The 1,079,974-nt window shown below is 40.1% G+C and overlaps 4 protein-coding genes across 5 annotated transcripts; all 4 read right to left on the reverse strand.

The window, feature by feature from the left end:
* Positions 1-102,138: 102,138 nt before the first annotated feature.
* CHSY1 (chondroitin sulfate synthase 1) lies at positions 102,139-176,961 on the reverse strand. The gene is made up of 3 exons (XM_079910783.1): positions 176,629-176,961; positions 162,410-162,905; positions 102,139-105,138 (listed from the first exon to the last, which is right to left on the reverse strand). Exons 1-3 carry the CDS (start codon positions 176,949-176,951, stop codon positions 103,546-103,548), a joined length of 2,412 nt encoding a protein of 803 aa, XP_079766909.1. The 5' UTR covers positions 176,952-176,961; the 3' UTR covers positions 102,139-103,545.
* A 36,974-nt stretch (positions 176,962-213,935) lies between these two features.
* SELENOS (selenoprotein S) lies at positions 213,936-230,196 on the reverse strand. The gene is made up of 6 exons (XM_079911994.1): positions 229,225-230,196; positions 228,398-228,532; positions 226,330-226,436; positions 223,793-223,882; positions 223,369-223,447; positions 213,936-221,660 (listed from the first exon to the last, which is right to left on the reverse strand). Exons 1-6 carry the CDS (start codon positions 229,307-229,309, stop codon positions 221,581-221,583), a joined length of 576 nt encoding a protein of 191 aa, XP_079768120.1. The 5' UTR covers positions 229,310-230,196; the 3' UTR covers positions 213,936-221,580.
* A 60,822-nt stretch (positions 230,197-291,018) lies between these two features.
* On the reverse strand, positions 291,019-935,619 carry GABRG3 (gamma-aminobutyric acid type A receptor subunit gamma3). 2 transcript variants are annotated; one of them, XM_079915154.1, is made up of 10 exons: positions 935,516-935,619; positions 930,339-930,487; positions 857,222-857,289; positions 474,700-474,920; positions 472,574-472,656; positions 316,025-316,162; positions 306,730-306,882; positions 297,051-297,247; positions 296,721-296,780; positions 291,019-291,553 (listed from the first exon to the last, which is right to left on the reverse strand). In XM_079915154.1, exons 1-10 carry the CDS (start codon positions 935,566-935,568, stop codon positions 291,272-291,274), a joined length of 1,404 nt encoding a protein of 467 aa, XP_079771280.1. In that variant the 5' UTR covers positions 935,569-935,619; the 3' UTR covers positions 291,019-291,271. The 2 variants fall into 2 exon arrangements, with proteins under 2 accessions (XP_079771280.1, XP_079771279.1); XM_079915153.1 differs by having other exon boundaries at positions 296,703-296,780.
* Positions 935,620-958,714: 23,095 nt separating this feature from the next.
* Positions 958,715-1,058,419, reverse strand: GABRA5 (gamma-aminobutyric acid type A receptor subunit alpha5; the record flags this gene model as incomplete). The annotated part of the gene is made up of 9 exons (XM_079913169.1): positions 1,058,260-1,058,419; positions 1,044,978-1,045,099; positions 1,044,091-1,044,158; positions 1,043,765-1,043,985; positions 1,000,045-1,000,127; positions 975,291-975,434; positions 972,576-972,728; positions 969,671-969,882; positions 958,715-959,014 (listed from the first exon to the last, which is right to left on the reverse strand). The coding sequence occupies exons 1-9, from the start codon at positions 1,058,343-1,058,345 to the stop codon at positions 958,715-958,717; spliced, it is 1,389 nt and encodes a 462-aa protein (XP_079769295.1). The 5' UTR covers positions 1,058,346-1,058,419.
* Between the last annotated feature and the right edge of the window lie 21,555 nt (positions 1,058,420-1,079,974).

Raw genomic sequence — 1,079,974 nt, forward strand, 5'->3', positions numbered from 1 at the left:
CAGGGAGGTGGGAGGTGGATTTTGTTTATTTTTTTAGCTCATTTCCAGGGGGTGGGAGTTTTTTATTTAATATGTGTCATGAATAAAGTTGTTTTTGAAAATAAAAAATAATAATAATAAAAAACATTTTTTAAATCTGTGTAAGAGGAAAACACAAACTCAGGAAAAGTCATCTTGAAAGGAGATGACTATTGCCCTTGATGACCAGCTAGAAACAGGGTCTGCCGTGAGTGGTGGGCAGATCCAAGAGGAGAGGGGCCTGCACTCTCACCCTTCTGCCTGGAAAGGAACCTCAAGTTGTCCTTTCTGGAAGATGTGAACAAGATGTGTTTCTCATGATGCTAGCAGAGCAGATCATCATAGCCTGTGGGTGGGACAAATGGCAGTTAAAGAATGCCTCACTTTGGGAGGTGGACTACAAAAAACACAAAGCTTCATGAAAAGCTTGAGCTTGAAATGTCCTACAGATTCAGTGAGCTAACGCTTCATGAAGCTTGTGCAGTCACCTTGGGAGGAGCTGCCAGAAGCCCTGCCCAAGGGAATTATCCACAGCCCAGGTCCTCCATTATCAGCATCTGAGATCTTTTCTCACTGGGGTCTGGAAATAGCATCCTGTGATGTGATTTATAATAAGAAATGTGTATTTAATCTTTGTCTCAGTTTCTGGCACAGAGTTCCTAAAACCCTTGGAACTTCCTATGTGATAAGAGGGATAAAGGTGTCTTTTTTTATGTTAATGAGTGACCTTTGGATGCACCTAAGGGTAGGGATTGGTTGCCAGGAGAACTAACCATGTGATCGATGTGATTAGAGAGTTGGAATTTTCAGTCCCACCTCCTGACCTACAGGGAGGGGAGAAGGGCTACAGTTTGAATTAATCAGGAATGACCCATGATTTAATCAATCATACCTTTGTAATGAAGTCTCCATAAAAACCCAAAAGGACAGAGTTGAAGAGCTTCTGGGTTGGTGAACATATGGAAGTTTGGGGAGGGTGGGTGCACCCAGAGAGGGCATGGAAGCTCCACACTCTTTCCCTGTGCCTTGCCCTATACATTTCTTCCACCTGGCTGTTCTTGAGTTACATACTTTTATAATAAACTGATAATCTAGTAAGTAATATGCTTCTCTGAGTTTTGTGAGCCACTCTACCAAATCAGTCAAACCCAAGGTGGGGCTCATTGGAACCTCCAATCTACAGCCAGTCGGTTAAAAGCGCAGGTGATGACCTGGACTTGCAATTGGCATCTGAAATGTGTGTCAGGGGCAAGGGGATGGCAGTCTTTTAGGAATCTGATGCTATCTCTTGGTAGATAGTGTCAGATTTGAATTGAATTGTAAGACCTCCAGCTGGTGTCAGAGAATTACTTGGTGGTGTAAGGAAACCCCCTTCTCCCATATTAGAGTGCAGAACTCATACGTTGCAACCCTAGAAAGGCTCAGAAACCATAGGAAGAACTATGAATATGAATAAGAAGAAGGTTAGTGCAGAACAAGGAAGAAAAAGGTGAATCTAAGGCAGTAGGTAACATTTGGATCACAGTTTTATAGTGAGTACAGCACTCGACTGTTAGCATGTTCAAAGCACTGAAGGTGGTCTGTATTTTAGACTTCGATTTTAATTGTTTATAAGTAGGATTCAATAAAATTTAAATAATGTTTAATTGGGGAAAATTGCCAATACTCAGGTGTTATGTGTTAGATATATAAGAAGTGTATTAATATTTAGAGATGGGTTATTTTTGCATGTTTAATAGATTCATGAGCCAGATAAATTGGGCATCAACAATGTACAGACAGTAACATGTGAGCCCAACAGCATGCACATAGCTGGCTCCCAGACTCACACCCAGGAAATGCTCACAATCCCAGAGTTAAATGAAGGCAGAGGGATGGCCATGGAGATGCTTTGGTTTTGCTGTCTTAAAATGCTGGAAATCCCCCATTTCTCTGACCTAGGGGCCAGAAAGATCCAGAGTATGACAACATCATTTCCAAGCCACCCCACTCCAGGATAGACACCCCCACCTTCCCTGCACCCACAAAGGACCCAGAAGAAGTGAGTAGTGGGAAGAAAGATCAGCACAGGTGCCTTGCTGGGCACACCTGTGTGATTCTGCAAAGGCAAACCTTCAAGGGGTGACACAGAGCTGCAATTTGGGAGGTCAGGGATGGCCTGACACCATCCCATGGGCCATGCACCTCTAGGACTTCCCTTCCCCACCCTGGGGACTGCAAAAAGGAGACCCAGATGGGAGCCCATGGTCTGCATCATGGCCCACTGTAGGTAGAGTTTTTATATGTGTTCTTATCACCTTAAGATAGGTTGTTATAAGATGTTTTCTGTAAGCCTCCTGGTAACTACAAAGAATAAACCTGTAGTAGATAACACAAAGGTTAAAGAGAAAGAAATCCAAGCATAACACTGCAAAAAAAAAAAATCACCAAATCACAAAGAAAGACAGTAAGAGAGGAAGAAAAGAATGAAAGAATGAGGGCTTCCCTGGTGGTGCAGTGGTTGAGAGTCCACCTGCCAATGCAGGGGACACAGGTTCATGCCCCGGTCCAGGAGGATCCCACATGCTGCGGAGCAGCTGGGCCCGTGAGCCATGGCCACTGGGCCTGCACGTCCAGAGCCTGTGCTCTGCAACAGGAGAGGCCACAACAGTGAGAGGCCTGTGTATCACACACAAAAAAAAAAAGAATGAAAGAACGACAAAAAAGCTAGAAAATAATGGAAAAGATGGCAATAGTCCTTACCTATCAATAACTACTTTAAATAGAAATATAGTATTTTATAAGAACTATAAATGGAGTATAACCTTTAAAATTGTGAATCACTATACTGTACACCTGTAACTTATATAATATTGTACATCAACTATACTTTAAATATATGATTATAGATATATTATATATATATATATGTAATTCCCCAATCAAAAAAACAATGAGTGGCTGAATAAATAAAAAATAAGACCCAACTATATGCTCTTACAAGAGACTCACTTCAGCTTTAAAGCACACATATGCTGAAAGTGAAGGGATGGAAAAAGGTATTCTAGGCAATAGAAACCAAAAAAGAACAGGGGTAGCTATACTTACTTATAGCAGACAAAACAGACTTTAAGACAAAGACTGTAACAAAAGACAAATAATGTCATTATACAGTGACAAAGGGGTGAATTCATTAAGAGGATATAACAATTGGAAATATACATGAACCCAACATCAGAGCACCAAAATATATAAAGCAAATATTAACAGATCTGAAAGGAGTAGACAGAAATACAATAATAGTAGGGGACTCCAATACCCCATTGCAACAATGGGTAAAACACGCAGACAGAAAATCATTAAAGAAACATTGGACTTGAACTACACTTTAGATCAAATCTGCCTAACAGACAAATACAAAACATTCCATCCAACAGCAGCAAAGTACACATTCTTAAGTGCACATGAAATATTCTCCAGGGTAGATCATATGTTAGGTCACAAAACAAGTCATAACAAATTTAAAAGATCGAAATTATAGTATTTTTTATAACCACAATAGTAAGAAACTAGACATAAGTAAGATAAGGAAACCTGGAAAATTCACAGATATGTGAAAATTCAACAACACATACCTGAGCAACCACTGGTCAAAGAAGAAATCAAAAGAGAAATTAAAAAAATATCTTGAAACAAACAAAAAATGGAAACACAACATATCAAAACTTATGGGATGCAATGCAGCTCTAAGGGGGAAGTTTATATTGATAAACACCTACATTAAGAAAAAGAAATATCTCAAATAATCTAACTTTACACCTCAAGGAACTAGAATAAAAAGAATATAATAAGACCAAAGTTAGCATAAAGAACAAAATAACAAAGTTCAGAGCAGAAGTAAACAATGGACTAGAAAAACCATAGAAAAATCAAAAGTGAGCTTGCTTTTTGAAAAAATAAACAATATTGACAAACACTTAGCTATACTAAGGAAAAAAACAGAAGACTCAAATAAATAAATCAGAAATGAATGAGGAGACATTACAACTGATACCACTGAAATACAAAGGATCATGAGAGACTAGTATGAACAATTATACCCCCAACAAATTGGATAACCTAGAAGAAATAGATAAATTCCTAGAGACATGCAATCTACCAAGACTGAATCATGAAGAAATAGAAAATCTGAACAGACAATAAAAAGTAAGAAGATTGAATCAGTATTCAAAAATCTCCCAACAAAGAAAAGTCCAGGACCAGGTGGCTTCACTGGTGAATTCTCCCAAAGATTTAATGAATTAATACCAATCTTTCTCAAACTTTTCCCAAAAATTGAAAAGGAAAGAACACTTCCAGACTCATTTTACAAGGTCAGCATTACCCTGATACTGAAGGCAGATAAGGACACTGCAAGAAAAGAAAATTATAGGCCAATATCTCTGAACATAGATGTAAAAATCCTCAACAAAATACTGGCAAATCAAATTCAACCGAATTCAAAAGATCATATACCATGATCAAATGGGATTTATCCCTGGGTTGCAAGGATGGTCCAACATATGCAAATCAATGTGATATACCACATTAACAGAATGAAGGATAAATATCATATAGTAATCTCAATAGATGCAGGAAAATCACGTGACAAAATTCAACAACATTTCATGATTAAAAAAAAAGCTGTCAACATAATAAAAGTTATATATGACAAGCCACAGCTAACATCATACTCAACAAGACAAGGATGTTACTATCACCACTACTATTCAACATAGTACTGGAAGTCCTATCCAGAGCAATTAGGCAAGAAAAAGAAATTAGAGGCATCCAAATAGGAAAGGAAGAAGTAAGATGGCCTCTGTTTGCAACTAACATGATTATATATATATATATAGAAAACACTAAAGATTACACACACACACACACAAACACACACACACACACACACACACAAAACTGCTAAAACTAATAAACAAGTTCATTTAAGTTTAAGGATACAAAATCAACATACAAAAGTTAGTTGTGTTTCTATACACCAAAAACAAACTATCTAAAAATGAAATTAAGAAAATATTTCCATATTCAATAGCATTTAAAAGAATAAAATACTTAAAAATAAATTTAACCAAAGAGATGAAAGATCTGTACACTGAAAACTATAGAACATTGATTAAAGAAACTGAAAAAGACAGGAATAAATAGAAGGATATCCAATGTTCCTGGATTGGAATAATTAATATTGTTAAAATATTCATAGCAATCTACAGATTCAATGCAACCCCTATCAAAATTCCAGTGGTGTATTCCACAGAAAGAGAAAAAAAAGTCCTAATTTTATATGGAACCACAAGATCCCAAATAGCTAAAGAAATCTCAAGCAAGAAGAACAAAGCTGGAGGCATTACACTTCCTGATATCAAACTATATTTTAAAAATATAGAAATCAAAACAGTATGATTCCAGAAAAAAAAAAAAAAAAACAGACAGACTTGTGGGACAGAATTCAGAGCCCAGAAATAAACCCACTCATATATGATGATCAACTAATCTTTGACAGAATCACCAAGAATATACAATGGGCAAGGATTGTCTCTTCAATAAATGATCTTGGGAAAATTGAATATCCATATGCAAAAGAATAAAATTGGCCCCTTGTTTTACACTGGACACAAAAATCAACTCAAAGTGGATTTAGGACTTAAATGTTAGCCCTGAAATTGTAAAACTCCTAGAAGAAAACTCATTGACATTGGTCTTGGCGATGAATTTTTGGATTTGATACCAAAAGCATAGGCAACAAAAGCAAAAATAAACAACAACTACTACCACTACAGACAATAGCCATCAGGTATATGAAAAGATGCTCAACATCACTAATCACAAGGAAATGTGAATCAAAACCACAATGAGATATCACCTCACACCTCTTAGAATGGTTTTATTATAAAAAGTCAAGAGATAACAAGTGTTGGTGTGACTGTGGATAACAGAAACATATACTGTTGGTGGGAATGTAAATTGGTACAGCTGTTATGGAAAACAGTATGGAGTTTCCTCAAAAAAGAATTTAAAAGAGAACTACCATATAATCCAGCAATCCCACTTCTGGGTATATATCCAAAGAAAATAAAATCGATATCTTGAAGAGATATCTGCACCACCATGTTCACTGCAGCATCATTTCTAGTAGCCTAGATATGAAAATAACCTAAGTGTCTATCAACAGATGAATGGATAAAAAACAAATGGTATATATATACAAAGGGATATTATTCAGCTTTTAGAAAAAGAAGGAAATCCTTCATTTGCAACATTAGAGGTTGCAACACTGGAGGACATTATGCTAAATGAAATAAGCCAGAGGCAAGGGTGGACGCAAGATGGTGGAGTAGGAGGACATGGAGTTCACATCTCCTCACAACTAGGGTACCTAACAGGCACTGGTGGGGGACCCCAAACCCCTAAGGGGACAGGAGGAACCCCCAAGCTACCAGACCAGGGGTCGGGCCTGAACTCCTGTGGTGGGAGCACTGAGTCCAAACCACTGGACTAACAGAGAACCTCAGACCCCAAGGAATATTCATCAGAGTGAGGTCTCCCAGAGGTCCTAATCTCAGCACCAAGACCCAGCTCTACCCAACTGCCTGCAAACTCCAGTGCTGTAAGCCTCAGGCCAAACAACCAGTCAGACAGGAACACAGCCCCACCCATCAAAAAATAAGACAACAAAAAAATATGTTACAGATGAAGGAGCAAGGTAAAAACTTACCAAGACCAAATAAATGAACAGGAAATAGGCAACCTACCTGAAAAAGAATTCAGAGTAATGATAGTAAAGATGATCCAAAATCTCGGAAATAGAATGGAGGCATGGATCAAGAAAATACAAGAAATGTTTAATAAAGACCTAGAAGAACTAAAGAACAAACAGTGATGAACAACACAATAACTGAAATGAAACATACACTAGAAGGAATCAATAATAGAATAACTGAGGTAGAAGAATGAATAAGTGAGCTGGAAGATAGAAGGGTGGAAATAACTGCTGAGGAACAGAATAAAGAAAAAAAGAATGAAAAGAATTGAGGACAGTGTCAGAGACTTCTGGGACAACATTAAATGCACAACATTTGAATTATAGGGGTCCCAGAAGAAGAAAAGAAAGAAAAAGGGTATGAGAAAATATTTGAAGAGATTGTAGTCAAAAACTTCCCTAACATGAGAAAGGAAATAGCCACCCAAGTCCAGGAAGCACAGAGAGTCCCATACAGGATAAACCCTAGGAGAAACACACCAAGACACATATTATTAAAACTAACAAAAATTAATTTCAAAGAAAAAATATTAAAAGCAGCAAGGGAGACTTCTTTGGTGGTGCAGTGGTTAAGAGTCCGCCTGCCAATGCAGGGGACACAGGCTCAATCCAGGCAAGTCCCACATGCCGCAGAGCAACTAAGCCCCTGCACCACAACAACTGAGCCTGTGCTCTAGAGCCTGTGAGCCACAATTACGGAGCCCACATGCCACAACTACTGAAGCCCACATGCCTAGAGCCCACACTCCACAACAAGAGAAGCCACCCCAATGAGAAGCCTGCACACTGCAACGAAGAACAACCCCTGCTCACCACAACTAGAGAAAGCCCACGCACAGCAATGAAGACCCAACACAACCAAAAAAAAATAAAAATCATTAACCTCTAAAAAGTAAAAATAAAAGCAGCAAGAGGAAAAAATATTCAAGGTAATCCCCCTAAGGTTATCAGCAGATTTTTCAGCAGAAACTTTGCAGACCAGAAGAGAGTGGCAGGATATATTTAAAGTATTGAGAAGGAAAACCTACAACCAAGATTACTCTACCCAGCAAGGATCTCATTCAGATTTGGCAGAGAAATCAAAAGTTTCACAGACAAGCAAAAGCTAAGAGAATTCAGCACCACCAAACCAGCTTTACAACAACTGCTAAACACAAGAGAAGAAAAAGACCCACAGAAACAAACCCAAAACAATTAACAAAATGGTAATAGGAACATACATATTGGTAATTACCTTGAATGTAAATGGATTAAATGCTCCAATGGACTGGTGGAATGGATACAAAAACAAAACCCATATATATGCTGTCTACAAGAGACCCACTTCAGATTTAGGGACACATAAAGACTGAAAGTGAGGGGATGGAAAAAGATACTCCATGAAAATGGAAATCAAAAGAAAGCTGGAGTAGCAATACTCATATCAGATAAAATAGACTTTAAAATAAAGACTGTTACAAGAGGTAAGGAAGGGCACTACATAATGATCAAGAGATCAATCCAAAAAGAAGATATAACAATTATAAATATTTATGCACCCAACATAGGAGCACCTTAATACATAAGGCAAATGCTAACAGCCATAAAAGGGGAATTCAACAGTAACACAATATTAGTGGGGGGTGTTAACCCACTTACACCAATGGACAGATCATCTAGACAGAAAATAAATAAGAAAACACAAGTTTTAAATGACACAATAGACCAGATAGATTTAATTGATATTTATAGGACATTTCACCCAAAGTGGCAGGATACACTTTCTTCTCAAGTGCACATGGAACATTCTTCAGGATAGATCACATCTAGCATCATGAATCAAGCCTCAGAAAAATTAAGAAAATTGAAATCATATCAAGCATCTTTTCTGACCACAACTCTGAGATTAGAAATCAATTACAAAAACAAAAAAACTGTAAAAAACACAAACGCATGGAGGTTAAACAGTGTGTTGTTAAATAACCAAGACATCACTGAGCAAATAAAAGAGGAAATTTAAAAATCCATAGAAACAAATGACAATGAAAACACGATGACCCAAAACCTATGGGATGCAGCAAAAGCAGTTCTAAGAGGGAAGTTTAAAGCAATTCAATCTCACCTCAAGAAACAAAAAAATCTCAGGTAAACATCTAACCTTATACCTAAACCAACTAGAGAAAGAAGAACAAAGAAAACCCAAAGTTAGCAGAAGGAAAGAAATCATAAATATCAGAGCAGAAATAAATGAAATAGAAATGAAAACAAGAGCAAAGATCAATAAAACTAAAAGTTGGTTCTTTGAGAAGATAAACAAAATTGATAAACATTTAGCCAGACTCATCAAGAAAAAAAGGGAGAGGACTCAAATCAATAAAACTAGAAATGAAAAAGGAGAAATTATAACTGACACTGTAGAAATACAAAGGATCATAAGAGACTACTACAAGCAACTACATGCCAGTAGAATGGACAACCTGGAAGAAATGGACAAATTCTTGGAAAGGTACAACCTTCCAAGTCTGAACAAGTAAGAATTAGAAAATATAAACAGACGAACCACAAGTAATGAATTTCAAACTGTAATTAAAAACCTTCCAACAACAAAAGTCCAGGACCAGATGGCTTCACAGGTGAATTCTATCAAACATTTAGAGAAGAGCTAACACCTATCCTTCTCAAACTCTTCCAAAAAATTGCAGAGGGAGGTCATCATCACCCTGATGCCAAAACCACACACAAATAACACAAAAAAGAAAATTACAGACCAATATCACTGATGAACATAGAGGCAAATATCCTCAACAAAATATTAGCAAACAGAATCCAACAACACATTAAAAGGATCATACACCATGATCAAGTGAGATTTATCCCAGGAATGCAAAGATTCTTCAATATACGCAAATCAATCAATGTGATACACCATATTAATAGATTAAAGAATAAAAACCATATGATCAGATCGATTGAAGCAGAAAAAGCTTTTGACAAAATTCAACACCATTTACAATAAAAACTCTCCAGAAAGTGGGCATAAAGGGACCCTACCTCAACGTAATAAAGGCCATATATGGCAAACCCACAGCCAACATCATTCTCAATGGTGAAAAACTGAAAGATCAGTTCCTCTAAGATCAGGAACAAGACAAGGATGTCCACTCTCGCCACTCTTGTTCAACATAGTTTTGGAAGTCCTAGACACAGCAATCAGAGAAGAAAAAGAAATGAAAGGAATCCAAATCAGAAAAGAAGTAAAACTGTCACTGTTTGCAGATGACATGATACTATACATAGAAAAGAAGATACCACCAGAAAACTACTAGAGCTAATCAATGAATTTGGTAAAGTTGCAGGATACAAAATTAATGCACAGAAAACTCTCACATTCTTATACACTAACAACGAAAGATCAGAAATAGGAATTAATGAAACAATCCCATTTACTATTGCAACAAAAAAATAAAATATCTAGGAATAAACCTACCTAAGGAGGCAAAAGACCTGTACTCACAAAACTTTAAAACACTGTTGAAAAAAATCAAAGATGACACAAACAGATGGAGAAATATACCATGTTCTTGGATTGGAAGAATCAACATTGTGAAAATGACTCTACTACCCAAAGCAATCTACAGATTCAGTGCAATCACTATCAAATTACCAATGGCATTCTTCACAGAATTAGAACAAAAATTTTACAATTTGTATGGAAACAGAAAAGACCCTGACTAGCCAAAGCAATCTTGAGAAAGAAAAATGGAGCTGGAGGAATCAGGCTCCCTGACTTCAGACTATACTAAAAAGCTCAGTAATCAAGATAGTATGATACTGGCACAAAGACAGAAATATAGATCAGTGGAACAGGATAGAAATCCCACAGATAAACCTACACACCTATGGTCACCTAATCTATGACAAAAGAAGCAAAAATATACTTGGAGAAAAGACAGCCTCTTCAATAAGCGGTGCTGGAAAAACTGGACAGTTACATGTAAAAGAATGAAATTAGAACACTCCCAAACACCATACACAAAAATAAACTCGAAATGGATTAAAGACCTAAATGTAAGTCTGGACACTATAAAACTCTTAGAGGAAACATAGGCAGAACACTCTTTGACATAAACCACAGCAAGATCTTTTTTGACCCACCTCCTAGAGTAATGAAAATAAAACCAAAAATAAACAAATGGGACCTAATTAAACTTAAAAGCTTTTTGCACAGCAAAGGAAACCATAAACAAGACAAAAAGACAATGCTCAGAATGGGAGAAAATATTTGCAAATGAAGCAACAGACAAATGATTAATCTGCAAAATATACAAACAGCTCATGGAACTGAATATCAAAAAAACAAACAACCCAATCAAAAAATGGGTGGAAGACCTAAATAGACATTTCTCCAAAGAAGACATACAGGTGGCCAAGAGGCACATTAAAAGATGTTCAACATCAGTAATTATCAGAGAAATGCAAATCAGAACTACAGTGAGGTATCACCTCACACCAGTCTGAATGGCCATCATCAAAAAATCTACAAACAATAAATGCGGGAGAAGATGTGAAGAAAAGGGAACACTCTTGCACTGTTGGTGGGAATGTAAGTTGATACAGCCACTGTGGAGAACAGTATGGAGGTTCCTTAAAAAACTAAAAATAGAACTACCATATGACCCAGCAATCCCACTACTGGGCATATACCCAGAGAAAACCATAATTCAAAAAGACACATGCGGGCTTCCCTGGTGGTGCAGTGGTTGAGAGTCCGCCTTCGGATGCAGGGGACACGGGTTCGTGCCCCAGTCCGGGAAGATTCCACATGCCGCGGAGCGGCTGGGCCCGTGAGCCATGGCCGCTGAGCCTGCGCGTCCGGAGCCTGTGCTCAACGGGAGAGGCCACAGCAGTGAGAGGCCTGCGTACCGCAAAAAATAAATAAATAAAAAATAATGTATTGTGTGCTTGAAATTTGCTAAGAGATCTTAAGTGTTCTCACCACACCAAAAAAAGTGGTAACTATATGAGGTAATGGCTATGTTAATTAGCTTGTGTTAATCATTTCATAATATACACATGTATCCAAACATCATGTTGTACACCTAAATATGTACAATTTTTATTTGTCAATCCCACTTCAGTAAAGCTGGGAAGAAAAATAACGTGGGTATGGCAGGGCAGGGCATGTTTCAAATCCAGGAGGTGCTTCTCCTAGTGCCCTGGAGAGCCTTGTCTTGCCTCTGACCTTCAAGCACACACGGGTCCCTTATGAGAATCCTAAACAACTCTGCACGGTGGCCTGGTTTCCACTGCACAGGGACACAGGGACCAGGAGCTAGCTTCTCACTTCCTCTGTGCTACACAGAACAAGGTGACATCTTTCCCACCCACCTAGAACAGATCCTCATCTTCAAGTCCAGGGCTGGTGTGAGACTAGGGAAGGAGGAAGCAGGGAGAAGGGGGCAAGAGGAGAGTGGAAGCTTCTGCAGGCGATGTAGATGTAGCAGAAGGACCTAGAAAAGACCTCCACCTCTGAAATAGCTGCGTCAGGTCACTGAAGCTTCAAACCAACTGCAGCTGGAAAAGTGAAAATAAATTAGCCTTTAATCTGAATTGTATTTATAACAATGGCTTAAATTTGATCCAACGTACGCTACGTGTTTGCTGCCTTCAGTGGAGCCTGGAGAGCAGAGAATGGGCTCAAACTCAACCTACTCCTCAGTGAGGGTGACGTTCCTCCCCAGGAGGCTGTTGGATGGGAACCCAGGGCCTTTGCCATCTCAAAAGCCAGGGGCTACACCCCTTCCAGCAGCCAGTCTGCCCATCCCCTAACCTCCTGCCCTTTAAGCTTAGAACTAGCAATTTCCTTTTCATTCACTTTCATTTTCAGGGATTGGAACTGAGAGAACATTGAACTAGTGCGATGTGGTGAGCAGCAGCTGGGGCGAGAGTCAGAAAACCAACCGGGCCTTCTTTCCTTCTACCACCTTATGACAGGGTGGCCCCCACAGCCCCTCTCCTGTGACCTCCAACCACTCCATCCTGCCCACCTCCCCGGTACTAACAAAGAACCCATGGCATGTGCTCAGTAAAACACTGAGCCCAGCATGAGGAGGCTAGAGGGGTCCTTAGGACAGAAAGACCACCCCCTGAGCACAGGGCAGGGGTCGCCAAGAACAGGGTCTGTGCCTGGCCCTAAGGTCGGCCTCTCTAAACCCCAAAAGCCAATGCCCAGGGCTTTCATCCCAAACCTCCTTTCAGGGTTGCTGAGGACTAAGGGAGTCCCTGTTCCCCAGTGTGGTGGCTATGGTGGGTCTGGAGATGCAGGGAGACCCAGATTCAAATCCCTCTTCTGCTGACTGCCCTGAAGGCCCAGGGTGGGCTTCTCAGGCTCTTAGGTCCTGCTTCCTCCTTCACAGAGGGCAGTGACTTAGTTCTAGGCTCACAACAGGGGTAGGTTAAAGGGAAGGTCTCTGTGTCCCAGCAGTGTGTGTGTGTGTGTGTGTGTGTGTTTGTGTGTGTGTGAGTGTGTCTGGGCAGTGTTCACACAGGCCTGGAACAGCAGATTGTAAGGATGTGTTCATAGGCTGACCTTCTGCTGTGGAGAGAACAGCATGGGTGTGAAAACCCTCAGGAGACAACACCCCTCGAGGATGGGGTTAGGGGAGGTGCCGCAGGCTCCACCCTGGTCCCAGTGCGCAGGCCAGGTGCCAGCTGGAGGCTTCTGAGCCTTTCCTATTGATACTTCTTGGATGACATCCACAGAACATAGCTGAAAACCCCTATCTCTTTCTCTCTCTCTCTCTCTCTCTCTCACACACACACACACACACACACACACTCGCGCATGAGCTTGTACACCTTTCCTCATGTTGGCACCATTGGGGCCGATGGTGGTGTCAGTCCCTGGTGGGAGAGCCTGTCTGTCTTTCTGTCCACTTCTGCTCATGCCAGGGAGGAGACCGGGCCCAGAGGCATGGCTGTAGGCATGCACCTCTTCACCTCCTGCCCATGGCTGTCCATGATAAGGGATGAGAGCTGAGGGGCCCAGTTCTCCAGGCAACAAGGCCCTAAAGAGGAATTCCAATCGCTTGAAGCAGGGCAGGCTGTATACAAAATCATGACAGGACATTCCCTTCTTCATCCCCTCCTGGTCCTCAGGAATGGGTTACATCAAGGTCAGCAGCTGGGCTTGGAGGACCTATGTTATGGGGAGACAGCTGGGTGAACCCTGAGCCAGGGGAACATGGAGGTTGGGGTACAGATATCCCTCTCGGAAAGCCACTCCTCTCCAGCCATCTTTAGTCCCCGGATGGAGATGGTGGCACCCTTGGGTAAGGCCCAGGGCTGGGCCCTGCCTCTCCCACACTGGAGGAAGAACTTGGCCAACCATGGTAGCCAGCAGCCTGGGGCTTGGCCAAAAAGACATGCGGTTTCCCAAAAATACAAGAACTCCTCTCCCTGCCTGAGCCCAGGAAAGGAGGGGAGTTGCAGAGGGTCTCTCCAGTGTCCTGCAATTTCACTAGGCTGGCAGGAGAAGTTCCCTGACCTGTGGCCAGAGGGCGCCCTGCTCCAACAGACCCAGCCCCTGCCCTCCTGCACGTCTGCCTGCCTGGCCCAGCCTCCATGGCCTGCAGAGAAATGGATGGCCCTCTGAGAAGAGTTTGTGGGCTTGATGAGTTTACTTTACCAAGTATTCCCAAGTATGATCCCATCTGGGGAAGAAGGAATCCTTGTGGCTGTGTGTGGACGTATGTAAATACAGACACTGAAGCTGCTGGGGCAGACAGAGGCCCAAAGGAGCCCTGGTGTGCCTGGGGGGCCAGCTGAAGGGGAGTCAGGGCAAACTTTCTTCTCTGAACTTCTCGGAACTTTCTAATCGAAATTTTGCATTCTTTGTGTTCTAGAAAAATTTTTAAATGTAATTTTGCTTTTCTGCGTATGCCACAGGCTTGTGAAGAGTATTTCCTGTGTGTGTGTATGTGTGGGTGTGGGTGGTATGTGTGTGGTGTGGGTGTGTATGGTGTCAGTGTGCATGTGCATGTGGGGATGTGTGTGTGTGCATGTGGGTGGGTAGGTGTGGGGGTGTATGTGGTGTGTGGTATGGCTATGTGTGTGGGTGCCTGTGTATGCATGGGGTGGGGTGGTGTGCACGTGTGTGTGTGGTGTGGGGGTGTGGTATGTGTCATGTGGGTTTGTATGTGTGAGTGCGCTCACATGTTTTGCTTTCATTTCTAGCATGTGGCCCAGGTGCAGGCCCAAGTAGAACCCTGTGTCCACTCTGGGGATTTGCACGGGGTGAGGGTCAGCAGCACATCAGGAGCAGGCCAAAGAGTGGAGGGGAAGTCTGGAAACCCAAAAACTTTTCCTGTGAGAGTGTCTCGATACAAGCAGCTTCTGGAACTGTGAAGTCTCCACAGCCCTCACAGCTGGGACCTACTAATCCTTGTACTATTCTCAGCTAAATATCTCAGAGCTTCTCAGCCAAACATCTCAGAGCTTCTCAGCCACCAAAGGCTGCAGGGAGCACATCTGCAGTTCACCCCCACAAACACGGTTCCATAAAGAACAGCCTGCCCCCTTACATGACAGCCACCGAGGAATCTCAGGGCCACTGGGGGCTCTTGGAACCCCAGGCTCTGCTTGGCTTCCCTCATTCCAGAGCTGTAGGTTGAGAGCCAAGAAACACAAGACCCAAAGCCACATGAATTGCTATGGATTCTGAGAGGTAGGTGGGTGCAGGCAGCCAGGGATCCTCCACAGAACCAAGTGGCCCTCTGAACTCCACTTAACCCTGAACGCGCCTCTTTAGCCCAGTCACAGTGGGAGGGGCAGGGGCTTCCCCATGCCATGTGGTCGGGCTCACTGGTGGGCCTGTGAGGACCTGCCCCACAGAAGTGAGGAAAGGAAGAAGGCACTGGAGAGGCCTGGCCATGGCTGTCTGCACAGTTAGACTGTGGCTGGGACAGAGTGGGAAGGAAAGCCAATGAGTGGTCTGTCCCACTGTGTTTTCCAAAGATCGACAGTATCTCCCATCTCTGTGCTTTACTGCAATTGGCCTTCACATTCTTCTTATCAAGGTGGGGGGCGGGTATGCCCGACTCCCTTGAATCTGGGGAGCCTGTGACTTGCTTGTAACCAATGGAATGATGTTGTATGACCTCCAAATCTCACAGTGTGAAGCTGTTCATTCACCTCTGGAGCCCTAAGCCACCAGGTAAGCGTCTATGACGAGGCCACCTTGTTGTAAGGAAGCCCAAGCCCCACGGAGATGCCATGTGTATGCTCTCTGACCAACAGCCCCAGCTGAGGTCCCAGTCAACAATCAGCATCATGTGAGGGAAACAAGAGGGAGGTTGTCTTCAGATGATTCCAGCTGTCTGGTCACCCTCAGTCGTCACCTGAGGCCTCAGACATTACAGGGTGGAGGCAAGCCAGCCTGCTGTGCCCTGTCCAAATTCTGGACCATAGAACTATGAGTATAGGAAGCTGGCTGTATGCTACTAAGTGTGGGGTGACTTGGTATGCAACAATAGAAACAATACAGTTGGCCAAGGAAAGTGTCCTGAAAGCTGTGTCAACCACCCCTCCTCCCCTTTCCCTTTCACAGATGCTGCCAGGACCTGAGAGGCCACCAGTCCTTTGGAGAGCTGGCCCCTCTTTAGCAGATAATGACCCAGGCTCAGGGCCATGGGAACTGTCTCCTACAGGGCAGCTTTACCGTGAGCGCCCATGGCCCAGGGAACCAAAGTGAGCAGGCCCTGCCAGGCAGAGCTGGCCTGCATCTTCCCAAGCCCAAGGAAGGCACTGGTGGCTGAGAGCTGGCTGTTCACACTGGCTGAGTTCCAGGACTGGATTTGCTGGCCTGTGCTCAGTGTTTCTGAGCCTGATGCGTGAATGGAGCTCAAGTCATGAGTTACTGCAGCAACCAAGTCCTCAGGATGGGTGGGAGCAAATCACTGCTGCTGTGGAAAGGTGAAGTGGGATGGGGAGCAGGCCTTCTCTTTTTTTTTTTTTTTTTTTTGTGGTACGCAGGCCTCTCACTGCTGTGGCCTCTCCCGTTGCGGAGCACAGGGTCCGGACGCGCAGGCTCAGCAGCCATGGCTCACGGGCCCAACCGCTCCGCGGCATGTAGGATCTTCCCAGACCGGACATGAACCCATGTCTCCTGCATCAGCAGGCGGACTCTCAACCACTGCGCCACCAGGGAAGCCCCAGGCCTTCTCTTTGCCCCTTGTTCCTGGCCTAGGCTCGGCTCTCCTCTCCAGACTGCTTGAGAGTGGATGGATGGGCAGAGGTTTCCAGGAAATTGTAGGACAGCAGGTCCCTGTGGTTGTAGACGTGGGACTGGGCAGCAGGATGGACAGCATGGGCAAGCACTCCTAGGTCCAGGGGCCAAGGGGTCAGCAGCAAACAGGGCCCTGGGCGGTCAGCAGCCACCATCGTTTGCCATCAGATGATCTGCTCCCGGGCAAGAGACCCTGGGAATCCTGCAACACAGATTGCTCTATTCTCCCTGCTGCAATGCCCACCAAGGGGCTAAGGGCAGGAGAGAGGCCCTGAGGTATGGGTTTGGCCTCCCAGAAAGTGCAGCCGGAAGCAAGTTTGACCTTCTCCAACCCCATTGTGCACCTGGGAAACAAAGACCCAGAGGAGCGGCCAACCCAGAATGTGTTGTCACCAGGGGCAACCTGGACACAGTTCTCCCAAGCCTGAGAAAAGTTGTTGTTCATCACAGTGGGGGTCGGTGTTTGTTTTGTTTTGATTTTTTAAAAGCCTGAACCAAATCAGCTTTTTAAAATGCTGCTCCAGGATTCAGTACTTAGAGACGGCCTGAAGGGGCAGCTCTAGGCAGAGTCGACAGCATTCTGGCAGAAACCCTGGCAGCTGTCCAATCACCCTGCCTGAGACCAAGGCGTCCTGTGGGTATTTGTCTATTTTGTTCAATCAGCAACTCTCATGGAGGAATGAAGCTAAAAGATCAGGTTTTTTGCCCATGATGCAACGTAGTTCTCCTCTGAAAAGTTAGAAATCTTAACATGGAGGGGGTCATTTGTCATGATTCCATGTTGTCGCACACATTCAATTAATTGTTACATTAGACCAAAAAGCAGCACTAATCCAGCTATGTGGGACATGACTCCAGACTTCTTTGTAAGGAATGGAGATAATTATGGCAGAATTCCAGCCTCCCTTATTTCAAAATAATCAAGTCAGCAGAGGCCTGGCCGGAGGTTCCTTCCACTCATTAGTCCTGAGCATCTAGATGGGGCAAACCAACCAGGGATTACCACCTTCTTTTAACTCCCAAGTACCCACTGTGGCACTGGGCATAGGCAGCTATCTCCCCAGGCCCTCACCCACCCTCAGGGGGCTGCACTGCCTTCCTCAGACCCCACATTTCTTCCTGTTGCATATTGTGCAAACAAGAAAACTGAAGCCCACAGAACACTCTGTCACATAAATCGTAGCAATATTTTTCTGAATCTGTCTACTAGAGTAATGGAAATATAAACAAATGGGACCTAATTACACTTAAAAGCTTTTGCACAGCAAAGGAAACCATGAACAAAACGAAAACACAATCTATGGACTGGGAGAACATATTTGCAAATGATGCTACTAACAAGAAATTAATTTCCAAAACATAAAAACAGCTCATTCAGCTTAATATTAAAAAATAAGGAACCCAGTCAAAAAATGGGCAGAAGACCTAAGTATACATTTCTCCAAAGAATACATACAGATGGCCAACAGGTGCATAAAAGGATGCTCAATATCGCTAATTATTAGATAAATACAAATCAAAACTACAATGAGGTATCACCCCACACCAGTCAGAATGTCAATTACTAAAAAGTCTACAAATAATAAATGCTGGAAAGGGTGTGGAAAAAAGGGAACCCTCATGCACTGTTGCTAAGAATGTAAACTGGTGCAGCCACTATGGAGAAGAGTATCTCCATACTCGTTAAAAAACTAAAAATAGAGTTACCATGTGATGCTACAATCCCACTCCTGGGCGTGTATCCAGAGGAAACTCTAATGCAAAAAGATACATGCACCCCAATGTTCATAGCATCACTATTTACAATAGCCAAGACATGGAAGCAACCTAAATGTCCATCAACAGATGAATGGATAAAGAAGCTGTGGTGTGTGTGTGTGTATGTGTGTGTGTGTGTGTATATATATATATATATATATATATATATATATATACACACACACACACACACAATGGAATACTACCCAGCCCTAAAAAAGAGTGAAATAATGCCATTTGCAGCAATGTGGATGGATGTAGGGATTATCATATTAAGTGAAATAAGTCAGACAGAAAAAGACAAATATTATATGATATCTATTTGTCCAATCTAAAAAAATTATACAAATGAACTTATTTACAAAACAAATATACTCACAGACATAGAAAACAAACTTATGGTTACCAAAGGTGTGGGGTAAACAACAAGGATGTACTGTATAGCACAGGGAACTATACTCAATATCTTGAGTATATATCTTGATATACTCAATATCTTGAGCCTATAGTGTAAAAGAATCTGAAAAAGAATATGTGTGTATGTATATGTATAACTGAATCACTTTGCTGTACATTTGAAACTAACGCAACACTGTAAATTAACTATACTTCAATTAAAAAAGAAAGTAAAAAAAAAGAAAGAAAGAAAGAATGCCAAAGCCCAGAGAGGTTAGGTGGCTTGCCTGTGATCACACAAGGAGTGGTAGGCTCCAAGTCCAGGCCTCTCTCCAAATTCCGCTGGAAGAGAATCCACATGAGAACAGGAATCCTACATTCAGGGCTGAAGGCAAAGGGTCTTTCTCTTGGGATTCAGTAAAGTGATTCAATAAACCTGATTTGGCTGGAACTTCCAAGAAGAAAACTAGTCTCTTTCTCCCAATCATGCGGGTCCCTGGCTGTATGAAGACCCTTTCTAAGAGGATGTCATCAGAAACTGCACACTCTCCCTCAGCTGGGACTTGGCATGGCTTCCCCTGCTGGGCAGAGAGAGCAGCTGGGCAGCTGGAAAACTTAGCCACTCTTAGTCTGTCCCCTCAGACTAAATGGTCACACTTCTCAAGAGGACAGCCGGGGTCCACTCGACTTGCACTGGGGCTGACACAGGCTCCGAGGGTGTGGGTGGCTGTCGCAGCCTCTCCTCACCAGGGGAAGCTGTCTGGCATGGACCAAGGCTCCTGACTCGGCTGGGTCACACCACCAAGGCTGGCTCTGGAGCTCAGCTCCACCCTAATGGCCACGGGCCTCAGTGCCAAGGGAAGTGGGACAGATGCAAACTCTCTGGTCCTCAGGAGTGGGGCCAGAATTGGCAGCTGCCCTGAGATGAGTATTTATGGGATGCGAGCTCATTCATTCCAGGGCAGGGTACTGCTGAGGCACAAGGGCAGAAAGTGGGATCAGGAAGTGTTCTGGGGGCCCCTTCTCCTGCTCCCAGACTGCCCAGAACTGGCCTGCTCCAGCTGGAACAGCTCTTGGTTGAAGTGCTGAGAGCCCAGTCCAACTGAATATTGCACACATTTCCTCTGAAGCACATAGATTCTACATTTCAGCTGAAGCTCTGAAGGCACCTAAACTCACCCACACTGCGGTTGTAAAGTATCAGGGGTAGCTGGGATGCAGAGCAGAATTTTGGAAAGAGCCACTGATGTCCTTTGAGTCTTCTCTCTACTCCCCAGAGGGGAAGAAGAGCAGAGGGTGCGTCACCCTTCACCTCAAATCTCACGAGCAGAGCCCTGAGAGGACCCATTAGAATCCTCTTATTGTCCCCCTGCAATGTAGAGCATACAGTGAGTCAGTGTCCATGTGATTGGACCAGCACGCTCCTCTGATGGCAGAGTCAGGGCGAGCACAGACTACACTCCAAAGCCACTCCAAAGGTTAAGTACCGTGGGCCAAAATGCTAGAGAAAAGCTGGAGGTTCCAGCCCTCTGGAAATGTGCTCACCCAGGTCAAGAGCCCTCAGCAGAGCCTTCCCTGGTGAATGTGGGGTGGGGTCCCTGAAGAACTCAATGCCCAGAAAAAAGACTCCTTTAAAAAATGCTGCCCATGTGAGATCACAATGGTGGTACGTCCAAGCAATATCTTTGTGGCGGCCCAGCTCTCTTCTCCCTCTCTGCTCTTGGACCAGGAACTTAGGGCCTGAGCAAGTTCGGGGGGAGGGGAGAGAAAACACCAATGACACCCCTTCCTCTGCTCTGGGTTTCCTGTGAACACCACCAGGAACAGGTGATGCATCACCCAACACAGAGAGAGAGGCAGACACCTGGGACGACTGAGGACATCTGGGCAGAGGATGTGGAAAGGGCTGAGGGCTTGGCTCGTGTCAGGGCTTTGGGTGTCCAAGAAGTGGGACTCTGCTCTAGATGGGGGTTTCCAGGAAGCGGGAAACATTCTGCAACTAGGTGTCTGAGAAATGATAAATGCTGTGTGCAGGGGTGCAGCCTAGATGGAGGTGAGGAAGCAAGTCGCTGATTTGAACCCAGAGAGAAGGATGTGTGCTGTTCTGTGGTTTGCAGCTTGACTTTGTGTCTATGCTTAGACAAGATTTTCAAGTGGCCTCAGTCTGTTACACTTCATCATGGCCTCGGGGACATCTCACCTGGTGTTGGTGCCCATGAGGTTTTTTGTGTCTGTGGGATACCTGGACCAAGCTGGGAGCAACAGGCCAGCTCCCACCAACACGCCAGGGGCTGGGCCATCTCCTGGACTCCTGGGGCTGCGTTTCTCTTTCTTGGTGAAGACATCAGTTCTCAGCACTGCCTGCACTGATAGCTCATCTCTGCTCCAGCCACACCAACCTTCCTGTGTCTTGGACACACCTCCCCCCTCCCCACCTACCTATCTTCCAGAACTCAGTTGTCACTCCTCCAAGTCTCCAGGATAAGCTGTCCAACACCATGCCTGTCTCCTACCACTGGTGCCACTGTGCATTTATTCCTGTGGGCCTCTCACTATATCTGTCCCCTCTTAGACTATAAACTCCACCAGAGATGGAACTTTTTCTCTTTTGCTTCACCATTGTATTCCCAGAACTTATGTCAGTGCCTGGCACTTAATAACTCCTGGAGCCATCATCTTCAAACCATAAAGCCCAGAACATTCTCCCCAGTAGGACACAGAGAAGTTGGACTCCAGAGTGATATTCCCCAACCCCACAAATTATGTTTGAACATTTGAAAGATCCTCTGATAAATTTAAAGCATGCACTACCATTATTTTACAAAAGAGGTTTGAAATTGAAAATCCAGGCCAATTATGCCAGAACAGGAGGTTTTGCTTGGAAATAGCTGTCTGCTTTGAACACTAATTAGGATATTGATTTCTTGGCCAGCATTAAGGAATTAAGCTCTTTTCAAAGCCCCACATGCTAATAGGAACTGAGGAGACATGCTCAATCAATTCCAAATTAAAGGCAGCTTCACTTTGAATCCCTTTTGGGGTTGCCAACAAATATCAAAACCCAGTGAGCAAGTGGCAACATGGCAACACTCCACCCCTTAGCACATGTACTTGCAAGGGTGGCTCCCTTTCAAGGTTTCAGGAAACCAACATTGTAGTTATCATAAAAGTAGAAGAGGATGTGCAGATATCCCAACCTTTTGAAAACATGTAGTTTTTTCCTATTATAATCCAGAAGGCCTGGGTTATCCATCTGTATTCTGGCTTTATTTCCAGAATCTGTGCCTGCAGAGTAACCTTGTGTACAAGCTCAGGACTCACTCCCTCAATACCCAGGATCAAATAGCAGTCCCTGATGGAGTGGCACACATCTCCCTACCAGAGCCTGTTTGAGATAAGACCAGCAGGCATCCAAGCTTCAAAGGGAAAAACCCTCCTCTGAGGTGGCCTCTGCCACCCCGTTCTCAGACGCCTAGATGAGGAAACTCTTTTAAAGCTCCAGATACACCAGAAAGTAACCCTTAAGACCCACTCCAAAGATCAGACAGATACCCCAGGGGGCAACCAAGCATCCTGAGAGAAGAGCTGTGACATTCGGGCTTGGGTGATAAGGTACATTTCCTCATGGGCAGAGTATCTCCTGGAGAGCACCCCTTACCACACAAACCCCTAAAGAGTCAACTACCACCACCTTTGACCCTTACTAGGTGGGGCCCCTCCCCTGAGGGTAGCTGACAGACCCTCCTGCCAGAGGCTGCCTGGTTGGTGGTTTGCCTGAAGCCAGGTGGCTTGTGCCAAAGTATCCCACTCTTGACCAACAAATGTTTGTTGTCTATCATCTGATTCCACTTTGATGAAAGTCAGCAAGGGGCAGGGACACTTTCTGTTTCACCAGGAAGCCCTAGAGTAGCATTCCACAGAAATGTCCCATGTTCTTGGCTGGCCCAGCATCGTGATCATATGTCACAGCTGGACGACTCGGGGAAACCAACTCATATGATTAAATTCAGAACTGCCAAATGATTCCTTCACACTGAGGGGTGCTCTTTTCAAGGGGTTGAAATTAATTGATTCCCCAGAAGGATTTCTGGCTGGAATTCCCAGAAAACCAAGTCATAGGAATGGCGCCTGGTGTGCATGTGTGCTGTGAGCACAGGGGTGGGGAGTCGTGAGGGGTCCTGCCTCCAGACAAAGGTAGGGCCCTGAGAAGGTTGGGTCCCAATCAAGCATCACCCCCTTGGACCTGATGGATAAATCCAGACAAGTACTCGCTCCCTCCACTTCCTCCTTCCAAGTTTGTGTTTGGTACTGACCCTCCCCCTTAAATAAAATATGACATGTAACAGTAATATATACAACAGACAAAAGCAGTGGTTTCTAGGTATAAATATATTTTATGTATTTAGATGTATAACTGTGATGAGACAGGATGAAAATTATTAACCCCCCCGGGGGTTGCACAACCTTCATGCTCCCCAACTCTCACACAAGGGCCAAATCCAAGAAGGTAGATTTTCAAAATAGAAGAAAAAGAAAGCAATGAGGGTGGGAGGATGTGCTCCACAGTTGATGCCACTTGTCAGGGGACATTGATGTGGCCGGAGTTCACAGTGAGGGTAGAGGTGGGGAAGGGACCGAGGTGGGGGCATGAGGAGCTGGGAAAGCAGGAGTTTCCCTGGGATCTCAGTGTTAGCAAGTGAGAATGCTTATGGAAATTTGAGGCAAAATCACTATGGACCAAATACTTAAATGTTTTGGAAAGATGTAAATAAAACTGGAAATTACCAAATGCATTGTGTTTCTTAAAGTATGACACGGCTTTGGGCCTGGATGCAGTTAAAAATTGAAGGCTATAGTTGATGATTTTTTAGGGGTTTTTGGTGGGGGGGGGTTATATAGACTATTAAGGAAATTCTGATTCACAGACAATCAGTTGCAAATGGTGATCGACATTAATAATTTTGTCACAGAGATGGGAAAAGTTTTACTTCAAGGTTTACACTAAATCAAGTTAGCCTAGCAGCACAGTCAATGTGTTGGTGGGCACTGATGTGTAAGCAGTTGGTCACATTGAATAAATGTGTGTGAGTGTGTGATGAAGAGAGAGAGAGAGGTGGGAGGTTTTCAGGACAATTTGCAAATAGCTAGAAATAAATGAAATTCCAGTCAAACATTTGGGAAATCTCTCACAGATCTTCATACGTGCAACCATGTCTCGCAGGCTGCTGCTCCTTCCACTAAACCTTCAACTCCTCCTCCTAACTCATCATCCTTTCCCCATATTGCCTCCTCCAGCTGAAATGGCTGACCTCAAACTGATAGACAAAGCTGGAGTTCACATCAATTTAGTCACCCACACCTGGTTTGCAGATTTTAATAATACAATTTTCAAGGACTGTATTAATTTCCTGGGGCTGCCACAATAATTGCTACAAACTGGATAGCTTAAAACAGCAGGAATTTATTCTGTCAGTTCCGGAGCCAGAAGTCCCACCTTGAGGTGTTGCAGGGCCATGTTCACCTCTGGAGGTTCTAGGGGAGATCTTGTTCCTTGCCTCTTCCAGTTCTGGTGGCTCCATGGCCCCCATCTCTGCCTCCATGACCATGTGAGCTTCTCCTCTGTGTGTCTGGTTCTCCTATTCTGTCTCATATGGACACTTGTCATTGATTTAGGGCCCGTCCAGGTAATCCAGGATGATTTCATCTCAAGATCCCTAACTTAATTACATCTATGAAGACCTTTTTCCCAAATAAGACAATACTCACAGGTTTCTAGGGATTTGGATGTAGACATATATTTGGGGAACCACCATTCAACTCAGTACAGGGGACAACCTTTCTCCCCTTCATTACCACATGTGTGAGAAGCAATTCACACATTTCCGGGCACTCAAGAAGTACTCGATCAAAAGTGGCTAATATTAGGGAGGGTGGGAGGGAGGGAGATGCAAGAGGGAAGAGATATGGGGACATATATATATGTATAACTGATTCATTTTGTTCTAAAGCAGAAACTAACACACCATTGTAAAGCAATTATACTCCAATAAAGGTGTTTAAAAAAAAGTGGCTAATATTACTTGTACCCACAATGCCCCATCCCCCACTACCTCCACCCCTCCTCCCACCACCCTCACCCCACCCCAACCCCTCCCCAGTGTTGCTTTACTCTCACTCCATATCTTCAACGTGGGCCAAAAGGTATTCAGGAAGTTGATTGTCTTCTGATTGGCTGACTACATTTTAGCACATGGCTATTTTTCAAGACCAGTCTCATCACTTAATTTCAATTACCAGCTGGCTAATTTGCTAAATATCAATATTAGCCAAATGACATTGTCATTGTCCATTTGCAGACACTCAGTATGACATCTCAACATCAGAACTCCCTTCCCTTGATACACATCAGACTTGTGCCAGAACCAGACTCGGGAGCCATGAGCCTATCGTGCTGCCTTTTCTGACTCTGCCCCCTTTGGAAATGCTGGGTCCCTGCTGGGGCAGCATGACTGGAGGAAATAGCTTGGAGGCTGGGCATGGAACCTCCTCCCTGGCCTTCTCAAAGCCTCTCCTCCTCTGACACTAGGAAGGACAATATTCATGACATAACTTTTTTTAAAGATTTTTTGATGACAATTTTTTAAAGTCTTCATTGAATTTGTTACAATATTGTTTCCGTTTTATGTTTTGGTGTTTTGGCCACCAGGCATGTGGGATCCCATCTCCCCGACCAGAGACTGAACCCTCACCCCTTGCGTTGGAAGGTGAAGTCTTAAACACTGGACCACCAGGGTAGTCCCATGACATAATTTTTTAAAAGAAAGAAGCACACCCATGTTGACAGCAACATTATTCACAATAGCTAAGAAGTAGAACAATCCAAGTGTCCATTGACAAATGAAAGAATAAAAAAATGTAATATATTCATATAATGGAATATTATTCAGTCTTAAAAAGGAAGGAAATGCTGACACATGCTGCAACATGGATGAACCCCATCCCTCTCTCCTCTCATAGACAAAAGGCTCAGAACACAGAGAAATCTCCTCAGATCTGACCCATCCGAGAGAAAGCAGCAAAGATGAAGCTGGGGCCCCAGTTGTGCTGCCAAGATGGAGGCCCCAAAGCCTGCTCCCAAGCTCTGGTCCAGCACCAGCCTCTGGTCCTCTTTCCCTGCTCCTGCTGCCAGTGGACCCTGACGCCCACCCTTACCAGATGTTGCACTGCCCTCCATCCCAGCCCCCACAGGTATAGGAGCTATACACCCTGCACCAGGGCTCTGACTTCACAACTGGGAGCTGAAAGAAGCTTCTTCACTTCCCCCAGAGCAGGAGGCCTGTGAGGAAGTACCCACCATACCCCAAGGGATGTGGGTGCCCTGTCTCTGTGAGTTCCAGGGAACTGAGCCAATTCAGAGGAGGCCCCTGGGATGTTTGTTTGTATTCCAGGCTCCAGCCAACCATCAGTGTCCTGCAGTAGGGACTAAAGGCAGTGTAGGGACAGCCAGGCCTGTCCTGGAAGTGAAGCCCACTGTGCCCTGTTCGTGGGGACTGCTCAGACCTTCTTCCAGTTGGGACAAAAGTGTATGGGCCCAGGGGAGGAGCCCACCTAAAGCCCAGGCCCCAGGGCCCAGAATCCCCATTCAACTCTCAAGGGTCTGCACAAGCCTCTGCTGGCCCGTCCTCTCTAGGGAGGCCACACCACTGATGGTGCATGCTCAGGGCACACACAGGAGCTGGAATGATCCTGATCCTATAGACTCGGGGCTGCTCACAGTGTCAGGTGGAACCTGGGGTATAAGGAGAGGACAGGCTAGAGCTGGGCAGCAGGGCTCTCCTCACCACCACATTCTCCTGCAGAACTTATAATGCGGTAAAATTCTTAATTTGAACCAGCCTTTTCATGTCATTGCAAAAATATATTTACTAAGATAAGAGGGGAAAAAATATTAGAAATAGCGTTAAGTTACAATTTGTAAATATTTTTGCATAGCTTTTGTGGGTGTCCCTTTGTGCCCTTGCCTTGGGGTCCAAATATATTAGGGGAGGGGAGCCCAGGTCACCGGGGGGAGGACGCAATGTGGAGTAAGCATCTCACTGCAGAACCAGCTCCACCTTTTTTCTGGTGACCGTGGGCATGTCATCAACACTCTTGTGGCTCAGGTTTGTCATCTGGAGATTTTCAAGGCTATTGGGAGAACTCAGTGGGATAAAACAAATTCAAGAGTCATTTATTCAGAGCCATGGGGTGAGATGGTAGAGAGAGAGGCAAAGGGCTGGGGGCCTGAGTGGCAGGCTGGCCATCATTCCAGGAAGAGGTGGGGGGCTACAGAGAAAGGGTGGGGGTGTCAGCTGAATCTGGAGACAGTGGGTTTGTAGAGGCCAGACAAGGGCAGTTGGAAAATAAAAGGTGGTGATCTGCTCAAAAGTCGTATGCGCAGTAAGGAGGGCCAGAGAGAAAGGAGGCTGGACCACAGGGGTCTGGGCAGAGAGGGAGCCTGGAGGGGAAAATGAGAGCAGGAGGGGGCCTGGGGACACTTCTCTTGTACAGGATTATCGCAGTGGCTCCAGGGGCTTCTGCTGTGGAGCAAAGGGGCCTCATGGCGGGGGGCAACAAGACTTTACAACAAGCTGCCCTCTACTCCCCTTTCCCCCATCCCCGACTGGGATCCCAGGCCCTCACCTTCCTGCCTGGGTCCATTCAGGAGGCATTGATCTGGCTGCAGGGTCCCAGACCAACCTTCCCTCCCTTCCTTCCACCTCTACCTCTGCAGCTCTGGAAAAGTCACTCTGTTGTCTTCAAGAGTCCCTGGCAAGGCAGATGTGGAAGAAGTGGAGCCTCCCAGGTCTTCTGGGAAGAGGCAGAGGGGAACCTCGGCCATAGCCTGCTTAAGGCCCAGATTGACGCCCCCAGGTGACTGCAGAATTCTAAACAACATCCCTGGAAGCCTGTGGATTGCCCAATCTAATCTATTTTACAAGCAAGTGCTTCTGGCCCTTAGGGTCCCTGCACAGCACCTGATGTGCGTACCATATTTGGAGCAATTCCCCACTTGGGTGAACTCGCTGGGGCATTTTCCCTTCTAAGTAATGAATCCTGCTGGGGCAGCTGCGGGGTGTACAACCTAATGCTATCTTGGAAGGATGGAGGGAGAAAAGTGGTATGCACCCCATGGTGGAATCCTTCCCCTCCCCAAGCCCATCCTCTCACGGACTGTCATTAAGGAGTTCATCAGCATCCCCATGACCCACACTCTAATTCTGAAGAAAAGAGAATTTCAGCCTGTCCAGCTGTGAGGGCTGGGGGTAAGTTTCCCACTTCAAACTTTCAAATATCCCCTGCATTCCTTGCAAAGTTTCCAGTTTTTGTTCATGTCATATTATTCTTTGCGTGGTTTTGTTGACTGAATAACAAACCATACTTTAATTTGGTGCCTTTATGAAACTTTTCATATTTATATATCAATTCACAAATCAGAAAAAATACTTTGTCAGATAAGGATGTCATTTATTTGTTCTGAAAACTTGATCCCTTTTCTCCTCTCTCTCTCTCCATACACACACACACACACACACACACACACACACACACACATTTACACATGATGAGTGTGGTAAGTTATCCCGCCTCCATTTTAAATTCTGATGTGGGGTTTCCTGTTACCCACAATGCTTCTCTCCCATCCATTCCCCCAAAAGAGGTTGGTCCCAGCTAGTGAGTGCTGAAAGAATGGAACCACTCCAGCAAGAGCCTGCATGAGTTGACAAAAGACAGTATCCTCTCTGGGGGAGTTAGTGAGTTGGACAGAGGGAGGGGCCTGGCAGGGGCACAGCCTGGGCAGAGAAAGGCACAGAGATGTGGCTGATTTAGAGCACCCTGCACATGCGTGTGTGTGTGTGTGTTGATGTGGGGAGGGATTACAAGTTCTTTGGTGTTACTAGAGAGTAAACTGTAAGAAATAACTAGTGGAAAATGAGCAACTAGTTGCTAGAAGTCAGGCCACACCAGGGCAAGTGGACGTCTTCTTGAAGTGCTGCTGTCACCATCATTCTACACACAGATCACCTGGGGAGCGAGGCCAAGATGTCAGTCCCCAGGCCCGGCTCTCAGACCCAGGGTGACACAGGAGTGTGCTTGTTTAAAAGCACCCAGATGACTCTGAAACGGAGGTCTGGCTGGAGGCAGGAGGCCAGGTGCTGGAGGCGTCTAGATCAGGGTCTGAACCAAACTATTGGTTGGAGTTGAAAGTTGGGGTGGATTCAGACTGGGTTTTTTTTTAATGATCTTTTTGTTAAATTGAGGTAAAACATGCATATAGTAAAATGCATATATGGAAATAGAAGACACATTTGCAAGGTCTTGGTGAGGGATTTGGGTACGTGTATGTTGGGGAGTTGGTGGGGTGATTAAGAAACTAACTTCGAGGTTGAATGCTGGAACTACTGGAGTCTGAGCAGACTCTCGGTGAGGAGATGGTTCCCTCTGATTGGGGCAAGTTGAGTTTGAGATGCCTGGGGGTCACTGGAGTGAAGATAGCCAGCCGTCCCCTTCCAAGTGAGGGGTGCACACTGCCTTATGGTTGGGTCCATTCCAGAACCTGCTGGACTCCAAAATACCTTCCTAGAGCAGCTGCACCAGAGTTGTGCAGGGCCCGCCTGCTGGTGTGAATCAAGTTTGCGATACAATTCTTGAATAAAATATTATAGGAAGAAAACGGTCCTCAGTGCTGTGTGCTGGGTAGAGGCCACTCAGCATTGTGCTTAAGAAGCCCTAAAAATGCCTCTTCTGCTTTACCCAGTGACTCCAGTCAAAGTAGTTCATCATAAGGAAATACTCCAAAATTTTTTAAAAAGTCACATGCAGGGAAAGGTTCACTGGAGTGTTATCTATGCCAGGCAAAACTGGAAACCATGTAAATGTCTAGCTGCAATAGACAGTAAAGTAAACATGATGTATCAGTTTGAGGTCACAATAAGGAAAAGCACAAAATGGAAGCATAGAAAAATGGAAACAGTGATATGGGAATACTGGTATTGCTGTTGCTTTTTTTCCTTCTTTCAATGTTTACTGAACAAGTGTCATTATGACAATGACAAAAATGTTTGAGTCACTTATTATCTTCATGACAGATTGTGACATTGCTTATGCAATTTTTAGAAATTGTTGCAGTGCTTCCAGCCAGAGGAAGTCAGGAGTCAAGACACTAGTTGCCTTAGTCCCAGAAAACAGCATTGGTGGTAACAACACAGGACCTATTGCTTCATAAAATAGCAAGAAGAGTCCAACCACCTGCTGAAAAACATGTTGGAAATCACAGTGATAGCACACCAACATCCGGGGAGGCTTGGAGAGAGTTTTTGTTTGTTTGTTTGTTTTTTATAAATTTAATTAATTAATTAATTTTTTTGGCTGCATTGGGTCTTCATTCCTGCACATGGGCTTTCTCTAGTTGCTGCAAGCAGGGGCTACTCTTCACTGCGGTACGCGGGTTTCTCTTTGCAGTGGCTTCTATTGTCGCAGAGCACAGGCTCTAGGCGTGCAGTCTTCAGTAGTTGTGGCACATGGGTTCAGTAGTTGTGGCTTGCAGGCTCCAGACAGTAGGCCCAGTAGTTGTTGCACACGTGCCCAGTTGCTCCATGGCATGTGGGATCCTCCCGGGCCAGGGCTCAAACCCCTGTCCCGTGCACTGGCAGGCGGACTTAACCACTGCACCACCAGGGAAGTCCCACTGGGGACAGTTTTAAACTTGCTCTTCCTTCCTTCCTCCCTCCCTCCCTCTCTCTCTCTCTCTCTCTCTCTCTCTCTCTTTCTTTCTTCTTCTTCTCTCATTTTCTCTCTCCCTCCCTCCTTCCCTTCCTTCCTCCCTCCTTTCATTTTTTTTCTTTCCTTCTAACCAGGACTTTCCAAAATTCCTCTCACAAAAATAATCCACCGAGACCTTCAAGATGGCAGAAGAGTAAGACATGGATCACCTTCCTCCCCATAAATACATCAAAAATACATCTACAAGTGGAACAACTCCTACAGAACACCTACTGAACACTAGCAGAATACCTCAGACTTCCCAAAAGGCAAGAAAATCCCCATGTACTTGGGTAGGGCAAAAGAAAAAAGAAAAAACAGAGACAAAAGAATAGGGATGGGACTCGCACCTCTGGGAGGGAGCTGTGAAGGAGGAAAGGTTTCCACACACTAGGAAGGTGGGCAGGAGGGAAGCTTCAGAGCCATGAAGGAGAGCGCAGCAAGAGGGGAAAGCAGCGAGATTCCCGCACAGAGGATTGGTGCCAACCATCACTCACCAGCCTGAGATGCTCATCTGCTCACCCACCGGGACACGGGTGGGGGCTGGGAGCTGAAGCTCAGGCTTCAGTTGTCAGACCCCAGGGAGAGGACTGGGGTTGGCTGGGTGAACACAGCCTGAAGGGAGCTAGTGTGCCACAGCTAGCCGGGAGAGAGTCCAGGAAAAAGTCTGGACCAGCTGGAGAGGCAAGAGACCTTTGTTTTGAGGTGCGTGAGGAGAGGGGATTCCTTTCCAGTGTGCCCACAGAAGGCAGAGCACCACCCAAGCAAGCTCCAGAGACAGGCATGAGCCACAGCTATCAGCTTGGATACCAGAGGCGGGCATGAACCGCTAATGCTGCAGCTGCTGCCACCGAGAATCCTGTGTGCAAGTGCAGGTCACTATCCACAACCCCCCAGGAGCCTGTACAGCATGCCACTGCCAGGATCCTGTGATCCAGGGACAACTTCCCCGGGAGAACACACGGCACACCTAGGCTGTTGCAACGTTACGCCAGCCTCTGTCACTGCAGGCTCGCCCACATTCCAATTATGACAACTGTACCCTTCCTTCCACCCCGCCTGAGTGAGCAAGAGAGCACTGATCAGCTGTTGCTTTAACCCCCTCCTGTCTGGGTGGGGAAAATACTCCTGAGGGCGGCCTACACACAGAGGCAGGGCCAAAACCAAAGCTGAAACCCAGGAGCTGTGTGAACAAAGAAGAGAAAGGAAATTTCTCCATGCAGCCTCAAGAACAGCAGATTAAATCCCCACAATCAACTTGATAAATTTTGCATCTGAAGAATACCTGAATAGACAATGAATGTTCCCAAAATTGAGGCAGTGTACTTTGGGAGCAACTGTAGACTTGGGGTTTGCTTTCTTCATCTGATTTGTTTCTGGTTTTATGTTTATCTTAGTTTATTATTTAGAACTTATTATCACTGGTGGATTTGTTTATTGGTTTGGTTGCTTTCTTCCTTTATATATATATTTTTTTTTCCTTTTTCTCTTTTTGTAAGTGTGTATGTGTATGCTTCTTGGTGTGATATTGTCTGTATAGGTTTACTTTTACCATTTGTCCTAGAGTTTTGTCTTTCCTTTTTTTTTTTTCCTTAATCTTTCTTCCTTTTCTTCTGAGCCATGTGGCTGACAGGGTCTTGGTGTTCCAGCTGGGTGTTGGTCCTGAGCCTCTGAGGTGGGAGAGCTGAATTCAGGACATTGGACCACCAGAGACCTCCCAGCCCCACGTAATATCAATCAGTGAGAGCTCTCCCAGAGATTTCCATCTCAATACTAAGACCCAGCTCCACCCAACGACCAGCAAGCTCCAGTGCTAGAAGCCCATGCCAAACAACTAGCAAGACAGGAACACAACCCCACCCACTAGCAGAGAGGATGCCTAAAGACATACTAAGTTCACTGACACTCCAAAACACACCACCGGACATGGCCCTGCCCCCCAAAAGGACAAGATACAGCCCCACCCACAAGAACACAGGCACCAGACCCCTCCACCAGGAAGCCCACACAAGCCACTGCACCAACCTCACCCACAGGGGCCAGACACCAAAAATAACGGGAACTATGAACCTGCAGTCTGTGGAAAGGAGACCCCAAACACAGTAAGTTAAACAAAATGAGAAGACAGAGAAATATGCAGCAGATGAAGGAGCAAGGTAAGGACACACCAGATCAAACAAATGAAGAGGAAATAGGCAGTCTACCTGAAAAAGAATTCAAAGAAATGATAGTAAAAAACATCCAAAATCTTGAAATAAAATGGAGAAAATACAAGAAATGCTTAAAAAGGACCTAGAAGAACTAAAGAGCAAACAAAAAAAGATGAACAACACAATAAATGAAATTTAAAATTCTCTAGAAGGAATCAATAGCAGAATAACTGAGGCAGATGAACGGATAAGTGACCTGGAAGATAAAATAGTGGAAATAAGTGCCACAGAGCAGAATAAAGAGAAAAGAATGAAAAGAATTGAGGACAGTCTCAGAGACCTCTGGGACAACATTAAACGCACCAACATTCGAATTACAGGGGTCCCAGAAGAAGAAGAGAAAAAAAAGGGACAGAGAAAATATTTGAAGAGATTAGAGTTGAAAACTTCCCTAACATGGGAAAGAAAATAGTCAATCAATCAAGTCCAGGAAGCACAGAGAGTCCCATACAGGATAAATACAAGGAGAAACATGTCAAGACAAATATTAATCAAACTATCAAAAGTTAAATTCAAAGAAAAAATATTAAAAGCAGCAGGGGAAAAGCAACAAATAACATACAAGGGAAACCCCATAAGGTTAACAGCTGATCTTTCAGCAGAAACTCTGCAAGCCAGAAGGGAGTGGCAGAACATATTTAAAGTAATGAAAGGGAAAAACCCACAACCAAGATTACTCAGCAAGGATCTCATTCAGGTTCAACGGAGAAATTAAAACTTTACAGGCAAGGAAAAGTTAAGAGAATTCAGCACCACCAAACCAGCTTTACAACAAATGCTAAAGGAAATTCTCTAGGCAGGAAACACAAGAGAAGGAAAAGATCTACAATAACAAACCCAAAACAATTAAGAAAATGGTAATAGGAACATGCATATTGATAATTACCTTAAATGTAAATGGACTAAATGCTCCAAACAAAAGACACAGACTACCTGAGTGGATACAAAAACAAGACCCATATATATGCTGTCTACAAGAGACCCACTTCAGACCTAGGGACACATACAGACTGAAAGTGAGGGGATGGAAAAAGATATTCCATGCAAATGGGAATCAAAAGAAAGCTGGAGTAGCTATACTCATATCAGACAGAATAGACTTTAAAATAAAGACTGTTATAAGAGATAAGGAAAGTCACTACATAATGACCAAGGGATCAATCCAAGAAGAAGGTGTCACAAAAAAATAAAACTAAAGGCCAATATCACTGATGAACATAGAGGCAAAAATCCTCAACACAATACTAGCAAACAGAATCCAATAGCACATTAAAAGTATCATACACCATGATCATCTAGAGTTTACCCCAGGAATGCAAGTATTCTTCAATATACACAAATCAACCAATGTGGTACATCATATTAACAAACTGAAGGATAACAACCATATGATAAACTCAATAGATGCAGAAAAAGTTTTTGACAAAATTCAACACTCATTTATGATAAAAGCTCTAAAGAAAGTGGGCATAGAGGGAACCTACCTCAACATAAAAAGGCCATATATGACAAAACTCACGGTCAACATCATTCTCAATGGTGAAAAATTGAAACCATTTCCTCTAAGATCAGGAACAAGACAAGGTTGCCCACTCTCATGGCTATTATTCAATTAGTTTTGGAAGTTTTAGCCACAGCAATCAGAGAAGAAAAAGAAATAAAAGGAATCCAAATTGGAAAAGAAGAAGTAAAACTGTAACTGTTTGCAGATGACATGATACTATACATAGAGATTCCTAAAGATGCTACCAGAAAACTACTAGAGCTAATCAATGAATTTGGTAAAAACAGGATACAAAATTAATGCACAGAAATCTCTTGCATACCTATACACTAACAATGAAAAATCTGAAGGAGAAATTAAGGAAACACTCCCTTTTACCACTGCAACAAAAAGAATAAAATACCTAGGAATAAACCTACCTAAGGAGACAAAAGACCTCTATGCAGAAAATTATAAGACACTGATGAAAGAAATTAAAGATCATACAAACAGATGGAGAGATATACCATGTTCATGGATTGGAAGAATCAACATTGTGAAAATGACTATACTACCCAAAGCCATCTACATGTTCAGTGCAATCCCTAACAAACTACCCACGGCATTTTTCACAGAATTAGAACAAAAAATTTCACAATTTGTATGGAAATACAAAAGACCCTGAATAGCCAAAGCAATCTTGAGAAAGAAAAACAGAGCTGGAGGAATCAGCTTCCCTGACTTCAGACTATACTACAAAGCTACAGTAATCAAGACAGTATGGTACTGGCACAAAAATGGAAATATAGATCAATGGGACAGGAGAGAAAGCCCAAAGATAAATCCACACACCTATGGTCACCTAATCTATGACAAAGGAGGCAAGAGTATACAGTGGGGAAAAGACAGTCCCTTTAATAAGTGGTGCTGGAAAAACTGGACAGCTACATGTAAAAGAACGAAATTAGAACACTCTGTAACACCATACACAAAAAAAACCTCAAAATGGATTAAATACCTAAATGTAATGCCAAACACTATAAAACTCTTAGAGGAAAACATAGGCAGAACAAGCTATGACACAAATCACAGCAAGATCCTTTTTGACCCACCTCCTAGAGAAATGAAAATAAAACCAAAAATAAACAATGAAACTTAAAAGCTTTTGCACAGCAAAGGAAACCATAAACAAGACAAAAAAGACAACCCTCAGAATGGGAGGAAATATTTGCAAATGAAGCAACTGACAAAGGATTAATCTCCAAAATATACAAGTGGCTCATGCAGCTCAATATCAAAAAAACAAACAACCCAATCCAAAAATGGGCAGAAGACCTAAATAGACATTTCACCAGAGAAGACATACAGATTGCCAACAAGCACATGAAAGGATGTTCAACATCACTAATCATTAGGGAAATGCAAATCAAAACCACATGAGGTATTACCTCACACCAGTCACAATGGCAATCATCAAAAAATCTACAAACAAGAAATGTGGGAGAGGGTGTGGAGAAAAGGGAACCCTCTTGCTGTGCTGGTGGGAATGTAAGTTGATACAGTCACTATGGAGAACAGTATGGAGGTTCCTTAAAAAACTAAAAATAGAACTACCATACAACCCAGCAATCCCACTCCTGGGCATATACCCTAAGAAAACCATAATTCAAAAAGAGTCATGTACCACAATGTTCATTGCAGCTCTATTTACAATAGCCAGGACATGGAAGCAACCTAAGTGTCCATCAACAGATGAATGGGTAAAGAAGATGTGGCACATATATACAATGGAATATTACTCACACATAGAAAGAAACAAAATTGAGTTATTTGTAGTGAGGTGGATGAACTTAGAGACTGTCATACAGAGTGAATTAAGTCAGAAAGAGAAAAACAAATGCCGTATGCTAACACATATACATGGAATCTAAGAAAAAAAAAGATTCTGATGAACCTAGTGGCAGGAGAGGAATAAAGATGCAGAAGTAGAGAATGGACTTAAGGACATGGGGAAGGGGAGGGGTTACCTGGGATGAAGTGAAAGAGTAGCACTGACATATATACACTACCAAATGTTAAATAGATAGCTAGTGAGAAGCAGCAGCATAGCACAGGGAGATCAGCTCAGTGTTTTGTGAACACCTAGAGGGGTGGCATAGGGAGGTTGGGAGGGAGATGCAAGAGGGAGGGGATATGGGGTTATATGTATATATATAACTGATTCATGTTGTTGTATAGCAAAATATAACACAACATTGTAAAGCAATTATACTCCAATAAAGATGTTAAAAAAATGCACTACATCACAAAATATTTTTAAAAGTTATAGATAAGACCCTAGTATTCAAGGGCCTTATCTATACCAAGTGGTACCTAGGGAATTCTTCACTCTAAATTGCCCCATGCATGATTCATGAAACAGCATCTCAGTGTGGACTTCGAGGTGCTGGCTCCTCCTCGACCAGGTGCCAGGTCCCTGGAATAAAGGTCAAAGATCCATCACCATGTGGTCCAGGCTAGCCAGATTCTATGACCCCAGGGACACACATATGATGGCTGGTTGTCTTTGGTACAGGATGAGATCTCTGAACAATAGCCCGTGCCATCAGGAATATCTTGGGAATATCCACAGCTGTGAGGGTAGGCTCCAGGCTCAGCAACAGCTGCACCAATGCCCCTAGTAGCACCCTTGGGTGCTTTGGAATGCATCCAGCCTTGGACCCAAATCACCCCACAGGATGCTGAAGGAGATGACCTGTTTATAAAAACCAGCCAACTATAGGCCTCTTCTAACCCTTGGGTTGCACCTGGGTCATTTCCTTGGCCCTAACCACAGAGGGATGTAATCTCTCCTGTTATCCTTTACCTGCAGCCTAAAATTCCATCTCCCTAATGTGGCATCCAAAGCCTTTCTCAACATGTCCTGCCTCCCCAGGGATTCTTCTGGGACACACCATACGCCTCTGACTTCTACACTTTCAGGATCCTGTTGCACCTGCCTAGAATGCAGTCCACTCACTTCCAAAACATACTTACCTTCCATCTCAGCTCAATCTCATCCCCTATCATGACGTCCCCAAGCCCATCTCAGCCATCTTTGGGGTCATTCCTGCCTTCTTCTTACTCATGGCACTTAGGTTTATCAGAGGGTCACTAGATACTCCAACCCTCTGCAGATACCCTGATTTCAAAAACTCCATCATGGTATCCCCATGGATCATCAAAATGTCCTAGAAGTTGCACAGCTTGCTAACCACTAGCAGAATGAATCACACCCATAATGATTAGCATGAAGATGTGCCGACAGCCAAAAAGGCAGAACTGAGAGCATCTCAGGTACTCGGGGAAAGCCCATTCCCTGTGCAGCCACCCAAGCCAAGTCTCACCTGCAGGGCCTGACAGAGCTTGTGGAGACATGGGTACTGGGACCTGAAGAGCTCACAGTAGCTCTAATGCATGGGTTCAGGGAGCGTGGCTGAAGGCCAGAGACAGAGGCTCTTCCCAGCCAGCCCGGCACCTTCTGGGGAGAATGAGAGGGGAAGGGGAGTTAGTTTAGGCCCTGGTGAGCCCACCTGACCATGGCCATGGTCAGGAGAGCCCTGGTTACTTTTCTGGCAAAAGCTATCTGGGGGCCTGGCTGCCCACTCCTAATGGCCCAGCCATGGCTGTGCTGGGAACTAGGGCATCTTGGACACCCTCCTTCAGGCGCACAATTTAAAGCGCAAAGCATTTGATGTTCAGGTTGGCTATTTTAATTTCACTAAGGGTTGTGCTCAACAGAACCTTTACCCAGGCCCTCAGGGAAACCAGCCTAGGCACTAGTCTGGAGCCTGCCAGCCCCTCCCCACTCTGAGCAGGGACCCAGGCTTTCAGAGTACCTGGGTTAGTTCTAGAGTCACCAGAGACCAGGGAGAGGTCTTCTGGGGAGGAGGCAGCATCCCTCTCCTGCAGGAAGACTTGTCTTCCTGTGTTTTCCTGTTCAGCCTGTGAGCCGAGAGTTTCTTAGGACTGGCTCAGTCCCTGGGGTCCGACCCGACAGGACACCCACATGCTGATGGATGGGTCCCTCTCCCCTCATTCATCCATTTGTTCCTCACACTTATGCCAAGCACCCTCCTTGGGCCAGGCTCTGTGCCAGGCCCAGGGACACCATAATGGACAAGACAGCCAAGGCTCTACCCTCCTGAGGAGACTTGACATCAATAAGCACAGAAGAAAATGAGCAAGACCATGTGGGTCTTCTTTTCTGATTTGGATTCCTTTTATTTCTTTTTCTTCTCTAGTAGCTGTAGCTAAAACTTCCAAAACTATGTTGAATAATAACGGTGAGAGTGGGCAACCTTGTCTTGTTCCTGATCTTAGAGGAAATGGTTTCAGTTTTTCACCATTGAGAACAATGTTGGCTGTGGGTTTGTCATATATGGACTTTATTATGTTGAGGTAGGTTCCCTCTATGCCTACTTTCAGGAGAGTTTTTATCATAAATGGGTGTTGAATTTTGTTGAAACTTCTCTGCTCCAAAATATACAAGCAGCTCATGCAGTTCAATATCAAAAACAAACAACCCAATCCAAAAATGGACAGAAGACCTAAATAGATATTTCTCCAAAGAAACAAACACATTGCCAAAAAACACATGAAAGGATGCTCAACATCACTAATCATTTGAGAAATGCAAATCAAAACTACAATGAGGCATCACCTCACACCAGTCAGAATGGCCATCATCAAAAAATCTACAAACAAGAAATGCTGGAGAGGGTGTGGAGAAAAGGGAACCCTCTTGCTGTGCTGGTGGGAATGTAAGTTGATACAGCCACTATGGAGAACAGTATGGAGGTTCCTTAAAAAACTAAAAATAGAACTACCATACAACCCAGCAATCCCACTCCTGGCCATATACCCTAAGAAAACCATAATTCAAAAAGAGTCATGTACCACAATGTTCATTGCAGCTCTATTTACAATAGCCAGGACATGGAAGCAAACTAAGTGTCCATCAACAGATGAATGGGTAAAGAAGATGTGGCACATATATATAATGGAATATTAGCCATAAAAAGAAATGAAATTGAGTTATTTGTAGTGAGGTGGATAGACCTAGAGTCTGTCATACAGTGTGAAGTAAGTCAGAAAGAGAAAAACAAATACCATATGCTAACACAGATATATGGAATCTAAAGCAAAACAAAACAAAACAAAATGGTCCTGATGAACCTAGTGGCAGGACAGGAATAAAGACACAGACGTAGAGAATGGGCTTGAAGACACAGGGAGGGGGAAGGGTAAGCTGGGACAAAATGAGAGAGTATCATTGACATATATACACTACCAAATGTAAAATAGATGGCTAGTGGGAAGCAGCTGCAGTGCACAGGGAGATAGCTCGGGGCTTTGTGACCACATAGAGGGGTGGGGTAGGGAGGGTGGGAGGGAGGCTCAAGAGGGAGGGTATATGGGGTTATATGTATACATATAGCTGATTCACATTGTTGTACAGCAGAAATTAACACAACATTTTAAAGCAATTATACTCCAGTAAAGATGTTAAAGAAAAAAACAAATAAAACATGTGGGTCATGACACTTGGTGGCAAGAGCACAGGGCTGCAGGACACAGGGGTGCCTGGAAGCAACTGACGTCGACTGGGTGGTCAGGAGACTGGAGGAAGTGGAATAAACCCAGCATGTTTACTGGAAAAGTTGGGATTTTACCTGGAGCAGATGCCCCAGATCCAAGGAGGACTATCCAAGGAGGCCAAGACTTAGCTAGGCCAGACTCCCTACTTTCAGGGTGTCCAAGGGTGGGCCTGCTCTCCTGGGTAGGTCAAGGCTGCCCAAGGAAGGCCCAGGAGACACATAGGAAAAGCTAAGGAAAGTTTTAGGGGAGACAGCACATGACGGCTGCAGAGCCCTGCAGGAAGGGAGTGGGCGAGGCCTTGGGGTCAAATAGGCCTGAGTTGTAATCCTGGCTCACTCAGCACAAGTTAACTCAACCTTTGTGACCCTCAGTTTCTTATCTGTAAAATGAATGGGTGGAGACTTGGTCCAGACTTGTCTCCAGGATTGAATGAGATAATGTAGGTAAAATGCCTGGCATAGTGCCTGCTCCCTGCGATGCAATGTGAAATGTGTTTCACACCTTATCACACAGTAAAGACAGCCCAGGATTGGAGCCAGCAGACACTGGCGTGACCTGCAGCCCAACTCCTAACCCCTCCTGGTTTTGGGAAGCTCGGTTTCCCTGTCTGTAAAATGAGGAGATGCATGATCTAATCTCTGTGGTGGATCAGAGCACCCCCCAGACCGGGCCTGCCTCCCACAGTGTTTTGAGTCTGGGGCTGGGTAGGGCCCCACAGTTGCAGAGAAAACCTGCAACCCCACTGGTGGTCTTTTTGTTGACAAGAAAGCCGTTATTGCAGAAATAGCACTTTCCTGCCCAACGGTGTGAGTGCAGAGGCCACCCCAAGACATGATTTTAGCAGAGTGCCTCTAGCCTGAATTTCTCCAGGGTCCTGATGTCTCAACTCCCAGAGCCAATGTTTATCAGTGAACTCAACAGCCAGCAGCAGCAGCGACGGTGAGGTGACCTAGGGAAGCAGTCTGGCAACCACAGGAAGTAACGTTTCTGAAAAGCCCTCAACCCTGGGGGGCGTCCATGTCAGCCTCCATGGCGGCCTGGCTTCTGCTCTGCCTGCAACACTCCAAGATCAGTGCTCTAGAGAGACCTGGAATCCTGGAGTCCGGTGGGGAGGACCTCTGATAGATTCGTCCTCTCCTAGTTTGCACAAAGCTCACACAGGGGTCCTCTCCTCTCCATATGCTCTCTCTACTCACAGAGCATCTCACAGGAAGAGCCTCCTGTCTTTGGAGGGCCGGAGGGAGAGTGGCAGGTTGCACTCTTCCAAAGCGCCTCCTACTCCCACCCTCAGTGACCTGCCCTGCCCTGTCCAGGGCCCTAGAGCTGCACAAACACATCATAGACTTCCCAAATGAGGCTCTGGCTCCTTGCAAAGGGGAGGACAGGTGTCCCTCAGTCTCACTCCAACTGCCCCCTCCCCAGGATGGAGAAGAGCCCCATTGTGGGAATAGGTGGCTGAGACACACCTCTTCCCCTACCCAACCCCCAAATGCCTAAGTTATCTCATTGCTAGAATGAAAGCTGGAAGGTTGGGGCCCTGGGGTCTGGTGGCCAGGCATGCGGGGCTCCACTGGGGAAGGAAGAAGAGGCCAGACACCAGGGTGTGGGTCTGGGGGGGCAGCCGAGGCCAAGGGCTATAGGCTTGAGGACTACCAACCAGGCACGAATCCTGAAACAGCTTTGTGGCCAAGGAAGCTGGGCCAAGGGCCTCTGCTGGCCTGCTGTGCACTCAGCCCCCAGCAAGTCTGGCAACCAAGGTCCCTGTGGGTTGCCCCCCATGGAGGCCATCATGGCAAAGGGAGGCCCCACTGAGCCGAGGTTCTGGAGGTGCTGCCTGCTCCGTGTTTCCTCCAGGATGCTGAGAATGGGTCCCCCATTGCAGCGTTCCCTAGGGTAAGAGCCAGAGTCACAGACCTGGGCCCAAGGTGCTGAACCCCTACCAGTCCTGCTGTCAATGAGGGTCATGGGCCATGCCACAGGGGTGGGGCACTGCACACAGACTCTCTGACCCATTCAAGGCCAGGTAGTCTTCCCGTGAGGCAGTCAGAGGCTCTGCACCTCTAAGCACGTGGTCCCCCAGCCCTCTGCTCAGAGCCTCTCAGGCAGCTGTCTTCTACTTCCCAGAGGGACATAAGAAGCCCACAAAAGCTAACCACCCTGATAGCTGCACAGGATCCCAGGCTCTGAGCCCCCACCATCTCCTGGGTCCCAGGCCTTCAAGTTCATCCAGGTCAGCCTTTTACAAACTTTCACTGAAAATACTTTTTCCTTAAACAAAATCTGACCTGCACATTGAATCAATCAGTCAAACATTCGGAAGGGCAAGAGTGGACTTGTTGCCCCAAGCCCTGCCCATCCTGTTCTGAGACCTTCACCCTCAGCAGAGTCCCAGAGGCCTGAGGAAGGGAAGGAAATCCTCTGATTTAGTTTTAGTCCAGAATACAGGTGCCCGGCCCTACAAGTGATGAAACTGAGGCCACAGAGGCAGAGTATGTGGCGAGGCTGCTCAGCAGAGAGGCAGACATGGGCTGTCTCCCCACTGTCTACCCCCCACTCTCCGGCTCACCCACTTCTGCAGCCTGCAGACCGCACTCTCCCTGGCTCCTACTGGAACCTTGATGCATCCCATGTTTCTGGTCTGACAGCCAGTAAAACTCAGCCTTCCTTCTTGTAATCGCCAATTCATTTCCCGTTGGAGGACTCACTTTGAACTTGCAGAGAACAAAGACCCCTTTGTGAGTTGCTTTTGGGAAGGGAGATGGGGGAGAATTGCATAAATAATATGAGAAGCAGCAATCCCAATTATACTTTGTAACCTCTCTGGTGAATATGAAATAAAAACCACTTTATTTGGAAAGCTACAGTGGAGCCAATTTTCTCCAGCCTGGACATGGAGGCCCAGGGCCCAGGGCTGACCAGTGGGGCAGTCTCTGTACTATCAAGGGCAGCCAGGTCAGCCTGTCCCTGCTCAGCCCAGGCATCATACAACATGGCATTAATATATTTTTTTCCAGCTGCAGGAAGTCCAGCTTGTGCAGGAGGAAAGTCATTTCTTTACCGTTTGGAGCTGGAAAGAAAATGGCTTTATCCCCTCCTTTCCCCGCTGCTCTCAACCATGTGTGTCTTCCCAAGTTTCCCTGCAGTCTGCCTGCCAACACTCCAGGCAGGGACAGAGTGAGAAGGTCTAGCCCTGGGGCCCCTGCAGGGGCCTGGGTCGGGGCTGCAGCTGTCTCCCAGCCACTCTCGCCCTCCCCCTGCACAGGGAAGGCCGGGCTGCCAGCTCCTTGCTTGCGGTTTCTTCACACACTCCATATTCTGTCAGCTGCTTGGCCTGTGCCCACATGCTCTCTTCACTCTCAAACAAACCCCTGTCCTTCCCTCAAGTTCAAGGCACATGCCACCTCCTCTGGGAAGCCTTCTCTGAGTTAGTTGCTCCCCTAATCAAACTTCTCCTAATACTCAGCACAGGGCAGCATGGATTTGTCTCAAGTCTGCCCCCTCAGTTGGCTGAGGCCCTAACAGAGAATGTAATTTATCCTGGTGCCCCCAGCGCCAGTCCCAGGCCTGACACAGCCGTAGCCTGTGAATGGATGGATGAGCATGTCCACATGCTTCTTAATCCATAATGGTACTTAGAGTGGTTAAGATGCTTTCAGCTGGAAACCACCTTCTGTAAGAAAAATGAGGGGTTGGTTCTAGTGGGAAGCAAGGTTCATGTAACTGAGATGTCTGGGTGGATGGCTTCAGGCAGAGCTTGATCCAGGGTCTTTGTATTCATCTCTCCATCTCTGCCTTATCACAGGCAGGCCTCCCCATTATGAGGGGAGATAGAAATATACATCTCAACTTAGCAACCTCCTAGAAGGACAGACCCTCTGTCCTCATGGCTTGGCAAAATAAATGCTCTGTTCCCATCAACCACAGGGGGTCTGAAGACAGGCACTTTCCTCAGTAAGTAAAAGCTCTGGCAACTCCTGTAAAGCAGAGATCTGAAGGTTCAGGTTCAGGAGACATGGGATACTGTACCCCACAGCTCACTGTGTTGCCCAGGATGACGCTGGGCATGAAAAGACTAGTAGAATATTTTGCATCTCTTTTATTAATAATTGACACATCATTTACTTCCAAAAGAGACCTGAGGCCACAGTGTAACTTTGGTCTTACTTTGGCCTTCCAAACAGCTTTCGTGTAGCCATAGCTTCCACTGGGTACCTTCTGTGAGACACTGAGACCAGGAGAAGTGGAGTGACTGGTTGAGGGCCACCAACAGGTGGGACCTCCTGACTGAGCTGCACCGTCCCCTGATCAGGAGACACCTCCTAAAGTCCAAGAGCAGCTTTGCTCTCAGTGCTCCCGGATGAAACCAGAGCACATGGAATGAAAGCGCGGCTGTGCTCTGCCAGGCTTTCTGCCCATGACTGTGCTCTCCAGCGCACTTCCTACTGGGGTCACATACTCCGGTCTTCTGGTGAGGCAAGTCCTGGTGCCCCAGGCACCTGGAGAGAAGCTCGTGGTTATTATTGTTGCTGTTGTTTTCAGCTTGCTCATAAAATTATATTTACATCCATACACACATGTGTATATGCATATACATATATATGACAGATCCATGAAAGTGGGCTAGAATCTAATGCAGAGGATCCATTTCATCTCATGGAATCCACACAAGGACACATTTCACAGATTAGGAAATAGTTCCCCGAGAGGTCAATTGACAAACCCAAAGACAATCAGCTAGTAAATGGAGAGACTGTGAATAGAAGGCCCGAGAGAAAAGGGTCTCACACTTCCTAGCAGCCCCTTTCAGTCTGAGAGGAGGCTGGACATGGCAACCAAGAACAGAGACTGAGCAAGTTCCATCCCTTGGTGTGGGGCTCATCCCTGAAAGTTAGCATCCTAACCTGTCAGTCATTCTTGGGTTGGGGCTGGGAAGCCCTTCGCTGTCTGGCAGTCCTTTCTTAGAGCCTGGAACCCTGCTGTCCTGACCTTCATTCTCAGAGGCCCAGGGGCTGGTCAGGGACACTGAGGGCCTAGCAGGACCTACAAGGCTGGTAGCAGCCACTGGCATGGCTCACCCACTCCCAGGGGTCCAGGCCAGGCAATGCCCATGGGGGACCTGCAGAGCAGGCTTGAGTGCTGCTCTTCCCTGGGACAAAGGACAGGGGTGTCATTCTGACTTCACCCACTCATATGTGGCTGCAGGTTAGAGGCCATGAGATTTTCCTGTCACCTTCATTCTGGGCAAAGTATTTCCTGGTTTCTCTCCTGCTCCAAGCCCAGGACTCCCCATTCCACTCGGGCACCAACCCCTGCTCCAGTGCTGCCCCCACACCTCCCTGACCAGCACGCTATGCCTTTGGGGCTCTGCTTAGCAACCAGGACACAGGCCCTGACTTCACCCCAGTGTTCCATCCTGTGGATTGGGTCAGGGTGGGTGAATACTTTCATGTCCTCAATGTGTGGGGGCCCAAATGACACCACTGTGCGACATGCACCAAACAGGCGTCATAGGTCAAGTAAAGACAGTAGGTAGATCCTGCAACCCCAGTGGGCTCTGAAGCAGTCACACTCTTAGAGCAAGGGAGACTCACATCAGCAAAACTGTGTCACCCTCCTCACAAGGTTAAGGCTGTTCATTGGAATCTCTTTCTTCTTGTTTTATTTGTAATTTGTGAATGGTCTTGGTGGTATGGTTCTGTAACAGCTATAAACATAGGGGATTATGCTTACTTTCATGTTTTTATGTACTTAAGTAACATTATAATGAAAATAAATTGTCAATACTAGAGAATCAAGACAATTTTTCCCTCCCAAATGGGTATTTAAGAAACACTATGATAAAATAATCAATCCTCTCTGAGGTGTTAAATAGCCAATAAATGACTTAAGAAAGAGGTAGCCCGGAAGAGGGTCAAAAACTCAGAGACAGTCTGGATTTGAACCCACATTCCTTTATGAGCTCAGACCTGGGGAAAGGGTCTTAGAGTCTCTGAGCCAGTTTTCACATTGGAAAGGCAGAAGCCCAGTAATGGTTAGTAGGTTTCTCTCCTCCGGGCATCATCATCCTTCCCAAGATGGGCCTCCTGTACTCAGACTCCCATGCAGAAGAACCTTCAGCCAAGAAAAGCCCTTCTTCAGTAGGAATGCCAGGCCACTGACATGCAGGATAGGAAAGGGTTTGGCTGAGACCTGAGGGGAAGTGGCCTCTAAGAGCTAGCAGGGCCAGCTGCCCTCTGCTGTGGGGCAAGGATCCCACCGCCCGGCTCTCTCAAATCTCAAGGCCCCCAGTCTTGGCCAACAGCCTGCCAGCCTCTGAAGGGCCCAGCTTGCAGCAGGTGAGCTGGGCCGGGTCCCGGAGGCCAGGGTAGATGGGCTGCAGTCTTCTCAGTGAGGACCTGTGGTCACCCACCAGACTGGCTCCCTTCAGGGCCCACCAGTTCACTGGCCTTGCTGCTCACCCTGGACATTTGGGGCCCTGCGTCCAGGGTCCACCCTGCAGGGGCTGGTAAGCTTGAATGACAAGGCCAGGATCTGATTATTTTTACTTTTCAGGGTTGCCCCCACCAAAATGAAGCCCTCTGTTTAACCAGTGGCCACTAAAAATAAATATTTAAACACCACCTTTGTGCAGCTGAGCTAGGTCACGCCTCAGAGACACGCCATCTCCCTCAGTTGCCCAGGCCCAATGACACCCTCGTGCCTCCAGTACTGGCCCAGTAGGAAGACAAATTCTGTGATGTCCATACACATCCATATTCCCCAGTGTCTGGGAGAGCAGTAACTGGTTAGAGAAGGTCAGAAGGAGACCAAGAAAGGGAGACCCTCTCCAGAGCATTCTCCCCACACTGGGATGTGAGCAGCCCCCAAGAAACACCCTGACCTTCCACAGTGTCCTGGGTTTGCTCCAGCCATGCAGGTCCCACCAGGACACCGGATACTACCGCCCTGGCTGCAGCTCAAGGCCAGAAACCACACATGGCAGGTGGTCCTGGGGCAGGGACTGCTGGGCCCTCCAGATGGGAGAGAACCAGCCTGGAGAGAAGAAAGTCCCCACCCCGCCAGTGACCTTCTGCTTTTTTCCCAGCCCTGAGATGTTCAAATTGCAGCTTTACTGCTAGGAGTTCAGGAAGTGGGCGTGGAAAGGTCCCATTTTAGCATCTGGAGTAATAGAGAGAATCAGGAGAGAAACAGAGAGAGAGAAGGGAGATGAAGAAAAACACAGAGAGGAGAAAGAGAGACAGAGGTAGAAAGAGATGAGAGAGAGGAGAACTCTCTGATTTCTCTCAAATGGGATGAGGGTAGCCGGGGAGCAGAGCAAGGTAACCCGCTGGGCTCCCGAGCTGCCCTCCTGCAGGATGGGCTCCCCTCAACTCCGGCCCATGAGGGAACAGAGCTACCAAAGCCCCACTTCCCTTGGCTGACAGTGCTCAGTAGGGCTTGCTGGGGGACCTTCTCTCCAAATGAAGTTGGACCTAGGTGGTGGGATGGAAAGAAGCTTCTGCTTGCCAGGTACCTGTAACCTTGGGTTGCACCATGAAATAGGTTTTTAGTAGGTCCGTGTTGTAAATAGCACAAATTATTTCCACTGTATTCTTGGTAATTAAATCACTATCACTTTGTGAATACATTGAAAATACATCTCAATACTTGCAATCATGTTTTGTCTGTCTCCTATTTCTTTTCTTTTCTTTTCTTTTACTTTTTCTTTTTTATTTTTCTCATATATTTAAAGGCTCAAAAAATAAAGTGGCCAGGAATTGCCCACCTGAGGTCACCTCATGGACTAGTATAGCTCTGTAAGTGCTCGGGCTCAGAGCATGACAGGGTTCCTCAGGACCAAGAGCAGCCTCGGGGGCAAGTCCTGCACCCCTCAATTCTCAGACCCTCAAATCCTCTTGCCCCTTAGGAGTCACTGCAACTAAGACCCTGAAAACCAGGGTGACCTGGGGGAGCTAGGTGGCTATGGCACTTGGGAGGGCCACCTACCTGGGGCTGAGCAGCCAGGAAGAATGGGCTCAGCCCACCTGGGAGGACTGGCTCAGGTTCCCAAGGCAGCACCAACTTTGGGCAGCAGGTGTTTGTAGTGGTGAGACTTAGTGGGGATGTGGCATCCCTAAGGCTTGTCTCTGCCCCTGACTTAGCTGGGTGTTATTACTGAAGGGGTTTCTTTTTTTGTCTTCTCCCACCCTCTAGAAACACCTTGAAGGAATCACAGTGATGAAAAATAATCGTTCACCTTGTTTTCATCCCGTAATATGACATATTGACATATTTTATCCCACTTGATATTCACAACAGCCCCACCTTCTCTCCCATCACACTTTTGTCTGTGCTGTTCTTCAAACACACCACTTTTCTGCCCCAGGCCTTTTCACATGCTCTTCTTCCTGCTTTAAATATTCTTCCCCATGCTGCATCCCTTCACTTCATTCAGGTCTCTATCAAATCTTCCCTCCTCTGTAAAGACTTACTTCACAATCTTGTGTAATCCAGGAGAATTTTCTTTTTCTTAAGAGATACACTGGTGTGGTAAGAGATTGTTGTGAATTAAAAACGGCAGATTTTTAAAGATTCTTTGCAGTTCTTCCAACAAAAGTTATAATCTATTTCCTCACCCTTCTGCTCTGGGCCAACTTGTGACTTGCTTTGACCAATACAGTGTGGTACAGTGATGCCATCTGACTCAAAGCTAGAACTCAAGAGACCTTGCAGCTTCCGCTCTCATTCCTTTGGAACACAGGTGTCTGTGAGGAAACCCAAGCCAGTCTGCTGAAGAGGCATATGGAGGAGAACCAAGGTGCCAGACCAATAGCCCCACCAGAGGTAGTGAGTGAGACCACCTGGTGGCTTGTTAGGAATATCTAACTAAAACAAGAGGGAAGAGTCAAGGTTTGCAACTTAAATTTTTTGAAATAAGAAATTATTTTAAAATTTTTCAAAATAAGAAAGGAAGGACAAACAGAAATAAAATATCAGATAGCTACATCTCTGGTCAATTGATTTTCACCAAGTTTGCCAAGAGAAGTCAATAGGGGAAAGGATAGTCTTTTCAAAAAAATGATGTTGGAACAACTGAATATGCACCAACAGAAGAATGAAATTGGACCCCTAACTCCCACCATTTAAAAAAATTAACTCAAAATGGATCAAACACCCAAATGTGAAAGATATAACTGAAATATTCTTAGAAGCAAACATAGGCATAAATCTTCTTGATCTTGCATTAGGCAGTGATTTCTTAGATATGATACCACAAGCAATAAAAGAAAAACTAAATCAATTGGTCATCATAAAAATTAAACACTTTTGTGTTTCAAAAGAAAGCGAAAAGACAGCACAAAGAATGGGAAAAATATTTGCAGATCATATGTCTGATAAGAGATTCACTTTTAAAATATATAAAGAATTCTAAAAACTCAGTAATAATGCAAATAACTTGATTTTGAAATGGGCAAAGTATTTAATAGACATTTCTCCAAAGAAGATGACCAATGAACATTTGTATGAAAAGATGTACAAAAAGATGCTAAACATGATTAGTCATTAGGGAAATGCAAATTAAAACCACAATGAGATTCCACTTCATAAACAGTAGAATTACTATAATAATTTTTAAAAGGCAGACAATAAGTATTGACAATGATGTGAAAAAATGGGAACAGTTATACACTGCTGGTGGGAATGTAAAAATATTTAACCACTTTGGAAAACTGTTTGGTGGTTCCTCAGTAAGTTAAACATAAAGTTACCATATGATCCAGAAATCCCACTCCTAGGTATATATCTAAGAATTAAAAACATATGTTCATACAGAATCTTGTGCATGAATCTTTGTAGCAGCATTATTCATAATAGCCAAAAGGTAGAAACAATCTAAATATCCACCAATTAATGAATGGATAAACAAAGTGTGGTATACCTATAGGTGGAAAATTATTCAGCCATAAAAAGGAGGAAAATACTGTTAAATGCTACAACATGGATAGATCTTGAATATATTTTGGTAAGTGAAAGAAGTCAGACACAAAAAGTCACATATTATATGATTCTTTTTATATAAAATGCCCCAAATAGGCAAAACCATAGACACCTAGATTAATAGTTTTCAGGGACTTGGGAGAGTGGAGAAATGAGAAGTGACTGCTAATGATATGCAGTTTATTTTTCCAGTAATAAAAATGTTCTAGAATTAGATAACAGTGATGGTTATACAAACTTGTCAATATACTATCACTGAATTTTATACTTCAAAATGCTGAACTTGGGCTTCCCTGGTGGTGCAGTGGTTAAGAATCTGCCTGTCAATGCAGGGGACACAGGTTTGAGCCCTGGTCTGGGAAGATCCCACATCATGCGGAGCAACTAAGTCCATGTGCCACAACTACTGAGCCTGCACTCTAGAGCCTGCGAGCCACAACTACTGAAGCCCACGCACCTAGAGGCCATGCTCTGCAACAAGAGAAGCCACCACAATGAGAAGCCTGTGTACCACAATGAAGACTGACCCCCACTCACAGCAACTAGAGAAAGCCTGTGTGCAGCAACAAAGACACAATGCAGCCAAAAATAAATAAATTTATTTTTTTTAAATGGTGAACTTTATGGTATGTGAGTTAAAAAACCCAAAACGTCTGAAAAAGATAAAACTTAGGCAACTACTAAAATTTCTGTAATATTTAATTTTCTTGATTTGTTCTTTGGTTTTATTTCTTCCTTCCCAAACTGTATACATTTTATTTCCTTTTCTTGTCTTATTGCATTAGCTGGTACTTCCTATATGATGTTGAAAAAGTGTGGTGAACACACCTACAATCAATTAATCTTTGACAAAGGAGGCAAGAATATACAATGGGAAAAAGACAGTCTCTTCAGCAAAGGGTGTTGGGAAAGTTGGACAGCCACATGTAAATCGATGAAGTTGGAACACACCCTCACACCATACACAAAAATAAACTCAAAATGGATTAAAGACTTAAACGTAAGACATGACACCATAAAACTCCTAGAAGAGAACATAGGCAAAACATTCTCTGACATAAATTGTACCAATGTTTTCTTAGGTCAGTCTCCCAAGGCAATAGAAACAAAAGCAAAAATAAACAAAACTGAGGTCTAATCAAGTTACAAGCTTTTGCAGCAGCAAAGGAAACCATAAACAAAACTAAAAGACAACCTACAGACTGGGAGAAAATATTTGCAAATGATGTGACCGACAAGCGCTTAACTTCCAAAGTATACAAACAGCTCTTGCAACTCAATGACAAAAAAACAAACAACCTAATTGAAAAATGGGCAGAAGAACTAAATAGACATTCTCCAAAGAAGACATACAGATGGGCAACAGGCACATGAAAAGATACTCAACATCACTAATTATTAGAGAAATACAAATCAAAACTACAGTGAGGTACCACCTCACACCAGTCAGAATGGCCACCATTAAGAAGTCTACAAATAACAAATGCTGGAGAGGATGTGAAGAAAAGGAAACCCTCCTGTGCTGTTGGTGGGAATGTAAGTTGGTGCAGCCTCTGTGGGAGAAAAGCACGGAGATTCCTCAGAAAGCTAAAAATAGAGTTGCCATATGATCTAGCAATCCCACTCCTGGGCATATACCTGGACAAAAATATGATTTAAAATGATACATGCACCCCAATGTTCATAGCAGTACTATTCACAATAGTCAAGGCATGGAAGCAACCTAAATGTCCATAGACAGATGAATAGATAAAGAAGATGTGTTATATATATACAATGGAATAATACTCAACCATAAAAAAGAACAAAATAATGCCATTTGTGGCAACATGGATGGACCTAGAGATTATCATACTAAGTGAAATAAGTCAGAAAGAGAAAGACAAATACCATATGATATAACTTATATGTGAAATCTAAAATATGACACAAATGAACTTTTATGAAACAGAAACAGACTCACAGACATAGAGAACAGACTTGTGGTTGCCAAGTGGGATTGGGTTGGGAGAGGGATGTAGTGTGAATTTGGGGTTAGCAGATGCAAACTATTTATATTGATAAAATGGATAAACAACAAGGTCCTGCTATATAGCATAAGAAACTATATTCAATATTCTGTGATAAACCATAATGGAAAAGAATATTTAAAAATGAAGAATATATATATATATATACACATCTGAATCACTGCTGTACAGCAGAAATAACACAATATTGTAAATCAACTATATTTCAATAAAATTTATTTTTAAAAAAGGAAAAGTGTGATGAGAGGGGACTTCCTTGCCTCATTCCTGATCTTAGCGGGAAAGATTCTAGTTTCTCACCATTAAGTATAATGTTACTGTGGAGTTTTTGTAGATTTTTTTTTATCAAGTTGAGGAAGTTCCCTTCTATTCATGTTTACTGAGAGTTTTTATCATGAATGGAAATTTTATCAAATGCTTTTTCTGCAATTACGGGTATGATCAAGTAATTTTCCTTTTTAACCTGTTGGCATGATTACGTTAATTAATTTTTTTATATTGAACCAGCCTTGAATACCTGGGATAAATCCCACTTGGTCATGCTGTATAATTCTTTTTATACATTGTTGGGTTTAATTTGCTAATATTTTTTTGAAGATTTTTGTATCTCTATTCATGAGACATATTGGTCTATACTTTTCTTTCTTGTGTTTGATGGGCTTGGTTTTAGGGTAATGATGACCTCATAGAATGAATTAGGAAGTATTCCCTCTGCTTCTATCCTCTGAAAGAGACTATAGAGAATTGATGTAATTTCTTCCTTACATGTTTGGTTGACTTCACCAGTGAACTCAGGCCAATTGCTTTCTGTTTTAGAAGATTATTAATTATTGATTCATTTTCTCTAATAGGTATGCCTATGCCTATTCAGCTTATCTATTTCTTCTTGTGTGAGTTTTGGCAAATTATGTCTTTCAAGAAATTGGTCCATTTCATCCAAGTTATCAAATTTACAGGCATAGAGTTGTTCAAAGTATTCCTTTATTATCCTTTTAATGTCCATAGGACTTGTAGTGATGTCCACTCTTTCGTTTATTAGTAGTCCCCTCTCTTTTTTTCTTAATTAACCTGGCTAGACACATCAATTTTATTGATCTTTTCAAAGAACCAGATTTTGATTCCATTTAATTTTTCTATTAATTTCCTGTTTTCAATTTCATTGATTTCTGCTCTAGTTCTTATTATTTCTTTTCTTCTGATTAGATTTAGTTTACTCTTCCTAGTTTCTTAAGATGAAAACTTAGACTATTGATTTTAGATCTTTCTTCTTTTCTTGTATAAGCATTCAATGCTATAAATTTCCCTCTGAACACTGCTTTTGCTGTATCCCACAAATTTTGATAAGTTCTGTTTTCATTTTCATTTAGTTCAAAATAATTTTTAAATTTCTCTTGAGATTTCTTTTCTGACCCATGTGATATTTAGGAATATATCATTTAATCTTCAAATATTTTAGGAGTTTCCAGTTATTTTTCAGTTATTGATTTCTAGTTTAATTCAATTGTAGTCTAAGAGAAGACATTGCCTGATTTCTACTTTCAAATGTGTTGATGTGTTTTATTGCCCAGAATGTGGTCTGTCTTGGTGAATATTCCATGTAAACTTGAGAAGAATGTGTATTCTGTTGTTGTTGGACAAAGTGAGCATACAGACATTGATTATATTCAGTTGATTGATGGTTGATTATATTCAGTTGTTTGATTATATTCAGTTGGTTGCTGAGTTCAACTATGTCCTTCCTGATTTTCTGCCTGCTGGATCTGTCCATATCTGATAGAGGGATATTCCAACTACCACAGTGGAATCATCTATTTCTCCTTGCAGTGCTATTAGTTTTTGTCTCACATGGTTTGATGCTCTATGGTTAGGAACATACACATCAAGAACTGTTGTTTTCTTGGAGAACTGATCCCTTTATTATTATATAATGCCCTTCTTTCTTCCTAATAATTTTCCTTCATTTGAAGTTTTCTCTGTCTCTAATTAATATAACTACTCCTGCTATCTTTTGATTAGTGTTAGCATGATGTATTTTTCCCATTCATTTACTTTTAACCTATAAGAGTTTTTACATTTAAAGTGGCCTTCTTTAGACAGCATAAAATTGGGTCTTGTTTTTTGATCCACTCTTACAATCTCTGTCTTTTAATTGGTACATTTAGACCATTGATATTCAAGGTGATTATTGATAAAGTTGGATAAATATCTACCATATTTGTTACATAAGTTTGTAGTCCTTATTCTTTGTTTGTTTGTTTGTTTTTGCGGTACGTGGGCCTCTCACTGTTGTGGCCTCTCCCATTGCGGAGCACAGGCTCCGGACGCGCAGGCTCAGTGGCCATGGGTCACGGGCCCAGCCGCTCCATGGCATGTGAGATCTTCCTGGACCAGAGCACGAACCCGTGTCCCCTGAATCGACAGATGGACTCTCAGCAACTGCGCCACCAGGGAAGCCCTGTTTGTATTTTTGTCTGCCTTTTGTGGTTGTAACTCTTTTTCTGCCTTTTGTGGTTTTAACTGAATATTTTATATGATTTTATTTTATTTATCAGTTATATTTGTTTTCTTCTTTTTTTGCTTTTTAAAGTAGTTACCCTAAATTTGCAATATACATTTACAGCTATCCCAAGTCCATTTTAAAATAACACTATACCATTTCATAGGTAGTCAGTACCTCCTAATAACAATCTTAGTTCCTTTTTCCTGTCCCTTGTATCATTGCTGTCGTTCATTGAACTTACGTATAAGCTTACATAAATAAATATATTTTTATAATTTTTAAATAAAAAATTAATAATTTTTATATTTATAATAAAAATATATAACACACCCAAGTATACATAATCGAACACATTGTTGGTATTATTATCTTGAACAAACTGTTATCTGTTAAATCAATTAAAAATAAGAAAAATAAAAATCTTTATTTTACCTTCACTTACTCCTTCTTCAATGCTTTTCCCTGCTTTATGTAGCTCTGAGTGTCTAATCTATATAATTTTTCTTCTCTTAAAGAAATGCTTAGACATTTCTTACAAGGCTGGTCTACTGGCAACAAATTCCCTCAAATTTTGTTTATCTAAGAAAGTCAAACATTCTCCTTCACTCCTTATTTATCCTTCGGTTTTGAAGGATCATTATGCAGAGTACAGAATTCTAGGCTGTAGAATATTTTCTCCTGAATACGTTAAATATTTCACTCACTCTCTTCTTACTTACATGGTTTCTGAGGAGAAGTTGGATATAATTCTTATCTTTGTTCCTCTATAAGTATGATGGGTTTTTTTTTCCTCTGACTTCTTTTAGAATTTTATTCTTTATCTTTGATTTTCTGTAGTTTGAAAATGATATGCCTTAGGTGTAGTTCTTTTGTTTGGTTGGCTGTGTTTTTTGGCATTTATCTTGCTTGGTGTTCTCTGAACTTCCTGGATCTGTGGTTTGATGTCTGACATTCATTTGGGGAAATTCTCAGTCATTATTATTTCAAATATTTCTTCCTTTCCTTTCTCTCTTGCTTCTCCTTCTGGTATTCTCATCACATGTATGTTACATCTTATGTAGCTGTCCCACAGTGTTTGGATATTCTGTTTTCATTTTTTTTAAGTCTTTTTATTCTCTTTGCTTTTCAGGTTTCAAGGTTTCTATTGATATATTCTTGAGTTCAGAGATTCTTCCCTCAGTCATGCAGTCTACTAGTAAGCCCATCAAAGGCAGTCTGCTATAGTGTTTTTTATCTCCAGCACTTCCTTTTGGTCTTTCCTTAGTATTTCCATCCCTCTGCTTACATTGCTCATTTGTTTTTGCATACTGTCTATTTTATCCATTAGAGCTCTTAGCATATTATTCATAGTTGTTTTAAATTCCTTGTCTGATTATTCCAACACCCCTATTATGTCTGGTTCTGATGTTTGCTCTGTCTCTCCAAATTGTATTTCTTGTCTTTTAGTATGCCTTGTAATTTTTCTTGATAGCTGGGAGTGATGTATTGCGTAAAAGAAACTACTGTAAACAGGCCTTAGTAATGTGGTGGTGAGGTGTGGGGGGAGGGGAAGTGTTCTAAGTCCTATGATCAAGTCTCAGCTTTTTAGTGAGCCTGCGCCTCTGAACTATGAACTTCACAAGTGTTTCTCAGGTTTTTTTCTCCCCCTTTTGGTGGGACAGGATGGCTGAAGTGGCCTGGAGTTGGGTGTTTCCCTTCCCCTGGGTCAGTTAGGCTATGATAATACCCCCAGCAGGCTAGGCTCTGGTTAACTAGTTTCCCCTGAGGGCAGGTTTTGTTAAGAAGAACACAATGCTCTGGGCATATTTCAAAATGGTTCCTTTCCCTCTCCCCCTGTCAGAAGTATGTGGGGGTTTTTTTCCTCTGATACTTACTGTGAAAACCTGGTCAACTCCTGGAGGTCAATCTCGGTACCATGGGGGCCCCTGTATGATGGGTCTGCTGGAGTTATTAATTCTCAGACTTATCCACACTGGGCCTCCAGCAGTTCATCAGTTACAGCTCAGATTTTCTACCCTGGCACTGGACATGGTGGTTTCTGGCTGTGAGTCTCTGCCCCGGGAAGCTGTGGCTCCATGTGTTCTCCTCTGTCTCTCCAATGTTGGAGGCAGCAGTTGGCCTTATGTCTTCCCCTCTCTTACAAATCCAAGAAGAGCTGTTGACTTTTCAGTTTGCTCAGCTTTTTACTTGTTAGGACAGAGTGGCAACTTCCAAACTCCTGACTTGTAGAACCCTATTAGTTTTCAATTAATAATTTTAAAAGAATATGTACCAATATTAAAGATGTTATTCGAATTTAGTAAAATATTTTGTATATGAACTAAAAATTTCACTCACCTTGCAGTTTGTGCTGTTATACTGCTTTTTTTTTTTAATTTATTTATTAATTTTGGCTGTGTTGGGTCTTCGTTTCTGTGCGAGGGCTTTCTCTAGTTGCGGCGAGCAGGGGCCACTCTTCATCGCGATGCGCGGGCCTCTCACTGTCACGGCCCTCTCTTGTTGCAGAGCACAGGCTCCAGACGTGCAGGCTCAGGAGTTGTGGCTCACGGGCCTAGATGCTCCGTGGCATGTGGGATCTTCCCAGACCAGGGCTCGAACCCGTGTTCCCTGCATTGGCAGGCAGATTCTCAACCACTGCGCCACCAGGGAAGCCCTGTTATACTGCTTTAAATTTTAAAATCAAATAAAAACTTCAGTGGTCACATAGAATGGCAGAATTGAAGTAAATAAAATTCTGGATCTTCATCTCTCCAATCACTGTACTGTTGTCATTTTGTTATATCTGCAGCTTAAATGAAGGAATTCACAGTACCCCAGGGTTAGAGTCATGCCCCAAATGACTTCTGATCTCTGACAACTTACTTTGGACAGCACATTTCTGGGCCAACTGTATACATGGGAATCCTCCAAATTAACTTTCATGTAGAATACAAAGTTTATTAAAGGATAAGAAATAAAATCATGCTAATTTGTAGCATATATATATATATATATATATATATATATATATATATATATATATATATATATATATATATATACTCACAGTAACCCTAGCAACTGTTTAGAATTTAGACCAACAAAATATTTTCCCAAGAAGAGTAGAGTATTTTATCACACAAAGTGATTAAAAAAACAACAACACAAAACAGCAGTCTGACTTGGCAGCATTCACTATTGTTCATTTCTCTACAGACTGCACCCTTTTATTGCCCAAACCCAGGAAGACGGCTCCCAATACCCTGTCCTTGGTTCACCACCTATACTTTCTGTTCCCCTAATGCTTTGTAGTTTTTATTTTAGTCAGTTCTCAGGAGAATCTTATGAAGTTAGAGACTATAATGCTTATTTTACAAATGAGGAAAGCAGTCCAGAGAGGTGAGTGGCTTGTCAAAGGGCTAGTCAGAGGGGACAGAGCCTAAAAGCCAGGTCTGCTAGACCTCAGTTCTCAGCTACTTTGTTTCGGGGCCCAGCTCCCCACCCATGGGACTCCATCCACACTGGCCTCTCTTAATAGTGCCATGGGTCGACCCCCTACCACCTTCCTGCTGACAGGTTCACCCCAGCCATGCACCCAGGAAACTGTCCTCAGCCCAGTGTCTACTGTCAGCCTAGAAAAAACCTGGAAATTCATGCACACTAAGGTGCCCAGAGCTGACACAGGTCCCTTTCTCAAGAGGTATTTGCATCAGGGCTCCTCATTAGGCTGCCAGGATCATCTGTACATACCTCCCTCTTTCTCCACATCACCTCAGGAGTAGTTTGCTCCCCAAAGATGAATTCTGCCTGAGGGTGAATCAAGAGAGAGACCCCAAAGTCAGATCAGCCTCAAAGTGCATTTAGAGTAACAATTAAATTACTCATTCTCTTGACTTGTGTCTGATTATAAGAAGCTAAGAAAATCTAGCTTGTCCCCAAGTGGTACTGCATCCAACAGCTTAGCCTCTGCCTCAGGAGTGCAGACAGCCTCAGCAGGGCTTGGGAGAAGATGCTGTGAGAGGGCAGAATCTCACAAACTCTAGAAGTGGGTCTTGTCCTTAGTGTATTCAGATGCTTCCCTCCAGAGTTATTGGATTTACCAAGCTTAATAAGGGTCAATGTAATCATTTTTGCCCTCCAGGACCTCACAACTCATTAAAGTCCTTCTGCACAGACAGATTAGGGAACAGGCCTGAGAAAAATGTATATCTGCTTTAGGAAAAAAATGGTTTGGATTCCAATTTATATCAGCCAGGATTTAGTTACAGGAAACAGAAACCACTCTAACAATTTTAAGCAAAAAGGAGTTTAGGCAGGAAATTAGGAGCATTCAATTTTACTGAGAGGACTAGAGGAGAAGACGTGGACAAGGCCTATTGGACTGATGCCCAGGACAATTTCTGGGGATCAGCTGCCTCAGCCCCACCAGCCAGGTGGAGGTCAGGGGATCACTGCTGCTGCCGCTACACCTGTCTCTCAACTACACAAAGGAACTGAATGGACACTGGATTGCCACTGCAAGAGAAACAATTACCACAACTTTGCTTGCCTGCAGGAACAGCCAAATGCAGCAGAAGGATGCTCTTGACCTCAAATCATAGTGGCATGCAACTAACTGGCAGAACTGAGCATGTGCTGGAGCCAGCTCACTCCAGCTCCACATTCAGTGACATCATGTAAATAGCCTGAAATTGACCATGGTGTGAGTACTTATACCAGGGAAATCAGTAGACACTACAAGCCAGGGTGCACAGTTTTTTTCAGTTGTAGAGCTGGTTGTTAAATATTTACCAGCACAACACTGGGCAGAACCCAGTTCACATCTAGAACTCTAGCTGCAAGGGAAGCAGGAAATTTATTTGTTCACTTTCCAGTCTTTGAAGGAACACTAAAAGGAAGGTGAAAAGGATGCTAGATGCCAAACCACCAACAATTACACACACTTCTGGGAATGTATCCTACAGTAAATTTACATTTGTGTGAAATGATGTATGATTGATGATGTTGTAGGGTTATTAGTAATTGTGTTGAAGCAAAATTTCTTAACACAAGTTTCTCTTGAGCTTATGTTGATGTTTATTAACTCTCCAGCAAGAGAACTGGCAAGGTGACAAAATAGTATATTGGTTCAAAGAGGGTTTGGAAGTTGTTGATGTATATCTACAGAAGGGAAAGAATGCTTGCATAAGCAGCTCATTAAAAAAAGAGGCTGATAATAAGGTCAAGATTACGGTTTCATTTACCATGATCATTAAAACATCATTTCTGTTTCCGTCGCAACAAATGAGTTTTTAGGCACAAAAGTCTTGGAGGACAACTGTTCCGCAGAAATAACAAGAAACACATCCAAGACACGCTACATCTGTGGCTATTAATTAGACATACAAAGTTACACTGTTTGATGTCCCAGCAGAGCTGGACAAGGGCCAGTGAGCCCCAAGGCAGCAAGTGTGTCAAGTGAAGTTCAGATCAGAGAGCCAAGCAACCAGGTCCTGCTTTGTCTCCATAGCCAGAATGAACTTCTGGTTGAAAGGTGCTAAATCCTTGATCACCAAATCCTTCACTTTGTTTTTTATTTAACAATAGGCAAAAATGGAAATGAGGTGTTACATAATGAATTGTGTTCCCCCCAAAATTCGTATGTTAAAATTCTAACCCCCATTGTGACTGTATGAGGAGATGGGGCCTTTAAGGGAGTAATTATGGTTAAAAGAGGTCATAAGGGTGAGACCCTCATCATAGGACTAGTGTCCTTTTAAGAAGAGAAAGACAAACTCATTCTATGAGACCACAATCACTCTGATACCAAAACCAAACAAAATGTCACAGAGAAATAAAACTACAGGCCAATATCACTGATGAACATAGATGCAAAAATCCTCAATAAAATACTAACAAACAGAATCCAACAGCACAATTAAAAGGATCATACATTATGATCAAGTGAGGTTTATCTCAGGAATGCAAGGATTCTTCAATATATGCAAATCAATCAACGTGATACACCATATTAACAAACTGAAGGAGAAAAACCATATGATCATCTCAGTAGATGCAGAGAAATTTTCGACAAAATTCAACACCCATTTACGATAAAAACCCTCCAGAAAGTAGGCATAGAGGGAACTTTCCTCAACATAATAAAGGCCATATATGACAAAACCACAGCCAACATTGTCCTCAATGGTGAAAAACTGAAAGCATTTCCACTAAGATCAGGAACAAGACAAGGTTGCCCACTCTCACCACTATTATTCAACATAATTTTGGAAGTTTTAGCCACAGCAATCAGAGAAGAAAAAGAAATAAAAGGAATCCAAATTGGAAAAGAAGAAGTAAAGTTGTCACTGTTTGCAGATGACATGATACTATACATAGAGAATCCTAAAGATGCTACCAGAAAACTACTAGAGTTAATCAATGAATTTGGTAAAGTAGCAGGATACAAAATTAATGCACAGAAATCTCTTGCATTCCTATACAGTAATGATGAAAAATCTGATAGTGAAATTAAGAAAACACTCCCATTTACCATCGCAACAGAAAGAATAAAATATCTAGGAATAAACCTACCTAAGGAGACAAAAGACCTGTATGCAGAAAATTATAAGACACTGATGAAAGAAATTAAAGATGATACAAATAGATGGAGAGATATATCATGTTCTTGGATTGGAAAATGTTGGAAATCAACATTGTGAAAATGATTCTACTAGCCAAAGAAATCTACAGATTCAATGCAATCCCTATCAAACTTCCACTGGCATTTTTCACAGAACAAAACAAAAAATTTCACAATTTGTATGGAAACACAAAAGACCCTGAATAGCCAAAGCAATCTTGAGAAAGAAAAACGGAGCTGGAGGATTCAGGCTCCCTGACTTCAGACTATACTACAAAGCTACAGTAATCAAGACAGTATGGTACTGGCACAAAAACAGAAAGATAGATCAATGGAACAGGATAGAAAGCCCAGAGATAAACCCACGCACACATGGTCACATTATCTTTGATAAAGGAGGCAAGAATATACAGTGGAGAAAAGACACCCTCTTCAAAAAGTGGTGCTGGGAAAACTGGAGAGCTACATGTAAAAGAATGAAATTAGAACACTCCCTAACATCACGCACAAAAATAAACTCAAAATGGATTAAAGACCTAAATGTAAGACCAGACACCATCAAACTCTTAGAGGAAAACATAAGCAGAACACTCTATGACATAAATGACAGCAAGATCATTTTTGACCCACCTCCTAGAGAAATAGCAATAAAAACAAAAATAAACAAATGGGACCTAATGGAACTTAAAAGCTTTTGCACAGCAAAGGAAACCATAAACAAGACAAAAGACAATGCTCAGAATGGGAGAAAATATTTGCAAATGAAGCAACTGACAAAGGATTAATCTCCAAAATTTACAAGCAACTTATGCAGCTCAATATCAGAAAAACATACAACCCAATCCAAAAATGGGCAGAGGACCTAAATAGACATTTCTCCAAAGAAGATATACAGATCGCCAACAAACACATGAAAGAATGCTCAACATCATTAATCATTAGAGAAATGCAAATCAAAACTACAATGAGATATTATCTCATACCGGTCAGAATGGCCAACATCAAAAAAATCTACAAACAATAAATGCTGGAGGGGCTGTGGAGGAAAGGGAACCCTCTTGCACTGTTGGTGGGAATGTAAATTGATACAGCCACTATGGAGAACAGTATGGAGGTTCCTTACAACTAAAAATAGAACTACCATACGACCCAGCAATCCCACTACTGGGCATATGCCCTGAGAAAACCATAATTCAAAAAGAGTCATGTACCACAATGTTCATTGCAGCTCTATTTACAATAGCCAGGACATGGAAGCAACCTAAGTGTCCATCGACAGATGAAAGGATAAAGAAGATGTGGCACATATATACAATGGATTATTACTCAGCCATAAAAAGGAATGAAACTGAGTTATTTGTAGTGAGGTGGATGGACCTAGAGACTGTCATACAGAGTGAAGTAAGTCAGAAAGAGAAAAACAAATACTGTATGCTAACACAGATATATGGAATTTAAAAAAAAAGAAAGAAAGAAAATGGTCAGAAGAACCTAGTGGCAAGACGGGAATAAAGATGCAGACCTACTAGAGAATGGACTTGAGGATACGGGGAGGGAGAAGGGTAAACTGGGACAAAGTGAGAGAGTGGCATGGACATATATACACTATCAAACATAAAATAGATAGTGGAAAGGAGCCGCATAGCACAGGGAGATCAACTCGGTGTTTTGTGACCACCTAGAGGGGTGGGATAGGGAGGGTGGGAGGGAGGGAGATGCAAGAGGGAAGAGATGTGGGGACATATGTATATGTATAACTGATTCACTTTGTTATAAAGCAGAAACTGACACACCATTGTAAAACAATTATACTCTAATAAAGATGTTAAAAAAAAAAAAGGAGAAAGAGATTTAGAGCTTGCTTACTCTCTCTGCCATGTGAAGAAGACCCAGCAAGAAGGCAGCTGTCTGTAAGCCAGGAAGATAGCTCTCATAAGAAACCAACCCTGAGGGCACCTTGATCTCAGGCTTTTAGCCTCCAGAACTGTGAGAAAATAAGTGTCTGTTGTTTAAGCCACCCAGTCTGTGGCATTTTGTTATGGCAGCCTGAGCTGACTGCACAAGCTACATGTCCCTTAATAGTGTTAACTGGTTAAATAAATTATAGTATAACTATTCAGGGCCACATCAAATACCACATGAGAGGTACCCCGGAGTTATGTAAACAGCAATGCGGACTCCTACCACGAAATGCAGTGCAACCATTAAAACGAAAGAGGTAGCTCAAATAAGCACAAGGAATAACCTCCATAGTATGTTAAATGAAAAAAAAGAAGGTACAAATCTCTATATATAGTATGCTGCTCTTCAGGCTAAAAATGATCAAAGGAATCTTTATAGATGTATTTGCTCAACTAAATAAAGCTATCTCTAGAAAGATAGTAGTCTTCAGAGAAGAGTAGCTGGAAGCAGGGATGGGAAAGATTTTTACCATATGCCTTTTTGCACATTCTGAATTTTGTACCAGTGTGCGACTAGTGGCAATTTTAAAATGTTTAATTAAAAAAAATGTTTGCAGGAATAATACTACACTGTTCATGGGAATGTGGTGCTTGGCCCTGGAAAAGCAAGGATTGGGCTGGAGGAATCAGAACACCGCCTTAAGTGCCTGCTTTCCGGCAGGAGCTAACCCTGGACTTCAGGGCACACAGGGGGTTGGGGCCCTGGTCTGACCTTGGGCATGTCACTCACCCCTGTGGCCTCAGTGTCTTCTTAAAAGACCGCCCTTCCTGGGAGACAGACATCACCTATGCTTGTCTACACAAACCAGGTGTGAGGTGAGTTCTTTTCCTATGTGGGGCAGGGGTTCATTCAGGGATTCATTGCTATCTAGCCCAGATCAGACCCCAAACCAGACACATCTGTTAAACCCTGACCCCAGGCATCCACAAGAAGGCCACTTCCATGCTCAATGTGAAGGAGGACAATCGGGCCAGTGGTACCAGCAGTGGTCAATAAGAATGGTGGCAAATGTGGGTTCTGGAACCCCTGCCTGGCCTGCGTCCTGGCCCATCCCTCATTACCCTGCCCACATCTAACCTTGACCTGAGAGACAGGCCTGGTCCACTCTGAGTGGTGCTGTGGGGACTGGAGGGGACATGGCCTGTGGTGTGAGTGGCATGGGCTACACAGAGAGACTTGTAAATGCTGCCCAGGGCTATTTCCTCAGGTCGAGCTCTGGCTGGGAGAGGCTATCACAGCTGCTTCCTGTGATTAAAACATGCAAACCTAAAGACTTGTTCAAAGAAATAGGTGGCTTAACAACGAGGGGTGGGCAGGTTCTCTTTGAAGTGTGTATGTAGATGCCCTTGGCTGGCCCTCCTGGGCCCAATTATGGAAGCAGGCCAGGCCAGCCCACCCCTGCCTGTCCCTCTCCAGCACCAGGGCAAGCCGTGGTTGGCCAGCAGCAATTCTTCATTTATTCATGAAACGATCTCCATTTACTCTTGAAAAAGTCTCTGTGCTCATTGACATTTCTCTCCCTGACATCTGACCCTCCTCTTCCCCAGTCCCAAGCTCCTGCATTAGGGTTCAGAGCTTGGCAGGACCCCAGCATCCCAGGGCCTGTATCTGACCCGGCCACAGCTGCTGGCCACCTCTGACACCCCCGCTTTCTGCCAGGGCCCCTCAGCTGTGTGTTTCTAATTCCCTGATGCTCAGGCTGAGGGCAGCTCATGCTGGGCGAACTAGGATCCCAGGCAGCCTTGATGGGCATGGGAAGGGGCTGCCCACTCAGGCCTGGCCTTCCCTGGGACCTCCAGATGCCAAAGTGTCAGAGACGCACAGAGAGCAGGGAGTTGCCAGGGGGGCCAGGCTGAAAGGGGACGCTCTAGCCTGGATGTTTCTGGAATCTGGCCTTGAAGGTCCCAACGGAATTTTTCCTCAGAGATGGACTTTCTTGGGGTTCCTTTAAGCAAATCAAGATGACAAGGTAATTTCCCAGGAGGCTGGGAGGTAGAACCAGGCCCAGGGGCTCAGCATTTAACCTGGGCTCCTTGGTGAGTGTAATTCTTTCCTTCCTTGCTCTCACCTGTGGCCTCCTCAATCTGCGGTATCTGTACAAAAGATGGTTATCGACTGGCACAGCCTGACAGGTGATCAAATGGCAAGCTGTGCCCTTCAGGTTGAATTATTTCTTAATCGATTTATTGAGGTAAAGTCACCTGTTCACCTCTTCCAGGAAGAGCTCACTCTCACTCTCATTCCTCTGAACCCCTAGGGCCAACATCTCCTGAACAGTGACTGTGGGCAATGATTGTGAGGGCAGAGACCAAGGCCTGGGCATCTGGAGAGCAGGGAGCAGCTGTCTTGGCTGGCAGCAGGCAGAGAGAATAGGAATGCTCTCAGGAGAGAGGAGATGGAGTGGGAAGGGCTGCGCTGCCCGGACAACCTGAGTTCACACTGGGCCAGTGGAGAGGCGTTGAAGGTCAAGAGCGAGAGGTGATGTGATCAGGGATCTGGGCAGCAGTGCAGGGGCTGGGCAAAGGGATCAAGGTGTGGAAGGAATGTGGGTTCAGGAGAAGTGGCTCTCGGCCATTGTACCTTAGACCAGTGCCCAGGGCTCTCTGAGCCTCATTTTTCTCCTCTGTGAGTTGAGCTGATAATAACAAGCCTGCCTGCGACTGAGGAGAGCTGGGGGTCAAGTGGCCCAGGGGTATGAGGGGCTGTGTAAACCACGTCATCACAATTGCACTAGTGGGTGTGGTAGGGGACACAGCAGCACCGAGCCAGCTCCATGGCTTCCTGAACGGGAATGTGATGGGGCCTGATCAGGACAGACATCTGACATCCTGGTGTCTTCATATGCCTCCCCACCTGCCACACCAGAAGGCCAGACCTCCCTTTTTATGTTTCTAATTTGACAAGTAACATAGGAGCACAGACCAAAACAGGCAAGCACACACACACACAACCACCACCACCACCACCACCACACCACCAACCCCTGCTCCCTCCCCACCAGCAGTAGCTGAGTAGGCTTCATCCTTCCGGTTCTTCTATGCTTAGCATACAAATGCTTAGCACCCAGAGTGGGGTGTGTGTTTGTGTGTGTGTGTGAATGGTTTCTTAGCACATGTGCTTATCCAACTTGTTTTTGTCACTTAGCACCAGGACTTGGGGGGACCTCACTCCCACCGACCATCATAAAGTCTTCCGTGGGCAGTGCTGAATGTCACAGAGCCACCAGCTGCTAAGCGGTGTTTGGGTTGTCTTGGACCTCATTCAAGACAAAGAAATGCTGGGGAACAATAGAGACAGATTTCTGAAGTGTGTTTCCTTCATAACCTCTCCAGAGTTGACAGGGATGTTGTTCCAGGTGAGGAGACCAAGAGGCCCAGAGGCCGCCCCAAGGCCACCCCCCAACCCGACCCCAAGGAGAGAGTCAGACTGCCAGGGACCTGCCCAGTGCCCTCGAGAGAAGCGTCTCTGCTCAGAGGAAGGTGTCTCTCAGGGATCCGGTCCCAATGACCTGGATTGCTCCTGTCCCCCGCCCACCCCCAGCCACATGAGTGACCAGACTCACTGCCCTCCACTCCTGAGACCAAGAGAGGGGCCTGGAAGGCTGGGGCAGAAAGAGTGCTAGATCTCTCCCCAAAGGGCTTTTGTAACTCTTGCAATTGCCAAGTTATCCGAAGGGTGATGCTTCATGCCCTGTGAATATCCCAGTCCCCAGGAACCTGGGGTTTTATCCTCCATGATGGTCCTGGCCTGAATCAGTCCCTCACTGAGGGCTGCAGATCAGTGGCTTCTGATTCTCTCCTTCTTTCCACATTGACATTCTTCTGTGAAGAAGAACTTCCCTCACCCCCTGGGATGAACAAGTACTTCTAAAAAGGTGTCATGCTTACCTACAATGGTGGGAAATGGGCTTCTCTCTCTCTCCTTCTCTTTCTTTCCTTTTTTTCATTCTTTGTCTTTTTGTTTTCTTTTTTTGATGATCACAATGAGCCATGGATTTGTATGTATTGTTCTTTGCACTCAATTATAGTCATTATACTCTTTCTTTTTTTTTTTTTTTTTTTTTGCAATACGCAGGCCCCTCACTGTTGTGGCCTCTCCCGTTGTGGAGCACAGGCTCCGGACACGCAGGCTTAGTGGCCATGGCTCACAGGCCCAGCCGCTCCGCAGTATGTGGGGTCTTCCTGGACCGGGGCACGAACCCGTGTCTCCTGCATTGGCAAGCAGACTCTCAACCACTGCGCCACCAGGGAAGCCCATCATTATGCTCTTTAATGCTCTAGTTGTCCCAGAAATCTTTGAGCACTTCTTTCTTTCTGGCACAAGATGTCCCAGGCCCACCTTATTCTGTTCCTGCCCCAGACCTAGGACCAGTCAGTCTCCCAGAAAACCATGGGTCCTTGGCATGGGAATGGGATTTAGAACTCAGGATCTGGCTCTCAGGGTGTTTACTGCCACAGAGGTGATCCACTACATTGTGGAGAAGAAAGATCTGACCAGAGAGTGGCTGGGGATCAGTCAGGTCCCCTAGGCACCTGTGGCAGAATGGAGACTGAACTCCAAGACTCCCAGCTCTCTGCTTAGGCTCTTTGGAGTGGGGGAGGTTTCCACGTAGGTCATTTCTAGGTGTATGTCCTGAAGCCCATGGTTTGTCCAAGGGAGGCCTTGTCAGTGTCCTTAGCTGCCCACCCACTAGTGATGCCTAAAATTCCACCATTCATTCCAATATGTCAAGATTTAGATCTCTTAGATAGCTAAGAACTAGTTCCCTGAGGAGTTCACTTAAAGGGTTCAGGTGTTCCCAAGACAGATTCCACTAACAGACATAGCCCTGAAGTGCCTGGACCCTGAGGTTGGAGGGAGGGGCCACTCTGAATGAGGAAGGATCTACACAGACTTTGGGGACTGTCTAGGTCTGGGCACTACCTCACAAATGTGTGTCACAGTCTGGCAACCCCAGCCCCCTGCATATCCACTGCTCTAGGGAAAAAATACATCACTCCCTGCACCCTCCAAGACCTCCAGGGGGCTCCTGCAGCTACATACAGAACCCCAGCTTTTATGGCCACAATACATTGAACTCATGATGGTCAATTAAGAAATCTATGTGTTCCCCTTTCTCTTGTAACTCCCATAGCCTCCAGGGCCCAACAAGGGACAAATGGAAATGTTATTCTTTGACAGAGTTGAAAGGGAGTGAGTGAAAACATCAAGCCAACCAAGAATGGCAGTAGGTGGAGAGTGCATGGGGGTGGGAGTGGGGGCCTGGCTCAAGCTGGCTTCTGTTTTGAGGAGTAGACCCTAAAAGACATCAAAGGGACTACCACCTTTGAGCTGTGTTCACCTCACTGCTCCCTCTGCCCTTCCCACCTGTGCCCCATGGGATCCAAATATCTTTTGACCAAGAAGTTTCTACCTCATTAACAAAATAAGGAAAAGGGTTGTTTTCAATACACAGGGAGCTATTTCTGTTTGTAGCAGAATAGTACTTCAACATATTGAGGTATTTCTGTCTGGGTTTTTTTTTTGTACTTTTTGCAGTCCCATCACGTAGTCCATTCAGACAGGGGGTTATTTTAGAATGGCTGACCTCAGGGTGGGGTCACCCAGCAGGGAACAGAGCACACACATGCAGGATTTTGACTTCCAATGCAGGCTGCTGAGACTCAGGGAAGAGAAGGATGGTAGGAACCAAGGCTTCACATTGCAAGAGCCAGGTTCTTCAAAAGAGAAAGTTTTGGTTTTGTGTTTTGGTTTTGGTCCTCAAAGGCCCAGAGGACAATAGACAGCAGGGTAAAAAAAACGATGTGTGTAGAACCAGTGCTCCACTCGAGGAAATGGAGGGTGTTCTGGACGGTGAGCGGTGGGGAGAGGGCGTGGGCGTGGCCTCAGCCCTGACCAAGACCGTGCAAGCATGGAAGAACACCAGAGCCTGATGGAGTCCAGGAGAGGACAGAGTTATGTAAGCCTCTTTCACCAGGGTTTCTCACCATGGCAGGTGAGATAGTTATGCTTAAACGTGGTGCCCAGGCCACCTCCAGCTTTCCCCTCCACTGTCCCTGGGGTGTTCTTGGTCCTCAGGACTAGAGATGAAGCTTTAGCCATCATATCCATGCTTCATGCAGCAGGATGGAGGAAGGGGGAAGGAGGGCAAAGGCCGTCCCGCAGACCTGTCTTCAAGTTATTTCCCATTTGCTGCATTTCTGCCCTTTGGTCAGAACAAATAACAGCTGGCCCAGCCTGCCAGAGCAGTGCTGCTCCAAACAGTCATCCAATACTCATCTGTGGCTGTTGAAATATAAATTTAAATTAATAAAATTATTATTTGGTGCTTAACATCACTAATCATCAGGGAAATGCAAGTCAAAACCCCAATGAGATATCATCTCATGGTTCTGTTTTGGCTATCATCAAAAAGAAAGAGATAGGGCTTCCCTGGTGGCGCAGTGGTTGAGAGTCCGCCTGCCGAAGCAGGGGACATGGGTTCGTGCCCCAGTCCGGGAAGATCCCACATGCCACGGAGCGGCTGGGCCTGTGAGCCATGGCCTCTGAGCCTGCGCGTCCAGAGCCTGTGCTCTGCAACAGGGGAGGCTGTGACAGTGAGAGGTCCGTGTACCGCAAAAAAAAGAATTAAAAAATAGAACTACTATATGTTCCAACAATTCCACTTCTGAGTATATATCTTAGTGTGTGTGTGTGTGTGTGTGTGTGTGTGTGTGTGTGTGTGTGTGTATACTGACTTGAAAAGTTATCTGCACACCCCGCCATGTTCACTTCAGGATTATTTACAATGGCCAAGACATGGAAGCAACCTAAGTGTCCACTGATGAATGAATGTATTTTTTAAAAATGTGGTGTATATATACAATGGATATTAAGGAAATCTTGTCATTTGCAACAATATTGATGGAACATAAGGGCATTATGCTAAGTGAAATAAGTCAGAGAAAGAAAGACAAATATTATATGATCTTATATGTGGAATCTAAAAAACAAAACAAAATATTAAACTCATAGAACAGAACAGATTGGTACTTGCCAGAGGGGAGGGGATTGGGTGTGGGCAAAAAGGATGAAGGCGGTCAAAAGGTACAAACCCACAGCTATAAAATAAATAAGTCCTGGGGCTGTAATGTACAGCATGGTGACTATAGTTCATAATACTGTGCTGTATATACTTGAAAGTCGCTAGGAGAATAGATCTTAGAAGTTCTCATCGCTAGAAAACAAAATGTGTAACTATATGTAGTAAAGGATGTTAACTACACTTATTGTGGTGATCGTTTCACAATATATACAAATATCGAATCATTACTTTGTACACCCAAAGTTAACAGTTATGTGTCAATTATATCTCAATAAAAATAAATAACAACAAAAAGGTAAAAGTCAGCTCCTCTGTCACACTAGCATTTTAACATTTTAAGTGTTTGATAGCCACATTGGAGCTAGTGCCTACCATACTGGACAGCACAGACATAGAACAGTCATGGAAGAAAGTTCTCTTGGCAACACTGCCCAGAGGGGTGAAGGACTAGAGTATACAAACTTCCACTTGTGGGTCCCTTTCAGTGCTCCTGCTTCTTCCCTCACCACAATCCCTACCTCTGGTGACCAGTGCCACATACTGGCCCCACCACACCGACCAATGCCTGATGCCAGGGCCCAAAGGCTAGCCAAGTCAAGTGGCCTCAGTATGGGAGGAGAGACCAAAAGGGACAAAAAGGAAGATGAGGAACTTAGGACGAGGAGGACTGGGGTGCTGTCAGCCCATGTGGCAGCTGACTGGGCAAATGGAGGCAAAACTCCTCCCTCAACTTTCTCATCCATCCACTCACCCATCTACCCATCCACCATCTATCCACCCACCCACCCACTCATCCACCTATCCATCCATCCATCCATCTACCCATCTATCCATCTATTCTGCACTCCTGCTTTCCAGGAATTGTGGGTACAAAACAAATGAGCCACAATCTCCCACCTCAATAGGAAAACAACTAGCATAGTAATAATAATAATATCAGCAACAGCAGCAGCAATACCAATCAGCATAGCGGTGTGATAGATGCACTGACATATGTGGAGGGATGCCTGCTGGAGACACAGATAACGGTAAATACTGACTAAATGCTGAGGAGCTGTCCAAGCCTCCTCCCCCTCTAAGGAGCCTGTGCTTCCCAAGGTGGGCTAAGGCTGTCAGTCCACATGCCGGGACCTACCCAACCTCCTTGAGGGAGGATTATGGGGTGTTGAGCGAGCCCCCCCAGGACCTGTTATGGCCAGACCACTCAGCCAAAGTGGGGTCCAGGCCAGCCCCCCACCTGCCTGCCCTGTGACCCCACATTCCTAGGCTGCCAAGTCTCTGCTCGTACAAGATGAACAAACCCAGGAACCCCCAAAGTGTGACCTTGCCTGCAGAGGATCCTGGCTGAAGCTGCCTTTGCGACTTTGGCTTCCTTTCAGAAGAGTTGGAAAATGTGCTCTCAGAGCCTGGCCATGGTCCCAGCTCTTCTGTCCTGGAGCTGTGTGGCTGCTCAGAGCTTTGGAGGCCCTGTCTGTAACACACAGACCCATTCATCTTGCAGAGTTGTATGAGGATTGGAGACAATGTGAATAAAGGCTTAGCTGGGGTCTGGCATACAGCTGGTGCCTAATAAATGTTACACATGGTTACAAGGTGAGGAGGGTTCCCTTCCCACTCTCACAAACTCTAATGCTATAAACTAGAGATTTCAGGCACACAGCATTATTCCTATAAGTTCACCAGCCTGAACAAAACCATCCTGTGCATGGGCTCTGGTTTGTACTCAAAGGGAAAGGGCAACAGGCCATAAATCAAAACACTTTGACCTGTCTGGGGAATCTGCTCCCCCGCACACTTCACCTGAGTCTTTGGAGAATTTTCACCACATATGTCAACATGCCGGTCAGCCAGGAGGTCTGAGGCCTCCAGGGAACTACATTTTACAAGCATGCACAGGGCCACAGAGCCTGGATTCATGGCAGGTGGTCAACAGGGCGTTGCATACCTGAAAGTGAGCTGGTTGGCTGCATTTCACTGCTGGTTATGAAAAAGTTCAAGACCAGATCAATTAGTTATAAACGCAGCTTTAGAACTGAGTGGGCCATGGGTTTACAAAACTATTTCTCCCCCACAGGAACATATCCTACAGGCAATATTTGCCTGAGTGTTCAAGAGAGATGAAGCAACAAAGATTTCTGGAACACGAGGTGTTGGGGTATGTTTGAGGGAGAGACAGATAAGTCATTCAAACAACATTTATTTATTTAGTGCCTATTCTTCAGGTACTCTGCTAGTCAGTGAATAAGACAAGGTGGTCCCTGCCTTCATGGGCCTGGTATTCAAGTTGAGGAGCAGATAAGGAAATAGTCAAACAAAATGATTACAAGTGTTCAAGTGATGTGAAGAAAATAAAGGACTGAGATAATAATAACAATGGATGATCAGAGGCCTCCTTGATAGCATGACATTTAAACTGAGATCAGAAGGATGGAGAATGAGCCAGTCATGGGGAGAGTGCAAGGAAAAACATTACAGACAGGGAGTAGTATGTGCAAATGCCCTGGGGCAGGAAAGACGTTGCCATGCTCAACCCCCTGAAAGACTGAAGCAAAATCAGAGAGTTAGGAACAGAATGACATGGACCACATAAGCCATAATAGAGAGCATGAATTTTATTTTTTTAGTTAAATGAAGAGCTATTGGAAATTGCCCCAGAGGAGCTATGTGCTTAAGAAATACCACTCTTCTGTTGCTGCATGGAGAACAGACTAGAAGAAACTAAAAGTGGAGGCAGAGAGATCTATTAGCAGGCCTTGGAGCAATCCAGGTGAAAACTGATGATTACTTGAATGAGAGTAATGGTAGTAGGATAGGGAAAAGTGGGGAGAATTCAAAATATATTTTGGATATCGAACCTGTTGCAACTTGCTGCTAGGTTGGATTTCAGGTTGGAAGGAAAGAAGCAGAATCAAGGGTATCTCATGTATTCCTGGCTTTAAAATGCTGGTACCAGATGCTGATATTAGTACACTGATTGAGGGTGGGTGGATATATTAAAAAGGGAAATCAGGAGTTCTGTGTTGGACCTATGATGTTTGAGATGCCTGTGGAACAACCAAATACAAGTGATCTAAGGGCATTAGGAACTCAGAGGAGAGATCTGACCTAGAGATAGAAATGCGAGGCCATCAATTCACAGATGAAATCACCTAGGTGGAGCAGGACCCCTCAGACTTAGAAGCTTGGAGGAGGAGGAAGAGTAAGCTGAGAAGACACAGAAGGGGCACAGGAGGAGGAGGAGGAAACCTAGGAGAAAGTGGGGCTGTGGAAAGCAAGAGAGAAGTGTTTTAAGAAGAAGGAGGTCAACATGTCATCTGCTGAAAAGTTAGATGAGCACCAAGACCTGCCTGGGGATGGCTGGGGAAGCCACTGGGGACTGACCAGAGCAGATCCATTGTGGCTGTAGGACAGGAGGCAGTGGGTGTGGAACGAAAAATGAAGGAGAGATGAGAAAGTGGAAATAGCAGGTGGGGTTACACATGTCATGTTTGCTGGCTTCCCCACAGCTTGAGAACACTCTGGCTCTGTTTGGGGGCCCTTCCCACCAAACAGAAGAGTCCTGTGTCCCTGAATATAATGGAGAAAACTCTCTTCCTGGTCTCCTTTGAAACCAGGGCTCAGGCATGTGACCTGGGATCCTCCAATCAGATTCAACCTCATGAGACATCAAAATCCCTTCCCAGACTCCTTTGCAGCCAAGGCACAAGCATGTGATCTGGCTCCACCAATCAGATTCAATCTCATGAGATGTCAACTTCTTTTTTTTTTTTCCCCAACTTCTTTTGCAGCCAGGGCTTAGGCATATGACCTGACCCCACCAATCAGATTTGCCTCATAAGGCATCTATCCAGGGGGAAGCTTCAGAGGGTAGGAGTGGTCGAGCTCCAAGCACTAGAGGGATACTGGTGGTGGCAGCAGTGCAATGGCAGTGAGGTCAAGCTCCAGGCAACAGACCCACTGTAGCATCTGGTGCTCCATGGGGCAATGGCAGTGGTTTCCACTCTGGCTAGTCCTGTGATGTTATAGTGCGGGAAGTTGATCCTTGGGACTTAGTTTCCAGCTTGCTACTTCAGCCTTCCCCAAAATTCCTTTTAATAAATTCGTCTTTTGTTTACTCTTCTTGACACAACTTCTGTTGCACAAATGAAGAACTGTGCCTGATTTAGTACGACAGAAAAAACAGAAAGAGCAGAACAGGAAACAAGGAAGAACCTGAGTGCCCTGAAACCCCTGGATGCTGGACCAGCCCAGGACTACCTCAGACTTCCTGTTGTATGAGACCAATAACTCCCTCCCCATTATTCAGATTTTCTTGCAGCCAAGTGCACTCCTAACTGAGCCAAAATCTAGTGGCTGGCAGGGGAGCACTGCAGGAATGGGCTGAGGGAGGAGGAAGGGGCAGATAATGAGAACCTCAACTTTGCAGGACAGCCATGCAGTGGCAAAACATTTGGCCAAATGGTCCCCTGCTGCATGGTGGGATACAGATCATACACTAACTGAGGCTGTAGAGTTGGGGAAATGTTAGGAAAAATCCAGAGCAGAGCTGTTATTGGCTACTTTGGGCAATGTTCTACAAGAGAGGAATGGATTGAGACCAGAGACAGCCAGATGTCAGGCAGTGATAGGAGGGAATGTGATGGTTCTGAGTGAAGCTCCCTCTCTCAGTGGCCTGCAAGCTGAATGGAGTGAAATTTCCAGAAAGTTCCAGAAAAGTCTTGCAGGATTTTGCACACACACACACACACACACACACACGGTTTCTTTACCCCAGACTGAAATTCTTGCTTGCAAATGACAGCCATAGTAGGAGATAAAATTGGGACACAAGGTCTTTCTCCAGAATCTTCTCTTAAGAATTCCATCTAACAGAGATGCCTCCAGGAAAGAGTGTATGAAGGGGCATCTCCCGCGAGGCCATTGTTTTGAATACAGTAACAAATCCGTTAGGATGAGGGCAAGTAGGTAAATCACTGGAACTGTTGTGTAAGACAGGCTAGGGGAGATCTCTGGCTACGGTTCCTTTCAAACGGAACGAGCCCCCCACACACACACACAAAAGACCAAAAGCCTACCAAGTTTTTGAGTAAAATTATTACCTGAAATAATTCAATGGGTGACTGCCAATCCCCGGCCCTTAGGACCCCAAATTCACTCCAACCGGAAGTTGTGTGGCCCCAGGGATGGCATGCCCCCTACAGCCTGCTTCATGTGTGGCCATGGAGAGTAATGGACAGGGAGGACCCCTGCAGAGGGCAGAACCAAGTCCACAGGGGACAATGGCTACCGCAGTTGCTCCCAGGAACAGAGCAGGGAGCCAGATGGCCACCCAATGAACAGGGTGTCCTCATAGGGCAGGACCTTTGCTGCATGTACCAGTGACTGCTGCCTATGTTGGAGCAGATAACTTGTCTTATAGTTTAAAGGTCTTAGGACCACAAGGAGCGTTATGGAGAAGACTGGCCTAGATGTAGAGATATGAGACTTCTGCTGTCTGCTGTGGGAGACAGTGACATTTCCTGCGTGTGGGGGAAGGGTGGGATGAGTGCTGAACAGCAGAGAGACAGACTGTGCACAGTTACTGCCTGCTGCCTCTTCAGTATCCACCCCTCCTTTCTTCTTTACTAACAGAGGCCTGGTTTGGGAGGGGGTATATAAGTGCCCTTCTAAAATGCTCATTTTCTCAGTCACATGGGAACAGTGCCATCAGTGATATTCATTCTCCTAATCTATTTAAGTGGAGTCAAAAAATAAAACTGAAATCTAAATCAGCATTAAATTTTTATGGTATTAATAAATATTTCAGTCTTGCTTTGGCCAGTTGGCTGACTTTCCAATAGAATAGGGAGGTCAAGAAGAGTATGCTCTCAGACGGGCCTTGTTGGGATTCAGAGGTGAATATGGAAGGAGAATCTGATGACTGAATGGGGGCATGTGCCCCAGGCTTACAGACTGGCTAGTCCCCATGGGCCATCCGGTGGAAGGATGGAACAGAGAGCAGGACATCAGGCAGCTAAACCACAGATCCTTCTGGTTGTCAGGAAAGTGTTGGGAAAGCGTGATTTTCTCCCATAGTTTCACAACTTCTTAGAGGCCATCCACAGAGCGTAGCCTTGTGTGGTGAAGCCTTACATTGCATACATTTGTCTCTTCCTTGAGCTCCGTGTGGCAGGATGCATAGACTCATCACCGAGTATAGATGCTGCCCCTGCACCCAGGACATTTAGGGGACCTTTGGAGACCATATAAAAAGGAAGAGAGGGCTTCCCTGGTGGCGCAGTGGTTGAGAATCTGCCTGCCAATGCAGGGGACACGGGTTCGAGCCCTGGTCTGGGAAGATCCCACATGCCGCGGAGCAACTGGGCCCGTGAGCCACAACGACTGAGCCTGCACATCTGGAGCCTGTGCTCCACAACAAAAGAGGCCACCATAGTGAGAGGCCCGCGCACCGCGATGAAGAGTGGCCCCCCGCTCACCGCAACTAGAGAAAGCCCTCTCACAGAAACGAAGACCCAACACAGCCAAAACTAAATAAATAAATAAATAAATTTATAAAAAAAAAAAAAAAGGAAAAGAACTTGGCCAGGAGCCCACATTTCCTAGGTATCTACCAAGGCTATGGTGCTGTACACATACAGAGATGTGATCTCATTTTAATCCTCACAGCCCCCCTGTGAAGTAGGGATTATACCCTCATTTTACAGATAAAGTAACTGAGGATAAGAGAAATTGAGTAATTAGCCAAAGTTACCTAGTTGGAAGCCACGGTGCTGGAGTGCAGCCCAGGTCAGTGCTTGGAGTTGTAGCTCTGCCCCCAGATCCAGCTGCTGGCAGTTTCCTTAGGTGTGTGAGCATTTGTTATCTTGCAACACTGAAGAGCCATACAGTGCAGTGAGTAAACTCACAGGCTCCACAGCCAGACAGCCTTGGTTTGATTCCCAATTCCCCTACTCACTAGCTGTGTGACCTGGGGCAAGTTTCCTAAACTCTCTGTGCTTCAGTTTCTGCATCTGTAAAATGGGAATAATGAGAGCAGCATCTACCACATAGTTAGACCGTGTAAAACCCTTAGAATAGTAGCTGGCACATGAGAAGCCCCGAGTAAGTATCAGCTATCATTATTTTATTGTTGCTGATGATGACACTGGCATGGGTGAAGGAGCCTGTGAAACTACATGGCTGAAGTAGTAGTGGGGGAAGGAGTCCCGAACTCCACCGATGCTGAAAGCCCCAAAAGTCCACTTCAGCAGTGGCAGGCGTGGAGGATGGGCTCCAACTCCCTGGCACTGCCCCCACCAAGAAGTGGTTTTGGTTTTGTCTGTTTGGTCTGAGTGTTCAGACTCAGGTCTCCTTGGATTTCTGTCCCCACAGAGCCTCCCACCCTACTGTCCGAATAAACATGCCCATGGTCATGTCCTGGGCAGGCCCCTTCCAAGGACTTGGCCTCCCTCAGGGGTAGTCAGAAGAGCGGGCTTGCATTCCCAACAGGCACCTGTGGAAAGGTCAGACACTTCTGCTGGAGGATGCATGCAAGTCTGTGGCCCAGCCAGTGTGGGGACACTTGCCCATCATTTCTGAGCCATGGGTCCTTGTCTGTCCCTGGGAAGGCCCAGCGACCAGAGAGAAAAGCTTTGGCTGGAGGGCAGGGGCATCCCTGCACCACTTATCTGCTCTCTGGGCATTAATGCTGCCTGGACCCTTCTACTGGTTCCCAGGGAGCCCTACTCTGCCTGAACTGAGCCCAGCACAGCTCTAACCCTCAGGGCCCAGCCACCCTACCTGAGCCACTGGCCTGAGGACCCAGACTCTCTCAGGGTACTCTGGGTCTGGCCAAAATCACCCAGGCCTTTACCTTCTTGAGAGGGCAACGCAAGAGCACTGGGTAAGCAAGTCTGCCTGACCCTGTTTGTCAATCCCCTCAGATGTGTCACTCCCCACCTAAAGTGCGAGCTTTGAAAGGGTGAGAATGGAGTCTCTACAAACAGAGCCTGTCACCCCTCACCAGGTTCCCCAGACTGGAACCCTACACAGCAGGCACTTAAACTGGCAGCAAACAGTCCCCAAATATCCTTATCAGTCCAGATAGCCATAAAGCTTCCTGAGTGCTGCAACCTGATCTCACAAAAATAGAGCTGCTGATTGGAACCTTACGGAAACACTAAAGCCAGAGTCCTTCAAGGTACTGGAGGAACATTCTGGTGAGCTTTTCCTGCCCCATTTTACCTTTGAAAAATTGCAAGAAATTTATTTTCAGTTTTACAACATCTTTGAAAAGAAACCTACCACTATCTTTAAAAAGCAATAAAAATATCCATCCCCTTTTACCCAGAAATCTCATTTCTGAGAATGTAGCTTAAGGAAATAATTGAAAGGAAGAAAAGAGAAATAATGGTCAAAGCTTCCCACTACAGGTTTGACTAAAACATCTAAGCTGACTCTGGAAATGGCCTCATGTCTGTCCAACACCAGAAGGATGGCTATGTTCGTGCACGTCTATCAACTCAATGGTGTCCTGTACGGCTGTTTAAAATTATGTCTGTTTCACAAGGACAAACATATAAGTGACAAAGGAATAGTAAGTTCACCAACTGACATGTGCCTGCATGTGACCCAGAAGGAAGTGTGTGGGGGGCATTGAGATTGTGGATGACCCTCCCTTCCTCCTTCCTTCCTTCCTTTCTTCTTTTCTTTCACACTTTCTTTCTTCCTTTAACTGAGGCCATGGGGTTTACTCTTCAAGACACAAGGATGAGAGCCCCCAGGAGAGAGGAAGAAGTGCCCTTAGACTGCTTCCCAGCTTTCCCTGTTGAATCCAAATATTTGTTCTTCCTCTCAGGCCCTGTGGAATCCAAATAGCAACAAAATAGCATCATTATCACCATTGCCATTGTCATCAAAGGGAGAGTCACGCTAAACACCCTCCCTGATGAATCCACATTTCCCCCAAAGTCCCTGCCTTGACACTCCAGCTCCAGAGAGATCTGCCCTGAAAGGCACCAGGTGGCAGTCACTTCATAGATGCGTCCTGGAGCCCTAATGTCCTGAGGGCAAGTCATACGCAAGCATTCCAGCCAGTCCTGCTATGGGGAAGCACGTTAGGTAGAATAATAAAATTCCAGGCCTGAAGGAGGAGCTGATGGCAGTGTGTGAGGGTGGTTAGCAGGCTGGACCTGAGGGATCCTGGGCAACATCAGAGCCCAGGTGTCTTTGGGCTCACTCTGGCCTTGGGAGGCCAAACTTGTGTGGGCAAATCCTTAAGAGGAGCAGACTAGGCTGGAACCTGGGCACCAGGTTACCAAAGCATCTGAAGCACTGTCTGCTCCCATGTAGAGCAGGGATGGAGACCTCAGCCTAAGAAGGCTTCTCAAGCAAGAAACAAAAAAGTACCAACCATATGGGAAAAATTGATTCATTAGACCTTTATGTTGCATTATGAATCATTATCAAAAGACATAATGAGGAAAGTAAAGACAAGTCACACACGGACAGTATGCGCAACATTTGTAACCAACAAAGAGTTATTATTCAAAGTATGAAAGAACGCTTCCAATCTGACATGGGAAAGATAAGCAGTCCAATGGAAAAATGAGCGAAAGACACACAGAGGCATTTGTAAACAAGGAATCTCAAATTGTAAAGAAAGGAAATGTTGCTTAACCTCAAAGGCACAAGAAAGCCAAGGCAAAAATGTGTAGCCATGGGAACCCTTTGCTTATGCGAGTGTGATTCAGCACAACCGCTCTGGGAGCATCTAATGAGGGATCTGGCAGCACTTAATGAGGGGATATGTACCTGCCCTATAACAGAGCAAATCCACTGTTTGTTAGGTGTAAGTCAGAGAGGAAACTCGTGCACAGGCAGTCTAGGGGCCAGGCAATAGTCACACCCCATCCTCCAAAACACAGAACCCTGACAACAGTGCAAATAACCCTCAAAAGTAGACTACTTACTATTTAAATATGGTCTATTCATTTATTAACCACATAAATCTCAAAATCATTGTTTTGAGCAAAAATTGGGAGAGTCACAGAATTTAAAAATATCTTTGATCTTATTTCTAGAAAGTACAAAAATAAGGAAAACTATCAAATACATTAATTTGAGATGCACACATACAAAGGTGCTAATGTTACTGAACCAAGCTCAGGTCTGCTCACCTGTGTGCGGTAAAGATAATCTATTGACACCTGGCTGTAGCGAAGGAAAAGCACAGTGTTTATTGCAGGCACCAAGGAAGGAGTCCAGGCAGCTAGTGCTCAAAAGGCCTGAACCCTTCAAAGGCTTTCAGGGAAAGGTTTCTAAAGACAGGCTGAGGGAGGGGGGTTGTGGGGTGTGTGATCAGCTCATGGACTTTCTCTTGATTGGTTGGTGGTGAGGTAATTGGGAGTCAACATCATCAACCTTCTGGTTCCAACCAGTCTGGGGTCTTCATGCTGTGGACAGCATACAGTTAAGTTCTTCCACCAGGTGGGGGTTTCAGTATCTGCAAAACAGCTCAAAGGACCTGGCTCCAAATATTCTCTATAGCCCTTGAGGAGGAACTAAAGTTTCTTGACTTTGTTTAATGGCTAAACTATCAAATATTATTACTTTGTCTTGTTTGACTGTTTTCATTTCTTCTGTATTTTCTCACTACTCTGATTAAATTTATTCTTTGACTAAAGTTTTTCTACAGACAAAAGGCAGGTGGAGGACACTGTTGGGGGGGGTTCTGTTCTGGGAAGGCCCCATAAGGTCCTGCTCGGTTACACTAAGAGCCTAAGACTTCATTTAACTACTGCTATCTATTTAAGATGTACCTAAAATGACATTTGTACAATATGATTCATTGCTCTGTTGTTTGTAACAGCAAAAGATTGAAACAACTCGTGTCCATCAGTAGGGACTAGTTCAATAGATTAAGGTTCACCAATTGTCACTGTGCAAAAAAACACCTAAAGCAGGCTGTCTGTATAACCAGATCACTGTGATATATTGCTAAGTGGGAGAAATAAAGCCAAGGTGTAGAACAGGCTGTGGGCATGCTTTCCTTTTGTGTAGAAAATGAAAAAAAAATAAGAAAACATTTTTGTTTGTTTGTCTTTGCCTGCTCTTGCTCACAAAAACCAGGTGACCATCTGTCCCCATCCTAGTTTGTGCCTGCTGTCCTGGCATAATTTAATCACACCTTTCCCTGTTGGTAACGCCCTGGTTGGACCAAGAAGTTACCTGTGTCACCCTAATCCAAATTCGTTGCTTCTTTTTCCTGAGAACAAAGCTAGACTACATTTCTCAGTCTCTCCCACCATTAGGTTTGGCCATGAGAGTGAGTTCTAGGAAGTGGAATTTAAGTGGAATTGTCATGACTTTCAGGCCTGGCCTGTAAAACTGCCATGTGAGATCCTTTCCCTTCCAGCTAGCTGGGTGTCAATGTCAAGGGCAACCTCAGAACCCTGAGCTGAAGCTAGAGCAGCCCCTGGCAGCCTGGATCCCTGAGTGACCATGTGGAGAACAGCTGCCCACCCTCCTCTCCCTGCCTCCTTTGCCTTGCTTTGGTGAGTAGAAAGAAACTTCCATGGGTTTTAGTCATTAGGCATTTGAGGGTTTATTTGTTACAGCAGTCACCCTAACTCAGGCAATTAATTTCTTATTAAAAAATAAAATAAGTGTACAAATATACATTACATGCTTCTTTATTTGTAGGATCTATTTTACAGGGAAACGTATTTAAAATAGAGTTCCTTAACCTACAGGATTACTATGAAGATTAAAAAAATAATGTATATAAAGCCTTCCTCAGTGACTAAACCAGAGTTGGTGCTCTAAAATGTGTAACATCCATTAATTATCTATTTACCAATTGTTAAATTGAGGCCATTGTCAGGGCTGAACACTGTCCCATCACCAAGGCTGTTCCCTCTCTCTTTTCTGGATGAAGAGGCCCCACCCTGCTGGTGGCACCTCCAGCAGGTACCTGAGCTTACTTAGCTCTGCAGGAAGCGTTGGCAAACCCTTCTGGGTCAGGACTGGAAGGTCAGTGAGAGCCTTCCCTGTTCCTGGGAGAACAACTGCCCCTCACCTCCATCCACCCAGGCCCTGGGTGGGAAGAGGAGGACTCTGGGCAATTAACTCCATACTCCCTCACTTTTTATCTTCTTTTAAATTCTTAAAGTTCCCTTCTCTCCCATTCCAATCATTAAAGTAATAAGTGTTCTTTGTAGAGAATTGGGAAAACATATTAAGGCTCAAGGAAGAACATTAAGATGTCCATAGTCCCACTCACCAGAAATAATCTGGGGGCTTCCTGGTGAGGTGAAGCACTGAGGAGCAGGGCCAAGCTCAAAGTGTGTGTGTGTGTGTGTGTGTGTGTGTGTGTGTATGAAACTATACTTAAACAAAACTTATCATCATTTTCAAGTGCACAGTTTAGTGGAATAAATACATTCACATTATTGTACAACCATTACCACCCTTCATCTCCAGAACTTTGAAACTCTATACCTATTAAACAATAACTCCCCATTCTCCCCACCCCCAAGGCCCTGGCAACCACCATTCTAATTTCTGTCTCTATGAATTTGACTTCACTCATGTAAGTGGGATCATACAAGATTTGTCCTTTTTGTGACTGGCTTATTTCACTCAGCATAATGTCCTCAATGTTCATCCCTGTTGTACCATGTGTCAGAATATCCTTCCTTTTTAAGGCTGAATAATATTACATTGTATGGATAGACCACATTTGTTTATCCATTTGCCCAAATGCCGAGGTCTCGTCTGAGTGTTCTGTGAACTCTCCTCCCCTCTAATACTTACTGGGACCCGGAGGGCCGTTTTTCCCTCTCGTTCACAACAAAGTCTCAAAGAAGGTGCAAGAGCAGATTCAGGTTATGGGCCTGGAGGGCCAGGAAGGCAGAGACTCTGAGACCAGGAGAAGGGAGAGGCGAAGGTCAGCTAGAATCATTGGGGGACAGGATAGTGGTGGACAGGACACTCTCCCGTGACCTGGGCCTGCTGCCCAACAGTCCTGGACACTTAGGGGCCTGGGGCTAAGGAAAAGACCTTGTCCCTAACAAGGGGACAGGAGCTGAACCAGGGAATGTCTCAGGAATCTTCCTAAGAAAGACAGTGGTGGACACGTGACCTCTCTTCAATTTGCACAGATCTACAGCCAAAACCCTCCTACCAGCTGTGGGTGGGTTAATTGAAAAAGACAGTTAATGTGGGCAGTCATGAAGTAAAACCACTCACAATTTAAAGCTTCTAACCGAAAACATACTTAATAACTACACTTTTTTTTTTTTTTTTTTTTTTTTTTTTTTGCTGTATGCGGGCCTCTCACTGTTGTGGCCTCTCCCGTTGCGGAGCACCGGCTCCGGACGCACAGGCTCAGCGGCCATGGCGCACGGGCCCAGCCGCTCCGCGGCATGTGGGATCCTCCCGGACCGGGGCACGAACCCGTGTCCCCTGCATTGGCAGGCGGACTCTCAACCACTGCGCCACCAGGGAAGCCCTACACTTTTTTTTTAAATATAAATTTATTTATTTATTTATGGCTGCATTGGGTTTTCTTTGCTGTGCACAGGCTTTCTCTATTTGCAGCGAGCGGGAGCTACTCTTTGTTGCGGTGCATGGGCTTCTCACTGCAGTGGCTTCTCTTGTTGCGGAGCACAGGCTCTAGGCTCGCGGGCTTCAGTAGTTGCAGCAGCAGGCTCAGTAGTTGTGGCTCGTGGTCTCTAGAGCTCAGGCTCAGTAGTTGTGGTGCCCGGGCTTGGTTGCTCGGCGGCATGTGGGATCTTTCCAGACCAGGGCTCAAACCTGTGTCCCCTGCCCTAGCAGGTGGATTCTTAACCACTGCGCCACCAGGGGAGTCCGGCTTCACCACTTTTGAGTATTTCTCACCAGCTGTGAGCAACTCACGCAGCAGAAGCAGGACTCTAAGAGTACAACTGGGGAAATGAACTTGGTGTGAGCATAAAACAAGCCTTCCAAACAGCACTAGCAAAAATAATGCAAGGCACACGTGATCCATGGACATAATAATGTATAGCACAGAACTTGCTCCACAATACCTGGGTTCAAGAAACATTTCTTTATTTTTCAAATAAAAATTTCAAAACAAACCAAAAAAAGTTGTCTTTGAGCAAGTCGCCCCAGAACACATTCCAGAGGTGCAAGCCCAGCACCAGGCACCAGCCTCTACCCCAGTCCCTCCAAGGTCCAGCTCTGGGCCCCAGGACTGAACCATAAGACCAGAGGCTCCTTGTGGAGACGGCCCAGCCATTTCCAACACCTGGGGGCAATTTCCGCTTCCTGGTCTGGTGGGTGGGAAACCCTCTAGGGAGAACACAGCTGCAAAAAGAAAAAGCCACACGCTCAAAACCCACAACAAGGAGACACATGGTCATGTTTTCAGCAATTACTCACCTTTCACACACTCCCTCCCTAAGTCCCTGCAGACCCTGTGTTCCTCTGTTCCTAGGCTGGGGCTGAACTTCTGCCCAAGGCTGCCCCAAGGTGTGGGTGGGTGAGGTGGGGATGCTGGATGTTTCCCTCGCAAGTCCACACCAGCCACCACAAGGATTATTTTTCTCATAAAGACTCACCCTGTTACACAAGGTACAGACAGTGATTGTATAATGAGAAGGTCTTAAGGCACAGGGCAGGCAGAGGGTTGGAAATCAGAACACTTGGAAAGCTGTCTCCCCACTCACTGACTACTGGAGATCCCTAGAGGGAACAGCCCTTCCGGCCAGGCATAAAAGGCAGAAGAGTGGGTAGATGGATGCATGGAGGGACAGACAAAAGAACTGGGAAGTGGGGGGGCGGGGTTACATTAGTTAGAACTTCTTCTGTTATGAGTGACAGAAACTGAATTCAGGCCAGCTTAGGCAAAAGCAAATCTATTGGCTTATGTACCTGAAATATCCAGTGGGGGATCTACTTTTAGATATGGATGGATCTAGGGACTCAAACAATAATATTAGTCTCTCTTCACTTTCCTTGTCTTGACTCATTTTACATTTGTGTGTTGACATTTTCTTTCTCCCTGCAGATGGGCTATGCTGTCAAGGAAGAAGCCAGTAGCCCAGGCTTATATCATCCCAGCTTGGCAAGCCAACCAGAAAGAGACATTCTCTAATAGCCACATAGATTGGCTTGGATCTCATGTCCACCCCTGAGCCAATCCCCGATACCATGGTGATGGGAGCACTAGGATTGGGCAGGCCTGGGTCATGTGCAGTCAATGTGTCCAGGACAGGGTGGGGACACTATGACCCATAGTCTCACCAGAACTATTTTGATAGAAGATGGAGGAGGGTAGTCCTTGTATAGATAAGAAAAAGCCTTTCTGCTACAGCTGTGTACGTTGTTGGAAGTGTATAAATAAAGGCCTGAACATGGGAACATAGAGCTAGAAAAAATCATTGTGAGAGAAGCAGAAAATGAGATGGAAGGTAGGTCAGGGCCCCCTCACAGAGGACCCTTGAAACCCCATGAAGGGCTCGTCTTCTCAATCCATTTTGCCATCTATCAAAACCACCTGTGGATACAACTCAACAAAAAAAAACACAATTTAAAAATGAGCAAAGGACTTGAACAGACATTCGAAGAAGTTATATGAATGGCCAATAAGCACATGAAAAGTTGTTCAGCATCACTCATTAGAGAAATACAAATCAAAACCATAATCACCTCACACCCATTAGGATGGCTATTACTGGGGAAAAAAAAAAAAACCAATTGTTGGTGAGGATATGGAGAAACTGGAACCCTTGTGCACTGTTGGTAGGAATGTAAAATGGCACAGTCACTGTGGAAAACAATATGGCAGCTCCTGAAAAAACTAAAAATAGAATTACCAAATGATCCAGCAATTCCATTTCTGGGTATATACCCAAAAGAATTGCAAGCAAGGTCTCAAAGAGATCTCTGTAAGTTCATAGTAGCATGATTCATAATAGACAAAATGTGTCCACTGACAGATGAATGGATAAATAAAATGTGGCCTATATATATATATACAATGGAATATTATTCCATTAAAAAGGAAAGAGATTCTGACACATGCTACAACACAGATGAATCTTGAAGACATTATGTTGAATGAAATAAGCCAAACACAAAAGGACAAATAGTATATGATTGCCCTTACATGACATACCTAGAATAGTCAAGTTCAGAGAGACAGAAAGTAGAATGGCAGTTTCCAGGGGCTGGGGAAGGGGGGATGGGGAGTTAGTGTTTAATGGATGCAGAGTTTGACTTTAGGAAGATGAAGAGCTCTGTGGATGGATGGTGGTGATGCCTGCAAAATAATGTGAGTGTACCTGTCTTAGTTGGCTCAGGCTACTATAACAGAATACCACAGGCTTGGTGGTTTAAACAACAGACATTTATTTTCTCACAGTTCTGGAGGCTGGAAGCCCAAGATCATGGTGTCAGCCTGGTCAGGTTCTAATGAGAGCCCTCTTCCTTGCTGCGTACTCATATATCCTTTACTCAGAGGGTGGTCATGGGGAGAGAGAGGGATCTCTCTTCCTCTTCTTATAAGGGCACAAATTCCATCATGAGATTCCCCACCCTTATGACCTTATCTAAACCTGATCACCTCTCAAAGACCCACCTCTATATATCATCAAAATAGAGATTGGGGCTTCAACATATGGACTTGGGTGAGGGGACACAAAAATTCAGTCCATAATAGTACTTAGTGCCACTGAACTGTATACTTAAAAATGGTTAAAATGGTAAATTTTATGTTATATGTATTTTACTACAATATATTTTTAAAGTTATACAAGTAAAAAATCTTGTGTAGTAAGTTAAAGACTCTGGTCCTTGGGCACCACCACGGATGATCTGATTGCTGGAGCTGCGATGGGACCCGGGAAGCACTGATCCTTTATGAGCTACAGGCACATCTGAAGCACACCACAGTTTGAGGAGCACCAATCTAGGTGATAGGGAGCCATGAAAGATTTCAGAGCAGGGTTGGGCAGAATGCAAGTGGAAGGTTAGGTCGCAGTGTGCAGAAACAAGTTCCAGAGCCATCCTGCACTTATGGCTAAGGGGGGAAGTGGGAAGGGAGGGAGAGGAGCAAAGCTGTGAGGAGACAAGATGAATAATCTCCAGAACAGGGTGAATGATCTCCAAAGTACTGAACATACTGAACAGAAAACACTGACCACATGGCCATTTCCAGCCTGGCCAGTAGCCCCTCTCAAAGGAAGGGTAAATTCCACTCCCTGCAGCTCCCTCTCCCAGAGCCGCCTGACCGAGGTGGCTTGTAATGGGACCGTCGGCAGACACAGAAAGAGCAGCTTCTTCCACTGGAAAAACCAGCCAGCATCTCTGGGGCCTCGCCAAGGGACAGAATCCAAGCTTCGGAGCGACCAGCAGGGACAAAGGCATCTGTGCTGTCCTGGCCAACACCTGCCAGGAGAGAAATGCAAAACCCTCACTGGGAGCCCAGAGGCTCAGCTTCGACTTGATGCTTTGGCCACAGATGACCGCTTATCGTTCAAGGAGACAATCCCGGCGTGGAGACAGTCCTGAGGCCAACCTTGCACTGGCCATTTCCGCTGCCACTGGAGCAGAGAGGCCCTTCTTGTTTGGAGACACTGCAGCAGCTGGAGGAGGATGGCTGAGATGGGGTCTTTGCCAGGAAAGATCAGAAATGCACTGCTCACAGTGCCTCTTTCTGCTCTCCCAGGGCTTTTCAAGGCTCAAACAGCTCTACCCAGAATAACAGAGAGGTGTGGGAACCCCGAGCCCCAGGCATTGGTTCCTTCCTTTCCCTCCAAGGGCAGTCCAGCCACGTGGCCATGGGATTTCACCAGAGAAAGGTCAAGCAGGAAGGGGACAAGGTGGGGGTCTTCCTCTGTCCCACAAAAGAAGACCCCTTGGTAGTGCAAGGGGCAAATGGGTTTTTTATGTTAGTTCTTAGATCCTGCTGCTAACAAAGTGATCACTTGGAAGAATATTTTCAGAAGGTCACCGTCCCTGCACTTGGTGCTGATTTTTGGCCTCAGACGTGCTCCCCTGGGTCACAGCCTCCAGAAGGCCTTTCCCAGCACAGCACATTGTCAAAGTCGCTATGACTTATCTGCAGAGAATCTCAGATTTCCTTCCACCCCATACCGCCCACCCCCACCAATTATACATGGTTTTTGTGTGTGAAAACTTGAACAATAATGTATGGGTTGAATGATATCCCCTCCCCTAAAATTCATTTGATGGGAGTCCTAACCCCCAGTACCTCAGAAAGTGACCATATTTGGAAATGGGTCACTGCAGGTTTAAGTTAGAATGAGCTTATACTGGAGTAGGGTGGCCACTAATCCAGTATGACTAATGTCCTTTATAAAAGGGGAAATTTGGACACAGAGATACATACACAGAGGGAAGCCCACATGAAGACCACAGAGAGAAAGCTACCTACAAGCCAAGGAGAGAGGCCTGGAACAGATCTTTCCCGCCTAGCCCTCAGAAGGAACTGACCCTTCTGTTGCCTTGATCTTGCCTCCAGAGTTACGAAACAATGTATTTCTGTTGTTTAAACCACCCAGCCTGTAGTATTTTGCTACCGCAGCCCGAGAATTAAATACAGAAGGGTGTAAAGTACAAAGGGAAAGCTGACTCTCACAGGCACCTCCCTTCCAATCCCCCTCCAGAGTAACCCCCATGGGTGGTGTGCTGCGGCCACAACGTTCTTAATTCCATTCACCAGATTTTGTACACCTGGGTTCTGCACATGAATTAGTTTCACCAGTGAGAGACATTCATGTGTAATTTGGAAAGTGGGATTGAGGGAGAAGCCAGCCTGTGGCTGCTCCTCCAGCTGGCGTGGGGCTGTGGCTGTCTGTGGCCCACGTCAACATATCACAGCATCTCAAGATGTTTCACAGGTGTGAGAGGTGTGTATGGCAGTGGCAGCTGGGGCAGCAATGACCTCTGAATCAAAGCTACATGGTATGCCCTCCCACAAATCAGCCTCTGGCTCCCCTAGCCTTCCAACAGCACAGCAGGCACCTATTCCCCTCTCTTAAATGCCTTTCCTGGAAATGCCTTGAGAGGCTCCCATTTCCCACAATGGATCCTGATAGATAGAAATGATTTGATAAGTCTTATTCCAGACTTTTCTGCAGAGAATTTTATAACATTTATTGATGTCCTAATTAAAACTAGAAAATTAACATCTATTCATTAAAACTTTGGAATTACTTGAGTATACAAGAGAAAAGAATCACTTTTAACATTTTTGAAGTTTTTCCATTCAATCTTTTCACTGTGAATATGTCCGTTCCCCTCTAACCTGGGCGTATAATGTGCATACAGTTTTGTAACTTGTTTTTTCTTTTTTTTTTAAATTTTAGCTATTGCATAAAAATGCTTTTAATACAGAATACATTAGCTCATTAGATGGGGCCAAAAAATGAACATGGATAAAGTTAAATATCATACAATTCACATAATATCTTACATTTTAATTAAAAAAACAAAAACAAAAAAACCCGGTCGCTAAACAGCCAGTGAGGGCCATCTCCTCCAGGAAGCTGATTAAGTGAACTACAATTGTTTATTCTCCATGCAATGAACAAAACAATAAAAACAACTTTAAAAACTGAGTCCAATAAAACTCTTAAATACCACAGAATGGGGAGGGTGGAGGAGGACTTCTTATCTCTAATTTCACACTACTAGAGAGGGGGCATCTTAAGGTTTTCAGGACCATACCTGGCATAGAGAAGAAATTAACTAAAAGTCACAAAGATAATAATCTCGGATTTTTATCAGATCGAAGGACCTAGTGAATATCATGGGACCTTCCTCTTTTCACATTCTTCTATCTCCTAAGTCATCTGAAAGTGAACATGCCTTCTCAGAGTCAGAGGGAATAATAATTTTAAACACCAGATTTTATCACTGTATTCCTCCTTCCTCAGTGATATAACCTGCTTTTTTTTTTTTTTTGTGGTACGCGGGCCTCTCACCGCTGTGGCCTCTCCCATTGCGGGGCACAGGCTCCGGACGCGCAGGCCCAGCGGCCACGGCTCACGGGCCCAGCCGCTCCGCGGCACGCGGGATCCTCCCGGACCGGAGCACGAACCCGCGTCCCCTGAACTGGAAGGCGGACTCTCAACCACTGCGCCACCAGGGAAGCCCATAACCTGCTTTTTATTCTTATTAATATGTGGACAATTTCCCATGTTGCACAGTTGTCATCAGGAAGATGAGTTTTAATGGAAATATAGGGCCATTTTTTGTTTTAACTCACTTCTCTTGTGAGATAACTACTAAATATAACAGAGGCCATTAACATATACAGTTTAAATTAATTATAACATGAACACTCAGGTAAGGAAACAGAACATTTACTGTACTCCAGAAACCCTTCCCCTACCACTATCCTGACTTTATGATAATTTTTTCCCTGCTTTCTTTTTTTTTTTTTTTTTTTTTTTTTGCAGTACACAGGCCTCTCACTGTTGTGGCCTCTGATTTTGAGGAGCACAGGCTCTGGACACGCAGGCTCAGCGGCCATGGCTCACGGGCCCAGCCGCTCCGCAGCATGTGGGATCTTTCCGGACCTAGGCATGAACCCGTCCCCTGCATCGGCAGGCGGACTCTCAACCACTGCGCCACCAGGGAAGCCCCTTCCCTGCTTTCTTAGTAGTAGTTTTACTGTTTTTGGATTCATCTCTGGACAACATTGTTTAGTTTGGCTGTTTTTTAATGGAAACTTACAATGTCTTCTGCTGGCTTCTTTGTCTGTAAATTCATCTATTGTTGCATGTAACAATAATTTGTTATTTTTCATTGCTATATAGTATTTCTTGTATAAATATATGCTTACCTTTATTCATCCACTTATGTTGTTGTGGACCTTTGGGTTGTTTCCAATGTTTTATTATGAACAATGTTATTATGAACATACTTTTATATGAATCCTAGTGCTCATGCCATGCATTTCTGCTGGGTAAACACTTATGAGTGGAATTGCTCCTAAGACAAACTATACGTGGCATCAACCTGATTAGGTAATGATGAACTTGTTTCCAACGTGTCTACACCAGTACACACTTCCATCAACAGTGGATGAGTTCTCATTTCTCTACAACCTCGGCAACACAAGGGACCATCAGACTTTAACATTTTTACTGGTCAAGTGGTATGTGAGCGTATTTCATTGTGGTTTTTCCCTCTATTCCTAGTTTGCTGAGTTGATATCATGGATGAGTGTTGAATTTTATCAAGTACTTTTTCTGCATATATGAGATGATTATATGATTTTCTACTTTATTCTATAATATGATCAATTCTAGTGACTGATCTTTGAATGCTGTAACAGCCCTACATTCCCTACACAACCACCACACATTGCTAGACTCAGTTTGCTAATAAATATTTTGTAAAGGATCTTTGTGTTGATAAGAGATATTGGTCTTTTCCTGTGATATCTTTGTCAGGTTTTGTACTGGGGTTATGCTGGCCTTAAAAATGAAATTGAGATGTGTTCCCTCCTCCTCCATTTCATAACAGAGTTTCTATGAAATTGATATCATTTCTTCATTAAATATTGATATAATTAACCAGTGAAGCCATCTGGGTGTGGAGTTTTTTTCTCTGGCCATGTTTCTCTTTACAAATTTAAATTTTTATTATATGTAGGGCTATTCAGATTACCTGTTTCACCTTGCATCAATTTTAAGTTGTGTTTTTAAATGTGCCCATTTCATCTTTGTTATTGAAGTCATTGGCTTAAAGTTATCTTATTACTCTTTTAATAGCTTCAAGATCTATAGTGATATCCTCTTTTTAAATTCTGATATTCATAATTTGTGTTTTGTCTTTTATTCCCCTTGATCAATCTTTGCAGGGTTTTGCTAATTTCTTTCATCTTTAAGGAAAAAAAAAAGACTTTTTGAACTTTTCAGTATGCCATTAAGTCCATCTAGTGAATTCTTCATTTCAGATACTGTATTTTTCAGAATACAAATGAAGTCCTTTTTATTATTTTCAATTTCTCCTAAAGATTCCCCATATAGTCACTTCTTGGCTATTTTATAATAGCTATTTCAAATACCTTGCCTGAAAATTTGAACTCCTGACTCATCTAAAGATCTGTTTCTATTGCCTGAATTTTCTCTTGACTATAGGTCAATTTCCCTGTATCTTCACATGTCTACTAATCAAAAATTACTAGTCTGGTGTGGCAGCCAATCACAGTTCTTGACAAGAAGCCCCCATCTAAGCACTAGAATTTAACAGGGCATAGTGCAAAGAGGGTCCAGGATCAGAATGGGGAGTCAGGAGTAAAACTGCTCAAAGCACTAAGAAAGACTTGGCTGAGGAGCAAATGCTGGATATCTGTTTTACAAACTCTGGATTCTATCATATTCCTCTGAAAGGTGTTGATTTTTGTGAAATTCCTGACTTAAATTCCTGGCTGAACATCTCAATTTTGTGAAGACTTATTTTTCACACTTATTAGGGGAAGTCTGTTTGGATTTTGCCATTGGTTTTAGGATAAATTTGAGACATAGTCTTTTCTCCTAATATGTAGCCCATTTGGAGTTTCAGTGGACATCCCAAGGTGTTTGGGAAGCTCCTCTAACCTAGTAGTATTCTAAACTCCAAACTCTGGCTTCCCTGCAATGGGAAGCAGCTGAAATTTTGGACTAGCTTTTTCAGTTATTTCTTTCCACTATGTTGCTTTGAGTCTCCCCCATGCAACCACAGTTCAGGAGTAACTGAAGTAGGAAGGGAGTTGATATGCAGATTTTGAAGTTCCCCCCTCCATGTCTCCCTGCTTCCTAGGATTTCCCTTTTTCATTTCCAGCTCAGCTCTAAACTCCATCCTCAGATGCCTCAAGCCAATAATAATGGGACTTTCTTAGTCCTAATCCCCCAGTGCTCTGTGGCCTGGAGAGTGGCCTCCAGGAAAGAGCTAGGTAACTAATATGCATGATTATAATAATATGCAGTTCTCTTTTTCAAGGGTCAAATCTCCCCCAGCATCTGCCTGATTTTGGTCACTCTCCAGTGTTTCAAATAATTTTTTTCTTTTGGTGTTTTTTTTTGGCTACTTTGTCCATTAAAGTTTATTGTCGCTATTTGTGGGAGGGTTAGTCTGATACAAGATACTCCACTGTTACAGGAACTAAAACTCTGCTCAATACTGTATGTTTTACTACATCTACATTGAATTGCATGCTTTGGAATCTTAAAAAAATATTCCGCCTTTAAAAAGGCAGAAAAAATTTTAATGATAAAGTATTTATGTGTTCTGCCATTCTCCTATGGTTATGAAAACATCCCGTTCAGTGGGCTCCCATTTCCTGGTAATCTGTGAGCGCTTTAAAATTGAGCACCTAAATCTCCCTGACAAGTAGATGTACCGTTTCCCCCCACCACCCTGCCCCAACATGAGTTTTGGAAAAAGGCTGATCTGGTGTGAATTTTGGATTTGCCATTTATTAGCTCTGTGACCTTAGCCATGTCACCTAAGCTCTCTGAGTTTCCATTCCTCCCCTGTAAACTGAGGTCAAGCATACTGATCCCACAGGGATTAAGTAAATGAAGTAACTTATATAAAGTGTCTGGCACTTAATAACTGTTCCATAAATGTTAGTTTCATGTTTCTAGAGAGAAAGCATTTCATGTCTCTGAAGTAAGATTCTTGTTCTTACACAGAAAACTATTTGATTGTTTTCAACTAAAAACTGGATGTCCCAGGCTGTGTGTATAGAAATATTTTATCTTAGTTGTTATTTTCCCTTGGCAAATAACCCACCAAGACCCTAGAATAGAAGTAAAGAGAAACTAACATTGGCTGCACACCATGACCTGCCAGGTCTCTAGTGGCTGACAAAGGTGAGTGAGCCTTAGTCAGGGCCAGTCTGGTGTAGTGGCCAGGGACCCAGCAAATGAAGGCAAGAAACCCCCAGTGAGGAGCTGAAACTTACAAGGGCGAGTGGAAAGGGGCCTGGTTGGGGTGAGAAGGCTTGACAAAACTCCATCTAAGTGCCCAGGAAGGCCAGAGCGAAGGGGTAATATGCCATAGAATCTGCATGTTTGCTCAGGGAGAGAGGAGGTGGGCATTCCAGGGCCAGGATGCTATGTGGACCAAAGCTTGGAGTTTTAAGAGAGATTTCCTGTCTCTTAGTGGGGAGGTGTGGTGATGGGGGCAGGGGTTAGAGCTCAGAGTCTGGAAAAGGCAGGTGGAGGTGGGGCCAAGCAGAGCCTTAGGGCAGTCAGGCCATGATTTCTGGGCTTGAACGGTGTCCTGTCCAAGCAGAAGAGTCCAGATAATGTTTGCTTCTTTAGGAAGAAGAGTGTGAAGACCCAGAAGAGGCTGACCTGGAGGAGCAGGAAATGGGCAGGATATGTCCTGTACATCAGCTTTGTGGGGAGACGCTGGGGTGAGAGGAGGGGCCATCCTGGTGACTGTATCCAGGAGGGGTTTGAGAGATTTGATGACTCAATGGATATGAGTCTGGAAGGAGTCTTGAGCAACTGAGATGTCTAGGTGGGGAGGTGGTGTGGGGGTGACACATTAACTGAAACAGTGACAGGAGGCACACCAGGTCCTATGAATTCTCTCATCAGTCTTGGGAGGTAATCATAACTGTGCCCACTTCAGTGGAGGAAGTCGAGCTCTGCTGCAGGTAACTCATCCGAGGTCACACAGCTGGACTGGCACAGGGCCTGTCCCATCGTCTGTGGAGTTGATCCAAACCAGTGCAAACCAGTGCTGTGCTGGTAAATCCAATCCCCTCTCCCCCAAAAAAAGCCTGATTTGAAGCATTTGCCATTTCCTGTGGTGTAAATATTCCTCCCACCTCCGCCAATTTCAGGCCACCAGCATGATGTCACTGAACATGGAGTTTGGAAGGGCTGTGCACAAGCCATCATGAGTGGGTACTAGCCAGTACTAACCGGTACTAGCCAGCTCACCACTGACACAACCCAGGTCTGCCTGGTACTTGAGGCCCCTTCTCCCTCCACAGTGACAAACCAAACACCTCACAGCTAACTCAGATCTTTGTATTTTCAGTCACTGTCCTTCACCCTGAACTCTCCTGGGTTTATCTCCCCACAGCTTGGTGTAGCGAATGGGTTATAGGGAAATACCTATCACTGAGGTAGGTCACTCTCCCCCATTCTGTGCCCAGCCCCTTGGCCCTGCAGTTTCAGAATGTCCAGTGTAGTGAATTCTCCTGGAGTTGTATTCCAGCGGCAAATCTCACACAGGGCCTTTCTGCTGAGTGAGCACAGGAAGCATTCCAGCTGGCACACGGCTTGTATCTGGAAGACATGGAGGAACCAGGCAGCACTCCTGGACCAGCAGGATCAGATATCTGATCACCATTCAGAACTCAACAGAGCGGTTTCCTGTCCCAAGTAGGAATGGTGTTTCTGGTGTCACAATCTGAAAGTGGATACAATGTGCACAGCAACTGTCTTCAGAGTTGACAATGCTACATCCTCATGGACAATTCACTTTAAAAGAATCTGCAGCATTTTAGTACCAAACCTATGAAGATCCTCTTGTGTCACATTTTCTCTCCAATCTTGTGGTTTGTGGATATTTTCCTTCTAACTTGGGACTGACTGCTATGCAGGCCGAAGAAAGGAAAACACGCCAAGCAAGGAATTAGGGCAAGTGGAACCCCACTGACTGTGCACCTCTGTGGGTGAAGAAGGCATGGGGATTTAGGTGAAACAACGTGATTCTGTGACGGACTCATCTCCCAAAGCAACTTGGGGGCAGCAGGCTGTTGGAGTAGCCACTCTGAGAGAAAGGGCAGTGTTAAGCCCTCAGCCGGGAGGCGAAGGTAATGACACTGCGAGGCCTGAGCTAACTGGAGGTCCCCAGGGGACGAAGTGGAGTCACGTGTCCTCCCAGCTTGGGGGACACCTGGCAGCCAAGCCCCAGGCCCTGGGTAGGCACAGTGGCCAGGCTGCCCCCTGACTCCCTGCAGAGCCGCAGGCCCCTGGCTGGGGCTGGACAGGGCTTCCTATCCCTCTGAGCTGGCCAGCTCAAGCATCACATCCTCCCGGGTACACGGCTCATGGGGGACTGCACTGACAATCCGCCTCAGAGAGACTGGGCCTGGTGAGCTTTTGCTGGAAGACACGTCCTTTCAGAAGAAGGAAAGGCCCTTGCCCAAATCTAATTTTAAAGGTCTGTGAATCATAACCCAAACTGCTCATTACCCAGGGACTGCATGGTGACTGACTTGGACCTTCAGCTCCAGCACAGAAGTTGGGAAGGCACACGTTAACCATGGTTCTCCTGATCCCAAGACTCTCTCAGAGACCTCCAGCTCATCAAGGCCCAAAAAGGGTCTCTAGACGCCCTTTTCTAGCACAAGACGCCCTGTATCTTCCTGTCACAGCTGCTCCTATTGAAAAAGGATCATTCCCAGAGGCCCCAAAGCCCCAGGCTCCAAATACTGCCTTGAAATCTAGTCATGGGCTTTAGCTCCCAGGTAGCGCAGAAGCCAAGTAACAGTAAATTGTTTATTAATATATATTTTATATGATGTTATCTAAGATATAGAATGAAACCTCAAAACCTGCCTACAATATAGGTAAGGGGTCAGTGGTTTCATCTTTGAAGACTGAAACTAATTCTCATTTGTGTTCAAATGTACACTTTTCTCTCTGGAAAATGCACTCGCTTCTGGTTGCATGGAGCCTGGTGTCTCTGGGCATGTCCACACCCTCCCAGACATCCACCGCCTCTCAAAGTCTGGAAACGCCCCTCTTATCTTGAGCTGCCACTTCCGTACGTCGCCCTGTGCTTTGATCTCCTGGGACAAATATCTGTGACCTGGGAGTGGAGAAATGTACCTCGTTCCCAAACAGGCCATCTGTCTGCAACTTGCCTCTCCTCAACCCTCGAGTCATCAGTAAATCTTTCTGCCTTTTTTCTCACTTTGCAGTGACTCAAGTTTTGCAGCAACAGAGTTGGCTTTGTGGTTTCCGTTTCCACAGGATGATGTAACCAAGACACTGGGTGCAATATTCCCATAGTATTTCTTGAAGGTCATTTAGTTGTTCAGGTTTATTTTTAAAAGGTTTTATTAGAGTGGCTAGTAGGTACAAAATGCCAGCGTTGACCGAGTAAAATACCAAATGACTTAACATTAGGTCAGAAACGGCCAAACACTAAGGTCCCTAGAAGTGAATGACCTACTTCTGGAAATCTATCCAATGATCCAAAGTATGAAGAGGGCTTTGTACAAAAGACTTCATCTGTGCTGTTATCCAAGATGAAACAGGACACTCAAGGTGGCCAACCAAGAGCAGGGAAATTCTCAATTCTAAGAGAGACGGGGGCCTTTAAAGATAAGTTTAGAGAATTAATGTATTTTAAGTGGGGGTTTAAGTGGGGGAGGGGGAGCAAGATGCCAAATTGTATGTACGCGTACATCAAACTATAAAGACGTTACAAAAACCCCAGAGGAAGTTACCAAAGTGGGAACAGGGTGGTGCAAGAGGAAGGTATTGTAGGTCATTCCTTTTCGTTCTCTACTTCCCAATAAATCTATGTTTGCATTGTGATGACAATGTTATTTACAATGGAAGAGACAGGCTTCATCTAAAAATCCGAAGTGTTTCCTTCACAACACGAATGTGATCACTTGAATGTGCAGTTTTAGAAACAGTACATTTCTAGTTTGCAGAGGGCATTTTGAGCACATGAATGAGATCTCTCCTTTAGTTATGTAACAGAAGTGTTTGCCCAAAGAAAGACCTAAACTTAATTCAGAATTAATCAATTTGAAGGTCATTCTGAGTTTGACTACAAGTGTTTTCTTTTCTGCAGTGGGAATGTGTACTGAGCTAGGCATGCGGGGGGCTGGGGCCTGACATGGGGTAATGGGTTGAGGCAAATGAGTAAAAGGAAAGAGGAGGTGGCAGCCCAGAGGCATCACTGACTTAATTAACTGTGGTAGACTGCTTAATGGAGAGAAATTCAATACAGATGCATCAGCTTTAGGCAGATTCCAGATATGGCCTAATTTGCACTATTAAAAGATTTAATCAATTTATTATATTTTCTCATTAGAAATCAGGCACGTATAATGGATAACTCTTACCATTTTAAAGGAAATGTAGTTAGAATATTCATAAAGAAAAAAAATTTGTTTTTGTCTACAATAATAAAAAAAGAAGACCCTCATAACTGGAATATAATGAATAGTAAATGGAATGCATTAAAAAAATATCTGACAACAGGGCCTTAAGTGGTTTAACTGCACTGATGACAAGCCAGCCCCAAATCTGGTTGGTCCTGTGGTTTCCTGTGAACATCTTACACCCATCCCCTCTTCCACACATACATCCCTGTAGAAAAAACAAACAAAACCCTGAAGCATAGCAACACTAACATAAGTTTTTGTTTTTTTCCTACTGAAAGTCACACAAAATGAGTTGCTATTATTTGATCCATTGCGTTGTAACATTTACATCTTCATTGTATTTATAACAAGACTAAGCAGATTTGGTGTGTTGCCTTTTCCTTCAAGCAGAACAGGGACATCCTTCGAGGGCTGGGAAAGCACAGTGGGACCCATCGAGGCATGTACAGCCACGTACAGCCACTTCAACAGACAGATCCCTCGCTGGCCCCCAGTCACTGTGGCAAGAAGCTCCTTTGCAGCTGAGATTACATGCAGTAATGTAGCCTAACCCCCTCAGGGAGGGCCGGCACCTGCTTCCTTCCATGACAAGGAAGCACCAGGGGAGACCTTGGAGGTCTGGAGCCAGGGCGTAGCCCCTCAGCCACCGGCAAGCCGTCCAGTGGGTAGGCAGCCCCAAAGGTGTGTCATCTTCCTGAAGAAGAGGAAGTTTCTATAAGGCAAGAAAAGCTTCTGTAAATCCACTGTTCTCTTAACCTGACCACTATCCTTGGGAGGTAGTGTGGAGACTGTGGCTCAACTGGCACCCCACGGCACATATCCTACCCCATGGACACACGGAGTAGTGAACGGAGATGACTGCAGATAACACCTGAACCTCCAGGTGACCCTTCAAAGCCCAAGAATTGAGGCAAAACGTGACTGTCACTTAGCCTGGTCACACATCATGATAAATGGTGTGAGCATTAGGGGGTGAAGGTGTGTGTTAGCCATGCCCCTGAGTCTGCTGTCTGCACAGCAAGTTCCTCTTTGCTCCAGCTGTATCAGGCTGAGGCTGGGCTTTGTGAAATAGGTGTGGTCAGAGAGCTGGGCAGCAAGGAGGCGAGGACAGACTCACCTGTGGAGATCAAGAATTTGACTGTCTGAACTGATGGTGTTTGGGGCAGTGGGACAAAGACCAGCTGGGAGGGTCAGAGCTTCTTCTGTGTCTGGGCTCAGGAAGGGCCCCGCCGAGAGTTCACCAGCACCACCCAGCCCTTCTGCTCTCAAGACTCTGAAACGGATGGCACCACCCTCACACCAAGAGGACCATCACATGACCTACATTGTGTGACACGTGGCCTGTCTCCAACCATCAAAGTCCCACACGCTCGGGTCTGTGTGTGTGTTCTCATGCTGGCCCAGAGTAAGTGTTGGGAAAGCGATGCCACCTTCCAGAAGTGAGGTGCCTGCGCTGTCTGCCCTGCGATACAAGGCTCTCCAGCCTCCACTTGGGCAGGGCTCCCACACATGCAACCACAATGCCTAGGAAGCCCACCCAGCCTGCTCTCAGAACCCAAGTCCGTAAGTCCGTCCTGTGGCAACAAAGGCTGGCACAGATCCATGTGCCCAAGCAAGCATGTACCCCCTCATCTGTGTAAATGAATTTTTAAAATGCTACTGATGCTAGCCTATATACAATTCATCCCACCCTCCACACCAGAACCCCACAAACCTGGTGGTTCTTTGCGGGAAGGTCCTGAGAGCTGGATGGTTGGAGGAGGGAGAGGCCATTCACACCTTTGTGCATTGTGATTCCCACCCCCCTTCACCACCTTCACATATTATCCGTAATTTTTAATTATTAACAGGAGTTATCTGGCTTGGGGGTTATGGGCCATTTCATTTTCTTAATACTTTTCTGTAAAGTAATGAAAGCTAAGAGAAAGTCTAAAGTAACAAACGAAGCAAAGAGGTCTAACTAGAAAGTGTTCCAAGTTTAAGGGAAGAAGGAATCATCTTAGGTCAGGAGCGTGGGGCCCACAGGGTCACAGGCCATGCAGTTCCAGGTGGGAGCAGTGGGCAGGCAGGACGGAGGGCATTCTGCTGGGAGGAGTGCACAGCGGGGAATGGAGCACTGATGTAGGGGCTGGGGTAGCGTGGGGCACTGCTGGCCGTTCCAGACACGAGGGCCCAGCATGCTGGATCACCACCTAGAAAAGAGACTCAGGCCTGCAGTCCAATGAGACTGTCCACTTGTGTCACATCCACACTGGAAGGGTCTGAAATGACACCAGAGTGGACCATGGGGGAGTTTCAACGGGCTCCTGGAAGATGAGTCCAGGTGGCCAGTGGAGTAAGGTGGTGAGAGAGCTCCAGACAGAGGGAAAGCACAGGCAGGAGAGAGACTGATGTCCTCACAAACGAAGAGCCCAGTTCGGCTGGTAGCAGTACCCTGAAGGGTGTCCTACAGAATCCACTCTCTGGGCAGTGGAGGAGGGCACCAGAGCTGCTGATTTGGAGGGGTGCTTTAGGAAGAGGGAGTGGCCAGGTGGAGAATGAGCCCACAGGCCAGTGGGCACAGAATCCAGGCACAGCACTACGAGGGAAGAGGACCAGAGTGAAGGGGTCCAACGGCATTTCTGGAGATGGAGTCTTGATGAAGGGAGGTCAGCACCTCCATCGACATTAACGGTGATGTCAGGGAAAAGGAACAGACGTGGGCAAGAGTGGGATTAGGGAAGGAAACAGCCAGTGTTAACAAAGTGTCACCAGGACATCTGATGGACATTGAAGCTCAATAAAGTAATTGCTCACACCCTGTCCTACAGTTCCTTATTATGGTAAAAAGAGACAATTTAAGTGACTTTGTCATCAAGATGTATATTATGTTCTTCCTTACTGAGGAATAAATATGTCTTTGCTTTTTTCCAAGGAAAAACTAAACACTCCCACAAAGCAAATGGCAATTAGGATGAATGACAGCAATTCGTACTGTGAGCACAGTGTCATTATACTGGATCTTCACTGTCATTACATGGTAAATACCTGTCCTGGGAGTGTAATTTGCATCCACAAAGCTTGCTACCTTGGCATCAAAGATCTTACTTTTTTGATTCTTGGATTATATGCCAACTGCAGGTAATTTATCCTGTAGCTAGATCCATCCTAAAACCCTGAGCACATTCGTGCACACAGGATCACGTGGGCACTTGTTAAAATGCAGATTTTAACTGTCCTGGCAGGTGCACTAAGGAGGCCTGGAAGGTACATTTGTACCAAGAAGCCAGATGGGGCTTGGACCTGGTTTGAAGAACTTTGTTCTATAAAACACAAGATTCAGCAAGTTCTTTAAGAGGAACAAACAAAAGGTGACAAGTACATTCTAAGGAAAAAATAAAGGAAGAGGCACTTGAAAGTTTCATTTCATTCCTGAACTGCAGTGCATACAAATATTCCCCTCAAATAACTTGAAAAACCTTATGAATCAGTGTTTAAGTTTTTTACTCTCCAAATGTAATACAATTCTTCAGCTAAAACAAGAGTAATGAGACAAAATGGTTCTGAAAAGTACAATAGAAAAATATTGTCCACTGGTTTATTTTTCCAAATGAGCAATAGGCTATTTACAAATAAGCAGATCTCCAATGATGTATATTAAAATGGCAAATCTATTACTGTTTGAAATCTAAATGAAAAAAAAATTTAAGGCACATTTGTTCTGTGAATTTAAAACAAACTTTCTGGTTTAATGACAGATTCATTTCACTTTTGTCCCCAAAACACGTGAGCACCAAGATTATCAAAGAACACTTAATATTTAGTAAAACAGTAAGGAATGTAAAAATTAAGGAGGGGGAGAAGAGTTTTCAAAAGGAAATCTTTGGAGATCAGTTTACTGCAAATAAAATATACTAAACATTCCTAATACACATAAATACTAATAACTAACAGGTACTTGGGAAATGGCAGAGTTCTAAATGATGGATATTAAATAAATTAAAGGTATTTCAGATATAAAGGATAAAACAAAACAGTAATTAAAGAATGAGGCACCCATCTCCATCAACATAACACGGACAGGATGAAGTGATCAAAATCTGATACATTTCCCCCCAATGCTTTCATTAGGGTTGGGTCTTTTTTTTTGTCTTTGTTTTAGCTTGCATACATTAGATTTATGACAATAATTCTTATTTGCCATTCTAAATATTAATATTTTACCCTTTAAAAAGAAGGGTCTGGAGAAGAGAAAATGCCAGACCCTTCTTGAAATGTAATGCCAGGTCCATTAGGCCACACTAATTACAACAAGAACAGCCATCTATCTTTTACTGTGCTTTCCCTTCTCCCTTTGCTTTGAAAAACCTTCAAAAATGAGACAAGATTGGGGGAAACAATCACCTTTGGAAAGCTTTCTTGAAGATGATGATACAGCTACTATCACATTTCTTTATTTGACAACTGCAACATAAAATGGCTTAAAAAAATTGCTGTAAAAAAAGACAAAAGGTAGAATCTGTGCAAAGTTAACAGTTACAACAAAACGTTTACCAGAGTTACAGTGTTTTGTTACAATAATACTTTGCAGGAACGTTCATGTTTTCTGCCATAGGACTATAGCAAAGAGGTCTGAAAAAGAAATATTAAAAAAAAAGTTTTGTTCATCAGGTACATTTCAAGTCATAATTAAGCAGGTCTGCTACATAATGTTCAGCAAGAAAATGTGTTCAAAAGGCAAACATGATCACATTTTTGTTCAAAAAACTCAATCTTCAAGGAGTCCTCTGTAAGAAAATCATGTGTAAAATATATCCTTGTATGGACTTCAAAAACTGGTCATACAAAAAAATTTTGAAAAATAAATTAGGTAATTAAAAATGTCTTTTCCAGCAAAGCTGGACATTAGGCTGTCCTCACTGAGCCATTATTATTGCTGCTTTTACTGTAATTTGGGTCATTTTTTTCTAGCCACATTTCAGCCAACTGCTGTGTGGACCCATATGTTGATGCTTTGGACCCCAAGCACATTTTGTACTGTTTGGGATCAAGGTTGGGATCACAAAAGACAGGATGGTGGACGTGGACTACTCCTACTTCTTGGCTCCTAAATGTCTTCAAACCTGCCTGGACAACCTTGTTGAAAAGGTCGACATCCTCGAGCCCCCAGCCTTGGATAGAAACATCAAAGCCACCTACTTGGACGAGATCTCCCTTATAAATACAAGTAATGCCAAACCCATAGTTTCTCCAGAAGCCAGTTTTTTGAGTAAAGGCAAAATGGTTGTCACTGGGAACCTTCCCACTATAAACAATCTTAGGATCGTACTGGCTAAAGATGATTGGAAAATATATTTGTTGGCCCAGAACTGTATTTGCTCGACATCGCTGAAGAAATTCTGTAGTAAATACAAGGTCAACGTCACAGAAGAAGAGCAAAGATTCATTATTAAATTGGGAAGATCCCACTTCTAGGGCCAGAGCTCTTGAAAATTCTCCAGACACAGGCAAAATCTGCATGTCGGCTTTCGGGTACTTAATGCGGTAATCTCTCATGAGTTCAACTTGCTTGGCCTTGTCGGGGTTGGAGTCAGAATTAAAGAGTAGAACAACGAGCCTGACATTCTGATTCGGAATGAGACATGTCTTCTCAAAGTTCCCCATGAATCTCACAAACATGTCAAAACGTCCAGACAAAGGAATCAATATATTGATCTTTTTCTCTTTGGGTTCTTTGTGCTCATCCTTGGACCCAGGGAGCTGAAAGGGAACAAGCTTCTTCAGGGAATTCGAGAGAAAGGACAAGGATCCGGATTCTTGATTGATTTTGTTGGCCAGTTCCTTTGCATCCAGCTCCTCGTGTTCCACAAACTGGATCTTGCTGAAGGTCTGCTGTAAATACGCATGCCTCCGCACAGGCACCGTCATTTTCTTTCCTTTGTGTTTTTTGTACAGAAGCAGCAGGTCCAGAATGTACTCGGCCCCGTACATGGGATTCACTCGGCGATAGCCGTACTGTATCTCCTTAAAATCAATAACGCGCCCTCTGGTCTTGGCGTTGGCATTGATCATCTCCATGACCTGCATGACAATGTCATCCAAGGCCTCCCTCTGCGCGGAGTCCATCCCTCTTCGAGGGGGTTGGCTGTCAGCAGCCGAATACAAATATTTCCCAGTCAGAAACTCCCACTCCAGAATCTCCTCTCGCTGGCGGGGCTGAAACCTCATGAAGGAAGGAGGAATTCCCAGCTGGAGGTCTTCTTTATGAATCTCGGTGTTGCTATATTTGCTCATCAGGACAATCTCTCGGTGCAGCTGGATGGTGCGGTGTCGAAGCTCAGCAATCTTGCGGCTGAGCATGTAGCTGTGGAGCCTGTACTGGTAGGGTGGGTTTTTGTTAGGGTGCAGTGTGATGGCTCGGTGAATTTTACTGTTATGGAGATCTCTAATGTACCCCTTCTTGTTCTGTTCATAATTCTCATAAAAAAGCTGCTGCATCTGTTAAGAAACAAAAAAAAGATTGCTATTAGTATTACATGACTGAGTGTCCCTCTATTCTTATATTTCCTTATAGACCTGCATACTCTAAAAAAAAAAAATCTAAATATTAGAAATCTTTCTAAATGAGTCAGAGCATATCTAAGATCCCAGGTAAAGCCCGATCTACAGCAGTCCAATGAGAGCAGAAGAATTATAAACCACTTAAAGAAACAAGACTTCATCAATAACCAGAGTTAGCCAATACAATTCTGTAGGCAAACAGAATTATGAAAAGGTTTTCCCATGAAGTAAAAGTGTAATCCTGAGCTCACAGCACACCAACTCAACATACCTAGAAGAGAATGCCACTGCTGGTCCCCACCAAGCCCGTGAAGGGGACCTAGGAGCCAAGGTCCCCTCCCTGAAGACTGGCACCCAAAAGGAGCTGCCATCTGAACAGGAATAAACTGCATCGGTGGAGTGAAAAGGAGAACTCCAGGAGGATGACCCGAGCGCAGGATTAATGCTGCTTCCAGGGAGCTGAGCAGAAGGAAAGCCATCCAGCCACATGCAGGAAGAGGCCTGCAACTGGGAAGGGCATGCTGTAGGTAAAACCAAGGGTCTGCGAGGTTACTGGGAGCACACTTGGAGAATCCTTTAAACATCTCTGTGTTCCTGTGCAGGCAGGAAAGGGCCTGCTTGCTAAGCGCCACGTCTCGAGCACCAGCAGAGCCAGCACATGGGGGCTCAGAGTGTGGAGTTGAAGGACAGGAAAGGCAAGGGGACTCATTATCCCACCCCACTCTCCCTCTGTTCTAGGACACTGACTGGGAGAAACAAAAGTTTGAGATCCATCAGCCAAAACTGGGTCTGTTCCCTCAAGCTAGATAGAGAATATACTTAATTCTCCAGTACATTCAAGCAACAGGATGGTGAGCTCTACAAAGCCTTCTAGAGTAAAGAACAAAAATTTCCAAAAAATTTTAGTAAAAATAACACTTGTGGGACTTCCCTGGCAGTCCAGTGGTTGGGACTTTGCCTTCCAATGCAGGGGGTGCAGGTTCGATCCCTGGTAGGGGAGCTGGGATCCCACATGCCTAGCTGCCAAAAACCCAAAACATAAAACAGAAGCAATATTGTAACAAATTCAATAAAGACTTTAAAAATGGTCCATGTCAAAAAAAATCTCAAAAAACAAAAACATTTGTGGTCGGTATCTGATAAACTAGTCCTATTTTATTTGTGGCTCAACTTTGTTTTTCTTGATCATATTATTAAATACTAACTCTTGATAAGAGTGCATGGATTTGGATCAAGTAGGCCTTTGGACAGTCGTATTTTTGATTTTTTTTCCTTGAGCCACTAAAGTTATAATAATAGAAAAATACAGATTAGCATTTTTACACCCCATTTTCTTTTTCTATACAATTACTACAAGCTACCAATAAATGAAGCCAATAAGAGCAAAAAGAAGGGAAAGGCTTCTGAAGAATGGCTTAAAAGAAAAAAAAAGAGCACACAAGTAACGCTGCCGGTGCTGAGCAGGGGCTGCACACGCACCCACTCACTCACTCAATTCCCTGGAGCCATGAGTCTGCTGAACGCTGACCACCTGTGTCTTGTCCTCAGCGGAGCAACTAGCCTGGAACTGCAACACCTCCTCGCAAGTGCCCTTACCATTTCTGACTTTGCTTTCCAACATCATCTACAATCAACAAACGAGGTATGTGCATACACGGAATTACCCGCTGAAATGATTTCCAAACGTTACATTACTTAGATAAGACAGTCAAGTAAAAAAAAAAAAGAAAGAAAAAAAAGAAAAGGAAAGGAAAGGAAGCAGAGTGTCTCTCACCTCTGAGAGAGAGCACCACCTTTCTCAAGTGTGCAGCGGGCACCCCCACAAGCGTGCAAGTGTCCACTCACTGTTTCTCTCAGCACAAGCAGCACTTAGCTACTCAAATTCTTGACTTAATACATGGACCAAAATAAAGCAGTTTGGGATTTGCTGAAAGAGGGCTTGAAGAAACTGATGTCCGAACTCCTCCAACCCTGGATAGACAGGCCACAGAATGATGACCAAGAAAAATGACAAGGTAATCAAATCATAAGGACCATAAGAATTTATCTTTCTTTTAATTTCACTCCTCAGATGGGTCACAACAAAAGAGGTTTAATGAAAATCCTGTCGAAAGTGTTTTCACTGTTCATTTTCTAGCTGGGCTGATTCCTGGGTACAAACTGCATGGCTGCAAGGTGACAAGTGAGTGTCATCTGAGGATTCAAAACCATGAAGAAACACTGAGGAAAATTCTTTGCAGGTGCTAAAACAAATGCTGTCGTTTCCTTCCTCTGACCCTCACCCCTGTATGCCCCAACAACTTGAGGCCATTTTTCCAGTTTTAACAAAGTTAGCCTTTACAACATGCATCAAATAGCTGGGCAAGCCACCTGACTCCATGACTCCACCTGAGGACACCACTGTGTGAGGAGAGGCACTCAAAGGTTGGCAACATGCCCACCACAGCAAAAACTCAGCAACAACCCAATGCTCCATGGTCGGGGACTACTACAGTCACTACCGTAAGCTATATGGTGGAAGGCTTCCTAACAATTTTGGCAGAGATTTTAAATATTTGTTATAATTACATATTACTTCCATTTTATCTGCTTATAATTTCAAAATTTTTAACAATGAGCATGAAGAACCACGTCTTTTATTGAAAGGTCCCTTTATGTTTCCAAGAATGCAGGCACACTGAGCCATCAGTCTGGCCTTATAAGCTGCTTTCCAAAACTAAGAATACTCTGAAGCAGGTGGTGCTCCTTCCTCTCCCCGTGCTGCCAATCCCATCTCCCCGGGTATTTCAGACCCTGCTCTGCTCCTGCCCTGCTGGGTGATGTCTCAGTCTCCCAATGGGTCTTCTTGCAGAACTGTTCCTTCCTCAATTCTGCATGGTAGCAAAACCAATCTTCTTAAGAATATGAGTGGTAGAACCCACATGATTCTCTCTTCCCAAATACTCTTAAAAGAGAATAAAGAATGCAAAAGGAATAAACCCATAAGGACCAAGAGAATGGGGTAGGAGACACAGACACAGTAGAGAAAAGATGTCCCAAAATTCTAAGAAAATGGAGAGTGAAGGAAGATGAAACCCAACAGACTGCTCTGAAGAGTAAGCCAATTTATTTAATCCTGAGAACCCTGCGGAAAGATACCAGTGTTGCAAGGCGGGTGGAGGCTGGGGCTGAACACAGGGAGATTGGAGGAACTGGATATATGGAGCAGTGAGAGCCCCACAGTTCCTCCCCACATACCACCATGGCGGGTGGTGGGAGATGCCCAGCAACTTCAAAAACACGCTCCCAGTTATTCCGGCATTTAGATGATGGGTCTGTTGCCAGAATTCATGCAGGGTTGCATATCAATTGTTGCAACTAAACTAGGACTGGTGAGTAGTAAATACTGGCGGTTTCTTGACACATTCATCTTTTTAAAAAAATAATTAATTAATTTGGGGCTGTGTTGAGTCTTCACTGCTGCGTGTGGGGCCTCTCTAGCTGCGGCGAGCGGGGGCCGCTCCTTGCTGCGGTGCGCGGGCTTCCCATTGCGGTGGCTTCTCCCGTTGCAAAGCACAGGCTCTAGGCGCATGGGCTTCAGCAGTTGCAGCATGCAGGCTCAGTAGTTGTGGCTCACAGGCTCCAGAGCACAGGCTCAGTAGTTGTGGCATGCAGGCTCACTTGCTCTGCAGCATGTGGGATCTTCCCGGACCAGGGCTAGAACCCATGTCCCCTGCATTGGCAGGCAGATTCTTAACCACTGTGCCACCAAGGAAGCCCTAACACATTCATCATTTACAGTAGTTATTCCTGAATGTCACTGTCTATAGGTTATTTTCCCTTACTCCTCTGGGTTTACTTCATTGATAAGCACATAAGCCTGAAGTTCAATCTGTCCGCAAATGAAATCTGAACACCTAGAGAGGGATGCGTTCAAGGCTGACAGTAGAGGGGAAATGAAAGTCTAAACAGTAGGACCCCCCAGTCCTCTTCTCCCAAATGGCTCTCAGAACACTGGTCCCCCACTTCTCATTCCAAGTAGGAGGCTGGAAGCATCTTTTCTGTATCAACTAAATAGCCCCATAGATATCTACAGTCCTCCAACAAAAAACATCACCCAAAAGTTGATCACTACAGCAAGGATACTAGTTTAAAAAAATCTTGCCTATAGAGCTTCTAGATAGTTTTTCAATGCTTCAGCCTCAAATGACAATTGACAGCCAAGGACCATCAGGCAGTTGAACGAGGGTTCCAATGGGAAAGATGCAGACAAAACAAGGAAACAAAAAGGTTGGTGGAAATAGAAACAATGCAGTGACTAGAAGAAAAACTCAACAACAAAAAAACCAAAAATTATAAGGTATTCAAAGAGAAGCTACTGTATCTGCACAACAAAAATGGAATACTATAAAAAAGATAATCAGAAAACAAAAAAGCTCTTGAAATTAAACATAAAATAGCAAAACAAAAAGAGTAGAGATTGAAGATAAAGTTGAAGAATATTCCAGAAAATAGAAAAACAAAACAAAAAAAAACAGGAGAGAAAAGTATTCACTCTAGAAAGAGAAAGCACATGGGGAAGAAAACACAAAACATGGGTCCAAAATTACTCAGGTGCCTGGATTGAACCCTAAGTGCCCAGAACAAAGAGTACAAATTGGGAACACTACAGATAAAACTATTAAAAACTTGCATAGAGGAGAAAAAAGGCCATATACAAATAATTCAGAAACTGGAGTGGCACTAAACACAGACAAAACTAAAGAACAATACCTTCAAAAGTGGGAGGAGTGAAAATTATTCTCCACATAGAATTCTCTTCCCAACCAAACTATCCATCAAGTAAAAGGGGAGAACAAACAGCTTCAGATATTGAAGGACTCAAATTCTACCTTGCATTCATTCTTTCCCAGGAAGCTATTAGAGGATGTGCCCATCTAGAATGAGGGGTTAAATCTGGAAAGATGACATAGGATCCCAGAAACAAGGAGTACAACACAGAAGGAAGAAAAGAGAGACCCAGAATGACAGTGCAAGGAAATCCTACAAGAACAGTACTATGGACTGCATGTTTGTGTCTCCCCAAATTCATGTGTTGAAACTCTAATCCCCAATGTGGCACTATTAGGAGGTGGGGCCTTTGGGAGGTGACTGAGTTTAGATAAGGCCGTGAGTGTGGGGCCCCCATGATGAGATCGGGGCCCTTATAAGGGGATGAAGCACCAGAGCACTGTCTCCCCACTATGAGGACACAGCAGGAAAGCAACCATCTGTAAACCAGGCAGAGCCCTACCCGAACCCAACCATGCTGACACTTTGATCTTGGACTTCCAGCCTCCTGAGTGTTTAAGCCACTCAGTCTACAGTATTTTTGTTCTAGCAGCTGGAACAGACTACGACAAAGAGCTTTGCAGCAGGGAACCAGTGCACATGGTAAAAGGCACAGATGTTCACTGCTTGCATCTCCAGAATCCAGATCAGTGCCTGACATGCTGCAAGATACTCAACAGAGAGCTGATGAATTAATGATTAACAGCAGTCTTAATGCATACGAAGTATCAAGAAACTGGAAGATCTCAGTGCAGAAGAACACAGCTGATGTGGATAGACACAATACAATATACTTGTGTTCCTGTGACCAGGATACATGTTAAAATGTAAAAATCAGCAGCACATTTTGAAAAAGAATACACACCCTTCCACCAAAGGATATAGCTGTCATTTGTTTTTTACTCCCCAGAACACCAGTATATAAGTGTACATTTTATTCTTAGCTATCAAAACCCTGCACAAGGGGAGCGAGGTCCATCGGGAGTCCTCTATGAAAGCAGGTCTTCAGTGCATGACTGATTATTTCTTACAGACTCGATAGGACAACATGTCCCCAAACATTTTCAGGAAAACATTTCTCAAAACATTTTAGAAGCTGTCTGTGGTCATTACTTTCATAGTGACTGAAGTCTAGGTAAGCTTTATCTGAAATACAGAGTGTGTGTGCTAAAGGCATAAATACAGAGAAGAGAAAAATATTGACTGGCAGGCTTCTGAAAGGCTTAAAATCCCCTGGAACCACTGTAGACTGAAAATTTTAAGCTACAGTAAAGTTGTTGTAGGAACCTTCTGGCTGAAGTCTGGCTGAAAGGAATGTTGTGTTACATTCTTTTTCTCTTTTTATGAAGAAGAAATCTGTTGCAAGACAAAAGTGTGTGTGCGTGTGTGTGCAGCATGTGTGTGTGTTTGGGGGAGGCAGCACTTATTTTATTAAAAATAAGGTCAACTCTATGCCCATATTAGCTGGTGCCCCCCCATGTCACCCCAAAAGATTTAGTCTACTAATATTGCTATAAAATAAATGTTTTAGACAAAGAAGCCACTCACTTGGCAGACTAGATGGAGTACATACCTGCAATGATCTTTAGAAAATCTAAATAAATGCCAGTGAAATAGCTCCCTTTCTAAAAGGACAAATAAGGGTATAAGTACTTCACAGATGATTAGATAGAATGTAACAGGTGAGGACATGCACTTCCACATAAGGATATTAATGGTAATACTCAGACCCTGCCCGAATCGGCTTCCAGTGGCACCTTTTGGTCCTTTAGCACATTTAGCAATCTCCCTCAACTTCTATACAAAGTCTTATTACAAATGACTTTGGTGTAGAGGTAAGGAACCATTTTCGTTTCACCCTCAATGTGGTGCAACAGGCGAGGAAGAGGAAAAATTCAGATTTCAGGGAAACTTCTTTGGAGAAGAGAAATACATGTCACAAATCAACTTCAAAATTAAGAACAGGAATATAAAGTATAATTCAAAGTAAAAATTTCAATGAGATATTAAGGCTAAGTTAAGGAAGAACGATCCAGAAATCATCTGTGATCCTGAAAAGGAGCCGGGCGGCTGGAGGGAAGTACTGGAGAAGCAACCCAGTGCTTAGACTCTGCCCTCTCCCAACCCCACCTGACCAGACCTCCAGGGCCAGCCCCCGGCTGAGTGCACAGCGCCCCACCTACTGTCATCTACCCCCTTAGCACTTTTATCCCAGGTCACACTATCCACAGTTCACATGAAGCCATCTTAGTACTCTCGGGTCTCATTTTTGCCTTTGTAGTATTTCTGGCATTTGCATTTGATTTTGGAATCCCTGGCAAAGTTCTCAAGTTATCTTTGTTTTCACCTTGACTAGTTTCTCTGCTGTTATTTGGGTTTTTCCTACCTTTTGTTTTTCTTTGAAGGTGCCTGGTTGCATTTAAGAAGGCATGCTGTGGGTGGATGAAATTGAACCACTTCGTTCTTAGGCACTTGAATGAGAAATAGTTGGATCGTTAAGCTGAACATCTATACCTTCTATCCATTGTCCCTCTTTCCCTCATGTTATAGCTAATTCCACTGCTTACTACAATATTCCCCATTAAGCAGTCTCTAAGAGGAATAATCATATGACTAAGGGAAGTGGTTAGCAATTTTCTAGTAACAGAAATGAAACTATTATTTATCTGGAAGAAAGTTTAGAATATAACAATTTAAAGAATAAAGGTTAAGAAATAAGGCTACATAGAGACATTTACTGCTTTTATACTACCAATAAGTTGTAAGACTTGGACAAGTCATTTGAATTTGTTGGGTTTCAAGTTTTCTCATTTATAAAATGACGGTATAGAGGTTCCTTCAAGGTGAAGAATTCTAAGATCTTATGTGCTAATTTTAGAACCCGTCTCATATAATTCTAAAGTCATGTCCTGATGTTCTTCAACCCATCCATCCTGATATGGTTGAAGGTGTAACATCAGAATGTTATAGGATTCTAGGTTCACCGAATCAAACTGTATTAAACGGTTAAAAACACATCCCAATGAACTGTTTCCATCCCATAAAAACAAACCTCCAATTCTGTTACAAATGAAAATAGTTAAGAATATGAGATTCATAACAGTTCATTTTAGTAACTCTAGGGGTAACAAATATGTAATTTTTTGGTAATAAAGAACATGTATTTTGAATAGTACCAAATTTAGAACAAGGACTTTGTTATTAAAAAGTACTTCAATAATCTATTACTTGGCACAGTCTTTGGAAGAATATTATAAAATGGAAAGTTAAAAAGTACTGCAGAAGACAAATCAATGCACATAGGTTATTTAATAATCACAAGGAATACCTTATTTAAAACACACTAAAGAAGCCTTTTTAAGATGCATGGAATACCACTGATGGTTTAAAGTTAATTTCCAGTGTCCATAAAACAGCCCTTAATCTTTGTTCTAAAAAGTACCCTCATAGGGCTTCCCTGGTGGTGCAGTGGTTGAGAGTCCGCCTGCCGATGCAGGGGATATGGGCTCGTGCCCTGGTCCGGGAAGATCCCACGTGCCACGGAGCGGCTGGGCCCGTGAGCCATGGCTGCTGAGCCTGCGCGTCCGGAGCCTGTGCTCCGTGACGGGAGAGGCCCGCGTACCGCAAAAAAAAAAAAAAAAGTACCCCCATAATCTTGGATTCCAGCAAAGCCATCTCCCTTACTGTGAGGTGTTTCAGGACTCTGAGTCAGTCTACAGTAAATCTGAAAGGGGCTAATAAATATCAAGGTCACGCGATTCCCAGGAACTTCTAGCCAGCTGGGAATAACCATTAACTACCCATGCCTAATCTTCAGTTAACAAATACCTCTAGGGTCTTCATTAGCAAATGTCCTTCTCCTCTGCAATGAAGGCCAACATTCTCATTAAGTTAAGGCTCTTCCCATTAACTGTTTACATTAATGTCATCATAAAGTACATACTTCAGCCATATCAACAGACTATCACTGCTCCAGATGGACAGCTATTTCTAATTCTGATTTATACAGTGTTTTAATTCACTGCAGAGAATTTGTTTTCTTACCCTTTTGTTCTGAGAACTGATTCAAAGAAAATATGGGTTGTCTAAATGTCAGGAGACCATAACTGGTGGTAGTTTCAAAATAACCATATTCACAAGTTTTAAATATTTAAATTAACAATGTCATACACCTGCAGGTAGGGTTTCCAGATAATTTATTGTCTGAAGCAGGATCTTCTGAGATGAAAGAGGAAATCCGTTAATAATTAGGCCAAGATCACTGGTATAAACTGGGCCTGTCCCCAGCTCTCAAGACATATGGTTACCCTACATGTCCCTATTAGGTCTCCTCTAATTAGTTTTGTGTAGGCTTTGCCAATTTTCAACCAATTAAGTTCAAGTATTAGGTGCTTAGTATTTTTTTTTTTTTTTTTTTTTTTGCAGTACGCGGGCTTCTCACTGTTGTAGCCTCTCCCGTTGTGGAGCACAGGCTCCAGACGCGCAGGCTCAGCGGCCATGGCTCACGGGCCCAGCCGCTCCGCGGCATGTGGGATCTTCCCAGACCGGGGCACGAACCCGTGTCCCCTGCATCGGCAGGTGGACTCTCAACCACTGTGCCACCAAGGAAGCCCAGGTGCTTAGTATTTTAAAGACTCTATTCAAGAAAGTAAGTTTTTCATGGGAATTAGGCTGGGTCTCTAATGGTAAAAAACGAGAACTATGTGCGTATGTGTGTGGGTGTGTCTTGAATGGTTACTGTCAAATTCTGAAATCCAAATACCTTTTAAAGAAGCCTGACACATTTCAAAATAGTTGAGAATTAACCTTGGCAAAGTAAACAAAAACTGTTGGTAGTAATTTAAGACTTCTACTGATACATAAGACAATATAAGTGATCAAGACCTGAAATCAATAGAGTTTGCAAGTGAACATTCCATGGTCTGAATAGTCAGCAGGGACAGTGGACAGGGGAGAGAGCCCTTATCTGCAGTCAGAACACTGTATCTAAACTTCCAGCTCAGGTCTTTACTCAGGTCTGACCTAGTGGGAGTCACTTAAAGCTTTTCAAGCATCACCTTTTTTTTCCCATAAAGCAGCAAACTTGGCAGGATTATGCAGAATGAATGTATGCAGAACTATCTTTAAATGACCAAATTCTTACGCAAATGCAGCACCAAATACTTAACTAAACATTCACATTAAAGGCACTGTACCAGGCAAGGAAAACTTCACAAGGCCACATACAAAGAAAGGATAAATGTGCGCGTACACATACACATACACACACGTGCGCGCACACGTATACGAGACAGAGCATGGCACTGGGCAGACTGACACGGGACATAAACGAAGGGCTCTCTCTAAAACTCGACTCACAGCTGGCACTTGGGTCTAGTCCCCACTGGCCTCCGCTGACACATCACTCACAAGGCTGTTCACTAACTCCAGTCAACATGTGACACACCAGCTCTCTCATTTGACCAAAAGTCTATATGATAAACTGAGTTAACTAAGCTGTGATCTAGGGGATCACCAAAAAACAAACCAAAACAAAAGTAAAACTAAAGACACACAGGGGCAACATGAGAGAAGTGCACCAGGCTGGGGAGTCAGGAGAGCAGGACATACAGAATACAGCCCAGTGAGGTCCGATTTTTAGAGAGAAGCTAGAAATCTGGCTATTTTGTGTAGAGCCTCCTAACTTTTAAGTCAGTAACCAGAGCTCTACACACCACCAGTCCTTCCCATCAAGCTTCTTAGATAGCCAAATCCACCAGAGGGCAGACAGCAGAAGCAAGAAGAACTACAATCCTGCAGCCTGTGGAATGATAACAACATTCACAGATAGATTAAATGAAAAGGCAGAGGACTATGTACCAGATGAAGGAACAAGATAAAACCCCAGAAAAACAACTAAATGAAGTGGAGATAGGCAACCTTCCAGAAAAAGAATTCAGAATAATGATAGTGAAGATGATCCAGGACCTCGGAAAAAGAATGGAGGCAAAGATCCATAAGATGCAAGAAATGTTTAACAAAGACCTAGAAGAATTAAAGAACAAACAAACAGAGATGAACAATATAATAAATGAAATGAAACTACACTAGAAGGAATCAATAGCAGAATAACTGAGGCAGAAGAACGGATAAGCGACCTGGAAGACAGAATGGTGGAATTCACTGCTGTGCTGCAGAACAGACTAAAGAAAAAAGAATGAAAAGAAATGAAGACAGTCTAAGAGACCTCTGGGACAACATTAAATGCAACAACATTCGCATTATAGGGGTGCCAGAAGGAGAAGAGAGAAAGGACCAGAGAAAATACTTGAAGAGTTTATAGTTGAAAATTTCCCTAACATGGCAAAGGAAACAGCTACCCAAGTCCAGGAAGTGCAGCGAGTCCCATACAGGATAAACCCAAGGAGAAACACGCCAAGACACATGGTAATCAAATTGGCAAAAATTAAAGACAAAGAAAAATTATTGAAAGCAGCAAGGGAAAAACGACAAATAACATAAAAGGGAACTCCCATAACGTTAACAGCTGATTTCTCAGCAGAAACTCTACAAGCCAGAAGGGAGTGGCACGATATACTTAAAGTGATGAAAGGGAAGAACATACAACCAAGATTACTCTACCCGGCAAGGATCTCATTCAGATTTGATGGAGAAATCAAAAGTTTTACAGACAAGCAAAAGCTAAGAAAATTCAGCACCACCAAACCAGCTCTACTACAAATGCTAAAGGAACTTATCTAAGTGGGAAACAAAAAAGGACCTACAAAAACAAACCCAAAACAATTCAGAAAATGTTAATAGGAACACAGATATTGATAATTACCTTAAACACGAATGGATTAAATGTTCCAAACAATAGACACAGGCTTGCTGAATGGATACAAAAACAAGACCCATATATATGCTGTCTACAAGAGACCCACTCCAGACCTGGGGACACATACAGACTGAAAGTGAGGGGATGGAAAAAGATATTCCATGCAAATGGAAATCAAAAGAAACCTGGAGTAGCAATACTCATATCAGATAAAATAGACTTTAAAATGAAGAATGTTACAAGAGACAAGGAAGGACACTACATAATGATCAAGGGATCAATCCAAGAAGAAGATATAACAATTGTAAATATTTATGCACCCAACATAGGAGCATCTCAATATATAAGGCAACTGCTAACAGCTATAAAAGAGGAAACTGACAGTAACACAATAATAGTGGGGGACTTTTAACACCTCACTTACACCAATGGAAAGATCATCCAAAATCAAAATAAATAAGGAAACAGAAGCTTTAAATGACACAATAGACCAGATAGATTTCATTGATATTTGTAGGACATTCCATCCAAAAACAGCAGATTACACTTTTTTCTCAAGTGCGCAAGGAACATTCTCCAGGATAGATCACATCTGGGGTCACAAATTACCTCAGTAAATTTAAGAAAACTGAAATCATATCAAGTATCTTTTCTGACCACAACGCTATGAGATTAGAAATGAATGACAGGGAAAACACCATAAAAAACACAAACACGTGGAGGCTAAACAATACGTCACTAAATAACCAAGAGATCACTGAAGAAATCAAAGAGGAAATCAAAACATACCTAGAGACAAATGACAATGAAAACACGACGATCCAAAACCTATGGGATGCAGCAAAAGCAGTTTTAAGAGCGAAGTTTATAGCTATACAAGCCTACCTCAAGAAACAAGAAAAATCTCAAATAATCTAACCTTACACCTGAAGTAACTAGAGAAAGAAGAACAAACAAAACCCAAAGTTAGCATAAGGAAAGAAATCATAAAGATCAGAGGAGAAATAAATGAAATAGAAACAAAGAAAACAATAGCAAAGATCAATAAAACTAAAAGTTGGTTCTTTGAGAAGATAAACAAGATTGATAAACCATTAGCCAGACTCATAAAGAAAAAGAGGGAGAGGACTCAAATCAATAAAATTAGAAATGAAAAAGAAGTTACAACAGACACCACAGAAATACAAAGCATCCTAAGAGACTACTACAGGCAACTCTATGCCAATAAAATGGACAACCTGGAAGAAATGGAAAAATTCTTAGAAAGGTATAACCTTCCAAGACTGAACCAGGAAGAAACAGAAAATATGAACAGACCAATCACAAGTAACGAAATTGAAACTGTGATTAAAAATCTTCCAACAAACAAAAGTCCAGGACCAGATGGCTTCACAGGTGAATTCTACCAAACATTTAGAGAAGAGCCAACACCCATCCTTCTCAAACTCTTCCAAAAACTTGCAGAGGAAGGAACACTCCCAAACTCATTCTATGAGGCCACCATCACCCTGATACCAAAACCAGACAAAGATACTACAAAAAAAGAAAATTACAGACCAATATCACTGATGAATATAGATGCAAAAACCCTCAACAAAATACTAGCAAACAGAATCCAACAACACATTAAAAGGATCATACACCACGACCAAGTGGGATTTATCCCAGGGATGCAAGGATTCTTCAATATACGCAAATCAATCAATGTGATACACCATATTAACAAATTGAAGAATAAAAACCATATGATCATCTCAATAGATGCAGAAAAAGCTTTTGACAAAATTCAACACCCATTTATGATAAAAACTCTCCAGAAAGTGGGCATAGAGGGAACCTACCTCAACATAATAAAGGCCATATACGACAAACCCACAGCAAACACCATTCTCAATCGTGAGAAACTGAAAGCATTTCCTCTAACATCAGGAACGAAACAAGGATGTCCACTCTCACCCCTATTATTCAACATAGTTTTGGAAGTCCTAGCCATGGCAATCAGAGAAGAAATAAAAGGAATACAAATTGGAAAAGAAGAAGTAAAACTGTCACTGTTTGCAGATGACATGATACTATACATAGAGAATCCTAAAAATGCCATCAGAAAACTACTAGAGCTAATCAATGAATCTGGTAAAGTTGCAGGACACAAAATTAATGCACAGAAATCTCTTGCATTTCTATACACTAATGATGAAAAATCTGAAAGAGAAACTATGGAAACACTCCCATTTACCACTGCAACAAAAAGAATAAAATACCTAGGAATAAACCTACCTAGGGAGACAAAAGACCTGTATGCAGAAGACTATAATACACTGATGAAAGAAATTAAAGATGATACCAACAGATGGAGAGATATACCGTGTTCTTGTATTGGAAGAATCAATATTGTGAAAATGACTAGACCACCCAAAGCAATCTACAGATTCAATGCAATCCCTATCAAATTACCAATGGCATTTTTTACGGAACTAGATCAAATCATCTTAAAATTTGTATGGAGACACAAAAGACCCCGAATAGCCAAAGCAGTCTTGAAGGAAAAAAACAGAGCTGGAGGAATCAGACTCTCTGACTTCAGACTATACTACAAAGCTACAGTAATCGAGACAATATGGTACTGGCACAAAAACAGAAACATAGATCAGTGGAACAAGATTGAAAGCCCAGAGATAAACCCATGCACCTATGGTCAACTAATCTATGACAAAGGAGGCAAAGACATACAATGGAGAAAAGACAGTCTCTTCAATAAGTGGTGCTGGAAAAACTGGACAGCTACATGTAAAAGAATGAAATTAGAACACTCCTAACACCATACACAAAAATAAACTCAAAATGGATTCGAGACCTAAGTGTAAGACCGGACACTATAAAACTCTTAGAGGAAAACATAGGAAGAACACTCTTTGACATAAATCACAGCAAGATCTTTTTTGATCCACCTCCTAGAGTAATGGAAATAAAAACAAAAATAAACAAATGGGAACTAATGAAACTTCAAAGCTTTTACACTGCAAAGGAAACCATAAACAAGACGAAAAGACCTCAGAATGGGAGAAAATATTTGCAAATGAATCAACGGACAAAGGATTAATCTCCAAAATATATAAACAGCTCATGCAGCTCAATATTAAAGAAACAAAAACCCAATCCAAAAATGGGCAGAAGACCTAAATAGACATTTATCCAAAGATATACAGATGGCCAAGAAGCACATGAAAAGCTGCTGAACATCACTAATTATTAGAGAAATGCAAATCAAAACTACAATGAGGTATCACATCACACCAGTTAGAATGGGCATCATCAGAAAATCTACAAACAACAAATGCTGGAGAGGGTGTGGAGAAAAGGGAACCCTCTTGCAATGTTGGTGGGAATGTAAATTGATACTGCCACTATGGACAACAGTATGGAGCTTCCTTAAAAAACTAAAAATAGAATTACCATATGATCCAGCAATCCCACTACTGGGCATATACCCAGAGAAAACCATAATTCAAAAAGACACATGCACCCTAATGTTCATTGCAGCACTATTTACAATAGCCAGGTCATGGAAGTAACCTAAATGCCCATTGACAGACAAATGGATAAAGAAGTTGTGGTACATATATACAACGGAATATTACTCAGCCATAAAAAGGAACGAAATTGAGTCATTTGTTGAGACGCGGATGGATCTAAAGACTGTCATACAGAGTGAAGTAAGTCAGAAAGAGAAAAACAAATATCATATATTAATGCATGTATGTGGAACCTAGAAAAACGGTACAGCAGGGCAGAAGCTGAGACACAGATGTAGAGAATAAACGTATGGACACCAAGGGGGGAAAACCGTGGTGGGGTGGGGATGGTGGTGTGCTGAATTGGGCTATTGGGATTGACAAGTATACAATGATCTGTATAAAACTGATGACTAATAAGAAACTGCAGTATATTAAAAAGAAAAAAAAGTCAGCAACCAGTTTAAACTAGAAAAAGACAGAGAGAGAAACACAAAATAAGTCTGTGGGTCAAATATGGCCTACAAGTTCATTTCCTCCTAGGATTTTAAAAAAATCTCTTCCTGATTTGTTATGGAATCTCACTCTATCTAAAGACATTTTGTATCATTTTAACTTACCATATTTATCAAGTAATATCTTACCGAAACCCCCATAAAGATTCAAGCAGCCTTTAAATGATGAAAGCCTAATCAGTGACGGGAGTTGCTGTCACAAGACAAGGCCACCAGGAGAAGGCAGCAAGCAAACTGGGGGTGGAGGGGGTGGGGAGAAGAGCACAGCTCAACTACCCTGCACTCAAGTCTCGTAAAGCACAGCTACCACTTTAGAACCCAGTGGTGTGTATCACAGCTTTGTTTCACACATTAAAGTCAGTAGTTCAGCCAGGTACACAGCGCTGAGGAATCTACAGTGGGGTTGGGGGATAAACAGCGGGTTTGGGATGTCCAGGCTTAATGAACTCTGTGGGGTTAAGGCAACCTGTGTAAATCTGAGAAGGGATTCTCACTACACAACAATCACACAAAGCTTTGAGTTCTTTAAGTTTTCTTTCACAAAAGATCATAAGAAAACTTTTCTGGAGAGAAGAATGAGAAGGAAAGGGAGTGTTTCTGTGGGAGAGAGAAAGGCTATTAAAGCTTTAAATCCCACAGTGTCAAATTTCTAGAGAAGTGATACAAATAAACATTTTCAAAACACAGGCAACCAACAAAGGAGCAAAAAGGCAATACAATGGAGCAAACATAAGTCTTTTCAAAAAACGGTGCTGGAACAGCTGGACATCCACATGCAAAAAAAAATATATCAACCTGGACACAGACTTTAAACTCTTCATAAAAATTAACTCCAAGTAGACCACAGACCTAAATGTAAAACACAAAACTATAAAACTTCTGGAAAATAATAAGAGAAAACCCAGATGACCTTGGGTATGGAGACACCTTTTTAGGTATAACACCAAAGGCACAATCCATGAAAGAGATAACTGATAAGCTGAACTACATTAAAATTAAAAACTTCTACTCTATGAAAGACAATGTCAAGAAAATGAGAAGATAAACCACAGAGAGGGAGAAAATATCTCTAAAAGACACATTTAATAAAGGTCTATTGAAACTCAACTATAAGAAAATGAACAACCTGATTTTAAAAAGGTCAAAGACCTTATATACCTCACCAAAGAAATACAGGTGGCAAATAAGCACATGAAAAGACATCCAACATCATATGACATTAGAGAAATGTAAATTAAAACAATGAGATACCACTACTCACATATTAAAATGTCCAAAATACAAAATACTGAAAACACCAATCACTGGTGAGGATGTAGAGTAATAGGAACTCTCGTTTGTTGCTGGTAGGAATGCAAAATGGTACAGACACTTTGGAAGACATTCTGGCAATTTCTTACAAAATTAAATACATTCTTACTGTAAGATCTAACAATTGCATTTCTTGGTATTTACCAAACTGAACTGAAAACTTGTGTCTACACAAAAACCTGCACATAAATGATTATAACAGTTTTATTCATAATTGCCAAAACCTGGAATCAGTAAGTGAATGGATAGACTGTGGTACATCCAGAAAATGGAATATTACTCAGAACTAAAAAGAAATGAGCAGGACTTCCCTGGTGGTCCAGTGGTTAAGAACCCACATTCCAATGCAGGGGACGTGGGTTTGATCCCTGGTGGGGGAACTAAGATCCCACATGCCACAGGGCAACTAAGCCCATGCACCACAACTACTGAGCCTGTGCGCCACAACTAGAGACCTGATGTGCCGGAGCCTGCACACTGCAACTAGAGTGAAGCCCTCATGATGCACTAAGACCTGACACAGCCATACATACATAAATATTTTTTGAAAAAAAAAGAAAAAAAAGAAATGAGCTATCAAGCCATGAAAAAACATGGAGGAACTTTAAATGTATATTATTAAGTGAAAGAAGCCAACCTGAAAAAGCTACATACTATATATATAATCCCAACTATATCACATTCTGGGAAAGGCAAAACTATGGAGACAATAAAAAGATCAGTGGTTGCTAGGGGTAGGAGAGAAGGATGAACAGGTAAAGCACTGAGGATTTTAGAGCAGTGAAACTACTCTGAATGATACTACAATGGTAGATACATGACATTACACACTTGTCAAAACCCAGGGCATGTTCCCAAGAGGGAACCCTAATGTGAACTATGGACTTTGGGTAATTATGATGTGTTAATGTAGGTTCATAGATTGTAATAAATGTACCACTTTGTGAGGGATGTTGATAGTGGGGGTGGTTTTGTGTGGCAGGTTGGGTGGAGAGGGCTGGGGTATATGGGAACTCTGCACATTTTGCTTTGAAGCTGAAACTACAAAAACACAGAGTTTATTAATTTAAAAAAAAACACACAGGCCACCCATTAGGAAAAAAATCCTCGAAATATTTATGTTAATTAGATTCTAGGAAAACAGTAAATCTTTTTCTCTGGCTTGTTATTTATAATCAAGTCTTTCATTCTTTCCTTCATTCATCCATCCACTCACTGCTCTAGGCAAAACAAAACCTTTAGATAAATATATAAAATACTCTAAACTTCAGATCCTTTGTGGAAAGAGGTAGGTGAAAATAAAATGCAAGTGATTATACACACTGAGTACAATCTTTTGTTCTTGAAGACAGTAATTTAAACTAAAAAGACTTTACAGAGGAGAACTATTTTTTGAGTGAGAAGCCAAGCTTTTCTCCCTCTGACTCTCTCCACAAACGCACACATTCTTCACAACGCACAACCCCTTGAGAGAAAAACCTATTTTTATTCATAAGTCATTGCCCAATCAATACTTGATGAATAAATGAACAGGATTATTTCTCCCGTTTTACAAAAGAGGACAGAAAGATTGATCACTGAACAATAAGTGGCTCCAGACAATATTTAAGCATAACAAGGAAAGAGCAGGACCAAGCTCTTCAACAGAGGGGCTAACTCTTAGAAAAGAAAACCACACCTGCCTGCCTCCCCTCCCCTCACAGACCCCAGACAGCCTGTGGAAGGCAGGCAGACCCCAGTCAAAGGCAAGACACTGGCACCCTGTCGACCTCCATTCCCTCCCCAACTCCCAACAGATATGGCAACAAGAGCTGAGAGGACAGGACTTTAAAATATGGATAATCTGTGTCATCAGCAAAATGCCAGAGGAACTGAAAAGTATCCTTAAAAGAGGATCAGTTAGAATTCTCACAAATTACACTAACTATCCCTACTTGTTCCACTGAAGTCCCTTGAAGGCAGGCCTCAACTGTTATTTCTGTGCCCCAGCATGTCACTGAGCCTGGCACATAACAGATTCCCTTAAGAAACATTTACCCAAAGGATAAAATGCTAATAACTGAGAGTTTCAGTGCACTAAGCAGAGCATGATCTGCTCAATATCCCTAATTATCAGAGAAATGCAAATCAAAACTACAATGAGGTATCACCTCACACCAGTCAGATAAATGCTGGAGAGGGTGTGGAGAAAAGGGAATCCTCCTACACTGTTGGTGGGAATGTAAAATGGTGCAGCCACTATGTAGAATAGTATGGAGGTTCCTTAAAAAACTAAAAATAGAGTTACCATATGACCCAGCAATCCCACTCCTGAGCATATATCTAGGGAATACTCTAACTTGAAAAGATACATGCACCCTAATGTTCACAGTAGCACTATTTACAATAGCCAGGACATGGAAGCAACCTAAATGTCCATCAACAGAGGAGCAGATAAAGATGTGGTGTGTGTGTATACACACACACACACACACACACACACACACACACACAGTGGGGTATTACTCAGCCACCAAAAAGAATAAAATAATGCCATCTGGAGCAACATGGATGGACCTAGAGATTATCATACTAAGTGAAGTCCAAGAAAGACAAATATCATATGATACCACTTATATGTGCAATCTAAAATATGATACAAATGAACTTATTTACAAAACAGAAACAGACTCACAGAGAACAAACTTACGGTTACCGAAGGGGAAAGTGGGGGGGGGGGATGGATAAATTAGGAGTTTGGGATTAACAGATACAAACTATTATATATAAAATAAACAACAAGGACCTGCTGTGTAAGCGCAGGAAACTACATTTAATATCTTGTAATAACCTATAATGGAAAATTAAGATGAGAAAGAATATATATACACATATATAAATAACTGAATCTCTTTGCTGTACACTAAAAACTAACACAACATTGTAAATCAACTATACTTCAATGAAATAAATTTTTTAAAAACAACAAAAAAACCCAGCATCATCCTACACTTCCAGAACAACCTACCTCCCTCATACAACCATCCAACAGAACCCTCTCTTAGTTACATGTGCGAACACAGGGCTTTTCCTTTGAAAAGTTCTTCAGAGGCACTGGACTTTATAACAAAGGCTTATTTACCCGCAGTCCGTAATAGAAGGTAAGCATTAATAAGCGGCATCTCTGGGAGGCTCTGCGAAGCACTCAGCATGGGCTCACTCATGGAAGGCTATGACAGGTCCTGCTGCTCTGCACATCTCACACACCAGGGGCTGGAGCTGGCGATCAGCAGCTGCTCCGGGCTCCCAGGGCGGGGCGGCCCCTGCTCTCAGGGAGCTCACCCTCCAGGGTCAGGACAGGCACTTTACAAAGACCAGGTGAAACAGGAGACAGAGAAACAGAAAGCAGGGAGACCGGAGAGAGGGGAGCTTCGCAGACTCAGGAAGGGAAGGGGGAAATCTGAGCCAAGACCTGACAGAAGCAACTGGGGAGGGAAGTGTTCCAGAGGGCACCACAGGTCAGACTAGAGAAGATGCTATACTCCCAAGAACTGTCTGTCATCTCTTCTACGAATCCGCTCACCTACTCTGTGCCAGGAGCAGGCCTGAGGCTGGGCCCCCTGAGCACCATGGCCAAAGCGGCCATCCTCCCTCCAGCCCACACGTCCTACTACAGTCCCTCCAGGCCAGCTCATGGTGAGGCTCGTTCACGTGTGCAGTGGGGCCAATGATGAGCTGGGGTTAGATAATGGAGTGTGTGTGTGTGTGTGTTTCTGTGTAGGGAGAGACAGAATTTTAACAGCATAATCAATATGAAAGGTTTAAAAACTGGAAATGACTTCCTCAAACTTTCTGAATAAGTGTATATATGTATAAACCGTGGGACCAAATTTTGGTCAGACACAGCATAAGAAGTGGAGAAGCCCATTTTTAATGTGTGCACAACACAAACATTCCTGGCACCGAGGAAGAAGATGTGGGGCCAGCACCAATCTCCCACACTGCGGGAATCGGAACCATCATCCTCTCGGCGATGGGGAGCACAGTGGGATCATTCTCACTGGTGAGCTGGTGGGGGCACTGAGTCTCAACAATGGGGTGGGGGTGTTGGGAGAGGAAGGGCCACTCTAGGGACAGTGCCACTTGCACCCAGCATAGATCCTCACACCTCCCTCTCCACCCACTTCTTTCTTCCTCACAATTGCTTTACAGGCAGCAACAACCGCCAGCCCTGGCCCAACACCAGAACCAAGTGGGATCCAAGGGCCAGCCCAGTTGTCTTAAAGTAGAAGTGCCTCAAGAGTATTGAGCAACTTTCCCTCAGTGCCCTCTGGATGGAGTGACTGAGTCTTGGGCAGAAAGCCATTACTAGTAATAGTAGTTAAGTAATCTTTAAATTAGAAATGTGAAAAGAAGACTGATCATAAAAATAAGAATGGGTAACTTCTATTTTATCACTAACATTTATTTACACATGGGCCTCGAGTACTCTAAACTGAAAGGAAACAGAATGAAAAAGTTCATTCCTGGTAAAGTTATCTCCACTAATTAAAAGGGCCTACCCTCCTGTTTCTTAGCCCGTTCACGCACCAACACATTTTACATGGGGACTTCAGCTGAGAAACAGTTAAGCAGGCTAGGTAACACTTTAAAGTATTTCAAAATGATATGTTTTAATGACTGCATTTTAAATGATAACTTGTACATTAATTTTCCTCTGAATTCTGCAGCCAATGCAACTCTCTAGCCATCAATTTTGCCGTCATGTCCCTGTTTCCTAATTAATATTCTGCACCTTTAAATACAACTAATAATCAAGCACTAGAAAAAGAATGGGAGAACTGCTTCTAAACACCAAATGCAGTAGTATTTAATCACACCCAGAACTTTCTGCTCCTACAATAGAACCACTGCACATACATGGTCTCCAAGTCCCTGCACACCCCACTTTCTAATCTTGCCTCTATTTCTAAATTACATCACAACCTCCGACAGCATGTGTGCATGTGTTTGGTTGAGGGAAAGGGGAGACAGTGAGAGCCATGAAGCGAGGGCTGGGAGGATAACCACTGGGGTCTTTAAAAAGTCAAAATTCAATTTCAAGAGTATACTTCTGAAAAGAGGCCAAAAAAATACATCATCTACTTCTTTGCCCAAAGTTTTGAACAGATTCCACAATGTGTGTCTTATTAAAGACCGACTACAATGAAATAAAGGGAGATTTCATGAATGAAGTGTAGTCTTAACCAGCATTTCAAAAACCTGCACTGTAAGCCAGGTGATTCTTAAAATGCCATCTTGTAGAAATACTTAACTCACTTATGATTACTGACTATTTCTAAACCTTTTTTAATTATTATAAAGTAATATACGTCCATTACAAAATACAGAAAACCACTTATCCTACTCCACTGACATTTGAAATATATTCGTTCTAATACACACATATGAATATCTTTATTCACGTATAAGGTAATGATACCGAGCAGCGGGGGCTCCTGGACACCAAAGTCTTTCTGTGTCCCCCATTTCTTTAATTACAAGAAACAGGCTTCACTCAGCCTCCGTGACCTGCCCTGAGTTCCAACAGGCAGATTCAAGCAGTTGTTAATTAGGGAATGGAGGGGATGTAAGACAAGGGAGAAACAGTCAAGAAAAGCAATAGTGCAACCTTGGGGCAAGGTCCTGGTTCCCCATCAAGGGATACACACAACAATATCTTTGAGCTGTTTTGCAGATACTGAAACCCCCACCAGATGGGAGAAGTTAACAGTTAACCATGGTATGCTGCCACAAGCATGCAGACCTCAGACGGTGGGAATCAGAAGGTCGATGATGCTGACTCCCACTTACCTCACCACCAGCCAATCATAAGAATGTCCCTGAACTGATCACGCCCTCTTTGAACCATTACTATAAAACTTCTCACTACCCCCTCCAAGGTGGGGGTGGGGTGCGGGTGGGAGGCGGGGAGACACACAGTTTTGAGGGCATAAATAAGCCTGCTATGGCCCCCTTTGCCTGGCAAAACAATAAAGCTATTCTTTCCTACTTCACCCAAAACTCTGTCTCCGAGATTTAATTTGGTGTCAGGTACAGAGGCCGAATTCGGCTTCAGTAACGAAACCAAATTATACTTGGTAAACTATACAGTGCGTATATAAGTACACCATACCTGTGTAAAAATTCTACTTTTGACCATCTTATTTTCCTGAAATAGTTAACAACACTGACTGCTAAATAAAATCAAGCTACCAGGACTTTAACTAAAGAAAGAGATACTAAAATTATAAGCTACAAGAAGAGCAAAAATTTCATAGAAGTGAGAAAGCTTAAAGGCTAAAAGTAAAGGAATAAGTCATATGTCAACCAAAGGCTAGAAGTACAAATTTCTTTCATAAAAAGAACTTTGAGGCGGGGGCGGGGGGGGGAGGGGGGAGTACCAAGAGAAGAGAATTTCATATAGATTTAGAATCAAATTCAAGTTACATATTATCTTGACCCAAGTTAGTCAACACAAATTATATATAAATATACAAAGTAGATGTATATGTAAAATAAGCATACTCTAACTAAACAATGTAATACCCATAAAACTCATAAATATGAGTTTTACTAGAAGAAATGAAAACCTCTTTCCCAGTCTCTTGGCCAGGCATTTTCTTGAGTCCCATTCTGATGTTAAGTCCAAGTGTCAGATGGTACTGTGTCATTGCAAAAAAAAAAAAAAAAAAAAAGGAGAGAGGAGAGTTTATTATACAAAACCCATGTTTCCAGGGAGAAACCAAGAAAACTCAGAGAGGTAAAAAGAAACATGAGCTCTATTCTTACTACCCAGCAATAACCAATGTTACTATCTTAACAGTCCAACTAATATCAAAATAACTGAGAAAAGCCACAATACCAAAATGTTACCAAGTAGTATTACATGCTGAGATCCATGACTATGACTGTAAACTATAGAACAATTAGCCAATGTCAGGAGTAAAAGCCGTAATTTAAATGTGACTACTCTGGTTTCTTTTCAAATGCATTAGTGTAAAGTGCTAAAATGTTACACTGAGTGTATGTGAGCCTAGCAATTCACAATGAACTACAGGCATATTCCTAGAATACAAAGAAGCAATGCATATTTAGTTTTAATTACTTTAGTCTTTGTTTTACCTTACTCACAAGTACAATATACCTACGCAAATACTTAAGAATCACAGGCTTTGCTTTATTTCTCCCCAAAGGTGGTGTTAATTCAATTTATTTTCCCTCAAATTATTGATAAATTTGACTGAAAGCCCATTAATTATATTTTCTTTAAACATCAGATTAAGCTTTGATAATAATAATAAAGCATTTCCATGCTCCCCAAATGCAAGTTTAATCACAAATGCATTCATTCCCAGTCTCACTGCTATGGTAGGGGTAAAGTTAAAAGCCACATAATATAAATTTAAAAGGAGACACCCTAAGGGAAACTTTCTCATCTGGACTGATTTGCTAGTTTCATACTATGTTTTGAGAATATTCCTAAGTCTTTATATTATACCCTACTATTACAGCCAGAATGTTTTTCCATGACAGAAAACTTTGGGTGAAGTATCTAAGGACACCCTAAATTATGGCATTTATATAAAGTTAAATTTTAAGTAGATCATACAATACAGCAAACATAAAACCAAAACTACAAATGAAACCGAGTCCCCCTAGAACCTAGTTCCCCTACCAAGTTTATGATTAACGTTTCTATCCGAAACTGTATTCCCTTTCCTGTCCCTCCCGTTCCCCTCAGGACTGAGGAGTATCAAAGAAAAGGGGGTACTGAAACCAAGCAGGACCCTGCCAAGCCCTCTCTGGTACAAAAGCCCCTCCATGTCCCGTTTCTTGTTTGTAGAAAAAAGTCTTTAGTCTCCTAAGGCCTTCCCTGAGTTACAGAGAGCAGACTCAATCAGTAACTAGTTAGGAAAGTGAGAAACTGCAGAAAACAAAGGAAAAGCAGTCAAGCAAGAAAAGTAATGATAGCTTAAACAATAGTTAGTGATAACACAGAGTCCTCAAGGGATATACAGAACAATATGATGCAAATCTTTGAGTTGTTCTGCAGAAACTAAGACCCCCCACCCACCCAGGTGGACAATGGTGACTACACCTTACCACAAAAGCACACAGACCCCAGACTGGTTGGAACCAGAAGCTTCGTGATTAAGATTCCCGAAACACCACCCTGTTACCTCACCACCAACCCATCAGAAGAAATTCATGCCCCCTGCACCTCCCACTCCAAATGCTGCCTTTAAAAGCCCTTCCCTGGGCTTCCCTGGTGGCGCAGTGGTTGAGAGTCCGCCTGCTGATGCAGGGGACACGGGTTTGTGCCCCGGTCCGGGAAGATCCCACATGCCGCGGAGCAACTGGGCCTGTGAGCCATGGCCGCTGAGCCTGCGCATCCGGAGCCTGTGCTCTGCAACAGGAGAGGTCACAACAGTGAGAGGCCCGCGTACCGCAAAAAAAAAAAAAAAAAAGCCCTTCCCTGAAAGCCATCAGGGAGTTTGGGTCTTTTCAGTATGAGCTGCCTGTTCTCCTTGCTTGGCACCCTGCAAATAAATGCTGCACTTTTCTTCATCACAACCTGGTGTCAGTAGATTGGGTTTGCCACTCATGGACCCAAGTTTGGTTCAGTAACAGAACTACAATATACTGATGATGAGTTCCTAACAGGCAATGATTCTTGCCAATGGGAAATGCTTGATAGAAACCTATTTCCTATTTGGATTTCATATTAGGAGCTTTTTAAACTTTTAAAGTAAATTAAATGGCATTGTGCTATTGTATTTCTTAAACATCTGACCTTGGTACACTGCCATGATTTCCAAAAGTGATACCCAGATGCCTTACACTTGCAACTGAGAAACAAAAATCCAATCCCCCAAGGAGAGGAAACGCTGCTCTGGATTCACTACAGGATGTAACGATTTCTTTGGGTCATGTGACACAGACCTGAGGTCCAAGAATCTGTCCTCCCTTCCTCTGTGGTGAGACTGGGCCTGGCTCTGGCTGCCTGCCCCCCATTCAATTAGCTGTGACCACACACGCCAAGTTCTCCCCAGCGAGCTGGGAGTGGAAGTGATGTGCTCCCCTGCCAGCCGGTGTCTCCTCAAGGCCTGGCTCTGTCTCCCCAGGCTCTGATCACCTCCTATGGCTGTAGCCAGAGCACCATAACCACGCGGCTGAGGACGAGGCCACAGACAATGCAGAGAAACAAAACTACATTTAGAAATTAACATCCATCTCCACTGCATTCCTCAGGTGGCTGGTATGGCGTTTAGCCCTCTTCTAAGTCACACATATTATATATTTGCCTACTATACTAAACATGTGAGGCAATGAATAAATTACAATTTAAATGCAACTTTGAGGATGACACCTCACAAAGATTACAGTAGCAACTATTTTCTGAGCAGCATTTTACATATTTCATATAATCTCATGCCAGCCCTAGGGACTATTCCCATTTAATAGAAGAGGACAAAATGAGCTTCGAGAAACTGGCTAAGTTGACAAGGAAACAGTGAGTAATGGCAGAGTCAAGATCTAAACCACTCATGTCTTTAACTAGAGCAGACGCCAGCAAACTGTGGCCCACGGGCTGAAATCCGAAATCGGCCTGCTGTCTGTGAAAAGTTCTGCTGGAACACAGCCATGCTCGTTTGTTTAGCTGTTGTCTATGGCTGTTTTTGTTGGGACACAGACGTTATGGCCCACAAAGCCTAAAATATTTACTGTCTGGCCCTTGACAGAAAAAGCCCACTGATCCCTGATCTAGAGCCACACACCATCACAGTGCCTCTGTTCACCGGACGCAAGTGAGGTACGTACAGACTGTGCCCAATGTGGTGTTCTCCCCACATGGCTCACCTTCCCATCTACAGCCCACGTCTTCTTGCTCTCTGTTCCTGCCCCTGAACCCACCTCTATTGACCAGTGCCAAGTTGCGCCTCCCTCACTCAAGACACCCTGTTACATCCATGGAAGTCACACCTCTGGCTTCCTACCTTCTCAATGCTACATAGCTCCTTCAAAAAGGATTCAGGCTAAATTAAAAACCTGAGAGCAATAACACCAGAAGCAGAAAACACAATGCATCAAATTCTGCATAACTTATACTTTGTGGTATACATTTATTCTACTTTGGTTTTGTGCATAAAAGGCAGTTTCAAGACACAAAAAACTAACATAACACTCCCCGAAATAGAACCCTCAAAGACCACAAACAGCCGAGTTATGTTCATTTTATCCCTGTTTCTAACCAGCATTAGAGCTGCATGAGCAACTGGATATGAATGAGTCACAAAAGTTCTCAGAAGAATCATTCTGAATAAGGTACAAGAAAAAAGGCCTTCCCTTACAGAATTCATTTCACAACAAATGAAAATATTTGTTTTCCACAACAAATATTTTCTGAATACCCAATATATGCCAGGCACAGCTGTACAGGCACCCAATACTCTACAGCATGAAGTAAATATTTTTTAATTCCAAGTACTCATCATCTAGGTGACAATCTAGATTGAATAAGACAACATCCAATCACGATCTGTAGTCATTTCATGAGCCAGTTTACTTCTAAAATTTTATTTTCATTTTTATGAGTTTCAAGGTAAAAAATAAGAGTTTTTACCCCCCTACCCCACCCCAAATTACCAGCTATGAACAAAATTATTATGGGCTGTAACATCTAATATGACTGGTACATATGCTGCAAAGAGGAGGCTGAGATGCCAGAGCCTGTTTTGCTTCTCATAGGCTATGTGTCCTCAAACAAGTCTCAGTTTAACTGTGAAATAAGGGGGCTAAACGTGAAAGTCCCTTCCAGGGTTACAATTCAGGGCAAATTAATATAGTATGAACAAGATTAGGGGGATCATTCGAAGACTGCTCTCCAGGACAATAAAAACAGGCACTGACAAGGATGGCTGGCTGCCCCCTGCCTCCCACCTGCACCCCCTAAATTGGTCAGTCACCAAACTGGGCAATACAGTCCAAGTCTTTCCAACATGTCCCCTCTTCTGCATGCAGCCCACCAGCAAGGGTCCCGGTTAGCTCTGACCCTCGGCATTTCTCAGCTGGCTGCAGCAGAAACCTCTTCTGTCTTCCCTGCCCTCAGCCTTACCTTCCTCTAAACCTGTCAGGGTGATCTTTCAAATATGTAACTGGTCATGCTGCTGGCTTGCTGGGAATACTCAAATCTGCCCAAAAGAACTACTCCACATAATCCCGAGGTCCCCTCACATTCCAGCCACCTCCACCAAGCCCAATTCTGAGGCAGCTCTGTGGCTGGGCTGGCAGCCTCCGCCTCTCCATATGTGCCAATCTCCTGGCTTGGTGGGACTCCTGGGTAAACCCTGTCCACTTGGGACTCAGTCCTTTCCTGAGCCACAATCTGTGGGTCCAGTGGACCTGGGCACTTTCTGTCACAGGACATCTCACTGCCTGTTTCTCAGCTCTCCCTTACAGGATCTCCCAGGGTGTGCCCACAGGTGTGTGAGTGTGTGTATGTGGGGTCGGAGGGGTGGTTTGAGGAGAGACAGAAGGTAAATCTCCTTTAATTCTTCTTACAGAGCAGTGATTCTCCATAAGAAGCACATGGCAGAATCATCTGAGATTCTGATGCATGTCTTTGGCAACACTCACTCTGTAAAGAATATAACGAGGCTGGTGTTTAAAGAAAGGAACCCCAGAAAGGGTTGGCTATTACCCCACATGTGCTCCTTTCATGAATATCAACATGAAGGCACTCTGGCAGGAAGGATCATCTCTCAAATCCTATGGAACAAGCTGAGGGACAAATGAGTAAGCTAGAAAAGATTTCATAAGAAAGATGCCAAAAAATGGGTAGGATGTTGGTTAGCAATCCCCATCTCACTCCTCTGTGCCTTTATGGTTGCACTTAATGGGTGGAGTTGTGGGCTCTTCTTCCAGGATGCTGGGCAGGCAGGCAGAAGGCACCAAGTCAAAGGAGCTAAATCTTAAATAAGGACTGCAGCTGTGAGTCACTGAATGGAGAGGTGACAAGAAGTTAGAAGTGGCAGGGAAGAAATGCAGACAGGCGTTCCCTGGCAGCTCTGGTGGCCCTGGGCTGGTAGGGGCTGCCCTCCTATTTTTATTCCAGGGATGTGTTCTCAGGGAGACCAGGCTAACCAGAAGGAAGGAAAGATTGTCACCTTCCACCTTTCCTGAATTAAGCCCAAGAGAGCACTGGAGGCTGCCTTCATGCCCTCCCAGCAGTGACAGGATAGGTTAGAAGTGATCTCCAGTCAGCAGCACATGAGCCAGGGCCATCACCATAGCTGGAGACAACCCTCAGCCCTCTGCACCATAGCTTTCAACCTGAGCTAATGTGATGGGTCACTGCATTCCATGAGCTTTAGCAACTTCAGAGGCTGCTGTGACAAGCTCTCATCCTACCCAGACTGCCAGGGAGGGAGATGGGGGCAGGCCTGGAAGGGGATCTGGGGCTTAGGAACAGAGTACAGTGGAGGACCAGGGCATTTGTGACAGCTGGCAGCACTCACTGGTAGGACAAGGTGACCCCAATTTAGGGTGTTGGTTTTTATCTTTTTCTTCACTTTAAAAAGGCTGACTTATAAATAGTAGTTTGCATGTTTAGAAATTTTGGAAAGGTGGTTAAGACTGAAGGATAAAGATCATAAAATGAGAACCAATAATTAAAAGAGATCTATTTAATGGAAAATACACAAGGAAAAAAAAGCCCCAAATATTGGTGAGATAAATTGTTTTTGTGTTTTACATGGCTTTTTCCCTACCAGCCTGAACCAGCTATAATCTGGGGGGGAAACGCCATGATCTTTGGGCTTATATCGTATGTAGACCCAGATTCCTTTTTTTTTTTTTTCCAAATCGATTTTGTCCTGCTATAGAAAGGTCACTTGTTTCTAGAAGAAAACATTAATAGCATCAGTTAACATATAATTTTTTTAAATGCGATAACAGGATTCAGTAACAGCTATCTCCAATTAAATGAAACAAGACCACCACAGATCATTTTTATTAAGAATTGTTTACACCTAAAACCAAGCTTTAAAGTGGAATATGCTGGGTTCCAGAAGCCACAATCCTCTGAAAGGTGAAGTGAGGAGATGTAGAATACATAAGACAGAGCAGGCCCCCAGGAAGCACTCAATAGGTCCTGTCCACAATCCTCGCAGGCCACATACTTTCTCCCTTTGGGTCACCCACTGCACAAGTCAAGGCTAACATCCAAGAGTACAAGATGACAGAGGACACTATTTAACTTCAACACAAAGACTTCACATATTTAGTCACTCAAACTACTTCTAAGAAAGTAAACAACTACCAAAAAGCCCTGTTATAAAGTTGCCAGGCATAAAAATCAGCATCTGGTAGAGTTAAGAATATCATCATTTGACAAACATCAGAGTAATTAATTAATTCAGATAAGAATCATGAACGGATGCTAAAATTAGTAAATGGCAGTAGGGGAGGAACAGGATAGCTCATGGTCTCAAAACATCTCCGTATAAAATAAGTTTGTATTACAAAGGGAAAAACAGTAATTTTACAGTGGAGACTTGGCAACCAATCAGAATTAATCCTGCCCGTTGGGGGTCACACCGACATCATGTGCCTCCATTATGTCCTTGTTCTTAGAAAATACATTTAGGGGCGAAAAAGAATATTACGTCTGCAACTTACTCTCAAATGGTTCAGGAAAAAATATATACATATAGAGAATGATAACGGTGATGTGGTAAACATTAACCACCAGGGAATCTGGATGAAGGCGATATGGGAGTTCCTTTGCACTATTCTTGAAATTGTTCTAAGTCTAAAATTACTTCAAAATTTTAAAAATTTACCAAAAAGAAAGGTTAAAAACGACAGTGATTTTTTTTTTGTAATACTCCATTCACCAACAAAGAAATAATAAATGATAGGTAATATCTTTCTAAAAGGTTCTTCAGCTGTTCAAAGAGCTTTTCAGAAGTATAAGACGCTTTTGATCTGTAATTGGTTTTATTAAACCTAAGGTTTCAATATTTTATCTTTTGGATCTTTTTTTCCCTTTTTCTTTCTTCTTTTTTTTTTTAAATAATCAACATGGCAATACCTCCTTATATTCTTTGTGGTTTCCTGGACAAAAACCCGTTACTATTTCTGTCTCTAATTCATCCTTTTTGCCTGCTGTGCTGTGGGCATGACATCAATTTATTATAACCAATAATTTACAGTGCCTCCTAGTTACTAAATTACCACCATACACACTGATGAGTCAGAGAACCAGCATACTCATCAGTTAAGAAAAAGCTTGGTCTTTATATTCCCTTAACATAAACAAAGTAGCCATCAATCTGTATAGATTCTACAGAACTTGCTGATAACTAGAGAAGATATGCAGCTCTACCAGATTTTTACAGCGACTTGCTGAAACATACATACTCAAACCGAAATGGTATTATAACAAAACTATTATGAATCCAACATTTCAACTGATGACTATTAGTACTAGCCATTCTGACATTTAGACACACAAACCCACACACACTTATACTGCTCAAAGTGGAAAACATTAATTTTGAAGATGGTTTAATAATTTGCTCTACCTCCCATGCTCCTGGTATGGTATGGTTTTCTATTTCAAGTGTCTATAGTTAGTGAAACATTCCATCCTTAAAATAATAGGATTTAAGGGGATTTGAGTTTTGATGAATGTTACATAGTGTTTGTATGACTAAATGAGAAGTTTAATTTCAAACCCAAACCCAAGCCTGCACTCCTTTCTCTTCCTGCCAGAGCAGTCTGAGCAAAGAGGTAGGATCTAGGAAACTGACTGAGGCCACATGGGCACGATCAGGCTCTCGAGCTAGGTGTGAGGTTACACAAAGCAGCAGGAGAACCAATTCCCGAGTGTTCGTTTTTAACGAGTCATATATGATCCATTAAAGAAAGCAACTAAGCCTCTGAGACAGGGTTGGGGACAGGGAGAAGCAGCTCATCAGCTGGTTTATGAATTCAAGGGGCTCTGAAGATGGCACTATGCTACGGGTCACAATCGAGATTTGTTTCTTGTGAAAGTGGTTTGGAACAGAAGCATTTATGTGGGCTAACTTCATACAAGTTAACACTTGAGAAAATAAACGAACAGACATCAAATTATTCATTGAAAGAATACGGTGATCTATAGAAAGTTAGTAAACTGGGGAAGCTAGAAAAGAGAGCTCTGTTAGACAACAATAAATTGGCTACAGAAAAGAAAAAGGGGTAAAGAGACTATATAACCTATGAGAAAACAATTTTTTTGTTTGTTTTTTTGCAGACAGAAGTATCTTAATGGCAGAGGAGAATGGATGAGTATTATTGCATTTGGGGGGCATAGCCTAAAGCAGTCCTCCAATAAATATTAAATTTCTTTTCTCACTTTCAATCTTAAACATTCACACAAATTTGCTTTGTACTCTATGATATCCATGTTTGTATCATGGTAAAAATGTCTCTCCCTCTCCCAAACCTGATATAAAATTAACGTTCTGGGAACTTAAGCCATGGTTATCCTCTGGCTACTCAGTACCCCCCCCCCCAACATATCAGCACACACCTGGAAACCCTTTTGGAGAAACCCAGCTCTAAAACTAACATTTTATTTAAGAGAAACAAGACCAGACAAAAGAAAACAAAACCAACAGCAAAGAAGTAAAACTTAAAGGGGGAAAATCCTAGTGGGATATCTGAAACATATCTTGTTTAGTCAGAAACAGTCTGCTCATGACAAATGTTTTTTATATTAACATAGCATTTACAGTCAAAAAAAGAAAAAAGAAAGAAAAGAAAAAGAAACCACTCAGTACCTAAAATGGGAATAAAAAGGCTTTTCTTCTATACCTCATTTTTGGAAACAAAAAATTTTTGGCTACGAGGAAAGAGTTACACCCATATAAAACTTCAGCATGGGAAGAATTAGTATCACCAAGTGCTTCTCAACTTTGCCAACTAACAAACGTATTTTAAAAATTATTCATTCCAATTTTCAGAGTACAACTCATGATGCTGGCTGGCTGTCAACAGCTGTATACTGTAGTACTTTATATAATATTTTATTTCAATGTTAACAGGCCATTTTTCTTAAATCTCAAGGTACCTTTATCATATTCCCTATATATGCTAATTTATCAAACACATAAAGTGCCTCATATGTTAGCCTCTAAGAGGAATACATAAATAGTTAAGACAATGCCCAATTTACCAGGAAAAAAAACAAAGTCAGAAACTTGATGCAGTCACACCCTGAGAAAGTAGATCAAAAGAACAAAACAAATACTATTTTGCTGAATTTACCAATAGGATCTTAAGAGGAGGGCTATGTTGCTATGTGACGTGGTCAGGTATTACCTAGAATCAAGTAACTAAAATTACAAAAGCCGATTTCAAGATGGATTTAGGCTTCCTGTTCACACTACACCTTTTTCCTGAAGTAAAGCCACCAATGAGGTCAAGCAAGGTATGGTCCCTAACAGGAGACAGACAGCACCCAGGGTGGGGTGTCAGAGCCTGAACAGAGTAAGAAAGGTATCTATACAATGGTGTTGCAGCAATAGGAGATTAATTACATACAATGGAAATTTACCCAGTAAATAAGTATATGTGAGGATAATGGGAGCTAGATTTCTCAACTGTCAGAGAAAGGAGATACAAATATGGAAAGGGAAAAAATGTGAATGAATCCTTTAGTGTTGAAATGGGATTCTGGGTACCAATGTAAACTCATGGATACAAACCCACATACACACACACACACACACACACACACACACGGTGGTTCAGTTCACTGAACGGGCCTGAGAGTAGCAATACCCCAATAACAATGAGCACATCTAGAGCCTTGATCTTGGCTTCTAAATATTTCTCATTAAAATGAACCAGTGTCTCTTTGAGATATGGCAGATTGCAGAGCTGCAGCAGGGGAAAAAAATAAGAGCCTGGAACATCTTGTGCCAGAAAACAAGAAACTACTCAAAGAATGACAGACACAAGTCAAAAAGACACAGAAGCCAGCAAGAAAGGGCTGCCACTGGACAAATCTGGGATGATTTAAACACAGAAAAATATAATAGTAAAAGATTAGGGACTTCCCTCGTGGCGCAGTGGATAAGAATCCGCCTGCCAATGCAGGCGACACAGGTTCAAGCCCTGGTCCAGGAAGATCCCACATGCCGCAAAATAACTAAGCCCGTGTGCCACAACTACTGCGTCTCCACTCTAGAGCCATAAGCCACAACTACTGAGCCTGCGTGCCACAACTACTGAAGCCCGCACACCTAGAGCCTGTGCTCCGCAACAAGAGAAGCCACCGCAATGAGAAGCCCACACACCACAATGAAGAGCAGTCCCCACTCGCCACAACTGGAGAAAGCCTACGTGCAGCAACGAGCACCCAATGCAGCCAAAAATAAATAAAATTAAATTAAAAAAAGATTATCACCCACTGAATAAAACACGAATAGAAGAGTCCATCCTCATACAATCACATACATGAATAAATAGATGGGAAAAACAAGCTTCACCCTACTTTTAACTAATCAAGGTAGAACGAATGATTGGAATTAGAAAAACACCATTTGGCAATAATCTGTAATAATTTATTCAGCCAAAAAACATCGATGGCTGCTAAAACTAGTGGATATGAGTTTCATAAGGAACAGGATATTTACAGAGCCCGAAACAACCTCTCCACAATGATACTTATTAATTATAAAGAGTCATGCACCCCAATGTTCATAGTGGCACTATTTACAGTAACCAAGACATGGATGCAACCTATGTATCCATCAACAGATGAATGGATAAAGATGTGGTGTATATATAAATATTTATATATACACACAATGGAATATTACTCAGCCATAAAAAAATGAAATAATGCCATTTGCCACAACAAGGATAGACCTAGAGATTATGATACTGAATGAAGTCAGACAGAGAAAGACAAATATATGATATCACTTATATGTGTAATCTAAAAAATAATACAAACGAACTTATTTACAAAACAGAAACAGACTTACAGGCAGAGAAAACAAACTTATGGTTACCAAAGGGGAAAGGCGTCAGTGGGGGGATAAATTAGGAGTATGGGATTAACAGATACACACTACTATATATAAAATAAACAACAAGGATTTACTGTGTAGCACAGGAAATTATATTCAATATCTTGTAATAACCTATAATGGAAAAGAATCTGAAAAAGAATGTCTATGTATCTATATATAACTGAATCACTTTGCTATGCACCTGAAACTAACACAATATTGTAAAGCAACTATGCTTCAATAAAAAAAAATTTTAATTAAAAAAAGAGAGTAACTTTACAGTGGAGAACAACAACTTGATCAAGTGATCAATGTTAATACCTCCAATAACAGAACAAATCAAAACCATGCACTATTAGAATACAAGAACACAGCATGGATTCTGTCATATTCCTGCCCCAAATGCAAAACTTTAATCTAATCAGGAGGAAACAGTTAGCAAGTCCAAACTGATGGACATTTCACCAGCCTATAATCTCCAAAAGCCTCCAGGTCTAAAAATTAAGGAAAGACTGAGGACCTATTTCAGACTGAAGGGACACAACACTCAGAGCATTTAAAATGCTACCCACTTTAGGACTTGAGGACACAGGGAGGGGGAAGGGTAAGCTGGGATGAAGTGAGAGAATGGCATGGACATGTATACACTACTAAACGTAAAACAGATAGCTGGTGGGAAGCAGCCGCATAGCACAGGGAGATCAGCTAGGTGCTTTGTGACCACCTAGAGAGGTGGGATAGGGAGGCTGGGAGGGAGACACAAGGGGGAGGTGATATGGGGATATATGTATATGTATAGCTGATTCACTCTGTTATAAAGCAGACACTAACACACCATTGTAAAGCAATTACACTCCAATAAAAATGCTAAAAAAATGCTACCCATTTTAATAAAATTTCAATTTATACAGATTTACAGAAAAATGACAAAGAGATGTATACCTGTATGCCATGAACTTTTTCTGTTTTAAGGAAAAAGAGTTAAGTGAAAACCTTTATCACTGATACTTAAGAGTGGAAACTGTTATACAAATTCAAAGTTCCATAGGAAAAAAACCCTGCTAAACAAAAATCACAAAGTCAGTTGCTATGCAGCAATAATGAGGTATGTTTGCATGAAGTCAACAAAGGAGGAGAAAAGGCAGTAAAAATGAATCTTTCTGTATTTTCTATGTTAAATTTCCAGGATAGGATACACAAACAGTCAAGTCAGAAACTGTTCCCATAGAGGTATTCGCTTAGGCATGCTTCAGTTTATTGGAAGGGAGTGGCTATAACAGTATGTTAAAGAAAAGTCTACTGGCATGTGATCGACCTATATTAAAAGATAATTTAAATAGTAAGTTCAATATAGAAAGTATAAAAACTGCCTCCAACTTTGTAATTTAGACCCTTTAAGATCATTACAGAGTACTGTTAAAATACTGATCAAATTTCTCAAAGTCCTTGTCTTTGACTTTCAGTCCAGTATCTCTCTTACCACCTACTCACTAACCCTGGTAAAACTTTCCGAATGCTTCAAGTAAAAAGCATGGAAAGGAAAAAAATAAAGCTCAAAAGATCTCTTTTTAACCTTGGTACAAGATTTGATTGTAATTTACTCATTACACAGTTTGAGATTAGACAGTACCTTAAAATTGGTCAGGTTTTTTACACACTTGGCCACAGGAAGTTAAGGTTAAGAGGTAAAGTTTATGGTCCTCCTGTCTTGGAGCAGAAGCAGCTCAGTAAACATCTTCAATAAGACAACATAGCTTCTCAACTACACTAAAACACACTTTATTCTGCACTGACTTCACCCACAAAGTTTTGTAACTGTCAGGATCATGAGGAAAATTTAGAGTCCTTCCTTCTGTCACACTGTGGGATGATATGATTTGCACAAGTTCCCTTGGATGAATCAGGCAAGGTAAACTCGGCATGTACAGCTCCCTTTGAATAAATAAACTGTGGAAATCTTTAATCTCTTCATTGTAATTACTTTATTTGTTACACAAAGCTCAGCTTTTCCATACAAAGGTCTGTTAGTTTACTTGTTAGCTAATCAGGTAAAAGATTTTTTTGTTGAAATATCAAGGCAGTCCGCAAAGAACAGGCTGCATGTTGGATACCCTTATCCCCTAAAATAAAATCTAACCACTTTAGCTCATCCATCTTTCCAGTCTAATTTCCTACCACTCCAATCATACTAAGCCACATGTAGTTTTCACAGCAGGTCAGACTATCCCATATCCCTGTGACTTCATACTTACTGCTCCCCTTGACAGGGTGCCCCACCCTTGTGACTGGGTAACAGTTCTGTCCATGTGAACTTCTCCCTGCCACCCAACACCTCCACCCCGAACAGTCACTCTCTGGTTTCCTAGAACACCCCATTCCTAGCTCTGTCAGCACTCCCCACTGAGATGTGTGATTATATGATCTCTCCCCTGCGGGACCACAGGCTCCTTGAAAGCAGGGTTCTGTCTTACTCATCTTTAAACCTCCGCCTGGCTAAAATGAAGGATGATCCTTATATCAGTCTGTACTGTTTCTATCAGACAGCAAAAATATCATCTAAAAAAATCCAGTCTCTACAAGACGTGCATTCAGTTATATCACTCGTACTTTATTTGCCTTTGAGGGGAAGGGAATGGGATGTGAAGCATAAAAACCATCTCCGTTGGGGGAAAACATCAAAAAGAGAGTTGATTCATGTACATTCCCTGGCTCTATCACCTGACTACCCTCAACCTGGCCACCTTCCAATTGGTTACACGGCTCACCTCACCCCCTCCCCACCTAAATCTGGGGAACTTGTACTCACTCTTTAGACACCTCTCCCAGAGCCCCATCAGGTATGCCTGCCCCACATGCACACAGCTCTCTCTCTGTACTGTCTGCATAGTGGCACCATCATTGCAGTTAATCAAATAGTGCCCTCGCAAAGATGCATACTCCAGAGGACAGGGCCTCCAGATATCACAGGGGTAACTGTGCCTCACTGAGTGCCAGGAACATAGCAAACACATAAATATTTTAAAGTGTCAATTTTGCTGAGTATTGAATGAATCACAGAAGTTTATGTATCATCTGTCTCTACCATTAGAAAAATTCCACAACAACAAGGATGGGCACATATTTACTCCCTTCAGAACCCCTGCCAGTCATACAGCACCACTATCTCTTGGTTGGCATTTAATGATTACTGCTGAATGAACAAATAATGAACAACTCCTGTATGTCTCTTCAAAATCGCTCTCACCTTATTAACAGTTACCCAGGTATGAAACATGGAATGTGATTATCTTCTGTAAGTTGCTCAAACTTGTTCTAAAAACTTTTGCCCATTACCATTAAGGTTAAGTGCTCTGTATTAATATTCTAAATGCCTAAGGCACATGAACAGTGAAAAAAGGCGGGGGAAATCAAACCCAACCTCAGAGATCAATTCAACAATTTTCCATATCCTCATTATAGTCATGCATAAACCTGTCCAACCTTAATATTATAAAAGTACAAAAATGGAACGAGCTACTTGCCCAAATTAGAAACAGAAATACAGTACCAAACAAAAGCACATCAGCCTGGACTAATCCATAAATAGGGTACTAAAAATTTCTTCTGAAACAATGGTGAGACATTGTGACACACCTAAAATCCAAATCACTGACAATACCAACTGCTGGAGAGGAAGAGAGCAACAGGAACTCTCCTTCATTGTTGGTGAGAATGAAAAATGGGCCAGCCACTTTGGAAGACAGTTTGGCAGTTTCTTAGAAAGCTAAACATATTCTTACCATAGAATCCAGCAGTCACACTTCTAGATATTTACCCAACTGATTTTAGAACTTATGTCTACACAAAGTCATGCACACAAAAGTTTTACAGCCACTTTGTTCATAATCGTCCAAACTAAAAGCAATCAAAACGTCCTTCAATAGATGGCTAGATTAACTATGGTACATCCAGACAATGAAATATTACTCAGCAATAAAAAGAAATGAAAAAATAAAAAAAATAAAAAGAAATGAGCTATCAAGCCACAAAAAGACATGGATGAACCTTAAATACATACTCCTAAGTGAAGAAGCCAGTGTGAAAAAGCTACACAAAAGTATATGATTCCAATTACATGACATTCTGGAAAAAGTAAAACTATACAGTTGGTAAAAAGATCAGTGGTTGCCAAGGGCTTAGAGGGTGCAGGGAGGGAGGGAGGAGCATTGGACAGGTGAAGCACAGGGATTTTTGAGGGCAGGGAAATTACTCTATATGATAATATGATACTGTAATGATGGATACATGACACTACGTATCTGTCAAAACCCATGGCACTTTACAGCATTTAAAGTCATTTAAGAGGTCAGGGGAGGGAACTGAGCAATTAAGCAAAGGGATGGTGGATGGTGAGAGCCAGGTTTCTCACTGCTGTAGTGGGAAGGTTACAGTTAAGCAGAGGGAGGAGGCTAGAGTGATCCATGTGGTACTGATTCCAGCTGGAGACATCAGTATCAACTCATGTTTAGTTTAATATAGATTCAGGTGGTTACTTACAGAAATACTTATAGACTTATGGGTCAGTATATACACATAGATGTCCTTGCTCTGTCAGTATGAAGGGAGGGCCTAGGAGCAAATGATACCCCAAGAGCAACAAGCACACCCAGCATCCAGATCTTGGTTTCTGACACCATTCCCCAATAGAAGGAGCCTAGACTCCCTGAAGAAATGGTTGATTCTAAGGCTGGGACAGAAAATTTACAAGACGAGCCTGCAGCATTTTCTAGTGCCAGAAAGTAAGAAAGTACTTGGGAGATAGGCAGGGAATCCAACTGAAAGAACTCCCAATGGCCAAACCTGAAACAATTTTAGCAACCAAATCAAGTAGTATATAACCCAAAATATAAATATCCATGAGTCCTTAGGGGATAAAAAAAATAATTGAATAAATACATGGGAGAGAAGAGACAAATCTGTGCAGAATTCTAAATAATATATGTAGATACTCCAAGCTCAAGGCGGGGGGAGCATAACCCCTCACTCCTTAAGAATGGGGCTGTGCTTACTGACTTCCTTCCAAAGAGCACAGTGTGGAAATGGGAGAAAAGAATTTTTACAGTGGAAAAACCTAACACTCTTGTCAGCCAGGTGATCAAGGTCAACATCAAGCGTGATAAATCATGTGATGATATGTGATGAGAATGGCACTTTACCTCCATGGTCTTCTTTTAAAAAACTCTTAACTCCAGGACTTCCCTGGTGACTCAGTGGTTAAGAATCCGACTGCCAATGCAGGGGATACATGTTCGAGCCTTGGTCTTTGAAGATCCCACATGCCGCAAAACAACTAAGCCCGTGTGCCACAACTACTCAGCCTCCACTCTAGAGCCCACAAACCACAACTACTGAGCCCATGTGCCACAACTACTGAAGTCCGCATGCCTAGAGCCCGTGCTCCGCAACAAGAGAAGCCACTGCAATGAGAAGTCCGCACACCACAACAAAGAGTAGCCCCCGCTCGCCACAACTAGAGAAACCCCGCACACAGCAACGAAGACCCAATGCAGCCAAAAATAAAATATAAAATAAATTAATTTAAAAATAAAAACAAAAAAGCAAAACTCTAACGTCAGCCTAATCATGAGAAAAACATCAGATATATTCTAATAGAGGGGCATTTTCAAAATACCTGACTCAAAACTGTCAAGATCAAAAAGGAAGGCTTGAGAAACTGCCACAGAGCAGAGGAGCATAAGGAGAGATGACGATAGAAAAAAGACAATAAGTAAAAAACTAGGACATCTGAATAAAATATGGCATTTTCTCTGTAATATTCCTGTAAATCCAAAACTGTCCTAAAGTCAAAAACTTATTTTAAAACAAAATGAAACAAACCAACAAAAATCTTTCTACTCACCACCAAACCTTACACCAGTGGTTGTCAAAGTGTGGTCCCTGGACCAGCAGCATCAGAATCACCTGGAAACTTGTTAGAAATGTGAATTCTCCGGCCACACCCTAGCTAGGCCTGCTGATTCAGGTCAGGGGATAGGGTTCAGCAGTTTAAAATAGCCCCTCAGGTGACTCTGATACACACTAAAGTTTGCACAGTGGCTCTGATTTCTGATACAGGAAGTGGGTGGGACTTGAGAACCAGGTGATGCTCAGGCTGCTGGTCTGGGGACCACATTTTTGAAAATCTCTGCTTTACAAAAACCAAGCAATACGAGTGGCCATTACTGTGTGCAAGTACTTACCACAACACACCTGTGAGAAAGGTTTCATCACACCCACATTAGAGAAAGAGAGTGCTTCTCCTTGGCCACACAGTCACATGATGGGACTGTGGAGCCTTTGTCCTGCCCTCTCCAGGGGCAGCATTTCTGGGCAACACACTGTATTGGTCTCCCAGGCTGCTGTAACAAATGACCACAGACTGGGTAGCTTAACACAACAAGAACAGTTCTGGAGGCTCGAAGTCCAAATTTAGCAGGGCTGTGCACCCTCTGGGGAAGACTCTGCCCTTACCTCTTCTGGCTTCTGGTGGCTTTTGGAATTCTGGGCTCCTGGCCACACGGTTCCAATCTCTGCCTGTCTTCTCTATGTGTCTGTGTTATTTCCCTTTGCTTCTTTCCTATAAAAACACTTGTGATGGCATTTAGGATCCACCTGGATAATCCAGGGTAATCTCCTTATCTCAAAATCCTTAGCTTAAATATATCTGCAAAGACTCTTTTTCCAAATAAGGTAATATTTACCAATTTGAGGGATTGGGACTTGATGCCTTTGGGTGGCCTACTATACATATTGTAAATCAGGATGCTAATCTAATGGATTCTTCTACAAAATTATAGCAGAGAATTTTTTATAGCAGAAGATTTCTTACCAAGGATCTGTCATCTTTTTTCTTTCTATAGGGATGACCACAGAATACCATACAAATTCAACTGCAAATGTGAAATACTGCCATCTTTTAAACTTTCTAAAATTCAACTTACAGTTAATAAACACCTTCATCAAGGCCACAGAATTCAGAGGACTTGTTTTGGAAGATCCTGACCAGCATCTTTAAAGAGACTTTTGAGAAATCTTAGGACTAGCTTAAAGATTTCTCAAGGAACTGATCCAGGAATGTTCGCTCTGCTGCTTTTACATTGAAAATTTCCTAAGAATAAATCTAGGGATTGGAAATCAAACTCCTCTTTAGTTTGTTCTTAGGTTGAGGTCCGCCTCTTTAAACCCATTACACCACTGCTTTAAACCATTTACAATGGCTTGGCAAGAGTCTCAAAGAAAAGTAACAGAGTACTCTGAGGTCTAACTGCTATCCATTAAACACTGTTTTAGTATTACATGAGTATACTAAAAATATCCTGCCAAATAAAGAAATGTAAGAACCACAAAAAGTTTCCCCTTGTCTAAGACACCTGACAACTGAACTTTATTGGTTCTTTTCAAACGAATACTGGCAATACTTACAATAAAAAGGTAAGAGTGCAGTGCATTATACAGAAAAAGAAAACGTAATTCCATCAGAGTTAGAAATGCAGGATCTGCAGTTAGACTGCCTAGATTCAAATTCTGAATCAAGCACTTTACCATCTGTATGACCCTGGATGAGTTAACTAACCCTGTTTCACAGACGAGGAAACAGTCTTGGAGACCAGAGTTTAAAGCATAAAATATCCTTTAAACCTCACTCCCTCCAAAACCAAATTATTTATTACAGTGGCTTAACTAAATCAATGTTCAATTAAAACTCTCTCCTGAAATTAATAATGATTTCTGCCTTCTAAGTTAAGTGCCCACTAGGAAACATTACTGATCTACCATAACTATTACCACTTAGATCACTTGGTGATCAGCCAGCTTTCCGCCGATTAGGAAGTTTTATTAGCCAAAACTTATAACGGAAAGGCTGAGCCCCTAATTGATTTCTCTATCAATTAGCAAAGGCTGTGCAGTGATTCCCTGATGATGCATGCAATACTATGGAGTGGGTTATCTTTTTAAAAATAAGCAAAACCATGCAGTTTTAAAATCAATGTAAGTGAATGTCAAATTTCATGATAAATAAAACCTCTGTAATATAGGGACACAAGCCCCAGAGCTTACTACTCCAAGCAAACAATGCTCTGGCTTCTGTCCGGGTGTTGACCACCAGCCAGCCATCTGTGATCCACTGGTTCTCAGGCTGCCCCTGAGGTTTACTAGTTTCAAGTAGTATTCCCGCACATCAGTCACCAGCTGATAAAAAAGTTCCTCATCGTTATGCCAGCACACCTCCCATATCAGGAAGTGCTCTTTTTAAAGAAGACAATGTTCACTTTTGATAAAAACCTCCCATATCACTACCTTTCAAGCCAGCTATAACAAGTACCTAAATGGTGGGTGTTCAAACATTGCAGGTTCAAACTAAGCAAACATCAATCAAAGGTAAGATTTTCCTCTTATTTCACTGGCCTCCCCTGCTCAGTCTCCTTTGCTGGATCCTCTCCATCTCTGACTGCTAACCCCTGGCAACCCCAGGGCTCAGCCCTAGGGCTCTTCTTCTATCTCCACTAACTCCCTAGGAGATGTCATTTGTCCTCTGGCTTTAAATAATGTCTAGATGCAAATGACTCACATTTGTATTTCTAGCTTGAACTTCTCCAGTCTTTGCCATCACCTTAACTCTATCCCTCCACCTGCTCAGGCAACTTTTCTCTCTCCCCACATCTCATCCCTCAGCAAGTCCCATCAGCACTACCTTCAAAAATTCATCCACAATCTAACCACTTCTCTCCACTCCTACTGCTACCACCCTGGGCCAAGCTAACCTTCCCTCTTCTCTGGGTTGCCAGACATGCCTGCTCACCAATCTCCCTGCTCCCACTCGTGCTGCCCACAAACCAGGAGTTCTTTCAAAACATTAACTCCCTGCACTCCTCTGCCCCCACCCCTCAGTGCCTTCCCAGATCACTCAGTATGGAACCCAGAGCCCTAAACATGGACAGGCCTTAGAGGATCTGGCCCCCCTCACTCATGCGCTCCAGCCACCTGGCCCCCTTGTCCTAATCACGCACACATTCTCTGCCTCAGGCCTTTGCATGACTCATTCTTTTGCACGCCCCATTCCTTCTACTGAAGATGACCCTTCCTGGATATAACAAGGTTCGCTTCTTACGTTCTCAGATGGACTAGCATTCTCCTGCCCCTCCATCACGCTATCCCCTTATCGTGCTTGTATTTCCTCAGAGGGCTTAGCAAGACCTGACAGTATACATCTGTCTCCTTATTCTCTGATGTCCCCATAGAGAAGTAAATGTGTCACGACAGCATGCTTTGCTGTACTCATTGCTGCATCCCCAGCGTCTAGAACAGGGCCTGCCACATAGAAGGCATGTAGATACGTTTTTCAATGAATTAACCATTAAGAAAAATTTAAGTATGCTTGCATCATCTGTGATCTCATACCCACCTGACCCTAATAAAACAACCAGAATTCTAAATTATTACAGAATCAATTTATAAAAACCTAAAAAGCAAACAAGTGTTCCTTCCGTGGTAAAAAAGAATTAAGAATGGACTCATCTTTCTGCCTTAAATAAACCACATCGTTGTAAATAAAAATAGCCTCATGTCTTTAAATGAGTGTTCCTGTTGAAGAGAAATGCACAGATGTTAACATATAAGAAAGGAAAAGTACCTACAGTATTTTTCAGAAGAAAAATTCTTTGAAAATAAATGCCAGACATCAAAGAAAATAACTCTGTACTGATTTATCCCTGCAAGGGTTCACAAAGCGAAAACACAGAAACAGAACACTACAGGGTTAACCATGATGATGTTAGCAAGGGTGCTAGCATTAAATTGCTGAGTGAATGCTGAAAGATTCTTTTTAGCCAGGGAAAATTTTTGCTGTAATGGTATCATTACAAATTTCTTACAGTAATAACACGGTACATTATAAGCTTGCTCAAATGATAAGCTCTTTATGAGGGTTAAAAGTCTGCAGCCCTCTCAAACAAAGGTCTTTCTGTCTTGGATTTCCTAGAAGTCAATAAGCTAAAAATCACATCCTGCACGATATCCACTTAGACTCACAGAAGATCTAGTCTTCTATGGCTTCACCCTGTTCCCCAGGGCACTGAGCAGTCAATGTGATACAGTGGCAGAGACGGCAACCTCACTTCTGTGTCCAATTAGATCATCTCTGGGTTCAAACTGCTTTTAATTTTGAAATAATTTCAGAATTACAGCAGAGTTGTAAAAGCAGTAGAGAGAGTTCCCATCTCTTCACCCTGCTTCCTCTAATGTTAGCATCCTATGTAACTATGCAACACATATCAAAACGAAGAAAGTAACATTAATACAACCCTATTAACTAAACTACAGGCCTTAGTCAGATTTCATTCGTTTTTCCACCAATGTGGAAGAGAAAAGGTCTTCCAAGACCTTCCTTCCTTTCCCTTCCAACCCAGGACCCCATACTGCATTCAGTTATCATGTCTCCTTGGTCCCTGCCATTTTGGGACAGTTCTTCAGTCTTTCCTTGCTATTTACGACCATGGCACTTTTGAAGATATTTTTACAGGTATTTTACAGTATGTCCCTCAACTTGGTCTGTCTGATGGTTTCTCCTGACTAGACTGGAGGTATGGCTTTTGGGGAGGACTAAGGCCTTCTCATCCCATCCCATCCCTGGTGCCTGCCAGGTTTTTCTACTATAAAGTTACTCTTTTTCCCATTCCCCTACTCCATTCATTTAAAAATGAGTCACCAAGTCCAGCCCACATTCAAGGGGAGGGAAATTAAGCTCCACCACCAGGAGGGAAGATTATCATATAATTTGTGACTGTTAAAACCACCACAGTGATTAATAAATACTTTGCAACTACTTTTTTTCAAACTGAAATTTGTCTGATAAACAAATCTCAAGTTATGGTTCATGGAAACTAACAAAAGCTGCGGCTTAAAATAGAAAAAAAAAAAAAAAGAAGAAAAAAGAAAGCTGAGGCTTGAGAAAGATTTGTAACCAGAACACATAAACAGACATTTGTGAAATCATCAACTGCATAGACAAAAAAATGATATTTTAAAATATCATTTACTTTTAGCTTTAAAGTGTTTGTCAGTTTAATCTCTGGCCAAAAGTTCTGTTTTCATCATTGTATCTAATAGAGCTTCCTTCCCTTTCCTTACTCAGGATTTACTGCTCACCAGCACTCATCATCATTGACTTTTATCTGGCTACACAAATTGCAATTAACATGGCTTAGAGAGGGGAAGAAGGGAAAAATATACATAAAGCATTAGCCTGCCAAACATAAATGATGAGGGGATACTCTGTGCCAAGTTTGGCTTCCCTACCAACTGGACTCTAAGTTCCTTACCAGTAAGACAAAGGTCTAAACTCCTTTTCTGTGTTCTCCACTACCCAGGATGAAGCTCTGCACAGGACAGGGGCTAAATGTGATGATGCCAATTAACTAAAACAACTGTGGTCTCTACTTATTTCCAAAACATGGATCATGAGAAATGTTTTAAGGGTAAATAAATGGCACTGATGGTTCTTAAACATGAGCAAGGAGAAGAATCACCAGAGAAGCCTGTAAACAGTGCAGATCATTAGGCCACACCAGCAAGAGGCTGCTTCTGGGTTTGGGCCTGGAAATGTGCTTTGTAACAAACACCTCAAGTGATTCTCTTGTAGATGGCTTCTCTTTTAAGAAAGAGCAACCTGATATAAGAACTACACGCAATGCTACTGCTTGAAGCACACACACAGACACACACATAACACACACACATGCACACACACACATGCACACAGACTCACGTGTGTGCACGCAGACACACAGACACACATATGAACATAAACATGCACAGATCCAGAATTTTCCCACTGAAAAAAGGTCCCACATCACTCAAGTTTTAGAAAGACTGATTTACAACATAGTCTTAAACCTTAGCGGCTTCACCTCTGACATCAGGCTCATTCTTGCCTTTGTTCCTCACTTGTCACTTTTTGGAGACCAGAAAGTCTCATCAGTTTGAAAAGATAATACTGGAATTAAAAACTTTAAAAAGCTTTGCTGTTGCCATCCTAAGACCTCATACAAATGTGACAGGACACCATCCTGATTGTTCATAACAGTCTAGAAACCCAGCAACCTTTAGAGAAGTGGGTGACCCAGACAACACAAGCCTCCTCCACACTGACCCCCAATTCATCCTGCCCCGCTCTAACTGTTCCACAGGTCCTCCACACTTTCCTGTATAGCTTATATTATTTTGCCCTGGTTTATTGTTGGTTTACTATTATTAGGTAGTGAGGTATTTTTCATATAGATTAGTCCATTTTCACATAGTGATAGTAAGTTTTAGAGCTCATTTTATTCCTGTTATCTCAAAATGGCTTGTACAGCACTTTGAATACTTAGATACGACTTAGAAGGTAGATTGTCGGTTTATTACAGAATTGGGGTGATGACATCTGTGATCTCAATCTTCTCAACTATACAGGAAATGTTCTTCTGCTATATTTTAAGATAAAGATATATGGATCCCATCTTCTGATAATGTGGCTAAGAGCCCTTTTCTGTCAACTAAACATAAGTTAAATATGCCTCATTATGAGCTTCCAGTAAGAAAGGTGGTTAATATATAAAGCCTAGAATATCTTTACGATATTCCTACCAAACTTGAACATAATGAAGACGTATCTATCTGCCTTTAGATCCACACCTCACAACCACAAGACTGATATATTAAACAGTGAAACCGTTTCAGAGGTGTTTATGTACCTATGGAAGGTTTTGTCTTGCCACTAAAATAATTACAGGTCCAAAGCAACTGATTTCTCCATTTCAGGTAAACTTTGATTTGTTCTGTCAGAATAGTCTTCTCAGAACTGTAAAAGCAAACAGAGATTCCAAGACCACACTGTTAATACAAATCATATTCAAGTATTTGTTGATATAGGTCAAAATCTATGCAAAGTGCTCAGGGAATGAGTTCTGAAAGGCTAAATTTTTCAGACACTTGAGGATATCCCCCAATAGCATTTCCCGAGCCTTCCCTCTGTGCCAAAGCACTACCTATGATAATATGCATCATCTCAATTAATCCTTGAAACTATCTTACATGGTAGACAATTTCTTATACCATTTTTAAAGGAAATTAAGGTCCAGTGAAGGCAGGTAACCTGCTGTCTGAGATCATGCACCTGGCGAAGAATGAAGCCAAATCAATTGTGATTCAAACCTAGGCCTCTTGTGCCCTAAAGAATGTCCTCAACACTCACTACCTTGTTTCCCCCAGCACTTGAGGGGGAAACCTCACCTCATCCTTCACCTCTTTCCTCTTGCTTACGCCATTCGGGCAACAGCGGTCCCCTTGCTGCATCTTAAACACGCCATACACAAGCTGGCCCTCACTGTCTCTCTCTCTACACCTGGCGCAGCCCACTAGAATGGAAGAGAGCAGGGCCTTCGCCTTCTGCATTGCTGCCTCCATCAAGAACAGTCTCTTGGTCATAGAAGACGTTCAAACTTAATCTGAAAAATGAATGTGTGTGAATACTGTAACTGATGGGTTGCAAGTCTTTCTAATTTTTAGGATACAATTTCCTGACTTCTTCAGTGAGGGTAAGAGGCTACTCAGTGATTTATCTGATTGTGAACAAGCAAAATTTAAGCTGTGAAGCTAAGGCCCCATAATGAATGGTCTTAGGTGACATCAATGAAAGTGGTAGAGTAAAGAACTCCAAAACTTCTCTCCTTTACAAAAGCAAAGACATCATGGGCAAAAATTGTTTCAGGCAACCTTTTCAGGACTCTGGATATTAGTCAAAGGTAATCCAGGAAGCATTTATGCAAGAATAACAGCGAAATTTTGGTAAGAACAGTGAGTTTTATGACATTTTAACTTGCCCTATTTCCATTCCCAGATCCCTAGCAATGTGGTAAGTTTGAAAATCAACAGTCCACAGTCACGGTGGAAACCAGCAATCTGGCAGCCATGGAAGGGAGCAGAATGGGGCTGGTGATCCTTCAAAACCCCAGTCCCAGAGAACTGTCATTATCTGACCTGTCTAGTGGTTCCCTAAAAGACCTCACTTGCAAGGCTGTCTTTATTTGACCTGACCCACAGTCCTCCCATTGCAAACAGCCTCTTGGTAGGGAAGGGGGGAGATATTTGTTAAAAACAATCACAGGTAATTGTTGAACATCATGCTGCCTGAGCAAGTGGCTAACAGGACAAAACAGGCTAACCAAAAAGCTTAAAGAGAAAAGCTGGGGTATGAGATGTCCATAAGGGGCTTTGAAAAGCTTTAACGTATTCCTGGGAATCCAGAAGGCCATGCACATGCATGGGTCTGTGTGCATGCCCAGGGAAGACCTGAGAAGGCCCTAAGCACTCATCTCTGGTTGACCTTGAGGTTCTGCACAAGCAGGAAGCAGCTAAGGAAGAGCTGAAAACTGTCAGGTGAGTGTTGAAGGCAAACATGAACAGATACACAGAACCCCTGAGCAAAGACTGGAAAACTTATTCGTTCCAGTGCCTAAGGAAATCTCCATGCAATCAGTAGCTGACCACTAAGCAAACCAAGCAGAGATTTTAGTGGCCAAAAACACGAAAAGAATACAGACCTTACAGAATAAGTTCTAAAAAGTCACTAAACAAACAACAGCAACATCATCAAACCATGGAGAGAGGGCAGAATCTGATTTCCAAAGTGGTTTATATTATTTAAAAGGTCCAATTTCCAACTAGAAATTATGAGACATGCAAAGAAACAAGGAAGTATTGCTCAAAAAAAGGGGGAAAAGGCAGCCAATAAAGAGAGAGAAATTATAAAAAAGAGTCAAACAGAAATTCTGTAGTTGGAAAGTATAACAACTGGAATGAAAAATTCACAACAGATTTGAACAGGTAAAAGAAGGAATCAGCAAACTTGAAGGTAAATCAACTGAGATTATCCAATCTGAGGAGTAGAAAGAAAAAAGAATAAAGAAAAATAAACAGAGCCTGAGCATATGCATAATGGCAGTCCCAGAGAAGAGTAGGAAAGAGAAAGGGGCAGAAAGATTACTGGAAGAAATAATGGCTGAAAACGTCCCAAATTTGATGAAAAACAATTCACACACCCAAGAAACTCAATAAACTCCAAGTATGGTAAACTCATAAAGAGCCACACCCAGACAAATAATCAAACTCCTGAAAGCCAGAGGGAATCTCAAAGCAACTTATGACATAGGAAGGATCCTCAGTAAGATTAACAACTGACTTCTCAACAGAAACCATGGATACCAGAAAGCCTCCATTCAAAATGTTGAGAAAGACTGTCAACCAAGAATTCTGTATCAACAGAAGCATCCTTCAAAAGTGAAGGAGAAATTAGGACATTCCCAGACAAACAAAAACTGAAAGAATTTGTCACTAGCAAACCTGCCACATGAGAAATACTGAAGTCTTTCAAACTAAAATGAAAAGACACTAGGCAGTAACTCAAATACACAGGAATAAAAAGTCCAATAAGGGTAACTACACAGGTAAATACAAAAGACAATATAAATGTATTTTTAAAATCTGTATTGATAAGTCTTTTTTTCTCTAATCTGGTTTAAAAGACAACTTCATAAAGTTGTCTTTTAAAAATTATATAAATATAATTATAAATTTATAATTTTTATAAATTATAAAATTATAATTATAAATCACTAATTATAAATCTATGTTGATGGGCATACAATGTAGAAAGATATAATCTGTATGACAATAACAGCGTTAAGGACTGAGGGGAGAATTAGCTATACAGGAGCAAAGATTTTGTATACTATTGTTATTAAGTTGGTATTAATTTGAACTAGGTTGTTATCAGTTAATGTTAATTGTAATACTCAGGGTGACCTCTAAGAAAATAACAAAAAATAAAGTAAAAGAAATGACAAGAGAGTGAAAATGTATAGAAAATATGTACTTAACACAAAAGAAAGCAGCATGGAGGAACAAAAAAGACATGACATAGAAAACACATAGCAAAATGAGAGACATAAATCCTATCCTATCAGTAATATTAAATGTAAATAGATTAAACATTCCAATTAAAAGGCAGAACTGGCAGAATGGATTAAAAAGTGATCCAACTATATGCTTTCTACAAGAGACACACTTTAGATTCAAAGACACAAATAGGCTGAAAGTGAAAGGATGGAAAAAGATATGCCATGCAAACAGTAACCAAAAGAGAACTGGAGTGGTTGTACTAATATCAGGCAAAATTGACTTTAAGACAAAAATTGTTACTAAAGATGAAAGAAGAAATTTTATAATGATAAAAGGAGTCATCCATCAGGAAGATCTAACAGTTATAAGCATATATGCACCTAACAACAGAGCCCCAAAATATATGAAGCAAAACCAGACATAATAAAAGGGAAAAATAGAGAATTCAACAATATTGGAGATTTCAATATCCAATTTTTAATAATGGATAGAACTAGCCAGACAAACAAGGAAAGAGAAGACTTGATCAACATAAAAATCAACTAGACTTAGACAACAGTCCACACAACAAGAGCACAATACACACTCTTCTCTAGTACATATGGAACATTCTCCATATGTGAATCACCATATGTGATTCTCCATATGTGAATTCTCCATATGTGAATCACCATATGTGATTCCATAAAAAAGACTCAATAAATTTTTAAAAATTGGAAATAATACAAAGTATGTTCTCCAACCATATGGAACGAAATTAGATAGAAATCAATAACACAGTGATTGGTCTTAGACTGCTGTGCTTTTCACAGCCGCCTTACTTTCTCTTATTTTTCACTTCCCTTCATGTCTTTCCCACTCACTGCTGACACAGACCTTACATAATATCCCCCTTTTGGGGGTGCTAATTTGCCCTTCTAATCTATCAGGGGCTTGGAAATTGAACCACCAAACTGCCAGAACAAAAGAATAAGGCTCAGTATAAGACCATGAAGGGCTCTGCCTCGAAGAAACAGGCTGCATTAGTGCTCAGTATTTGAGCATCTATTCTAGCCATTTAGAGGCCTGCCTGGTTCTTGGCCACGTAAGTTAATGGGCAGCCTATAGGAATGAGGAAGGCACCCCTATAACACAAAGCAGGTCTAAGACAACTAGCAGTTAAGAAACATTATTTCTTCTATGATTAAAGAAAAAAATCTCAGGCTTCTGATGTAAGGATGTTCAATACTCCTTTAAAAGCCAGTCAGACTAATAAAGAAGAACTTCTCTTTTCACATATTTTGCTCTAAACTCCAATTCCCCTTGGTGATATGCCTTCCTATAAAAAGAACATCATGGGGACATCCCTGGTGGCGCAGTGGTTAGGAATCCGCCTGCCAGTGCAGGGGAAGATCCCACATGCCGCGGAGCAACTAAGCCTGTGCACCACAACTACTGAGCCTGTTCTCTAGAGCCTGTGAGCCACAACTACTGAGCCCACGCACCACAACTACTGAAGCCCGTGCACCTTAGAGCCCATGCTCTGCAACAAGAGAAACCACTGCAATGAGAAGCCCGCGCACAGCAACAAAGAGTAGCCCCCACAACTAGAGAAAGCCCGGGTGCACAAAAAAGACCCAATGCAGCTAAAAAATAAATTAATTTTTAAAAAAAAGAACATCATAGATCTTACCCTTCTATTTTATATTTAAAATCAGCATCACAAGGTTTTACACTTTTAAGTTTTTTTTCAACTATTTCATGAACATATATGTTTTTGTCTCCTCAACTAGACTAAAGTCTTTGAGGGAGAAAAAGGCCATTCATCTTTCATTCTTCTTTTGCAATTTCCTACCAGTTCGGAGGGCAGTACTTGGGTCATTAATGATCCCTTAATAAATATTAACTGGTTAACTCAGACATCACAACTGGTGTGGCTTGGTGTACTGGTGTATCCCAAACAGTTCTAGATGTGCCAAATAACAATCCCTTTGGGTCTGCAAAGGGCGGGTAGAGTGGTTAGGGGATGGGGTAGCAGAAGCCCTCTCGAGGCAGTTGCCTTAACATGTGTGCCATGATGTAAAAAAGACTGGGAAACATTAGGATAAATGACTGGTTAGAAACACTGCTGAATAGAACTGGAAATAGCCTGAATATCCATTAAAAAAAGATGAAGCTCTTTATGTACCAAAAGGAAAATCTTCCAAGACATGTAAGTGAAAACCAGCAAGATGTGCATAGTATGTAAAACATGCTAACATTCATATAAAAGGGGGAAGATATACAAACTTAATTGCTTATATACACGTAGGTTGTATCTGTAAAGGTGCACTATGGTGGCTGACTCATGAGGGGAACCCAGTGGCTGGAGATAGAGGTGGCAGGACTTATCCTAGTAAACCCTTTGCACTTTCGAATTCTGAACCATATGACAGCATTAGCTATTAAAAAGATAAACTTTTTTTTAAGTTGCGAAATCTATCTATGCTTGTTGCTAACTTTCATTAGTAATGATCATTTTCTACCTAGTCAAACATTGAGTTAAAATAGTAAAAGCAAGATCTGGATGCTGGTTACATAGCTATGTCCAGTTTGTGAAAATCCACTGAGCTCTATACTTATTTATGATCTGTGCACTTTTCCAAAGGTATGATATATATATACTTCAGTAAGAAATGAAAAATAAAATGAATAGATTACTTAGGTCAACTTTCTTTTTGTCCCCTCCTATTAAAAGAGTAGTATAATATTTCATAGATTTGCCTAAATAAAATAAATTACTGTGTCAAATTGTTCAATAATGTTCATCAAAAAAAGAAAAAAACTGGTATAACTTGAGTTAGTGATGCTGACCCCATGTGACAAGGGGGAGTCAGGCCTGCCAGCTCCTTCTACCTCTTTTCCACCAGCATTAACAGTCTCAAGGTCCACACTCTCTCTGCTGCTGGGTCCTCACAGTAGATTTTAATAAGCCTTGAAAAGCATTACTAAAAACCGCCTAATGGGTTACCATATTGCAGTCACATTTTTTCATTATGAAAATGAAATTTTTAAAGTCACTTAACAAAAATGCCAAGGTCATAAAAGACAAAGAAAGAGGCTGTGCAAACATCCTAGATTAAAGAGACATGACAATCAAATGCAAGACCCCAGGCTGGAGCCTGTAATGGAGAAGGAAGAGCTGTTACCAGGACTTTACTGAGTCTACAGACAACATTATGTTAAATTTACTTAAGCTGTACTGTAGTGGTATAAGAGAATTTCTCTATTTGTACTCAAAATACATTGACATTATTTAAAGTAAAGGGCCACAAAGAAAGCTACCCATAAATGGTGGTTGGGTAAGTCTATGTCTCTGTACTGGAAGAGGGTGGAGGGGCAGTCAAGCAAATGATAGCACAAATGGAGTAAAACGATAACAGGTTACTCTGGGTATAGGTATATGGATGTTCCTTGCACTTTTTTTTTCTGTAATGTTCCTGTGAAATTAAAATGATTTCCAAATAAAGTTTTTAAAGTCATGTATTAATAATTAGCCACCAATAATAGTCAGAACAGGGACCTCCCTGGTGGTCGTGGTTAAGACTGTGCTTCAAATGCAGGGGGCATAGGTTTAATCCTTGGTCGAGGAACTAGGATCCCACATGATGTGTGGTGCGGCCAAAAAAAAAAAAAGTAAATAGTCAAAACAAGCTTAGAAATGAATCTGGATTTTGATTATGACAGTTACTCCTGAGGAGCCACTTTAATTATGTAAGTGTAATCCCAAGACATTATCTGGGACTTGCAAAAAAAAAATTACACTTTCTGGCTAGGTTTATAATAGAGCTAAAAAAGTACCTTCCAAGACCCAAAGCTTAACATAATTGTCTTTAACATAAGATTCCACCTCAATAATTTCTCATAATGTGAGCCTTAATGGAGAAACTAGATTTACAGAAAGTTTAATAAAAGTTCCTCATCCACATGAGGGTATTAATCTTGCCTGAGTGGTGAACACAATGATAAATCCTAATGACGACTTAGGTTAGAACCTCTTAAGCATTTTCTGTTAGAATAAAAAAGGAAACAGAAAAGAAATCAAAGGTCTAATAAAATGGTAAATGTCCCAACAGAATTCTTAAAAATGATATGGATGAACTCCATGTGAAAGGCAAAACTATATTTATAGAAAAATGTATAGAAAGTTCCTGTGACCCAAGGAAGGGAAGAATTTCTTAAGACATGAAAAACACAAACCACACAGGAAAAGAATGATAAACTAGACTACACTTAAACTCACAATTTGCATATAATAAAAATACCACATTTGCAAGCCACACTCTGGGAGAAGATATTCTCCCACAAAAGGAGAGTCATCTGGTACAAGCCCTGTGGAGACCAAGCCAGCAGTATCTAGAAAAAAATGTGTCATCAGGCATTTAGGGAAATGCAAAGCAGTAGACAGCATCTGAAGCTGACTCAGGAGATCCTGGGCAAGGACAGGGAGTGACCCAGGGAAGGAGCTTCCTCCCCCACCAGATCCTTTTAGCTAATAAGGTCATTTACCAGATGCGTCAAGTCTAACCGGCAGTTCCAAGTGTACAGACAGGATGATTCCCAGCACCCTCACTTCAGGCCTTAGAAAACTTTGGCGATTACATCATAATAAAGGGAAATAGCCCCAAAACTGTCTCCCAACCCCTACACCCCCAAGACAATACTTTCTCACTCTATCTTGGCACTAATGTTAGGTCAGAGCTCTTGATAAACTCAAGGTACTGACTCTGTTGGTGTCTATCTATCAGCGTGTAAGATCTAACAGTATGACAACACTAAGAGATTTTTTAAAATTCTCTCTCAAAGGTAGACCTATCCTCTGCAGTTCTAGCAGGAAGGCTAGCTTCTCAGAGATCAGGGGCAGCATAAAGCACTCCAAAATACACAAGGCATTACACATTTTAAGAATAATGAAACTTGTTAAGGTTATAACTACTTAATTAAGGATGGGGAAAATGCAGGAATACTGCCAGCTGTATCGTGCTTAAAACTGCACGAAATCTCCAAACGGCTTTCCTAGCAGCAAAAATCCATGAAAACAGAATCCCCCCTAGATCCAATGAGCAATGGCCCATGCATGGGGAGGCGGGGGAAGTACACAAAGAGATTAGAGTGTTCAGTCAGATCACATTTGGGATTTACAATGTTTCTTTTATAACTGGAAACTATACAAAGACTACTTCCTGTATACTCGAAAATGTCCACTTCCCTAAAAGTTCAAACTAAAGAAATAGTGTGATTAGGAGACATTTAAAAAGAAGTCTAGGAGAAAGGCAAGTACAGGCCAGAATACCATTTCTTCACACAAGCACTTTAGAAAATTAACTCAGAAGACAAGCTAACACTTTACATCTGAAAATGCATTTCTTTTTCTTGGGCAAAGGTCTAGCAATTCCCTTTGCTCCTCACAACTATCAGTAGTGTATCAATCTAAACAACACAACCTAAATCATTTTTTCCATTCTGACTAATATCACATCCTGCAACTGTAGGCAAGAGGTGCACATCTGCCAATAAAAACAAAGAGAAATCAAAAGCTAACTCATATTCTCCACAACTATTAAAGAGAAAACATCCCCAAGTAGGTTTCCTTCAAAAAATTGCACCGATGTATCAATATGTTGGAAACTGCCTATTCTGAAAGGAACAACTATATTGCAAACTTACAGATCATAACAACTGTTAAAAAATCAAGGTTTAATATATATGCAAAGCCAAATACTATTGGCTGTTTTACATCATTACTCATTTTATGAATTCAAACATTTAAGTTTCTAAACTGTGTCGGTCAACGTGACCAGATGAGAGAAGTCAGACCTTTGGGAGAAAAGGGACACTCTTATAATCACATCTGCAAAATCAGAAGTCAGATTAGATAAATCTTCTGGAAAATCATGAAAGTATCACTGTGACCTGTATTAATCCTTTTCTTTGGGTCCCAAATGCCATTATTAACTAAGATTTTAGGACAAAAGTACATAAGGTATGTTCTAAAAACCAAGAGAAAAAGTAATGAGAGAATTCAAATTAAAAGAACCAAGGTAAAAATGTATAACTTAATATGAATTTTTAAGCCTTAAAGAGGACATTATCACTAATAGTTTCCTATGACTGGTCCAGACCTAGTAACAAAAGCAACAGATTTTCTTCTGTTCTTACCTCATAAGACCAGACGCACTGCACCCCTGCAAACCTCCGGACACACCTTCCCACCTCAACATCCTCGTGGGTTGTGTACATTTCCCGGAGGCACTTGCCGATGTGTGGTACCATTCTCCGGAGAACTTCCCGGCTCATGATCACACCAGGGCCCCCCATGCAGAAGTTCTCACCAGGTTCCAGAGCAAGTTTCCCCATTTCTTCCGTGGTGCCCAGTCCTGTCTGCCCAAGAAAGAGGGGTTCACTACTATTCAAACTCCTCAGAAAATTCTCCAGACGGTCTCCTTTGATGTAAACATCATCGTCTGCTCTCATAAACCATTCATACTTGTCCAAGTAGTGGTCATGCATGTACTTGAGCATCATAAAAGACTTCTTCTGGGGTGGGTAGGAGTCGTCCACTCCCCGTAGTGGCACTATTGGAATTGGGATCGATGTGTCTGAACCCTCACTAGAGAAGAATTCGACTTTCCCAGGAATTGTCTTGGACCATGTTCTGGAATTAAAATAAACATCAGTGAGGGAACAGTTTATTCCAGGCTTCCCATTTCCATAAATTCCCATATCTTGATTCATGTTGAATCACTTTGAATGTACATTCAAAAGGATGATAAAAAGCTTCCCCTTAACGGAAGCCCACACTACCGGTATTGCAAAGTCCTAACTCATTTTCAAAAGAATCCCAATGAAAAAGAATGATGAAGTATTAAAATATTTCCCAGATAACTATGTTTTAGCTATGGCTGAAAACCAAATTGCCAAGGCACCAAGTCTAGATATTCAGGTTAATTCTCTGATACTACCAACTCCCTACCTACAAACTCCTCCACTCTCTAATAAAAAAATTGTTCATTCAATACATTTTCTTGGAATGCTCATCAAGTGCCAAGTATGCATTAGGCCACGGGGATGCAGCGGTGAGCAAAACACAGACCCTGCAGCTGATGTGGAGTCGACACGAGGCCAGTCATACACTTATCCAAGAAAGGTGAGCAAACAAAGGACACCAACCAGACAGGGAGCGGGGAATGCTTCCCTGAGGCGGGTGAACATCAAGGATAAGAAGCAGACCCAGAGTGTGTGTGTGGGGGGGGGGGGGGGGGGGGGCTGTCTTGATGGGGGAAAACTGCAAGGCCTAGCAGCCCTCCAGAGATGGGGGCCTTTATGCTTTAAAGCAGCAGGAAGCCACTGCAGGAGCAAGTCTATCGGCACCATTTTTCCAACAGCATTTGCTCACTTCATGTCTCTGTCGCAATTTTAACTGTCACAATATTTCAAACTTTTCATTACTACTATGTTATGGCGATCCTTGATGGTACTACTGCAAAAAGAGGCTGATGGTTGGCTCTGTAGGCTCAGATAATGGTTAGCATTTTTAGAAATAAAGGGTTTTTTTGTTTTTTTTTTTTGGTGGCTCGCTTCTCCCTGTTCTCTGGATACTAACCGAGCCGGAGTCCCCCCAACCCCACAACCCGCCAGGATCAGGCGACCACGAGGGTCCCAGCTTCTCTTCGGGAGGGGGAGCCACGTTCTCCATACCCAGCTGGGAGTGCCTCGCTGCCTTCCCATTGGCCCAGCCGATACTAGTGCCTTCTGCCATTGGTTGCTGGTTCCTTGATCCCCATTGGCCAGTGCTCATTGTGACCTCACGGACCCATGTGGGAGCGCCACAGCCAGATTGGCTGCTGCATCCAGCCAACTACCACGGAGAAAGGAATTTCCAGAATAGCTGGGGCGGTGAGGCTGATTTAAGGTGGTCTGAGCAATCCCAGGTCCCAGGGCTGCTTCTCAGCTTTTTCTTGGTTTCAGGACTTAATGAAGCTCAGGTTCTTGACATCTCATCGCAGAAAGAATTCAGTGAGAGACAAAGTGATAGGTAAGAAGTGGATTTATTTAGAGAAAACACACTCCACAGAGTGTGGGCCATCTCAGAAAGTGAGAAAGGCCTAGAAATAAAGTATTTTAAAATTAACATATGTACATTGCTTTTTAAACATAATGCTACTGCACCTTAACAGACCAGTCTGATAAGCATAAACATAATTTTAATATACACTGGGAAGCCAAAAAAAAAATTACGACTCGCTTTATTGGGATATTTGCTTTATTGCAGCAGTCTGGAACTTCCAGTTATCTCCGAGGTATGCCTGTATAGCCAATCATAATCACATGATGAAAGCAACTGTAAAACGCATCCTCACTTCAGAGATGTTAAAATGTGAAAAAAAAAAGTGCATCTTAGAATGGATGTAATATAGTAGTTGTAATGTTTTTCCCTTAATGCCTATGGATTTAAAATGGACCTACAGGTCTTATACCATTTACAGAACCCTTAACTAAGAATTCGGCATAAATGAAACCTGATGGGACTACAGATGCTATACTAGGTACTGTACTTCATTTTCACAAAGGATTTGCTCCTGAAAAAAAGCATGTAAACATAGTAGGAACGAGGCAATTAATTTAAAGAGAAATCAACCCCTCCTGCAAAGAGAAAAGTCCATTTTAAAATGGGAATGAACACCAACCTACATAAAATATAACTTAAATGCACTCTTCTGACATAGCACCATCATCAGGAGGGAGACAATTTCCCAGTCTGGGCAAGTCAGTGATAACGAAGTTATACCAAGAAGATCCCCCATCCAAGTCAAGAAGCCCCTTATTTCTCCATTCATGTAGAAATGATTTTTGTTTGGCAGAACAATTCTTCAAAAACATAAATAATTTCAGTCCTTGGCAAGTAATAGAGTTCAATAAATACTGCTCACTCGTGTGAAATAAGGGACTTAAATATGCCGTGCATATGTATGAGCGTGCGCACGCAAAAGGGCAAGAAACGAGCTGGCTCTTATCTTTGAGAAATTTCCAGGTGAGGCACACTAACATTCCTACATGCAGAAAAAAGGCAACTTAATCAAAATACAACCAGAATATAATTATTAAGAGGTAAAATCCACAGACATGCTGGAGTTGAAATATACTACAGTTCATGGTACTTCTGAAATAATTTTAAACAAAATAGTCTGTAGTATCTCACAACTGATTTTAAAAGGGTAGTGAATAAAATCAACTTAGCTTTAGCTTCTACCCAACTGGTTCTGTGATTAATAATACAGACCACGGGCTTCCCTGGTGGCGCAGTGGTTGGGAGTCCGCCTGCCGATGCAGGGGACAAGGGTTCGGGCCCCGGTCCAGGAGGATCCCACGTGCCACGGAGCGGCTTGGCCCGTGCACCATGGCCGCTGAGCCTGGGCGTCCGGAGCCTGTGCTCCGCAACGGGAGAGGCCACAGCAGTGAGAGGCCCGCACACCGTAAAAAAATAAATAAATAAATAATACAGACCACATTCAAAGTAGTACTAAAGTAAGTCAACTCCAGAAGCCATTAAAATCCTAAAGCATCATGGGGTTATTTGGAATACAGGGTCGGTAAGACAGCGCTTACATTCAGAGGAAAAACCTGCTCTTGAGACATAATACAGTGTGTGATGGTTAAGAGCATGGACTCTGGAATCAGGCTATTGGGGTGAAAATCCTGGCTTCCCTTTGGGCAAGTTACTCTGTGACTCACTTTCCTTATCTGTAAACTGGGGATAATAATAGTACCTGCCTTATAGGGTTGTGGTGAGGGTTAAATGGATTATTACATCTAGAAGAGCTTAGAAGGCAGCCTGGCATGAGGTAAGCATTACTAAGTGTGACTTATTAGGGAATACAAGAGTTTGCAAATAAAATAAGGTACTGAAAGAAAAATGGGGGAGACAGGAAAGTGTGGGCTGAACTTGGAATAGTCAGTCTCAAGATTACACACCAGAGTGAAGGCATTGTGAAAAATGCTGCTTCTCTTATTTCTGGCTAAAAACCTGACACTCAAGCTATATAACAGAGTTCTATCATACTATCAATCTCAAGACAATGTCAGGGTAGAAGTCTAAAAAGACTTTAAACTTTAAAAGTGTTCTCACTTAAAACACCAGAATCTTTCATTATCAGACTGAGGATCAAAATTCATTTTGTCTGGCTCTGCTTCCTATGTGCCACCCCAGATAGAATATAGCGATGGAAGCACTAGCAGTACAACCATCAGTGATGTGATTAATACTTGAACTATAACCTGAAATGGTGTAATTTGTCCAGGAAGAGCAACCAGTTAATTTTAAAAACAGACAATCTAACCTCAAACCATCTTTAAAAGCCTCTCTGCAGTTTTAAGGTAACTCCACTGATTATTATCTTTTCTTTTTCAGGTAACCCAAGGAAAAACCTCACATTGCCCTTTTCTGTTCTTAAATGACTGGTAATTTGAGGGAAATCTCTTAATATTGAGCTTTTGTAAATCCTTCAATCTTGGCAAATTATGATCTTTTTACTTAGGGTCCCTTTAGCTTAAATAGCTCCATCAAGAGTTCTGGAACATAAATCATGATTCACCACCCTGGGGAAGGCAGGGGGAGGGCATCAATAATTTCAAAGAAATGAAGGAACTGGTACTGAAGAAGCAAACTGGCCCCCCTTCTGAGACAGAAACAGGTCAGCTTCCTTAATTTTCATAAGCAAATGTCAACTTTGCCATCAACACGTTTGTAACCAGGAGCAAAGAGCTCTCACTTAATTGAAACCACAGAACATTTGCAAGGGCCCCTGCCGGAAAGCTCACTTTTCAATGGACTGATAACCAACTCTTGCTAAAGCACAGATAAAACAACTGAAATCTGAGAGTCCCAAGCTAATAACCTTCCTTTCCTCCAGGCTTCTAAACACTGACCCTATATCAAGTTAAATCACAGTTAAGTCATGCAGCTGGACATTAGCTTCGCTGAGGAATGCCTTTGCTGAGTTAGGATTTAATAACAGTCTCCATTTCTATTCATGTCATTTTAAGAAAAACTACATAAAATACATTTCTGTACGAAACCACATCTACAGCATGACTGTTGTCCTGGGTACACATTCATAATATACAGGTAAATTTTAAAAGCAGACAACAGAATACTTGTGATATGGATTAATAAGGGAACAAAAGTACACATACAAAACAAAATAAAGTACAACTCTACACCAAAGTGTTTACTATGGTTATTTTTGGATAGAGGATCAGAAGGGATTTACTTTTCTTCATGTTTTCTACAACAAATAGAGTTAGGGAAAAAAAAAAAATTTTAATCCAGGAGAAAGCTTTAAACTAAAAAGCATCCAAAGAAATAAAAATATTTAACAGATAATTTTACTTGTGTAATAAAAATATTTTTTTACTCTAATCAATGGAAAAACTAAAAGAAAACTGGAGTAAGATTGAGTACTTTCTTTCACATTTTCTAAACTTTAATAGTTACAGTAAGTTTTATAAATAAGAACGGGAGATTTTCTGTGAGTCCCCCCAAATCACTATTACATATGTGGTCTGATAGTTACAGTGGTAAGTTTGAAAAGACTCATATGATCAAATCACCTCAGAATTTGGAGTCAAGGAAGGAAGGGAGAATATAGTTTTCCCCTGCAGAACTGATAGATAACAGAAATTAAATGTATACATTTATATTCTTCCCTATTACAGAAAGGATTTAAGACAACTTAACCAAAATGCACACAGGATGAAAAGAATAAGCAAGAAAATTAAGAAAGAAAAACAAAAGTAGGAAAGTTGGAGCAAGGCATGAAGGTGGTGCCTGTAGCAGGGAGGGCAAAATCAGGGTAGTAAGCCTTCCGGCAGACAACCAAGAGAAGTCACAAGACTGTGTCTCACTGTTCAGGGTTAAGTGACATAATGATTCCAGATACTAAGACCTCAGGGAAGTTTCTCCCCTGCATCTATGGTAGAGAAACGGAGCAAATGTACTGAGTACCCTTACAGGAGGCACCATGTGATGGAGCAGCAATCTTAGCTCATCCTCCCAAAAAAGTACATGGAGGACAGTTCTATACTGCCAGTCAGAGCGCCACGGGCCTGGGAGAACTGAGGTCTTCCCAGACAGTCTACCCAATGAGGACTCAAGGCCTATCCTGGAACTGAAGGAATGCCCCCGGCAGGATATACAAGCCTTATTCAGCCCAGGAGCACTGCACTTAGCAGCAGGTTCCCCCTTCCGTGTATGTGGTTTCCGGATATGTGGCTTCCTCTTTTAAAATTTTTAACTGTCTCACTGGATATGACCTTATGATATGAGCAATCTCAAATTCTTTTTAGAAGTAGGTGGGGAAATATATAACGGGGATCATAAATGTTGGGGAAAATTTTTAAAGGAAAAATCAAATTAGACTCCTTACCATTAATCCTGAAAACTAGACTTAAGGTAAAAGCAAGCATTAAAGAGCCTTCCTGGCCCCTTCCCCCAGTAAAGATGTTGGAGGGTGGATTACAGCTTCCCACCTCAACAACGGCCTGGGCACTAGCCCAGGAGGCAGTTCCAAGGTATTAACAGCTCAGTGCAACCTGCCCTTTGAGCCTAGGTTCACAGCAAACAATAGAAATACTCATCAACAAACAGACCACAAATACGCTCTCTTTGAAACACAAGAATTAAAATTTGGAGTGTTAATGGCAGAAGGCAAATTCTGATCTTGTGGTCCATTTCCAAAGCTTCAAGTCTTAGAGAGCCACTTTGCATACATTGACAGTTTATATTTTGCTGCTGTACACTTAGAAGCGTAAATACACAACTAATTCTTAGTCATGCATAAACAAAATGTTTTCAAATATAATTCTAAGAAAAAAAAATCAGTGTTGTTTAATGTAAACAATAAAACCACCCTGAACCACAGCCAACTCCTGTGCAAGCCAGTCTTCTTCCTCTGTTGAGGTGTTCCCTGGCATCAAGACCGCTTCCCAATCACCAACACCCAAAAGGAGTCACGGCGTGCAGGGCAGTGGGTTGAGGGCATCAGACTCTCAACCTATGACAACTTCACAAGGTGTGAGAGGCACCAATACCCACGTTTTACAGATGAAAAGACTGAGGCTCAGAGCCAGGTAAGTAATTTGCCCGAGATCACAAAGCTAAAAGATGTGGAAACCATGACACAAGTGGGGTCTGATTCCAACACCTCCACTGGCCAGCCTACTGGCTTGTTCATCCCCACACCTGTCTGCCCACATTTGTCCTGCAGTCCCACCTCTACTGCTAAGGCTGAGAGAACAGTCATCAGAGATAATGAGAGAAGGCTTACACCCACTTCAGCCACCTCCTCCCACTGTCTGCCTGGCTGAGACCTGCCTGTCAAGGACACCTTTAGAGTTTGGTCTGGTTTCGAAGGCCAGAAGACTTCATTCAAACGTTACTTTCTGAAACCCTCATTCCATGTTTGGGTCCCTCTGCCACTCTAAATCCTGCCCAATTATTTTCTGGTATTAGGTTGGAAACACACAGAACAAAGTTTAACAGAAAATCAGCACCTAGGTTCAATTTACAAGACAATCATTTTAATGGCATTAGTATCTACATTTTCAATAATTCTCAGGTTTTGCACGCCCAGAGTTCACATCAAATCAGAGCAGTCTACACCTTATTTTTAATCTTTCACATTAAAATGTACTCAAGTACAGAAAAAATATAGCAGCCCTGAACGCTTCAGGAAATGACACTGAATTAAGGTGAGACGAACAGTTTCACTACTTTTACACTGTAACTTAGTTTCAGTAACACCTTCCTCCAATTCTATCCAGAACCAGAAGCCAAAAAGACACTGACAATAAAAGACGAAGGCACTGGGGCTTCCCTGGTGGCGCAGTGGTTGAGAGTCCGCCTGCCGATGCAGGGAACATGGCTTCCTGCCCCAGTCTGAGAAGATCCCACATGCCGCGCAGCGGCTGGGCCCGTGAGCCATGGCCGCTGAGCCTGCGCGTCTGGAGCCTGTGCGCCGCAACGGGAGAGGCCACAACAGTGAGAGGCCCGCGTACCGCAAAAAAAAAAAAAAAAAAAGATGAAGGCACTGAATACTTACATGAATATACAAAAATCCTCACATTAAAAACGCTGTCACCTGATTCTCCCAAGTATCGCCTGGAAGGGTGAAGTTACAGTAACTGAGGAAATACAGTTACAATACCCAAATACATGTGTTAACCCTACATTTTGGGGCAGGATTAACTGTCATTTACTGAAACAAGAATGACCCTGACTTGAAACCCTAGGGAACCCAGGGCCAACATGCCATCTGTGCTCAGCAGTCTTGCAGGTACTTACAATTTAACACACTCAAAACTTCACTCACATTTCCTCCCAAGAGCTGTCACCTCCTTTTTCTTTTTTAACTGTAGTTATGTAGCTTTATTACAAAGTGTTCACTGTAGAAAAACTCAAAAATACAAGAACGTGCCAACATGAAAAATCATTCAGCATCGTGGTATGTATATTCTTTTACATTTTCTTTTCTATGTCACATAAACACAAACATTTATTTAGTTAGATTTTTAAAATGGTCTCATATGGGCATACAATTTTAAAACCTACTCTCACTAAGATATATTATGAACCTCTCCTCATTCCAATAAACACATTTCAGCCACATCTTTTTTTTTTTCTCTCTTTTTTTTTATATTGGAGTATAGCTGCTTTACAGTGTTGTGGTCACATCATTTTTTAAGGTTAGAGAAGTAGATCACAGCATGGACAAATTAGTGAAATCAATTATGATCCATAGCTCCTAATACAAGACACCAAAGATACTTGCAATTTCCACTTCATAACATACATCTTTAAATTCCTTTGGAAAAATTTCTAATGGAATTACTAGCTCTCAGATCCCAGCCCTTTCTCATCATCCCTTCACTACTTCCTGCTATTCCACATTTCCAGGAACCTGTTGTCATCTCTGCCTCAAAAACTCCTGCTCATCTTTCAAGACTATGCAAGGGAAGAGGGGTAAGAATGTGAGTGAGACTCACCTCGATCCCCTTCTCAAGTCAATGCAGGCCTCTTTCTTCTGTACCCACACAGTAATTAGTCCAGGCACCCTGTGAGCCCTATCACTCAATAGTATTGCTTGTTTCCTTCCCTAGATGATGAACTCTGCAGGAATGGAATTATTAATCCATTTTCAAAAACTGCAGCTTAATTAATGGATGGGGAAAAGTGAAATTGCCAATGCAATAAAAACACAATCATGTATACTCTTCTACTGACAACTACAACTATCCTTGGAATATTCTGTTTGAGAGCATCAAGATCTGGAACCATGACACAATACTAAAGTCATTTTCAGGACCACAATCTTCACCAGTTTTCTTATACAGGTAATTTATAACGTGAAATGGGTTGTGCCCCAAAAGTTCCCTTACAGGTTGATTATTTGGATTATAGAAGCCTTTCAGTAATTTTTTTGCCAAACTGAATTCTACCTGAGAAAGCAAGCCTTGCTCTAAACTGTTTCAAGATAAAAATGGTTTACTGAGTTCAAGAAAGAAGGAACTCTGAGATCTGCTCATTAAGGTTGGTAAAAGGAACAGTCTGCCTTCATTTAAAGCATTAGGAAGAGGCCATTAACTGATAAAACAACATTTTGCAATAAGATTCCTATATCTAAAGCTAGTGTTTCTCAAACTTTCTTACCACAATTCCCTATAGACTGATGCTAATCTTTAATAGTGCCCTTTATCACTCCTGGGGCAAAGAAGGGGAACCACCACCTCTTTCTTCTGAGAAAGAACAAAACAGTTCCCCGCCTTCAGCGCAAGGGAAGCAAGAATCAAGATAAATAAAAGGTGTTGAATTAGCTTAGTGTTCTGGGCACAAAAATGGACTAAAGAGCTAAATATGAATGCTTTCTCTTTTTTATCAAACCATTAATTAAAAAAAAAAAATCTAGCACCAAAACTCTCCCAGCAAGAACAGGTAAGTATAGCCAAGAAATGTTTGAAACAGAAAAGTAACAAAGTAGAACTTGTGTACTGGATATTAAAATATTATTCAACCTCCAATAACTTCAACAGGTAGTACTGGCACAAGAAAAGACAGAAAGATCAATGAAACAAAAGAGCAGGTCCAAAAACATACCCAGGAATTTTGAGTATGATGAAGATGGCATTTCAAATTGGTAGGGAAATGGGAGCTTATTCAACACATGGTGCTGAGACAATGTATCATTTGGGGTAAAAATGAGGTTGAGGTGATTTGTACCCCTTCTAGAATCAGAAACATGTTACTTTAAAAAAAAAAAACCTCTCCAGGGCAATAACCCTAAACCCTAAAACCAGAAAGGAAAAGACTGGACTACATGGACATCTAACTTCTGTATATCAAATGATGTAACTAAGAAAAAAGAAAAAATATGGAAAAAATACAAATTGCAGCTAATAACAAAGGAACCCAGCCAGGGATTCTGATGAACTGTCATTAACCAGCATAATAACTTTGGAGGAACCACTGTACCATTTTAAAGTGAAATTACCTAGAACACAAATACTTTGTGGATGAGTTAAAAAATTTAAAAAATCTTATATGTTGATTTGTAGAACACCACCCTACCCAGAACCCTAAGGGAATTTTAGTTTAAGACAATCTCAGAGCTCCCACACTGCAATCACTTCAGATATAAATCTTTTCTCAATTCTTTTTAAAATTCATTACATTTATAAAGCTAAGGATACATCCACCTGTTCCTGTGCAAAACCAGATCTCTGCTGACTTACCTCCTTCCCCCTAAATCTATTCCTCCTCTAGTTTTTCCCACCTCAATAAATGACACCACCACCCACCCTTTCTTTCAAGGCAAAATCCTAGAAGTCATCCATGATTCCTCTCTGCCTCACTCCTCACAAGCATTCTGTCAACACATCTTCAACTCTGGCTCCAGCATATATCCTGGAACCATCCTCTTCTCTCCATCCCCATTAATATCACTCCAGTCCCAACCATGCTCATCTCCACCTGGACCATCTCCTAACATCTCCTTACTCCCCTACAATCTATTCTCCACACAACAGCAAGAATTAACTTTTCAGAATATTACGCAAGCCCTCCCTTTCCCATCTAAACCCTCCAAAGCGTTTCTAATTCACTTAGAGTAAAATTCTATAAGACCAGACACTATCAGCCTCATCCTCTTTCTTTTATTGACCTTCTTCAAGTTCCTTTGCAAACTGGTTCCTGCCTTGTAATTTACCAACTCTTCCCTCTGCCTAGCACGCTCATCAATGACATTCCCACAAAGGCTCCTCATTATCAGATCTTGGCCCAAACACCACACTCTCGGAGGCCTTCCCCAACAACCTAACAGAGAGAGACACCACCCCACCCTGTCCCTACCCTGCTCTACTTTCTTCACAGCACCCATCACTAGCTGAAACCCTCTTTTTGGTGTCAGCCCCTCCCACTAGAACAGAAGCTCCATGAGAACAAGCATCTTCACTCTTGTGTTCCCCAACACTCAGAATCCAGACCCAAGGGACTATGCATGTATTTGCTGAACAAAGGGACAAACCCTAAGTGTATGGGAACATTCTGATGAACCAGGATCACTCCTGTCAACTTAACAGCTATGGTATCTGCTCAGTGCCTATGAGGGAATTACCCTTGCCCTGTCTCTGATGGGCTACACTTTGAGTTTTGTTTTGCCTGCTTGTTAAAATCTGTTTCTTGCCTGCTTTCAGCTGTCACTGCACTGCTAACATCTCTTGGTGATCCCTCTCCCCCACTGTAAGCATATGGCAGGTCTGAAAAGTAAAAGTCAGTAATGATGGGCTCTTCCATCATTAAAGTGCACCAACTTTAGTGCAGACAAGTGTATCTCCTTGAATTTTTCGAAGGCTTTAGCTCCTTTCTGGGTCTCAGACAGTTTCTAGTCCCTAGATCTGAATTCTGACATTTTCAATATCCTAGCATAAAAGTACATTATAGTATCATCTTACTAAAAACACTGCCATCCCCTTCAACCCACAAGCCAAACAATAATTTTATTTTAATAAACAAAAACAAAAAACACTGAGGTTTTTTCCTAAGCTAAAGAGTGAATCTGCCTTTCAAGGGAGATGTAAAACTCAGTGCCAAACTAGAGTTCTACCTTGTGCTAGAAGATTTAATCCAACTTGTATACTGCATGAAACTTCCAATTTAAGAGCTGAATGTGGACTTTTTGGCCCAGGCTGCAAAGCACAGCAAAGCCATAAGCATAAGTTACATCCTATAACCTCCATCCCAATTCTGGCCTTCCCCCAAAGTTCCTTAAGTCTAAAATCGTCTTGTGCCATCTCCTGCAGCCAGTCTAAACACAGAGTTGACAGGCTGAGAAGCAGAGGACCTTAACCAGCAAAGCAGGTCCACCCCCAGGCTCCAACTAATATGACTCCTTAAGATCAGAGAGATACAAGAAAAGGTATGCAGGAAAGCTGACAGAATTACTAAATAGTATACACCATTTCCTGGTAAGGGTTTTATCAAAAAGGCAGAGTTGCCACAAAGAAGGGTCAGAGGGCAAATTGTGTTTCTACTTTTCCCTAACTGCCTTAAAGAAAATAAACAATGAGATAAAATCCTACATCCAAAAAAGATGAGGCAGGAGATTTGGAAAGGAAGCCAAGAGTAGAGCCTCAAGCATGGGCTTTGGGAAAAGATCATCTCCAAGTGTTAAATAGTAGGTCCAGTTTGCCATACATTTTCTGAGTATTGCTGGTGTACCAGGACCCCTACTAGTCTGTATATATTGATTTGGTATCTATGAAAATGTACTTGTTTGGGGGGCAGGGAATCACACCGTTTACTATTTGAACAAACTACTTTGGTAACTGTCCCAAAGTTGTGATTTCAAAGGACTTGTCACCAAACTGGAGTCATGTAGATTTACTTTCAAAATCATGCTGTAAACAGCTCATCCTCATTTTCTGATGCAGACATTTCTTTTTTCAAAAAGCACATGTACACCTGAAACACTGTAAAACAACTATAATTCAACGCAAAAAAAACCAACAAAAAGCACAATTCGTATAAAATTCCAGCTAATTCATGATAGATCTGGGAGAAAACCTTGATCTGCGGGTTCCCAAATCACGATCTTGGTCAAATTTATGCTACCTTTTCTAACCTTTTCAGGCACTCAGGACCCTTGCTGGCAGAACCCGGGCTCTGGACTTAAACAAGATCCCAATGGAAACACACAGGAATGAGGAATCAATGCACTGAAAGGGCAGACATTCTCTACTGCTCTTTCATCTTCCTTTTCAGTCCTTTACTTCCCCCCATAAAGGAAGGGAGATCCATATATGTTCTTCCCCTCACAACATTTAATGCCTGAAAATTCAGACCAGAACTAGAGTTAAAAGCTGAAGTTATAAAGATACTGGTTATAAATTAAGAACCAACAGCAACCAGCTTGGTCTTGCTCAGCAATGACTGCTCTAAGAGTCCATTCCCAGATGACCTCTCGCGCATTGGTTTGCTCTGTGGCTGGATGAATCCCAAATCTTATCTGTAGAGTAAGCATTTCTGTACTTCACACATATAAGGTTTCCATTATATCCCTTTATTGAATCTACATCCCTCTTCTACCTCAAATTCATTTCAATACAAATCTGCCATTCCAAAATCATCTCTCTTTCTCGCTTCTAAAGATTACTTTGGCTAATCCCTTTGTTAATCCTGAACATGATTCCAGCCACTTTTCTAACTCATATGGCCAACCAGGGCCCAGACACCGAATAACACACACATCACTCAATTGGGTTAGTTAACACCAAATCTACCATGGGCCAGGAACTGCTTTTCCCAAAGGTTCTCTTTCCAATTATTCAACAGACTGGCGGGGCTGAGTATGCAGTGGGTACCCGCTTCCATTTACCGAAATGATTCCAACAGTGAAACCTACAAGTGTAAGGACTCTAGATTAACTTACATGGGCTCTAGTTCTACAAAGGTAAAGGTGAAGATTTCAGAGACTCAAATAGTAATCCCCACTGCCATCACTATCACAAGTACTGTTCTAAGTTTTCCCAACAACCTTACGAGGGAAATGTTCATTAGGGCTCATTTAACAAAGGCGAGGACTCGGACGAGAAAAGATGAAGTCCCTTACGTCAGGGTGAGGACCACACCCAGAGGGGCCACCCTGGTCCATCTGACCCCAAAGTCCTTCCTTCTGAACGTTGCGCTCACCATCCCGCCTCTGACCTCTGCTGCCAATGTCCGACATCGCCCGCGGGGCATCCCGATCCCACGGGCCACGGGTAGACCCGCTGGGCAGTCCGCTTGGATGCTGGATGCAGGAGGCGGTGCCCGGAGACCAGGGTCTCACCTGTAGGCAGCCACCGCGCGGGTCTGCAGGTATTTCTGGGCGGTCATGACTCCCACGAAGAGAAAGTTGCTGTCGTGCGGGCCGCCATCCTGGGCCCTGCCGTGCGGCCAGAGCTGCTCCCCGCGCGCATCCCCGCGCGCCCCTCCGGCATGGGAAGCCGCGGCCGCCTGCCCAGGCCGGCAGCCCTCGGGACTGGCGCGGAGCCGTGGGCCCGCTCGCTTCAACTCGGAGGCGCGGGGCAGGACGAGCCGCGAGGCCAGCACGAAACCCAGCACGAGCCCGAGCAGCACGCTGAGCCAGGCGCGCCGGCCGCGCACTGCCATGCCAGCGCCGCTCCGCCCGCCGGGCCGCCGCCGCCGCCGCCGCCGCCGCCGCCGCAGGCTCCGCGCGCCCTCAGCCCGCCGCCCCCGCCCGCGGAGGCCAGCCCGCCCTAGCGCCTCGAGGCCCGGCCCGGGCAGCGCCGAGGCCGCCGCGGGCCCGCCGTGCCCATCGCAGCCCTCGAGCCGCCCGCAGGCCCCGCGCCGGCGCTTTGTTCCGCACGCCCACCCCCACAGCCGCGGCCTGTGCCTTTAAGAAGGGACCATGCCCGGCGCGCGCCGGCGGCGGCTCGGGCGCAAGGCGGCGGCGGCTCCTCCCGCTCGCGCTCGGGGGCAAGTGGCCAGCGCGACGGCGACGGCAGTGGCAGCCGAGTCCGGGCCCCCGTCCCGCCCAGCCCGCGTCCCCCAGCTGGCTCGACTCCGCTGGCGCTGCGCCCGCCCCGGTCCTCTTCGTGGCCGGCGCCTCCGCAGCACATCCTCCGGCTTAGCTCGCCATTGCAATAGGAGTGCCTCACGTCACGCACGGCGCGTTATGAAGCGGCCCCGGCGGCGGCGGAGCCTGGCCCCTCTCGGGATCCGTCCGCGTCGCCCGATTGGCGCAAAAGTGAATGGGGGGCGGTTCACGTGGCCAAAGTTTGACCAAAAAAAAAAAAATCAGCCCTTCGGGCGGGCGCGGAGCCCGCCCCGCCCCGCCCCGCCCGGCCGCGCCCGCGCGGTCTGCGGCCAGGCCGCCTGGGCTGAGGGGGCGTGGGGCCGGGTTCGGCGCCGGCGGGGGCTTGGATCGCGGCGCCCGGCAGCCCGTTAGCCTCTCGGCGACCACAAAGCCGCCGGCCAGCGCTCGGACTCCCAGCAGCGGCGCCCAGCACCGGCCCGAGGGTATCCCCTCGGAGGGGCCGTGCCTGCCGGCCGTCCAGTTCTGCAAGATGCATTGGTAGCGTGAATCTGAGGAGGGATTTTTAAGAAGGGACTCCTTGGTCCGCCAACTCTCCACGAACCACTCGTTCCTCCTGCATAGACTGTCTTCAGATAAACCCCCACTCCCCATGCCCAGCCCCTCAGCCAGGCGGACCTCACCGGCTACCTTGCCTGCGTCTGCCCATTTCACACTGTATCTTTGTTCGCGCCGCTGTGTGGGTAGGAGCGAGCACGTATAGAATAAACAGTTCAGGAGCCGTTTGAGACGTGCACGCTTGGAGAATGAACCGTGAATTCAGTTACCTTGTTCCCTGCCACTAGTTTCTAAGCTAAAAAAAAGCTATACTTAATGTCCAAGCTCCTAACACTACCCGCATTTAATAGATGTTGAAGAAATGGTAGGTAATGTATTTACAGTCTATGTGGACAGTCAGTATCTCTAATCTGAATCTTTGTCAATATTTTAACATAGTCCGTCCATAAAAGTGCCATGGATTTCTAAAGACAGGTTTTGAGAACCGGATTCTCTATGATGGATTTTAAATTTTACACATATCCTCTTATTTTTTAAAATACATTTGTTTATTTTTGGCTGCGTTGGGTCTTCTTTGCTGCCGGGCGGGCTTTCTCTAGTTGCGGCGAGTGGGGGCTACTCTTCGATTGTGATGTGTGGGCGCTACTCTTCTTTGTGGTGTGCGGGCTTCTCAGTGCGATGGCTTCTCTTGTGGAGCACGGGCTCTAGGCTCTTGGGCTTCAGTAGTGTGGCCTGCCGGCTCAGTAGTTGTGGCTCGCGGGCTGTACAGCACAGGTTCAGGAGTTGTGGTGCATGGGCTTAGTTGCTCCCTGGCATGTGGGATCTTCCCAGGGCTTGAATCTGTGTCCCCGGCACTGGCAGGCGGATTCTTAACCACGGCGCCACCAGGGAAGCGCCGCATTTTGTTTAAAAAACAAAAACAAACAAAACGCAGCTAAGGTAACAAAAGCTGATGAAGTGCCCATACAACAAATGTTTATGTAAATATTAGTGTTATTGCTTTGTCGTCAGTGTATTGGGGTTTTTTAAAGAAACTCCCAGAGAGCAAAGTATTTTCCTGGGCCTGACAGCTTCCCTTCATTTAATCAAATGAACCCGTGAATTAGGGACAGAAAATAAGCATGCTTGGGGTAAACTTTGGATCTGTCTTCATTGCTAAGATGACCAAAAGATTGAAATATTACACAATTTAAAGTGCCACCTTGTGGGAGAGATATCATCTCTGCAATTGAATGGTGGTCACTCTTGTTTATTCTTTGGATATCAGCACTTTCTTTGGCTCTTGTGATTTATGTCAGAAATAGTTCATTACCCACGTTCCCACAGGCTCCCTCCCTAGGAGGTGATCCACATCTAAAAATAAAATACACATTATTCAGTGAACACAGGATTCCAACAGTGGTCTTGAGAAAAATACAGTACATGTAAACATGAATTAAAGACTTGAAAATCACCCGAAGGGGTTTCCAGTAAGACCATAAGCCACAAATGCCGAATAGTCACCAGATCCCCCAAATTCAGCAGCAGCCCCATAATTCAAAGTGATTTCTATACAGCACAAATCTAGCAAGATACAGATGTTCAATCTCATGACATAATGATTTCAATATTTGCTAACCTGCTTTAAACTTCTCTATTTCCTCATCTAGACTAAAATCTAATAAAAAGTACATAAATATGTGATGGCAATTAAATGTTTTGTCCTCCTCCATTTCCTGGCTCCTTGGTGTCCCTCAGTTCCTAGGTCAGAAGCCTCACCTGCATACCTGCAGACTCAGTGGGAGTGTGTCTTTCATAATGTAGAGAGCATACCCTATTTTCCATAATGACTGGACCTGAAGGTTTAGAGCACCTGGGTCAAGGAGACTATGACACAGGTGAAATCATCCCACGAAAAGTAGGGGATACCAGGCTAGGGGAGGGCAGGAGGAGAAGAGGGAGGGCAGGGTCCTGTAGAAGTTGGCCAGGGGCTCCAGGAGCCTTCACACTGGGGCTGGGGCAGCTTCCCAAGTACAGTCTGGGGAGATGGAGGGGAAATTCCTGCACAGCTGGATGGTCTGGCTGAGGCAGTTCTCCTAGAGAGGGATCCACAAGCATCCCAGCAAGGGCCCCCTCAGAGGCCTGGATCAGAAAGCAGAACTCTCCTACATGGGGGGATTTCACAGTTGGAGGCAAATGCCCAGAACCAAGGACTTCGGTGACAGCCAGAGGCCCAAAGGGCCAGACAAGAAAGCCCAGCGTGGAGGTCCATCCAGAGGCCGGCCCCACCTGCCCAGATACAGCTAACACCAGCAAGGATCTGGGAAGACGGCGTGCATCTGAGACCCCTGCCCCCAGTGCACACACATGCACCCTCCCCAGAACCCCCTCAAGGCCGAGGCAGGTCCTCACTCCCCATGTCTTCCTCTCCTTTATTTATTTGTAAAGGTGAGAAGTCCGGTTGATCAGATTCTATAGGCATTTCACCTGAGGAAACTGAGGAAAGAACTTTCCTCCATGGAGCCCTCTCTGTTAAGTTGAGGGAGTCATTAACCATCTTTCTCATTTAAAAAAGGAGTGGTGTTAACCATAATCAGATAGACAGAGTTATTCAATGAGGAAGACTCCTAAAGGCACACCCTTCCCCCCCCACCCCGGGGGCCTGGGCTGGATCAGGGACTCCCACCAAGTGTGGGGTCTGGGCTTCCTTTTGCACTGAGGGAGTCCCCCCTGGACAAGCTTGCAGACCCCTCAGGGTCTTAGTTTCCTTGTCTCTAAATGGGTCTTTCCACTAGATCAGCGGTCCACAACATTTTTGGCACCAGGGACCAGTTTCGTGGAAGACAATTTTTCCACAGATGGCGGGGGGTGGGGGGGTTCAGACAGTAATGTGAGCGATGGGGAGCGGCAGATGAAGCTTCACTTGACCTCCGCTCACCTCCTGCTGTGTGGCCTGGTTCCTAACAGGCTGCAGACAGGTACCGGTCCGTGGCCCGGGGATTGGGGACCCCTGCACTAGATCATGCTAGAAGTTTCTCCTCAGTGATTCTAGACAGATGATGAGAAATTTGTCCAGACATGCCACATCATCTAACTTCCTTTCTGTTTTCATGCATGAACCTATGTTACTGAACACTTTATCGCAAATTGCAATTCTGTTCCCACACGCGTTACATTTTTTTTTCCTGTTCTTAATATATTGAACGCCTGTTACAGGTATAACATTTCATATAATTTGCAGCAATTTCTTGGAAACCCTTGGTAAATACCTCAATTGTTTGTTGGCAGCAAGCCTTGAACAACTGACAGAGTTCCCTGTAAGGGCTTCTTTAAAGACACAGCTCCTGGACTCCTGCCTTAAACAAGGGGCCCTGCAAAAAATGTTCATAATTTTTAAAAACCTTTGGAAATGGCTCTTTTAAGAAACAGTGAATGTGGAGGAGGGAGTCATAATCCATGCTTTCAGAAGGCTCTGTTCATCGCCTGCGAAGAAGAAAATCTATAGTGACCATTTTACTAATATTACCACTTAACCTCTATTAACCCAATAAAATTTTGCTTTATTATTAATGCTGCTATTAAACTGACATTTAAGGTCCTCATTAGCTAATGAATTTTGCTCAATGTTTCCTTCTATTTGCAGCATTTCCAGCCAGATGCAGGAAAGGGCAAGTGATATGGCTTATGTTCTGGCTTCCAGACACTAGTAGATGTGACGCTGGTTGTGCTAGAATGTTCTTCATGCTTCCTTGGTCTGCTTATCAGCTCTGTCCATTCTTTCTGTCAGATATTGAGTCAGTATGTGTGTGTTTCTGTGTATGGGAGAGAGACAGAGAGAAGAAATTTAGCACCACTCTGTGTGCTGGCCGGATGGGATGTAATCTTACTAACTAGAAAACGTTGGCTGCTGCCAGCACGGGCACTATTGGGAAACTGCCTGAATGTTCTCTGGGAGATAACCTCACTGCAGAGTCTGGGGACAGTTTGCTTCTAGTCTAACACTTAATCCTTGTGTAGCAGAGAAGTTTGCCTTTCCCATCCATTGCCAAGAAATGCCATTAATCCCTAAAACGGTGCCAGAGTTTCCACAGCTGGAGCATTTGCACAAAGACAAAGTTTCCATTTCTCAGGAGGGAAGGAGTGCCCCCACCACCACCACCAGGCGCTGGTCAGCTGGCCCGCAGCATTGCCGCCTGAGTGCTGCACACAGTGGTGGTCAGGCCTGGAGGCCTAGTGGAAATGCTCCAGATGTGCAACTCAAACTCTCTTTGTTTTACTCGCAGTCTAGTGAAGCATAAAATTGCATGGGGGGAAAATTCAAGCTGCAGAAGAAGGTTTAAGCTATAAACTGAGGCAGCAGAAATTCAGATCCATAAACACATAAAGTGCAATGCAAGGATCAGAAAACATTAACACCATAAAACCTGATAAATGACCCCACTACATTAATCATTCACACACCTTGTTATTACACTATCATGCCTGGGCTAGGGTCATAAACACTTCTATCACCAGTGATGGGTGATAAGGATTGTTATCAGACACGGCAGTGAGGCCTCTACAGGAGTTTAAAATAAACACAGTGGGATGAGACATTCTCCTGGGGAGTCTGGAGAAGGAGGCTCTGAAACAGGCTGGGAGGAGAGCCAAGTCCTGCAACCTGTTTGGAGGGCAATTTCATCACAATTGCAACTTACAAATGCATTTACTTTTGACCCAGCAACCCCACTTCTGAGAATTTTTCCTCCAGTCATACCAGTACAGAATGACACTTGTACTGGGTTATTCTCTGCCACATTGTTTGTGATAGTAAAAGATTAGACCTGTGTCCATTTAGAGGGAAGTGGAGAAGTAAACAACGCTGTATCCATCAGAAAATGAGATACTCTGCAGATGTAAAACAGGGTGAGGAAACCCTCTCCCTTCTGAGATGGAGAGAGTGCCACTAGGTGTAGGACAGAAAGCAGAGAGAATAAGGATTTTGCTAGTTTTTTTTTTTTAATAATAAAACACTAGAAGAATGCACAAGAAATAAAAGTGAAACCTGCGGGGTGGGGGTGGGGGCTGGTTGAAAGGAGAGACATGAGCCAGAGTTCCCAATGGACACTTTTGAATATCTATCTCATTTTTTATTATGTGACTGTATTATCTATCTAACCCTCCAAAAAAGCTACCAATTTCCCACAAGTTGAAGCCCTAAAATGCTATTAGCAGAGCATTGACCACTAAGACCATAGATTCTCCCTGACAGCTTATTTGGTGCAACTGCTCTTGTTTAATGGAAGTGGAAACTGGAGCCCATTAACCACATTGTGAGTGCTGCCACCAAGCCAATTAGCCAACATCCTGGCCCAGAATGTCTTGGACTGTAAGCAAGAATCCACCAAGTATTTTCTTTCAACTGGTTAAAATGAAAATTTCCAAGGTCTAATTGAACTTTTACTTTCCGGTTTCCTTAGCATATCATTATAAGTGTTCTTCCAACATGGAAATATTAAGAGCCTTCTCAAAGCACCAAAATAGACATGCCTATACTCCTTTCAGAATCTCTTTCTCCACCTGTTTTGTACTGGCTCCTCCTTGAACTTAATTTTTGGATCTTCCATAATCTTAGGGCCTCGTGCCATGTCTTTCCCCCCACCCCAAACATGTTTTTTAAAAAATCAGTCTTTCAAAATTTTCTTAGGCTATTATAGCACCAAACAAGAAAGCCAAGAGCAGATCCAGAACTTTGTGACAATGGCGCCCTCTTGTGGTACAGAGTTATTTCTGTTACCTGAAAGTCTATAATCTTGGACTCGAAAGAGAATAATGGTCAGATATTTTATTTTATGGTAACACTTTTACCAGCATTTTCCAAAGTGATATCCTGGCCTTTGATTTGTGGCTAAATAGCTGGTGACACTGTAATATGATAGGAATTGAATTAAATGGTCAGCTAGAATCTGCCCCTTGTATTTTGAAACTGAGTGAGATACTCTGGGGGAATGTAGGTTTAACCCCACTTTCCCCCTCATGATTCTGATACCCAAATAGTTTTGAGATCCATGGATATCTGCTTTCTTGTCGGAAATTGGTCAATTTCCCCAACAGATGAAAAGTATCAGCCAGTATAAATTGTATATGGGAGTAGATGTCCTCCTTCATCTTCCCAGGTTCACAGCTGCAGAGGGGTTCACACTGGAGAGGCTGTCTGCAGACCCTGGAGATCCAAATGTTTTCTTTGCAATTCTCTTCAAAAAGCCACCTTTAATCCTTTTGCACGCATATGAACTGTTGGTGGTGTGGTCATCTGCATACGTTTGCCTTGGTTGTGTCTCCCCAAGAAAGGTTCCCACCCACCCCTGAATTCAGAGGGTGCTCTGAAGGTGTGGCCTCCTGTCTAGCAAACGCAACAGAAATTTCATAGATAACGTTCTTTCATTACCAAAACTGAAAGTGACCCTCAGCTACAATTGGCCCTGCAGGACATTTCAATGATGTTGAAGTTAACAGAAGGAAATTAACTGAACTAGTATAATTTGTTTTCTGCTGTATATTTTCTGGGTTTTGTGATATGTTCCAGTCAGTGTTTCATTTGGTTTAATGAGAAACGAACATTTATGCCATTGTAAATACACTTTATTTCTATATATTTCATAGTAATGAAGCCAAGTTTCAAGAGGCTAAACATCAGAAGCAAGGATGAGAAGATGTGTTACTTAGGCTCAGACATGGGAGCTGTGCATGACACTTGCCTGGAATATACGTCAGGCCCAAACCACCTCTGCTTTACTCCTTTGTCAAATTTTGTGATGTCAAGAAAGCAAAACTGAAAGAGACTCAAAGATCCCACAGAGAGCTCTGATCCCTAACCAGAACTACCTGTGCCATCAGGGTCTAAGCAGGGGACAGAAACCTTGCCAGTCATTTGAACAGAATTTTTTTTTAAGTTTTATTGAGATCTAACTGATATACAATACACTGCATGTGTTTCAAATGTACAATTTGTTAAGTTTTTATACACCTGTGAAAACACCACCACTGCTGTGATCTGAATGTTTGTGTCCCCCGCCAAAACCTTATGGTGAAATCCTAACCTCCAAGGTGATGGTATTAGGAGGTAGGACTTTCGGGAGGTGATTCAGTCATGATGGTGGAGCCCTCGTGAATGGGGTTAGTGCCTTTATAAAAGGGACCCCATAGAACTCCCTAGCCCCTTCCACCAGGTGAGGACACAGTGAGAAGTCTGAGACTCAGAAGATGGCCCTCACCCAACCATGCTGACACCCTGATCTCAGATTTCCAGACTGCAGAGCTGTGAGAAATACATTTCTGTTGTTTATAAGCCATCTGTCTGTGGTGGCATTTTGTTATGGCAATCTGAACAGAGAAAACCATGATCAGGATAGTGAACTTATCTGTCATTCCCAAAAGCTACTCCTTCCCTGCCCCCAACCTCCATCTCAGGCAGCCACTGATCACTATAGATTAGTGTGCATTTTCTATAGTTTTGTATAAACGGAATCATACAGTATGTACTTTTTAAAATCTGGTTTATTTCATGCACATTAAATTATTTTGAAGTCCACCCATGTTGTTGCATGGATCAATAGTTCATTCTACTTTACTGCTGAGTAGCACTGCACTCTATGAACATACCAGCATTTATCCATTCACCTGCTGATGGACATTTGCACTGATTTTGACTTAGGCTGTTACATGCAAAGCTGCTATGAACATTCATGTGGAAGTCTTATATAGACACGTGCTTTCATTACCCTTAGGCAAATACCTATGAGAGGAATAACTGGATCATACAGTAGTGTGATTTAACTTTTTAAGGAACTGCCAAACCTTTTCCCATTTTTTTCCTACTAGCAGTGTGTGAGAATTCCAGCTCTTTCACATCCTCACCAACAACTGGAATAGTGAGTCATTTTAGCCTTTTTAATAAGTATGTAGCAGAACCTCATGGTGGTTTTAATTTGCTTTTTCCTAATGACTAATGATGCTGAGGATCTTTTCATTGTGTACCCATCCACATGTCTTCCTGGTGAACTATCTGTTCAATGCCTTTGCCCACTTAAAAAAAATAGAACCATAATGGAAAAGAATATATATAGAAAAAGAATGTATATATGTATAACTGAGTCACTTTGCTGTACAGCAGGAATTAACACAGCATTATAAATCAACTATACTTCAATTTTTAAAGAAAGGTAGGAAATCCTGTCACAGGCTACAATACAGATGAACCTTGAGGACATTATGCTAAGTGAAATGAGCCAGTCACAAAAGGACAAAAACTGTGTGATTCCACTTATATGAGGTTCCTAGATTAGTCACATTCACAGAGGCAGAAAGTAGAAGGGTGGGTGCCAGCAGGTGGGAGAGAGGAATGGGAAATAGTTGTTGAATGGATAGAGTTTCTGTTTTGAAAGACAAAATAGTTCTAGAGATATGTTGTACAACAATGTGAATATACTTAACACTGCTGAATTGTACACTCAAAAATAAGGTGGTTAAAAAAAAGAAAAATATAAATCATGAAGTGTTAACGTGTAAATAATTAAATATTTTTAAAAATTAAAAAATGGGTTGTTGTTTTTGTTTTTTGTTTTTTTGCGGTACGTGGGCCTCTCACTGTTGGGGCCTCTCCCGTTGCGGAGCACAGGCTCCGGACGTGCAGGCTCAGCGGCCATGGCTCACGGGCCCAGCCGCTCCGTGGCATGTGGGATCTTCCCGGACTGGGGCACGAACCCGTGTCCCCTGCATCGGCAGGCGGACTCTCAACCACTGCACCACCAGGGAAGCCCTGTTGTTTATATTCTTATTCTTGAATTTTGAGACTTCTTTATATAATCCGAATAAAAGTCCTTTACCATATATATGATTTGCAAATATAATCTCTCAAACTGTGGACTTTCCTTTTATCCACTTAAACAGTATCTTTCAAAGTGCAGAAATTTAGATTGTGCTTTTCGTGTTGCAGCTAAGAAAACTTTGCCTAACTCAAGATTTACAAAGATTTTTCTTTCCTATTTTCTTCCAGAAGTTTTATAGTTTTTTTGTTTCTGTTTTTCTTTTGTTTTTGTTTTACAACTTTATTGGAGTATAATTGCTTTACAATGGTGTGTTAGTTTCTGCTTTATAACAAAGTGAATCAGTTATACATATACATATGTTCCCATATCTCTTCCCTCTTGTGTCTCCCTCCCCCCCACCCTCCCTATCCCACCCCTCTAGGTGGTCACAAACCACTGAGCTGATCTCCCTGTGCTATGCAGCTGCTTCCCACTAGCTATCTATTTTACTTTTGGTAGTGTATATATGTCCATGCCACTCTCTCACTTTGTCACAGCTTACCCTTCCGCATCCCCATATCCTCAAGTCCATTCTCTAGTAGGTCTGTGTCTTTATTCCCGTCTTACCCCTAGGTTCTTCATGACATTTCTTTTTCTTAAATTCCATATATATGTGTTAGCATACGGTATTTGTCTTTCTCTTTCTGACTTACTTCACTCTGTATGACAGACTCTAGGTCCATCAACCTCATTACAAATAGCTCAATTTCATTTCTTTTTATGGCTAAGTAATATTCCATTGTATATATGTGCCACATCTTCTTTATCCATTCATCCGATGATGGACACTTAGGTTGTTTCCATCTCCGGGCTATTGTAAATAGAGCTGCAATAAACATTTTGGTACATGACTCTTTTTGAATTATGGTTTTCTCAGGGCATATGCCCAGTAGTGGGATTGCTGGGTCATATGGTAGTTCTAGTTGTAGTTTTTTAAGGAACCTCCATACTGTTCTCCATAGTGGCTGTACCAATTCACATTCCCACCAGCAGTGCAAGAGGGTTCCCTTTTCTCCACACCCTCTCCAGCATTTATTGTTTCCAGATTTTATGATGATGGCCATTCTGACTGGTGTGAGATGATATCTCATTGTAGTTTTGATTTGCATTTCTCTAATGATTGATGTTGAGCATTCTTTCATGTGTTTGTTGGCAGGCTGTATATCTTCTTAGGAGAAATGTCTATTTAGGTCTTCTGCCCATTTTTGGATTGGGTTGTTTGGTTTTTTGTTATTGAGCTGCATGAGCTGCTTGTAAATTTTGGAGATTAATCCTTTGTCAGTTGCTTCATTGGCAAATATTTTCTCCCATTCTGAGGGTTGTCTTTTGGTCTTGTTTATGGTTTCCTTTGCTGTGCAAAAGCTTTGAAGTTTCATTAGGTCCCATTTGTTTATTTTTGTTTTTATTTCCATTTCTCTAAGAGGTGGGTCAAAAAGGATCTTGCTGTGGTTTATGTTATAGAGTGTTCTGTCAATGTTTTTCCTCTAAGAGTTTGATAGTTTCTGGCCTTACATTTAGGTCTTTAATCCATTTTGAGTTTATTTTTGTTTATGGTATTAGGGAGTGATCTAATCACATACTTTTACATGTACCTGTCCAGTTTTCCCAGCACCACTTATTGAAGAGGCTGTCTTTTCTCCACTGTACATTCCTGCCTCCTTTATCAAAGATAAAGTGACCATATGTGTGTGGGTTTATCTCTGAGCTTTCTATCCTGTTCCATTGATCTATCTTTCTGTTTTTGTGACAGTACCATACTGTCTTGATTACTGTAGCTTTGTAGTATAGTCTGAAGTCAGGGAGCCTGAATCCTCCAGCTCCGTTTTTCATTCTCAAGATTGCTTTGGCTATTCGGGGTCTTTTGTGTTTCCATACAAATTTTGAAATGTTTTGTTCTAGTTCTGTGAAAAATGCCAGTGGTAGTTTGATAGGGATTGCATTGAATCTGTAGATTGCTTTGGGTAGTACCGTCATTTTCACAATGTTGATTCTTCCACTCCAAGAACATGGTATATCTCTCCATCTACTTGTATCATCTTTAATTTTTTTCATCAGTGTCTTATAATTTTCTGCATACAGGTCTTTTGTCTCCTTAGGTAGGTTTATTCCTAGATATTTTATTCTTTTTGTTGCAATGATAAATGGGAGTGTTTTCTTGATTGCACTTTCAGATTTTTCATCATTAGCATATAGGAATGCCAGAGATTTCTGTGCATTAATTTTGTATCCTGCTACTTTACCAAATTCATTGATTAGCTCTAGTAGTTTTCTGGTAGCATCTTTAGGATTCTCTATGTATAGTATCATGTCATCTGCAAACAGTGACAGCTTTACTTCTTCTTTTCCGATTTGGATTCCTTTTATTTCCTTTTCTTCTCTGATTTCTGTGGCTAAAACTTCCAAAACTATGTTGAATAAGAGTGGTGAGAGTGGGCAACTTTGTCTTGTTCCTGACCTTAGTGGAAATGGTTTCAGTTTTTCACCATTGAGGACAATGTTGGCTGTGGGTTTGTCATGTATGGCCTTTATTATGTTGAGGAAAGTTCCCTCTATGCCTACTTTCTGCAGGGTTTTTATAATAAATGGGTGTTGAATTTTGTCAAAAGCTTTCTCTGCATCTATTGAGATGCTCATATGGTTTTTATCCTTCAATTGGTTGATATGGTGTATCACATTGATTGATTTGTGTATATTGAAGAATCCTTGCATTCCTGGAATAAACCCCACTTGATCATGGTGTATGATACTTTTATTGTGCTGTTGGATACTGTTTGCTAGTATTTTGTTGAGGATTTTTGCCTCTATTTCATCAGTGATATTGGCCTGTAGTTTTCTTTCTTTGTGACATCCTTGTCTGGTTTTGGTATCAAGGTGATGGTGGCCTCGTAGAATGAGTTTGGGAGTGTTCCTCTCTCTGCTATATTCTGGAAGAGTTTGAGAAGGATAGGTATTAGCTCTTCTCTAAATGTTTGATAGAATTCACCTGTGAAGCCATCTGGTCCTGGGCTTTTGTTTGTTGGAAGATTTTTAATCACAGTTTCAATTTCAGTGCTTGTGATTTGTCTGTTTGTATTCTCTATTTCTTCCTGATTCAGTCTCAGGAGGCTGTGCATTTCTAAGAATTTTTCCATTTCTTCTAGGTAGTCCATGTTATTGGCATAGAGTTGCTTGTAGTAATCTCTCATGATCTTTCATATTTCTGCAGTGTCAGTTGTTACTTCTCCTTTTTCATTTCTAATTCTATTGATTTGAGTCTTCTCCCTTTTTTTCTTGATGAGTCTGCCTAATGGTTTATCAATTTTGTTTACCTTCTCAAAGAACCAGCTTTTAGTTTTATTGATCTTTGTTATCATTTCCTTCATTTCTTTTTCATTTATTTCTGATCTGATCTTTATGATTTCTTTCCTTCTGCTAACTTTGGGGTTTTATTGTTCTTCTTTCTCTAATTGCTTTAGGTGCAAGGTTAGGTTGTTTATTCGAGATGTTTCCTGTTTCTTAAGGTAGGATTGTATTGCTATAAAATTCCCTCTTAGAACTGCTATTGCTGCATACCATAGGTTTTGGGTCATCGTGTCTCCATTGTCATTTGTTTCTAGGTATTTTTTGATCTCCTCTTTGATTTTTTCAGTAACCATTCGTTATTAAGTAGTGTATTGTTTAGCCTCCATGTGTTTGTATTTTTTACATCTTTTCCTGTAATTGATATCTAGTCTCATAGCATTGTGGTCAGAAAAGATACTTGATAAAATTTCAATTTTCTTAAATTTACCAAGCCTTGATTTGTGACCCAAGATATGATCTATCCTGGAGAATGTTCCACGAGCACTAGAGAAAAATGTGTATTCTGTTGTTTTTGGATGGAATGTCCTATAAATATCAATTAAGTCCATCTTGTTTATTGTATCATTTAAAGCTTGTGTTTCCTTATTTATTTTCATTTTGGATGATCTGTCCATTGGTGAAAGTGGGGTGTTAAAGCTCCCTACTATGAATGTGTTACTGTCGATTTCCCCTTTTATGGCTGTTAGGATTTGCCTTATGTATTGAGGTGCTCCTATGTTGGGTGCATAAATATTTACAATTGTTATATCTTCTTCTTGGATCGATCCCTTGATCATTATGTAGTGTCCTTCTTTGTCTCTTATAATAGTCTTTATTTTAAAGTCTATTTTTTCTGATATGAGAATTGCTACTCCAGCTTTCTTTTGGTTTCCATTTGCATGGAATATCTTTTTCCTTCCCCTCACTTTCAGTCTGTATGTATCTCTAGGTCTGAAGTGGGTCTCTTGTAGACAGCATATATATGAGCCTTGTTTTTGTATCCATTCAGCCAAGTCTATGTCTTTTGGCGGAAGCACTTAATCCATTTGCATTTAAGGTAATTATCGATATGTATGTTCCTCTTCCCATTTTCTTAATTGTTTTGGGTTTGTTATTGTAGGTCTTTTCCTTCTCTTGTGTTTCTTGCTTAGAGAAGATCCTTTAGCATTTGTTGTAAAGCTGGTTTGGTGGTGCTGAACTCTCTCAGCTTTTGCTTGTCTGTAAAGTCTTTAATTTCTCCATCAAATCTGAATGAGATCCTTGCTGGGTAATCTTGGTTGTAGGTTTTTCTCCTTCATCACTTTAAATATGTCCTGCCAGTCCCTTCTGGCTTGCAGAGTTTCTGCTGAAAGATCAGCTGTTAACCTTATGGGGATTCCCTTGTGTGTTATTTTTCCCTTGCTGCTTTTAATATGTTTTCTTTGTATTTAATTTTTGATAGTTTGATTAATATGTGTCTTGGCGTGTTTCTCCTTGGATTTATCCTGTATGGGACTCTCTGTGCTTCCTGGACTTGATTAAGTATTTCCTTTCCCATATTAGGGAAGTTTTCAACTATAATCTCTTCAAATATTTTCTCAGTTCCTTTCTTTTTCTCTTCTTCTTCTGGAACCCCTATAATTCCAATGTTGGTGCATTTAATGTTGTCCCAGAGGTCTCTGAGACTGTCCTCAGTTCTTTTCATTCTTTTTTCTTTATTCTGCTCTGAAGTAGTTATTTCCACTATTTTATCTTCCAGGTCACTTATCCGTTCTCCTGCCTCAGTTATTCTGCTATTGATCCCTTCTAGAGTATTTTAATTTCATTTATTTTGTTGTTCATCGTTGCTTGTTTCATCTTGAGTTCTTCTAGGTCCTTGTTAAATGTTTCTTGCATTTTCTCTATTCTATTTCCAAGATTTTGGATCATCTTTACTATCATTATTCTGAATTCTTTTTCAGGTAGACTGCCTATTTCTTCATTTGTTAGGTCTGGTGGGTTTTTATCTTGCTCCTTCATCTGCTGTGTGTTTTTCTGTCTTCTCATTTTGCTTATCTTACTGTGTTTGGCGTCTACTTTTTGCAGGCTGCAGGTTCGTAGTTCCCGTTGTTTTTGGTGTCTGTCCCCAGTGGCTAAAGTTGGTTCAGTGGGTTGTGTAGGCTTCCTGGTGGAGGGGACTAGTGCCTGTGTTCTGGTGGATGAGGCTGGATCTTGTCTTTCTGGTGGGCAGGTCCACGTCTGGTGGTGTGTTTTGGGGTTACTGTGGACTTATGATTTTAGGCAGCCTCTCTGCTAATGCGTGGGATTGTGTTCCTGTCTTGCTAGTTGTTTGGCATAAGGTGTCCAGCACTGTAGTTTGCTGGTCGTTGAGTGAAGCTGGGTGTTGGTGTTGAGATGGAGATCTCTGGGAGATTTTTGCTGTTTTGTTATTACATGGAGCTGGGAGGTCTCTTGTGGACCAGTGTCCTGAAGTTGGCTCTCCCACCTCAGAGGCACAGCACTGACTCCTGGCTGCAGCACCAAGAGACGTTCATCCGTACGGCTCAGAATAAAAGGGAGAAAAAGTACAAAGAAAGAAAGAGGATAAAAGTAAATAAAATAAAGTAAGGTAAAATAAAATAAAGTTATTAAAATAAAAAAATAATTATTAAGAAAAAAATTTAAAAACAAAACAAAACAAAAACAGACGGATAGAACCCTAGGACAAATGGTGAAAGCAAAGCTATACAGACAAAATCTCACACAGAAGCATACACATACACACTCACAAGAAGAGGAAAGGGGGAAAAAATAATAAATCTTGCTCTCAAAGTCCACTTCCTCAATTTGGGATGATTTGTTGTCTATTCAGGTATTCCACAGACGCAGGGTACATCAAGTTGATTGTGGAGATTTAATCCACTTCTCCTGAGGCTGCTGGGAGAGATTTCCCTTTCTCTTCTTTGTTCACACAGATCCCGTGGTTCAGTTTTGGATTTGGCCCCGCCTCTGCGTGTAGGTCGCTGGAGGGCGTCTGTTCTTCGTTCAGATAGGATGGGTTTAAAGGAGCTGCTGATTTGGGGGCTCTGGCTCACTCAGACCAGGGGGATGGAGGGGTATGGAGTGCGGGGCAAGCCTGCAGCGGCAGAGGCCAGGGTGACGCACCAGCCTGAGGTGAGCTGTGCATTCTCCCGGGGAAGTTGTCCCTGGATCCCAGGACCCTGGCAGTGGCGGCCTGCACAGACTCCCCGGAATGAAGGTGTGGATAGTGACCTGTGCTCACACACAGCCTTCTTGGTGCAGCAGGAGGAGCCTTAGCGTCTCAGGCCTGTCTCTGGGGTCTGCGCTGTTAGCCGCGGCTTGCACCGGTTTCTGGAGCTCCTTTAAGCGGTGCTCTTAATCCCCTCTCCTCGCGCACCAGGAAACAAAGAGGGAAGAAAAAGTCTCTTGCCTCTTCGGCAGCTCCAGACCTTTCCCCGGACTCCCTCCTGGCTAGCCGTGGTGCACTAACCCCCTGCAGGCTGTGTTCACGCCGCCAGTCCTCTCCCTGCGCTCCGACTGAAGCCCGAGCCTCAGCTCCCAGCCTCTTCTGCCCCGGTGGGTGAGCAGACAAGCCTCTCGGGCCGGTGAGTGCCAGTCGGCACCGATCCTCTGTGCCGGAATCTCTCTGCTTTGCCCTCCGCACCCTGTGGCTGCGCTCTCCTCCTCGGGTCCAAAGCTTCCCCCTCGGCCACCTGCAGTCTCCGCCCACGAAGGGGCTTCGAGTGTATGGAAACCTTTCCTACTTCACGGCTCCCTCCCACTGGTGCAGGTCCCGTCCCTATTCTTTTGTCTCTGTTTATTCTTTCTTCTTTTGCCCTATCCAGGTACGTGGGGAGTTTCTTGCCTTTTGGGAGGTCTGAGGTCTTCTGCCAGCGTTCAGTAGTTGTTCTGTAGAGTTGTTCCACATGTAGATGTATTTCTGATGTATCTGTAGGAAGGAAGGTGATCTCTGCATCTTACTCTTCCACCATCTTCCCCTAGATCCAGAAGTTTTATAGTTTTATGGTTTGTATTTAAGTCTATGAACTATTTTGAGTTAATTTTTATATGAGATCTGGACCAAAGTTTATTTTTCTCCCATATAGATATCAAGTTTTCCCAGTATCATTTATTGAAAAAGGACCATCTTTTCTCCACTGAATTGCAGATTTTTTCTAGATTTTTTATTCTGTTCCATTGATCTGTTTATTCACCTTGAGACCAATTACACAGTCTTGGTTAATGTAGCTTTATAAGTCTTGAAATCAGGTAATGTTAGACCACCAACTTAGTTCTTTTTTTAAGTTGACTATTCTGAATACTTTACACATCCTATGTGAATTTTAGAATCACCTTGTCAAATTCTACGAAAATGCCTGCTGAAATTCTGATTGATACTGCATGGAATCTTTAGATCAATTTGGGAGAAAATGTTGTCTTAATATGAAATCTTCTGACCCATGAACATAATCTATCTATCTATTTATGTCTTGTTTAATTTCCCTCAGCAAAGTTTTATAGTTTTCAACATACAGATCTTTTTTTTTTTTTTTTTGCGGTACCCGGGCCTCTCACCGTTGTGGCCTCTCCTGTTGCGGAGCACAGGCTCTGGATGTGCAGGCCCAGCGGCCATGGCTCACAGGCCCAGCCACTCCACGGCATGTGGGATCCTCTCGGACCGGGGCACAAACCCATGTACCCTGCATCGGCAGGCGGACTCTCAACCACTGTGCCACCAGGGAAGCCCCAACATACAGATCTTTCACATATTTTTTCAAATTTAAATATTTCTTGGTTTTGGTGATAATATCGTTTTAAAATTTCAGTTTCCTGTTGTTTATAGCTAGTATATAGAAATACAATTGAAATCTGCATACTGATCAATCATGCAACCATGCTAAATTCAAAAATTCTAATAACATTTTATAAATTCCATCAGATTTTCTACATAGATGATCAGATCATCTGCACATAATGACAGTTTTACTTCTTCCTTCCCTATATGGATACAATTGATTTCCTATACTTGTTTCATTGCGCTGGTTAGAACCTCCAGTACAGCGTTGAGTGGGAATGTCTGATCTTGGAGGGAAAGCTTTCAGTCTTTTTCCATTAAGTATGGTGTTAGCTGTCAGGTTTTGGTAGATGCCTTTTATCAAGCTGAGGAAGTTCCTTTCTATTCCTAGTTTACCAAGTTTTATTAGGAACAGATGTTAAGTTTTGTTAAGTGCTTTTTCTGTGCCTATTGAGAAGATCATATGGTTTTTCTTTTTTAGTTTTTTAATGCGGTGAATTATACTGAATCATTTTCAATATGAAACAACGCACACTTGGTCATTATGTCATGGACTCTATTCTTTTTATAAATTATAGGACTTTGTAAAGCTCAACTTCATAAAATTTCATTTAGAATTTCTGCATCTATGTTCATGGGGGATATCTTGGGGAATGTTAATTTATAGCTTCTTTTTTTGTAACATGTTTGTGTGATTTTCTTATCAGGGTAATGCTATCCTTACACAATGAGTTGGAAAGTTCCCTCCTCTTCGATTTTCTGCAAGAGTTTGTGTAGAATTTGTATTATTTCTTTCTTACATGTTTGGTAGAATGTACTAGGGAAGCCATCTGAGACTGTAATTTTCCTTGTGGGAAAGTTTTAACCTATGGATTCAATTTACTTAATAGATGTAGGGCTATTCAGGTTATCTATTTCTTCTTGAATAATCTTTGGTAGTTTGTGTCTTTCAAGAAATTTATTCATTTCCTCTAAATTGTGAACTTTATTGGCATAAAGTTGTTTATAATATTTCCCTTTATCCTTTTAATGTCTACAGAATCTATAGTGATATTATCTTTCTCATTCCTGATATTGGTAATTAATTTCTTTTTCCCCCATATTAGTCTGGTTAGAGATTTTTCAATTTTATTGATATTTTTCAAAGAACCAGCTTTTGGTTTTATTGATTTTCTCTGTCGTTTTCTTTTTCAGTGATTTCTACTCTGATAATTATTAATGGGTTGGCCAAAAAGTTCGTTCAGGTTAATGGAAAAACTTGAACGAACTTTTTGGCCAACACAATATTCCTTTGTTCTGGTTACTTTGGTTTAATCTGCTCTTATTTTTCTAGTTTTTTGAGATAGGAGAAGAGGTAACTGATTTGAGACCTTTTTCTTTTCTGATATAGGTGTTTAATGCTATAAATTTTCCAACAAGTACTATGTTAGCAGTACCCCACAATTTGAATGTTGTATTTTTATATTCATTTAGTTGAAAATGCTAATTTCCCCTTTGGTTTATTTTTTGACTCATGGATTATTTAGATGTTTCCAAATATTTGAGAAATGGATTTTCCCAATATCTTTCTCTTATTGATTTCTAATTTAATTCCATGGCAGTCAGAAAATATGTTCTATGACTTGAATCTTTAAACGTTTTCTGAGACTTATGGCCAGAATATTGTCTACCTTGGGAAATGTTCTATGTGCACTTGAGAAAAGAATGTATATTCTGCTGATTTAGGGTGGAGTGCTCTGTAAATGTCAGATCAAGTTGATTGATAGTGCTGTCTAAAATATCCTTTCTGATTTTACTTTTTCTATCAGTATTGAGAGAGGAGTATTGACAGCTATGATTACAGTTATGAATTTCTCCATTTCTCTTTGCAATTCTATCAGGTTCCAGTAAAATTTTGTTATTAGGTGCATAAACAATCATAAATGATTGTTGTGTCCTCTTGATGAACTGACCCCTTTACACTTTTGCTTTGTTTATGACAATAAACCTACTGTCGACCCTGATCTTCTGTATGTACTGTCTTTTTTTTCTCTGGCTGCTTTAAAGATTTTCCCTTTTTATTTTATCTTTATCACTGGCTTTCAGCAATTTGTTTATGATGTGTGTCTGTATAGTTTTCTTTATGTTTCTTGATAGATATGTGACTTTTACTGTCTTCATAAAATTTTAGAAAATTTTGGCAATTATTCCCTAAAATCCTTTTTCTCCACCTCCCCCTCCACTCCACCACCCCTGGACTCCAATTGTCCATATTAATATTGCTACTCTAAGTTGCCCTACAGCTCTGATGCCATTTTCTTTTCTTTTCTTTAAAATTCTTTTCTTCTCTCTGGGTTTCATTGTAGATTGTTTCTACAGCCCTGTCTTCAAGTTCACTAGCTTTTCTTCTGCAATGTCTAATCCCATGCAGTGTTAATGCCACCCAGTATATGTTTCTACTCAGACATTGTGGTTTTCATCTCTAGAAGTTCTATTTGAGCCTTTTAAAAATATATCTTCTATGTCTCTACTTAACTTTTTGAACATATGAAATACAGTTATAATAACTGTTTCGATACTCTTCTCTGCTAATTCTAACATCTCTGTCAATCGTGAATCAGTTTCAACTGCTTCCACCTCATTATGGGTCATATTTTTGTGTCTTTTTGCATGTCTGGTAATCTTTGGATGACAGAGATTATTAATTTTGCCTCATTTGGTGCTGGATATTCTGTATTCCTTTGAATCTTGAGTTTTGGTCTGGGATGCAGTTAATTTCCCAGGAAGCAGTTTAATCCTTTTGGGTCTTGCTTTTACAGCTTGTTAGGCAGGGCTAGGGTAGTGCTCAGTGTAGGACCAATTATCCTGTTACTGAGATAAGACTTTCCTGAGTACTTTACCCAACATCCTGTTAATTACTAGACTTTCCAGTCTGGCTGGTGGGAACAGGAACTATTCCTAGACCTATGTGAGTGCCAGATACTGTTCCTTCAAGTTCTTTTGGGGGTTCTTTTCCCAGCCTCACATAACTTTCTCACATGCATCTGTGGAGAGTACTTTGCTAATGTTTGAGGGGGACCCTCTGCAGTTCTCCAGAGTTCTGTCTACACTTCTTTTCTTTCTGGTACTCTGTCTTGCAAACTCTAGCCACCTGGGTCTCTCCCAACTTTCAGCTCTGTCTCTTCAGTGCTGGGAGTGAGGTTTCACTGGGGTTTACTCTTCCTATACTATGTCCTGGAAACTCTTTGAAGGCAGTAAACTGGAGCAACCATGTAGACACTCTGCTTATCCCCCTATTTCTAGGATCACTGTCTTTCATTATCTGATGACTAGTATGTTGAAACTATTATCTATTTTATTTGGTTGTTTCAAGTGGGTGGGTAAAACCAGTGACTGCTATCCTATCTTGGCTGGAAGTGGAAATCCAAAAAGAGAGAACTTAATATAAAGAATTGTTGGGAGTCCCCTAGTGGTCTAGTGGTTAGAATTTGGTGCTTTCACTGTGGTGGCCCAGGTTCAATCCCTGGTTGGGGGACTGAGATCCCACAAGCCACGTGGTGCAGCCAAAAATAAAAAATAAATAAATTTTTTAAATTAGGTGACTTCCCTGGTGGCACAGTGGTTAAAAATCCACTTGCCAATGCAGGGGACACGGGTTCAATCCCTAGCCCAGGAAGATCCCACATGCCATGGAGCAACAAAGCCCATGAGTCACAACTACTGAGTCAGTGCTCTAGAGCCCATGTGCCACAACTACTGAAGCCCAAGCACCTAGAGCCCCTGCTCCACAACAACAGAAGCCACTGCAACGAGAAGCCCGCGAACTGCATCGAAGAGTAGCCCCCACTCACCACAACTAGAGAAAGCCCGCATGCAGCAACAAAAACCTAGCACAGCCAAAAATTAAAAATAATTTTTTAAAAAATTTAAAGTTAAAAAGAATTGTTAACTAGTTAACTAAAGAGAAAACACTAAGATATCACGGAAGTTCCCACCCTTGGCAGGCCCCAGATTCAGACAATGTTCTCTAGGCTTGAGGGGCCAGCCTCTCAGACATCTCTTATAGACTGACAAATGTCCCAGGACAAAAAAACCTACTAGAGTTTTGTACATCTTTCTATGTTCCCATACTTTCTTCCCACATCTTGGCCTAATAAATGTATGATGTAAAAACAATGTTCAAACTATCTTGTACAGCTTTGAGAAGTTCTTTTCAGAAGGAAAGCTAACCTGGATTACCCAGTCTTCTATTACAGGAACATGTAGAAAAAGAGAGAGGATGACCAAATTGCCAGACTCTCGTCTCAGGATCCCCCACCCCTCCACTTGAGGGTCACAGCAGCAGATGTCAGTCGCGAGGCTTGTACAATGTAAAATTTTTTTCTTTCTTTGAATTTTGTTCTGCCACTTATGAGCAAGCAACTTTGCGTTTTTGAATCTCAGTTTTCTCATGGATCATGAGAAATAGGGAGTAATCTATTTCACAGGGCTAAACCACATGAGGGATGTAAAATCACTTTGTGAGTTACTAGATGTTAGTTTTTACTTACTGGTGCAGATAGAACAAGAGTAACAAGGTCATTCCTAGGTCTCTCCATTTGTCTCCTCTCTGTGGTTTTACCCCAGCCCACCTGGGGCAGCAGGGTTCAGGGAAGCCTGTTGGCATGCCAGCATTCTTCTCCCTTAGGGCAAATCCCCTTTCCTCCTAGAACCAGTTTCCTCATTTGTCAAATGGGTGTAATAATTCTGACCCTGTCTCTCTCTCTGGGCCAGTAGATGAAAGGCTGTGAAGTGCTCTGAAATCTATGAAGCACCTGACAAATGCAAAGGCTTCCTGTTCTTATGATCATTATTATTATTTTGGCATTTTCCAAAAGTAGTTTTGTCTTTCACTAGTAATAGCCAAGCTCTAGAAGTTTGTAAGTGGTTGAAACATATTTTTCAAATAAATATGTTTACTAATAATACTCAAGCTCCTGAAATTTGTGAATGGATTAAATCTATATTTAAAATATTGTTTAGGGGACTTCCCTGGTGGTCCAGTGATTAAGACTCTGTGCCCCCAATGCAGGGGGCCCGGGGTTCAATCCCTGGTCAGGGAACTAGATCCCACATGCATGCCACAACTAAGAGTTCACATGCCACAACAGAAGATCCTGCATGCGACAACAAAGATCGGCATGCCACAAATAAGACCCAGTGCAACCAAATAAATAAATATTAAAAACTAAAATAAAATAAAAAATAAACTGAATAATGTTGAAAATCTAATTTAAAAGATTAAAAAAAAACCCAAAATATTGTTTGGGGCCCTTGGTTACTTGGATGTAATCATCTTGTGAAAATTCACTGAGCTGCACACTTATTATGTGTGCACTTTTCTGTATGTATTTTTATATTTCAATAAGGTGTTTAAAAACCAAAAATTTACATTTTTGTTTAAATGGGTAATGTATGCACATGGGGATAAAATTAAAAAGGTAGAAAGGGGTGGAAATGTCTTTCTTCTCATTCTGCTCTTCAACCTTTCAGCTTCCTTCCCCAGCAGCACACACCTCAGTCGATTTCCTTTGTATTGATCTAGAGATTAGTCTATGCATATCCAAACACATGTGTGTATCTGTGTGTGTGTGTGTATATCCTCCCTTTTAAACTCAATGTCAGCATCCTATACAAACTGTTCTTCAACCCACTTTCTTCACTTAATATAACTCGTTCTATGGCCATACTTAGCTCATTCACAGTCACAGCTACTTAGTACTCTGCTGTACAGATATTCCATGATTGTATAATATTAGGTATACCAATCTTTTGTACGATGTACCCAAGAATATTCTTTTACACACCTTCTGTGTGAATGCATTCATCTTAGGATACATTTCTAGAAGAAGAAATAATGAGTTGAAGAGTTTGAAATTCTGATATATTCAATTTGCTTTCTGTACAGGTTGTACTAACATACACTCTTATCAACAATGTATGAGATTTAAGGGTGTCTGGTTCCCCACACCCTTGCCAATATATATTATTAAACTTTTTTTTACATTTTCCAGTTTTTCCAGGGGGAAAAAAGGAATTTCAAAGATATTTCATTGTTTTCCATTTATATATGGATACGGTTGAACATCATTTCATATCTTTAGAAACCATTTGAATTTTCTTTTCCATGAAGCACACTATTTGTGTTCTTAATATATTTTTCTATTGACTTGTTAGTCTTCTTTTTTATTGGTTCATGATTTGCCAATTTGTTGTTCAACTTTGTGGTTGTTGTGGTCAGGCAGAAATGTTTTATTCTTATGCGGTCATATTTATCCATTATGCCCTTAGACATAAAGAATCTATAGTATAAAAATGCTGATTCTCACAGAATTATTTTAAAAAGGTCAATATAAACCCAATAAAAATATTAATAGTATTTTTTGGGGGAAAACTAGACAAGCTGTTCCTAAAGATCATATAGAAAAATAAAAAATAAATAATTAGAAAAATTCCATAAAAGAGCAATGAAGGATGACAGTCCCCATTACACACTAAAGAATATTAAAACCTCATTAATTACTTAAAATTAAAGTGTGGTGTTGATGCATTTTATTAGTTTTCTAAGGCTTCCATAACAAACTGGGTGGCTTAAAACCAGAGAAATTTCTCCTCTCCCAGTTGTGCAGGCTAGAAGTCTAAAATCCCTCTGAGACACTGTGTGGAATCCTTCCCTGCCTCCTCCTAGCTTCTCGGTGGTGACCATCAATCCTTGGCTTGCAGCTACATCACTCCAACTCCACCTATTTTCACATGGGGCTCTCCCTGTGTATCTCGTGTCTGTATCCAAATTTCTCTCTTATGAGGCCACCTGTCATTTGGATTAGGGCCCACCCTACTCCAGTATGACCCCATCTTAACTAACAAACACCCTATTTCTAAATAAGCTCACATTCTGAGGTCATGGGGGTTACAACTCTAACATACCTTTGGGTGGGGACGCAATGCATGTATATATAGAGATAAATACAACAGAACAGAGACCAAAGTAAATCTAAATACATCTGGAGATTTAGTATAAAAGTGAAGGAAAGGGCTTCCCTGGTGGCGCAGTGGTTGAGAGTCCACTTGCCGATGCAGGGGACGCGGGTTCGTGCCCGGTCCGGGAGGATCCCACATGGCGTGGAGCGGCTGGGCCCGTGAGCCATGGCCGCTGAGCCTGCGCGTCCAGAGCCTGTGCTCAGCAACGGGAGAGGCCGCAGCAGTGAGAGGCCCGCGTACCGCAAAAAAAAAAAAAAAAAAAAAAGTGAAGGAAAGATGAACAACTGTGTGGCAATTGGGGAAAAAAACAAGTTAGATCTCTTTTTCGTCTTTATATCAAAGTAATTTCTAGAGGGATCAAAAGTTTCAACAACTAGGTACTGGTAGAATGGGGTAATCTTGGAGTAGACAAAGCCTTTATAAACATGACATAAAATGCAGAATCTATAAATTTACTTACTTGTAAAAATGTAAATTAAAACAGATATGAGGTTATCCCTACTGTGACATCACTTCCATTCACTTGTGGTTTCTGCCAGTGAAGAAAGTGTGTAGTTATAGCCACTGCTGGGAACTGTGGGTAAACCTGGGGATTTTCATGGACATAGGGAGAGACATGCTGAAGTGAGGGCAGGAGTGATTGAAAATCTCTGTATAAAGGGGTAAGCTATCCAGCCACTCTGTTAGGTAGCATAGATTCTTTCCTAAGCTGAATTTGATCACTGGCCCATGTCAGCTTGCCCAGGGCTGGGTTATCTCCTCTATGCATATCTCCACACCCCAGTCTACTGGTCATGGTAGCATCTAATAATAGTCCTCTGAACCAGGCAATTCTCCCCAGGCAGCTACTACCTATCAATAAGCTGAAGCCTACTGGTTGTCCTAGCCAGTTATGACCAAACACAAATATTGTCTCCACTGCAGTGTACATTCAAGTTACATCTTCTCAAGAAAGACCAGCATTCTTGGCTCGTTTGTATTGAAAGCCATGTTTGAATTTGCCATAAACCTGTTCTTGAGGACACTGACTATTCTTTCTAGCATGTTTCTCTTCCATTAAATTTTTATGTCTGAAATTTGTTTTAAAATTTAATAACAGGATAAACTTTCTTCCAGCAAAGGGTGTGACATCTTTCTATTTTTTAGTAATGAGAAGCAAAAAATTTGTGTTTCCCTTTTGGCCTTGGCTGCTAAGAAACTCAGAACCATGTTAAATACTTATTAACAGGAGCTGCCTGAGGCCTATGCCCTCCTTTCTTTGCCCTCAGTATACATTCCTCTTGTATTAATACCATTTAGTGTAAGCCACCCCAAGGCAGAACATTTGTAGGACGTGGTACAGTCCTCTGTGATCCCTCTGTTCAGGGCTCCAGTTCCACTTGCCCCATTGCTGCCTCAGGCCTAGTGGTGGTAACGTCTCCCTCAGGTTGCCAGCTACCACACCCTCCCTTCTTCACATCCCAACACCCTGCCCACACCTTTGTAAGCAGTCCCTTTATTAGGATCTTCTCAATTACCCAGTTTGTGTGTGCCATCTGTTTCTACTCAGGACCCTATCTCATACATACAAAGGATGTGCCAGGAGTGGGCCTTGGAAACAGACCCTCAAAATGGGATTCAGGGACTGGGTTGCTCACATATCTAAGGAGTGAGCAGTGGGACATTGGTAACCCACCACAGACGTTCACTGGTGATGGCACAGGAGGGGAGAGCAAGGCAATGAGAGAGCAAAGGGCTGTAAGACAGTCACAAGGGCAACGAGAGGGTTTAGAAAGACTGTGGGGTCAGCAGGCTGCTTCTGATGGCCTTTGAGTGTATACCCAGAGACAAGGACAAATTGAAGGCAGTTACAGTCAATGCAGAGCCCAGCTGGAAATCAGAATGCTCTGATGGAATCCCCCATCCTCTGTAGCTGCAGGAGGGAAATGGTGGAAGCCAGTCCAGGGCCTGACTGTAAAGGCTGCAGAGCTGCATTGCCAATTAAATGCATAGCCCTGTCTGGTCTCTTATGCTGAGGGAACTGATGAGAGAGAAGGGGACCTTGAGATGTGGGTTGACAAAAGGCTGCGAACTTTGTCTTTCCCTGTACCCCAACCCCTAGCCAGCCTCCCCTGCATCTATATCTTTCAATGAACCCTCCTGGGGCAGTGCCTCTCTGGCTGATGCCTATTACCCTCAGGGTTTGCTCCCATCACTCCTCAGTGCCTCCAGACCCATAGGAAGAGTTTGATTCCAACATGTCTCAGATGGACAAATATGAGGTCTGCCGTGGAGAGCAGAGCTAAACACTGAAAGTGAAGCAGGGCCTCAGGCATCTGTGTTGGCAGGAGTCTGGAAGAACCATGGTAGTGGACTCCAAGGGTATCAGAAGAAGGCTTGAGGAAGCTAAATTTCTCAAAATGGAATTCAGGGTTTAATGTGTTGGCTGGAGCAGCTGGGAATGGTGTTCAACTCTATTAGACTCCTTACTCGAAGCCTGTAGTCAAGTGGCCTAGAGTCTACACTCCCATAGGTTAGCTTGAATAAACTAAATACATGAGCTGTCTGTAGCTTGTACAGGTCAGCCTCTTGGGGCAAGAATGGGGTGGAGAGTGGATATTGAAGGGCAAATGAAAAATATCCACTATTCTCGAGTCCTTTTGAACACCACCAGTGCAATACAAGAATGCTGGTGCTCCCCCGTTACCAGCACCTTTTTTTTTTTTTTTTACATCTTTATTGGAGTATAATAGCTTTACAATGGTGTGTTAGTTTCTGCTTTATAACAAAGTGAATCAGTTATACATACACATATGTTCCCATATCTCTTCCCTCTTGCGTCTCCCTCCCTCCCACTCTCCTTATCCCACCCCTCCAGGCAGTCACAAAGCACCGAGCTGATCTCCCTGTGCTATGCAACTGCTTCCCACTAGCTATCTACCTTACGTTTGGTAGTGTATATGTCCATGCCTCTCTCTCGCTTTGTCACAGCTTACCCTTCCCGCTCCCTATATCCTCAAGTCCATTCTCTAGTAGGTCTGTGTCTTTATTCCTGTCTTACCCCTAGGTTCTTCATGACATTTTTTTTCTTAAATTCCATACATATGTGTTAGCATATGGTATTTGTCTTTCTCTTTCTGACTTACTTCACTCTATATGACAGGCTCTAGGTCTATCCACCTCATTACAAATAGCTCAATTGCGTTTCTTTTTATGGCTGAGTGATATTCCATTGTATATATGTGCCACATCTTCTTTATCCATTCATCCGATGATGGACACTTAGGTTGTCAATAGCCCAGCACCTTTTTTAATACTTTGATGGTGGATCTCTTGGGCCACCACTGGAGGGTATCATTAGGGCGTGCACAGAGTAGATCCACACAACATTTGTGTCTCTTGAAACATCCTCTGTTAAATGTCTGGGAAATTCCAACACTTCGACCATGTTGACTATGGCTTCCTTTGGCTGCTATAACAAGTTAGAACAAACTGGATGGCTTACAACAACAGAATTTTTTTCTCTCATAGTTCTAGAGGCTAGAAGTCCAAAATTCAGGTGCTGGCACAGACATGTTCCCTCTGAAGCCTCTAGGGGAGGATTTTTCCTTGCCTTTTTCAGTTTCTAGTAGCTCCAGGTATCCCCTGGTTTGTGGCTAAATCACTCGGTCTCTGCCTCCGTCTTCACATGGCTTTCTTCTCTCTGGGTCTGTGTCTCTTCTCCTCTTCTTATAAGGATGAGCTGAACTGTTATGAACTGAACTGTGTTCCCCCCAAATTTATATGCTGAAGCCTTAACCTCTAGTACCTCAGAATGTGACTGCATTTGGAGATAGGGTATTTATAGATAGAGGTAATTATTTTAAAATAAGGCATTTAGGGAGGGCTTTGATCCAATTTGACAGGTATTCTTATAAGAAGAGATTAGGACACACAGAAACAAGATGGATGAGCGCCCACAGAAAAAAGACCATGTGAAGAGGTAGCAAGTGGGCAGCTGTCTTGCAATCCAAGGGGTGAGGCCTCAGAGGAGAGCAAGACTGCTGACGCCATCTTCAACTTCCAGCCTCCAGAACTGTGAGAGAATACAACCCTGCAGCTTAAGCAACCCTATCTGGGGTACTTTGTTATGGCTGCCCTAGCAGACTAACACACTAGTCACATTGGATTAGGGCCCACCTCAATCCTAAACATGACCTCGTATGACCTCATCTTAACTTGGTCATATCTACAAAGACCCTATTTCCAAATAAGGTCACACATTCCCAGGGTTAGGACTTCAGCGTATCTTTTGGGGATACACAATTTAACTACTAACAGCCACCTTGAGTCCGATCATCAGTAAACCAGCTTAGCAGATATTAACGCCATCCCCAGGGGCTCCAACTCAGCTAAGGAGAGGCACTGGTGGGTAAGAGAAGAGGGGGGTCAGAGTAGGTATTCCAGCTCCTTCTTGTTGGGTCACTGCGAGTCAACTGTACAGATTCTGGTAACTGTTCTCTTTGCAGACCTTTGGTTTGGTAGGTGGGGAGAGGGCAAAGGAGAGGAGACTATCAATGGCTCCCCAGTGTTGCTAGCTGTGCCCATCCCTTGTTGGTTTTGTAAGCAGATTAGGTAGAAAGAAAGAGAACCAGGCATGGCTTTCTTAACATCAGAAGCCATTTTTGACCTAAGCCATTTTGTGATCTAAGCCTGGCCACAATGCTCACCCTTGAACATCTCAGTAATTAATGATCTTAAGGGAACAAAGGAACACAGAAAACAACTGTTATCAGGCAAGAGAAGTAACAACAGCAAAGATAATATATCAGGTGTAAAGACTCCCAGTTCTGTTTCAATGGTAAAGATTAGCCTGAAGTACTCAGCACCAGATCAACTGGAACCTAAGGGATGATGATGTTGACATTTTCTGACCCTCATGACTTCAAACAACTAAAGCTTGGACTCTGTCAACCGCCCAAACCTCTTCATGAATATGCAGGTATGCTTAGCTTAAAACTTCCCCAGTTTTGCTATTCTAGGAGACACCACTTCGGGGATAATCCCCAGTGTTCTCCTTAATTGCTGCAAGTAATAAATCCTTCCTTCTCCTGATCTTTGGCTTGGTTGTATCTTTTGGTTCGACACCTACCAAGAGTTGAAGCCAGTTTTTGGGTAAGTTTCTCTAAATCCCACCCACACATTTGCAAATAGTTCTTTTATCGACCACTCCTCAGCCACCCAGTCTGAATGTGCCATGTTTCCTGCTGGAGCCCTGACTCATGCAGGCCATTATCTAGGCTCCTTTTGGGATTGGGGCATAGTGTACTTGTCAGAGCAGGAGTCTTCATGTGTGCTAAGCAATTCTCTTGATTGTAAATCTTGGGAATGGTCTCAAGGACTGGGTTGGGGCAGCTTTAACCCAGACTGGAGAGATTTCAGAGACTAAAATGTGGATGTTACAAGACCCATGAGGATTTACACCACTACTGCAAAGGGCTAGTTTCTTCCCCTTGCTGCATCTCTACCCTTGCACAGTGGCTTGACGGTTCCTCCCATCAAGAGGTGGAGTCTTCCTCCATCCTTTGCAACAGAACTAGCCTTAAAATTGCTTTGGTCAATGAGATGGTAGCAAAATGTGAAGCAAATGGAAACTTGAAATGCTTTGGCACTGTGCTCGGAATTGAACCACAATGTGGACGAGCCCGAGTAGCCTGCTGGAGATCAAGAAACACCTGTTGCCCCAGCAGATAGCTAGCCAACTGCCAGACATGAGTGAGGCCATTTGGGTCCAGCTAGTCTCTAGCTGACCCACAAGCTGACCCACAGATGCATAGTGAGTGCAGCCAAGATCAACTGTGCCAAGCCCAGCAGAATAGTAGGGATATGTGGTTGTTTCAACTCACCAAGTCCAGGGTGGTTTGGGACACTGAAGAAGCTAAGGACTACATCTTCCAAATCAGAGGTTGCACTGGCAAGCTCGCTTCTCTTGCATTTTTTTTATTACAAGTCCTATTTTTATCATGGGGTTTACAAATTGTTTTGATTATGGTGAGATGAGGCCTGGAATAAACTGAAAGGAGGTTTGGAATAAATATTTTAAAATGAAGGGGGCTTGGGCTTCCCTGGTGGCGCAGTGGTTGAGAGTCCGCCTGCTGATGCAGGGGACAAGGGTTCGTGCCCCGGTCTGGGAAGATCCCACATGCCGTGGAGCGGCTTGTCCCGTGGGCCATAGCTGCTGGGCCTGCGCGTCCGGAGCCTGTGCTCTGTGGTGGGAGAGGCCGCAGCAGTGAGAGGCCCACGTACAGAAAAAAAAAAAAAAAAATGAAGGGGGCTTACCCTATATCAACATTTGCAGAAATTTACTCCAGAAGCTGGTCTCATGGTATTGTATTACTTCCTCCTGTGATGCTAAAAAGGCAGTGTGGGGCCAATAAAGTTCCCTAAGACATTTGTTAAGGTCTGTGTTTTCACATTACCATTAGACCCCCAAGGAGGACTGTCTACTGAGAAGCATGTCAGGAACAGGTACTAACACTGAAAACTGGAAAGACTCTCCTGGTTTGCGGTGAAGTTATTTCATCTCTAAATTACTTCCTAATGTTTCCAACTCTCACATTTCACAAAAGTGGAATCTGTGGCTACAGAGTATAGGTAAGTTAGGCATCCCAAGTCAGATCATTTCTCATTGCGATATGTATTTTCCATTTGTAGCCCTCATCACAGTACAGTCTTTTTTTTTAATCTTTATTTTATATTGGAGCATAATTGATTAACAATGTTGTTAGTTTCAGGTGTACATCAAAGTGATTCAGTTATACCTGTACATGTATCTATCCTTTTTCAACTTCTTTTCCCATTTAGATTATTACAGAATATTGAGCAGAGTTCCCGGTGTCTGGCATGCACTCCTAGTTGCGGCATGTGAACTCTTAGGTGTGGCATGCAGGCATGCAGGATCTAGTTCCCTGACCAGGGATCGAACCAGGGCCCCCTGCATTGGGAGCATGGAGTCTTACCCACTGGACCATCAAGGAAGTTCCTGTCGGGTTTTGATATCAGGGTAATGGTGGCCTCATAGAGTGAGTTTGGGAAAATTCTTTGGAATAGTTTGAGGATAGGTGTTACCTCTTCTCTAATGTTTGATAGAATTCGCCTGTGAAGCCATCTGGTCCTGGATTTTTGTTTGTTGGGAGTTTTTAATCACAGTTTCAATTTCAGTACTTGGGATTATTCTGTTCATATTTTCTATTTCTTCCTGGTTCAGTCTTGGGAGACTGCACCTTTCTAAGAATTTGTCCATTTCTTCCAGGTTGTCCATTTTTTTTGGCATATAGCTGTCTGTTAGTGGTCTCTTATTATCCTTTGTATTTCTGTGATGTAGGTGTAACTTCTTTTTCATTTTTAGTTTTTTTGACTTTAGTCCTCTCCCATTTTTACATGATGAGTCTGGCTAAAGGTTTATCAGTTTTGTTTATCTTTTCAAAGAACCAGCTTTGGTGGGGACCTCGATGCCCAAGGAGACAGGAGGACCCCCAAGCGAACTGCCACCGCACATGGCTTGCAGGATCTTGGTTCATGAGCCAGGGGTCGGGCCAAAGCTCCTGCAGTGGGACCCCTGAGTCTGAACCACTGAACTAACAGAGAACCTCAGACCCCAGGTAATATTCATCAGAGTGAGGTCTCCTGGAGGTCCTCATCTCAGCACCAAGATCCAGCTCTACCCAACAGCCTACAAACTCCAGTGTAGGAAGCCTCAGGCCAAACAACCAGTAAGACAGGAGGAACACAATCCCACCCATCAAAAAAAAAACAAAAAACAAAAGAGACGGCAAAAAAAATATGCCATAGATGAAGGAGCAAGGTAAAAACCTATAAGACCAAATAAATGAAGAGGAAATAGGCAATCTACATGAAAGAGAATTCAAAGTAATGATAGTAAAGATGACTCAGAATCTCGGAAATAGAATGGAGGCACGGATTGAGAAAATACAAGAAATGTTTAACAAAGATATAGAAGAACTAAAGAACAAACCAAAATGAACAACACAATAACTGAAATGACAAATACACTAGAAGGAATCAATAACAGAATAACTGAGGCAGAAGAACGAATAAGTGAGCTGGAACACAGAAAGGTGGAAATAACTACCGAGGAGCAGAATAAAGAAAAATGAATGAAAAGAACTGAAGACAACCTCAGAGACCTCTGGGACAACAATGCACCAACATTCGAATTATAGGTGTCCCAGAAGAAGAAGAGAAAAAGAAAGGGTCTGAGAAAATATTTGAAGAAATTATAGTCAAAAACTTCGCTAAAGTGGGAAAGGAAATAGTCACAAAAATCCAGGAAGTGCAGACAGTCCTGAGGGATAAGCCCTAGGAGAAAAACACCAAGACACATACTAATCAAAGTAACAAAAACTAAACTCAAAGAAAAAATACTAAAAGCAGCAAGGGAAAAATAAAAAATAACATACAAAGGAATCCCCATAAAGGTATCAGCTGATTGTTCAGCAGAAACTCTGCAGGCCAGAAGGGAGTGGCAGGATATACTTAAAGTGATGAAAGAGAAAAACCTACAACCAAGATTACTCTACCCAGCAAGGATCTCATTCAGATTCAACAGAGAAATCAAAAGCTTTTCAGACAAGCAAAAGTGAAGAGAATTCAGCACCACCAAACCAGCTTTACAACAAATGCTAAAGAAACTTCTCTAGGCAGAAAACACAAAAGAAGGAAAAGACCCACAATAACAAACCCAAAACAACTAAGAAAAAGGTAATAGGAACATGCATATTGATAATAACCTTGAATGTGAATGTATTAAAAGCCCCAACCAAAAGACACAGACTGGCTGAATGGATACAAGAACAAGATCCATGTATATGCTGTCTACAAGAGACCCACTTCAGACCTAGGGACACATACAGACTGAAAGTGAAGAGATGGAAGAAGATATTCCATGCAAATGGAAATCAAAAGAAAGCTGGAGTAGCAATATTTGTATCAGATAAAATAGACTTTAAAATAAAGACTGTTACAGGAGATAAGGAAACTACATAATGATCAAGGGATCAATCCAGGAAGATATAACAATTACAAATATTTATGCACCCAACATAGGAGCACCTCAATACATAAGGCAAATGCTAACAACCATGAAAGGGGAAATCAACAGTAACACAATAGTAGGGGGCTTTAACACCCCAATTACACCAACGGACAGACCATCCAAACAGGAAATAAATAAGGAAAAACCAACTTTAAATGACACAATAGACCAGATAGATTTAATTGCTATTTATAGAACATTCCACCCAAAAGCGTCAGAATACACTTTCTTCTCAAGTGCACACCAAAACATTCTCCAGGATAGATCACATCTTGGGTCACAAATCAAGCCTTGGAAAATTTAAGAAAACTAAAATCCTATCAAGCATCTTTTCTGACCACAATGCTATGAGACTGGAAATCAATTACAGGAAAAAAACTGTAAAAAACACAAATACATGGAGGCTAAACATTATGCTACTAAATAACCAAGAGGTCACTGAAGAAATCAAAAAATACCTAGAGACAAATGACAATGAAAACACGACACCCCAAAACCTATGGGATGAAGGAAAAGCAGTTCTAAAAGGGAAGTTTATAGTAATTCAATCTCACCTCAAGAAACAAGAAAAATCTCAAATAAACAATCTAATGCTACACCTAAAGCAACTAGAGGAAGAACAAAGAAAACCCAAAGTCAGTAGAAGGAAAGAAATCATAAAGATCAGAGCAGAAATAAATGAAATATAAATGAGGAAAACAATAGCAAAGATCAATAAACCTAAAAGCTGGTTCTTTGAGAAGATAAAAAAATTGATAAACCCTAAGCCAGACTCATCAAGAAAAAAAGAGAGAGGGGCTTCCCTGGTGGTGCAGTGGTTGAGAGTCCACCTGCCAGTGCAGGGGACATGGGTTCGTGCCCCGGTCCGGGAAGATCCCACATGCCACGGAGCGGCTACGTCTGTGAGCCATGGCCGCTGAGCCTGCGCGTCCGGAGCCTGTGCTCCGTGGCGGGAGAGGCCACAACAGTGAGAGGCCCATGTACCCCCCCACCAAAAAAAAGAGAGAGGATACAAATCAATTAAATTAGAAATGAAAGAGGAGAAATCACAACTGACACCACAGAAATACGAAGGATTATAAGAGACTACTACAAACAACTATATGCCAATAAAATTGCCAACCACAAAGAAATGGACAAATTGTTGGAAAGGTACAATTTTCCAAGACTGAACCAGGAAGAATTGGAAAATATAAACAGACCTATCACAACGAATGAAACTGAAAGTGTAATTAAAAAGCCTCCAACAAACAGAAGTCCAGGACCACACGGCTTCACAGGCGAATTCTATCAAACATTTAGAGAAGAGCTAACACCTATCCTTCTCAAACTCTTCCAAAAAATCGCAGAGGGAGGGACACTCCCAAGTTCATTGTACGAAGCCACCATCACCCTGATAGCAAAACAAGAAAAAGATATCAAAAAAAAAGAAAATTATAGACCAATATCACTGATGAACATAGATGCAAAAATCCTCAACAAAATACTAGCAAACGGAATCCAACAACATATTAAAAGGATCATACGCCATGACTAAGTGGGATTTATCCCAGGGATGCAAGGATTCTTCAATATATGCAAATCAATCAATGTGACACACCATATTAACAAATTAAGGAATAAAAACCATATGATCATCTCAATAGATGCAGAAAAAGTTTTTGATAAAATTCAACACCCATTTATGATAAAAATTCTCCAGAAAATGGGCATAGAGGGAACCTACCTCAACATAATAAAGGCCATATATGACAAACCCACAGCAAACATCATTCTCAATGGTGAAAAACTGAAAGCATTTCCACTAAGATCAGGAACAAGACAAGGACGTCCACTCTTGCCACTCTTATTCAACATAGTTTTGAAAGTCCTAGCCACAGCAATCCGAGAAGAAAAAGAAACAAAAGGAATACAAATTGGAAAAGAAGTAAAACTGTCACTATTTTCAGATGACATGATACTATACATAGAAAATCCTAAAGATGCCACCAGAAAACTAGTAGAACACTACTTAACACCATACACAAAAGTAAACTCAAAATGGATTAAAGACCTAAATGTAAGACCAGACACTATAAAACTCTTAGAGGAAAACAGGAAAAACACTCTTTAACATAAACCACAGCAAGATCTTTTTTGACCCACCTCCTAATAAAAATAAAAACAAAAATAAACAAATGGGACCTAATTAAACTGAAAAGCTTTTGCAGAGCAAAGGAAACCATAAACAAGATGAAAAGACAACACTCAGAATGGGAGAAAATATTTGTACATGAAACAACAAAGGATTAATCTCCAAAATATACAAACAGTTCATGGAGCTCAATATCAAAAAAACAAACAACCCAATTAAGAAATGGGTGGAAGACCTAAACAGACATTTCACCAAAGAAGACATACAGATGTCCAACAAACACATGAAAAGATGCTCAACATTACTAATTATTAGAGAAATGCAAATCAAAACTACAATGAGGTATTACCTCACATGGGTCAGAATGGCCATTATCAAAAAATCTAGGAATAATAATTGCTGGAAAGGGTGTGGGGAAAAGGGAACCCTCCTGCTTGTTGGTGGGAATGTAAATTGATACAACCACTATGGAGAACAGTATAGAGGTTCCTTAAAAGAATAAAAATAGAACTACCATATGACCCAGCAATCCCACTACTGGGCATGTACCCTAAGAAAAACATAATTCAAAAAGACAGATGTGCTACAATGTTCATTGCAGCACTATTTACAATAGCCAGGATATAGAAACAACCTAAATGTCCATTGACAGATGAATGGATAAAGATGTGGCACATATATACAATGGAATATTACTCAGCCATAAAAAGAAATGAAATTGAGTTCGTAGTGAGGTGGATGTACCTAGAGTCTGTCATACAGAGTGAAGTAAGAAAGGTAAAAACAATTACCACAGGCTAATGCATATATATGGAATCTAAGAAAGAAAAACAAAAAAGGTACTGATGAACTTAGTGGCAGGGCAGGAATAAAGACATAGATGTAGAGAATGGACTTGAGGACACAGGGTGGGGAAGGGGAACCTGGGGTGAAGTGAGAGTAGCATCCACATATATACACTACCAAATGTAAAATAGCTAGCTAGTGGGATGCAGCAGCATAGCACTGGGAGATCAGTTCGGTACTTTGTGACAACCTAGAGGGGTGGGATAGGGAGGGTGCGAGGGAGATTCAAGAGGGAGGGATATGGGGATATATGTATTCCCTTTGTTGTACAACAGAAACTAACACAGCACTGTGAAGCAATTATACTCCAATAAAGATGTATTAAACAAAACAAAAAAAAACCCAAAAAACACAGAACCAGCTTTTAGTTTCATTGATCTTTTCTACTGTTTTCTTCATTTTTATTTCATTTATTTTTATTTATTTATTTTTTGCGGTACACGGGCCTCTCACTGTTGTGGCCTCTCCCGTTGTGGAGCACAGGCTCCGGACGCGCAGGCTCAGCGGCCATGGCTCACGGGCCCAGCCGCTCCACGGCATGTGGGATCTTCCCGGACCGGGGCACGAACCCGTGTCCCCTGCATCAGCAGGGGAACTCTCAACCACTGCGCCACCAGGGAAGCCCATCTATTTCTACTCTGATCTTTATGCTTTCTTTCCTTCTACTAACTTAGGGTTTTGTTTGTTCTTTCTCTAGTTGCTTGAGGTATAAGGTTATTTGTGATTTTTCTTGTTTCCTGAGGTAAGATTTTATTGCTATAAACTTCCCTCTTAGAACTGCTTTTGCCGCATCCCATAGGTTTTGGATTGTTGTGCTTTCATTTTCATGTCTCTAGGTATTTTTTGATTTCCTCTGATTTCTTCAGTGATCCATTGGTTGTTTAGGCTCCATGTGTTTGTGTTTTTTATAGTTTTTTTCTTGTAGCTGATTTCTAACCTCACAGCATTGTGGTTGGAAAAGATGCTTGATATGATTTCAATTTTCTTAAATTTACTGAGGCTCACTTTGTGCCCAGCATGTGGTCAATCCTGGAGAATGTTCCATGTGCACTTGAGAAGAATGTGTATTCTGCTGCTTTTGGATGGAATGCTCTATAAATATCAATTAAGTCTATCTGGTCTAATGTGTCATTTAAGGCCTGTGTTTCCTTATTGACCTTCTGTCTGGATGATCTGTCCATTGATGAAAGTGGGGTGTTGAAAGTCCCCACTATTATTTTGTTACTGTCCATTTCTCCCTTTATGGCTGTTAGTATTTGCCTTATATATTGGGGTCCTCTTATGTTGGATGCATATATATTTACAATTGATATATCTTCTTCTTGGTTTGACTCTTTGATCATTATGTAGCATCCTTCCTTACTTCTTTTAACAGTCTATTTTAAAGTCTATTTTGTTGGGACTTCCCTGGTGGTGCAGTGGTTCAGGATCCAGGGGACATGGGTCAAGCCCTGGTCTGGGAGGATCCCACATGCCATGGAGCAACTAAGCCCATGCACCACAACTACTGAGCCTGTGCTCTGGAGCCCATGAGCCACAACTACTGAAGCCCGCGTGCCTGGAGTCTGTGCTCCACAACGGGAGACGGCATCATAATGAGAGGCCCACACACCGCAACAAAGAGTAGCCCCTGCTCTCCACGACTAGGGAAAGCCTGCGCACAGCAACAAAGACCCAACACAGCCAAAAATTAAAAAATAAATAAATTTAAACATTTATTTAAAAAAATAAAGTCTATTTTATCTGATATGATATGGCCACTCCAGCTTTCTCTTGGTTTCCATTTGCATGGAATACCTTTTTCCATCCCCTCACTTTGTATGTGTCCCTCGATCTGAAGTGTGTCTCTTGTAGATAGCATATATATGGGTCTTATTTTTGTATCCATTCAGCCAGTCTGTGTCTTTTGGCTGGAGCCCTTAATCCATTTACATTTAAAGTAGTTATCAATAAGTATGTTCCTATTTTCATTTTCTTGTTTTGGATTTGGTTTTGTAGGTCTTTTATCTTCCTTTCCTCTTTTGTTCTATTCTCTTGTGATTTGATGACTAACTTTGGTGTTGTGTTTGGATTCTTGTGTGTGTGTGTGTGTGTGTGTATCTATTGTAGTTTTTTGGTTTGCAGTTACCATGAGGGTTTGATATAGCAGTCTATATATAAACAAGATTGTTTTAAGTTACTGGTCTTTTAATTTCAAGCACATTTCCAATATCCTGCATTTGTGCTCTCCTCTTCTCACAATTGCTGGTTTTGATATTTATGTGCAGATGATTTCCTACATTTACTTTATGTTTGCCTTTACTTGTGAACTTTTCCATTTGTAATTTTGTTTCTAGTAGTGGCCTTTTCTTTTCCGCTTAGAGAAATTCCTTTAGCATTCGTTGCAAACCTGGTCTGGTGATGCTGAATTCTCTTAGCTTTTGCTTGTCTGTAAAGCTTTTGATTTTTCCATGGAATCTGAGAGCCTTGCTGGGTAGAGTTTTCTTGGTTGTAACTTCTTCCCTTTCATCTCTTTAAATATATCATGCCACTCCCTTCTGGCCTGCAGAGTTTCTGCTGAGAAATCAGCTGATAACCTTACGGGAGTTCCCTTGTATGTTAATTGTTGCTTTTCATATTTTTTTGTCTTTATTTTTTATCAACTTGATTACCATGTGTCTCAGCATGTTCCTCGTTGGGTTTATCTTACCTGGGACTCTCTGTGCTTCCTGGACTTGGGTAACCATATCCCTTCCAGTGTTAGGGAAGTTTTCAGCTATTATCTCTTCAAATATTTTCTCAGGTCCTTTCTCTCTCTCTTCTCCTACTGGGACCCCTAAAATGCAATAGTTGGTGTCTTTAACGTTGTCCCAGAGGTCTCTTAGACTGTCTTTCTTTTCATTCTTTTTTTCTTTTTTCTTTATTCTGTTCCATGGCAGTGATTTCCACTATTCTGTCTTCCAGGTCACTTATCCATTCTTAATGCCTCAGTTACTCTGCTATTGATTCCTTCTAGTGTAGTTTTTACTTCAGTTATTGTATTGTTCACCTGTTTGTTCTTTATTTCTTCTAGGTCTTTGTTGAACATTTCTTGTATCTTCTCAATCTGTGCCTCCAATTCTTCTTCCGAGACCTTGGATCATCTTCACTATCATTACTCTGAATTCTCTTTCTGGTAGATTGCCTGTCTCCACTTCATTTAGTTGTTCTTCTGGGGTTTTATCTTGTTCCTTCACCTGGGACATATTCCTCTGCCATCTCATCTTGTCTAAATTTCTGTGATTGTGGTTTCTGATCTACAGGCTTGCAATTCTACTTGATTCTGCTGTCTGCCCTCTGGTGGATGAGGCAGGCTGTCTAAGAGGGCTTGTGCAGGGTTCCTGGTGGGAGTGCCTGGTTCCTGCCCTATGGTGGGTGGAGCTGGGTCTTGTTCCTTTGGTGGACAGGGCTATGCTCAGAAAGACTTTAAGCAGTCTCCTGATGGATGGGGCTGTGCTCCCACCCTGTTGGTTGTTTGGCTTGAGGAGCCTGGAGACTGTTGGGTGGGGCTAGGTCTTGTGGGGGTGAATGGCAGCCTCCTGGAGGATTCACACCAATGAGTTCTCACCAGAGCTGCCACTGACCATGTCTTTGTCTCCACAGCCACAGCCGCTCCCTACCTCTGCTGGAGACCCTCCAATACTATCAGGTAGGTCTAGCCCAGTCTCTTAAGCAGTCACTGCTTTTTTCCCTAGGTCCGGGTGTGCACTAAACCTTGTGTGTGCCCTCCAAGAGTGGAGTTTGTTTCCCCCAGTCCTATGGAATTCCTGAGATCACACCCCACTGGCCTTCAAAAGTCAGACTCTCTGGGGTTCCTCCTCCCATTGCCAGACCCCCAAGTTAGTGGGGTTCAGGACTTTCACTCCTGTGGGAGAACTTCTGTATTCTAATTATTTTCCAACTTGTGGGTTGTTCACCTGGTGGGTATGGGATTTGATTTTATTGCGACTGTGCCCCTCCTACCATCTCGTTGTGGCTGCTTCTTTGTCTTTGAGTATAGGGTATCTTTTTTTGGTAGGTTCCAGCATCTTTTTTTGTTGATGGTTGTTCAGCAGTTAGTTGTGATTTCAGTGTTAAGAAGGGGTGAGCTCACGTCTTTCTACTCTGCCATGCTTTGCTATCTCCAGTCATTTATTTTTGTAACTGTGTGATGCTCATCTTCCCCCCCCCCCCGCCCACTGTGGATGCATCGCATGGTCCACGAGGGCAGGGCACGTGTCTGCACTGTTTACAGCATCTTCTTCATCACCAGACTGACTCTGAGTTTTCAGTTTCCCAGAGCACAGCATCATTTTCTATCTAAGTTCTTTTGAGATACAGTATTTGAATTGGGGTACAATATGCTGACATTTTACTTCAAGCTGCATATACCAATATGCCTAATCACGACATCATACATTTGTGGTTTCTCCAATGCCACTCACATCGAGTGGCATTACAGTGATGCTTACACCTTTTTGCCTTTTCTAACTCCTTTTGTAACTTTCTTTAACTTCAGCATTTAGAGGTCAGGAAGATCAGGAAAAGCAGCAAGAGACTGATCAGAAAGGCAGGAGAAAACCAGACAAGTGCAGAGTCCCAGAAGTCAAGAGAATAGTGTTTTTCAAGGAGTGCTTAATTACTGCAAATGATGAGTGCCAAGAATCATCAGACACATCAACTTAAGAAGAACTTTTGTGGAACATATAACAGCAAATGGAAGAAGAGAAATTGGAGAGAGAATACAGGAACTTGTTCAAGAAGACTAGGAGCCCTGGGCAGGGTACGCACAGGAGAGAGGTGTGGGCTGTCTTGGGAGTAAAGACCCAGAGAGTGTGGTGTTATGGAAGGCAAGAGAAGGGAGTGCTGCAAGGAGGGTCAAGTGCTGGCAGGTCAAATAAGACAAGACCAAAAACTCCACTGGGACATGAAAGAGAATGATCCAGGAATAGCATCTTTAGCATTAAGCAGCATTAATCTGTTCCTGATGAGTGGAGACAACTCAAAGCTCACTCTAGAGCACCAGAGGGAACCAGGGCTTTGGGTATGTGATATGGCTTTGTTCTTATGAGAAAGACTTGATGGCATGGTGGAGAGAAGGAAGCGAGGGAAGAGTGGTCCTTGAGAAGGAGGGAATAGTTCCTTTCTCCTCCTGCAGAGGCAGGTGCATTTGGCCAAGGACACAATGCTAGCCACCAGAAAGTTTCAGCTGAAGGTCTGTGCATATTTTGCCCCACATTTACTAATGTTGCTCCGTGACCAGGGTAGACTGGGTAACGCATTCATCATTTAAGCCTTAATAGATCTCAAGTGTCTACTGCATCAGTTTCAAGCTGCTGGCAGTCTATACTGGGTTCATGCTGTGATCTCAGCTGCAGCCCCTCCATTGAGGCATAAGGCAGTGTTCTGCCGGTCTGACACGGCTCTGACCCATCCCTTCTTCCCCATGGGCCTCACGTTCTGGCCCCACTTCCTCATTCTTTCAATATCAGCACAGGACCTATCTCTTCTGGCAAGAGATATTTCCTACCTCTTCTGGTCCACCCTTCTGAAATGCTTACTGCCCTAGACTTGTAGCACACAATTTTCACCCAAGTATTCACTATTCCACATGATAACTGTTTCATTAGCCAGATCAAGCTCCCATCTTGGTTATCTATGGCCCTTGGCTATTAGGAACACAAGGACAAAGTAGACTATAGTGATCAGCGCCTTGGACCAGGTGACCCTCTAAGCTTCAGTTTCTGAAAACCAAGGTTAACTAGAAGTACCTACCTCACAGGATTGTAGTGAGGATTAACTATAAATGTATGTGCCTGGCACACAGCAAGTGCTCTTCAAATGCTAACTATTACACAAATTAGTTTCCTTCTCCCCTTTATTATCTCCCAATCAATTCTCCACATTGCACCACCCCCTCCACCACCACCTCATGGTGCCAGATGCAAGGTGGGTACACAGAAGTCATTGTTTCTTCCTATGTGTCCCTGACTTGATAATTCCTAAATTTATGGGAACAAAATGAGGTTTGAGGGAAAAGTCACAGCTAATAGTGTACTGAACCATGCCCTTCTACTTCTAAAATGAATAGTTGAGAGCTGCTTAACACAAGTTTTCAGCTACAGAAAATACATTAAAGGAAGAATTCTTTAAAAGTTCCTTTAAAACCTACAGGAATCTCTCTATATGTAAATAACAAACATGGGTGGAATATTTTAACCTAAGTCTAAAACTTCCCATGTTGTGAGTCTTCCATGCTGGTGGAAAGCCAATCTGGGTAAAAACTGGTAACTCAGATAAAGGTTCAAGGGCTTTCCTAAACCTCAGGAGACCCACCCTGGTTTTCAATGACCCTCTCTTCTGCCAGGAACTCCCACATTCCTCCACTCAAAATTTCACTCAAATGTCTCCAGACTCAAATACTTGATTTTGACTACTCCGCCCATTTGTTTGCAATCACACTGTTTTCAAAATCCTGTTTTCACTCCCTCCAGCCCTCCCCAGGAGATTTTAAGCCCCCTAAGACCAAACTATATTTTTCCTTTATATATGTCAAGAGACAACTACAGAATATTTCACATACTCAACATATGTTGATTAATTTATATGAGACATTTCTGGAATACTTTCCCAGCTAATCATCACTATTCTGCAGGTTAATTTTGTTCCTTCTTAAAATCTTGATGTGAAGCAGGGATCAGCAAACTATAGCAGGCAGGACAAATCCAACCATGAGCTAAGAATTTTTAAATGTTTTTAACAATCCTTTAAAAATGTAAAAATATAAAGACTATGCAGCTGCAAAGTCTAAAATATTTACTATCAGGCCCTTTATAGCATACTTGACCAAAGTTCTAGACAAGTACATAAGAAATGAGTGCAAGAGGGATGACCCAAAGGGCTCCCAGAAACCTCATTGGCCCCGAGGTACCTCTAGGCAAGATGTTTCTTTATCCTCTTAATTCAGAAACAACTCCAAGTGCCTGATTTTGTGGATAAGCCCCAAGGAGCCTGCCAACTCTGAAAATCACTACAGCTATCTTCCACTTGCCATGCTCATTGCAGGTGAGGAATAATGAGAAGGGAAAATAATATTAGTGGGAGGTTATGAATAATAAAAAGCTGTGTAATATTAGATAGACAAATTCAAGTTCATAATGAAATTTCCTTAAATTTGATAAAGATGCTGAAAATGTTCCTTGCAAATTTTTTTTATACTTAGTTTCTTTTTTTTTTTTTTTTAACAAAGCTCTGTACATAAAAATAAATATACAGAAACAACCCCATCAACTCTCTGCATCAGTAATCCTCGCTGGTGGGCTCACCATTTACAAGGAAGACATCATTCAACGCAACCTGTCACAGAGACTGTCCTACCAGCAAGGACCTGTTAACTTGAAGGATCATTGCCAGGTCTCTTTTATCAAGATCGCCAATCACTTGGAGGCCTTTAGCTATCAACTAGCAATGACCCATGAAATCAGTGAACACAGTCACTGGCTTCAGTGCAGTGTGACCAACTGCAACTACTGCCTAGTGGCCACGTCCATGCTCTATATGCTGCCTTCAACCCTGAAGACACAGATGCAGTTAAGAACAGAAAGAAAGCCCCCTCCCCCTGGGTAGTCACTGTGAAAAGCGTGCATAAGGCAATTGAGTCGAGGGTTAAGGATTCATCTTGCTAGTGTCAAAAGCAACACTAACAAGATTCTTAGCCTCATCCACCAGACGATGGACCTCTGCGTCCAGGTCTCCAGGAGCAGGCTCCACCTCCTTCACCAGACAAAGGGTTGTAACCTGTGACAAGAGAAAAGCAGAACAGTGCTGGAAATGTTCTGTATCAAACATAAAATTGTGAGCCTGACATGCAAAGCACTGCAAAGATATGGATTCTATTCTCACAAACATTTTCATACAACTTTCAGCTACCATATGACAAAAAAAATTTACATGGTCACTGCAGTTTGAACTAACTTTCTGGTGGGAATAAAACAAGCCATTCAGTTTCTCTGTTTTAACTCTCCAAACACGAAAAACTACCCAAAACACACAAAAAAATTTGCCCAAAAAACCTCTCAAGATGGCTAGATTTAAGTATATAAAGGCTTCTAACTGCAGTGCTTAATATAATGTATACATTCAAATAAGAACTGCTCAACCTACAGAAAATAAATTTAAAAAACCAAAATCAAAAAGAATGGAACTCGTTACTTCCACTAGTCAGAACTGGGTAATCCACATGCCCCAGTCCCCAACCCCATCCCTGCCCACTCATTAGCTTCCTAAAGTTAATGGACATTTGGCAACCAGGTTGACTGATCAGGCTTTAGAGCCAGCAAGACCTTAAATGAGGTGGTTTTGCTCCTTACTTACTACAGAATCTTTGGTCACTAACTCCCTGTGTCTCAGTTTCCTTATTTGTAAAGCCAGGCCAGTCAAAGCCCCTAGCTCTGGATGCATTCCATTTTCTACAATTCCCTCCTAAATACCACCACTCTTTGCTCTGAAAAATAGTCTTGGAAGACTATTCCTTGCTTGGAGCAAGAAAAAGATTCAAAAAAGCATTTCCTTTTCAGACACACCACTTCCCTACAGCAAGCCAGCTTTGGGTGTTGTCAGAGCCCAGCCCAACTTGTGTCCAGTCTGCACAGAGCCCAGGTTCCAGACTCCTGACAGTCCTCCAATAGGCCAGCCAGGCTTCCACACCTCTGCCTCTGCAGCACCTCCCCACAGAAAACCCCTCTCCCGGACGGAGGATAGTCTTTGGCCTAAAACTGGTTCCTACATAAAGTATTTTAATGCCTTTGCCCTCCCCTCTCTCAGGATTAACAGAGAACTCCTGGCAGATCACAAAGGTTACTCATTTTCATTTGTGTGGGAGTCCTGTCTTCCCAAAAGGACGTGAAAGTCCTTAAGGATGGGGTAAGGACAGACTGCTATGGTTAGAGGGCTCAAGGATGTTGCATGCAGAAGCTCTCTGAATGAACATCTGTCCATGCCTCCTTGAGAAAGTTATTTGTAAGAAACAAGGTGGCCCTGGCTGGAAAGACCAAAACCCCTGTGTCCTAGCCCCTTGACAAACTTACCTGCAATACTATTCCTCGCCCCAGTTACCACTCCCTTTATAGGACTGTGTGGGAATACTAAATTACGGTGAGAATACTAAAATACAAGTGCAACCATCCAATTATTTCCTGAGGGCCTCGAGTGACCTCCTTTTTCAACTGCCAATCAAATGCTGACTTTGTGAGGCCAAGGAGGTTATAGGCCTCCTGGAAACAGGACTTGAGCCCACATCCTTGCCCAAGGCCCACAGGGCTCAGCACGTTGGTGACTTCCAGCCATTGAGGGCTGCTTTGCATCTGATTCTTTTATTTAATCTTCATAACCCTAAACTTAGGAATTAGTCTCAATTTACGGACAATGAAACAAGGAAAAAGAATCTTGTTTTTAAAGGTAAATGTATCCTGTAATTGTTCAGAATGCTTTGATGTTTGGTACTTACCTCCTCGCCGCAAGGGCTTTCTGTCAGATTTTCGTTTTGGGATGACTGATGAAGTAGAAGGCGCAGGACTGTCTTCTTCCTGTTTGAACATACACAGGCTTAAGAATCTAGTTAAAAACATTCTACTCCAGGGACTTCCCTGGTGGCACAGTGGTTAAGAATCCACCTGCCAATGAAGGGGACATGGGTTTGAGCCCTGGTCCGGGAAGATCCCACATGCTGTGAAGCAACAAAGCCCACGAGCTACAACTACTGAGCCCACATGCCACAACTACTGAAACTCATGCACCTAGAGCCCGTGCTCCACAACAAGAGAAGCCACTGCAATGAGAAGCCCGCGCACCGCAACAAAGAGTAGCCCCAGCTTGCCGCAACTAGAGAAAGCCCGTGCACAGCAACAAAGACCCAATGAAGGCTACATCACCTGAGACTTTCTTGTATTTCCTTTGTAACTTTTTCCTTCTCGCATGCTATCCCACATTTCAATCTTCTGTCTCCTTTTCTCTTCTTCAAGCTGAGAAGAATCACACGTTGTACAGTATGAATTCATAAGCTACCATCTTTCTCAAAGAAAATGTAATTTTGATAACTTTTAATCTAAATGTCCTTCAAAACACACCTTCACCTGCACTTTCTTCAGTTAATAGAACAGTTGTCATCTAGTGGTGTGAGTTTAACTCACCAACAGAACCTTTTGTTTTTGTATACTATTAAAGAAAGCAAAAAGTGTCACAGAGAAAAGAATACCGACTCTTGTTCTAAACTGGACATTTTTGGTAATGGAGAATAACGCTGACCTGGAAAGGGTGAATGTGGCTGGCAGGCCTGCTTTGTTGCTACCTGGTTGCGTCACCTGAGGAAACTCACTTAACCCCTCTACTTCAAAGGCTATGAGGATCCAATGAGAGCAGATTTGAAAGTTCTTTGAAAGTCAAATACTATGGGAGCATAAAGGAAAACTAATCTCAGCAGAAAACTATGTCCAACAATGAGCACCTGAGAAAGCTTATACAGTAATTATGCAGTAAACAGGAGGGAAACACAGTGCCCTGGGTCTCTGACTCTGCTTCCTCCTCCTTGAAGAACAACTGGGTACTGCAACTTAAGTTCACACACAAGTCACTCTCTATTCCCAGTAGAATCCAGACCCAAACTTTAGTTCATTCTGGTTCCAATTAAACTGTGATATCACAAAGATATGTAAGAAGATGCCTTAGAAAGCACATATCCAGAAATTTCTCGATGGCTTTCAGGGTTCATCACTGCTAAATCCACATGTCTGTCCCTTCATGCTTCCACTGTCTGCAAGTACAGGAAGTCAAAGAGGAAACAGTCTCTTGATCTGAAGGTTGTTTTATGCTCATAGCTAACATGGAAAACACCAGAATGGAACATTGCTGATAAATCCTGAGACCAAATAAGACAGCTGACTGAACTGTGAGTCAGGCAGATTCTGTTTGTTAAGTTTGTTAAATACACAGAACCACAACTTTAAAACTGAACATAGGCTTCTATCTTCTCTCCAATTTTAGGAGGCGCACACTACAATTTTTAAAAATAATCTTTAAAAAATTTTTTTTCAGCTACATCAACAAATTGGATAAATGATCAGGCTGTTTTACTAATGCAAAAAACTCAGACCCTCAAGTCATTAATTTTGACATGTAGAAGGAATTCAACTTACTCTATGGCTCCAGAAACAAAACAAATGGTTGGAAATCAGCAAAGGAAAAAACTAAAATAAAACTGCTTAAAAATGGCATCTATGTATACTATGCTGCCATTTCTATGTAACAATGATACATGCATGTGTTTATATATGGATAAAATGTTTCTGGAAAAACACCTAGAAAGCTTAACATGGAATGCTTGAGCAGCAGTAGATAGGGGAGCAAGGAAGGCAGAGACTTAATTTTCATAGTACAGATTTTTGTATCATGAATTTGTTTTAATCTCATGTGGTTTAGAAAACTACATAAATAATAGGAATGTGCTAGTACATTTTAGGTGACTATTTAAGTGGAAGATGGGCAACCCACTGAACACTGAAGAAGGCTGCTGAGAAAGGTGACCAAGAAGGCCGAATGTGTGTAGTAGGTGTTGTCTTATTCTGTCCTTTCCCTCTGGGCTCCAACCAAGCTGTGGAGACCAGCCATGTACTGGATGACCATGCAGAACCAGCAGTGGCAGAAAGGTACTCCATATTGGAAACACCAGAGACACATGCAAGACCAGGAGGAAGACCAACTTCTCTGGCTTCCTTCAGAAGAGAAAAAAAGGGGCCCAGAAACATCTGCACTGAAACTAGAAAGCAGAGTCTACACTTAGTTGTTTCAGTTACAGAGAATGGGTCCAACCTGGTGGGTGACCTTACTCCTGTGAAGAGCAGCACAACCCACCTGGCTGCTCAGGTCACTTCAATAGCAGCCTTTGGTTCTTCCTCCCCCCGACCCCCCAAACCTTTTACCACCCCTACAACCAAACCATGTGTCTTTAAAAAAATCTTTCAAAACTCCATCTCCTGCTCTCCATCTTGACCCTGGGTTGAGCCCATCGCCACCCTCCCCTGGCTCTCCTTCAATCCACTGAAGAGCAGCCGCACCAAGCCAGGTCATGTGACATGCTCGGCTTGAGACCAACCATGGAGCAAGAGGCTGAATGTGTGTCTGGTGGTATGGCTCCTGTACACAGCAAACAGTTTTGCTGGGTGAAATGCTGCCGTGAGGGAACCACTTAAAAGTAAAAACATAAATACAAGACACCCTTCTTTAAGAGTATTTCCCCCTAAACAGTAAGAAATTGCACAAGGAAAACATGCTGAGCAATACTTAGCTAAGTGGAAATGATTCGGCCTGAAATAGTTATTCTTTGTATCCACCCTAATGCGCATGCACATGTGCACACACACTTTTACCCACTAAACCTCAAATATCATGTATTCAAACTAAAACCAGTTCATACCTGTCTTAGTTTCTCCTTATGCTTTTCAACTTGTGCATTTAATTCATCTTGCATTTTCAAACGAGCAGCTGCTAAAGCCTCCTGTCGTTTAACAACAATATCAGGTTCTAAAATGTCAGAAAGAAATTGGGATAAAGCACCTTGTGTAATATAAAATGGAAACTCTTGAGGTCTATATTATTAGAAGTGTACAGAAGTCAGGCAATGCAAGAATATACTTTTACATGAATAAGTCTATTCTTCTGCATATATTTTACTGCTTAAGGGGGGGGCGGGGCAGCGGACTATCCCATCGCCACAGTTCATAGCCCTTGTTAAATATCCAAAGCATCAGAAATCTCTGTTCAAAACAGATTTCTGGGCTCCCTGAGCAGTTCCAATTCAGAGAGTCTGGCATGGGCTCCGAGACTGAAATATAAGTGGTCTGACGGCCAGTGAGATTCCATTCCACAACCTGGATACCTCCTAACACCCAGTCTCTAGGTTGACCAGAATTCTAGAAGACAACCAAGGAAAGACAAAGTTTTCTGATCATTAGCCATCACCTAATTAGCCCAGGTCTACACCAGAAAGAGGTAAAGATAGTCAGGTATTTTATCCTTGTTTTTACAGGAAAAAAAAAAGAGAAAAATCCTTCCAGCTAGCATTAACAGAAATGACCACCCCAGGTATCTGTTTTTATCTGGTTTAGAAAACAAAGCAAATTATATAAATATACAATCAAGTTCTCTATTTTACTCAGACCACTGTGTTTAAGGAGCACTAAGGGGAAGTAGGCAGTGGTTTGACTAATTTTGTAAACAAGGAAACAAACTGGAACTTATATGTTCACATCAGTATCATCCAAAGGATATGCGATCATCATTACTTATAGATAGTTAGCACTGGAAACAGGTCACCTAACTGAATCCACGTAAAACGGGGGCCAAAGTAGCACAGGGGTGTGTCTGTGGTGACAGAGATGACTAGACCTTTATCTTTAAAAACAAAATTAGTTCCACTTTCTAGAAATGTGAATTGTGGTAACATTTGGAACTGTTGGATCATTCTTAGAATAAAATTATGTGTGGACTTTTTTAACCTAATTTTTCTAACAAAATTGTACAACACAAGGTAACACCTTTCACTGCACATACACTTCTTGCAATGCTTCATTACAACAAACTCCTCTTCTGAGATGCCCGTCCCATTATCTTATAAATCTACTCCTCAGTTGTCAGCAGGTCTCACAGAGCCAGAGATGGCTGTACCAGGTGACTTGTTCTCTAACACCAGTCATCCACTTCACAAAATCCTGCAACTTAAGCAAGATTTACTTTGTACTTTGTAGTTTTTGTTGGATATACAGCCAACAACCAAAAATGCTGAGATAATGGCAGGACCACAGGGTTTCATGGGAGAGGAGAGCGAAGGAATTTTCTAAGTCTTTCTACTAATAACTACATTTGTGTTATGTTTGCTTTCCTCCCCACCCTCAGTAACTGTGGTGGCTCAAATGACTGATGATTTGTATTTATTTAATTATACTGCTATTCTCAAGACACTTAACATTTATTTTAAATATGTCCTCAGAAACTCTAGCTTCTAACTAGTTAAAGCTACTGTTTTAGAGGGAATAAGTTTTTGAAACAGTCAGGTGTAATCCGATATCAGGTCTGATGAGTAAGTTGTGAAAATCAAAATGCGGTGGATGTGAATAACTAAGGCTGAGTTTGTCACTCACGATTGTTCTAGAGATTAATGAGACTTAGTAGACAGACCCATAAGTACGGAGCAGCTGTGAAGTCTTCACTTTAATCTCTCCTGTAAATGAAAAACCATGCAACACAATATGCAGTGAGTGCTCTACACACCATCAAGCGGGTTTTTCATCCCATCAAAAACTCTGAAATTAAAACAAAACAAAACAACACTATTGCAAATCACCAAAACCAATTTCCTAAGCATAAAACAGTTTTCTTCCCACACAGATCAGAAACGTATTTCTTACTCTTAACAACAGACTAACTTTTAAATACTAAAACAAGTAGGCGTAAAGCCACGTCTTCATTTGTTATCAGGCACTAACCCAGAGCAGCGGCAGCTCGATCCAGCTGCCTCTGCCTCAAGGCCCTCAGCCGGGTGAAGAGCTTCTGAAAGACCACGTAGAGAAGAATGCAGCTAAAGACGATGTACCAGCCATAGGTAGCCAGCAGGGAGCCCACTGAAAAGAAGAAAATAGTTTTCAAGAAACTAAAAATGATACTACCACTGGACTTTTCTATAACATTAAACAAAAGCAAAATAAGCGTAGCTCCTTGTCCTCAAAACCTTCACGGTGTAGCTGAAGACCTAAGTAGGCAGTTAAAATAACGAGTAGTACAACAATTCATGGATCACTGAGAAGGGACTTCTCAGCTACCTGGGGAATAGGAGGGGCAAGTCCGGAGGACGTGGGGCACGCCAGCTGGGTTTTGAGGGGTGAAGGGAAGTGTATCCGACTCAGGAGGGCATAGGCCTTTCAGATCCAGACTACATATAGAAAGGAGTGCCCATGGAGGGCTGATACAGCGCCGGATTTTGGGGGCGTGAGTGGGGGTACGGAGTCGAGGGGCTGAGGCTTGAAGGCACACGCCAAGGGCGGAGAGACCCCAGCAACCGCAAACACGGAAGACTTGCTTCGCATAAAGTAAAGAACTCGCGCAAAAAAGGGCCGACCGCAACGCCCGAGGAAGCACCGCTCTGGGAGGGCCTCCAAGCGCGCTTCGGGACCACCGCCCGGGCCTGCGTGCAGCGCCAACATCCGGCTCCCGGCCAGGTCCGGCCCGTAGGGCAGAGGAGAACGACTCACCGAACATGGCGGCGCGCCGAGGGTGGCGACGCAAACCCGCTGCCCTGCGACCCGCGCCGACTCACCCGTGACGTGAAGGAAGCGCAGCCCCTCGGTCTCTAGGGCTGGCCGCGTGGACAGCTGATCCCCGTCCCGCTCCACAGCCGCCATCGCCTAGCCCGGCCCGGCCAAACCCGGCCGCGTCAGCTCCAGCCTTAGTCTTCCGGCCGGCCCCTACGTACACGTGGCACGTCTGGGGCCGGCGTCCCGTCGTCCCGGCCAATCGCGTAGCGACCCGGCCCAGATGCTCGGCCTATCGCCGCGAGGGCGTGGCCGAAAGGGGGCGGGTGAGCGATCCGGGAAGGGCAGGGCTAGCCGTGGCCTGACTGGAGCCCTACCATCCGCTGCGCACTGCGTGGTCTAGCGGCTACCTGACTGACTTCCCAGCCGACTCCGTATCGAATGTTTACCTTTGCACTGATTGGACACCGAGGTCGCAGGAAGTTGGGGCCGCCGAGAAACAGGATTTGCGCCCTGGCTCTTGCTCCGGGCACATTGGGCAACAGAACTCGGCAGATTGGCGATTCCCAGCCGTTGCGGGTTGCAGCCAAGGTCTGCCCCACCAAGCCGTAAAGAGCCTTCCCCTGCCGCTGCCGGTGTTAACCTTTCAGGCTAAGAAAGTCCCCGCCGACCCCCGCGGTTCTCTCCTCCGGAATCAAAACCTCTTGGGAAAGAATTAGCATAACAATGGCTCCAACACGCATTGAATCTTACTGAGTATCACAAGACGTCACAGTTATTTATAATAATGTCCTGGCTATTTTCCCTGCCTGCAATGCCTTCCTCTACCCCCTTCCACTCCTCACCTGTCAACGCCTCTCTGAGCCCTACCTTAACCACCCTATTTGAAATTTGACCTTGAGGCATTTTTGGAGAAGGATTTAAAGTGAACGTACCCAGCTGTGTCTCAAAAGAAGGGTTGAGAATTAGGAAGAGAAATTAATGAGCAGGCGATGACTTCAGAGCGCACCGCCATCGCCACCGCCTTCACGAGCACCAACGCGAGGCTGAGGTACCACTGGGGCTTCCACCGCTGGTTGGCCTAGAAGTTCTTCAAAGGGATCAGCTCCTGGAACTGCACAACAACATCTTCAGCGGTGTGTCAGAAAGCAATAAAAGAGGAGATTCTTATAGAAGGACTTGCGTTCATGGGCCATGGCAAATAGAAGCCTCAAAGCTCTTCATCTTGAAAATGGGCTTCTCAAATCGGGATTGAGGACTCTGGATTTTAGCAATTAAGACTGAAGACCCATTGATTTGATGAATTTAGAAGGAGGAATTTTATTCCTCCACCACCACCACCACCAAGTTTCTGAAGATGATGAACTCTTTGCTTTGAGGTGGTTTCTCACTTGCCCTGGCATCTTGCAGGAACTCAGTGTGCTAAAAATGAACGACTTCTTGGGATTACAGTTGCAATACTTGGTCTGGGATCAGCTTAAAATATACCTTGTATGTAAATACTGATGAACTACTCAGGATGACTAGGGTTACCTGACCTCTCTGTTTATACTCTGGACAGTAGGTACACTGTACTGGAGTCACTGTTCATGGAAAGAGCTGGTTAGGACCTCTCTATCAGGGAGTGAATCCTCTGAAAAAGGATCTGGCACAACAGTTTCAGTCAATGCTTGAAGTGTCAACTAAAAAATTATTCACAACCTAGAAGCTGAGAATTATGTTTTATTTGGTGGAAAGTTTTTAGGACTTCAAGCCAGGGAGGCAGCATTTCAAGTAACCCTGAGGAGGCGTTTGCAACAAAGGGCAGGTAGTCAGAACATCAAAGATTACTGTTAACTAAAGAAAACCAGAAATCCCAAATGGAGTTTAGTGCTTTCCTATGTATGGGAAGATGCAAGAATCTGGGCTCACTGAAATCATTCTTTTGATATGCACCTAAGCTATCTGGGGCCAGTATCCAGTGTTTTCACATCCTGAGTTTCCTCAGGGCTCACCTTAGGGAGTGGCTGCAGTCTGATGGCTGCTAAATGACAGGTATTCTTTGTTTCCTTCCTGAGTTCCCTCAGGGGTCACCAGCTCACCTTCCTTGGTGGCCGCTTGGCTGCAATCACTGATGACTGTGACATCCTTTGTTTACTGATACTGCAGGCAATATTCCATTTATTAGGAGCTGTTTACTTTTATGTAGTAACTTAGTGGTTAAGATTGCTGGTGGCTTGGGTTAGCTAAGAAGACAGTCTTTAACAGACAGTTCCCTGCCTTAATAAGAGGTGTCAGATTAAGATGTGAAAGCTTCAAGAGTGTTCCAGTGAATATCATTTCTGAGTTCACAGTGTAGTTCAGGAATTAACTTGGAGTAGCTATAGAGGAAGATCCCACATTTCAAAGTTTGCTGTTGCTGGATTTCAAAATAAGTCAATGAGCCGTGAATGAATTAAGACAACCTGCATATCATAAAAATGTCAAAATGCTTCATCTGGTTAAATAGGAGAAAAGAGATTGCTTTATTTGCCTTTTTTACCCACCTTGCCTGTAATGTTTGTAATCATGAAGATGGAATAAATTTGTAACATTTAGTTTCTACCATATAAACAAAAATAGTGAACAATTCCTGTCACTCAGGACTTTGTGATATAAAATAGAAACCAGCACAACACTCATGAAAATAATGTACACTTTAAACATATACAAAGTATATTATTGTAAACTTCAATGTATGTGTGTGTATACATATGTATACATGTATAACGATGAGGAGTATATTCAACAGAAATTTAAGAAATTTTGAATGATTTCAGGACATGGATGTTTGGCTTTCATTTCAGTTCCTAGCACATTGCTGTTCTTGTGGTCTCACTGATAGAAGTTACTCATTCTTCCTAGCCAGGTTTATGTGTTAACCTTTGTCCCTTTAATCAGTGTATAATCTCACCTAGCTTGTCTAGAACCATAAAGTTATTTCAGCAAACACTTTGCTCAATATAACTGCTCAGGTGTTATTAGCAAAAACAGGGCAAAAGTAGTCTCCAGGACTCCCAACTAGTCACTGACAATGGTAGACTAAATTATTGGCCCCAATCCATTACTCCTTCTTGCAACTATACCCTTGCCTAGTCTCAAGGTGGGAGGAGTGTATTTCCGCATCCTTTGACTTTGAACTTGGTTAGGCTGCTTGCTTTGGTTAATGGAAGTTAGTGCAAGTTCATGTGCCTAAGGCACAATGAGGCCAAACACACCAAAACGGAGTTTGGGGCAGAGAAAGGTTTATTTCAGGGCCATGCAAGGAGACAGGTGACGTATGCCCTAAAAATCCCTGACCTCCTGGAAGGGTTTCAGCAAAGCATTTTTAAAAGCCAGGTACAATCTCACTACTGGGCATATATCCTGAGAAAACTGTAATTCAAAAAGATATAGGTACCACAATGTTCACTGTAGCACTATTTACGATAGCCAGGACATGGAAGCAACCTAAATGACCATCGACAAATGAATGGATAAAGAAGATGTGTTATGTATATACAATGGAATATTACTCAGCCCTAAAAAGGAATGAAACTGAGTTATTTGTAGTGAGGTGGTTGGACCTAGAGTCTGTCATACAGAACGAAGTAAGTCAGAGAAAAACAAATACCTTGTGCTAACGCATATATATGGAATCTAAAACAATGGTACTGATAAACCTAGTGGCAGGGCAGGAATAAAGATGCAGACATAGAGAATGGTCTTGAGGACACGGGGGGAACGGGAAGCTGGGATGAAATGAGAGAGTAGCATCGATATATATACACTACCAAATGTAAAATAGACAGCTAGTGGGAAGCTGCTGCATAGCACAAGGAGATCAGCTCGATGCTTTGTGATGACCTAGAGGGGTGGGATAGGGAGGGTGGGAGGGAGGCGGAGGCTCAAGAGGGAGGGGATATGGGGATATATGTATACATATAGCTGATTCACTTTGTTGTACAGCAGAAACTAACACAACATTGTAAAGCAAGTATACTCCAATAAAGATGTTAAAAGAAAAAGAAAGCCAGGTGAGGGAGGGGGGTTGCAGGATATGTGATCAGCTCGTGCATAATTTTCTGATTGGCTGATGGTGAGATAACAGGGTGGTGTCACAGGGGTTAACATTATCAGTCCTTAGGCTCCAGGAGGTCATGCTCATGGTCATCAAGTAGTTAACATCTTCCATTTGGTGGTGGTTGTTGGTGGGGGGGAGGTTCACATCTGTAAAACAACTCAGGAAATGTGCATCAAATACTGTTATCCAGATACTTCAGAGAGGAGCTAAAGCAGATGATTATGGGAGAAGTACTGTCCCAGGAAGGCCCCATAGGGTCCTGCTTGGTTACAGTAGCAGTGTGTCAGTTTTGAGTGTAGGCCTTAAGAAGATTCTACTGTTTCCTTTTTGTGCCTTTGCCTGGTTAACTGACTTGTCCAAGGAGAATGAAATATGTAAAGCTGAGCCACCCTAGTTAATCTATAGACGTAAAGTGAAAAACAGAGCCAGCTATGAGAATAAATGGTGACTGTTGCTTAAAATAAGTTTTCAAGTGGTTTGCTATGCAGCATTTTAAAAATTTTTATTTTATTGAGGTATAGTTATTTACAATGTTGTGCTAATTTCTGCTGAACAGCAAAGTGATTCAGATATATACATATATATATATATATATGCACCTTTTTTATATTCTTTTCCATTATGATTTATTACAGGATATTCAATATAATTCCCTGTGCTATACAGTAGAATCTTGTTGTTTCTCCAGTCTATATATAATAATTTGCATCTGCTAATTCCCAACTCCCAATCCATCCATCCTCTACCCGGCCCCCCCAACCAGAAGTCTGTTCTGTATATCTGTGAGTCTGTTTCATAGATAAGTTCATTTGTGTCATATTTTAGATTGCACATATAAGAGATATCATATGGTATTTGTCTTTCTCGGACTTACTTGAATTAGTATGATAATCTCTAGGTTGCTGCAAATGGCATTATTTCATTCTATTTTTTATGGCTGAGTAGTATTCCATTGTGTATATATACCACATTTTCTTTATCCATTCATCTGTTGATGGACGTTTAGCTTGTTTCCATGTCTTGGCTATTATAAACAGTGCTGCTAAGAACATAGGGGTATGCAACATTATTGTGGCAATAGCTAACTGATAAATTTCCAAACCTCAGCTTTTCACAAAAGTGTATGCCACAAAACAGGATTAAAGGTATTTGTAACTAAGGAGATTACAGAGACAGCAATCAAACAATGGTATTTCTCGGAGATTGGTTCAAGATGGCAGAGTACAAGGATGTGCTCTCACTCCCTCTTGCAAGAACACTGGAATCACAACTAACTGCTGAACGATCATTGACAGGAAGACACTAGAACTCACCAAAAAGACACCCCACATCCAAAGACAAAGGAGAAGACACAATAAGATGGTAGGAGTGGCAAAATCACAATAAAATCAAATCCCATAACTGCTGGGTCGGTGACTCACAAACTGGAGAACAATTATACCACAGAAGTCCACCCACTGGAGTGCAGCTTCTGAGTCCCATGTCAGGCTTCCAAACCTGGGGGTCTGGCAACAGGAGGAGGAATCCCTAGAGAATCAGACTTTGAAAGCTAGCAGGATTTGATTGAAGGTCTTTGACAGGACTGGGGGAAACAGAGACTCCACTCTTGGAGGGCACACACAAAGTAGTATGTGCATCAGGACCTAGGGAAAGGAGCAGTGACCCCATAGAGACTGAACCAGACCTACCTGCTAGTGTTGGAGGGTCTCCTGCAGAGGCAGGGGTGGCTCTGTCTCACCATGAAGACAAGGACACTGGCAGCAGAAGTTCTAGGAAGTACTCCTTTGTGTGAGCCCTCCCAGAGTCCAACATTAGCCCCACCAAAGAGCCCAGGTAGGCTCCAGTGTTGGGTCGCCTCAGGCCAAACAACCAGCAGGGAGGGGACCCAGCCCCACCATCAACAGACAAGCGAATGAAAGTTTTACTGAGCTCTGCCCACCAGAGCAACAGCCAGCTCTAGCCACCACCAGTCCTTCCCATCAGGAAACTTACACAAGCCTCTTAGATAGCCTCATCCACCAGAGGGCAGACAGCAGAAGCAAGAAGAACTACAATCCTGCAGGCTGTGGAACAAAACCATATTCACAGAAAGATAGACAAGATGTAAAGGCAGAGGGCTATGTACGAGATGAAGGAACAAGATAAAACCCCAGAAAATCAACTAAATTAAGTGGAGATAGGCAACCTTCCAGAAAAAGAATTCAGAATAATGATAGTGAAGATGATCCAGGACCTTAGAAAAAGAATGGAGGCAAAGATCTAGAAGATGCAAGAAATGTTTAACAAAGACCTAGAAGAATTAAAGAACAAACAAATAGGGATGAACAATACAATCACTGAAATGAAAACTACACTAGAAGGAATCAATAGCAGAATAACTGAGGTAGAAGAACGGATAAGTCACTTGGAAGACAGAATGGCGGAATTCACTTCTGCAGAGCAGAATAAAGAAAAAAGAACGAAAAGAAATGAAGACAGCCTAAGAGACCCTCTGGGACAACATTAAATGCAACAACATTCACATTATAGGGGTCCCAGAAGGAGAAGAGAGAGAGAAAGGACCAGAGAAAATATTTGAAGAGATTATAGTTGAAAATTTCCCTAACATGGGAAAGGAAATAGCCACGCAAGTCCAGGAAGCACAGCGAGTCCCATACAGGCTAAACCCAAGGAGAAACACACCGAGACACATAGTGACCAAATTGGCAAAAATTAAAGACAAAGAAAAATTATTGAAAGCAGGAAGGGAAAAATGACAAATAACATACAAGGAAACTCACATAAGGTTAACAGCTGATTTCTCAGCAGAAACTCTACAAGCCAGAAGGGAGTGGCATGATATACTTAAAGTGATGAAAGGGAAGAACCTACAACCAAGATTACTCTACCCGGCAAGGATCTCATTCAGATTTGATGGAGAAATCAAAGGCTTTACAGACAAGCAAAAGCTAAAAGAATTCAGCACCACCACACCAACTCTACAACAAAAGCTAAAGGAACTTCTCAAAGTGGGAAACACAAGAGAAGAAAAGTGCATACAAAAACAAACCCAAGGGCGTCCCTGGTGGCACAGTGGCTGAGAGTCCGCCTGCCGATGCAGGGGACATGGGTTCGTGCCCCAGTCCAAGAGGATACCACATGCCGCAGAGCGGCTGGGCCCATGAGCCATGGCCGCTGGGCCTGCACGTCCGGATCCTGTGCTCAGCATGGGAGAGGCCACAATGGTGAGAGGCCCTCGTACCACAAAAAAAAAAAAAAAAAAAAAAAAAAAATTAAGAAAATGGTAATAGGAACATACATAGCAATAATTACCTTAAAAGAGAATGGATTAAACGCTCCAACCAAAAGACATAGACTGGCTGAATGGATAGGAAAACAAGACCCATATATATGCTGTCTACAAGAGACCCACTTCAGACCTAGGGACACATACAGACTGAAAGTGAGGGGATGGAAAAAGATATTTCATGCAAGTGGAAATCAAAAGAAAGATGGAGTGGCAATACTCATATCATGTAAAATAGACTTTAAAATAAAGAATGTTACAAGAGACAAGGAAGGACATGACATAATGATCAAGGGATCAATCCAAGAAGAAGATATAACAATTATAAATATATATGCACCCAACATAGGAGTACCTCAATACATAAGGCAACTGCTAACAACTATAAAAGAGGAAATGGACAGTTACACAAAAATAGAAGGGAACTTTAACACCTCACTTACACCAATGGACAGATCATCCAAAGAGAAAATTAATAAGGAAACACAGGGTTAAATGACACAATAGATCAGATAGATTAAATTGATATATATAAAATATTCCATCCCAAAACAGCAGATTACACTTTTTTCTCAAGTGCGCATGGAACATTCTACAGGATAGATCACATCTTGGGTCACAAATCAAGCCTCAGTAAATTTAAGAAAATTGAAATCATATCAAGCATGTTTTCTGACCACAATGTTATGAGATTAGAAATAAATAATGGGGGAAAAAATGTAAAAAACACAAACACATGGAGGCTAAACAATACATTACTAAATAACCAAGAGGTCACTGAAGAAATCAAAAAATACCTAGAGACAAATGATAATGAAAACACGACGATCCAAAACCTATGAGATGCAGCAAAATCAGTTTTAAGAGGGAAGATTATAGCTATACAAGCCTATCTCAAGAAACAAGAAAAATCTCAAATAATAACCAGACAAAGATACTACAAGAAAAAGAAAATTACAGGCCAATATCACTGATGAATATAGATGCAAAAATCCTCAGCAAAATACTAGCAAACAGAATCCAACAACACATTAAAAGGATCAAACACCACGATCAAGGGGGATTTATCCCAGGGATGCAAGGATTCTTCAGTATACACAAATCAATCAATATGATACACCATATTAACAAATTGAAGAATAAAAACCATATGACCATCTCAATAGATGCAGAAAAAGCTTTTGACAAAATTCAACACCAATTTATGATAAAATCTCTCCAGAAAGTGGGCACAGAGGGAACCTACCTCAACATAATAAAAGTCATATACGACAAACCCACATCAAACATCATTCTCAATCGTGAGAAACTGAAAGCATTTCCTCTAAGATCAGGAACAGGACAAGGATGTCCACAGTCGCCAGTATTATTCAACATAGTTTTGGAAGTCCTAGCCATGGCAATCAGAGAAGAAAAAGAAATGAAAGGAATAAAAATTGGAAAAAAAGTAAAACTGTCACTGTTTGCAGACGACATGATGCTCTATATAGAGTATCCTAAAGATGCCACCAGAAAACTACTAGAGCTAATCAATGAATTTGGTAAATTTGCAGGATACAGAATGAATGCACAGAAATCTCTTGCATTCCTATACACTAATGATGAAAAATCTGAAAGAGAAATTAAAGAAACACTCCCTTTTACCATTGCAACAAAAAGAATAAAATACCTAGAAATAAACCTACCTAGGGAGACAAAAGACCTGTATGCAGAAAACTGTAAGACACTGATGAAAGAAAAAGATGATACCAACAGATGGAGTGTTCTTGTATTGGAAGAATCAATATTGTGAAAATGACTAGACTACCCAAAGCAATCTACAGATTCAATGCAATCCCTGTCAAGTTACCAATGGCATTTTTTACAGAACTAGAACAAAAAAAATCTTAAATGTCTATGGAGACACAAAAGACCCTGAATAGCCAAAGCAGTCTTGAAGGAAAAAAACGGAGCTGGAGGAATCAGACTCCCTGACTTCAGACTATACTACAAAGCTACAGTAATCAAGACAATATGGTACTGGCACAGAAACAGAAATATAGATCAATGGAATAGGATAGAAAGCCCAGAGATAAACCCACACACCTATGGTCAACTAAGATATGACAAAAGAGGCAAGGATATACAATGGAGAAAAGACACTCTCTTCAGTAAGTGGTGCTGGGAAAACTGGACAGCTACATGTAAAAGAATGAAATTAGAACACTCCTTAACACCATACACAAAAATAAACTCAAAATGGATTAGAGACCTAAACGTAAGACCGGACACTATAAAACTCTTAGAGGAAAACATAGGAAGAACACTCTTTGACATAAATCACAGCAAGATCTTTCTTGATCCACCTCCTAGAGTAATGGAAATAAAAACAAAAATAAACAAATGGGACTTAATGAAACTTTAAAGCTTTTGCACAGCAAAGGAAACCATAAAGGAGACGAAAAAACAACTCTCAAAATGGGAGAAAATACTTGCAAACGAATCAATGGATGAAGGATTAATCTCCAAAATATAAAAACAGCTCATGCAGCTCAATATTAAAAAAACAAAAACCCAATCCAAAAATAGGCAGAAGACCTAAATAGACATTTCTCCAAAGAAGACATACAGATGGCCACGAAGCACATGAAAATCTGCTCAACATCACTAGTTATTAGAGAAATGCAAATCAAAACTACAATGAGGTATCACCTCACACCAGTTAGACTGGGCATCATCAGAAAATCTACAAACAACAAATGCTGGAGAGGGTGTGGAGAAAAGGGAACCCTCTTGCACTGTTGGTGGGAATGTAAATTGATACACTCACTATGGAGAACAGTACGGAGGTTCCTTAAAAAACTAAAAATAGAATTTTCATATGACCCAGCAATCACACTACTGGGCATATACCCAGAGAAAATCATAATTTAAAAAGACACATGCACCCCAATGTTCATTGCAGCACTATTTACAATAGCCAGGTTATGGAAGCAACCTAAATGACCATCTACAGATGAATGGATAATGAAAACATGGTACATAGATACAATGGAATATTAGCCACAGAAAGTAACGAAATTGAGTCATTTGTAGAGACATGGATGGATCTAGAGACTGTCATACAGAGTGAAGTAAGTCAGAAAGAGAAAAACAAATATCGTATATTAATGCATGTATGTGCAACCTCGAAAAATGGTATGGATAAACTGGTTTGCAGGGCAGTAATTGAGACAGATGTAGAGAATAAACGTATGTACACCAAGTGGGAAAAGCGACGGGGGATGGGGGTGGTGGTGTGATGAATTGGGAGATTAGGATTGACATGTATACACTAATGTGTATAAAATAGATAACTAATAAGAACCTGCTGTATAAAAAAGTAAAATTCAAAAATTCACAAAAAACCTTAACAACAAAAAACTGAACAATCTGATTCAAAATGAGCATAAGACTTGAATAGATATTTCTCCAAAGAAGAGATACAAATGGCCAATAAACACATGAAAAGATGCTCAACATCACCAATTATTAGGGAAATGCAAATCAAAACTGCAACGAGATACCACCTCACACCCATTAGGATGGCTACTGTCAAAAAAATAGAATATGAGTGTTTGCAAGGACATGGAGAAATTGGGATCCTGGTGTAATACTGGTGGAAATTGGTACAGTCACTATGGAAAACAGTATGGTGTTTCCTCAAGTAATTAAAGATAGAATTACTATATGATCCAGCAATTCCACTTCTGTCCACATACCCCAAAGAATTGAAAATAGGATCTCAGATATTTGTACACCCATGTTCATAGCAGCATTATTCGTAATAACTAAACAGTGAAAGCAACTCAAGTGTCTATCAGTGGATGAATAGACAATATGGATGAACCTTGGGGACATTATGCTAAATGAAATTAGCCAGTCAGAGAAAGATACATACTGTATGATCCTACTTATATGAAGTACTTAGAATAGTCAAAATAATAAAACAGAAAGTAGATTGCTGGTTACCAGGGGCTGGGGGCAAGGAATAACAGGGCATTATTGTTTAATGGGTATAGAGCTTCAGCTTCACAAGATGAAAACAGTTATGGGGGTGGACACAGGTGATTTTTGCACAACGTGAATGTATTTGATACCACTGAACTGTACACTTAAAAAATGGTTAAGATGGAAAAAATTGTTTATCATGAAGTATATCAAATACAAAGTGTAACTAAAATACATATGTATAATTTAAAGAATAAAAAAGAAACAATAGTGTTTCTCAAACTTGAATAATACAAAGACCTCTTTCAATGACTTTCTTGTAGACCTTCAAATGTGGCCTTTAAATTATGTTAAATATGTACATATATAAAGCTAGATATATATCTCTTAAAGTTATATTTCTTACACCCTCAAAACCAGGGCACTTACTGATTATATACAAATACTACAAAGCTAGTATTAAAATCAGCATTTTTATGTAGTTCCATAGAAGCAAAGTTTTTTTTTTGTTTTTTTTTTTTTGCAGTATGCGGGCCTCTCACTGTTGTGGCCTCTCCCGTTGTGAAGCACAGGCTTCAGACACGCAGGCTGAGCGGCCATGGCTCATGGGCCCAGCCGCTCCGCGGCATGTGGGATCTTCCCGGACCGGGGCACGAACCCGTGTTCCCTGCATCGGCAGGCGGACTTTCAACCTCTGCGCCACCAGGGAAGCCCGAAGCAAAGTTCTTTTGAGCGTTGCATGACTTGTCACTGGATAAAAGTTTCCACTAGGACATGATTCCAGTTAACCTGAATGAACCCCATGTTCTGAAAAATTGCACACTGAAAATATTGGGCTTCTGGGAAAAAATGGGTTCAAAGTAAGCCATAGGTCCCAAGACACACAGATGGAGGTTGAGCTCTGAGCACAGGAGCCCTGTGCTCACCTCCCCACCCCACAGTCCTTCTGTTCTGACTTTTGCTCATGTAGCAACATTCTAGTCACAAAGGGAACCTCGGTGAGGGGATGGGTAATGCCTGCATTGCAGACACTGAAGAAGTTATATTCCTCTGAAATTAAATTAACAATAATATTTAAGTTTATAAACCTATGTTTGGTTTACTTCCTGGGTGTCTAAATATCTAAGGAATCTATATAAAAAAGCATCCAGGGCTAATCAGAAGTAGGAGGAAGGCCAGGGTGTCTAGATTAAGAATACATGTATTAACTCATTTTATCCTCAAAAGAATTTTGGTTGTTGCTTGTATTTGGGTGTTGCAAGGTTGCTTTTTAAAATTTTTGTTGGAGTATAGCTGTTTTACAATATTGTGTTAGTTTCTACTGTACAGCAAAGTGAATCAGCAATATGTATATATATATCCCCTCTTTTTGGATTTCCTTCCCATTTAGGTCACCACAGAGCATCGAGTAGAGTTCCCCGTCCAGTACTATAGGTTCTCATTAGTTATCTATTTTATATATAGTATCAATAGTGTATATATGTCAATTCCAATTCCCCAATTCATCGCCCCCTTCCCCCTTGGTATCCATACATTTGTTCTTTATGTCTGTTTCTCTATATCTGCCTTGTAAATAAGATTGTCTATACCAATTTTTTTCAGAATCCACATATATGCGTTAATATACAGTATTTGTTTTTCTGTTTCTGACTTCATTCTGTATGACAGTCTCTGGGTCCATTCATGTCTCTACAAATGACCCAGTTTTGTTCCTTTTTATGGCTAATATTCCATAATGTATATGTACCACATCTTTATCCATTCCTCTGTTGATGGACATTTAGGTTGCTTCCATGTCCTGGCTATTGTAAATAGTGCTGCAATGAACACTGGGGTGCATGTGTCTTTTTGAATTATGGTTTTCTCAGGGTATATGTCCAGTAGTAGGATTGATGGGTCATATGGTAGTTAGATTTGTAGTTTTTTAAGGAACCTCCATAACTGTTCTCCATAGTGACTTATCAATTTACATTCCCATCAACAATGCATGAGGGTTCCCTTTTCTCCACACCTTCTCCAGCATTTATTGTTTGTGGATTTTTTGATGATGGCCCTTCTGACTGGTGTGAGGTGATACCTCGTTGTAGTTTTGATTTGAATTTCTCTAATAATTGATGATGTTGAGCATCTTTTCATGTGTTTATGGGCCATCTGTATGTCTTCTTTGGAGAATGTCTATTAGGTCTTCTGCCCATTTTTCATTTGGGTTGTTTGTTGTTTTGATATTGAGCTGCATGAGCTGTTTGTACATTTTGGAGACTAATCCTTTGTCAATTGCTTCATTTGCAAATATTTTCTCCCATTCTGAGTGTTGTCTTTTTGTCTTGTTTATGGTTTCCTTTACTGTGCAAAAAGTTTTTAAGTTTAACTAGGTCCCATTTGTTTATTTTTGTTTTTATTCTCATTACTCTAGGAGGTGGGTCAAAAAAGATCTCACTGCGATTTGTGTCAGAGAGTGTTCTGCCTGTTTTCCTCTAAGAGTTTTATAGTATCTGGCCTTATATTTAGGGCTTTAACCCGTTTTGAGTTTATTTTTGTGTGTGGTGTTAAGGAGTGTTCTAATTTCAATCTTTTACATGTAAGACTCCAAGCTTCCAATGCAGGGGGCACAAGTTCAATCCCTTGTTGGGGAAGTAAGATCCCACATCCTGCGTGGCAAATAAATAAATATATATATAAATAAAATAAAATATTTTCCTTAATAAGGGAGGTAAAGCAAAGAAAGACAAAGTAATTTGTCCATTGTCACAAAACTAGAACTTGGTGATATGGGGATCCCACCCCTCTGAGTTCCTCAGTCTCTAACAGCAGAATGACAAACCTTAGTTGTGGAGATATCAAGGGGTTAAGTCTGGCAAATGTAGCAATACGACCAGGTTTTCAGTGAAGTGCTCAATAAGGATGGCTGAATTTCTTTTTTTTTTTTTTTTTTTTTTTTTTTTTGTTGTTGCATTGTGCGGTCCTCTCACTGTTGTGGCCTCTCCAGTTGCGGAGCACAGGCTCCGGACACGCAGGCTCAGCGGCCATGGCTCACGGGCCCAGCCACTCCGCAGCATGTGGGATCCTCCCGGACCGGGGCACAAACCCGTGTTTTCATCAGCAGGCAGACTCCCAAACACTGCGCCACCAGGGGAGCCCAAGGATGGCTGAATTTCAATGGACCTGGGACTCATGAGGTGGATGAGACTTCCCTCACCTTATTCGTAGGTCCTCGTAGCTCTTGCACAGGCTTCATGAGTGACTTTGAATTGTCAGACTTGGAATAGATTTCAGGCCATCAGAGACTTTATGATTGAGAATGAAGAATTTGGTGAAGTACTGGGCCCTCTGCAAAAAGAGAAAAGTCCAACTCTCCAAGCCTGATACCTGGTTGTTTGGAATGGCCTATCCAGCTCCCAGTACCCTGCACCCCATGCACCAGATGGCTCACCCTCTTCCAACATGCCTGAGCTTTACTGCTCCCACACTTCACCCTTCTTGTCCCCCATCTAGAATGCCTGTCTGCCCCATTTCTGTCTCCTCAGAGAGCTTACCTAGGTGACCCCACAGTTGTTAGAGAGAAGCTGTGTGTCTACTTTGTGATGAAGTCCCAGGTCAGTTCTGATCTCTTTCTCATCCCAGTGCTCATGAGAGGGAGAGACTCAGTGTGTACCTGTTTGCCCTACTAGATTAGAGGTTGGGGTAATGAATTTTTTCTGTCCTACACACTGTCAGCTCTGAAAGGAGGAAGCAATGAGAATTTTGTTTGGGGCCATAATTTCTTTTCTTTTTTTTTTTTTTTTTGATTTTTTTTTTGATGTGGACCACTTTTTTAAAGTCTTTATTGAGTTTGTTACAATATTGCTTCTGTTTTTATGTTTTGGTTTTTTGGCCATGAGGCATGTGGGATCTAGCTCCCTTACCAGGGATCAAACCTGCACGCCCTGCATTGGAAGGCGAAGTCTTAACCACTGGACTACCAGGGAAGTACTGAGGCCATAGTTTTTTTTTAGAAAAGAACAAGAGTCACTCTGTTAAGCAGTCCTGATGTAGAAACTTTACCACCTTTGTCAGTAACACAAAGTTTTGTTCTGTAGTCAAAGTGCTTCTTAACATACAACTCCCCAGGGATGCTGCTAACCATGGATAGTGAAATCATAATTGAGTAAAGTTTGATCAACAGAACTTTTAATCAATGTTAGTTTTGGTCTTTTTCCCATGGGATTGAAATAGACTTGAGACTTCATTGCTCAGCTCAGGTACCATGCCATGAGTAGACAGTGGCTTGCCATCCTATCACATTGCAGGGGACAAGGGCTGGGTAGTTTGGGCCTTCTCTTCATGGGGCAGGCATGCTAGAAAGGCCTTGGAACAGATGTGGGAGGCCAGTGTCAGCTCTCCACACATGTGTGCAGACTCTGGGTAAACTCCCCTTAACCACGACCTGGTTTTAATTTTTTGAGCATGAGTAGTCTGGAGTTGTGGATCAGGGCCTGCAGCAGAAGCTGTCTAGACCTGGTGCAGCTAAGATGCAGGAAAGTAGGATAGAATCAGAGCAGATGGACTTGAGGTAAGGGACAGCTTGTTTCTTTTCATAGGCTGTTGAAAAGTTTCCCAGAGGGTATGAACTGTGGAAGAAAGGAACTGGACCAAGACTTCTGAGAACATGAGGGTGGCTGGAAGGATATAAAGTTATCTCCCAGAGCTGGGAAACTACAGTGTTTGGAACAGAGATGAACACAGTCCAGATCAGTGCTCAATGTCCATGGACAAGTCATGGCTAACTGGTAAGCTTCCCAGCAGAAGGTAGAGAAGAGTAATAGTGGTGGGAAGGAGGGATTAGACAGTATAGGCCCTTGAGGGGAAGGAGTTGGTGGCACAGAAAACTTGTGGTGGGCAGATGAAGCAAAACTAAGACCTACCTTGGAGGGCATAGGGCCTGCAGACTGAGATAGGGATGGTGTCTCAAATGAATGGGAAATGGAGGCCTCAGCTAGCAGAACTAGTTTGTTTTAAGGAAAAACAGAGGCATCCAGTTAGAAGGAGGACACAAGGGCTCGGGTGTCCCATAGCCAGGCTGATGGGAGATGGAGGTATGCCTCCTGTTCTCCTGGACAGAAGCACTCCCATGGTATGGAATGTGGAGGAAGGGAGAGAGTAGGAAAGAGGAAACCTGAGACATCTTAGGCAACACAGGGAAACCTTAGGGTACTTTGTTCTGATGTTCAGCCCCAGGGTAGGTTCAAACAGGATACTTTATTTGTTGACTGTTTAGGCACTAGTTTTGATGGTCTGCAGCAGCTTCCTCTCCTGTGACTTGTGATCATGATGTGAGAAAAGGTGATGAGCGCAAGGTTGGTGTGATGATCTACTTAAAATTCAGAGAGCAAGTCAAGCCAGGCAGCACATTCCAAGATGCCCAGTCTGTATTCTTTATGACATAAATACAGTGTCAGTTTGTTTCTAAATGGTGATGTGTCTTTTTAAATAACATTTTTAAAATTAATTATTTATTTATTTTGGCTGAGCTGGCTCTTAGGGGCAGCACACAGGATCTTCGTTGCAGCATTTGGACGTCTTAGTTGAAGCATGTGGACTCTTAGTTGCAGCATGCAAGTGGGCTTTAGTTTCCCAATCAGGGATCGAACCGGGGCCCCCTGCGTTGAGTGCACAGAGTCTTATACACTGGACCACCTGGGAAGTCCCAGTGCCTGTGTCTTGACTTGAGAATCTAGAAAATGATGTACAAAGATATAGAAGCTTTCTTAGAGATCCCAATCTCCCCTTAAATTCTCTCTCTTTTTTTTTAGGCATAGCTGCATGACATGCAGGATCCCCAAGCAGGGATCGAACCCATACCCCTTGCATTGGGAGTGAGGAGTCTTAACTACTGGACCACCAGGGAAGTCCTGAGATCACAATCTAATCTGCCCATTTTATGGAGAATTTGAAGCTCAAAGCCACTGTGGCTAATATGGAGAAGACAGTCATACAATGAATGGAGGAATGAATGAATGGACAAGGGTCAGAAATGGGACACAAACTACATTTGCTCTGTGGAAATGGCTTTGATTTTGGAGTACTTTAACTGAAGAGACTGTTTTCTTAAGCTAGTGTTTCCAACTAACAGCACCATTAATTCTGAGATGTCTATTTTCTCAAATTTTTCAGTGCCATGCTACCATAAACGAAACATAATTGTTTAGATAGAATCCCATTACACATTACTGCCTCTGTTGTATCTCACAATGGTTGGTCAAATGTACAGGTATTTAATAGCCTTGAATTCCCTTCTGATCACTGAGCTGCATGTGTTATTTCTACCCAAATATATAGCACCAATGGAAAGATAAGCTCTGAGCCTAAGTGAAGATTGTGAACTCTGGGCCTCTGATACTTGATGCACAGGTTTTGTAGACTTGCACCTACAAAAGTGTATGACAAGCTCTCCCCAGTTGTGTGGCCATCAGGGGTTTGCCCATGTCTACTCCCTCAGAGCTTTCTACATGGCAGCTGACACTATCCCTAACCCTAACCCTAACCTTAACCTTAACCCTAATTCCAACTTTAACCCTAATCCCATAATTAAGGAATAGAAAGTTATACTCAATAGCTTTTGTATTTAACTATCTATATCAATTATTTAGGATTATAATTGAGAAAAATTTTTTCCGTAGTATTTTTCTATTAATTCATTTATGAATCCAGCAAATTATGAAATAGTTAATACATTTATGAAATAACATTCCATTCCATACTGCTCAGAGAGATGATGGATCTTCACATCTGTGCCTAGTATGGTGTCTGATGCCCAGTAAATTTGTGAATGAATATTACCTAAAATATATGCTATGAGGGAGGGCGTCCACAGTGAACACAGGTGGCAGAAGAGATTTCAGGTAGAGGAAAGAGCAAGGTAAAATGTCATAAGGAAGGAACATGCCTGGCTTGTTTGAGGATAGTTGGGAATGCTGTTTGGTTGAAGCGAGCAAGGGAGAGAAACCTGGGGGATGTGAACAGACTTGTCAGTCGTGGACGCTGGCTTTTACTCTGTGTGAAATGAAGAGCCAGGGGAGAATTTTAAGAAGTGGAGGGAAGTTATCTGACTTACTCTGGTTGCTGTGCTACAAATTGACTGAAGGGACAAGGACAGAAGCAGGGAGGTCAGTTAGGAGACAACTGTAGTTACCCAGGTGGTAGCTCAATCCTGGTTACTAACAGTGGAGATGGTAATAAGTGGTCAGATATTAGATGTGTTTTTGCATATAGAACCAAGGACTGCTTCACAGATGTGACATCAGAAAAGGTCCTTCACTCAGAAAAACCCATGTTTGGTTTCATGCTCCGCTATAGCCATCTTGAAATTATTTTTCCCAGCTTTACTGAGATGTAACATATATAACTTTGTGTAAGTTTAAGGTGTGTGATGATTTGAGGAACATATATATTGTGAAATAAATACAACAGTGAGTTTAGTTAACACTTCCATGATCTCACATAATTACCACTTTTTTCTTTGTGGCGAGAACATTTCAGTTCCACTCTCAACATCTTTCAATTATATAATGCAGTATTGTTAATTATAATCATATGCTGTACATTAGATTCCCTAGAACTTATTATCTTATAACTGGAAGTTTTCTTCCTTTGACCAAAATCTCATCATTTCCCTACCACCTATCCCCTGGCAAGCATCATCCTACTTTGTTTCTATGAGGTTTTTTTAGATATCATATTAAAATGTGGAATTTTAATTTTAGCCTTTTTAGATTCCACATGTAGGTGATATCATAAAATATTTGTCAGTTTTGTCTGGTTATCTCATAAACATAGCCTCCTCAAGGCCCATCCTTATTGTCATAAATGGCAGGATTTCCTTTTTTATTATGGCTGAATAATTATATAATATGTAATTATATATTATACAATCTTTTTTGTCCATTAATCTATTGATGGACACAATCTGTTTCTATGTTTTGGCTATTGTGAATAATGCTGCTATGAACATGAGAGTGCAGATATCTCTTCAATATTATGCCATCAATTTTGTGGGTATATATCCAAAATGGGATTGCTAGATTTTATGGTAGTTCTGCTTTTAATTTTTTAAGGTGTATTATGTGTTGATTCATTAATTTTTATATCACAATATTATTACCACCCTAGTTTTAACTAATATGTCCATCTTGCCACATTTTTTTTTGTTGTTGTGAGAAGATCTAAACTCAATAATTTTGAAGTATTATAATTTTGCCTATAATCACGGTGCTGTGCATTAGATCTCCAGAACATATTCATTTGCTAGCTGACAATTTGTATCCCGTAATGACATCTCCCCAATCCCCACACACACCAGTCCCTAGGAATCACCATTCTATTCTCTCTTTCTACAAGTTAGCTTTTCTAGATTTTGCTTATAACAATACAATACAATATTTGTATTTCTCTGTCTAGCTTATTTCACTAAGCATAATGCCCTCAAGTTTCAACTCTCTCTCTCTCTCTCTCTATATATATATGTATACACACACACACACACACACACACACACACACACACATACATACTACCTCTGCTTTATTGATTCATCCATTTGTGGACAAGTACATTGTTTTCATATCTTGGCAATTGTCAATAATGCTGCAATAAACGTGAGTGCAGTATCTTTTTCATGTTTTGTTTTCATTGACTTTGGCTATGTAACAGGAAATGGGATTACTGAAGCATATAGCAGTTCTATTTTTACATTTTTTGAAGAGCCTCACATTGTTTTCCATAGTGGCTGACTCAATTTACATCCACACTAACAGTGTACAAAGTTTGCTTTTTCTCCACATAGCTGCCAACTCTTATTATCTTGTCTTCTTGATGATAGCCAACCTAACAAGTGGAAGGTAATATATCTCATTGTGACTTTGATTTGCATTTCCCTAATGATTTTGAGCATATTTTCATGTACTTGTTGGCCATTGTATGTCTCTTAAGAAATAACGTTTATCCAATCCTTCAGCCCATATTTTATTCAGAGTTTGCTATTGAGTTGTATGAATTCTGTATATGTTTTATATATTAAACCCTTATCGAATACATAGTTTACAGATATTTTCTCCCATTCCATAGACTGCCTTTACATTTTGATTGTTTCTTTTGCTGTACAGAATATTTCTATGCTGACGTATTCTCAACTGTAGATTTTTAAATATTTTTTTATTTTATTTTATATAAAAAGCCATTTTTTTTAAATTTATTTTTGGCTGTGTTGGGTGTTGCAGTGTGCAGGCTTCTTTCTAGTTGTGATGGAAGGGGTCCAGAACACATGGGCTCCGTAGTTGCAGCACACAGGCCCTCTAGTTGTGGCACGAAGGCATAGTTGCCTCGTGGCATGTAGGATCTGAATTCCCCAACCAGGGATTGAACCCACGTCCCCTGCATTGGAAGGCAGATTCTTAACTACTGTACCACTAGGGAAGTCCTCGAATTGTCGATTTTTGCATTTGTAGATTATACTTTTGGTAGTATAGCCAAAAAAATTATTGCCAATACTAATGTCAAGGAGTTTGTTTTCTTCAAGGAGTTTTACTATATGATATGTTTAATTCTTTAATCCATTTTGAGGTAATTTTTGTAATAAGTTAGGGGTCCGATTTCATTTTCTTGCAAGTGGTTATCCAATTTTCCACCACCATTTGTTGAAGATGGTAGCCTTTTCCCATTCACAGTAACACCACAACAAAATACTTATAAACAAATTTGACCAAGAAAAGGAAGGAACCGCACAATGAAAAATGTAAGACTTTGATGAAAGAAATTAAGACAAAATAAATTGAAAGATCGTCTGTGTTCATGGATCAGAATAACTAATGTTCAAATGTTCCTGCTACCCAAAGCAATCCATAGATTCAATGCAGTCTCTATCAAAAGTCCAATGTTCGTTTTTACACATATAGAAAAAATCCTAAAATTTGCATGGAACCACAAACAACCATGAATAGCCAAAGTTATCCTGAGAAAAAACAAATCTGGAGACAACACAGTTTCTAATTTCAAACTATATTACAAAGGCTAATATTACAAAGGCTAATATTACAAAGGCTAATATTACAAAGGCTAATAATTAAGACAATATGGTACTGGAATAAAAGTAGACACAGGTACCAATGGAACAGAATAGAGAGGTTAGAATTAAACCCCTGCAAATAAGGTCAACTGATATTTGGGAAGGGAGCCAAGAACACTTGATGGGGAAAGAATAGTCACATCAGCAAATGGTGCTGGGACAACTGGATAACTTTTATTTTTTTGAGGAACTGCCTGTACTATTTTTACATAGTGGCTGTAATAATTTACATTCCCACCAACAGTGCACAAGTATTTTCATTTCTCCACATCCTTGTCAACACTTATCTGTTGTCTTTTCAGCTCTAGCCATTCTAACAGGTGTGAGATAATATCTTCTTGTGGTTTTTATTTGCATTTCTCTGATGATTAATGATGTTGAACGTTTTTCATGAACCTCGTGGACATATGTATATCTTCTTGGGAAAAATATCTAGTTAGAGCTTGTTCATGTAAATCAGATTACATGTTTTTATGCTACTAAATTTATGGATTATTTATATACTTTGGTAATTATCCCTTATCAGGAGATGGTTTGCTAATATTTTCTCTCATTCTGTATGTTGCTTGTTTATTGTTTCTTTTGCTGTGCAGAAAGTTTTTAGATCAATATAATCGCACTTATTTTTACTTTTATTGCCTATGCTTTTGGGGTCTTATCTAAAATAATCATTGCCAGGATTTCCCTGGTGGTACAGTGGTTAAGAATCTGCCTGCCAGTGCAGGGGACATGGGTTTGATCCCTGGTCAGGGAAGATCCCACATGCCAGAGAGCAACTAAGTCCATGCACCACAACTACTGAGCCTACATTCTAGAGCTCATGAACCACAACTACTGAGCCCACACACCACTACTGAAGCCAATGCTCACTCTAGGACCTGCGTGCCACAACTACTGAGCCCATGCTCTGCAACAAGAGAAACCACCACAATGAGAAGCCCACTCACTGCAACAAAGAGTAGCCCCCCACACTGCAACTAGAGAAAGCCCATGCACAGCAAAAAAGATCCAACACAGTAAAAAAAATAAATAAATAAAGATTTCCCATGACCAACGTCAAGGAGATTTTCCTCTGTTTTCTATTAAGAGTGTTATGGTTTCAAGTCATTCATTTAATTCACTTTGAATTTATTTTTGTGAAAGGTGTAAGATAGGGTCCCAATTTAATTGCGTGTTATTATTCAGTTTTCTCAACACCATTTATTATCTTTCCCATAAAGTAGTATTCCTGGTCCCCCGGGAAAGATTAGTTTAGCGTGTATGTGTGGGTTTGGTTATGGACTCTCAGTCCTCTTCCATGTATCTGTTTTGGTCCATGTGCCTGTTTTTTTGCCAGTACACTGCGATTTTTTTAAACTGAAGTATAATTGACTTAAAATTTATTAGTTTCAAATATACAACATAGTGATTCAAAAGTTTATGCCTTACAGAAAGGTAGCTATGCTTAATCTTGTTACCATCTAACACGTTATAAAGTTATTACAATATTAATGACTATATTTCTTATACTATTCATTACATCCCCATGACTTATTTATGCTAGAACTGTACGTTTGTACCTAGCTCCTTAACCTGGTTTCTTCACCTCCCCGCCCCATATCTCTGGCAACCACCAGTTTGTTCTTTGTATATATGTCTTTTATGTTTGTTCATTTTATTTTTTAGATTCCACATATAAATGAAATTATATGGTATTTGTCTTTCTTACTTTGACTTATTTTACTTAGCATAATACCCTCTAGGTCCATCGGTATTGTCACAAAAGATTTCATTATTTATATGCCTGAGTAATATTCTGTGTGTGTGTATAGTCTTCTTTATCCATTCGTCTATTTATGGGCACTGTTGCTTGCTTTCATGTATTTCTTACTGTAAATAGAGTCCTAATGAATATAAGGTTACATATCTCTTTTTGAATTAGTGTTTTGGTTTTCTTTATATAAATACTGTATCAATCATATGGCAGTGTTATTTCTAATTTTTATGAGGAACTTCTATACTGTTTTCCGTAGTGGCTGTACCAATTTACATTCCCACCAACAGTGCTTTTAAGGATTCACTTTTTTTCCACATCCTCACCAACACTTATTTGCTATGTTAAAAAAAATTTTTTATTGGAGTATAGTTGATTTGCAATGTTGTACTAGTTTCAGGTGTACAGCAAAGTGAATCAGTTATACATATACATATATCCACTCTTTTTTAGATTCTTTTTTAAAAATTAAAAAAAAGTTTATTTATTTATTTTTGGCTGTGTTGGGTCTTCGCTGCTGCGTGTGGGTTTTCTTTACTTGCGGTGAGAAGGGGTTACTCTTCGTTGCTGTGGGCGAGCTTCTCATTGTGGTGGTTTCTCTTGCTGCGGAGCATGGGCTCTAAGCATGCGGGCTTCAGTAGTTGTGGCTCATGAGCCCTAGAGTGCAGACTCAGTAGTTGTGGTGCACTGGCTTAGTTGCTCCATGGCATGTGGGATCTTCCTGGACCAGGGCTTGAATCTGTGTCCCCTGCATTGGCAGGTGGATTCTTAACCACTCCGCCACCAGGGAAGCCCTCTTTTTTTTTGGAAGCCCTCTTTTTTAGATTCTTTTCCCATTTAGGTCATTATAGAGTTCCCTGTGTTATATTATTTGCTGTCTTTTGATGAAAGCCATTCTGACAGGTGTGAGGTGGTATCTCATTGTTTTGATTTTCATTTCTCTATTAGTGATGTTGAGTATCTTTTCATGACTTTTTGGGCCATCTTTATGGCTTCTTTAGAAAAATGTCTATTTAGGTCTCCTTATTTTCATTTGATGTTGAGTTGTATGACTCTTTTGTACATTTTTGGATATTAACCCCTCATGAGGTATGTGATTTGCAAATACCTTCTCCCATTCAGTAGGCTACCTTTTTGCATTTTTAAAATTGTTTGCTGTACAAAAGCTTTTTAGTTTGATGTCACATTTGTTTATTTTTGCATTCGTTTCCCTTGCCTGTGGAGACATATCTTTAAAAATATTGCTAAGACCAATGTCAAAGAGTGTACTGCCTGTGTTTTCTTCTAGGTTTTTATGGCTTCGGGTCTTACACTTTAAGTCTTTAATCCATTTTGAGTTGATTTTTTAGTGTGTGTAAGAATAGTCCAGTTTGATTTTTGCACGTAGTTGTTCAGTTTTTCCAACTCCATTTATTGAAAAGTCCTTTTCCCCATTGTGTGCTCTTGCCTCCTTTGTGGTAGATTAATTGACTGTTATAGGCATGGGTTTATTTCTGGGCTCTATTCTTTTCTATCGATCTATTGTTCTAATGATCTATGTTTTTGTGCCAGCACCATTGTTTTGATTACTGTAGCTTTGTAGTATAGTTTGAAATCAGGTAGCATGATATCTCCAGTTTTGTTCTTTCTCAAGATTGTTTTGGCTATTTGAGTTCTTTTGTATTTCTAAACAAATTTTATAATTATTTGTTCTCGTTCTATGAAATATGTCATTGATAATTTGATAGGGATTGCGCTGAATCAGTACATTGCCTAGGGGAATAGGTCATTTTAATATTAGTCCACTCCATGAACAAGGAATAGCTTTCCATTTATTTGTGTCAGAGTTACTTTCATCAATGTCATAATTTTCTGAGTACAGCTCTTTCACCTCCTTAGATTTATTCTTAGGTATTTTATTCTTTATGATACAATCATAAATAAGATTGTTTTCTATGTCTTCTGATAGTTTGTTGTTAGTGTATATATAGAAATGAAAGGGATTTCTGTAAATTAATTTCATATCTTGCCACTTTATTTTATTTATTTACAAACTTACTTATTTTTAAAGTTTTGGCTGTGTTGGATCTTTGTTGTTGAGTGTGGGCTTTCTCTAGTTGTGGTGTGTGGACTTCCCATTGTGGTGTCTTCTCTTGGAGCACAGGCTCTATGTACATGGGCTTCAGTAGTTGTGGCTCACTGGCTCTAGAGTGCAGGTTCAGTAGTTGTGGTACACGGGCTTTGTTGCCCCATGGCATGTGGAATCTTCCTGGTCCAGGGCTTGAAACTGTCTCGCTTGCATTGGCAGACAGATTCTTAACCACTGCACCACCAGGTAAGCCCCTTATTGTATTTATTTATTAGTTCTAATATTTTGGGTGGTATCTTTAGGATTTTCTATATATAGTATCATGTCTTCTTCAAGCAGTGATAGTTTTCCTTCTCCCTTCCTGTTTTGATTTTATTTCTTTTTCTTGTCTGATTACTGTAGCTGGGACTCCCAATACTATGTTGAATAAAAGTGGCTAGAGTGACAAATAAGTATTTCTCAGACATTAAAAAAATAAATTGCCATTTGCAACTTCACAGATTGTCCTAGAGGTTACTCTGCTGTGTTATATATCAGACAGAAAAAGACAAATACTGTATTATTTCATTATTATATGTGGAGTCTAAAAAACAAAAGGAAAAAGAATAATAAAAGAGAAACAATCATATATACAGAGAACCAACAAGTGGCTGCCAGAAGGGAGGGGGTAGGGAGAAGACAGAAATCGTTGAGGGCGGTTAAGAGGCACTAAATTTCAATTACAAAATAACTGTTGAGTATGAAATGTACAGTGTGTGGAATATAGTCAATAATTATATAATATTTTGTGGGGTGACTGATTGTAACTTGACTTATGGTGATCAGGTTGTGTACCAGGAACTAAATATAGTGTTGTAGGTCAATTATATTTCAAAAACAAACAAACAAACTTTGACAAAGAGATCAGATTTCTGGTTACCAAAGGTGGGGGTTCGGGAGAGGGAGAATTAGATAAAGGTAGTCAAAGGTACAAACTTCCAGTTATAAAACAAATAAGTACTAGGGATATAATGTACAACATGATAACTACTATGAACTCTGCTCTGGATTATATATAAAAATTGCTGAGAGTAAATCCTAAGACCTCATCACACAAAAAAATGTTAAAATATTTTTTTCTATTTCTTTAATGTTTTATCTATGAGATGACAGATGTCTCTAAACATTGTGATTATCATTTCATGATATTGATAAGTTAAATTCTTATTCTGTACACCTTAAACTTATACAGTGCTCTGTGTTAATTATATCTCAATAAAATTGGAAGAAAACATAAAAAATAAATTTTAAAAAATAATAGAGTGAAGGCTCTTTTGCCAGAGGGTTTTTCTCAAAGTCTGCTCCACTCACATCGTTAAAACTTCCATTTATACGTTCATCCCAGAGAGTTCTCTCACCACATCCTTGTCCCGCTGCAAACAGTAGACTGCCATCACTTTTTGGCAAGTGACTCTACTACTCGATGCTAGCTAGGTTGGTTGGGAAAAAGTGCATTCTGTGTTCTAATACAGCTGTACTTTTAGGCAGATTCGCTAGGTCTCTGCATGAAGGACTCGACCAAACTAGCCTATAAAGAAAGTCTCGTTACTTGTTTGTGGTAGATAAAGTGCCCATTCTCTTCCATACACAAGAGCGGTTTCCCACCTTAACCTAACCACAGTAGATTTTTCTATTTTTTTTTTCACAATAGATTTTTCGAGGCTGCTGACAAGAAATGCTTTTCAGAGCCCTTTTTTCAAGGAAGAGAATTTCTGCCTGTTGTCATCTTAGGAATGCATTGCTGTAGATACCAGTAGAACTCAGCAAGTGCCTTAATATGTGTTGTGGAGCCAGAAAAGCTATGCCTATGGCTCTTGAGGGAAAAGCACCGTTCAACATACTCTGCACGGGAGGTAAGGAGGCTGTGGTTCCTCGACGCCACAGCGCGTTCCGCCCTCTCCAGCTCTGTCCCTCGATGGTCGGGGACAGTAGGTGCTCCTAGGTGCTCTCTGAGAGGTCGTCTCCCTCTCTCCTTGCCTTGCCGCAAATCCGTCTCTTCCGAAGGTCCGGGGAGCGGAGGCACGGCCATGGAGCCCGAGAAAAAGGCGATGGAGCATAGGCCACAGAAGAGGTCACGGAGCGGCGAGCGCTTGGCGTCTGAGCAGGTCCCTGAATTCCGGCCAGTGGAGCCGCGTGGCGCGAATCTCTGGCTCGAATCTCTGGCGCGAATCCATTGCCTCCTGGCTCTGCAGCGCGCTGTCCCAGAGGACCGAGACGACGCGCCTGATGTGCTGCATAAGCAACTCCTAGTGGTGCTGGAGCGTGATGGGGCCGGCGTCGAGGTCCACCAGCTGCCAGTGGGGAGCGATGGTGCCTGGAAGCCTAAGTGCATTAAGTTAGGGGGAAAAAATGAAGATACATTCCGTGGATCATAAGGCAGAGCTGGCTGTAACCTCAGATGGAAAACCATATAGAACCACGTTCTATAGCATGGAACATGCAAGGTTTCAGTGCATTTTACAAGAAAAAATATAATTCAGATCACATGTGGAAATTATCATCATCTTGCACTTTCAAAACATGGTGAGCTTTTTGCATGGGGAAGGACTTTCTTCAACCTAGATGCAAAAGCTCTCCCAGTACCATTAACTAGCTCATGTGCAGCAAAACTAAAGGAATTGACTCTTGGATTCATATTTCCCTTTTAAAAGCCCCCCCACCCAGCCTGGTCTATGGAGAGGATTGCCTGATCTCAAAATCACCTTAAAACAGTGCTCAAATGGTGAAGAAACTACACCAACACCAAGACAAAAAGAAGACAACATCAGGAGTAAACAGCTGTCCCAATATGCCAGATCTGACCCATATGATCATTTATAGTGTTTTGTTAACTTATTGGACTTTTGCATATGAATCAAATGTTTTTCTATCATGGGCATGATCTTATGCAGATTTTAGAAATCAATCCAATTGTTGGGTTTGTGGTCAATTACCTACCTCCAATACTTCTGGTTTACCTTCGTGGATTTTTTTCCTCTCCAAGGCTCTAATTGGGTGGCTTTCAGAAATTTCATTTTAGTAGAAAGATGTTATAGTTCTATTAAGGCCACTATTTTTATACTAGATGGGACTTGGTCAATGAATAATACCTAACCGTAAACATAAATTTTATTGAAAGTTTACTCATGCTCAATCAGAACAATGAACTGAATTTCAGTCAAAGACCATAACCTCCACTTTTTAGGAGGAAACCTCCTGCAATCATGGGATGGATTTATATGGTTAACCAGATTATGGTCATTTAAATTTAAAAGCCCCCAATTAAACCATAATGAGTAATTATTATTCTTATAATGGACTCAGTGCCTTATGAAAAAAGTCACTATATCATTAACCTTAAAGATTGTGAGTGATTGGTATGGGACAGATTGGGTTAGGTGACAAGATATATTGGGTCACTCCTTTTTTTAAAACAATAAATAAACGTATTTTTGGCTGTGTTGGGTCTTTGTTGCTGTGCCTGGGCTTTCTCTAGTTGCGGTGAGCAAGGGTTACTCTTCGTTGTCGTGTGTGGGCTCTAGGTGTGTGGGCTTCTGTAGTTGTGGCACGTGAGCTCAGTAGTTGTGGCCTGCAGGCTCTAGAGCACAGGCTTAGTAGTTGTGGCACAGCAGCTTAGTTGCTCTGCGGCATGTGGGATCTTCCCAGACCAGGGCTTGAGCCCGTGTCCCCTGCATTGGCAGGCAGATTCTTTACCACTGTGCCACCACGGTAGCCCTATACTGGGTCATTCCTAAAGTACTCAATGGATTTGTGGTACCAATTTATGGCCTTAGGTTCTTCCAGGATGAATAGGAAGATGGATTTCCTTAGACTCAAGGTCTCTTATGTGCCAAATTAGATATAGCTGTTGCAAATTTTTCATTGGTATGAGCTTGATGGGTCAATACATCTGTATTTCATTGGTATGACCATTTAGCAGACATTTTTGCATCTTCAGTAGGACTGGAAGATGTATTTCACCATATTGAAGCCTTAACAAAATTCATTCAATGGGTTCTAAATGACAGTAATCAAGCTATTAGCTTACTGAATTCTGAGGTCTCTGTGATGAGAAAAGCAGTATTACAAAATCACATGGTCCTTAATAAGCTTACAGCATCTCGGGAAGGCACCTGTAGCATAATTCAAACTGAATGCTACATTTTCATACCAGATGACTCCTCTAACACATTCAATGACCCACATTAAAAAAAACAGCTTTCTGCCCTAAGCAATCCACTCCCCAGTGTTGGTGACCTCGTAAAAAAACGATTTGGTGCTGGAAGCTCTTGGCTTAAATATTCACTTGTCATCCTATTAATACTTCTAGCTCTATAGCTTGTAGTCTGCCTATTTTACAAAATTATTGTTTCTTGCATCACCAAATGTGTGACTAACTCTGATAAAAATTATAATGACAAGGTGACTTGAAACGACCAAATATAATTCTGTATGAAGTCAGTGATTGTAATAGTTTAACTCCAGATATGGGAAGAAGAAACAAGAGAGAATCTTTTCCTGGATCAAAACAGAATAGTAAGACAGGTTATCAGAGACTTCTGGCTACTGGTAATAGGGCCTAATCTAGTTATAGCGCATTGAGTGGCCTAGCAACAAAATTCTGGCCTGCCCTAGAAATGAGCATGGCCACGGGACAAAATGGCCATGAAATGCTTCCCAAACCTTTGTCAAATTTATGACCACGGGGGGGCACTGTTAACAAAGAATGTTTCTCACCATCTGGCTCTACAAGAACTGAGCCACTGTAGTTGACATTCAAACACACCTTGAAAGAAATTTAGGGTGGAGATCAGGAATAAAGCACCCTGAGCTCTGGGAAAGCTGGCAGAACAGGCTTACAGATAGTTAGATATTTTCAGGAAAAAAAATTATGCAGCCAAATTCTTGCATCTTCCCATACTTAAGCACTAAAATCATTAACTAAGATATGTTTCTCATTCCTAGCATCAACTTTCTACGGAGATGTTTGTCAGATTGAAAGTATCCCTTTGTCAAACTCACATATGTACGAAACTCTTCCCTTGCTTCTTTGGAACAGTTTCTCAGAACTATCTGAGAGGCTGTCCCTGGGGATATAGTCTTCAGTAAGACACAGAATAAATTTAATTCACACCTTTTACATCATTGTGTGTGTTTTTTTTTTCAGTCAACAAATGTTTGTCCTAGGTGAGCCCTGACAAGATAGTTGAAAAGATTTCTTTTTTAAGTAGCTTTGTGGGAAGAATTTGTACTTGTTAAAGGTCTTCTCTTTTGTATATAGAAGTGAGGCAGGAGATAGATGGGTTCCAGGTTAGACATTTACAATTAGCCTCCTGTTTACACTTCCAGATAGAAATAGCAACAGGAACAGCACCCCGTAAGAGGTGACGCCAGGCCTCCCACAGACCTCTGAGCTGGAATACATCTTGGAAAAAAAATGTGTACGCATATTGGGGAGTGTCCAAGGGCAGGTCAGGTGTGGGAAAAAACCCATGATAATTCGTCAAAGGTAAACAAAGACCCAAAAGAACTGCCTATATAAATGATTTCACTGCCTCTTTACTGCACTCCTCTTTATTAGGGAGGATGCCCACACTATTTTCTCTGTGGATGTGTATCTTTGCCTTATATCTCTAATATTAAAAAAAAAAATATTTCTCTGTGTGTGCTTCCAATTATTGTGCTATGTCTCTAATAAAAAACTTTGTACTGGTTTTTACAGTTTTTGCCTCCTTGATATATCTTGTTTTCAAGAGGGGCAAGAGCCGGAGAAACTTTGCTTCTATCTTTTAGCCTTTGGTGGACATAGGCTACCCAGGTTCTATTCTTGGGCAGGGAACTAGGATCCTGCTTCAAGCCACTCCTCAACCGCTTGTCGCCTCAAGATCAGAAGCAAAATGAAGATAATGTAGTTGTATGGGTAGGTTAGTGCCTTGATATATTCAGGTTGAAACTCAACTTTGAAGAATTAGAAAGAACTTTCCTACAAATCAGTGACAATTTGTACAGTTTGTCTTATGAATTTTTTACACAAAAAGAAAAAGACCACCTATTCTTTTTTACCAATCCCCAAACCTCCCTATTCATCTTAAAAGGCTTGCAAGTATTGTAAATACTCTGGCTTAAGGAAACAAAAGTTCTACGTGGAGGAATTTGCATTCTTTATGCCTTTGGGATGTAAATTTCTCCTTGGTCTCTAGAAACCCAAGTAATTCTTATCAGAAGGAAGAAAAGAAAGAATATTAGAAAACTAAGCAAATTAAAAATCTCAAAGCTCCATCCCCTTCACAGATATTAGTGAAAAATTTAAGCCATCCGGGCAGGCAAACTAACTAGTGGGTTTTGCATTATTATAGGCTAAATTTTTAAAACAAAGGTGTAAGATCTCTATGTCTGTCCGTTTTTGTATGTCTATGTAGATATATTTTACATGTGTGATATTTTTCTACCTCCAGACATCATTGCCAAATTTAACATAGCTATATTAAAATGGCTTAAAGAAAATTAAATATTTCTATAAATCAAGTTACTACCTTAGGAAACAAGAAAAAGAAGAGCAAATTAATTCCAAGAAACCACAAAAAAAGACACAATAAGAATTAGAGCAGAAATCTATGAAATTGAAAACAAAAATCAGCAAAGAAAATCAATGAAACCAAAAGCTAGTTGTTGGACAGACATTAAAAAGGATAAACCTCTATCCATGCTGATAAGAAAAAGTGACAAGACACAAATTACTAATATCACAAATGAAAGAGGGGATATCACCACAGACATTCAAAGATAATATTGGATACTATGAACAGGATTGTGCCCACAAATTAGATAACGTAGATGATATAGACCCATCTTTCAAAGACACAATTATTAAAACTCACACAAGAAGAAAAAGACTGTCTGAATAGGCCCATATATATCACAGAATTTGAACTTATGGTAAATATTTCAAAACAAAAAACACCTAACCCAGATGAGTTCACTGGTGAATTCTACCAAACATTTAAGAAAGTATGCCTATTCATTATAATTTATTTTAGAAGATAGAAGCAGAGGGAATACTGTATAACTTATTTTACAAAGCCAGCTTTACCATAAAGCAAAATCAGACAAAGATATTACAGGGGAAAAAAGTTATGTACCACTCTCTCTCTCTCTCTCTCTCTCTCTCATGAAGGTAGATGCAAAAATCTGCATGAAAACATTTAGAAATGGAATCCAACAATGTATAAAAATAATTATAGACCACAACAAAGTGTGGTTTATCTCAGGTATGTAGCATTAAAAAATCAATTAGTGTATTTCAACTCATCAATAGGCTTTAAATATATAATTTCGCCAATGAGGAAAGAGTCTTTGACAAAATTCTACACTGATTTATGATAAAATTCCTTACTAAAATAAAAATATAGAACTTTCTCAACTTGTTAAAGAATACAAAAAAACAACAGCTAAGGGGAAGGACAAAATAAGGTAGAAGATTGATACAAAATACTATGTTTTAAATATATAAGCTACAAGGATATATTGTACAATACAGGGAACAGAACCAAAATTTTATAATTTTAAATCTGTAAAATTTTTGATTCATTCAACTAACTGGAAACTGACTTAAGGACGCCTCAAAGCTGTAATAAATATACACACGTTGTTGAGTACGAAGGGAAGATAAGTGATCAGGTTGAGACTGGTACTTTTGGAAAAGGACTCGGAGGAAAAGGGAGATTGCACCAGTGGACATCTGCCTTGGGGAGTGAGCAGGTTAAGCCCAAGACTGGGCATCCTTGTCTGAGTTTTGTGTGGAGTAGACATCCCCCCCTTGTCTGGTTAGGGGACCACTGGGACAGATAGAAAGGTTGAAAAACCTGAACTCCACTCATGAAGGGAACACATGCACTGGCTCTCCCGCAAAGCAGGGAGGAGAGAGCTCTACCCTAGCAGCTGTTGGATTTCCCACTATTGCCTTGTTGTGAATCTCAGATGGATCCAATGAATGCTCTGGCCCTGCTCACTTCATACCACAACACGGCACTGGATCTGGAGAAAGGAATAGAGCTTCGGATGCAGAGGTGACTCCCAAAGCTACTCAGATTTGTGGTAGTCGCCTTCCCTCCACAGTTAACTTACCCCATACATGAAGAGAAAGCAAATGGGCCCTGCTTCTCCTGTGGAGTGGTTCCATAATAAGGTGGAAGTAGCAGAAGTTGGGGTTAGTAATTAGCTGTGAGAGACAAAAGGGTCTTGCCCTCAGGCAGGGCAGAGAGAGATCTACTCTACTGGCTGCCAGGTTTCCTGTGACCACTTTGCCACATGCCACAACCAAGCCAAGCAAGGACTCCAGGCACACTCAGTCTGTGCCACTAGTTATGGGGTAGACATGGCTGGGGAAAGGGGTGGATAGTGAGTGGCATCTGAGTGGACCCACAGACACATTCACAGGCAGTGTATTGGACCTCTGTATGTGCACAGGCCTCTCTTGCTTCAGCTCCTCCTTCCTCTGGAGGAAATGTCTCTGAGGAGAGGGAAAAACACGCACTCAAAAGGAAAAGAACCAACTTGACCCTGACCCACAGGGCTTCTGCTCCAGCAACTTGAGATCAAACCCCACCTCTGACAGGGTGGTGACGACCACTGAGCAGAGAGAAAGTCCGGCCTCACACCTGGTGTTGGCTGTAACTCCTCCATCTCCATTTTCACTCTCTCACTGAAACCCACGTGCCTAGAGCCCATGCTCCGCAACAAGAGAAACCACTGCATTGACAAAGCCACACACCATGACGAAGACTAGCGCAGCTCGCCACCCCTAGAGAAAGCCCACGCAAACCAATGAAGACCCAATGCAGCCAGAAATAAATAAATATATTAATTTTTTTAAGTCATACACAAAGAATATCCATAAGCTATCAGCTGATAGCAGGAATTTTACAGGCTAGAAAAGAGTAGCATAATATATTCAGAGTCCTGAAAGGGAAAAACCTCCAACCTAAGATACACTACCACCAAGATTAACCTTTAGAAGGAGAGAGAAGAATTTCCCAGACAAGCAAAAACTAAAAGAATTCATCAATACCAAACCTAACCTAAAATAAATGTTAAAGAGCCTCCTCTAAATGGAAAAGGGGGAAAAGGAAAGGGAAATGGAAAAGAAAGGGGAAGGGAAAGGAGGAAAAGTAAATGTATAATAAGTATTGAAGATCACTTAAATAAATCAGTACGTAGATTAAAAGACAAAAAATAGTGTAAAATCAATTAAAACTACAATAAACAGTTAAGGGATTAGCATGACATCACAAACACAACGTGTGGGGAAGGGGAGTAAATAACGTAGATCTTTCAGAAAGTGTTTGAACTGTAAATAACTACCAGTTTAAAACAAATAAATATAGTCATAGGTGAATACATAACCCCATGGCAACTACAATTCAAAAAACTACAATAGATACACAAAAACTAAAAGGAAAGGAACAGAGACATACCACTAAAGAAAATCATCAAACCACAAGGGAAGAAAGAAAAAGAAGTGTAAAGAGAACTACAAGAGCAAACTGAAAACAGGTGATTAAATGGCAATAAGTCCACACATCAATATTTACTGTAAAAGTCAAAGGAATAAATGCTCCAGTCAAAAGACAGGATGGCTTATTGGAATTAAAAAACAATACCCTTCAATATGCTTCCTGTAATACACTCAATTAAAGGCTAAAAATACAACCTGAAAGTGAGAGGATGGAAAAGATATTTGTTGCAAACAGAAATGACTAGTAGGTGGGGGTAGCATACTCAGACAAAATACATTTTAAAACAAATGCTTTAAAAACTTTAAAACTAACAACAAAGAAGAGCATTATATAATGATAAAGGGATAAATACAAGAAGAGGATATAACAGTCATTGCACCCAGTATGATGGCAACAAAATATATAAAGCAAATAAATGGAGAAATTGGAGATGATACAATAGAAGTAGGAGTCTTTAACATTCCATACTACCCAAACCAATCTACAGAGTTAATGCCATCCCTATCAACATACCTGTGACATTTTTCACGGATCTAGAACAAATGATTCTAAAATTTGTATGGAACTACAAAGACCCCAGGTAGCCAAAGCAATCTTGAGGGAAAAAAACAAAGTTGGAAGTATCATGTTTTGTGACTTCAGACTAGTCTACAAAGCTACAGTAATCAAAACAGCATGGTACTGTCACAGAAACACATAGATCGATGGAACAGAATAGAAAACCCAGAAATAAAAACCACACTCTTATGGTCAATTAATCTGAGACAAAAGAGGCAAAGGAATACTATGGAAAGAGTCTCTTCAAGTGGAGATGGGAAAATTGGACAGCTACATGTAAAGCAATGAGACTACATTCCCTGTAAAAAATGAAAACACTAATTCTAAAAGATACATGCACACCAATGTTCCTAGCAACACTATTTACAATGGTCAAGATGTGGAAGCAACCCAAATACCCATCAACAGACAAATGGATAAAGAACGTATGAGATATATATATTACTCAGCCATAAAAAGAATGGAATTCTGTCATTTGCATTAACATAGATAACCTAGAGAATATTATGCTTAGTGAAATGTCAGAGAAAGGTAAATACTATACACATATGTGGAATCTAAAAAAAAATAATAATGAGTATATATAGCAAAACCAAAATAGACCACAGGTATAGAAAACAAACTAGTGGTTACCAGTGGGGAGAAGGAAGTAGGGAAGGGCAAACTGGGGGTATGGGATTAACAGATACAGCCTACTATGTATAAAATAGATTAGCAACAAAGATACATTGTATAGCACAGAGACTTCTAGCCATTATGTTGTACTATCTATTGAAGGATGCGATCTGTAATAATAATGTCACTATGATGTATTCCTGAATCAAATATGATATTGAAAATCAACTATATTTCCATTTTTAAAAATTGAAAGCTTCTGCTCTACAGAACAGTACAAAGAGATTAAGAAGACAAATTTGGACTGGCAAAACATATTTGTTTAAAAATGTATTTGACAATAGATTTTATCATAAGAACTTTTAAAACTCAACAAGAAGTGCACAAAGTATATGGATAAACACCGCATCAAAGAAGATGTATAGTTGGTATAAAGCATAAGAAAAAATGCTCAATATCATATGTCATTAGGGAATTTCAATTTAAACGATGATGAGAACCAGTACACCCCTATTAGAATGGTAAATTCCATAACACAACTGGTTGCTGGTGAGGATGTGGAGCAACAGTCTCATTCATTGCTGTTGGGAATGTGGAATGATCCAGCCAATTCGAGACTGTTCAGCAGTTTCCTACAAAAGTAAACATAGTCTTACAAAGCTAAACATATTCATACAATCCTTTTTCCTTACACTTCTTTGTATTTACTCGGATGAATTACAAATGTATGTCCACAAAACAAACCGGCACACAAATATTTATTATCAGCTTTATTCATAATTTCCAAAACTTAGAAGCAACCTAGATGTCCCTGAGTAGGTAGGTGGATAAATAGAGGCACAGCCATATACACTGGAATATTTTTGTGTGAAATGAAGAAATGAGCAATTATGCCATGAAAAGATTTGGAAGGACCTTAAATGCATACTACTAATGAAAAAAGACAATCTTGAAAGTCTGCCTAATGTGTAATTCCAACCTTATGTCATTTTGAAAAAGGCAAAAGTATAGTATAGCCAAGAGGGATTTCCAACTGTTTGAGCAGAAGAAAGGATGAAGGTGGAGCACAGCAATTTTTAGGCCAATAAAACTACTCTGTATGATACTGAAATTGTGGACACAGGTTTTTATACCTTTGCCAAATCCCACAAGACTGCACAAAACCAAGGGTATTGTAAACTGTGGACTTTATGTTTTGATATTTAGTGCATAAATTGTAAGAAATGTACATTGATTCAGGATGTTTAGGATGGGAGAGGTCAAGGGAGTAATATGTGGAAACTCTCTGTACTTTCTGCTCAATTTTGCCATAAACTTGAAATTACTCTTAAAAATAAAGTGCATTAATTTTTAAAAGATTAATAATTCTTGTTGACCACATGTTGCTTTTAAATGTATCTTTTTAAAATAGAAACATAGAGAACAAAATCTGAAATGTATAGTTCAAGGATTTTCACATTTCCTCCTGCTATGTGTGTTTCCCTTCAAAATTCGTATGTTGTAATCCTAATGTTCATGTGATGTTGTTAGAAGGTGGGTACTTTGGGAAGTAAATCATGAGAACGGAGCCTTTAGGAATAGGATTAGTGCTCTTACGAAAGAAACCCCTTAGTTCTCCTTATCCCTTTCCATCACATGAGGATGCAACAGGAAGCCTGTAGTCAACTGTGTTGGACATTCACCTGACTATTCTTGGATTACCAGCCTCCTTAATTGTGAGAAAATAGATTTCTGTTATTTATATGCTCCCTAGGCTATGGTATTATTTATAGTATATAAAAATGGACTAAAAGAGCTTCCCTGACTCTGCTCCCATGAAAAAGGTTTTCGTGTGTGTTTATGCAAAATTAAGACCATTAAAAAGACCATTTTATGGGAATGAGCCTTAGCAGATGAGCAGACAAGCAGTTTTTCTCTTCCCTGGATCTCTGCTACAGACTTGTTTTTCACTGTCATCGTTACCAACACTTTCAAGTCGAGCCCAAAAAGGATCCACCTAGGTCAATAGAAAGACTGGCCTAGGTTAGAATAAAAGAAGGTTTTATTCTTTGATCAAAGAATAAAAAGATTGAACTCTAAAGTACATTCTTCCCCCTACAGGCTGTCAAATGGGCTGTGGGCTTTGCTGGTGACATCATGGGAGTGATATTCTCGCATCTATTAGTATTAATTGAGAAGATTTATGTGCTGAGAATCATCGTAGGCTCTAAAGATATTCCTGGTTAGGAGGTCAGTGAGTGTGGGAGAAACCGGCAAATATGGCATTTGCGGCTGTAGTGGTCCTGGGCTTTAGGTACAATATAAGTTAAGCAAGTGTTTTCTTTATTGTCAAGTCCATTTGGCCAGAAATCAATCTTGAAGTAGGTTAGTAATGAAGTTTGCCTTTGTCACCTCTTTTTCTATATTTTCCTTAGAAATTTCAAACAAGTGTACAAGTATTCTGGATTTGCTATGCCAAATCCACACATCCATTTTCAGCAAATTCCATAATAAAAAAGTTTTGATGGATCCATAAAGCCAAGAATAAGTTATCATCCAAGACGTACTTTGTTTGCCTTTCATTTTTTCTTTAATGGTGTCCATAACAGAAGAGTGTCCTGGATCCAATCTTAGACAACATTCTGGGAATTAATTCTCTCCAATAGACAAACATCCATCCTGACATGGTCTTTGCAAATCAGAGCTAAAAATAAAACTAATTACCAGAAATGGACAGTTATAGCCCAGAAGAGTTTGAGGGTTTCATCATTCATTGCTAAATATATAAAATTCTACTTTGATAATAAGTTCTTCTAATCAAAGCAAGCAGTGTGTTCCCAGATTGTTTTATTTTCTTGAGCCTTGCATTATTAAAAACACATAACAGTCGATGAGGGTTTAGTAAGGACTTCGCTAAAGTTTTGTAATATCGTAGTAAAAGGTTTGATACGCAGTCCCAGCTTCTGAGACTTCAATGTGTGCATTACTTTTTATTCTCCGTATAAAATTCGGTTAAAAGAGTAATAAAATAATTGTTACATGACTACATGTATGTAAATACATGAAAGAGAGAGGAAAATTCTGTGGTCACACAGTCTCGAATGAATGCATTTCTCTGTCAATTATTGTTGTCTAGAACTTTATTATAGCAGAGAAAATAGATTACCTTTCTAGTCAAGATTTCTCCTAATCAACTGATTGGTTTGAAGTTTTATTAGGATTTTGATAAGAAAAATAGGTTGCACCACTAAAGGGCTCATAGCCAAGGAGACATACAATGCATTTTATTAAGAGGGCATGATCTTGTGATTTGGATTGAGGGATTTTTCTCTGCATAAAACTCTATTGGCACGTACTACCATTTTCTAGATAAAACATGCTTAACCACGCTACTGAACGTTATTACTACTAGCTCATTCAGAGCCATGAGATTTAAGTAAAGGATTAGAGTTCAACTTGGTTTTAAAGGATGGTAAATCTCCATGGGAACAAAGAAACAGAATTTCAGAATACTACTTGTTTTTTCTAGGGATTAAATCATCTTACTGTCGCTTAGATGTAAAATATCTCACTATTAACAAAAGGGCAATAAGAATACACATATTAGTAATTACCTTAAACGGAAACAGACTAAATTCTCCAACCAAAACGCATAACTGGCTGAATGGATACTAAAACAAAACCTGTATATATGTTGTCTACTAGAGATCCACTTCAGATCTAGGGATACACAGAGACTGAAATTGAAGGGATGGAAAAAGGTATTCCATGCAATGAAAAAATCAAAAGAAAGCTGGAGTAGCAATACTCATATCAGACAAAAGAGACTTTAAAATAAAGTTACCAGCGACAAGGACACTACATAGTGATCAATAATGATCAATCCAAGAAAAGGATATAACAATTATAAATACATTATGCACCCAACTTAACTCAAATGCTAACAGCTATGAAAGAGGAAGTCAACAGTAACACAATAATACAGGGGGACTTTCACACCTCACACCAATGGCCAAATCAGACAGAAAATTAATAAGGAAACAAAAGCTTTAAATGAGTCAATAGACCAGATAGAGTTAATTAATATTTAAAGGACATTCCATTAGAAAACAGCAGATTACACTCTCTTCTCAAGTACACACGGAACATTCTACAGGACAGATCACATCTTGGGTCACAAACCAAAGCTCGGAAAATTGAAATGATACCATCTTTTCTGACCATAACCTTATGAGACTAGAAATAGATTACAGGGAAAAAAACGTAAGAAACACAAGCACATGGAGGCTAAACAATAGGTTACTAAATAACCAAGATATCACTGAAGAAATCAAAGAGGAAATCAAGAAACTACTAGAGAAAAATGACAATGAAAACATGATGATCCAAAACCTACAGAATGCAGTAACAACAGTTATAAGAGGGAAGTATATAGCAATACAATCCTACCTCAGAAAACAAGAAACATCTCAAATAAACAACCTAACCTTACACCTAAAGGAACAACAGAAAGAAGAACAAACAAAATCCAAAATTAGTAGATGGAAAGAAATCACAAAGATCAGAGGAGAAATAAATGAAACAGAACCAAAGAGAACATTAGCAAAGATCAATAAAACTAAAAGCTGGTTCTTTGAGAAGACAAACAAAACTGTTAAACCACATTCATCAAGATTCAATCAAGAAAAAGAGGGAGAGGACTCAAATCAATAAAATTGAAATGAAAAAGAAGTTACAATGGACACCACAGAAATACAAAGCATATAAGAGACTACTACAAGCAACTCTATGCCAGTAAAATGGACAACCTGCAAGAAATTGACATATTCTTAGAAAGGAATAACCTTCTAAGACTGAACCAGGAAGAAATAGAAAATATGAAATAAAAAATAGAAATAGAAAATCCAAGTAATGAAATTGAAACTGTGGTTAAAAATCTTCCAACAAAAAAAGCCCAGGACCGGATGGCTTAACAGGTCAATTCTATCAAACATTTAGAGAAGAGCTAACACCCACCCTTCTCAAACTCTTCCAAAAAATTGCAAAGGGAAGAACACTCCCAAACTCATTGTATGAGGCCACCATACCCTGATACCAAAGCCAGACAAAGATACTCCAAACAAAGAAAATTACAGACCAATATCTGTAATGATGAAGAGAGATGAAAAAGTCCTCAACAAAATACTAGCAAACAGAATCCAACAACACAATAAAGGGATCATACACCATGACCAAGTGGGATTTATCCCAGAGACACAACGATTCTTCAGTATACCCAAATCAATCAATGTGATACACCATATTAACAAATTGAAGAATAAAAACCATACGATCTCAATAGATGCAAAATAAGCTTTTAACAAAATCCAACACTCATTTATGATAAAAACTCTCCAGGAAATGTGTATAGAGGGACCGTACCTCACATAATAAAGGCCATATATGACAAACCCACAGCAAACAACATTCTCAATGGTGAAAAACTGAAAGCTTTTCCTCTTATATCAGGAAGAAGACAAGGATATCCACTCTTGCCACTATTATTCAACATAGTTTTGGAAGTCTTAGCCACGGCAATCAGAGAAGGAAAAGAAATCAAAAGAATCCAAATTGGAAAAGATTTAAAACTGTCACTGTTTGCAGATGAAGTGATACTATACATAGAGCATCCTAAGATACCGCCAGATAACTGCTAGAGCTAATCCACGAATTTGTTAAAGTCATAGAAAATTAATATACAAAATTAATATACAGAAATCTGGTGCACTTCTATACACTAATAATGAAATATATGAAAGAGAAATTAGAGTCCCATTTAGCATCATAAAAAAAGATAATAAAATACCTACGTGTATTTTACCTAAGGAGGTAAAAGACCTGTACTCAGAAAACTACAAGACACTGATGAAAGAAATCAAAGTTGATACAAACAGAAGGAGAGCTATACCATGTTCATAGATTGGAAGAATTAATAATGTGAATATGACTATACTACCCAAAGCAACCTACAGATTCTTTGCAATCCCTATCAAATTACCAATGGCATTGTTTTACAGAGCTAGAACAAAAAATCTTAAAATTTGCATGGAGACGCAAAAGACCCCAAGTAGCCACAGCAATATCGAAGGAAGAAAACGGAGCAGGAGGAATCAGACTCCCTGATTTCAGACTATACTGCAAAGCTACAGTCATCAAAACATTTTAGCACAGGCACAAAAACAGACATAGAGATCTATGGAACAAGATAGAAAGCCCAGAGATAAACCCATGCACTTATGGTAAACTAATCTATGACAAAAGAGGCAAGGATATACAATGGATAAAAGAAAAGGTCTCATCAATAAGTGGTGCTGGGAAAACTGGACAACTATATGTAAAAGAATGAAATTAAAACACTTACTAATACCATACACAAAAATAAACTCGAAATGGATTAACGACCTAAATGTAAAGCCAGACACTATAAAACCCTTAGAGGAAAACATAGGCAGAACAGTCTATGACATAAATCACAGCAAGATCCTTTTTGATCCACCTTCGTGAGTAATAGAACTAAAACCCAAAATAAACAAATGGGACCTAATGAAACTTAAAAACTTTTGCCCAGCAAAGAAACTATAAACAAGACGAAAAGACAACACTCAAAATGGTAGAAAATATTTGCAAATGAATCAACGAACAAACGATTAATCTCCAAAATGTATAAACAGCTCATGCAGCTCGATATTTAAAAAACAAACAACTCAATCAGAAAATGGGCTAAAGACCTAGAATTTTCTCCAAAGAAGGCATACAGATGGCCAATAGGCACATGGAAAGAGGCTTAAAACATCACTAATCATTAGAGAAATGCAAATCAAAACTACAAAATGAAGTATCACCTCACAACCTTCAGAATGGCCATCAACAAAAAATCTACAAACAGTAAATTCTGGAGAAGGTGTGGAGAAATGGCAACGTTCTTACACTGTTGGTAGGGATGTAAATTGGAATATCCAATATGGAGAAGAGTAAGGAGGTTCCTGAAAAACCTAAAATTTAGAAATATCGTATAAACTAGCAATTCCACTCTTAAATATGTATCTGGAGAAAACCTTACTTCCAAAAGGTACATGCACACCAATGTTAATTCATCACTATTAACAATACGCAAGAGAAGGAAGACATCTGAAAGTCCATCAACCGAGGAAAGGACAGATAGGACTGGGCACATGTTGATTTTTATTGGAGTATAGTTGAGTTACCATGTTGTGTTAGTTTCTGCTGTACAACAAAGTGAATCAGTTACACATATACATATATATAAATTATTTTTTAGATTCTTTTCCCATGTAATTATTACACGTATTGGGTCGAGTTCCCTTTGCAATATAGAAAGTCTTCATTACTTTTCTATTTTATATACAGCAGTGTGTATATGTCAATCACAATCTCCCAATTTATCCTTCCCCATATTCCCCTTAAGCATGTTTGTTTTCTATGTGACTCTGTTTCTGTTTTGTAAATAAGTTCATTTGTACAAGTTTTTTAGAATCCATATGTAAGATATTGCTGTGAATTATGTCAGAGTGTTCTCCCTATTTTCTTTCTCCGCTTATTGTACCCTGCCTACATTTAGGGCTAATTTGTGTTTATTTTTGTGTATGATGGTAGATAGTGTTCTAATTTCATTCCTTTACATGTAGCTGTTGAGTTTTCCCAGCATCAGTTTTTGACGACTGTCTTTTCTCCATTGTGTATTCTTGGCTCCTTGACTAGAGATTAGTTGACTATAGGTGTGTGGATTTATCTGTGGAGTTTCTATCTTGTTCCATAGATCTCTGTGTCTGTTTTTGTGCCTGTGCCAAAATGTTTTGCTGACTGTAGCTTTGTTGATTACTCTGAAGTCAGGAGTCTGAATCTCCAGCTCCATTTTTCTCAGTGTTGCTTCTGCTATTCAGGGTCTTTGATGTTTCCATACAAATTGTAATTTTATTTGTTCTAATTTTGCGAAAAATGTCATTGGTAGTTTGACAGGAATGCATTGATTTTCTAGATAGCTTTGAGTAATATACTCATTTTGAAACTATTTATATTTCCTATTAGGAATGTGGTATATCTTTCCATCTGTTTGTGTCATCTCAATTTCTTTCATCAGTGTCTTATAGTTTTTGGAGTACAAGTCTTTTGTTTTCTTAAGTAGGTAATTTATTCTTTTCTATATGATGGTAAATGGATGGGATTGTTTCTTGAATTTCTCTCTCTGATCTTTTGTTAGTGTATAGAAATGCAACTCTTTTCTGTATATTAGTGTTTCATCCTGCAACTTAACCATATTCACTGATGAGGTCTAGTAGTTTTCTGGTAGCATCTTTAGTAGTTTCTATGTATAGTATTAAGTTATCTGCTAATAGTGACCGTTTTACTTCTTTTCCAATTTGGATTCTTTTTCTTCTCTGATTGTCGTGGTTAGAACTTCCAATACTATGTTGAATTAAAGTGGCAAGAGTGGACATACTTGTCTTGTTCCTGATATTAGAGGAAATGCATCCCTCAGATAAATCCTACTTGATCATGGTGTATGATATATGTTGTAAGATTCGGTTTGCTTGTATTTTGCTGAGGATTTTGCGTCTCTATTCATCAGTGAAAAATGTCCTGTGATGTTCTTTTTCGTGGTATCTTTATCTCGTTTTGGTATCAGTGTTATGGTGGCCTCAGAATGAGCTTGGGAGTGCTTCTTTCTCTGCAAAATTTTGGGAGGGTTTCAGAAGAATGTATGTTAACTCTTGTCTAAATGTTTGACAGAATTTGCCTGTGAAGTCTTGGACTTTTGTTTGTTGGAAGTTTTTAAATACTGTTTCAATTTCAGTACTTGTGATTGATCTGTTCATATTTTCTGTTTTGTTTTTGTTCAGTCTGGAAGGTTGTACTTTTCTAAAAATTTTTCCGTTTCTTCTAATCTGTGAATTTTATTAGCTGTGCATTATATTTGTGTATATATTTGTTTTTAGTAGTCTCTTATGACCCTTTGTATTACTGTGCTGTCCATTGTAATTTTTTTCATTTCTCATTTTATTGAGTTCTCTCCCTTTGTGTCCTGACAAGTCTAGCTTGAGGTTTATCAATCTTATCTTCTAAAAATACCAGCTTTTGGTTCATTGATATTTGCCGTAGCGTGCTTCATCTCTATTTCCTTTGGTTATTTAGTAACCTTATGTGTTTGGGTTTTTTTTTTTTTTTACAGCTTTTCCCTCTCATTTATATCTAATCTCTTAGTGCTGTAGTCAGAAAAAATACTTGATATGATTTCAATTTTCATAATTTTACTGAGGCTTGATTTGTGTCCCAAGATGTGATCTATCTTTGAGAATGTTCCAGGTGCACTTGAGAATAAAGTGTATTCTGCTGCTTTCAGGTGGAATGCCCTATAAATATCAATTAAGTTCATCTGGTCTAATGTGTCATTTAAGGTTTTCTTATTGCTTTTCTGTCTGGCTGTTTTGTCCTCTGGTGTAAGTGTATGTTAACGTCCCCCCCTGTTATTGTGGTACTGTTAATTTTTTTTTTAATGGCGGTTAGTATTTGTCTTATATATTGAGGTGCTTCCATGTTGGTTACATATATATTTACAATTGTTATATTTTCTTGTTGGATTGATCCCTTGATCATTTTGTAGTGTCCTTCCTCGTCTCTCATAACAGTCAATACTTAAAGTATACTTTGTCTGCTATTAGTATTGTTACTCCAGCTTTCTTTTGATTTCCATTTGCATGGAATATCTGTTTCCACACCCTCACTTTTAGTCTGTAAGTATCCCTAGGTCTGAAGTGGGTCTCTTGTAGACAGCATATGTATGGGTCCTCTTTTTGTAGCCATTCAGGCAGTTCATGTCTTTTGGTTGGAGCATTTAATCCATTTACAATTAAGGTTATTATTAGTATGTATGTTTCTATTGCTGTTCTCTTGTTTTGGATTTGTTTGTATCAGTCTTCTTTCGCTCTTGTTTTGTTCTCTTCTGTGGTTTGGTGACTATACTTAGTGTTGTGTTTGAGTTTTTTTCTTTTTTGTGTATGTATCTATTATACACATTTGGTCTGTAGTTCCCATGAGGTTTCGAGATAACAATCTGTACACGTACAATGTTGTTTTTATGTTGCTGATCTCTTAATTTCAAATAAAATTCTCATTTCCTTTACTCTCCCATGGTTGCTGATTTTGATATATTTGTGTTTGGATTTTTTCCTACTACTAGTTTCTATTTACCTTTACCAGTGTGTTAGCCATTTTCTTGTTTGTAGTTGTGACCTTTTTTCTTTTTCCCCCCTCTTAGAGAAGTTCTTTTAGTATTTGTCATAAGGCTGGTTTGGTGGTGCTGAATTCTCTTAGCTTTTGAATGCAAAACCTTCAATTTCTCCATCAAATCTGAATAAGAGCCTTGCTGGATAGCGTGCTCTCTGTTGTAGTTTTTTCATCACTTTAAATATGTCATTCCACTTCTCTGGTCTGCAGAGTTTCTGCTGAGAAATCAGCTGATAGTCTTATGGCGATTCCCTTGTAAGTTATTTGTTGAGTTTTCCTTGCTGCTTTTAATATTTTTTCTGTATCTTTAATTTTTGTCAGTTTGAGTACTATGTTTCTTGGCATTTCCTCTTTTGGTTTTTCTTCCCTGTTTCTTTTCCCACGTTAGGCAAGTTATCACCTATAATCTCTTAAAAAAATCCCCTCAGGCTTTCCCTTTCTCTTCTTCTGGCATCCTCATTATATGAATGTTCGTGTGTTTTAATGTTGTCCCAGAGGTCTCTGAGACTGTTCTCATTTTTTTCTGCAGCCCATGTATTGAAGAGTCATACTGATATTCAGGTCTTTTATTCATAATATTATATAGTCATTCAGGTCTTTTATTCAACAAATACATTTATTCATAATATTATATAGTCATTCAGGTCTTTTATTCAACAAATACATTTCAAAATGCTATAGCTGTCATAAATAGTGATTCTTCTGATTCACCTGGGAAAAGTAAATTGAAAACCTTCTGGAAAGGATTCACCATTCTAGACAACATTAAGTACATTCTTAATTCATGGGAAGAGGTTAAAATATCAACATTAACAAGAGTTTGGAAGTTAATTGCAACCTTGGTGCGTGACTTCACTGGAATCAGTAACTACAGATGTGTTGGAAACTGCAAGAGAACTAAAATCAGAAGTGGAGCCTGAAAATGTGACTGAATTGCTGCAATCTCATGATAAAACTTCAACAAATGGAGAGATGTTTCTTATGAATGAGCAAAGTAGTTTCTTAGGATGGAATCTAGTGGTGTAGAGGTTAAGATTGTTGAAATGACATCAAATGAGTTACAATATTACATACTTAGCTGACAAAACTGTGGCAGGTTGGAGAAGATTGACTCCATTTTTTTGTTTTTAAAAAAAAATTTTTTTTGCTTGTTTTCCGGTACGCGGGCCTCTCACTGTTGTGTCCTCTCCCGTTGCGGAGCACAGGCTCTGGACGCGCAGGCTCAGCGGCCATAGCTCACAGGCCTAGCCGCTCCGCGGCATGTGGGATCTTCCCGGACCGGGACACGAACACGCGTCCCCTGCATCGGCAGGCGGACTCCCAACTACTGCGCCACCAGGGAAGCCCTCAAATTGTGTTTTAAATGCACTTGTGAGTTGAGTTTGTTTAAAGTGCCATAACCTCAGTCTATATAAACATATTTTACGCCTTGATTTATCAATTTTATAATTTGGAGGCAAAAAGAATAGGTTTGAGCTTTGATCCTATTACTGTTTGGGCATGTCTGGGCAAGCGAGGAGTTCACTCATGCAAAAAATTGAGAGTCATCATGCATTCAACACACATTTGTGGGACCAAACCTGCATGAAGGAATGTGAGAGATCCGCAGGGGACAATAGATGCACAAGAAATAATTGTTCTCCCAAGCACTTCATAGCCTACAGAACAGTGAATGCCGAGTGGCAGCACTCAGCACTTTGTTGGGTGTGCAGAGGTCTAGGTGGATACTGGTTGAGAGGAGACTGACTTCTGACCACACTTAAAGCAGAGGAAACAGGATCAGGACTGTGGCAACGTGTGCTGCTCTCTGCCTTTGAGGAAGAAATGTGCTTTTAGGAGAGCTGCATAAAGATGAGAGAGATCTTTCATCCGTGCTTTCTAACATAATCCAAGTTGGTGTGTGGAATACCAAGCAGGGAAGCATTTCTTGTTTTTATTGCCTTCAAAAAAATACAATAAAATCGAAATAACAAAATTTACCGTTGTAATCATTTTTATGTGTACAGTTCACAATATTAATATATTCACACTGTTGTGCTCTTGCTTTCTCATAACTGACAGGTGTTGCCAACCACTCCTTCCCTTTTTGCAGAATGAACATATCTGACTAAATTGTCAGATATTACATAAAAAATATGTATTGCTCCACAAATTCTAAATTGTTTTTCTGGCCAGTGAGAAGCCTCTGGAATTGTATCCTGTACAATACAATAGTTTATGTGAGACACACTAAGATTAATACTTTTTTCCAGTCTAGTAAACAACACTGTTCTTTTGTAAGAACAGACTTTACTTAATTTTTTCTAATTTTATTTCCATTATAGAACTTAAGATTTATTTCAATATGAAGATGGTCTAGAGCAAAAAGTTGAAATATGACACAATTGTGATGATTTTACGTTAGATTTGTCGAAGATAAATCCTAGTTAAAGCAGGGAAGATAGACTTCATAATAACTACTGCAGAAGGGAAGAAAGGGAAGAATAACTACTGCAGAAAGGAAGAAAGTCCATGAACTGAGCATAAATTTACTCAAACAAAGACAGAGGCGTGCTGAGTGAGAATTACTGAATGGTGTGAAGGAGGCTTTTGGTCCAAAGGGCAGAGAAGGGGTTTACAACTTCAAGCCTTCTAAACTAACTGCTCTAAGAGGGGTAGTGGGGCCTGTCTGGCTATTACCAGGTTTTGGCTAGTACAAATATATTTGGCTAAAACAAACTCTGACAGTGTTAAGCTTTCTCAGGTAGGCATTTTAAGAGGGACTGGGGTCATCCTAGGGATATGGCCTTAAACCTCCAGAAGCCATGCTAGAGTTTGGTCAAATCTCTTAGTTCAGGGATCTGGATGCACTTAATTACAGACCCAGAGCTCTTTCGCAGTTCTCATGTTTCACTTGTTTGAATTCTGCTGAGTCAAGTTGAAAGCAAAGAGAAAGAAAGCATTTCTTCTTAAGCCTAGAGGCTGGATGTGTATGTGTGTGTTTGCTTGTGTACCCCTCACATGCCCAAGCATATACGTGCATATTTGTATACGTGCGTGTGTGGCTTTTTTTACAGGACAACTTTATAGAACATCTCAGTGAGTGAATGAATTCAGTGTTTCCAAATTCTGTGTTTGGTAATTTTGTCTAGTTGTCTTAGTTTGGTCCAATCTTTAAATTTGGAGAGAAAATGAAATGAATGTTTTACAACAGTCTATGGTACCAAGGGCCTAGGGTATATGCCACTTGCAGCCATACTATTGGAAGAAGGTGCATTTTCTCTAGAATACTGAATAGTATGTTCAGATCTTTCTGTAACCCTGGGGGTTTGTCCAGGGGAGTGTCAATGTAGCAGTTGTTGCCTGGGCTTCTCAGCTTTATTGGTATGGGTGAATGAAGTGCTGGTATTTGTTCTGGACTTTATCTAACATAGTCTCAACTATCTATAGATTAGGGTAATTTTGTGTGAATTCTGATGTTTAAGTACTTTGGTGCTCTTATACGATTTTAAATATAATTCTTAGGACTCAGAACTCTAGAAATATATAGGAATGAACACGTTTGAATTTGAAATGTGCATCTTGTCACACATGAAATAATTATTTTAATTGCTGTTTGATGTGTGTGACGATATCTGAGAAAGTTTAATAAAGTTGGATTTCTCATTTCCAACTAATCTTAAAGTTACTATAAGATTATTTGGAGACAATTTTGAATTGGCAAGAGCAGCCAGTGCCTCTCATAGTTTAAGGAGCATATAAATGCAGGTTTATTTCAGTATGTCTGTGATGGACCCTATACAGTCTGCATTTCCAAATAAACGTCCAGGTGCTGTGGCTGCTGCTGGCCATAGGGAACTGCACTTGCTGGTCAGCCACAGGGCTTTCTGATACTGCTTTCTGACATTTGAACCACAAGAGTTCCTCCTTTTGCTCCTGTTCACTTCACTCTCCCTCGGTAATATCTATGTTCCCCTTCATTTTCATGGACACTTCCTAGCAGCCTGTGTGCATTCAGATAGGAGTTGCCATGCTCCCTGGCTATGCCTAACAGAATGCATGCTGCTTTAACATCTTCTACCTATGAGCCACACTCTCTCTTATCCATCTGCTGGAAAAATGAAAGAGTAGAGTTACGCAAGAGAAAAAATTTGGGGTGGAGCTAGATCCTTCTGCTCACTCATCCAAGCTGGGATGTGAGAAAGATCTGATTATGGGAAACAGTTGAGATTTCAGAGTTTGTTGTATTAGTCTCCTTTGGTGAATACAGCATCCAAGGCCAAACTGCTTAATTCCAGGACCATTTTGCTTGCAGAGAAAATTTGCTACTTCAATCTAATTTCAGAGTACTTAGTTGCAAATATATACCTAATTAATTTATGGATTTGTATTCTCATGGAATGACTAAAGAGGTTCGCTCAGCTCTCACCTCTCTCCCCAGTTTCCACCTCTTACATTCCCTTCCAATAAATGTTTCACAAAGGTGTACTGTGAAAATTGGGTCCTACTACGGGCCTAATAAATCAAACCTGCAGAGGGAGCACTTAGCAGGAGAGCCCCATGATGTCATCAGCAACCAAGTTATGGAAATGAGAAATTTGGCAAAATTGGCTTTGAGCTGGAACAAAAGCATGGTTTGGAGATGACCTTTTTTAACTTTCCATCCTTAACGAGGCCTTTATTTTGTGGGAAATTATTCTCCTCAGCCTTGGATTTTTCTGCCCTGTTTGGTTTATTCAATTCTTTTCACCAGAGAAAACTGTGTAGAAGTTAAATTCTTTTAGAATTTAACTTTTTGTCAGCAGTTATCTGTATTATTTTGCATCTTGCTTTTAAAATGGTAAATGTTCCTTTTCTTAGGTCAGGTGTATGCAGTTGACCCACATTTACTGATTCACCCAGTTATGTGGTTTTTCTGTTCTGTATTGTATCTGTAAGGTGAGGAGATTTATTCTTTATTCAAAGTGTGGCTCAAGAAGTTGAGAGGGACAGATCAGATAAAAGATGAGTGTCCAGCCTTTGTTTACATGCTCAATTATTATTTCTTTTTTTCCACCTTTTATTTCTATTCTGTTGGTCCTCAATGAATTAGGGCCAGACTTCTTTTTAAATTGTGACCTATCTGGCTGGAGTCTTGTGAGGTGTTTGTACCCCATTGATTATATCATACTATTATACCACTACTATTTAAACATTCACCACCAATAAAACGTACTGATTTCTAACCCCTTAAAGACATCTATGAGAACTTCTGAAGTTCTGGCAAGTTGAATTGGCTTGAAAAGCAGAGGTAATACAGTGTGAGCCCTCATGGCAATGATTAAGGAATGTAATATGATTGGCGACACTGACAGGAAAGGCAAATTCACATCTGAAATCCTTATCTATTCCAAAGAAGAAGAACCACTCGCTGCCAACTCAAGGATGCAAGGCTTTACAGTAATGAACCTGTCAGTATCCCTACGGAAATGGTGCCACATTGAGAAATACGGTTGGCTCCCATTGGTAGCAGAGGGTTGCTCATTAGTGGCAAATCAGTTTTGGTGAGGGAAAGTCCACTTTGTTGAGCTCATGATGTCCTGCATCTCTGCTCTTATGGTTATTTTGCATGTGGACTTGATGCCATGAAAGTCTACATCCCTTACTCATGCAAAATGCTTATACTTTCCAGCCCTACTCAGGCTTGGAGTATAGAATCTCCGTTCATGAAGGATATATCAGGCTATGTATCTTTAATAGTAGCCCAAATCAGGCACTACATCTCTCTAGGCACACTAGGAAGCCAAGAATCTATGAGACTGGTGAATGGTTGTGAACACAAGAACACGTTTCTGTTTCAAAACTCAGGATTTCTCCGTGGGGGTTCTCCCACTATAGCTTGTCAAAGAAGCCGTCCGTATTTGAACAGATACTTTAAGTACCATTAGCTCTGCTGGGTCACAAGACCCACATTGCACTTTAGGCTCTGTACTAAAGCATCATCTGCCACTCAGAAGGGCTAACCCAATGCCCAACAGACTATCGAGATGATTAGGGTCCCCCCAGGTTGGATATATTATGAGAGAAAACACTTGAGTTTACCGAGTCCAGGGATAAGAATCAAGGAGAAATCCAATCATTCTTCTGGGCTCCTAGAAGACGAACATAGGTAAACAGACTGCTTAGTCCCTGACTTCCATATCTCCCTCTGACCTTAGACCGTCTTGTCATTTTGTGTATCCAGGGAATTAAAAAATTCTAGCCAGAATGGAATTACTCCAGAAATTCAGATTATTTTCCTTTCCTCTGGGCACAGTCATCCTGGTGAATAACTCCTTTCCTCTGGGAAATACTTGGAAGGAGAATTGCAGTATAGACAAGAACCCACTTTTCAAAGGGACCTGCTCAACAAAGGGGCTCTGAGTCTCTGTATTGTCTTAAACCTGTGGCCAAAATAAGAGTCCATGAGCCTCCATTATGTCAACATGTGCTACAACACCCTGGCCCTAGTTCTTCCCCGATTTATATAATCTGGTATAAAGCCTTCATAGGCTTTGCATCTGTCATTGCTACAGACCTTGGGATCTATTAGACTTTGTCTCAGAAGCTGTGGATCAGATTGCTCTGATTTATCTTCCATTCCTAGGGCTTACCATGGCCATTGAATCTACTGCCTCTGTAAGTTAAGTCATGCCACTTACTCCAAGAGTTAAGGTTCATGGCGGCATCTCCCACCATTGTTTGCAGTCTCCACTGAGCTTCCATGGATGCTGGAAGTCTCTAGCTGAGACCTTTCTAGTCTCTTGGTGAGGGCAATATCCTTGAGAGTCCCTGTTTGTGGCTAAATGGTGAATGGATTAGTTACACATGGTAGACCCACTCCATTTCCACGTCTTAAAGTCTTGGGCCGTTTGTTTCTGATTTATCAGGGAAGTGCCAGCATCCCAATGTCTTTGGCTGAAGACTACTATGAATCCAGGTTTCAAGTCATTTTACTCAAATAGTTTCATTGTTAAGCTTTAAAACAAATTGCTGGTAATGTTTAACCCCTTCATTTATAAATTGCAGTCAGCCCAGTCTTATAGCTGGTCCTTTCTGGTTCTAATATCCTTAAGGTAACTCCCCAGCAAGCTTTACAGACTCCTGTGAATACAAATATTCAAGAAGTTGCAGTCTCTCAAGTGTGTCTGCAAACTCACTGGGGAATAGAACCTGACGTTCTCCTTCTGGGCTGTGCTTGGAGGTGACTTTGTATTGGGCCCGAAACAATGAGAAGAGCATCACTAGAGAGGCTACTGGTCCAGGGTGAGTCTTTGAGAGTTTTTAGAACAGAGAAGCTAGTTTGATGTGAGGTTGGAGGTTCAAACATGCCACTCCAAGCCTTAGGGTCCCAAAGCATGAGACTTCATGAAGGTTCTCTTTTACTTAGAATTCCTGCTCTGCAACCAGTACATTCAGGGTCTGAGCATAAACTCTGTTTTTAATTTACAAGTAATCAAGTGAGGCAAAGTTCTATATATTACTTTTCAGTAGAGAGTAACTGTCATTGATTTCTGTGGATCTCTACTGAACACTGCTGACCTCACTTTGACATTTTAGCACATTGTTTAGTTGTCCTTTTAAAATTATTTTAAAATTTTTTTCCATTTTACTTTTTATTTTTTACATATACATGTATCCATTTTTTTCAAATTCTTTTCCCATTTAGGTTATTACAATATATTGAGAAGAGTTCCTCTTGCTATACAGCAGTTTCTTGTCTGTTACTTATTTTAAACATAGTAGTGTGTACCTGTCAATCCCAAACTCCCAGTCTATCCCTCCACCCCACTTTTCACCCCCAGTAACAATAAACTCATTCTTCTACTCTGTGATTCTGCTTCTGTTTTGTAAATAAGTTCATTTGTATTTTTTTTTATATTCCACATATAACAAATATCATATGATAGTGGTATTTGTCTGGTTTACTTCACTTAGTATGATAATCTCCAGATCTATCGATATTGCTGCAAATGACATTATTGCATTCTTTTTAATGGCTAATATTCCATTGTATATATGTACCACATCTTTATCCATTTATCTGTTGATGGACATTAGAGTTGTTTCCATGTCTTGGCTATTGTATAAACAGTGCTGAAATGAACATTGGGGTGCATGTATCCTTTTGAACCATTTTTCTCCAGATATATATCTAGGAGTGGGATTGCTGGATCATATGTTAGCTCTATTATTTGTTTCTTAAGTAAACTACTTAAAGTTCTCCATAGTAGCTGTACCAATTTACATTCCATGGTCTTCTGAAAGAAATATTATTTTCCAAACAAAAGTTTGTTTCAATTAATAAAAAGTAAATGTTGGCCATAGTAAAAATAATTGTCTCAGATATTCACTCCATAAGGTCAAGGTTTCCGAGGCACTGCAGAATGTAGTGGCTAAGCACACGAGTTCTGAAGTGTTTAAAGCCATATTTCCAGCATTTAAAATATTTTTCTTCATTTTTCCTAGGTGTCTAACATTGGGCAAGCCTCAGCTTTCTTATCAGTAAAAAGGCGACAACAACAGTACCTCCTTCACAGAGAAGTACTGAGCGATACAGCGCACGTAAAGTTCTTAGCACATAGTCCTCTATAAAGGACAGCTGTTATTGTAATTTACCAGCGAAGGGACCTTCAACTTTGGTGACAGACCAGGGAAAACTAGACAATTCTGGTAAGAGGAAGGAATTAATGAACTTGAAATGTTTACCGGTATTCAAACGTAGATCGAAGTAATCCAAGAAGTAAAAATACAGATACTTGTGAGTAGTCCAATTGACATCTGAAAACCTAATGCAAAGTTCAGGAGCCTACGTTAAGTCTTGGAGCAGAAGTGAAAGCTGACAGAGGTGGAAGAATATGTCTTATAGCCCACCCTACCCATCATTCCTCCAGTACCTATCCAGGAGCAAACGGTTTGTCTTGCTGAAGTCATAATAGATGAGCTAGGGAACCTGATGATTTTTTTCAGTAAAATGTGTTCCGTTCAAATTGACCCAAGCAGAATGTAAAATCTGTCTTTCCTTCCTGGTGGGAGTTGCCATTGGTTTGCAGTCCTGTTGGCAAACACAGGGTTTTACTTTAGTGTCGGGCTGCAGCCCTTACTCAGGAGAGGCTATTCAGACTTTTCAGGTAGTCAGTTCTCCCTTCCCCATGCATGGATGGTGTTGGAGCAGTAAACCAGAACCCTGCCCACACTAACCTATGCCTGGACTGCAGGTGAAGCCCTCCTTGGCTTGGCTAGAGCCGGGTTTCATGCTTTGCATGGGTGCAGGAGGGGTGGCTTGTTCAAAGTGTGGGTTCTCTTTCTGGGCTCTAGCAGGAGTGGAGGAAAAGGGCACATACCTTGAACATAGGTCACTTGTAACATTCCTTCTCTTAACATTTGCAGAATCTTCCTCTGGGTAGGGCTAGCACAAGGGTGAGCTTCTGAGAGGAGCAGTTGGTGTTATAACCCCCTTGGTGTGCAAGGACCCCCATGTGGACCTGAAGGGTCTTAGCAGTCCCCTTTCCAGGTCTCTTGTTTGGCAACCCACAACCAGAAGACATCTACTCAGTTCAAATATTTCTGCCAACATGTGCATTTATTTGTATTAGAAGTACAAATGTAGGAATCCAAATACAAATACAGAGGGCGGCCCAGCCTGCCCAGAGCAGGGCACAGCGGGGATCAGACCGGTGAAGCGGGGCGCAGCGCTGCCCGTGTCGCCAAGGCACATTAGGCACGGAGTGCCTGCTTTTCACTAGGACACCACGAGCTGCCCAGCTAGCAGGGAGTCACGTCTTTGACAGAGAGGAGGAGGACAGCAGGACATGGGGCCAAGAGTCAGAACCTCCAGTCCCTCATAGGACGACAGTAGAGCAAGGACTGTGTGAAACCACTTGATGAGGGTGGAGACCCTGACCTGGTCCTCAGCCCACTTCCCTAGAAAAAGACCAGCACACACATTTGTCCAGGGCGCCTCCCCTCCCTGGGTCAGGCTCCTCTACACTGAGCACTCAATGCAGATTCCTAGCAGCTCTCAGATTCTGATATCCATCTCGGAGGAGATGAATTCACAGGCAGGAAAGATTCCACACAGGAAGAGAGCAGACATGTGCATCTTTTCTCCCATTCTGCCTGAGGCATCTCTTAGGGCCCCGACTGTTTTCCTTTACATGCAAGATTCAAAAAGAGAAGACTGCACACTACGGCTCTTACACGTGGCACAGTTCACACTAGACCTGGTGCTCTCTCACATTATACATGAAAGCTGTGTCCTAAACAAGCGCTACAGTGACTATATGCAACCTACATCTTGAAGAACTACTTTTGGCTTATCAGTTAAAATAGACCACAATGCACAAATGACCAAAGAATCACTCAGGTGCACCCTAGTGAAAAAGTGATGATCTTAGTAAAATGCAGGTTTTTTGGACTCCAAAACAACTTCTGATCAGGTATTAAACTTGATTTTCTTTTTAAAGAAAGAATGTGGTCCCATTCTTCCAGGAAATACATTGTCAGTTCCTCTGTCTGTGTTTTCCTGAAAATGGTTAAGAAGCTAATACGCTATTATTAAGAAACTGTTCTCCTCTTCGTTTCAACTATGTTTGGGGTAATACAATTAGAGTAATACACACGCTAATAAGTTTTCCCAGTTTTACCACTGTAATGGGGACACAAATTCACACATCACTGCATGTAAACACAAGATTGCCTCTTACTCTTCACAAGACAACCCAGGCCTAATTCCTGAAAATTATTGCTCTCTTAGAAACTTCCAGAGAGAATGCATTTGTGAAGAATGAATATTTCATTTAATCCAGGAGCAGCTTGTAAAGAAAAACATACCATGTAGTTTCACATACATACGTGTGTAAACATGGTTCACTAGCACAAAACTAATCATTTTGAAGGTCAAGAATGATTGAAAGTATCCTTTTAAATGTTTTAATAGAGTTATTCTGAAGAGCTAATGTATAATACTGTAAATTTCATCAATATATTTTACCTGTGTCTATTTCTATCCAAAAGTAAAAATTCCAAGGTATATCAGACTTGTTAGACCTAACAAGTGTAATAAGAAGCGTATTGATATTCTTCATGGGTTAACACAATCTGAGGTGTACACAGAGTGTTCTTCTTTGGGAAAAGAGCTCTTAGCCAATTTAAATTTAACTTCATGAGAAGGAATTAAAAAGCCAAATGCAGTAAAAGCAGCAACAAAAAAACAAAACAATAAAAGCCCAAAAGCAACCGAAGAAAAATTAGATGAAATATCTTCCTAAGGAATCATTTTAAATTCTGATTTGAGGCAGTGTAGACAGGACTTCTGGGACAAAGAGACGCTCTGGAAATGTTTAAGGCGACCAAAATTTTGAACTATGATCTGCATATTTTATATTTAAAGTGAAATCAAACTTTTCCATTTTTAAGTTCTAATTGTGTTATGGTTTGGAAAAGACATAAACCTTTCTGCTGAAGGAATAGCTAAAGACTAGCATGGAACATGAAAACGGACATAGATGATGATGTTGATGGTGTTGTAGTTGTTGGTGATGATGATGATGATAATGCTGATGTAGCATATTTTATTTCTTCTAAAATCCTATCATTCTGCTGCCAACTTAAAAAGGTCGTCAGCAAATTATGAATTTTCTATCAATACTTATCTTTTAATTACATTGAAAGTCACTTCAAACTGAAGCTATTTCTCTTTTTTTTTTGTGCTATACGGACCTCTCACTGTTGTGTCCTCTTCCGTTGCGGAGCACAGGCTCCAGATACATAGGCTCAGGGGCCCAGCCGCTCCGCGGCATGTGGGGTCTTTCCAGACCGGGGCAGGAACCCGCATCCCCTGCATCAGCAGGTGGACTCTCAACCACAGCGCCACGAGGGACGCCTCTCTTTTTCTTTTTATTAACCTCTCTGTAAGCTTCGCGAGCCCTCCTGTTCTAACCAGGGCACGAACTCAATAAATGGGGCAGTTAGCTGATTAGTGGACGAGTTGACTGGAACTGTTAGGTGATAGGGTGGTCGGATCTCGTCGAAGTGACTGAAGTGCAGTTCTGTTTATTGAGGGGCTTTCACCTGTCAGCTGACAAAGCTGACAGCCCAAAACTTTCCTGTTGTAAACATGAATAGCACGTGAAAAACCCTGTTGTAATAAATACTAACTAAAACAAAGCACTCATCATTTGAGGCTGAAAAATCAGTCTGACAGTAAGTTCCTCTACTTTTTAATGGAAAATGAGAACTTTAGTATTGTATTTTGTGAAAAACTGGTAAGTGGGAAAAATAGAATCCAAATAACTAGTAAAGAAGAAAATATAGCAGCCACTTCCTGAGTCTGGAGGATTTGATTATTGGCACTCAGTCTTCACTCTCTCCAACCTACACAGTTTAAATTGTTCAGCAGTTTTATTGATAGAAGACCATCCTTCCCTGCAAAAACCACTATCACCCTCACGTTGTAGAGTAGCCCATTGGGCTAGGAAAACTGTTGTGTTTACAAATGCAAAAAAAATGACGTGGTGGAGGTAGGTGACTATCTGAATAACGCAATCAAAATGATTTACATTTCCCTCCCATTATCTGAATGATACATTCATATAGTGTTGCTTTATGTATGTGAGTGTGCATGCTTGTCTTTTGTCTTCCTAATTATCTTCTAGTTCATTTTCCTATATAATAAAATTTTAAAAACCAACTTGGTTGGACTTTTCTGGTGGCGCAGTGGTTGGGAGTCCACCTGCCAATGCAGGGGACATGGGTTTTGCTACGGTCCGGGAAGATCCCACATGCCGCGGAGCAGCTAGGCCCGTGAGCTATGACCGCTGAGTCTGCGCGTCTGGAGCCTGTGCTCCGCAATTGGAGAGGCCACAACAGTGAGAGGCCCGTGTACCGCAAAAAAAAAACAAAACAAAAAACAAACAAAAAAACAACTTGGTTAACTCAAAACATTGCAGACTTGTTAGTGTATGTTCAGCTACATTCTTAGCACTGATATAAAAAAATATAGTGTGTATGGGAGCAAAGTAATGTTTTGTTCACATTAAAAACCAAAGCATCATTTAACTAGAGAACATTTTGAAAAAAAGTAGGAAACATTCTCCATTTTGACCTGAATAGAAGAAGACCAGGCTTATATCCTGGAATTGCTAATTTGTAATCACAAGAAATTTTAAAGGGAGAGGAACTGCCCTGTCTAATCTTCAAAGATTATCAGACATTTTATTTTAAAAGCATGGTTTTATATTTCCAGAGCTGTTACTGACTGAGGTGTTTTCTTATTTTCTCAACATATACGTGTTTTCTCCCCATAATAATAAAAACCTTTTTTTATAGTAAAACGTAAATCACCAAGGAATATGAGAAAGGGGTCTGTCACTTAGCCTGAACTTTTATTTTTTGGCTCTTCTGATGTGATCATTCAATGCAGTGGTAACTGCTAAACTGTGTGAACCTGAAGCTCCCTACAGGCATATTTGAGGAAAAAAATGTACAGATTACACACTTCCTCAGTTTTGGACAATTAGAAAGAGGCTTCAAGAGAAAATTGTGAATTTTACATTTACAGTGTGTTCACAATCTGGTACTTTCCCTCTTATTTACATGCACTTCTCTGAATATTTTTAATGTGATCAGGTTTTCAATTCTAATAGTAAACATTTCAGTGTACATTTACATCCAATTATGCTTATCCTGAGTCATTCATTTTCTTTTTACAGAAAGAAATTGAAGATTAAATTTCATACTTATATATATATATAAACACTAGTATACTGGTGTGTTTAGATCAGTAGAATGACTGAGGTTGGAGAGGAGAGAATGTTGGATTCAGAAAACAGAGATGATGCTATATATATAATTTCATAAGAGTTGCCAATTATGCTTAAATATTGAATGGCCTTGAAACGAGAAGCATCAGTAAACATTTCTGAAGGTATAATTGGAATAAATATATGTTATAAAAATGCTTTTAGGTTATTTTCTTCCCCACAATTTCACTGGCAAATTGTCTCCTCCAGAACTTCTTTTAAGAAAGAATAGATTGAAAGTCTTCATACTGTTAGACGTTATAAAGTAGGGAACTGTGTTTGAAGAACAACTTGGGCTGCCCTCCTTGAGTGGAATGTGGTCAGGACACCTCCAGAGCCCTCCTCTGTGGGTGAGTGTGAGGTTGATGTATTAGGGACAGGGTGAGACTGTTAATAGGTAAAATTCTCCAATTGAAGAGAAATTTCATTTAGGCCAATAAGTTCAAACTGTTTCTCTACAAATACTCATTGTTATTTTATGTTTTAAATTGGATTCTCTAAATAAAAGCCAACTGGCTTGTGGCCTATGTAGCAACTAAAACATCAAATGGCAGGAAGGAAGTTGACGGGAAGAAACTCAGTATCTCACATTATATAGACATCCTTGAAAACTGCATGATAAATATATCAGTATATCTGCATTCACTTGATACTAAACAGTGTTCATACAAATAGACTAATTTCAACTTTTTCTGGTCTTTTTCACTCATCTTTTCTGTGTATCGTCTGCATTCAGTAAAGTGTATGAAATTAGCACTTTTCTATATCTTCTCTTCATAATGTTTTATCTTTTTTCTGAGTAATATATGTCCAAATATATAATTAAAATAAAATGTAATTTCCAATAAAACAAATACAATTTTCTGAATGAGAAAGAGGAAAAAAAATTAGTACGAAATTTTTAATAATGCCAACAGATATTTATGTGTTAACCTACCGGTAGGACTTTTTCTTTTCCTATCAATGATGGAAAGCTTCTGAAGAGTCATGTGAAGTACATACCAGCATCCAGTTATAACAAAGAACTAACATCAAGAAGCAACTTGGCTTTGTGTTATAAAAATACCAAAAGAGTGATAATTTCAAGGTTTTTTTTCCTTTGGAATCTTGCTACATATCCATATTTCAAAGTATAAAATAATTTTTTCTTCAAAATGTATCATTGATGTTAACCATTACCCATTTTTTTGCTTCTAAAGTTGATTTCACTTGAAACAATATTCACTAAGAAAATTTTGTAAAAATTCTATCTACACTTCTTTCACACACTGGAAAGCAATGTCAAAACAATGGCTTGTGAATGCTGTATACCCATCTTTGAAAGATAATCATTGAACTCATAATAGCATATACTGTGGGGTTCACCTTCGTCTAGTAAAACACAACTCAAGGTAAAATGTTGAACTACTGGTGTTCAAAGATAAACATATTTGACTTTAGCTACATGAGAATTTTGAAAATTCATTTTTTTCTCAACTGAAAACTTGTGGATAATGCATATACATCCTTCCCAAGCCTAGGGTGAAGTTATTAAAGAATGCCAACCAGTGAAGATGGTGCCAGAGCAAAGAGGCCACAGAGAGAGGAAACTGGGTGGTAACTCACTGCAGTTCACACTTGAACTCAGATTGCCTGGGCGCTGAGATCAGTAGAGTGTATCTTGGCCAGCAGTGACTTCGCATACATGGACACCGGTGCTGCCAACGGTTGCAAAGAAAAGATACAGAAAGGGGCCGGGCCTAAGAGCTTCTCAGATATTTGCTTGTAGGTTTCACAGATTTCTTCACAAGGAAAATTCGCAGCTGCTTCCAATATCCAGAAAAATATATCTCCACTTACAGATTCAGTAAGAATTAACAAGAATATCACTTTAAAACTCAATTAACCTGTTTGTGTGCTCGCATGTTTGTGTGAGCCTGAAATACATAATAGAAATATTTGCCACATACTCCTACGCTGCTCAAAGGTATTACATAATTTCAGATAAACTGAGTAGTATCTTTCCTTGCTACTCCAATTGATCACTATTGGTCTGGGTAGGGCCAAAGTTTAGAAGGAAACCTAACACTCTTTATTTTTCACCAGGAGGAAAATTTAGAGATACAGATATCCCACCCAATAGACCAAGTTGAAAAGCAGGAACGATGTAGGGAAAAAAACCCGAGAATATGAGTCTAGTTCCAAGATGTCTATGTGAATACGCCCTTTTCTCCAAGATCCTGATTTGCATTCTTCATAGCAGCAGAAGAAGCTCTGACAGTCTTTCCCATCCAGACACTCATAGACACAGGTGTCTTCAAATTCCTGCCAGTACACGGAATTGTTTAGGGTAACCATTGCCGGTGGTGGTGGACTCATATCAAGGAGAGAATAGTTCTGCTGGCAACAAGAAAAACACAAATATCAACATGAGATGAATCAAGATCAGCCCAAGGTGTATCAAGAAATAAGTACAGTTTATGCCTGTTCAATAAATAAAGAGGACTGTGCCATGCCCTATGCCCACCCTCATTCCTGCTCTGAAAAGTTCAGTCTTTGCAAATTTAATGCATGAAAAACTACAGTGACGTTTGCAAATCTTGTATTTCTTGGGTTACTGATAAGGGAGAATAAGCCTATTTTCAAATGTGTATTTGCAATTTCAAGTCCCTGTTCTGCCTACTTCTCTTCTGATTTGGAGTATACACACACACACACACACACACACACACACACACACACACACACACACACACATATAAAATTCCGCAAATGTTAAAAAATACATATAATAAAGTGTGGAGAAGTAAAGTTCTTTTTTTTAAATTATCAAACAGTATTTTTAAAAGTACATAAGGATGATGAGAGAATCTTCTTGTTCCATGCAATTCAGGTGAAAAATGAGTTTTCAATGTGTGGATACCAGACATTGCTTGTCATCTATAGATAGCCAAAATCTGTGTACAATTGGAATGTTATATTTTCTACTTCACAAGCTCTCCTCCTGATGTTGGAAGTCAGTATGGAGCAGATAAGGAGACAGGACAATTTACAGTCACACATAAATGAGAATAGTTTGATTAAATATATTTGTAGCTCTGTGGAGTCAAACCACAGAGAAGCAGGTAGAGATGTAGAGCATTCGGTATTACTACTGGTAGCCTTTGGGGACATCTTTTTAATTGGGAAGTGATTGTGTATGAGGACCGACCTTAATCAAGATGTCCTCGTCCTACTGTGCACAAGCCAATAGCCAGACAGGAGCATAATGGTACAGCTGTCTACTTTCATCAACAATTCTAGGCAATGGGCAGAAATGAAAATTTTGCTCTAAGTTAGGTTATAATGTAGATACATATCCTCCCTCTCCCTGAGAGGGTGTAAATATCACCTGAAGGTTTGCTAAAAAAACAGATTCCTGTGTCTGTCTGAAGTATTAGTATTTTTCTAACAAACTCCAGTTGGAAAAGATCTGCCTTTATTGAAAATAGCACATGAATTTTGACAGTGTTCAGCCAGATTTTCATCATATTTCTTCAACACTTTGTACCTGTGTAGGGTCACACAGAGAAGCTCAGCAATTACAGGCAGGCGAGCCCAACAGAAGGAGCTTATCAAAATGGACATCAGAGGCCTCTGCAGGGAAAGAGCTCACTAGAGAGTCAAAGGGTGCTCATGAAGGTCCCAGGCTAAAAACTATAAGATATCTGGGACAAAATTGCCTATCACACTCCCTATCCCACCTCTCGAGGTGGTCACACAACACCGAGCTGATCTCCCTGTGCTATGTGGCTGCTTCCCACTAGCTGTCTATTTTACAATTGGTAGTGTATATATGTCAATGTTACTCTCTCACTTTGTCCCAGATTACCCTTGTTCCTCCTCGTGTACTCAAGCCTATTCTCTAGGTCTGCGTCTTTATTCTTGTCCTGCCACTAGGTTCATCAGAACGTTTTTTGATTCCACATATATGTGTTAGCATACGGTATGTTTTTCTCTCTTTATGACTTACTTCACTCTGTATGACAGACTGTGGGTCCAGCCATCTCACTACAAATGACTATTAAGTTTCACTTTATGACTAATCCATTGTACATACTGTCATATCTTCTTTATCCATTCATCTGTCGATGGACACTTAGCTTACTTCCATGACCTGGCTATTATAAATAGTGCTGCAATGAATATTGACGTCCATGTCTCTATTTTGAATTATGGTTTTCTCAAGGTATATGCCCAGTAGTGGGATTGCAGCATCATATGGTAGTACTGTTTTGGTTTTAAAGGACCCTCCATACTGTTCTTCTTAGTTGCCGTATCAATTTACTTTCCCACCAAGAGTGCAAAAGTGTTCACTTTTCACCTTCGCAGCATTTATTTGTAGTTTTTTGTGTGATGTCCATTCTGACTGGTGTGAGGTGAAAACTTGTAGTTTTGATTTGCATTTCTCTAATGATTAGTGATGTTTATCATCCTTTCATGAGTTTGTTAGCACTCTGTATATCCTCTTTGGAGAAATGTCTATTTAGGTCTTCTGCCCATTTTTGGATTGTTTTTTGAAATTACGCTGCATGAGCTGCATTTTGGAGATTAATCCTTTATCAGTTGCTTCATTTGAGGGTTTTTTTTCATATATATATAATTTGCTAGGCAAAAGCTTTTAAGCTTCATTAGGTTCCACTTGTTTACTTGGGTTTTTATTTCCATTTCTCTAGGTGGTTGGTCAGAAAGGATATTTCTGTGATTTCTGTAATAGAGTTTTCAAAGCTTTTGACATAATTCAAAACTCTCCATAATGAAAAGACTCTCCAGAAAGTAGACGTAGAAGGAACCTACCTCAACATAATAAAGTCCATATATGACAAACCCACAGACAAACCCACATCATCCTCAATGGTGAAAAACTAAAAGCATTTCCACTAACATCGGGAAAAAATCTGCCTACTCCTACTGTTATTATTCAACAGCATTTTGGAAGTTTTAGCCACGGCAATTGGAGAAAAAGAAATAAACGGAATCGCAATCGAAAACAAGCGGTAAAACTGTCACTGTTTGCAGAAGACATGATACAACACCTGGAGTACCCTAAAGATGCTACCAGAAAACTGCTAGAGCTAATCATTGAATTTGGTAAAATAGCACAAAAATCGCTTGAATTCCTACACACTAACGACGAAAAATCTGAAAGAGAAATTGAGGAAACATTCCCATTTACCACTGCAACAAAAAGAATAAAATTTCTAGGAATAAACTTTCCTGAGGAGACAAAAGATCTGTATGCCGAAATCTTTGACACTGTTGAAAGAAATTAAAGACGATACAAACAGATGGAGAGATATATATCATGTTCTTATGTTGGAAGAATGAACAATGTGAAAATGTACTACCCAAAGCAATCTACAGGTTCAATGCAATCCCTATCAAACTATCCATGGCATTTTTCACAGAACTAGTATTTTAAAATTCACAATTTGTATCGCAACACAAAAGACTACGAATAGCCAAAGCAATCCTGAGAAACAAAAGGAGCTGGAGGAATCAGCGTCCCTGACTTCAGACATACTATAAAGCTACGCTAATTAAGACAGTATGTTACTGGCACAAAAACAAAACTAGATAAATTGGAACAGGATAGAAAGCTCAAAGATGAACTGACGCCCACGAGGTCACCTTATCTTTGATAATGGAGGTAAGAATATACAATGGAGAAAAGACAGCCTCTTCAATAGGTGGTGCTGAGAAAACTAGACAGCTACAAGTAAAAGAATGAAATTAGAACACTTGTTAACACCATACACAAAAATAAACTCAAAATCGATTATAGATTTAAATATAAAGCTTGACACTATAAAATTATTAGAGGAAAATAAAATAGATATTTTAATTAAGGAGTCTCCAAGGTCATCTTCAGTGCAGCTAGGTTCCTTCCCGACTCACTCCTGTTTCGCCTGTTTGTATATTGCAGCAATGTGACTTTCTCAGAACGCTGTTTCTTGGCAGCAGGTACTACTGCACACCCAGAGTGGACTAGCCTTGCATACTATGGGGTGGGAAATCGTGGCACATTTATTTGGACAATTTTCCCCAAAGCAATGTGTGGTCATCAGTGGAGCCTGCTGCTGACCCTCATCGCAGAGAGGTTGCTCATCTCTGCTTTTCCTTTTCGGAGGTAGTGGCCCGTCAACTAAACTAACATGTGGATCTTTCAGAATAGAGTTGAAGATATTGTCAGCTAACTCCCCCTTCCTCTTTCTTCTGAACTTCTGTTGAAGTTTTCTCTGACTGCGTCTTTGCACATAGTCTGGAACTTTTTCTGTCTGTGAATTGTTTTTCTATGACTTTCTTCAGGGTCATTACACTTTCCTGCTTAAGAAAAATAAATTCTTCTAGCTTCTAGTTATTCTTTCTTTTGACAGTATCATTTCTACACCACTGATGTCAATATTTCTTTCTCCACTCCGAGCACTCTGGCCGTGTGAAGACTGAGAGTGGAGGAAGATATAATGTGCTCTCCGGCCTCAGGCTATTCGTTCTGATATTTTTCTGTTATTCAGCATCCCCCGCTCCCACCCATTCACCTTACTTTTCAATGCGTTGTTATTTGGCAGCATTTGATGGCCAGAACTATATGTTCACTGTGTAAAAATGGCCTTACCTTCTGTCAGAACTACAATGATACACACTTGAAGAAATGCTGATGAAAATTGTCTGAAATGCACTGAACATACGGTGCTGATCAGCAGTTAGAAAACCAATTGTGCTGTATGCTTGGGCATAAATTATTGTCAATTTCTGAGTTCACATGTATAAAGGAATAGAAATATACGTAAAAATTGTTATATGATAAAAGCGGTAGCGCACATCAATGATTTAAAGACATATTTTTTAATTTTTCAATAAATTCTTACATTAATCCATACAATCAATATTCAAGCACATTAATAATTAAATATAACAATTTTTCTTTAAATTGTGAAACCTTACTCAATATTTAAGAGGCCTTATGTTTTCAACATCTCGGCGTCCTTTCAGTAGAATGGGTGTTGTGAGGATAAATGAGTTGATACATGTACTGGTGGAATGCATTTTGGCAAAACTTGTGCAATCTTTGGCGTAGCCAATTCTGCGTCTAAGAATTTAGACTAATAGTTACAAGTATGTACAGAACTGTAATGATAAAAATATGTTTAAAAGTGAAAAAGTGTGGATTAGCCCTTTGTCCAGCCAAGATTGTGCATCAATCATGAACATATGATACAATTATTAAGATGATCCTATAAATTAATATTTTGACCCAGAAATGTATTTATAATTATTTTTGAGTTACAGGAATATATATGGTATACACTTTTACCCGGGGGGGTGGGTAGAAGGAGTGATTTTTTTCCCTTTATTTTCCAAATTTTCTTAATTGGACATATTTTAAAGAATTAAGTACATTTTTGAAGGGAGTACATGCATTATTCATTGGCCTCCAATAAGTGCATATGTAAACAATAATATCTTTCTATTGTAGTTTATCCAGAGTTCTCAGAAATATTTGCACTTGCAGTGCTATACGTACGGAGGGGGCTTGTAGACTTAAGCGTTCATGAATCCATCTTGAGGAATCTGGATATAGTAACTACAAGGAAATCAGAAAAAGTATTTAGAAAACTACTATGGAAATCTGCATCACAAAACACAGGTAAAGAGTAATCTTTAAAGTATGATCACATCAGTCCACGCCACTGGTAGGTGAAGCTGAAGAGTGCTTGAATGTCACATTCATATCTTTGGAATACCTGTGTTGTATTTTTAAAGACTTCTTCAACTATTTATATCATTATATAAGATCCTATGAATAAGAATCATTTACCTATCCTCCCAGAAAATCTTTGCTACTGGAACTCACCGATGTCTTTTTCTTAGTGCTAGCTGGTTTTCTACAACTTGAATAGTAGTTGAGGGTAGCATACTCCATCAAAGCAGCAAAGACAAATAAGAAGCAAACGGTCACGAAGAGGTCCATGGCTGTCACATAGGAAACACGAGGCAAGGATTTCCTGGCTATGGTGCTGAGTGTGGTCATGGTCAGCACTGTGGTTATGCCTGCACAGGGAACACATACCAAGTTGTGAAAGGGGTCACACAGAATCCCTCCATTGCGACACAGTGTTTTATTTTTATGTGACTGCTTCTTGACATTGCATAAATAGAATACATTTAATTGTAATTGTTTAATTTTGTAAGCAACAGTTCCATAAAATGTTTTATTATAGTCTTCACATTAACATTAAAATACCTGAATTAAGTTAATATCTTCCAGTTTATACAGTTATTTTCGTACTGTTTGACATTTTGCCTCTTAAAAATATTTTTAATGAAAATACAGTTTTCAGTCCCCTGTACTTTCCGTCAGTTCGTCATCTCACACTTTTTTCTGCCCAGATAAACCACTTTTTGTCTTCTCCTTCTCTATGCAACTTGTAAACTCTTTTTCTTGAAGACTCAGCACTCTTTCTGAGGCAAACGGCTTCGTAGTACCCCAGGCAGATCTGATAATATGTAGTTTCACTATTCCTGTACCTTCTATGATGTACCTTACTCTTCTGCTTCTCACAGAGAATTGCATATGTCTTTGCAGTATGTCTCCCTGAACTGACTCTGTGATCATTAAGAGAAAAACTGTATCTTGCTCATCTTGCTAGCCTATTACCTAATATTGTGCCTAGCATTCTAGGCTTTTCAATAAGTGCTTTGCATAAGTGTATTGATTCTTTGATTAATTAGTTAACTAATCACACTCGATTCAATCTATTTCATATATGTCGGCTAACACTAAAGATTTAATCAAAGACTGTGGAAAAAATTAGGAAAGGATCATACATGTGATGAAAGAAAAACAAGAAAAGGAAATGGAGTTTACTAAAATGAAGAGTGAAATAACTGGATGATTATCATGTGAAATGATGAGCCTGCAGGATATTAGAACATGCAAGAGCTGTCAGACAGGCAGGCTAGTGACATAGACAACAGACTCACAAGAATAGATATTTTAACACTCCACCTCTGTGATTTAAAGGGAGTACTATAAAATACCTGCCCAGAAGTACTAATCAGGGATCAGGTATACGTGACAGATGCACACACATCAGATACCAGGTTTGCAGTTTGCATCCCAGCTACAGTTTAGTGCATATCTGGCCTGGCAATCAACAAAGGCCAGTTGTAGAATAAATCAAACAGCACAGCATAAACAGCTTGAGTAGGTGTACAAGATAATGAACTAGAAGTCAACGGCTTCAGCCTTGCTCTTGGCTTTTCAACATTTGGTCATATAAAGTTACCTTGTTTAAAATGAGTTTCTTTAATCAACTCAGTGAAAATAGGATGCCAGGCTCTCCATGTTGTAGGTGAGCAAGTTGTGAAACTTTTTGTAAAAATGATTTGTAAATTTGAAAAGTCTACACTGTTGACAGGTATTTTTATGAAAGAAGATTTCACAATAAATATATGTCCAATTTAATTTTTTAAAAAAGTGTTGACCATGTCATCTCTACAGAATTTATAAGTAGGTATTTTTCAGTAAAATTGGGTATTTTTACCTAACTTCTTCAAAACTTTTTTCTCATGTTTTGGAACACCAGGTGCAGTTATGTTATACATCTTCATACTGTCTCAAAGATCACTGAGGCTCTGTTCATTTTAAATATTTTGATTCCCTCTTTTCTTCTGATTAGTTAAATTTTATATGATGGTTTTCAATTATACATGACTTTTTTCCCCTGCCATTTTTCAATCTGCTCTTAAGCTCATCTAGTGATTTTTTTTCAATTCGACTATTATACATTTAACTCTAGAATTTCTTTTTTAATATACTACATCAGCTATTATCCATCTGGTCATCTGGTAATTCATTATTTTATTTTAAATCCTTGAATATTTGTAATCATACATGCTTTTACAGATAGTTTCCTGTAATTGATATTTAATCTCATAGCGTTGTGGTCAGAAAAGATACTTGATACAATTTCAATTTTCTTAAATTTACCAAGGCTTGATTTGTGACCCAAGATATGATCTATCTTGGAGAATGTTCCATGAGCAATTCAGAAAAATGTATATTCTGTTGTGTTTGATCAAATGTCCTATCTGTTGATTCAACATCAGAGTTGCATTTTTTTTACATCTTTATTGGAGTGTAATTGCTTTACAATGGTGTGTTAGTTTCTGCTTTATAACAAAGTGAACCACTTATACATATGTTCCCATGTATCTTCCCTCTTGCGTCTCGCTCCCTCCCACCCTCTTTATCCTACCACTCTAGGTAATCATAAAGCACAGAGCTAATCTCCCTGTGCTATGCGGCTGCTTCCCACTAGCTATCTATTTTATGTTTTGTAGTGTACGTTTGGGAGTGTATTTTACGTTTGGCCTGCAGTTTTCTTTCTTTGTGACGTCCTTGTCTGCTTTTGGTATCAGGTGGCTTCGTAGAATGAGTCTGGGAGTGTTCCACCCTCTGCTATATTTTGGAAGAATTTGACAAGGATAGGTGTCAGCTCCTCTCTAAATGTTTCAAAGTGCCTGTGAAGCCATCTGGTTTGTTGGAAGATTTTTAATCAAAGTTTCAATGTCAGTGCCTGTGGTTGTTCTGTTAATATTTTCTATTTCTTCCTGATTCAGCGTTTGCAGGGTGTGCAACTCTAAGAATTTGTTCATTTCTTCCAGGTTGTCTATTTTATTGGCGTAGAGTTGTTTGTAGTAATCTTTCATCTTTTGTATTTCTGCAGTGTCAGTTTTTACTTCTCCATTTTCGTTTATAATTCTATTGATTTGAGTCATTTCCCTTTTTTGCTTGATGAGTTTGGCTAATGGTTTGTAAGTTTTATCTTCGCAAATAACCAGGTTTTAGTTTTATTGATCTTTGCTATCGTTATCTTCATTTCTTTTTCATGTATTTCTCATCTGATCTTTATGATTTCTTTCCTTCTGCTAACTTTGGGGTTCTTTTGTTCTTCTTTTTCTAATTGCTTTAGGTGCAAGATTAGGTTGTTTAACTTCTTCAATAAGTGGTGCTGGGAAAACTGGACAGGTACATGTAGAAGTATGAGATTAGATCACTCCCTAACAGCATGCAGAAAAATAAGCTCAAAATGGATTAAAGACCTAAATGTACGGCCAGAAACTTTCAAACTCTTAGAGGAAAACATACACAGAAGACTCTAAGACTAAGTCACAGCAAGATCCTTTTTGACCCACCTCCTAGAGAAATGGAAATAAAAACAAAAATAAATGGGACCTAATGAAACTTCAAAGCTTTTCCACAGCAAAGGAAACCATAAACAAGACCAAAAGACATCCCTCAGAATGGGAGAAAATATTTGTCAATGAAGCAACTGACAAAGGATTAATTTCCAATATTTACAAGCAGCTCATGCAGCTCAATAACAAAAAAAAAAAAAACCAAACAACCCAATCCAAAAATGGGCAGAAGACCTAAATAGACATTTCTCCAAAGAAGATATACAGGTTGCCTACAAACACATGAAAGAATGCTCAACATCATTAATCATTAGAGAAATGCAAATCAAAACTAAAATGAGATATCATCTCACACCAATCAGAATGGCCATCATCAAAAAATCTAGAAACAATAACTGCTGGAGGGGGTGTGGAGAAAATGGAACACTCTGTACTGCTGGTGGGAATGTGAATTGGTACAGGCACCATGGAGAACAGTATGGAGGTTCCTTAAAAAACTACAAATAGAACTGCCATATGACCCAGGAATCCCACTACTGGGCATATACCCTGAGAAAACCATAATTCAAAAAGATCATGTACCAAAATGTTCGCTGCAGCTCTATTTACAATAGCCAGGAGATGGAAACAACCTAAGTGTCCATTGTCGATGGATAAAGATGTGCCACACAATGGAATGCAATGGAATATTACTCAGCTATAAAAAGAAACGAAATTGAGCTATTTGTAATGAGGTGGCTAGACCTAGAGTCTGTCATACAGAGTGAAGTAAGTCAGAAAGAGAAAGACAAGTACCGTATGCTAACACAGATATATGGAATTTAAGGGGAAAAAATGTGAAGAACATAGGGGTAAGACAGGAATAAAGACACAGACCTACTTGAGAACGGCCTTGAGGATATGGGGAGGGGGAAGGGTGAGATGTAACAAAGCGAGAGAGAGGCATGGACGTATATACACTACCAAACGTAAGATAGATAACTAGTGGGAAGCAGCCGAATAGCACAGGGAGATCAGCTCAGTGCTTGGTGACAGCTTGGAGGGGTGGGATAGGGAGGGTGAGAGGGAGGGAGACGCAAAAAGGAAGAGATATGGCTACATACGTATATGTACAACTGACTCACTTTGTTATAAAGCAGAAACTAACACACCATTGTAAAGCAATTATAGCCCAATAAACATGTTAAAAAAAATAAAAGAAAGCCTTGCCTAAATGAAAAAAAAAATTAGGTTGTTTATTCGAGATGTTTCCTGTTTCTTAAATTAGGATTCTATTGCTATAAATTTCCCACTTAGAACTGCTTTTGCTGCATCCCATTGGTTTTGGTTCGTTTTGTCTCTATTTTCATTTGTTTCTAGGTATTTTTTTATTTCCTCTTAGATTTCTTCAGTGATCACCTCGTTATTAAGTAGTGTATTATTTAGCCTCCATGTGTTTGTATTTTTTACAGATCTTTTCCTGTAATTGATAGCTAGTCTTATGGCGTTGTGGTCAGAAAAGATAATTGATACCACTTCAATTTTCTTAAATTTACCAAGGCTTGATTTGTGACCCCAGATATGATCTATCCTGGAGAATGTTCCATGAGCAATTCAGAAAAATGTATATTCTGTTGTGTTTGATCGAATGTCCTATAAATATCAAATCCATCTTGTTTAATGTATCATTTAAAGCTTGTGTTTCCTTATTTATTTTCTTTTTGGATGATCGGTCCTTTGGTGAAAGTAGGGTGTTAAAGTCCCCTACTATGAATGTGTTACTGTTGATTTCCCCTTTTATGACTGTTAGTATTTGCCTTATGTGTTTAGGTGCTCCTAATTTGGGTACATAAATATTTACAATTGTAATATCTTCTTCTTGGATCGATCCCTTGATCATTATGTAGTGTCCGTCTTCGTCTCTTCTAATAGTCTTTATTATAAAGTCTATTTTGTCTGATATGAGAATTGTTACTCCAGCTTTCTTTTGGTTTCCACTAGCATGTCTCTAGGTCTGTTAGGGTTCTCCTGTAGACAGCATATACATGGGTTTGTTTTTGTATCCATTCAGCCACTCTGTGTCTTTTGGTGGGAGCATTTAAACCATATAAATAAGGTAATTATCAATATGTATTATCGATATGTATGTTCCTATTCTTATTTCTTAATTGTTTTGTGTTTGTTATTGTAGGTCTTTTCCTTGCCTTTTGTTTCTTGCCTAGAGAAGATTCTTTAGCATTTGTTGTAAAGCTTGTTTGGTGGTTTTGAACTCAGTTTTTGCTTGTGTGTAAATGTTTTAATTTCTCCCTCAAATCTGAATGATATCCTTGCTGGGTAATCTTGGTTGTAGGATTTTCTCCTTCATCACTTTAAATATGTCCTGCCAGTCCCTTCTGGCTTGCAGAGTTTCTGCTGAAAGGTCAGCTGTTAACCTTATGGGGATTCCCTTGTGTGTTATTTGTCTTCCCCTTGCTGCTTTTAATATGTTTTCTTTGTATTTAATTTTGACAGTTTGATTACTATGTGTTTTGGCGTGTTTTTCCTTGGATTTATCCTGTATGGGACTCTGTGCTTCCTGGACCTGATTAACTATTTCCTTTCCCATATTAGGGAAGTTTTCAACTATAATCTCTTCAAATATTTTCTCAGTTCCTTTCTTTTTCTCTTCTTCTTCTGGAACACCTACAATTTGAATATCGGTTTGTTTAATGTTGTCCCAGAGGTCTCTGAGACTGTCCTCAGTTCTTTTCTTTCACTTTATTCTGCTCTGCAGTAGTTATTTCCACTACGTTATCTTCCAGGTCACTTTTCCGTTCTTCTGCCACAATTTTTCTGCTATTGATCTCTTCTAGAGTATTTTTAATTTCAATTATTGTGTTCTTCATCGTTGCTTGTTTTCTCTTTAGTTCTTCTAGGTCCTTGTTAAATGATTCTTGCATTTCTTTTTCTATCCTATTTCCAAGATTTATGATCATCTTTACTATCATTATTATAAATTCCTTTTCAAGTAGACTGCCTATTTCCTCTTCATTTGTTAGGTGTAGTGGGATTTTATCTTTCTCCTTCATCTGCTGTGTATTTTTCTGTCTTCTCATTTTGCTTATCTCACTGTGTTTGGGGTCTCCGTTTTGCTGGAGGCAGGTTCATAGTTCCCATTCTTTTTGATATCTGTCCCCAGTAGCTAAAGTTGGTCCAGTGGATTGTGTAGGCTTACTGGTGGAGGGGAGTGGTGCCTGTGTTCTGGTGGATGAGGCTGGATCTTGTCTTCCTGGTGGGCAGGTCCACATTTTGTGGTGTGTTTTGAGATGTGTGTGGACTTACGATTTTAGGCGGCCTCTCTGCTAATGGGTGGGGTTGTGTTCCTATCTTGCTAGTTGTTTGACATAGGGTGTCCAGCAGTGTAGCTTGCTGGTCGTTGAGTGAAGCTGGGTGCTGGTGTTGAGATAGATATCTCTGGGAGATTTTCGCCATGTGATATTATGTGGAGCTGGGAGGTCTCTTGTGGACCAGTGTCCTGAAGTGGGCTCTCCCACCTCAGAGGCACAGCACTGACTCCTGGCTGCAGCACCAAGAGCCTTTCATCCACACGGCTCAGAATAGAAGGGAGACAAAAGAAAGAAAGAGGAAAAAAAGGAAGAAAGAAAGAAAGAGGATAAAAGGAAAGAAAATAAAGTAACGTAAAATAAAATAGTTATTAAAAAATAATTATTAAGAAAATTTTTTTTAAAAATAAAAAACAAAACAAAAAACCTGACGCATAGAACCCTAGGACAAATGGTGAAAAGAAAGCTATACAGACAAAATTTCACACAAAAACATCCAGCTACACGTGACCAAAAGAGGAAAAGGGAAAAAACAGTAAATCTTGCTCTCAAAGTCCACCTCCTCAATTTGGGATGATTCGTTCTCTATTCAGGTATTCCACAGTTGCACAGTTGATGTTGGAGATTATTCCGCTGCTTCTGAGGCTGCTGGGAGAGATTTCCCTTTCTTTTGTTTGCACAGCTCCCGTGTTTCGGCTTTGGATTTGGCCCCGCCTCTGCTTGTAGGTCGCTGGAGGACCTGTTCTTTGCTCAGATAGGACGGGTTAAAGGAGCCGCTGATTAGGGGGCTTTACTCACTCAGGCCGGGGGGATGGAGGGGTTACGGAGTGCGGGGCGATCTTGCGGTGGCAGGGGCTGGCGTGACGTTGCACCAGCCTGAGGTGACCTGTGCGTTCTCCCGGGGAAGTTGTTCCTGGATCCCGGGACCCTGGCAGAGGAGGGCTGCACAGCCTCCAGGGACGGGAGGTGTGGAGAGTGACAGATGCTCGCACAGTTTTCTTAGTGGTGGCAGCAGCAGCCTGAGCATCTCTTGCCCATCTCTGGAGCTCCTTTAAGCGGAGTTCTTAATCCCCTCTCCTCACGCACCAGGAAACAAAGAGGGAAGAAAAAGTCTCTTGCCTCTTCGGCAGGTCCAGACTTTTCCCTGGACTCCCTCCCGGCTAGCCGTAGTGCAGTAACCTCCTCATGCTGTGTTCACGCCACCAGTCCTCTCTCCCTGCCCTCCGACTGAAGCCCGAGCCTCAGTTCCCAGCCCCGCCAGCCCTGGCGGTTGAGCAGAAAAGCCTCTCGGGCTGGTAAGTGCCGGTCGGCACCGATCCTCTGTGCGGGAATCTCTCTGCTTTGCCCTCTGCACCCCTGTTGCTGTGCTCTCCTCTGCGGCTCCGAAGCTATCCCCCGCTGCCACCTGCAGTCTCCACCCGCAAAGGGGCTTCTAGTGTGTGGAAACCTTTCCTCCTTCAAGGCTCCCTCCCACTGGTGCAGGTCCCGTCCTTATTCTTTTGGCTCTGTTTATTCTTTTTTCTTTTGCCCTACCCAGGTACGTGGGGACTTTCTTGCCTTTTGGGAGGTCTGAGGTCTTCTGCCAGCGTTCAGTGGGTGTTCTATATGAACAGTTCCACATGTAGATGTATTTCTGTTGTATCTCTGGGCAGGAATGTTATCTCTGCATGTTACTCTTCCACCATCTTCCGTCTCTCTTCCCAGAGTTGCATTTTGATGTTGACTTTTTTCTTTGATCAAGAGTCACATTTACTTAATTCTTAGAAAGTCTATTAATTTTTTACTGTATACACAATATTGTAGATGATACCTCATAAAGAGCATTGACAGTTATTTTTTTTAAAAGAATGTTGAATGCTTTCTTATAATTGATTTAATGCTGGTGCTTTTGATCTTGTCATAGAATGATTTAAGCTTTATCTAAAGTAGGCACAACCATTCTGGTGTCAACCATATATCCTGGTGTTAATGACATTTCTCCACTCTTCTGGTCTGTAACTCTATTAATGGCAAACACTGTGTATTTCTGGTATATTTATCCTCTTAATACTACAATGGTGACACTATTTTTTTTTTTTTCTGTACGCGGGTTTCTCACTGTTGTGGCCTCTCCCTTTGCGGAGCACAGGCTCCGGACACACAGGCCCAGCGGCCACGGCTCACGGGCCCTGCCGCTCCACGGAATATGAGATCTTCCTGGACCAGAGCACAAACCCACGTCCCCTGCATCGGCAGGTGGACTCTCAACCACCTGTGCCACCAGGGAAGCCCCTACAATGGCCACACTTTGAAAGGACTTTCATAGTCTCAAGTTGTGAGCTACTTATTGAAGGCATGCTCACTATGACACCCTAATATGTAATTGTAAGGTCATAACCTCAAGAAAAGTTACAAAATTTGTGTTATGCTTTTGCCAGCTGATTTACTAATTCTTTCATGTATTTTCTGTTCAGCATGCAAAACTAATATTGGCAGAGGATACTAAAGGCTAATTTTGTTCAAAAAGTACTTTGTTGTTAAATGATTTTTAAAAGCCACCAGAAAATGTTCAATGTAATATAGTAGACTGTAAATATTTTAAAATTTAAGCAGTTCCCTTTTTTCTGAAAGAAATTTGAGGGGAACCTTTATATGCTACATTGCCTGTGTTAATAAAATATGGAAAGGCAAAATTCCTATCATTAAAAAAAACATATACAACATGTTGCACAATCACAATCTTAAAACCACCGAAATTTAATGTTTTCTTAAGAGGACTTTGGTTGCCAGAAAAAAATTCATGAGAAGAATTTTTAGGTTATAGATAGGTAAAATAATATAGATAGAAAGTTTAACCTCAAATTTTAAGTGGCACACATGGAATTCTACAGTCAGGAAGAACAGTCTAAATTATCTACCTAAAAACAAGCATGAATGAAGTAGCCTTCAAATTAGATCAGTTATATTTGAGCTAGGCTTTTTATTGAAAATATTTTTATGAATACTTCTATGTTAAACAAAATGGTAGCAAAGATTTTTGAAACTCACCTAATGCTGTTCTTGCTGGTGTAGCATCTTTTTTGATCCAAAATGATACCCAGGATAAAACCACAGTCAGTATACAAGGAATGTATGTTTGAATAGTGAAGTATCCCATTCTTCTACTCAATTCAAAATATATAGTCATGACAACATAATCACCTGTAATAAAACATTGTCAAAATTAACTTTCTTGTGTTAAAATAATTCAAAGAAATAAATTATTAAAACATTTTGTTAAATGAATAACGGATAAATATATTCAAGTACAACATTCATCAAACTGGGGAGTCAAAATTCTGGGGCTCTTAATTTTTATCATATCCGTGGTCCTGTGAGGCATTTTACTGTAAAAGGCACAAAAAGATATGTATTAATTAGAAGTGATAGATATCCACATTTATTCCACAGGAGATCATTATCTAATGTTCAGCTGTATGTTGCATGCTTAAAATCAAGGATAACAAATCAACCCTCAAGTAAATCTATTTTCATTTTGCTTTCTTAACAGTAACAGATGTACACATAAACTTTCAAATCTAAACTCCTGTAACAAATTTATATTTCTATTTTTTAGTATGAATTGCATCTTGCTACCACTGTAAATTTTCAAAACTTTATTATGGTCTAGTTGTGACCCAGGGTAAGCCACCCCAAAATGTGTCTAAATAGCATATTGATTATTTTGAATTAAAGTTACTTAAGAAATGCCAACATAAGAGGGACACTCTGACTCTCCTCTCTGTATCTGAAAGCAGAAAAAAAAATCTCTCATGTGAAAGGGGCACTCCCCGCATCTAGAGGTAGGACTTCCTTATCACAAAGAAGCCTGTATAAAAAAACCTTGTCCCGTGTCAATTTTACAATTAGTCCAGCCACAAGAACTCAAGGGTGGGATGATGGGGAATTACTCCGTCCCCAACAGTCTACACCATTCTGCATGAAATGCCCCTTGCACCTATATTCTTTGCATTCCTGGTCTCCCCAGGTCCTCTGATTTGCCAAGATCCTTCCTCAATTGCTGCTGCATCCCTTGCCTACTGCCTAAGATGCTTTTCTTTTCCCATCACTTGCATCCAGATAGTTACAAGTCAATTTTGAAGCGCAGCTTAGAAATCATTTAGCCTGCCAGGAAGCGTTCCTTATCTGTTCCTAACAACTGCAATAAAGTTATTTCTATAATTACCTATAAAAACAATGTTGTCTTAAGAACAATAAATTAGTTGGGTTATAGAATATATGTCTTGTTTATCAATGTTACTTGGTAAGCAATCAACTGGTAATTGTTTAATGAAAAGATTACCATGAAAGTCCCATTTTACTTAAAAATATTGATAGGGAGACCATATTAAGCCAGTATAAAATTATACTTCTCATTAAATTAGAATATTTATTGAGGAATGTGGTGTTCTGTTTTAGCAATATTCAGGATGGCTGATAGAACATCAATTATTGAGATCATTTTTCCAAGAAACATTTAAATATTTTAGCAAATTCCAGTATAAAGGAATCCGAATGATTAACCTGAAGCAATAAATAAAACCCACAAATATAGTTTTCTAAGTAATATGAAAGTCAAGTTACATCATTTCCTTGGGAAATTTTATTGAATTATGTGTGATATTTAAATGTTTATGAATTTACAGAAAACAGTAGACAGAAAAGCAAAACCTAATAAATCACCCTAACTGTTATGAACACACCCAAGTGGAATATACAAAGAGTTGAATAATTTCTTCAACCACCATTGTCATTTCCTAAGATAAACAGTAGGACAACTCCAGAGTAGGCACATAATTCATTTTAGCAAATACATCCTCTTTGGCCTAACCTGAGGTGAACAGGTACCCCAAATCTTGGGTTCAGAATACCCCTTTGCCTAACTCAGAGGTCTGCCTGAACGTCCCACTGTCAGGTGTGAAAGTAGGAAGGGACAGTCAAGGACACATTTTGAAGCCAGATTATTTTAAAATAACTTCTTTTTTCTTTCTTTCTTCTTTCTTTCATTCTTTGTTTTTCTTTGTTCTTTCTTCCTCTTTCATTCTTTCTTTCTTTCTTATTTTTGGCTGTGTTGGGTCTTCATTGCTGCACGGATGCTTTCTCTAGTTGCATGTGGAATCTTCCTTGACCAGGGCTCAAACCCGTGTCTCCTGCATTGGCAGGAGGATTCTTAACTATTGCACCACCAGGGGAAGTCCTGGCTCTTGGTGAGGTTCTGGGACACACCACAGAAACTGGTTCCAGAGAACCCCCTCGTTCCTATTTTCCAGCTTCTACTTGGAGAAGCGGGGGCAGGAAGAATTGTGATTTCCGGCTTCACTGGCCCCTACAGGAAGACCAACGAAAAGCCAATATGCTACTCATCCCAAATTGGCTACGGCAAAAGAAATAAGGAAAAATAGAGACAAAAGAGTAGGGATGAAACCTGCACCAGTGAGAAGGAGCTGTGAAAGAGGAAAGGTTTCCACACCCTAGGAAGCCCCTTCACGGGCGGAGACTGTGGGTAGCGGAAGGCGGAAGGCTCGTAGCCAGGGAGGAGAGTGCAGCATCAGGGGTTCAGAGGGCAAAGCAGAGAGATTCCCACACAGAGGATCAGTGACGACCAGTTCTCACCAGCCTGAGAGGCTTGTCTGCACACTCACCAGAATGGGTGGGGGTGCGAGCTGAGTTTCAGGCTTCGGTCAGATCCCAGGGAAAGGTTTGGGTTGGCTGCATGAACACAGCCTGAAGGGAGCTAATGCAACACTGCTGGCCAGGAAGGAGTCCGGGAAAATGTCTGGAGCTGCTGAAGAATCGTTTTTTTTGCTTCTGTTTCCTGGTGTGCAAAGAGAGGGGATTAGGAGTGCCGCTTAAAGGAGATCCAGGGATGGGCTCAAGCCACGGCTATTAACGCACACCTCAGAGACGGGAATGAGATGCTAAGGCTGGTGCTGTAGCCACCAAGAAGCTTGTGTGGAAGCACAAGTCACTCTCCACACCTCTTGTCCCAGGAGCCTATGCAGCCCACCACTGCCAGGGTCCTGTAATACAGGGACCACTTCCCCTGAAGAACACACGGCGCACCTCAGGCTGTTGCAATGTCATGCTGGCTTCTGCCGTTGCAGGCTCGCTCCGCTTTCTGTACCTCTCCCGCCACCCGGGTTGAGTGAATCAGAGCCCCCGAATCAGCTGCTACTTAAACCCTGCCCTATCTGAGCGAAGTACAGATGCCTGCCCTCAGGCGACCTCCATGCAGAGTGGATTAAATATCCACAACCAACTTGATGTACCGTGTACCTGTGGAGTACCTGAATAGACAACGTATCATCCCAATTTGACAAGGTGGACTTTGCGAGCAAAGATTTTATATATATATATATATATATTTTTTTTTTTATTCTCTTTTGTGAGTACGTATGTGGAGGCTTCTGTGTGTCATTCAGTCGGTATAACTTTGCTTTTAACATTTATCCAAGAGTTCTGTCTGTTTTTTGTTTTTGTATAGTTTTTAGCACTAGTTATCATGGTGGACCTGATTTTTAGTGTGTTTGTTCTTTTTTTTCTTTTTTTATTACTTAAAACATTTATAAAATAATTTTTTATTTTACCTTTTTCTTTCTTCTTTCTTTTTTCTCAATTTTATTCTGAACTGTGTGGATGACAGGCTCTTGGTGCTCCAGCCAGGCATCAGGGCTGTGCGACTGAGGTGGGAGAGCCAAGTTCAGGACACTGGCCCACAAGAGACCTCCAAAGCTCAATGTAAAAAAAAAACAGTGAAAATCTCCTACAGATCTCCACCTCAACACAAAGACCCAGCTACACTCAACGACCAGAAAGCTACAGTGCTGGACACCCCATACTAAACAACTAGCAATACAGGAACACAACACCATCGACTAGCAGAGAGGCTGTCTATAACCATAATAATACCATGGACACCACAAAACAAACCACCAGGGCAGACCAGCCAACCAGAAAAACAAGATCCTGCCTCATTCACCAGAACACAGTCACTATCACCTCCACCAGGAAGTCTACACAACCCACTGAACCAAACTTCACCACTGGGGACAGACACCAAAAACAGCAGGAACTAGCAACCTGCAGCCTGTGAAAAGGAGACCCCAAACACAGTAAGTTAAGCAAAATGAGTAGACAGAGAAACACACAGCAGGTGAAGAAGCAAAGACAAAAGCCACAAGATGTAACAGATGAAGAGGAAACAGGCAGTCTACCTGAAAAATAATTCAGAATAATGATAGTAAAGATGATCCAAAATCTTGTAAATAAAATGGAGAAAATACACGAACTGTTTAACAAGGAAATAGAAGAACCAAAAAGCAAACTGTGATGAACAACACAATAAATGAAATTTAAAATTCTCTAGAAGGGATCAACAGCAAAATAACTGAGGCAGAAACACGGATCAGTCACCTTCAAGATAAAACAGTGTAAATACCACAAATCATAATAAAGAAAAAAGAATGAAAAGAATTGAGGACAGTCTCAGAGACTTCTGGGGCATTAAATGCACCAGCATTCGAATTATAGGGGTCACAGAAAAAGAAAAGATAAAGAAAGTTAGAAAATATTTGAAGGGATTACAGTTGAAAACTTCCTTAATATGGGAAAGGAAATAGTTAAGTCCAGGAGCACAGAACGTCCCATTCAGGATAAATCCAAGGAGAAACATGCCAAGACACATATTAATCACACTATCAAAAATTAAAGAAAAAACTTTAAAAGCAGCAAGGGAGAAACAATGAAAAACACACAAAGGTATCCCCTTAAGATTAACAGCTGATCTCTCAGCAGAAACTCTACAAGAAAAGACTGGCAAGACATATTTAAGGTGATGACAAGGGAAAATCTACAACCAAGATTACCCAGCAAGGATCTCATTCAGATTTGCCAGAGGAAAACCTTTATAGACAAGCAAAAGCTAAGAGAATTCAGCACCACCAAAACAACTTTACAACAATTGCTAAGAAATGTCTCTAGGCAGGAAACACAAGTGGAGGGAAAGAACTACTATAAAAAACCCAAACAATTAAGAAAATGGTATGAGGAACATACATATCGATAATTACCTTAAATGTAAATGGATTAAATGTTCCAACCAAAAGACACAGAAAGGCAGAATGGATAGAAAAACAAGACCCATATGTATGCTATCAACAAAGGACCCACTTCAGACCTAGGAATACTAAAGAATGAAAGAGAGGGGATGGAAAAAGATATTCCATGCAAATGGAAATCAAAAGGAAGTTGGAGAGGAAATTCTCATGTCAGACAAAATAGACTTTAAGACAAACACTACATAATGATCAAGGGTTCGATCCAAGAATCTATAACAATTGTAAATATTTATGTACCTAACATAAGAGCACCTCAATATATAAGGTAAATACTAACAGCCACAAAAGGGGAAATCGACAGTAACAAACATAATAGGGGATTTTAACACCCCACTTTCACCAAAGGACAGATCAGTCAAATGAAAATAAAAAAGGAAACAGAAGCTTTAATAGATATATTAAACAAGATGGACTTAATTGATAATTTTAGGACATTCCATTAAAAAACAACAGAATACACATTCTTCTCAAGTACTCATGGATCATTCTCCAGGATAGATTGTATCTTGGGTCACAAATCAAGCCGTGGTATATTTAAGAAAAGTGAAATCGTATCAAGTATCTTTTCTGACCACAACGCTCTGAGACTAGATATAAGTTACAGGCAAAAATCTGTAAAAAATACAAACTCATGGAAGCTAAACAAAACACTACACAATAACCAAGAAATAACTGAAGAAATCTAAGAGGAAATCAAAAAGCACATAGAAACAAATCACAATGAAAACAAGACGACCCAGAACTTACCGGATGCAGCAAAATAAGTTCTAAGAAGGAAGTTTATAGCAATACAATCCTACCATAAGAAACAGGAAACATCTCAAATAAACAACCTAACCTTGCACCGAAAGCAATTAGAGAAAGGAGAACAAAAAATCTCCACAGTTAGCAGAAGGAAAGAAATCATAAAGACCTCATCAGAAATAAATGAAAAAGAAATGAAGGAAATGATAGCAAAGATCAATAAAACTAAAAGCTGGTTCTTTGAAAAGATAAACAAAATTGATAAACCATTAGCCATACTCATGAAGAAAAATAGGGAGGACGCTAGTAAATACAATTAGAAATGAAAAAGAAATAACAACCGACATTGCAGAAATTCAAAGGATCATGAGCGATTACTACAAGCAACTATATGCCAATGAAAAGGACGACCTGGAAGAAATGGACAAATTCTTAGAAAGGTACAACATTCAGAGACTTAACAAGGCAGAAATAGAAAATATGAATAGACCAATCACAAGCACTGAAATTGAAACTGATTAAAAACCTTCCAACAAACAAAATCCCAGGACCAGTTGGCTTTACAGTTGAATTCTATGAAACATTTAGAGACGTGCCTATCCTTCTCAAACTCTTCCAAAATATTGCAGAGAGAGAAACACACCTAAACTCATTCTACGAGGCCACCATCACCCTGATACAAAAACCAAAGATGTCACAAAGAAACCTACAGGCCAATACCACTGATGAACGTAGTTGCAAAAATCCTCAACAAAATACTAGCAAACAGAATCCAACAGCACATTAAAAAGATCATACATCATGATCAAGTGGAGTTTATTGCAGGAATGCAAGGAATCTTCAATATATGTAAAGTAATCAATACGAAACACCATATTTATTAACAAAATGGAGAAAAACCATATGATCATCTCTATAGTTGGAGAGAAAGCTTTCAAATAATTCCACACCCATTTATGATAAAAAAAAAAAAAACCTCCAAAAAGTAGGCTTAGAGGGAACGTTCCTCAACATAGTAAAGGCCATATATGACAAACCCACAGCCAACATCGACCTCAGTGGTGAAAAACTGAAACCATTTCCACTAAGTTAAGGAACAAAACAATGTTGCCCAGTATCATCACTATTATTTAATATAGCTCTGGAAGTTTTCGCCACAGCAATTGGAGAAGAAAAAGAATAAAAGCAATTCAAATCGGAAAAGAAGAGGCAAACTTCTCACTGTTTGCAGATGACATGATACTATACATAGAGAATCCGAAAGATGGTACCAGAAAAGTACTGAGTTAATGAGTTTGGTCAAGTAGCAGGATACAAAATTAGTTCACAGAAATCTCTTGTATTCCTATACACTAATGATGAAATATCTGAAAGTGAAATTAAGAAAAAACTCCCATTTACCCATTTGCTCTGCAACAAGAGAAGCCACTACATTGAGAAGCCTGCACACCAATATAAATAGTCCCTACTCTCCACCCCTAAGGAAAGTCCATGCACAGCAAGGAAGACTCAACACAACCAAAAGTTAAAAAATTAAAAAAAACTCTCCTAATTTCTTCTGTCTTCCCGGCAGTTGAGCCCAACGTAATGTTTATTATGTTGCTGCATCCGTTCCTAGTTTACTCATTAATCTTTTATGTTCATCATGTTTTTCTAGTGAGACTGAAAGCTCCTTGCTCCAGTGAATGTTTTTCATACTTTTCTTAACCCTAAGTAGCATAAAAATTACTCCGGCTACTACCTCAACTCCACCAGGCCCTCCATTTGCCACTTCCCTTTCTCTTAGGGTTAATTTTAAAACAAGTTGTGTTCAACCTGCCTTCACCTTTCCTTTTGTTTAACATCATCTTGCTTACAACGGAAAAGGAATATCAGTATCAATGTTTGACATTTAAATGTTAGATCACCCAGTTTGGTTACCCTCTTTTGCTCAGCCTTACACCCCAAAAGTCTGCTAGTTTATTTCAAATTCTCCAGGAATGTAATTACATTATTAATTTAAGTGACTATTTTGGTAAAAACTTACCCCAAACATGTTCCTTTATGTAGTTTCCAAAGTATATTTATATAATTATGATCTTCCATTCTTTTAACCTTATCAATATTTAATATTTAAACATAAACGTTATTTCTCACCTTTACTATTGTGACATTTGTGAAGTTTTCTTTTCTCTGCTGATCAGTGTTTAAAACCTTTCTCCCTGTGTAAATGTAGCACAGCCATGAGTTTCACAAGCCCAGATTCAAACAACCGTGGATCGAAAATATTTGAAAAATATTTTTTCCAGAAAGTTAAAAAAAGCAAACTTGAATTTGCCTTGCACGGAAAAGGACAATTGAGCCTTGAGCAACAGGAGTTAGGGGCACCAACCCTCCATTCAGTTGAAGCTCCATATATACGTGCTCTTCAGTATATATGTTTCTCTGATTCCTTCGCATCTGCAGTTCTGCATATGGGGATTCAACAAACTGGGATTGTGTGGTACTGTATAGTACTTACTACAAGGAAATCCAAATATAAGTGAACATGTGCAGTTTAAACTGTGTTGTTCAAGGGTCAACAATTTACATAGCATTCATATTCTATTTACAACTGTTTAGCATTTACTTTGTATTAGGTATTATAAGTAATTTAGAGATGATTTAAAGTATACAGGAAGATGTAAGTTAAATGCAAATACTATGCCATTTTATGTAATAAACTTGAGCAACTGGGATTTTGATATCTTTACCTGGAATGACTCACCATGGATATCAAGGGGCAACTATAGTTCTCTATTTAGAATTATATCAAGAATTTAGACTGTTCTTTAAAGATAGTTACACTAATTATTAAAATTTACACTTAACATAGTCATATGAAACAAATTATTGAGTTTTAAAAGCCAATAAATGATTCATATTAACAAATAACTAGATCAGCAGAAAAGCCGACTTGAGACCAATCTAATCCCCAAGACCTGTCAGAAAAAAACTAACTGCAAAATAGTGGACCATAGATTCCTATTGTGGAAATTACCAAAAAAACAAACAAAAGCCATAAAACAAAAAAAAAAATGTATTTAAAGACATTAATAAAGCATGTCTCTGTATCTAGTTGTAGAACTTGTAGAACTCTCACACTTAGGAAATTGGTTTATATAAATCCGGTCAGGGATCAGAATCTTAGGTTTATAGACATAATGTCAACATAGTCTCAATTTAAAAATATAAGATAATCTTGTCACCCTTTTCCCAATCCCAGTTAAAATACTAAATATTTTTGAGCTTTGAATCAGCTGTTTTGCCTCAAATGTCATTTAAGAATCATGCTGATCCGAATATAATTATTTTAAACATACACAGGAAGAAATCTGCATGAAAGGGAAAGGTATGCCTAAGTCATCAGTGGGAAAAAGTCGGATTTGGTTTTGAGAACTACACTTCTGTAAGTTAACTACTACCTGCAGATGTTTTCACAATTTCTGTGGTGTTTCTGAGGCCCATGAAGTCAAACTGATAAAGCCGCCAGGATTTCTGATCAGCTGCCTCAACCGAATTTTTTCTCCATCTATAAATCATTTCTTCTTTGGGGTAGCCATCTGAAAATGCAGAAAAAATAACACTTGAAAGATGTAGGTTTGTAAAGCATTAATGTCGAAATTATAATGCTGATCATTTAATAGGAGCTGAAATTTTAGTCCATGGGCAAAGGCCACCTAACCCAGAAGGTTTCTACTGCAGATCTTCACAATCAGCAAGATATTCCAAGCCACAAGTGTTTCCATCATCTGTATGGACACAACACATATCTTTCACTGTGGAAGGCTTGATTATAGATGACGTTCAAAGAATGCACATGAAAGTACTGGTCAGAGTCTCACTAGCTCCTAAACACCAGGATCTAACAACCTGGCCCACACTCACCAGACCTTCCACCTTTTTCCTGAACTTTGTCCAGATCTCAAGAAAGGTGATTTTACTTTTTTCATTATAAACTTTTATTATAAATAGCTTTTATTATTTCCAACATATTTATTTTTTTATTATTGAAGTGTAGTTGTACAATATGTCATGTGTACAGTATAATGGGTCACAATTTTTTAAAGGTTATAAACTACATTTATAGTTATAAGATACTGGCTATATTTCCTGTGCTGTACAATATATCCTTGTAACTTATACAAAACAGTTTACACGTTTTGATTCCCTAACTTCTATTGCCCTCATTTCCTTCTCCCCACTGGTAACCACTAATGTGTTCTCTAATCTATGTCTGCTTCTCTTGTTCTATTCACTAGTTTGTTGTATTTTTAAATTCTGCACTTGTGATATCATTCATGCAGTATTTGTCTTTCTCTCTCTGACTTATTTCATTTAGCATAATAACTTTAAGAAAGACAATAAGGATTTGAGAGGTCAACTTACTCTGTTATGCTCTTTTAGTCTCCAGTTCTGATCAGTTTGACATTTTCCTGAGACTATTATCCAACTTGTTAGTTACTCTAGAAAAGCAAGATATTTTGGTGTTCTAGGCTCAGTGTGGGCAACATGCCCAGAGCTGGGTGTCTTGGATAAGGGTTCTCCCCTACTCCTACTGGTAGTTAGCAGGGTTCTTTTGGCTCCCTAAGCCCAAGCCAGTGATTGGCCCGATGCTTGTTTTTCAACTCCTGGATTCCCTTTCTGAACAGCACTTGGGACCGCAACGTTAAACTCCCCGGAACTCTCTGATGTAATAGAATACAAGTACGCTTCCTGCTTTCTAACTGTGGATTACTCTGTGAAATTATTGTCAACATTGCAAGGATACTTACTTGCTCTCCCCTAACTGGACAAAGTTGACATCAAGGCATTAGACTCAGCCTGAAGTAACCAAACATTTTACTTGGCCATTAGCCACTGTCTCAATAGATTTATCTCCTCATTAAACTATCAAATTATAAAAGGTACTTTATGCTATAATTCTTTTTTATTTGTTTTGTTAAACAGCTTTATTGAGATATAAAACTGACACATTTAACGTACAAGTTTGGTGTTTTTCAGTATACTCTCAGAGTGGTGAAACTGTCACATAAATCTAATTTTAGAGTATTTTTATCATCCCAAAATGTAAACTTAGTCATTAGCATTCACTCCCAACTCCACCTCCTTAACACATATCATGCATCGCTCCCAGACCTAGACAACCACTAATATATTTTCTGTCCATAGGTTTGCCTATTCTAGGCATTTCATATAAATCGAGTCATACTACATGTTATCTTTTATAACTTTCTTTACTTAGCATAATGTATTCAAGGTTCACTCACACTTTGGCACATGTCAGTACTTCATTCTTATTTATTGCTCAATAATATTCTGTTGTATGGATATGCATTTTTTTAAATCTATTTGTCATTTGATAGACATTTCGTCTCATCTACTTTTACACTATCATGAATAATGCTGTTAGGAACATTGTGTACAAGATTTTGTATCAATATGTTTTCAGTTTTCTTCAGAATATACCTGAGTGGAACTGTTGGTCGTGGGTTTACTCTATATTTAATACTTCTCCAACAGTCATAGAAGTGTCAGGTTGTAACTTACTGTTGTTTAATTTGCATTTCCCAAATGGTTGTTATTGAGGATCTTTCCATGGATTTATTGGTCATATATATGACACGTTTGCTAGGGTATGTTCAAATCTTTTGCTCATTTTTAAATTGGATTTTTTCCCCATATTTTGGAGTTTGGAGCTGTGTATTTTGTATTCAACTCCTTTATCAGACATATGTTTTACAAATATTTTCTGCCATTATGCTGTTTATATTTTTATTTATCCATTTTTCAAAGAGTTTTATTATAAAATTATTGAGGCAGAGTTTCCTCTTAAGCACTTTGAAGGTACCATGTAATTGTCTTTTGGCCCCTATGGTATCTGAAGGGAAATCAGCTGTTAATCATATTGAAACTTAAAAATGATAATTTTTCCCTTGCCTATTTCAAAATTTTCTCTGACTTTTGTCAATTTGACTATGATATGATAAGCGTGGATCTCCTTGAGTTCATTGAAGTTTGTTGAGTTCTTGGATGTATAGACTACTCCTCTGGGACTCCTACTAATTGTATGTTGTTGATCATGGTGTGCCATAGGTTTACGAGTTTTGATACACCTTTTTCCTTTTTTTTCCATTTTTTTCCTGTCTTTGGATAAAATCTACTGGCCTGTCTTCAAGTTTGCTGATCCTTTGCTCTGTCTACTCCAATCTATTTGTTACAGTTTCCTTTAATTTTTGGACATGGGTTCCTGTAGTTCTTCAAAAGTATTTAAGATAGGTGACTTAAGGTCTTTGTCAAGTACATCCAACATCTGGGATTCTTCAAGGATGACTTCTACTGACAGCTTTTACTCCTGTGTATGTGGCATGCTTTCTCATTTGTAGGTTCTGTAAATGTTGATAAAAAATGTCTGGAAATGAGACATTTTACATTTTCGATAATATATTGTGACAACACTGGTATCTGAACCCTCTGTGTGCACCAGGGTTTGTTTTGGTCTTGTTGGGATCTGCGTGTGAAAGCAATTTATGAGAAAACCTTAGTTTTAACTCCTGTGCTTGAGAAATTTCCACAAGGCCAGAGGTGAGTGATAGGGGTCTATAGTTTGTCTATAACAAATCCACCAATGATAACAACTGCTAAAAACTAAACTAAGATAAACATAAAAATCAAGAACTGGTCAGTCGCATCCAGCAAAACCCTAATCTACATTTCCTCCTAAAGTTCCCAGCCTCAATTTTGAAATGATTTGTTGTCTATATAAGTATTACACAGATGCAGTGTACAAGTTGATTGTAGATATTTAATCTGCTTCTCCTGAGGCTGCAGGGAGAAATTTCCTTCTCTTCTTTGTTTGCACTGGGGTTCAGCTTTGGATTTGTCCCAGCCTCTGCATGTTGGTTACCCTCTGGTGTCTGACAGGAGGTGGCTCACTCAATCCAAGGGGAGGGAGTGGTACAGAATGAGGGGTGTGAGCCTGTGGTGGCAGAGGCCGGTTTGATGTTACAACAGACTGATCGTACCATGTGTTCTCTCAGAAAAGTGATCCCTGGATCATGGGACCCTGGCAGTGGTGGGCTACACAGGCTCCCAGGAGGGGAGGTGTGGATAGTGACTTCTACTTGCACACAGGATTCTTGGAGGCTGCACCAGCAACAGGCATTTCTTGCCTGTCTCTGGTGTTCACACTGATAACCGCCGTTTTTGTCCATCTCTGAAGTTCATTTAGGCAGTCCTCTGAATCCCTTCTCATCACACACCCCAAACAATTGTCTCTTGTCTCAGGCAGGTCTAGACTTTTCCTGGACTCCCTCCCAGCTAGCTGTGGCACACTCACCCCCTTCAGGCTGTGTTCACACAGTCAACCCCAGTCATCTTCCTGGGGTCTGAACTCCAAATCCTGAGCCTCAGCTCCTAGTCTCCACCTGATCTTGTGCTTGAACAGATTCGCTTCTCAGGCTGGTGAGAGCCGGTCAGCACCAACTTTCTGTGTGAGGATCTCTCCGCTTTGCCTTCTGCACCCCGGTTGCTACACTCTCCTCTGTGGCTTCCAAGAATACCCCTGCTCACACCCTGTCTCCACCAGTGAATGGGCTTCCCAGTGTGTGGAAATAGTTCCTCCTTCACAGCTCCCTCCCTGAGATGCAGGTCTCATCCTATTCTTTTGTTTCTGTTTTTTCTTTTTCTTTTGCCCTACCCAGGTACATGGGGATTTGTACCTGGACAAAATATACATGGATCCCAATAATTATTGCAGCATTATTTACAATTTTCAAGATATGGAAGTAACCTCCATCAACAGAAAAATGGATAAAAAAACTGTGGTATTTATACAATGGAATATGACTCAGCCATACAAAAATTGAAATTGTGCCACTAGCAACAACATGGATGGACTTGGAGGGCATTATGCTAAGAGAAATAAGACAAAAACAAATATTGTTTGATATTACTTACATGTAGAATATAAAAAAGTCAAATTCACAGATGCAAAAGTAGAATGGTGGTTACTAGAGGTTGGCTCATTGGGGGAAATGAAGAGGTGTTGGTCAAAGTGTACATATTTGCAAAAATAAAAAAGTAAGATTTTTGCGATCATGCATCTAAAATGGTTTAATTTTGTGAAATTTCAAACCTTACTGATATGATTATCTATGTTCTACTCTGGTGTAAATGAATAACATACATTTTCATATTTTGAGGCAGTATTATGCAGTGGACTAAAAATTAAGAGACTGACAGGAGAGGAGTTGCAAAAGATACGTTTTTTGGTCCAACCTATGAAAACAGCCCCAAATGTATATGTTTGCCATGAAATAGCATGTTCTTGTAGAATAGGCAGAATTTTCCCAGAATCTCCATTTATGAACCAGATATCCATTCAGGCTATCTCCACCGCAAAATGACTGATAGCATCTTGCAAAATCATATTTCAAATATTTTGAGTATTTTAAAAGATACTACGTGCAGATACAGAAAAAGTACAACTTCATAGCCACCGGCACCTTGAAATATGTCGAGAGCACCTCACTTTCTACTAAAAGAATCTGGCAAACATTTGTACATTCAATTCTTTAAACTGAACTTTACACAAACTTTAGCCTGAGTTGATGATTACAGCGTGACTCCACTAATACTGGTGTTAAATATTGAGTCAACGCCTATTTTCATAACCCATGCGATATTGCGTTGGGGGACCTTTTCCCCTACAACTGACACAAATAACATTCTCCTGAAGTAGGAGCCCATATAAACCACTATATATATCTCATTTTGTTTTTCCCCATTTTAAACCAGATTATCTGCTTCACCTTGGGGAATATATAGGCATCTCAAAATAACAAAATTACTTTCTTCCTTATCTAAAAACCAGGAAATGTAAACATTTCTACATTTTTGTATTTTCATGCAATTTACTGTCTTAACTTTCAAAAATTTAAATGTTTTTTAAAAAATACATTAGATTTCATTATTAAAACCTTGTAGGATGTCTTGGTCCAAGTGGGATAAAGTGATAAAGACTTCTTCTGCAAAGCTGGGCTCTTATTGATTGATTTCTATGTGTTCCTCTAGCTCGTCCCTGAATTACCAGAAGTGAGGAATGATGCTGCGTAAGTGCCTGGAAGCAGGAGGAGGGCTCCTGCTCCGAGGTTGAACATGTTAGGAAGCTGTAGTATTTCCATACACGTTTACAGAGGCACAGCTTTGTTTGAAAGCTACAGCTTACCTCTTGCAGGAGATCAGGATGAAGGTGAGAAGTTAGCATGAAAAGGAAGATGACTGCGTATCTCACTGATACATTTTGGACACGGTTCACACTCTTCTCCGCTCTTAGAGATGATAACTACATGAGAGGTTCTAAAAGATTAGTATTAAACAAAAGGACTAGATTTTGTTATTCAGTGGTTTCCTGAGTCTATTTGAGAGAATTATGAAATAAAAGTTTGAGAAACTGCTGGTCTGAACCTTACATGACAGCAGCTTCTTTCAGAGAATTCTTACTTGTTTTTTAATAATTTTGCAAAGGTGTGTGCATGAGTGCACGTGAGTATGTGTTATGTGTGTATGTGTGTGTGTGTGTGTGTGTGTGTGTGTGTGTGTGTGTATGAGCAGGCACAGAATACCTGTAAAAAGTCTTACCTTTTCTGAAGTTCTGCAGGCTCTTTGAGGAAAATCATTTCAACCAACAACTGTTTTCTAAATACCATGTGGAATCCACACATATGTGACAGTGTACTAACTCAAACTCCTGCCTTTATGTATTTCTCTCCTCAACAGGAATTGTGCAGTGTGAACTCAGCAAAGCTTGCCAGATTGATTTAAATCAAGGTTTTTGAAGCAAATAATGTACTACTATCAAATATTAGTACTGTGGAAGTGTGCTCAAACTATTTTCCAGGCATGATTATGTGGATATGGATAATTAAGTCATAACTGGTCTTTAAGTGAAACCAGCTGCATTTACTAGTGCTCTTCCCTGCTGGTATCTTCCACTCCCCATTGTAGGATGACTTCCAGATCCTATCCTAACCCCATTCTCCTGAATTCCAGGTCAGATTTGTGCTGAATATTTCCGTATCTATTTCAATATGAATAAAACCAAATTATCTTTTACAGTAAATTCTCATATCTTTTCAATATCTCCTTCCTTCGGTAAAAATATTACAATTTCCTTAGACATGTAGGCAAAAACCCTACCATAGTTGCCTCACATTTCTCAATTTACTAATCGGAAATTCCAATCTGTGTTGAGTCTGTCTCCATCTGCTCAACCCCATCATTCCAGCCTTAGTTTGGACCATCTCTCCAAGTCACGTCTGGAATCCGTAGTGGCCTTCTAATTTCGCTATATAGTTATGCAACCATCCCTGCTTGACTATTTCAGTCACACAGGTTCCAGTGTGATTTTCTCCGGAAAATAAATCTAACGTCATTTCTCTAATTTAAAACCTTAATGACTTACCATTTCCCGTGGCATAAAGGTCCTTTGGTAAGTGGGGCCACACCTGTTCTCCCACAGTGGTTCCTATATCCTTGCCAGCATTTCTAGCTCTTAGATTTTGATAATGTCATTCTAACAGGTGTGAGATATCTCAGTTGGCTTGGATTTGCATTTAACTGATGATAAGTGATTTTGAAGATCTTTTCATGTAGTTGGCCATTTGTGGATCTTCTTTGGAAACATCTATTCAGATTTCTTGCCTATTTTTAAAATTTTTGTTTTTGTTGAGGTATAGTTGATGTACAATACTATATAACTGTCAGGTGTACAACATAGTGTTTAAGAATTTTTAAAAGTTATATTCCATTTATAGTTATTATAAAATATTGGCTATATTCCCTATGTTGTACTATGGCTTCTTTATTTTATACATAGTAGTTTGTACATCTCAATCTCCTACTCTTATCTTCTCACTTCTCTCTCCCCACTGGTAACCACTAATGATCTCTGTTTCCATGAGTGTATCTCTTTTTTGTTACATTCACCTATTTTTGCAGTCACTTCCTCACATAGAGCTAATTGTTCCATTCTTTTTACAGTTGCATTTTGTACACATCCATCACACACACATATACTCACATAACACACTCACACTCATAAATACACATCACACTCACACACACACTCACACACATATACCAAATTGGAAGTTCCAAGACAGTGAAGTGGTTCCTAGGGAAAACCAAGCAATACACAAATTAAAAGCCAACCCCAATTATGGATTTTGAGCACATTTTCTATATTTTCATGCCTATAATTAGTAACAACTGGAATGGCAATTTAGATTTGTACATTTATGAATAAGGGGTATATTAAGTATTACTCTCCTCTGCAGACAACTTTTAGTGTCAAGAAGTTGACAATAACATTTTCTCCCTTGAAAGTATAATAACCTTGACATCAGTTAAAATAAAATTTTAATTCAGTAGGGCCCAACAAAATTTCAGACAGGTCCCAGCGGTCTCAAAGGTCTGAACTCGTTCTGAGCAAGGCCATCTCAAGGAGATGTCTAGAAATGTGTCACAATGATGCGGGCATCACTGTTATTTATTAAGAGGGGAGACGGGTTGCTTGACATTCTTCTGTGCAGGAAATAATTGTCTTGCCTCCTGCACAACTTTTACATGTTCATAGGCCACCTAGGCAGGTCAAAAACAAGAAATATGCAAAACTATTTGTCTAACTCTGTTTAATCTGTACATTCAAAAATTATTTCTATGCAGAGATGTTATACACTGATTTTCCCGGAAATACAGCTGATTTGTAAATAGAGTGAAATTTTTATTTCAATCTGGTTTGAAATTAACCAATATTTAATCGTTTTTTGACAAGTCACATCACTGAGTACAAGTTGCTTGTCGTGTCTGAGCCACCAGGTAAACAGGTCTGAATGACAGATATCCAACTATGTAGATATGTTTCTTCCTTGGGTCTTCTATGAAGCCATGTCAATTACATGCAAAGTGAAATACTTAAATTTTATTTAAATTACTTTCGTATTTTCCCTTGATGTGACAGAGCACTGTGCAATTTTTTGGAAATTTCTGTGTATAATTTGGTTATATTATAGATTTTATTTCAGAAAGTGAAAGACATAATGAAATACTTGTTAAAAAAGGAGGCATGTGTATAATCGTGTTATGGATTGAATTGTTGCTTCCAAAATTTCACGTGTTCAAGTCCTAGACCCCAGTGTCTTTGAATGCAACCTCATTTGGAAAAGGAAATTTGGATACAGATTCATACATGTAAGGAAGCTGATATGCGGAGACGGGAGAATTTGGCCAGCTTTAAGCCAAAAGAGAAACTTGGAACAGATCCCTCATGGCCCTGAGAAACAGCCAACCCTGCTGACGCCTCAATCTCTGTTTTCTCACCTGAAGCACTGTGAGACAATAAATTTCTTTTGTTTGAGCCACACAGTTTATTGTACTTTGTTATGGTAGTCTGTCCTATTTGGGTTGCTGATATCAACACCATGGCCAGGGTAGCTTTTAAACAACAGAAATGGATTCCTCATGGTCTGGAAAGTCCAAGATCAAGGTGTCACGTTTTCTGGTAATGAATCCCTTCCTGGTTCGTAGCCAGTGCCTTCACGCTTTGTCCTCACATGGTGGGTTAAAGTTCCTTCTGCGGCCTCTTTTATAAAAGCACTAATTCCATTGATGAGGCTCCACCCTTGTGATTTAAGCAACTACCCAAGGCCCCACCTATTAAAACCATTACTTTTATAGATAGGATTTCAACATGAATTTGGGGTGACACAAATAGACCATAGCACAGCCTTAGCAAGTATAATGTGAAGTTTATAATAATACAATGTGATTGCCAATCGTGGACCCATACTAACTGTTATGGAAAACACTCTGGTACTTCCTCAACAAGTTTAACAAAGAGATACTATATGACCCAACAATTTCAATCATAACTATATACCAAAGTAAAATGAAAACATGTCCATGCAAAAGTTTGTATATGAATTTTAATAGCATTATTCACAATAGGCTCAAAACTGTGTGGGAAAATGTACATCAGCTGATAAATGGATAATCAAAATTGGTATATCTGTACAATGAAACATCATTTAGCAATGGAATGAAATGCAGTAATGAAACACACAAATGGATGGACCTTGAAAACATGCTAAGTAAAAGAAGCAAGTCACAAAATACCATATATCATATAATTCCATTTATGAAAAGAGTCGAGACTAGACATAGATTAGTATTTGTCTCAAGAGATGAGGAACTGGGGGGATATTGGAGAGTAACTGCTAATTAATTTGGGTTTGGGAGATGATGAAATTTTTCTAAAACTGATTGAGGTGACGGTTGCACAGTTCTGTGAATTGTTAACATTAAATGGGTGAATTATATGACGTAAATTATATCTCAATAAAACTATTATATAAAAAGTTATCAGATACATGTGGAAAATGTTATTGAAACGAAAATATATAGCAGACAATAGAAAACGATTACAGAACATAAATAATGAAATTATCAGCCGCAGATATTTTAAAGCTTATCTTTAATACATTTAAGAAGGCAGATAATAAGAGCAATAATTTTAGTAAAGTACTGGATAGCAACAAGAAAATATTACAGAACTAAGAAACATAAAATCTAAATTAACAGCTCAGTGGATAGCTTTGATAGATGATTGAATATGGTCAAATAATACAATATTGAACAAGACCATAGCTCAGAGAGTTTCCAAAATTAATCACTGAGAACCAAAATGTGATAGAAAATGGAAAAAGCACTGAAAATGTCTAACATGAATGTATTTGGGATTCAAGAAAGAAAGCAAACGTATGGGGAAGAAGCAATTCTTGAAATAAGAATGTCTAAGGGTTTTCTAACACTATGCACAAAGCCATAGATTTAAAAAGCTATATGAGGCAAAAGTAATATTGATAGGTAAGTATAAAAAGCACATACACATATATATATCATAATATAGCTGTTGAAAATAAATGACGAGGAAAAAGTCTTAAAAGCAGTTAAAGATGTTTTCTAAGCAGCAACAAATAGATTAATTGACTTCTTGATAGAAAAAGGAAGTCAAAATACAGTTGTATAAAATTTTCAGAGATGAAAGAAAATATCTGTAAATTTAGGACTTTATGCCAAGCAAAGTATTCTACAAAAATGATGTAGAGGTTTCTTTCAGGCCAACAAAAACATGATCCAAAATATTGCTGGCTAGACTGAAAGAAATTATCTTAGAGGGACACACTGAATTGAAGTGAAATCAGGAAAAAGGGTAAATATTTTGGTAACACTGACACAATGCACTATGGAAATTTAAGTGTATACAGAATTAAAGTGTGCAACCACAATAACATATAAAGTGAAGAAGAATATATTAGGTTAAAGTGTTCTAAAGTCATTTTTGTTATCTGGAAATAATGAAAGCACACCAAGTGTTATCAGTTATTTGTTACTTCCTTGTGATAAGAACACTTAAGGTTACATTCAACAACTTTCTATCACACAGCAATGTTAACTATAGTTATGTTGTATACTATATCCCTAGTACTTACAACTGGAAGTTTGTATATTTGAGCACCTTCTTTTAATACCTCTCACTTCTGGTAACCAAAAATCTGACCTTTTTCCTATGTTTGGTTTTTGTTTGTTTTTAGATTCCACACATGAGTGAGACCATACAGCATTTTTCTCTCTGTCTTCTTTCACTTAGCATAATACCCTCAAGGTCCATCCATGTTGTCACAAATGGCAGGATTTCTTCTTTTCTATGGCTCAATAACATTTTATTGTGTGTATATATTCCACAACTTTTTATCTATTCGTCCACTGATGGACACATGTTTCCATGTCTTGGCTATTGTAAATCATGCTGCTATGAACATAGCGGTGTAGATACCTTTTTGAATCAATGTTTTTATTTACTTTGGAAAGAGTCTCAGAAGTAGAGTTGCTGGATCATATGGTAGTTCTGTTTTAAATTTTTTTGAGAATCCTCAATACTGTTTTACATAGTGGCTATACCAGTACACAATTCCACCAGCAGTGTACAAATGTTCTCTTTTCCCCACATCCTTGCCGGTATTTGTTATCTCTGGGGTTCTTTATGATGACCATTCTAACAAGCATAAGGTTATAACTCGTAGTGGATGTGACTTGCATGTCCCCGATGTTAGTGATGTTGAGATTTTTTTTTTTTTTCTTGTGGTACACAGGACTCTCACTGCTGAGGCCTCTCCCGTTGCAGAGCACAGGCTCTGGACATGCAGGCTCAGTGGCCAAGGCTCACAGGCCCAGCTGCTCCGGGACATGCAGGATCTTCCCGGACTGTGGCACGAAAACGGGTCCCCTGCATCGGCAGGACTTTCAACCACTGCGCCACCAGGAAAGCCTGCGAGCATTTTTTTCATGTACCTGTTCTCCATTGATATGCCTTCTCTGGCAAAAAGTCTACTCAGGCCTTTTGTCAATTTGAATTATTTGTTTTTTCTATAAAGTTATATGTTTTTAAATATATTTTAAATAAACTTCCTCATATATATGGTTAGCAAATATTTTTCCCATCTAATACGTTGTCTTTTTACTGTTGTTTCTTTTGCTGCACAGAAACTTTTTAGTTTGATGTAGTCCACTGTTTAAAAAAAATTTTTTGTTTGTCCTTTAGGTGACAGACCCATAAAAGCACTGCTGTTGATTGTGCAAAGATGGCCTCTAAAGGCTGGAGTGTACATTGGCTGCAGTCGGGACTTCTGGGACAACATAAAACACACCAACATTCGAATTATAGGGGTTCCAGAAGAAGAAGAGAGAAAGAAAGGGACTGAGAAAATATTTGAAGAGATTATACTTGAAAACTTCCCTAATATGGGAAAGGAAATAATAAGTCCAGGAAGCACAGAGAGTCCCATACAGGAGAAATACAAGGAGAAATACAACAAAACACATATTAATCAAACTGTCAAAAATTAAATACAAAGAAAACATATTAAAAGCAGCAAGGGAAAAACAAATAACACACAAGGGAATCCCCATAAGGTTAACAGTTGATCTTTCAGCAGAAACTCTGCAAGCCAGAAGGGACTGGCAGGACATATTTAAAGTGATGAAGGGGAATCCTGCAAACAAGATTATTCTACCCAGGAAGGATCTCAATCAGATTTGTTAGAGAAATTGAAACCTTTACAGACAAGCAAAAGCTAAGAAAGTTCAGCACCACGAAACAAGCTTTACAACAGACACAATAGGAACTTCTCTGGACAGGAAACACAAGAGAAGAAAAGATTTACAATAACGAACCCAAAACAATTAAGAAAAAGGGAATACGAACATACACATGGATAATTACCTTAAAAGTAAATGGATTAAATGCTCCCACCAAAAGACACAGATTGGCTGAATGGATACAAAAAGAAGTCCCATATATATGCTGTCTACAAGAGACCCTCCTCAGACCTAGAGACACATACAGACTGAAAGTGAGGGGATGGAAAAAGATATTCCATACAAACGGAAATTAAAAGAAAGCTGGAGTAACAGTTCTCATATCAGACAAAATAGACTATAAAGACTATTAGAAATGACAAAGAAGGACACTACATAATGATCAAGTAATCGATCCAAGAAGCAGATATAAAAATTGTTAATATTTATGCACACAACATAAGAGCACCTCAATACATAAGGCAAATGCTAACAGCTATAAAAGGGGAAATCGACAGTAACACATTCATAATAGGGGACTTTAACACCCCACTTTCACCAAAGGACAGATCATCCAAAATGAAAATGAAACACAAACTTTAAATGATACATTAAACAAGGTGGACTTAATTGATATTTATAGGATATTCCATCCAAAAACAACAGAATACACATTTTTCTCAAGTACTCATGGAACTTTCTCCAGGAGAGATGATATCTTGGGTCACTAATCAAGCCCTGGTAAACTTAAGAAAAGTGAAATCGTATCAACTATCTCTTCTGACCACAACGCTATGAGACTAGATATCAATTACAGGAAAAGATCGGAAAAAATACAAACACATGGAGGCCAAAAAATAAACTACTTAATAACGAAATGATCACGGAAAAAATCAAAGAGGAAATAAAAATTTACCTAGAAACAAATGACAATGGAGACACGACGACCCAAAACCTATGGTATGCAGCAAAAGCAGTTCTAAGAGGGAAGTTTATAGCAACACAATCCTACCTTAAGAAACAGGAAACATCTCGAATAAACAACCTAATTTGCACCTAAACGAATTAGAGAAAGAAGAACAAAAGAACCTCAAAGTTAGCAGAGGGAAAGAAATCATAAAGATCTGATCAGAAATAAATGAAAAAGAAATGAAGGGAATGATAGCAAAGATCAATAAAACTAAAAGCTAGTTATTTGAGAAGATAAACAAAATTGATAAACCATTAGCCAGACTCATCAAGCAAAAAGGAGGACTCAATAGAATTAGAAATGAAAAAGGAGAAGTAACAACTGACACTGCAGAAATACAGAAGACCGTGAGAGATTACTACAAGCAATTCTATGCCAATAAAATGGACAACTTGGAAGAAATGGACAAATTCTTAGAAATGCACTGCCTGCCAAGACTGAATCAGGAAGAAATAGAAAATGTGAACAGACAAATCACAAGCACTGAAATTGAAACTGTGATTAATAATCTTCCAACAAACAGAAGCCCAGGGCCAGAGGGCTTCACAAGTGAATTCTATCAAACATTTAGAGAAGAGCTAACACCTATCCTTCTCAAACTCTTCCAAAATATAGCAGAGGGAGGAACACTCCTAAACTCATTCTACGAGGCCACCATCACCTTGATACCAAAACCAGACAAGGATGTCACAAAGAAACCTACAGGCCAATATCACTGATGAACACAGATGCAAAAATCCTCAACAAAATACTAGCAAACAGAATCCAACAACACATTAAAAGGGTCATCCACCATGATCAAGTGGGCTTTATTCCACGAATGCAAGGATTCTTCAATATACGCAAATCAATCAACGTGACACACCATATTAACAAACTGAAGGAGAAAAACCATATGGTCATCTCAATAGATGCAGAGAAAGATTTTGACAAAATTCAACACACATTTATGATAAAAACCCTGCAGAAAGTAAGCATAGAGGGAACTTTCCTCAACAGAATAAAGGCCATATATGACAAACCCACAACCAACATCGTCCACAGTGGTGAAAAACTGAAACCATTTCCACTAAGATCAGGAACAAGACAAGGTTGCCCACTTTCATCACTTTTATTCGACATAGTTTTGGAAGTTTTCTCCACAGCAACAAGAGAAGAAAATGAAATAAAAGGACTCAAATCGGGAAAGAAGTAAAGCTGTCACTTTTTGCAAATGACATGATACTATATATAGAAAAGCCTAAAGATGCTACCAGAAAATTACTAGAGCTAATCAATGAATCTGGTAAAGTAGCAGAATACAAAATTAATGCACAAAAATCTGTGGCGTTCCGATACACTAATGATGAAAAATTTGAAAGTGAAATCAACAAAACAATCCCATTTACCATTGCGACAAAAAGAATAAAATATCTAGGAATAAACCTACCTGAGACAAAGACCTGTATGTAGAAAATTATGACACTGATGAAAGAAATTAAAAATGATACAAATAGATGGAGAGATATACCATGTTCTTGGATTGGAAAAATCAACATTGTGAAAATGACGGTACTACCCAAAGCAATCCACAGATTCAATGCAATCCCTATCAGACTACCACTGGCATTTTTCACAGAACTCGAACAAAAAACTTCACAATTTGTATGGAAACACAAAAGACCCCGAATAGCCAAAGCAATTTGAGGACAAAAAACGGAACTGGAGTAATCAGGCTTCCTGACTTTAGACTATACTACAAACCTACAGAAATCAAGACAGTATGGTACTGGCACAAAAATAGAAAGATCAGTGGAACAGCACAGAAAGCCCAGAGATAAACCCACGCATATATGGTCACCTTATCTTTGATTAAGGAGGTAGGAATGTACAGTGGATACAGGACAGCTTCTTCAATAAGTGGTGCTGGGAAAACAGGACAGGTAGGTACATGTAAAAGTATGAGATTAGATCACTCCTTAACACCATACACAAAAATAAGGTCAAAATGGATTAAAAGACCTATATGTAAGGTCAGAAACTATCAAACTTTTAGTGGAAAACATAGGCAGAACACTCTGAAATAAATCACAGCAAGATCCTTTTTGACCCACCTCCTAGATAAATGCAAATAAAAATAACAATAAATGGGACCTAATGAAACTTCAAAGCTTTTGCACAGCAAATGAAACAATAAACAAGACCAAAAGAAAACCCTCAGAATGGGAGAAAATATTTGCAAATGAAGCAACTGACAAAGGATTAATCTCTAATATTTACAAGCAGCTCATGCAGCTCAATAACAAAAAAAACAAAACAACCCAATCCAAAAATGGGCAGAAGACCTAAATAGACATTCCTCCAAAGAAGATATACAGACTGCCAACAAACACATGAAAGAATGCTCAACATCAATCATTAGAGAAATGCAAATCAAAACTACAGTGAGATATCATCTCACACCAGTCAGAATGGCCATCATCAAAAAATCTAGAAACAGTAAATGCTGGAGAGGGTGTGGAGAAAAGGGAACACTCTTGCACTGCTGGTGGGAATGTGAATTGATAGAGCCACAATGGAGAACAGCATGGAGGTTCCTTAAAAAACTACAAATAGAAGTGCCATATGACCCAGGAATCCCACTAGTGGGCATATACCCTGAGAAAACCATAATTCATAAAGATCATGTACCAAAATGTTCACTGCAGCTCTATTTACAATAGCCTGGAGATGGAAACAACCTAAGTGTCCATCATCAGATGAATGGATAAAGAATATGTGGCACATATATACAGTGGAATATTAGCCACAGAAAGAGAGGAAATTGAGTCACTTGTAGTGAGGTGGATGGACTTAGAATCTGTCATACAGAGTGAAGTAAGTCAGAAAGAGAAAGACAAATACCATATGCTAACACACATATATGGAATTTAAGGAAAAAAATGTCATTGACAACCTAGAGGTAAGACAGGAATAAAGACACACCTACTAGAGAATGGACTTGAGGATATGCGGAGGGGAAGTGTCACCTGTGACAAAGCGAGAGAAAGGCATGGACATATATACACCAACAAATGTAAAGTAGATAGCTAGTGGGAAGCAGCCGCATAGCACAGAAAGATCAACTAGGGGCTTTGTGACCTCCTGGAGGGGTGGGATAGGGAGGATGGGAGGGAGGGAGACCCAAGAGGGAAGAGAAATTGGAACACATGTATATGTATAACTGATTCACTTTGTTATAAAGCAGAAATTAACACACCATTATAAAGCAATTATACTCTAATAAAGATGTAAAAAAAAAAAGCAAATCACAACCTTCCATTGGAGTTTGCTCCGTTATTCAGCTGTAATTAAGAGAAAACGGTTTGATTTACCCACAATCATCTCTCATTCTCCTTGTTCTAGTTCTTAGAGAATAGACAGGACAGAGTTTCCTCTAAATTACATCCTTTGGATTTGCATTGCTGCTTGTACCAAAACACCATATTATGGCAAAAAAACCAAAAAGAGTTGTTGGAAATGTTAGACAGCTGCAGGTATATCCATGAAGTTAGAACACACCCTCACCATACACAAAAATAAACTCAAAATGGTTTTAAGACTTAAATATACGACATGAAAACTCCTAGAAGAGGACATAGGCAAACCATTCTCTGACATAAATTGTACCGTTTTCTTAGGTTTGTCTCCCAAGGGAATAGAAGTAAACGCAAAAATAAATGAATGGTACCTAGTCAAACTTATAAGCTTTTGCACAGCAAAGGAAATGACAAACAAAATGAAAATACAACATACGGACTGGGAGAAAATATTTGCAAATCAAGCGACTGACAAGGGCTTACTTTCCAAAATTTACAAACAACTCAAGAAAGACAGACATTATAGTCTACAAACAATAAATGTTGGACAGAAAAGGAAACTCTCCTACACTCTTGGTGGGAGTGTAAATTGGTGAAGCCCCCATGGAAAACAGTAGGAAGTTTCCTCAAAAAACTAAAAATAAACACCATATGATCTAGCAATCCCACTCCTAGGCATAGACCCAGATAAAACTATAATGTAAAAAGTTGCATGCATCCCTATGAGCATTGCAGCACTATTTACAATAGTAAACTGCACACACACACACACACACACACACACACACACACACAGTGGACTATTACTCAGCAATCAGAAAGAATGAAATAACACCATCTGCAGCAACATGATGGACCTAGAGATTATCATACTATGTGAAGTGAGAAAGAGGAAGACAAATGCCATATGCCATCACTTACATATGGAATCTAAAATATGACACAAATAAAGATATCTATGAAAAGACATTATTACAAAGAAGACATACAGCTGGCTAACAGTCACATGAAAATATGCTCAACACCATTAATCATTAGAGATATGCAAATTAAAGACACAATGAGATGTTTCCTCAACCCGTCAGAATGGCTATTAAAATGACGACAGGATTTCCCTGATGGCGCAGTGGTTGAGAGTCCACCTGCCAATTCAGGGGACTCAGGTTCTTGCACGGGTCCGGGAAGATCCCAAGTGCCGCAGAGCGGCTGGGCCCATGAGCCATGGCCGCTGGGCCTGCGTGTCCGGAGCCTGTGCTCTGCAACAGGAAAGGCCGCTGCAGTGAGAGGCCCGCATACCGCAAAAAAAAAAATGACCACAAATAACAAGTGATAGCGAAGATGTGGAGAAAAGGGAACCCTTGTACTCTGTCGGTGGGAATAATTGGTGTGGTCACTGTGGAAACAATATAGAGTTTTCTCAAAAAGCTAAAAATACATATACCACAGCAATTTGACTCCAGGGTATTTATCTGAAAAAAATGAAAACAATAATTCAAAGAGATACCTGCACTTCAATGTTCATAGCAACACTATTTACAATAGCCAAGATATGGACGCACCCTAAATGTCCATCAATAAATGAATAGTTTAAGAAGTTGTGGTGTATCTGTATATACATATGTGTGTGTGTGTGTGTGTGTGTGTGTGTGTGTGTGTGTGTGTGTGTATATTAAATACTACTCAGCCATAAAAATGAAATTTTGCCGTTTGCAACAACATGGATGAACTTGGACGCTATTGTGCTAAGTGAAATAAGTCAGACAAATACTGTATGATCTCATTTATATGTGCAATTTAAAAATAGAGAGTAAATTGATATTTACCAGGCAGGGTGGGGGAAATGGGGAGATGTTCATCAAAGAGTACAAACTTTCAGATATAAGATGAATTAATTTGGGGAATCTAAAGTACGGTATGATGACTATACGTCGCAATACTGTGTTACATACCTAAAAATCCTGTGAGTGTAGATTTTAAATGTTTTCACAATAACAAGAAAAAATGGTAATTATGTGACATGAAGGATGTGTTACCTAACATTATTATGGAAGCATTTTGCCATATATACATTGTATATGTTAAACTTACAAAATATTATATGTCAAATACATTTCAATTAAGGTAGGAAATGAAGTTTGATAACCTTGCTCCAGGGTTAATAAGTACTCCCCAAGCACACATCATTCCACACGCCTTTTACCCTAACATTCCTTTTGGTTGTGTACCCAAATACACTCATGAGTATGATAAGAAGCTAATCCTAGAGAACACAGCTTTGCTTACATGATGAGGCACTTCACAGATTACACCTGGCCACCCAAGAATTTTGACATGAAACATTTGATTTGCAATAACTGGTGATATGTGTAAAGCTGTAATCTGCCCAGCAGGGCTGCTTTCACTGACTGATAAAATCTGTCACTCACACGTTATGATTTTAGGGACTCCAAGAGGTATACCCCTTTCCTCTACCTCAAATCTTCCTTAAAAAAAAAGTTCTTTACACAAGGACAGAAATAAATAATCTCAGGCGCTCATCATGGTAAAATCTATTATTTACTTCAAAGTTATACTAATAACGTTATCACTTATCTTCCATTTTATGATACCTTCAAGTAATTGAACAGATAAATCCGATTTTTATGGTCTACTTTTAACCATGTTAGATTTATATTTCCTTTAAGGAGTAATTCTAGTTCAACCTCGGGCAAAATAACTCTCATCTCTTCTACCTTAATGGTAAAATGGAGACTAAATATTAAAGATACCTACTTCTTGGGTCTGGTGTGTTGTGTGTGGTACAGGAAAAGCTCTGCTCAACATCAGATTTTATATTAACACAGATTAACATGGGTTGTTAATATGCAGCAAAGAGAAGTGACTCTGGCAGGTGAATATTGATACTCCTTAATGGAATCAAGTACATTGCAGTGCAGGTGGCATAGCTAGGTATAAGCATTGCTGAAAAAGAATCATTTTTAAACCAGAAGGCAAGAAGTGTTCACCAGTATTTCCAGCTTGGTGGAGGAAAAAAACATGCACTAATGAAAGACCTCAAAAGCACACACGTGAATCCCAGAGGCCATAGAAATATTGCCTAGGGCTTCCCTGGTGGCGCAGTTGTTGAGAGTCTGCCTGCTAATGCAGGGGACACGGGTTCGAGTCCTGGTCTGGGAGGATCCCACATACCGTGGAGTAACTAGACCCATGAACCACAGCTACTGAGCCTGCATGTCTGGATCCTGTGCTACGTAACAATAGAGGCCGCGATAGTTAGAGGCCCATGCACCGCGAAGAGTGGCCCCCGCTTGCCACAACTAGAGAAAGCCCTCACACAGAAACGAAGACCCAACACAGCAAAAATAAATAAATGAAAAAATATATATATATTGCCTACACAGGTACAGATTCTTAAAAACAAGGGATCAAGATGGCTCAGAAATATCTTCCACTGTTTATTTATTGCTATTTATAATGCTGAAAGGTCTTTCAGGGTTAGTTTTTCAGATGAGACATTACCCTGCCAGGGAAAGCAAAAGGAAATTCTTGAGAGATTGTAGGACATGGGAAAGTGGATGGGGAGAGCGTCTGAAAAGAACTGCAGTTTGAAGCAACACAGCATAACAATGACCAGGATGGGGTGAGGATTCTGAGAAAAGTGCAGGGAGGAGAAAATTCAGTTAGAAAGTTCACTATTTAAGGATGTGCACACAGACCACAGACATGGGCAATTCATATATAGCCAAAATTTCACATGTATGCTATCACTATGCAAGGAGAAATGTAAAAATGTGGGAAGTGAAATAAGGTCCCTGGTGTCAATTGTAAATGTTATCAACTTGGAAATAAGATTATACCCTGGTAGTTAAACCGGTGCAATCTACACTTAAATAATGAGATTTATCACGTGAAAAAATAACCCAGTGATCAGTCTGGAAATAATTGAGAGACCCCGAACCAGACTGCAATCTGAGAGAAGAATGGAATGAGATGGCAACTATGGAGCCTGAGAACGTAGTTGTGTGTTGCTTACTGTTTTAGGGAGGCAAACTTTACAGTCGGTTGAGGATCTGGGTCCTGGATAAAGACGCTGCCATTGCTCACTCAGCACTGCCCAGTCTCTGAGATAATCATGAGCCACTAGTCTGAGCATCTAGCTCAGTGGTAATGACCATTTTATCATAAAAACACATTATTCTGGTATATACAAACCAAAAATACTGTCTGGAAATCTGTGAAAGTAGTGTTTGGCTCAGTGGGAGAGGAATTTGTAGTTAGACGGTCTACATTTGAATTTATTTCAAACTGTACACCATCTCCTGGAAAACAACAGTGTATTCTTTAGCCAAATTTAATCATATAACGAGTGTTTTCAATAATACACCATCAACCTGCCTTCATCTGTCCTTTGTCTAGCTTTACTTGTTAACTACAAAATGCAATTTTCTTCTCAGACTGTCATGAGCCTGTCCTCCATCCACTTCACACCCTGCAGACCCTGATATGGACAGGGTTGATTAATATGTGGTTATTTTCATTAATGTTTATGAGGGGAGGGAAGCGAGGTTGTCCTAGTAGTGTAAAGAAGATAATGCGAGTGCTGTAAATAGCTGTGAGGGAGGTAGCGGTTAGGGTTAGTAATAGGGCTCAGGCGTTGGTATAAGACGAAGTGGCGGCTTCGATGATGGGGTCTTTAGAGTAGAATCCTGTGAGGGATGGTATTCCTGTGAGTGCTAAACAGCCAATGATAAGGGCGGTTGTGGTGAAGGGAAGGGTTTTGTATAGCCTTCCTATTTTTCGAATGTCTTGTTCATTGTTTAGATTATGAATGATGGAGCCATATCATAAGAATAATATGGCTTTGAAAAAGGCGTGTGTGCAAATGTGTAGAAACGCCAGGTAAGGCTGGTTAAGACCAATTGTTACTATTATTAGGCCAAGTTGGCTGGAGGTGGAGAAAGCAATAATTTTTTTGATGTCGTTTTGGGTGAGGGCACAAATGGCTATGAATAAAGTGGTGAGGGCACATAGAGTAAGGGTTATTGTTTGAATGGGTTTGTTATTCTCCATTAACGGGTAGAAACGGATAAGTAGGAAAATCCCTGCTACGACTATTGTGCTTCAGTGGAGTAAAGCTGAGACTGGGCTGGGACCTTCTATTGCTGAAGGGAGTCAGGGGTGTAGTCCAAATCGGGCTGATTTTCCAGCTGCGGCTAATGAGTCCTATGAGGCGAAGATTTGAGGAGTTTTGGTTGAGTATGAAAATTTTTTGTAAGTCTCATGCGTTTATGTTAAATAAAAATCATGCTATTGATATCGATATCTCCGATGAGATTATATAAGATTGCTTGAAGGGCGGCTGTATTTGTGTCTGTCCGTCCGAATCATCAGCCAATTAGCAAGAAGGATATAATACCTACTCCTACTCATCCAATGAAGAGTTAAGAGATTGTTAGCTGTAACGAGGATGAGTATAATGATGAGGCAGATAAGTAGGTATTTGAAGAATTGGTTGATGTGGGGGTCAGAGTGTATATATCATATTGAGAATTCCATGATAGAATACTACGGGTAGTAGTACGGGTATGAATGAGTGAAAAGTAGTCTATTTTGAAACTAAGTGATAGTTTAAGAGTTTGGATGGTAATTCAGTGTCAGTTTGAAATGAATGCTTCTTGGTTTGTGTGAAGAAATTTTATTATTGGGATCACGCTAGTGATGAAGGCGGAAAGGGTAATATTTTTTTACATAGTGTTGGTACTTGCTGCTTTTGTAGAGGTTTGTGTTGGATATTATGATGGGGCAGTTAATATTAGTAATGTGAGTAGGGCCGAGGAAGTAAATAGGCTTATTACTTTTATTTGGAGTTGCACCAATTTTTTGTTTCCTAAGACAAATGGATAACTGTTATCCTTTAAAAGTTTGAAAAAGCCACATTGTTAGGTGAGGGGGTTTGAGTTAACAGTTCTTGCAGTACTTTTTCAGTAAGAAGTTTTGATCTTCTATTACTAGCTTCAAAAACTAGTGTTCTCTTTAAACTATACTTACAATAAAGAGGTCCTAAGATGATTTTGAGGTTTAGTGATAGGAGTAGTAAGGGAATAATGTGTAGGGCTATTAAGGCGTGTTCTCGTGTGAAACAGGGGGTGAGGTTGTTGATTTGGTATGTTTGCCGCGTTGTGTCGTGATTAACATATATAGGGAGTAGAGAGCTGTGATTACAATATTTGTTCCTATTAGGATAATAGTAAGGTTTGATCATGAGAAAGCTGATATAATTACAAGTAGTTCTCCGATTAGGTTGATGGTAAGGAGTAGAGCGAGATTTGTTAGGCTTGCTAGTACTCATCAGGTCGCTATTAGTGGGAGAAAGATTTGTAGGCCTCGTGCTAGGATTCTGGTTCGGCTATGGATTCGTTCATAGTTCGAGTTTGCTAGACAGAATAATATAGAGGATGTAAGACCATGGGCGATTATTAGAGCGGTAGCTCCTATGTAGCTTCAGGGGGTTTGGATGAGGATAGCTACGATAACAAGTGCCATGTTGCTGACTGAAGCGTATACAATGTGTGACTTTAGGTCTGTTTGATGTCAACAGATGGAGCTGGTTATGATTATTCCTCATAAGGACAGCATGAAAAAAGGGTAAGCTATATGTTCTATTGGAGGGTTAAGAATTGATGTAATTCGTAATATGCCATAGCCTCCAAGTTTTAGTAGTGCAGCTGCAAGGACTATTGAACCTGCGATGGGGGCTTCTACGTGTGCTTTCGGTAGTCAAAGATGTAGTCCGTAGAGGGGTATTTTTACTGGAAAAGCTATTATGCAGGCTAATCATATGAGGATGTTGGATCAGGAAGTGGATAGTGGTTGGGCTCAGTGTTGTAATAATAGAAAATTTAGAGATCCTGATGTGTTTTGTAAGTATGTTAGTGCTACTAGTAAGTGGAGTGATATAAGTGTGTAAAATAGGAAGTAGAGTCCTCCATTGAGTCGTTCTGTTTGGTTACCTCAGCGGGTAATAATGATGAGAGTGGGGATTACTGTAGCTTCAAATATGATGTAGAATAAGATTAGTTCTGTGGCAGTGAATGTTATAATTAGAAGAGTTTGTAATGTAACTAGTATTGTAAAGTTTTTTTCAGACGAGTGGTTCTATGAGAAGGTTGGACTGGCTTGCTATTAGTATTAAGGGAAGGAGTCATATTGTCAGAATTAGGAGTGGTGTGGAAAGGGGGTCGGAGAATAATATTAGAGAGTAATTGAGACGGTTGTCGATGAATTGATTAAGATTAGGCTTGTAAAGCTGATTAGTAAACTGTGGGTTGTGGTATTAATTCAGATAGAGTTGTTTTTTGATAATCAAGTTAGGGGTATCAGTATGATGGTGGGAATGATGAATTTTAGATTGGAGGTAATGATTTTGTACGTAGTCACTGCTGGATGTGTTGGAAATTATGACTAGTAGGGTTAGTCCGATGGCTGCTTCTCAGGCTGCAAATAGTAGGAGAATAATTGGTATCATGCTGGCTAGGGTGAAGTGTGAGTTTAGGATTATGAGGGCTGACAGAATGAATAGTGATAGTATTACGCCCTCTAAGCAGAGTAGTGCGGATATGAGGTGGAATCGGTATATTAATAATCCCGTAATCCCGTAAGGTGAAGGCTACTAGGATATTTATATGGATTAGAGACACTTGGTATTTGTGAGTTTGGATCACAGTCTAGTGAGTCGAAACCACTTGTTTTATTTTAAACTAGGTACCATATTTGTCTCATTCTAAGCCCTTTTGTGTTCATTCGTAAGCTAAGCTAGCTGCTGGTAGAGATTAAGAATAAGGTCATTGTGAGTATTATTTTTAGGTTGTCTCTTTGGGTTGCTCAGGGTAGGGGAAGTAGGAGGGCGATTTGTAAGTCAAAGAGAAGAAAGGTAATTGCTACTAGGAAGAATTTTATGGAGAAAGGTAGGCGAGCAGATCCTATTGGGTCAAAACCACATTCGTAGGTGCTTGTTTTTCTGCGTACACGTTTAGCTGAGGTAGTCAAAAAGCGATAAATACAAATAGTAAGGCTAGAGTTGTATTTGATAGTAGTGTTAGTAGGAGGTTTATTGTTCTTTTTCGGGGTGCACCGAAACTAACTGGAAGTCAGTTGTACTTGTTAATACTAAAAGGACTATGAACCTTATCAATAGATACATAGAGAAATAGTCATACGTCTACAAAATGTCAGTATCAAGCAGCGGCTTCGAAGCCGAAGTGGTGGCTTGAAGTAAAGTGGAATTTTATTTGGCATATAAAACAAACAATGAGAAAAGTGGATCCGATGTGACGTGTAGTCCATGGAAGCCTGCGACTACAAAGAAAGTGGATCCGTATATTCCGTCTGCGATGGTGAATGGGGCTTCATAGTATTCTGATGCTTGGAGTAGGGTGAAATAAAGGCCGAACATGATTGTGATGAAAAGAGCTTCAAGTATGTGTTTGCGATTTCCGTCTATGAGACTGTGATGCGCTCAAGTGATAGATACACCAGAGGCTAGTAACACAGAGGTATTGAGAAGTGGAATTTCTAGAGGATTTAGAGGGTGGATACCTGTTGGTGGTCAGCATCTGCCTAGTTCAGGAGTGGGGACAAGGCTTGAGTGGTAAAAGGCTCAGAAAAATCCTGTAAAATATAGGACTTCTGATAGGATAAATAAGATTATTCCATATAGAAGTCCTTTTTGGACAGTTGGTGTGTGGTGGCCTTGGAAAGTGCTTTCTCAGATAATATCTCGTCATCATTGATATATTGTTAAAATATTTGTTAGTAAGCTTAAAACTAGCAGGGTTATTGAGTTGAAGTGGAACCATATGATTAGGCCCGATGTTATAAGAAGTGCTGAGAGAGCTCCTGTAAGGGGTCAAGGACTGGGATTTACTATGTGGTATGAGTGGGTTTTGTGGGTCATTATGTATTGTCATGCAAATATAGGCTTACTAGTAGAGTGAATACGTAGACTTGAATTAAGGCGACAGCGAATTCGAGGATGGTTAATAGAGTGAGGATAGTGAATGTGATGAGGGCTGTGAATAGGCTGGTACTTATTAGTTTGAGAGTTGTTTTTCCAATTAGATGTAATAAGTGGCCTGCTGTAATGGCGGTTAGTCGTACGGCTAGTGCTACTGGTTGAATAAGTAGGAAGGTAGGTATGCCTTGTGGTAGAAGGTGGGCTAAGGATATTTTTGCCTTATTGCGGAAACCTGTAATAACGATACCAGCTCATAGAGGAATAGCTATTCTTAAATTTATTGAGAGTTGGGTGGTAGGTGTAAATGAGTGGGGTAATATTCCAAGATGTGTAGAGACAATAAATAGGAGAAGTGAGATGAGAGTGATCAGGTTTGTCCTTTGAGGTTTTGTGTATTGATTAGTTGTTTTGAAGTAAGTTTGGTTAATCATTGTTGGATGGAAACTGTGCGATTGTTAATTAGTCGATTTGGTGTTGGGAATAATATAGTGGGGAATATAATGATTAGAGTGGTGATAGGGATACCTAGTATTATTGGGACTGTGAAAGGGGTAAATAGATTTTCGTTCATGTGCTGTTTCAAGATTGTTGTAATTTGGTGTGTGTCAATTTGGGGTAGGGGGAGAAATGTTTTGAAATTTTTAGCTGGAATAGTGTGAAGAGGGTTAGGAATATAGATAGGATAGTAAGGAGTCATGTTGATGTATCCAGTTGTGGCATGTCATTAAGGGGAATTTTACGGCTCTCAACCTTTAACTAAAAAAGTTAACGCTAGTTTAGCTTCTTAATGAGGTTATAGTTATAGTTATATATATAGTTATAGTTATATAGCAGATCATTTTTCAAAGTTCTCTAGGCGAACTAGTTCGAGAACGATTGGTATGAAGCTGTGATTTGAGCCACAGATTTCTGAACACTGTCCGTAGAATAGACCTGGTCGTGTTGATATTAAAGTTGTTTGGTTTAGGCGTCCAGGGATTGCATCTGTTTTTAGGCTTAGGGAAGGGACAGCTCATGAGTGTAGTACGTCTTCGGAGGAGACTAATATTCAGATTGTTATTTGTATGGGTAGGCTCATTCGATTGTCCACTTCTAGTAATCGTAGTTCTCGGTTTTAGGTCTGAGGTTGGAATTATGTAGGAGTCGAAGTTTAGGTCTTCATTGTCGGTGTATTCATAACTTCAGTATCACTGGTGTCCTATTTTTACGGTGAAAGGGATTATTGATTTCGTCTATTATGTAGAGAATTCGTAGGGAGGGCAGGGCGATTAGGATTAAGATGATGGCTGGGAGGATGGTTCAAATAATTTCTACTTCTTGGGCGTCTATTGTATGTGTGTTAGTTTGGTTGTAAGTATTAGGGTGATAATGTAGAGGACTATAGAGCTAATTAGGAAAACGATTATTAATGTGTGATCATGAAAGTGTAGGAGTTCTTCTGTAATAGGTGATGTTGCGTCTTGGAAGCCTACTTGGAAGGGATATGCCATGGAGAGATACAGGATTTTCACATGTGATTTACCTTTGACAAAGTTATGTAAGGCTTTTCTAATATCTCATTTATAAAGAAAGACATTAGTGGTTTTTTGGTATTTGCTTGAAACCTATTAGAGGGGTTCGATTCCTTCCTATTTTGACCATTTTGGGTTGACGTATGCTGGTTTTTCAAATGTATGGTATGGTGGAGGACACCCTTTTAGTCATTCAAGGTTTGTGGAGGTGAGGTCTACTGTTAATACCTCTCGTTTGGATGTGAATGTTTCTCAGATGAAAATTATTAGTATAACTGCTGTCAGTGAGATGAAAGAGCCTATTGATGAGATAGTGTTTCATGTGTAGGTGTCTGGGTAGTTGGAGTATCGTCGAGGTATACCGGATAGGCCTAGGAAGTGTTGCGGGAAGAATGTTAGGTTTACACCTACGTATGTAATTATAAAGTGGATTTTTGTTCCTGTTGGGTTGAGTGTATATCCTGAAATTAGTGGGAATCAGTGGACAAACCCCCCTATGATGGCGAAGACAGCTCCTATTGAAGGTACGTAGCGAAAGTGGGAGACTACGTAGTAGATATCGTGGAGAACAATATCTAGTGATGAGTTAGCTAGGATGATGCCAGTTAGGCCGCCTACTGTAAATAGGAAAATAAAGCCTAGGGCTCATATTAGAGCGGGAGATCACTTAATATTCCCTCCGTGAAGTGTTGCTAGTCAACTAAAAACCTTTACTCTTGTGGGGATAGCAATAATTATAGTGGCTGATGTAAAGTATGCTCGTGTATCTACGTCTATACCAACTGTGACTATATGATGAGCCAATACGATAAAGCCTAGGAACCCAATAGAAACCATAGCTCAAACTATTCCTATATATCCGAAAGGTTCTTTTTTCCCTGAGGTTACAATATATGAAATTATTCCGAAGCCAGGTAAGATCACAATATATACTTTGGGGTGACCAAAGAATCAAAATAAGTGTTAGTAGAGGATTGGGTCGCCTCCTCCTGCGGGATCCAAAAAGGTTGTTTAAGTTTCGGTCAGTCAACAGTATGGTAATTCCGGCTGCTAGGACTGGTAGTGATAATAAGAGTAATACTACTGTAACTAGGACTGATCATACGAAGAGGGGTGTTTGGTACTGGGTTATAGCGGGTGTTTTTATATTAAAAAAGGTTGTAATGAAACTGATGGCTCCAAGGATTGAGGATATGCCGGCTAGATGTAGAGAGAAAATGGTAAGGTCTACTGAGGCTCCTGCATGTGCTAGATTTCCGGCTAGAGGGGGGTATATAGTTCAGCCCGTGCCTGCGCCGGCTTCAGCTATTCAGGATGCTATTAGTAGTAGGAAGGAAGGAGGAAGTAGTCAGAAGCTTATGTTATTTATACGGGGAAAAGCTATGTCAGGTGTCCCAATTATTAGAGGGACTAGTCAGTTTCCGAACCCACCAATTAGGTATGACCATGAAAAAAATTATCACGAAGGCATGGGCTGGTACTAGTACGTTGTAAACTTGGTCATCTCCGATTAGTTTGCCAGGTTGACCTAGTTCAGCGCGAATTAATAAGCTTAGGCCAGTGCCTACTATTCCTGCTCAGGCACCAAATAACAGGTATAAGGTATCAATGTCTTTGTTGAGAATAGTCAGCGATTTATGAACATAGGTAAAAAGGCAGAGTAGGTATTAGACTGTAAATCTGAAGACAGGGATAAAGTCCTCTTTTTGCCAAGTCCTGTGGTGAATTATCATTTTGAATTGCAAATTCAAGGAAGCAGCTTCAATACTGCTGGGACTTCTCCCGCTTTTTTATCTCGTGGCGGGAGAAGTAGATTGAAGCCAGTTGACTAGGGTATTTAGCTGTTAACTAAAAGTTCGTGGGAGATGTATGCCTCCAATCTAGTGAGGATTTAGCTTAAAGTGTTTGATTTGCATTCAATTGATGTAAGGTACAGTCTTGCAATCCTTATTGGGCAGGGGTTAAGTAAATTATACTTGCGTAAGGCTTTGAAGGCTCTTGGTCTGATTTAACCTAAACTCCTATAGTAAGATGGAGAATGTTGGTGTGAGAGGTAAGAGTACTGTGGATAATACGATTGCTGTTGGTAGAAGGATTATTCGTTTTGTGGAAATTGTCATTTTCTTTTTATGTTGTTTGTAGAGGGAAATAGAGTTATTGCTGTGGAGTAGGCGAGGTGTATGTAGAAATATAGATTGAGTAGTGCTGTGATGGCTATGAAGGTTGGTATAACAAGAATTTCGTTTTTTGTTAGTTCTTGAATAATTATTCATTTGGGTATGAATCCTGTAAGTGGGGGAAGTCCTCTTATGGAGAGTAAGGTGAGTATGGTGAGGGTTGTGATAACAGGCATTATATTTCATGTTTGGGATAATGATAGTGTGGTGGTGGTTGAGTTTTGGATGAATACCATGAATATGGTGAAAGTTATTGTGATGTAGATTAGTAAATTTAGTAAAGTCAGGGTTGGGTTGTATAGTAGGATAGTTGTTATTCATCCTATGTGGGCGATTGATGAGTAGGCTATAATCTTTCGGAGTTGCGTTTGGTTTAGTCCGCCTCATCCTCCGATTAGGATAGAGAGTAGAGAGAGTTAATATTAGGTGTAGATTAATTGATGGTGAGATTTGATAGAGGATTGAAAGGGGTGCAAATTTTTGTCATGTAAGTAGGATTAGGCTTGTAGTTAGGGGGACACCTCTGGTACTCAGAAGTGGAAGGGGGATAGTCCTAGTTTAATAGCTAGGGCCACTGTTAGTAGGATGGATGCTGTTGGGTTGAATAATTTTGTGATGGTTCATTGGCCGGAATGTAGTAGGTTAATGACAACTGCTAGTATGAGTAGTGTGGATGCGGTGGTTTGTGTTAGGAAATATTTAGTTGAGGCTTCTGTGGCTCGGGGGTTAGCATTTTTTTATTATGATGGGGATGATGGCTATTGTATTTATTTCTAGTGCAATTCGGGCGAATAGTCAGTGGGAGCTAATAGTTACGATTATTTTCCTAGGATGAGGATTATTAGGATAATGATGAGGATGAATGGGCTGACCTCACTTTAGATTATAGTATGACATGGTAGCACGGAGAATTTTGAATTCTTAGGGGTAGGTTAGATTCTTATTATTTTAGAAATAAGAGGGTTTGAACCTCTATTATTTACTCTATCAAAGTAACTCTTTTGTCAGACATATTTCTTATCTTTTATGTTTGAGAGGGGATGCCTGTTGTTATAATGGGTAGTGAGGCGTGTCATATACAGAGGGCTAGTGTTGGAGGAAATTTTTTCAGAGTAGGTGTATTAGTTGATCATATCGGAATCCGGGGTCGGATGCTCGAATTCATAGGAAAGATATTGTGAGTAGTAGTGTTTTGAGAATGAGGTTTGTTGTGTGTAGTTCTGGTGTGTAGGGGTCGTGGAATGCTCCTAGAAAGAGGATAGTTGTGAATATATTTATTATGATGATGTTGGCATATTCTGCTAGGAAGAATAGGGCGAAATGGCCTGCTGTATATTCCACATTGAAGCCGGATACGAGTTCTGATTCTCCTGTTAGGTCGAAGGGGGCCCGGTTAGTTTCTGCTAGGGTAGAAATGAATCATATTATGGTTAATGGTCATGAAGGAAAAAAATAGTCATAGTTGTTCTTGTGTGGTAGTTAGTGTGGATACGGTAAAGGAGCCGTTTATTGGAGTACTGATAGGAGGATGATGGCTAGTGTTACTTCGTATGAGATTGTGCTACTGCTCAGAGAACTCCAAATAGTGCGTATTTTGAGTTGGAAGCTCAGCCGCATCATAGGATAAAGTAGACGGTTAGGTTGGATATTGCTAGCATGAATAGTACTCCTAGGTTTATGTTGATGAGGGGATATGGTATGGGTGGGGGCTTCATACTGTGAGAGCTAAGGTTAGGGCAATTGCGGGTGCGATGATGAATATAGCGGTGGAGGATGTGGCTGGTCGTAGGGGTTCTTTAGGGAATAGTTTGCATCGGCGAATGGTTGGAGCAAGCCATGTGGGCCCACGATGTTTGGTCCTTTTCGGAATTGTATATAACCTAAGATTTTACGTTCCACTAGTGCTAGGAATGCAACAGCTCGGAAGATAGGGAGAACGAGTGTTAGGATAACTATAAACATTTTGTTGGGGAGAGGATTTGAACCTCTGGGTGTAAAAGTTTAACTTTTATGCAATTGCCGTACTCTGCCACCTCAACAAAGCCCTGGTCTTGGGCAGGTATATTTGCGCTAGTTTTAAGTTGAGATTAGATCATTAATTATTTGAAGGTGCTTGTTTGAAGTTGGCCTTATTTCTCTTGTCCTTTCGTACTGGGAGAAATGCGTAATAGAAACCGACCTGGATTACTCCTCTGAACTCAGATCACGTAGGACTTTAATCGTTGAACAAACAAACCCTTAATAGCTGCTGCACCATTAGGATGTCCTGAACCAACATCGAGGTCATAAACCCTATTGTCAATATGGACTTTAGAATAGGACTCCGCTGTTATACCTAGCGTAACGTTCCGTTGATCAAAATTTTGGATCAATAAGTGATACTATGCTTTGGTTAGTAGGCCTAGGCTTTAATCACTCGGAGGTTTTTTTGTACTCTGAGGTTCACCCAAACCGAAACTGTCAACCCATATAAAGCTGTTATCCCGTGAATCTCCATAGGGTCTTCTCGTCTTATTTTGTTATCCCCGCCTCTTCACGGGGAGGTCAATTTCACTGATTAAAAGTAACAGACAGTAAAACCCTCGTGTGGCCATTCATACAAGTCCTTATTTAGAGAACAAGTGATTATGCTACCTTTGCACGGTCAGGATACCGCGGCCGTTTAACGATTTTCACTGGGCAGGCAGTGCCTCTAATACTGGTTATGCTAGAGGTGATGTTTTTGGTAAACAGGCGGAGTTTTTGGTCGCCGAGTTCCTTTTACTTTTTTTAATCTTTCGTTAATACACGCCTGTGTTGGGTTAACAGTGTGTTTAATAAATAATTTAGTGTTTTTATTTATTAACACTAAATTTTTTATTTAGTTTTATTTATTAACATTTATTAACATTTATTAACATTTATTAACATTTATTAACATTTATTAACATTTATTAACATAATTTATAAATTTAATAAATTTTATTTATTAACACTAAATTAACATTTATTAACATTATTGTTAACATTTATTAACATTTATTAACATTTATTAACATTTATTAACATTATTTATAAATTTAATAAATTTTATTTATTAACACTAAATTTTTATTTTATTTATAATTTTACTAAATTATTTATTAACTGTTAATTATCAGTATATTATCAGTTACTGATGTAAGCTTGTGCGAGGAGAAAAATTTCTTGTTACTCATTTAACAGTATTACTTCTATAGTTGAATAGATTAATCCAATAGTCAGGCCAGGCGTTGATTTATTTATTGTTGAAATTAAAACGTAGTTTTGTTGTTGAGCTTGAACGCTTTCTTAATTGGTGGCTGCTTTTAGGCCAACTATGGTTTAAGTTTATAGTACCCCCTAGTAAACGTATCCATTTCTAAAAAGCTGTACCTTTATAGACTAACAATTAAATATACATTAAGACTTGATGTGGTTTTTAGTATTATTTAATGTTGAACTGAAATTCCTTTCTTGGACAACCAGCTATCACTTAGGCTCGTTAGGCTTTTCACCTCTACTTATAAGTCTTCTCACTATTTTGCCACATAGATGAGTTTGTTCTAGTTACTGCTTGTAAGTAGCTCGTCTGGTTTCGGGTAATTTAGCTTAAGGTCTCTTTGCTAAGTTATTACTAGTTAAGTCATTATGCAAAAGGTACAAGGAGTAAGCTTTGCTATTTTTTACTTTTAATTTTTTTTTCATTTTTCCCTTATGGTACTTTCTCTATAGCGCCATTGGTGGTTAAATTTCTATCTCCTATACTTTAGATGTATGGTGAATGATTTATTTGATTAGTTTATGGTACTAGCGGTGGGGAGGGTATGGGCTAGGTATAGTTCAAGATATACACGGATTGTGGAATCTTCTAGGTGTAAACTAGATGCTTTGTTTATGCTATATCTTGTTTTATCCAAGCACACTTTCCAGTATGCTTATCTTGTTACGACTTGTCTCGTATAATTGCTTAGCATAGGTTAGTGAACTGGGGTTTTGCTGTGATACTACTTGAGGAGAGTGACAGGCGGTGTGTGCGTGCTGCATGGCCTTATTCAATTAAGCACTCTGCTCTTAATATACTACTAAATCCTCCTTTAGTTTTTAGATTTCATAAAAACTTTCGTGTGGATATAAGGGGTGTTCTTATTATAGAAAATGTAGCCCATTTCTTCCCATCCCATATAGGTTACACCTTGACCTAACGTTTTTATGTATGGTAGTTATGCTTACTTTTGTTCCCTTTTAGGGTTTGCTGAAGATGGCGGTATATAGACGGAAGTAGCAAGGATTGGTGAGGTAAATTGGGGTTTATCGGTTACAGAAAAGGCTCCTCTAGAGGAATATGAAGCACCGTCAAGTCCTTTGAGTTTTAGGCTGCTGCCAGTAGTACTCTAGCGAATAGTCTTGTTTGGGGACTACTTAAGTTTACGACTAAGCTTAGTGGAGTATCTAATCCCAGTTTGGGTCTTAATTGTCGTGTATTCAGATTGTACTAATGTCACTTTCGTGGTTTGGCTTAGTTTTAATTATGGCTTTTTACAGCTTAATTGGGATTTGACTTTATTTTGTATGGTTCCTTAACACTCTTTACGCCGGGTCTCTATTAATTTGGGTCAATCGTATGACGGCGGTGGCTGGCACGAAGTTTACCAACCCTAGCTAACATGACTTAGTCAAACTTTCGTTCATGGCTTAATTTTTATCACTGCTGTGTCCCATGGGGTGTGGCTAAGCAAGGTGGCGTGAGTTGCTAGTGTTGCGTGCTTGATACCCGCTCCTTTTGATCTTTGTGATTTGGAGGGCATTCTCACCGAGGTGTAGATGCTTGCATGTGTAAGTCTGTTAAGAACTAATAGAAAGACTGGGACCAAACCTTTATGTTGATGGGGCTGGCGAACCCCATCTAGATATTTTCAGTGTCTTGCTCTATGAAAAATTTAAGCTACATTAACCTGTGGAGTTTAAAAGATGTTCGTGTAATTTCATTATGGGGCTTGTGTCAGATAGTATTGATTACGAAAAATATATTTGTAGATCTAGGGACGAAGCTGTCTAGGAGGGTGGTGAATATCTAAGCAGATGGTCAGTTTTGTAGGGGGTAAGGGGGTTTTGATCCATTACGAGATACAGTTTTTTGAGCCCAGGGGGAACAGTGGAGTACTATGTCCTGTAACCATTAATTTAATTGCACATGTTGGTTGTGCTAGTCAAATCAAAAATACATACAAGTCCAGCTACAATTTGCTTGACTGTGACGAGACCTTTTAAGGTCATAGCTGAGTCTGTGCAGGCCCCCCCCAAACAATAAAAAATACCAAAAGTATGGAATCTCAGTTATGTGTGAGCATGGGCTGATTAGTCATTAATCCATCAAGATGTCTTATTTAAGGGAAACGAGTGGGCGATTTTACGTTAAAATGGTCCTGAAGTAAAAACCAGATGTTTTATAAAGATCACCGTTAGCTACCATCCCCTATTTGAATACACCTCTGTTAGAACTGAGATCAGTTGAGAGGAAATAGAGACAGCAATGGCTGGTATTGACCGTGGAGTAGGCCACTTCATTCATTGGGTGGTGCTGGGAGGAAGATAGAGTTGATAAGTATAAATGAAGCTTTTCCTCTTTGCCTTCTCCCCCAGTGTGTTTGCTCTTCCAGGGTGGCCTCCACTGGATTCAGTGTGCATCCTCAATGTGTCCTGGGCACTCAGCTGGCGATTGCAGTGTGGCTGGCCACCAGAGAGAAGACAGACACAAGAATGCTGCTGGGTAAACTGAGCTATCTAGTAGCCCTGTTGCGTTTCATGGTCCCCTAGTTACGGAAAACTAACAGCATAATGATAATTTTTAAAGTTCCGTAGTGAATATCTTGGAGATACATGTAGCTTTCTGCATTCTATGGTGATTCGTCTGGAAGTTGTTAATCAGGCAGTAAAATTTAATTCCAATGCACAGTCTTCATAAGAATGTGAAATACAAAAAAATTATTAAAAAACAGCGTTTCATTAAGCTAAGCTATTGAGTGCATAGGTCTCTGGTGAGTGAATAATAAGGAAATGAAATAACGTTTACTAGAAGTAAATACTCATGTCAGTTAAACAAACGCACCGTTATCTTCAGGTCATAGAATCTGGATAGCTTTTGACCTAAGGTACTGAGGGTATAATGTCCATTTACTGCATGAGGCTCGTCTTCCTCAGCTGTCCATCTTGGATCCACAGAGTTCCTCCCTCCTTGCTCCTCTGAACCAGTGGTCATGCTCACCGCAGACACATTAGCATTCAGACTTATTTACTGCTCTACTCTTAGATTCTGCCATTTCCACAGGGACCTCCCCTAGGCCAACTTCTTAAGGCAGAGCCTCACCTTGATTGTAGCAGGTGCACCCTGCTCTGTTGTTAGGCATGGATACCGTATTCATTTCTCTTTTCCCCTCGGTACAGCAAGCTTCACTGGCAGTCAGCCACATCTGCTTTTTTCCACTGCATGTCGTTTTTTGTTGAGGGCCTAGACAGAATGGGTGCTCTCTATATATTTACAGAATGACTGAAAGAGTGGAAGAAAACACCCACACTCCAGTGAAATCTAGGTTGGAATATAGGGCAGTTGAAAATAGGAAAAGATTGGCTAAAAAAGCCACTTTCTGTCATTCTTGGTCAGGTAGAATTCAAATTAATTTCCCAGATAATAAAATTTCTGTTCCTGATGAAAATCCAATACGAAAAAAATTCAGTTATATTCCTTTTATTAACCAAAGACACAATTAGAAATTCTGTGTTCAGTAACTCTAAAACGTTTTGCCTTATATGCTCCATAATCCAGTGGAGTTTATCTCAGGTATGCAAGGATTCTTAATATATGTAAATCAATCAATGTAATAAAGCATATTAACAAATTAGAGAAAAACAATATGACCATCACAATAGATGCAGAAAAAGCTTTTAACAAAATTCAACACATATTTATGATAAATACTCCCCAGAAAGTGGTCATAGAGGGAACCTACCTCAACATAACAAAGGCCATATATGACAAACCCACAGCAAGTATGATAAGGGTGAAAAACTGAAAATATTTCCTCTAAGATCAGGAATAAGACAAGGTGGCCCACTCTCACCACTATTATTCTACATAGTTTTGGCATATTTATCTACAGCAATCAGAGAAGAAAAAGAAATAAAAGGAATACAAATTGAAAAAGAAGACATAAAACTGTAACTGTTTGCAGATATAATACTATACATAGAAAATCCTAAAGAGGCCACCAGAAAACTACTAACTAATCAATTAATTTGATAAGGTTGCAGGACACAACATTAATGCACAGAAATCTCTGGAATTCCTATACATCAACAACCAAAAATCAGAAAAGGAAATTATAACACTCCCATTTGCCACTGCAACAAAAAGAGTACTATACCTAAAAATAAACCTGCCTAAGGAGGTGAAAGACCTACTCAAAAAACTATAAAACACTGATGAAATAAATCTGACATACACAGGTGCAGAAATATACCATATTCTGAGACTGGAAGAATCAATATTTTGAAAATTACTATACCACCCAAAGCAATCTACACATTAAAAGCAATCCATATTAAACTACCAATGGCATTCTTCACAGAACTAGAATAAAATTTTTTTAAATTCATATGGAAACACAAAAGACTCTGAATAGCCAAGACAATCTTGAGAAAGGAAAACAGACTTGGAGGAATCAAGCTGGGAAAACAGGACAGCTACATGTGAAAGAAAAAAATTAGAACAATCCCTAATACCATACATAAAAATAATTTCTAAATGGATTAAACACTTAAAAGTAAGACCAGACCCTATATATTTCTTTCTTTTTATAGAGAAACATAAGAAAAACACTCTTTTACATAAACCACAGCAAGATCTTTTTTGACCCACCTCTTAGAGTAACGGAAATATAACAAATATAAACCAAAGGGAACTAATTAAACTTAAAAGCTTTTGCACAACAAAGGAAACCATAAACATGACAAATGACAACATTCAGAATGGGAGAAAATATTTGCCAATGAAACAACAGAGGACTAATCTCCATAATATACAAACAGCTCATGGAGTTCAATATCAAAAAAGCAAAAATCTAGTTAAAAAAATGGGCAGAAGACCTAAATAGACATTTCACCAAAGATGACTTACAGATGGCCAAGAGGCACCTGAAAAGATGTTCAACAGCACTAATTACCACAGAAATACAAATCAGAACTACAATGAGGTGTCACCTCTCTCTGGTCAGAATGGCTATTTTCAAAAACTCTATAAACAATAAATCCTGGAAAAGATATGGTGAAAAGGGAACTCTCCTGCCCTGTTGTTGGGAATGTAAATTGATACATTCCCACCATAATAGGAACATAATGGAAATACAGTATGGAGTTTCTTTAAAAACTAAAACTAGAACCACCATATTACCCAGGAATCCCACTACTGGGCATATACCCTGAGAAAACCATAATTCATAAAGAATCATGTATCACAATATTCACTGCAGTACTTGTTTCAATAGACAGGACATGGAACCAACCTAAATGTCCATTGACAGATGAACGGATTAAGAAAATGTAGCAAATATATACAGTGGAATATTAACTATAAAAAGAAATTATTTGTAGTGAGGTGGATGGACCTAGAGTCTGTCGTACAGAGTGAAGAAAGAGAAAAGCAAATACCGTATGCTAACACATATATACGGAATTAAAAAAAAAAATGTTCTGATGAACCTAGGGTCAAGACAGGAATAAAGACGCAGAAGTGTAGAATGGATTTGGAGACAAAGGGGCAAGGGTAAGCTGGGACAAAATGAGAGAGTAACATTGACATACTCTACCAAATATAAAATAGCTAGTGGGAAGCAGCCTCATGGCACAGTCTTCAGCTTGGTGCTTTCTCCCACCTAGAGGGGTGGGGTAGGGAGGGTGGGAGGGAGACATAAAGATATGGGGATCTATGTATATGTATAGCTGATTCAGTTTATTATACAGCAGAAACCAACGCAACACTGTAAAGCAATTATACTTCAATAAACATGTTTCATATATATATATATATATATATATATATATATATAAACTGTTCATACAAGTTAATATCAAAAAAAATTTTTTTAAATGAGAAGACCTGAAATTTTTAAAAAGAAGAGATACCTATTACGAACAGGCATATGAAAATGCTCAACATCACTAATCATCAGCGAAATGCAAGTCAAAACCACAATGAGATATCACCTGACAGCTGCCAGAATGACTATCACTAAAACGATCACAAATAACAAATTTTGGTGAGTATGTGGAGTAAAGGGAACACTTGTACACTATTGGTAGGAATGTAAATTGGTGCAGCCACTGTGGAAAACAGTAGACCGTTTCCTCAAAAAACTAAAAATAGAACTACCTTATGATCCAGCAATTCCATTATTTAGCATATATTCAAAGAAAACTACTCTTAGAAGATACATGCACCCCAAGATTCATAGCAGCATTACTTATAATAAACAAGGTATGGAAACAAAGTGTGTCCTTTAACAATGAATGAATAAGAAAGATGTGGTATGTATGCATAACTATCTATCTATCATCTATCTATACACACACACAAACACACACACACACACACACACACACACACACACACACACACACACACACACACGAAATTTTGCCATTTGAAACAATGTGTATAGAACTCTTATGTCTAGTGAAATAAGTCCGAGAATGATAAATACTGTGATATCACTTGTATGTAGAATCTAAAAAAGGAAACAAATATGTAAAACAAAACAGAAACAGACACAGATATAGAGAACCAACTGTTACTATGGGAAGAAAGAAGGGGGAGGAGCAAGATGGGGTAAGGAATTAAGAGATACAGACTGTTATGTATCAAATAAATAAGCAACAGCACAGGAAATATAGCCATTACTTTATGATAACTTTAAATGGAGTAGAGTCTATAAAAATATTGAATCACTATGTTGTACACCCTGAAACTAATATATTGTAAACCAACTATACTTCAATGATAAATAATAAACACTCAATGAAAATAATATAAATATTATGCACTTCTTCATTGCCAGGGCTTTATGAAGCTGTTTACATGCTATTTTTTAATGAAACTACATCATAACCCTATGAAGAAAGTAATATTTATCTTCATTGTAGAAATGAAGAACCAGGCTTAGAAGAATGAACTATCTGGCCCACATAGGAAAAGCAACACCTAACAAGTATTGATGGCAACATCTTGGCCATTATCTTTTGCTAATCACATTAAACTTTAGGTTCTTTATTTGCAAAATGATTTAGAAAATACATGCCTCCAATTAGTTATGTAAATACTAGGAAAGATTGTATATACCTAGAGTGCTTAACTGTGGATAAATTAAGATGAGGCATTTAAAATAACGGCACATTGAATATTAAACGATTACAGCCCATCACTATGAAACATAATTTTCAAATGTTGTATAATATCATCAAAAATCCTATATAGAAGGACATATTTATTATTGCATGTCTGTATTATTTCCCGGAAGGAAGATTGTTAAAATAATAGATTTTTATTTCTTCTGTTGATGGAGCCCAAATCAGGCTTTTGGTTGTCATTCTAAGTTTCTCAGAGAGCATGATGCCTCTAAATGCTGATAAGACAGGCCTGATTCCAGATAGCCCTGGAAAATCTCTGGGAGCCAAAGTATATGGTAAGTACATGTCACACCCAGAGAAGCAGTGGAGTAATCCTTAAGGAAGGTTTTCTTTTGTTGTCTTTTCAGGATCAAGATGTAAGTCATTTGTGTTTTGCATCACATGATTTTGTTTAAGACGGTGTAGATGGTTTTCCCATTAGGACTACCCCAGGTAAGTCGCTGACTTGAAAACAAGGCTCCTGAAGCACTACTTCTCTAAAGTGTTGAAATATTTCTTTTTTTCCCTCATGCCCATGTGTAAGGGCCAACCAAGCAAATCACAATTACCAGATGTGCAGGGTCAAAGGAGAGGGCTTGTCTCTCTTTTTCTCCACCCTCATTTTCTTTTTTTTTTCACTATGGTTTATTACAGGATATTCTCTGTATTGTAGAGTAGGACTTGTTTTTTATCCATCCTACATATAATACTTTGCTAACCCCCTTTATTGTTTTTTTAAACATCTTTAATGGAGTATAATTGCTTTACAATGTTGTGTCAGTTTCTGCTGCATAACAAAGTGAATCAACTATAATGCATAGGTATATCCCCATATCCCTCCCTCTTGCACCTCTCGCCAACCCTCCTTATCCCACCCCTCCAGCTACCACCTTCATTTTCAATGATCAGCTATTGTCTTTCTTTGGGGAGGGTGTATTTTGTGGTAGTTTCTCTGTCCTAGATCATAGTTCAGATGTCCCTAGTTGTTTGCAGAAATTCTATAGCTTTTACTCGAGGAGAGGAGTCTTCGGGCTTAACTGAGTGGTTGAATTCAGTATTCAAATTGCTACAAACTCAACTTGTAGCAAAGGGAGATTAGTATGTTCTACTACTATTATTGCCAGATTGAGGGTTGACTTATCACAAACCTATTGCTTCTTCACTGTTCAGCCAAGTTCATTTGAAGAAATGAGCTACTTTTTTTTTTTGTTATACGCGGGCCTCTCACTGTTGCGGCCCCTCCTGTTGCGGAGCACAGGCTCCGGACGCGCAGGCTCAGCGGCCATGGCTCACTGGCCCAGCTGCTCCGCGGCATGTGGGATCTTCCCGGACCGGGGCACCAACCCGTGTCCCCTGCATCGGCAGGCGGACTCTCAACCACTGCGCCGCCAGGGAAGTCCGAGCTACTTTCTTATATGTATAGCAAATCAAAATTTCAAACATTGAATAAAATAATTGAGAACAGAATATATCTATTTTAAATAGTCTATTCCAGGCTTACATTTTCATACCAATCACACAGCCACAACTACATTCCTCAAGGAGAGATGAAAAGGCAAGATCCTTTCCGCAATTTGCACTGACTTAAGAACAAATTTTAAATACTAAAATAATAAATAGATTTTAGGCTTTATGAAACTACAGAATATGAGCGTCACCAAGACCATGCTCACGTTGACACCAATTGCAAGTTTGAGAGTCCCCAGTATTATCTCAGGTTCATGATTTGTTAGGACTCAAAGAACTCAGCCAAGTCATTAGACTTATGGGTACAATTTATTACAGCAAAAGATATAGCCTAGGTCTTCTCTGGTAGTGCAGTGGTTGAGAGTCCGCCTGCCGATGCAGGGGACATGGGTTCGTGCCCCTGTCTGGGAAGATCCCACATGCCGTGGAGCGGCTAGGCCCATGAGCCATGGCTGCTGAGCCTGCGTGTCTGGAACCTCTGCTCCGCCATGGGAGAGGCCACAATTTTGAAAGGTACGCGTAAGGCAAAAAAAAAAATTATATATATATATATATATATATATATATATAAAATAAAATCAGCAAGGGAATGGAAGAGGCATAGAGGGTAAGGTTCAGGTTTCCATAAGCATCCTCTCTCGACTGAGTTGGGTGGACAGCAAGTTCTCTGAGCAATGTTGTGTGACAATAAGCATGGAGCATTGCAAACAGGGGAGCTCACCTGAGCCTTCATGTCCAGAGTTTTTACTGAGGCTTTGTCATGGAGGTGTCACTGAGTGCTAATATAATTGAACTTAGACCTCGAGTGGTTAGGCTGATACTGTGTGGTCCAAGGTCCCAGAGGCCCCAACATAAATCACATTGTTTAGAAAGACTCTCCGGGGTAGCCCACAGTCCCTACCTAGCTGAACAAAGACACTCTTATCATCAGAATATTCTGAGGGCTTGAAGATGACCTCCTTTGGAGCTAGGGGTAAAAGTCAGATCTCTTTTGAAGCTAGGTTAATTCTTTACTGCAGGAGAACACATTAACATAGTTGTTTTAACACTCTAACATATTTTGAGTGCATATCACGTACCATATTTATGCTGATTATTTCACAAGTATTAACTCAGCACTTCATATGATAACTATTATTATTAACTCTATTTTACAGATAAGACAATACATGTGTAAATATATTAAATAACGTTCAAAATCTTTGTTAAAAAATGTAAAGTCCAGATATGACGTCAGCAACTGCACAATACTTTCTTCCTTACATAGAGGAATTTACTGTTAACTGGTTTATAAACCAGTCATTCGAGTGTAATATTACAAACATACGAAAATAGAACCCTGTATGTCTGGTTACTTGGTATTTGTCTCTACAGAAGCCTGAAACTATGATTGATCCTTTGCCAGACTTTGAAAATGTGATTCTTTGGAGTTTCTTTATGATAATGATGCCAAGCTCTGAAAATGTGGTTCTTTGGAAGTTCTTTATGATAATGACTGATATTTTTTTGTGCGAAGAACCTGGAACAAAGAACCATGCCATAGCAGCTTGTCTGGATTTCTCTGTAGAAACATTACGATTGATGATGTACACCTTGTTTCATTGTTGGAGACCTGAGTTTGTTACCTTTCCTGGCCATGTAGCATGGTGTGTCCAGGCCTCCATAACAGCCCAAACCCCTAGATTCAAATGGGCTTCCCTGACCAGAGATTTTACCCAGGCCCGTGAAGTGTGCTACTATACAGTAAGTGCTCCTGTGTGTCCCAGGATAGAGAAGGAGCCAGAGGCCTGTGCCCAACAACTTTGGGCATGACAAATGCATGCTTACTTTCCTATTTCTCTTGTTCTCTATGTTTCTGGCAAAGCACAAAACCAAAACAGGATTAAACACAAGCATGGTCTTCTCTTTAGAAGTCAATGATTTCTTCACATCAATGATTCCAATGTTGGTCTCAAAAGAGAGAAGATATAACCAAAAAAGGCCACTGAGGAAAGGTGATGTAGGCAAGGTGAACATTTTACTGTCCTTATAACACTATTGTAGATATTTGGCCAACTTACATGGATGTCTGACTCTTCTGGAGAATACTCACTGAGCTAAAACTTTAGACAAATCTCTTCCAGGATATTTCTGAATGAAGGAAACAGATGCGGAGGAGATCGTCAAATGGTTAAAAATATAACTGCTCCATTTTTTCTCCTTGGGAGTTTCTCCTCAGTCCTCAAAGCTAATATAATGTGTGTTTTTTCACATGAAAACAGAGAATCAAGACATTCTTCTTGGTGTCGGTGTTCATCTCTGTAGTAATGGGTAGCATCTCTCCCTCCCAGTTCAGGGAAGGCAGGCATCATAGACAGTGTGTGCCCTTCTTGAGGGGCTCAGGAGATTGCTCTGATGCAGACTTTTCTTTGATGTACTTATTTAATTTATGTATTTATTTAATTATTAAATAAATAATTAAATAATTAATGTATAATTCCTTTGACTTGAAGTGGAACAAAAAGAGGCTCCTTAGCTTGTCTGAATGAACAAAGAGCATAAGAAAGGGATCAGACATCAAAAACAAGACTCTCAGCACACCCTCATTGCACCTAACAATTCTTTTATGTATTTATTTGGCACTACTTTTAATAGCATATTTTCTTTTTCTTTTTTAGGCAGACTTATCTTACTTTTAATTAAAAAGAATCTTGTCTTTTCAATTTACCTGAGTAGTTTACATGAAGTTATTTAGATAAAAGATTTGAGAGAAGGCATATTCTAAGAGAGAAGAGACTTACAGGGATGTGTCTACCTTTTATGGCTGAAAGACTTCCAGTGGGACTGTTAAAGTGCGCTCGGTGACCAGGAAGTGGCACTGCCACACAGGGGTGGGCAATGGCTGGAGGGGAGGCTGGTTGTATCCCTAGCATTCCAAAGTCCAGGCACCCGTCTTCGCAGGGAGGGCCCTTATTGAAGCCTTCTTGTTCCCAGGTCACTTCCTCTTTCTCACTGTGGATGGATGAGCTCTGAGGCGTGTCTTCTTCCTGGGCTACTACATTTTACACTCTGTCTCTCTGGTGTGATGTTGGTTCTCAAGAGATGGCTCTTCCCTTTCCCATTTTTCCCTCACTAGATCAGTGCATACCTGTGAGCAACAGCACCATCTTCCAGCTCTGCCCATGTGGCCTCTAAGTGTCTCATGTTGAAGCCAGGTGTGGGCTCAGAGGGTTCCTGACCTCTGAGCCTTCTCCCTACACATCCATCCCTGGGACACGGACGGCCCCACTTCCTCCACTTGTGCTGTGAGTGTGCAAAGAAACTTACTTTGCTCACAATCACTCTCTTCAGTTGGGACCAAACAACACCATCTCAGGCTAAAAGTACGTAGGGGCTGTTTTCTGTGCTGAACCTCCTCCCCGGGTGTAAAAGGCCTTGACCAAATTGCCAAGTCATTGTCACTGTGATGTTTGACTTCAAGTGCAGCTGGGGATGCTGATGTCCAGGGTCCAGCCCTGTGCTCAACTCTGCCATCGCTTCCCTGATGCTTGCTCTTTATTATCCCATTTTGTACATGAGAGACAGAGATTCAGAGAACTGAGGGCAGAGGCAGGATTTGAACTCACAGTTGTCAAGTGTCAAAGTCGCTGCTGTTGCCTCCCACGGCCCTGTGACTGACAAGTGCAAGTTGTGGTGAGCCACTGCCTCTGTCAAAGTGGGTGGGGTGGGCGGAGGGGAGGAAGAGAAGTATCCTGCCTGTAAGAAGGGAGGTGTGGGCAGCATGTGGAGACATGAAAGGACTTTCCCTGGCATTACGAACAGCTGGTATCAACACAACTTGTTTTCTCCCCATCTACTTAAAGCCTTTCTCTTGGGGAGCATCACCTCTAGCTAGTGACACTGCTGTCACAGCAGAGCATACCACAAATAAGGTTCCAAGAGGAAAGGGATAGCAGTGATTTGAAGTTCGTTAACAGAAAGGGGCAAAGAACAGTTCTTCTGGAGAGGAAAATGACCTGAAAGTTAAGGCAGTGAGCCCGTAACATGCCGAGACTTGCCAGAGTTTGAGGAGTAGTGAGGAATGAGGTAGCCCATGGGTGGGACTGGGGGAAACTCTACTCATCTCCTGAGTGTGAAAACCTGTCACATTCGCTGTAGCATCTAATCCTCTCGAAAGCCCCACAGGAAATTAAATCACCCAAGTCTGTAGGCAAGAACTGTGGTCCCAGGACCCAAGGAACTAGCCCAGGAGCAGACCCCTCAGGATGTGGGGACACAGAGGCGGACATGGATTTTAACCCAGACCCATTGTTTGTCAAGATTTTGCCAGGCCCACAAAACACACCGCTTCAGGGACAAGTGCTAGTAGGGCTTGACAGGAGAGTGAACCTCTGCCCAGTCACAGGACATGAAGAAGAAGAAAAACAATTGGGATAAGACCTCCTGTTAGGGAGAGGACAGAGGGGGAGGCTTCATTGGAGAAAGTGGCAGTGACCCTGGTGAGCACGTGCTCATGGAAGGCGCAATCTCTGGTGAGTGGCAAAAATAGAAAAGGAAGGAAGGGATGGTCCAAGAATAAGATTGTTGATATTTACGTAAATGGAATGTGAATTGAAGGGAGAAACCCTATGAAGGTCAGTGAGTCTGTGAAACTGAAAGGCTGTGTGATGGGAGATGATACATGAAAAGAGGACATGACTTTTAGAGATGGAAAACACTGCTCACTCACAGAACTCTCCATGCAGCCCACGTGTTGGAACTATAGAAACACAAGCAGGGACAGGAGGAGTAGATTTAGGAGCCATCAGTCAATTCTAGATCATTGAAAATGTATGGTAGAGGCACTGTCTATTGGCAGAGGGCTGGGTACCTCCTTAAGGAGGAGAAAGACAACAAAGTAAAAGTTTTCTTGTAGGTCCAGATATCTCAATTTTAGGACAATTAGCAGCATCCCTGGCCTCCACCCTCTAGATATGAGTAGCACACCCCTCCCAGTATTGTCCCGGTGCAGATACTTCCAATATTGCCTCCAGGTGAGAACCAATGCTGTAGAGAATTCCATTAAATGGCTGAGCTAGTATTTTATTAATCACCTTTCATAGCGTAACGAAATCATTTCCAATGTTTATCTGTAGAGAGCAGCTTTGACTATCAATACCTCATTATTTAGATAAATTCCCTGAAAAGGAATTGTGGTTATTTTTAAGACTGATACATATATCCAAAGAGTAAAGAGGGAAGTGTTCAGCTGGGAAGGATGCCAAGCATCTGAAAAACACAAGACAGGGAAATTATTTGAAAGCAAAGGAATTTGAGCTTGAGAATGTGAGAGCCCCTGTGGACAGGAGGTGCTCAAAGTCTCTGAGGTGGGACATTACTACTCAGCAGAGTGTGGTCTCTGTGATACTGTGATGTTGACATCTGGGTTACAGCCATACAGGCAAACAATTCTAAGAGAACAAGTCAACTGATTCAAGGTATTAACTGGATGGAATGAATCCTTCCTTCGTAGTGCATTCCTCTCTAGTCTCTAGATTTCCTTTCGATTTCTCACCTTTAAATGTTTGCTTTGTTTAAGATAAATGGCTGAATCCTGATTCTCAAAATATCACAGTAATGGAGTCTTGGCCTCCTCCAGATTGGAAGGAGCCCTTCAGATGGAACTCCTTCCAGGCTGCTCAAAAACCCATTTCTCACTAGAATGAATGTTAGGCTGTCCACAGAGAAGTGTGAGAGGGTTCTAAGTTATGGGGAAAAGGATTAAGTAATGTCAAGAAAGAGCCAGGAATTAAGAAATTGTGAGGGCTCAGGGAAACTCGTGGACCAGAAGGATGACATAAATTTATCCCAAGGGGAGAGAAGAGATACAAATAAAAAACAGTTTATTTGCTATGAAAATCACTACACATACTTATTCTATAAATAGTAAGCAGACTTAGGATTAAAATTGGGTTCACTACAGGCTACTCAGTATTTGAATCACTGATTTCCACTAAGCGCCGAAATAACTACCATTCCTTTACAATGAAAGATTAGAAAGATTATGAGCATTAATATTTCAAAGGGAATACACCTTGCACATTTTATGTGTATAAATTTATTTCCCAGAATAAATCAAACATGTAAAAAATGGCCGATAGAGGCTTTATTCACATTAGTCTGTCTAAACATGAATATTAATTCACTGAAGAATATTTGGGAAAAAATAGAAATATATAAAAATAGTTGTGAGAAAGTTGAAAAGGGGATATCTTTAGTTAGGCATAAGTGTAAAATTATAGCATTAGATTAATGATCTTTCAGCAGCTGGGACTAACACTCTTGACTCCTTCTGTAATTCTCCACCTTAAAATCAACCACAACTTATACACACTGATCTGAATGTATTTTTCAAGATTAGAGCTCAAATATGAAAATGAGCATTAAATTATCTAGTCAAATGTAATTTAAACTCTAACCACAACTTGAAGGATTTATTTGTGCTACATAAGCACAGGTGACAGCTCATTTCTAATGTTAGCACACACGTTAATTGCTTTTTCTTTTTTTAAAAAATTCTTTTATCCAATAAAGTTTACGTCCCTTATATTAGTTATAAATCTCTTTGTAATATCTCTAAATTGCGGAAAAGTTTGTTGTCCACTAGTTGACATATTTTCAGTCAATGTCTTCTCCTATATTTATTTTGCCTTAATAAAAACTTTGAGGAGTATAGTATTAACTTATGATGATAGAGCAGACTTGTTGCAGTTACTTCCCTGACAATATTTTAAACATGAATTATTAGAAACACAAACCTCTTATAAGTGTATATTATTATATGCAAATTTTTTCTAAACATTGCTAAGATGGATGTGACGACTTACAATCTATTTATTGCATCATTTGCTGCTTGTCCTCAAAGGATTTATGCATCTTTTCACTTTGCTGGTTCCTTTGATTTGAAGGGAATAATGCAAAAAAAATTTAGATAATCATTGAAAATAACTTTGCAATTAATTATATTGATTTCACAGTAACTTGCAATAAACAGAAAACAAGGGACGATTATCCTACTGTGAGATTTTTTTTCCAAAAGCAAGTTTTTTCTTAACTGGACATGAAAGTTTGAATTCAGAGTAATAAATACTGAGAAAAGGAACACCTTAATTTTTACTTCCTTAAGAAAAGTCATAATAATTGCTTTTTTCGTCAAAGAAATGATTTATGACACAAACTTTTAGTCGTTAACTGAGCTGATGAGTGAGGAAAATGGAAGCCGACACAAACACACAGCACTGTAGAATTTCTGCATTAAGAATGCTGAACAAACAGTCCATAAAACCCATTCCTTTCTCTTCCATGTTCAAAGTGTTTGAGAGGCTCAAAGAACACCCAGTTTCCTCTTCTTACTTTCCCCATCCACCACGAATTCATGAGCTTACTAGTTCATTTATGTTATATGAATGGATATACATATATAAACACGTTTTAGTTATTAAGGACACAGTCATGCAACACCATGGATGAATCTCAGAGAATTATACTGATTTTTAAAAAACCAATTCTATAAGGTTACATCCTGCATGATACCACTTATACAACCTGGAAATGACAAAATTACAGAAATAAAGAACAAATTATTGGTTGCCAGGGGTTAAGGACAGGAGGGAAGTGAATGGACCTAAAAAACTGAAAAGCAGCATGAAGGATGGAAATGTTCTGTATCTTGACTGTATCAAACTCAATATGGTACTGTACTTTTTTTTTTTTTTTGAGGTACACAGGCCTCTCACTGTTGTGGCCTCTCCTGTTGCGGAGCACAGGCTCCGGACGCGCAGGCTCAGTGGTCATGGCTCACGGGCTCAACCGCTCGGTGGCATGTGGGATCTTCCCAGACCGGGGCACGAACCCGTGTCCCCTGCATTAGCAGGCGGACTCTCAGCCACTTCACCACCAGGGAAGCCCCGGTATTGTACATTTTTGTGAGATGTTACTATTGGGGGAAATGGGTAAAGTGTACATGAGGATTCTGCATTATTTCTTATAATGCATGTGAAACTATAGTTATTTCAAAAAAATTTTAAGTTTAAAAAGTTGTATGACAGGAAAAAAGGGGAGGAAAATATTGGCAAACTAAAAATTAGAGGATACAATGCTAGCAGACCAGCTGCTATAAATATGTTAAAAAACTGAAGGAAATCATACTTATGGAATTAAAGTAGGATAAAAATACTAGAGATATCGATAAAGCTATATAAGTATTCTTTTAAAAAGAAAAATAAAGAAGAACCGAGTAGAAATTCTGGGTCTGAAAACTACAGACTGTTATAACAATCACTACAGGAAAATTACGGAGGATTTGAACTTTCCAAAAGAATAGTGAACTTGATGTCAGGTCTACTGAGATTACTCAATCTAAAGAAAAGAAAAAAGAAGAATTAAGAAAAATGAACAGAGCTTCAGAGGCTTGTGGCATACCATTAAGCATGCCAATAACATAATCAGAGTTCAAAAAGTATACTATAAGAGACAAAAAAAGTGGGCAGCAAAATTATGGAAGAAGTAATGCCCCCAAATTTCCATAATTTGATGAAACGTCTTAACCGACACATCCAAGAAGTCAATGAACTTCAAGAAGGATAAGTGAAGGTCAAGTACGATAAACTCTAAGAGATTCACTACTAGACACATTATTGTGAAAATGATGGGAGCTGAAGATCAAGAGAGAATCTTGCAAGCAGCAAGAGAAAAGCAGCTTATCATGTACAACAGGTCCTAAACAAAATTAAAAGTAAACTTCTGAGAAACCATGGAGTCCAGAATGACAATGAGATGACTTATTCACAGTATTGAAAGAAAAAGACTGCCAAACAAGCATTCTATTTCCAGCAAAAATGTCCTTTAAAAAATGAGAAATTAAGACCTTTCAGGAGAAACTAAAACTGAGAGAGTACATCAACAGCAACCTGTCCTACAAGAAATAATGAAAATTGAAATTAATACATTCTAGAAAATTCAGATACACAAGAAGAGAGGAATTGTCAGAAGTCAGCCAATATAAAATAGGTAATCTGAGTAGTACTATAACTATTACAGTATTTATAATTCTAAAAGATTCTGAGAAAGAAAATACTGTGCCTTGATGGCTTTAATGGAGATTTTACCAAATATTAAATACCAATTTTATACAATAGCTTTCAGAGAAATGAGTATGGAACAGTTCCCAGATGATTTTGTGGGGCTAATGTCATCTAAATAACAAAACCAACGAAAATAGTACAAAAATAAAAGTACAACCAATATTCTTATGAAGTGGGGTGCAAAAGTGATCTTAAATATAATAGCAAAGATTTTAAAGTTTAATGCATTCCATTTGTTTATTTTTGCCTTTATTTCCTTTGCTTTAGGATACAGATCTAAAAAAAAATTGCTGTGATTTATGTCGAAGAGTGTTCTGCTTCTGTTTTTCTCTAGGAGTTTTATAGTATCTGGTCTTATATTTAGGTCTTTAATCTATTTTAAGTTTATTTTTGTAAATGGTGTTAGAAATGTTCCAATTTCATTCTTTTACATGTAGCTGTCCAGTTTCTCCAGCACCACTTAAAAATGGGACTTAATTAATTTAAAACCTTTTGTACAGCAAAAGAAACCATCAACAAAAAGACAACCTACTGAATAGAAGATATTTGCAAATGATATGACCAATAAAGGGCTAATATCCAACATATATAAACAGCTCATACTATTCAACATCAAAAAAACAAACCTGATTAAAAAATGGGCTGAAGAATTGAATAGACATTTTTCCAAAGGGAAATGTAGAGGCCAACAGGCACAAGAACAGAAGCTCAACATCACTAATCATCAGGAAAATGCAAGAAAAAGAACATAAGTAACAAATGTTGGTGAGTATACAGAGAATAGGGAACTCTGGCACACTGTTGGTGGGATTGTAAATTGTTGCACCACTATGGAAAGCAGTATGGAGGTTTCTCAAAAACTAGAAATAGAACTACCGTATGACCCAGCAATTCCACTCCTGGATATATATCTGAAAAAAACAAAACTAGTAATTCAAAAAGATATATGCACCTCAATGTTCATAGCAGCATTATTTACAATTGCCAATACATGGAAACAATCTGTGTCCAAAAAGATGTGAATGGATAAAGAAGCTGTGAGATATATATATATATATATATATATATATATATATATATATATATATATATATACACATACAATAGAATACTATTCGGCTATAAAACATGAAATTTTGTCGTTTTTAGCAACATGGATGGATTTGGAAGGCATTATGTTAAGTGAAATAAGTCAGAGAAAGATATATACTGTATCATATCATTTATAGGCAGAATCTAAAAAATTCAACAAACGGGAATAAAACAAAAAAGCAGACTCAGAGTATAGAGAACAAGTTAGTGGTTGCCAGTCGGAGGGAAAGACGTGGGGAGGAGCAACATAATGCTGGGGGAGAAAGGGTTATTACAGGATTATATGAAATCATGTGTGTGAAACTTTTGAAAATTGTAAAGCACTCTAGCATTTAAATCTTTCATTCAATAAAAAAGACAAAAATATAGAAAGGATGTGGAGAAATTGAAAGTTTTGTACACTGTTGGTGGGAATGTAAAATGGTGCAGCTGTTATCAAAAACAGTATGGAGATGCCTCAAAAAATTAAAAGTTTAATTACCATATGATCCAGTAATTCCAATTCTGGCTACATACCTAAAAGAATTAAAAGTGGGGTCTTGAAGAGATATTTGTACACCTATGTTCATAACAGCATTACTTACAATAGATAAAGGGTGAAAGCACTGACAGATGGATAAACAAAATGTGTTACATACATACAATAGAATATTATTCTGTCTTAAAAAGGAATGGAATTCAGACACATATTACATCATTATGCTAACTGAAATAAACCTGTAACAAAAAGGCAAATACTGTCTGATTCTACTTATATGGGGTATCTAAAATAGTCAAATTTATACAGATGGAACATAGAATCGTGGTTGCTGTGGATTGGGAATGAGGAGTTGCTGTTTAATGTGTATAGATTTTGAGTTTCACCATTTCAAAATTAATGTAATCCACCATATCAACAGGGTAAAGAAAAAAATTACATTATATCAATTAATGCAGAAGAAACGTTTTAAAAAATAAGTAACATTTGTGATAGAAACCATTCAAAAAGAATGAAGAGAGGAATGTATCCTCAACTTGATAAAGAGCAACTATGAAATGCTGTATCTGATATTACACTTTATGGTAAAAGACTACGTATCTTTTCCTTACTATCAAGGAATAGGCAAGGATGTCCTCTCTCACCACTCATTCATCACAGTACTGGAAATTCTAGCCTGTCGGCACAATAAGGCATTCAAGGGCATGCAGATTAGAAAGGAAAATACAATGGTTTATTACCTACACACAAAATCCCAAAGAAACTTCAACAGAACACCTCTACCAGAACTGATGTAAGATCAGCAAGGACCTAGGATAAAAGACCAACACAAAAAAATCAATCTTATTTGTACTTACTAGGAGTGAATTTGGGGAAACCAAAATTTAAAACAATGCTATTTATAATCAATTCAAAAAAAGAGAGAAATACCTAGGTATAAGTTTAAAAAATGGGCACATCTGCATGCTGTAAGTTAAAAGAACACAAAGAAGATCTGAATAAATGGAGAGATATAATGTATTCCTGAATTGAAAAATTCATATGATAAAGATGTGAATTCTTTAAATTTTGCTATATGAAAAACCCTATAAACAGGATGAAAAAAATTTACAGACCAGGAGAAACTTTTTGCAATATATCCACATATCTGACAAAAGTCTTATATCTATACTATATAAAGAACACTCAAAACTCAATAGCAAAAAAGCAAAAAATCCATTTAGAGGGTGGGCAAAACACATGAAGAGACATTTCACCAGAAAAGAAAGATACATGACAAGTAAACATGAAAATATATTCAACATTATTTGCCATTATGGAAATGCAAATTTAAGTGATGATGAGCTATCACTACATAGCTACTACACTAGCTAAAATAAAAATAGTGGTATCACCAAACACTAGCCAGAATGGGGGGAACGTGGATCTCTAATTCATGCTGATAGGAATTTTAAATGATAGAGACACTCTGAAAAATAGTCTGAAAGTTTTCATAAAAGTAAATATATACTTTTCAACAAGTGGTGCTGGAACAAAAGGATAACCACAAGCCCAAAAAAAAAGGAACAAAACGAAAGTGGGACACTTATCTCTCTCATATATACAAAAATTAACTCCAAGTGGATCAAAGAACTAAAACTATAAAACAAAATAAATCAGAGGAGAAAAATCTTCATGACCTTGGATCTGGCAAGGATTCTTAGATATGACACCAATTATTTTGTTGGTTAAGAAAACATAAATTGAACTTCATCAAAGTATTTTTTTTAGTTTGTGATTCAAAGGACACCATCAAGAAAATACAAAACCACTCATACAGTCGTAGAAAATATTTACAATTCACATAAGGGGCATGTGTCTAGAATATATAAAGAATTCTTACAACTCAATTATAAAAATGTAAATAATCTAATTAAAAATGAGCAAAGAATCTGAAGAGATATTTCTCCAGGGAAGATATACAAAAGATCAATAAACACATGAAAGAAGATAGGTATCATTGGTCATCAGGGAAGTGAGAACAAAAACCACAATGAGATACTTCACACCCTCTAGGATGATTAGAATTAATAAAATCAAGAAAATGACAGCTGTCGGCAAGAGTGTGGAGCTATTGCAAATCTCATACACTACTGTCAGGAATGTAACACTGTGTAGCTACTTTGGAAAACAATTTGGCACTTCCTCAAATGAACATAACTTTAACATATGACCCAAGCATTTCACTCCTAAGTATATACCTAAGAGAAACGAAAACATGTCCACAAGAAAATGTGTATACAAACATTATGGCAGCATTTTTCATAGTAGCTGAAAATAAACACAACTGAAACATACAATAAATGAATAGATTAAAAAAATGTAGTATATCCATACAATGGAGTATTAATCAATTATAAAAAGGAACAAAGTACAGATGAGTGTTACACATTGGATGTACCTCAAAAACATTATGCTAAGTGAAAGAAGGGCACAAAATTCCAAGTATTTTATTATTCCATTCACATGAAATTCCAGAATAAGCAAATTTGGAGGAACATAGTTTAGAGGTTTCTGAGTGGTGGAGGGGAGATAGGCATAAGCAGTGGTAACAGAAGGGTATAGGGTTTCTTTGTAAGGTGATGAAAACTGTCTATTACTGACTGTAGAGATCTTTGCACAAATCTGTGACTATGTTAAAACCAAGTTGTAGATTGTAAGTGGGTGTGTTATGTGAATGATATCTAAAAAAAGCCGTTAGCCTGAGAAAACCATAATTCAAAAAGAGTCATGTACCAAAATGTTCATTGCAGCTCTATTTACAATAGCCCGGAGATGGAAACAACCTGTGTCCATCATCGGATGAATGGATGAAGAAGATGTAGCACATATATACAATGGAATAATAGTCATAAAAGGAAACGAAATTGAGCTATTTGTAATGAGGTGGATAAACCTAGAGTCTGTTATACAGAGTGAATTCAGAGAAAGACAAATACCGTATGCTAACACATATATATGGAATTTAAGGGAAAAAAATGTCATGAAGAACCTAGGGATGGGCTTCCCTGGTGATGCAGTTAGGAGTTAGGAGTCCGCCTGCCGATGCAGGGGACACGGGTTCGTGCCTCAGTCCAGGAGGATCCCACATGCTGCAGAGCGGCGGGGCCCGTGAGCCATGGCCGCTGGGCCTGCGCGTCCAGAGCCTGTGCTCTGCAACGGGAGAGGCCACGACAGTGATGGGCCCACGTACCACAAAAAAAAAAAAAGAACCTAGGGGTAAGATAGGAATAAAGACACAGACTTACTAGAGAATGGACTTGAGGATATGGGGAGGGGGAAGGGTAAGCTGTGACAAAGCGAGAGAGAGGCATGGACATATATACACCACCAAACGTAAGGTAGATAGCTACTGGGAAGCAGCTGCATAGCACAGGGAGATCATCAGCTCGGTGCTTTGTGACCGCTTGGAGGGGGTGGGATACGGAGGGTGGGAGGGAGGGAGACGCAAGAGGGAAGAGATATGGGAATATATGTATATGTATAACTGATTCACTTTGTTATAAAGCAGAAACGAACACACCATTGTAAAGCAATTATACTTCAATAAAGATGTAAAAAAAATTATTGTTAAAGATATAAAAACATGAAAAGCAAGACAAAAACTCTGAAGAAAATATAAGAGAATAATTTTATGTGTTTGTATAGGAAAGAATAAGGAAGGGATTTACTCATTTGTATAAGAAGTATAGGGCAATATTTCCTGGACAAGACACTAAAAAAGGCAATGTGACAATTTTTATTTTTAAAAAACAGTCTTCTGCATAATAAAAATCACTACAACAAAACAAAACAAACAAATAAAAGGAAGCTGTTAGAAAAAAAATAAACATGAATTTACCTTATCATCCAGCAATCACATTCTTGGGAACTTGAGAGATTAAAAACTATGTTTATTTAAAAATTGTGAAAAATATAATAATTGTTCAAAACAGCTTTATTTATATTGGCAAAAATAACATGGAGACAACTCGTCCTTTAAAGAGTGAATGGTTAAATGAGATCTGGTACATCCATACAATGGAATACTATTCAGTAATGAAGAGGAACAAGAAAAAGAAGAAGAAAACCCCAAATTTGTAGAAGTGAAGTTTTACTGAGTTCTGCTCACCAGAGCAACCCCCAGCTCTAGTTTTATGCTTTTGATTTATGATTTGTGAAAAAAGTCAATCTAATGAAAGAATTCAAAGAAAATCTAAATAAATTAGGAGACTTAAGGTGTTAATAGAATGGAAGACTCAGTATAGTACAGATGATTAATATATGGGTTTCATACTATTTATGATCATATTTCTATAAGCTTCTCCAAAAGACAAAACCGTGGAGGCAGAGAACAGATTAGCGGTTGCCAAGGGCAGAGTTGGATGTGGGGATGGTGATGCATGGTGCCTATATGAAGAAGTAGCAGGAGGGAGTTCCTTAGACGGGACAGAAAAGTTTTGCATCTTGGCTGTGGTAGAGGTTACACATACCTGTGTTTGATCAAACGGCATAGAAATATATAACCGTACACACAAATGAGTGAATTCAACCATTTGCAGTATCAATTTCCTGTTTTTTTTAAATTTTACTTCTGTTATGTAAGATGTCACCACCAGGGCAAGTGTGAGGTAGACTACATGGGAATCTATGTAGAATTTTTCAAATCTATAATCATTTCAAAGTACAAAGTTTAAAGTATGGGGTGGGTAACCATCCCCCCCTTTTTTGGTGCTGTCAACTTAGTGCCCTCCTACTTGTGACACACGCGCCCCAGTTTCACTGCATGTGTCACACCATACATGTCCAGCCCTCTGCATTTTGTGGCTCCGTTTCCTTCTGGTGCATTAGCAAATTGCTGCCAATTCTCTCCTCCCTCATCTATGAAATGAAGCACTTTCTTCCTGTGCCCCGTACTTTGGGTATTCTGGTTTTTGTGCTTCCTAGTTTATAACTGGCAGTTTGACAAATTAATTTTGGATGATGTAATGAGGTGCCTTACTCTGGAGAACACTCCACTGGGAGACAGGTCTTCTATTCTCTCTTACACCCTCTGATTTGGTGTCACAGCCTGCCTGAGCCAGATCTGTCAGATAAAACTAGAAATACCTGACTCACCTATAGAACAATGCTGTACTCTGTTAATCTCATATTAGACAAAGACAAAGGAGAACCTGCGTGCTTTCACTTTTCCTATAGTAAAATATATGCTATCTTTTAGGATTTGTTTGAAGCAGAGACTTTCTTTTTTCATTATTCTCACAATAAACACTCTATTCTCTATTGTTTAAAAATGCACTCCAATAACAGAAAAGCTAATCGGGAGATTTGAGGTAGAGGGATTTCAGATATCTTCAAGTGTTTATAAAGAGTTGCTGACTTCACCTGGTGTAGGGTCCTGGATGCAGTGCTCTCTAAATTACTAATTTATTACCGAAGAAGGTTCTGCATTTTAAGGCCAAAATTGATCCAAAGCAGTGGCTATATCCAGAAATAACCAAATTAAACAGTGGCTCAGATAGGGTCCAGCAGTAAAATTTGCCCAGCCCGTATCTTTGCTTACTATTTGCAGAAGCTGGGTGCATGCTAAATGGGAATCTGGGTGGCATGTTCACATTTAGAATGGAAACTGGGAGACAGCAAACAGACAAGGGTATTGAAATACAGAATTGTGTCAACATATTTGTTGACAGAACATTGAACATCACGGCTTAGCAAAGATCATAGTACCAACCAGGGATCATTGATTGCTGCCATCCCTGAGGTCACTATTTTATTTCAAACCTGAGGAAGACGTTAAACTGCTCTGACAACATTTGGAGAGGAGGGGTTATGGCACCAGAAGACAATGGCAGACAGCCTTCAAACCATGACAACTTCGTCCCATTACCAAGGTAGCTAAGTCAAAGGGCATAGTTTAAATTTAGGGGAAAAGTCACAGAATTGTCGAGTTTGTAGATATCATAAGGTAATCTAAAATGTGGAAGTAAAAAAAATCAGATTAACAAATTATTTGCTTGTAATACAGGTTTGTTTGTTTTTAATGTTGTCTTGACTCAATCTTGGCTAGAGGCTGGTCAGTTCCCTCTCCTGAGCAGCTAAGTACTTCCGTACTTCAATTCCCTTATAAGAATCTCACACTCAGAGCACTGTGCACCAGCCCTCATTGCCCTTAGGATCAGACAACGGTAGAAACCCCCTATGGGAGCAGAAGAAATTACTCAATTAGCCAATCCACACGGAGCCCATGATTCCAAGCTAACCCCAGCCCACTTGCTATGTACAAGCTGCTCCCTACAGTTCCAGCTTGCTGTAACCATGCCCCAGGTGCAACGCTTCATTTGACCCTGCCTGGCAGCCTTTTCTTGTCTGGGACTGCAAGTTATAAAAAATGTTCTTTTTTTCTTCCTGTCACTGTGCTGTGTTCCACCATCAAAAGAATCTTTAAAATTATAAAATGTGGGCCACGGCTGTGTTTTACTTCAAGCTATGAGATTAGTCAATGGCCAAACCAGGCCTAGCCTGAAACATAAGGTACATATGCCTCTTACATTCCATAAAGCCCTCCAGGGTGAGGCAGGGAGCACCTCAGAGCTTCACTTTCATGGTAATATTTGTCTCCTTGAGAACAAGGAACAAGGATTTTTAACCTCATTGCCTAATATGGTGCCTAAAATTTTTACATATTTAATGCTTTTCTCATAAAATAAGTGAATAATTAGATGAGTAAATGCTATAAAGCAATGCTGTATGAAATTAAATAGCAAAACATTTTATACCAAATTTTTAGGCTAAATTATTCTTAGATAACTGTAATGCAAAGCTTTTGTCATAGTTTTTTCTGTGCCTTTGCTGTCACTCTAAATCTAGAAACTTTTCTGTACACAAATACTCTCAGTTTAAACTTCTTCATTGTTGCAGCTGAGGAAAGGAACTGCTAGGAAAAACCCACAAGCTTTAATAATTCCCTGGATGAAGGTGTATAAGTTTGCAGCTTGTTGATTTTGATACACCACTGGGACATCCAATGATATTGCGATGACTAGATCTGTAGTTGATAACAGAGGTCTGAGTAAAGAAGTATGCATACGAATTCATTAATATAGAGTAATTGAAAACATGATGGCGGCTCTGCAAGAATGTTCACACTTAAGGAGAGAAGAGCCCCCAACTGGGGCACCAGCAGTTCCAGGAGAGGAAGAGAAAGAAGCTAAGAAGGAAACACAAGCAGTATGTGCAGTGGGTGACAGAGAGCTGATCTGGAAGCCAAAAAATATTTTGAAGATGAGAGTGAAACTTGCCTGATGTTGCAGACAGAAATGGTCTTTGGGGAGGCAGATTAGGAAAAGTTCCTATTTTGTGGAAGTTCATTTAATTGTCTTAACATTTTAAAAGTTGTATCTGAAAAGCTGTATAGCACTATTGCACAAGATGACTTATGGAATCTTAAAATATCTTAAAACTAGACCACGGGGGGAAAAATCATTGCATAACACAAGGTCTCAAAGTGCATTACCAAGATAAGTTAAAATGAAAACAATGATTCCAACTGCCTGTCTGATTTGAATATCTTATTCTATGTGGAGGTGAATAGACTTCTTGACATCTGAAAGTCAGAAAGGAATTAGAGCCCAACACGTGCCACGATGAGGAGAAATGTCCTCTGCAGCCATCCGGGAGTAGAATAATAACATACTGGAATTCTAGGAAACAGTAAAATATGTGGCAAGCACTGTGGCTTTCACAGCTGTAGCTGCTTTATTTTGTACCTTCCCATCTGCCTTGACTCAATCTTTGGTCCAACACTTATATATAGAATGCATAAGCCTCTTAATATTCATGAATCACTTCAGAGGTATGAAGCCACCATATGAGACCCTCCTAAGGGATTTGGAGACCTGATTTCTGCTTGTAACCTAGTAATTGAATAACTGTGTGTCCACTGGTTATTCATTACTTTTTTGTAGGGAAGTTCTCAATTATATTCTTATTTGTACATATCACTAATATAAAACCCGTTTGATGTTATTGCAGAAACACAGATTCCAAGGCCCCAGCCCAGACTTAGAATCTCTGGAACTATGCCCCGGAATTAACATTTAATAGTCTTCCAAGATGTTTCTCATGCTTACTATTGCTATAGAATCACTGGTCTAGAAATTCTATCCAGATATACCTGCCTAGGATTTTTTTAATGAACATTTACTTCAAAGTAACTTTAGATTTACAGAAAAGTTTCAAATATAGAGTTCTCACATACCTTTCACTCATTTTCCCCATCATTAATATATTTTTTGAATTTTAGAATTTTATTTTTTTATACAACACGTTGTTATCCATTTTATACATATTAGTATATATCTATCTATCTATCTATCTATCTATCTATCAATCCCAATCTCCCAATTCATCACACCAACACCACCCCGCCACTTTCCCCCATTGGTGTCCATACGTTTACTCTCTACATCTGTCTGTATTTCTGCCCTGCAAAACAGTTCATCTGTACCATTTTCTAGGTTCCACATATATGTGTTAATATACGATATTTATTTTTCTCTTTCTGACACTTCACTCTGTATGAGTCTCTAAATCCATCAATGTCTCTATAAATGACCCAATATCTTTCCTTTTTATGGCTATAATTCCATTGTATATATTTTCCACATCTTTATCCATTAGTCTGTTGATGGGCATTTAGGTTGCTTCCATGACCTGGCTATCATAAATAGTGCTGCGATGGACATTGAGGTACATGTGTTTTTTTGAATTATGGCTTTCTCTGCGTCCAGTAGTGGGATTGCTGTGTCATATTGTAATTCTTAGTTTTTTAAGGAACCTTCATACTGTTCTCCTTAGTGGCTGTATCAATTTACATTCCCACCAACAGAGCAAGAGTATTCCCTTTTCTCCACACCCTCTCCAGTATTCATTGTTTTTAGATTTTCTGATGATGCCCATTCTAACTGGTGTGAGGTGATACATCATTGTAGTTTTGATTTGCATTTTTCTAACAATTAGTGCCTGTCATTAATCTTATATCACCATAGTATATTGATATAACTAAGAAACTGTACCAGTACACTACTATTTGTTGCTACTGATTTGTTGTTGGTTACATCATTACTTATGGTTCTACTTCATACACTGGGCTGCCTGTACATACTAGTTTTTAATGACCCTCTTCAGAGATATTTATGTTATTTTTATTAATGATGATCACAAATATAAGTCTCAACCAGAGTATGCTGTTAAAAAAATAATTCAAATCCAGGTTGTATTATATTTACTATTTGGAATTTTATAGCATAAGCATAGAACAAATTCTCCAACCATGTCTTCTTTTGAACTCTTTAGATCATAATAACTACATTCCTAGAATGTGATCTGTTTTGATGTGGACCACACCCTTGACTTCCAAGAACACTCAGTGGGAAGCATGGAAGGATTGAGTGGGGAGACCCATGCCATTTACAAAAAGGATGAGTATCCCTCATCCAAAACAACTGAGACAGACCTCATCAATGAAAAGCAAGGGAGGGCATTGATGTGGAGAGTTGGTTGCCTTTGCTGAGCAACTTGTTATGAGAGACAGCAGAGAAGTGAGGCCAACCCTGGATAACTGATTGTCATGTGGTGCAGAGTGAGGTGATCACCCAGAAGGCCAGTGGCAGTGGATGCACAGAGTGGAGAAAGTCCACGGCTACTCCTGCTACCCTTGGTTATTCTAGACTGGTGGCAGCACAGTGGTCAGAACACGAAGGGGCTCAAGTCCACACCTGTCAATATATAGATATCTGAACCCTTCTTGTGATCAACATAAATAAAAGTCAATAATAGCGCATCAACACCATTCTTGTGGCCCAAGCTCACATCAAGAGCAATCCATGGACCAGGTTTCCCTTCCAGCGCCAGGCCTTGCCAGTGGATCCTAGAACGACATCATAGGCAGAAGCTCCAGAGCCACATGTGGTGTTTGGTTGATGCTTTGTGTAGAACAATATGTCAGAAAGCAACCCAAAGAAAGAAACAGAGACAAGCCAGATGTGCGTCCCCTGGAATCAGATTGCCAAACCAACTGGTCAACACAACTGGTCAACCCCACTGGTCATAGACCCTCAAGAGAAAAAGACAATTTCAAGGTAGGCGTCTACAGCAACTGAGACCCATGTTGGAACAAATTTGTGCCAGGCATGTCCTAGGTGGATGCACTGCCAGCCTTGGCCAGCCCAAGCACCAGAGAGGGACAAATGTTTTTGAGGACAGGATGGGAGGAGTGGACAAGAAGGTGGAATAAGATCTTGAGCTCACCTCCCATTCATGGGTACACCACAATTACAACTATTTACAGAACAACTACTGATGAGAAAGACTGAAAGACTAGTAGAAAAGATCTACAAAGAATAAAATACCTAGGAATAAACCTATCTAAAGAGGTAAAAGAACTCAGAAAATTAGAAGACACTGATGAATGAAATCAAAGGTGACACAAACAGAAAGATATACCATGTTCTTAGATTAGAAGAATCAACATTGTGAAAATGACTATACTACCCAAAACAACCTACAGATTCAATGCAATTCCTGTCAAATTACCAGTGGCATTTTTTTACAGAACTAGAACAAAAAAATCTTTAAATTTGTATGGAGACACAGAAGACCACCCAAATAGCCAAAGCAGTCTTGAGACAGCATTTAGTATTATTGCTCTTTGCTATTGTTTTCTTCACGTCTGTTTCATTTATTTCTGCTCTTACCTTTATGATTTCTTTCCTTCTACTAACTTTAGGTTTTGTTCTTTCTGTTGTTGATGTAGGTGTAAAGCTTAGGCTATTTATTTGAGATTTTTTTTGTTTCTTGAGGTAAGATTTTATTGTTATACACTTCCCTCTTAGAGCTGCTCTTGTTGAATCCCATAGGTTTGGCTTTTATTTTCATTTGTCTGTAGGAATATTTTTATTTCCTCTTTTATTCTTCAGTGACCCATTGGTTGTTTAATAGCATATTTTGTAACCTCTACGTGCCTGTGGTTTTTTAGTTTTTTTCTTGTAGTTTATTTCTAACACCATATAGTGTTGTTGTTGGAAAAGATGTTTGATATGATTTCAATTTTCTTAAATTTATTGAGTCTTGCTTTGTGACCCAGCGTGTCATCCATCCTGGAGAATGTTCTGTGCACTTGAGAAGAATGTGTGTTCTGCTGTTTTTGGATGGAATGCCCATAAATATCTATTAAGCCCATCTGGTCTAGTGTGTCATTTAAGGCCAGTGTTTCCTTATTGATATTCTGTCTGGATGATCAGACAGAATTTGATTGATGAAAATGGGGTGTTAATGTCCCCCACTATTATTGTGTTCTTGTCAATTTCTCCCTTTTCAGCTGTTAGTATTTGCCTTTTATATTGAGGTGTTCCTATGTTGGATGCGTATATATTTACAAGGGTTATATCTTCTTCTTGGATTGATCCCTTGATCATTATTTAGTGTCCTTTGTCTAACAGTTTTCATTTTAAAGTTTATTATGTCTGATATGAGAATTGCTACTCCAACTTTCTTTTGATTTCCATTTGCATGGAATATCTTCTTCCACCCCGTCACTTTCAGTCTGTATGCATCCCCAGGTCTGAAATGGGTCTCTTGTAGACAGCATATATACAAGTGTTGTTTTTGTGCCCATTCAGTCATCTATGTTTTTTGGTTGGAGTATTTAATCCATTTATATTTCAGGTAATCATCAATATGTATGTTCCTATTGCCATTTTGTTAATTGTTTTTGGTGTATTAGTAGACCTTTTTTCTTCCCTTACTCTTGTTCTCTTGTGGTTTGATGACCATCTTTAGTGTTGTGTTTGGGTTCCTTTTTCTTTTTTTGTGTGTGTATCTCATTGTCTTCTTTCCATTTTTTCTTCCTATTACGTTTTGATATAACATTTTATATATGTTGAAGGTTGTTTTAAGTTGCTGATCTATTTCCTGTTCCTTTGGTATTTGTTGCACAGCTGCTCTCATGGTGTTGAGTTTTCTTAACTTTTGCTTGTCTGTAAAGCTTATGATGTCTATGTCACATCTGAGTGAGAGACTTGCTGGGTAGAGTATTCTTGATTGTAGGTTCTTCCCTTTCATCACTTTAAATATACCATGCCATTCCCTTCTGGCTTGCAGATTTTCTGCTGAGAAATCAGCTGTCAACCTTATGGGAGTTCCCTTATATATTATTTCTCATTTTTCCTTTGTTGGTTTTAATATTTTTTCTTTGTGTCTAATTCTTGTTGATTTGATTACTATGTGTCTCAGAGTGTTCCTCCTTGGGTTTATCCTGTTTGGGACTCTGTGCTTCTTGGACTTGGGTGAGTATTTCCTTTCCCATGTTAGGGAAGATTTCAGCTATTATTTCCTCAATATTTTCTCAGGTCCTTTCTCTCTCTCTTATCCTTCTGGGACCCCTATAATGCGAATATTGGTGCGCTTAACATTGTCCCAGAAGTCTCTTACACAGTCTTCATTTATTTTCTTTTTTCTTCTGTTCCATGGCAGTGATTTCCACCATTCTTTCTTCCCGGTCACTTAGTTCTTCTGCCTCAGTTATTAAGCTATTGATTCCTTTTTTGTAGTTTTCATTTCAGTTATTGTCTTATTCATTTCTGTTTGTTCTTTAGTTCTTTTAGTTCTTGTGAAACGTTTCTTGCATCTTCTTGATCTTTGCCGCCATTCTTTTTCCGAGATGCTGGATCATCTTCACTATTATTATTTTGAATTCTTTTTCTGGAAGGTTGCCTATCTCTGCTTCACTTAGCTGTTTTTCTGGGGTTTTATCATCTTGTTCCTTCATCTGGAACATAATCCTCTGCCGTATTTTGTATAATTTCTGTGACAGTGGTTGTCGCTCCACAGGTTGAAGTACTTCTGTGACTGTGGTTGTCGCTCCACAGGTTGTCGCTCTACAGGTTGTCGCTCCACAGGTTGAAGTACTTCTTCTTGCTTCTGCTGTCTGCCCACTGGTGGATGAGGCTATGTAAGAGTCCTGTGCAAGCTCCTTGATGGGAGGGACTGGTGGTGGGTAGAGCTGGGTCTTGTCCCTCTGGTGCGAAGCTGTGCTCAGTAAAATTTTAATCCACTTGTTTTCTGATAGGTGGGGCAGTTTTCCTTCCCTGTTGGTTGTTTGGCCTGAAGTGACCTAGGACTGAAGCCTACAGGCTGTTTGGTGGGGCTTATGGCGGCCTCCAGTAAGGCTCATGCCAATGAGTATTTCCCAGAACTCCTGCTGCCAGTGTCTTTGTACCAGCAGTGAGGCACAGCTGTCCCCTGCTTCTGCATAGACCCTCCAATACTAGCAGGTACGTCTGGCCCAGTCTCTTATGGGGTCACTGCTTTTTTCCCCTGTGTCCTGGTGCACACAAGATTTTTTGTCTGCCTTCCAAGAGTGGAGTGTCTGTTTCCCTTAGTCCTGTGGAAGTCCTTCAATCGAATTCCACTGGCCTTCAAAACCGGTTTCTCTCAGGACTCCTCCTGCTGTTGGACATCCCTGACTGGGAAGCCTGACTTGGACCTCAGATCTTTCACTCCAGTGGTAGAACTTCTGTGGTATTCCAGTTTGTGTGCTGCCTACCTAGCGGTTATGGTATTTGATTTATTGTGATTGCACTCTTCTACCATCTCACTGTGGTTTCTCCTGGTCCAGTTGAACAATACTGAAATGGCTGCAAGAGCAGTGAAGAAGAGCAAGATGTGAGTCCACCATTATTTACAAAAATACATGAAATAAAAAGGTTAGAATGTCAAGTGGTGGAAGATCTGCAAGAGAGGGAGAAATCTATCAATTATCTGTAAACTTAATGAAAGAAGTTGCATGTAAACTGGCGTATAGATCACAAGAGTTCATATTTCCAAATATTCCTTTGGATAGAACCAGAAAATATGCAAGAATCCATGGAATGCTTTAGAGACAAAATGTGATCTTGTTTTTGCCTTGTTTCTTTAAAGGAATAAAATAATTATTAAAAAAACAAATCATATTGCTGTACTTGATGAAATCACTAATAAACTCCAATGTAGTAATATAAGTGCTTCTCTAGTAATGCATTAAATTACAAGCTATAGCAGTGAGCCTGACATCTACTGCAATTTACTTTAAGACAGTATTTTAAAGGAGACAACTTAATTAGAAAAAATCCTAAGTCATTGCAGAATATTTTGTAAAAAAAATACAAATGGGAAGTATCATGTTAAAAAATCTTAAATAGGTAAATCCAAAGTACACGTATGTGTTTCCATAATATAGTTTAAGGAAGAAGATCTGAAAAAATTTTTTTAAAATATGATGACTATTCACTTTAATGTTCTAAAACTACCAGTTGTTAAGAGAAGGAGAAATAAGTACTAAAACCCTCAGTATCTGGCTTTAGTGGAGAAGAAAACATCGTTTGAGAAATATTTGCTTTTAAAAATTATTTGATAACAAAATGGTAAATGATCTAAATTTATTTGTAACCTTGAAAATATGAAATAAAAACAGGCATGCACTAGACATAGTTTTTAATTATCTATATAAACTGTAATATATAAGTATGTAACTCCTTAAATTTCACTTGGAAGCAAGACCAAATCTTTCTGTTCTTTTCATGAGTACTCAAAGTGCGTGTTGGTAAAATGGAGATTTTTAACTTCTGACTCAGCTCTGACCTTTTCTGTCTTGTAGGAGGATCTGGGTCTACTGTCGTCCTCAGGAAATAACTTTAATAGTCTTGAGGTAGAAAATTGAAGACATTTTAACAAAATGGACTAGACTCTCAGAGTCAGCTATTCAAGTAGCAAGCACATACAATGTTTTAAGTTGAACCTAAAATAAAATACTTTCCCCCACTAAGGGTCTTGAAGTCAAGCACAGGAGTGAGTGTCTAGAAAAAATACTTCCAAGTCAAAGGTTTCTACAAATGTCATAACTTAAGCCTTTTGATATACTAATTGAAAATGCATTAGAGTTAGAACCAAGGTTACTAGGTTGACCTAGGGGAGACAAAGGGATTACAAAGAAACCGTTGCTTTGTAGCTAAATAAGAAACTTGAATATTGACAACTGCAGGATTGGAAACCATCATTAAACATCTTAAGCACAGTTTGAGTACAGCAAAAGAGCGTTTTTTCCACCGAGGCAGCAATTAGAGGGCCCTTTCTCTCCTGTTTCAATGCACAGAACTGACACCCGGTTCATAGGTCCATTTTTGGCCTAATTACTCAATCATTTTTGTAGGGTCTCAAACAATTTCTGAATGAACTTGGACATCTTTAGCAGAAAGCCTACTGTTACTAAACTAACTTCCTGAAATTTTAGGTAACAGATAAAAAATTTTAGCTAAACAGAGACTAAATCATTCTTTCCGCTTTTTAACCGATGTTTCTTTCTCATGTAAATTTGTAAATAAGAAGAAAGGTCTGTTGTTCTCCATCTTCAAAGTTAACACTAAAACTCACAAACTAATTCTGTGATGATGATAAGGTTCTGCTCACAATGCATAAAACATATTCCTGCCCTGCTTCCCTATGTCCAAACGTGCCCCACACTTGCATTCTAACTACACTTCTATTCTTTACTTATACAATGGTCTTTCAAGATAATTGGTTCCAAGACCCCTCGCAGATACCAAAATTCATGGATGCCCTTACATAAAATGGCCTAAGGGACCATTTTGGCCCTCTGTATCTGTAGATGTGTGAATCCGCCGATATCGAGGCCAGACAGTACTACTTTCCCTGCTTGAACTGCATTTCCTGAGTACAGATAAAATGATTTTGTCTGTAGTTCAAGGACTACTTTGTTCTATCATCTGAAAAAAATCGTTAAATTTTTGGGCCTTTGCTGGCTTCTCAGCAAGCCTTTTTCTGAACTCAAGATGATTTAGTTATACAGTACCTTCCATTGTGCTGTGATCGGGGTGTGTGTGTGTTTGTGTGAATATTTTTCCATTTCCTAGAAGTGGGAATGCTCATAATAATGTGGTAGGTGTATGTATACCTTTATGTAAACCAATGAACTTTCCTAAGGGAGCTGTACCATGTTGCTTTCCAGAGGATATGCATAAGGGCTCTCGTTGCTCCACATTCTCACCAGCACTTTGTATGCCAACTTATAAAATGATAGTGTATCTAACCATATCTCAATGTAGTTTTAATTTACAATTTTCTAATGATTAATGATGTTGAACATCTTTCACATGCATATTTGAAGCATATACCTTTTTTTGGTGAAGTGTTTTTTTTTTTAATACTTATTTTTATTGGGTTGTTTGTTTTCCTATTGTTGACTTTTGAGTGTTCTTCATACATTCTGGAAACCAGCCTTTGTTCAGATGTAATTTGCAAATATTTTCTCTCCGTTTGTAGCTTCTCTTATTCTTTTAGCAGTGTCCAAGTGCAGAGCAAAATGTTTTTGGTTTTTTTTGTGGTACACGGGCCTCTCACTATTGTGGCCTCTCCCGTAGCAGAGCACAGGCTCCGGACACACAGGCTCAGCGGCCATAGCTCACGGGCCCAGCCGCTCTGCGGCATGTGGGATCTTCCTGGACCGGGGCACGAACCCGTGTCCCCTGCATCGGCAGGCGGACTCTCAACCACTGCACCGCCAGGAAAGCCCGAGACTCTATTTCTTAAATTAATTTTTGTTGGAGGATAGTTGCTTTACAATGTTGTGTTAGCTTCTACTGCACAGAAAAATGAATCAGCCATACATATACAGTACACTGAAGTATAGATAGATTAAAGCAGGGTGAAATCCTAATCCTAATCTAATCATGCAAATTTATTTAATTTCACATTTCTATAGGTCAAGTTACACGGGTTTCACTGGGCGGAAATCAAGGTATGGGCAGGGCTCTATCTATTCCATCTTCCTAGACAGAAGACCCCCTATTCTTAGATGTATACCCAACACAAATAAATGCATGTATGAACAAAAGGATATTCAAGGTGTTGTAGCTTTACTGGTAATATCCATAAGCTGGAAATAATTCAACTGTACATAAAAATATATTGAATTAAAATATTATGGTATATTTATACATTGGAATCTTAAACAGCATGAAATCTTAAAAATGAACCACTTGTACACAATGGATGAATCTCATACACAAAATGATGAATGAGACAAAATATCAGAAAAACGTTTCATACAAAAATGTCACATTTTATAGGAACTTTAAAAAGAAGTGAAAATAATCAGTAAAAATAGAATTCAGAGTGCCAGTTACCTTTATTTGAGCGTTGGTATACAAAGGGACAGCATTGACTGGAAAAGGTACAAGGGAGCTCTCTGGCATGCTGGAAGGGTTTTATATGTTGATCTGAGTGGCAGTTACATGGGTGAATATATGAGTGAAAATTCATCAACTTTTAACTTCACTGTATGTATGGTATGCCTCAATACAATTTTTAATATTAAAAAATGTACTCACTCATCTCACTTTTAGTGAATCCAATGTGGTTTTGGTTTGCTTTGTTAATAACTGGCTTACATTCACATCTCTTGATCAGTGTTGAACTTTTATTTCAAAAACACACAAAAAGAAAGCTATTGAGTGGAGTATGTTAAAATTATCCTTCTTGTAGTAGGTGGCATTAGTCAAGAAAGAGCCCTAGGAATCCAGACTATGCCTGTATGCTATAGAAGTGGATCTTGTAAAATGAATAAAATCTCCATACTATTTTGGAAAACTTATTCTTTCTGCTTCTGTGAAAATGGTTGATATAATATTTGGAAAACCATTTGGCAACGGATTAAAATACATGCATTTGTCGGTATATGTTGCTATGCTTTGGAAACATTGCCCAAGGTTTTAAGAAACAGTTATTAGAAGAAATTTCTGTGTGGGAGATTTGCCCCACAGTTGCATGAAAATACAGCTTTCAGCTCATGATATTTCAACCTATTTTTGAGAACCACAAAATGAGCATCCGAGAAGAAAATGTACTCAGCAAATTACCTCGTTATCATAAGGAAAATTTGATACAATTTCTACATGGCATTTACATGTAGTATAACATGGGAAATTCATGTACAACAGTTTTAAAAGCTGTTGAAGCCACAGTATACAAAATCTTAGAAGTCAACCCTGTGCTTAGCCCTCTGAAATTTAAACAATAATAAAAATTTAAAATATTTGCATTGAGGTGAAAAGTAAACAGTAAAACCCTAATTTTTTGATGTGTTGCACATTTTTATTGAAACAGAAGACATTCCTTGGATCACAGTTCTATGCTACCTAGCAGACAGTTCCAGTGAATACTACCTGTTCTTATACATTATTTTCTGAAGTTCTTTAACTTTTTATAATTTGCATAATCAGTACACACTTTTTTGTATCTAGCTTCTTAATGTCTGAGAGCTTCATCATGTTGGTGCATATGTCAATAGTTCCGTCTTTGTTTCATTTCTGAGGAGTATTTAATTATATGAAAGTAACATTGGGGATTGGAGATGGACATTTGGAGATTTTATAAGCCAAGTTGCAGTGCATATTCTTGAACTTTCTTGGTGAGGATTGCACTCATTTCTCTTGAATATATGCCAGGGGTGGAATTGCTGGATCATAGAGTAGCTGTATATTTAAATTTAGGAGATAGTGTCAGTTTCTCAATATAGTTGAGACATTCAGTTGTATTAGAGCCAGTGAGAGCAAAACTAAAATTCAAATTGTTCAAAGGAATTTTATGCCAAACATAGGAAACTTAAATGCTTTCAATAAAACTCCTCAATTTGTACGCTCCAGAAGTATGGTTAATGAACATGAAAGCACAACTCCAATCCAGCCCCGTGATATATTCTCAAGCTTAAGCAAGAGTTTCTCCTTGTCTCTTTTTAATTTTATATCTCAACAAATCTATGTTTCTCTATCCTTAATTTTGGAGAATGATAATCATGCATGCCGAAAATAATGTCTTTATGTATTAATTTATGTTAATTCTTCTAATTATCAGTTTTGGTTTTTGCTGTTGTTTGATACAGAGTAATGCAAAATTCTTCAGACCTAAAGAGGCATCGTCAAACATTACTCCCTGTAAAACTAATGTCATGGTTCCAGGAAGACAAGTCATGTTAACAGTGGTTCAGGGCATTTTATGTGTAGGACCCCATTACCTTTTTTATTGACAAATAAAACACGATAGTTACAAACCTAAAATATTTCATTAAACATTAGGCTCTCCCTTGGGTGATTAGTTTTTTGGTCCTGTGCCCCACCTCACCCCAGCCCCTGCAATTCATCCCCCAACTCTAGAGATCCGAGAAATTTAGGCAGAAAAATCATATGGCAGTGGTGTCATATGCTGGGGATAACATCTTGCCAGAGGAAAGTAAGAAAATCCAGGTCACTCATTGCTTTATTTTACCCTATGGTGTATTCTCCATAGACATAAAACTATCCATGGACTTATAAAGTAGTTTTCTCTTTTAAAAATAAAAAGAAATGAAACAAACACATCTGGTTATGGTCCTAAAAACACATATAATAGAAATATTATTCATATTTGAAACATACAATCATGGTAGTGTTTATTTTTCTGACTGAATATCCTTGAATTTTCACTCTCTGCTTTTAATAAGTGTAAAAATATGAAAAGTAAAAATCAAGGCTATCTTTCTGTAGGAAAGTCCAAAGTTGAGTCGTTTTATTTACTCTGAGCAACACTTTTTTTTCTGTATAAAACTATTAGGGGTATTTGAGGTGTGTGTGATGGGGGTGGAATATAGAGAGAAGATTCAGTTGCTTGGAAAACAGCACACAGACATCTCCATCTCACTCTTTGCCCAGCCTTATTTCCCCAGTTGACAGGCCAGCCTCTTAAATGCCCCATCTGAAGAAGGGCTGCTTCTACAATTCCCCATCACAGGAACCTTCTGATAGTGGCTGGTGTCCACATTCTTACCCACGGTTAGCACAAGAAATCCGCACATCTCCTTCCCCCTTTACATACCCGTGGAGACGAAGTGTCTTTTGGGAATGTGAATATATTCTGGCCAATTATGTTAATATACTAATATGAAAAGTCATTCTAGGCATTTTTGTTTTAAACGTGATGGTTCTGGGTTTAATCAAACAAATCAGGAGGTATGTACCAAGTCACTGATTAAAACAGGTCTTTCCTAAACACCACCTCTCTATCATACACCTAAAATGATACAGGTTAAAGGTCCTTCTTATTGCCCCGGCTACTGAAGGGAGCATGTTAATCATGTATCTCCTTTTATCTTGTCTTTTGATTGATGCACAGTATTCATTCAGAAAATAAATGTAGTGATATCTTCTGTCATCTACTTGTTGTTGGTGGTCACTAAGATGCCAGTGCTCATCCAGCTGTGGAGCATGCAGTTTAGAGGCTGTTTGCATGGGGATTGAGAGAAAAGACCCTAGAGCTATATAAATACAATTTTTACTTCAAAAACAAATGCTGTAACATAAGGAAATTACTTTACCTTAAATATTAAGAGCTGTGCTCCAATTTATAAAGAACTTCTAATTTTTCACTTCAGGTGAAAAATTTTTTTCCACAGGAAAAAGGCGGACTAACTGAAAAATGTTTTGGATTCATGCAAGAACTAAAGTTGCTGGGCAAATCACCACCCTGAAATCTGAAGAGACAGGTACATCCAAGGATAAACAGCTAAATTTACCTGGAGCACAAGTTGCTAGAGCCATAGGTGGTAGGAACACTTAAATGGTGATTTTGATGAAATGCTGGACGCTGAGTCTAGATTATAATAAGAGTTATAAAGTCATGGAGCCCACCATAAGGGTATTCCCACACTTTGTAGGGTTTACCTAAATGACTCCACAAAGTTTTCACAACTGAAAATCCAAGAAAGGTCCCCTCTAGGCTTTGGGACAGGGAGTAAAGAGGCAGGGATATTGTGTAGTGAAATTTGCCCAGAGTCGTCTTCATAACAAAGACCAACTCTACAGGGCAAAAGGTGTTGCCAGAGTCTTATCCCAGTTGGGGAAAGGGCATTCCTCCCACTCTAACTACCTCTAGCCTTCTTTCAGAAGGCATAGAAGACAGTCAACAAGGTCAGGGCTTCAGAGAGATAGATGAAGAACACTGTTGCTGGGGAGGGAATGGGGTGAGATGGCAAAAACTCTATTCCCACACTTGTGAATGTCACAGTCCTGAGACACAGGCCCACTGAAATACTGAGATTTAGTCAGAAGAGTATGAAGCCTTCTTCACCCACATTTTGTCACCTCACAAACACAACTCTAGTGTAACAAATGGGGATTCAGCTGAAATTGCTGCAAGAAACGGACTGTCTCTCAGGAGCAGTAATAAGGGGAGCCCAGAGTCAAAAGGAAGGACAAACAAGACTGATTCAGGGATTTGCTTCTGGCACCTGTAAGCTACAATAGCGCTAAACACAGCCCAGCTTGTAGTGAGAGTAACAAAGAAGTCATACCAAAGCATAGTTAACCCTGTGCCTATGAGCTCATACAACATGTTCTGCTTTCCACAAAAAATTTTACAAGGCATGCCAAAAGGCAAGAAAGAAACAAGATCTGAAGAGAGAAAGCGATCATCACAACCAGATTCAGATATGACACAAATGTTGGAATCATGAAACATGAAATTTAAAGTAACTATAATTAATATGTTAAGGCTTCTAATTTTTAAAAACTGGAAAACATGTAAGAACAGATGGGTACTATTAGTAAAGAGATGGAAACCCTAAGAAAGTATCCAAAGGAAATGCTAGAAGTCAAAACCATTGTAACAAAAATGAAGAATGCCTTCGTTGTGTTTATCAGTAAGAAAATAATCAGTAAGCTTGAAGATAAGTCAATAGACACTTAAGTTGAAATGCAAAAAGCAAAAAGAATATAAGGGCTTCCCTGGTGGCACAGTGGTTGGGAGTCCGCCTGCCAATGCAGGGGACACGGGTTCGTGCCCCAGTCCGGGAAGATCCCATATGCCGCAGAGCGGCTGGGCCCATGAGCCATGGATGCCGAGCCTGTGTGTCCGGAGCTTGTGCTCTGCAATGGGAGAGGCCACAACAGTGAGAGACCCGCGTACCGCAGAAAAAAAATCAATATAAGTATAAACATGACAAAACATCCGAGAACTATGAGACAATTTCAAAAGGTCTAAGATAGATGTAACTGCAATATACTAGGAAAAGATGAGAGAACAGACAAGAAGATGTACTTGAAATGATAATGGCTGAGAACTTTCTAATTATTGACAGATACCAAACAATAGATTCAGGATATAGTGGAAGATAAATATTAAAAGAATCCAAAACTAAAAAGAAACCCCACAACAAGGCGTATCATATTCAAACTGCAGATAATCAAAGAGAGAAAATCTTGAAAGAAGCTGGGGTGTGGGGACATTTTACAGAGGAACAAGGAGAATATTTACAGCAGATAGGCTATGCAAACAATGACAGTGGAGTAAAATAAAGTATTAGAAGGAAAAAAACCCTAGAATTCTATGTACAGAGAAATTATCCCTCATAAGTGAAGAATAAATGATTTTCTCAGATGAACAAAAACCAAAGGATTTCATCACCATAAGACCTGGTTTGCAAGAAATATTTTTTAAAAGTTCTTCAGGGAGAAGGAAACTTGGTAGAGGTCAGAAACATGGATTTACAAAGTGGAAAAGAGCATCGGTGTAAGAATAAATGAAAGTAAAATATTTCATTTTCCTAATTCTTAGCAATCTAAAAGTTTGTACAGTAATAATAGTAACTATTCACTGGGTGGTTATAACATATAGATAAGTGAGATGAATGAGAGCAATCTCAAAGGGGTGAAACTGTAGCACGCACTTGAAATAGTATATAGTTATTAAAGGTATATTTAGCTTAGTTAAAAATTGTACATTACCATTAGAATTTTTAAAGAGGTATAATGGTATACAAAGAGAACAGATTAACATGGAATCATATAAATTGCTAAATTAAAGCCAGAAGAGGTAGAAAATGAGGATGGGAGAGTAATAAAAAATAAATGCATTGAAAAGAGAACTGTTACAATGTGTTAAATATTAATCCAACTATATCAATAATCACCTTAACAGTGAGTGGTCTAAATGCATCAAATATAGAGATTGTCAGAGTACAACAAGAAATGCACTTTGAATATAAAGACTCAGATAGGTTAAAAGCAAAGGGATGGGGAAATATATAACATGTTAAGAATAACCGAAGAAAGCTGGAATACATTTACTAATATCAGAAAAATCATACTTCAGAAGATATTACCAGCAATAGGGATGCTTTACATAATGATAGATGAATTCTCCAATAAAACATGAGCATCCTAAACATGATACACCTTCAAAGAGAGCATCAAGATACACAAGGCAAAAACTGCTGTAAATGAAAGAAGAAATAGAAAAATCTAATATATTTGGAGACTTTAACACCCCTCTATTAGTAATTGATAGATCAGGCATGCAACCAGCACTTAAACGTTTATAAACGCTATAGCAGCTTAATCTTAATTGCCCCAAACTGGAAGCAACCAAGATATCTTTCAATAGTTTAATCAATAAAAAATGGTACATCCATACAGTAAAGTATTTCCCAGTAATAGAATGAACTATCAAGCCTCAAAGAGGCATAGATGTAAAAAAAAAAAAAAAAGCATAGATGAATCTTAAATGCATACTGCTAAATCAAAGAAGCTTATCTATAAAAAAGGTAACATACTGAGAAATTCCATTTTATATAACATTCCAGGAAAAGAACAAACTATAGAGATGTAAAAAGATTCAGTGATTGCCAGATGTTCATGAGGAATGAGTGGAGCACAGGTGATTTTCCTAGGAGGTGAAACTATCCTGTATGATACTGTAGAATAGATACATAATAATATGTGTTTCTGATAACCCATAGAACTTTGAATTACAAGTAAACCTTAAAGTCTACAAATTTTTTAACCTTAGGAAGTTAGGGGATCCCAGAAAGGAACATAGAATGCGACAAAAGAATCTGTCTTACAAGTGTATAAAATAACTTCACTGAAGGGGATGGGGGATAAATGTGTTGATTTAAGAAACTTTTGAAACGAGCGGAGTCTGTAAGTCTAAAGGAAAAAGGAACTGTACTTGAGTACTGTACTCTAGTTAATAAAGTTGTTTCCATGTGGGTATAGGTTATCAATTCTGAAACCACTATACCTGTACTCTAGAATTGAATTATTAAGCAGCTGAATGGTGGATTAATTAAGCAAATGGAAGCCAGGGTTTACAGATAAGCAAGGGGAAAATGTTAGAATGATTCATGTTGCAATTGATTAGAACTGGAGACCTCAATAAGGACTCTTGTTTAACCATATACATTTATAGTTATATATATATAACTATCTATCTATATATATATATATAAATATTTATAGATATGTGTATATAGATTCTCCAGAGTGTCATATAAATGGAATCACACAATTTGTAGCCTTTTGCAGATGAGCTTCACAAACTTAGGAATATGCATTTGAGATTCATCTAATCATCTGATTATCAAATATATATATATATATATTTGTTTTGTCATCTGACAGGACTTAGAAATAACACCTCAGTAGAAATGACTGTACCTCATACCAAGATTCTGATTTCTCTAATAAAGGTTGAACAATGGTTCTAGGATTGGGGCAGTAAATATACAAGATGAGCCTAGATCATCTTGTAGTATCAGAAAGTGAGAAAGAGTTTTTTAAAAATAATAATATTGCATATGTCAAAGGGACAAAAGAGCCAGCTGAAAGAAATCCCAATGGCCAAAGCTGAAACAATTTAAGTAGCAAAGTAAAGTAGATTTGGGTTGTAAACTAAAGTATAAAATAAATATTCATAAATTTATGCTGATAGAAACAAATGAATTAATAAATATCAGGGAGAATAGACAAATTTCCTTTTAGGAGAATTCCAGATAATTTACATAGATACTCTGCCATTCCCTTTAGGAGTAGTCCACATAATTTACATAGATACTCTGCCCTCAAGGAAGTATAGTCTAACTTCACACTCCTTATGTGTGAGCTGCACATGGTGACTTCCTCTCAGAGTACAAGGTACTGTATAAAAAGTGGGTAAAGTAACTTCACAATAGAGAATGTTACCTACAGTGGAGCGCCCCACCTCATCCAGGTGATAAAGGTTAACATCAACAGTGAAAAGCCATGTTGACAATATGAGGATGATGGGAATTGTACTTTTTACCTCTGTGGTCTTCCTCTTAAAAACCCACAATCCCAGTCTAATTGTGAGAACACATTATACAGTTCCCAACTGAGAACATTCAAAAAATACTTAACCAGTACTCCCCCAAAATGTAAACGTCATCAAAAACAGTCTGAGAAATCTTTCATAGCCAAGAGGAACTTAAGGAGATGTGACAAAGAAATGTAATATGGTGTTCCAGATGGACTCCTAGAACAGAGAATAGTAGGTGGGTAAAAACTAAGGAAACGTTGAGTAAAGCATGGACATTAATTAATAAAAATATATCAATATTGGTGTGTTAGTTTTGATATATGTGCAATGTTAATAATAGGGACACTGGGGATTGGTTATGTGGGGACTCTACTATCTTCACAATTTTTCCTATAAATGTTAAGCTATCTCAAGAAGCTTATTTTAAAGAAATCAAAAGACAATGGATACAGCACATGCAGTGGTACTGGAAATTGTTACACCAGATTTTGGCACATATTCTCATCTGAGCTTCTATAGTTATGTGGATCAAATACTGAGACAATGTTTGTCCCTTGCCTATTCCTTCCTTGGGTTCGTTCTGGTCTAGCTACACGGTTAATGAACAACACGGCCAAGTGAATGGGCTGAGATTGTATCAACACATTTTACACAAATATTTAATAACAATGCCTGTGGGCATGAAAAGGGCCATTTTCCTCTTTTTCAAAGGCTACTATGAAGTCGTGTAAACATTTGGTCTCCACTCTGTTAGGTGTAGTTTGCTACCTGAGGAAGAATACCTAGAGGTGGTGAAAGAATCCCTCAAACAGACACCAAAGTCCTGACAGAAGATTTCTTTCACTCTTCTTCTTGGCTTAGCTAGAGTGGACCACTAGTTCCAACCAGACTCACTGTGGGACACCAATAGGGGTGAGCAGAGACAGGAGTACAGACACAGGTGTCTCTGGGTCACCAGGGCTCACTGAGCCCAGCACAAGGACCATGAGGAGGAGGATCCTCTCCTGAGCTGGTCCATGAACTTTATTTGTATTTTGGTCCCTGTGGATTTATTGGACAATGTAGTGTGTAACATGCTAATAACTACTCTAGTAAATTCATGTTTATGACATCAAAACAAGTAAAATAGTGTCAAAAGTTTGTAGTCTACTCTTTTAAAGGAGAAAAACTCAAATTTTATTTTTTGGTTTGTTCATTCTTAACTTGTATCAATAGATTAAAAATTACAAGGTGTTCACAGTTTATAATCAATATCTAGTGAAGTCAGATCTAATTTCTACAGAGCAAGTAATGTGCACAATACACAGCAGTGGTTTGTTTTCCCAGTTTCAATGAGGTAACATATCAAAGAAATGAAAGCAACTTGAGGTAGCATTATTTATTAAAGAATTTATTGCTCATTTTTTCTACCTGATTTTACCACAAAGTATATTTGATTTTTAAAAAGTTAAAGCAATAAAAATAGCAAACACCTCACTTGGAACATCATCTGAAATTTATAGCTCTAACATTGACATCTACATTTTAATACATTCTTTAATACATTTCCAGCACAAAATTAGCATAAGACGTGTAATAGATTACATTATTCGTATCTGAATATTTATCTATTTCCTTAACTTTATGACCATTTTTGCACCCTCCTAGCAGAAAGATACACTACAACAGGTTTTCAATTTTTTAAAATGTTTGCTAAAGGAAAAGAGAGAAAATAAATATTTGATTGTTATTTTAGCAAAGTAAATTTGATATTTTTAGCTTGAGAGATCATTTGAACAGCTTGTTCTGAGTAGGTGTGTTTGGTAATTTTTCTGTAGGGTGCCATTATATGTGTATATTTTACCATCAGAGTTAGATTGTGCGCTGGACTGCAAGCAAGAAGACATAACTTAAAAGGTTAGAAATATGTGCTAAGTGATGAAATGTAGGCAGTGGACACCACTGTTCTGAGAAGAAAAAATAAACCAATACTACCTAGTATTTAACAAAATTATCCACGTGTCTTGAATCCATTTGATCTCAGATAACAGTGTTTTCACTGGCACAAAATTTAGCTGAATGAGCTTTTAACATATATGAGCATCTGTTCTGTTCTCTGCAGTACAAGGAATATTCTCCCACTTAAAAGTGAGATTGCAGGTTTAAATAAAAAGCACTGAATGCCAAGTTACTTTCAAGATGACTGTGTTGATTTGTGTTATTATAAACCTGCCTGTTTCCACACACTCACCATTGGACAATTTCAAGCAGTTTAGTTTTTGCTAATCTCATAGTTTAAACTGGTAACTCACTATTTTCATTAATACTTTCTATTTTAGTGATATGGAACTTATTTTTGTGTTGAATTTCTATTTGCAGTTTTTTTCTGTATGAATTTCCTTTTTGTATTATAGGCAAATCTTCCTGTTGCATTGTGTGTTTTATTTATTTATTTTAAAAATCTTCATTGGATTTTAATTGCCTTAAAATGTTGTGTTAGTTTCTGTGGTGAAACAAAGTGAATCAGCTATATGCATATGTATATCCCCATATCCCCTCCCTCTTGTGAATCCCTCCCACACTCCTTATCCCACTGCCACAGGTGGTCGCAAAGCACCAAAGCTGATCTCCCTGTGCTATGAAGCTTCTTCCCACTACCTATCTGTTTTACATTTGGTGGGGTATATAAATCAATGTTACTCTCTCACTTTGTCCCAGCTTACACCTTCTCTTCCCTATGTCCTCTAGTCCATTCTCTACATCTGTGTCTTTATTCCTTTCCTGCCCCTTCCATAACCATTTTTTAAATTTCATATATATGTGTTGAAAAATTGTACTTGTTTTTCTCTTTCTGACTTACTTTACTCTGTATGACAGTCTCTAGGTCCATCCACTTCACTACACATAAATCAATTTCACTTCTTTTTATGGCTGAGTAATATTCCATTGTATATATATATATATATATATATATATATATATATATATATATATATATATATACCCCATCGTCTTTATCCATTCATCTCTCAATGGACACTTAGGTTGCTTCTATGTCCTGGCTATTGTAAATAGAGCTGCAGTGAATATTGTGGTACATGACTCTCTTTGAATTATAATTTTCTGAGTGTATATGCCTAGTAGTGGGATTACTGGGCAGTTCTATATTTAGTTTTTTTAGGAACCTCCATACTGTTTTCCATAGTGGCTGTATCAATTTACATTTCCAACAACAGTGCAAGAGGGTTCTCTTTTCTCCACACCCTCTCCAGCATTTATTGTGTGTAGATTTTTTGATGATGGCCATTCTGACTGGTGTGAGGGGATACCTCATTGTAGCTTTGACTTGCACTTCCCTAATGATTAGTGATGTTGAGCATCTTTACATGTGTTTGTTTGCAATCTGTATATCTACTTTCGAGAAATGTCCCTTCAGGTATCCTGCCCGTTTTTGGATTATTTATTTTTTCTGATATTGAGCTGCATGAGTTCTTTGTGTATTTTGGAGATTAATCCTTTGTCCATTGCTTCATTTGCAAATATTTTCTCCCATTCTAAGGGTTGTCTTTTTGTCTTGTTTATGGTTTCCTTTGCTGTGCAAAAACTTTCCAGTTTCATTAGGTCCCATTTGTTTATTTTTGTTCTTATTTCCATTTCTCTAGGAGGTGGGTCAAAAAGGATCTTGCTGTGATTTATGTCATAGAGTGTTCTGCCTGTTTTCCTCTAAGAATTTTATAGTGTTTGGCCTTACATTTAGGTGTTTAATCCATTTTGAGTTTATTTTTGTGTATGGTGCTAGAAAATGTTCTAATTTCAATCTTTTACCTGTCCAGTTTTCCCAGCACAACTTATTAAAGAGGCTGCAATTTCTCTATTGTATACTCTTGCCTCCTTTATCAAAGATCAGGTGACCATTTGTGCATGGGTGTATCTCTGGGCTTTCTATCCTGTTCCATTGATCTATATTTCTATTTTTTGTGCCAGTACCATACTGCCTAGATTACTGTAGCTTTGTAGTATAGTCTGAAGTGCAGGAGCCTGATTCCTCCAGCTCCATTTTTCTTAAGATTGCTTTGGCTATTTGGGGTCTTTTGTGTTTCCATACAAATTGTGAAATTTTTTTGTTCTAGTTCAGTGAAAAATGCCATTGGGAGTTTGATAGAGATTCCGTTGAATCTGTAGATGGCTTTGGGTAGTATAGTCATTTTCACAATGTTGATTCTTCCAATCCAAGAACATGGTATATCTCTCCATCTGTTTGTATCGTCTTTGATTTCTTTCATCAGTGTCTTACAATTTTCTGCATACAGGTCTTTTGTCTCCTTAGGTAGGTTTAGCCCTAGGTTTTTTATTCTTTTTGTTGCAATGGTAAATGGAAGTGTTTCCTTAATTCTCTTTAAGATTTTTCATCATTAGTGTATAGGAATGCAAGAGATTTCTGTGCATTGATTTTGTATCCTGCCACTCTACCTAATTCATTGATTAACTGTAGTAGTTTTCTGGTAGCATCTTGAGGATTCTCTATGTATAGGATGACCTCATCTGTAAACAGTGACAGTTTTACTTCTTTTTAGATTTGGATTCTTTTATTTCTTTTTCTTCTCTGATTGCTGTGGCTTAAACTACCAAATCTATGTTGAATAATAGTGATGAAAGTTGGCAACCTTGTCTTGTTCCTGATCTTAGAGGAGAAGGTTTCAGTTTTTCAAAATTGAAAACAATTGTGGCAGTGGGTTTGTCATATATGAACTTTATTATGATACGGTAGGTTTTTTTATGCCTACCTTCAGAAGAGTTATCATAAATGGGTGTTGAATCTTGTCAAAAGCTTTTTCTGCATCGATTGAGATAATTATATGGTTTTTATCCTTCAATTTGTTAATATGGTGTATAACACTGATTGATTTGCCTATGTTGAAGAAGTTTTGCATTTCTGGGGTAAACCCCACTTGATCATGGAGTGTGATCCTTTTAATGTGCTGTTGGATTCTGTTTGCTAGTATTTTGTTGAGCATTTTTGCATCTATGTTCATCAGTGATATTGGCCTGTAGTTTTCCTTCTTTGTGACATCTTTGGTTTTGGTATCAGCGTGATGGTAGCTTCATAGAATGAGTTTGGGAGTGTTCCTCCCTCTGCTATATTATGGAAGAGTTTCAGAAGTATAGGTGTTAACTCTTCTCTAAATGTTTGATACAATTTGCCTGTGAAGCCATCTGGTTCTGGGCTTTTGTTTGTTGGAAGATTTTAAATCACAGTTTCAATTTCAGTACTTGTGATTGGTCTGTTTATATTTTCTATTTCTTCCTGGTTCAGCCACGAAAGGCTGTGCTTTCCGAAGAATTTGTCCATTTCTTCCAAGTTGTCCATTATATTGGCATATAGCTGCTCATAGTAATCTCTCATGATCCTTTGTGTTTCTGCAGTGTCAGTTGTTACTTTTCCTTCTTCATTTCTAATTTTGTTGATTTGAGTCTTCTCCCTTTTTACCTTGTTGAGTCTGGCTAATGGTTTATCAATTTTGTTTATCTTCTCAAAGAACCAGCTTTTAGTTTTATTAATAGTTGCTGTTTCCTTCATTTCTTTTTCATTTATTTCTGATTTGATCTTTATGATTTCTTTCCTTCTGCTAACTTTGAGGTTTTGTTCTTTCTCTAATACCTTTAGGTTTAAGGTTAGCTTATTTGAGATATTTCTTGTTTCTTGAGGTAGGATTGTATTGCTATAAACTTCCTTCTTAGAAATGCTTTTCCTGCATAGAAAAGATACTGGATACAATTTCAATTTTCTTAAATATACCAAGGCTTGATTTGTGACTCAAGATATGGTCTAACCTGGAGAATGTTCTATGAGCACTTGAGAAGAAAATGTATTCTGTTGTTTTGGGATGGAATATCTTATAAATATCAATTGACTCCTTCTTGTCTAATGTGTCATTTAATGCTTATGTTTCCTTATTTATTTTCATTTTGGATGATTTGTCTATTGGTGAAAGTGGGGTGTTAAATATTCCCAACTATGACTGTGTTACTGTCAATTTCCCTTTTTATGGCTGTTAGTATTGCCTTATGTATTGAGTTGCTCCTATGTTGAGTGCATAAATATTTACAGTTGTTATATCTTCTTCTTGGATTGATCCCTTGATCTTTATGTAGTGTCATTCTTTGTCTCTTGTAATAGTTTTTATTTTAAAATCTATATTGTCTGATATGAGAATTTCTACTCCAGCTTTCTTTTGATTTCCATTTGCATGGAATTTCTTTTTCCACCCCCTCACTTTCAGTCTGTATATGTCCCTAGGTCTGAAGTGGTTCTCGTGTAGACAGCGTATATACAGGTCTTATTTTTGTATCCATTCAGCCAGTCTATGTCTTTTGGTTGCAGCATTTAATCCATTTACATTTAAAGTAGTTATCCCTATATATGTTCCTATTACTATTTTCCTAATTGTTTTGAGGTTGTTATTGTAGGTCTTTTCCTTCTCTTGTGTTTCCTGCCTAGAGAATTTCCTTTAGCATTAGTCATAAAGCTGGTTTGGTGGTGCTGACTTCTCTTAGTTTTGCTTGTCTCTAAACATTTTAATTTCTCCATCGAATCTGAATGAGATCCTTGCTGTGTAGAGTAGTCTTGATTGTAGGTTTTTCACTTTCATCACTTTAAATATGTCCTACCACTCCCTTCTGGCTTGCAGAATTTCTGCTGAATGATCAGCAGTTAACCTTATGGGGATTCCCTTGTATCTTATTTGTTGATTTTCCCTTGTTGCTTTAAAATTCTTTTCTTTGTATTATTTTTTGATAGTTTGATTAATATGCGGCTCAGCATGTTACTCTTTGGGTTTATCTTGTGTGGGAATCTCTACGTTTCCTGGATTTGATTGACTCCTTTCCCATGTTAGGGAAGGTTTCCACTATTATCTCTTCAAATAATTTTTCAGACGTTCTCTTTTTTTCTTCTTCTGGGACCCCTATAATTCGAATGTTGGTGCTTTTAATGTTGTCGCAGAGGTCTCTAGACTGTCCTCAATTCTTTTCATTCCTGTTTCTTTATTCTGTTCCCTGGCAGTTATTTCCACAATTTTTTCTTCCTACTCACTTATCTGTTCTTCTGCCTCCATTATTCTGTTATTGATTCTTTCTAGAGTATTTTTAATTTCAGTAGTTTGCTTGCTCATTATGTTTTGTTTGCTCTTTAGTTCTTCTAGATCTTTAAACGATGTTGTATTTTCTCCATTCTGTTTCCGAGATTTTGGATCATACTTACTCTCATTACTGTGAATTCTTTTTTAGGTAGACTGCCTATATCATCTTCATTTATTTGGTCTTGTAGGTTTTTACCTTGCTCTTTCGTCTGTAACATATTTTTGTCATTTCATTTTTTCTTTTTTCAATGGGTGGTGTTGTCTTACTGGTTGTTTGAGTTGAGGCATCCAGCACTGGACTTTGCAGGGAGTTGGGTAGAACTGGGTCTTGGTACTGAGATGAGGACCTCCAGGAGGCCTCACTCCAGTTAATATTCCCTGGGGTCTGAGGTTCTCTATTAGTCCAGTGGTTGGGACTAGGAGCTTCCACCTCAGGACCTAGGGCCTGACGTCTGGCCTGGGAACTAAGATTCCGCAAGCTTCTTTGTGCAGTTAAAAAAAAAGAAGAGAGAAAAAAAGGAGCAGTACATTATCAAAGAATGAAAAAGAAAATAAAATTACAAAAAAAAACATGTATTAGGAAAAATAAAACTATAATTGAAAGAACTGCAGCAACATAAAATAAAACCACAACAGAGAAAAGAGAAAAATGTGGGGATGTGGAGGGAGGGGGAAGCCAAAAGGAGAGAACAATAACAAAGTATAAAGAATAAAATAAAATTAGAAAAATAGAAGATTTATTAGAAAATATAAAAATATAAAAGTATCAACAACAATGAATCAACAAGATAAAAGAGAACCTACAAGAGGAAGAAAGAAAAAAAGCCTTTGCTATAGGGGTGGAGTTAGGTGTGGAATTAGGCAGTGGTGGAGTTTAGGCTGGGGTGGGACCTAGGTGGGTGGTGGGGGTGACATTTGAGCTTGGGGCAGGGCCTAGGCTCAGGACCCACATAGGCCAAAAAGGCCCCTGGTGCGGGACTTAGGTGGGATGATGTTCAAGTGTGGGGCGGGGCCTCTGCTTAGGACCTGCAAAGAGGGGAAGAGGCAGCATGTCAAAGGAGGGCCTTTGGAGGTGTGGAGTTCTGGAGTTTGGAGGTAGGACCCTGAGTGAGGGTGTGTGGTGGGGTTTAGGCCCAGCACATTGGAGGGGGTCTCCAGGTGTAGAGGTAGGGCCCTGAGTGGTGGTGCAGGGGTGGGGTTTGGGCTCTGCATAGCTGAAGACAGGCTCCAAGGGAAGAGGATTAGGCCCGGGAGTCCAACAGGCTCCCCAGTGTCTAAGTGGACAAGGAAAACACTGGCTCCATTCCTTTGCCCTCCCCACCATCTCCCCCACTATCTCCCCCGTCATGGCTGGACCCCTAACCCGTGTGTGGGAGCCATTACTTTTGCTCCCCCTTCCCTCCCTCCCACTCCCTCAGGACCTGCGTGGCTGAAGGGAGCCTCAGTGGGCAGAGGATCAGGCCCCGTATCTCAGCAGGTTCTTGGGGGCCCAAGTGGGCAGGGGAAACCTGGTCACACTCTCTTTTGATTCTCTGCCCTCCCAATGGTTCCCCAATTTCTTCCTTTGGGTATGGGATCCCTTCTCTGCCCCCAGCTGCCTCCCAGTCCTGTCCTACCTCCACTTCTCCTCCTCCTTCACTCCCCCCATGCCCCACATCCTACCCTGTCACTGGGGGTTCCTCCCATCCCCTTAGGTGTCCTTGGTCCTTCACCTGTGTCTGGTAGGTGCCCTTGTGCGGAGACATGAATTCCACATCCTCTTAATAAGCCATCTTGACTCTGCCCCTATTTACGTTTTTGGTATTGATTTGTGGGATTGCTCTAAGAGGGATACTATATGTCAGTATTTTTTCAGTTGAAAATCATAAAATAAAAACAAAATATTTAATTTATTGGATTGTGTAACTGACACAATCAGAGCCAGGTATGACTTTTGAAAGTATGATGCAGGTGCTCAAAAATGCATAAGCATCAGGAATCAGTGAACTTCATAGCACTTTTCTCAGTCTCGTCCCACCCTTCACTGGTGTGGAGTGGTTGAGAAGAAGGAGTCCAATTCCTAGTTCCCTCCCTGGGACTAAAAAGTGTAGAGTGGAAATTGATTGAAATGTTTTTGACCTGACTGTGAGATACCCAAGGAAAATAGCTAGTGGGAACATGCTGTATAGCACAGGGAACTCTGCTTGGTACTCTGTGGGGACCTAGGTGGGTGGGATGGGTGTGGGTTGGAAGGATGTGCAAGAGGGATGGGATATATGTATACATATAGCTGATTTATTTCATTGTACAGCAGAAACTAACACAACATTGTAAAGCAATTATACTGCAATTTAAAAAAAAAAGACTGTGCAAGTCAAAAAAAAAAAAAGGTATGATTAGAAAATGGGCACACACTTCACCAAAGAAGCTACATGGATGGTGAATAAGCACTGCAAATATGTTCAAAATTATTAGCCAGTAGGTAAATTCAAGTTAAGCAGAATGACTAAAATTTTTTAAATGCCAGCAAAACAATTACTGGGAAGTGTAAAGAGCAACTAGATATTTCCCATATTGCTGACGAGAATTGGAATGATGTAGCCATTCTAAAAAACATTTTGGCAGTTTCTTATAAAATTTAACATACACTTTCCATATGACTTAGCCATCCTGCACCTGGTGATTGACCATACAAAAATGAAAACATAGTCACACAAAAACTAGTGGACAGATTTTCATAGTAACTTTCTTTGCAATAGCTAAAAACTGGAAAGAACCTAAACGTCACTCAGTGAAAGAATATAAAAACTATACTATCCATATAATAAACATGCATTAATAAAAGAAACTATACATGCCACAATTTGGATGACATTAGTTCGAATGAAAAAAAGACAGTCTCAACAAGTTTACATCTTCTATAGTTCTACTTATATAGCATTCTTGAAACAATAAAATTAATTATGGATAACAGATTAGTAGTTGTGATTGATTAGATCTGGGCAGAGGATATGATTACTAAAGGATAGGATATATCTTTTTTGTTTGTTTTGTTTTTTGTTTCGGTATGAGGGCCTCTCACTGTTGTGGCCTCCTCCATTGCGGAACACAGGCTCCGGACACGCAGGCTCAGCGGCCATGGCTCACGGGCCCAGCTGCTCCGCGGCATGTGGGATCTTCCCGGACCAGGGCATGAACCCATATCTCTTGCATTGGCAGGCGGACTCTCAACCACTGCGCCACCAGGGAATCCCTAGGATATATCTTTTAACCAATAAAATAATTCTGCATCTTGATTGTAGTAGAGGTTACATGAATCCATCCACACAATACATTTTCATAGATCTACACAGTGCCTTTAAAAACTGGTGATATCCAAATAAGGCTTGTAGTTTGATTAATATATTATATCAATGTCAATTTCCTTGCTCTGGTGATACTATATTTGGAGATACTGGGTAAAGTGTATACTAGTTTTCTCTAAACTATATACAATATTTATAAATTATTATAAATTATAATAATTATTTAATTTGTTATATTTATAAACTAAACAAATTTTAAAGTAGAAAAACTACTTATACAAACAATAACAGGGAAGAATTTTTTCAACTGTCAAAGGTAGTCAGACACATATACATGCATATTCACTCACGTGTACATGCATACACAAGTGCACACTGTATGATTCCACTCTTCTGAAATCCAAGAAAAGACAAAAGTGATCTGTGGTAGCAGAGTGTCTGTGTGAAGAGCTTGGTTAATTCTTTCCCCCAAAAAACAATGATGAAATTGACAAAGTTTTCAAAAATTATAAGTCTCTAGATGTTGGCTAAAGGACACACAAAAAATTGAGAATAATTTATTCAATAAAAGCTATTGGGCTGGATGTAAATATGTCAATCTGTGTCATTTTAGCCAGGTACTGCTTCCACCCACACCCATCTCCATGACATGTAAGTTCTTCCTGGAAGGGTAGGGCATTCCATGAGTACTGGTATCTCCATTGCGCAGCCACACAGGGCTAATTTTATTTTGTGCATAGCATGGAAATATCCCATTAATATACAAAAATCCCACTGAAAAATCTGAGGGTCATTGTTGAAACAATAGATTTTAATGGCAAACAATCAAAAGTCTGACATTGCTGTGATATTAGTTGAGGAAAGTAACAAAAAAGCAGACCAGCCAGAAATCAAACACATAGATCCAGTCAAAGAGGGTCTTGCTAAGATTTCCTATACCCTGCACCCACTCAGAAGAGATTGGAGCGGGCCTCTGGCACCAAAAGCATTTGACTGAGCATAGGGCAGAATTGTTAGGTCTCTCAGTTAGAAAAATTCAACAGCAAAGCCTGGAAACAAAACTCACTCAAGGGGTTTAAACACAACCTCTGACAGAGGTTATGGAGCCAGACATAAATTTTTTTTAAAATGAAATAAAAGAAAGAAAGAAACGTCAGAGACCTTTTTTGTGAGGATAACAGATGCTACAGAATTAGTCCAGGCAAGTCAGTAAACAAGCAAAAAACTGCAACAACAAATATTGGGGATAAGAGAATACAGAGTTGCTATAATATATTATCTTTCAACAAAACTGAGACATTAAAATAAACAGGAAAGTATAACTCATGCAAAGGAAAAAAATTCAGTAGAAATTCTCTTTGAGGGGGTACAGATGTTGGACAAGCAGACAAAGGCTACAAAGACGATATTATAAATCTGTTCAAAGAGCTAAAGAAAACATTTTAAAAGAATTAAAGGAAAGTATGATGATGATGATGTTTCACCAAATAGAGACTACCAATATATAATGAAGTTCTAAAAATGATCCAAATGGAAATTCTGGATGTGAAAGGACAATAAATGAAAAAAAATTCACTAGAGGGACTCAGTAGCAGATTTGAAGTGGCAGAAGAAAGAACCAGTGAATTTAAAGAAAGTTCAATAAACACTATTTACTCTAAAAAACACTAGAAAAAAATAGTGAAGAAAAATAAGAAAATCCTCAGAGACCTGTGGGATATCTTTTAGCACTCCCACATACACAATAATGGTAGAGCCAGGCGAGAAGAGAGATAAAGGAATAGGAAATATATTAGAAAAAATAAAGGTTAAAAACTTCCAAAATTGTATGCAAACAATCTGCATGTCCAATAAGCTCAACAAACTCCAAGTGGAATAAACACAAAGAGATCCACCCTCACAAATATGATAATTATTAAAAGTCAAATACAGCAGTACTTTCTAGAGACAGAAATCATAATGCTATTGCTTTAGGGTTGTGAGGAATTTGAGTGTAAAATTGTTTTAAAATGCAAGTTTTATTACAGATATACTGAAACTAACAGATCAGGAGGCAACTGTCATTGAAGAAATAGTTCCCAAGAAGAGGGGGTATACCATGCCACAGGGGGCCACACAAAGGAGCACCAGTGTTGATCAGAAAAGGGGAGATCTGTGGGCAAGAGTCTTTATTTTGTTTTCCCAGAAAGGAATGGATGAAACAGAGTAAGCAGTTTAACTTTGGTTAGTATCAATAATTTCAGCAAACTCTGGGGCATAGAGGCTGTCCCTAGTTGTCTGGCCCTAGGATGATTAAGGCAGATGGTTAGTGGCCCAGTGTGTAAAAGCCCATAGTGGAGGTAGTTAAGGATGTGGACTCTGGATTGTTGGTTTGTTCCCAGGCAAGTTGTTTGTTATCCCTAGGAATTAGCTAACCCTAAGAGAGGCAATTTCAATGTCAGTAGGTCTCAAGAGGTCAAAGCATCAGGAAAAAAAAAATGCTTAATACATAAAGAGGCAGGAAGAACATTTTTGTGATAATGGAAATATTATATATCTTTTTTGGATTATGGTTACATAGATATAGGCAAGTGTCAAAATATATTAAACTGAATATTTAAGATCTGTGCATTCTATTGTATGCCAATTACTCTAATCAAGATATATAACACAAATTAAAAATTAAGATAATCAATCTGATATAGTAATATAAAAATGAACAAAATAAAGTCCATATTGGTAAGTTAATATTAAGGTAAGATACCACGTATAGAAAGTTCCTAGTGCAGGATTTGGTACATATTAAGGGTTAAAAAATTAGAGGCCTTTCTATCACTTCTATTATCAACAAGACTACTCTAGACCACATTTTCACATTTAACCCTACTATGTAATTCAGAATTGTGTTGATAATCGGAGACACAGAGCATTACTAAATAATCAGAGCTAACCCTCAGGGCATTTTCATGATTCTATATTCTCTAACAATTCATAATTCATCTAAAACATGATTTAAATTATTCTTTCACTTAAATTGATCCAAACGCTCCTTTCCCAAGCACCTGTGTGTGTATATGTGTGTATTACACTTATCACTTGTGTTTGTTCTTAGTGATTTTCAAAAATCTTTTTATCAAAATGTCTTCTTCAAGTGTTGTCTTGTGAAGCAGCTGGGAGCTCTGACTGTTGGAATAGCCCAAATCTGCTTCAAGGAGCTTCTACTGATTGGCTCAATCCTACCCCCCAGAAACACACAAGCAGCTTAATAATCCTTCAACGACAGTCATTCAGACACTTCAAGTGTTCTTCAGGACACCTGTTGAAGGCATCTGAGGTCCCTTCCCAAGAGATAGTCTAACAATGTTTTTAGACTCCCTATTATTTCTTTCTTCCTTGAGCTTCCTTGCTGTTGAACAAGAATGAAGAATGAAAACAAATGAAGACAGCCTAAGAGAATTCTGGGCCAACTTTAAATGCAACAACATTCGCATTATAGGCATCCTAAAAGGAGAAGAGAGAGAGAAAGGACCCACGAAAATATTTGAAGAGATTATAGTTGGAAACTCTAACATGGGAAAGGAAATAGCCACCCAAGTTCAGGAATCACAGAGAGTCCCATGCAGGATAAATCCAAGGAGAAACATGCCAAGACACATAGTAATCAAACTGACAAAAATTAAAGACAAAGAAAAATTATTGAAAGCAACAAGTGAAAAATGACAAATAATATACAAGGGAACTCCCATAAGGATAAGAGCTGATTTCTCAGCAGGAACTCTACAAGCCAGAAGGGAGTGGCATGACATATTTAAAGTGATGAAAGGGAAGAACTTACAACCAAGATTACTCTACACGGCAAGGATCTCATTCAGATGCGACGGAGGAATCGGAAGCTTTACAGACAAGCAAAAGCTAAGAGAATTCGGTGCCACCAAACCAGCTCTACAACAAATGCTAAAGGAATTTCTCGAAGTGGGAAGCACAAGAGAAGAAAAGGACCTACAAAAGCAAATCCATCACAATTAAGAAAATAGTAATAGGAATATACATATCAATAATTACCTTAAATGTGAATGGATTAAATGCTCCAAACAAAAGACACAGCCTCACTGAATGGATACAAAAAAAAGTACCATATATATGCTGTTTGCAAGACACCCACTTCAGACCTTGGGACACATACAGACTGGAAGTGTGAGGATGGAAAAAGATACTCCATGCAAATGGAAAACAAAAGAAAGCTTAGTAGCAATACTCATATCAGATAAAATAGACTTTAAAATAAGAATGTTACAAGAGATAAGGAAGGACACTACATAATGATCAAGGGATCAAACCAGGAAAAAGATATAACAATTATAAATATATATGCACCCAACATAGGAGCACCTCAATACATAAGGCACTTGCTAACAGCTATAAAAGAGGGAATCGACAGAAACACAAGAATAGTGGGGGAGTTTGACACCTCACACCAATGGACAGAGCATCCAAACAGAAAATTAATAAGGAAACACAAGCTTTAAATGACACAATAGACCAGATGGATTTGATATTTATAGGACATTCCATCCCAAAACAGCAGATTATGCTTTCTTCTCAACTGCACAGGGAACATTCTCCAGGATAGATCACATCTTGGGTCACAAGCCTCAGTAAATTTAAGAATATTGAAATCATATCAAGCCTCTTTTCTGACCACAATGCTACGAGATGATTAGAAATCAATTACAGGGAAGAAAACATAACAAACACATGGAGGCTAAACAATACATTATGAAATAAACAAGAGATCACTGAAGAAATCAAAGAGGAAATAACAATATCTAGAGAAAAATTACGATGAAAACATGATGATCCAAAATGAAAACCAGACAAAGATACTACAAAAAAAAAAATTAGAGACCAATATCACTGATGAATATACAACAAAATACTAGCATACAGAATCCAAAAACACAATAAAAGGATGATACACCATGGTCAAGTGGGTTTTGTTCCAGGGATGCAAGGATTCTTTAATATATGCAAATCAGTCGATGTGATACACCATATTAACAAATTGAAGAATAAAAACCGTATGATCACCTCAATAGATGCAGAAAAAGCTTTTGACAAAATTCAACACCAATTTATGATAAAAACTCTCCAGAAAGTGGGCATAGAAGGAACTTACCTCAACATAATAAAGGGTAAATATGACAAACTCACGGCAAACATCGTTCTCAATGGTGAAAAACTGAAAGCATTTCCTCTGAGATCAGGAACAGGACAAGGATGTCCACTCTCATCACTATTATTCAACATAGCTTTACAGCAACCAGAGAAGAAAAAGAAATAAAAGGAATACAAATTGGACAAGAAGATGTAAAACTGTCACTGTTTGCTGATGACATAATATTATACGTAGAAAATTCTAAAGATGCCATCAGAAAACTACTAGAGTTAATCATGAATTTGGTAAAATTGCAGGATACAAAATTAATGCACAGAAATCTCTTGCATTCTTATACACTAATGATAAAAAACCTGAAAGAAGTTCACAATTTGTATGGAAACACAAAAGACCCCGAATAGCCAGAGCAATCTTGAGAAAGAGAAACAGAGCTGGGGGAATCAGGCTCCTGGACTTCAGACTATACTACAAAGCTACAGTAATCAAAACAGTATGGTAGTGGAACAAAAACAGAAATATACATCAATGGAACAGGATAGAAAGCCCAGAGATAAACCCACGTACATTTGGTCACCTTATTTTTGATAAAGGAGGCAAGAATATACAATGGAGAAAAGACAGTCTGTTCAATAAGTGGTGCTGGGACAACCTGACAGCTACATGTAAAAGAATGAAATTAGAACACTCCCCAACACTATACACAAAAATAAACTCAAAAGGGATCAAAGACCTAAATGTAAGGCCAGACACTATTAAACTCTTAGAGGAAAACATAGGCAGAACAGTCTATGACATAAATCACAGCAAGATTTTTTTTGATCCTTCTCCTACAGTAATGGAAATAAAAACAAAAATAAAAAAATGGGACCAAATGAAACTTAAAAGCTTTTACAAAGCAAAGGAACTACAAACAAGATGAAAGGCAACCCTCAGAATGGGAGAAAATATTTGCAAATGAATCAGTGGACAAAAGATTAATCTCCAAAATATATAAACAGCTCATGCAGCTTAATATTAAAAAAACATACATCCCAATGCAAAAATGGGCAGAAAGCTTAAATAGACATCTCTCCAAAGAAGACATACAGATGGCCAAGAAGCACATGAAAAGCTGCTCAACATCACTGATTATTAGAGAAATGCAAATCAAAACTACAGTATAGTATCACCTCACACCAGTTAGAATGGGCATCATCAGAAAATCTACAAACAACAAATGCTGGAGAGGATGTGGAGAAAAGGGAACCCTCTTGCACTGTTGGTGGGAATGTAAATTGATACAGCCACTATGGAGAACAGTATGCAGGTTCCTTAAAAGCTAAAAATAGAATTACCATATGACCCAGCAATCTCACTTCTGGGCATATACCCAGAGAAAACCATAATTTAAAAAGAAACATGCACTCCAGTGTTCATTTCAGCACTCTTTACAATAGCCAGGTCATGGGAGCAACCCAAATGCTCATTGACAGATGAGTGGATAAAGAAGATGTGGTACATATATGCAATGGAATATTACTCAGCCATAAAACGGAACGAAATTGGGTCATTTGTAGAGACGGATGGATCTGGAGATTGTCATACAGAGTGAAGTAAGCCAGAAAGAGAAAAACAAATATTGTATATTAACACATATATGTAGAACCTAGAAAAATGGTACAGATGAACCTGTTTGCAGGCCAGAAATAGAGACACAGATGCAGAGAACAAATGTATGGACACCAAGGTGGGAAAGTGACAGAGAGGTGGTGGTGTGATGAATGGGGAGATTGGGAGTGACATATATACACTAATATGTGTAGAATGGATAACTAATAAGAACTTGCTGTGTAAAAAAATAAATACAATTCAAAAAAAAAAAGAAAATAACTAAACTTGAGCCTTAAACCTATACTACATAGTAGTCACTTACCTAATTGACAAACTATGAAGCTTCAGAATCCATACCTGACTTATAAGTTATAATAATTATAACAGTTATAATAAACATTATAAGTTAAAATTAAAATAAAATTATAACAGTTATAATAAAAAGTATAACAGTTATAATAAAAATTAAAAAAATATATAAAAAATTATATAACAGTTATAATAAAAATTAAAATTATAACAGTTATAATAAAAATGTCCTCCTCTCCCTCACAGAAATTTTACTTCACTAGTAAGAAGTAGTCTCACTGGGTTCTTCCCAGATGCCCAAATATATATTAGTTCCTGCTGGTCACTTCTAAAAGGTATTAACGTCCTTATTATGTAACAGATGCTTTAGAATAGCCAAATCCAACCACAAGATATTTGGGCCTCCTGTAACCCAAGGAGGAGCGAAGGACGAGATAGGATGCTTTGGGAAAGGTTGGCAAGGAATAGATCATCAGTTGTGTGAAATGAAGTAAGAGAACACCCACACAATTTCTCTACCTCATAACTTTTCCCTAGAGCCTGTGCTAACATCATAGAACAATTTTTTTTTTTTTTTTAGGAAAGATACCATGAGTGGTATAAGAGCTTACCACTCACCAACTGGGTATCTTTGGGCAAGTTACTCTGTAAAGTTAAAGGGTGCTCTAACTGGTTTCTAAAACCCCTTTCCTAACTCCTTATACCCATCAAAATGATATGATCATTTAATTGCTGTTTAAATTCTCCACACTTATTCTAGCACAAAAATCTCAAAAAGGATTTCAGAACTGGATAAAGGTCAACTAAAATTTGGTTGAATCAGACTTGCAAAACCAGTACTAGATATTATTTCAAAGACTCCATAGGTCAGTTTTACAAAGAGCCATTTTTGCCCGAGGCACTTTCAATGATGTGCCCTCACGTTGGTCCTTTGGCATTCACAGCTCCAGCTCATGTGTCCCACAGCAGCTCCCTCTCTCTGAAGCCTTCCTCTCCTTGCAAGTGACATGATCTTAGCCAGTGATGAATGGAGTTGAAAGATAAATCCCTAGCATCCTTATCCCCAGTCAGGACAACTCTGAGGTGTGTTACACCCTAGGCACCCACAGTGGTAACCTGCTCTACACCCACCTTTGACTGGCTGCCTCACCTCTGTACCCCTGCCAGTATTTCCTCAGGTCTCCTTCCAAATACACTAATGTACCATTTGTTACAGGACTTGCTGCTGGGCAAACCCACCCTGATACAATGGAAATCCACAGACATTACAGCTGGGTTGTATGGGTAAATTACTTGCTTATGAGTGACAGGAACAAACTTGAAAATAGAAAAATATAAGACAGAATCCTAAATTTCAAAATGCAAATATATTAATAGAAAATTCTGGGAAACATCAGGTTGAACTCCTTTGGACAAAAATAATTTAAATGATATTTATGAAATATAAAGAATTCAAGAAACCTTGGGCATCCCCTCTGAGAAGAAAAAATAACACAATAAAGAAACATGAAGAAGATATTGGATAGTAACAATTTTAGACTGGGACTGTGACCAGCACATGATAATATTTGAGAGAAAACTAAAAGAAATCATCTGACCTGACTAGGAGAGGGAACTAATGAAGATTCCCTATTACTGATGTGTTCATTATTATCTGAGTCTTTATAAATAAAATTATCCATATTTTAACCATATATTCATAGGAAAGAAAAATTATTTTTCCTCTAATACTGAGGGTTATCAAAAACAAACACCAAAGTAAATATCAGCGGCTGGACAAGTTATTTCCACATCAATATTTACTTAAATAGTATTAATATGGATTCATAGAATTTTAGAGTTACAAGAGCCTTTTTAATGAGCATTTTTAGGACCACTGATTTAAAGCCTCAATCATAGTGAGGCTTGTGTTAGCTTGTAGATTTGTGTTCAGTAGGGATGCAAATAATTTCTGTCTGGTAGAAAAGATAACCCTAAATATTATGGGCTATTTCCCTGTAGTAATTTACTAGTTTTATATGTAACACAGAAATCTTTTTTCTAACAGCTTTATCAAATTGCCTGTAAATACTTCGTTCCTCAAATGTTCCTTTAACCAGTATTTGGCATCTATTGATATCCTCATTTATTCATGAGTTGATTAAAATATTTGATATGTGTTCATTTCCTATTTTTAAGAGTCATCATTTTAACTTTTTGAGAATTATAGTTTAGCAGCACATAGTTCAAATTCTTTTCATAGGTAGAGACACTTAGAAAAGGTAAGCAAATTTTCCTGACCAAGAATTGAAACCAAGAATCCTAAATTCCAGACTAGGCCCTTTCTAGCATAGCTCATTCTTTTCCTACAGAGCTAGGACATCTGTATGTCCCTTTACTTCTACAGTGCTGTAAATCAGACAAGGTTAATAACTAGGATTTTGTAGATGGAGAAAATTGAACCCAACTGGGATAATATCTTGCTTGAGGTCATAAACCTAGTCATTGCCAGATCACCACAATACAGCTGATGCCCACAGTGAGTTCGCAGTGACAGTAAGGACCATACAATGTGCAAGAGCCTAGGACTTGGAAAATGAGTGCTTGTGGCAGGGAGGGAGGGAATGAGGTATAGAGAGGTAGTGAAGGAATTAAAGAGGAAGCAGTTTATGAGCAAGAAATTTAAACAGGCTCAGTGATGGTAACACTTTATATTTACTGGTAAGCTTAAATTTTAAGAAGTAAATAAATGTCATAGGAAACTCATTCTGAGTAAAGTGTGGTTGTTGATCAAACTAGGTTTGAATAATAAAACTTAGAGAAAAAAACATAAAAATATCATCAGAAAATCACCCCCTATCTAAGATTCTGGTATGATTTCAGCTATTGCTTTTACCTAAAATAAGAATAAAACCTAATAACAATAACATATATTCTACAAAATGTGCACAGATAAAAGCTTGAAGCTGAGTTAATATCTGAATATAATTTTGTATACTATTTTAGGTTTTTATTAACTTAGCAAAAAATAAATTATATCCTAAGTCAATTAAGACAATTGAAACTGAATGGTGTATGCTTACAAGCCATTAAGGCATGCATTTAAGGCATGCATTGCAGTGCGCTTTACTTTTTATTTTTTTAACATCTTTATTGGAGTATAATTGCTTTACAATGGTGTGTTAGCTTCTGCTGTATAACAAAGTGAATCAGCTATATATATACATATAGCCCCATATCTCCTACGTCTTGCATCTCCCTCCCACTCTCCCTATCTCACCCCTCTAGGTGGTCACAAAGCACCGAGTGGATCTCCCTCTGCTATGTGGCTGCGTCCCACTAGCTATCGATTTTACATTTGGTAGTATATAGAAGTCCATGCCACTCTCTCACTTTGCCCCAGCTTACCCTTCCCCCTCCCTGTGTCCTCAAGTCCATTCTCTACCTCTGTGTCTTTATGCCTGTCCTGCCCCTAGGTTCTTCAGAACCACTTTTTGTTGTTGTTTAGATTCCATATATATGTGTTAGCATATGGTACTTGTTATTCTCTTTCTTACTTCACTCCGTATGACAGACTCTAGGTCCATCCACCTGACTACAACTAGCTCAATTTCATTTCTCTTTATGTCGGAGGAATATTCCATTGTACCTATGTGCCACATCTTCTTTATCTTTTCCTCCATCTATGGACACTTAGGTTGCTTCCATGTCCTGGCAATTGTAAATAGAGTGGCAATGAACAATGTGGTACATGACTCTTTTTGAATTATGGTTTTCTCTGGGTATATGCTCAGTAGTGGGATTGTTGGGTTGTACAGTAGTTTTTTTAGTTTTTTTAAGGAACCTCCATACTGTTCTCCCTAGTGGCTGTATCAATTTACATTCCCACCAAAAGTGCAAGAGGGTTGCCTTTTCTGCACACCCTCTCCAGCATTTATTGTTTGCAAATTTTTTGATGATGGCCATTCTGACTGGTGTGAGGTGATAGCTCATTGTAGTTTTGATTTGCATTTCTTTAATGCTTAGTGATGAGCATTCTTTCATGTGTTTGTTGGCAATCTGTGTATCTTCTTTGGAGAAATGTCTATTCAGGTCTGCCCATTTTTGGATTGGGTTGTTTGTTTTTTTGATATTGAGCTGCATGAGTTTGTAAATGTTAGAGATTAATCCTTTGGCAGTGGCTTCATTTGCAAATATTTTCTCCCATTCTGAGGGTTCTCTTTTTGTCTTATGTTTTCCTTTGTTGTGCAAAAGCTTTTCAGTTTCATTAGGTCCCATTTGTTTATTTTTGTTTTTATTTCCATTTCTCTAGGAGGTGAATCAAAAAGGATCTTGCTGTGATTTATGTCATAGAGTGTTCTGCCTATGTTTTCCTCTAAGAGTTTTATAGTGTCTGGACTTACATTTAGGCCTTTGATCCATTTTGAGTTTATTTTTGTGTTTAGTGTTAGGGAGTGTTTTAATTTCATTCTTTTACATGTAGCTCTCCAGTTTTCCCAGCACCACTTATTGAAGAGGCTGTCTTCTCTCCATTGTAAATTCTTGCCTCCTTTACAAAAAATAAAGTGACCATATGTCCATGGGTAAATGGGAGTGTTTCCTTAATTTCTCTTTCAGATTTTTCTTCATTAGTGTATAAGAATGCAAGATATTTCTGTGCATTAATTTTGTATCCTTCTACTTTACAAAATTCATAGATTAGCTCTAGTAGTTTTCCGGTAGCATCTTTAAGCATCATACTATTCTCTATGAATAGTATCACGTCATCTGCAAACAGTGACTGCTTTACTTCTTTTCCAATTTGGATTCCTTTTATTTCTTTTTCTTCTCTGATTGCTGTAGCTAAAACTTCCAAAACTATGATGAATAATAATGTTGCGAGTGGACAACCTTGTCTTTTTCCTGATCTTAGTGGAAATGGTTTCAGTTTTTCACCATTGAGAATGATGTTTATTGTGGGTTTGTAATATATGGTCTTTATTATATTGAAGTAAGTTCCCTCTGACCCTACTTTCTGGGGGATTTTATCATAAATCGGTGTTGTATTTTGTCAAAAGCATTTTCTGCATCAATTGAGATGATCATATGGTTTTTCTCCTTCAATTTTTTTATATCATTTATCACATTGATTGATTTGCATAAATGAAGAATCCTTGCATTCCTGGTTAAACCACACTTGAACATGGTGTATGAACCTCTTAATGTGCTGTTGGATTCTGTTTGCTAGTATTTTGTTGCATCTATGATTTTTGCATCTATGTTCATCAATGCACTGCTATTAGTTTTCTTTCTCTGTGACATCTTTCTCTGGTTTTTATATCACAGTGATGGTGGCCTTGTAGAATGTGTTTGGGAGTGTTCCTCTCTCTGCTATATTTTGGAAGGGTCTGAGAAGGGTAGGTTTTAGCTCTTCTCTAAATGTTTGAGAGAATTCAGCAGTGAATCCATCTAATGCTGGGCTTTTGCTCGTTGGAAGGTTTTTTTTTTTTGGTACACGGGCGTCTCACTGCTGTGGCCTCTCCCATTGCAGAGCACAGGCTCTGGATGCGCAGGTCCAGTGGCCATGGCTCATGGGCCCAGCTGCTCCACAGCATGTGGGATCCTTCCGGACAGGTGCACAAACCCGTGTCCCCTGCATCGGCAGGCAGACTCTCAACCACTGCGCCACCAGGGAAGCCCCATTGGAAGGTTTTTAATCACAGTTCCAATTTCAGTGCTTGTGATTGGTCTGATTATATTTTCTATTTCTTCCTGGTTCAGTCTCAGAAGGTTGTGCTTTCTAAGTATTTGTCCATTTCTTCCAGGTTGTCCATTTTATTGGCATATAGTTGCCTGTAGTAATATCTCAGGAGCCTTTGTATTTTTGCAGTGTCAGTTGTTACTTCTACTTTTTCATTTCTAATTCTATTGATTTGAGTTTTCTCCCTTTTTTTCTTGATAAGTCTGGCTAATGTTTTATCAATTTGGTTATCATCTCAACAAAGCAGCTTTTAGATTTATTGATCTTTGGTATTGTTTCCTTTGTTACTTTTTCACGTATTTCTGATCTGATCTTTATGATTTCTTTCCTTCTGCTAACTTTGGGGATTTTGTTCTTTCTCTAATTGCTTTAGGTGTAAGGTTAGGTTGTTTATTTGAGATGTTTCTTGTTTCCTGAGGTAGGATTGTATTGCTATAAACGTCCCTCTAAGAACTGCTTTTCCTGCCTCTCATAGGTTTTGGGTCATCGTGTTTCATTCTTATTTGTTTCTAGGTATTTTTTGATTTCTTCATTGATTTCTTCAGTGATTTCTTGGTTATTTAGTAGTGTATTCTTTAGTCTGCGTGTGTTTGTATTTTTTTCCTGTATTTGATATCTAGTCTCTTAATGCTGTGGTCTGAAAAAGATACTTGATACAATTTCAGTTTTCTGAATTATACCAAGGCTTGATTTGTGACCCAAGTTGTGATCTATCCTGGAGAATATTCTATGAGCACTTGAGAGTAAAGTATATTCTGTTGTTTTGGGTTGAATAGCCTATAAATATCAATCAACTCCACTTGTCTAATGTGTCATTTAAAGCTTGTGTTTCCTCATTTATTTTCATTCTGGATGATCTGTCCGTTGGTGAAAGTGGGATGTGAAAGTCCCCTTTCATGATTGTGTTACTGTCGATTTTCCCTTTTATGGCTGTTAGCATTTGCCTTATGTATTGAGGTTCTCCTATGTTGGGTTCATAGATATTTACAATTGTTATATCTTCTTCTTGGATTGATCCCTTGATCATTATGTAGTGTCCTTCTTTGTTTCTTGTAATAGTCTTTTTTCTAAAATTTATTTTGTCTGATATGAGAATTGCCAATCCAGCTTTCTTTTGATTTCCATTTGCATGGAATATCTTTTTCCATCCACTCACTTTCAGTCTGTATATGTCCCTAGGTGTGAAGTTGGTCTCCTGTAGACAGCATATATATAGGTCATTTTTTTGTATCCATTCAGCCAGTCTCTTTTGCTTGGAGCATTTAATCCATTTATAGTTAAGGTAATTATTGATATGTATATTCCTATTATCATTTTCTTCATTGTTTTGTGTTTGTTATTGTAGGTGTTTTCCTTCTCTTGTGTTTCCTGCCTACAGAAGTTCCTTTAGCATTTGTTGTAAAGTTGGTTTGGTGGTGCTGAACTCTCCTAGCTTTTGATCGTCTGTAAATGTTTTAATTTCTCCATCGAATCTGAATGAGATCATTGCTGGGTAGAGTAATCTTGGTTGTAGTTTTTTCCCTTTCATCACTTAAATATGTCCTGTCACTCCCTTCTGGCTTGTAGAGTTTCTGCTGCAAGATCCGCTGTTAACCTTATGGGGATTCCCTTCTATAGTGTTTGTTGCTTTTCCCTTGCTGTTTTTTTATATTTTTTGTTTGTATTTAATATTTGATAGTTTGATTAGTATGTGTCTTGGCATGTTTCTCCTTGGTTTTATGCAGTATGGGACTCTCTGTGCTTCTTGGACCTGATTGACTATTTTCTTTTCCATATTAAGGAAGTTTTCATCTATTATGTCTTCAAGTATTTTCTCAGTCCCTTTCTTTTCCTCTTTTTCTTCTGGGACCCTTATAATTCGAATGTTGATGCATTTAATGTTGTCCCAGAGGTGTCTAAGATTGTCTTCAATTCTTTTCCTTCTTTTTTCTTTATTAGTCTCTGCAGTAGTTACTTCCACTATTTTATCACCCGGGTTGCCTATCTGTTTTTCTGCCTCAATTATTCTGTTATTGATTCCTTTTAGAGAATTTAAAATTTCATTTATTGTATTGTATCATTGTTTGTTTGCTATTTAGTTCTTCTGGATCCTTTTTAATTTTTTCTTGTATTTTCTCCCTTCTATTTCAAAGATTTTTGGATCACCTTTACTATCATTACTCTGAATTCTGTTCAGGTAGACTAGTTCCTCTTCATTTTTTTGGTATGGTGGGTTTTTGCTTTGGTCCTTCATTTGCTGTGTGTTTCTCTGTCTTCTCATTTTACTTAATGAGAAATACTTAATGGGGTCTCCTTTTTGCAGGCTTCAAGTTTGTAGTTCCTGTTGTTTTTGGTGTCTGCCCCCTGTGACTAAAGTTGGTTCAGTAGGTTGTGTAGGCTTCCTGGTGGAGGAGACTGGTGCCTGTGTTCTGGTGGATGTGGCTGGATCTTGTCTTTTTGGTGGCAGGACCACATCCAGTGGTGTGTTCTGGGGTGTCTGTGACCTTATTATTATTTTAGGCAACCTCTCTGCTAATGGGTGGGATTGTGTTCCTGTTGCTAGTTGTTTGGCATAGGGTGTCCAGCCCTGTAGCTTTCTGGTTGTTCAGTGGAGCTGGGTCTTAGTGTTGAGATGGAGATAGCTGGGAGAGTTTTCGTTGTTTGATATTATGTGGTGCTGGGAAGTCTCTGGTGGACCAGTATCCTGAATTTGGCTCTCCCACCTTAGAAGCACAGCCCTGACACCCAGCCGGAGCACTAAGACCCTATCGCCACAAGGTTGAGAAGAAAAAGGAGAAGAAAAAGAAAGAAAAAAATAAAAGGTATTAAAATAAAAAATAAAATATAATTATTCAAAATAAAAACAGGGAAAAAAAGAAAGAAGAGAACAACCGAACCAAAAAACAAATCCACCAGTGATAACAAGTACTAAAATCTATTAAAAAAAAAAAAACAGACAGCTATACAGACAAAAATCACACAAAGAAGCATAAACCTACATGCTCACATAAAGAGAAAAGGAAACAAAATATGTATCTATATTAAAAAAAAGGATGAATAAAGCAACGAAATCAATAAACTAATCTACCAGTGATAATAAACTCTAAATATTAAGCTAAGATAAATATAAATCTAGAAACAAATTAGATGCAGAAAGCAAACCCTAATTCTACAGTTGCTCCCAAAGTCTACTGCCTCAATTTTGGGATGATTCGCTGTCTATTCAGGTATTCCGCAGATGCAGGGTACATCAAGTTGCTTGTGAAGATTTAATCCGTTGCTCCAGAGGCTGCTGGGAGAAATTCCTCTTTCTCTTTGTTCACAGAGCTCTTGGTGTTCACCTTTGGATTTGGCCCTGCCCCTGTGTGTAGGTCGCCTGAGGGCATCTGTTTCCATCCAGACAGGATGGGGTTAACGGAGCAGCTGATTACGGGGTTCTGTCTCACTCAGACCAGTGGAAGGGTGGTATGCACTGCAGGGCGAGCCTGTGGCAGCAGAGGCTGTCATGACATTGCAACAGCCTGAGGCACACCGTATGTTCTCCTGGGGAAATTGACCCTGGATCACGGGACCCTGGCAGTGGCAGGCTGAACAGGCTCCCAGGAGGGTAGGTGTGGATACAGGTCTGCACACAGGTTTCTTGGTGGCTGCAGCAGCAGCCTTAGCGTTTCATGCCCGTCTCTCGTGTCCATGATGATAGCCGCGGCTTGCGCCTTTCTCTGGAGCTTGTTTAAGTGGTGCTCTGAATCCCCTTTCCTCACGCATCCCAAAACAATGATCTCTTGCCTCTTAGGCAGTTCCAGACTTTTCCCCAGACTCCCTCCCAGCTAGCTGTGGCACACTAGCCCCCGGCAGGCTGTGTTCACACAGTCAACCCCAGTCCTCTCCCTGGGATCTGACCTCCAAAGCCAGAGCCTCAGCTCCCAGCCCCCACCCATCCCAGCGGGTGAGCAGACAAGGCTCTAGGGCTGGTGATTGCTGGTTGGCGCAGATCCTTAGTGCAGGAATCTCTCTGCTTTGCCCTCTGCACCCCTGTTGCTATGCTCTCCTCCGCGACTCTAAAGCTTTCTCCCCCCACCCCCCCGCCCATCTCAGCCAGTGAAGGGGCTTCCTAGTGTGTGGAATCTTTTCCTCCTTCACAGCTTCCTCTCCCAGGTGCAGGTCCTGTCCCTATTGTTTTCTCTCTGTTTTTTGTTTTGCCCCACCCAGGTACGTGGGGAATTTCTTGCCTTTTGGGAAGTCGGAGGTCTTCTGCCAGCATTCAGTAGGTGTTCTGTAAGAGTTGTTCCACATGTAGATGTATTTCTGATGTATCTGTGGGGAGGAAGGTGATGTCCATGTCTTACTCCTCTGCCATCTTGAAAGTCTCTCTGCTGTTTAGTTTTTTGCTGTCTAAAAAAGTGATCTGGAATATGCTTTTGCTCTTAACCAATCAATGTGAATTAACAATAAACTGCATTTTCCCCAACACACTTACGTTCTATTGTTGTTAGATATACTTTTAGCATTATTTGCTTTTTGTAAACTATGTGGAAGTAAAATATTAATATTCATGGGATGAAAATTCATTATAATTAGTTTTGTGGACCCAAGATTTTGGGAAACAGATCATCTTTTTCTATTCATATTATATTTCTTTTTCCTCACACATACACAGGCTTATTGGATATAAACAAAAGAGAATCAAAATTCATAGAAACAAATTGCATTTGCAGCTTGCCTTCAGCACCTAATCATTGAAAATCATTTGTTAACTGTAAAGGGTGCTCTTGTATTGTGATTTGGATTATTAAATAGCTATCACCAACATCATTACCACAAACTACAACGGAAAAAATAAAAACTAATAATAGGGTCAGATTTTCCTTCTAAAAGAGCAAATTCCTCTTTATAAATTCTCTCCCCTTTGTAGAAAATTAACTGGAATTTCCTCCGTAAAATTATTTACACCTTCCTACCAAGGCTAAAAGACATTAGTGTTTAATTCATAACTGGTAATTGCAAACATATTTGTAAAACATTTCAAAAATGTTCATTGAGGAAAAAGGCAGAAAAATGTTTACATATTCTATCAATGGTTAATGGTTAATCTAGCCCTTGGGTAAATACGTTCAAAGCATATGATCTGAAGAGCATATCTTTTCTCACAAAATGTTCTCTGTTCCTAATTCTATTAGAAATTTTAGACAATGGAACTTGGTGCACTGGCTATGTAAGCTAGATAATATGGGGCTACACAGATAAATGAGCCTCATGTGTCACTTCAAAGCTCAACAGAAGACAAAACTGTGTTGGTATGTTTTTGTTTTTTGTTTTATTCCCATTCGTTTGACCTCTTGATTGAGAAAGAACACAGGAAAGCAGTGTCAGAGCTCTGCAGTGCAGAACCATTGACAAGTTTTTGGTGTTGCTAACATACATGGATTTGCACCAATTTTTAGCCACTGCTGGAATAACAACTAATATTTTTCCAGTAGCCTCTGGTAACACTTCCATGCATGAGAAACCCGATGTTTGCTATATTAAATATAATAGGAGAGTAATGCGCCAGAGTGGTTGCTTCATTTTGCCATTCCTATGGCAAAATTAAAATTCACTGTGGCTTGTGTCATTGAAATGTAACTGATGAGGAAAAGACCATGCAACTTCTTTAAACAAGCAGCTAACGAAGCAGGAGGTGCCTGGTCCTCCTCTGAGGTGGCCTCCTGAAATTTCAAAGGCAAAAACAGGTCCACGTCATAATGCCTGAAGTCTGCTGGACCAACCACAATGGGTGGCCCCAGACTCTGTTGTTAAGATCTCAAGTGGAGTGAGAGAAACACTTTGCCAAATAATCTGGAGATTATCCAAACAGGTAGGTATTGGTAACTTTAGATCTCCTGATGTTGACTGCAAAAACAAAGCAAGAAAAAGCTGCAAACTGTTTTCTCCAGGCTATTGTTTGAGCAGCATAAGTGGTTAGCTGGCCACCTGGTAAGAAAATCTTTCCTGGAGACCTATACATTGCATTGCTCTCCTTAGAGTCTCTCTATATTCTGTTAAATGCCTAATGCAAGTCTCATGGTTATCAGAACTGAAAGATGATGCAAGATCACCCAGGCAGATATTTTATTTAACAGATGTGGAATCTGAGGACCTCAGATGATAAGTGACTATTCCACTGTCTAGTTCAACTTAAGCATGCTGTTTTCAATACATTGACTGCTGACTTCCATTAAAGGTTAGTTTTTTAAAGGATGGCTTTGTTTTTCAAGAACTGAAGTTTTTGTTGGTTGGGGTGTGCTGAAGGAGTATGCAATCAGCATGCAATGGATACAATTATGCTTCCATGATGGGCCTCACATACATATCTGAAGAGTAAGGAGGCAGAGGGAACACCTTACCCTTGGCTTCCACGTTACTCAAGAAAAGTACTGGGGAAACTTTGTCAATACCCACATCTGAAAGGTTTTCTTATGCACCATAACTTCACAGCTGGAGGATCTACGCTCAAACACTGAAGATACTCTTAGAATCTCATGCAGTTGAATAGCTGAATCATTTTGTGTTGAGGCAGCTGTATACTTGCACTGTCTACAGGTTTGTTCCACCATCATTCCCAACAGAGCTTTGGGGTCAGGCAATTTTCCTAGGCATATTACTAACACCCATTAATTGAAAGGTCTTATAAATGGCACCTGGCCCGTGGTATCTCCTTGTTTTTGTATTGTTTTAATAGCGACAGAGTAAAAGGACAAAGTAGGTGTTTAAATAAGTAAGCCCTCCAAGGGACCATAAGTAAAGGAAAAAGTATGGGAGACTCCTATAAGTTAATGATCACTCAGTAAAGCAGGTTTGCTTAACTACAAAACCAAGCAGGCTTGCTTAGCAATAAAACCATGCAACAGAAGCTTGAGACATGCCCCAAAACAATAAAACAATGGTGAAATGAGACACACATCCTGCCCAGTGATTTCAGTAATTTAATGACTCCTACGACATGCTTTTCTGGCCATATTAAAATGAAAAATATAAGGGAAAGGTGACATTATACTGAAACCTGAGATGATTTACCATATTTTAGGATATGTTACCATCTTTTTGCTCATTTCCATTGTGCCATGGCAGTCCCAGCTTGACCATGTAGGGACAAGAAAACTCCCCTGCCTGACATGGAGGAGGAGCTGCTGATGGAAGTTTGATGTCTATTCAAGAATGAAGAGTACATGTCCCTCCCTTCCCCACTTTTCCTTTGACTATAAAACTGTAGCCCAGTAAGTTCTTGGGGCTACAAGACTTGCCCACTTGCCCACTCAACCTCTTGCCCACTTACTTTCATCCTATTCTAATAAATCACTTCTTATCTATCACTTTGCCTCTGGCTGAATTCTTTCTGCACTGAGCCATAAAGAACCTGAGCTGCTCAGAGCCTCCCGAGACACATTTCTGCAATTTCACTTTTACCATTAAGTTACCTTGCTGAACAGACTTGGGTTATCTAGAATTTTCTGCTAATTGGTACTCTGCACATCTAGTTTAAGGCTGCCTGGTGTGAGATAAAATGACCTCTGAAGCTTTATAAAATTTACAAATCCCTTGAATCATCAATATAAAGCTAAGTTGTTCAGTTCACTATTAGTATTATGCAAAAGTAAGGTAAAATACAATTAAAATTCAAAAATGCTACACGGGATAGCAACCTTATTAAACCTTTCAAAATAATGAAGGAAAAAAAGGTGAATTAAAGTCAAGTCTTAGAAAACGTAAATAATTTATTATCTGAACATTGCATACCTATTCAATATCATTTCAAGATGTTGGGCTCCTTCAACTTTGCACTTCATCAACAGAGACCTTAGTTCACCAAATATTTCCATCGTGCTGGCTTTGGCAATGTCCCTCTTTCCCTTCCTTTCCCCTACTGCCTCTGTTGACTGAAACAAATGCATAACCTAAAAGTTGAGAATAATGTTTATTCAGCAAACTGAGGACTTAAGCCCAGGAGGCAGCCTCTCACATAGCTCTGAGGGACTGCCCTGAAGAGGTAAGGAAGGAGGCAGGATTATATAGGTGTTTTGGAAAACAAACAAACAAAAACAGCTGGTCAGAACATCAAAAGATTAATGTTAATTAAAGAAAAATCAGATATCTCAAGTTATTGAGTTCAGCACTTTTCTATGTATGGGAAGATACAACAGTCTGGGCTTATTGAAATCATTCCTTTGATCCTTTGATCCTTTGATCACACCTTAACTATCTAGGACTAATACCCTATCCTGTTTTTCTCCCTCCTAAACCCCCTCAGGGTACACCACTGGGGCTGCTGGCTCGATGGCTACAATATCCTTGTTTACTGAAACAACAGGCAGCATTCTTCGTCCACACCTCCCACAAACTTCAAGTCTCCATTCACTCAGTGTCTCTACTACTCAGTCTCTCAGACTCCTAAGCAGATGTATATGTTTCTTCTCCAGTGTTTCTATTCCTCATTTTCAGTAACTGAGAGGGTATGTGTCAGTTTCAGAGTATGCCTGAGTTTAACTCCCTATGACCTGTGGCCTGTGGCGAGTAACTGTACATCCTGAGTTACAGCCTACATGCCTGCCTTGGCATCCTGTAAAATTGGAGGTATTGATAACAGAATTGATAACATATGTACTGTGAGTGGTAAATGAGACACTGTGGTACAGCATGAGGGCAGCGACCCCAGGACAGTGTCAGTGACACTATGCACATCACGTAAGATTACTATTATTGTTATTGATATATAAGTGTTTTCCAGTATGAGGTCACTCCCATGTCTTTTTCTTATTCTTCATATCTAGGCCTAACGTATGCCAACGTTTTTGACCAACTACCTTAGCATAATGTGTGTGTGTGTGTGTGTGTGTGTGTGTGTGTCTGTGTCTGTGTTTGTGTGTGTGTGTGTATTTGTCCATGAACTTTGGCCCTCACAGCTCCATCAGGTTTCCTGGTGGTCAGCCCTAGGAATGAGTTTACAACCTAGATCAAAATGTTTGTCCTGGTCTCTGTTCCTTGAAACTCACAATATAGTCTTAGCCATTGAGTTTTGAACTTATTCCACTGTGGAAAGAACTAAAAGAAGAAAAGAAAGAGTTCTTCTCTCTAAGACCTAAAGCTGAGTGGCCCATCCCTTTTCTGGCCATGCCAGGGCCTCACGAGGTGGTAGGGTTCCCAACCTAGAAGTACCCAGATGCGAGGAAGGGAAGGAAGAAATGACAGCATGCTCAGAAAAGGGATAGACAGAGATATCTAAGAGAAGGACCTGCATTTTCCCTGATCTCTTTCCACTTCTTCTGTGAAAACTTTCCTTATTACATGGGTCTGATTCTGCTTATCCTACACCTGGAACCCTTTTCCTGGGTAAACAAAAGGAAAAGTAGGGCAAACCATGAAGGTTAATCAGTGAGGAGAGCATGGCATAGAGTAGGTATTGCAATTAATGCATGATTAGTTGACTAAAATTTAAATAAACCAATCACATACTGTTTAGAAAAGTTGCCACATACGCTGTGTATAAAATGATTCAATTTTGCCATAATATTTACAAAAACTCCCACTATATTTGAAGCATTTTAAAGGTTTTTTGAAAGTACAGCTTTTTCCCAATTCTCTCTCCCTTTCTCCCTCTCTCTTTCTGCCTGTCTGTTTGTCTCTCTTTCCCTCCCTCCCTTCATTCTTTACACCCTCTCTTGCCCAACTTCTCTCTCTCTCTCTCTCTTTCCCCCTATCCATGCATGAATGGCAGCTGTAGGTGTGGATTTACAGAGATGTGAGATGCACAGAAACAGGGAAGATCAAGTTAGTGAGGACATGGGTGCCAGTTTCTATTCTGGCAGAGAGCAGATTACAGGTTTTAGCAGCCATGCAGGTAAAAAGTAGATGCAGGAGGAGCCTTGTGATAAGGTGAGAAAAAGGTTATTGCTGCAGAGATGAGCAAAGACCTTGTGCCCCAGGACCTGTGTGAGGATCGGGATGTGCACAGACACACCTTACCTTGGAGAACATGGCTGGGAGAAGTACCTGGAAAGACTGAGCCTTTACCTCAAGGCAGCCAGCTAAGGCAGAAGAAGATGGCTTTATATCACAGGTGGCATAAATTCACAAGTCCAAGACCTGTCCCCAACACACGACACTCAGTGAGAATGATGCCATATTAAGAAGGTTAGATCAGTCCTACAAAACTAAGCTAGGGAATTCCTTTTTCTTTTTTATTTCTCACCCTGGAATTTTAGGGGATACATTTTTATCCTGCTTTGAAGATTTTTCTACATATGATGCAGGAAAATGGCATGGAGTTGGAAGTCAGAAATCATAGACTCTAGGCACAGCTATAGCCCAGCTGGGTGCATGAACCTGTCACATAACCCTGGATCCACAGCCACTGCCTTTTCTACAGCCCATGAGTCTCATGGCTCTTCTTCCTCTGTCATCTCCCAATTTTAAAGGACTGTGTGCCCTCTATTTTAGCTGTAAAAATAATTTATGTCTCATTCTAGTGTTTCTATGGTTGTGTTTGGGCTCTGATACTTAAACCTGAAAGGAGTTTTACGTCCTACTTTCCAGGGACTGGCAGAAGGAAAGGAGGTCATTACATGCTTCTGTTTCCCTTTTCTCTTCCTATTCTCTGATACTACTAAAACTGCCTCAAGGGGAACCTTCTTCCATTTAGGCCTACAAAATCTCAAATCTTGTTATTAGCAAATCAATACAAAAATACAACATTTTTCCTTCATTTTATGCTTTCTTTCATAGTAGAGTATAGTTTGTCATGAGACCTGTTTCTGCACCACCAACAGAATATATGACTTGGACAAGTTACGCAGCTTCTGAGCTTCTGATTTTTTATTTTTAATGAGTAAGAATTCCATTCTCACAGAAATGTTTTGCAGACAGCCTGCATAGGAATAAATAATTACAGAGAGAAAAATAGCTTTATAGCAAGGAAATCTGGTGACCTGTCTTAAAAAGTAATCTAAATGAACCTAACTAGTTAGGGACAGGGGACACATTGCCAACATCTCCTTTGTGGTGCACCTGCCCAAATGCATAACACAACTTTAACCACAAAGAAAGAGCACACAGACGCCAATGGACGGAGGTTCTGCAAAATGACTTGTCTACCTGTTACAGTAATGCCACTGTCTTAAGAAGGCTGAATAAACGGCCCAGATTAAAGGAGACTAAAATGACAAAAAAGGCAAATACAGCTTGTTATCATAGACTGGGTCTTGAAGTGGGAGGAGGGAGGGTTAGTGTGTGTGTGTGTGTGTGTGTGTGTGTGTATTCTTTAGCTATAAATATCATTATTAGGAGAACTGATGAAATTTAAACAAGGTTTGCAGATTACATAGTAGTATTGTATCAATGCAATGCCCTGATTATTATAAATGCACTCTGATTATATAAAAGTATATCTCGGTTTTTAAGAAATACATTTTACTTTATTTAGGGGTAAAAAGGCGATATACCTGTAACTAGATCTCAAATGGATCAGCAAAACAAAACAAAACAAAACAAAAACTTGCCTGTGTTTATAGTAAATGAGACATAATAATTAAGTGAATGTAGTAAAACTTCAACATTTGGGGAATTTAAGTGAAGAGTATCAAAAGTTATTTTTCCTATTCTTGCGACTTTCCTGTAATCCTGAAATTATTTCAAAATAAAAAGGCAAAAAAAGTGATAATGTATATGAAATTTGTAGCAATCTGCATATCATATTTCATGCTACTTGCATTACTATGTTATGGTTACCTTCGAGTAGATTGGTAAATAGTCTGGAAATGTGCTACAAGATCATGGTGTAGCCAAGTTATAAAGAAGGTCTTTTTTTTTTTTTTTTTTTTTTTTGCGGTACACAAGCCTCTCACTGTTGTGGTCTCTCCCGTTGCGGAGCACAGTCTCCGGACGTGCAGGCTCAGTGGCCATGGCTCACGGGCCTAGCCGCTCCGTGGCATGTGGGATCTTCCCTGACCGGGGCACGAACACGTGTCCCCTGCAATGGCAGGCAGACTCTCAACCACTGCACCACCAGAGAAGCCCAAGAAAGTCTTTTTTTTTACAACGTTTTCTAAGCCAATCATACTCCAGGAAAGCTGACAAAAAAATAGTTCTGGGAATGGCCATACTCTCCTCCCCTCCACTGCTGTCTGCGAACTTCTAAGGAAACCATTCTCAGTGTCAGTGTAGAACTGCACGCTCATCTACTCACAGCAGGAATGTGTGTGCACCTTTCTCTTAGCTAAGCCAGGCCTCTCCAGTGATACTTGGACAGTATCTCCATTGACAGCCACATCACAAGGTGCCACACCTGCTAGATCCTCCAAGAACATCACTTTTCCCTCCTGTGATTGAAGCACTTTGTAGGGTAGCAAAATTTGCCACCCCAAAATGTCTCTGGTATTTGAATTATTTTAAACTGAAAGCAATCAAGTCCTAAAACAGGAAGAAACAATGAGCTTCCCTGTAACTGCCTGGAGAATTTAGATAGAGAGCTTCTTACAAGAATAGAGTGATTATGAGAGATGTCTGCAAAGAATATGGGTTATCCTGGTGGGGAAACTCTCTGAGATCAGAGTCCACTCTGTGTTCCATTGTCTCTGCTAGCCCAGCAAACATTTATTTACCAAACATTTGCTTTTCCATCTTCATCTGAATTGCTTCCCTTCCCTTTGAAGTCCCAAACCTCTACCCCGAACATCCTCTTTTGTCTTTAGCTGAATTAAGGTGAGGATTTCAGCCATTTGGGGAGTTACTCAGTTTTGCTGGGTCTTGCCCATGCATACATGCTATTAAACTTTGTTTGATTTTCTCCTGCTAATCTGTCTCATGTCATTTGAATTCTTAGACCAGCCCGAAGAATTGGAAGGGTAGAGGAACATTTCTTCCTCCCAGAAAACCTGTTGTCCAGGCAACATCATAGGTCCCATTATTACTCAGATGCAAACTGTGGCTGCCTCAGGACATATAGAGGTACAACGGGCCCTCGGAGATCATATCAATACCCAAAAAGGCACATCCACATGGTGCCTGCATATAATTGAGCCATGTGACTGCCACACAAACTGAATACTAGAGACAACAGTAGATCCCTTTAATTAGAAGCAATTAGTCTATTTAGTTTTTCTCTTGAAATGTATAAAACCACGAAGAGCTTTTCATAATACAAACTTAATGTAATGACGGAAATCCAGTTCTTTAAATGTTTCCTGAGGTCCCTCTGAACATGGTTTTCATACACAATTATGTGCCCACACCAAGGTACCTATGCTTAGGTAGTGACCATTCTCTGTCACTACTCCTCTCTTTTTTGGTAAAAACAGTTCCTTGCTCTTCTAAAGCAAGGTTCATTTTGGTCATTTAGACCCAATAAAAGTACCCATCAGATCCCACAGCCATGTGCCCAAAATGCTCCAGAACACAGGCTGACCAACGGGCCAGCCCATCCGGTCAGTCTTCTGGCGAGATTTTCAGTCACCATGGCAGCCATGTTGGCCCCCTCTCCATTTTCTCTCATCTGAAACTTCACAGGTTGTTCAACTCCTTTCATTTAAGTATAAGTCAGCGATTTAATAGCTGAAATCCTTTACAAGAACGAATGATAACTCACATATTGTAATTGGTTTGATTGTTGGCTAGGTCCATAAATGGCAGAGGGGGAGGAGTAAATGCCCATTCAATGTAGGAAATCAGTGGAGGAAAGGAAAATGCAATGCTTCACTGATCGATTGTGGGGTTAAGTCAGACAGAGAAGGAGGTTGCCACTGATCATGAGCTTGTCCTCCAAAGACACAGTCCCTACTGTGTGACCAGGCTCTAACTGATGTGTCCAGCAATGAGAGGCATTCTCGCCTCAAGGAAGAGAGGCAGGTGTATGCCTTCCTCACCTTGGCACAGAGGAGGCAGCTGCCCTCTAATGGATGATAGACACTGACTCAGACTTCTGCAAGAACCAACTCAAGTCTTCAGACCTGTTTAGGTCTCCAAGACCAAGTCCTGGAGGGTCAGAAAATGATGTAAAAAATTATCTTACTTCTGATGTGCATATTGCCTCCAGAGCCCTCTCCCTCTCCAGGCTTTCATGAAATGTCATTTTGGCTCCCTTACTACCTCCCTCTGGTCTTAATCCCCACTCCATCTTGCCCTCACAGCGTTGTTGCAGGAACCCTCGTTGGCTAGAAAAATGCCCACTAGCATTACCCCAAGTTTCCAATTCTTCTTCATTACTCTCAGCCCTGAGCAAACTCTGAAAAGAGAACATGACCATCATTGCTTTAGTGATGACCAACCTCAGATTTGCAACCCCAGCCTGCTTTTTTTTGGTCCCTTTTCCTCTAGAGTAAGCCCATAACTTACTTCTCTCCTTGTTTTGGTATCTCTGCTTTTATCCTACAACTTCTTTAAAGTAGCATCCTCATCTGCACCTTAAGTGTCTGCTGTCATTCTCAAAGATACTCATTAAAGGCTTCCTAAAAACCCAGAAGGAGACTGGGTCCTTATGGGACCCTCCGTGAGTAACAATGCTGGCTGCCTTCAGCCATCTTTGACCCAGTTTCCTCCCCTGATTAGACCATTTGCTTCCTCAGAGCCAGTGCCCATAAGGAAAATGGTCTTCCCCAGGCCCCATCCCAGTCACTGCCTTTTGGATCAGCTGATGTAGACTCTTAGTCATAGGCCCTAAGAGCAAAGGATGAGCAAGACCTGTGAGTGGCCTTCCCTCTCTCACAGACCTGTCTAATATAAAGGAAACTAATGTGGTGGTACCCAGAGTAAGAACGTAGGACGATCAGTTTAGAGAACATTTATCCCAATTTAACTTGGCTGGTAGGTTTTTTTCTCAGGCAGAACTAGCTCCCTTAAGGTCACCCAACCACTGAGCCAAAGGTCCTCCATCCAGTGACCTGACAATTTGCCCCATCTCGTCCAGGCTTATATTTGGAATACTCATCCCCACATCTTCACAGAGGTCCTGCTTTCCTAACTCTCAGGTCAGCTCACTTGTCACCCCTCAAAGAAGGCTCCCCTGATCACTAAGTCTTGCACACTCTCACAGGAGACACTACCTAATTTTCTTCAGAAAATTTTTCCTGAAATTTTAATTTTTCTAAACCAATTTTCTCCTGTGTTTGTCTGATTTCTGGAAGTCTGTCTCCCCTCCCTGGAAGGCTGCGATGGTGAGATCATGTTCTGCATCAGCCACACTCACCTCAGCTCCCCCCTTGCTGAGAACCTTGATGGATGCATGGCCAGCACTTAACATTTATGTGCTGAGTGAGTCCACCCATATCCTTCACACTCTCTCATCACAGCTTCCACGGTAGATACCCTGCTGCTCCATCCTAGAGCTCTTCAGGATAGATGCACAGGAGGCTCAGTTGCTGAGAATGTCAGCTCACAGCTGTACTTTGCACTGAGAATCACCCACAGTTTCAGGTGGCAGCTTCGCCCAAAGTTATGCCCCCTCTTCGGGGTCCCCATAGCCAATGACCTACTGATATGGAGTTACAAAGACTTGGCCCCGTTGCCTCAACTTTGGATCCTCCTGAAGGGCTGTTACAGCTCCAGAGCTCCCCGTGGCAAATCCAATATAAGTCAGGTTTTCCCTCTTCCTAATCTCACCTTTCTGCAGAGAGCATTCCTCAGTTGCTTTCTGCATGGAACTCTCCAGCTCTGACTATTTTCAGGGAACTCAGTGTAACTCAACTCTTTCCCTTTAGCTGGACCCTCTTTTTTGCTTCTATTTTTGATCCTGTTAAGTTCCCTTTATTTGTCTTTTACTCTAGTTTTAAGATTTGGGTGATGTCTTGTACTCAGCTGGACCTGGAATCCTATTGGGTAGGACTTCCTGGTGGAAGGGACCAAACTTCCTCCACATTTTCACTTCTTAATATATAGAAATCTGATCAAAGTATATACCAGGAGAAATTCAGGGTACTCCTGCTGATTTCATCTTGCAGGAGGAGGAGATTCCTTCATGCCAGATTGAAATGTGAAGGAAGTCTGAAATGTGGAGATGTGGGGTCTTCTTCCCTCAGAGACAGCCTTTGGTGGTGGCCAGAAAGATTATAAAAAAACTGAAGAGAACACAAAATTTAATGAATTATGTACCAGTTTAAAAGCCATTAAAACTGGAGCAGCAGCAAATGTTTCTATATCAGTAGTAATATACAATTTCATATTATTTTCATAAGGTGAAGCTTATCAAAAATAATTACTTGTTTTACTCTTATGTACTTTCTAGTCCCTGGAAATACAGAAGAACAAAGCGTTATGTTTGACAGTTTAACAGCTTCTGACACACCATTATTTTGGAGAGATGGTCATTTGAAATACCAATATCTTGCTCTCAAATCTGAGATAGAATGGTTAGCCCAAGCTAATTGGAAGTAGCAACAACAACCTGGAGAAGAACATGATGTTGACATTAAATGAAAGACATCTAATTGAATGTCAAGGCATACAGAGCAATGTCCTTTTGTTAAAACTTCCATTTCCTTTACATGGTGAAATCACACAAAGGGAAATATGCTCACCATGTGTCTGTTTTTCGGACTTTAAAATAATGGATATAAATGCTACATCAAAAGGCTCAATGTATACTAAAAAATAAAACCACAAAAATGTGACAATTGAAATAGGTATTAATCAGTTTTTACTACTTTCTTTGCCAAAACCCAATCCTTTGAAAACCTCTACTTTTACGGAGTTATAAGGTCCCAACATTTTTTTTTTTTTTTTTTTGGTGGTACGCGGGCCTCTCACTGCTGTGACCTCTCCCGTTGCAGAGCACAGGCTCTGGACGCGCAGGCTCAGTGGCCATGGCTCACAGGCCCAGCCGCTCCGCGGCATGTGGGATCTTCCCGGACCGGGGCACGAACCCGCGTCCCCTGCATCGGCAGGCGGACTCCCAACCACTGCGCCAGGGAAGCCCCGGTCCCAACATTTTTGATTTTCATTCTTGATTTCTTTCACAGAACACCTCCACACACTGACACAAACTTAAACATCATATTTAATTTATGACTGAAACTCATAGATACATCCTGCTGGGGCACTGGCTGTGTGCAAAAATTCTCTGTTGATGGAACTCACTATCTAGATTTTACATTTTAACCTAATTCTGTCACTGAAGTGAAACCAGCTCCTGGGTATTCCCGATAAAGAGCAAGACAGAAAAGTGATAGTAAAAGGTGTCAGTTTGCCACTTTTGCTCCTGTGCTTTTTAATATTCTATATGTACATTTAATTGAGCCAATCTGAACTCTTGAAAGACATTCAATAACTTGGAAGAGCATCCAATCTAACACTAAATACATGTGAGCAAAGAGCAAATCATTTTTCATGATTAACATCTGTTGTCATCATCATTAAATACAAGGAGTCCAAAGCTAGGAAAATGATCTAAGTGTGTGTGTGTGTGTGTGTAAAATACACATGTGTATATTAATTTTTTAATGTGGTGTTTTCTCAAAAGTTAATAAAATGGGATAATTGAAATATCCTCAAAGGGGCTACTGAATGTCACCTAAATAAATCCTAGTATTTAAGATGCAGGGTAACAATCATTTTGGAAATGTTGAAATAACAGATTTAATGCGAAATTTTGTTATTTGACTTGACACATCATCTTCAGTTAGCCTGTCTCCAGCTGATAGCTAGTTTCAGAAACATGACAGAAAGCAAGTAACATTTATATAAGAACAGATTAGCCCGGAAGAGCTGACTTCCCTCTCATCCTTGCAGTCTGTTGACCTGTCGCACTCATTAAAAGGCTAGTGTGCTATGGGAAAATTCCCCCAGACTCTCCACTGGGAGGAGAGGTCTGTCTTCTCCTGCATGAGAGTTCATGAGGGTGAAAAGCAGACCAAACAGCTCAGTCCTCTGGTGGTTGCTAAATTCAATTTCATGGAAGTTTACCTGGGAAAATAATGCTGTTCCCTCTGCCTTTTCCCCCAGAATAAGAAGGAACAAAATAGATAAGCTACAGGAACTTCTTCTAAAAAACAGAAGAAAAACATATGAAAACATCTGTATTGGAACTAGATCAGAGAGCTTGAAGGTTTTAGAAAGATATTCAGATAATCTTGGCATGACTTCCCTGGTTTACATAAGCCTCTGCTTTGAATCTCTTACAGAAAGAAAAGGTCTGGATGGTGGTTTAAGATAAACATGCATAAAAATAGCAGAAATTATTTAATAAATGTTCCAATGTTCATTTGCCTATAGCAACTTCACAGAAAAGTTTACAAAAAACTTAGATGGGAATGCTTATATGGAGTTCCCTTTTTATTTTATATTGCATTATGTTTTAAACCATGGGAAGGGAATAGACCACAAATGTTTGTTTCCTCAGCTTTAAGTGAGAATTTATAACATCCTGGCTAATATATAATTTTATTGTTTATCCTAGCTTTTGTTTTGTATTTAATTTGATTACTTGCAAAAATAACTAAATAAATATGTCTCTTCTCATTAAATTAAATTTTAATTACAGACCTCTGTGGAAAATATTAAAAATCTAACTAAAAGTGAACATTCTGCAAAAAAAAATGGTTGTGAGGGAGATATAACAATAAAAAGGAATACATTTTATTTATAATTACATAACATTTTAGACAAAGCAACTCTGTGAGGGCTTGTTCTCTTTGGGTGAGTGGGCACTTACATGCCAATGCAAGTGTCTGGGGGCACCTTTGTGAAGTGGTGATTGGCCTGAAATATCCTGGATGGGAGGAGACCTTGGGGCCACCCTCCTACCGGGTATACCTCGCTGCTGCTTCATCCTCAAGCCTGTGTGTCCATGAAAAGAGCTTGCAGTGCATGTCATCCACCAGAAGGTGTCACTGCAGCTCTTGGATCTAAGAAGGTGTGCACCCTCCCAAGGAATAGCCGCAGTGCAGGCGTCACCAGACCCTCTGACCAGAACCCCTGAGAAGTGGCTCTCTGCATTGTATAACTCTGTAAACTCACAAGCTCCTAGAGCATGCTGCAACCAGGGCCATTTCTGTGTTCTTCAAGTGAAAAATAAAAATTAAAAGAAACCCTTTTTTAAAATTGCACATTTCATCCACAGTAGGCTCTTGATATTTGTGTTTGAATATGGAATAAATCATATTTATGCAGCACTTTCCATTTGCGTTCTTTAAATGTTCATCCAGCATCTCAATTATCACAAATCCTGTGCTCCGACACTTCTTTTCTTTTCTGGATCTCAGCGGAATCCAGCAGGCATAAAGGGCTTCAGGCAGACCTGTTAGCTCAGGGCTCGACTTTTCACTGGGGAGGCACATTGAGGGTGTGTCACTTAGGACTTACTGTTTGTTTTGCTACCCAGGGTAGCTCTTCTCTCCACTCTTCCTTTTCCATCTTCATTCAGTTTAACATTTCCTAGAGCTGGGAAGGAGATCCTCTCCAATAGAGCAGCTCCCAGAAATGATTTAGAATGAATCTACACCACTCATCTGCAATCAACCTGAAACCCAAGGTGCTGAAGGGCAAAGCTTTTCTCATGAAATATCATTTTTACTTGTAAGAACAACTGGCAGAAAAATGGTGATTATTTTCAGACTTGGGTGTTTGGTACACATTTTCTCGAAAATGATTGAAGGGAGCCTGTCACTTCTAGAAAAACAATTGACAATATTTGTTGCCAGTACTAAAATTTGAGATTTCAAAGTGGACATTTGAATTTTGGAAAACTTGTATCCACCATCATGAGCCTGACAGCTTCCCAATACTTAAACTACTATTCTAATGAGATTGGTGAGAATATTAACACAAGTGATCTGTGTGATATTGTGTCAACATTTGGATGATCTGCAAAACTCTGTGAACCAATATTTCCCAAAGGACCAATGCATGATGTACAAAATCACACATGGGTAAAATGTATATTCCAAGTACAATATAGGACTTCTGACTGCAAGGGTAATTTTTACATTGGAGAATATCTCTGTGGAATTCCTTTGAAGTCTAGAAAACTGGATAAATGTTCCAGTCTTGAGGATAATTTACTTTTTATAACCTTATGAAAATTTCAAATGTACAAAAATGTTGACAATATTCTATAATGAATACCCATATACCCATCAAGATTCTACAATTAACATAGCCCTATACTTGCTTTCACACCTGTATAGATCAAATAAATCCATGTGTTTATAAGAGCTCTGCTGTGCTCTAACTGCATTTCTCAGTTAGGAATTTCCTATATTAGGAAATTCCTTCCATCTCAGTGAATATAAATCCTCAGTATCATGTTCAAACTGTGCAGCCTGTTCTTATATGGACATAATGGAATTTATCTCAGTTATTGAATATTGGGGTTGATTAGACCCTACTTATTTGAGAAAAGTGGAAATGACATGTTTTTCTATAACAATGATCCTTACTTCCTTTGATAAAGTCCAAGAATTAGTATTCTTCAGTGAATGAACATACACTATTCCAGGGCTTATTGTGTGTATTGTGGTAAGTTATGTCAATATGATTTTTGCTTTGCAAGTTGAGTCCATACACAGATGTTGAAGAAAAGGTAGAGTTTAGATCGAAGACAAGAAGGAGTGAGGGAGCAGCTCTAGGTCCTTTCAGATATCCTGCCTCATAGTAGGTCCTCAATAAATAGCAAAGAAATGAATAACTAAATGATGAAGCACAGTGGGAACAGATTTATTTCTGGAGTCTCTGACTGGAAGAATGAGAATCACAGATAGAGCTGCCGAGAGGTCAAGTTTGGTTGCACATTGGGACTTCCCTCCCCCCCCCCCCCACTCCTCCCACCTAAGTCTTCCCCACTCTCCAGCTAAGGACATCTTTTACAAATTGTCACAGAAATCAAAAATGAAATATAATTTATTATATAACTGTAAAATTCATTATGGATAATACCGTTTATAAATCACCGAAATTCTTTTTTAAAAATACTAACAGCTTTATCAAGCTATAAGTCACATAACATAAAGATTATCCTTTAAGAATGGACAATTCAGTGGTTTTTAGTATATTCACAAATTGATTACCAATGCGTTGGTTATCAATATCTAATTCTAGATCATTTTTATCACTCCAATAAGAAACCCTTTCTATGCCTTTTAGCTATCACGCATCATTCCTCCCTACCCCCCAGCCCCTGGCATCCACTAAGATATTTTTTGTCTCCATGGATTTGTCTATTCTAGGTAATTCATATAAGTGGAATCACACAAATATTTGTCTTTTTGTTTCTAGTTTCTTTCACTTAGTAAAATGTTTTCAAGTTTCATCCATATTGTATCAATAGCATACCTCCGGTATTCCATTTCTTTTTATTGCTGAATAATATTCCATTGTGTGGATATTCCATTGTGTGGATATATCACATCTTTTTTCATCCATTCATCAGTTGGTGAACATGTGGGTTTTTTTCACTTTTTGTATACTATGGATAATGCTGCTATGAGCATTCATGTGTAAGTTTTTGTGTGAACATATATTTTCATTTCTCTTGGATATATACCTAGGAATGGAAATAATGAATCATATGGTGACTGTATGTTTAGCTGTTTGAGGAACTGCCAAACTGTTTTACAAAGGAGATGCACCATTTTACTGTCTCGTCAGCAATGTACAAGGGTTCTAATTTCTCTATATCATTGTCAACAGTTGTTATGATATCTTTTGTGATAGAGCCACCCTGGTGGGTATGAGGTAATATCTCATTGTGGTTTTGATTTGCAGTTCACTAATGATATTAAGTATGTTTTCCTATACTGATTGGCTATTCGTATATCTTCTGTGGAGAAATGTCTATTCTGGTCCTTTGCTCATCTTTAATTGACCAATTAGTCTTTTAATTGTTGAGTTGTACACATACATGTTCCTATTCTCATGGTCTGTTCCTTTATACACAGGAGACAGACACCTCACCAGGTTAGAGACTGACGTTCACTAAGTAGCTCCCATCTGGGGGCAGACTTTGAGACACAAAGAGAGTAGGAGACAAATATGTTACAACTCACAGTGGACACTAATGGAGACAGATCTTTCCCTGTTGAAGATGGAACCCTGAACACTCTGAGTTTTTCTGGCACAGCACAATAGAGTCCTGTTTTTCTCTCAGAATTATCAACAGTGCTCTTTCCCTCCCCAAACTGTTCCCATTAGAACAAATCACATAACATACAAGTCTTGGGTATGAACAGAGCTATCAGTCAGCAAAAGCCCATTTAAAAAGCTCAGTAATGTGGGTTGTGCATCACTTGAGCTGCATGCAAGACACGTGGTACTGAAAATAGCAGGTGCAGCCACTGACTTCTGGGAGTTTTTACCTAGTCAAAGTCTTCCATAACACCATGGGAGATATTGATATTGTGGGAATGGAATCATGCTTAATTTTTTGTGTGTGATTCAATATTTTTATAGACTGCACTCCACTTAAAGTTGTTACAAAATAGTGGCTATATTTCCCTGTGCTGCACAATATAGTATAACCTTGCTATGTATCTATTTCATGCACAGTAGTTTGTCCCTCTTACTCCCCTTCCCCTGTATGGCCCTTCTCCCCATCACTCTCCCCACTGGTAACCACTAGTTTGTTCTCTCTGTGAGTCTGCTTCTATTTTGTTATATTCATTCATTTGTTTTATTTCTTTAGATTCCACATATAAGTAATAATACAGAGTATTTGTCTTTCTCTGTCTGACTTCACTAAGCATAATACTCTCTAGGTCCATGCACGTTGTTGTAAATGGCATTATTTCATTCTTTTTTGTAGCTGAGTAACAATGGAAGCATGTTTTTTTTTTGTTTTTTTTTGTTTTTTTTTTTGCGGTATGCGGGCCTCTCACTGCTGTGGCCTCTCCCGTTGCGGAGCACAGGCTCCAGACATGCAGGCTCAGCGGCCATGGCTTACGGGCCCAGCTGCTCCGCGGCATGTGGGATCTTCCCGGACTGGGGCATGAATCCACGTCCCCTGCATCGGCAGGCGGACTCCCAATCACTGCACCACCAGGGAAGCCCTGGAATCATGTTTTAAATGCATGTGAGACAGTCACGCATGTAATGGAACTCTGCAGTGAACTTTAACTAAATGTGAAGTTTCTACAGTAGATTCTCTGGTGGGGCATACTGCTACCATAAGCCACAAAATATGAGAAAGTACATCAGCATTCCTGAAAGTGTCCTCTTGGCGCTTCCCCGTGCAGCTAACATCCCTTCCTTCCTCGGGCCTTTGACGAGAGCTGGGCTGTCAGGAACCCCATCCACACACAGGCAGCACCACCCATCGTTAGACAGTTCTTATCAGGGGTGGGAGGTGTCATCGTGGTTCCACCGAATTGTGAGGTGTGGCCCAAGACACAATCATTAATCGCAGCCAAAATACTGGAGAAAGATATGCTACTGTTAATTAGAAAAAATTCAAGGTCATGGTGATGGTGGCCCTCCACTGAGGTCTATCCTGCTTTTCTGGGAACAATGCCAGCAGGGACTTGTAGGATGCCTGGGGTGAATAAACTGCAAATGATAACTGGCACCTGCTGTCAGTTTTGTTGTCACTAGGAGCTAGGCTCACCATTCTACACAAGCTACCTAATTTATCCTCCTGTTATTACCGTAATTTTTCAGACTATGAAACTAAAACTTAGAAATACACAGTAATTGTCCTACGTCATCCAGATTAACAGTGCAGACTTGGATTTGAGCCAAAATGATCTGACTGCAGAGCTAGCCAGCTACCTCACTTACCATTTCTTCCTTCTTTCAAAAGTACTTTGAGCCTTTCCAAGTGCCAGGCACTGACCTAGGGCCTAGAGGTGCAGGAGGAGATACAACAAACTCCTGTGCTCACAGAGCTCACCGAGGTGGGAGAGGCAGTGGACACAGAAACAAGGACACACACATGGTGTCTCAGAGAAAATGAAGAAGAATTTGAGAGTGTGGCCTTGTTCTGTTATACACGGGGGAATCTGGGAAGGCTCCTTGAATGCGGTGAGCTTTCATACCAAGACCTGGAGAAAGTGAGAAGAAAGTATGCACATGTGTGTGGGCAGAGGCTTCTGCTCTGAGAGACGAGCTGACACAGGGCTCTGAGGCGGGTGTGCCCAGTGTGTGCAGGACATAGGTGTCTGGTACGGCTGAGCCCCTGGGGGAGCCAGCAGAGTGGCTGGGTGGGAGGTGGAGGACCTGGGAGCATGGGGAGGATTTGGCCCTTATTCTGAGTGAGGGAGACAGCAATTGCTTGGACACAGCTGACCCTTGTGGCTGCTCTGATGAGATGGAGTGTCAGTGCCCAGGTGGTGGCAAGAAGCATCTGCCAGCATCCACAGAGAGACCACCACTGAGCTGGGTGGAAGCTGAGAGTGGATGTAGACACTTGGAGGATGCAGCAGCTGGGTAACAGGGCAAGAGAGAAGTCAAGGACAACTCTGAGGTCTTCAAAGACAGAGTTTTAATTTAATAAATAGGGAAAAGAACTGAAAGGGACACATTGGGTGTGGTTTGTATATGTTACATTGAGATACCTGAGGGACACCCAACCAGCAGAACACCCACCCCCTTTCAATTCCTCTTTGTCAACAATAGCAAAATTAAACAAGATAATACAGATATCAGTTACTTAGTGATCATGTGTGGGGCCCTTCCTGGGTGCGTTACAGAAGAGGTTTCCTTTATTTCATCCCCATGAACGTGTGGGTGAGTTGTTGCTATCCCCATGACTTCTGTTGGACATGGTACTCCCCCTGCTTCCATGTCAAGCCTGGGGCAGCAGGGAGGCACAGAGATTTTGCCTGGCCTTGACTCTCAAGCTCAACTATAAGGATTAAGGGTTGAAACCCGACCCTGATGTGTGGCCTTTGGCCTTGAGCAAGTCACCCTCATCACCTGCTTCCCTGTTGGCCACGTGGGACGGCATGAGCTCTTGCCTCAGGTCAGTGAAAATAACGTTGGACAGTTCCTGGCCCACAGTGTGCTGTCACTTGTATTCTCATTCTTAGAATTGTATGTACGACAATTTTTAGTCTTAATTTGAAGAATATCAATCTGCTCAATTTGTCTTGGATTTATGTCTTGTGGGATTCCCTGGGTCATTTTTTCTAGTTTCAGAAAATGTACAAGAGAAATTGGTGCCTTCCGCTTTGAAGTGTACGAGACCAACCACACTCATCCCTGGTCCTCTCCTCTCACTATTTGGATTGATTTAGAAGGTGAGAGGTGACAGCGAGATGGAGATTAAATGACTGAGTGGTTTGGCAGAGTCCCTACATGCAATAGAGTCTTAAAAGGATCTAAGATGACAGAAAAAGCAAAAAAAAAAAAAAAAAAAAAGAAAAAAAGAAACACTCACAAGGAAGGATACCTGGCTTGTTTAGACCTATGAATTTCAGCTGCAGAGAAATGTGCAGACAGGTCTTGTGGAAACCCGCTGGGCTCCTGTGTCTTCTCTCTTACTACTCACAACAGCCCAGCCCAGTTTGTCTGCCAGCTCTAAAGCTCGTTTTCTCTACCAACAGGGCTTCTGGAGCTTTCTCACTGGGCTTTCATCCCTCTGCTAGCTGGTCACCCCTAGTCTGTCCCCAGTTCTGGCCCTAGTGGTCTGATACCCTGAGCTGACCCAGGCCCCCCCCAAGCTCCCTGGACACATGGAGCAACGGGGTTTCTATGTTCACCTTGGAAGCAATGGCCACCTCCATCTTCTGCTGAGCTTACCTGCTCTACCTGCAGCTACACTGCAATCGCCCCAAAACAGCATCATGTTTTACGTATCTTCATGTCAATCTATATTTAATATTTCTATTTTTATTTATCAATCACTTATCAGTTTTCAAAAAAGACAACTGCAGGTTGTTGAATTGATTTTGGACTTTACCTGTTGTAATTCCTCCCAACTTTCTGTAGTGACAAGACCAGTAGACTAGAAGTCAGAAGCCATGGTTTCCCATCTTGTATCCACCACAGGCCAACTGTGTGCCTGTCAGAAGCACAGGTAATCTCTCTGGGCCTTGGTTCCTCATGAATGGAATGAAAGTCTCAGATGAGATTATCTGTTAAGATACCTTCAAGCTGGAAACTTTTCTTTTTTTTTTTAGCCGTACATGGGCCTCCTACTGCTGTGGCCTCCCCCGTTGCTGAGCACAGGCTCTGGACGCGCAGGCCCAGCAACCACGGCTCACAGGCCCAGCCGCTCCGCGGCACCTGGGATACCCCCAGACCGGGTCACGAACCCGTGTCTCCTGCATCACAGGCGGACTCTCAACCACTGCGTCACCAGGGAAGCCCCAAGCTGGAAACTTTTAAATGCCTCCAGGATTTCTGGAGAGAAATCCTGAAGGCTAGAATAACGGCTGGGAATGTGACTCGGAGAGAAGAAACAACTTGTGACTAGAGTGGTGACATCTCCAAATAGAGTTTATTGTGTGTACAAAGGGGAAAATTGCAAGTCCAACACACTAACCCTCTGGCTATTGCTTAAGTTGTCAAAATTAAGTACTGAAGGGAAATGATTTTTGTTAGTGTCACTAAAAGTAAAAAAAAGTGCAGTAAAGGATGCAGTCAGGTATGAACAAAAGAATAAACACGGTCTGCAAGTCTATAGGGAGTCTGAAATTGTATTTCTAGGAGAAAGAATGCAGCTCAACCTTTCCATTAAAATTCTTGTTAGCCCAAAGCACAAAGTTCTAAAGGTCTCTCTGTTCTCCTCTAATAACCTGATAAACTGTTGGCTGTGGAAAACTTTTCACAAGCCTCAGAAAGTGGGAAAGATTTCGTTATTCCAGTCAAATGGTAAAGAAATACCCTTAGAAGGGCTGCAAGGAGAGAAAAACAGACCCAGTGTTTGGTCGACGTGTTCCAAAGCTGGAAGATTTCAAAGGTTAACCTCGACAATTTTGTGATGTCCTAGTGGGAGTGGAAGGTGAGGACACAATCCTTTGTCATTTCTACTGCTCCCTTTGAGTTAAATAAATTCTCCTTAGATGTTATACTTAATAGAAGTATGTCTCTTCTGAAGAAGTGACAGAGCACTCTTCTGAGAGAGTTACCACAGACAAAACTCTGCTTTGTTCTCTGGCTATTAGAAAATTCGCCCTGCAAATAATAATTATACAAATAATTATATAATATATATTATAAATAATATATATTATATATATAAATAATATATAAAAATATATTTAATATAAATAAATATATATTAAAAATATAATATATAAATATATAAATAAAATTATAATTATATATACTTATATATATAAAAATATAATATATATATTTTATTTATAAATATAATTATAACAACCAAGAAAGCTAGAGTATTTGAGGGGTTCTCCTCTAATGGCTCCAATTTCACTTAAAATTCATATTTTCACATATATTACATATATGTATGTGTATGTGTATATATATAATGTATATATGCACATATATATAAAATTTGGTGTTTAGTAACCTATGGCATCATTATCCAGGCACACAAATGTCAAATGCTAGAGTCATTTCTGATTCCGCCCTTTCCCTGACTGCACACCCCAAATCTTAGGCATCCTCGTCAGTTCTGGCACAGTCTGCCCCTTCCCACCTCATAACTCTGTATCCCATCCCTCTCTCTTCAGCTCTCCCTGCATTCTGCTACACATTGATCTTTCTCAAACACATGGATGACCCTGTCATTTGTTTAATTCAAAAGCTCTTAACATTCAGAAAACAGTTCAGGACTTCCCTGGTAGTGCAGTGGCTAAGAATCCACCTGCTAATGCAGGGGACACGGGTTCAAGCCTTAGTCTGGGAAGATGCCACATGCCACAGAGCAACTAATCCCGTGCATCACAACTACTGAGCCCGTGCTCTAGAGCCCACGAGCCACAACTACTGAGCCCACATGCCATAACTACTGAAACCCATGCGCCTAGAGCCCCTGTTCCACAACAAGAGAGGCCACCGCAATGGGAAGCCCACACATCGCAATGAAGTTGCGGCCCCTGCTCGCTGCAACTAAAGAAAGCCTGCATGCAGCAATGAAGCCCCAATGCAGCCAAAAATAAATAAATAAATAAATAAACAAGTTTATTTAAGAAAAAAGGAAAAGAAACGAGTTCAGCTCTCTCAGGCTGATGTTCCATTCCAGGCATCTGTCCCTCTTTTTCACGGAACATTGTTTATGAATCCCTGGGCCTGACCACCACTTTTTCTGTTCCCCAAACTTCTCCTACCACAATTGTTTGTTAAATACTAACTTTAATAGCTTAAAATGATAACTCTTCCCTGATTTCCCATGGAGGAGTAACTTCCCCACCTCTGCTACCATGAAATGTCAGAGGAAATTTTACTTCCCTTATTACTGTTTGCATTATTATGAATTAGTATCAGTATATTATCTGCACATAATAGTTAGAGAGAGGCAAAGCACAGTGGTTAAGAGCATGAGGTCTGGTGCTTATTTTAGAATCTTGAGTCATGTGACTTGCAAGTTACTTAAGCATCTTGGGCCTCAGTGTCCTTATCTGAAAAATGAGGAGAACAATGGTATGTATCACATTGTGTTTTCTTAGGGGTTTAATTAATTAATTAATATATGAATATGGCCGTCAAAGCAGTATCTCATATACAGTAGGTGCTCAGTAAATGCTAGCTACCATTTATACCTCCTGGTTAGATACATAACTCTCTCAACGTCCTTGAAGACAAGGACCAAGAATACTGAATGCTTCAAGGCAGCAGCATTGAGATTCTCACTGGTTCCAATAATAAATGGATCATATGACATTTATTTAGCTTTACAATCTTTCATTTCAAATTTCAAGGACATCTACCTTTAAAAATTCCTGTTAACCACTAACTGTAACTGAAATAGCATATGAAGGGATTTCCAGATTCAGCTCTAACATGAAAAGAGCTTGGAAGTTGTCACATCCATCTTTTCCATGAGAAAAGTCTGGACTAACTGAAAGTCACTGACTAGTCTTGGACCCACTGGAGAACTGAGGTCTCAGGGCAATCACCACCCAGAAATCTACAGAGACAAGGAAACATGGAGAGTCAAGGTGGAGACTGTTTATCTGGGGAGAAGTTGCTGAAGCCCCAAACTGGCAGAAACACTTAAATAATAATTTTGGTTATTGCTGAAGGCTGTATGAGCTAATATGAGACTGAAAAACTTGGGAGGCAACTACCTCAGGGGGCCTCCAACACTTTCATGGGCTTTACCTCCATGAGTCCTGTTATTGTGTGTACAAAGGGGAAAAGGCTGTCAAAGTGAAGATCCAAAAATTCCCTTTTTTTCTCTGGCAGGGGAAGACTAATCATTGTGAAATACACACTAGCATTTGCCATAACATGTACTCTAGAGGGGAAAAGACTTTACCAGAGCCTTATCCCATATGAGAGAAAGGCATCCTTGCACTCCACCCCTCTAGTCTTCCTGTCTCACCTCAGGGAGTAAGACAGAGTCAACAGGGACTAGCACTTCAGTGAAATATAGATTGTGAGCTTGGCAGCTGGGCAGGGAGTAGGAGTTAGAGGAAAACCTATTCCACTGGAGAAATACTTGGGAAGTCACAGCCCAGAAACACAGGCCCACATACAGACTGAGGTATAATCATAAGATTGTAGAAAGCTCCCCATCCCCAACACCTCACTCCAAACCAACAGGGCTCCAGTATAAGAACAGTGGATTATAGCCAAAGAGCTACAAGACCCAAACCCTCTCTGAGGAGGCATACTCAGGAAGCCCAAATCAGAAAAGAGAAGCAAATGCAAGGTCACTGGAGGAATTTTTAGCCTCTAGAACCTACAGCTGCAGCAAACATGACACACTGCCCAACTCCAAGCCAGATTAACATAAAATCTCATTCTAAAAGAGTATTTAACAAGAACCTATTAACCAATACAACTGGCCTGGATTTCAACAGAAAGCATAAAGCATGCCAAAAGGCAACAAACAAATACAAATCCATTTGGAGAGGCAAAGTCCTCAAAAGAACCATACTCACAGATAACACAGATGTTGGAATTATCACACAAGAACTTTAAGATGACTATGATTAATATGTTCATGGTTCTAATGGAAAAAGTGCCACTTTACCCCAATTAACTTCCTTGTTCTCAGGCCAGCTCTGTCTGAAATTAAATAGCTATTCTGTCCTTTGATTAGTGTTAGTATATCTTTCTTCATTCCTTTGATATTAAGTTGTGTAAGTCTTTATATTTAGTGGGTTTCTCATAGATGACATATGGGTCGTTTTTACTCCATGCTGACATGTAGAGGGGTTAATTCCGCAAGAAGATGAAGCAATCCTAGATCTGTATGTATCTAACAAACAACATCAAAATATATGAGGAAAGACTAAAAGAACTGAAAAATAGATCCACTATTATAGTTAGAGACCTCAACACTCCTTTCTCAGTAAATACAGAAATTTACTTAGCTATTAAATGGCAGATATAAGAACCAAAATCTAAATAAAAAACGTTTTATCAATTGGTAATTTCTCAATTTATCAATAAACCTATGATCAAAGAAAGCACCAGTTTGGGGCTTGAAATTTCCTAATAAATGTTTACAGAATTTGATATAGTGTTCAAAATATAAATGATATTGTCTTTCAAAGGTCAACAATATTTAATTCAGCTAAATTGAGAAACTGTTTCAGATACTCAATTCTGTCCTATATTAACTTTTCACTATGGGGCTTCTTTATCAAAACTTCTTTAGAAAGACTAGCAATGGAATGAGAGCTGTAAGAGAAACACTAAATAGCAAAGCACATCTGTATTGATGTTCAAGGTCTGCATCAGACTTATAAGAATTAAAAGCAAAGCACCACTTCACATTAAGGCATTAAGAAGACTAAGGAAATCCCTCATCTAAACCAGGCCTGAGAGTCAGCCCCCATGGCTCCATTACCCCAAGCACACTAACACAAAGATATGCATTATGTCAGAACAAGCCTAACAGGTGGAGAACAGAGTGATGTTTCCAGTGCCCTCAGAACAGATCACATGTTTACAGGTGATGATCTAAAATCCCAGCACGCTAAGTTCAAGGGAAATATACCACTTGATGTAAGCTATGTGCCAAACAAAGAACCCTGAAAAGAGGTACTTCCCATTCTCCACAACTATTTTCCTAATTCAAGTTCAAAAAATATGCATTGTCCTCAAAGCCACAACCTCTGCCTGGCTGGCATTGGCTCCAATAAAGGGGATGAAATATATAATCTGATTTTCTCCAGCTCTTAGTCATCCAAAGAGAGGAAATGTATCTAAAAGTACAGAATGCAAGTCACCTGGCACATTTAAACATTACCCAAGTCGGCTTTCATGTTTCCACAAAGAATAACTGGATTGTTTTGGCTCTGTTCCCAGATACTGAAAATTAATTAAGAATGTACCACAACTTTCCTTCCTTCCTTCCTTCCTTCCTTCCTTCCTTCCTTCCTTCCTTCCTCCTTCCCTCCCTCCATCCCTCCCTCTTTCTCCAGCCTCTGTTGAGGTGCCACACACCTGCTCCAACAAGCTCCCATTGTAAATCTTGGGAAGAGGCACTGCTTCCACTTTTCTTCTTCATTGGAGACTCTCCCTCGGCTCTTGGTTGTTTGTTTACAGACTTTATTTTTTGTACCAGTTTTAACTTCACAGCAAAGTTGAGCAGAAATTACAGAGATTTCCCATGCCTCTTTTTCTTTGATGGTGTGACTTTGTTGATGGACAAAGTTCTTGAATAGGAACAGCATATGTTCTCATTAATGAACTAATCACCTACTTAGTCAAATGGCATCCCCCAAATGAGGAATTACATGGGCTGCATCATCTTGAGCTGTTAACACACATGGTTTGTCTTGGGCAGTCACCTACACAGAATAAAGATCTATTAAGAACCTAATGTGAACAGGTGTGAATAGCTCACAGAAGACATGCTCCCTAACCTACAAAAATCAACAAAACCAAACTTTTTTGAAAATATCGACTAAGTGTACAGAAAGAGCACTTTATAACCAAAATGCATTGATAGACTTTCTTTCCAGTTACATTATGGCAGGAGAAATTATTTGGTTTACAGATTTCTTACTTTCATCTTTTCATGCTGTTAAAGCCATAATAAAGCACATATCCCAGACACTTCTGGTTTCATCACTGAAGACGATGATTTCCCTAATTAAACAGGTACATCAGTAGACAAGTGGGATGAAGCACAGGCATCTTCTCCTAAATATTGGAAAAGCTAAGCTCTCAGACGCCATTTCTCCCTCCTTTTTCATATCAGATAAGCCAGTTACACCAAGCAATACTGCTGTTGGGCAGCTGAGAGGGATAGGGGAGCTCAAAGGGGAAAAGAGATAACTTTTACAGTAGACAAGCAGGGTCTTCAAAATACTTTTGGTAGAAATTCTATGTTCACAGACAATTATTTGTGGTTTATCTGTATTCTGTGGTTGCTTGTTGAGTGTACCCACCTAGGCATTGCTCAGATAGTCCTGGAATGGTTCCCACTCTCTTGCTGAGATGTGCTCTAACCCCTGAACAGAGTGGGGAACAACGTGAGAGCCCAGATGACAGGCCAGAAGCAGATGAGTCAGGAGAGTTGTTCTATGTCCAAGGCTTACCTGATTCAGGCAGAAGCCTCTGAATCAGGATCCAGGAGGCAGTCTCCCCTCTCTTGCTTGGTTCACTTAGTGGAAAAAGCAAAGCACTGGGGAGAGATGCTCCAAGAATTCCTAGCATCATTTACTAAGCTGACTATGAATATGTCCACAATGCTTTGATAAAGAATGTGCCAGTTTCTCCCCTGAAAGATGCATGCTTTCCTTGGGAAGCCCCTGAGAATTTTAATTTCCATATTCCTTTTGGGGGAGGGAAGCAGTAGCTCTGTCATGTCTTGTATGCAGGTCCATGTTTTTCAATCATTGATCGAGGAGACAGTGGTCAGAATACAGATGGAAGTGAAAGATAAAAACATTTCTAGAATGCCATACAGGGGTTCATTTGCCTTGACATTGTGTTTCTTTAGCTAATAACAGCTCAGATAAAGCCTGGTGTGGTAGAGAAGACCCTGGACTTGGAGAAGCAAGAGTGCATCAGTTGTGTGATCTTGCACCGCAATCTTTCTCTAAGACTCAGTTTTCTCATCTGTGAAAGGGGGATGGCAGATGGGAATGGAGGGCAGAATGTGCTACATTTCACATTGACAGGAAACACAATCATAAAAGAGAGATTGTCACTGTTCTCTGGCCACTCTTGGTGCTAGGGAATGGCGTCAGCTAGAGAGAAAATCCGATGTGTCCTTGGGACTGCTATAACTATGTGGGGGCAGGGCCAACATACGCTGACACAAAGATTTGCTACCTGGCATCTATTCCACTTCCAAATTAATTATGTTGGGAAAAAGGAGCATTGCCTTTTAAAACTCTGAAAATCAGCCAACTATCTCAGACATTCTAGTATCACTGTAATAGCAGTGACAGTTCCCTAACAATTTCTCTAGCTCAAGTACAGTTACAGCTGGCACAGGTGTCAAAGATAAAGAGCATAAACGTGAGAGAGGACCTTCAAGATGGCGGAGGAGTAAGAAGTGGAAATCACCTTCCTCACCATAAATACATCAAATATATATATACACGTGGAACAACTCCTACAGAACACCTACTGAATGTTGGCAGAAGACCTCAGGCTTCCCAAAAGGCAAGAAACTCCCCAGGTACCTGCGTAGGGCAAAAGAAAAAAGAAAACACAGAGACAAAAGAATAGAGATGGGAACTGCACCTCTGGGAGGGAGCTGTGAAGGAGGAAAAGTTTCCACACACTAGGAAGCCACTTCACTAGAGGAGACAGGGGTGGGTGGTGGGGGAAGCTTTGGCGTGATGGAGGGGAATGCAGCAACAGGGGTGAAGAGGGCAAAGCAGAGAGATTCCCACACAGAGGATCAGTGCCAACCAGCACTCACCAGCCTGAGAGACTTGTCTGCTCCCCTGCCTGGGTGGGTGGGCACTGGGAGCTGAGGTGTGGGCTTTGGAGCTCAAATCCCAGGGAGAGGCCTGGGGTTGGCTACGTGAGCACAACCTGAAGGGGGCTAGTGTGCCACAGCTAGCCAGGAGGGAGTCCGGGAAAAAGTCTGGAACTGCCTAAGAGGCAAGAGACCATTGTTTCAGGGTGTGCGAGGAGAGGAGATTCAGAGCACCACCTAAACGAGCTCCAGAGACAGGCACAAGTTGTGGCTATCAGTGCAGACACCAGAGACGGGCATGAAATACTAAGGCTACTGCTGCAGCCACCAAGAAGCCTGTGTGCAAGCACAGGTCACTATACACACCTACCCTCCCGGGAGCCTGTTCAGCCTGCCACTGCCAGGGTCCGTGATCCAGGGACATCTTCCCCAGAAAAACACACGGCACACCTCAGGCTGTAGCAACATCACGCTGGTCTCTGCCGGCACAGGTTCACCCTGCGTTCTCTACCCCTCCCTCCCCACAGCCTGAGTGAGCCAGAGCCCCGATCAGCCACTCATTTAACTCCCTCTTGTCTGGGTGAAGAGTGGATGCCAGAGGGCAACCTACACACACAGGCAGAGCTGAATCCAAAGCTGAACCCCAGGATCTGTGTGAACAAAGAAGAGAAAGAGAAATTTCTCCATGTGGCCTCAGGATCACTGGATTAAATCTCCACAATGAACTTGATGTACCCTGCATCTGTGGAATACCTGAATAGACAATGAATCATCCCAAAATTAAGGTGGTGGTCTTTGGAAGCAACTGTAGACTTAGGGTTTGCTGTATGTGACTGAATAGTTTCTGATTTTTATGTGTATCCTAGTATAGTTTTTAGCGCTAGTTGTCATTGGTGGATTTGTTTATTGGTTTGGTTGCTCTCTTCTATTGTTTTTATTAATTTTTTAATATTTTGATTTTAATAATATTTTTAATTTTATTAATTTTTAATTTTATTATATGTTATTTTTTTCTTTCTTTTTTTTTCTCCTTTTCTCTGAGCTGTGTGGCTGACAGGGTCTTGGTGCTCCAGCCTGGTGTCAGGACTGAACATGTGAGGTGGGAGAGCTGAGTTCAAGACATGGGACCACCAGAGGACTCCTGGACACAAGTAATATCAATCAGCGAAAGATCTCCCAGAGACCTATGTCTCAGTGCTAAGACCCAGCTCCAATCAATGACCAGCAAGCTCTAGTGCTGGACATCCTATGCCAAACAACTAGCAAGACAGGGACACAACACCTCCCATTAGCAGAGAGGCTGCCTAAAATCATAATAAGGTCACAGATACCCCAAAACACACCACTGGATGTGGTCCTGTCCCTCAGAAAAACATGATCCAGTCTCATTGACTAGAACACTTACACCAGTCCCTTCACCAGGAAGCCTACATAATGCACAAAGGCAACCTTACCCAATGGGAGCAGACACCAAAAACAACAGGAACTATGAACCAGCAGCCTGTGAAAAGGAGACACCAAACACAGCAAGTTAAGCAAATTGAGAAGACAGAGAAAGATGCAGTAAATGAAGGGGCAAAGTAAAAGCCCACCAGACCAAAAAAATGAAGAGGAAATAGGCAGTCTACCTGAAAAAGACGTCAGAGTAACCATGATCCCAAATCTTGGAAATAGAATGGAGAAAATACAAGAAACATTTAACAAGGACGTGGAAGAACTAAAGAGCAAACAAACAATGATGAACAACACAATAAATGAAATTAAAAATTCTCAAGAAGGAATCAATAGAAGAATAATGGAGGCAGAACAGATAAGTGACGTGGAAGATAAAATAGTGGAAATAACTACCACAGAGCAGAATAAAGAAAAAAAAAAAAAGAAGGGAGGACAGTCTCAGAGACATCTTGGACAATATTAAATGCACCAACATTCGAATTATAGGTGTCTGAGAAGAAGAAGAGAAAACGAAAGGGTCTGAGAAAATATTTGAAGAGATTATAGTTGAAAATTTCCCTAACATGGGAAAGGAAATAGTCAAGTCAAATCCCATACAAGATAGTCAAGTCAAATCCCATACAGGATAAATCCAAGGAGAAACACACCAAAACACATATTAATCAAACTATCAAAAATTAAATACAAAGAAAAAATATTGTAAGCAGCAAGGGTTAGGCAACAAATAGCATACAAGGGAATCCCCATAAAGTTAACAGCTGATCTTTCAGCAGAAATTCTGCAAGCCAGAAGGGAGTGGTAGGATATATTTAAATTGATGAAAGGGAAAAAGCTACAGCCAAGATTACTTTACCCAGCAAGGATCTCATTTAGATTTGATGGAGAAATTAAAAGGTTTACAGACAAGCAAAAGGTAAGAGAATTCAGCTCACCAAACCAGCTTTACAACAAATGCTAAAGGAACTTCCCTAGGCAGGAAACACAAGAGAAGGAAAAGACCTACAAAAACAAACCCCAAATAATTAAGAAAATGGTAATAGGAACATACATATAGATAATTACCTTAAATGTAAATGGATTAAATGTTCCAACCAAAAGACACAGACTAGCTGAATGGATACAAAAACAAGACTCATATATATGCTGTCTACAAGAGGCCCACTTTAGACCTAGGGACACATACAGACTGAAAGTGAGGGTATGGAAAAAGATATTCCATGCAAATGGAAATCAAAAGAAAGCTGGAGTAGAAATTCTCAGACCAGGCAAAATAGACTTTAAAATAAAGACTATTAAAGAGACAAAGAACGACACTACATAACGATCAAGGGATCAATCCAAGAAGAAGATGAACAATTGTAAATATTTTTGCATGAAACATAGAAGCACATCAATACATAAGGCAAATGCTAACAACCATAAAAGGGGAAATCAACAGTAACACAATCATAGTAGGGGACTTTAACACCCCACTTTCACCAATGGACAGATCATCCAAAATGAAAATAAATAAGGAAACACAAGTTTTAAATGATACATTTAACAAGAGGGACTTAATTGATATTTATAGAATATTCCATCCAAAAACAACAGAATAGACTTTCTTCTCATGGAACATTCTCCAGGATAAATCATATCTTGGGTCACAAATAAGGCTTTGGTAAATATAAGAAAATTGAAATTGTATCAAGTATCTTTTCTGACCACAATGCTATGAGACTACATATTAATTACAGGAAAAAAATGTAAAAATTACAAACACATGGAGGGTAAACAACACACTACTAAATGACCAAGAGATCACTGAAGAAATCAAAGAAGAAATCAAAAAATACCAAAAACAAATGACAATGCAAGCACAATGTCCCAAAACTGCAGCAAAAGCAGTTCTAAGAGGGAAGTTTATAGCAATACAATCCTACCTCAAGAAACAAGAAAAACCTCAAATAAACAACCTAACCTTACACCCAAAGCAATTAGACAAAGAAGAACAAAAAACCCTTAAATTTAGCAGAAGGAAAGAAATCATGAAGAGCAGAAGTAAATGAAAAAGAAATGAAGGAAACAATAGCGAATATCAATAACACTAAAAGCTGGTTCTTTGATAAGAAAGAAAAGAAAAGAAACAAAATTGATAAAATATTAACCAGACACATCAAGAAAAAAAGGGAGAAGACTCAAATTAACAGAATTAGAAATGAAAAAGGATAAGTAACAGCTGGAGAAGTAACAACTGACACTGCAGAAATACAAAGGATCATGAGACATTACTACAAGCAACTATATTCCAATAAAATAGACAACCTGGAAGAAATGGACAAATTCTTAGAAAAACACAACTTTTTGAGGCTGAACCAGGAAGAAATAGAAAATATAAACAGACCAATCACAAGCACTGAAATTGAAACTGTGATTAAAAATTTTCCAACAAACCAAAGTCCAGGATAAGAAGGATTCACAGGCGAATTCTATCAAACGTTTAGAGAAGAGTTAACACCTATCATTCTCAAACTCTTTCAAAATGTAGCAGAGGGAAGAACACTCCCAAACTAGTTCTATGAGGCCACCATAACCCTGATACCAAAAGCAGACAAAGATGTCAAAAAAAAAGAAAACCATAGGCCAATATCCCTGATGAACATAGATGCAAAAATCCTCGACAAAATACTAGTGAACAGAATCTAACAGCACATTAAAAAGATCATACAATGTGACCAAGTGGGGTTTATCCCAGGAAGGCAAGGATTCTTCAATATATGCAAATCAATCAACGTGATAAACCATATTAACAAATTGAAGGAGAAAAGCCATATGATCATCTCAATAGATGCAAGAAGGCTTTCGACAAAATTCAACACCCATTTATGATAAAAACCCTCCAGAAAGTAGGCATAGAGGGAACTTACCTGAACATAATAAAGGCCATATATCACAAACCCACAGGAAACATCATTCTCAGTGTTGAGAAACAAACCATTTCCTCTAAGATCAGGAACAAGACAAGGTTGCCCACTCTTATCGCTATTATTCAATTAGCTATGGGAGTTTTAGCCACAGCAATCAGAGAAGAAAAACAAATAAAAGGAATCCAAATAGAAAAGAAGAAATGAAGCTGTCACTGTTTGCAGATGACATGATAATATATATATAGATAATCCTAAAGATGCTACCAGAAAACTACTACAGATAATAAATGAATTTGGTAAAGTTGCAGGATACAAAATTAATGCACAGAAATTTCTTGCATTCCTATACACTAATGATTAAACATCTGAAAGAGAAATTAAGGGAACATTATATTTACCATTGCAATCAAAAGAATAAAATACCTAGGAATAAACCTACCTAAGGAGACAAAAGACCTGGATGCAGAAAACTATAAGACACTGATGAAAGAAACTAAAGATGATAGAAACAGGAGAGACATACCATGTTCTTGGATTGGAAGAATCAACATTGTGAAAATGACTCTATGACCCAAAGCAATCTACAGATTCAATGTAATCCCTATCAAACTACCAACAGCATTTTTCACAGAACTAAATAAAGAGTGTCACAGTTTGTATGAAAACAGAAAAGAACCCCAATAATCAATTGTATGGAAACACAAAAGAACCCCAATAGCCAAAGCAATCTTTTCGGTTTTTTTTAAACATCTTTCTTGGAGTATAATTGCTTTACAATGGTGTGTTAGTTTCTGCTTTATAACAAAGTGAATCACCTATACATATATCCCATTATCTCCTCCCTTTTGTGTCTCCCTCCCACCCTCCCTATCCAACCCCTCTAGGGGCTCACAGAGCACTGAGCTGATCTCCCTGTTCTGTGTGAATGCTTTCCACTAGCTATTTTACATTTGGTAGTGTATATATGTCCATCCCACTCTCTCACTTCGTCCCAGCTTACCCTTCCCCTCCCCGTGTCCTCAAGTCCATTCTCTAAGTCTGCATCTCTATTCTTGTCCTGTCCCTAGGTTCTTCAGAACCATTTTTTTTGATTCCATATATATGTATTAGCATACGGTATTTGTTTTTCTCTTTCTGACTTACGTTCCTCTGTATGACAGACTCTAGGTCTATCCATCTCACTACAAATAACTCAATTTCATTTCTTTTAATGGCTAATATTCCATTGTATATATGTACCACATCTTCTTTATCCATTCATCCATCGATGGAAACTTAGGTTGCTTCCATCTCTTGGCTATTGTAAATAGAGCTGCAATGAATATCACAGTACATGACTCTATGAATTATGGATTTCTCAGGGTATATGCCCAGTGATGGGATTGCTGGGTCCTATGGTAGTTCTATTTTTAATTTTTAAGGAACTTCCATACTGTTCTCCATAGTGGCTGTATCAATTTACATTCCCACCAACAGTGCAACAGGGTTCCCTTTTCTCCATATCCTCTCCAGCATTTATTGTTTGTAACGTTTTTGATGATATGGTCATTTGGACTGGTGTGAGGTGATACCACATTGTGCTTTTGATATGATTTTCTCTAATAAGTAGTGATGTTGAGCATCCTTTCATGTGTTTGTTGGCAAGCTGTATATCTTCCTTGGAGAAATGCCTATTTAGGTCTTCTGTCCAGTTTTGGATTGGGTTGTTTGTTTTTTTGATATTGAGCTGCATGAGCTGCTTGTAAGTTTTGGAGATTAGTCCTTTGTCAGTTGCTTCATTTGCAAATATTGTCTTCCATTCTGAGGGTTGTCTTTTCATCTTGTTTATTGTTTCCTTTGCTGTACAAAAACTTTTAAGTTTCAATAGGTCCCATTTGTTTATTTTTGTTTTTATTTCCATTTCTCTAGGAGGTGGGTCAAAAAAGATCTTGCTGTGATTTATGTCATAGAGTGTTCTGCTTATGTTTTCCTCTAAGAGTTTCATAGTGTCTGGCCTTACATTTAGGTCTTCAATCTATTTTGAGTTTATTTTTGTATATGGTGTTAGAGAGTGTTCTAATTTAATTATTTTACATGTAGCTGTCTAGTTTTCCCAGCACCACATATTGAAGAGGCTGTCTTTTCTCCATTGTATATTCTTGCCTCCTTTATCACAAATAAGGTGACCATATGTACGTGGGTTTAGCTCTGGGTTTTCTATCCTGTTCCTTTGATCTATAGTTCTGCTTTTGTGCCAATACCATACTGTCTTGATTACTGTAGCTTTGTAGTCTGGGAGCCTGATTCCTCCAGCTCCCTTTTTCTTTCTGAAGATTGCTTTGGCTATTTGGGGTGTTTTGTGTTTCCATACAAATTGTGAAATTTTTTATTCTAGTTCTGTGAAAAATGCCATCGGTAGTTTGATAGGGATTGCATTGAATCTGTAGATTGATTTTGGTCGTATAGTTATTTTCACAATGTTGATTATTCCAATAAGAACATGGTATATCTCTCCATCTGTTTGTATCATCTTTAATTTCTTTCATCAGTGTCTTATAGTGTTCAGCATATAGGTCTTTTGTCTCCTTAGGTAGGTTTATTCCTAGGTATTTTATGGTTTTGGTTACAATGGTAAATGGGAGTGTTTCCTTAATATCTCTTTCAGATTTTTCAGCATCAGTGTGTAGGAAGCAAGAAACTTCTGTGCATTTTTTATCCTACTACTTTATTAAATTCATTGATGAGCTCTAGTAGTTTTCGGGTGGCATCTCTATGTTTCTCTATGTATAGTATGTCATCTGCAAACAGTGACAGGTTTACTTCTTCTTTTCTGATTTGGATTCTTTTTATTTCTTTTTCTTCTCTAATTGCTGTCACTAAAACTTCCAAAACTATGTTGAATAATGGTGAGAGTGGACAGCCTTGTCTTGTTCCTGATCTTATGGATAATGGTTTCAGTTTTTCACCATTGAGAATGATGTTGGCTGTGTATTTGTCATATATGCCTTTTATTAAGTTGAGGTAAGTTCCCTATATGCCTACTTTCTGGAGGGTTTTTATCATAAATGGCGTTTGAATTTTGCTGATAGCCTTTTTTGCACCTTTTGAGATGATCATATGGTTTTTCTACTTCAATTTGTTAATATGGTTTATCACATTGATTGATTTGCATATATTGAAGAATCCTTGCATTCCTGGGATAAACTTCACTTGATCATGGTGTATGACCCTTTTAATGTGTTGTTGGATTCTGTTTGCTAGTATTTTGTTGAGGATTTTTGCATCTATATTCATCAATGATATTGGACAGCAGTTTTCTTTCTTTGTGACATCTTTGTCTTATTTTGGTGTAAGGGTGATGGTGGCCTCGTAGAAAGAATTTGGGAGTGTTTGAGAAGGATAGGTGTTAATTCTTCTCTAAATGTTGATATAATTCGCCTATGAAGCCATCTGGTCCTTGGCTTTTGTTTGTTGGAAGATTTTTTTTTTTTTTGGTGGTACACAGGCCTCTCACTGTTGTGGCCCCTCCCGTTGAGGAGCACAGGCTCCAGACACGCAGGCTCAGCGCCCATGGCTCAGGGGCCCAGCTGCTCCATGGCATGTGGGATCCTCCTGGACCAGGGCACGAACCCGTGTCCCCTGCATCAGCAGGCGGACTGTCATCCACTGTGCCACCAGGGAAGCCCTTGTTGGAAGATTTTTAATCACAGTCTCTCGGTGCTTGTAGTTGGTCTGTTTATATTTTCTATTTCATCCTGGTTCAGTCTCGAAAAGTTGTGCTTTTCTAAGAATTTGCCCATTTCTTCCAGGCTGTCCATTTTGTTGGCATATATTTGCTTGTAGTAATATCTCATGATCCTTTGTATTTCTGCAGTGTCAGTTGTTACTTCTCCTTTTTCTTTTCTAATTATTTTGGTTTGAGTGTTCTCCTTTTTTATCTTGATGAGTCTGGCTAATGGTTTATCAATTTTGTTTATCTTCTCAAGGAACAAGCTTTTAGATTTATTGATCACTGTTACTATTCCCTTCATTTCTTTTCCATTTATGTCTGAGCTGATCTTTATAATTTCTTTCCTTCTGCTACCTTTGGGGCTTTTCTGTTCTTCTTTGTCTAATTGCTTTAGGTGTAAGGTTAAGTTGTTTATTTGAGATATTTCTTGTTTCTTGAGGTAGGTTTGTATTGCTATAAACCTCCCTTTAGAATGGCTTTTGCTGAATCCCACAGGTTTGGGGATGTCATGTTTTCATTATCATTTGTTTCTAGGTATGTTGTGATTTCCTCTTTGATTTCTTCAGTGATCTCTTGGTTATTTTGTCGTGTATTGTTTAGCTTACATGTGTTTGTTCTTTTTACAGATTTTTTCCTGTAATTGATATCTAATCTCATAGCTTGGTGGTTTGAAAGATACTTAATATGATTTCAATTTTCTTAAATTTACCAAGGCTTGATTTTTGACCCAAGATATTATCTATCCTGGAGAACATTCAATGAGCACTTGAGAAGAAAGGGTATTCTGTTGTTTTTGGATGGAATGTCTTATAAATATCAATCAAGTCCATGTTGTTTATCATTTAAAGCTTGTGTTTCCTTATTTATTTTCAGTTTAGATGATCTGTTCCTTGGTGAAAGTGGGATGTTAAAGTCCACTACTATGACTGTGTTACTGTTGATTTCCCCTTTTATGGCTGTTAGCATTTGCCTTATGTACTGAGGTGCTCTTATGTTGGGTGCATAAATATTTACAATTGTTACATCTTCTTCTTGGATTGATCCTTTGATCATTATGTAGTGTCGTTCTTTGTCTCTTGTAACAGTTTTTATTTTAAAGTCTATTTTGTCTGATATGAGAATTGCTACTCCAGCTTTCTTTTGATTTCCATTTGCGTGGAATATCTTTTTCCATGCTCTCTCTTTTAGTCTGTATGTGTCCCTAGGTCTGAAGTGGGTCTCTTGTAGAGAGCATATACATGGGCCTTGTTTTCATATCCATTCAGCCGGTCTTTGTCTTTTGGTTGGAGCATTTAATCCATTTATATTTAAGGTAATTATCTGTATGTATGTTCCTATACCATTTTCTTATTTGTTTGGGGTTTGTTTTTGTAAGTCTTTCCTTCTCTTGTGTTTCCTGCCTAGGGAGGTTCCTTTAGCATTTGTTGTATAGCTAGTTTGGTCGTGCTGAATTCTCTTAACTTTTGCTTGTCTGTAAAGGTTTTAATTTCTCTATCAAATCTAAATGAGATCCTTGCTGTGTAAAGTAATCTTGGTTGTAGGTTTTTCCCTTTTATCACTTTAAATATGTCCTGTCATTCCCTTCTGGCTTTCAGAGTTTCTGCTGAAACTTCAGCTGTTAACTCTATGGGGATTCCCTTGTATGTTATTTGTTGCCTAACCCTTGCTGTTTTCAATATTTTTTCTTTGTATTTAATTTTAATAGTTTGACTAATAAGTCTCTTGGTGTGTTTCTCCTTGGATTTATCCTGTATGGGACTCTCTGCACTTCCTAGACTTGACTGATAATTTCCTTTCCCATATTATTGAAGTTTCCAACTATAATCTCTTCAAATATTTTCTCAGAGCCTTTCTTTTTCTCTTCTTCTTCTCAGACCCCTATAATCTGAATGTTGGTGCATATAATGTTTCCCAGGAGTCTGAGACTCTCCTCCATTCTTTTCATTTTTTTTTACTTTATTCTGGTCTGTGGTAGTTATTTCCACTATTTTATCTTCCAGGTCACTTAACCATTCTTCTGCCTCACTTGCCTATTGATTCCTTCTAGAGCATATTTAATTTCATTTATTGTGTTGTTCATCATTGTTTGTTTGCTCTTTAGTTCTTCCACGTCCTTGTTAAATGTTTCTTGTATTTTCTCCATTCTATTTAGAAGATTTTGGATCATCTTTACTATCAGTACCCTGAATTCTGTTTCAGGTAGACTGCCTATTACCTTTTCATTTGTTTGGTCTGGTGGGTTTTTACCTTGCTCCTTCATCTGCTGTGTGTTTCTCTGTCTTCTCTTTTTGCTCAACTTACTATTATTGCAGTGTCCTTTTCACATGCTGCAGGTTCGTAGTTCTCTTTGTTTTTGGTGTCTCACCCCAGTGGCTAAGGTTGGTTCAGCAGGTTGTGTAGGCTTTCTGGTGGAGGGAACGTGTGCTGTGTTCTGATGGATGAGGCTGGATCATGTCTTTCTGGTGGACAGGACTGTTTCGGTGGTTCTTTTTGGGGTGTTTGTGACCTTATTAAGATTTTAGGCAGCCTCTCTGCTAATGGGTAGGGTTGTGCTCCTGTCCAGCCAGTTTGGCATAAGGTGTCCAGCACTGTAACTTGCTGGTCTTTGAGTGGAGCTTGGTCTTAGCATTGAGATGGAGATCTCTGGGTGAGCTTTCACTGTTTGATATTATGTTGAGCCAGGAGGTCTCTGGTGGACCAATGTCCTGAACTCAGCTCTCCCACCTCAGAGGTACAGGCCTGACAGCCAGCCAGAGTACTTAGACCCTGTCAGCCACACAGCTCAGAAGAAAAGACCAAAAGAAAGAAAATTATAAATTAAATTTATTAAAATAAAAAATTTAAAATAATTAAAAAATTTTTAAGTAATAAAAGAAAAGTAAAGAAAGAAGAGAGCAAGCAAACCAAAAAGGCAAAATCTACCAATGATAACAAGCGCTAAAAACTATACTAAAAATAACAAAATAAACTGAAGAATGGACAGACAGAACCCTAGGACAAATGGTAAAATCAAAGCTATAAAGACAAAATCATACAAAGAAGCATACACATACACACTCACAAAAAGAGAGAAAGGGAAAAAAATATACTTTTTGGGAAGTCTGAGGTCTTCTGCCAGCATTCAGTAGGTGTTCTTTAGGAGTTGTTCCACATGTAGTTGTATTTCTGATGTATGTGTGGTGAGGAAGGTGATCTCCTCATCTGAGTCCTCCACCATCTTGAAGGTCTCTCTATTAAAAAATTGTTAATCTTAACACCTAGCCATGATCCTTCAAGTCAGCCTCCTCTGTTGCAAAGGGCATGTGCAAATGATCGAAGTCACGAGTATATAAAAGAAAAAATGAAAAGGCTATAATCATATTAATGAAATGAAGGGAGGATTTAGGCAGAAATCGCCAAGGTTCTGAGTAATGACCCATTGTTATTCACACTACCTCCTAAAGCAATCTCGAGAAAGAAAAACAGACACAAAACAGAAATATATATCAATGGAACAGGATAGAAAGCCCAGAGATAAAGCCACGCACATATGGTGACCTTATATTTGATAAAGGAGGCAAGAATATGCAATGGAGAAAAGACAGTCTCTTCAATAGGTGGTGCTGGGAAACTAGACCGCTACATGTAAAAGAATGAATTTAAAACACTCCCTAGCACCATACAGAAAAATAAACTCAAAATGGGTTAAAGACCTAAATATAAGGCCAGACACTATAAAACTCTTAGAGGAAAACATAGGCAGAACACTCTATGACCTAAATCACCGCAAGGTCTTTTTTGACCCACCTCCTAGAGAAATGGAAATAAAAGCAAAAATAAACAAATGGGACCTAATGAAACTTAAAAGCTTTTGTACAGCAAAGGAAACCATAAACAAGATGAAAAGGCAACCCTCAGAATGGGAGAAAATATTTGCAAATGAAGCAACTGACAAAGGATTAATCTCCAAAATTTACAAGCAGCTCATGCAACTCAATATAAAAAACCCCAAAAAGCCCAATTCAAGAATAGGCAGAAAACCTAAACAGACATTTCTCCAAAGAAGATATACAGATTGCCAACAAACACATGAAAGGATGCTCAACATCTCTAATCATTAGAGAAATACAAATCGAAACTACAATGAGGTATCTCCTCATACTGGTCAGAATGACCATCATCAAAAAACTACAAACAAATGCTGGAGAGGGTGTGGAGAAAAGGTTACTCTGTTGCAACTTTGGTGGGAATGTAAATTGATACAGCCACTATGGAGAACAGTATGGAAGTTCCTTAAAAAAACTAAAAATAGAATTACCATATGACCAGCAATGCCACTACTGGGCCTATACCCTGAAAAAACCATAGTTCAGAAAGAGTCATGTACCATAATGTTCATTGCAGCACTACTTACAATAGCCAGGACATGGAACCAACCTAAGTGTCCATTGACAGAGGAATGGGTTAAGAAGATGTGGCACATATATACAATGGAATATTACTCAGCCATAAAATGAAACGAAATTGAGTTATTTGTAATGAGGTGGATGGACCTAGAGTCTGTCATACAGAGTGAAGTAAGTCAGAAAGAGAAAGACAAATACCATATGCTAACACATATATATGGAATCTAAAAATATAACGGTTCTGAAGAACCTAGGGGCAGGACAGACATAAAGACGCAGACGTAGAGAATGGTGTTGAGGACACGGGGAGGGGAAAGGGTAAGCTGCGATGAAGTGAGAGTCTTGCATTGACATATATACTCTACCAAATGTAAAATAGATAGCTAGTGGGAAGTAGCTGCATAGCACAGGGAGATCAGCTTGGTGCTTTGTGACTACCTAGAGGGGTGGATAGGGAGTGTGGGAGAGAGACGCAAGAGGGACGGTATATAGGATATATGTATACGTATAGCTGATTCACTTTGTTGTACAGCAGAAACGAACACAACATTGTAAAGCAGTTATGCTGCAATAAAGATGTTAAAAAAAAATAAGAGCATAAATGTGCTTGCTGTGTTGGTTTTTCACCCTAACTTGTTTACTGGGGAGAGAGCAAAGCTCTCTTCATCTCACACCTTGAGGCCTGAGTATCTCATTTTGCTCCATCTGTCCTCTTGCAATAGCAATAAAAGTAATAGTGTTAATAATAAAAGCGCAGACTCAGTAACCATTCTACTTCATTCAAACCCAGTTGCCCTTGCTCTCTAGGGAGATGCAGGCAGATGACTTTAGCGCCCCATGCTGGGTTTCCTTGACTGCGGAAGGCATTGAGAAAAACAGGGCCTCCCAGGGTCATTATATGTATCAAATGGGCTGATGATTGTAGTTGCTCAGAGCAGTGCCTGGCGCGTAGTAAATGCACCTACACAAGTTAGAAGGAAAGTGAGGATTCCCAGTTTCCAGCATCAAGCTCTGTGCTCAACACTGAGCCCGATGTCTCCATGCCAACCTGTGAGTAGGTCCAAGCAGGGAGGAGGATGGCCCAGAGCTTTCTTGACATTCAGTATGGTTCACATCTTTATCATCTTTCAAAAAGCTTTTATTTGCGGTATGCAAGCCTCTCACTGTTGTGGCCTCTCCTGTTGCGGAGCACAGGCTCCGGACGCGCAGGCTCAGCGGCCATGGCTCACGGGCCCAGCCGCTCTGTGGCATGTGGGATCTTCCCGGCCCGGGGCACAAACCTGTGTCCCCTGCATTGGCAAGCGGACTCTCAACCACTGCGCCACCAGGGAAGCCCTCAAAAAGCTTTTTAAACTTTATTTTAGTGAACATATGCATTATATAAAACAGCAGAAACACACAGAGATGCTAGAGATTTCATTATTACTCCCCAAAATAATGTTTACTATCAAGACTTTGAATGGGGGAAATTTTTTAAAGGCAAGTAAGATTTTTTTTCATGAAATAATGAAAGTGACCATTAAATGTCTCCCCCCCATCCCCACCCTATTACAAAGATTAAATTTCCTCTGGAAAGCCACACATAAAAACAAAACAAAACAAAAACCCTGATCTGGACAGTAAATACTCAATAGAGTTGTTAACCTAGGCAACCATTCAGTAAATTAAGGTATTGTTTAGGCATTTTGAAGCTTTCTTCTTCATTTCTCAATACAGTGTTCCCGCCGTCCTGCCCTTCTTTCCCTCCAAAAACACATCCCAGAGCAGAAATGGTTATATCTCTGAGTCCTCTGAGTCTCTGTTCCTACAAACTAATTTTCAAAATGAAAATACTGCACAAAGATATGTAACAGAACTATGGAAGACGTAGGGAAGTAGTCTTTTCTTCATAGCTAAGGTAGTCTTTGCTTTGCATTGTTTCTTTTGTATACTCTTCAGGGTTTGTTTGTCTGCTGCCTGAGTAAGACAACACTTGTAGGATTATGTTGGATGAACGATAGGAAAGGTCTCTCTACTATAAACCAAGGAGGCAATGACCTTGTGATTAGATTTCCAGTTATTGATGCTGAATCTCTGGTTCCATCTTCAGTGACTTCAAGTTTTGATTTTTGCAAGATGTGAGAAACATGAAGGTTTTCCGACATTGTTATTTTTGCAAAATTTGCCTTTAATGGATCAAGCATCCATCAGTGGCTCCTTCAAATCGGTTTGTGCTATGGCTATGAACCTGGGCAGGATCAGCTGCATACTGTTACTCTGGTGCTCACATCAGCTGTCTCTGGTCTTGCTGCTCATGTGGGGGTGACAACCAACAGTGGAGTGAAGGTGAAGATCTTGGCCGGCAGCACAATCAGCATGCTGATGCTTTCCTCAAGGTAGGACATTTCAGTGAGGTCCTACCTAAATCCTTGGGGGTACTTGTTGCCTCCACTGGAACACAGAGAACTGAACTATAATTGGACCAATAGGATTTCCCATCAGTTGCCAAAAATGTACACTTCTCTGTGTTCTCAGGTTGAAACCCTGATGTCCTTAAACTCTTAAAAAACTCTGCACTAACAAAAACCAGTCCAGTGAGCATACTATTCATAACATCTAGGGAAAATAGAGTGGCCGTCTTTTCCTTGGCTTTATTTTTAACACAGTCACAGAACCCAGTGTCTGAAGGCAACCTTTACAGACAAGTGTGCACATATTGTGTTGGCCAAAAAGTTCATTCAGATTTTTCCGTAACATCTTAACAAAAAATAGTTCGGTAGATACTTCCAAACTGGTGAAATTAAGCCCAGAATGAAAGGCTAATTGCTAATGAGGGTTTAGCTGTTTTCTCTTCCTGAAGCCTTCCATGTGCAGAGTTTGTCCAGCACAGCTGTGCATCTTTGGGGAATCCAACCGTAATAGAGAAAATGTGCAAATATCCCTCACACCAGCTTCTGTCACCTAACTCCCATCAAGTGCACATCTTTAGCTAAATCGACTAGGAATCTATAAAGGGTATGTCTCTAGTCCCTTCCATCGTTTTCTAACTTGCTGCCATTCCCACCTTGCAGATGGGGGAAGGAAGGCTTAGCAGGGTTTAGAGAGGTGAAGAATGTTCCCCATTGTTCTACAGTGAGTGAGCAGGCAGCTGGGATTCCAGTACAGGAAGCCTTGTTTCACAGCCTTGGTCCCTCCCTCTCAGACTCCCCCTGCCCCCAGCAACACTCTCTGCAGCCACAAGGGTATTCACAGTGATAACTATCAAATGACTCCTTCCTGATCACTCAGGGAGCCCTGGACAGGTAGCTCCCATCACATACACATTCTGTCATTTAATTTAATCTTCACAGAGACAGATGAGGTGGGTATTATGATCCTTGTTTCATAGATGAGAAAGCTAAGTCTCAGAGAATTTAAACAATATGCAAACACCTAAGCAGTGAGAAGAGCTCTCAGTGGGAGGAGCTCTCACTCTTGTTTTACTCCAAGCCCTCCAACACTTCCGTTTTGCTGGTTTTCAGGCACTCAGTGTTTGGGATGTGTGAATAGCATCTGTGTAGCCTCTAGTGCACACTCTTCTCCATGTGACCCAGCACCCAAAAGTCCATTGGCTGCACCAAGAGGAAGGGTTTTGCTACTATGTGAGAAGATCTGAGAGATGCTGAAAGATCACCTTCTCCAGCGCCTCCGCAACCTTCCTGCCACTGCACCGTCCTTCTCCCCTCCATCTGCTGTTGAGAAAGGGGCACAATACCTCCAGGGATCCACCGTGACAGGGCACCCAGGGTCATCTGGCTACAGAGGGACTTCATCAAACAAAAAGCTTCTGCACAGCAAAGGAAACAAAAAGCAAAATGGAAAGCAATGTACAGAATGGGAGAAAATATTTGCAAATCATGTATTTGATAAGGGACTAATATCCAAAATATATAAAAAACTCCACAACTCAGTAACTCAGTAGAAAACAGCACCAACAAATAACCTGATTTAAAAATGGTAAAGGACCTGAACATTTTTCTGAAAAAGACATACAGATGGCCAACAAGTACATGAAAAGGTGATCAATCATCAGAAAAATGCAAATCAAAAACACAATGAGATATCACTCCACATTGTCACAATGGTTTCATCAAAAAGACAAGAGTTCATAAGTGTTGGTGAGAATGTGGAGAAAAGGGAATCCTTGTGCACTGTTAGTGGGAATGTAAATAGGTATAGTCATTATGGAAAACAGTATAGAAGCTCCCCCCAAAATTAAAAATAAAACTGCCATGTGACCCAGCAAATTCCACATCTGGATATATATCCAAAGGAAAAAAATTTCCATCTTGGAAAGATATATGCACCCCCATGTTGATAGCAGCATTATTTACAATAGCCAGGACATGGAAATAACCTAAGTATCCATCCACAGACGAATGGATAAAGAAGTTGTGAGATATATATATATATATATATATATATATATATATATATATATATATGGTGAAATATTATTCAGCCTTAAAAAGGAAACCCTGCCATTTGCAACAACTTGGGTGGATCTTGAGGGCACTATGCTAAGTGAAGTAAGCCAGACACAGAAAGACAAATACTGCATGATTTCACTTATGTGTGGAATCTAAAGTAGTCAAACATATAGCAGACTGTAGAATGGTTGCTTCCAGGGTCTGGGGTAAGGAGAAATGGGGAGATGATTGTTAAATGGTACAAAGTTTCAGTTTTGCAGGATAAGTTCTGGAGATACACTATACAGCATGTTACCTGTAGCTAACAATACTGTATGGCGTACTTACAATTTTGCCAAACTCAGTGAGTTCCAGACATTAAATATGCACAGCTTTTTACATGTCAATCATACCTCAATAAAGTTGTTTTAAAAAATAAAATAAGGGTGGCAGGATATCATTGTGAAAGAAAAAAAAGAAGAAGGAAAAAGGAGCACAGACTTCAAAGAGCACAGCCTTCAAAGTCACAAAAAGAGCACAGCCTAGCAGTCAGGCATTCTTCCTCTGCCATGACCCAGTCCTTAACCTCTCAGAACAACTTACTTCACTTAGAGCCAGAATAAAAATAACCCACTTTCAAGACTGGACAGCAGAGCCAGTGCAATCATGAATAGCAGTGGTTTACACCATAATGAGGGTAACAGTTAAAGGAGGTGACCCCAAAGCTCTGTCCTTCCTGCTACAGGCATCACTGTCTTCATAGAAGGCACATACAGCCAGGACCAGCCACATGGGGCACTGTCCCACCCCCCAAGGTGTGAGTGTCTACAGCAGTGAGATGGCAGGGACAGGGAAGAGTTGGAGAGGCCAGAGATCCAGGAACATGTGGGAAGATGACCTGGCTAGCAGGTGAAGGGCAAGCACTTCAAGGAGAATGGGGCAGGCAAAGAGACAAGATGGCAAAATCCCCCTCACCCTCTGCACTGGTCTGTCTGACATGGTCCCTGATCAGGAACCTGCTTCCCAGGGCACTGCCTTGATTCTCACTCTCAGCTCCAGGCTGCTGGACTCTGCCATGTCTCCTGGACATGCCAAAAAACTCCCTTTGGTTACATCCAAAGCAGGTGAATTCAAGTGAATACAGGAATATTTGGGGAACTTTGGAGTCCACATATTTTGTAGGCTGGAAGTGTGGGAACTTCCCTCCCTGTATTAGGGTTCTCCGGAGAAGCAGAACCAATAGGATAAATGTAGATGCAGGGATAGATACAGATAAAGATATAAGAGGACATTTATTATAGGAATTTGTTCATGAGATTATGGAAGCCAAGAAGTTTCACAATCTGTCATCTGCAAGCTGAAGACCCAGGAAACCTTGGTGGTGTAATTCAGTCTGAGTCCAAAGGCCTGAGAATTAAGAGACTGAGGTTTTAAGTCCTGGTCCAAGTCTGAGGCCTGGGAACCAGGAGCATTGATATCTGAGAGCAGAAGATGCACATCCCAGCTCAAGCAAAGAGCAAATTCCACCTTCATTCACTTTTCTCTTCTACAGGCAGACCTTGGAGATATTGCAGCTTCAGTTCCAGTCCATCACAATAAAGCAAACAACACAACAAATCAAGTCACACAAATTTTTTGGTTTCCCAGAGCATATAAAAGTTATGCTTACTCTATGCTACAGTCTATTATTGATAAGTGTGCAGTAGCATTACATCTAAAAAAAAACAATGTAAGTAACTTAACTAAAAAACAATGCTGTTTGGGAAGGGATGCCATAATTTTCAATTTGTAAAACAAAATGCAGTATCTGTGAAGCACAATAAAGTGAAAGAAGATAAAAGGAAGTATGCCTGCATTTGGTCCCTCAAAAGACTGGATGATGCCCACACACCTTGGTGAGGGCGATCTTCCTTATTCAGGCTACTGACTCAAATGTTGATCTCTCCTGTAGACATCCTCACAGAAACATTCAAAAATAATGTTTTACCAGCTATCCAGGCATCCCTTAGACCGGGAGTCCCCAACCCCCGAGCCACGGATTGGTATTTGTCTGTGGCCTGTTAGGAACTAGACCGCACAGCAAGAGGTGAGTAGCCGGTGAGCCAGCCAGTGAAGCTTCATCTGCTGCTCCCCATTGCTCGCATTACCACCTGAACCATCTCCCCCCACCCCCTTCCATGGAAAAATTGTCTTCCACGATACCAGGTCCTGGTGCCAAAAAGTTTGGGGACCTCTGCCTTAGACCAGTCAAGTGATACATAAAATGAACTGTTGCTCTCGCCTTGGAAGACGGGCTTCCTTTTGGAAGTTTTGTACCTGAGAATTTGCTTCAAAGGACACAGGGCCACTGCTGGCATTTCATAGCATCTGCTATTTGGTGATTAACTCATCCAAAAGAGAAAGGACTTTCAAGGAGCTGTGTGGTTTCTTTCCTGCCAAAGCAAATCTCCCACTTGCCAGGACATTCCACCTGGCAGAGGGTCCACTTTTTAATGCACCCGGGGAGCAGGCAGGGAATGGGCAATTTTGTCTGTTTATTTTAAGACACACACCAGTTATGAAGCATTTGGATGAGCCATGAATACTTGGTTCCCTCTTCAGGTCTAAACCCAAGAAGGGTTTAGAATGAAATACATTTGGCAGCACTCTGTATGCTGCACACGGGAAGAAACGAGCTATTTGTGGCTCCTAAAAATAAACCTTTCTGGTTTGTTCCTCTGCAAGTCCAATCAGATGCTGCTGGAGACTGATAATGATGAGGCTGAGTTCAGCCTATCTTTCCTAGTCAGCCTGCCCTCCTGCCTTAAGGGGATAAAGCTCAACTGACCAAGAGATGCAGATGGTGCCCTCCCTCTAGGCATATATCTTTTTGAGTTAGTGTTTTCATTTTCTTTGGATAAATACACGAAAGTAGAATTGCTGGATCATAATACAGTTCTATTTTAAATTTTTTGAGGACTCTCCATACTGTTTTCCACAATGGCTGCACCAATTTACATTCCCACCAACAGTGCAGAAGGTTTTCTTTTTCTCCACATCCTCACCAATATTTGTTGTCTTTTGATCATAGCCATTCTGACAGGTGGGAGGTGATATCTCATTGTTGTTTTGATTTGCATTTCCCCAATGACTAATGATGTTGAACATCTTTCCATCTACCTGTTGGCCATCTGCATGTCTTCTTTGGAAAAAATGTCTTTTTAGATCTTCTGACCATTTTTTAATCAAAAAAATTGTTTTGCTATTGAGTTGTATGAATTCTGTACATATTTTGGATACTAGTCCCTTATCAGATATATGGTTTGCAAATATTTTCCCTCATTCAGTAAGTTGCTTTTCCATTTTGTTGATAGTTTCCTTTGCTGTGTAGAAGCTTTTTAGTATGATATATAGTTCCATTTGTTTATTTTTGCTTTTGTTGCTTTGCTGGTGTCAGATGAAACAAGTCATCACCAAGACCTATGTCAAGGAGCTTACTGCCTATGTTTTCTTCTAGGAGTTTTATGGTTTTAGGTCTTATGTTCAAGTTTTTAATCTATTTTGAGTTAATTTTTGTGTATGGTGCAAGAGAGTGGTTGAATTGAATTCTCTTGTGTGTGACTGGCCTGTTTTCCCAACACCATTTATCTAAGAGTCTGTCCTTTCTTCATTGTATATATTCTTGTCTCCTTTGTGGTAAATTAATTGACCATATATATGTGGATTTATTTCTGGGCTCTCTATTCTTTTCCACTGATCCATATGTCTGTTTTTATGCTAGTGCCATACTGTTTTGGTGACTCTACCTTTGTAGTATAGTTTCAAGTCAGGGACTGTGACACTTCCACTTTTTTCTTCTTTCTCAAGATGGCTTTTGCTATTCAAGTTTGTGTGTGTGTGTGTGTGTGTGTGTGTGGTTTCATACAAATTTTAGGATTATTTGTTTTATTTCTTTAAAAATGCCAATGGAATTTTGATAAGGATTGCATTGAATCTGTAGATTGCTTTGGGTAGTATAGAAATTTTAAAAATATTGATTCTTCCAATATGTGAGCATAGAATGTCTTTCCATTTATTTGTGTTTTCTTCAAGTTCTTTCATTAACACGTTTTAGTTTTCAATATACAGGTCTTTAACCTCCTTGGTTAAATTTATCCCTAGGTAAATTTTGCTTTCTCTTTTGTCTTTTTCTGAATTTAAAACGAACTGTAAAATGTGTTTATCCATTATTTCATTTTTGTCTTTTCACTCTAATGTATAGTGAAGAAAGCCACAAAACCTTCTGCCTGAGACTTCATCAAATTTTTTTGTCATGCCCCATATGCAATTTTAAAGATAGTCAGTGAAGTTAGTTGAACTCTTATGAGTCATACTTAAGTAGTTGTGGTCAATATATTTTAAATGAATCATCATAAATTCCACAGATATATTTCTATATTGACCTTTACTTTAAAACTTTATAAGCAAATAAATTTGATATTTCCTTTTATTTGTAGCCTTGTACTTAGAATTATATATTGTCTTTAAGAATTTGTAAGTGATTACTTGTTAGCTCTGGTATCAATCCTATGTAAAATATTGGAAAATAAAATACTATGAAAAATTACATCCTATTATAGTGTAATGAGACAACTATAAATATATTTAAGTAAAAACTTTATCTTTTTATTTTGAAGACAAACCACTTGACTTGAAGATGATATTAAGCGTAAAATTATTGCAAATGAATTCTGTATATGTCCAAATAATACGCACAGCTCATTAGCATAAGGGTCTTTGGTAAGTCAACTGTTCATCAACTTCTGAGTTCTTTAATATTATAACAAAATGGTTAAGTTGTTCAAAGATTTATCAAAGCTACTTATTTTGTAACATGGGTCCTATGTAACAACGTCTAGAGTGAATATACCCAGGTGGCCCAGACGAAAACCGTTATACATTTTCTCTGGTTGTATAGTGATGCTATAATCAATCATGTGACTGTTTGCTAGAAATCAGCATAGGCTAGACAATCATTTACAGAGCAGTCATACCCCAAGTCAGTACTCACAGCTGGAGAATATCAGCGGGCAGGAGTGCTCATCCATGGGGAAGTTGTGCAGCTGCAGCTGGCATTCTGCATTTATGGTGAGCCTGTGGGGGAGCCAAGCATCACTCTTGTGGCCAGCCAGCGACAATCCAGCAAAGGCCCTAAGCAAAGCCAGGGGCGGTCACATTACTACCATGTGGGGAGCAGGGGCCTGGGGTGGCCACATAGAGCTCACTCTTAGCAGGGGCACCATCCATTCAGTATACCATTTGGGTTTTTTTGTGTTGTGTTACTTTGTTTTACTTTTAACTATCAGAAGCAGAGGAAGTTTCCATTATTGAAATTCCTGACTGTGTCTAGAAATATAAGCCAAGTAAGAGAGGAAACAAATCAAAACAATATGTCCTTGTTTTCATATGTCTTTGTTTCAATATGTCCTTGTTTTCATATGTCCTTGTTTCTTATGTCCTTGTTTTTAATCTGTTTGACTGAATTAAATCCTTCCTCCATTTTGAAAATGGTATATTTGCCTAAATAGGTATAATGTCAAGTTCATCCACTTGTAGGGAAGATTTCATACTTGGCTAACCCCCCTACTTGACTAGGCAGGTCGTGGCTGCACTAAATGTGTGTATTGCATCTTTTCAAAGCAGACATTCCTTGGGTCAGAATTTTTATAAAGGATCGCAGGACTGGCCATGTCTCTATTCTGGTTTGCTGAAGCTCACCTTCATTTCAGAGTCTCATTTATATTCCTTTAAGAATTGATGAGGAAATAGCTATTACAAACTCCTGTTCTCCAAATGTAACTAACTTATCAGCAGAATTCCCTGTTGTGGCTTTTATTGTTGTTGCTGTTCCCAAGCTGCCAACATTATTCTTTCCGTGAAACTTTAAAATTCTTTAATCTTCTGCTTATTTTGATATTAATCTGTGCCTTTATCTGTGCTACAAATACGTGTTTACCATATGAATTACAGATTTCTCCTTATGGCCACAAATCACTTGCAATTAAAAGCTCCTGATACTGGATGTGGGAGGAGGGGGTTGTGTTCAAGGGCTGGCAGTGGTATTCACTTAGCCAGGAGGACACAGGGGCCTGGTCAGAGGTATTAGAGAAATGACATTCCCCTGCAGCATGCTGAATCAAAATGCCTTTTAGGCTTTCAGGAGGAGATACACACAGGTAGGTGGCTCCTAGAATCTGGTGCCCAGAATGGAAGTTTGGGGTTGGAAATGAATGTGGGAATGAATCCTCAGCGTGTATATGGCTTTTAAAGTCTTAGGAATGGATGAGCTAAGTCAGCAGGAAAGTGGAAAGTGGGTAAAGTGATGGGGAAGTCCTAAGGCAGGAGGAGCAGAATGAGGAGAGGCTGTGTCAAGAACAGGACAGGAGGTGCAGGAAGCAGCTGTAAAGCAGCAAAGCCAGTGAGACAGAGATAATCAGCACAAGGCACTCAGTCCAGTGCTCTGGAGAGGGCTCAGACACTGGGAGAGCAGGGTCCAGACACCACTGTCCTTGATCCCAACGCTGGGTGAGCAGAAAGACTGGCTTAGGTGCAGGGCATTCTATGGTATGTTGCAGCCATTTGTTCACCCTAGCGCAGAGACTATTGAGAGATACAGACCCAAGTTCAAACCCGGGTAACACTAGTTCCCGATGGAAACTTTGGGCAGGTAGTTCTATTCACATCTTTCAAACACAGCCCCTCTTACTTTGCTGGGTTTCTGTGAGGACAGCCAAGAGGACTCATTACAAGGTAGCTGCCACTTCCATTAGGGAACACCCTCTGTGCTCTTTTGTTCCTTTTGGTCTCAAATTTGGCTATAATTACATTTTTCAATTAGTACACCAAGACATCTTTATTTTCTTAGCTGAATGGTCCTGTGGGTTAAACATATTAAAGATAATTTCCACAGCGCACTTACAGCAGAAATGGATTCTGATGAAGGAAGGAGTTTATATTCATCGCAGATCATTTGTATGTCTTTATTTTTACATAACATGGGATTAGGAAAAACTTCCTCAAGACCCAGTAGCATGTTGAACATGAGAATTGATAGAACTTAGCAATGAAAAATAGGGTCCCATTCCTACAATGATCTAAATTAAAGTCCCCAATATCAGACCATCAGTAGCATCTCACCTTAAAGTGTAAAGGATTTTCCCATCATTCCAAATTCTGAGGAGCTGATTAGGGGTGGTGATCCAGTGAGCCTCTGCAGTTTTGGAATTGCGGAATATTGTATCTGGAATCCATATTAACCCCACCATGTTGCTGTTCAGAGTAAGTATTTTCATTGTGCTGTTGAACCGAAGGCGACTGTCGGTCCAGGTCTGGGCAAAAAATATATCAATTTGGTATTCCTGAAACAGAGCAAAAGGAGGGGCAAGACATTTCTATTAGTGGATTTTCTGCAGGTTTTGTTTTCTTTCTCAGGAGTATGGTTCTCCTTATGTCTGCATCCTCACCTGCCCACATCCCTTTCTGTTAGTGCCTAACACTGTGCCTGGATCAACGTGATGGACATTCAATAAAGGTAACTGATATTATTTGTCAACAGTGTGATAACATATGTGAAAATGTTCTGTAAATAATAAATTGTAATAAACACATAGAGTGTGGTGAGGGGCCAAGAGGTAGTAGAATACAATTCAGAACATAGATGCAGACTCTCCTATATTCCTAAGTCCAAGCTGTGGCAGGTATCAAAATCTACCATTCTCTAATCTGTAAAATGGGTAGAATAGTAGTGCTTACCTCCTAAAGGGGTTATATGGAAGGAAATAAATAGTTAAATAAAAAGCTCTAGTGCCTGGCATAAAACAAATTATCCAGAAAGTATTAGCTCAGATAATAATAATTATCATTTTCACTCAAGAGCCTTCTCAAATAACACAATGCAAATCAAAAAGCAAAAAATAAGCAATGACAAAAAAAAAAATAGAGCTGATAGACACCCAAGCCGAATGCTGATTCTGAAAAAGGGCTGATGGCACTCAAATTACTTCTGTAACTGGAAGCAACCCCAGTATTTACAGCATTAGATACAGGATGGGGCTGACGTCACTGTGAGACATGGAGAAATGTCTTGAGCCCGGACCACCTCAGAGGCTCCTCCCATAATCACAGTTTAAAGGATTAGCTTTAGGTCCATAGTAAGGAGGAGCTAGAGGAAGACTGTTAGTGATTTTAATATCTTTCATAGTTTCTTTACATATTAGATATTATAAATGAATTACTTTTACAGAGTTCAGTAATTTTCAACAAATCCCATATTTACCCTTTTCATTGAGTTTCTGGTTTAAAGAACCTTTTTGACACAGGTAATTCAACAGACCAAATCCAGCCTTTTATTAACTTATCCCCTCATTCATCATGTCTTTGTTGCACTGACTATGTCAGACCCTGAAAACCATTGAAGGCCCAGAACTGTGCCAATAGGAAAAGCCCCTGCCTTCATGGGGCTTATATTCCAGTCAGGGAAAACAGGCCTTAAACAGACAATTAAGGTGAAAAAACATGACATGTTGGATGTATTGACTGCTATTCACTATGCTTGGTAAGTTAACACAAGAAAGAAATTATCTCAGAGGATAATTGGCTGGTTTGAAAGCAGCTATGAAAGTGTGAACAGAGACTGTTGCCTGCCATTCCAGTAAGCAAAGAATGTTGCCCCAATTTCCAGTTCTACAAGGACCAAGCCATCAGCCCCTGCAGTGGTGTGCCCTGAGGGGAATTCAGGATGGAGAATAACAGGAAGTATTTTGTGCTTTGGAAACTGGCCCTAGATAGTTAAATGCATATTTAAGGAATAATGTCAATGAAACTAGATTCTTACATCTTCCCATACATAGAAAAGCACCAAAATCATTAACCTGAAATATCTGTTCTTTGTAATTAGCAATGATCTTTTGATGTTTGACTACATTTTTTCCCAGCAAAAGTCTATGTATCCTGGCTTCTCCCTTAACTCTTCAGAGCAGTTCCTCAGAGCTATCTGAAAGGCTGTCTCCCAGGCTTAAGTCCTCAGTAAGATCCCCAGATAATAACTTGCAACTTTTATTTAGTTGAAAAAAGAGAAAAGAAAGATAAAACAAACACTGATTCTTGTAGGAATGGAAGAAGCAAATGTTTCTCACCCTATCAGTAGATCAAAGATTCAAGAAATGCTTTGACTGTTAAAAGCCTATTGAAACTCACCTTTGCAGAAATAATCAGACCCATTGCTAAAAATCTCTAAATGGGTTAAGTTGTCATGATGCAAAATCTTTGTGCAAATATGGCTCCAAGGACAAGTGACTAATATATGACTCTTCCACTGAACACTGATGGGACCAAGGTGTCTGTACTTAATTTAAGAGAAAAATTAAAGGTGAGAGTGAAGGCAAAGGGTTGGGTAGAGGCAGTGGCATTGAAAACAAAGGCATATCATGGATCTTGGAATCGTGTTGACACAAGATCTATGCAACTGTTAAACTGGCCTATCAGGTAAGAGGCTGGCTAGGTTTTGAGAGAGTTCTACTGCCAAAGGAACCTCAAGTCAGGAAAAAATGTCTGTGACTATTTGAGACTTAGATGTACTCTTGCATTTCTTTTTGTGATGGGTAGATCGTGGCTTGGAAAAGCTGATTGGACCCCAAAGGAGGCTTATTCTCCAATGTTAACTTTTCCATGGCCAGAACAGTTAATGGAAAAGGAAAACTCCCAGACAATGGAGTCAAGAGCCAAGGAGAAGAGTTCTTGGGAGCCCAACTCTGGGAGCAAGTTAAAGCTTAATCAAAGACACTCTCTTCCCAGGGAAGAGAGCCCACTCAGGATCTGCCCACTGGGGTCTCAGAATTGCTGCAAACCAGTGGGTTGATTGTGATTATCCTGGCCTTTCTTCATCCTTGTAGCTATACTGTATATGTAGGTGTGGGTTAGATAGCTTTTCTTTTCAGTTTAGAGGTCGGTGGATCAAGGAAAGCCATGTGCAAACTTGATGTGAAGACGTACACATACAGGTAACTATGACGTTGGGGATGGGACTGGGTGGACCTTTGGGGTTACCTCAATTGAAGAAGGGAGGAGTGTGTCTGTCCTGATTAGGGAGAGACAGACAAAACATTTGGCAGCTAAAGACAGATCATGGTGGTCATTGGTACTATTCACCAAGTATTGCAGCATCCCTCCTTGTGGGCACATGATAGATTCACATGCTCCCATTTTAGGCCCTGAGAGACTGTGCCCACATGATCAGTGTCTAGATGATTCACACCAGGCATGTATTGTAGGTGAAAAGGTAGAGAGAGTGGGATGCAGGGGCGGGGGCTGTGGTCCTCACTGAGAAGGTGACTTAGAACAAGACCTCAGTGAGGTACAGGAGTGAACTGGGCAGATAGATGCCTCCCTTGCTAGGGCCCTGAACACAAGAAGCAGGAAAGTCAAAGACACTCCTGAGAAGTAGGAATAATGCTGTGGTACAGATTCAGCCAAATGGGGCAGGGGAGCAGACCCCTCACCTCCTTGATGGCAAGATTTTAGCCAAACAATGATGATTGCTGACTATAAAATAGAGACTATATTTGAACAGAGAACATGAGAACACACTCAAAACTTTAAATAAAATTCAGGCTGTGAGAATAGCCAGTACAGTACATATAGGTATCTAAACGAATTACTTCCTTTTTCCCTTTAACACTGGGTTATTGGGTAAAGGAATAAGGAGAGAAGGATAAAGATGTTCTCCTCAACAGGGCCAAGGTCCACCAATCATGTGGGTAATGGTAGCCAGTAAAGACTGTTTTCTGTAAAGGCCTCAAGTGTATTTTGGAAAGAATCTAAAACCAACCAGATTTTTTTAAATCCCTATATTATATCAGGGATATTGAAACTCAGAAAACCAATAATTTTGCCAAAGTTACCAAAGGGCTCCAAGTAAAAATTTCCAAGTGGGTCTTTTTATTGTTTAAAAATGAAAAATCAGAAAGTCTAATGACAAAATAGTCCTCCTCTTTACGCCCTTTCCCTACTTATCTTCTCTGCTTTCCATCCCCATTTATGTCCCTTCACAGTACATTTTAAAATGCAGATCTGAGGGCTTCCCTGGTGGCGCAGTGGTTGAGGGTCCGTCTGCTGATGCAGGGGACGCGGGTTCGTGCCCCGGTCCGGGGGGATCCTGTGTGCCGCGGAGCGGCTACGCCCGTGGGCCATGGCCGCTGGGCCTGCGCGTCCGGAGCCTGTGCTCCGCAATGGGAGAGGCTGCAGCGGTGAGAGGCCTGCATACCGCAAAATAAAATAAAATAAAATAAAAAATAAAATGCAGATCTGAGAAGGGTAAATCATATATCAAGCTAAGCAGCATCACCTAAAGTCACCCCCATGAGGCACAGATGCTTTTGTACCCACCAGGCACTGACTATTAAGACAGACAATAATGATTTTCTGCTAGGGGGTAAAACGAGGCCTGAGAGGTTAAGTAACTTTCATCAAGTCACACAGCTGCTAAGTACCAATTGTGCCAAACTATATAGTCAAAATCTTCTTCCCAGGAGAAAAGGGAATCCTCCTACACTGTTGGTGGGTATGTATATTGGTGCAGCCACTGTGGAGAACAGTATGGAGATTCATTAAAAAAATAAAAATAGAGGGCTTCCCTGGTGGCACAGGGGTTGAGGGTCCGCCTGCTGATGCAGGGGACGCGGGTTCGTGTCCCGGTCCGGGAAGATCCCACATGGCGCGGAGTGGCTGGGCCTGTGAGCCATAGCTGCTGAGCCTGCGCGTCCAGAGCCTGTGCTCCGCAACAGGAGAGGCCGCAACAGTGAGAGGCCTGTGTACCGAAAAAAAAAAAAAAATAGAACTACCATTTGATCCAGGAATCCCACTCCTGGGCATGTATCTGGAGAAAACCATAATTCAAAAAGATACATGCACCCCAGTGTTCACTGCAGCACTATTTACAATAGACAAGACATGGAAATAACCATCCAGTGACAGGTGAATGGATAAAGAAGATGTGATATATGTATACACACACACACACACACACACGCACACGCACACGCACACGCACACACACACACAATGGAATATTACTCAGCCATAAAAAGAATGAAATAATGCCATTTGCAGTAACATGGATGGACCTAGAAATTATCACACTAAGTGAAATAAGCCAGACAAACACAAATATCATATCATATCACTTATATGTGGACTCCAAAAAAGGATACAAATGAACTTATTTACAAAGCAGAACAGATTCACAGACATAGTAAACAAATTTATGGTTACCAAAGCAGGGGTGGGGGAGGGACAAATTAGGAGGTTGAGATTAACGTACACACACTACTATATATAAAATAGATAAACAACAAGGACCTACTTTATAACACAGGGAATTATACTCAATATCTTGTAATAACCTATAATGGAAGAGAATGTAAAAAAGAACATATATACACACATACATACATACATATATATATACACATATATATATGTAGCCAAATCACTTTGCTGTACATCTGAAACTAACAACATTGTCAATCAACTATATGTCAACAAATTTTAAAAAAAAATCTGCTTCCCTGGATGTGAGTGAGAGCAGCTGCAGCAGCTGCAATCTAGTTGCCAGATATGGGAACCACCACCAGGCGGTGAAGAAAGAACGCCGGTGTAGGCATCCACTCCACTTTTGCCCTGTTTACAAACTGTGTGAGATTATTCACCTTCCTTGGCCTTTGATTCTTCCTCTGTAAAATGGCAGAGTTGGGTTAGATTAAATATAAGAATGCTTCCACCTCTAACATTTTATATTTCCACATCCCTGCCTGGAGTTAGCTTTTCAGTGCTGAAAGTAATTTTTCTGTAGGGGAACTATTTTTCTGTAAGGAAAGGGATCACACCATGATGCCCTAAGGAAGGGTCTGCAGGGTTTGGAGGGATTCTCTCTTTATTCTGAAGTCCTGCCACAAACTCCAACTCAAGAAGACAGAATGTGGATGGTGTGCGTTGGTGCCTGGTGTGGATGTTTTATTGTGTTTACATTTGACTAAATGTTGGAGAAACACTTGCCACCCACAAAGTAATATTTTTATGTCTCTCATAAACTTTCTTTGTAACTGCATTAATCATCTTTCCTGCAGAGGAAAAAAAAAATCATTCTTACAATGTCTATCTAAAACAACATTTTACATAACTCATAAATAGCTGTGAAATTAATGTCTGAAATACTAATAACTGCAACAGGTGAAAAATGTGCAACATCCCCAACTTAAACCTTCATGCTTGTGGAGAGCCTATGCTGATAATTTGTTTTAATAATTGGAGGGCTCAATGATTCCTAAACAGGCCAGCAGTGTGTGGAGCATTTTAACAAAACAGAAGAAAAATTATGATTCTTCATGCTATCTCTCTGTAATTTCTAAAACACTAGAAATTTATTTTCTAATGCTTTTCTCCTTTCCTTTACCAAAGAAGAGGGCCATATGGAAAGATGATAGATTAATAAAGGACAGGGACTTGGAGACAGGAGGTTACAGGAGACACACTCTCCAGGGCACAGGCGCTCTCCCTCCATCCCAGCACATCAGGTCATCGCCTGGAAGGTGACAGACAAATCCTTTAGTATTGAAAGTCACTGGCAGTTTTCTTTGTAAAATGGAAATTACAGGCCCATGCCGGTTAGACTTTGTTCAAATGCCTCAGTTAAAAACGTATAGTATGTAATGATGATTAGAATAAAATGATTTTTATTTCTTCATTATCAGGTATGGAAGCATAACAAATATATATTTTTGGTGTTACTTCCTCAAATTCATCATAGGAAACAAGGCTTTACAGCTGGCCTCCCCCAGAGGCCTGCTCCAGCCCTGCCTCCAGATCTGCAGCCTCCAGGGACTGCACCTGCCCTGTTTTCATCCCTGAGTTCCCTGAACATCCTTCCCACTAACCCCAGGCTCCTCCAGTCTTTGGAAGCCATTCACACACTCCAACATGTAAGCCCTACTCTGTGCTGGGCATGAGGCTAGGTTTATATAAAGACAGATGCAATATCCTTGCCTGCAGGAGCTTGGGCCCACAGCATGTGGAGAGGGTGTGATGCCCCACCTGGCACCCAGGCAATATGAGGGCAGCCTCCAGGAAGCCAGAGAGGCCCACCCAGGTGGTGCAGGGGGCTCTGCAGGGACCAGGCCTCCCATCTGGTCCTGGAACCACTGGGCAGAAAGTAGACAGGTGATGGGTGTATCCATCAGGGAGGACTGTATCAAAGCTGAGAGGAGTGACACCAATTCAGGGAGAGTGGGTTGTGAAAAGTATTTGTTACAAGGATCACCCATAGGAGCATCAGGAAACCAGGTAACCTCAAGATGCAACAGGGAAACATGGTGCCCTCCTGAGCAGGTCCAGGACTTGTCACCTGATACTAATGTAACCTAGGGCCCTTTTTAAGAAAAGGATATATAAATATAAATATAATATTAAATAAAATATATACATCTATTTTGAATGAGAAAAAAACATAAATACTCAAAAATTGCAAATGCCACAAAAATCACAAAACCAGGGAAAAATAGATTTTATTTTTATTTGCTAACTGGCTCACTTTCATCATACTCACAAGTCCTATATCTTTGCTTGCTTGTTCTTTGGTCACACCTTTCTATGGCAATGTTTTATGATGTTAGTTTTTTAGAGAGAGAGAGAATAAAAATTATTACTTCCTCTGGTATAATGAAACAAAATATTTTATTATTAACAGATTTTTAAAAGTTTACTTAAACTCACAATTCATTATTGGAAATATCATGTGTATATTTGGGCCTCTGCTAAATGGGGAAAAGCCTCAAGTTTCTTTTATATAAAGTTTGCGGATTCTGCATTTGAACTTGGGCTCTAGGATTTTCCTCCAAGCCACCCATACTTCGGGAGTCCTGGACCTTGAGAAACAATCACTCTGGGATAGAGCTTGGGTCTTGCTCATCCCGTGATCATCATAGTATATGGAAGTTGCAGGGAACCCTAACCCACTAACCATAGCTTGAAAGCTTCCCCAGCCCCACCTTCCCTTAGGGTCCACAATTACCTGCACCCAACAAGAGGAACTTGTAATGGGGGAATCAGAGGAGGAAGAGATAGCTGTATTATTTAAAATGCCTCGCATTTGCAAATTTCACACACTGCTATGACCTTCCCTGGGGCCTGGGAAGGAGCTTCTGCAAGAAAGGAACTCTGAGGCTTAAATTTTGCAAGCATGATGCAAATTGGGAAGACCCAATGGACCACATGGTGTTCGTGGATCTGGGCCAGGAGTCGCTTGTGGATGTCAGGTGGACCCAATCCAGGATGAGCAAGGGTATGGAGGAGACACAGCTGCTGCTGGAGATGATGCTAACAGTCAAGAGAATAGGAGGGAAATCTCCCTCCCTTCTGTCCTTATCTTCCAAGTGCCTCAGGTTGGCTGAACCCAGCAGAAGGCCAGGTGACCAGGGACCTGGAAAGGCAGGCTTTGGAGTCAGCCCCCTGTGGTGGGAAGCAGTGCAGGGGAGAGTGGGAAATGAATGGAGGACCAGCAGGGGCATGAGAGGGGTGGAAAGGGCACCCATCGCAAAGGAGGCTCCCCTCTTACACCCTGTGGACATTTTCCACATCCGCCTGCTCGCCTTTTCAACATTCCCTCTCTTGAATAGCTGTCCTTCCTCTGGAATTCAGCTACATATTTACTGCTTTCAGATTAAACTTGTCTTTCAGATTAAAGCATTCCATTGGATGTTATATTCTCCAACTACCATTGCTACTCAAAAGCATACAATGGCTACTCGTCTAAGAATTGAGTTTAAACTCCTTTGCATGATACTTAGGGCTCTTTTCTTTATAACCCAAGCTGACCATCTGATTCCTTGTAAACACACCCCTTACCACAGCGATCTGTTCCCGATGTGACAAGACACTCTGCATACACCCTCATCCTCCCCATTCCACCCGTGCTGTCCCCAAACCTGGGGGCCCTCATCTCATCTATCAGTCCTCCCATCTCCCAACTCCCTGAGGCATGGCTCCTTAACATTACACGTTTGGCTGTAGCCTGCACCTCTTCAGAGTATTACTTCTCCTGATGTGAATGCCTTGTTTCTTTCATTGGAATAGCTCACAGTTGTCTGCATGTTGAGCACATAGCACTGTCACGTGGTCCCTCGATCCTTGTCCATAGCACTAATACTCCCTCCCCACACCGAGAAAGCAGCATAATTTAAGAGCACTTTCTTGACCAGCAGAGAGTTCCACCAATCAGCAAAGATCCGAGGCCTTATTTATAAAGCTGCCAGTTAAAACATGACTATAATTCTGTAGTCTGGGCTGGGAGCTACTGCCACTCACCACATGGAAGAGTGATGTGTTGCCTGCCTGCTGTGTACTTTTAAGTATGAGGTGGTGACTTTTGTCTGGGGGCTCAGCCTCCAAATGCCTGTGCCCTTTCAGTGAGTGTCCATCCCAAGGGTACCTAGGGGGTTCCCAAATAGAGAAAGGGTCCTGCTCTCCCTCCCCTCTCCAGGGTGGCCACAAAGCACTGCCTGACCAACATGCCCCAGGACACCTGCTGAGCATATCCTTCTGAGCAGACCAGGTCACATCCAGCCCCTGAGACACAGCAGTCTCCCAGGACCCCATTCCTTCTCTGCTCCAGGTGATGTACCCACTTTGGATAGCAAATCTTCTTGTCCTCCCACCTCTGCAGGGTAGGAGGCAACAGAGAACCTTATTTCTGCTTCACCCCCACTGTTGAAGTCTAGGTCCTTGTGTGCTCACTCATTCTAAGGGAAAAATCCATGTTCCTGGCTCCTTTCCAAACAGGCAGGAGCCCATCACAGAGGTGTGGGAAGAGGTGGCTATGGAAAACTCAAGGAGACTATTATGGGCTGAATTGTGTTCCCCCCAAATCTGTGTATTAAAGTCCTAACCCCCAGTGCCCCAGAATGTGACTGTACTTGGACACAGGGCCTTTCAAGAGATGATTACATTAAAATGAGGCCATATGAGTAGGCCCTAATCCAATTTGACTGGTGTATTTTTGAGAAGAGAGACACACACAAAAGGAAAAGCATGTGGGGATAAAGGGAGAAGGCGGCCATCTGCCAGCCAAGGAGAGGGCCTCAGGAGAAACCAACACTGCCAACACCTGGATCTTAGACTTCTAGCCCCCAGACAATGAGAATATATATTTCTGTTCTTTAAGCCACCGGATCTGTGGTACTTTTTTTTTTAAAAACATCTTTACTGGAGTAAAATTGCTTTACAATGTTGTGTTATTTTCTGCTGTATAACAAAGTGAATCTGCTATATGCTTACATATATCCCCATATCTCCCCCTCTTGGGTCTCCCTCCCAACTTCCCTAACCCACCCCTCTAGGTGGTCACAAAGCACAGAGCTGATCTCCCAATAATATGCGGCTGCTTCCCACTAGCTATCTATTTAACATTTGGTAGAGTATATGTGTCAATGCCACTCTCTCATTTCGTCCCAGCTTACCCTTCCCCCTCCCTGTGTCTTCAAGTCAATTCTCTACATCTACATCTTTATTCCTGCCCTGCCCCTAGGTTCTTCAGAATCATTTTTTTTATTCCATATATATGTGTTAGCATACAGTATTTGTTTTTCTCTTTCTGACTTACTTCACTCTGTATGACACACTCTAGTTTCATCCATCTCACTAAATACAACTCAGCTTTGTTTCTTTTTATGGCTGAGTAATATTCCATTGTGTATATGTGCCACATCTTCTTTATCCATTCATCTGTCGATGGACACTTAGGTGCTTCCATGTCCTGGCTGTTGTAAATAGTGCTGCAAAGAACATTGCGGTACATGACTCTTTTTGAATTATGGTTTTCTCAGGGTATAGGCCCAGTAGTGGGCTTGCTGGGGAGTATGGTAGTTCTAGTTTTAGATTTCTAAGGAACCTCCATACTGTTCTCCATAGTGGCTGTATCAACTTACATTCCCACCAACATTGCAACAGGGTTCCCTTTTCTCCACACCCTCTCCAGCATTTATTTTTTGTAGATATTTTGATGATATGGCCATTCTGACTGGTGTGAGGTGATACCTCATTGTAGTTTTGATTTGCATTTCTCTAATGATTAGTGATGTTCAGCATCCTTTCATGTGTTTGTTGGTAATCTGTATATCTTCTTTGGAGAAATGTCTATTTAGGTCTTCTGCCCATTTTTGGATTGCGCTCTTTGTTTTTTTTGATATTGAGCTGCATGAGCTGCTTCTATATTTTGGAGATTAATCCTTTGTCAGTTGCTTCCTGTGCAAATATTTTCTCCCATTCTGAAGGTTGTCTTTTCATCTTGTTTATAGTTTCATTTGCTGTGCAAAAGCTTTTAAGTTTCATTAAGTCCCATTTTTTAATTTTTGTTTTTATTTCCATTTCTCTAGGAGGTGGGTCAAAAAAGATCTTGCTGTGATTTACGTGATAAAATGTTCTGCTTATGTTTTCCTCTAAGAGTTTTATAGTGTCCGGCCTTATATTTAGGTCTTTAATCCAGTTTGAGTTTATTTTTGTGTATGGTGTTAGGGAGTGTTCTAATTTCATTCTTTTAAATGTAGCTGTCCAGTTTTCCCATCACCACATATTGAAGAGGCTGTCTTTTATCCATCGTATATTCTTGCCTCCTTTATCAAAAATAACATGGCCATATGTGCATGGGTTTAACTCTGGGCTTTCTGTCTTTTCCATTGATCTATATTTCTGTTTTTGTGTCAGTACCATAGTGTCTTGATTATGTAGCTTTGTAGTATAGTCTGAAGTGAGGGAGCCTGATTCCTCCAGCTCCGTTTTTCTTTCTCAAGATTGCTTTGGCTATTCGGGGTCATTTGTGTTTCCATACAAATTGTGAAAGTTTTTGTTCTAGTTCTGTGAAAAATTCCATTGGTAGTTTGATAGGGATTGCATTGAATCTGTAGATTACTTTCAGTTGTATAGTCATTTTCACAATGTTGATTCTTTCAATCTAAGAACACTGTATATCTCTCTCACTGATTGTATGGTCCTTAATTTCTCTCATCAGTGTCTTATAGTTTTCTGCATACAGGTTTTGGTCTCTGTACGTAGGTTTCTTCTTAGGTATTTTATTCTTTTAGTTGCAACGGTGAAAGGGAGGGTTTCCTTAGTTTCTCTTTCAGATTTTTCATCATTAGTGTGTAGGAAGCAAGAGGTTTCTTGCTTGCATTAATTTTGTATCCTGCTACTTTACAAAATTCTTTGCTGAGCTCTAGTAGTTTTCTGGTAGCATCTTTAGGATTCTCTAGGTATAGTATCATGTCATCTGCAAACAGTGACAGCTTTACTTTTTCTTTTCCAATTTGGATTCCTTTTCCTTCTCTGATTGCTGTGGCTAAAACTTCCAAAACTATGTTGAAAAATAGTGGTGAGAGTGGACAGCCTTGTCTTGTTCCTGATCTTATGGAAATGGTTTCAGTTTTTCACCATTGAGAACAATGTTGGCTGTTGGTTTGTCATATATTGCCATTATTATGTTGAGGTAAGTTCCCTCTATACCTACTTTCTGGAGGGTTTTTATCATAAATTGGTGTTGAACTTTGTCGAAAGCTTTTTCTGAATCTATTGATATGATCGTAGGTTTTTTCTCCTTCAATTTGTTAACATGGTGTATCACATTATTGATTTGCATATATTGAAGAATCCTTGCATTCCTGGGATAAACCCCACTTGATCATGGTGTATGATCCTTTTAATGTGCTGTTTGCTAGTATTTTGTTGAGGATTTTTGCATCTATTTTCACCAGTGATATTGGACTGCATTTTTCTTTCTTTGTAACATCTTTGTCTGGTTTTGGTATCAGGGTGATGGTGCCTTCACAGAATGAATTTGGGAGTGTTCCTCCCTCTGCTATATTTTGGAAAAGTTTGAGAAAGATAGGTGTTAGATCTTCTCTAAATGATTGATAGAATTTGCCTGTGAAGCTATCTGGTCCTGGGCTTTTGTTTGTGTGAAGATTTTTAATCACAGTCTCAATTTCAGTGCCTGTGATTGGCCTGTTTATATTTTCTATTTCTTCCTGGTTCAGTCTTGGAAGGTTGTGCTTTTCTAAGAGTTTTTCCATTTCTTCCGTGGTGTCCATTTTAATGGCATAGAGTTGCTTGTAGTAATCTCTCATGATCCTTTGTATTTCTGCAGTGTCAGTTGTTACTTCTTTTTCATTTCTAATTCTATTGATTTCAGTCTTCTCCCTTATTTTCTTGATAAGTGTGGCTAATGGTTTATCAATTTTATTTATCTTCTCAAAGAACCAGCTTTTAGTTTTATTGGTCTTTGTATTGCTTCCTGCACTACTTTTTCATTTATTTCTGATCTGATCCTTATGATTTCTTTCCTGTGTTAACTTTGGCGTTTTTTTCCCTTCTTTCTCTAATTGCTTTTGGTGTAAGTTTACATTGTTTAATTGAGATGTGTCTTGTTTCTTGAGGTAAGATTGTATTGCTATAAACTTCCATCTTAGAACTGCTTTTGCTGCATCTGATATGTTTGGCGTCATTGTGTTTTCATTGTCATTTGTTTCTAGGTATTTTTTGATTTCCTCAGTGATCTCTTGGTTATTAAGTAGGGTATTGTTTAGCCTCCATGTGTTTGTATTTTTTTACAGATTTTTTCCTGTAATTGATATCTAGTCTCATAGCGCTGTGGTCAGAAAAGATATTTGATAAAATTCCAATTTTCTTAAATTTACCAAGGCCTGATTTGTGACCCAGGATATGATCTATCCTGGAGAATGTTACATGAGCACTTGAGAAGGAAGGGTATTCTGTTGTTTTGGAAGGAATGTCCTATAAATATCAATTAAGTTCATCTTGTTTAATGTATCATTTAAAGCTTGTGTTCCTTATTTATTTTCATTTTGGATGATCTGTCCATTGGTGAAAGCGAGGTGTTAAAGTTCCCTACTATGATTGTGTTACTGTCGATTTCCCCTTTTATGTCTTTTAGCATTTGCCTTATGTATTGAGGTGCCTCTATGTTGGGTGCATAAATATTTACAATTGTTATATCTTCTTCTTGGATTGATCCCTTGATCCTTATGTAGTGTCGTTCTTTGTCTCTTGTAATAGTCTTTATTTTAAAGTCTATTTTGTCTGATATGAGAATTTCTACTCCAGCTTTTTTTTGATTTCCATTTGTATGGAATATCTTTTTCCATCACCTCACTTTCAGTCTCTGTGTGTCTCTGGGTCTGAAATGGGTCTCTTCTAGACAGTATATATGCAGGTTTTGTTTTTGTGTCCATTCAGCCAGTCTTTTGGTTGGAGCATTTAATCCATTTATATTTAAGGTACTTATCAATATGTATGTTCCTTCTACCATTTTCTTAATTGTTTTGGGTTTGTTTTTGTAGGTCTTTTCCTTCCCTTGTGTTTCCTGCCTAGAGAAGTTCCTTTAGCATTTGTTGTAAAGCTGGTTTGGTGGTGCTGATTTCTCTTAGCTTTTGCTTATCTGTAAAGGTTTTGATTTCTCTGTCGAATCTGAATGAGATCCTTTCTGGGTAGAGTAATCTTGGTTGTAGGTTTTCCCTTTCATCACTTTAAATATGTTCTGCCACTCACTTCTGACTTGCAGAGTTTCTGCTGAAAGATCAGCTGTTAACCTTATGGGGATTCCCTTGGATGTTATTTGTTGTTTTTCCCTTGCTGCTTCTATTTTTTCCTTGTATTTAATTTTTGATAGTTTGATTAATATATGTCTTTGTATGTTTCTCCTTGGATTTATGCAGTATGGGACTCTCTGTTCTTCCTGACTTGACTATTCCCTTTCCCATATTAGGGAAGTTTTCAACTCTAATCTCTTCAAATATTTTCTCAGTCCCTTTCTTTTTCTCTACTTCTGGGACCCCTATAATTTGAATGTTGGTCTGTTTAATATTGTCCCAGATGTCTCTAAGATTGTCCTCAATTTTTTTCATTCTTTTTTCTTTATTCTGTTCTGCAGTAGTTATTTCCACTATTTTACCTTCCACGCCACATATCTGTTCTTCTGCCTCAGTTATTCTGCTATTGATTCCTTCTAGAGAATTTTTAATTTCATTTATTTTGTTGTTCATTATTGTTTGCTCTTTAGTTCTTCTAGGTTCTTGTTAAACGTTTCTTGCATTTTCTCCATTCTATTTCCAAGATCTTGGATCATCTTTTCTATCATTACTCTGAATTCTTTTTCAGGCAGACTGCCTATTTCCTCTTCATTTGTTTGGTCTGGTGGGTTTTTACTCTGCTCCTTCATCTGCTGCATATTTCTGTCTTCTCATTTTGTTTAACTTTCTGTGTTTGCGGTCTCCTTTTTGCAGGCTGCACATTCATAGTTTCTGTTGTTTTTGGTGTCTGCCCCCACTGGGTAAGCTTGGTTCGATGTGTTGTGTAGGATTCCTGGTGGAGGGGACTGGTTCCTGTGTTCTGGTGGATGAGGCTGGATATTGTCTTTCTGGTGGGCAAGACTGAGTCAGGTGGTGTGTTTTGGGGTGTCTGTGATCTTATTTTGATTTTAGGCAGCCTCTCTGCTAATGGGTGGGGTTGTGTTCCTGTCTTGCTGGTTGTTTGGAACGGGGCATCCAGCACTGGAGCTTGCTGGTCGTTGGGTGGAGCTGTGTCTTAGCATTGAGACAGAGATCTCTGGAAGAGCTGTCACTGATTGATATTATGTGGGCCTGGGAGGTTTCTGGTGGTCCATTGTCCTGAGGCTCTCCCACCTCAGAGGCTCAGGCCTGACACCAGGCCAGAGCACCAAGACCCTGTCAGCCACACCACCAGGTACCTGGTTCTTGCCTTTCGGGAAGTCTGAGGTCCTCTGCCAGCATTCAGTAGGTGTTCTGTAAGAGTTGTTCCACATGTAAATGTATTTTTGATGTATTTGTGAGGAGGAAGGTGATCTCCACATCTTACTCCTCTGCCATCTTGAAGGTTCCCTATGGTACTTTTTTTTTTTTTGTGGTACGCGGGCCTCTCACTGTTGTGGCCTCTCCCATTGTGGAGCACAGGCTCCAGATGCACAGGCTCAGTGGCCATGGCTCACGGGCCTAGCCGCTCCGTGGCATGTGGGATCTTCCCAGACTGGGGCACGAACCCATGTCCCCTATGAGAGTCCACATTGGCAGGCGGACTCTCAACCACTGCACCACCAGGGAAGCCCCCCTATGGTACTTTCTTATGACAGCCCTAGGAAACTAATGTAGAGACCAAATGAAGACTAAGAAAATCAGTACTCACTTTGAGGTAAAATGCCTTTAAATGAGTTGAAAGTGTCAAAGGTAAAAAAGAAAGTTATCCAAAGGTGTTTGTAACATTTGCTCTTAAACACAGTTTCTGCCACTTGCAAGTTTTTCACTTAAAATACACCTATACTTCCTATTCTAACTTTCACTGTCTGAATATTCACTTTAACAGTTCACAACCATTCTTATCCAAATTTACTATCAAGTGGAAAACCTGCTACAGTAAGTCCCTTATATACAAACGAATTCCATTCTGAGAGCACGTTCATAAGTCCAATTTGTTCATAAGTCCAACAAAGTTAACCTAGGTACCCACCTAACACAATCGGCTATATAGTACTGTACTGTAGTAGGTTTATAATACTTTTCACACAAATAATACATTAAAAAAAGAAAACATGTTTAATCTTACAGTACAGTACCTTGAAAAGTACAGTAGTACAGTACAACAGTTGGCATACAGAGGCTGTCATCAAGTGAACAGGTAAGAAGAGTTACTGACTGGAGGAGGTGGGAGATGGTAGAGCTGAAGGATTATCAGCAATAGGAGACAGAGGGCAAGTTGCAATTTCTCTCACACCTGATGTTGATGGCACAGGTTCTGGTTCCTTGCTGCATTCAATTCTATCTACCCTCTTGACAAAACAATCCAGTGATGTCTGGGTAATAGCTCTTTTTTTCTCATCATATGACATGGTAGCACTGGATTGCATTCTGAACAGCTTCTGCAACCTTTGTGTACAGTTCTACATTTGAGTCCTGTGCCTCAAAAACTAACAGCGCCTCCTCAAATAAAGAAAATCCCCTTGCTATTTCCTGCATTGTGAATTTCTTCCTAGCAGTACCACTACATCACCACTGCTTTTACGCTTGCTTCCAGACATGCTGGGCTTGAAATAAAGATACTGTACTACTGTGCTCTATACAGTACTGTACAGTAAAGCACAGTCATTTAGAGTATGTATGCAAGTGACAATGTACACCAGACACATGAACTAACTTACTTGTTTGGACATGCAAATGCATGTTTGCATCTTTGAAAGTTCAGAACTTGAAGGTTCATATGTAGGTGACTTACTGTATGTTGACTTTTTATGTGTCCATCAGCAAAACTTTTAAGTAGTAGGTGATTCTGGGTGAAAGTGTGTGGTTATGGTGAGTTATTTGCAAAAACAGTTATAAGAACTCCTCTTACTTTGTCCATGGCCATGGCCAGCTCCTCCCACACTGATTCTGGACTTGGCCATGTGTCTTACAGCAAATGTAACAGCAGCAGAGACTTGGAAAAAGCTTGAGTGCAGAGGCTGGCCTGTCTTGCTGCTTTTTGGGAACCCTGAAACAACCATCAAATGGATGAGACCAGGCCAGCCTGCTGGGAATTAGATAAATGCCAGGCTCACAGCCCCAGCTCACGTCAAGCCAACAACCACATAGGTAAGGGACACCATCCTCACCTTGCTAGCACCAGCCCACCATCCCATCCAAGAACCATGAGGAACACAGGCATATCTGCTTTCATAGAGCTTCACTTGATTGCGCTTTTATAGGCTGAAAGTCTGTGGCACCCCTGCATTGTCAGTTGATGGTTAGCATTTTTTAGCAATAAAGTACTTTTAGTTAAGGTTTACACATTGCTTTTTTTTAGACATAATGCTATTGTAAACTTACTAGACTACAATATGGTACAAACATGAACTAGAAAACCAAAAAAGTTCATATGGCTGGCTTTATTTCAATATTTGCTTCATTGTGGTGGCCTGGAACTGAACCTGCAGTATCTCCCAAGTATACCTGTATGAAAAAACACTAGATTTGGGATGGTTTGTTTCACAGCAAGCTTACTGGTAGGTTCTTATGTTACATTTGTCTGTCATGATTATCATCTTCCCCTCCCTTTCCTGGAGAGTTTAGCCCCTCATGGTTTGTGAATTTTACTTCTTCAAACCTATTGCAAAACTGGGTCCAATATTATTTTATTTTTTTATTATTATTTTTTAGAATCTTTTTTTTAATTAATTAATTTATTTATTTTTGGCTGCATTGGGTCTTTGTTGCTGCGTGCCGGCTTTCTCTAGTTGCGGTGAGCAGGGGCTGCTCTTCATTGTGGTGCATGGGCTCTAAGCATGTGGTGGCTTTTCTTGTTGTGGAGCATGGGCTCTAAGCATGTGGGCCTCAGTAGTTGTGGCACACGGGCTTGGTTGCTCCGTGGCATGTGGGAGCTTCCTGGACCAGGGCTCGAACCCATGTCCCCTGCATTGGCAGGCGGATTCTTAACCACTGCTCCACCAGGGAAGTCCAAAACTGCGTCCAATTTTAGATGGTATCTTTAATGTCTTTTTTTTTTTTTTTTTGCGGTATGCGCGCCTCTCACTGCTGTGGCCTCTCCCGTTGCGGAGCACAGGCTCTGGACGCGCAGGCCCAGTGGCCATGACTCACGGGCCCAGCGGCTCTGCGGCATGTGGGATCTTCCCGGACCGGGACACGAACCCGTGTCCCCTGCATCGGCAGGCGGACTCTCAACCACTGTGCCACCAGGGAAGGGAGAAGTTGGAGATATGGTGAAAACAGGGCTAAAAGAACCTCAGAAACAAGTGAAAATCATAAATATATCTTCACTGAATAAAACACAGATATCCTATAAAAAGAATACCAAAGTCATTTTGCACATCTTAAATAAGAGGGAATGTTACATAGTTTCCATTTACCATTTGTTGATGACTAGATACCTATCAGAAACTCTTATCTCTGAGATTTTAAAAATGCTTTACAAATTTTATATTATTCCATTATAGATAATACAAGAAATGTGTGTTAATAATTATCATAGTTTTGTGACTCTAGTCCTCAAAAGGAGTATTGAATGCCTTCCCAATGGGAGCACTGAGCGTTCCTCTGAGATCTCACTGAGCCTGGAGACACAGCACAATTTGAAAGTGGAGAAGGTGCCTTTCAAAGCTGCTTCCCTGTCTATACACAGGTTTCTAAAAGTTTGGGGTCATCTCAAGCAATTTCATGATTAGGAATGCCAGGAACCAGGAGAGATCCTGGCCCAGGTCCTGTCTTCCACATAAGACTTATTATGTATTTGTTCCTAAAGTAAGAGCTGCAAAGCCCACTGCACTTGTCTCTCCTTCCACTTCTAATTCCAGTGTGTCCTGAGGGAAGCACAGCCTGGAGCCAGGCTGCCTGGGTTTGAATCCCAACTCACCACTCATGGGCAATGAAAATTTGGGCAAGTTTTAAAACCTCTTTATACCAAAGAAAATTGGGAAAATAATTATTCATATATCACTTTTAATTGCCTTGTGAAATATATTGTTTATACTCAAGACTTTAGGGCCATCTATTCTTAAGAAATTATTTAGTCATCTTTAAATAATTTAAAGAACTACTTGAGAGGTTATTACATGTATGTGTATACATACATACACATATATGTGGATATATATATCTGTATTATACAAATGTATATTAAATATATGTAACTATTAAACATAGTAAAGATTTATATCTATATACTAACTTATGGAAAAGCATGACTGGCCATGGATGGAGAATGTGAAGTAATATCATCTTTTACAAATACCATATTAGCATGGCTCTTGTTCACATCACTGCACATCAGCAAAGACATAAAAACTCTTGCAAATATAGAGAATATTGAGAGGCGGAAGGTAGTTACAATGCTGCGAGCTAGTCTCTAATTCATTAGTGCTTTGCAATTTAGCAAGGCAAGTTTTACTGTCCATTTTGAAAAGTAACGTAAATGATATGCTTTCTCGCTGTAAGGTACCCTTCACAGAGAGATGTGTAAAGAACACCACGGTGAGTGCATGTGGCCTGGATGCTTGGCCCAGGTTCTGAGGCAGCCGGGAGAGCCCCTGCATTAGATGGCTGCAAATACTTAATCTGTGTTCTTCACCCTTCAACATTAGTGCCCATGGGACTGGAGGCAGGACCTTTCAGGGATGACCTCACAGCCCCTTGGACCTGCCTCAACCTTCAGGAGAGTCAGAGAAGGCTAAGAATGGCTTTGTTTATTGTTTAAATATCAAAGTTTGGAAAGATTCTCACCTTTAATGTATGGTTTCACACCTTCTATAAGAAGGTTCTGCACACGACTTTCTTTTTTATTAATGTAAGATGACTTTGTTCAATATTCTGTAATAACCTATAAGGGAAAAGAATCTGAAAAAGAATGAATATATATATATGTATAACTGAATCACTTTGCTGTACACCTGAAACTAACACAACATTGTAGATTAACTATACTCCAATAAAATTTAAAAAATGACTCTGTTAACATGAATTTATTCTAGAAAAACTGTTCATCACTTTCCTAGTGTATCTTCTTTCCAGATAAAACTGTTTCTTGTGCTATTATTTGTAATGAAATATGAGTTTTAGGAAGTTCTAGGAAGTTAAATGTCAGTAACAAATGATATTTCCATTTTCTTCTCTCCAATCAGAACGCTGGACACCACTTATTCCTCAAAGAGTCATGAACATTCCTCTGGAAGGGTTTCTTCCAGCGGTGCTGTCTCATCTACACAGGGATAACTTCCCAAGGCAGAAAGTTGTTAGCATTCACTAATGCCAGGACAGGCCTGAAATATGCAAGGAACTTGGAAGGTGGTGCCCTGCAGGCCAAGGCCAAGGCATGGACAGGGGACCACAACCTTCAGAAATAATCAGGTCCCTAAACTGAATTTTTAAATAGACTGCGAGGCCCGGTCGAGAGGCTCGACGTAGTATAAAATCGTGAACAGGAGAAAGGAGAGAGGCCCGAATTCTGGTTATGGCTGTGAGCACCTCAGCGCATGTGTGCCTGGCGTCCTTGCTGATAAATAAGGTGACCTCCATGGTCCCTGCCATAGTGAAGACAGACGTCATCACCATGTTGCCTGTGTCTGAAGAAAGTGGGTTCTGTCCTACTAATATACTGACACTGGCTACAAATTGCTAGGATTCCGTCCATGTTCTAAATAATAAACATGCCCTCACTTTGCTGAAGGCTCACAACATATTAACATCCCGATTTTACAGACAGAAACTAAGGGGCCGGGGAGTAATCCACCCAATCAGTGACCGAGCTTTGCTGAAGCCCACGTTGCTTTCAAATGTTTTTTTCACAACTGTGCTCAGCAATAATGAGAGCACCTCAGGCTCCCAGACCCTCAGACAGGAGGCTGGAGATGGGACGTGTGCTTTTGGTGTTGGCTCCCATTCCAGTAAGTTATTTTCCAACAGGCAAAGCTAAATTCATGATGAAAGGATACATTCAACAGATCTGAAGTCTCTCTGGGTAAATTAACATTAAATGAACTGAATCACAATTTGACTTGACAGTCAGCAGCATTCCCCAGGAATCATCACGGAAGGAACAAACGGGAATTTCTGACCTGAATAAGAAGCCTTCTTAGCTCCTGAGACCTCATCCATGATTTACAGAATCCACATAATGTTCCAGGTAGCTGCCCAAGAAGGAAGTGGGGCTTACAGCATTTTTCCTCTCTTTTCCAGTGGAGTACATCTGTTACCCTAGGGGACCTTCAGTATTAAAGACATTTCTTTACAAGAGGCCCTATAAATTGACAGTGGAAGGTGAAAAAAAAGTAATGTGGCTTTCCCGTGCCTGAAGAAAACTACTGTAATTCTGTATTGAGTTACATTTAAAATTAAATATTTTAAAAGACAGGTGTCCAGGAGATCCCTGCTTTGAGTTTTCTCTCAGAATAGTAAACTACTTTCCCTTTAAGCATTGCTCAGAAGTACTTGCCACCACCCAAAAGGGAATCACGAGAATGTTAGAATGTAAAATGGTTTAGTAATACTTTGCAGAGGAGGCTGTATCAGGTGCTTACGTAAGCAAAGGTTTTATTTTGTGTTATTTGGTTTTTACCCTTGAAGAACTGGCTTGGGCTCTTTATCCTATCAGAAACCTTAAAAATAAGGATGCCAGATTCCATAGTGTTTTTTTTCACATTGTGTGAGCAAAGGGTGTGGTGAAGCCTCTTTTCCCCTCAGATTTATTGAGATACAATCGACATATAACATTGTATAAGTTTAAGGTGTACAATGTGTTGATTTGTTATATTTTCATATTGTAAATGATCATCATTATAGCATCAGCTGACATCCCCATTCCATCCAATAATTACCATTTCATTTTGTGGTAAGAACATTTAATTCCTTCCTTGCCTTTGTCTTTAAGTCAGGAAAAAGATGCCTTATCTGCTATTTAATGAAGAGACTTCTCACTTAGGTTTCTTTTTCTTTTTGGCTCAAAAATGTTTGATCTTTCCACGAGAAAATGATTTAAATTTATACAACATGCTTTGCCATATGACCGGTCTCAGCCTGAAGCTGGTACAGTTGGTGGCCATTCCTGGTCCAAGTTCACTGCCAAATCACATTCTATCTTCAGACTGAAGTTTTCCTTTTTAAATATTTAGGCAGAAAATAACAGGTCCTTAGTGCTGCCAGACTGCTAATACCCTTGTGCTTGGTTCCTTCCAGGATCACAAAGCATCTGTGAAGGAAACCCGGAGGAGTCTGGACTAACAAAGAAACTGAGAGGCATGGCATCCAAGGCAGAAAAGGATAACAGTGGACTCTTACTTTGGTGTCTGCCGAGGCCAGTGTTGGCCTGAGCTCATCATCCAGGTGAGGAGCTTCTGCTGATACCCCTTCCAGATCAGAAGAGGCCCTCACAGTGGGACTGGAAGGCGGCACAGAGGCTCACAAGTCTGCTGACAGAAGCTCCTTGGACACCATGGGGAGAGGGGCAGAGGTGCCAAGTTACAACCCCGTGCAGAGGGCAGACCCAGGAAGAATGTGAGCTCGCACTTACTGAGAGGAAGAAGGAATGCAAAATACAAGCAAGGACCTGGAAAACAGTCATAAAGGTGGAGAGGCTCTGAAACCTGCCAGAGTTTAGAATCTCTGGCCTAGAAAGATGAAATAAGTATACCAAGAGAGCACAAACTTTATCAACTCAAGGATTAGGGTTCACAGAAGAGAGGATGTCTTCTAGGTAGACAGTACTTTGTGACACTACAAGAAGAAATTTCCGAGACCTTGGTAATCTAAGTTAAAAATATCATATTCCTGACAAATATTTAAATAGGGCCTTAATTTGGAGACTAGGATGAAAAAAAAATAGTATGTTGGAATTCACCACTTTCTCATATGAAACTAGTAGAGATGGAGTCTTGCCTCATAACACTGTCTCCTAGCTTGAGGGCTACAGCCCTGATGGAAATCTGACATCATGATGGAAAGTCCATCCTGCAAAATGAACTAAATTCCTCATCATTCGGGGGAATTTCTCTCTTGTGAGAAATATACATAAATTAAAAACATCAAGTAAAACATTGGATTAAAATCTCACGCATTTTAAAGCATCAGTGAGCAGTTCAATTCACTGTTCACTAGCTATGTGTCAGGCATTATCATATTTGACAAATATTATTTCTTTAATCTGCCCAAAATGAGGTAGAGTTCATGATTTCTTCAATTTTCTATCCAAAGACGGTGTCAACAAAGAGATGTACTTTCTTTTCAACTAGAAAACAGTCCAACCATTTTCACATTTCTTTTTGGTTGAAAATAGCAATGGATTAGAAAGCAGAATAAGTGAATATAATTTATCATTACAAGGAAAATATCATTCAAAGTTGTCAAGGTGCAGTAGACAAACATTTTCAAAAAGAACTCATCATAAGTAATGTTGATTAAAAAATTAAATTAAAATTTCCCTAACTTTTGTGTATGTGTGTGTGTGTATATGTGGTATATATATATATATATATATATATATATATATATATAATATATTCACAAGAATAGGTTTATCCTATATATATACATTTTAGTAAGCTTCCCCTGCCTGCGACTTAATATTCGGCTATGGCCTTCCTTCCTTCCATGTCAACAAATTGGAAGTACAGTTATGATTTTTAATGACTGCAGCATATCCAATTGTTTGAAATTATTATATAGTTTACTTCACCTATCTTTTACTGGGGGACAGGTTATTTCTGGGTTATTTTCTCTGGCATAAACAACCACAATAAACATCCTCAGACCTAAAAAAAAAAAAAGAAAGAAAAAAAAGAAAAAAGAAAAATGTGGAATGCTACAACTACAAAAATCAGAATCTAGATGTTTTCAAAGAAATCAAGTGACGTAGTCTGAACTACAAAAACAGGAGTGGATACTGAAAAACTTCAGAAGTCAAATGAAAGATACGCTTATATAGTCTACTTATAGACTTCATTGGAAATCGTCAGATAGATCTAAGACCATTTTAATTACTTGAAAAGTTTTAACATTTGTGTAATGAATGTGCTTTATAAAAATGGTCAGTATTACCAAAGTTATTTTAAAGCACGAAATTTCATAGGATAAACGGATTTCTGTGCATAAAAGTAATATTGCTTATATCTGTCACTATAAAAGGAAGAGAAAGAATGCTTTTGATGAGAATGATTGAGAAACTGGATTTTATTAAAATTAAGAATGTCTTTTATAAAAAATAATTAAGAAGGTAAAAGCAAACTACAGAGTAGGTGGTTATATGCAACACCTGTGACTGATAACAGAAATCAGCATGTCAGAGGAAACAAATTAATAAACTATTTCAAAATTGTGCCAAGTGCTTACTTTACAGTGTCTAGATGAATCTGCAATACCTTTAGCAAAAAGAGAAGTCAAAACACTTCTGAACAGGTTAAAATATATCTTTTGAGTACAGAACTACAGACCTGGGAGACTCATTGCAGTTTTTGAAGTATTTTTCATGCACAAGTAACTACTGTTGTAGGACAATCTGGGTCTAAAATATATTGGTGTGTTTGGAGACATTTCAGAAAAATTTATTACACAGAGATATTCCTATTAGTGTTCTAGTCTTGGGTGACAGACAAATTGTAACAGTCTCATCAAAACACATGTATGTATTTGTTTAATTATCAACATAATCAGGACACAGAACAGTTCCATCACCTCCCCACAAAACTTCTTTCTTCTATCTTTTTGTAGTCACCTTCTCCCCACTCATAACTCCTGATCAGTTCTCCATCCTTGTAATTTTGTTCTGCTGAGAATGTCATATAAATGGAATCGTACAGTATGTAACCTTTTGAGTCCAGCTTCCTTCACTTTAAGCATAGCATCTTACACCAAGTTGTTACATGATTCAAAATTTCATTCCTTCCTATAAATATTGTTCCATTGTAGAAATGTACCATAGTTTGTTTATCCATTCCTCAACTAAAAGACATTTGGGTAGTTTCTAGTTTTTAACAATTATGAATAAAACTGCTATAACTATTAATGTACAGGTTTTTATGTGAAAATAATAAAATTTCACCACTCTAGCATGAATATCCAGAAGTCATCTGCTGGGTCATATTATATGAACATGTTTAAATTTATAAGAAACTGCTAAACTTTCCTAAAATTGCTGTACAATTTTGCATTTCCACTAGCAGTTTACAAAGGTTCCAATTGCTCCACAGTCCTTACTATGGTAAGCATTTAAAAAATTTAACCATTCTATAGTTAAAATAGTTTAAAGAGGTTTGTAGCAGGATCTTATCATGGTTTTAATTTAATTTACCTAGTACTTAAGGATGATGAACATCTTTTAATGCATCTATTTGCCATCTTTATATCCTCTTTGGTGAAGTGTCAGTTCACATCTTTTACCCATTAAAATTTTTTTTCTCTTACTCTTGAGTTTGAAGAATTCTTTACACACAGTGAGTACAAGTCTTTTGTCAGTTGGGTGATTTGCAAATACTCTCTCCCAGCCTGTAGCTTGTTTTTTCATTTGTTCATTTATGTGCCATACTTTGGGTACCATGTTTAATAACTCAGCTCCAAACCCTAGACCTTGTAGGTTTTCTCCTATATTTTCTTTAAAAAGTTTTATAGTTTTTGTTTCACGTGATGATCTATGACCCACTTTGAGCTATTTTATGTTAATATTTCAAGGTTCACCTTTTGCTTATGAATATGTAGTTGTTCAAACACCACTATTCTTCCTCTATCAAATTGCTCTTGCACATTTGACTATAATCATTTGGCCACATTTGTGTAGTCTCTGTATGCTGTTCCTTTGAACTTTCTCGATCTCTTCACCACTGTCACACTACACTGATTAGTATTGTAGTAAGCCTTAAAATTAGATAATCTGAGTACTGAAACTTTATCTTTGTTTTTCATAGTTGTTTTGGATAGTCTATTTCTTCTGCCTTTCCAAATAAATTGTAGAATCACTTGTCCATGTCTACCAAAATACCTCCGGTTTTTGTGCCAGTACCATACTGTTACTGTAGCTTCTGAAGTCAGGGAGCCTGATTCCTCCAGCTCTGTTTTCTTTCTCAAGATTGCTTTGGCTATTTGGGGTCTTTTGTGTTTCCATACAAGTTCTAAAATTTTTTGTTCTAATCCTGAGAAAACTGTCATTGGTAATTTGATGGGGATTGCACTGAATCTGTAGATTGCTTTGGGTAGTATAGTCACTTTCACAATATTGATTCTTCCAATACAAGAACATGGTATGTCTCTTCATCTGTTTGTGTCGTCCTTGATTTATTTCATCAGTATCCTATAGTTTCCTGAGTACAGGTCTTTAGTCTCCTTAGGTATGTTTATTCCTAGGTATTTTATTCTTTTTGTTGTAGTGGTAAATGGGATTGTTTCCTTAATTTCTCTTTATGATACAGAGCATTGAGTAAAGTTCCCTGTGCTATACAGAAGGTTCTCATTGATTATCCATTTTATACATAGTAGTGTATATGTCAATCCCAATCTCCCAATTTTCAGCCCACTCCCCCTCCTTCCCCCTTGGTATCAATAAGTCTGTTCTCTACATACGTGTCTCTATTTCAGCTCTGCAAACAAGTTCATCTGTACCATTTTTCTAGATTCCACATATTTGTGTTAATATACGATATTTGTTTTCCTCTTTCTGACTTACTTCACTCTGTATGACAGTCTCTAGGTGTATCCAGGTCTCTGCAAATGGCACTACTTCATTCCTTTTTATGGCTGAGTGATATTCCATTGTCTATATGTACCACATCTTCTTTATCCATTCCTCTGTTGATGGACATTACTGATTCACTTTGCTGTACAGCAGAAATTAACACAACATTGTAAAGCAACTGTACTCCAATAAAAATTAATTTTAAAAAATACCTCTGGGATTTGAATTTGTTTGCATTAAATCTATGTATAATTTTTGGAGACTACATGTTTACTTATTTGAATCTTCCACTCTGTGAACACAGTGTGTCTTTCCATTTCTTTATGTCTTTTTGATTTCTTTTATCAAGATTTTTAGTTTTCTACAGACTGACACTGTACATATTTTACTACTTTTATTTCTAAGTATTTCAAATTTTGGAGTTATTTAAATGGTTTTTTTTAAACTTTTCTGTTTTCCAATGTACATTTATACTGTATAGAAATACACTTGATTCATATGTGTTGTTCTTGTATCCTGTGATTTTCTGACACTGCTTCTCAGTTCTGGGAGAAATTTTCGTAGAGTCTTTGTGATTTTTATGTAGACTATCAAGTGTTCTGCAAATGGAATATTTTATTTCTTCCACTCCAATGTGCATGCTTTTAGCTTTTTTCTTGGCTTTTGCACTGACTAAAGCTTCTTACTATGGTGTTCAACAGAAGTATTGAAAGCTTGTTTCTAAGCCTAAGGAGAAGGCATTCAGTCTTTCACAATTAAGTATGATCCCACCTGTAGATTTTTCCCAGATGACATTTTTTGAGTTAAGGAAGTTCCCTTCTATCAATCATAGTTTGCTGTGAGTTTTTACTGTGAATAGATGCTGTATTTTCTCAAATGTTTTTCTGCATGAATTGCTATGATCATGTAGCTTTTCTTCTTTAGATAATTAATATGGTTATTATGTCAATTAATTTCAGAATATTAAACCAGTCTTGCATTTGTAGTGTAAATACTACTTGATGCTTTATATTATTCTTTTTATATATTGCTGGAATCAATTTGCTAATATTTCAGTATTTTTGCATATATGTCTATAAATGATAATATGTGGTTTTCTTTTTCTGTCAGGTTTTGGTATTGGATTAATGCTGGTTTCATAAAGTGAGTTACTTCAATTTTCTGGCAGAGATTGTACAGAATGAGTATAATTCCTTCTTAAATGTTTGGTAGAATTCACCAGTTAAAATATTTGGACCTAGAGATTTCTTTTTATTTATTTATTTATTTTTTGCATTAAAAAAAAGCCTATGAAATCAATTTCTTTAATGGTTATAAGACAATTCTGGTTTCATCTTGGGTTAAGTTTTGATAGTTTGTGTTTTTAGAAGAATTAGTCCATTACATCTAAGTTGTTGAAGTTATACCCATAGTACTGTTTCTAATATTCACTTATTCTCCAGAGCACAATTACAGTCCCCATTTCAATTCCTGATATTGGTAATTTGTGTCTTCACTCATCTTTATTTTGTTATTCTTGCTGAAGTTTTGTGAATTTTATTAATGTTTTCAAAGAATCAGCTTTGATTTTATTGATTTATTTTCTGTTTTCTGTTGTCAGTTTTGCTGATTACTCTTACCTTTATCATTTCCTTCATTTGGCTTTATTTGGATGTGTTTTGCTCTTTGCTTTTTTGTTCTTAAAGTGGAAGCTTAGGTAATGATTTGATACATTTCTTCTTTTCTAATATAAATAATATAAAGCTATAAATGTCCCTCTAAACATTGTTTTAGCTGAAACCCCCAAATTTTTATATGTTGTATTTTTATTTTTACTCAGCTCAAAATTTTCTAATTTCTCTTGAGACTTTCTTTTTGGTCTATTGCATATTTAAAGGTATTCTGTTTAATTTCCAAGACTTTGGGAGATTTTCCTGTTATCTTTCTAGTTTTATTGCATTATAGTCTGAGAAGATACTTTGAATAATTCAAAAGTTTTAAACTATTGCTCTTCCTTCATTCTTGATATCTCAAGTTTCCTTCTGGTATAATTCCCTTTCCACCTTAACAGTCTCTTTTAATAACTTTTAAAAGAGAAGTTCTATTGGCAACAAATTCTTAGTTTTCCTTCATCTGAAAATGTCTTTATTTATGAAGGATATTCTCACTGGATGTAGAATTCTAGCTTGACAATTCTTTTCTTTCAACACTTGAAAAATAAATGTCAGCCTCCTTTTGTGTCCTCCATGGTGTCTGATTAGAAACTCACTGACATTAAATCACTGTTCCCCTATAGGTAATATCTTATTTTTATCTGGATGCTTTGTATTTGTCTTTAATGTTTAGCAGTTTGATATTGATGTGTCTTTGCATGAATTTCTTTGGTGTTTACCCTGTTAAGGTTTGGTCAGCTTCTTACATCTTCAGGTTTATATCATTTGTCAAAGTTTGGAAGTTTTTAGCCATTATTTTTTCTATTAAAAAATATTTATTTATTTATTTGGCTGCACCTGGTCTTAGTTGCAGCACATAGGATCTTCTTTGCTATGTGCAGGATCTTCATTGAGGCATGCGGGCTCTTAGTTGCAGCATGCCAGGTCTAGTTCCCTGAGCAGGGATAGAACCTAGGCCCCCTGCTTGGGAGCATGGAGTCTTAAACACTGGACCACCAGGGAAGTCTCTCCTCAATTGTTTATTTATTTATTTGAATTTTATTTTACTTCTTTTTTATACAGCAGGTTCTTATAAGTTATCTATTTTATACATATTAGTGTATACATGACAATCCCAATCTCTCCCAATCTCCCAATTCATCCCACCCACCACCCCCAACCCTGCTTTCCCCCCTTGCTGTCCATATATTTGTTTTCTACATCTGTGTCTCTATTTCTGCCTTGCAAGCCAGTTCATCTGTACCATTTTTCTAGATTCTACATATATGCGTTAATATACGATATTTGTTTTTCTTTTTCTGACTTACTTCACTCTATATGACAGTCTCTAGGTCCATCCACATCTCTACAAATGACCCAGTTTTGTTCCTTTTTATGGCTGAGTAATATTCCATTGCATATACGTACCACCTCTTCTTTATCCATTCGTCTGTTGATGGGTATTTATGTTGCTTCCATGACCTGGCTATTGAAAATAGTGCTGCAATGAACATTCGGGCTCATGTGTCTTTTTGAATTATGGTTTTCTCTGGGTATATGCCCAGGAGTGGGATTGCTGGATCACAAGGTAGCTCTATTTTTAGTTTTTTAAGGAACCTCCATAATGTTCTCCATAGTGGCTATATCAGTTTACATTCCCACCAACAGTGCAAAAGGGTTCCCTTTTCTCCACACCTGGTCCAGCATTTATTGTTTGTAGATTTTTGATGATGGCCATTCTGACTGGTGTGAAGTGATATCTCATTGCAGTTTTGACTTGCATTTCTCTAATAATTAGTGATGTTGAGCATCTTTTCATGTGCATTGTGGCCATCTCTATGTCTTCTTTGGAGAAATGTTTATTTAGGTCTTCTGCCCATTTATTTATTTATTATTATTATTTTTTTGCAGTACGCGGGCCTCTCACTGCTGTGGCCTCTCCCGTTGTGGAGCACAGGCTCCAGACGCACAGGCTCAGTGGCCATGGCTCACGGGCCCAGCTGCTCCGCGGCACGTGGGATCTTCCCGGACCGGGGCATGAATCTGCGTCCCCTGCATCGGCAGGCGGACTCTCAACCACTGCGCCACCAGGGCAGCCCTGCCCATTTATTGATTGGGTTGTTTGTTTTTTCAATATTGAGCTGCATGAACTGTTTATATATTTTAGAGATTAATCCTTTGTACATTGATTTGTATGCAAATATTTTCTCCCATCCTGTAGGTTGTCTTTTCGTCTTGTTTATGGTTTCCTTTGCTGTGCAAAATCTTTTAAGTTTCATTAGGTCCCAGTTGTTTATTTTTGTTTTTACTTCCATCACTCTAGGAGGTGGGTCAAAAAAGATCTTGCTGTGATTTATGTCAAAGAGTGTTCTTCCTATGTTTTCCTCTAAGAGTTATATAGTGTCTGGTCTTACATTTAGGTCTTTAATCCATTTTGAGTTTATTTTTGTGCATGGTGTTAGGGAGTGTTGTAATTTCATTCTTTCATTTTTTTTAGCATCACATTATTTCTACTCCCCTTCATCAATGACAAGAATTTTAGATTTTGTTATTTTCCTATAGGTCCCTATATCTCTGGTTTTTTTTCTTCAACATTATTTTCTCTGTTGTCAGTATTAGATAATTTTTTTAATGACAGCTTTATTGAGATATAATTCACATTCCATTTATATCTACTTATATCTCCCATTTAAAGTGTGCAGTTCAATGATTTTTATTAAATTCACAGTTTTGCAACCACCTCCACAATCAATTTTAGAAAATTTTCATCACCCCCCAAAAGAAACCCTGTATCCATTAATAGTCATACCCCATTTATTCCTTACTCCATTATCCCTAAGCAACTGCTGATTAATTTACCTTCTGTCTTTATGGATTTGTTATTCTGGCCATTTCATGTAAATGAGACATAGAACATATGGTCCTTTGTGACTGGCTTCTTTCACTTGGCATAACATTTTCAAGTATTAGATAATTTTTAACGAACTATCTGAAAGTTCACTAATTTGATCATCTGTCATCTGCATTCAGCCACTGAAGTCATACGGTTACCCTGTGAGGTTTTTGGTGGGGTTTTATGGATTTTTTTGGTGGTTGTTTTTATTGTATTTGTCAGTTTTAAAATGTCTAGTTGGTTGTTCTCTTTATCTTCTATTTCTTTACTGATAACTTTAACATTTGTTAAAAGAGTAATCATAATTGTTTCTTTGAGTATTTTAAAAATACCTGTGCCAGTCTTTGCCAATATGAAACAACTGTTTCATATTGGCATGGGAGTCTGTTCATTGTCTTTTCTTATACAAGTTGAAATATTCATGGTTCTTTATTTGCCAAGGGATATTTGATTATAGTCGTTATAGTTTAAATTTTATGTTGTGAGACTCTGGGTCTTAAATTCTATAGAAAATGTTGATATTTTTGCTTTTAGCGGGCAACTGACCTGGTTCAGGCTGCAAGTTCCAAACTGTTCTCTGTGTTTTGTGGCTCCAGTGTGAGCTGTATGTGAGCGTTCTAAGTCTTTGTACTTCTCTTCAGATCTATTCCACATATATCTAGAACCTAGGTAGTGGACTACCAGTTAGTCCAGTTCTAAAAATCTTTGATATGTTAATTATGATCAGATCCATGCATACATAGGTCAAGATAAGTCCTGGAACATATAAACAATTTTATGGGGTCATTTTCTTGACCACTTCCCTTTCTTCAATCTATCCGGTATGTTCTCTGGAGAGAGGATAGGGAGAAAAAAAAATGTGACGCAGCTCTAGGAATGCAGCTCCACCAAATAAACAGGAAGTCTCTCTCTCTCAGAGTTTTGGTTCTTCTGGGTTCCAAAAGTTGCCACAGCCATCACCTAAATGAAATTTCTACCTGAGAATTAGGAGTTTTTCCTAACACCTCAAGCCAGATAAGAGGGTTTATTCTAGAACCTCATTGTCTGAAAAACAGTGCTGACTTCCAGATTTCAAGTTGTGTTAAATTCAAGTCAAGAGACTCTGGAGGAAAAACAGGGGTAAATTCCTTGACCATTTGGTACTTCAAATTCTGGTGTTCTTTCCCAATCCATTTGCTACTATTTAATTTTCAGTGTCTTCAAATAGATGCTCCAGGCATTCTGACCATGTTTTATGCTTTTATGAATTGGTAAAGAAAGAGTGAAGCACGTTTATCTTACCTACCACAGACCAGGAACTTACAAATTGTATCTCTATGAAAATTTTAATTTTCTGAGATTTGCTGGTATATAAAAATAGCTGATTTTGTAATATTGACCTCATGGCCAAGAGCCATGGAAAATTCACACATTACCTTTCAAAAGTAGATTCTATTGGATTTTCTATGTATAGAATTTTTATTTCTAATTTAATTCCATTGTGGACATTATACAATGCATGATTTTAATCCTTTTAAATTTATTGAGTCTTCATTAACAACTTAGTATGTGGTCTTTCCTGGAGAATGTTCCATGTGCACATGAGAAGAATGTGCATTTTGCTGTTGTTGGATGACTGCTCTAGAGAAGATTGTTAGGTTTAGTTGGTTTACAGTGTTGTTAAAGTCTTCTATTTCCCGGCTGATTTGTCTATTTGTTCTACCATTATTGAAAGTGGGACTCAAGTCTCAAAATATTATTATTTTCTTTGGAAAAGTTCCTCTCTGTGTCCTAAATATTATTGTTGTTCTCCCTTCAGTTCTCTCAGTGTTTGCTTTATGTAGTTGGGAGCTCTGTTAGGTTCATGTATGTTTACACCTTCCTGATGGGTTGACTCTTTTATCATTATGTAATATCCCTATTTTCTTTGGTAACATTTGTTTTTCTTAAAGCCAATTTTAAGTCTGATATTAGTATAGTCACTATAGTAACCTAGTGTCAGCTGTTTGCATGATATATCTTTTTCCATCCTTTTACTTTCAACCTATTTGTATCCCTGAATCTAATAAAGTATGTTTTCCATGGACAGCATATATTTTTCTTTTTATCCAATCTGACAATTTCTGCCTTTAATTGTTTAATCCTTTCACATTTAATGTTATTGATATGGTTGGATTTACATCTGCCATTTGCTTCCTGTTTTTATATCATTCATGTCTTTTTATTCTTTTGTTCTTTGTTTACTTACTTCTTTTGTATTAGTGCACATTTTCTAACGTAACATTTGTTTTAAAAATTATGGTTGCTCACAGCCTGAAGAATGTCCTTTAGCATTTCTTACAAGCAGGTCTCATCACCACACTCAGGTCCATGTTGCATGTGCTCTATTCAAGATTGGTGCAACTGAGAGGTGTAGGGGAGCAAAATTTGCCACCCCAAAATGTCCATTTGGCATGTGGATTATTTTGAGTTGAAAACAATCAAGGCCTAAAAGACTCAGGAAGAAAGTTTGACCTTCCCCCTAACTGCCTAAAGAATGTAGACAGAGGACCTGTTCCAGGAAATGAGCTATCACCATAGATGAGTATAGTACAAACTGGGTGTGGAGACAGGGAGGAACCCAGCAAAGTCTGTTTGCTAAAGTTCCTCTCTGTGTCCTATTGTTTCTGCTGGCCCAGCAAACATTTGTTTACCAAACATTTGCTTTTCCATCTCCATGTGAATTGCCTTCTTCCCCTTTGAGGTCCCAAACCACTACCCCTAACATCCTCTTTTGTCTTTAGCTGAAGGGTTATTTAAGGCAAGGGTTTAAGTCATTTTGGCTACTCAGTTTTCCTGGATCTCTCCCATGGATACATTCTTAGACCAGCCAGAAGAAGCTAGAAGGGTAGAGGACAATTTCTTCTTCCCCAAAATAGGACAGAGGCTCCTTCTTCATCCATTCCCTACTCACAGGCTGAGAACTCTACTCCAGGCATGGCAAACCAAGAAAACCGGGGGCCCAATAACCCCTGCCACAGCTCACCCTTAGGGTGAAGGGCCCACACCAGGAAGGGCAAGCCTATAAGATCAGGGACTACTAATTCTCCCAAAGTGAGCTCATAGAGCAGACTAATCTTGGGAGAAGCAGAATCCCATTGTCCCCGCCTTAGTTCCTGTGAAGTGTGTAGGGGTTCTGCCTGGGATAGAGGGAGGTCATAAGGTTGAAGATCTTCACAGCTCTGCCTGAAGGGACTGACTTTATTTGAAATGCCAGCAGCCTGACCATCCAGGGGGAAACTGTAGCCCTAGATAATATAAGCAGCTCTTTGCAGGAAGCTGCTCTCAGCAGGAAGCCCCTTTGTCTTGTCACTTTAGCAAAGCTATATTGTCACTAAACTTAAACCATGCACCCCCATACTCATCTCCAGCCCAAGCACACCTTTCAAATCTTTTGATCACACAATATCTTGCCTAACCTGTTTGGTTCTTTCCATAGATCAAAGAAGTAGAAATGAAGAATAAGTAAACTGATGACCAGATCTCTTCCCTAGCTTCTCCTTCAGCAATCTCACAAACAAACTGTGTGAACAAGTTAGCATATAAAGAAAGATCACAATAAGTTGACAGGACTGCAGTGGGGGATGGTGTTGACTCTGACCCCCATCTCAATGATTAACCGAGTTTTTTTTTTGCTTTAAAAACTTTCATGGCAGAGCAGAATCTTTGGAGATGGTTTTTGGGGACACTGAGTCCACCAACTCCCCAGATTTCCAGCATTCTGATTAAAAGCAATTTTCCTTTCCCCTCCCTCTTGTGCCTCCCTCCCACCCTCCCTATCCCACCCCTCTAGGTGGTCACAAAGCACTGAGCTGATCTCCCAGTGCTATACGGCTGTTTCCCACTAGCTATCTATTTTACATTTGGTAGTATATAAATGTCAAGGTTACTCTCTCACTTCGTCCCAGCTTACCCTTCCTGCTCCCCTTGGCTTCAAAGTCCATTCTCTATATCTGTGACTTTATTCCTGTCCTGTCCCTAGGTTCATCAGAACCTTTTTTTTTTTTTTTTTAGATTCCATATATATGTGTTAGTATATGGTATTTGTTTTTCTCTTTCTGACTTACTTCACTCTATATGACAGACTCTAGGTCCATCCACCTCACTATAAACAACTCAATTTCATTTCTTTTTATGGCTGAGTAATATTCCATTGTATATATGTGCCACATCTTCTTTATCCATTCATCTGTTGATGGACTCTTAGGTTGGTTCCATGTCCTGGCTATTGTAAATAGTGCTGCAATGAACATTGTGGTACATGACTTTTTGAATTGTGGTTTTCTCAGGGTATATGCCCAGGAGTGGGGTTGCTGGGTCAGATGGTAGTTCTATTTTTAGTTTTTTAAGGAACCTCCATAATGTTCTCCATAGTGGCTGTATCAATTTACATTCCCACCAACAGTGCAAGAGGGTTCCCTTTTCTCCACACCCTCTCCAGCATTAATTGTTTGTAGATTTTTTGATGATGGCCATTCTGACTGGTGTGAGGTGATACCTCACTGTAGTTTTAATTTGCATTTCTCTAATGATGAGTGATGTTGAGCGTCTTTTCATGTTCAGCCCTTCCTTTTGAAATGGTTACAGAAAATAGGGTGGAAGTCTAACATGGTTCAAAACCTAATGACTACTAATAAGTTAAAGTGAAAGGAATAAAATGATATAAGGCATCCTTGTACCTACCCACCTCAAGTTGGAGTGTAATTAGAAAAGAAGACAAAATAATAAAATTAAATTTAAAATTATGCTGCCCCACATTTGGGTGAAAATTGACCCAACAGTGACTTTTTGATGGATTTCTCTCTCCAGGGTCACTTTGCTTTCAGACTGGTTCTAGAAAATCCTCTTAGTTTCTCCGTGAATGGGATTCTTCCACCCAGAATTTCCTTATGGTTGGGTGAACTGGTGTCCCAGGACCTGGCTGTTCCTACATTTGTCATTTTTTAGGACAGCACCTGGCCAGGCCTTCATCTCTGAGCACACACTCTGTCTTCACTGGCTACATTGAAAGTATGTCTCCTCTATTCTGAACAACTGCTGTTGAATACTTTCTTATTATTAAAAAATACCAGGATGTTGGGGGACTAGAATAGTGGTTGACAAATTGGGACTCATTAATAAAAGATTTTATAGACCCAAGAGTCAGAAGTGAAGGAAGGCACTGAAGACAATGGGCAGGGTATTTATAGAAGTGGCTGTCAGAATTATCTGGGAGGCATGTTAGGACACAGAGCCCCACATCCAGAGTGTTTGATTCAGTAAGTCTTTGAGTGGAGCCTGAGAATGTGCATTTCTAACAATTTCCCAGTTGATGCTGATGCTGCTGGCCCAAAGGACAACCCCTTGAAAGCCTCTTCATTAGAACAATTGAACAAAAAATTATATTGTGGCAAAAAATTATATTGTGGACAATTGCTTAAAATTGAGGGATAGAAAAGACAATGGGATACAGAGGACAGGGCACTGGGTTCTGGTCTTCAGCTGCCATTATCTGGGCATGTGAGAGTGTCAAGACAGTTTTCATCTTACTGGGATGCTCTTGCTTAAGATATATTGGCTTCAGGGTTCCCTTTTCTCCACACCCTCTCCAGCATTTACTGTTTGCAGAATTTTTGATGATGGCCATTCTAACCAGTGTGAGGTGATACCTCATTGTAGTTTTGATTTGCATTTCTCTAATTATTAGTGATGTTGAGCATCTTTTCATGTGCCTCTTGGCCATCCATATGTCTTCTTTGGAGAAATGTATATTTAGGTCTTCCACCCATTTTTTGATTGGGTTTTTTTTTGATATTGAGCTGCGTGAGCTGTTTGTATATTTTGGAGATTAATCCTTTGTCCATTGATACATTTGCACTGTTGAGGAGAATGTAAATTGATATAGCCACTATGTAGAACAGTATGGAGGTTCCTTAAAAAACTAAAAATAGAATTACCATATGACCCAGCAATCCCACTACTGGGCATATACTCAGAGAAAACCATAATTTAAAAAGACACATGCACACCAATGCTCATTACAGCACTATTTACAATAGCCAGGTCATGGAAGCAAACTAAATGTCCATCAACAGAAAAATGGATAAAGAATATGTGGTACATATATACAGTGGAATATTACTCAGCCATAAAAATGAACGAAATTGGGTCATTTGTAGAGATGTGGTTGGACCTAGAGTCTGTCATATAGAGTGAAGTAAGTCAGAAAGAGAAAAACGAATACTGTATACTAATGCATATATGTAGAATTTAGGAAAATGGTACAGATGAACCAGTTTGTGAGGCAGAAATAGAGACACAGATGTAGAGAACAAATGTATGGACACCAAGGGGAGGAAGGGGAGGGTGGGATGAATTGACAGATTGGGATTGACATATATACACTAATATGTATAAAATAGATAATTACTGCTGTACAGTAGAAACTAGCACAACACTGTAAAACAACTACACCCCAATAAGAAAAATAATAAAAAAATAAGATATAAGCTTGGCTAACTCCCTCAAATATTGCCTACTCAATGATGCCAACCTTGACACTTTATCTTGAATTGCAAGTCTACCTTCACACCCCTATCCTGCTCATTTTTCTTTATTTTATAACACTTGCTACACACACACACACACACACACACACACACACACTTTTGTTATTACCTTTACTTTTTATTGTCTATGCTTTCCCTTGAGAATGCAGCTCCCCAAAGACAGGAATCCTTGTCTGTTTAAATCACTGACATACTCCAAAAGAGTATCTGACATACAGTAGAGGTTCAATAAATATGCACATGAATGAATGCCTTTTAACACTTTATTTGCAAATTGAGCATGCATAAACCTAAAGTGCCTTCCAGCACTCCAGTCTCTCTCCTTTTACTCCCAGTGAGCACACTCTGGTTGCAGCATCAATTATACTTCTCTTTTTTATCAGATCTTTGTTATGAAATGTTGCAAGTCTTTTCAGATTCCCTTCAAACATTCTAAATCTAATCCCAATTATATCACTTCTCTAATGTCTACTTATTCTATATCTTGCATCCATCCCCCGACACAGTCTTTAGTACAAATAGATTAAATGAATTTTCTCTGAATTTTGCAGCAAAAAAAAAAAAAAAAAAAAACAGGCAACATTAGTAGCAGTCAGTAATCCCTTCACCTCAGTAAGTGTCAGCCATCCAATTCACAGCATTACTTCTGGACCTTAGTGACATTTTCAATGAATGCAGTTTCCATGTCTTGTGCTTTAAACCACTAGTTCAGGATCAGAATTTGTTGTTTGTGCTCCTGTAAAATTATTGACTACTGTCAACATTATTAGATAGAAAAAAATATATCTACCCACATCAGTAAATCTCTCTGTTGCTATGGAAATAGCCCCGATTTCTTTTCCCTTTCTCCCTTGTCTGAAAGCACTTCTGTTTGCTGCTGTTATAGAAAAAGCCTGCATCCTGGTAGCTATAGTAACAGCTTGCAGAAAGTTGATTTTCACATTGTTGCTTCTCTCCAGGCTCTGCACACCAGGACACAGTCCTTAATTCAGCTAATTGCCGTGGATTATTATCTAGAAAACAATTAGGGTCAGATAACCTATTCTAACATCAGTGTACAAATACCTCAAAGACATTTGAAGTGTCAGATACATGGGGAGGCACCACCACACCAATCTCTTTCTCCCTCTCACATACTTACAAGGAGGACCAATGTGAAAGGATGAGTGTGGGTTCTTCTCCCTAACGGAAGACTGCCCCTCAGTTCTTGGATACATTTGGGTGTAGTAGAATGAACTGAAGTCAGAATTTCAACTCTGCCCCCAGACATACATTTGCTTGTTCTTCAATTCACCTTAAAAGAGTTCAATAATTTTGACAAAATTTGGAATACTACAAAAGGACACAATAGTCTTTTTCTGTAGAATGTTTTCATTAACTAAAAACTTCTGGAATGAACTGCATAATTCAATTTTTTATCTTGTAGTTAAATGAAAACTGATAATTTAAAATGAGCCCATCTGCTGCCATGTTGATTGGTTTCACTAGGATTCAATTATATGGTAGAAATCATAGAAGGGAATGATTTTAATAATTGATCTTGAACACAAAAGCCAAGGTTAAGCTAATATATCATCCAGGCATAGCACAAATATTAATATACAAAGCATTAAGATTCATAAATACATATAGTAAAGTTAACATAACAGCCTAAAAATATGAGTAATATCTAAAGTTACCTGAAAGCCTTATATATCCTGGAATCCAAAGCTATTAGCCATTGACCTGTTTTCATAAGACTGGATTATGTCTAACTTTAGAATAGTCAGAATACTATTATAGGAGGTTGCCAAAAATCCTGGGAATTTTAGTACAAACAGCTTGGCAACAAATACAGAACACACACACACACGTGTGTGCATGAGTGTGTGTATATATATATTTCTGGAACACATATAAAATTTTCTTAATTATTACTATAATTACTGAGAAAAGTGCTATAAGAAAATGGAATTTCTGTTGTTATTGGGGCATCTATATAATTCATTGTGCAATTCAACAAACTGTAAATATATTTTCTCATTTTTTCTTAATAAGTTTTAAGGACAGTTTTAGATTTACTAAAAAACTGCAAAGGTAGTACAGCATTCTCATACACTCCTTACCCAGTTTTTCTTATTATTAACATCTTAGGTTAGTATGACATATTAGTTACAATTAATGGACCAAGAGTGATACTTTATTGTTGACTAAAGTCCATATTTGATTCATCTCTCCTTAGTTTTTTCCTAGTATCCTTTTCTTATTCCAGGATCCCACCCAGGGTGCTACATCACTTTTAGTTGTCACGTTTTCTTAGACTCCTCTTGGTTTTAATAGTTTCAGCCTTCCTTTGCTTTTGGTGACCCTGACAGTTTTGAGGAGTACTAGTTAGGAATGGTGTAGAATATCCTACAATTGTGATTTGTCTTTTGTTTTTCTCATGACTAGATTTGGGTTATGGTTTTGGGGAGGAAGACCACTGAGGTATAATGCCATGCTCAATATATCATATCAAAGGCATATGCTATCAGCATGACTTACCACTGCTGATGTTGACCTTGGTCACCTGGATGAGGTCATGTTTGTCAGGTCTCTCCACTGTAAAGTTATTTTTTTGCCCTCTTTCAATATTCTATTTTTTGGAAGAAAGTCATTAAGCTCAGTTCACACTCAAGTAGGGGGAGAAGGGTTAAGCTCTACCCCCTAGTAGGGAGTATCTCCATAAATTATTTGGAATTCTTCTGAAAGAAATATTTGCCTTTTCTCCATATTTATTTTATACTTTGGTTAATAATCTAATTCTACTGTATCGGGTTTTGGCTCAAGTTCTTCCAGCACTGGCCATGGGGAGCTCTTTCAGTTGGCTCATGTGCACTATGATGCTATGACATACCTCCATCAATGTGTGATTTTTCTTAAGAACTTCCTTGTTTTCTGATACTACAAAGTACTCCAGACTCATTTTATATATTTCCTTCCCCAGTCCTAGAATCAGCCATTTCTTTAAGAAACCCTGGTTTAGAGTCCTTTTTATTAGAGATTGGTATTAGAAACCAATATCTGAGTACCAGTTACTCTCATTGCTACATCAGTTCTTCTAGGCACTCTTAGTTGAAAGAATGAGGAAATATATGTATATGTATTCTAGTCTATGTATACACACTTATTTACAAATATTCTTATATGTAACCATCGGTATCTATGCTAAACTAAACATTAGTTCATACTGAGCTAAATCATCACCACCGTATATCATTCTAGATTCCTCCTCTTGCTTCTCTGTAAACTGTCATTACGACCATGAGACAGTTGACTCCCACCATTTGTTATCCACTTACTTAACTGTTCAATTCTAATATCCTGTATAGTGGTATCAAAATTTTAAACCATACCCATTTAAGACACAATTTTGCCAACTACAGCACAGTGCTTATGTATTTTTTTGTCTTGGTTTTGTTTAGTTTTTTTTTTTCTTTTTTTTTGTCTTACAGACTCCACTCTTTTAGAAAGTTAGTTAGGTGAGTAAGTTTTCCCCTGCACCTTTTGTTTCATATATTTGTAATACAGTTAGTTAGAATATTTTTCATATTCTTCGTTCAATATGGTATAATATAGAGGACAGAGGAAAGTAACAATGAACTCAAATACAGGTATCCAGATTGAAGTATAAATAAATAAAAACTAAAATGTACAAAGACTTAGGGACTTTTTAGATTGCAACGTTTGTGCAATTGAAGTCTCGGAAAAAAAAGAAGAGAGAGGTAGAATGGGCAGAAAAATATTTGAAGAAATAAATGTTCAGTTAGTCAAACTGGACAGAAGAAAAAATTATATATTTGAGATGCACAGGAATCTCCAAGCATAATAAACATAAAGAAGGTTTTGCCTTGGTACCTTGGAATCAAACCAGTAAAAGCTAGAGATAAAGGAAAAATTTTGAACACACACAAAAAATAATATCTTGCTTGGTGACTATGTACAATTGTTAAATATGGATAAACTGAATACTAAAATTAGCAAAGTTTATTGTATGTAAGTTATACCTGAATAAAGCTAGAGAAAAAGGGACACGACAAAAATTAAAACAGAGCCTGGACAAAACTGAAATAACTTCAAGAGGACTGATTTAAAAAGAAAAAGACAGCAAGAATAAAAAATACTAGAAAAAAAGAAAGTGTATTATATGTTTTAAAAATAACAAAAGAGGGGACTTCTCTGGCAGTCCAGTGGTTAAACACTTTGCCTTCCAATGTAGGGGGTGTGGGTTCAATCCCTGGTTGGGGAGCTAAGATCCCACATGCCTCAAAAAACCAAAACAGAAAACAGAAGCAATATTGTAACAAATTCAATTAAGACTTTAAAAATGGTCCACGTTGAAAAAAATCTTAAAAAAATAATAAAAGAATACTACAAACAACCTAGTGTGAGTAAATTAAAATTTTAGATGAAACAGAAAATTATAAACTTTTCAACTATCAAAATTGACATAAGAATAAACTGAAAACATGAAGTCACCATTTGCAAAAAGGGCACCAAAATTGTTGGAAAACATTTTGCCCATGCCTTCCCCCAATCCTCATCCAAACAATAAACACACCATGGTCCAGGTAATTTCAAAGACATTCCTTACCAAATTTTGAAAGAGTGAATGGTTTCTATCTCTTTTCAAACTGATTCAGAGAATAAAAATCTCAGAAAGCTATTTGGCTGGTTTTATGAAGCAAATATAAGCTTGGCAACAAACAAAGCAAATACAAGAAAAATATCAATTACAATTAAAGATACTGTACTAGTTTCTTATTGCTGGTGTAGCAAATTACCACAAACATAGTGGTACAAACTACACATCTTACAGTTCAAGTGGTTAGAAATCTAAAATGGGTTGGCAGAGCTGCATCCCTTTGTGGAGGCTCTAGGGAGAATATTCCTTGCCTTTTCCAATTTCTAGAGGCTGCAGCATTCATGGGCTCTTGTCTGGCATCACTTTGATCACTGCTTCCTTGTCAAGCCTCCTTCTTTGACTCTGGTGTTCTCTCTTGTGAGAACACTTGTGATTAGATTGGCCATACTAGATACCAGAATAATCTCCCATCTCAAAATCCTTAACTTAATCACAACTACAAAGTCCCTTTTTTATTCTGTTTTTATTTATTTATTTATTTTGCAGTATGCGGGCCTCTCACTGTTGTGGCCTCTCCCGTTGCGGAGCAACAGGCTCCGGATGCGCAGGCTCAGCGGCCATGGCTCACAGGCCCTGCCGCTCCACGGCATGTGGGATCTTCCCGGACCGGGGCACGAACCCGTGTCCCCTGCATCAGCAGGCGGACTCTCAACCACTGCACCACCAGGGAAGCCCCAAAGTCCCTTTTTTAAATGTAAGGTAACACATTCACAGGTTCTGAGGATTCTGATGTGGACATCTTTGGGGTGACATTATTCTGCCAACCCCAAACGAAGATACAAAAATTCTAAATAAAATACTTATATCAAAACTAACAGTGTATAAACAACAACATTCATCTTGAATAAATAGATGTCATGCCAGAAACATGAGGTTGGCTCAACATCAGAAATTATATTGTAATGGAGAAAAGTTGTAGGATTGCCTCAATAATTGAAGAAACACCCTTCATTCATAGTAAATATTAATATTCAATCATAACAGAAAATGTTTTAATAGTTGAGAGGTATAATTGTAAATGTGTAAATATTAGTTCATTCCAAAATTATTAACTACTATCAAATTATTCTCCAAAGTAATTTACCAATTTTAACTTTCTTCAGGTAGATACAGGCATTCCTATTTTTTTACATAATCACCAAAATTTGGTATTGTCAGACTCTTTAAGATTTGCAGTCTAATGAATGCAAATATTATTTCACTGTTTACCTTCCAGTATTCCTGTTTACTAATGGATTTTTCTTCCTTTTGCTTTTTCTTTACTCATTTTGTAAATTGATAATTACTGAATCAAGTATCTGTTCTCCAAATTTCCCGTCAATAACCTTGTTGTATTTTTCTATTGTGCTGTCCTTTCATTTCCCTAGTTGATTTACAGGAAGTCTTTGTGTTTTCTGAATAATAATCCTTCATTCTATAAATTGTATGTGAATTCTCTAGAAAACATCTCAGACATGAGATCAGAAAACATGGATGAGATTGTTCACTGCTGCATTATTTTAATCCTGAAAATGGAAAGTTCAAAACTACTTAATTGAACTGAGATTCAGGCAAACAACAGAACACTGCACAGCAGCAAAATGAATGGAGTCCTCTACATATCAACACAGCTAGCTTTCAAAAACATAAAGTTGAATGTGACGATTGTAAGTTAAAAGACTTCATAGACTATCATATGATTTGTGTAAATTTGAAGATATGCCAAGCAATACTATAAATTTTATAGATAACAGAACTAATTAATGGAAGTAAAAATATAGTGGTTGAAAGAATGCACACCAAATTCATGAGAGTGATTTGTTCTGGCCAGAACAATGTAGATAGGAAGTAAAAGGAAAACAAGGGTGATTTTAGTTTTAACTCAAGTATTCTATTTCTTTTTGTTTAAAGAAAATCTAAATTGAACAATAAACACTCTCTCCCCTCTATTAATAACTTAAAATTGCTTAAGTGACTGACTTAAAATTTATTTTTAAAAGATCTTTCCAAAAAGAAAATAAAATTTTCATAATTAACCAAATTAAAAACTTAAGTAAATAGCCTTTAGGGACTTTCCTGGCGGTCCAGTGGTTAAGACTTCACCTTCCAATGCAAGGGGTGTGGGTTCGATCCCTGGTCAGGGAGCTATGTCCCACATGCCTCGTAGCCAAAAAAAGCAAAACATAAAACAGAAGCAATTTCGTAACAAATTCAAGAAAGACTTTAAAAATGGTCCACATCAAAAAAAATCTTAAAAAAAAATAGCCTTTGGGCTTCCCTGGTGGCACAGTGGTTGAGAGTCTGCCTGCCAATGCAGGGGACATGGGTTCGTGCCCCGGTCTGGGAAGATCCCACATGCCGCGGAGCGGCTAGGCCCTTGAGCCATGGCTGCTGAGCCTGCACGTCCGGAGCCTGTGCTCCGCAACGGGAGGGGCCACAACAGTAAGAGGCCTGCGTACTGCAAAAAAGAAAAAAAAGTAGCCTTTGACTCAGCGTACCATTGGAAATAAACACACAAGATAGTTATTTTCAAGGATATTGAAGAAATATATTTCTTATTAGCCCCATAGAACAGAAAGTTTATAGAGATCACACACATACAAACATTGTCATAACTCAGGACAAAGCCCACAAAGACATGGGAAAAAAGGGCACTCTTTTAGTTTTCTGCTACATTTATATTTTATTTTTCTATTGCTTACTTCATAGATTAACTTTCCTCCTGTTTTTGAAACACTGTTTAGAAAGAAGAAGAATTTATATGAAAAGAATGTACTTTTCAAGTCTGCAAGAAGATGAGTGACAGTCATACCAAAGCCAACTCACCTTTCATTCTTGGTATTGTAAAATACTATTGTTTATCAAAAACAGTCTATGTTTAACTTGAAGTCTTAAATATTCTTAATGTGGCTGAGGAAAGCTCAGCATTTAAAAAAATATCCTTGTTTTTCATTTACAAAATACAATGAATAAGTATGGGGTGACGGCCGAAGTCTGTTGATGAAAGTAACACTTGTTAAATGATGGAGAAATTATTAACCTTGAAGAGCTGCTCCTCGCTATACTAAAAACCTAATTAAGTGAGAATCTGGTTTGGGAGTTTTATTAAGGTCACCAGTGTTGAATTTCAGAAGGAAGTAAAAAGTTGTGAAGTCTGTTTATCAAACCAAAATATTTAAGATGGCAGATTGTTCCAGAAGTGAGGAAAAATGATAAATGATTTCATAGGAAAGAGTAAATAATTTTAAATATTACTCAAAGGCACTTGAAAGCTCATATTTGTTCACATTTAATTGGAACTTGATGTTCAGTTGGGAATAAGGTATCTAAAGATTTCAACTTGCAGCTCATCTGCTAATATATAAATCCTCTAGGCTGAAAAAAACTGAGATGCCTAGCCTAGTATCCCAGGTGATTCAGACTTTTATCATATGTATTCTAGACTCAAATCTATGAAAAGATAAGGTAAACTCCTTACTGTAATGATCTTAGTCACTGTTACCTGCACCAGCTTCACAAACTTTCCCCCTTCTCTTGTGATTGCCAGAACTCCCAAACTGTGCTTAAATATTCAAATATATCTTTGATCCAGACATGACTTTCTTGCTGACCAAGGCTTTTTGTCTAATTGTGCTGACTCAATAATTCTATTTTTACTGATTGCATATTAAACGCATTTTTTGCAAACATTTTTCATACATATTACCTAACCGAAGTCTTTCATTCCATTCTTAACATTAATAAATCTCCCAAGAGAGGTGACTTGTAATTGATCAGTGTATTCCAGAGGTAGAATTAAAATATTTCTTGTTGCTGGCAGAAAGAAGTTATTCTAATTCTCAAATTCAGAGATCAACTCATTAAATAGTATGGATTTTCTTACAGGAAACAGCTCTGTGTTCAGTTACTGATAGAACAACTCAAAAGCTGTTTATTGATAGACTGTGTGCAATCTAATCTATTACCCTTCAAATAAATTTTTAGCTTCAGGATTAAAAGTCAAACTTCTCACTTCAAAGCTCTTATAAGTGTTATTTTTAAAATGATTTTGCTAGTTCAAATTTTATCATTTATTTATCTTTTGTTGGTGGTAATATTTTTAAAAACTTTTCATGGGGGAAAGTAAAACTCAAGTCTTTTATCCTCCTAATAACTTTTTCAATATACTCTTTTAGAATTCAATTCCTTTCTATCAATTCATTTAGCACAGTTTCTCAGTCTACAGAATGGCAAATTACATCACATTATTAAAAATATTACTTTAAAGAGATAACAAAAATAAAATAAGAGGAAATGAAGTTTTTCCTTGTATTTTTCCCAGGAGACATTTTTCAGGGCTAAGATGCCCTGGTCCATCTGTCCCTTCCTAGTCAGCTCCCCGTGCTGGACACCAGCTCTACCTCTATAAAATTAAGGGCTGAACAAGTCAATCTCAAAGATTCCTTCCAGGCCTATCATTCTCTAATTGATTATCCCAAGATAATTATCTATGACGTGACAGTCACTTACCTTACTACTTTTAGTAGCAATGATATACAATATAGAATATAACTTATGATGAATTTATCTTGATTTCCTGAAGGCAGCGTAAATTCATTAGCTTTTAATCCATTAAATACTGAATGAATTTTTCTTGAAGCACTGATACAAAAACAAAAAGTGTAATTACTAAACTGAACAAAATATGAACTTTATTAAATTAAGTCTTCATATCTAAAAGTCAAGCTTGAGCTCCTAAATTATATAAGAGATCTGTTTGTTTGTTTATTGGTCAAATTGATAAAATCAATTTTACCCATGGTTTTACATCAAAGCTTTTAGATTTTTTTGAAAATATAACTACCAGAGATATCATAGAGTCCTCAAGGAGGATGACTGTGTGTAAAGCAAGAAAAAAAAAGCAATCTGTGAATTACTTATTTGCTCACTCAGTCCATATTTCCTCAGGCCACACGAGGCCAGGATTTAAATTGCTGTCACTAAGAAAAATGTCTCATGTTTCTTTCTTATTTGTCCAACTCCAGCAAGATTTCCAGCTCCTTGCAAGATCCTCTCCTCTTTACCGTCTCTTTCTTGGGTGAGGGACCTTGTGGGTAAAAATAGCAGGTACTGTCAGTCATTTTGTGATACCAGCTTTCTCTTCCTCCTCTCTTGGGTCAACACACTAACTACAGAGGCCTCCCTGAGTGCAGGACAGAGCCATTACACCTTCCTGAAGGATGCAAAAACAGAACTGCTTATCCCAGCGAACCAGAGAGATTTAGAGAGAATCATTCCTTAATAACGGATAAAATAAGACTTCAGAGCAAAGATAATTATCAGGAACAAAGAAAGATATTATATAATGATTAAAAGTGGTCAATCCACCAGAAGACAGTGATCCTAAGTATACTTGCAACAAACAACAGAGCTGCAAAATATACACAACTAAAAGGGCTGAAAAAATAAGTAGACAAATCCACATATAGTTGGGGGCTTCATGACCCCACTCTCAAAAAATTCATAGACCTAAAAGGCAGAAAAATGATGAAGATATCGAATAACTGAACAATATCATCAGCCAACAAGATGTAATTGACATTTATAGGTGCTCCTCCCAACAACCGCAGAATACAATGCAATGGAGTTCTGTTTCATGGAGCCATTGATCATTTAGCTGCATATACATGCCGAGTTCTAGAATGACCGTGAGAAAAGATCCAATGGGAGGAAGCACAGCAGCTCTCAGGCCAGGAGCTACTTGTCTAGGGAAAAGATGAGGAGAGATGGAATTAAGACAGTGACGTGAGGATCAGCCTCCAAAGGAAGGAATACTCAATCCACTGATTAAAACACATCACAGCATATTTGTTCTTTATCAGGGAATTTCTTATAATATTTCTCTACTTGATGCAGGTTTTATATATATGAGTAAGTCACTTAGGAAGATATTTTCTAAATGCACTTGAGCTCTCTGGATTCCTTGAATTATTGAGGTTTCTTTTTTAGTTTTTCAAACACTGAAAATACGAACTGTACTATTTCTATCTAAAGTCATTTCTACCAAATTCTTCTAATTATTGATTTCAAAAAACAGTGCTTTCACTTCACATTTAGCAGACTTACCTTTGTCTCCATCGCTACCTCAAGGCATATCCTCAAGGAGCACATCCCAAAATTGACCCTTGTAGGAAGACTATGAAGCTGTTCAAAGCTTCTCAAATGGGAAGTAGAAGAGACAAAACAGTCAGCATCAGAGAAAGAAAATGGTCCAGACATCAGGAGCTTCAACCAGGCTGAACTATCACCAGCTTCACGCTTGGGAGGCAAGACTATTTCATTTGACTTTGTACAATCTAAAGGAAGAATAACAGTACCCCACATATAAGAGGTAGATGCTCCATGCATAACAGGTTGATTCAGTGGAAGATTTTAGGAAATGCTTGATAAGTGAATGAAAGGTTAATGCAAAGCTCAAATGTTTGCACTTTCACCTGACTTGATTTAGAACTTCTAGTTCTGAACAAGATGCAATAGACTTAGAGATCTGATCTCTCTCTCTCTCTTTCTCTCTCTCTCTCTCTCCTACCATTTATACTTCATAGTCTGTGGATCACAGAGGAAGTCACAAGAGAAATCAAATATACAGTCAACTGAATGAAAAATTATATATATGTAAATTTGTAAGATGTAGCTAAAGCACTTTTGAGAGGGAAATTTACAGTACAAAATGTTTACATTAAAAAAGAGGAAAGGTCTCAAATTATCTAAGCTCTCACCTTAAGAAGTTTGAAAAATGATAGCAAAATATTCCCAAAGATAGCAGAAGAAAAGAAAAATAACAGCAGAAACTAATGAAATTAAAAGAGAAAATTGATGAACAAAAAAAACTAGTTTTTTGACAAGATCAACAAAGTGACAAATGCCTAGGAAGACTGACAGAAGAAGGAAGGCACAAATGACCAATATTAGGAATGAAACAATGAATATAATTACGAATCCTGCAGATATTAAGGCCATAGTAATGGACTACTATAAACAACTCTACACACAAATTCAACAACTTAGATAAAAAGGACCATTTCCTCAAAAAGCACAAAATACCAAAAATTAACTAACATTAAATAGATGACATAAATTAAATAGATGATGTAAAGCCTTACAACTATTAAAGAAATTAAATTTGTAGTTTAAAGATTCCTAAGGAAAAGAATCTCCAAGTCTATGTGGTTGCAGTGGGAAATTTTACCAAATATTCAAAGAATTAAGATCAATTCTACCCAATCGTTTGCAGATAGTAGAAGAGTATAGAACACTTCCCAAATCATGTATTATCTAATACCAAAACCAGACAAAAAGTACAAAAAAAGGAAAAAATACTAATATCTTTAATGATCATAAGTACAATAATCCTCAACAAAATAGTAGCAAATCAAATCCAGCAATATATAAAAATAATTCTACACCACAACCAAGAAAATTTTATTTCAGAAATGCAGTGTAAATTAAAAACACATTGCAATTTATAATCACTAAAAATGAAGTACATAGGTACAAATTTAATAAAATCTACATAGCACTTGTACACTGAAAACTACAAAACACCAATGAAAGAAATCAAAGCTCTGAATAAAAGGAGGCCATACTGTATTCATGGATAGAAGCTTCAATATTTTCAGATGCCAATTCTCTCCAAATTGATCTGTAAGTTTAATATAATATTTATAAAAGTCCTATAGCTATAGAAAAGTTTATTCTAATATATATGGAAAGGCAAATAAAGAATAGTTAAAGCATTTTTAAAAATAAAGAATAATTAGAGAAATTATTTTACCTTGATTTGAAAACTTACTCTACAACTACAGTAACAGTACTCAAGACAATGTGGTACTGGCAGAAGAACAGAAATACAGATCAAGGGAACAGAATAGAGAACCTACAAATAAACCCCCAAGTGTATGACCAATTGACTTTGTACAAAAATGCAAAGGCAATTCATTTGAGAAAGGATAATCTTTTCAATTTATGGTGCTGGAGCAATGGATATCCATAGGGGAAAAAATGAGCCTAAAGCAAAATCTCACACTTTACACAAAAATTAATTAGAAATTGATCACGGGGTGGGGGGGGACCTTGAAGATGGCGGAAGAGTAAGACGCGGAGATCACCTTCCTCCCCACAGATACACCAGAAATACATCTACACGTGGAACAACTCCTACAGAACACCTACTGAAGGCTGGCAGAAGACCTCAGACCTCCCAAAAGGCAAGAAACTCCCCACGTACCTGGGTAGGGCAAAAGAAAAAAAGAAAAAACAGAGACAAAGGAATAGGGACGGCACCTGCACCAGTGGGAGGGAGCTGTGAAGGAGGAAAAGTTTCCACACACTAGGAAGCCCCTTCGCGGCGGAGACTGCGGGAGGTGGAGGAGGGAGCTTCGGGGCCGCGGAAGAGAGCACAGCAGCAGGTGCGGGTGCGGAGGCCAAAGCGGGGAGATTCCCGCACAGAGGATCGGTGCCGACCGGCACTCACCAGCCTGAGAGGCTTGTCTCCTCACCCGCCGGGGCGGGCGGGGCTGCGAGCTGAGGCTCGGGTTTCGGTTTCGGACAGAGCGCAGGGAGAGGACTGGGGTTGGCGGCTTGAACGTAGCCTGAAGGGGTTGGTGCACCACGGCTAGCCGGGAGGGAGTCCGGGGAAAAGTCTGCACCTGCCGAAGAGGCAAGAGACTTTTTCTTCCCTCTTTGTTTCCTGGTGCAAGAGGAGAGGGGTTTAAGAGCGCTGCTTAAAAGGAACTCCAGAGACGGGGGCGAGCCGCAGCTAAAAGCGCGAACCCCAGAGACGGGCGCGAGCCGCGGCTAAAAGCACGGACCCCAGAGACGGGCAGGAGACGCTAAGACTGCTGCTGCCGCCACCAAGCGGCCTGTGTGCGAGCACAAGTCACTCTCCACACCCCTCTTTCGCGGAGGCTGTGCAGCCCGCCACTGCCAGGTTCCCGGGATCCAGGGACAACTTCCCCGGGAGAACGCACGGCGGGCCTCAGGCTGGTGCAACGTCACGCCGGCCTCTGCCGCCGCAGGCCCGCCCCGCACGCAGTGCCCCTCCCTCCCCCCCCCGGCCTGAGTGTGCCAGAGCCCCCGAATCAGCGGCTCCTTTAACCCCGTCCTGTCTGAGCAAAAAACAGACGCCCTCCAGCGACCTACACGCAGAGGCAGGGCCAAATCCAAAGCTGAGCCCCTGTGAGCTGTGAGAACAAAGAAGAGAAAGGGAAATCTCTCCCAGCAGCCGCAGAAGCAGCGGATTAAAGCTCCACAATCAACCCGATGTACCCTGCATCTGTGGAATACCTGAATCGACAAGTAATGATCCCAAATTGAGGAGGTGGACTTTAGGAGCAAGATCTATGATTTTTTTCCCTTTTCCTCTTTTTGTGAATGTGTATGCTTCTGTGTGAAATCTTGTCTGTATAGTCTTGCTTCCACCATTTGTCCTAGGGTTCTATCCGTCCATGGCTTTAAAAAATTTTTTTTTCTTAATAATTAATTTTAATAACTTTATTATACTTTACCTTCGTTCTTTCTTTCTTTCTTTCCTTCCTTCCTTCCCTCCTTTAGAAAACGAATCACCCCAAATTGAGGAGGTGGTCTCTGAGAGCAAGATTTCCCCCTTTACCTCTTTTTGTGAGGGTGTATGTGTATGCTTCTGTGTAAGATTTTGTCTGTATAGCTTTGCTTCCAACATTTGTCCTAAGGTTCTATCTGTCCCTTCTTTTTTTTCTAAATATTTTTTAATTCAATAACTTTATTATACTTTATTTTATTTTTACTGTCTCTTCTTTCTGTCTTTTTTCCTTCTTTCCCTCCTTCCTTCCTCCCTCCCTCCTTTCTTTCCATCTTGCCTTCTTTCCTTCTTTGCTTCTTTCTTCCTTCCTTCCTTCCTTCCCTCCTTTCCTTCTTTCTTTCCTCATACTTCTACTAATTCTCTCTACTTTTTCTCCCTTTTATTCTGAGCCGTGTGGATGAAAGGCTCTTGGTGCTCCAGCCAGGAGTCAGGGCTCTGCCTCTGAGGTAGGAGAGCCAACTTCAGGACACTGGTCAACAAGAGACCTCCCAGCTCCACATAATATCAAATGGCGAAAATCTCCCAGAGACCTCCAGCTTAACACCAGCACCCAGCTTCACTCAACCACCAGCAAGCCACAGTGCTGGACAACCTATGTCAAACAACTAGCAAAACAGGAACACAACCCCACCCATTAGCAGAGAGGCTGCCTAAAATCATAATAAGTCCACAGACACCCCAAAACACACCAGCAGACATGAACCTGCCCACTAGAGAGACAAGATTCAGCCTCATCCACCACAACACAGGCACTAGTCCCCTCCACCAGGAAGCCTACACAACCCACTGAACCAACCTTAGCCCCTGGAGACAGACATCAAAAACAGTGGGAACTATGAACCTGCAGTCTGCAAAAAGGAGACCCCAAACACAGTAAGATAAGCAAAATGAGAAGACAGAAAAACACACAGCAGATAAAGGAGCAAGATAAAAATTCAGCAGACCTAACAAATGAAGAGGAAATAGGCAGTCTACCTGAAAAAGAATTCAGAATAATGATAGTAAGGATGATCCGAAATCTTGGAAATAGAATGGACAAAATGCAAGAAACAGTTAATACGGACCTAGAAGAAATAAAGATGAAACAAGCAATGATGAACAACACAATAAATGAAATTAAAAGTACACTAGATGGGATCAACAGCAGAATAACTGAGGCAGAAGAACGGATAAGTGACCTGGAAGATAAAATAGTGGAAATAACTACTGCAGAGCAGAATAAAGAAAAAAGAATGAAAAGAACTGAGGACAGTCTCAGAGACCTCTGGGACAACATTAAGCACACCAACATTCGAATTATAGGGGTTCCAGAAGAAGAAGAGAAAAAGAAAGGGACTGAGAAAATATTTGAAGAGATTATAGTTGAAAACTTCCCTAATATGGGAAAGGAAATAGTTAATCAAGTCTAGGAAGCACAGAGAGTCCCATACAGGATAAATCCAAGGAAAAATACGCCAAGACACATATTATTCAAACTATCAAAAATTAAATACAAAGAAAGCATATTAAAAGCAGCAAGGGAGGGCTTCCCTGGTGGCGCAGTGGCTGAGAGTCTGCCTGCCGATGCGGGGGATGCGGGTTCGTGCCCCGGTCCGGGAAGATCCCATATGCCGCGGAGCAGCTGAGCCCGTGAGCCATGGCCGCTGAGCCTGCGCGTCCGGAGGCTGTGCTCCGCAACGGGAGAGGCCACAACAGTGAGAGGCCCGCGTACTGCAAAAAAAAAAAAAAAAAAAAAAAAAAAAAAAAGCAGCAAGGGAAAAGCACCAAATAACACACAAGGGAATCCCCATAAGGTTAACAGCTGATCTTTCAGCAGAAACTCTGCAGGCCAGAAGGGAGTGGCAGGACATATTGAAAGTGATGAAGGAGAAAAACCTGCAACCAAGATTACTCTACCCAGCAAGGATCTCATTCAGATTTGATGGAGAAATTAAAACCTTTACAGACAAGCAAAAGCTGCGAGAGTTCAGCACCACCAAACCAGCTTTACAACAAATGCCAAAGAAACTTCTCTAGGCAAGAAACACAAGGGAAGGAAAAGACCTACAATAACGAACCCAAAACAATTCAGAAAATGGGAATAGGAACATACATATCGATAATTACCTTTAATGTAAATGGACTAAATGCTTCCACCAAAAGACACAGATTGGCTGAATGGATACAAAAACAAGACCCATTTTTATGCCGTCTAAAGAGACCCACTTCAGACCTAGAGACACATACAGACTGAAAGTAAGGGGATGGAAAAGGATATTCCATGCAAATGGAAACCAAAAGACAGCTGGCATAGCAGTTCTCATATCAGACAAAATAGACTTTAAAATAAACACTATTAGAAGAGACAAAGAAGGACACTACATAATGATCAAGGGATTGATCCAAGAAGAAGATATAACAATTGTAAATATTTATGCACCCAACATAGGAGCACCTCAATACATAAGGCAAGTACTAACAGCCATAAAAGGGGAAATCGACAGTAACACAATCATAGTAGGGGACTTTAACACCCCACTTTCACCAATGGACAGATCATGCAAAATGAAACTAAATAAGGAAACAGGCTTTAAATGATACATCAAACAAGATGGATTTAATTGATATTTATAGGACACTCCATCCAAAACCCACAGAATACACATTTTTCTCGACTGCTCATGAAACATTCTCCAGGATAGATCATATCTTGTGTCACAAATCAAGCCTTGGTAAATTTAAGAAAATTGAAATTGTATCAAGTATCTTTTCTGACCACAATGCCATGAGACTAGATATCAATTACAGGAAAAGATCTGTAAAAAATACAAACACATGGGGGCTAAACAGTACACTACTTAATAATGAAGTGATCACTGAAGAAATCAAAGAGGAAATAAAAAAATACCTAGAAACAAAACACAACGACCCAAAACCTATGGGATGCAGCAAAAGCAGTTCTAAGGGGGAAGTTTATAGCAATACAAGCCCACCTTAAGAAGCAAGAAACATCTCGAATAAACAAACTAACCTTGCACCTCAAGCAGTTAGAGAAAGAAGAACAAAAAAACCCCAAAGCTAGCAGAAGGAAAGAAATCATAAAAATCAGATCAGAAATAAATGAAAAAGAAATGAAGGAAACAATAGCAAAGATCAATAAAACTAAAAGCTGGTTCTTTGAGAAGATAAACAAAATAGATAAACCACTAGCCAGACTCATCAAGAAAAAAAGGGAGAAGACTCAAATCAATAGAATTAGAAATGAAAAAGGAGAGGTAACAACTGACACTGCAGAAATAAAAGAGATCATGAGAGATTACTACAAGCAACTTTATGCCAATAAAATGGACAATCTGGAAGAAATGGACAAATTCTTAGAAATGCACAACCTGCCAAGACTGAATCAGGAAAAAAGAGAAAATATGAACAGACCAATCACAAGCACTGAAATTGAAACTGTGATTAAAAATCTTCCAACAAACAAAAGCCCAGGACCAGATGGCTTCACAGGTGAATTCTATCAAACATTTAGAAAAGAGCTAACACCTATCCTTCTCAAACTCTTCCAAAATATAGCAGAGGGAGGAACACTCCCAAATTCCTTCTACGAGGCCACCATCACCTTGATACCAAAACCAGACAAGGATGTCACAAAGAAAGAAAACTACAGGCCAATATCACTGATGAACATAGATGCAAAAATCCTCAACAAAATACTAGCAAACAGAATCCAACAGCACATTAAAAGGATCATACACCATGATCAAGTGGGGTTTATTCCAGGAATGCAAGGATTCTTCAATATACGCAAATCTATCAATGTGATAAACCATATTAACAAATTGAAGGAGAAAAACCATATGATCATCTCAATAGATGCAGAGAAAGCTTTCGACAAAATTGAACACCCATTTATGATAAAAACCCTGCAGAAAGTAGGCATAGAGGGAAGTTTCCTCAACATAATAAAGGCCATATATGACAAGCCCACAGCAAACTTCATCGTCAATGGTGAAATACTGAAAGCATTTCCACTAAGATCAGGAACAAGACAAGGTTGCCCACTCTCACCATGCTTATTCAACATAGTTTTGGAAGTTTTAGCCACAGCAATCAGAGACGAAAAGGAAATAAAAGGAATCCAAATCGGAAAAGAAGAAGTAAAGCTGTCACTGTTTGCAGATGACATGATACTATACATAGAGAATCCTAAAGATGCTACCAGAAAACTACTAGAGCTAATCAATGAATTTGGTAAAGTAGCAGGATACAAAATTAATGCACAGGAATCTCTGGCATTCCTATATACTAATGATGAAAAATCTGAAAGTGAAATCAAGAAAACACTCCCATTTACCATTGCAACAAAAAGAATAAAATATCTAGGAATAAACCTACCTAAGGAGACAAAAGACCTGTATGCAGAAAATTATAAGATACTGATGAAAGAAATTAAAGCTGATACAAATAGATGGAGAGATATACCATGTTCTTGGATTGGAAGAATCAACATTGTGAAAATGACTCTACTACCCAAAGCAATCTATAGATTCAATGCAATCCCTATCAAACTACCACTGGCATTTTTCACAGAACTAGAACAAAAAATTTTGCAATTTGTATGGAAACACAAAAGACCCCGAATAGCCAAAGCAATCTTGAGAATGAAAAAAGGAGCTGGAGGAATCAGGCTCCCTGACTTCAGACTATACTACAAAGCTACAGTAATCAAGACAGTATGGTACTGGCACAAAAACAGAAAGATAGATCAATGGAACAGGATAGAAAGCCCAGAGATAAACCCATGCACATATGGACACCTTATCTTTGATAAAGGTGGCAGGAATGTACAGTGGAGAAAGGACAGCCTCTTCAATAAGTGGTGCTGGGAAAACTGGACAGGTACATGTAGAAGTATGAGATTAGATCACTCCCTAACACCATACACAAAAATAAGCTCAAAATGGATTAAAGACCTAAATGTAAGGCCAGAAACTATCAAACTCTTAGAGGAAAACATAGGCAGAACACTCTATGACATAAATCACAGCAAGATCCTTTCTGACCCACCTCCTAGAGTAACGGAAATAAAAACAAAGATAAACAAATGCGACCTAATGAAACTTCAAAGTTTTTGCACAGCAAAGGAAACCATAAACAAGACCAAAAGACAACCCTCAGAATGGGAGAAAATATTTGCAAATGAAGCAACTGACAAAGGATTAATCTCCAAAATTTACAACCAGCTCATGCAGCTCAATAACAAAAAAACAAACAACCCAATCCAAAAATGGGCAGAAGACCTCAATAGACATTTCTCCAAAGAAGATGCCAACAAACACATGAAAGAATGCTCAACATCATTAATTGTTAGAGAAATGCAAATCAAAACTACAATGAGATATCATCTCACACCAGTCAGAATGGCCATCATCAAAAAATCTAGAAACAATAAATGCTGGATAGGGTGTGGAGAAAAGGGAACACTCTTGCACTGCTGGTGGGAATGTGAATTGGTTCAGCCACTATGGAGAACGGTATGGAGGTTCCTTAAAAAACTACAAATAGAACTACCATATGACCCAGCAATCCCACTACTGGGCATATACCCTGAGAAAACCAAAATTCAAAAAAAGTCATGTACCAAGATGTTCATTGCAGCTCTATTTACAATAGCCCGGAGATGGAAACAACCTAAGTGCCCATCATCGGATGAATGGATAAAGAAGATGTGGCACATATATACAATGGAATATTACTCAGCCTTAAAAAGAAATGAAATTGAGCTATTTGTAATGAGGTGGATAGATCTAGAGTCTGTCATACAGAGTGAAGTAAGTCAGAAAGAAAAAGACAAATACTGTATGCTAACACATATATATAGAATTTAAGAAAAAAAATGTCATGAAGAACCTAGGGGTAAGACAGGAATCAAGACGCAGACCTACTGGAGAACGGACTTGAGGATATGGGGAGGGGGTAGGGTGAGCTGTGAAAGGGCGAGAGAGAGTCATGGACATATACACACTAACAAACGTAGTAAGGTAGATAGCTAGTGGGAAGCAGCCGCATGGCACAGGGATATTGGCCCGGTGCTTTGTGACAGCCTGGAGGGGTGGGATAGGGAGGGTGGGATAAGGAGGGTGGGAGGGAGGGAGACGCAAGAGGGAAGACATATGGGAACATATGTATATATATAACTGATTCACTTTGTTATAAAGCAGAAACTAACACACCATTGTAAAGCAATTATACCCCAATAAAGATGTTAAAAAAAATTGATCATGGATTTAAAAGCAAAATGTAAAGCTACATAAGAAAGAATCTTCAAGACCTATATAGCAAGATGAGGAGTTCTTATAGATGACACCAAAAGCACAATCCATAAAAGAAAAACAAAAAATTGCATATTACCAAAATTTAAAATTTTGTTCTGCAAATCTTATTAAGAGAATGGAAAGATGATCTACAGACTTAGAGAAAGAGAAAATATTTGTAAACCACATATCTGACAAAAGACCCCTATCTAGAATATATGAAGAACTCTCAAAACAAAAGTACAAAACAATCCAATTAGAAAATGGGCAAAAGACACTAACAGACTTGTCACTAAAGAGGAGATATAGATCACAAGCACATGAAAAGAAGTTCAGCATCATTAACCACTAGGGAAAGGCAAATTAAGGCCATGATGAGATATCAACACACCTATTGAAATAGCTGATATTAAAAAAAAAGTAAAACACCAAATGCTGCAGAGGATGCAGAGAAACTAGATTTCTTATACACTGATGGTGAGGATGTAAAATGGTACAACTACTCTGGGAAATAGTTTGATGGTTTCTTTAAAAAATTCTTTTAAACTAAATATAACCTTACTATATTGTGCAGAAATAGCACTCCTGGGCTTTTATCTGAGAGGAATGAAAATTTAGGCTCACATTAAAACCTGTACAAAAATGTTCATAGCAGCTTTCTTTCTTATATAGTAAAAAACTGGAAATAATCCAAATATCCTCCAATGAGTGAAAGGTTTAACCAACTGTTGTACTTTCATAGCATGAAATACCAGTCAGGAATAAAAAACCAACTGTTGTACTTTCATAGCATGAAATACCAGTCAGGAATAAAAAAAGAACAAAGTATTGATACAAACAAGTTGGATGAGTCTCAAGAGAATTACGCTGAGTGGAAAAGCAGGAAAGCAGCAAAGGTCGCATTTTGCATGATTCAATGCATAAAACATTCTTAGAGAACAGATTAGTGGTTTCCAGAAGTTATAGATGGGGGAGGGGATGGGTGTGGCTACCAAGGAAGAACAGAGGAGATCTCCTCCTAAGATCTTTGCCCTGATGGAACAGTCCTGTGTCTTCCCTGTGACGGTAGTTACAGGCACCTACACATGTAACAAAATTGCATGGAGCCATAAAAAGACACACAAATGAGTGAATGTAGGAGAGGTGAAATCTGAATAAGGCCTGTGGATTGCACCAATGTCAATGTTTTTGCTGTTGTTGTATAGTTATATAAGATGTTAACCCTTGGGGTAAAGGGTACTTAGACCTTTCTGTACAATTTTTGTGATTTCCTCTTAATTTATTGCAATCTCAAAATTAAAAGTTTAAAAAATTAAAATAATGGCTCCAGTGATTCTAAATTTCTTCTTTTTACTGTTTAACAGCAGTAAATTTAGATTGCAATTATACAGAATTATAGTAGTTTGAGTTAAGATGAAAGTCTTTCATAATCTTCATTACTAGTGTTGTAAAGCAGAAATGAGGGGAAAAAACAGAGAAAAAGGCTAAATGCATTACAGAAAACCAATGTCAAGTTATCAATATATCATTATATTGTTATGAGTTTATATGTCCTGAAGCAATAAAAGTCTAGGAATATTTTTGTACTGATCCCTCTAATTATGCTGTCAATCTCCTCCAGTTAGGTACCCAGACTGATTCTCAAAAGTCATCAAGTTATTTATGGTGACTAATTTTAACCTGTGTCTTAATAATTATACAATATGAACTAGTTTATACTCAAATGTCCATACTCTGCAATATTACATAGTGATTAGAAAGAAAATTTAAAAAATGCATAACATGGATAAGGGTAAGAAAGTTTTAAAACAACAGGTGGTCATTTGTCATACTTTTATATAACCAACTCATAGACATCCTCTTCTGAAAGCATTTCATTTACTATGCCTCAAATAACTGCCTTTCTGGACTTCACCAAGAAAAAAAAGAAATTGCAGTGCATCTCTGATTTCTTGCTGGTGTGAACCTGGACCCGCCATCCTCCCCAATGAGAGAAGTAGCCTCCATCCCTGGGACAGATGGTGACATCAGCCCTCGGCCTTAGAGACTTGCCTCACCCCAGCTTTCCTTTCTTGAGCATCTTAGTAGTTGCCAAAATCTGACTTTTCCCTTCCTTCTCTTTCATCTAAACAAAGTACAAACTTCTCCCACATAGCCAGTCAACCAAACTTCTGTTTCTATTTTAGCTGGGGGAAAAAATGGTATAGAACAGAAACATAAGTACAACCTCAGTAAAACATGTGATTCCAACGACATGGAATGACAGCTGCAGGATGATGTATAAAATATGTCTCCTGATCTGAGTTCACAGCCTGCTTCATCTTTGCTTTGTCAAAAGATCTTTCTTACACTTTAATCCACTTTGCGGAAGAGGCATTTCCTGTTCTGAGGTGCTACAACCAAGATGGCAACACAGGCCTGCATCACATCACTCTTAGTCCCTTTAATCAATTCTGCATCATACTGCAGAACAAAATTCCTAAAACAAAACTTTCGTCATTCCCATACTCAAGTCTCTTGGTAATTAACCCCAGGCTTGTTTATTTCTTAATAGTTTAAAATTATAATGTGACCCATTGAAGCTTGACCATGCATGGGGAGCTGTGCCAGGTACTTAGTGACATCTCATTCAATCCATGGAATATCCCCTCTGAAAGACTGAACATACAGACGGACAATGACCAGACCACATATGACAATGGAACTCTGCATCACAACCTCTGAAGCCAGTAGCCCAGGGAGCTAAACCATAACCTCTGCAACCATCAGCTGAGAATGGTCAGGACTTGATGGATGACTGACAGCTTTCCTAAAATTTCACCCTCATTTCAAACTCAGGATCAACCAAAGAAAGCCAAATATGCACCCATAACCAATCACATACAATGTTCCAGCTTCCCTGTGCAAACAACCTCCAATCATGGTACACCTGGAGCCATCCCTGTCTTCCACTATAAAGCTTTCCCATTCCTCTGCCTGCTTTTGAGTCTCTGCCAAAGGTAAGTGATGCTGGCTGACTTTCTTGATATAGTAAGCCCTGAATAAACAGCCTCTGCCTGCTCTTATTTATTTCCACAAGTCCTGAAATCCAGAAGGATCATCTGCATGGTTTGCAGATGTAGAGACTGTGACCTGGGGTGGACAGAAGTTTGATGAAGGTCATTAGCATCTAGTTTAAAGTCTCTACCACTCCAGTCTCAGACCTCTTACTTCCTCTGCCATCTCTGTGCTCACATTTATCTGCTCTTACTATTAAAGGACACCACGAGCCTCCTTGTCAGCCCTGCGATCACAGAAATTAGTGGCTAATAAAATAACTGCACTTCTACTGATGACCTAATTTAAATGTTCAGGGTTTTTCTACTTGTCATAAGGAAAGTGATACCAAAACCTGGTAGAGCCAGTAAGAAGATACCTTTTCTTTTATGTTTCAACAGGCAGGGGAGGAATGATGAGCATTGAGAATTGTCAGATATTCAACAGTATCGCAGTGGGAACAGACTTGGCTGGTCTAGTTGGTGTAGTGTGAGGCAGGTATCCCAATAGGGGGATGGACTTTCTTGAACATTGCTCATAAAACACAATTTTCTCCATGCAGTTCATAAAAGGTTCTCTGACTCAGTAGGACCAATTAAAAGCTCCATCTCAACACAATGTTTAAGATACTAAAAATCTTATTATTTTAGGATATTTAAAATATTCATTATATGCTAAGCTGGTCCTATCACTCAGAAATCTGCACATATAGTTCAAAAGGATAATAGGGAGATTTAGAAAGAACCATGAGATTTTGAACAGTAACACTCAAGTAAAAATCAAAAGATCAAGCTTGGGGCTTCTCTGGTGGCGCAGTGGTCGAGAGTCCGCCTGCCGATGCAGGGGACACGGGTTCATGCCCGGTCAGGGAAGATCCCACATGCCGCAGAGTGGCTGTGCCCGTGAGCCATGGCCGCTGAGCCTGCACGTCTGGAGCCTGTGCTCCGCAACGGGAGAGGCCACAGCAGTGAGAGGCCCACGTAGCGCAAAAAAAAAAAAAAAAAAAAAAAAAAAAGATCAAGGTTACTTGCAAACAACCTGGGGACTCTTAAAATGCATAGACTGCAAATATGTCTAATGTTTTTAACTGTAGCATGCATGGTTAAGTTCTCCAATGCACTCATAGAGGGTACAATCCTTATGTTCTTCAGCTGCCACATCCCAGAGGTCACAGATAAACAGATTCACCATGCTAATACAACATTCTGTGGCTCTAGCTCAAGAAACATTGGGCTTATTGCAGCTCTTACTCTACCTCTTGCCCTTGTTAGACTTTAATTCATAACACAGCATTTCTATGATTTTTGACTTCACATCTACCACAAATATTTTAGTAATTCAAGGACCTGTGGAAAGTATATTTTGATAAAAGGATGGGGCCTTTAAGACTAATTTATTCTTTAATGAAAATATTACTTATGATTAATTGCAGTGTTATTTTAGGTAGGATGTATGTAAACAAAACACTATGCATATATAAGATTTGTGTTATAGAAAGAAAAATGGTAAGAAGGAAGAAGAAAGATGAAGGTAGAAGGAAGGATGGTAAATAAGGTGAGGATGGAAACGGTCCACTGGAAGAGTAGGTGAGTCTTTGAGGACCAGCGCCACATTCTTTGGGTAGCTAACCAGAATGACAAGTAGATATACCATGTAAAGCACATGAATTCTCACTTCAGGGAATTATTGTATACTTGACATTATACACAGTGGGAGCTGTGTCCTCCCAGAGTGTTTATGTCTCTTTCTCCAAACAGCATTTCTCTGAAGCTTTCACTGTGAAATAATTTCTATGAAATGTTAACAGGTTCCATGAAAATGGTGTGCTAATAACTTTGGGGTTCAATGCCCACCATATGCTACAATCCTGCTGAGATTCACAAGGAACTTTAGCACATCAAAAACTCCAAGAACTCCTGAGATTACAAAGCAAACAAAAAGTTTAACTTCAGTGTTTGACAAATATTCCCACATGCAAACTTTTCTCATCAGCCACATGTTTAACTCACTGCCTGGCACTAGCAAGTCTCAGGTGTTCTATACTTGATGCCAATGTATGCTGTGTGGAGCCCTTTGACACAGAACTAGAGGAAGTAGGTAGACACCAAAACACCAAAATGGTCCCCAGTGAGCCTTGTTTTTTTTTTTTACTCACAGCTTTGTGTAGTCCCTTCCTGCATTCTATCAGAGCTGGTCTGTGTGACCAACCAAATATGGCAAAAGTGCTCTATTATAAACATCTGTGGCTCCCATCTGGGCCTTGCTCTTTCTTGGGGCTCTTGCTCTGTGGCAAGCTGGCTGCCATGTTAAGAAGAAGCTCAGGCATCCTATGGAGGGTCCATTCAACGAGGAGCTGAGGCCTCATGCCAACAGCCACGTGAGTGAACTTGAAAGATTATCCACCCTCAGTGGGACCTTCAGAAGACTGCTTGGCTGCAACCTCTTGAGAGACCTTGAGCCAGAATAACCAAGCTAAGCCCCTCATAGATTCCTGATCCTCAGAAGTTGTGAGATACTAAATATTTGGTTTTTTTAAGCTGCTAAGTTTGGGGGCAATTTGTTATGCAGCAATAGGTAACTAGTATATTTGATAATTAAGAAAGCCTGGGGAATATGACATTTAGGGTTGTACCAGAGGAACACCATCATTCATTCAATCAAATATATGAATTATGCTGATATTATGAGCCAGATACTGAGATATAGCAGCGAATTAAACATGCAATCCCTTCCTCTACCTTATATTCAACTCTCCATTAGTTGTCCTTCAGAATCTCTCATGTCTATGGTGACTTTACTTGTAGCTGGTTCCAGGCCGACCCCACTTCCCAGTACCCTGTGCAACACAGTGTGGAAGGGGTACCAATTTCTCATTAATGGACTGGAAGCAGCTCATGCAACTTCTGTGTCTAGGGCCATCAGCTCCCTCCTCTACTCTTCCTTTTTTCTTTCTACCAGCTTAAACTTAAACAGACAGTGGCCTAGCTCTAACCATGCAAAACATAATAACACACTTAGATATGATGAATCAAACATGGAGGGAACCTGGGTCCCTGAGTGATTGCACAGAGCAGGGTCACCCCATTGACCTGATGGCTCAAGACAAGGCATTACATGAAAGAGGAATAAAAATAAACTTCTGGATTTCTCTGGTGGCTCAGTGGTTAAGAATCTGCCTGCCAGTACAGGGGATATGGGTTCGAGCCCTGGTCCAGGAAGATCCCACATGCTGTGGAGCAGCTAAGCCCGTGAGCCACAACTACTGAAGCCCACGTGCCTAGAGCCTGTGCTCTGCAACAAGAAAGCCACTGCAATGAGAAACCCACACACTACAGCAAAGAGTAACCCCTGCTCACCACAAATTGAGAAAGTCCACGCACAGCAACAATGACCCACTGCTGCCTAAATAAATAAGTAAATAAAATTTTTTTTAAAACTAAAAAAAAAAAACTTCTATGTCTTTCTTTTAGCTCTCGACTTTTGCTTTTCTTTGTTACAGCAGTATAGACTGGACCTTATTTGTGCAATTTATAATAACAGAACACAGTGTATTAAACACATAATTGAGCTAAAATATTCATAGTTACTCCCCCCACAAAAAGAAGAAAAGAAATATCTTCTAAGTATCAAAAAGCATCCAAGATAGCGTTATTTTGGGTTTAGGAGACACATTTCTCTTCCTGTTACTCTCCCTTGCTTGCTCTTTTTTTCTATTTTTTATCACTGTAAACCAAGGGTCAAGGGTCAGCAAACAATGGCCTGTGTGCTAAATCTAGACCAACACCTGTTTCTGTAAATAAAGTGTTATTGGGGTACAGCCACACCCATACAGTTACAAGCAGTCTGGCTGCTTTTGAAATTACAGCTTCAAAAGTGAATGGTTGTGACAGACCATCTGACCCGCTGGCCCAAGATATTTACTCTCTGGTGCTTTACACCAAAATCCTTTCAACCCTTGCTGTAGAGGACATGTTTCAATTAAATACTTTGTAAAACACATTTTACTACTGGCTCATTATTAAAAACCACAATGTCTAAAAATTCACTTGCCCTGATTCTAGTTGTTCAGATCTCCAAGCAGGGAGTTTCTTCTCTTACTTTACTGAGGAAGAAAAAGAAAATGTAAAGTCTTTTTTTTTTTTTTTAGAGTATAGTTGATTTACAATGTTGTGTTATTTTCAGGTGTACAGCAAAGTGAATCAGTTATACATATACATACATCCATTCTTTTTTATATTCTTTTTCCATGTAGGTTATTACAGAATATTGAGTAGAGTTCCCTGTGCTATACAGTAAGTCCTTATTAGTTATCTATTATATATATGGTAGTGTGTGTATATTAATCCCAATCTCTTAATTAAATCTGCCGGCCTTTCACCTTTGGTAACCATAAATTTACTTTCTATGTCTGTGAGTCTATTTCTGTGTTGTAAATATGTTCATTTGTACCACTTTTTTGGATTCCACATATAAGCAATATCATACAACATTTGTCCTTCTCTGTCCGGCTTACTTCACTTAGTATGATAATCTCTAGGTCCTTCCATGTTGCTGGGCCAAACTCCACTCCCACACCAGTGTTCTGTGCCTTACAGATAGAAAAAGAAATGTAATTGCTAGGTATCTGCATACCTCCTCTTCATGGCCTTTCCCTCTTGTAAGAGAGAGGTTTCTGGACCTTAAGCCCAAACACAGATCATTCATAATATTAGCAGAGAGAAAATTGATTCATTTTTTTAAAAATTTCTACCTTCCTTAGATTATTTATTTATTTATTAGGTCACACCACGTAGCATGCGGGATCTTCATTCCCTGAGCAGGGATTGGAACCTGGGCCAATGGCAGTGAAAGTGCCGAGTCCTAACTACTGGACCACCAGGGAATTCCCTGTTTCATTTTTCTAAGCATGCTTTTTAAATTTTCATCCTTTTTTATACTGCTCTACATCACTTCTATTTTGGATTCTATTTGGAATATTCATTATCCTATTCTGGCTATAGCATCCATTCAGGTAATTTCCTTTGAATTTCTATGAATTTTTGGTAGTAAGAATCTCCCACTATAAAGAAGTAATAGTGGAAGTATTCAAAGTTAGATGCTTCAAAACAAGTTTCCATTGCCTTTAGGGTTATATTAATATTATAGTTAATATTAGTAATATATTTTCCAAGATCTTAAAATAGTCACATATATTTATAACAGATATATGTTAATCAGAAAATAAACAATAAAAGATCATTAAATTGCCCATTACTAGTCCTCCAGATCTTCAGTGATGTCTTATGATACATCATCCTCAGGCTGATTTCATGCTGAATTATTCTTTCAGTCTATAAGCACATCCACCACCTTTTAGTGTCAGGACTAGGCAAGGACTGGGACAAAAAAGATGAGCTATGAATGGCAGAGCTCTGTCTTCAAGAGCTTTAGAGTCTTGTAGTAAGACAGATAAAGAAAAAGTTTATTTAAAATATAATGCTTGCTGGGAGTGAGGTTGTAACAATGCAGTAGAAATGTGGGAGGGAGAATGCCCAAGTCGGCAGGGGTGGGGTGATTAGAAACAACTTTAAGCTGATGCTTGAAAGTCTGCTTTGAAATTTTCCGGAGAGAAAATTTCCGGAGAGAAATTTTCCGGAGAGACCTAGAGACAGAAGGCATGCCAGGAAAAAGACAGCATATGAAAAAGAACAGGGTTATAAGAACTCCAGGTGGCTTAGAATTGTTGGATCTGGCAATGGTGTGCCAGGAAAGGGGGTCTGAGGGAGGACTAGGAAAATCAAAGAAGGTCTCCACTCCAAATTAAAGATGTTTTAGATTTTCCATTGAAGTCATGGAGGAGACCACTGAGGAATTCTGGGTGGGAGAAGCTGCTGTGGCAGAAGGTGAAAGACTGGTTCATTTTGGGGTGTGCGTGTGGGGGCAGAAGGACAGGCATTGCAGTAGCCAGTTCAGAGACCATGAGTGATGGAAGGTGATAGAAGGGAAGACACTTTTACACGTCTAGTGTTTGCAAGACACTGGGCATCTGTGAATGATTCCTGAGAAAAGGGAATCAAAAGAGGGGACCCCAGTGGTTGTCCTGGCTTAATCACCTTAGCAGAGTTTCCTCAGGGCAACAAAGGAAAACTTTGAGTGTGAGTTGAAGAGAGGAAGCTGAGTGTCAGGGAGACCTAGCTGGTAAGAATCTGCAGGGCAGAGCACTAGGAGAGAGAACTACCCAGGGAGAAAATATTTCAAATGAATAAAAATGAAAACATGACATAGCAAAACATGTGGGATGCATCTAAAGCAGAGCAGCTTTTATTATTGATTGCACTAAATTTATTTTATTGCACTAAAGGCAATAGAAGAAAGATCTCACATCAATCATCTTAGCTTCCACCTTAAGAAACTGGTAAAAGGATAGCAAATTGATATCTTCACCCCCTCAAAAAAAAATAGAGGAAAAGAAATATAAAGTTCAGGGTGGAAATCAGTGAAATAAAAGAGAAACAATAGAGAAAATCAATTAAACCAAAAGCTGATTCTTGGAGAAGATTAATAAAATTGACACACCTGTAGTCAGATTGATCAGGAAAGAGAGATGACACAAATTAGCTGTATCAAAAATGAGAGAGGTGACATCATCACAGATTCTATTTATATTAAAAGGAAAATAAGAGAAGATTACAAACAACTTTATGTCAATATATTGACATCTGAGAAGAAACAGTTAAGTTCCTTAAAAGACACAAAATGCCAAATTTCAATGCAGAAGAAATAATGTGAATATCCCTGTAACTATTTTAAAATTGAATTTTTAGTTAAAAATCATTCCAATTAAAACAACAAAACTTCAAGCTCAGATGTCTTCACTGGTGAACTCAACGTATAAGTAAAAAATAAAACCAAATCTATAGAAATGGTTTTATACCAATTATATACATATGTTCCAGAAAACTGCAAAGGAGGGAATACTTCCCAATTCATTATATGAGGCCAGGATTATCCTGATATCAAAACCAGAAAAAGACAATACAAGAAAAGAAAATTACACAGCAATATTCCTTATGGAAATAGATGCAAAAATTTAAAATACATGTTTAGCATATTGAATCCAACAATACAAAATGCAGCATGACCAAGTAGTGTTTAATCCAGAATGTAAAGTTGGTTTAACATCCAAAAGTCAATTAGTGCAATTCACTATATTAACAAACTAAAAAAAAAAAATCATATCAATAGGTTCAGAAAAAATAACTTGTCAAAATCCACTCATTCCTGATTAAAAAAAGAAACTCATGGTAAACTAAAAATAAAAGAGAACTTCCATAATCTGTTAAATGGCATCTTTAAAGATTCTTGAGCTAACATCATAATTATGAAAGATTGAATGCTTCCCCCTAAGATCATAAACAGTATAAGGATATCTGCTTTCACCATTTCTATTAAACTTTTCACTGGTGATTTTTGCCAGAGCAGTAACACACTCAAAGAAGTAAAGAAATGGAAGGCATATGAATTGAACAAGAAGAAGTAAAAGTGTAGTTATTTGTAGATGACATAACTATCTATGGAAGGGGGAAAAAATCAGATTGTCAAGGTTGCAGGATATAAGATCAATGTACAAAAATAAATTGTACTTTTTGTATACTGGCAACAATAATTGGAAATTCAAATTTAAAACAATGCTGTTTACAATACTATCAAAAATTGAAATAAGTGAGCATAAATTTGACAAATGATGTGAAATACATGCAAACTGAAAACTACAAAACATTGTTGGGAGAAATTAAAGGAGACCTGAACACATGAAAAAATATACTGTGTTTATACCTCAGAAGACTCAACATTAAGATGTTACTTCTCCCAACTGATCTTTTTGGTGAAGATTTATCTACACATTCCTAATAAAAATACAGTAGGATTTTTTTTTTTAGAAACTGACAAACTATTTCTAAAATTCATATGGGACTGCAAAGCACCCATAGTAACCAGTGCAACTTTGAAAGAGAAGAACAAAGCTGCAGGATTACAGATCTGATTTCAAGATTTAGTTTAAAGATACAGTAATCCAGATAGTGTGATAAAGACAAATAAATTGATCAATGGTTAGAACTGAGTCCAGATATAGACTCAGGCACATAGGGATAACTGATTTTTGACAAAGGTAAGAAAACAACACAGAGGATGATCTTTTTGACAAATGGTGTGGAAAGATTAGATACCCATATGGAAAAAAAAGAATTCTGATCCATATTTCACACTGCATACAATTATTACCTCAAAATGTGCTGTTGATCTAAATGTAAAAGTTAAAACTTAAAAATTTCTAGTAGAAAACATGGGAGAAAACCTGGGGTTTGGTGATGAGTTTTAGATAAAACATCAAAAGCATGATCCATGAAAGAAAAAAAAAATAAACTGGACTTCAAAATTTAAAATATCTGTTCTTCATGGGCTTCCCTGGTGGCGCAGTGGTTGAGAATCTGCCTGCTAATGCAGGGGACGTGGGTTCGAGCCCTGGTCTGGGAAGATCCCACATGCCACGGAGCCACTGGACCCATGAGCCTCAACTACTGAGCCTGCGTGTCTGGAGCCTGTGCTCCACAACAAGAGAGGCCGCGATAGTGAGAGGCCCGGGCACCACGATGAAGAGTGGCCCCCGCTTGCCACAACTAGAGAAAGCCCTCACACAGAAACAAAGACCCAACACAGCCAAAATAAATAAGTAAATTAATAAATTCCTACAAAAAAAATCTGTTCTTCAAAAGACACTGTTAAGAAAATGAAAGACAAGTACAGATTAGGAGAAAACATTTCCAATGCACATATTTGATAAAGGGCATCTACCTAGAATAAAAGTACTCACTTTGGTTCTCTGAAATCTTTTCTCCTAAGCTGGGCAAAGATGGTCCTTAAAATGCATATCCAGGGAGACCTTCAATATGGTGGGGGAGTAAGCCGTGGAGATCACCTTCATCCCCACAAATATATCAGAAATACATCTACATGTGGAACAACTCCTAAGAAACACCTACTGAATGCTGGCAGAAGACTTCAGACTTTCCAAAAGGCAAGAAACTCCCCATGCACCTGGGTAGGCCAAAAGAAAAAACAGAGACAAAAGAATAGGGATGGGACCTGCACCTATGGGAGGGAGCTATGAAGGAGGAAAAGTTTCCTAGGAAGCCCCTTCACTGGTGGAGATGGGGGGTTGCGGGGGAGTGGGAAGCTTCAGAGCCACAGAGGAGAGCGCAGCAACAGGGGTGTGGAGGGCAAAGTGGAGAGATTGCTGCACAGAGGATTGGTGCCGACCAGCACTCACCAACCCGAGAGGCTTATCTGCTCACCCACTGGGCCGGGTGGGGGCTGGGAGCTGAGGCTCTGGTTTTGGAGTTCAGATCCCAGGGAGAGGACTGGGGTTGGCTGCGTGAACACAGTCTGAAGGGGGCTAGTGCACCACAGCTAGCCTGGAGGGAGTCCAGGAAAAAGTCTGGACCTACATAAGAGGCAAGAGACCATTGTTTCTGGGTGCGCGAGGAGAAGGGATTCAGAGCCCCGCCTATACAAGTTCTGGAGACGGGCGTGAGCCACGGCTATCAGCACGGACACCAGAGACGGGCATGAAACGCTAAGGCTACTGCTGCAGCCATCAAAAAGCCTGTGTGCAAGCACAGGTCACTATCCACACCTCTTCACCTGGGAGCCTGTGCAGCTGCCACTGTCAGGGTCCCGTGATCCATGGATAACTTCCCTGGGAGAACACACAGCATGCTTCAGGCTGGTGAAACATCACGCTGGCTTTTGCTGCTGCAGGCTTGCCCCTCATTCCATACTCCTCCCTCCCCCGGTCTGAGTGAGCCAGAGGCCCTTAATCAGCTGCTACTTTAACCCCATCGTGTCTGAGTGAAGAACAGAAGCCCTTAGGTGACCTACATGCAGAGGTGGGGCCAAATCCAAAGCTGAACCCCAGGAGCAGTGCGAACAAAGAAGAGAAAGGCAAATTTCTCCCAGCAGCTTCAGAAGCAGTGGAATAAGTCTCCACAATCAACCTGATGTACCCTGCATCTGTGGAATACCTGCATACACAACGAATCATCCCAAAATTGAGGTGGTGGATTTTGGGAGCAACTGTAGACTTGGGGTTTGCTTTCTGCATCTAATTTGTTTCTACTTTTATGTTTATCTTACTTTAGTATTTAAAGTTTATTATCATGGTAGATTTGTTTATTGATTTGGTTGCTCTCTTCCTCCTTCTCTCTCTCTCTCTATATATATATATGTATTTCCTTCTTCTCTTCCTGTGAGTGTGTATGTGTATGCTTCTTTGTGTGATTTTGTCTGTATAGCTTTGCTTTTACCATTTGTCCTAGAGTTCTGTCTGTCCAGTTTTTTGTTTTTTTAGTATAGTTTTTAGCACTTGTTATCATTGGTGGATTTGTTTTTTGGTTTGGTTGCTCTCTTCTTTCTTTCCTTTTTAAATTACTTTTAATTTTTTACTTTTTATTAATTATCATTTATTTTCATAACTTTATTTTATTTTTCTCTTTCTTTCTTTTCCTTCCTTCCTTCCTCCCTTCTTCCCTTTCTCCCTTTCTTCTTTCTTTCTTTCCTTCTTTCTTTCTTTCTTTCTTTCTTTTTCTTTCTTTCTTTCTTTCTTTCTTTCTTTCTTTCTTTCTTTCTTTCTTTCTTTCTTTCTTTCTTTCTCTCTCTTTCTTTCCTTCTCTCTTTCTCCCTTTTATTCTGAGCCATGTGGCTGAAAGTGTCTTGGTGCTCCGGCCAGGTGTCAGGCCTGTGCCTCTGTGGTGGGAGAGGTGGGAGTTCAGGACATTGGTCCACCAGAGACCTCCTGGTTTCATATAATAGCAAATGGTGAAACCTCTCCCAGAGATCTCCATCTCAGCACTAAGACTGAGCTCCACTCAATGACCAGCAAGCTACAGTGCTGGACACCCTATGGCAAACAACTAGCAAGACAGGAGCACAACCCCACGCATTAGCAGAGAGGCTGCCTAAAATCATAATAAGGTCAGAGACATCCCAAAACACACCACAGAATGGGGCCATGTCCTCCCAAAAGATAAGATCCAGCCTCACCCACCAGAACACAGGCACCAGTCCCCTCCATGAGGAAGCCTACACAACCCACTGAAACAACCTTAGCAACTGGGGGCAGACACCAAAAACAACGGGAACTATGAACCTGCAGCCTACGAAAAGGAGAGCCTAAACACAGTAACTTAGGCAAAATGAGAAGACAGAGAAACACACAGCAGATGAAGGAGCAAGGTAAAAACCCACCAGAACAAACAAATGAAGATGAAATAAGCAGTCTACCTGAAAAAGAACTCAGAGTAATGATAGTAAAGATGATCCAAAATCTTGAAAACAGAATGGAGAAAATACAAGAAACGTTTAACAAGAACCTAGAAGAGCTAAAGAGCAACAACACAATAAATGAAATTTAAAATTCGTTAGAAGGAATCAGTAGCAGAATAACTGAATCAGAAAAACGGATAAGTGTCCTGGAAGATAAAATAGTGGAAATAACTATTGCAGAGAAGAATAAAGAAAAAAGAATGAAAAGAATTGAGGACAGTCTTAGACACCTCTGGGACAACATTAAATGCACCAAAATTTGAATTATGGGGGTTCTAGAAGAAAAAGAGAAAAAGAAAGGGACTGAGAAAATATTTGAAGAGATTATAGTTGAAAACTTCCCTAATATGAGAAAGGAAATAATCAAATCCAGGAAGCGCAGAGAGTCCCATACAGGATAAATCCAAGGAGAAACACACCAAGAACATATTAATCAAACTATCAAAAATTATATACAAAGAAAACATATTAAAAAAAGCAAGAGAAAAACAACAAATAACATACAAGGGAATCCCCATAAGATTAACAGCTGATCTTTCAGCAGAAACTCTGCAAGCCAGAAGGGACTGGCCAGACATATTTAAAGTGATGACAGGGAAAATCTACAACCAAGGTTACTCTACCCAGCAAGGATCTCATTCAGATTCAACAGAGAAATCAAAACCTTTACAGACAAGCAAAAGCTAAGAGAATTCAGCACCACCAAACCAGCTTTACAACAAATGATAAAGGAACTTCTCTAGGCAGGATACACTAGAGAAGGAAAAGACCTACAATAACAAACCCCAAACAATTAGGAAAATGGTAATAGGAACACACATATCGATAAGTACCTTAAATGTAAATGGATTAAATGCTCCAACCAAAAAACATAGACTGGCTGAATGGATATAAAAACAAAACCTGTATATATACTGTCTACAAGAGACCCATTTCACACCTAGGGACACATACAGACTGAAAGTGAGGGGATGGAAAAGATATTCCATGCAAATGGAAATCAAAAGAAAGCTGGAGTAGAAATTCTCATATCAGACAAAATAGACTTTAAAATAAAGACTATTATAAGAGACAAAGAACGACACTACATAATGATCAAGGGATCAATCCAAGAATAAGAAATAACAATAGTAAATATTTATGCAACCAATATAGGAGCACCTCAATACATAAGGCAAATGCTAACAGCCATAAAAGGGAAAATCAACAGTAACACAATCATAGTAGGAGACTTTAACACCCAACTTTCACCAAAGGACAGATCATCCAAAATGAAAATAAATAAGGAAACACAAGCTTTAAATAATACATTAAACAAGATGGACTTAATTGATATTTATAGGATATTCTACCCAAAAACAAGAGAATACACTTTCTTCTCAAGTGCTCATGGAACAGTCTCCAGGATAGATCATATCTTGGGTCACAAATCAAGCCTTGGTAAATTTAAGAAAATTGAAATCGTATCAAGTATGTTTTCTGACCACATTGCTATGAGACTAGATATCAATTACAGGAAAAAATCTGTTAAAATAAAAACACATGGAAGCTAAAAAATACACTACTTAATAACAAAGAGATCACTGAAGACATCAAAGAGGAAATTAAAAAATACCTAGAAGCAAAAGACAATGAAAACATGACGACTCAAAACCTATGGGATAGGCTTCCCTGGTGGCGCAGTGGTTGAGAGTCTGCCTGCTAATGCAGGGGACATGGGTTCGTGCCCCAGTCCAGGAGGATCCCACATGCTGCGAAGCGGCTGGGCCCGTGAGCCATGGCCGCTGAGCCTGCGCGTCCGGAGCCTGTACTCCGCAATGGGAGAGGGCACAACAGTGAGAGGCCCGCATACTGCAAAAAGAAAAAAAAAAAGAAAAACAGAACAAAACAAAAAAACCTATGGGATGCAGCAAAACAGTTCTAAGAGGGAAGTGAATAGCAATACAATCCTACCTCAAGAAACAAGAAACATCTCAAATAAACAACCTAACCTTACACCTAAAACAATTAGAGAAAGAAGAACAAAAAATACCCAAATTAGCAGAAGGAAAGAAATCATAAAGATCAGATCAGAAATAAATGAAAAAGAAGGAAACAATAGGAAAGATCAATAAAACTAAAAACTGTTTCTTTGAGAAGATAAACAAAATTGATAAACCATTAGCCAGACTCATCAAGAAAAAAAGGGAGAAGACTCAAATCAATAGAATTAGAAATGAAAAAGGAGAAGTAACAACTGACACTGCAGAAATACAAAGGATCAGGAGAGATTACTACAAGCAACTCTATGCCAGTTAAATGGACAACCTGGAAGAAATGGAGAAATTCTTAGAAAAGCACTACCTTCTGAGACTGAATCAGGAAGAAATAGAAAATATAAACAGACCAATCACAAGCACTGAAATTGAAACTGTGTTTAAGAATCTTCCAACCTAAAAGCCTAGGACCAGATGGCTTCAAAGGTGAATTCTATCAAACATTTAGAGATAAGCTAACACGAATCTTCTCAAACTCTTCCAAAATATAGCAAAGGGATGAACACTACCAAACCCCTTCTACGAGGCAACCATCACCCTAATACCAAAACCAGATGAAGATGTCACAAAGAAAAAAAACTACAGGCCAATATCACTGATAAACATAGATGCAAAAATCCTCAAAAAATACTAGCAAACACAATCCAACAGCACATTAAAAGGATCATACACCATGATCAAGTGGGGTTTACCCCAGGAATGCAAGAATTCTTCAATATATGAAAATAAATCAATGTGATAAACCACATTAACAATTTGAAGGAGAAAAACCATATGATCATCTCAGTAGATTCAGAAAAAGCTTTTGACAAAATTCAACACCTATTTATGAAAAAAACCCTCCAGTAAGCAGGCATAGATGGAACTTACCTGAACATAATAAAGGCCATATATGACAAACCCACAGCCAACATCATTCTCAATGGTGAAAAACAAACTATTTCCACTAAGATCAGGAGCAAGACAAGGTTGTCCACTCTCACCACTATTTTTCAACAAAGTTTTGGAAGTTTTAGCCACAGCAAACAGAGAAGAAAAAGAAGCAAAAGGAATCCAAATCGTAAAAGAAGAAGTAAGGCTGTCACTGTTTCCAGATGACATGATACTATACATAGGGAATCCTAAAGATGCTACCAGAAAACTACTAGAGCTAATCAATGAATTTTGTAAAGTAGCAGGATACAAAATTAATGCACAGAAATCTCTTTCTTCCCACACACTAATGATGAAAAATCTGAAAGAGAAATTAAGGAAACACTCACATTTACCATTGCAACAAAGAGAATAAAATACCTAGGAATCAGCCTACCTAAGGAGACAAAAGACCTGTATGCAGAAAATTATAAGACACTGATGAAAGAAATTAAAGATGATACAAACAGATGGAGAGATATACCATGTTCTTGGATTGGAAGAATCAACATTGTGAAAATGACCTTACTACCTAAAGCTATCTACAGATTCAATGCAATCCTTATCAAACTACCAATGGCATTATTCACAGAACTAGAACAAAAAATTTCACAATTTATATGGAAACACAAAAGACCCCGGATAGCCAAAGCAATCTTGAGAAAGAAAAACAGAGCTGGAAGAATCAGACTCCTGGACTTCAGACTATCCTACAAAGCTACAGTAATCAAGACAGTATGGTACTGCCACAGAAATAGAAATATAGATCAATGGAACAGGATAGAAAGCCAAGAGATAAACCCACACACATATGGTCACCTTATGTTTTATAAAGGAGGCAAGAATATACAATGGAGAAAAGAGCCTCTTCAATAAGTAGTGCTGGGAAAACTGGACAGCTACATGTAAAAGAATGAAGTTAGGGCTTTCCTCGTGGCGCAGTGGTTGATAGTCCGCCTGCCAATTCAGGGGACACGGATTCGTGCCCTAGTCCGGGAGGATCCCACATGCCGTGGAGCAGCTGGGCCCATGAGCCATGGTCGCTGAGCCTGTGCATCTGGAGCCTGTGCTCCGCAACGGGAGAGGCCACAACAGTGAGAGGCCCGCGTATCACCAAAAAAAAAAAAAAAAAAAAAAAAAAAAGAATGAAGTTAGAATACTCCCTAACACCATACACAAAAATTAACTCAAACTGGATTAAAGACCTAAATGTAAGGCTAGACACTATAAAACTCTTAGAGGAAAACACAAGCAGAACACTCTATGACATAAATCACAGCAAGATCTTTTTTGACCCAACTCCTAGAGAAATGGAAATAAAAACAAAAATAAACAAATGGGACCCAATGAAACTTAAAAGTTTTTGCACAGCAAAGGAAACCATAAACAAGACGAAAAGACAACCCTCAGAATGGGAGAAAATATTTGCAAATGAAGCAACTGACAACGGATTAATCTCCAAAATTTACAAGCAGCTCATGCAGCTCCAATATCAAAAAAACAAACAACCCAATCCAAAAATGGGCAGAAGACCTCAATAGACATTTCTCCAAAGAAGATATACAGATTGCCAACAAACACATGAATGGATGCTCAACATCACTAATGATTAGAGAAAATCATACGAAAACTACAATGAAATATCACCTCACACCAGTCAGAATGTCCATGATCAAAAAATCTACAAGCAATAAATGCTGTAAAGCATGTGGAGAAAAGGGAACCTTGTTGCACTTTTGGTGGGAATGTAAATTGATACAGCCACTATGGAGAACAGTACGGAGGTTCCTTAAAAATCTAAAAATAGAATTATCACATGACCCAGCAATCCCACTACTGGGCATATACCCAGAGAAAACCATAATTCAAAAAGACACATGCACCCCAATGTTCATTGCAGCACTATTTACAATAGCCAGGTCATGGAAGCAACCTAAATGCCCATCAACAGACAAATGGATAAAGAAGATGTGGTACATATATACAATGGAATATTACTCAGCCAAAAAAAGAAACGAAATTGAGTTGTTTGTAGTGTGGTGGATGGACCTAGAGTCTGTCATACAGAGTTAAGTAAGTCAGAAAGAGAAAAATACCATATGCTAACACATCTAAAAAAAAAACGTTCTGAAGAACCTAGGGGCAGGACAGGAATAAAGACTCAGACGTAGAGAATGGACTTGGGGACATGGGGAGGGGAAAGGGTAAGTTGGGATGAAGTGAGAGAGTGGCATGGACTTATATATACTACCAACTGTAAAATAGATAGCTAGTGGGAAGCCACCACATAGCACAGGGAGATCGATCAGCTCAGAGCTTTGTGACCACCTGGTGGGGTGGGATAAGGAGGGTGGGAGGGAGACGCAGAGGGAATAGATATGGGGATACATGTATATGTATCCTGATTCACTTTGTTATAAAGCAGAAACTAACACACCATTGTAAAGCAATTATACTCTAATAAAGATGCTAAAAAATAAAACATAATAAAATACATATCCATTCACCTAACACCCCTGCCTAAAGCCTCCAACATGTCCCTCTGCTCTGGGAATGAAGCTGAGACTCCTGGGTGGTCCCCAAGCCCTGGGTGCCTCGGTCATCCCTGACCTGTTTTTCCTGCTATTTTTCGGTCCTTAGACCTTTAGGCTTGCTGGCCTTCCTCAGTTCCTCCAGAGGCACCTGTGTCTATGTTTCTCCACACCTTTAGGTCCTCCCTCTGCTGTTACCTTCAAATAGGATACTTCCCCACCTGTGTGCCCCTCCCTTGCCCAACAATGTCTTGCTCACTTCTCAGTTGTCAGCTTACACCTTATTCCCGCCAAGAGAGCTTTCCTGATCCTCCAGGAGACCGGGGTATGTGTTTCCCAGAATCCCATGCTTCTCTTCCCCAGCACGAGTTACCATTGTGATTTAGTAAAAGCAGTAGTCTGTTCAATGTTTGTCTCCTCAAGACAGGGATTATGCCCATTGTCTCAGCAAGTGGCATGGCCCAACATATAAAAACATTTACAAATATTTGTTTGAAGAATCATAACTGAACACAACGGACTTGGCAGAATGAATCCTAGGCATAGAATTTTTGGTTTATAAATTTAAAACAAAAATGATTCCCACAGATAGATGGAAAGAAAATGAATGTTCTAAATATTTTAGTTCCCATCTGTACATCAGGCATTCCAATCTGCTCCTAAAACACCTAATAACAGGCTTCATTTGCTTGTTTGAAAAAGTGTTTGACAAGTTCAAATCTCTTAATGTGGGGATATATCCAAGTGTCAGTCACAGCATCATTTCTGTCGTACACTGAATGGTTACAGGAATCAGGACCTGGTAACTTGAGCAAAACAGAGTCACATATTTCAGGCGAATTTTCTTGGGACTCTATACAGCTTACAGATGACTGACCACTAGGGTTGAGATCGATGTATCACTAAACTCCGGAAAAAGAAATTCTGGTTATGACACTGCATTTCAGTGCTGAATTTAAATCACCTCTAATTTCTCCATTATAAGTCCTGGTAGTACATTGATACTCTTTCAGGGAAGTTTATGGTCTCTGTCAATCTGGATGTACCCCTGACGTTCTGCACTATCTGTGATGGCCTCTGGCTTTGAGGCAAGTGGGCTCTGATGATTCCATTTCTAAAGTGGAATTCACTTAACAGGTATCTTTGGCTATGATGGAAATGAGAGTGCAGGTGATTCAAAACTAGTGGCTCTCACTTGTGCCAAACTGATACAATAATCAGTTGAGGAAATGTGTGTTTTTTTTTGTGTGTAGTAAATAGCACTAGGCTTAGTGAAGGGAGAAAAAACATAGTTTAGTTGACTCTATTTTCTCAAAATTATTTGCTAATTTTAAAATAAATTTCATTAAATTGACTTCTTGGTAAGTCATTTAACTGTCTTTTGGTTTTACATATGCATCCCTAGAAAGTTCTTAAATTGTTGAAGGCAGTACTTAAATCAGGTAAGGACATTTGTCTCACCACAAATAATTAAGAATGACAAACATCTGAGTATAACTTATAAACTTCCTCAGAACTCCAGTGAGAATTCAGTGTAGAAGACGGGGCAGGGCAAGGAAGGGGTTAAGATGTCACCTCCCTGATAAGGTAGAACTAGAGCCTAAAAAGAAATCATTCATTTAATAGGAGATGTGGAGATCTAAAAAAGAACTGCTAAGACCCATTATAGATCAACACACCCTGTTGCATCCCTGCTTTGAAAATTGCATTCTTATAAGCAAGCATTACAGAGATGGCTCTGGTTAAAGGCATCCAGCATTACTGGGTAGAAGAATCCACCAACTACCTCCAACTTTGATCACAAAAGAGAAAACAGATGACAACTAACAAAAGGGTCCCTCTAAACCCTGAGATGTTCCACTCTCTCACAAGGCATACAGTGTATTTCCCCTCCCTCGAAAGACACACAGGTCTCTTGTCCCTGCCTAAGTATGATGCACAAATATTGATCATTGCCTTCTATTCTAATATAAGATGTTCGGAACGAAAAGAATTTGAGAGAGAATGGGTGGTCTCTAAAATGAGCTCTGATTTGTTATATACTCAGAATAGGAAGGCAAGTTGGACTCTGCTCAGAGATCTGTTGGAAAGGAGGGAGAAAGCAACAATAAAGAGCAAATCCATTTTGTAAAGAGACGTTGGGTATAAGACACAGTAGAGGTGGGATCCAGTGATTCACAGGGAAAAATAAGGGAAGAAATTATATTATTGGCCTCAATTCTCAATACACAAATTTAGAGGATGAAAAAAGTAGACCATAAAAGGTAGTAACTCATAGAATGGAGGCTTTTTTTAAGATGAAAATGTGGAAATTTAATAGCATACCTTGTTGAAGTGAAATAAGCTTTTCAAGAATTTTTCAGGTTAAGAAGTTACTCCCCACAGACAGAAATATGCACCAGAGAAGGTTTATATAATGTGGAAAGGAAAGGAAGAGGTAGTTTCTACTTATAAGTCTCTGCCAACTAAAATGTCAATGTGATAAACATCACATATATTTAATTACATGCATTTGATATATTATTTAATATACGAAAAAATAGAATGGAGGGTATGTGATGGGGAGTGAGAGCTCCCTGCCCATCTCACCAACCCAAATCCCTCTACCCTGAGCAGAGGCAAGTAGCGGGGGAGGTTAGCTCTTTCAACTCTTTCTCACTCTGACGGTTAATTTCAGCTCTCTAGATAATGCTTTGCCACTGAAACATATATTGTTTTTACAGTTTTAGACTCCAGTATATGAAAATCGACTCTCTCAATATGGCTCATATTGATTACCTTTGCAACTTTATTTTTTTATTTTTTTGTGGTACGCGGGCCTCTCATTGTTGTGTCCTCTCCTGTTGCAGAGCACAGGCTCTGGACGTGCAGGCTCAGTGGCCATGGCTCACGGGCCCAGCCGCTCTGTGGCATGTGGGATCTTCCCGGACTGGGGCACGAACCCGTGTCCCCTGCATCGGCAGGCGGACTCTCAACCACTGCACCACCAGGGAAGCCCCCTTTGCAACTTTAAATCATCTGCTTCCAACTGTTCCCTTCTTCTAGAGACAAATCTTGATTCAGAGTGTCACACAATAAGCTGAACTTTCCTGCCATCTCTCACTTCTAATTTCATCTATAAACACAATTAAGTTTTCATGTTGATTCTAGAAGCTGAAAATTTTGAATTATCATTATTATCACAGAGATAGGTAACCAGGGCCAGGGAATGAATGTGCAGTTCCCAACCTGCCCCAGAGAAAGAGACTTGCTGACGAGTTGCCCCAGAAGGCAGAGGAGAGTCTCTGAACTTATCCCTTTGGGGGGCTGGGGGCTTGGTGAGAGTGGACCACGCTGTCTTAGAACTCAGGAGAGTAAAGAGAGGAGTCTTTGTGGTGTAGGTAGGCATATTCCAAGGCTTTGGAACACTAGGAGACACTGGAAAGTTAACAACTGACTATAATCAATATAAAAAAACAAGGCTTTGCAGAAAGCTGTCTGCTTCGTTCATGATATCCAAGGACATCGTGGAATAGAGAAGAAAGGAGCACCAGAGAAGGGGGAGGGGAGAGAGAGAGAGAGAGAAAGAAATAGGGAAGAGAAGGAAGGAAGACAAAACCATATAAGCCACATAAACAAAACTAAATCTAGTTTGTTTCATGAACATAAGTGAAACTGAACAGTTATTTCTTATAAATGCCTCTGATAACTATAAAAGAAACTTCAGTCATCTTCCTCAAAATGGTATGAGCTGGTCACTTTTAACCAATCTCCTGCTATCTGGAAACCCCCCTTATAAAGGGGGTGTAACCCCCACTGTAAAGGCTAAAGGGCTTCCTCATTTTCCCTTGATAAGCCACCCTACAATGTCATGCATCTGAGCTTCATACCAGCTTTGGATTTGAAACCTCCCAGTTCACAAACTGTTTTTATGTGCACAATAAACTTTTACTAATTACTATTTTATTGGTCTGGTGGTTTTAATTGTGCTATTTCTGGATTTTTGACAATCCAAACAAGGTTTGAGTAGCCCGATGACTCTGAACTGATCATTGCCCATGGTCCGGCTTCCCCAAAGCATCACACTGCAAAGTTTCCACAGGCTACCGTCTGTCTATTGGAGAAAGTAACCTGAGGGGACAGGGATGGGAGAGACAAAGGGTTCCCATGCAGACTGCCAGCCCACGCTGGTGTCTGGAGCTCCTGGCTCTTGATTTCACAGAACATTTCCAAGGGGAAGCCCAGCTCCTGGGAAATGAGGTGCAAGCCTCTGCTCCTGCCTGTACAGAGGACCAGCCTTGGGGCAGAATGCACCCTGTGGAGATCAGCATCACCCACGAAGCCAGGCAGGATGTGGGAGCTGTGGGCCGTCACTGCCAAAGGCCAGAGCAGGGGGGTTGGAGGCCTGGAGTGGCCCTGGATGATGTCTGGCCAGGTGGGACCAGGGCCAGTTCTGTGTGTGCCTCCAGCTCAGGGTCAGAGTGCAGCCAGGCAGCTCCCCCCCATCCCACCACTTTCCTCTCATCTCTCTCTCCAAGATTGCGGGATTACTTCTCCTTGCAGCTTGGGTTCTGCTCCCGCCCTGTCCTACTGATCTCATGTAGGGAAGTGGCCATAGAGAAGATCCTTAAATCCAAACCAGATAGTGCAATTTCCTTGGTTAAAATGACATAGAAACGTAGAAGAACATTCAAGAACCCTCCCCTGCGATGTGCTCCATCTTATAGTGTGTCTCCACTGTGCCCCTGTTGCCCTGCCTTCTTGGTGGTCCCACATGCCCTGAGCTCCTTCCTGCTCTGGGCCCCCTGCCCTCCTTCACATGGTCTCTTCTTAAATGTAGCCTCTCAGAGAAACCCTCCCCAATATCACCCTGCCTCACTCACTCTCAAACTCCCTTACCCTGGTCCTTCACTCTCCAGCCTTTATCCCCACCTAACACTATTTCCCTGGGTACTGGTTAGTGTGTTGAGAAGCTAGAAGCCAAGGAATTGCATGGTCACCTGTGAGTTCTAGGGGTAGGGTCTCTGCAGTTATTAGAAGAATTGGAAAACTGCAGAAAAACAAATTCTCCAGGGAAACACAAAGATTCTTTGAAGCAAAGTGATTATAGTTAGTAATCTGGAAAATTAATTTCAAGCATTAGATTAAATCACTTCTCTCATTAGAGGGGGAAAAAAATCAATTGGAGAACGACACAACCTTTCAGAATAACCCTGTTTGAAGCAGGAGATTTAAAATATCACTAGCAGGACCTCCCTGGCGGCCCAGTGGTTAAGACTTCGCCTTCTAATGCAGGGGATGTGGTTCAATCCCTGGTCAGGGAGCTAAGATCCCACATGCCCCATGGTCATAAAACAGAAGTAATATTGTAAAAAATTCAATAAAGACTTTAAAAATGGTCCACATCAAAAAAATCTTAAAAAAAAAAATCACTAGCCAGTCATTTATTCCTCTCGCCAAAGAGAAACTGAGCTATCTAGAGAAGCTGGAAATAAAGGAACCAAAGCTCAGCTCAAGGTAGAATGGGAATTATCCTTCCCATTCCATTATATCACAAAAGACAACAACCCCAATAGCGCAAGGCAGATTAAGTCCTGAATGCAGCAAGATCAGAGAGAGAGTTTCTGCCTTTCTTGCCAGAGGTAAGCTCCGGGGCTTACTGAACCTCACAGGGCCACTGTCCTGCTCTGTGTCCCCTGAGGCTCTGAACACCAACGCCAGGGGCCAGGGTCCTTTATGGTCTTCCCAGAAGAAATTTACACCAGAGTGTGACTCCTGCCTTTAAAAATGCATTTTTCTAATCTAGAAACAATAAATGCTGGAGAAGGTGTGGAGAAAAGGGAACACTCTTGCACTGCTGGTGGGAATGTGAATTGGTTCAGCCACTATGGAGAACAGTATGAAGGTTCCTTAAAAAACTACAAGTAGAACTACCATATGACCCAGCAATCCCACTACTAGGCATATACCCTGAGAAAACCAAAATTCAAAAAAAGTCATGTACCAAAATGTTCATTGCAGCTCTATTTACAATAGCCCGGAGATGGAAACAACCTAAGTGTCCATCATCGGATGAATGGATAAAGAAGACGTGGCACATATATACAATGGAATATTACTCAGCCATAAAAAGAAACGAAATTGAGCTATTTGTAATGAGGTGGATGGACCTAGAGTCTGTCATACAGAGTGAGTAAGTCAGAAAGAGAAAGACAAATACCGTATGCTAACACATATATATGGAATTTAAGAAAAAAAAATGTCATGAAGAACCTAGGGGTAAGACAGGAATAAAGACACAGACCTACTGGAGAACGGACTTGAGGATATGGGGAGGGGGAAGGGTGAGCTGTGACAAAGCGAGAGAGAGGCATGGACATATATACACTAGCAAACGTAAGGTAGATAGCTAGTGGGAAGCAGCTGCATAGCACAGGGAGATCAGCTCGGTGCTTTGTGACCTCCTGGAGGGGTGGGATAGGGAGGGTGGGAGGGAGGGAGATGCAAGAGGGAAGAGATATGGGAACATATGTATATGTATAACTGATTCACTTTGTTATAAAGCAGAAACTAACACACCATTGTAAAGCAATTATACCCCAATAAAGATGTTTAAAAAAAAAAGAATAAATAGAACACTTTCCAAAAAAAACAAAAAAAATGCATTTTTCTAACAACAAAAGGAATCAATGCACACAGGGGCAGGAACCCCTTGGGAAAACACATGACAGGTTAACACAAAGCAGGTGTCAGAGACAAACAATTTCAGATTAAAATTTTAAATGGCTAGGCAGCATGCTATGCTATTATTTATAACAAAATCCTCTGAACATGGACATTTCAGATCCTGAATTTCTTATTCACATGGTGATGTGGTTGGATTACCTCAGAAAACTCTTCCAGGTTTAATATTCTGGCTGCAGTGCCTAGTGTCAGGTCTGTGGTGGGGCTGGGGGAGAGTGGTTCCTCTCTCAGGGAGTCAAATTCTCTCATCCCAAAGAACCTGCCCCACACTGTCCTGCCAGTGTTTTTAATTTCTACCACTGCACAGAGTCTCAGATTGAAGGAAGTCCTACAGATTCCTCAGAGGCCTAACAAGTTTGTCCAAGAAGCAGATGACACCATTCTCCCCTGGCAGAGGGAGGGATGGAGGCAGTTAAGTTCCAGCTGGCTGGGGCAATCACATCTGTGCTGAGCACCCAGTACCTACAAGACAAGGCTCCTCGCCTGGGGTCCACACACAGGATAAGATGACTCCACTGTGAGCCAGGAAAGTAGTGTCATATTGACACAGAATGACTGCCCAGCCCAAGGTCTGGGGCTGGTGAGGACCCAGGAGAGCCAGGCCTGGGCCAGTCGGTCCTGGGGGACCCAGTTCTGAGAGGTCCTAGAGCTACTGGCCAGAACAATGAAAACCCAAGGCACCAAGGAAGAACAGGCAGAGGACAGCAGGAAGGTCTGTCCCTGCTGCCACTCTCTGACCCCTCTCCAATCCTCTCCCATCCACCGACTGAGAAAATAGCCACACTCCCACATCAGATTATTAGTGATGGGGCACTAGAGGAGAGAGGAAGATGGCGAGTTTCACTTTAGTAATCACTCATTTCCTCAGTACACATCTTTCTCAAGGAAGCTCATCTGTACTGGGTTTGCTGGTGTCACTTCAGCCCTCAGAGCTGTGGCGGGTGCAGTGGCACTAAGCTCTCAGGGGCCCACACTGAGCAGTCTTACATGGGAAACCACATCTGTCCGTCACACGGACCCAGGCCCCAGGCCAGCAGGGTTTCAACGGCAGAGTGGGGTGTTGGGACACAGCAAAGAAAAGCCTGCAGCCAATTCTGTCCCCACCAGCTTTGCTTTTTATCTGGACTGCCCTCTGGAGAACCACCTCTATTTGTGAACTGGAGAAAGGGAATCTACAGCTACCTTCCGAGAATGAATCAAAACCTCACATTAATGTTCAAGTTATGAAAAAAGCCCGTTCAAATGATCTTAAATAATATTTAATTTATAAATATTAAAAAACTTCATATTTAATACTTTATTAGGATTTATTTTAAAAACTAATTTATACATAGGTTTCAAATAGAAAAATTACTACTTTTGTGTTATTTGGATTTTTAAATTCTCTTTTTAAATACTATACAGTGTGAAATAAATACACCTTCTCATCCACCAGACAAGTTTGGTTCTCCCTCTCCTGGGAGACCTTGTCACCTCCCCATATATGCACTCCTGGTTCTACTCCAAAAGCTCCCCAATGCCTCCCACCCACTTATACCCTTACCATCCCCACCTTCCACAGTGATGAGGCCCAAGAAATGGGGGTACAGCATGGAGGAGGGAGAGCAGGGGAGCCCCACTGAACTGTCAAGTCTGGGTGGGTCAAGGAACACCCTTGCCAATAGGTGGAGAAGGGGGTGTCCAGAGAGAGTAGGAGGGATGGAAGTTAAGGAGTCATTTGGAATTCTGGAACTCCAGGAAGAGCTTGGTCATACCCTTCTGACCCCAGGGAGGATGAAGTGACTCAGATGCATTCTTATGTAATAATTTAACCTCATATCTTAGACTGTCCACCAGAAAGTAGGGCAGGTTACTTACATTTATTAGGAATAGCATTTTTCCAATCAAGTGACCAATGAAAGAAAACAAAAATGCAAACAAAGACACAAAAAGATTTTACTTTCCAAATATTCCAACTTTCCCTTATTCCCTAAGCTTGCAGGAGGGTGGGGGGTGGGGGTGGCACTGTTTCTGAAGGAGCGCCTCCCTTCTTTTAACTTGTCTAGGGGAACACTCACTGTTTGTTACCTGGGCAATCAAACACAAATCTGTTCAGAGCACAATTTCCTGTAATGTAAAACATGTGATGAATTAGCACTTGAAAACAGCTAAAGGAGAGAGTTTACCTTTCCGATAACTAGCCTACTGGTGAAAGAATACTCCAAGGAATAGGCAAGGCTTGTCAACCACTTCAGAATTCTTCCCTTGCAGGAATGAACCACATTGTGAGGCTGTGTTCTCTGGTTTGTGAAGTGTACCTAAGGACTCGGTGCTTCCCGGGCCTCCTGAAGGCAAGACAGGGAAATCAGGAATGATGGCCAGGGAAGGCCTGTAGTCCCAGGGCCCTGGCTCTGGGGCCTGCTGAGAGGCACAGTGCTGGTGGCTGGCTGCATCCCGCAGCCGCCCTGCACTTTCCTGCACTCTGAGCAACTTGGCATTTGTATTCTTCCCACCTATAAATTTACTCACTAGACTAGGAAATGTGATGGAATTACATTTCATCATGTAGCTCTTGTCATGGACACTGTCTAAAGAAGAACTTTCTGTAATGCTAGAAATGTTCCTATAAAATGTGTGACAATTCAGCACTTAAAATGTGGCTAGTGCCACTGAGGAAGTGAATTTTTAACTTTATTTACTTTTCACTAATTTAAATGTCAACAGCCTTCTATGACCAGTGGCAATGGTACTGGGCAGCAGGGGTCTGTAGGTAATCAGAGCTTCCGTTGCAAGCCAGGGAGCAGACCCACTTCCAGGGGAAAAGCAGACAGATGTTCCTCCATGGGATAAAGTTGGGGGAGTGTCACTGGGTACCCGAGAGACACCCTCTGGTCACAGGCATCCCTGTTCTTAAACTCAGAGCAGCCAATCAGGTTAGCCCAGCAGAGATGAGGCAGATGTGGTGGGGGGTGGGAGGGTCAAACAGGTGTGAAAATACCAGAGGGAGGATGCAGAGAAGGACAGAAAGGAGAGGAAACTAAGTATGTACTGATGACACCCTCACCCCTCGGGCAGCCTGTACCAGGCTGTCGCTTACTCCCACCTGGCAGTATCATCACTGCCCTGAACTGAGGATCAGATATGAGGCTCCCAGCACCCCCATCCTTCAATGCTCAATCTACTCAGCTTCCACAAATTATGAAAATGTCATAATTTAATGCACCAAATATCTTACCTTACAGTGTCTGGTAAAAGGTTTTGTAGCTTGGTTTGAAAGAGTTGGAATGATTAATCATGCAATATCCTTTAAAGTCACGTTATTTAACCAATGCACGAACTCCTCATCTAACCCGTGTGGTTGAGCTTATGCTGCCACATGGTTGAAGGTGCTGGGGACACAGCAGTTCCTGCTTAATTCCACTGGCGGCAGAGACAGTAAGGAAGGCTGTAGAGTGTCCTGTGGTGTAAGAGCCACCAAACCATGGCAAAATCAAGCAGGCCTCAGGGGGGTGGCCAGGAAAGGCCTCTCTGATGAGAGGACACTTCAGCAGAGCCCACAGGAAGGGAGGAGGGATCCAGGGAGGCTAAACAGGCCCTGAGGTGGACATGAGGCTTGGGGCCAAGGTGGAGCAGGTCAGGCGCCCGTGTCATCCATGCAACACACAGAATATTAACAAAGTGTGCTTTGGAGGCTGCAGTACCTTTCACAAGGCAAGCCTATTGACCTACAGGCATCCAAGTGTGTGCTGCTTCCAGAGAGCCTGATGCCCTGAGACATGGGGCTGAGCACCTCCTGGTCAACCTTAGATGACAGTCAAAGCAGGAGTCCACCCAATGCTCTGTGTGTTTAGTACTGAAACTTAACTAATCTTAAGATTTCAAGAAAGTATCAAGCACCTTTCAAGAGATTTCAAGCATCTCTCCTGACCTTCTCCCCAAATGTGTCTATTTGGAGACTTTGGTGGTCACTGTCAATTTTACAGCCCACCTCACATCTACCATGTGTCCCAAATACTCTTCCTTCTGTGTTGTCTCTAGTGATTTCAACTAATTCCATTCTACTTTGTCACTCCTTGAAGGCAAGCCACACATGTCCCTCGAATGATATACCACCCAGATCATAGACTATCTGTCCATCTTCAAAGTTGCAAAGGTTCACTCTTTCAGTGATGTGATCCTTGATAGCAAAGACAAGGGCACCTGAGGTTCCAATGGCCCGTCCTTTTCGCAGGATCTAGAGAAGCCATTCTCCTTTGTATCTTCCTTCACTCTTAAAACTCCTTCATTTTTATGTGTCTTGATTGGGATCATCAAAAACACTTTACTGATCACTGCTCTGAATATGGCCTTGAACCTGTTCTTAGCACTGGCATTGCCACCAGAACCACATGCCAGACCTGTATGTGGCAGTACAGCTCAGGTACAGACATTGAGACAACATTAACTGTGTACTAGTATCGGATGTTGGGCAATACTCCTGTTTTATTTCTTGGCTTTGTGTGCTGTTTTCTGGCATTATACTTCAGTTCTTGGTCTTGCCTTTTGATATCAGTAGGATGAGTGATAACCCATTCACTGCACAGCGTGGACTTAGCTCTGAGCCTGTCACAAACAATACTGGATGAGAACAGCAGGCCGCTGGTCCATATCCCTAGAGATAACACCAAACTGGCTGGTGATCCAACAGAGAAGGACAGCAGGAGCCCACCAAGACTGGGCTATGGGATCTGTTCCTGGGTGGACAGGATGTTTTACAGCAGTGAGACTGAAAGAGAATTTGGAGCAGCGGCTTTGCCTGATAAGGGCAGCTTCAGGTGGTGAGGCAGGACAGACAAGACGCCTGTCTGGAGACCTTCAATGGTGATGACCGAGAGTCAGAAAACAAGGAGGTGGAAACAGGTTTTCCAAATACATGAAGTTAATGGGAGGAAAAATAAATAGAGACACATACAAATGAGAGTGGGGTCACTCTTGTCTGTGTTCTGTAAATGTTTCAGGTTCTGTTTAGTAATCATCTGCTTACATGTAACCACGTAACAGTCTGCAGTGGGGGGTGGGTTCTTTTCTCTTAAAATACATAACCTATTCTTTCATGTCAGGGTTGGGGTAATACGTTAAGAAGACCTTTCAGAATAAGAATCAAAGTCAGAGGTTTTCAGTATCAGAAGGCATCAGAAATGTTACAGAGTATGGTAAGGCTGAGTCCACACCAGGTCAAGATCATGTTCTTAAAGGTTCTGAGAGAGAAAAGCAGTAAATGGTGGTAGCCTGTGTGCTCGAGGAAGTAAGTCTGGAGAGGGGATGGGTCAGCTGAAGGAAGCGACAGAAACAGCAGGACTAAGGAGGAAAGGGCTCATGAGGAGAAGATTGGTAAACATGAGATAATTTAAAAGACAGGATTATGTATTTGTATACATTTATTTGCATAGAATGAAATTAGAATACTCCCTAACACCATACACAAAAAAAACCCCTCAAAATGGATTAAAGACCTAAATGTAAGGCCAGAAACTATCAAACTCTTAGAGGAAAACATAGGCAGAACAGTCTATGACATAAATCACAGCAAGATCCTTTTTGACCCACCTCCTAGAGAAATGGAAATAAAAACAAAAATAAACAAATGGGACCTAATGAAACATCAAAGCTTTTACACAGTAAAGGAAACCATAAACAAGACCAAAAGACAACCCTCAGAATGGGAGAAAATATTTGCAAATGAAGCAACTGACAAAGGACTAATCTCCAAAATTTACAAGCAGCTTATGCAACTCAAAAACAAAAAAACAAACAACCCAATCCAAAAATGGGCAGAAGACCTAAATAGACATTTCTCCAAAGAAGATATACAGACTGCCAACAAACACATGAAAGAATGCTCAACATCATTAATCATTAGAGAAATGCAAATCAAAACTACAATGAGATATCATCTCACAGCAGTCAGAATGGCCATCCTCAAAAAATCTAGAAACAGGGGCTTCCCTGGTGGCGCAGTGGTTGAGAGTTCCCCTGCTGATGCAGGGGACACGGGTTCATGCACTGGTCCAGGAGGATCCCACATGCCGCAGAGTGGCTGGGCCTGTGAGCCATGGCCGCTGAGACTGCGCATCCGGAGCCTGTGCTCCGCAACGGGAGGGGCCACAGCAGTGAGAGGCCCGCATACCGCAAAGAAAAAAAAAATACAGAAAAAAAAATCTAGAAACAATAATTGCTGGAGAGGGTGTGGAGAAAAGGGAACACTCTTGCACTGCTGGTGGGAATGTGAATTGGTACAGCCTCTATGGAGAACAGTATGGAGGTTCCTTAAAAAACTACAAATAGAACTACCATATGACCCAGCAATCCCACTACTAGGCATATACTCTGAGAAAACCATAATTCAAAAAGAGTTATGTACCAAAATGTTCATTGCAGCTCTATTTACAATAGCCTGGAGATGGAAACAACCTAAGTGTCCATCATCAGATGAATGGACAAAGAAGATGTGGCACATATATACAATGGAATATTACTCAGCCATAAAAAGAAATGAAATTGAGCTATTTGTAATGAGGTGGATGGACCTAGAGTCTGTCATACAGAGTGAAGTAAGTCAGAAAGAGAAAGACAAATACTGTATGCTAACACATATATATGGAATTTAAGAAAAAAATGTCATGAAGAACCTAGGGGTAAGATAGAAATAAAGACACAGACCTACTAGAGAATGGACTTGAGGATAGGGGGAGGGGGAAGGGTAAGCTGTGACAAAGCGAGAGAGTGGCATGGACATTTATACACTAACAAACATAAAATAGATAGCTAGTGGGAAGCAGCTGCATAGCACAGGGAGATCAGCTCGGTGCTTTGTGACCACCTAGAGGGGTGGGATAGGGAGGGTGGGAGGGAGGGAGACGCAAGAGGGAAGAGATATGGGAACATATGTATATGTATAACTGATTCACTTTGTTATAAAGCAGAAACTTACACACCATTGTAAAGCAATTATACTCCTATAAAGATGTAAAAAAAAAAAGAAAAGAAAAGAAGACCGAGCAGCGACTTCACACTTTCTCCATCCTCTGTCCACAAAATAATAATAATAATAATGATAAATAAATAAATAAATAAACACAGCCCCCAGTCCTCTACACAGCCAGAGATGAAAGGCTCTCACACTTCCAGGTAAGCCAACATACCTCACTGTTTTTCCTCAGCCCAGGCTCCCATCCCTCCCACTCCAGGGGCAAGAGGAGCTGCTGCAAGAGCAGGCATCACTCACGTGGACTGGTGCTCGAAGAGGGCTGTCTGCTTCCTGCTGTGCATTTTCTGTAGTCCTGCCCAGGCGAGCAGGGCCCTTTGAGACTAACACAGCAGCCCCCTCCACCTCCAGTGCATCAGAAGGGAGATAGCAGGCTTCTCATCAATTCACTACTTCTAGGATATAGGGAGAGAGAATGAGCTTAACCACCATGGACCTAACTATTCTCTTCAATAATTTACTCAGCAAGGAATATTTAATACATTGTATCCTTTTTTCACTGAAATTGTTTATTAGAAGAGAATAATTTAGACTCATAATGTATTCTGTGTCAAAATATATTCATCAAACAAGAGAAAATGGCCTTTCCCCTTTTCATCTATGTCTCCTTGCCTCCTGCCTCCAAGTCAAGGTTGAATGGTCATAAACAGAATTTTTAGAAATATTCTCTGTAGTCTCAGCACTTAGAACATGGCCTGACAAAACAGTTGCCACAATTCATGTCCAAGGCACAGAGTCACCACTGGTGCACCCTGGGTCTCGTCCTTGGTCCACCACACTGCCCAGCTGTCCTTTTATTCCCCAGCCACAGTCCAGAAAGATCGTGATCCCATCCAGTAAGTGGCCATGTACAAATGTACAGGAAGACCTTGGTTCTTGCATAAGGCAGGATGAGGCTCCTGGTGGATCCAGATGAAATGACAACTGCTTGGACCACACTCCACTGCATTTCAGGCCAGAGGCATGAAAAGAATCGATTATTTAAGTACCTATTGAATTTAACATAAATCAAATTCATTCTCTATTATTTTAGAGAGTTATTTTAAGTTTGAAGAATCTGCCCTCAATCCATATTCCAGGTGGTTGAACACCATTTCCAAGCTCAAAGTTATGACATGCAGAGTTTCCTGCAACGAAATTGGATTTTACTCCATTTAACACAGCAACAGTTATTATCATAAAGCATGTGTCCATTTTCCCTGAGAAAATTAATCTAAAATTGTTTCACTTCTTATAGTTCATTTTCACTTTAAACTTATTTTTTCCTCAGTTGTAAGAGGCCCACTACGATTTATAGTGTAGTCAGCTTTATTATTTATTGACATAAAAATTGAATTTCTGTATGAGAAACTCTTGCAAACCTCAGGTAAACAAGAGTAGTATTAAAGTTTTCCCATCTATTATTTAGATCAGTTGATGAAGTAGAAAGAATCTTTGCTAAGATAAAAATTTTTTAATATGTTTTGCAAAGCTTAGATAATTGGATTATTCTTTCCTTCATACAGCTGTGGAAGAGTCAGCACAATTTAGATAGTCTCTGTCTACCAAGCAAAACATGAAGTGTTACCATATCAAGCAAATGAATTATTTTAAGAGAAGATGACAATAAGCTTGAAACTCTTATTTTTGTGTCCACATCCAGGATATTAAGGAGGGTTCTAGGATGGCAACCTTGACCAGCCGCTGTCTTTCTTTGCCAAAAGATTTTTTTAAGTAACAAAATTGGGTTTTCAAGTTCACATTCATGAAATATAGCAATGGCATTTAGAAATTCACAGGTGATTTCATTAAAGTCTAACATCTCCTTGGAATAGGACCACTCCCTCCTCTTCTGCCTCTAAAGTCCTTTTCCCCTTCCCATTTCATAATACCTTTAGCAGGTGAACTTAATGGAATGTTCTGAAATCAAAGGAAAATACAGTCAGCCCTCCATATCCACGGGTTTTCATGTCCACAGATTCAACCATCCAATGGATAGAAAATGTTAGTAAAAAAATCCATACAGTTCCCAAAAGCAAAACTCAAATTTGCCCCATGCTGGCAATTATTTACATAATATTTACCTTGTATTTACAACTATTTACATAGCATTTACATTGTATTAGGCATTCTAAGTAATCTAGAGATGATTTAAAGTATATGGGAGGGTTGTGTAGGTTATGTGCAAATACTACGCCATTTTATATGAGACTTATGCATCCTCAGATGTTGGCATCCACAGGAGGTGGGGTCCAGGAACTAATCTCCCACAGATACTGAGAGACAACTGTATACTGCTCAAGTAGCCTCCAAAGTTAGCAAGAAAGGATATGGTCTCATGGCTCCATAAGTCCTTTTTTTTGAGTCTAGTTATTATTAATTTAACTATGATTATGTTGTTCTCTTGAGCATATAGTATTGAACATACAGGATTTTTTGTTCCATATAGGATTTTTAAAAATTTAGATGTTTGAAAAAATATTTAAAGTATAAAGGTTACTTTAAAAGTTCTTAGTTTATTCATTCAGATACTTGTGTGCATATAACATGGAAACATGGGTATGAGACTCGGATATTTGATATTTCATGTAGAATGTTTAGGTTTTCGATTTTCTTGAATTTCCTTTAATATTAAGAATAAAACACACACACACACGCACACACACACACACACTCACACAGATGTTTTAATGTTTTAAATTTGGTCCAATCACTTAAAGTTTTAAAACTGCATTCACTATGCAAATGACCAAAACAATGACCTAGAATTGAGCTCTACTGCTCCCTGCACAGCACTTTATAGTTGTTAATGACAGGCTACAACAGCATGGTTAGGTTCAGGTCTGTAATTTGTAAAATGTATTTTTAGGATACACAAAAAATACAGTGCTAAGTCATTTAATGGCTTAAAACCAAAAGTAAAAATAAATAAATAAGACCACAATAGAAGTATTTCTTATTTTCAAATGGCAGCTTCCAAAGAGGGCTGTGATAATTATTTTCTTCACTATTAAAGAGTGAAATGAGGCAGAAGATACCTATTCACAAAAACAAACACAAACAAAACACACAAAAAACCCACCACCAACAACCAAACAGAAAAAATAGCAAATAGTTTAGAAAAAAACATAGGTAAACTATACAAACACACACAAATTATAAAAGCCTATGCTTCATTTTGCATGGGGAACAAGTATTTCTAGGGAAAAAGAAATCTGCAATTAAAAAAAAGTCATAGTGAGAGGAGTAACATCTAGAACAAAGTAAGGAGAATGACTATGGATAACCATCCATTCCAGACTCTGGGCACATACATGCCTCTCGAGTGTAGCATGACATTCAGAAAGGTAGAAGACAGTCAATACATGTGGAAATAAACTAAATAATATAAAATCTAGTTCGTTTGATCTGTAGTTCTTTTTCAGCAATTATCATCATAATGTATCTCAGATTCACTCTACAGAGTTGATGTATAGTAAGTTCAGAATTCTGTATTACAATGTATATTAATTGGTGCTAAAATGTTTTATTTATTTGTGAAAATATAGTAAACATTATAGTTAATCTATTTGAGCATTTAAAATTGTAAAACTGTGTAACAATTAAAAGCATTTATTCCTAATTATACTTTTATAAATGAAAGTTTCATATGTCATATAAGATCATGAAGAAAAACATAACTGGTAGACTGGAATTATTAAATAATTGTCTCAATATCTATATTATTTTTCAAGCACAGATATGGTACAAGTCTTCTTTAACAAATATTTGATGTGAGGGACTGTATACCCCATCCCTTGGCATCCCTTGAGGCCCCATCTTCCCAGGGGATAAAATAAGGTATAAGGGGAGATGCTGGCTATGAATAAATGGTCAAGGTGCCCAGCATAAATCAGGTGAGCATTCTTCTGTCCTCATCTCCCCAAGGGTAAAGGGAACATGACCGCTGGTCAGGAGAGGTATAGCAGCCTTGGAGCTCCATCAACTTGAAAGGTTTCCCTGGTAGAATACATTAGCTAAAAATGGAAGCAAACTCCCCTGCACAGCACCCCTATGCAGGGGAATTCACCATCTGGAGCTCCGAGTGTCCAGATGGCAGCCCATTAGCACGCTGTGCAGGGTGGCACAAGCTGGGACAAGAGCTGTGCACTTACCAGCGTGTCCTCATGCACAAGTCCAGCCAGCTTGCTTGTTCACTGTCAGCATGGGGGCGCCGCCTGTCAGGCTGGCCGCAAACTTGGTGAGCTCCCCACCTCCTGCCCTGAGCGGCAAGGTCTTGCTGTGGCCGCAACAAAGCGCAAGGCCCAAGTCGTCCTCTCCGGGCGTGCTCAGTCCGTGAAAGCGCATCCACCTCGGCTCTTGACATCCCTGGACCCTGTTCCTCAAATCCCTAAGGGTCGGAGTGAGCAGCTCACACACGCACCCTGACTCACGCCTCCTGCAACATCCCCAAGGCCCGAGCCTCCAAACCTTGGAGCACCCTGTCCTCTTCCCTGGCGCTCTTTCCACCCCCGCCACCAGCTCATGCCGCGGCAGCTGTCACTTTCAGCCCTTCTCTGCTAAGGGCCTTCACTCCCGCTGCCTGATTTTCCAGGATTCCACGCGTCAGCACATTCCCAGCGCTGTATGCATCCACACTGCCCTCTCTGTGCCTGTGTCTGCCTGCTGGCCTCTTCTAAAGAAAATAAATTCTCAAAAGTGGACATAATCACCCAATGGAGCACCAAATCAGCCAGTAGCCTTAGGCACAGGCTCTGGGCCCCACCCCTTTCCTCTGGGCTCTGCTTTGTCCCCTTGAAGCTCCAGAGACCTGGATTCTCTTGCTTCAGACCTCCCTCTCCACTCAGCACCCCACAGGTATCCTGTGAATCCCAGTACCCTCTCAGAGCTACATTCTGATGGAGGGCTTCTCTAGGACCCAGAGCAGATAAAGCACACAAGTTAGACTGCAATGGGTAATTCCAGGTGTATTTTACCAGACAGGCTGCAAAGTCCATCATGCTGTTTCTGGGGCATTAGGGTTGGAACATGGCAGTCCTCCACAAAGTGGTGTTAGTTGGAAGATTGAAGGTTACCATGTTTTAATCTTCATCTCTCTGGATGGGACAAAGATGGTTGCAAAGGTGGAGAGAATCTTGACAACTCACAAACCTAGCATTTGATTTAGATTATTATTCCTCAGGCAGGAATGAAAAACAAATTTTACAATGAATTTTCATCTACAAGCAAATATATTTAGATTTTAGAAGTAAAGTCTTAGACTGAAGCATTGGGCAGTGGGGAAAGGTGGACTCCCACAAGCCAAGAGAAATGCTTGGAGTCCACTTTGAAAACTCTCCTAGTGGGGGCTGTGATTCTACAACCTGCAGGGCAGTGTCCCAGAAGCCAGAGGCCCCATGCTGTAAGATACGGGCACCGTCATAGGAAAGACAGGAGGGGACTTTCAAAATTCTAATTCAAAATATTTTTATATTAGCCTATAAGCTAAGACGTGATTATTTTAAGACAATGGACTTAAGACGATAGAAACAGGAAGAATAAAACATTTGATTCTGAGTGACTACATAAATGTGCTGGTGAGCATACCCTGAAGGATGAAAGAAAAAGCCTTATTAGTCTTTGTGAAAGAATGGAGAGGAGTGAGGGCTTCCAGGGGTGGCAGAATGGCTGCCCTGGTCCCCACACAGGGAGTTCACACTGTGGCCAGATGGCCATTTCCAATTACTGAAAGAAAATGTTTCTCTACTCTGTAAAGGAAACTTATCATCATATTGAATAATGTTTCCTCCAGAGACGGCTATGAAATGCTGTGCTTTCTGAATGGAAAAGGAGCTGCATTAAGCTCATGAATAGCATTGCTAAAATGATATATGGAATCCACTAAAATCACTCCTAAATCCACAGCATGAGCAAATGTTACACTCTGTAGGGACTTAGAAATAATCTTGTCTGTTACTTTTCAGCCCTTTCTTTCCATCTTAAATACCTTGGAGATGGAATACTTTCTCATCACAACAGAGAGTAAAGTGGTTGTTGTCAGGGGCTGGGTGTTGGGGGAAATGGGAGATGGTCAAAGGGTACAAACTTCCAGTTATAAGATGAATAAGTTCTGGGGATCTAACGTGGGGCATGGTGACTATAGTTAACAATATTTTATTATTGGGTTGGCCAAAAAATTCATTTGGGTTTTTCATAACATCTTATGGAAAAACCCGAACAAATTTTGGGCCAACCCAATATATACTTGAATGTTGCTAAAAGAATAGATCTTAAATGTTCTCACCACAAAAAATGAAATGGTAACTATGTGATGAGATGGGGGTGTTGGCTAACGATTTGGTGATCATTTTGTAACGTGTAAGCATATCAAATCACACCATATACCTTAAACTTACACAATGTTATGTCATTTTTATCTCAATAAAACTGAAAAAATACATTCTCATCATCAATCCCTTTGTGGAGATTCTTTGCTAGGGCAGGGAAGGGTGCTGCAATAACTCTTCATGTCTAGTCTACTCGCATTCAGGGGAGGAAACTGAGGCACAGAGGGAGGCAGGTCCTTGCTGGGTTACCCTGGGCTTTAACACAAACAACTGGATGCTGCCCCATCGGCTGGCACTGCCAGTCTGGGTCAGAGAAAGGTCAGGCTCAGGTGAGTACCCACTTCCTAGGGAGGCTTAGGGTAGGTAAAACTATGCACTATTGAGGTTCTCGAAAAACTACTTCCTAAGCAACTGGTTAGGTAGGTTAACACAACTCAATATTTCAGCGTTTCTAAGAAAATGCTTCTGTACGTAGAGACACCAAAATCCAGCTTTCAATTTAACAGCTTGGCTGAAAGCTGCTTTTTTCTGTGTTTTATTTCTCTCAGTGCTGGCAAAGTGAGGATGCAAACATGGGACACTACTGAACCCCTTCCCTCAGCAAGACGCACTTTAACCATTAACCGTTCACCCTGGGGGATGGGGGACCAGCAGTGGGAGTACAGGGGGCACTCTGAGCTCTGACTCTCCGTGAACCCCACCCTCGATGCCCAGCCCCAGCTCCAGCAGGGAGTAAGCTAATAAAGGTGAAGCAGATTTAAAGTTTTAAGAAATATCCAATCTTAAACCATGGTAAATTCTGGAAATTTATCTAAAGGAAACAGTTCTAAACATAGAAGAGATTGTATATCGGAGTGTTCTGTCACATGAAAAGGAGAGTAATCAGCATGTCCTGCAATGAGGAAGTGAGCCAGCGGATTCGGCGGCAGTCTCTCCCTGAACTTGACTGAGCATCATGCTGCAGGGCAGGACTGTGGGGCCTCCTGAGTGCAGTGTCGGGCATGGACAATGTGTCTAATATCCTTTTACATCTATCTAGCTAGCTATCGATATGGTGTGTGTGTGTGTGTGTGTAAATATATATATATATATATACACAAATACACACATATAAAGATTTTAACATCCATTTCTATCATCTATCTACCTATCTAGTATTTTTTTTAACATCTTTATTGGAGTATAATTGCTTTACAATGGTGTGTTAGTTTCTGCTTTATAACAAAGTGAATCAGCTATACGTATACATATATCCCCATATCTCCTCCCTCTTGTGTCTCCCTCCTACCCTCCCTATCCCACCCCTCTAGGTGGACACAAAGCACCGAGCTGATCTCCCTGTGCTATGTGGCTGCTTCCCACAAGCTATCTATTTTACATTTGGTAGTATATACAAGTCCATGCCACTCTCTCACTTCATCCCAGTTTACTCTTTCCCCTCCCCGTGTCCTCAAGTCCATTCTCTACATCTGCGTCTTTATTCCTGTCCTGCCCCTAGGTTCTTCAGAAACATTTTTCTTTTACATTCCATATATATGTGTTAGCATACGGTATTTATTTTCCTCTTTCTGACTTACTTCACTCTGTATGACAGACTCAAGGTCCATCCACCTCTCTACAAATAACTCAATTTCGTTTCTTCTTATGGCTGAGTAATATTCCATTGTATATATGTGCCACATCTTCTTTATCCATTCATCTGTCGATGGACATTTAGGTTGCTTCTATGTCCTGGCTATTGTAAATAGAGCTGCAATTATCTAGTATTTTAAACGTTTTAAAAAAACCTACCAAAATGTTAAAGGTGGCTGTGTTAGGGTAGTAGGATTGTGGATATCAAAAAAAATTTTTTCTTCCTATTCCAATGTTTTGGAATGCATTTCTATAACTTTAGTAAGAAAAAAAAATTGTTTAATTATAAACTGCTGTCAAATTTCAGCACAATAAAAATATATATGTTTTAGTTGTTTATAAAAGAATTTCTTCAGGGCCCCTCACATCAATGTTGGATTGAAAAGAAATGCTGTAAAGATACAAATGTATGTTACATCTTTAAATTATTCATAGTCCCCCTTTTTGTGCTTTTACAAAGAATGTCACGAATTTCAATTACTTCAAATCAAGAACGTAAATAAGAATCAACCAGAAGAGGTAAACAAATGGAGAAAAGTGCAATAATCTCTTCAGCTTGGCAGGATTGTTTTAACCTTGCTCTGGGCCCTGGGTGCCCAAGTGCAGCAGAAATCTAAAGCGAGACTGAATGTGAGGTGACCTCTCTGTGCCCTTTGGCTGGAATATTCCAGGATGGCTTAGCCACTGTCAAGGGCCTGACTTCAGTCGAGGTCAGGCTCTGATTTTTAAGGGATCACGGAGGTCATCTAACTGAATACAAGAATTCACTCCAAATATTTCTCAAGGGCCTGAAGACCTTGAACACATTCAGGGTTGGGGAGCTCCTGTCTTTTGGGGTAGTGAGTTATGTCATTTGACACCTTTAATTCTTAGATCACTGTTTACACTGAGAAACTCTGTGTTCCTGCCATATGCACTCATATGGCACTCAGGTACTCCCGGATTCCAAAATCCATGCCCTCCACTAATTCGACTTAGAAAATTAGGACTTTGCTTTTTAGGTCTTTGGCTTGGAAGTTCCAGAAAGAAATTCGAGGAAAGAGGTAGGGATGAAGGAATCACGTCAGTAACAACCTCAGCTGACACCCTCTTTGGCATGAATTTTCTCTCTTTGGTGCTCTTCTATGCACTTTGCATGTGATTCTCAAACATCCTTGAGGCAGATTCTTCTATGGCCCCCATTTTACATGTGGGGGCGCCCTACCTTGAGGTGACACGGCCAGGAAACTAGGGAGCCAGTATCCAAGCCTGCCATCCCTGGCTGGACCTCTCATGCTACTGACTCTCAATGTTGAACTGGTTTGATTCCAACTGGGGGGGCAGCACTCAAGAAGCACGGGCACCTTCTGTTGAAGAATGTGCTGCAGCCTTAGGATTAGCTAAGATTCCCCAGGAAGAGAATGAGAAGGGAAAAGAGTTGAGGCCAAAACTATAGGGAAATCTGCATTTGGAATGCAGAAAGAATATATTTAAAAGGGTTTAAAAAAAGAATATGGAGCCAGCTCAGGAAAACCAAAAGCACCTGCTATCCTCAAGCTAAGTGGATTTCAATCATGTAACCCAATTGGGGGCAATCATGAAAATGCCTAGTGCATGGCTTTACTCAAAAAAAAAAAAAAAAAAAAAAAAACAGGATAAAACAGCATCTACATCATCTTTACTTGCCATCTGGACAGGGAAGGTCAGTTTGCTGACCTCAAATTTTGAGTAGCTGAAAAACAGGAGGGAAGCAACGTTTTATGAAGCTAAAACAAGCTACATTTACCCAGACACACACAGATTGAGGGCCATTTAGGCATTCTATAAAACAGCTTCTTGGTTGTAATAAGGCAAAAAATTACAGAGGCATCTGGAAATGTAATTTAAGTCAAAGGTGTGATGTTAGCCTGCGGGGTCCCCTGCAACCTGTGTACAAATGGGAGAGACTCTCTAGGTCCCACGGGGCCTTCTGAGAGGGCACCCACAAAATACTGTCACTTACAAAAGACTCCTTTTCTGGGTACTTTAAAAAATTAGCATCCATTCAGTCACTCTGCCTTAATCTTGGTTTTGTTTGTTTGTTTTTGCTTATTTGTTTTTGTTTTATAACTCCTTAACTCTTTTTCAAACCATGTGGTCATTGAGTTTTTGATTTAAGGATGTAAAGTGCAGTAACATAAATAATATTGTACCAGGAATTACACCAATGGTCTTCAGATTCTTCTCCAAGCATATGGGAAGAGAAGGAGGCTTCTCTGCATAGCGTGCAAAAATAAAGGTCACTGAAGAAAGGAGAAGAATCAAATTTCTGTATCCCTCAGGGAACAATCTCCCTCATGTCATATAGACTTTAACCATCTATTTAATAAAAGATCTCATCTACTTATAGCATTCACCGATCTCTCAATTATTCCTTGTAAGCCTGAGCAGTTCTCTTCACTGAATGTAACTCAGAACATGCACCTCAATATTTGTTTAGTGAAAGGAAAAAGAAAAGAAAAATAAACAATTTCACGTTCAACCGACCGAAAGGTTAAATAATGTTTGGCGTATAAAGTATTGTCAATTTTAAAAGCTGAAATCAATTCCTGATCTATGATTTTTGATAATAGATTAATGATAAGAAGAAACATCCCATACTAAGTAAGTAGTAAAATGACCACTTTCCACTATTGCTGGTGAGCATATAATTGGCAAAGTTCTTGGGGAAAACTTGCACAAGTCGTAGCAAAAACAGACTTTGACCCAATGATTATATTTCTAAAAATCTGTGTTAAGTAAATCATATTAATTGAAGGCCATGTTTTACCTCAGAGAGAGGAGGAGGCAGGCATTAAGTTTCCCTGAGGCTGTGCTCTTCAGCTCTGGAGCCACGTGCAGCAGTGGACAGCCAGCATGAACCTGGGGATGCAGTCTGCAGGTAGGCGCTGTTGGCCTGCTGGGCACAGAGCTGCTGGACAGAGGCCAGGAAGACAGGAGTGGAGGGCTGGGGTCTCACATTCAGGCTTCCAAACCATGGAATCCACAGACAAGAGCACATTCATCATCCTGCCCTGTCCTGCAATATCCTGTCACCTGCTGTGGGAGCTGGGGGCAGGGCCAGAGCCATGGAAGGCGCTCTCAGCTTCACAATTTAGGATGGAGCTTCTCTCATGCAGACCTTATGTAACTAATACTGGGGAAGGGGTTTCACCCAAATTGGACGCTTTCCTATTCCTTGGGGCAATACTATATGGCCTGGAAGAAGAACCAGCCATTGTCCCAAACTGAAACCCATGCCCACTCCAAGGTCAGGAGTGCTGCACAGACAAAACTGGTGGCTGTGCCCATGTGTAGAGCAATGCCATACACTGGAAACAGCGAAAGATATGGCACATGGTCCCCTTCGGCCCCTGTGGTCCCTGGAGGGACTTAAAATCTAGGAAGAAGAAATGATAAAAAACCAGTGAAGGAGAAGCTACAGTAAGGATTCCAGAATGTCAGGGGAGGGAGTTAGCACTTGGGCTGTAGTCAAAAAGAGAAGGCCCAGGTTAGAGCAGGGCATGGGTAAACTGAGAGCGTGGCCAGAGTCCTCAGGGAGAAAGGAAGCTGCAGGGTTTGTGTTCATTACTGATCTCTCTGAGAAGCAGAATAACAGTAGCTGGCTTTCTCTCTGTGTGTTGATGTGGATGCACACAGAACCTTTATCTTACTGTGCAGGTAGAGAAATAAAGACTCACTGAAGTCGACCTTGCCAAGGTCACCCACGTGTTAGCATCAGTCCCAGTGGTTCAGAACCAGTAATGTCTGATTCCCGAGTCCTGTTCTTAACCCTGCTCCCTTCTGTGAAACACACAGGCTATAAATTTGCACTGAAGGTCAGAATGAGACATGAAAATCATCCTCATAGCTTGGTCTTAGGGTTGATAGAGTGGAAAAAGGAGACATTCGGGCAGGACTGCCATGCTCGACCAAGTCAGATAGACAGGAGCTGAGTGGGGATGTGGGGGAGCCTGAAATACAGGGAGGGGAGCCCTGGATGGAGTGTTCATCACTGCTGAGTGAGGGGAGCAGACATGTCACCCCAAAGTATGCCACTTTGGCTATGGAGTATTTTGAGCTGAAGGCCATCGAGAATTAACAGATACAGAAAGATGCTTTCTTGGAGCTTCTCCCATCTGACTAAGACCAGAAACTTCTGAGAAATGAGCACTGCCATAAACCCCCTCTCCAGGAAGAAGAGGGAAAGCCAGCACCAAGATGGGCACAAACATCACTAAATAACCTTTATCTTCCATTAGTGTCCCATATATTTACCTGCTCAACATTTACTACCCCTAGAAGCTCAAAACCCTTTTCCTTTGTCTCGGTATTTCTCCACAAATTTATTGCCTCCATGTCTGACTGCCTCTTTGGGGTTTTCATTTTGTTTCTGTGAGGCTGGCCATCTGTATATGAAATAAACATTTTCCTCCTATTAATCGGTTCTTCTGTCAGTTCAATTTGCAGGGATCCAGTCACAGAATGTAAGAAGGGTCCCTCTTACAGGAAGAAGTGGGGCTACAACTCTGCATGCCCAATGCCAGAAAGACAGAGAACCCCCCTGTCTTAAGACAGGAAGCCCCCAAGGACAGTGAGCCTACCTCAGAGCACCAGGAGACCCGCCCTGGCTCCTGTCTTCTTTCCCCACCCTGTCCCCCTCCTCCTCAGTGCCCACCTTGGGGAGAGGCTCTGCCTCCTGGGGAGGCAAGATCACCCTGGAAGAAGACAATGGCCCAGGTCCTCTTTCTGGGGTTATGTGTGTCTATCTCTAGAGCAGAATGCTTCACCCTCCTCTGTGTCCCTCTGAGGAGCATGACACACTGAATGTCAAGTGCGAGTGAGATGTGATCACTAATATGCCTCACAGTTTACAAAACACTCCCTATGCACAAGCTCCCGGTGCTGCAGAGAGGGGTGAGATACAACCATTTAACAGCCAGTGTGGGTCCTGGAGGCTCCTGCTAGTAGGGGCAGAGTCTTTCATTTCTGGAGCCTGGGGTAGAGCCAGGAAGGCCATTCGGAGGGTCCCGGGGTAGGGCTGGGAGGCCCTCAGGGCCGTGGCATCACTCAGCTGTGTGGCCATCTCTCAGAACCAGGACACATGTGACTGACAAGGAGGTGACAGATGTGGAGCTCTGGGCCATAGCATAAAGCTGTGACAGCTGGGCCTTTACTTCTACTTCACTGACAATATTATTAGCGGCCACAGCAGATCCTCAAACATCTCTTAATTGAAAAGAACTGGTCAAACACAATGGCCAGTTTAAAGCTAGGAAGATTGATCGCACCTGCAGAAACAGTCAGCCTGAGCCCCACTCGGAGTCCTGCAGAGTACTGGGGCCTAATAATTCAACCCCAAGAGCAGGTTTGGAAAATGTGTGGTGGAGACTGCTTGGAAACACATTGATGGAGGTCAGACTTGGTGATCTTGGGTCATGAAGCAGCTTCTGCTTCTGGGATGGTACTGAGTGCAGTGGTTGCCATGTGGCTCTGGCTGCTGAGGAGCTGCCCTGTGCTCCCAGGTGGCAGGGCTGAGCTGGTGGCCTCTGTCTAGTTTTCACCGTGTCCAAAGGTTTCTGCTTGTTGCAGACCCTCCCTTTTTCCCTTTCAATTCTAGGTAAACTCAATCTTTGTACATCTAATTGTCACCGACTCCACAGCTCATCTGTGTTTCCAGCCCGAGCGTGCTGGATCTGCATCCATGTCTGGTCTGCAGTGCTCTTGGTGCAGCCTCTGCTTCCCTAGTTCTTGCCAGCCACAGGACGGCCAGCCCCTGGCCATCTTATTCCTAGCATGCTGCGAATGAGCAAATGCCACATTAGGACATCAGTAGAGCAGAAATCTGCGGATAATATCCTCGATGCAATGCAGGCTTATCCTCACCAAGTCCTTCAGTTCATCATGCTGCGTGTAAATGTGACCAGGACACACTTCCATCTCTTCTGGGGCCAGGAAGTTCAGCTCAGGAAAACACATATACATAAAAATTATTTTTGATTTGCACCGTAATCCTAGGTAACTGAATGAAGATATTAACCAGGTCCAGAAGATGAACGAAGAGAGGGAGGCCATGACCCAGCAGAAACATCCCCAGGACTAGAAAAGCCATGTGCCACATGGCCTCACAGAGGGTCACTGCCCACGATCATACATCATGGACCAGTCATTACATATGCTCACTCCTGACCCAAGTGACTCAGAACACCAGGGTCTTTGCCTGTGACTCATGCCTGAGAAGTGGACACCAACAATCCCACAAAGGTTTTGCAAATGTGTTTAATAACAGAGGATCAGATAAGAGAGGCAAACTGAGCCTTTGCCAGTTGATAATAAAAAGGGTTCTAAGATCCTTGCCATGTGTGGGAGGAGATTAGAAGAATCTATTAAGATTAGACTTAGGACCTCAAAGGGGTCAAAGCTTGCAGAATGTTGAACTGCAGGGAAGCACAGGAAAGGTTAAATGGCAACAATGAGGTTCATCCAGATGGGCCACGTCCCTCCTAACCATGGCCCCTAGGAAACAGGGTGCAGAGTGCATGAGAAGGACTTATCTTTAAGAGGCTGAGCAGGACGGGGAGAAAGAGTAAATAAGGAGCATTCAACCTTTCAGACCTTCTGCCCAGGGTGTGTGCAGTCCCTCCCCACAGTGCTTTCTGGAATCCAACACTGGGTGGGGCACGTCTCACATTCCCAACATTCTGAGTTGTGTCAGGCCTTGTCTAGGGTGCCTAGGGAGCTGCAGCATCTTTCTGAGAACAACAAAATCAGACAGAGGGCCCAGAAATGAGCTAGAGAAAGAGAAGCTGGGGAGCGAGGCTACCTGGAGCCTGCGGGGTCCCAAGCTATCTGCCAAGTAGCCATGCAGACCCCTCTTCCTCCTTCTAGATTCCTAGCTTCTCCCTGCAAGGAGTTATCTACAAATGCTGGCTGCTTGTTTTTAAAGGAATATTGGCGTTGACTAAATCTAACATAGCTTAAGTGTTAGCAAGGAGAAGACCGACAGACTTATCTAGGACAGAGAAATGAATCAAATGGGAAGAGATGCAAAACACAAATCTGAGACCTGCCCCCCACCAATGTGCATGTATTTCCAGATATCAGTGATATAAGGAATATGGCTACAGTTAAATACAACTAATTCTGATATCTGACCACAGCATTTGGGCTTTTTGCTTTTTTTTGTTTGCTTTTAGAAAAGGCAGCAGGCAGAGACGGTATTTCAGTCCCCCCTGAAGCTCTCCAACTGCCCACCCCCACTTCCTCAGAAGGAAGGTGGGGGCCTGCATACCAGTGACCAGGGTTTTCAAAGGCTATTTGATGAAACAAGGTAGGTGTTTTCCACTGAAAAATGTGAGTGTAAATGTTTCAGATGGAGTCAGTGTTAAATCTGTTTGGGAAATTTTGGAATAAATGAAGCTCTTTTAAAGGCTGAAGAGCCTGAGTTTCATCTTCTAACTCATTTACCTAGAAAGTAAACAATATTCTTTTTTTAAATTAATATTTTATGTATATATTTTTAGAGCAGTTTAAGGTTCACAGCAAAACTAAGAGGAAGGTACAGAGATTTCCCATACACCCCTGCCCCCACCGCATGCACAGCCTCCCCCAATATAAACACCTCCTACCAAAACGGTGCATTGGTTGCAACTGATGAACCTACACTGAGGCATCGTCATCATCATCCAAAGTCTGTAGTTTGCATGAGAATTCACTCTTGGTGTTATATAGTCTATGGTTTTGGACTAATATACGATGACTTGTATTCACCATCATGTTATTACACAGAATAGTTTCAGTACTCTAAAGCTCCTCTGCCTGTTCATTCCTCCCTATCCTCCCCTAAACCCTAGCAACCACTGATCTTTTTGCTGTCTAAATAGTTTTGCCTTTCCCTTCTATCATATAGTTGGAATCAGATAGCATGTAGCCTTTTCAGATTGACTTGTTTCACTTAGTAATAAGCATTTAATGTTCCTCTATATCTTTTCATGGTTTGAGAGCTCCTTTCTTTTTAGTGCTGAATAGTATTTCATTGTCTAGATGATCCACAGTTTGTTTATCCATTCACCTACTGAGGATATCTTTTTTTTTTCTAACGACTTATTGGAGTATAATTGCTTTAAAATGGTGTGTTAGTTTCTGCTTTATAACAAAGTTAATCAGCTATACATATACATATATCCCCGAATCCTCTCCCTCTTGTGTCTCCCTCCCACTCTCCTTATCCCACCCATCTAGGTGGTCACAAAGCACCGAGCTGATCTCCCTTTGCTATGTGGCTGCTTCCCACTGCTCTTTTACACTTGGTAGTGTATGTATGTCCATGCCACTCTCTCACTTCATCCCAGCTTACCATTCCCCCTCCCTGTGTCCTCAAGTCTATTCTCGACAACTATGTCTTTATTTCTAGGTTCTAGCCCCTAGGTTCTTCAGAACTACTTTCTTTTTTTTTCTTTAGATTCCATATATATGTGTTAGCATACGATATTTGTTTTTCTCTTTCTGACTTATTTCACTCTGTATGACAGGCTCTAAGTCCATCCACCGCACTACAAAAACCTCAATTTCGTTTACTTTTATGGCTGAGTAATATTCCATTGTATATATGTGCACATATTCTTTATCCATTCATCTGTTGATGGACACTTAGGTTGCTTCCATGTCTTGGCTATTGTAAAAAGAGCGGCAATGAACATTGTGGTACATGACTCTTTTTGAATTATGGTTTTCTCAGGGTATATGCCCAGGAGTGGGGTTGCTGGGTCAGATGGTAGTTCTTTTTTAGTTTTGTAGGGAACCTCCATACTGTTCTCCATAGTGACTGTATCAATTTACACTCTCACCAACAGTGCAAGAGGATTCCCTTTTCTCCACACCCTCTCCAGCACTTATTGTTTGTAGGTTTTTTGATGATGGCCATTCTGACCAGTGTGAGGTGATACCTCATTGTAGTTTTGATTTGCCTTTCTTTAGCTTAGTGATGTTAAGCGTCCTTTCATGTGTTTGTTGGCGATCTGCATATCTTCTTTGGAGAAATGTCTATGTAGGTCTTGTGCCCAGCTTTGGATCTGGGTTTTTTTTTGTTGTTGTTATTGAGCTGCATGAGCTGCTTCTATATTTTGGAGATTAATACTTTGTCAGTTACTTCAATTGCAAATATTTTCTCCCATTATGAGGGTTGTCTTTTCATCTTATTTATGTTTTCCTTTGCTGTGCAAAAGCTTTTAAGTTTCATTTGTTTATTTTTGCTTTTATTTCCATAACTCTAGGAGGTGGGTCAAAGAAGATCTTGCTGTGATTTATGTCATACAGTGTTCTGCCTATGTTTTCCTCTAAGAGTTTTATAGTGTCTGGCCTTACATTTAGGTCTTTAATCCATTTTGAGTTTATTTTTGTGTATGGTGTTAGGGAGTGTTCTAATTTCATTCTTTTACATGTAGCTGTCCAGTTTTCCCAGCACCACTTATTGAAGAGGCTGTCTTTTCTCCATTGTATATTCTTGCCTACTTTATCAAAAATAAGGTGACTATATGTGTCTGGCTTTATCTCTGGACTTTCTATCCTGTTCCACTGATCTATCTTTCTGTTTTTGTGCCAGTACCATACTGTCTTGATTACTGTAGCTTTGTAATATAGTCTGAAGTCTGGAAGCCTGATTGCTCCAGCTCTGTTTTTCTTTCCCAAGATTGTTTTGGCTATCCGGGGTCTTTTGTGGTTCCATACAAATTGTGAGATTTGTTGTTCTAGTTCTGTGAAAAATGCCAGTGGTAGTTTGATAGGGATTGCATTGAATCTGTAGATTGCTTTGGGTAGTAGAGTCATTTTCACAATGTTGATTCTTCCAATCCAAGAACATGGTATATCTGTTTTTATCATATTTAATTCTTCCAATCCAAGAACATGGTATATCTGTTTGTATCATATTTAATTTCTTTCATTAGTGTCTTATAGTTTCCACATACAGATCTTTTGTCTCCTTAGGTAGGTTTATTCCTAGGTATTTTATTCTTTTAGTTGCAGTGGTAAATGGGAGTGTTTGTTTCAGATTTTTCATCATTAGTGTATAGGGATGCAAGAGATTTCTGTGCATTAATTTTGTATTCATTGATTAGCTCTAGTAGTTTTCTGGTAGCATCTTTAGGATACTCTACGTATAGTATCATGTCATCTGCAAACAGTGACAGCTTTTCTTCTTCTTTTCTGTTTAGGATTCCTTTTATTCCTTTTGTTCTCTGGTTGCTGTAGTTAATACTTCCAAAACTATGTTGAATAATAGTGGTGAGAGTGGACAACACTGTCTTCTTCCTGATCTTAGAGGAAATGGTTTCATTTTTTCACCATTGAGAATGATGTTTGCTGTGGGATTGTCATATATGGCCTTATTATGTTGAGGAAAGTTCCCTCTATGCCTACTTTCTGGAGGGTTTTTATCATAAATGGTGTGAATTTTGTCAAAAGTTTTTCCTGCATCTATTGAGATGATTATATGGTTTTTCTCCTTCAATTTGTTAATATGTTTTATCACACTGATTTATTTGCATATATTGAAGAATCCTTGCATTCCTGGGATAAACCCCACTTGATCATGGTGTGTGATCTTTTTCATGTGCTGTTGGATTCTGTTTGCTAGTATTTTGTTGAGGATTTTTGCCTCTAGGTTCATCATTGATATTGGCATGTAGTTTTCTTTCTTTGTGACATCTTTGTCTGGTTTTGGTATCAGGCTGATGGTGGCCTCGTAGAATGAGTTTGGGAGTGTTCATCCCTCTGCTATATTTTGGAAGAGTTTGAGAAGGATAGGTGTTAGCTCATCTCTAAATGTTTGATAGAATTCACCTGTGAAGCCATCTGGTCCTGGGCTATTGTTTGCTGGAAGATTTTTAATCACAGTTTCAATTTCACTGCTTGTGATTGGTCTGTTTATATTTTCTATTTCTTCCTGGATCAGTCTCGGAAGATTGTGCTTTTCTAAGAATTTAGAAGAATTCTTTAGACAAATTCTAAGAATTTGTCCATTTCTTCCAGATTGTCCATTTTATTGGCATAGAGTTGCTCATGATCCTTTGTATTTCTGCAGTGTCAGTTGTTACTTCTCCTTTTCATTTCTAATTCTATTGATTTGAGTCTTCTCCCTTTTTTTCTTGATAATCTGCCTAATGGTTTATCAATTTTGTTTATCTTCACAGAGAACCAGCTTTTAGTTTTATTGATCTTTGCTACTGTTTCCTTCATTTCAGTTTCATTTATTTCTTCTCTAATCTTTATGATTTCTTTCCTTCTGCTAACTTTGGGGTGTTTTTTGTTCTTTCTCTAATTGCTTTAGGTGTAAGCTTAGGTTGTTTATTTGAGATTTTTCTTGTTTCTTGAGGTAGGATCTTATTGCTATAAACTTCCCTCTTAGAACTGATTTTGCTGCATCCCATTGGTTTTGGGTTGTGTTTTCATTGTCATTTCTTTCTAGGCATTTTTTGATTTCCTCTTTGATTTTTTCAGTGATCTCTTGGTTATTTAGTAGTGTATTGTTTAGCCTCCATGTGTTTGTATTTTTTATAGATTTCCCCCTGTAATTGATATCTAGTCTCATAGCATTGTGGTCAGAAAAGATACTTGATACAATTTCAATTTTCTTAAATTTACCAAGGCTTGATTTGCGACCCAGGATATGATAAATCCTGGAGAATGTTCCATGAACACCTGAGAAGAAAGTGTATTCTGTTGTTTTTGGATGGAATGTCCTATAAATATCAATTAAGTCCATCTCGTTTAATGTATCATTTAAAGCTTGTGTTTCCTTGTTTATTTTCATTTTCGATGATGTGTCTATTGGTGAAAATGCACGTTAAAGTCCCTTACTATGATTGTGTTACTGTCAGTTTCCCCTTTTATGGCTGTTAGCATTTGCCTTATATATTGAGTTGCTCCTATGTTGGGTACATAAATATTTACAACTGTTATATCTTCTTCTTGGTTTGATCCCTTGATCATTATGTAGTGTCCTTCTTTGTCTCTTGTAATAGTCTTTATTTTGAAGTCTATTTTGTCTGATATGAGAATTTCTACTCCAGCTTTCTTTTGATTTCCATTTGCATGGAATATCTTTTTGCATCCCCTCACTTTCAGTCTGTATGTGTCCCTAGGTCTGAAGTGGGTCTCTTGAGACAGCATATATATGGGTCTTGTTTTTCTATCCATTCAGCCAGTCTATGTCTTTTGGTTGGAGTATTTAATCCATTTACATTTAAGGTAGTTATCAACATGTATGTTCCTCTTACCATTTTCTTAATTGTTTTGGGTTTGTTTTTGTAGGTGTTTTCCTTCTCTTGTGTTTCCTGCCTAGAGAAGTTCCTTTAGCGTTTGTTGTAAAGCTGGTTTGGTGGTGCTGAATTCTCATAGCTTTTGCTTGTCTGTAAAGATTTTAATTTCTCCATCGAATCTGAATGGGATCCTTGCTGGGTAGAGTAATCTCATCGTAGGTTTTTCCCTTTCATCACTTTAAGTATGTCTTGCCACTCCCTTCTGGCTTGCAGAGTTTCTGCTGAAAGATCAGCTGTTAACCTTATGGGGATTCCCTTGTATGTTATTTGTTGCCTAACCCTTGCTGCTTTTAATATTTTTTCTTTGTATTTAATTTTTGATAGTTTGATTAATATGTGTCTTGGCACGTTTCTCCTTGGATTTATTTTGTATGGAGCTCTCTGTGCTTCCTGGACTGGATTGACTATTTCCGTTACCATGTTAGGGAAGTTTTCAAGTATAATCTCTTCAAATATTTTCTCAGTCTCTTTCTTGGGACCCCTATAATTCGAATGTTGGTGTGCTTAATGTTGTCCCAGAGGTCTCTGAGACTGTCCTCAATTCTTTTCATTCTTTTTTCTTTATTTTTCTTTGCAGTAGTTATTTCCACTATTTTATGTTACAGGTCACTTACGTGTTCTCTGCCTCAGTTATTCTGCTATTGATTCCTTCTAGAGAACTTTTAATTTCATTTATGCTGTTGTTGGTCATGATTTGTTTGCTCTTTAGTTCTTCTAGGTCCTTTTTAAACATTTTTTGTACTTTCTCCATTCTATTTTTAAGATTTTGGATCACCTTTACTATCAATACTCTGAATTCTTTTTCAGGTAGACTGCGTATTTCCTCTTCGTTTGTTTGGTCTGGTGGGTTTTTACCTTGCGCCTTCATCTGCTGTGTGTTTCTCTGTCTTCTCATTTTGCTTACCGTACTGTGTTTTGGGGTCTCCTTTTCACAGGTGCAGGTACGTAGTTCCTGTTGTTTTTGGTGTCTGCCCCCAGTGGCTAAGTTTGGTTCAGTGGCTTGTGTAGACTTCCTGGTGGAGGGGACTGGTGCCTATGTTCTGGTGAATGAGGCTGGATCCTGTCTTTCTCACAGGCAGGATCACATCCGGTGGTGTGTTTTGCGGTGCCTGTGGCCTCATTATGATTTTAAGCAGTCTCTCTGCTAATGGGTCGGGTTGTGTTCCTGTCTTTCTAGTTGTTTGGCATAGGTTGCCCAGCACTGTAGCTTGCTGGTCATTGAATGGAGCTGGGTCTTAGCATTGAGACGGAGGTCTCTGGCAGAGCTTTCACCGTTTGATATTATGTGGAGCTGGGAGGTCTTTGGTGGACCAATGTCCTGAACTCAGCTCTTCCACCTCAGAGGCACAGGCCTGACACCCAGGTGGAGCACCAAGACCCTGTCAGCCACACGTCTCAGAAGAAAAGGAGGAAAAAAAAGAAAAAATAATAAAATAAAATAGTTATTAAAATAAAAATAATTATTAAAAATAAAAAAAATTAAATTGTGGTTAAAAAAAGAAAATGAGAGCCACCAAACCAAAAAACAAATCCACCAATGAAAACAAGCACTAAACACTATACTAAAAAATCAGAAACCAAAAATCCAGACAGACAGAACCCTAGGACAAATGGTCAAAGCAAAGCTATACAGACAAAATCACACAAAGAAGCATACACATAGACACTCACAGAAAGAGAAAAAGGAAAATAAAATCTATATATTAAAAAAAAAAAGGAAGAAGAGAGCAACCAAATCAAAAAACAAATCTACCAACAATAATAAACTTTAAATACTAAACTAAGATAAACATAAAACCAGAAACATATTAGATGCAAAAAGCAAATACCAAGTCTATAGTTGCTCCCAAAGTCCACCGTCTCAATTTTAGGATGATTCATTGTCTATTCAGGTATTCCACAGATGCAGGGTACATCAACTTGATTGTGGAGATTTAATCCACTGCTCCTGAGGCTGCTGGGAGAAATTTCCCTTTCTGTTCTTTGTTTGCACAGCTCCTGGGGTTCAGCTTTGGATTTGGCCCCGCCTCTGCATGTAGGTCAACTGAGGGCGTCTGTTCTTCGCTCAGACAGGACAGGGTTAAAGTAGCAGCTGATTAGGGGGCTCTGGCTCACTCAGGCCGGGGGGAGGGAGAGGTACAGAATGCACGGCAAGCCTGCAGTGGCAGAGACCGGTGTGACATTGTAACAGCCTGAGGCATGCTGTGTGTTCTCCCAGGGAAGTTGTCCCTGGATAATGGGACTCTGGCAGTGGGGGGATGCACAGGCTCCCAGGAGGGGAGGTGTGGATAGTGACCTGTGCTTGCACTCAAGTCTTCTTGATTACTGCAGCAGAAGCCTTAGCATCTCATGCTCGCCTCTGGTGTCCACGCTGATAGCCGCATCTCGCGCCAGTCTCTTGAGCTCGTTTAGGTGGTCCTCTGAATCCCCTCTCCTTGCGCACCCCAAAACAATGGTCTCCTGCCTCTTAGGCAGTTCCAGACTTTTTCCCGGACTCCCTCCCGGCTAGCTGTGGCATACTGGCCCCATTCAGGCTGTGTTCACGCAGGCAACACCAGTCCTCTCCCTGCGATCTGACCTCTGAAGCTGGAGCCTCGGCTCCCAGTCCCCACCTGCCCTGGTGGGTGAGCAGACAAGCCTCTCAGGCTGCTGAGTGCTGGTTGGCACCGATCCTCTGTGCCGGAATCTCTCCACTTTGCCCTCTGCACTCCTGTTGCTGTGTGTCTCTTCCGTGGCTCCGAAGCTTCTACCCCACCCCAACCCCCGCCTCCACCAGTGAAGGGGTTTCCTAGTGTGTGGAAACTTTTCCTCCTTTACAGCTCCCTCCCAAAGGTGCAGATCCTGCACCTTTTCTTTTGCCCTACCAAGGTACGTGGGGGTTTTCATGCCTTTTGGGAAGTCTGAGGTCTTCTGCCAGTGTTCAGTAGGTGTTCTATAGGAGTTGTTCCACATGTAGATGTATTTCTGATGTATCTGTGGGGAGGAAGGTGATCTCCACGTCTTACTCCTCTGCCATCTTGAAGGTCTCCCCTCTGAAGGACATCTTCATTGCCTACAAGTTTTGGCAATTATGAATAGAAATGCTATAAACATCTGTGTGCAGGTTTTCTTGTGGACTTAAGTTTTCAGATCCTTTGGGTAAATACTAAAGGAGCACAATTGCTGAACCATATGGTAAGAGTATGTTCCATCTTGCAAGAAACTGCTCAGATGTCTTTCAAAGTGGCTGTACTATTTTGCATTCCCACCAGCAGTGAGTGAGTGTTCCCTTTGCACCACATCATCACCAGCATTTTGTATTTTCAGCGCTCTTAATTTCGGCCATTTTAATAAGTGTGTAGTGGTATCTCATTGTTTTAATTTGCATTTCCCTGATCACGTATGATGTGGAGCATATTTTCATATGCTTACTCACCATCTTCTTTGGTAAGGTGTCTGTTAAGGTCTTTGGCCCATTTTTCAATCAAGCTGTTTTCTTACTCATGAATTTTAAGAGTTTTTCATATATTTTGGAAAACAGTCCTTTATCAGTGTGTCTTTTACAAATATTTTCTTCCAGTTTGTTGCTTGCCTTCTCATTCTTTTGACATTATCCTTCACAGAGCACAAGCTTTCAATTTTAATGAAGCCAGCTTATCAATTATTTCTTTCATGGATCTTGCCTTTGGTGTTGTATCTAAAAAGTCATTGCCATATCGAAGGTCATTTCGGTTTTCTCCTATGTCATCTTTTAAGAGGTTTATAGTTTTTCATTGTACATTTATGTCTGATCCACTTTGAATTAAATTTTATGAACTGTGTAAGTTGTATGTCTAGATTAATTTTTTTGCATGAGGCTGTCCAGTTGTTTCAGTACATTTGTTGAAAAGACTTTCTTTGTTTCATTGTATTTCTTTTGCTCCTTTGTCAAAGATTAGTTGAATATATACATTTTTCTTTCTGGGATCTCTTTTCTGTTCTATTGATCTATTTGTCTAGGCTTTCATCAGTACCACACTGTCTTGATTACTGCAGCTTTATAGTAAGTCTTGAAGAGTCAGGAGTCAGGTAGCATTAGTCCTCCAGCTTTGTTCTTCTCCTTCAATATTGTTTTGACAATTTTGCGCCTCCATATAAACTTTAAAATCAGTTTTTGTCAATAGCCACAAAATAACTTGCTTGGATTTTGACTGGATTGCATCCAAATCTTCAGATTAAGTTGGAAAGAACTGACATCTTGACAGTATTGTCTTTTTATCCATGAAAATGAAATATCTCCCCATTTATTTATTTAACTCATGAGAGTTTTGTAATTTTCTTCATATAGGTCTTTTATGTACTTTGTTAGATTTATACCTTAGTATTTCATTTGGTGGGAGGAGTGTTAATGTAAATGGCATTGTATATTTAATTTCAAATTCCACTTGTTCCTTGCTGGTAGATAGGAAAGGGATTGACTTTTGTATATTAACTTTGTATCCTGCAATCTTGCTATAATCACTTATTAGTTCTAGAGGTTTTTGGTCAATTTCTTCAGATTTTCAAGATGCTCTTTTTAAATGATGAGATTCAGCTTTTTTCCTAATGTGTAGTTTTCCTGAAACTAAAAAGTTAAGTGCAATAGCACCCAAACATCAACACTCTTGAATTTTGAAAATTTAAAGGTAAATTTTGCTTTCAGAAAAGGAAGCCAAGGCTCATCCTGTCCCCAGCATGCTCTATGCCCTGTCACGGCTACCTATGGGAATCTCCATTGGGATTATCATAGCCACTAGTTAAGTGAGTAATCCCGAACATGCACCTCTCATTTAATGAGAACATTCTTAGATCGATTATCAGTTCACATCCCACAGTTCTCAGTACTACCCACTGTGGCTAGTATCACTTGATAACTAGCACTTTCCCCTTGTTTTACAAGCAATAACAATGCATCTATCGTCACAGAAACTTTATAGGGTGGGTATTTAGCCCATAGGAGAGAGTTGGCTCTGAGAGGTCAGTGAGCAAGTGGTAGACTGATTCAAATACATATCTTAGTGACACCAAAGTCCACATTAATGGATTAAAAACACTCTAAAAATGCTCTGTGTCACTGAATAAATGGCCACTAACAGACTGTCTCCTTGGTGGGTCTTCAGTAAGCACTCAATCAACTGTGGAATAAACTGTGGAAACTTTGAGGTTCCACCTTAGCTGAAACTGTCTTCCATCCTACCTTAAAATCAAATAAACAAACACACCCACATCCCCCCGGTGCTCACAGTTTGCACCATTCTGCACCATAAGTGCAGAATTTTCCACTTGCAGTGACTGAGCTTGAAGATGGGTACTGCTGTGAAATATTATAACTTTATGGAACTGATTTTCTTTAAGAAGTTGTGTTCATAACCAAGAAGATATACCTCAATGAAAAGTTAAAACTATGTGATGCCTCTTCCTTGGCTGATCATCACTGAGTGATCCTTCTGCTCATCCCTCCCTTGGGTGAGTAGGTTTGGAAGCCTCCCCCTGTGGTGGCTTGCAACTTACACAACTGGGCTGGGTCCCTGGTCTGCGCTAACAACTTACATGACTGTGGACAAGTTCATTAAACTCTTTAAGCCTCAATTTTCTTGTCTTTAGAATGGGAGGACAGAAATTCCAGCACCACAGAGTTGTTACCTGTACTTAATGAGATAATTCATGCAAACTCATGAATATACAGTAAGTCTTTCAAACAAGCACAAAGGCAAATTCTAAATGGGAGGGGAGGAGAGACAGAGGGTGGATTTGAGTGTGTCTAACTTCTATCACTCAGCACAGAAGGTGTGGGGATATTTAACTGACCTGTCTCACTAGTCTCAAAAAAAAAAAGCTGCTGTCATTCTAAATTGTACTCTCAACTCAATGATAAGGGGAAAAGCATTTTAGCACAAGCTCTCAGTCATTTTTCAACATGTCTGTGTACAGTTACATAGCAATAACTTTCAGACTTAATTGAACATGACTACGCTATAAAAGGATACATTTTAAAAAACTGGATTCTCGTTTCAGAGAATCTAAACTCTCTGGAGTGTGTTTGTTTTTAGGACAGGAGGTCTCCATGCTTCATGTATTATTTGTTTCCTAAGCAGCATTTCTCTCTTACATCAAAAGTCTGGTTTATCACAAGATAAATACCTTTCCAGCTATGGTTGAAGTGACTAATGTTTATGTTAATTTTTCATAGGTTGTTAAATAATGAATCATGTCACTGCTTCTCTGATCTAGTCATCGACTGGCAAAGAGCAGGTATCTAGATGCAGATTCACTCCTGGGAGGCACTGGGTCTCTCTCAGGCACACTGAACCTGTTTTCTCCTCTGCAAGAATAGTCTCCTAATAGTTCCTCCCTTGAAGGGCCTGAGAGGGTCACACATGGGGTCACTGTGGACCTCAACTAACGTAGCTCTCATCATTATATCCAGCACAGACAAAAGGTGCACCTATGTAAATGCCTGAGGAGCCAGGTCTAAGCTGGACCTTCTGTGAACTTAAATTCCTCAAGTTCTCGTTTACTTTAAGATTTGTTTTCTGGGTTTCAAGCTGCTAGAAGCTGAGAAACACCAGTAAGAAACTGAGGGAATTGCAATAGACATTCTGCTGACAGCATCCAAATGTTATGAGAGTGTCAGAGCAGGGGAGAGACAAGATGAAATGAAAGCAAACAGACGCAAGATGTCAGACAGCTGTGGCCTCCGGAGCCTGGGCCTGTGGCCAGCACTGCAGCCATTGGAGGACGTGCTGGGCACCAAGGGTCATTGCTTAGCCTCAGCCGGCCCTTTGGTCAAGGACCACAGAGCAGTTTATATTTGATCAACTGTCTTTGAGAAGGCAGAATTGCAAAATATGTTTTAGAAAGAGTGCTACCAAAAGGTGCAATTAAATTTGTCAATGTAGCTTGGGGATAATGTGTATTTACACGTGCTGACTTGTTCCTGGTGTTTCTGGACACAGGGAGCGTTCACTGGATTCCTGTGGAAGCCTCCCTCTTGCACAGATCTGGTGAAGAGATGATGGAAGGAAGGCAAGGTGCTGCCCCCATCCAGGAGCCCTGCCCACAGGTGGCCAACCTGCCAGCAGTGGTGGCACTGGGACACCACAGCTGGGCCTCTCGGGGCTCACATGCAGGCCTGCGTGACTAGAAGGCCTTGGCCTGGTGTCCCCTCATTGGCTCACTTCCTTCAGTGTCTTTTTTCCTCTGGCTCCCAAAATAACAAAAATATATTCCCTGACAGGCTCAAAGATGGCCTGTGGTATTTCTCCAACCCTTCTTTTACTTCTACTTTCTGATAAGAAAATGGTCCTTAAGGAGTCACCTTAATCATGGATCCTCTAGGGAATTTGGAGAGATCGGTGTGAGAGAAAATGGAGAGTATGTTCCCAGGAACCTAGCCTCTGTCTGCTCAGACGAATGACTCTCCTTCAGCAAAGTGCTCAGGCCAGTGCTGTCCCCACTCTGCTCCCCTCTGCGTCCCTGGGGCATGCGCAGGATCTACTGGGCTCTGGGGACAGGAACGCTGCTCCTCCTACTCTGCTGGCACTTGATTTCTAAAATGTCAGTATTTAAATATTCAAATCAAACCACAGTTTGCTGCCACCACATTCCCTAGTGCTCTCAAGTACTAAGTGTTTGGAATATTCTCTATCACACTTAGCCATCACCAAGACAAACATAAGAGTGTCAGCTCATAGCTGGCAATTCTCTGCACCAGTTTAGATGGTGAGTGGAGGGTGCGCTTGTGCATGCCCGTGTCTGCGTGTGTATGTGGTGGAGGAAGGATGCACAGGCGTCAGGCGGACCACAGCTGGGAGGCCCTGATGGAGAGGGGCATGGGAGGGACAGAGGGATGCACCACTGACATGATGGGACTCAGAAAGTTGAACGTCTCTCCTGTGGGGGAAAAAATGCACATGAATACTCTTCTTGCTACACTCATTTTTTCTTTTTTTGGTTTTCATAAAAGAGAGACCATCTGTGTGGTCTGCAATGGGGAGAGGCAAATTCAGGAGGAATTACAGGTGTTTCTGGAGGCTGAGGAGAGAGGAAGGGATCCTGTCCTCAACTCTGCCCTCTTCCTGGGCTCAGAAGCCTGGCTCCAGTGGTCTTCAGTGAGGGGCCTTCTGTGCAGAGCTGGCCTGTCCTTGGGCACCCAGGCATGATGCCAGAGCCCAGGGAGGAACCTGGCCTCTGACGGAGCCCATGGACATGTGCTGTGCGTTTTCCCCATCCTATGTGTTAGCTCTGACCCATGACTCCAGGCCCCAAGGATTCTAAGTTACTCCTATGGACCAAAACTGTGGAGAAGCTATTCCTAGTATTTTAAAACACCGTGGCCCAATAGGGTGTTTGAAAACCCTAGGGCAGGTGGCGATCTGCTTGTTGCTCAGAACGACTGTTCTTTTTGCTTGGCCTAAATTCCTCTCTCCCTCCCTCCCTCCTTCCTTCTCCCCAATATCTTTCTCTCTCTCTCTCTTTCTGTATTCCTTCCTCCCTGCCTCTCTCGACTCACCTTCCACACAAACACACACACACACACACACACACACACACACACGCACACACACACACATGGCCCAGGTGGTTAGATGCTGGTTCCCTGTCCTCCAGTGACATCCTATCTGAGCTCTGTTGGCTGACCTCACGGCACTCCACTCTGCTGGGTATCTGCTTGTCTGACCTTCCTCCTGACCTGTCCACAGTTAAGGGATAGAAGCCACACCCTGCAGCTGCATATCCAAAGGACACAACACATTGCCAGGTACTCAACAGAAACCAATTTCTTTTTAATCTCTTTTTTAGAATTCAAGCCAGTTGTAGTTAGTCAAGCAGTGCACAGGGGCTAAAGACAAATATTCTGCTCTTTTTCTCCCCTCCATTTTATATTTGTTTGGATTAGTGGGGATTATTCCAGGGGAAGTATGTAGAGATGGCTGGGTATCTATACAGAATGTGGGAGATGCTGTTTTCCACGTTTCTTAAAGTATGGATGAGCTAGAAAGCTGGAGTTAGATAAAAAGAGTCGAGAACGTAGACAACATCAATAAAAAATTTTAAATAAAGTAAATCTCAAGGCCCTAAGTAAGGACTTTTGTGGGGAGTGATAAATATAGACCAAGGGTAATACTAGCTCTCTTGGGTCAAGTTCACTGAGGGCTGTTTCTGTAAATAAAGTTTCACTGGGGCACAGCCATGCCCACCATTCACATATGGTCCATGGCTGAGTTCACTACAAGGGCACAGGTGAGTGTGGAAGAGAGGTCCAAGGTCCACAAAACCTGAAGCATTTACTATCTGGCCCTTTATAGGAAAACTTTTCTGACCTCCTCCTCTAAGAGGTAAAAAGTGTCACTCCTTTACTTTCTCATGCCAGAAGGTAAGCTCCTTGAAGGAGGGTCTGTATCTGCTGCGTTCAGTGATGCATCTCGAGCTGGGGAAGTGATACCACATATGAAGCACCTGACACACTGCAGAAATAACCCTAAACACTTATTAACATGCTGATCTCTGGAAATACATATGTGACTTTCTCATTTTATTTCATGTAAAATTCTCAAAAGGGAGCATGTGTTTTAAGAGTGAGGAGTGATGAAACAGTATTTCAAGTATGGCTCATAGAATTCAACATCATAGTATAGTCAGATGGTTCACAGTAAAACAGACAGACAGACCTGCCTCATATGAACTAAATTTAAACACAACATTTAAATTTACATGAACTATCACTCAGATGGGGCCTGGAGGAGGGACATCAGGAACAGAAGGGCTCTGGCCTGAGAAGGGGAAGAAAGGCTTTGGCAATAACTCAGACATTAAAGACGTTTACAACTGGTATGGAGAATAGGACACTATTTATAAGAAGAGGAAAATCAGATGGGAGAGCTGACCAAGAAGAAGTATGCAGGTCTAGGAGAGAGCTGAAATCCCACTCCAGCCATCTGCAATGAGGCATTTGGGTCAGCACCCCACTTTTGTCAGGGCGGTGTTGGTGGGGCCAAAGGGGAGTTGAATACACGCAATCACCTGGCCTTTGCACTATACCTCCACAGGCAGATGCCTGCTAAAAGAAATTCAATAGAACCCAGAGTCTCATAATGTCCAAAATTCCCAAACAGTAGAAAATCACAAGATATATAAGAGAAGATGCTGACACTGAAGTGAAACAGATGCTGAAATTATCTAACAAGGATTTTAAAGAAGGCATAATAAAAATCCTTCAACAAGCAATTATAAATTCTCTTAAAAGAAAATTTAAAAAAACAAAAAAATCTCAGTGAATAACCAAATGGAAATTATAGTAAATATAGTAAACACAATTAAAAAAAAAACTTTATTGGACTATAGTTGATTTACAATGTTGTGTTAATTTTAGGTGTACAGTAAAGTGAGTCCATTTTACATATACATATACCCACTCGTTTTTAGATTATTTTCCCATATAGGTCATTATAGATTATTGAAGAGAGTTCCCTGTGCTATACAATAGGTCCTTATTAGTTATCTATTTTACATATAGTAGTGTGTATATGTCAATCCCAATCTCCCATTTTATCTCCCGCTCCTTTCCCCCCCAGTAAATACAATTTTTTAAATTCACTGAATGGTCTCAATAGTAGAGGGGAGATGGCAGAAGATGGACTCTGTATAAGTGGTGACAGATGAAAAAAATTTCTCAAGCTAAATAATAGAGAGAAAATAGACTGTAAACTGCAAAAACAAACATAAACAACACAAAGAAGAGTCTCAGAGAACTATATAATAATTAAAAAGCAGTTAGTATTCACATTATCAAAGTCTCAAAAGAAGAGAGTGGACTGAAAAAGTATTAGAAGAAATAGTGACTGAAAACTTCTAAAATTTGAAGAAAGACATGCATCTCCAGATTCAAGAGGCTGAGCAAACCCCAAATAAAACAAACTCAAATAATCCATGTCTATACACATCATCATAAAATTAATGAAAATGAAGATAAAGAGAAAAAAGCAGCCAGAGAGAAATAACATATTACATATAGGTTGATGCCAATGCAAACAACACACTTCTCATCTGAAACCACAGATGCCAGAACATGACACAGCACACTTCAAGTGCTAAAAGAAGATAACTCTCACAGTGACTGTTCTACTCATCCAGTGAAAATACCTTCCCCTCCATATGAAGAGGACAGAAAAAACATTCTCAAAGAAAAATTCAGCAAATCTGTCACTAGTAAGTCTCTCTTAAAGAATGGCTAAAGGAAGTTCTCTAAACAGAAAGAAAATGATAATAAAAGAAGTCTTGGAACTTCAGAAAGGAAAAAAAGAGCTTGGGGAATGAGTAAGAGTAGGGATAAAATACAATAGACAATTCTTCTCATGAGTTTCTTAAATAATATTTGTTGTTTGAATCATAACACTATCTGATAGGGTGCTCAATGTATGCATAGGAAATCCCTAAGGCAATTATATCTAAAAAGTAAAGAGTATAGGAAACTAAATGGGAGTAAGTTTTCTATACTTCATTCAGTGTCATAAAACAATGAGACTATTATAAATCAATAATGTATATTGTGATTCTAAGAGCAGCCATGAAGAAAACCATACAGTCAAGAACATTATAACTAAATCAGGGTAGAATCCTAAAAAATGTTCAAGTAACCCAAATAAAGAGAACTAAAGAGAAACAGAGAAACAATTTAAAAAAATGAAACGAAGGGAAAACAAATATGACAATGTCAGACTTAAATGTCAATATCTTATAATATATCAATAATTATCTTGGGCTTCCCTGGTAGAGCAGTGGTTAAGAATCCACTTGCCAATGCAGGGGACACGGGTTCAAGCCCTGGGCTGGGAAGATCCTACATGCCGCGGAGCAACTAAGCCCATGCACCACAACTACTTGAGCCTGCATTCTAGAGAGTCTGCATGCCACAACTACTGAAGCCTGCGCACCTAGAGCCCATGATCCACAACAAGAGAAGCCACTGCAATGAAAAGCCTGCACACCACAATGAAGAGTAGCCCCCACTCACCACAGAGAAAGCCCATGCACAGCAATGAAGACCCAATGCAGCCAAAAATAAATAAATTAATTAATTTAAAAAAATTATCTTAAATGTAAATGACTTGGACACAGCAATTAAAATACAGAAATTGACAGTTCATTAAAAAATCATGATCCAGGGGCTTCCCTGGTGGTGCAGCTGTTGAGAATCCACCTGCCAATGCAGGGGATATGGGTTCAATCCCTGGTCCGGGAAGACCCCACATGCCATGGAGCAACTAAGCCCACGAGCCACAACTACTGAGCCTGTGCTCTAGAGCCTGGGAGCCACAACTACTGAGCCCACATGCTGTTACTACTGAAGCCTGCGCACCTAGAGCCCATGCTGCACAGTGAGAGAAGCCACCACAATGAGAAGCCTGCGCACTGCAACAAACAGTAGCCGCTGCTTGCTGCAACTAGAGAAAGCCTGCGTGCAGCAATGAAGACCCAACACAGCCACAAATAAATAAATTTATTAAAAAATTAAAATAAAATAAAAACATGATCCAACTATATTCTGTCTATAAGAAATTCACTTCGAATTCAACAATATAAGTAGAATGAAAGTAAAAATATGGGAAAAGATATACCATAAAAATATTAATTTTAAGGAAAAGCAGGAGTAGCTATATCAACATTGAGCTGGCCAAAAATTTCGTTTGGGTTTTTCCCTAAGACGTTATGGGAAAATCCAAATGAACCTTTTGGCTAACCCAATACCTCATGAAGCAGACTTCAGAGAAAAGAAAATTACTAGTGACACAAAGAGACATTACATAATGATAAAAAGAGCATCTCATCAAGAACACATAACAATATGTTACGTGCAATATGTTATGAACATCAAATATATATGAACCAAACAGAAATATGCTATGAGCATCAAAATACATGAAGCAAAAACTGATACATCTGAAGGAGAAATACACAAAATTCACAGCTATCACTGGGGACTTAAAACCTCACTCAAGCCATTGATTGTCCTATTAGACATAAAATCAGCAAGGACACAGACGAACTGAACAAATCAATCTGCAAACAGAACCTAATTCTCATAAATAGAAAACTCCACCTTAAAACAGAAGAATACACATTTTTTAATCCAACAGCTGTGAAGCATTTACTAGGATAGACCATATCCTAGGCCATAGAGTAAACTTCAAGAAATTGAGAGTAATTGGAAACATCCAGAGTTTGTTCTCTGACAACAATGAAATCAAAATTGAAATAAAAAAGAGAAATACAACAGGGAAATCTCCAATCATGTGGAAATTAAATAACATACTTCTCAATAATCTATGGGTGAAGTTTATATGTCAAAGAAAAAAATTTAAATGCATAGAACTGAATGAAAGTGAAAATACAACATATTAAAATATGTGGAATGCAGCTAAAGCAATGCTGAAAGGGAAATTTATAGCACTGAATGCTTACATTAGAAAAGAATAAAGATCACAGTTCAGTAATCTAAATTACTAGCTCAAAAGACTTGGAATAAAAGAACAAAATAAACCCAAAGCAAGGTAAAGGAATGAAATAATAAAGATAAGAGCAGAAATTAACGGAATTGAAAATAGGAAAACAATAGAGAAAAACCAAAGAAACAAAAAACCAGTCTTCAAGTCAATAACAGTGATAAACCTCTAACAAGAAAGACAAAGAAAAGTAGAGAAAAGACACAAATCACCAATATCAGTAGTGAGACAGAGGATATCCCTACAGACCTTGCAGCCCTTAAGAATATACAGTGGAGACTATGAACAACATTACACTCAAATTTGGTAATTAAGAAAAAATGGACAAATTCCTCAAAATCTACAACCTGTCAAAATTCATCTTAGATCAAACAGAGAACCTGAATAGTCATATTACCATTTAATAACTTATATTTGTAATTTAAAAACTCCCACCAAATAAATCTTCAGACCCAGATGGTTTCACTGAAGAATTTTACTCATATTTCAAAATTAACACCAATTTTATATGATGCTTTCCATTACTTGTGTTTGGTGTTTCCTTTTTGAAAAAAATTCTGTTTCTTATACTGGGATATAAGCTCCCTGAGAGCAAGAACCATATCTGTATTTTTAGTAACCAGCAAAGCAGATGGCATAAAGTAAGTGATTAATAAACAGTGAGGTGAATGAATAACCACACAGAGGAAAATCCCTCAGAGAACATTGTAGAGTAATAGGTGTGTATATGTACATATAAAATACACATATTTAACATGCATTAAAGTCATCTGATTGATACATCTTCAAATTATTAACTGAGCTTGCCCCTAGGAACAATAGCAGGATTATGTGGTGACTGGTCAGGTAATTCCTTTCTGCATAATATACTTCTCTAATCTATATACTTATTTTTCAGTTGGGAGCATATGTTCATGCATTGCTTTTGGAAAGCAAACATTTGTTTTTTTAAGTAAACCAAAGAAGAAAATAATGCATGTTTCAATAGTCAAATAAAACATATTTCAACAGTTTTTTAAGGAGAAAAGGGAACCCTCTTGCACTGTTGGTGGGAAGGTAAATTGGCACAGCCACTATGGAGAACAGTACAGAGATTCCTTAAAAACATTAAAAATAGAGCTATCATATTATCCAGCAATTCCATTCCTGGGTATATATGTGAAAGAAATAAAATAAAGAAGAAGGACATCCTGCCATTTGCAACAACATGTATGAACACTAAGGGCATTATGTTAGGTGAGATTAAGTCAGACAGAGAAATGTACTGCATGATCTCACTTATATGTGGAATCTGAAAGAGCCAAACTCATAGATACAGAGAAGAGCTTGGGATTGCCAGAGGCGGGGGTGGAAGAGTGGGGAAAATGGGTGAAGGTGGTCAAAAGAGACAAATTTCCAGTTATAAAATCAATAAGATCTGAGGGTGTAACGTATAGCATGATTTGACATTAACAATTAACAATCTGGATTGTATATTTGAACGTTTGTAAGAGAGTAGATCTTAAAAGTTCTCGTCATAAGAAAAAACATTGTAACCATATGAGGTGATGTTAGATGTTAAATAAACTTATTGCAGTGATTATTTTGCAATATATACATATATCAAATCATCATGCTGTACACCTAAAACTGATACAATTTATATGTGAATTATGTCTCAATAAAACTGGAAAAAAACCCCAAAACATACTTTGACAGTTTTTCAAGTCCCAGAGCCATTTCAATCACCTCTTGACCCCCTTCAAAACAACACTTCTGTTACTTAAATGTGCAGTGTGTTGGATAAAATCAGGGAGCTGGGATCTAAAGTGCTGGCTTTGTACCAGTCTCTCCCCTCTCCTTAAAGGTGCAGCCTGGGCACCTGCTTCCTCACTAGGTTCTCACTCTCACCATCTCACAGCCAGGAGCTAAAAGAGGGGTGCAAAGTCCAGCCTAATGTTTTAGGTGTTTTTCTTCTTTCTAGTTTTCTTATGGCCCCAGGGGGAAAATAAGATAGTTTATTTACACCTTATCATTCAGAAATATGGCAACATGATCAGATACTATTAGAAAGAAAATGAAGCAGGTTTGTCATCCATTTAAAACTCCAGCTGATCATTTCATGGCTCATCAGTAGAAAAAAGCTGGAAAAGAAAAACCAAACCCTTATCATCTATAAAATAATATTTCACAAAGTAGAAATCAAGGATTTAAAGAAACCAACCACCTAAGGGTCTTCTAAGATGAGCTGATCATTCCTCATTGAAAATTAAAAATAAATCATAAAAGCACAAGTTTTTCTTGTTGTTTTTGCTCTATTTAATTTGACATCACCCTAAGACTGCATCCTTGGTTATCAGAGGATGTTTTTCGTAGGTTTCCTGTAAGCCTCATTTGCCCATCAGCTGCCTGAACCAGCAGTGGCTCATTTCTGTCAAATGGGCATCCTGTTAATGAGGCTGGTGAGCATGCACACCACCTGGCCTCCCAGCAGGACCACTCCGATGCCCAGCAGTTGCAAATCCACATGCACAGCTGGATGTTCAGTGGGGTCACTCGACTTCAGCACATATGTCTTTGGCTGGCATCTGTGTGGGAAGGTCTTTCTCTATCCCAGCCTCTCAGCTAGGTGCCCTCCTCACATCAACTCTTTCAACTCTCAGGATCACACTGGGAACTGGGAAACATTACCTCCATTGTGGAGTGGAAGCCCAGGGGTCTCCATGTACCAGGTCACGCAGCTCTTATGTGGTGACTCCAGATTCAGAGCACAGTCTCTTTGATTCCTAAGCACATCCTCTTAAATATCATTTATGAAAAACAATATTGTTGCCCAGTAAAATGTGTATTATTCATGGATTTGACTACTCAAAGTCTTGAATATTTGAGAATAACTTCTCCAGTCCATGGCATTTTATAATCTGTAATTTTGAATAAATACACATTTGAATAATAAGCCTATTAAGACTAGTTTGTGGGAGTGAATTGCTTAGGTTCCAGCCACCCCTGCTTTACAAGCTCCAGTCTGCATTCCAGCATAGAGCTTGCAGTCCAAAAACCAGCAAGATAATCTGTAGAAAGTACATGTAGTGAGGGACCATCCCCAGAGCTGATGTGCAAGGTGCCTCAAAATCTGCATTTTTACTGGCTTCTCTGTGTTATTCTAATGTTTGTGTCTACATTCAATTTTGTTGCTTTCTACTTCCTACTAACACTCAGTAGGAGTCCCATATATTTTTCAATTACATTCAACTTCATGTCACAGTGGAAATGCTATGTTACAATGGCATTTGGTAGATTGGGGGATTCACTATGCTTTCTCGTGTGCAGAACTGGATGAATAAGACTGCTAAGTATCTCGTATAGTTTGGTAGGAAAAAAGTGAAGACATATCTTAACTGGGACCTTAGGATCTGAATATGACCAGAGCTCATCACATCACTTTTGAGTGTTGAGGTCTTTGGTTTACTACTGCTTACCCAGCACTTCGAGGAGTGCTTACATAATTATGATGCTCAACGTGTATGTATAAGTGAATGAATAATCATTTGTCATTGGTGCCTCACATAACAGAGAAAAGGGAAAACTGCCTCCAGAATGATGTGGTGAGGATGCACATGTGTGGTCAGATGGTGTACACATGACAGTGCATCGGCATAGAACCGAGAGAATTAGAAATTCACTCAGACAGAAATCGTGGAATCTGTGTTTCTAGCCCCAATCTCGGCCTGATCCTTTCAGTGGATGCTGTGAGTGGCCACACGTCTGTAACACAGCTTCCCTCATTGTTGCATGCCCAGGTATTTGTGTTAGGATACACCTGTTACACAAATCTGGCCTAAAATGAGAGTCTAGATAAGACTTCCAGTAAACAAGGGTGAGTGTGCTCAAGAGGCCTGCCTTCTGTTTTTCCCTCCCTGATGGATAAAGTGTAGAATGAAGAACTCTGAGCATCTGACATGGGGCAGCACCAGTGTGCTGACTTGAGATTCCCTACTGACAGTGCCCTCCAAATTGCCCATGTTGTGTGGGTGGCTCTCAGTGGCCCTTACCCTGGGGCATGGCACAGAGGCTGCTCTTAACAAAACATCCTCTTGCCAGGTGCCTGCTTGCAATTCTCCACCCTGAAATGCTGGGAGACAGGTAGATTTGATAGTGAGATATTTATTTAATTCTGGCCCTTCAGTTCCTTAGACCCTTATTGCAATGCTCCATGTCATGAAGTTTGAAACTGGGGCTCTTGTAAGTGGAGTCAGTACAATCTAGCAGCTGAAAGCAACACCTGAAGCAAGAGAGGAATTTCCAACCCTGCTATGGACTGAATTGTGTCCCTCCAAATTCATATGTTGAAGCCCTAACCCCCATTGTGACCACATTTGGAGATTAGGACATTATAGAAGTAATTAAGGCTAAATGAGGTCATAGGTAGGGCCTTGGTGAGATAATATTAGTGTCCTTATATTATTAGTGTCCACCATGTACACAGAGGATGTGCCATCTGCAAGCCAGGAAGCAGGTTCTTACCAGACACCAGATGGATCTCGGATTTTTAGGCTCCAAAACTGTGAGAAATAAATTTCTGTTGTTTAAGCCACCCAGTCTACAGTATTTTGTTAGAACAGACTAAAACAAACCCTAAAATACTAAGCCAAAACAACTTTGTGTATTAGGTTGATTAGTCCAAGTCTTGAGCCCTAAGTAGGTACAAGATAGACAATTTTCAGTGGCCATCAGGAGTGCTAACAGTGACAAGAGGTGAATGGTAAGAGCATTTGCCAGTTGATTTGTGGCCAGAAAGGACCAAGGAGAAATAAAAGAACAATAAAAGAAAACAATGCTGGTGGTTGTGGTGTTTTTCAATTATCCCTGGAAATGACCTTAGCTGCACACACACACACACACACACACACACACACACACACACACACACTCACACATGGTGTATAGACTTTAGAAAAGGGATCCAAGCTGGAGTAAATTTAACGGTGTAGGTAATGTCATGGTTGCAGCTCTGCAGGAAGTGTGAGGGGGTATGAGAGGAACAGAGGCTGGCTCAGGGGAGTGGGGTGATGGTGAACCATGGAAGGTGAATGTAGGCTACGAGAACAAGAAATGTCTACTGCACCACCAGGGAGGCACTGAGACACTTGTGGATGGAAACACACCACCAAAAAGCGACTGAAAATAAGTGATCTGGAAGAATTTTATGGTTGTTCTCTTGTACAGTGTCATTTTTTTTCCTTTCACTCAAGCCATTCGCCCATCTATTCACAGTTGCTGTTGAAGGATATAAATCTATTCCATCTTCTCAACCAATGGTTCTCAAGCCTTTAGGTACTTAATGCTAATAGGTTCTTCAGAAACAGTGTGTGTTCATGGTGGACATGCCCGATTTATCTCTATTGCCCAAGGTGCTAACCAACACCTTCGTGAGTGCTGTGATATGGAAAACAAGTACCTTGATCCCAGCGTTTCCTGGGGAAAGCTGAGGATTCACGAATGTTCATTGGGGAGTCTGCATTCTACACAAATGACCAGCATGCACAATGCACTACAAGACAGAACTGCTCGGACTCCTCGGAGCCGCCTTCAGTCATATCTAAGACCTGATGAACTTACTGTGAACCAGGAGAACAATTTGGTAACAGGGAGGAAAGACAGAGGTGCTGTCTTAAGGCATAAAAGGTTGAAGAGGTGATTCTCCCCTTCCTCACCTCAGATCACTGTTTCTTTTTCAAAACACCCAGTGCTTCTTCTGGCCTCCAATTACTATGCATTTAAAATTCATACCATTAAAAAATAAATAAAAGATGACAAGAAGTAGGGAATCAAACTAAACTTCTGAACACTCAAAGTCTTCAGAAATTTAGTTCTACTGACAGGACAGTAGAACCCTAGGGTGTTCTGTTTCTTTGTATAGGTATGGATGAATACTAAACATTTTGAAACTGGAAACTGCTCACTTGGGTAGTTCCTGATTAAAGTTTTCATGCCATAGCACAGGGAAAAATGATAAATTTTGTGGAGTTAGACTAAGCATAAAGCCATCAGAATTTCATCCCCCAAATCAAAGGAATCTGTTAAACAAAGAAGTTATAGACTGAAAGTAAGTAATTACAAAACTGGAGGCTCTGTTATCAACAAAAATGGAAAATGTACAATGCTCCTTGTTTTGAATACAGCTAATGCACTATTATCTTGGACACATAAGATGAATGCACAGTGACACTGTATATTGCATTGCATGGGACATGGGACAATGCATGAGGCATTGTTTTGCAACACACTCTTGGAGGGCTGACAATACTGCATCACTAGATTGCTAAATTGGACATGTTTTAAAATGGTAAATCATGACCCTTCATTGATGTTATTATTTTCATTTAAAAGTAAGTCATATGTCTGATTTTTGCATTGATTTGAAGTTCTGAAAAGGAATTTCACAATTGTTGACTTTTAGGCTTGTGTGAGTTTTGGTTTTTTACCACGAGCAAGTATTAAACAAGTCAGTAACACTCAACAACACTTGGAACATCTGTGAGAAGCTGGTTTGTTTAAGGTAGTACTCTGGGCAGCCCTGCAAAGTTTTTAAGAGATTGAAATGCATGTTGGCGCAGTTCAGGAGCATTCCCCTGTTACTAAACCACAGATACGAAACACACCCAAGTAGGTGTGACACACACAAGCCAAACCACCAACTCTTTCCCCATTAATCAGAGAGTCATAACTTGGGCACTGTCACTGATGGTTTTTGCTACTTTCTTTATAATCAGGCATTGAGTTCAGCTTCTCATCTCCAGCATTTTCCAAGCTCTCCTTTCAGTAGAAAAGCACACAATGGTAACTTAATACAACCAGTCTGGAAATTTCCAACTCCTTCAACTCTCCACCTTGCAAGTTCCCAGACTTGAATCCTCTTCTGAGAAGCCTTCCTGACTTTTCAGGGCAGAGTCAGTCACTAGTGTTAAAATAATTAAACAAGGAGGCCATTAGATCAAAGTTGCTCTAATGCCTTGGTAGCTACCTGCATAAGCAAACCAAAACCTAAACCAAAGTCAATTCCTGTGAATGCACTGGTATCCCAGAAAATGAAATTTAAGAACAACCCATCATACACAGCCAACTAGGCTTTCCCAAGTAAGAAAACTGCTTAAGCTGTAGCCAATCAAATAATTTTCTTGCTTTGCTTCCCCGTCTGCTCTATAAAAGCCTTACCCCCAGCTCCTGTTTGGTAGAGTGCTCCTAACCACTTCTGGTTTGGTGCTGCCCAACTCAAACTGATCTTGCTCAGATAAACTCTTGAAAAATTTTAACATGCTTCAGTTTATCTCTTAACACTAGAAATGCTTAAAGTAACAACTGAACTATTCTTAGGACAGAGACCACTTGCTCCTTTACTTACAGCTCCTCATGCTCGACAACTGCTGTACTCGAGACCTCTTGTTAGAACGATTTATTAACCCCCTTCTCTCCTTGAGAGCAGCAAGGTAAGTGTAGGTCCTCTGGCATAACTATCATGACCTAGAATAACACGAAGCTATTCTGTAAACACTGGTTCATGAATGAGTGGTTAAAGAGTGAATATTATTACCTTTTCTAAGCTCACAGTAGTTTTTTGACACTAGTAAGCACTATAGTTCCTGTAGCACCCATTCTATAGCTGTGTCCCTTGAGAGCACAGGTTTAAAACAAGATGGAACTGAACTGTTAGAATATAGGAATAAATGGGCTGGGCAGTCACGTAAACTTGGGAAATGATGACTGTTGGCTCTTTCTTTAAGAAATTCACTATTATATGTATGCATATTAGCATGCTGAAGGCTGTGTTGATCTCTTAAAGTTTAAAAAAAAAAAAGGAAAAGGTTTAATTGTCCCCAGCAGTCAAACTGGAGCTGCAGAAAGTATATTTTGCTTGTTTGTTATTTTTTCAGCATACCTTTTTATGTAGGCCAGAAGAAATTTCCCAATACCAGCTTTATGCTCCAGGCCTTTTTTTAATACAAGGTTGCTAAGAACTGACTCTCTTAGGTTTTTTATGGTACATGACTTGCCCCAGGCCATTCTGCGGAGGTGATTCTGCAGGTGTGCTTAGAGGAAGGGACATCAAGGCTCCTTCTTTCCTTGTAACCAGCATTTAGAGGTGAACTGGAAATGTTTGAAGCAACAACTGAATTATTCTTAGCACAAAGGTCAGAATGCGTTGTGAGAAAAAGAAAATAAAGGCTTCCTTTCTTTAGAATGATCCTGAAGGATGTCTGAGCCACCAAGGGCCCGTCTGTCATGCTTTCTGGCATTTATCTTCTCCACCTATAAATGTCTCCATGAGAGGCATCTGTCTAGGTAATGTCTAATGATAAACTAATTCTAATTTAAAATATTATTGGGCAGTGGAATCAGGATGGCTGCATAGTTTCTGAATTTCCCCAAATCCTCAATGCAAGCCAAACAGATCATTGAGGATGAGGATAACATATGAAAAACCCCTGGACGATATCTTTAAAATAGACAAACAAACAAACAAACAGGTGTCAGGGAATAGCCCTGAGCGCCAAAGAGGATCTGGCCCCAGGTAGAAACCAGGGCATTGGGTCGGCAAATTACGGCAAAACTGGGAGAAGTCCTTGCAGGCCCTAAGCTGCAGGTGTGTGCAGAAAGTGCAGCTGGCAGAGGGATTGAGAGTCACAGACCACCAGGGAGTTCGTGCTGGTCACAAACACTGAGGAAGCTGTAGAAGCAGAATGTGCCCCGAGCAGGGCGGAAGCCCTGGGCAGCAGAGACAGAAAGTCCCCCTGGGGTGGGGGGTGTAGAGAAGCAGATCCCAGCAAGAAGTAGGGACAATGAAACCCACCATTCCCAGGGGAAGGCCCGATGGAAGGCCAGAAAACATAGGGCTGGTCCTTGTTTCTGATCGCTTTCTTTAAACACTATGTTACTTCCTAGCTCTGAATGATGAACAGTTCTAGAAACTGTGACAACCTGATAGCAATGCCCCTAGGTGCCAGATGGTATTTTCTGAATGCCATTCCCCACTGAGTGGGGACAGAGCCCCGTAGAAGAATGACTAATTACAGGGTTTGGGAAAGAAATATACAAAGAGATCCTGGGACATCGTGTGACACCTGAGGAGGGTCATGTCAAAAGTCACAGAAGCCAATTTTCAGGGGCTTCCATTCAACAAAGACAGGAAAATGTGAGACTCAGAAAAGTAACTACTATAAAAGATACATGCACCCCAGTGCTCACAGCAGCACTATTTACAATAGCCAAGACATGGAATCAACCTAAATGTTCATCAACATATGAATGGATAAAGAAGATGTCGTACATATATACAATGGAATACTAATCAGCCATAAAAAAAGAATGAAATTGCTATTTGCAGCAACCATTTGCAGATGGACCTAGAGATTATCATACTAAGCAAAGTAAGTCAGACAGAGATTACTCATATGTGGAATCTAAAAACATGATACAAATGAACTTTTTTTAGAAAACAAAACAGAAATAGACTCACAGACATAGAAAACAAATTTATGGTCACCAAAGGGGATATGGGGGGCATAAATTAGGAGTTTGGGATTAACATACACACACTACTATATATAAAATAGGCAAACAACAAGAACCTACTACCTACTATATAGCACCGGGAACTATATTGAATATCTTGTAATAACCTATAATGAAAAAGAATCTGAAAAAGAATATATATGTATGTATTTATGTATAACTGAATCACTTTGCTGTACACCTGAAACACTGTAAATCAACTATACTTCAATTTAAAAAATGTACTGAATATATAAGGATGTATGAGCCTATAATGATATTCAATAAAGTGTGTGTGAGAGTGAGGGAAGGGAGTGGAGGGGAGGAGATGGGAGGGGAGGGAAGGGGGAGCGGGGGAGGGAACAGTCACTGGTCAGCACTGGGGATGCATAGAGCACTGCCCACTCTGCCAACTGGCAATTAAAGGGAAAGATTTCAGCATTCATCCTCCTTTTCCTGTACAGTAGTGTGCCTGGGTAACCAAATAGCCGTTAATTGATGAAGGACAGTGGTTTTGTACTGATGGACTCTATTAAAGTGGAAGAAACAGTGCCTGATGTGATACAACATATGAAATGCAGGAAATGTGGGTAGTAGAGTAAATAGCTCCAGAAGAAAGAAAGCAGCCAAATGTCTTCAACACATCAATGCATGGAAAAGCAAGCAGATGGATGTTCTGCTGGAGAAGGAAGGACACTCATCAGACACGTGGATGCGACCAAGTGTGGCATGGATGGCCCGATGCTGCTCTAACAAGGCAGCCACATGAATATGACTGGTTGTGGTCTGCACATTACAGGATGCCAGGGAAGCAATGGGGATTTTGTTGGCAGTATAACAGTATTGTTCGGTTTTTAAAAAGTCCATATGTTTTAGCAAAGTATTCTCGGGTATGTAGGGGCAAAATGATGAGAGGCCTAGGTTTGAATTAAATTATTTCAACATCAAAAATAAAAAGTGTGGGGAAATCTTGATAATTATTGAATCAGATTATGAGCATACAGGGTAACAATGTACTATTCTCTCTGGTTTTGTATGTTTCATAAATAAATTTTCCTACAAATATTATTGTGAGGAAAATGTCACTAAATATACATATTTATAATTAACTATTAGTAAAAGATAAAGTATTTGGAGCAAGAAATGCTATTCAGAATCTCCCCACTAGGTTCCTCCCTGTCCGTCCCCTTCCTCTTACCCCTCCCCCTCCATTCTCCGTCCTTCTCCCTCATAAAACCACACCAATCTGCATCCAGATGGCTTGGAATTGTTAACCAAAGGAGCAGACTAATGGGCATGTGTGTCGGTTATCTTCTCAGAACTGCCAAAGCAGCCAACTCCCTGCTGAACTGCTAATGGGACCCTAACTGCAAACCCATTTCCCTACATCAACGAAGAGGATCACATCCAGAACATTTACAAACGAAGTAGGTAGTTAAAATGCAACAAGAAGAAAGCCCTGACATTTCAATTTTAGAGCTAGCAAATGATTATAGACTTTCAGAACAGAGTGTTATACGCCTCTGTCACAAGAGATGAGGCCAACTGTTTGATGGGGTGTTGCTCTCCTAGTCCCAGAGTGAGGCTTGCAAGCAGAAGGAGCATTTCTTTAGGTGCATTCACAGATGGATGAGTGGAATTCAGGCGACTCTGATGATGACAGAGTACAAATTGCTGCTGGCAGCCTGAGGGAACCCTCATCTGCGTGGTGCACTCAGGGCAGCTGGACAGTTTGCCCAGGGTTCTTAGACTCACCAGCTAATTCTGAGACCACAGTTTGCCCAACAGGAACCAGCCTGTGCCTTCCAGGTGCAGAAACTTGGACTGTTAAGGCTGTCTTGGCACTGCAGGCCCTGTTCTGAGGTCTGAATACCATGGGAATCCCTGGATCCCTGGAGGGGGAGGAAGGTTCCGGGTCAGTATGACTGGAATTAAACTGGGTAATGGGGCTTGCAGTCATACTTGGTGAAAAGGATTCAAGGAACATTTCTGGCTCATAGAGGTCTGAGGCTGCAGGTGCACATGTGCTGCATGCATTTACTAGATGAAGTGATATTGCAAGAGATCAATGTCCGGGTCTGCCTGTCCTGCTGAACCTCAGGGCTGGAGAAGGACAGAGTGGATTCTGGGAAAGTAGTAAGGAGGGTGTCAGAGAGGAGTTCAACATGCAGAAGTGCAGGATAATAACTTGGGTATAAATAATCTAAGCCTCAGAAATGTCATGGCTCTGAGCTACAGGTTTCAAAGGAGGAAAGTGGAGTGAGGGTGAGGCTCAGTGGAGAACCCAGCCCTGATGATCCCCAGGGAAACTCTACAGTCAAGGAAGTCACCATGCTGAGGACTAAAGAATCTTCCAGGACTTCCCAGTGACAACTCCATGGACTCCAGGGAAGCTTCACTTCTCAGAGCCGACACTTCCTTCCACACACCTGGCCATGCTGTCCTATCCCTGCCACTCTATAATTTTTGCTCTGCTTACACACATTTCTCCTTTGGGCACCTTGGAAGCTAAGATCACCCTTATTCACATCTCTTCACTGCACCCAGAACAACAGTGTCTGACACAAGCATGGGTTTTGGTTGGCCTAGAACCTGTGTAACACATCACAGAATGTGCACAAATACTAAACCGAAACACTAAAACTGTTGTTCTAGGTGGCAAGGGAGGAATAATTTTCTTCCTTGTTATGATTTTCCTAATTGATGGTATACTACTTCTCTCTCTTTCTGTCTCTGTCTTCATATACTAAACACACACAAACACAATTTGCAGCGAAGAGCAAAGGAATGGCAGGAACATTCGGGCACTCCCACCAGGAGTAATAACTTGAGGAGAACATCTCTGTGCATCAGTGTTCCTTTATTTCTAGCTTTTACATTGGTAGCCCAAGGGAAAGAAAAATAATTTTTATTTAATATTAAAAGACATAGTTAAGTAAAGTGAAGGGGTTTCATGATTTAAGATTTGATGCAGATTCTCAAAGCTATAATTTATTTCTTAATTTGAGAGCATGGATTCTAATGGATTGTTCTTTTAGGAGAAATGTTTGATGATCTGGCTCTAACATCTAACGCACCCAGCCAGGTGCAAGCAGTGTAACCCATGATGAGCACTCCCAGATGCTGGTGCCCTGTTCTGCCCGCTTCCTCCTCGCCCAGCACCAGACCAGGCCCAGCTCCTGCTTTTCTGTCACCACCTGATGAATAGTCTGAGTCATCTGCAGAGCGAGAGCTAAAAGCCCAATCTGGAAGGGACAGACTTGAAAGTAGTAATTATATATTTTCAATTTGAAATTGCTTGAGTTGAGAGATTCAAAATCTATTTGGGGAATGAATAATAATATACTGATAACTGGCACATTTTTACATCAGCCTTCCCCTTTTAAACACTCATTTGGGACAACTAGCAAGAAAATGCTAACGAAATAAAAATACCTTATTTCTTGCACACATCTTATTTGTCACATTCATCTGCCTTCACACTCTACTGTCATGATTTCAAAATAATCAAGAGCACTAATACTGCTATCAAAAAATTGATATATTGTGTTATTAATTGGAGTATTTGGTACATTTATATTTGAGGTGATTATTGATATGTTTCTGCTTGCCTTCTGTCTTGCAATTTGTTTTCTATTTGTTGCATCTGTCCTTTGTTCCTTGTATTTTTCTTTTCTGTCTTTTGGATCAACTAAAATGTGTTTTAGTATTCAGTTGTATCTCCTTTATTTGTTTTAAGCTATACTTCTTTGTGTTATTTTTAATGGTGGCTCTATAGTTTACAATATGCATCTTTTTTTTTTTTAATGTTGAGCCTTCTTTTAATTTATTTATTTTAATTTTTGGCTGTGTTGGGTCTTCGTTTCTGTGCAAGGGCTTTCTCTAGTTGTGGCAAGCGGGGGCCACTCTTCATCGCGGTGCGCAGGCCTCTCACTGTCGTGGCCTCTCTTGTTGCGGAGCACAGGCTCCAGACACGCAGGCTCAGTAGTTGTGGCTCACGGGCCTAGTTGCTCCGCGGCAAGTGGGATCTTCCCAGACCAGGGCTCGAACCCGTGTCCCCTGCATTAGCAGGCAGATTTTCAACCACTGCACCACCAGGGAAGCCCGATATGCATCTTTTAATTTATCAACGTCTATGATAATTTAATATTATATTATTTACCTATCATATACGAAACTTACAAGAGTATCTACTTTCAATTCCTCTCTCCTCTCCTTTGTGCTATTATTGTTGAATGTTCTTTCCACATATAAACTTGACTACACATTGTTATTACTTTTGCTTTAAATGGCTAATTGTCTTTTGAAGAAATTAAGAAATGAGAAAAAGTGCTTTAAATTTACTTACATATTTCCATTTATCTGAGCTCCTCAATCCTTCAGTAGACCCAAGTTTCCATTTGGTATAATTGTCCTTCAGCCTGAAGCAAGGTTTTTAATTTTTCTTGTAGCACACCTCTGCTGGTGATGAATTCTCTCACTCATTAATCATGTATATATATTTTTAAAATATTTATTTATTTGGTTGCACAGGGTCTTAGTTGTGGGAGGTGGGCTCCTTACTTGTGGCTCTCTGGCTCCTTAGTTGTGGCATGTGAACTCTTAGTTGTGGCACGCATGTGGGATCTATTTCCCTGACCAGGGATCGAACCAGGGCCCCCTGCCTTGGGAGCACAGAGTCTTAACCACTGCACCACCAGGGAAGTCTCCCAATCATATATTTTTTAACATACATTTTGAAGGATATTTCCCTTGGTTATATAATTTTTTACTAGATCGATCTCTCTCTCTCTCCTTTAAAGATGTTATTCCACTGTTATTTTTAGTTTGCATTATTTCAGATGCGAAGTCAGACTATTTTCATCAACATTCTCCTCTGTAATATGTCACTTTTCCCTCTGGTTGCTTAAAAATGTTTTTCTTTATCTTTTTTTGTTTCAGCAATTTAATTATTATTTTCCTAGGTATGAATTTTCTGCCTAGGGTTGGTTATGTTTCTTTGTCCTGAGGATTTATATTTTTCAGTTAAACTTGGAAAATATTCAGTCGTTATTTCTCTATATATCTTCCCCCAATTCCTCTCCTTCTGGGGCTGCTATTACACACACTTGAGACCACTTGACATTGTCTCAGAGGTCACTCAGGCTCTGATCATTCTTTTAGCCCTTTTCCTTCAGTAGTTCAGCTTAGATAGTTTCTATTGAAGATAGAAAGTTCACTGATCTTTTCTTCTGCAATACATGCAATATTAAATTTCCTGTTAAGTCCGTATATTATTTTTAAATTTTAGATATTGCCTTTTTGAGGTCTAGAATTTTGATTCTTTTCATAGTTTTCAGTCTCTACTGAGACTCCCCATCTCTTCTTTCATTATCTTCCTGTTTCCCTTTAAACCTTCATAATATTTATAATAGTCTTTTAATGTCCTTGTCTGTTATGTCCACCATTACTATTCTTTCTGAGTCTTTTCTGTGAAGACTGAATTTTCTCTTGATTATTGCCACACTTTCCTGCTTCTTTGCATATCTAATAATTTTTAATTGTATTACGGACACTGGATGCAACGCTATTAATGTCTAGATATTGTCTTTTTTCAAGTACATTGCATTTTGTTCCAGTAATTAGTTAATTCAGCTTGTTTCGTTTGAAGCTTGTTTTCAATCTTTTTTGAGTAGCTCTAGAACTTAGACTTCTTACTTTTGGGTTAGACTAGCCCTATTTCTAAAGCATTGGCTTCCTTGAGTTTCAAATAAATGCTTAGTGTCTCTCCACTTTGGCTGGTCTGAATTCTAATGTCTCTGAGCTTTGTACAATTTCCAAAGCTGCCATTCAACACAGAGCTTCCCAGTAATTGTTCCCTGTCAGGTCTTGTGAGCACTGCCTCACAGCTTATTATTTTGGTCAGATTTCTGAACCTCTTCTTCTGCACAGTTCCCTCTTCTCTGATATTCGTCCTGCATCTCCAGCCATGTCAGCATCGCAGAACTCTGATCTCCATTGCCTCAGCTCAGTGAGGCCAACGTGCTCTGTCTGGGCTCCATCTTCTTGCACCAGGACTGGAGAGCACATCTAGGCAGAAAGCCAGGTGATGATGAGGCTCACCTTATGAGCTTTCCTGCTCTCCAAGAACATGGTCCCATGCTTCCTCCTGCCCAACATCCAAAAACAATCATTTCATATATTTTGTTCAATTACATAGTTATTTATGGTGGGAAGGCCAGCCTGACACATAACTTCTGCATGGCCAAAACAGGAAGTCAGTACAGATTTTTGAAAATCAAGACCACAAATTGTAGGAAAAAATGTGGTCAAGGCAGTCCTACCAAGGCACAGAACCAAAACCATGGTTGCATCATTTCCTCAGAAAGTAGAGCAGTAAAGGTAACAAAATGCCCCTGATAGCTGTGAGAAAGTCTGAGACTGAATTGAGTTGTGTGGATGGTGCTTTGGGCTTGGGGAAGAAGACAGACCAAATTAGTGATGGAAGGGTAAAATGAAGAGTGAATTGTAGGAGTTCAGCTTTTGCTGCGTCTCATCTCTGACTGAGACATCTGTGTTGACCACACCTGAAGCAACGTGGACCTTGGCCCAGGTGTCTTCAGTCATCATAACTGAGAAAAACTGATGGGGACTAACTAACAAGGCATTTTTCCCACCCTAAACCAAAGTGAAACCAGATGGGCAAATGAATTACAATCCTATGGTCTCCGCCCAAAGGAGGAAAAGACGAGGTCTGAATTGTTTGGCTGGGTGAGGGGTAATTGGTAGTTTTCTGAGGCCTGGGGTCTCTGTCGTAAAGTTCATCTTACAAATCCCAATCCACCCTTGTGCATACTTTGGGGCTGTCATATAACGGGGTTTGGCCCCCCACACAGACATCCCTTGACAAGGTCATGCATATACATAAAGGAGTGTTACCTAATAGGCCAAAATAATAACATACTGGATGACAGATTCTATAAGCAGACATATTCGAATAAATTAATTTAAAATTTTATATTGGCCTGATAAACACACTAAAATCTAAGGAAATATAGTAGCAATATTTGATATGAGAAACATTAAAATAAATAAGATATTAAATGGGATGACTAACTGAATGGATATAGCAGAGGAAAAACTTAACAAAACTCAAAGACTAGATTGAGCAAATGCCAATGGATAAGAAAAGACAAAGTCACATGAAATATAAAAGGAAAGTTAAGATATATGCAAGACACAGGCTGAAGTGCCGTCGTCCAGATAATAGAAGTCCTGAAAAGAGACAAACATTAAAATGGGTTGTAAGAAATATGTAAAGAAAGAGTGAAGCTAAAGAATTTTTAAAATTTAAGAAAACACTTATATTGAAATGGCCTACAGAGAACCAAATAGGATATTTCAGGTGTCTGCCCCCAGTTCCTGAAATAGGGCTTCTGAAACCCTTGTAAATAGAGGTGCTAAGAAGACTTTTGTACTAATATTTAGTCTTTGACCCCAGTTCCCTGCACAGAGCTCATGAAACCCTTGAAAATTCCTAAGTGGTAAAAGCACTAGGAACATCTTTTGTTCTAACATTTGGTCTTTGACCCTGGTTCTTGACACAGAGCTCCTAAATCCCTTGGAACTTCCTGGGTGATGGGAGTGTCTTTGCTCTAATGAGTTGACTGGGTGGGCACCTGGATGGCTCCTGGATAGGGGTTGGTCACCAGGAAGACCAAGCCATTATCAAAATTTGGAACTTTCAGCCCCACCTCCCATTCTCTAGAGAAGGGAGAGGGGCTGGAAACAGAGTTACTATTCATGCCTATATGGTGAAGCCTCTGTAAAAACCCCAACAGTATGGGACTCAGGAAGTTTCCAGGTTGATGAACACATCCACATACCAGAGTGTGATGCACCTCAACTCCACGGAGACAGAAGCTCCTGCACTCGGGACCTTCCTAGATCTCCCCTGATGTATCCCTTCATCTGGCTGTTCATCCACATCCTTTAATATTCTTTAATAAGCTAGTAAAGGTAAGTGTTTCCCTGAGTTCTGTGAGCTATTCTAGCAACAAAAATTGAATCCCAGGAGGAAGGAGTCATGGGAACCTCCGATTTGTAGCCAAATCAAACAAAAGTTGTGGGTAATCTGGGGACCTACTACTTGAAGTTGGCACTGAAGTTGGGGGGGACAGTCTTGTGGGACTGAGCCCTTAACCTATGGGATCTGACACTAACTCCAGGTAACACTGTCAAAATGGAGTTAAATTGTAGGACACCCACCTGGTGATGAGGAATTGTGTGGTATGGGGAATAACCCCCCAACATCTTACTGTGATGTTGGGGAATAACCCCCCAACATCTTACTGTAAGAGTAAAGGAGAAACACAAAAGGAACACTGAAATTTTTGCAACACTGAGGAAAATGCCAGAGCACATACAAAGGAAATGAATCAAAATGACATTACATTGGATACATGATAGGAGTGGAAGGAATAACAAAAGATGCAAAAACTTGAAAAATTCTTCCCTTTTTTTAGTCTTTAAAATCCAAGTATTTAGTGAAATTAATACAGATTCTTCAGCTTTCTTTAGTTAGTATTTGTCCTGCTATTTTCTGCTTTCCCTGATGCTTTTATTTGTGTCAATCTTGAACAGCAAATATTTGTATTCGGTTTTTCCAAATTGTTTTCTTCTACTGGGAGAGTTTTATCTATTTACATTTTAAACTTATTTATGTTTGGAACTATTTCTCCCTTCTTATCTGATTAATTTATCCTTCATTATCTGTACTTCTTTTTAGTTATGTCTTATCTTCCTTTTTGTAACTGACGGATCTATCAGTTCTGTAGAAAACAAGGATTTAGAATACTCTCACAATTGTCAATGAACCCTAGTCTATGAATGAGGCCCTGCTCTAGGTACTGGAGACAGAAGAGTAAAATAGACATAATATCTATCCTCAAGACAGTGGAGGGGAGAAAATCAGTCTCCACATTTCTGGGATAAAAGATGCCTCTAGCTAACTGATAAACATTAGTGTCTTTATAACAATTTTTAAAAAGGAAAAGAAAAAATAATAATTGGTACACTGATGGAAGGAAACAAAAGAATGCCAGATAATATAAAAAATATATAACAGTGGTTATTGAACTTGGTCTTTTAAGCAATGTTTCACAAAAGTATATGAAGCAACATGGCAAAGATATAACTATAAAAAATGACAGTTGAAAATTTCTATGTTTATTCATTTGAGTTTTTCTGAATTATAACTGCTGCCATGTCTGTAATTGAGGTTGAAAACTGCCTTTCCAAATAGTGAGGGAACCATTGAAGAGCTTCTGGTCCATTTCTCTTCCAAAGATAATGACTCACAGCTTATTCATAAACAAGAAAAAATAATACAGAATGTTGGTATTTTCCCCCTCAGTCTTAAGAAAAGCTTGGGAACCTAGGTTTCTGTTATTGACTTTTTTTTTTTTTTTTTTTTTTTTTTTTTATTTTTTTGCGGTACGCGGACCTCTCACTGTTGCAGCCCCTCCCGTTGCGGAGCACAGGCTCTGGACGCGCAGGCTCAGCAGCCATGGTTCACGGACCCAGCCGCTCTGAGGCATGTGGGATCTTCCCGGACCGGGGCACGAACCCGCGTCCCCTGCATCGGCAGGCGGACTCTCAACCACTGCGCCACCAGGGAAGCCCTCTGTTATTGACTTTTGACTTCTGGTTCTCATCAAGCCACTTCACTTGCCTCTTTTTCAGTTTCAGGATAACGTGTGAGGAACCCCCAGAATAACATCTGTGAAACTATTCTGCAAAACATAAATTCTTATACCCCTTTAATTTATGGAATGGAAGACATTCTGAACAGGGAAACAATGTAAGTCCTTTAAGCCTCTACCCGGCACTATGTCTATTCCTGTCACCAAGGAAGGCTGGCCCCCTTCTGAAGGGGCAGTATGTTACAAAACAGAAGTGCTTGAACGTTGTCACTCTTTCAAAGAGCAAAACAGGCATTTCTAAGATCCAGGGTCACATTTAAAACAATCCTATTAGAAAACTGGTTGAAAAACTGAGATTTTCACCATAGAAGATATTTGGGTGGCAAATAAGCATGTAAAAAAGATGTTCATCATCACAGGTCATAAGGAAATGCAAATTAAAACCAAAGCGAGCAGTCACTACACACCAATCAGAATGGCTAAAGTAAAAACAGCTGAGCTCTGCCAACTCTCAGTCTGGTACTTCCCAAGTAATAATCTCTCTAAGCCTCAGTTTCCTCACCTGAAAAGCAAGTATTTTTCACGTTTCTTCCTGTGTTTGAACGGTCATTTTCAGACTTGAAGATGATAAATGCAGCACCTATGACAGTCTCTGACCTCTAGTGGGGCTCACAAGAAGTAGCTACGAACACATACAGTAGGTATACAGCGATATGAATGCGTATAGTTACTTAAAAACTTACACAACCTCATATAACGAGAAACATTGTTTTCAGGGTAAAATATCATTTTCTATTCTCTCAAAAATGAAAATTGCTAATCAAAAGGAAAAAAACCTCACGTATCACAGAGAAGTAAAAAGTAAGAGAGGATTGTGAATTCACTTGGTTTTTTTAAAGAGGCATATGAAAATCTTCCTCAATGCATAAAACATTTAAAATAATATGCAAATTTATATATTAATAAATTAAAAGCAAGAGGAGAGGTGAAAAATAAGTAGAGAAAGAAGAATTAAAGATGTTCTCAGAGATGCAAAGAGTTTCTGAGGGAAAAATAAGAATAAGCGTGAAAATACCTGTGGAAGAAAGGAAAGGGGATGAGAGAGGTAAGGTGAGGTGTAAAGATTCGGTGTAATAATAAGGATAAAGAGGAATTATTTAGACATCAAGAAAATTCTAAAAATCTTGAAAAAAAGTCCTTGTCACATTGCTGCCTCTCTCAGGACAATGGTCTTAGAAGCTTTCAACTTGTTTTATTGCTCTCTGAAATGCCCAGTGAGCTGTCTAACCATTTCTCATGGCTCTTCATCGGTGTTCTAAAAGGTGGCAGAAGATCCACCTAGTAGGAGAGGGAAAAATGTTCTCTAGTCTCTAATAGTAACCTAAGAAATACCCTCCATGCGCGCACACACACACACACACACACACACACACACACATGCACACATGGTGAAATAAAGCCAAAATTCTGAATATGTCCACCCCTGATTTAATTCCAGCCTTGGAAATAGCTGAAAAGAATTACCTGTCTCTAATCAGTCATTGGATTTCCACTTACCTGAGTTTAATGCTATTTCAAATATTATCTATACCTTTTCTATCAAAATGAATGATTTTGGACTTGAAAAGGGTAGAGTGATGAGAAAAATGATGATGATGACTAACAGAAATCATTTATTGAGTGTTTAGCACACACCAACTCTGCTAGGGACATTATGTAAACTGCTCCATTTAATTATTAGTTATAGTAATGTACTAACAATTATTAGCATTTATTGAGAGGCAAATACATTTCAGCATACTGCTTTATTATCATGCATTGTTTTCTTTGATCCTTACACTGTTATGTGAGGCAAGTGAAGTTGAAAAGGGTCAAATTCATTGAAGTAGAACGTGATAGAGCTATGTCTGATTCATCTTTCTTAGACCATTGCCCATTGTCAGAATTCCATTTATTCAATCATTCTTTTTTTACTGTCTACCAGGTATCAGGCTAAGAGGATGTGTGGTAACCTGTCCCCATAACTAACTGTAAATAACTTTCCTTGGGTCATAGAGTGAGTAGGTGGCTGAGCTGAGCCTCAAACCCAAGTTTGTCTAACGGCAAAGCCTTGTTCTTTGTCCTCATGACACTGCCTTCAAATGCGCCTTGAGACATAAGATTTAGGAAGATTTTGATAAAGGGCAGACTTTATCAGCTTTGGAGGGCTGAATAAATAAAATTAATATGTCCTAAAGCCCATGTACCACTTCAGTTTTCTCTCTTCTTTTCAATGAGATAACTGAAGCTCACTGGAGTTGTTACAGTACTGTACTTAAAAAAACTGATCCAACAATCTCCTAAACCAGGCATTCATTATGCAGTAAATGTTTGCCACATTCTGGGCACTGTTTTCAGGACTCACAGCCACTCTTTACAATCCTACTAATATTTGATAATAGATACTTCTATTATCAAATTTTGATGAGGAAAATGCGTTTGAGGGAGGTGTCTGGGCTGAGTCGAACCCAAGCTCCTTGCTGCCTCGCTCTCTTAGGCTTTCCCAGCATGGCTCAGCTTCTGGATGGAGGCAATGAGCAAGGCTGACCAGTAGAATTGGCAGCAGCAGAATAAAGGCCATAACTGAATCAAGTCATAAATGTCAGTCTAACTGACACCTAAGGAATGTGAAGTGGCTGGTAGAATGAAGATTTCCACAGCGATTTAACACACTTTGGCCAATAAGGGGAAAGAAAATAAGGCTTGATTTAATAGGAAATGCAGAGTTTTTGAAAATTTTTGAAAAGGAAGATACCAGGATGAAATCTATGTTTCAACAAACCAGATCTGAAGCAGCATATGGGAATAGATGCAAGGGGCAGAGTCTGGAGACTTTGGGACTGCCCCAGGCAAGAGGATTAGAGAACTCAACCCTGGGTTTTAAAAGGAGGGTACAGCGACTTGCTTGGTTATAAAAACAGTTAAAGATAGCAATAAAGGTTAATGCTAAGAGGAGCCCAGAAAAGCTATGGGGTGGGGGGAGGGGGGGTCACTCTATAGAGGGAGGAGAATTTTGGAACAGAGATGGTGCTCTTGTCAACAGGGAATGTTGCCCAACATTCCAGTTCTACGTGGATCAAGCCACCAGCCACTGCAGCTGCCCCCACACCCAATGGTGTGCCCTGAGGGGAATTTAGGCTGGATCAAAACAGGAAGTTTTCGGTGCTTCTTAAGATGTATATCTAAGGAATAATTTCAATAAGCCCAGGCTCTTGCATCTTCCCACACACAGAAAAGCACTAAAATCATCAACGTGAGACATTTGTTTTTTGTGATTAGCAGTAATCTTTTTTTTTTTTTTTTTTTTTTTGCGGTACGCGGGCCTCTCACTGTTGCGGCCTCTCCCGTTGCGGAGCACAGGTTCCGGACGCGCAAGCTCAGCGGCCATGGTTCACGGGCCCAGCCGCTCCGCGGCATGTGGGATCCTCCCGGACCGGGGCACGAACCCGCAGCCCCTGCATCGGCAGGCGGACTCTCAACCACTGGCGCCACCAGGGAAGCCCAGCAGTAATCTTTTGATGGTCAATTACATGGGTTTTTTTTCCAGCAAAAAATCCCTATATATCCTGGCTCTTCCCTTAACTCTTCTGAGCAGTTCCTCAGAGCTATCTGAGAGGCTGTCTCCTGGGCTATAGTCCTCAGTAAGGTCCCCAAATAAAACTTAACTTGTAACTTTTAGGTTTTGTATTTTTCTTCAGTCAACACTCTCCAGTAAGTTTTAGATATAATAAAAGATCCAGGGGGCACTAATAGCAGGTAAATGGAAGTACTAAAATAGTCTTCCAGGAGGCTTGATCTGAGAAAGGTGGCATTTACTTGTTACAATTTATAGTTTCAGGTTCACAAGAACTGCCTCCCATATAGATGTAACTGCAAACCACAGGGAGGGCAGAGAACACAGTGGTTATGGAATTGTGGAAACTGGCCCATGCTGTTATGATTTTCATAAGAGGGAAATAGTAGGTTTAGGACAAACTGGTAAATCTAACAATTTCTACTCAAAGGCAAGAATAAATAATTATCAGGTAGTTGTTAAGCCTTTAGAAAAGGCTACTCTAATCACTAGGAGCTAAAATGGAATCACTGAAAAAAAGAGTCATGGCAAACAATGCCACATCATTTCAAGACAGAGCTAACTAGAATTGCAGGTCAGAGAAATTCCAAAGTTACCGGCCGTGTGCCTTGATTTTCAGCAGGTGTTTGTGGACACCAAATGTTGCAGTGAACACAGAAATATATGCTGAACAGTGCAGCAGGTTTAAGAAGGCGTGAAGAGCCATGCTCAGAGAATGGCCAAGAGCATACTTTTCAGCATCATGAAGGTTTGTTCACCTTTGAAAATGTGGTTGAAGACACAGGAGACATCATAACATCATGAGCTGCCTAGCTGAGCATTCTGTGTGAAAAATGGAATATTTCCTGCCATATCAGTAGACAAAGGATGTCACAGTCATCAGTGATTACAACCACTGCCAACTGGTGTGCTGGTGAGCCCTGAGGGCACTCAGGAAGGAAACAAAGAATGCTTGCCATCTAGCAGCCATCAGAGGGCAGCCACTCCCTATGGTGAGCCCTGAGGAAACTTAGGATGTGAAAATACAGGACACTGACCCCAGATAGCTGAGGTGCATATCAAAGGAATGATTTCAGTGAACCCAGACTCTTGCATCTTCCCATACATAGAAAAGTGCTAAATTGTTTAACTTGACATATGTGGTTTTCTTTAACATCTTTTGATGTTCCGACTACCTGCCCTTTGTTGCAAAACTCCTATATATCCTAGCTCCCCGCCTTGTCTCCTCCGAGGAGTTCTCTCAGGGTTAACTTGATATGCTGCCTCCCAGGCTTGAAGTCCTAGAAATTCCTGCAGAATAAAACATAACTCTCAATTTTTAGGTTGTGAATATTTTTTTAGTCGACAGGTGCAATGAGGGGGAATATGTCAGATGACATTCATACACAAAATATTCTTTCCAGGTTATGGTGATCAATTTAAACCAAAAAGAACTTTAAAGGAAAGAAGTAAAAATTAAGCATATAAGAACTGAATAAGGAGAGATAATTTAGCAGGAATTCATTTGAGAAGAAGCCTCAGAGTTTGGGTTGCAAACAAAGTTTAAGCTAGCAAAAAATGCTACTACAACCTTATGCTGTGTAATAGTAGTCTTCTATTCCTACTAAGGGCAGAAAAGGTGGCCCAGCACAGGGCACTGAACTGACTACATCTGGAGTCAATGCATGGTTGGGAAACATATTTTTAGGGCCCTTCTGAGGACTGACAAAAAAAAAAAGGAGTTCACCACTGAACCAGAGGATTTCCAATAGAAATCAGCAGAGTTGAATATTCTGAGGCATGAGATGGATAAAAACACTTAGGTCTAACCAGGCTGGTGAAGGGAATCTCAGGAGAAGAGAATAAGGAATTTTTAACCTTGAAAATGGAACTTAATTGTATAGAATTATATTCTCAAATACCCGAAGGGCCTTGATAATCAAATTATCAGTTATTCTGTGTAATGCCAAGAAGTAGAATTAGGAGCACTGGTTTGAGAGATGTTAATGAGTGTCTAGGAATATTCTCATGTAGGAAAGGATTGAGCAAGAAGTATGACTCAGATGGTCTAAGACCCTTCAGGCAGAAACATACCCAGTCTTGGACATGCTGGCAAATGTCAAGACCAAAATAATACGATTTATTCCACAAGTATTTATTAAGCTTTACTGTAACCCCCACACTGAGTTTGAGGCTACAGATGCATTGGTAAAGAAGAGAGACAGTCCTTCACCCTTAAGTATGGGGCTGGTCATAGTGGGGACTTAGGCAGGACTTTCCCATGAAGGTAACCTCTGGGGAGCAAGTGCTAGTTAAGACTCTGAACTCCTGAGACAAGAGCTAGCTTGTAACCAAGAAAGAGGAAAGATAGAGTAGGCGGTGGAAGCAGGGAGGCTGTGTGTTTGGTTAACCAATATCGCAATCAGATAAACTGAAGCAAAGTTATTTTGCTGTAAGTCCCTTTCACAGAGGGTTGCTGGTCTTATCTTTTTTTAAGAAGGTGTTGCTCTAAGTATAAATGAGTTTACATATGTAAAACACCTAGAAGAGTCCCAGGCACATAGAAAGTGCTATATAAAGGTTGGCCATTATTGTTATTGTTGTTGTTGGCCTTTGTCCTGATGGTCCCAGAGGGGTTGCATTATGGACTGAATGTTTCTGTCTCCCCAAAATTCCTATGTTGAAGCTCTAACCATTCCCCCACAATGTGATGATATTTGGAGGCAGGGCCCCTGGGAGGTGATTAGGGTTAGATGAGGTCATGAGAGTGGACCTCTCATGATGGGGTTAGCTTTAAGAGGAAGAGAGACCAGACTTTCTTTCTCAGCACCATGTAATAGCACAGCAAGAAGATAGCTGTCTGCAAGCCAGGAAGAGGGCCTTCATATGACAACTGCATTGCCTGGCAACTTGATCTTGGACTTCCAGCCTCCAGAGCTGTGAGAAAATAAATGTCTGTTGTTTAAGCCAATGCAGTCTACTGTATGCTGTCATGATGGCTTGAGCTAAGGCAAAGAGGGAGGGGGTGCTGTTATGACAGGAGGCCGAACCCTCTCACTGGGCTTGCAGCATATGCTATTCTTGGTCACCAGTTGCATCTCCTCTCAGGCAGAAACCCTCAAGTAAAAGGGATTTGGCACACAATTTTGATCACGTTCCCATCACTACATCCTCCCTGCTGCTGGCTTTCTACAGCTCTCAACACTGAGGAACTCTGGATCCAGAGTCATCTGGCAACATGCTCCTCTTCATTCTCCTCCTCACACTCACTGGCCTTTGATCAGCTCCTTCAGTGGGCCATGCCTCCTCTGGCCTCATGCCCTTGTCGTGCCATTCCCTCTTCATGACATGCTCACCCAGTCCTTCCACATCAGCATGTGTCCAGTAAAGTCTGAATTTCCTAATCAGATAAATTTCCCCATTGTACAGTACACCTTAGCACTTACCAACATCTGTAAATATGTTTTCTGTGAAAATGAAACTAACGGCTTCCCCCTTACCCTTTTCCCCACACTCCACCAGGACAGAGGCTCCATGTCTAGTGCTGACCATCTCACCCCAGCCCTCAGCACAGTACCTGGCATACATCTATATGCACTGAACATGTCTGTTTTAATGAACACATTGATAAAGAGCAATAAAGACTTGAACCCACCACACACATTAGGTAATGCCTCCGGCCTGGGTTTAATTTCTCTGCACATACCTTGACTCCAGGGACCTTGAGGAAAAACAAGAGAAGCTTTTAAACCATGCATGTCTTGCCTCTCACAGAGGGAGCTGCTTACTCATTGTGTGTGTCAGTCATATGTGGGGTGACCACCTTTCTGGGGAGTTGTGACAGTTCATTTTACGTGTCAACTTAACTAGGCTAAGGGATGCTCAGATAGCTGATAAACCATTATTTCTGGGTATGTTTGTGAGGGTGTTAGTAGACTGAAGAAAGAAGGTCGTTCTGCCCAGTGTGGGAAGGCACCACCCAATGCTCTGAGGGCAGAGGAAGGAGGAAAAGGGCCCTGGGACGCTGTGCCAGTGGGAGGCACAGTGGCCTTGCGGATGGGCTCCCTGCTCATTCCTGGAACCATCTGCCCAAAGCCAACAGGCCTGAAGCACGCAGGCCGAGCCTTGCACTGTGCAGGAGCTGGGGACACAAAATGAAGAGAAGACAGCCCCTGCTCTGCATGGGCACAGAGTGCAGTAGGCCAGGGTGGTAGTTTAGAGAAGCCTAACTTCAGAAAGCTGAGCAAAAATAGTCACACTGAAACTTCTGTAAGGCTATCAGTGGATTTATCAGCCAAAACCTTACAGAACAAGAGAGAGTGGAATAGTATATTCATTGTGTTAAAAGAAAAAAATGCCAATCAAGAATACTTAACCAGCTAAGTCACCTTTCAAAAATGACAGTGCGATAAAGACTTTCCCAAACAAACAAGAGAGTTCATCATCACTAGACCAGCCTTATAAGAAATGCTAAAAGGAGTTCTTCAAGCTGAAATGAATGGTGATATTCTGTTTGCAATCAGCTGAAGTGCTATAAGAGAAATTAAGATGTAAGAGAAAGGAGAGTATAGTTATTTCTATATTTCTTTCCTTTTTGGTATTTCTGAACATTAGTTGAGAAGTTGCTCTATGTCATAGACAGATATTTTCTGTTGGACATCCTTCAAATGTTGCTAGTAAATATATTTAGAAGCACATTTGCCATCCTGGATCTCTTGGAGAAGACTTCTAAGAACAGTTTGGAGAAAACTCTGATCCAAGACTAATTACTCATTTGCTTTTGGAACTGAACATCTAAACACATCAAAATAAAACCAATTTGATGTGAGACATCACTTTCCATTAAAAGGAGGAGGTTCACATGTGTTAATTTTGTTGGGAGCTAATATATGCATGCCAATTATGATGCAAAGACTCCCTTTCACAACAGCAGTAAATGTAATACTTAATATTTGATGTTTAAATTAAAAATATTCCACCAATGAGATATTATTTGCCAAAAATGTTCAATGTAAATTTAATCATGATGGAGGAATCAGATATACCAGAATGTGGGACCTGATACTGTTATCAGATAACTAACCTACAATCTTCAGAAAAATAAAATGGTACAATAAACACAACAAATCAGAAGGGAGGGCGCCAGTCTAGATCAGAAGAGACTGAAGAGATATGGTTAGTAAGTATCAAGGGTGAACTTGATTCTTAGATCAAAATAACATAGTCATGAAAGACATTTCAGATGCAACTTGGAAATTTGGGTCTATAGATTAGATACTAAATGATAACTTTGATTTAATGGTATTATGGGTATGTAGGAGAATGCTTTCTATCTTAGGTGTGCTTGTAAAATATTAAGGGGTGGTGTATTGTGATATCTGCACTTTACCTTCAACTAATTTGCTAAAGAGGAGTGTGTGTGTGTGTGTGTGTGTGTATGTGTGTGTGTGTTTAGAGAGAGAGAGAATAAATGTGCAAAAACTCAGTTAATCTAGGTCAAAGGTTAATAGGCGTCTATTGTACTGCTCTTTCAGCTTTGCTTTACATTTGAAAATTTTCAAAATTAAAGTAGGAAAATATTTTATGTTAAACATTCTAATTTCTTCTATGTGCCATGACAGTAACATTTGCTCAGGGACATGGAGATGGTTTGCTCTGATATCTCCTTCTTCCAGCCCCTCCACCAGCTGAACTGAACAGGAGTCCACTCCAAAGAAGGCACTGTTGAGCGACAGTGAGGCGAGCACTGTCAACAATGGGGTTGGCCTCACCACACACGGTCCTTATACAGCCTCTGCAGGGGAGACACATAGAAGGCTTAGACACTTCCTGCCCCCATAGAATGTTCACCTTTAGGTGGGGCTAAGGCAAGCAACTCTGTATACACGTTGTAGAAAGCAATGCTTACATTGGGAAAGATAGCAATGGAGCTTACAAAAGCTTTGGAAAATCTCAAGATGTTTGTAAAATTTGTTTGACAACAGAATAAAAGAGAAGTGAGAGGTAAAGAAGAAGCGTGCATGGCTGTCAGGCTTAGGAGTTTATTTGTAATTTTGGGGGCAGTGGGGAGTCTCCAAGGGTGTTGAAACATGGTAAGAGCTGTGTTTCAGCAGAATTTGTCCGTGAGTGGTATTGGTCAGACAGGTCAGGATTGCTGAAAGGGACTAGGGTGAGAATCCATGTGGGGACAGTGAGGCTGGAGAGGTTAAGAGGCAATGAAGAGAAACTGACACCCAAAGACCCAGTGTCTAGTGGACCTGGATCACCTACTAACATTGTAGGCAAATCTCAACCTCCATGTGACCCCTACCACTTTTTTACCTTAAGAAAAATAGCTGCAATCTCTTGGGTTGTTAAGAGTATCAAATAGGTAAGAGATCTTAAATGTTTTAAATTCTAACAATAATGTTGCCTTACATTTATGGGTTAAATGTAGTTTTTTGCTGGTCCTTCATCCTAGCTGCTAACTAGGGACCACTGTGCTTACCCCTCTCCTAATAATAATCTGTATCTGGGAGCATCAAAGGGATGCTCCACACAATCACCACAGGATGCCCACTTCCTTTCCTCTGATCCTATTTTAGAAAATGCTGGGTACGCTCTTTCATGTTTGGCATGCTTTGGTTACCATCTTAATTATTGCTGGGTACTGCCACCTGACCCAGCACCAGATGTGTCTAAAAGCTGCCACAACCTTTTCCACTTAGCCCGCTGGTCCTGTACTCTCAGAAGACCAAAGCTGGACAGTGGGCAGTTGGCACAATGAGGAGGAATTAACTTCACCTTTTTGTGTAGATCCTTGTCTAAGAAGTCCTAAAGTAGGGCTGCTTGAGCCCCAATGTCTTACCATGGTTTCAGGGAAACATGAAACATAAATTCTCCCTTTCCCCCTCCCCCAGGTTCCCTGGAGAAAAGGGAGTGCCAGGTACCAACACTCAGCATGATCCCTTCTGTTGACCAAAGCTTTGTTAATAAGTCAAGTTTGCCTTTCCTGGGTGATCCCTGTCTTGGATTGAGTTATCTCCTAGGGAGTTCCTTATCATGCAATGAAAAACAATTCCTTTAAGCCCCCAATTTTCTTTTTCTTTAGGCATGCCCAAATATTTTGGAGCAAATGTGACAACTGCATTATTAATATTCATATACCCAAGGAGCTGTAGGAGGTCTTAAAGAAACATGTTATCAATTTTATTGTATAACTTTTTCTCAATTTTTATAAATAAAATAATAGTATATTTGTTAGGCTTATTTCTATCTATATGTTTATAAACTCCTTGAAGACAGGGAAGATATCTTTTATTTCTTTGTTTCCCATGAATAGCCTAATCATCATCTGGTAAACACAATAAAGACAGCTGTATTTGTTTTCACATCCTTTCATTTACAGAAGCAATAATATATTAAAGCACAGTAACGCTCTCCCACTCTTTAGGGTTCTATGCACTCTTTCAGATGGTTTTTCCATTATGTGGTCTTGTACCAACTGAATATCATTTTGGGGGAAAATGAGCCTTGGCTTCTAGCTCATACTATGGACAAAAATTAACCTGAGGTGGATTACAGACCTAAATTTGAATGCTAAAACATTCAAATCTTAAGAAGAAAACAAATAAAAAATATGTTCATAAGCTTGAGTTAGACAAATATCTCCTAAATAAGACATAAAAAGCATTCAGCATAAAAGAAAAAACAAATTGACAAACTTAACTTCTTTAAGATTCTTCATCAAAAACATTAAAAATGTGTACAGACATTAGAAAAGATTGGAGTTTCCTAAATTCAATGTTCCTCAGCTATGACACAAACCCTTGGCTATTTCACATTTGCCCCACAGAACTTGAGGGCAAGGAGAGTAGATACAAACATGGAGCTCAGGCTGCCTGCTGTGTCCTGAGTAAGAAAGTCCTTGTCTCTGACCCAGGCATCTCCTGTCTTCTGCCAGCATCCATAAAACTGCAGTAACTTGTTAGCTTGTAAGTAAAGTAATATCTCAGACTGTCACAGCTCTTGACAGGGAGAACCCTGAAGCATCTCAGTAGTTGGAGCTTGTCCAAAATAGAAAGCCAAGTTAGAACTCCAGATCACCAAGGCACAGAACCAGTGACTGTCTCTCCCCACCCCAACAGAAGATGGGGTTCTCTGTACATGGAGGTTGAGTCAGAGACCCAAGATTTGGTGACAGAGAAATAACAGGTAAGCAAAACTGCCATTTCCCTGATTGGCTGGCTCACAGAATTTTGTCCACAGGTTTACAACTTCCAAGGCAACAGATTTTAAAATAAATAAATAAATAACAAAAATGTAAAAACTCTTCCAGTTTATGAAATTAACAAACTGAAGAAAAAAGGCCTAGAAATACTAATTAGCAGCACCTCCCCCAAATTCTAAGTCTTCACCCCAAAGTGAGGCCCACAGAGAGCTTCCAATCAGCCATGAGTGCATCATTTCTAAATATTGAAAGGCCAGTGAGGAAATGCTTTATCTAAATATACTCCAGAACAAACAGAAAAGTAGGATTTCAGAGGTAACAGAAATAATGTGGGACCAGAAGAAAACTTCAAAGACACCATGGTCAATGTTCTCAGAGAGAGAAGTTACCAAGCCACTGAAAAAACAGCAGTATGCTGTAAAAAAGGAATATTCCAAGAACAAGAAAGATCCTTTGGAAATTAAAAAAAAAAAAAAATCCATAGATGTTAGGTAAATTTGGAGGAATTTCCCAAAAACTATTTCGAAAAAAGACATATAAATAAAAATAATAGAACATAAAATAATATGTAATATATAATTGTAATATAAAAGAGAAAATTAATTATATCAAAGAAATAATTTATCAAAGAATTAATACAAGACAAATTTTCCAAATCCAAAGACTTCACTTCCCAGATAGTTAAGACTTGCCTAGTGCATGGTACAGTAAAAGAAAATAAAGTAGGTAATACCCATATTTAAAATATATCATCAGAAATTCCAGAATACGAGGGGGAAAAGAAACTTGCTGTTTGGAGCAAAAAGCAATCATAATCAAATGAGCATCCATAAGGACAGGGTAGAACTCATCCATAGCAATTCAGCAATCAAGCCAGCTTGTACAACTCTGAGGGGAAATTATTTCCAACCCAGGAGAGTGAGGGTAAAGATATCCAAGGTTTCCAACATGCAACATTCCTCAGGAAGTTCCTGGAGAATGTACTCCACCAAAATAAGGAAACAGAATGACCAAGATCAGGAAGATCTGATTTGGAGATGAGGAAGTCAACACAGGAAACAAAGGAAGGGGCTTTGTGGGATGCTGGTGCAGGGGGGCTCCAGGTCCACAGATGAGGGACAACAATCAGAGAAATATGGCCAATAAGGGCTGTCTGAAGCATTCAAACCTATGGAGAGGGTCTTATGGTTCCATCAGAGTTGCTGATAAAACACTGCAGTGCTAGGATAAAAACACCAAATTTTTTTAAAAGGAAGAAATTATCTCCCAGACAAACAGAATTTATGCCCCCCTCGACTCTGCAAAAAAGTAAGTAAATCACACTAGAACATTCTGCAGAGTTCAGTACTTCTATATTTAAAATATTGGAAGCAGGGAATAAGGATTTCATCAAATTGTATTTTGTAATTGTTTGGGGAGGATGAGGGCAGGGAAGGACATGTAGAGGAGGGCTGATAGTAGAAGAGAACTAAATTCTAGTTTTCTCCAGTAGGCATCACTATGTATTGTCTTCCACTGACTAATCCAGAAGTTTTCATACCAGGATATTATGAGGAACATGAAGGTAAATAACAGAAGGAACTCCTCAAAGAACGAACAGTGGACTCAAGTCAGACAGGGTGGAGCATGAGGCAAATATATTTTTCTTTTTTAAGTCTTTTAGTAGTATTTTATTCTTTAAGGTATGAAAATTAAATTCCATTAATGAACATAAATTTTAAAGTAATGAGAAAGATAAAGAGGAAGAAGTGGGGGGGAAGAGATAGTGAAGGGGGAGGGTGGAAGAGGAGGAGGGGGTGGGAGGGAGATGCAAAGAGCGAGAAGAGGAAAAAGGAAATAAAAAAGAAAGTCCTTGGTCGTTGCATAAACAAAGTGAGTTTGGAGAGATAACTTCACATGACTTCATTACTAAAATGACTTCATTACTAAAATATAATAAAATAGGCATTTTGATGGGAGTAGGATGGCAGTGAGCATGGAGGAGGGACATGCAGGTTATAAGGATGATGTCTTTCAAACTAGAGAGAAATGAAAGAACATTATCAGAATAAATTAATATTTAGATGGCATTTTTACATATGAAAAATTTTAGCAGTAAAATATTTTCATCTAATAAAGGAGGTATTCCCCAACTGACATGGTTTATAAGGGAAATAATGGAGGTTTTATTTTCCTTTTTTTTTTCACATATCTGACAAGAATGCCATTTACTTGTTATTAAATTTTTAATAGATAAACAGTAGTTTATTTTAACCTCTGGCACATTATTTAAAGGGGAATTCAGTGCAGGTCCACAGCTAGGAAAAAATAATATATCACACTCAGAATCCATATGGAAATAAGTATGAGTAGCATAATTTCTTTTTATTACTTTTTATTTATAAGTAGATAAAATGATTAATACAAAGCAAATTTAAACAGTATTTGTAGGTATAATTGAAAGTAAATGAAAAACCCCATTGAGAAGAGCATGGAATAAGGGGAAATAAAAAGTCTTTACTAGAATTATTCCTTCAAGGACTCCTAGGTGCAAGATCTGTTGAGCTCTGATGAATATGTGCTCAGCACCAAATGACAGGAGCATCATGTCCACTGTCCCTGAGAGTTGTGCTTCCACTGCTGCCCTGCTTCCTTCAGTGGCTAATTCATGATTTTAAATATATCTTCTTTCTATCTCCCTCTTCTCCTGTAATTTACCCCAAACTAACACTCGACTTTCCATATGAACCTCTAACCCAGGTCTTATTCCTCACAGCTATATTTCCCATTCCCCCTGCATTCCAGAAGCTCCTGTGACCTGCAAATCTCACCTGGCCCAACAGGGCAGATGGAAAGGCCCATGGGCCTCACTCACTGTATTATCCCCTGCTGGCACAAAGGAGATGCTCAGTTAGTACTTGTCAGCTAAGAACATAAGAACTCCACTCCCTTTGTTCAGGAAAGTAGTAGGAATTCCATGCAGTGTGGGCAAATGCAGATGAAGGAAGAGGTAGTGATTTATATTCAGCAAGAGAGCTCCATGCACAGGAAATCTGAGGAGCCATGATGAGAAATTCTGACACTGCACACATGGTCTTACATATTCTGCCCTGTACACAGTGATATTTCACTATAGTTATAATTACAATGGTGAGCACACAGATACCTAATATTAGAATATACTGATATAAGAATTATTACTATTACAAGGCAAGTAATATTATCCCCAGTTTACAGATAAGGAAATAGAAATGCAGTAAGATTAATAACTTACCCAGTGTCACATAGGCAGTAATGGCCAAACTAGAATTTGAGCCCAGGTCTGTCTGCCCACCTTTTAAGTTTGGAATTTACCTGAACACAGGAGTAAGTATCTCAAGTACCTTCAAAGTTCAGATTTACAATAACAATGTGAGAACCAGAGGTATACACAAGAGCGAACACAGCAGTTGTGATGAACCAGGAAGTTCAGGATGAGCCTAAGGGAATTCAAATCTATTATTTTAAAATCCACTGTGTTTTCAAATGAAACACTACTGCTGGCTTTCTTTTTTTTTTCAGTCAGTTTATGGTCCCTGTGTTCAAATCTTGAAAAGTTTACATTTCTTTTGTTACATTTGAGGCAAACTATCACACTGGAATAAAAATTTTAGTGCCATAAAGGTGAGGTTATTTTTTTAACCCTGTTTAAATCATATAATTTTGCAAAGCATAATTCTTGAAAAGTATTTATCATCTTTTTTCCTCCAAAAAACTTTCCATCTTCCACTCCAAGCATGCAGTAATTGAATTCTAGTTATCATATTTCTGAAGTGGAACAGAAGCATATATTACTGGCAAAATCATTTTTTTTATAGTGCAGTATTACCTAACCAAAAGTGCAAGTAATTTTGCCAATAATATATGCTTCTGTTCCACATCAGAAACATGATTCTTTCTCCCTTGAAGTGGAGAATAAGGAAGTTGAGACTCTGTCATCACCTGTAGTTTCTGTATTTGGAAAAGAATGTCCTTACATGTATATTATACACTTAGATAAGAGGTAGGGGGCTTCCCTGGTGGCACAGTGGTTGAGAGTCCGCCTGCCGATGCAGGGGACACGGGTTCGTGCCCCGGTCTGGGAAGATCCCATATGCCGCGGAGCGGCTGGGCCCGTGAGCCATGGCCGCTGAGCCTGCTCGTGCGGAGCCTGTGCTCCGCAAAGGGAGAGGCTGCAACAGTGAGAGGCCCGCGTACCGCCAAAAAAAAAAAAAAAAAAAAAAGAGGTAGGTAGGAAAATGGTGGGATGGAATTACTTGTTAAGTGTGGACTTTTTTAATGGACAAACTACTTAAAAAGACATAGAAAAGAAAACACTCCAAAACATTTAATTTTATCTGTAGCCCAGAGCTCCAAATGTATATAGCCTTATCCTTGCACAAAAATCTGGTCACTTAGAGTGAAAACAGGAAAACAAACCCATCTTCTACTAAAACCAAAACTTGCCTTGATGGGAAAAGGGTGAGTTGGGGGGAAAAATCCATCTCAGAGATTTCCACCTCTGGGAAGAAGCAAGAGACATACTTACACATATTTCTCTAGAAATCCCTGGATATTATCTATAAAACAAACACGAGAAGACTGTGAAAAGTAGAGAGAAGAAGGCAGACCCCCCCCCGCCCCAGGGCATCAGGACACAAGGAACAGCTCAGTGGTTAATTCATTGGGGTGAAGTAGCCTAGACTTGGAGCTGAAGAAGCCAGCAACTCAAAAACATCATAAACACCACAAAAGTCTGTTCTTTCTAGCTAAAGAACCAGTAATGGGGCAGCTAGAATACTTTTAAACAATAATTGCTCTATTTTACCCAAACACAAGAGAAAAACTGTGGAATTAGCCTGACCCGTGCCAACAATGATGACTGGGGAGACTTGACAATCCAACCTTGCCAGGCTATAATAATATGCCCCAAACCTCAACCCCGTGACTAAGGTGATGTCAGGGAAGGCTGAGTAGAGAGACAGGACTTTCATTCCCATCATACGTTGGGAGCTTCTCCTCCCAATGGTATGACTGGAGATGACATGGCAAGGAGGCACTTCTATGCCTCCAACCAGTTAGGTATCAGTAGCAGTCAAGTGGAAATTCAGGACATCCAACTCTAACCAGCAGTAATTAGAAGGCTCAGTCTTCTGGTGTCAAGGGATACCAAGTAAGAAACCAGGACTTCTACAACTTGGAAGTAATGAGGTGACACCCTAACCCCTCCTCTGCTGGAGTGGTGTCGGGGAAAGATAGCTAAAACAAAAAGGTTAATTGAACAGTTTCATAACATAGTACCTAAAATGCCCAGGTTTCAATTAAGAAACACTCATCATACCAAAACCAGGAAGATCTCAAACTGAAAGAAAAAAGTCAATCAATAGATGCCCAAACTGAGAAGACAGATGTTAGAATTATCTGACAAAGATTTTGTCAGGTGAAAGCAGTCATCATAAAAATGCTTCATTGAGCAATTATCTATATACCTGAGACAAGTGAAAAAATAAAAAGTATAAGCAAAGAAATGGAGAGACTCAATAGAAAATATATAGAAGACAAATGAATGTCAGAACTGAAAGATGAAATATCTAAAATTTAAAAAAAAATTCATTGATGAGTGCAACAACAGAATGGAGGTGACAGGGGAAAGAATCATGAAACAGAATATAGAACAACAGACATTACACAATCTGAAGAATCAGAAAGAAAACAGACTGGAAAAAATGATCAGATTTTCAGGGACCTGTGAGACTATAATAAAAGATCTAGTGTTCATGTCTTTGGAGTCTGGAAAGCAGAGGAGACACAGAGTGGTGATGAAAAATTACTTTAAAAATATAGGTGATAACTTCTTAAGTTGTCAAAAGACATAAGCCTACATAATAAGCTAAGCAAACCAAAAGCAGAATAAGTGCAAAAAAAAGTAAACTACAACCAAAAAAATGTACTATGACATCATAGTAAAATTTCTGACAAATAAAATTTTTTAAATCTTAAAAACAGTGAAAAAGATACTTTATCTATGGGGAAAAGACAATTTGAGTGACAGTGAATTTCTCATCAGAAATCAAGGCGGTCACATGCAAGCAGTACACATTTTTCAAATACTGAATAAAGAGAACTCTATAATCTTATATTCAGCAAAAGTAACCTTTAGGAATGAAAAGGGAGTAAAGACATTTTGGACAAAGAAAATCTAAGAAAATTTGTCACCAGCAGATCTATCCTAAAAGGATGGCTAAAGGAACATATCTAAACAGGAAGAAAACTATTGAAAAGGAAATCTTAGAACATCAGGAAGGAAGGAAGCACACAGTTAGTAAAAAACATAAAAAATACAATTGATTTTCCTTTTTCTCTTTGGTTTTCTGTCTGATGGTGGATGCAGAAATTATGATTCTTTCTTATGTATGTTCATAAAATATTAAGACTATTTTATTATAAACTAGGGAGGATAAAAAGATGTAAAGGAGGCACAGTGTGTATATTCCACTTAAATTGGTAAAATTATGACACCAGTAAACTGTGATAAGTTTGCATATATAATGTAAGATTTAGAGCAACCACTGAATACATACAAAAATCAATACACATAAACACTATAGATAAACAAAAATGGAATTCTACAAAAGCTCAAATAACCTGCAGAAAGGCAGAAAATGGAAAAAAAAAAAACAGGAAGAGCAAACAGAAAACAAACCACAAATGATAGAGTTAAATCTTAACAAATTGAAAATAACATGAAATGCAAATGGTCTAATAACATCAATTCAAAGATAAAGATTGGCAGAGTGGATTAAAAAACATGAACCAATTACGGTTCACTTAAAACAATTCAACAACATAGGTACATTGAAAAAGGATAGAAAAGGTATATCATGCAAAAGATAATAAATAAAAAGCAGGAATGGCTACATTAACATCAGATAGAGTGGACTTCAGTGTAGATTTTCATAATGGTGAAAGTTTCAATCCACCAAGAAGACATAACAATTGAAAATATGAATGCACCAAACAACAGAGCTATAAAATCTATGAAGTAAAAATGATAGAACTGAATTATAGGCTAAAAAGAATTATAGACTAAGAGCAAATCCCAAGGATGCAAGGCTGGTTTAATATTTGAAAATCAAGTAATGTAATATAGCATATTAACAAGCTAAAGAAAGAAAATCATATGATCACATCAATCAGTGCAGAACAGGTATTTGACAAAATACAATACTCTTAGTATAACCTCTCAGCCTAAGTTTTCTTCTAGGAGTTTCATGGGCTCTGGGTTTAAATTTAAGTCTTTAATCCATTTTGAGTTTATTTTTGTATACGGTGTGAGAAAATGTTTTAATCTCATTCTTTTACATGTAGCTGTCCAGTTTTCCCAGCATCACTTATTGAGGAGACTGTCTTTCCTCCACTGTATATTCTTGAGAATGCTTCCACATGCCATTGTGCAGGTTCCCAAACTCCAAGAGGACAAGAGGCTCATTTGTTTGGGACCTCGCCCTATGTATCTCTTCATCTGGCTGTTGGAAAACTGTTGTCAGGCAAGGAGTCTCCTCCATTCTGCCTTATTGCAATTGACCAAAAATCTATTTCACGCAAGCAGTCTAAAGCACTTCACTACCTGGAAGGTACCTGCAAAGAAGCTATGTGGGGGAGTGAAGTAGGAGAATTGGCTTCCTCAGTCTTCAATTCATGATTCCTAGGAGAGCTATGAAAAAAAGAGAACCTTGCATGTAAAAGTCATGTCTTGGGCAGAGCGCAGTGATGGAGACAAGATGGCAGAGTAGGAGTACATGAGCTCACCTCTTCTTATGAAAACACCAAAATCACAACTAACTGCTGAACAACCATTGACAAAAAAAGCAATGGAACCTACCAAAAAAGATAGCCTACATTGAAAGACAAAGAAGAAGCCACAACAAGGTGGTAGGAGGGGCACAACTGCAATAAAATCAAATCCCATACCCACCGGGTGGGTGACCCACAAACTGGTAAATAATTATACCACAGAAGCTCTCCCACAGGAGTGAAAGTTCTGGGCCCCATGTCAGACTCCCCAGCCTGGCAGTCTGGAAATGGTAGGAGGAGACCCAGAGAATCTGGCTTTGAAGGCCAGTGGGGTTTGATCACAGGAATTCCACAAGACTGGGGGAAACAGAAACTACACTCATGGAGGGTGCACAAAAGGTCTTGTGCACATCAGGATCCAGGGAAAACAGCAGTGACTTCATAAGAGCCTGGGTCAGACCTACCTGCTGGTATTGGAGGGTCTCTTGTGGAGGTGGATGGCAGCTCACTGTGGGGACAAAGACACTGGCAGTAGTAGTTCTGGGGAGTACTCATTGGCATGAGCCCTCCTGGAAGCTGCCATTTTCTCACCAAGACCTGGCTCCACCCAACAGCCTGTAGGCTCCAGTGCTGGGGCACCTCAGGCTAAACAACCAACAGGGTGGGAACACAGCCCCACCCATCAGCAGACAGGCTGTTTAAAGTCTTTCTGAGCACACGGCTGCCCACTAAACACACCCCTTGAGCTGGCCCTGCCCACCAATGGGACAAGACCCAACTCCACCCACCAGTGGGCAGGAACTAGTCCCTCCCACCAGGAAGCCTGCACAAGCCTCCTAGATAGCCTCAGCTGCCAGGGGGCAGAGAGCTGAAGAACTACATCTGTGCAGCCTGTGGAACAGAAACCGCAATCACAGAAGTTTAGACAAAATGAGACAGCACAGAAACATGTCCCAGAGGAAGGAACAAGATAAAACCCCAGAAGAACAACTAAATGAAGTTGAGATAGGCAATCTATATGAAAAGTAATCCAGAATAATGATAGCAAAGATGATACAAGATCTCAGAAAAAGAGTGGAAGCACAGATCAAGAATATATAAGAAATGTTTAATAAAAACCTAGACGAACTAAAGAACAAAAAACAGAGATGAACAATACAATAACTGCAATGAAAAATACACTAGAAGGAATCAATAGCAGAATAACTGAGGCAGAAGAATGGAAAAGTGAGCTGGAAGAAAGAATGGCAGAAATCACTACTGTGGAACAGAATAAAGAAAAAAGAATGAAAAGAAATGAGGTCAGCCAAAGAGACCACTGGGGCAACAATAAACACACCAACATTCACATTATATGGGTCCCAGAAAAAGAAGAGAGAGAGAAAGGACCGGAGAAAATATTGGAAGAGATAATAGCTGAAAACTTCCCTAACATGGTAAAGGAAATAGTCACCCAAGTCCAGGAAGTGCAGAGAGTCCCAGGCAGGATAAAACCAAGGAGGAACAAGCCAAGACACATAGTAATCAAACTGACAAAAATTAAAAGACAATTTGTGAATGTACCATACTGTTTTGATTACTGTAGCTTTATAGCATATTCTGAAGTCTGGGAGCATGATACCTTCAGCTCTCTTCTTTTATCTCAAGATTGCTTTGGTTATTCAAGTTCTTTTGTGGCTCCATATAATTTTAGAATAATTTTTCTATTTTTGTGAAAAAATGTCACGGGTATTTTGGTAGGGATTATATTAAATCTGTAGATTGCTCCAGATACTATGGACATTTAACAATATTAATTCTTCCAATCCCTGAACATGGGATATCTTTCCATTTATTTGTATTATTTTCAAGTTCCTTCATCAATGTCTCATAGTTTTCAGAGTATAAGTCTTTCACCTTCTTGGTTAAGTTTATTCCTGGCTATTTAAAACTCCTAGAAGAAAACATAGGCAGAACACTCTTTAATATAAATCATAGCAATATTTTTTGGATTTGTCTCTTATAGCAAAAGAAACAAAAACAAATAAAACAAAAACAAATAGAATCAAATTAAATGTAAAAAGCTTTTGCAAAGCAAAAAACAAACAAGCAAAAAAAATCAACATAACAAAAAGACATCTACTGAATAAGAGAAAATATTTGCAAATAATATGACCACTAAAGAGTTAATATCCAAAATATATAAACAGCTCTTACAACTCAATACCAAAAACCAAACAACTCCATTAAAAAATGAGAAGACCTGAGTAGACATTTTTCCAAAGAAGGAATACAGATGGTAAACAGTTACATGAAAAGATGCTCAACATTGCTAATCATCAGGGAAATGCAAATCAAAACCTCACATCTGTCAGAATAACTATCATCAAAAAGAACACTATCTGCTATTTGCAAATGCTGGTGAGGATGTGGAGAAAAGGGAACCCTAGTACACTGTCCGTGGGAATGTAAATTGGTATAGCCACTATGGAAAACAGTATGGATGTTCCTCCAAAAATTAAAAATAGATCTGCCATATTTTATCCAGCAACTCCCCTCCTGGGTATATATCCAAAGAAAACAAATATACTAATTTGAAAAGTACATGCACCCAATATTCAAAGCAGTATTATTTATAATAGCCAAGATATGAAAGCAACCTAAATATATACACACACACACACACACACACACACACACACATACATACATACACACACATATAGATTATTACTCAGCCACAAAAAAGAATTAAATCTGCCATTTGCAACAATATGGATGAACTTGGAGGGATTATGCTTAGTGAAATAAGTCAGACAAAGGCAAATAATATATGTTATCACTCATATGTGGAATCTAAAAAATAAAACAAATGAGTGAATATAACACAACAGAAACAGTTACAGACATATAGAACAAACTAGTGGTTACCAGTGAAGAGAAGGAAGAGGAGGGTAATATAGGGAAAGGGGATTAAGAGGTACAAAATACTGTTAAAGTAAGCTATAAAGACATATGGAGAAATATAGCCATTATTTTATAATAACTTTAAATGTAGTAATGTAGCATAATCTATAAAAATACTGAATTACTATGTTGTACACCTGAATCTCATATAATATTATAAAATAAATATATTTCAATAAATAACCCCTCAGAAAACTAGAACTTGCTCAACTTGATAAACATCTACAAAATACTTATAGCTACTATTACTTAATAGTGAACAGCTAAATCCTTTCCCCATAAAATCAGCAGCAAAGCATGTCCACTCTCACCACACATATTCAACATACTATTGAAAGTTCTAGCCAATGCAATAAGGTAAGTAAAGGAAATAAAGGGCATACACATTGGAAAGTAATAAATAAAACTGTCCTGATTTGCAGATGATATGATTGTCTACATATGATAGAAATCCCAAAGAATGGACAAAAAAACTCCTTATAAAATAATGAGTGAGTTTAGCAAGGTCTCGGGATACCAAATGACTACACACACAAAAAAATTATATCTACATACAAACAAAGAACATGTGGAAACCAAAATTAAAAATACAATAGCATTTATAATCCTTCTTTTGTAAAACAAAATACTTTGGATTCCAGTTTTACTTCTAACATATAAAAAGCTTGAAAGTCCTCACTGGTCCTTGCAACAAGAATAAAGCCCAACAACTAGAATCAATGACTTCTCTTAGAGCCACTGGATAACAGAGATTGTAAGACTCCAAAAGTGAGGTTGCAGCCACCCCAAAGTCTGAAGATACAGGTGAACACAGAGAATTAAATCTGATGAGTAACTTACTCAGTAGAAGCCACTGAGCCATAAATTAGTAGGAACACTTAAAGTTGGAAGCTGAGTGTGGACTAGTATGTAAATGAGACATTCCTGGGGGCTGCAGTCTTAAAAGAACCATCACACTCTCATGGGTCTTACGAAACTTCAGGAACCTCCCCAGGATCTCATGGCAATGTTTTAAAAAAATGTCCCTCTGTCTCTGGCACTGGTAAGGGAAAATAAATCATTGTGAAATATGACGAGAGTGTTCTCCACAACCAAGGCCTACTTTCCAGAAGAAAATAATTTACCAGAGCCTTATCCCCACTATAGGAAATGTCAATTACTCAACTCCTTCCCTGTGTACTTTTCCTCTCTTACCTCCTAAGGGAGTTGGCGGGAGGTAAGAAACAATTATGAATATCACAGCCTAGTGACACAGGGCCACTAAAAGTCAGATTAATCATAAGATAATAGAACACTTTCCCTTTCTCTCACCTTACTAACACCTCCAACGTGTCTTCAATATAATAACATTGGATTGCAGCTGAAAATGTTGCAAGGCTAAGTCTACCTTTGGAAGGCCAAAGACAGCAAGGGAGACCAAAACAGAATTTGGAGTCCCTGTTACCTATAGCTACAGTAAATATTAAATAAACTCAGTCTAACTACTAGCCAGATTAACATAAAACCTCACTCTGAAAGCTTGTTTGCCCTCAGTGCCTATTACCCAATAAATGTCTGCATTTCAAATAAAAATTACAAGTCGTACTAACAGACAAGATAAAACACAATCTGAGAAGCAAAGAAAGTATGAGAAGTAATTCAGATATGCCTCAGGTTTTGGAATTATTGAAGAGGGAATTTAAAATAATTATGATTAACATAAAGGGCTGTAAAGGAAAAAGTAGATTATATGGGTAATGTAAGCAAACTTCAGAAAACTAAAGAAAACAAAATATAGACAGAAGCCAGAGAGCAGAAAAAAAAATATGTAGGTGTAAGTCTATACAACATGTACAGGATTTTTATGTTGAAAACATACAACATATATTTCATCATGTCTATGAGAGAAATTAAAGATCTAAATAAATAGAAAGACATATCATGTTTATGGATTAGAAGAGTCAACATAGTAAAGATGTCTTCTTTCCAAATTGATATACAAGTTTAACAAAATTCCCATAAAAATCTCTACAAGATAATTTCATATACATAAATACACTTATTCTAAAAATTATATGTAAAGTCAATGAAACTAAAACAGATCTGAAAATGAAGAATAAAGTAGGAGGAACCACTCTACACAATATTATGGCTACTATATATAGCTACTGTAACCAAGACCGTAAAGCATTGCCAAGGGGTGGACATAGATCAATGTAACAGAATAGAGAACCTACAATAGAAGGAGCCCACATATACAATCAACTGAGTTTTGACAATGGTACCAATGCAATTCAATGAAAAAAAGGGAGCATTTCCAACAAAGACTCCTGGAATAATTAAACATTCATAGGCAAAAAAAGAACCTCAAATTAAACTTCAAACCTTATACAATATAACCCCCCAAAGATCATAGATTTAAATGTAAACTTATAAAAGGAAAATTGAATTGTACGATATTTAGTTGGTATCAGAGAATTGCTGGAAAACATCGAAAGAGAAATTATTGCTAGAATATATAAAGAACTCTTATAATTCACTGCTTTAAAAAAAAATCCAATTAGAAAATGGATGAAAGACACAAGGAGACATTTAACACTGATGAAAGAAATCAAAGAAGATCTAAAAACATGGAATGACACGCGGTTTTTATGAATTGAATGACTCAACATAATGTGTGTGACAACAGATGTGATTCTCTCCAAATTGATACATAAGTTTAATAAAATTCATATCAAAATTTCAGGCAAGATTTTTGTAGGAACAAAGATTATTATAACATTTATATGAAGAGTCAAAGAAACTAGAATAGCTAAAACACTTTTGAAGAAACAGAATAAAATTAGAGGAATTAACCTACCTGATTTAAAGACTTATTTCATAACTATTGTAAACAAGACTGTGTGGTATTGGGGAAGTGATAGATAAATGGAACAGAACAGAGAATCCAGAAACAGACCCACATGTACACACATATGCCTAAATTTTTTTAACATCTTTATTGGAGTATAACTGCTTTACAATGTTGTGTTAGTTTCTGCTGTATAACAGTGAATCAGCTATATGTATACATATATCCCCATATCCCCTCCCTCTTGTGCCTCCCTCCCACCCTCCCTATCTCACCCCTCTAGGTGGTCACAAAGCACTGAGCTGATCTCCCTATGCTATGCAGCTACTTCCCACTAGCTATCTATTTTACATTTGGTAGTGTATATATGTCAATGTTACTCTCTCACTTCGTCCCAGCTTACCCTTCCCCCTCCCCATGTCCTCAAGTCCATTCTCTACTTCTGCATCTTTACTCCCGTTCTGCCCCTAGGAACATCAGAACCTTTTTTACTTACTTCACTCTGTATGACAGACTCTAGGTCCATCCACCTCACTACAAATAACTCAATTTCATTTATTTTTATGGCTGAATAATATTCCATTGTATATATGTGCCACACCTTCTTTATCCATTCATTCATCTGTCGATGAACACTTAGGTTGGTTCCATGTCCTGGCTATTGTAAATAGTGCTGCAATGAACATTGTGGTACATGTCTCTTTTTGAATTATGGTTTTCTCAGGGTATATGCCCAGTAGTGGGATTGCTGGGTCATATGGTAGTTCTATTTTAGTTTTTTAAGGAACCTCCATACTGTTCTCCATAGTGGCTGTATCAATTTACATTCTCACCAACAATGCAAGAGGGTTCCCTTTTCTCCACACCCTCTCCAGCTTTACTGTTTGTAGATATTTTGATAATGGGGCCATTCTGACCAGTGTGAGGTGATACCTCATTGTGGTTCTGATTTGCACTTCTCTAATGGTTAGTGATGTTGAGCATCCTTTCATGTGTTTGTTGGCAATCTGTGTATCTTCTTTGGAGAAATGTCTATGTAGGTCTTCCGCCCGTTTTTTGATTGGGTTGTTTTTTTGATATTGAGCTGCATGAGATGATTGTATATTTTGGAGATTAATCTTTTGTCAGTTGCTTCGTTTGCAAATAATTTCCCCCATTAAGAGGGTTGCCTTTTCATCTTATTTATGGTTTCCTTTGCTGTTAAAAAGCTTTTAAGTTTCATTAGGTCCCATTTTTCTAGCTTTGTTGTTTTTTTCTTTTTTTGCGGTACGTGGGCCTCTCACTGTTGTGGCCTCTCCCATTGTGGAGCACAGGCTCCGGATGCTCAGGCTCAGCAGCCATGGCTCATGGGCCCAGCTGCTCCGCAGCATGTGGGATCTTCCCGGACCAGGGCACGAACCCGTGTCCCCTGCATCCGCAGGCAGACTCTCAACCACTGCACCACCAGGGAAGCCCTTAGCTTTGTTTTTATTTCCATTTCTCTAGGAGGTGGGTCAAAAAGGATCTTGCTGTGATTTATGTCATAGAGTGTTCTGCCTATGTTTTCCTCTAAGAGTTTTATAGTGTCTGGCCTTACATTTAGGTCTTCAACCCATTTTGAGTTTATTTTTGTGTATGGTGTTAGGAAGTGTTCCAATTTCATTCTTTTATATGTAGCTGTCCAGTTTTCCCAGCACCACTTATTGAAGGAACTCTCTTTTCTCCATTGTATATTCTTGCCTCCTTTTCATAGATTAAGTGACCATAGGTATGTGGGTTTATCTCTGGGCTTTCTATCCTGTTCCATTGATCTATCTTTCTGTTTCTGTGCCAGTACCATACTGTCTCAATTACTGTAGCCTTGTAGTATAGTCTGAAGTCAGGGAGCCTGATTCCTCCACCTCCATTTTTCTTTCTCAAGATTGCTTTGGCTATTTGGGGTGGTGGTATAAGAACACTTAACGTGAGATCCACCCTCTTAAGTGTTTGAGTGCACAACACAGTATTGTTAACTATAGTTTCCATGTTGTATAGTAGATCTCTAAAACTTATTCTATCTTGTATAACTCTATACCTATTGAACAACATTTCCCTATTTCCCCCTCCCCCATCCCTTACAACCACCCCTGAAATTCTTAAGATACTAAATGAAAAAAATCCATTTCTAGTCACATAGTAAGATTTCAGAGCACCAGGAATAAAAGAAATTTCTCAAAGCTTCCAGAAAGAAGAAAAACATTACAAAGAATAATTATTCAGAATGATATTGAAATTTTTAAAAAGAAAAACTGAAAAGCTATGGAACAATGCCTTCATAATCCTGAGGAAAAATGATTTTCAGTCCCACAGTGGAGCTTAACCGAGGATTAGGAAGGCCAGTATAAAGGGGGTCCAATGCCAGAGGGAAGTGAAGTTCTTTAGATGATAGTCAAGGAAGACCCTTTTATGACAGGTGTTCATCAGGGTTAGAGCTCTCCCAGGTCTATAAAAAGTGTCACACTGGGGGGCCAGGAGTGGGAGATGAGTAAATCACCAGACAGAACTGACTGTGTGGAAAACTCTTCTGAGAGATATATTACAAAGTGCTAAGAGTACAGGAACTTTTAGTGATATACTCCAAGAAAATCGAGTCTACAGTAGAAAAAAAAAGTCAATTTTTGACTCCAAGGAAAAACAGAGTTTGATGAGAAATGACACTAGCCTAAGAGTGAACAGAATTTACATGGTCAAAAGAATGAAATCTCTTATTATGTGTTTACCCAGTTGATATGCATTTACACAGGGAGAGGCAAGGTTGTGGACAGCGGCTGTGAGGTCCCCACAGTCCTCAGCAACCATTACAAAAAGTCAATCATCTGCATCTAAAATTAAATCAAAGAAGTAGAATATGCAGATTATTCTGAACTAGAGAGATAGATATCAGAGAAAATAAAGCTTTAGGTGAAAGTGGTTGCCTCTGGAAAACAGGATTGAGAAGAGAGACATGATTTTTTGTTATATTTTAAAGTATTTACAAATAATATAAGGATAGGAATAACAAGTTAAATGAACACAAAATGAAATTTAGGAAAGTAAAGACATTTTCAAAGTGCTGTTGCATTGTCTCCATTTATGGGGGCACAAGATACTATGTCAAATCCTGATAAAGGACTTTGTCACAGACTCTAGAGCTGTAGACCAATAAGAAGAAAGCAAAAAAAGTTATTTATCTTAAAGATAAAAGCAACCTTCCCCACCCCCACTGAAAAAGGAGAGAAAGACAAGATGAAAAAGTAACATGAACACAGTTTCATTTGTCACAGAATACCCATGGTTTTATAAAAAGGAAACCAAATATGCCCCAGAAGTAGTCACAAAGTCTTCCAAATAGAGAAGATAAAGTCCTGTAAACTCTGAAAAAAGAGAAAAATACGGTGTCTGTATTACAAAATAGACACAGATGTCTCAGCTGTGTTGGCCCCAGTATATTATACATTAGGCTTGGTTGTCCAGAAAGGATGTGCACAGTCTTTGGAACATCTAATATTAAATAGATATTGCTGTAGATATTACGTCAAAAGAAAAAAACCACATGTCCTTGCTCTTACATAAGTAAGGGTTTCAACAATTATGACAGCGTAATATGTTTCTTCAGCCATATTTCTTTTTTCAGGACTAGGGAACCACAAGCAAAAACAATAGAGCAATAATGTTATTGAACTATTGTTTCTACTTTAACCTTCAGTCTTGTATTCATCTCCCCTTAAACCATCCAGAATTTGATTTGGAGTTAACTGAGTGAAACTTAGGTTTAATATTCCAAAATATGTGCTCCCTAGCTTATGAAGGGGAATCTTTTCAGGCCAGAGCCCTTGGCTTTCCTCTCACCTATACTGCAGTGACCTGCCTGCTCCTCTTCCCAGGATACTCCATTCCATACGGTCTTCCTGAATTCATTTGAACATTTTGGTTTTGCTCTTTACTTGAAGAATTTTTCATCAATTGGTTTGCTTTCTCACAATTCTCTCACAAATTTCCTCAAGCTCTCTAGGAAAGGATCATTCATTTATCCACGAACCTTTGCTTAGCACACACTGTGCTAGGCAACATGCCATTGACTGGAGACGGCTGTAAGAATGAATCTGCAGGGTTATGGTCTAGTGCAGGATGGGGCAAAGAGAACTACTACAAGACAGATTAATACATGATACGAAAGATTTGTAAAGGACTAACCTTGGGGGTGTGGGGCCAGAGCTCAGAAGAGGCTTTCCTAGGGCGTCGATTACTGAATCTGGGAGGTCACAGGCAGGAAGACCACCCAGACAGAAGTCCAAGGTGTTAAGCCAGAGGAGACCGTTTACAGTCTTGAGTTTGCTGCAATGAGCAATGCTTAGGGGAAAGCGGTGAAGCTGAGGCTGGATTCAGGTAATGCAGCGTCTTGCACATCCCAGGAGGGCATCAGGCCTTTTTTATAGAGAAGAGGCAAGTAAGAATCATCACAGTATTTTAATCAGAGGGCTGACCTGGAGGAAGGGGAGTCTGAAAGCAGCCCCATCAGCAGTCACCCAAAAGAGAAGGCAAGGGCCTGAACTGCGGGGAGGAAGGAGGAGTGGGGAGGGTGTTCTGCACTTGAGAGAATCCGGGTGGTGTAATTGTGACCTACTAACTGAGTTGCCTGATGGGGGGAACCTAAGATTAATTCACATTTTCTAGACTGGGGAATAAATTTAGAATGTTATATCTAAGAAAATATAAATGAAAAATGCCACTTAAAAATATTTAAAGAATTGATATCCATTTCCACATAATAAGAACAAGAGGCAGCTAAACCATGATCACATTACAAGAGATCATTTGACTGAGAAATTATGTCTATTATACATGACTAATTCATTTAACATTATCACCTCCCAGTAAAACACAAGGGAAGACATGCATTCACACAGTCACATTCTAACCCCTAAAGTTAAAAACTATCCTTTATCTGAAACTATTTTCAATTATATTCAGATATAATTCAGAAGCATTAGAACATGCAGTCAAAAAACTTTCTCGTGAAAATCACTCTCTCAAAGCTTATATATGTCAATTTCACACTCCATATCAGCCATTATAAAATTCAATCCAAATTTTTACTATTTGAAGATCTATCTAAATGATTCCCTAATGCAGAAGTCATTTTGTCAAATATTACTTTGCAAGGCCTTAAAAAGGATAAAATGCTTACTCATTGTATTCATATTTAATGATCACAGCATCTTTTTGACATACGAGGCATGGCTTGAGCTTAAAGCCATGCCATTTCTTTCGCTTGAGCTTAAAGCCATGCCATTTCTTTCACTTCAGGACATTGTGTGGCTATGGACGCCACACTCTCCACTCCCCATGGTGTAGTCAGCTCTTCACAGCTCCCAGTTAGAGAGAAGCAAGGAACAGGCTTACTGAGCATCAACTCAGGGCACAACACTGCACTTTTTCTCCTTTAGCAGCACAAGAGACCTAATGTCAGTGCTGGACTCACACAACTTGCCCTGGGTCACACAACATGCTTGAGACATGGTTTACCTGGTCCACCAAAAAGATCCTCCTTGAATGTCTAGACCAATTACTGGACCACTGGAGCTACTGGGAAGTAGCTGCTGAACAAATTAGGATGGTGCACAGAATTTCCCTTGCTGCTTACAAGAACAGACTGTCTTCAAGTACGGAAGAACAGCCACTTAGGAAAATAGCTATTATCCATTCATTCAAAGAAGCTCTATCTGGCCACTCATCCTGTTACTCTCAAAGTTATTTAATGTTTTCCCTAATTAAGATCGGTTGTTAGTTTATTGTTTATTTGTATAGGAACACACACACACACACACACACACACACACACACACATCTTAATCATATTTACCTAAACTAGTGAAATTTACAATGATAAAAAAGAAGTATCTCTGCCTACATAGCAACTGATTATTTCTTGTCACTATAGTTAAAAATACACATTTATCAGTATAGATTTTAGAATACAAATTTTTAGAGGAAATTACTGATCTTGCTTTGTGTGATGTCTGAAAGTCCCATTTTATCACTCATGGTGCTAATTGTTCTTATGACACTTTGGAAAATCGATTCTAATTTGGTGAACACCATTAATGAATCCTGGGAAATTTGTATCTTTTTTAATCAGTTGAGGACCAGCCCTGTGAGGTTCTGAAGCAAAACACAGACACTTCAGAAATGATCTCTATCTTAAGGAAGTTCTGAGTTTCTTACAGAGGAAATTGTTTTTCCATTGGCATCTACTTTGGAAAAAGTGTTACATTACACAATGTTGACTATGAGTGCAGTAGAATCTCTGTGGAGGGTGAGACCAACACGAGCAGAAGTCCAGGAAGGCTTCTTGGAGGAGGGGCTTTGAGAGAGGCTCTGGAACCAGGATAATTTGTACCTGTGGTTATTCTGAAGAAGACAATGCACAGTTGGAAGGGGGGGGTATTGAAAGGACAAGCCAGGCATGAGTGGGAATAAGCCAGAGGCTAGTGTGGTAATCACCAGGGCTTCAGAAGATGGAGTGGACAGTGGGCATCTGGGTAGACAGGTGGGGTGTCACATGGCATAGTCCCCAGAAGCCAAGCAGAGGAGGTTAACGTTGAACTGAGCAGATGATCACTGTGCTGGTGGTCTTACATAGAAGGGTGGTACCAACAAAGACTGCTTCAGGGGCACCCCTCACAGAGAGCTGTAGAGGGGATGCCCTTTCAATACAGTGAGGGGGGGACTTCCCTGGTGGCGCAATGGTTAAGAATCTGCCTGCCAATGCAGGGGACACGAGTTTGATCCCTGGTCCGGGAAGATCTCACATGTTGCGGAGCAACTAAGCCTGTGCACCACAACTACTGAGCCTGTGCTCTAGAGCCCGCAAGCCACAACTACTGAAGCCTGCATGCCTAGAGCCTGTGCCCTGCAACAAGAGAAGCCACCACAATGAGAAGCCCGGGCACCACAATGAAGAGTAGTCCCTGCTTGCCACAACTGGAGAAAGCCTGTGTGCAGCAACAAAGACCCAATGCAGCCAAAGAAAAAAACCCAAACAGTGAGGGGAAGGGATGGCAGCAAACTGAAATGCCTCAAGGACAAGGGCTGCAGCATCTCTTGGATAAATCTGTACTTAGCACATGATACCTAATCTAATTTACATGTATATTTAAGCTGATGGCATACATTTTCAAATCTGGTCTCAGGCCAATCATTATGGTCACAGCCAAGGCCATTTCTTACATTAGCAATTCCCTAGGAATGAGATAAATGAGGTGTAAGACAATTTTTTCTGATGCCTGTGGACAAGCTCAGAGATGTGAAATTGGCTTTTCCTTAGGTGATGGGAGGTAAGCAGTAAAGCATTTAATTTCAGGGAGGCCTTAAGAATTGGAACAAATGGTGTCATAATTCCCTTGGTTCATGAGTAGTGTTGATTTTCTTCAATTAAATGCTTAAAATGCAAGTAGCTCAAAGAAGTCCAGATGTCTGGTATTCTGTGAGAACTTTATAAACAACTGAGATGTCTGGATCTTGTTGAAATGTGAAATCTGGTAAATGTGTAATATAAGATGAACCTAGATATTTACATTGACAAAAATCATCACGCTCAAGTTAACAGCTCCACTGCATTTGCAGCTTTAACAATTTGCTATCCAACTTTGTGGGTGACAAATCCAAGTAACTCATCAGGAATTTCCTGATAGAGAAAAACTCCATCATCATAAGAATTAATAAAAAGCTCTCCCAGAGGGGTTTGTGTTTGGATTCCAGAAAGCAAATTATATTCTCAGAAACAGAGCAAATAGCCTTTGTTGATAGGAAAGCATTTCATTAGGAGTCTGTTCCAAGATGGGAAGGCAGTGAGAGGAGGAGAACTCACAGCTCAGAACCAAGACACAAGAGATCCAAAGGTGCCCCAAGGGCCCCTTGTGCCTTGGCTACAGAAAGCGATCCCAAGCTCTGAAACTGGGGCCCAACACCCTCCCAGGGACAGGAGTTTCCATGAATAATAAATACTGAATGAGAAAAGGAGTCTGGCAATGGAAAACCTGGGAATTTGTAGGCATTGATTGAGGACACATGGTAAAAAAATTATGAATCCATTATTTTAAAACATCTTAATTTCTCAACAGGCATGCATAGAGGGTAGCATTTCCTGTCAGAAAGCCAGTTTTATGTTAATATTAAAGCATGACCATATTCACTTTTCTGTTCTCTACTGATGGGTGAAGAAATCACAACTGCAATGAAACTAGAAATAAAAAACAGAAGGAAAATGAAAATTCACAAACATGTAGAAATTAAACAACAGTCTCTTAAATAAACATAGGTCAAAAGAGAAATCACAAGGGGAATTTGAAATATCTTGAGAGTAATGAAAATGAAAAAGTCACATACAAAAACTTACAGAATGCAGCAAAAGCTGGGTTAAGAGGGAATTAAGAGTTGAAAATGCTTGCATTAAAAAAGGAGAGGGGCTTCCCTGGTGGCACAGTGGTTGAGAGTCTGCCTGCCAATGCAGGGGACATGGGTTCGAGCCCTGGTCTGGGAGGATCCCACATGCCGCAGAGCAACTGGGCCCGTGCATCACAACTGCTGAGCCTGTGTTCTGGAGTCCATGAGCCACAACTACTGAAGCCCGCGTGCCTAGAGCCTGTGCTCCGTGACAGGAGAAGCCACCGCAATGAGAGGCCTGTGCACTGCAGCGAAGAGTGGCCCCCATTCGCTGCAACTGGAGAGGGCCTGTGTGCAGCAGCGAAGACCCAACATAGCCAAAAATAAAATAAAGAAAGAAAGAAATTTATTAAATAAAAAAAAAAGAAGAAAGATTCCAAATCTACAACCTAACTTTACACTTTAAGGAACTAGTAAAATAAGAACAAAATAAACCCTAAGCTAGCAGAAGAAAGGAAATAAGAATTAGAACAGAGGTAAATGGAATAGAGAGTAGAAAAATAAAGAAAATCAACAAAACCAGGAGTTGGTTCTTCGAGAAGGTCAACAAAATTGACAAACCTTTAAGTTAAATGAAGAAAAAAAATAAACTCAAATAACTAAAATAAAGAATGAAAGAGGGGACATTATAACCTAATGTTACCAAAATAAAAAGGATTATAAGAAAAAACTATGAAAAAGTGTACACCAACAAGTCAGATAACTAATGAAATGGAAAAATTCCAAGAAGTACAACCAATCAAGACTAAATAATGAAGAAATAGAAAATCTGAACAAATGTATAACCACTAAGGAGACTGAATCAGTAATCTAAAACCTCCCAATAAAGAAAAGCCCAGGACCACATGACTTCACCGGTGAATTCTACCAAACATTTAATGAAGAATTAACATTAATCCTCCTCAGTCTTTTCCAAAAGAATTGAAGAGAAGGGAACACTTTCAAACTCATTCTATGAGGCCAGCATTATCCTGATAGCAAAAACAGACAAAGACATTAGAAGAAAAGAAAATTAGACACCAATATCCCTTATAAATATTGATACAAAAGTCCTCAATGACATATTATCAAACAAAATTCAACAGCACATTAAGAGGATTATACATCATGACCAAGTGGGATTTATTCCTGAACAGCAAGGATGGTTCAACATGTGAAAATCAATGCAATGAACTATATTAACAGAATGAAGAAAAAAAAGACATGATCTTTGCAACTGATTGAGAGAAAGCATTTGATAAAACTCAACACCCTTGCACAACAAAAACACTCAACAGACTAGGAATAGAAGGAAACAACCTAAGCATAATAAAGGCCATATGTGAAAAGCCCACAGCTAATATTGTACTCAACAATGAATGACTCAAAGTTTTTTGTCTAAGATCAGGAACAAGACAAGGATGCCCACTTTACCACCTCTGTTCAATGCAGTACTGGCAGTCCTAGCCAGAGCAATTAGGAAAAAAATAGGAAATTAATAGGTAGCCAAATTTGTACAAAAAATGTAAAATTATCTCTGTTCACAGACAACATGAACTTATATGTAGAAAACCCTAAAGATTACACACACACACACAATCTACTGGAACTATAAACACATTCAGCAAAGCTACAGGATACAAAACCAATACTCCAAAATCAGCTGTTTCTATACACTAGAAATGAACAATCCAAAAAGGAAATTAAGAAAATGACTCTATTTACAATAGTATCAAAAAGAATAAAATACTTGAAACTAAACCAAGAGGCAAAGAAACAAAACTTAGATACTGAAAACTACAAAATGTTGCTACAAAACAAAAACTTAGATACTGAAAACTACAAAATGTTGCTGTAAGAAATTAAAGAAAACGCCAATAAGTGGAAAGACAATCCATGTTCATGGATTGAAAGACAATATTGTTAAGACATCAACATTACCTAAAGTTATCTACAGATTCAATGCAATCTCTATCAAATTCCCAACAATGTTTTTTTGCAGAAATAGAAAAAAAAATCCTCAACTTCATATGGGATTTCAAAAGATCTCAAGTAGTCAAAACAATCTTGAGAAGAAGAAAGCTGGAGGTCTCACACTTCCTAATTTAAAAATTTACTACGGGGGCTTCCCTGGTGGTGCAGTGGTTGGGAGTCTGCCTGCCGATGCAGGGGACGTGGGTTCGTGCCCCGGTCTGGTAGGATCCCACATGCCGCGAAGCGGCTGGGCCCATGAGCCATGGCTGCTGGGCCTGCGTGTCCAGAGTCTGTGCTCTGCAATGGGAGAGGCCACAACAGTGAGAGGCCCGCGTACCGCAAAAAAAAAAAAAAAAAAAAAATTACTACAAAGTCCAGTAATCAAAATAGTGCAGTACTAGTATAAAAACAGATGTATAGACCAGACAAATAGAAAAGATAGCCCCAAATAAACCCAGACTTATATTGTCAGATGATTTTCAACAAGACTAAAAAGACTATTAAATGGGGGAAAGGACAGTCTTTACAATGAATGTTGGGAAAACTGGATCTCCACATGTCAAAGAATTAAGTCAGACACTTACCATGCACCATATACAAAAATAAACTCAAAATTTATTAAAGACCTAAATGTAAGAGCTTAACCTATAAAACTCTGAGAAGAAAACATAGGGGAAAATCTTCATGACATTGGATTTGGCAATGATTTCTTGGATATGACACCACAGCACAGTCATTAAAAGAAAAAAATAGACAAATTGAACTCCATCAAAATTTAAAACGTTTGTGCAACAAAGGGAACTATAAACAGAGTGAAAAGTCAACCTACAGAATTGGGGAAAAGGTTTGCAAATCATACACTTGATAAAGAAATATAATCCAGCATAAAAAAATACAAACAGCCTGATTTAAAAGTGGGCAAATAATGTGAATAGATATTTCTCAAAGAAGATATATAAAGGGCCAATAAGCACATGTAAAGATGCTCAACATCACTAATCATGAAGGAACTGCAAAGAGACACCACTTCATACCCCATAGGATGGCTTTAATTAAAAAAATATTTTTTAACAGAAAATAACAAGTGTTAGTGAGGATGTAAAGAAATTGGAATGTTTGTGCACTGCTGATGGGAACGTAAAACCATGAAGTTGCCATGGAAGACAATATGATGGTTCCTCAAAAAATTAAAAATGGAATTATCATATGATCCAACAATTACACTTCTGAGTATATACTCAGAAGAACTGAAAGCAGGGACTCAGATATATATTTGTGCACACATGTTCACAGCAGCGTTATTCATAACAGTCAAAGGTGGAACCAATTCAAGTAACCATTGACAGATAAATGGATAAATAAATGTGGTATATGTCAATACATACAAAAGAATATTATTCAGCCTTAAAAAGAAAGGAATTTCTGACACATGGCACATATGAATCTTGAAGACAATATGCTAAGTGAAATAAGCCAGTCACAAAAGGACAAAGACTGTATGATTCCACTTATAGGAGATACCTACAGCAGTCAAATTCATAGTGACAGAGTGTGGTTGCCAGGGTTTAGGGGCACAGGATTGGATGAATTATTGTTTAACGGGTACAGAATTTTAGCTTTAGAAGATGATAAAAATTCTTTGGATGGACGGTGGTAATTGTAGCATGATTTGAATGTACTCAATGACACTGAACTGTACACTTAGTTAAAATGATAAATTTTATATTATGTATATTTTAACACAAGTAAAAAAATGCCTCTCCCCTGAATGTTTTCGAACTTCCAATAGTGACTTAAGTTATTTTAATTTTACTTAAATAAATAGGTGGGAACTTAAAAGTAGATATAAATTCCGTATCTTGTAGTCTCCTCCATTGGACATGGATAACACATACCATTAATCATAATAAATCCGATTTTAAAGGATGAAAGGGGAGTTTCCCTCTGTACATCACCAGATGTGTGTTAATGTCATTGTCTTTCATATCCAAGTCTCATCTGTTGTTTCTCTGTTCACAGTTTCTTATCCACAGATACACTCCTTAACTGGCCTCTACTGGACCAGCTCACAGGATGGAGCAGCCCCTCCATGCTCATCCCTGCCTTTCACCTGCCCACTAGCTGAGGGGTCTATTTTTAGTGACAGTTGTGTGCTATCCAAATAAGCCAAGGCCAAATTTTTATTGTTATCACATGTACTGTTATTTAAAATACCCATGAAATATGAATTAGTAAAAGAATGGTTATTTCCTTGAAAACTAAGTTGACAACTTAGGGAAAAGTCCAATGATGGTGTCACTAAGTAAGCACTGCCTAAACTCATGTTGGCCAGGCGAGTGGAGAGGCTTAGGGGTCTGGCACTCTGTGCACCAGTATCTAAATTCTCACTCCACCTTAAAAGGTGAAGATTAACATGTATAGAAGAAGCTGTGAATAAAACTCTTAGAAGAAAACATACACAGAACATAAATCACAGCAAGATCTTTTTTGACCCACCTCCTAGAGTAATGAAAATAAAAACAAAAATAAACAAATGGGACCTAATGAAACTTCAAAGCTTTTGTACAGCAAAGGAACCCATAAACAAGACGAAATGACAAGCCTCAAAATGGGGGAAAAATTTGCAAACGAAGCAACGGACAAAGGATTAATCTCCAAAATATACAAACAGCTCATGCAGCTCAATATCAAAAAAACAAACAACCCAATCAAAAAATGCACAGAAGACCTAAATAGACATTTCTCCAAAGAAGACATTCAGATGGCCAACAAACACATGAAAAGATGCTCAACGTCACTAATTATTAGAGAAATGCAATGAAAACTACAATGAGATAACACCTCACACCAGTCAGAATGGCCATCGTCACAAAATCTACAAACAATAAATGCTGGAGAGGGTGTGGAGAAAAGGGAACCCTCTTGCGTTGTTGGTGGGAATGTAAATTGAGGCAGCCACTATGGAGAACAGTATGGAGGTTCCTTAAAAACTAAAATAGAACTACCATGTGACCCAGAAATCCTACTACTGGGTATATACTCAGAGAAAACCATAATTCTAAAAGACACATGCACCCAAATGTTCATTGCAGCACTATTTACAATAGTCCGGACATGGAAACAACCTAAATGTCCATCAACAGAGGAATGGATAAAGAAGATGTGGTACATATATACAATGGAATATTACTCAGCCATAAAAAGGAACGAAATTGAGTCATTTGTAGAGACGTGGATGGACCTAGAGACTGTTCATACAGAGTGAAGTAAGTCAGAAAGAGAAGAACAAATATCGTATGTTAACGCATACATGTGGAATCTAGAAAAATGGTACAGATGAACTTATTTGCAAAGCAGAGGTAGAGACACAGACATAGAGAACAAGTGTATGGATACCAAGGGGAAAGGGCGGGGTGGGAGGAATTGGGAGATTGGGATTGACATATATACACTATTGATACTATGTAAAAAATAGATAACTAATGAGAACCTACTGTATAGCACAGGGAACTCTACTTGATGCTCTGTGGTAACCTACATGGGAAGGAAATCCAAAAAAGAGGGGATATGTTTATATGTATTGCTGATTCACTTTGCTATACAGTAGAAACTAACGCAACATTGTAGAGCAACTATACTCCAATAAAAACTAATTAAAAAAAAGAAGAAGGGCTTCCCTGGTGGTGCAGTGGTTGAGAGTCCGCCTGCCGATGGAGGGGACACGGGTTCGTGCCCTGGTCTGGGAAGATCCCACATGCCGCGGAGCAGCTAGGCCCGTGAGCCACGGCCGCTGGGCCTGCATGTCCGGAGCCTGTGCTCCGCAACAGGAGAGGCCACAACAGTGAGAGTCCCACGTACCACAAAAAAAAAAAAAAAAAAAAAAAAAGCAGCTGTGATCTCTGTAAAAAAAGAAATCACAAACTCTAACAAACCCTGATGCAGGGACCAGCCTTGGTGCAGGATTCCCCTCCGGTGGGGGGGATGGCCATGGTCTGCACCTCAGTGGCCTCAGTGGCCAACCCAGGTGTCTCCTACTGTTGTTCCCAGGCTACCAGGGCTGCCAACACCTCGGTCTCTGGGGACCAGGCTGCTGGAATCACACAGCTTGAGTGTTGCCTCCTAGATCAGAGCAAAAGTGAGTCCTAAGGAGTCTCAAACTGACCATTAAATGTGAAAGTGATATCATTCTTGGTGTGAACTAATTCCCTGTCCCTAACCAACTATAGGGGTCTAGAAAACCCAATCCTACCATGTACTGAGAAAGCGGGGGCAAAAATATTTTATGAAAGGCAATCCAGTTACACTGTATTTGGCCTCCTCTCCTTCCTGCAAGAAAAATACTCGTCCCTCCATCACAGGGGGACAACCCACAGGCCTTTCTATTCATGGCATCCAGCTCAAAGCTCCAGCATTTCTGTGTAATGTGCAGGAGTCTCTCTGTCAAGACCCTGCTGCAGTTCTTCCCGATCTGGAGACTTAGAGCTAAAAGAACAAGTTACTTGCCTTGTCTCCAGCCCACTGGGTAACTGCAATAAATGTTGGAAGATGGCAGTAAAGGTCCATGCCTGTGCCGTGAGGGCAGCTCTAGGAAGTGTCCGTGCTGGTTTCAGAGAGTGTCTCACCAATTCATTGTGCCAAGTGGCCTTGGGAATGAACTTTCTTTTCTGTTATTTTCCTTGGGCCCTTCTGAAGTAGACACTGGAGAATATCCCTCCATAGGGGCTGAGCAGATTTCTTAGTCTGGCTTGTAGACATTTAATGGGTTGTTTTCAGTTGCAAACTTAGTTTGGGTTCATATGTTCAGGTTTGTGTGTTGGTATCTATTTTGGCAGTGTGACTTTGCTGAGATCCAGGAGGCTTCTTCCAGCAGCTCGATGCTGCCAGCAGCACGAGTCCACAGCTGTGCCGAGGCTTTTTCTTGACACTGTTTATGTGTGTCCTGTTTCTTTGCCTCTCCCCCATGCCTTTAATCTCTTCTTTTTCTCCAGCATTTCCTCTCTGCTCTGGGTACTTTCGGTGTAGGTGCTTTGGCCTCTAGTGGGAGGACCACATCTGTGGTTCTTTCTCTGGTCCTCCATGCCCTGTTGGAAGGTTTACTGGGTGCCAGTTTTAGCAATGAGTGCAACAGCCACACTCTTGATTCGATGATGGCTGCCGACTTATTGTAACCTGACTTTGTTCATCAAGATGAGTCTAGATTTTATCCTTTCGAGTTTGGAATTGAGAATTGTCTTTTCCCACCCATTTCAGTCCCTGAATTTGTGAATTCTATTTAGTGTCTAATATTCCTGCTTGCAAACAACCATTTGTTTTGGGGGAATCATCTTTTTCTCTTAATGCCTTGTCAAATGCAATCAATATCAAGAAAGATGTACCACTGAAAATTTGTTTTCCAATCTGTCTCCTGGCCACGAGATTCCCTGTTAAGTGGGTGAGACCTCACAGGGCTGCCATGAGAGCAGAAGATAAAGTGCCGGTGAACTAGACACAAATGGGATAAGTATGGTTTCTTACCACATTTGTTTCAATGATCCCATTCTACAAGTTGTGTTTAACAGGTAAACCTTAGTTTTACAACAACCAAAACTATATCATTAGAAATCTTCGACCTGGCAATTTATTCCCAGGCCCTAAAAAGATACAAACACAGGCCATTCCACTATGATTTTATGAGAGTCAAACTGCTCTAAAGGTTCCTCCTCACTGCTGCCCTCCAAATAACCCAGACAATCCAGATTTTAATTCAATCTGTATTTTAATTTGCCCACTAAAACACAAGCTTCCCAGGTCTATGCTAGCAGAAAGGGATCCAGCCAAGTGGGTGTTAAGCAAACATCTGGTGGATGGATGAATGGATAGATAGGATAAGACGGATGGATGGATGGATGGATGGGTAGATTGTAACCCCTTCAGTGAACTCAGTCACTCCACAGTGACCTTGCCTTCCTCTTATTCCTACATTCACTCTTTCGGGTCCTGTTCAAACTCTAAGTTATCATTTTTGTGGATGTATTTCTCCCCAACCAGACAACTAAGCTGTTTGAGAGCAGAGGTTGGGTATAAGTTATCTTTATTTCCCCCACTGTACTAATCATTCAGGACTACATGGATGGTGGTTAATGAATAATTGCTGTCTCACTGTAGGCTATGGCAATGAAAATGTACCAAGATGTTCAACCAGGCAAAAGATATTAGACATGTAAAAGGATGAAAATCCACCTTTTTTCATGAACACATTAGCATACCTATTTTATTCATTAGAATATTCCAACTCTCAATAAAAGTTTCATTCACAAAGAAACAAAAAGGAAGATTTCATAGATGCCTTATTAGGCAAAATCAACATGTGGTATTAAGATGGTTCTTAGAAGTTTGGAAGGTAGAGAGAAAGGAACTCCAAGTTATCGCTGTGAGCCAGGCCCATCTGTGCCCAACATCTTATTAGAATTGGGCTAGACTGACATTTGGGACCACTCTGACATTACTGAAACAATTCCCCAGCTTTCTTTCAATGGGAAACATAGTCTTTCAAATACCAAAACTACTTAGGTGCAGAAGGTATAGTACTTCACTGAGCTTCAAGCATAATCATCAGCTTATTATCTATTTTGTTTGACTGTGTTTCTCTTGCTAAACAGTCACCTCTTAGCACCCAGGCTTATCGGCACTGTTGATGTAGGGCTGGGGAACCAGGCCAGTGGTATGTGCAGTGGCACCTTCTCCAGGGCACAGGTTGTCTGTACCTACACATGGTAGCAGAGGGTTACTCTGAAATGATGCTGCTTTGGCTTTCTCTTCCTTTTGCTTTCATTTTTATTTTTATTTTTTTACCAAATTCAGAGCAGGGCCACACAAATAAATTAATTCCTCTACACACTCAATAATAATTCCTTAAAGATGCAGACACTGGGTTTGAATCCATTTCTAGCTGTGGGACTTCGAACAAGTTACCTTTCTGTGCCTCAGTTTCTTCATGTGGGAAAGAAAATAATAATAACAATATGTCTTATTTCACAGTGTTGTCCTAATAATCATGTACAGTACTGTATATGAAGCACTTAGTACAGAGTCTGGCACATAAACGTTTGTATCTATATTATTTAGCCAAAGCAGACTTTATATCCCATGCATCTGTAGTGAGATCAGACTGCTTGAGTTCATACCCCGCCTCAATTATTTTCTAGTTTTTGTGACCTTGGGCAAATTATATAACTTTTCTAAGTGCTTAGAACAGTAGGCAGCACAGAATTTACCCCAGTGCTTGGTATTACTGTGGTGGTGGAAGGCTGGGCAGCTCCATGCTGGAGCTTCTACAAAAGCCGCTCTTAGTCACATGGGCTGCACAGCCCTGGGATCCCTGTAGGTGTCTATTGAGTAAATTGGGTACCAGCTGCTCAAATGAAAATTAGAGATGATGGAACAAGGATGGGTATCACCAAATGGAAACTGAGCTAGTCTCTAAGATTCTGACTCCCTGAAGCTGTGAGGTGAAAATCTGAGTCCTCTCCAGAGGCAAAGGCATCGGTAGTCTATGAATGTCTGCTTTAAAACAATCATAAATTCTCAAACACTAAACCAAAATGCAAGCTCCATTTCACTGCTGAGAAAGTTAAAAAGCTTCCAAAATAAGTAGACATTTAATTCCTTATATAGTTGACATCATAGAGCTGATGTTTGCAGTGTACCAGAGCCATAAGATACTCTGTAAGAATGTTATTCTCTTGTTGCTTATAAGAATTGGACTAAGTAGACACAATAAATAAGGCAAGGGAGATTGGTTCACGATGGCTGAGTAGAAGGACGTGTGCTCATTCCCTCTTGCGAGAGCACCAAAATCACAACTAACTGCTGAACAATCGTCGACAGGAAGACACTGGAACTCACCAAAAAAGATACCCCACATCCAAAGACAAAGGAGAAGCCACAATGAGACAGAAGGAGGGGCGCAATCACAATAAAATCAAATCCCATAACTGCTGGGTGGGTGACTCACAAACTGGAGAACACTTATACCACAGAAATTCACCCACTAGTGTGAGGGTTCTGAGCCCCACATCAGGCTTCCCAACCTGGGGGTCCAGCAACATGAGGAGGAATTCCCAGAGAAGCAGACTTTGAAGGCTTAGTGGGATTTCATTGCATGACTTTGACAGGACTTGGGGAAACAGAGACTCCACTCTTGGAGGGCACACACAAAGTAGTGTGCACATCAGGACCCAGGGGGAAGGAGCAGTGACCCCATAGGAGACTAAACCAGACATACCTGCCAGTGTTGGAAGGTCTCCTGCAGAGGCAGGGGGTGGCTGTGGCTCACCATGGGAACAAGGACACTGGCAGCAGAAGTTCTGGGAAGTACTCCTTTGTGTGAGCCCTCCTGGTGTCCGTGGTGAGCCCCACCAAAGAGCCTGTAGGCTCCAGTGCTGGGTCGCCTCAGGCAAAACAAGCAACAGGGAGGGAACTCAGCCCCATCCATCAGCAGACAAGTAGATTAAAGTTTTACTGAGCTCTGCCCACCAGAGCAAAATGCAGCTCTACCCACCACCAGTCACTCCCATCAGGAAGCTTCCACAAACCTCTTAGATAGCCTCCTCCACCATAGGGCAGACAGCAGAAGCAAGAAGAACTATAGTCCTGCAGCCTGTGGAATGAAAACAACATTCACAGAAAGATAGACAAAATGAAAAGGCAGAGGACTATGTACCAGATGAAGGAACAAGATAAAACCCCAGAAAAACAACTAAATGAAGTGGAGATAAGCAACCTTCCAGAAAAAGAATTCAGAGTAATGATAGTAAAGATGATCCAGGACCTCGGAAAAAGAATGGAGGCAAAGACTGAGACGATGCAAGAAATGTTAACAAAGACCTAGAAGAATTAAAGAACAAACAAACAGAGATGAACAATACAATAACTGAAATGAAAAATACACTAGAAGGAATCAATAGCAGAATAACTGAGGCAGAAGAATGGATAAGTGACCTGGAAGACAGAATGGTGAAATTCACTGCCATGGAACAGAATAAAGAAAAAAGAACGAAAACAAACGAAGACAGCCTGAGACCTCTGGGACAATATTAAATGCAACAACATTCACATTATAGGGGTCTCAGAAGGAGAAGGGAGAGAGAAAGGACCGGAGAAAATATTGGAAGAGCTTATAGTTGAAAACTTCCCTGACATGGGAAAGGAAATATCCACCCAGGTCCAGGAAGTGCAGAGAGTTCCAGGCAGGAAAAACCCAAGGAGAACAATGCTGAGACACACAGTAATCAAATTGATAAAAATTAAAAACAAAGAAAAATTATTAAAAGCAACAAGGGAAAAACAACAAATAACATACAAAGGGACTCCCATAAGGTTAACAGCTGATGTCTCAGCAGAAATAAGCCAGAAGGGAGTGGCATTCAAAGTGATGAAAGGGAAGAACCTACAACCAAGATTACTCTACCTGGCAAGGATCTCATTCAGATTCGACAGAGAAAGCAAAAGCTTAACAGACAAGCAAAAGCTAAGAGAATACAGCACCACCAAACCAGCTCTACAACAAATGCTAAAGGAACTTCTCTAAGTGGGAAACACAAGAGAAGAAAAGGGCCTACAAAAACAAACCAAAAACAAGGCAGTGGTAATAGGAACATACATATCGATAATTACCTTAAATATGAATGGATTAAACACTTCAACCAAAAGACACAGGCTGACTGAATGGATACAAAAACAAGACCTGTATATATGCTGTCTACAAGAGACCCACTTCAGATCTAGAGACACATACAGATTGAAAGTGTGGGGATGGAAACAGATATTCCATGCAAATGGAAATCAAAAGAAAGCTGGAGTAGCAATTCTCATATCAGACAAAATAGACTTTAAAATAAAGACTATTACAAGAGACAAAGAGCGACACTACATAATGATCAAGGGATCAATCCAAGAAGAAGATATAATAATTATAAATACATATGCACCCAACATAGGAGCACCTCAATACATAACGCAAATGCTAACAGCTATAAAAGAGGAAACTGGCAGTAACACAATAATAGTGGGGGACTTTAACACCTCTCTTACACCAATGGACAGATCATCCAGACAGAAAATTAATAAGGAAGAAAAAGCTTTAAATGACACAACAGACCAGATAGATTTAATTGATATTTATAAGACATTCCATTCAAAAACAGCAGATTACACTTTCTTCTCAAGTGCACATGGAACATACTCCAGGGCAGATCACATCTTGGGTCACAAATCAAGCTTTGGTGAATTTAAGAAAGCTGAAATCATACCAACCATCTTCTGTGACCACAATGCTATGAGATTAGAAATAAATTACAGGGAAAAAACTGTAAAAAACACAAACACATGGAGTCTAATCTATACGTTACTAAACAACAAAGAGATCACTGAAGAAATCAAAGAGGAAATCAAAAAATACCTAGAGAAAAATGACAATGAAAACACAGTGATCCAAAACCTATGGGATGCATCAAAAGCAGTTCTAAGAGGGAAGTTTGTAGCAATGCAATCCTACCTCAAGAAACAATAAAAATCTCAAATAAACAATCTAACCTTACACCTAAAGGAACTAGAGAAAGAAGGACAAACAAAACCCTAAGGTAATAGAAGGAAAGAAATCATAAAGGTCAGAGCAGACATAAATGAAATAGAAACAAAGAGAACATTAGCAAAGATCAATAAAACTAAAATCTGATTCTTTGAGTAGATAAACAAAATGGATAAACCTTTAGCCAGAATCATCAAGAAAAAGAGGGAGAGGACTCAAATCAGTAAAATTAGAAATGAAAAAGAAGTTACAACAGACACCACAGAAATACAAAGCATCCTAAGAGACCACTACAAGCAACTCTGTGCCAATAAAACAGATGACCTGGAAGAAATGAACAAATTCTTACAAAGGTATAACCTTCCAAGACTGAACCAGGAAGATATAGAAAATATGTACAGACCAATCACAAGTAACGAAACTGAAACTGTGATTAAAAATCTTCCAACAAACAAAAGTCCAGGACCAGAGGGCTTCATAGGTGAATTGTATTGACACCCATCCTTCTCAAACTCTTCCAAAAAATTGCAGAGGAAGAAACACTCCCAAACTCATTCTATGAGGCCACCATCACCCTGATACCAAAACCAGACAAACATACTATAAAAAAAGAGAATTACAGACCAATATCACTGATGAATATAGATGCAAAAATCCTCAACAAAATACTAGCAAACAGAAACCAACAACACATTAAAAGAATCATACACCATGATCAAGTGGGATTTATCCCAGGGGTGCAAGGATTCTTCAATATATGCAAATCAATCAATGTGATACACCATATTAATAAATTAAAGTATAAAAACTATATGATCATCTCAATAGATGCAGAAAAAGCTTTTGACAAAATTCAACATTTATTTATGATAAAAATTCTGCAGAAAGTGGGCATAGAGGGAACCTACCTCAACATAATAATAGTCATATATGACAAACCCACAGCAAACATCATTCTCAATGGTGAAAAAATGAAAGCGTTTCCTCTAAGATCAGGAAGAAGACAAGGATATCCACTCTCACCACTATTATTCAACATAGTTTTGGAAGTCCTAGACACGGCAATCAGAGAAGAAAAAGAAATAAAAGTAATCCAAACTGGAAAAGAAGTAAAACTGTCACTGGTTGCAGATGACATGATACTATACATAGAGAATCTTAAGGATGCCAACAGAAAACTTCTAGAGCTAATCAATGAATTTGGTAAAGTTGCAGGATACAAAATTAATATATAGAAATCTGATGCATTTCTATATGCTAACAATGAAATATCAGAAAGAGAAATTAAGGAAACAGCTCTACTTACCATCACATAGAAGATAATAAAATACCTAGGCATAAACCTACCTAAGGAGGGAAAAGACCTGTACTCAGAAAACTACAAGACACTACAAAACTACAAGATGAAATCAAACTACAAAACTACAAGATGAAAGAAATCAAAGATGATAGAAACAAATGGAGAGATATACTATGTTCAGGGACTGGAAGAATCAATATTGTGAAAATGACTATGATACCCAAAGCAATCTACAGATTCAATGCAATCCCTATCAAATTACCAATGGCATTTTTTTACAGAACTAGAAGAGAAGCCACCACAATGAGAAGCCCGCACAGCAACGAAGACCCAACGCAGCCATAAATAAATAAATACATAAATAACAAAACAAAGAAGTTAGAGATTTTAAGAAGTTTCTTACAAGTCAACATTCTGACAACAACAAGATGTGGCTTCAGGATTTGGTCTCAGCAAAGAGATTTAGTTAGCAGTTACAACCAGCAGTCTGGGTACTGGCAGCCTGGTCAGAGAACACCAACTGACAAGCACAGGGCCCCCCAATGATTAGACATTTCAGTGGCCAAAGATAGAATATTTCCTACCAGCTTTGGCACAAAATAATGGCCAGAATTCCACAAGCGGTGAGAGCAGAGACCATGTACCTCTAAAGAATAGAAAGAGGTAACATCACATATCTAGGCCAGACGTTATAAAAACTTAAATGCCAACAGAGGCCAGCCAGGTAACACAAATAATTGAAGTGCCTAGATATAAGAAAAACAACTATGCATGCATGACAGTGAAGGGCAACATACAATAAGGAGAAGCAGGGACGGGGCTGCAAGAAGGAGCAACTGACCTGTTGAAAGGGAGCAGCTATTCTCAGTTCACAGCAACTTGCCATATAAAAACACACCTAGTTTATCAGGGTTTTTAAAATCTGGTAACACCTGATTTTTAACATATAATTTCATAACATTTAAACAGCAGCAATGAATTTAGTTGTTTAAACATCATGTGTCACGGACAGACTTGAGAGTGGTCCTCCATCAGCGGTCCCCAACCTTTTTGGCACCCGGAACCCGTTTCACAGAAGACAATTTTTCCACGGACCGGGGACAGGGGATGGTTTTGGGATGATTCAAGCGCATTACATTTATTGTACACTTTATTTCTATTATTATTATATTGTAATACATAATGAAATAATTATACAACTGACCATAATGCAGAATCAGTGGGAGCCCTGAGCTTGTTTTCCTGCAACTAGATGTTCCCATCTGGGGGTGATGGGAGACAGTGACACCCGAGATGTGTCGCTTATGTCCAGTCTACTCCGTAATCTCGTTTTGGTTGCTGTCACTGCAGAAAACCCTGTTTCACAAAGATAGGATGCTGGAAATGGAAGTAGGCTTTTCAGTGCTTTTGTGGCAATCTCAGGATATTCTGCTTTGACTTTAATCCAGAACGTATGGAGATTTGAAGTTGTCTCAAACATACTTTTCAGGCCACTGTCATTTGCGATCTCAAGATGTTGATCCTTTTCTAGCACGGACAAAGTCGATTCACCTGGCTTATTCACAAATGGTTCGTGGATCCATTCCTTCCCAGTTCGGGGGTCTTTTGTGGTTGGGAAGTAATGCTCAAACTCTTTTGAAAGCCAAGATAGGTGATCATGCACCAGCTGGGAGAAAGAAGGCCCTGGCTCAGTCTCTTTCAAAATCTCTGCTGATGTTCGAAACATGTCAAAAATCCCAATGTTCACTCATTACGCCCGTAATTCCAGTTTGGCTTTGAATGCAGCCACTTTATCGGCCAACTTGAACACAGCTGTCATTCTCTCCTGAAGTGACAGACTGTCGTTGAGCAGGTTGAATATGTCACACAGGTAAGCAAGTTTTGCGACCCATTCTGTGTCACTGAAATGTAATGCCAGCGGTGACTGTTCTTCTAAAAGAAATCTCTAGAGCGGCTCTCACAACTCAAGAACTCTGGCCAGTGATCTACCTTTAGAAAGCCATCTCACTTCTGTTTATAAGAGAAGACATGTGTGCTCTGCATCTATCTCCTCACAGAGTTGTACGAACAGACGTGAGTTAAGGGCATGTACTTTAATGTGGTTGATAATTTTAATCACATCCTGCAAAACGTTGTTAAGTTCAAGTGACATTTTTCGGCTAGCCAGTATTTCTCTATGGATGACTCACATTCAGAAGTGCCCTCTTTGACCCGAGCAGTGAAACCACAAAGCCGTCCAGTCATGGCAGCCATTCCACCCATGCATATACCGACACAAAATGACCAATTCAGTTTTCCTGATATGTAATCATTCAAAGACTTGGATAGTTCTGCAGCTGTGGTGTTGGTTGGCAACAAAAGTGCACATAACATATCCTCATGCACATCCTCCTGAAAAATATATTGCACAAAAACAAGCATTGTTTCCTTGTTGTCAACATCGGTAGACTTAACCTGGATTGCATATCATGGTGACTCATTAACCCTCTCTAACAATTGTGACTCAATATCTTCTGCTCTTTCATCAATTCATCTAGTTATGGTGTTAGCCAAAAGAGGAACACGTGCCACCTTTTGAACTGCAGCCTCTCCCCAAAGTTCACGACAAATGTCCTTAGCAGCAGGCAGGATCAACTCTTTACCAGTATTAAAGAGCTTCTTACCTTTAGCAATGTGGTTAGCGCTAAGAATGATGCTCTCAGTGCAGACACATTTGATGAAGTGGTGGCATTCAATAATTGCTTCTGTTCTTCGTGTTCAGGTTTTTTTCTTTTGAAAAACTCCGAAGTCTAGTCTTTTAATGCAGGGTGCTTTGTCTCCATGTGGCAAAGCAGTTTTGAAGGTTTCATGGCTTCGTTGGATAGCCAGTCACCACACATTATACAAAGCGGGCTTGGAGAATGTGAATCAGCTGTTACAATGAACGCATAATTTAAGTAGGACTCTTGATATTTTCTTTTAACTGCAGTTTTCTTTTTGTTGGCAGTCTTAGAGTCATCTGCTGTCTCATCATTGGGTCTTTCCCCCTTTTCAAAGAAGTTTTCCAGCAACATTTGTTTTTTACTCATTTTGGCTAGGAGTAGCTTGTGGGCTACCAAAACTGTGGCTGAGACAAGTGCACAGTGCGGGAAAGAGGTGAGGACAGAAGTGGTAAATAAAATAATGGGCGGGCCATGCACAGACTAAAATAAGTGTCAGATTCTGACTTAAAGCCTGCCACCAGATGCAGCTGTACAGTTGCATCAACTCACTTGCTACTATAAAGCCTGCTGCCAGATGCACCTTAATTGTCACTTGCCACTCACTGATAGGGTTTTGATATGAGTCTGCAAGCAACTGATTTATTATGGTCTCTGTGCAGTCAAACCTCTCTGCTAATGATAATCTGTATTTGCAGCTGCTCCCCCGTGCTAGCATCACCACCTCAGCCCTACCTCAGATCATCAGGCATAAGATTCTCATAAGGAGTGCACAACCTAGGTCCCTCTCATGTGTAGTTCACAGTAGGGCTCACACTCCTATGAGAATCTAATGTCACTGCTGATCTGACAGGAGGTGGAGCTCAGGCAGTAATGCGAGTGATGGGGAGTGGCTGTAAATACAGATGAAGCTTCACTGGCTCACCTGCTGCTCACCTCCTGCTGTGTGGCCCAGTTCCTAACAGGCCACAGACCACTATCAGTCCATGGCTCAGGGGTTGGTGACCCCTGTCCTCCATGATGCCTACCTCCTGGTGTTCACATTTTTGTTTAATCTCCTCTTCTTGAGTGTGAGCAGAACCTGTGACTTACTTATAACCAAGAAAACATGGAGAGGTGATAGGGCATCATTCCCATGACTCTGTGACATTTATATAAGAGTCTAGAGAAGCTCATTATGGATGGATGAAGTAAGTAGCCAAGTAGAGACAGCTCATATGCCAAGGCACTGAGGGTTCCCCTAGGGTGGTCTCCAGGAGCTGAGGGTGACCTCTAGGAACTGTGGTTACCCTGGGGTGTTCTCCAGGAACTAAGGGTGGTCTCGAGGAGCTGTGGTTCCCCTGGGGTGGTCACCAGAAGCTGAGGGTGGCCTTTAGGAGCTGTAGGCAGTTTATAGCTGACATTCACCGGGAATCCAAGGCCTTCAGTCCTAAAAGCACATGGATATGAACTCTATAAACAACATGAGTGATCGCAGAAGCAGATTCTTACCCAACTGATCCTCCAGATGAGAACACAGTCAGAGACATTTGGATTGCAGACTCGTTAGACCCGAAGCAGAGGACCCAGTTAAGCCTTATCTAGACTTCTGACCCACAGAAACTATGAAATAATAAATGTGTTCTTTTTTAAGCCACTAGTTTTTGCTCATTTGCTACATAACAGTATGTAACTAATTAATAAATACACCATGCAAAAGGAACAAATCACATCTAAAGGACATATTTAAAGGACGTATTTTGGACATATTTTGCCATGGACAACTAATAACATCTGCTGTATTCCATTAAACCTGGCATCAATATTTGCCAAAATTATAAGATTATCTAGGCTGAGAGTTCAAAGCATTTAGAGGACACAGATGAGCCTTAAGTGTCATCATACTACAGGCAGGGTAAGTTTTTTTCTACTTCATTTCCTCAATAGTCAATCAGGACGATGATTGAGACATAACCCTGGATTTTACTTTCACAAAGTCTTGTGATCATTTTTACTGAAACGGTGGCCTAGATAATAACACAATTAGCTTTAGAGGTGGATTCTTTAGGGCTTGGGTGACTTGCCAAGTGACATTTAGGGCAGAACTAGATGCATAATAAGTATATATTAAATGAATACATGAATGACTTTTAAATATCAGGTGCTACCCTGGCATACCTCAGGTGCCAGCGCTTGTACTGTTCTTCTACAACATCAGAATTAGTAACTAAAAACAAAACAGAGGGTCTGGATACAAAATTTATGAGTGACATTGTTCTTTGAAGGGAAAGCAAGTAAGTTGAAAAATAGAACAATATAGACTCAAAAGTTCAGAATAATGCACCAACTCTAATGAAATATAAATTAAAAACTCTCAATTTAGGCTGAAAAGCATAAACTACACACACATAAAATGGGTTATATATGGTAGCATAAGTGGAAAGGCTTAGTTCTTGGGCTACATGCCCACGCCTTGTGAACTGAAAGAAATATCATATTAGTTAATGCCACTATTGTTACTGCATTTATTGTATAATAAACATACACATGAGTCAGGCCACTGGCATTTCCTTCCATCTCAGTTCCAGGCCTTGGAGAACCATGTTTAATTTTGACAAGTATCACCAACTAGAGACCATTTAGAGGAGTCAAACCAGCACAGTGGCATGGCGCCTGGTACATGGTTGACATTCAATAAATGTCTACTGAATTACTAACATGGATTGAGTGACAATAATCTTTAAACTAAACCCTTGAGAAAAAAACTTGAAAAAAATGAAGTGTTCTAACTAGTAGGATACTATGTTGTGGCGCTTACAGTTTGTGATTATGGCATGCTGGTGACAGGGTTCAGGATACACAACCCCAAAATATGGCACCTTGGCATACTGAATATTCCAAGCTGAAGGAATTTGAGAAATGGCATGTGCAAGAAAGACTTTCTGATCTTCCCTTGAAGCAAGTCATAAACCCTCCTATGAGAGATGCTCTTCCTATACCAGCAAGAAAGGAGCATCCTTATCCCCAAAGACAGAGGGACACAGAGCAGAATCTGAAGGAACAGGCCTTGCTAAGTTTCTACAGTTCATTACCTTTAGCTCACGTCCTTTGTGCTATCACATCTTTCCACAGCTTTCCACCCTTCATCAAACATAGCACAAAACCACTCAGCTTTAACCATTTCTTTAGGTCTTCATTTCCTATGAAGCTCCATGTCACATAAATCTTATACTAAATAATTTTGTATGCTTTTCTCCTGTTAATCTGTCTTGTCAGTTTATTTTTCAGACCAGACAGGGACCCTATGAGAGTAAAGGAAAACTTTTTCCTCCCCTACACTGGTTTGGTACACAGACACAGGAGCCAGATGATTCAGGTTCAAATCCAGCTCCTACACCTGCATTTAATGTCACTTACCCCCTTTATACTTAAGTTTTCTTATTTGTAAAATAAAGAATATTAGAATACCAGCACCCATCTCAAGAGGGTTTTCATGGAGAAAAAGCATGTTAGCACATTTACCAAGTTTAGAAAAAAGTACAGCACATAGTAAGTAGCACTTAGTAAGCATTATGATTAGTATTATTGTCATCAATAATAACATTATTCTTGTATTAGCTAAAAGGCTAGTTAGAAGTAGGCCTACTCTGAGTCATTCCAGGGGTCAAAAATAGGATTAGTGGATAGAAGTTACAGGGAAGTAGACCAGTTCTCCACAAAGAACTTTCTGGTTATCTGAGCATCCCCAAAACAGAAATAAACTTTTAGAAGCAAAGAACACCTCACTCATGGAAATTTGCAAATAATTCTTTATGATTTTTAAGAGAGAGTTCATGTTAAAACATCTTTAATTTCTTTCAGTCACTCAACAATTCAAGCGATCCCTTTGACCCAACCGCACTCCAAAACGGAAAAGGAGTACCATTTTTTGTTGGTTTGGAAGAAAGCAAGTGTATAACTTATTCAGAACACTGAGAGAGAAAGCATTTCTCTGTGGTCTGTTAATATTTGCATCTGTGAAATCCTGAGTGTTGCTTTGAGTCAGGGAAGAAGACTCCAAACTGAAATCCAGGCCTCAATTCAGGGGGATGAGAGAGAAATTTACATATGTAAGACTTTCAGGGAAAGTAAAGTTTATTTTTTTTTTTACCAGTTTTCTTTTTTTTTAAATTAATTAATTATTTATTTTTTACATCTTTATTGGAGTATAATTGCTTTACAATGGTGTGTTAGTTTCTACTTTATAACAAAGTGAATCAGTTATACATATACATATGTTCCCATATCTCTTCCCTCTTGCATCTCCCTCCCTCCCACCCTCCCTATCCCACCCCTCCAGGTGGTCACAAAGCACCAAGCATGGGGGGGGGGAAGGGAAAGTAAAGTTTTAAGGGAAATACTTCAGTGAAATGAGACTTAAAGGGAGTTTAAACAAAGACTGTGCTCTAAAGCCAAAATCTCTAGGTTTAAATTCTGTCTCCATCCCTTATTAGCTTTGTGACCTTGAGCTAGAGCTTAACTTCCTTCTTCCTTGATTTATTTTACCTAAAAACCAAGACAGCAATATTACCTACCTCACTGAGTTGTGAGGACTGAATGGATTAGTATATGTAAGGTATTTAGGAGAGCTTTACACATAAATGGTAGCTATATTTCTCCTTCTCCTCCTCCTTCTTTTCTTAGAAGGAGTAGTAGCAGAAATAGTAGCACTAGAAGAGGCAGTATTTATATTATTTTACCAGAATCCTTCTTTAATCACAGTATTGTGCCTTGGATAACATAAGTAAACAGTAAATATTTCAAGGTTTTTTGTTGTTGGTTTTTTTTGCTATTAAGGAACTCAAGATAGAGTAGCAGGAGTATTATATATCCCAGGCATGTAAGTGGGTGAAAAAATCATCAACAGGAAAACTGTAGAGGCTGATAAAGTCAATTCACGTATCAGAACTCACAAAATGGAGGCCACCCAGTGGCTGGGCAAACATCACAAATGTGAACCTAATTCACCCCATAGTCACAGGAAACACACCTAACTCAGCTTTAGCTATCCTACTTGCCCTAGAAAAGAAGACCTGCTGGCCTTAAAGGAACTCCCCAGCCTCCTAGCAAATCATGCCCTGTTAACACATTTGTTGCCTTGCTCTTGACCCAAATCCCCTGGGAAGAGTGCTATACTGCTTGTGACCCAGTGCGTGAATTGTTTTCCCTTAAATAAAGGGCATCAAACTCATTATTGAATTGTCTCAGTTTTGTCATTTGACAAAGGCTATTATTGTTTTCCGTAAAGTGGTTAAATGAAGGACAGATCACCATCAAATCCTATTTTCAACATTTGTATGTAACTGCCTTGATTTAGAAACTGGGAACTTTGAATGTTTTACTCTGAAAGGATTTGGAAATGCTGATTAAAAATAAATGTTTATTTAGCATATATGTAGGAATATTATTAAATTCAAAGGTATGTTGTGAGGAGCTGTTGCACTCAGCTCTGATGTACTTGCATCAGACTGACACACTGGGCATGAAACATAGTAACTGACAGTGCTGATGATAAGCACAGATCTGAGGAGTTTGGGGGATGGCATGCACCAACTGTTCAGCATGGTTTACTGATAACAGTGAGACTGATGAATCACAGGTGGTAAAGGTGAGAACCCTACGGTGGGGATGGTGGTGCACGCAACCAGCAGAATATAGCATATCCTGACCAAGACTTAATTTGGGGTGTCTGGATCCAAGGTGTTTGGTGCACATGTCAGTGATTCTTGGTCTGAGAGAATGAGTGTTTCCATATGGCGCCTGGTCTCTCCAGACCTGTGAGAGGGGCCTTTGACTGGCATGTATCTCCTTTCTTCCACATTGCTGCTATACTGCATCCTTTTCCTGCAAAAAACTATAGCTTTATGGCCATCATCACTGTGGGTTCTGTGAGGTGTCTTAGTAGTCGAACCCTGTCTAAATGCCACCAGTAGTAAAAAGTGTAGCCAACCTACAAAAAAAAAATTGTGTTCAGGTAGGTCACTCTTTCTATTTATTTTATTTTTTAAGTATGTCCTGGTTGTGATAATATGAAAGAAAACTAAGGACACATTTTAACTTAAGAAAGATATCAATATCTATCTAAAAATTTGTATTTCCAGAATTCAAAGGACCAAAAACATCTGCTTAGAGACTTATTCCATGTAATAAAGATAATAAATTTCTTTCCAATGAAGCCTGCAAATCTTAATTAGACCTGTGAGGTCAGTGTTATAGTACATTTCCATGGGTAAATAAATACTTCTTTTGGGTAAATAGTCCCTTATTCCCTCAGTAAATCTGTACTTTATATAATCTAGTTAATTAACTTTGTCTCTCACTTTCCATTTTAAATCATCATCTTCATTCATCAACTAAACTATCCTGGAAACTCGTAGCAGAATATTTATTCATGCTCACTCAGCTACTTTCATGACATATTTTTAAAATCAAAAGTTATTTTTTGAAAAGAGTGCAGCAAGGGACCTATAAAAGCAATACATCTTAGTGTTGGTATTGTTACTCTGGGACTGTTACATGTGTGTTGCAGAACAAAGCAAATGAAGAATTAAGTCAGGGAACTGGGATTTTCAACCATCAGAGAGAGAATATACAGTTATAAAATGGATGAAGTTAAATAAAATCATGTAGTCTTAAATTTCAATTAAGTGTATCATCTCAGGCTATATCTTAGCTTAACATATTTCCTAGATTGCTCCACTGAAAAAGCCTAGAAACAGTATCAAATCTAGTAGCAATGAGTACCCTAGATTCCAGATAGTAGCCTATAAATACTAGTTAGCAGTAAAGGGAACCAGAGTTCCTTGAAAAAATGGTCATTCTAGGTTTGATGTAGGAAATATATAAGATAAGCACAGAATATCTTGTTATAACAGGATGCAAATAATCTATTAAATGTATTTCCAAAGAAGCCAGGAGGAAATCTCAGTATCTTTCCACTGCCTAAAGGTAAGAAAATTTGAGTTTCAGTAAGAATAAGTGCAATAGATTGAAAATATATCAGATATGTTTACCCCATGTCTTCAGAGAGTTTTAAAAAGCTGATTGGTCATCTTTGCAAAATAATGAGCTGGTGCTCTAGCATCCTCTAAACCAGTAAATAAAGGCAGAAAAAAAATCAAGCATTTATCTAGGCTTTTCTGTACAAACTGCACCTTAGGGTATCCAGGCAATCAAATAGTTGATAAGAAGAGGTTTATCTTTATAGAGTATTATATTCCCTGCTGTTGTTAAACCTATTTCACTCATATATAAGGTTATATTCTAAATCAAATTTTCTATTTTAATGAAATTGGTGTCTCTTGGAAGTGAATACTCAAAGAAACCTATTTCTAAAGGGAGAAAACATGAATCCCTAGGATTAAGGCTCAAAGGATTGATCAATTAAGAAGCCAGGAGCACACGTCTCTGCCAAAAATGTATTAGAATTGCAATTGTCTAGCCAACCTATGTCTCACAGGTCTTAAAACTCAAGAGTATACTACATGCATCAGTCCCCCACCAGGTCACAACCAGTACATCCCCCATCCTACTGCTATGTGATCCAGTGATAGACACTAACCTGTGGTTACTCCATTAATCTCCCAATCACTCACTACCTACACACTAGGCAATGAAATGTCTTGAATTCACTCGTCACATGATAACCTAATTTATGAGCAGACAAGTGAGGATCAATGGAGATTAAAAAAATAAACTAACATGAGGAGATCAAGATGGTGGAGTATGAGGACCACCCTCAAGAACACATTAAAAATACATCTACATGTGGAGCAGTTCTCACTGAAAACAACCTGGAGACCGGCAGAAAGACTCCAGTGCAACCAAGGCTGTAAAGAAAGATCCACATGGAGTCAGGTATGAAGAGAAGCAAAGCGATCAGGTCAGAACCAGTGTCCCTAGGTAAGGACACAGAAGAGGAAGGGGATTACACAGGCAAAAAGATCCTCCTTGGGGAACGAGTGGTTCAAACCACATATTGGGTGCCCCAGCCCTCGGCTGGCACTGGGAAGACAAGTGCCCTAGCTGGTTTGAAAATCAGGAGGGCTGTAGGAAACCTAGACTCTGCTAGTGAAGAGCTCACACATATTTGTTACTCTTGGGAACAAGGCAGAGGAAGCAGACTGAAGCTGCCTAGGATGCTGGCTGGTTTCCCATAAACACCCCAGCACACCCTGGCCCACACTCAGCACTCACTCTGGCCCTTATGGCTCTGGTGTAGCTCCACACTATGGCAAAGGTTTCTGATGCAGTTGTGTGGACAAAGCTGGCTCAAAGCCATCATGGCATACAAATGAGGCAAAGGTGGCCATTACAGGCATTCACGGAGGCAACAGATCAGGAGCAGTCTGGAGTTCTGACTGGTATGCCAGGACTGCCCCAGCACCTGCCCCAGCCCTCACCAGGTGACCATTCTAGGCAGGTACTCTAGAGCTGCTGTCCTCTGGGCCAAAGGTGCCTTTGCTGGGAGAGGGCAAAGCACACACACACAAGGAATGGAACCAGCTGGGACTCAACCCATAGGCTTTCTGCTCCAGCACCCTGGAACCTGCCTCTGCTCCTGATAGGGTGGTGATGGCCACTGAGCATAGGGGAAGCTCAGCTCACATCTGGCAGTGGCTCTGGGTGCTCCATCTCCAGCCCTACCTCCCAGCAAGGTAACAGTGGCTAGCACACCCAAAGGGAAAACATGACCCATGATCATGTCAGATCCAGATTTCCCACCAAAGCCACAGGGCACTGCATAGGGACATTCCCACAAAAGGACACCAATTTGGGACTAAGATAGGTGACTATTTCACCTACTTTCATAGAGACAGAGAAAGTTAAACAAAATGAGAAGACAGAGGAATTTGTTCCAAATGAAAGAACAAGGAAAAAAACCTGAAAATGCAACTATTGAAACAGAGATGAAAATTTACCACATAAAGAGTTCAGAGCATTATTAATAAGAATGCTAACTGAACACAGAAAAAGAATAAATGAACACAGTGTATAGTTTAATAAGAAAGTAGAATATATAAAAATCACCAGTCAGAGCTTAAGAATGCAATAAGTGAAATGAACAACACTAGAAGGAATGAACACTAGATGAATTAACAGCAGACTAGGTGATACATAAGAATCCATAAGTGATCTGGAAAATAGAATAATGGAAATTGCCACATCAGAACAGCAAAAGAAAAAAAATTTTTTAAACAAGAACAGTTTAAGGGATCTCTGGAAAACCCCCAAGCGTACTAACATTTGCACTATAGGGGTTCCAGAAGGTGAAGGCACAGAAAAAACTGTTGAAAATGTTGAAATCATGGCTGAAAACTTCCTAAACCTTAAGAAGGAAACAGATATCCAAGACAGGAAGCACAGAGGGTCCCAAACAAGATGAACCCCAAAAGACCCACATCAAGACATTAAAATGGTAAAAATTAAAGATCAGGAGAATTTTAAAGGTAGCAAGAGAAAAACAAAAAGTCACATACAAGGGAACCCCAACAAGGCTATCAGCTGATTTTTCTGCAGAAAGTTTGTAAGCCTGAAGGGAGTGGCATGATTCACATAAAATGCTGAAAGGGAAAAACCTACAACCTACAATACTCTACACAGCAAGACTGTCATTTAGAACTGAAGAAAAGATAGAGACAAGCAAAAACTAAAAGAGTTCATCAATACAAAACTGAACATAAAAGAAATGTTAACGGACTTTCACTAAGTGGAAAAGAAAAGGCTGCAACAAGAATCCATAGGAAAGGAAAAAATCCCACCACTAGAGGCAAATATATAGTAAAGGCTGAGGATCAAACACTTAAATATGTATACTTAAAGACAAAAAAAGTATGAATATCAAAAGATAAAAAATGTAAAATAAACTATAACTACAATAAACAATGAAGGGATAAATATGAAGATGTAAAATATGACATCAAAAACACAAAATGTGGGAATCTAAAATGTTTACCTTTTAGAATGTGTTTGAATTTAAGTGACTCTCAGCTTAGAACATGTAGAAATATTATAGATCAATATATAAGAACCCTGTGATAACCACAAATAAAAACTCTACAATAGATACACAAAAACTAGAGAGAAAGGAGCACAAGCATACCACTAAAGACAATCATCAAACCGCAAGGGAAGAAACTAAAAGAAGAAGAAAAGAACAGAAAAGAACTACCAAAAAAAACCTCCATAGAAAACAAGTAATAAAATGGCAGTAAGTACACAGCTATCAATAACCACTTTCAATATCAATGGAGTAAAAGCAACGATCAAAAAACATAGGGTGGGGTCTCGAGGTCAAGATGGTAGAGTAGGAGGACCTGGGGTTCACCACTCCCCACAAGTACATCAAAAATACACCTACAAGTGGAACAATTTGCACAGAGCACCTGCTGAACACTAGCAGAGGACCTCAGACACCTAAAGGACAAGAAAAGATAACCATGTAACCAGGTGGGATGAAGGAGAGAAAGGGAAGAAAAAGAAAAGAGGAAATGGGATGGGAACCACATCCCTGGGGGGAGCTGAAGGAGATAAGAGGTTACTGCACCAAGGGAGGCCCCCTCACAGGTGGCAAAATACACTGAAATAGAGGGGGAGCTTTGGGGTCTATTGGAAGAAAGTGCAGTGGCCAGTCGGTGGCAGGCAGGAGAGAGCACAACTTCCACCAACAGTCTGTGCCACAGCCCTGTGCATCCCAGCATGAGATGGGTGCCCGCCCATGCTGGCAGGAACTGGGTGCTGAAGTGTGGGGTTAGGACAGTGGATCTGGAGAGAGGACTGCTGTTGGCTGCAAGAAGATGACCTGAAGGGATGGGAGTGAGGAGCTCACCTGCATGGAGAGAGACTGAGGGGATGGGCATGAGGAGCTCCGTGGCTGGGAATGCTCCTGGAGGAAGCAAGGAGCCATTGTTGAGTAGTGCACAAGGGGTGGGGTCACCATCAGGGACTCTCTATGCACATGTCAGCCCCTTCCTCCACAGGCACTGGGAGGGACACCCACCAGAGCAAGCACGTGCACTCCCATCTGTTGCCAACTCCTGATGGCCCCTGCCTCCATGGGCACTAGAGGGGGATCCCACTGGAGCAAGCACACAGGCCCCAGTCATGGCCGCCTTAATCCTCTCCTGCATGAGCGAGCACGCATCTCTGTCACTGCCTCCTGATGGCCCCTGACACTGTGGGCACTAGAGAAGGATCCCATCAAAGTGAGCACACATGCCCCAGTCATGGTACTCTTCTCCCTCTCCCACCTAAGCGAGCCCGCACACCCCAGTTGATTGCTGCCTCTTGCCCCTCCCACCTAAGTGAGCAAGTATACCTCAGTCACTGCCTTCGCCACCTCTTGCCTCGGTGGGGAACAGACACCTGAGGGTGGCCTACACACAGAGGTGGAGGCAAAAACAAAGCTGAGACCCAGGGGCTGTGCAACTAAGAAAGAGGAACTGAAATCTCTCTGTGCAGCTCCACAAGCTGCGGATTAACCCCCATGATCGGCTTGGTAAGCCCAGAGTCTGCAGAACATCTGAATGGAAACATCTCCTACAACTGAGACCAGTCTAGTTTTAGCAGCTCTGGACTATGGGAGCACATACACACATGATTTGGGCCAGGTCAGAGTCTGAACTGTCCCCACAGTGTCCACAGGTGGTCCAGAGACCTACCTAGAGGTTGTGGAGGACCTCCTGGGGAGGAAGGGGTTGACTGTGGCATGGTGGGGGCAATGACACTGATAGCAGAGGCCACAGGGAATTTTTTGCTTTGTTGTTTAATTTTTAAATATATTTTCATTTTTCTACTTTTATTTTTTCTTTGTTTTTTGTTGTTTCTTATTTTGGTTTTTTGGTTTTTACTCTTTTCATTTTTGCTTTTTTGTTTGTTTTTCCTTTCTTCTGTCATTTTTGCGGTTTTATTGTTTCTTTGCTTTTTTTCTTTGTTTTTATTGTTTGGTTTGGTTTTTGCCTGAGATTTTTGTTGTTTTTCTCTTTTTTTCTCATTTTTCTGTGTTTCTGTTTACTTTGACTTTTTGTGTTTTTCTTTTGTTACATTTGCTTTTGTTGTTTGCTTTGCTTTTCGAGTTTTTCTGTTTGATTGATTTTTTTCTTGTTTTTTCTTTATTTAGCTTTTTGTTCATTTTCATTTGCTTGGTTTTGTTTTTATTTTTTGTCTTAGTTTTTCTCTGGAGTTTTTGTTTTGTTTCTCTCTTTTGTGTTTTTTTGACACTTTTGTGTGTTTTTTGTTTACTTTGACTTTTTGTTTTATTTGCTTTGGCTTTTGAGAGCTTTTGGTTAGTCGTTTTCTTTGTTGGTTTGTTTTTGTTTGTTTGGTTTGGTTTTTGTTGTTTGTCTTAATTTTTTTTCTGCTTGTTCTTTATTTGTGTTTTTGTTCCTTTTGGACACACCACACAACTTGCAGGGTCGTGGTTCCCCAGCAGGGGGTCAAACCTGAGCCTCCATGGTAGGAGTGCCAAGTCCTGGCCGCTGGACTGCCAGAGAATTCCCCGGCACCTGAGAATATTAATCAGCGGGAGCTCTCCCAGAGGTCCGATCTTGGCACCATGATCCAGATACACCCAACACCCTGCCAGATGCAGTGATGGATGCCTCAGGCCAAACCAGCAAGTGAGGAACACAGCCCCGCACATCAACAGACAGGCTACCTAAAGATGCACTAAGCTCACAGACACCCCAAAACATACACCCTGACATGGCCCTGCACACCAGAGTTACCCAGCTCCACCCACCAGAGTGCAGGCACCAGGATGCCTACACAAGCCCCTGGACCAACCTCACCCACCAGGGGGCAGACACAAGAAGCAAGGGGAACTACGACCCTGCACCCTGCGGAAAGGAGACTACAAACACAGTAAATTAGATAAAATGAGATGAAACAGAAATATGTTGTAGACGAAGGAGCAAGGTAAAAACCTCTAAGAAAAAATAAATGAAGAGAAAATAGGCAATCTACCTAAAAAAGAATTAAGAGTAATGATAATAAAGATGATCCAAGATCTTGGAAATAGAATGGACATGTGGATCAAGAAGACACAAGAAATGTTTAAAAAGGATGTAGATGAACAATACAATAAATGCAATGAAAAATACATTAGAAAGAATCAATAGCAGAATGACAGAGGGAAAAGAAGGGATAAGTGAGCTAGAAGATAGAATGGTAAAAATAACTGCTGCAAAATAGAATGAAGAAAAAAGAATGAAAAGAAATGAGAACAGTCTCAGAGACCTCTGGGAGAACAATAAACACACTAACATTTGAATTATAAGGGGTCCCAGAAGAAGAAGAGAAAGAGAAAGGGTCTGAGAAAATATTTGAAGAGATTATAGTCAAAAACTTCCCTAACATGGGAAAGAAAATAGTCACCCAAGTCCAGGAAGTGCAGATTTCCTTATAGGATAAAACCAAAGAGAAACACACTGAGACACATATTAATCGAACCAACAAAAATTAAATAAAAAGAAAAAATATTAAAGGCAGCAAGAGGAAAGCAACAAGTAACATACAAGGGATTCCCCATAAGATTATCTGCTGATTTTTCAGCAGAAACTCTGCAGGCAAGAAGGGATTGCAACAATATATTTAAACTGATGAAAGGGAAAAACCTACAACCAAGAATACTCTAACCAACAAGGCTCTCATTCAGATTCAATGGAGAAATCAAAAGCTTTACAGACAAGCAAAAGCTAAGCTACTTCACCACCAAACCAGCTTTACAACAAATGCTAAAGGATCTTCTTCAGGTGGGAAACACAAGACAAGAAAAAGACCTACAAAAACAAAGCCAAAACAATTAAGAAAATGGTAATAGAAACATACATATCAATAATTACCTATGATACAAGTGGATTAAATGCTCTAGTCAAAAGACACAGACTGGGTGAATGGAGACAGAAACAAGAACCATATATATGCTGTCTACAAGAGACCCATTTCAGACCTAGGGACACATATGGACTGAAAGTGAAGGGATAGAAAAAGATATTCCATGCAAATAGAAATCAAATAGAAGCTGGAGTAGCAATATCCACATCAGATAAACTAGACCTTAAAATAAAGACTATTACAAGAGACAAGGAAGGACACTACATTATGATCAAGGGATCAATCCAAGAAGAAGAAATAACAATTGTAAATGTTTATGCACCCAACATAGGAGCACCTCAATACATGAGGCAAATACTAACAGCCATAAAAGGGGAAATCGACAGTAACACAATGAGAGTGGAGGCCTTTAACACATCACTTACACCAATGGATAGATCATTTCAACAGAAAATGAGTAAGGAAACACAAGCCTTAATGACACATCACACCAAATAGACTTAATTGATATTTATCGGACTTTCAATCTGAAAGCAGCAAATACACTTTCTTCTCAAGTGCACATGAGACATTCTGCAGGATAGATTGTATCTTGGGTCACAAATCAAGCCTTGGTAAATTTAAGAAAATTGAAATCATATCAAGCATCTTTTCCGACCACAACACTATGAGATTAAAAATCAATTACAAGGAAAAGAAAACACAAACACATCAAGGTTAAATAATATGTTACTAAATAATCAACATATAACTGAAGAAATCAAAGAAGAAATAAAAAAATACCTACAGACAAATGGCAGTGAATACATGAGAAACCAAAAACCTATGGGACACAGCAAAAGCAGTTCTAAGAAGGATGTTTATAGCAATAAAATCTTACCTCAGGAAACAAGAAAAATCTCAAATAACCTAACATTACACCTAAAGCATCTAGAGAAAGAAGAACAAACAAAACATAAAGTTAGTAGAAGGAAAGGAATCATAAAGATAAGAGAAGAAATAAATGAAATAGAAATGAATGAAACAATAGTAAAGACCAATGAAACTAAAACCTGGTTCTTTGAGAAGATAAAAAAATTGATAAACCTTTACCACACTCATCAAGAAAAAAAAGGGAGATTATTCAAATCAATAAAATTAGAAATGAAAAAGGAGAAATTACAATGGACATGGCAGAAATACAAAGGATCATAAGAGAATACTACAAGTCACCATATGACAATAAAATGGACAACCTGGAAGGAATGGACAAATTCTTAGGAACGTACAACTTTCCAAGACTAAACCAGGAAGAAATAGAAGATATAAACAGACCAATCACAAGTAATGAAATTGAAAATGTAATTAAAAATCTTCCAACAAGCAAAAGTCCAGGACCAGATGGCTTCATAGGCAAATTCTATCAAATATTTAGAGAAAGGCTAACACCCATCATTCTCAAACTCATCCAAGAAATTGCAGAGGCCACCGTCATTCTGATTCAAATTCCAGAAAAAGATATCACAAAAAAAGGGAAATTACAGGGGCTTCCCTGGTGGCGCAGTGGTTGAGAGTCTGCCTGCCGATGCAAGGGACATGGGTTCATGCCCTGGTCTGGGAAGATCCCATATGCCACAGAGCAGCTAGGCCTGTGAGCCATGGTTGCTGAGCCTGCGCGTCTGGAGCCTATGCTCCACAACGGGAGAGGCCACAACAGTGAGAGGTCCGTGTACTGCAAAAAAAAAAAAAAAAAAAAATTACAGACCAATATCACTGATAAACATAGAGGCAAAAATCCTCAACAAAATACTAGCAAACAGAATCCAACTTTTAAAGGATCATACCCAAGATCAAGTGAGATTTAACCCAGGGATTCAAGGATTTTTTCAATATATGCAAATCAATCAATGTGATACACCATATTAACAAATTAAAGAATAAAAAACATATGATCATCTTAACAGATGCAGAAAAAGCTTTTGACAAATCTCAACACTCATTTATGATAAAAACTCTCCAGAAAGTGGGCATAGAGGGAACCTACCTCAAAATAATAAAGGCCATATACAAGAAACACACAGCAAACATCATTCTCAATAGTGAAAAACTGAAAGCATTTCCTCTAACATCAGGAACAAGACAAGGATTTTCAGTCTCACCACTATTATTCAACATAGTTTTGAAAGTCCTAGCCATGCAAATCAGAGAAAAAAAGAAATAAAACGAATCCAAATTGGAAAAGAGGTAAAATGGTCAGTTTGCAGATTACACGATGCTACACATAGAAAATCCTAAAGATGTCACCAGAAATATACTAGAGCTAATCAACGAATTTGGTAAAGCTGCAGGATACAAAATTAATGCACTGAAATATCTTGCATTCCTATACACTAACAATGAAAGATAGAAAGAGAAATTAAGGAAACAATCCTATTTACCACTTCAAAAGGAATTAAATACCTAGGAATAAACCTACCTAAGGAGGCAAAAATCCTGTACTCAGAAAACTATAAGATACTTATGAATGAAATCAAAATGGCACAAACAGATGGAGAAGATATACCATGTTCTTGGATTGGAAGAGTCAATATTGTGAAAATGACTATACTTCCCAAAGCAATCAACAAATTCAATGCAATCCCTATCAAATTACCAATGGAATTTTTCACAGAATTAAAACAAAAATTTTTACAATTTTTTTTGGAAACACAAAAGACCCCGAATAGCCAAAGCAATCTTGAGAAAGGAAAATGGAGCTGGAGGAATCAGGCCCCCTGACTTCAGACTGTACTACAGCGCTACAGTATTTAAGACAGTATGGTACTGGCACAAAAACAGAAAGATAGATCAATGGAACAGGATGGAAAGCACAGAGATAAACTCATGCACCTATGGTCACCTAATCTATGACAAAGGAGGCAAGAATATACAATGGAGAAAAGACAGTCTCTTCAATAAGTGGTGCTGGAGAAACTGGACAGCTACATGTAGAAGAATGAAATTAGGAAACTTGCTGACACCATACACAAAAATAAACTCAAAATGGATTAAAGACCTAAATGTAAGGCCAGACACTATAAAACTCTTAGAGGAAAACGTTTGAAGAACACTCTTTGACATAAATCACATCTTTTTTGACCCACCTCCTAGAGTGATAAAAATAAAAACAAAAACAAACAAATGCGATCTAATTAAACAAAATCTTTTGCACAGCAAAGAAAAACATAAATGAGATGAAAAAACAACCCTCAGAATGGGAGAAAATATTTGCAAATGAAGCAACTGAAAAGGGATTAATCTCCAAAATATACAAACAGCAAAATATACATGCAGCTCAATACCAAAAAAACAAACAACCAAATCAACAATGCATGGAAGACCTAAATAGACATTTCTCCAAAGACATACATATAGCCAACAAACACATGAATAGATGCTCAACATCACTAATTATTAGACAAATGCAGATCAAAAGTACAATGAGATATCACCTCACACCAGTCAGAATGGCCATCATCAAAAAGTCTACAAACCATAAACACTGGAGAGGGTGTCTAGAAAAGGGAACCATCCTGAACTGTTGGTGGGAATGTAAATTGATACAACCACTATGGGGAACAGTATGGAGCTTCCTTAAAAATCTAAAAATGGAACACCCATATGACCCAGCAATCCCATTACTGGGCATATACCCCGAGAAATCCATAATTCAAATACACACATGCACTGCAATGTTCACTGCAGCACTATTTGCAATAGCCAGGACATGGAAGCAACCTAAATGTCCATCAACAGATGAATGGATAAAGAAAATATGGTACATATATGCAATGGAATATTACTCAGCCATAAAAAGGAACAAAATTGTTTCAGTTTTGTAGAGATGTGCATGGGCCTAGAGTGTGTCATACAGAGTGAAGTAAGTCAGAAAGAGAAAAACAAATATCATATATTAATGCATATATGTGGAATCTAGAAAAATGGTACAGATGAACCTATTTGCAGGGCAGGAATGCAGATGTAGAGAATGAATATGTGGACTCGGGGAGGGGGGAAGGGGGGGTTGGATGCATTGGGAGATTGGGATTGACATATATACACAACCGTGTGTAAAACAGATAGCTAGTGGGAACCTGCTGTACAGCACAGGGAGCTCAGCTTGGTGCTCTGTGGTGACCTAGATGGGTAGGATGGGTGTTGGAGGTGGGAGAGAGATTCAAGAGGTAGGGGATATATGTATACATATAGCTGATTCACTTCATTGTAGAGCAGAAACTAACACAATATTGTAAAGAAACTACCCCCCCACAAAAAAATTACATGATCATATCAATAGATGCAGAAAAAGTATTTGACAAAATTCAACATCCATTCATGATAACAATGCTCACTAAAGTTGGTATAGAGAGACATATCTCAACATAATAAAGCTATATATGCCAAACCCACAGCTTACATCACATTCAGTGGTGGAAAGCTAATAGCCTTTCCTCTAAAATCAGGAACAAGACAAGAATATTGTCTGTTGTCACATTATTCAACATTGTAGTGGAGGTCTGAGCCATAGCAATAAAACAGAAAAAGAAACAAAAGTCATTCAAACTGGAAGGGAAGAAGTAAGACTGTCACTCCTTGTAGATGACATTATATTATATATAAAGAATCCTAAAGTCACCACCTAAAACTTTAGAATTATTAAATGAATTAATTAAAATTGCACAATACAAGATTAATATATAGAAATCTGTTGCTTTTCTATATGCTAATAATGAGCTATCAGGAAGAGAATGCAAGAAAACAATCCCAATTAAAATTGCACCAAAAAAGAATTAAATACTAGGAAAAAAACTTAACCTAGGAGGTGAAAAACCTATACCTTGAAAACTATAAGATATTGTTGAAAGAAATTAAAGTTGATACAAAAAAATGGAAAGATGTACCATGTTCATGGATTGTAAGAATTAATATTGTTAATTACATACGGCCCAAAGAAATCTACAGATTTAATGCATTCCCTATCAAAATACCCTTGACATTTTCCACAGAACTAGAAAAAATAATCCTAAAATTTATATGGAACCAGAAATCGCCTCGAGTGGTCAAAGCAATATTTAGGGAAAAGAACAAAGTTACCAGTATCACCCTCTCTGACTTCAGACTACACTACAAAGTTGCAGTAATCAAAACAATATGATATTGGCCAAAAAAAGACACATAGATCAATGAATCAATGAAACAAAATAGAGAGCTCAGAAATAAAACAATGAACTTATAGTCAATTAACCTACAACAAAGGAGGCAAGAATATACAGTGGTGAAAAGACAGTCTCTTCAATAAGTGGTGCTGGAAAAACAGAACAGCTACATGTAAAAGAATGAAATTAGAACATTCTCTAACACCACATAAAAAAATAATGTCAAAATGAATTAAAGACATAAATGTAAGGCCTGAATCATAAATCTCCTGGATTAAAACATGGGAAGAACACCCTTTGACATAAATCATAACAATATTTTTATATCTGTCTTCTAAATCAAAGGAAACAAAAGCAAAAATAAACAAATGGGATCTAAATAAATTTAAAAGTTTTGCACAGCAAAGGAAATCATCAACAAAATAAATTGATGATATAGGCACATGAAAAGATGTTCAACATTGCTAATCAGAGAAATGAACATAAAACCACAATGAGATTATCACATCACACCTGTCAGAATGACTATCATCAAAATGATCACAAATAACAAATGTTGGCAAAGATGTTGAGAAAATGTAACCCTAGTACACAGTTGGTGGGAATGTAAATTGGTGTAGCCACTATGAAAAACAGTATGTAGGTTCCTCAAAAACTAAAAATAGATCTACCATATCCATAATTTCCACTCCTAGGGTATACCTGAAGAAAATGAAAACAGTAATCTGAAAAAAATACGTACATCCAAAGGTTCATAGCAGTATTATTTACAATAGTCAGATATGAAAGCAACCTAAGTGTTCATGAATAGATGAATGGGTAAAGATGTCTGCAAACGAATCAATGTGATAAACCACATTAACAAATTGAAGAATAAAAACCATAGGACCATCTCAATAAACCCAGAAAAAGCTTTTGCTAAAATTCAACCTCCATTTATGATAAAAACTCTTCAAAAAGTAGGCATAGAGAGAACATACCTCAACATAATAAAGGCTATATATGACAAAACCATAGCTAACATCACACTCAAAGGTGAAAAGCTGAAAGCATTTCCTCTAAGATCAGGAACAAGACAAGGATGCCAACTCTCACGAATTTTATTCAACATAATTTGGGAAGTCCTAGCCACAGAAATCAGAGAATAAAAAAGGAATCCAAATTGGAAAGGAAGAAGGAAAACTGTCACTGTTTGCAGATGACAGGATACCATATATAGAAAATCCTCAAGACACTACCAGAAAACTACTAGAGCTCATCAATGAATTTAGTAAAGTTCCTGGATACAAAATTAATACAGAAATATGTTGCATTTCTACACACTAATAACAAAATATCAGAAAGAGAAATTAAGGAAACAATCCCATTTACCATCACATCAAAAAGAATAAAATACCTAGGAATAAACCTACCTAAAGAGGCAAAAAACCTGTTCTCTGAAAACTATAAGATGGTGATGAAAGAAAGTGAAGATGACACAAACAGATGGAAAGATATACCGTGTTCTTAGATTGGAAGAGTCAATATTGTTAAAATGACCATACTATCCAAAGCAATCTACAGATTCAATGCAATCCCCATCAAATTACCAATGGCATTTTTCACAGAACTGGAACAAAATATTTTTAATTTGTATGGAAACACAAAAGACCCTGAATAGCCAAAACAATCTTGAAAAAGAAGAATGGAGCTGGAGGAGTCACACTCCCTGACTTCAGACTATACTACAAAACTACAGTCATCAAAACAGTATGGCACTGGCACATAAACCAACACATAGATCAATGGAACAGGATAGAAAGCCCAGAAATAAAACTATGCACTTATGGTCAATTAATCTACAACAAAGGAGACAAGAATATACAATGGAGAAAAGACAATCTCTTCAATAAGTGGCGCTGGGAAAACTGGACAACTACTTGTAAAAGAATGAAATTAGAATGTCTCCTCACAACATTTATAAAAATAAGCTCAAAATGGAATAAAGACCTAAATTTTAAGACCAGATACCTTCAAACTCCTAGAGGAAAACATAGGCAAAACACTCTGACATAAATTGCAGCAATATTTTCTTGTACCTGTCTACTAGAGTAATGGAAATAAAAACAAAAATGGGACCTAGTTAAACTTAAAAGGTTTTGCACAGCAATACAAAAAGACAACCCTCAGAATGGGAGAAAATATTTGCAAACGACGAGGCTGACAAGGGCTTAACTTCCAAAATATACGAACAGCTCATACAACTTAATATTAACAAAAAACAAAACCCAATCCTGCAATTCCACTCCTAGGCATACATCTGGAGAAAACTCTAATTTGAAAAGATACATGTACCACAATATTCACAGCAGCAATACTTACAATAGCCAAGACATGGAAGCAATTTAAGTGTCCAAAGACAGATAAAGAAGATGTGATATGTATATGTATACACACATACAATGGAATATTGCTCAGCCATAAAAGGAATAAAATAATGCAATCTGCAGCAACATTGATGGACCCAGAGATTATCATACTAAGTCAAGTAAGTCAAAGACAAATATCATATATCACTTACTTGTGGAATCTATAAAAATGATACAAATGAACTTATTTACAAAACAGAAACAGATTCAAAGACAAAGAAAACAAACTTATGGTTACCAAAGGGGAAAGGGGGTCAGGAATAAATTAGGAATTTGTTTTTAACAGATACATATCACTGTACATAAAACAGATAAACAATAAGGACCTACTGTACAGCACAGGAAACTACATTCAATGTCTTGTAATAGCCTATAAGATGGAAAAGAATCTGAAAAAGAATATATATATATATATCTATATCTATATATGTATGTATAACTGAATCATTTTGCGATACATTTGAAACTAACATAACATTGTAAATTAACTATGTTTCAATTAAAAAGAAGATGTGGTGTATGGAATGGAATGGAATATCCCTCAGCTATACAATGGAATATTACTCAGCCATACAAAAGAATGAAATTCTGCCATTTGCAATAACATGGATGGACTTGGAGGATATTATGCTTAGTGAAATAAGTCAGACAGAGAAAGACAAATACTGTATGTTATCACTCATATGTGAAATATTAAATATAAAAAAATGAATGACTATATAAAAACAAAATCAGACTCACAGATATAGAGAACAAACTAGTGATTACCAGTGGGGAGACAGAAGGGGGGAATGGTAAAACAGGGGTAGGGGATTAAAAAATACAAACTACTATGTATAAAATAAATAAGCTACAAGTGTATATTGTACAGCACAGAGAATATAGCCATCATTTTATAATAACTTTAAATGGAGTATAATCTATAAAATAAATAAATAAATAAATAAATATTTTGGCTGCTTTGGGTCTTCATTGCTGTGTGTGGGCTTTCTCTAGTTGTGGCGAGTGGGGGCTACTATTTGCTGTGGTGCATGGACTTCTCATTGCGGTGGATTCTCTTGTTGCAGAGCAGGGGCTCTAGGCGTGGGGGCTTCAGTAATTGCAGCACATGGGCTCAGTAGTTGAGGCATGCAGGCCCTAGAGAATGCGAGCTTCAGTAGTTGTGGTGCGTGGGCTCAGTAGTTGTGGTGTGCAGGCTCTAGGGGGCATGGGATTCAGTAGTTGTGGTGCGTGGGCTCAGTAGTTGCAGTGAGCAGGCTCTAGGGCATGTGGGCTTCAATAGTTGTGGTGTGAAATCTCAGTAGTTGTGGGTCGTGGGCTCCAGAGCGCAGGCTCAGTAGCTGTGGAGCATAGGCTTATTTGCTCTGCAGCATGTGGGATCTTCCTGGACCAGGGATCGAATCCGTGCCCCTTGCACTGGCAGGCGGATTCTTAACTACTGCGCCACCAGGGAAGTCCCTAATCTATAAAATATTGAATCACTATGTTGTATACCTGAAATTAATACAGTACTGTAAATCAGCTAAACTTCAATTTAAAGATGATTAATAAATTAATATAAAGCACAGAAATCAAAACAAACAGGAATAAAAAAGAAACTTGGAACTGCATGAATAGAATGCCAGCTAATATCCAGGTTTCAGCAGGTGAAGATGAGCTGAAACTAATTTGCCCTCACCTCCTCTGGATCTTCTGTTCTCTTCAATAAAAAAAAAAAAAGAACCTTCAAGGGAAGAAACAATCCCAACTTAGCACCTACTCACAACAATCTGCTGGGTGAGCCTATGTGTGGGCTCCTGGATTAGCACTGCATTTGGCCTATAAAAAAAAGTAATTGATGAATCATACAACATATGAACTTTGTGTGGTGCTTTCCATTTGGAAACAAATGTCCAATTGATCTATAGGAAGCTTCCCCTTTTCCCTTTTCTATTCATTTCATTAATTCACGTGGTTCACTTGGGGTTGGTGGTACCTCATGTCCCTCTCTGAATGCACAACCTGCCCCCAACAACAGGACTTTTACTGAAACTATCAAGAAAGGTGGTTTATCCTCCTGAGACAGAAGGTGGTAAAGACCATTGGAGCCTGGACCTGGTGGGGTACAGAGAATGAAGCTCACACAGAGGAGACAGAGATTCTTTAAAGCATAATCTGGGGAGAGGGGGAAGATGGTGGAAGAGTAAGACGCGGAGATCACCTTCCTCCACACAGATACATCAGAAATATATCTACACATGGAACAACTACTACAGAGCACCTACTGAATGCTGGCAGAGGACCTCAGACCTCCCAAAAGGGAAGAAACTCCCCACGTATCTGGGTAGGGCAAAAGAAAAAAGAATAAACAGAGACAAAAGAATAGGGACGGGACCTGCACCAGTGGGAGGGAGCTGGGAAGGAGGAAAAGTTTCCACACATTAGAAGCCCCTTCATGGGCAGAGACTGCGGGTGGCGGAGGGGGGGAGCTTCAGATGTGCGGAGGAGAGTGCAGCAACAGGGGTGCAGAGGGCAAAGCAGGGAGATTTCCGCACAAAAGATCAGTGCTGACCGGCACTCACCAGCCTGAGAGGCTTGTCTGCTCACCCACCAGGGCGGGCGGGGCTGGGAGCTGAGGATCGGGCTTCCGTTGGAGCACAGTGAGAGGACTGGTGGTATGAACACAGCCTGAAGGCGTTAGTGCACCATGGCTAGCCAGGAGGGAATCCGGAAAAAAGTCTGGACCTACCGAAGGGGCAAGAGACTTTTTCTTGCCTCTTTGTTTCCCGGTGCGCAAGGAGAGGGGATTAAAAGTGCTGCTTAGGAAGTTTTAGCCACAGCAATCAGAGAAGAAAAGGAAATAAAAGGAATCCAAATCGGAAAAGAAGAAGTAAAGCTGTCACTGTTTGCAGATGACATGATCCTATACATAGAGAACCCTAAAGATGCTATCAGAAAACTACTAGAGCTAATCAATGAATTTGGTAAAGTGGCAGTATACAAAATTAATACACAGAAATCTCTGGCATTCCTATATACTAATGATGAAAAATCTGAAAGTGAAATCAAGAAAACACTCCCATTTACTATTGCAACAAAAAGAATAAAATATCTAGGAATAAACCTACCTAAGGAGACAAAAGACCTGTATGCAGAAAATTATAATACACTGATGAAAGAAATAAAGGTGATACAAATAGATGGAGAGATATACCATGTTCTTGGATTGGAAGAATCAATATTGTGAAAATGACTCTACTACCCAAAGCAATCTATAGATTCAATGCAATCCCTATCAAACTACCACTGGCATTTTTCACAGAACTAGAACAAAAAATTTTGCAATTTGTATGGAAACACTAAAGACCCCGAATAGCCAAAGCAATCTTGAGAACGAAAGAAGGAACTGGAGGAATCAGGCTCCCTGACTTCAGACTATACTACAAAGCTACAGTTATCAAGACGGTATGGTACTGGCACAAAAACAGAAAGATAGATCAATGGAACAGGATAGAAAGCCCAGAGATAAACCCATGCACATATGGACACCTTATCTTTGATAAAGGTGGCAGTAATGTACAGTGGAGAAAGGACAGCCTCTTCAATAAGTGGTGCTGGGAAAACTGCACAGGTACATGTAAAAGTATGAGATTAAATCACTCCTTAACACCATACACAAAAATAAGCTCAAAATGGATTAAAGACCTAAATGTAAGGCCAGAAACTATCAAACTCTTAGAGGAAAACATAGACAGAACACTCTATGACATAAATCACATCAAGATCCTTTCTGACCCACCTCCTAGAGTAATGGAAATAAAAACAAAAATAAACAAATGGGACCTAATGAAACTTCAAAGCTTTTGCACAGCAAAGGAAACCATAAACAAGACCAAAAGACAACCCTCAGAATGGGAGAAAATATTTGCAAATGAAGCAACCGACAAAGGATTAACCTCCAAAATTTACAAGCAGCTCATGCAGCTCAATAACAAGAAAACAAACAACCCAATCCAAAAATGGGCAGAAGACCTAAATAGACATTTCTCCAAAGAAGATATACAGACTCCCAACAAACACATGAAAGAATGCTCAACATCATTAATCATTAGAGAAATGCAAATCAAAACTACAATGAGATATCATCTCACACCAGTCAGAATGGCCATCATCAAAAAATCTAGAAACAATAAATGCTGGAGAGAGTGTGGAGAAAAGGGAACACTCTTGCACTGCTGGTGGGAATGTGAATTGGTACAGCCACTATGGAGAACGGTATGGAGGTTCCTTTAAAAACTACAAATAGAACTACCATATGACCCAGCAATCCCACTACTGGGCATATACCCTGAGAAAACCATAATTCAAAAAGAGTCATGTACCAAAATGTTCACTGCAGCTCTATTTACAATAGCCCGGAGATGGAAACAACCTAAGTGCCCATCATCGGATGAATGGATAAAGAAGATGTGGCACATATATACAATGGAATATTACTCAGCCATAAAAAGAAACGAAATTGAGCTATTTGTAATGAGGTGGATAGACCTAGAGTCTGTCATACAGAGTGAAGTAAGTCAGAAAGAAAAAGACAAATACCATATGCTAACACATATATATGGAATTTAAGAAAAAGAAATGTCATGAAGAACTTAGGGGTAAAGAAGGAATAAAGATGCAGACCTCCTAGAGAACGGACTTGAGGTTATGGGGAGGGGGAAGGGTGAGCTGTGACAGGGCGAGAGAGAGTCATGGGCATATACACACTAACAAACGTAGTAAGGTAGATAGCTAGTGGGAAGCAGCTGCATGGCACAGGGATATTGGCTCGGTGCTTTGTGACAGCCTGGAGGGGTGGGATTGGGAGGGTGGGAGGGAGGGAGACGCAAGAGGGAAGACATATGGGAACATATGTTTATGTATGACTGATTCACTTTGTTATAAAGCAGAAACTAACACACCATTGTAAAGCAATTATACCCCAATAAAGATGTTTAAAAAAAAAAAAAGCGCTGCTTAAAGGAGCTCCAGAGATGGGCGTGAGCCGCAGCTAACAGGACGGACCCCAGAGACGGGTATGAGACACTAAGGCTGCTGCTGCCACCACCAAGAAGCCTGTGTGTGAGCACAGATCACTAACCACACCTCCCTTCCAGGGAGCCTGTGCAGCCCACCACTGCCAGGGTCCTGGGATCCAGGGACAACTTCCCCGGGAGAACGCACGGTGCGCCTAAGGCTGGTGCAACGTCATGCCGGCCTCTGCCACTGCAGGCTAGCACCCCACTACGTACCCCCGCCCCCTAGCCTGAGTGAGGCAGAGGCCCCGAATCAGTGGCTCCATTAACCCAGTCCTGTATGAGTGAAGAACAGACGCCTTCTGGCGACCTACACGCACAGGTGGTGCCAAATCCAAAGCTGAACCCCGGGAGCTGTGAGAACAAAGAAGAGAAAGGGAAATCTCTCCCAGCAGCTTCAGGAGCAGCGGATTAAATCTCCACAATCAACTTGATGTACCCTGCATCTGTGGAATACCTAAATAGACAACGAATCATCCCAAATTGAGGAGGTGGACTTTGAGAGCAAGATTTATTATTTTTTCCTCTTTTCTTCTTTTTGTGAGTGTGTATGTGTATGCTTCTGTGTGAGATTTTGTCTGTAGAGCTTTGCGTACACCATTTGTCCTAGGGTTCTATCTATCCTTTTTATTTACTTAAAAATTTTTTAATACTTATTCTTTTATTTTAATAACTGTATTTTACCTTACTTTACTTTCTTTTCTTTTATCCTCTTTCTTTCTAATTTTTCTCCCATTTATTCTGAGACGTGTGGATGAAAGGCTCTTGGTGCTGCAGCCAGGAGTCAGTGCGGTGCCACTGAGGTGGGAGAGCAAATTTCAGGGCGCTGGTCCACAAGAGACCTCCCAGCTCCACGTAATATCAAATGGCAAAAATACCCCTGAGATCTCCATCTCAACACCAACACCCAGCTTCACTCAACGACCAGAAAGCTACAGTGCAAGACACCCTATGCCAAACAACTAGCAAGACAGGAACACAACCCCACCCATTAGCAGAGAGGCTGCCTAAAATCATAATAAGTCCACAGACACTCCAAAACACACCACCAGACGTGGATCTGCCCACCAGAAAGACAAGATCCAGCCTCATCCACCAGAACACAGGCACTAGTCCCCTCCACCAGGAAGCCTACACAACCCACTGAACCAACTTTAGTCAATGGGACAGACACCAAAGACAACGGGAACTACGAACGTGCAGCCTGCAAAGAGGAGACCCGAAACAAAGTAAGATAAGCAAAATCAGAAGACAGAAAAACACACAGCAGATGAAGGAGCAAGATAAAACCCCACCAGACCTAACAAATGAAGAGGAAATAGGCAGTCTACCTGAAAAAGAATTCAGAATAATGATAGTAAAGATGATCCAAAATCTTGGAAATAGAATAGAGAAAATGCAAGAAACATTTAACAAGTACCTAGAAGAACTAAAGATGAAACAAGCAATGATGAGCAACACAATAAATGAAATTACAAATACTCTAGAAGGGATCAATAGTAGAATAACTGAGGCAAAAGAACGGATAAGTGACCTGGAAGATAAAATAGTGGAAATAACTACTGCAGAGCAGAGTAAAGAAAAAAAATGAAAAGAACTGAGGACAGTCTCAGAGACCTCTGGGACAACATTAAACGCACCAACATTCAAATTATAGGGGTTCCAGAAGAAGAAGAGAAAAACAAAGGGACTGAGAAAATATTTGAAGAGATTATAGTTGAAAACTTCCATAACATGGGAAAGGAAATAGTTAATCAAGTCCAGGAAGCACAAAGAGTCCCATACAGGATAAATCCAAGGAGAAACATGCCAAGACATGTATTAATCAAACTGTCAACAATTAAATACAAAGAAAACATATTAAAAGCAGCAAGGGAAAAACAACAAATAAAGCACAAGACAATCCCCATAAGGTTAACAGCTGATCTTTCAGCAGAAACTTTGCAACTCAGAAGGGAGTGGCAGTACACATTTAAAGTGATGAAGGAGAAAAACCTAAAACCAAGATTACTCTACCCAGCAAGGATCTCAGATTCAGATTTGATGGAGAAATTAAAACCTTTACAGACAAGCAAAAGCTGAGAGAGTTCAGCATCACCAAACCAGCTTTACAACAAATGCTAAAGGATCATCTCAAGGCAAGAAACACAAGGGAAGGAAAAGAAGTATATTTACAAGCCCAAAACAATTAAGAAAATGGGAATAGGAACATACATATCGATAATTACCTTAAATGTAAATGGAATAAATGCTCCCACCAAAAGACACAGATTGGCTGAATGCATACAAAAACAAGACCCATATATATGCTGTCTACAAGAGACCCACTTCAGACCTAGAGACACATACAGACTGAAAGTGAGGAGATGGAAAAAGACATTCCATGCAAATGGAAACCAAAAGACAGCTGGAGTAGCAATTCTCATAACAGACAAAATAGACTTTAAAATAAAGACTATTAGAAGAGACAAAGAAGGACACTACATAATGATCAAGGGATCAATCCAAGAAGAAGATATAACAATTGTAAATATTTATGCACCCAAGATAGGACCACCTCAACACATAAGGCAAATACTAACAGCCATAAAAGGGGAAATCGACAGTAACACATTCATAGTAGGGGACTTTAACACCCCACTTTCACCAAGGGACAGATCATCCAAAATGAAAATAAATAAGGAAACACAAGCTTTAAATGATACATTAAACAAGATGGACTTAATTAATATTTATAGGACACTCCATCCAAAAACAACAGAATACACATTTTTCTCAAGTGCTCAGGGAACATTCTCCAGGACAGATCATATCTTGGGTCACAAATCAAGGTATGGTAAATTTAAGAAAATTGAAATCATATCAAGTATCCTTTCTGACCGCAACGCTATGATACTAGATATCAATTACAGGAAAGATCTGTAAAAAATACAAACACATGGAGGCTAAACAATACACTACTTAATAATGAACTGATCATTGAAGAAATCAAAGAGGAAATAAATAAATACCTAGAAACAAATGACAATGGAGACAAGATGACGCAAAACCTACGGGATGCAGCAAAGGCAGTTCTAAGAGGGAAGTTTATAGCAATACAATCCTACCTTAAGAAACAGGAAACAACTTGAATAAACAACCTAACCTTGCACCTAAAGCAATTAGAGAAAGAAGGAAAAAAGAAACCCTAAAGTTAGCAGAAGGAAAGAAATCATAAAGATCAGATCAGAAATAAATGAAAAAGAAATGAAGGAAATGATAGCAAAGATCAATACAACATAAAGCTGGTTCTTTGAGAAGATAAACAAAATAGATAAACCATTAGCCAGACTCATCAAGAAAAAAAGGGAGAAGACTCAAATCAATAGAATTAGAAATTAAAAAGGAGAAGTAACAACCGACACTGCAGAAATACAAAAGATCATGAGAGATTACTACAAGCAACTCTATGCCAATAAAATGGACAACCAGGAAGAAATGGACAAATTCTTAGAAATGCACAACCTGCCAAGACTGAATCAGGAAGAAATAGAAAATATGAACAGACCAATCACAAGCACTCAAATTGAAACTGGTATTAAAAATCTTCCAACAACAAAAGCCCAGGACCAGATGGCTTCCCAGGAGAATTCTATCAAACATTTAGAGAAGAGCTAACACCTATCCTTCTCAAACTCTTCCAAAATATAGCAGAGGGAGGAACACTCCCAAACTCATTCTACAAGACCACCATCACCCTGATACCAAAACCAGACAAGGATGTCACAAAGAAAGAAAACTACAGGCCAATATCACTGATGAACATAGATGCAAAAATCCTCAACAAAATACTAGCAAACAGAATCCAACAGCACATTAAAAGGATCATACACCATGATCAAGTGGGGTTTATTCCAGAATGCAAGGATTCTTCAATATACGCAAATCAATCAATATGATAAACCATATTAACATATTGAAAGAGAAAAACCATATAATAATCTCAATAGATGCAGAGAAAATGTTCGACAAAATTCAACACCCATTTATGATAAAAACCCTGCAGAATGTAGGCATAGAGGGAACTTTCGTCAACATAATAAAGGCCATATATGACAAACCCACAGCCAACATCATCCTCAATGGTGAAAAACTGAAAGCATTTCCACTAAGATCAGGAACAAGACAAGGTTGCCCACTCTCACTACTCTTATTCAACATAGTTTTGGAAGTTTTAGCCACAGCAATCAGAGAAGAAAAGGAAATAAAAGGAATCCAAATCGGAAAAGAAGAAGTAAAGCTGTCACTGTGTGCAAATGACACTATACTATACATAGAGAATCCTAAAGATGCTACCAGCAACCTACTAGAGCTAATCAATGAACTTGGTCATATAGCAGGATACAAAATTAATGCACAGAAATTTCTGGCATTCCTATACTCTAATGATGAAAAATCTGAAAGTGAAATCAAGAAAACACTCCCATTTACCATTGCAACAAAAAGAATAAAATGTGTAGGAATAAACTTACCTAAGGAGACAAAAGACCTGTATGCAGAAAATTATAAGACAGTGATGAAAGAAATTAAAGATGATACAAATAGATGGAGAGATATACCATGTTCTTGGAGTGGAAGAATCAACATTGTGCAAGTGACTCTACTACCCAAAGCAATGTACAGATTCAATGCAATCTCTATCAAACTACCAGTGGTATTTTCACAGAACTAGAACAAAAAATTTCACAATTTGTATGGAAACACAGAAGACCCCAAATAGCCAAAGCAATCTTGAGAACGAAAAATGGAGCTGGAGGAATCAGGCTCCCTGACTTCAGACTATACTACAAAGCTACAGTAATCAAGACCGTATGGTACTGGCACAAAAACAGAAAGATAGATCAATGGAACAGGATAGAATGCCCAGAGATAAACCCATGCACATATGGTCACCTTATCTTTGATAAAGGAGGCAGGAATGTATAGTGGAGAAAGGACAGCCTCTTCAATAAGTGGTGCTGGGAAAACTGCACAGGTACATGTAAAAGTATGAGATTAGATCACTCCCTAATACCATACACAAAAACAAACACAAAATGGATTAAAGACCTAAACATAAGGCCAGAAACTATGAAACTCTTAGAGAAAAACATAGGCAGAACACTCTATGACATAAATCACAGCAAGATCCTTTTTGAACCACCTCCTAGAGAAATGGAAATAAAAACACAAATAAACAAATGGGACCTAATGAAATTTCGACGCTTTTGCATAGCAAAGGAAACCATAAACGAGACCAAAAGACAACCCTCAGAATGGGAGAAAATATTTGCAAATGAAGCAGCTAATAAAGGCTTAATCTCCAAAATTTACAAGCAGCTCATGCAGCTCGATAACAAACAAACAAACAACCCAATACAAAAATGGGCAAAAGACCTAAATAGACATTTCTCCAAAGAAGATATACAGACTGCCAACAAACACATGAAAAAATGCTCAATATCATTAATCGTTAGAGAAATGCAAATCAAAACTACAATGAGATATCATTTCACACCACTCAGAATGGCCATCATCAAAAAATCTAGAAAAAATAAATGCTGGATAGGGTGTGGAGAAAAGGGAACACTCTTGCATTGCTGGTGGGAATGTGAATTGTTATAGCCACTATGGAGAACAGTATGAAGGTTCCTTAAAAAACTACAAATAGAACTACCATATGACCCAGCAATCCCACTACTGGGCATATACCCTGAGAAAACCATAATTCAAAAAGAGTCGTGTACCAAAATGTTTATTGCAGCTCTATTTACAATAGCCAGGAGATGGAGACAACCTAAGTGTCCATCATCCGGTGAATGGATAAAGATGATGTGGCACATATATACAATGGAATATTACTCAGCCATAAAAAGAAACGCAATTGAGCTATTTGTAATGAGGTGGATGACCTAGAGTCTGTCATACAGAGAGAAGTAAGTCAAAAAGAGAAAGACAAATACAGTATACTAACACATATATATGGAATTTAAGAAAAAAAATGTCAAGCAGAACCTAGGGGTAAGACAGGAATAAAGACACAGACCTACTAGAGAATGGACTTGAGGATATGGGGAGAGGGAAGGGTAAGCTGTGACAAAGTGAGAGAGTGGCATGGACATATATACACTACCAAACGTAAAATAGATAGGTAGTGGGAAGCAGCCGAATAGCACAGGGAGATCAACTCGGTGCTTTGTGACCACCTAGTGGGGTGGGATAGGGAGGGTGGGAGGGAGGAAGATGCAAGAGGGAAGAGATATGGGAACATACGTATATGTATAACTGATTCACTTTTTTATAAAGCAGAAACTAACACACTATTGTAAAGGAATTATACTCCAATAATGTAAAAAAAAAAAAAAAAAGAAAAAGCATAATCTGAACACTGGGACTCAGCCATGCCTGAAGCTAGGAATACCCTTGGACTTATCAGTTACCTAAGCCAAAATGTTCCCCTAAGCCAGTATCTCGAAAAGAATTGTGAAGAATACAACAGTTATCTCTGGATGGTGAGATTTCAGGAGATATTTTCTGCTTTTGTACTTTTCTGTCTTGTTTGCAGTTTTTACAATAAATATGCACAACAAATAAAGTTTACAATATAATAGAAACAATATAACACTATAAGACAGCGGTATTTGGGGCATCACTCTATGTAAAGAGTTAACTACAATGTGTGGATCTCTTAGATAAAGTCAAAATTATAGAAAGGATCATAAAGCCATCTTGTTTATACTAATATCTCAGACAACAGAACCTGTTCCATGTTGTAACCTCATCAGAGAGGGAATCTCTGTAATTCCCCTCAACTACCCATAATTTCCAAATCTTGTCATTTACCATTAGGAAAGTCTTCCTTAGCTTTAATTCTGAACACTCTTGGCTCATGTCCTGTTATTTTTTTCTTGGTGCAGACGCACAAGTGTTCATCCAGCCATATTTCCACTGGGACCCTTTCCCTTCTTCTCCTATTTGGCCCTTAAAAAACAAGCTGCCATATGAGACATCCAAAAGAAGGGGTCAGGCCCTTATATTGTGCATAGAAAGAAGTAAGGACAAGACAAGAGGCTTTTAGATTTTAAAATAACAACTTCCCTCTTGAGCCTTCCTGAATGGTGAAGTCCTTTTCCTGTCAGTTGGAGCTGCCCGAGGGAACTTTATTCCTATCCAAATGGTGGCGTGGTTCCAGGTTATAAACAGACTGTTCTTGCCACTGATCCTAGACCAATGTCTGATTTCTAGACACTCCCACCTTCTGTGACTGTCTGCTGGTATGGCCCTACAATCCCAAATATCTGTCTAAATATTTCTAAGGTACCTGTCACTGTCATCTCAAAGCACCCAAAACACCATGTGCATTTCCAACTGCAGAATGACTCTACCTTCTGAATCATCAAAAAGAGATTAAGTGTTCAATATAGTTTTTGTGTTTAATGTTGAATCAGCGGTTACCCTCCCATTTCCCTGAATCACATCTTCAGATTTTTCTGAAACCTCTGCAATAAGCATCTGCAGCAATTTGTATATTGTTCAGATGTATGGGGAAAAGAGGGTGGGGAGGTATGCAATCTAGGCAAGAACAACCATGTCTTTGAAGTGAGGACCTAGGTCAATGGTTATAGGCAGTTTCACTGAGAAATAAAATGAAATACTAAAGCAAACTTGGGACAAGTAAAAATTATTACCTATGGATTCAAGCAGCAACTACTTTACAAAAAAACATGGCTTATGCATGGGAGCATTCTATAGCTTCTCAATATAGACAGGTCATGTAGTATTGTAGAAAGAGATGAAGCTATGAATCAAAACACTTGGGTTTGATCAATGATACTATTTATTTTACAGGGATAATAGTTATAAAACCTAAACATTAATTTTTTCATTTGGAAAACAAGGAAAATAATGCCTGCTCTCCTACTTTACAAGGTTATTATAGAAAAATTTTGTAAACTCAAATTATCAGTGTACATTAATTTAAAAAAAAAGCAACTTGGAGGAAGCAGAAACAATGTGCAGAGAAATTGCATAAAATAAACTGTTATTAATAACCTCAGAGAGATAAAGTATTGCATCCAGGAGACTACAAAAGACATTCACAAAACAAAAAGAGCTCTCTGAAAAAATAATGCATTCCAAATAGAAGGAATACAAGATAAAGTTGAGGAAATCTGTGACTAAAGATTAGAAAAAATAAAAATAAAAAAAATAGAGAAAGTATATGCAAAATAGCAGAGGATCCCTCCAGAAGTCATCTTAACTGAAGGAATTCTAAAAATTAGAACAAGAGAATATGTATTAGAGGAAATTAGTGAAGAAATATTTTGAGACTTTATTCGTGGACCTTCAGGGCAGAGTTTCCACATTGGAAAGGATTACTGACTGTAACTAAAGTACAATAAATGAAAAAAGTCCTGAAATAAATCACAGTGCTATGAACCAGCAAACTATTTAATTTTATATAATTACTAATAAGGTATTAGTTGACTAATTAGGAGCACGTCCATACAATGGAAATGAAACAACACAAAATTGTGTTTTCTAAAAACATTTAATGACATAAGAAAATGTAGGTAGAAGTTGAAATGGGATTTGTTTTTTAATAGGACATATTGATTCAGTTCCTACAGAGAGCTTGGAGGTTGTCACTTCTGCTTTATGACAAGAATAAGCTGGAAAAACTAAAAATCAACCATCTTTCTTGGAACCATCAAAGAACTAAAGTCATAGATCAAACTGCCACCGGAAAATGGGCACATTTTGAGAGATAAGCAATGGAGATCTTCTTGCTTGGGGCAGAAGTCACAGGAGCCATAAAATAATAGGAACAATGAAATGCTGATTCACTGGAGGCTGAGTGAAGACCAGCATGACAGTGAGAAAACCCTGTGGGCCCAGCATAAGCAACACCCCAATGCTCTCCTGGATTTTCTTTTAGGAAACCCCCCTCCCAGATTCTGTGATATTGTTATTTATAATACAAAATGTATATTTGGTCTTCATCCCCATTTCTGGCACAGAACTCCTAAAACTCTGGGAACCCTTGTTGGAGAGCAACAAAATAGTCTTTTGTTATGTGAATGAGGTAACTTTTGAACCACACTGAAGGATGGGGCCTGGTTGCAAGGAGAACCAACCATGTGACTAGAGGGTTGGAACTTTCAGTCCCACATTCCCTGACCTCAGATCTCTGGGGATGTGAGAAGGGTTGGGGGTTGAATCAATCACTAATGGTCCATAATTTAATCAATCATGACTAAGTAATGCAACCCCCATAAAAATCCAAAAGGCTGGTGTTTGCAGAGCTTCCAGGTTGGTGAACATGTGGAGATGCAGGAAGAGTGGCATGCCCAGAGAAGGCAGGGAAGCCATAGGCCTTTCCCACACCTCTCACTGTGCATCTCTTCCATCTGGCTGTTTATCAGTATAGAGAGCCCAGAAACAAACCCACATACCTATGGTCAATTAATCTTTGACAAAGAAGGCAAGAATAAACAATGGAGAAAAGACAGTCTCTTCAGCAAGTGGTGTTGGGAAAGCTAGACAGCCACATGTAAATCAATGAAGTTAGAACATTCCCTCATACCATACACAAAAATAAACTCAAAATGGCTTAAAGACTTAAAAAAAGACATGATACCATAAAACTCCTAGAAGAGAAAGAACATAGGCAAAACATTCTCTGACATAAATCATATCAATGCATTCTTAGGTCAGTCTACCAAGGCAATAGATACAAAAGCAAAAATAAACAAATGGGACCTAATCCCATTTGATCTAATCAAACTTATAAGCATTTTGCACAGCAAAGGAAACAAAGACAACCTAAAGACTGGAAGAAAATATTTGCAAATGCTGTGACCAAGAGGTGATTAATTTCCAAAATATACAAACAGCTCACCCAACTTAATAACAAAAAACAAACAACCCAATCAAATGGGCAGAAGACCTAAATAGACATTTCTCCAAAGAAGACATACAGATGGCCCACAGGCACATGAAAATAGGCTCAACATCGCTAATTATTACAGAAATGCAAATCAAACATACAGTGAGGTACTACTGCACACCTGTCAGAATGGCCATCATTAAAATGTCTACAAATAAAATATGCTGGAGAGTGTGTGGAGAAAAAGGAACCCTCCTACACTGTTGGTGGGAATGTAAATTGCTGCAGCCATTATGGAAAACAGTATTAGGTTTCCTCAAAAAACTAAAAAAAGAGTTGCCATATGATCCAGCAATCCCACTCCTGGGCATATATCTGGACAAAACTCTAATTCAAAAAGATACATGCATCCCAATGTTCATAGCATCACTATTTACAATAGCCAAAACATGGAAATAACCTAAATGTCCATCAACTGATGAATGGATAAAGGAGATGTGGTATACATATACAATGGAATATTACTCAGCCATAAAAATAAGAATGAAATAATGCCATTTGCAGCTACATGGATGGACCTAGAGATTATCATACTAAGCAAAGTAAGTCAGAGAGAAAAAGACAAATACCATATGGCTATTCCCAAGTTATATCCTTTTATATAAACTGGTAATCTAATAAGTAAAACGTTTCCCTGAGTTCTTGTGAGCCACTCAAGCTAGTCAATCAAACCCAAGAAGGGGATCCTTGGAATCTCTGATCTATAGCCAGTTGGTCAGAAGCACAAGTGACAAACTGAACTTTCAATTGATGTTTGAAGTGGGGGGTCAGGCAGTCTTGGGGGACTGAAGCCTTATCCTGTGGCATCTGACGCTATCTCCAGGCAGATAGTGTCAGAATTCAGCTGAATTGTAGGATACCTAGTCGGTGTCATAAAATTGCTTCTTGGTGTGGAACCACACACACACACACACACACACACACACACACACACACATTAGAACTGATAATCAGAATCCTTATATTCTCATGGTGAAGATCCAAAATAGATCCCATCATGGTCCTGGTAGGAGAAGGGGGAGAGAAATTATTGTGAAATATTCACAAAACCTTCCCAATAACAAAGGCCTACTCTCCAGGGGAAAATGACTTTGCAAGGGCAAAATTCTGAAACTTGATTCCAGATAGGGGAAATGGTGTAGAAAGAAACTCTAACCACTGGAGTATGGACAGCAACACTCGTGAAGCCCACAGCCCTGAGACAAAAGGTCCACTAAAAGATTGAGACTAATACAGAAAAGTATAGAATGTCCCCCACCACCTCACATACACCTACCACACCAAGGAAGCTCCAGTATAACTGGGTTACAGCTTAAACAGTTACAAGACAGAGACTCTGGAAGACAGCTGATTCTAGGACTAGGGAGGGAATATTCAGGATGAACCTGGAGAATCCTGCAATGCCAGAAAATAAGAAAGCAAAAAAAATAATAATAAACAGATAAGCAAACAAATAACAACAAAAACCCACAATGGAGACATGACAACTAAATATTATGTGATATCCTAAATGGGATCCTGGAACAGGAAAATGACATAGAACTCACTGTTTTATATATTCTATAGGGAAATATTAAAAAAAAAGTATGGGCTTCAGCCAATGTTATATATCAGTACTGGCTCATCACTTTTGAAAAATGTACCATGTGGGTGTAAGATGTTATCAAAAGTGGAAACTAGGTGCAGGATATATGAGAACTCACTGTGCTATCTTCATGACTTTCCTGTAAATCTAAAACTATTCTAAAAACGTATTTATTTTAAATGGCAACAAAATTGGAGATAGTATGACCCTACTAATATTTTGTAGAAGATATTATATAAAGTTGAAGAGATTGTATGAAGTCATCCAAAGAAACCATCTGTACCAGGAGATTTCTTTTTGGGGAACTTTGTAATTACAAATTCAATTTCTGTAGTAGTGTAGGGATATTCAGATTGCCTTTTTAATCCTAGCTGAGCTTTGGTAGTTTGTAGTTTTCGAGGAATTAGTCCATTTCTTAAAGTTGTTGAAATTATGAGCATAAAGTTGTTTACAATACTTCCTTATTACCTATTTAATAGCTGCAAGATTTGTGGTGCTATCTCTAATCTCATTCTTAATAATGGTGATTTGCATCATTTCTCCTTTTATTTTTGTCAGTTTTGTTTATCAATTTTATTGCTTTTTTTGAAAAAACAAATTTTCTTTTATTGATTTTCTCCATTGTTTTCCAATTTCACCTTGAAATGATTTCTGATCTTATCATTGTCTGCATTTTCTTGTCTTGCCTTCTTCTGTTTTCTTTGGGTTTATTTTGCTTTGGGTTTATTTTGCTTTTCTTTTTAAAATTTCTTGTAGTAGGAATTTAAATTACAGATTTGTGATAAACAACAAGGTCCTACTGTATAGCATAGGGAACTATATTCAGTATCCTGGAATAAACCATAATGGAAAAGAATATGAAAAGAATATCTATGTATAATTGAGTCACTTTGCTATAAGGAGAAATTAAACACAACATTGTATATCAACTATACTTCAATAAAAAATTTTTAAAAATTACTGATTTGAAATCTACCCTCATTTCTTTCTTTCTTTTTTTTAACATCTTTATTGGGGTATAAGTGCTTTACAATGGTGTGTTAGTTTCTGCTTTATAACAAAGTGAATCAGTTATACATATACATATGTTCCCATCTCTTCCCTCTTGCATCTCCCTCCCTCCCACCCTCCCTATCCCACCCCTCTAGGTGGTCACAAAGCACCGAGCTGATCTCCCTGTGTTATGTGGCTGCTTCCCACTAGCTATCTACCTTACGATTGGTAGTGTATATATGTCCATGCCTCTGTCTCGCTTTGTCACAGCTCACCCTTCCCCCTCCCCATATCCTCAAGTCAGTTCTCTAGTAGGTCTGTGTCTTTATTCCTGTCTTACCCCTAGGTTCTTCATGACATTTTTTTCTTAAATTCCATATATATGTGTCAGCATACAGTATTTGTCTTTCTCTTTCTCACTTTCTTCACTCTGTATGACAGACTCTAGGTCTATCCACCTCATTACAAATAGCTCAATTGCGTTTCTTTTTATGGCTGAGTAATATTCCATTGTATATATGTGCCACATCTTCTTTATCCATTCATCTGATGATGGGCACTTAGTTTCTTTCCATCTCCAGGCTATTGTTAATAGAGCTGCAAAGAACATTTTGGTACATGACTCTTTCTGATTTATGGTTTTCTCAGGGTATATGCCCAGTAGTGGGATTGCTGGGTCATATGGTAGTTCTATTTGTAGTTTTTTAAGGAGCCTCCATACTGTTCTCCATAGGGGCTATACCAATTCACATTCCCACCAGCAGTGCAAGAGTGTTCCCTTTTCTCCACACCCTCTCCAGCATTTATTGTTTCTAGATTTTTTGATGATGGCCATTCTGACTGGTGTGAGATGATATCTCATTATAGTTTTGATTTGCATTTCTCTGATAATTAATGATGTTGAGCATTCCTTCATGTGTTTGTTGGCAGTCTATATATCTTCTTTGGAGAAATGTCTATTTAGGTCTTCTGCCCATTTTTGGATTGGGTTGTTTGTTTGTTATTGAGCTGCATGAGCTGCTTGTAAAGTTCGGAAATTAATACTTTGCCAGTTGCTTCATTTGCAAATATTTTCCCCCATTTTGAGGGTTGTCTTTTGGTTTTGTTTATGGTTTTCTTTGCTGTGCAAAAGGTTTGAAGTTTCATTAGGTCCCATTTGTTTATTTTTGTTTTTATTTCCATTTCTCTAGGAGGTGGGTCAAAAAGGATCTTGCTGTGATTTATGTCATAGAGTGTCCTACCTATGTTTTCCTCTAAGAGTTTGATAGTTTCTGGCCTTACATTTAGGTCTTTAATCCATTTTGAGTTTATTTTTGTGTATGGTGTTAGGAAGTGATCTTCTTGCATTCTTTTAAATGTAGTTGTCCAGTTTTCCCAGCACCACTTATTGAAGAGGCTGTCCTTTTTCCACTGTACATTCCTGCCTCCTTTATCAAAGATAAAGTGACCATATGTGCGTGGGTTTATCTCTGGGCTTTCTATCCTGTTCCATTGATCTATCTTTCTGTTTTTGTGCCAGTACCATACAGTCTTGATTACTATAGCTTTGTATTATAATCTGAAGTCAGGGAGCCTGATTCCTCCAGCTCTGTTTTTTGTTCTCAAGATTGCTTTGGCTATTCAGGGTCTTTTGTGTTTCCATACAAATTGTGAAATTTTTTGTTCTAGTTCTGTGGAAAATGCCACTGGTAGTTTGATAATGCTTGCATTGAATCTGTAGATTGCTTTCGGTAGTAGAATCATTTTCACAATGTTGATTATTCCAATCTGAGAACATGGTATATCTCTCCATCTATTTGTATCATCTTTAATTTCTTTCATCACTGTCTTATAATTTTCTGCATACAGGTCTTTTGTCTCCTTAGGTAGGTTTATTCCTACATATTTTATTCTTTTTGTTGCAGTGGTAAATGGGAGTGTTTTCTTGATTTCACTTTCAGATTTTTCATCATTAGTGTATAGGAATGCCAGAAATTTCTGTGCATTAATTTTGTATCCTGCAACTTTACCGAATTCATTGATTAGCTCTAGTAGTTTTCTGGTAGCATCTTTAGGATTCTCTATGTATAGTGTCATGTCATCTGCAAACAGTGACAGTTTTACTTCTCTTCCGATTTGGATTTCTTTTATTTCCTTTTCTTCTCTGATTGCTGTGGCTAATACTTCTAAAACTATGTTGAGTAAGAGTGATCTGAATGTCTTGTTCCTGATCTTAGTGGAAATGCTTTCAGTTTTTCACCATTGAGGATGATGTTTGCTGTGGGCTTGTCATATATGGCCTTTATTATGTTGAGGAAAGTTCCCTTAATGCCTACTTTCTGGAGGGTTTTTATCATAAATCGGTGTTGAATATTGTCAAAAGCTTTCTCTGCATCTATTGAGATGATCATATGGTTTTTCTCCTTCAATATATTAATATGGTTTAACATATTGATTGATTTGCGTATATTGAAGAATCCTTGCATTCTGGAATAAACCCCACTTGATCATGGTGTATGATCCTTTTAATGTGCTGTTGGATTCTGTTTGCTAGTATTTTGTTGAGGGTTTTTGCATCTATGTTCATCAGTGATATTGGCCGGTAGTTTTCTTTCTTTGTGACATCCTTGTGTGGTTTTGGTATCAAGGTGATGGTGGCCTCATAGAATGGATTTGGGAGTGTTCCTCTCTCTGCTATATTTTGGAAGAGTTTCAGAAGGATAGGTGTTAGCTCTTCTCTAAATGTTTGATAGAATTCTCCTGGGAAGCCATCTGGTCCTGGGCTTTTGTTGTTGGAAGATTTTTAATACCAGTTTCAATTTCAGTGCTTGTGATTGGTCTGTTCATATTTTCTATTTCTTCCTGATTCAGTTGTGGCAGGTTGTGCATTTCTAAGAATTTGTCCATTTTTTCCAGGTTGTCCATTTTATCGGCATAGAGTTGCTTGTAGTAATCTCTCATGATCTTTTGTATTTCTGCAGTGTCAGTTGTTACTTCTCCTTTTTAATTTCTAATTCTATTGATTTGAGTCTTCTCCCTTTTTTTCTTGATGAGTCTGGCTAATGGTTTATCTATTTTGTTTATCTTCTCAAAGAACCAACTTTTAGTTTTATTGATCTTTGCTATCGTTTCCTTCATTTCTTTTTCATTTATTTCTGATCTGATTTTTATGATTTCTTTCCTTCTGCTAACTTTGGGGTTTTTTTGTTCTTCTTTCTCTACTTGCTTTAGGTGCAAGGTTAGGTTGTTTATTTGAGATCTTTCCTGTTTCTTAAGGTGGGCTTGTATTGCTATAAACTTCCCTCTTAGAACTGCTTTTGCTGCATCCCATAGATTTTGGGTCGTGTCTCCATTGTCACTTGTTTCTAGGTATTTTTTTATTTCCTCTTTGATGTCTTTAGTGATCAGTTCGTTATTAAGTAGTGTATTGTTTAGCCTCCATGTGTTTGTATTTTTTACAGATCTTTTCCTGTAATTGATATCTAGTCTCATAGTGTTGTGGTCAGAAAAGATACTTGATACAATTTCAATTTTCTTAAATTTACCAAGGCTTGATTTGTGATCCAAGATATGATGTATCCTGGAGAATGTTTCATGAGCAGTCAAGAAAAATGTGTATTCTGTGGTTTTTGGATGGAGTGTCCTATAAATATCAATTAAGTCAATCTTGTTTGATGTATCATTTAAAGCTTGTTTCCTTATTTAGTTTCATTTTGGATGATATGTCCATTGGTGAAAGTGGGGTTTTAAAGTCCCGTACTATGGTTGTGTTACTGTCAATTTCCCCTTTTATGGCTGTTAGTACTTGCCTTATGTATTGAGTGGCTCCTATGTTGGGTGCATAAATATTTACAATTGTTATATCTTCTTCTTGGATTGATCCCTTGATCATTATGTAGTGTCCTTCTTTGTCTCTTCTAATAGTCTTTATTTTAAAGTCTATTTCGTCTGATATGAGAACTGCTACGCCAGCTGTCTTTTGGTTTCCATTTGCATGGAATATCTTTTTCCAACCCCTTACTTTCAGTCTGTGTGTGTCTCTAGGTCTGAAGTGGGTCTCTTTAGACAGCATAAAAATGGGTCTTGTTTTTGTATCCATTCAGCCAATCTGTGTCTTTTGGTGGAAGCATTTAGTCCATTTACATTAAAGGTAATTATCGATATGTATGTTCCTATTCCCATTTTCTAAATTGTTTTGGGTTCGTTATTGTAGGTCTTTTCCTTCCCTTGTGTTTCTTGCCTAGAGAAGTTTCTTTGGCATTTGTTGTAAAGCTGGTTTGGTGACGCTGAACTCTCGCAGCTTTTGCTTGTCTGTAAAGGTTTTAATTTCTCCATCAAATCTGAATGAGATCCTTACTGGGTAGAGTAATCTTGGTTGCAGGCTTTTCTCCTTAATCACTTTCAATATGTCCTGCCACTCCCTTCTGGCCTGCAGAGTTTCTGCTGAAAGATCAGCTGTTAACCTTATGGGGATTCCCTTGTGTGTTATTTGGTGTTTTTCCCTTGCTGCTTTTAATATGCTTTCTATTTAATTTTTGATAGTTTGATTAATATGTGTCTTGGCGTATTTTTCCTTGGATTTATCCTGTATGGGACTCTTTGTGCTTCCTGGACTTGACTATTTCCTTTCTTATATTAGGGAAGTTTTCAACTATAATCTCTTCAAATATTTTCTCAGTCCCTTTCTTTTTCTCTTCTTCTTCTGGCATCCCTACAATTTGAATGTTGGTGCGTTTAATGTTGTCCCAGAGGTCTCTGAGACTGTCCTCAGTTCTTTTCATTTTTTTTTATTCTGCTCTGCAGTAGTTATTTCCACTATTTTATCTTCCAGGTCACTTATCCGTTCTTCTGCCTCAGTTATTCTGCTATTGATCCCATCTAGAGTATTTTTCATTTCATTTATTGTGTTGTTCATAATTTTTTTTTCATCTTTAGTTCTTCTAGGTCCTAGTTAAATGTTTCTTGCATTTTCTCTGTTCTATTTCCAAGATTTTGGATCATCTTTACTATTATTATTCTGAATTCTTTTTCAGGTAGACTGCCTATTTCCTCTTCATTTGTTAGGTCTGGTGGGTTTTTATCTTGCTCCTTCAACTGCGGTTTGTTTTTCTGTCTTCTCATTTTGTTTATCTTACTGTGTTTGGGGTCTCCTTCTTGCAGGCTGCAGATTCATAGTTCCCATTGTTTTTGGTGTCTGTCCCCATTGGCTAAAGTTGGTTCACTGGGTTGTGTAGGCTTCCTGGTGGAGGGGACTCGTGCCTGTGTTATGGTGGATAAGGCTGGACCTTGTCTCTCTGGTGGGCAGGTCCACGTCTGGTGGTGTGTTTTGGGGTGTGTGTGGACTGATTATGATTTTAGGCAGACTCTCTGCTAATGGGTGGGGTTGTGTTCCTGTTTTGCTAGTTGTTTGGCACAGCGTGTCCAGCACTGTAGCTTTCTGGTCATTGAGTGAAGCTGGGTGCTGCCGTTGAGATGGAGATCTCTGGGAGATTTTGGCCGTTTGATATTATGTGGAACTGGGAGGTCTCTTGTGGACCAGTGTCCTGAAGTTGGCTCTCCCACCTCAGAGGCACAGCTCTCACTCCTGTCTGTAGCATCAAGTGCCTTTCATCCACAAAAAAGAGGAAAAGGGGAAGAAATCATAAATCTTGCTCTCAATGTCCACCTCCTCAATTTGGGATGATCTGTTGTCTATTCATATATTTCACAGATGCAGGGTACATCAAGTTGATTGTGGAGCTTTAGTCTGCTGTTTCTGAGGCTGCTGGGAGAGATTTCCGTTTTTCTTCTTTGTTCTCACAGCTCCCAGTGGCTTAGCTTTGGATTTGGCCCCGCCTCTGCATGTAAGTTGCCAGAGGGCTTCTGTTTTTTGCTCAGACAGGACGGGGTTAAAAGAGCCACTGATTCGGGGGCTCTGGATCACTCAGGCCGCGGGGAAGGAGGGGCACAGAGTGTGGGGCGAGCCTGCGGCGGAAGAGGCCGGTGTGATGTTGTAGCAGCCTGAGGCTTGCTATGCATTCTCCCGGGGAAGTTGTCCCTGGATCCCGGGAAACTGGCAGTGGCGGGCTGCACAGGCTCCCCAGAGGGGAGGTGTGGATAGTGACCTGTGCTCGCACACAGGCTTCTTGGTGGTGGCGGCAGTAGCCTTAGCGTCTCATGCCCATCTCTGTGGTCCGCGCTTTTAGCCACGGCTTGCGCCCATCTCTGGAGCTCCTTTAAGCAGCACTCTTAATCCCCTCTCCTCGCTCACCAGGAAACAAACAGGCAAGAAAAAGTCTCTTGCCTCTTCAGCAGCTTCAGACCTTTTCCCGGACTTCTTCCTGGCTAGCCGTGGTGCACTAACCCCTTCAGGCTGTGTTCACGCTGCCAGTCCTCTCCCTGCGCTCCCACCGAAGCCCGAGCCTCAGCTCCCAGTCCCAGCCCCCGTCCTCCCCGCCGGGTGAGCAGACAAGGCTCTCAGGCTGGTGAGTGCCGGTCGGCACTGATCCTTTGTGCGGGAAACTCTCCACTTTGTCCTCCGCACCCCTGTTGCTGTACTCTCCTCTGCGGTTCCGAAGCTCCCTCCTCCACCACCCGCAGTTTCTGCCCACGAGGGGGCTTCCTAGTGTGTGGAAACCTTTTCTCCTTCACAACTCCCTCCCACTGGTGCAGGTCCTGTCCCTATCCTTTTGTCTCTGTTTATTCTTATTTCTTTTGTCCTACCCAGGTACGTGGGGAGTGTCTTGCCTTTTGGGAGGTCTGAAGTCTTCTGCCAGCGTTCAGTAGGTGTCCTGTAGGAGTTGTTCCACGTGTAGATGTATTTCTGGTGTATCTGTGGGGAGGAAGGTGATCTCTGCGTCTTACTCTTCCACCATCTTCCCCTCATCCCTCTACCCTCATTTCTAGTATATTTCTTCCTATGAATTTCCCTCTCAGCACTGGTTTAGCTTTATCCCACATATTTTGATATGTTTTTATTTTTATTCAGTTTATGTATTTTTTTAAATTTGAAAGTCTTCAAATTTTTTGATTCATGGATTATTCAGAACTGTGTTGTTCATTTCCATTTGCTTAGAGATTTTCTTGTTGTCTTTCTGTTATTGATTTCTAGTTTGCCTTATGGTCACAGAACAAACTCTGTATGATTTAAATTCTCTTAAACTTGTTGAGGTTTGCGTAAATCATCTCTCTTGGCAAATGTTTTATGAGTACTTTAAAAAAAATGTGTATTCTGCTCTTGTTGGTGGAGTGTTCAATACATGTCAATTAGATCCTATTGCTTGATTTTGCTGATTGGACCTTTTGCATACTTCCCAAGTATAACTGTGGATTTATATATTTCTTCTTTCAGCTTTGTAAGTTTTTGCTTCATGTATTTAGAAGCTCTATTGACTGATGCACACATTTAGGATCATTATGTCTTCCTGGTTGATTGATCCTTTTATCATTATGTAAAGTCCCTCTTTATCTCTAGTAGTTTTCTTTGTTCTGAATTCTACTTCATCAGATATTAACATATCTCTCCTGCTTTATTTAACATTTGCATGGTACAAATTTTCCATTCTTTTACTTTCAACCTACCTATATTGTTGAATTTTACGTGAACTTCTTTTAAGCAGCATATAGTTGAATCATTTACATTAAAAAAATTTAATCTACTCTGCCTATCTCTGTCTTTTAATTGGTGTATTTTAACTGTTGACTTAAAAAAATGCACAACATGAGAATTGTGAGTTAAGTTTTATTTGGGGCAAAATGAGGACTGCAGCCCGGGAGACAGCGTTTCAGATAGCTCTGAGAAACTGCTCAGAGGAGGTGAGGGGTGGAGCCAGGATATACAGGGTTTTGTATAAAGGGCAGGTAGTTGGGACGTCAATGGATTATTGTTATTTAAAGAAAACCAGACATCTAAAGTTAAGGAGTTTAGTCCTTTACTATGGGAAGATGCAAGAGTCTGGGTTCACTGAAATCATTCCTTTGATATGCACCTCAGCTCTCTGGTGCCAGTATCCTGTGTTTTCACATCCTGAGTTTCCTCAGGGCTCACCGCAGGGAGTGGCTGCAGTCTGTTGGCTGCTAGACGGCAGGTATACTTTTCAGCCCTGAGTTTCCTCAGGGCTCACTGGCTCACCTCACGTTGAAGGGCTGCAATCGTTGATGAGTGTGCATTCTTTGTTTATTGATATGGCAGGAAATATGCCATATATAAATATTCCATTCCATTTATAAATATTCCATTTATCATGACTGTTTACATTTTAAGATTATTATTGATATATTAGAGCATAAGTCTGTGATTTAATATTAAATTTTCTATTTGTTTCCTCTGGCTCCCCTAATTCTACTTTTAAATTTTAAAAATTTATACTTACACATAGAAAGCATTGGCAAGAAATGATACAATTTGTTACAATGATTTTCTCTTTATGATTCTAGTTACTTGTATTTCAGTATATTACATTTTCCATTTCCTATTCAAATGAAGAGATGGAGAGCACCTGGGCTTTTCTTCCTATCCAGGCAGACTAACCCAGTTATGAGAAAAAAAGCTATGGCAAAATGCCCACTGAGGCTAGTTTAACATCTCACAGGAAACATAAGTCATGCCTAACTGGTGTCTGTATAACAAATGCATAAAACAGTACCAGCTGTCTGGGTAGTCCTCAGTGTTTCTCAGTGAGTAAATTTGTAAGTGACAGAAAGGTTTAATACAACCCATAAACAAAACTACAACAAACAAGCCAGCTGGCAAACATTAAAATACTCTCAAAATTCACATCTCACTAAGACTGAGTAAGCAGCACCCACATTCATACTCAAAAGCCAGGACATCTTGGCTCTTAGTGGGCCATGCTTATGACTGTACAAAAGCCTCTGGAAAGCAAGAGCACTCAGCCAGTTTGAATTAGTCTCTCTTTGCTTATACATATGATTCAGTCAAGTGCCATGGGCAAAAAGTTAGAAAATATATCATAGAGAGAAAATTACTGAAATCATTGTTTTGAAGTAGAACAAATAGCTGAACATTCTACAAATAGTAGTTAACAAGGGTTATTTTTCATGTAACTTCACATTTCATTAGGAGTAGGATTTTTCCTTTCCCAAACACAATAAGGCAAGGGAACTTCATTCCCTGTGACTGCTATATGCATGTATATCGCAATGTAACTGCTTCAACTTGGTATTTTACACATACTGAGCTGCACAGTTCCATAGGGTTCTGGCTGAGCTAGCCTTTTGTTCATGAAAACAAGTGCTTATTTATTTCCTCACTAACCATTAAAGAAAGCCTTAACCATGAAAGGCAGCTATGTCAAAGGATCATTTAAAAGGCAGTCATTTAAAAGGCATATATTCTGTATTTGAATGCTTTTATAGAAGCCAGGAGAAAACTGTGGGCAGACATACCCCATGCTATTGATGTTGGTCACTTCAAGTAGGTGGGAAAGAACAGAGAACAGAAAGGAGAGTTAACTGTTTTTAACACATTGTTGTACTGTATGCTTGTTACAATGGATATGTAAAACTTTTGTAATTTACAAGAGGGAATGAATAAAGACTTAAAGGGAAAGGGGAAGCAATTCCTTTTGCTTTTCTCTTCTCTGAGCTCCTTGCCCATACTTTGGTGTTTATAAATACTGGTCTGTTGCTTCTGATTCCCTCCCCTGCAGGGCATCCCTGTCTCTTCCCAGTGGGCCCTGCTGTGAGCCACCCAGGGCGGGCAGGAGCTCCCACATTAACTATGTCTGAGTGGAGATCTTTGGCAGCAAAGGAGTTAACTTTTAAGCATTAAACAGAGCTAATGTGACTTTATTAACATCTGAAGGAAAGGGGATCAGTTCCAAGGAGTGGCTTTTCAGTGCAGACAAATGTGTATAGACTTATATGCCAGAGAAGAGGCAAGGACTCCAGGAGGCCTGGAATCTCCTGAGACTGGTCGTGAGGTGTCACTGAGGGTATCACTGTATGATGAAGACAGCACACAAACACCTATTAAATCTTCCACATTCATTTCAAGGTGAGAAAGATTATGAATATGACTATGAAATAATAAAAATATATATATATTGGTCTCTGTCCCCAGTTCCTGGAACAAAGCTGCTAAAACCTTGTAATTTCCTAAGTGATAAGAGCATTAGGAACATCTTTTGTTCTAATATTTGATCTTTGACCCGACTTCCTGACACAGAGCTCCTAAATCCCTTGGAATTTCCTGGATGATAACAATGTCTCTTGTACTACTGAGGCAACTCTTGGTCAGCATCTGACTGATTCAGGATGAGTGCTGGTCACCAGAAAGGTGAAGCCATGACTAGAATATTAGAATTTTCAGGCACAGCCCCCACCCCATCCTCCAGGAAGAAGAGACGGGTGGAAATGGAGTTAATCACCAATTATGTTTGTATGATGAAGCCTCCAGAAGGATCCCACTAGTATGGGGCTCGGAGAGCTTCCAAGTGGGGGAACATATCCCTGTGCCAGAAGGGCGGTACACCCCAACTCCATGGGGACAGAAGCTGCCACGGTTGGGACCCTTCCAGACCTCACCCTATGTATCTCTTCATCTGGCTGTTCATCCATATCCTTTATGGTAGCCTTTATTATATAATGAGCCAGTAAACATAAGTGTTTCCCTGAGTTCTGTGAGCTAACCTAGCAAATTATCCAACCCAGAAGGGGTCATGGGGACCCTTGTTTATAGCTGATTGGTCAGAAGTACAGGTGACAACCTGGGACTTGTGATTGGCATCTGAGGTGGGGACTGTCTTGTGGGACTGAGCCCTTCACCTGTGGGATCTGAAGCTCTCTCCAGGCAGTCAGGATTGAGTTAAACTGCAGGACACTCAGCTGGTGTCACAGAATTGTTTAGTGTGGGAAAAGTCCCCACATCTGGTGTCAGAAATGGTGTGAGTGTGGGAGAGTAAAGAAGAAACACAAGAGTGTTTTTCTTGTCCAATGACTAAGATTTATTTCATAATTCACCACTCTGAATGCTTGGCACAATCAAGGTTTTTAACTTTTGAAAGAATAATAATCCGAAAATAATTATAGGAAATAGCTAGAAATCGTGCTGCATCATTTCTATCAGTGGCAGTTTTACTTGTTCTTCCTGGGATTTTCAATATTTGACACATGGTCAATTTTTAATATAGTACCCTTGGGAAAACTGTGGAAGAAAAAATACAAACACACACCCAGATCACATATTTATGTTGAGAAATCAGATATTAGCAAACACACATACTAAATTTCAATATTAAAATGTATTCCTTGTCAGCACTTTTATTGGGAGAAGTGAGCTCATTAGTTAGTGTGGGGGAAATTCTGTGATTTAATTCATAGCATCACATCCCTGAAGCACACATTACAGAAAAAAACTTGTTCATGGTTATATGACCATAGCACTGTCTTCAGCCAAAGATTCCATAAATTGACCAAAAGACTTTTTGAATAACAATGCTCCCCACCATGTGAAATCCCCCTCTCCTAGAAAGCCTATTATTATTATTATTATTATTATTATTATTATTTTGGAGCCAGGCCATTTATCTGATAACTTACCAGGGGAAGGAATATGCCTTCAAATCAATTTTTAGAGCCAAGTTTGAGTTTCTAACTCCTCGGTGGAATTTCTGATTAGTTATTCCAAAATCCTCAAATAACCAGACCAAGGAATAAACAGGCAAGTCATAATAAAACACAAAGACTTTCACTTCCAAAACTGTGTGGAAAATGGCAGTTTTCAGGATTTTATGTTTTTAAGATTAAAGTGAATTAACTGGTTCTATGAGCTTATAATATTGACAGCAGCTAACGTATTTAACTGGACATATGGCCCTTGCTAAGCCAAGCCCAGGAGGTAGACCCACTTTTGAAGAGCTCTGACACCAGGAGGGCTTGTTCACACTTGAGTGGCCTGCAGCAAGGCTGTGTGGGTTCTCAAATTACATACTCAGCCGTACCTGCTGTGAAGAGCCACCCTAAGACCAGAATTCATGGACACTCCAAAGTCTTCACTGGATACAGTTATGTTCAAATTGTTCTTAACACATCCAGATACATACATGCAAAAAGCATGCTCTCTCTGATAGGCGTTTTAACTTTCTTTTTGAGATCATTGTTGTAGGTTCACATTCAGTTTTAAGAAATAATGCAGACAGTACCCATGTACCCTTCACCTGGTTTTCCCCAATGATAACATCTTGCAAAACTATATTACTAATTCACAATCAGGATTCATTGACTTTACTTTATTCATTGACTTTACCAGTTTGCCTGCACTCATTGTGTGTATGTGTGTGAATTTAGTTCTATGCTATTGTATCATGTGTAGATACATATCACCTCCATCACAGTAAAGACAGAGCTGCTCCATTACAAGGATCTCTCATGCAACTCTTTTATATAATCATCTTTCTTTTGCCCCAACACCTGGCAGTCCCTAAACTGGTCTCTGTTGCTGTAATTTCATCATTTCAATGTTATATAAATGCAATCAAAGTATATAATCTTCTGAGTAGCTTTTTTTCATTCAGAATACTTCCCTTGAGAACCATCCAAATTATTCTGTGTATCAATAGTTCCTTCCTTTTCATAACTGAGGAGTATTCCATGGTAGAATGTATCAGTTTGTTTAACCATTCTTGCCAACTGAAAAAGATTTGGCTATTTCCAGATTCAGAATTACAACTACAATTGTTATTTGGAATTACAAAATAAACCTGCTATGAACAGGTTTGTATGTGCTCTTGTGCAGACATGAGTTTTCATCTCTTAGGGACAAATGTCCAAGAATGCAATGGGTTAGATTATAAACACATGCTAAGCTTTGTAAGAAACTGCCAAACTATTTTCCCAGGTAACTGTTCCATCTTGCATTCTTACCAGAAACATATGTGTTCCAATTTCTCCACATCCTAGCTCCAAATGCCAGCATTTGGCATTATCACTATTCTTTCGTTTTTGTCATTCTGATAGGTCTGCAGTGATACCTTTTTGTGGTTTTAATTTGTATTTTTCTAATGACTAATGATGTTAAACATCTTTTATTTGCCATCTGTTTATCTTCTTTGGTGAAATGTCTCTTCATGCTTTTTGCCCACATTCTAATTGGATTGTTTGGTTGGTTCATTTTTTACAGTTTTGAGATTCCTTTATAAGTTCTAGATATCAGTGTTTTGTTGGGTATGTGGTTTGCAAATATTTTCTCTCAATCTGAAAGTTGTCATTTCATCTGCTTTAAAAGGTCTTTGGCAGGGTCTTAATTGTAATGAGGTCAGCTTGTTGGTTTTTCTTTTTATGAATCTGGATCATGTCTTAAAATTACTTTTACTAGCTCCAGATCCTCAGAATTTCTCCATTTGAAAAATAAAAGCTTATAGTTTTACATTTTATTTTGAGTTAGTTTTTCACATAAAGTATGAAGTGAACGTTGAACTTTTTGTGGGTTTTTTGATTTTTTGTTTGTTTGCCTGTCAAAAATCAGTTGAACATAATTGTGTGGGTCTATTTCTGGATTCTCCATACTGTTTCACTAAGTTATCTGTCTATTCCTCTACCAGACTACATTTTCTTTATTAGTATACCTATATGAAAAGTCCTGAAATCAGGAAGACTAATTCCTCCAACTTTATTCTTCTTTTTCAAAATTGTTTCAGCTATTCTTCATCCTATACCATTCCATATAAATTTTAAATAAGCCTGTCTTATATTCACCAAAACCTTGATACTATTTTGATAGGGATTACATTAAATAGATCAAGTAGGAGAAAAGTGACATCTTTATTTTGTTGAGTATTACAATCCACGAATAAAATATTTTTCTATTTACTTAGGGCTTCTCTGATTTCTTTCATCAGCATCTTGTCATTTTCAGCATATAGAATTTGCACATATTTTGTTAGATATATCCCTAAGAATTTCATGTTTTGGAGCAATCATAAACGCTCTTTGTTTTTAATTTTGACTTCCACATGTTCTTTGTTATTATATACAAATGTGACTAAATTTGTGTGAAGATCTTTTATCCTAAGACCTTGCTGAATTCATTAGGTCTAGGTGTATTTTGTAGATTCCTTGTGATTTTTACATAGACAGTCAGGTTATCTGTAAACTGACAGACTTTTATTTTACTCTTTCCAATTTGTATGCCTTTTATTTCTTATTCTTGCCATATTGCCGTGGCCTGAACCTCCAGTACTATGTTGAATAAGACTTGTGAAAGCATACATCCTTGTCTTGTTTCAATTTTCAGTCTTTCACCATTAAGTCTAATATTAGCTGTAGGTTGTTTTGTTTGTTTGAATATTTTAGATGCTTTCTATTTTAGAAAGCATCTATCAATTTGAAGAAATTTCCCTTTATTCCTAGTTTGCTGAGTTTTTATCATAAATAGGTATTGGGTTTTATCAAATACATTTTATGCATCAAATGATATGATCACATGATTTTTTTCTTTAGCCCATTGATTTAGTGGATTGCACTGACTGATTCTGAAAGTAAGTTGAACCAGCCTTCCATACCGAGTATAAATCTCATTTGGTCATGGTGTATAATTCTTTTATACTTTGCTAGATTCTGTTTGCTAATATTTGTTGAAGATCTTTGCATCTAAGTTCATAAAAAAATCTAATCTGTAGCTTAGTACATTGCCTTTATCTGGTTTTGCTATCAGATAACAACTAGCTTCATAAAAACAGTGGAAGGGTGTTCTCTCCTTTCCTATTTTCTGGAAGAGGCTGTGTGAAATTGCTATTAATACTTCTCTGTTTGACAAAATTATCTAGTAAAACTATATGGAACTCAAGACTTCTTTGGGGGAACTTTTAATTACTAATTACTTAATGGTTATAAGAATATACAATTTTTCTATTTCATTGTAGTTTTGTTTTTCTGGTCAGTAAATTTTTTAATGGTTCATTTATGCTAATTCATAGAATAATGTCAAATTTATAAGCTTAAAATTGATTTTAGTATTATCTTATTAACCCTTTAATTACTGTAGGATCTACAGTAGTACACTTTGTTTCATTCCTAATATTGGTGATTTGTGGGGTTTTTCCTGGTTTTTATTTTTCCTCTGTTTCACAATCTTCTATTTCTCTCATCTCTCTAGGGGTTCTTGAGCATTTTTAAGAATTCTTGCTTATCTTATAGTGGGTTTTTGGTATATTATCTGTATAGTTTTCTCTGTGGTTACTCTAGATATTACAATAAGCATATGTAACTGTAATGGGCTAAATTATGTCCCAACTAAAATTCATATATTGAAGTCCTAACCCCCTGTACTTCAGTATGTGACTGTGGTTGGAGATAGGGTCTTTAAAGAGGTAATTAATTTATTAAAAAGAGGTCATTAGGGTTTGACCTAATCCATTATAACTGGTGTCCTTCTAAGAAGGTGAATAGGACACAGACATGCACAGAAAGAAGACCATATGAAGACACAGGGAGAAGACAGCCATCTATAAGCCAAGGAGAGAGACCTCAGGAGAAACCAAACCTGCAGACACCTTGATCTTGGCCTTCTAGCCTCCATAACTAAGAAAATAAATTTGTTGTTTAAGCCACCCAATCTGTGGTACTTTGTTAATGGCAGCCCTACCAAACTAATGCAGTAACACATTATTTAATGCATTACTGTAAGTAACACATTACTGTAAGTATCACAGTCTACAGTCTACTGGTACTGACATGTTATCACTTTGAGGGAAGCATAGAGAACTTTTTCTGTTTAGGTTCTTTTATCTTCCCCACTTTCAAAATATAATTGTCTAAGTATTTCCCATCTATACTACATTCTCATTTATCTTTTTGTTGGCATCTGTTCATTTTCTCTTCGCATTCACGTTGTGATTTTCATGTTTCATTGTATGAGGAACAGTTTTTGTTGTATCCGTGGAATTTGGAATATCATATTATGGCACTGGGGCTAACTCATTGCTATCTTATTCCTTGTTCTAAGGTCCCTAGGCAGTTTGCCTTCTTCTTACCACCTTTCAGTATTCCTACACTGGACTGTTGTATTATGTCCAGTGATTTTTAGAAGGACGTGAGAACAATGGGGATGCTCCACCTTGACTGGAATCTCAACATTTTTAAACATTCTGTCTGGTACAATGAGTGTTTCTACCTTTTTGGTCATTTCTTATTGTCATTTTCTTATGGAAATTTGCCATATCTGATTTTTATAAGATTTTCTGATTTACTTTCATGAATAGAGACTCTGCTTGCCCTATCAGACTTGGGAGACTTCTAGTTCTAAATCCTGGAAACAGACTGGGGAAAGGCTCAAATTATCTAAAGAATAATCTTTTTTTTTTTTTTTACATTTTTATTGGAGTAAAATTGATTTACAATGGTGTGTTAGTTTCTGCTTTATAACAAAATGAATCAGTTATACATATACATATGTTCCCATCTCTTCCCTCTTTCATCTCCCTCCCTCCCACCCTCCCTATCCCACCCCGCTGGTGGTCACAAAAAACCGACCTGATCTCCCTGTGCTATGTGGCTCTTCCCACTAGCTATCTATTTTATGTTTGGTAGTGTATATATGTCCATGCCACTCTCTCACTTTGTCACAGATTACCCTTCCCCCTCCCCATATCCTCAAGTCCATTCTCTAGTAGGTCTGTGTCTTTATTGCTGTCTTACCCCTAGGTTCTTCTTGACATTTTTTTCCTTAAATTCCATATATATGTGTTAGCATATGGTATTTGTCTTTCTCTTTCTGATGTACTTCACTCTGTATGACAGAATCTAGGTCTATCCACCTCATTACAAATAGCTCAATTGAGTTTCTTTTTATGGCTGAGTAATATTCCATTGTATATATGTGCCACATCTTCTTTATCCATTCATCCGATGATGGACACTTAGGTTGTTTCCATCTCCGGGCTATTGTAAATAGAGCTGCAATGAACATTTTGGTACATGACTTTTTTGAATTATGGTTTTCTCAGGGTATATGCCTAGTAGTGGGACTGCTGGGTCATATGGCAGTTCTATTTGTAGTTTTTTAAGGAACCTCCATACTGTTCTCCATAGTGGCTGTACCAATTCACATTCCCAGCAGCAGTGCAAGACTGTTCCCTTTTCTCCACACCCTCTCCAGGATTTATTGTTTCCAGATTTTTTGATGATGGCCATTCTGAGTGGTGTGAAATGATATCTCATTGTAGTTTTGATTTGCATTTCTTTAATGATTAATGATGTTGAGCATTCTTTCATGTGTTTGTTGGCAGTCTGTATATCTTCTTTGGAGAAATGTCTATTTAGGTCTTCTGCCCATTTTTGGATTGGGCTGTATGTATTTTTTGTTATTGAGCTGCATGAGCTGGCTGTAAATTTTGGAGATTAATCCTTGGTCAGTTGCTTCATTTGCAAATATTTTCTCCCATTCTGAGGGTTGTCTTATGGTCTTGTTTATGGTTTCCTTTGCTGTGCAAAAGCTTTTAAGTTTCATTAGGTCCCATTTGTTTATTTGTATTTTTATTTTCATTTCTCTAGGAGGTGGTGCAAAAAGGTTCTTGCTGTGATTTATGTCAGAGTGTTCTCCCTATGTTTTCCTCTAAGAGTTTGATAGTTTCTGGCCTTACATTTAGGTCTTTAATCCATTTTGAGCTTATTTTTGTGTATGGTGTTAGGGAGTGATCTAATGTCATAGTTTTACATATACCTGTCCAGTTTTCCCAGCACCAGTTATTGAAGAGGCTGTTATTGAAGAGGCTGTTATTGCTCCAGGCTGTTATTGAAGAGGTTATTGAAGAGGCTGTCCTTGCTCCACTGTAGATTCCTGCCTCCTTTATCAAATATAAGGTGACCATATGTGCATGGGTTTATCTCTGGGCTTTCTATCTTTTTCCATTGATCTATATTTCTGTTTTTGTGCAAGTACCATACGGTCTTGATTACTGTAGCTTTGTAGTATAGTCTGAAGTCAGGGAGCCTGATTCCTCCAGCTCCGTTTTTCATTCTCAAGATTGCTTTCGCTATTCAGGGTCTTTTGTGTTTCCATACAAATTGTGAAATTTTTTGTTCTAGTTCCTTGGAAAATGCCACTGGTAGTTTGATAGGCATTGCATTGAATCTGTAGATTGCTTTGGGTAGCAGAGTCATTTTCACAATGTTGATTCTTCCAATCCAAGAACATGGTATATCTCTCCACATATTTGCATCATCTTTAATTACTTTCATCACTGTCTTATAATTTTCTGCATACAGGTCTTTTGTCTCCTTAGGTAGGTTTATTCCTAGATATTTTATTTTTTTTGTTGCAATGGTAAATGGGAGTATTTTTTGATTTCACTTTCAGATTTTTCATCATTAGACTATAGGAATGCCAGAGATTTCTGCGCATTAATTTTGTATCCTGCTACTTTACCAAATTCATTGATTAGCTCTAGTAGCTTTCTGGTATCATCTTTAGGATTCTCTATGTATAGTATCATGTCACCTGCAAACAGTGACAGCTTTACTTCTTCTTTTCCGATTTGGATTCCTTTTATTTCCTTTTCTTCTCTGATTGCTGTGGCTAAAACTTCCAAAACTATGTTGAATAAGAGTAGTGAGAGTGGGCAACCTTGTCTTGTTCCTGATCTTAGTGGAAATGCTTTCAGCTTTTCACCACTGAGGACGATGTTGGCTGTGGGTTTGTCATATATGGCCTTTACTATGTGGAGGAAAGTTCCCTCTATGCCTACTTTCTGGAGGGTTTTTATCATAAATGGGTGTTGAATTTTGTCAAAAGCTTTCTCTGCATCTACTGAGATGACCATATGGTTTTTCTCCTTCAATTTGTTAATATGGTGTATCACATTGATTGATTTGCATATATTGAAGAATCCTTGCATTCTGGAATAAACCCCACTTGATCACGGTGTATGATCCTTTTAATGTGCTGTTGGATTCTGTTTGCTAGTATTTTGTTGAGGATTTTGCATCTATGTTCATCAGTGATATTGGACTGTAGTTTTGTTTCTTTGTGACATCCTTGTCTGGTTTTGGTATCAAGGTGATGGTGGCCTCGTAGAATGAGTTTGGGAGTGTTCCTCCCTCTGCTATATTTTGGAAGAGTTTCAGAAGGATAGATGTTAGCTCTTCTCTAAATGTTTGAAAGAATTCGCCTGTTAAGCCATCAGGTCCTGGCCTTTTGTTTCTTGGAAGATTTTTAATCACAGTTTCAATTTCAGTGCTTGTGATTGCTCTGTTCATATTTTCAATTTCTTCCTGATTCAGTTGTGGCAGGTTGTGCATTTCTAAGAATTTGTCCATTTTTTCCACATTGTCCATTTTATTGGCATAGAGTTGCTTGTAGTAACCTCTCATGAACTTTTGTATTTCTGCAGTGTCAGTTGTTACTTCTCCTTTTTCATTTCTAATTCTATTGATTTGAGTCTTCTCCCTTTTTATCTTGATGAGTCTGGCTAATGTTTTACCAATTTTGTTTATCTTCTCAAGGAACTGGCCTTTAGTTTTATTGATCTTTGCTATTGTTTCCTTCATTTTTTAAATTTATATCTGATCTGATCTTTATGATTCCTTTCCTTCTGCTAAATTTGGGTTTTTTTGGTTCTTCTTTCTCTAATTGCTTTATGTGCAAGGTTAGGTTGTTTATTCGAGATGTTTCCTGTTTTTTTAAGGTAGGATTGTATTGCTATAAACTTCCCTCTTAGAACTGCTTTTGCTGTATCCCATACGTTTTGGATCACTGTGTTTGGTTGTCATTTTTCTCTAGGTATTTTTTGATTTCCTCTTTGATTTCTTCAGTGATCATTTCGTTATTAAGTAGTGTATTGTTTAGCCTCCATGTGTTTGTATTTTTACAGATCTTTCCTGTAACTGATATCTAGTCTCATAGCATTGTGGTCGGAAAAAATACTTGATACGATTTCAATTTTCTTAAATTTACCAAGGCTTGATTTGTGACCCAAGATATGATCCATCCTGGAGAATGTTCCATGAGCACTTGAGAAAAATGTGTGTTCTGTTGTTTTTGCATGGAACGTCCTATAACTATCAATTAAATCCATCTTGTTTAATGTATCATTTAAAGCTTGTTTTTCCTTATTTATTTTCATTTTGGATGTTCTGTCCATTGGTGAAAGTGGGGTGTTAAAGTCCCCTACTATGAATGTGTTACTGTCGATTTCCGCTTTTACGGCTGTTAGTTTTTGCCTTAATGTGTTGAGGTGCTCCTCTGTTGGGTGCATAAATATTTACAATTGTTATATCTTCTTCTTGGATCAATCCCTTGATCATTATATAGTGTCCTTCTTTGTCTCTTCTAATAGTCTTTATTTTAAAGTCTATTTTGTCTGATATGAGAATTGCTACTCCAGCTTTCTTTTGGTTTCCATTTGCATGGAATGTCTTTTTCCATCTCCTCACTTTCAGTCTGTATGTGTCTCTAGGTCTGAAGTGGGTCTCCTGTAGACAGCATATATATGGGTCTTGTTTTTGTATCCATCAGTCAGTCTGTGTCTTTTGGTGGGAGCATTTACATTTAAGGTAATTAACGATATGTATGTTCCTATTCCCATTTTCTTAATTGTTTTGGGTTCATTATTGTAGGTCTTTTCCTTCTCTTGTGTTTCTTGCCTAGAGAAGATCCTTTAGCATTTGGTGTAAAGCTGGTTTGGTGGTGCTGAACTCTCGCAGCTTTTGCTTCTGTGTAAAGGTTTTAATTTCTCCATCAAATATGAATGAGATCATTGCTGGGTAGAGTAATCTTGGTTGTAGGTTTCTCTCCTTCATCACTTTAAATATTTCCTGCCAGTCCCTTCTGGCTTGCAGAGTTTCTGCTGAAAGATCAGCTGTTAACTTTATGGGGATTCCCTTGTGTGTTATTTGTTGTATTTCCCTTGCTGCTTTTAGTATGTTTTCTTTGTATTTAATTTTTGAGTTTGATTATTATGTGCCTTGTTGTGTTTCTCCGTGGATTTATCCTGTATGGGACTCTTTGTGCTTCCTGGACTTGATTAACTATTTCCTTTCTCATATTAGGGAAGTTTTCAACTATAATCTCTTCAAATATTTTCTCAGTCCCTTTGTTTTTCTGTTCTTCTTTTGCAACCCCTATAATTCGAATGTTGGTGCGTTTAATGTTGTCCCACAGGTCTCTGAGACTGTCCTCAGTTCTTTTCATTCTTTTTTCTTTATTCTGCTCTGCAGTAGTTATTTCCACTATTTTATCTTCCAGGTCACTTATCCGTTCTTCTGCCTCAGTTATTCTGCTATTGATCCCTTCTAGAGCATTTTTAATTTCATTTATTGTGTTGTTCATCATTGCTTGTTTCACCTTTAGTTCTTCTAGGTCCTTGTTAAATGTTTTTTGCACTTTCTCTATTCTATTTCCAAGATTTTGGATTATCTTTATTATCATTATTCTGAATTCTTTATCAGGTAGACTGCTTATTTCCTCTTCATTTTTTAGGTTTGGTTGGGTTTTATCTTGCTCCTTCATCTGCCGTGTGTTTTTCTGTCTTCTCATTTTGCTTATCTTCCTGTGTTTGGGGTCTCCTTTTTGCAGGCTGCAGGTTCGTAGTTCCTGTTGTTTTTGGTGTCTGTCCCCAGTGGTTAAAGTTGTTTCAGTGCATTGTGTAGGCTTCCTAGTGGAGGGCACTAGTGCCTGTGTTCTGGTGGATGAGGCTGGATCTTGTCTTTCCAGTGGGCAGCTCTGGTGGTGTGTTTTGGGGTGTCTGTGGACTTATTATGAGGGGGAGAAGATGGGAGGAAAGGAAAGAGGGAGGGAATAGGGGAAGGAGGGAGGGAGTGAAAGGAAAGAAAGGTAAAAATAACTGGAAAAAAATCTCCATGCCTTGGGAAAAATTGTGAATGAGGCGATCTGTGTCTGTAGGAAAGATGTTCTTTCTTCCTAACCTTTTCCACCCATGTGGCTATGCCCCAGGTAAATAGGTCCTAAGCTTCATGTACTCAAGACTCCCACTAGTCCATACCCCTTCCTTCAAACCGCTTTGTGCCACTCATCCCAAGCTTTCCCTGCAGCTTCCCACATCATTCACACTTCTTATGTGCCAGGCAGTGGGCAGAGTCCCCAAGCACTTGCTTGCCAGAGTTCAGAACCTAGTAGAAGTGAGTGAGGTGAATAACACATCAGCATGTGTTTTATGGAGAGAAGGACATGGTACGGCAACAGAAAAACAAAAGGGAGAATCTAAACCTTGTCCTATTCCTGACTCAGTTCAAATTTATTTACTATTTAGAAAGTGGTTCTAGATTTGAAAATTAAGTTTACAGAAAGATTAGTGTCTCACGGTTATTTGCCCTTCTCAGAAAACATACAAATAAAATGTATGCACAGAGCAACTGACAACTGAATGCAAATGCCTGTTCTGAGTTCACGCTTTGTCTAGAATTGCCTATTTTTGACTAGAGAGTCTTGTCTTAACAAGAGCCCTGCAGCTCTGCCTTAAAAGTCCAAAGATGCAAGAACCATTAGCACAAAGGTGAGTCACCAATGCATCGTCTCTCTGCTGAAATATCCAGTTTTTCCTGACTTCCCAAACACAACAGAGACACGCTTCATCTAGTTTACCAGATGTCTGCATGTAGATTTTAGCCACTCATCAGACTAGATACTCCTGAAGTGCAAGATTTTCTCTGACCAACCTCAGTACCCTCGGCAACACTGAGCCCAGGACCTCTATACAGTTGTTCTCAATAAATATTTGTTAAGTTGAATGATAAACATGTGTAAAAAACACATGGAAACTAGAACCCTGCTTTGTGTGACAGCATCTACTGTGAATCTGTGGAAGAACAATTTGTCGTGATTTAGTATGAGCTGATTGCGTATATTTTACTGGGAACAGCGTGTGATGAATTGGAGCATTTCTGAATATAAGAATCTACAGCCTGCCAGGCTGACAATATGGTGGTTGTTTATCAGATGTGATAATCCAGGTCAAACTGAACTGCTGGAAACTGAAGAGCTGTCATGCGGACATAGGAGGGGAAAGTGGACCCCCAGGAAATTCTGCTGCCAGGAGGAATTTGGTCTCAGAACTCAGGAAGACATTGATCGGGTATCCATGTCCAAAGACTAGAGTAGAGTGAAGAGAAAAGCCAGAGAGCAGAGAGAGAGGGGGGCTGTGTGCTCTCTCTGGCTTCCAGTTAAGGGCCAGAAGGCAGAGGGTGGGTAGACACAAGGGTCTGGGCTCTCTCCTCATGGCAGGCCCTAGAGGCTCCTCTCCGAAGAGGCTAAATTCCCAAACGCCGGCTCCACAGAACACATAATTCCAAGTGAAACACCTAAATTTAGTTAAAGATGGGGGAGCAGGTGATACTTATTTCCATTCTCCAGATTTGGTAACATTCTCAGCTAGCAAATGATTAGTACAACCTCAACTGTGAGAACTCTAGGGAGGTTTTGTGAACTATAATGGGAAATACCCATATGTGATTCTAGAAGGAAGGGATTCCACTTCCTTCTCCAGCACATCACCAAATATCTAAAGGGATACAGAGGTCTAGCCAAAGAAGATCATTTCAAATGAGAAAGCTTATATTCCCCACATCTGTGGTAGGAAAGTGACAGGAAAGAAGCTGAGGCAGAGCTTGCAGATGTGATTATGGGCTAAGTCTTGATTCCAAGAACACTCCCTTGCCATTATGGAAGGTGTGTGTGTGGGTGTGTGTGTGTGTGTGTGTCTGCATATTTGTCCTATGAAGTTCAATAAAATCCATGCCCATTAGCCAAAACAACTGCATTGATGCCCTCATTCAACAGAGTTGCAGACAGCCAGCTACAAAGAGGTGTGAGCCAGACACTCTTGATTATGATGGTGAAAAGACAGGCTAACTCTGTTCCAGGTGGAATTTGTTAACTGACATTTCATTTCTTTTTTTGACATTTCATTTTTTAAAAAAATTTACAATGGGAGACATCGACGTGACAGAAAAGCCAGTATTATATTGCTTGTTTGCAGAGATCTCTGCCTCTCAGTTGAGATTGTGTTAAGGTCCTATATAGAGGTCAAAAATTTGACTCATGGCTGTAAGAAGCCATGGTCAAAAAAAAATTGACTCATGGCTGTAATGACACAGGTATTTATGATGTGTTTGTGTAAAAAGCAGGCTGTAAAATGCTATTTTCAATATAAACTGTGCATGTATATATGTGTGTATGTGTTGTCATCATGTATATATTTGGAAAACTATAGTCTAAAATGTAAATGGTGATATTTAGGATTTTTTTCTTCTCTGTGCTTTTCTATATTTTCGAATTTCAACAGTAAATATCTAATACATTTGTGATCAGAGAAAAATCTTCATGGTAGATTTTTTCCAAATTACCTTTTGAGTGTATAATAAACACAAGGAATAGAAATGTTCTTAGGCCCTACTGCATCAAGATAACAAGGCATCTGTCACTCCTTGCTCACTGCAGAACTACTGCCATCTACCTATGTGATCTGGTACCCAGAACCTGGGCATCCTCTCCCCATGGCCAGAGGCTTTTCTTAGAACCCAGGAAGGGCAATCACATATGACTACAACCCAATCTCTATTTTCCTTGGTTGAGACTGGGGGACACCGTTTTCTGGACTAAGCAAGTTACAAATATCAGGGCAAACAACTTTTCAAGAAGGTGATGTGGTGCTATGAAAAGCTTTGGAGTCTGACAGTCCTCATTTGGAATCCTCTACCCCCTTATATTCTTTGAGCAATGCTCTCAGTTTCTGTGAGTCCTGGTTTCCAAAGGAACAACAAGGAAACAGCAGTAACCCTTGCAGCCTCTGAATAACTGATAACCCAGTTGAAATGGGAATGGCAAGTGCCTGAGTGCTTGGCTCAGAGCCCAGGGTGGGGCACATGAAAACAGCCTGCTTAACAAAGGTCTGCGGACTGTACTCAGTAAATATCTGCCACCACTAATGCTAACTGTGTATGTTTACTATGTGCCAGGCACATTGCTATGTGATTTGCATTCATGAAACCCACTGTAGTTGTCAGAACATTGTAGGAGGAATGTATTATTACCTTCACTTTTTAAATGAGGCATGTTTTAAATGAGCAAGGTTACACACTTGCTCATAATTCCATGGAGTTAGCCTTGGAACCAGGTAATGTGATGAAATTTGAGCCACTATATTCTGTCCCCTCCCCACATAAAATAAGAGATTAACAAACTCATTAACACACTGAGGGGACCTCCACATTCAAAAGGTACAGTAGTGTCAATACCTTTTGGAGTTCTTTCTTAGGGCTCTTCATGCTCTGACATTTTGAGCTTCTATAATATGGAAAATTGGGTTTCTAAACTAAGTGCCCAAGCACTGTTGCCAAAATTCTCCAACCTGGTATCTTTTTTAAATTTAAAAAATTAAAAATTCTAAAGGAATTTCTTCTCAAAAAAACATCCTGGATGTGTAATCTTTCTGTACATCTAATAGAGGAGTCAACAGTAGAGCTAAAGGGAAGGCACCCAGGACTGGAATGTGTGCACACTGAAAAGCAGAATCCCCAAACCTGCCAGGGAGCTGCAGCACTCAACACAGGCTCATATACGGCAATTATAAAGCAATCACAGCTCACACTCAAGATACTTAATCTACCACCTTAAGTGCTTCATACATTTTTCTCATTAATCCTTTCTATTACTTATTATTCCCACTACCGATGGGGAAACTGAGGTGCAACTCATTTGGGTGTTCTGCCCAAAGTCACACACTAGTAGCGGCAAAGCCAGGATGTGACCTGAGTCGGCCTGGCTGCGCTCCTCCCACTTGATCACTGCTCTTCTGCTTCCGGCTCACCAACCTGGCTGCACTTGCCTTTGGTTTGTTCCCTCTTTACTTGTGCAGTCCCATCCTCTCCTGCTTCAGGCTTCAGTGCCAGGGCCTTGTACCCAGGCACTGATGCACCGGGTCAGCCACCTTTCCTGAGGACATACTCTCATTCACACGGACCATTCGAGGACTGGGGAAAGATATGAGGAAACATACTAGGAGGGGAGGTACTTTCTCAGTTGCCTTTAAATTGTACCAAGCAGGAATCTGAAATTCCAGCTACCAGACAGGCCTAGCAATAACCCATGGAGAAGGACCCTCTAGATACAGACATGAACAACTGTGTGGTACAGCAGTGGGTACACTCTGGAGGGGAGGGTTCTGCTAGCTGATGAACTTTTGTGAATTCTTTCCCTAATCTGTAAAATGAGAACACTGAACAGATCATTTCAAAGGTCACTTTCTGTTTGGAAAATTCTGTAATTCAACCTGTAGGCAAGGGAAACAAATATTTAATGAGCACATCTCTCTTTGGATGGCAGGCCTGTCTGTTGTTCTCGCCAGCATTAAATCTTTGGAGACTGAGTACAACCAGCCCACGTGGACTGGGATGCACTACACTATTCTGAGCCTCCAGAACACCAGCTGGTTTCTGGTGAGACAAGAAAAACCATGAAGTGAGAGTGTCATGAATCCTTACACAGTAGTTATAGGTTAGCAACAGCTGCCAAAAGCAGGCATGTCAGGGCAGAATAAAATCTCAGAAATTGGAAGGGGAAAGCAGAAGACATGTACACAGATGCTCCAGGATCTTGTGAAAATATGATAATAGAGAAATCAAGTGAGAAAGACATTCTGTGCCACACCTGCACATATACTGAAAACGTGCACACACAAAAGCATCCTTAATAAGGCTCAAATCTGAGGGACAGAGTTCCCTAAAGTAAAGAGTCCCCATTTCTATCATGAAAGAAATGAAAAGCTGGTAAACCAAGTCATGAAGATACAATGGCTGGTTTATTAGCTGATATAGTGTGACCCTGACAGAAGCCATGAGTTAATGAATGTAGTAGAAAGCTTCAGGTAGACAGAAAAATGATAAGAATGTTTAAAATTCCAGATTAAAAGAACTAATGTTTAAGAAAACGTGACTATGTATCAAAAGTTTATTGACAGTATTGACATCACCAAAAATGGCAGAGTACAGACTGTTGGAGCATCCTTTCAAAGAAACATAGAAAAACTTGGCAAAAATTGCCAGAATTAACCTTATCAAAATTCTCAAAGGTAGTGAAAGGTTTTCAGTAACCAAGTAAGCCAGGAGAAAGTCTATAGAAACAGGGCAGGAGAGTGCTGTGGCATTTTAACTTATCTAGGCCAACCCTCCCACCCAGTGCAGCATCAGTCTTGAAGACAGTAGCCCATGTTCCCCTTATGGATACCTGGTTCTGGAGAGAGCAGAGCAGACCTTGTTCCCGGGAAATTGTGTTTGTTGGTTTCGACCTGACAGGGGCTGTTACAAGGGACTGATTCACAAAGAAAGTTAGAAAATGTGAATAGACTCATAACAAGTAAAGAGGTTGAATCAACAGTCAAAACCTTCCAGCAAAGAAAACCATGAGCAGATGGTCATTGGTGAATTCCACCAAATATTTAAAGAATTAACATCACTCTTTTTCAAACTTTTCCAAAAATAAAAGAGGAGGGAATACTTACTTCCTAACTCATTCTATAAGGTCTTCATTACAAAGTCAGACAAAGACATCACAGGAAAATAAAACTATAGAACAATCTCCCTTATGAATATATAGGCAAAAATCCTTAACAAAATACTAGAAGACTGAATGAAATAGCATATTAAAGGGATTAAATCTCATGACCAAGTGGGATTTATCACAGGAATGCAATGGAAGTTCAACATACAAAACTTAGTGTAATATAACAGATTAGAGAAAAAACAAAATAATCTACACAAGCATCTCAATGTAGCAAAAGCAATTGCCAAAATGCAGTAGCTTTTAATAATAAAACCACTCAATAAACTACAAATAGAGAGACTTTCCTCAAAATTATAAAAGGCATATATGAAAAATCCACAGCTAACATCAAATTGAATGACAAAACACTGAAAGCTTGCTCCCTAAGATCAGGAACCCACTAAGATCAAGGATGCCCAATTTTGCCACTTCAATCAATACTGTAATGGAAGTTCCAGTTAGACCAATTAAGCAACAAAATAAGTAAAAGGCACCCAAATTAGTAAGAAAGAGGTAAAAATATCTCTATTTACAGATGACCTGATTTTACATGTAGAAAATCCTAAAGAATACACACACACACACACACAATGTTAGAGCTAGTAAACAATATCAAAAGCAATGTTTCAGGATATAAGACCAACTCAGGAAAAATTAGTGTATTTCTCTACACTAGCAATAAACAATCTGAAGAGGAAATTAAAAAGAGAATTCCACTTGATAGCATAAAAATAAAATACTTAGGAATAAATTTAACCAAGGAGATGCAAGTATTGTATACTGAAAACTACAAAACATTGCTGAAATAAAGACACAAGAAATGGTAAGGCATCCTATGTGCATATATTGAAACACTTAATATTGTTAAGATGGCAATATTATCCAAAACAATCTACAGAGTCAATGCAATCCTTACCAAAATCCCAAGAGCTTTTTCTGCAAAAATACAAAATGTGACCCAGAAATACATATGAAATTTCAAGGTATCCCAAATAGCCAAAACAATCTTGTAAAAGAAGAACAAATTTGGAGGTCTCACACTTCCTGATTTGAAAACTTTCTACAATGTACAGTAATTTAAAGAGTGTATATGCCAGTATCCTTATTGGCATAAGGATAGACATACAGATCAACAGAATAGAACTGAGAGTTCAGAAGTAAACCCATATATCTATGGTCAATTGGTTTTAAACAAGTGTGCCAAGACCATTCAATGGGGAAAGAACAGTCTTCAACAAATGGTGCTAGGACGACTGGATACACATGTGAAAGAATGAAGTTTTACCCCTACCTCAAACCACATACAAAAATTAACTCAAAAGTGAATCAAATTCTAAATTTAAGATCCATAACTATCAAACTTTTAGAAGAAAATATAGAAGTATATTTTCATGACCTTGGATTCAGAAATAGATTCTTAAATATAATATCAAAAGCACAAGCAAGGGCTTCCCTGATGGCGCAGTGGTTGAGAGTCTGCCTGCCGATGCAGGGGACAGGGGCTCGTGCCCTGGTCCGGGAAGATCCCACATGCTGTGGAGCGGCTGGGTCCATGAGCCATGGCTGCTGAGCCTGCGTGTCCGGAGCCTGTGCTCCGCAACGGGAGAGGCCACAACAGTGAGAGGCCCGCGTACCGCAAAAAAAAAAAAAAAAAAAAAAAGCACAAGCAAGAGAAGAAAAATATATAAATATGGCTTTATCAAATGAAAAATTTTTGTGCATCAAAGGACATTTACCAAGAGAGTTAAAAGAAAAGACACAGAATGGAAGAAAATATTTTCAAATCATGATTTTGATAAGGGTCTAGTATCCAGAATATATATATTAAAAAAAAAACTCTCACAATTCAAAGACAATCCAATTTTAAAAATGGTCAAAGAATTTAAATAGATATTTCTCCAAAGAAGACAGATGAATAGCCAAAAAGCACATGAAAAGATGCTCAATATCATTAGTCATTAAGAAAATACCAATAGAAAACACAATAAGAGTGAGAAGGGATTTCCCTGGTGGTCCAGTGCGTAAGACTTCATGCTCCCAATGCAGGGAGACTGGGTTCGATCCCTGGTTGGGGAACTAGATCCTGCATGCATGCTGCAACTAAGAGTTCACATGCCACAATTAAGAAGTGCACATTTCGCAACTAAGAAGTCTGCATACTGCAACTAAGAGTCCACGTGCCACAAATAAGAAGTCCACGTGCTACAACTAAGAAGTCCATACAATGCAAGGAAGATCCCACGTGCCGCAACTAAGACCCAGCACAGCCTAAATAAATAAATAAAACAGTAAGAGCAAGGATTCTGGGAAGACGGCAGAGTAGGAATCAATAGGAATCTTTCCTCAGCTAGAAAACAACTGTACTATCAGAATCTGTCTGATGTAACTATTTTGGAACTCTAGGGTCTACTGATGATTTGCAACTTCCAAGCAAAGACTTGGATGGTAACTTGCAGTTCATTTCAGTCAACTTCTGCTCTTAGCACAGGAGCAGCTACACATCCTCTTCCCCAGCCTCATGGCAGGCAGCTGTGCACATGTTTCTGGAGCAGCCTGCATGTAGCTGGTTGGAGCCAGGATGGGCAAAAAGGACTCTGTCCTCCAAATACTGGGGATCTGTGCTCTGATCACTGATTGCTGCTTCTGACCACAGAGGTACAGAGGAAAAGGTGGGCAGGCATTGTTGTTATACTTCCCCTCACTGTTGCAAGCTCCCCGCCTCTGGCTGAAATGCCTTCAAGGGGATTGAAAGGGCCAGCAACCTTTTATTTCCAACTTTTATTTTTCTCTTTTTCCCCTTGTGGGATCCAGACATTAAAAACTAGAACATTCAAAAACAACTGCATGTATGAGGGAAATTAGAAAGTGACTGTGCATACCCAGGGAAAAGAATCAGAAAAGAACAGAGAAGACCTTACATTTACACATCAAACTGATCCTCAGCATACAGATAGCCTATAACAATCAAAAACAAGGACAACAAATAACAACAATAACAAAAGCAGCAAACCCTGGGGAAAGAGAAGAATCTGATTTCCAGAGTAACTATATTATTATATTCAAACGTCCAGTCCTCAGCAACCAAGAAATTGTTATGGAATCAAACTTGGGTCCACTCACCTGACACACAGCAAAGCCAATCTAATGACACCAGGTAGTGGTCAAGGTAAGTACAGCATTTATTACAGGGCCAAGCAAGGCAAATGATCAGGTCACACTCAAAAGATCCAAATTCCCTGATGGCTTTCGGGAAAGGTTTTTTAAAGGCAGTGTGAAGGATGGGGCTGCAGGGTGTATGAGTAGGTTGTGCACAATTCTCAGATTGGCTGGCATCAAGGTGAAGTTTTGAGTATCATTGATCTTCTGGGTTCAACTGGTCTGGGGTCTATGTGCTTGCAGTCAGCAGTTTCATCTGGTGGGGGACTGCTTTCTATAAAGACAACTTAGGAATGTGTGTCAGGCCTTTATCTATATCTTTCAGGGAACTGGAGTTTGGTGATTCTGCTATGTGGCAGATTTATAGCCTAAATTGTTACCAGATTCCAGGCCCAACAGCTGTTCTTTGTTTCTACATCTTCATATTTCCTAATCATTAACTCTTGAGTCAGCCTTTTGAGAATTAGGGGAGGCCTGGAAGACTAAAGCAAAAAACTTATACTTCAAAGGACAGGGACACAGGGGCTTGTATACAGTTTCAGAATTGACAGGCATACAAAGAAACAGGAAACTATGGTCCATTCAAAGGAAAAAAATTAATCAACAGAAACTGTCCCTGAAAGACCTATGGCAGATATACTAGACAAAAGCTTTAAAATAAGTGTCATAAAGATGCTCAAAAAACTAAAGGAAAATGTGGAGAAAGTCAAGAAAACAATATGTGAACAAAGTAGAAATAACAATAAAGAGATAGAAAACCTAAACAGAATCCAAAATGAACTCTGGAGCCAAAAAGTACATTAACTGAAATAAAATATTTAATAGAGAGAGTGAAAGGCAAATTTAAGCAAGCAGAAGAAAGAATCAGGAAAACTGAAGATAGAACAGTAGAAATTATTAAGTCTAAGGAACAGAAAGACAAATTTGCAAAAAAACGTGAACAGAGCCTAAGTGACATTTGGACACCATTTACCAGAAGAAGAAGAGAGAGAGAGGGACAGAGAGAATATATGAAGACATAATTGCTGAAACCTCCCAAATTTGATGAAAGACATGAATCTAAACTTCCAAGAAACTCAGTGAATTCCAAGTAAGGTGAACTCAAAGAGACCCACACTGAGAAACATTATAATGAAACTTTCAAAAGACAAAGACAAAGAGAGAATATTGAAAGCAGCAAGAGAGAAGTGTATCATCACACACATGGCATCCTCAATGAGATTATCAGAAGATTTTTTATCAGCAACTTTGGAGGCCAGAGGCAGTGTGCTAATACAGTCAAAGTGCTAAAAGAAAAAAAAAACTGTCAACAAAGAATGCTATAACTAGCAAAATTGTCTCTCAAAAGTGAAGGAGAATACACTTAAAACTAATACAATGTTATATGTCAGTTATATCTCAATAAACTGGGAAGGAAAGGTGAGGAAGAAATTAAAACATTCCCAAATAAACAAAAGTTGAGGGCGTTTGTTACCTCTAGACCCAGCTACAGGAAATGCTCAAGGGAGTCCCGCAGGTGAAATGAAAAGACAGTACACAGTAGCTTGAAGCTGTATGAAGATATAAAGCTCTCAATAAAGGTAAATATATGGGAAATTATAGAAGCTAGTGTTATCTTAACAATGGTTTGTAACTGCACTTTTGTTTTATACATAATTTAATAGGTTAATACATTTAAGGAAAATAACAGTTATTAGTCTAAAAGTTAGTATCACTGTACATTTGATTTGTAACTCTAAATCTTGCTTCCTGCATAACTTAAGAGACTAAAGTATTTTTAAAAATTAATAGTTTGTTTTGGAGCACACAATGTATAAAGAGGTAATTTTGTGGTATAAAGAATAAAAGTGTTGGCATCTTGTATGCATCACATGTTCCAGCGACATTGGGAAGATCGAAGGAGACACAGAGAGGAAACAGTTTCTAAAGCACCATAGACACACAGGGTGAGTGGGTTATGCCACTGCTTCTAGACACCTGAGCCCCAGCTCTGGGGTTTCACCAACTCAGTGCACTGTTATTGAGAGAAGTCATGTCAGGCCTTTCTGGGGATAGGCAATGTAGACCCTGTCTGCCTAGGTTACCCAGGCTGGCTGGGGAAAAGCGGAACCCCAAGTGGCCCCCATGGCAGAATAGTAAATATGCTTATGTCTCGCTTCTTTAGAATCTATGTTCCGTGATGGCAGGAATTTTTGTCTTTTTTTTTCTCCAGTGGCTAAATTCCCATTGCCTGGCACAGTGCTTGGCCCATGGTAGAAGCTCCATAAACATTTGTTAAATGTTGACTATTGACTGGTTCTAAGTACAAACAAACCATTTGGGGAGACTTAAATACTAATGAAGAAATTGGAGAAGACTGAATGGAGAAAATGGGTTGGCTTCCACTGGGCAAAGATGGGAAAGGGATGGTCCACTTGGTGGGATGGCAGGGAGCAGGGAAGCAAACGCCGTGTGGGCCCACAGTGTCTGGGATGTACCCCCAGGGACTTAGGACATAGGTGAAGACCAAGTGATGGGGACAGGTAACGCTGTGCCCTCAGGGAGTTGGGACTGCCTGTCTTTAAGGCATTATTTTCCACATTTCAATCACTCAAATGTTATTATCACTATTTTTGCTATATCTTGTACCTATTTATATTATTTGCTTAATAATTTTCATTTTGACTTAAAAAAAGAATAAAAGTGTTGGGAACAAAACTGTAAAGGAGTAAAGTTTTTGTATATTATTGAAGGTAAGCAGATACAAATTCAAATTAGAGTTAGGAGTTAAATGTAATCACCAGGGTAACTGTATAGAAAATAGGTATAGAATATACACAAAAGGAGATGAGAAAGTAATTTAAACATGTCACTACAAAAAAATCAACTAAAAACACAGAAGAAGACAGTAATGAAGGAAATGAGGGACAAAAGAGCTGTAAAGCATACAGAAAACAAGTAGCAAAGTGACAGAAGTAAGTTCCTCCTTATCAGTAATTACTTTAAATGCAAATGGTTACACTCAATCAAAAGACAGAGATTGACAGAATGAGTAAACACATGACTCAACTATATGCTGTCTATAAGAGATGCATTTGCACAAAGGCACAAATAGATTGAAAGTGAAAAGACAGAAAAAGATATTCTGTACAAATAATAAACAAAAGAGAGTAGAAGTGGCTATTCTAATACCAGAGCAGACTTTAAATCAAAAAAGATTATAAGAGGCAAAGAATGACATTATATATTAATAAAAATATTAATAAAGCAAGATGATACAACCATTTATGCAGCTAATGACAGACCATGAAAATACATAAAACAAAAACTGATAGAACTAAAGAGAGAAATAGAGTTTTAAAATAATAGTTGTAGACTTCAACCCCACTCACATTCTGGTTGTTCTGTAATGGATAGAACAACCAGACAGAAGATAAGCAAGGAAACAGAATAGAGGACTTAAGAAACACATTAATCCACCTAGATCTAACAGACATATACAGAACACTATACACAATGATAACAACAGCATACACATTCTTGTTAAAAGCACATAGGACATTTCCAAGAATAAACTTGATGTTAGGCCACAAAAGAAGTATCAGTAGATTTTAAAAGATAGATATCATATGATACTTTTATCATCTCCAACCACAATGGGATGAAATTAGAAGTCAATAACAGAAAGAAAACTGAAAAATAAACAAAATTGTGGAAATTAAACAACACACTTTAAAACAACCAATAGATCAAAAAGAAACCACAAGGGAAGTTAGAAAATACTTAGGGACAAATGAAAACAAAAACATAACATACCAAAACTTATGGGACATTGAAAGCGGTGTTAAGGGGAAATTTTATAGCTATAAACACTTACATTCAAAACCAAGAAAGATCTCAAATCAACAACCTAACTTTACAACTTGAGGGAGTAGAAAAAGAATAACCTACAACTGAAGGTAACAATAAAGATTACAGCAGGGAGAAATAAAATAGAGAATAAAAACACAATAGAGGAAAGTCACTGAAATCAAGTGTTGGTCTTGATTTCTAAAATCAGAAATCAAAGTGGTGACATTATTACTGATTCTACAGAAATAAAATGTATTATAAGAGAATACTATGAACAACTGTACAGCAACAAATTGGATAACCTAAATAAGATGGAAAAATTCCTAGAACTACAAAACCTATAAAGACTAAATCAAAAAGAAACAGAAAACCTGAATAGACCTAAAACTAGTAAAGAGATTGAATCAGTAATAAAAAAATCTCCTGACCACCCCTCCCCCCCAAAAATAAAGGGTGTAGGCCTGATGGCTTCATTGGTGAATTTTATCAAAGATTTAAAAAATTAACACCAATCCTTCTTATACATTTCCCCAAAACTGAAAAGGCGGGACACTTCCTAATTCATTTTATAAGGCCAGCATTATCCTGATACCAAACCCAGACAAAGATATTACAAGAAAAAAAAATTACAGACCAATATCCCTTATGAACATTAGCATGAAACTCCTCAACAAAATACTAGCAAAACAAATTCAGAAGAGTAAAAGGTTTATACATCATTACCAAGTGGGATTTATTCCTGGAATGCAAAGATGGTTCAATATAAGAAAATTGATCAGTGTAATATACCACATTAAGAGAATGAAGAGGGGGAAAATATGATCATCTCAATTGATGCAGAAAAAGCATTTGACAAAATTCAACACCTTTCATGGCAAAAAACCCCCAAAACCAAAAAAAAAAACTCCAAAACTAGGACTAGAAGGAAACCATCTCAACATAATAAGAGCCATATATGAAAAACCCACAGCAAACATCATACTCAATGGTGAAAAACAGAAAACTTTTCCTCTAATATCAGGAACAAGGCAAGGATGCCTGCTTTTACTATTTCCATTGAACATAGTACTTGAAGTGCTAGCCAGAGTACTTAGGCAAGAAAAAGAAGCAAAAGGCATCCAAATTGGAGAGGAGGAAGTAAAATTATTTCTACTTGCAGGTGATATGATCTGATTATACATAGAAAACCTTAAATATTTCCCAAAAAGTTAGAATTAATAAATGAATTCAGCAAAGTAGCAGAATACAGTCAACAGACAAAAATCAGTTGCATTTCTACACATTAACAATGAACAATCTGAAAAGGAAATTAAGCAAACAAAACTACTTTCAGTAGAATCAAAAAGAATAAAACACTTAGTAATTACTTAACCAACGAGGTGAAAGACTTCAACACTGACAATTACAAAACACTGCTGAAAGAAATCAAAGAAGATGTAAATAAATGGAAACTCAACCCATGTTCATGGAGTGGAAGATAGTCTCTTGTTAAAATGTCCACACTATCCAAAGTGTGCTATATATATATAGACTCAATGCAATACCTCTCAAAATCTCAATGACTTTTTTTTTTGTTTTTTGCAGAAATAGAAAAACTCATTCTAAAACTCATATGGAATCTCAAGGGACCCTGAAGAGCCAAAATCTTGAAAGAGAAAAACAAATTCAGAGGTTCCACACTTCCTAATTTCCAAACTTACTACAAAGTTACAGTAAGCAAAAACAGTAGGGTATGGGCATGAAGACTAATGGAATAGACACAGAGACAGACATATAGACAACAGACACACAGACTAATGGAATAGAATAGAGAGCCCAGAAATAAACCCACATATATATTGTCAAATTATTTTTGACAAGGGTGCCAAGACCATAAGTGTGGAAAGGACAGTCAACCAGGCTGAGACACCCCCAAAACCTTCTAGTCTGCTCATCGGCCTTTACTGCCTCAGACCCACCATGACCTCATTTCCCTCCCTCCGCAGTGGAATTCGGTGCCCCTTCACTTGTGTTCTCATTAACCACCTGCACCCCCTTCATCCTGTACTGCTGAATACAACAGTGTCTGCTCCTCTCCTGCCCTGCACACTGCACCCCACATGGCCAGAGGAAAACCCCTCAGTCAGCAGAACCCCTACCTGCCTGCCCACAGAACATCTTTCCTCCTAGATGGTGCACACTGTCTCTTCTCCCAGGTTTTCACCACGGCCCTGGAGGCCCCAGGATGAGGGTGGCTCCTCTAACCATGTCTATCCTGTTCCCTTGCTTATCTCCTCCATGTGCATGAGTCCCCTTGCTGTTCTAGAAGTCTCCAGAGTGCTCCTGTCCCAGAAACCTGTTCCCCACTGGAATGCCATTTCTCCAGAGTCACACAGCTGTCCCTCAGCCACTTCCAAGTCTCTCCACTCACACACACACACACACACACACACACACACACACACAGGCACACAGGCACACACATATACTCACAAACACATGCACGAACAAACAAATCAGATACACCAGGCCCTCCTTATCCCCTTTCCCTGCTTTACTTTTCCGCACAGAATTTATCACCATTTGTCAGATTATACATTTGTTTTTCTTTAGAAATGTCTCATCCCACACCTTAGAATGTAAGATCTGGGAGCATAAGGAGATTGTTTTCTCACTGCTACATTCCTAGCACCCCTGAGAGATGTCTAGTAAAACTACGTCCCCAGTAAATGTTTACTGAATAAATAAGCACCATAGAGCTCAGAAAAAAAGAATTCTGGCCCAGGTCAGGAAGTGCCGAGGCTGGGATGTGACCCAGGCATCCTTGACCTCAGCCTGCAGAGCCCAGCTCTCACCTCAGCAAGGTGTCTGTGCCCAGTGTCCGCTCTGCTCCACTGAACTGCAGTTTCACTTGGGGTCAAGTGTAAATGTGATCGGCTCCAGCTGTGTCACTCGAGGTGGGAGGTGTCTGGGGTCACCTAAGCCGTGTCTGCCATAAACAACCCTGTAAGAGCCCCCGTTGGCGCGGCAGCAGCTGAAGGACCCGGTGCTCCTGTCGGGCTGTGCATCCACAGCAGTGGCTCAGGCACCTGCTAGCTTCCTTGTGCCTGTGGACCCTCTCTGGGGATGGAGATCCTGGCTTCCTGAAGGGACGGAAGGTCCTCAGGGCCTCCGTCTGTCCTGGAGACCTGGGTCGGCGTGGAAACAAGAATGTCAGCCATAGGGCCCTGGGAACCCAGCACAGACCGTGGGGGCCCCCAGAGCCCCAGCACAGCAACTGGAGACCCGTGCAAAGGTCGCATGCTAAATATGTCAAAAATAAATCAGCAAATCCAGACAAACCTCAGTATTTTTTTCATGCTTTACTTAGGAAGTAGCCATTTAAATAAACTGCCCGTTGAAAAGATATTTATTTGCCCACAAACTTGAATGTATATATGATAAAGTTGTTAATATAACAGTAAAGTTTTTGTTAAGTTACTTTTCAAGTTAAAATGTAGTACAGCTTTAACACCCTTCCATTGTATAGGACTTTCCAATTTGAAAAATGCTTTCATGCAGATTATTCCTGGGATTTCAGTAAATCCTGGTGAGGCTGGCTGGGTCATCATTACCACCCTCATTCTCAGAGGAGGAAGCAGGGCCTTAAGCTCAGTTAGTTCATGATGCCTGTCCAGGCCTCAGTCTACTGCCAGATGGTCTACACAGACTTCCAACAAGCCCTGTGGAACTTGGCCCTTGCCCCACCCCCAATAGGAGCAGGCTGCTCCCTGGAGGGGGTCCCCCTACCACAGGTGGCAACCTCTCCCCACTCCCCGCCGCCCCGGGAGTGTTTCATAAAGTGTGGTGAGCAACGTCTAAAGCTCCACAAACATCCATTTATCTGATTTACCACCCCTATGTTCCTTATGGAAGAAAGGGAATTGTCAAAATTCCAAAAAGTTCAATTTCTGAAAATGTATGTAATATGTAATCTAACCAACACTGCACTGCACCCTTAAAATTTTGTTAAGAGGGTATATGTCATGTTAAGGGTTCTTACCACATTAAAAGAAAATTTTAGAAGGAGAATTAGGAAGGATGAAAAAACTGGGAGAACAGTTTGCTATTAGTCTGAATTATGTCATTTATAATATACATTCAGAGTCAGTTTTAAGCTCTTCAATAAAATGTTTATTGTTGGTGACTCTACAGTGCCTGAGTTACTATGCTCCATCTAAAAGGCACCATATGGGTCTGGAGGGGAAGATGGCGGAAGAGTAAGATGCGGAGATCACCTTTCTCCCCACAGATACACCAGAAATACATCTACACGTGGAACAACTCCTAGAGAACACCTACTGAACGCTGGCAGAAGACCTCAGACCTCCCAAAAGGCAAGAAACTCCCCATGTACCTGGGTAGGGCAAAAGAAGAATAAAAGAATAAACAGAGACAAAAGAATAGGGACGGGACCTGCACCAGTGGGAGGGAGCTGTAAAGGAGGAAAGGTTTCCGCACACTAGGAAGCCCCTTCGTGGGCAGAGACCGCGGGTGGCGGCGTGGGGGAGCTTCGGAGCCGCGGAGGAGAGCGCAGCAACAGGGATGTGGAGGGCAAAGCGTGGAGAATCCCGCACAGAGATTGGTGCCAACCGGTACTCACCAGCCCGAGAGGCTTGTCTACTCACCCGCCGGAGTGGGCGGGGCTTTGAGCCTTGGGCTTTGGTTGGAGCGCAGGGAGAGGACTGGGGTTGGCGGCGTGAACACAGCCTTCAGGGGGTTGGTGCACCATGGCTGGCCGGGAGGGAGTCCGGGGAAAGGTCTGGACCTGCCAAAGAGGCAAGAGACTTTTTCTTCCCTCTTTGTTTCCTGGTGCGCGATGAGAGGGGATTAAAAACGCTGCTTAAAGGAGCTCCAGAGACGGGCGCGAGCCGCGGCTAAAGGTGCGGACCCTAGAGACGGGCAGGAGACGCTAAGCCTGCTGCCGCCGCTGCCAAGAAGCCTGTGTGCGAGCACAGGTCACTATCCACACCTCCCTTACGGGGAGCCTGTGCAGCCCGCCACTGCCGGGTTCCCGGGATCCAGGGAAAACTTCCCCGGGAGAACGCACGGCGAGCCTCAGGCTGGTTCAACGCCATGCTGGCCTCTGCTGCCACAGGCTCACCCCTCACTCCGTGCCCCTCCCTTCCCCGGGCCTGAGTGAGCAAGAGCCCCCGAATCAACAGCTCCTTTAACCCCATCCTGTCTGAGTGAAAAACAGACGCCCTCCGGCGACCTACACACAGAGGCAGGGCCAAATTCAAAGCTGAGCCCCTGGGAGCTGTGAGAACAAAGAAGAGAAAAGGAAATCTCTCCCAGCAGCCTCCGAAGCAGCGGATTAAACCTCCACAATCAACTTGATGTACCCTGCATCTGTGGAATACATGAATAGACAACGAACCATCCCAAATTGAGGAGGTGGACTCTGAGAGCAAGATTTATTATTTTTTCCCATTTTCCTCTTTTTGTGAGTGTGTATGTGTATGCTTCTGTGTGAGATTTTGTCTGTATAGCTTTGCTTCCACCATTTGTCCTAGGGTTCTATCCATCCGTTTTTTTTTTTTGTTTTTAAAAAATTTTTTTCTTTCTTAATAATTAATTTTAATAACTCTTTTATTTTACTTTATCTTCTTTCTTTTTCTTTCTTTCTTTTTCTTTCTTTCTTCCTTCATTCCTTCCTTCCTTCCTTCCTTACTTTCTTTATTTCTTTCCTTCCTTCCCTCCTTTAGACAATGAATCATCCCAAAATGAGGAGGTGGACTTTGAGAGCAAGATTTATGATTTTTTCCCCTTTTCCTCTTTGTGTGAGTGTGTATGTGTATGCTTCTATATGAGATTTTGTCGGTATAGTTTGCTTCCAACATTTGTCCTAAGGTTCTATCCGTTTTTTTTTTTAAATTTTTTCCTTAATAATTATTTGTTAATCCAATAACTTTACTATATTTTACGCTATTATATATATATATTTTTTATTTATTTTTAACATCTTTATTATATTTTAATCTTCCTTCTTTCTTTCTTTCCTCCTTCCTTCCCCCCTTTCTTCCTTCCTCCCACTGTCCCTCCCTCCCTCCTTCCTTTCTTTCCTCCTTTCCTTCTTGCCTTCTTTCCTTTTCTTCTTCTTCCTTCCTTCCTTCCTTCCTTTCTTCCTACTTCTACTAATTCTTTCTCTCTACTTTTTCTCCCTTTAATTCTGAGCCGTGTGGAGGAATGGCTCTTGGTGCTGCAGCCAGGAGTCAGTGCTGTGCCTCTGAGGTGGGAGAGCCCACTCCAGGACACTGGTCCACAAGAGACCTCCCAGCTCCACATAATATCAAATGGCGAAAATCTCCCAGAGATCTCCATCTCAACGCCAGCACCCATCTTCACTCAACGACCAGAAAGCTACAGTGCTGGACACCCTATGCCAAACAACTGGCAAAACAAGTACACAACCCAGCACATTAGCAGAAAGGCTGTCTATAATCATAATAGGTCCACAGACACCCCAAAACACACCACCAGACATGGACCTGCCCACCAGAGAGACAAGATCCAGCCTCATCCAGCAGAACACAAGCACTAGTCCCCTCCACCACGAAGCCTACACAACCCACTGAACCAACCTTAGCCACTGGGGACAGACACCAAAAACAACGGGAACTACGAACCTGCAGCCTGCAAAAAGGAGACCCCAAACACAGTAAGATAAGCAAAATGAGAAGACAGAAAAACAAACGGCAGATGAAGGAGCAAGATAAAAACCCAGCAGACCTAACAAATGAATAGGAAATAGGCAGTCTACCTGAAAAAGAATTCAGAATAATGAGAGTAAAGATGATCTAAAATCTTGCATATATTATGGAGAAAATACAAGAAACGTTTAACAAGGACCTAGAAGAACTAAAGAGCAAACAAACAGTGATGAACAACACAATAAATGAAATTAAAAATTCTCTAGAAGAGATCAATAGCAGAATAACTGAGCAGAAGAATGCTTAAGTGACCTGGAAGTTAAAATAGTGGAAATAACGACTGCAGAGCAGAATAAAGAAAAACGAATGAAAAGAATTGAGGACAGTCTCAGAGACCTCTGGGACAACATTAAGCACACCAACATTCAAATTATAGGGGTCCCAGAAGAAGTAGAGAAAATGAAAGGGAGTGTGAAATATTTGTAGAGATTATAGTTGAAAACTTCCCTAATATGAGAAAGGAAATAGTTAAACATGTCCAGGAAGCATAGAGAGTGCCACACAGGATAAATCCAAGGAGAAACATGCCACGACACATATTAACCAAACTATCAAAAATAAAATACAAAGAAAAAATATTAAAAGCAGCAAGGGAAAAACAACAAATAACACACAAGGGACTCCCCATAAGGTTAACAGCTGATCTTTCAGCAGAAACTCTGCAAGCCAGAAGGGACTGGCAGGACATATTTAAAGTGATGAAGGAGAAAAACCTAAAACCAAGATTACTCTACCCAGCAAGGATCTCATTCAGATTCGACGGAGAAATCAAAACCTTTACAGACAAGCAATAGCTAAGAGAATTCAGCACCACCAAATGAGCTTTACAACAAATGCTAAAGGAACTTCTCTAGGTAGGAAACACAAGAGAAACAAAAGACCTACCAAAACAAACCCAAAACAGTTAAGAAAATGGTAATAAGAACATACATATCGATAATTACCTTAAATGTAAATGGATTAAATGCTCGAACCAAAAGACACAGACTTGCTGAATGGACAGAAAAACAAGACCCATATATATGCTGTCTACAAGACCGCACATCAGACCTAGGGACACATACAGACTGAAAGTGAGGGGATGGAAAAAGATATTCCACGCAAATGGAAATCCAAAGAAAGCTGGAATAGCAATCCTCATATTAAACAAAATAGACTTTAAAATGAAGATTCTTACAAGAGACAAAGACGGACACTACATAATGATTAAGGAGTAATTCAAGAAGAAGATGTAACAATTGTAAATATTTATGCACCCAACATAGGAGCACCTCAATAAATAAGGCAAATACTAACAGCCATAGAAGGGGAAATCGACAGTAACACAATCATAGTAGGGGACGTTAACACCCCACTTTCACCAATGGACAGATCATCCAAAATGAAAATAAATAAGGGAACACAAGCTTTAAATGATACATTAAACAAGATGGACTTAATTGATATTTATAGGACATTCCATCTGAAAACAACAGAATACACTTTCCTCTCTAGTGCTCATGAAACCTTCTCCAGGATATATCATATCGTGGGTGACAAATCAAGCCTTGGTAAATTTAAGAAAATTGAAATTGTATCAAGTATCTTTTCCGACCACAACACTATGAGACTAGATATCAATTACAGGAAAAAATCTCTAAATAAAGCAAATACATGGAGGCTAAACAATACACTACTTAATCAAGAGATCACTGAAGAAACCAAAGAGGAAATCAAAAAATACGTACAAACCAATGACAGTAAAAACATGACGACCCAAAACCTATGGGATGCAGCAAAAGCAGTTCTAAGAGGGAAGTTTATAGCAATACAATCCTACCTTGAGAAACAAGAAACATCTTGAATAAACAACCTAACCTTGCAGATAAAGCAATAAGAGAAAGAAGAACAATAAAACCCCAAAGTTAGCAGAAGGAAAGAAATCATAAAGATCAGATCAGAGATAACTGAAAAAGAAATGAAGGAAATGATAGCAAAGATCAGTAAAACTAAAAGCTGGTTCTTTGAGAAGATAAAGAAAATTGAAAAGCCATTAGCCAGACTCATCAAGAGAAAAAGGGAGAAGACTGAAATCAATAGAATTAGAAATTAAAAAGGAGAAGTAACAACTGACACTGCAGAAATACAAAGGATCATGAGAGATTACTACAAGCAACTCTATGCCAATAAAATGGACAAACTGGAAGAAATGGACAAATTCTTAGAAATGCACAACCTGCCAAGACTGAATCAGGAAGAAATAGAAAATATGAACAGACCAATCACAAGCACTGAAATTGAAACTGTGATTAAAAATCTTCCAACAAACAAAAGCCCAGGACCAGATGGCTTCCCAGGTGAATTCTATCAAACATTTAGAGAAGAGCCAACATCTATCCTTCTCAAACTCTTCCAAAATATAGCAGAGGGAGGAACACTTCCAAACTGATTCTACGAGGCCACCATCACCCTGATACCAAAACCAGACAAGGATGTCACAAAGAAAGAAAACTACCGGCCAATATCACTGATGAACATAGATGCAAAAATCCTCAACAAACTACTAGGAAACAGAATCCAACAGCACATTAAAAGGATCATACACCATGATCAGGTGGGCTTTATCCCAGGAATGCAAGGATTCTTCAGTATATGCAAATCAATCAGTGTGATACAACATGTTAATAAACTGAAGGAGAAAAACCATATGATCATCTCAATAGATGAAGAGAAAGCTTTCAACAAAATTCAACACCCATTTAGATAAAAACGCTCCAGAAAGTAGGCATAGAGGGAACTTTCCTCAACATAATAAAATCCATATATGACAAACCCGCAGCCAACATCATCCTCAATGGTTAAAAACTGAAACCATTTCCACTAAGATCAGGAACAAGACAAGGTTGCCCACTGTCACCACTATTATTCAACATAGTTTTGGAAGTGTTAGCCACAGCAATCAGAGAAGAGAAAGAAATAAAGGAATCCAATTGGAAAAGAAGAAGTAAAGCTGTCACTCTTTGCAGATGACATGATACTATACAAAGAAAACCCTAAAGATGCCACCAGGAAACTACTAGAGCTAATCAATGAATTTGGTAAAGTTGCAGGATACAAAATTAATACACAGAAATCTCTTGTATTTCTATACACTAACAACAAAATGTCAGAAAGAGAAATCAAAGAAACAGTCCCATTTACCATTGCAACAAAAAGAATAAAATATGTAGGAATAAACCTACCTAAGGAGACAAAAGACCTGTATGCAGAAAATAATAAGACACTGATGAAAGAAATTAAAGATGATACAAACAGATGGAGAGATATACCATGATCTTGGATTGGAAGAATCAACATTGTGAAAGTGACTCTACTACCCAAAGCAATCTACAGATTCAATGCAATCCCTATCAAACTACCACTGGCATTTTTCACAGAACTAGAACAAAAAATTTCACAATTTGTATGGAAATACAAAAGATCCCGAATAGCCAAAGCAATCTTGAGAAAGAAAAATGGAGCTGGAGGAATCAGGCTCCCTGACTTCAGACTATACTACAAAGCTTTATTAATCAAGACAGTATGGTACTTGCACACAAACATAAATATAGATCAATGGAACAGGATAGAAAGCCCAGAGATAAACCCACGCACATATGGTCACCTTATCTTTGATAAAGCAGGCAAGAATATACAGTGGAGAAAAGACAGCCTCTTCAACAAGTGGTGCTGGGAAAACTGGACAGCTACATTTAAAAGAATGAAATTAGAACACTCCCTTATGCCATACACAAAAATAAACTCAAAATGGATTAAAGACTTAAATGTAAGGCCAGATACTATCAAACTGTTAGAGGAAAACATAGGTAGGACACTCTATGACATAAATCACAGCAAGATCCTTTTTGACCCACCTCCTAGAGAAATGGAAATAAAACCAAAAATCAACAAATGGGACCTAATGAAACTTAAAAGCTTTTGCAAAGCAAAGGAAACCATAAACAAGACGAAAAGACAACCCTCAGAATGGGAGAAAATATTTGCCAATGAAACCACTGACAAAGGCTTAATCTCCAAAATTTACAAGCAGCTCATGCAGCTCAATATCGAAAAAAGAAACAACCCAATCCAAAAATGGGCAGACGACCTAAATAGACATTTCTCCAAAGAAGATATACAGATTGCCAACAAACACATGAAAGAATGCTCAACATCATTAATCATTAGAGAAATGCAAATCCAAACTACAATAAGATATCATCTCACACTGGTCAAAATGGCCATCATCAAAAAATCTACAAACAATAAATGCTGAAGAGGATGTGGAGAAAAAGGAACCCTGTTGCACTATTGGTGGGAATGTAAATTGATACAGCCACTATGGAGAAAAGGATGGAGGTTCCTTAAAAAATGAATATAGAACTACCATATGACCCAGCAATCCCATTACTGGGCATGTACCCTGAGAAAACCATAATTCAAAAAGAGTCATGTACCACAATGTTCATTGCCGCTCTATTTACAATAGCCAGGACATGGAAGCAACCAAGTGTCCATAAACAGATGAATTGATAAGGAAGATGTGGCACATATATACAATGGAATATTACTCAGCCATAAAAAGAAACGAAATTGAGTTATTTGTAGTGATGTGGATGGACCTAGAGTCTGTCATACAGAGTGAAGTAAGTCAGAAGGAGAGAAACAAATACCGTATCCTAACACATATATATGGAATCTAAAAAAAAAAAAAATGGTCGTGAAGAACCTAGGTTCAAGACGGACTAAAGATGCAGACCTACTAGGGAATGGACTTGAGGATACGGGAAGGAGGAAGGGTAAGCTGTGACAAAGTGAGAGAGCGGCTTGGACATATATACACTACCAAATGTAAAACAGATAGCTAGTGGGAAGCAGCTGCATAGCACAGGGAGATCAGCTCGGTGGTTTGTGACCACCTAGAGGGGTGGGATAGGGAGGGTGGGGGGGAGGGAGATGCAAGAGGGAAGAGATATGGGGACATATGTATATGTATAACTGATTCACTTTGTTATAAAGCAGAAACTGACACACCATTGTAAAGCAATTATACTCCAATAAAGATGTTAAAAAACAACAACAAAAAACAGGCCATGGAGCCACACTGCAGAATACTTTTCACCAATTAAATAGAACGGAGCACATCTATTAACTTTATGTGAAAGGTGATCTAATTGTTTTCAGAACCAAATGAGCCTTAAAAATTACTTGGTGCAAAAAACTTACAAAAAACAAAATTACAGCGTAGAGATGTGGCATCCTACTCATGTCCAACTTTTCCTTCAGGATTCTCAGAATCATGTGATATCAACTACTCAAATCAACCTGGAAATAACGTCTTTATTTGCCCTCTCATGCAGTGTGTCCTGCTCTCATTCACAAATGCACCTATAGGGCTTCCCTGGTGGTGCAGTTGTTGAGAGTCCGCCTGCCGATGCAGGGGACTCGGGTTCATGACCCGGTCCGGGAAGATCCCACATGCTGCGGAGCGGCTAGGCCCGTGAGCCATGGCCGCTGAGCCTGCGCGTCCGGAGCCTGTGATCCACAACGGGAGAGGCCACAACAGTGAGAGGCCCGCGTACCGCAAAAAAACAAACAAACAAACAAACAAAAAAACTTATAAAGTATGCAGTAACCTTGAAGTAGTTCTCAACATACAGCACTTCTGTGAATTGCTGAGATTAGAGACACCCTTTCCTGTGAAAGAGGCCCAAGTGCTGAGTAGTCAGACAATTAGAAAACACCAGTATCAAATCAAGAATCATATTTAACAGTGATCCTATCTGCTCAGGAAGCAAAGGAAGGAGCTCTTCAGAGTGGGGCCCTCTCCTTGAAGATGCTCAGGCTTCATGATTTCATCAGTGATGGACAGAGCTGCTTATAGTGTCTATTCCATAAAACTGAGGCTTTTTGCCCATGTGTATCCAAATTTGTTAACTAATTCTTTGATTTCCATGATCTAAAACAGACACAGTAAATGGATCGACTGATAAGGATTTATCAGTATATCTTAAACTTCCCAGAAGTCTCCCTGACTCTGGGCACCCCCAGCCCCAGACTAACCTAAAGGGCCTGTGTTCACCTTCACTGTTGTACTGGGGTCCTTTCTCCTAAGTGTCTCCTAATTTTTCTCACTACCAAAGCTCCTTCGGTTAAAGATGGAAGTAATCTCTATTACATGCCAATGTCCCGTGCCAGTACCAGGGCAGAACACACATCGTTTCCCATTCTGAAGGGACTGTAGAAGGCATCCTACTGGGTGCAGTGGAGGCACAGACATAAGGGTTTTTTCCCTGAATTTTGTGTTATCTAGAGAGAGAATGAGAAACGTACACGGGGAACTAAGAAAAAAAAAAAAGAGGTTGCAACAAATGGTCTAGGAGAGACACAAAGGACTGCATGAATTGAGAGACATCTGGGATAATGCAGACAGGCTCAAGGACAAAACAACATATGCATTTGGACGAAAGAATGAGCATCTTCAGGGAGACTGGTTTGCTTGGATGAGTTCTGGAGGGAGCATCAATAGAGTGGTTGAGGTAAGACAGAGTGACTTAGGTAAAACGTGGTCCTACTGGGATCCAGGGTCCTCAGGGGCTTGGGGGCAGAAGCTGTGTCTCTCCACTGTACCCCTAGCCCAGAAATCAAGTCAGGCTCCCCCGCAGCCTCTTTACCTGTGGACAGTGTAATGTACAAATCATTAGTAAGTGGATTTGTGATGGTGTAGACAGAAAAAGGTCAGCAGTTTACTTTCACCCCATGTTTTAAAAAATTAGGCTTGTTGAATAAATACAATGAAAAAGAAGTCTAGAAAGCAAACATTTACTTCAACTCCACTTATGGAGCTTTAAAGCACCCATGCTCCACATATACAATAAAATGATATTGCAGACAGGGCCTGGGGATTTGTGATGCCATTTGGAAAGAATCCATATGTAGACTTTGACATGTGTTGGGGAGAGACTCACCCTTGCTGAGGCCATGTTTGTTTGCGTTTGCATTTAACTGAAAGCATTTGGAAGTGAAAAATCTTTCTTACAAAAATAGTCAATAGCTCTTTTTTTCAGTAATCAAATTTTGCCATCAGTCAGTTCAGATGACTAAAATTTTTATATAGCTTCCTTTGTGAATAAAAGTCAGAAAAAAATGATGTTAGCCTTTGTTGCTGGGAGTTAGCTTGCTTGCCTGCAAGTGCTATTTTAGTAATGAAAACTGTCTTTTATTTTTCCCTGCCTCATTTATGTCATGCTAACAAGCCCAGCTTGTAAGTTCCCATTAAAAATGTGAAAAATATATTTTATATAATTTCAATTCATTTGACCATTTCCTTACATTATAAAGTATAATGATAAAACCTAAATTACACTACACATACACACAAAGGCTTTCTCAAGCATAGAAAATGGTTAATGGAGAAAACTTGCAGGACTGCGAACCCTGCAGAAGGTGCAGAGATTCAGGGTGCTCAGTGGGACTCTGGCTGATGAGGAGGCAGGGAGTGCTGGCAGCCAGTGCTGCCAACAGTGGGGCTCCACCGAGCTCACTGCAGTCCCTACTGGTCTTCATTCACTAAGCTGGGGATCTACAGCAGCTTTTATTGCAGGGGACTTTAAAAGGCATCCTTGTGGTTTCTGAGAGTTATTCCTCATCCTTCTGTTTGCAAGCTAAGTAAGCTTTCTTTATCCTTTCCACATGAATCACATTTTCTGCCAACTGTCTAATGATGCTGTGGTTTTCCTGTGATCTTAAATTCTCTGTGCCATCCTTCTTCAGTTGCAGGAATGAGAGGCAGGCCTAGCCCTTGAGTTAGTGATTCTGAATCAGGTTCCATTGAATGCAGTGCACCTATTTTCTGAATTCCTCCAAAAACAATATTTCTGATCTGAAACCTGCTGACAAAAGTTTTCTATTATTTTGAAAATTCAATTAAGAATCTGATGAATGTCATACAAGCTCATGTATTCCCCCAGATAAATAAAAGGTTATACATTCAAGGTGTTTGGGTTCATTCTTCTCTGGCTATCATTATACCTGCATCTTCATTTCCTTTGACTAAACCAGAATAGTGGCTTAGACCTCCTTAGAGAACTGTGCAGGCTGCCAGATCAGAAGCCAAACGCTCTGTAACTTACTTTTCAGAAGTCTTTTCATGCCTGATACCATCGACCATTGTAAGGGAGTAGACGGATTGCTTCTATCATTCTAGGGGAGAACACAGCAGCAGGTGTAAGGATCATATCCGGATTCAGCAAGAATTGGCCACAGAGAATCTTCATAACGAGAGGAAAAACAGAGCTTCTCATGATGACAGCTAGGCATTTTATTTATAATTTGGTGTGACTGTTTGCCTTGCCACACAACTAAAAATTCATCAGGATGTGTCCAGATAAAGGCTATAACTTAAGCAAATTCTGGGTTCCCAAGAGAACTCTTACTGAGGATTAAAACTCAATTCAAGCAAATGTGCCCAGTTAATAGCCACTGGAGGGATCTGACACACCAGCAAATATAGCTCCAAAGGCCTTCTTTAATATTAAAACTCTATTTAATACTCATGCTGTCAAGCCATGAACATTTGAAATATGTCTCCCCCAGTGAGTGGGATCGGCCATAAGCAGATGGGCTCAGTTACAGGCTATTAGACACTGACTCTGGGAAGCATGAGCTACTTATACATATATGCTCATATATATACTCATATAGGATGGGAGGGGCCTCAGTTCTGCCCAATCGCTGAGCATTCACAACCCATTCCTTCCCTCCCTGTTCACAGAGCCAAGGAATGCTTCACACAATGTATTCCAGCACCTACTTGGGGACCAGCCCCCTCTGGTCCACACATGCTCTGAGGGTCCATACAAGGCATGACTGTGGGGGTGAAGAATGCTAGTGAATGTATTTCTTGATTACTGATTATATTTTTATTTTAGAATCAGCAAATGAGTGAATAGTTAATGAATTTTACATGATTTTTTTTTAAAAAGTGCGATAGTTAAACCAACAACTCCACCAGAATGTTTGTTACAATTTATCCCAAGCCCAAAGTTTCCCAACCCAAAGCAGCCTGTTTAAGTAGGAAAAGCCCTCGATCTAACATCAGAATAAGTAGACCCTGGTTCTGTCACTATGCATCCAGCATTCTTCAGGACCTCAGTTTTCTAATTTGCAAACTAAATGTCAGGGCTAGCACCTATAACTGTTAGCCTTCACCATAACCAATACGTAGTGGCTTAAAACAACAAGCATTCATTGTTGCTCATGAATCTGTAAGTCAACTGTGTGGTCCTGGTGAGTTGGGCCAAGCTTGGCTCATTTTGGTTGAGCTCACTGGTGTGGGTGCCATGAGCCCCCACTAGGAGGTGTCTTACCTAAGACGGCCTCAGCTGGAATGGCCCATCTCTGCTCTATGCAGCCTGGCCTTCCTGGCAAGCATACCTGGTTTCCATGGTGGCTGGGAAAGGGCTCAAGCAAATAAGTGGGAACAACAAGGCCTCTTGCCTCACAGGCTTGGAACTGAGGGGTAACTCCTATCTCCTTCTATTGTTCAAAGCAAGTCCAGGTCTGATACAAAGAACAGAGAAAGAGACTCCTTCTTTGAATGGCAGCAATTAAAATGTCACACTGGGGATGCAAAGGGATGTGGACACAGAGAGGGGCATAACTAGAACCACTGCTTGTAAGCAATTGTTCAAGATATCTTTTGAACTTTAAATCACTATCATGTATCACTCATTCCCCAGTGGGCTTCCTAGAGATTATCCTCAGCTAAAAGCCAGCCCCTAAGAAATCAATCTCTGCATGCAGAAAGCGAACCAGGAATTATTTGGAGAGGACACAATTCTGCTAGGAATATAATCAAGAGAAGAGTAAGCCTGAGAAGGTGAGAGTCGATTTTTATTTAGTTCTCCCCCAACCTATCCTTTCCCCTTAAAGGTTTGGATGATGCTATGTCTGGGGCTGGCATGGACCAGTTCTCAGAGCTGTTTGGGACTGTGTTGGAGGCTGTATGTTCAATTTACCTTACTTTCAAGGAAGGTGATGGAAGTGTTTATTATTTTTTAAATAATGTTCATTCACAGCAGGCCCATAGGCTAAGAAAACAAGTTTGCTGCCAACTCCCACAAGGCCTCTTCATGAGACTGCTGTACTGCCATTTTGTCCCCTTTTATCCCAGCCACTTGATAGATTGTTAGCCCTTGCCAAGATTTAAATCCATCTTCAGGTGAAATCTCACCCACTCACAATATACACACACTATGCAGCATTTTCTTAATTTATTCTATTTCTAGCTTTTGTACTTAAATCATAATGAAGGTGTTTCTCCGAACACCTTCCCTGCTCCTGTTCAATTTTAAATTGCACTTAATTTTTTTAAAGTATCATTCTAACTTCCAACAGTTCTTCAATTCTGTAAAAGAACAGGGTTTTTTGTGTGCCTTTGCCTGTTGCCTCTCTACCCTTTGCCTTTGCATTTTCTTTTAGCAATTGCCAGTTCTTTTTTTTTTTTTTTTGCGGTACGCGGGCCTCTCACTGTTGTGGCCTCTCCCGTTGCGGAGCACAGGCTCCGGACGCGCAGGCTCAGCGGCCATGGCTCACAGGCCCAGCCGCTCCGCGGCACGTGGGATCTTCCCAGACCAGGGCACGAACCCGTGTCCCCTGCATCGGCAGGTGGACTCTCAACCACTTTGCCACCAGGGAAGCCCAATTGCCAGTTCTTTGATGGGGCATATTAATGACTGTCCTCACTGTTCACCACGCCAATCTCAAAAGTGCCACAGCTGTGCTCACGCCTGATCTTGCCTACGGTCCTATATCAAGGTGCTGGCTGGCCATGCTCTTTCTGAGGGCCCTAGTGGAGAATCAGTCCATGAATTTCACAGCTTCCAGTGTTGCCAACAACTTTGGTGCTTCTTGGCTTATAGACACATCACTCCAATCTCTGCTTCCATCATCACATGGCCTTCTCCCTTTATGTCTCTTGTCTCTGTGTCTCTCCTCTTGCTATAAAAGGACACAGTCATATTGGATTAGGGCCCACTCTACTACGCCAGTATGACCACATCTTAACTAGTTACATCTGCAACAATCCTATTTCCAAATAAGGTCACATTCTGAGGTTCTAGGAAGGATATGAATCTTGAGGAGAGACTATCCAACCCAGTACAGGCCTCTTTATTAGATTAGTTGATGTTTATTGAACATGTATTAAGGTCATCTTGCAAAAGACATTTCATCCTGACAATTACAGTCTCAGGGAGAGACTATGCTTATCCCTGGACTATTTCTGTAGCAAGAGACGCTGTGGCTTTGAGGGGCTTGGGATGACTCAAAGAGGATATGTATTTCCTAGGGACATATCTTTCTTCCAAATAGGTATGACTCCTTTGAAATGTGACATATTGCCTCACAGTTCACCTGATCTAGAGATTATCCTTAGCTCTAGATGAGGAGACCCTGGACAATGCTGGTGCCAAGTTACATCCTCCAGAAGAGGTACTTTTCCTTTTGTCATGTCAATATTCCACGCTAGGTCCATGTTCCAGTTTCTCTACTGTAGTTTTATTTTACTTCTACAGATTTCTTAATGTGTTTTTTTTTTTTTTTTTTTTTTTTTTTTTTGTGGTACGCGGGCCTCTCACTGCTGTGGCTTCTCCCGTTGCGGAGCACAGACTCTGGATGCGCAGGCCCAGCGGCCATGGCTCACGGGCCCAGTCGCTCCACGGCATGTGGGATCTTCCCAGACCGGGGCACGAACCCGTGTCCCCTGCATCGGCAGGCGGACTCTCAACCACTGCGCCACCAGGGAAGCCCTCTTGATGTGTTTTGATCAAAGTATATTTTTCCTTTTCTAAATATGGTTTTTTTTTCCCACAGCATAAAGAGCTAAGAACTTGGTTTTCCAAAGTTAGAAATATTGTGAGAAGAACTGAGTAAATGATCAAAATACCAAATGATAAGATGAAACAAGGTGTATTCGCCAGAGTTCTCCAAAGACACAGAACCAATAGGACGTATACATAGTGAGATTTGTTAAAAGGAAATGGCTCATGGGATAATGGAGGCTGGTAACTCGCAAGATCTGGAGGGTGAGTAGGCAAGGTGCCGACCCAGGAGGGCCAGTGGTGCAGCTCCTGTCCATGTCTGAAGACCTGAGCATCAGAAGAATCAATGGTGTCATTCTCATTTGAAAGCTGAAGGCTCAAGGCATCAAGACGTTGTGTTTCAGTTTGAATAAAAAAGCAGAAAAATGCTGATGTTCCCGTTTGAAGGCCACCAGGTAGGACGAAGTCTCTCTTACTCAGGGAGGGTCAGCCTTTTTGTTTGATTCAGGCCTTCAAGTGATTGGGTGAAGCCCACCCACATTAGGGAGGACAATCTGCTTTTACTCTGTCCACCCATTTAAATGTTAATCTCATCAAAAAATACCCTCACAGACACACCTAGAATAAAGTTTGACCAAATGTCTGTGCACCCTCTGGCTCACTCAAGTTGACATATAAAATTAACCATCACCCAAGGAAAACCCACATTCTGTGTGTTCAGCATCTCTGAGAGCCTGGGGAAATAGTAACATGTTTAAGCCTTTGATGTGACCTGATCTGAAACCCCTGATATGTGGGCCAGGGCACAGTACAAGTGTGCGCTGGGCTGTGGTGATGCTCAAAACTGAGCTGCAGGGAAGATCCAGCCTTAGAGCTTGCCTTACCTCTGACATGCCTCAGCCTTAAACACTGTGTAGGACTAGAGAGAAAAAGCCCTTCCTTTGGTTTCCAGAGCCACCTTCAGCTGAGTAAAAGAGATCAGCTGATCACAACAAAGCCTGGAAAATCACCGGCCATCTCAGGAAGTCGTTTCTTTCATCTTTACCCAATTTCCTCAAAGTATTCAGGAAGCTGATATGGCTACAGGGAGGAGGGCTTGTGGAGAAGGCAAGGAAGATGCTCGTGTTCCTCTGGCTGCCACTTGCTCACAAAGGTCAGCACAGGAAACAATCCATTAAGCCATATGGGGCATCTGCAAATTAGTCCCTATTTGTCTTCACATTTCTAAAATTAATGCACCCCAGAATAGAACAGAATAGAAGAAAAATGAGAGAATGAGAGAGTAGCTGCCCTGGAAAATCCAGCAGGGCTCGAAGGAGTCTAAAGAGCTGGCGTGTGGCTGTGCAAGCCCTTGGGAACATATGGGTCTTTTCGTCCCAATTCCCATTAGAAGAAAGTCCTTGTGAAATAGCACAATACTCGCACAATTGGAACTGCATGGCTGATGAAACGTATACCACAAACACAGCGGCAACACAGCAACTGCACTGTGAGGCTGGAAATGCATAGTGCTTTCGCGAAACCACATCTCTCAGGCGGGTGAGGCTGTTTCGCTAACAGCCAGCCACCGTCCGGCTAAAACTGCCAGTGCTCAGCCTGATTGGATAGTCTGTTCTGGAAAATGGCAGAGGAAGACAAATACCACAGGTATAAAACCCTGGCAGAATTTCAGAATATAAACTCTACATAAGGGCTACCCATGGGGTTAGGTCATCTGAACACACTGAAATCAATTTTGTCATTTCTCAATAAGGAAGCTTCTTGTGGCTGACTTAACAAAATACCACAAACTTGGGGCTTAAAGCAGCAGAAATTTTTTCTCTCACAGTTCTGGAGGTCAGAAGTCTGAAATCCAGGTGTTGGCAGGGTCTCACTAGCTCCAGAGGCTCTAGGGGAGAATCCTTCCTTGCCTCTTCCAGCTTCTGGTAGCTGCCACATTCCGTGGTTTGTGGCCACAACACCCCAACCTCTGCCTCCCTCTTCACACCATCTTCTCCCTCTGTCTGTCTCAAACCTCCCTCTGCTTCTCTTTTATAAGGACACTTCTCATTGGATTTAGGAGCCCCCCGATAATTCAGGATGACCTCATCTCAGGATTGATAAATTAATCCCATAGTCACAGGCCCTTTTACAAATAAGGTGACGTTCACAGGACCCAGGGATTGGATGTGGATATCTTTTGTGGAGCTGTTCTTCAGTCTCCCAAGGAAGGACTAGGTGAGATCACCTACAAGACCCATCCAATGCTAACACTCTGAACCAATAAATGCGAAGTGCTGTGGTGCCAGCACCCCTGTGAAACCAAGAAAGAAGGAAACATGTACAGGGCCCACAAGAAGGGCATCTAGGGTTTAAGACTAGCAAGCTCAGGACTGGGAAGAAGCCCTTGAAAATAAAAATGCCCATGGCATTCAGTGCAGAAACTCTACATGCTAAATAAACACTAAAAGACTCTGAGTTTCATTTCATTCTTGAAGGGACTGGAAGATGGTAGACTAGACACACATGTATCTGGGTGACAATCATCTGCATCAGGACCTTCACACTATGGTTCCCCTAGACTGAAATCCTTTGCATCTCTCACTCTCTGACAGACAAGGTACTTACCTTTCCAGCACAAATATCACCTCCACCGGGAAGCCAACCTGGCTCTCTCATAGAAAATTAAGGTCAACAAAATGACTTGTAAATTCTTTGAATAGCAAAGATCACATTTCCCCATCATGTGACTTTAAAAAATTATTCTAACTATATAACTTTGAACATCGCTACCAGCTTACCCTCTGCATTTTGAATCGTTTGACTCTTTCATCTGCAATGAATTACTCAAGAGGGTAGAAGGGATTTCTTGTACAAACACCATAGTAAGAACTCTCCACTGGCTGCCCAAAGCTGTCATCTCCTAGGAGCTGCCTTCATTTTTGCACTTGGTTGAGGATGAATTATATAACTCATTTTTTTCCTAAAAGTCAGCACTGAGCTCCTACTCTGTGGTAGTTACTATCCTTGGGGCTGGGCAGTCAAAAAAACAAAATTCAGCTTCTTTCCTCAGGAATCTATAATGCAGCTCAATCAAGGCAAAACCCATGTACTTACATTTGCAAGTAAAATGTTTTCAAAGTTGAATATGCCTTTAAAGTAACATAACCTATCCCACTAAATACTTCTAAGATATTTTGCTCAATAAAAGAAGGTAGTCTTTCTGTTAAATAATTTTCACATAACCTCAAGTGCTAGCTAGTAGTAGCCAGTGTTATTACTCTAAACAAATGAGAAGAAATGATAATCAAAATAGGCAACCAAAGTTTCAAAAATTATTTTAAAAATTATGTTTGATTTAACTTGAAGTTGATAATTTAAGATTCACACGATGGTATCAGTAAAAATTATCTTTTCCTAATATCAACTTTGAGCATAAGCTGTTAGGTACAATATGATTATTACTGAAAACTACTTGAAGGGTGCAGATTGCTTCTCAGACTTTCAAACACAACAGCTCCTCCTGGAACTTCAGAATGAAGCATCAGTGTGACATTCATGTCCTTTACCAACCACTTCCAACCCATCTCTTCAGCTCTACCTTCTAGTCTTCCACCTTCTACCTGTCCCTTCCACTTACCCACCCACCCACCCATCCCCACAAGCACACATGTATACACACACACACTAAGTGTGCTACACTAAATACTAAATTTCATCCCTTGCTGTACCACTTAGTATCAGGTTACTAATTGATCTGAATTTCAACAGGTGACTTAAGTTTTGTTGTACAGAGTAAGTGCTACATTCACAAATGGAAGATTCTCAATAGAGACTCTAGGATGGCCTGAAATTATCTCACTTCCTAGTCCCCAAGCCCTTGTGTAATCCCTTGCCCCAGAGTATAAGCAGCATCTGTGACTTGCTTCTAACAAAGAGCATACAGTAAAATGATTAGATATCACTCCCGTACTGTACATCTCGTTAAGACTCTCTCCTTGGCTGGCTCTGATGGAGCAAACAGCCACGCTGGATGGGTCCTTTGCAGCAGGGGCTGACAGCAGTCTCTGGCCACCGTAACAAACTGAGGCCCTCAGTTGAACTGCATATGAACTATAACCACAAGAGCTTGGAAATGGAGCCTTCCTCAGTCAGGCCAAGATGAGAAAGCCCTGCAGACAGCCCAGCCAAGTCATGCCTGGACTCCTGTCCCTCAGAGTATATAATATAAAAAAATTTTTTTAAAATATATACATTGTTCTTCGTAACTGAGTGTGTGCTAATATAATTATAAAGTGAACTAATTGACAAGGTATAAGAACAAACTGAGCTCAAATATTAACTTGTGCAAAACCAGAAATAAATGGTAGGAAGAAAGAGAATCCAGAAATTTAGAGTCTTTATGGAGATGAAATCGACTGCTTCTGAAGTCAATAATATGAAGTAAAACCATAAAAGATGTTGAACAACAAAATTCCATTAAGAATTCTCAGCCCCTGGGGATGGAAGGTACAGCAAGGTGACTATGGTTAACAGTATCGTATATTTGAAAGTTGCTCAAAGAGTATATCTTTTTTTTTTTTTTTTTTTTTTTTTTGCGGTACGCGGGCCTCTCACTGCTGTGGCCTCTCCCGTTGCGGAGCACAGGCTCCGGACGCACAGGCCCAGCAGCCATGGCTCACGGGCCCAGCTGCTTCACGGCACGTGGGATCTTCCCAAACTGGGGCACGAACCTGTGTCCCCTGCATCGGCAGGCGGACTCTCAACCACTGTGCCACCAGGGAAGCCCTCAAAGAGTATATCTTAAAGGTTCTCATTGCAAGAAAAAAAAATTGTAACTATGTGTGACAATTGTAACTATGTGTGACAAATGCTAGTTAGACTTACCGTGGTGATCATTACACAATATATACAAATATCAAATCATCCTGTTGTACACCTGAAACTAATAAAATGTTATATGTCAATTATATCTCAATTAAAAAGCTATCAAGAAATAATATTAGTAGGAAGACCCTGAGCTCACCTCCTCCCACAGGCACATCAAAATTATAGCTATTAACAGAGAACAACCTGAACACTAGTAGAAAAGACTTCCCACAACTAAAGATACATAGAATGAACCACAACAAGACAGGTAGGGGAGTGGAATCGGGGTATAATAAAGACCCATACCCCCAGGTGGGTGACCCACCAACAGAAGGATAATCACAATTGCAGAGGTTCTCCCCAAGAAGTAAGGGGTCCAAGCCCCACATGGGGCTCCTCAGCCTGGGGTCCTGTGCCAGGAAGACAAGCCCCTAGAGCATTAGGCTTTGAAGGCCAGAGGGGCTTAACTTCAGAAGAGTCAGAGGGCTGTGGGAAATAAAGACTCACTCTTAAAGGGTGCACACAAAGTCTCACATGCCCTAGGACCTAGGGTAGAGCAGTACTTTGAAAGGAGCCTAGGTCAGACCTACCTGCTTGTGGGACGCCGCCAGGAAGGAGCTGGATTCTTGGTCCAGAGGAAGGCGAAGTTACATTGTTGCATTTTGCTTGCACTACCCGGGAGTGCCGCGTAAGGCGCCACGCGTGCATCCCGTGGATTGTAGGCGTAGCAATATATTGTCACATGTACTGACACACACCAATCCAGGGCTATTGTGTGGACCTGCTGGCCAGTATAAAGCCTGCCATATTCTGCTGCGTAGGGTCTTCCTTCCATCTTTCTTCAACCAAGCTGTGCTCCAATAAAGTGTGATACGAGAAGAATCTTGCGTGTGGTGACTCGTTATTCTGCTGGTCAGAAGCGGCTCGCCGCAAGTGGTGCCGAAACCCGGGAACTTCGTTGCACCCTGCATGGAGGACCGATTCAGAACTCGACACACGGAGTGAACCGGTAATCTTGCCGGTAAGTAGCTTCTGTGCCTTGCACTATCTTGTTGTGTGTAATGGTGTTAATCTTTTAGTGAAGGTCAGTAAAAGTACATGATGGGGAATACTCCTGTTAACCCCACGGCAAATTTTTATGAGCCGATACAGCTACTTCTACGGGATCGGGGGTTGACGTTATCTCACAAGACTATTGGCCGTTTACTGAATGATATAGATCAAGCAGCGCCATGGTTTGGAGTTTCAGGTACTTTGACTATCCCTTCATGGGAGAAATTAGGAAAGGATTTGCACCGTTTTCATGTGGAGGGTAAGCTGTGCTGTGGGACTTTCCCTTTGTGGAATTTAGTTAGATCTTGTTTGAAGGAGGGAAAGTGTACAGACATAGTGAAACAAGCGACGCAAGTTTTGCGGTCATATCAAGATAGTGCTTCTGAAGCAGGCAGTCATAAAGCTACAGATGATAGGCCTACAAAAAAAGAATTAGTAGATAATAACGAGAAAGTGTGTGTTAAGAAAAAGTTAAAATCTAAACAACCAGACGCCCAAGAGACTGGGCGAGAAACATTGTATCCACTATTGTCTGGCTTGCAAGCCATGTATTTATCAGATGATGAGGAGCTGGATCCTGCTGACGCTGCAGAGTTGGCAGAAGCTGCTGCAAAATATGAGGAGGAGCAATGTGGCCCTTTTGGGGCTTTGTCCCCTGCCTTAGGGAGTGCTGCTCAACCTAGGTGTTCTGCGCCTTCCATTCCTCCCCCGAAAAGTACTTTTATTCCCCGTGAGGCTTGGTACCAAGTTCCTTTTTCTTCTTTGTCCAATGCATTTCCAGTATTTGAAGATCCGGCTACACGCCAGCGATATTATGATATGATAGATCATAAATTAATTAGAGATCTTGCAGAAGCTTCCAAACGAGATGGCATTTCTGCTAATTATACTATTATGCTTTTGCAACGGCTTACAAGGAATGCCTTGACCCCTACTGACTGGCAAGATATTGCTCGTGCGTGTTTAACGATGGGGCAATATTTAGACTGGAAGTCCATTGTTTCTGATTTGGCTCACAGTCAAGCAAGGGAAAATGCTGCAAATGGGCAGCCTGCCTGGAATGTAGATATGTTACTAGGCCAAGGACAGTGGATAAATAACCAGACTGTGTTCCCTGTACAAGTTTATAATCAAATAAATGAGATTAATATGCGTGCATGGCGAGCCCTCCCAAATAAAGGGGAGGTCTCAGGGAATTTAACAAAAATAATACAGGGAGGCACAGAGCCATTTTCTGATTTTGTAGCCCGGATGATGGAAGCGGCGGGAAGAATTTTTGGTAATGTGAATAAGGCGATGCCTCTAGTGAAACAACTTGTTTATGAACAATGTACAAAAAAAATGCCGCCGAGCCATTACACCTTTTAAAGGAAAGGATATTAAAGTATAAATACAGTTCATGCTAAGAGTCGAGTACTCCCAATTTTATATGCTAGTGATTGCTCTATGTATACTCCTTGTATAGATCCACAGAATATGGATTGGATATCATATAATGGCAGTTCTGTTAGAATTAATAGAACCCTTTGTTTTAGTTGGGATTTAAATGTAAGCTGTATAGGCTTGTTATGGAAAAGACTTGTTGCCTGGGATAATCCATTGAAACATAATCAAATGCCGTTTAATATGCTATCTGAAGCCTTATCCAAAATATCCTTAGGTGCTCAATCTGGCTCAGGTGATGGAGCAAATGGCTCAGAGTTAATGAATGTGACTACTTTATTATTTTATCATGATGGAGTGATTCCTGTAAGGAATAAAAAAGTTAATCAAACCAGGGGAAATAACACGTTAAAATTTTTATCCTGTGTTCCAAATGTTAGGTACCCTCCGGTATTTACATCTTGTGCTGGTAAGGATTTTGCATCGTTGCAAGTTGCCCATGGTTTTCGATTATCATTTAATATAAAGTCTTTTGCGGGCAGAAAAGAATGTAATGCTTCTAATGTTACCTGGTATTCTGAAGGGTGGCCGTTTTATTCTTGGGTTGTGACTAATGATGCTGGCGCTAGCATGGATCTTTCTGCGTTGGCCATGATTCATTCTAGTAATGGCACCTTGTATAATGTAAGCGGGGAGGTTAAATTAGCTAATTTAAAGGTAGCTAATAAAAGTCAAATATATAAATTGAAAATACGTAATATACTAAATTCTTTGCATAATTATTCCAAGCCTGCAGCTGTGATATGTGTACAACCCCCTTTTATGTTTTTATTGTCTAATGATACAGAAGGATGTAATAAGGGCGTTTCTTGCTGGATTTCACAATGTTGGAATGGAACAATCGTGCAGACTGCTGTAGTACTACGTATACCTACATTTGTTCCCATTCCAGTTAAGGCAGATCCCGCTACTTTTCCATTAGTTAATTTGGTGAGGCAGCGGCGGGATTTTGGGATTACTGCTGCACTTATAATTGCCTTAACTGCTTCTGTGACGGCGGCCGCCACTGCTGCTGCAGCAATGGTGAATCAGGTACAATCAGCTGCTGTAATTAACGATATAGTAAAGCAAACGTCGCTAGCATTAGAAAATCAGAATCGTTTTAATACACATTTACATGCTGGCATTTTATCTTTGAATCAACGGATGGATTTGCTGGAGGATGCCTTTGAAGAATTGTATGATATGCTTCAGCTTGGTTGTGTTGCTAAATTTAATCATCTTTGTGTTACTCCCTATAAAATTATAGGACGCTTGAACCAAAGTAAATTGATTGGAGAATATTTAAAAGGAAATTGGTCCGAAGAAGCAGAGAGACTGCTGTTTGAACAACGATTACAGATTATTCATCTTAATACTACTGAGTTACACCCTGTCTCTTTTGGGAATTTCGCTTCATGGCTATCCTCTACTTTTCTTTTCTTTAAAGAATGGGTAGGCATGGGGGCTTTTGGCATCCTTTGTGCAGTGGGGATTGCACTATGCCTATGGTTGGTGTGTCGTCTGAAACGTAAGTCACACACACAAAAGATCATGTTGATGCAAGCCTTGGTGGCCATTGAAAACGGCCAGCCTGCCGGTGCCTGGATCTCCCTGCTAAACAAGTCCTAGTGGTTGCCCCTGCACAGGATGGCCATGAGCCATTGCACTCCTAGTGGGAGCCTCTGCGAAATCAGCCCTTGCACCCCGCGCTGTAAGCAGCATTGCACTATGGGAGGGTGATTTCTGCCGCCCATGACAATAGCCCTTGAACAGCCATGTCCCCTTGGGGGCAAGACTTGTACGGGCGACCGTCGTGTGGTCTAAGGACATAAACAAAAAGGGGGAGATGTGGGACGCCGCCAGGAAGGAGCTGGATTCTTGGTCCAGAGGAAGGCGAAGTTACATTGTTGCATTTTGCTTGCACTACCCGGGAGTGCCGCGTAAGGCGCCACGCGTGCATCCCGTGGATTGTAGGCGTAGCAATATATTGTCACATGTACTGACACACACCAATCCAGGGCTATTGTGTGGACCTGCTGGCCAGTATAAAGCCTGCCATATTCTGCTGCGTAGGGTCTTCCTTCCATCTTTCTTCAACCAAGCTGTGCTCCAATAAAGTGTGATACGAGAAGAATCTTGCGTGTGGTGACTCGTTATTCTGCTGGTCAGAAGCGGCTCGCCGCACCTGCTGATCTTGCAGAATCTCCAGGAGAGGCAGGAGGCAACTGGAGCTTATCCTGGGGACGTAGACACTGGTGACAGCTACTGTGAGGAGATCGTTCTACCACATGGACACTGATGTAGGCAAGTGCCATTTTGGAATCCTCCCTCTAGCTTATTAGTGCCAGTAGCCAGCACCACCCACCAGCCTCTCAGCACAAGTACTGGGATGCCTCAGGCCAAGCAACTAGCGGGGCAGAGCCACAGCCCCACCCATCAGCAGGCCTACTGCCCTAAGAACCCCTGAGCCCACAAGCTGCCTCAGGGCTTGGCCCTGCCCACCAGAGGGCCCAGGACCTGGCCCCACACAGCAGTGTGCCAGCACTAGTCCTAGGACCAGTCTTATACACCAGCAAGCCAGCACCAGCCCTGGAACCTCCTGGGCAATGGCCCCACCCACCAGCAGGCCAACACCAGCTCTAAGACCAACCATATTGGAATCCAGCAGCACCCAGCAGCAGGCTGACACAGGCAGGACAGCCAGGGCACTATAGCCAGAGATCCCAGGACCCAGCTACACCCAGGAATGAACCAGGAACATGCTCTAAATAAAGAAACAAGAAAAAAAAATCCAGCAGAAAAACTAAGTGAAGTGGAGATAGGCAATCTACCCAAGAAAGAGTTCAAGGTAATGACTGTAAAGATGATCAAAGAACTTGGGCGAAGAATGGATGAAATCAGAAATTTTTAACAAAGAGTTAAAAAATATAAAGGAGAGCCAAACAGAGCTGAAGAATACAATAACTAAAATGAGAAATATACCAGAAGAAATCAACAATATATTAAATGATACAGAGGAATGGACCTGTGAGCTGGAAGTCAGAGTAGTGGAAATCACTCAAGCTGAACAGAAAGAGGAAAAAAGAATAAAAATAAATGAGGACAGTTTAAGAAATCTCCAGGACAACATCAAATGTACTATCATTCACATTATAGGGGTTCCAGAAGGAGAAGAGAGAGAGAGAGAGAGAGAGAGAGAGAGAGAGAGGAAGGGGCAAAGAACACATTTGAAGACATAATAGCTGAAAATTTCCTTACACTGGTAAAGGAAACAGACATCCAGATCCAGGAAGCACAGAGAGTCTCAAACAGGATCAACCCAAAGAGGACCACACCAAGACACATAGTAATTAAAATGACAAAAATTAAAGATAAAGAGAGAATATTAAAAGCAGCAAGGGAATTTACATACAAGGAAACTCCCATAAGGCTATAAGCTTATTTTTCAGCAGAAACTCTGCAGACCAGAAGAGAGTGGCATGATATATTTAAAGTGATGAAAAGGAAGAACCTACAACCAAGAATACTCTACCTGGCAAGGCTTTCATTCAGATTTGATGGAGAAATCAAAAGTTTTACAGACAAACAAAAGCTAAAAGAGTTCGGTACCACTTAACCAGCTTTACAAGACATGTTAAAGGAACGTCGCTATGCAAAGAAAAAAAGAGGCCACAACAAGAAATATGAAAACTATAGAAGTAAGAATCTCATTGGTAAAAGCAAACAAACAGTAAAGGTAGTAAATCCGCCATATATAAAGCTAGTAAGAAGGTTAAAAGGGAAAAGCAGCAAAATCATCTATGTCCACAATAAGTAGTTAAGGGAAACACAAAACAAAAGATGTAAAATATGATGTCAAAAACAGTAAACATGGGAAGGCAGAAAAAAATGCAGGGTTATTAAAATGCATTGGAACTTAGAGACCAGCAACTTAAAATAATCACATATACACAGATTGCTATGTATGTACTGTGTGGGGAACATAGTCAGTAACTATGTAATACCTTTGTATGATGACATAACTAGACATATCATGATGAGCATTATTAAACGTACAGAAACATCAAATCACTATGTTGTGTAAAAGGAACGAACATAGTTTTGTAAGTCAGTTATACTCCAAAGAAGCAAACAAACAAACTCATAGAATAAAAGATTAGATTAGTGGTTACCAGATGCAGGGGATGGGAGAGGGGGAATTGGATAAAGGTGATCAAAAGATACAAACTTCCAGTTATAAGAAAAAATAACTACTAGTGATATAATATGCAACATAAATATAATTAGCACTGCTATATGTTTTATATGAAAGTTTCTAAGAGAGTTCTCATCACAAGGAAAATTTTTTTTCTATTTCTTTGTTTTGAATCTCAATGAGATGATGGATGCTCACTAACCTTACTGTGATAATCATTTCATGATGTATGTAAGTCAAATCATTATGCGGTACACCTTAAACTTATGCAGTGCTGTAGGTCAATTACATCTTAATAAAAGCAGATGATAAATAAATAAAACCTTTTTACTTCTTTTTCCCTTAAAAAAAAATAATAAACCTCAGTCAAACATGGGGACTCAGGACTTCATAGATGATCAGGTGACACTGTTGTCTTTAAAATAAGCTTAACAACCAAGTTTGTTTCATATGGTCAATGTAGCCACCATGTAGCAGAAACACAAGCTGTACTACCCCCAAGGAAGGCACCCTGCTGATATCCACCTGGCTTGAGGCCTTGGTGGACCATGGACAAGGCAGAATGTCAGAAGGCAGAACAGAGGCCACGGGCTTCCTCCTTTGCCAGGGCAGAGATTCTGCATCTTCTAGGTGGAACCTCTTGAGGCTGGATTCTTGAAGGTTGTGTGGGTTGTGTGCACCCTTTCTTCTCTTCTCCTGAAGCAGATTTTTATGATATGGTTCTGTCTCTGCTTCTCCACCATGTATGGATGGCTGTGTGCAAGGACACTGCAGGGCTTATAAATCTCTGGACCGAAGGAGTCACACCAGACTAGACAAACTGCCCAAACACCTCGCATGTTAAGCTGGATGCAGTCCTTGACAGGAATGTGGTTGTCTGCTTAGGACAGTGGTGAATGTGTTTGTTCTATTTCAAAAATTATTTGGTGACTAGAGGGGTGGATTGTTGCAGAGATGGCTAACCACCCACCAGAAGTCCACACTTTCCACTCCATAGGGTAAAACTGTCCCTGGGAATTGACGAGCATGCCCCTGAGAGAGGTGATACTTTGGTCTATTCTGAGTGCCTTGTAGAATCCTAAAATAAGATGAATCACTAGCTGGCCGTGAATGAGTTTTCTAGAATACTAATGGTGCTTCAAGAGAAGGTGATAAGATGCTGAAGACAAACTTAATCTACTTCACAATATTAGAAAATGGATTGGGGAAAGGAATTCCATTTATAAAATGAAAAACAAATAATGTATTTTCTTACAGATAAGAGTCTTCAGATCACGAGAAGGCTTACCAGGAAAGTATCTAGCCTTCCAGGACATAGACAAGGAGAGTTTTTCTGTCATCGCAAACAGAAGAACTGGAGACAAGGTTCTGTAATAGGCTCTCAATTCTAAGGGTAGGATGAGAAAAGCAAGGTTGTATTAACTGAGATCTAGCTTTGCATATAGCTTAAATATTGTCCTGATATTAGATGTGACCCGGATTTCTTGTCTGCGCCCTGAGGCTGGCCAATGGGCAGAGAAAACTCTGGAGGTTTTATTTGAATGAATTGGTACAGCTTGAGAGGGGTCAACACTATTTTTCCTTATTCCCACAACTTTGAAAGAGAACAGGAATTGCTATTCACCAGAAAACTTATTCTAGGGACTTCTCTGGTGGTCCAGTGGGTAAGACTGTGCTCCCAATGCAGGCGGCCCAGGTTCAAACCCTGGTTGAGGAACTAGATCCTGCATGCATGCCGCAACTTAAAAAAAAGATCCCACATGCCACAACTAAAGATCTCACATGCTGCAACGAAGATCCCGCGTGCCACATCTAAGACCCGGCACAGCCTAAATAAATAAATAAATAAGTAAATATTTTAAAAACCCAAAAAACTTATTCTAGAGCTCCTGAATAGAATGTTCAAGCTCTAAGATAGACTTTAACATGGTGACACCTTAACAATCAAAATTCAGAGTAAATATCCGTACCTGACTACAAATATAATTTTGACATCTCCAGAAAACAGGTCTTCAGCATATTTAGAATGGGTACTGCTTTACTGCTGAGAGGAAGAACCCACTCTCACCACAATGAACCCAGAAAGAGACAGATCCCAGCAACGTGTAATATGTTTGTCCTGGCACTCCCACAGTTAGCACACTGCCTGGTGTCAACTACAAACTGGCACTTGCCATTGGCATTTGCCATCTACCTCTACAAGGATTAAACCATGTGCTACTGCAGCTGCTGACTTTCAACACCCCCTGAAAGGAGTTCAGGTAGAGAGCAGAAATGAGGCACTCTGTGCTCTGGAAAAAACTGGCAGAACAGGTCTTCAGATAGTGAGATATTTTCAGGAGCTGATTTTATGAGCCCAATTCTTGTATCTCCTCATATCCAGAAAAGCACTAAAATCCTTCATGGTGACATCTGCTCCTCATGACTAGCAGTAACCTTCACAAGACTAGCAGAAACCTTCTGCAAAAAATATGTGCTTGATTGCAGGTACTCCCCCTTCACCAAAATCACATATATACTGACCTCCCCCTCTACCTCTTTGGAGCAGTTTCTCAGAGCTATCTGAAATGCTGTCTCCTGGGCTATAGTCCTAATTTTGCCCCAAATAAAACTTAACTCGCAACTCTCATGTTGTGCATTTTTTTAAAGTTGACACCGGTAAATAAAGAGCAATCATGTTTCTGGACATGGTGCTGAAAATCAGAGATTTATCAAGCTACAGCACCAAATCAGGACTGGTAAACAGGCTTTCCTAAGAACATTCAAGTTTGCAGCACCATCAGTGCATTCACCAGCAAAGATAAAAGCAGGACTGGGCCATGTATTAGTAACTGTATAATTAGCACTGCCCCTCCTCATTCCTCGCCTCTCCACAATTCTGTCCAAGCAGACTGAACTAAGAGAAAAGAGGGCAGGGAAGGCGCAGGTGGTAAAAGCACAGACGTGTTCCCTGCCTGGCCTCTAAGCTCAAGGCAGTGCCCCCAAATGCCACTGCTAATGGCAGCTTTGACCCAAAGGGTCAAAATTACAAAACCAAAATAGTTACTACTAGTTGGGAGTAGGGATTGTGACAAAAATACACAAGCAGCCTCCTATTTTGGATTACCTCTGCTCTAAACGGTTGCCTAGGATACAAGGGAGCCCAGATTTTGAAAAACAACACAGACACTGAATGCAAGATCAGACATCTTTCAAGTTAGTCAGATGAATAAAAACTAGAACGTAGAAGTCAAGCGGATTCTCCAGTGTCTCCGGAGGTCCTTAGGTGGGAAAGGGCCTTGCAGCCTCCATTTGCATTTGCAAAGTGAAGCTGGTTTCAGCCAGACAGTGGGAGACTGAGCAACTACCTGAACACAAAGAAACCTTTATTGGGTAGTTCTCTTTTTCTAAACTCAGAATAAAATATGGCCATTTACCATTGAGACATTTACTTCACTGCTTTATTTCAAAGATTCCTATTTACTAAATAAACAGATCCTACCAGTTCACTCCATCCCTGGCTTCCCAGGATGACGTAGGGTCACAGCTGGTTCAGGGCCAACCAGAAACAGGTTTCAGCTTCTTCCTTTATACCAATTATCATGAGCCTTAAAATTTCATCAAATCCGCTACTTTCATCTCTAAGACAAGAAAGGACAAGGATATGAACTGACCAAAAAGTCTTCAGACTGTTGGTAAGTACAATTCCATTCCCAAAGATGCAGGAGAAGACATTTTGTTGATGCAAAACTTTATATTCACAAGACTTTTCTTTTAAAACCGGTGTCACCATGAAGGATGCAGTCTAATGGAACAGAAGAGGGAAGGATGACACAGGTGATATGGGGCCACAGTCACTCTCAATCATGAAAAATAGATATTTACAACTTGAAAGATGATCATAACTACTCGATACTGTCCCAGAACGCCTCCGTGCCACATCAAATGCAGCAATGAATTACCAATGGGAAGCCATACCCCAAATTGATTTTCTGCCTCTTTTTATATTGTCACAGAAGACAAAAAGCAAGGTTTAAACTGCATTCAGGATGTTGAAAAATGTTTTGTTTTGCAGAGAAGGTGGTATAAGTGTAAACTGGACACGACCCTCCTCAAATAGGGGATGATTTACCCCCAGGGGGTCTGGATATCCGGCCTCTGCTTCCTAGCTTTCTTCCTTCCCCAACACACTTGGAAAACTTCCTCTTCTAACCCGCCCCTCTTCCCTCTTCTTCTGAAAAGGGCAGCTTCAATCACTTTTGAGTAATAAAATTACCAGCGTAATCAGAGACAGTTGAGGATGTTTGAATATAGCTTCTATTTTCCCGGCAGACAGAAGAGCACTGCAAGAAAGCACAAACACACGGAACGCAAGCTCTGTGCGCTCATTCCTTCAGTGAGTATGGGTTGCAGAGGCAGTCTATTTTTGCATGTGTGTAACACGGGTATATGTCCTCTACAAAATGATGAGGTGAATATTACTTCCTTTTTGTTTTTCTTAACATCTTTATTGGAGTATAATTACTTTACAATGGTGTGTTAGTTTCTGCTGTATAACAAAGTGAATTAGCCATACATATACATATATCCCCATATCCCCTCCCTCTTGCGTCTCCCTCCCACCCTCCTTATCCCACCCCTCTAGGTGGTCACAAAGCACCGAGCTGATCTCCCTGTGCTATGCAGCTGCTTCCCACTAGCTATTTTACATTTGATAGTGTATATATGTCCAAGCCACTCTCTCACTTTGTCACAGCTTACCCTTCCCCCTCCCCGTGTCCTCAAGTCCATACTCTATGTCTGGATCTTTATTCCTGTCCTGCCTCTAGGTTCTTCAGAACCTTTTTTTTTTTTTTTTGGTTCCATATATATGTGTTAGCATACGGTATTTGTTTTCCTCTTTCTAACTTACTTCACTCTGTATGACAGACTCTAGGTCCATCCACATCATACAAATAACTCCATTTCGTTTCTTTTTATGGCTGAGTAATATTCCATTGTATATATGTGTCACATCTTCTTTATCCATTCATCTGTCAATGGACACTTAGGTTGCTTCCATGTCCTGGCTATTGTAAATAGAGTGGCAATGAACATTGTGGTACATGACTCTTTTTGAATTATGGTTTTCTCAGGGTATATGCCCAGTAGTGGGATTGCTGGGTCATATGGTAGTTCTATTTTTAGTTTTTTAAGGAACCTCCATCCTGTTCTCCATAGTGGGTGTATCAATTTACATTCACACCAAAAGTGCAAGAGGGATCCCTTTTCTCCACACCCTCTCCAGCATTTATTGTTTCTAGATTTTTTGATGTTGGTCATTCTGACTGGTGTGAGATGATACCTCATTGTAGTGTTTTTTTTTTTTTTTTTTTTGTGGTATGCGGGCCTCTCACTGCTGTGGCCTCTCCCGTTGCAGAGCACAGGCTCCGGACACGCAGGCTTAGCAGCCATGGCTCACGGGCCTAGCCACTCCGTGGCATGTGGGATCTTCCCGGACCAGGGCATGAACCCGTGTCCCCTGCATCGGCAGGCAGACTCTCAACCACTGCGCCACCAGGGAAGCCCCCTCATTGTAGTTTTGATTTGCATTTCTCTAATGCTTAGTGATGTTGAGCATCCTTTCATGTGTTTGTTGGCAATCTGTATATCTTCTTTGGAGCAATGTCTATGTAGGTCTTGTGCCCAGTTTTGGAGTGGGTTGTTTGTTTTTTTGATATTGAGCTGCACAAGCTGCTTGTAAATTTTGGAGATCAATCCTTTGTCAGTTGCTTTGTTTCCAAATATTTTCTCCCATTCTGAGGGTTGTCTTTTTGTCTTATGTTTTCCTTTGCTGTGCAAAAGCTTTTAAGTTTCATTATGTCCTATTTGTTTATTTTTGTTTTTATTTCCATTTCTCTAGGAGGTGGGTCAAAAAGTATCTTGCTGTGATTTATGTCATAGAGTGTTCTGCCTATGTTTTCCTCTAAGAGTTTTATATTGTCTGGTCTTACATTTAGATCTTTAATCCATTTTGAGTTTATTTTTGTGTATGGTGTTAGGGAGTGTTCTAATTTCATTCTTTTACATGTAGCTGTCCAGTTTTCCCAGCACCACTTGTTGAAGAGGCTATATTACTTCTAATAACATTTATTTTTCCCAATTATAAGTGTGATGCATTCAGATTGTGCAGCATTTTGAAGACTTGGTAAAGTATGCAGAAGGAAATTTAAATTATCCATAATCCTACCTCCTGGAATAAGTATGGTGAACATTTTCATCTATACTCTAACAATTTTTCCCTTACATATTTACATATAAACACACTCAGACACACATATATGCACAGAAATGAAAGGGAAGACATGGTTGTGTGTATACTTTTGGTTCCTGCATGAGTCTCTCTAACAGAGTACAAATCTTTAATACATAGTAGAACTGTAGAAATACATGACGTTAAGAGTTCTTTGATATAACTCATTCATTTGATGGATGCAGCAACTGACACAGGCACTCTGAGAGGATTTTCCCAGTGACCCAGCTACCTCAGGAGAGAAGCAGTCTGCCTCTGAGTGCAGTGATCTCTCCAATATGCCCTGAAAGTCTAGGACAAGTGTCTCCTAACAACTTGACACTAGACCTTGGGAAGATCACAATTACAAAAATCCACAAGTATTGCTAAAAAGCCTGCAGCTGCTTAAGGGTTCTATGAGCAGACCTATGGCTCAAGGGAACACTGTATCCATACAGCTGTTCCTGTGACAGCTGAGGTATGGGACTGCAAGCTTTTAAGAAGAGGAACAGAAACAAAATAATTTGATCCACAGAGTGTGCATGCCTCCTCTTAGACGCTGCTTTAATTTTGGATTGGGAATCCCATTTGCCAGGGGGAAAGCAATGTCTTTTTGAAAGTGGGGAGTTTCTGCAATAATGCCTGAGTTGTGTTCTTGCTGGAAAAGAGTGAGATATTGTAATTGGGAAGAAACTTTTGTATTCTATTACAAGTTAGTCACTAAAGGGATGTTGCCTATAAGCTTAAATTATACATAATGGTCCATCTCTGGGAACCCTGCCTCCCAGGTAATGACCATTAAGCTAAAATACCTTTGTTTAGCTCACAGGAAACATCCTGACCAGGCCCACCTGTGAATGACTACAGGGGGGAAGAAATTCACACCTCCCCTCTGAAGGCTGATGGCAACCAGGATGTGTTTGACTTTACTCTCTCCTCTTTTGGTATAAAAGGAGCCTGAGTTCTAACTTAGGCAAGATGGCTCTTTGGGACACAAGCTCACCATCTTCTCGATTAGTTGGCTTTCCAAATAAAGTCATTATTCCTTGACCCAACAACTCGTCTCTCCATTATTGGCCTGTCATGTGGCAAGCAGTACAAGCTTAGACTCAGTAACAAATTTTGGCGAACTAGCCAGGAGCCTTGGTGCTCATGGCCAGGCAGGCCCAGTTAGGGAATTTTCAGGTAAGGCACAAGGAGCTGCCAGGACCATTTGTCCTGAGGATTTGCCCTCCAAAAGTCCCTGAAGTGGCACTGGCTGCCCCAGTGCTTGGCAGTTGGAGCAAGGAATCAACCTTTGGAAGCCAACAGGCTCCATATAGTAGGGTAAGTTGCTCCAGTGTGAACAGCCAGGAACTTTATTTCCTCTCCATTTGGGGCCTTTTCTACAGAATAAGCCAATTTGTTTTGTATTTGAGTGGGGTACCCTGTCGGAGAGCGGAAAGAGTTGGTGGACTTCCACCCAATTTGTGAACCAGTTTGTTTCTTTGGATGCTAGCATTTCTTTGTGTTTTGTTTGTCTTGAAAAAGGGAGAATGTTTCAACTACCTCTAAAGAAAGTCCTCTGAGGTGCATTTTGGATAAGGGATCTGATTATAGCTCTGAACCTATGGGTGAGAGAAAGATGATATCTTATTGTAATAATATGTGGCCACAGTACCTGTTAAGATCTCCACAGGGGGGTTAGAAAGGGTTATCTTGGGACCCTGTGCATTGTGTACTGCTACTCTTACTGTGTTAATTACATCCTCTATGGTCTCCTGTGTTGTTGGTATATGTAAAACCCCAAGACCAAACTTGAGGGTTTATTTATTTTCTGCTTGTTCTTTGGGCTTTTTGTTTCATTTTGTGTGGTACTGTTCTCCATTTACAGCCAAATCAGTTTTGTGATACTTAAAACTTTTACTGATATCAAATGGAGGAAAGGAACAGGAAAAAAACAGTCTGTTCTTGTCCAAGAGTGGGACAGTCCAAGGAAGAAGAGAAAGGTTCTACTTGGTTCCTAAACTCACCAAAAGCTACAAATAGAAATAGAAGTGTCTTTTCCATATACATTTAGCTATGTAGACAGGTGACCTTGATTTATCCCATCTGCCAGGAGCCCAATTTGAATCCAACCTCTTTTCTAACTGATGGGTTTTATACTGTCATACCTGACTCATGTCTAAAATTTTGGAATAGGAGCTATGAGGTCCCTGTGTTTGTACATGTGTTATAGATGTGTGGCACTGCCAAAATTAATTTGTAAAAGAGCTCTATTTAATTGCCTTAAAGAAATTGCTCATATAAATACTCAAATATAAAAGAAACTGGCTGCATTTCAGGTTCACATGATTTAGGAAAAACACAGTATTGAATTAATATCTGGTGTTAGTTAACTTAAGCTTGTGGGTTTGATACAGATAGATCTTGAGTCAACAACTTTAAGTATAATACTTTCATTGTACCTGGGTTTACTAGAAATCAAATAATACCTTATACCTGTTACAGTTTGTCAGCAAGGAAAATAACAATGTGACAAGGCTTTTAGGTAAATAAAATAGAGGTAAATGAAGTAAAGAGTTTTGGGGTAACCTTTATGGGAATAATGTTTTGGGAACGTCTATCTAGAATAGTCTCTCCAGATTTTCATAACTCGAAACTGAACTAAGTTTTAAGATAAGATTGAACTTAATTAAGAAAATAAATCTTAAAGGTAAAGTGATATAAAACCTGAATTTGGTTCTATAAGAGGACAAAGTTTTCGTAAAATATTGAACTGCTTTTGGTAACAGGTTGTGAGGTTCTTTGATTAAGTGATCTCTATTTGCCATTGAGATCTTTTATTATCACTGGTTAAAACTTTTTGATATTTTTGACAAACTTCCCAAAGTTCAAGTTCAAAGTGGGGTTCATTTGAACTCTGGCTAACTTTGGGGTTTTCCAGAGGGTCCTGGAACACCTCAAATTATTTGTTTTCTCTCCATCTCAGAGCGGAATATTAAACTAATTGGGCTTATTTGGTGGAGGCATTGTCAAATGAGTGATGATAAAACTTCTTAGATTGTGTCACAAGGGTAAACGTTATTAATACACGTATTCTACGGAACTCCTAAAATTCTGGTATATCTTAGTAAATGGTATCAGGCATAATTTTAGTAATTATCTTAAACTGTTTGTCACAGCAGTAATCAAGTTTCTATTCAACTGCATCATAATCCCAGTTGATTGATGCCAAAGCAAAAAGGCATCCTTTTAATGGTTAGATGATCAATTGTTATCTATGGTTTTACAGTGGCTTTTGAACGACTCTATAGCTATTCTGTGAAAAAAGCAGGGAAGAATGAGAAATCCTTTATATGCAAGCATTTGTACTATTATCAGAGAAAATAAGAAAAGGAAAAGAATGAGAGTGAGGATACGTTGCTTCAAATTTTAACTCCTCTGGCTGAGCTAGCTGTCCCAGCCACTCTGGCCATAATGCCAATATATCCACCACCCCTTCCACCTTCCATTCCTATCCAGCCCCAATTCCTGACACTGGGGCCCAGGCCTTCCCTTGCTTATAGGGATCAATTAGAGAATCCTGTGTTAGTTTCTGGAGCACAGGGTCTGGTCTGGTGTTGCCATCTGAGACCCAACAGGGCACCCAATTTTGGCCAGGAGCCACTTCAGGGACAGGGCAATTTCCTTTATGCCATTATCTTGTAGGGGGCCTAAATGCAAATGAACAGCTGGCTAGGTTTCTCAGACTTCTTTAATTGGAAAGATGGCAACTCACCTTATAGGGAGGATCCTTTACACCTGAAGCCCACTTGACAGCATCTACAGCTGAACCAAATTGGGGCCCCAGTGAGAGAAGAAGGCCCTTAATAGAGCACTGCTTATTAGTGCATCTTGGCAGGGCCTTGAAAAGGGAAACCAAAGCCAAAGTGTTTGAACAAAATTCAAGAAATTCAGCAAAACAAATGAAGAACTCTCTGAATTTTTGGAAAGGATTTATCAGACCTACAGACATCATACTAATGCAGGTCCCTAGGCCCCTGAAAATATTAGAATGGTAGTTTTGACCTTTTGGAGCAAAGTGCCTCAGATATCAGGAGAAAGTTGAAAAAATTAGATGGTACATTTGGAAAGAACCCTTCTCAATTGGTAGATTTTGTTTTTAAAGTATTCAACAGGGAACAACAACAGAAAAAAGAAAATGCAAAATGAAACACCACTTTTTTGGCAGAGGCATCGGATTCTCAGAGGGTGAGTAACTTGAAGAGAGGTAAGCCTCCATTGGGGAAGGAGCAACGTGCTTACTGAAAGGAGGAGAAACATTGGAAAACGGATTGCCCTGTGCTAAAACAGAAGAAGAACAAAAGACAAGAGAGAAAGGAACATTCTGAATGAAGAGGTCCACGGGCTCCCTTGGACCTGAGGTACCTAATTCCCCACAGGAGCCCCGGGTAAAACTGACAGCAGGAAATGGGCTGACTAACTTTCTGATAGATCACACCCTGAAGTTTTTCACAGAATAGCTTAACATCAGTCCCACCAGAGTGCTGTAAGCCTACAGATGGCACTCACGAAAATCCCAGAAAAGGAGACACAGCTCCTTCCCCCAAGGTCTTAAAAATAACCCAAAGACTGCTGTCAGACCTCCCCAGATGGAGACTCAAACAGAGGAAAATGCCCCACCGAGGACTGAAAAATACCCCTCTTTTTAAATAAAATTTTATTGGAATATAGTTGCTTTACAATGTTCTGTTAGTTTCTACAGTACAGCAAAGTGAATCAGCTATACGTATACGTATATCCCCTCTTTTTTGGATTTCCTTCCCATTGAAGTCACCACAGAGCACTGAATAGAGTTCCCTGTGCTATACAGTAGGTTCTCATTAGTTATCTATTTTTTACATAGTATCAATAGTATATATATGTCATTCCCAGTCTCCCAATTTATCCCACTCTCCCCTTTCACCCTTAGTATCCAAACTTGTTCTCTATGTCTGTATCTTTATTTCTGCTTTGTAAATAAGATCGTCTATACCAATTTTTTTCAGATTCCACATATACACGTTAATGTATGATATTTGTTTTTCTCCTTCTGACTTACTTCACTCTGTATGACAGTCTCTAGGTCCAGCCACGTCTCTGCAAATGACCCAATTTTGTCCCTTTTAATGGCTGAATAATATTCCATTGTTTATATGTACCACATCTTCTTTATCCATTCCTCTGTTGATGGACACTTAAGTTGTTTCCATGTCTGGGCTATTGTAAATAGTGCTGCAATGAACATTGGGATGCACGTATCTTTTTGAATTATGGTTTCCTCTGGGTATACACTCAGGAATGGGATTGCCAGGTCATATGGGAATTCTATTTTTAGTTTTTGTGGGTTTTTTTTGGCAGTACATGGGCCTCTCACTGTTGTGGCCTCTCCCGTTGTGGAGCACAGGCTCCAGACGTGCAGGTTCAGTGGCCATGGCTCACTGGCCCAGCTGCTCCGTGGCATGTGGGATCCTCCCAGACTGGGGCACGAACCTGTGTCCCCTGCATCAGCAGGCGGACTCTCAACCACCGCGCCACCAGGGATGCCCTCTATTTTTAGTTTTTTAAGGTATCTCCATACTGTTCCCCATAGTGTATCAAGTTACATACCCACCAACAATGTAAAAGGGTTCCCTTTTCTCCACACCCTCTCCAGCATTTATTGTTTGTACATTTTGTGGTGATGGCCATTCTGAATGGTGTCAAGTAGTATCTCATTGTAGTTTTGATTTGCATTTCTCTAACAGTTAGTGATATTGAGCATCTTTTCATGTATTTGATGGCCATCTGTATGTCTTCTTTGGAGACATGTTTATTTAGGTCTTTCACCCATTTTTTGACTGGGTTGTTTGGGTTTTTTTGATATTGACCTGCATGAGGATGTATATTATGGAGATTAACCCTTTGTTTGTTGCTCCATTTGCAAATAATTTCTCCCATTCTGAGGGTTGTCTTTTCATCTTGTTTATGGTTTCTTTGCTGTGCAAAAGCTTTTAAGTTTAATTAGGTCCCATTTGTTTATTTTTCTTTTAATTCTCATTACTCTAGGAAGTGGATCAAAAACAATATTGTTGCAATTTAAGTCAAAGAGTGTTCTGCCTATGTTTTCCTCTAAGAGATTGATAGTGTCTGGCCTTACATTTAGATCTTTAATCCATTTTGAGTTTATTTCTGTGTATGGTGTTAGGGAGTGTTCTAATTTCATTCTTCTAAATGTAGCTGTCCAGTTTCCAGCACCACTTATTGAAGAGGCTGTCTTTGCTCCATTGCATATTCTGGCCTTTGTCACAGATTAGGTGACCATAGGTGTGTGGGTTTATCTCTGGGCTTTCTATCCTGTTCCATTGATCTATATTTCTGTTTTTGTGCCAGTGCCATACCATCTTGATTACTGTAGCCCTGTAGTATAGTCTGAAGCCAGGGAGCCTGATTCCTCCAGCTTCGTTTTGTTTTTCTCAAGATTACTTTTGCTATCCAAGGTCCTTTGTGTTTCCATACAAATTGTAAAATTTTTTGTTCTAGTTTGGTGAAAAATGCCATTGGTAATTTGACAGGGATTGCATTGAATCTATAAATTGCTTTGGGTAGTATAGTCATTTTCACAATATTGATTCTTCCCATCCACGAACATGGTATATCTCTCCATCTGTTTGTGTCGTCTTTGATTTCTTTCATCAGTATCTTACAGTTTTCTGCGTACAGGTCTTTGGCCTCCATAGGTAGGATTATTCCTAGGTATTTTATTCTTTTTGTTGCAATGGTAAATGGGATTGTTTCCTTAATTTCTCTTTTTGATCTTTCATTGTTAGTGTATAGGAATGCAAGAGATTTATGTGTTTTAATTTTGTATACTGCAACTTTACTAAATTCATTGATTAGCTCTAGTAGCTTTCTGGGGACATCGTTAGGATTTTCTATGCATAGTATCATGTCATCTGCCAAAAGTGACAGTTTTACTTTTCTTTATGAATTTGGATTCCTTTTCTTTTTCTTCTCTGATTGCCATGGCTAGGACTTACAAAACTATGTTGAATAACAGTGGCAAAAGTGGGCACCATTTTCTTGTTCCTGATTTAAAGGAAATGCTTTCAGTTATTCACCACTGAGAATAATGTTTGCTGTGGGTTTGTCATATATGGACTTTATTATATTGAGGTAAGTTCCCTCTATGCCCACTTTCTGGAGAGTGTTAATCTTAAATGGGTGTTGAATTTTGTCAAGCTTTTTCTGCATCTATTGAGATTATCATATGGTTTTTACTGTTCAATTTGTTAATATGGTATAACACATTGATTGATTTGCATATATAGAAGAATCCTTGCATGCTTGCAATAAATCCTAGTTGGCCATGGTGTATGATCCTTTTAATGTGTTGTTGGATTTTTGCGTCTATGTTCATCAGTGATATTGGCCTGTAATTTTCTTTTTTTGTGATACCTTTGTCTGGTTTTGGTATCAGGGTGATGGTGGCCTCGTAGAATGAGTTTGGGAGTGTTCCTCCCTCTGCAAATTTTTGGAAGAGTTTGAGAAGGATAGTTGTTAGCTCTTCTCTAATTGTTTGCTACAATTCGCCTGTGAAGCCATCTGGTCCTAGACTTTTGTTTGTTGGAAGATTTTAAATTCCTGTTTCAATTTCATTACTTGCGATTGGTCTGTTTATATATTCTATTTCTTCCTGGTTCAGTCTTGGAAGGTGGTACCTTCCTAAGAATTTGTCCATTTTGTCCAGGTTGTCCATTTTATTAGCATATAGTTGCTTGTAGTAGTTTCTTTTGATCTTTTGTACTTCTGCAGTGTCTGTTATAACTTCTCCTTTTTCATTTCTAATTCTATTGATTTGAGTCCTCTCCCGTTTTTTCTTAGTGAGTCTAGCTAAAAGTGTATCAATTTTGTTTATCTTCTCAAAGAACCAGCTTTTAGTTTTATTGATCTCTGCTATTGTTTTTCTTTCTTTCTATTTCATTTATTTCTGCTCTGATCTTTGGATTTCTTTCCTTCTACTAACTTTGAGTTTTGTTTCTTTTTCTTTCTCTAGCTGCTTTAGGTGTAAGGTTAGGTTGTTTATTTGAGCTTTTTCTTGTTTCTTGAGGTAGGACTGTATTGCTATAAACTTCCCTCTTAGAACTGCTTTTGCTGAATCCCATAGGTTTTGGGTTGTCGTGTTTTCGTTGTCATTTGTTTCTAGGAATTTTTTCATTTCACCTTTGATTTATTCCGTGATTTCTTGGTTATTTAGTAGCATATTGCTTAGCCTCCATGTTAGTGTTTTTTACAGTTTTTTTTGCTGAAATTTATTTTGAATCTCATAGCGTTATAATTGGAAAAGATGCTTGACACAATTTCAATTTTCATAAATTTCTGAGGCTTGATTTGTGACCCAAGATGTGATCTATCCTGGAGAATGTTCCCTGTGCACTTTAGAAGAAACTGTATTCTGCTGCTTTCAGGTGGAATGTCCTATAAATATCAACTAAGTCTATCTGATCTAACGTGTCATTTAAGACTTGTGTTTCCTTATTAATTTTCTGTCTGGATGATCTATCTATTGGTGTAAGTGGAGTGTTAAAGTCCCCACTATTATTGCGTTACTATCAATTTCCCCTTTTATGGCTGTTAGCATTTGCCTTATGTATTGAGATGCTCCTATGTTGGGTGCATAAATATTTACAATTGTTATTATGTTCTTCTTGGATTGATCCCTTGATCATTATTTAGTGACCTTCTTTATCTCTTGTAACAATCTTTATTTTAAAGTCTATTTTATCTGACACAAGTATTGCTACTCCAGCTTTCTTTTGATTTACATTTGCATGGAATATCTTTTTCCATCCCTACACTTTCAGGCTATATGTGTCCCTAGGTCTGAAGTGGTTCTCTTGAGGACAACATATATATGGGTCTTGTTTTTGTATCCATTCAACCAGTCTGTGTCTTTTGGTTGGAGCATTTAATCCATTTGTATTGAAGGTAATAATCAATGACATATATTCCTATTACCATTTTCTTAATTGTTTTGGGTTTGTTTTTGTACATCTTTTTCTACTCTTGGGTTTCCTGCCTAGAAAAATTCTTTCAGCATTTGTAGCAAAGCTGGTCTGGTGGTGCTGAATTCTCTTAGCTTTTGCTTGTCTGTAAAGCTTTTGATTTCTCCTTCAAATGTGAATGACAGCCTTGCCAGGTAGAGTATTCTTGGTTGTAGGTTTTTCCCTTTTATCACTTTAAATATATCCTCCCACTCCCTTCTGGCCTGCGGAGTTTCTGCTGAAAGATCAATTGATAACCTTATGGGGATTCCCTAGTATGTTATTTGTTGCTTTTCCCTTGCTACTTTTAATATTTTTTCTTTGAATTTAATTTTTGTTAGGTTGATTAATATGTGTCTCAGCATGTTTCTCCTTGGGTTTATCTTGTATGGGACTCTCTGCACTTCCTGGACTTGATTGACTGTTTCCTTTCCCATGTTAGGGAAGTTTTCAACTATAATCTCTTCAAATATTTTCTCAGACCATTTCTCCTTCTCTTCTTCTTCTGGGACCCCTATAATTCAAATGTTGGTGTGTTTAATGTTGTCCCAGCGGTCTCTGAGACTGTCCTCAATTCTTTTCATTCTTTTTTCTGCTCTGAGGTAGTTATTTCCACTATTTTATCTTCTAGGTCAGTTATCCGTTCTTCTGCCTCAGTTATTCTGCTATTGATTCCTTGTAGTGGTTTTTGTGTGTGTGTGTGTGTGGTATGTGGGCCTCTCACTGTTGTGGCCTCTCCCGTTGTGGAGCACAGGCTCCGGACACACAGGCTCAGCAGCCACGGCTCACGGGCCCAGCCGCTCCATGGCATGTGGGATCTTCCCAGACTGGGGCACGAACCCGCGTTGCCTGCATCGGCACGCAGACTCTCAACCACTGCGCCACCAGGGAAGCCCTTCTTCTAGTGTATTTGTAATTTCAGTTATTCTGTTTTTCAATCACTGTTTGTTTGTTCTTTAGTTCTAGTTACTTGTTAAACGTTTCTTGTATTTTCTCCATTCTATTTCTGAGATTTTGGATCACCTTTATTATCATTACTCTGAATTCTTTTTCAGGTAGTTTGCCTATTTCCTCTTCATTTATTTAGTCTCGTGGGTTTTTACCTTGTTCCTTCATCTGAAACATATTTCTCTGTCTTCTCCTTTTGTCTAACTTACTGTGTTTGAGGTCTTCTTTCCACAGGCTGCAGGGTTGTAGCTCCTCTTGCTTCTGGTGTCTTCCCCCAGTGGATGAGGCTGGTCCACTGGCTTGTGTAGGCTTCCTGGTGGGAGGGACTGGTGCCTCCGTTCTGGTGGTGGAGCTGGATTCTTTTACCTCTGATGGGCAACGGCTGATGTGTTTTGGGGTGTCTGTGTGTTTATTACAACTTTAGGCAGCCTGTCTACTGATGGGTTGGTTTGTATTCCTGTCTTGCCTGTTGTATGGTGTGGGGCGTTCAGCACTGAAGCCTCCTGGCAGTTGGATGGAGCCGGGTCTTGGAGTTGAGATGGAGACCTCTGAGAGAGCTCTCACCTAATAACATTCCCTGGGGTCAGGAATTCTCTGGCGTTCCAGCATTCTGGACTTGGCGCTGCCATCCCAGAGGCTCCGGGCTGACCTACGGCCTGGGAACCAAGACCCTGCAAGCCACATGGCTTGGCAAAAAGAAAAAAAAAAAGAAAAAATTGGTAGGGATGAAAACAAACAAAACCGCAAATGGTAAAAGCAAAACCAAACAAAAACAAACACAAAGACACATACAAAATAAGAAAACAAAAACCAAGAGAACCAGATAAACTCAAAACGAAATCAAACAATTAAAAACCAAACTAACAAAAACAAAGAATAAAAACAAAAGTAGATTGCAAGCTGAAGGAAAAAGCAAAGAAAACAAACACATAAAAATGATAAAATAACATAAAAACAAAATAGAACAAAGGAAAGAAAAAAACAAGGAAAAAACACAGAACAACATAAAAGTAACATAGAAATAGAAATATAAAAAACTAAATAAAAACAATAATAAAAAAACAAAATATAAAAAACAGTAATAATAATTATATTTTCCTGGGGACTCAGCTGTCAGTGTCTTTGCCCCCTCCGTGAGTCACAGCCAACCTCCATCTCCCCAGGAGGCCCTCCGAAACCTCTCGGTAGGTCTCTGGTCCTTCTTTGCCACTGTGGGAGCAGCTCAGACTCTGACCTGGCCCAACTCCCACGTGTACTAGTCCCCAAAGTCCACAGCTGCTAGAGCTAGACCGGTTTCAGTTGTGGAACACTTATCCATTCAGATATTCCTTAGAAGAGGGGTTTACCAAGCCAATCTCAGGGATTTAATCTGTGGTTTGTTCAGCTGAACGGAAATATTTTTGTTCTTCTTCCTTAGTCATTGTGCCCCTGGGGCTCAGCTGTGGTTTTAGCTCCACTTCTGTGTGTGGGCCACTCACAGGAGTGTGTTCCCACAGCTGCTGTGGAGCACTCAGGTCTGCCCCAGTGAGGACAGGGCATGGAGGTGGCATGACATCCTGGGTCACAGGGGCCCCAGCGGTGACAGGTGCATGGTGAAAGTCATGGGTGCATGAGATCCAGCCCTAGTGGGAACCGGCATGAACTCAGCCCTGGTGGGGGCTTTTCCTAGTGCCTGGCAGGGCAGGGGGCCATCACATGGGGGGAGAGAGGCTGCAATGGCAGCTTCACCTGCTGCACATCACTCAACAGTGGTGCCTTCCTTCTATAGCAGTCTGGATTTCCTCCACAAGCATTCCTGGTTGCGGATTTCCTCCCTCCCATCCCCTCAGGCTGTCTCCTCGCAGTCAATGGTAGTCCTCCCCCCAGGTTTGCTCTCCAATCCCAACGTTCCAGCTCTTAGCCCTGTGTGCACTGGCAGACACACGTCACAGTTGGGGGTGCGCAGGGCTGTGGCATGGACCACCTGTGTAGGTCTCACTCTGTCCTGTCTGCCACAGACTGGCTGTTTCACCCTCCTCTGACAGCCTCAGATGCTCCCCTTCTGTCCCAACTGATTTCCCCATCAGTGAGGGCGCTTCCCCAGACGCGGAACCTCTCTCTGCTTCAGCTCCCCCCAAGGGGCACAGATCCCATCCCACTTCCTCTCCTCTTTTTTTCCCCTTCTTTATTTTGTCCTACCCAGTTATGTGGGGATCTTTGTTGTCCTTACTGGTGTCCAAGGTCTTCTGCTAGTGTTCAGCTGGCGTTCTGTGAGAATCGTTCCATGTGTAGATGTATTCTTGATGCATTTGTGGAGAGAGATGAACTCCACGTCTCCTACTTCTCCAACCATCTTGGTTTCCCCAGGACTGAAAAATAGACTTTACTCAAATGCCTCAAGCTTCAAAAATTTCAGATAACCTGCTAGTGTTTGTGTGGACACTATTTTAGGATATCTCACCTGGACAGAAAATCTCTGAAGTGGTTAAAGCCCTCCTTAAGGAAATTATCCCCTGACTTGGATTAAAGCATTAAAACAACATTCATCCTGGAGACCACAATCAACAGTTAAAAACAAGAAAATGAATCATATATTGAAAAGGAATGTTGTTAAAAAGTCAAGAGACATTAAACTTGGGATAAGGCCTTGCTAGTTGTCCATGAAAATGGATCTGGGTCCTATAAATATGATTCCTTGGCCAACTGGCAGTAAGTTTTGTCAGCAGGGGGTGCTGGAGAGACACTGTGAAGGCTTTGCTGCTGGGTTCTGGAGTGCTCTCTGAGAGGCCTGCTACAGCGTGGCCATGTCTCCAGGGCCCAGCTGCTTCAGTGCACTAGGCCCTTCCAGCTCCAGGCTCCAGTGGAAAGGCTGTCCCCCACCCTGTGCCCACCCCACCCCCAACCATGCCCGGCTCCCGCAGCACCTGGCTCCTCAGTGCACAGTGCTCAGTGGTACCCCGTGGCCAGCAGCTTCACAGCACCCTCCCTGGTTTTGTAGTAGAATGACTCCTTGGGTAAATGGATTCCCCTAGCAACGTGGAAGGTAGATTTCTGGCAAGTTCCACTGGTGCAGGACCACAGTTGACTCCTCTGTTGTCCAGCAAGCCATGGCCACAGCCCCTTTGACAATGTCTGCATCTCAGACCAGGGCCCCTTCCTTGGGTAGCTATCTCCTTCTGTATGCTATGCCTGTATTTTTCAGTGTTCTCTTTACTTCTTACTATCCCATCCCCCTTTACTTCAATCCTCTGTTATAGTTACAGTAATTCTTTATACTATACTTTCCCAGTTCAAACCACTCTGTAGCTTCTCTCTCCTGAGCTGATACTGACAGACACAGGCATCAAGCTGTCAGAGCTCTGTGCCGGCAAACTATATACACTGACTCAACTGAGAACAGAAGAGAGTTTAGTGCGGGGTGTCCAGCAGTTCACAGAATAAAGGGGAGGTGTGGAGGCCAGGCTTGGAAAGGAGAGCAACCTTGGCAGGTCGAGGGTTCTAGGTGCCAAAGCCAACGGGAAGGACCTGACTGGGTCAGCCTCCCTGAAAGTCGAGCCTGAAGGTGCTGTGGGCCGGTCACATACTGAGGGAGTGCCCAGGAGCAGGAGAGGCAGGGAAGGAGGTCAGGGCAGCAGGGAAAGTCAAGCAGGGTGTTAGCTGGAGGCAAGTTGGCCCCATGGGGGCACTCTGGAGCACAGACACAACTACAGAATTACTCCACTGTGGTGAAGGGGCCAGCCTCTTTTGCCAGCTGTCTGTCATTTACTGTACCCCTTCCAGGCATGGTGGCTCCATTCAGCCAAGGGATGTTCTCTGGAAAGTTGCTCAGCTGGCAACACAACAGCAGCCTCCTCCATAAGACATTGTAAGAGAAGGAAAGAAACAGGAACCTCAAGTGGACACAGGGAATTAACCTCTGAGTGGGGACAAACTTTACCACAACTGCCACAGCAGCCTTGAAATGAAACACAGGAGTGAGACGGCAGGAAAATGCAAACAGCGGAAGCACTTCCAAGCCCTCTTTGCTGTTTTCATCTAAACGAATCCTCCCAATTCCATCTGACTCCAAAACATGTCCTATGTCACTGAGGTGCAGACCCTCTTGCTTGGGAGGACTGGAGCAGAGCACATTATAAAATGCTCCCTTGACTGGGAAAGAAGAGCAGAAGAGGGGAAGGCAGCACGGGTTGTAAGACGTTTTGATGTGTTTGGGGAATTTAAAAACCTAGCAATATTCATGCACATGTCAATGCTTTCATTTTGCTTGGAAGCTGCTAGTAGTCAAATTAGCTCCCTGCATCCCCCAAAGTCATACTCACATTGAAGAGGCTTGTGTGTTTCTTCATTGCTTGTTTTTGATTTTGTCTCACTTTCCCTTGACATGCTACTTCCCAACATTTTAGCACACAGCATAAGTTTAGCTATGCAATATTTTAAATAAATGTTATCAATTCTTTCACTCCTAGAACTTGAAGTGTAAAATTAACAGGATAAAGTCAGAAAAGGGATTATTTTTGAAGCATGCACATGAAAATGGTGCTATTTTCCAAGACGAGGGGGAGTGGGAATCCAGAAAAAGTGATCCAGGAGCAACCTCCTGAGTCCTGAGCAGGCCCTCCCTCTCCCTATGCCAGCAGCTGCTCCTCCATCCACCATAACTACCATACCTGCTCTGAGGTTAAAGGGTCTTTCCTTTTTTTCCCAATAATGATTTGTTTCACTGTGTTTTCTACATAGATAGAAATAAGGCTATTTTGATGAAGAGGGTGACGCAAGAGGGAAGAGATATGGGAACATATGTATATGTATAACTGATTCACTTTGTTATAAAGCAGAAACTAACACACCATCGTAAAGCAATTATACTCCAATAAAGATGCTAAAATAAATAAATAAATAAATAAATAAAAATAGGGCTTCCCTGGTGGCGCAGTGGTTGAGAGTCTGCCTGCTGATGCAGGGAACACAGGTTCGTGCCCTGGTCCGGGAAGATCTCACATGCCACGGAGCGGCTAGGCCCATGAGCCATGGCCGCTGAGCCTGCACGTCCGGAGCCTATGATCCGCAACGGGAGAGGCCACAACAGTGAGAGGCCCACATACAAAAAAAATATAATAAAATTTAAAAATAAATAAATAAATAAAATTTTAAAAAAACACAGATGAATGGATAAAGATGTGATTATATATATCACATCTTTATATGTATATAAAAAAACAGTCTTTACAAAAACAATCTATAATTAAATCAGTAACAAAATTTAACTTTAAATGAGTCAAGTATTCTACATTTGAAATTCAATTTCACAGACATTCAAGATTAGTGAATTTTGGTAAGAAAAAAAGACTACCAGAAAGCAAAAAGACACCTTTTCAACTGATGTTATAAACTCTTTTTTTAAATTACTTTGGGAAAACACACAGTATAGTTATTTAAGAAAAGTCTTTTAAGGAAGACTGAAAACTATTTTAAAATTTTCCAAGAAACTGAAGCTTTTCCATGCAAGTGTGGGCAACACTAGGCTTTCCTGAAAGTCCTTCAAGTGGCCTGGAGTCTACTTTTAAATGTGTCCCTTCTGGTGGCACCTCTCCTTTTTTTTCCACCAGGAATATTTGAATCATAGCACAAAACACAATCAGCATTTCATTAAAAGCAGTACCAATTATTCCGAAAGGTTAGTGAGATGCTTTTTCTTGACTAAAGTTTGAGCCCATGGGTCTTCTAGACCACTCAGTGGCAAGGTTTATTAAGCACTACTGTATCTCCAAAAACCAGAGACACAGAATAAAAGGGCACCACGATTTCAGGAATATTTAGAAAAGAATGGAGTAAATAAAACAGAATACATCTTTTATGTTCAAAAGATATATGGTTAGTATTAAGCCAGATTTCTGTGAATATATGTATATTGCAGTAAGAACTGCTAGGTCTATCAGGGGTTAGGAAAAAAAGGGAAATCTAAAATATCATAAGTAAATGACCAAAGGATTTTTCTAGAAACCTAATCTTTAGTTCTTGCAAACAGCCAGTACCACTTTAGTTCATTTATTTCAGCTACTATTGAGCAATATCATAGAGGTATGATCATGCAAAACTGGTAATTTTCTGGGAATGTACGTAGCAGGGAAATGCCACCTTTCCACAGAGAATGCTTTCCCCTTTAAAAGTATAAATCCAAGTTGACATATCTAAATTGACCAGGATTTTACCTGTATGAAAGGAGAAGTCCACACGATGCTATAGCTGTCCAGTTAAATTCCCCACAGAGGATTCCAGTGGAGATAAAACTCCAAGTACACTGAGGTTCTTTTTCTACTGTTTCTCAAAAAAAGTACATAAACTGCTGAGATCTATCAGGCTGTATTTTGGCCCCAGTGATTGCCTGATCATAGCTCAGCAGACTAAGCTAAATTCTGTTTTGTCCTCTTCTCTTTTCTCAATACTTCCCTAGAAAAGAAAAGATCTTCTACCACGCATCAAAGCAACAAAAAACACCAAAAGATAATTTGACTCTCCAAATCCATGGGATGTCACAAATGGGAGGAACAGAGACCCACATGTTCTACAGAGTATATTTTGGGGGATCTACGGGAAGGAGGGAACTTGGCCCCCACATTCTTACCACTAATAAACACCACTGACCTACCAGAGGAAAACTCACATATTCCTGAAACTCTGCCTCCAATATCTTCCTATTGTAATGAAACAACCTGATATCATTTCAAGTTTTCAGAAATAGAGATATATGTCTAGGAAAATGTTTTCTATGAATTCAATTCCCACCATATTAACGTCCTGTCATTGCTATGACATAAACATCGACAACAGCTAAATATGAAACTTTTTTTAAGTTCCTATTTTTCCAGGGTTCCAACTTTGTCTTTGCCTTGCAACAGTTTAGCCAGGCTTAGGCACGTGAGAAATTAGAGTATAGATCTCACCCCTTGAGCTTGTCCCTCATTAGGGAGAAAAGTAATGCGCCACCTGCTGTTTACATTATGCAGTGCAAAATGCAACTCCTCATGAGACTGAACTGTAATGTATCCGATTCCTTTCATATGTAAGTCATCGGCGAGTATTAGAGTTGAAAGGTATCTCAGATATAATTCAGCTGAATCCACTTATTTTACAAATAAGACAATAATTTGTTAATTTTTTTAGTGTTTATTGTTTCTTTAAAAAGTCCTTTTTGAGTTCAATAAACATTAATTAAGCATTAACTACTAAATATTAACTAAACATATCTGGTCCTCAGGGACCATTATACCAATGAGTATAAACTAAACTATTTATCCAAATCTAGTCAAGAATATGCATTCCTACTCTCAAGCTAAAGACTGAACTATTTCTAGTGTTTTAAAAGCAGCCAGGCTCGGGCTTCCCTGGTGGCACAGTGGTTGAGAATCCGCCCGCCAATGCAGGGGACGTGGGTTTGAGCACTGCTCTGGGAAGATCCCACGTGCCACGGAGCAACTGAGCCCATGCACCACAACTACTGAGCCTGCAAGCCACAACTACTGAGCCCGTGCACCACAACTACTGAGCCTGCACTCTAGAGCCCATGAGCCACAACTACTGAAGCCTGTGCACCTAGAGCCCATGCTCTGCAACAAGAGAAGCCACCACAATGAGAAGTCCGCGCACTGCAACAAAGAGTAGCCCCCGCTCACCACAACTAGAGAAAAGCCCGCGCACAGCAACGAAGACCCAGTGCAGCCAAAAATAATTAAATAACTATTTAAAAAAAATAAATTAAAAAAATAAAAGCAGCCAGGCTCAACGACAGACACCCCCATGAACACAAGCCCACAAACGTCCAGAGAAGTCAGTTGGGTGGTGGGGTGGGAAACCCCAGTACGTGGTGAGGGTCTGGGGCGGCTGAGCATGCACACATGGAAGCACAGCGACAGACTTCAGTGTTTAAAAGCAGCCATGGGTGATAGGTTAGACTTGTTCTGTAAGATACCAGAAGGCAAATACAGGGTTAGAGGACAGAAGTAAAGGGGGCAGATTGTAGCTGCATGAGAAGAATTTTTCTGTAATTAGAACTGTTCAAAAATGGAAGTGTCTCCCAGTGAAAATGCTAAAGCAGCGGGTAGGTAGATCTTCTCAGACATTTTGTGCCCAGGGAGAAGTGATTCCCCAGCTCCCACCAGGTCCCAGTTACCTTTTTAAAATGGGCTTGCTTCTGGAAAGCAATTTACTTGAGGTCATCAACTAAGCCGGGGTCACAGCTGGAGTTTTAGTTTGCAGGAGAAATAGTTCTCTTTTCCTTTTTCCTTTTTTAAGTTTTTTGGTGGGAGTGGAAGGTGGGAAGACAGAAGATAGGGAGGCTGGCTCCATAAGTCAATCCTAGCATTTTCTTTAGAACTGGTACGGATGATAAATCTTTAGCTGCATCTGACTGGCACATGCAGATATCAATAAGCACATGGTTTAAACTTGGGAGAGATGTAATTATTCTAGAGAGTTGTTATACAGGTGAAAGTTTTTATGCAGCTGAACAGTGTTTTCTAGTTAAATGGTAAAATCTGATGTTTAATTTTAACAACAACAAAAAGAGTAGTTACCTCAATGGAATACTGTTTTATCATAGACTTATTTAAAACCCTACGCAGACAGCCGGAGTTCAGAATCCACCCAACCCAGTATAAGGTATGAGACCAAACTGTGTGGCTTAACCACACGGGGGCCTCCTTGAAGGACCCATGAAGCTGGAGAGTTTACTGCACCAGAAATATAAGAACATATGTTTGGTGAAAGCTCCCATCATTAGACCTACACAATAACATCTCCATAATGTGGCCTTTCATTTCCTGCCAGCATGGACACACTTGTATGTAAGTTATTAACCTTTAATGGAAAACAAAGTATTAAACCCAGGAGCAACAGCAAGTTGCCTCATTCCTAATATATTCCTACTTTGTATTATGACCTTCCCGGCTATTAAACTCAAAATGCTTTATTTATGGCTTCATTCATTTAAACTGTATTGAGGCACTGCCACCTGAAGTACACTACAGAATATTTACCAGCATTTAGTGGCTTCCTTAGAAATGCGAAGTCCTACCAAGACTACACAGATGAAACAATGGAACTAGAGTCAGAACTTCTAGAAGACAGAAGAACTGAAGAGAGAAATATAAAAACCAGGTCTCAGTCCTTTTACAGAGAGGAGGGAGCTTGGGGGCTATCACAGTTCAATATAGTTTCAAGTGCACGAAGTAATCAATCAGGTTGGCAGAGTAGAGTTGGCAAAGGAAGACAGTGACTCGGTCCTCAAGATCCCACAGCCTGGCACATGTGATTCTACTCAGCACGGCTCTGTGCTCCCATCATCTGATGCTCCTCTGCGGCAGGCACTCACCAGGAATAGCCTCTGTACCACGCTCATTTCACCTAACACTTAACACAGTAATTCCACAGAGTTCAGTGAACTGCATTGTTCGTTGACACACTTTTCTCCTGACATTCTAGAACTCTCAGGGACCTTCTGAAGCTGAGTTGAGTCCTGTGGGCAAGGACTATTTGGCCACAGGTGGCAATGACACAGTCTGTTAGTTCTAAGAGCCTGGGAGCTGCCAGCTGTTTGCTGGAGAGCTGTTTCTCAGAGCAGCATGCCATGACCTTGTAGGACCAGCCAAGTGGGGCTTCAGCCCTGCCCAGAGGCCCAGTCAGCCGATGGGGAAGCACACTGACAGGCCATGGGATGCTCCAAGTAGGTAACCACCCTGCCCCTTCCAGAACAAAGAAGGTTTATGTTTGAACAAGGTTCTCCTCTCATGAAAGTTCGTGACCACAAGTGGTTCAATACTGGAAATTTTAAAAACCACTTGGATTTTAGATTCTCCTTAATGTCATGTAAATTAAAGTACATATTTTTAAATCATATAGTTTCCACTGTTCTTCATCTCTTGGTTTATAACCACAATGCATTGCCCATATTCTAAGCATTTAATTTTATAACATTGATAAAAGGTTGTAATTAATGACAGTATCTATTCATACATATTTTAGGGAAAAAACTAGAAGGGGGAACATGGTTCATTCTTCAGTAACTTTTGGCTACACAGAGATTCTAGGACCAAGTTCTGCTGCTATGAAATACAGATACTTAAGCAAAGAACAAACCTTTTCACCTGGTGATTCGTACAGATACTTATATTCTCTGTGGTGCCACCTAGTGGTCCAATCATCTAAACTGCATCTTTTTTTCACAGTTTACAGACATTTTATTGAAAACTTTACATTGAATAGCCCCAAAGAGAGAGAAAAAAAAAGACTGACCTAAACAGGAAACCTGTTTCATTTATATCTGGTATCCTGTGTAGATACAAACATTGAACTGCTTTTTCCATATTTTGTTTTTACCACCATCACTTTACATACCACCATCACTTTACATACCACCAATGACAACAAATAACCTATCTGCAACAAGACTGCAGATTTTTCACACAATGTTCTTATCATTGGCTTGAATTCAAAATTTTGAACTATCTCCACAGAAGCTGAGAAGTATAATACTTTTCGATTTTATTAAATGTTTGTAAGCATCCTACAGGCTTGCTTGCTAATCCTTGTCTTTGGCAAGTCCCTTTTGACTAGAGATTTTTAGCACTAGCAAAGGGAATGAAGGCAGCAAAGATAATAATACATGCATTTGGTCTTCCTTTTATGGTTTCTTGTTTCATCTTTTCTTGATGGACAAAAGTGTTTTAGAAGTGAGAAATTTATATTGAAGGGTAATTTTTTTAAAACAAATGATGCTGGTTCAATTGATTTAAATAAAATTTTTTCTAAAATTTTGGTTATGTTGGGCATCATTTTGATATTACTTTTCTCAACATTAGGGTATCTGAAGTAACAGAGACCTGAAGCTATAAGTTTTTCTGTATAAAAACTAAACTAGAAATAAACTGCATCTTTTAAAAAAATGTTTTATTAATTTTTATTGGAATATAGTTGCTTTACAGTGTTGTGTTAGTTTCTGCCGTACAGCAAGGTGAATGAGCTATTCATATACATATATCCCCTCTTTTTTGGATTTCTTTCCCATTTAGGTCACCACAGAGCATTGAGTTCCCAGTGCTATACATTAGGTTCTCATTAGTTATCCATTTTATACATAGTAGGGTATGTGTAGTAGTGTCAATCCCAATCTCCCAATTCATCCCACCCTCACTTCTCCCCTTGGTATCTATACGTTTGTTCTATACACAGACTACCTGAAGGCATTATCATCAGGCTGGTGAAAGCCATACACATGGTTGCAAATCCCTTTGCTTTGCATAATTTACCTTCATACCATCTCAATACAGTCTTGGAACACATGTCTCCTCTCTGGGACATTTAAGTTAGGAATGAAAAAGAATATTTGCCAAACTTCAGGTTTCTTGACAGGGTGAGAGAAGAATGTAGTTGGTATCCAAATAACTGACTGATGGTCAATAGAAATGAAAAGGGCTCAGTCCTTCCAGGTGAGTCCACCCTGTGCACTGTCACTACACAGTGGCGATAATGCCATCATGAGCATAGACAGTAAAAGAAACACTACTGGGAGTCCGGGTTTAGAAATTGTTACAAAACAGTAATAAAGACTCGATTTGGAAATACATCCTTGACTCCATATTTATTGAACCATATTTTCAAACTGGAATAAAGGTTACAGTTAACTATCCCAGTTATCAGTAGAAACTTAGAAATTACAGGTCAACATACTTTTCTTGTAACTTGGATTTAGCTTATAAACTAAACCAATAGAAGTAGAGACTACTTGTTATTTGCCCACCAAAATCCATTCTCCCAATTTTCAGTAAGAACAGGGTTGTACGTGGGAAGAGAGTGCCAGACAAGAACCCATTTCACAGACCCCCCTGCAGCTGGCTGTAGCCCCAGAACTTAGTTCTCCCCAAGGGGCTTGTGAACAGAGTAGGGAGTACCCTCCAGGCTTTGCAGTCACATGCTGGAAATGATGGAGCACTCATTGTCAGCCTGCTTCCCTGAATGCCCAAGGGGCCAGAGCAGCCTACCAGCCTGAAACGTTCCTCAGAATTCCTAATAAGAAATTTCTATACTCTTCAAATCATTGAATTACTTGGATTTTCTTGTTACAGCAGCTTAGTGTTCCCTAACCAACAAATGGAGGCCTAAAATTATTTTAATAGTGGCCATTGGATCCAAAATTCATTTGTGTGTAGACTTTACAAATGGTTTTACTGGTGACAATGGTTGCATTTAGCCTAAGAGCTTTCCTAAAAAAACATTAAATGGTAACTGTGTGATGGGATGGAGGTGGAAGCAAATATTATGGTGGTAATCATTTTGCAATTTATAAATCTATCAAGTCAACCCACTGTAAACCTTAAACTTACACACTGTTATGTGTCAATTATATCTCAATAAAGCTGGAAAAAGAAAATACATACTCTAGCAATATAAAAGCAGTTAAAAATCAATTTTATTTTATACAAAGTGGCACAGTTTCAGATTTAGTGCTAATCATTTATCAATTTTGATCAAGTCAAAGAACATACTGGAATCTAATGGACTAAATTAGTCTTCAGAACTACAAGGATGAATTCAGACAGCACATCTCTACAGTTACTCTGATTATTTATGAGATGGTAGCTCTTAGTTTCCATTTTAGCAATTTGTTTTTTTGAAGTACTTTGACAAATAGCAACAGATCAAAACAATGACCAGAAACTGGATGTGTAGCCAGAAAGTTTGGGATACATAAATTAATTTCCCAAATTCAAAGATACTGTGACTTTTGGGTGAGCATAACATAGCTCACTTACTGTTCAGTACATTTCTCAGAATTTAGTCAAATTGAGAAATCAAATGATTCAGACTTCGCTGAGTTCTTCACCCCACAGGGTGCATCTAAAACTTAAAATGAAAAGCATACACAGAAATCGTTACCCTTATCCACAACTACTCAGTAAGACTCTGCCACTTATTAATTACACCAAACTCTGCTGAGAGAGCTGGGTATAAACTCTTGTCACCATCTGCTCCATTCTCAGATGCATGGTAAACCTGAACCTGCTGTCTTATCATTATGAGTCACCATGGGAATTCAGTAAGATAGGACTTTAAATTCAAAGGCTGTCTTTGAAGATAGAGTAGATTAGCACACTCTTCAGTATAAGTCCATGGCTTCTCCATGCAACTGTTTGTAAAATTCTGCAATGGAAATATCCCAAAGATTCACTGTGACATGAGTAAATAAACAGCTTCCCAGTTGAGCCCACATGCTCTCATGTCATGCAACAAGCCTGGCTGCACAGGGCCAGGCAAAAGCCCTCCTGGTACTGCAACAGAAGCTGGATGTAATGATTTCTGCCTGGATGTACATAGACACTGTCTGCATGTACGCAGTTGCTTCTTTTTTATTTCTTTGTCCCTGGGACTTCTTTTAGGCAAGTAAATTTGGTCTTTCTGTTTTTAGACTAAATGGCAAATGTTCTGAACTATGTTGTCTTACACCTACCAATCAGGATGGTCATTTTCCAAAGAATAAGTACATGGGACAATCCCTTTAAAAGAACACCACATTTCACATATGGAACTCATGAAGGGCATGCAGAGGGAGCCCTAAGGATAACCTGGTGACCAAGACTCACTTTCTCCATCACCAGGGCCCTCTGCTGCCCAATCTTTCCAGGCAGCACAGAGGCATCCAACTGTGCAGCCCTATAGATGTGTAAGGCACAGACAATGGAGCAAAACTCAAATGACTCCAAGACACAACCTCTGGAATCCTTTGGTTTTAATAAATCAGACACTCTAGTTGTTTGTCATTTGCCATTCTTGCTTAAAAACCAAAAGCATAAATGACCATAGACGTTGAAGCCTTCTTGTTAATTGGATTCAAAAAACGTTCTCTACTGGAACTACAAGAGCAAAAATGGTTTAATCCCATAAAAACTGTGTGTCTGATGACTTGTCCTGACCCAGCTTGTGCAAAGAACCCAATTGGAAAATGTCTTTTTTGAAGTTATTGGTTACTTCGGGACACGGAAAGGTGAAGGTTTCTTGCAGATCAGCTCACATCCATGTGCTCCCAGGTGAGAAGGAGGAAGTGCCCTTGAGGTTTTCAGAAGCTGAAAATCTGAAGGCCAAAAAACTGGAATCAAGTACTGAGTGTTTCAAAGCAGGGCCAGGGTTATGGTCTTCGGGCCACCTGCTGGAGGGTCTTTTATTTCCATCTGGACAACAGATACAGAAGAACAGTCTACTCTAGACTCTTTTTATCCTCAACCCTTTGAAATAAGAAAGGGTACAGAGTCTGGAAAAAAGGGAGAAATGGACAATGTTTTTATGATGTGCTTCTCTGATGAAGGTTCCAGCACTTGTATACACCTGAACTGGGTGATCTGTTGCTTTTTCCTGATCAAAATCTGGGGTCTTAGGAAGAGTCGGTGCAGGAATACAGAGGAATGTGCTAGAATCATCCTTGAAAGTTCACTGTACAATTGAGTTTCATTTATTGCAGAACAAATATGACAAATATAATTTTAAAAACCTCATTCGCCATCTGGCACAGGTACTGGTTTTCTGTTTGCAGTGGATGCTGCTGTGGTGGGAGCTAAGGGGTTTCCATCCAGCCATGCGAGATGGGCTAGCAGATGTGACATGACAGGCTTCCAGGCAGGGATTCTCAAAAAAGCTCTCCACAAACCCGTTTTATTCTCTCACCAACACTGGATGATACCTCTCACCTCTTCCCACAGCCCTTTCCAGCACTGTGAGAATGTCTCTGCCAATTCCCAGGGTAAATCTTTGGTGTTAAATTTGATTTCAGGACCTAAAACAATGCCTGACCCAAAGATGCTCATGTATATTTATTAAATGAGTGACTTTCTTTGATTACTGATTTAATCATTGTTTTGTATCTTTATTTTCTCTTCATGATTCTTCTCTTGTGCTTTTTAAAAAATATTTTTTCTAGTACTTCTGGGGTAATGGTGGATTTTTTCTTATTCATTTTTGAGAACACTTTTATCTTTGCTCTCAAACCTTTAGTAATCTCTATCACGTTCTAACTTTTTCATTGTCTCCTTTCAGTCTCCTAAATATATAATCATATCATTAGCAAACAACTTTAGAACTAATAACCCCAAGTTATGCCTCCTCTAAGTTCATGGTACTCAGTATTGGTTGATCTTAACAATCAAAAAACTGTTACACAGGGCTATCTTGTTTTATTGCACTTTGCTTTCTTGTGCTTTGCACATTGAAGGTTTGTGGCAACCCTGCATTGAGCAAGTCTATTGGTGTCATTTTTCCAACAGAATTTGCTTCCTTTGCGTCTCTGTGTCACATTTTGGTAATTCTCGCAGTATTTCAAACTTTTTCATCATTCTCACATTTGTTATGGTGATCTGTGATTAGTGATCTTTGATGTTACCACTACAACTCACTGAAAGCTCAATGATGATGAGCATTTTTTGGCAATAAAGTATTTCTGAACTAAGGTATGTATACTGTTTTTTCAGACACAATGCTATTGCACACATCATAGACTACAGTATAATATAAACATAACTTTCCACACACTGGGAAACAAAAAAATATTCATGTGACTCAGTTTATTGTGATATCTGTTTTATCATGGTGGTCTGGAATTGAACACACAATATCTTCGTGGTGTGCCTGTAAAAGCAGAAAGCTGGGGTGCCTCTAGAGCAGGTGTTGGTGAACTTTCTTCTATGAAGAGCTGGGGAGAAAATATTTCAGGCTTTATGGAACAGAGTCTCACACATTCTTCTTTAGTTTCTTGGGATTTGCTGTTGCTGTCGTTGTTGCTGGGTTTTTTACAATACTTTAAAAGTGTACAGATTTTTCTTAACTAACCAGAAAGTTTTAAGAAAGAAAAGCAGGTCTTGGCCCCAACTGGCCCATGGGTTGTAAATTACTGAACCTTGACCAGTTTCATGCCCAGATTTGATGCTCTTGCTTTAAGTCCCACACTCATTCCAGAAGGTGTCTGTCTCAAGGTCCCCTGCAGAACGGGGACAGCAGTTGATCTCAGTGATTACAAGCATTTCCTTCTTGGCCTCAAAGTTGCGATGTTTACACAGCTGCACCTCCTCCTTCACTGTGAAACCACCTTACAACCTGTCAAGGAGTCTCCGGAGGGAGAGATCAAGATGGCAGAGTAGGAGGACATGGAGCTCACCTCCCCCAAAAACACATTAAAAATGGATCTACACATGGAACAGTTCTCACTGAAAACTAACAGGAGACGGGCAGAAAGACTCCATTGTGACCAAGACTGTAAGAAAGACCCACATGGAATCAAGTAGGAAGGGAGGAGAAGTGATCAGGTCAGGACCTGTGCCCTGGGAAGGGCTCAGAGGAAAGGGGGATTACATGGGCGGAGATCCTCCCTGAGGAGTGAGGGGTTTGAACCACATATTGGGCCCCAGCCTGGGGGCCCAACACCAGGAAGATGAGTCCCCTAGCTGGTTTGAAAATCAGTAAAACTAACAGGAGGGCTGAGAAAACATAGACTCCACTCATAAGGTGTGCAGAGATGCTTACTTGCTCCCAAAACAAGACAGAGGAAGCAGACTGAAACTGCCTGGGACTTTGTCTAGCTTCCTGCGACCGCTCCAGTGCACCCTGGCCCAGGCTGAGCACCCGCTGAGCACTTATGGCTCCAATGCAGCTCCACACTAGGGTGGAGGCTGCCGCTGCCAAGGAAGGTGCACAGTTGGAGGGACGGAGTGGGATCAGACCCAGCACTGCATTTGAAAGGGGCGAGAGTGGCTGCTACTGGCATTTGCAGAGACTTAGCTCTGACTGGTGCCAGGACCACCCAGTGTGCATGCTGGCCCATACCTGGTGCATACTCCAGACCCTCTTGCTCCAGTGCTACTCCACTCTGGGGTGTAGGTGCCATTGCTGGGAGAGGGCAGAGCACATACTTACAGGGAATGGAATCAGCTCAGACCCAACACTCAGGGCTTCTGCTCCAGCAACTTGGGAGCAGAAGTTGCTGACCCGCCCTACATAGGGCAGTGACAGTCACTGAGCAAAGGAGAAGCTCAGCTCACATCTGGCACTGGCTCTGGCTGCTTCATCTCCAGCCCCACCTCCCACCACGGTGATAGCTGCTAGTGCACGCTCAGATCCGGCTCTCCCATCAAAGCTACTCAACACAAACTGCATAGGGACATTCCCACACAAGGACACCCCTTCAAGACTGGAATAGGTGACCATTTCACCTAATTTCATAAAGACAGAGAAAGTTAAACAAAATGAGAAGACAGAGGAAATTGTTACAAATGAAAGGACAAGGGGGAAAGAAACCTGAAAGAAAGAAAAAAAAAAACAACTAATGAAACAGAGATAATTTACCAGATGAAAAGTTCAAAGCATTAGTAATAAGAATGCTAATTGAACTTGAGAAAAGAATAGATGAACACAGTGAGAAGTTTAACAAGGAACTAAAAAATATAAAAAGAACCAGTCAGAACTGAAGAATACACTAAATGAAATGAATGACACACTGGAAGGAATTAACAGCAGTCAAACAGAAGAACACATAAGTGCTCTGGAAGATAGAATAATGGAGATCACCCAAACAGAAGAGCAAAAAAAAAAAAAAAAAAAACTTAAAAAAATGAGAACAGTTTAAAGGACGTCTTGGACAACACCAAGCACACTAACATTTGCATTATAGGGGTTCCAGAAGGAGAAGACAAAGAGAAAACAGTTGAAAATGCATTTGATAAAATTATGGCTGTAAAATTCCCAAACCTGAAGAAAGAAACAGATAGCCAAAACAGGATGCACAGAGGGTCCCAAACGAGATGAACCAAATGAGACCCACACCAAGACATATTGTAATTAAAATGGCAAAAGTTAAAGAAATAGAGAGAACTCTAAAAGCAAAAAGAGAAAAACAAAGAGTCACATACAAAGGAAGGGAATCCCCCATAAGTCTATCAGCTGATTTTTCTGCAGAAACTTTGCAGGCCAGAAGAAAGTGGAATGATTTATGTAAAGTGATGAAAGGGAAATACTTACAACTGAGAATACTCTACAGCAAGACTGTCATTTAGAATTGAAGGAGAGATAAAGAACTTCTCAGATAAGCCAAAAACTAAAAGAGTTCATCAACACTAAATGGACACTGGGGCTTCCCTGGTGGTGCAGTGGTTAGGAATCTGCCTGCCAATGCAGCGGACATGGGTTCCAGCCCTGGTCTTGGAATTAATAGATAACTACAGGACATTCCATCCAAAAAAAGCAGAATAACATTCTACTCAAGTGCACATGGAATGTCCTCCATGTAGATCACATGCTAGGCCACAGAACAAGTCTCAACAAATTTAAGAGGATAAAAATTATATCATGCTTTTTTCTGAACACAATGGTATGAACTAGAAGTCAATCACAAACAAAAATGGAAAAAAACACAAACACATGGAAACTAAACAACACAGTACTAAAAACACACACAAAAACCAACAATGGGTCAGTGAAGAAATCAGAGATGAAATCAGAAAATACCTCAAGACAAATGAAAATAAAAACACAACTTTCTAAATCCTTGGGATGCAGCAAAAGCAGTTCTAAGAGGCAAGTTAATATTGATACACGACTACTTTTAAGAAACAAGAAAAATCTCAAATAAACAACCTAACCTACCACTTAAACAAAATATAAAAAGAAGAAGAAACAAAGCTCAAAGTCAACAGGAGAAAGAAAATAATAAAAATCAGAGAAAAATAAAACACACACACACACACACACACACACACACACACACACACACACACACACACAAAGATCAAAGAAGCCAAGAGCTAGCTTTTTGAAAAGATAAACAAAATCTATAAGCCTGTAACCAGGCTCACCAAGGAGAAAAGCGAGAGGACTCAAATAAAGAAAATAAGAAATGAAAAAGGAGAAATAACAACTGATACCACAGAAATCCAAAAAAACATAAGAGAATACTATGAACAGTTATATGCCAACAAACTGGACAACCTAGTAGAAATGGATAAATTTCTAGAAACATACAATCTTCCAAGGCTGGATTAGGAAGAAATAGACAATCTGAACAGACCAATCACCAGTACTGAAATTGAATTAGTAATCCAAAAAATTCCACTCAATAAAAGTCCATGAACAGACAACTTCACAAGGTATTCTACCAAACACATAAATGAGAGCTAATATCTATCCTTCTCAAACTATTCCAAAAAACTGAAGAGAAGGGAACATTCCCAAATTCATTTTACAACCACCATTACCCTGATACCAAAACCAGACAAAGACACTGTAAAAAAGAATATTACAGGCAAATAACTCTGTTGGATATAGATTCAAAAAGCATCACCAAAATATACACAAACTGAATCTGACAATATATAAAAAAGATCATATATCATGATCAAGTGTGATTTATACAAGGGATGCAAATCAATCAATGTGATATACGATACTAACAAAAGGAAGGATGATCATCTCAATAGATGCAGAAAAAGCATTTGACAAAACTGAACAACCATTATGATAAAAAATCTCTCATCGAAGTTGGTAAGAAGGAACAAATACCTACATGATAAAGGCCATTTCTGAAAACTGACAGCTAACATACTCAGTGCTGAAAAGCTGAAAGCTTTTCCTCTAAAATCATGAAAAAGACAGAGTTCCACACTCTGGACACATCTATTTAACACAGTATAGGAAGTCCTACTTACAGCAATCTGACAAGAAAAAGAAATAAAAGTCATCCATATTGGAAAGGAAGAAGTAAAACTGTCACTATTGGCAAAGGATGTAATATTATATAGAGAGAAACATAAAGGCTCCACCAAAAAAATGTATTAGAACTGATAAATGAATTCAGTAAAGGTTTAGGATACAAGATTAATAAACAGAAATCTGCAGCATTTCTATACACTAACAATGAACTATCAAAAACACAATCCCATTTAAAATCATATCTAAAAGAATAAAGTATTTAGGAATAAACTTAACCAAGGAGGTGAAAGACCTATACTCTGAAAACTATAAGACATTGACGAAGGAAACTGAAGATGATACAAAGCAACAGAAAGATATCCTGTGTTCATGAGCTGGAAGAATTAATATTGTTAAAATATTTGTACTGTCCAAAGCAATCTACAGACTTAATGTAATCCCTATCAAAATACCCATGACATTTTTCACAGAACTAGAATAAACAATCCTAAAATTTATATGGAAACAAATGACCCTGAGTAGCCAAAGCAATGTTGAGAAAAAAGAACAGAGCTGGAGGTATCACACAGTCAGACTTCAGACTATACTACAAAGCTACAGAAATGAAAACAGTATGTTACTGGCACAAAAACAGACACAGAGATCAATAGGCTCTCCCAGAAATAAACCCAGGCACTTATGATCAATTAATCTACAACAAAAGAGACAAGAATAAAAAAAAAGAGAGATAAGAATATATAATGGAGAAAAAACAGTCTCTTCAATAAGTGGCACTGGGAAAACTGGACAGCTAGATGTAAAAGAATGAAATTAAACATCTCACGACATTTACAAAAATAAACTCAAAATGTATTAAAGACCTACATGTTTACAAACAGAAACCATAAAACTCCAAGAAGAAAACATAGAACACTCTTTGACATAAATCTTAGCAATAGTTTTTGGATCTGTCTCCTAAGGCAAAGGAAACAAAAGCAAAAATAAACAAATGGGACCTAATTAAACTTAAAAGTTTTGCACAGCAAAGGAAACCATTAACAAAATGGAAAGACAACCTATGGAATGGGAGAAAATACTTGTAAATGATGTGACATATAAGGAGTTAATATCCAAAACATATAAATAGCTCATACAATTCAGTATCAAAAAAAATTGAACCCAATCAAAAAGTGGGCAGAAGACCTGAGTAGACAGTTTTTTCAAAGAGGATATGCAGATGGCTAACAGGCACATGAAAAGATGCTCATCATAGCTAATCATCAAAACCACAATGAGATAGCTGCCAGAATAGCTATCATCAAAAAGACCATAAAAGGGCTTCCCTGGTGGCACAGTCGTTGAGAGTCCGCCTGCCGATGCAGGGGACAACGGGTTCGTGACCCGGTCTGGGAAGATCCCACATGCCGCGAAGTGGCTAGGCCCATGAGCCATGGCCGCTGAGCCTGCGTGTCCAGAGCCTGTGCTCCACAATGGGAGAGGCCACAACAGTGAGAGGCCTGTGTACCGCAAAAAAAAAAGACCATAAGAAACAAATATTGGTGAGGATGTGGAGAAAAGAGAACCTTGTGCTCTTTTGGTGGGAATGAAAATTGGTGCAGCCACTATGGAAAACAGTATGGAGGTTCTTCAAAAAACTAAAAGGAGAACTACCATATGATCCAGCAATTCCACTCCTGGATATATGTCTGAAGCAAACAAAACACTAATTTCAAAAGATACATGCACTCCAATGTTCACTGCAGCATTATTTACAACAGCCAAGATACTGAAGCAACAGAAGTGTCCATCAACATTTGAATGGATAAAGAAGATGTGGTACATATATACAATGGAATACTACTCAGCCATAAAAAGAATGAAATACTGCAATTTGCAACAACATACATGGACTTAGAGGGTATTATGCTTTGTGAAATAAGTCAGACAAAGAAAGACAGATACTGTATGTTTCCACTTCTTGTGGAATCTAAAAAATAAAACAAATAAATACACATAACAAAAGAGAAACAGACTCACAGATACAGAGAACAAATAGTGGTTACCAGTGGGGAGAGGGAAAAGGGAGGGGCAAGATAGGGGTAGGGGATTAAGACATACAAACTACTAGGTATAATAAAATAAGATACAAGGATACAGCACAGGGAAATATTGCCAATATTTTATAATATGATATTTTATAATAACTTTATATGAAGGATAATCTATAAAAATACTGCATCACTATGTTGTACACCTGAAACTAATATTGTTTATCAACTATACTTCAATAAAAAAAGAAGTCCCTGGGATCCACAGAAAATCCTTTCAATATAATATGGAGTTTCCTTTGCAAGCATTGCTGTTTGCATTAAGATTCAGCTAGATTCATTATACTCAACTGATCTGCAGCACTCTTTTATCCTTACTAGCTCTCTGGATTAGTCAAGGAAGCACCACAAAATGAACATTTTATTACAAGGAGGGTGCATTTTCACCTTCCTTATACTGCCCAGTCAAGTTTTATAGTTTGTGGAATACTGATTCTGAGAAAATCTGAACAACAAGAATTTGGCCCTGACATCTTGTTTGGAGGAAATTCTTTGACAATTTTTACAATTTTTTTTCAATGCTATTTGTTTCTTTCTTTGGTCCACACTTTACAATTCTCTTCTGCAAGTTATTCATTTTATCTAGATTTTTAAAAGACTGTACATTAAATATTTTGAAATTATTGGCTAGTCTGTTAAATCTTTTTGCCCATTCATTTTGTTAGTCAACATTGGATTTCTTGTCTTCCAGAAGAAGTGAAAGGCAAGTGGTCTGCCATCATGGAGACTTCATGGGCATTGGGATGATTTATTAAGGTGCTATCAGAGGGATGACATTTATATTACAATATCTTTGTATGGTGACAGATGCTAATGAGACATATCATGTTGATCATTTTGTAATGTATAGAAATATTGAATCACTATGTTGTGCACCTGGAACCAATGTAGTATTGTAGGTCAATTACACTTCAATTAAAAATAAAATATATAGACACTAGAAGGAATCGCAAAAAAATTAAAAAATTAAATAAAAAAGAATATCAAGCCACAGACACCAGAAGAAATGAGTAAAGGTGGTTAAAAGGTACAACTTCTAATTATAAAATAAATGTCTTGGGGATGTAATGCACAGCATGGTGACTATAGTTAATAATACCATATTGCATATTTGAAAGTTGCTAAGAGAGTAGGTCTTAAAAGCTCTCATCATAAGGAAAAATATTTAACTCTGTATGGAGATTGATGTTAAGTAGACATAATTGTGGTTGGTGATCATTTCAAAATATACAGAAACATCAAATCATGTTGTATGCCTGAAACTAATATATGTCAATTGTATCTCAATAAAAAAATATATCATATAAAGAATAAAGTAAAAGCAAACTGTTTAAAATACAAATTCATAAACTTTTATAAATATTTCTTCATCATGTTCTCCTGGAGGTAATAGTACAGACTGTAGAATCATAAGTGTGATTTTGAGCTCATTAATTACCAATTTAAGACTCTCTGCATTCATACATGTATCATATATTGATACAAAGGGAACTACCCTTGTCTTTTAGCTGAACTTTTTCACATGCAACAGATATATGAGAACTGAGAATCATGAATGCATACTGAAGCCGCATACAAGCCCCTGTGTCCAGGTCCCTTGAAGTAAAAGGCTTTTGCTTTAGTCTCCTAGGTCTCTCCTGAGTCTCAAAAGACTGGTTCAGGAGTTAATGATTAGGAAATGTGAAGATGTAGAAACTAAGAATAGCTGTTGGGCTGGAATCTGGTAACAATTCAGAATACACATGGCAGAATCACTCAACTCCCAGTTCCCTGAAAGCTACAGATAAAGGCCTGACACACATTCCTAAGTTGTTTTTATAGGAAGCAGACCTCCACCAGATCAAACTGCTGACTGCAAGCACGTAGACCCTAGACTGGTTGAAACCAAAAGGTTGATGATGATTAAAACCTCACTTTGATGCCAGCCATCTGAGAATTGAACACAAACTGATCACGCACCCCACAACTCCCCTCCTTCACACTGCCTTTAAAACCCCTTCCCTGAAAGCCATGGGGGAGTTTGGGTCTTCTGAGCATGAGATGGCTGTTCTCCTTGTTTGGTGCCCTACACTAAAGGCTATACTTTGCTTCACCACAAACCTGGTCTCAGTAGATTGGCTGCTCACAGGTGAGCAGACCCAAGCTTGGTTCAGTAACAACATCTGATTCGTACAGTTAATTATGATAGGCTTTTAGGGCTCCGGGCCATGGGTGTGACAGTCGTGTCTAAGACTTACAGTGTCAGTGCTGGGCCCCACTGCTCTCCAGTGAGTCTACACACAACTGTAATGACTTATGAGAGGTAGGGACCCCTTACCCAACTCAGGATAATGTGCACTCCTGGACTTTTTATTCCTCAATAATGCCAATGATGTAAGAACCACAAGACTGGAAGGTCCCACTGAGGACAAGACAACTTGACCAGAGTGTTCCTTCAGAGCACAACCACCTAACGATGTCCAACATGTTGGATTTTAATATGGTGGTTTATCTCTGGAAAGGAAGCAAGCATGAAAAATTATGCAACGACTAGCTGAGTAAGCAACTGACAACATATGTCCCACTGCAGACAGTATCTTATGTCATCTCTCACAACCTCAGAGTATCAAAGGGAAGAGACACTAAGGAAAGATTTTAAATAAATAACAATATATGTAAAACAAGAAAGACAAGAGGTGTAGCCATGAGAGCAGTTGCATTTGGCTACAATTTTGCCCAAAGACATCAAATTATTCTAAGTGTCTGTTGAGTTGCAGATGTGCCTGATTATATTGTAAACCCAAAAGGAAAAAAGCTAAAAGAAAAAACTGTAATGAGTGTTCTCTTCCACTCCCAGGCTGGGATAATATTTTAAAAGCATGTGCCTATTTTGAGACCTCCAAAAAACACGCCTCCCATATGCAAGAGTAATGAAACATGAACATGAGATGACTTTGAAATTGGAGTTCAAAGAACTTCCTATCACTATTTTAAAGAGCAAAATAAGTATGAAGGACCAGTTCTTCCCATAACACGGAGCTGCAGATCAAAGAATAAAGAGGAACTAGGGCATGCATAAGACTACAGGACCATACAGAGCACATGGCGACCTGAAACACAGCAGCTTTCATGCTGCTGGAGAACACAGGAATGAGCCAGGAACACTGAGGAAGAAGAAACGATTTAAAGAAATGTGTAAGGGCCTGCCTGCTCCCTCTCATTACTCTGACCTCTAAACCCTCTGCAGTTCTCAAGTCAAGCTAACATCTACCACCTGCTCTGACACAGCAAATGTAATTAACACCATCATTTGCAGATGGAGAGAAAGAAACTCTGCTCCAAAGTCAGCCAGAGTTTCTCTGTGGATCTAGAATTAATTGGCCGGTTGGTGGGAATTCGGTTTTGCTGCAAAGTGAAGAGGAGGCCACCCTGCAGAGCACATGGTGCCTCTGGGATGGACCGCCCTGGGCACGGGTCTCAGGCCATGTCTAACTACACTTAGTTCCTTGTCCATAAAGACACTGGGAATACTGAATTCATAAGGTTCTGTAAGGACTAAATGAGATAATATGGGTAAATTCTTTGGCGGGTGCTGGGAACTCAGTATAAGCTAATTCTGTAACAGGGAAGAGCCAAATCTGACCACATGTTGGATCTGTTTCTTTTACTTTAACCTTTGCTTTCCACTGTTTTTGTTCACTAAAAGGATACTGTCTATACATAATGGCCTACCTCGGGGAACCCTGCCTCTCTGCCTGAATGTTAAACGAAAGTACCTTTGTTCAGGCAAACATCTGGGCCCTGTCCACCTGTGGATGGCTACAAGAAAGAAGAAATTAACACATCCCCTCCGTGAGGCTGGCCAGGTGGTATTTGCAAAACTTATGGCCTTTTTACTTTACTTCCTCATCTCTCCCCCTCTCTGTGCTATAGAAGAAACCGGCATCCAAACCCCGATAATATGGTTATTTTGAGACTTTAGTCTGCCATCTTCTTGGTCTGCCGGCTTTCCGAATAAAGTCATATCCCTTGCCTCAACACCTCGTCTCCAAATTACTGGCCTGTTGTGCGGTGAGCAGAGAGCAAGCTTGAACTCAGTAACAATTCCTTTTTTTCTCCTTCACTGAATGCACACATGCTTTTTTAAAAAAAATAAATTTATTTACTTATTTATTTTTGGCTTCGTTGCTGCTCATGGGCTTTCTCTAGTTGCTGCAAGCGGGGGCTACCCTTCATTGCAGTGTGCGGGTTTCTCATTACAGTGGCTTCTCTTGTTGCAGAGCATGGGCTCTAGGTGCGCAGGCTTCAGTAGTTGTGGCACGTGGGCTCAGTAGTTGTGGCTTGCAGGCTCTAGAGCGCAGGCTCAGTAGTTGTGGTGCACAGGCCTTAGTTGCTCTGCAACATGTGGGATCTTCCCAGACCAGGGCTCGAACCCATGTCCCCTGCATTGGCAGGCGGATTCTTAACCACTGTGCCATCAGGGAAGTCCCACACATGCTTCTGATAGAGCAAAGTAGTGCAGTTGCTAATGTCCCTTGATATCCAGTAATTTCAGCAGATTTGTAGTTTTGTGCTCTAGCTGAAAGCTGCTTAAATTAATTGCTGCCAAACATATGTATCATTTCATTCATTTTAGATAGTTTATCTTCTCGGAGACACTAGGCACATCCAGAAAAAGGAAACAGATGAAGAGACTATGGGCAAATCCATAAGGATGGAGCATAATGCACTGACCTTCTAAAGTTTGTTTCCTGGTCAGAGCTGCTGGGATTTGCCCTCTCCTGCATGTCTGGGACTATATAATATACGTGCTGTGCAGCACTCAACATGAGGTCTTTGCACTTGTCGTTCCCTCCTATTCAGGGTGCCCCAACGCCACCCCGAGCCTTCTGCCATCCCCTGCTGGGTTAGCTTCAACTCACCGCCTTAGCTTCACAAGTGCCTGAAGGAATCCTCTGATGATCTCTGATCAGGCCGTGTTCTGTCATAACATCACTCCAAAGCTGCTCATTCCATTTCTTCAAATAATTCATCTCAGCTTGTATAGTAATACATTTTGGTGGTTATATGAATTAATGACAATTTGATCTTCCAGGCTTTATCACCTTGATTTCAGAAACTACATCTTGTTTGGCATAAAGAAGGTGTATGGTCATAAACTTCTAAATGGCTGCCAAATATCTCCCCCACCTGGGATTCCAGCCCTTGAGGAGATTCTCTCTCCTGTGGGTTGGACCCGGTGATGTGCTCCTGACAAGTAGAACACAGCAGAAGTGACAAGGCATCTCTTCCAGATTACATTGTAAAACCTTGCCCCTTAGGCCTCCCCTCCCCTCCCTTCTCCCTCTGTCTGTCTGTCTGTCTGTCTCTGGCCTCTCTCTAATACAACCAGTTGCCCTCTGGAGAGGCCTGTGTGGCAGGAACTGAGAGAGGCTCCAGGCAAAAGCCAGCAAGGAACCAAGATCCTCAGCCCAACAGCCAGTGAGGAAATGAGTCCTGCCAATATCACACAAGGATCCTGGAATCGGACTCTCCCCAGTCAAGCTGTGAGATGACTGCAGGCCCAGCCTCATCTGCAGCCTGTGAGAGCCCTTGGAGCAGAGGTGTCAGCTCAGCCACACCCAGATTTCTGACCATGCATACTGGGAGATAAGAAATGTGTCACTTTACACTTGTATGTGGAATCTAAAAAATGATAAAAATGAACTTATTTACAAAACAGAAATAGACTCACAGACATAGAAAATAATTTTATGGTTAATAAAGGGGAAAGCGGTGGGGGGAGGGGTAAATTAGGAGTTTGGGATTAACAGATACACACTACTATGTATAAAATAAACAACAAGGATTTACTGTATAGCACAGGGAACTATATTCAATATCCTATAATAACCTATAATGGAAAAGAATCTGGAAAAGAAAAAAAAATATATATATATATACACACACACATAACTGCTGTACACCTAAAACTAACACAACATTGTAAATTGAATATACATCAATTATTTTAATGGTTAAAATGGTTAAAAATAAAATAAAATATTTTTAAAAAAGAAGTGTGTCACTTTAAGTCCCTGAGTGTTGGGATAATAGATAACTAACCTATACTTCGCTGCACACTCTTAACCTGATGGAGAAACACATATTTTACTTCCAAACAACAGGAAAAAAGATGGAGTATTTTTCTGAGTTGTAGAAAGAGAAATGTCCCACCAAATTCAATTCAATCAGCAATTATGCCTGGGCTTTGCTACAGAAAGCTTTACTGAAGAGGCAGTAGATATGAGAATTGGGGACAGAAAGTCCATGCAGTGGAGAGGAGCATGCAGAAGCTAATCAGATGCAGATGGAGCAAGAGACAGTTACTGAGCAAGGGTCAGGCACAAATCAGGGCCACCACACACACACCCATCCCCCACCGATGGCTGTGACTGAGAACGACACATAGACCTACAGAGAGAAAATCAACAATGATATCTGGTAAGTGTCTTAACACACCAGGAAAAGGCCTCTGCCCAGCCTGCAGTGAGGGCAGGAAACTTCTCAGGAGTAGAAGGACAGTAAAAATTATACAGACAAAAGAAGCTGAGCATTCCCAGCAGAGGCAATGGCACCAGCCAAGGGACAAAGTCCCAAATACCTTGTGGACAGCCTGATATCCATGGCAAGAAGTCTGGATCTGAGCCCGGAAGCTGTGAGAAGCATTGGCAGTGTGTGAACAGGCGGCCAGGAGGAGGGACTGGGAGTTCCCACGCTGAGGAAACTTCCACAGCACCACACCAGCAATACGTGGTGATATAGCGGGCCTGGAGGAAGGGAAGGGGAGGGGCAGGGACAGTGCCAAGGAAGGGGAGCTGCATCATCACACAGCCACGTGAAAGGGACAAGGGGGCTTTCTCAAAAGTTGTTCAAAAACCTATCCTTTTGAAACTATTCCAAAAAAATTCAGAGGAAGGAACACTTCCAAATTCATTCCATGAGGCCACCATCACCCTGATACCAAAACCAGACAAAGATACCACAAAAAAACAAAATTACAGGCTGTATCATTGATGAACATAGACATAAAAATCCTCAACAAAATCCTAGCAAACTGAATCCAACAACACATTAAAAGGATTATACACCATGTTCAAGAGGGATTTATCCCAGGAATGCAAGGATTTTTCAATATTCACAAATCAACCAGTGTGATACATCATATTAACAAATCAAAGAATAAAAACCATATGATCATTTCCATAGATGCAGAAAACGCTTTTGACAAAATTCAACATCCATTTATGATAAAAAACTCTCCAGACAATGGACTAGAGGGAAAATACCTCAACATAATAAAGGCCATATATGACAAAGCCACAACTAACATCATACTCAATGGCGAAAAGCTGAAAACATTCCCTCTAAGATGAGGAACAAGACAAGGATGCCCACTCTCACCACTCTCATTCAACATAGTTTGGAAGTTCTAGCCACAGCAATCAGAGAAGAAAAATGAATAAAAGAAATCCAAATTAGGATGGAAGAAGTAAAACTGTCACTGTTTGCAAATGACTTGATACTAAGAAAATCCTGAAGATGCCACCAGAAAACTAGAGCTCATCAATGAATTTGGTAAAGTCACAGGATACAAAATTAATATACAGAAATCTGTTGCATTTCTATACACTAACAACGAAATATCAGAAAGAGAAATTAAAGAAACAGTCTCGTTAAACAACACAAAAAAGAGAATAAAATACCTAGGAATAAACCTACCTAAGGAGGCAAAAGACCCGTACTCTGAAAACTATAAGATGCTGATGAAAGAGATCAAAGACGACACAAACAGATGGAAAGATATACAGTGTTCTTGGATTGGAAGAATCAATATTGATAAAATGACCATACTACCCAAGGTAATCTACAGATTCAATGCAATCCCTATCAAATTACCAAGGCATTTTTCATAGAACTGAAACAAAAAATTTAAAAATTTGTATGGAAACATAAAAGACCTGGAATAGCCAAAACAAGCTTGAGAAAAAATAACGCAGCTGGAGGAATCACACTCCCTGACTTCAGACTATACTACAGAGCTACAGTAATCAAAACAGTATGGTGCTGGCACAAAGGCAGTCTTATAGATCAATGGAACAGGATAGAAAACCCAGAAATAAACCCACTCACCTATGGTCAATTAGTCTACAACAAAGAAGGCAACAATATACAATGGAGAAAAGACAGCCTCTTCAATAAGTGATGCTCAGGAAACTAAACATGTAAAAGATATAAATATGTAAAAGAATGAAGTTAGAATATTCTCTAACAGCATATATAAAAATAAACTTGAAGTGGATTAAAGACCTAAATGTAAGACCAGATAAAATACTTAGAGGAAAACATAGGCAGAACACTCTTTGGCATAAATTGTAGCAATATTTTTTGGATCGTCTCCTAGAGTAACGAAAACAAAAGCAAAAATAAACAAATGGGCCCTAATTAAGCTTAAAAGCTCTTGCACAGCAAAGGAAACCATAAAAAGACAACCTATGGACTGGGAGAAAATATTTACAAACAATGCAACTGACAAGGGATTAATCGCCAAACTATACAAACAGCTCATACAGGTCAATATAAAAAACAAAAAACCCAATCAAGAAATGGGCAGGAGACCTAAATAGACGTTTCTCCAAAGAAGACATACAGATGGCCAAAAAGCACATGAAACGATGCTCAACACTGCAAATCAAAACTGCAGTGAGGTATCACTTCACACCCGTCAGAATGGCCATCATCAAAAAGTCTACAAATAATAAATGTTGGAGAGGGTGTGGAGAAAAGGGAACCCTTCTACACTGTTGATGGTAATGTTAACTGGTGCAGCCACTATGGAAAACAATATGGAGCCTCCTTAAAAAAACTAAAAATAGAGCTACCATATATGATCCAGCAATCCCACTCCTGGGCATACATCTGGAAAAGACAAGAACTCTAATTTGAAAAGATACATGCACCCAAATGTTCACAGCAGCACTATTCACAATAGCCAAGACATGGAAGTAACCTAAATGTCCATCAACAGGTGAATGGATAAAGAAGATGTGGTATATATATATATATATATATATATATATATATATATACATATATATATATATATATATGTTACAATGGAATACTACTCAGCCATAAAAAGAATGAAATAATGTCACTTGCAGCAACATGGCTGGACCTATAGATTATCGTAATAAGTGAAGTCAGACAGAGTAAGACAAATATCATATGATATCACTTATATGTGGATAAAAAATAACACAAATGAACTTATCTACAAAACAGAAACAGACTCAGAGGAAAAAAAAATTTTCAGCAGAGGGCTGGCTGGCTCACTTTGCCCAGGTGAAAATCAATGAACAATGAGGTCTTCAATCAGCAGGTGAGAGTTGGGACACCGAGGGGACCCAGAAGGGAAGTCCTTTGCATCAAGTGAGGCCATTAGGGTGCTATGTCCTCATACACAGATCTGGTCTTCAAGAATCTCATTCACTGAGGTCAGCTTTGGTGCTCTGCCTTAGTTTCCTCTAAAGAAATCAAACACCACAAATTTAGACCCCAAACAGGAGACCTGCCTTGCAGGTATTCCTTCTACCATCCACATGAAGACCTATTGGAAGAGTTCCTGTGCCACTTCAGGGCACTTCAGTCTACCAGAGGGACTGTGGCAGGCAAGTCCTGGGGCAGACAGCACTGCTCCTCCTGCCATGTCCTCCTGCAGGTGCAGAGGTAAGCGTGGAGCTCAAACTCCACTGTGCTAGAATCAGCTGGCCAGCATACCTCGGGACAAGACACAGATCAAGTAAAAAGTGAAAGACACAGATCAAAGATGATTCTGACTGTCTGTAGGGTTGTTCTGATTGACTTATTTTGTCAATGAATATGTTGCTAACTTTATGGGAACCAAAAAGGGGAGGTTTGGATGGCCAAGTTAGGATGTTCAGTTAAGAACTAGCCAAGTGAGGAGTAGGAACTGGAGAGCCTACACAAGATCTAGGAAAACATCAGAAATCATGTCTTCAGCTTAGGGTAAAAAAAAAAAAATCAGAAGAAGCTCAAATTACAGAATTTTCAAATAAGGAACATCATGTATGGTGCATATAACATGTAAAGTTCTCTCTTCAGTGGCTTTTAGTCTGTCCAACACTGCTAGAGAGCAAGGGAGAGAAAGATTTTCAGTAAATAGTCTATAAACGCTGTTTGAATGTTGCATACTGGGAAGAGTTTTCACCCACCAGGGCACCTCACAGAAAGGCCAGCTCCTCACAGAGAAGGAGTTTTGCAGGTCAATTTCAACAAGACAAAGTGACTCAGAGAAGGCTGGACAATTTCAGAAGGAGAAAGGGGAAATGAATTCAGGGGGTCACATTTTTTTATCTCATGTAAATTCCTTTCAAATGCTTAAAACTTAATTGCTTTTCTCACTCAATGTCTTTCTTGAAATATCTAACTTGTAACTTTGAAGCCAAAAAAAAGAAGAAAAAAAAGGAAAACAGTATTTTACTGTTTTCTTTGATTCCAGTTCATTTTCATTTCTTTGCATAGCTCAAGGACAAGTTTATCTTTAGACTTCAGTATAATGAAAGAGAAGGATGGGCAGATTAGAGAGTCTAGAAACAAAAGGTGAGTGATTGCAAATCTTGCAAATCATTGGCAAAATTAATTGTTCACAGGAAATTTTAAAAGAGTTTCTTCAGTTTTATAAAAACAAATTTCCCTGTTGTGTGCTAAAATTATAGGACATTTGCTCTGGAAGAGACCAGAGAGGCCACTGTGTGCAGGTTTTTTCTCCCCGAGAACGTCCCACACCCCCAGAACCTTGGTGTCCATGGGGCACCTAGTAACCTGGGAGCAAGAGAGTCTGCCCTACAGAAGCAAAGGTGAAACGTGCCTGCCTCCAAGGCCCAGCCATTTGTTTTGTTCCAGTCCTGTCCTCTTGCAGAACTTCACCTGCTCTTCAGTGGACAAAACAGTGGGCAGTGCGGTTTGTGCAGACTGAAGTGTGTCTCGGGACCTCCCAGCCTGGGTACCTGGCAGCCTGAGGAGTAAACACAGCAGACCAGCAGACAGTGGTGGATCAGCAGGACTTGCATCCCACCAGGACACACACCCAGCCCTGCTCTGTTGTTGTGAACAATGGGACAACACAAGTGCAGGGACGTGAGTGGGGCAGCTGAACCGCCAAAGCAAAGGCAAGGACGTGGCAAAAGCAAGCGAAAGAGAACCAAGCTGGACAAAGTGAGGATGCAGAGGAGAAGCAGAGAGGATGGTGTCTAATGAGGAGGGACTTCACAGGGAGATAAAACAAGAAGCAGAATATCACAGGTGAGTGGCTAAGTGCAAGGGAACCCCACAGCCAGATTTCAGGGCTAGCTTAAGCTGCAGTGGCAGCATCACTGGACCACCACGCATCATCAGTGGTGGCCCCTAGGAGATGTATGTGAAGGTCGGCGCTCCTTCACACCCATGAGGTCTGATAATTATTTTGAAACAGGCCTCAGGAATATGGTTCTGACAAAAGAAAAATCTGTTATTTCCTGACAGATGCAACAAACTATTAAATGTTGGGTCTTGCTTACAGTTGAGCTATAAAACTGATTTGTGGGTGGAAGGACCAAACTTAGTGCTATGAAGGGCTCCTTTTGACGTCTTCATACCACGGTCATCCCTGTGGGCTGGGATCAGGTTCCCACCTGGTGCAGTGGTCCCTCATAGTTAACTGTTGAGCAGTAAGAAGCACCTGGGGCCCCTCCGTGGTGCTGGCCGGCAAGGAGTGCCTGGACTGTCAGATGCATCTTTACACTGAGGGCCATCTGCCCTCCTGCACCTTCCTCTGTTATTCAACACAAAAACTTCAACATTTCTGTAACAGGTAAGCCCTTTGGTCAAGCTCCTGTCCTTGGTGTTTTCTCTCCAACAAGAGGAGCATTTCAGAGCCCATGATGACTTTCAAGACCACCCCCTTCCAATCTATGGATCATGAAACAGCTACCAAATTATATAAGAAGCATCAGTGAGAATCGGCAAACTTTGATTTCTCTTACTGACTTCTCTCTCCTTTTTGAAAAGCAAGGCAATATTTACTTATCCTCATCCAGATTTTCCATAATTTATCAAACATCATGGATACTGGCTTTGTGCTCACACTGACCAACTTTTTCAGGACCCTAGAATCATGACCAGTCTGAAGTAGGACTCATATTTAAAAATAAACAACTCCAGAGTTGAATTAATTCTTAATATTTATTACATCCTTTCCAGTTTGAAAATTATTTTCTTTCAACTGAATTTCGCCAACTTCTTCTATGTGTAGAGAACCCCTGGAAATCGTGGCAGGAAACAAAAAGAGCACAGCTCCTCAGGAGCTGGACTTCAGCCCATTTCCCCCCTCAGAAAACTGCCTGGTTTTCTTGTCTCTGGAGCCTTCTGCTTACATCCCACATTCTTCTTCTAAATAGGCACACCATCCCTCTCCATCCCAACCCCCTCCCCACAAAAAAGAAAACCTTAGTCCTTGGTTTTCTCTACTTTTCCTTCTATCCATAGGAGGACAGAAGTCTGTCTCAGGAGGATCTCAGAAATGCTTTTAGGGTTTTACAGAATTGTATCTTCTCATCCCTTCAAATGTTTTATCTTTTTTTTTTGTAAATAAAAGAAAGTACAACTTTAAATAAAAATGAGCACAGCTCCTGAGCAGTGACCTCCAGGAGCAGTTTAAAATGTTTGAGGTCTGACATACTTTAAACTAATAGGAATGTGGAGAATATGAAGTGCGTGCCACCACTGAGGGGTTTTATTTGTCATGTCTGTTTTTATTGCAACAGTAGCTGAAAAAAGGCATCAACTGAATGGTGGTGGTGTGCTATGGAGTGAGGGAAGGTGACAATGTGAGCCTTGAAGAGTGAGTATAATCTTTACAGAAAGAAAAACTGGACAGTCATCCCAAGAGAGGATCAGGAAGAACAGAGGCATGGAATATAGGGAATGTAGGGGTAGGGCTTGTTAGTCCAGCATACCCAAAGCATCACATTTCTGAGAGCACAGTGGGTATACGAGGCTGAAAGAGGCTGGAGACAAGCCTTGGAAGACCCATAGGGCTAGCTGGGGAGCCTTGCTCTACAGCCACCTGGGATCCACACAAGGTTTTTGAGCAGAAGAGCAATGAACTCAGACCCACTTCCAGGAAGACAGCTGTGGTACCTGTGTGAAGGCGATATGAGAGAGAGAATATTTTACACAAGAAAGCCAATTAGGAAATTATGAAGCAGATCAGGCAAAATATTGTGCAAGCCTGAAGAGAGGGCAGATACAAACATACAAACAAAGAAAATAGCTCCTGGAGCAAAGTTCCCAGGGAGCAGAGGACAGGCATCAGTGCAGAAAGGAAAAGAACAGGGAGAAGCTGAGGGACCCACGAGACCCCTCCACCAGGGCAGGCTGGTTGGAAGGAGGAGGGCTGGAAGACAGAGGCAGAGCACACAGAGGCTGTGGAGCCCGGGATGTGCCTGGGAGCATGAATCGCCAACAGCCCCCACAAAAACAAGGTGATCTCCAGTGCCACCCACAGTCCTGGAAGCATAGAGGGAAAGCGTGCATCTCCTCTGAAGGCCTGCCTCCTCACTGTTCACAAATGAGGGACAGAAGATACATGCGCCTTTCACTCTTGCTCTTGAATGATCATTGTTTCCCTTTCTCATTCCTTGTCAACATCCCTGTGCCAGCCTCCAGCCTTCCTGAGGTTGCTCTGACATTTCTAGTCCCCCTTCTGCACCTGTGCTCAGTCCTTTAGAGGGCGAGGCCCCACACATGCCTGAGTGGTCAGCTGCATTGCTCACACCCCAAAATGGGGAAAGCACAGTGTTCATTCCCAAAATGGAAAAGTTACAGGCAGGTTTCATGCAGCTTCTGTGATTCCGGCCATTCCACCTCCCTTACCACAGAGACCAGGGGAAGCTGGCAGTGTCAAAAGCTCAAGGAAAAAGGGAGAGTGGTGATGCAGAACCATGGGACCGCCGAGAAGGAGGGCTCTTACTCCTGGTACTCCTTCCTCGCAAACCTCGTCTCGATTTGGGGAGTGATGAGGCCTTGGTGAAGAACTCCATGATGGAGGGATGCCCTGAGCAAATGCTGTGCTACTGACACCATGCCTCATGGTTTCTCTGACCTGGGAAATCCCAGACACTGCAGCCTAAGTTACTTCCATTGTAGTTGATTTGAAATGATGTTTGTGATCATTTCCATGAAAATAAATTGTCAAAAGATCAGACATTTGGGTAGGTAAGTAATCTCCACTTACAGTGTTGCAGCTCTAAAGAAAACAGTGTTTAACTAACATGCTTTTGAATTGCTGTATCTTTTCCAAAAACCTAAGTCGTTCCATCAGTATGAACTGACTGAATAGCAACTGGTCAGAACTACAGATTAACACATTTCTTTTCATTCTCTTCTATATTATGCATGTTGTTGATTCACCCCTTCTAACTTGTTCAGTGAGGCAAGGCACACACATATCTTCCTGGTTAAAAAGACCTAATACAGACTGGAGTAGCCTAGATGGAGGAGTAGGAAGACCCTGAGCTCACCTCCTCCCATGGGCACACCAAAATTACAACTATTTACAGAGCAACTGTCTATGAGAATGACCTGAAGACCAGCAGAAAATATTTTCTAGAACTAAAGCTATAAAGAAGGAACCACAACGAGATAGGTAGGAGAGACAGAGAAGTGGTAGAGTCGAGACCCATACCACCAGGTGGGCAACCCACACAGGAGAATAATTACATTGCAGAGATTTTCCCCAAGGAGTAAGGGGATCAAACCCCACATCCAGGGTCCTGCACCAGGAAGACGAACCCCCAGAATGTTTGGCTTTGAAGATCAGTGGGGCTTAACTTCAGAAGGGCTGTGCGAAATAAAGACTCCCTCTTAAAGGGTGCACATAGAATCTCACACGCTCTGGGACCCAGGGCAGAAGCAGTAATTTGAAAGGAGATTGGGTCAGACCCACCTGCTGATCTTGGAGAGTCTCCTGGAGAGGCAGAAGGCAACTGGAGCTTATCCTGGGGACACAGACACTGGCAGCAGCCATTTGGGGAGCTCGTTTCACCACGTGGACACTGGTGCTGGCAAATGCCCTTTTGGAATCCTCCCTCTAGCTTATTAACACTGGGGGCTTACCCACACAACAGCAAGTTGGCACCAGTCCTGAGACCCCTGAGCCAAGCAGTCAGCTGTGCAGGGACCCGGTCCCACCCACCAGGGGGCTGGCACCAGCCATGGGACCCTCCAATCACCTCCAAGCTGACTCAGGATCTGAACCCATCCAACAGTGGATCGCCAGGACCCAGCCTTGCCCACCAGCAGGTCAACACCACCCCTGGGGCCCCAGGCCCTACAGCCAGCCATGCCAAGACCCAGCCCCACCTATCAGTGGCTGGCAGCCTCCACACAAGGCAAAGCCTGGCAGCCAACCAGGCCAGGGGCCAGCATCGCCTACAGCCACAGCCAGAGCAGTCGGCCCTGCCACAAAGAAGGGCCCACGCAGCCCACATACAGGGTATCCTTAGATCACACAGCTCTTAGAACCAGAGGGGAGTGTGCTGCTGGGCCCTAGAGGCTATCTCCTACATAAGACCACTTTTACCAGACTGGGAAATGTAACTGACATACCTAACACACACAAATGAAGACACAGAATTAGGCAAAATGAGGCAACAAAGGAATATGTTCAAAACAAAGAAATCAGATAAAACCCCAGAAGAACTAAGTGAAATAGAGATAAGCAATCCACCAGATAAAGAGTTCAAGGTAATAATCATAAAGATGCTCAATGAATTTGGGAGAAGAATGGATGAACACAATGAGACATTTAACAGAGTTAGAAAATACAAAGAAAACCAAACAGAGTGAAAGAATACAATAATTGCAATAAAAATACACTAGAAGGAATCAAGAGTTCCTTGGATGACATAGAGGAACATATCAGCGAGAAATCACTAATGCTGAAGAGAAAAAAGAATTTATAAACTTAGGACAGTTTAAGAGACCTCTGGGACAACATCAAGTGTATTAACATTACATTACAGAGGACCAAAAAGAACAAGAGAGAGAAAGGGGAAGAGAACATATTTGAAGACATAATAGCTGAAAACTTCCCTAACCTGGAAAAGGAAAACAGTCACCCAAGTCCAGGAAGTGCAGAGAGTCGCATACAGGATTAAGCCAAAGAGGAACACACCAAGACACAATGAAATTAAAATGGCAAAAATTAAAGATAAGGAGAAAAAATTAAAATCAGCAAGGGAAAAGCAACAGAGAGCTCCCATAAGACTGTCAGCTGACTTTTCAGTAGAAACTCTACAGGCCAGAGGAAGTATCACAATATATTTAAAGTGATGAAAGGGAAAAAACCTACAACCAAAAATACTCTGTGGGGTAGAGTCAATATGGCAGCATGGGAAGATGCAGCATTTGCGTCTCCCCACAGTTAGGGCACCTGCCAGATGCTGGTGGGGGACTTGACGCCTAAGGAGATGGGAGGAAACCCCAAGTGACTGGGTGGGACGTGGGGGGACTGGCGGGGGGAGAAGTGGAGGCTGGACAGGACCGGAGCACCTGAGGGGTGGCTGGGAAGGAGGAGGTTTCCCAAACCTTGGGGGGACCCTCGGGGGCTTGGATCAGGGGGGAACACACCTAGCATTTCCCCTGCCCAATCGGCCCGGGAAGCCTGCCCAGCTCCCAAGGCTGGGTCTGATGCCCTCAGAGGCCCCCTCTGGGCCCTGCTGGTCCTAGGGTTGTAGGAGGAAGGGAGGAGGGGGGAAGAACAGGAGAGGCAGACAGTAGGAGGGGAGCCCTCCAGGACCACATGACTGGGGAAGGTGTGGTGGGCATTTCTCCTGCCACTCAGCCCCGGGGAGCCTGCTGAGCTCCCAGGCCAGTCCCTCACCCTCCAAAGCCCCATTTGGGCTGCAATGGCCCTGGGGGCACAGGAGGGAGGCCAGGGGAGAATGGGAGAGGCAGGCAGGACAGGCCCTCCAGGACCGCAGGAGCAAGAGAGGAGCGGAGGGCATTTGCCCAGCCTACTCAGGCCCAGGAAGCCTGTTGGGCTCCCAGGCTGGGTCGCCCACCCTCCAAGACCAGAGGCACGCCTGGGTCTTTCTGTTATGTTGAGCCTAAGCCTCACGCCCTGAGGGTCTTTTCCAGCCCTGTGGGTCCCAGCCACCACCAAAACCTCACCCCTGCCTAAGCTGCATGCCCCACAGCTGAGGCCTTTTCCACCTTTTTTTGCTTTTCCTACTCCTCTTTTTTACTATTGTGGTTCTATTTTACCTTCTGGTTATTGTTTCATCTATATTTTTATTTTTATATTCTTTCCAAGATATCTGTTAGTTTCATAGTCTAATTTTATTTTTTACTCTTCATTGTTGTTCTGCTTTTTAATTTTTTGCCACTCTGTGCGGCTTGTGGGATCTTGGTTCATGAGCCAGGCATCAGGCCAAAGTTCCTCTGGTGGGAGCTCCAAGTCTGAACCACTGGACTAACAGAGAACTTCACACCCCAGGGAATATTCATCAGAGTGAAGTCTCCCAGAGATCCTCATCTTAGCACCAAGATGCAGCTCTACCCAACAGCCTACAAACTCCAGTGCTGGAAGCCTCAGACCAAACAACAAGTAAGACAGGAACACAATCCCAGCCATCAAAAAAAATAACAGTAAAAAATGTGAGACAGCAAAAAGATATGTCTCAGTTGAAGAAGCAAGGTAAAAACGTATAAGACCAAATAAATGAAGAGGAAATAGGCAATCTACCTGAAAAGGAATTCAGAGTAATGATAGTAAATAGTATCCAGAATCTCAGAAATAGAATGGAGGCATGGATCGAGAAAATACAAGAAATGATTAACAAAGATCTAGAAGAACTAAAGAACAAACAAACAGAGATGAACAACACAATAACTGAAGTAGAAAATACACTAGAAGGAATCAATAACAGGATAACTGAGGCAGAAGAAGAAATAAGCGAGCTGGAAGACAGAATGGTGGAAATAACTGCCAAGGAGCAGAATAAAGAAAAAAGAATGAAAAGAATTGAAGACAAACTCAGAGACCTCTGGGACAACACTAAATACAACAACATTCAAATTATAGGGGTCCCAAAAGAAGAAGAGAGAAAGAAAGGGTCTGAGAAAATATTTGAAGAGATTATAGAGGAAAACTTCCCTAACACGGGAAAACAAATAGTCACCCAAGTCCAGGAAGCTCAGAGAGTCCCATACAGGATAAACCCTAGGAGAAACACACCAAGACATATATTAAGCAAACTAACAAAAATTAAATTCAAAGAAAAAATATTAAAAGCAGCAAGTGAAAAGCAACAAATTACATACAAAGGAGTCCCCATAAGGTTATCAGCTGATCTTTCAGCAGCAACTCTTCAGACAAGAAGGGAATGGCACAATATATTTAAAGTGACGGAGGAGAAAAACCTACAACCAAGATTACTCTACTCAGCAAGGATCGCATCCAGATTTGACGGAGAAATCAAAAGCTTTTCAGGGGCTTCCCTGGTGGCGCAGTGGTTGAGATACCACCTGCCGATGCAGGGGACACGGGTTTGTGCCCCGGTCCAGGAAGATCCCACATGCCGCGGAGTGGCTAGGCCCATGAGCCATGGCTGCTGAGCCTGTGCGTCCGGAGCCTGTGCTCCGCAACAGGAGAGGTCACAGTAGCACAGTAGTGAGAGGCCTGCGTACTGCAAAAAAAAAAAAAAAAGCTTTTCAGGCAAGCAAAAGCTAAGAGAATTCAACACCACCAAACCAGCTTTACAACAAATGCTAAAGGAACTTCTCTTGGTGGGAAAAACAAAGAAGAAAAACACCCACAAAAGGAAACCCAAAACAAATTAGAAAATGGTAATAGGAACATACATATCAACAAAAACCTTGCATGTAAATGAATAAAATGCCGCAACCAAAAGACACAGACTGGCTGAGTGGTTACAAAAGCACGACCCATATATATGCTGTCAACAAGAGACCCACTTCAGACCTAGGCACACATACAGACTAAAAGTGAAGGGATGGAAAAAGATATTCCATGCAAATGGAAATCAAAAGAAAGCTGCAGTAGCAATACTCGTATCAGATAAAATAGACTTTAAAATAAAGACTGTTACAAGAGATAAGGAAGGACACTACATAATGATCAAGGGATCAATCCAAGAAAATATAACAATTATAAATGTTTATGCACCCAACATAGGAGCACCTCAATACATGAGGCAAATGCTAAAAACCATGAAAGGGGAAATTGACAGTAACATAATAGTAGGGGACTTTAACACCCCACTTACACCAATGGACAGATCATCCAAACAGAAAATAAATAAGGAAACACAAGCTTTAAATGACCCAGCAGACCAGATAGATTTGATTGATATTTACAGAACATTCCAACCGAAAGTGGCAGAATACACTTTCTTCTCAAGTACACATGGAACATTCTCCAGGATAGATCACATCTTGGGTCACAAATCAAACCTTGGAAAATTTAAGAAAATTGAAATCATATCAAGTATCTTTTGTGACCACAACGCTACGAGATTGGAAATCAATTACAAGAAAAAAATTGTAAAAACACAAATACATGGAGGTAAACAGTGCACTACTAAATAACCATGACATAACTGAAGGAATGAAAGAAATAAAAAATATACATAGAAACAAATGACAATGAAAACACAATGACCTAAAACCTATGTGATGCAGCAAAAGCAGTTCTAAGAGGGAAGGTTATAGCATTCAATCTCACCTCAAGACAAGAAAAGTCTCAAAGAAACAATCCAACCCTATACCTAAAGTAACTAGAGAAAGTAAAACAAAGAAAACCCAAAGTCAGTAGAAGGAAAGAAATAATAAAGATCAGAGGAGAAATAAATGAAATAGAAACAAAGAAAACAATAGCAAAGTTCAGTTAAATTAAAATTAAAAGTTGTTTGAGAAGATAAACAAAATTGATAAACCCTTAGCCAGACTCGTCAAGAAAAAAAAAGGAGAGGATGCAAATCAATAAAATTAGAAATGAAAAAGGAGAAATGACAACTGACACTGCAGAAATACAAAGAATTATAAGAGACTACTACAAACAGCTGTATGCCAAAAAAATGGACAACCATCAAGAAATGGACAAGTGCATGGAAAGGTACAATTTTCCAAGACTGAAACAGGAAGAATTAGAAAATATAAACAGACCTATCACAAGTAATGAAATTGAAACTGTAATTAAAAATCTTCCAACAAACACAAGTCCAGGACCAGATGGCTTCACAGGCAAATTCAAACATTTAGAGAAGAGCTAAGCTAACACCAATACTTTTCAAACTCTTCCAAAAAATTGCAGAGGAAGGAACACTCCCAAATTTGTTCTATGAGGCCAATATCACCCTGGTACCCAAACCAGACAAAGATACTACAAAAAAAGAGAAAATTATAGACCAATATCACTGATAAAAATAGATGCAAAAGTCCGGAAGAAAACACTAGCAAAGAGAATCCAACAACATATTAAAAGGATCATACACCATGATCAAGTGGGATTTGTCCCGGAATGCAAGGATTCTTCAATATAGGCAAATCAATCAACGTGATACACCATATTAACAAATTAAGGGAAAAAATCAAATTATCATCTCACAGAAAAAGCTTTTGACAAAATTCAACATCATTTATGATAAAAACTCTCCAGAAAATGGGCATAGAGGGAACCTATCTCAACTTCAAAGGCCATATATGACAAACCCACAGCAAACATCATACTCAATGGTGAAAAACTGAAAACATTTCTACTAAGATCAGGAACAAGACAAGGATGTCCACTCTTGCCACTCTTATTCAACATAGTTTTGGAAGTCCTAGTCACAGCAATCAGAGAAGAAAAAGAAATAAAAGGAATAAAAATTGGAAAAGAAGAAGTAAAACTGTCACTGTTTGCAAATGACATGATACTCTACATAGAAAATCCTAACGATTCCACCAGAAAATTACTAGAACTAATTGATGAATTTGGTAAGGTTGCAGGGTACAAAATTAATGCACAGAAATCTCTGTCATTCCAATACACTAACAACAAAAAATCAGAAAGAGAAATTAAGGAAACAATCCCATTTACCATCACAACAAAAAGAATAAAATACGTAGGAATAAATCTACCTCAGGAGGCAAAAGACTTGTACTCAATAAACTATAAAACACTGATGAGAGAAATCAAAGATGACATAAACAGATGGAGAAATATACCATGTTCTTGGATTGGAAGAACCTATATTGTGAAAATGACTATACTACCCAAAGCCATCTACATTCAATGCAATCCCTATCAAACTACCAATGGTATTCTTCACAGAATTAGAACAAAACATTTTACAGTTTGTATGGAAACACAAAAGACCCCGAATAGCCAAAGCAATCTTGAGAAAGGAAAATGGAGCTGGAGGAATCAGGCTCCCTGACTTCAAACTATACTACAAAGCTACAGTAATCAAGACAGTATGGTACTGGCTCAAAAACAGAAAGATCAATGGAACAGGATAGAAAGCCCAGAGATAAACCCACGTACATATGGTCACCTAATTTATGACAAAGGAGGCAAGAGCATACAATGGAGAAAAGACAGCCTCTTCAAAATGTGGTGCTGGGAAAACTAGACAGCTACATGTAAAAGGATGAAATTAGAACACTACCTAACACCATACACAAAAATAAACTCCAAGTGGATTAAAGACCTAAATATAAGACCAGACACTATAAAACTCTTAGAGGGAAACATAGGAAAAACACTCTTTGACATAAATCACAGCAAGATCTTTTTTGATCCACATCCTAGAGTAATGAAAATAAAAACAAAAATAAACAAATTGGACCTAATTAAACTTAAAAGCTTCTCACAGCAAAGGAAACCATAAATAAGATGAAGACAACCCTCAGAATGAAAATTTCTGCAAATGAAACAACCAACAAAGGAATAATCTCCAAAATATACAAACAACACATGGAGCTCAATACCAAAAAAACCCACAATCCAATTAAAAAATGGTCAGAAGATCTAAATAGACACTTCACCAGAGAAGACAGATGGCCAGAAGCACATGAAAAGATGCTCAACATCACTAATTATTAGAAAATGTAAATCAAAACTACAATGAGGTATAACCTTACACCAGTCAGAATGGCCATTATCAAAAAATCTAGAAACAATAAATGCTGGAGAGGGTGTGGTGAAAAGGGAAACCTCCTGCACTGTTGGTGGGAATGTAAATTGATACAGCCACTATGGAGAACAGTATGGAGGTTCCTTTAAAAACTAAAAATAGAACTACCATATGACCCAGCAATCCGACTTCTGGGCATATACCCTGAGAAAACCATAATTCAAAAAGAGACATGTGCCACAATGTTCACTGCAGCACTATTTACAATAGCCAGGGCATGGAAGCAACCTAAATGTCCATCTACCGATGAATGGATAAAGAAGATGTGTCACATATATACAATGGAATATTACCCCATAAAAAGAAATGAAATGAGTTATTTGTAGTGAGGTGGATGGACCTAGAGTCTGTCATACAGAGTGAAGTACGTCAGAAAAAGAAAAACAAATACTGTATGCTAATGCATATATATGGAATCTTAAAAAAAAAATCGTACTTATGAACCTAGTGGCAGGGCAGGAATAAAGACACATAAAGAATGGACCTGAGGACACGGGGGGGTTGGGGGGAAAGAAGAAGCTGGGGCAAAGTGAGAGTAGCATTGACATATATACACTACTAAATGTAAAACAGACAGCTAGTGGGAAGCAGCTGCGTAGCACAGGGAGATCAGCTTCATGCTTTGTGATGACCTAGAGGGGTGGGATAGGGAGGGTGGGAGGGAGGCTCAAGAGGGAGTGGATATGGCGGTATATGTATGCATATGGCTGATTCACTTTGTTGTACACAGAAACTAGCACAGCACTGTGAAGGAATTATACTCCAATAAAGATATATTAAAAAAAATACTGTACATGGCAAGGCTATTGTTCAGATATGAAGAAGAGGTAAAGAGTTTTACAGACAAGCAAAAGCTAACAGAGTGCAGCATTACCAACACAGCTTCATTAGGAATGTTAAAGGGAATTCTCTAAATGGAAAAGAAAAGAACACAACTAGAAATATGAAAGGAAAAACTTATCAAAGGAAAAAATCTACTGGTAAAGACAAATACACAGTAAAGGTAGTTAATCAACCACTTGTACAGCTACTAGGAGGGGTAAGAGACAAAAGTAGTAAAATCATCTATATCCACAGTAAGTAGTTAAGGGTTACGCAAAATGAAAAGATATAAAATATGTCAAAAACAGTAAATGGGGGGAGTAAAAATGCAGGGTTGTTAGAATGCATTTTAACTTAAGGGATCATCAACTTAAAATGATGATGTATATATATAATTGCCATATATGAACTTCATGGTAACCAGAAACCAAAAATTTATATATACACATACAAATGAAAAAGGAATCCAAACATAACACTAAAGATAGCCATCAAATCACAAGGGAAGAGATGAAAAGAAAAAGAAAGGAACAAAAAAGGAATACAAAAACCTCAAAAAATTTCACAAAACAGCAATAAATATATCTCTATTAATAATTACTTGAAATGTAAATGGACTAAATGTTCCAAATAAAATCATGGAGAGGCTGAATGGATTAAAAAAAAACAACACCCATATATATGCTGCCTATAAAAGACTCACCTCAGATCTAAAGACACACATAGACTGAACGTGAAGAGATGGAAAAAATTATTCCATGCAAACAGAAATGAAAAGAAAGTTGGGGTAGCTATATAAGACCACATAGACTTTAAAACAGACATATCAGACCAAACAGACCTTAAAATAAAGACTGTCACAAGAGACAAAGAAGGTCATTACCTAATAATAAAGGGATTGATCCAACAAGAAGATATAATAATTGTAAACATATATATATATGTACAACCCTACCCAACATAGGAACACCTAAATACATAAAAGCAAATATTAACAGACATAAAGGAAGAAATTCACAGTAACACAATCATAGCAGGGGAATTTAACACCCCACTTACATCAATGGGCAGATCATCCAGACAAAAAAATCAATAAGGAAACACTGGCCTTAAACAACACATTAGATCAGATAGATTTAATAGATATAAATAGAGCATTCCATCCAAAAACAGCAAAATACACATTCATTTCAAGCACACATGGAACATTCTACAGGACAGATCACATGCTAGCCCACAAAACAAGTCTCAATAAATTGAAAAAGACTGAACCATATCAAGCATTTTTTCTGACCAAAATAGTATAAGATTAGAAACCAACTATAAGGAAAAAACTGCAAAAAAATAAACATAGGAGGCAAAAAAAATATGCTACTAAACAACCATGGGTCACTGAAGAAATCAAGAGGAAATTTAAAAATACTTGGAATTTAATGAAAACAGAAACACCATCTATGGAATGCAGCAAAAGCAGTTCTAAGAGATAAGTTTACAGCGATACGAGCATGTCAGAAAATAAGAAAAATCTCAAACAAACAATCTAAACTTACACCTAAAGGAACGAGGAAAAGAAGAACAAAGAAAATCCAAAGTTAGTAAAAGGAAAGAAATCATAAATATCAGAGCAGAAATAAATGAAACAGAGACTAAAAACCAATACAGAAGATCAATGAAATTAAGAGCTGACTTTTGAAAAGATGACCAAAATTGCTAATTTTGATAAACAAAATTGATATTAGCTAGACTCATCAAGAAAAAAAGTGGTCTAAATCAATAAAATCAAAATAAAAAAGAAGTTAAACCTGACACCACAGAAATACAATGGATCATAAGAAATTACTACAAACAATTATATGCCAATAAAATGGACAACCTAGGAAAAATTGGATAAATTCCGAGAAATGTACAATCACCCAAGACTGAATAGCAAGAAATAGAAAATATAAACAGACCAATTACCAGTAATGATATTGAATCAGTAATTAAAAACACTCCCAACAAACTAAAGTCCAGGACCAGATGGCTTCACAGGTAAATTCTACCAAATATTTCAAGAAGAGTTAACAGCTTTCTCAAACTATTCCACAAAATTTAAGAGGAAGGAACACTTCCAAACTCCTTCTATGAGGCAAGCCATCACCATGATACCAAAACAGACAAAGAACCACAAAAAAGAAAATTACAGGCCAATATTGCTGATGAACATACAGTGATATTGAGGCAAAAATCCTCAACAAAATATTAGCAAACCCAATTCAGCATTACATTAAAGGGATCACAGACCATGATCAAGTGGGATTAATCCCCTGGAGACAACATCCTTAAATCAAACAATGTAACACATCACACTAACAAACTGAAGGATACAAATCATATGATCATCTCAACAGATGCAGGAAAAGCATTTGACAAAATTCAACACCGATTCACCATAAAACTCTCAACAATGTGGGTACAGAGGGAACATACCTCAACATAATAAAGGTCTATATAACAAACCTACAGCCAACATTGTACTCAAGAGTGAAAAGCTGAAAGTATTTCCTCTAAGATTAGGAACAAGACGAGGATGCCCAGTCTCACACTTCTATTCAATGTAGTACTGGAAGTCCTAGCCACAACAATCAGACAGGAAAAATAAATGAAAGGAATCCAAATTGAAAAGGAAGAAGTAAAACTGTCACTGTTTGAAGATGACATGATACTCTATACTGAAAATCCTAAAGACATCACCAAAAAACTATTAAAATTCAACAATGAATTCAGTAAATGGCAGTACACAGAAATCTGTCATGTCTCTATACATTAACAACAATCTATCAGAAAGAGAAATTAAGAAAACAATCCCATTTACAATTGCATCAAAAAGAATAAACTATCTAGGAAAAAAATCTAACAAAGGAGGTAAAAGACCTGTACTTGGAAAATTATGAGACACTGACTTAAAAAAACTGAAGATGACACAAAATAATAAAAAGATATACCATGTTAATGGATTGGAAGAATTAGTATTTCTAAAATGACTATACTACCCAAGGCAATCTACAGATTCAATGCAATCACTATTAAAATACCAATAGCATTGTTCACAGAACTAGAACAAATGATTCTACAATTTGTATGGAAACACAAAACCCCAAATAACCTTACTTCTCTTATTCTAAAAAGAATGAAATCTTGCCATTTGTGACAGCATGGATGGACTTAGAAGATATTATGCTAAATGAAATAAGTCAAAGAGAGAAAGACAAATATGATTTCACTTATATGTAGAATTCAAAAAGCAAAGGAAATGAACTAACATAATAAAACAGAAACAGAGTCATAGACACAGAGAGCAAACAGGTGGTTACCAGAAGGGAGGGGGTTGGGGGGATGAGGGAAATAGGTGAGGGAGACTGAGAGGTACAAACTTACACTTACAAGATAAATGAATCACAGGGATGAAATGTACAGTGTGGGGAATATAGTCAATAATAATTTAATACTTATGTATTGTGACAGTAACTAGACTTATTGTGGTGATCATTTTGTAATGTATAGAAATATCAAATCACTAGGTTGTACAATAGGAACATAGTATTATAAGTCAATTATACTTCAAAAAGAAACAAACTCATAGAAAAGAGATCAGATCTCTGGTTACTAGAGGTGGGGGGTGGGGAAAGGGAGAATTGGATCAAAGGTACAAACTTCCAGGTATAAGTAAGTATTAGCGATGTAATGTACAACATTAATATAATTAACACTGCTGTAAGTTATATATGAAAGTTGCTGAGAAACTACATTCTAAGAGTTCTCATCACAGGAAAACCTTATTGTTTCTTTTCCTTTAATGTTGTATGTATATGAGAAGATGGATGTTCACTAAACTTACTGTCATAAACATTCCATGATGTACATAAGTCAAATCATTATGTTGTACACCTTACACTTATACAGTGCTGTATTTCAATTATATCTCAACAAAACTGGAAGGAAAAATAGGCACAAAAGTGAGAAAGTATCCTATGACTCTGGGCCTCTCAAACCTGAATCAAAGAATAAAAGTGTGCATGTCCAGTCAACACGGGCATGTAATGCTCTGTGGTATCACTAGGATGTGATAGAGAACAAGATATTAAAGACCCTGCCCCCCAGGATCCCCATCCCTAAATATTCCCCACCCAATTCTGTTAAGCTGCTTCTCAGATTTCTCCATTCCCTCCCCATTTGTCCTCACCACCCCAGGCCTTGACTGGAAGCCTGCTTTGAGTCATACATCTGTGGTAGGTCGGGGATGAGAGAACACAGATCTGTGCCCTCAGGGACTTACACATCTCACTGGGGAGACAGATCTGAAAACAAGTGGTTATCACTCATGAGGAGGTGTCCCAGCCACAGCAGTTACAGGGGTGCCATAATACGTGACGCTCATCTTTTTTTTTTTTTTTTTTTGCGGTATGCGGGCCTCTCACTGCCGTGGCCTCTCCCGTCGCGGAGCACGGGCTCCGGACGCGCAGGCCCAGCGGCCACGGCTCACGGGCCCAGCCGCTCCGTGGCATGCGGGACCCTCCCGGACCGGGGCACGAACCCGCGTCCCCTGCATCGGCAGGCGGACTCTCAACCACTGCGCCACCAGGGAAGCCCCTCATCTTTTTTTAAATTTGTTTTATTGAGGTATAGTTGATTTACATTGTGTTAATTTCTGCTGTACAGCAAAATGATTCATATATTATATTCCTTTACATATTCTTTTTCATTATGGTTTATTATAGGATATTGAATATATTTCCCTGTGCTACACAGTATGACCCTGTTGTTTATCCATTCTATATATAATAGTTTGCATCTGCTAACCCCAAACTCCCCATCCAACCCTCCGCATCCCCCCTCCGCCTTGGTAACCACAAGTCTGTTCTTTATGTCTGTGAGTCTATTTCTGTTTTGTAGATAAGTTCTTTTTTGTCATATTTTAGATTCCACATGTAAGTGATATCATGTGGTATCTGTCTTTCTCTTTCTGACTTCACTTAGTATGATAATCTCTAGATCCACCCATGTTGCTGCAAATGGCATTACTTCATTCTTTTTTATGGCTGAGTAATATTCCATTGTATGTATGTACCACATCTTCTTTCTCCATTCATCTGTCAACAGACATGTTGCTTCCATGTCTTGGCTATTGTAAATAGGGCTGCTATGAACATAGGGGTGCATGTATTTTTTTGAACTAGAGTTTTGTCTGGATATATGCCCAAAAGTGAGATTGCCAGATCATATGGCAACTCTACTTTTAGTTTTTTGAGGAACCTCCATACTGTTCTCCATAGTGGCTATAGTGGCTATACCAATATACATTCCTACCAACAGTGTAGGAGTGTTCCCTTTTCTCCACACCCTGCCCAGCATTTGTTATTTGTAGACTTTTTAATGATGGTCATTCTGACTAGTGTGAGGTGATACCTCATTGTAGTTTTGATTTAAATTTCTCTAATAATTAGTGACGATGAGCATCTTTTTATGCACGTGGTGCTCATCTTGCTTTGGGATTCACAACCCCTGGTCATGACATGAGGTGCATTGGTCAGAAGGACCTGACCCAGTGGGTGCCTGCTGGGAGGGAGCACACCTTTCTCTTCTGCATTAGGCCTTCCCAGCCCTGGGTCCTGTTCACTGTCCCCCCTCGACACCCTCCCATACCCGTTTAGGGAGCCTCACTGTCCAGGAGCTGAGAACAGCTGCCAGCCTGGTTACAGGATCCAGCTTGGCCCTTTCAGAACAAGTAAATAGTGGGGGAAATTCATAAAGCAGCGCTCACACCCCTGGGAATCAGACTTGGATTCAAGTTCTGCTTCCATTCACCCTCTGTGAGTGGGTTTCATGTTCTCGCTTTCAAGCAGAACAGGAATCCCGCAGTTGTTGGGCTGTTCTGAGACTAGTGAGACAGTGTGAAACAGAACCTAACTAGCAGACCAGCTGGATGAAGAGGGAGTGAGTCCCCAACCTGCATGCAGAGCCTGCTATGCCACTGAGCCCTGAGAAAAGGCAAGCATGGTAGGGTGAATTGCATCCAGCATCAGGTCAGGGTCACATGAAAAGTGACAATAAATAAATGACCAGAACGTGCAAAATAGGGGACAGCCCTATGTTAGGTTGCTAGGGCTATCATAATGAAGTATCCCAAAAGGGTGGTGCAAACAACAGAAATGTATTATCTCATAGCCTGGAGGCTGGAAGCCCAACATCAAGGTGTCAGCAGGGTTGGCTCCATCTGAGGGCCATGAGGGAGGATCTAGTCCCGGCCTCTCTCCCAACTGCTGCTGGTTTGCTGGCCATCTTTGGCATTTCTTGACCTCTAGATCTCTGCCTTCATCTTTACATGGTGTTCTCCTTGTGTACATATCTGCCTCCAAACTTCCCCTTTTCATAAAGACACCAGTCATATCAGATTAGGGCCACCCTCTCCAGTATGACCTCATCTTAACTAATTACACTGCAATGACTCTATTTCCAAGTAAGTTCACATTCTAATGTACTGGGGAAAAGACTTCAACATATGAATTTGAGTTGGCAGGGGCAGGGAGCTTTCCCTTTCAGAAAATGTTTTTTTACACTAAACTTAAAGACAGTGCTCTTTTCAGAGGTCCATAATGTAGCCCATACTCTGAAGAATGAGGGATATCAATTGGGAAATAACCATCAGAAATGGAAAAGTTTAAAATGAAAAGAAAAATAAGCTACTCATACATTTGAAGGAGTTGGTGCACAAGATCACAGCTGACAAAGGAGAGAAGTTTTATTATTACTAGAGCTGACTCACTGTTCTTAAATTGCTGCAAAGTTCACATCCATTCGCAAAGGGACATGAATGCCCCATCCTACCAGTCAGCATATCTAATGACATTTTGTATAAAGTAGTGAAAAACTTCAAGACACAGGAGGACAAAGAAAAGAGGACATATGGTGTAAGTTTAAAATGCACTGGTTTTGGGAGAGACCATCAAGATGGCAGAGGAGTGAGACATGGAGGTCACCTTTCTCCCAACAAATACATCAGAAATACATCTACATGTGGAACAACTCCTACAGAACACATACTGAACACTAGCAGAAGACCTTAGACTTCCCAAAAGGCAAAAAACTCCCCACGTACCTGGGTACAGCAAAAGAAAAAAGAAAAAAACAGAGACAAAAGAATAGGGACATGACCTGCACCTCTGGGAGGGAGCTGTGAAGGAGAAAAAGTTTCCACACACTAGGAAGCCCCTTCACTGGTGGAGACGGGGGGTGGGAGCTTCAGAGCCGCGGAGGACAGTGCAGCAAAAGGGGTGCAGAGGGCAAAGCAGAGAGATTCCTGCACAGAGGATGAGTGCCAACCAGCAATCACCAGCCTGAGAGGCTTGTCGGCTGAACAGCTAGGGCGGGTGGGGGCTGGGAGCTGAGGCTCGGGCTTCGGAGGTCAGATCCCAGGTAGAGGACTGGGGTTGGTTGCGTGAACGCAGCCTGAAGGGGGCTAGCGCGCGACAGCTAGCTGGGAGGGAGTCCGGGACAAAGTCTGGAGCTGTCGAAGAGGCAAGAGAACATCGTTTTGGGGTGTGTGAGGAGAGGGGATTCAAAGCACTGCCTAAATGAGCTCCAGAGATGGGCATGAGCCACGGCTATCAGCGCAGACCCCAAAGACAAGCATGAAATGCTAAGGCTGCTACTGCAGCCATCAAGAAGCCTGTGTGCAAGCACAGGTCACTATCCACACCTCTCCTCCTGGGAGCCTGTGCAGCCCACCACTGCCAAGTTCCCGTGATTCAGGGACAAATTGCCCAGGAGAACACACGATGCACCTCAGTCCATTCCAACGTTACGCTGGCCTCTGCCACCACAGGCTCGCCTCACATTCCATACCCCTCCCTCCCCCTGGCCTGCTACTTTATCCCAGTCCTGGCTAAGTGAAGAACAGACACCTTCAGGCGACCTACACACAGAGGCGGGGCCAAATCCAAAGCTGAACCCCAGGAGCTGTGTGAAAAAAGAAGAGAAAGGGAAATCTCTCCCGGCAGCCTCAGGAGCAGTGGAATAAAACTCCACAATCAACTTCATATACGCTGCATCTCTGGAATACTTGAATAGACAAAGAATCATTCCAAAATTGAGGCAGTGGACTTTGGGAGCAACTGTAGAGTTGGGGTTTGCTTTCTGCATCTAATTTATTTCTGCTTTTATGTTTATATTAGTTGAGTATTTAGAGTTTATCACTGGTAGATTTGTTCATTGATTTGGTTGCTCTCTTCCTTCTTTTTATATATAAATATATATGTATATTAATTTCCTTTTTCTCTTTTTGTGAGTGTGTATGTGTTTGCTTCATTGTGTGATTTTGTCTGTATAGCTTTGCTTTTACCATTTATCCTAGGGTTCTGTCCTTTTTTTTTTTCTTTTTTTTAGTTTTTAGTGCTTGTTATCACTGGTGGATTTGGTTTTAGGTTTGGTTGCTCTCTTCCTTCTTTCTTTCTTTTTTAAAATTTTTTATTACTTTTTAATTTTTTTATCTTTAATAATTTTTTAAAATTTCTTATTTTAATAACATTTATTTTATTTTATTATTTTTTTCTTCCTTTCTCTCTTTTTTTTTTTTGCGGTATGCAGGCCTCTCACTGTTGTGGCCTCTCCCGTTGCGGAGCACAGGCTCCAGACGCGCAGGCTCAGCAGCCATGGCTCATGGGCCTAGCCGCTCCGCAGCATGTGGGATCTTCCCAGACCGGGGCACAAACCTGTGTCCCCTGCATCGGCAGGCGGATTCTAAACCACTGCACCACCAGGGAAGCCCTCTTTCTTTTTTCTCTCCCTTTTCTTCTGAGCCTTGTGGCTGAGAGGGTCTTTGCACTCCAGCTGGGCGTCAGGCCTGTGCCTCTGAGGTGGGAGAGCCGAGTTCAGGAAATTGGTCACCAGAGACCTCCTGGATCCATGTAATATCAAACAGCAAAAGCTCTCCAGATATCTCCATCTCAAGACCCAGCTCCACTCAATGACCAGCAAGCTACACTGCTGGACACTATAGGCCAAACAACTAGCAAGACAGGAACATAACCCCACCCATTAGAAGAGAGACAGCCTAAAATCATAGTAAGGTCACAGACGCCCCAAAACACACCACTGCCCACCAGAAAGACAAGATCCAGCCTCATCCACCAGAACACAGGCACCAGTCCCCTCCAGCAGGAAGCATAAACAACACAATGAACCAACCTTAGCAACTGGGGGATGACCCCAAAAACAATGGGAACTACAAACCTGCAGCGGGTGAAACGGAGACCCCAAACACAGTAAGATAAGAAAAATGAGAAAACAGAGAAACTCACAGCAGATAAAGGAGCAAGGTAAAAACTCACCAGACAAAACAAATGAAGAAGAAATAGGCAGTCTACCTGAAAAAGAATTCAGAGTAATGATAGTAAAGATGATCCAAAATCTTGGAAATAGAATGGAGAAAATACAAGAAACATTTAAAAAGGACCTAAAAGAACTAAAGAGAAAACAATGATGAACAACACAATAAATGAAATTAAAAATTCTCTAGAAGGAATCAATACCAGAATAACTGAGGCAGAAGAATGGATAACTGACCTGGAAGATAATATAGTGGAAATAGCTATTGCAGAGCAGAATAAAGAAAAAAGAATGAAAAGAATTGAGGACAGTGTCAAGACCTCTGGGACAACATTAAACACACCAATATTCAAATTATAGGGGTCCCCGAAGAAAAAGAGAAAAACAGGGACTGAGAAAATATGTGAAGAGATTATATTTGAAAACTTCCCTAACATGGGAAAGGAAATAGTCAATCAAGTCCAGGAAGTGAAGAGTGTCCCATACATGATAAATCCAAGGAGAAACACGCCAAGAAACATATTAAACAGACTATCAAAAATTAAATACAAAGAAAAAATATTAAAAGCAGCAAGGGAAAAACAATAAATAACATCCAAGGGAATCCCCATAAGGTTAAAAGCTGATCTTTCAGCAGAAACTCTGCAAGTGAGAAGGGAGTGGCAGGATACATTTAAAGTGATGAAAGGGAAAATCCTACAACCAAGATTACTCTACCCAGCAAGGATCTCATTCAGATTTGATGGAGAAATTAAAATCTTTACAGACAAGCAAATACTAAGAGAATTCAGCATCACCAAACCAGCTTTACAACAAAGGCTAAAAGAATTTCTCTAGGCACATAAAACTAGGAAAAGACCTACAATAAGAAACCCAAAACAATTAAGAATATGGTAATAGGAAGATAACATATCAATAACTACCTTAAATGTAAATGGATTAAATGTTCCAATCAAAAGACACAGACTGGCTGAATGGATACAAAAAAAAGACCCGTATATATGCTGTCTACAAGAGACGCACTTCAGACCTAGGGACACATACAGACTGAAAGTGAGGGCATAGAAAAAGATATTCCATGCAAATGGAAATCAAAAGAAAGCTGGAGTAGCAATTCTTATATCAAACAAAATAGACTTCAAAATATAGACAATTAAAAGAGACAAAGAAAGACACTCCATAATGATCAAGGGATCAATCCAAGAAGAAGAAATAACAATAGTAAATATTTATGCAACCAACATAGGAGCACCTCAGCACATAAGGAAAGCACATATGCTAACAGCCATAAAAGGGGAAATTAACAGTAACACAATCATAGTAGGGGACTTTAACACCCCATTTTCACCAATGGACAGATCATCCAAAATGAAAATAAATAAGGAAACATAAGCTTTAAATGATACATTAAACAAGATGGACTTAATTGATATTTATAGGACATTCCATCCCAAAACAACAGAATACACTTTCTTCTCATGTGCTCATGGAACATTCTCCAGGATAGATCATACCTTGGGTCACAAATCAAGCCTCGGTGAATTTAAGAAATTTGAAATTGTATCAAGTAACTTTTCCGAACACAACACTATGAGACTAAATATCAATTACAGGATAAAAACTGTAAAAGATACAAACACATGGAGGCTAAACAATACACTACTAAATAAGCAAGAGATCACTGAATAAATTAAAGAGAAAATCAAAAAATACCTAGAATCAAATGACAATGAAAACACGATGACCCAAAACCTATGGCATGCAGCAAAAGTAGTTCTAAGATGGAAGTTTATAGCAATACAATCCTACCTTAAGAAACAAGAAACATCTCAAATAAACAACCTAAACTTACACCTAAAGCAATAAGAGAAAGAAGAACAAAAAAATCCCAAAGTTTGTAGAAGGAAAGAAATCATAAAGATCAGATCAGAAATAAATGAAAAAGAAATGAAGGAAACAATAGCAAAGATCAATAACACTAAAAGCTGGTTCTCTGTGAAGATAAAGAAAATTGATAAACCATTATTCAGACTCATCAGAAAAAAAGAGAGAAGACTCAAATCAATAGAATTAGAAATTGAAAAGGAGAAGTAACAACTGACACTGCAGAAATACAAAGGATTGTGAGAGATTACTACAAGCAACTACATGCCAATAAAACGGACAACTTGGAAGAAATGGACAAATTCTTAGAAATGCACAACCTTCCAAGACTGAGCCAGGAAGAAATAGAAAATATAAACAGACCCATCACAAGCACTGAAATTGAAACTATGATTAAAAATCTTCCAACAAACAAAAGCCCAGGGCTGGATGGCTTCACAGGTGAATTCTACCAAACATTTAGAGGTGAGCTAACATCTATCCTTCTGAAACTCTTCCAAAATATAGCAGAGGGAGGAACAATCCCTAACTCATTCTATGGGGCCAACACCAGCCTGATACCAAAACTAGACAAGGATGTCACAAAGAAAGAAAACTACAGGTCAATATCACTGATGAACATAGATGCAAAAATCCTCAAAAAATACTAGCAAACAGAATCCAACAGCACATTAAAAGGATCATACACCACGATCAAGTGGGATTTATCCCAGGAATGCAAGGATTCTTCAATATATGCAAATCAATCAATGTGATAAGCCATATTAACAACTTGAAGGAGAAAAACCATATGATCATCTCAGTAGATGCAGAAAAAGCTTTTGACACAATTCAACACCGATTTATGATAAAAACCCTCCAGAAAGTAGGCACAGAGGGAACTTACCTCAACATGATAAAGGCCATATATGACAAACCCACAGCCAACATTGCTCTTAATCGTAAAAAACTGACACCATTTCCTCTAAGATCAGGAAGAAGAGAAGGCTGTCCACTCTCACCACATTATTCAACATAGTTTTGGAAGTGTTAGCCACAGCAATCAGAGAAGAAAAAGAAATAAAGGAATCCAAATAGGAAAAGAAAAAGTAAAGCTGTCACTGTTTGCAGATGACATGATACTATACATAGAGAATCCTAAAGATACTACAAGAACACTACTAGAGATAATCAATGAATTTGGTAAAGCAACAGGATAGAAAATAAATGCACAGGAATCTCTTGCATTCCTATACACTAATGATGAAAAATCTGAAAGAGAAACTAAGGAAACACTCCCATTTACCACTGCAACAAAAAGAATAAAATACCTAGGAATAAACCTACCTAAGGAGATAAAAGACCTATATGCAGAAAACTATAAGTCACTGATGAAAGACATTAAAGATGATACAAACAGATGGAGAGATATACCATGTTCTTGGATTGGAAGAATCAACATTGTGATAATGACTGTACGACGCAAAGCAATCTATAGATTCAGTGCAATCCCTATCAAACTACCAATGGCATTTTTCACAGAACTAGAACAAAAATTTCACAGTTTGTATGGAAACACAAAAGGCCCCTTATAGCCAAAGCAATCTTGAGAAAGAAAAACGGAGCTGGAGGAATCAGGCTCCCTCACTTCAGACTATACTACAAAGCTAAAGTAATCAAGACAGTATGGTACTGGCACAAAAATAGAAATACAGATCAAGGGAACAGGATAGAAAACCCAGAGATAAACCCACACACATATGGTCACCTTATTTTTGATAAAGGAGGCAAGAATATACAATGGAGAAAAGACAGCCTCTTCAATATGTGGTGCTGGGAAAACTGGACAGCCACATGTAAAAGAATGAAATTAGAACACTTCCTAACACCACACACAAAAATAAACTCAAAATGGATTAAAGACGTAAGTGTAAGGCCAGACAGTATAAAATTCTTAGAGGAAAACACAGGCAGAACACTCCATGACATAAATCACAGCAAGATCCTTTTTGATCCACCTCCTAGAGAAATGGAAATAAAACACAAATAAACAAATGGGACCTCATGAAACTGCAAAGCTTTTGCACAGCAAAGGATACCATAAACAAGACAAAAAGACAACCCTCAGAATGGGAGAAAATATTTGCAAATGAAGCAACTGACAAAGGATTAATATCCAATATTTACAAGCAGCTCATGCAGCTCAATATTGAAAAAAAAAAACCACAAAGCAATCCAAAAATGGGAACAAGACCTAAATAGACATTTCTCGGAAGAAGGTATAGATTGTCAACAAACACATCAAAGGATGCTGAACATCACTAATCATTAGAGAAATGCAAATCAAAACTACAATGAGGTATCATCTCACACCAGTCAGAATGGCCATCATCAAAAAACCTACAAACAATAAATGCTGGAGAGGGTGTGGAGAAAAGGGAACACTCTTGCACTGTTGGTGGGAATGTAAATTGATAACAGCCACTATGGAAAACAGTATGGAGGTTCCTGAAAAAACTACAAATAGAACTACCACATGACCCAGCAATCCCACTACTGGGCATATACCCTGAGAAAACCATAATTCAAAAAGAGTCGTGTACCACAATGTTCATTGCAGCTTTATTTACAATAGCCAGGACATGGAAGCAACCTCAGTGTCCATTGACAGAGGAATGGATAAAGAAGATGTGGCACATATATACAATGGAATATTACTAGCCATAGAAAGAAACAAAATTGAGTTATTTGTAGTGAGGTGGGTGGACCTAGAGTCTGTCATACACAGTGAAGTAAGTCAGAAAGAGAAAAACAAATACCATATGCTATCACACATATATGGAATCTTAGAAAAATGGTTCTGATGAACATTGAGGCAGGACAGGAATAAAGACGCAGATGTAGAGAATGGACTTGAGGACATGGGGAGGAGGAAAGGTAAGCTGGGATGAAGTGAGAGAGTGGCATGGACATATATACACTACCAAATGTAAAATACATAGCTCATGGGAAGCAGCCGCATAGCACAGGGTGATCAGCTCAGTGCTTTGTGACCACCTAGAGTGGTGGGATAGGGAGGGTGGGAAGGAGACTGAAGAGAGAGGGCATATGGGGATATATGTTTATGTATAGCAGATTCACTTTGTTATAAAGCAGAAACTAACACACCATTTTAAAGCAATTATACTCCAATAAAGATGTTAAAAAATAAAATAAATGGTAGAACTATAAATTAATTAATTAAATGCACTGGTTTTATCTAAGACATGCCCATTAGCATAGCTCCCACTGATTTCCTTTAAAGTGTGTGTGTTGGTTCTATCATCTTTCCAGACGCACAGACTTTGAGATACGATCTGAGGGTTCTACACCTAAGCTCTATTAGCCATAAACTTGGCTGATGATATCAACAGGCTCCACAGGTTTGTCAGGATTAAATTTTGCAGCAGTGTAATAGCTAATACAATTAGAGCAAGGTAAGTGGATCTATTCACTGATCAAAATGTAACCGAAAGACATGGGAAGTGTATGGGTATGCAGGATGTGCACACTCACACACAGAGATGCACGATGGGTACATAAGAGGAGAGGCAGAGGCTGAAAATGATTTTTATTCATTCATTCGACAAACACTCATCAGGGCCTCTCAACTGAGTCCCAGGGGACCAAAAAGAGATGTGGGTGCTGGCCTCAAGGGTTCACAGTCAAATGGGTACCTGCTACAGACTGAGGCTCACTGGATCTCTGGTTTAAAAAGAATTCACTAGTTTTTAAAGCCTTTAAATGCCATCTTCTTTCTCATTCTTGGAGATTTTTTTTAAGTTCCAGAAATCTTTCCCATTTATGCCATGTGGCTCTTCCAATATTCTATTGATTTATTTAATAATATGTAAATTTTAGATACCATCATTATTTCTACTGCTGTTACCCTGGAAAGGGCTTTATGTCTAGTGAAGAACCAAATGTCAAACACACACACTTTATAAATATATATAAATATAAATATTGTTTTTCATTTCTTAAAAGGATATTAAAACTACATACAAGACCATCCTCTTAAAAAACCAACAACAAACAGACCATGGCTCTGTTCCTCTAAAGCTAATGCTGCCAGAAGAAATACATCATTAATTTCCCTCAAAGAATCATCATTTATATGAAAACCTGGACAGAATGGACTTCAGAAAGCCCTCCCTTCTCACTAATCTGAAGACATCTGGGAAGGTTACTGAAGCAAGAAGAAAATCGCACAGTAAAGTTTCATAGGGCTTAACTCTTGGCTCCAAATTATTTCCTTGCCAACTATTAGAAATCAAACTTATTCCACCTAAACTTAAAATTTTAAATCAAAGGTGTGTGGCTATGATGGGAAAGCTTGCCCTAGATCAACACTCTCACTAAGAACAAATAGAAAACCTGGATAAAATACACATTTAAAAACTGATTTAAGAGGCCCAACACCAAGAAGGCAGGGTCAGCAGGTAGACTGCACTTCAAGGCACATGCCCTCTCTCCCCAGAACTTACCTCCTGTTGGCCTCCATGTGCAGGAGCTGGTGGGGAGTGGCTGCTAGGAGTGAGGGACCCAGCAGAGCCGAGGCATAAACAGAGTCTGGGTTAGCCAAGGAGCCCTACCAGGAGGGGTGAGGCTTTAGAGAGACGGAATGACGAGGAAATGAGCCAAACAGCACACGGTGTTTCCCTCAACACGTTTACAGACTAATCTGCACAGGTGATAAAGCAGTCATAAAAATGGCTTAAAAAGAGCAGAATTTTCAGCCATTTTATGCTGTCCGAAATATAAAAATTAGAGTTTTGGACCACTTTGGAGTTGCCTTGGGAAGCATCTCAAGCCCTCAGGTGGGACTCCTGCGGAGCTATTCCCAAGACTGCGGCGGTGGGGACCACAGCCCAGCTGAGCCTCAGCAAGACAGCAGAGCAGCCCCTACACCAGCTCTGACCTCCAGACACGAGAGGGAACATTGCGTGAAGTCTCTACAACTTTCGCACATAATCAAAATTACCAGGCAGACAACTACAGAGCCCACGCGCCCTGGAGCCTGTGTGCCACAGCTAGAGTGAGAAAACTCGCACGCCACAACAAGAGAGAAGCCCGCACACCACGATGAGGAGACCACATGCCACAACGAAGATCCTGCATGCTGCAATTAAGAACCGATGCAGACAAAAAAAAACACATGTGACCAAATAGTTCTAAAAAAAAAAAAAAATTACCAGGCAGACCAAAACATGGGGCCAAGCAACAAAGGAGAGAACAGAAATGATACCACAGATGGCCAGATACTGCAGCTATCAGCCTAGAAATGAATGATTAACGTGTTCAAAACAAAGACTGCAAGATGGAGAATTTCACCAGAGACACTACATCTATTAGAAACTGTCAAATTAAAATTGTAGAAATGAAAACTACATTAACTGAAATGAAGAATTCAGCAGATGGCTGGGACTTCCCAGGTGGTCCAGTGGCTAAGACTCTGCACTGCCAATGCAGAGGCCTGGGTTCAATCGCTGGTCAAGGAACTAGATCTCATATGCTGCAACTAAAAAGATCCCGCATGCCACAACTAAAAAAAGATCCCGCATGCCTCAACTAAGACCCAGCACAGCCAAATAAATAAATAAATAAATTTAAAAATAAATAAAATAAATATTTTTTTTTAAAAAAAGAATTCAACAGATGGCTTTAACAGATAACAGACACATGAGCAGCAACTTAGGATGCTACAAAGTAGACTGGAATGTTTCCACTGATTGAAGCATGGAGAGCAAAGGGATGTAAATAAAACCACAAGCATAAGGGACAAATGGGACTTGGGAGAACTGTTTAACATTCACAGGACTGGAGTCCTAGGATATGAAAAGAGAGAGAAAATGGTGCAGAGCAATATTTAAAGAAATAATGGCCAACATTATTGCTAAACTGATGAAGTATATCAAACTGTAGATGCAAAAACTGTGATGAATCTTAAGCAGCATAGATGCAAAGAAGACTAAAACAAGGGTGGCACCGTGGTGCTCCAGCCTTCACTTCTTTTGGACTTTCCTGAGCTTAGGTGCCTTCAGAAAAGTTTTACAAAGCAATGGACATCCTCCAGTGGTTAACAGATTTCTTGGAATGGAATTTACTTTCTTCCCTCCTGACCTTGTGTGATTCCACATGGTCGTTGACTTCATGTCTCAAAACTGCAGCCAAAAGTGAGAGGAGCAGGGATGAGGTTCACAGATGTCACAGCGAGTTTCACGGGCCCCCATGTATCCCCATGCCCCTCCTGGCTGCATGCCATACTACAAGTTTTATACTTTTGGCTATGGATCATATAATGAAGCATATACTAATGATTTTTAACCCGTCTCTATGATCTACACAGCCGCCCCCTTAATTTCTGGGTGACACACCGTCACAAACAGCTGTTACAGTCACATCGTGTTGACTCAATCACTGCAAGTCTTAGATATCCTCAGATGACTTATACCAGTTCTTTTAAAAACAAAGGGAAAGAAGCCAGTCTTAGAAGGCTACATACTGAGGATTCCAAATATGACTTTCTAGAAAAGACAAAACTATGAAGACAGTGAAAAGATCAGTGGTTGCCAGGGCTTGGAGGGTATGGATGAAGAGGTAAAGCACAGAGGATTTTTAGGGCAGTGAAAATACTCTGTATGATAAAATAATGGTGAGTACATTATACATGTCATAATATATTTGTGAAAACCCATAGAATGTACAACACCAAAAGTAAACCCTAATGTAAACTATAAACTTCAGCTAATAATAATGTGCCAATATTCATTCATCACTCATAACGAATGTACCACACTAATGCAAGATGTTAATAATACGAGGAGAGAGAGAGAGAGAGAGAGAGAGAGAGAGAGAGTGTGTGTGTGTGTGTGTGTGTGTTTAGAGGTATATGATAACTGTGATTTCTAGTCACTTTTTCTGTAAATTTAAAATTATGCTATATGAAATAAGTCAGAAAGAGTAAGACAAATACTGTATGATCTTACTTACATGTAGAATCTTAAAAACCAGAACTCACAGGAACAGAGTAGATTGCTGGTTTCCAGGGAGGAGGGGGCGGGGGTACTTATGCGTAACTGTTAGTCAAAGGGTACAAATTTCTAGTATTAAGATAAATTAAGTTCCAGGGATATAATGTACAGCATGGTGACTATAGTTAACAATACAGTATTATATACTTGATAGTTGCTAAGTGAGTAGGTCTTAAAAGTTCTCAACACCCACACAAAAAAGGACTATGTAGGGCGACGAAAGTGTTAACTGACCCTATTGTTTTAATCATTTCGCAGTATACTGGATATATATATCCAAACACCTTAAACTTACATAATGTTATATGCCAACTGTATCTCAACAAAGCTGGGAATTTTTTTTAACTGCTCTAAAAAATAAAGTTTATTAATTTTTTTTAATAAAAGGAAAACGATCCTAGCATTAGACTCACCCTTGAGCCCTTTTCATCTCAAGTTCCAAGTCAGAACTATAGGTCTCTAGGTGCTGCTGCTGCACGTTCCTGATGACCGCAGAAACGCAGTGGGCTAGAGTCAGAATCACTGCTCTGGGGTCTCCATCCCCATCAGCTCCAGCTCACTCCTCACAAATAAGTGGGAAAGGCAGTATCTTCTCTACCATGATCTCACGAAGATTAAATGAGACAGACTGATAGCAGAGAATAGGTATCAAAGCATTAGTTTTCTTTGCTCCATTAGTAAAAGGTTTCTTACAGTGAATATTCTCAAAAATAAACTCTCAAGCTCCCTTGTATGCAGCTTCCATACAAGGCCTGAAACAAATGATGGGTAATTTCTGTGAGGAACTGTGCACATTTAGATATGTTATAATGACAAAGCCAGAGTATGTGATTGAGGCTTTGTAAAAAAAGATTCTCTTCAACCCATCTGAACCATTTCTAATCTCCTCTATAACTAGAAAAAGCATAAACAACTCCAAGAGAGACAAGACAATGAAAATCAATCTGTTAAACAAGAGATCGAAATGCAACTTCATTTTATTTTGCAGGGAGAATGTCTGAAACTGAAACTTCAGTATGAATAATCTCAATAAAAGAAGCAGAAAAGTGGGAGGGAGGAGACGAGGGGGAGGAGGAAATTGTGGTTTTCTCTCTCCTTGATTGTTAAATGAATATTTAGGGGGGAAAAGCCATAACTTTATCAGGCTTTAGCTTATCATCAAAACCGCAATAAAAATTTACATCCTTAAATCATGTACACATCTCTAAATTGTGCCTTTCTCCCATAATATGATTTTTAATTTGATTGTTTTAGTCCCTCTCATATTTTTTTATTATTATTGCTGACTCAATCCCCAATTCCCTCTTAAACACTCAGTTCTCTACTTTTGAACTGCTTTTCTTTTTCACGCGGTCCACTTTAGACTACTTTACAATTCTTTTGAAACTGTGTCATTTAGTTTCATAGAAATAGTGGGTATGTGTGATGTACTCAGCAATGGGAGAAGAAGCCCTTTATCATTCTGACTTCCAAGCAAAGTGCTAGGAACACAAAGGCTGGAACTACTCTTCCTTTAGGAAGCAGACGCAGAGAGAATTTTTAGGGCAGTGGAACTACTCTGTATGATTCTGTAATGGTTGAAACACGTCGTTACATATTTGTCCAAATCCACAGATGTACAACACCAAGAGTGAATCCTAGTGCAAACTGTGGACTTTGGGTGACGATGACATGTCAACATGGGTTCACTGACTATAACAAATGTCCCCCACTGGAGGCGGTGTTCATAGTGGGGGAGGCCATGCATGAGTCGGGGCATGGAGTATATGAGGAATCTCTGTACCTTCCTGTGAACCTAAAAAAAATGTTTTTACAAATAAAAATTTAAATTAAAAAAAAAAGCAACTCGGAAGCCCCTGACACCCTGAGGCCTCTGAAACCTCTCTCAGGAGTGCTGCACATTCCCTCCTCCGGGAACATGAATCTACCTTTGCTCTGGCTCTCTGGGCACGATGATGGTTTATTTATGAATCTGGATTTGAACTAATCTCTCGTGAAGTCAGACGTGCACATACTCAGATGGAAGGGTCTGCACACTCCCCAGAGCAGGGTCTGTCTGGGGCAGAGCTGAGGGTGAAGCTGACTCTTCACCACACATGGCCTCAGAGCCTCAGTCTCTGCAGGTCCACAGCCCACACACCCACATGGCCTTCAAACAGCACATCAATCCCTCAGTCCCCAGTCGTGTCACATACCTGCCGTCCTGCCTTTTACTGAGGACCTTCCTACCTGTCCCACCTGGCAGACCCCTGCCTATCGGCCTCATCCCAGACTGAGAAGATGTCATCAGATAAATCTATCCCAACTGCAGTGGGCTTTTCTGAGGGGGTGCCAGCCATTAGCAGAGTCCTTATCACACTGTGGGGACTGTTACTTACTTTTAGCCTCCTCTACAGCCTATGATTTTCATGCAGAAAAGTATATCAATTCCAACAGCAAAACTTAATCCTGGGCACAAAGGAGATCTCAAGGTTACAGGAGTTCATGATAATCCCTAGATATGCAGATACAAGCAACTGTTCCTAAAACAATTTTGTGACTATGTATCTACAGAGGCACTTCTGTTTTATTGTTAGACATAAATCAGTGTCTGAATAAAGTGTGGTGGAACTAGTGTAAGAAAATAAAACTCCAAAATAAGAAACAAACTGAGAAATGACTACTCAGTGTGGTGAACTGAATAATTATTTATCAGGAAAAGGAAGTATTACAGTCACGGTCTACATTTCACAATCTGCAGCCCAGAGGTTGTGTGGGGTGAATCCTCTTTTATTCATTTCACCTCTTTGCTAGTGGCCCATCTCCAGTGTATGGATGACATAGGGGATTTTTTTTAAAGTGAGTGACCCATAAATTTTAGCCCCACATGGAACCTTTATACCAACAAGGAAAAGATGAACACTTTTAATATCTGGCAATGAAAAGAAAAGATTTTGCTATTAATTTTGGAAGAATTATTTCCATCCACAGAACTTTGCAATGAAAGGAAGGCTTCTTAAGTTGGCATTTTGCGAACCCCCCTCAGCCTCAAGCATCCCCGAAATCCAGGAGCCGTTGTGCAGCGGGGAAGCACAAAGAAGGCCCCAGCATTAGGGGTTCCTGTGTCACTGGGCCCACAAAGCAAGTGCCTGCTCCTGAAATCCTCCACATTCTGCTCAGGGAGGCCCACCCCAGCCTGAGGCGCCTGTGAGAAGACCCTGACACTGGTGGATGCCAACATACCAGCACTTTCCTAAGAGCTAAGCACTTTGTACAGGGAAGGCCTTCTTCTACACTAGAAATAGTTACTACTGGAGCTCACTTTGCTTGTAAGTCTGTGAAAATACCTTCCTCTATTAGGAAAAATCACACATATACTTGATCCCATACTTTCTCCCCTGTTTTAAAAAAAAGGCAGGATATTTACCCTCAGGGAGACAGAAGTATCAACTAGGTAATCTCAGATCCTTTCCTGAGAAATGTTGAAAGGCAGGTCTTTTGGATCTTGAAAAATGAACTAAAGTAAAAAGGCTGTCATTTATATTCATCCCTAGTATAAATGAGGTCAGACATAGCCATTGACTGCACAACTGAAAATAACATGATCTGGAAATCTACGCACAGTAAACACACTTGTGGACAAGATGGGGATGAGATACTTTTTAATCATTAGAGCAATATCTCACTGCTGGTGTCACAATCTCTACTCCTTGAGTTTTACCATTTTCAGTGTTTAAACTTCCAATAAATACTACATATTTAAGAAGTCAATTGTGAGTTTAAACTTGCATGATAAATCTCAAGCAGAAACCCACAACGAGAATGTAGGCAAGAACTCATGCAAAGACTGTGAGATCAGAAAAGAAAATAGCTTCTTACCATGTTTATTGATGACACAGGACCAATGCTGTTAACATAGATGTCAACATCAATTACGGTGGGTTTTACTGTGGAGAAAACAAATGTGTGTTAATACACTGTGCCAGAGAGACTGAGGAAAGTGCTACTAAACTTCCTCTGAGTCACACACTAACAGCTCAACGGCATGTGGGAAAGGGGTGTATTTTTCTTTGGGACTTGCCAGGTAGTTACAATTCTCCAAGGATTAAAGATTCTTACTCATATTTAATAAATTCTTAAAAAACAGGATATTTATACACTGCAAGTTGCCAGTGATAGATGACCATAAAGATACTCTATAACATTTGTTTAGCTGATTATATGGCAGAGAAAACATAAAATGATAAAATATAAGACACTACATAAGAAATTTAATGTCAAAGTTATGCTAAGAAATCGAACCCAAGTAATGAGTAATATCAGGGACAATTCAAGTTATTTATCCATTACCTGGTTGCAACTCAAAGCAAAGATCTGGAGAGTACATACACCAAAGGAGATTAAGAAATACTGATTATTGGTGTCATTATTACCTAAGAAACACACACACACATCTCACAGACTTCAAATCATACAACTCATAAAATAATAATACTTTATGGGCTTCCTGGTGGCGCAGTGGTTGAGAATCTGCCTGCTAATGCAGGGGACACGGGTTCAAGCCCTGGTCTGGGAGGATCCCATATGCCGCGGAGCAACTAGGCCCGTGAGCCACAACTACTGAGCCTGTGCATCTGGAGCCTGTGCTCCGCAACAAGAGAGGCCGCGATAGTGAGAGGCCCGCCCACCACGATGAAGAGTGGCCCTCGCTTGCCACAACTAGAGAAAGCCCTCGCACAGAAACGAAGACGCAACACAGCAAAAATAAAATAAATTAATTAATAAACTCCTACCCCCAACATATTCTTTAAAAAAAAAAATAACACTTTAGTAAGTCAAGAAATTACCGTTCCAACTATAAGGGAGTAAAATTCATATAACAAGAAACTGTAATATCTAACATCGTGCATCAGAGGTAAAATTTGCTCATTTAACCTTAAAGAAAATCATTTTCCCTTTCCTTGGCAGAAATGGAACTTGAGAGACCAGTAATGAGATTCCTGAGACAGCCACCTCTGAGTCAGGGATCCGTCCCAGTGAAAAGGAGGCGTCTCTCTTTCCCCAGCACTCAGCAACTGATAAAGGGGAGAAGAACACCAATTTCAGAATATTTCTGCCCCAGGGGAACATGAACAAGACTCCTGAACCTTTGCACGTAAACACAGAGTGTTTCTATGGAAACAAGGGTGTTCGCATCTGCAATTATTTCGAGCTTCCACCAGTTTTGCTAACTAATCATTCACAAATGGACTTCTGCACTCTATTTCTGGAACTATGAGTGGCACCTGTAAGCTCACAGTCTGTTGTTCAATTATGTAACCAGCAGTCTGCAGCCTGAGCCATGTTGTCCGGACCTCCAAGAAAATGAAAATAATGACAATGAACTGGAGCCAACTACTCTGACATCTGTCAGCGCAACCAAGCCATGTTAGCTTGAAAGAGCTGTTGGCATTTTGGAAAACACCGCAATACAATTCTAAGTACTATGTATCTAGTGCTTAAATTTCATAAAAGGACTATTCTTCATTTTAGGCTGAGCTTTGCTAACTACTCTGAACAGTAAGTAGCACCTTTCTTCAACTTAATTGAAGAACACAGCAAGTGTTCTGTCTCCAAACGCTGTGCTGCATAACCTTGGTAATGTTATACAAAGGCTGTGTTAAGTCAATCAGTTGAGGACCTGCTTTTTGCAAGAGATTTTTCTGGTTGTTTCATGGTATTTATTAGACTTTAGGCTTCCAGGGTTTTTAATCTCATTAAATAAAAAGGACCTACAGATGTAAAGCCTTAAAAGCTTGAAGTGGGAAGTGTCAAATGAGTATTAAGTGCAATAGTATAATAAAGGTTTTAAGAGAAGAGTTTGGAAAACACAAACACACATACACACACACACACACACACACACAAAACTTGGGGGAAATAAACTGTTTTAAGTAAATTCTCATTTAAGCAGCACCATGCTAAAGTAAAAAGAGCCTTTAGGAAAGTGGCTCTGACAGTGGTACCCAGGAAAGAGACTGGCCACAGGAGACTCAAGGTTTACAGTTCAAAGATTACAGATTAAGCCCAGACAAATGATCTTCAATAAGGATGCCAGGACCATTCAATGGGGAAAAAGTATTTTCAACAAATGGTGTTATGTAAACTGGATACCCACAAGCAAAAAACTGAAGTTGAATCCTTACACAATATACAAAAATTAACTCAAAATGGATCAGAAGCCTAAAGGTAAGATTTGAAACTACAAAACTCTTAGAAGAAAACATAGGAGAAAAGCTTCATGACACTGGGTTTGGAAATGATTTCTCGTATATGACACCAAAAGCACAGGCAATAAAAGAAAAAAGTAAATAAACTGGACTACATCAAAATTAAAAACTTCTGTGCATCAAAGGACACAGTTAACACAGTGGAAAGGCAACCCACATTATGGGAGAAAACATCGGTAAATCATATGTCTGATAAGTGGTTAATATCCAAAAAATAAAAAGAACTCCCACAACTCAACAACAGATAAGCAAAACAACCTGATTTAAAAATGGGTAAAGGACTTAGACATTTCTCTAAAGAGACATACAAATGACCAATAAGTACATGAAACGACATTTAACATTATTAGTCATTAGGGGAATGCAAATCAAAACCACTTCACATCCATTATGACGGTTACTATTTAAAAAAAACAGAAAAAAAACAAGTGTTGGCAATGACATGGAGAAAATGAAAACCTTGTACACTGCTGGTGGGAATGTAAAATAATGCAGGCAATATGGAAAACAGTATGGTGGTTCCTCAAAAAAACAAAAAATAGAACTACCCTATAACCCAGCAATTCCACTTCTGGTTATATACCCAAAAGAATTAAAATCAGGGACTCAAACATACATTTGTGCACACATGTTCACAGCAGCATCATTCACAACAGCCAAAAGGAGGAAGCAAGCCAAGTGCACATGGTGGGATAAATGGGTAAACCAAACATAGTATATACATATGGAATATTACTCAGCCTTTTTGTATTTGTTTATGTGATGGTCAGTCAGGTGCAGCCACAAGAGGAGAGGCTCAGGAAAACAAAATTGATTTATTCACAGGTCCTAAAGACAGGAGGTATGGCACGCTTTGCCCAACTACATGGGAAAGACATAAGGGTGGTCAGGAGGCAGAAGACAGGGCAAGGGAGGGGGTGCTTAGGCCATGATCTGAATTGGGGTCTCTGAAGGAAAGGCAGAGCAGGGAAGGGTAAACAGCTCTGGTTGGCTAGTTTGGCTAGCTTGAATAATTCCTGTGGGCTTTCAGCTATACAGGTGGTCTCCAGTGGCCTGGTACCAGGCCCTGGGATGATTAAAACAGAAGAGTATTGCCTGCTGGGGTGTAAGGGCTGTATAGAGGAGATATGACTTTGGATTGAATAGTCTGTATGTTCAAAGGCTTGCTCCAGGCTGGGCTCCTTGCCATCTCTAAGAATTGGCTAACCCTAGAAGAGGCAGTTTCTGCCCAATCGGGAAGGGTTTTTAAGATATCAAAACATCATAATATACAGAAAAATTTAAATATATACAAAAACCCCCTCATGGTAAAAAGTAAATAAATTATATTTTAATGGAAAAAATTCTTGATGTCAATATCTTTGGGGCTAGACATTCAAAACCACATTTAACATAGTACAACATTCCTTTTAAACTTCAGCCCCTCTTGTGAAAAAAAGCCCAAATTTTATTTCCAAAATGCCCAACAAGTTACATGGTAAGGGGCCCCATTTGGGTGTCATAAAGGGGTACTTCCTAGCACATGTCTAAAATGCCAACCCTGAATAAAACAGGTACTAAAAACATTTCTTATAAGTTTGATTAGGTCCTCTTTGTTTATTTTTGCTTTTACTTCTTTTGCTTTGAGAGACTGACCAAAGAAAACATTGGTTTGATTCATGTCAGAGAATGTTTTGTGGTGTTATGTCTTACACTTAAGCCTTTAAACCATTTTGAGTTTATTTTTGTGTATGGTGTGAGGGTGTGTTCTAACTTCATTGATTTACATGTGTCCAGCTTTCCCAACACCACTTGCCGAAGAGACTGTCTTTTCTCCATTGTATATTCTTGCCTCCTTTGTTTAAGATTAATTGACCAAGGTGTGTGGGTTTATTTCTGAGCTCTCTGTTCGATTCCATTGATCCATATGTCTGTTTTTGTGACAATACCACATTGTTTTGATTACTGTAGCTTTGTAGTATAGTCTGAAGTCTGGGCGGGTTATGCCACAAGCATTGTTCTTTCTCTTCAGAATTGCTTTGGCAATTCTGGGTCTTTTGTGGCTCCATATAATTTTTTAAATATAAATTTATTTTTGGCTGTGTTGGGTCTTCGTTTCTGTGCAAGGGCTTTCTCTAGTTGCGGCGAGCAGGGGCCACTCTTCATCACGGTGCGCAGGCCTCTCACTATCATGGCCTTCTCTTGTTGTGGAGCACAGGCTCCAGACGTGCAGGCTCAGTAGCTGTGGCACACGGGCTTAGTTGCTCTGCGGCATGTGGGATCTTCCCAGACCAGGGCTCGAACCCATGTTCCCTGCATTGGCAGGCAGATTCTCAACCACTACACCACCAGGGAAGCCCCCTCCATATAAATTTTAGGATTTTATTTGTTCTAGTTCTGTGAAAAATGTCATAGATAATTTGATAAGGATTGCACTAAATCTGTAGATTGCTTTGTGCAGTATGGTCATTTTAACAATATTAGTTCTTCCAATCCAAGAGCATGGGATATCTTTCCATTTCCTTGAATCATCTTTGATTTCCTTTATTAATGTTTCATAGTTTAGAGTGTATAGGTCTTTCACCTCCTTGATTAGGTTTATTCTATGTATTTTGTCTTTTTTGATGCAATTTTAAACAGAATTATTTTTTTACTTTCTCTTTCTGATATTTTGTTGTAAAAGAAATGCAACAGGTTTCTGTATGTTAATCTTGTATCCTGCTACCTTGCTGAATTCACTTATCAGATCCAGTAGTTCTTGTGTGGAGACTTTAAGGTTTTCTATATATTGTATCATGTACTCTATATGTAGAAAATTATGGTTTTGAGTTATTATAGTTACTTGGACTTTACATGTTAAATTTTCACACGAGATTAAATACTGCAACAGGAGGAATAATTTTTTAAGGTTCCCTGGAACCTGATGGTGACTACAGGCTGACTCAAGTGGTCAAATAGGCAAAGAGCTGATAAGAGATTGTCCAAGACAAGGGTACTCCTGAAAATAGGCATCTGTTACAACAGAAATTATACTAACTCCCTGAGAGAAGAAAAAACTGAAGGTGACATTAGGAGAACAAATGAAACCATTTCTATTCACTCATAAGTAAGCAAGAAATAGATAATGACAGACACACAGATTAGAATAAATGGAATATAGGGCTGGTAAGTGTTGACAGGGACAGAACTGTGGAGTGGAGTGACTGTAGTTGTCCACAGAAGGAAGTCCTAACAAGCTACCCCAGACTGGCAGCAGTAGGAATGAGGAATGGAGACCCCAAAGAATGCTGAGTAGATGTGCTACGTGGGCAACAGCAAAGGGAGCATGTCGCCTGGCTGCTGGGCCACAAAAAGTGGCTCTGTCCTCACCAGTTCTGTAATATTGAAAAGTTTTTTAACATCTCTGTGCCTTAGTCCCCCTACGTCTAAGATGAGCTCATAACAGAACTTAATTCACGATGGGGGCTGAGAGGGGTTATTTGGACTGTTGTGAAGTAAATAGTAGGTACTCAGTAACGTTTTTTGCTATGGCTTCTGAGGCCCCTAGAATTAGACACAGAAAAGAATGCCAAAATCTTGCATTTGTCATTCTTTCGAATAATATTTATGCCTAAAAGTCACCCTGGTCACTTAAAGTTTTATTTTTTCATGAAAAGTTTAAATATACTGATAGAAACATTTACATAGCAACAAATGAATAAAAAAAAGAGAAGTAAATAATACCAACTCTCATGCCCATGAGGGTTAAATAGAAGGGCTCTTCCCATAACTAGGAGCCTCCCTTCCAATCTTCCCTACGTTTGAGGAAAGGGAGTGAGGGCTCCTCTGCTGTTGGCCTCTCCAGCTTATTGTTCCCTTAGTTTACCTGAACTAAGAGTGCCCCTGGGCAAGGTGATGCATGAGGTAGACCAACTGCCCTATTCCATCACCAACTTCCATCTAAGTACTTTTACCCATCCTTCTGCTATTGCCCACAGACAAAAGTACTGTTAATGTATATTAAATAGCATTGTAATAAGCATGTTGCATTTTATCAGTATGTAATACCATTTTCATTTCCATTTAAGGACAGGAAGTTAAAACACGATTGAGGAGGTGACTTATCTAGGATTCTGCAGCCTCACAGAAGCAAACCCCCAGAGTTCCACCCTCAACCTCCCAGAGACTTAACTTTGGCAATGAAGCTTAAAGGGATTCTGGGGAACAATGACTTCAGGGGGAGTTTACCACCACCACCACCATCACCACCACAAATAATCTTTCCAGCCCCTTCTTAAAGTGAAAATACTCTGTCTCTGAGGCTTATATTAACTTCCTCTATATGATCTCAATGGAGATGTGTTTTCAAAAGTTTTTCTCTAGCTTGGAGAATATTAGGTTAGTGGGGTGGGTGGTTAAAGAGATTTGGGTAAGAGATACATAGAATGGGCAAACTTAGTTAATATTACAGTTCTGCCAAGATCCTAGGTCCATGCAAAAATGTTTGACATAGTTTAGTGCTAGATCATTTAGATGATGAAGTCATTGTTATGGGTCCCATTTCAGATTTAGGGTTCCTATATGGTCAGTTCTGACTTTTTTTTTCTTGCGGTACGCTGGCCTCTCACTGCTGTGGCCTCTCCCATTGCGGAGCACAGGCTCCGGATGCGCAGGCTCAGCAGCCATGGCTCACGGGCACAGCCGCTCCATGGCATGTGGGAACTTCCCAGACCGGGGCACGAACCCGTGTCCCCTGCATCAGCAGGCGGACTCTCAACCACTGCGCCACCAGGGAAGCCCCAGTTCTGACTTTTGATTATAGTGTTAGAGCTAATCCCATCTCCACAAGTCCCAGAACTATGGATTCAACTCTAAAGTTATCACTTCTCTTCAATCATCCTTTTAGGCATATGATCTCAAGTGGGCCAAGAAGAGTTTACAAAGATCAAGATAAAACTGCCATCACCTCAGACCTGGGTCAGACCTGATAGTAATATGGAAAAGTAATAATAATATGGAAAAAGGTAAATGGTGAGATTCCACATTTGTATACACTCAAATAAAATGTTTTACTAAAGTAGACAGCTTGAGAATTCACATTCTCAGAAGAATGAAAAGAGCACTGGGGTTAAAGTTTAGAACCACAGATTCTTCAGAGCTCCAGTGGGTAGATGCTCCAAAGCTCATATAAGGAAAGGAAAAGTGGAACATACGTCCAATGCTCTGATTTTTGGAAGGAATGCCCAAGAGACTGGTTTCTGTCTTGCCTGAATTTAAGCACTGACAAGAAGGGGACACGAGGTTGGGGACTACTGAGAACAAAAGCCATCAATAGGTTTGGCCTGTCAGCAGAGTCTGCAGTACAGCAGACCCTAAGGGGAGATCCTGGGTAGAAACTGGCAAACCTCTTCAATTAGATTACACACAAAAGCCCAGGGAGGATGCATTCCCAGACAAGGCTTGAGAGATCACCAGCCTTTCTAGTCAGAAGACAGCTGAAAGTCCTTCATATACAAAACCAGATCGCAAAGACTGGGAGAAGTGGCTGATTTCTTTAAATGCCTAAATCCCACAGAAGGTAACAAGGCATACAAAGAAACAGAGAAACATGGTCCAATCAAAGGAGCACATTAAACCTCTGGGAGATAAAACAGAAATATATGAATTACCAGACAAAGAATTCAAAATAACCATCATAAGGATGCTCAATAAATGAAAAGAGAGCACATATGGACAACTAAATGAAATCAAGAAAACAATGCATGAGCAGAATATCAAAATGAGAGAGATAGAAATTATAAAGAAGAACCAAACAGAAATTGTGGAGCTGAAGAATACAATAACTGAATTGAAAAATTAACTAGAGGGACTCAGCATCGGACTTGACTGAGCAGAAGAAAGAATCAGTGAACTCAAAGGTAGGACACTCGAAATTACTAAGATAGAAGAGCTAAAAGAAAAAAGAATGAAGAAAAGTAAAGACAGCTTAAGGGACCTATGGAATAAGGTTCATCAAGAAGAACAACATATGCATATGGGAGTTCCAGAAGCAAACTAAGAGAGAAAAGGGCAGCAAGCCTATTTGAAGAAATAATGGTCCCAAATGTCCAATCTGGAGAAGAGAAATGGAGATATAAATTCAGGAAGTACAAAAAATTACAAGTAGGATAAATCTAAAGATATCTACACAGAAGTACATCATAATCAGGTTGTGGAAAATCAAAGACAAATAAAGGATCTTGAAAACAAAAAAGAAATGTGATTCATTACATATAAGGGAGCTCCTATTAGTTCATCATTGGATCTCTCAGCAGAAACTTTGAAGGCTAGACAAAAATAAAATGATATACGCAAAGTGCCAACGAAGAATACTGTATCCAGCAAAACTGTCCTTTGAAAATAAAGGAGAAATTAAGACTTTCTCAGCTGAATAAAAGATGAGGGAGTTCATCAACACTAGACCTGTCCTACAAGAAATGCTGAAGTAAATCCTTCAAATTGAAGTGAACAACAATAAGCAGCAACACAAAACCATACAAAAATGTAAAACTCGGAACTTCCCTGTTGGCGCAGTGGTTAAAAATCCACCTGCCAATGCAGGGGACACGGGTTCGAGCCCTGGGCTGGGAAGATCCCACATACCGTAGAGCAACTAAGCTTGTGTGCCACAACTACTGAGCCTGTGCTCTAGAGCCCGTGAGCCACAACTGCTGAGCCCATATGCCACAACTACTAAAGCCCGTGTGCCTAGAGCCTGTGTTCCGCAACAAGAGAAGCCACCACAATGAGAAGCCTGCGCACTGCAAAGAAGAGTAGCACCAGCTCACCACAACCAGAGAAAATTCTGTGCAGCAACGAAAACCCAATGCAGTCAAAAATTAAAAATTAATTAATTTTAAAAATGCTTTAAAAAATGTAAAACTCCCAGGTAAAAATATATAAACAAATATAGAATCCTATAGAATTGTAATGTATGTACATAAAATGTTTAATTATGGTACAAAATTTTTTAAAAATCAAAAGCATAAAAAGTTATTTTAAATCTATGTTAATGGATACACAATATAAAAAGGAATAATTTGTGTCATCAATTAGCATAAATTTTACAAGGGGTAAAGAAATGTAAAGAAGTGGAGTTTTATATGCAATGGAAGTTAACATATCAGTTTATCATAGATTGCTGTAACTTTATTTTTTTAGTATTTTTATTGGAGTATAATTGCTTTACAATGTTGTGTTAGTTTTTGCTGTACAACAAAGTGAATCAGCTTTACGTATACATATATCCTCATACCCCCTCCCTCTTGAGCCTCCCTCCCACCCTCCCTATCCCCCCCCATTCTTCACAAAGCATCAAGCTGATCTCCCTGTGCTATGCAGCAGCTCCCACTAGCCATCCATTTTACATTTGGTAGTGTATATATGTCAAACATACTCGCTCACTTCATCCCAGCTTCCCTTTCTCCCCCGTGTCCTCAAGTTGGTTCTCTATGTCTTCATCTTTATTCCTGCCATGCGACTAGATTCATCATACCATTTTTTTAGATTCCACATATGTGTGTCAGCATATGGTATTTGTTTTTCTCTTTCTGACTTACTTCACTCTGTATGACAGACTCTAGGTCTATCCACCTCATTACAAATAAATCCATTTCATTCCTTTTTATGGCTGAGTAATATTTCACTGTATATATGTGCCACATCCTCTTTATCCATTCAGCTATCAATGGACATTTAGGTTGCTTCCAAGTCCTGGCTACTGTAAATAGTGCTACAGTGAACACTGGGGTACATGTATCTTTTTCAATTATGGTTTTCTCAGGGTATGTGCCCAGTAGTGGGATTGCTGGGTCATATGGTAGTTCTATTTTTAGTTTTTTTAAGAAACCCCCATACTGTTCTCCATAGAGGCTGTATCAATTTACATTCCCACCAACAGTGCAGGAGGATTCCCTTTTCTCTGCACTCTCTCCAGAACTTATTGTTTCTAGAATTTTTGATTGTGGCCATTCTGACCGCTGTGAGGTGATACCTCATTGTGGTTTTCATTTTCATTTCTCTAATGATTAGTGATATTGAGCATCCTTTCATGTGTTTGTTGGCAATCTGTATATCTTCTTTGGAGAAATGTCTATTTAGGTCTTCCACCCACTTTTTGATTGGGTTGTTTGTTTTTTTGATACTGAGCTGCATGAGCTGCTTGTATATTTTGGAGATTAATCCTTTGTCTGTTGCTTAATTTGCAAATATTTTCTCCCATTCTGAGGGCTGTCTTTTTGTCTTGTTTAATGGTTTCCTTTGCTGTGCAAAAGCTATTTCATTAGGTCCTATATGTTCATTTTTATTTCCATTTCTCTAGGAGGTGGGTCAAAAAGTATCTTGCTGTGATTTACGTCATAGAGTGTTCTGCCTACATTCTCCTCTGAGAGTTTTATAGTGTCTGGCCTTACATTTAGGTCTTTAATCCATTCTGAGTTTATTTTTGTGTGTGGTGTTAGGAAGTGTTCTAATTTCATTCTTTTGCATATAGCTGTCCAGTCTTCCCAGCATCACTTATTGAAGAGGCTGTTTTTTCTCCACTGTATATTCTTGCCTCCTTTATCAAAGACCATATGTGCATTGGTTTATCTCTGGGCTTTCTATCCTGTTCCACTGACCTATATTTCTGTTTTTGTGCCAATACCATACTGTCTTGATTACTGTAGCTTTTTAGTATAGTTTGAAATCAGGGAGCCTGATTTCTCCATCTCCATTTTTCTTTCCCAAGATTGCCTTGGCTATTCGGTGTCTTTTGTGTTTCCACACAAATTGTAAAATTTTTTGTTCTAATTCTGTGAAAAATGCCATTGGTAATTTGATAGGGATTGCACTGTATCTGTAGATCGCATTGGGTAGTATAGTCATTTTCACAATGTTGATTCTTCCAATCCAAGAATGTGATATACCTCTCCATCTGTTTGTATCATCTTTAATTTCTTTCATCAGTGTCTTATAATTTTCTGCGTACAGGTCTTTTGCCTCCTTAGGTAGGTTTATTCCTAGGTATTTTATTCCTTTCCTTGCAATGATAAATGGGAGTGTTTCCTTAATTTCTGATTTTTCATTGTTAGTGTATAGAAATGCAAGAGATTTCTGTGCATTAGTTTTGTACCCTACTACTTTACCAAATTCACTGATTAGGTCTAGTAGTCTTCCGGTGGCATCTTTAGGATTTTCTATGTATCGTATCATGTCATCTGCAAACTGACAGCTTTACTTCTTCTTTTCCAATCTGGATTCCTTTTATTTATTTTTCTTCTCTAATTGCTGTGGTTAAACTTCCAGAACTATGTTGAATTACAGTGGTGAGGGTGGGCACCCCTGTCTTTTTCCTGATCTTAGAGGAAATGCTTTCAGTTTTTCAACATTGAGAATGATGTTGGTTGTGGGTTTGTCATATATGGCTTTTATTAAGTTGAAGTAGATTCCTTCTATGCCCATTTTCTGGAGAGTTTCTATCATAAATCGGGGTTGAATTCTGTCAAAAGCTATTTTTTCATCTATTGAGATTATCATATGGCTTTTATCCTTCAATTTGTTAATACGGTGTATCACATTGATTGACCTGCATATACTGAAGAATCATTGCATTCCTGGGATAAACCCCACTTGATCATGGTGTATGATCCTTTTAATGTGCTGTTGGATTCTGTTTTCTAGTATTTGTTGAGGATTTTTGCATCTATGTTCATCAATGATACTGGCCTATAGTTTTCTTTATTTGTGACATCTTTGTCTTGTTTTGGTATCAGACTGCTGTAACTTTGAAATGTTTAAAATACTTGCATTGATAACCACAAAGAAAATATCTGATAGAATATAAACAAAGGTGAATGAGAAAGGAATCAAAATATGTCACTACAAAAGAAAAATGGGGACTTCCCTGGAGGCGCAGTGGTTAAGAATCTGCCTGCCAATGCAGGGGACACGGGTTCACCCTGGTTTGGGAAGCTCCCACATGCTGTGGAGCAACTAAGCCGGTGTGCCACAGCTACTGAGCCTGTGCTCTAGAGCCTGCAAGCCACAACTATTGAGCCCACGTGCCACAACTAGTGAAGCCCACATGCCTAGAGCCCATGCTGCGCAATAAGAGAAGCCACCACAATGAGAAGCCCGTGCACTGCAATGAAGAGTAGTTCCTGCTCGATGCAACTAGAGAAAAGCCCACACGCGTGCACAGTAACAAAGACCCAACACAACCAAAAATAAATAAATATTTTTTAAATGAAAATAAAAGAATGCAACAAGAGAAGAGGGATAAAAATGGTTGCAAGACAGAAAACAATTAATAAAATGAAAATAGTAAGTCTTTCCTTATCAATAATTACTTTAAATGAAAACGAATTAAATGCTCCAATTAAAAAACATAGATTGGCTCAATGGATAAAAACAGAAGGTCCAAACTATATGCTATCTATAAGAAACTCAACTTAGATCGACACACACAAGCTAAAAGTGAAAAGATAGAAGAGGACATTTTATGCACGTGGGAACCTAAAAAGAGCAGGAGTGGCGACTTATCAGACAAAAGAGACTTTAAGACAAATACTGTCACAAGAGACAAAGAAGGTCATTATGTAATCATAAAAAGGCCAATTCACCAGGATAATATAACAATTATATATGCTCCTGGTACTTCCCTGGTGGTCTAGTGGTTAAGAATCCACCTTCCAAGGCAGGGGAAGGAAGTTTGATCCCTGGTCAGGGAACTAAGATCCCACATGCTGTGGGGCAACTAAGCCCATGTGCTCTAGAGCCCGCGTGCCACAACTAGAGAGCCCACACGCCACAACTACTGAGCCCATGTGCTCTGGAGACCGCATGCCACAACTAGACAGAAGCCCACATACCACAACGAACAGCCTGTGTGCCGCAATGAAAGATCCTGCGTGCTGCAACTAAGACCCAAAGCAACCAAATAAATATTAAAAAAAAAAAAAAATATATATATATATATATATATATATATATGCTCCTAACATTAGAGCTCCCAAACACATGTAGCAAAAAATGACAGTACTGAAGGAAAAAACAGATAGCAACACATTAACAGAAGTCAATACCCCCTTTCAGTTATAGATATAACAATGAGATAGATCAATAAGGTGCCAGAGGATGTGGAAACACTACAGACCAACTGCACCTAATAGACATAAAAAGTAAAGCTCCAACACAACAGCAGAATACACATTCTTATCAAATGCCATAGAACATTCCTCAAGATAGGCTGCATATTTTATCATTAAAAAAATCTTAACAAATTTGCACAGATTGAAATCATACATACAAAGTATCTTACCTGACAACAATGGAATGACACTAGAAATAAATATGAGAAGGAAAACAGGAAAATGCACAAATATGTTGAAATTAACTCATTCTTACACCAATGGATCAAAGAAGAAATCACAAGGGAATTTTAAAATATCTGGAAAAAAAGAAAACAAAAACACAACATACTAAAACTTATGAGACACAGTGAAAGTCATACTAAGGAGGAAGTTGATACCAAATAAACACATTAAAAAAAAGAAAGATCTTAAATCAACAACCTAACTTTACATCTCAAGGAACTAGAAAAAGGACAACCTAAACCTAAAGTTGGCAAAAGGAAGGAAATAATAATGATTATGTCAGGAATAAACATAATAGAAAACAGAAAAACAGTAGAAAAAAATCAACAAAACCAAGAATTGATTCTTCAAAAATTTCAACAAAATTGATAAACCCTGAGCTAGACTAACTCAGAGAAAAAGAGAGAAGACTCATATAACTAAAATTGTAAATGAAAGGGGGACATTAAAACTGATGTCACAAAAATAAAAAGGATAACGGACTAATAAGAACAATTATATGCCAACAAATTGGATAACCTAGAATAAGTGGATAACTTCATAGAAACATACAACTTAATAAGACTGAAGCATGAAGAAATAAAAATCTGAACAATTAACTAGTAAGGAGACCACATTAGTAATAAAAACCTAACACAGAAGAGCCCAGGACCAGACAGCTTCACTGATGATTTCTACCAAAAGAAGAATTAACAACAATCCTCCCCTAACTCTTCCGAAAATCAAAGAGGAAGAAACACTTCCAAACTCATTCTGTGAGGTCAGCATCACTATTCTTGTACTAACACCAGACAAAGACACAAAAAGAAAAATACAGACCAATAACATCTCTGATGAATTCTAATGAAAAATCTTCAACAAAATATTAGCAAACAGAATTCAACAGCAAATTAAAAGTACTATACATCATGACCAAGTAGGATTTACGCTTGGAATGCAAGATGGTTCTACACATTAAAATCAATTAATATAATACACAACAGTAACAGAATTAAGAAAAAAAACCACATGATTATCTCAACTGGTTCGAAAAAAACATTTGACAGAATTTAACACCGTCATAATGAAAAACATTCAACAAACTAGCAACAGAGGGAAACTACCTCACCATAATAAAGGCCATAAAAGAAGAGCCCATAGCTTACCTGAAAAGAAATAAAAGGCATCTAAATTGCAAATTATGGATTTATAGAAGAAAAGTATAATTTACAGAAACATTATCTTATAAGTAGAGAACTCTAAAGATTCTATACACACACACGCAGTGTTATCATTAATAAAAAAATTCATCAAAGTTTCAGGATATAGAGTCATGAAAATTCATTGTGTTTCTATACATTAACAATGAACAATCTGTAAAAGAAATTAAAGGAAAAGTTCCATTTACAATAGAATCAGAAAAAATAAAATACTTAGAAATAAGTTCATCTAAGGAGGCAAAGGACTTGTACACTGAAAACTACATAACATTGCTGATTGAAATTAAAGAAGACACCAATAAATGACAAGACATCTTGGGTTCATGGAGGGGAAGACCTAATATTTTTAAGTTGTCAATACTACCCAAAGTGGTCTACAGATTCAATGCAATCCCTATCAAAATACCAAGGGCATTTTTGGTAGAAACAGAAAAACCCATCCTGGAGTTGACATGGCATCTGAAGGAACCCTGAGGAGGAAAAATCTCTTCTAATAAAAAGAATAGAGTTACCAGTCTCACACTTCTCAACTTTGAAACAACTTCAAAGCAACAGTAACCAAGACAGCATAGTACAAGCATAAAGACAGATATACAAACCAAAGGAACAGAATAAAGAACCCAGAAATAACCCCCTGTGTACATGGTCAAATGATTTTTTACAACAGTGCCAAGACTACATCATTATCATTCCATTGGGGAAGGACAGTCTCTTCAACAAATAATGTTGGGAAAAATGGATATCTACATGCAAAAGAATGAAGCTAGACTCTTACCTAACCCCATTTAGAGAAATCGACTCAAAATGTATCAAAGATCTTAATGTAAGACAAAACTTTAAGACACCTAGTCTTAAAACTATGTGGGGAAAGTTTCATGACATTGGATTTGGCAATAATTTCTTGGATGTGATAGCAACAATGGCAAAGATAGACAAATGGGATTACATTAAACTTTAAAAAACGTCTGTAAAACACACTAGCCAAGAGGTGGAAGTTACCTAAATGTCCATCAACTTATGGACATTAGATGTGCATTAGATCTTTCTTTATTCATCAAGAGTGAATAAAGAAAATGTGCTGTACACATACAATGGAATATTACTCAGTCTTAGAAAAGAAGGAAATTCTGTTATATACTACAATATGGATGAACCTTAATGACATTATGTTAAATGAAATAAGCCAGTCACAAAAGGACAAATACTACATGATTCCACTAATATGAAGTGTCTAAAACTGTCAAAAGCCAGCAGTGAAATTCTATGATTCTATTACAATTGATTAAGCCTAAATAGTACAAAACATTTTTCACTGAACTATTTTGAATTTATTTCGCTTTCCTTTGTAAAAGTAAATCTACTTTTACAATTCATTTTTCCAGTATTGCAATTAAAGGGTTTTTTTTGAATACTTACCTGTTACCTATCCTTGCCTTCCTACTTATCTTTATTCATTCAACAAATAATCAGCAGGTGATTACCAAGCTGGATAGGGTTCTAGGAGCTGAGAACAGACCATAATCAAGACATAAAGCTCCTCCCTTCATACAGTTTAAATCCTAGTGGGTCAGACAGATAAGAAACAAGTAAACTGATCCATAAACCAAATATTTTGATAGTGGTGAGTACAATGAAGGGAATAAACCTAGGCACTGAGAAAGAGTGACTGTGATGTGGGGACAGGAGCCCACCTTAGATACAGTGGCTCACTCCCCTAGAGCCATTACACTCTATGCAGTTCATGTAGCCTTGCCTGTATAGGCAAGTTTTGCATAAGCAGACAGCCAAATTACATCCAACGAGTTGTAAATATAAACATTTAGAGTCCCAGAAACGGGGAAGAAAAAAATTTTGAAGAGATTTTAGTCAAGAAATTTCCAAAACCTGATGAAAGACTTCAAATCACAGATCTAAGCAATTCATCAAACCCCAAGAATCTTAAATATAAAGAAAACTATACCTAAACATGTCATTAGCAAACTGCTGAGTGGTCATTAAAGAAAAATAATCTTAAGAGCAGACAAATAAAGGTAAGTTATATAGAGAATGAAAATGATGGCTGTTACATCATAAGAAATAACAGAGGACAGAAAACAATGGTACAAGATTTTTAAAGTACTGAAAGAAAAAAATGTTAACCTATAATTCTATACACAAATAAACATCCTTTGAAAATAAAGGGTAGGGCTTCCCTGGCGGCGCAGTGGTTGAGAGTCCGCCTGCCGAAGCAGGGGACATGGGTTCGTGCCCCGGTCCGGGAAGATCCCACATGCCGTGGAGCGGCTGGGCCCGTGAGCCATGGCCACTGAGCCTGCGTGTCTGGAGCCTGTGCTCCGCAACAGGAGAGGCCACAACGGTGAGAGCCCCGCAAAAAAAAAAAAAGAAAAGAAAAGAAAGGGTAAGTACACATATCTTCAGCCAGACAAAATCTGAGAGAATTCATCCACAGGAGATGTGCACTATAAAAATTACTAAAGGAACCTCCTCATACAATTAAATAAACTATAGCATCTGCAAGAAGGAATAAGAAACACCAGAAAAAGCTGGTAACATCGTTATCAGACAATTTAATTCAATCTAAATTTGTTATGGTCCTACTATGACAAAATGTTACACCAAGGGGAACATAAAGACAAATTAGATAAACTGCCTTAGAAACTCCTACAGTGAAGTAAAGAAAATAAGATATACATGTCTGAGTAGAGAACAAAGTTGAAAGTAATATATTCTATAAAAATTACATGTGTATTGTAGAGTTTACTGTGGTTTGCAAAGAAAGCTCAACCGACAAAGTGACCTTTTGAAGTTAGGCTACACTAATAGAAACAGGTAACCTAGGCAGCCAGAATAGCAGGAACAGCTGCAGAGAAATCACTAAATACATACTAGGATCATTAGATAATTCCTTTATCTTTTTTTTTTTTTTGCAGTACATGGGCCTTTCACTGTTGTGGCCTCTCCCGTTGCAGAGCACGGGCTCCGGACGCACAGGCTCTGCGGTCATGGCTCAGGGGCCCAGCCGCTCTCCGCATGTGGGATCTTCCCAGACCGGGGCACGAACCCGTGTCCCCTACATCGGCAGGCGGACTCTCAACCACTGCGCCACCAGGGAAGCCCAATTCTCTTATCTTTAACTGGTATTTAGCATGCATGAAAGGGAAAATACGTTGGAAGAAAGGTTTACTATAAAAATTATTATAAAAGTTTGTTGTCTGAATAAAAAGTTTAACATTCATGTTGAAGAATTCTAACAAGGAAAGGTTTTGCATCACAGCTGACTTTATCCAGATGGTCCTGGCAACAGTGGAAAGCTATAAGGATGAGATGTGTAACTGCAGGCCAGTTGGGACTGATTTTAAAAGCTTCTGTATATGTGAAGTTAAAGAGTCTGCCAGAACAGCATGCACCTCAAATATCCAGAAGTAAACTGCAAATGTAGACCTAAGTAGTAATGGTCCAGGCCAAAGTAATAGATTTGAGAACATATGTATTAATACATGGGGATGGTGGCTGAAGCCACAAATGTCGACGTTACTATCAAATTAAAGATGATTTAAAAGAGAAAGAGAAGAGAACAAAAGATAACTTATTGAAGGTCCAGAGGTCTGGGTGACAGGAGGAGGGAGAGATGCCAGAAAGGGGCTAGTAAGATAGGGGCTGCCCATTCTAATCTAGTTCCAACTTTGGATGGATGGATGTTTGCAACACTGGACCTCAGAAGGCTCTGCCTTGAGGATGAGAACTATCTTAACTGTAAGAACAATACTAATTAGCATTTACTGAGCATTTATAACACCATCAGTCTTAGCAGTAAGCTCATTAAGTAAAACCTAGGGCAAGTGAATACATATCAGAGGTTGAAGAACATTTGGCAAGATTCCCCTGCCTTCCTCAAATTTCTTCCTTACCTGGTTAGAAGCTCTTTTTAGTTTTATTTATCTATCTGCCTCTGTTGATATGTATGTATGTGTTTATTTATTGGAACCTAACAGTTTTTCAATCTATATGTATCACCCAATAAAACACAAATATACTGGTAGGATTAGCACGTTCCAGTTTGCATAACCAGCTTGGTAAGGGAAAGTCAGGACAAAACTGAGAAGAAAAGTAAGAAGACTCCAAAGACCAACCCACCCAATTCCAACATTGATGGACTGTTCCCTATGGATTGCTATCAATATGCAAGCTGTATCAATGGGATTCTTTATGCCACCTAGAGGAGGCCCCATTAACCCAGTGTGTGTCTGAGGAGCTTTGGTAAATGCCCAAAGCAGCTGGAGAGGAAGCTGTGGACAAAGCCTGGGTCAGAGTCCAAGCAGTCTTGCTCAGTCTTGCTTCACATCTTTCCCACTCCCAGCTCCTGTCCTCACCCTCTCTTAACTATCTCCTCTGAGAATGCTCCTCACACCATGGGACCCCAGCTGTACTGAAAAAGGGAGCAGATTCTGAATCTTCCTCTGACCTAGCCTATAGCTAGGTACTGTGGAGAAGGCCCAGGGAAACTCCTTCATATCACCAGCTGAGCTTCACCCCCGAGCAGCAATGAAGAAATTTCAGCTCATGGCAACTCTTGAAAGCAAGCAAGAGGCTGGCCTACTGGTGCCATTTATCACACTAATATTGTCCCCATTCATTTGCTTACCCACTTAAAAAAATTACGCGTGTCTCTCTGCAATGGGTTAGTAGGAAGCGGTAAAGGAAGAATGTTTTATTTGAAAAAGTTGCTGGCACCCAGTGTTTAAGCAAGCAATTTGAGAATTGAACAAAACAGGCAGACTAAGTATGTAGTTTTATTTACAGAGGCCACACAGGCCTGTCAGTTTCTATGAGAGCAGAATTCAGGACACTGTACCCCAGATTCTATTCTTGACTGAATCTTTGAGTGATTATTGCTCAAAAGGTTCCTATCCCTTCTATACTTGGAAGAACAATTGTTCACCATAATTTCAGAATTAAAATTAAGGGCATGTGCACAGTCACCTGAAGTGCAAACCAAATGTTCAGAATGTGAGACTATTAAAGAGTTGGTCACTGTTTTCATCCATTTAGGTTTATTGTCAACCTTCTACAATAACAGTAAACACTAATGTTAAATATTCAGTGACTATGTTCTAATAGATTTTAGTAGGTTAATACATATGTGTTTTCAACACTGATTCCAGATGTGAATTTTTCTGTTACATTTTAAAATAATGCATCTGAAATAATTATTTCACTGAATTACTTTTAAATGACCCATACCCAGGGCAAATTGTGGCTAATCTTAATTCACTACCAGTTTCATATGTAACAGTATCTGTAATATGTTTAATGATAGCTTGTATTATTCTCTAGAAATGAAAGATGGACAGTGGATAACATTTATTGAGGAAACATTTTCCAAAATTTTGCATTTGGAAAATGTATGCCTAGATAAACCCCAAAGCACTGGTCCAAACAGGAATCAATAACTATTTAGGAGACCAAATAAAGGTATTCCCTTTCACCATTTCTCTTATTAATGCTGCTCAAAGCTTTGATCTAGAAGTGGAAAAATGATGGTTAGTTTTTTGGAGATGGTTACTCATCTCCATGCCCTGCTGTTAGAAGTACGCATCAAGGCAACTCTTCTGGAAAGTTTGTATCCTTCAGCCAAGTAGTTCTGATTCTATAAATTCAAATTAGGGAAAAGCTATCACGGTAGATAGAAAATAGCCAAAAACTCCACCAGCAAGGGTAGAGCCTACTTAATCTAGGTTAACCTTGTGATTCACTTTGACTACATAACCCAATTCTGGTCCCATCCAAATTCCAATTGCTCCTTTGGAAACAAGCCCAGACTAGCCACCTAGAGGAAGAGAGATGATATGGAGACTGAGGCCCAGGTATCTTAGCCATTCCAATCATCCCATCAGAAGCCCAGGCAGGTCAAGGAGGCCACCAGGCACCAGCCAGCCCCTGGCTGACCCTCCAACTAAGCCCACCCCAGCTAATTCCTGTCATACTGCCAAATCACACAATAATACATTTTAAGACACTAAAACCTAGAGTGGTTTATTTTATACTAATGTCAAATGTGGATAAAAGTTGATGTACCGGTGTTATTTACAATATGAAAAAATGTAAACCAAATAAATGTTCAACAAAAGAAAAATAGAAACCTATCAAATTACAGTTTTAAGATACTTCATGACACTCAATTACCAAGTATATAATGTTATGTGGAAAAAGTGAGGCTACTAAACTCTCTAACTTCACTATATTTAAACTTTTAATAGAAGCTGGAAAGACGTATGCCAAAATATTCACATGTGATAACTTCTGAGTAAGAAGGTGAGTTGTTTTTAGTTTTTACATTATTTCACACATCCCCTTTTTACAAAACAATGTCTTTTTAACTTAAAAATAAAAATAATAACCAAAGGAAAAATGAAATGTTGCATCCAATGCAACTTACTTCATTAAGATACTTAGTAATTTAAATGTTGAGGGAAATGTTAAACAATTTTAACAAATACTGCCATAATCTTGTGAATTTTCTAAAGTTTATTAAATCAGAATGATTTACTTAGAGAGGAATTGTTATCCATGAAGACTGGCCTGCTGCCAGGGGGATGGAGATGGATTCAGACACTAAATAGGCTCTACGCTGGATGACACTGAAAACTCTCCCCGGGGGACAGTGAGCCCTCACGACAGTATGTCATCAGGCTGTGAGTCCAGGAAGTGCCTTCAACAAACTGCATCACAGTTATGGTTTCAGTGATGTAACAGCAGGGAGGTTTTCAATATTTGAGTAAACTACTGATTACTTTTAAAACTTGTTTGTTGTTGGAAGAAGAATAAATTTATTGGTGAGAATACTTTAAAAGTTTCAGCTTTTCCACTGTTGTGGTTGACATAGGTAAAAGTAAGTGGTTTCCTATGTAATCTCTGTAAAAACATATATAAAACCCCAGACACAGTAGTTATCCTACAATATTTGCCATTAGCTAATAATACCCAAACACTCCCTAAAGGGTCCATTTGTCCTTGACCAGAATCTAAAAAGCTGGAAAATGGGCATCTCCCTTCAGGAGAAACCCTCTTCTTCCACCTGTTCCTAAGCCAGGCAATAGTCAATTGATTCATCCAGATTCAGGGACTGACTCAGAGAAAACAGACCACTGGGATATGGATATATGACCTCACCTTTCCCATTCTTCCCATGACCTACTATAGACTAGTATGGGAACAGAGTGTGGTGTATATAAAACCAGTATGAGTATGTGAACTACGAATGTCACCTGCCATATCAGTAAACAAAGGATGTTGCAGCCATCAGCCATTACAGCCGTCCCCAATGGTGAGCCATGAGGGAGCTGAGGACGGAAATAGGATGCTTAACATCAAGCCATCAGACACTACGGCCACCCCCTCCCCCAAAAGTGTACCCTGAGGGGACTCAGGATGAGAAAGCACAGGACACTGGCCCCAGATAGCTGAGGTACATATCAAAGGAATGATTTCAATGAGCCCTGATTTTTGCATCTTCTCATACATAGAAAAGAGGTAGATTCCTTAATTGGAGATGTCTGGTTTACTTAAACTAACAGCAATCTTTTGATATTCTAACTACCTCGTTTTTGTTGCAAAAACTGCTGTATATCCTGGCTCCTCCCTTACCTCTTCGGAGCCATCCCTCAGTAGCGATCTGAGAGTCCTGTCTCCCGGCCTTGAAGTCCTCAAAATGTCCACCAAATAAAACATAACTTTCAACTTTTAGGTTGTGCATTTTTTTCAGACAAGTATAACTACTAACTACTGCACATATCTGCCTTGTGACAAACTTAACTTAATAAGGAGCATCCCAGTAAGAAACTGTCTAAAAATAAGCACATTACCCCTCCTGCCTTGCCCAATTTAAGCAGGGGCTCCTCAAATCAAGCAGCCAGAAGAAATTCAAGGTCCACAAATGTTAGCATGCAGAGAAGTATGAGGCTTGCAATATTAAACTCAGTCAGGAAGATAAGATATACTTCTGTTTCCACTCAAGATGGAGTAATAGGAACTGGATTTACTCTTTTACTTGAAACAGTAAAAAAAATCAGACAAAATGTATAAAACAATGGTTTTCAAGACGCTGGACATCAGGCAATGAAGGCCAGTGGTCAATGAGACTGGAAACAAGCAAGTTAACCTTACAACTGCCCCAGCTTACTGCCCGGATAGAGTTCCCAGGTTGTGGCTCATGGCAAAGCCCCCAGGCAAAGCTCAATGGATTCCCTGAGTTGAGATGACCCTAAGAGTCTCAGGAGCCCAAGGCGATTAGAGTTCACAGGACACAGCCCAGAAGAAGAAAGGGCTGTGCAGAAAGTATCTATCTTATCAGTGCATGTGTGTGAGGAAAACCACCTGGAACCAGTATAAGAACCAGCCATAAGAATTACAGGACAATTTCCTGTGTTCCCACATGACTGGGAACAGTGCCTGTTCTCAAAAGCCAGAGTGGAAAAATAAGAAATTCATAGGTTTTTGGTAGAGTACTCAGCGAAGTCCTGACTCAATACTGGAGAGTAACTAGCCCTAAACCTGCCAGAGCATTTCTCCAGATCTGCCTAACAAATCAAAAAAGCAAGATTTTAAAGGATCAAACTGTTTCCAAGTAACTTAACTGCATCCCAGAATGACACTCAAGAATATCTATAGGAGTACAAAAATATCCAGCAGTCAACAAGGTAAAAGTCACAATGTCTGAAATGCCGAACAAGATTAACAGGCACACAAAGAAGCTAGAAAACATAGCCCACGATGACGAGAATAATCAGTCAATAGGAACTGACCCAGACTGATACAAATGCTAGAATTAGAAGCAAAAATGTTAAAACAGTTATTAATTGTATTCCAAATATTCAAAAAGCAGGGATGTTCAAAAAGTTAAGTAGAGACATGGAAGATATAAATACGACATAAATCAAACTCCTAGAGGTGATGATTATGATATATGAGATGAAAAATACACAAGAAAAGGTTAATGGTGGGTTAGACATGGCAGTAGAAAGGAATAGTGAACTTGAAGCAATAGAAACTATCTAAAATGAAACTTACGAAAAGAAAATATGTTAATGGAAAGAGCATCAGTGAGCTATGGAATAACTTCAAGCAGCCTAAAATATGTGTAATTAGAGTCTTTGAAGAGGAGGGAGATGGGGGAACTAGAAAAATACATTCTTGCAGAAATAATACCTGAAATTTTCAAAATTTAATAAAAAGTGTAAGTCCACAAGTCTAAGAAGCCCAAGGAGACTCAAGCATGAGAAAATGCCACAAGGCAAATTATAATCAAATTGCTCAGATGTAGTAATATAGAGAAAATCTTAAAAGAATCTATAGGGGAAAACATATTAAATCCAGAGGAATAATGATGAGTATGACAGAACATTAGTCATCAGAAAAAGGCAAGTGTCTTTTTGAGTACTAAAAAGGGAATAAATAAACAAACAAATAAAAATGTCTATTAACCCAGAATCCTGTATCAAAAATGAAGGCAAGAGACAGGACTTCCAGAATGCCAGAAAGAAGCGCTTAGAAGACCCACTCCCAAAGAAAGCTGTCATTTAACTGGTTAAAATTATTAGGACAAAATGTATAACATAGTGACTATAGTTGATAACACAGTATTGAATAACTGAAATTTTCTAAGACCGTAGAATTTAAATGTTCTCCCCCAAATAAATATACATATAAATATGTGGGATGATGGATGTGTTCATTAACTAGATGTATATGTACATCAACTAATCATGATATACACATTAAATACCTTACAATTTTATTTGTCAATTATACCTCAAAAAAGCTGGAAAAAGAAGAATTTAAAGACCATGGAAATTGTCCCAAGGGCATACAGCAAATAGAGAAATATTCACTTAAGAAACTCTACTAAGTATCAGCAAGAATAGTGAGAGTCTAAGGCATTTTAGTCATGAAATGCTCCCTCTGTCCCACCCCCAGAGCCATTCAACAGAAACTCTATTCTGGCACTCTATGCTGAGTGGGTTTGACCAAGACAGCATCAGCTCCACGCCTCCAGGCTCTGAGTCTAGGATTATGGTCTCACCCTGGGAGAGGCAAGTCATCTCACTCGCCCCAGCCTCATTTTTAAGAAGTTTTATTTCAGGTAGGCATGGTCCAGAGGACTGATGTTCCCTTTCTCCACTGTGGCCTTCCTCATGGCGGGGAAGCTTATTCCAGATGCCCATGCCTTGTTCACTTGTAGGGTGGAGGTTACACGCTGGAAAGAGCAAGCCAAGCAGACCAGGGTTACCAACTTTCCTAACCCACATGCCTGGACAGCAAAGATGTCACTCTGGGAGTAGCAGGCTGCTGTCCCAGTCCCCAACAAATTTCAGTGGCACAGAGATTCTTTCCAGGAGAAGAAGGCCCAAGTATGAAGCACTCTGCAGATCTGCATAAGGAAGATGACATTATTTGACACAAAGTGAGAAAATTCCATGCCTAAGGGTGTTGTTGAAAACAATGGAGATCTTGGTAGAGAGCTATTAAGAGGGTGCTCTTAGCTTTATGATACTGGTTAAAAAAAAAAAGCAAAACAGCAGAGCAACCAGAAGTTTAACATAGAGAACCAGAGAAAGAGACATCTATAAAGAGTGTTCCTGGAGTCACAGTCAATCCTGAGTGTCAGAAATTCTGTGTATATGCCCTAAACTATATCCACTAAGAAGCAATCAGAGCAAGATATGAAGGACACTGACAACATTCTCAAGACATAAAAACAGACACATCAATAAAAACTGGAAGCCTTATGAGCACAAAAGCTTAAACACAACCACTGACCAAACACTGACTGAACAATAAACTACTATGACCCATGGACAATTCCTAAGGAACTCAGGTTTTAAATAAAATAATTTGCATGTCTGGAAGTCTGGAACACTGTGCATGACAAAGGCTGCAACATCTCAGTAGTGGTTAGGGTTAGGGTTAGGAATATCCAAGTTACTAGTCCTTAACTGAACATGGTGTAAAATGTAAAATTTCTAAACTGTGATAGAAGCCCACAAGTTGCACAAACATCTGCTGATAAAAAAAATCTAGGACAGGGGGAAGAGGGTGGAAGAGTAACACGCGGAGATCACCTTCCTCCCCACAGATACATCAGAAATACATCTACACGTGGAACTACTCCTACAGAACACCTACTGAACGCTGACAGAGGAGCTCACACCTCCCAAAAGGCAAGAAACTCCCCACGTACCTGGGTAGGGCAAAAGCAAAAAGAATAAACAGACACAAAAGAATAGGGATGGGACCCGCACCAGTGGGAGGGAGCCATGAAGGAGGAAAGGTTTCCACACACTAGAAGCCCCTTCGCGGGCAGAGACTGCAGGTGGTGGAGGAGGGGAGCTTCGGAGCCGCGGAGGAGAGCACAGCCACAGGGGTGTGGAGGGCAAAGTAGAGAGAGTCCCGAACAGAGAATCAGGGCCGACCTGCACTCACCAGCCCGAGAGGCTTGTCTGCTCACTCGCCGGGGTGGGCAGGGCTAGGAGCTGAGACTTGGGCTTTGGTCGGAGCACAGGGAGAGAGAGGACTGGCGGCATGAACACATCCTGAAAGGATTAGTGCACCACGGCTAGCCGGGAGGGAGTCTGGGAGAAAGTCTGGACCTGCCGAAGAGGCAAGAGACTTATTCTTCCCTCTTTGTTCCCTGGTGCGCGAGGAGAGGGGATTAAGAGCGCTGCTTAAAGGAGCTCCAGAGATGGGCGCGAGCCGCGGCTAACACAGCGGACCGCAGAGATGGGCATGAGACGCTAAGGCTGCTGCTGCCACCAACAAGAAGCCTGTGTGCGAGCACAGGGCACTATCCACACCTCCCCACCCGGGAGCCTGTGCAGCCTGCCACTGCCAGGATCCCGGCAGCCAGGGACAACTTCCCCGGGAGGATGCAAGGTGTGCCTCAAGCTGTTGCAACGTCGCGCCGGCCTCTGCCGCCGCAGGCTCGCCCCACACTCCGTACCCCTCCCTCCCCCGGGCCTGAGTGACCCAGAGCTCCCGAATCAGCGGCTCCTTTAACCCGTTCCTGTCTGAGCGAAGAACAGACGGCCTCCGGTGACCTACACGCACAGGCAGGGCCAAATCCAAAGCTGAACCCCGGGAGCTGTAAGAACAAAGAAGAGAAAGGGAAATCTCTCCCAACACCCTCAGGAGCAGCAGATTAAATCTCCACAATCAACTTGATGTACCATGCATCTGTGGAATACCTGAATAGACAACGAATCATCCCAAATTGAGGAGGTGGACTTTGAGAGCAAGCTTTATTATTTTTTCCCCTTTTCCTCTTTTTGTGAGTGTGTATGTGCATGCTTCTGTGTGAGACTTTTGTCTGTATAGCTTTCCTTTCACCATTTGTCCTATGGTTCTATCCATCAGGTTTGTTTGTTTTTACTTTTTAAAAAAATTTTTTTCTTAATAATTGTTTTTTTATTTTAATAACTTTATTTTATTTTATCCTCTTTTTTTCTTTCTACATTTTCTCCCTTTTATTGTGAGCCGTGTGGATGAAAGGCTCTTGGAGCTCCAGCCGGAATTCAGTGCTGTGCCTCTGAGGTGGGAGAGCCAACTTCAGGACACTGGTCCACAACAGACCTCCCAGCTGCACATAATATCAAACGGCAAAAATCTCCCAGAGATCTCCATGTCAACATCAACACCCAGCTTCACTCAACGACCAGCAAGCTACAGTGCTGGACACCCTATGCCAAACAACTAGCAAGACAGGAACACAACCCCACCCATTAGCAGAGAGGCTGTCTAAAATCATAAGTCCACAGACACGCCAAAACACACCACCAGACATGGACCTGCCCACCAGAAAGACAAAATCCAGCCTCATCCACCAGAACACAGGCACTAGTCCCTCCACCAGGAAGCCTACACAACCCACTGAACCAACTTTAGCCACTGGTGACAGACACCAAAAACAACGGGAACTACGAACATGCAGCCTGCAAAAAGGAGACCCCAAACACAGTAAGATAAGTAAAATGAGAAGACAGAAAAACACACAGCAGATGAAGAAGCAAGATAAAAACTCAGCAGACCTAACAAATGAATAGGAAATAGGCAGTCTACCTGAAAAAGAATTCAGAATAATGATACTAAAGATGATCCAAAATCTTGGAAATAGAACAGAGAAAATTCAAGAAACATTTAACAAGGACCTAGAAGAACTCAAGAGGAAACAAGCAACAATGAACAACACAATAAATGAAATTAAAAGTACTCTAGAAGGGATCAATAGCAGAATAACTGAGGCAGAAGATGGATAAGTGACCTGAAATATAAAATAGTGGGAATAATGACTGCAAAGCAGAATAAAGAAAAAAGAATGAAAAGAACTGAGGACAGTCTCAGAGACCTCTGGGACAACATTAAGCACACCAACATTCGAATTGTAGGGGTTCCAGAAGAAGAAGAGAAAAACAAAGGGACTGAGAAAATATTTGAAGAGACTATAGTTGAAAACTTCCCTAATATGGGAAAGGAAATAGTTCATCAAGTCCAGGAAGCACAGAGATCCCATACAGGATAAATCCAAGGAGAAACATGCCAAGACACATATTAATCAAACTGTCAAAATTTAAATACAAAGAAAACATATTAAAAGCAGCAAGGGAAAAACACCAAATAACACACAAGGGAATCCCCATAAGGTTAACAGCTGATCTCTCAGCAGAAACTCTGCAAGCCAGAAGGGACTGGCAGGACATATTTAAAGTGATGAAGGAGAAAAACCTACAACCAAGATGACTCTACCCAGCAAGGATCTCATTCAGATTTGATGGAGAAATAAAAACCTTTACAGACAAGCAAAAGCTGAGAGAGTTCAGCACCACCAAACCAGCTTTACAACAAATGCTAAAGGACCTTCTCTAGGCAAGAAACACAAGAGAAGGAAAACACCTACAATAACAAACCCAAAACAATTAAGAAAATGGGAATAGGAACATACATATCGATAATTACCTTAAATGTAAATGGATTAAATGCTCCCACCAAAAGACATAGACTGGCTGAATGGATACAAAAGCAAGACTTATATATATGCTGTCTACAAGAGACCCACTTCAGACTTAGAGACACATACAGACTGAAAGTAAGGGGACAGAAAAAGATATTACATGCAAATGGAAACCAAAAGAAAGCTGGAGTAGCAATTCTCAAATCAGACAAAATAGACTTTAAAATAAAGACTATTACAAGAGACAAAGAAGGATACTACATAATGATCAAGGGATCGATCCAAGAAGAAGATATAACAATTGTAAATATTTACGCACCCAACAGACGAGCACCTCAATACATAAGGCAAATACTAACAGCCATAAAAGGGGAAATTGACAGTAATACATTCATAGCAGGGGACTTTTACACCTCACTTTCACCAATGGACAGATCATCCAAAATGAAAATAAATAAGGAAACACAAGCTTTAAATGATACATTAAACAAGATGGACTTAATTTATATTTATACAACATTCCATCCAAAAACAACAGAATACACATTTTTCTCAAGTGCTCGTGGAACATTCTTCAGGATAGATCATATCTTGGGTCACAAATCAAGCCTTGGTAAATTTAAGAAAATTGAAATTGTATCAAGTATCTTTTCCGACCAAAACACTATGAGACTAGATATCAATTACAGGAAAAGATCTGTAAAAAATACAAACACATGGGGGCTAAACAATACACGACTTAAAAATGAACTGTTCACTGAAGAAATCAAAGAGGTAATAAAAAAATACCTAGAAACAAATGACAATGGGGACACAACGACCCAAAACCTATGGGATGCAGCAAAAGCAGTTCTAAGAGGGAAGTTTATAGCAATACAATCCTACCTTAAGAAACAGGAAACAGCTCGAATAAACAACCTAACCTTGCACCTAAAGCAAGTAGAGAAAGAAAAAAAAAAAACCCAGAGTTAGCAGAAGGAAAGAAATCATAAAGATCAGATCAGAAATAAATGAAAAAGAAATAAAGGAAAAGATAGCAAAGATCAATAAAACATGCAGGTGGTTCTTTGAGAAGATAAACAAAAATGATAAACCAATAGCAAGACTCTTCAAGAAAAAAAGGGAGAAGACTCAAATCAATAGAATTAGAAATGAAAAAGGAGAAGTAACAACTGACATTGCAGAAATACAAAGGATCATGAGAGATTCTATCATACATATAGAGAAGAGCTAACACCAATCCTTCTCAAGCTCTTCCAAAATATAGCAGAGGGAGGAACACTCCCAAACTCATTCTATGAGGCCACCATCACCCTGATACCAAAACCAGACAAGGATGTCACAAAGAAAGAAAACTACAGGCCAATATCACTGATGAACATAAATGCAAAAATCTCAACAAAATACTAGCAAACAGAATTCAACAGCACATTAAAAGGATCATACACCATGATCAAGTGGGGTTTATTCCAGGAATGCAAGTATTTTTCAATATATGCAAATCAATCAATGTGATACACCATATTAACAAATCGAAGGAGAAAAACCATATGGTCATCTCAATAGATGCAGAGAAAGCTTTCGACAAAATTCAACACCCATTTATGATAAAAACCCTGCAGGAAGTAGGCATAGAGGGAACTTTCCTCAACATAGTAAAGGCCATATATGACAAACCCACAGCCAACATCATCCTCAATGGTGAAAAACTGAAAGCATTTCCACTAAGATCAGGAACAAGACAAGGTTGCCCTCTCTCACCACTCTTATTCAACATAGTTTTGGAAGTATTAGACACAGCAATCAGAAAAGAAAGGAAATAAAACAAATCCAAATCGGCAAAGAAGAAGTAAAGCTGTCACTGTTTGCAGATGACATGATACTATACACAGAGAATCCTAAAGATGCTACCAGAAAACTAATACAGCTAATCAATGAATTTGGTAAAGTAGCAGGATATAAAATTAATGCACAGAAATCTCTGGCATTCCTATACACTAATGATGAAAACTCTGAAAGTGAAATCAAGAAAACACTCCCATTTACCATTGCAACAAAAAGAATAAAATATCTAGGAATAAACCTACCTAAGGAGACAAAAGACCTGTATGCAGAAAGTTATAAAACACTGACTAAAGAAATTAAAGATGATACAAATAGATGGAGAGATATACCATGTTCTTGGATTGGAAGAATCAACATTGTGAAAATGACTCTACTACCCAAAGCAATGTACAGATTCAATGCAATCCCTATCAAACTACCACTGGCATTTTTCACAGAACTAGAACAAAAAATTTCACAATTTGTATGGAAACACAAAAGACCCTGAATAGTCAAAGAAATCTTGAGAATGAAAAACGGAGCTGGAGGAATCAGGCTCCCTGACTTCCGACTATACTACAAAGCTACAGTAATCAAGACAGTATGGTACTGGCACAAAAACAGAAAGATAGGTCAATGGAACAGGATAGAAAGCCCAGAGATAAACCATGCACATATGGTCACCTTATCTTTGATAAAAGAGGCAGTTTTATAACAAAACATATGTACAGTGGAGCAAGGACAGGCTCTCCCATAACTGTTGCTTGGAAAACTGGACAGGTACATGTAAAAGTATGAGATTAGATCACTCCCTAACACCATACTCAAAAATAAGCTCAAAATGGATTAAAGAGCTAAATGTAAGGCCAGAAACTCTCAAACTCTTAGAGGAAAACATAGGCAGAACAGTCTATGATATAAATCACAGCAAGATCCTTTTTGATCCACCTCCTAGAGAAATGGAAATAAAAACACAAATAAACAAATGGGACCTCATGAAACTGCAAAGCTTTTGCACAGCAAAGGAAACCATAAACAAGACCAAAAAGACAACCCTCAGAATGGGAGAAAATATTTGCAAATGAAGCAATTGACAAAGGATTAATCTCCAAAATTTACAACCAGCTCATGCAGCTCAATAACAAAAAAACAAACAAACAAATCCAAAACTGGGCCGAAAACCTAAATAGGCATTTCTCCAAAGAAGATATACAGACTGCCAACTAACAACTGAAAGAATGCTCAACATCATTAATCATTAGAGAAATGCAAATCAAAACTACGATGAGATATCATCTCACAGCAGTCAGAATGGCCATCATCAAAAAATCTAGAAACAGTAAATGCTGGAGAGGGTGTGGAGAAAAGGAACACTCTTGCACTGCTGGTGGGAATGTGAATTGGTTCAGCCACTATGGAGAACAGTATGGAGGTTCCTTAAAAAACTACAAATAGAACTACCATATGACCCAGCAATCCCACTACTGGGCATATACCCTGAGAAAACCATAATTCGAAAAGAGTCATGCACCAAAATGTTCATTGCAGCTCTATTTACAATAGCCAGGAGATGGAAACAACCTAAGTGTCCATCATCGGATGAATGGATAAAGAAGATGTGGCACATATATACAATGGAATACTACTCAGCCATTAAAAAGAAACGAAATTGAGCTATTTGTAATGAGATGGATGGACCTAGAGTCTGTCATACAGAGTGAAATAAGTCAGAAAGAGAAAGACAAATACCGTATGCTAACACATATATATGGAATTTAAGAAAAAAAATGTCATGAAGGACCTAGGGGTAAGACAGCAATAAAGACACAGATCTACTAGAGAACGGACTTGAGGATATGGGGAGAGGGACGGGTAAGCTGTGACAAAGTGAGAGAGTGGCATGGACATATATACACTACCAAACATAAAATAGATAGCTAGTGGGAAGCAGCCGCATAGCATAGGGAGATCAGCTCGGTGCTTTGTGACCACCTAGAGGGGTGGGATAGGGAGGGTGGGAGGGAGGGAGACGCAAGAGGGAAGAGATATGGGAACATATGCATATGTACAACTGATTCACTTTGTTATAAAACAGAAACTAACACACCATTTTAAAGCAATTATACTCCAATAAAGATGTAAAAACAAAAAAAACCTAACTGGCTAAGGGGACATAGGACAACAATTGGCCAGTAAGTAGAGGCACTAACCCAGGCAAGAGGCAACCACTAAGTAGCTAGGTTAAAGATGAAAATAAGGCAGAAAAAAATATGCACAGGTATATCAGAGGTTGCCTACTCTGGGCGAAATAGATTTCTCAGCGTTAGTCCAGGTAAATAACTAAACAAATAAACAAACAACTAAATAACTAAACAAATTAACCAAGCAAACAAAAACAACATCAATGCCTAAGTGATGGAGGATTAGTATCCCGAGTTGCTAAAATACAGTATTTAAAGTGTCAAGTTTTCAAAAAATGTATAATACATGCAAATAAACAGGAATGTGTGACCAATACACAGGGTGGGGGATGGAGGAGAGCATACAATAGAAACTACTTTTGAGAGGTTCCATGGGTTGGACTTAACAAAGACTTCAAAGAGCTATTACACATTAAATACATTCAAAGAATTCAAGAAAATCATACCTAAAGAATCAAAGGAAAGTATGATAACCAAGTCTCATGGAACAGAGAATATCAATAAAGAAACAGAAATAGTAGCAAAGAACCAAATGAAAATTCTAAACTAAAAAAGTATAATAGGGCTTCCCTGGTGGTGCAGTGGTTGAGAATCCGCCTGTCGATGCAGGGGACACGGGTTCGTGCCCCAGTCTGGGAAGATCCCACATGCCACGGAGCAGCTGGGCCCGTGAGCCATGGTCGCCGAGCCTGCGCGTCCAGAGCCTGTGCTCCGCAACGGGAGAGGCCACAACAGTGAGAGGCCCGCGTACCACACACACAAAAAAAGTATAATAATCAAAATAAAAAATTCACTGGAGAGACTCAACAGTAGATTTGAACCAGTAGAAGAAAGAATTGCCATACTTGAGGATAACTTAATAGAATGAATTTGAAGAACAAAAAGAGAAAAAAAGAGTGAAAAAAATTAACAGAGATTCAGAGAAATGCAGGATATCACTGAATACATCAATACATCTTGGAAATATCAGAAGGAGAAAGGCGAAGCGGCAGAGTATACAGTCAGAGAAATACAATTTAAAATCTTCCCAAATTAGATGAGAAACAATAATCTACACATGTAAGAAACTTAACCCCAAGAAAGATAAACAAAAAGAAATCCACATTTATACACATCACGGTCAAGATGTTGAAACCTCAAAATACAGAGAAAATCCTTAAAGCAGAAAGAGAAAAATAACTCATCACATACAAGGAAGCTCAATGAGATTAAAAATCAACTTATCATCAGAAACAATGAAGGGCAGGAGGCAGTGGGATGACATATTCTAAGTGTTGTGTATAAAAAACTGTCTTTCAAAACACAGTTGACCCTTGAACAACTCAGAACTTGGGGGCACCAACCCTCCATGAGGTCAAAAAATCAGCCTATAACTACATGGCTCCTCCATATCTGCAGTTCCACATCTGCGGATTCAACCAGTCACAGACTGTCTGTACCGTAGTATTTATAACTGAAAAAAATCCACATATAAATGGACCTTTGCAGTTCAAACCCATGACATTCAAGGGTCAACTGTAAAGGCAAAATACAGATACTCCCAGATAAACAAAAAACTGAGAGAACCTGTTGCTAGCAGACCTGCCCTACAAGAAACACTAAGGAAGTTCTTCAGGTGGAAAGCAAATGACTCCAGACAGTAATTCAAATCTAAACAAAAAATCAAAGAACCCAGATAAAGAAAACTATGTAGGTTATTACAAAAAAAAAGCATAGTTGCATATACCTTCTCCTTCTTAACTACGTTAAAAAGCAATTCCAAAAAGCAATATGCATATAATTGTATTGTTAGGCCTATAACAAGCAACATATTTATAAATAAAATACATAACAAATATATTTGTTAACAAATATATTTAATAAAATACATTTAACAATAACAAAAACACAAGTAATATATTTAACAATAAGAGCACAGAGAAGGTGGGTGGGAACACAGCTGATTGAAATAGGTAATGACCCCACATGACAACTCTAACCCCTAGGAAGAAATGACAAGAATCAGAAATGATAAATAACTATAGCATTTAAATGGTAAATATACTTTAATAAAACATAAGATTATCTAAAATAATAATTATAAAAATAAATTATTCCATTTATAATATATAGAGATATAGTATGTATAACAACACAAAAATGGGTGTGTGAATGGGGCTATTAGGGCAAGTTCCTATATTTAATTCAAATTAAGTTAGTATAATCTAAGGTAGATATTGTTAAGAGTAGCAAAGATTTTGATAAGATGTATACTGTGATAGGCTTACAAATACTGAGAAAATAAGTCAAAAAATATAATTTAAAAATCATTAATCCACACAAAAAACCTGGCCAGAGGTACTTATAGCAGTTTTATTAACAAGTGCCAAAACTTGGAAGCAACCAAGATGTCCTCCAGTAGGTGAATGAATAAACTGTGCAATATCTGGACCATAAGATATTATTAGCATGAAAAAGAAATGAGCTATCAAGCCATGAAAAGAAGTGGAGGAGTCTTAAATGCATATTACTAAGTGAAAGAAGCCAACCTGAAAAGGCTACATTCCAGTTATATGACATAAGGCAAAATATGGACACAGTAAAAAGATCAGTGGTTGCCAGGGTGGGGGAGATGAATAAACAGAGCACTGAGCACAGGGGATTCTCAAGGCAGTGAAATACTCTGTATGATACTACAATGATGGATACAGTGAAATACTCTGTATGATACTACAATACATGGATACAGTGAAATACTCTGTATGATACTACAATGATGTCATTATACATTTGTCCAAACCCGTAGAATGTATAACACCAAGAGTGATCCATAAGGTAAACTACAGACTTTGTGAGATCATGATGCATCAATGTAGGTTTATCCTTGGAAAAATACATTATTCTTGTGGTGATGTTGATAAAAGGCAAGGTTATGCATGTGTAGGGACCGGGGTATACAGGAAATCTCCGTACCTTCCTCTCAATTTTATTGTAAACCTAAAACTGCTCTAAAAAATAAAGATTTTTTTTAATCATTAAAGAAACTAAAATGTAACAGGAAATATTCATTTAATACAAAATAAAGCATTAAAGGAGGAATAGAGAAACAAAAGAAGACTTGAGACATAGAAAACAAAAAGAAAATGTCAGATATAAGTCTAGCCACGTTAATGACATCATTAAATGTAAACTAAAAACACAATACAAATAAATATAAAAACAAGATCAAACACTTTGTTGTTTTCAGGAAACACACTCTAGATTCAAAGATACAAACAGTTTGAAATCAAAAAGATGGAAAAGGATGTATGATGCAACTAGTAACCAAAGAAACTGAAATAACTATATTAATATTAGACAGAATATATTTTAAATTTTAAAAACATTATTAGAGATAAAGAGGAATCTTTCATAATGATAAAAGTTAATATGTTGGCAAATAACAGTAAATATAAATATTAACACAGCTCAAAATTACATAAAGAAAAACCCTGATATAATTAAAAGAAGTAACAGATAATTCAACATACACTTGAAGACTTCAAGTCTACTTTCAACAACAGAAGTAGGCATAAGATCTACAGGGAGGTAGAGGACTTGAACAACAATATAAAATCACAAGACTTAACACACTTCTATAGAACATTCTACCCAATAGTAGAATACACATTTTTCTTAAGTGCACAAAGAACATTCTAGATGACAGAGCATGAGCTAGACCATAAAACAAGCTTTGACAAATGTAAAAGGACTAAAGTCATTGAAAGTATGTTTTACAACCATAATGGAAATACATTAGAGATAACAGAAGGAATCTTGATAAATATACAAATATGTGGAGAATAAACAACACACTTCTAAATAAACAATGGGTCCAAAAAGAAATCACCCAGCAATTCCATTCCTGCATTTATCATCTGTGAGAAATCAAAATATATGTCCACACAAAATACACACATAGTCATACCAATATTATTCAGAGTAGCCAAAAGTGAAAACAATCAAAATGTCTTACTGAACTTTATTATGATTAATTAATAAAGAGATGAACAAAATATGGCATAGCCATACAACAGAATATTATTCAGCAATAGAAAGAATGAAATACTGATATATCCTATCATACAAATGAATCTTAAAAATATTATTCTAAGTAAGAGAAGTCAGAGACAGAAGTCCACATATTCTATGATTCCATTTATATGCAAAGTCCAGAATGGACAAATCCATTCTGGTGGTTGTAGGAACAATGGGTGGTTGTAGGAACAATGGGGAGTAACTGCTAGCTAGGTACTTATCTTCTTTTAGGGGTAATTAAAAAGTCATGGTTACATAACTTTGTGAACATCTAAAGACCACTGAATTGTACACTTTAATTGGATAAGGACTATATCCCAATAAGATGTTAAGAAAAGAAGGTAAACTAAAAATATTTTCAGGCATACAAATACTGAAAGAGCTCATCACCAACAGACTCATACTAATAGAAAAGTTAAAGGAAGTCCTTTAAGTAGAAGGAAAATGATAAAAGACAGAAATATCTAAAAAGAACCAGAAATAGGAATGGCATGAGTGTGTAATTAATATATAATTTAATCTATTTAAGAGATAAATGTGTATTTAAATAAAAATAATAATGTATTATAGGGTTCATAACATATGTTTATGTGAAAGAATGACCACAACAGCATAAAGTCTGGAAGGAAAGAGACAGAAATATACTACCACAATGTTTTTATATTATGTGTGAAATAGTTTAATATCACCTGAAGGTAGAATATGATTAAGTTAAAGATGTATACTATAAATCTTTAACACAACTACTAAAATAGCAAAATAAAGGGTTATAGCTAATAATAAAGCAAATAAAATGGAACCATAAAACGAGGAGAAAAGGAACAACAGAGACAGGATCTAAAAAAAACCAACAAGAAGATGACAGACAAATCTAACCACATTAATAATCACATTAAATGTAAATGGTCTAAAGACTCAATTAAAATGCAAATATTGTCAGATTGGATTAAAAAAGCAAGACCTACCTATATGGTGCCTACAAAAAGCACACATTTAAGCTAATGACAAATACAGGTTAAAAGTAAAAGGGTGGAAAGACCTATACTATACTAACACTACTCAAAAGAGAGCTGAATGTCTACTTTAACATAAAAGTAGATTTCACAGCAAACAATATTGCCAGGTATAGAGATATTCATTTTCTAATGATAAACTGGTCAATTAATCAAGAGGACATAAAAATTCTAAATGCTTTTACCCCCTAATAACAGTGTTTCAAAATTATTGATTCAAACACTTATAGAACTATAAAGAGAAATCAACACATCCACAGTTACTGCCAGAGATTTCAATCCTCTACTCTCAATGATTGATAAAAATAGGTTTCAAAAGTCAGCAAGTAGACTTTTACAAAAGTATGTACCAGCTTCACTTAATTGAACTAACTTAAAGAACACTCCACCTAACAATAGCATAATACATATTCTTTCCAAGTATATATAAATCATATTCTAGGCCATAAAACAAGCCTCAAATTTAAAAGAATTCAAGTGATGGACCTGTTATACAGATGGACAGATGGACCTGTCAAGTCTGTCATACAGAGTGAAGTAAGTCAAAAAGAGAAAGACAAATACCGTATGCTAACACATATATACGGAATTTAAGAAAAAAAAATGTCATGAAGAACCTAGGGGTAAGACAGGAATAAAGACACAGACCTACTAGAGAATAGACTTGAGGATATGGGGAGGGGGAAGGGTAAGCTGTGACAAAGTGAGAGAGTGGCATGGACATATATACATCACCAAACTAGTAAAATAGATAGCTAGTGGGAAGCAGCCGCATAGCATAGGGAGATCAGCTCGGTGCTTTGTGACCACCTAGAGGGGTGGGATAGGGAGGGTGGGAGGGAGGGAGATGCAAGAGGGAAGAGATATGGGAATACATGTATATGTATAACTGATTCACTTTGTTATAAAGCAGAAACTAACACACCATTGTAAAGCAATTATACTCCAATAAAGATGTAAAAAAAAAAAAAAAAATAGAACTGAGGCCCACCAGACCTACTGAATCACAATCTGCACTTTTACAATCTCCCCAGAGTACTTGTGTACCCATGAATAGTTGAAAGGTACATTTCTACCTCGACATGTCTTTTCTGTCTGAGAAATACACAGATTTTATCCAGTTTGATAAAATAAAACACTCAAAAATACAAAAAAAATAAATAACATAAAATAATAAAATAAAAGAACTCAAGTTATACAACGTATGTTCACTGACCACAGTGGAAATACATTATAAATCAATAGCCAAAGGTATCTGGAATAATCTCAAATGTTTGGAAAATGAATACCACACATCTAAATAAAGCACACACAGGTCAAGAAAAAAAGGAAATTAGTAGGTATTTTTTTATTGAATGTAAATGAAATCAAAATACTGAAATCTGGGACTTCCCTGGTGGTCCAGTGGTTAAGACTCCGTGCTCCCAATGCAGAGGCCCGGGTATGATACCTGGTCAGGGAACTAGATCCCACATACATGCTGCAACTAAGAACCCGCATGCCACAACTAAAAGATCCCGCATGCACAACTAAGACCTGGGACAGCCAAATAAATAAATATATTTTTTTAAATATTGAAATCTGTGAGATGCTGCTATAGTAATATTTAGGAGGAAATTTATAGCACTAAACATTAAAATTGAAAAGAGGATCTCAAATTAATGACATCATCTTCCATTTTAAGAAACTAAAAACAGAGCAAATCAGGAGTTACATCAGCATCATAGTATAGTGAGATGTCCTGTTTGTCTCTCCCCTTCAACCTACAACCAGTAAAACACCCATACTTTATCAAAGGTACCTCTGTCCATCACCCTGGGATGCCAGAGAATTCCACACATCTGCACATCTAAAGGTGGGTGGACTGGAACACACAGAGGAGGTGGAATCATGGAGGTGGTACCTGCAATCCTTGTCCCCCAGCCCCAGAGAACCTGGAAGCAGCAAAGGAGGCAGCTCACATGACTCCAATCTCCCAGCCACAGTGACACCTGTGGCCATAGCTAACTGGGCAGCAGTGGCAGTAAGACCTGGGACCCTGTCCCTCCAGCCACCAGAGGTGTGAAAGACTCCCGCCCCCGCCCCCTGTCCCCAGTGCAATGGGGGAGCCCATAAACCTGACAACACCAGACGTGGCAGAGGCACATTCAACCCCAGCTCCTCCCACCCACAACAAGCCTGCGACTCAGGAGATCCCATATACAGCAGAAAAGCCCACCATTCCAGTGCCCCAGGCAGTGAGGCCAGTGACACCAGCAGCAAGGCACCAATGACTCCAGAGACAGGAGCAATGGATAACAAGGGTGCTGGGTAACACCTCTGACAAAGGCGGTGAAGGGTGAAAAGTGCCAAGTTTCAAATACAACCAGGGGTGGCTCAGGTAAGAAAAACCAAAAACTTGTCCTATAGCGCCACCTACTGGAAAATAAAAGAAAGGCCTGTAATTTCTAACCTGCGGAATCATCAGAACGAAATGAAAAAAAAGCTTTACCTAGGGCTTCCCTAGTGGCGCAGTGGTTGAGTCCGCCTGCCGATGCAGGGGGCACGGGTTCGTGCCCCGGTCCGGGAAGATCCCACATGCCGCGGAGCCTGCACGTCCGGAGCCTGTGCTCCACAACGGGAGAGGCCACAGCAGTGAGAGGCCCGCGAACCACAAAAAAAAAAAAAAAAAAAAAAAAAAAGCTTTACCTAAACAAAGGTGTTCACTAAAATGCGTTGGCAGAGAAACAACTCATGAAGGACTGTGAAGAATCATAGTAACACTGTACAACAAAAAGAAAACAATAATTCTCCAGAAACCAAACTTAAAGTCATGGAATACTGCAACCAAACTGATCGAGAATTCAAAATAGCTGTCATGAAGAAACTCAATGAGCTACAAGAAAACTCAGAAAGGCAGTTCAATGACCTCAGGAATAAAATTAATGAAGATAAGAAAAACTTTACCAAAGAAATTGAAACTCAAAAAGAACCAAACAAATGCTGTAGCTGAAGAACTCAATAAACGAAATGAAGAATGCATTAGAAAGCATTGAAAATAGAGTAGACCATATGGAAGAGAGAATTAGTGAACTCAAAGGTAAAACTTAGAAATGATGCAAGTTGAAGAGAAAGAGAATTGAGATCTGAAAAAATGAGGAAATTCTGAGAGCTATTCAGTTCTTTTAGGAAGGGCAACATTAGGATAATGAGTAACCCAGAAGGAGAAGAGAGCGAAAAGGGAGCAGAGAGCTTATTTGATCAGCTCGGTGCTTTGTGACCACCTATAGGGATGGAATAGGAAAGGCGGGAGGGAGACACAAGAGGGAGGGGATGGGGGATATATGTATACATATAGCTGATTCACTTTGTTATACAGCAGAAACTAACACAACACTGTAAAGCAATTATATGCCAATAAAGATGAAGAAAGAAAGAGAGAGAGAAGAGAAAGAAAGAAAGAAAGGAAGGAAGGAAGGAAGAAAGAAAGAAAGAAAGAAATAGCTGAGAACTTCCCAACCCTGCAGAAGGAACTGGATATACAAGTCTATGAAGCTAAGGGAACACCTAACTACCTGAATGCAAGAAGACCTTCTCTAAGGCACATTATATTAAAACTGTCAAAAGTCAGTGACAAAGAAATAATTTTAAAGGCAGTCAGAGGGAAAAAAGGATCGTAACCTACAAAGGTACCCCCATTAGGCTACCAGCAGACTTCTCAGCAGAAATCCTACAGGCTAGGCAGGAGGGGAATGACATTCTCAAAATACTAAAAGATAAAACCTTTCATCCAAGAACACTCTATCCAGCAAAGTTGTCACTCAGATATGAAGGAGAAGTAAAGGTTTTCCCAGAAAACAAAAGTTGAGGAAGTTCATCATCACTAGACTTGACTTATAAGAAAAGTTGAAAGAAACTCTTCTACAAGAATCAAAAAGACAAAAAGCACACAAAACTTTGACTAAGGTGATAAATAGACAGAATCAGAAAATTGCAACTGTATATCAGAATAGGTTTTTAAACATTTAATTATAGCATAAAGCTTAAAGAGAATAAAAGGGAGAAAAAAATAGCGATAGCTATTTCAATTTGTTAACCAACTCACAACATAAAAAGGAATAATTTGAGACAACAAAAAATGGGGGAAGAGGAAAAGTACAAAACCCATATAGGTAAATGGAGACAAGATGCTATCAGCAGACAATGGACTATTTCATCTATGAGATGTTTTATAAAAACCTCACAGTAACCACAAAACATAAATCTAGAGCAGAGACAACAAACATAAAAAATAGGAAACTGAGAAAAACATCATAGAAAACCACAGCACCAAATGACAGGCAGAAGCACAAGGAAAAAGAAACTGGATATATAAAGCAACCACAAAACAAAAGAAAAAATGGTAATACTAACTTCACATCTATCAATAATTACTGTAAAGGCAAATGGATTGAATTCACCAATTAAAAGACACGAAGTAGCTGGATGGATTCAAAAAACAAGCCCCAACTATATGCTGCCTCCAGGAGAATCATCTCAGCTCTGAAGACAAATATAGCCTCAAAGTGAAGGGATGTAAAATGATACTCCAAGTAAATGACAGCCAAAAGCAAGTGGTATAGCCATACTCATATCAGACAAAATAGACTGCAAGCCAAAAAAGCTAACAAGAGACAAAGATGTACAGTATATAATGATAAAGAGAACAATTCATCAAGAAGACATAACAGTTATTAATATAAATGCAACTAACATAGGAGCACCAAAATATATAAAGCAGTTACTAATAGACCTAAAGGGAGAAAATGACAGCAACACAATAACTTTAACAGCCCATGCACAATAATGGATAGATCATCCAGACAGTCAACAAGGAAACAGTGGCCTGAAATGAAACATAGGCCAGATGGATTTGATAGATTTGTACAAAACATTCCATCCAAAAGCGAAAGAACACACATTCTTCTCAACTTCACATGGAACTTTCTCAAGAACAAACCATATATGTTGAGACACCAAACAAGTCTCAATAAATTTAAGAAGAATGAAATCATTTCAAGCATCTTTTCTAATCACAGTGGTATGAAACTAGAAATCGACTACAAGAAGAAAGCTGGAAAAATCGCAAATATGTGGAGAATGAACAACATACTACTGAACAACTACTGGGTCAATGAAGAAATCAAAGGAGAAATTGTAAAATACTGGGAGACAAATGAAAATGAAAACACAGCATAACAAAATCTATAGGATGCAAGAAAAGAGTATTAAAAGGGAGGTTTATGGCAATACAGAACTATCTCAAGTAATAAGAAAAACCTCAAATAATCTCACCTTTCACCTAAAGGAGCTAGAAAAATAAGAATAAACAAAGCCCAAAGTGAGCAGAAGGAAGGAAATAATAAAGATCAGAGCAGAAATAAATGAAATACAGACTAAAAAGACAATAGAAAAGATCTATGAAACTAAGAGCTGATTCTTTGAAAAGATAAACAAAATTGACAAATCTTTAGCTGAACTCACTGACAAAAAAATAGACTAGGCTCTAATAAATAAAACCAGAAATGAAAGAGGAGAAATAATAATGGATACCACAGAAATACAAAGGATTATAAAAGAATATTATCAACAGCTTTATCCAACAAACTGAACAACCTAGAAGAAATGGAAAAATTCTTAGAATCACATGAATCATGAAGAAACAGAAAACCTGAAGAGACTGATCACTAGCAAAGAGATTGAAACAGTTATCAAAAACCTCCCACAAAAGAAAAACCATAGACTTCACAGGTGAATTCTAAAAAACATTCAAGGAAGATTTAATACCTATCATTCTCAAACTCTTCCCAAAAATTGAAGAGAAGGGAACACTTGCTAATTCATTTTACAAAGCCAATATTACCCTGATACCAAAACCAGACACAAACAACTAAAAAAGAAAATTACAGCCAGTATCTCTGATGAACATAGATGCAAAAATCCTTAATAAAATATTAACAGAATACAATGATGCATTAAAATGATCATACACCATGATCAAGTGAAATTTATTCCAGAAATGCAAGGATGGTTCAATATCCATATATCAATGTGATACACCACATTAACAAAATGAAGGATTAAAAACAGATGATCATCTCCATAGATGCAGAAAAGCATTTGAAAAAATTCGACATCCATTTATGATAAAAACTTTCAATAAAATGGGTATAAAAGGAATCAACCTCAACACATAGTAGAAGCCATACAATGACAAACCCACAGCTAACATCATACTCAATGGTGAAAAACTGAAAGCTATCCCTCTGAAATCAGAAACAAGACAAAGATGTCCACTCTTGCCACTCTTTTCAACATAATGTAAGTCAGAGAAACTAGGCAAGGAAAAGAAAAAAAGGCATCCAAATTGGAAAGGAATAGTAAAACTGTCACTACTCACAGATGACACAATTTTATATATAGAAAACCTTAAAGACTCCACCAAAAAACTCTTGGAAATAATAAACAAATATAGTAAAGTTGCAGGGTACAAAATCTGTTTTGTTTCTATATTCTAACAATGAGCTAACAGAAGGAGAAATTAAGAAAGCAATGCCACTTACAATCATTAACAAAAAGAATAAAATATCTAAGAAGAAATTTAACCAAGGAGGTGAAAGACCTATACACTGAAAGCTAAGACACTAGTTAATGAAATTGAAGACAACACAAATAAATGGAGAGATATTTCATGCTAATGGATTGGAAGAATTAACATTATTAAAATGTCCATACTATCTAAAGTTATCTACAGACGTAAGGCAATTCCTATCAAAATATCAATGGCATTTTTCACAGAACTAGAACAAATAATTCTAAAATTGTATGGAAATACAAGAGACCCTGAATAACCAAAGCAATTCTGAGAAAAAAAGAATAAAGCTGGAGGTATCACACTACCAGTTTTCAAGATACTCAATATATTACAAAGCTATCATAATCAAAACAGCATGGTATTGGTAGGAATACAGATAAATAGATCAATAGAACAGAATTGAGAGCCCAGAAATAACCCATGCATATATGGACAACTAATTTATGACGAAGTAGCAAAGAACATACACTGGAGAATGGATAATTTCTTCAATAAATGGTGTTGGGAAATATGGAGAGCTATATGCAAAAAAATGAACCTTGACCTCTATCTCATACCATACACAGAAATCAACTCAAAATGAATTAAAGACTTGAAAGGAAGACCTGAAACCATAAAACTAGAAGAAAACACGGCATTACGCTCTTTGACATCAGTCACAGCAATATCTTTCACGATATGTCTCCTCAAGCAACACAGGAAACAAAGGCAAAAATAAACAAATGGGACTACACCAAACTAAAAAGCACAGCACAAGAAACCATCAACAACAACAAAAAAAGACAACTGAATGGGAGAAGATAATTCCAAATCATATAACTAATAAGGGGTTAATATCTAAAATAAAGAACTCATACAATTCAACAACATCAACAACAAAATGACTTGATTAAAAAAATAAGAAGAGGAACTGAATAGACATTTTTCCAAAAAAAGACATACAGGGGACGAGGGGAAGATGGCGGAAGAGTAAGAGGCAGAGATCACCTTCCCCCCCACAGATACACCAGAGATACATCTACACATGGAACAACTCCTACAGAACACGTACTCAATGCTGGCAGAAGACCTCAGACCTCCCAAAAGGCAAGAAAGTCCCCACGTAACTGGATAGGGCAAAAGAAAAAAGAATAAACAGAGACAAAAGGATAGGGCTGTGACCTGCACCAGTGGGAGGGAGATGTGAAGGAGGAAAGGTTTCCACACACTAGGAAGCCCCTTCTCGGGCGGAGACTGTGGATGGCAGAGTGGGAAAGCTCCGGAGCCACGGACGAGAGCACAGCAACAGGGGTGCGGAGGGCAAGGCGGAGGGATTCCCGCACAGAGGATCAGTGCCGACCAGCACTCATCAGCCCAAGAGGCTTGTCTGCTCACCCACCGGGGCAGGCGGGTCTGGGAGCTGAGGCTCCGGCTTAGGCCGGAGCGCAGGGAGAGGATTGCAGTTGGCGGCGTGAACACAGACTGCAGAGGGTTAGTGCACCACGGCTAGCTGGCAGGGAGTCTGGGAAAAGTCTGGACCTGCTGAAGAGGCAAGAGACTATTTCTTCCCTCTTTGTTTCCTGGTGTGTGAGGAGAGGGGATTAAGAGCACTGCTTAAAGGAGCTCCAGAGACGGGTGCAAGCCGCGGCTAAAAGCGCGGACCACAAAGAAGGGCATGAGACACTAAGGATGCTGCTGCTGCCACAAGCAGCCTGTGTGCGAGCACAGGTCACTATCCACACCCCCATTCCAGGGAGCCTGTGCGGCCCACCACGGCCAGGGTCCCAGGATACAGGGACAACTTCCCCAGGAGAACGCACGGCACGCCTCAGGCTGGTGCAAAGTCATGCTGGCTTCTGCCGCCGCAGGCTCGCCCCACACTCCATACCCCTCCCTCCCCCCGGCCTGAGTGACCCGGAGTCCCCGAAGCAGCTGCTCCTTTAATCCTGTCCTGTCTGAGCAAAGAACAGATTCCCTCCAGCGACCTACACGCAGCACGCAGCGGTGGGGCCAAATCCAAAGCTGAACCCCGGGAGCTGTGAGAACAAAGAAGAGAAAGGGAAATCTCTCCCTGCAGCCTCAGAAGCACCGGATTAAACCTCCACAATCAACTTGATATACCCTGCATCTGTGGAATACATGAATAGACAACGAATCATCCCAAATTGAGGGGGTGGACTTTGAGAGCAAGATTTATGATTTTTTCCCCTTTTCCTCTTTTTGTGAGTGTCTATGTGTATGCTTCTGTGTGAGATTTTGTCTGTATAGCTTTGCTTCCACCATTTGTCCTAGGGTTCTATCCATCCGTTTACTTTTTTTTTAATAATTATTTTTTATTTTAATAACTTTTTTAAAGTTTACCTTACACTATTTTATTTTATCTTTTCTTTCCTTCCTTCCCTCCTTCCTTCCTTCCTCCCTCCCAACCTCCATCCCTCCCTTCTTTTTCTTTCTTACTTTCTCTCTTTCTTTCTCCCTTTCCTTCTTTCTTTCTTTCTTTCTTTCTTTTCTTCCTTTCTCTCTCTCTCTCTCTCTCCTCTCTCTCTCTCTCTCTCCTCTCTCTCTCTCTCTCTCTCCTCTTTCTCTCTCTCTCTCCTCTCTCTCCCTCTCTCTCTCTCTCTCTCTCTCTTTCTCTATCTCTCTTTCTTTTTCTCCCTTTTATTCTGACCCGTGTGGATGAAAGGCTTCTGGTGCTCCAGCCAAACATCAGGGCTGTGCCTCTGAGATGGGAGAGCCAACTTCAAGACACTGGTCCACAAGAGACCTCCCAGCTCCACATAATATCAAATGGCGAAAATCACCCAGAGATCTCCATCTCAACACTAGCACCCAGCTTCACTCAACGACCAGCAAGCTACAGTGCTGGACACCCTATGCCAAACAACTAGCAAGACAGGAACACAACCTCACCCATTAGCAGAGAGGCTGCCTAAAATCATAATAAGTCCACAGACACCCCAAAACACACCACCAGACGTGGATCTGCCCACCAGAAAGACAAACCAGCCTCATCCACCAAAACACAGGCACGAGTCCCCTCCACCAGGAAGCCTACACAACCCACTCAACCAACTTTAGCCACTGGGGACAGACACCAAAAACAACGGGAACTACGAACATGCAGCCTGCAAAAAGGAGACTCCAAACACAGTAAGATAAGCAAAATGAGAAGACAGAAAAACACACAGCAGACGAAGGAGCAAGATAAAAACCCAGCAGACCTAACAAATAAAGAGGAAATAGGCAGTCTACCTGAAAAAGAATTCAGAATAATGACAGTAAAGATGATCCAAAATCTTGGAAATAGAAGAGACAAAATTCAAGAAAAATTTAACAAGGACCTAGAAGAACTAAAGAGGAAGCAAGCAACGATGAACAACACAATAAATGAAATTAGAAGTACTCTAGAAGGGATCAATAGCAGAATAACTGAGGCAGAAGAACGGATAAGTGACCTGGAAGATAAAATAGTGGAAATAACGACCGCAGAACAGAATAAAGAAAAAAGAATGAAAAGAACTGAGGACAGTCTCACAGACCTCTGGGACAACATTAAGCACACCAACATTCGAATTGTAGGGGTTCCAGAAGAAGAAGAGAAAAAGAAAGGGACTGAGAAAATATTTGAAGAGATTACAGTTGAAAACTTCCCTAATATGGGAAAGGAAATAGTTAATCATGTCCAGGAAGCACAGAGAGTCCCATACAGGATAAATTCAAGGAGAAATATGCAAAGACACAAATTAATCAAACTGTCAAAAATTAAATACAAAGAAAGCATATCAAAAGCACCAAGGGAAAAACAACAAATAACACACAAGGGAATCCCCATAAGGTTAACAGCTGATCTTTCAGCAGAAACTCTGCAAACCACTAGGGACTGGCAGGACATATTTAAAGTGATGAAGGAGAAAAACCTACAACCAAGATGATCTACCCAGCAAGGATCTCATTCAGATTTGATGGAGAAATTAAAACCTTTACAGACAAGCAAAAGCTGAGAGAGTTCAGCACCACAAAACCAGCTTTACAAAAATTTCTAAAGGACCTTCTCTAGGCAAGAAACACAAGAGAAGGAAAAGACCTACAATAACAAACCCAAAACAATTAAGAAAATGGGAATAGGAACATACATATCAATAATTACCTGAAATGTAAATGGATTAAATGCTCCCACTAAAAGACACAGACTGGCTGAATGCATACAAAAACAAGACCCATATATATGCTGTCTACAATAAACCCATTTCAGACCAAGAGACACATACAGACTGAAAGTAAGGGGATGGAAAAAGATATTACATACAAATGGAAACCAAAAGAAAGCTGGAGTAGCAATTCTCATATCAGACAAAATAGGCTTTAAAATAAAGACTATTAGAAGAGATAAAGAACAACACTACATAAGGATCAAGGGATCGATCCAAGAAGATATAACAATTGTAAATATTTATGCACCCAACATAGGAGCACCTCAATACATAACGCAAATACTAACAGCCATAAAAGGGGAAATCGACAGTAACACATTCATAGTAGGGGACTTTAACACCCCACTTTCTCCAATGGACAGATCATCCAAAATGATAATAAATAAGGAAACACAAGCTTTAAATTATACATTAAACAAGATGGACTTAATTTATATTTATACGACATTCCATCCAAAAACAACAGAATACACATTTTTCTCAAGTGCTCATGGAACATTCTCCAGTATACATCATATCTTGGGTCACAAATCATGCCTTGGTAAATTTAAGAAAATTGAAATTGTATCAAGTATCTTTTCCGATCACAACGCTATGAGACTAGGTATCAATTACAGGAAAAGATCTGTAAAAAATACAAACACATGGAGGCTAAACAATACATTACTTAATAACGAAGTGATCACTGAAGAAATCAAAGAGGAAATCAAAACATACCTACAAACAAATGACAATGGAGACACGACGACCTAAAAAAGCAGTTCTAAGTGGGAAGTTTATAGCAATACAATCTACCTTAAGAAACAGGAAACATCTAGAATAAACAACCTAATCTTGCACCTAAAGCAATTAGTGAAAGAAGAAAAAAAACCTCACAGTTAGCAGAAGGAAAGAAATCATAAAAATCAGATAAGAAATAAATGAAAAAGAAATGAAGGAAACAATAGCAAAGATCAATAAAACTAAAAGCTGGTTCTTTGAGAAAATAACCAAATTGATAAACCATTAGCCAGACTCATCAAGATAAAAAGGGAGAAAACTCAAATCAATAGAATTAGAAATGAAAAAGGAGAAGTAACAATTGACACTGCAGAAATACAAAAGATCATGAGAGATTACTACAAGCAACTCTATGCCAATAAAAATGGACAACCTGGAAGAAATGGACAAATTCTTAGAAATGCACAACCTGCCAAGACTGAATCCGGAAGAAATAGAAAATATGAACAGACCAATCACAAGCACTCAAATTGAAACTGTGATTAAAAATCTTCCAACAAACATAAGCCCAGGACCAGATGGCTTCACAGGCGAATTCTATCATACATTTAGAGAAGAGCTAATACCTATCCTTCTCAAATTTTTCCAAAATATAGCAGAGGGAGAAACACTCCCCAACTCATTCTACGAGGCCACCATCACCCTGCTACCAAAACCAGACAAGGATGTCACAAAGAAAGAAAACTACAGGCCGATATCACTGATGAACATAGATGCAAAAATCCTCAACAAAATACTAGCATACAGAATCCAACAGCACATTAAAAGGATCATACACCACGATCAGGTGGGGTTTATTCCAGGAATGCAAGGATTCTTCAATATATGCAAATCAATCAATGTGATACACCATATTAACAAATGGAAGGAGAAAAACCATATGATCATCTCAATAGATGCAGAATGCTTTTGACAAAATTCAACATCCATTTATGATAAAAACCCTGCAGGAAGTAGGCATAGAGGGAACTTTCCTCAACATAATTAAGGCCGTATATTACAAACCCACAGCCAACATCGTCCTCAATGGTGAAAAACTGGAAGCATTTCCACTAAGATCAGGAACAAGACAAGGTTGCCCACTCTCACCACTCTTATTCAACATAGTGTTGGAAGTTTTAGCCACAGCAATCAGAGAAGAAAAGGAAATAAAAGGAATCCAAATCAGAAAAGAGAAGTAAAGCTGTCACTGTTTACAGATGACATGATACTATACATAGAGAATCCTAAAGATGCTACCAGAAAACTACTAGAGCTAATCAATGAATTTGGTAAAGTAGCAGGATACAAAATTAATGCACAGAAATCTCTGGCATTCCTATACACTAAGGATGAAAATCTGAACGTGAAATCAAGAAAACACTCCCATTTACCACTGCAAAAAAAAGAATAAAATATCTAGGAATAAACCTACCTAAGTAGACAAAAGACGTGTATGCATAAAATTATAAGACACTGATGAAAGACATTAAAGATGATACAAACAGATGGAGAGATATACCATGATCTTGGATTAGAAGAATCAACATTGTGAAAATGATTCTACCACCCAAAGCAATCTACAGATTCAATGCAATCCCTATCAAACTACCACTGGCATTTTTCACAGAACTAGAACAAAAAATTTCACAATTTGTATGGAAACACAAAAGACCCTGAATAGCCAAAGTAATCTTGAGAACGAAAAACGGAGCTGGAAGAATCAGGCTCCCTGACTTCCAACTATACTACAAAGCTACAGTAATGAAGACTGTATGGTACTGGCACAAAAACAGAAAGATAGGTCAATGGAACTTGATAGAAAGCCCAGAGATAAACCAATGCACATATGGTCACCTTATCTTTGATAAAGGAGGCAGGAATGTACAGCCGAGAAAGGACAGTCTCTTCACTAAGTGGTGCTGGGAAAACTGGACAGGTACATATAAAAGTATGAGATTAGATCACTCCCTAACACCATACTCAAAAATAAGCTCAAAAGGGATTAAAGACCTAAATGTAAGGCCAGAAACTCTCAAACTCTTAGAGGAAAACATAGGCAGAACACTCTATGACATAAATCACAGCAAGATCCTTTTTGAACCACCTCCTAGAGAAATGGAAAGAAAATCAAAAATAAACGAATGGGACCTAATGAAACTTCAAAGCTTTTGCAAAGCAAAGGAAACCATAAACAAGACCAAAAGACAACCCTCAGAATGGGAGAAAATATTTGCAAATGAAGCAACTGACAAAGGATTAATCTCCAAAATTTATAAGCAGCTCATGCAGCTCAATATCAGATAAACAACCCAATCTACAAATGGGCAGAAGACCTAAATAGACATTTCTCCAAAGAAGATACACAGACTGCCAACAAACACATGAAAGAGTGCTCAACATCATTAATCATTAGAGAAATGCAAATCAAAACTACAATGAGGTATCATCTCACACCAGTCAGAATGGCCATCATCAACAAATCTAGAAACAATAAATGCTGGAGAGGGTGTGGAGAAAAGGGAACACTCTTGCACTGCTGGTGGGAATGTGAATTGGTTCAGCCACTATGGAGAACAGTATGGAGGTTCCTTAAAAAACTACAAATAGAACTACCATATGACCCAGCAATCCCACTACTGGGCATATACCCTGAGAAAACCAAAATTCAAAAAGAGTCATGTGCCAAAATGTTCACTGCAGCTCTATTAACAATAGCCTGGAGATGGAAACAACCTAAGTGCCCATCATCGGATGAATGGATAAAGAAGATGTGGCACATATATACAACGGAATAGTACTCAGCCATAAAAAGAAACGAAATTGAGCTGTTTGTAATGAGGTGGATGGACCTAGAGTCTGTCATACAGAGTGAAGTAAGTCAGAAAGACAAATACCGCATGCTAACACATATATATGGAATTTAAGAAGAAAAAAAAATGTCATGAAGAACCTAGGGGTAAGACAGCAATAAAGACACAGACCTACTGGAGAACGGACTTGAGGATATGGGGAGGGGGAAGGGTGAGCTGTGACAGGGCGAAAGAGAGTCATGGACATATACACACTAACAAACGTAAGGTAGATAGCTAGTGGGAAGCAGCCGCATGGCACAGGGATATCGGCTCGGTGCTTTGTGACTGCCTGGAGGGGTGGGATAGGGAGGGTGGGAGGGAGGGAGACGCAAGAGGGAAGAGATATGGGAACATATGTATATGTATAACTTATTCACTTTGTTATAAAGCAGAAACTAACACACCATTGTAAAGCAATTATACCCCAATAAAGATGTTAAAAGAAAAAAAAATCTAGAAACAATAAATGCTGGATAGGGTGTGGAGAAAAGGGAACACTCTTGCACTGCTGGTGGGAATGTGAATTGGTACAGCCACTATGGAGAACAGTATGGAGGTTCCTTACAAAACTACAAGTAGAACTACCATATGACCCAGCAATCCCAGTACTGGGCATATACCCTGAGAAAACCATAATTGAAAACAGGTCATGTACCAAAATGTTCATTGCAGCTCTATTTACAATAGCCAGGAGATGGAAACAACCTAAATGTCCATCATCAGATGAATGGATAAAGAAGATGTGGCACATATATACAATGGAATATTACTCAGCCATAAAAAAGAAACAAAATTGAGCTATTTGTAATGAGGTGGATGGAGCTAGAGTCTGTCATACAGAGTGAAGTAAGTCAGAAAGAGAAAGACAAATACCATATGCTAACACATATATATGGAATTTAAGAAAAAAATGTCATGAAGAACCTAGGGGTAAGATAGGAATAAAGACACAGACCTACTAGAGAATGGACTTGAGGATATGGGGAGGGGGAAGGGTAAGCTGTCACAAAGTGAGAGAGTGGCATGGACATATATCCACTACCAAACGTAAAATAGATAGCTAGTGGGAAGCAGCCACATAGCACAGGAAATCAGCTCGGTGCTTTGTGACCACCTAGAGGGGTGGGATAAGGAGGGTGGGAGGGAGGGAGACGCAAGAGGGAAGAGATATGGGAACATATGTATATGTATAACTGATTCACTTTGTTATAAAGCAGAAACTAACACACCATTATAAAGCAATTATAATCTAATAAAGATGTAAAAAAAAAAAGACATACAGGTGGCCAACAGGCACATGAAAGGATTTTAAACATCACTAAAATGCAAATCAAAACCACAAGGAGATACCACCTCATGCTGGTTAGAAGGACTATTATCATTAGGCAAGAAGTAATAAATGTTGGCAATGATATGGAGAAAAGGAAGCCCTCACACACTGTTGGTGGGAATGTAAACTGGTGCAGCCACTATGGAAAACAGTATGGAAATTCCTCAAAAAATTAAGAATAGAACTACCATATGATCCAGATATCCCACTCCTAAGTACATATACAAAGAATACAAGAAAACACTAATTGAAAAAGATATATGCACTATGTTCACTGCAGCATTATTTATAATAGCCAAGATATGGAAACAACTTAAGGGTCCATCAACAGATGAATAGATAAAGAAGATATAATATGCATATACAGATGTTTATATACATATATACACATACATATACACAATGGAATACTACTCAGCCATAAAAAAAGATGAAATCTGGGACTTCCCTGGTGGTCCAGTGGTTAGGACTCTGTGCCCTCACTGCCAAGGGCCTGGGTTCAATCCCTGGTCAGGGAACTAAAAATCCCACAAGCCACATAGCACAGCCAAAAAAGACATGAAATCTTTCCATGTGTGACACCATGGATGGACCTTGAGGGTATTCTGCTTAGTGAAATGAGTCAGACAGAAAGACAAATACTGTATGATTTCACTCATATGTGCAATATAAAAAACAAACACCAGAAATAAACCCATACCTACAGTCAATTAATCTTTGACAAAGAAGGCAAGAATATACAACGGAGAAAAAGACAGTCTCTTCAGGAAGTGGTGTTAGGAAAGCTTGAAAGCCACATGTAAATCAATGAAGTTAGAACACTCCCTCATACAATACACAAAAATAAACCCAAAATGGCATAAAGACTTAAATATAAGACATGACACCATAAAGCTACTGGAAGAGAACATAGGCAAAACATTCTCTGACATAAATTGTAGTAATGTTTTCTTAGGTCAGTCTCCCAAGGCAATGGAAATAGAAGCAAAATAAACAAACAGAAACCTAATTAAACGCATAAGCTTTTACACAGCAAGGGAAACCATAAAGAAAATGATAAGACAACCAGAATGGGAAAAAGAAATGTACAAACAACATGACCACCAAAGGATTAATTTCCAAAATATACAAAGAGCTCATACAATCAATAACAAAAAAAAAACCACCCAATCAAAAAATGGGCAGAACACCTAAATAGATATTTCTCAAGAAAGACATACAGATGACCAACAAGCCCATGAAAAGATGTTCAACATTGCTAATTATTAGAAAAATGTAAATCAAAACTACAATGGTGTATCCCCTCATATCTGTCAGAATGGCCATCATCAAAAAGTCTACAAATAATAAATGCTGGACAGAGTGTGGAGAAAAGGGAATCCTCCTACACTGTTGGTGGGAATGTAAATTGGCACAGCCACTGTGAAAAACAATATAGAGATAACTTCAAAAACTAAAACTAGAGTTGCCACATGACCCAGCAATCCCAATCCTGGGCACATATCTGAAGAAAACGCTAATTCAAAAAGATACATGCACCCCAATGTTCACAGCAGCACTATTTACAATAGCCAAGACATGGAAGCAACCTAAATGTCCATCAATAGATGAATGGATAAAGAAGATGTGGTACATATATATAATGGAATACTACTCAGCCATAAAAAAGAATGAAATAATGCCATTTGCAGCAACATGGATGGACCTGGAGATTATCATACTAAGGGAAGTAAGTCAGACAGAGAAAGACAAATATCATATGATACCACTTATATGTGGAATCTAAAATATGATACAAATGAACTTATTTACAAAATAGACTCACAGACATAGAAAACAAACTTATGGTCACCAAAGGGGAAAGAGGGTGGGGAGTTTGAGATTAGCAGATAAATACTACTGTATATAAAATAGAAAAACAACAAGGTCCTATGGTATAGAACAGGGAACTATATTCAATATCCTATAATAAACCATAATGGAAAAGAAAAAACAAACAAAATAAATCATCAAACCAAACAACACAAAAACAAACACATAGATACAGAGAACAGAGTAGTGGTTACCAGAGGGAAAGGGGCAGGGCAACAGGAGGGTGAAATGGGTAAAGGTCATCAACTTGAAAACTATGATTATTACATCTGCATTCGTCCCTCAAATGTGAATCAGTAGGATAACAACCTAATCAGCATGGGCTCAGTACAACTTTATAAAAGTATCTGTGAGATATTTTAGATCAGGATATTAATTACAGACTGATGAAATGCTGACAGCTCAACAGAAGTCTCAATTTAAGACACAGCTTTCATTGACAGTGGAGCTGAGGGCTCTATTCCACTGCACATAAACCAAGCTGAAACCACAGCCACAATAGTGTGCCAGTCTGGGAACACAGGGGACACAAAGCACCTGCCACTTTCTGTCCTCTCTACGGGCCAGGTGTTATAGTCTATAACTCTTACAACAGGACTTGGATGTCATTTTAATTATTCCATTTAGAGATGGAAACCTCCATCAGTGAGGTCAGGGAATCTGCCGGTAACTGGTGGAGGAACCCATTATATGAGTCCAGATTTTTTCTCACTCAAACACTCTCTAATCCACGTGACTCTCTAATCCACGTGAAGCTAATTTGCTCAATTCCTACAGTAGTAATGAATAAACATAAGAAATAGATCATCTGTTATTCTATAAACTGAACTGCATATTCAAATCAAGTGCAGTCATTAGATTATTCCTAGGGACACGTGACCTGAGTTATTTACCAAATTACATATAAGAAAAAATAAAATACTCATATATTGAAACCCCATTATATTCTTTCTCAACAAGAAATAATCGCCTAGTAAAAAGTATTTTTAATGAACTGAACTGCACGCATAAGCTATAATATGGCCTTGTCTTACACAGAATGGTGCCTTAGGTAAGCGTGCCATGGGACTAAGGTATGTGCGTGAAAGGTGGGGAATACGCAGGGAAGGGTCACCTGCCAACGTGTGTTGAGCTGAGGTAATGGCTCTTCACTCAGAATCCTCTGGATACCTAATTAGTTTCTCCTGGAGATGACAGGTATAATTTCTCCACAAAATTTGTTCTCCACCTCCCCTATGCATTTGAATTAACTTTGTGATATAAACAGCTAACTAAGTCTACAGTAATAGCTCTTACTTCAAGCACAGCAATTAAGAGTGCCTGTTTCCTCTCCTCCTACATCTGTTCTGAGAGTGCAGTGAATACATTTGAATTATTATCTGGATATACAGTAATTGCCCAGAAATGACAACTCACCTGTCCGTAGAGTAGGCTGTGCTTTTTAGGTGAGGACTAGCCAGGCTAACCTAAATGTTCAGTTGAGACAGTCATCTGCTGTGCAGTAAGAATGGAAAAAATAGTTTGACTTGAGTTACAGCGGTCATCCAAAAATCTGTGCCCAGATGAGGCAGCTAGATTGTGTGCTTTAGGGACCCCAAAATATCCCCCATCCTACCTCCAACTCCCTCTTCCTCTGACATACAAGCACCTGCACTTCAACCTTTATACTTCATTCCTTTTAATTAAAACCTCGTGTCTCTTATTTTTTCTTAAAATATGAAACCCATCAGGATGAAGGACAATTCTATAGAACCAATATAAATCATAATATATCTAAATATTTAATTCTTTGTACAGCCCTTCACACATTTCAAAATTCTCTCAAATTCAGCGATCTAACTTGAACTCTCAAAACCCTGGCAGGACTTGGCAGGAGCTGTCACATTTACACACCCCAGGAACCAGGTGAGGAAGATGTGGGAACTTCCTCTGGCTTTCCATGGGCTGAGCCAGGCCTCTCTCAGAGATATCACATCTGTGACCAAAAGTCTGTAAGCATTCATTTCACAGTTCTATGGTAACTCAATTACGCTCACAATTTTTAACTGAAAGATATTAAAGAGCAGCGTGATAAGGCTTGCTTTAAAAATTATACTTTAAGGCCCACTTATTATTTCTTTTACTTTTTTAACATCTATTTTCTGCAACAGAGCTAACTCCTGTCCCATTGGGGATCGTATTCCCACTATTTACTCATCTTCCCTCTTCCTACCTCATTGGGAACACAACCCTGGCAAGGGCAGGAGTTCCTCCTGCAGTACCCTACAGGGTCTATCTGGGTCATATCAGTACCTGAGTCAGTGCTGGGCTGCCAAGGCCTCTCCGCAAGCCTGAAGGAAAGAAGGGGCAGTGGCATATCCTCTCAGGCTCTGACTCTGGTGGGGCCGGTGGGCACCCCTTACTGGGAGGAGCTGGGGGCCTGTCTTCCGCCACCAAGGCACTTCCTCACCACCCACATCATCAGCTTCCTCTCACACTGGATGTTCCTAATTCCACATTTAGAAGAAATTCTAATTAAACTTGGAAAATAAGCTTTAGGAAAGCCAGGAAAAGAAATCCAGATATGCAAACACATGAGAAAGAGGAACAGAAAATTAATCCCTCTGGCTACAGACACAGCCAAGAGGAGACTTTTCAGATGTCCTCCCTGAATTAAATGAGCCCATGGGTCATCTCTACACATTGTGCATGTCTTCACCATGTTCATTCACCTTTAAAAGCCAATTTTATTTTTCCCAACACTGATTGCATTTAGCATAGACTGGCCAGATTATGGACAGGGAGGGAATTTGTATTCTGTAATAATCTATTTTCAGGAGAGTGCTTCAAATTTCTTGAAACCCCGAAGGGAGAAAAACTCACTCAGGTCATTTTCCTTCCTTTTTACAATTATCTTATTAAAAGGTTTATCCTCCTCCAGCATTTTTGAGCCCACATGACAAGATGTGTTGCTGAGATAAATGACACCCTGCATAGCCCTGAAAATAGCAAGGGACATAGCTGAAGTATTACTTAGAATGACAGATAGTTAAAAATGGGAAACTAAAACAGATACATCCATAATTCAGAAGTTAGCTGAGGAGAGACAATAGCTGGGAAAATAGTATTTTTAAAACACAATGATCACAATTTGTATTCTGAAAACTAATAAGAGTAACATGTGGACACATGACTTCTATGCAACATAAATGAGTCTGTTCGATTCTATTTACTGTTGACAATAACAGTGATGAACCATTTATTTCATTTCCTGATGTTGGATCTTTGTGGATTCAGTTGGACTACGTATGTTGGGAGATGCCAATGTAAACTGATGCATCTAAAGTTAGGAATTAGGAACTGTATCCTAGTGGACAGTTCTCAGCTGAAAACTTGTAAAAAGTATACAAAAATGTTGCAGAAACTGTTTCATGGTTACACCACATTATGCCATCCTCAAGACAGTCCTTCAGAATTTATTAATCCCATGGGAAAGATGAAAAATTGATGCTAGAAGAAATCAGGGGAGAGACACTTGATACAGCCCAGCAGGGAGGTGAGGGAGTGCAGGCCATGGAAGAAAACATCAAGGCTGGAAGGGAGGCAGGAATGAGCTCCGTGTGGGAAATGGGACAGGGGTTAAGAGGATCATAGGCTGGAAAGAGATAACAGCAAGGATGCAGCTGAAGAAGACAGGAGGCTGGGTGTTCCTAGATGGTGTGACACATAAAAAAAGTAGGCAAGGGCCAGAGCGCTTACCTCTCTTTGTCATCTGAAGGGGCTTGGACTTCATCCTAGAAGCAAGTGGAGTTTTTAAGGAGTTTAAGCCAGGGAGAGCCTTAACAGGTCTGCTTTACTCCAAAGTGGGAATAGCATTATCAAATCCTAGATGCTACCTGCAGACCCCTTCCCCTTCCCCTTCCCCTTCCCCTCAGAAGAACCCAAGCGTAGGCAGTATCAGGCAGCTCCCCACCTGTCCACAGCCCCGGGCTGGATGCAGAGGGGATGCTCAGTAAATATGGGCCAACTGGCTGAGAGAGGATGGGACTGATAATGGAGGGGAGCAAATAAACTGGTAATTACAACAAACGACTGATAAATCCATGAACAGCACTGTATCATATAAATATAAGTTGACTGCACCTTGATGAGGAAGCACAATGGTTACAACAAATAAAATATTGCTACATGTGAAAAAAAGTAGTGAGAAAAGAAATACAGATATTTATAGTAAATTATCCCTTAAAGCAGAGGCCTCTACACCATGAACAAAAATGGTGTCTAATTCAGTATCTTTTACCAGGAGAGCTGTCCTTGGGCAGTTACTCTGAACATCAGTGAGTTGCCGGATTCTGCCACTCAGACATTATTTATCATTTAAGTGAGACAGGAAGAGGAGTCCTAAGATACCCAGTGACCCTGGGGCGCTTCATCAGGTCACCCTGCTGCCCCAGGACCATGACAATGTGCAAGGTGGAACTTTCAAGTCATGAAACCAAAGAGGAGCATACTACTATATGGTTTTATATTTAGTTGTTTTTTAAATCTCTTTCACTCAAAAACCACAGAGCCCTTCTGATATATGAAAATGACTTCTGAGGACCAAATGACATGAGGCTTTAGAAGAGCTGCCTTCTAAGAAAGAAGCATTTGTTCTTTGTATTATGCTGTTTCATTTGGAAAATTCACAATTCCTTATTTTTCCTTAAAGGAAAAATAAAATCTTTAGAATTGTGAATTCTGCTTGCCTGTTGCACATGACAAAGCCTTAGAACATCCCCTCCCAAGTGTTGTGTCATGTGAGTATGTAAGAGGGGCCCCCTGATTTTGAATGGACTTGCCTTGCATTTTCTATAAATAGTGCAGTGATCTAGCTAGAGTCAGAGAGATCTCGGTTGGAAGCCAAGCTTACCCACTTTCTACCCATTTTCACCCACTTTCTTCCAATTTTCCCCCTCAGAGGATGAATGTGGTGCTGAATAATATTTCCAATGGCACCACGTATGGAAGGCACTTTGCTATGTTCTAGCACAAGATAAACAAAGGACCAATTGGACTAAACTTACCCAGAAGGGCAAAGAGCGAGTCTTATTTATCTTTGCTCTAAGGTCAAGCACAGTGTCTGACAATTAATGAGAAAATTAGTAACATTTTCTCAATCTTCTCTTTCCATGTAAATGCAGAATTGCTGCACACTTTTCATACTGGGTAGACTTTTTATGTATTTATGATGGGAAAACTGTGGTGACAATTGAATTTATGAACCTTGTGCAATGGTAATTTAGATGTATTGCTCAGTGAATAAATACCTTACAGCAAGAAGGAAGTTTAAGAGTAATTTGTTCCCCTCCTTCATGATATGAAAGAGGCAACTGAGACACAGAAAGATGACAAGACTGCTCCAATACTGCACAGGACATGTATCTCCAAACCCTCTGCACACTACACCACAAGGATTTTGAAATTCTATGCCTACTGGGACCAGTGTAATTCTATGTCTTCATACAGATAAATTGGAGAATGAGCCTCAAACTTGGAAAAACAGAGGGATGGGGCAGCTGGGGTAGTGTGAGGGTTGGCAAGCTGCAGGGCTCTAAATGAAACTGAGCCCCATGGAGAAGAGGAAACAAGCCATAGACTAGGTGCATCCTATGAAAAATGTGTCTGCAACAACCCCCATGTTCTCTGACCATCACCATGAATAGGTATGCATTTCTCTCCTGGCCAAGAACACTACCCTTGTCTTGGTCTTTTTAAATCTATCAATTGTTAATCTATCAAAACAATTGATAGAAAAATTAGATAGAAAATCAGCAAAGATATAGAAGAACTCAACAAAAGTTGGATCCTCAACAACAGGATCCTCAACAACAGGATCCAATTCATCCAGTAACAGCAGAATACACATTCTTTTCAAGTATCCATGGAACATTCACCAAAACAAAACATATACTGGGCCATAAATTAAATAGTAACAAATTTAAAAGAATTTTGAACTCGTACGGAGTATGTTCTCTGATCACAATGGAACCAAACTAGAAATTAGCAACAGATAACAGGAAGACTTTCAAACACTTGGAAACTAAAAACACACTTCTAAATAATCCACGAGGGGGCTTCCCTGGTGGCACAGTGGTTAAGGACCCACCTGCCAATGCAGGGGACATGGGTTCGAGCCCTGGTCCAGGAAGATCCTTTATGCCATGGAGCAACTAAGCCTGTGTGCCACAACTACTGAGCCTACACTCTAGAGCCCATGAACCACAACTACTGAGTCCGCATGCCACAACTACTGAAGCCCATGCACCTAGAGCCCGTGCTCCACAACAAGAGAAGCCACCACAGTGAGAAGCCCACGCACCACAATGAAGAGTAGCCCCTGCTCACCTCAACTAGAGAAAGCCCGCATGTGGCAATGAAGACCCAACGCAGCCAAAAATTAATGAATAAATTTTTTAAAATATGAATAAATAAATAATCCATGAGTTAAAGGGGGAAAAAGTCTCAGGGGAAGTTAAAAAATACATTGAACTGAATGAAAATGAAAATACAAAAGAGCAAAATCTGTGAGATACAGCTAAAACAGTGCAGAAAGTGCAATTTAGAGCATTAAATGCTTACATTAGAAAAGAATAGTCTCAAGTCGAGACTCTAAATGCTACCTCAAAAAAGAGGAGCAAAATAAACCCAAAGCAAACAGAAGAAAGTAATAATAAAGATAAATAGCAAAATATAATAAAATTGAAAATAGAAAAGCAATACAGAAAAATAATGAAACAAAAAGTTGGTTCTTCAAAAAGGTCAATGGAACCAACCTCTAGCAAGATGACAAAGAAAAAAAGAATGGTGACACAAATTACCAATATCAGAAATGAAGCAAGGAATATTATTATAGGCCCCACTGATATTAAAAGGTTTATAAAGGATTAGCAAATAGAATACTGCAATATATTAAAAGTTTTCAAAAAAGAGTATTATTAAACATGATAAGTAGGTGTGGTTTATCCTGGGGATGCAAAGCTGGCTCAGTATTTGAAAATCAACCAATGTAATTCACCATATTAGCTGTGTAAAAAAAAAAAATCACATGATCATATCAACTGATCCAGAAAATGTATTTGGCAAAGTTCAACACCCATTCATGACAAAATAAAATATTCTCTCAGAAAACTAGAAATAGAGGGAAATTTCTCAACTTGGTGAAAATATATATAAAATATCTCTAGCTAACATTACACTTAATTGTGAAAGACTGAATGCTTTTCCTCTAAGATCCAGAACAAAGCAAGATGTCCACTCACACTACTACTATTCATGTAGCATTGGAAGTTCTAGCCAGTGCAACGAGGTAAGAAAAATAATAATAAAAGGTATACAAATGGGAAAGCAAGAAATAAAAGTCTCAATCGCAGGAGACCTGATGATGTACATAGAAAATCCCAAGGAACCTATCAAAAACAAACAAACAAAAAAACTTCCTAAAACTACTGAGCTTGGCAAGTCAGAGGACGCAACATTAACTTACAAAAATTAACCATATTTCTGTATACTAGCAATGAACACAGGGAGAAGAAAATTTTAAAATACAGTACCATGGAGGGGTGGGATGGGGAGGGTGGGAGGGAGGGAGACGCAACAGGGAAGACATATGGGAACATATGTTTATGTATGACTGATTCACTTTGTTATAAAGCAGAAACTAACACACCATTGTAAAGCAATTATACCCCAATAAAGATGTTAAAAAAAAAAAAAAATACAGTACCATTTACAAGCACTCCAAAACCATGAAATACTTAGGTGCAAATCTAACAAAATATATTCAGAACTTGTATACTAAAAACTGTAAAACACTGAATGTAAGGTACTAAAGAAGATCTAAATAAATGAAAAGACATATCCTGTCTATGGATCAAAATACTCAACATAGTAAAGATGTCAATTCTTCCCAAATTGATATAAAGATTTAACACAAGATATTTTTGTAGATACAGACAAGATAATTCTAGAATTCATATGAAAAATATGTATTATAAGAGCTAAAATAATTTTGAAAAATAAAGAGGTTGAGGACTTCCCTGGTGGCACAGTGGTTAAGAATCCACCTGCCAATGAAGGGGACATGGTTTCAAGCCCTGGTCCAGGAAGATCCCATGTGCTGCGGAGCAACGAAGCCCGTGAGCTACAACTACTGAGCCTGCACTCTAGAGCCCACGAGCCACAATTACTGAGCCCACATGCTGCAACTACTGAAGCCTGCGTGCCTAGAGCCCGTGCTCTGCAGCAAGAGAAGCCACCACAATGAGAAGCCCGCGCACCACAACAAAGAGTAGCCCCCGCTCACTGCAACTAGAGAAAGCCTGCATGTAGCAACGAAGACCCAACGCAGCCAAAAATAAATAAAATATTAAAAAAAAATAAAGAGGTTGAATTACTTCCACCCAATTCCAAGGCATATTACATAGCTGTAACAATCAAGACTGTGGGTACTGACACAGTGATAGACACATAGATAAATGGAAGAAAATAGAGATCCCAGAAACAACCCACAGAAGTTGAGCCAACTGACTTTGGACAAATGTGCAAACATAATTCAAAGAGGAAGGATAGTTTTTTCAACAAATGGTAATAAGGTAACCAGATATCCATGAGCAAAAGAAAAAGAAACTTAGCTCTAAACCTCACACCTTGATTTTTTATAACAACTCAAAACTGATAACGAATTAAATGTAAAACCTACAATTATAAAACGTTTAGAAGAAAACAGGAGAAAATCAGGAACTAGGGCTTCATGAAGAGTTCTTAGACATTACTCCAAAAGTATGTTCCATAAAACAGTTAAAAATCAGTAACTTGGACTTCCTCAATGTTAAAAACTTTTCCTCTTTGAAAGATCTTGTTAAAAGGAAGAAAAGAAAAGCTACATGAGAGAAAAAATTTGAAAACTACATCTGGCCAAGGAATCATATTTAGACTACAGGAAGAACTCTTAACAAAGCAGTAGAAAAATAAATAAAACAAAATCATCCAATTTTTAAATGGGCAACTAATATGAGGAGACATTTTGATGAAGAGGATAAACTATTGGCAAATAAGCACATAAAGAAAATTTAACAATTAGGAAAATGTAGATTAAGACCACAAAGATATATCAATCTATTGGACATACACCTATTAGAGGAGCTAAAACAAAAAATAGTGACAGGCGGAGGGGAAGATGGTGGAAGACTAAGACGCGGAGATCACCTTCCTCCCCACAGATACATCAGAAATACATCTACACGTGGAGCAACTCCTACAGAACACCTACTGAATAAAGGCAGAAGACCTCAGACCTCCCAAAAGGCAAGAAAGTCCCCACGTACCTGGGTAGGGCAAAAGAAAAAACAGAGACAAAAGAATAGGAATGGGACCTGCACCAGTGGGAGGGAGCTGTGAAGGAGGAAAGGTTTCCACACACTAGGAAGCCCCTTCACGGGCGGAGACTGCAGGTGCCGGAGGGGGGAGCTTCGGCGCCGTGGAGCAGAGCGCAGCAACAGGGGTGTGAAGGGCAAAGCGGAGAGATTCCCGCACAGAGGATCGGTGCCAACCGGCACTCAACAGCCTGAGAGGCTTGTCTGCTCACCCGCCGGGGCGGGCGGGGCTGCGAGGTGAGGCTCGGGCTTCGGTTGGAGAGCAGGGAGAGGACTGGGGTTGGTTGCGTGAACACAGCCTGAAGGGGTTAGTTCACCACGGCTAGCCGGGAGGGAGTCCAGGAAGAGGTCTGGAGCTGCCGAAGAGGCAAGAGACTTTTTCTTCCCTCTTTGTTTCCTGGTGCGCGAGGAGAGGGGATTAAGAGCGCTGCTTAAAGGAACTCCAGAGACGGGCGCGAGCCGTGGCTAAAAGCGCAGACCCCAGAGACGGGCGGGAGATGCTAAGGCTGCTGCAGCCGCCATCAAAGGGCCTGGGTGCCAGCACAGGTCACTATCCACACCCCTCTTCCGGGGAGCCTGTGCAGCCCGCCACTGCCAGATTCCCGGGATCCAGGGACAACTTCCCCGGGAGAACGCACGGCGGGCCTCAGGCTGGTGCAATGTCATGCCAGCCTCTGCCGCCGCAGGCTCGCCCCGCACTCCACGCCCCTCCCTCCCCCCCGCCTGAATGAGCCAGAGCCCCAGAATCAGCGGCTCCTTTAACCCCGTCCTGTCTGAGAAGAAACAGACGTCCGCCAGCGACCTACACGCAGAGGCGGGGCCAAATCCAAAGCTGAGACCCTGGGAGCTGTGAGAACAAAGAAGAGAAAGGGAAATATCTCCCAGCAGCCTCAGAAGCAGCGGATTAAAGCTCCACAATCAACTTGATGTACCCTGCATCTGTGAAATACATGAATAGACAACGAATCATCCCAAATTGAGGAGGTGGACTTTGAGAGCAAGATTTATGAGTTTTTCCCCTTTTCCTCTCTTTGTGAGTATTTATGTGTATGCTTCTGTGTGAGATTTTGTCTGTATACCTTTGCTTCCACCATTTGTCCTAGGGTTCTATCCATCTGTTTTTGTTTTAATTTTTTTTCTTAATAATTAAGTTTAATTTTAATAACTATTTTATTTTACTTTATCTTCTTTCTTTCTTTCTCTTTCTTTCCTTCCTTCCTTCCTTCCTTCCCTCCTTTAGACAACGAATCATCCCAAATTGAGGAGGTGGACTTTGAAAGCAAGATTTATGATTTTTTCCCCTTTTCCTCTTTTTGTGAGTGTATATGTGTATGCTTCCATGTGAGATTTTGTCTGTATAGCTTTGCTTCCACCATTTGTCTTAAGGTTCTATCTGTCCGTTTTTTTTGTTTTTTTTCTTAATAATTATTTCTCATTTAATAACTTGATTATGTTTTACTTTATTTTATTTTACTTTATCTTCTTTCTCTCTTTCTTTTTTCCTTCCTTCCTTCCTTCCTTCCTTCCTTCCTCCCTCCCACCATCCCTCCCTCCCTTCTTTCTTTCTATCTTTCCTTCTTTCCTTCTTTCTTTCTTCCTTCCTTCCTTCCCTCCTTTCTTTCTTTCCTTCTTTCTTTCGTTCATTCTTTCTTCCTACTTCTACTAATTCTTTCTCTCTACTTTTTCTCCCTTTTATTCTGAGCCAGTGGATGAAAGGCTCTTGGTGCTGCAGCCAGGAGTCAGTGCTGTGCCTCTGAGGTGGGAGAGCCCACTTCAGGACACTGGTCCACAAGAGACCTCCCAGCTCCACATAATATCAAACGGCGAAAATCTCCCAGAGATCTCCATCTCAACACCAGCAGCCAGCTTCACTCAATGACCAGCAAGCTACAGTGCTGGACACCCTATGCCAAACAACTAGCAAGACAGGAACACAACACCACCCTTTAGCAGAGAGGCTGCCTAAAATCATAATAAGTCCACAGACACCCCAAAACACACCACAAGACGTGGACCTGCCCACCAGGGAGACAAGATCCAGCCTCATCCACCTGAACACAGGCACTAGTCCCCTCCACCAGGAGGCCTACACAACGCACTGAACCAACCTTAGCCACTGGGGACAGACATCAAAAACAACGGGAACTAGGAACCTGCAGCCTGCAAAAGGAGACTCCAAACACAGTAAGATAAGCAAAATGAGAAGACAGAAAAACACACAGCAGATGAAGGAGCAAGACAAAAACACACCAGACCTAACAAATGAAGAGGAAATAGGCAGTCTACCTGAAAAAGAATTCAGAATAATGATAGTACAGATAATCCAAAATCTTGAAAATAAAATAGACAAAATGCAAGAAACATTTAACAAGGACCTAGAATAACTAAAGATGAAACAAACAATGATGAACAACACAATAAAAGAAATGAAAAATACTCTAGATGGGATAAATAGCAGAATAACTGAGGCAGAAGAACGGATAAGTGTCTGGGAAGATAAAATAGTTGAAATAACTACTGCAGAGCAGAATAAAGAAAAAAGAATGAAAAGAACTGAGGACAGTCTCAGAGACCTCTGGGACAACATTAAACGCACCAACATTCGAATTATAGGGTTTCCAGAAGAAGAAGAGAAAAAGAAAGGGACTGAGATAATATTTGAAGAGATTACAGTTGAAAACTTCCCTAATATGGGAAAGGAAATAGTTAATCAAGTCCAGGAAGCACACTGAGTCCCATACAGGATAAATCCAAGGAGAAATACGCCAAGACACATATTAATCAAACTGTCAAAAATTAAATACAAAGAAAGCATATTAAAAGCAGCAAGGGAAAAAACAACAAATAACACACAAGTGAATCCCCATAAGGTTAAGAGCTGATCTTTCAGCAGAAACTCTGCAAGCCAGAAGGGACTGGCAGGACATATTTAAAGTGATGAAGGAGAAAAACCAACAACCAAGTTGATCTACCCAGCAAGGATCTCATTCAGATTTGATGGAGAAATAAAAACCTTTACAGACAAGCAAAAGCTGAGAGAGTTCAGCACCACCAAACCAGCTTTACAACAAATGCTAAAGGACCTTCTCTAGGCAAGAAACACAAGAGAAGGAAAACACCTATAAAAACGAACCCAAAACAATTTAGAAAATGGGAATAGGAACATACATATCGATAATTACCTTAAATGTAAATGGATTAAATGCTCCCACGAAAAGACACAGACTGGCTGAATGCATACAAAAACAAGACCCATATATATGCTGTCTACAAGAGACCCACTACAGACCTAGAGACACATACAGACTGAAAGTAATGGGATGGAAAAAGATATTACATACAAATGGAAACCAAAAGAAAGCTGGAGTAGCAATTCTCAAATCAGAAAAAAGAGACTTGAAAATAAAGACTATTAGAAGAGACAAAGAAGGACACTACATAATGATCAAGGGAGCGAACCAAGAAGAAGATATAACAATTGTAAATATTTATGCACCCAACATAGGAGCACCTCAATACATAAGGCAAATACTAAAAGCCATAAAAGGGGAAATCGACAGGAACACAATCAGAGTAGGGGACTTTAACACCCCACTTTCAAAAATGGACAGATCATCCAAAATGAAAATAAATAAGGAAACACAAGCTTTAAATGATACATTAAACAAGGACTTAATTGATATTTATAGGGCACTCCACCCAAAAACAACAGAATACACATTTTTCTCAAGTGCTCAGGGAACATTCTCCAGGATAGATCATATCTTGGGTCACAAATCAAGCCTTGGTAAATTTAAGAAAATTGAAATTGTATCAAGTATCTTTTCCGACCACAATGCCATGAGACTAGATATCAATTACAGGAAAAGATCTGTAAAAACTACAAACACATGGAGGCTAAACAATACACTACATAATAACGAAGTGACCACTGAAGAAATCAAAGAGGAAATTAAAAAATACCTAGAAACAAATGACAATGGAGACTTGACACCCCAAAACCTATGGGATGCAGCAAAAGCAGTTCTAAGAGGGAAGTTTACAGCTATACAAGCCCACCTTAAGAAAGAGGAAACATCTCGAATTAACAACCTAACCTGCACCTAAAGCAATTAGAGAAAGAAGAACAAAAAATCCCCAAAGTTAGCAGAAGGAAAGAAATCATAAAGATCAGATAAGAAATAAATGAAAAAGAAATGAAGGAAACAATAGCAAAGATCAATAAAACTAAAAGTTCGTTCTTTGAGAAATAAACAAAATAGATAAACCATTAGCCAGACTCATCAAGATAAAAAGGGAGAAGACTCAAATCAATAGAATTAGAAATGAAAAAGGAGACGTAACAACTGACACTGCAGAAATACAAAAGATCATGAGAGATTACTACAAGCAACTCTATGCCAATAAAATGGACAACCAGGAAGAAATGGACAAATTCTTAGAAATGCACAACGTGCCAAGACTGAATCAGGAAGAAATAGAAAATATGAACAGACCAATCACAAGCACTGAAATTGAAACTGTGATTAAAAATCTTCCAACAAACAAAAGCCCAGGACCAGATGGCTTCACAGGTGAATTCTATCAAACATTTAGAGAAGAGCTAACACCTATCCTTCTCAAACTCTTCCAGAATATAGCAGAGGGAGGAACACTCCCAAACTCATTCTACGAGGCCACCATCACCTTGATACCAAAACCAGACAAGGATGTCACAAAGATAGAAAACTACAGGCCAATATCACTGATGAACATAGATGCAAAAATCCTCAACAAACTACTAGGAAACAGAATCCAACAGCACATTAAAAGGATCATACACCATGATCAAGTGGGGTTTATTCCAGGAATGCAAGGATTCTTCAATATACGCAAATCAATCAATGTGATAAACCATTAACAAATTGAAGGAGAAAAACCATATGATCATCTCAATAGATGCAGAGAAATCTTTTGACAAAATTCAACACCCATATATGATGAAAACCCTGCAGAAAGTAGGCAGAGAGGGAACTTTCCTCAACATAATAAAGGCCATATATGACAAACCCACAGCCAACATCATCCTCAAAGGTGAAAAACTGAAAGCATTTCCACTAAGATCAGCAACAAGACAAGGTTGCCCACTCTCACCACTCTTATTCAATATAGTTTTGGATGTTTTAGCCACAGCAATCAGAGAGGAAAAGGAAATAAAAGGAATCCGAATCAGAAAAGAAGAAGTAAAGCTGTCACTGTTTGCAGATGACATGATACTATACACAGAGAATCCTAAAGATGCTACCAGAAAACTACTAGAGCTAATCAATGAATTTGGTAAAGTAGCAGGATACAAAATTAATGCACAGAAATCTCTGGCATTCCTATATACTAATGATGAAAAATCTGAAAGTGAAATCAAGAAAACACTCCCATTTACCATTGCAACAAAAAGAATAAAATATCTAGGAATAAACCTACCTAAGGAGACAAAAGACCTGTATGCATAAAATTATAAGACACTGATGAAAGACATTAAAGATGATACAAACAGATGGAGAGATATACCATGTTCTTGGATTGGAAGAATCAACATTGTGAAAATGACTCTACTACCCAAAGCACTCTATAGATTCAATGCAATCCCTATCAAACTACCACTGGCATTTTTCACAGAACTAGAACAAAAAATTTCACAATTTGTATGGAAACACAAAAGACCCCGAATAGCCAAAGCAATCTTGAGAACGAAAAACGGAGCTGGAAGAATCAGGCTCCCTGACTTCAGACTATACTACAAAGCTACAGTAATCAAGACAGTTTGGTACTGGCACAAAAACAGAAAGATAGATCAATGGAACAGGATAGAATGCCCAGAGATAAACCCACGCAAATATGGTCACCTTATCTTTGATAAAGGAGGCAGGAATGTACAGTGGAGCAAGGACAGCCTCTTCAGTAAGTGATGCTGGGAAAACTGGACAGGTACATGTAAAAGTATGAGATTAGATCACTCCCTAACACCATACTCAAAAACAAGCTCAAAATGGATTAAAGACCTAAATGTAAGGCCAGAAACTCTCAAACTTTTAGAGGAAAACAGAGGCAGAACACTCTATGACATAATCACAGCAAGATCCTTTTTGACCCACCTCCTAGAGAAATGGAAATAAAAATAAACAAATGGGACCTAATGAAACTTCAAAGCTTTTGCACAGCAGAGGAAGCCATAAACAAAACCAAAAGACAACCCTCAGAATGGAAGAAAATATTTGCAAATGAAGCAACTGACAAAGGATTAATTTCCAATATTTACAAGCAGCTCATGCAGCTCAATAACAGAAAAACAAACAACCCAATCCAAAAATGGGCAGAAAACCTAAATAGACATTTCTCTAAAGAAGATATACAGACTGCCAACAAACACATGAAAGAATGCTCAACATCATTAATCAATAGGGAAATGCAAATCAAAACTACAATGAGATATCATCTCACACCAGTCAGAATGGTCACCATCAAAAAATCTAGAAACAATAAATGCTGGAGAGGGTGTGGAGAAAAGGGAACACTCCTGCACTGCTGGTGGGAATGTGTACAGCCCCTATGGAGAACAGTATGGAGGTTCCTTAAAAAACTATAAATAGAACTACCATATGACCCAGCAATCCCACTACTGGGCATATACCCTGAGAAAACCAAAATTCAAAAAGAGTCATGTACCAAAATGTTCATTGCAGCTCTATTTACAATAGCCCAGAGATGGAAACAACCTAAGTGCCCATCATCGGATGAATGGATAAAGAAGATGTGGCACATATATACAATGGAATATTACTCAGTCATAAAAAGAAACAAAATTGAGCTATTTGTAATGAGGTTGATAGACCTAGAATCTGTCATACAGAGTGAAGTAAGTCAGAAAGAGAAAGACAAATACCGTATGCTAACACATATATATGGAATTTAGGGAAAAAAATATGTCATGAAGAACCCAGGGGTAAGACAGGAATAAAGACACAGACCTACTGGAGAACGGACTTGAGGATATGGGGAGGGGGAAGGGTGAGCTGTGACAAAGCAAGAGAGAGGTATGGACATATATACACTACCAAATGTAAGGTAGATAGCTAGTGGGAAGCAGCCGCATAGCACAGGGATATCAGCTCGGTGCTTTGTGACCGCCTGGAGGGGTGGGATAGGGAGGGTGGGAGGGAGGGAGATGTAAGAGGGAAGAGATATGGGAACATATGTATATGTATAACTGATTCACTTTGTTATAAAGCAGAAACTAACATACCATTGTAAAGCAATTATACCCCAATAAAGATGTTAATAAAAAAATAGTGACAATATCAATTGCTGGTGAAGATCTCTCACATGGTGATGTTGGGATAGAAAATGGTACAGAAAGTTTGGAAAAGAGTTTGACAGTTTCTTAAAAATAATTAAACCAACATTTATCATAGGACCTAGCAATCGTACTCCTGGGCATTTATCCCAGAGAATAAAATCTTATGTCCATGCAAATTACCTGCATAGAAATGCACACAGTCATTTATTTGTAATAGTCAAAACCTGGAAACAACCAAAATGTTCCTCAATAAACATTAATCAAACTTTTGTCTATCCATACCATGGAAGATTGCTTAGCAATAAAAAAAGCAAACTACTGATACAGGCAACAACTTGAATGGATCTCAAAATCATTTTGCTGAGGGAAGAAAAGCCAATCTCAAAAGGTCACGTACTGAATGAGTGCACATACGCAACATTCTCAAAATGACAAAAATACGGAAATAGAGACCAAATTAGTGGCTGATGGGTTAGAAATTTTGGAGGAGGGGAATCTTCATGGCGATAAAACAGTTCTGCATCTCAATTATAGTGGTCATTACACAGATCCACACATGACAAGATGATGTGGAGCCACGTACACACACTGTACCAATGTCAACTCCTGGTTTGATACCCACGAATTGTGTGACTGCACTACCTTTGCAACTTCCTGTGATTTTATAATTATTTAAAATAAAAACTTTAAAAATATATTACAGTATGTTTCCTACTGGAATAACAAACATCAACACTCACTTCCAATATCAGGCCTCAGCTTCTTATCATATTCTCTCAGCAACTTGTTGAGAATAAGAGTCACATCTGTATCTTGGGATTTTGGAGCCAAGACCCACTTTTGGTTTGATGAAGAATCTTCATATTCATCCTCTTCCACCTTTCTGGATCTGTAATTATGGCACAAAGTATGACATATAAGTTGTAGCAATGGCTCCAGGAAGTGTCAAGCTTTGGCTCACCCAAGCACCACTGAAATAGGTAGAAAGGCCCTAGTACACTCATCCCAACCAATAGATTATCTCTAAAATTAAAAAAGTAAAACAAAACACAAATAAGAAAGAATCCAACAAGAATGATAGTACTATTAACATAGCATGATGTTTTCATTAAATGTCACAAAATGATTCCATGTCCATGTTAAACCATAGACATCATAATAACTCAATGCATGAAGGCCAACCAGCAGAGTCAGCCTTCCTTGGATCAACCTTGAGAACCTCTGAAGGTCAAGGCACAAACATCTTGCTGTTTCCACTCCCCACTGCCAAGACCTCATTTTAGTTGAAGGTGAGAACAGCTTCTTCAGAATGCACTCACTGAAAATTGTTGAATCTGACTCTGTGCTTCTCATGGAGACTAGCACCTTTGGTCTAGGCAGACACAGGGATACGAGGAGGTGGTATGCTTGGCCAGCACCCATATGGGGTGCCAACGAACAGCGATATTGGTTGGTAAACACCCTCTGGTGATTTTACATGCCTCCTACCACACAAACTGATTCATCTCTTACAGAGCAGGCTAATACAGACATTAAAAATTAAAACCTTTCTAATATGTCTTTACCATTTGGCCCTTTAATAAATGTGTCCAAATGAACGCTGAGCATATCTGAGTCTCTCCTGAGCAGGGCTGAGCCTGACAGGCGCCTCTCCTGGGTGATACATGCTCACAGGAGTACTCAAATGAAGAGGTCTCAAAATGACAAGCTAGCTTCCTTAGTGAGTGAGGCCATCTCAGCAACACAGCCATCCAGGCCTGAAAAGAGCAGAGTCTTCTCTTCAAAGTAGCACTTCCAGGGGGCCTGCCATTTACCGGGGCAAAAAAGCTCATCACACAAACAAGCAACCTTCTTCCTTTATGGCTTGTCAGTGGGTGCACCGTAATGACTTTTTTTCTTCACAAAAGAGAACAAAATATAGAACAGAAAATTGCATTGAGGTTTATTTGTCCTGAGTATGAGCTCATTTCTGATTAGCTTCCCAGATGGGAGCCAAAATGGCAACAACATCTCAGGGCAGTTGTGTTCTGGGACGTGTGTCTTTAAGTTAGTTTTTAGAATGGTCTAAATTATCTGTAATGAACATGAAATAAATGAAAAGAATAAACTTTTTAAAGTTTATTATCTCTACTTTGTCTAACGCCTCAGAATCATATATATATACTTACATAATATAACATGTAACTATAATATATAACATCTGTATAATCTATGTATGTGTCATATGTACATGAGTCTTTTTATGAGTGTTAACTAGCCTTAACATAGATCAGAACAGTGTCAGTCTAGTCCTATATGAATATATACACTTACATGAAGTTTTGATAATAAATATATGGCATATATCTCAAAGACTGACATCTTTTAATTTTTTCCTTGGCTGATATTAAACTATAATTCTATTTCTTGACTGGAAGTTTAGAATAAATCATCCATAGGAACTATAAGTTGCCGTGGATTTTTTTCACACTGAATATTCACCATCAATAGGAACTTGTAAAATTTGGGACACATATTCAAGAACTGATATACTTCATTTCATTATTTGTAAGCCTGATGTTTTATAAATAACACTACAGAATTTTAAATGCAGAATATTTTATTTTATCAGGAATATTGTCAGGAATGTTAATTTTATCATCTTACAAAAAAGTGGGTGGAAGCAGGTTCTGCAGGACATGGATTGCTGGGAGCCAACCATTGCCCACAGGACCTGGCAATTCAGTCCACAGCAAAACCACTTGGGAGACTATGGACTATCTGTCTATCTGTCTCTCTAGACAGATCACCTGGGAGGATCACATACAGCATCCTCAGGACTCCTTCCAACTCGCCCACAGTGCGGTCCTCTCTTCCTCTGCTGTCTGTCTCTTCCCCTCCCCTCCCCTCCCTCATCCCCAGAGACAGCTCACCAGCACAGACCAGACCATGCTCTCCATGCCCTGTATCTTCTCTTGCCCCAACACTCATATGTTCACAGAAGGAGCACACTAACTCTTCATCAGTTTTCTGTATACACAGCCTTAGTTTCTGAAAAATACTTTGAGCTATGTCAATAACAGGTATTATGAGACTAATTCTCCCTCTAGCAGTCAAGTGGTGATGAGAGGGTTTTCCTGAAATTGCGTAAGCTTCTTAGCTCAGTGTAGGTGAGGGAGGAGACAAAGAAAGGAACAGCTGCAGCATCCTCTCCTGCCCCTTCCCCTTCGGGAGGTAAAAATGGGACACTCGTGGCTCTGTGGCTGGGTTGGGGGGGACAGCGGGCAGCACACAGGCAGCGATGCTCTGGACCGACACTGGGCTCCTCCCAATCTTGATGCCATGTCAGTTTGCTGCAGGACTTCAGAGAATGAAATCGAAGCTTCCCAGTGCTAGTGCCGGACCACCAGCCCAAAGGAAAATCCTCCCTTTGATGAAAACCCAATCTCAGGGACTCACCAGAACGTGAATAAAACAAAAATGTTCTATTTTTCTAAATTCTAAGTGGGTTATATATAATCTTCATCAGTGTTATGTTATCAGGATTGTTGGGTCCTAAACACCATCATTACATTTTTCTTAAAAACAAATTGGTGATGTAGTGACAGCTCAGCCATCATATAGTATTTTCATGTCTTACATATTCTCTTCAGCTACAAGGACAGAGACAAAGTTGGATGTATCTATAAACATAAAAAGGAGCTCCTAAACCTCAGAAAGCAGTTAGCCATCCGCTTATGGTATCACCAAGGTCCAGGTGTGACTTAATGTGTTTTAATGTAGAATAAGCTCCTCCATAGGTGTCAGAATGGGTTATTTTCTCTCTCCACGGAGCTGCCAAGCCATCACCATGGAGCACAACTGTAAGAGCCTTCTCTAGGGCTCTTCAACACCAGGAAGGCATGCCAGAGTGCAAATGAGAACCCTCTCAGACTTAATAACAGTTTTGAAAGGTGATGCTGGACATCAGATTACTTTACATGTCTGTAAAACCCATTCAAAGAGCAAAGACACTTTCAAAGGAGAGGTATACAGCAACAAAATTAGTTTAAAACTTGGATTTTTTTCAACTGATATGCAACCTCTATTATCAAGGCCATGGAATCAACCCAGACATAGAACATATTAAAGTTGTTACACCTGCCTTGGCAAAATGAAAGGATGAAGAATCCCCAGAGATTGTATGTGTGTTTGGGAATCCCTAGACACCTGAGCACTTCAAGTTAGCCACCCAGATACCTTCCTACTAAGCACATAAAGTAATGAAGACAATAGCGGGTTTCCTTCTAACGTGTATCTATAAACAGCTGATTATCTAACCCTGAACTGCAGGTCACTGCATCCAGTCGGTGGCAATAGGAAGGTCGATTAGATATAACCTCAGATCTGTATATGACCTGGGACCTCCACATTGTGCCTGGTGTTGTCTGCTTCTAAAAAGAGATACATCCAGGCATGATCAACCTCAGAGAGTGCACTCCTATCTCCCTTCCCAGCTAGCTCCTTAGACAGGAAGAAACTTCAGTTGAAGGCCCAAGGAGTGTGCAGCCTGATTGGAAGAGCTGCCATGAGTCTGCCTTCCCCAGCACACACAATCTGCCTTTCTCACTCTCAACTCTTAGCAAAGACCAGCAGTGTGCGGTGGGGAGGGCCAGGACTTTCTTCCTCAGGGTCTGTCAAAGGTAGGGAGGGAGAACTATGACCCATTCACATTCACGTCTTGTAGGATTTGTTAATGTACCTTCCTAGTTCTTTGGTACTTCACAAATGTGAATGAACATGCAAGACCTCCAGGTATTGCCTATTAACAACTGCAGGGTTTATAGCCCACAGGAAGGCTCTCTAGTTTTCTAGCTCCCAGATCTAGGAAATAAAGATGGTGTCAAAACAAAAGTGTTTTGGGGGTAGGGATGCCCTGAGATTCTTGGGGTGGTGAGCGGGATGGGAGGAAGGGAGCTGCTCTAATTTGTAAAGCACAGGGCAGTCTTCGAGTTCTGGGCTACAGATCTAGCCCGAGACAGAATTAAAGGAACCAAACCCAGAATCTCCAGTTATATTCACAGCAACAATGTTTAACCCCTCTGGTCTCACTGTCTTTCCACCCTCATGAGCCATCTTCATCTCTTCCTGGAGCATTTCTAAGCTCCCATTAGGTGGTTGGTGTCCTGGGAGGAAGGTTGGGGTATCTATGGTGAGGTAATTTCTTACAGTTACTAGGTAGATAACATTATCAATTTCAACATGCTTGCTTTATAGGGGTAGGTTTGTGCATGCTCCCGTGTGTGAAAGTGGCTCATGTAGAAGGGGTGCATATGTGTACTGTGCGTGTGCTCGCAGGACCTGGGAAGAAAATCCTTTCTGAGAAGCAGGGCTCTCAGCTGTCCACCTTGCCCCAGTCCTCCTCCACCTGCCTCCAGCCCGGCTGCTCCTCACAAAGACCGGTTTAAACTGGGCAGGTAGGAAACCGTAACTCCTGGGTCTTGGGAAATTTCAGTGATGAAAATGATACAGAATGTTGCTGTGTGTGCTGTGTGTGTGTGTGCGCGCGCGCGCGCGCACAGCGCTGAAACACTTGGGGGAGGGGTAGGAGGTAGACACAGGCTTTCCCCTATGATGTTGGTTTTCAAAACCCCTCAAAACCACCAGATCCTAAAAGCTTCAGAAGAGCCCATTAATCTCAGAGTCCCCATGTTTCAGGCTGCAGAGAAGGCTGCAGTCGCCCAGCCCGGAGAGGCAGATGGCCATGTCCGGGGTAGATGGGACAGGTAGGGTGCCGGCCGACTTCCCGTCTCCTCCCCGCGGCCCTGGTAGGATATGCCGCAGCCCAGACGACGGACGGCGAGGCGCGCCGGCGACTTGGGGCCGGGGGACAGCGCCCCCCGCCGCCCTCCCTCCAGTCTCGGAGCCTCCGGAGATGCGGAGCCCGGGCGCCACTTACCGTGCGTGCAAGCCCGAGAACAGGCAGAGGAGCAACAGCAGCTTTGGGGCCATGGTGCCGTGGAACGTGGGGCTCAGGGTCCGAGGCCTCGGGCCGCGCGCGGCTTCCTCCGGGTCGCAGGCCTCGCCTCCGCCGGTTCTCCGTGCCCTCGCTGCCTCCGATGTCGCCGAACGTGGCGCGACTCGGGTGCCGGGCCGCCGCGGCGGGACAGGTGCGGGCTCTGGCGGCCGGCCGCGCCCCCGACGGCCGGCGGGTCTGCGCGCGGCTCCGCCTGGCTCACGCGGGACACCCGGTCCCCGCGGCGCACAGCCCCCGCCCGCGCACCGGCGCCAGGTCCGCGCAGCCAGCAGGCGGGAGCAGGTGGCTGCGGGCGGTCCCTGGCCCAGAAGACCCGCGGCCCGCAGCAGCCCACCCCGCCCTGAGCCGCGAGCCGCGCCGCGCGCCGCTGCCAGGGCGGTGGGCTCTGCGCGCGCTGTGCGGCCGCCGTGCGCTCCGGGGTGGGGGCGGGGAGGCGGCCGCTACTCTGGCAGCGACTCCGAGGAGGCCTCGGCTGGGTGGAGTTCCCCCAATTACACGTTTGACAATGCGCGAGGCGAAGAAAGCTAGGTTTGAAAGGACCCGTAGTTTGAGCCAGGAAGGGGGCGGGGCCCGGCGGGGGCGGGGGCGGGGGCGGGGAGGCTCAGGGATCCCTCCGAGAGCCTGAGGGAGGGCCCGGAATAGGCACCCGGTAGTCCGAAAAGAGCCCTCGATCCCGACGGGATGCCCTCCTCCCCGCAATTCAACACTAGGTAGCGGTTCTCCGCGCTCCCTGACCTCCCAGAGCGTCCCTACCTAGGCACCCTGGCGAAGGAGCGAGACGGTCTGCTGAGAAGCCCTGCCTTCGCACACGTTGTGCTAAATCGACTGAACCCCTTCCGCACACTGCTGAGATTCTGCAAGGAAAAGTGGCTTGCTGGGGAGTATTTGGAAAAAAGCACCCCCGATGTGTACCTTTCGTACACAGAGACTAATATATACCAATAAACAGCAGTGGTGAAAAAAGGTGTTGAAGGTAGGAGACAAAGATCCCTACCTAGATAAAAGAGCAAAAGACGTTCCATGTGGTTGAACTATGAAGCGCACTTCATTCAATAGCTTTTCAAAGACTCACAGACTGAAAATTGCATTTATGTTTTCATTAGTAATAATCATTAAGAATGTTAGTCTTTCACCATATAAGAATTACAGTGTCAGAGTACCTTAGAGTACATCCACTAAGAAGTTGGCTTTTATATTGGAGAAAAAAAGATAGTTCTTATTAAGTATTTTTTTATTTTGAACTACTATTCATAGAATTATAAAGATGTGATGTTTCTTTAATATATTGTCAAACAGCTTTGTTCACAGGATATATGCAAGGGTAAGTTGAAAATTGCCTGGTGTTTCCCTCTTATTTCTGGGTTCAACAACATGAACGTGGTCATGAAGTAGAGTGAAGTTGTTAGTGATGAGGATATATATATATTAACAGTGGAGCTGTGGCCTTCTTTGCATTGCCATCTTCCTGTCTCTATCTGTCTCTGTGTCGCCTTGAGCTCGCTCCAGCTCATTTCTTCCCAGGACTCCTTCTGACATCCTCCCCTGCCTTCCACAGCTCTCTCACTCAGGTCCTGACACTATGAAGACTTCCATGCCTCTCTCTCTCTTTGTCACAGCTTACCCTATACACTACCAAACGTAAGGTAGATAGCTAGTGGGAAGCAGCCGCATAGCACAGGGAGATCAGCTCAGTGCTTTGTGACTGCCTGGAGGGGTGGGATAGGGAGGGTAGGAGGGAGGGAGACACAAGAGGGAAGAGATATGGGAACATATGTATAACTGATTCACTTTGTTATAAAGCAGAAACTAACACACCATTGTAAAGCAATTATACTCCAATAAAGATGTAAAAAATAAATAAATAAATAAAATATTAAAAAAAAAAAAGAAGACTTCCAACATTCCTACATTCTGCCACTTTCAACACCTTTAACACTTCTCCCAGCTTCAGGGGAGTATGAGCCTTTATCATACTCTGTCCTAATCTTTCATTTTCTCTATCCCACACTGCAACTGAGCACTTTAAAAATCAGTTAGATGGGGACTTGCCTGGTGGTGCAGTGGTTAAGAATATGCCTGCCAATGCAGGGGACACCGGTTCCAAGCCCTGGTCGGGGAAGGTCCCACATGCTGCGGAGCAACTAAGCCTGTGTGTCACAACTACTGAGCCTGCATGCCACAACTACTGAAGCCCGCACACCTAGAACCCATGCTTCGCAACAAGAGAAGCCACCACAGTGAGAAGCCCGCGTACTGCAACAAAGAGTGGCCCCCACTCACTGCAACTAGAGAAAGCCCATGCACAGCAATGAAGACCCAATGCAGCCAAAAATAAATAAATAAATTTATTTTTTAAAAAATCAGTTAGGTGATGACTGATCATTCGTTAATTGCTTATAGAAATATGTCAAGTCTCCACATACTTCTTATGTGCGCTGCAAGAAAACTGCATGTAAAAAGAAACAATTCATCTATGACTCAATTTTAAACACAGTAATAGGAACTTGGGTAAGATAACAGACATTGATAACATAATAGGGGCCCAGGGCTAATGTGAAAGTTTTATATAAATGAACTAATTTTAACTCTCATGATACTATTCCCATTTCAAAGATGGAGAAAACACACAGAGAAGTTAAGTCATTTCCCTAAGATCACACAGCTAGGAGGTTGAGGACTGGGAGTTAACACCCAGGTAGCAGGCTCCAACATCTCTTAATCACTATGCCATACTACTTCTCAGATGAATAGGAGCTCAGTAAACATTTATTGTTTGGTTCTTCGAGCAAAGTTTCAGATTCCTTGCTGTATTCTTTATTATTTGAGCATGCGTACAAATACTTACAAGTTGTTTGTAATAGAACGGACTGATACTTGAATGTTTTTGCAAAATATCAGTATAGTGAGAACTGTCCAATGAAGTTTTTACAACACAAACAGTGGGAAAGAAAATGTGATGTTCTTTTTACATCCCTTTGTTGTTTAGTCTTTTCCTTTTTTGCATATTTTCAATCTGTTGTTATCATGAATGAGTGTAGCATGATCTCTTCTGGTACTTGGCCCCATTTATTAGACTTAGTGGGTCAACTTGATAGAGTTGAACATTTTACCATAGAAAGCCCCCCTTCCCATGGTGCTGCCTGGAACAAGATTTTATTTTATTTTTTTAAAGCTAAATGAGTTGAGGAAAGGCAAATTCAAAGCAAGCTTTCTGGGCAGAAGTGTGAAAGCAAAATTCAAGGTCAAGAATCTAGAATCTTCAAAAGAAAAGCTTTCTGGCTTATTTTCCTGCCTGGCCCAGCTTGACCGAGGGAGGGTGGGGGAAGCAAATAGAAAGGGAGGGAGGGAAGGGGGGGAAAGAAATGCTTTACGGAGCATGCGCAGTGCTCACTCTCCTTTTTTATTTTATTTTATTTTTTGCCTCTGTCCTCTCCATCTTTAGCAGTAGAGAAGCTGACAGTTCGGTTCCACTTGGCGCCCGGCATTTGCATTCCATTCCCCAAGTTCTCAGGAAAGGGTAAATAAAAAGTAACCTAAGAAACAGGTAAGGGTTGGAGCACATGCACTTCTGTGAATATCGAACATCCTCTAGCTATGCTTGCTGTTTGTTTCGAGGGCTGACATTTGATTCAGACTCAAGGTTTCCCAAGAAGACCTGGGCTGGCCGCTGCGTCTGGCAGGAGGAGGGAGGGAGCCCGAGTGGGTGGCGAGACTGACTGCCTGGGCTAGGGATCCTCTTGCGGCTTCTTCAAGAAATACCTCTCAGAATTCCTTGCCTGGCCTCACTTCACCTCCTACAGGCGCGTAGGAACTAGCGAGATGTGGTGCTGAATAAAACTGAACTGCTGCATCAGCTGATCTTATTCTTCATTGCTTCTGGGTTTTCTGTTTGAATAAAATCTCCTCCACTCTCAAAACTTTACTTCTGAATTGTATAATGATGTTTCGTGGTTTAAAAAAAACTTTCTCTTCTCAACTTTTAAATAATTTTATTATCAAAGGATAATACACATACAACAAAATGCACTCATCTTAAAAGTATGGCTCAGTGAATTTTTACGTATGTATATACCACATGTGTAAGAATAACATGTGTCTATTGTCCAGATTAAGATACAGAACATTTTTCTGGTGCCCCCTCCCGGGTGCTGAGCTAGCTTCACTGCCACCACCGACCCTGGTAACCACTATTCCATGTTCCATCACAACAGACTGGTTTTGCCTGCTCTTGAATCTCACATAGACTCGTGTAGTGTGTTCTATGTAACTGCTGGCTCTCATCCTACATAATGTGGTCCAGATGCATCCATGTTGCTGCAGGTAGCAGGCATCCATTACTTCTTATTCTGCGCGTGGTATTTCACTGTGGTATTCAGTATAGCACACAATATTTAGCTGACATGAACATATTCGTACATGTCTTTTGGTGGGCATATGTGCTGATTTCTCTTGGTTATCTGACTAAAAAAATTTTTTAGATCACAGGGAAGGTGTATGTTTAGTGATCATAAACATTACTAAAGAGATTTCCAAAGTAGCGGTATCTATTACCACCTATTGGCTCTGTATGAGCTCCATACATAGCCGTGAAATGTGGCCTTGTCATTCTTCTTGATTATAGCCATTCTGATGTTTCATTCTGGTTTTAATTTCATTAAGCTCCTTTCAAAGTCTTGCCAGCCATTAAAATATCTTCTTTTACAAAGTATCATTCAAGTCTCTTCCCCATTTTTAAACTAGGCTGTTTGTCTTCTTTTTGTTTATAGAAGCTTCTTGTATTCTTGATATGAGTCCTTTAATGTGTGTGATGAATAGCTTCTCTCAGTTGATGGCTTGCCTTTACTTTCTGCAAATAGTGTCTTTTATTAACATTATTGCTTTGCATCCTATTTAACAAATCATTGCCTAACCAGAGGTTATAAAAATAGTCTACTATGTTTTCTTCTAAAAGCTTTAATAAGAAAGCTCCTTTTAGGTCTAGGTTTCATTTCTAATTAACTTTAGTGTGTGATTTTATTTATGAGTCAATGTTTATTTACTTCCATACTGATATAACCAATTTCTCTAGCATGATTTATTTAAAACACCATCTTTTTACCACTCAACTTATATAAATCAGGTGACCATATATGAATGCATTTTTTTCTGAGCTCTGTTCTCTTGATCTATTTGTCTAAACTTGCATCATTACCATGTTTTTTTTATTTCTATAGCTTTAAAATTGTTCTTAATATTTATTTCTTAGTACTCTGAATTTATTCTTTTGGCTGTTCTAGGCTCTTTGCATTTCCATATAAGTCAGCTTGTAAAGTTTCCCCAATCTTCGAAAACTACTTAATATGAAATAGTCACAAGTTTAAAAAGAAATGTATAAGAATAATACAAAAATTTCCATATAGTATAATCTACAGCAATTTTGTTAATTGGTCCATTTACATCTTTAATATTTCCCCCACATAGTCCAAGATCCTATTCAGATGACACAATTATTGTCAGTTATTGTGACCTTTTAGTGTGCCTTTAATCTAGAGCAGTTCCTTGGCCTTTCATGGTCTTTCATAACATCGTGACAATATCCATAACAGAAAGTGATTTTGTAGAATGCAGCTCAGATTGAGTCTATCTGCTGTTTCCTCCTGATCAGATTCAGGTTATGTATTTTTGGCAGAGATACGATATAAGTAATGTTGCTTTTCTCAGAGTATCACGTCGGGGGCACATAATGCTGATTTGTCCTACTATGGGTCATGTTGATCCCTTGGTTAAGTTGGTAACTGCCAGCCTTCTCCCCTGTGAAGTTGCTTTTTTTCATTTTATATTGTTAAATATTCTTTGGAGGGAGCTCTTTAAGAATATTTAACCATTTTAGTTTTAGCTTTCATTGGTGATTCTTGCCTGCTGGTTGTAAAATGGAGATTTGCTAACTCGATTGTTTCTTCTGCATTTATGAATTGGTATTATATTGTGAGGAAGCGCTTTCCCTCTTCCTCTCTTACTATTTTTAGTATGGACTCATGACTTTTTGTCTTACTTAATACATTTTAGTCCATTACTATTCTTATTTACTGTTATTCTCAAGTTATCCAAGATTTAGACAGTAGGGGCCGCTTCAAGCTGACACCTGACTCCTTTTAGCATATCTCCAATGTATTTTTGAGCACGTCCTTACTTTCTTGTACAAGAAGATTTTCCAGGCTCACTCATAATTTCTTTTTCTCAGCCCTTGAATCCATACTTTCTCCCTTGTTCTTTTAATTAAAAATAATATTTAGAAAACATGATCTAACTGTATTAAAATATCATTGCTTTGAACTGAGGTGAGAAATGGTATCTCAACATAGTTCTAATTTGCATTTTTCCTGTTATGAGTAATATTGAACATTTTATAATGTTTATGGCCATTTTATATTTTAGCAAGTTATCTTTTCATGCCCTTTGCACATTTTTCTATAAGATTTCTTCATATCTTGTCCTCAAATTTTGAGAATTTATATTTTCCCATGGTATATGTTGCAAATAGTTTCTTCCTACTTGTCATTTTTCGTTTGATTTTCTTGTTATTTTTTGCATCATGCAAATTTTAAAAACTTTTCTGTAGTAAAATTTATCAGTATTTTATTGCATCTCAATTTAAATACATAGTTGTAAACCTTCCCCCTACACTCAAGTTATAAAAGAATTCACTCATGATTTATTCTGATCATTTTTTACATTTATATCTCTAATCCATTTGGAGTACATTCTTGTGTATTATGTGAGGCATGATGCTATTTTGACATTTTCCAGATGGTTATCCAGATCGACCCACACTACTTATTCAAAAGTTCAACTTTGCCGTAATGATTTAAATACTTTATCATATACTAAATTTCTATATGTACCTAGATCTGGTTTTGAATTTTCATTTAATTCTAGTGGCTGCTTTACTACTAATATGTATAACCATTTTAATTATAAACACTTTGTACTATGTGTTAATATCTGTTTGGGCCAGTGTTAGCTCCTAGTTTTCTTGGTCAGTATTTTCAAGTATTCTCACATATTAATTTTTCCAGATTAACATTATTCTCAACTTGTACAGCCTCAGAAAAAAAAACTTTTTTCATGTTTTATTGGAGTTCTATTACATGGATAAATTAAGGAGAATCGACATTTTTATGATGTTCAGTTGTCCTTTACAATAACAAGAAATATTTTTTCTATTTGTTCATGAGTACTTCATATAAAGTTTTAATATTTCTTGTTAAGTTTGTTTGTAAGAACTTTATCTTTTTATTTCTTTGGTAAATGGTGTTTTCTCTTCCACAGTGTCCTCTAATTGGTTATTATTCATGCATATAAACGTTTGTTATTTTTATATTATTTTTATATCCTGCTTGCTTTCTGAATTCCCTTGATGTTTGAGTTAATCCATCATTGATTCTCTAGTGTTTTCCAGTTTATTATCACATTATCTACAAATAGAGGTAGATTTATTTCAACGTCCTCCAGTTTTATGCCTCCAGTATGCCTCCTTTGTCTAATTCCAGTAGCTAATACTTTAAGTATGATGTTAAAGAATAGAGGAGGGCTTCCCTGGTGGCGCAGTGGTTAAGAATCCACCTGCCAACGCAGGGGACATGGATTCGAGCTCTGGTCCAGGAAGATCCCACATGCCGCAGAGCAACTAAGCCCATGCACCACAGCTACTGAGCCTGTGTGCTGCAACTACTGAAGCTCGTGTGCCCTACAGCCCGTGCTCTGCAACAAGAGAAGCCACCACAATGAGAGGCCTGCACACCCCAGCAAAGAGTAGTCCCCACTCCCTGCAACTAGGGAAAGCTCGTGCGCAGCAACGAAGACCCAATGCAGCCAAAGATTAACTAATTAATTAATTAATTAAAGAATAGAGGAAGTAGTGGAGGAAATTTCTTATTCCAAATTACAGTAGAAAGTTCTCTAGGGTATCAATGAGAGAGAGACAAACAGAAGGAGGAGAAAGGAGATACCCATAAATAATTATTTTGAAGTTTTTTTTAAACAAGTCAGAAATGGGTATTGAAATTTATCATATTTTCAGCAACAATAGAGTTACTCAAATGATTTTCCCCATAGGTGATTAATAACTGAATTATATTATTGAATTTCCTGATATTGAACAGTTCTTACACAGTTGAAAATAAACTTGGAAGTTTTTCTTCATTTTCTACATTTTGAAACAATTTACTTAAATTGGGATTCTAAGGTCTCCAAAAGTTTAGTAGAATTCCCCTGTGAAGACATCTGGGCTCTTTGTGTGTACGTGTGCGTGTGCATGTGTGTGTGTATGTGTAGAAGTTTCTTGATAAAGTTCTCTTTTTTCTTCCATGGAAAATTGACCTTAACTTTCTATCTCTAATGGAGTCAATTTCAGCAAGAAATTTCCCCAAGAAATTGTCCATTTCATCTATGTTTCAATGTTATTGAATAAAGGTGTGCTAAGTAGTCTTTCGTGACTTCATTTTGGTTTTCTCTGTATATGTAATTTGTTTCTTATTTTGTGTACGTTCCCCTATTTTTTCTTAAGTGGTTTGTATAATTCATTTTATTAATCCCCAGAATTTTGATTCATTAGTTAGATCTACTGTTTTTATATGTGATATACAATTAAATTCTGCTTTTGTCTTTATTTTACTTACCTTGTGTTTTCTTTTGGTTTATTTCATTGTTCTACTTCTAGATTTTTGAGTGGGAATTTAATTCCTTTTTTGCTTTTTTTTCATTTGTATTGATATGTGTTTAAGAATATGAATTTTCTTCTGATGTGCCTTAAATGTATCCCATAGATTTTTATGTGTAATTTTAAATTACCCTTGATTTCTAGAAATTTTGACAATTTCTGCATCTCCCTTCATCCTTGTGTTAATTAATAGAAGAATTTTTAAATTTCCAGTTAGAAGAGACTTTTCAAAATTTTGTTTTTAATTTCTAGTTTTATCATCAGAGTGTTACTTATGAACCTTCTACTTTATAAATATACTAATATTTCTTAATATCACTAAGTAACTTAATATGTGATTAATTTTGTGGCTGGTCCCAGTGTATTTGAGAAGAAAGTCTATTATCAATTATGAGCATGCAATGTCAAAATACATCATAAGACCTACACCATTATTTTTAGTTTTTTTTAATCTTTGCTTACTTTTTGTTCTCTTGCCTTATTTTGTCCTAATATTAAAGTTTTTAAATGTGTATGCGTTTATATCAGTCTCCTTTCATCTTCTGTAGTTTCTACTTTGCATGGGTTATGGTCACAATTTTTGGTGTATTTCTAGGTATTCTAACTGTTGTATCTTTGCTTTGCATTATGGTTTGTCATGTTTAATCTTTTTATGCCTGAATGTTACCATACTCAATGTCAGGATTTCAAACTCTACTTTCTTCTAGTTTTCATTTGCCTGGTATATCTTTGCTGATACCTTTATATTTAGCCTTTTTGGATCACTGGCTTTTGTGTGCATTTTTTCTGTATCATAGAGTTTAGTTCTGCTTTATGAACCTACTTGAAAATATTTTCCTTTTGATAGAAGAGGTAAGTCCTTTACCTTTACAATAAGACTTACTTTGGTACAAGGTCTCAACTTTCTCTGTATAGTGTGTCTTCTTTGCTCTTTTTAGATTTCATTTTTGGAGTACAAGGAGTTTTGTGTTTTTGTTCTGGTGTTTGTGATACTTTTTCTTGTCTAACCTTTTGATAGTTTGGCTGTTTTGAATGCCCTACTCTGACTTTTACCTACTATCTCTACAGCAGTCAATGGACTAGTTTCATTTTCCCCTTTCTCTCTCCTTCTTCCTCTTATCAGTACAATTCTTTCTGCTCTGTCATGGTATTTAACATTTGTGCACTATACTTCTACCCTCGTTTCCACCCTTTTCATTTTAGATCCACAAGTAAATATATTGAATGCTTACCATTAGTTCTTATAATGAAGGCTCCTTGAGGCTTGCCAGGATTAAGTTATAAAATCTTTACTCCATCAAAATGCATAATGTAGCATATAAGAATATGTTAACTCCAATCAGGCAGCTGCTTTCTGGTATATCCCATGCTATAATTGTCCAGGAATTCATGTTTATCTTTAATTTTCTTCCCACATATTAGGCAATTTTTAAATTGTTTTGTGTGCTCAGTGTGTTTGGAATTATCAACATGGTTGCAACATTTTTGCTCTCATTTCATTCTTTTATATCAGAACTTCCTTCTAGGATCTTCTTCCACTTCCTAGAATTTCTTTTAGTAAGGATCATTTGGCACCCAAAATCACAGATTTTTATTAACCTAAAAATGTCTCCGGTGCATTTTCTTTCTTAAAATATAGTTGTCCTACATATAGAATTCAATTTGAAAGTTATTTTCTCTTAACTGTCATTATTCTCTGGTCTCTCATATGTTGTGGAGAAGGTATCAATTTAATTTTCATTTGGCTTTCTTTCCTCTGAATATTTTTTGAAAATCATTGTAATTTTTTAATTAAACTTAAAAAATTATATAATTGTAGATTCACACGAACTTGTAAAAATGATACAAAGAAATCCCATGTAACTTTATTAAGTTTCCTCCAAAGGTAACAGCTTAAAAAACTATGGTACAAATCAAAGACAACACAAACAGATGGAGTGGTATACCATGTTCTTGGATTAGACAAATCAATATTGAGAAAATGACTGTACTACCCAAAGCAATCCACAGATTCAATGCAATCCCTATCAAATTACCAATGGCATTTTTCACAGAATTAGAACAAAAAATTTTACAATTTGTATGGAAACAAAAAAGATCCTGAATAGCCAAAACAATCTTGAGAAAGAAAAATGGAGCTGCAGGAATCAGGCTCCCTGACTTCAGACTATACTACGAAGCTACAGTAATCAAGACAGTATGGTACTGGCACAAAACAGAATTATAGGTCAATGGAACAGGATAGAAAGCCCAGAGGTAAACCCATGCACCTATGATCAACTAATCTATGATCAAGGAGGCAAGAATATATAATGGAGAAAAGACAGTCTCTTCAATAAGTGGTGCTGGGAAAACTGGACAGCTACATGTAAAAGAATGAAATTAGAACACTCCCTAATACCATACACAAAAATAAAATCAAAATGGATTAAATATAGATCTAAATGTAAGGCCAGACACTATAGAAGTCTAGAAAGAACACTCTTTGAAATAGATCGCGCCAAAATCTTTTTTGAACCACCTTGTAGAGTAATGAAAATACAAACAAAAATAAACAAATGGGACCTAATGAAATTTAAAAGTTTTGCACAACAAAGGAAACCATAAAGAAGACAAAAAGGCAACCCTCAGAATGGGAGAAAATATTTGCAAATGAAGCAACTGACAAGGCATTAATCTCCAAAATATACAAACAGCTCATGCAGCTCAATGACAAGAAAACAAACAACCCAATCAAAAAATGGGCTGAAGACCTAAATAGACATTTCTCTAAAGAAGACATAGAGGTGGCCAAAAAACACATGAAAAGATGCTTAACATTACTAATTATTAGAGAAATGCAAATCAAAAATACAATGAGGTATCACCTCACATCTGTCAGAATGGCCATCATCAAAAAATCTACAAACAATAAATGCTGGAGAGGGTGTGGAGAAAAGGAAACCCTCCTACACTGTTGGTGGGAATGTAAATTGGTACAGCCACTATGGAGAACAGTATGGAGGTTCCTTAAAAAACTAAAAATAGGGCTTCCCTGGTGGCGCAGTGGTTGAGAGTCTGCCTGCTGATGCAGGGAACATGGGTTCGTGCCCCAGTCCGGGAAGATCCCACATGCTGTGGAGCGGCTGAGCCCGTGCGCAACCGGAGCCTGTACTCCACAACAGGAGAGGCCACAACAGTGAGAGGTCCGCGTACCGCAAAAAAAAAAAAAAAAAAAAAAAAAACTAAAAATAGAACTACCATATGACCCAGCAATCCCACTCCTGGGCATATACCCAGAGAAATCATAATTCAAAAATATACATGCACCCCAACAGGAAGACAACCATTTGAAAACCAGGAAGAGGGCCCTCACCAGACACAGGATCTGCCAGCACCTTGACCTTGGATCTGCCAGTCTCCAGAATTTTGTGAAATAAATGTTTATTGTTTTAACCACCCACTCTATGATAATTTGTTATAGCAGCCTTCAAAGGCTCAGCTATGACACCAGCTAGGTGACAATGTTGTAGCAAAAATAGAAATGAGGCTTTTCTGATAAACAAGGAAAAAAAACAATAAACAGGCTGGGGAAACAGCATAAACAGGCCTGAAAGAGTTAAACAATCTTAGTTATTCCTTAGCAGTTACTATTAACAAACACTTGTAGCTAGACTTGTCCTTCACAAATCTAACCTCTAACACTCTGACTCAGTTTGAATTACATCTTGCACCTGGTGTTTACACCCCCTACACTCCCTTGTAGCAAATCACCCCTTGTAGCATTCTGCATTTCAGAAAGAAGGTTGTGGGCCAATAACCCAGAGACAAACGGACCCAGTTACTGGGCTGCCTGATGCCAGCTGTGACTGTTTTGAAATGATTCAGGAATAATAAAAATACAAGACCTTCACTACTTTGATCCTTATCACCTACCCCAGACTGCGAACCCCACCTATAAGTCTTCTCCTATTTCCCCAGGGAGGTGGGGTACAGTTTTTGAGGTGCTAGCCTGCTGTGTTCCCTTTTTGCCTGGCAAAGAATAAAACTACTCTTTTTCTTTTTCCTCCAAAACTCTGTCTCCGTATTTCTATTCAGCATTAGTGCACAGAGAGCCAAGATTTTAGCGTCAACAATACCTAGAAAGATTTTGGTTCCTATTCTCCTTGACCTTAGACTCTGCTGGTCTAGAGGTTTCAGTTCCGAAGGGAGGAATGCTTCTACCTGGGGACATGACAAGGATTCCATTGAAAACAGAGATAAGACTGGCAACCAGCCATTTGGGACTCAGGCCTCTGAATCAAGAAGCCAGGAAAGAGACTGACTGTGCTGGCTGGGTGATTAACCCTAATGACCATGGGGAAATTGGACTGCTGCTCCACAAGAGACGTTAGGAAGAGTATGCCTAAAATACAGGAGATATCTTAAGGAATCTTTTAGTATTTTCATGTCCTGTGATTAAAGCCAATGGAAAACTTCAGCAACACAGTTCAGCAGAAACCCCCCAGGAATGAATCTGGGTCAGCCTATCAGGCAAAACACCATGACCAATTGAAATGCTTGATGAGGGTAAAGTGAATATGAAATAATTAGTGGAAGGAAGTATTTGTAAATACCAGCTACAACCATATGGCCAGTTTCAAAAATGAGGAGTCTAACAGTTATGAATATTTCTTCTTTATTTTGGTGTGAATATGTTTTTGTGTGTGTACAAATATTGTTGTTTTCTTTCCTCTATTATCCCCTTATCTAATATAAAGGATGTTAACAATAGTTAATTTTATATCTCATTATTTAAGTTATAAGATATCAAAACATGAGTGTACAGCGCCAAAAGACTTTGTGTTCTCTTCTGGGGAAAGTGTTAGCATGTTTTGGGTTGTAGTTAGGTTAGTTGCTTCATTTTAAGCAGAAATATAACTTTGTTACTGTCTTTATTTGGACATTAAATATGATTTAAGAGATGTGTATGGGTGCCAAGTTGACAAGGGGAAGACTATGGTGGCATTTTGATTTGTCAACTTGGTTAGGCTACTGTCCCCAATTATTCAATCAAATATAAATCTAGGTGCTGTTGTGAAGGAATTTGTAGATGTAATTAGAATCCCTAATCAGTTGACTTTAAGTTTAGGATATTTTCCTCAGTGGGCCTGACCTAATCAGATGTAAAGCCTTAAAAACTGGCTTGAGACTTTCTGGAGAGAGACAGAGAGACATATGGAGAAAGAGAAAAGATTCCCATCTGTGGGCAAACATCTTTGGCCTGTGTCCCTGGAGTTCCAGACTGCTCCTGACAGTCCCTTCCTAATGGCCTGCCCTGTAGACTTTGAACTTGCCTTGCCAGCTTCCATAGTGTATGAGCAATACATATGTATGTTTATCACATATATCTATATATTTGCAGATCTATATCTATATCTCCTACTGGTTTGCTTCTCTGCTTTACTGCTGAAGAATATAAAATCATTAACTATTAAACATTTGGAGGAAGAGAGGTATACTCTTTCAGTAGCAAGTTAAAGGGTCACAAAAATATTCAAACTACTTTCTCTCACAGACAACGCTCAGGAAGTCAGAAGAATGGTTTTGAATGACTACACTTACATTGCCTTTGCCCCTGTCATGCCCAGATACTTCAGTTAGAATACTTCTTTTTTTTTTTATGGTCCTTCATTGCAGTTTTTCAAAGCATGCAATTTTATTTATGTATTTCTGAAATTTTAATTTTTTTCTAATAGAGCATGTTCTTATTAGTTATATATTTAATACATATAAGTGTATATATGTCAATCCCAATCTCCCAATTCATCTCAATTAGGATACTTCTGCTAAGAAACTCCCCTCCATACAATGACGCTCCATTGGCTCACTCCTGTAAGCAAAAACAATGGGTGAGAAAAGTAGAAATTTCTTTTCCCTTGTCTTATTTACCTTGTGAAGATTTTAGGATGTTTGAGATTTGGCATGGTATACGTTTCTAGTAAAGCATGGAACTTCCAGAAATATCTTATGATTAGAAATTAACCATTTTAAAATGTCAAGTATTCCCAAGGCCAAGACAAGGTCAGTAGCTGTATGCAACGAACGGGTAAAGCCAAGCTCTTCTTAAAAAGTTCCCATAGCACAGCTTTTGTCATGTGGGTTTAATAAAAAATCTAAAAATTCTGATGTAATCTATGTTTTAAAATGGCTTAAAATAGGGATGAGGCATAGTGGAGTTTAAAATTAATTTATTTGAAAATAAAGTGCATGTTTTCTGAAATGCCCCAGTTTAAACTGGTCTGAAAAAGGTGCTGCAGACTCAAAGTTCACAGGATGAGGTAGGTTTCACTCTGGAGATGACTGAAGCAGAGGGAGCGGGAACTATGGGGAACTGTATAGTGGATTCCCAGCCAAAGGCAGAATGAACCCAAGCCTTAATTTGCTCAAGTCAGTTTTGATTTATGCCTGTTTTTCTGGTGTAATTATCAGTCTTGAGTCCTCTTAAAAGTGTCTTGGTTTAGGGCTTCCCTGGTGGCGCAGTGGTTGACAGTCCGCCTGCCGATGCAGCAGACATGGGTTCGTGCCCCGGTCTGGGAAGATCCCACATGCCGCCGAGTGGCTGCGCCCGTGAGCCATGGCTGCTAAGCCTGCGCGTCCGGAGCCTGTTGCTCCGCCACGGGACAGACTACAACAGTGAGAGGCCCACGTACCGCAAAAAAAAAAAAAAAAAAAAAAAAGTGTCCTGGTTTAAACAATAAATTCCTAATTTAATTCCATTATGTTTTGAGAACATACTTTATATGATTTTAATCTCTTTTAGTGTATTTCTACTTGTTTTATGATACAGAAAATGCTCTATCCTGGAGAATAGTACAGGTGCACTTGTAAAGAAGGTGTATATATTCTGACATTGCTGAGAGAGTGTTCTATTAATGTCAGCTAAGTCAAGTTGGTTGATAGTGCTGTTCTTGTCTTCTGGCTCCTTGCTGATTTTCTGTCCAATTGTCCTATCAATTATTGAGAGTGGAGAATTGATGTTTTCAACTATTATTGCTGAAATGTCTATTTCTCCTTACAGTTCTGTCCGTTTTTGCTTCATATGTTTTGGCACTCTGTTGTTAGGTGCATATCTGCTTTGAATTGTTATATATTCCTGATGAATTGACTGTTTTATTGCTATAAAATGTCCCTTTTGTCTCTAGTAATCTTTTTATATTAAAGTTATTTTTCTGATATTGGTATAATCTTTCCAGTAGTCTTTTGGTTACTGTATGCATGCATGATGTGTCTTTATCATCTTTTTACTTTCAACCTATTTGTGTCTTTGAATCTGAAATCTGTCTCTTATTGACAGCATATAGTGGGATCTTTTTTTAAAATTTAGTCTGATAATCTCTACCTTTTGATTGGAATACCAAATACATTTGTTAACATAATTAACGTAATTATTGATATGATTGAATTACACCTCCTGCTTTGCTTTTTGTTTTCTTGTATCCTCTTTGTTCCTGTGTTACTCCTTTTCTGCCTTCTTTGGTGTTAGATATTTTATAGTGCACCATTTTAATTCCTTTAATGGATTATTTACTCTTTTTTTACTTTTACTTATTTTCCTAGTGGTTGCTCTGGGGAGTATTGTTCTTACCTTAAAACAATATAGTTCAGATTATTACTAATTTAGTTTCAATAGTATACAGAAATTTTGTTCCAATATAGGGCCCTGTCATCCCCTCATTATGATATTATTATCCTACAAATTACTGCTTATAAAGTCAACAATACAGTTTTATAATTATTATTGCAAATAACTACCTTTTAAAATCAGTTAAGAGAAGAAAGAGTAAAAACTATATTTATATTTCCTATTATATTTACCTATGTAATTACTTTTACTGGTTTTCTTTCTTTCTTTGTATGGATTCAAGTTACCATCTAATATTTATTTTCAACCTGAAATACTTCTTTCGATATTTCTTGTAGGGTAGGTCTGTTATAGATTAATTTACTCTTTTTTTATTTACCCAGAGATGTCTTTATTTCAGTTACCTTTTGAAGGATAACTTTGCTTGATATAGAACTTTTGACCATTATTTCTTCAATAATTTTCTTCTTTATCTCTCCTCTCTCCTTCTAGGACTCATTTCATATATGTTGGTCTATTTGATGGTGTTCCACAGGTGTCTCAGGCTCTGTTCATTTTATTCTCTGTATTTTCTTTCTGTTCCTCAGACAGAATACTCTCTATTCACTTACATTCAAGGTTGCTGGTTCTTTCCTCTGCCTGCTCAAATCCAATATAGAGGCCAACTTCTGAATATTTCATTTCAGTTACTGTACTTTTTAGCTACAGAAATTTTAGTTGGTTCTTTTTAAAAGTGATTTCTGGGCTTCCCTGGTGGTGCAGTGGTTGAGAGTCCACCTGCCGATGCAGGGGACGCGGGTTCGTGCCCCGGTCTGGGAAGATCCCACATGTCGCGGAGCGGCTAGGCCTGTGAGCCATGGCCGCTGAGCCTGCACATCCGGAGCCTGTGCTCTGCAACGGGAGAGGCCACAGCAGTGAGAGGCCCACGTACCGCAAATAAATAAATAAATAAATAAAATAAAAGTGATTTCTGTCTCTTTATTGCTATTATCTATTTGGTGAAACATTGTTGTCGTACTTTTCCTTAATTTTTTAAACATGGTGTCCTTTAGTTCTTTGAACATATTTATAAAAGCTGATTTAAAGTCTGCCTACTAAGTTGAACATCTGAGTATCCTCAAGGTTAGTTTCTTTGGATTGTTTTGTTTCCTGTATATAGGCTATATTTCCCTGCTTCTTTGCATATCTCATAGTACTTGTTGAAAACTGGACATACTAGACATATATTTCAGTAACTTTGAAATCCAGTCATTCTTCCCTTCCTACTTACTGTTTGTTGTTGTACTTTTTTTGTTGCTGGAGGTTAGATTTTTTGTTGTTGTTTAGTAACTTTCCTGGACCAGTTCTGTAGTGTTTGTATTTCCTAGAGTATAAAATCTGTTTGTTTTAATTTCGTTTAATTTGTAGTCGTCTTTCTAGGTGTCATTTCTGTATCAGCATAGCTCTCTGTGCTCATTCTTGACTGTTCACACAGCCCTGAAGATGCACACAGCTTTCCAGATCTAGGAATATGTCAGAGGTTTTCATAGTTCACTGTGGACATGTGAGTCCCTACATTATCTTTTAAAATTTTTGGCTGGACTCTTTTTAGCCCCAGATTATATCACAGCCCTAGGAATCTATACTATTTACCTTCCCTGACTGCTACTGACTTCTGTTATCAACAATGCCCTGGGAATAAAGCTTTTCCTTGGAGCTCCAAGTCAGGTCGAATCGTGGCAAAGCCTTGGGGACAGGGCTTTTTCTGGAGTTCCAAATCAAGTTAGCCCACTTTGTGTCAGCAAAGCTGCTGGTCTTTATGGGACCATGCCAAGGAGCTGGTAGGGAGATGGGAATATCCCTAAGCTAAAGTGTCATAGACCCACTTTTCTAATTGAGGCTCAGTAGTTTTCTTCAATAAACACTTTTAATTTGTTGTGTGCCTTTATCTAAATTTCCAGAGTTCTGAAATGGTTGCTTTTGATAATCTTGCCAGAGTTGTCATTGCTTTTTGAGGGGAGAAGATTTACTGAGGTACTCTCTCCACCATCTAGCAGTCTCATTTCTGAATAGTAAATTATATGGCCACTTTACCTAAAGCAGGAGTCCCCAACCCCTGGGCCGTGGACCAGTACCGGGCCGTACAGCAAGAGGTGAGCGGCGGCGGGCTATTGAGCGAAGCTTCATCTGCTGCTGCTGCCTATCACTTGCATTATGGCCTGAACCAGCGCTGGCATTACCGCCTGAACCATCCCTCCCATTGCTCGCATTACAGCCTGAACCACCTTCCCACGCCCCACCCCCCACGTCCATGGAAGAATTGTCTTCCACGAAACCGGTCCCTTGTGCCAAGATTGCTGGGGACCACTGACCTAAAGGGTCAGCCTGCTACTCAGGCCAAGCCAGTTGTTGCCGTGTGTGGGTGTGTTCCCAATGTTGTTATGTGAAATATGGATACGTTTGTAAAAAATCCCGAAATTTTTATTTTATAAACTCTTAAAGACATATTTTCTTTGGGTGGGATACAACCACCCCTACCCAAAGAGGTTTCATCACATCCAGGCCACCCACTTTCCGGTATTCATTCCCTCCATCAATTTACATTCACTGAGCACCTGTCACTGGCCTGGAATAGTGTTGGCTGCTACGGAGACAGTGGTAGCAACATGAAGAATGTATAATAAATTAGGCTTAAATTATATTGAGTCAATTAAACCTCATTTCAAATTTTCCTTTTAAGGCTATGCATTGCAAAATATAGTATCTGATGTTTGGTTTTACTTGTCTTTCGATCTGAACTCAGAAAAACTAAGGGAAACCCATTTTTTCAGACTTTTATATTAGGGAAATTCTAAGCAGTAAATATTTTTCAATCACAAGTTTCCATAAAGAACCCAGGCTCATTTTAAAATAAACTACAGACCCACTAAGATTGGAGTTGAGATAGACTATTGAAAATGACATTGACAAACAGATAATCATGCAAATCTTTGATGAAATGAACCATTTTGCACACTTCAAAAGCATTACCTTACATCACTGCAAACCTGGCAAGTAATTGCAATGATCAGAGTAGTAATTCATATTCAAATCCTCACCATGTTTGCTCATGGCATTGATTGTCCCAGATGTGCTAGTATTGTAATAAAGACATTAAGACTAATTTTTAAATATTTAAACTACTGTTTTCACTGAGAGAACTATGGCATTTCCAATTTTTTTTAAAAAGTTCTTTTTGATTTGAAGCTAGTTCTTACAGTACAGGCTAACATTGATTGAAGACTCTGTGCCATCGTAGTTATGCTTTCCCCTTGATGTAGACTCCCCGCTCCTTGCAGTCACCGTAATCATTTACATGGGTGCTCTGAGAGGAGCAATCACATCCAAACACGGGGTTCTAGTCAATCAGTGCTTCTCTCTCTCTTCCCTCCCTGCATCCTTGCTCCCTCCTCTCTCTCTCTCTCTCTCTCTGTCTCTCTCTCAGATGGGGAGAGTGCTACTCTGACAGGTCCATTCTATCAAGAGGAGTTTCTAGGATCACAGAAGCACAAAAATCTTATATAAGAAGGAACAGACTTAAAGGTCACGTTTTCAGTGTAAAAAATGTTTTCTAGGGCATTCTTATCATTCAGCCAGTGCTTAAAGCAGGATTTTCCATTTTAGGTTACATTTTTGTTCTAAATCATCTTCCATCTGGAAGAAACTACATGGGGTTGTGAACCCAGATTTAGAAACTATGAGAACTGCGATCTATTTGCTCCTAATGATTTGAGCCAATAGATTAACCTCTTTGGGTTTTGATATCCTTATTTGTAAAATAGAGATTTCTCATTTACCTTACCTAATTCCCCTAACTTATCACAAAGGAGACATACAGCATTATTCCTAAAGCATTAACATAACAAATAGATTAGAAGATTACAACTTCCTTGTCAATATTCAATGCAGGGTGTTGTATCATTTTAACTTTGATAGTTACTCTCGAAATATCTGAACCCAATTGTTGCATATAAACATTTAGGTCAACTTTCACCATAGTCTGCCCTAAATAGACCCATCGCTTCCTGAGAAATAGAGAAGTAATACTGATTGCTGACTTATTAGAATATTCTGTCTATTTATGTTGATGTCAAAAGAGATACATTTAAATGCTCTGGTTCTAAAAGTAGAGCACTGTAATTTATAATTATTTTCAAAAAATTTTATTCCTTGCCTTGTTGTCATTTTTCCCAAGGTGATTCTTCATTATGTCCTCATTAAAAATAACAAACACTGAAATATCTATAATACAAAATCAGCAGACAACTGATATGACCTTTTCCACTAAATATTCATCAGATTTAAGGCTGAGCAGCATGTAAATGCAGTAGTTAGATCTTCAAACTGGAATTCACCTAGCAGGGCTTCCAGGGTTTCCTGTAACAAAAGCTAGGACTTGTCAAGAAAATTATTGCAACCTGCTATGGAAGATATCATTTCCCATTAGGACTGAGATGTTTAAAGTGAGCATTTGTATGTATGTGTAGCCTTTTAGATCTAACCTATAGTATATTTTTCTCCAAACTACAATGCAAGGCTAAACTGTAAAGACTGTAAGAGAAATAAAAATAAACAGTAAATGAAAACAGAAGCTTCATAGTCAGCTTCATGTCTGCCCTTGGTTTTGGCCAATTTTATGCTGTGGTATAATGGAAAGCACAAACATCATTCTACAAATATAGCACCATTCGAAATAGAGAAATGCTTCTTGTGTGAAGTTTTAAGAGCACCCCTTTTGTTGACCTTTACCTTTCTATTATGAGAGCCTGAGTAGCGGCAATGGAACCTCTGTGTATTTAATGAACAAGGGATGCCAAAAATGGGCACCAGTCTTTTTGAAGAATGTAGTAGTTCTGTGCATCTCTCATACTACTCTGATAAAATGTAATACCTGATCTTGAATCCTGTGAAAAGGCTTGTCAGGATAAGTACTTGGAGTTTTCAGTGAATGGATGCTATAGGCATTTATCTGGTTATTCAAGATGAAAGACTTCTGAATATCTGCCTATATGTGTGTCCATGACCATGACCATGTCTGTGTCCACGAAACATGGTGAGGTGGATGGGTTTTTAAGAATTAGGTACCATGAAGTAGTCAATTTAGGCAGGTTTAATTTTGATACCATTTGCTAATGGTCATAATTTCCCTTTTACAAGTCATAGAGGAGACAGAAACTGTTCCTTTTATACATGTTGTTCCTGGATACTTCTTCTAACAGTAAGTAGCTGGTCCACATGCAGTTCTTTGTATCACTCTTTACAAACAGCAAAAGGAAAGCCATGGGGCTTCCCTGGTGGTGTAGTGGTTGAGAGTCCACCTGCCGATGCGGGGGACACGGGTTCTTGCCCTGGTCCGGGAAGATTCCACACGCCGCAGAGTGGCTAGGCCCGTGAGCCACGGCCACTGAGCCTGCGCGTCCAGAGCCTGTGCTCCGCAATGGGAGAGGCCACAACAGTGAGAGGCCCACATACTGCCAAAAAAAAAAAAAAAAAGGAAAGCCATGGAGAACTGAGTAGTCACTTTGCCCACAGCAAGCACCCACCTTGGGAACACCTTCAGGTAGAGCTCTATCAAGCAGAGACCCGTAGGGCACTGCACCCTGGAGATGTATGAGACGGAAAGAACTTCCAATTCTACCTATTCACCTCACTGTGGTTGAAGTCAGCTTTTTCTCTACATACTACCGAGAAGAATTAGATTGGAACAGAGGTGAGCAGCCAAGTGAGACACTTTTTCCCAAGCAATTTCATGATGGGTTTCCTTTACATAATTTTTAGAAAATGAGTCAATCCACCCACCAAAATATGAAATATTTTTCAAAATATGACATTTATCCACAAGATCAGTTTATTTTTTAATGAACATTTAAGGTTCATATACAAAAGCTAACAGAGCAATAAGTCAATCATGAAATAACATACAGGGAAATAAAATGGAAAATAACTCATTTACAATTTCTCACCACTGAAGCACTACACACTGTCTGCAGTGAGGTGTGGTCAGTGTTTCAGACAGTGGATGCTCAGGCCAAATGCCAAGACTGTCATCACACTACTTTTTGTTTTAAGATCTTTTCTTTCTTGGTCATTGTTCAGTTAGTGGGGGGAGTCGGAGGGAGAGAAGTAAGTTTCATTCCCACCTCCCCCACAAAAACTATTTTTAAGCAGTTAAATTTTTCCTTGGGGAAACATTGTATCTGTTAATCTAACATATCATATATTTCTGTTATTAAATGTCTGCATAAATATTTGTTTATTCTATTTCTTAACATAAGATCATGCAGTACTTTTAATTTCAGAACAGTAAGAATTATCAAAGGCAATTAGTTTTGTACATAAATGCCCACAGTTTCTTTTTCAATGAAAAATGTGCTCTTTGTGATATTTGTTTCTTGTGAGAGTTGGTCAAGTAGTAATCATGGAGTATTTCCTAAAATATTTATTTGCTGGGAAAATTTGTATGAAATGACATTCAAAGTATAAAAAACATTGTTAGGTAACACTTGGAACAGTTAAAAATATACTTGTTTGTAAACTATCAATGTAAGATACTGAGCATCTGAGTATCAGAGCCATTGTCTCCTGTTTTTCTAGAAAGTGGCTTGATTTATCAATGTGACATCTTTGAAACATCTGACATTATATATAGAAACATCAAGGCAATATTATTTGTACATATTATTAAACATGCAAAAATTTCCTGAAAGATAGTGCCCAAAAAAGGGAGGTCTCCCAAGCTCAACCTCTCCTTGGTGCCCGTCACTGAACATATGGCTGTCTTGGAGTTTGGGAGCATGGCAGCTCATTTTGGAGAGGTAGCCCCTTTAATCACTGGCTCCCTATTCAAATATGTTGCCCAGTAAACTAGGTTGAAAGTGCCAAACAGGACTGGGAATATAATTCGGGACATTTTGTCTATCTTGCTGATGCTGTTGTAAGTCTTTTTGTTTTCAGAAGTCTTGTCTTCAGGTTTTACTGAGGCTGAAGAGGCATTTGAGGTCCCTGAAGGGGTCTGCTCCTTTGGGATGTTTGGGGGGTGGGTCATCTTCCCAGTAGTATAAGCATTTGTTGATTTATTTAGTGTAAGTTCACGCTCCTTTTTCTGCAAAATATAAAAAATTTAAGGGCATGACGTTTGCAGGCAGCTGTCAGTTCACTTCTAAAGGTTCTGAAGGTTTATCTCTCAAAAGAGAGAGACAGAAACAGACATAAAGACAGAGACAGAGAGGGTATCAGCTTAGCTCTGGCAGAGGGCAGCCTTCCACAGACTTCTAAGCCTAGAACCCCACATGGCCAGTCTTGGATGTGAAATTCTAGAACAGGCAAAATACTTTATGGTAGAAAAATTCGGAATAGTGGTTACCTTTGTTGTGGTGGGACCAGGAATGGACTGGGAAGTGGCATGGTGACCTTTCTGGAGTGCTGGCAATGTTCTCTATCTTGATAGGGATTTGGGTTTACTGGTGAACATGTTCATCAAACCTCAGCAAAAGTACCCTTAACATTTGTGCATTTCATACTATGTAAATTTTGCTTCAAAAGAATCAAACAGTAAACAAATATTGAACTCTAGTTAGTGACATGCTTACTGAAGTATTAGTGGGAAATGTACTATTTACTTTGAAATACATCAAAAAATACGATGTATTGACAGACGGATTGAGGATGGGTGGATGGATGAATGGATAGACAGATTTTAGGTAACATAGATAGATAGATAAATGATAGATGGGTGGTGATGACACAAGCTCAGTAAAATGTTAATAGTAGACAGGTTTTCATTTTGTAGTTCTTCAACATTTCTGTATGTTTGAAAATTTGCATGATAGAATGTTGGGAAAAATTCTGTTCCTTTACCAAAGTAACATAATCTCATTAAATTAAATTTGGAAAACCAAAGAATAATTAAAGAAGATATATCACTATCTGAAAAACAGATCTGCATCCCATTGCTCATAGCAACATTATTCACAATAGCAAAAATATGGTAACAATGTGTCTGCCAGTCGATGGTTAAACAAAATGTGGTGTGTGTGTGTGTGTGTGTGTGTGTGTGTGTGTGTGTGTGTACATACAATAGAATACACATTGGAACACAATGGAATAGTATTCAGCCATAAAAAAGGAAGAAAATCCTGCCATTTACAACAGGGAAGGACCTTGAGAGCATTGTGCTAAGTGAAATAAGTCAGACAGAGAAAGACAAATACCATATGATTTCACTTATATGTGGAATCCAAACAAAAAAACAAAAAAAAGCTGAACTCATAGATACAGAGAGCAGATTGTTGGTCACCAGAGGGCAGGGGGCAGGGAGCAAAATGGGTGAAGGTGGTCAAAAGGTAAAAACTTCCAGTTGTAAGATAAATAAGATTGGGAAATGTAATACACAGCCCAGTAACTATGGTTTTTTAAAAAAAGAAAGAAAATATATTAACCATTAAAAATATGTGGGAGGGAGCTTCAAGATGGCGGAAGACTAAGACGTGGAGATCACCTTACTCCCCACAAGTACATCAGAAATACATCTACATGTAAAACAACTCCTACAGGACACCTACTGAATGCTGGCAGAAGACCTCAGACCTCCCAAAAGGCAAGAAACTCCCCACGTACCTGGGTAGGGCAAAAGAAAAAAGATAAAAACAGCGACAAAAGAATAGGGGTGGAACCTGCACCAGTGGGAGGGAGCTGTGAAGGAGGAAAGGTTTCCACACACTAGGAAGCCCCTTTGTGGGCGGTGACTGCGTGTGGTGGAGGGGGGAAGCTTCGGAGCCACGGAGGAGAGTGCAGCAACAGGGGTGCAGAGGGCAAAGCGGAGAGATTCCCGCACAGGGGATAGGTGCCGACCAGCACTCACCAGCCCGAGAGGCTTGTCTGCTCAGCCGCCGGGGTGGGCGAGGGCTGGGAGCTGAGGCTCGGGCTTCGGTAGGAGCGCAGGGAGAGGACTGGCAGTGTGAACACAGCCTGAAGGGGCTAGTGCCCACGGCTAGCCGGGAGGAAGTCCGGGAAAAAGTCAGGACTAGCCAAAGAGGCAAGAGACTTTTTCTTGCCTCTGTATTTCCTGGTGCGCGAGGAGAGGGGATTAAGAGCACAGCTTAAAGGAGCTCAAGACGGATGCGAGCCGCAGCTATCAGCGCGGACCCCGGAGACGGGCATGAGATGCTAAGGCCGCTGCTGCTGCCACCAAGAAGCCTGTGTGCGAGCACAGGTCACTATCTACACCGCCCCTCCTGGGAGCCTGTGCAGCCCACCACTGCCAGGGTCCCGTGATCCAGGGACAATTTCCCCAGGAGAACGCACGGCGCACCTCAGGCTGTTGCAACGTTACGCCGGCCTCTGCCACCGCAGTCTCGCCCCGCATCCGTGTCCCTCCCTCCCCCCAGCCTAAGTGAGCCAGAGCCCCCTAATTAGCTGCTCCTTTAACCCAGTCCTGTCTGGGCGGGGAACAGACACCCGCAGGCGACCAACACGCAGAGGCGGGGCAAATCCAAAGCTGAAACCCAAGAGCTGTGAGAACAAAGAAGAGAAAGGAAAATCTCTCCCAGCAGCCTCAGGAGCAGCGGATTATATCCCCACAATCAACTTGATGTGCCCTGCATCTGTGGAATAACTGAATACACAATGAATCATCCCAAATTGAGGAGGTGGACATTGGGAGCAAAAATGTATATATTTTTTTCCCTTTTTCTCTTTTTGTGAATGTGTCTGTGTATGCTTCTGTGTGTGATTATGTCCGTATAGCTTTGCTTTTACCATTTGTCCTAGGGCTCTGTCTGTCCGTTTTTTTTTTTAAGTATAGTTTTTAGCGCTTGTTATCATTGGTGGATTTGTTTGTTTGGTTTGGTTGCTCTCCGCCTTCTTTCTTTCTTTTTTTAAATTACTTTAAAAATGTTTTTAATACTTATTTTTTATTTTAATAACTTTTAAATTTCATTTTATTATATTTTATCTTCTTTCTTTCTTTCTGTTTTGTCTCCCTTTTATTATGAGCCGTGTGGATGACAGGCTTCTGGTGCTCCAGCCAGACATCAGGGCTGTGCCTCTGAGGTGGGAGAGCCAAGTTCAGGACATTGGTCCACAAGAGACCTCCCAGCTCCACGTAATATCAAATGGCAAAAATCTCCCAGAGATCTCCATCTTAACACCAAGACCCAGCTCCACTCAACAACCGCAAGCTACAGTGCTGGACACCCTACGCCAAACACCTAGCAAGAAAGGAACACAACCCAATCCATTAGCTGAGAGGCCGCCTAAAATCATAATAAGGCCACAGACATGCCAAAACACACCACCAGTCATGGACCTGCCCACCAGAAAGACAAGATCCAGCCTCATCCACCAGAACACAGGCACTAGTCACCTCCACCCAGAAGCTTACACAAACCACTGAACCAACCTTAGCCACTGGGGACAAACGCCAAAAACAACAGGAACTATGAACCTGCAGCCTGCAAAAGGAGACCCCAAACACAGTAAGTTAACCAAAATGAGAAGACAGAGAAACACAGCAAACGAAGGAGCAAGGCAAAAACCCACCAGACTTAACAAATTAAGAGGAAATAGGCAGGCTACCTGAAAAAGAATTCAGAATAATGATAGTAAAGATGATACAAAATCTTGGAAATAGAATGGAGAAAATACAAGAAATGTTTAACAAGAACCTAGAAGACCTAGAGAGCAAACAAACAGTGATAAACAACACAAAAAATGAAATTAAAAATTCTCTAGAAGGGATCAATAGCAGAATAACTGAGGCAGAAAAACGGATAAGTGGTAGATAAAATAGTGGAAATAACTACAGCAGAGCAGAATAAAGAAAAAAGAATGAAAAGAATTGAGGACAGTCTCAGAGACCTCTGGGACAAAATTAAACGCACCAATATTCTAATTGTAGGGGTCCCAGAAGAAGAAGAGAAAATGAAAGGGACTGAGAAAATATTTGAAGAGATTATAGTTGAAAACTTCCCTAATATGGGAACTGAAATAGTTAAAGACCAGGAAGCAAGGAGAGTCCCATACAGGATAAATCAAAGGAGAAACATGCCAAGATACATATTAATCAAACTATCAAAAATTAAATACAAAGAAAAAATATTAAAAGTCAGCAAGGGAAAAACAACAAATAACATCTAAGGGAATCCCCATAAGGTTAACAGCTGATCTTTCAGCAGAAACACTGCAAGCCAGAAGGGAGTGGCAGGACATATTTACAGTAATGAAGGGGAAAAAATCTACAACCAAGATTACTCTACCCAGCAAGGATCTCATTCAGATTTGACAGAGAAATTAAAACTTTTACAGACAAGCAAAAGCTAAAAGAATTCAGCACCACCAAACCAGCTTTATGACAAATGCTAAAGGAACTTCTCTAGGCAGGAAACACAAGAGAAGGAAAAGACCTACAATAACAAGTCCAAAACAACTAAGAAAATGGTAATAGGAACATACATATCGATAATTACCGTAAATGTAAATGGATTAAATGCTCCAACCAAAAGACATAGACTGGCTGAATGGATAAAAAAACAACACCCATATATATGCTGGCTACAAGAGACCCACGTCAGGCCCAGGGACACATTCAGACTGAAAGTGAGGTGATGAAAAAAGATATTCCATTCAAATGGAAATCAAAAGAAAGCTGGAGTAGCCATTCTCATATCAGACAAAATAGACTTTAAAATAAAGACTATTACAAGAGACAAAGAAGGACACTACATAATGATCAAGGGATCAATCCAAGAAGAAGATATAACAATAGTAAATATTTATGCACCCAACAGAGGAGCACCTCAGTACATAACGCAAATGCTAACAGCCATAAAATGGGAAATCGACAGTAACGCATTCATAGTAGGGGACTTTAACACTCCACTTTCACCAATGGACAGATCATCCAAAATGAAAATGAATAAGGGAAACACAAACTTTAAATGATACATTAAACAAGATGGACTTAATTGATATTTATAGAACACTCCATCCAAAAACAACAGAATACACTTTCTTCTCAAGTCGTCATGGAACATGCTCCAGGATAGTACTTGTACTGGGTCACAAATCAAGCCTAGTAAATTTAAGAAAACTGAAATCATATCAATTATCTTTTCCAACCACAACACTATGAGACGCTATGAGATAGCAATTACAGGAATAAATCTGTAAAAAGTACAAACACATGGATGCTAAACAATACACTACTTAATAAAGAAGTGACCACTGAAGAAATTAAAAAGGAAATCAAAAAATACCTAGAAACAAATAACAATGAAAACACGACGACCCAAAACATATGGGATGCAGCAGAAGCAGATCTAAAGGGAGGTTTATAGCAATACAATCCTACCTTAAGAAACAAGAAGCATCTCAAATAAACAACCTAACCTTACACCAAAAGTAATTAGAGAAAGAAGAACAAAAAAACCCCAAAGTTAGCAGAAGGAAAGAAATCATAAAGATCAGATCAGAAATAAATGAAGGAAATGATAGCAAAGATCAATAAAACTAAATGCTGGTTCTTTGAGAAGATAAATAAAATTGATAAACCATTAGCCAGACTCATCAAGATAAAAAGAAAGAAGACTCAAATCAATAGAATTAGAAATGGAAAAGGAGAAATAACAACTGACACTGCAGAAATACAAAGGATCACGAGAGATTACTACAAGCAAATATATGCCAATAAAATGGACAACCTGGAAGAAATAGAAAAATTCTTAGAAATGCACAGCCTTCTGAGACTGAACCAGGAAGAAATAGAAAATATGAACAGAGCAAACTCAAGCACTGAAATTGAAACTGTGATTAAAAATCTTCCAACAAACAAAAGCCCAGGACCAGATGGCTTCACGGGAGAATTCTATCAAACATTTAGGGAAGAGCTAACACCTATCCTTCTCAAACTCTTCCAAAATATAGCAGAGGGACGAACACTCCCAAAACTCATTCTACGAGGCCACCATCACCCTGATATCAACAGCAGACAAAGCTGTCATAAAGAAAGAAAACTACAGGCCAATATCACTGATGAACATAGATGCAAAAATCCTCAACAAAATACTAGCAAACAGAATCCAACAGCACATTAAAAGGATCATACACCATGATCAAGTGGGATTAATCCTAGGAATGCAAGGATTCTTCAATATACGCAAATCAATCAATGTGATACACCATGTTAACAAACTGAGGGGGAAAAATATATGATCATCTCAATAGATGCAGAGAAAGCTTTCAACAAAATTCAACACCATTTTTGATAAAAACCCTCCAGAAAGTAGTCATAGAGAGAACTTACCTCAACATAATAAAGCCCATACATGACAAACCCACAGCCAGCATCATCCTCAAAGGTGAAAAACTGAAACCATTTCCACTAAGATCAGGAACAAGAAAAGGTTGCCCACTCTCACCACTATTATTCAACATAGTTTTGGAAGTTTTAGCCACAACAATCAGAGAAGAAAAGGAAATAAAAGGAATCCAAATCGGCAAGAAGAAGTAAAGCTGTCACTGTTTGCAGATGACATGATACTATACACAGAGAATCCTAAAGATGCTACCAGAAAGCTACTAGAGCTAATCAATGTATTTGGTAAAGTAGCAGGGTACAAAATTAATGCACAGAAATCTCTTGCATTCTTATACACTAATGATGAAAAATCTGAAAGAGAAATTAAGGAGACACTCCCATTTACCATTGCAACAAAAAGAATAAAATACCTAGGAGTAAATCTTCATAAGGAGAAAAAAGACCTGTATGCAGAAAACTATAAGACACTGATGAAAGAAATTAAAGATGATAGAAATAGATGGAGAGATATACCATGTTCTTGGATTGGCAGAATCAACATTGTGACAATGACTATACTGCCCAAGCAATCTACAGATTCAATGCAATCCCTATCAAACTACCACTGCCATTTTTCAAAGAGCTAGAACAAAAAAATTCACAATTTGTATGGAAACACAAAAGACCCCGAATAGCCAAAACAATCTTGAGAAAGAAAAACGGAGCTTGAGGAATCAGGCTTCCTGACTTCAGACTATACTACAAAGCTACAGTAATCAAGACAGTATGGTACTGGCACAAAAATAGAAAGATAGATCAATGGAACAAGATAGATAGCCCAGAGATAAACCCACACACATATGGTCACCTTATCTTTGATAAATGAGGCAAGAATATACAGTGGAGAAAAGACAGTCTCTTCAATAAGTGGTGCTGGGAAAACTGGACAGCTACATGTAAAAGAATGAAATTAGAACACTCCCTAACACTATACACAAAAATGAACTCAAAGTGGATTAAAGACCTAAATATAAGGCCAGACACTATCAAACTCTTAGAGGAAAACATAGGCAGAACACTTTACGACGTAAATCACAGCAAGGTCCACTTTGACCCACCTCCTAGAGTAATGGAACCCAATGAAACTTAAAGCCTTTTGCACAGCCAAGGAAAACATAAACAAGACCAAAAGACAACCCTGGGAATGGGAGAATATATTTGCAAATGAAGCAACTGACAAAGGATTAATCTCAAAATTTACAACCAGCTCATGCAGCTCAATATGAAAAAAACAAACAACCCAATCCAAAAACGGGCAGAAGACCTAAGTAGACATTTCTCCAAAGAAGATATACAGATTACCAAGAAACACATGAAAGAATGCTCAACATCATTAATCATTAGAGAAATGCAAATCAAAACTACAATGAGATATCATCTCACACCGGTCAGAATGGCCATCCTCAAAAAATCTAGAAACAATAAATGCTGGATAGGGTGTGGAGAAAAGGGAACCCTCCTGCACTGTTGGTGGGAATGTAAATTGATACAGAGACTATGGAGGTTCCTTAAAAAACTACAAATAGAACTACCATACGACCCAGCAATCCCACTACTGGGCATATACCCTGAGAAAACCATAATTCGAAAAGAGTCATGTACCAAAATGTTCATTGCAGCTCTATTTACAATAGCCAGGACATGGAAGCAACATAAGTGCCCATCAACAGATGAATGGATAAAGAAGATGTGGCACATATATACAATGGAATATTACTCAGCTATAAAAATAAACGAAATTGAGTTATTTGTAGTGAGGTGGATGGACCTAGAGTCTGTCATACAGAGTGAAGTAAGTCAGAAAGAGAAAAACAAGTACCATATGCTAACACATATATATGGAATTTAAGAAAAAAAAAATGTCATGAAGATCCTAGGGTTAAGACAGGAATAAAGACACAGACCTACTAGAGAATGGACTTGAGGATATGGGGAGGGGGAAGGGTAAGCTGTGACAAAGTGAGAGAGTGGCATGGACATATATACACTACCAAACGTAAAATAGATAGCTAGTGGGAAGCAGCTGCATAGCACAGGGAGATCAGCTCGGTGCTTTGTGACCGCCTAGAGGGGTGCGATAGGGAGGGTGGGAGGGAGCGAGACGCAAGGGGGAAGAGATATGGGGATACATGTATATGTATAACTGATTCACTTTGTTATGAAACAGAAACTAACACACCATTGTAAAGCAATTATCCTCCAATAAAGATGTTAAAAAATATGTGAAAGATGAAAAGCAGAGAGGAAGTGCATGGAGAAGGAGCAAGAAGAAGCAGTGAAAAGTGAGGTGGAATAAGAGTGCATATGTACCCAGATGCAGGGAGCACAATGACCCCGGGGCCACAGTGAGGGTGACCACAGCGTCAGAGCAGAGCAGGGTCTGTGGGCCACTCCTCAGAAATGGTACGGTTCTTTGCAGCCCCCATGGTGCCATGCACACACCCCTACTCGTCTGCCAGAAGAAGCCCATCAGCATGATGGACTAGCTACCTCAGTGGTTTGCACGGCCTTTGTCTCTGGGTGTAACAGGACAGAGCAGACACTGGAGGAGAGAATGATGGGTCTCAGAAGTGGGTGTTTCAAACAGGACTCAGGGTGGCCACAGTGGTCCAGAGATGTGCCTCTGTCCTCCTTCCGGGATGACTTGCTGCCCAGCTGAGGGCAGACAGCTCCCTACACGGTCAACTTCAACTCCTTCCTCTGTCCTTTCACAGGTGTCCACCCCTAAAAACCATCTTGCATTCCCAACTCTGAAGATCCCAACAGGTAATGATGGTGAACACAGTCTGGTGTTCAAATTTTCTCCACTTCTAAGTAAAAGCCAGTAACGCTATACTTACTTATTCATGCTCACCACCGTGTGTAACAGTATGACTTGCCTGCCGGGATACCTGCAGATGCCTCGATGCCTCCACTGGCCTAAGGGATGGTATCCCCAGCACCACAGCCTTGGGGGACAACACCTAGTCTTCTAGGAGATCAGTGCTAATCTGAGATTACATGAGCCAGTTACCTCCATGTCCTCCTCTCCCTCCAGGTCTGCATTCAGATCTGTGATGAGTAATAAGGACACTGAGGCTGAGTGTGAGCAAGCGAGGTGGCCGATGATGATGACAGCCCATTCGACAACTTTCAAGGACTCTCCATTGCCCCTGGGTTCCACCTTCCTCCTAGACTCACAGACACGAGCCTGATGGCCTCAATTCCTGCAGCACCTCCCAGGCGGCTGCCCGCTCAGGCTCAGGGAGGCTGTCTCCAGGCCTGTAGCAAACATTTACTTCCTGGCAACACAGTGTTGGGTGTCGGGAAGCCCCTCTCTCCAGACTCCATGTCCCCCAACAAACATCCTCCATGGTTCTGTCTGTTGGGACACTTCAGTCCAGAATTCCCACAGTCTGAAGACGCCCTGCCTCTGCCATGTTTTCTCAGCTTCCCACCAATCGCCTGCTGCTGTCAGCTCACTCCTGTCCCCCATCATCCCCCAAAACACACCCCCTCATGAGATTCCTGCTTGTCAAGGCCCTCCCCAGGCATCTCCCTGCTTCCCTTCTTCCCTGAGGGGCCATGGGTGCACACAGCTGAGTGCCCTCAGCAGCAGCAGAGTATCCTGGTGTAGTCACGGGTTTGGGGCACAGTCTCCGGTAGGGCCTTCCAGACTCCCTTCATGATGATTTCCAAAGGACAGATGAAGTTTCACTTTCAAGTCTACCCTGATAAGTCTGGCCTGTTCCTCTCTCAGAGCAAAGGACTTGTTTGTTTTAAATGTGGCATACTTAGCACTTTACCATGTGCTATTTATTTGCTATTCCATGTATGTTATTTTCTTTTCCCCAAGGATCTGGTTCAGGTTGGAATGTTGTGCAACCTTTTTTCTTCAAATATTTTTTAGATTCAGGCACCGACCTCCCTCTAAATACTCAGCACTTAATTGCTTTGAATAGAGAAATGCTTCCCACAATAACTCACGTGCATCATTTAAGCAAGACAAATCATCTCATCAGTAGAATTGGGTGTGTTTGCCTGTTGTGTCGCTCCCAATAATTCGAATGCTCCCTTCATGACCTTCAAGCCACCTTGCAGAAGACACGCTGCATGGTGAAGTGGCAAGAGTGAGCAGAAGAATTGACTGTACCATTCAAAACTGGATAAATAGTCCCTGAACAGACAGAAGGTACTTTAGCAAAAGTAATAGGCCTGATATCAGACCTTTCCCTTGAATGAAGCTGGTGATTCAAAATAAAGGTAAAACAAGATCTGTTATAAGACTTTGTAAGGACCTTGAGTATAAGGGAAGAAATCATTTTTCAGGGGGAGGGATGTAGGGAAAACAAACACCTGGTCTTATACTTGGACATAAAATCAGGCACATTTTCTCTGGAGTATGGAGGAAAATGAAGTCAGTACCTTGATCTTGGCTGCTTCCAAGGCTTTTTTGCCATCCCAGGCCCAGCCTCTCTTTGTGAAATAGTTGACGGTGGCAAACTCGATCAGCGCAGAGAACACAAAAGCGTAGCACACGGCTATGAACCAGTCCATGGCCGTCGCATAAGCCACTTTGGGCAGAGAGTTCCGGGCACTGATGCTGAGGGTCGTCATAGTCAGCACCGTGGTCACCCCTGTGGTTGTCAATGACAGGGGTGGGGTCAATGGGAACAAGGATCAGCACCAGCACTGGACCCCAGTATAACACCCCTGAACGTGACAAAGAAAGAAAGGAACTATCACTTTAATCCCCAGCCTAGGTCTCCCGCTCCCTCTACAATTTTCACAGCACAACACATTCATAGCATTTAAAACACTGCTTAGTTTATTTACCTTGTCAATCGTCTCCTTCCTCTAGAACATAAATCGAGGTGGGCAGGGATTTGGGTCTGATTCATACACATACTCTAACTGTGTCCCCGTTGTCCTGACCTGACCCTGCAGAGAGCTGGTGCTCAACAAGGATGCGTCAGAGGAGTGGGGCATCTTAGTGGCCCCAAGGCAAGTCCAGCTGAGAAGGGCAAGAACGTTCCCACCGCTCTAACGAAGTGCTTCACAAAGACTCACTGTGCACCTTACAAGTCGTGGGCTCCAGAAAACTGATGAGACAGGCTTGCTTTCACATGGATTAACGCAGCATGCAGACTCCGAGGACCGGAGTGCAACAGAAGCACCACATCTGAATCTGGGTCTTGGCACTTCACTCCTTCTAACAAGGATCTGGGCCACCTTGATGCTGCCATGCAAGATGCCTGTAGCCATCTGCCTTGTCTTCTGGGGAAATTTGCAGTGACCATAAAGGAAGTCTGGATCCTCGGAAGGGGACGATAAGCCTCTAACGGGCATCTATTAAGGGCCAGACTCTGATCTAAGCTACATTCTGAATGGGTGTCATTATCCCCATTTTGCAAGTGAGGAGCTTAAAGATTTAAAAATAGTAATGTACCCAAATTCGCCAGCTGGCAAATGAGAACCTGTACTGGGACCCAGGTCTGCTGAACCCTTACAGCCCATGTAGTTTCCACATGCTCTGTGTCTTTCTTCTTACTGCAGTTTTGTTTGCAGAAAGGTGCAAGTATGTGTATGGGGTGTGGGTGCAACACACCTGTTATGAGTGGAACTGTGTACCCCCCCCCAAATGCATAAGTTGAATTCCTAATCTCCAGAACCTCAGATTTACTTTCCAGACCTTACTTGGAAATATGGTCTTTACAGAAGTAATCAAGTTAAAATGAGGTCATTAGGGTAGGCCTTAATCCAATATGACTGGTATCTCTCTCACACACACACAGGGAGAACAGCACATGAAGACTGGAATTATGCTGCCACAGGCCAAGGAAGTACCAGAAACTGGGAGAGAGGCCAGAAACAGAGCCTTCCCTCACAGTCCTCAGAAGAAACGAACTCTGCTGATTTTGGACTTGTAGCCTCCAGAACTGTGAGAGAGTTAATTTCTATTGCTTAAGCACTCAGTGTGTGGTACTTTGTTAGGGCAGCCTCAGGAAAGAGCACCAAAAGAGTGTCATGTTGCTGGTGGTCATAGCAGCTTAGTCTTCATTCAGTGTCATCTTTCAGAGGTATTTATATACCCTCACTGAACACGGTACTGTGCATGGAATTAACGCTAAATGAGAAATTGGTAGTCATCTTTGATTTTTCTTAGAAATCCAGTTAATCATTGTGCTGGAGAGAAGTGTTCTGTGTGTGACCTTGAACAGGCTTCTTGTGTCTCCTTGAGTCCTTTAACATCCTAATGTGCTTTGAGAATCTCTAAGAGGAAGCAGACTGGAATATAGGGCATTCTCCAAACTAAATCTTTTTCCTTGCCCACCTACTAATGCTCCCCTAAAGAGCTGGGGGAGCACTGCCTGGCCACAAGCCAACCTCCACACCCTCCTGAAGCTAAATCAGGTGAGGCAGGTGAAGCTGGGTATGTGGCCCGAGGTAGAGAGATGGTCAGACAGGAGCAATCCTGGGCCCTCACTGGAAATCCCGAGGCTCCCCCGGCTTCCTCCACCTACAGGAGCACTGGCGGGAAATGCAGGGCACGTTTTCCTTCTTTGGAAGGGACAGTGCAATAGGAAAAGCTGAGGCGGGAATAGTACTTTGCAGTTTAGAAAGATGTGAGCATCCATTACAACTGACCCACGAAATTACTTCTAACATTGATTTTGATGAAATGAGCTTCCACGTAAAAGTCAAACACTCAACCATGTCTGCTGTGCTAAGGTACTTCCTGAGCTGGATCTTGCTAAACTTGATTTATGTCTCAAGGATGTCAGATAATTTTCTAAATTCTTATCATATATATGTATACATATATACATGTGTCATACGTACGTATGTATATCTCATATATATTACATTTATATATACATAAGGTAATATATATTATATTTTATATACATTTAATCTATTACTATCATATCACATGTAACATATTGACTGCCACTTGGGAGTTAATTTTAAAGTGGCATGCACATTTCAAAGAAAACTGCCTGATAACATAGAAAACAGTACTTTATGAGACTTGTGAAAATACCGTAGCAAAATCCCACATAAGACAGATTGCTGGCAATTTCAAACCTCAAAAAAAAAAAAAAAAAAAGGCTCTTAGTGAAAGACTTTTCAAAAGGGAAACAGTGATCGAATTGCTCTGAACCCTGGTTCAGAGAGCAGCCCTAAATCTACTCTTTAACACTGAATTCATAACTAACTGGTCTGTTTGTTTTCTAGGTCACAGAATAGACAGGCAGCACTAGGGACTTTGAGGCTGCTGTCTTTGGGGTGTTAGAGGCAGTCACAGGCCTGGCTTGGGGACACTCACCAAACACTGTCCTGGCTGGAACTGATTCTCGGTTCAGCCAAAAGGACACTTGCGACAAGATCACAGTCATTATGCAGGGGAGATAGGTCTGGATGACAAAGTACCCGATCTTCCTCTTCAGATGGAAATGAGCCGTCATGATTGTGTATTCACCTGCAAATGAACAAATTACTGCAGTCAGCCACCTAAATGAAACCCTACAGTCCTGCCCTGTGGTTCCTGCCCCTGGTCAGAGCCCCGGAGCTTCCCTTCTCTCCACCCTCCCTTTGGACAAGCATTTATTTGTATTGTTTGGGTGAAGGAGAGGCTGAAGGATGCATGGATTTCTTAACGGTCATTTTATAAGTAAGTCTTTTGACCCCCAGCCTCTGAAGAGCCTCTGCTGGTGGATGCTTTGCCGGGGAAAATCAGATTTGTGTGTTTTCCTAATCCCTGGTCACAATCTATGCCACTCTCCACCTGCCCCCCTCACTGCTACTGCCATCAGGATTTCAGGATTTAGCCTCTCCAGATGTAACTCAGGACATCACAGAGCCCTGTCGTGGGCGGATTGTTTTCTCCTCATTTCCCAGCCAGGGAGGGCTGGAAGGAGTGGGGGGCTACCACTTCCCCACAGGCTCTGCGCCCCCTCAGCCGGCTTTGGGGTGAGGAGCAACAGCCTCCGGAGGCCACTGGTGCTGGCCACTCTGAGCTTCCGCTGGTCCACAGAGAGAGTGAGGGCATTTCCTTGGCGATGCCCCAGTGCCTTCTCTGGATCTGGCTGGCTGTGTGGGAGGCGAGTGCAGACCTCCCCTTCGTTGCGGAGAACGATGCTGCCCTGATGGTGAACTGGTAAGGAGCCAAGGCAGCTGCGGTGGGAGGGTGTGTTAGACAGAGTCTCCTTTGCTGTGTGAATTTGCATCTCCCTGGGGAGATGGGAAGGATGCTTTGAGAGGTGGAGGCAGAGCTGAGTTGATCTGAGGACAAGAGTTCTTCAGCTGAATTGCAACAAGTAGATGGTATGGCCAGGGAGCCTGGTGGAACTGTGAATGTGGGGGGAAGGGCCTGGGGTCTCTGCTAAGGTAGACCCCTGGTGGGGCCATCTGTTCGAGGGTGGTCGGCTGGCTGCATGGGCAGAATGTTGAGACATTTGAGACTGATTACATAGCTCGGACGCCTGCTGTTGGATTCAAAGCCCAGTGCTCAGCAAGGCCAGCTGTGGATGTGTCCCTACGTGCCTTTTCTCACAGCATGAGTTAAGATCATATGCGGCAAACTCTGCCCTCTTACAGAAGAGGAGACCAAAATTCCCTCAGGGCCAAGATGCACCACGCCCTCCCCACAGCCCCAGGCAGATGAGAGCAGGTGAGAGGAGGGGAATAGGCTCAGGCCTAGCAGAAGGAGACAGGGACAGAGAGAAGGGGGGCAAGATATGTTTAGTAGCAAAGACATCTTTATCATGATCCAATTTTGCCTCTCAATTCTTGAGAAGAGGGAAAATGCCATTCTGTTTCTTTGCATTAGGATTTGAAGTTACTCTCCTACTTGTAATTCTTTTGTTGTGGTGGTTCTTTTCATTCTATTTTTGAGTTGAGGATAACAATATAAGATAACGTTCAAAAAAAGACCATCTTTTTGGAATGCAAATAGAGCAGAAACCCATTTATAAATTTTTAAAGAAGGACATGAAACGACTCCCAACTGTAGCACCCTCCATTAGCATTGCAATTCTTAACCCCAAACCTCTGCCGTGCCACCTTTTCACTTGTTCCCATAAAATCAGGTCTGCTTTCTCTTCCCTTGCCTTTAACACGGTAATCACATGGCACAGCAGCCTCCTCCCAGCCCTGCCAGGCCCTTTCCCCAGGATGCCAGCCCACGCCAGTGGACGGACACTGAGTGCCTGTGTGAGAGGAGGCATGCACTGCACGTCCCTGTGCTTCCAGCCAGCTCCAGGGGGTGGTGATGCTGACAGAGTGACGCTGACCAGGATAACATTTGAGGCTTAGAACTCATGTTGCAAGCAGGACTTTCTCCATCCCTGTTCTACATTTCTCCTGCCATGAGAAGCCCTGCAGGACCCTCCCCTGCTCACAGCCAAGCTTGTGACCATGACCTCTAGGGCTGGGCCTCCTGTGGCCAGGAGGTGTCTGAGGACACCCCTTGCAGGTGCAAGAAGGGAACGCGTTGTGTTCCTTTGGACACCCTGTCCACTTTGTGTCAGGTGAAGCCTGGCTTGTGCTGCCCTGCGGGCTCAGGCCAGCCCTGTGCCTGCGGGTGTGACAGCACTTGCTAAAGCCTCAGCTATTTCTATGGTGCCCGGTTGTGCTTCCCAAATTCAACCCCAGGAAAACCTCTGAAATGTTCAAAGTGGGGAGATAGCAGAACAGGTAAATGAGAGTATTTGCAGGAAGCTCTCTACCTTTCCTGCAGAGGCTGCTGCCCTCATGTCTCAGTGCTTGGGCAGGACTATGTTATATAAGTAGGTCCATGAGGCCTCCGGCCAGGGCCTGCGGTCACCAGGGCTGCTCACATGGAGGCAAATGCACCTCAGATTAATGCTCTCATGATCCTTAATGCCAGGATGCCACAGCTGATGCCTCCATGTGCGGCTGGAGGGAGGGGGCCCGATGTGGAAGGTTCCTTGTGGCCAGCACAGCACGACAGGCCCGGGTGGCTAAGGAGAGTCCTGGGCTCTCCCAGGGTGTGCGCCCCTGAATGGGGGGTGAGGCTTACCTGTGCTGGTGCTGATGTTCTCTGTGCCCACTGTCTGCCCCATCAGGTGGTATTGGTTCAGCCTGGAGCCATCTTCTGCCACCACAACCGACTTGGTTGTGCCATTGGTCCAGACATAGACAACTTCAGAATTAGGATATGCATCTGTATGGGGGAGGAAAAAGGGGTGTAAACATGGAATCATTTGCAGCGTGGCACAACCAAAGATGTTTATAAAAGTAGTACGAGAGATGATTAGAAAGTCAAAGTTAAATGACCTAAAGAAAGTACAGGCAGTCAGACCAGGGCAGACAGCACCACGGTTCAGGCCCTTCTCATTTCTAAAGGGCAGAGTGCTCAGAAGCCGGGCCCAGTGCTTCCTACAGGGTATCTTCTCTTCAGGGTGCACTGTCGCACGGGCCTGAGACCACAGGGTCTGGGGCTCTCCCAGCTCTTAGGGCTCCTGTTGTCATTACAAGAGCTCTGTAAGGATGTAATGCATAGAGTGCCTTGTCAACAGTTCATAAACAGTCAAAGTAAGAACAATGAATCACCCAAGAAGTAATGAATACACACCAAAAAGACAGTTTGGAAACCGGGAGCACTCAAACCAAAGCATGGACTGAGGCTCAGGGGTACACTGCTACAAAGCATCTTGTATGGTGGCAAAGTGGTGATGGTTTGTTTATTCGTCACAGTGTTGGTTACAGTATTAGAATTTTCTTAAATGATAGGGAAATGGTCAGTATTTACCTCATATCAACCTTGGGAAACAGTTTAAGTTTTGCTTATGATTCTCAGAGGCATAAGGAAGAAATGACCCAGGTCGAGTTAGCCTTACAAAATAAGCTAAATTAAGCTTTGTTTGTAGGACTAAACTGGTTGTCTGCTCAGGGAATTTTCAAGCCTGGTCTCTGTTTTTGTTTTTATTTATTTATTTATTTTTGGTTGCGTTGGGTCTTCGTTGCTGCGTGTGGGCTTTCTCTAGTTGCGGCGAGCGGGGGCTACTCTTCGTTGCGGTGCGCAGGCTTCTCATTGTGGTGGCTTCTCTTGTTGCAGAGTGTGGGCTTTAGCATGCAGGCTTCCGCGGCACGTGGGATCTTCCCAGACCAGGGACTGAACCCGTGTCCCCTGCATTGGCAGGCAGATTCTTAACCACTGTGCCACCAGGGAATTCCCTCTGTTTTTGATTCTAACAACTTGGAGCAGCATTTGATCACATCAGCTACTATAAAGGTCTCTCTTTTCAGAAGGCACTTGTTGCCCTGTTGTCCATGCTGTCCTGGTGGGAGGGTGGTGCAGAAGGCAGAAACTTTACCCCTGGTGTCACACCTGTGACTGTTACCTTACACAGCAAAAGGCACTGTGCAAAATGGAATTAAAGCTATGGGCTTAAAATCAGGAGATTATCCTAGATGATCCCAGTGGACCCCGTATAATCACTTGAGCCTTTAAAAACAGAGAACTTTCTCCAGCTGGGGCCAGTCAGAGAGACCCAGCTCAGAGAGATTCGAAGCAGAAAGAAAGGACTCGACTGCCATTGCTGGTTTTGAAGGTGGAGGAAGGGGCCATGAGCCAAGGTATGTGGGCAGCCCATAGAAGGCAAGAATGACTCCCTCAGGTGACAGTCAGCAGGAGACAGGGACCTCAACCTACAACCCATGGAACTGAATCCTGCCAACAGCCTGAGAGAGGCTGGATGTGGATTTGCCCCCAGAGCCTCCAGAAGGGAAAGCAGCCCTGCTGACACCATGATTCTGGCCGTGGGAGACCCAGAGCTGAAACACTAGGCAAATCCACTGTATTCTGACCTACAGAACTGTAAGATAACACGTTTTTGATTATTGAGATATAATTAACATGTATCATTGTATAAGTTTAAAGTGTACAGCATCATGATTTTATATATGTATTGATACATATTGCAAAATGATCACTACAATAAGGTTACTTAATAAACGTGTTGCTTCAGTTAAATTGCTAAGTTTGTGATAATTTGTCATGGCAGTAGAAAACTGGAACAGGTAGATGGACTGATAAACAGAAGACTCTCTCCCAGAGGAAGGAGACAAATATACATAAGACATGTTACATGTGAGGTGGTAGTAAGTGCTATGGAGAAATATAAGCTATGAAGAGGAAAGAGGTGCTATTTTAAATAAGGTAATCTGGGAAGGCATAACTTAAGAGACCCAAGGGCTGTGCAGGAGCCTGCCACGTGGTTGTCAGAAGGACATGTATCCCAGAAAAGGGCACTGCAAGTGCACATGTCCTGGGGCAAGAGTGTGCCTACAATGCCTGAGGAGAAGGCAGGTGGGCAGTGTGGCTGGACAGGGTAGACAGCAGAGGGCAGAGGAAAAGACTACATAAACGTTGCCTCAAGGCTATTTAAGGCCTTTGCCTTTTACTCTTAGCTAGCCAGGAAGGCAGGGGCGGGGATAAGCAAGTAAGTGACATAGCCTAGTTCATGCTGTAAAAGGACCCATCTGGCTGAAACAGGAGACTAGAATGCAGGGGGGGAAAGAACAGAAACAGGAGAGTGCTTAGGGCAATATTAAAATAATTCAGGTGAAAGATGATAGTGGCTGGAAGTGGTAAAAAGAGGAGAAAATAGGGATACATTTTAAAGGAAAGGGTCATCCAATCAGCTAACAAATCAGATGTGAGCTGTGAGAGGAAGAGGGTGACCAAACCAGGCATCTGGATGTCTCATTTGTACTCTAGGATGGCAAAGATTCTGGAACAACCCAGCTTCTGAGGAAACAGCAGCATTCAGGTGCTGACATTTCAGAGTTGAGAGACCTATGAGAGGTCTCCTCGGGATGCTGAGCAGACAGTGGGCCACACAAGTCAGGAGTTCATGGGATTGGTCCCTGGTGAGGATGTGACTTCTTGAGGCATCGGCACACAGATGTCACTTGAAGCAGGGGCTGGTGACAGGGTCACCTGCAGAGTGAATGTTGGTGGAGGGGAGGGTGCTGCAGGGCCTAGAGGTTGGGAAGGTGAGGAGGGAGCTGCAGAGCCACTGGAGCAGCGGCCACTGCAGTGGGAGGACATGGGGAGTGTGCTTCGCAGGGGCTTGTGTCACAGGCTTCAGACGACAGCTGAGAAGTGGTCTCGGGGCCTCGTGGCATCTGTTCACCTCAGCAAGAGCACTTCCAGAGGAGCAGTTGGCTTTAAGGAACAGGGGAGCTCAAGTGTTCCCCATGGCTCTTGAGGGCCCTGAAGGTAAACCTGCACACCCGCCTCTGTATCTTCCCAGCTGCCACACACAGCACCCAATGCCTTCTAGACAAGGCTGTGTGCTTGGCTCGCAGCCTGACGCCAACTCCAGATGGAACAGAACCCATGTACCCTCACAGGGAGGCCTCTGCAGACGTCTCAGGAGATGGGATGGGCTGGCAGGGAAGGCATCCCTAAGCAGGACAGCAGGCTCCGGGACTCCACCAGGCAGGGCTGGTGCCCGGCACTGCGAATGGGCTCCTGGTGTGGTCACTGCTGAGGCAGACAAGCAGGACTACACGCGTGATGAGGTTTCCACAGAAGGAGCCAGAAGAGGTCACGTTAGTAATGAGCCGTGTTCCCACTAAGTGTGGGAGTTTCTTTGCTAGTGCACATCACTTCCTTATTCTTGCTTTATGTGCAAAAGAGTATACGTAACACTTGGAAAATAATAAAACAAGCATGTATGTAGCAAACATTGAGCTTAACACAGAGGAAAACGTCAGAACCTTCTAGGCGCACGACTCACCAAAGGCTCACTTTCTCCCCACAGGTGGTATTCTGAACTTTATGATAATCATTGCATTGTTTGCTTTGTAGTTGTACCTTCTGGGCAGACATCACTAAACAAAGGGGCTTTTTTTGCCTTGCCTATGTTTTCTTTGTGAAATCTGTTTTGTGTTTTTTACCCATTTGATTCATGTTTTCAAATATATTCTGATATACATATTTTTTTTGCTCCATGTGTTGCAAATATCTTCTTCAAGTTTGTGGCTATTTCACTTTGTTCATTTTTTTAAAAATTTTTTGATAAATGGTATGTTAAGTTAGTCAAATTTATCAACCTTTTAATCTTTCTGCATCTTATTTCGGAGGCCTTCCTGATGTTACACATGTAGTATCAAAGCTGGAATGCTCCATCTTTAACCATTAGGGCCTTGATCACAGACAGTTGACTTCTGTATATATTTTCCTACATAAGTATCCAATCAGATCTTCTCCATGTGGTTTTTGGTGCTGCCACCGAAATCATTAAGCTGTCCCTCCCACCCACGTACTTGCAGGGCCTGTTCTGACAAGTAAGGTCTCCATCAGGCATGGGCTCTCTCTTGCGGGATTCTCTGTTCTGCTCCTTTTTTCTACTCCAATTTCAATCTCCCCTGTCTTAACTACGCAGACTTTAGAATTCTAGACAAGAACAGCTGGAAGGGCGAGGTGCCAGCTTTTCTTCTTCATGGGGCCCTGGCTGTTCTTGGTCCTCTGCTCATCCATATACATGTTAGAATCCGCTCATCAGGCTTTCCCAAAAATACTCTGATGAAATTTATGTTGGACATGAATTGGATCTATAGATTACAGATTGGGGACACATGACATCTTATGGTATTGAGTCTTTTTATCACAGACTTGATATGTATTTAGGTCTTTGGAGTGAAAGTGCCTGACAGTAAGCCTTTTTGATTGTAATGTAAGTGCCTGGCATTAAGCTTTCCATTGCCGAGGCAACTATTTAAAAGGCATCCACCTCACATAGGCATGTTCCCAGCTACACTACTAGATAAAGGGCAGGTCCACCCATGCAGTTCCCCTTCTAGAAAGCCCAAGGTGACCTAGATAACTGGTCATTTGATGACCCCACTTCTCCCTATTTAGAGTGCCTAATTCCTGTTCTTATGTTTTAAATTTGCCAATAAAGATTGAACTGGTGAAACCCTAAGCACCCCACCCTGGACCCCAATAAGGGTAGAGCCCTGGGTCTGCGCTCTTTCTCTCTCCCTTACCCGTGACAGTGCTGTGTGGCCCTGGGCGTGCTGTGTACCCTCTAAGAGCTCTGAGTAATAAGCCTTGTTTTTTCAAAGTTCCCTGGTGGTTGTTGCTGAGAATGCCTTGCAATCATCATAGGAACCACAAAGGCCAGTCCAGCCTCAGCGTTGCCTCTGGTCAGGGAATGTCTGAGGGGCCGCCATGGGTAGTATGGGCCCAGATGAGCACCCCAGGCATTCTCAGTCACAGAGCATTTCTGACTGCTAATGTATGAGCTGAGAGCAACACAAAGTATTCTTCTCGGTTGAAATATCTTTCAGTGAAGTTGTATCACTTTCTTTCTTGTGCTAGACATTCTCCCTCCAGATGTGTGTTACTCAACATGGTTCCAATAACCAGTGTAACCTGTCTCTGAGCAAAGCCATATGGGATCCCAACTTATCAGAAGGCTGCTCGGCGAGGGGGTGGTCAGAACCCTGAGAATTAGTGACATGATTCCAATGTTCATCTGCATATTAGTAAGACATGAAATAGAAGGACGTAAATAGAGTAGACCAGCTACAGCAGTCAATGGAATAACATGGATGCTACACTTGACTTACACAGCAGGTGGAGGTTGACTGTTCTTGTCACGTTTTTTTTAAATTAGCATGACCTTCCATTTCCAAGTTTCAGGTATTACAGAAGTGTTGATTTCACACGGACAGCACTGGAGTTACCCAACACAGTGCATTCTGCCGTAATGTCCCTTCTCTACTGGGGGAACATGGCTGGGGATGAGGGAGGTGAGGCCTGACGATGTGCTCCACCCTGGAAAGCTGCTTTCTAAGTGTCTGGTCACAGACACCACCAGGCATATGCTGAGACTTGGATGGTGCCCTGAGTTCCCCATAAAAGACATGAGATTTCTATCTTCCTATTATTTAGATGCTACAGGACCCTGAATATTGAAGGGCCGTGGTACTGAGACATGGACTTGAGCAGAGTGGCCACACTGGATTCTAGCTGGGGCTGTGAGTATGGAGTGGACAGTACATGGTGATGAGGCAGCATCTCCTGGCAGTCCCCAGACTGTCTCAGGCAGCTTGTGCTCCTGTTGTCCTGTGCCACTGTCCTGCATCTTCCCCCAGCTCCTCTGCCTCATAGCAGGCAGAGCCGCTGCACTGTGAAGCTGGCCTCCCCCTTCCCGGCTACATTTGCAGTGAGGAGGGCTGCCAATGTCCCACTAACAACCCCCACTCCAGTCCCAATCCACACGTGGGCTGTGAGTCTGTACCCTGGCCAAAAGAGTTAAGGGGGCCCCCATAACCCCTGGAAGATGTGAGTGGGTTGGAAAAGGTGAATTCCAAAACTCAAAAAGAAAAAGAAGCTCAAACCTTGGGACAATAGGTCTCAGTGACCAGGGCAGTTCTGAGAGTCAGAAAAGACTGGGAGCACAGACATGTATCTAAAGAGAGTACAGGGGAGGCCAGGGGAAGATGGCGGAAGAGTAAGACACAGAGATCACCTTCCTCCCAACAGATACATCAGAAATACATCTACACATGGAACAACTCCTACAGAACACCTACTGAACGCTGGCAGAAGACCTCAGACCTCCCAAAAGGCAAGAAACATCCCAAGTACCTGGGTAGGGCAAAAGAAAAAAGAATAAACAGAGACATGAGAATAAGGACGGGACCTGCACCAGTGGGAGGGAGCTGTGAAGGAGGAAAGGTTTCCACACACTAGGAAGCCCCTTCGCGGGTGGAGACTGCAAGTGGCGGAGGGGGAAGCTTCGGAGCCGCGGAGGAGAGCACAACAACAGAGGTGCAGAGAGCAAAGCGGAGAGATTCCCGCAAAGAGGATCGGTGCCGACCAGCACTCACTAGCCCGAGAGGCTTGTCTGCTCAGCCGTGGAGGTGGGCGGGGCTGCGAGCTGAGGCTCAGGCTTCGGTGGGAGCGCAGGGAGAGGACTGAGGTTGGCGGCGTGAACACAGCCTGCAGGGGGGTTTAGTGCACCACGGCTAGCTGGGAGGGAGTCTGGGGAAAAGTCTGGAGCTGCCGAAGAGGCAAGAGACTTTTTCTTCCCTCTTTGTTTCCTGGTGCGCGAGGAGAGGGGATTAAGAGTGCTGCTTAAAGGAGCTCCAGAGACTGGCGCAAGCTGCGGCTAACAGCGCGGACCCCAGAGACGGGCATGAGACGCTAAGGCTGCTGCTGCTGCCACTAAGAAACCTGTGTGTGAGCATAGGTCACTATCCACACCTCCCTTACGGGGAACCTGTGCAGCCTGCCACTGCCAGGGTTCTGGGATCCAGGGACAACTTCCCCGGGAGAACGCACAGCGCACCCCAGGCTGATGCAACGTCATGCTGGCTGCTGCCGCCGCAGGCTCACTCCTCATCGTGCCCCTCCCTCCCCCTGGCCTGAGTGAGCCAGAGCCCCAGAATCAGTGGCTCCTTTAACTCTGTCCTGTCTGAGCGAAGAACAGACGCTCTCCGGCGACCTACACACACAGGCGGGGCCAAATCCAAAGCTGAGCCCCGGGAGCTGTGCGAACAAAGAAGAGAAAGGGAAATCTCTCCCAGCACCCTCAGGAGCAGTGGATTAAATCTCCACAATCAACTTGATGTACCATGCATCTGTGGAATACCTGAATACACAACGAATCATCCCAAATTGAGGAGGTGGACTTTGAGAGCAAGATTTATTATTTTTTCCCCTTTCCCTCTTTTTATAAGTGTGTATGTGTATGCTTCTGTGTGAGATTTTGTCTCTATAGCTTTGCTTTCACCATTTGTCCTTGGGTTCTATCCATCCGTTTTTTTTTTTGTTTTGTTTTGTTTTTATTTAAAAAAATTATTTTTTCTTAATAAATATTTTTATTTTAATCACTTTATTTTATTTTATCTTACTTTATTTTATTTTCTTTTATCCTCTTTCTTTCTTTCTTTCGACTTTTTCTCCCTTTTAACTGAGCCGCGTGGATGAAAGGCTCTTGGTGCTGCAGCCAGGAGTCAGTGCTGTGCCTCTTAGGTGGGAGAGTCAACTTCAGGACACTGGTCCACAAGAGACCTCCCAGCTCCATGTAATATCAAACAGCGAAAATCTCCCAGAGATATCAATCTCAACACCAACACCAAGCTTCACTCAACGACCAGCAAGCTACAGTGCTGGACACCCTATGCCAAACAACTAGCAAGACAGGAACACAACCGCACCCATTAGCAAAGAGGATGCCTAAAATAAGTCCACAGACACCCCAAAACACACCACCAGATGTGGACCTGCCCACCAGATAGACAAGATCCAGCCTCATCCACCAGAACACAGGCACTAGTCCCCTCCACCAGGAAGCCTACACAACCCACTGAACCAACTTTAGCCACTGGGGACAGACACCAAAAACAATGGGAAATATGAACCTGCATCCTGCAAAAAGGAGACTCCAAACACAGTAAGATAAGCAAAATGAGAAGACAGAAAAACACACAGCAAATGAAGGAGTAAGATAAAAACCCACCAGACCTAACAAATGAAGAGGAAATAGGTAGTATACCTGAAAAAGAATTCAGAATAATGATAGTAAAGATGATCCAAAATCTTGGAAATAGAATAGAAAAAATGCAAAAAACATTTAACAAGGACCTAGAAGAACTAAAGAAGAAACAAGCAATGATGAACAACACAATAAATGAAATTAAAAATGCTCTAGAAGGGATAAATAGCAGAATAACTGAGGCAGAAGAACGGATAAGTGACCTGGAAGATAAAATAGTGGAAATTACTACTGCAGAGCAGAATAAAGAAAAAAGAATGAAAAGAACGGAGGACAGTCTCAGAGACCTGTGGGACAACATTAAATGCACCAACATTCGAATTATAGGGGTTCCATAAGAAGAAGAGCAAAAGAAAGGGACTGAGAAAATATTTGAAGAGATTATAGTTGAAAACTTCCCTAATATGGGAAAGGAAAGAGTTAATCAAATCCAGGGAGCACAGAGATCCCATACAGGATAAATCCAAGAAGAAACACACCAAGACACAAATTAATCAAACTGTCAAAAATTAAATACAAAGAAAACACATTAAAAGCAGCAAGTGAAAAACAGCAAATAACACACAAGGGAATCTCCATAAGGTTAACAGCTGATCTTTCAGCAGAAACTGCAAGCCAGAAGGGACTGGCAGGACATATTTAAACTGATGAAAGAGAAAAACTTACAACCAAGATTACTCTAACCAGCAAGGATCTCATGCAGATTTGATGGAGAAATTAAAACCTTTACAGACAAGTAAAAGCTGAGAGAGTTCAGTGCCACCAAACCAGCTTTACAACAAATGCTGAAGGATCTTCTCTAGGCAAGAAACACAAGAGAAGGAAAAGACCTACAGTAACAAACCCAAAACAATTAAGAAAATGGGAATAGGAACATACAAATCGATAATTACCTTAAATGTAAATGGATTAAATGCTCCCACCAAAAGACACAGATTGGCTGAATGGATACAAAAACAAGACCCATATATATGCTGTCTACAAGAGACCCACTTCAGACCTAGAGACACATACAGACTGAAAGTGAGGGGATGGAAAAAGATATTCCATTCAAATGGAAACCAAAAGACAGCTGGAGTAGCAATTCTCATATCAGACAAAATAGACTTTAAAATAAAGACTATTAGAAGAGACAAAGAAGGACACTACATAATGATCAAGGGATCGATCCAAGAAGATATAACAGTTGTTAAAATTTATGCACCCAACATAGGAGCACCCCAGTACATAAGGAAAATACTAACAGCCATAAAAGGGGAAATCGACAGTAACACATTCATAGTAGGGGACTTTAACACCCCACTTTCACCAATGGACAGATCATCCAAAAATAAAATAAATAAGGAAACACAAGCTTTAAATGATACATTAAACAGGATGAACTTAGTTGATATTTATAGGACATTCCATCCAAAAACAACAGAATACACATTTTTTTCAAGTGCTCAGGGAACATTCTCCAGGATAGATCATATCTTGGGTCACAAATCAAGCCTTGGTAAATTTAAGAAAATTGAAATTGTATCAAGTATCTTTTCCAACCACAACGCTATGAGACTAGATACCAATTACAGGAAATGATCTGTAAAAAATACAAACACATGGAGGCTAAACAATACACGACTTAATAACGAAGTGATTACTGAAGAAATCAAAGAGGAAATAAAAAAATACCTAGAAACAAATGACAATGGAGACACGACGACCCAAAACCTATGGGATGCAGCAAAGCAGTTCTAAGAGGGAAGTCTATAGCAATACAATCCTACCTTAAGAAACAGGAAACATCTCGAGTAAACAGCTTAACCTTGCACCTAAAGCAATTAGAGAAAGAAGAACAAAAGAAGCTCAAAGTTAGAGGAAGGAAAGAAATCATAAAGATCAGATCAGAAATAAATGAAAAAGAAATGAAGGAAATGATAGCAAAGATCAATAAAACTAAAAGCTGGTTCTTTGAGAAGATAAACAAAATTGATAAACCATTAGCCAGAGTCATCAAGAAAAAAAGGGAGAAGACGCAAATCAATAGAATTATAAATGAAAAAGGAGAAGTAACAACTGACACTGCAGAAATACAAACGATCATGAGAGATTACTACAAGCAACTCTATGCCAATAAAATGGACAACCAGGAAGAAATGGACAAATGCTTAGAAATGCACAACCTGCCAAGACTGAATCAGGAAGAAATAGAAAATATGAACAGACCAATCACAAGCACTGAAATTGAAACTGTGATTAAAAATATTCCAACAAACAAAAGCCCAGGACCAGATGGCTTCACGGGCGAATTCTATCAAACCTTTAGAGAAGAGCTAACACCTATCCTTCTCAAACTCTTCCAGAATACAGAAGAGGGAGGAACACTCCCAAACTCATTCTACAAGGCCACCATCACCCTGATACCAAGACCAGACAAGGATGTCACAAAGAAATATAACTACAGGCCAATATCACTGATGAACATAGATGCAAAAATCCTCAACAAAATACTTGCAAACAGAATCCAACAGCACATTAAAAGGATCATACACCATGATCAAGTGGGGTTTATTCCAGAATGCAAGGATTCTTCAATATACGCAAATCAATCAATGTGATACACCATATTAACAAATTGAAGGACTAAAACCATATGATCATCTCAATAGATGCAGAGAAAGCTTTTGACAAAATTCAACACCCATTCAAACCCTCCAGAGAGTAGGCATAGAGGGAAGTTTCCTCAACATAATAAAGGCCATATATGACAAACCCACAGCCAACATCATCCTCAATCGTGAAAAAATGAAAGCATTTCCACTGAGATCAGGAGGAAGACAAGGTTGCCCACTCTCACCACTCTTATTCAACATAGTTTTGGAAGTTTTAGCCACAGCAATCAGAGAAGAAAAGGAATAAAAGGAATCTAAATCGGCAAAGAAGAAGTAAAGCTGTCACTGTTTGCAGATGACATGATAGGATACATAGAGAATCCTAAAGATGCTACCAGAAAACTACTAGAGCTAATCAATGGATTTGGTAAAGTAGCAGAATACAAAATTAATGCACAGAAATCTCTGGCATTCCTATATACTAATGATGAAAAATCTGAAAGTGAAATCAAGAAAACACTCCCACTTACCATTGCAACAAAAAGAATAAAATATCTAGGAATAAACCTACCTAAGGAGACAAAAGACCTGTATGCATAAAATTATAAGACAGTGATGAAAGAAATTAAAGATGATACAAATAGATGGAGAGATATACCATGATCTTGGATTGGAAGAATCAACATTGTGAAAATGACTCTACTACCCAAAGCAATGTACAGATTCAATGCAATCCCTATCAAACTACCACTGGCATTTTTCACAGAACTAGAACAAAAAATATCACAATTTGTATGGAAACACAAAAGACCCCGAATAGCCAAAGCAATATTGAGAACGAAAAACAGAGTTGGAGGAATCAGGCTCCCTGACTTCACACTATACTAAAAAGCTACAGTAATCAAGACAGTATGGTAGTGGCACAAAAACAGAAAGATAGATCAATGGAACAGGATAGAAAGCCTAGAGATAAACCCACGCACATATGGTCACCTTATCTTTGATAAAGGAGGCAGGAATGTACAGTGGAAAAAAGACAGCCTCTTCAATAAGTGGTGCTGGGAAAACTGGACAGCTACATTTAAAAGAATGAGAATAGATCACTTCCTAACACCATACACAAAAATAAACTCAAAATGGATTAAAGACCTAAATGTAAGGCCAGACACTATCAAACTCTTAGAGTTAAACATAGGCAGAACAGTCTATGATATAAATCACAGCAAGATCCTATTTGACCCACCTCCTAGAGAGATGGAAATAAAAACAAAAATAAACAAATGGGATGTAATGAAACTTCAAAGCTTTTGCAAAGCAAAGGAAACCAAAACAAGACCAAAAGACAACCCTCAGAATGGGAGAAAATATTTGCAAATGAAGCAACTGACAAAGGATTAATCTCCAAAATTTAAAAGCAGCTCATGCAGCTCAATAACAAAAAAACAAACAACCCAATCCAAAAATGGGCAGAAAACCTAAATAGACATTTCTCCAAAGAAGATATACAGACTGCCAACAAACACATGAAAGAATGCTCAACATCATTAATCATTAGAGAAATGCAAATCAAAACTACAATGAGATATCATCTCACACCAGTCAGAATGGTCATCATCAAAAAATCTAGAAACGATAAATACTGGAGAGGGTGTGGAGAAAAGAACACTCTTGCACTGCTGGTGGGAATGTGAATTGGTACAGCCACTATGGAGAACAGTATGGAGGTTCCTTAAAAAACTATAAGTAGAACTACCATATGACCCAGCAATCCCACTACTGGGCGTATACCCTGAGAAAACCATAATTGAAATAGAGTCATGTACCAAAATGTTCATTGCAGCTCTATTTACAATAGCCAGGAGATGGAAACTACCTAAGTGTCCATCATCGGATGAATGGATAAAGGAGATGTGGCACATATATACAATGGGATATTACTCAGCCATAAAAAGAAACGAAATTTAGTTATTTGTAGTGAGGTGGATGGACCTAGAGTCTGTCATACAGAGTGAAGTAAGTCAGAAAGAAAACGAGAAATGCCATATGCTAACACATATATATGGAATCTAAAAAGAAAAAGAAAATTGTCATGAAGAACCTAGGGGCAAGATGGGAATAAATATCTAGTAGGGCAGACCTACTAGAGAATGGACTTGAGGATATTGCGAGGGGGATGGGTAAGCTGTGACAAAGTGAGAGACTGGCACAGATATATATACACTACCAAACGTAAAATAGATAGCTAGAGGGAAGCAGCCGCATAGCACAGGGAGATCAACTCGGTGCTTTGTGACCACCGAGAAGGGTGGGATAGGGAGGGTGGGAGGGAGGGAGACACAAGAGGGAAGACATATGGGAACACATGTATATGTATAACTGATTCACTTTGTTATAATGCAGAGACTAACACACCATTGTAAAGCAATTATACTCCAATAAAGATGTAAAACTACGTTAAAAAAATTCATTATGTTGTACACCTGAAATAATGTTATATGTCAATTATACCTCAATAAAAAAAGAAATAGAAAAAAATAAAAAGAGTACGGAGCACAGACAACTATGCTTCCCCTCTCCCCCTCCCCCTCCGCCATGGAGCTACCTACTCAGTGCCCAGCATCCTCAAGGAAGACGGGAAAGAGGGCAAAGAGCTGGCAACACACTGAAGAGGGAGGACATTCGGGACGAATGAGGCATTTGGGAGAGTGGGGCAGGTGACCCCTCGGGTGGCCTGGAGGGACGTCGACTGAGAATGTGGGGATGCAGGTGGGACCTGTGGGGTGGTGGAGGCACAGAGGTGGGCGTGCAGACTGGACTGCTGGGGACACGGTCCTGACTGCAGGCTGGGCATCACTCTCCTCAGTGGGACTGGGGGTGGCTGTCCTTGAGCTCTGGGGCTAAGAGGCGCACTGACCAGGGAAGCGTGTCTGTCCTGCAGGGATCAGTGGCTGGGAGAGGTTGGCTCTGTTACCTGCAGGCTCTCTGGGCACCCGTCCTCCAAGCCTCTTTCTCCATTGTTGGTGGGGGGTGGATAATAATACTTATCTTACAATAAGGACCCAATAAAATAATAATTATAACTAGATCAAAGTTACTTGAAATCACAGAGTGATGTATGAATGTCACCTACAATGTATATTAATAATTCATATCCTCTGGTTTTTCAAACTGTAAATATTAAATGGCCTATTGATATTGACGATGTTAATGGCATTGATAACAGCAGCAACGAGAGGCAGCGCGGCCTCCGGCACATCAGTTCAACACCGTGAGTTCTGCTCTGCCATCAAATTAAGGATGGGAATAAATGAGGCACTCATGTGCCTTTCTGCTTGGGCGTTTAGCAACACTAAATTCTTCTCTGTGTGTCAGAGGTGTGGCAGCCCATCTCTTACCTGGGGACGACAGTAAAGAAGGCCATCAAGTTTGCCATGTTGCCATCATCTGTCATGATTTAGAGCTCCAGAAACATAATGCTTGCCTTTCTCCAACCACACATCAGTGGAGCCAGGCAAGAAGGTTTGAAACATTTTCAGCCACAACTAACTTGGGAATTCATCACTGCTTTCAGAGCAGCTCTGTCCCTGGGTTGACACTTCCTGTCTGTCCACTTCTGGCACTGCAAATCCTGAATAAAAGGCCACAATGGCACATCAACCCCCTATTTCCAAGGCCTTTTAGAAGTGATGAGTTTTTGCCTAACTACGAGAGAAACATGTCTGACCTTCACTATGGGATGATCTTCGACAACCTCTTTACGCTCAAAGCTCTACTTCCTCATCTGCAGATTGAGGGAAACACCTAGGGGTGCTTAAGGGTAAAGTGTATTCATGAATGTCAAGTATTTAGCACATGCCTGACACACAGTTATAAATAAATAGTAGCTGTAAGAAACATAGCCATAGGTTGGAAAGAAGTTTTGCTTGGTGTCAAATCCAGTCTTATGAGAAGATCTTTCTACATGAATTCACTTTCTAATTGTCTGTCAAAAGCAAACCCAGTGTGTGAGGACCACTGGTTAGTCTTATCTGACAGGCTGCTTGGACACCCAGGAACTGCCAGTAACCAGTGAGGAAACCTCTTTTACTCTATGCATTCACTGCCTTTGGCATTAGAAGAAATGCAGGTTAGGATGTAATTGGAATTTTGGTGATTTGCAAAACGTACAGGATTTGAGTTCTCTGACACCCATGTCCTCAGCCTTCCTCCCTCTTCTAAAACTGGAGGTGGGAACGGGCTGAGTACCTTCCCCAGGTGACCTCACCACCCATCACCTGCATGACCTGCCCATCTTCAATGGTACCGAGTCTCAGTCTCTTGAGCTGAAAACCAAGTCAATACCTGACACATTGATTCCATAATCTAAATTAGAAAATTTGTAACATATAAATGTCTGTGGTTACGTTATTTCTAATGGCCTATTGCACAACCAATATCCCTGCTTTCAATTAAGCAGGTAACAATTAGATCAGCGGGGCTTTGCCAGGCCACTTTCCTTGCCCAGAATCAACTGGGAAGTGAGTGCAGCTCTCTGCAGATGGAGATGAACAGATAACACTGCTGCTCTGTTACCCAGGAAGCGACACTGGAAGCCTGAGATTTGCTAGTCACATGGCCCATCACCACCCCACAGTCAGGTCCTTGTAAAATTACTTGGGGTCACTGTCCCGGCTGGTCTGAGGGAGAGTCAAGAGACCGTGCTCTCTGTGTCTATAGACTTAAATGGGTCAAATCAGGGAAGAAGGACAAAGGACTGTCACCCTCCCAGCAGAAAAGCTGCTTCCTTTGTGAAGAAGAGTGAGAGGCAGGTCAAAGGCCGGGAGTATGAGGAGGAAATCCCTCCATGCACTTTCTTACACTCTCATAAACTGATTAGCTTTTTATACATTCAAATCAGCAGCTCCTTCCAATTACTTCCAATTTCTCATAGAAAATAGTATTTTCCAAGTCACCTGGTCTTAAAATCATGATGCCATCTTTGACTCTTATACACACGCCCAGAGTCCATCTCAAAATCCACTTGTCACACCAGCCACCACCCTGCTCTCAGCTCTCATCACTTCTACTGCTTCATGGCATTCCAAGTGCTTGGTTTCACTTCCAAACTAGTGATTTCAGTACATCCCTTACTCCACAACATCACTGCTCTGCCTACTACTTTTACACTTTGGGATTTAAGGCCCTTCCTATCTGGGTTGTAACACTGTCCTGTCACTTCCCCAAAGGGTGTCCTCCACTAACTGATCACCTGACATTTGTGTTTTGTCCTTATTTCCATTATGCCTTCTTCTATCCAAATCCTTCCAGGCTCAGTTCAAAATATGACCCCCATGAGGAGGTTCCCCAAATGGCCTTCAGTTTCACAAGGGTTTTAACCTGATTATCTAACATGTCCATCATCAGCTCCTTGAGCACCGGTCAAGCTTCTTTTTCTCACTGCACCTAGCAGAGTGCTGAGGGCAGAGCACACCCGACATAGCTGATAGTAATCAAGGGTAACTAACGCACAACACAGACAAAACTTCAATGTATTTCTAAGACCTCACATCAGGCACTCCGAAACCTGCGCTCTAGACCACCAACAGGTGAGCTGAGTCTCTCCGTATTGGGCATGACCAAGGCAGGAGCGGAGTTGTAATCCCACATGTCTGAATGCGCTGACAGGTTACCGCCATGACATCTACCCACGACGGTCTGAAATTCTCTCTACTGGAGATCCACCGAAACAGTGTCCATGTCTAATATAGAATATATTTTCATGAATCCAGATGTTTTCTCATGACTTAATCTAATACTTAAGGCACCATTTCACAAATAAAATTAACAAAAAAATTGTTTTTTTTTTTCTTTTCTAAATGGTCTTGATTTGTTTAAGCATTTGCTTCCAAATGTAAGCCATGCCATTATATTTAAGGAATTTCCTTATATACTGGGAAGTATCCATCTATAAGCCAGGGCTAATTTCAACAACTGTTTGAATTCTTGAGAGAGGAGATAGGAATAACAGAAATGTCTGTTAATCCAGCTCTGCATTAGAGAAGCCAGAGCATGTGGCTCGTTAGAATAATGACGACTGTTTGCATTGCTTTGTCTCCTAATAGCAGAGAACTGTTGGATTGGGTAATTTGAAACTCATTATACTATCACATTTAGCCTCTGCAGACTCTGATGCTGATGGTAGAAGTGAACTACTTGGCCAAGCAGCTATTTTTAGTAAATCCAAAAGATGAAAGACAAGTAAGAAAAACACTTCATTGAATAGCATTTCTTCTCTTAAACCTATTAAGTCCTGAGCTGAAACCATACAAGCTGAGGAAAGGTGAAGTTTATGCAGTTTTGTAGCTCTTGATCAATTGTATGCAAACATGATATATCAGGAAAATCTTTTAAACTGCCTTGTATATCATAGTAAAGATAATAAGAGCAAATATAAATAAGCGATCTCATCTATTTCAAACCAGTCTTCAAGTATCAGGCAGATAAAAAGAAATTTGGCATGAGAGTTCAATATCTCTACTGAGTTGAAGAAATGGTTATATTGGTTTTGTCTCTCTATGGAGTTCAAGAAATGAATAAATTTATATATGTGTATATATATATACATATATATATAAAAATTGATCTTGTTTTGTTTGGTTGAATGTTGAAATGAAAAGATCCTATCAGATGCATATTTTAGCTTTGAATATGATAAATGATATAACTGCAGCTGGTGAGTTGTTGAATATGAGATGATATGAAGAAGGGTTAAAAGCTCACATACTTTTTTTCACCAAAAATTGCTTTTGTGCTCCTGCCCTGCACACCATTGCCATTAAATCTGAATATCACATTGACTTGAATTTATTTAACTAATGATGAAAAAATAACAGTCTTTGACTTTTAGTGTTTTTTACCTTTGATCAAATGAAGAGCATAATTTTCAGGTACAAAGAGTAGCATAATTTTAAGTTACACAACTCATTTTCCTCTTAGAGACATGAATCAGTGATTCCCAAGTGAGGTGCCCTAGGGATCTTTTGAAGGCTTTGTCCCAGCTACTGATGTGCACAGCTATCCGATGGCAGTAAGTGGTTTAAATAAATCCTAGTGAGAGTCCCTTTCCATTACACTACTTCCCCAAAATAAATGTATGTTTTATCTCTCCATGGCGTTTGAAGATCATAGTTTGAAAAAAATGAATTATTCCCATCCAACTTAATTTTTGGCTCATCACACATACTTATTTCTCCTAATCCCCCAAATCCCTTTGGAATTATAGAAGCAATATAAAAGGAAACCCTCAGAATCGAAGGAAGTTCCTTGCCAGTAACGGCTGAGTTGCTGTTAGTAGGTAACAACTATTAACTCTGGACACCACATGAAAGGAGCAGGAAAGGGTCAGCCTATAAAGACAGAAAATATCACCCGACTCCAGTCAAATACCACCGAAAAGATGTTGCCCTACCCCACCCCAGGCCAGCAAAGAGAGTGGAGAGCCTAGGCTTTCACACTCAGCAGGTATCAGCAAAGGTCCAACACGAGGGAGCAGGGCTTTCATCCTTGCTGGGCAGCACTGATGCCAATTCTCTGTAGTGGGCTAGAGGCCAAGTGGGGAGCCTGGACTCCCACCCTAATCAGTAGGAGCATGTCCTCCTGCTCCTTGCTGGGGCTGCATCACAGGAAGTTTAGTGGAGGCTCAGACTCCTGCCACCCCAAGCCCACCCTCCCCCACATGGTGTCAGTGAAGACCTGTATAGAGCTCGGAGTCCCGCGTCCACCCAGCAGGAGCAAGAGCCCAGTCATCCCTGTGTCAGTGGAGGCTGAAGGGAAGCCCACCTGGCAGTAATGAGGCTGTGCTGCACCTTTCCCTGCCAGAGCAGTGGTTTTAAAAATCTAGCTAAAACAGAAGGTTTCAATAAAATCCAGATTGTCATAACATAATACATAAAATGTCCAGGTTCCAATAAAAAAAATGTGTCCTAACAACAACCAGGAAGATCAAACTGAATTTTTTAAAAAATCAATAGATGCCAAAGAAAATATGACAGAGATGTCAGAATTACCTTTTAAAAAATTACTTTTTAAAAATCCTTTTAAAAAAAGAATTTTTGAAGCAGCCACCATAAGATGTTGCAACAACCAATTACAAACATGCCTGAAACAAGTGAAAGAATAGAAAGTCTCAGCAAAGAAACAGAAGAGAGAAAGAAAAACCAAAGAGAAGTTTTAGCACTTGTGTTGGTCTGCTTGGGCTACCATAACAAAATACCATAGACTGATTGGCTTAAACAATCAAAATTTATTTTCTCACAGTTCTGGAGGCTGGAAAGTCCAAGACCAAGATGTTAGCAGATTCAATTTCTGGTGAAGACTCTTGTCTTGGCTTACAGAGGGCTGCCTTCTCGCTGTGTTCTCACATGGCCTTTCTTCATTGCATGCATGTGGAGACAGAGAGAGATTTCTCTCCTCCTTTGCTTATAAAGGCATCAATCCTATCAGATGAAGGTTCTACCTTTATGACTTCAATTAACTTTAATTACAAAGGCTCTATGTTCAAATACAGTAACAATAGAGATTAGGGTTTCAAAATATGAATTTTGGGGGTACATAATTCAGTCCATAGTGTTCTACCACTGGCCCCACAAAATTCATGTCCTTCTCACATGCAAAATACATTCATTTCATCCCAGTATCCCCAAAGTCTTAACTCATTCCAAGCATCAACTCTAGCATCTAAGGTCAAAAGTCTCATCTAAATATTATCTAGACTCAATTCATCCTGAGGCAAAATTCCTCTCCAGCTGTGAACTTGTGAAACAAGTTATTTGCTTCCAAAATACGATGGTGGGATGGGTATAGGATAGACATTCCCGTTCCAAAAGGGAGAATGTGGAAGGAAATAAGGAGTGACAAGTCCCAAGCAAGTCCAAAACCTAGCAGGGCGAGTTCCGTTAGATCTTAAGGCTTGAGAATAATTCTCCTTGGTTCAATGTTCTGAGGCAGCAGACTCATGCCCATTGCCCTGCAAGGCGTGGCACCCAGGGCACTGCTAGCCCTGCCCTTTGAAGCCCAATTGGAGGCCATCTGGCCCCCTGGGCCTATGCACTCTGCACCTGGGGTGGGACTGGCAGTCCTGATGGTCTCTGAATTGCCTTTGGGGTCTTTCTACCTGCCTTCTGTTGAGATGGCCAATAACACCATGGGTAACCTTTTTATTTGGTGTTCTCTCCTGAAACTTCCTCTTTTTTTGCAATATGAGTATGAGAATTTTCCAAATCTTTAAGTTCTGGGTTTTTTTTTTTTCATTTTTTGTCTTAACAATTCCTTCTTTAATTCAGCTCTTGCCTTTCACATTTTACTATTAAGCTGTCAAGAAGAACCAAGCCACTCCTCCAGCACTTTCCTTAGAAATCTTCTCAACTAAATAACCAATTTCATTGTTCATAAGGTCTACCTTCCACAAAACACTGGAACACATTGTAGTCAAGTGCTTTGCCAGTTCATAACAAGCAGCAGCTTTCCTCCACTTTCCAATAATCTGTCCCACATTTCTGCCTGAGACCTCACCAGAAGACCTTTAACATCCAAGTTTCAACCAGCATTTTGTTCATGATTCTTTGGGTATTCTCTAAGAAGAAGAAAGGTTTCTCTCTAGCTCTCTTTTTTCTTTCTGAGCCCTTACCAGTATCTCCTTTAACATCCATGTTTCACCCAACAGTCCCTACATAGCAATCTTGGCTTTTTCTAACATGCACCACAAAAGTCTCCAGCCTCTATCCATTACCCAGTTCTAAAGCCACATCCACATTTTCAGGTATTTGCTACAGTAGCACCCACATCTCATAACCAAAATCTGTATTAGTCAGGGTTCTCCAGAGAAACAGAAACAATAGGATATATATACATATATGTGTGTGTGTGTGCGTCTCTCTCTCTATATATAGACATATATAGACATATATACATATACATATATTTACATATATATACGTATATACATATATATATAGAGAGAGACACACACACACACACATACATACATGGTTTATTATAAGGCATTGTCTCATGCAATAATGGGAGCTGAGAAGTCCCAAGATCTGCAATCAGCAAGCTGAAGACCCAGGAGAACGGATGGTGTAGTTCCAGTCTGAAAATTGTTAGGCTGGAGACCCAAGAAGAGCTGTTTCAGTTTTCATGGAAGGAAAAGACCAACATTGCCTGCTCAAGGCAATCAGGCAGGAGGAGTTTCCTCTTACCCATGGGAAGGTCAGCCCTTCTGTTCTATTCAGGTCTTCAACTGATTGAACGAGGCCCATCCACATTAGGGAGGGCAATCTGCTTTACTCAGTCAACCAATTTAAATGCTAATCTTATCCAAAAATATCCTCACATGCATGCCTACAATAAGGTTTGACCAAATATCTGGGCATCCTGTGGCCCAGTCAAGTTGACACATAAAATTAAAGAAAACAATAACCATAATAAGAAGCTCAGTAAATGAGTTCATCAGAAAGATGAAGGGGACAAAAGAAAGAATCAGTAAAATTAAAGATAGAACAATCAAAATTAAGTGATCTGAAAAACAGATTGTTGGGCTGCACCCTGCAGGTCTACAAGCCCTCTATTTGCCCATCCTTAAGACTGAAGAAAGAGCCAGTGACAGAAACATCAATGGTTTAATGGATGGGGGAACTTACACCTCTGAAGCAAGGTCCTGGAGTGACACCCCACCATGTTTGGCGGATGGCAGGCAGGACATGAGGCCGTCTTTGCTCCCGGGGTGGAAGGAGAGATTGCCAGTTATAGGAGGAAATTATATCAGGTTACCTCATTGGTTACCAGGGAAACCAGCAGAGGGGTCTGTTCCTCACCACCCCTTTGATAAGCAGAGTGGAGAGTTCTTATCTAAAGCTAGAACAGTCATTAGCTGGGGCCTGGGGCAGGTATGTAGGTCAGTCATATGAGTAGGGTGTAGGTGAAGTAGGCACTGGTCAGGCAAGGGATATACAGAGAACAAGGGAATAGCCATCTGGAGGGGCCTGTGACCATACACAGATGTAATAGAAAAAAAAGTGAAAAGAGCCTCAGTACTTGTGGGAATACAACAAAAGATCTAATATTCATGTCATTTGAGTCAGGAGAGAAAAAGAGAAAGAGGATGGGGCAGAAAAAGTATTCAAAGTAATAACTGGTCAAATGTCCTAAATTTGACCAAAATCTATAGATTCAAGAAGTGGAGTAAATCCCAAATCAGTAAACCCAAAGAAATCCACACTAATACACATCATAGTCAAACTTCTGAAACTAAAGTCAAAGAAAAAACCTTGAAAGCAACAAGAGAGAAAAGAGGGCTTCCCTGGTGGCACAGTGGTTGAGAGTCCTCCTGCCGATGCAGGGGACACGGGTTTGTGCCCCAGTCTGGGAAGATCCCACATGCTGCGGAGCAGCTAGGCCCGTGAGCCATGGCCGCTGAGCCTGTGCATCTGGAGCCTGTGCTCCGCAACGGGAGAGGCCACAAGTGAGAGGCCTGCGTACTGCAAAAAAAAAAAAAAAAAAAGAGAGAGAGAGAAAAGATGTCTCACCTATAAAGAAAATATGGTTTGAATTATAGCAGATTCCTCATCAGAAATCATGGAGGCAACAGCAAAGTAACACATTTTTCAAATGCCACAAGAACTGTCAGAACAGGATCTTATATTCATTAAAAATGTTCTTCAGGTATGAAGGGAGAAATCAAGGTATTTTCAGATGAAGAAAAACTAAGAGAATTTATTGCCAGCAGTCTATCCTAAAAGAATGGCTTGGGACTTCACTGGTGGTCCAGTGGTAAAGAATCTGTTACAATGCAGGGGACGTGGGTTTGATCCCTGGTCAGGGAACTAAGATTCCACCTGCTGTGGGGCAACTAAGCCCGTGCACCACAACTACTGAGCCTGTGCTCTAGAGCCCGTGAGCCACAACTACTGAGCCCATGTGCCACAACTACTGAAGCCTGTGCACCTAGAGCCCGTGGTCCACAACAAGAGAAGCCACTGCAATGAGATGCCCGTGCACTGCAACGAAGAGTAGCCCCCACTTGCCGCAACTAGAGAAAAGCCCGTGCGCAGCAACAAAGACCCAACGCAGACAAAAATAAATAAATAAAATAAAAGATGTACAATAAGATATACACAAAAACACTGTAAATAAATAAAAATGGAATCATAATAAATGTTCAGCTAACCCACAGGGAGTCAGGAAAAAGAAAATAGAGAAATGGAAAACAGAGAGAATGGAAGACCAAAAAATCAAATAAAATGGCAAACTTAAGTCATAACATACCAATAGTTCCATAAAATGTAAATTATGAAAATACACCAATTGAAAATACAGACTGGCAAAGTGAATTAAAAAATATGACCCGGGCTTCCCTGGTGGCGCAGTGGTTGAGAGTCCGCCTGCCGATGCAGGGGACACAGGTTCGTGCCCCGGTCCGGGAAGATCCCACATGCCGCGGAGCGGCTGGGCCCGTGAGCCATGGCCGCTGAGCCTGCGCGTCCGGAGCCTGTGCTCCGCAACGGGAGAGGCCACAACAGTGAGAGGCCCGCGTAACGCAAAAAAAAAAAAAAAAAATATGACCCAACTATACACCATCTGCAAGAAGCTCATTTTAACGTAATGATGCTTAGAGTAAACATATGGAAATATATACATCATTCAAATATTAATCAAAAGAAAGAAAGAGTGGCCATATGGATTTCAGGTAAAGTAGAATTCAAAGCAAAGAAAATTACCAGAGACAGATATGAACATTATGCAATCATAAAGGGTTAATTCATCCACAAGAATTTATAATCCTGAATGTGTATACACCAAATAACAGCTGAGAAATACATGAAACAAAAAACCCACTGAATTGAAAGTAGAAATAGTCAACTGCACAATTACAGTCAGAGACTTCAGCACCTCTTTCTCAACAATTGATGAAGACAGAAAATCAGCAAACAATATAGAACTCACAACACCATAATCAACAGGATTTAATCAATACTTGTAGAGCATTCCACCAAGCAACTGCAAAGTACACATGACTTTCAAGTGTTCACAGAACAAATATCAAAATGAGTCATGAAATAAACCCCCATAAATGTAAAGAAAGTTGAAACCATACGGAGGGTGTCCTCTGACTCTAATGGAATTAAACTAGAAATCAGTAACAGAAAGATAACAGGAAAATCCCCAAACTGTTTAAAAATTAAATAACCCACATATAAATAATCAAATGTTCATATAGGACATCTGAGAAGTGACTCAACATAGCAATAACTACCATGCAATAAGGAGTTATCAGGTGGGTAACCGAAATTGGGTCATTAAGGGCTGTTGGAGGAGGTGACCTGCAATCTGAGAAGTGAAGACAAGAAAGAATTGCCTGGTGCAATTGCCTGGTGCAGGTCTAGGGGTAGGGAACTGCTTCCCGAGGAGCATACCCTAACAGGCAAGTGCCTCCACTTGCATTCTCAGTTACAAGCAAGGAAACCAGCCTGGTGTGTGTCCCACCATACTCTCCAGACTTCCCAAGCAGACTGCAGCTCATCTCATTCTTACTCACATATAGAACATAAATGCTTCTCTGTCTTTGGGGGACATAACCCCCAAAATATAACCACGATTCTTACTTGTGAAAATAACTTACAGCTGCCAAATTTCAGAGGGCAGGCATGAGCATCCATCGGGAAGTCTTCAAGTTGCATTGGGCACTCTGCCGAGATGGTCAAGCTGAAAAACAAGAGATGGGGACCTTTCAATGACTCACCGACTCTGGCTATTTACTGGACACCACGTTTTGAAAGCCATATTAAGCACTCCACTCATTATTTTAATTACTATCTTTTATGAAATTGTCTAAACTGTCCCACCAAATTACATAGGATTGCATTGTAGATGAATATCATTTAGAAATAAGGTTTAAATCAAATCTGCTCAGGAGTTCTGTGGCTTGGTGAGTGTCTGTACATACATTACCGCTTGTAAAGCAATTTGAGATGCCTTTAAAGATAATTTATTCTTTTATTCTCCCATCACTTACCCACAGTAATAAAAAAACTTCCCTTGACAAGGCTGAAAATACATGTATGTTCTAAAATAATTTATAAGCTCAAAAATATAAGTGTGGGGCTTCCCTGGTGGCGCAGTGGTTGAGAGTCCGCCTGCCGACGCAGGGGACACGGGTTTGTGCCCCTGTCTGGGAAGATCCCACACGCTGCGGAGCGGCTGGGCCCGTGAGCCATGGCCGCTGGGCCTGCGCGTCCGGAGCCTGTGCTCCGCAACGGGAGAGGCCACAACAGTGATAGGCCGCATACCGCAAAAAAAAAAAAAAAAAAAAAAAAAAAAATATATATATATATATATATATATATAAAAGTGTGGAATAAATACACAGCCCAAGTTTCGACCAGAAGCTGACTATAATTATTGTGTACTGGGCTGATGTCATGAAACTATAGAGTAAGCAAAATTGTGTTATGATAGCAACTTTCTTATTGTTTTTAATCCAAGTCTGGTCTTCCAAATAATAATACCACCATTCACTACCACTGTCACTAATGACTAAAACAGTGCTGATCATAAGAGTTGCTTGTCTGGGCTAGGGACTGTGTTAAGTGTTTCACCTGCATTAACATATCTAATTAGAATAGCACAATGTATTGCTATTATCACCCCAGTGTCAAGGTAAGAAAGTGAGGCATGGATATTAAGGGATCCGGACAAGAATGCAGAGCCCCTAATGGCACGTGCCCCACAGGCTGTGTGACCCAAAACTCTATTTGTACTTGCGGAGTCATCATGCTGTGGTGCTTTTATTTCCCTACAGATTTACTAATTAAGTAGTAAATCTAAATTTCTTTAATGAGTTAGTCTTCTGTTCTTAGTGTTTAATTCTATTATTTAAAATGAAATGTAATTGCATAAAATGAAATCAAATTGCACAATTTTCAACTTTAAACAGACGTTACAATTCTATTTTGTTATATTGTCTGGATCTTGCCCATGTGCCTGGGGTGAGAATAAAAATGTAAACACAATCATTTTTGCCTTTACTTCTTCCTTCTTTTAAGATAGCTTAACTTTTTTGCTATTAAATTGGGCATGTAATTCACACTTGACGATTGCAGATGGAGTAGTCAATTCATGTATTCTCTGAATGGAGCTAAAACGTGTCAGTGGAAGGAAGGTGTGTGCCCATCATGGAGAGGAAATCTGCTGCCTCTGCCTGGGGGTACCACTCTCCCCAAAATGGACTGAGTTCCAGAGGGTGTGAGTGCACATGGATGAGAATATACCACAAAAGTCTCATATTTAGGTGGGGAGATGATATCTAAAATTATACGCCACCTATGTTCGTAAAAGAGTATGGAAAATACAGAAAAGTTATAAAGAAGAATATTACAAATACATATCATTTCACTTATAATTTCACCTGGTACACTTTGTCCAGATTTCTTCACAGCTACGGATGTTTTCTTTCTGTTCTTGGTTTATAAAATTCAGTCTTCTGTTTACCTAACATTAGAGAAGGGGCATTTCCCACATCTTTAAAATCTCTGCATAATCATGACTTTGAAAGGTAAAATATTTAATTCTAGCATGCAGATGTGTGTGTGTGTAATATACATATGCATATATCTGTATATGTGTGGACATCTTCAAGCATAAACTATTTAAAAGGATTATTATTAGAGACTACAAAATGGGGAAGGTAAAGGAATATTTACTTATTAGAATTAAGAAAACAGGACTTAAAAAACACAGCCTGTGAGAAGGACAACATAAAGGAAAATAGTGTTACTTTATATTGTTAGTAAACTTAAGCCATTTGTTAAACAAAGCAATAGTGGGGCAGAAAACTTAAGTGAGTCAAATATGTTCTAGAGAATAAAATCACAATGACTCAGTAAATCTAGAATTTCTTTGAGAAGCAAATTTATAGTAGGGAAATAAAAAGTATATATAAAGCTATAGTGCTAGGTACAAAGCAATAAATGTGAAAGTAAGCACATGAAGAAATGGTGATGTGGGAGAACAGAGAACGCTTCCAATTAGAAAAGTGCATCTCAGTGCTGGTCTACGGCCTCTGTTCCAACAGTTGATGGCCTTGGGGTAAGGAAGATGCTGGGCTCAGCCAGTGGGAACAGTGTGAGGGGGGGCAGGGTGCTTCAGGTGGTCCTGACTGTCCAAGCCCTGCTGTATGCACAGCAGACTTCAACCAGCAGACCCAGTGCTGCAGTCTTCAAGTTGCCCCCAATAATATCAACAACTATGGGCTGGACTCCCACCAGCAGGGTGACGTGGAGATGGTCCTTCCATGGCAGAATCTTCTCTCTAGACACTGCCATGTCTTGGAGCTCACATAACTGGGCTTCTGTCCCCCAGAAAACACTCTATGGCCCACTGGGTCTGGAGGTTGCCTTGAAGCCAGATCTGTTGGCTGAATTCTTGACAATGTGGTGAATCACAGTTAACTCCTCTCCCCCCTGCTTGGTGCTGGGTCTCTGATTTGATCCCCGGGGCCACTGGAGGCACTGCCACCTGCGTTCCTGTTCCTTGCCCTTACTTGTCAGAGTAGACCCCTCAGGGAGACTTGACCTCCCACCTCTGGCACTCTGCCCACTCCTGGCTTTTCCTCCTTTTCCTCACGTACTCCTCTTTCTTGGCCAACACCGTGTGTTTATAAGAGAGGTGAGGAGCCATCTTTTCTGTCACTGTGTTCTCAGCATTTGGTGTCTTGTTTTATTCTAGCTGTTTGGTCCTGAGGTCTAGGCCAAAACCACTGCACTGACAACATTTAACAATAGCAAGGAATGTACACCAAGGAGTCTGCTTTTAGCATACAGCAGGAGGAGAGAGGGTGGGTAGAGACAGGTGGACAGAATTTAGCTGGATGTAAAAAGAAAACCCTTTTGAAGAAAAAAATAATTCCAGTGAAAACATAAAAAAGATAATTCTACAATTACCATCTTGATAAATGCTAACATTAGAGCCTCACAGATTGTTCCCCCATTTTAATAGACCTCTTTAGAATTTGAATTCCAAACATCAGAAAAATATACTTCATCTATGATAGTGTCTCTCCTCTAAGGAGTGAATGTATTATTCAGATAAATTCCCCAATAGCAAATGTTTCAACCTTAGTAAGAGAACAACACTTAAAATTTTGATCCTTTAAGCATTTCAAAAACGGCCTATGCTTTTATAGTACTCAAATAATATCTCTAGATAAGAGGGACCCTTCCATTCATGGGGTTCTTAAAATGCAGTGTCCTTTGATGTACAACCAACCTCCTTCACACAGAATTGAGATCAGAGCACTCCATGGAATGTGGACTGTCAGAGCTCAAAGGAGCCAGCCAGGTCACCTCCTAGAAACCCTTACTTTTCTCAAAAGGTTAAGGAATATGCCTATGGAAAAATTTACTGAATTACTGGTAGATCCAATGATCCTGCTTTTTTTCCCCAAAGGTCAAATTTCTGTTTCTAAAGACATTCAGGCATTGACTTATTGGAACATAATATCCCATTTTTGAACATCTTAATTTTAGGGTAAGAAAAAGGGCATTTTGTGAGTTAAGCTGTTTGCTTCAACTTGGATGTAAACTCCCTAGAGAGCCCTCTGCTTGCCCAGGGGCAGCCCGCAGTGGCATGTGCTTCAGATGTTAAAACAGGCAAATTCGGGCTTCCCTGGTGGCGCAGTGGTTGAGAGTCCACCTGCCGATGCAGGGGACACGGGTTCGTGGCCCGGTCGGGGAAGATCCCACAGGCCGCAGAGCGGCTAGGCCCGTGAGCCATGGCCGCTGAGCTTGCGCGTCTGGAGCCTGTGCTCCACAACGGGAAAGGCCACAACAGTGAGAGGCCCGTGTACCGCAAAAAACCCCAGCCAAATTCTAGAGTAGCTTTGCCATTAATGAATTGTGCAACTTTGTAAAACTGCCTAACTTCTCTGGTCCAGCCTTTCCATTTGAAAAAGAGAAATAGCAGCTGCTTTATTCTCTGAAAAAAACAAGAATAGTTAATAGGTGCATAAAGAGATTTCTACCCAATATGCTCTCCAGATCTGAGCCTTCTTCATTTACTTGAGAATATTCAGTCCAATAGAAGGTGTGGTGGTAGGCAGAATAATGGTCCTGCAAAGATGTCCATGTCCTAATCCCCCAAACCTCATGACTTGTGAATATGTTACCTTAAATAGCAAAAGGGCTGTGCAGACATGATTAAGTTAAGGCCCTTGGGAGAGGGGAGTTTATCTTGGATTATCCAGATGGGCCCAGGCGAATCACAGCAGTCCTTATGAGAGGAAGGCAGGAGTGTCAGAGTCAGAGGCGATATGATGACAAAAGCAGAGGTCATGGGATTGTGGTCATGAGCCCAGGGATGCAGGCAGCCTCTAGAAGCTGGAAGAGGCAGGAAAGGATTCTCCCCTAGAGAATCCAGAAGGAATGCAATCCTGCTGCCTACAGCTTGACTTTAGCCTCGTAAGACCTTTTTTGGACTTTCGACCTCCAGAACTAGAAGATAATAAATTGGTTGTGTTTTAGCCAATAAATTCGTGATAATTTGTTACAACATCTATAGGAAAATAGTACAAAATTTGGTACTTGGAAGTGGGATACTACTGTAACAAATACCTAAAAATGTGGAAATGATTTGGAATTGGGCAGTGGGAAGAGGCTGGAAGAATTTTGAGATTCATTATAGAAAAAGCCTAGACTATGTTGAACAGACTGTTAATTGAAATGTGAATGTTAATGATTCTGTAATGAGAACTTGCAGTGAGAAACATGGTAGAGAAGACCTACATTATATGGTCATAAACACACTGCTGGTAGCAATATGGACATCAAAGGCCCTAATGGTGAGGTAACAGAAGGAAATGAGGAAACTGGAACTTGGAGGAAAGGAGATTCTCGCTGTATAGTGACAGAAAGCTTACGTGGAAAGCGGAACTTGTAAAAGATTGCAATAGGCTAAATAATGCCCCTCAAAGATAAAAGGTCCTAATTCCTGGAAGTTGTAAGCATTACCTTATATGGGAAAAGGGTCTTTAACAGATGTGATTAAGGGTCTTGAGATGGGGAGATTAACCAGGTGGGCACTAAATGCAGTCACAAAGATCCTTATAAGGGAGAGGCAAAGGAAATTGCACATAGATAAAAGAAAGAAGGTGATGTGATGAAAGCACAGATGTTTGAAGATGCTGTGCTGCTGGCTTTGAAGATGTAGGAAGGTGCCCTGAGCCCAGGAATGCAGGCATGCCACTCTAGATACTGGAAAAGGCAAGTAAATGGATTTTGTCCTACAGCCTCCAGAGGGAGTACAGCCTGGCCAAAACTGATTTCAGAATCATGGTCTCCAGAAATGTAATACAGTAAATGTGTTTTAAGTCACCAAGTTTGTGGTAATTTGTTACAGTAACCACAGGAAACTGATACAATGATGAAATTGGACCCTTAGATGAGGAGAGTCCAAGCTAAGTGTTAAAGTTGTGGCCTGTTTTTTCTTCCTGTTGCTTATAGTAAAATGTGAGAAGAAAGAGACAGATTAAGGTAAGAGCGGCCAACAAAAAATGGACCAAGACTTGATTTGGGAAATTCTCAGTTTATCCAGGTTGCAAAAGATGCTATAATTAGGAGTTCATTGTCAGGAAAACATACTCTTAAGGGAAAGCCAAGGGTGTGGTTGGACCTTTTGCTACTGCCTCAGACTCTTTGAGGAAATTAAATGTGTGACGCATGGGTCCTCTCAGCCATGTAAGCAAAAGAATTATCCATGAAAGATTTATGAAGGAGGTGTAGGAGTGTAAATTCTTAAGACATACACAGGAGACGTAAATGATTCTTAAAAATTTTATACCAGCAGAAACACTGTCAGTTGGGGCTGAATGGGACAGACAGAGGCCAAAATGAAAGAAGGCTGTCAGAACACCAACATTCCACAGGCAGGAAATAGGTTGAAAGAAACTACTCAACTGCAAACATGTGCTACCCTTCATGAAAAAGGCAGGATGACTCTAAGGGCAGAGCCTTAATCATGGAGGATTAGCCCCAGGCCTTTGAAACCTACTGTTGTTTGCCTAACTGGATTTAGAAATTTGTGGGTGGGGGGGATAGTGTTTCCTTTTCTCCTACTATTTTCTCTCCTTTCAAATGGGAATATCTTTAACTGTTATCCTCTGCTTGTCCCACCATTGTATTTTGTGGGTAATTAACTTGTTTATTGAGTTCCACAAATTCACAGATGAGGATTGTGCCTCAGGCTAGATCATACCCAAATCCTCACACATAGCTGATTTAGATGATTCAGATGATGAGATTTGGAACTTTGGAGCTGATGAGATTTAGTTGAGACTATGGACTTTGATGCCGTAATGAGTTGAGACTTTGGGGGATATTGGAATGAGATTAATATTTTTTGCACATGGGACAGACATGAATTTGGGGGGCAGAACTCAGATTGTGGTAAGCAAAATAATGATTCCCTAAAGATGTTCATGTCCTAATACTTCCTACTTATGAACGTGATACCTACCATGGCCAAAGGGACTTTTCAGATGAGATTAAATTAAGGATTTGGGGATGGGGAGACTACCCCAATTATTGGGCAGGCCCAATGTAAGCACAAGGCTACTTATAAGAAGGAGACAGGAGTGTCTGAGTTGAAGTGGGAGATGTGATGCTGGAAGCAGTGATAGTGGAAGGAGTGATGCAGGGCCATGAATGAAGGAATGCAGGCAGCCTCCAGAAGCTGGGGAAGGTGAGGAAATAATTCTCCACTAGAGAATCCAGAAGAGACACAATCCTGGCAACATAAGACCTGTTTCAGACTTCTGGTCTCCAGAGCAGTAAGATAATAAAATTTGTATAGTTTTAAAGCCACTAAGTCTGTGGTAATTTGTTACAGCAACAATAGAAAACTAGTACAGTAGTTTCCATAAAATAAAATAATAATAATATTACTAATCCCATAACCAATTGTTAAATAATTTTCACAAAGTTGAGAAAGAAATTTGGTTTGGTCAACTTATAAATAGCTCACAAAGTATTCACTGTCATGAAAATCACAGGCTTGATAGTGAAATGGACCAGACGCCTCAGGCAATGTGGCCTGGCTTGGTCAGTGACTGAGCTGCAGGCTGCATCTCCACTGTTTTTTTTTTCTCTCCCCCACCCCTCCCCCTTGGCAACCACAAGTCTGTTCTCTATATCTGTTTGTGTTTCTTAGATATGTTCATTTGTGTTACATTTTAGATTCCACATATAAGTGATATCGTATGATAGCCTTTCTCTGTCTGACTTAATTCACTCAGTATGGCAATCTCTAGGTCCATCCATGTTGCTGCAAATGGCATTATTTCATTCTTTTTTATGGCTGAATAATATGCCTCCACTAGTCATTCAGTGGAAACATCACCTTCCTATCAAGACTCTCAGGCAATATATGAAATTTATTTGGGGACTCTTGAAATTCAATACTAACATAGCAAGCACCTAATGATTGGTGTTATGGGAAAGAGGTGAGGCTTAATTTGGCTGATACTTTTCCAAGTGAGTCTTTGTAAGGAACATAAGAATACTTAATGTACACAGCTTTCTGTTTACTATGGTTGCACCCATCTGAAGGGCTGCCAGCTTTGGAGATGGAGGAAAGCTGGCACTCTCAGCTGGCTCTTTGTAGGCAACACCTTTATTTTTCTGTAGGCTCATTGTGTTGCCTCTGGCTTATTCCCACCTGGATGGGGCTGTGCAGGGCTCCTTCAATACTCTGGATAGTCTTCCTTGCTCTACACCTGAGTCACATCCTCAGAGATGAAGAAGCTATAGATTAATATCTGCATGAGGAGCACCTGTTGTGCTGGGTCATCAGGGGGAAGGTCTCTGAAAGGAAGCCCAGCTCTGAGGGTTATATGCCTGTTTTCCTTATATTTGATTTACCTCTAGATTGGCAAATAAAAGAAGTTTACTCAGGTATTACAAAGAATTGGTCTTTTTATTAATATAACATGTCTACTCATATGTATTTATTGAGTCACTAGCTCTAGGAATAGAGATAGTCCTGCTTCTTCTTCAGAAACTTCCCCAAGAGCTCTGCCTGATGTCAAAATCCTGTTTACTGGAGCTTTCTCTTCTATACTCCTGTGCTCAGGAAGAGCTGCAAACTTATTCATTCAATAAAAAAATGCATGAATGCATTTCTCTTCCTGTAAACAATCACTATTCCATGTATCATGATAAATAGTGATATACCATGTTTATTATTTTTCAGTTAGGCATCGCTGGTTTTCCTTGAAACTAATTACAATTCATAATAATGTTTTGAGGAAAACATTCTAAAGCTCAGCTATGTAAAAACTGAACTTTTAAAATCTAAACATTGACAAGTTGGGAACAATGTATGTTGGAAACCAGAGGTCATTGCCAGGTTCAGCCACTTCCACTCCACATTTTACTAACTAACCTGTGTATACTGGTCCCTTTGGTGACAGTTGTAGATCTATTGTAATTAAGTTTGATCCAAACCAGAACTGCAAGCCTAGTTTCCTTCAGGGCCTGGCCATAGTGCTTATCCTGGTTAGTCGCCCTCCTGAGGGATCTCCATCTTAGCATTAACCCTGACCCTACCCAAAGCTAAAGCAGGGCCTTTGCCTGTGATAAAGATGAGATGAGATACCAAGTTCAGCAGGTACAGCCCAGGTTGGGGTGGGCAGCAGCCAATGGAGAGCAGAAGAATAAAGGGTGCAGTGACTTGTTTAAAAGGCAATAGAATTTAAATTCAGTGAAGGGCAACCTTGCAGAAAGCAGAACTTAGGGCATTATCTGAAAGTTCCAATAAGACTATACTAAAATGATGCATGTTTTGGTTTATACAATTGTAAATTTCCATACTTAAAAAAAACCCCACAAAACTGTTATTGAGATAACATAATGAACCTCTTCCTTTTAGCAATGAAGCCAAATTCTACAATTTACTTCCAGCTTGAGTTACACATTTCATAAGTCATTCTAAATCTCATTGATTCATTTTGTACTCTTCAGTGTAATAGGGATGTACATGGGACCAACCATCAGAATTATTCTGGCTGAAAATCCTCTGTGAACTTGCACTATTTATTGGGATTCTCATTCCTCTTCAGCTATTGGAAAGAAGATGCCAGGAATTCTTTATTTTGGGAAAACTAGTAGATGTGTGATAATTTTACAAACTTAGCCATATTTCTTATCAAAAAGGGATATAAACTTTATTGATTTATTTTGATTAACATGGCTATTTCTATTTTAATGCTTGTGTTCCTCAGGAAGGCACTGTAATGATTGATGTGAGAGCAGAAACATTTTGGTTAATTTTTTATGTGTATCCACACACCCAGCAATAAACCTTCTTAATAAATCAAATGTAGGAAAATAAACACAAGCTTGGTCAATAAAAAGACTGCTGCTGGGCTTCCCTGGTGGCGCAGTGGTTGGGAGTCCGCCTGCCAATGCAGGAGACACGGGTTTGTGCCCCGGTCCCGGAGGATCCCACATGCCACGGAACGGCTGGGCCCATGAGCCATGGCCGTTGAGCCTGCACATCCGGCACCTGTGCTCCACAATGGGAGAGGCCACAGCAGTGAGAGGCCTGCATACCGCAAAAAAAAAAAAAAAAAAAAAAGACTGCTGCAAAAAAGGAGCAGCAAAATTATGCAAAGACATTCCTTTCTCAAAGTGAAATTCAAGTACATCTCTAATCATAAAGCACAATGCAATCAACAGTGTCGTGGGCTACAGAGAAGATGGAATAGACAGTGAAATCAAACAGACCCAGCCCCACCACTCAGCTCAATCTCCATGTGCCCACATTTCCCTATAAAGGGGATTATATAAAGCTTATCTTACAGTGTTAAGTCCTGACATACCAACTACCAATACAGAGATGTAGTACAATGCTTGACACACAGTAAATGCTTTAAAAATCCTAGAGGAGAAGTAAAGGTGACATCAGTCGAGGTGGGGGACTATGGAACATCCACAAAAGCAGTGAATAAGCTGCAAAAACAGTCAGCATAGACTTTTTACGGAACTCTGGAATCTGATAAAAAACTTACAACAGCCAGAGAAAACTTAACAAGAAAAAAAAATGCCTGAAAACTAGTAAGCAGGTTATGTAGCATTTTAACTTACCCTGTTACCAGCCCCCACTCTCTAGCTCTGCGGTAGGCATGAAAATGGGAACTCACATTGCTTGTGCAGGTTGCTGGTAATGGGAATGATATGGACCTTATTCTCAAAGAATGTTAGTTGCTTGTTTTGATCTGTCTGGTGGGTACCTGAAGGATTGGTTCAAGGGTCTGCCTTTGTTTCAACTGACTCAGCGGTGTCTTCCTAGGGTGTTATTTGTTGAAAACATTTAAAGGCAAATGTATTCACCACAGTCACAGGGGAAATGGATACAGCTGGGGCAAGCAACAGACAGACTGAAAGCCTAGGAAGGAGAGGCTGAGGAAGGAGATACTTGGGGAAATAAGGGCTAAAAAGCTCCCACATATTCCAGAGAATCTAGAAGGCCATGTGCATGCTCAGGACTGGACACATGCTCAGAAAAGACCAAAGAAGACCCTAAGTTCTCATCTCCAGCTGACTCTCAGGATCTGTACAGGCAGGAAGTGAAAGCTATGGCAAAGTTGTAAACTGGCTAAACTTTAAAGAGCACTCCAACATACACACAGTCTATCTGCAAAGACTAAAAGAGCTTTTATTTTCTTTTTTTTTGCTCCAGGTTATTAAGAAATCTGTATCAAATCACTAGCTGGCCACTAAGCTAATGAGAGTGACCACACATGACAAAGAATACAAACTTTTAAAAGTTGTTGAGAAAACTCACTAAACAAACAAAAATACCACAAAAAGCAAAACAGGAAACTCTATGGATGGAGGAGGATCTGATTTCTCTAGTTACCATATTATGATAATCAAAACATCCAGTTTTCAACAAAAAATTGAGGCATACAAAAATAAAACCCCACAAAAATAGATATCCTATTCATAGGGAGAAAAGAAATTAACAGAATCTGTCTCTGAGGAAGCAAAGACATTGGATTTACTAGAAAACACTTTAAATCAATTGCCTTAAATATCAAGGAGCTAAAGAAAACAATGGACAAAGAAATTAAGGAAACTTAGAGAACAATATCTCAACAAATATAAAATATCAATAAAGAGATAGAAGGTATAAAAAGAACCAAATAGAAATTCTACAGGTGAAAAAAAAATAACTGAAATGAAAAATTTGCTAGAGTGTTTCAACAGCATATCTGAGAAGATGGAAGAATCAGCAAACTTGAAGATAAGTCAAATGAAATTATCCAGTTTGAGGACAGAGAGAAAAGAATGAATAAAAATGAACAAAGCCTAAGAGACCTCTGGGATACCATCAAGAATACCAAAACATACATAATGGGAGTCCCAGAACTAGTGAAAAAGGAGAAAGGGGCAGAAAGAATATTTGAAGAAATAATGGCCAAAAATGTCTTCATTTTAATGAGAAATATTAATCTAACATCAAAGTTCAAAAAATTCCAAGTAGGATAAACTTAAAGAGATCCACACTGAGACATATTATAATCCACACTGAGACACATTATAATTATAATCTCATGAACAAGAGATCTTAAATAAGGTTAACAACTGACTTCCATCAGAAACCATGGAAGCCAGAGGCAGTAAAGTGACATATTCAAAGTGCTGGAAGAAAAAAGTGTCCTTCAAAAATGAAGGAGAAATTAAGATATTGCAGATAAACAAAAAACTGAGGGCATTCATTGTGACAGACTTGTCTTATTATAAACACTAAAGGCAGTCCTTTAAGTGGAAACAAAAGAGTACTAGCAGTAACTGGAAGTTACATGAAGAAATGAAGAATGCCAGTACTGGTAAAGACATAGGTAAATATAAAAGCCAGTATTATTTTTATTTTTGATTCATAAACTTTTCTATTATCTTATATGATTTTAAAGACAAATGCATAAAGTGGTGATTATAAATCTATGTTACTGGGCACACTATGTATAAAGATGTAATTTTTGACAATAACAACGTAAGGGGGGAACAGAACTATAGAAAAAAAGTTTTCATATACTATTGAAACTAAGTTGGCATTAATTCAAACTAGATTGTCATACATGTAGATATTAATTTAAATCCCCAGAGTAACCATTAAGAAAATAACTAAAAATATATGCAGTATGAGAAGTGAGATGAGCGTTTAAATAGTGCACTAGAAAAAATAATCAATTAAATACCAAAGAAGGCAATAATTTAAGAGTTGAGGAACCAAAAAATGAATAAAGCATATAGAAAGCAAATAGACTTAATCATCTCTTTAAAAACCCTATCTCCAAACACAGTCACATTCTGAGGTACTGGGGGTTAGGATTTCAACATACGAATTTGGAGGGACACAGTTTGGCCCATAACAACACCCCTTACTACATTATCTTTAATCCTTCCTTGTCAGTAGTTATATTAAATCTAAATGAAACAAACACTTCAATTAAAAGGCAGAGACTGGTAGAATCAATAAAGAAATATGAACTAACTATATACTATCCACAAGGGATTCACTTTAGTTCCAAAAATACAAATAAGTTGAAAGTGAATGGATGGAAAAAAGCATTCCACCCAAACATAACAAAAAGAGAGCTAAAGATAAAATTTGTTACAAGAGACAAAGAAGGACACTATATAATGACAAAAGACTCAATCCAGTGAAAATATATAGAAATTATAAACATATATGAACCTTACAACAGAGCCTCAAAAATATATGAGGCAAAAACTGACAAAACTGAGGAAAAATAGACAGTTTTACAATAATAGTTGGAGACCTCAATATCCCACTTTCAATAATGGTTAGAAAAACCAGAGAATAATGACAAGGAAATAGAAGATTTAAATTACACTGTAACCCAACTAGACCTAGCAGTCGTATATAGAGAACTTCATCCAACAATAGCTCTCTTTTCAAGGGTACATACTGTTGTATGACCATATGATAGACCATATGAACAGTCACAAAACAAGTCTCAATAAATTTCAAAATATTGAAATCATACAAAGCATCTCCCCTGACCAAAATGGAATGAAATTAGAAATCAATAACAGAAGGAAAATGGAAAATTTCACAAATATGTGGAAATTAAACAACACAATCCTAAATAACAAATGGGTCAAAGAATAAATCACAAAAGAAATGAGAAAAAAACCTTGAGATGAATGGAAACAAAAATATAGCATATGAAAACCTATGGGATGCATCAAAAGCAGTGCTCAGAGTGAAATTCAGAGCTGTCAACGTCTGCATTAAAAAAGAAGAAAGGGGCTTCCCTGGTGTTGCAGTGGTTAAGAATCCACCTGCCAATGCAGGGGACACAGGTTTGAGCCCTGGTCTGGGAAGATCCCACATACCGTGGAACAACTAAGCCCATGCACCACAACTACTGAAGCCCGCATGCCTAAAGCCCGTGTTCTGTAACAAGAGAAGCCACTGCAATGAGAAGCCCGCACACCGCAATGAGAAGCCCACGCACTGCAACGAAGAGTAGCCCCCACTCGCTGCAACTAGAGAAAGCCCGTGTGCAGCAACGAAGACCCAATGCAGCTAAAAATAAATAAATAAAATAAATAACTTTATAAAAATAAAAAAGAAGAGAAGTTTCAAATCAATAACCCAATTTTACATATTAAGGAACCAGAAAAAGAAGAGCAAACTAGACCCAAAGCTAACTGAAGGAAGGAAATAATAAAGACTGGGTAAGTGAAATAGCGAATAGAAAAACCTCAGCCTCTCTCACAGAGAAGCCAGAGGGCATGCTGCCCAGTGACCTAAAGCCCATAGGGTCTGCAGCCCCAGTGCAAGTCTTCCACACCACAGATGCTGCAGTTTTCCATCCTTGAATCCCTTCTTCCAGAATTCTGAATGCTGCAGATAATGGACAATCAGAGCAGGATTTATAATGTTATTTAACATATTTTAACAACCCAGAATCTTTCAAATGATGACCACATCCTTCTTTTGGAGAGCTGATAGAAAGGGTGATGTTGGAGCACGTGGGTGAGTAGACAGACACTTGCTGTACTGGGTGATGCTAGAGGGCTGAGTCCCAACTGAGTGCCGGCTGCATCTTCCATAATGCAAGGACTTGGTTAAATTTTCTGTTGGCTTCACTGGACAGTGGGGATTTCTTTGCCCAAACTCAGAGACTCAGTGCTTTTCTACCTAGAACTGCCCCTCAGTGTCACTCCTCTTGATGTCCATGACTGTGGTCTGACCATCAATCTCCTCTTTCCACTTCACATTTCAGAATCCTCTATTTTCTACTCTAGCAACTCATTTTGTGACAGTCTATCATTCCCATTAAGTGGCCAAATATTTTGGAACTGTATGGAGTTTCTGTGAATCAGGAAGGGTTTCTCTCACTATTGTTGAAATTACTGAGCTCAAGGCTACCAGTCCGCAAATGTCATCGACTTAGGAAAATTGCATTATTTTTAGAAAACAACATGATAAAATGTGCTCTAAAAAGTTCCTTTCTGGGTTGGTTTTACCCCCAGCACAGTGAATACCCTACGAGTAGCGTTGACTGGTCTTCATGATGCAAGTTCGTAGAGCAGAGGATCAGATACTTGTAGTAGAGGAGCTGAGCATAAAACAGGAAAACCGACAAGAGGATTTGGGTTCCACTCTCCTTATCATTAGTAGACATAAACAACATATGAATTCTGAAACTTTAGATTTTATCAATGAGTAACTTGTAGTTCTCCAAGTTCATAAGGAATTGAGTGTGCAGGTGAGACAGCTGTGCAGAGTGGGCTGGGATGGTTTGTATGGCATTGTAGCTTTTCATTGATGTCTGTGTGAGTTCACTAGGACGGCCAAAACAAAGTGTCATAGACTCAGTGGCTAAAACAATGGAAATGAATTCTTTCACAGATCTGGAGGCTGGACGTCTGAGATCAAAGCAGGGCTGGTGTCTCCTGAGGCCTATCTTCTTGGCTTACAGACGGCCGCCTTCTGTCCTCACATGGTCTCCCTTTGTGCCTGTCTGTGTCCTGATCTCCTCTTCTTATAAAGACACCAGTTGTAGTGGATTAGGACCTATTCTAAAGACCTCTGTTTAACTTAATTACCCCTTCAAAGGACCTATCTCCAAATATAGTCACATTCTGAGGAATCTGGGTTTAGCTTTAATGTGTGAATTTTGGGGGACACCATTCAGCCCATGACAATAGCCAACTCATATGTTTCTTACCTGCAGCTCCCCCCACCTTTCTGACTTGACAAATGATGGCATACAGACTGAAACAGACAATGAGGAAATCTACCTGAATTGGTTAAACTTGGACTGTTGACAAGTGACTTTAAAAAGGGGGTGAAAACTTTTGCATTTGTGAGACACTATGTTCCATTTCATATGCCTTTTATGAGATCTTTTGAACAGCTCTTTTATGGTTGCTTTGCAGAGACAGCAAGAAATCTTTGGTTCATCTGGGGGCAACATTAACACACACACCAACTGATACCTCATAGCCCTTAAAAAGAAAGGCAATGTATTCCAAATAGTCTTTACACCCCTGTGTGATATGGAGTGAAGGAGCAGCCAGAGGTGCTGGGTTCCAAAACAATTCAAGGTTGGGGAATGGCCGAGGGTGGGAAGGACTGACGACTCTGGAGGAAAAACATGTAACAAAAGGGAGGTTCATCCCTTCATTGGAAAGCCTGAGTGGGGTCCGCCCGGCTCTCGTGGAGACCTTGACCCAGCCTGGCTGACAATAACTAAACAGGTTTCTCCTCTGGGCCGTGTGCTGTGAAAAAGCTCTTTTCACTTATATTTACAAAAACCCTAGAACACGGGTACTATTTATATACCCATCTTACAAATGAAGTTACAAAACTTCTCCCATGTCACACAATTAGTGGCACAGTTAGGATTCCAACCCAAGTGGAATCATTCCAGAGCCTGCACACAAGTGGTGTCAGGTCAAGAACTTGCAAGTTGGTTAACAAGCTCTGCATCCCTAACAAGGGAAACTCAGACTGTGTTTTAAATTGTCTTGGCTTCTGTATTCAGAATGAATAATTCAGAATGGCTCCCCGAGAGCCAGGAGTCAGCCAAGTGCAACATTCCCAGCAGAGGCGAAGGGCCTGAATGGCCTGGCAGGCAGGGTACCAGGCAGGGCCTGGTAGCCAGGGCTGGAAAAAAGGGCCAGTGCCACATAACAGAGAAAGAATGAAAAGGAACCATTTGGTCAACCAAAAACTAGGGAAGCAGTTGCTATCTGGGAAGAACTCTGGGCCACATTTCAGACCTCAGCAGATGTGCATGAGGGGGTGTCCTAAAGGCCACTGGGAACCCGGGACCACACAAGATGAAATAGGGCTTGTGTTTTACAGCATATAAGTAAATAGACATGTTGGGACATGGAAACAGAAGAATTTTCAGAGAAGAAACCCGGGAGTGAGACGAGAAGGTAAAACACCGGAGGGCCTGATGTTCTGTTGGCCCAGCTGTGCCTCTGGGTCTGTGTGGCTTTGAAAGGGTCCCAAGTCTCAGTTCAACCCCCTACAGAATAAGGAAAAATATATGTCCAACCTCCCCGAGGTAGAGTACACCACCCACCTCAAGAGGCTAAAATAATAGGTATTAGCATCTTCCTAATGTGAGAGGAAAGGGTCTGGTGAGAGAAGAGCACAGGAAAACACAGGTTTATATAATGAAGGACAGTGAACACTTGTAGAGGGAGTTCATGCCCCAGTGTTTAGAGGCCAAGGGATTAAGATGAAGGACAATGAGGGGAAGTGGGTCTGATCCGGCTGATCCTTGACAATCAGGGACCAGCTTTCACAAACAGGTAACAGAGACAGTGCAACAGCCTGAAGCCATGAGCCCCGCGTGCTGCTGACCTGCCATAGAGAACAGTGATCCCTACTCCAAGACATCTGAGAAGGAAAGGAGAAGGGTGGCCAGTCAGGGGGTCAGGAAATGTTCTGCTCCTTGCCCTAGAATTTCCCAGTGGCCCAAAGCAGAAGTAACTTGCCCTGAATACAGGGACCTTTTAAATCGGTCCTTGCCCACCTTTTAGGTCTATTCTTCTGAGATATCATCACACAATTTTTACACTACTTCATTCTGACTCCTATTTTCATATTTTTGCACATTTTTGTCCCTATGTCTAGAACATCCTTGTAACTCCCCCTCACCCCACTAGCCACACCTCCTCAAGACCTAGCTCAGACAGCCCTCCATCACTCCTTCTGTTAACCCAGTCCCCTGCCCACCAGCCCAAGAAGACAGGCCCCACTGTCGTATTCCTAAATATGCCTGCCTCCATTTCCATGACATGCGGGTCCATGGATGGTGTTTATGCACCAACTAAAGTTCTTTCAGGTAACTGTAAATTGATGAAGGGATGGAGCAAGTGGGGAGAAAAAGATGGTTAAGTGAAGGGCTGAGGGGGGAAGGGCAGGAGGTTGTCATCCTGGCTGACAGGCCTGCTCCCATGATCACTGCTTAGTTATTTAAATTAACACACAGGGAGATGAGCCAAACAGATCTTCGTCTTGCCTCCCCTTGTTTAATAACATACTTTCAGTTGGAAAATTAAGGTTTAGCCCCTCACCACCACCCCCACACACCCGCACAGGCTTACATGTTGCTCCGACTCTGGCACTGACATCCTGTGCAATGTCCTTCCACAAGCTCAATACTGCACTAGGAAAACAGAGAGCAGGGAGGGAGGAGGAGTACGTCCTCCAGACATCTGTACAATTGTCTGTTTTCCAGGCAGGGCCAAGCACAGCTTATGCACTTAGAGGCTGATGGAGCACCCCCGGTGCAGGTGACCACAGGGGCGGGGAGGCCGGCAGACCCCCATCAGGACTGCTCTGTCATCTTCTGTCCCCTCAAGCCCACTGTTCATGGCTTGGCCTCTGCCGTTTGGCACCCAGGGAAAGGGTTTAGCAATGTGCTAAAAGTCAAACCAAAATGTCGAGTGTGATTGCATCTTCGTCTGCACTTAGCAGCCTCAGGGCTGCACAGTCTGAGCATAGTTAAAATGAAATTCAGCCTTCCTCTGACCCTTTCAGGAAACCCTGGTGCCCTTCAGGTGTCCCCATGCATTCATTCCTTCAAACTATTATCTACGGAACAGCACTGCTTTGCAAGACAGATCTGGGAATCGTTTTTGACACTTCTCACACACCTATCTCTCCATTTCAATTCTACCAGCAATCCTGGCAGTTCTCCCTCCAAAATGAGTCTACCCATTTGTTCTTTGGTTTTGCCTCCGGCATATCTGCCCTCGTCTCCTGCCTGGATGTGGCACGGTGCTCTTAGGAGCCCTTAGGTGCCCCTAAGAGCACTGTGATCCCAGTCAGAAGCCTGATTCCTCCAAGCCCTGTTTTTTTCAGAAGGCAGCAGATACCTAACCTTAAACCCGTGCACTTCACTCCCCACATCAGCCCTTCCTCTGTTCCTTAAAATGCTGGCTCAGGACACCCAGCCAGTGCCACCTTTTCCTTCTGGCCACAATTGCAAAGTGACTTAGAGAAGTCTTTTCTGGGCCCACGCCCAACCTAAAGGGCCCTTCCTATTATTCTCTCCCATGTTCTTTTTCTTCTCTGTGCTTTAATGTTAATAGAAAATAACATTTCCTCTGTTTATATTTAAAGGTCTGTTTATTGACCTTATTAATATTGTCTGAAGCACTATGGGAAAGAAATTAGATTCAACTGGAAAAAAATACATTCAATAATAAAAATTAGATTAGCAATGTTTATTATTTTTTGTTGGATGTCTTTACAAATATTTAGTCTACTTGATCATTAGTATGTTTAAAATGCTTTTTAAAAACATCATTTAAAGATTTTTAAAATTTTTTAAATATTTTTTTACAAAAAGATTGTAGGGGAGTGACATCATCATTTTGAAGCCGCCAGTCTCCTTCCCCTTACAAAGATCAACAATTAAATTGCTATTCATGAATAAAAACAGCTCTGGGAGATCTGGAGCCCACTTTCCACTTCCAGGAAAGGAAGAGTTGGGTGAGTGATCAGGTTCCCCAGCTATTCTGGGCACCGTGCAAAAGTACTGCTTCACTTATACCCAACCAAGGCTGGCAAAGCTGATGTACAGACATGGCTAGAAACAGAAAGAAAAGCAGGGGCTACTAGGAGCAGCCAGACAGCAAAGTGATAGTGCCCTGCTCTGTAGACAAAACCAGCAGATGTTGCCACTGATGAAACCAAAGGTGGCACTGCCACCATCAAACCCCTGTAGATTTCTCCAGCTTTCACCCCATAGGTATTTCACTGACTCCAGCCACCTGGGTCTTTCCTCGGTCCCTCCCCTGTGCCCCTGCCAGAGCACAGGCACCACACCAGCAGCCATCCCAGGCTTCTGTGGCTACATGAGTTCCAGCCTAGACACCCACTGCTGATGCTCACCACCATGCACGCACTGGAGGCCAGCCCCTCCAGTGGGGTTGTGCATGTTGCCAGCCTCCACTACAGTGTGCACACTCAGGGGAGACTGTATAGCCATACGAAAGCACACGAGAGCCAAAGCCGCCACAACTGCTGGTGGGCTCAAATTGGGCCCTGTCTTCTGTCACTGACCTGCACCACTGTGCTCCCTGCAGCTGGCCACTCCCCTCCAGCCGTGCACCAGCAAGCCCCCAGCCAGACCCGTCATCTGTCTCCACTGCTGCACCCATGGCATGATCCAGCAACCCCTAGTGCACACAGACAGGCAGAACCCTCATGGTTGACCCTGCCCCTGCTGCTCTTCCTGGCCTCCACCACTACATGTGTGTCTGCAACTGACCCCTGCAGCTGAGTGTGTGCACACCACTGGCTCTGGCCACCACCACAATTCATAAGTCCTTAGCCAACCAAATTACTTGATGTAAATGTAAACAGATTGAATTCTCTAATCAAAAGATAGAGAGTAGGTAGATGGATTGAAAACCAAGAACCAATCATATGTAGCCTACAAGAGACTCACATTAACTTTAAGGGCACACACTGGCTCAAAGTGAGGGGATAGAAAAAGATATTCCACGAAAATGGAAACCAAAAGAAAGCAGAGATAACTGTATTTACACCAGAAAAATAGATTTTAAACCAAATCTGTAACAAAAGACGGACAAGGTCATTATATAATGATAACAGGTCAATTCATCAAGATGATATAACAATCCTAAATATATATGCACCGAACATCAGAACACCTAAATGCATTAAGCAAATACTAACATATCTGAAGGGAGAAATAGACAGTACAATAACAGTAGGGTATTCAATACCCCACTTTCAACAATATACACACATCCAGACAGGAAATGTATAAGTAAAGTTGGACTAGAACCATACTTTAGATCAATGGACCTAACATGCACGTACAGAACACACCACCCAAGAGCAGCAGAACACACATTCTTCCCAAGTGCACATGGAACATTCTCCAGGATAGATCATGTGATAGGACACAAAAAGTCTTAGCAAACTTAAGAAGAGTGAAATCATACCAAGTATCTTTTCTGACCACAATGGTATGAAACTAGAAATCGATGACAGGAAGAAAACTGAAAAATTCATGAATATCTAGAAATTAAATAACACTCTCTTGAATGACCAATAGGTCAAAGAAGAAATCTAAAGGGGAATCAAAAAATATCTTGAAGCAAATGAAAATGGAAATACAACATACAAAATCCTGTGGGATGCTGCAAAAGCAATGCTAAGAGGGAATAAGGGGGAAGTTTATAGACAAATGCCTAGACTAAAAACAAACAAAAAAAAGATCTCAAATAAACACCCTAACTCTACACCTCAAGGAACTAGAAAAAGAACAAACTAAGACCAAAGTTAGCAGAAGAATGAAATAACAAAGATCAGAGCAGAAATTTTAGAAAGAGAGACCAGGAAAAATCAAAGATTAACAAAATTAAGAGTTTTTTTTTTTTTAAAGATAATCAAAATTGACAAACCTTTAGCTAGACTAAGAATAAAAGAGAGAAGACAAATAAATAAAATCAGAAATGAAAGAGGAAATGTTACAACTAATATCACAAAATACAACGAATCATAAAAGACTACTATGAACAACTATATGCCAACAAATTTAATAACCTAGAAGAGATGGATAAATTCCCAGAAACATACAACCTACCAAGACTGAAATAGGAAGAAATAGAAAGTATGAACAGATGAAAAATGAGCAAGGAAATTTAATCATTATCAAAAATCTCCCAACAAAGAAAAGCCTAGGACCAGATGGCTTCACTGATGAATTCTACCAAAACATGAAAAGAACAATGAACACCAATCTTTCTTAAACTCTTCCAAAAAACTGAAGAGGAGAGAACACTCCCAAATTCATTTTACAAGGTCAACATCATCCTGATACCAAAGCCAGGTAAGGACATTATAAGAAAACTAGCCCAATATCCCAGATTAACTTAGATGCAAAAATTCCTAACAAACATTAGCAAACCAAATTCAACAGCATATTAAAAAGATCATACACCATGATCAAGTGGGATTTATTCCAGTGATGCAAGGAATCAATAAATATGATACATCACATAAATAGAATAAAAGATAAGAATCATATGTTCATCTCAACAGAAGTATTCATTGAAAATGAATTCATCCTTTCATGATAAAAACATCTAACAATTTCAGTATAAAACATGCCTCAACATAATAAAGGCAATATATGACAGGACCACCACTAACATCATACTCAATAGTGAAAGTCTGAAAGCTTTTCCTCTAATATCAGGAACAAGACAAGAGTGCTCACTCTGACCACTCCTATTTGACATAGTTACCAAATGTCCTATCCAGAGCAATCTGGCAAGAAAAAGAAATAAAAAGCACCCACATTGGAAAGAACTAAAATTGTCTTTTTTGTAGATGATATGATCTTATATATAGAAAATCCTAAAAACTCCATCAAAAACTTGTTAGAACTAATCAGTGAATTCAATAAAGTTGCAAGATACAAAATCACATACAGAAATCTGTTGCATTTCTATACACCAATAAAAAAATCTGAATAATAAAGAAAAAAATCCTATTTTCAATAGCTCAAAAAACAAAAGTACTTAGGAATAAATTTATCCAAGGAGGAGAAGGATCTGTTCACTGAAAAGAACATGATTTTGATGAAAGAAATTGAAAAAGACACAAACAAATGGAAAAAAAAACCACGTTCACAGATCAGAATAATCAATATTGTTAAAATGTTCATGTTATCCAAGGTTGTCTGTATATTCAATGTGATCCTTATCAAAATTCAAAAGGTATTTTTCACAGAGATAGAAAAACAATACTAAAATTTGCATGGAACAATGAAAGACTGAATAGCTAAAGCAATCCTGAAAAAGATGAACAAAGCTGGAGGTGTCACACTTCCAGATTTCAACCATATTACAAAGCTATAGTAATCAAAGCAGTATGGCTTTGGCTTAAAAATAGAAACAGACTAATGAAACAGAATTGAGAGTCCAGAAATAAACCCTCAAATATACAGTAAATTAATATTTCATAGGGGAGCCAAGAATACTCATTGGGAAAAGAACAGTCTCTTCAATACTTGGTGTGGGGAAAGCTGGATAACCACATGCATAAGAATGAAATCAGATCCCTATCTTACATGATTCACAAAAAATTAACTCAAAATAGATCAAAGATTTAAACATAAAACTGCTAGAAGAAAACATAGGGGAAAAGCTCCTTGACATTGGTCTTGGCAACCATTTTTTGGATATAACAACAAAAGTAAAAATTAATAAGGGGGACTCCACAAACTAAACTGTCTCTGCACATCAAAAGAAATAATTATTAAAATGAAAAGGCAACCTATGAAATGGGAGGAAATATTTGCAAATCATGTATCTGATAGGGTTTATTTTCCAAAATATATAAAAATCTCATAAACTCAACAGCAAAAAACAAACAATCCAATTTTTAAAATGGGCAGAAGAACTGAAAAGACATTCTCCCAAAGAAGACATACAGATGGCCAACAGGTACATGAAAAGGTGCTCAACATCCCTAGTTACTAGGGAAATGTAAATCAAAACAACGAGATACCACCTTACACCTGTCAGAATGGCTATCATCAAAAAGACAAGAGATAACAAGTGTTAGAAAGGATGTGAAAAGGGAGCACTCCTACACTGTTAGTAGGAATGTAAGTTGGTGCAGCCACTACAGGAAACAAAGTATGGAGGTTCCTCAAAAAATTAAAAATAGAACTACGATATGATCCAGCAATCTCACTTTGGAATATTTCCAAAGGAAGTGAAAACTAGCTCCAAGAGATATCTGCATGCCCATGTTCACAGCAGGGTTTTTTCATAATAGACAAGATATAAAAACAACCTAAGTACTCTTTTCCGGATGACTGGATAAAGAGGATGTGATATATATACATACATGTACATTAAACACAAAATTATTCAGTCATGAGAAAGAAGATAATTCTGTCATTTGCAACAACTCGGATGAAACTTGAGGGCATTATGTTAGACAGAGAAAGACAAATATTATATGGCTAAAAAAGCCAAACTTATAGAAACGAGAGTAGACTTGTGATTATCAGGGGCTGGGAGGTGGGTGAAATGGGGGAGATGTTGGTAAAAATGTACAGACTTCTAGTTAAAAATGAATAAGTTCCGGGCTTCCCTTGTGGTGCAGTGGTTGAGAGTCCGCCTGCCGATTCAGGGGACACGGGTTTGTGCCCTGGTCCGGGAAGATCCCACATGCCGTGGAGCGGCTGGGCCTGTGAGCCATGGCCACTGAGCCTGCGCGTCCGGAGCCTGTGCTCCACAACGGGAGAGGCCACAGCAGTGAGAGGCCCGCGTACCACAAAAAAAAAAAAAAAAAGAAAAAAAAAAAGAATAAGTTCTAGCTATCTAATGTGGAAGCACAATGATTATATTTATAATACTGCATTACATACTTGGAAGTTGCTAACAGAGTAGACCTAAAACGTTCTCACCACAAAAAAAGATATGGTAATTATGTGAGTGATGGAGGTGTTACCTAATATGATGGTGGTCATCATTTTGCAACACATAAGGTGTCAAAATCAACAAATTGTACACCTTAATCTTATACAGCGTTATATGTCAATTACCCTAATAAAACTAGAAAACAAATATACAAAAAGCATTGTATCATAAACGCTTTAACTTTTTTCAAAACTATTCTAAAATTTTACTGAAATCCGAGGATACCTGGTATCCTCTGACTGTCATCCCTTCTTTGTATGTGTTACAGCAAAAAGCTGGCTACTGCTGGTCTATGTGCTGTGTGTGCAACTATGATCAGGGCCAACAGAAAAATATGACCCTTAAGAAACGTTTCTGCTTCTGTTGGATTGGGCTGGGTTTCCAACGGAACTTTCTGTGATGATATGAATGTCCTGTATCTGTGCTGTCAGATACTGAAGCCCTTCTTTGACTAGCTATTGACCACTTAAAATGTGGCCAGTATGACTGAGAAACTGAATTTTAAATTTTATTTAACATTAAGTTCAATGTTTTATTTAATCTTAAATTTAATGTTAAGATGCAGTAGCTAACCCTGTATCTTAACATTAGAGATAGCACAGATTATAGGAAAAACAAAACCCAAAACTCATGATTTCATGCCACTTGGGAAATATTCTAAGCACTGATGACCTGGTGCCTTCATTCTTCTCCATAAGTATCAGACATATGCATAATCATTTTCAGGGTAAATACAGAAATCCTCAGGGTATTAACCACATAACTGAGAGACAGTGACCTCTCTGAATTTTATACTATGCAAGGTACTTGTCTGACATTTATGGATTATCTCAAACTCAAAGCATGGACAGATGATTATGCATGAGCTGAGACCACCAATTTCAGCAACCTAGAAGGAACCTTCACGTTTCCCCAGGTGAGGAGGCGGGAGGACTTCTTCAGCAGCCTTTCGACACTGAGTCAGCACCCAGGTGTCCCAATGACTTGGTGGTAGGTACAGACCAGTTTCGTGCGGGTGAGGGTGTGGGGCTAAGGACGGATTTACAGGCTCTGAGAAACCTTAGGTCGGTTGCAGACATGCTAAGTGCGTCTCATGGGAAAACTCTCCAGAAACGCAGCACTTTGCTCTCACGGAAAAGTGTTTCCGTGAAACCAGAGTTTCCTTGGGTCTGATACAAGGCACTCCTGAGCCCATTCCCCCTAAATGTAAGTGGATGGGGCGCCACCTGGTGGTGAGTGTTTTCACCCACGTTGGCTGAATAGAGTGCATAGCTGACGGCTGTACGTTTCTTAGACATTATGTTAAAGTAGGTATAGGCAGGTGAGTTGGGCATTTGGGCTTTATTGATGGACGAATTCCTGCATATTCATTTTCACCTGCCTCATCTATGAACAGGGATAATGATGGTACCAGCCTCTTAGGGTGTTTTGAGGGTTATATGAGTTTATACTGCTAAAGTGTCTGGCAAGTAATAAAAGCTATATACCTTTTTGAAAAGCAATTAGCAGCCCAGGTCAAGAGGTTTTTTCCATTTGACATTACTGAGGGCCTGGACCTTACCTTTGTGAGGTTGGGAATGGTGTTTGGGACCAAGTCCCCAGCCAGCAGCTACCTGGGACTTTCCACAACTGCCTCCAAGGAGAGGTTACTAGAGATTCCTCAACATTGTGTGAGCTATGGCCCTGAGCTTGCAGGTGGCTCCTTTTCAAGAAAGTCCCTGCCTGGACAGGGAAGCCCGAGACTCCAGCCCAGGAGAGCACGGTGCCAGGAGCCTAGGACTGAGTGTCTGACAACCTTTGTGGGGTCAGAACCTAAAAAGACAAAATGTGCTGGAGTTGCCCATTTGCAAAGGATGATGCGGTCCAATCTAATGGTCCAAAAAGTCTAGACTTACTGGAGGGAACTGACCCAGAATAATTCCAGTTATGTTTTCAAACCAAATAGGCAAGAAACCTGTATTAAAATGTCCTCATGTGTATCCCCAAAGTACAATTTGTTAGCCAAACATAAACTTGAATCAATATAAAACTGGCAGAAACCTAAGCACTGAGCATGTTTGTGGAAGAGAAATTTTCTAGATCTCCCTTCTAAATCCCTGAAGCTAAGGACTAAGCAGGGAAACGGCCTAGATTAAGGAATGTGGTCTGTTCATTACCGTATACTCCTTCACAAACGTGCAGTAAATTCCTCTTGAGGGCCAGCCCAGGAGCCAGGCACCCAGAGTCCATGGAGTGTATGAAATTACACAGAATCATGCATGATCAAGACATGGGCCCTTCCCCAAGATGCTCAGAAGTTCAACCAGGATATCAGACCCAGGTGGCCAACGCTCCAGACAAGATGACTTGGGGCTGTGACCGGAGGACCCTGAGCTGAGCCAGGTGCCAGTGGGCTGGCAGAGCAGGAAGCTTCAGGGAGCCGTCTGGGGAAGTCTGGGTGCCCATGCCCGAGGAAACCGAGAGAGGGCAAGGGTGCACACCTGATGGGGAGATGGAGGTGAAGGCTGTGCTGTACAGCCAGGTTCCCAGGCTCCCCATTTAGGAGCAAAGGTCATCTTCAGTCAACTCAGCTCACAAGCTGTTCTGTGAGACTCGTTTCACAGAATAGCTTGTGAGCTGGTGTGACTATAAATCTCAGGCTAACTGTTACACATAGACTTTTCTATTGTTGATCACATCTCATGTAGCAAAATGGGCTGATGCTTCATTTTCAGTTTCACAGATAGAGTGTCAGCGAGGAAGTAACAGAGACCATCCCTCTTCCCCCTGCTGGAGGGAGGGGAATTGGTACAGTTTTTCTAGAGAGCAACGTGGAAATACATATTGAAAGGCTTATCTTTTGGCCAATTCTTGGAATTTATCCAATGGGTAGAATTATATGCTTGCATGGCAATATTTATCACCGAGGACAAAAATGGAAATGACATGAAATTTTTTAGAGACTATATAATGACAGGATACTGACCTGATGGCATTTGATGGATCACAATATTTGAGAACAATGTTTGATGACAGGAAAAAGATGTTCAATATATTTCAAATTATAAAGCTATTTACAAAACAATTTTCAGAGAATGAGACCACTCAAAAACTACAGGAGAGTATGTGTGGATACACACAGATATACACGTGTGTATGCAGGTGTGCCCACACACAGACACATGTACATGACGCACACCAAACCATTAACATTGATTTTCTTTGGTCTGAGTGCCATAACTGTATTCCATATCTGGTGATTTTCCATGTTTTACAAATATTTAAATAATACATTGATTCTTGTCATTAACATAAATGTTATCTTAAAAAATTCAAGATTTGGCCAATATATCTGTTGGTGTCATGAAAGACTTTTAAAATTATTATTATTATTTATTTATTATTTATGTTTAGTTGCCTTGGGTCTGTTGCTGTGCGTGGGCTTTCTCTAGTTGCGGCAAGCGGGGGCTACTCTTCGTTGTGGTGCGTGGGCTTCTCATTGTGGTGGCTTGTCGTGTTGTGGAGCACAGGCTCTAGGCACGCAGGCTTCAGTAGCTGTAGCACGTAGGCTCAGCAGTTGTGACTCGTGGGCTCTGGAACACAGGCTCAGTAGTTGTGGTGCACGGGTTTAGTTGCTCCACAGCATGTGGGATCTTCTCAGACCAGGGCTCGAACCTATGTCACCTGCATTGGCAGGTGGATTCTTAACCACTGAGCCACCATGAAAGACATTTTTAACCAGCACTGGTGTTTTAAGTAGGGATGTAGACACTCTCATACACATACCAGTGTTTAGTTAAAAACTTCTACTTACATATGTATAACTTTCTTCAAATATATTGCCCACAAATCAAACATGTAACATGTATATAATTTCCTTCAAGTAAGTTATTTATACTATAACTTCATGGTGCTGTCAGCCAATCGCTATGCAAAAATGTGACTGTGCTGCCCCCCAGTGGCCATTCAAGGAATAGCTGTATATACAATCACGTTTTCAAACTGACATTCTCAGACCCTGCAGCTACACTGTATTGAGAGAAAGTTAATCAACAAACAAGGACCTTCAAGATGGCGGAGGAGTAAGACTTGGAGATCACATTCCTCCCCACAAATACATCAAAAATACATCTACATTTGGAACAACTCCTGCAGAACACATACTGAACACTGGCAGAAGACCGCAGACTTCCCAAAAGGCAAGAAAATCCCCATGTACTTGGCCGTGTGGCTGACAGGGTCTTGGTGCTCTGGCCTTGTGTCAGGCCTGAGCTTCTGAGGTGGGAGAGCCGAGCTCAGGACATTGGACCACCAGAGACCTCCCAGTCACACATAATATCAATCAGCAAGAGATCGCCCAGAGATCTCCATCTCAAGGCTAAGATCCAGCTCCACCCAACGGTCAGCAAGCTCCAGTGCTGGACGTCCCATGCCAAACAGCTAGCAAGACAGGAACACAACCCCATCCATTAGCAGAGAGGCTGCCTAAAATCAAACTAATTTCACAGACACCCCAAAACACACCACCAGACGTGGACCTGCCCACCAGAAAGACAAGATCCAGCCCCATCCACTAGAGCACAGGCATCAGTCCCCTCCACCAGGAAGCCTACACAAGCCACTGAACCAACCTCACCCGCTGGGGGCAGACACCAAAAGCAACAGGAACTACAAACCTACAGCCTGTGAAAAGGAGACCCCAAACACAGTAAGTTAAACAAAATGGGAAGACAGAGAAATATGCAGCAGATGAAGGAGCAAGGTTAAAAACTCACCAGACCAAACAAATGAAGAGGTAATAGGCAGTCTACCTGAAAAAGATTTCGGAGTAATGATAGTAAAGATGATACAAAATCTTGGAAACAGAATGGAGAAAATACAAGAAACATTTAATAAGGAACTACAACAACTAAAGAGCAAACAAACAATGATGAACAACATAACAAATGAAATTAAGAATTGTCTAGAAGGAATCAGTAGCAGAATAATGGAGACAGAAGAACGGATAAGTGACCTGGAAGATAAAATAGTGGAAATAACTACTGCAGAGCAGAATAAAGAAAAAAGAATCAAAAGAATTGAGGACAGTATCAGAGACCTCTGGGACATTAAACGCACAAACATTCGAATTAAAAGGGGTCCCAGAAGAAGAAGAGAAAAAGAAAGGGTCTAAGAAAATATTTGAAGAGATTAGAGTCGAAAACTTCCCTAATATGGGAAAGGAAATTGTCAATCAAGTCCAGGAAGCACAGAGAGTCCCATACAGGATAAATCCAAGGAGAAACATGCCAAGACACATATTAATCAAACTATCAAAAATTAAATACAAACAAAAAATATTAAAAGCAGCAAGGGAAGATCAGGAAACTTCCATAAGCCTCTCAGATAGCCTCATCCACCACAGGGCAGACAGCAGAAGCAAGAAGAACTACAATCCTGCAGCCTGTGGAACAAAAAGCACAGTCATAGAAAGATAGACACGATGAAAAGGCAGAGGGCTATGTACAAGATGAAGGAATAAGATAAAACCCCAGAAAAACAACTAAATGAAACAGAGATAGGCAATCTTCCAGAAGAAGCATAATCCAGAATAATGATAGTGAAGATGATCCACGGCCTTGGGAAAAGCATGGAGGCAAAGATCAAGAAGATGCAAGAAATGTTTAACAAAGATCTAGAAGAATTAAAGGACAAACAGAGATGAAAAATACAATAACTGAAATGAAAATTACACTAGAAGGAATCAATAGCAGAATAACTGAGGCAGAAGAATGGATAAAAGTGACCTGGAAGACAGAATGGTAGAATTCACTGCTGTGGAACAGAATAAAGAAAAAAGAATGAAAAGAAATGAAGACAGCCTAAGAGACCTCTGGGACAACATTAAACGCAACAACATTCGTGTTATAGGGGTCCCAGAAGGAGAACAGAGAGAGGAAGGACCCAAGAAAGTATTTGAAGAGATTAGAGTAGAAAAATTCCCTAACATGGGGAAGGAAATAGCCACCTAAGTCCAGGAAGCACAGAGAGTCCCATACAGGATAAACCCAAGGAGAAACATGCCAAGACACACAGTAATAAAATTGGCAAATATTAAAGACAAAGAAAATTTATTGAAAGCAGAAAGGGAAAAATGACAAATTGTTTAAGTATATCATGCCACTCCCATAAGGTTAACAGCTGATTCCTCAGCAGAAACTCTACAAGCCAGAAAGGAGTGGCATGATATACTTAAAGTGATGAAAGGGAAGAACCTACAACCAAGATTACTCTACCCAGCAAGGATCTCATTCAGATTTGATGGAGAAATTAAAACCTTTACAGACAAGCAAAAGCTAAGAGAATTCAGCACCACCAAACCAGCTTTACAACAAATACTAAAGGAACTTCTCTAGGCAGGAAGCACAAGAGAAGGTAAAGACCTACAATAACAAACCCAAAACAATTAAGAAAAAGGTAATAGGAGCATACATATAAATAATTACCTTGAATGTAAATGGATTAAATATTCCAACCAAAAGATATAGACTGGCTGAATGGATACAAAAACAAGACCCATTTATATGCTGTCTACAAGAAACCCACTTCAGACCTAGGGACACATACTGAATGAAAGTGAGGGGATGGAAAAATATATTCCATGCAATGGAAATCAAAAAAAAGCTGGAGTAGCAATTCTCAAATCAGAAAAAATAGACTTTAAAATAAAGACTATTCTAGGAGACAAAGAAGGACACTACACAATTATCAAGGGATCAATCCAAGAAGAAGATATAACAGTTGTAAATATTTATGAACCCAACATAGGAGCACCTCAATACATAAGGCAACTGCTAACAGCTCTAAAAGAGGAAATCAACAGTAACACAATAATAGTGGGGGACTTCAACACCTCATTTACACCAATGGACAGATCACCCAAACACAAAATTAATAAGGAAAAACAAGCTTTAAATGACACAATAGACCAGATAGATATAATTGATATTTATAGGACATTCCATCCAAAAAGAGCAGATTCTACTTTCTTCTGAAGTGTGCATGGAACATTCTCCAGGATAGATCATATCTTGGGTAACAAATCAAACCTCAGTAAATTTAAGAAAACTGAAATCATATCAAGCATTTTTCTGAACACAATGTTATGAGATTGGAAATCAATTACAGGGAAAAAAACGTAAAAAACACAAACACATGGAGGCTAAACAATACATTACTAAATAACCAAGAGATCACTGAAGAAATCAAAGAGGAAATAAAAAAATACCTACAGACAAATGACAATGAAAACATGATGATCCAAAACCTATGGGATGCACCAAAAGCAGTTCTAAGAGGGAAGTCTATAGCTATACAAGCTTACCTTAAGAAACAAGAAAAATTTCAAATAAACAATCTAACCTTACACCTAAAGGAACTAGAGAAAGAAGAACAAACAAAACCCAAAGTTAGCAGAAGGAAAGAAATCATAAAGATCAGAGCAGAAATACATGAAATAGAAACAAAGAAAACAATAGCAAAGATCAATAAAACTAAAAAGCTGGTTCTTTGAGAAGAGAAACAAAATTGATAAACCATTAGCCAGACACATCAAGAGAAAGAGGGAGAGGACTCAAATCAATAAAATTAGAAATGAAAAAGGACAAGTTACAACAGACACCACAGAATTACAAAGCATTCTAAGAGACTACTACAAGCAACTCTATGCCAATAAAATGGACAACCTGGAAGAAATGGACAAAATTTTAGAAAGGTATAACCTTCCAAGACAGAACCAGAAAGAAATAGAAAATATGAACAGACCAATCCCAAGTAATGAAATTGAAACTTTGATTAAAAATCTTCCTACAAACAAAAGTCCAGGACCAGATGGCTTCACAGGTGAATTCTATCAAACATTTAGAGAAGAGTTAACACCCATCCTTCTCAAACTCTTCCAAAAAATTACAGACGAAGGAAAACTCCCAAACTCATTCTATGAGGCCACCATCACCCTGATACCAAAACCAGACAAAGATACGACAAAAAAAAGAAAATTACAGGCCAATATCACTGATGAATATAGATGCAAAAATCCTCAACAAAATACTAGCAAACAGAATCCAACAACACATTAAAAGGATCATACACCATGATCAAATGGGATTTACCCCAGAGATGCAAGATTTCTTCATTATACGCAAATCAATCAATGTGATGCACCATATTAACAAATTGAAGAATAAAAACCATATGTTCATCTCAATAGATGCAGAACAAGCTTCTGACAAAATTCAACACCCATTTATGATAAAAAAAAAAAACTCTCCAGAAAGCGGGCATAAAGGGAACCTACTTCAACATATTAAAGGGCATATATGACAAACCCCCAGCAAACATCATTCTCAATGGTGAAAAACTGAAAGCACTTCCTCTAAGATCAGGAACAAGACAAGGATGTCCACTCTCAGCACTATTATTCAAAATAGTTTTGGAAGTCCTAGACATGGCAATCAGAGAAGAAAAAGAAATAAAAGGAATCCAAATTGGAAATGAAGAAGTAAAACTGTCACTGTTTGCAGATGACATGATACTATACATAGAGAATCCTAAACATGCCACCAGAAAACTACTAGAGGTAATCAATGAATTTGGTAAAGTTGCAGAGTACAAAATTAATGCACAGAAATCTCTTGCATTCCTATATACTAATGACGAAAAATCTGAAAGAGAAATTAAGGAAACACTCCCACTTACCATTGCAACAAAAAGAATAAAATACCTAGGAATAAACCTACCTAAGGGGCCTTCCTGGTGGCGCAATGGTTGAGAGTCCGCCTGCCGATGCAGGCAGGTGATGCGGGTTCGTGCCCCAGTCCGGGAGGATCCCACATGCTGCGGAGCGCCTGGGCCTGTGGGCTGTGGCCGCTGAGCCTGTGCGTCTGGAGCCTGTGCTCCGCAGCGGGAGGGGCCATGGCAGTGAGAGGCCCGTGTACTGCAAAATAAAAAAAAACCTACCTAGGGAGACAAAAGACCTGTATGCAGAAAACTATAAGACACTGATGAAAGAAATTAAAGATAATACCAACAGATGGAGAGATATATCATCTTCTTGGATTGGAAGAATCAATATTGTGAAAATGACTATACTACCCAAAGCAATCTACAGATTCAATGCAGTCCCTATCAAATTACCAATCGCATTTTTCAAAGAACTAGAACAAAAAATTTCACAATTTGTATGGAGACACAAAAGACCCCGAATAGCCAAAGCAGTCTTGAGGGAAAAAAAACGGAGCTGGCGGAATCAGACTCCCTGACTTCAGACTATACTACAAAGCTACAGTAATGAAGACAATATGATACTGGCACAAAAACAGAAATATAGATCAATGGAACAGGATAGAAAGCCCAGAGATAAACCCACGCACCTATTGTCAACTAATCTATGACAAAGCCGGCAAGGATATACAATGGAGAAAAGACAGTCTCTTCAATAAGTGGTGCTGGGAAAAGTGGACAGCTACATATAAAAGAATGAAATTAGAACACTCCCTAACACCATACACAAAAATAAACTCAAAATGGATTAGAGACCTAAATGTAAGACTGGGCACTATAAAACTCTTAGAAGAAAACTAGGAAGAACACTCTTTGACATAAATCAGATATTTTTTGATTCATCTCCTAGAGTAATGGAAATAAAAACAAAAATAAACAAATGGGACCTGATGAAACTTAAAAGTTTTTGCACAGCAAAGGAAACCATAAACAAGACAAAAAGAAAACCCTCAGAATGGGAGAAAATATTTGCAAACGAATCATTGGACAAAGGATTAATCTCCAAAATCTATAAACAGCTCATGCAGCTCAATATTAAAAAAAAACAAACAACCTGATCCAAAAATGAGCAGAAGACCTAAATAGACATTTCTCCAAAGAAGACATACAGATGGCCAAGAAGCACATGAAAAGTGGCTCAACATCACTAATTATTAGAGAAACGCAAATCAAAACTACAATGAGGTATCACCTCACACCAGTCAGAATGGGCATCATCAGAAAATCGACAAACAACAAATGCTGGAGAGGGGTTGTAGAAAAGGGAACCCTCTTGCACTGTTGGTGGGAATGTAAATTGATACAGCTACTATGGAGAACAGTATGGAGGTTCCATAAAGAACTAAAACTAAAACTACCATATGATCCAGCAATCCCACTACTGGGCATATACCCAGAGAAAACCATAATTCAAAAAGACACATGCACCGCAATGTTCATTGAAGCACTATTTACAATAGCCACGTCATGGAAGCAGCCTAAATGCCCATCGACAGACGAATGTATAAAAAAGATGTGGTACATATATACAATGGAATATTACTCAGCCATAAAAAGGAGCAAAATTGGGTCATTTGTAGAGATGTGGATGCATCTAGAGACTGTCATACAGAATGAAGTAGGTCAGAAAGAAAAAACAAATATCGTATATTTATGCATATATGTGGAACCTAGAAAATGGCACAGATGAACCGGTTTGCAGAGCAGAAATTGAGACACAGAAGTAGAGAAAAAACGTATGGACACCAAGGGGGGAAAGCGGCTTGGGGGTGGTGGTGCTGGTGCTGGTGCTGGTGCTGGTGTGACGAATTGGGAGACTGAGATTGATATGTATACACTGATGTGTATAAAATGGATGACTAATCAGAACCTGCTGTATAAAAAGATAAATAAAATTAAATTTTAAAAAAAGCAGCAAATGAAAAGCAACAAATAACATCCAAGGGAATCCCCATAAGGTTAACAGCTGATCTTTCATCTAAAGCTCTGCAAGTCAGAAGGGAGTGGCAGGACATTTTTAAAGTGATGAAGGGGAAAAACCTACAGCCAAGATTATTCTACCCAGCAAGAATCTCATTCAGATTTGACAGAGAAATTAAAATCTTTACAGACAGGCAAAAGTTAAGAGAATTCAGCACCACCAAACCAGCTTTACAACAAATGCTAAAGGAACTTCTCTAGCTGGGAAACACAAGAGAAGAAAAGGACCTACAAAAACAAACCCAAAACAATTAAGAAAATGGTAATAGGAATATGCATATCGATAATTACCTTAAATGTGAATGGATTAAATGCTCCAACCAAAAAACAGGCTCACTAAATGGATACCAAAACAACACCTGTATATATGCTTTCTACAAGAAATGAACTTCAGACCTAGGGACACATACAGACTGAAAGTGAGGGTATGGAAAAGGATATTCAATGCAAATGGAAATCAAAAGAGAGCTGGAGTAGAAAGTCTCATATCAGACAAAATAGACATTAAAATAAAGACTATCACAAGAGACAAAGAAGGACACTACATAATGATCAAGGGATCAATCCAAGAAGAAGATATAACAATTGTAAATATTTATGTACCCAACATAGGAGCACCTCAATACATAAGACAAATGCTAACAGTAATAAAAGGGGGAAATCGATAGTAATACAATCATAGTAGGGGACTTTAACCCCCCCACTTTCACCAATGGACAGATCATCCAAAATGAAAATAAATAAGGAAACATAAGCTTTAAATGATACATTAAACAAGATGGACTTAATTGATATAGGACATTCCATCCAAAAGCAACAGAATACACATTTTTCTCAAGTGCTCATGGAACATTCTCCAGGATAGATCATATCTTGGGTCACAAATCAAGCCATGGTAAATTTAAAAAACTTGAAATAGTATCACGTATCTTTTCTGACCAGAATGCTATGAGACTACATATAAATTACAGAAAAAAATGGTAAAAAATACAAACAGATGGAGGCTAAAAAACATGCTACCAAATAAGCAAGAGATCACTGAAGAAATCAAAGAGGAAATAAAAAAGTACCTAAAAACAAATGAAAATGAAAACACGACGACCCAAAACCTATGGAATGTAGCAAAAGCAGTTCTAAGAGGGAAGTTTATAGCAATACAGTCCTACCTCAAGAAATAAGAAAAGTCTCAAATAAACAACCTAACTTTACACAAAAGCAATTAGAGAAGGAAGACCAGAAAAAAACGAACATTAGCAGAAGGAAAGAAATCATAAAGATCAGAGCAGAAATAAATGAAAAAGAAATAAAGGAAACAATAGCAAAGATCAATAAAACTAAAAGTTGATTCTTTGAGAAGATAAACAAAATTGATAAACCATTAGCCAGAGTCATCACGAAAAAAAGGGAGAAGACTCAAATCAGCAGAATTAGAAATGAAAAAGGAGAAAAAACAACTGACACTGCAGAAATACAAAGGGTCATGAGAGACTACTACAAGCAACTATATGCCAATAAAATGGACAACCTGGAAGAAATGGACAAATTCTTAGAAAAGTACAACCTTCCGAGACTGAACCAGGAAGAAATAGAAAATATAAACAGACCAATCACAAGCACTGAAATTAAAAGTGTGATTAAAAATCTTCCAACAAACAAAAGCCCAGGACCAGATGGCTTCACGGGCAAATTCTATCAAACCTTTAGAGAAGAGCTAACACCTATCCTTTTCAAACTCTTCCAAAATATAGCAGAGGAAGGAACACTCCCAAACTAATTCTACGAGGCCACCATCATCCTGATACCAAAACCAGACAAAGATGTCACAAAGAAAGAAAACTACAGGCCTGTATCACTGATGAACATAAATGCAAAAATCCTCAACAAAATAGTAGCAAACAGAATCCAACAGCACATTAAAAGGATCATACACCATGATCATCTGGGGTTTATCTCAGGAATGCAAGGATTCTTCAATATATGCAAATCAACCAATGTGATACACCATATTAACAAACTGAAGAATAAAAGTCATATGATAATCTCAATAGATGCAGAAAAAGCTTTCAACGAAATTCAACACCGATTTTCGATAAAAGCCCTCTAGAAAGTACGCATAGACGGAAGTTACCTCAACATAATAAAGGCCATATACAAGAAACCCACAGGCAACATTGTTCTCAATGGTGAAAAACTGAAACCATTTCCTCTAAGATCAGGAACAAGACAAGGTTGCCCATTCTCACTGCTGTTATTCAACATAGTTTTGTAAGTTTTAGCCACAGCAATCAGAGAAGAAAAAGAAATAAAAGGAATCCAAATTGGAAAAGAAGTAAAACTGTCACTGTTTTCAGATGACATGATACTATATTAGAGAATCCTAAACATGCTACCAGAAAACTAATAGAGCTAATCAGTGAACTTGGTAAAGTAGCAGGATACAAAATTATTGCACAGAGATCTCTTGCATTCCTATACACTAATGATGAAAAATCTGAAAAAGAACTTTAAGAAACACTCTCATTTACCATTGCAACAAAAAGAATAAAATACCTAGGAATAAACCTACCTACAGAGGCAATAGACCTTTATGCAGAAAACTATAAGACACTGATGAAAGACATTAAAGGCGACACAAGTAGATGGAGAGATATACCATGTTTTTTGATTGGAAGAATTAGTATTGTAAAAATGACCATACTACCCAAAGCAATGTACAGATTCAATGCAATCCCTATCAAACTACCAATGGCATTTTTCACAGAATTAGAACAAAAAATTTCACAATTTGTATGAAGACATAAAAGATCCCAAATAGCCAAAGCAATATTGAGACAGAAAAATGGAGCTGGAGGAATCAGGCTCCCTGACTTCAGACTATACTACAAAGCTACAGCAATCAAGACAGTATGGTACTGGCACTAAAATAGAAATATAGATCAATGGAACAGTATAGAAAGCCCAGAGATAAACCCACGCACATATGGTCACCTTATCTTTGATAAAGGAGGCAAGAAATACAATGTAGAAAAGACAGCCTCTTCAATAAGTGGTGCTGGGAAAAATGGACAGTTACATGTAAAAGAATGAAATTAGAACACTCCCTAACACTGTATACAAAAATAGAGTCAAAATGGAATCAAGACCTAAATGTAAGGCCAGACACTATAAAACACTTAGAGGAAAACATAGGCAGAACACTCTATGACATAAATCACGGCAAGATCCTTTTTGACCCACCTCCTAGAGTAATGGAAATAAAAACAAAAATAAACAAATGGGACCTCATGAAACTTCAAAGCTTTTGCACAGCAAAGGAAACCATAAACAAGACCAAAAGACAACCCTCAGAATGGAAGACAATATTTGCAAACGAAGCAACTGACAAAGGATTAATCTCCAAAATATACAAGCAGCTCATGCAGCTCAGTATCAAAAAAACAAACAAACTAATCCAAAAATGGGCAGAAGACCTAAATAGACATTTCTCCAAAGAAGACATACAGATGGCCAAGAAGCACATGAAAAGCTGCTCAACTTCACTAATTATTAGAGAAATGCGAATCAAAACTACAATGAGGTATCACCTCACACCAGTCAGAACGGCCATCTTAAAAAAATCTACAAACAATAAATGCTGGAGAGGGTGCGGAGAAAAGGGAACCCTCTTGCACTGTTGGTAGGAATGTAAATTGATACAGCCACTATGGAGAACACTATGGAGGTTCCTTAAAGAAGTAAAACTAGAACTACCATATGACCCAGCAATCCCACTACTGGGCATATACCCTGAGAAAACCATAATTCAAAATGAGTCAAGTACCACAATGTTCATTGCAGCACTATTTACAATAGCCAGGCCATGGAAGCAGCCTAAGTGTCCATTGACAGAAGAATGGATAAAGAAGATGTGGCACATATATACAATGGAATATTACTCAGCCACAGAAAGAAAGGAAATTGAGTTATTTGTAGTGAGGTGGATGGACCTAAAGTGTGTCATACAGAGTGAAGTAAGTCAGAAAGAGAAAAATACCATATGCTTACACACATATATGCAATCTAAAAAAAAAAAAACCAAAAGGGGCAGGACAGAAATAAAGACACAGGCGTATAGAATGGACTTGAGGACACAGGGAGTGGGAAGGGTAAGCCGGGACAAAGTGTGAGAGTAGCATTGACATATATACACCACGAAATATAAAATAGATGGCTAGTGGGAAGCAGCCGCAGAGCACAGGGAGATCAGCTCAGTGTTTTGTGACCACCTAGAGAGGTAGGATAGGGAGGGTGGGAGGGAGATGCAAGAGTGAGGGAATATGGGGATATATGTATACATGTAGCTGATTCACTTTGTTATACAGCATAAACTAACACAACATTTTAAAGCAATTATACTCCAACAAAGGTGTTTAAAAAAAAGAAAATAACAAATCGTGGTTCTAAGAGATTAAACTAGAACAGCAAAGTACTCATGACCGCTCTATGATCAAGTTCAGACTCGACCTTAAGTGAGCCTAACTCCAAATTCCATGCTCTTTTCTCTTCCTATCACCCCAATTCAAAGCAGTGTTTTTCACTAATAATGAAAATCTAAACAGGGTGTAAACTATCATAAAATATGCCTTTCTCAAAATAAAAATAGCATGGGGGAATTCATAGTGTGCCAGAGTGACAATGCAGAGTGACCCCACTCTGTCCAGTGCTCTTTTCCCAAGTGCAGGGCATTTTATTACCCATGATGGCACAGTCGCCGGCACTCTCAAATATCTGCCCACAAGCATGGACATGGTGATCCTGGGTGGAACAGCAGCCAGGTTTTCTGATACCATGTTGTACTAGCACAGCCTGCCTTCTAGTAATTCCTTTCTTGCCTGTTGTGGTTTCCTACACCAGAAACTAAGTAAGAGAGATTGGCTCTTCTGCCAGGGACCCAAAGGCCAGGGGAATAAGCCCTAAGGTGGTTCTCACAAAAGTCTGCACCTTCCAAGCGTGTGGAGGAAACGGAGATGAGAGCTGGTCACTATCTCCCAGTTCACTTGTTATAAAGAAAATGAGATTTGGCATGTGCCCTGAGAGATGTGGTCACCCAGGACTGCTTGGGCTTGCTGGGGAGTGAAATCAGAACTTGCTGCTACTCAATGATGACCTAAAGTTCTACCCAGCAAAAAAACCAAACAATTAGCAAGCCTGGCCAGAAAGACAGTCATTCAGTCCTTGGGTGGACTGAAGTCAGGCTTTGGGTTCTGTGCCTCTTCCTTCTCCAGCTCTGGCAAGGATGACCGAGGAGACTGCTGTGCTGAGGGTCCCCTTGAGAATGCCTGGCCACCAGCCTGACATCCGAAGCACAACTCTGGGGATGGTTCTATAAAACATATCATTTTGTTTGCTACAAGAACATCCTGGAAGAAACTGCTTGGTACTTTACGTGTCCTCTGCTTGACAGTCCAACAGGAAATGTCTGTCGCTTTCTTTGGGCTTACCCTGAACAGCTAGTGACTTTTATCATTAGATCCTGTAAACAAATTACACACAGGTGGTAGAAAGTTCTTCAGAACTGAAATTGTAGATCACTTCCAGGCAAGCACCTAATAAGGCTTTTTAGAAAAGACATTTTGGGAGCAAATGGCATCAATGGCTTATGTTTCCTTGGCTTTTTGGAATCACCTATTTAAAGAATTCCATCCATCTGAATTGTGTGTGTTTTTGAATATTACCTTAAATGATTTCTGGAGCATGGTGGGGATTTTACATAAATGAATCCCTCCCATGTACCATAATCGCTATAGAGTTACTTTTTAGAAGTTGCTAACAGTACTTTTTCAGAAATTTCTCAACATTTGTCTCAGGTTAAAACATTTGTCTCAGGTTAAAACAACATTTGTCTCACGTGAACCCTAGTTTGTTCTTCATGTTCATGTTCCATCTTTTTAGGTAGGTCCAAAGTCTGAATAAAAATTTTTAAATATAATTTTAGTTGAAGACTGTATGGAATTTTTATATTTTTTCCAATGTTTGGTATCATAAGCCATATGACAATAGAAACCTTTGTGCATAAAGCTTAGTCCTTATTCCTAATTATTTCCTTAAGATGGACATTACGTAGAAATTACTGGGTCAAAGTATATCACTGCTTTTATAAAGCTTGGCAGGAGTGACCCAAGTGCTAAACAGAAAGGCTGTACCTCTGGACGCTCAGTGACAGGGTGGGACCTGGACGGGGCTGTGTGTGTGATCCGTCCTATCACCAGTTAACTCCTGTTGCCATTTTGCTGTCTTTGCTAAATCAGTAGATTAAAGTGCTATCAAATTACAGCTATAGCTCCATCATATTAAAATTCCTAACACTTTCAAATGGAACTATTTCCACTTTCCAAATGTTTTATAAGACTGAAAAAGAAAATTGGTCATCAACTTTGCAACTCGTTAGCAGCAGGCTTCCTCTACATAAACAAGGACAAATTACTGCTGACAAGTTGCTCTGGGTCTCACCATCTTCCGCATGACACTTTAACAAAGGTAAGACAAAGGCCATTATATGTCTAATAATGTTGCATCCCTCCAGTTTTCAAATGTGGTGGATTAAACAAGGAAATTGCTCATACCTGAACTCAAATTCCTGCTGCCCCCCTCTCTAGCTGCGTGACCTTGGGCTGATTACCAAACAACTCTAAGCCTCAAGCTGTTTTTTGGTTAATGGAAATGGTATCCCCCAGCTGGCTGGGCTGTCTGAGGACTGAAGGGCTGTCTGTGTTTGTGAAGTTGCCTGGTACACAGACACCCCTCTGCTGCCTCTTCCCCTTCTAGACCAGGGGTTTATCTCACCATCCTGTCCAAGCAATTGTGCATGGGATGAAGCATCCCATTGTCTTAGGCGATGGACCTAACTGATCTGTGCAGGATAGGAACCAGGTGTGAATCAAGGGCAATAATCCATGGGGATCAGGGATATTTTTATTCTATGAATGGAACGCAGAACGGTAGGCCCACACAGTGTCCCCACTCTGGTGACCCCTGGCATCCTCCAGGATGTGGAACTCATCTCCATACCTGCTCTCTGCTCACAGGGCTGAACAAAGTGCTCTTGATTTCATTGCCCAGGCTTCCTTTTCCATAGAATGATGGCAAAGGACTAACTGTCGACCCTTAAGATATTTCTCAGCTTTTCACATACTCTCTGCATGGAGAAGGCACTGTCTCAGACACTGATGTGATGTTCACAACTCTTGTCTCCCTCTATGAGTGAAACACCTCCCAGATCAATGTAGGGAAAAGGGAAGAGTGAGGACTGGAACAAAATGCCAAGGTGTGTGCACAGATCACTGATCAGAATCCTTATTGGGTTGTTATAAATCGAGACCTGTTGTCAAATAGGTTTGGGATACAATGTGCCAAAGCATTCCTCAAAATTATGTTAGGACATGCAGCCTCTGAAGATGACTGTATCAATATTATTTTCCACTATGATTATTCTTTTAAATATAAAGTTTATTGTGAAGAATTGTAACTAAGATAGAGAAATTCCAATAACAGCTACAAAAATGCATGTGCTTTTTTTTTTTTAACTTGACTTTAGTGCCTTTTTTCTTTCCTTTTTGTTAATTTAAAAAATATTTTCTAAAGTCCACTTAGGCCCACCATGGAACCTGAAAAGCTATAAAGGAGTCTCTCTGACTGGTCAATTTATTGATTTACTCAGATGCAATGAATAATTCAGAATTTTTTAAAAAAATGACTAATGATCATTTTAAATGAGAAATACTAAATTTTAACCTCAGCATTTGAAATGTTATCAAACCATACAAGAAACAGACTTTTAAAATGTCAAAAGCGTTGCACAATTGCAACAAAAAAGCGTTCTCCTTGGATTTTTAAAATAAAATTTCTTTTAAAATAAAATTTCCCTAACTTACATTATCTGGGTCACTCTTCCAAAGATGCCCTTGATCTGTACTTCCCTGGTGGTGCAGTGGTTAAGAATCCGCCTGCCAATGCAGGGGACAGGGGTTTGATTCCTGGTCCAGGAAGATCCCACATGCTGCAGGGCAACTAAGCTGGTGGGCCAGAACTACTGAGCCCTCTCTCTAGAGCCCGTGAGCTGCAACTGCTGAGCCTGCACGCTTCATCTACTGATCCTGCATGCTACAACTACTGAAGCCCAAGCGCCTAGAGCCCGGGCTCTGCAACAAGAGAGGCCACAACAACGAGAAGCTTGTGCACCACAACGAACAGTAGCCCCACCCATGGCAACTAGAGAAAGCCCACGTGCAGCAACAAAGACCCAGCGCAGCCAGAAAAAAAAAAACAACAAAGATGCCCTTGATCTTCAATCAAAAAACAAATATAGATAAATACTATGAACCCATAGCAGCCCAAAGAAATAAGCTACATGGACATCAGTATAGGTAGGTCAAAAGGAAAAAATACCCATCACACACATGACAGAATCCTCAAACCAGCCCATCTCCTCTCGGCCCCACCCACCCCCACCCCTGCCCGGCAGCCCAGGGCACGACTCAGCACGCTCACCGCATGGTGTAGAGCAGAGTGCCATCATCCTCCAGCCGCAGCAGCTTGTTGGGCGTGGTCATGTTGTGGGCAATGGACTTCTTCCCATTGTGGAAGAAGGTGTCTGGAGTCCAGATTTTGCTGGCAAGGAGGTTGTTGAGAGGCAGGCGCTGCATGGGCCCTTTAAACCGAAGCCTTTCGTCTTTCCAGCTTTGTCGGAAAAACACATCTATGGTGTATTCCTAGTGCAAAGGGAGGCAACCAGGTGACAACTCAAGGAGAGGAGGCCCTGGGCCAGTGCCTTCAGGGTTTAGAGTGGTCTGGGTGGGGCCGCGCCTCGCACCTACCATTTCCGTGTCAGACACCGGGCCGAAGCTGGTGACGTAGATGTCCGTTCTCACCTGAGTGATACGCTCTGAAACACAGACACAGGTTCCTCACCAGGGCCCCAGCTCACAATTCACAGGGACATAACTCAGGGTGGAGTAAAACGGTGTCAAGGAGCCTATGTGGACTTGTCTTGCCAAAAAGGCAGAGAATGTCGAATCATGCTTTAAGTAAATGTCCCTGCTAAAAATGCAAATAATGGAGGACTAAACATATTCTTCTGGGAATGTATTTGCTAGCAGGTCCCTCCTTACCTAATGGAGCAGGTTCAAATGTACCACATCTAAATCGGTTAGAGCCAAGGGCACCACACATGCCTGAAACGGCACATGATTCTCAGCACAAAATTAAGCCAGTTGTACCCTGAAAGCATATTTTACTATCCATTTAGTTTTATCAACTTTATAGAGTCAAAGTAAAAACTGTGATTATGGCTCTAGTGAAAAATTAAACCTGTAACATGCCATGGTGTGATGAGCACTTGCACTGAATAGTGGATTTCTGAAAAGGACTCGCATAGATGGGAGGGTATGACTTTGATTTTAAAGTATTTCCTAACATAGGGTAACCTCCGCTTCAGTAACACCTAAGAAGTGGTTCCTCCTTAAGTGGACCAGATGGCCTTACCATTATCTGGGAAGAAAAGGGAGTTTGCAGGGAGACCACTTCCCTTGGCTTCTCGCATCTGGAAAATGATAATATGCAGAAGCCTTAGCAACACCACCAATTCAAACTGCTAGCAGGGAAGCTCTTTGAGGAATTGTTTGAACAACAGGAAACATGAGCTTGGTTTAAGCAAAAATTTCCCTTGGGCCTCGAGGGCCTCAGCCAAGGAGCATACACCAACCTCCGAGCCCAGGCCTCAGTCTGTTGTCGTAGCCATCCAGGAGCCCATCCAAGATCCTGGTGAATATTGTGATGTTGTCATTGGTTTCATCTTTTACAGAACTGGTTGGCATTTGTGAAAAGCTTTTTAATGGAGAAACAAAAGAAAGAGTTCAAACTTGTATTAATTATTTCTTACAAATTCTTCTCAAAGTATAGAAACCAGGGAATAATATGGTGACTTGTCTTGACGGGAGGGCATCTGAGAATGATCTCTTGTACTATCCAGGTTATTGTTTTGCATACATAAGCCTTATTCTTGAATATCTTGAATAACCCTAATTCTTCAATAGCCAGCCAGAGAATGCTGGCTCTGGGCTGGTCTCCCATCAACCTTACATGATGCTCTAAATCCATCCCTCCCAGATTCTGAAGAGCTGTTTGTGTCAATAGTGTAGCCATTTTAAAGACATATTAGTCACTGCACATGGACTAGCAGAGCCTAACCCACTCACAGGGTATTTCAGAAGTTTGGTTTAAACACAGAAAAACTGAGTCTTCATTTTGTTAGTGAGTCAACTGCAATGGGCTATGGGGTGTCGGGGGGACATTAAAAACTTTATCCAATTTGAAAGTAAGATTGGTGTGCCCAAATTTCCCTGTATCCTTAATTGGGAGCATTTGTGCTATGAGCATTAAGCCAGGACTGGAGCATATGGTGAAGGGACGACAGAGTCTGTGGGCTTCTGTACCATCAGCACTGCCAGCTGCCAGCACACTTGGCTCCAGCCAAAGCACAGGATGCAGGGAGCAGGAATTGTGAAGCCCAGGCTGAAAACCCTGGCTTTACGTGATGTCGCCTCAGAGCAGAGCCTCAGGGAGCAGTGTTCTGTGTGACCCAACATGTCAACTTACGATAAAACCCTGAGAAGACGGGCAGAACCTTCTAGGAGGTTCACAGGAAGAACAGTCTAGTTTGTACAATTCAGTGACGTTATCCAGGCCTCAAAAGTGTATGTTGATGAAGCAGCTGGAAATGAGAAATGGCCCTGAGCATATTTGGGCAAACCGAGTAAGTTATCTGGAGGGAAAGAAAGTCACAAGTCTAGAAGATGGTAACACACCTGAACATCATGGGTTCCACCTCAGGCATCCATCGCTGCTTTTTCAGAAGTGCAAATAGCAAGATATGTCTTATTACCAAGAACCTGACCTGCACATCTGGCTTGGCTTCAAGGGGAACTCAACCCAGCTGAGAGCCAGCTGTGGTCCCGAGAAGTCAGCACCCTTGGTACTTGGGAGAAGAACAGAGGGCTCCTGGGACCTCCCTGTAGTGCCTGATTGTGGGGCCCCACTGTGCTCACGTGCTTTCTCTTCTGTGAAGTGGCTGGAATGGACGCTGAGCTCTGCCATCAGCAGGTGGATCTGAGGGCAGCACTGATGTGTACCTGCCCCACCCACTTCTCAAAAATTGGTCATTTTCACTGACTGCATCTAAACAGATCAACTCTCTAATGGCCTAAAGTGACTCCCTTTTGAATGAGACACTATAAAGTTCTTTGGATCTAATTTTCCCATCACCATTAAAATGCATATTGTTGAAGCTCTAACAACCTAAAATTCAGTCCTGTTAGTATGGAGCCCACAGACACATACTTTTTTTACTCTGTGACTTAGTATTTAAAAATATTGAATTCCCTTTTCTCTGACATCTATTGTAGTTTCACACTTTAGAAAGACAAAGCACTCAGCCTTGAAGACCTAATGTCAGGACAAAGGGGTTTAACACTGTCCTTCAAGTTTATGAAGGAAAGTCTGTGCACACGCCCAGTTGAACAACTATTGCTCAAACTAAATCTGACCTCAGTGTCCACTTCGCATGGTGCTCATAACTCTCACCAGTTTGGTTATTCAATTCTGGGCTTGGTCCAAGTGTCCAATTTTTGGAAGGTCCCCATTGGCTCTTTAACTGAGAAGAGAGATGAAAGCCTGCACACTAGTAGAAAAGGCTTATCACTTGTATGTGGAATCTAAAAAAGCCAACTCATAGAAACAGTAGAATGGTGATAACCAGGGGCTGGGGGTGATGGAATTGGGGAGGTGTTATTTAAGGTTACAAACCTGAAACTAGAAGGTAAATTAAGTTCTGGGGATCTAATGCACAGCATAGTAGTTATACTTAACAATACTGTGTTATAAACTTCAAAGTTACTAAGAGGCTAGATCTTAAGTGTTTCCACTTAAGGAAATGATAATTATGTGACATGATAGAGGTGTCAGCTAATGCTAAGGTGGTGATCATATTACAATATATAAATGTATCAAATCAACACACCCTAAACGTACACAATGTTATATATCAATTATATCTCAATAAAAAATGTAAAATAAAGTCACAATGAGAAAAAATAAAAGAAAAAGCATACTTTAATGTTTCAAGAACATTTTTAAAAACTATTACATCTGTTGTGAAAATGTTCTTAAATTATATTTGCTTTGAATAGCCTTGACTGCCCAGAGATAGAGACCATGGAGATGCCCACAGACCATGCAGTCCCAGTGCCTGTCTCCAGGAGAACTGCCTCCCGGACACTCTGGTACACTGCTCCACCACTGACTCAGACAAACACCATTCCACATGGCTCTGAATCCTGCTTCACAAATACCCAAATCATTGCCAAAAGCAATGGGATAGCATGCAATGTCTAAGACTTCCAAAGCTCTTCTTCCACTTTTTGGCCAAAGAGTTCAAATATATCTACACCCATTTACACATAATTACACTTTTCTTGCAGGAATTTCAATATCTGCCATCTTTTGCTGTAACTGCTTCTTCTATTTATCTGTGGACTTTTTTTTTTTTTTTTTAGAGAGGCCGTGGCTGGGGATTTGCAGTGATTTCTTCTCTATTTTTACTGAAGGTAGGCCCTAGGAGGTACGAAACAGTTTCTAAAAAAGTCCTAAAAATGCCTGTCGGGGCAGGAGTAGAGGTTCCTCTCATGAACAACTGGGAAGTCCTCCTCAGTCCATAGATCCTCCTCAAAAACCATTCATCTGCAGCTCATTGTTACAAAATGCACTGTCTTCACTGCTACGGAGAGGAAGGCCCTTCCCTTACCACTGAAAGCAAATGACGTGCCAGGATACAGGAGACTCTCAGAGAGGTCTGGTGAACTTGCTCATGCATATCAAGCTGTACAATCTTTACAGACTGCTTCTAATATACAGAGTGACTTCAGCTTGCTTTGTTCCATTTGAGCTAGGAAAACAAAATAACACACACAGAGTGGGCTGTGCCTTCGGTGAGCAATTCCACACAGTGAGCAAATCCACGAGTCCTCCAGGTGGAAACACAAGATGCCCTCAGCCCTCTAAGGTACAGAAAGCAGGCTCCAGCTTGCATCTTCACTGTTCTGAGTAAAACCAAAGAGCTCTGCCGGCCCTCAGGTAAGCTGTGAGTACACAGCTGCTTCCAGGATAAGCTGAAGGCTCTGATCTCAGGGGGAGCAGATTTTGTGAGCTGAGACTAGATTCGTTATTTCTGAGAATGACCTTAGATAAAGTAGAAATGCTTGAAAAATTTGGTGATTTCCCCTTCAGTATCAGGATTAATGAACTAGGTTCTCTGAAAATATGAACTATTTCCTTATAGTTACTGCCAGTTTTCTACAAACACATTTAGTTTATGAAACAGTTGCAATATTTTCAGATTGATGTTCCAGAAAAGGGATCATAAAGGAAATGTAGACCTAACCACACATGTTAAAACATCCTCATTTTTTATATCTTCCTACTCAGGTACAGGTCTATACAAAAGGCACAAGGACTCGATCCCTAAGCTTGAACTCTGAGCCCCATATTCCAGACTGAAGAAGGAAGGTGGTGGTTGTGACATGGGCAGTGATACGGGTGGAACAAGATGCTCAGGGGATGGAAGGGCTTCCTAAAATGCTATGAGTGGCCCCTGCCAGGCTTGAGGTCCTGGGTCTTTCAGAGATTTCTGATGAGGTGGAGTGGGGAACAGATAGCCATGAAACGTGGTCCACTAATGGGTTTATTTCACCAGCAGAGTTTTCAGAACAATAAATGTAAATGACTTTAGAAAGGGTCAACTCTAGCAATTGTACAAATTTCCCACCTGTCCCCGTGGTCTTACATCTGGTCTCTTCAAGGCGTTTGATTCTGTGACTTCTGCATTAGCCTCTTCCGGGTTTCTAGGGGTTTCTAGGCCCTAGAGACTCGGCTTTAATTCACCCAGGAGGAATAAGCACTCGTATTTTTATAATGTCCCCAAGTGATCTTCATGTGCAGCCATGGGGGAGAGGTACTGTTCTAAGCCTGTCTAGATTGGAAACAGAAAGGTGAGCCAACTGCCAGAGTGACTCCAAATGACCCCAGAGAGTGTCTCTTCTCTGTCACGTCTTCAGAGAGGCTGTCGGGTTGGGCCCAGTGCTTACCCCAGCAGCTCAGCTCAACAAAGGTATTGTGGACATCAGCCATGTGCTTGGTATTGTGGTGAGAACTGGTGGTGTCAATGAGAAAGGTGGCATCCCCAACCTAGGGAACATGACTGCATCTAAAAGAACAGGCCATGTTCCCAGAGAATTTCTGTAGAACATGGTTGGTGCAGGAATCTTTGCAATATGCAGGGCATTCTATGTACCCAAAGGGGAGGGATCAAGCTTTGTATGGGGTCAGAGGAGAGGAAAGCAGACCTAAGCTTTCAAGCATGAAGATCAGGTCTCAAGCTAAAGGAAGGGGTTGTGAGCAGTGGCACTAAAAATTGGGAGATTAGTATTGACATATACACATTATTATATATAAAACAGATAACTAATAAGGACCTACTCTATAGAACAGGGAACTCTACTCAATACTCTGTAATGAACTATATGGGAAAAGAATCTAAAAGAGTGGATATATGTATATTTATAACTGATTCACTTTGTTGTACAGCAGAAACTAACACAACATTGTAAATCAACTATACTCCAATAAAAATTTTAAAAAAGAAAAGAAATACTGATATTTGCAGAGGGTACGTTGAACTCTGGTGAGAAGAGCCACGTGTGTGGCTCAAATCATGGCGTATTCATGTGAAAAGCTCCACCTCTAGGATCTAGCCTGAAGGTGGTGGGAAACTCAGAGCATCTTAACAGGGGCATTTTCTTTCCTTGTGGCCCCCGGGCACCTTGGGGATGATGGACTTAGAAGAGGAAAGACTGGAGGCGTAGAGACCCATTGCTCAGGTGATGGCAGGGGGTAGAGGCAGGATGGATGAGGCCATCAGCAGGGTTTCTGACGGGGAGTCGGGGAGGAATGAGGAGGGAGGAGTCTGAATACAGCAGGGCAGGGATCCCAAGAGAACTGTCTCCAAAATCAGTTACGACCACAGGGTGAAACCTGCAGTAGAATCCATGCATTACTCTGAAAGAGGAGTGAGCAAAGAGTTGTACTGGTAGTCAAATCTAAGAGTCTTTTTCTTTTTGAGGAAATTTTACTCCAATGTATCTTTTCTATCAGTATTACAATCTCTACTAGTAATAATAACACTATGAGGTAGAGTCCATCTTTAAAGGTGCTTCATTTTACCAAGTGATGCCTGATGAGGTCTCCTTATTTCAGTAAAGGGTTCAAGTTCAAGTTCAAGTTCAAGCTATGTCATCATTTCTGTGGAAGAAAAATCTTTTGTCTCATACCACAAATGGTGCTATTGATGGCAATGTGTGACACATTTCTTGTGATGTTATCTCTGCTTATGCTGACAGCCATTTTTTGATTTCCATAAAATAGGATAGGTAATTGTATCTGCAGACCAGCTTTAATGTGAACTTACTTTGGGACTGGAACAGAATTGCTTTTAAGCAGCAGCTTATCTGTTTTCTTGAATTGCATTTCTTTCTGCATTTTTTCTTCAGTATTTAATTACTTCTGATAAATGTCTCTTCAGTTTATTTGCTTGTTACTTTAAGCTCACTAAATAAGTACCTCTAAATGGCATGGTTTTGTGATGTTTTCTTCAAATTTCCATTGCACGCCACTTTAGCTAATCATGTTAAAAAATATGTAAAATTTTTTTAAAAAAAAGCATGGTGGATATAGCCAGACGTGAAAGTCAACCCCAAGTTTCCAAATAAGAGTTGTTCCCTCTTATGGTGGAAAACATGGATTGACATGTGTGCTTTATGTGGATAAATTCATGGCCATAAAACATTATGCCAGAACTCTTAGATGGTGCCCCTGTCAAAGGTGCCCCTGGTCCTGCCTGTCAGCTCCCTAGACAGTGCTTAAGTCCACCCTACCCCTGTCTGCCACCCTCCATGTAGACGCTCCACTCCTGTCCCCAACCACTGCAGCCTGGTTCAGAATCCTACCACCTGCAAGGTGCAACCCAGGTCCTGGTCTTGCAGGCCACACCTCCTTCATCTGACTCTGCCCACTTCTCTAGACTCAGCCCCTTCCCTCCCCACAGCCACACTGGGTGCCCCACATATATGATTATAAAGCACATGAATCATACTGGTGCTTATCACACACGGGTCTCCCTCCCCCCAACCATTCCTATCAGTAATTACATCAGGTCTTTAAAAAGTCTTTCATTCACCCTATATCCCATCCCAGCTATTGTTCCATCCTTAGCCTCTCTTCTCATCAAAACTCACTGGAGTTTTCTGCTCAAAGGTCTCTGCTGTCTCTCTGCCCTTCTCTTGCCCCACTCCACTCGGGCTTTGCCCAACTGCCTCCCAGTGAAAGCCCTCTTCTGGCCGCTCCTCCACACTGCCAAACCCAAAGGTCCAGTCTCAGCCCTCAGCTGACCACATCCCCTTCTTACAACACTTCTCCGCTCAGTCGCAGGACATGACTCTCTTTCTTCTTATCTTCACTGGCCTCTTCTCCTCAGTCTTGCTTGCCCGCTTCTTACCTTCCTGACCTTAAACCCTGGTGTGTTCCAGGGCTGTCCAGGGACCCTTTTTCAGACACTCAATGTCTGATTGATCTCATTCAATCTAATGGCTTTAAATGTCTCTCTCAAGTTCATGTCTCCATCCCCAACTTTTTTCTCTCTGACTCCGGACCTGTATGTCCAATGGCCTGCCTGGCCACTTTGATATCTACTAAGCATCTCACAGGTCCAAGACTGCACTCATGATTCTCTACAGCCTCTTCTCCTACTGTCCCCACCAGCTCAACAACAGCCAATTGAACCCATCATGTTTTCAGGTCAAGCACTGGGGAGATCATCCCTGACTCCTCTTCTTTCACGTTCACATCAGCCCATCAACAGACCCTGCTGACCGAAATGCCCCTCCCCTGGGTCGTTGCATTTGCCTCTTAACTTCCTCCCTGGTCCCTCCTTTACTAAGCCTGCCCACCTTAGACTCTTAGTGTATTCTCCACTCGGCAGCCAGAGTCAGCTTTAACGTTTGTCATTTTACGGTCACATCTCAATGGGCTCATATTTCACTCTTCAACAGCCAACTGCTCGTCCTGATACTACCTAGCGTGGCCTACAAGGTCCTTCATGATCTGACCCTCCCAACTGCTTCTCTGGTCCTGCCTCCCACCAACCTTCCCTTTCCTCACACTGCTTCCTCATCATCCTGTATCTGCTGCTTCTCTCACCTGTCCAATCATCTCCATGAAGGGCACTGCTCACATGCTCACTTTCTTTAGACATCTGCTTGAGCACTTCTCTCCAGCACACTCACCACCTCTTACTCTGATCACTCTTCTCAGCAATCCTTGTGACCCAACTGATAAGTATGTGTTTACTGCACACTAGAAGGAGTCCTCCTGGAAGGCATGCTCTACCCTGCCCACCACAGAGTCTCAGCACCTAGAACACTGTCTGGCACGTAGAAAGGACTCAATAAACACTGATGCAGCCACAGGGCACCATACTGCAGGATGCCCACATGCTGATCCCCAGAACCTGTGACTGTGAATGTGCTCCCTCACATGGCAAGGGAGACTCTGCTGACATGACTTTGCTGTGCCCACCCCATGGGTCTGGTAAACCTCAGGGTCTCCTGGTCATAACACCCAGGATAGCTAGCCTGGACTTAGCACTCCCTTCCTACCTGGCCATGTTTCAGCATTTAGCACTCATTCAGCAATTTATCCTTCTCATCAACCCTGTGACATAGGATCCATTATTAACTCCACCTGGAGATTAGGAAACTGAGTTGCAGGCAGGCTTAGTAATTCTGCTGCCACACAGAGAAGCTTCACTGTCCTCTGTCAAAATGACACCTACATCCCTGAAATAGGAACCAAATTGATTATAGAGTGATGGCCCAATTTTATCTGTTGTTGTTAAAACTGAAAATGAACTTGTCCTGGGTTTCATTTATGTTTAGGTTTGCCTTTTGACCTTGAAATAAATTGTTAAATAAATACAAATAAAACAGAATTTTCAATGAACTGCTAAAGCCAGTTTCATAGTATATCTTAATTTTCCTATAATATGGTTCCCTCTCTATAACATTATATTTCATAGTACATATTTTGTATTTGATTTTATTCAGGCTACGATAAACCAACTATCTTTAGAGCAGTGTTAGTTGAGTTCTAGGTTAGGACATTTCAAAGTATAGATTTTCCCCCATTCTATCCCTTTTCGTTGCACCTTAAATATCCAGACATTCTGGAAAAGGTCCTGCATGGAGGGTGCTAGCCCAGGCCCTGAGCCTAGAGATGGATCCTGACTTTTCTACTTTCCAATGATGAAACTTAGACATGTTTCTCTGTGTTCTATCACCTGAGCTCTTTTCACCTAAAAAGTGAGGGTTTTGTGAAAATTAAACAGTACATTTTTTTGAAAATGCATTTTGGAAATGAAGGAGAAATACTCATGTAAACACTGATAATTATTTTTCCTGCCACCATAGTTCTATGATAAGATTTTTCTACTTTTGATTCTAATATTTTCCTTTGAAATTTCACACCAATTAAAATATGCATGTTATGCAATTGCACCTTTATAAAAATCCAAAAGCCCACATTCTCCTTCTCCCCTTGAACCAAGCCAGTGACTCATCTTGGAGCTAATGGCCAGACAGGGCTGGCTGGGTCGACTCTGGCTGACTGTCCTTCTAAGCTTTGTCTTAGCTCACTGTCTGTTGGCATGATAAACCTGCTAAGAGTTTCTTCTACAAAGTGTGTAATTTGGAAGTATTTTCTTTTGGTGCCTTAAAAAATATTGGGCATTACTCTGTAGCAGGATCTTAGTCACCTAAAATGTTTACTATATGTGAGATCTCTGGCCATCTCTGCAGCCTCCACTTAGACGCCCCCTCACCTGTGTGTGTCCTAACTGCTTCACAGCACTTCTCTGTGTTTTTACAATTGTTACAATGACTTTTTTCCTGGGTCTTGTGAACCAGCAGCTACAGGCAAGAAGAACTTGCCATCTGGGGATTCACAAGAGAGAACTTGCCATTTAAAAAGACATTGTGAGTACTTAAATGACTCAGAGAGAGTATACTTTCTGCTCTAGTTAAAAGAAGAGAACTGTCCTTGAGAACGTGTATGAAAAAGCCCTCTTCATGAAACCAAAGGTCCTGGTTAGCACACCTGCGTAGACAGATAAAGAAGAACCTTATCTGTTCCTGTTCTTAAGCTACTTCTACAAGAATCTGCCTATAATTGCCAATTATAAAATACTGTTTTCCAAAGTCTATTTGAATTGTAGTTCCCATGTGATAAAATTCTAATGCATTTTTAATTTTCCAATAGATAAACCTCTAAAAAATATTTAATACTATTAAATGAATGGAATCAGATTTTACCTTATTGAGTTGATAATTCTCAAATTTATCTTACAATTATCACTGGTCAATGAAGTCTGATAAAGTGTGATTTTTCAAATGATGATAAACTAATTCCAGATTAAATTTAATATTATGTATTTTGACATTACATTGATTCAGACATTGTTATTATTTCTGTGCTAGTTTTTTATTTACCATGTACATTTGATTACTGGTCTCATTAAAATAATTATAATGCCTCAAATTAAACCATGTCTCTAAACGTGACATTGCATAAGGCTGACAGTCAAATAGGCCTCTGTTCTGTTATACACTTGACTCATGCTCTGTTATATAACTTAAAACTAACAGAAGAATTACAAAGGCTACTGAAAATGAGCTACTGGTGGCTCTGATCAAATTTAGAAAATAAAAGGGAGAAGAAGGAGAAGAAATGAGACTCATATATTTTCAAAACAATTTCACATTATCTTATATAATCACAGTAAAATACATTTTACATATCACATTTATAAATTTCCTGATTGCCAAATCCACATGCTTTTCACAAATACTGGGTATAACTTTGTACTGCACAAAAGCACACGTGTACTTGCCTCTTTCCTTCTGCTCCCTGACTGGTTTCCTGTCACCCTCCTAACCCTCCACAAGTTGTCTGGTTTCCTTTATGTATTTACAGGCATCAGCATTTCTCTTGTCCCACAATGTTCAAATTAAGGCCTTACATGCTTCCCCGTTCACCTTTCTTTAGAACCAAATCACATAAACTCTTTCTTTGTGGGAAATAACAGAGCTTACCCAAACACTTTTTTCCTGTAATTTCAGAACAGAAAACTCTCTCTACTCCAATGCAGAGAATACCTTTCAAAATTACGTCTCCTTCCTCTATAGATCAGTCTGACTTAGACCTTCCCTGCAAACCACGTGAAATCAAGAGGGGACCACCAGGCAGGTTCACTCTGAGGAGGGCTGAGGACGGAACTCCAGCATGACCGGCTTGGTGAACTTCCCCAGTTAGCCATCCTTTACTCTTGCCTTCCCGACCATAAGACAGGGCTAATGATGCTTAGCTCATAAGGCTCCTCCTAGGGTTTATCTAAAACAGACAACATAACAAATAGGCACTCCATATTGCGATAGCTGTTATTTTGTCAAGGTTTTAAGCCAAATAAGTGTTCTGAAACTTTCTTTGCAATTTGACAAAATTATTCTTAAGTTCATTTATAGTAATAAGCAAGTGAAAGGAGCCTTGTATAAGAAGGGAAATAAATAGGGACTTGTGCCCCCAGATGTCAAGATGTCTTCTGTTGAAAACCACACCCTGCTGGGCTTCCTGCTTTGCTGCAGATCCTGGTCCTCAGAAGCAACTGGACATGTAGGACCAAGAGCTAAAAGTACTCAGGGGAGCTGACGTAAAATCCCACTTACAGGAAGATCTTCTAATAGAAATGATCTCAAATACTTAAAACAATTGTAAGCCAAATATGTTCACTGCAGGAAAATGCAATAACAGCACAATCGGAAACAATGTAAACACCCCAAATTAGGGAAGTATCCTATGATGAATCATTTATGCACTGTAATAATATTCATCCATTTTAAATCATACATTTCAAAGAGTTTGTAGTAACAAAGTATTGGCATGAAGAAAGCACAAAAACACAAAACTGAAGGCACAGTATGATCCCAACTGTATAAAGCTAGGCATAGAAGCAAGGGGAAGAAAACACACCAAAATATGAAGAATGATTGTTTCTGTGTGGTGGAATTAAGGATGTTTTTCTTTTTCACATACTATTCTGTGTCTCACGCATTTTCTGCAGTCAGTAGGTATCGTTTTGGGATGGACTATTGACCTTATATCTAACAGATTCAAAACTTCTCCAACAGCTAATTCTCTAGGGAGATTGAGGGGTATTCTACCACTTGCTCTGTATTAGCTTCCAGAAACTAACAGATATATCTCTGTTTTGAAGATGACCTCAGAAAGTCATCAAATTAAATAAGAAATAAAGTATAGCTGCTTCTAATGGCTAAACTCGGTATGCACATTCCTTCATATTTCAGACTTTCATCCACCATAGTATAATACCTTCGTGACTACAGAATGCAGATTCACAAAAATATATCTGACCAAAATCTTAGGAAAAAATACATGTTCTCAATCCTAGCCTATTTCTTACCTCTGAAATACTGCTAAATATATGCGGTATATATAGTAAGCAAATTAACTACCTAATGTATTAACTTGGAAATTTAAATATTGTGCATGATTTCACTTCTAAACACACTTCTCATGCAGATATATGTAGGAACATCATGGTTAAATCCTATAAGGTTTAGCAGCAGGGAGAGCCCTTGGAAAGGAAGACATTCACTGAACAGATAAGGAAACCAAAGGCACGTAGGGAAATAACCACTCAAGACAAGCAGCAAGGCAAGAATAACAACTAATGCTCTTTCCCAAGGGAATACCCTGAGTGGCTAAGAGGCATGTCCTACAGGCATGGTTAATGTGCACATTCCTCACGGTGCTGAGGGCTGGACTAGTCCCTGACGGACCTGGTACACAGCCCCACTGCCGTCATGTACCAGCCACACACCTGGGGATGGTCACAAGCCTCTCTCTCTCTCTCTGTTTCCTCCTCTGTACACACCTGGGAATGTCAAAAGAACAGAAAATGTCCAGAGGACAAAGAGAGAAGGTCATGGACTTGGAAGGGTCCTCCTTCCTGCCAACTAGTAGGGATCTGTTGCAGATTCACTGTGCCCTGAAGATCCCTCCATGTTTCACACAAGTGCAACCTCCACAGCTGATTTTCACAGAAGGGGTGCTTGGCGACTTTTGTCCTAAAATTTAACTTCTTAATTATACTCCACCAACTTCAAGTGACAATCCTTTTGATCAGCCAGAACAATTTGGGGAAGAAGAGGAAAGAAACTGATAACGCCAAATGCCTGGGTGTCCTGCAGATCTTCAGGCACATGTAGTTTCTGGTATCTGCCTCTGCATTCAGATGGCCACAGTTCAAGGCCTATGGCTCAAGCCAGGACCACTGCAAGTCCTTGTCAGTGCCACCTAGTGTGGACCTGGATTTAAAGGCAAATTCCTTTGCATAATGGCACCAAGGAGGGCAATCAGAATGCTGATCATTGCCTTGTCTAACAAGAAATAAATGTCCTTTATGCAGGTCAACTTCTGAATCGTGCTTTAACCTGAGTGGGAGGAAACACAGCCGACTCTGAAACCATCTTCTTCCACTTTTGAAAACATAATCTGCCTCTTTTCTCTGACTCACTTCAGAAACCCCACACTTGGAATAAAGGAATAAAGTGTCTTTATTCCAAGTGCCTTGCTCAGGAATAAAGTGTGGGGTAAGGCAAGGACTCTTTTATTTATTTACAACAAGTTCAAGGGTGTGGGACTGCAAAGGTGGCCAGCGAGGGTTTGCTAATATACTGCTCAGCAAAGTTTCTGAAAGGCACTTGTGCCCCGAAAATCGTAAAATCAAAGCATAGATGATAACTTACCCAAAGTGACTGGCTAAGTTCATGGAAATACAAAACAGAAGGAGGTTTTTGATCATGATAAAGCTAGAGAACATTCCATTGTCCATTCCCAATAAGAATAATAGCTGAAGCAGATGAATTTGGAAGAATAACTGTTCCTTTCTCAACCTTGATCTTGAAGCTGAAAGGGGGAAAAATATATAAACATGAATGTTTCTGTGACGCAGTTCCTGGAATCAAATCACACTGCTAACACACACAGTTCAGAAAGAAAGGAGCCTGGCTGTGCTTGTGCAGCACGGCTCCACATCAGGAGTTATCTGTGTTCACTGGTCTTTTTATTGGGGCATAAAAGGAAATTACAGTAGGCTTAATTTTCACTTTTACTCAAGGTGCAGAATCATTCCCCTAATTAATTTTTTCCCATGCCTCAAATACTTTGTTTTATTTTTACCATGTTATCAAATGACCCATTAGTCCTATTATTAGATTCAATGCCTGAAGTTATCTAACTGTATTTTGCATCTGTCAAATCCACAAGTGGAATACTTTTACCTTTCTGAAATATTTGCCACGCGTTCAAAGTCAGCAAGCTACTCCTTGTTCTGCAAGGTGCTGAGAGAAAGTATGTGAAAAGAGGGGGGGAAAGGCACATTTAAGAAACAGGTCTTCTACAAGATCAAGATAATATAAGAACTGCTTATAAGGGAGGGTTGCCACTTTCTCAGCAATCTGTCCCCATGACTGAAGAACTTAATAATCACTGCATTTGGGAAAGTCTCTTGGCTCTGGGCTCTGTGCTGGGCCCTAATTAATGCATTTGAAATCCAAGCAGGCACAATCCCTGGGCTCTGCAACTAACCTTAGCGAAGGCATATACTTCTCAATATGCGCATAACGCAAATAGATGCACATCCTATAGGAGCACTGCATGTTCAAAAGAAACATTTTCCCGAGGCGACCCCAGGCCAACTCCGGAAAAGGGAAACACACAACAGGTACTTCCACCTCAGAATCCAAGGCCCTCGAGTGGAGAAAGGCAGGGCGGGGGTCTCCTGGGCGCGTCCTGGGGCTTGTCGCCAAACCCGGGCCAGAGTCCCGGCGGCGAGCAGGCGGCGCTGCATGCGGGAAACCGGGGCGGCGCCTCCTGCTGCCCTCAGCCCAGAGCCGGGACCCCCAAAGAGAGGCTGCGCTCCCACGGTCCCGGGACCGCCGCGGGGGCTCGCGGGAGCTGGTGGGCGCGGGGGCGGCACTGCGGAGGCTAAGCCTCCGCCGGCTTGGTGCCCGCGGCTCGGCAGGGTCGGCCTCCTGCCCGGTCCGCAGCGGCGCGCCCAGCGCCAAACGCTCGCCGACCCTCCCCGGCTAGCTTCTGGCCCCAGCAGACCTGCCCGGCTCCTGCCCCGGGTCCGAGCGGAGCGTCCTGCCGGGCGGCGCTTTCTTTCTCGGAGAGGAGCGCGCGGTGCAGTGCCGGCTTGGTGTCCCCCGTCCCGAGCAGCCCGCGCGACCCGCCCGCGCCCCCCGCCGCCGAGCCGGCGCCCACCCTGCAGGAAGCTCCTGGACGCTGCGCGCCTCGAAGGCCTGGGGCCGACGGGGCCCTCCGGATGGGCGATCTCGCCCGTCGGCTCCAGTGACGGCGGCGGATGCCCCACGCCCCAATTCCTACCGGCGAGCCCGTGGGCACTGAACCCTGGTGCCCCGTCCCGTGGGGCTGCGCCGCTCTGGACCCCCCTGACCTCCCGCGCTGTCTATGCCTCCGCAGTCGCCGGGGGAAAGTTTGCGCTCCCGGCCGCCCGTGGCTCCCCGCCTGTCTCCACCTGCCTTCCCAAGCCAGGCAGTCCCGAGGATAGGGGTGCGGACCGAGCCGGGGCCGCCCGTCCTCTCGACCTCGCCCGCAGCTTCTTAGCCCACTTCCCCGGTCCCGCGCGCCCGGGCTTACCCTGCGCGCCGGCCCGGGAAGGCAAGCCGTCGGCGAGGATGCATCCTCCTCCTCCTCCGCCTGCTCTCAACCGGCTGGCAAGAGCGGAAGGCCAGTGCGGCGTCACCGCCCCATGCCGCCAGCGCGAACTTCCCCAGTCCTCCCGGGCCGAAAGGCTCCGGTGCCCCCCGCGCTCCCGCCGCCGCCCTGCGGCTCCGCTCCGCGACCGAGGCCGCGCTCTGCCCTGCTGCAGAGATTCCGCCCCTCCACCCCCCCGCGTCCCCAGTGCACTCGCGCGCTCGCTCTCACCTCGCCCGAGCGCCACATGTCGTCTCCGGCTTTGGGGAACGTTCCTCTGCAGAGGCGCTCCGGTAGAGGCCGCCAGACTCTCACCAAATGCGCCCTCGCCTCGGGCCGGCTCAGCGGAGGGGGAGGGCTCCGGGCCCGCGGCTGGGCCAGGTTTGGGATAGGCCATATTTCCGATGAAGTTTCTTGGTAGCCTGCGGGAGAATATCGATGCCTCTTGTAATAAGCACCGGTCCCTCTTTTCAGAGCTGAGATGGAAAGGGCGTGTCAGCAGGCAGCCGCCGGAGGCCGTTTCTCTGAGAGCTTTCCTGTTTCAGGGCCAGCCCTGAGCACCTTACTGGCCTGGCCTCAGTCTTCCCGCAGTTCTCCACGCAGGCCTCTGTGTCCGCATCTGCTCCTCGCTTTAGAAAGAAGCTAGCTTGTGAGGCTACTTTTTAAAATCTGTAATTCATCGCTACGGGAAGGAAAGTCAGAGTAAAATTGGATTAATTAGAATTAAACACTTACCTAATTGCAGTATACATTTGGGCGTTTTAGGAAGTTCCCTTTCTGAACAAGAAGCCGCCTTGTCAGTAGCAAGAGACCCTGGGGTCTGCAGACCTGAGAACGGGTCTGGGGCGTGGACACTGGTGCAGGGCACTGCCTCCTGCACCCACGCACATGTGAGATTTCATTATTGGGATCGTGTCTGTCTCTGCCGCAGTGTGCCCACTCCAAGAGGTGAGGCTGGCACTAATGACGCCTGGGCGGAATAGGGGTGCAAAAGCAAGCACAGTCCTGGTTTTAAGATGGCAGCATCTGGTTTTCTCAGGAGGCGGCTGCCTCTTGGCTATGAGAACACCCAGGGGGAGATGTTCAAGATTTAAAGTAAAACCAGCAAGAACATGATGGGCAGTGTACTATTATTTCCACACCTTTTGTGACACTGAGTTGTTTACAATCATTTTTAACAGAATAATTGTGAGAAAGGCAAATTTCTAACTCTCCCCCAGAAAATATCTTTAATCTTTCAGTGTGTGAAGTCACTCTGTTCTTCAGTTATGTTTAATGCCATGTATTCCAAATCTAAGCTAACTGCCGGCACTTTTGCACTTTCCAAAACTCTAAGATTTTCCAAAAATAACAACTTGTAAATATATTTAAGGAACAGGACATAAAAATACATAAATGTTGCAAATATAAGGAAGTGTTATTCTGAGAATACAGTTAGTCACAGTATTAAATAACTCAGATTCTAGTGGTTCTTTATGAAATATAAATTAGGTAAGATGCTCATTTGAAAGGCTTTTCTGATTCTAAAATGAATAAATTGAACACAGGCATTTCTTTATTTTATAATTTCTCAAAAGTCATACACTAAGATAAAGTTCATTGACAGTCAAAATCATTAAATTAAAAACAATCAGAATCAATACAATTTACCCTACTAAGTGTTAGAATTCTAGGTTTGGAGATACCAGTGACAGCTACTCTTTTCCCAGGATAAGGCAAATCAAAGAGTTCAAATAATTAGTGAATCTAAAGCTTTAGAGATTACCAAAGTCATTCAGTAATTTTTGTAAAAATGTAGATAAACCAGGGATTATTTTGGATTAGTAAGAATTACAGATACTAATTTTTAACAATATTATTTTAATCAATGAAATCAACTATAGGAGAATTTATGTTCTTTTGATGAATTGTTTTTTAAATTTCCATGTTTTTCCTATTAGTTTAATTTCAGTACATATTATTGAACATACAGAACTATGTTTACTAAGAGCTAATCTTTAAAATTGTATTTAAGCATGTGGCTTAAATATTTACCTTCTCCCTGAGATGAAATGGTAACCCAGTCTCTCCATATTTATGAACATATAACAGCCTTAGGTCAGATGGACCTGAAAGGATAGTGAAATAATAAGGCATATCATAACCTTATAGAAATTCACATTTTAGAAGACTATATATTACCATTTCATAATGTTTGTTTTAATATGGAATTCAATGTTTGCCCTGAAAAATAATGGTCTATCACCTGAATTCCCATTTGTTCCTTTAGCATTTCCCCTGTATTGAATGACAGAAAGCAAAGTAGTTATAGTTCTGGAAAGCAGTAGAGGGCACCACAGTTCCACATAACCTTAGGGTTGGACCAGTCTCCATAATAGTTTCCAGTGTGAGAGCCTAAAATAGCTGAACTTGGGGAAGCTGGGAGATGGGTGAACACTTTCTACCCCATCCAGAGCAGAGACAGCACAGGGAGGCTGTGTTTGTCGGGGTAGGTGGAGTAGAGATGGCTAAACGAGAAAACAGTGTCTCCATGAAGAAGAAGAGCTTGGTGAGAAGTTGAATGGAGGGTTTTCTAAGCTGAGAGTCCACCTGTGTAAACTAACGCATGTTCATGGAACTGTATGTAATTTTTTGTTTAGGAAAATTCAAGTACAGGGTAAAGATAGCAACAGGTAAGATGAGACAGGTGCCAGAAGACAAGAAATGTGGCACCAAGCAGTTAACTTCCTCTGCAGGCAAGGAGTCATTGAATAGTTTTGTTGGTGGGGGAAATACATGTTCCAGAACAGATTCCCCGTAGCAGCTGTATACAGAAAAAGTGTTGGGAAGAGGCAAACCTAGGCTAAAAGCATGAATGAATATTGCAGGACCAGCCTTTGGTGGATGGGAGTTTAATAAATGTTTGAGTCTTTTCATTAATGAAATCATAACTTCATTGATTCACATGTACTCAAAGTGGATTTATTAGTGCTTTGACAGAACAGAAACAAGGGGGTCTTCGTTGTTAAGGAAACAGAAATGTCAGTTCTGACTGGAAGAAGAAGCAAGATTCCTAGGAAAAGGTGGCAGTTGATTTGGACTCTGAAAAAGAATTTGTACAGAAGATATCAGAAAAGGTAAAAGAAAGAGCAGGAACAAAGGTAGGAAAGTACAGGGCACATTAAGTGATAAAAGCTCAATTCACAGAAGCACCCACTAATTTTGGAGTCACCTGGAGAGGCAGGAGGCAACTGCAGCTCACTCTAGGGACATAGACACTGGTGGCAGCTATTTTGGGGAGCTGCTCAACCATGTGGACACTGATGCAGCCAAGTGCCCTTTGGAAGCCTCCCTTTAGCTTTTTACCCTTGGGACACTGCCCTGCCCCCACCCACCAGCCTGTAGCCACCAGTACTGGGACGCCTCAGGCCCAGCAACTAGCTGGGTGGGGATACAGCCCCACCCACCAATTACAGGCTGTCTTAACATCCACTAAGCCCCCAGCCATTCCTGGACATGACCTTGTCCAACAGAAGGCCCAGGATACTGCTCCACACACCAGTGTGTAGGCACCAGAACTAGGACCCCCAGGGCTCTACAGCCAGAAACCTTGGGACCTAGCTTCACCTACCAGGCGGCAAGCACTAGCCACAGAGCCCCCTGGGCCCCACCCACCCACTAGCAGGCAGAAAGCAGTTCTGAAATCACCAGAACCCTACCCCTGGCTTGTCAGAGCCTAGTAATACACCAGGAAGCTGACGCCAGCCCCAGAGCTCGTTAGGCCCCAGTCCTGCCAACCAGCAGGCCAACACAGGCCAACACCTTGGACCCCTCAATCAGCCACCCCAGGATCTGGCTACTCTTACCAGAGAGCTGACACAAGCTTTGGGACAATGCATACCCCACAGCTGGCCCCACCCACAAGAAGCCTAATGCCAGCTCTGGAACCCCTGGGCCCTGAAGTCAGAGACCCCAGTACTATGTTCTGTCTGCCAGTGAGCTGGCATAGCCCCAGGACCCAGCTTCACACACTGGTCGGTGGACACCAACCCCAGGATCTCCTGGACCCTGAACCTACATACCAGTGGTTGGACACCAGCCCCAAGACCACTGCAGCCCTGCCCCTGTCTTGTCAGGACACAGCCAACACATCAGCAGGCTTTTAACAGCCCCAGGACCCACTGGGCCATAGCCCCACTCACCATCAGTTCAGCACCAGCTTTGGGGCACCCCAGAACCCACAGCCAGCCATGTCAAGAACTGGCCACACCCACCAGCAGGATGAGACTAGATCCAGGAACCCCAGCCCTGCAACCACCCACCCCAGAACCTGGCTCTGCCCACAACTGAGCCAGCACCAGCCCCAGGACTCCCCAGGTTTCCACAGACAGCCACCCCATGACCCAGCCTCACCAACCAGCAGCTGGCAGCCTCTGCACAAGGCAGGGCCTGGCAACCAACTGGACGTAGGGCCAGCCATGCTTACCAAACTGCCCACAGGTGTCAGCCTGCCACAACAGAAGGACCCACACAACCCTCATAAGGGACAACCCTAGAACATATAACACTGGTAATCAGAGGGGAGTGTGTTGCTGGGATGCATAGTTATGTCTCCTACAAAAAACCACTTATCAAAGGTCAGGAAACATAACCAACCTACCAGAGACATAAAAATAAAAACATCAAATTAGGCAAAATGAGGCAACAGAGGAATATGTTTCAAATGAAGGAATAAGATAAAACCCTAGAACTAAGTGAAGTGGAGAGAGGCAGTCTACCTAATGAAATGTTCAAGGTAATGATTATAAAGATGACCAAAGAGCTTAGAGAAGAATGGATGAACAGAGTGAGAAAGTGTAAATCACTGAAACTGAACAGAAAAAAGAAAAAAAAAAAAAGAAATGAGGACAGTTTAAGAGACTTCTGAGAAAACATGAAGTATACTAATATTCACATTATAGGGGTCCCAGAAGAAGAGAGAAAGAGGCAGAGAACATATATGAAGGCATAACATCTGAAAGCTTCCCTAACTTCGGAAAAGAAAGACACATCCAAGTCCAGGAAAGGTAGAGTCCCAAACAGGATCAACCCAAAGAGGAAAACACTAAGACACATTGTAATTCAAATGGCAAAAATGAAAGATAAAGAGAGAATATTAAAAGTAGCAAGGGAAAAGCAACAGGTTACATACAAGGGAACTCCCATAAGGCTATCAGCTGGTTTTTCAGCAGAAACTCTGCAGGCCAGAAGAAATAGCACGACCTATTTCAAATGATGAAAGGGAAAAACCTACAACCAAGAATACTCTACTTGGCAAGTCTTTCATTCAGATTTAATGGAAAAATCAAAAGTTTTACAAAGAAGCAAAAACTAAAAGAGTTCCACACCATCAATCCAACTTCACAAGAAACGTTAAAGAGACTTCTCTAAGCAAAAAAAAGTCACAACTAAAAACATGAAAGTTACAAAAGGAAAAAGTTCATCAGTAAAGGCAAATATACAGTAAAGGTAGTAAATCAGCCATGTACAAAACTAATAGGAAGGTTAAGAGACGAAAGTAGTAAAATCAGCTATATTTGCATAAGTAGTTAAGGGATACACAAAATAAAAGAGTGTAAAATATAAAGTCAAAAACTAATTCTTGGGGGCTAGAAAGTAAAAAACCGAGGTTGTTAAAAAGTCTTTGAAATTAAGAAATCAGCAATTTTAAATAGTCATATATATATATATATATATATATATATATATATATATATATATATACCTCAAAGGTAAGCACAGACCAAAAACCCATAATAGATACACACAAAAAACCAGAAAGGAATCCAAACACAACACTAAAGATAGCCATCAAATTACAAGGGAAAAGAATATAAGAATAAGAAAGGAACAAAAAAGAACTAAAAAAACCCAAAAACCCAAACAATTAACAAAATGGCAATAAATACACACTTTCAGTGTAAATGGACTAAATGATCCAATCAAAAGACATAGGGTGTCTGAATGGACACAAAAACAAGATCATTATATCAGCTGCCTACAAAAGACTCACTTCAGATCTAAAGACACACCCAGACTGAAAGTGAGGGGATGGAAAAGAGTATCCCATGCAAATGGAAATCAAAAAAAGGCAGGGTAGCACTATTTCTATCAGACAAAATAAACCTTAAAGCAAAGACAGTAAAAAGAGACAAGTAGGACACTACATAATGATCAAAGAATCAATCCAAGAAGAAGATATAACAATTGTAAATATATATGCACCTAAATAGTAGCACCTAAATACATACAGCAAATATTAACAGACATAAAGGGAAAAATTGACAGTAACACAATAATAGTGGGGGACTTTTACACCTCACTCCATCAATGGACACATCATCCAGACATAAAATCAGTAAGAAAACACTATGGCTTTAAATAACACATCAGAGCAAATGGACTTAGTAGATACACAGAGAGCATTCTATTCCCAAATAGCAGAGCACACATAGTTTTCAAGTGCACATGGAATATTCTCCAGGATAGATCACATGCTAGGCCACAAAACAAGCCTTGGCAAATTTTAAAAAATTAAAATCATATCAAGCAGCTTTTCTGATCACAATGCTATGAGACTAGAAAAGAACCACAAGAAAGAAAACTGGAAAAAAACACAAATGCATGGAGGCTAAATAATATGCTACTGAATAACCAATAGATCAAAGAAAACATTTTAAAATACCCAGAGAAAAATGAAAAGGAAAACACAGCAATCCAACATCTATGGACACAGCAAAAGCAGTTCTAAGAGGGAAGGTTATAGTGATACAACCTTACCTCAGGAAATAAGAAAAATCTCAAACAACCTAACCTTACACCTAAAGGAATTAGAAAAAGAGCAAACAAAATCCAAAGTTGATAGAAGGAAAGAAATCATAAAGATCAGGGCAGAAATAAATGAAATAGAGACTTAAAAACATAGAAAGACCAATGAAACTAAAGCTGGTTCTTTCAAAAGATAAAATCAATAAACCTTTAGGCATACTAATCAAGTATAAAAGAGACATGGCCCAAATCAATAAATTCAGAAATAAAAAAGGAGAAGTTACAAGCAACACAACTGAAATAAAAGAATCATAAGAGATTACCACAAACAACTATACACCAATAAAATTGACAACCTAGAAGAAATAGGCAAATACCTGACTGAAGACTGAATCAGGAAGAAATAGAAAGTATGAACAGACCAATTACTGGTAATGAAATTGAATCAGTAATTAAAAACTCCTAATTAAAAACAAACCTAAGTCCAGGACCAGATGGCTTCACAGCTGAATTCTACCAAGCAAGGAAGAATTAACACCTATCCTTCTCAAACCATTCCAAAAAACTGCAGATGAAGGAACACTTCCAAACTCATTCTATGAGACCAGCAACTCTCTGATATAAACCAGACAAAAATATCACAAAAAAAGAAAATTACAGGCCTCTATCACTAATGAACATAGATTCCAAATGCTCAACAAAATATTAGCAATCCAAATCCAATAATATATTAAAAAGATTATACACCATGATGATGTGGGATTTATCCTAGAGATGTAAGGATTTTTCAATATCTGCAAATCCATCAGTGTGATTCACCACATTAGCAAATTAAAGAATAAAAATCTTATGATCACCTCAATAGATGCAGAAAAAGTTTTGACAAAATTCAACATCCAATTATTTATTCATGTTTTACAAATTATTTTTTAATTGAAGTATAGTTGATTTACAATGTTGTGTTAATTTCTGCTGTACAGCAAAGTGATTCAGCTATACATATATATACATTATTTTTTATACTCTTTTCCATTATGATTTATCATAGGATATTGAATATAATTCCCTGTGCTATACAGTAAGACCTTGTAATTTATCCATCCTATATATAAGATTTTGCATCTGCTAACCCCAAGCTCCCAATCCATCCCTCCCCCACTCCCCATCCCCTTGGCAACCATAAGTCTGTTCTTTATGTCTGTGAGTCTTTTCTGTTTCATGGATAAGTTCATTTGTGTCATATTTTAGATTCCAAATATGTGATATTATATATTTGTCTTTTTCCAACTTACTTCACTTAGTGTGATAATCTCTAAGTCCATCCATTTTGCTGCAAATGGCATTATTTCATTCTTTTAATGACTGAGTAGTATTCAGTGTGTGTGTGTGTGTGTGTGTATGTATATATATATATATATATATATATATATATATATATATATATACACTGCATCTTCTTTATCTGTCAGTGGACAGGTTGTTTCCGTGTCTTGGCTATTGTGAATAGTGCTGCTATGAACATAAGGGTGTATGTATCTTTTTGAATTATAGTTTTGTCTGGATATATGCCCAGGAGTGGGATTGCTGTATCATATGGCAACTCTATTTTTAGTTTTCTGAGGAGCCTCCATACTGTTTTCTGTAGTGGTTGCACCAACTTACATTCCCACCAATAGTGTAGGAGGATTCCTTTTTGTCCACACCCTCTCCAGCATTTGTTATTTGTAGGTTTTTTAATGATGGCCATTCCTACCAGTGTGAGGTGGTACCTCACTGTTGTTTGATTTGCATTTCTCTAATAATTAGTGATGTTGGTATCTTTTCATGCCTGTTGGTCTTCTGTATCAACATCCATTTATGATAAAAAAAAACCTCTCAACGTAGTGGGTATAGAGGGAACATACCTCAACAAAATAAAGACCATATAATGTAGGCCCCCAGCTAGCATGATACTTAACAGTGAAAAGCTGAAAGTATTTCCTCTAAGATCAGGAACAAGACAAGGATGCCCACTCTCACCATTTTTATTCAACATAGTACTGGAAGTCCTAGGTCTTAGGTACAGCAATCATACAAGAAAAAGGAATTAAAGGGATCCAGATTGGAAAGGAAGAAGTAAAACTGTCACTGTTTGCACATGGCATGATACCATACATAGAAAATCCTCATGATGCCACCAAAAAACTATTAGAGTTCATCAATGAACTGGATAAAGTTGCAGGATATGAAATTAATATGCAGAATGTTCATATCAGCATTATTTACAATAGCCAAGATATGGAAACAACCTAAATACCCATCAAGAGATGAATGGATAGAGAAGATGTGGATTATATGTACAGTAGAATATTACTCAGCCATAAAAAAGAAGGAAATTTCACCATTTGCAACAACATGGATGGACCTGGAGGGTATTATGCTTAGTGAAATAAATCAGACAGAGAAAGTCAAATACTGTATATTATCTCTTATATGTGGAATCCAAAAAATAAAACAAAAGAATGAATGTAACAAAACAGAAACAGACATATAGAGAATGAATTAGTGATTATCAGTGGGGGAGGGAAGAAGGAGGGGCATGATAGGGGATTAAGAGGTACAAACTACTATGTATAAAATAAATAAGCTACAAGAATATATTGTACAGCATGGGGAATATAGCTAATACTTTATAATAACTTTTAATGGAGTAATAATCTATAAAAATTTTGAATCACTATGTTGTATACCTGAGAGTAATATAATATTGTAAATGAACTATACCTCAATTTTAAAATACAGGGCACTGGATATGTGTTCAATTTGACATTCATATTGAAAGAAACTTGCTCCCAACTTCACACCACTCAAAAATCAATTCCACATGAATCGTACATGAAAAGGCTCAAAGAAAAAGACTGATAGATTAAACTATATTAAAATTTAGAACTTTTGTTTTTCAAAAACCAAAGAGTGGGAAAAATATTTGCAAAAGTTTTAACTATCAAAGACCTTATGTTAAAAAAATATAAAATATCTTAAAAATCAATAGGAAAAAATCAGCAACAGTTTTAAACAGGTGTTTCACCATAGATGGAACCCAAATGGGCAGTAAAGTTTTGATAAGATTCTTTGTGGTACTTGTCATCAGGGAAATAAACATGAAACCACCATGAGAGACCACTCTATAGCCTTAGAATGGCTTAAATTGAAAAGACTGGCAATTTCAAACATTGCTAAGGATGTGAATCAATTGGAACTTTATATATTTATTGGAGTGTAAGTTAATGTAACTGCTTTGGGAAACTGCTTGATGTTATCTACTAAAATTGAAGATGTATATACTCTATGACCCAATACTTTCAATACTAGGTACATACTCAGTAAAAATGGGTGCACTTGTGCCCCAAAAGACAGGTACAAGTATATTCCTAAGAGCATTATTCATAATAGACAAAATCTGGTGACAAATATCCATCCATAATAGGTCAAATATATAAATTATGGTATATTCATACCATCAAATACCATACAGTAATGAAAAGTAATGAATGATCCCTCCATGTAACAGCATGCAAAAATCTCCTAAACAAATAAATGCCAGGCACAAAACTGTATTTATTGTGTGATGCCATTTTTAAAAAAGTTCAAAAACAGGCAAGAGTAACACACAATTTTAGAAGTGACCATAGTGGCTTATTCCTAGAAATAAAATGCATATTTTGTGAATTCGTCATGTTGCATAATAAATTAAGGTAGCATTTCTATTATACCTAGTCTGAAAAAGTCATTTAGAATGAGGCAGTAGGGAGAGCACTCAATTTGCAGAGAAAAATTTAGGTTTTAGTATAGACTTTTCTTCCATAGTTAACCTCAGAAACTTGAACACATTACTTACTTTCTCTATATTTTCACTACCTTCTCTGTAAAAATGAAAGGCATACCTGTTCTACAGTTTGCTACAGGATCAAATGCAATGTTATATGACACATATAAAGCAAAATATAAATGTGAAGACATTACTATGAAACTCAGAGCACTCATTCATATTCATAGACCATTTTATCTTAGATTATTTAGTGATTTTCATAGCTAAAACTTTGGGGTTTTAGTATTCAAAATGATGAAATATATTTGATTGATATAGAATATGGGTCATCAAGAGTGTCTTCTGTTCATGCATAATTTTGCATGTTGTCCAATCACCAAAAAGTCACAGTCATGTTTAGCAAGGGAAGAGCAGCCCCAGCATGGACCCTCTTTGAAGGGCTCTGAACATCTGGGTTCTTCTGCTGTAACCCTAAAGACTTGCTCTCATGTGTCCAACATGTCACAATTCTATCACCGTCCATGGGCTACACCACTTATGCTAATTTAAGTTAGGGAAAAGGAAGAAAAAAAACCTATATTTTTATTTTTCACAGAAACCAACATTTTATTTGGAGTTATTCTGAGTTGTAAAATGTCAATTCTGTCAAAGAATCATCCAGGAGTTAGTAGTAATATTTTGAATCTGACTGGAGCTCATTCTCCACCTGTATATAGTATAACTACAATTCTGAACCCTCAATATAAATGCCACAAAAATGACTAAATGGGTTATAAAATATTTATCTTATGAATGAAAATACATATTTTATTTAATGACTACTTCTGTAAAATTTATACTACTTCCTGTCTGATAAATATTTAAATAAATATAAACAAAGGTTTAAATAAATATATTTATTTGATAAATATTTAAATAAATTTTTTAAAAATGGGAGAAATTTGCAAATTCCCAAACACCTTATAGATATTCAAGAAATACTAAAAATAGGAGAAAATAAAGGACTTGGGAAAGTTTTGATCAGATCCAAAGCAGCAGCTTGGTTTTCTATGTGTGTTTTTAGTATATATTTGCAAACTTCTTTCTCAGAAGTTTGCATCTTTTAAAATGTGAATAAAAGATGCCTGTATTGATCTGTTTATGTTACTCATCTATTTAAAGGAGAAGCATTCTTGGCTTTCAAATACGCATTTGTTGGAATTGGACAAACACGTAGAATAAGGTCAATTAAGAATTGTGATGAAAGTGATGCACAGTATATAGATGAAATCTTACTTCTGGAGTAAAGAAGATCAATATTAAATGAGAATTTGGAGCCTACCTCAATATTTTTGGTGGAACAGAGAAGGTATAAAAATAAATAAATGCAACAAAGGCATAAAGCCAACAATGAAATAAAGCACCCATGAACTTTATATAGTTTCTCACTGGAAACATGTTTAAGTGGTCAGAATAAGGCAGGAGTCTCTAAGTAAAACTTCTTATAGATCACCCTACTGTATTATTTTATTATATCTCTTTATGGAAGTAAGCTGGTGCTGGATCTCAAAGTCTACTAAGAAGGGGTATTTGTAAAAGCATTTGTAAATGCTTCCATTCCTCCCAAAATTCTACATAAGCCCACTGATGTAAAGCTAAATTTAAAAAATAATGTTATTTGTAATATTTGTAAACTCTTAATTTTTCAAACACTAGACATATGTGGGCAACGGCTCGTTCCTTGGCAGGCACAAGAGGACAAGATTCACATGACAAAGAGTGGTTGCATCCATGTTCTAACTCATGGCTCTTTTTGCTTGGAGAGTCTATTCTTTGATGTTCCTTCAAAAAAACAGCCATTTGTTTACTTCTTATTGGAAATAATTATATATATCTATAATCATGTAGAAGTCATGAAGTACTCTGCTAGAAATTGTAGTGATTTCCACAAAATTGTGAATGTGTTTTAGTAACAAGTGTTTTAATTGTGCATTTGCTGGTCAGTCCCCTGCTGAACTGAAGGACATCACCAACCCCATGCTGTAAAGGAAGTATAGTTCTGAAATTAGGATTGGTTTAGTACTAAGGAACAGATTTGGAGGAATGAACACAACAATATACCAATTAGAATTTCATTCTTCTCTTAGCACTTGATTAAGCTTCCAGTTACTAATTCATTTTCTCTTGGGGGATTTTCATGCGCTCTCCTCCATTACTGAGAATAGTAATGCCTTTTGATTAAAAAAGGTGTTGTACAAGGAATTAGCTGAGAGGAATGTCTACATTAAGTCATCAAATTACCTTCTGAGACATTCTCTGAGGAGTAAAAACTTATAATGTGCAAATAAAAATAATACAGTTTGGGAGAAAGCAGGCTGCTGCCCACATTTCCACGGGCTACTCCTGCCCTGAGTCAAAACAGTGCCCTTAGATCAGTCCCCAAGTCTTTCCTTGGCTCTGGCTCTGACCACAAGCACCAGTGCCCATATCTGGGGCATAATTGGTACGATTATTTTTCAGCCATGAGTCTACAATTCTAAGACCATCTACCTCCTTAGATCCTTCGTTTTGGGGGGCAAAGGAGGAGAAGCAGAAACAAAGTCACGTAGGAAGAGGCAGTGGAGGACTGAGGGCCTTTCTCCACCTTATGTCATCTGAAAACACTTGCTGTGACAGAGCTCTGTCCTGGTGCTGCTCAGCTAAGACTGACATTGCCCCATCAACAGCAGAGTTCAGATCTTTGCTTCCTGGGAATTGTTCTATACCTTATTTTTAATTTAGTTCCATTTTGAAAGAAAATCATTTTAGTCTGATTCACAGCCTTATTTTTTCTGTTGAAAATTGTGTTGTTCAAAACTTGTACAGGGGCTTCTCTGGTGGCACAGTGGTTGAGAGTCTGCCTGCCAACGCAGGGGACACGAGTTTGTGCCCCAGTCCAGGAAGATCCCACATGCCGCGGAGCGGCTGGGCCCGTAAGCCATGGCCACTGAGCCTGCATGTCCGGAGCCTGTGCTCCGCAATGGGAGAGGTCGCAACAGTGAGAGGCCCGCGTACCGCAAAAAAACAAAACAAAACAAAAAGTTGTACAGAGTAGTCTTATCCCTATCAAAATAAAAAATTCTGCGAAGATTTCAAAATGCAAACAATTTCATAGTTCCAAAACATTTCTTTTTCTCAGTTAAGGAGATAAATACTTAGCTTCCTAAATTATCTTATCAAAAAGTAATATGGGAGTATCTAACAAATTGTTATCTCAGTTACCAAGTTGAGGTAAAGAAGATGCTGTATTTGGAAGGTTCTGAGAAGTGTGGCACACCCGTAGAAGGAATTCATCAACTGGCACCTATCATTAATATTGTCATTTTCATTATTGAAAAACATGGGCCTGTTCACACACACACACTCACACACATGTGCCTAAGTAAGAGGCTTTTGTGCATAACATAATTACCTAATAAAGAGCTGAATCAGACAATCACAACCACAGGATAAAATAGTATACAATAAGGTACTAATAATGCAGTAGTAACAGCAAAGCTAAAGGAGATAAATAAAAGAAGGACTGAAGCTGATACAGTGGCCAGTTAGGCTGCATGAGAGCATTTTAAGTTGCTTTAGTTAACAGTGCTATAGAAACTACAAAGAATCTAAGAAAGGCATAACTGTTGGCCCCAGTGACTAAGCCTTCAGGGCCGTTACAAGACAAAGAGTGTCTTTGCCTGAGGGTAACATGCTATTAATAATCACATGGGACACACAAACATCCTGTTTGTCCATGAAACTAAATATTTATTTAATTAAATTTTATTTAATACTTGATACTTCACAACTTTAACAGACATCATTGTCACTGAAAATTCAGGAAAAGGAATATAATAAAACCATCAAGTATTTTAAAATGTTGGAGGATTTTGAATAATTTTGAAGCAAATATTGGTAATGGAATACTTTTCATATACATATTCTAAAATAAATGTGATTTAAAATTAATTAAGTATTGCCTCTCGGAACTTTAGTAAAGGTCAAGATTTTGTCTTTCACTCTGACTTTTCAGTTGAAAAATTACCTCACCCAAGAATCCTCTATGATTTATTAATATATTTGAATAAACAGCTTCAAGGACCTGAAAGCCTCAGTGGAGTAAGAAAGAGTAAAAAGTGACTGGAGAGACATCCTCCTCTAGAAATGGCAGTCTAGATAACCATAAGCAATGCTTTTGCAGAATAGAACTAGCAAAGTTGTATAGATAATAGATGTTTGAAAAGCTGCCTGAAAGTATCAGACACCAACAAGATAGTAAAGAACAAGGTCAATCCAGAGGAGGAGAGTGGCTCATGGAGATCACCCTGGAAAAGAGTAAATATACCAATTATTATTAGACATTGATAAACTTATTCCAAGAATTCAACCTAGTCATAACATTTAAAAATCAATCAATGTAATTCACTTCATAATAGAGAAAATGAAAAAATATATGATTTTTTCATATATATATATATGAATATATATGAATAATATCTGAGGAAACATAAAAGGGAATTTAATCTGAAAGGAATGATTTTTTAAAAATTAGTGGCAAACTTTATATTTAGATTACATATTTTCTTTAAGATGAGGAGTAAAAAAAAAGATTTTTGCTCTTTTCACTTCTATTTAGCATTGTGCAATGAGGCAAGAATATAAAATTAAAATACTAGAAAATAAATAATACTGCCATAATTAGATTATATTGCTGAAATATAGAAAATCTAAAATATCTAGAGATACATTAGAACTAATAAGGGTATTTAAAATTTTGTTGAGCACAAGATAAAACGAGCTTTCATCTCTATGTATCAGCAATAAACAATCTAGAAAAACATTCCTTGTAATAGAGTAAAAACGTCAAGTACCCAACAATCAGCATAGCAAAAGATGTATAAAGACTTCATGTGGAAACTATAAAATATTACTGATATGAATTTCAGAAGACCTAAATAAGTGGAGAAATAAGCCATGATCATGAATTGGAAAGATTCAACATTATAAAAGAGTAATTCTAACCAAAGTACTCTAGAGTTCAATACAATTCCAATCAAAACACCACTGGGGTTGTGTGTATGTATGGGACTTGAGAATTGATCCTAATTTGTTCAAGAAAGGGAGGAGGATTCTGAGAAGATGGCAGAGTACAAAGCACCAGAAATCTGTCTCCCCACCTAGATACAATTAAACAGAATCTGTCTGATATAATTACTTTGGAACCCTGGAGTCTACTGAAGGCTTGAAATTTCTAGGGAAAGGCTTGGAAGGTAAATTTGTTAATTTTGGTCAATTCGGCTGTTAGCATGGTAGTAGCTACCCATTCCCCAACCCTTGGTCCCATGGCAAGCAAATGTGCATATGTCCTCGGAGCAGCTTGCACACAACTTTCAGGAGCCTGGATGGGCAAATAGGACCTTGTCCTCCAAATATTGAGGGTATGTACTTTGATCACTGATTGCGTCTGATCACAGAGCTGTAGACAAAGAGGTAGAGGCCATTGTTTTTGCACTGCCCGCCATTGCTACAAGCTCCTCCTCCTCTGGCTGAAGTGACTTCCAGGGGATTGAAAGGGTCAGTGACATTTTTGCTTCCTTGGTTTTTCTCTTTTATTTCCCTTCTGTGAGCCGGGCATTGAAGAGTAGGACATTCAAAAGTAACCACATACACTGAAAAACTTAGAAAGCAACTGCACATGCCTAAGGAAAGGCACTGACTCAGAAAGACCTGAGAAAGTATTAAGTTTACACTTCAGGCTGATCCTTGGCACAGGGATATCCTAAAACAATACAAAGCAAAAATGAAAACAAATAAAGCAAACCTTGGAGGAGGGGGAGAATTTATTTTCCAGAAGTACTACATTGTCATATTCAAATGTCCAATTTTCAACAAAAAATTGTGAACCATACAAAGAAACAAGAAAGTGTGGCCTACTTAAGGGGAAAAAAAACACAACAGAAATTGTACCTGGAAAAGAACTGAGAACGAATTTACTAGATAAAGACTAAAACTTCTGACCTCAGAAAGTTAAAGAAAACATGAATGGATAAAAAGGAATTATTAATAAAGACATAGAAAACCTGAAAAGAGACTAAAATGAATTTCCAAGCTGAAAAGTACAATAACTAAAATGAAAAAACTATTAGAAGGATTTAAAAGGCAGAGTTGAGCAGGCAGAAGAAAGAATCAGCAAACTTGAAGATAAAACAATGGAAATTATCATGTCTGTGGAAGAGAAAGAAAAAAGATTTAGGAAAAGTGAACAGAGCCTAAGGGACATGTGAGACACATTCAAGCAGAACGACACATGCATAATGGGAGTCCCAGAAGGAGCAGAGGCAGAGAAAGGGGCAGAGAGAATATTGGAAGAAATAATGGCTGAAAACTTCCCAAATCGGGTAAAATACATGACTATAAGCCTCCAAGAAGCTCAAGAAGATTAATTCCAAGAGACCCCACCAAACATTATAATTACACTATCAAAAGCCAAAGATAAAGAGAATTTTGACAGCAGTAAGAGAGAAGCAAATCATCACATACAAAGGATCTTCAATAAAATTATCAGCAGATTTTTCATGAGGAATTTTGGAGGCCAGATGACAGTGGGCTGATATATTCAAAGTGCCAAGAGAAAAAGCCTGTCAAACATTAATCCCTTACCCTGAAAAACTGCCCTTCAAAAGTGAGGGAGAAATTAAGAGAGACCTGGATAAATATGTAGGCTGAAATGAAATATTACTTGAAGCTGTATGAGGAAATAAAGATATGAAAAAGGAAATAAAGCTTTCTGTAATACAAACTACTATATATAAAAAAGATAAATAACAAGGACCTTCTGTATAGCATAGGGAACTATATTCAATATCTTGCAGTAAACTATAATGGAAAAGAATCTGAAAAACAAAAGGTGTCTTTTAAAGGTATCTATATGGATCATTATAAAAGGTAGTAATATTGTAACAATTAGTGTAACTCCACTTTTTGTTTTCTACATAATTTAAGAGAATAATGTATTAAAAATTAATTCATTGTTGCTTTTGAAAACACGATTTATAAAAATGTTATTTTATGACATTACCTGAAAGGTGTGGGAATAGATCTGTTAAATGAGCACACTTTTGGTATGTTATTGAAGTTAAACTGTTATAAATTCAAATTAGAATGTTATACAGTTATATTAAATGTGATGTCCATGGTAACCACAAAGAAAAGAACTGAAGAATATACAAAAAAGGAAAAGAGAAAGGATTTTATTATTTTTTATATTTTTGGTCTTTGTTGCTGTGTGTGGGATTTCTCTAGTTGTGGTGAGTGGGGGCTACTCTTTGTTGCGGTGCGTGGGCTTCAGGAGTTGCAGGATGCAGGCTCAGTAGCTGTGGCATGTGGGCTTAGTTGCTCTGTGGCATGTAGAATCTTCCCAGAGCAGGACTGAACCTGTATCTGCTGCATTGGTAGGTGGATTCTTAACAACTGTGCTACCTGGGAAGTCCAGAAAGGATTTTCAATGCTTCACTTAAAAAATCAGTTAAACACAAAAGAGAAAAGTAATGCAGGAAATAATGAATAAAAAGCTATAAGGGGCTTCCCTGGTGGCGCAGTGGTTGAGAGTCCACCTGCCGAGGCAGGGGACGCAGGTTCATGCCCCGGTCTGGGAGGATCCCACATGCCGCGGAGAGGCTGGGCCGGTGAGCCATGGCTGCTGGGCCTGCGCGTCCGGAGCCTGTGCTCCACAATGGGAGGGGCCACAACAGTGAGAGTCGCATACCAAAAAAAAAAAAAAAAAGCTATAAGGTGTATGCAAAACAAATAGCAAAATGAGAGAAATAAGTCCATCCTAAAAGGCATTACTTTAAATGTAAATGGATTAAACTCTCACTCAAAGACAAAGATTGGCAGAATTCATAGAAAATATAATCCAACTATATGCTGTCTATAAGAGACTCATTTTAGATACAAAGATATAAATAAGTTGAAAGTAAAAGGATGGAAAAGATATTCCACACAAATAGTAACCAAAAGCGAATAGGAGTGGCTATGCTAATATTAGAGATTATAGACTTTAAATTTTAAAAAGTTACAAGAGCCAAAGAAGGATATTACATAATAATAAAACGTGAAATAAAATCAGAAGGTATAACAATTATAAAAAATTTTGAATCTAATAATAGACCCTCAAAGTATATGAAGAAACATTGACAGCATTAAAAGGAGAAATAGATAGTTCTACAAAAATGGAGATTTTAGTATCCCATTTTCAATAATGAATAGAACAACTAGACAGAAGATAAGGAAGGAAATGCTTATCTTCCTTACACAAGGACAGCCCTTTCAACAAACAATGCTGGAAACTTGGATATCTACATGCAGAAGAATGAAGTTGGATCCTTACTTAACACGATATATAGAAATTTACTCAAAATGGATCCATGACCTAAGTGTAAGATCCAAATCTATAACATTTAAAAAATATATGGTAAAATCTTCACAGTACTGGACTTTTCAATAATTTCTTGGATATGGAACCAAAGACATAGCCCACACACAAAAAAGTAGGCAAATTTAACTTCATGAATAATCAAAAAAATTTGTACATCAAGACAATATCAACAGGCAACTTACAGAATGGGAGAAAATATTTGCAAATCATATATCCATAGGGAGTTATTATCCAGAATATATGGTGAATACTTAAAAATCAACAATAAAAAATAAAACTTCATTCAACTTAATTTCAAAATATCTGGTTGAAATAAATATGCATGTGTATAAGGTAATATATAATGATCTTCATAGCAATGTTATTTTGAAATAGCTAAAAACTGAAAAAAATGTTAATTCACTTGAAATGCATACATAAATTTGTGGTAAAGTGGACTGTTATACCAGTGAAAATGAACAAACCACAGCTATATGGCAACATAGGTGGGAAAATTTAAAAAATTTTTCCAATGTTATTTTTTTAATTGAAGAATAGTTGATATATAACACTACATTCGTTTTAGGTGTACAACTTAGTGATTCAGTATATTTACAGATTATACTCCATTAAAAGTTATTACAAAATAATGACTATAATTCCCTGTGCTGTACATATATCCTTGTTGTTTATTTTATACATAGTAGTTTGTATCTCTTAATCCCATGCCATT

The sequence above is a fragment of the Stenella coeruleoalba genome (assembly GCF_951394435.1).
Source record: "Stenella coeruleoalba genome assembly, chromosome: 2".
NCBI lineage: Eukaryota > Metazoa > Chordata > Mammalia > Artiodactyla > Delphinidae > Stenella > Stenella coeruleoalba.

Excerpts from the sequence above, each read along its gene's own strand:
- SELENOS (XM_079911994.1), bottom strand. The coding sequence starts at position 229,309 with ATGGCGGCTGTGGAGCGGGACGGGGATCAGCTGTCCACGCGGCCAGCC. Across the intron at positions 226,437-228,397 it reads TCGAGCTGCCGCTGCTCTGG|AACCTGATATTGTTGTTAAA; the intron begins GTTAGTGCCTGA and ends CTGACATTTTAG. Across the intron at positions 223,448-223,792 it reads GAAATACAAGAAAGTCTCAG|GAAGAAGACAGTCCTGCGCC; the intron begins GTGATGTAGCCT and ends ATGTTCAAACAG.
- GABRG3 (XM_079915153.1), bottom strand. The coding sequence starts at position 935,568 with ATGGCCCCAAAGCTGCTGTTGCTCCTCTGCCTGTTCTCGGGCTTGCAC. Across the intron at positions 474,921-857,221 it reads CTGTGTCATCAATAAACATG|GAATACCAAATTGATATATT; the intron begins GTAAGAAGCTAT and ends GCTCTGTTTCAG. Across the intron at positions 306,883-316,024 it reads AATTGTGAAAACATCTGCAG|GTGATTATGTTGTCATGACT; the intron begins GTAGTAGTTAAC and ends GTTTTATTACAG.
- CHSY1 (XM_079910783.1), bottom strand. The coding sequence starts at position 176,951 with ATGGCAGTGCGCGGCCGGCGCGCCTGGCTCAGCGTGCTGCTCGGGCTC. Across the intron at positions 162,906-176,628 it reads CGCGCGGTGGCTGCCTACAG|AACATGGTCCAAGACAATTC; the intron begins GTGAGACCCTGG and ends TTTTAATTCCAG. Across the intron at positions 105,139-162,409 it reads AGTGCGTCTGGTCTTATGAG|ATGCAGCAGCTTTTTTATGA; the intron begins GTAAGAACAGAA and ends GTTTCTTAACAG.